This window comes from Loxodonta africana, chromosome 18, assembly GCF_030014295.1.
Source record: "Loxodonta africana isolate mLoxAfr1 chromosome 18, mLoxAfr1.hap2, whole genome shotgun sequence".
Lineage (NCBI taxonomy): Eukaryota > Metazoa > Chordata > Mammalia > Proboscidea > Elephantidae > Loxodonta > Loxodonta africana.
The window spans coordinates 45,891,612-46,982,369 of NC_087359.1; the positions used below are offsets into that span (position 1 = coordinate 45,891,612).

The 1,090,758-nt window shown below is 45.0% G+C and overlaps 8 protein-coding genes, 1 long non-coding RNA gene and 2 other non-coding genes across 30 annotated transcripts; 6 read left to right on the plus strand and 5 right to left on the minus strand.

Annotated features, from left to right (window-relative positions):
• Positions 1-48,590: 48,590 nt before the first annotated feature.
• C18H17orf67 (chromosome 18 C17orf67 homolog) lies at positions 48,591-69,969 on the minus strand. Its single transcript, XM_010594304.3, has 3 exons — positions 69,544-69,969; positions 68,011-68,114; positions 48,591-48,707 (listed from the first exon to the last, which is right to left on the minus strand). The coding sequence occupies exons 1-3, from the start codon at positions 69,596-69,598 to the stop codon at positions 48,591-48,593; spliced, it is 276 nt and encodes a 91-aa protein (XP_010592606.1). The 5' UTR covers positions 69,599-69,969.
• A 10,242-nt stretch (positions 69,970-80,211) lies between these two features.
• DGKE (diacylglycerol kinase epsilon) lies at positions 80,212-107,152 on the plus strand. Of its 5 annotated transcripts, none has more exons than XM_064271275.1 (12): positions 80,212-80,312; positions 81,001-81,482; positions 91,546-91,705; positions 94,430-94,549; positions 96,633-96,776; positions 97,075-97,232; positions 97,565-97,616; positions 99,217-99,330; positions 100,561-100,632; positions 103,163-103,290; positions 103,982-104,093; positions 104,466-105,062. In XM_064271275.1, the coding sequence occupies exons 2-12, from the start codon at positions 81,019-81,021 to the stop codon at positions 104,640-104,642; spliced, it is 1,701 nt and encodes a 566-aa protein (XP_064127345.1). In that variant the 5' UTR covers positions 80,212-80,312; positions 81,001-81,018; the 3' UTR covers positions 104,643-105,062. The 5 variants fall into 5 exon arrangements, with proteins under 5 accessions (XP_064127345.1, XP_023409325.2, XP_064127346.1 ...); XM_023553557.2 differs by lacking the exon at positions 80,212-80,312 and adding an exon at positions 80,493-80,686 and having other exon boundaries at positions 103,982-104,045; positions 104,466-104,865; XM_064271276.1 differs by lacking the exon at positions 80,212-80,312 and adding an exon at positions 80,494-80,686 and having other exon boundaries at positions 104,499-105,062.
• TRIM25 (tripartite motif containing 25) lies at positions 105,023-154,722 on the minus strand. Of its 8 annotated transcripts, XM_064271269.1 has the most exons (12): positions 154,060-154,721; positions 145,549-145,644; positions 142,856-143,089; positions 140,723-140,894; positions 138,857-138,922; positions 136,005-136,031; positions 135,592-135,657; positions 135,417-135,506; positions 133,820-134,459; positions 116,473-116,619; positions 110,870-110,988; positions 105,023-108,773 (listed from the first exon to the last, which is right to left on the minus strand). In XM_064271269.1, exons 1-9 carry the CDS (start codon positions 154,654-154,656, stop codon positions 133,930-133,932), a joined length of 1,878 nt encoding a protein of 625 aa, XP_064127339.1. In that variant the 5' UTR covers positions 154,657-154,721; the 3' UTR covers positions 105,023-108,773; positions 110,870-110,988; positions 116,473-116,619; positions 133,820-133,929. The 8 variants fall into 8 exon arrangements, with proteins under 8 accessions (XP_064127339.1, XP_064127338.1, XP_064127340.1 ...); XM_064271268.1 differs by lacking the exon at positions 116,473-116,619; XM_064271270.1 differs by lacking the exon at positions 110,870-110,988.
• Positions 154,723-173,124: 18,402 nt separating this feature from the next.
• On the minus strand, positions 173,125-199,532 carry COIL (coilin). Its single transcript, XM_010594303.3, has 8 exons — positions 198,920-199,532; positions 193,690-194,797; positions 193,482-193,568; positions 193,119-193,166; positions 191,676-191,745; positions 188,969-189,057; positions 187,050-187,136; positions 173,125-173,456 (listed from the first exon to the last, which is right to left on the minus strand). The coding sequence occupies exons 1-7, from the start codon at positions 199,162-199,164 to the stop codon at positions 187,050-187,052; spliced, it is 1,734 nt and encodes a 577-aa protein (XP_010592605.1). The 5' UTR covers positions 199,165-199,532; the 3' UTR covers positions 173,125-173,456.
• Positions 199,533-202,760: 3,228 nt separating this feature from the next.
• SCPEP1 (serine carboxypeptidase 1) lies at positions 202,761-231,304 on the plus strand. 2 transcript variants are annotated; one of them, XM_003414603.4, is made up of 13 exons: positions 202,816-202,946; positions 204,572-204,720; positions 211,307-211,396; positions 214,320-214,475; positions 214,832-214,906; positions 216,704-216,776; positions 220,221-220,258; positions 221,860-221,988; positions 222,883-222,976; positions 224,278-224,391; positions 226,189-226,326; positions 227,352-227,515; positions 230,712-231,304. In XM_003414603.4, the coding sequence occupies exons 1-13, from the start codon at positions 202,880-202,882 to the stop codon at positions 230,772-230,774; spliced, it is 1,350 nt and encodes a 449-aa protein (XP_003414651.1). In that variant the 5' UTR covers positions 202,816-202,879; the 3' UTR covers positions 230,775-231,304. The 2 variants fall into 2 exon arrangements, with proteins under 2 accessions (XP_064127348.1, XP_003414651.1); XM_064271278.1 differs by lacking the exon at positions 204,572-204,720 and having other exon boundaries at positions 202,761-202,946.
• A 32,743-nt stretch (positions 231,305-264,047) lies between these two features.
• Positions 264,048-270,882, plus strand: LOC111751771 (uncharacterized). The gene is made up of 4 exons (XR_002786847.2): positions 264,048-265,205; positions 266,565-266,663; positions 267,394-267,549; positions 268,411-270,882. It is a non-coding gene; the product is annotated as an uncharacterized LOC111751771 (long non-coding RNA).
• A 35,392-nt stretch (positions 270,883-306,274) lies between these two features.
• Positions 306,275-343,972, plus strand: AKAP1 (A-kinase anchoring protein 1). Of its 4 annotated transcripts, none has more exons than XM_023553555.2 (11): positions 306,275-306,702; positions 328,647-330,381; positions 332,966-333,099; positions 334,924-335,050; positions 335,627-335,754; positions 337,888-338,065; positions 339,498-339,648; positions 340,096-340,163; positions 341,998-342,071; positions 342,313-342,375; positions 342,978-343,972. In XM_023553555.2, the coding sequence occupies exons 2-11, from the start codon at positions 328,671-328,673 to the stop codon at positions 343,050-343,052; spliced, it is 2,709 nt and encodes a 902-aa protein (XP_023409323.1). In that variant the 5' UTR covers positions 306,275-306,702; positions 328,647-328,670; the 3' UTR covers positions 343,053-343,972. The 4 variants fall into 4 exon arrangements, 3 of the variants coding, with proteins under 3 accessions (XP_023409323.1, XP_010592604.1, XP_064127349.1); XM_010594302.2 differs by lacking the exon at positions 306,275-306,702 and adding an exon at positions 306,764-306,927; XM_064271279.1 differs by lacking the exons at positions 306,275-306,702; positions 341,998-342,071 and adding an exon at positions 306,764-306,927.
• A 134,663-nt stretch (positions 343,973-478,635) lies between these two features.
• Positions 478,636-950,642, plus strand: MSI2 (musashi RNA binding protein 2). 5 transcript variants are annotated; one of them, XM_064271280.1, is made up of 14 exons: positions 478,636-478,707; positions 479,005-479,045; positions 479,362-479,443; positions 480,149-480,233; positions 484,187-484,228; positions 637,981-638,073; positions 783,585-783,633; positions 863,417-863,499; positions 884,121-884,235; positions 892,631-892,705; positions 917,891-917,953; positions 940,364-940,572; positions 943,266-943,338; positions 945,750-950,642. In XM_064271280.1, exons 1-13 carry the CDS (start codon positions 478,646-478,648, stop codon positions 943,305-943,307), a joined length of 1,041 nt encoding a protein of 346 aa, XP_064127350.1. In that variant the 5' UTR covers positions 478,636-478,645; the 3' UTR covers positions 943,308-943,338; positions 945,750-950,642. The 5 variants fall into 5 exon arrangements, with proteins under 5 accessions (XP_064127350.1, XP_064127354.1, XP_064127351.1 ...); XM_064271284.1 differs by having other exon boundaries at positions 940,418-940,572; XM_064271281.1 differs by lacking the exon at positions 943,266-943,338.
• TRNAG-UCC (transfer RNA glycine (anticodon UCC)) lies at positions 812,951-813,021 on the plus strand. The gene has a single exon. It is a non-coding gene; the product is annotated as a tRNA-Glu (tRNA).
• Positions 950,643-992,224: 41,582 nt separating the features above from the next.
• On the minus strand, positions 992,225-992,295 carry TRNAG-UCC (transfer RNA glycine (anticodon UCC)). The gene has a single exon. It is a non-coding gene; the product is annotated as a tRNA-Gly (tRNA).
• Positions 992,296-1,011,519: 19,224 nt separating this feature from the next.
• On the minus strand, positions 1,011,520-1,011,981 carry CCDC182 (coiled-coil domain containing 182). The gene has a single exon (XM_010594596.1). It carries the CDS (start codon positions 1,011,979-1,011,981, stop codon positions 1,011,520-1,011,522), a length of 462 nt encoding a protein of 153 aa, XP_010592898.1.
• Positions 1,011,982-1,090,758: the final 78,777 nt, after the last annotated feature.

The following is a 1,090,758-nucleotide window of genomic DNA, read 5'->3' on the forward strand; positions in this document are numbered from 1 at the left end:
AGCAGAAAAAACCAGAGCAGATAGGCTGGGGGTGGAAGAAGGAGAGCACACATCCCCCAACACACACACACACACACACACAAACACACACATACACACACACGAGGCTCTCACGACCAGCAGCATCCAAAGAGAAATCTTGAATGAAGGTCCAGAGACAAGACCCTCTGTGTTTCCCTCTGGCTTATGGACACTGACTACAGCAGCTCCTCTGTGGCCCAGCAGCTGTGTGGAGTGGTGGCAAGGACAGTAGCCTTGGTATCCCACGGAACTGGGTTTGAATCTCCATTCTACTACCTGACCTCGAGCAAATAGCACAATGGCTTTGAACCTGTTTCCCCATCTATAAAATGGGATAAAAACTGCTGCTTTGTAGGGTACACTTGAAGGGCAGAGACAGTGCAGGTGATACACCACCACAGGCATTTAGGAGAGCAGAGTGGCAGCTACAGTCACTGTCATCACTATCATGGGTGAAGAGTGTTCCACTGCCAAGCAGAAAGAGCCACAGAGGAGCAGAAGATTCAGGAACCTGTGAGTTGGGATGACAACCAAGGGCCCAAGTAGTGACAAGAATAGGGGATAACGTGTCTTGAGCACTTAGGCATGGATGAACTCATTTAATTCTCACATAAACCCCCAAGGTACCAAATAAGAAAAGATAAATCTCTCTGAATACTTAAAACAGAGGAGATTTAATGCAGGGAACTGGCCTCTTTGGTGATGGAGGAGCAGAAGAGCCAAACACGAATAGCAAGGCAGCCCAGAGGTCAGCAATAGGAGGAAGTCACTGCCCCCATTTCCCTGCTGAGGCTGGATGGACAAAGAGGATGGGTGTTATAAGTTCTGGGGTCACCCAAATGCTGGAATCACAGTGGCCCTGTCCAACAGGAGCTGAAGCCATGATGGAGCAGCAACTGCCTCCAGAGACCAAGCCCAAAGCAGGGAATGAGGAGGAGAAATACTCTGGCTTCTCTCTTCGAGACACCCACCAATCTCCTCCCAGTGCCTCCCATTGGCTAAAGCAGATGTCACAGGAGCCTGGGAAACACAGCCTTGAAGGGTCAGCACCCCTTTGATGTAGAGCAGGGGAAAGGTATGGGGTGGGAATCTAGGCAGATAAGCCCAGGACCAGCACATATGCTATTATTATTTCCATTTACACATGAAGAATCTGAGACACAGAAAAGTTAAGCAACTTGCCCAAAATTACACAGCTAGTAAGTGGAGGGGGGAGCTGGGATTTGAACCCAGACTGCCTGCCTCCTGGACCCACAACCTTAACTGCTATGCTCTGGTACCTCCCGAGAACCAGCTGGCAGCTAGTAGCCTTCTCTTGCTTTCCTCAGTCTTTCATTCTTCTTCTTTATGTCTTTCTGGCACAGTGTTGCTGAAGCAGACACAGGGCTTGAGGTCAGACAGACATGAATTCCAATTTCAGCTCTACTACTGATGAGCTGGGTAAAGTTACTTCTCTAGTCAGACAACAAATATTTATTAATCACTTACTATATATGTGGCACAGGGGTTAAGAACTCAGGCTGCTAACCAAAAGGTCAGCAGTTTGAATCCACCAGGTGCTCCCCCTGGAAACCCTCTGGGGCAGTTCTACTCTGTCCTATAGGGTCACTTTGAGTCAGAACCGACTAAACTGCAACAGGTTATATACCAGTCCCAAGGGGCTTAAACCTCTCAAGCCGCAGCTTTCTCATCTGGACAATGGGTGTAATGATATAAGGTGGTCAAGCAGATAAAATGAGATGACTGAGGGCCTGGTGTGTATTATTAAATTTGCTCCAAAACGTGCTGATTTTCCCACTTCCTCCTCTTTCCCATCTTCTTCTCCCTATCCAAGCGTTTGTTCTTCCCCACCAGGGTCATTGTTCATGTCTGCTGGAGGCTTTTAGAGTGGTCATTAATGGCCCCTGTTGGAGCTAAGCCCTTACAGCAGCGATGCCCCCGAGTCATCTGCTGCCCTCCCTCCAGCCAAGCTTGTACCTCTCAGAGCCTCGGTATGCCCATCTGGAAAGTGGGTTGGGGGAACAGTGCCCAGCTGTCTCCCAGCTTGTCCACAAAGAAAGGAGGAAGAGGGAGGGGAACAAAGGAGCAAGAAGGGACTCTTTGTAAACGTGAAATGCTGTTTAAAAGCACTTAATAACATGAGCAGTAATGATAAAGGCTTCAGACAGCAAAACCTCAGGTTCGTCCATACTCCCTGCTCCCAGCAGCCCTGAGACTTCGTGAAGGAAGAAAATAAAAAGATGCTAAGCCCATTACTGCAGGAATCCATCGGTCAGGCAGGGATCTGACCTGTTCTCAGCACAGGTCGCAGTGAGGATGTGTGACCAGTCAGACTTTGCTCCCACCCACACACTCCTCCAAAGCCACACTCGCTCCCACCTGCCTCCCGCCTCCCTGGTGTCTCCCAGAGTTTGCCCTGGAAGCAACCTCAGGGACCTCTGTGCAGAGCCAGCTCAAAGCCTGTCCTGCTTGCCAGCCTGTGTCGGATGGTGGAACCTGGGGGTTGCTGTGAGGTTAGAAGGAGAGGGCCGGGCACAGAGAAGGCCTTCTATTACCATTCGCGACTCTTCTTCCGCAAGTCAACCTTGTGGTGCAGGTGTGACAGATACAGAAACAAGGATCAGAAAGGGGGAGGGATTTCCCAAGGACTCACAGCTAGCTAGCTGGTCTCAAAACCAGGTCTGCCTTTGCCCAAAGCCAGGGCCGGTCTACTTCCCACCTCCGCATGCCTCACTCAGGTCCCACGTGTCCGTCAGGGTCACTAGAAGAAGGAGGAAGAGGAGGAGGAGAAGGAGGTGGGGGAGGAGGAGGAGGAAAAGTATAAGAAGGAGGGCGAAGAGGAAAAGGACAAGACGACAAAGACAAAGACCAGGAGGACAAGGAGAAGCTGCAAACAGTTTTTCTTTTTCCTTGGTTTGCACACACATTTTGTGGTTTTATTTTTCTAGTAATTATTTTGTTGTTTTTACTGACAGATGGGGCAGGGCCGTGCAGTCCTCTGCCTCCGTGGATAGCAGCTGTGTAGACAGCCCAGAAAGAAGCAGGGTGCGGGGAGAAGCCCTCCAAGAGGTGCATCCACCCGGGGAAATGGAAGTGCTGCTTGCATCTTGTTCTTTGGATTTTTGTTTTTTTCAAACTATCAGCGTTTGGGTATTTGAGTCCCGGCCCTAGGAACCCCAGCCCTATTCCTGACCCCACTGGTGACCCTGAGTAACTCACACCCCCAGGTCTCATCCTCCTGGTCTGGAAAATGGGTCCTTCCTTTCTAGCAAGGCGAGGGGGTGGGGTGGAGTCATTTGAATCCAGGAAGTCAGTGTCGTTGGGGGAGGGGCGGGGGAGGTTCACAAGGAGCTTTAGAATCAGCTAGACTTGAATTTGAGTCCTGGCACAAACATCCATCTGTGTGACCTTGGCAAGTTACTTAACGCTCTGGGTCTCGGTTTCCTCAACCGTGAAGTAGACGTAATAATGCATGCCAGCTGATGTCATTAAGAGGGCACAGTGAGGTCACATCGGGAGCCCTTGGCACAGTGCTGGCCTGAAGAAGTGCTCAGCAAGGGGGGTGCAGTTGTTAGTGTTAATAACATTTGGGGGACAGGGCATACCAGAGCAAAAGCCAGCCTCTCTTGCCTGCTCAGGCCAGGGGTGCCCAAGAGAAGGCACCAGTCTGCCCGTCTCAGGCCTCCCAGCCTCTCGGCCAGGGTTTCCTGTTATCCTGTTTATACTCTTAAAGAAAAGGAAAGAAGCATCCTTCCTCTAGAGACCTTTGTCCTGAAACTAGCTGGGGGAATGCTAGAGACATTCACTCCATGCTGAGTATGTCAGCCACTTTCTGGGTTTTAAAAAAATATTATTGTTTACCTAACGGTTCTTCAGTGAGAAATGGGTGTCTGTTCCTTTAAACAGAGGGCGGCATGGCAGACAGAGTGGCTCCGGGGTTGTTTGCAGCCAAGAGGAGGGGGAGAAGGACTGCATCCTGTTGTTGAGTAGGAAGGACAGACAGAGACAGGCAGACCCAAAGGGGAAAAGAGGTCAGCAGGGACCTGAGCGGGAGAGAACTCACCTCATCTCGCACCCCTCCCCGCCATGGAGAATTTTCTTTTTCAAAAAGAAAATCCTAATTTTTTCTTTTTTTTTGGCTTGTATTCTGCCAGGCTAACCCAAGATAATATTGGTTTACTTAAGGGAGGGAACCTTCTCCAGCTAGGCTCTACCAGGAGTGGCATTTGATAAAGAAGGTCCTGACAGTCTCAAGCACTTCGATTTTGTGTAGAAGGTGGCGTGTAGTAGCCTTTCCTAAGCTCAGGACTTGGGAACAGGAATCAGGAAAAACAAACCTCATTTATTGAATGACTACACTTTTTATACACGATCTCCAATTCTGCCAACAGCCGTGCCAGGAAGGTTTTTACATCCCCATTTTACAGATGTGGAAACTGAGGCTCAGGCAGATTAAAGGCATGCTCAAGGTCCTGCAGATACACAAGTGGCAAGTGGCAGGGCTGAGGTTTCAGCCTGAGTCTTCAGGCTCCTCTTTCCAGCTCCTTTTCCACTCTCCCGCCTCCTTGTCCTTCATAAATACAGCAGCAGGCCTAGGGCTGTGACACGTGGAGAGACACAGGGTGGACTTCGGCTGCACAGCCTGTATGCTTCTAGTTTAAACACCTCTACTACCCCTTGGTTCTTTAGGGTTCCCCAGCATGAAGGAAAGGAGCCCTGGTGGCACAGTGGCTAAGCCCTCAGCTACTAACTCAAAGGTCAGCAGTTCAAACCTACTAGCCGCTCCACAAGGAGCTAGACGTAGCAGTCTGCTTCTATAAAGATTAGAGCCTTGGATACCCTATAGGGCAGTTCTACCCTGTCTTATAGGGTCGTCCAGCACACAACAACAACAAATCGAAGAACAAACTCAGGATTGTAAACTCTCAAGGGTGTGTGATTCACCCACCGCCATTCTTGGCAACATTACAGAGCATTAAAAAAAAAAAGAAAACGGTAAGCATTTTATCAACTGCCAAATCAGACCGTGTTACTCTCCTGCTTATATTTAGAAGGAGGCCCCCGAGACCCTGCCTGATCTGGTCCTTGCCTACCCCTCCAACAGCATCTCCTCACCCTTGCTCGCCACACTCTGTCATATCCGTAGAAATCTCTCAGTCCCTCTAACACAATGCTAACCTAAGTACCAGTTGCAAACTCAGTCCAGCAGCACCTGTATCACCTGGACACTGGTTAGAAATGCAGTACCTTGGCCCCACCCAAGACCTAGGAGTCATCATCTCTATCTCAATAAGGCCCCTAAGTGCACATTCGAGTGTGAGAAGCCCGCTATCACAACGCTATCGCACACCCAGTTTTGTCCACCTCAGGACCTTTGCACATCCTTCTCCCTTTGTCTGCAACTCTCCTCTTCCATCTTGGCCTGACTTACTCCCTACTCATCTTGAACTCAGATGTCACTTCCTTAGAAAGGGCTTCCTTGACCCTCCAATAAAGTTATCCTCCTTTAAGAGCCCAGTCCCTTTCTCTCGTAGCAGTTTTTGCAACGTGCAGTTACACACCGGCTTATTGAATGGCTCCACGAAGACTGAGGCTGTGTCCCTCTGGCCTCCCAGGAACATAGTAGGAGCTGAGCAAACATGGATGGAATGAATGAACATGGTGCTATTTCTGTTGCCGGGTGGAGAGAGGCTCACAGACAGACCTGCCCAGGTCATTTGGTCTCTCGAGGCATTTTCATTCATGTTGAGCCAATATTTACTGAGTGCCTATTATGTCCCCAGCGCTGTTCCTGGAGCTGGGGTCATTTGTCTAAAGGGACTGTTTGTGACAAAGTGGATACCAGAATTTGGTACAGTGATTGTTGTCTTGCCCAGGGGACGAGGTCAGGGGCTGAAGAAAACTAACACAAAAAGTGTACATTTCTTGTGGTAACAGCAAGGAACCCTCAGGAGGAAATGAAGATTTCTGAGCCCCCGCTTCTGGGCCAGGCACCTACACAGCTAGTAAATGGCGGTTGGACTTCTGAGTATGGACTTGGAGAAGCTCTTACATATAAGCACCACCCACTGCTGTCAAGTTGATTCCAACTCATAGCAACCCTATAGGACAGAGTAGAACTGCCCCATAGAGTTTCCAAGGCGCGCCTGGCAGATTCGAACTAACAACATCTTGGTTAGCAGCCATAGCACTTAACCACTACGTCACCAGGGTTTCCCATGTAACCACAGCATTCATATATAAGAGTGATCATTGTGGCGTTGTTTATAACAGGAAAGAAGGAAATAACCTAAATACTCAACAATTGGAGAGTGGTAAACAAATTGTGATACACTTTAAAAATGGAATAGTATTCGGCAGTTAAAATGGAAGGAAGAAAGACCCCAGGAAGAAAGTAAATGAATGCACATGTCCCATATGCTCTCCAGACCCAGAAACCAGGCTGGCTCTTCTAGATAGCCTTCATCTCTATCAGATCTTTGGTTACAGGTAATAGAAACTGACCCTGATTAAAAGAAAAAGGATGCTTTGGCAGGATACTGGGATGACCCACAGGAAGGTCTTGGAGAGTCAGCAACCAGGGACCTCAGTGCAGGAGCAGGCAGACCATTCCTCTAGAGCAGGTTTCTCAACCATACCACTATTGACATTTGGGGCAGAATAATTCCTTGTTGTGGGGTCCGTCCTGTGGATCGTAAGATGTTTAGCAGCATCCCTGGCCTCTCTACCCACTGTTGTTGTATGCCATCCAGTTTGTTCTGATTCTGTTAACTGACGGCTGTCCAGTTGATTCCAACTCATAGCAACCCTATAGGACAGAGTAGAACTGCCCCGTGGGTTTCCAAGGCTGTAATCTGTCCAGAAGCAGACTGCCACGTCCTTCTCTTGCAGAGCAGCTGGTGGGTTTGAACCACGGAATTTCGGTTCGCAGCCAAGCTCTTAACCATTGCGCCACCAGGGCTCCTTCCTCTACCCACTAGATGCCAGTAACACCACCCACGTTGTGACAACCACAAACGCCTCCAGACATTGTCAAAAGTCCCCTGGAGACAAAATCATCCCAGGTTGAGAACCTCGGGGTGCCACAGCAGCATCACCTGGGAACTTGTGAGAAATGCAAATTCTCAGGGCCCAACCCAGACCTTCTGAATCAGATACTCTGGGGGTGGGCCCAGCAAACTGTGTTTTAACAAGCCCTCTGGGTGATTCTGGTGCACGTTCAAGCTCGAGAACCCCTGCTCTAGTCCTCAGCCTGGAGATGAGCCAGTTGCAACTTCCTTCCGTCCTTGTGTGTACCCTCTCAAGATTCAAATGTTTGGAGTGTACGTCTCGTGAGTCTAGATGGATCACATGCTCACGTCTGGCATGGGAGCGGCAGTTTCACCTACACCACACCGAACAGGGAAGCAGGCAGTTAGTTCCCTACTCCGAAATGTGGAGTGGGCTGCTATTTCCAGAAGTCAGAGAGAAGGAGTGCTAGGCCAGGGCCCCTCGAAGGGAGCGCTTGATAGGCGCGCTTGATAGGAGTCTTCTGTCGTCGATGGTGCTCTTGAGCTCAAGCGTGGCCTCTGATGGCCCCAGAAGGCTCTATGAGGAGGTACCCTGCCAAGTTGCAAACTAGAAGCAGAAGACCTGGATTCACTCTGTAGTTCTGCTCATCGCCAGCTGCGTAAACTTTGGCTCCCTAAGCCTCAGTTTCCTCAGCAGCAAATGGGAATAAAAATCCTTGCCCCATAGGACTGTTGTGAGGGTCAGATAAAATAATGCTAAGGTGCAAGGCAAATATTTATTAGTATTGTGGGAAAGAAACAGGTTTGCAGCAGTGGACTGGGGTGGGGAGACGGGGGAGGCAGTGGATCGCAACGTCCTTTTTCTCAGCATTTTGATAATAACTAAATGGCCCTGCTCCATGCCAGATTCCCTCCATCTCTGGTTAGTGCATCAGCAACGTGAATTCTCATGCTTCAGCAGCCGTATAATAATACAGACATTATGGTGCATATACGTACTCGGGTATAGAAAACCAGTTGCCATCAAATTTATTCTGACTTGTGGTGACCCCATGTGTGTCAGAATAGAACTGTGCTCCATAGGTTTTCGATGGCTGATTTTTTGGAATTAGATTGCCAGGCCTTTCTTCTGAAGTGCCTCTAGGTGGACTCAACCACCAACCTTTCAGTTAGCAGCTGAGCGCGTTAACGACTTGCAGCACCCAGAGTGTGTATATATATGTGTGTGTGTGTGTGTATCGTTACATGGTGTTTCAGAACTTGCAAAGTGCTTTCTTTAATGTTTTCTCATTGGATTTGATCCTTACAAGATCTCTGGGAGGCAAGGAGTATCAGCAATCAAATGCCCATTTTATAGACAAGGAAATTGAGGGTCAGCATGATGAAAACTTGACCAAGACCCAGAGCTAGTGAGCAGTAGGAACTGGGACCAAATGCAAGCCATTAGTGCAGGGAGCTTGTTACTGCTCTGCATTGTGATGCCCCAGTGAGGATGCCCCGCTGTTGAAACACACAGTTTAGGTGACCTTCATGAAGCAGAAAGCCCTTTGCATGTGCAAAGGTTACTGAGAACAGTGACTACTCTCACAGTCCCCTTCCTATACCTGGAATACCTTAATCCAGAGGTGGCTAGCTGGAGGCCCGCTGGCTCAGTCGGCATGACAGGGAGTTTATTTTGGCAGCTCAGTGTTTTCAAAAGTTAGGAAGTTTTTGCTGTACGAGTTACCATTCACTCACACCTAAACCCAGCTGGTACCACCCCATGAAATCTCCCCATCTCTGTGTTTTTGTCACTTATGCAAGATTCTAGGTCTTTGGCAGGGGCATCTAGCTGGCTGAGCTGAGGGAGGGTGTCTGTGTTCAGGGTTCCAGGGGCAGAGACAAGAAGGCATTCCTTATTCTACTTCTACGTGGGAAGTGGGATACAGGAGGCTGAGGGAAGTTCGTGAGGGCTAAACTCCAGCCGTCTCTGCTCCCCAAGCCATGTTACCTGGCACAGGGCTTGGTAAGTAGTTCTTGGACAGTATTTCAGCCTCCAATTTTCCCATCAGCTGAGTACTCTTGTGCAGTGTACAACCTGTACACACATACATGGCAGCCCTGTTTCTCAGGAAAATTTAGAAGAGTTGGTAACACTAGGCCCCATTCCCATGGGGCAACAACTGGATGGGGCCAAGTCATAGCTGCCCTCCTTGGACAGGGCACATACTCTCCATATCACCACAGTCCCCACCCAGTCTGCTTCACTTGTTTATATCACCTTCCTGGGCCCTAAGACATCTGAGTTTTTGACCCCTGTCTTAGTAATTTTTTATATTGGTTTATCCAGGTTATTAGTTTCATGGTCTGTTTCTGAGTGGCATTTGTCTTTCCCACCCAACCCCCTTTCCCAGCACCCCTGGTTAATCTATTTTTACTTTACCTCCTTCTAAAAATATATACAATACAACAAGATATAAAAAAAAAAAAAAAAGCCTGACTCCTAGTAATCTCTGGAATGTGGGAAAAGCCCTCTTACCACAAAGTTATATTAAGAAGTTTAATTATCAGAAAATTACTGTATAACAAATATATCAAACATGAAATATGTACACTGTATATATACACTGAGAATTCCTGGGCAACCTCAGTCTATAAATCCATTCACCTCACCCACAACCTCAACCGACTCTTTATTTCTTTACTATGACTGGTGTGGAAGACTATGAGGTACACTTGCTTCTGTATAGTTTCCCACTTTTCTCAGGACCCATTACTTATGCTGACTTTTCAAGGCTGGTCAGGGGAACTTTCTCAGCCCATTGCCAGGATTACTGTATTGCTTCTCTCTGTTGGCACTGACCCGCCTCCCAATTTGTTAGTCATTTATTTGTTCACTTCCTACCTTTTAGGAAGCCATAGCCCTGCAGGTTGCTATTGTGGGTTGTCTCAGTCAGCTACTGCTGTGTAATAAACAACCACAAACATTGCAGTGGCATATAAAATAAGTATTTCTCACTAATACGCTGAGGGTTAGTCAGGGTGACTCTGCTACAGGTACAGGTCACCTGGGGCAGCTCTACCCTACATGTCCCTCATTATACTGGGATCATGTCGTGTTTTTCTCATGACAGTGGCAGAAACGCATGACAACAAGCTCAACAGCACAAGCAGATTTCAAGTCCCTGTTCATGTCACATCCATTAACATCTCATTTGTCGAAACAAGTCAAATGGCCAAGCCCAAAGTCAGGGGGAGGGAAGCAGATGCCTCCATACTAGAGGGAGGTGGTGAGGGAATTCATTTTGCCGGAAAAGTATCAACCTACCACCCAGATCTAGCCTCCTTTCTACTTAGGCATACGCGTTGTGGAAATCCTTTCATACCTCCCCAAGCATTGTTACTTCGCCCTTTTTTCTTCTTTACCTCCCTCATATTTCCTAGCTAGCTCCAGATTACTCTTCATCTCTATTCCCATTTGGGTCTTCCAAACACTTCTCAGCCCATTCAGACCAGCAGCCCCTACCCATCTCTAGGGTACAGCACTATATTTCAACCTCATCCTTAAAGTAGAATACTTACAGAGGAAAGCGGACACTTATCTGAAGGCCTGAGAGTGTCCAGTCCTCTTTATAGTCCTCCACACCCTCACAACTACTGAGGGAGGCAGGCATTAAACCAAGCCAAGAAGCTTCTTGATTCAGTTCAGCAATATAATTGCAAAGCTACCTGGCCAACCAACTGGAGGAGATCCATATTCACACCCATTCCAAAGAAAGGTGGTCCAACAAATGCAGAAATTATCCAACAATATCATGAATATCACACGCAAGTAAAATTTTGCTGAAGATCATTCAAAAGCAGTCGCAACAGTATATCCACAGGGAACTGCCAGAAATTCAAGCCAGATTCAGAAGAGGACGTGGAACAAGAAATATCATTACTGATGTCAGATGAATCTTGGCTGAAAGCAGAGAATACCATAAAGATGTTTATCTGTGTTTCATTGACTATGCAAAGGCGTTCGACTGTGTGGATCTGAACAAATTATGGATAATATTGCAAAAAATAGGAATTCCAGAACAATTAATTGTGTTCATGAGGAACCCGTACATAGACCAAGAAGTAGTCATTCAGACAGAACAAGGGGATACTGTGTGGTTTAGAGTTAGCAAAGGTGTGCATCAAGGTTGTATCCTTTCACCATACTTATTCAATCTATATGCTGAGCTGGTCTATATGAAGAAGAATGGGACATCAGGGTTGGAGGAAGACTCATTAACAACCTGCAATATGCAGATAAAACAACCTTGCTAGCTGAAGCCGAAGAGGGCTTGAAGCACTTATTGATGAAGATCAAAGGTTACAGCCTTCAGTGTGGATTACACCTCAACATTAAGAAAACAAAAGTCCTCACAATGGACCAATAAGCAACATCATGATAAAGGGAGAAAATATTGAAGTTGTATTAAGGATTTCATTTTACTTGGATCCACAATCAACACCCACGGAAGCAGCAGTCAAAAAATCAAACAATGTATTGCTTTGGGCAAATCTACTGCAAAAGACCTCTTTAAAGTGTTAAAAAGCAAAGATGTCATTTTGAGGATCAAGGTGTGCCTGACCCAAGCTATGGTATTTTCAATCCTCTCGTATGCATGTGAAAGCTGGACAATGAAAAAGGAAGAGTGAAGAAGAATTGATGGTTTTGAATTATGATGTTGGCAAAGAATATTAACTATACCATGGACTGCCAGAAGAATGAACAAATTTGTCTTGGAAGAACTACAACCAGAATGCTCCTTAGAAGCAAGAATGGCGAGACTGTGTCTCACGTACTTTGGACGTGTTATCAGGAGGGACCAATCCCTGGAGAAGGACATCATGCTTGGTAAAGTAGAGGGTCACTGAAAAAGAGGAAGACCCTTCAGAGATGGATTGACACTGTGGTTCCAACAATGGGTTCAAGCATAGCAATGGTTGTGAGGATGATGCAGGACCATGCAGTGTTTCGTTCTGTTGTACGTAAGGTTGCTATGAGTCAGAACCAACTCAACGGCACCTAACAACAACAACAAAGTTATAGTATGCGCTATAGTAAGACTTGTTTTTGAGGCCTGACATGTTCCTTTCCGAGAGGATGTTTTCTGCTCAGTAGAACTGACCATGGGTGGCAGAGTCCTGTTGTTAATTTCCTGTTTGCCGAGCAAAGAGGTCAAAGTCATCATGTGCCTCTTCCCATCAAATGACAGAGGTACAGGTGGCGCTGTCTTTGACCTCAGTCAATATAATCACTCCCTCTGCCACCACCTCCTACCCACAGCCTCAAAGGTTAGTATTTGGAAAGCCTGAGCTATAAGAAATAAACTGTAAAAGGCCTGTTTATAAGAGACACATGAAGGCATGCTGGCTTAAGACTTGAGCTTTAATGTCACAACCTCATTCTGAACTCTGACTCATCACTTACTAACCATGTGAACTTGAAAAAATTGCTTAAACACTCTGCACCTCAGTTTCCTAACCAATAAAGTAGGATTTAAAAAAAAAATTAAACAAGAAAATATGTGGAATATGCCCAGCACATACCATATTTCTTCAGTTCTAAGATGGATATTTTCACATCTCTAAAATCAGGGTTGTCATTGGCAGAATTTTTTATTTCTCAGTGGTACATAAAATAATGGCGCTTCACAAAAGGACAAATACTACATGAGTCACTACCATAAAAACTCATGAAAAGGTTTACACACAAAAAGAAACAATCTTTGATGGTTATGAGGGAGGGGAGGGATAGGGATGGAAAAACATTAAATAGACAATAGATAAGTGGTAACTTTGGTGAGAGGTAAGACAGGACACAATATTGGGAAGCCAAAACAATTTGTAAAAGGCAAGGTCACAGAAGCTCCATAGACACATCGAAACTCCCTGAGGGACCAAATTACTGGGCTGAGGGCTGTGGGGACCATGGTCTTGGGCAACAACTAGCTCAACTGGCATAACATATTTTATAAAGAAAATGCTCTATGTTCTACTCTGGTGAGTAGCATCAGGGGTCTTAAAGACTTGTGAACAGCCATCTAAGATACTCCGCTGGTCTCACCCTGTCAGGAACAGGGGAGAATGAAGAAAACCAAAGACACAAGGGAAAGATTAGTCCCAAGGACTAATGGACCACAACTACCATAGCTTCCACCGGACTGAGTCCAGCACAACTAGATGGTGCCCGGCTACCACCACTGGCTGCTCTGACAGGGATCGCAATAGAGAGTCCTAGACAGAGCTGGAGAAAAATGTGCAACAAAATTCTAACCCACAAAAAAAGACCAGATTACTGGTCTGACAGGGACTAGAGAAACCCCAAGAGTATGGCCCCCAGACACCCTTTTAGCTCAGTAATGAAGTCACTCCTGAGGTTCACCCTTCAGCCAAAGATTAGACATGCCCATAAAACAAAATGAGACTAAAGGGGCACATTAGCCCAGGGGCAAGGACTAGAAGGCAGGAGGGGACAGGAAAGCTGGTAATAGGGAACCCAAGGTCGAGAAAAGAGAGTGTTGACATGTCATGGCTTTGGTAAGCAATGTCACAAGACAATATATGCACTAACTGTTTAAGGAGAAGCTAGTTTGTTCTATAAACCTTCATCTAAAGTACAATTCAAAAAAGTAATAATAATAATGGTGCTTCATATAAAATGGTGTCTTAGATTCAGTGAATGAGAGTAATAAGAAATCAGTTAGTGGTAGTTATTATTAGTATCAATGGAGCCCTGGTGGCAGAGTGGCTAAGTGTTTGACTGCTAATCAAAATGTTGGCAGTTCGAACCCACCAGCTGCTCCACGGGAGAAAGAGGTAGCAGTCTGCCTTGGACTGAGAGCCTTGGAAACCCTATAGGGCAGTTGTGCTTTGTCCTATAGGGTCGCTATGAGTTGGAATCAACTCACTGGCAACAGCTTTGGGTTTTTCTTTTTATTAGCACTTGGCTGCTAACTGAAAAGGTTGGCGGTTTCAACACACCCAGCTGCTCCGCAGGAAAAAGACGTGGCAATTTGCTCCCATAAAAATGACAACCTAGGAAACCCTATGGGGCAGTTCTACTCTGTCACATGGGGTCTCTATGAGTCAATGGCGCCTAACAGCAGCATCAGCATTATTACTATCACACATTGGCATCTTTGTGCCATTTATCCCTCTTGGCACCATGAGTCAGTCATTTGCAGATGCTGAGTATCCGCTTTATGCTCTCTATCAGGCAGAGATAGAGAGATAAAGAGGCAGCAAACAATTATTGGGAAAGCCCTGGGCAAGGAGTCTAACTCTGAAGCATTCCCAGCTCTGTCACTGCCTGGCTGTGTGACTTTGGGTCACTCACATGATTTCTCTGGACCTCAGTATTCTCACCTGTACCAGTGAGAAAATTACCCTTCCCTCAAGGGTTGCTATGAGGATTATATGACCTATGGGTACCTCCTCACAGTTCCAGGAACATGGTAAGGGCTCAATAAATGTTGGCTTCTGTATCAATGAGCTATCGCCACAATTATGCTACATAACAACCACCCAATACTCAAAAATCATTTATTCTCATGGACCTGTGGATTAGCTATGGCAGCTCTGCTTCCCACAGCAGCTCTGTCCCACATGTGTTTATTCTGGCACCTAGGCAGCAGCCCAGAGAAAGCTCTCCTTATGGCAATGGCAGAATCACAAGAAGACAAATGGAAACACATGAGGTCCCTAAAGGCCTAGCCAGGAACTGACACACCCCATTCCATTGGCCAGAGCACATGCCATGCCCAAGCCCAAAGTCAAGGTAAGGGGAAGTACATTCTGCCCACAATGAGGTCATAGCAAGGGTGTGGATGCAGGGAAGGGAGAAGAACTGGGGTCAGTAATGCAATCTACCTCACAGCTTCCTTTGTCTTCTTTCTCCCCATTCCTTATCTATAAATAAGGAATCAAGATCAAGTGATTTCTAAGACTCCTTGTTGCTCCATCTTGGAGTATCTCAAGGGAAGGATTCCATCCCTGCCCTCAGAGGAGCTGCAGCTTAGTGGAGGAGACAGAGCAGCAGGTGGAAAGTAATTTCCAAGTGTGTGCAAACTCAGACAAACACTTAAGGTAGGTGTTGAAATCTCTTAAGAGTATGTTATTTCTATACCATTCCTTCTACTTCCAGAAGGCACAGACTAGACTGTCTTAACTCCTATAGCCCATGACTGGTACCATATAAATGGGCTTCCCTTGCATATCTTTTCCGTTTATTTCAATGATTCCCATTGTCCTAGGCCACCCTATATAAACTTGCAACCCTCTCCATTCCATCAACCTCTCCTGTATTGTTTCCCCATGATATAGTTCACATGTTTTTTTGGTTTTGTTTAGTGTCTTTCCTCATCCATCAAAATGTAAGTTTCATGAAAGTAGAGGTTTTGTCAGAAATATTGCTGTATTTCCAGTACCTGAAACAGTCCTTCACATGTAGTAGGCTCCCAATAAATACTGATTGGCTGGATGGATGAATGGATAGATGGGTGGGTGGGTGGGTGGGTGGATGGGTGGATGGGTGGGTGGGTCAGTGGTGGGTCGGTGGGTGGGTGGGTAGATGGATGAAAGAAAGAAAGAAAGATTAAATTTATAAGCAATATCCTGACCTTTCCACCTGAGAGGAACCTCATATCTTGGGCCCCATCCATGCTCTAACTCTGCTGAAAGACAAAACATTGTCTTATTTTCCTGGTTCTGACTTGGCCTTACTCCTTTATGGTTCTGCCCATCACTACATGGCTTCTTCAAACTTCCTAAGTTAATGGCTCTTGTCAGGAATTCTTATCAGGGACCCTCCCAGGTTATCCCTCGGCCCCCACCATGGACTTGAAGGCCAGACCTCAAAAATAGAAGAGGTTGATTAAAACTCAGGTCGAAGAACCAGAATCAGAGTCAGAATAAAGAAGCTTCAACAAAGGACGACTACTACAATTAAGCAAAAGGTTTTGCTGAGCTTTCTGACGGCCAAGGTATAAACGAAAAGATGAGGAGGTACACAATTAACAGATACGTGCTAGTTTGTTAGTTAAGACACCCTTTTGTCCTAGGGAGGACCAAGTGGAAGTAAGCAGGGTAAAATTCAGATGGAGAAAACCCTACAGTGAAAACAACTTCCTACAGACCTGAGAACCCAACAATCACCCTGAGATGAAAAAGGAGGACATGTCTGAGCTCATGTCAATCTCAAGAGAGATGATCCTATCCTAAGGGCATCATCCCATTTCCTAGAGACAGGAAGCAAGGGTGGGGGAAGGAGAGAAGAACTTTAAAGCACCTTCCGAGAGAGAAACTCAAGATTTACCCAACTGTACTTCGTTTTGTTTTTCAAGCTGCAAAAAAGCAGAGAAGAATTATAAATCAATTGGCTCAGTTAACTGAAGAGCAAGAAGGAAGATGTCTTATTTTACTGGTTCCTTTAACTGTTAATTTGCTGGTTTCATTATTTGTGCTCTGGTGACTTTGAGGGTATTAGTTGGGCTGTTGGCTGAGGGCTGATGTGGAGGTGGTCTTTTTCTGAGGGTGTTGGGGGATCCCCCAGTGTGCCCACATGAGACCTGGGGAAGGGCGATTCTCTCCAGCCATGGGCCTTCCAAGCAGGAGGCTGCAGTTTCCCCTCTAGTCTGGAGGGATAGAGGGTGTGCTAGAAGAGAAGAGTTACTGTGCAGCTTCAGAAAATGTTAAAGAGAGAAGCTTCATTTGTTGGACTTCTCTTTTGCCAATTTGGAATGGGACTTGATTCACGGGGCAATCAGTTTCCAAATACATTGCTTCTTCATGACCTTTGTAAAACAGTGTCAACCCCTCCAGTTCAAGAGTTTACATTATTACATTTTGTTTTAGAAGCCCGGCTTCAAAGCTCTGGGGGCTGTTTGTCAAGGGAGGACAAGGAGATGTAGACACTGTATTTATAGTAAACCCCCCTTCCAATCCTCCTCAACCATTAGGAATTCCAGGAAAATGAGCTGACCTCTCAAATCAGAGGACCTTGAACGCCACACTACTCTTTTCAACCCGGCTATGTTAGGCTTGAGGTGGAGGTGGGGGCTGAAAGGAGGGAGGACAGAAGACTTTACTGGATCCCAAAGGTGGAGTCATAAAAAGCACCTTGGAGCTGAGGCAGTTTTGTCTCCTCAGTTTGTGTCCTGCCTGGCTCACAGCTGAGTGCCGAAGCCAAAATTTGGTCAAACTCTTTCCCGGATTCCCAGCTGGGTCTCCCCTGTCCTGGGTTACTGGCATATTCTCTGCTTACTAAATGTGCTTTGTGATCTCAGTTAGTGGGAGGCAGAAAACCCACTGCTAAACAGGGAACCAACTGAAAACCCAAAATGCCAGCATGTCTAGCCTGGTACACGGTGATGTACTATTCCATTCATTCATTAATATCTCCATTCACAAATATCAGTGGTGGGGGCTTTCAGGTCTAGCAGCTTCATTCAAAATTGGAAAGGACAGCCACCAGTGGTTAGAGTGGTTAGAATCAGGGAAAGTGTCTTCAGTCTGCCATGATGCCGGTAAGTGTAGCCTGAAGGCAGGGGAGCTGAGATGACCTATCAAGACCCCTCTCCGGCTGGGGAATCCCAACAAGCAGCACAAAGAATGGAATGGAGCCAGGTGGGTTAGTAAAGCAATTGAAGAACAAAATTAAGAACACTCAGCACTGGCCCCCAATGAGTGTTAACGACTGGAATGTAGCACAGCAAGGCTTATCTGAACATCACCTAAGAGGCTGTCCCCAAAACACTTTGGTACTCGGAGGCAGCCTCCCTGCTGTGGGACAGGCATCCTTGGCGAGCAAGGAAATCATCAAAGGCTCCAGCTGCAGGGATACTCCAGCCATTAGACAGAGGAGGACAGATTTCCTTTAAAATGTGCCTTTAAAGGCGGCTCATTTACCTCGCTGGGCCCCAAGAAAGCCCAAGATAGGTCCCATCTAGGAAACCCAGACTCTATAAGATCAACACGGTTTAATGCAGCATAAGAGCCTTAGGTCAGACCAAGAAACAACTTCCTGACTAGAAAGGCTTATTGGACCATGAAAGGGGACTCCTAGAGAGACTCTGAAATTGCCTCCTCTCTAAGTTTTTAGATTATTTCTTTGGGGCGGAGAACTGAGGGCCAGCCCAGGGGCAGGCTGGTAGATTTGATGAATTCTCAAGCCCCTTCATCTCACCCCAGGAGGCACTTGCCTGGCTGAAAACCAAGCTTCCTCCCTTTCGGGATGGAAAGCTGGGTCTAGAAATCTGGTGGGGACAGCAAGTGTTATATTCTGCCTAAATTGCTCTTAAGTACTTGGGGATGCTGGGAGTGGGATGAAGCCTTCATATTTTACTGGTTTATTTTATTTTTCAAAGATGGTCACCTGGGTAGCTGGCTTCAGATCTTCAAAGACAGGAGTCTCCGGGTAACAAAAGAGTTCCACTCCTAAGTCTGTCTTTAAGTCTAACGTAGACGTAAGTAGGAACAGTTAGGTACCATTGGTATCTAACATCAGTTAAACAAATGTTTGTCTTCGCATATAGTATATAGTGTACCTTTCTATGCATAAAAAAAAATTAAAGAAACACTTCCGGATACACTAAAACATCTTTAACATAGTAATACAGCAATAATAACAATGTTTTGACTCATGTCACAAAGTAGGGCCTGTTTGTTATCACGACCATTGTACGTACCTTGAATTTTTAATGTATTAGGCTTTACGGGGGTTTGTTCGTAACTACAGGTTGTACATACTTCAGACGTTCATAAGCCAGGGACTGCCTATACTAAATAAGAAATATTCTTAGCCTAGAAGCCACTTCAATATTTTAAATATGTGGGGTTTCTTCAGCTTTGGAACAGCTGTAGGATGTAAAATAAAATCCATTTCTGGCCAGTTCCTGGGCAAGGCTAAAGTATCAAATGGTAAACCAGGGTAGTGGAGGGGTGTGGCAGGCAAGGGGTGGGGCAGAGAGTGCATTTTCTTCATGTTATGGAACATTTTCTAAAATATCAGATATGAACCCCCTGAGCCCCTGGAGAGTTGTGGATTTTATATCAGTAGAACCTCTGAGAGATTTGGATATGCCCCAAAATTTGTAAACAAACTCTTTGGGTCACATGGCCAGACTCAGACAGGCTATGGCTCCCAACAGCTGCCTGCTGACATTCCCTGGTTTGAAGAAGGGAGAAAGGGTGGGTGTGCAGGAGTGGGAGGGGTCCACTGGGTTGTTTGGGTTTGAGATCCTTTTCAGGGGTAATTCTTATTGGGCTTGCAAGCACAACAATTGCCACTATCTAGATGCCAGAACCTGTTTGGTTAAACAAGTTCATGTATGTAATGGGCACTTACACTATGCCAGGAGGTGAGCTATGGGGTTGATGCTGGTCTTCTGACAATGGTGCCAAGTGATCCTGATCTTACCTGAGTACATGAATCACTTCTTTTATAAGGATCAGCACAAAGCTGGTTCCTACGAGGCAGAGGTTAAAGATGTCCCAAATGTCCAACTTTTCCAAAGTGTTGTCCCTTTCCACCATCTCTAACATCAACTACTCCTCCTCCCCTCAGCACTCTCCCTTCCATCTTTGGGTTCTATAATTTGCTGCAATGTCTCACAGAACTCAGGAACCCCTGAATCAGGATCAGGACATCGTTCCTTGATCAGGACAGCTTCTTCTCGTCCTCTACCACCAGGCCCTGCTGGGGGCCTTCTTGGGCAAGTGTTGCAACTCTTAGCTCAGTAGGCCAGCAAGCCCCACAGCAGCCATCTCTCACTGTCTTCCATGTTATAGCTCCCCTCCAATCCCCTCATTAGCTCCCCATTCATCTTATTTGCATGGTCCCACCCCCCACAAGTGTGCCATGCACCTCATCTACATTATTAGCAAGCTATCCAGTCCCCTTGGTTAGCCACAAGCACCTCATTTGCATAGCCTCACCCAGGCATTTGGTGGGAGTTACAAAGACTATGTCTAGAAGAGCAATATTGAGTAACTCACTGCACTATACTCATTCACACACTCACCATATAGTTAGTTATCTGAGCACCTATTCTGCCACAGGCCCTGCACTAATCACTGGAAATGCTGCATGGAACAAAAAATGGTCCTAGAGCGAGACAGGCAAGTGTCAACATAACCACACGAAGAAGTACAAAGTTGCAATCGCAAGAAGAATTAGGACAGGGAGGTTTGTGGTGCTTTGAGAGACCACCACGAAGGCCAGAGCAGGCATCCCTAAGAAAGTAAAGCTTGGGATTGCAATGTGAGTGATGAGCTAAGGGCTAAAAAGGCAGTTGAAAAAAGTGTTCCAGGCAGAAGGAACTGCATGTGCCAAGCCCTGGAGTAGCAGGAACATGGTGGATGTGAGGAACTGAAAAGAAGACAGAGAGGCTGCAGCAGAAGGTAAGGCCCATTAGGAGAGGAAGTCAAAGGTATAAGCAGGGGCCAGCCTATTCAGGGCCCTGTGCCAAGACAAGGAGTTTGGGTTTTATCCTGAGAACAGTAGGAAGCCATTAAAGGATATTTAAGCAGGGATGCTTGGAACACAATCTTGTCTGTCAAATGTATTCATTCATTCAACAAACATTTAGTGGGCACCTTGTATGAACAGGAAACTTTAGTGGCACAGTGGTTAAGTGCTACGGCTGCTAACCAAAAGGTCGGCAGTTCAAATCCACTGGTCACTCCTTTGAAACTTTATGGGGCAGTTCTACTCTGTCCTATAGGGTCCTGTGAGTTGGAATCAACTCGACGGCAGCAAGTTTGGTTTGGTTTAGTTTTCTGTATGGACAAAGCACTGTTCCAGGCACTGGGAGGAGAGGGAAGATGCCCTGGCCACCAAGGTTTTTACAGAACAGTAGGCCAAACAGACTTGTTACCAATAGTTTATCGTGGACAAGCACATGGGCTTGGGTATGGAAAACATGAGTTCAAGTCCCAGCTCTGCCTTTTAATGAACAACCTAGGAGCTCATGAGGACAGTGGCTGAGTTTAATTATCTTTGAGTCCCCAGCATCTGACATACAGTAGGTGATTGGTGAACTTAGAATGATCATGTCACCTTGGGTAACATCAATAAGGCTTTATGTTTGTTTAGTGCTTCATGGTCTTTAAAGAGTTTCACGTATATGATCTTACTTTATCCTCACTACATCCCTGTGGGGCAGATTCAGGACTAGCCACACTGTTTGTGGGGCCCACTACAAAATGAAAATGTGGGGCCCTTTGGTGACCTGTAACCAAAAACCTGTTGCCATAGAGTTGATTCCAACTCATAGTGACCCTATAGGACAGAGTAGAACTGCCCCATAGGGTTTGCAAGGAGTGGCTGGTGGATTTGAACTGTTGACCTTTTGGTTAGCAGCCAGGCTTTTAACCACTGTGCCACCCAGGCTCCTAAGATGCTGACAGGAGAGCTTTAAACCAAGCCCAGGATTGTGGTGGGCGCAGGGCCCAGTGTGGCTGCGTAAGCTGCACATCCCTGAAGCCAGCTCTGGGTAGACTCGATTGTATTTATTTTACAGACAAGGAAACTGAGGCACTAGGTAAAGTGACTCTGTCAATGCCACTCAGTTTACAACTAAAAGAGTGAGAGATATGAGGCCAGGGTCAATCCTGGGGACCAGGGCTCTGTGATATAGACAGGCAAGCAGAGCCCAGAGTGGCTGGCCTTGTGTCCCAGGGAAGTGACCGAATGCCTGGAACAAATATGGAGCCACGCCGTGCCCACTGTTTTTTCCACCAACTCCTTCTGGACATTTGTTATCAGAATAAAAACTAAGTCTTTCAGATTCATGGACTATCGGGACCTGGTAGAAGAATTCAAGATATTTTTCAAATGTCGTGGGGTCAGCGAAACCTCAGATGCGCTTTTACAGGGATTCTTCCCTCCTCTCTACAATCCCCGCTGCCACCCCTGTTGTTGTTATTTCGCTCTCAAGTCGATTCCCACTCATAGTGACCCCATGTGTGCCGAGGAGAATTGCTCCATAGGGTTTTCCAGGCTGTGACCACTCAGAAGCAGATCACCAAGCCTATCTTTCAAGATGCCTCCAGGTAGATTTGAAACGCCAGCCTTTCAGCTAGTAGTCGAGTGCTTAACCATTGGCACCACTCAGAGACTTCTAAAAACAAACCAACCAACCTGTTGCCGTCCAGTCAATTCCAACTCATAGAGAGCTTATAGGATAGAGCAGAACTGCCCCACAGGGTTTCCAAGGAGCAGCTGGTGGATTTGAACTGCCGACCTTTTGGTTAACAGCCGAGCTCTTAACCACTGTAGCACCAGGGCTCCCAGAGACTCCCACTGCTTCTTAATTCTAAAAGCCACTTGGATTTCAAGGCAAATAGAAACAGCCTCGTCCTGACTCATTTGTAAGAAACCGTCTGTGGACTCCCAAGACATCTTCGCAGGCTCCCTTAGACAGTGTCTTGTTTTGAATCGGGAAATTGTATTTTGCCAGAACTTTATGTTCAAGGTCCATATTAATGTCAGAACCCACGAAATGTGAGTGGGTTCTAAGTTTGGAAAACATGCTCTCCAATCTCTCCCCAAAGCATTCCTACCGCTATTGACTTTGGAGGCAACTTCTCTATACCGTGTGGGTGTTCGATGTTTGCTCTGAATGAAGCTTCAAACCTGGGAAGCGCTTACTCAGCAGATCAGTATAGCGTCGTCCCCAGCTATCTGCTTTGGAAGAGCACCGCAGAGGGAATCCAATATATAGCCAGCTTCATTTCTTGGCAAGGCTGTGCTACGTTGAGTCTTGTTTCCATGCAAGACGTCTGCCCTGACTTAAACTTCAACTACCTGCCAGTGTCCTTCCTGAGCTATTTGCACTGTGAACATAGAGCCTAAAAAGATTTATTAAAAAAAAAAAAAAGTTAGCCGAGGGTCATTTTTAGAAAGGCGAGACACCCAACACATCCTACTCTGAGTAGATTTCTTTGACGGCTTGTGATGTTGCCTTGAATGGTAAATATACCCTCAGACTCTGAGTAAATAGTCCATGGCATGTAACTTGGGTATAAAAGAGGAAATTTTACACAACGTGGCCACAGACGCCTTGTCATTTCCCAGAAAATTAGAGGGTCTTCCAGTGACCCTGTAAATTTATCACACGAGTATTCTTCCACGACTTTAGGAACAGATGGGGCCTGTTTTGATAATGTTTTCCAAGCCCCATAGATAACATGCCAGGGGAAGGGGCAGGGGAGGGGAGGCAGGCAGCCATCGCTCGCAGAAACGGGAAACCAGCGCTTTAGGCTGAGTTCCGCACCCCTGGACGCCTGAAAGGCACTTTGTTAGCAGGGAGCCTTCTGTTGCTGAAGGGAAGCAGCAAGGTGTCTAGGTGAACGCTAATTCCTTTATCTGGTAGCCACTTATGAAAGCACTACGACGTTAAAGGATTGGCTGAAGGAGAGATTCAAGCCCAGAGGACCGGCTGGAATCAAGAAGAGGCTGCAAACGCTCTTGAAAGACATCCCCCCTGCCTCCAGAAAGGCTCAGAGAGGACTTGAAGCCAAAGGAAGATTTCAAACTTCCCTTAGCAACTCTTTCTAGAGTCTCAGTGGACACGGACCAAATCAACATCTTTGGTGTAATAACCAGTCAATCACTTTAAAACAGGTCCTTTCATCAGTAATAATACTAACAGTTAATATTTACTGGGTGGTGGGAAGAGCGGTGGCGATTCAGTGACAGAATTTTCACCTTTCGTGTGGGAGACCCAAGTTCAATTCTTGGCCAGTGCATCTCCTGCACAGCCACCATCCATCAGTGGAGGTATGCGTGTTGCTATGATTCTGACCAGGTTTCAGCAGAGCTTCCAGACTAAGATGAACCTAGGCAGAAAAGCCTGGCAACCTACTTCCAAAAACCAGCCAATGATTACTCTGTGGGCCACAACAGTCCGATCATGGGGATGGCGCAGGATCAGCAGTGTTTCATTCCACTGTGAGTGAAGCTGCCATGAGGCAGGCGCCAACTTGACAGCAGCTAACGACAACATTTACTGAGGGATTCCCAGGTGCTCGGCACTGTGCTAGCACTGGAGGGTGTGATCTCAGCTAATCCTTTCCACCCTGAATGTGAGATGATGAAATTAAGGCTTCAAGGGGACGCAGACTTATCCAGCCAGCAGCTGGGAAGGACAGGGCGGGGGGTAGTTGTGGTAGGATCTTGTGCACATTTCTGGGGCTCTCTAAGCTGTGGCTTCCTTATCTGTAAAGTGGAGGTAATAACTTAGTGTGATACTGAGTCTTTTCTTGGCCTTTTTAAGATATGGTTTGTATGATTTCAATCACAATTTCTGTCATGGTTCTAATTTCCAATTCTAATCATTCATTTGTCCATTCAATAAATGTTATCACTTATTGTAAGTTCATTCCATTCAGACTTTTAATTGGAGTCTTTGCAATCAGCCAATCCACAGCCTTTTGTCGTCGTTGTTAGGCACCGTCAAATCAATGTCAACTCATAGTGACCCCATGTGACAGGGTAGAACTGTCCCATCAGGTTTTCTAGGCTGTAATGTTTACAGGAGCAGACTGTCAGAGCTTTCTCCAAAGGAGCTGTGAGGTGGGTTCGAACCACCAACCTTTCAGTTAGCAGCTAAGCATTTAACCATCGCACCATCACCAAGTCTCCTTGTTTTATTATCGTTGTTGTTGTTAGGTGCCACCAGGTCATGCCATGATATTATCCTTATCATGCCTTTAGTAAGTGCTATATATGTTTCTATAATGATCTCAAATCCCATAAGGCATAAATCACTATAATGCTTTCAAAAGGGAGCCCTGGCGGCACAGAGGTTAAGCGCTTGGCTGCTAACCAAAAGGTCAGCAGTTCAAACCCACTAGCTGCTCCACAGGAGAAAGGTATAGCAGTCTGCTTCCGTAAAGGTTACAGCCTTGGAAACCCTATGGGGCAGTTCTGCTCCATCCTATAGGGTCACTATGAGTCAAAATCAGCTCAACAGCACCAGGTTTGATTTGGTTATACTTTCAAAATACATGTCAGCATGCCATCATCTGAGTGGTGCGAATGGTTAAGCACTCGACTACGAATTGAAAGGTTAAACCCACTCAGAGGCACCTCGAAAGAAAGGCCTGGCAATCTGCTTCCAAAAGGTCACAGCCATGAAAATCCTATGGAGCACAGTTCTACTCTGCAACACACGGGGTCATGAGTCAGAATGGACTCACCAGCAATTTTTTTTCTGGTTTTACAAAAAAATAATCACTATCTGCTTTGTCCTTTGCTGTCCACAAAGTCTTTTCACACAGACTCGCTCGTGTGTGATCCTTATGACAACTCAGCAAAGAAAGGAAAAACAGATATGGTATTATTTGTTATTATTATTTTCCCATTTTACACTCATGGAAAGTGAGGCTCAGGCATTTCAAGTGAAGGCTGGAGCCAGGACTCAAAATCACACCTTGTGATACCCAAACCTGATTCCTTTCCATTACAACACAAGACATGAAGGTGGTTCTCACCCTCTCAGAGCTTGGGGTCTAAAATAGGCAGCACTGGTAGAAGTACACCAGCATGGAGAGGCAGGTAGCTTAGTGGGACTCCTGAGCCAGAAAGCCAGGTTCTGAACCCTGCCTTTGCCCCTCACTAGCTGAATGACCCTGGGCAATTGACTTAACCTCCTGGTGCTTCAGTTTCCTTATGCGTAAAATGGGAATAATGATACCTATCCCCATACTTCACACCATATATAAAAACTAACTCAAAATGGATCAGAGACCTAAATATAAAACTTAAAACCATAAAGATCATGGGAGAAAAAATATGCACAATGCTAGAGGCTCTGACACATGGCATAAATAGAATATAAACCATAACTAACAATGTACAAACACCAGAAGAAAAACTAGATAAGTGGGGCTCCTAAAAATTAAACACTTTGCTCATCAAAAGACTTCCCAAAAGAGTAAAAAGAGAACCTATAGACTGGAAAAAAATTTTGGCTACAACATATCTGACAAGGGTCTTATCTCTAAAATCTATAGAATACTTCAACACCTCAATAACAAAAAGACAATCCAATTAAAAAATGGGCAAAGGATATGAACAGACACTTCACCAAAGAAAACAGTCAGGCTAACAGACACATGAGGAAGTGCTAGCGATCATTAACCATTAAAAAAAAAACCCAGTGCTGTTAGAGACGTGCAAATCAAAACTACGAGATACCATGTCATTCCAACATTACTGGCACTAATCAAAAAAAAAAAAAAAACCCAGAAAATAACAAATGTTGGAGAGGTTACAGGGAGATTGGAACTTTTATGCACTGCTGGTAGGAATGTAAAATGGTTACAACCACTGTGGAAAATGATACAGCACCTCCTTAAAAAGCTAGAAATAGAAATATCATACGATCCAGCAATCCCACTCCTAGGAATATATCCTAGAGAAGTAACAGCCATCGCATAAATAGATATATGCACACCCATGTTCATTGCAGCATTATTCACAATAGCAAAAAGACAGAAACAACCTAAGTGCCCATCAACAGATGAATGGATAAACTATAATACCCATACACAATGGAATACTACACAACGATAAAGAACAACGATGAATCAGTGAAACATCTCACAACGTGGGTGAATCTGGAGGGCATTATGCTGCATGAAGTAAGTCAATCACAAAAAGGACAACTATTGTATGAGACTACTATTATAAAAGCCCAAGAAAAGGTTTACACACAGAAAAAAAAAATCTTTGATGGTTATGGGGGAGGGATGGCGTGGGGAGGGGAAATCGCTAACTAGATAATATATGAGTGTTACCTTTGGTGAAAGGAAAGACACACAATATAGGGGAAGTCAGCACAACTTGACCAAGGCAAAGTCATAAAACCTTCCTGGACACGTCCAAACACCTTGAGGGACTGAGTTACTGGGGCTGGGGGTTGGGGACCATTGTCTCGGGGGACATCTAGGTCAATTGGCATAACATAGTTCATAAAGAAAATGTTCTATATCCTACTTTGATGAGTAGCACCTGGGGTGTTAAAAGCTTGCAAGTCACCATCTAAAATATATCTATCAGTCCCATCATGTTCAGAGCAAAGAAAACCAAAGACACGAGGAAAATATCAATCCAAAGGACTAATGGACCGCATGAACCACAGCCTCCACCAGCCTGAGCCCAGAAGAACTAGATGGTACCTGGCTATCACCACTAACTGCTCTGACAGAAATCACAATAGAGGGTTCTGGACATAGTGGAAGAAAAATGTAGAACAGAATTAAAATTCATGAAAAAAGACCAGACTTACTGGTATGACAGAGACTAGAGGAACCCCCAAGACTATGGCCCCCAGACACCTTGCTAACTCAGACCTGAAGCCACTCCCGAAGTCCACCTTTCAGCCAAAGATTAGACAGGCCTATAAAACAAGCAATAAAACACGTGAGAAATGTGCTTTTTAGTCCAATCAATTATACGAGACCGAATGGGCAACACCCTCCCAAAAGCGAAGAGAAAGCAGGAAGGGACAGGAAAACTGGATGAATGGATACGGGGAACCCAGGGTGGAAAGGGAAAGGGGGAGAGTGCTGTCACATTGTGGTGACTACAACCAATGTCACAAAACAATTTGTGTATAAATTTTTGAATGAGAAACTAATTTGCACTGTAAAATTTTACCGAAAACACAATAAAAATAATAATAATGATATCTATCTCAGAGTATTGTTGTGAAGATCAAGGATTAGTATGTGTAAAACTGTTAGGACAGCACCTCCAGCTTTGTAAGTATCATCTAATTGTTCATTGTTGTAATATTCTTATAGAGATATCTGAAAGCCCTGGGGGCATAATGGTTAAGCACTCGGCTGCTAACTGAAAGGTTGGTAGTTCAAACCTACCCAGCCATTCCACAGGAGAAAGACCTGGTGATCTGCTTCCATAAAGATTACAGACAAGAAAACCCCATGGGGGGCACTTCTACTCTGTCACATGGAGTCACTAAGAGTCAGAATTGGCTCGCATCACCCAACAACAACAGAGACATCTGAAATCAAACAGAAGCTGAATAGAGAAGGACAGAGTGGAATAAAGAGCTCTAGCCAGGGATCCAGGAGGAAGGGAATTAACTGAAAGTAATTCAGGAATGTAATTCTCTACTCTGTTCTGACACTGTGCAGCCTTGAACAAATCAGTTACTAGACACCTCTTTGGTTTACTCACCTGTCAGGTGAGAGAGTTAAACCAGATTGGGTGGGGGAAGGGAGCTTGACAAAGACCCATTGACTCTCTCATAAGGCCCAATGCCCCTGGAAACTCTGTGAGTGTGCCCAGCCACCCCACTTCTATTAAGATCCACTGGTGAAGGGGATCTGTTAGGTCCACTTAGGACTTGGCTGACCAACTTGTCCCAGTTTGCCAGGAACTTTCCCAGTTTTAAAACTGAAAATCCCAAAAATGCCCTCAATCCCAGACAAACCAGGAAAGTTGATCACCCTACTTAGGCCACACCTTTAAAATACACTATAATCTAGTCTAGTGTTTTCTGAACTTTGCCACTTCTATTACTGCCTTCATATTTTTTGCCACAGTCATGTCCCAACTATAAAATTGCTCAAATACATTTATTTCAAAACTGTGTTTTATGTCATTACTTCAGCAGTCAGGATAGGCCAGGTTAGTTGAGGTGACAAATAAGCCCACAGAGCAGAGAGATGGAAATATACAGTGAAAGGCACCACAATAACTGTAAAAGCAAACTGACATCACTTGCCATAAAGAGAAGGAAAAAAAAAAAAACTAGATCAGTGGAAAACAAAGCAATTGTCACTTGACAATGTTGCTGGCTGAAGGGTTTGCCTGGCCCCAGGGGTCTGCTCACTCTTTGTTAAAAAAGAAAAAAAAGGGGAGATTAATAAGGGTTAAAAACATCCTGGGAATTTTCCCTTACCATAAGCAGAAGGAATGAAAATTAAATAGATTTATGTTCTATGATTTAATGTTATTTAATGTCACATCGGAATCTCTCGGTGGCACAAATGGTCAAGTGCTGGACCTAACCTAAAAGTTGACAGTTCAAACCCACCCAGAGGCACCTTGGAGGGTAGGCTTGATGATCTGTTTCCAAAAGGTCACAGCCTTGAAAACTCTATGAAAAAGTTCTACTCTATACACATGGATTCGCCAGATTTGACTCAACAGCAACGAACAACAACAGTGTTGAATGGCTACTGTCTCAAATCACCTCACACACCCCAGTGAAACACATCTAACACTTTAGGAAAGACAGGATCAGAGAGGGTGTGTTCTAAAAGTGAGAGGATAAGGGCAAGGCCATGCATTTAAATTTTCAAATCTTAGAGAGACATCCTACCAAAGCAGCTTTTACCACTAACTAATTTATTACCAAATCGGTTGGGCCACCAGCTGAGAGAGGACTCCCCTCTCCGTTCTTTTTTCAGAAACCCCCGTCTTGCCCCAAGGCTGCCTAGGGAGTGTTACAATGGACCAAAAGACAGAGAGGAGCACCAGAGAGAGGTCCTTATTCAGACAAGATCAGGTGGGAAGAATTTCAGCAAAGCAAAGAAAAGCAGCAGCACGGGATCTGTGACATTCAGACCCCGCAAGGTTTAGATAGCTCCCCAAAGCTGGCTATGAAATATATGTGAAGACCCAGCATGTGGCTGACATTTCAAGGGCCCATGTCACTACTATTTCCTCCAAAGCCAAAAAGTGCAAAAGAGGGTTTGCCACATAAGATTGGTTGCCCAACTGAGACTAGAATGACCCCAGAGGTCATGGTCTCCAGATGTTCTGTTAGCCCAAGATAGGAACCATTCCCAAAGCCAACTCTTCAGAGAGGGATTGGACTGGACTGTGGGATAGAAAAATGATACTGGAGAGGAATGAGCTTCTTGGATCGAGCATACACATGAGACTATGTTGGCTTCTCCTATCTGAAGGGGAGTTGAGAGAGTAGAGGGGGTCAGAAGCTGGCTGAATGGACACGAAAAGAGAGAGCGGAGGGAAGGAGTGTGCTGTCTCATTGGGGGGGAGCAATTAAGAGTACATAGCAAGGTGTTTATAAATTTTTGTATGAGAGTCCGACTTGACTTGTAAACTTTTACTTAAAGCACAATAAAAAAATTTTTAAAAAAGAAAAAGATTGGTTGTCCGAACTGGTGCCAAATTGTCCTACAAAAGAGCCCAAGCCCACTATCAATAGTCTTCCCTTATCCAAACCCTCTAATTCCATGAATGCCATTCAGTCTCTCCATTCCAGAATTAGCCCATTCCTCACTTAGGCCGCCTCATCCACTCCAAGGCTTTAAATACCATATACGGGCCAGCCCCTCACCACCCATAATGCCAGCCCAGACCCTCCCCAATAGTGCTACTTGGACGTCTCAGTGTGTCCAAAGTTGACATACGATCTCCCCTGCTCCAAATCCATTCCTCCTCCACCAGCCACTCAGTCGCTCAAGTCCAAAACTTGAGAGTTCTCTGCGATTCCTCTTTCTCCATTGTCCACCACACCCAATCTTATCACCTAATGTTTGTAAATTTGATCCACTGTCTCCGTCCCTACTATACCACCCCTACTCCAGGCCATCTTTGTCTCTCCCCTGGCCTATCACAAAAGCTCTTGTCTCCTGTGGCCATCCTTGCTTCTCTCTCATGCTCTCAAATCCATGTGGCAGCTGTTGTAATGGTGGTGGTCATGGGTGCCATCAAGTCAATTCTGACTCATAGCGACCCTATAGGACAGAGTGGTACTGCCCCAAGGCTGTAATCTTTATGGGAGCATATCACCAAGTCTTTTTTCCCCATGGAGCCACAGGTGGGTTCAAACTGGCATCCTTTCGGTTAGCACTCCAGCACTTAACCACTGTGCCAGCAGGGCTCCTTCATGTGGCATCTACAAGCAACGTTTTTTAAATGTAACTCTCATTAGCTTACTTTCCTGCTTAAAATCCTTCAGCTGTATCCTATTGCCCTTGTAATAAATCCTTAACACGGCTATTAAGGCTGTTTGATCTCTCCCTCTCTCCCTCTCTACCTCTGCAGGCTCGCTTCAACTCACTCTCCCAGGTCTAGGATGGCCCTATAGATTTGGAGTTACTGGCCCATAGATGGTGTTTAAACTTTAGGGTCTTGCAAAAGCTTGGAACAGACTATCTCCCTTTTTTGCCAGCTATCTCATGCTCATTCTTAGTGGTTCAACCCAGACAGCACTCCTTCTGGAAACCTTTCCTGATCCCTAGGCCAAGTCAGGCCCCCTCCCCTCCATACAAACCCCATCACACCCTGGCCTTTGCCTTCACAATGCTCATCATATCAGTATTTCTTGTGCAATAGCTGTTCCCCAAGCTCCATGGGGACAGTGACCCACAAATATCCCCAGTACTGGCACAGTGCTCAGGCTAAGCAAGTGCCAAGTATTTGTAGACCAGGTGATTCCTATGAGAATTCCTTTAAGAAGCAGCCTGGGTCCCTCCACCCACAGACAGTGATCTGTGTCTTCCTCTCCATCCACCTTCTGGAGAAAACCCAATAGCAGCCATTCTGGTCTTAGAGAATGTGCTATCTGGTGACACCACTGGGAACATTGACAAAAATGAGGCCATAGTGGGTTCACCCAGCTCTCAGGAAGGAGCAAGTATCAGGTCACGCTGCAGCACGCACAGGAAGAACATGAGCTGGTGTGGCCAGTGCGGGGTGTCCCAAGCCTTTGGTCTTGGGTTTCTCTTCCTAGAGTATTTATATTCATCCGGAGAAGCTGTCTGGCTTCATTAATTGCGAGCGTATGTCCACCCAAAGAGCCATATACTGAATGTATTGAATACCAGGCCTTATATGGGCATCTCCAGTTGATTTACGTGTTGTTAATAAGTGACATGAAGTGAATAGCTAAGGCGGAATGCTGAATGTTTGCCTTCCCCTGTCATCTCAAAGGCGCAAGGTTGTTGGTTTGGTGTATGTGTTTGTTTTTAACGGAATGACTATTTCTTTAAATAAAAAAGAGGGAGTTATGATGCCCATGGACATCTGGTGAACTGTGTAGGGACATACAACTCAGAAGGGGCAGCAAAGAATGCAGATTCCATGTTCACTGTCTCAAAACAAAAACCACTCAAACTTAGTAGCTGTTTGTGCCCAGCGACATTCAACATAAATACATTAACACATGTAATCCTCATAGCAATACAATGAAGTGGGTGCTACTATTATCCCCAGGTAGCCTCCCTTCAAAGTCCAGAAAAGTACTCGGACCCTGTGGGGTTCCATTCAGTCCAAACCAAAGCCAAACCCCAGGGCCAACCTCCAGCGGACTCAGGCTCCTACCAGACTTGGTCTTCCCTCTTGTGAGGGCTACAAGGAAGCTGCAATCACAGCCCTGCCCTCAGTGAGCTTATGTTTTTTGCAGGGAGACAAACAAGAACAGAAGTGATTTAGAATAATGCAAATTAGTAAGTGTGAAAAACCAAGTGCCCCTGAGTGAGCTGCCTGAGGAGGAAGAGCCTGACAGCATCAAACTGCCAAGACTGCATCCCTGCTCCATCCTTGCCCAGCTCTATGACTGTGGGCAAGTCAACGAACCCCTCTGAGGCTCAACTTCCAAATCTGTAAAATGGGTTTGATGATGATGGCGGTCGGTGCTAATTCCTATCCTATCTGTAGGGATTAAATGAGGGGAAGCAAGCAAAGCGTTTAGGACAGAGAACATACTCAATACACATTGGCCACTCTTATTTCTAGCAGAGGGGTTCAGGATGTCACCATTTATTCATTCACAGACATGCATCAAGCACCTACTAACAGAGTACCAGGCATTGTGCCAGGCGCTAGGAATACAAAGAAGAATGTGCCATCAGCCAGGCCTTCAAAGATCTCGTTGTTTAGAGAAAGGCTGCAATATAGGTCTACACCAGGGACCCGGAGTTAGGGGGGAGGCGCGAGGCAGGCGGGAGTCTCCTGTCCTTGCAGAAGGAATCAGAGAAGGTGCCACGGAGGCGGGTGACAAGGATGTAGGAATTGGGGTGAGGGTGTTTCCGGCGTGTGCAAAACACCAGCAAAGAGCCAGCTCCGCGCATCCGATCTGCCCAGTCAGTGGGTTTGCGGACGGGAGGCGACGGCGCACAGGTGGGGTTCGGTTCCGGTCAGGTCGCTCTGATGTTCTGAAGTCTATTTTATCTCCAGACTCAGCATTCAAACTGAAGATTGAGACCAAGGAATATCTAAACATTTAAGAGGGAATCTAAGTGTTTTTTTTTTTTTTTTCCTTGTTCATGCCCAGATATTTGCAAGCTGGATTTATGTCTCACCAAAGAGGCACCAGAAAGGGAGAGAGATTGTGAGGGACTTTTTTTTTTTTTTTTTTCTTCAAAGTACTCCTCAGTTGAATCCTACCGATCTGTCTCCTAGGGAGCGGTTCGCCCTCCAGAAAATATGACACTTTACTTCCTGCCCTTGTTTGTTAACACACCCCATTACCATCCATCTCAGTTTCATGTAACTGCCAGCCAGCATTAACGCCCTCCTCCTCTCCGAGGCAGAAAATAGAAAAGGAAGAATTCAGCAGATTTTCCCCCGTGGCACCCTCGCCGGCACCAAGATAACCAGAGCAAAAACCGCAATTGGATCCTTATTCCTTCAGCCCAGGAATGTGAAGGACGGGACGGCTTAACCACCTTCTGCGTTTCCCTGCAAAGAGAGTGGGCTTGTTATTTCGGTTGTCTGGGCTCCCTTCTCTGCTATGGAGCAAGATACATTAATTAATTAATTTTTTTTTTTTTATGTTAGGAAGGAGATGTTGCAAACTGTCAGGAACTGTCAGCTGGCGCCTGCCCTAATCAGGTAAGCGGCCCGCAGGCGCCTGCGGCAGAGACACACTGACCCCTAGTGGCCGACCGGCTCCTCGCAGTCCCTGCGACCCGCCCTCCTCCTGGCCGCCGGGGTCTCCATAAAATCACTCCTTCCACAGAGCAGCTCTGTGTGGGCTGGTAGTGGTAGTGGCCGGCGCTGTCTCCACCGCCTGTCCCAAAACACACACACACACACCATGTCCATTTTCTCTTCCAAACTAGAAAAGCAATTTCTTCTCTCTTTTTCCAATTCCATAGAGTGCAGATTTTTTTTTTTTTTTTAGTAGTATGGGCCCTAGGTGGGGCTCAGCTGTCAGGGGATGAAGCATGTTTCTACCGTCCTGAGGTGTAAAAGGGAAAGGCAGACAAGGGCCAGTGGGACCCTCCTCTGAGCAGGAGAAAAGAAGCTCGCTTCTGTGAAGGGGCTCCTCTGTTCACAAGTTCACAGCTGAGGAAACGGAGGCACAGAGAGGGTAAATAACCAGAAATGGTGGATCTGGGGTTAAATCCAGGCAGTATGGATTCAGACTGATCTCAGCCACAGCACTGGGCCATACCGTGTGTGTTAGTAAGGAGGAGACCAGGATTCTACCTCACCCATGATGAGCTCCAAAATCCAAGCTTTTATCTCTAAGGATAAAGTGCTACAGCAATGCAGAAGGGGAAATAATAATTCTAATAGCCACAGAAGGAAGAAACCTTGTGGAGGAGGTGATATTATAAGCTCCTCGAAGACATAGACTGTCTCATTCATCTTCAGAGTCTCATCCCTGGAACATAAGGAGTGCTCAATAAAAGCTCAACTAAACTGGACCTTGAAGGAAGCGTCACACACCACATCAGCTGCCGTCAATTCCAACTCATGGTGACCCCATGTGCGTCAGCAGAACTGTGCTCCACAGGGTTTTCAATGGCTGATTTTTTGGAAGGGTATTGCCAGGCCTTTCTTCTGAGGTGTCTTTGGGTGGACTCAAGCCTCCAACCTTTCGGTTAGCACCTGAGCGCGTTAACCATTTGCACTACCCCAGGACTCCCAGAGAAAGCTAGGGTATTGGTAAGTGGGACAGTGGAGTGCAGCTAAGAGGGCTGCATGAACCACGACACTGAGGAGGAAAAATACTGGTTATGTCCTCCACTCCCATCTCCATTAAAAGGGATTCTTCAAAGACACCCACGCTGCACCCTACTTTTTTTGGCCAGTACAAGGGGATTAACTAAACTGCAATTGAGCATCCCATATTCCACACTATAGTGATTAATACCATCTAAAATGTGTATTCCCTCTATGTTTATCTATTTGAGCTTCATAACAGTAACTAGTCTCAAGCTTCCTAAGTAATAAGTGGAGACCCAGACACCCAGGCTTCCTCGCTCTGAAGCTTACGTCTTCTCATCCTATCACTGCCAGCCAGGGACCCTTCACAGGAAAAGCCCAGCCTCCCCTGTCCCCCGCCCAACAGCCCTGGCTTCTCCCTGTTCCTGAATCGGCCAGGCTCATTCCTGTCTTAAGACCCATGCACTAACTGTTCCCTTGGCCTGGAATGGTCTTCCTGTACATGAATCTTCAGACAGTTGGCTCCTTCCTGCCGTTCCGGTGTCAGCTCAAATGTCACCTCCTCCGAAAAGCCTTCCTTGTCCACCCAACCTAAAATAGCCTTCCAGTCACTATTGCATCACTGTTTTATTTGCTTCCCAGCAGTCATGAATCTCTGAAACTTTCTTTAGTTACTATTCTTAGTCTTGTCTCACATATAATAAGAGCTATCAGTGACATTGCACCTACCACGTGCCACGCAAAGTTCCAAGAACTTTACACACAGTAGGTCATGTAATCTTCACAACCACCCTTTGACATAGGGTCTGTTATTATCCCCATTTTACAGAGGAGGAAACTGAGTCAGGAAAGCTTCAGTAACCTATACAGGATTCCATTGTTAGTGCACTGTTGTTATGGATTGAATTGTGTTCCCCCAAAATATGTGTTGCAACTCCTAACCTCTAGGCCTGTGGTTATAATCCCATTTTGGAATGGGTTGTCTTTGCTATGTTAATGAGGCAGGATTACTGTAGGGTATATCTTGATTCAGTCACTTTTGAGGTAGAACAGAGATCAAACACAAAGTAGCAAGCAGAGATGGGGGAAGACAGATGCCCAGCCACATGAAGACCATCCAGGAGCAGAAGCTCAAAAGAGACAAGGACCTTCCTCCAGAACCACCAGAGAGAGAACCAGCCTTTGCCTAGAGCTGGCATCCTGAATTTGAACTTCTAGCCTCCTACACTGTGAGAAAATTAATTTCTGTTTGTTAAAGCCACCCACTTGTGGTGTTTCTCTTATAGCAGCATTAGATAACTACGACAGCTGTGTTCTCAGCCACTATAGAAACATCAGCCTTTGCACAACAAAAGGACAAACAACCCAATTTAAAAATAGGCAAAGGACTTGAACAAACATTTCTCCAAAGAAGGTATACAAATAGCCAACAAGCACATGAAAAGACGCTCAATATATTAGTCGTTAGGGAAATTCAAATCAAAGCCACAATGAGATACCTCTTCATACCTACTACTAGGATGGCTATTACCAAAATAAGGAAAATAACTGGTGTTGGCAAGGATGTAGGGAAATTGGAACCCTCGTACACTGCTGGTGGGAATCTAAAATGGTGCAGCCGCTGTGGCAAATAGCTCTATGGTTCCTCAAAAAGTTAACACAGAATTACCATATGGCCCAGAAATTCCACTCCTAGATATAGACCCAAAAGCATTGAAAACAGGTATTTCAACAAAAACTTGTATACAAATGTTCATACTAACACTATTCACAATAGCCAAAAGGTAGAAACAGCTCAAATACCTGTCAACAAATGGATGACTGGATAAACAAATTATGGTATATACACGCAATGGAATATTACACAGCCATCAAAAGGAATGATTTTCTGATGTATACTACACAATGGATATGAACCTTGAAAACATTATGCCAAATGAAATAAGCCAGGCACAGAAGGCCACATGCTATATGATTCATTTATATGAAAATATCCAGAATAGACAAATCCATAGAGACAGAAAGCAGACTGGTGTTCGCTAGGGACTGGGAGGCAGGACAGGAGGCTGACTACTTAATGAATACAGAGACTCACTTTGGGGAGACAAACATGTTCAGGAACTAGATAGTGGTGATAGCTGCACAACACTGTGAATTACTAAACACCATAGAATTACATACTTTAAAATGGTGGATTTTATGTTATACGAATTTAACCACAATTTTTTTCTAAAAAATCACCCTTGTCTGTCTTGTTCACCTCAACATCCAAAGACCTAGAACAGTGGGAAGCACAGAGCGGGTGCTCAGAAAACATTTGTCAGAGAAATGAGCAAAGTGGACCAGAACCCAGGCCTCCCAAATCCCCATGTCTCAGGTTCTTTCCACAACATCAAGAAGGTCTATGCCGGTGGTTCTCTTCTCAAACTCGAGTTTGCAGCAGAATCATCAGAAAGGCTTGTTAAAACACAGATTCCTGGGCCTCAGGCCCAGAGTTTCTGATTCAGAAGGGCTGGGTTGGGCCGAGAATGTGCACGTCAAACAAAAACCCTGATGGGGGGGCGCACTTTGAGAATCACTTCTGCATGCTGTCCATTCAACCACAAGAGAAGAACCTTAACATAAGCAAAATGGAAGGAAGGCAGGGCCCACACTTGATTTTTTAAAAAAGTATTTGAAGCACCTGAAAACCGAACCATACAAAAAGATGAGAAAATGAGTTGTCAGTTTGAACAGGTCAGTTGAAAAATAACTGAAGCAATTTTTTTTTTTTCCTTTGTGATATAGCTACAAGGTTTTGAGGGGAGAGGAGCTGGGCTGTATGAGACTTACTGGCTATCTCTGTGGGGCTAGACCCCCGTGCTAGCTTGAAATTAAGGGTTCCGTCTGTTTCCCTGTATCCCTTACCATGGTCTGCCAGGTCCTTCGAGCCCTGGCCCCTGTCTGCTTCCCAGCCTGCCACAGGCATTCTCCCCTTACTCCTCGCGAGAGCCACGCTGGCCTGGTAACCCTGGTACGCACCAACTCTTCTCCAACTTGGGGCCTTTTGCACCTACTGGTGGTGCCTCTGCAGAAGGTCCCTGGCTGGTGCAAACTGTTCGGTGGTTTGAACCCAGACGCTGGCGGAAAAAAGGCCTAGCGATCTGCTTCAGTAAAGATCTTTGCTAATTGCACTGGAGTTGATTCTGACTCGCGGTAACCCCATGTGTGCAGAACAGAACTGCTCCATTGGGTTTTCAAGGCTGTGACCTTTAGGAAGCATATCACCAGGCCTTACTTCCAAGTGCTTCTGGTAGGTTCGAACCGCCAGTCTTACAAGGCTGGTGTTGAAATGCCTAATCGTTTGCACCACCGAAGAAAACCCTATGGAGCAGTTTTACTGTGTCGCGCTTTAGGACTCCTTGAGTCCCAATGGACCTTGCAGCAACTTTTTTTTGTAGTTTTTTTTTTTTTTTTTTTTTGGTGCCTCTTTCTACAACTCTATTCCCTCTCATCCCAACTGTTCTCTACCTTTCAGCCCCACTTTCGTCTCCTTTGCCAGGGAAATTCCATTGCAATCATTAAAAGCACCTCCTCTAGGAAAACTCCCCTGACAAACCAGAGTAGGTGGGGTACCCTGTTAAATGCCCCCATGCATACACCCCGGCATCCTGACTTCACAAAGTTCATCACATAATGTGTTCTTCCAAGCCTGTGCCCCCAGGACTGGGTGTGTCTTGTTCACAGGAGCCCCAGTGCCTAGCACAGTGCCTGACACACCGCGTAAAGGACAAGAGAACAAATGAATGAACTAACCTAGATCCAGGAACCAAGAACAATAAAGACAGTGCCTGGCATTGGAGCACTGTCTGCATCCAGAAGCTGTAGGAAGAGGGAGGATAGGATGTAGCACAAAGTCCAGGTGGCATGGAGAAGCGTGCCTCTGCACAAAGCTATTCCCCTGTCCTGAAATTCCTTTCTTCCCTATTCCACCCGGCTAACTGCTTGATACCCTACCTGCCTCTGCTTCAAACTGGCACCTCCCATTGAAGCCGTGCCTGACCCCCCCTACAGGCAGAGTTGGGTACTGCCTCCGTGTTACTGGAATGCGGGTGTTTGTAACTCAGGGCTGGGATGAGAGTTCAGCAAATAAATATTCACCAGATGCCACCTATGCGCTACGCACTAAGCTAACCACAGGGGATAAAACAATACACAGGTCAGAAACAGTCCCTGCCCTCTCAGGCTTCTGCTCTACCAGAGTCACGCTTATAGAACAGCTCCCATGGGCCAGGCTCCAAGATGGGCACTTCACATGGGCATCAGCAAAGAAGCACAGCACAGGGTCAAGAGTGTGGGTTCTGGGTCAAGTCCGAGCTCTGTCACTTCCTAATTGTGTGACACTGTGACTCTGAGCAAGTCACTAATCTCTGGGGGCCACATCTGGAAAATAGAGATAATAATTGTACCTACCTCACAGGGTTACGGAGCCCTGGTGGCACAGTGGTTAAGAGCTCAGCTGCTAACCAAAAGGTTGGCAGTTGAACCCACCAGCCACTCCTTGGAAACCCTATGGAGCAGTTCTACCCTGTCCTATAGGGTTATTTTCAGTCAGAATCAACAGGAAGGCAATGGATTTTTCCGTTTTCGTTATACCATGCTGCCCCCACTCCGTGTCCCTTAACACACCTCTAAACTATGACCCACAGGCCAAATCCTGCCTCACTCACATGTTTACATGTTGTCTACGGCTGCTTTCTCACTACAACATCAAAGCTGAGTAGTTGTGACAGGGACCATATGTCCCACAAAGCTGAAAATAGTTACTACCTGGCCCTTTACAGAAAAAGTTTGCCAATCCCAGGTCTATTTTAACTACCTGCTTACGTATCTGTGCCCTCCAAAATACAGTGAATTCATTTGAACTGAAGTCTTATTCGTCCTTGAGTCCCTAGAAAGAATAAGCATGCTTCCTCATAAGAGGTTCAGTGCTGGTTAAATGAAATATGAAATGGAACGCCTTCTGGAAATCCTTATGTCCATCCTTTCAGACCCCAGACACAGAGCGTCAGACAATGGCCTCTGCCTGTTTCAGGAAATACATGCGGTATTCATCCATGAGCTGAGGCTCTAAGGGCCTGAATCTTTTTCCTTCTGGTAGCACCAAGGTCTACGGGATGCCTCCCATTCTCCAACAGAAGAATATACTTGGTAAAGCTGTTTCTGTTCCGTCACAGAAACGCTTCCCAAAATGGAAGCTTCTGTGTTTAGATTCTTAACAGGAGGCCCTGGGTGAAGTTCCAAAGAGGTCAGCCTCAGCGTGCACTAAACTGGGAGTCAGGAGTCCTTCAACCACAGGAATGGACTTGGACAACTTACTCTCATGCACCCTGGAACTCAATTGGCAAGTGACAGGATTGGGATAAAGGCCAACCACATCAGGAAAACTCTCCAAGTTCTCCCACAGGCTCTCCTCATGTTCTCCACTGACAGCCAGCATGGCCAGGTCTACTTCCATCCCATTCTCTCCATTTTCCCTGCCCCAACCCTGTTGTGTTGTTGTTAGGTGCCATGGAGTTGGTTCTGACTCATAGCAATGCCACGTATAACAGAACAAAACACTGCCCAGGCCTGCACCATTCTCACAATCGCTGCTATGTTTGAGCCCATTGTTGTAGCCACTGCATCAATCCATCTTGTTGAAGGTCTTCCTCTCTTTCACTGACCCTCTACTTTACCAAGCGTTATGCCCCTCTCCAGGGACTGGTGATGACATGATAACATGTCCAGGGTACATGAGACAAAGTCTTGCCATCTTTGTTTCTAAGGAGCTTTCTGACTGTATTTCTTTCTCACATCCAGACCTTCACAAGAATCTTCTCACTAACTTCCTGCTTCCTGTCTCTTCTTCTAGTCTATTTTTTCCACTTGGCCAAACCTCCTTAAACACATATCAGGTTAAAATCATGGCTGGTTCCTCCTTCCCAACCAAAGTAAGTTCCAACCCTGGTGTCTTAGTTATCTAGTGCTGCAATAACAGAAATACCACAAGTGGATGGCTTTAACAAACAGAAATTTATTCTCTCACAGTTTAGGAGGCTAGAAGTCCGAATTCAGGTCAGCAGCTCTAGGGGAAGTCTTTCTCTCTCTATCAGCTCTGAGAGAAGGTCCTCGTCATCAATCTTCCTCTGGGCTTAGGAGTTTCTCAGAGCAGAGACCCTGGGTCCAAAAGACATGCTCCACTCCTGGCTCTTCTTTCTTAGTAGTGGGAGGTCCCTCTCTCTCTCTGCTCCCTTCTCTCTGTTTTTATCTGTTATAGGGTGGTGAAGGGTAGTGACTCAAGATACATCCCACCTTAATCCTACCTCATTAACATAACAAACATACCCTAATCCTCATTACCATGACCTAATCCTGCCTCATTAACATAATGGAAAACTCACGGCCAAGTGGGGCCATAACCACACGCATAGACTGTAGGGTTTACAACAAATCACAAAATGGAGGATAATTACATCAAATCTCAAAAGGAGGACTACCACGCAATACTGGAAATCATGGCCTAGCCAAGTTGGTACATATTTTGGATGGACACAATTTAATCTGCAATACCTGGCATTTGATGCCTTCTATGCTGTGCTCCTAACGTGTCCCTCCACACTCAAATTTGCTCTGCTCCTTCCCCTGCCCTACCCTCCTGCCAAAGCAGACTGGCTGCGCTTTGGTCTCTGAATACTCATCATGGCTTGTTAATCACCTCACCCTTGTTCAGGGCTGATCCTTCTATCCCAAGTGCCCCTTCTCCGCTTGAAGCTTGTGTACGTCCTCCCTTACCCATCACTAATGCCTAAAACCTCCCCTGGACACTTAGCTAGTCTCCTTTGTACCAGGACTATTTCTGCTTTCTTCTCATCCCCTTTACTGGCCAAAGCCACGTGTCACAGTGAAAGAAAATTAGCACTGAAGTAAGAAAGATTCAAATCCCAGCTATGTTCTTTACTAGGTGTGTGGCAATGGGCAGGTTATCAATGCTTCCTGAGGCTTGATTTCTTTGTCTGTAAATGAGAATGGTCATGTCTGCTTGAGCCCTATACCTAAGATGAAATAATACACTTCTTTACAAAAGCATGGAGAATTTCCAAAAACTGACCATGAACTGGGCCACAAAGCATGTCTCCGTAAATACAAAGAAGTCAATATCCCACAGATCACATTCCACATTAATGCAACAAAATTAGAAATCAGTAACAAAATGACAGATTTCCAAACCCATATATTTTTAAATTAAAAAAATTTGACTCTAAATAATTTGAGTTAAAAATAACTCTTCATTAAACAGCAATGAAAACACTATATATTAAAAATTGAGAGATGCAGCTACAGCAGAATTTAGAAGGAAATTCATAGCCTTAACATGAATCTCTTAGAAAAAAAGAAAGATTAGAAATTAATGAGCTAAGCATTCCAACATAAGAAGTTAGCAAAAGACAACAAAATAAAACCATTGAAAGTAGAAAGGACACACTAAAGAAGCAGAAATTAATGACCTAGAAAAAAGAAAAGAAATAATAGGAAGACCAGTAAAACCAAAAGTTGGTTTTCCGAAAAGAGATAAAACCTTTAAGAATGTTCAAGAATAATGAAAGATGGGCACTGGACTCTGGCTCACCACAGATCAGATTTACTTTTAATTTTGCCTCTATCCTTCTCTCTTTGGCACCTATCACCCTCAGTCCTTGAATTCTATCCAACACACACATATTTGGCTCTTACTTCTTATAAAACACCATGACAGGCAGGAATTACGGCAAACTGAGCAGAAGCATCTGCTCACCACAGTTCCACATGCTGTCTGTGGGACTCTGGGCAGGTCCCTGGACCTCCTTGGGACCTTAGACCCTCACATGGTATTAAACCTCAGATCCCATGGAATGTGCCTGGTACTCCACTGATGGTAACTTTCTTCTCCCTCCTTCCACTCCCCCTAGGTGAGGGGTGCAATGGTACCCTGTTAAAGACACATCCTCAGCCCTCAAGGAGCTCAGTTTAGAAAACCACTTTATTCAAGGGAGAAGGATCTCAGGTTTAGGGCAGAGGTGCAGAGTTTTGGGAGGACACAGAGTTGGAAGAGACTCCCTAGGTTGAAATCCATCTCCTCCACCCACCTGCACTGTGAACTTGAACAAACTACCTGTGGTAGACAGAATAAAGCTGTCCGCCACCCAAAGATGTCCGTATCCTAATCTGTGGGAAAAGATATGGCAGTCCGCTTCCTTATTTACAGCTTTGGAAACCCTATGGGGCAGTTCTAGTCTGTTTTATAGGGTCACTACAAATCAGCTAACCAGCTGACCTTAAAAGAGGGAGATTATCCGGGATTATCTGGGTGGGCCCAATGTAATCATAAGAGTTGTGATTGTTAAGATTTCGTGTCAGCTTGGCTGGGCCATGATTGTCAGTGGTTTGGCAGTTATGATATAGTTTGGCAGTCGTATAATAATATAATCACCTCCGTGATGAAATCTGATGTAATGTGATCACTTCCATGATGGGATCTGCTGTGAGTAGCGAATCAGTTGAAAGGGAGTTTCCTTGGGGGTGCAGGCTGCATCCAATATAGGTGGACTCTGGCAAGACTTGGAAGCTTTTGCTCACTCTGGATCCTGCAGCTGGATCCTGCATCTCACCTCTGGTTATTGGAACTTGGGCTAGCAGCTTACCTGCCAATCTTGGGATTCATCAGCCTCCACAGTCTGTGATCCAGTGGCCTACCAGCTTACCTGCCAATTTTGAGATCTGTCAGCCTCCGCAGCATGAGAGCCAGAGGCCTGTTGTCTAACCTGCAGATCATGGGTTCGCCAACTCCTGCAGCTATGTGAGAAGCCTCCAGTCTGACCCACAAGCTTAGGACTTTCCAGCCTCTACAACCAAGTGAACCATTTCCTTGATATAAATCTCTCTCTCTCCATATATATATATATGAGAAACCCTGGTGGCATAGTGGTTAAGAACTATGGCTGCTAACCAAAATGTCGGCAATTTGAATCCACCAGGCACTCCTTGGAAACCATAGGGGGCAGTTTTACTGTGTACTATATGGTCTCTATGAGTAGGAATCGGTGGCAACGGGTTTAGTTTATATATATATGTTTATATATTTACACTTCACTGGTTTTGCTTCTCTAGAGAAACCAGCCTAAGACAAGAGTCTATAAAAGTGTAAGTAGGAGACCGGAAAGGAAGTCACGGTGATAGGAAGTGAGATACTCAACCTACCCCTACTGGCTTTCAAGATGGAGGAAGTGGCCACAAGCCAAGGAATGCAAGTGACCTTTAGAAGATGGAAAAGACAAGGAAACAGATTCACCCCTAGAGCCTTCAGAAAGGAACTCAGCCCTCCTGATACCTTGATTTTAACCCAGCACAAGTTGTGTTGCATTTCTGATCTACAAATATAAAATTGTGTTGTTTTATGCCTCTAAAATTTGTAGTAATTTGCTACAGAAGTGATAGAAAACTAATACTCTATCTGAGCTCTCTAAACCCAGTTTCTTTATCTGAAAAGGGGGATAATAACCACATCTACTACACAGAGTAGATTGACTATAAAATGAAGTATTATACATAAAAAGCCTAGTACAGAGTTTAACCACCTCCCCCTACCAACAAAAAAAAAAATCCATCGCCATCGAGACAATTCCAACTCATAGGTACCCTATACAACAGAGTAGAGCTGCCCCAAAAGATTTCCAAGGAGCAGCTGATGGATTCAAATTGCCGACATTTTAGTTAGCAGGTGAAATCAACTACTATGCCTTCGTTATTATTCAGAGATCACTAACTTCTCCCTAGACATGCCCACCTCTGAAGCCCAAGGGGGCATGGCAGCCCTCCTTACCTTGTTTTAAAGGTACTAGATTCTCTTTTCCCTGGAATCATTCAGCCTACCCTCCCTTGCCTTCAGAATTTCTGCTTTTGTCGGCCTTTGAGAGTCCAATCTCTGATTCTGCAGGTGGTGGGGCAGGTGAGGGGTGCCGGGGTACAGGAGCTACAGCCCACTTTCCACAGGAAGTGTCTTCTTTGCTGGCAGTCCAGGGAGTGCACCTGGCACTGGGTTATGGCTCTATTTCCAGAGCTGGTCTTAGGCAAGTACTCTCTTTGTGAGGAAGGATGGCCCTTGGGCAAAGGTGCTGAGTGTTCTTAACTTTATCCATTCATTTGTTCAAAGAACAGTAAGGTTTCTGATGGTGGATTCACAACCAAAAAAACCAAACCCACTGCTGTCGCGTCAATTCCTACTCATAGTGACCCTGTAGGACAGAGTAGAACTGCCCCATAGAGTTTCCAAGGAATGCCTGGCGAATTTGAACTGCCGAGCTTTTGGTTAGCAGCCATAGCTCTTAATCACTACACCACCAGGGTTTCCTTAGGATTCACAAAAGGGGAGGAAAATCTCTGCTGCTCATCTTGTAGGGAAAGAAAATGAAACACCATAGAAAGAAGATTTAACACCAATATTTATTAGGGCAGGAAAGGAGGAAAAAAACCTAAGAGGTGATTAAAAAAAAAAAAAAAAAACTCAGCGGCCCCAAATGGTGTGCTTCACTACTCCAAAGTCTTAGGTCAGTCAGCCCTGCTCCAATGCCTGTTTTGGAGGCCCCAGGCCCACCAGCCCTGGCAAGATTCTGGCTCTGCCCACCTTTACAAACTGGTAGGAAGGCGGTTTGAGGGTCTATACTGTAAGCTGTTGGTTTAAATGACTTAGGCAGGTTACTAAAATACAGCAGCGTATACGTGTTCCCTCAATGCCCAAAACACCCTTTGACATGCATGCACTTCACAAGGTCTGAAGACATCCATTTCCGCAGTTCAAAAACAAATGAAAGGAGCCCCGTTCTGGTTTGGTATTATCCAGGTTGTCTCCTATAAAAAATGCTTGCTGGAAAAGAACAAGAAAATAATGTTAAGGTGCTGATGATGATGGAGAAGGAAAAGGAGAAGAATGAGAAGAAACAGCTAGCACTTCTTATGTATGTGCCAGGGCAGAACTAACAATTTTCCCGTACGTTGACTTTTCTAATCCACAGAACAACCATGGGAGGGAGGAACTACCACTATCACCATTTTGCAGATGAGCAAATTGAGACAGAGAAGTTAGGCATCCTTTTCCAAGGCTATTCAGTCAGTGACTCCAAATTCCACCTTGACACCTCCTCCAGTCACTGCTTGCTGTCTTCATGTAAGCAGCAGCTGCCTGGAGTGAGGCCTTGCTGTGCAACCCTGTGTTTTGCAGGAGTCAAGCCCTGGACACTCACAAGCAAGGCTTATCACACCCAGAGGCAGAGGTCTAGGTCACCCCTTGGAGGCGTGTTGTCATAGGGCTCACTCGACCCAGGAACCCCTCCCCTGAACTGGCCTGCAGAGTGGTAATGCGTACTTTCACATATGGAACCCGTTACTCTGTGGCACCTCAGGCGTCATCCAAAATCAACCAAACCCCTTGCCATTGAGTTGATTCTGACTCATATCGACCCTATAGGACAGAGCAGAACTGCCCCATAGGGTTTCCAAGGAGCAGCTGGTGGATTCAAGCTGCCGAGCCCTGGGTTAGCCGCCGAACTCTTAACCACTGCACTACCAGGGCTCCATAGGCATGGTAAAAACCAAAACCCACTGCCGTCAGGTTTCCAAGGCTGTAAATTCCTTTGGAAGCAGACTGCCACGTCTTTCTCCCGACGAGTCGCTGGTGGCTGCGAACCACCAACCTTTCAGTTAGAAGTCGATTGCTTTACCCACTGCGCCACCAGTCCATAGGCACCATGGACATCATTATTACCCCATTATACAGATGCAGAAATGGAGGTTCAAGAAGTTAGGTGACTTGTCCAAGGCCACAGAGCTGGAACGCAGAGAGCCAAACCAAGCTCTGCCCAATTCTAGAGTCTTGCCCCTAACCATGTCATGGTTTTGTTTTCTGAGAGAAACCAAGCAAGGGCTTCCAGTCCTGGAGGATGAAGGTCCTCGGTGCTGATGGGAGGGCAGCAGCCTAGGAGTCAGGAGCAGCCCAAACACACCAGAGCACTTACATAGAACAAGTCTCCCACCCAAGGCTGGAAAGACCAGAAGGGGGATGTGGGACGAGCCCCTGCTTCTCAAAGGCAGAACTTGAACTCCACTCCTGGCAGATGCTCCTCCCACTGTTCAAGCCCCGTCAAAAATTCTGCGACCTTCCAACAAAACTGGGCAGTGCCATACAGTGAAGCATGCAGGATTCGGGGTTGTCAGAGGAGTGGCAGACCATCCACCGCCCAGCATGAGTCAGTAGCCTCATCACACTTGGTTAGCTCATCTGTAAAATGAGGTTAAAGATGCATGCCCTGCGATGACACAGGGGTGTTATGAGGATCCAGTGAGAGAATTTATGTGAAGGTACCCCAAAGTTACTAAAAGCAATACTCTAAAGGAGTCTAAAGGAGCACTCCTGTTTCAATTCATGGTAGCACAAAATAAACAATAACAGTAACAAAGATATAAGATTTCTTTTAACCAGTCACATCCTGTCCTGCTGGGTCTGGAAACCCTGGTGGTATAGTGGTTAAGAGCTACAGCTGCTAACTAAAAGGTCAGCAGTTCAAATCCACCAGGCACTCCTTGGAAACCCTACGGGGCAGTTCTACTCTGTCCTATAGGGTCACTATGAGTCAGAATTGACTCGACGGCAACTGGTCTGCTTGATCCCAAAAAATCACAGAGGAGGAATGAAATCTATGGGGGTTTAGCTCTGAAGGGTTTTGCTACCTTATGTAATAGGACGTGGAAAGAGAGGGGAAGGAGATAGAGACAGACAGACAGTCAGGGAAGGGCAAACAGCCTCAGCTAGGAGCAAAAGTGTGAGGCAGGAAATGCACGGCGTGTAGGAAGCACTGGGCAGTCCAGTCTACGTGGGCCAAAGAGTAAACCCAGAGAGAGAGGAAGAGAGAAAGTGCAGGCTGGGCAAATTCCCAGCCTCGGGGACAGTAGTCAGGCAGTGGGAGCTACTGGAGAGTTTAAGGCAGGAGAGTAAGGTGATTGGGTTTAGGACAGGCTGGGCCAGCTGTGGTGCGGAGGAGGAAGTGGCCAGGGTTGAGCCTGGAGGCAGGACCTAGGAAAGAAGTTGCAGATCCTGTTGATAATGTCCCTGGTCAAGTCCACAGATGCTGGAAAAGGTCAAGTCTCACAAGCCACCCTTCTCCAGATTTACATTCCAGAGAGATCTTTCTCAATGGCAGTCTGGTCACATCCCTATCGGGTGCAGTCTTTAAGAGCTACAGCTGCTAACTAAAAGGTTGGGAGACGGAATCCATCTGCCGCTCCTTGGAAACCCTGTGGGGCAGCTCTACTCTGTCCTATAGAATTGCTATGAGTTGGAATCCACTCGATGGCAATGGGTTTGGTGACTCAGTAGAGGTCAGGCTTCCTTGTGTGTCACCCAGGGTATCTCAATCTGGCTTCTGGCTATCACTTCTGCTCTGTTTTTGCTACTGCCCAACCCAAACCAGCTGAGCAGCTGGTTCCCCTAATGCCGTGCTCTCAGAGGCCCACGCACATGCTGTCCTCCACTGTCCCCCTAAAACAGAAGGCCTAGGAGAAGGGAACATACCAAGCTGGTCCAGGGCACCTCACACGGGATGGATCACATTCCTGTTGCAGTGGGGCTTGCAGTGCGGATTCAGCCAGTGCTCCAGGAACTGCTCCTCAGCACGATGCTCCAGGCGGAGCAGGTGATGCATGTACTCCTGTCAGGACAAACCCACGGCAGAGAGGCTTTTGTTCATGCCAATAGCGAGTTGCAGTGCCTCTGCCTGAACACCACAGTGCCTTCTTTTTCCTGTCTCACTCCTGTCTGGCTTCTCAGGCCTCAGAGGTTACTTTCTCCAGGAAGCCCTCTCAGATTCCCATGTCCCCACCTCTCTAGACTCCCAGAGCATCCTGGACTCTTCCCCTTCCCCTCAACCTGGCTTAGCCCTGGTCACTCTGTTGAGCAGCGACCACCCCCTGAGAGTAGGGACTTCATTGGCTCACTTCACATTTTTTTAGTGGAAGTATCAGATGGGTCAACTCACGTATGGGCAGGTAAATCTGATGTTCCCTCCAAAATACAATAGATGAGGATGGAAATTATTTTTAATTTGGAGGATGTATGTTGTTGATAGGAGTCCTAGGTGGCACGAATGGTTAAGCACTTGACTACTAGCCACAAGGTCGGTGGATTGAACCCACCCAGAGGTGCCTTGGAAGACAGGCCTGGCAATCTGCTTCCAAAAGGTCACAGCCTTGAAAACCCTATGGAGCAGTTCTACTCTGCAGACATGGGGTTGTCATGAGTTGGAATCAACTCAACAACAACTAACAACAACATATTGTTGACACAGACCTGAGAGAAGCCTGGGTGGTACAACGATATAATGGATACCATAGCAGACCCTAGCGGTACAGTGGTTAAGAGCTCAGCTGCCAACCAAAAGGTCGTGGTGAATCCACCAGCTGCTTCTTGGGAACCCTATGGGGCAGTTCTACCGTGTCCTATAGGGTTGCTATGAGTCGGATTTGACTAGACAGCAGTGAGTTTTGGAGTTACCATTGCAGAGCATACCGGAAACAGATCAATATAAATACATTTTTTTAAAAAACCAAACCAGTTGCCATTGAGTCAGTTCCAACTCTTGGCAACCCCAAGAATGTCGGAGCAGAACTGTGTTGCATAGGGTTTTCAATGGCTGTAATCTTTTGGAAGTGGACCATCAGGTACTTCTGGGTAGATTGGAGCCACTAACCTTTTGTTTAGTAGCTGAACAGTTAACCATTTGTATCATATAAACACATTTCTGGGAAAAAAAAAAAAAAAGCAGTTCAGTAATCAGGGAATTGGCATTTCACACTAGGAGAAAGCGGACATAATCAGTAATATCTGTGACAAGATTAAATAATTTTGGCATGTATAAAAACCAAAAAACCAAACCCAGTGCCGTCGAGTCAATTCCGACTCATAGCAACCCTATAGAACAGAGTACAACTGCCCAAGGAGCGCCTGGAGGATTCAAACTGCCGACCTTTTGGTTAGCAGCTGTAGCACTTAGCCAGTACACCACCAGGGTTTCCTCGGCATGTATACCAACCAAAAAAAAAACCAAACCCAGTGCCGTCGAGTCGATTCCAACTCATAGCAACCCTATAGAACAGAGTAGAACTGCCCCCATAGAGTTTCCAAGGAAAGCCTGGTGGATTTGAACTGCCAGCCCTTTGGTCAGTAGCCGTAGCACTTAACCACTACGCCACCAGGGTTTCCTTAGCATATAGATATCATAAAAATCCTAAATCAAGGAAACCCATCTATGGCATTGATGGGGTTTTAACAACAAGGAGTTCAGTTTAGAATTTTAAGTTTCCAGAACGTCCTCTAGAAAGTCTGCGTCATTTATTAGATATTAAATATGGCATTTTTTTAAATTAGTGCACAAGGGAATGAATTATGAAGTATCCAGTTCTCCTGGGTTTTTGCTTTGCTTTGTTTTGTTTTTTTGCTTTCCCCCAGGACCCATGCAGTTTAAGTTTATTTCAGTTATTATCATTGTTTTCATTTAACTCATCAAAATGCACCCAGTATCCTGGTCTCCAGGCCACCGGTGGGTAAAGAGTCTCTGGGTCAGCCATGGGGTGAGAAGGCTCCTTGTGGGACCCAACAATGATCCCCTGGCTCCTGGCTGGACATGTTTATGAGTTTTGGGCTGAATTCTTACCCTGTCCGGGGAATTTTTTGGCCAGAAGAATAGTAATTGGGAAGAACAGGAAGGCAGTGTGAAGTCTTGTAAATAAGGAACAAAGACTTCCCAACACACAGCATTACTTGGTCAGCGATTCCACGTAAGCAGTGCACTGAAGGAAATGCATGTTCCCTCCTTCCTGCCTGCTGCTTGCCCGGTGGTATGTTATTGGGGCTACAAGATCTGGGTCTGAGACTGGCTCTGGGTTTGGGTCTGATTCAAATCTAGACTCTGCAATATTGCTTTACCTCTCCGGTCTCAGTCTGTCCATGTGCAAGATGGGGATTGTTCTAGTACTTACTTCACTGGGTTGCCAGGATTAAATCAGATGATACAGATAAGGTTCTGAGCCAAATAGTCCCCGTTTGCGCCTCCAGGTTTGTCCTCTCCTCTCCTTCACCCAGCCCTACGCCCTGGGAGGCTCATCTACAAGCACTGCAACCATAGCCTCCCCTTTCCTGTGGCCTTCCGTGGCTGTGACCAATGGAAGGCACCAGCAGGAAATTGGAGAGTAGAAAGAGAGAGAGGTCAGGGTATTTACCCTCTAAATACTCCCTGAGGAGTCACAGCAAGTTGGCTGCTTCCCTTTCCTTGTCACTTCATGCCTATTGTCCATGCACAACAAAAGGAAACACTGCCCGGTTCTGCGCCATCCCCATGATGGGTTATAGATTGGACTGTGATGATCCATAGGGTTTTCACTGGCTGATTTTTGCAAGTAGACCTCCAGGCCTTTCTTCCTACTCCACCTTAATCTGGAAGCCTCACTGAAACCTGTTCAGCATGATAGCAGCACACAAGCTTCCCCTGACAGATGAGGGTGGCTATGCTAGAAGTAAATTGGCCAGGTATCAAACCCAGGTTTTCCACATGGAAGGCAAGAATTCTATCACTGAACCACCATTGTCCCTTCCTTTCATGCCTAGGAGTCGTTAGCTCCAGGATGCTTTGACCTTTCCTGGTGGTTTCCCTTAAATCTGCCCATACCTCTGTTTAAAAGTCTCTTTCTTGGTGTGCTGACCACACCATTCCTGGCACATGGGAAGACTAACAAACATTAGCTATTAATTTTTGTTGCTATTAGACAAGAAAGATCTGAGCAAGCCTTGAGGCTGTGGAGTTGAGTGCTTGGAAAGCGTTGAAATTATACAGGAAACTTTCAATAAATGCTTGTTGAATGGAAGACAAGAACAGCAATCTTCAGAGTGTGGTCTGCAGTCCCCTCAGGGATTCACGAGGTCAAAGCCATTTTCAGAAGACTGAGACAAAAAAATGTGCCTTTTCACTGTGCTGGTGTTCACACTGATGGCGCAAAAGCAGTGGTGGGTAAAACTGCTGGGGCAAGAGCAGGATCAGGCAGGGGGTCCCAGCTGTACTAGTTAGTAGTCATAGTTCCCTTCATCACTACATGCTCACAGTTAATAAAATAAAATAAAATGAAAACACACCAGTTTACAGTGCTGATGGTTGCACAACGTAATTAATGTCACTGAATTGTACAAGGAAAAATGTCGAAATGGCACATGTGTTGTTATATACGTACTTGTTGTTGCTAGGTGCCGTCGAGTCAATTTTGACTCATAGCAACCCCATGAGACAAAGTAGAACTGCCCGATAGGGTTTCCTAGGCTGCAGTCTTTATAGGAGCAGATTCCCAGGTCTTTCTCCCAAGGATCCACTGGGTGGGTTCAAACTGCCAACCTTTCGGTTAGCAGCATTGCGCTTAACTGTTGTGCCACCAGAGCTCCTGCGTATATATGTACCACAATAAAATAAAAAATTTCTTAAACATTTTAAAACGCAAGTTGCACTAAAGAATGCCCCTGATGAAGCAGTAAAAATGACACCCTGGGAAGGATACAGGCAGCACTTGGGCTGAATATCACGGAAGTACAATGGCTTTCTAGAAGAAAAGCACTTGGGCTATTGTTTGCCTGAGAAATATCCATACTTTTTATATGGATATTTGAGAGCTATCTTTTCAAAAATAAATGAAGTGAGCCCGTCACTTCAAGGAAAACAACTGACAGTACTTGTTGCTAAGTGATAAAATTTGACCTTTCAAGGGGAAATTAGAATTTCGGAAAATTTGTATCTACTACTATGAGCCTGAAGTTTCCCAATACTTAAAGACTTTTCTGATGAGATCAGTGACGATATTAACAAATGTCACCACTGATACATAGCAGCATTTATATACCTTTCATAACTACTTGGTCATTTGCGACCTTGCTTGTTGAATGTCTGTCCCTCCCAGCCAAACACCCAACTGGCCGCTTAAGGGTAGTGACCAAGGTATACCTAGTGTATGGCTCAGTGCTTGGCACATACTCCCAAAGAAACCAAACTCATTGCCATCAAGTTGTTTCCAACACACAGAGACCCTATAGGACCAAGTAGAACTGCCCTACAGGGTTTCCAAGGCCGTAGTCTTTACGGAAGCAGGCTGCCACATCTTTTTTCCATGGAGGAGCTGGTGGGTTCGAACTGCTGACCTTTCAGTTAGCAGCCGAGCACTTAACCAGTACGCCACCAAGGCTCCTTTGGCACATAGTAGGACCTTAATAAAACTTACTGGAAAAATGTAGAATTGAGTGAGTGAATAAATGACATGACGTCTTTCCCTGTGCTCTTACTAAATCCATGTCAATCTGCTCATTATAACGACTCACGGAAAATGTATGGAAAGAGCGGAGCATCAATATCTGTTTCACACTCCTAAAGAGCAGCTGAAATCATTGTTGAAGAAAAACCACCAAAACAGACACATATACACACGTGTACACACACACACAGAAACCAGCACTCGTTTCCATGACATTTCAGTATTTATTTTAAAATGTTAGGAAAATGAATATGCCACAAAAGCCTAAAAGCAATCATTAGTCAAAGATGAAAAGCCAAACTGAAAATCTGCTAAAAACCACAAATTCAACAATTGCGCTGGCTGAGTTAGAAGCAACCCAGCGTTAATGATAATCTCATATGTTCCTGGACCAAGAAAGTAAGGGTAGATGGAAAATAAATTTTAATTTCTTTAGATTCCTTTCTTCAAGGGGGAAAAAATTAAAGCAAAACAAAAACCAGTATCTGCGTTCCACGTCAAATGCCAACTGTAGTGATTTAAGTAAATACTTTTGCAGTCACTAGAGCAGATGTTGGAAGCAGTCCTTTATTATGGCACTGGCGTGGTGTGATAAGGAAATTAAAAGCCCACCAAAACCTGATCTCAGCTAAGAGTCATAAAGTGGACAGTTAATATATCAAGGCAGGAACTCTTTCAAAGAAGCCAAAAATCCTTCCTGTGACATTTGCATGGAATTAGAAGTCTATCAACATTTGGAGGAATTATTTGGCTCATTAGCAAAAGCAAGGTAATCACCTAGGCAGAAGAGTGCTTCAGAACTTAACTGCTCTGGAACACGGAGGCTCCGCCCTCAAGGAAGGTGGGTCAATGCTGTACACTATTTATCTCTCCGTCACTCCAAGCTGATGCCTGAGATCATGGAGAACAAAAGGGTAATGGCATTACTACATATGTTTGTCAAGGGGCTAAGCATGAAAGCATATTTCACAAAGACTACTTACAATAAAGCTAATATGATTTATACTTGCCCGACAAGAACATTCCTTAAAGAAGCACAGGCCAAAATGGAAAGCTTCCTAGGAAGACGTATTCCCAGAATACACAAGCACTTACAGATGCAATCACAAAAGACATAATTTAAGCTTGAATGTCATCTTTTTAAAGAATTTCCATGGTTCACCCCAGCAGTTGGCAAACAACTTCCCTAGAATTTTGGAAGCTTTAGAGAAATTTAATGAATTTAAATGAGGCAATAGAAAAGATGTCTTTGAAATGACTTCCAGGTTCTACAGCAGAGTTGTATCCTACAGAATCTCTCCCCTGGAGAAAAGCAAAGAAAGTCATGGAAATAAGTATAATGAGCATCTAGTAAATGCCAAATACTGTGTTTAGTACTGGAAACCCAGAAGTGAAACAAATCGTCCATCTCTTCAAGCAATTTAAAGCAATGTAGTGGAAGAGACAGATAATAAAGCCAAAAATAGTGTCCCAATGCTGTAAGAGCTATGGTAGACCAGTTGCCGTTGAGTTAGTTCCAACTCAGGTCAACCCCATGTGTGTCAAAGTAGAGCTGTGCTCCATAGGGTTTTCAATGGTTGTGATCCTTCAGAAGTAGATCTTCTGGCCTTTCCTCTGAAGTGCCTCTGGGTGAGCTCAAACCTCCAACCTTTCAGTTAGCAGCTATGCATAACGACCATTTGCACCACCTAGGGATTCCCCTCTGCTAGACGGAGATTCTATTTCATTGGAGGAGGAAGGGGCATGAAGAAGGTCTCTCAAAAAAAGGGATCATTAAGATGAGTCTTGAAGGATAAATACAAGTTGACCAAAAGTAGGCAAGAGTAGAAGAAGCAAGAAATACAAAGGAAGGTGCTATGAGAGAAGAACTTGAAACACACCATCACCCTACACAGCTCCTTCCCCTCACAGATTTCTCACCAATGAATGGCACCAAGTTGTCCATACGGAAACCTACAAATCATTTTTGACTCATTCTCCTTCCTCACGACACCCACTCCCCACCCCCCGCCATCCCGGCAAAAGCCAACTGACCTCCAATTTAAGACGCTATAATCATGCTCCTATCATATCTTTACCTTAAAACCTCTACTGAGACACTCTCTTGAAGGACATAAACACAAATTGTTAGAAACCCTTTGGAAAGCAAGTTGATAATATAAGCTTTAAAAGTATTCACATACTTGTACCCACAAATTTGCTTCCTGGGAATATATCCCTAGCAAATAATTTAAGATATTGAAATTACATTATGCATAAAAATATTCAGCATTACTTATAATAAGAAAAAATGGAATGATCCAACTATCTAGCATAAGAGGGTAATTCAGTAAAATGATGTTTAAAAAGAGTTTATAGCAATATGAGAAAATGTATATGTTACGATAGTAAGAGAAAACCAGGATACAAAATTATACAGTGTGATTACACTGTTTAAAAAACATACACAAAAATATTGGAAAGAAATACATCAAAAAATGACAGTGTTGTTTTGGGGAAGGTGAAGTAGGACTACAGCTGATTTTCTTTTCTTCTTTTGACTCCTGATTTCCAATTTTTCTACAATAAGTATGAATTGCTTGGCTTTTTATTTTTAATTACACAAGTAATGCACGACCACATTATTATTGAATATTCAAACATCAAATATAAAGTTCTCTAGCTCATCACTGGAATCCTAGTCTCCTCGATGAGATGATACCATTAACAGTCTACTGTTTATCTTTCTAGTCCTTTTTCTAGAAATGCACATGCACATAGGTATACCTATATAAACATATTGTACTGTTTTGTGTGTGAGCACTAGAAAGAGCAGGACCAGCTCCCAAAGAAATAGAGAAGCTGGCATTAGGGATGAATAGGACGGTACCAGGCAGAGATAAGGGAGAACGGTATTGCAGGCAAAGGGAACCATTTGGGAAGGGGTGCTGAAAGTGGAGAGAGGATGGCCTATTTGAGAAGTAATGAGAAGGTCTGGGTGGCTGGAACATAAATTGCCCTGGAGGAAGGGCAGGAGATGGACCTACAGTGATGACTTGGAACTAGTTTTTAAAGGGCTCTGTTTCCCAAGCTGAGACTTTATTCTATAGGCAGTGAGAAGCCACAGAGGCTTTTACTTTGTTATGTTTCAAGAAGTGTTTATTAAGGGGCTGCTTTAAAAAAAAAAAAAAAAAAAAAAATTTTTTTTTTTTAAATAGAAGAATAAGAGCTAATGTGTCAGGCACTGAGTTAAGCTCTTTGTATGCATTCTCTGATTTCATTCTTAGAATAAGTCTATGATATAGGAATTGTAATTATATCCCATTTTATAAAAGAACCTCAAAGAAAGGCCTGCCAATCTACTTCTGAAAAAAATCAGTCATCCAAAGCCCAATGGAGCACATTTCTACTCTGACGCACAAGGGGTCGCCATTCGTCAGAGTCAATTTGATAGCAGCTGGCTTTTCTTTGTTTTGTTTTGTTTTTATTCAGAGGCTATAAATCTAGCAAAGGAGACCTACCAGGAGAAGCCATGAAGTGGGAACAGCAGCAGGGATGAAGTGTGCTGGAAGACTGGAAATCAAGTGAGCAGTGTCAGCAGGGAGAAAGAAAGATCAATTGTTTCAAAGCAAAATAAGCATGGACTGGTTCCCAGTCCCCAGCATGCCGGGAACAGAGGCTAAATGCCACCTTTACAGTCCTTTAGGACAGGGCTTCTTAAATGTGCTTAGCTGTCACCTCAGGGATCTCATGGAAGTCCAGATTTGGCCCCAGGAGGTCTGGGGAGAAGCCTAAGATCCTGCAGGTCTAAAGAACTCCCAGGTGAGGGCCAGGCTACCTGCCTGGGGCCACATTTTGAGCATCAGGAGTTTAAACCCGAATCCTGAAAACCAATGTAAGCACACTCGTGACTGAGGAAACAATCCAGGGAAAGCTTAGAACAGTTTTCTACCTTCTTCCCTTTAAACACAAACTCAAACCTTTTTTCCACATAGCCATCTTCAGTAGTTTCTCCCCAAGCAGATACTTTCCTCTTTGCAGTTCTGAGGCTTCACTATACCCAGGAGCTCCCTAGCACAATGTCCTCACAAAAAAACCTCTTTGGGCCTCTTGGTCTAAATTAGGAGGTCAATTCAACTGAAACCTAAGTGTCTCCAGGTAGGACGTCCCCAAGCATATCCCGGCCTTCCAAGAGTGCCCATTCTATTCGCTGTGAAATCTAGAACACTACTTCCCAAAATCCCTAAAGATTTGGGGGCTATGTTTCTCCTGAATTAGTCTCACAATCTGTTTCTCCACCCACCACTACAGCTTCCAGATTCTGGTGATTATCTTCCTCTCCTGCCAGCCACTTTCACCCACACAACACACCACCTGCCATCCATCCAACACACAACACACCGCCTGCCATCCACCTCCCCAGAGGACCACTAACACAAGGTTGCTGTGTGTAGCAGACTTTTCCTAATGTTTAGGGTTAGCAGAAGGTTCCTGGGTGGCACAAATAGTTTGTGCTTGACTACTGACCAAGATGTTGGCAGTTCGAACCCACCTAGCAGCACTAAAAGAGCTGGCGATCTGCTTCCAGTAAGAACACAGACAAGAAAACCCTATGGAGCAATTCTACTCTGTAACACATGGGGAGGTCATGAGTCAGAATTGACTCAACAGGCAACGGGTTTTGTTTTTGTTTTTGTTTGTGGGGGGAAGGGTAGCAGAGGATAATAACAGCCCAGAGCAGAAAACAACTCCAATGTCAAGTTTTGCTGTAAAATAAATGTATCAGCTGTTTCCTGCCACAGGGAATGAAGCACTGGAAGTGCCCTCCTTAGCCCCAGCCTTCCCACCTGCCTCTCTCTCTCCATCGAACCCCTTTTTACATGACCCCACTACTGAGACTTCTATTCTTTTCCTCCCTGGCTGCCTCCAAACATTCAAAATCCCTCTTACTTTCTTACCCGGAGCCATTTGGTTCTTTTTTGGTTGCTCTCCCCAATACCTTCTTCAGTGGAGGGTCCCACCAAGGTGTCTCCATTCCTCTGTGTGGATGCTGGCCCTTCCTTGGTAGGGTGGGGCACACCAGCGATCACTGTAATAGCATGTTTCCTTCCCACCCCACAGTCAAAAAAGAACAGTTGTCTCGGTGAAATGGCAGAATACAAGCTGTCAAAACAGTCAAACCCCTTGTGTGCGTGGGCACAGCTCGTCTGAATCTGTTTCCAGAAAACCTATCTGCCAATATGTAAGCCAAGTGTGTTAAGATCATAAACACTGTTTAATAGATGTTCATGAGGAAAGGTGACTGCAAATCTTCATGCTTGTTTTCATTTTGGATTCTTGATCTTTCCCCAAAGCACCATTTGTTTACCCTCATCAATGGCCTCTTGCCTCTCTGAAAGGGTTTCCTTTTGAATAGCCCCTCAGAGGAGAAAAGCAAAATAAAATGATCCAACCAGCCATCTCTTGGTAATTTAGAGGGAGCTGTGGGCATATGAGTCCCAAAGGCTTGACTCCCAAGGGCACCCGCATTCCCCAATGATCACTACCTCGACTCTTTCCCCAAGTCCATCTGTTTGTCTCCTGGGTAAGATGGCAAGAAGGTGCAATAAAATGTCCAAAAATGTCGCTTCCCATTTCCCATAAATAACAGTATGTGAAAGGCAACGTTTAAAAGTCTCTGTGTCCTGAATCTCTAAATGGTCCCTGTAAAACAGATCTAACCGCATCATTCCCCTTGCTTAAAATCACTTGAAGGCTCTCCACTGTGTACAGAACGAAACCCAACCCTGCTGTGACATTCAAGGACCTTCACGCTGGCCTGAGAGAACCTTCAGTTGCCATCTTTCATCATTCCATGTAGCCCAGATACTCTAATCAAAGTTAAAGTGGAAGGGAAGGGACTGCGATCTAGCCCTTCTGAAAAAAATATTCTGCAAGGCTTTTTCCAACACACACACACACCCACACAAACATGCATATGCCCACACACCTTCAGGTACACACACATATACATACACATACATATACATACACCCTCACACACATACCCACATACATCCTCACACACACACACTCACACACCCTCCCTCACACACACGCCCACACAAATATACACACATACCCTCACAAACACACGCATATCCACACGCCTTCATACAAACACACTTTCACACACATACCCTCACACACATATATGCCCACACATACTCTTACACACACAAACACCCCCAGACACACACACATACACACACACCCTCACGCACACATACAGGCATACCCCCCCAGCCCCCCCCCCACACAATATTTGCAGTTCCAAATATACAGGACGACACATTCATCCTGCCTTTTTCCTCAGCAAAGGGGTGTTTGTAAGCAGAAACAATGGCCCTGCTTCTTAGCTGACACAGAGAAAGGAGGGTGGGAGGTAAGGAGAAGGAATGTGTGGTCCCCAAAGATGGAGATTCTTAGATGCTTAACTCCTTCATTCCCTTGCTGCTAAGGTGTGAGCCCGAGTGGCCACTCTACAGCCCACCCCTGACCTTCCTATTGCCAGAGGTCCTGTCTCGCTGCCTCTTCACAACCTGCTAATAAATGTGGTGCCACTGTATCTTACATTCAGATGCAACCATGATCACATGGTTCATGGATCATCTTAACAGTCAGTAAGCCACTCAGTTAAAATCTCTTCTTTTTACATAACAGGTGATTAATATTATTACTTTTGTTTTCATTAAATCTGTAAAAAGGAAAAGTGAACAATGAAGCCCAAGGAGAGGGAACAGATAGTTTAAATGTCTAATGTAGCTGGAAGCTGGGCCAGCTTTAAAAGAAAAGGTTCTCGGTCTTTTAGAGAGACCATTCTAGCGGCCTCTAAATAAACCACTCTGACTCCTGGACCAAGCTGATATCATGCTGCCTGTGGCTCTTCCCGCCAAGATGCAGACTGGACCAAGAAATGGTGTCATTCCACAAGCTTTACATTCCACAAGGTCCCAGAACATGAGACCTGGAATGAATCTTCTAGGCCGGATTCTAGACCAAACTTTGTACATCACAGAAGATAAAATTAGGCTCCAGAAAAAGGAAATGATTTGCCCAAAGTCCACACCTAGTTAGCGGCAGGATGTTGACTGGAATAGAGCTGGGTGGAATATTCTTCCCGCCTCACCTCTACCCCCTACTCTGAAAACTCCTTCTCATCCTTCAGGTCGTGCCTGGGTAGACACCTCCTCTGTGAAGCCTTCCTAGCCTCCCTCTTCCTTCCAATTAGAACTAGAGGCTCTCTCCTCTCAGATTCCACAGTTCCTTGTACCATAAAACCTCATCAAAGAACTCAAATCACTAGGCCGGAACATTCTGGTTCCATGTCTGTCTCCACACAATGGACACGGGCACCTCAAACGAAGGAAAGATACAGGTGCTCAGCAGAACACAACCAATGTAAAATTTAATTAAGTGCCCATCTTGGCCTGCTAAGGCAATGCTTTCTGCACGCACCACTCTGCCATCCCACTCTCTCTCTTTAAGCTCTTTCTAAACTTCTAACATGTTGTTGTTAGGTGCTGTCCAGCAGGCTCTTGTTCATAGCAACAAAACACTGCCTAGTCCTGTACCATCCTCACAATAGTTGGTACGTTCGAGCCCATTGTTGCAGTTACTGTGTCAATCCATTCCATTGAGGGTCTCCTTCTTTTCCACTGACCCTCTACTTTTCCAGTCATGATGTCCTTTTCTAGAGACTGGTCCTTCCTGATGACGTATCCAAAGTAAGCAAGACAAAGTCTTGCCATCCTTACTTCTAAGGAACATTCTGGCTGTCCTTCCTCCAAGACTGGTTTGTTTGTTCTGGTGTTCCTTGGTATATTCAATATTCTTCACCAACATCACAATTCGAATGTGTCAATTCTTCTTTGGTCTTCCTTTTTTATTGCCCGGCTCTCGTATGCGTATGAGGCGGCTGAAAATATCATTGCTTGGGTCAGACGCACCTTAGTCATCAAAGTGACATCTTTGCTTTTTAAGATTTTAAAGAGGTCTTTTGCATCAGATTACTCTCTGTGTTCTAGACGCTTCATGCTGTCAGCCTTTGCGTTTCCAATAGATTACAAAACAAAAAAACCAAACAAGTTGCCACTGAGTTGATTCCAACTCACGGCAACCGCATATATTGCAGAATAGAACTGCACTTCATAGGGTTTTCAAAGCTGTGACCCTTCAGAAGCAGATCACCTTTCTTCCATGGCGCCTCTAGGTGGGTTCGAACAGCCAAACTTTTGGTGAGTAGTCAAGTGCTTAACATTTCCACCACCAAGGGACTCCTTCAATACCCCTGCAACTACAGGTGATGTGTATTACATGTCGTTGAACTCCTCCAGAAGGCCTAGCACAGTGCTTCTTAGTCTTGGCTGCACATTGGCACCTCCTAAGGAGCTTTCAAAACCCCCAAGACACCAATGCTCAGGCCACATCCCAGGCCTCCTCACTGGGAGTAGGACCCAGGCATCAAATGTTTAAATTTCCCAGGTGGCTCCAGTGTGCAGCCAAGATTAAGAAACATGTGCCTAGAAAAATATGATGCTAGAAACTACTTGTTGATTCAGCCAATTCTGCTTGTGTAAGCGCAATTGTGGGTGACAGTGATAGAGACTGAAAGAGAAAGAGCTTTGATACTGTGTAGACAGGGTTCCTCAACCTTAGCACTATTGACATTTGGGGCCAGGTAATTCTTTTTTTTAATCTTTCTTTTCTTTTTTTAATTTAGTTTTTTTTGACCATTTACACAGCAAGTCAGTTTCCCGTTTGACAATTTCCACACAAATTGTTTAGTGACATTAGTTACATTTATCACAATGTGTAGACATTCCCTTTGTGTTCTGTTTGTTCCAATTCCAGCACTCTTGTTTCCCTGCCCCCTTATCTTCTCATCTTTGCTTTTTTAAAATTTTTATTGTGCTTTAAGTGAAAGTTTACAAATCAAGTCAGTCTCTCATACAAAAATTTATATACACGTTGCTATATACTCTTAGTTGCTCTCCGCCTAATGAAACAGCACACTCCTTCCCTCCACTCTCTCTCCTCATGGCCATTTGGCCAGCCTCTGACCCCCTCTGCCCTCCCATCTCCACTCCAGACAGGCGATGCCAACACAGTCTCATGTGTCTACTTGATCCAAGATCATTTTTCACCAGCATCATTTTCTATCCCATTGTCCAGTCCAATCCCTGTCTGAAGAGTTGGCTTTGGGAGTGGTTCTTGTCTTGGGCTGACAGAAGGTCTGGGGGCCAGGTAATTCTTTAATGTGGGGGGCCGTCCTATGCATCGTAGGATGTTTAGCAGCATCTCTGACCTTTACCTACAAGATACCAGTAGCCCTAGCCACAACCGATGACTGTCCTGACAGGGAACTCAACAGAGAAACCCTGAGGGAGCAGAAGAGCAGCGAGATGCAGACCCCCAATTCTCATAAAAAGACCAGACTCAATGGTCAGACTGGGACTGGAGGGACCCTGGAGGCCATGGTCCCCAGACCTTCTGTTAGCTCAGGACAGGAACCATTCCGAAAGCTAACTCTTCAGACAGGGATTGGACTGGAATAGGGGATGGAAAATGATACTGGTGAAGAACGAGCTTCTTGGATCAAGTGGAAACATGAGACTATGTTGGTATCTCCTGTCTGGAGGGGGGACGAGAGGGCAGAGGGGGCCAGAAGCTACCCGAATGGACACAAGGAGAGACAGTAGAGGGAAGAACTGTGCTGTCTCATTGGAGGGAGAGCAGTTAGGAGAGTATGGCAAGGTGTAAATTTTTGTATGAGAGACTGACCTGATTTATAAACTGTCACCTAAAGCACAATAAAAATTAATTAAAAAAAAAAGATAGCAGCAGCAACCCTCCCATCCATTGTAACGACCAAAAATCACTCAAGCATTGCCAAATGTCCCCAGGAGCAGGGGGTGGAGGGAAATTATTCCTGGTCGGGAAGTACTGGTGTAGACTAGTCACCAAATAATTTATTGGTTATTTATTTCACATTTCAAATGTAGGTCACACGACCACTTTTCCAAACTTGACTGAGTGACTGAGGATTCTGTACATCGGATTCAAGTGTTTTGATGAAGTACATAAAGGATTGAACTATATACAGACTGGGGTAGTGTCTTAGGCTGGTGTCATGGATTGAATTATGTCCCCCCAAAAATGCATGTATCAATTTGGCTGGGCCATGATTCCCAGTATTCTGTGGTTGTCCTCCATTTTGTGATGGTAATTTTATGTTAGAGGATTAGGGTGGGATTATAACACCCTTACTAAGGTCACATCCCTCATCCAATATAAAGTGAGTTTCCCTGGGGTGTGACCTGCACTGCCTTTTATCTTACAAGAGATAGAAAGAAAAGGAAGCAAGCAGAGAGCTGGGGACCTCATACCACCAAGAAAACAGGGCTGGGAACAGAGCACATCTTTTGGACCCAGGGTCCCTGCACAGAGAAGCTCCTAGTCCAGGGGAAGATTGATGACAAGGACCTTCCTCCAGAGCCTACAGAGAAAGAAAGCCTTGACCTAGAGCTAATGCTCTGAATTTGGACTTCTAGCTTGGAAACTCTAGCATACTAGACTATGAGAAAGTAAATTTCTCTTTGTTAAAACCATTCACCTGTGGTAATTCTGTTATAGCAGCCTGAATGACTAAGACAGCTGGGTTCTCTAGAGAAGCAAAACCAGTGAATCATATATACATATAGAGAGAGAGAGATTTATATCACGGAAATGGCTCATGCAGTTATAGCGGCTAGAAAGTCCCAAGCCTGTAGGTGTCAGCTGGAGGCTTCTCCTGACTCATGAAGCCACAGGGACTGATGAGCCCCAGATCAGCAGGTCAGACAGTAGGCTGCTGGCTCACAGGCTGCAAAGGCTGACGAATTCAAGATGGGCAGGTAAGAAGGCAGGCTGCTGGCTCAAATCAGAGTATGACAAGCCGAATGCAGGATTCACAGCAGAGCAAACACCGGTGAGCTTTGCCAGTAAGTTCATACATATTGTATGCAGGCCACATTCCCAAGGAAACTTCCTTTCAACTGATTGGCTGCTCATAGCAGATCTCATCATGGAGGTGATTACATTACATCAAATCTCATCATGGAGGTGATTACATCATTATGTAACTGACAAACTACATATAACTTCCAAGCCACTGAGAATCATGGCCCAGCCAAGTTGACACACAACCTTAACCATCACAGGCAGGAAACGGTTGGAGGGGCCAGCAATAGTCTCTAAGTCTCAGAGAAACTGTATCAGTTAGGTTCAAGACAGTTGTAGTGAGTTGAATGGTGGCCTACAAAGGTATGTCTAGGTCCTAGCCCTTAGAACCTGTAAACTTGACCTTATTTGGAAAAAGTCTATGCAGATGTAATTAAGTTAAAGATCCTGAGATGAGATCATCCTGGGTTTAGGGTGGACCCTAACTCCAGTGACTGACGTCCTTGTAAGAGAAAGGCAGAGGGAAGTTTGAGGCACAGAGACACAGACAGAGGGGAAGGCCGTGTGAAGACGAGGTAGAGATGGGAGTGAGGTAGCTACAAGCCAAGGAACACCAAGGATTGCCAGCAGCCACCAGAAGCTAGGAAAAAGGCATGGAACGGCTTCTCCCTCAGAGGCTCAGAAGGAACCAACTCTACCAACACCTTGATTTCAGATTTTCAGCCTCCGCAACTGTGAGAGAATAAATTTCTGTTGCTTGAAGCCACCAAGTTTGCAGTAATTTGTTATGGCAGCCTTAGGAAATGAATACAACACTTAAGAGGTGTAGTTAAGGATGACCCCCAAAATTGCCAGGTAGTCAGTAAATTGCAAAGTCAAAGTCTAGCTGGGAATTAGTCACGTGATACCAGAAGCCAGGAAGAGACAAGTGGTGAGAGAAGCAGCTCTCAGAAGGGCTCGAGCAGAGGATGAACTATACAAAGCAGTGATTTAGGGTCACAAGTTCAGCACTGAGGGCTGAGCTGCCAGGGTACAAACCCACCTACTGACTGATGTCTGAAATGCCACAGTCGGGGCAAAGCCTTTACTCCACAAGCAGAGCTCAAAGGAGCCAGGTGCAGATGCTATGTGAGAAACCACCAAGCAACAGCCTTTGGGCTTCTGTAGAGCTATCTCCGAAGCACCTGTAGGGAGAGCAGCTTCCTCCAGCCTCCCTGGGCCCTTGAGGAAGAGCCTCCAGAAAGACTCCTCCTGCCTTCAGGCCACAAGCACAAGGGGCCAGTGAAGCCCCCAAGGACCCTTCATCCAGGCATCCTCATCTCTGCCCTCTTCTCTGCCTGCTCCCATGCCCATGCCCACCCCCTCCCTCACCCTAGCCCTCTTCCCCCCTTACTCTGTGACCCCACATTCTCTGGGTTTTGCCCCTACATCTCTCCACCCCTTCAGGGTTCCTCTTCCTCTGCCTACCTCTAAATGTTGGTGTCCCCAGACTTCAATTGTGGGCTGCTTCTCTTCTAACCGCTTAGAACAATCTATCTAAAACCTGAATCTGTTGTTGTTAGTTGCCATCAAGTCAGCTCCGTCTCATGGTGACTTTATGTATAACAAAACAAAACGTTGCCTAGTCTTGCATCATCTTCATGGTCATTGGTGTGTTTAAGTCCCTTCTTGCAGCTACTGTGTAGGGCCTTCCAACCTAGTGCTCATCTTCCAGCACTATATCGGACAATGTGGTATTGTGATCCATAGGGTTTTCATTAACTAATTTTCCCAAGTACATAACCAGGCCTTTCTTCCTAGTCTGTCTTAGTCTGGAAGCTCCTCTGAAACCTGCCCGCCATGGGTGACCCTGCTGCTATTTGAAATACCGGTAGCATAGCTTCCAGCATCATAGCAATGCACAACCCACCATGCTAATACAAACTGACAGGTGGGTGGTGGCCCCAATCTGTACTCCCCCATTAAAAATATCCTTCAATTGTTCTCTACTGAACCAAAGATAAAGTCTAAGGTACCCAAACCCTTCTTGATCTTGCCCTTGCCCACCTCTGCAGTCCCCACCCACCCTGTACCCTATATATTCTGAGCCACCTGTTCTTTCTTCTACCACACAGCACACACACACAAAGAGCCACATTGATGTTTAACAGCCTGGCAAGTCCTTGATTAATTTTATACCACTCTGTATAACAGTCACCTGCTTCCTTCTCTGCCTCCACCACCAACCCTGAGCAGAAACCTAGCTAGGCCAACTCATCTATGCTGCTCAGTACCTAACAGAGTACCTGGTCCTTAACGCTAGAAGGAGCAGTTACTGTTTTCTGAGTACTGTTTTAAGTGTATTACACAAATTATTTTATCCTCAAGAGTTATTTCATATTATTATTGATGATAATGATATTATAATACTAGAAATAATAATATTTATTATTATACCCATTTTATAGATGAGAAGACTGAGGTCCATGCTTAGAAAAGCTACATGCTTAGAAAATGAGGAGATTCAAACCCAGACAGTCTGACACCACCATGCAATACCACATCTTAATAAGAGTCTTTTTTTTTTTAATTGTGCTTTAGATGAAGGTTTACAAGGCAAATAAGTTTCTCACTAAACAATTAATACACATACTGTTTGTGACATCAGTTGCCAACCCTGTAACATGTCAACACTCTCCTCTTCTCCACCTTGGGTTCCCCATTTCCATTCGTCCCACTTTCCTGTCCCCTCCTGCCTTCTCATTCTTGCCCCTGGGTTGGTGTGCTCATTTAGTCTCATATACGTGGTTGAGCTATGAGTGTTACTGTTTGTTCTATGGGCCTGTCTAATCTTTGGCTGAAGGTGTAAGTGCCTTTTAAATGAAATAATCAAATCATTCACATGATTCTGTAAAGGAGTGAAGATAAAAGCTGCTCCAGACCCCTCCCCGCCTCGACATGAAGCTGCAGAGAAGAAAGGAGGAGTGCGCAGCCCGGCTGAAGCAGGCCCAGGATGGGAGATAAGCCCAGGCCGCAGAAACGGCTTCCCAGACATTCCAGTTTTGCTGGGTCACCAAAACTTACCCTTACCAGGGTGGGGCAAAACTATCACCGAGGTCAGCATTGCTCCAGCCATGGGAGGACAGAGGCAAGCCAGGTGGGAACTAGCCAGGGCCAGCGCAGCATGGTCTGTTAGCACCCCCTCAAATCACAGAACGAAGGCAGGGGAGTGTGTCCTGGTTCAGAAAGACTAGGCAAGTGGGCATCATGAACCCAAAGCAGTGCTGAGGCTAAAGGTGAAATCAAAGGGACAAAGTCAGGGTGGAATATCCTGAAAAGCACCTGGGCAGAGAGATTGGACAGGGCTGCTTGCCCAGGGCCCGAGGCAGGAGGGAGAAGATGAGTTGGAATGAACCACTGGAAACAGCTCCCCAGTCTCCAGTTTAGGGGTGGGCTCACTCCGCATCCACCCACCATTCTGGGGCTCTCACCATCTGCTTGACTATTTCTATTTGAAATACCATGTTTGCAATAGGTGAGCAGAGCTGGCACCTCCAGAGGAGAAAATGCCTGGGTGAAAGGCTGTGGGCTGGCATCTCTCTTCCCCTAGAGGCCCTAAGAGCACCTCGGCCCCACAGCCCGCCCGCTCTGGCACCAGCACCAAGCTTGGTTTCCCGATGAGTGGGCGCTCAAATGACTACATTTTCTTTAAAATGGCCAAAGCCAGGCACTCACCCTCATTGGCTCATCAGGGAATCCAGGTTTGCTCGGAGGCCGGTCCTGCCGCCGGGATCTCAGGAGCTGTTTGGCCTGCTTTTCCTTCAGAATCGGGGAGGCCTCTGAAAAAGCCACAGGGCTCAGGCACACGGAGCGCAAGCTCCATTTCTGTAAACCCAAGGCAAGGGATTTGCAAGTTCAATTGTGGTAAAAACACAGAAGTTCTTTTATGGGACCTGTCCCAAAGGACAAGCATTCCGCTGGGCTCGGAGAGGAATTTTAAGTTGGTTCTAATATGGATCGCTCGAAGCAAAAGCTATGCAACTTAAACACGTTTATCTATGGCAATGTTCCATTCCTTTAAAAGCGGGTGTTAATCTGCTTCTTTTAAACACTTATTTTTCTTCAGTTCTCTGCTCACTGTGTTTCTTCTTCCTGAGGTTTGCTTTGGTGGGACTTTTTTAAAGTCCCCAATACAATAAACAAGTTTAAAAATGCTGTTGGAAGATGACCAAAACCAAACCCATTGCCCTTGGGTCAATTCTGATTCATAGTGACCCTATAGGACAGAGCAGAACTGCCCCATAGGGTTTCGAAGGCTGTAATCTTTATGGAAGCAGACTGCCACATCTTTCTCCTGGAGTACGGCTGGTGGGTTCAAACTGCTGACCTTTTAGTTACCAGCCGAGTGCTTTAACCACTCTGCCACCAGGGCTCTTGGAAAATGACAGTGTCATTAAAGTCATGTTAAACTTGATAATCACACATAAACCCAAAAATAAGATATTAACAACAACAACAAAAAAAACCAAACCCACTGCCATCGAGTTGATTCCGACTCATAGTGACCCTGTAGGACAGAGTAGAACTGCCCCATAGAGTTTCCAAGGAGCACCTGGTGGATTTGAACTGCCGACCTCTTGGTTAGCAGCCATAGCACTTAACCACTATGCAACCAGAGTTTCCAAAAATAAGATATTACAATAATAAAATTATATTAAATTTTTATAATCACACACAAACTCGAAAAGATATTATGGTACTAAATTTTAACATAACAAAATAAAAAGATAAACGATAATAAATCAAATTTGGATAACCTCATATGAACTCTACAGAAGATATTGTTGAAGATTGATCAGCATTTTTGAGAACCAGAGTTCAAGTACATTTAAAAAATTTTTTAAGAACAACAATGTATTCCTAACGATAGCAATTCTGAAAGCCTATTCTCGAAAAAACTGCACTGAAGTACCTAGACTCTATGCTTTCTATAAAACCAAAACCAAACCTGTTCCCGTCAATGGATTCTGACTCATAGCAACCCTTTGGAACAGAGTAGAACTGCCCCCTAAGGTTTCCAAGGAGCTGCCAGAATTGAGCTGCTGAACTTTGGGTTAGCACCAAGTTCTTAACCACTGCGGCACCAGGGCTCCATACATTATATAGTATTTGAAATTTAGAAATCACTTTAAAGATACTACATAAACTATTATTCCAGTTTATCATGTCGTCATAGAAAGAGGCTGTGTTTTTGGAGTCAACACCCACCTGAGAAAAGCGTCGACAAGGTGAGAGACAGCAAAAGCAAGAGCAATTTCTTCATCTTGCCTTGGTTCTTCTCTCCGCCTGTTGCAGAATGAATTTCCAGGGACGGTGCCAATCCACTTGAAGGAAGCCACGTGAGCCCCAAAGCTTGTTTACACTTTGACTAAGAGGATGGATGGTGTGATTCAAAACGCATCTGGTTCTGAGTTTTTAATATGCTCATTGAAATGTTTTCCTCCGAAATTCTGTACATTTTTCCCCCGAGGAAAGAAATGACCTCTATAATATGATTTTCAGAGCTTGAATTGTAGGAAGCAGCTTGTGGTATTCTTTTCATTTAAATAGGTATATATCACACGGTATTTTACGAGCGTTGATCTGTAGCTTTGGATTATATTCCTACTGTTTCATTGAGAGCTAATTCACTATCTCTTACACTTGCATTTTTATGACATTTTTTCCAAAGCCCATTCGCCGATCTAATCTGGCCCTCCCAGTAACTGGAGGGAAACCCTGGTGGCATAGTGGTTAAGACCTACATCTGTTAACCAAAAGGTCAGTAGTTCGAATCCACCAGGTGCTCCTTGGAAGCCCTATGGGGCAGTTCTATTCTGTCCCATAGGGCCGCTATGAGTCGGAATCGGCTCGATGGCAATGGGTTTTGTTTTAGCTTTGGTAACTGGAGACGGCGGCAGGAAAATTAGCAAGGAGCATGATTGGGGTGGGTTGGAATTAGCTGGCTTTAAAGCCAGAAAGACCAGGGTTCAAATGTCAACTTCACCCAGTTCCTGCAACATGTTGTTGTTAAGTGCCGTCGAGTCGATTTCGACTCACACCGATCCCATGTGACAGAGTAAAACTGCCCCATAGGGTTTTCTTGCCTGTAATCATTACAGGGACAGATTGTCAGGCCTTTCTCCCCAAGAGCACTTAACCGTTGTGCCACCAGAGTTCCTTTCCTGCAACGTAACCTTAGAAAAATCACTTACCCTTTCTGAACTTCAGCTTTATCGCCTGTAAAAAGGAGATAATAGTAACTACCCGGTGAGATGTGATTAAGGATGAGGAGTAAGGTATGAGCTACATGGAGCTAATACTCTTCACCCTCCTCCAGCTCCATTCTACAAATAAGGAAAGCAAGGTCCAGGTGTGAAACCATGTCTGTCTTAGTCATCTAGTGCTGCTATAACAGAAATACCACAAGTGGATGGCTTTAACAAAGAGAAGTTAATCTCTCACTGTCTAGTAGGCTAGAAGTCCAAATTCAGGGCACCAGCTCCAGGGGAAGGCTTTCTATCTCTGTCAGCTCTCAAGAATGGTCCTTGTCATCAGTGTTCCCTTGGTCTGGGAGCATCTCAGCGCAGGAACCTCAGGTCCAAAGGAAGCGCTCTGCTCCTGGCACTGCTTTCTTGGTGGTATGAGGTCCCCGTGTCTGCTCGCTTCTCTCTTTTATATCTCAAAACAGACTGGCTTAAGACACTACCTAATTTGGTAGACCTCATCAGTATAACTGCCACTAATCCATCTTAATACATCGTAGTGATAGGATTTACATCATATAGGGAAACCACAGCAGAAGATAAAATCGTAGACAATCATACAAGGGAATCATGACCTAGCCAAGCTGACAGATATTTGGGGGGGACACAGTTCAATCCATGACAATGTCCAAGTTCACACAGCAATGAATGCTTAGGGACGGCCTAGTCTTCAGTCTTCAAGCCCGGTGCTCTTCTCATTACGCCCTATAACCTCAGAGGTCTGCCTTCATCTCCTACAGTGCCTCATGCAATATGATGTAAACAACATTTTAAGCAGCCTTACTCCACACTTAAGGTTATTTTCGTAAAGACAGTAAAATCTCAATAAGCTGAGGTCCTTTTAAATGCAAATCACCTATAAACATCACAGGAAGAGATTTTTTAATATATTATAAAAATATATCTGAGAAAGGGCCACATGAACTAGAGACTTACATCATCCTGAGACCAGAAGAACTAGATGGTGCCCAGCCACAATCAATGACTTCCCTGGCCGGGAGCACAACAGAGAACCCCTGAGGGAGCAGGAGAACAGTGGGATGCAGACACCAAATTCTCATAAAAGGACCCAGACTTAATGGTCTGACTGAGACTAGAAGAATCCCGGCGCTCATGGTCCCCAAACCTTCTGTTGGCCCAGAACAGGAACCATTCCCGAAGACAACTCATCAGACATGGATTGGACTGGACAATGGGTTGGAGAGAGATGCTGATGAGGAGTGAGCTACTTGAATCAGGTGGACACTTGAGACTGTGTTGGCATCTTCTGTCTAGAGGGGAGATGGGAGGGTAGAGAGGGTTAGAAACCGGCAAAACGGTCACGAAAGGAAAGACCAGAAGGAGGGAGCAGGCTGACTCATTAGGGGGTGAGTAAACGGGAGTATGTAGTAAGGTGTATATAAGTTTATATGTGAGAGACTGACTTGATTTGTAAACTTTCACTTAAAACACAATAAAAATTATTTTAAAAAATATATATCTGGAAGGTATGTGGCATTGATTTGGATAAAACTCTCAATTCAAGCCATCTATAATATTGAAGGAAGAAATTATTATTAAATATATTACAAAAACATGTCTGGAAGCTGTATGGCCTTGATTTGGATAAAATTCTCAAGGCAGAGAAATGACTTACTGTTTCTGTGATCACTTTTGCCAGCTCAAAAGAAAATAATACCCTATCTGTAGTTGTCCAGGTTTATGGTAATACTCGGTAACTTGTATTAAACCTCAATGTTCTGTCTACTCCGTTGGTAGAAAGATACTTTGAGTTGCTTATAAACAAAACAGGTTGTTAGCACAGTTGCCTAGTACGTTAATTTGCTCAAAATTTGATGTTTGGTTTTCTGCACTCTATTGATATTAACATCCTGCTGTTTTCATATGGTTTTCAGTAATTGAGTCATTTTAGAAGCATTATTTCAGGAAAATATACTTGTCACGTTAAACCTCTCATGCATTGTCAAATTGTTTCATTCCTTTCGCTCTTTGTGGTTGAATCTAACACTAACTGTAGTGTTTTGTTATATCAAATAAATATCTTCTGTGGACCAGGGGAAAAACTCTATACCTAACTACAGATTTCTATTGTGTCCAATGTAAATTGACTCTAAAAGTATTTTTAAATGAGTGATTTTTATCTATATGAGTGCTGTCCAATAGAAACATAATGTGAGCCCCAGATGTAAGCCACATATGTAATTCTAAATTTCCTAGGTCCACAAAAAAAAAAGCCATTGCCATTGATTCCATTCCAACTCATAGCGACCCTACAGGACAAGGTAGAAACGCCCCGTAGGGTTTCCAAGGCTATAAATCTTTGCAGAAGCTGGCTACCACGTCTTTCTCCTGAAAAGCAGCTAGTGGGTTCGACCTTGCAGTTAGCAGCCGAACGCTTAACCACTGCACCACCAGGGTTCCTTATAGCATTCACCATAATATGTAAATATTTTGTTTACTTTTTTAACCTTTTCATCCACTAGACTGTAAGCTCTAAGTAAGCTTGTATCACTTTTATAATTATTTTTTTTTTTAAAGCAAATGTCAACTTCCAGTTTGACTGGAGAGGCGATACTGTTCCAGAGTCAGGGACCTATATTCCATTCTGGGATGGTGGTTCATGGTCTCAGGTGAAGAGGGCTCATCAGGCATGGTACCATTCAAATGCGTTTCAGATTGGCCTCTGGAGATATGGCCTCTGGGGATATTGTCCCAAAAGAGGGGACTGTAAGAAAGCTGAAAGAACAAAGACACCCTATTGTATCACTCTGGGAGGGAGAATGCCCCCTATCCCCCCTCCTCCCCCAAAGCAGCACCCGCCTGTTAGCAAGTCACACAGTAGAAGACGGAATTCCCAATAAATCCACAAGGTGGCAGAGTAGAGAGATGAGCCAGGGACAACCAAGGAGGGGTGAGGGGGGAGAAACTCAAATGTCACCAAGGTTAACTACTACAGAAGTTGCCAGGGTTCCCAGTGACCCCGCTGGAGGTAGGGAGGGGATGGCACTGCAGTGACTCTTTTTCTACTATTTTAATTGATGTACAGTTTGAAAGTCTTCCTCAGAGGCTGAAGTCTAGGAAAGCTGCATTACCAATTTAACAGCTGCCACATTCACAGCACCCTAACATAACTAACACATAACTAATATTGCCATTTGTGTGAGTTCCCATTTCTTTTTTAAAAGGTATTCTCACATCACTCAGGTATTTTAAGGATCAGTAGAGAAGAACGGGGTGGGCATAGACACTGCATTAAAGCTGACACCATAGACTTCTCAACACATCACACTGGATACTGTCTTAACAGGATAAGACAATAAAGGTGGGGCAGCAGCTATTTCTAATTCTGTGACCCAAAGAAACTTCGGGGGCAAGAAAACCTCCTTTTTTTTTTTTTAATTGGGCTTTAATTTTTTTTTTAACTACAGAAAGATGTTGAATCTGTTCCAACCAAGAAAATTGTAATATGTCCACAATTTTTAAACCCCACCAAAAACCAAACCCATTGCCGTCGAGTTGGTTCTGACTCATAGTGACCTTATACGATAGAGTAGAACTGCCTCATAGGGTTTCCAAGGAGGGGCTGGTGGATTTGAACTGCCAACTTAGGGTCAATTAAGTAAGTTGTACCATTCCTTTTCATAGTTGTTTTCATCTTTTTTGTTGTCTACCCTTCCCACTAGTCTACAAATGCTATAATATTTTTACCGTGTGCATATAATTCTGTTTTTCAAAGTAAAGATAGTAAGTCCATATGCCGCATGTGCACAAACACACACACACACCTCATTAACACATAAACATGCTGTGCAACGTGTGATATTCTTTTTATTTAAACAGGTATGTATCATAAGTTTGGGGGGGCAGTAAATTGAATTATCAGCATCAAAAAACTGGGTCTTTGACAAAATCAATAAAACTGATAAACTCTAGCCGGGCTTACCAAGAAAAAAAAAAGAGAAGACACAAATTACTAATATTACCAGGGTTATCACAACTGATCCCATGGACATTACAAGGATAATAAAGGAATACCAAGAACATATCTATGTTCACAAATTGGATAACTGTTAAAGTGTCATGGTGGAGGCATCATTAGGGGAGTCAGTGAAAAACTAGAACCTCAAACGTCCTCATCCGTAAAGCAGAACAGTGATGCCTGCCTCATTGAGTTGTTATAAGGATTAAGTAAGAACATAAAGTTCAGCCCTCAAAGAGTCTAGGAGACACTTAGCAACTGTTGATTCCCACTGGGTGGGGAGGATTGCTGCATTAGGTTAAAATAGAGCAGAAACAACAAAAAAATGATATCACGTCCCTTTGCATCAGCCAATGGTTTTCCATTCGTGCGAACGGTAGCATGGGGCATCAGACTTCCTTGCCAAACTTCACAAGTGGGGAGAATCACCATCAGCATCAGCCCAAAGTCTATCTCTACCAGGCGGAAGTCAAATAAACTTCCTCTCTCCAACCTTTTTACCAATTCTGACACCAGCCATCCCTCCCACAGTGTTCTTCTACTTCTCTGCTGGGTTCAATAATTTGTTGCAATGGCCACACAGAATTCCCAGATAATATTCATGTTTATGGGGTTTATTAGGGAAGTAACAGGTTACAATTCCAGATCAGAAACGACTTGGGATATAGTTCTTCGATCAGGACAGCCTCTTCTCAGCCTGCAGGCCTCTCTGTGGCCCTCAGTCCCTGCCCTGCTCTGGCAAGTGTTACAAAGCTCTTTAGTTCCACCAGTAAGTGCCCCGAAGCACCCTACTCCTTCAGTAAGCCTCAGCCCATATGTGCTCAGCTCTCTAGCTCCACAGGTCGGCAAGAGCCATCTGCTGACAAGTGTTCAGAGGCACCCCACGCCAGCAAGCCTCCTGCTTGAAGGTGCTCAGCTTTCTCGCTCCGTGGACTGGGAAGCTCACTGTGCTATCTCCTGCTGGTCTCCTGGTTCTGCTGCCTCTGCTGCCGCTGCTTCTCTGCTGCCGTTTCTCTGCCGCTGCTTCTCACCATCCCTCGCCATCTCCAGTGTTGTAGCTCTCTCTTTCTGTGTCTCCTGGGTCTAGGAGGTTCTCAGTGCAGGGATCCCAGGTCCTAAGGACACACTGTACCCCAGCTCTTCTTTCTTGGTGGTAGTGAGTTCCCCCCATCTGCCTCTAGAATGGCTCATTTTAAGCCTAGCAGGATGGCGAAACTGACCAATCCACTCATTAGGGTTCCATACACCTTATTTGCATGGTCCCACCCCCAGAAGGGTGCCACACACCCTATTTGCATATGAACAAGCTGTCCAATACCCTTGGTGGGCAACAAGCATCTTATTTGTATAGTCCCTCCCAATCATTTGGCAGGAGTTACAAGACCATGGCTAGAAAGGACATTTAAAGGCAATCCATCACACTGCAATAACTTAGATGAAAGGGAGGAGGCCTGTGGTACAACTGTTAAGCACTCAATTGCTAACTGAAAGGTCAGCTGTTCAGACCCACCAGCCGCTCCAATGGAGAAAAGACCTGACAATCTGCTCCCATAAAGATTGCAGCCTAGGAAGCTCTATGGGGCAGTTCTTCTCTGTCCTATACCATTGCTGAGTCGGAATCAACAGAACACAACCACCACAGATGAAATGGGCCAGTTCCTTGAAAGACACAATTTACCAAGACTCACATAAAAAGAAACAGAGAATCTGAACCGGCCTGTATCTATTAAAGAAATTGAATCAATAATTAATAACCTTCTAAAATAGAAAGGACCAGGCTCGTGGCTTCACTGGTGAATTCTATCAAACATTTAAAGAAGAATTAACATCAATCCTTCTTAAACTCTTCCAAAAAATTGAAGAGGGAACAATTCCTAACTCATTCTATAAGGCCAACATTACCCTAATACCCAAACCAAAGACATTACTAAAAAGAACCAGCAGCAGCAATTTTTCACCACCCCCGCCCAGTATCTATGGAGTCCCTGCGTGGCACAGATGGTTAAGTGCTCCACTACTAGCCAAAAGGTTGGCAGTTCAAACCCACCCAGTGCCACCTTGGAAGACAGGCCTGAATGATCTGCTTCCGAAAGTTCACAGCCTTGAAAACCCTGTGGAGCAGTTCTACCCTGCACGCACAGGCTTACCAGGAGTCAGAATCAGCTCCTGGGCAGCTAACAACCACCTCTGTTCCTGAGCCTTTTGCCAAGCTACTGTACAGTCCTGCCATTTGACTTTGGCTTTGGCCAAGTGACTTGCTTTGAGCAATGGCACGTTAGCAGGTATGACACAAACAGGGATTTGTATTTGTGCAGTTGGGCGTGCCCTTTTGCATTTCTGCCATCACCATAGAAAGGGATCCCCCAGATAGCAGCTGCCCTTTAAGCCTGAGTCTAGAATTAACACACATGCAAACTACCTGAGAGCAGCGAGGAACCAAGCCCTCCCACCAGATCTGCAACTTAAAGTATAGCCACTCAGTTCAGCCCAGCCTAGCTCAGCTGACCTCCAGCTACCACAGCCTGAAGCAGGGCCACCCATCAACCTGCAGATCCTCGAGAATAAATTATCACTTTTTAAGCCACTGAGTCTTAGAGTAGTTTGATATGCAGCATTATTGTGACAACAGCTAACTTTTACAGGGCATTCTAATGAGATGGTTGGTGTGTCCAAAGCTGGGTGCTATTGGGTCTAAGTTAATAATAGGGTCCTGCCAGAATATTGACTCAAACGTGAATGAATGTCTACTGTGAGGCAGTGTGGGATAAAGGTTAAAACTGTGGACTGCAGAGTCATCAATAGGCCTAGGCTTGAATCTTGGCTCTGAAAGCTATTACTTGTGTTATGCTAAAGCTGTGTCACATTGAGCAAATTCCTTACACTATACAAATCTGTTTTCTCATTTGTAAATAACAGAATAAAAATAATAAAACTTACCTCATAAGCTTGTTTTGAGTCTTAAAAGAAATAACATATGTAAAGAGCTTAAAAGATAGCACCAGTCTAATATTTGGAAGGAGCCCTGGTGGTGCAGTGGTTAAGAGCTCGGCTGCTAACCAAAAAGGTTGGCAGTTTGAATCCACCAGCCGCTCCTTGGAAACCCTATGGGGCAGTTCTGCTGTGCTCGATAGGGTTGCTGTGAGTTGGAATCAGCTTGACAGCAATGGGTTAGTTAGTTAATATTTGGAAAATATTATCATCATCATTTATTATCATTATTACTACTACGCCTCTGTGACATCACCCTTATTTGTATTCGCCTACCCACTCTATGATAAAAAGTCAGCAAAAAAAAAATTACCCACTCCATTTTCTGACACAATAAAAAGTCAGCAAAAAAAAATTTATAAATGATATAAAGATTAATCAGACACATATTAAGATACGCAAAACCTCATATATTATTGAGATAAAAATTCATCTTTATTAGAAAATATGGTCCCTTTTCAACATGAGGTGATTCTTCTCCTCCCCCTTTGTCTCCACTGCTCCATACTGTTGGCTTCCCTTTACATATTCTCAGCACTTCTACACACACACACACACACACACACACACACTCCTTCCTGTTTGGAGCAGCAATACAACGGTCTCTGTAAGACAGTCTGGCCTTGGGCAGGGGCCTTTCCAGGCTGCCGCTTGCTTCAAGTGGACTGTAATTTCTGCTCTGGATCCAGGATATTGGCCTCGACCTATGTCTGCCCAGCAGGTAAAAACAGCCAAGATCAGGGTCAGGTCCCTGGTGGCCAGTGCCAGGCTTCTCTCCAACCTAAACAAGACTGGCACAGCACTGGCAAGGTATGCTTAAAAAAAAAAAAAAACTAAACCTGTTGCCATCAAGTCAATTCTGATTCATAGCAACCCTACAGGACAGAGTAGAACTGCCCCACAGGGTTTCCAAGGAGCAGCTGGTGGACTGAACTGCTGACCCACTGGTTAGTAGCTGAGCTCTTAACCACCGTGCCACCAGAGCTCCAAAAATCCATTGCCATCGAGTTGATTCCAACTCACAGCAACCCTATAGGACAGAGTGGCACTGCCCCAAAGGGTTTCCAAGTAGCACCTGGTGGATTCGAAATGCAGACGTTTTGGTTAGCAGCAGTAGCACTTAACCATTACATCACCAGGGTTTCCTTCAGAACGCTAGAGGGACAAAAAAATTCTATAAGCTTCAAGAACGCAAACACAAGTCACATTCAAGGAATCAGAAATAGTACCCACGACATCTCATCAGCAACATTAAAAGCAAGAAGAAATGGAGCAATGCCTTCAATGTTCTGAAGGAAATTTATTTCCAATTTAGAATTAATAAGAGACACAGATTCTTGGGCCCCTTCCATGACCTGCATTTTAACAAGATCCCTGGGTAACAGTTCTGAGAGAGAAATCAAAATAACAGAAACTCTCTCTTTGATGGTTCAATATGGATGGACGCTGAATCGGATGACCAAGTTAAAACAGAATGATCTTAGTCCTAACATTGACTATGTGACATCGAGCATGTTTCTCAACTGCTCTGTGCCTTGGTTTTCCCCATCTGTAAAATGGGAATGATAAGCTTGGCACAGTGCCTAGACAGAAATTTAGGTGTAGTAAGTCATTCTAGGGAGCCCTGGTGGCCCAGTGGTGAAGAGGTACAGCTGCTAACCAAAAGGTTGACAGTTGAAATGCACCAGCCGCTCCTTGGAAACTGTTATCAGGCAGTTCTACTCTGTCCTATAGGGTCGCTCTATAAGTTAGAATTGACTCAACAGCAACAGGTTTGATTTTGTTTTGTTTTTTGGTTTTGGAACTCCGAGAGCTGGGATTTCCAATGTCTTAAACAGGGTGTGACACGTAGCAAGAACTTAGCCAGTGTTTCTTTAATACTTTGAATTTGCTTTTGCCTTTCCAGTCAAAATGAACGCCTCAAGGCCAGGGGTTTTACTTTTTCCTTTATCTTTAGCGGGAAATTTTTATTTCAAATATATCCTTTTCTGAAAATATATTTTTGGTCTCATATGCTGACTCCAAATCTGGAAAAAAATAAAAATACAATCACACATTTCCTTTACTAGAAGAAAAAATCTCAATAGTAGAAATAAAAAACTGAAAATAATAACCCACTCAGATTAAGAGATTTACTGAATAATCAGTGACCGGGCACACGCCATTTACCCATTTTTTACTTGGATTATTCCATTCCTCTGTATACAACACTCTGAAAATTGTTTTCTCCATCCAAACCTTCAAAGCCATGCCAGCTCCCACCTTCACCGGACAGTGACGGGGTGCTGGTTTGAAGATCACAGATACAGTTAACTAATACTGTAAATCACTCCTACGAGAACTTTCTATAGTCCCAATTTCGCAGGGTTCAACCACCCATCCTCTGACTCCCTCTTACCGTTACCCAGCCCATCATATTCCCTAAGCCACACCCCCATTCCCACAATGCCCCCCTCGCAGTCTTCGCGACCACCTTCTCAAGGCCCCGCCCCCTCAGGCTTGTCCGCCTTCCCACCTCACACGGCTGCCCCGCCCAATTAGGGGGCGCGCCGCCGCAGGCCCCGCCCCCAGCCCGTGGCCCCCGCCCGCCGGCTCGCCGTGCGTGCCCGCTAGCGCCGCACGCCGCCCTGCCTCCGCGGCTTCCCACCGGGCGTGGGCACCGCGGCCGCGCTTGCGCTCGGGCCTCGCAGACAGGTCCAGCGTCGGGTTCTTGCGGCGCGACGGCCCGAGGCCTAGGCGGGAGCCGCGCTTTCGCCCCACGCGAAGTAGGACCCGAAGGATGGGCGGGCGGGGCTGAGGCCGAGGTCGCGGGAGGCCTCGCGAGAGGCGAGGGCGGCGAGCCGGGGGGTGGGTAAGGGCGGGGCCCACGGGGAGGCCGCGCCCCGGCCCAGAGCCAGCCCGGCGGGCCCGGCGTGGCTCGGCCCGTTTGTTTGTGTTCGGCGTCCCGGGGCGGCGTGCGGGTCCTAGACTAACGGTTACGGACGCCGACCGGTGCCCCGCGGCCCACGTGCGCCATCGCGCCCGATACCGCCGGTGCCGAGGACCGCGCCTGCCGGCCTCTCCGGGGCGGGGACCGGTTGGTTCGGCGCGTACGTTCTTATTGCCCCTTCTGTGTGCCAGGCAGCCGTCTGGTGCCGAGGTGAGGAGGCGGCGGCAGCCTTGGGCAACCGACTGCTTCCCCGAAATTGGGGCCGGATGCGGAGGGAGGGGTCGGGAGGTGACAGAGCTGGGCGCCGCTCCCTCTCGCGACAGCGTCACGGCCCGGGGCCCGGGGTGGCGGGGAGGCCCCGGTCAGGCCGGGGGGGCGGGGGGGCGATGCGTGTGCTTGCCCTTGGAGAGCGGAGCCACCTGGACAGATGGCGCCTTCGTTGTCCCCTGAAGGGCAGGAGGGAGGGAGAGCGGGGCGGGAACAGCGAGCCCTAGGTGGACACCGCCTGTTTCTTTCCCGGTTAGACGTTGTTTTCCGAGAAAATGGAAGGAGAGAAGCGGCCGGCGCCGGGTCCGCCCTCCGAGGGCCTGTTTGCGGACGGGCACCTGGTCCTGTGGACGCTGTGCTCGGTGCTGCTGCCCGTGTTCATCACCTTCTGGTGTAGCCTCCAGCGGTCGCGCCGGCAGCTGCACCGCAGAGACATCTTCCGCAAGAGCAAGCACGGGTGGCAGGACACGGACCTGTTCAGCCAGCCCACCTACTGCTGTTTGTGCGCGCAGCACATTCTGCAGGGCGCCTTCTGCGACTGCTGCGGGCTCCGCGTGGACGAGGGCTGCCTCAAAAAGGCCGACAAGCGTTTCCAGTGCAAGGAGATCATGCTCAAGAACGACAGCATGGCCCTGGACGCTATGCCTCACCACTGGATCCGGGGCAACGTCCCTCTGTGCAGTTACTGTGTGGTTTGCAGGCAACAGTGCGGCAGTCAGCCCAAGCTCTGCGATTACAGGTATTGCCTTTGTGGGAACTGCTTGGCCCAGAATGCCCAGTGGGAGTCAGGATTTCATAGAATGGGTGGAGAGGCCTGCTTTGATCTCTGCAAATGGCCCTAACTGGCTTCCTCCGTGTTGCATGCTAATAATGATAACATCCCTGGTGTTGGCCAGGCGCCGATGCTGGACGGGTTTTACTAATAGACATTTCCTGAGATGATGCTTCTAGCCTCCACTCCTCAGCCAGCCTGCTCTATTGGGTATAAAACTTGGCTCTTCATCCTGTAGTCTCCTGTGCTGCCAGCTTCACAGTTACTGTATATATTTTAGGTTTTGTTGCTATTGATTATCTCCATTTTACATGGGGAAAAGGAAATAGGGAAAAATCAACTTTTCCCTAGAGCTGCAAAACTGATTCATCCTTGGTGTTGGACTCTGAATGTACAGTGAAAACCACTGTCATCCCAAGACAGCACTTTGTACATCTTTTGCTAATACAGGTATTGGTAACATAGTGAAGTATTCTGAAGAAGGAGTTGTTTCTTTTGCCAGCTAGTCTTTCAGGACTTGCAGTATCTTAGACAAGACTCATGGTATTGGTTATTAGTGACCTTGATTGAACCAGGAGTATTTTTTCTTGTTTTATTTGTTTATTTTACTTTTTATATTGTGCTTTAAGTGAAAGTTTATAAATCAAGTCAGTCTCTCATATACTCCTTGTTATATACTCCTACTTTGAGGAGGCAGCTCTTCCCCAAAGACCAAAGACCAGACGAGTTGTGGAATGATATTAAGGACATAATACATGAAGAAAGCAAAAGGTCATTGAAAAGAAAGAAAAGACCGAGGTGGATGTCAGAGGAGACTCTGAAACTTGCTCATGAATATTGAGCAGCTAAAGCAAAAGGAAGAAATGACGAAGTAAAAGAACTGAAGATTTCAAAGGGTGGCTTGAAAAGACAAAGTATTATAATGACATGTGCAAAGAGCTGGAGATAGAAAACCAAAAGGGAAGAACATGCTCGGTGCTTCTCAAACTAAAAGAACTGAAGAAAAAATTCAAGCATCAAGTTGCAGTAGTGAAGGATTCTATGGGGAAAATATTAGACGACTCAGGGAGCATCAAAAGAATATGGAAGGAATAGACAGAGTCATTATACCGAAAAGAAGTAGTCGATGTTCAACCATTTCAAGAGGTGGCATATGATCAGAACCGATGGTACTGAAGGAAGAAGTCCAAGCTGCTCTGAAGGCATTGACGAAAAACAAGGCTCCAGGAATTGATGGAATATCAGTTGAAATGTTTCAACAAACAGATGCGGCGCTGGAGGTGCTCACCTTTCTATGCCAAGAAATCTCATTCAATCTCCCGGAACTCCAAGGGGCTCTGAAGGCATTGGAGAAAAACAAGGCTCCAGGAATTGATGGAATATCAATTGAAATATTTCAACAAACAGATGCAGCGCTGGAGGTGCTCACTTGTCTATGCCAAGAAATATGGAAGACAGCTTCCTGGCCAACTGACAGGAAGAGATTCATGTTTATACCTATTCCCAAGAAAGGTGATCCAACCGAATGCGGAAATTATAGAATACGATCGTTAATACCACACACAAGCAAAATTTAGCAGAAGATCATTCAAAAACGGCTGCAGCAGTATATTGACAGGGAACTGCCAGAAATTCAGGCTGGATTCAGAAGAGGATGTGGAACCAGGGATATCATTGCTGATGTCAGATGGATCCTGGCTGAAAGCAGCGAATACCAGAAGAATGTTTACCTGTGTTTTATTGACTATGCAAAGACATTCAGCTGTGTGGGTCATAACAAACTATGGATAACACTGCAAAGAATGGAAATTCTAGAACACTTAATTGTGCTTATGAGGAACCTTTACATAGATCAAGAGGCAGTTGTTCAGACAGAACAAGGGGATACTGATTGGTTTAAAGTCTGGAAAGGTGTGCGCCAGCGTTGTATCCTTTCACCATGCCTATTCAATCTGTATGCTGAGCAGATAATCTGAGAAGCTGGACTATATGAAGAAGAATGGGGATTCAGGATTGAAGGAAGACTCATTAACAACCTGCGTTATGCAGATGAGACAACCTTGCTTGCTGAAAGTGAAGAGGACTTGAAGCAATTACTAACGAAGATCAAAGACGACAGCCTTCAGTATGGATTGCACCTCAACATAAAGAAAACAAAAATCCTCACAACTGGACCAATGAGCAACATCATGATAAACAGAGAAAAGACTGAAGTTGTTAAGGATTTCATTTTACTTGAATCCACAATCAACAGCCATGGAACCAGCAGCCAAGAAATAAGACGACACATCGCACTGGGTAAATCTGCTGCAAAGGACCTCTTTAAAGTGTTGAAAAGCAAAGATGTCACCTTGAAGCCTAAGGTGCGCCTGACCCAAGCCATGGTATTTTTAATCACATCATATGCATGTGAAAGCTGGACAATGAATAAGGAAGATTGAAGAAGAATTGACACCTTTGAATTGTGGTATTGGTGAAGAATATTGAATATACCATGGGCTGGCAAAAGAACGAACAAATCTGTCTTGGAAGAAGTACAACCAGAATGCTGCTTAGGAGCAAGGATGGTGAGCGTGCGTCTTACATGCTTTGGACATGTTGTCAGGAGGGATCCATCCCTGGAGAAGGACATCATGCTTGGTGAAGTAGAGGGTCAGCTAAGAAGAGGAAGACCCTCAATGAGATGGTTTGTCACACTGGTTGCAACAATTCGCCTTAAGCATGGCACAGGAGAATGGCACAGGACCGGGCTATGTTTCACTCTGTTGTACATAGGGTCTCTTTGAGTCAGAACCGACTTGATGGCACCTAACAACAACAACATATACTCCTAGTTGCTCTCCCCCCAAAGACACAGCACACTCCTTCTCTCCACCCTGTATTTCCATGTCCATTCAGCCAGCTTCTGTCCCCCTCTGCCTTCTCATCTCCCCTCCAGAGCTGCCCACATAGTGTCATGTGTCTACCTGATCCAAGAAGCTCACTCCTCACCAGTATTATTTCCTATCCCGTAGTCCAGTCCAATCCCTGTCTGAAGAGTTGGCTGTGGGAATGGTTCCAGTCTTGGGCTAACAGAAGGTTTGGGGACCATGGCCTCCAGGGTCCTACTAGTCTCAGTCAGACCATTAAGTCTGGTCATCTTATGAGAATTTGGGGTCTGCATCACACTGCTCTCCTGCTCCCTCAGGGGTTCTCTGTTGTGTTCCCTGTCAGGGCAGTCATCAGTTGTAGCCAGGCACCATCTAGTTCTTCTGGTCTCAGGCTGATGTAGTCTCTGATGTTTGCGGCCCTTTCTGTCTCTTGGGCTTGTAATTACCTTGTGTCTTTGGTGTTCTTCATTCCCCTTTGCTCCAGGAAGGTTCAGACCAATTGATGCATCTTAGATGGCAGCTTGCTAGCATTTAAGACCTCAGATGCCACTCTCCAAAGTGGAATGCAGCATGTTTTCTTAATAGATTTTATTATGCCATTTGACTTAGATGTCCCCTGAAACCATGGTCCCCAAACCCCATCCCTGCTATGCTGGCCTTCAAAACGTTCAGTTTATTCAGGAAACTTCTTTGCTTTTGAACCAGGAGTATTTTAATGGCTCTTCAGTACACAATGGGCAACATGTGAGGGTTAGAAAATACCATCTGCAAATAGGTGAAGGTGTTCTTTGTTCATGACAGAGACTGGTAGAAGGGCGTGCTGCTTTGTAGATCATCTATTCCAAGTCATTTTACTGGTGAGAAAACTAAAATCTCATAGGTCTGTTCGGTGGTAAAATCGGACTGGCTTCCAGAATTTCTCACCCCCAGGCTACGGCTAGGAATACCATAAAACCCAGCCAAACCTCAGCCTCAACTCAAGATCCTCATAGTCATGGGGTATCACTGAGTTGTCTGGGAAGTAGTCAGGCCCTGGAACATGTTTAAGAACTGAAATAGGAAGCTGACCCTAGATAGCAAGTTAGGTTTTTTTTTTTTTTTGTCTATGTTTGGCAGAAAACCTTTTTTCTTTTTTTTCTTAGCATGGGAACTGTTATGTCAGCATCTGTTTTTTAAATTTAAATGTAATGTTATACCTTATCAGATTTAGAGACTTAAGAATAGATTTTCAAAATAATAGATTTTAAACAACTACAGAGTTTTGTAATCATTTTTATTTTGCATTTTTAAAATTTAGACTTTGTCCTTTTGGCGTCAGTGAGAGCTAAGTTATACGTCTTAATAAATTTCATAACTTTCTGTAGGTTAGTGTTGTCTTAGAGAGTTGAGATTAGTTGGAGAGAAGACATAATATTGTTCTATTTCCTTCCTTTCTTTGTGCAGAATTAAATAAAAATGGCTTTCTCAAGTATCTTAACTGTATTTCAAATACTCCTTAACAAATAATCATAGTGTTTCTGATAGTCCACCCAAATGATCTTTCGGAAAATGCAAATCTAACCCAGTTGCTGCTCTGCTTAAAACTTCAGTTGCTCTTCATCACTTGCACTGGCAGTCTTACTGGATAAACTCCAAGTGCTTAACATGGCATACCAGGCTCTCTGGACCCTGCCTCTGCCCACCAAGACTTACCTACCTGCACCTGCAATTAAACTTTATGCACCAGCGACATCAGACTGGTTCCTAAAAACATCAGTCGGGCTTTCTTACTGCTCTTTTTCTTAAGGCTTACCTCTCTGTCTCAAGTACCCTCTGGCTTTTAAAAAAAAAAAAACTCTAAAAACTCATCTCATATCCTTTCTCCAGAAGTTCTTGCCTTGTACTCACTCCCCCCGCCCCCCCCCCTTTTTTTCATCTTGATGATGCCGTAACATACCAATAGCATCAATATCACTTGGAAACTTGTAAGAAATGCAGATTCTGGAGTTGCCAGATTTAGCAAATAAAAATAGAGGACGTGCAGTTAAATTTGAATTTCAGATAAGCAACAAATAATTTTTAGTATAAGTATATCCTATGAAAATTTTGGGGTATACTTGTAGTACCAAGAATTATTTTTTTTATCTGAAATTTAAACGTAATTGGGCATGCTGTATTTTACCTGGCAGCCTTGGCCCTCCCCTAGGCCCACTGCAACAGCAGTTGGGACTGGGGGTCAGCATCCTGTTCCCTAACAGGCCCCACAGCAATTCTGAAGTTGGAGAATCACTGCTGTATCCATTTATCTTTCTTGCCTTTTAAAACAAATTCCGTCTGAGTCATTTAGTGCTGCTGTAACAGAAATACCACCAGTGGATGGCTTCAACAAACAGAAGTTTATTCTCTCACGGTCTAGTAGGTTAGAAGTCCAAATTCAGGGCTCCAGGTCCAGGAGAAGGCTTTTTGTCTCTATCTGCTGTGGAGGAAGGTCCTTATTAATCAGTCTTCTGGGTCTAGGAGTTTCCCAGTGCAGGAATCCCGGGTCCAAAGGATGCACCCTGCTCCTGGCACTATTTTCTTGGTGGTATGAGCCCCCCCGCCCAGCCAAGAAAAAATCTTGTAGATTGAGTCCTGCCTCATTAACATCATAGAGGTAGGATATACAACACATAGGAAAATTACTTCAAAATGGACAGTCACACAATACTGGGAATCATGGCCTAGCCAAGCTGACGCACGTTTTGGGGGGACACAATTCAATCCGTAGCAATGAGCCTCCCTGTCCTCAGTTTTGTGTCCTCCCTGTTGAGCACAGTGAATGTTTGCGATCTCCTTTTCCTCCTTACATTGTTCTTACAGGTTACTGAATGATCTGTTCCCAACATATTGCACGCCCACCCACCCCCAGGACTAGTTTCTGTAATTTAGGAAGTGTTCAGGACAAGAGAGGGCAGCATCCTGAAGTTGTACATGTTCTGGAATATTCTGAGCTGGTTTGTTTTAGTCATTAAGTTTATGCAGGATTACAGTCTGCTGTGACCTTCTGTAGGAGTGAGATATTTTGGAAGAACAAAGTAAACAGCTTTTTGGAACCTTTGAAACACAGGCCAGGCTGTCCCTCTCTGGATTTTATCCAGCCCTGAGGAAGGCTCCTTCTGAGGCTATATCACATTCTCAGGGAAGACAGACCTGGTGGCACAGTGGTTAAGAGCTACGGCTGCTAACTAAAAGGTCAGCAGTTTGAATCCACCAGGTGCTCCTTGGAAACCCTATGGGGCAGTTCTACTCTGCTCCTTAGGGCTGCTGTGAGTAGGAATCGACGGCAGTGGGTTTGGTTTTTGTTGGTATGAACAGTGTTCGTCAACGGATTAGCAAGTAGCTGATTTTAGAGGCTATACCTGTAGTGGTTGAGTCATTCCAACTGTTCCATAGGCTTTTCTTGGTTGTAGTCTTGTAGAAGCAGGTCACCAGGCCTTCTGCAGCACCACTTGGGGTCAAACCACCAACCTTAGTAAAAAAAAAAGTCGAGTCCAAATCGTTTGCGCCACCAGGGGTATCTGCAGTTTACTTGGAAATGCACAAAAATAAGATGGATTGATGGATAGAAGTGTGATAAAGCAATTCCAGTGTGATGTTAATGCCGGAACATAGGTGGTGACCATATCGGCGTTCACTGTGAAAAATAAAGAAGCTAGGAGAACGCCCTTGTCTTTAGGCGATACTCGCTGAGGTACTGAAGGGTGGGGCGTCACGGTACCAGCAACTCACTTTCAGAGAATGCAGAAGATACGTGAGTTTACATCAAAAAAAAAGCAAATGTGGGAGAAAATGTTAACTAAATCAGAGCAAAAGGTTGGTTTAAGGGTGTTCATTTTACTGTTCTTCAACTTCTCTGTAGGTTTGAAATTTCCAAAGTAAGTTGAGGCAAAAGAAGGGGAAAAATAGAGATCATAACAGTTACCCAGTGACATGATTGCTGAAACTGAAATAGCAGGACATGGTCAATTTCCATTTTCCCCATCAGGTTTGAAACCTAGATCTTGTCTAATCGTACAAAATAGGTAAAGAGAACATGTCTCAATTTTGAATATGGTGTTTTTAAGGAAAAGTATAGTACTAGATGATTGGTAAGCATTTTGGCTTTACCTTCACAAAGCAAATTCGGATGATAGCCGTCATCTTGGTTACCAGGATCTTTTTCTGAAGCTTCTCATGAGGATTTAGTAAATGATGAAAGAGGTGTCAGAAATCAGTGAGAATAGAGAACATTGTTTGCTCTTTGGTGGGGAAGGGGTTAAAGCTTCATCTGACTCGTATATCAAGATACATTCCCCATGGATTAGTGCAGGAGCTCTTAACCTGTGGGGTGATAGATGGATAGGCTTCCAGAAAAGCCTGGCTCTTTTATGAGATTCCCAAAGGGAGCTGTAACCCCAGGAGATTAAGAAACACTGAATTAAAGATGTAAATATGACTATGTGAATCATGGGGATGTGGGGAAGAATTAATGTAGGCAAATAGTTGTCTCATTTGGAAATGGTAAAGGACTATAAAGCATGTAAAGTCAACCACAAAGTGAAATCAGATCTATCAAAAAATAAACTTAAGTACATTAAAAAGTGGACTGAAAAATGTTTACAGTGAATATGACAGTAAAGTGGTTGATACTCCTTAATAAAAAGTGCATGCAGTTATTAAAACTTAGTGAAATATGGTTATAGGACACACATGAAGTCACAAAGAAGGTGGGAGGATATTCAGCCTCACCTAGTGATGAGAGACCTCCAAAATAAAACAAAAAGCTTTTGTGCCTGTCAAGGAAAAATGTAAATACTAGTGAGCAGTGTTGGCAAGTGTTGGATGTGATGGCCAACGTCATTTTCTGCTAACAAGCGGATTAGACAAGCGTATCAAGGACATTCAGGAAATTGCATGTCCTTAGACTCAGTAACTTGACTTGTGAGGTTCCAAGGAAATAATCTCGTTTATGTTTAAGGTTGTTGATCACATTGTTTATACTTACAAAACTAGACAAACGATCAAGTTTTTTTTTTTTTTAATAAAAATGGTATAGACACGATATGATATTATACATCCTTTTCAAACCATGGTTTTAAAAAATATTTAATGGCAAAGGAAAATAGTCATGATACAATGTGAGAAGAACAGCAGTGTCCAGATACATAGACATCATTTTCCTGTCCTTGAAAAACAATACATGCGTGCACTAAAAAACAATGTAAGCGTGTCGGCAAGTTGAGACTATCTCTGGGTGATTTTCTTTTATGTTTTTCTGTGTTTTCTAAATTCTCAAGTGTCAGCTGATATTACTTTATTTTTAAATACAATTTTAAAAATGCATACAAGTAGTTCATGAGTATATTCTGATTTATAGAAACTCAAGCACTACAAAAGAATATGAAGTAAAAAGTCATTGTTCCTCTTTCCATCCTTCAGTCCCACTTTGCTTCCCAAAGGAAAAAAAAAAAATTTTTTTTTTTTGAAGCCCTTGTGAAATAATTCAGTGGATATCCTTTCAGATTGTTTTCAGTAATAACAGACTATAAAGTTAATGGTACAGCCAAACAATAGTTTAGCTTAACTAGTAAAAAAAGGTCTGTCTTGAGCATTGTGCTCTTTTAAGAACTGCATATATAGGATCAAATTGACAACAGCAACTTGAAAGATTAGAAAGGAACCTTAGGGGGCAGCGAGTTTATGTTAATGGGGGAGGAACAGCTCAGGAAAGGAGTGTGAGAATGGTTGCACAATTCATAGAATGTAATCATTGTCACTGGTACGTGTAGAAACTGTTGAATTGGTTTATGTGTTGCTGTGTGTATTCTCAACGACAACAAAAAATTACATTTTTTAAAAAAATTAACGGTAGAGCAATAGGTGATGGATACTTCAGCTGCATAAACAATGGAATATGTTTATCGAGTTAGTTAGAAAGCAGGTATCAACAGGTTTTTCCACAGTTTTCTCTTTAACAGATGGTACAGATAGCTCTTCTTTCAGCCTTAACTAGGGCTCCTGAGTAAATAGCAGTAACTAACCAAATCGGAGTGTCCAACAGGGAAAACAGCCGTGAAAGAGAAAGCCAACAGGATTGACTCTGGGTGAAAGAGTGCTTATCTGCCCCCTTCCCCTCTTTTTTTATTTTTATTCATTTACTTCGAACCATTATTTTCTGTCAGCCTGTTTTCGTCTGTACCGTCAGATCTATCTGATGTCTGTGTGGATTAAAGACTTAGCAGACTAATAATAGAAACTGGGGGCCTTTAGCAGAACTACCCCCCCGCCCCCCCCCCCCCCCCCCGTTTAACACACAGGTCCGAACATGAAGGCAAATGCTGAATGTAAATGCTTTTCTGTATTTCAAATGCAAATCTGTAAATTGTTTTTGTACTAACTACCAATAAGAAATTGACTATTGGACTTACATGGTTGACTGAAATGTTGCTCGTGGATGTTACAAGTTAAAAGATTTTCAGACTGGACCCTGAGGAACTCTTCAGGGACCCAAACCAGTGGGGCATTTGAGCAGCAAAGACATTAGGCTTCCCAAACATTTCAACCAAAACACACATAAATAATGCATAAAACCATTGCCCTAGACTAGTTTTTGTTGATGTGAATTATATCTATCGATACTGACCATATTATAACTTAAAACTGAGAAAATTTAAAATTCTGTTTGTTCATTTTTTAAATAATAAATCTATTACATAATGTATTTTTATAAAAACATAAGAAAATTTAGTGAGAAAGGCGACATCGTTTCACATTTTTGCACATCTCTTTCGCCTAATAGAGACCACCCAGCTTCGCATAATATGCTCCCACATTCAGTCTGTTGCAATATCACATGTCCTCCTCTAGCTTCTGGAAACTTTCAAAACTGTCTGTTTTTGAGAGAATGAGGATGAAATAACATCTTAGTATTATTGTAAAATCGGTTTTGAACTCAAGAACCACTGTTAGATTAAACTGCCAAGTACGTTCAAACCTTACTGCCTTATTTTCACTGTGCAGATACATATCTTGTTTGCCAGATTTTATGCCCAGTAGTGAAGTTTTGTTTGTTTGTTTGTTTTTTAAAGAAAAATGTGAATTTGCAGATCAGTAAGATTATGGCTTGAAATGTAATTCCCGTCTTCGTTTCTTCCTTCCCTCAGGTGCATTTGGTGTCAGAAAACAGCACATGACGAGTGCATGAAAACCAGCTTAAAGGACGGAAAGTGTGATTTTGGGGAATTCAGAAACCTCATTATCCCACCAAGTTATTTAACCTCCATAAACCAGATGCGAAAAGACAAAAAAGCAGATTATGAAATAGTAATTACAATATATTTTTCTTATGTAATTGATTTCTAAAAATTGCTTAGGTCAGTGTGTGTAAGTGAATGAGAGAGACGGATCAGGGCCGGGAATAAAGTAAACGGATATAAAAAGTCAGGACCAAGGAGGAAAATAAAATACAATTATATAAGCCATAAAGCCCTACCCAGAGTCATGTCACAGGTTTTGGCTCTTGAGTGCTTTTATGTCTAAAGGGAAAATGGAAATGTTAGGTTAACCCGTACACCAAAACCCAATGCCGTTGAGTCGATTCCGACTCAAAGCAACCCTGTAGGGTTTCCAACAAGTGACTGGTGGATCTGAACTGCTGACCTTTTGGTTAGCAGCCCAGCTCTTACCACTGTGCCACCAGGGCTCCAAAGTTAGGTTAAACTTTAACCAAACCAAACCCATTGCCATTGAGGTAATTCCAACTCATAGCTACCCTATAAGACAGAGAGGAACTGGCCCATATGGTTTCCAAGAAGCGCCTGGTGGATTCAAACTGCCGACCTTTTGGTTAGCAGCCAAATGTGGGTTAGTGGTTTCCAAATCACTGCCTACATCTGAATCGCTTGGGGACTTTTTAAAAATATAGATTCCTGAGCTTGCCTCCATCCTCATTTTGATTTAGTGGGTCTAGGGTAAGCCCCAGAAAGACTGTTTTTTTTTTTTTTTTAAGGTTCTCAGGTGATTCTGGTGAGCAGCCAGCTTAGAGAACATCGGATCGTTGTTGCCAGTGAAAAAGCAGATTTCCTCATATATCATTCTAGAAGAATTTTCTCATTTAAAATTTTACATAAGATGCCCAGAGATAAGTTTATCTCACACATTAGACCTGTCCACAGATAACGTGGAACATAAAATTTGTCAAGGGTTTGCAAAATGTATGCATGTTTGTATTTTGATGCAAATATATTTCTCAGTCTTTATGTAGCTTTTAAGGAATGATCATAAAAATTTACAGATTTATTTACTTCTTAGATATGCCAAAATAGTTGAACTATTTGATTTTAAATTTAAGATTTTACATCTTGTGAGCTTTGTCATTATCTCTGCAACGAAGGCATTTCAAAATTTTTTATTTTAACATTAAGTTTAATGTTGTAATATGTATGTTTCTTAACTTTGTTGTTGTTGTTGAGAATATACTCAGCAAAACATACACCAGTTCAACAGTTCCTACATGTACAATTCAGTGACATTGAGTACACTCGTTGAGTTGTGCAAGCATTCTTACCCTTCTGAGTTGTTCCTCCTCCATTAATGTAAACTCACTGTCCCCTAAGGTTCCTATCTTCGGAGTTGCTGTTGTCGATTTGATCCCGTATAGATAGTTTTTAAACGAGTGTAATGCTCGAGGCAGACATTCTTTTACTAGTTAAACTATTGTTCAGTTTTAAGATGACTTTAAGGGATATCTTTGGTTTAACGTTCAAAGATTATCTCAAGGCAGTAGTTTAAGGGGCCATCCACCATCCATGGCTCCAGAAAATCTAGAGTCCATGAGAATTTTAAATCGTGTTCTGCATTTTCCTCCTTTTAATCAGGATTCTCCCATAGAACCTTTGATCAAAATGTTCAGTTATGGTAACTGGGTACCGTTCAGTTCTTCTGATCTCATGGCAAAGGAGGCAGTTCGTGGAGGCAATTAGCAACACACTCCATTTCCTCCTATCCCTGACGGTCCTTCTTCCTCTGTTGCTTCAGGCAATATGTATTTTTTAAATGTATGACTCCTTAACTATCTGAAATCAATCTGAGGTTACAGTGGATGAAAATTACTGAATAAAGCCATGAAATTGTTTCATTAATGTTTATATCCACAAGGAGAAAGCACAGAGGAAAGAAGTGCTTGGGTTCTGAAAATAGTTAATTTCATTTGACTTCGGGCTATGTATAAATCTGGATTCTTGGGTACTCCATTTTAAAAAAACAAATTGCAAACAAAAACACACTAGACTGCCCGTTGCCATCAAGTCTGTTCCAACTCATAGCAACCCTGTTGGACAGGGTAGAATTGCCCCATAGGGTTTTCAAGACTGTGTAATCTTTACGGAAGCAAACTGCCACATGTTTCTCCCACCGGGTGGCTGGGGGGTTCAAACCACTGACCCTTACGGTAAGCAGCCAAGCACTTAATTACTGTGCCACCAGGGCTCTTTGCACACCAGAATACAACCAGAAAAGGACAATTAAAGTAGGAGATCAGATAAAATCAATCTCCATGCTGTGAACATTTGAAAGAAATTGAAATGTATAGCCTGGGAGACAAGAAAAATCAAACATACAATGCTTCAGATGTTTGAGCACAGCAGTTATTATATGGAAGAAAACATGAAATGATTTTGATTGCTTCTGGAAGCAAAATTAGAACAATGAATGAATGATTTTCAACTCAGTTTAAGGAAAAACTTTCTCATGATCTGATACAGCAGTGAAATGAACTGCCTTGTTAGTGAGCTCCTTTTTACATATTTGAGCATATGCTGGTGACTTTTTAAAGTAACATAAAAGAGAATTATATATGAAGTAGGGAGTTGCATTAGTATGCGAGGCCCTTTTACATTCTTAGGATTCCTTGATTTTTATATTGTTTTGTTTGTACTGGTATGGTTATTTTCTTTTAGTATTACACCACTATTGTTATGGAATAAAAAAACTTTGTGGTTACCGTCTCTGAGATATTAATCTGTTTTCACTTCACATTCCTTTTCCTAGCTAGCCTCAAAGCTTGGAAAGCAGTGGACACCGTTAATAATCCTGGCCAACTCCCGCAGCGGAACTAACATGGGAGAAGGACTGTTGGGAGAATTTAGGATCCTGTTAAATCCAGTCCAGGTAACTAAAGACAAAACCTTCCTTTCTTTACTAATTTTTCCATATGTAGCTTTTCATTTTTCCTAAAGTACATTGGTTGTTAATATTTTAAATCACTAATCACCTGATTATAAGACGGATAATTGCGAAAGGATTACAGCAGCTGAGGATGTGGAGAAAAAGGAGCCCTCATACATTGCTGGGGGGATGTAACCTGTGGTACAGCCACTTTGAGAAACAATTTGGCAGTTCCTTAAAAAGTTAACCATAAATTTACCATATGGCCCAGCATTCCCATTTCTAGGTATCCGTCCAAAGGAATTGAAAATAAAAACGTGTACATGAGTGTTCATAGCAGCACTGTTCACAGTAGCCAAAAGGTGGAAACAACCCAAATTGCCATCAGCTAGTGAGGGGATAAACTAAATGTGTTACATCCATGCAGTGGAATACAGGCAGTCCCCACATTACAAACCAACTCCCATAAAGCCTATTATGTTAAAAATTCGAAGTGCATACTATGGTTCATGATAACAAACAGGTACTGCTTTGTGGTGCATATGAAAACATTATTATGTTAAAGATGTTTTAGTGTACCTGGGAGTGTTTCTTTAATATTTTTTTAATGCATAAAAAGGTACACTATATGCTAAAATAATAAGACAAACATTTGACTGACTTTAGATATGAACTATACCCAACTGTTCTGGCTTACATACAGATTCAACTTAAAGACAGACTTAGGAACCAAACTTGTTCATAATCCAGTGACTGCCTGTACTGTTGAGCAATAAACAGAAACGAACTACTGATAAGATGCATAACATAGAAGAATTTCAAAAACATGCTAAATGAAAGAAGCTAGACATAAGGGCACATATGAAATGTCCAGAAAGGGCAAATCTATAGTGACAAGAAGTAGATAAATGGGGGAGCTACAGCTGGGGACTGACAATGGGCACTAGGGGCTCTTACTGGGTAATGAGGATGTTCTAAACCGGCATATGGTAGCAGCACAACTCGATGGACTTACTAAAAGTCATTGAACTGTGTATTTTAAATGGGCGAATTTTATGAGGTACAAATTATATTTCGATTTTTACAAACAAGAAAAGGATCATACCATTGACATTAAGTTTACTGCTAGCAGCTTGTATTGTGCAATCATCAAAAATGCAATAGCTTTTTTCCTTCCAATTTGTGGTTTTTTTTAATACTTTCAACATTATACAGCTTACGGAAATTATAAAAATAATGGAAAGAAAAAAATCACCTGCAGTTCCCCCACACAAATGTATCAGTGGTTTTCATTTGTGTTCTTTCACCGATGACAGTGCGTAGACAGTGACTTAACATTGCTATAACAATAATCTAGGTATAAATTTGCATTTTTTTTTTTTTATTGAATGCTAAAAAAATTTTTCCATGTTGCAACGCAGCCCTCGTAATAACATATTTAAAAACTAAAATAATGAATGGATGTATCATATGTTCGTATATCAGGTCCACTGCCTCGGAGGTTGAGACCGTTTCCAAGATCGCGCTGTTACAAATGATGACACGGTGAACACCTTTGCACGTGGGGCATTTTCATCTGCGGAAACATTTTCCTGGAATCATTTACAGATTTATAAATATCAACGGTCCTTTAATTTTTATGTAATTTTATGCGAATTGCAAAATTATTTTCCAGAAAGTTGTATCAATAGTTTTAAAAACCAGTATAAAATACAAAACCCTGGTTAGAGGTGTACTTCTCACATTCTGGTTTTGTGAGAGCAGGAAGGAGGAGGCAGTGTGGTAAAATGAATAGACTATAGGTTCCATTTATATTTCAGCACTTAATTATTTGGGGAATCATGGGCAAGTTATATAACCTCTGTACACCTCAGTTTCCTGGTCAGTAGAATGAGACCAACTTCTGCTTTGGAGGGTGGGTGCGGGGATGAGCCACACTGAATGTATAAGCCTGGCGTGTTGTTAAAGGTGAGCACTAAACAGCTGGTATTGTCATTCAGCCATCTCTGTACTCGTCCAGAGGAAAGTCATCCTCAGTGATGAAAGACAGTGTTAAATAAAAGTAGTTTTCTTCTTTCATTTTTAGGTTTTTGATGTGACTAAAACTCCCCCTGTTGAAGCCCTACAACTTTGTACTCTTCTTCCCTATTACTCAGCTCGAGTCCTTGTCTGTGGAGGGGACGGGACTGTGGGCTGGGTCCTGGATGCAGTGGATGAAATGAAGATTAAGGTATCAGTCTTTAAGAACTAGTTGCCTTACAGAAGAACTTCCAGAATTACTGTGTACTAAGCTACCTTTTTATGATGTAGATGACTCTTAGAAGACATGGCGTGTTTCTGATCGCTGAGAATGATACGTTTATGACTGAGCAGCTAGCATAATCTTAACAAAACAAATGCTGGTCTTATTTGTATCTTTATTTCTGTTTAAATTAATGAGATCTCTTCATATCTCATAAATAAATATTATTTACATGTCTTCAGATAACAAAGAGACAAAGTTTTGAAGCATATCTTTCATATTCTAGGGACAAGAAAAATACATTCCACAAGTTGCGGTGTTGCCTCTGGGAACAGGCAACGATCTGTCTAATACATTGGGTTGGGGGACAGGTTATGCTGGAGAGATCCCAGTCACACAAGTGTTAAGAAATGTAATGGAAGCAGATGGAATTAAACTAGATCGGTAAGTTACACTTCGCCAAAAAGTGGATTTCTTAAGCTTTGGGAATATTGTTTGGTTTAAAAATGAAGACTCATGTAGTTATAAAGTCAAGTATAATTTAAATACAAAAAATTATGTTAGTTAAATACATAGATCCTGGTGTTACTGTTTTGTCATTATATAAAGGCCAAAGTCACAAGTCATAACTTTGGGTACATATCCCAAAATTTACATGCTCACTTAGATGTGATTATTTTTTCAAATGCCATTTTAATAGAAGATCCTCACCGAGAATATAGTTTATTTGGTTCAAAAAAAAAAAAAACTCATCTTTTTTCTTCTGTGTTTTTTAGATGGAAAGTTCAGGTAACAAATAAAGGATACTACAATTTAAGAAAACCCAAGGTATGTTTTAAGTGCTTTCAAACATGAATAGTTTCCACAAACATTCATGGGATGCTTTCACTGTACAACATGTGGCACCATGTTGGTGGGATCCAGAGGCACGGTGCTCACCTCTGAGGAGCTTGTTGTGTAGCAGGAGAGATGCCCCCGTGCTAAATGCACAAGTTGTGCTGTTAAATAGTACTGTGGGAGGATGCAGGCATGCTTGGTTCTGCCCTGGCAGGTCAGGCTGGGCATAGTTCACAGAACAGAAAGGCATGTAAGTTGGTCCTTAAAAAGGTAAATAAAATTTAGATCAACAGGGAAAGGATCAAAAGGACTTCCAGCCCAGAGGAAATAGACAAGAAAGCACAAAGCAGATAAACACGCTTAGGTGGCACACCTAGGAAGAGGGGTCACTAAAGAACACCGAAGGTGTAGTGAGAGAATAAGGAGAAAACTGTTTCAGAGAAGACAGAAAGAGTCATAGAAGGTGAGTAATAAACAGCAAAATAATACAGACTTGAGAAAAGCACATTAGGGGAACACTGAAAATACACATTTATCTCTACTCCTCCCTCTCCCACCACCCAAACCCCCTCTCATATGGTGATCGGGGGGCTTTAAAAGGCATAAACCCTTAAGAACAGAGAGAACGGGATATGAGATGATGACAGCAGGCTAGAGAAGCAAAAGCCATTTGCAAAGTAGAAAGCAAATAGTGGTAACTGGCAGCATATTGAAGAAAATGGAAATGCTAAAAGCCTACAGTGCAGAAAAGTAAAGTAGAAACCAATATATGTGGCAAAACCCAGCAGAGGCTTAGGAATTAGAGTCACCAAGTTAACTCTGAAGGCAGGATGTAGGGTGGGACTGAAAATATGTAGTCAAAGAAGCTTTGGCCTCTAGGTCATCTCCCCCTTCCCCAGCCTCAGGCAGAAGACTGGAGGTTTGCTCTGAAAAGTTTACACTAGAGAAATTCTGGACTCTGGAATACCAAGCCAGCTAAAAACAGGGGTTGAGTAAAAGGTTTGCCCATTGTCCTTTTCATTTGCTCAGCTTTGGAGTAGCAATAACCAATAGCCTGGGTTAGATAGGTGCTGAGAGTCTCATGGTTGCAATGAAGGTGAAAAGCAAATGTCATGGGAAAACAGGAGTGGAAAGCCTGGATGCGTAGATTGCCATCTTAGAGTAGAGCCATTCTAGATGATAAGGTCTGAGGTGTGGCGATATTAAATGGAAATGCAAAGAGAAATTCCTATCTGTATTTATCAGTCCTTGAGCCGGAAGCTTTATTTCTGGCATTTTCACTGTTTTGTGCCATGGAGTTGATTCTAACTCATAGCAACCCTACATGACAGAATAAAACTGCCCCATAAGGCTTCCAAAGAGTGGCTGGTAGATTTGAACTGCTGACCTTTTGGTTAGCAGCCAACTACTTAACCATTATGCCACCAGGGCTTCTGGCAGTTTCACTGGACAGTATAAAATAGCTTTATACGAAAAAATGAAAGCAGAAAGTATTCCATTTTCCCAAAGAATGTAAGATTTCCAAATTTAATGTATGATGTAATCTTGGACTGAAGCATAGCCTGTTACTCATTCCCACCCTCTTTCACAGGAGTTCACAATGAACAACTATTTTTCTGTTGGACCTGATGCTCTCATGGCTCTCAATTTTCATGCTCATCGTGAGAAGGCGCCGTCTCTGTTTTCTAGCAGAATTCTTAATAAGGTGTGTTGGATAAAATAACATTTCCTGCTTATCAGCGAAGGTACAGTAAAAATCAATAGTTCAATTTTTTAAAAACTCTTTCAAGCATATTCAGGTCGAACTAATTTATAGAAACATTTACGTGCTCTGTTTTATGTAAGACTGTCATTAGATCCTTAAATGTATTTTATTGAGGCATTTTATAACTATGACAAGTTTTTAAAAATTCAAAGTTTGAAAATGTACAGCTTATTTTGCTTAGATGGCAGCCAAATGAAATAGTTTGTCTTACATGGCAGCAAAAATTGGAGAGAAATTTTAGGTAGAATAAATTTTTGGTGAATACATTAATGGAAAAAATAGATTCTATTGGCTTGGAAAAACTCTAGAAAAGGGGCAGCTCGTTTACCATGGCCTCTGAGTAAGGCCATCTCTGGTTTCTGGTATACTTGATTGTTCTGTTTTGGAATTTTTATCAATGACTTTCAGTGCTTGAGCAGTAAGATGTGAAAAATAAATGCAAAACAATTTTATTCCTGGTTCTGTTTTATAAATACTTCAAATTTACAAAGTGTTCCCTTTTTTAAATATAATCATTAAGGCAATAAGTATTGATACTTATACAGCAGGTAATTAGCTAAGCATCTCGGTGCTTCCATCAGCTTTTTTGTATTCAGAATTGATTGTAAAATGTTTGTCAGGTTTACTGCATTACTTCTATTAAGAAACGCAAAGTGTTAGGAAAAGGTGGAATTTTCTAATTTTAATATATATTTTGGATAGATAAACAGGGAGAAAACACCATTTGGACACAAACCACCACTGTTCCATGTTCCTCTCAAAAAACTAAAAAATTATGGCCTTTGTTGTCACTTTCTGAAGAAGAGGGATAATTAACATTTCATGTGCTCTGCCAGAGCTCACCTAGACTTTTAAACCATTAATGGCATAATAGAATAAAATGTAAAATTAAAAATGATGATTATTTTTTAGTTACATGTTTTTGTTGCTGCCCCTAGGGGGTTCCTCTTTTAACCCATAGAATGATAGGGTGTCAATGCTGGATGGGGCCAGGGGTTGTGTTTTAAAAAAAGTATCCCTTTTGGTGCCCCTTCTTTCCATTGATATCTTGTCCGCTCTGAAGAAACGGAGTCAACAGTCATGTCGGGAGCTTTGGTACAATGTATTTTTCTTAACGTTTATGGGGCTTGTTAGGTTGTTTTAATAACATTTTCTGTCTATCTTTCATAGGCTGTTTACTTATTCTATGGCACCAGAGATTGTTTAGTGCAAGAATGTAAAGATTTGAACAAAAAAGTTGAGGTAAGCTACTAACACCTTTTCTAAAGTTTATTTAGTGGTCTTTGGATTATGAAGGATTTTTTTTTTTTTTTTTTTTTTCCAGTAAAAATGCTGAATTTTCCATTAACATATCTTACTAACGTATTTGGAGTATTTGTTGCCTGCCAGGTACTATGCTAAGTGTTTTATAAATATTAGCTCCATAAATTATCACCACAGCCCTGTAAGACAGGTACTGTTATATTCTCATTGTACAGAAAAGAAAACTGAAGTTTGAAATTAAGTAGTTTGTGCCCAAATTCACAGTTAGTGACATAATCAGGGATTCACACCCAGATTTCTCTAACTCCAAAGTCTCTTGTTGAACTCTTTTGCTGCAAGGCCTCCATTCACAGGTGATGGAGAATTTGAAGTTATCTGACACAGTGCCAAACTGATCACAGATGCTCGGAGGACATTTCAACCCAAAGTTTAATTCAGATTACGTTTGCGGCATATCTTTCTTACATACTAAAGTAAAATAATAAATATATAAATAGTAAAAATAGAATAGTAATGACTTTTTTGCAACAGTATCCCTGACATCATGATATGGAGAAGTCTTGTGTTTATTCCATGCTTGCTTCCAGCAGGAATCTGTAATCATTTATAGCAACAACAAAGACTTCAATACAGAGAAATCTGGAACTAGTAAATTAAGTTGAAAGGGAAGAACCAAATGATAAACAACTTGGGAAAAGAGTAGAAAAAATGACCTGGGAGAGAGGAGCCTCACTATACAGAGAGCTGCTCTGTTAGGGACACACTTAGCACGAAGCCTCCAGGCAGCCATGGTACAGATGGGCTAGCATATTTCCACAAGAAGAGTTTTGGTCTACTTTAATTATTTTCCTTTTTCCTGGGCTTTGACAGCATTGGTAGGGTGAAGCGTAGAAACCCATTGCCATCGAGTCAATTCTGACTCATAGCGACCCTATAGGACAGAGTAGAACTGCCCCGTGGGGTTTCCAGGGAGCGCCTGGTAGATTCAAACTGCCAACTTTTTGGTTAGCAGCTGAACTCTTAAGCATACAAGGTAGCACTTTATTTATTGTCTGATATTTATTCATACAAAAATTATTTTTGAGGCCACCTACAAACTGCCAGGCACTGTCCTAGGTATTGGAGGTACAGTAATAAATCCCTTGTTGTCACCACATTTACTGTCTGGGGAGAAGACAGACACAAACTACATTGCAATGTGTATAAGAAGTGATACGATAAGAAAAGTACACGGTCTTAGAGGAATAAATACATAACCGAAGGGGCTGAAAGACTTTCTAAGGGTAAGTGACAGCAACAGGTCTTTGTGGAAGCAGTGACAAACTGGAATCTGAAAAGTAAGTAAGAGTTAAGTGAAGAAGAAGGGGAAGATTGTTCTAGACTAAGAAGGCCCAGAGTGCAGAGGTCCAGAGACAGAACTCAGCATATTCCAGTGAGTCCAGGCAGAGCATAGCTTGCAGGAGAGAAGGTGGCAGGAGCTGAGGCTGGAGAGCTAGGCAGGGACCCAGTCACAGACGGCTGTGTTGGCCTGTTAAGGAACTCGAATTGCATCGTGAGCACAAAGTCAAGCCATTGAAGGAATGTGATTGGGGGTGACAGATTTGTGTTTTATAAGTGTCAACCCAACTGCTCTGTTAAGGATGAATAAGGAAATTAAGGCTAGAGGCAGATAGTCCAGTTAGGAATATTTTAGGGAAGAGATAATGGTGCTCTGGGCTGGGGTTTTAGATATTTAGAAAGTAGTGTTAGCTGTTTTTAGTAATTAATTGAATGTGGAGGGTAAAGGTGAAGAAGTCAAAGGTAACTTAGGTTTCTGGCTTGGGAAGCTGAAGGAATGGTGCTGCTATCTCCAGAGAAGTAGGCAGGGGTTAGGGGATAGACACAAAAGATGCTTAACTCGGTTTTGTTCATAGGAGTTTTAGGTGCTGCAGTCAATGGAAGTGTCTTAGGGTAGCAGTTGGTTATACAGATCCGGGCCAGTGAAATGGATGTAAGAACTGTCAGCACAGAGATGGCAATTAAAGGTATAGAAATGGCCAAGCTTGCCCTCTTAGAGTCTATAACATGAGAAGAGAAAGGGGCTGGGTACATAGCTATGAGGAGCGTCATCAACGTGAGGACAAGCAGAAGTGGAGTCTTCAGTAGTGACTGAGGAGGATACTCTGGAGAAGTAGGGCCTGTTGTTCCCAGAAAGTAGAGATGAATATTTCGTGAAGAGTGGGAGTAATGTCAGGTGCTACTGAAATAGCAAGTGAGAAAGGGCCTGAAAGAAATAATTGGATTTAACAAAAAGGACACCAGTGACGCCCTTGATGAGGACAGTTCCCCCAGTGAGGTGGGAAAGGCCAGATTACAAGGGAGAGGTAGGAAGTCGTCTTCTCTTGCTTGCTCTTTATTGTACTTGTGATTCTTGTCTTCTGTAATTGTGTGTAAAAACAGAAACATTCTAAGTGGAGATGTCTGGAAATTGTGTGCCCTGTAGTAACTCACTACTTGTATTTCTTTAAAGCTAGAACTGGATGGTGAGCGAGTAGAATTGCCTAATCTGGAAGGCATTATAGTTCTGAACATTGGATACTGGGGCGGTGGCTGCCGACTCTGGGAAGGGATGGGAGATGAGACCTACCCTCTAGCCAGGTGTGTACCTTTGCGATCTGTTTTTTATGTCACTGTTTAAGAGAAGCCCTGATGGTTCAGTGGTTAAGCATTCAGCTGCTAACCAAAAGGTCGGTGGTTCAAACCCACCAGCCACTCCATGGAAGAAAGATGTCGCAGCCTGCTTGCATAAAGATTATAGCCTTAGAAACCCTATGGGGCAGGGCAGTTCTACTCTGTCGTTTAGGGACACTAAGTTGGAATTTACTTAATGGCAGCAAGTTTGGTTTTTTAGTTTTCTTTTAAAACAGTCTTGTTTTTTATGAACTTTAAAATCTTTTCCCTCAAATTTTCTTTGTTTTATACCTTATTAATATAAATATAGATAAGCGCCACAGTGTCTGACTGCATATATGCCTGTGGTCCAGCCCATAAGGTTATAATAGAGTTCAGAAATCCTGATGAGAGAACTGGACATAGCAGAGGTGCTTTGCTAAGTACTGTGGCTCCATCCTTTCTGCCTCTCATTGGCTCTCTCCTGTGTGTAATAGTGTGTTTCCATGACGTCCAGGTCACATAGCATCCTATTTTACAGAATGTATCGTGGGCGTCAAGCAACACATTCCCGTCATTAGTAACCTGATGGGCACCTATGTTAAGAAGTACTTGCCCTGACGTGGCTGATTTGATTTTATTGCATCCTATGACCCATATTTCCTTTTTTTGATTTTAGACATGATGATGGTTTACTGGAAGTTGTTGGAGTGTACGGGTCTTTCCACTGTGCTCAGATTCAGGTGAAACTGGCAAACCCTTTTCGAATAGGACAAGCACATACAGTGCGGGTAGGTAGAATATTACTACACAGGCTAATTTGTCCCCAGTTCATTTCTGAGTCCTTGATCTGTAGAAGAAAATATCCATGCTCCGTCTGTCCTTAAATAGTGGCTCACAGCACACACCGTTGGTCACCCTACACCAGCGGTTTGGGTGGGAGGAGGAAGAACGGGAAGCATGGCCCTCAAGCTGGTTCAAGAAATAAAGCATATTCACTGAAAAGGAGTCCTTTAAAGCAACAGATGAATAAATATATATTCAGTTTAATTTTCTACAGCCGAAATGCAGAAGGGTTAAGGTCCGTGGGCGGGCTTAGTAAGGAGGACCTCTCTGACCTTTGATAGGTTGGCATTTTCTAATTACTTGTTCCTCGATACCAGCTGATTTTAAAGTGCTCGATGATGCCGATGCAGGTGGATGGTGAGCCGTGGGCACAAGGGCCGTGCACGGTCACCATAACGCACAAGACGCATGCGTTGATGTTGTATTTCTCTGGAGAACAGACGGATGATGAGGTTTCTAGTACTTCGGATCAAGAGGACATAAAGGAAATTTAATAATGGATGAAGAAACGAAAACTTGCTATAAAATCCATACAAACAAGTAGATACGTGTTCATCCAAAATTAGGAGTTCTCTCCCAGCTGTTCAGTCTTAATTTCATCAATAGTGTGATGGGTATGCACTTACCCAAGTAGCATTCCAGTTATTTATAAAAGCTTGTTCTCTTCAGCAGAGCACATTGATTGTATAGTACTAAGTTTTAAAAGTCATGCAAGTTACACTGCAGTGAAATGTGTCTCACGGTCCTGTGTTTTGAGAGTGAGACATACTTGGAAGTATGCACTGGCTTGTTCCTTATTCTGGAACCAGACATTTAATGGACACATTATGCATCCAGCAAAATGTGTGTGGAAAAAAATCACTTTAACATGCTAACACTGTAGTAGTTTTAAAATTAACTTTTTTTTTTTTTTTTTGAAAGAAAATGGTTAGTGTCAAAGCTGCCTGGTTAACGCTAGCCTCCCACCTGCAGCACGCCTCACCAAGCCAAACACTGGAAGATCCGTGTGTACCCATTGCCAGGAAACCCTGAAAGGAGAAATGTACAAGAAAGCCAGTACTTAACTTTTTATTTTAGGATCACTTTCAGACCCCCAAATGTTGTTTGATTAACCCTATTAATGACCATGTTGAGTTGAATTTCAGGATCTTTTTTATAATCCCAGTATAACCGAAAGAAAACCAGATAGATGAATTGGTTAAATAATAATAATAATATTTGGGACACTTTGTATTGAAAATTACAGATTCTGAGCTGGGTAGTTCATCAGCTTCTCTTTTGATTAAAAAATGTCAACAATTCAAAAAAATATGCTAAAGGAAAGCTACTAGTCAGATTAATTACTAAAAAAATTTAATGACTAATAAGTTTTACAAAATCAGTGGTCTTGTAGTATCTTGAAATACCTAAACCAAAAAACCTGTTGACATCAAGTCATAGCAACTCTATAGGACACCGTAGAACTGCCCCATAGGGTCCCCAAGGAGTGGCTGGTAGATTTGAACTGCAGACCTTTTGGTTAGCAGCCGATCTCTTAATCACTGTGCCACCAGGGCTCCATCTTGAAATATGGTAGTATTTTATATTTTAAATTATTTGATAGAATTGCCCCCTTGGTCTGGGGAAGAAGGTATACAGAGTCCTTGGCCAAAATGTTTATTTTAAAGTGAAAAATATATATATATTTTACTTATTTATTATTTGTTTTATGCTGTGATACTTAGATTTAAATGATTTTTGCAATACATAGTTTTATGTAATAAGGTAATCAGATAAATCAGTCAAATGGAAAACCTACTAGTGAAATAAAGTCCATCATTTTTCTGAAAAATATATTATCCGGATAGGCACACTCTTCAGAAATACTCAATTAAAAAAAAAAAACAGGAGGAACAGAAAGCACTGGCAAACTACTTTTGGATAGCCAATTTTTTTTTTTTTTTTCATTGTTTTATTTATTCCCTCAGTTTACAAGAAAGTTATTGAAGGGCTAGTTTCATAGTCACCCACTAGAGGGCGCTCTTCTGATGCTGTTAGCTAGCCTGCTCTGATGCCCTATAGTTAGGCAGACCCATTGGCCATCCAGCCTGATGTTTTCCTGACAGATGGCCTGTTTCGGGGCTTGGTGGTCTTTTGTGATATTAATCTCTCAAAGATTAGAATGTATCCCCAAACCACCATTAGCTTCCCTTAAGAATCTGTTATGGCTATATCATCCATGAATTGCCATAAACTTAAATATGAGTCACCTTCAGGCCTGGGCCATCTTTTGAAGGATCCCCTTGTTAGTGTATACGGTAGTCAGTACATTATATAAAATATTTTTATTGTATTTAAATTAACCTCTTCCAAGTCTGAGCCAAGTGATGCTTAATTCCAGTAAAAGATTTTGTGAGCAGGTCTGTTTTCACCTTCTTCATTCCCTTTTCATGGTAGATAGCCTTCTCCTGCAATGAGGGGAAAGTTTTGTAGCTTTTCCTTTTTATGGGCAGATCATGTTTTGAGTATAATTAGATTTATCCTTTTAATTCATGGTTAAAGTTTATATTTTATAAACACACTGTTAAATTCACTTTGCTTTAGGTTATATTTTACCTATAATTCATAGTGCTAATTACAGAAGCAAAGTCGATAGTTAATTTGGGATATCAGAACTTAGTCAAAATAACTGCATTTTTTTTTAATTGCTGAAACTACTTCAAGGACAATGTTAAGTTGAATTTAGTGCAGGTTTATGTACAACTCCCTCATTTGTTTAAACAAATTGATTTTTCATTTATAATCCAGTGAGACTTTTTTTGTCCCTGACTCTGTGAAGTTTTTCTCCTGCCTTATTCACTCATTTAAACTTAATGTTTATTTAGGAAATTTATTTCAGAATCTGCCATATCATAAAACACATCCTCATTTTGATTTCCCAAACTTTACTTACTTTTTTAGGCACATTTACCCAGCATTTCAAATAAATGTATAGGCATGTGCCTTGTTTGAAATAAATGCAATTTATAAAAGATTCCTATTTGCAAGTTATATATTAGGGTAACTGTTGTTTACTAGAAATTCTACACTTTACAAAATAATTTATCAACATTTTACTGTTCTATTTTAAACTGTCTTGATTTTTTTTTGAAGCTAACTTCAACATTCTCAGGAATATAAAGCATATCTCCGTGTCTGTTTTCAGATTTCGCTCATCTTTCAGTATCCTGATACATTCCTAACTCCTTATAAACCTAGTGGCTTAAATACTGAGCACCTGGCAGCTCTTACACATCCCATAAGTAGGCGGTGGTGATGCTCAGTGCTTTACTGTGTTTTAATGTAAACCAGACGGACTTGTGTTTTCAAACACAGGTTGTCTAATAGTAAAATTATATGATCTTAAATGTTTTAGGTTTTCTGCTATAATTAGCTGGGAACCCTTAATGTAGCTAATGTTTATAAAGATTTTATAGTCAAGATTATTTATTTTTATTTTTTTAGAGTGTGTCATAAAAACCTTCAGCATTAGCTTTTTGAAACACGTTTACTTAGTGTTGTATACTGTGACTCACATTGTAAGGTCCTTTTGCACTGTACAAATGAATACTACCAGCATGTCAAAAGAAAAGTAATTTGCATTTGCAATGTAAAGTAAAATTGTATTTAATGTATATTATGAAATTTTAAATTTGCACTATCTAGAATACTTTAGAAGCTATATTAATTTACAAATTGATGTGGATCCGAATACATAATTTGTACCTGTTCAACCTAAAAGTTCAGTAGAACGAGTGATTGATAGTTTCATGTATTTTCCCTCGAAATGGTAATATTGAAGCAAGAACCAGCACTTTATATTCAGAAATGTTTTTTAAATTCTGCCTAATTTGATATAATGGAGTGTAGGTAGATTTATGAAAAGTATCTAGAAATCTAAAAAGTAGTTTTGTTACCATATCTCAATCTGAATGAAGATACATTCTCAGCAACAAGATGGAAGAGGTGGTTTTGGTTTTGCCTTTTAAAAGCTGTCCCTTCCTTTCTCCAGTTCCCCGTTAAGGCCTATATCCTGTTTCTCACAGTTGATCTACAGGCTGTCTGCAGCCCCCAGATAGATCACCTGGGAACCTTGCTGAAAGTGTGGATTCCTGGGCCCAGCCCCTGACTTCACGAATCAGTGTCTCTAGGGCTGAGACATAAAAAGCTCTGTTTGTGTCAACAAGCACCTCAGGTGATTCTGATGCACTCTGACACGTGAAAGCTACTGGTCTGTACTTCCTGGGCCGCCCAGGCTTTTTGCCAGGTGGATATCATACAGACAAATTGAATTAATTGGATGTTCTTAAAATTGTATTTCCCTCTACTTAACTGCCCTCTTCCCCCCAAATTATTCTTTTAAAAGAACTGTGAAAGACTTGTTCTCATTCCATCCAAGTTGATGTGTTTGTCTAAACCATATTACGTAAACACTGGTAGCCTCCGTTTCTTAGGCGAAACTGTGGTTTTTGGACTCTGGTCCGTGGAGTCCTGGAGGTCCAAGGATGACTTCTGGGGCTCGTGGAGTAGACCCCAAGGGCAGCGAGCAGTGGCGGCTCTGCTTCCTCACTGTAGCCAGGGGAGCTCCACTTCTGTATATTGGGGTGCTGCTGAGGAGAAGATTTCAGTTAATAAAATACTTCTACCACTTAAAGGAAAAGTTCCACTATTTTTGAAAGGGAGCTTGGGAGCCGCTACTATAATAATTCTGTCACCTGTTTACTTTCCTGCTGATTTTTACGTATTCAGAAACCTGATTTTTTTGGTGAAGAGAATATTTTGAGGGTCTCAGTTGCTTCTTGGAATATTGCCGCTGGCATAAAAAATTCACAATTTTTGAAGGTATTGAAGAAAAAAGGATTGTCAGTCTCTGTTCCTTGTGTTTCTAATTTTAGTATAGAAGTAGTCTGTGTACTTAATTTTAGATAATGTAAATACAGAGGCGTACACACACGTGTGTATATGTATATAATCTCCCCGTGGCCCTGAGTACACGGCCTGCACTATGGACTTAGCACTTCATTACCCAGTGTTGACTGCTTTTGTAATATTGGGTCTGTATTGTGGTCGATGCCTGCAGACAGAGAAATGTGAATGAAAGCATTTTTTTCTTCCCAATCCTTCTGTTGAAGATTTTGCTTGTTTTTTTAATAAAATTTTAAAAATACAGCACTTAAAATATGATTCTGTCGTTTTGTGGCACAAATAATGAAATAAAAATAAGCAACTTTGAGTTAATTGCACAGAAAACAGCACTTGGTTTATAGCAAAACAAGCTTATGTGGCAGGTTCTAGATCACTTTTGGATGGAAAGGAGACCATCAAAATTATACTGCCCGACTTTTGTAGCCTGGGGCATAGAACATAAATCAGTACCACTTGGGAGGAACATACATGCTCATGTTTATAGATTAGCTCAGTGTAGACTACAGAAGCACCAAGGCATAGTAGAATGAAATATATGAATTTATCTCATGGTGCAGTGGCTAAGTGCTTGGCTGCTAACCAAAAAGTCAGCAGTTCGAATCCGCTAGCTGGCTCCACTGAAAAAGATGTGGCAGTAAAAGATTTATAGCCTTGGAATCCTTATAGGGCAGTTCTGCTCTGTCATGTAGGGTCGCTATGAGTCAGAATTGTGGGAAGAGTATAGAATGTGTTTTAAATAGCTAAGTTGAAAACCCAGCCTCTGCCACTTCCTGGCTGTTTAACATTAAGCAAGCTACACGTCTGCCAGAGCCTCCGGTTTTCTTTATAGAAATGGGAGTGAATGCCCACCTGAGGACTTGTAGACACAAATGCTTACAGGAACGAAGCAGGTGGAATTGATGGGCTGTGTAAACTAGAGAGCACCTGATTGTTGCCTGATAGGAAACTAGGCCAGGTGTGAACAGGACTGACTTTTCTAGAGAAGACATAACATTTTTTATTCATTAAGTATTAGGGGAAGGTGATTTTATGGTCCAGATTCATTCCGTCACCTTTAACCAGAAGTCCATTCTAACAATTCTTTTTCTTAATTTAAAATTCATTGCTCACTTGCCTGCTCTTTTTTAAAAGGGCAGTGGCAAACATAACACACCTTGTTTTGATCAGTAATTTTAAACATGCATTATCATACTTGGCCATGATCCCCACCCAGGTTCACAAGGAAGGCTCTGTTACTAATAACCCCCCAGGGTCCATGCTTCCACTTTTTTTAAGCAGCTTCAGCACACACTGGGTGTTGTTAGCTGCTTTTACGTTTACCTCGTCATAATCTGCAATTCTGCGAGGTAGGTATTGACTCCACTCTATAGATTAGTAAACTCAGAGCTAGAAGTTGACCCAGGTAACCATTTCTGCAGCCTTTTCATCAATACAACCACCACCATCAATAGTATTAAAAAAATTTTTTTTTTTTTAATACTGCCTTATATGTGTCACTGTCCTGAACACTAGGAGTGCTAGGGTTTATGACACAGCCCTCAAAGTACATGCAGGGAAGCCAACTGATCATACATGAAGATAAACTACCAGTGGGAGGATTTCAGAGATTTAAATGAGTTGAGGATTTTACACATTGCCTATAACTTAACCTTTTGTAGGGTTTGGAACTAGGAAATAGAAACTGAGCATTTTTTTTCATGTGTGATTAGATAGAAGAATGTAAATTAGTCTGTGTGAAAGCTGTGTACACTGAGCTGCTTAAGGGCAGGAAGCTTACCTTGGCCAAAAGTAACGCATATTTGCATATCTTTGGTGAAGATCCTGCTCAACACGTGATGGAGCACCCACTCTGCGGTTGTTGCATTTGGCCTCCAATTTCCAGCACATAGGGCAGCCCTGGCAAACAGCAAAGCTGTTGTTCCCATAGCATGTCTGCTCTATCTTCTACCCCGTTCTCTGAAAGGACCCACCAAGGCTTCTGCCAAAGCAGTTGCCACCCAGTCGATTCCAGCTCACGGGGAGATCCCATATGTGTCAATGGCAGGGTTTTTGGAAATAGCTCACCAGGCCTGTCTTCAGGGGCACCTCTGGGTAGACTCAAACTTACAACCTAGGAACTGGCGCCTGTGCCAAAGGGAGGTGTTTATACCTTGTGATCACTCCCCTGTGCTTGCAGCTGATTGGACCAGGGGAACCTCCATCAGCTGACCAGCAACCAATCAGATTCTTTGGTGGGCTTCATTTCCATGAAATGCCTTTGTATCCTTTACATTACTTAAACTATGGCCAAGGGACTGTTTGTTTCCAGCCCACCGGGAATTAAGTACAAAAATTGAGAGCAAGAGTTCAGAAGTTTTTATAGCTATTTTGAGAGTTGACTGTTCAGTCATAAAAAGAAATTGTGACTTGTGTTTTGGGTGTCTTTTTTCCATTTCACTGTTCTCTTGATAATGTCTTACAAAAATGATATGTACTGGAAAAAGAAAAAAAAACCTGTTTCTTCACTACAGATACTTTGAGAAGCACTGCTTTCAATAATACGCTTAGTTCTTTTGGGGAGAGAATGGGGCCCAGCTTCAGTGAGTTGCTGTTCCCTACAAACAAAATATTTCTGATCGAAAGGTTTCAGGAGCTTTGTTTTAATAGGGTGAGAGGAGTAGGGACCTTCAGTGGCTGACACCAGTGACTGTGGCCATGATTCAGGTAATGACAACACTCAGACAAGGAGAGAGAAGGGGACATAATAAAAAATATTTTAAAAAAACCCAAACCCATTGCCGTTGTGTCGATTCCAGCTCATAGTAACCCCATAAAACAGAGCAGAAATTCCATGTAGGGTTTCCAAGACTGTCTTTAAGGATGGATGTTTGCAGCTATTCTCATTTTGAGTCATGCCACATCAGCAAATTTAAGTCCTGAAAGCTTTACTCCATCCACATTATTAAGGTCGACTCTACTTTTGAGGAGGTGGCTCTACATTTGAGGAGGTAACTCTACCCCGGTCGTATTTTGAGTGCCTTCCAACCTGAGGAACTCATCATCCAGCACTGTATCAGACAGTGTCCCCCTGCTATTCATAAGATTTTCTCTGGCCAGTTTTTTAAGAAATAGACTGATGGTTAAGATTGTGTGCCAGCTTGGCTAGGCCATGATTTTCAGTGTTTGGCAGTCATATAATGTGAACACTTTCCTGTTGAGATTTGATACGTGATTACCCCCACAATGGGATCTGCTATGAGTTGGTACCGGCAGGGGCCGAGCCTGTGGTGGCTCAACACCCGCTTCAGCCTTCATCTCTCCACCCTCCGCAATCTGGTTTTGCCTTCTTTCCTTGCTGTGGCTTTTGCTTGTTCTGAATTCTGCAGCTGGCTCCTGTTCATCTGACTTCTAGCTCTTGGGACCTGAGCTAGCAGTTTACTTGCATTCTTGCCTGCTGATCTTGGGATTCATTGATCTTCACAGCCTGTGAGCAACAGCCCTGCTCTCCAGCCTGCTGATCTTGGGATTCATTGATCTTCACAGCCTGTGAGCAACAGCCCTGCTCTCCAGCCTGCTGATCTTGGGTTTGCTGGCCACTGCAGCTATGTGAATCAGGAGAAGCCTTTTTCCTGACCCATGGACTTGGGATGTTGCAGCCTCTACAACTGCATGAGCCGTTTCCTTGATAGAAATCTGTATATGTATACATTTATATGCTTTACTAGTTTTGCTTCTCCAGAGAAGCCAGCCTAAGACATAGACCTCCAGGTCCATCTTCCTAGTCTGTTTTAGTCTGGAAGCAACGTTGAAACCTGTCCACCATGGGTGACCCTGCAGGTATTTGAAATACCAGTGGCATAGCTTCCAGCATCACAGCAACACACACGCCACCACAGTATGACAAACTGACAGAAAAGTAAGTGGCAAACATGTTATCAGAAAGGACTAGTCCCTGGAGAAGGACAAAATACAGGGTCAGTGAAAAAGAGGAAGACTCTCACTGAGATGATTGACCAGTGGCTGCAACACTGGGCTTAAACATAGCAACAATTGTGAGGATGGCACAGGACCGAGCAATGTTTCGTTCTGTTGTACATAGGGTCGCTATGAGTCAGAACTGAGCAGCACCTAAAACAACAATCTTCAAGGAAGCAGACTGCCATGTCTTTCTCCCATGGAGCAGCTGGTGGGTTCGAACTGCTGACCTTTTGGTTAGGAGCCAAATGTTTAACCACTGCACCACCAGGGCTCCCTATTAGAATCTTTTATTTCAAGATAAGTAAGACATGATGGACATTGGAGCATACAAACCTGAAAGACAAATGGGCTAAAGGTTAAGTGGCGTAATAATATATTAGTGGAGCATTTGACCATTTTTAAAGCAATTTTATATAAAGCATTTTTTTCATTACAAAAACCCAATTGAGTAGTCAGAAAATAAAGTATCTTTTTTCCCAGCTGAGTACTTTGTGATTCACAAAGGTTAATGACATGCCAGTGTCACACAGCTGGGATAACAATCTAGAGTTGTAACTCCAAACCTAGTGGGATTTGTTGTTATTTTGTTTTTTAACTGTTACGCCATCTTCTGCCTAGGTCATGGGTTCTTGGCCTTTATTAGGTCACAAGCACAAATCTGTAAGAAACTGGTTAAGTTACTGCCTCTCTAGCTATGTACAACAGAATGAAACACTGCCTGGTCCTGCAGTGTCCTCACAATCGTTGTTATGCTTGAGCCCATTGTTGGAGCCACTGTGTCGGTCCATCTTGTTGAGGGTTGTCTTAGTCATCTAATACTGCTATAACAGAAATACCACAAGTGGATGGCTTTAACAAAGAGAAATGTGTTCTCTCACAGTCTCGTAGGCTACGAGTTCAAATTCAGAGCATCAGCTCCAGGTGAAGGCTTTCTCCTCTCTGTCAGCTCTGGAGGAAGGTCCTTGTCATCAGTCTCCCCTCAGTTGGGGAGCTTCTCAGCACAGGGAACCCATGTCCAAAGGACTTGCTATGCTCCCGGTGCTTCTTGGTGGTGTGAGGTGCCCCTGTATCTCTGCTCACTTCTGTCTTTTATATGTCAAAAAAGATTGGCATCAGACAATCTAATCTTGTAGATCTCATCAACATAACTCTTACTGATGCACTCATTAGCATCAGAGTCCTAGGACTTACAAAACACAGGAAAATCACATCAGGTGACAGAATGGTGGACAGTCACACAATACTGAGAATCATGGCCTAGCCAAGTCAACAGATAATTTTGGGGGACACAATTCAGTCCATGACAAGGGTCTTCCTCTTCTTCGCTAGCCTTCTACTTTACCAAGCATAATGTCCCTCCCCACGGATTGGGCCCTCCTGATAACATGTCCAAATTACATGAAAGTCTTACTGTCCTTGCTTCTAAGGAGCATTCTGGCTGTACTTCTTCCAAGACAGATTTCTTCATTCTTCTGCCAATCCATGGTACATGCAGCATTCTTCATCAACACCATAATTCAAAGGCATCAATTCTTCTTCACTGTTCTTTTTTCATTGTCCAGCTGTTGCATGCATATAGGCGATTGAAAACACCATGGCTTGGGTCATGCACACCTTAGTCCTCAAAGTGACATCTTTCCTTTTTAACACATTAAAGAGATCTTTTGCAGCAGATTTGCCCAATGCAATGAGCCTTTTGATTTCTTGACTGCTGCTTCCCATGGGTGTTCATTGTGGATCCAAGTAAAATGAAATCCTTGACAACTTCAGTCTTTTCTCCATTTATCACAATGTTGCTTATTGGTCCAGTTGTGAGGACTTTTCTTTATGTTGGGGTGCAGTCCAACTGAAGTCTTTGTTCTTTATCAGTGAGCGCTTCAAGTCCTCTTCACTTCCAGCAGGCAAGGTTGTGTCATCTGCATATGGCAAGTTGTTAATAAGCCTTCCTCCAGTCCTGATGCCGCATGCTGCTTCACTTAATCCAGCTTCTCAGATTATTTGCTCAGCATACAGACTGAATAAGTATTATGAAAGAATACAACCCTGACACACACCTTTCCTGATTTTAAGCCACATAGTATCCCTTTGTTCTTTGCAACGACTGCCTCTTGGTCTACGTACAGGTTCTGCATGAGCACAATTAAATGTTCTAGAATTCTCATTCATCGCAATAATTTGTTTATGATCCACACAGTCAAATGCCTTTGCAGAGTCAATAAAACACAGGTAAACATCCTTCTGCTATTCTCTGCTTTCAGCCAAGGTCTGTCTGACATCAACAATGATATCCCTCATTCCATGTCCTCTTCTGAATCCACCTTGAATTTCTGGCAGTTCCCTGTGGGTGTACTGCTGCAACCTCTTTTGAATCTCCAGCAAAATTTTACTTGTGATATTAATAATATTGTTTGATAATTTCCGCACCCTGTTGGATCACCTTTTTTTGGAATGGGCACAAATATGAATCTCTTCTAATCCGTTGGTTGGTAGCTGTCTTCCAAATTTCTTGGTATAAATGAGTGAGCACCTCTAGCACTGTATCCATTTGGTGAGACATCTCAATTGGTATTCTATCAATTCCTGGAGACTTGTTTATTGCCAATCCCTTCAGTGCAGCTTGGACTTCTTCCTTCAGTACCAGCAGTCCTTGATCATATGCTGCCTCCAAAATGGTTGAATGTCAACCAATTCTTTTTGGTACAGTGATTGTGTATTCCTTACATCTTCTTTCGATGCTTCCTGAGTAGTTTAATATTTTCCCCCATAGAATCCTTCAATATCGCAACTCGAGGATTGAATTTTTTCTTCAGTTCTTTCAGCTTAAGAAATGCTAAGTGTGTTCTTCCCTTTTGATTTTCTAACTCTAGGTCTTTGCATATTTTGTTATAATATTTTACTTTGTCTTCTCAAGCCGCCCTTTGGAATCTTCTGTTCAGCAATTTTACTTCATCATTTCTTCCTTTTGCATTAGCTACTATGTGTTCAAGATGAAGTTTCAGAGTCTCTTCTGACATCCTTTTTGGTCTTTTCTTTCCTTCCTTTTTTTTTTAATGACCTTTTGTTTTCTTCACATATGATGTCCTTTAATGTCATTCCACAACTCATGTGGTCTTTGGTCATTACCATTTAATGAATCAAATCTATTCTTGAGATGGTCTCTAAATTCAGGTGGGATATACTCATTGAGCTCATAGAGTTAGCACAGTCATTTTACAAATAGGTCAGATGCCTCTGTTTTGATTTTATCCCTTATCATTCCCCCCCTTTTGGTCAAGGATTTCGAAGAACATAGTTTGATCACACAGGCATGCTGTCTTCTGCCATGGGCTTTAAATTGTCCTTAATGGATGCTTGAACCAGTAAGTATTTAAGTCCCTAGACGTTACATGATCGAAGTGACTGGATATCACTACATATTTTTACCTTGCTATATGGGAGTTCCCATCTTCAGGGGGAGCTGATCTCATGTCGCCTTCAAAGGAGTAACTCATCTTCTGCAAGGTTTTTCTGGCAGTGGAGCAGCTTCAATTTTCTTCACCATACTATTGCTTAGCAGCCATCTTCAGTGACCTTGGTTGGTGTGAGAAATGGATAAGGTGTGCCCAAATTGGAGGAACAGTCTGATCTATTTTCAAATACTAATCTAAGTCATGAAGCTTCTCTAGCTTGGGTTCTCAAATGTATTTTTGATATACGTAATTCTCTGAGCGTGAGATGAAGTGGAGTTTCCAGTTCCTATAGCAGATGCACATCTTATAACATGTTTTATAACTCCAGTAATAAGAATTATTATGTATATAATCAAGCCAGATTGCAACAGGGACTGTAACCAAGAACCTGCACTATTAGGCAGCCAACTGAAGACATTAAAGAAGGATGGTAAAATTATAGGAAGTCTAGAAAGTAATCAAACAGCTTTTTGGTGAATCTTAGCAATATCTTGTTTAACTTTTCCAGTGGTGTTAATCCAAGAGCAATAGGAGGTGTTAGCAGTAGCACAAACCCCTCTTTGCTGGGCTAGTAAAAAAATCTAAAGCCCCCAACGATTCCACAAGAAAACTACTGGAACTAATAGGAAGATTCAGCAGAGTAACAGGGTACAAGATCAATATACAAAATCATTTGGATTCCTATACACCAACAAAGAAAACTCTGAAAAGGAAATCAAGAAAACAATATCACTTATAATCGCCCCTAAAACGATAAAATACTTAGGAATAAATCTATCTAAGGACATAAAAGACCTATACAAAGAAAACTACAAAACACTTTCAAGAAACCAAGAGACTTACATAAATGGAAAAATATACCATGCTCATGGATAGGAAGGCTCAACATTGTGAAAATGTCAGTTCTACCCAAAGTAATTTACAGATATAATGCAATCCCAATCCAAATACCAATAGCATCCTTTATTGACATGTTAAAACTAATCACCAACTTTATATGGAAAGGAAGGAAGCCCTGGATAAGCAAAAAAAAGGAACAAAGTAGGAGGCCTCACACTACCTGATCTCAGAACCTACTATACTGCCATGGTAGTCAAAACAGCCTGGTAGTGGTACAGTGACAGACAATAGACAATGGAACAGAAACAAGAACCCAGAGGTAAATCCATACACCTATGGTCAGCTGATCTTTGACAAAGGACCAAAGCCCATTATATGGGGAAAAGACAGTCTTGAATGTCCATCTGTAAAAAAATGAAACAGGACCCATACCTTACACCATACATAAAAACTAAAAATGGATCAAAGATCTAAATATAAAACCTAAAACAATAAAGATCATGGAAGTAAAAATAGGGACACTAGGGACCCTAATACATGGCATGAGCAGAATACAAATCATAACAATGCACAAACACCAGAAATGAAACTAGATGACCAGAAGTTCCTAAAAATTAAACAATTATGCACATCAAAAGATTTCACCAAAAGAGTAAAAAGTGGACCTACAGACTGGGAGAAATTTTTTGGCTACAGCATAGCTGACAAAGGTCTAATCTCTAAAATTTATGGAGTATTTCAACACCTCAACAACAAAAAGACAATCCAACTTAAAAATGGGCAAAGGGTATGAACAGACACTTCACCAAAGAAGACATTCAAAGGGCTAACAGACACACGTGATCATTAGCCATTAAAGAAACGTAAATCAAAACTACAGTGAGATACCATCTCACCCCAACATTACTGGCACTAATCAAAAATAAATAAGTATTGGAGAGGTTGCGGGGAGATTGGAACTCTTATGCACTGCTGGTGGGAATGTAAAATGGTGCAACCACTATGGAAAATGATATGACGCCTCCTTAAAAAGCTAGAAACAGAAATACCATAGGATCCAGCAATCTCACTCCTAGGGAGTATATTCCAGAGAAACAAGAACCATTACACTAATAGACATATGCACACCCACGTCCATTGCAGCATTATTCACAATAGCAAAAAGATGGAAACAGCCTAAGTGCCCATCAACAGATGGGTGAATAAACAAACTATGGTACATACACACAATGGATTACTACGCAACCATAAAGAACAATGATGAATCTGTGAAACATCTCACAGCATGCATGAATCTGGAGGGCATTACGTTGAGTGACATAAGTGGATCACAAAAGGATAAATATTGTTTGAGACCATTATTATAACAGCCCAAAAAAAGGTGCACACATATTAAAAAGCAATCTTTGATGGCTACAAGGGATAGGAGGTGTAGGGAGGAGAGGGGAAATCACTAACTAGATAGTAGAAAAGTGTTCTCTTCAGAGAAGGAACAAACGACATGTAAGATGGGGCAAGTCAGCACAACTTGACCAAAACAAAGTCATAAAAGCTTCCTAGGCACATGCATATACCTTGAGGGACTGAGTTACTGTGGAACTGAGGCCTGGGGACCATTGTCTCGGGAAAGTAGGTCGATTGACATAACATAGTTCATAAAGAAAACGTTCTACATCCTACTTTGGTGAGTGGCATCTGGGGTTTTAAAAGCTTGCAAGCAGCCATCTAAAATACATCTATTGGTCATATCCCATCCAGAGCAAAGAAGAATGAAGAAAACCAAAGACGCAAGGAAAATATAAGACTAAAGGACTGAAGGACCACATGAACCAGAGCCTCCACCACCTTGAGCCCAGAAGAACTAGATGGTGCCCAGATACCACCACCGACTGCTCTGACAGAGATCATGACAGGAGTCCCAGACAGAACAGGATAAAAATATAGAAAAGGATTCAAATTCAGGAGGAAAAGACTAGGCTTACTGGTCTACCAGAGACTGGAGGAACCCCTGAGTCTATGGCCCCCCCAGACACTCCGTTAACTCAGAACTGAAACCAGTCCTGAAGCCCACTTTTCAGACAAAAATTAGGCCTATAAAACAATACCACATACGAGAAACATGCTTCTTAGTTCAATCAAATATGTGAGTCCAAATGGGCAACTCCTGCCCAAAAGCAAGACGAGAAGGCAGGAAGGAACAGGAACTGGACAAATGGACACAGGGAAGCCTGGGGTGGAAAAAGGGAGAATACTGTCACATCGTGGAGACTGCAACCAATGTCACAACATGTGTCACAATGTTTGAATGAGAAACTAACTTGAGCTATAAACTTTCACCTAAAGCACAGTAAAATAAAATTTTTTAGAAGTATGCAAGAACAAATGGGTAACACCTGCTCAAAAGCCAAGACGAGAAGGCAGGAAGGGACAGGAAAACTGGACGAATGAACATGGGAAACCTGTGCTGGAAAGGGAAAGGAGGAGAGTGTTGACACAAATTCGGAGATTGCAACCAATGTCTCAAAATAATTTTGTATAAATTTTTAAACGAGAAACTAATTTGTCCTGTAAATTTTCACCTAAAGCATAATAAAAGATAAATAAAAATTAAAGCTATTTGATAATTAAGTACGGCTTTTTTTTTTTTTAGCCACTGAATTAAGGGGTTGGTGTGCCGCCATTCTATCTTCAATTTTGTCAGCTGTTTGAGCTATGGGAGCTGACAGTTTACAAACAGACTTTTAATTCCATTGTGCCAAACCAAGGAATAGTTGCCAGCAAAATTAGACCAGTCCCATCCAGGGTAGTCAACTATAGGATTGCTGGGCTAAAGAAATTGAATTTTAAATCACTGGTCTAATGTACACTTTTATTATGGGTGTAAATGTTTAGAGGATCTCCCAAGGTTCTCAATATATAAACCAACCCAAAAAACTAAACCCGTTGCCATTGAGTCGATTCCAACTCATAGTGAGCCTGTAGGACAGAGTAGACCTGCCCATAGGGTTTCTATGGAGGCTGATGAATTCAAACTGCCAAACTTTTGGTTAGCAGCCCAGCTGTTAACCACTGCGCCACCAGGGCTCCTCTCAATGTACATTGAACTTTTATTCTCCAGCTATCTAAGCATGGTGTGGCCTATGCATAAAGAAAATCTTTAGGGTAGGGGTCATCTACAGTGAACCTCCACAAAGGAATAAGTAATCATGGGGGCACACTGGGCCTGCTTAAAATCCGAGGAGGCAGGGATAGATAAATTTGCATTTACCAGCCAGGTTTCTATGTGGACATTACTATAAACTGATAACATTTCAAAGTTTAATTCCCACTGGGTATAGTTTTGTGAACATGGATTATCACAATGTTTAATAGTTGTATTCCATGTCTTAAAGTAATTATTATACCAACTAGAATATATAATCGGGCTTTGTTAGGGTATTGTTTAACAAAGGGGTATTGCCCAATATAATTTTGGTTTCTGCATTTAATTTTGGAATTTACCTCTTTAGGTCCAGCACAATCGTATGGGATAAACAAAACAATAGGATCATCATAAAAATATAACAAGCAAGTAATTCCATAAATATTTAGGCAAAATGCATACTCCAACTACTAACAGAATGAGTCCTAGTACTTCCAAAGCTTGTATAGAAAACGGAAAAGATCAAGAAGGGTTAGGCTAAGTTTTGCCAAGCTCAACTTCACTTGATTTATCTTTCTTAAGAAATTGGACTTTGAAATTTTTGAAGAGAAATTTGAAGAAGACCCTAATTTTATTCTCATTTCCTTTATTCCCTCCTTTATATGCTGCTAATAATTCTACCTGTTGCCGTCAAGTCAATTCCGACTAATAGTGACCCTATAGGGCAGAGTAGAACTGCCCCATACAGTTTCCAAGAAGCACCTCGTGGATTCTAACTGCCGACATTTTTGGTCACCAGCCATAGCTCTTAACCACTATGCCAACACCAGGGCTAATAATTCTAGATGAAAACAATTAGTTAAAAATTACTCATCTATGAATCTTATAGAATAAGGCAACTTCAAAGGCTGTAATTACGTGTTGGAGGGTTAACGACATCTGTTGCTGTTGTTAGGTACCATTCAGTTGGTTCTGACTCATAGCGACCCTACGTACAAGAGAATGAAACAGTCTAGTCCTGCACCATCCGCACAGCCATTGCTGTGTTTGAGCCCATTGTTGCAGCCACTGTGCCAATCCATCTGGTTGAGGGTCTTCCTCTCTCTCCCTGACCCTCTACAAAGCATAACATCCTTCTCCAGGGACTAGTCCCTCCCGATAACATGTTCAAAGTACGTGAGATGAAGCCTTGCCATTCTCCCTTCTAAAGGGGATTCTGGCTGCACTTCCAAGATAGATTTGTTCATTCTTTTGGCAGTCCATGGTGTATTCAATATTCTTCGCCAACACCATAATTCAGGTGCATTGATTCTTCTTCAGTCTTCCTTATTCATTGCCCAGCTTTCACATGCATATGAGGCAACTGAAAACACCATGGCTTGCATCAGGTACACCTTAGTCCCAAAGTGCTTTTAAACACTTTGAAGAGGTCTTTTACAGCAGATTTGTCCAATGCAATACATTCTTTGATTTCTCGACTGGTGCTTCCTTCCATTGTCATTGATTGTTGATACAAGTAAAATGAAATTCTTGACAACTTGAATATTTTCTCCATTTGTCATGATGTTGCTTATTGGTCCAGTTGTGAGGATTTTTGTTTTCTTTATGTTGAAGTGTAATCCATACTGAAGGCTGTAGTCTTTGATCTTCATCAGTAAGTGCTTCAGGTCCTCTTTCAGCAAGCAAGGTTGTGTCATCTGCAAATCGCAGGTTGTTAATGAATCTTCCGCCAATCCTGATACCACATCCTTCGTCATATAGTCCAGCTTCTCGGATTTTTTGCTCAGCATACAGACTGAATAAGTGTTGTGAAAGGATACGACCCTGATGCACCCAAAAGCCGAGTCGATTCCGACTCATAGCGACCCTATGGGACACCTTGCCTGATTTTAAACCACACAGTATCCCCTTTTTCTGTTCAAATGAATGCCTCTTGGTCTATGTAGAGGTTCCCCATGAGCACAATTAAGTGTTCTGGAATTCCCATTCCTCACAATGTTATCCATAATTTGTTATGATCACATATTCTAATGCCTTTGCATAATCAATAAAACACATCTTTCTGGTATGCTTGCTTTCAGCCAAGATTCATCTGACATCAGCAACGATATCCCTTATTCCACATCTTCTTCTGAATCCAGCTTAAATTTCTGGCAGTTCCCTGTCAATGTGGTGCTGCAACCACTTTTGAATAATCTTCAGCAAAATTTTACTTGTGTGTGGTATTAATGATATTGTTCGATAATTTCTGCATTCTGTTAGATCACCTTTCTTTGGAATGGGCACAAATATGGATCTCTTCCAGTCTGCTGGCCAGGTAGCTGTCTTCCAAATTTCTTGGCATAGACAAGCAAGCACCTCCAGCACTGCATCCGTTTGCTGAAACATGTCAATTGGTATTCCGTCAATTCCTGGAGACTTATCGCCAAAGCCTCCAGTGCAGCTTGGACTTCCTCCTTCAGTACCATCAGTTCTTGATCATATGCTGCCCTCTGAAGTGGTACTGTGTCCCTTCCATCTTCTTTTGATGCTTCCTGCATTGTTCAGTATTTTGCCTATAGAATCCTTCAATATTGCAACTCGAGGCTTGAATTTTTCTTCATTTCTTTCAGCTTGAGTAATGCTCAATATGTTCTTCCCTTTTGATTTTCTAGTTCTAGGTCTTTGCACATTTTATCATAGTACTTTACTTTGTGAATACTTTACATCTAGTGGGGGACATAAAAAATTAACATCATGGAGGGAAATTTCTCAATACAGGAATAAAACCAAAACCAAACCCACTGCCATCGATTCCGACTCATAGCGACCCCATAGGACAGAGTAGAACTGCTGCATAGTTTCCAAGGAGCACCTGGCGGATTCGAACTGCCGACCTCTTCTTTAGCAGCCGTAGCACTTAACCACTACACCACCAGGGTTTCCCAATATGGGAATAAGCCGATTTAAATGTAATTCTGTAAGGATCACCTACGCCAATAGATTTGGAAGTTTAAGGACTTTAATAACCTCTGTATGCTTGGGAAAGGAGTGGATGTAAGTCAGAAAATTACAGGTGGCAAATTACTAATCTATAAATCCTCGCTGATAAAACAGTGCAACTTTAAAATTTTTAAGTATTATATAAAGAGTAACTACTTCAGGGGTTTCTATATAGCATATCTTACTAGGGTAGAACACTAACCTGGTGAAAGATAATTAAGATAAATAAGAAAGTAAAGATTATAAAGCACAGTCCAAAAATCTTAGATGCTTGTATGAAGTCTTGTTCAGTGATCTTGGGCAGAACTGTTGATTCTGTCACAGTTGTCTGCTTCTGTCTACTGTAGTGGGTGAATTTCAGTTTGAGTTCTTTAGTTGGCTGGACAGTTCAACCAGGAGCCACAGTCTTCTTTACTTGGGAGAAACCCAAAAACCAAACCCATTGCCATCAAGTCAGAGTCATAGCAACCATAGAGGACAGAGTAGAACTGCCCCATAGAGTTTCCAAGAAGCGCCTGGTGGATTTGAACAGCTGATCTTTTGGTTAGCAGCTGTACCATTTAACCACTACACTACCAGGGTTTCCTTAACTGGGAGAGGTATATCTAATTCTTAACTCTATTATTCAGTAGTATAAGGGTAAGTAAGAAGAACTACATATAGTTCTTTCCAGCAAGGCTCCAGGGAATCTTTTATCTGATGTTTTTCCTAATATACATGGAGCCCTGGTGGCTCAGTAGTTAAGCATTCGGCTGATAACCAAAAGGTTGGCAGCTGAAATCCACCAGCCACTCTTTGGAAACTCTAGGGGGCAGTTCTATTCTGTTCTATAGGGTCGCTACGAGTTGGAATCGACAGCAATGAGTTTGTTTTTTTTTTTAATGGTCCCTTGGAATAATATCAAGCAGATTTTGGGATTTTTCAATTGTCAAAGACTCTTTTAACCTGTGAAAGCATTCCTTAGAGTATTGAATGAAAGCTTAACAATATTAGAGTTGGTATAGGTAATACAAAGGGGGGGCATTTGGTTTTGAAGAACTACTTCTTTCGACCATAGTTATTTCATATTTATTTTTTGGAGACTGTTGAATTTCTGAATATATTTTAATGAGAACTTTGACATGAGCCATGTTTTTTAATTCATAGGATATTCTGTAACGACAGTGTTATTAGTTCCTGAAATAGCTGATTATTACATTAAAAAGGAAAGATGTTCTATCTAGAAAACAGAACATCATATATGAGTGACGTTCTTGTATAAATCTTACAGCGATCTTTTTAGTTTACTTTGTTTTATGGAGCCAGTTTTGTTTTCATGTTATTTTGGATCAGGAGCAACTTGGATAGCCCTGTCAATTCCTACAGAAGAGCTCTAAAAATCCCGATTCAGTCCAATGGCATTTATATCCAAAATCTTATAGTCCTTTTAGTGAGTCTGATATAGTCCATTTTTGTTGTGTTTTCAGCAAATCAGTAAAATAAAACTTACCTGTGAATGGCGAACTTAAAACATGGCTATGGCTAGCTTATAGTAATTTTTTAAAAGTGAAAAGACTTGATGGTCATTAACTACAAAAGGATGCAAAGTTAAAGCAAGTCAAATAAAAACTTCAGAGGAAAATATCCTTAAACATAATAACTAACCTCATCTTTAAAGAGGGTATACCAAGAATAATAAAAACTACATAGGTGAAACCACTGGCTTTGATGATGCTAGGTTTTAATAGAAATAATGTTGTGACCAAGTCAGTAATTGAAAGGATAATATAATTATGATATTTTAGAATGAGCCTATTGTCCAATACCAGGTAAAAAACATAAAAGAAAACATTAACACATAAAATTTTAACCAAAGAAAATTTGGCATTTCTCTTTATTTGGTAACATGTTTTATGTAACTTATGTTAAATAAACCTTTTTATCACTTTTTTCTTTATGAAACAGAAAAAAAATCTTTTGTGGCTTTTTGTGACATTTCAAAGTTGTCAGGAGTTTTTTATAGGCTATTGAGAAACAATATTTGAATTATTTAATTAAAGATCTTAAAGTCTTAGTTTTTCCAAAGCCATGTGGCTTGGTTTTTGATTGATTTAATAATTTATTCTGTTGAACCTCTGCTTCTGAGGCAGATTGCATAAAAAAAATAAAACTCTCAAGTTTTAAAGAAAATTTTATCTTAACAGTGAGAAACCAAATTCTTAGCTTATATGTTATTTAATATTAAAGCTCTTTAAAATCTTATAAGTCAACTTATTAAACTTTTAGCCATAGTGAATAAGAACTTCATTCATACCGAATAAATTTTCTTTTTTAATGAACCTGTTAAATTTCTTGTAAAAACAAATATACTTTTTTCCTATGGCATAAAAAGTAAGAGTCTATAAACTTTAATTATAGTGAACATCCACCAACCCAACTTAATATTAGTAAGTTAATGTGAACATTTCTGGAAATTAGTTTAAATCTATATATTTTAAAAACACAATCACTGTTGAAATAAAGTTTGTCTAAACTCTATATCTCCATTTAAATTTTTAACCTTTTGTTTAAAAACAGGTTTTTTATTTGGTTGGAAAGGGTCTTTGGCTGACTGTCTACATGAACAACAAAAACTTATCTGAAGCAGAACTAATTTTTGTCTGGATGTCTTATCCTCATAGGGGCTTCCTTTGTATGTTAGTCTGAGGGTTGTTAGTGGCCAGGCTGAATGACCAGGCTGTTAGCTACAGCATATGTTATAGTTTCTATGTGCTTAAGACCGTAATTGCAGCAATTTTAGTCAAGGCTTGGAGGCAAAAGTTTACAAAGGCGTACATTAATATATTACATCACTACTATAAAAGGGTTTGTCATGTTTTTGAAGGCATTTATCTATAGTTGGCGACGTAGTGGTTAAGTGCTATGGCTGCTAATCAAGAGGTTGGCAGTTCGAACCCACCAAGCGCTCCTTGGAATCTCTATGGGGCAGTTTTACTCTGTCCGATAGGGTTGCTATGCATCGGAATCGACTCGGAGGCAGTGGGTTTGGTTTGGGCAAAGGTTTCAATAATGGTTACTTCAGACTCAAGAGTTTTCTTTATCTTGGTGTCAGCTGTTATAAAAATCACAGTCACTTGTGTAATTGTATGTAAAAGCCTGAGACAAATTTTTTTCATTTCTGAAAGTCAGAAGATGTAGGCAAAGCCCTGAGTCATTTGTGAAGCTATGCCTTCACCTTTCAATTGCAAGTAGCATGAGTTCAGTCTGGTCACCTGGTAACACAGACGTGGTCAGTGCACTTTTCAAATAGACCAATTTATCTTAAAGCTTCTCAGAGTAGCTGCCAAATTTTTTTTTTAGATTATAAGGCAGGCGAAACAGTTTTATGAAAAAAAAAACAGTAATTGTCAGCTATGGCTTTTAATTTGATACAAGACAGATACGCAGACACAATTTTTTAGACTAGAGCAAGTTAAAATGAAACATAAAAACTACATAATTTATTGGTCTGTGATGTCAGATAACCTGAAAAACCTGCAAATTAAAGAAAAAATGCATACAGAGAAAAATAAAAAGTGGTTGGGAGAAATATTACTTTCGATCTCTCATCCCTTAAAGTGAGCTCCACAATGCCAAATTGTGAGGTGCAACCTCAAATGTGCAGCAGACCAGGGTCAAACAGACTTTAACCCAAACTTGCAAGGGGCGGGGAGTGACTGTGCATTGAAACCTGAAACCTGAATGCATGCTGTAACTTGAAAGTGCACTAGGAAAGAGAAAGCAAGCTCAAACTTAATGGGCTGAAACTTTGATCTCCCCATAGCAACAGCCCCACCAAACGGAATTTGGTGAAGAACTCGTCAGAATGTTCAGAGCGAACCAAAAATGAAAGTAAAGACAGATCCTCAATAAAAGTCACAGAGCTCTATGCAGTGAAGGCGGAGCTCAGGTTTAAGAGACTTTACCTTAGATGACCTCTGGGAATCTGGGGAGGCAGTGAGCCAAAAGGATCTGCTGACCAGGCCCCTGTTCTCAAAGCCACTGGGTTGTAGAAGGCAGGATGGCTTAGAAATCCCACTTCTGACACTAAATGTCATAAAGCAAAATCACAAAGACTGGCTAAAATTGAAAGTTTTAATCGAGGGAATAGAGACAGCTGAAGCACAAAACAAAACACTGCAATGGAGAAACATGTAGTCCCAGCAAATGGAACACATGAACCCAAGGGGGAGCAATTGCGGGCACATGTTTATAGGGCTGGAGGAAGTACAAAACACAATATTGTGATTGGTTTACAGTAATTGAGGTCAGTCAAAACTGAGATAAAGTAAAGCATAATTTTTGGTATTACTGGTTACATGAATACATTGATTGGCTAAAAGATATTAATGAAAGACATGGTTACATCTTGGTTACAAAGCAATGACATGATGAAAATTTTCAGGAATGGTTTAACAATTATCTTGCTCAGAGCATTAGATCTTCGGAGGACAGTGGAAACAAAAAAGAGTCCATGATACAATACCTAGCCCAGTGTGTCAGAAACCAGAGGAGACTGAAATCAAAGAATATCCACAAGGTAGTCACATTCTTTAGCCTGACCACAAAGAAACTCATTTCCTTCATGATAATGGATTGATTCCTAGAGTCTGGGGAAAATACTATATTGAGCTTTTAGAGTTAGGTCAATCATTTTACAAATAGGTCAGATGCCTCTGCTTTGATTTTTATCCCTTATCAGGATTAATGACAGATTAACTTTGAGAAATAGCAAAGAACCATATTGCAGAGCCTTGAACAAGCTAAAACATGTCAACTTTAAGTCTGTGAAGTTTTTGTCGTTGTTAGCTACCATTGAATCAGCTCTGACTCATGGCAACCCATGAACAATAGAACAAAATATTGCCCAGTCCTGCACCATCTTCACAATAATTGGTATGCTCAAATCCACTAGCCACTGTATTTTGAGTACACTCTAACATTTTTTTTTTTTTTCTAACATAGGGGGTTCATCACCCTCCAGCATTACTCTGGAGAGTATTTTGTTGTGATTCATATGGTTTGCACTGGCTAATTTTCACAAGTAGATTGCCAGACCTTTCTTCCTAGTCTTAATCTGGAAGCTCTGCCAAAACCTGCCCACCACAGGTGACCCTGCTGGTATTTGAAATACCTGTGGCCTACCTTCCAGCATCACGGCAACACACAAGCCACCACAGTATGACAAACTGACAGACTAGTGGTGGCTGTGACCCTTAGGGTGCCATGTACAAAATGACATTTTAAAAAGATTCATCTGGCAGTAGTATGAATGATGCATTATAATGGAAAAGACTGGAAATCCTCAAAGACCAGTTGGAGAATCAGTTTGAAGACCATTTTACTGTAATCTAGTAGTGAATAGATTGGGGTTTGAAAATAACTGGTAGTAACGGACACGGAAAGGAAAGGGCAGAAACAAGAACATTTAAGGAAGAATTGATAGGCCCAGAGGTAGAGGGTCTGCAGGAAAGGACTAAGTGACCCCTCAAGGTTTTGAGTCCTGGAAGATGAACTTGTTTGATAAATATTTATTGTGCACACTCTATGTGGATGACAGAAACGCGAAGTACAGGGTGTCAAGCTCACACACATACATGCCAAGACCAAGGCCCAGTCCCAACTGCTTCAACCGGTAAGTCACAAATACCCACTTTTAGACTTAGTACTTACATTTAGTTTAGTACTCACACCGACAGCAAAAATAAGCCAAAGGGCTACCTCCCCAAGATTTTTGCACCACACACCAAAAACAATGATGCAAAACAAAAGGGGCCAGACGGCTGCGGTGCAACTGTGCTAGGTTTCGAGGTGTGGGATAATCCACGGCCGAGGAGCCAATTCTAGACTGTGGCTAAGAGCTTACATTCTGTAGTTCTTTTTGGGAGTGGGGCAGAAAGCACCATGCCTAATCAGAACCCAGAAGATGATGAGAAACTGTCTCGTAACTCCCTCCCAGAGGAGGTAGGGGGCGAGCGGGAGATGGCCTCATGGCAGCTCCTTACAAGCCTCCCATCCTTTTGTGTTCAGGAGGATCACAGGGCATTCTGCCAAGACCAGGTAAGTTGTAGGTCAAGCTTTTGCATGCGTGGATTGGTGCAAGGTCATCATGGCGCCATGGAGGCCCTGCTCCCCTACACAGTGGAGAGCTGGTTTCGAGACAAAAGAGATAAGCATGGTTTAGATACACGTGTCATCTATGTAACGTGCCTTATATAAATTTTAAGGTTCCATTGGGACGTTCCTAGAATTGATCTATAACCAAGTCGATACAGGAACCTGGGCAGAAATAAAGGTGTAGATTTGGGAGTCAGTTTCAGAGAGGTGGTGGTATGACTGAGTGTTTGAGTGCCAGTTCCATAGTCTTGGACTCAGGGATGAGATTCCGTCCCTGTCACTTACTAGGTGTGTGCTCCAGTTACTATGGCTGTGTGACAAATTATCCCAAAACTTAGTGGCTTGGAATAATGACATTTATTTTGCTCCTGAATCTGCAATTTAGTCAGGGCTCAACAGAGACAGTTCCCTTTTGCTCTACTCAGCATCTGCTGGGGCAGCTGGAAGGCTGGGGACGGAAATCACCAGAAAGCCCGCTCCTTCACCTGCCAGGGCTGGCTGTCAGCTGGGACATGGCCAGGACACCTACACAAGGCCTCGCCGGGTGGCTGCTTGGCTTCCTTGCACTCACAACTTTACAGAGGGGTCACAAAGTACCATCCTGAACTTTTTGTGGGAATGGAAGAGTGGCCCATATAGTTTAAGTGGCATCTTCAAATGGGAGGATGTTGAGTCTGTAACTGACATACTGAGAATTTTCAGTGACAGTGAGTGATGAAGAAAAGACTGGAGGAGGGTGGAGTATAAGACAGAACAAAACCCTGGGACATTCAACTTGGGGACTTCACACAGGAGAGGAAAAACTTGGGAAGGTCCTTTTAAGAACGTTTTGTTTTATTCCTACAGGTCAGGTAAGTGGACCTCAAGAAGGCTTATTCAAAGTTTGCAAGTCCCACCACCTCAATCCGCACCTTCCAAAACTCCCGCCCCTCTTCAAACCAGGATAGAATCTGCTCAACAGGGCCCACTGCTCTCCTGGGTGGTTTTTTTTATTTTTTACTTTATTATAGAAAATTTCAAATAGTACAATAGCAGGAAGAGTAACAAAATGAAGACTTGTGTTCCCGTCACCATTCTACTGATTACCGCGTGCGGTTTATTGCTCCATTTACATCCCCCCCACCTTTTCCCTGCCCCCTACCCTGCCTGGAAGGGGGAGGGAGTGCTGCAGTCGTGGCACCTGAAATCTCAACCTCTGGGTGGCAGGGCGGGGCCTGGGCAGCCAGAGTCCCTGAGCAGCAGCGTCCTGCGGTGGGAAGCCTCGTTCATTGCCTCCAGCATGAAAGACAAGTAACATCTACACCCACTGCAATGCAAGAATGCTCACCAGTCATCAAACACCTTTTACTGCATTCAAAGCTTCTGCCAGCTTTGGTCCGTGCGTTTCTCACGGGTTTCAAAAGACCCTTGCCTACAACCCTGATTATCTCTTTAAAGAAGCAACTCTAAAATATAAGCTCAAGAAATAACAGCTCAAATACTTATTCATAATCAATGAGAATCAATAGTGAGGTGGGAATAAGATTAACGAATCAGTGTTATAGATCACAGATCCATTTCAGAGTAATTAGAACAGGGAAAACGGCCGATCAGTCAAGAATACAAAAACTTGACCCTGACCTTATTACAACAGAGGAACTGAGACAGTCCCTGATACTTGGGCCTAGGGTAGTACTTTATGTTTGTGCTTCTGGAACTTTCTGACACATCCCCAGAGTACCAGGGTTTTCTCCACACACGCCCTACAAGGCATTGCCTCCATGGACGGCAAGAGTGGTGAGCGGACTCATCCTCTGCCTTCTGCAAAATGAGAAGTCGGATGAATACAAAGGTTCCTCCAACTCCAGGATTCTCGAGTTGTGCAGCAGCCCTGCAAGGCGGGGTCATGTGAGGTCTGACCCTTACAGACAGAGAATGCTTCCAAGACAGCAAGGGATCGTCCTCAATCTCCATCCCCGGGACATCGTGCACAGAGCTCTGCCCTGGCTACCTGCTGGCCTCTCTTAGAAGCAGAGGGACTCACGCTTTCATACCCCTTATACCCGAGCCTCACGCCTGCGAAAGAAGAGCCAGTAGGTGCCCTCATTTGCGCAGAGAGCCACAGCAGAGCCGTGGGTTCATCTTTGGCATTCTCACCCTTTAAGAAGCCCAGCTTCAGACAAGTTTGAACTGGCTTCAGACCAGGTTTTTGTTTCGGAAGAACAGTGACGACATCTCACTTTCCTAAGCAGAGAACGGAGCCCTGGTGGCGCAGTGGTTAAGAGCCATGGCTGCTAACCAAAAGGCCGGCAGTACGAATCCACCAGCCACTCCTTGGAAACGCTATGGGTGCAGTTCTACTCTTTCCTATAGGGTCGCTATGAATCAGAATTGACTCAGCAGGTTTTAAGCAGAGAAGAATCATCAAAGAACTTTTCTTCCAAGCAGCAAAGGAAGAAAACTTTTGGCAACCACATATCGCATATCAGGGATGTCTGCACTACAAAGATTCTGTCAAGGAATTGAAAATCCTTATTGGGAGATGACAGATCAGCACATCTGTCAGGAATAGCGGGCGCTCTGAGCCTGACTCGAGTGCCCTGGAATGCCATTCTGAAGCCTGAGAGGTGTTAAATCCTCAAATATCCGTATGGCAAGGTCTTGGGGTCTCGACTTCCCCAACGGTAACCTCTTTTTTCATATTACAAGGAGCTTGACCCGAGCTCCTCTTTTGGGAAAACCCCAAGCTGGACTTATTTCCCCACAAGAGCTTAAATCTCCCACTGTGGGGATGAGAACTTACCTCCTGACAACATCAGGACATAAGGAGCTTGGGGAAATTCCAGACGTCCAGTCACTCCTGCCACTCAGTGGACTGGGGTTATCGTCACTGCACAGAAAACACTACAGGGAAAACGGCCCCTTGTCTGATCTCTTTAGCTTGCCCCCTCCTTGGTGCTTAAAGGCTTGCTGACCTCCAGCTTGGCCAATCTGCACATCTGGAGGTAGCTCCAACAAGGACGACAGCCATAGAGAATAGGGCCAGTGACAGGTCTCTGACGCCATCTAGGGGCCAGCGTTGGATATGCAGCCCATGGCCAGGGACAAACAGGAATGTTCCTGTTTCCCAGGGTCTGTCAGGCCCTTTTGGCTATGGGTCATCACCCCAGCAGGTGACCTAGTACGGTCCCTTAGGCAGCCACACCCGGCCTGTCTACACGATAGCAGGCTTCAGATTTCAGGCCTAGCTGTCCGCTTGACTATACTAGTCACAGTGGTATCCATACCAGCCAGTCCAATAGCTCACAATCCTGGGAGGTGGGTTATTGGTAAGAAGGCAAGATGATCTACCACTTTTGTTAACCCGGGTCAGGGTAGAAGTGTGGTTTGCTCTTGCCCAGTGGTGGTCCTTGCCCCTGTAATCTAGGCTGTGGGAACAAAGGCCACCAGCAAGGCTCCATGGCTGTAGCCACAGCATCCCTCCTGAGATGCCTTTCGTACACACTTGGGATCAAGGGGCAGGGGTTCTGGCCAAACCTGGGCACGGGTCACTTTGATCTTGAATCACAAGACAAGTCTAAAACAGGCCAATTTAGATGATGGTTTGAAGTCTTAGACTTAAAAGGTTCCTGTTCGATTAAACATTTAAAACCCATCGAAGGGGTGACGGGGTGAGGATTGGAAGGGAGGCAGGACTGTTTTCCGAGGGAGAAGGAGGACATGTTTCCTTGGGAAACTCTGGCTCTAAGTGGAGACCTGCTGTGATGGTTGCTCTTGAGCACAGAGAATAACCAAAAAAAGAGACCCAGCACCTACTCCAACTCCAACATGTGTGTAGTGGGAGAGTGGGTCCTATTGAAATTTGATGACTTTGGAATTTTTTTTTTAAATATACAGAGTTAAAAATAGCCCTGCAGAGTGTAATCAAACATCAGGATCTGAAGGCTACCCTAAAAAGCAAAAGAGTATGAACCAAGTGGTCTGAGAAAGGCCCTGTAGTGGCTGTAGATTTCTCTAAGGAGGAAAAGGGCACTTATGACTTTACACCCCAAAGCCCTGCCCAGCCGCCCACCAGCCTGGAGATTTACCAGAATGAGTGGGAGGAGTCATCTTGCCCTAAGGCAATGGACCACGAGGCAGAAATGCTTCCTTCCTTATAGCAAGATCACTCACACCGCTTTCACTGGCCAAACCCCTCCCTAGATCCCATCTCCCCACCCCTTCACCCCCTCATCCCTCCTACCCTTGGGGACTCTCAGCAAAGTTCTCAAGGAGAGTTCCACCTGCAAGTGCAGCATTTTCTCCAAGTCTTGGGCGCTCCATGGGCTGTCAGCCGAGCATCCCACAGCCCGCCTACTTGGAGAAGCAGATGGAGAGCGTGGCACCAGCGGAGAACACCCAGAAGGCCGGGTACACAGCTTCTGTAAAGTCCACCCTGTACTTATACAGCTGGTGGATCTTGTCAGAGACGGCGAAGAAGATGACAAAGCCACAGTCACAGTTGAGAAGCACGCCGATCCGCGTGGCCTTGGTGAGGGGCAAGGTTTTCTCCACATTGTTGTGCCAGGCTGAGATCTTGGTGTTGAACCACTCCACACACCAGGAGGCACTGTTGCGGCCAAGCCGGCTCTCGGGGCCCTGGCGCTCCATGGAGCCGTAGCAGATGCCCACCCCACAGAAGTTGCTCTTCTGCAGCTCCACCTCCCAGTAGTGGACCCCTCTCTTGTAGCAGTGCAGGCCCAGCACCTGCGAGCAATATGTAAACCTCTGGGGATGTGGCCGGTAATTCTGGGGGGTGTCAGCCACCGAAGCCGTCGTGTAGTTCTCTGACAGAGCTACCTTGTTGTGGGCGGTGTTGAAGTCCAGGATAACTTTAGCAGCATCTGAGAAAGGAGTAATTACAAAGAGCCTAAGTGCTCTCACTTTTAAACCTTTCTCCAATGAATACTATTTGTTCATTTCTTTCATCCATCCATCCATCATCTGTTTAGCCATCATCCATCCATCCATTCTATCAGCCAACCAGCCATTTGTCCACCTATCTATCCATCACTCCAGTCATCTGTCCATCTAGCAGTCATCAATCTGTCCATTCATCTATCCATCATCCACCCATCCATCCATCCACTCTATCAGCCAACCAGCCATTTATCCACCTATCTATCCATCACTCGTCATCTGTCCATCTAGCAGTCATCAATCTGTCCATTCATCTATCCATCATCCACCCATCCATCCATCCACTCTATCAGCCAACCAGCCATTTGTCCACCTATCTATCCATCACTCCAGTCATTTATCCATCTAGCAGTCATCAATCTGTCCATTCATCCATCCATCATCCATCCATCCATCCATTCTGTCCAGCCGACCTGCCATTTGTCCATCTGTCTATCCACCACTCCAGTCATCTGTCCATCTACCAGCCATTCATCTGTCCATTCATCCATCCAAACCCATGTCCTGAGCACCTTATTCATGCTGGATTCTGTGCAAGATGCACAACCCCAAATCAGAGAGACACAGAGCCTGGCCTCGTGAAGTTTATAGTCCAAAAAGAAAAGCAAGTCTGTCAGCAGGTGGCGGCCCAGAGAAAGTCATGAGTTGGGATCAACCAGGGCTGACGGTTAGTCAGACTGGACAGCAAGAGAGGGATTCATAGAAGCGGTTGTGGAGTCTAAGCTGGCTAGGAAGGGAGGTGAAGAATGGCAGGCACTGATGGATGGGAGAAAGGAAGAGTGCATCAAAGTAGAGGACAGCCTGAAAGGAGTAGCTGACCAAACAAGCCAGCAGGACCTGCAGACAGGGCCCAGGACAAGGAGCTGTGCAGAGCTACTCACGCTCTAGAAGCTGGGGTCTGGTCATGGCTAAGAAGGTCTCCAGCACCTTAGACTTGGCAGCTGCATTCTGCTGCAAGATGGCAGGTTTGGCTGTAGTGGGGAGAGGAAACAGACAGCTGTTTTCAGAACAAACTCCGAGTGGCAACCCCACTGCCCCTTGCCCACAGGAACTCACCCTCCGGGTCAGTTTGTTCTGGTCCTTTGACAGCGGGAGGCTTGCTTGGTAAGGCACCAGTAGCCCCTGGGGAGGAGGGAGGAGAGAAATGAGTTGGCAACATGACACAGAGTAACTCAGTGCCCTCTACTCTTTTCAAAGATGATTTACAAGATCCACTTCCACAAATACACACCTGGGTGGCCAAGGCAATGCAGGTGAGCCCAGACAGCCCTACTGTCATCTTATTCATCTTTATCCTTTATACTGTCCTCCCCTCCAACCTCAGGCCTGCCTGTCATTACAGAATTTCATCCTAAAACGCAGGCCCCATCACAGAACTCGGATAAGAGAGGTCGGCTGTAGCTGCCAGCAATTAATGCCATGCTTGGCTGATCTCGAGAAACAAAAAGATACAGAAATGCGTAACTTACCAGATTTCTTGGCTCTCTTTTCTTCTTCTGAAAAAGAAATTTTCCAGAATTAAGAGAGTTCAAACCACAACACAACGACACTTTCAAAAGACCAGGGCTCAATAGGCAAAATGAATCTATGGTGACCAAAATCAGATCGGTGGTTATGGGGGAGGGACTGGCCCATAAGAAGCATGAGGGAATTTTCTGGGATGATGAAAATTCTTTATCTTGATTTGGGCAACGATAACACATGCATATGCATTTGTTAACATTTATCTAACTATACATTTAAGATCTCTGCATTTGACTGTAGGTAAATTATATCTCCATAAAAGAAAAAGCTCAAACAAAGAAACAAACAAAAGTCACAAATTCTCATAAAAAGACCAGGCTTAATGGCCTGGCTGAGACTAGAGGGGCCCTGGCGGTCATGGTCCCCAGACCCTTTGTTAGCCCAAGATTGGGACCATTCCCAAAGCCAACTCTCCAGACAGGGATTGGACTGACCTATAACACAGATAATGATACTGATGAGAAGTGAGCTTCTTGGCTCAAGTAGACACATGAGACTATGTGGGCAGCTCCTGACTGGAAGGGAGATGAGAAGACAGAGGGGGACAGGAGCTGGCTGAATGGACATGGGGAATACAGGGTGGAGAGAAGGAGTGTGCTATCTCATTAGGAGGAGAGCAACTAGGAGTACATAGCAAGGTGTGTATAACTTTTTGTATGACAGACTGACTTGATTTGTAAATTTCACTTAAAGCACAATAAATAAATAATTTAAAAAAAAAAAAGGTCAGCAAAGAAAAGGTGCTTTTGAAAATCTCCGGAGTGTGTGCATATGGGAACTGAGTTTGCCAGAACAGTGCTTCTTAAAAGTGTGGTCTCCAAGCCAGAGGTAGCAGCATCACCTGGGACCTGTAAGAAATGAAGATTCTCGGGCCCACCCCAGACCTTCTCAATCTGATACTCTGGAGGTAGGGCCAACAACCTGTGTCTTACAAGCCCCCAGAGTGATTCTGATGGATGTTCAGGTTTAATATAGAATGAAAAGGCATGTCTGGGACCTCCTGCCTTGCTATCTTATCTTCAACTTCACCACTGACCCCTCCCATGGTCCCACGTGCTCACCCAGCTGCTCCCTCCTCCCATGGCACAGCAGAATTCCCTCAGGAGATGTCTCCGCCCTCCACCTCATTTCCTCACCTTCTACTCACTCTCCGCCCACTGCCATCTGACCGGAGGACCCCAGGCTGTGGTACTGGAGTAGGGCAGCCGCACCTCCCTGGTCACCACAGCTCTTGGGTGTTTCATTTACACTGTGACTAGTCCACCCCCTCCTTAGCTTTTTTCCCACGTCAGTCTATTTATGCTGAGTCACTTTCAACATACAGAAGTCTCAATTCATTCCTGAACTTAATCTTCATGGTTTTCCCATCTCAGTCTATGTTGAGTCACTTTCAACATATAGGAACCTTGATGGTTCCAATAATTTTCAAGGTCCATCACCTTGAGCAGATCCATGACATGAAGCAACACGTCATTCTGCTGAGGGAGGAAGGCGCCACCTCTCTAGGGAACAGGCCACCTGATGGCTCAGCATCCACAGCTCATTCCCAGGAAGAATGCTAGTGTTTGTGATTTGGGGCAGTGGTGAGGAAGTTTTCAGAGGAAGTATCCCTTGAGAGGAGTCCCTGCGTGGTGCAAATCATTAAGCTCTTTGCTGTTAACTGAAAGGCGAGTACACCCAGAGGTGCCTCCCAAGAAAGGCCGGGTAATCTGTGTCCAAAAAATCAAATACTGGAAACCATATGGAGCACAGTTCTACTTTGACATGGGGTTGCCATGAAGCAGAGTTGACTCGACAGCAACTGGGTTATCCCTTGAGAAGGACAGATGTCTATAGTACTTTTCCACCTACTCGTTCACTTCCCTTTTACACAAAGGGCCCTTCAACACTTCCCAGCTTGGCTGAGGGCTCCTTCCTCCAACTGCACCCGGGCATCCCAGCCCCTGCAGGAGTCCAGTCAAGAACTGACAACACACATCTGTCTGCTAAAGACAACCTAGACATTGAAAACAAACAAACAAAACTGCAGGGTCTTCTCGTCCTTCCAGTCACCCATGGTGTGGAGGCATCACCCCTTGGGATCACTACTTTTTAGGGAAACACTAAACAGCTAACATTTCAATGACATGTTTATGGTTCATAAATAATCCGGGGGGGGGGCCGATATCATTATTGTCCAAACCTCCATCTCAAGTGCATTCTCAACAAGGGCGATATCGCCCCCAAGAGGGGAAAAATCGGCTCTTGGGGAGTGAAAAAAATCTCACTCTTTCTATGTATAAAGCACAGTATATAAGCAGATATATAGTATATCTGTGGCAGTAAAATTGTATGGCGAGAGGTGATCAGAAAAAAAAAAGTGTCTATAAAGGCTTGGAGTGATGAGAAGAGTGAAGATGACGTGGGGGGCGAGAAACACTGCAATAGCAGATGCACATTACAGCTCAAAGCTAAACAGCTCTCAACTACTGACAAGGCTTGACCTCCTCCAGGGGGCTCTGCCCAAGGCCTGGAACTTGGGTCTGGGAATAAGCCAGTAAGTTGGTGATTCAGCTGTTCCAGGCAGCCCAAACACGCTACGGGTAAGCCCTCCTGAGCACCCTAGTGCAGTTTCTGCAACTTCCACACTCCGCAACCTGTAGCCAACTTTACTCCAGATGAGGCTCGGGCTCGGCCAGTGACCTGGGATGGGCTTGAGCCCCCCTGGAAGGAGCAGGGACACCTCTGAGTGTCTCACCCAGGCACAAGCCAGCCACAGCTATGCTGTTTCCATGGAGACAGTGGAAAGGTTACTTACTCGCGGGCTTCTTCACAGGATGTGGCAACTTGTACTTGGGAAGTGGGATGGGCTCTCCAGGGTCACCTGTGCCAAAGAAAAAGGGGCTCATTTATGCAGCTCTTCCCCACCAACCCTAGGAGCCAGCTTTGCCATGGGCAGGCAGGTAGAGGGTTTATAAAGACAGCCATTTCCAGTGGCCTTCTCCATCCAATTATTTACAAGAGCTAGAAAGAAGGTGGAGCCCTAGTGGCACGGTGGTTAAGAGCTTGACTGCTAACCAAAAGGTCGGCAGTTCGAATCCACCAGCTACTCCTGGGAAACCCTGGGAGGGCAGTTCTAATCTGTCCTATAGGGTCGCTATGAGTCAGGATTGACTCAATGGCAACGGGTTAAGAAAGAAGGTAATAGGAGGGCCAGTTTGGCATGCTCCCTCTCTTCTCTGACACAGAATGTAGCTGGGATCAAGTCTTTTCTCCATCACCACCCAGCTCGGGGACCTCTCAGAGCTTGGTTTCTCCCAAGCGTACGATGGGGGATGACCCCACCATGCTGATGGTTGATGTGACCACCAAATGAGACCAAGAGGCCTGGCGTGCAGTGTCTGCTCAATCAATGTTAATTTCTTTCCGGCTGGTGTTCTCTCTCCTTCCTCCTCCCACAGACCATGGACCACCAACACCTTAGCAGGACAAAACATGCGTGGCTAACTCATCAACAGCTTTACCCTCTACAAAGCACTTCACACCTGGATTGCCATGAAGCTGCGCTACAACCCGTTTCAAAGGCACTCTTCTGCAAGAATGCTCGTCTTACCAAGCGGAAACTCAAGCCCACTTCCTGCATTACACAACAGATGGCTTCCGTGTGCCAGGCTCTGTGCTAGGCAACTTGAGAGACGGCAATGGACGACAGACACAGGCTTGCCCTCAAAAAAAGCATAATCTGGCAGGAGAGGCTGACAGGAGTCAAGGTAAAGTCAAATGACGGATGTGCAAAGGGCCCTAAAGCGATAATAAGGACCCTACAACCTAGTGTGAGGACTGAGAGGGTACAGGGGAGGCTTGCGGAGAAATGCAATGTTTCAACTAAGCTTCGAAGGGTGTTAACTGGTGAAGACGATGGAGCTGGAGCCTTCCGGGCAGTGGGGAAAGAGCACATGCAAAGGCCCTGTGGTATATTTGAAGAACTGAATACAGACGGGTGAAGAAGCACCTTGGAGCCTGTAGGCTGGAGTCCAGGGTCTAGTCTGTAATCTGGCAGTAATGGTGAGCCCCTAAAGCAGGGAGGGATAGTGAGGGGGAAACAATCTCAGGAGATCATATTTGAATTTTGAAAAGCTCTCTTTGGCTGCAGCCAGAGTAGATGCAGAGGGGCCGTTTAGGAAGCTGCCATAGTCATGGGCACAAGTGATGGCAACTAGGAGCAGGCTGGTGATGGCATCAGGGCCTGAGCTGGTAGACTGGGTCAGGAGATATTTAAGAAGCGAACTCTGGTGATGCACTGGCTATGAGGGGAAGGAAAGGGAGTGTCATGGAGGATTCCCAAGTTTCTCTCACCCCAAAACTAGCCATTCTCCCATCAAACACTGACAACTCGACGTCCATTCAAAGCCCATCACAACCTACCTCAATGGTCATGCTCTGAAAGAGCTTGTCCAAAAAGGCCCATCACAACAACAAGCCTCCACAGTTTTCTAGAAGGGATGGCTATAAAGTCAGGATGAGTCAAAGACTCCCCACTACCCCTAATGAAGGGTGGATGTTCCAGGCCCCAGTGCTCCATATCATACCCCCTCTTCTGCCCCATCTCTCCTTCCAGAACACTGAGGGGACCCATCTAGCTTCAGGGCTCCTGGTGAGCAAGCATGGGGGTTGCCAATGTCACCTGGGCCGGTAGAGTCCTCGGGCCTCTTCTCCTGGGACTGCTTGATGTGGCGCTTCAGCTCGTTTTTGAAGTCTATGGTACCCTGGTAGACCTCCTTCATTAGCTCGTGATTCAGCTCGACCCTGGGCACGTAGACTGGCTTCGTTGAGATTCCTTGCAGTTTTGAAGCTTTCTGAAACAAGCCAGAGGGCTAGTATAGACAATTCTGGTGAAGCCAGGGCCTGAGCTCCATCCTCAGGAACCTAGGGAGGAGCTTCCCTGAACCCATGGGTGCTAAGTCCAATTCAGCCTTCTCGTGTGGCAGACTAGAGGTCACCGGGGGTTAAAGCATCACTTGAAAACACAACAACCTGGAGCTGGAAAGGACCTTGGAGATCCCTCATCTTACAGATGGGGAAGCTAAGGTCTAGAGATGGCAAATGGCCTTCCAGGAACTCTACCAATTAGCAGCAGAGATGAGTTTGGGACACAGGTCTCCAGGACCCTAGATCCCCAGGACAATGCTCTTTCCTCTCCGTCAGCTGCAGGTGGAAAAGTACAGGAGACTCAGTACCATCTCTAGCCCTCGGGGAACAGCTCTAAACACATGTTCTGATGACACACAGAAGCACCTCAAGAGATGCAGGATTGAGCCAGGCCACGTCCTATGGAAAGGGAGCATCTTAGTGATGGTCCCAAACTTTGAGACAAAATCGAGTCATGTAGTATCAAGAGGCCCAGATGTGGCCTTGGAAACCCTCCCACAGCTAGTCCAACAAATAGGAATGAGCACTTCGGATGAAACTTCATGGCATCCAGGCTAAGCAATGGATGAGAAGCCTGTGAACACTCAAGAAAAGGTTCCCAGTCACTCCAGGACCCTCCTGAGGACCTGAACAAAGAAGCTGGGTCTTTGTGGTGCTGTGGCAGGTGATCCAATCAATAGGGCTGACCAAACACTCTGCATGCAGGCACTCTGAGGGCTCTGAACAAGCAAGGAGGGAGTGGGTGGTAACAAAGGGTGGCCCCACCCAAAAGGAACTTACAATCAAAAAAAAAACAGACATGGAAACAAGCCCATCTAATGCACCATCATGAGTGCCACAGTGGAGGGAGTGTAACATGCTCAGGAACGGCACTAATGGCGTAACAATGAGAACCCAGGAAGACAGGAAACTGTCCTTGAAGCAGGCCTTGGAAGAAGGACATGGATTCCCTAAACAGGGGAGGCACAGAATTCCCAACAAATGCCAGTGTTCGCGGCATGGTGAGTCCTCTGCTGGGCAAGGGCTGGGTGGCAAGAGCTGGCAAAGATGGCCCAGTCACCAAAGACCTTGTGGGCCATGCTAAGGAACAAGAAGCCAGAAAGGGTGGTGGAGTTGAGGGGAGCAGGGGGAATCTGTGCTTTAGCAAGAGACTTCCAGGGGCCTTGCAGAGGAAGGGTAAGAGGAAGATGGCAGAGGTGTAGGTACACATCCCAAACACCCGTGAAGACAATGGGGGATCAGTCCCACAATTAGATTATGTTATGTTGCAAAGGTGAAGGAATTCTGCAGATGTGATTAAGTTCCAAATCAAGTGATTCTGAGCTCATCAATAGGGTGAGTATACTGAATGGCCCCGATTTAATCAGGTGAAAGCCCTTAAAAGACGGACTGGGCCTTCCTGGAGGGAGTGATTCTCCTGCTGGCTTTGAAGAAGCAAGCTGCCCATCAAGAGAGGGACATGTGGCAGGGGACTGCAGGGGCTGTAGTAACTGAGAGCCGCCTCTGCTGACAGCCAGCAAGAAGACTGGAACTACAGCCCTACAACAGCAAGGAACTGAATTCTGTGAGCCTGAAAGAGGCCCCTACGCTCCTAGCCTGGCCGACACCAGACTGCAGCCTCGTGAGACCCTAGGTGGACAACCACTAAGCCATGCCCAGAATCCTGAGTCACGGAAATTATGAGATAATAAATGTGTGTTGTTTTAAGCCACTGCCCTTATGTTAAGTTGTTATGCACCACAGAAATGAGACAGCATGTGTCTCAGGGATGCTTCCAAAGACCGCTTACAGCCCCAATTCCTCGAGGTCCCTACCGCAACTGTATCAACACGGCGACGCTAGGCAGAGGGAGCATTCAACAACACTGACTGCCCTCACCAAGACTCACCTCCAGAAATTCAAACTCATCCCCCTTACTCAGGGCGACTTCAATCTCCTCCTTCATGGTCTGGATCTCACCCTTCTTCTTGAGAAGGATCTGATAAATGTTGTCAAACTTGTTGCTGACCCTCTTCTCCTCTTCTTTTATCTTCCGTGTACAGCCGGCCTCTGAGGCATCAATGAGAGCCTTGATTTCCATGTATTCTTGTCTGAGCTCATTAATCTTCCTGTTTGCTGTCTCCTACAGAGGGCCAAGATGAGATAAGAGGGCACCGTCAGACTGGCCAAATGCTAAACCTGCAATACGTGTTGGTAAGATGTGGAGCCACGGGAACTCTTACCTGGTACTAGGTGGGAGTACAAAGTGGTACAGCCACTCTGGAGAGCAATTTAGCAATGTTTTTTAGTAAATCTGCTGCGGGGGCACTGGTAGTTCAATGTGAGAGACCTGAGTTTGAGTACCAGCCAATGAATCTCGGGTGCGGCCACCACCTACCTGCCAGCGGAGGCTTGCATGTTGCTACGAGACTGAACAGGTTTCAGTGGAGCTTTCAGACTAAGATGGACTAGGAAGGAAAACCCGGTGATCTACTTCTGAAAATCAGCCAATGGATCACAATGGTCTGATCCCATTTTCATGGGGTCACCATGAATCAGGACCTAACTCAACAGCAGCTAACAACAGTAAATTTGAAGGTGCTCATACCCTATGACCCAACCCTAGGAATATACCCTACCCAATCCTAGGAATGTTAAGAGCTCAGCTGCTAACCAAAAGGTCAGCAGTTCAAATCCACCAGCCGCTCCTTGGAAACTCTATGGGGCAGTTCTACTCTATCCTGTAGGGCCGCTATGAGTCAGAATTGACTCCATAGCAACGAGTTCGGTTTTGTTGGTTTTTAATCCTAGAAATATACCCTAGAAAAATTACCAGACACCTAGTAATTTGAGATAGCAAAACACTGGAAACAACTTAGATATCCATCAATAGGCTGTATACACAGACTGCAGACTATTCATACCATAGTATATTAAACAGTAATAAAAATGAATGAACCAGAGCTATACTTGGATAAATCGTCATGAGGGAAAAGCAACTTGTAGAAGGATATAGGCAGCACGATGCTGTATATACAGCTCAGGAACAGGCAGAATGGTCGTACTTACTGCTGCAGAAAGCACACACAGACAATAAAAGTATAAAGGAATACATGGGAGTGAATGAATAAATTAAAAGTAGCAGATACTTTTGGAATAGAGGAAAGGGGATATAGTAAGAGGGAAGCAAAAAGGGGGCTTCAACTGCATTGGCGATATTTGATTTCTTAAGCTGGGAGGCAATTCGGGGGTAATTTTTTAAAAGAAAAGGCATGAAGCAGCTCTGGAAAAATTCTAGCTGCCATGACTCTCTAGAACGACATTGTCCCACACTGTAGCCACTCCCGCAATGTGGTTAAATGGGGCGCGACTCCTCAAGCAGCTTGGGCTGTATTGCGTGCAAATGGGTGAAAATTTACATTGCTTTAGGAGACTTATTAAAAAAAGAAAAATATCTCATTACTACTTTTTTTTTTTTGATTATACATTGAAATGATAATATTTTGGATATCCTGAATTAAAATGTATTCTTAAAATTAGTTTCTTGTGTTAGTCAAGTTAATATTACATATGGGCTCACGTGCTATGTCTCTTGGGCAGCACTTTACTTCTTGGGTATCCTCCACAGCTGCCACTATAAAGCTGGGAACTGAAGCTCCAGAACAAGAGATTAAAAAAAACAAACCTTGCTTAATACAAAGGCAACATAACGTTATTATACAAAAATTTGAAAAATAGGGGGGAAATAAAACCTCCCTAATTTTTTTTTTTTTTTAATTCTCCCACTCCGACACCTGTGCCGCTATCCTTTTACTGTACTTTCAGTCTTTTTTCCTATATTTTCTGCAGTAGGTTGAATGGTGGCCCCCAGAAAGATCCGTCCATGTTCTAGAATCTGCAAATATTACCATATTTAGAGAAAGGGTCTTTGCAGGTGTAATTAAGCTAGGAACCTTGAGATGAGATCATCCTGGATTACCCATATGGGTCTTAAATCCAATGACAAATATCATCATAAGAGACAGAAAAGGAGAACGCACAGACATGTGGACCATGTGAAGACAGAGACAGAGAATGGCGCTTTGCTGTCACAAGCCAAGGAACGCCTGGAGCTCCCAGAGGCTGGAAGAGGCAAGAAAGGACCCTCTCCTAGAGCCTTTGGAGGGAATGTGGCCCTGCCAACACCTAGATTTAGGACTTCTGGCCTCCAGAACTATGAGGGAATAAATTTACGTTGTTTTAAGCCACCTAGTTTGTGGGAATTTGTTACAGCAGGCCTTCGTGATGAATACAATTTGTTTCATAAACTGCCACAACCCCAGTGAGTATATATTTTTGCTTCCTGTTTTGTTTCTGCTTTATATCATTGTCATTTTTCTTTATCAGTACTTTTTTTAACCCAAATTTTTAATGGTTACCCCAAGGTTAGGCTTTTTAGTAGTTTCCAATTTGGGGCCGCGAAGGCTTTCTCTTGGGCACGTAGTTTTTTGCGCTTTTTGCGAGGTTGAAGTTTAATTCTGACACTTGGGAGTGGGCCCAACACCAGCCTGACCAAGGTCAGAGCGGAGTCTGTCTTGCTTTGGGCCAGAACTGGTCACTCACCCGCACATCCTGCTGCCTGGCTCTCACGTCCTCCAGTGCTTTCGATGCACCATTGATCTGACTGTACATGATGGCCAGTTTTTGCTTCAGCTTAGTCTGCAGAGAAAACGAACCAGGTGACAGGGCCCCTCTTCACTCCAGCCCAACACCAGCGTCCAACACCAAGGACAACCCCCGGAACCTGTCCCCCAGGTGACTCCTCCACCCAAGTCTTGCCAACTTTTTAAAGTATTCTCATACTTACTGATTCCCTCCATTCTTTTAGTGAATAGTACAGAAGAGAAGTTAAGAATCTAAGATTTAGTACACCCACATGCACTGCAGCACTAGTCATAATAGCCAAAAGGTAGAAACCACCTAAATATCCATCAATGCACAAACCGATAAACAAAATGTGGTACAGCCATACAATGGAGTATACTCTGCCATAAAGAGAAATGAAGTCCTGATACATGCTACGACATGGACGAACCTTGAAAATATTATTCTGAATGAAACGAATCAGTCACAAACGGACAAATATCGTATGAACCGACTTGCAGAAAATATAACAGGCAAGTGTACAGAGACCAAAGTTTATTAGTGGTTACTGGTGTCGGGACACACTGCTTAGGGGCTTAGGGGACACTGAGTTCCTGTTAAGGTGATGGAAAAATCTAGGAATGATTAATGGTGATGGTTGAATAACATGATGAACATAATTAATGTCACTGAATGGTACATATGAAGACTGTTAAAATGGTAAATGTTTTTGTTACCTATATATTTACCCCAATTAAAAAAATACAGAGTACAGGATTTGGAGCAAGACAGGCCAGGGGTAAAGTCTCAGTTCCAACTGGGCAAATTCTCTCACCTTCGTTTCCTAGGACACAAAATAGTTATAACAATTGTTCACTCTTCACAGGGTTGTCAGAAGGATCAAATAAGTACTCAGCACAAGGCCTGGATCTCAGTAAGGACATACTAAGTGTCCGCTTGTATTCTTACGAGTTTTTTCACTACCATCCATTTTACAGATGATAAGACTGAGGCAAGGGGGACAGCAAGGTGGCCAGGCTCCTAGAGAAAGAAACAGTGGGACAGCTGCAGGGTGTCAGGGGACGCACCCACCTGCAGATATAAGTTAGCTTGTGGATATCTCTAGATACATATTTGTAGATGTTGCATGTATGCTAATTTAGACAAAAGAACACACAAAGGGCACAGTCATGAAAACTTCTTATGCACAAAAACAAGCACCTCTGAAGATGAAGATACTAGGCTTGAAGGCTAAGGACCATTGGCTTGCGGGACATCTACATCGACCAGCACAACATAGTGCATAAAAACAATGTTTTACATCCTACTTTGGTGAGCAGTGTCTGGGGCCTTAAAAGCTTTCAAGCAGCCATCTAAGATACAACTAGTGGTCTCTTCCTGTCCAGAGTAAAGGAGAACGAGGAACACCAAAGATTCAAAGGAGCAATTAGTCCAAAGAACTAACAAACCACATGCACCACAGAATGCATGAGACCAGAAGAACTAGAGGGTGGCCGGCTACTACTACTGACTGCTCTGACCGGGATCACAGTAGGGGTCCTAGACAGAGCAGGAGAAAAATGTAGAACAAAAAAAATCAAATTCATAAAAAAAAAAAGACCAGACTTATTGGCATGACAGGACACTAGAGGAACACCCAAGACTATGGCCCTAAGACACTCCTCTGACTTGGAACTGCAGCCATTCCTGGAAACCACCTTCCAGACAAACAACACGCAGGCCTATAAAATAAACAATAACACCCAAAAAGAACAATTATATGAAACCAAAAAGGCAACATTTGCCTAAAAGTAAAGACGAGAAGGCAGGACGGGGTAGGAAACAGGGAACCCAGGATAGAAATGGGAAGAGTGCTGGCACAGTGTGGGGACTGCAACCAATGTTACAGAACACTTTGTGTACAATGTGTTGAATGAGAAATTAATTTGCTCTCTAAACTTTCACCTAAAACACAATTTAAAAAAAAAAAAAGGGTGGGATAGTTGCTTCGGTAATGACAGATGAGGTCATTCAGACAACCCTCCTATGTAAACAACCAGAAGAGCAGACAAGATATTAAAAAAAAAAATTCTGCTTAAGGACATTGGAAAGCTAACAAAGGGAGGAAGGAGCCAAGATCCGGGAGGAGACCCCGAGACAGAAGCCTGGCATTTGCCAATTCTAGAAGACAACTGAGAAAGCCTCAGACTCAGGGAGACACAAGGACAAAAATCAGGGTCCAAGTCTAGTACACCTAGATGGTGCCCGGCTACCACCACCTATATCTCTTACAGGGATCACACTAGAGGGTCCCGGACAGAGCTGGAGAAAAAGATAGAACAAAATTCAAACGCACAAAAAAAGACCAGACTTACTGGTCTGACAGAGACTGGAGAAACCCTGAGAGTATGGTCCCCGGACACCCTTTTAACTCAGTACTGAAGTCACTCCTGAGGTTCACCCTTCAGCCAACGATTAGACAGGCCCATAAAACAAAACTGGGCTAAAGGGGCACACCAGCCCAGGGGTAAGGATGAGAAGGCAGAAGGGGATAAGAAAGCTGGATGAATAGAAATGGGGAGCTCAAGGTTGAGAAGCGGAGAATGTTGACATGCAGGTAGGTTGGCAACCAATGTCAGAAAACAATAAATGTATTATTTGTTTAATGAGAAACTAATTTGCTCTGTAAACCTTCATCTAAAGCACAATAAAATAAATTCTAAAAAAAAAAACCATTGTCCAAGGCTCACCCGGTGAACCTCCCCCAGCCCCAGGCTGGAACCACCAAGGGCTACATCCGAGGGATAAGGAAAAACAAGCTGTAGATCAGCACACAGGGGCTGAAGTCCAGCTGCAACTGAATTAAGGTGATTCAAATTGCTAGGACCCACATCACCTCCAGAAATGAAGGTAAATCATCCATGAAGGAAGATACACTCATCCTGGGCTTCATATTCTATAATTACTTCTGTAATTTTCATAATCAATATCTAAGTCTCCTAACTCCCCGCTCAGATAAAATGTTGGCGCACAGAAATGGAAAGGAAAATAGCCGCCATCATAAGAGCAAAACCAGTTGCCATCAAATCAGTTCCAACTCCTGGCAACCCCGTGGGTGTCACAGTAATACTGCACTCCACAGGGTTTTCAATGGCTGATTTTTCAGAAGTAGATCACCAGGCCTTTCTTCCTAGGTCCCTCTAAGTGGACTCGAACCTCCAACTTTTCAGTTAGTAGCCGAGCATGTCAACCATTTACACTGTGCAGAGACTCCATATCATCCTAATTACCCACTGCCATCGAGTTGATTCCGACTCACAGTGACGCTACAGGACAAAGTAAAACCGCCCCATAGGGTCTCTAAGGCTGTAATCTTTACGGAAGCAGACCATCACATCTTTCTTATAATAGCAGCTACTATTTATTATGTACTTACTATATCCCTGGTAGAGCACTGTTGGCGCAGTGGTTAAGAGCTCAGCTGCTAACCAAAATGTTGGCAGTTTGAATTTACCAGCTGCTCCTTGGAAAGCCTGTGGGGCAGTTCTGCTCTGTCCTACTGGGTCGTTATGAGTCGGAATCGAGTCGACAGCAACAGGTTTTATATCCCTGTTAAGGAGCCCTGGTGGTGCAATGGTTAAGCATCAGGCTGCTAATCAAAAGGTTGAACCCACCAAGCAGCTCCTTGGGGGAAGATCCCTCGCAATCTGCTACCATAAAGATTATAGCCTAGGAAACCCTACGGGGCAAAAACCAAAAACGAAGCTACTCTATTCTATAGGGTCACTATGAGTTGGAATTGATTCAATGGCACACAACGATAACAGCACATGCCAGGAACTTTCTAAGTGCTTCACATGTATTAACCTATTTAAATCTAAGAACAACCAGATACAGTACGAACTATTATTATCCCCACTTTACAGACGAAGACACTGAGGCACAGAGCAATTAAGTGACTTGCCCAAGGTCACACAGTTATTAGCTAGTATAGCTAAGATTCTGATGTTACAATTATGGACACAGGCCCAAGCTGTGAACACTGAAAACTTCTAGAAAAAAGATTCACTTCCCCTGACTAGCTGGCTCAATATACTCCACCCCTTTCATTTTCCTGCCTCTCCCACTCCACCCAGAATATTCGGAGCTGAACACGATGACCTTGAACCTGGATTTAAACAACCAGTGACAGTCACAAGCAAGGGCTGGAAACAGGAACCAAGGCTGAACTAACTGGACCCTGAAAGCAGGGCTTCGAACCACTTGAACCTTTCGAACAAGTTCCCAGGAAGTTATACATAAGAGTCACCAGAGAGATCTTTTTTAAAGTGTAGATTCTGACTCACTATATCTGGGGGTGAAAATGCAAATTCTCAGCAGGGGTCCGAACCCGAACCGGATCGGTTTGAAGCCCTGGCTGGAAGTCCAAGACCCTGAAGATATTTCAGACTCGACCTCTACGACGATGCCCTTTGACCTGGCCTCCAACAGTGGCTGAGATAAGATGTGTGCCAAAGGCAGAAGGCCAGGCCCTGGCAGATTCAGCCCCTCCAGGTCTCAGAGCTGGAAAAGACCTCAAAACCCCTAGCGGCTGCCAACTGTTTTACTTCCAAGGGTGTTTTTAGTACTGTACCTAGGATCCCTGTATTTCAAAAGATTTTATCTATCATTAACCAAACACAGATCTGAGTCCTGTGACTGTGGACAGGGCCCCTCAGGGTCCAGACAAAAGCAAAGTGACTCAAGAGTAGAGAATTTTTTGAAGTTCTGAACAGTCCTTCACAGACTGTGCCCCGGGGAGTGCATGGGAGGCACCAGTTCTGACTCCGTCCTGCACCAGTGGCTGGGACAAGCCAGCCATCCAAGGCTGGGGCACTGCCCAGATGGCACTGGGCCTGCAGCTGACAGTGAGCAGCAGCAGGGTTCAAAAAGGAGACCAGTTAAAGGATTCAGCAAGCCAGGACAGTGGGGTTGAGGGAGAGTGAGGCTGGGAAAGCCTGTTTTAGGATTAAACCGGAGTGTGCACAGGACACAAAGAAGCTGGGAGAGGCCTCCAGCTCTGGGATGTGCAGACTGAAAGATATCTGGGCTCCCAGCCAAGCCCAGGAGGCTCTTCTGGCCCCTACTTGCTTCTACAGGTAAGAACGTCCAGAAGGAACTCGGCAGGAGCCAGGCTGCCCTAGTTCTCACCGCCAGGCCGCCCTAGTTCTCACCGCCAGGCCCATACCTCGTGAGGCAAAGAAGATCTGGGTAGCCTGAACTCCTGCGAGCCGCCCCAGGGCGCCCTCACCCCAGCAAGCTCTCCTCCACCCAGGCCGGTGTAACAGCAGCTCTTAGGGAGCTAGTTCTGCAAACCAGTTTTCATATGATGCCTCATTTAGTCCTCATGATAGCTTCCTGATGTTGTCGTTATTGTTGTCAGTGGCTGTGGAGTCGGCTCTGACTCACTGCGTCACCATGCAGAACAGAACGAAACGTTCTCCAGTCCCGCATCATTTTCACAATTGTTGGTATGCTCGGGTCCACTGCAACCGCTGTGTATTTTGAGTGCCCTCCAGCACTATAAAGCAAAACTTACCACCATCAAGTCAATTCCAACTCATAGTGACCCTATAGGACAGAGTAGAACTGCCTCATATGATTTCCAAGGAGCGCCTGGTGAATTTGAACTGCCAACCTTTTGGTTAGCAGCCGCAGCTCTTAACCACATCACCAGGGTTTCCTCCAGCACTATAGTCTGACAATATTCTGTTGTGACCCTAAGTTTTCATTGACTACTTTTTGAAAGTAGATTGCCAGGCCTTTCTTCCTAGTCTGTCTTAGTCTGGAAGCGCCACTGAAATCTGTCCACCATGGGTGATCCTGATGGTATTTGAAATACCGGTGGCCTAGCTTTGGGTTTTTTTAGCTTTCAGCAAAAGAGTGCTGGTGCCGCAAACAGTTAAGCGCTCAGCTGCTAACCAAAGGAGAAAGACCTGGTAATCTGTTTCCATCCAGATTACAGCCAAGAAAACCCTACGGGACAGTTCTACTCTGTCACATGGGGTCACTATGAGTCAAAATCAACTCAATGGCACCCAACAACAACAAAATGCTTCCAGCATCACAGCAACACGCAAGCCACCACAGTACGACAGACAGACAGATGATGGAACCTCCTGATGTTATTGTTGTTAGGTGACGTCAAGTCCGTTCCGACTCATAGTTACCCTGTATATGAGAACAAAGCACTGCCCGGTCCTCTGCCATCCTCACAGTCGTTGTTATGCTTGAGGCTATTGTTGCAGCCACTGCGTCAGTCCATTTTGATGATGGTCTTCCTCTCTTTCCGTGGCCCTCTACTTTACCAAACATGATGTCCTTTTCCAGGGACTGGTCCCTCCTGATAACATGTCCAAAGTACAGGAGACAAAGTCTCACCATCCTTGCTTCTAAGTAGCATTCTGGCTGTACTTCTTCCAAGACAGATTTGTTCATTCTTTTGGCAGTCCATGGGATATGCAATATTCTTCGCCAACACCATAATTCAAAGGCATCAATTCTTCAGTGTCCTTTATTCATTGCCCAGCTTTTGCATGCATATAGACTACTGAAAACACCACAGCTTGGGTCAGGCACACCTTAGTCCTCAAAGTGACATCTTTGCTTTCTAACACTTTAAAGAGGTCTTTTGCAGCAGATTTGCCCAGTGTAATACGTTGTTTGATTTCTTGACTGCTTCCACACGCACTGATTGTGGATCCAAGCAAAATGAAATCCTTGACAACTTCAATCTTATCTTCGTTTATCGTGATGTTGCTTATTGTCCAGTTGCAAAGATTTTGTTTTATGTTGAGGTGTAATCCATATTGAAGGCTGTGGTCTTTGATCTTCATCAATAAGTGTTTCAAGTCCTCTTCACTTTCAGCAAGCAAGGTTGTGTCATCTGCGTAACGCAGGTTGTTAATGAGTCTTCCTCCAATCCTGATGCTGCACTTGTCTTCATGTAGTCCAGCTTCTCAGGTTATTTGCTTGGCATACAGATTGAACAGGTATGGTGAAAGGATACAACCCTGATGCATTACTATTCCTTTTTATGATTTCCCAGCTAGGACACAGGGCTGGGATTCAAACCCAGCCCTCTCTCAACACCCAGCTCTGGCCTGGAGAAACAGATAAGGCCAAGGAAGGGCTGTAACCTGAATGGGGGAGGCCTGTACTCTGAACTCAGCAGTGCTGCAACCCCCGCCCCCAGCCCTCCCCGACCTCCCCCCGGCTTCATGTCTCCTTTAACAAAACAAAAAGAGCCCTTGTTTTATCTGACAGTGCCGGGAGCATGAAATAAAATAAGGCCAAGCTTTGGAACTTACAGTGGTATACAATTCAAGGTGGTTTCATTACATCTTTCAGCCTCTGCCTGGAGTCCACAGAGAAAAGGTATGATCCCTCCAAACCACTAAGAAGATCACAGACCAAGGTCCCTTAGGAATCCACCTAGTCTCACCTCCTCATTTCACTGACGAGGCCCCAAGCCACAGACCACATCCTTTGCTCAAAGTCACACAATAAGGAGGCGGTGCTATGGTGCCACAGGGCTGGTGCTCCCTATGGTCACATCCAGGGATTCCTGGGGCTCCCCACACCCTCTCCGACCTCTAATAACAACAACTCTCCCTGGTCAACAGAACTCTCCGGGTCCCCAGAGATGTTTGCTTACATGACCTTAAGCCTCTGGAAATGTCCCGTGCTCTGGACTCTCCAGACCTACAGATCTGAGGTTGATCCATGGAGAGAAATCACACAGTGTGTAGTCAAACCAACCTGGGTCCCAATGTCCACTCCGCCCCTTGCTGTATTAAACTAAAAAAAAGAACAACCAAACCCCCACTGCCATCCAGTCGATTCCAGCTCACAGCAACCCTACAGGACAGAGTAGAACTGCCTCATGGGGTTTCCAAGGCTGTAACCTTCATGGAAGCAGACTGCTGCATTTTTCCGCTGCAGGGTAGCAAGTGATTTCAAACAGCCAACAATTCGGTTAGCAGCCAAGCGCTTTAACCACTGTGCCACCAGGGCTCTTACTGCATTACCTGGGGCTAGATTAATCTCTCTGGACCTCAGTTTCCTCAACTGTAAATGAAAATACTAAGACTCATCTCCTAGGCGCTCCCAGAACTTACTGAAGGACAGAAGTAACCTCCAGGGCTTAGAGTTAACATTCAAAACCATCTACAAAACACCATTAGACAAGCACAAGGCTTAAGGAAAGCTACTTCGGCCGTGTCTTCTGTTTTCCTCTCTGTAAAATGGGTGTATGTTGGGGGGCCAGGTGTACATGGTGGGAGAGGCCTGTATCATCCCCAGCTCCTTTCTCCTGTGACATTCGGGATACCCCTGCCCTCCATCTCAGGCCCAGCAAAGCCTATACCCCCAGAGCATTCAAGGTACGGCAGAGAGGCCCAGGGAGCACGGCCTCCGTGCGGCCCCACCAGCCCTCCGTGGCGCCCCTACCTCCAGGTCGGTGCTGGCCTGGCTCAGCGGCGCCGGCGAGCAGGCCTTGTGCTCCACCAGGCAGATATGGCAAATGCACTCGCCGTGCTCGGGGCAGAAGAATTCTCGCAGCCGGTTGTGCTGAGAACACTTGCGGCGCATCAGGTCGCGGATAGGCGGCTGCAGCGGATGGTCCTGGAAGACTGGGCTGTCGAGGTGCGGCTGCAGGTGCTCCTGGCAGAAGGAGGCCATGCACACGACGCACGTCTTGGCGGCGGCCGCCTTGAGGCAGTGGTCGCAGGCCACCTTTTCGGGCAGGCTGGGGGCCGCGGTGCGCACGGGCAGCGTCCAGCCGTCGACAGACACCTCCCGGGCCTGCTCGGCGCTCAGGAACTGCTCCACCACGGCGCACAGCACCGTGTTCTTCTGGAGCTGCGGCCGCGCCTGGTAGACGGCGCGGCACTGCGGGCACCGGTACGGCGAGCCCTGGACGGCCCACGTCTCGTCCAGGCACGATGCGCAGAAGTTGTGGCCGCACGGCGTGGTCACCGGCACCTTGAAGGGCTCCAGGCAGATGGAGCACGACAGCTCCTCCGCCAGCGGGTTCAACTCCGCCATAGCGCTCCTCCGGAGGGGCACGACACGTTAGAACCCAGGCTGCTGCACTGTGGCACGGAAGCTGTGAGGAAACGAAACTGATCGGGGCCGAGGCGGTCCCCGCAGCCTCTCGGAAGTCACGTGGGGCGCGGGCTGGTCGGCTGGCTGGCTGCCGGGGGTGAGGGGGCGGGCCGCATCCGGCCCCCGTGCGGGCGGCGGACTGGCAGCCCAGGGGAGGGTCAGCGGCGGAACGGCCCCTATGGCTTCCGCCCGGTGGGCGCGGGGCTTTTTGGGGCCACTGTGCGGACGATGAACTCGAGGGATGCGGAGGCCTGGACCCCAGCCAGAGCCGAGGTCCAGTCGGCCTTCCGCAGACTGTTTTTGTTTTTTCTGCGGGGGGCTCGGGGGTGTGGAGGCTCCATCAGCATACAGCCCTTGGAGTTTGGAGCTCACACCCACGCTCAGACTTAAACTGGGTGACTTCTTTCCATTCCACCAATCTAACAGGATTTTATTTTTAATTCTCATTTCTACTTTCCTGGAGTTTGGAGTCATCCAGTTTAATGAAAGGTTTACACACACTCACACACATCTGTAACATTAGAGCTTAAACATTTTTCTAAAAATTGCTTATTTAAATTTCATTTAATATTTAGCTCTATTTTTCCCCTTCTCTGGCCTGGGTACAGGAAAAATGAGTGGACAAGAGGCTAGACGAGTTCAAGAGAGGAGACGGGATGGTGGTAATGAGAAAGATTGTGTATTGGGAGGGGTTAATTGGAGTTTGCTTTAGGTACAGAGTGGATGGCAAAAATGAGACAAAGGTAAATGCCTTAAAAAAAAAAAAAAAAAGCCTTAGACTACTGCTAATAGTAATAGCGGAGCCCTGGTGACGCAGTGGTTAACAGCTCGGCTGCTAAGCAAAAAGGCTAGCAGTTCAAATCCACCAGCCGCTCCTTGGAAACCCTATGGGGCAGTTTTACGTTGCTTCGTAGGGTCACTATGAATGGTAATAGTAATAGTAATCCAAAAAGTAATTATTTGTTTATATGCAACCTACTGTATACTAGGTAAATCACATATATTAGCCATAATCTTTATAAAGAAGCCCTGGTGCTGCAATGGTAAAGCGCTGGGGTGCTAACCTAAAGGTTGGAGGTTTGAACCCACTCACCGGCTCCACAAGAGACAGATTTGGCAATCAGCTGATGATCTGCTTTGGTGAAGATTATAGCCAAGGTAACCTTATGGGGCTGTTCTATTCTGTCACATGCAGTCCCCATGAGTCAAATCTACTCTACAGTACACAGCAACAACCCAAAAGAGCAGTGGCTGTCAAGTCGATTCCGACTTACAGTGACCTATGGGACAAAGTAGACTCGCCCCACAGGGTTTCTGAGGCTGCAGGTTTAAATGGCCAGTCTTCCGGTGAGAAACCAAGCACCAGGGCTTGTCCCACCAGGGGTCCTTTTACAATAACAACAATCCTTATAAATTCTGCAAGACAGATGTCATTGTGTCCGTTTTACAGATGAGGGTCAGATAACTTCCAGAAAGCAAGACTAAAATTCTAGCCAAGGACTGCTTAACTCAATATTCTACTCCCTGGTTCCCATAATTCTCATCCAGCAGGCTCCTATTCCTCCAGGATCCTTTACTCAATTTGTTCTCTTTCATTATGGGTTTTTTGTTGTTGATGGTGTTTTTGTTTTTTTGCATGGGGGAGAGAAGAAGAATGAGGGAGTGCAGGAAATTAAAATTTGTTGATAATAAATCTTAGTTCTTACAACAGATCTTTGCAGTAGGTATAATTATCTCATGTTACAGCTGAGGAAGCCCTGGTGGTGCAACGGTTTGTTATGAGTCAGAATCAAGTCATCGGCAACAGGTTGAGGAAATGGAGGCTTAGAAAAACTAAACAACTAGCAAAAAGATGGAAACAACCTAAGTGCCCATCAATAGACAATGATAAACGAATTATGGTATATTCGTACAGTGGAATACTACACAGTGATAAAAAAGAATGATGAATCCAAGAAACATCTCACAACATGGATAAATCTGCAAGGCATTATGCTGAGTGAAATTAGTCAGCTGCAAAAGGACAAATATTGTATGAGACCACTATTATAAGTACTCAAGAAAAGGTTTAAACACAGAAGAAAACATTCTTTAATGGTGATGAGGATGGGGAGGGAGGGAGAGGGGAATTCACTAACTAGATAGTAGACAAGAGTTATCTTAGGTGAAGGGAAGGACAACACACAATACAGGGGAAGTCAGCACAACTGGACTAAACCAAAAACTAAGACGTTTCCTGAACACAACCAAATACTTCAAGGGACAGAGTAGCAGGAGCTGGAGTCTGAAGACCATGGTTTCGGGGAACATCTAGGTCAATAGGCATAACAAAGTTTATGAAGAAAACATTCTGCATCCTACTTTGAAGATTGGCATCTGGGGTCTTAAACGCTAGATGCATCAGTTGGTCTCAGCCCACCTGGGGCAAAGGAGAATGAAGAACACCAAAGACACAAGGAAAATATTAGCCCAAGAGACAAAAGGGCCACATAAACCAGAGACTCTATCAGCCTGAGACCAGAAGAGCTACGACCAATGACCACCCTGACGGGGAACACAACAGAGAGGCCCTGACAGAGCAGAAGAAAAGTGGGGTTCAAAACTCAAATTCACGTAAAAAGACGAGACTTAACGGTCTGACTGAATCTAGAGGAACTCCAGAAGACATGGCCCCTAGATTCTCTATTAACCCAGAACTAAAACCATTTCTGAAGCCAACTCTTCAAAGATTAGACTGGACTTTAAAACATAAAATAATACTTGTAAAAGTGTGCTTGTTAGTTCAAGTAGATACACGAGACTAAATGGGCAGCTCGTGTCCGGAGGAGGGATGAGAAGGCAGAAAGGGACAGGAGCTGGTTGAATGACATAGTTGGGGGTGGAAAGGGGCAGCATGTTGTCACATTATAGGTATTGCAACTAGGGCTGCATAACAATATGTGTATAAGTTTTTGTGTGAGAAACTAACTTGAGCTGTAAACTTCCACCCAAAGCACAATTTTTTTTTAAACTATCGTATCTAAGACAATGGATATTGGCACTCAGATTATTTGCCGGAAGCTAGACCCTTATTACTATAACATGCTGCCTTCCAAGGAGGAGTGGGGCGTTTCCAGGAAACAAACACTATGAAATTCCCCATGACCAGGCTCACATGGGTGAACTGGCCCGGTGACTCATGCCAGAATGTTTGTGGAACTCTCCTTCTAGGTGGAGAGGTTTAGAAGGGCTGGTTGAACAGTGAAGATGACTAGGAGGGATTTCTTTATCGAATTCAGTACTTTTAGACCTGTTATACAGCAGTGATGGTACTGGCTGCTGAAGGGATCAAATGTGAGTCTAACAGAGGCCTGCCTTCTAATATAAGGGAGAAGAAGAGAGCACAAAGCAGAAAAGGGAAATAGGGTGAGAGGTCAATTCCTGCTGGGAAGATGGACTCCTCATTTGAAAAATCGGAAACCTGATAATACCTTTTTCCTGGGGATGTTGTGGAAACAGCAAGTAAAGCACACTAATGCGGGTGGGAATCCAGTTGCCATGCAGTCAGTTCCGACTCACAGCCACCCAGTGTATTTCAGAGTAGAACTGCGCGCTATGATTTTTCAGAAGTAGATAGCTGGGCTTTTCTTCTGAGGCACCTCTGGGTAGATTCGAACAGTCTTTCAGTCAGCAACCCATTGCCCTCAAGTCCGTTTTGACTCACAGTGAGTTCATGTGTTACAGAGTAGGACTGCTCCATGGGGTTTTCTTGGCTGTAATCTTTACAGAAGTAGATCACCAGGCCTTTCTTCCATGGTGCCCCTGGGTGTGTTTGAACCATCAACCTTTAGGTTAGTAGCCGAGCACTTAGCCATTTGCACCACCCAGGACCTCCACCAGTAGAAATAAATGTTAACCGCCGTGATGGGCTAGTGGAGGCCCAGAGAGTGTATGTGGGCTGGAGAGTGTGTTTATCATTAGTAACCTCAGCTGAGCAACATTCTCGAGTCAAATGTGATCCCAGCTAGTCACAAGGGACCAAGATGGTCCAGTCCAGCAGATGACTGGCTATCTTAACCAGATTCCCAGTCTGCATCTGTAGGTTGAAAGAATTAGGTGGAGTAATAAACCTCATTTACCTAAAATATATTTTTTTCTAAATTTTATTTTATTGTTGAGAATATACACAGCAAAACATACACCAACAGTTTCTACTTGTACAATTCAGTGGTATTGATACCATTCTTCTAGTTGTGCAACCATTCTCATCCTCTTTTTCTGAGTTGTTCCTTCCTCATTAACATTGCTCCCTAAGGTTCCTGTCTATTCTTTCAAGTTGCCATTGTCAATTTGATCCCATATAGATAGTTCTTAAAAGAGCATAATGTTCAAGGCAGACATTTTTTACTAGTTAAGCCAAACTTTCGTTCTATCTTAAAATGACTTCAAGGGATATCTTTGGTTCCAGGTTTAAAGATTATTTCAGGTCAACAGTTTCAGGGATTCCTCTACTCTCCATGGCTCCAGAAAGGCTAGAGTCTGTGAGAATTTAAAATTCTGTTCTGCATTTCCCCCCTATAGAATTTTTTACCAAAATGTTCAGTAATGGTAACGGGGCATCAACTAGTTCTTCTGTTCTTGTGTCAAAGGAGGCAGTAAGATACACATTGCATACCCTCCTCCTAGTCCCGATTCTCGTTCCTCTGCTGCGCCAGTTGACTAGAGACCAACTGTTGTGCCTTGGATGGTCACTTGCAAGCTTTTAAGAACTCAGGTACTACACAAAGAAGGAAGATATAGAAGAGAGGCACTAAACATGTTATTAGGCCAATTAACTAGAATGTCCCATGAAACCACGACCCTAAACCTCCAAACCAAGGAACCAAATCCTATGAGGTGTTTGCTTGTACATGAACAGCCTCAGCAGCTACTCTTTTTTTTTTTTTTTTTCCCTTTGGTCGTTGTTGTAAATATATCACACAACTTCTGCCAATTCAGCTTTTTACAGGTGTACAACTTACTGACAGTAATTATAATAATCAGCTGTGCAACCCTACCCTCAATCAATGAGATTTTCCATCACCATTAACCCCACTTTTCCCTCTCCCTCCCACCCCTGGTAATCACTAATAAACTTTGGTCTATATACATTTGCCTTTTCTTGTCTTTTTATATAAGTGAGGTCTTACAGGTTGTTAAGGGGTCTTACTCCAATTTTGATGCCTCCTTCTTCTTCATATAGTCCAGCTTCTCAGATGACTTGCTCAGCATACAGACTGGATAAGTATGGTGAAAGGATTCAACCGTGATACACACCTTTCTTGACTTTAAACCACGCAGTATCCCCTTGTTCTGTTTTAATGACTGCCTCTTGATCTAACTACAGGTTCTACATGAGTACAATTAACTGTTCGGGAAGTCCCATTCTTTATAATATGATCCACAATTTGTTAATGATCCACACAGTCAAATGCCTTTGCACAGTCAACAAAACACAGGTAAACAGCTTTCTGGTATTCTCTGCTTTCAGCCAAGATCCATCTGATATCAGCAATGATATCCCTTGTTCCATACCCTCTTCTGAATCTGGCTTGAATTTCTGGCAGTTCCCTGTTGGTGTACTGTTACACCTGCTTTTGAATGACCTTCAGCAAAATTTTACTTTTGTGTGATATTATGATATTGTTTGATAATTTCCACATTCTGTTGTTTCACCTTTCTTTGGAATGGACGCAAATATGAATCTCTTCCAGTCGGTTAGCCAGGAAGCTGTCTTCCAAATTTCTTGGCATAGGCGAGTGAGTGCTACCGGCACTGCATCCATTTGTTGAAACACCTCAGTTGGTATTCCATCAATTCCGAGAGACTTGTTTGCCACCAATGCCTTCAGTGCAGCTTGGACTTCTTCCTTCAGTACCATCGATTCTTAATCATATGCTACCTCCTGAATTAGTTGAAGGTTGACCGATTATTTTTAGTACAGTGACTCTGTGTATTCCTTCCATCTTCTTTGATGCTTCCTGCATCGTTTTAAGATTTTTCCTGTAGAATCCTTCAATATTGCAACTCAAGGCTTGAATTTTTTCTTCAATTCTTTCAGCTTGAGAAATGCTGAGTGGTTCTTCTCTTTTGGTATTCTATCTCCAGGTCTTTGCACGTTTTATTATACTTTGTCTTCTCGAGTCACCCTTTGAAATCTTCTGTTTAGCTCTTTTACTTCATTTCTTCCTTTTGCTTAGCTACTCTGTGTTCAAAAGCAACTTTCAGAGTCTCCTCTGGCATCCATTTTGGACTTTTCTTTCTTTCCTGTCTTTTTAATGACCTCTTGCTTTCTTCATGTATAATGTCTTTGATGTCATGCTACAACTTGTCTGGTCTTCGGTCATTAGTATTCAATGTGTCAAATCTGTTCTCGAGATGGTCTCTAAATTCAGGTGGGATATACTCAAGGTTGTATTTTGGCTCTCGTGGACTGGTTCTAATTTTCTTCAGCTTTAGCTTGAACTTGCATATGAACAATTGATGGCCTATTCCACAGTCGGCCCCTGGCCTTGTTCTGACTGATGATATTGAGGTTTTTCCATTGTCTCTTTCCACAGATGTAGTCAATTTGACTCCTGTGTATTCCACCTGGTAAGGTCCACGGGTATAAACGCTGTTTATGTTGGTGAAAAAAGGTATTTGCAATGAGGAATTTTTTGGTCTTGTGAATTTCTGTCATGCAATCTCCAGCATTCTTTCAATCACCAAGGCCTTATCTTCCAACTACTGTTCCTTCTTCGTTTCTAGCTTTTGCATTCCAATTGCCAGTTATTATCAATGCATCTTGATTGCACATTTGATCAATTTCAGACTGCAGAAGTTGGTAAAAATCTTCAATTTCCTCATCTTTGGCCTTAGTGGTTGATGTGTAAGTTTGAATAATAGCCATATTAACTAGTCTTCCTTGTAGGTATATGGATACCATTCTATCACTGACAGCGTTGTTTTACAAGATCTTGAAATGTTCTTTTTGATGATGCACGTGACGCCATTCCTCTTCAATTTGTCATTCCTGGCATAGTAGACCATATGACTGTCTGATTCAAAATAGCCAATACCAGTCTATTTCAGCTCACTAATGCCTAGGATATCCATCTTTATGAATTCCATTTCATTTTTGATGACTTCCAATTTTCTTAGATTCATACTTTGTATTTTCCACCTTCTGACTATTAATGGATATTTGCAGTTGTTCCTTCTCGTTTTGAGCCAGGCTGCATTAGCAAATGAAGGTCCCAAAATCCTGACTCCATCCACATCATTAAGGTCGACCACTACCTTGAGGAGGCAGCTCTTCCCCAGTCATCTTTTGAGTGCCTTCCAACCTGAGAGGTTCATCTTCTGGCACTCTATCAGACAATGTTGCACTACTATTCATAAGGTTTTCGCTGATCAGTTTTTTCAGAGCTATACTGCCAGGTCCTTCTTCCCCATCTGTCTTAGTCTGGAAGCTCCACTGAAACCTGTCCACCAAGGGTGACTCTGCTGGTATTTGAAATACCGGTGGCAAAGCTTCTAGTATCACAGCAACACGCAAGCCATCATAGTACGACAAACTGACAGACACATGGCAGTGGTTATTTGGTTAATGTGATGAACTATACAGCTTGGTATTTGAACATTAAGCTACCCATGTATTCCTGGAATAAACTCCCTTGCATGATGTAGTAACATTTTTATTTATTGCTGGATTTGATTTGCTAATATTTTGTTAAGGAGTTTTGCATCTATATTCATGAGGGATATTAGGCTATAGTTTTTTTATAACTTTTTTGTCAGGTTTTACTCTCAGGATCGTGCTGCCTTCATAAAACTTAATTGGGGACTGTTTGTTCCTTTTTTATTTCCTGAAAGGGTTTGGGTAAAGTTGGTATTTTTTTTTCTTAAATGTTTGATAGAATTTGCTAGTAAAGCCATTAGGACATGGACTTTTTCGTGGGAGGTTTTTTGTTACTAATTCAATTGATTTAGCTGATATAGGAATAGAGAATTTTAATTTCTTCTTGTGTCAGTTTTTGGTAAGTTTGTGTTTTTCCAGGAATTTGTCTGTTTCCTCTAAATTAATAAATGTATTGCCATAAAGTTGTTTGTAATATCTGCATATTGTCCTTTTTTTCTTTTTTCATATATTTTTTAAATCGAGATGTAATTCACACACCATTTTTAAACTGTGCAATTCAGGGAGTTTTAACATATTAAAAAGGTTATGCAACCACTATCTAATTCCAGAACATTTTTATCACTCAAAAAGGAACTCTGGGGTGGAGGGAGGCGGAACCAAGGTGGCAGAATAGACAGATGCTTACCTCGAGCCCTCTTTACAACAAAGACCCGAAAAAAACAAGTGAAACCAGTATATTTGTGACAAGCTGGGAGCCCTGAGCATCAAAGGCAAGCTTAGACAATGAACTGAGGGGCAGGGGAAGGAAAAGACCGTTCAGAAGGAAAGAGGAGTTGCCGGACCTGAATCGTGGGAGCCCTCAGGCACCATTCCCAGAGTGGTGGGCTGGTCCTAGCGTTTGGCTGCAGTTTCCTCAGGGAGAAGCAGCAGCCACACAGCCCATTGACACCTCCGGAACCTGAGCAGAAGGGCACTCTCAGCAAAAGCTAAGTACTTGCGGATATTTTACCGCACCCCACCCCCCACAAGCTGGCTTCAGTGGCTGAATCCCTGGGCCTGAGATAGACCCTGGTGAGCACCTAAAGCCATCCTCCCGGTCATGGGGAAGGAAAAAATTTCTAACTGGGGGGAAAGATAATTTGCTAGCTCCATTAACTGGGGGAGCTCAGGACAGAAGCTGCTTCTGTCCAGGCGTAAACCGTCAGTGGACCTTGAGCACCTTTCCTTCTGCATGGACCTGTGTGGGCGTATTTCAGGAGAATAGGCCCTTGTTGGCAAACTCCAACCATTTCAGTGGTGTGGTGGAGATGTGGGTGTTTGACGTTTGACGTTGCTCTGCCTATTAAACAAGGTCCTCACCTACCCACAACAGGGACCTAAGGACTGGTGGCTCCATTTGGGTCGCCCAGCCACCCGCAACAGGGGCCCAGGGATAAATGGTACCTCCCAGTCCTTACAACAAAATCTTTGGGTGCCCATAGTCCCTCTGCAGAGCCCACCCACCAGCACGCTCTAGGGAACAGAGATGCATTTTCCTCAGAGACACTTGGGGGTCAGTTCTCAGCCCCCTGCCTTGTTCAGAGCGTGACCCCCTGCTGCAATCAGATACGGGTATATACGCCAATCACCCCTGCCCCTCTAAGACTGTAGGACAGAGGCTGTACCACACACTTGATATCAGCTACCTGGAAACCTGAGCTGAATTCATACAAGAAAACTGAATGGACTCCTAGACTGATATACCTGATAACAGCTCTAGCCAGCTGGGGACAGGATACCAGAGCTCCAAAGGCGAAAATAATCAAGTTGGCTCACTCAAGCAACCCATAGGGGTATACCAAAACAAAACGAAGCAAGCAGCTACGACACAGTAAGCAAGCATAAACTAATACAATAACTTATAGGCGGCTCAGAGACAACAGTCAATATCAAGTCACTTAAAGAAACAGGCCATGATCACCTCAACAGACTCTCAAAACAAAGAATCCAGGGATCTTTTAGATGAAAGTGCATTTCTGGAATTACCAGATGCAGAATACAAAAGTTTAATATACAGAACCCTTCAAGATATCAGGAAGGAAATGAGGCAATATGCAGAACAAGCCAAGGAACATACAGATAAAGCAACTGAAGAACTCAGAAAGATTATTCAGGAACATAATGAAAAGTTTAATAAGCTGAAAAAATCCATAGACAGCAATCAGAAATTCAGAAGATTAACAATAAAATTACAGAATTAGATAACTCAATAGAAGGTCAGAGGAACAGAATTGAGCAAGTAGAAGCTAGAATTTCTGAACTCGAAGATAAATCACTTGACACTAATATATTTGAAGAAAAATCACATAAAAGAATTTTAAAAAATGAAGAAACCTTAAGAATCATGTGGGTCTCTATCAAGAGAAATAACCTACGAGTGATTGGAATACCAGAACAGGGAGGAATTACAGAAAATACAGAGAAAATTGTTGAGGATTTGTTGGCAGAAAACTTCCCTGATATTGTGAAAGATGAGACGATATCTATCCAACATGCTCATCGAACTCCACATAAGGTAGATCGTAAAAGAAAGTCACCACGACATATTAAAATTAAGCTTGCCAAAACCAAAGATAAGGAGACAATTATAAGAGCAGCAAGGGATAAAAGAAAAGTCACCTACAAGGGAGAGCCAATAAGAATAAACTCGGACTACTTGGCAGAAACCATGCAGGCAAGAAGACAATGGGATGACATATTTGAAAAATTGAAGGAAAAAATTGCCTGCCAAGAATCATATATCCATCAAAACTGTCTCTTAAATATGAAGGTGAAATTAAGACATTTCCAGATAAACACAAGTTGAGGGAATTTGTAAAAACCAGACCAAAACTATAAGAAATACTAAAGGGAGTTCTTTGGTTAGAAAATCAATAATATCAGGTATCAACCCAAGACTAGAACACTGGGCAGAGCAACCAGAAGTCAACCCAGACAGGGAAATCCAAAAAAAAAAAACCAAAGCAAGATTAAAAAAAAAAAAAGCCCAACACGGTAACGGCGATGTTATTATATAAAAGAAGACAACATTAGAATAATAAAGAGGGACTAATAAATGTAATTATACACCTTCCATATGGCGAGAAAGATACAGCGATACAAAGAAATAAAAGTTAGTTATAAATTTAGAAAAATAAGGGTAAATAATAAGGTAACCACAAAGGAGACAAACTATCCCACTCATCAAAATAAAATACAAGGGAATATACAGACTCAGCAGAAACAAAATCAACAACAACAAATATGAGGGAAGGACAATATATAAAGAAAATCTACTCAGCACATAAAATCAAGTGGGAAAAAGAAGCTGTCAACACACAAAAAAAGACATCAAAATGATAGCACTAAATTCATACCTATCCATAATTACCCTGAATGTAAACGGACTAAATGCACCAATAAAGAGACAGAGAGTGGCCGAATGGATTAAAAAACAAGATCCGTCTATATGCTGCCTACAAGAGACACACCTTAGACTTAGAGACACAAACAAACTAAAACTCAAAGGATGGAAAAAAATATAGCAAGCAAACAACAATCAAAAAAGAGCGGGAGTGGCAATGTTAATTTCTGACAAAATAGACTTTAAAGTTAAATCCATCAGAAAGGATAAGGAAGGGCACTATATAATGATTAAAGGGACAATACACCAAGAAGATATAACCATATTAAATATGCACCCAATGACAGGGCTGCAAGATACATAAAACAAACTCTATCAGCATTGAAAAGTGAGATAGACAGCTCCACAATAATAGTAGGAGACTTCAACATACAACTTTCGGTGAAGGACAGGACATCCAGAAAGAAGGTCAATAAAGACACAGAAGATCTAAATGCCACAATCAACCAACTTGACCTCGTAGACATATACAGAACGCTCCACCCAACAGCAATCAACTATACTTTCTTTTCCAGTGCACGTGGAACATTCTCTAGAATAGACCACATATTAGGTCATAAAGCAAGCCTTAGCAGAATCCAAAACACTGAAATATTACAAAGCATCTTCTCTGACCATAAGGCCATAAAAGTGGAAATCAATAACAAGAAAAGAAATCAAACACTTGGAAACTGAACAATACCCTGCTCAAAAAAGACTGGATTGTAGAAGACATTAAGGAAGGAATAAAGAAATTCATAGAATCCAGTGAGAATGAAAACACTTCCTATCAGAACCTTTGGGACACAGCAAAAGCAGTGCTCAGAGGCCAATTTATATCAATAAATGCAGACATCAAAAAAGAAGAAAGGGCCAAAATCAAAGAACTATCCCTACAACTTGAACAAATAGAAAGAGAGCAACAAAAGAAACCCACAGGCACCAGAAGAAAACAAATAATAAAAATTAGAGCTGAACTAAATGAAATAGAAAACAGAAAAACAATTGAAAGAATTAATAAGACCAAAAGCTGGTTTTTTGAAAAACTCAACAAAATTGATAAACCATTGGCCAAAATGACAAAAGAAAAGCAGGAGAGGAAGCAAAAAACCCGAATAAGAAATGAGATGGGTGATATTACAACAGACCCAACTGAAATTAAAAGAGTAAAAAGACTACCTACAGACTGGGAAAAAGTTTTTAGCTATGACATTTCTGATCAGCACCTGCTCTCTAAAATCTACATAATACTGCAAAAAGACAAATAACCCAATTTAAAAAAATGGGCAAAAGAGATGAATAGACACTTCACTAAAGAAGACATTCAGGTAACTAACAGATATATGAGGAAATGTTCACTATAATTGGCCATTAGAGAAATGCAGATCAAAACTACAATGAGATTTCATCTCACTCCAACAAGGCTGGCATTAATCCAAAAAACACAAAAGAATAAATGTTGGAGAGGCTGTGGAGAGATTGGAACACTTCTACGCTGCTGGTGGGAATGTCAAATGGTACAACCACTTTGGAAATCAATTTGGCGCTTCCTTAAAAAGCTAGAAATAGAACTACCATATGATCCAGCAATCCCACTCCTGGGAATATATCCTAGAGAAATAAGAGCCTTTACACAAACAGATATATGCACACCCATGTTTATTGCAGCACTGTTTACAATAGCAAAAAGATGGAAGCAACCAAGGTGCCCATCAACAGATGAATGGATAAATAAATTACGGTATATTCACACAGTGGATTACTATGTATGGATAAAGAACAGTGAGGAATCTGTGAAACATTTCATAACATGGAGGAACCTGGAAGGCATTATGCTGAGTGAAATTAGTCAGTTGCAAAAGGACAAATATTGTATAAGACCACTATTATAAGAACTTGAGAAATAGTTTAAACTGAGAAGAAAACATTCTTTTGTGGTTATGAAACGGGGGAGGGAGGGAGGGTGGGAGAGGGGTATTCATTAATTAGATAGTAGATAAGAACTACTTTAGGTGAAGGGAAAGACAGCACACAGTACAGGAGAGGTCAGCACAATTGGACTAAACCAAAAGCAAAGAAGTTTCCTGAATAAACTGAATGCTTTGAAGGCCAGCATAGCAGGGGCAGGGGTCTGGGGACTTTCAGGAGACATCTAAGTCAATTGGCATAATAAAATCGATTAAGAAAAGGTTCTGCATCCCACTTTGAAGAGTGGCATCTGGGGTCTTAAACGTTAGCAAGCAGCCATCTAAGATGCATCAATTGGTCTCAACCCACCTGGATCAAAGGAGAATGAAGAACACCGAAGACACAAGGTAATTATGAGCCCAAGAGACAGAAAGGGCCACATGAACCAGTGACTACATCATCCTGAGACAAGAAGAACTAGATGGTGCCTGGCTACAACCAATGACTGCCCTGACAGGGAACATAACAGAGAACTCCTGAGGGAGCAGGAGAGCAGTGGGATGCAGACCCCAAATTCTCATAAGACCAGACTTAATGGTCTGACTGAGACTGGAGGGTCCCCAGTGGTCATGGCCCCCAGACTTTCCGTTGCCCCAGGACAGGAACCATTCCCGAAGCCAACTCTTCAGACATGGATTGGTCTGGACAATGGGTTGGAGAGGGATGCTGGTGAGGAGTGAGCTTCTTGGATCAGGTGGACACTTGGAGACTATGTTGGCATCTCCTGCCTGGAGGGGAGATGAGAGGGTGGAGGGGGTTAGAAGCTGGTGAAAAGGACATGAAAAGAGAGAGTGGAGGGAGAGAGCAGTCTGTCTTATCAGGGGGAGAGTAATTGAGAGTGTGTAGCAAGGTGTATATGGGTTTTTGTGTGAGAGACTGACTTGATTTGTAAACTTTCACTTAAAGCACAATAAAAATTATTAAAAAAAAAAAAAAGGAACTCTGTACCCAATAGCAGTCACTCCTACTTGCCCCTCTCCCCTAGCTTCTGGCAACCACTAGTCAAAACTTTCTTTTTCTGTAAATTGCCTATTTTGGACATTACATACAAATGAGATCACACAATATGCGGTCTTTTGTGTCTGATTTCTTTCACTTAGCGTAATGTTTTCACAGTTCTTCCAATTGTAGCATATATCAGTACTTCACTACTTTGTGTACCAAAATAATATTCTATTGTATGTATATACCACATTTTTTTCATCCTTTCATCAGTTAACAAACATTTTAACTGTTATAATAACACTGCTGTGAACATTTGTGTGTAACATACGTTCTCAATTTTCTCAGAGATATAGTCCTAGAACTGGAAATGCTGAGTCATGGGATAATTCTATGTGCAACATTTTGAGAAACTGCCAGATTGTTCTCAAAAGTGGATGTACTATTTTGCAATCCCACCAGCAATGTTTGAGGGTTTCAGTTTTTCCATATCCTTGTCAACAGTTGTTTTTGTCCATCTTTTTTTTTTAATTTTTATTGTGCTTTAAGTGAAAGTTTACAAATCAAGTCAGTCTCTCATACAAAAATTTATATACGCCTTGATATATACTCCTAATTGCTCTCCCCCTAATGAGACAGCACACTCCTTCTCACCACTCTCTCTTTTCATGTCCATTCGGCCAACTCTGACCCCCTCCGCCCTCCCATCTCCCCTCCAGACACGAGCTGCCCACATAGTCTCATGTGTCTACTTGATCCAGGAAGCTCATTCTTCACTAGCATCATTTTCTGTCTCATTGTCCAGTCCAATTCCTGTCTGAAGAGTTAGCTTTGGGAACGGTTCCTGTCTTGGGCTAACAGAAGGCCTGGGAACCATGACCTCCGAGGCCCTTCTAGTCTTAGTCAGACCATTATGTCTGGTCTTTTTACTTGAATTTAAGGTCTGCATCCCACTGCTCTCGTGCTCCCTCAGGGGTTCTTTGTTGTGTTTCCTGTCAGGGCAGTCATTGGTTGTAGCCAGGCACCATCTAGTTCTTCTGGTCTCAGGCTAATGTAGTCTCTGGTTTATGTGGCCCTTTCTGTCTCTTGGGCTCATAATTACCTTGTGTCTTTGGTGTTCTTCATTCTCCTTTGCTCCAGGTGGGTTGAGACAATTTGATGCATCTTAGATGGCCGCTTGCTAGCATTTAAGACCCCAGATGCCACTTTCCAAGGTGGGATGCAGAATGTTAATAGATTTGATTATGCCAATTGACCTAGATGTCACCTGAAACCATGGTCCCCAAACCCCCGCGCCTGCTATGCTGGCCTTCAAAACATTCAGTTTATTCAGGAAACTGCTTTGCTTTTGGTTTAGTCCGGTTGTTCTGACCTCTCCTGTATTGTGTGTTATCTTTCCCTTCACCTAAAATAGTTCTGGTCTACTATCTATAGGGTCGCTGTGAGTCGGAATCGACTTGACGGCATTGGGGTTTATCTAATTAGTGAATACCCCTCCCTTCCTCCCTTCTCACTCTCATAACCATCAAAGAATATTTTCTTCTCTGTTTAAACTATTACTCGAGATCTTATAATAGTGGTCTCATACAATATTTGCCCTTTTGCAACTGTTCGTCTATCTTTTTTATTATAGCCATCCTAGTGAGTGTGAAGTGCTAATTGCTGTTATGATTAGCATTTCCCTAATGACTAATGATGCTGAGCATCTTTTCATGTGCATGTTGGGCATTTGTATATCTTCTTTGGAGTAATGTCTATTCAAGTTATGTGCCCATTTTTTAATCAGGATATTTGTCTTTTTATTGTTGACTTGTAAGTGTTTTTATTCTGGATACTGGACCTTATCAGCTATATAATTTGTAAATATTTTCTCCCATTCCAAGGGATGTCTTTTCGCTTTCTTGGTAGTGTCTTTTGATGCACCAAAGTTAAATTTTGAGAAGTCCAATTTATTAATTCTCTTTGGTTGCTTGTGCTTTTGATGTCTTATCTAAGAAACCGTTGTCTAACCAAAGGTCATGAAGATTTATACCTGTTTCCTCCTAAGGATTTTAGCTCTTACATATAGGTGTTTGATCATTTTGAGTTAGTTTTTGTATGTAGTATGAGATAGGATCCAATTTCATTCTTTTGCATCTAGTACCATTCAGATACAAAGAAGAAACACAGGAAAGAAGGTGATGTGAAGATGGAGACAGTTTTTGAGATCTTTAACTTTGATTTTGAGCATTTTAACTACAATATGCCTAGGTGTCATTTTTTTTTATAATCATCCTACTTGGGGTTTGCTGAGCTTTTTGGATTTGTAACTTGATATTTTTTCTCCAAATCTGGACAATTTTTAAGCCTTCAGATAATATCATTTCTATTGATCCCTGTTCAAGTTTACTGATCTTTTCTTCTTCAGTCTCCAATTTGCTGTTAAGTCTATCCAGGAATTTTTTATTTCTGATATTTTACTTTTCCATTCTAGAATTTCCAATTTTTTTTTAATCATTTCTATTACTTTACTGAGATTTCCCCATTCATTCATTGTATTTTCCTTTAAGTCCTTGAAAATATTATAATAGCTATATTTTTGCAGGCTAATTCCAACATCTGGGTAATCTTGGGGTCTGTTCTATTGACTACTTTTTTAAATTTTTCTTAATCAGCTGTCAAATTTCCATACTTCTTCACATCTAGTAATTTTTTAATTATATGCTGGACTTTGTAGATAGTATTTTTAGGAAGTCAGGATTATGTCATCTATTTTAAAAGGGTATTGATTTTTGTTCTGGTAGGCAGTTAAATTAAAGGCAGATCCTATTGGTCCTGTAAGGCTGGAGTTATTCTTTGTTAGGGCAGGCATATTTTGTTTTTTACTTTAGTGTTAGGACTTAGTCCTTACACTAGAAAATTTTCCAGACTCCTAAATCAAATATTTTCTGGAGTCTCAACTGAAAGCTTAAGGTGTTCATAGAATTCTGTCTGTTTAGGTCAGTACACCAATAACTTCGAGTATTGTACCTCTAGTATCACCCTTTACCTGCCAGGTCTCAAAGAGTCTCACCCTGTACTCCAAGGTAAATCCCCACACAGACTTTTGGGTTCACCCTCTTCCACACAGCTCTCTCTTTTTCATTAACCTGTCCCAAATTTTTCTGCTACTTCAGTAGCCCACTATTCAAATATCTGCCTCCTTAGCTCAGGAGGACACCTCTCCACTTGGGTTTTACCTCCCTGCATCACATCAGAAGGCTGGGGGTAATTATGAGGCTTACCTCACGTGTTTACCTTTTCTCCAGGATCATAATGCGATGCTACCTTTGTCCAGTGCCTGATCAGGGTTGTATCATATAAACTTGTTCAGTTTTGTAGTTGTTTTCAGTGGAAAGGCAAATCTGATACCAATTACTCTGTCCTAGCCAGAGGCGAAAGTGACTAAAATTTTTTTTTATATATCAGATTCTTTCCAAAAATTTTTTTCTCATGCTCTGGAGGCTGCTTTCTACTGGTACCCTAAACTTAGGCCTTGTCCATCATTTGGGTAATCAGCACCGCTCCGCCCCCCAATCTGTTTATTCATTTTATCACTTTGTCTCCTAATCTTAAAAATTGACTAGAAGTTAGAGTGATGCCAGATTAAACAAATGGTAGAAGGATTTTCTTCTAAATAAAATGTAACAACTTAAGGAAATTTCCAGGGATTGTGAATTATCAGGAAAGTGTGTTGTCTGTGTGTTGTAGATGAAGCTATCTAAAGCTAGATAGCTAGCGTTTGTATATAGTTAAAACATTAACAAATCCTTTTAATTGGACTCATGGAGGAAGTAATAGTTCTAAGAATTCAAAACATTAGATAATCATGTAATCCAAAAGCAAACACAATGGGCCTTTTACATTGGATGCCAGGGATTTATCATCCTGGGTATTTTGCTTTAGGCTAATTTAAAAAATGAGTTGCATTTCATAAAAAATTATCCTCAAAAATGTTCACTGAAGCATTTTCATATAATAGCAAAACCCTGCAAGCTACCTAAACATATACCAATAAAGGGCTGCTTAAATAAATTAACATATCTATGTGATGTAACAGTATGAAAAAAAAAAAAAGTTGGGCATATTTAAGAATATGGGGAAATGATTCTTTCATGATATATTTTGAAATTAAAAAAGCAGCTTGAAAAATAGAATATACAATGTGATCCCGATTTCATTTAAATGTGTGTACAAAAAGATTATACATCAAAACGTTATGAATTATCTGTGGGTGGGGGTATTATGGCCACTCTTCTTTGTGATTTATGTATTCTCTAAATTTTTACAAAGGATGCGAATATTATTTTTAATAAGAAAAAATACAATTTTAAAAATGAGTTGAATGCCATGAACAAAAAGAAATATTAAAAGTAAATAGGGAAGAAAGTTGATATTTAATCAGCTTTATTTTTTACAGAAGACTAACGGTCTATAAGGTTAAGCAAAACATTACTCTATTAAAGTTGAATCATAATTGTCTCTTCCTAATTTTTTTTTTATTTACAAACTAGAAGTCTAGGTAATAAACAGATAACATTTTCTAAAGTTCACCCCTTCTACAGACAATAGAAGGTGTGTGTGTGAGTGGCAGAGGGTTAATGACAAGGAGTGCTTCATATGTACAATTTCTTAGGAATTCGCACAACTCTGAGTTTGTGTTCTTCCCGCTTCTTCAGATGAGGAAAGTGAGGCTCAGAGCTATTAAGTGACTTGTGCCAGTTCCTGTGACTTCTATACCCAAGACATCTGTTAAAAAAAAACAAAAAACCTCATTATAAGATTCTGAAATACATTTCTAATGGCTTAAGATTCTTGTCTCCCCTTGGTAGTTAAAGACACCGACTTGGAGCTCAGTCTGTCTGGCTTCAAGTCCTAATTCTGTTACTATCTGTGTGACTTCTGGATAAGTTACTTAGCATCTTGGATCCTCGGTGTGTTATCTGAAGGGGGGGCAACATCTCTTAGGGTTCCTGTGAGGACTGAATGAGGGAATATGCACTTAAAACAGGAAGAACTCAATAAATGATGTTCAGCTGGAGTGCAGGGTCACCATTTCCATCCTAGAACTCGCTGTTCAGCTGCAGCAATCATGGCTCCAACCGTGGATCTATTCTTAGCTCTCGTCTACCAGTGAGCCCTGACTAGGCTTCAATCGCTATAGCTCCTGAGGTTGTATGACCTAAAAGAGCCACATAGTGTGGGCCAGTGTCCCAGAGAGTATGACTGGAGCCTGGGTAAACTGCTTCAGTTAAATGACCCAGAGATTCTCTAAAGCTGGGACCTGAGGCCCTTGAATCTCCAGTGTTCCAAATGTATTTAAAACTGTGTTTGTGATTATCCTTTTGGAAACAAAGATGACATCTTCACTTCATTTACCAAACTTTGCTGTTTCCAGAAATGAAATCTAAAAACATGAGAGTTCAAAAGAGTTAATTAGCTCTATTCCTATTGTTAAGAGCTACAGCTGCTAACCAAAAGGTCAGCCGCTTGAATCCACCAGGTGTTCCTTGCAAACTGCATGGGACAGTTCTACTCTGCCCTATAGGGTCGCTATGAGTCGGAATTGACTTGACAGCAAGTCAAGTCCATTGTTACTATTGGAAACCCTGGTGGCATAGTGGTTAAGAGCTACAGCTACTAACCAAAAAGTCGGCAGTTCGAATCCGACAAGTGCTCCTTGAAAACCCTATGGGGCAGTTCTACTCTGTCTCATAGGGTCCCTATGAGTCAGAATCCACTCGACGGCAATGGGTTATGGGTTTTTATTGTTACTATTACTATAATTTGACAAAGGTTCTCAAGATTGTTCCGAAAAAGGAGGTCCAAAGATAGTCAGAAAACTAGTAGCACAAAAGGAGTAAGTGTTTGGAATTCTAAAGGGACTGTTTCATAAGACAATAATTCTTAAAAGAAAAAAGGGTTTGGGAAAGAAGATGTTCTACGTGTAATTCTTAAATTACAATCAAGCATGACACAACATACATTTAAGTTTATCTTGGAGAAAAGAAAATTTTGACATTGCATTTGTTATTATAAAGAAGAAAAACAAAAACAAAAAACCAAGAACCTATTGATGTTGCACAGACAGATGGTTTTGATGATCTGTCGATGGGCCAGAGCAAATTCTTGTACCCTGTTGTGTTTGGCTTTTTTCACTTGTTGACTTTGCAAAGCGTGTTCTCAAGATATTCAGCTCCATGCCTTTTGCTCAGTTCCTAATGGTGGAATTTTTTTTTCCTGCGCTTTAGGTGAAAGTTTACAGTGCAAATTAGTTTCTCATTCAAAAATTTATATACAAATTGCTTTGTGACATTGGTTGCAATCCCTGCAACGTGTCAGCACTCTCCGCCTTTCCCTTTTCACACCAGGTTCCCCATGTCTCTTTGTCCAGTTTGTCCTTTCCTGCCGTATCATCTTTGCTTTTGGGCAGGTGGTCCCCATTTGGTCTTGTATACTTGACTGAACTGAGAAGTGCGTTCCTCACATGTGTTATTGTTTGTTTTATAGGCCTGTCTAATCTTTGGCTGAAAGGTAGACTCTGGGAGGGGCTTCAGTTCTAAGTTAGCAGGGTGTCCAAGGACCATAGTCTCAGGGGTTCCTCTGGCCTGTTAGACCAATAAGTCTCATCTTTTTTGTGTGAATTTGGGTTTTGTTCTACATTTTTCTCCAGCTCTGTCAAGGACCCTCTATTGTGATCTCTGTCAGAGCAGTTGGTGGTAGTAGCTGGACACCATCCAGTTCCGGGCTTAGGCTGGTGGAAGCCATGGTTCATGTGGTCCATTAGTTCTTTGGTCTAATATTTTCCTTGAGTCTTTTGTTTTCTTCATTCTCCTTTACTCTGGACAGGATGGGACCAATAGATGTATCTAATTGTAGAATTTTGTTGTTTTCCCTTGCTCCATTACCAACCAGATGACAGGAAGGGAAGAGCCTGTACACTTGGCCACACTCCACAGCCCTGTGATAAGCTGCTGTCAGGCCTCAGTGTCTGTGGAAGCACCATGATTGAGGTAGCTATTGGCCCTTGGACTCATCTCCTTGATGTTCCTCACCCTTTCCACTTCCCACGGAAAGGATGTACTTTTGGAACACACACAGATCTCTTATTCTGTCTCCACTCTGCTCCTCTGTCCCCTTGGATAACTGTGCAAAGGGTCCCCAGGAAGAGAAACATCTATGAAGGCCATGGTCTGCCATACTTTTATTTCATGCTGGAAATAAAAGTATGGCAGACCATCAGGGCCCTTATCACGAGCAGCTTCTTCATCCTTTTCTCATCCTGTACCCCCCAACTCTACAGCCTCTCCATTTCCTGTTGCTGGATGGTTCTACTTGTCTTGCTTGGTGACATTCCCACTGATACCATATCCCTTTCTTTTCAAAAAGATATCAAAATTATAAAAGTATAGCATGTACGTGGCCAATCATTCACAAAGGATATAAAAAGTAAAAGGCTCCCTCCCCACCAGTACATGTAAAGGTGCCCACTGTTAAGTTTCATGGGTGTCCTCCCAGAACATGTTTATCCATATCCCATATCAGCAGGCTTTAAAAAAATGCAAATAGGAAATACACTCCATAAATGTGTAACATGTTGTCTTAATCATCTAGTACTGCTATACCAGAAATACCACAAGTGGATGGCTTTAACAAAGAGAAGTTTATTTTCTCACAATAAAGTAGGCTAAAAGTCCAAATTCAGGGTGTCAGCTCCAGGGGAAGGCTTTCTCTCTCTGTTGGCCTTCTCATCAGTCTTCCCCCAGACTAGGAGCTTCTCTGTGCAGGGATCCAGGTCCAAAGGATGCGCTCTGTTCTGGCACTGCTTCCTTGGTGGCATGAGGTCCCCCTGTCTCTCTGCTCGCTTATTTCTTTTGTATCTCAAGAGATTGCCTCAAGACACAACCCAGTCTTGTAGACTGAGTCCTGCCGCACTAACACAACTGCAGCCCATCCTCCCTTATTAACATCATACAGGCAGGATTTACGACATACAGGAAAACCACACTATACGGGAATAGTGGCCCAGCCAAACTGATACACACATTTTTGGGGGGATATAATTCAATCCATGACACATGCTAAATTTGCTTTTTCACTTAATACTACATCTATTTCTTCCCTGGAGTCTTCTGCTGCTGGAGAAGTAGTGGAGCATACTGGTTAAGGCTGCAGGCTCTGGAGCAGACACCTGTATTTGAATCTGGGTTCCTTCATTTGCTAGCTGTGTGATCACAGGCAAGGAGCTTAACCTTATGCAGTAGGTACTGGTTTTGTCTCCATTTTACAGAAGAGGAAACTGAGACACAAAGGTTATTATGTAAATGATTAATACAGGTAGTCCCCGATTTACGACATATTCAAGTTACCGCGAACTGCACTTATGACCATCCATTTGTTTTTTTTTAACTTATTGTCAGTAATATGTACTACATACATTGTTGCATCATGTAATTTGCTGATGTCATCGTATCTGTAAATTTATATGTAGTGTTTTCGACCCCCAAAGTCAAAGATCAGATTTATAAAGATACTGGTAATGAAAGGCAATAATGAAAACTTTAAAACAATGAGGTATTTGACTTATTTCAGAACTGAAACCCTAATGGAACCTCGTCATAAGTCAGGGGCTACTGGTACATGTAAAGTGCTTAGACATACAGTTGTTGTTAGGTGCCATCGAGTTGGTTCCGACTCATAACGAACCTATAGGACAGAGTAGAACTGCCCCACAGGGTTTCCAAGGAGACATACAGTTGGCATACAGTTAGTTACTGTCATTGCTATTCTGCAAAGCTTCCTTGTGATCATCTCCAGTTGTGGGTCTCAGTCTGGAGTCAGCATGGCAGCCACAGCTTCTCCTAGTCTATGATGGGGACTAGGCCAACATGGTAGCAGGACTGCTCAGAGCACACCAGGTCCATTCCCTGCTCCTAAACTAACTGCTGCATCATGAAACACTGGTGTGTTCAAATGGATTACATTACCTGTGTTCCAAGATTTTGATCCCCCCCCAGCTCTGGGGCAGCCAGAACCCATGGATAGTCACCTTTGGCCACTAACAGCACTAATTGATTACTCTCCTGTGCTCTAAAAATGTCACTTACAATATGTGCCCCGATGTGAAAAGGTTAGGAAGCACTGCTTATCGCACCCAACTGAATGTGAGTCTTGGCCCAAATAAAACCTTCAGCCTTGTGAAAGCCCTGAGCAGCGTGGCTGGGTGGGGTGGCTCCTTCTTTTTCCCTTACAATGAAGGAGACTCTTGGGTTTGCCAGGTCAGCCCCCAAGGAAATGCTTCATTGAGACCAAGTGCTGTCAAGCAGCGGCAACTTTTGAGTCTAATTCAGTTGCCTCTCCTCTAACTCGGTGCTTCTCAGGCTTCAATGTGATTTGGCATTTCTAATCAGCTCCCAGTTAAGTGAATGCTGCTGATCTACAGATTCCACTTGAGCAGCAAAGTTCTCAGTCACCCCCGCTGCCCTTTCCCTTAAGGTTAGACCGGGGTTCTTCGGCACACTTGACAGGAAAAGCCCAGTAGCAGATGGGGTGGCGTCGTCCCATTGACACTGAGAGGGTATCTTGACCTATTTCAGCTGAAACACGCTGGCAGAGATATGTACTCAATACAGCTGATGACAAGGCCTTTGGACCCAGAGGATTTTTTTTTTTTTTTAATCAGACATTATAGCCACAAATTAAATAGTACGATCTTGCCAAAACCCGGGAAGTGGTGTCCGCAAATTCAGTCGTTTAACATGTGGGGTTGTGTTACTGCCAAGTTAACAAATGACTGGGGTGAGCAGCCTGTAGAGGATGGAGGCAATCACCAATCCCCTTCTATTACGATTGCATTATTTATTCCAGGTTTCATTGTACTTATTTTCCCGTGATCCCCACTAGTTCATCTGTGAATGACCTCTCTCCTGTTAACATAAAAACAAACAAAATTGTTTTGTTTGTTTTTTAAATACAACCTCTTTGAACGTGGAGATCATGTGCTATAAGTGGTTGGGAGGAAAGCTACACCATCCAGCTATCAGAACAAGACACAACAGTTTAGAGCTACAGTAATGGATGGATATGGGCACCTGTAGAAACCTCCCAAGCCCTTTAGGATAAAAAGCTGAAGAAGCATCGCTGATGAGAAGAAGGTGACTTCCTCCCACCTAGAGATGTAATTAAAGAAGCTCCAAAACATGGCAGCTATAATATGACATATGACAGGAGTTGTTTGTAACAAACTGAGGAAAAAAAAGAAAACAGCGGATTGAAGTTCTGCTAAGAATGTGGAGTAGGACCTTGGGCAAGTTACGGAATACAGGAACACAAATAAAAACATCTCTTTCAAGCGCTTACTAAATGCTTGAACTTAACTCCCTACGGTTAAGTGATTAAGAAAAAGCCAAGGCAGAATTTGCACCCAGTCATCAGACTCGGAAGTCTGAGCCCTAACCACGTGCTGTCTCTGTTATTTTATCTCTGGGTCTGCTGTCTCAGTAGTAAATGGAGGTTGGGCTTCATTATTTGGAAGGTGGCTTCTGGGTTTAACATTATAGGACCTTACAATGATCAAAAGATTGGGTGCTTAGATTCCAACGAGGAATCACGGTTTAGATTGCGATTCCCCCTTGTGTCCACCAGAACGCAGGAGAGATGATATATTCTCATGGCTATCTCATTCCTAGGGGTATAGCTCTATTTTTTAGGGCTGGGTGCTCACTGTAACTTCAGTCTTATTTAGGCAGTAACACCTTTAGGGTAAAGGATCATTTTTTTGGGCAGGTTGCAAATATCCTTTTAACTAAATCAATGTAACTTTTGCAAAGTAAACTGAATCCACCTGAAGAGTATTGCACGCTAATAACTAGTCATGAGTTTTCTTCCTCAATGTTAACCAACTCGAGTTTACTATATTAATCAGCTTCTTATGAGTCCGAGTAGGAGCCCTGATGGTTAAAGCGATTGACTGCTAACCAAAAGGTCAGCGGTTCAAAACCACCAGTGGCTTAGTGGAAGAAAGATGTGGCAGTGTGCTTCCACAGAGACTTATAGACTTGGAAAACCTATGGGGTCACTATGAGCAGAAAAGACTCGATGGCAGTGGGTTTGGTTTTGTTTTTGTTTTTTTTTTGGTATGAGTCTGAGTAGAGGCTAAAGAGATCACCATTTGCTGAATATCTACTGTGTGCCAGAGTTTGTGTTGGGCATTTTACAGGCATTATTTCAACTTTTCACTAGAAGTCTGCAGATAGGCAAGGCCCACTTTATCTCACTCCCAGTTGTAGTGGCTGCTCCTTATAGCTTCTATGCTTATATTCCTTAGAGTTCTTTTTTCTTTATAACTAGTTCCTCATTATGCCAATCTGTTACATTTAGTAATTTTTTATATTAAATTTTTCCTGTTCGAATGACTATGTGGTTTCTCTCTCCTCATTGGACCTAGACAGATACAGCAGGCCTTGCAACCAAGAGCTGAGAGCAGTCAGCCAGGAAGAAAACCAGACCAGTACAGTCATGACAGTGAAGGGAAGGCAGCAAAGGACAGCTGCCTGCTCCTGACAGTCTTGACCTTCATGAACAACAAGAGGTCATCTACTTGACACACGGGAGGAGGGTGTGAGTTTTATGGAGTCTGGAACAGTTGCTTTTAGGTATAAATAAAGAAGCTGAATTTTGATCTTATAGAAGAATCCTGATCAAAAGGGGGAAAATGCAGAACAGATTTTCAAATTCTCATGGACTCCAGACTTTCTGGAGTCATGGAGGCTGGATGAACCCCTGAAACTATTGCCCTGAGGTAATCTTTAAACCTTAAACCAAAAATATTCCTTGAAGTCTTCTTAAAACCAAACAATAGTTTGGGCTTAACCAGTAAAGAATGTCTGCCTTGAGCACTATGCTTTTTAAAGAACTATTTATATATGGGATCATATTGACAACAGCAACCCAAAAGATTAGATAGGAACCTTGAGGGGGCAGTGAGTTTATGTTAATGGAGGAGGAACAACTCAGAAAAGGAGGATGAGAATGACCGCACAACTCGAAGAATGGAATCAGTGTCACTAAATTGTACACGTAGAAACTGTCGAATTGGTTTATGTTCTGCTGTGTATATTCTCAATGACAAAATAAACAAAATTTAAAACAACAACAAAAATTAAGAAGTTGAAAATTAGAACCTAATAGTACCCAGATTTCGAGTAGGCTAGTTCTTCCACCTGTGAAAAGAGTTTTTGTGATGTCATCCCTTCAGGACAGTTATAGGGGGAGGGATTGAATGATCCAACTGGTCCAGGTTTGGATGTGGCTAAAAAAAATTAAGAGGATGGCAATTAAATTACCAACAAAAGAGTCCAAGATGAAGACAGCAAAGAGGAGGCCAGTTATACCAGTGATACGGAGTTGGAAAGCTGGAAAGTTTCATAAGGGATAAAAGATCCAATGGTGTAGTGGACTGACTAAGCCAGGGTCAGAGTCTTTTTATACAGAGTTGAATATCTGACAGCTAAAGCAGAAGTTTAGAACTTAATGGTGAGTGGACAAGCTGAAGATGGGCAAGACTAGGTCATGGGGCAGAAAGGTAATTAGCCAGAGGGTTGATGTTCCCAAGGATAATAGCAGCCGAGGGGGAAATATGAGGAGGTATTCTGCTGCTGCTATCAATCCAGGCCAGGGCAGAGCCACTTTAGGGACAGCCACCAAAACATCTGGTAAAAGAACACTGCCCTGAAGTTACACCAGACTCTTCCTCTGCTAGCTGGGTTGTCTTTGGCATGTTTTTCAACACTGGGTTGAAAGGAATTAAATAAGTTAATACTTTTAAGTTCCTAGAATAGCCCTATAAAATAATAGCTAGCATTCTGAGTACTTACTATTTTCTTCGTCTAGAATAGTGCTTCTGGACCACCAGTCCAGGAGAATGAGGCAAAGATTTAGGCCCTCCATGTACTTCTTCCCCACACACCTGTCAGTTTTTTGTGCTATGGTGGCTTGCACGTTGCTGTGCTGCTGAAAGCTATGCCACCAGTATTTCAAATATCAGCAGGGTCACCCATGGTGGACAGGTTTCAGCAGAGCTTTCAGACTAAGACAGACGGGGAAGAAAGACCTGGCAGTCTACTTCTGAAAAAACTGGCCACTGAAAACCTTACAAATAGAAGTGGAACACTGGTATAGTGCTGAAGGATGAGCCCCTCAGGTTGGAAGGTACTCCAAATACCACTGGGGAAGAGCTGCCTGCTCAAAGTAGAGTTGACTTAATGATGTAGATGGAGTCAAGCTTTTGGGACCTTCATCAGCTGATGTGGCACAACTCAAAATGAGAAGAAACAGCTACAAACCTCCATTAATAATCAGAAAATGGAAGGTACAAAGTATGAATCTAGGAAAATTAGATGTAGTCAAAAATGAAATAGACTGCATCAAGATCGATATCCTAGGCATTAGTGAGCTGAAATGGACTGGTATTGGCCATTTTGAATTGGACAATCACATGGTCTAGGCACAGAATGACAAATTGAAGAGGAATGGCATTGCATTCATCGCCAAAAAGAACATTTCAAGATCCATCCTGAAGTACAATGCTGTCAGTGATAGGATAATGTCCATATGCCTAAAGAAGGCCAGTTAATATGGCTGTTACTCAAATTTATGCACCAACCCCTAATGCCAAAGATGAGGAAACTGAAGATTCCCACCAAGTTCTGCAGTCTGAAATTGATTAAACATGCAATCAAGATGCACTGATAATTACTAGTGGTTAGAATACAAAAACTGAAAACAAAGATCAGTAGTTGGAAAATATGGCCTTGGTGACAGAAACGATGCCGGAGACTGCATGACAGAACTTTGCAAGACCAACAACTTCTTCATTGCAAATACTTTTTTTACCAACATAAATGGCCACTATACACATGGACCTTACCAGATGGAATATACAGGAATCAAATCAACCATATCTGTGGAGAGAGGCGATGGATTAGCTAAACATCATCAGTCAGAATAAGGCCAGGGGCTGACTGAGGAACAGACCATCAATTGCTGATATGCAAGTTCAAGTTGAAGCTGAAGAAAATTAAAGTCCACAAGAGCCAAAATATGACCTTGAGTATATTCTACCTGTCATGGATTAAACTTTGTCCCCCAAATATATCTGTCAACTTGGCTAGGCCATTATTCTCAGTATTGTGTGATTGTCCATCATTTTGTCATCTGATGTGGTTTTTCTATGTGTTATAAATCCTCTATCATGTTAATGAGATTAGCAGCAGTTATGTTAATGAGTCAGGACTCTATGTACAAGATTAGGTTGTGTCTTAAGCTAATCTCTTGAAATATAAGAGAGAGAAGTGAGCAGAGGGGGGGACATCGTATCCCCAAGAAAGCTGCGTCAGGAACAGAGCATGTCCTTTGGACCTGGGGTTCCTGCATGGAGAAACTCCTAGACCAGGGGAAGATTGAAGACAAGAACCTTCCTCCAGAGCCAACAGAGAGGAGGCCTTCCCCTGGCATTGGCACCCTGAATTCAGACTTCTAGCCTACTAGACTGTGAGAGAATAAACTTCTGTTTGTTGAAGCCATCCACTTGTGGTATTTGTTATAGCAGCACTAGATAACTAAGATACCACCTGAATTTAGACACCATCTCAAAGAATAGATTTGTTGCACTGAACACTAATGACCAGACCAGACAAGCTGCAGAATGACATCAACGATATCATACATGAGGAAAGCAAAAGGTCATTAAAAAGGCAAGAAAGAAAGAAAAGACCAAAATGGGTGTCAGAAGAGACTCTGAAACTTCCTCTTGAATGTAGAGTAGCTAAAGTGAATGGAAGAAATGATGAAGTAAAAGAGCTGAACAGAAGACTTCAAAGGGTGGCTCGAGAAGACAAAGAAAAGCATTATAATGAAATGTGCAAAGACCTGGAGTAAGAAAACCAAAAGAGAAGAGCACACTCAGCATTTCTCAAGCTGTAAGAATTAAAAAATTCAAGCCTCAAATTGCAATATTGAAGGATTCTATGGGGAAAATATTGAACGATGCAGGAAGCATCAAAAGAAGGTGGAAGAAACACAGAGTTGCTGTACCAAAAAGAATTGGTCAGCATTCAACCATTTCAGGAGGTAGCATATGATCAAGAACTGATGGAACTGAAGGAAGAAGTCTAAGCTCTGCTGAAGGGAATGGCAACAAACAAGGCTCCAGGAACTGAGGGAATACCAATCGAGATGTTTCAACAAATGGATGCAGCACTGGACGTGCTCACTTGTCTATATATCAAGAAATTTGAAAGACAGCTTCCCGGCTAACCAACTAAAAGAGATTCATATTTGTGCCCATTCCAAAGAAAGGTGATCCAACAGTGAAAATTATCAAACAGTATCATTAAAATTTTACTGAAGATCACTCAAAAGCTGTTGCCAACAGTGCATCGACAGGAAACTGCCAGAAGTTCAACCTGATTCAGAAGAGGACACGGAGCGAGGGATAACACTGCTGACGTCAGATGGATCTTGGATGAAAGCAGAGAATACCAGAAAGATGTTTACCTGTATTTTATTGACTATGCAACGGCATTCGACCGTGTGGATCATAACAAATTATGGATAACATTGTGAAGGATGGGAATTCCAGAACACTTAATTGTGTTCATGGGGAACCTCTACATAGACCAAGAGGCAGTCATTTGAACAGAAAAAGGGGATACCATGTGGTTTAAAATCAGGAAAGGTGTGCATCAGGGTTATATCCTTTTACCATATATAGCTGGACTATATGAAGAAGAACAGGGCATCAGGATTGGAGGAAAACTCATTAACAACCTGCGTTGTGCAGATAACACAACCATGCTTGCTGAAAGTGAAGAGGACTTAAGTACTTACTGATGAAGATCAAAGACTCTAACATTCGGTATGAATTGTACCTCCACATAAAGAAAAAAAAAAAATCCTCACAACTGGACCAATAAGCAACATCAGGATAAATAGAGAAAATACTGACGTTGTCAAGGATTTCATTTTATTTAGAGCCACAGTCAACGCCCATGGAAGTAGCAGTCAAGAAATCAAACGATGCACTGCATTGGACAAATCTGCTGCAAAAGACCTCTTTAAAGTATTGAAAAGCAAAGATGTCACCTTAAGGACTCAGGTGCACCTGACTCGACCCATGCTATTTTCAATCGCTTCATATGCATATGAGAGCTGGACAATGAATATGGAATCCTAAAGAAGAATTGATGTCTTTAAATTACGGTGTCGTTGAAGAATATTGCATATACTGTGGACTGCCAGAAGAACAAACAAATCTGTCTTGGAAGAAGTATAGCCAGAATGTTCCTTACAAGCAAGAATGGTGAGACTTTGTCTCATGTACTTTGGACATGTTATCAGGAGAGACATCATGTTTGGTAAAGGGAAGGGTCAGTGAAAAAGAGGAAGACCCCCAACGAGACAGACTGACAAAGTGGCCGCAACAATGGGCTCAAGTATAGCAAAGACTGTGAGGATGAAGCAGGACTGGGCAGCGTTTTGTTCTGTTGTACATAGGGTTACTATGAGTCAAAACTGGCAAGATGGCACCTAACAACAACATGTACTTCTTGCTCAGCGCCTTTGTTTTCATCTCCCTTTTTTTTGTCTCACTACTAGGGTAAGTGGTGGAGATAAGAGTTTCCAAGTCTGAGTGTAATGACAATTATATCCCTACTTCAAGCAATAAGATATATATTTATATTTTACAGTGATCCAGTACACACACTGCTATCTATAGATGAAACAAAAGTTTCCTAAAGCAAATTTAATTTATTGGATGTGGTACACTATTTCTTTTTCTATCCTATTGTATTTCATTCTTCAAAAGGCTGGTCATGACCCACCAAATTGATTTCATGACCTTTCTGGTGGACTGTTACTCCTAGTGTAAAAGACGTGACTCATGAGCTGATTACAATTTGAAAAAAAAAACGCTGAGGTCAACACTGCCCTTTGCTCTAGTCAACGTTTACTAGTTATCTTAATTTGTTTTCCAAACCCTGGAAAAAGAGTATGCTAAGAGCTACAGCCTCTAACCAAAAGGATGGCAGTTCATATCCACCAGCCACTCCTTGGAGACCCCAAGCGGTCCCTGTGAGTCGGAATTGACTCAATGGCAATGGGTTTGGTTTTGGTTTTTATGCAAGAACCCCAATGCCAAGATCCATCATTCACATCAATCTCACTCTTTCTGAAGTAATACTTCTCATTACACAGAAATACAGTCACATCCTGATACACATCAATGTCGTGCAAATTAAAACTGGACAGCATCTTCACTGGCCCAAAGCCTCCTGGATTTGATGAACTCCACTGGCCCATACTCCAGAAATCAAACTCTTTAGTAAAGGCAAATCTTGCTACAGAAAACTGAAATCTCTTGTATTATTGTAAAGCAAGACAACGATTTGCAATACTCAACTCAACATGATGACTCATCATGGAAGTTTAGTTCAATATGATTTTATTCAAAAATTTGCAAAGCTGAAGAAGGGATCCGATCTTTTGTTAGAAGAAAGCAAATTTCACAGTATATATTTAGCCATTTTAGCTTTGTGTTGAAGAACAACAGAAGAGGACATTTCTGTTCAAGATCCTGACTCCAGCACACTCAGCCAGGTGCTCGGGATCTTCTGACAAATAACACATTCCCTGGACTGAAGCTCATAGTAAATATACCCTCTCACCCAAGTAGAGCCCCAGTTCTTCCCCAGGTACATACACGATAGCTTATCTTCTCAGCTCTACACGGGGCCCTCAGAATCCTTAATTCTAAAGTTGAGAAAAATGTGATCAGGATTCCTTAACTCGGTGTCTTCAATAAATCCAACCACCTATTAACTCTTAACAGTTCCAAGTATAAAATACTTGAAATTTAGAAGATGTTCCACATTTAATGGAACAATTCAAACGTTAAAAAAATTAGGTCAAGTAACATGCCTTAACGTTTAAAAGTGTTACTTAATACAACTTCATGAGACAAGACGTGCAGCGCTTTCTTGTACTTGGTATTATAGACTCCTACTGACGGTTGCTACTCGATGGCCAAAAAAAAAAAAAAAGGGGGGACGTAATGATGCCTGCAGGGAATGTCATATTTAGACTTTGTTACTGAAGTTAAACCAGAAAAAAAAAAAGTCTACAAAACCAACACCCATTGATGAGGTAGATTGTTTTCCTATGCAGTAAGGTGAAGATGACAAAAAATCCATAAAATTTTCAAATCGTCTTTTTTAAAAAAGTTCAGATTATAGTCACTTTCACAAACAAGACATTTATAAACCATGAGGTGGAGAGTCATACTCAGGCAAGCTCTGTGCTTGACGTGTTGTTACTCGCAGATTCAACAATTAGTCTTGGATCAATCAATTCTCTCCAAAAAACAGTGATCTGAGGAAAAATACAAAATACCCAATTCAGATACTTAATTTGAGGTCACACCCGAAACCAAAAACAAACCCACTGCCATTGAGTCAAATTCCAACCCATAGTGACCCTACAGGACAAAGCAGAACTGCCCCGTTGGGTTTCCAAGGAGTGGCTGGTGGATCCAAACTGCCAGCCTTTTGGTTAGCAGCTGAGCAGTTAACCACTGTGCCACCAGGGCTCCTCTTAGAAAGTTAAAATCTTCAGTCAAGTAAATGTCTATTTGTGCAGAGTGGAATGGCTGAAGGACTAGAAATACTTGAGTCCTAGAGTAAACTGAGTTCAGTTGGGACATAAGAACTCATTTACCTTAAATGCAGCTCAATTTCACAGTGACGATATTTCATCTTTCTCTGATTTAGAGCAAGGGATGGGGGAAGCAGGGTAGCTGGTTACAAAATGGTCAGAAGGACATACCCCAACAAACTCCTGGTGGACAGGCAGCTCGCAGACCTCTTGGGGAGTTAGAGGTGACCCAGGTAGGTTATCACCAGACTGCTGAGGTCTTTTTTAGTAGCTCTGTAGTTCTGATTCTATGCTGCCTAAATATAGGCAGTATTTCACATCTTACAAAGAGAAAGCAAACTCTAACACTTGGCTTTCTAGATGAAAAATGAAGGCCATCTAGTGTCAAAACAAAGTAATTACAGGCTTTCTACTGTACTAGGCCAGAAATTTTCCAATGCAGTTTCCAGGGATAGAGCTAATCAAAAGTGGGGCTGCATATATATGGAAAATCTGCTGATCTTAATACAAACTCTAAAAATGTGTTTTGGGAATAAATCCTCATGAGTCATCTAGATAAAACACAGTCTGGTTAGGATTTCTACAAGTTTACATTTTAGATAAAATGCGAGTTTGCAATGGTGAAACTTACAGAACATACATTAGCACGTCAAATACATAACACCTTAAGATACCTTCTTAAACATAAATTCTATTTACTTAAATGCTAGCATAACCTAACGAGTCAGGCACAGCCAGCAACCGTGGCAGCCAGGGATGCCTAAAAGTGGTGTAGACCATATATACAAAAAAAAAATTCATACCTATTGCTGTCAATTCCAACTCATAGCGACCCTACAGGACAGAGTAGAACTGCCGCACAGGATTTCCAAGGAACGGCTGGTGGATCTGAGCTGCTGACCTTTTGGTTAGCAGCCAAGCTCTTAACCACTGCACCACCAGGGCTCAAAACCATATACAGTACTTTCTAAAATGACAGTTTAAGGATTTAAACAAAGCTGAGGACAGAACTATCACTTTATGTCCTTCCTCAAAATTATGCTGTTATAAGTCAGAATAGTGGTAACCTTTGGCAGGTGGTTTTTAGTGACCAGAAGGGAGCACAGTAAGGAGCTTCTGGGAGGTTTTTAACATCCTATTTCTTGATCTGGGTGGTTAGGTGGGTATGTTCACTTGTGAAAATCATTCTAGTTGTACACTTATGATATGTGTACTTCTCCGAATGTATGCTTCAACAAAAGCTTTAAAAATATGCTACTCTTTTCTCTTGGAAGCCTATAAAACCCCTCCCATTAAAGCAACTCAACACTCTTAACAAGAGTTTGTTATTTCTGCATTTTGCAACACAGGCTCTTTAAGGCCCAAGACAGGGCCTTAGTTAGGCATCTGGTATTAGTTTGCCACCTCCTAGGCAGACTGAGTCCTCCAGGGCCTAGATCCTTTACGGTTTTAATATAGGCAGTTCAGGAAGTTACAGTGTCACCTTCTAGACCACAAGCAACCAGTCAAGAGAGAATGTATGACTGAGCGGTCCTGAGAAGCCAGCCTACCCTCTTCTCCTGCGTCACAGCATACTCCACCACCTCAGTTCCATTTTCATTGTGATAAACCAAATCGAACTTTCCAGGTTCTTTCATAGCTGAAACCAGAAGGTAAGGAGGAGAGACCGTAAGTCATTTCCCAGTAATTAAAATGTCCCTCTACAGGGAATTTATACCATTAGAAAAACAACCACCAACAGTCAATCGATGTGAAGGCTGGGTATGTACATGAAAGCATGCAGTGCTCAGGAAACCCTTAAAAAACCCTGTATTAGCTGACGGGGGCTTCTTGGCTATTTGCCAGCGGTGATCTTTCCATCACTGGAAAGAAATAAGCTTGATGAACTGTCACTAGTACCCTACTCCTAGAATATGGAACCACAAGGCCTCAGCTACTTTAATCTCAAAAGATAATTTCTCTGTTTCAACAAACCCGTTACCATCGAGTCGATTCCATTAATGTAAAACGTTTTGCAAAATTCTTATATCTTGCTCTATCCTCAGAAATTATACATGCTTAGTACTTGCTAATACAGGCAGTCCTCATTTTGCATGATAGTGTGAGAACGTAAAAAGGACCATGCAAAGCAATCTAAATAATTATGAGAACAATTAGCATAATTGCTCCATGACCTTTAATTTTTTTTCTCAAAACATTAAAAACTCTTACTGTACAGGGAAATAAAAAAAAAAGGAAAACTAATATTTATGGAGTACACTACAATTTAAACCATTAGAAGCATTGAGAACTAAAGTGTTTGACTTCTTAGTAAAAAACTTATCAAGGGTATTTGAACAGTGCTCACCTTCTTGTTACATAACTTACACTACAGAGCAAACATCTATTATTCTATGCCTTGGAGAACTGTCACACTCTTTTGTAAGTTCGGATCAACCTCCAACATTTTATCCTTTGGACTTTTAATGTCATAAAATATCTTGCCAAGTTTCTTTAATGTGTTTTGCTAGCGTAACTTCCTCTGGGACATCTTCATTCTCGTCGTCACAACCACTTTCCTCATTTATGTCAATAAGGTCACACAAACAGCAGCGTCAACATTCCCACCGTTAGCTATTTCTCCTAAATTCCGTTTACATTCACTTCGAATTTCACTTCCAACATTATCACTTTTGTTTCTTTGCTGAGCTTTCATCTTTGTTGATCAATTCCCCCTTTCAATTATTCCCTCTTTCAATTCTGTAAAATGTCATGTGGGTTTATCACTAAGAGAGTAGGAAGCAACACAACTACAAGTTCTGCTGTCTGTGCATAAACTGAATAACAGATGCGCAGTGATCAATCACTGACAGATGCTGAAAGAAATGATCTGATTGATCACTGATCACCATGTGCATCTGTTACTCATGTAGTGATTTGTGGGCTGCAGAGCTAGCAGTACTTTATTCAATTACTCACGTTAACATACCATGGTAACTGAGATTTAAACTATGTTGTCGAGGGACTGGTATTATTTAACTAAATCATAGTAACTGAAATTCATGTATATTGGAACCATGCAAAGCAAAGACTGCCTGTATTTCTACTAGGGAACAGGTAAAGCAATTTCTTGGTACCCCAAGGAAGAAAAGTTCTAACTAGATGTCATCGCTGCCGATCATCTGACAAGAAGTGATCAAGCTGTGTCCATGGAGCTGGACCAAGGACAAACCTCTCGGTTCACTGTTTCTAAGAAGGATTTCTACAAATAAAACCTAATCAAAATCTGGAAAACCAGTATAAGTTACATTTAATTCTTTACTTAATATCATAAAGAGAATTTGTTGAAAAAACTTTTGACTGGTTTCTGCCTATTGGAGTTTCTACTCTTTTACTCAGTACCTTATTCAAAAACAAATAGAAAGCAATTCATTGCTTTAGGGTCTGCCAAAGGAAAAGAGATCTCCCTTGCTCTCTGGCCAGGGGTCTCTAAAACACAGGCCAAAATTAAGTCGTATACAGTAAAGGCCTCTTATTCCAGGCTTTCAGAGCCAATCACAGGTGGAGTTAATCAAGAATAAAGCAGGAACCATTTAAAATAAGGATGTGTGTAAAAAAAGTGTGTATACTCATATACTTTAGACATTTTATTTTGACTTAACACACAGAAGTATGTTCACTTGCTAGTCTTTTGAAGTAGGACTGAGTAGTTCTACAAGTATGAGACCACTGATTAGAGCTGCCTTTCTTTGATAAGCCATACCCCTAACATATTGTCTGCAGTTTCCACAACTTCCACCTTTGGTTTTTCTAAAGTGATGCGAGAATGCAGAAATCTGCAAGGCAATCTGAGTACAGAACCCTCCTAGGTTTTTATAGAATTTTTCCTTTTTACAGCTGACCTGCCCAGGTATAATTTGATGGCAATTTTTTATCAACACCCCTGAGTCGGCATTCAACTGAGGTTTCATAGAGATAATTCCTTTTTGTAATCAATTTCCATCAGTTTATATAATTTATGAAATTACATAATTATAGTAATAAGAACTACTTGCCTAACAGCTTTGGAACAGACCCAACAGGCTCTCAGCAGACACACAATTCTACTCTTGGGAGCAGGGTGCAGGCCCCAGAGCTGCGGTGGGCCGGCGGAGGGAGTGGAGAGCACCAGTACATCAGGGGCCGGTGAAGAGAGCACCTTCCCTGCATGAAAGCGGCTGAGAAACCACTGTAGAGAGGAACAGCCTGTATTTTCAAACGCTGTTCTAAAAGACTCACCAGGTAGAGATGAAAGGATTTCTATATCCACTTGCTGGGTCTCTGGATTGTGGCTTAGTATTTTTCCTTCCTTTCAAAAATAAAAGTCCAAGTCAAAAATCAGCGTGTTCATTGTGAATATACTAAAAGCCACTGAAATATACACTTGAGAATGGTTTAGAAGGTGAATTTTGTTATGTGAATTTTATTTCAACAAAAAAATTTAAAAATAAATCAACATATAGGGGAAATAAAAATAAATACGTGGACTGATAAACCCTCTATTTGCATAATAGCTGCCACTGAATCAGTTCCGATTCGTAGCCGCCCCTGTGCGTCAGAGTAGAAGTGTACTCTGCCGGGTTTTCAATGGCTGATTTTTCAGGAGCAGATCACCAGGCCTTTCTTCTGAGGCACCTCTGGGTAGACTTGAGCTTCCGACCTTTTGGTTGGCAGCTGAGCCCGTTAACAGCACCACCCAGGAACTCTCAGAGCCAAAATAGCTACATTTAAATCATAAATGGCAGACACCACCTGAAGGACTAGAAGGTAAAGGTTACACAGGTACAGTAGGTTACCAAAGGTGACTGATAGAGGGAAAAGGAGGAGGAAAAAAATAGGCCAGGGTGCTATACTGTTCAACTGAGGGCTGCCCGTCACAGTATGCATGTGAATAATATTCTCAACAAAATCGTGACTGGGTGAAAAAGGGAAGGAAATATGTAATTCGGTGATCCTTTGATTGAGTCAAGCTTTTCCTGAATTGTGATAAAGCTCATGTGCCAGCATGAAGTCCCATACAGACAGGAAGTGAGTAAATCCCACAGATGATATACGGAAATTACCTGTAGTTAACCGACAATTCAAAAGGAACCACACGAAAGCATCCAAAACCAAACCCAAACCCACTGCCATCAAGTGGATTCCAACTCACAGCAACCCTGCAGGACAGGGTAGCACTGTCCCATAGGGTCTCCACGGCTATAAATCTTAAGGAGAGCAGACTGTCACATCTTTCTCCCAGGGAACAGCTGGTGAGCTCACAGCTGAGCACTGTAACCACTGTGCCACCAGGGCTTCTATTAAAGTATAATAACCGGTAATAATTCACAAATATGTAAAATACATCCCTATGATGAAAATCAAATTTTCTGGCTGAAAGCTACATCTTATTTTCTTTCGAAGTTTAGGATCATGGGGGGAGGGTACTCAGTTAAGTTTGAGCTTCTAAGCTGATTAGAAAAAAGTGACTAAAAAAAAATTACGCTCATCATTCTCATTCCATACTGTTCCCAAGTGTAAGGAAGATAACACTGGGAGATACCATTAGAGTGTTTATATCATAATGTTTTTAATTTTTACTTTATGACATTACTTTAAAAAAATGTAGATTACCCATAAAAGTAGCGTTCCAGTTTCTTCGATACACTGACAACTCAATTATTTTTAAATAAACAACCATACCTTGTAGTCAGAGACATCAGGAGAGTAATCAGATGTTAGTTCCAAAAGCTAAAAAGAATTTAAAAATACATAAATACACAAATCCCTCTTAAACTCACACATTCCCACAGCTCCTCCCATCCACCCATGAGGGAAAACTTTGTGTTGGGGTGCCCACCTCCACCACTCTGGGGGAGCTCCACCATGAGTGTGTAGCAAAGCATGGGTTCCAGTGAAAATATCAGCTGACCCTCTATAAAATTTATATATTAATACATATTTATCACAATTTATATATTAAATATATTTAACCTTACCGGCTAACTACATTTATTTGGAGGGGAAATTAACCTTTTTTGCTGTAGCTATTGTTTTTGCACATACCTTAAATGCAATCTTTTCTCCAACTTGAGGGGCAGCCGCTAACAGTGGTAACATACTGTAGTCCTTCTTGTGTATCTCTACTGGATTCTGAAAAGACAGTATCAGTCATGTGACTTTGTTACTTGTGAGAAAGCCTGAACCCATGAAATCAACTCCAGACACGGGGTAGGAGGTAAAGGTGAAGAGGTAAACGCGAAATAATACTTACCTGGATAATAGTAGATGAGTTTGTTATCATTTCATTTAATTGCTGCTGCTTCTGATATTCATTATTTCTATTTAAAACACAGGGAATAGTTTGTCCTCGCCCTCGACCTCTCCCCCGCATGCCCCGACCCCTAGCTCCTTTCCAAGAAAGAAGGTCCTCTCCTCTGCCCCATCCTCTTCCCAAATTGGTGGGGAGAGACAAGTTGGGAGGACCAGGAGCCTGTCTGCCACCATTTGAGTCAGAATGCTTCCATCCAGTAGCACTTGGAGTCTGTGCTGATGACCCTGGCCCTGGACAGCCTCTTCCCGCCAAGAGGCCCACTGTCTTTAAGCAACCTGCAGCACACTCCGAGGGTCTCTGGGATACTCTGCTCTGGTCATCTGACTCTGAACTAGAGTCTGAACTAGAAGATGATGTTTTGGCTGCCTTGTCCTTGACAGGGGTAAGGTTGAAGCTAGTTTTTGTAACCAGTTTGTTTGTAGTTGTGTTTTTCACAGAGGGTCCCTCCTTTGATAACTCCGTTGATACTTTTTCTGAGGACTTTCTCACCTCCAAAACAACATTGCCGAGACCATCACTGGTTGAGTCATGCGAAGATTCAGACTCTGAAGAGGAACTGGGGGTATCTTTTGCACAAATGCCTGCCCTGCCTTTCTTTTTGCCTTTAACAAGGCTGTTTCTACCAGGTGAACCTTTCGGAGGACTACAGTTCTGGATGGTCCACTGTTTCACCGTCTGTGCTTTAGGAGGCTTGGGATTCTTTACCTGTCTTCTACATTCACCTTTCTCCTTTTTCTTTGGTGATTTTCTTCTGGTCTCCTCATCATCATCACCCACTACTTCACATGTTGCTTTGTTCTTCCTCTTGTTTTTTTTCCTCACATTCTGACCTACGACAGCTTTTGGTTCCAGATCCAGGGTCTTCTCATTATTGTTGTTCTCTTGCTTCTTCCAATGCTTTCTTGAATATTTGTAACCTAGTTCATCTTCCTCATCCTCTTCTGACTTAAATGCCCGTTTCTTTGCTTTTCTAGGTAATACAGTAGTGCTGTCACCATTACTGGCTATTACAGAACTCTCAGTAACTCCACTCTCTTCTAATTTAACTCTGTCAAAAGAACAAGATAGCTAGAGTGAGTGAGTAATTCAGAAGCACATCACGAGATATAGCTATATACTGAGATGGCTCTGTAAGCTGTCATTACCATCGCCCAATGAAAAATTGTCAAATCACTTAAGGACAAAAGAATCTTTTTGATAAAATGGCCTACATGGCACTTAAGCTCAACTTTCAAATGACTAGTTTACTTTATTGAATATCTACTGCATCTCAAACGTTTCCTATGTATTTTCTTTAATATAAACACCACCCATCCTACCAATCACAAAGTAAGTAGGTATCTTTCATCTTACAGATCACAAAACTACAGTTCAGACAAGTAACGTGGCCAAGACTCACTGCTAGTAAGCAGCAGAAATGGGATTCAAACTCAGTTTGTCTAACTTCAAAGCTCACAATCTTTCTACTATATTATGTTGTCTACTCCAAAAAAACAATAATGCTGAGTACTCATTTTTATTTTGAAATGCAGACTCCTTTTTTGAAAATCCGATTTTTTTTTTTAAATCAGATATTTTTGTTTAAATTTAATACTAAACATTTTACATTCTCTGGGGTGGTAATGCAGCCCTGGTGGCGCGGTGGTTAAGAGTTCAGCTGCTAACCAAAAGGTCTGCAGTTCAACTCCACCAGTCACTCATTGGAAACCCTCTCGGGCAGTTCTACTCCGTCCTATAGGGTTGCTATGAGTCAGAATCGACTTGACGGCAAAGGGTTTGGGTTTTTTTTTGTTTTTTTTTTTATAGCCACCCATAAAATCCCATGGTGCTTCATCCAAAGTATTTCACTACAGAAACGCAATTCTGTTTCTCCATGAAATGGCAATAGCCGATCCTAAAATGTTGTTGTTGTTGTTAGGTGCCACCGAGCCGGGTCGACTCACAGCGACCCTATGCACAACAGAACGAAACCCTGCCTGGTCCTGCGCCATCCTTACAAGTGTTGTTATGCTTGAGCCCATTGTGCCTAAAATGTGCAGGACCCTAAAATGGGGATAATGATAATAATTACAGTATTCAAACAAGCTATTATATATTTAGAATAGTGAAATGAAAGATACCAGCATACGTTATGGAAAAAAGTAAGGTGCAGAACAATATATATATATTATGATGACATCTGTATTTAAAAACTAAGTAGTTAGTAATAATGCATCAACATTGGGTCATCAATTGGAACAAATGTACTATACTAATGCACGATGTTAATGATAGAGGAAACAGGATGTGAGAGGGGAAAGGGGCCTATGGGATTTCCGTACTATCCGGTCAATTTTTCTGTAAACATAAAACTGTTCTAAAAAAGTCATTAATTAAAAAGAAAAGTATAAGTATATACGCTTGCATATGTACAGACAGGATCTAGGAAGATGTACTCCAAGCCTAACTGAAGACACTTCTAGAGAAGGGAGTGTGGGAGAAGTGTGTGAGAAGAGAAATGGAGGACTTTTTATCTCAAACTATTTTGGAGTATAATTTTTTTTTTAACGACAAGCTTTTTTTTGTTTTTGTTTTTAATAAAAGGATGGGAAGGGACTACAAATGTTTCAGAAATTAAAGCAGCAAGGTCTAATTTTATTGGTCTCCACTGACTGCTCATAGGCATTAGACAAACATACTCCTCCACATGAGAGAGAGGGCAGGGTCCAAAATTTTATAGCCCAGAAACCATTAGCACGCTGTGAAACAATACTTAGTCTCAAGAAGCCTAGAGCCAGACAACTTTAATGGCAATTATTTTCTCTGGCACTCAACGTTTCAGGGCACCAAACTGTCCTCAGCCTGGTTCAGCTACTCTATACTCTTACCTCCCACTGCCAGTCCTCACAGACATTTCACTGGAGCTTGGCTGCATCTCCAAGGGGCCAATAGTTAACGACAAATGAAAAAAGAACCCATCTCTAATATTAAATCTGGTACCAAATGCCACAGGGGGTCAAAAGAGGGAGGGAAGAAAGGATGCACTTTGCTTCCTTACAGAATGATTCTTCAACAGGGAGATCCCCCTAAGCAAAGGAGGGCACTTCCTCCTTCCAGGAGACCTGGAGACCAAGAGCTCAATGTCAGCAGCTTGGGAGCTGATGAAGTCAAAATACAGGGGCTTAAGGGAATGGGCTGTGAGGAAATGGTGCCAGCACATAAGTGCCAGATGTCTCTCAAGCCTCTAGGCTCAAAATGCTGCAGCAAATCCAGTTTCTCAGGCTAAAAATGTGGGATTCCCATAACCTGGCTCCACTTTTCCTAGTGTAATTTTTCTCTGTAGTCCCAACAGAATCCTTCTGCAAGTCAGACTTGTCTCTTTACCAAATCAGGCAAGCTCTTGCCTCCACAATTGTGCTGTGGCCAACCAACATTTCCTACCCATCCTTCAAGGTACTGTGGAATTCCCTGGCCATTTTTGTTACATGCTGATCTCTCCTTTCTGAGTCATCCTCTGCACTTAGCAGTATATTACAGTCTAACTAATTGGTCTAATTGCCTGCATCACACAAGAAGATAATATACAGAAGCATGAAACTAGTTATTTTGGTCTACTCCAAGAATATTAGATAGTTTTGAGAACAGTGACTATGCTTTCTGTTATAGCTCTGAAGTGAGTTTGCGAGAGGAAGGCAGAAAATGATTGGGGGCATGAAATAACAAAAGCAAACAACATTTTTCCAAATTCATTTTTTTTCCCTGAGGTCTGCCTTGTTAAGCACCAAAGGCAGCTACAGAGGTATTTACTGTCATATGCAATTGTGCATTTGAAGCACTTTGGAGGAATTTCACCTACCACTGTATTGTATTTATTATTTACAACATCTTTCATGGTTTCTTTTTGACACTGTTAATTTAATTATAAAGAGGATGATTCCCAGATGATTCATTAACTGAGATATAAATGTAGTTAGCTAGAGGCAAGTTATTAAGTCATCAGGCAGCTGGCAGAAGGGGACACAATCCTTACAATAAAAATAGGCCCTGAATTGCAGGGAGAATGGAGATCTATTTCACAGTCAATAAAAAAGAAAAGAAACCCTTTTAGAAATGTACACTGCTTCAAATTATCGTTAGAAACAGCTGAATGCTGTTAATACATCATATTGTTCCTAATTTAAGAGAAAGACACACACACTCAAAGACATAGTAATTATTCCAAATTAAATTCTCTGATGTTCTGAAGAAATCTCATGAAACTGACATGCTGTGGGGGTAGAGGGGGGAAGGAATATTTAACAACAACCCAGAGCAAGCAAGAGGAGTACGCTGGTCCACATCTCTGGAATCAACTTAGTGTAGCTGAAGCTATATAAATATATACACACACATATAGATATTTATATTAAAAAGGCTTTCAATAAATGAGTCCAAGATATGAATCTCAACTGTAATGATCATGTCTCACCATTTTATTGAGAGAAATCAACCATATATGATGAATTCACACTACAATTACTGCTCGATGCTCACTTCGGTATCATTTTACAAAATTTCCAAAAGCACATTTAAAACTATTCTGTGTTTTCTCAATTCACAGATCTAAAGGATACAAACACCTACTTGAGTGAATCCCAAAACACTCGGGTACGACACAGAATGACATCTACTAGAAGTCTCAGGGAATATGGCAGGTGAACTAAGGTTGGACAACTTGGACATTACGAAAACAGAACTGTTCCTCTCTGTTTACCTGGGTCTCCTGCCCCAGACCCTGAGATCCGCCAAGGGGAAGGCCAGGTCTCAGGTACATCTGCATCAGGTGTACCGCGCTTGGTTAAGTGTCGGAGGGCTTGTTAAACCAAGGTTGAAACAAACACGGGCCTTGCCGTACACTAAATCAGCGCTTTTCCAAGTTTGGTTCTCCAATCACCCACATCAGGAGCATCCCGAGGAGGGATGGCGTTAAAATGCAGATTCCTGAGCACCAGACACGACTACGCCAATTAGAATCTCCGGGGTTCACGAATCTGCATTTTCAACAGCGACGCTTCCACAGGCTCCCAGCCCCACCCCCTACCTCCCAGCCACGCCGGGGTCTCCAGCGACCCGAGCGCCCGCAGGCCCCAGGTCCTCACGCCCCCGAGCGTGCGCAGGCGCGCCCCCGGCGGCCCCCCAACCCACCGCACACCTGAGGCAATCGTTGTCTCGCACCAGGCGCGCGCTCTCGCCGGGGGGCAGGAGCCCCCCCTCCAGGTAGAGGCCTAGGAAGGCCCCAGAGCTGAAGCCAAAGCGCTGGCGGACAAGACTAATGAGATCTGTGACAACTCGGCATCTGCTCAAGTCGACGAGAAGCCAGAAGACAGTGCAGTCCGGGGTGGCTGGCGGCGGGTAATCAAATTGAAGCCGTAGTCTAACCGTCTCGGAAGCTGCCATCTTACTCGGCGCTCAACGGAAGCCGGGAGATACCACAGGGCTACGGAGCGGCGTGCTCGGGCGACCAGCTGCCTGGAGCCTTTAACGAGTGCCACCTGTTGGTGGCACGTGGCTACTACAGGCCTCCTGAATTGCAAGAACGTGGAGCTTGGTTGGTTCGATTCAATTTCATTCACGACAGGGCCAAGCCAGAGTATAAATAAAATGCCTTTAATCCTCTCCTACCGATTTTAGGAGTATGTCGAGGACGACTTTAGACAAATATCTGGAAAAACAAGCACTTCTTCTAAGCAGTGGTCTTCTAACATACTCGCTCGTATACTTAAAAGAATTCTAAAAAACCAAAACCAAACCCCTTGCCATTGAATCGATTCCGACTCATAGCAGCCCTATAGGACAGAATAGACTGCCCCATAGGGTTTCCAAGGAGCATTTAGTTGACAAAATTTTTCATCATAAAGAGTTGCAAAGATGTAATTCCTAGCATATTGTGAATATGGGGCATAAATAAAACCGTTAACCATTCTTTTAAAGGTATCCAAACCCGTTGCCCTTGAGTCAATTCCGACTCATAGTGACCTTATAGGACAGAGTAGAACTGCCCCATAGGGTTTCCAAGGAGTGGCTGGTGGACTTGTTTGGCAGCTGTAGCTCTTAACCATTGCGCCACCAGTGCTCCTCTAAAGGTATCCAAAACCAAAACCAAACCCATTGCGGTTGAGTTGATTCTGACTCATAGTGACCCTATAGGACAGAGTACAACTGCACCCATAGGGTTTGTAAGGAGCAGCTAATGAATTCCAACTACTGACCTTTTGGTTAGCAGCTGAGCACTTAACCACTCAGCAACCGGGACTCTTGGTAGTCAGTAGATACATGGAAATTTTTTAAAAAAAAAGAAGTTTTATTTTCCTGTAATCTAATGCTCTTAACCATTGTGGCACCAGGGCTATCTCTATATATACATACAGCCCTGGTGGCACTGTGGTTAACAGCATATATACATACATACAAATATATGATAAATACGTAATGTCAGTGTCCACCGTTACAATATCATTCAAAATAGTTTCATTCCCTTAAAAATGTCCTGTAAGGAATAGATAAGTGGTAACTTTGGTAAGGGGTAAGACAGTACACAATACTGGAGAAGCCAGCACAACCTGACCAAGGCAAGGTCACTGAAGCTCCATAGAGATGTCCATACTCCCTGAGGGACCAAATTACTGGGCTGAGGACTGGAGACCATGGTCTCAGGGAACATCTAGCTCAATTGGCGTAACAGTTTATAAAGAAAATGTTCTACATCCTACTTTGGTTGAGTAGCACCTGGGGTCTTAAAAACTTGTGAGCAGCCATCTAAGATACTCCACTGGTCTCACCTGGTCTGGAGTAAGGGAGAATGAAGAAAACCAAAGACACAAGGAAAAGATTAGCCCAAAGGACTAATGGACCACAACTACCACAGCCTCCACCAGAGACTGAATCCAGCACACCTAGGTGATGCCTGGCTACCACCACTGACTGCTCTGACAGGAATCACAATAGAGGGTCCTCAACAGAGCCAGAGAAAAATGGAGAACAAAATTCTAACTCACCAAAAAGAAAAGACCAGACTTACTGGCCTGACAGAAACTGGAGAAACCCCAAGAGTATGGCCCCCAGACATCCTTTTAACTCAATACTGAACCACTCCTAAGGTTACCCTTCAGCCAAAGATTAGACAGGCCCATAAAAGAAAACAAGACTAAATGGGCACACCAGCCCAGGGGTAAAGACAAGAAGGCAGGAGGGGACAGGAAAAGCTGGTAATGGAGAACCCAAGTTCGAAAAGTGGAGAGTGTTGACATGTCATGAGGTTGGCAACCAGTGTCACAAAATAATATGCGTATTGTTTAATGAGAAACTAAATTGCTTGTAAACCTTCATCTAAAGCACACACACACAAACACACACACAAAATGTCCTATAAGGAGCACTAATGGTGCAAAGGTTAAGCACTCCTAACCGAAAGGTTGGGGGTTTGAATCCCCCAGCAGTTCTTTGGAAGAAAGACTTGGCGACCTGCTCCCGTAAAGATTAAAGCCTAGAAAACCCTGTGGCATCTCACAACTAACAATTTAGGAGTGTAGTGGTATCTCATTGTTTTAATTTGCAATCCCCTAATGACATTCGTTGTTGACCATCACACATACATTTGAGACAGCATTTAGAGGTAATCCGACCCTCATACAGCCTGGGATGTATTTTGTTTCCTAGCTCATTGAGGTGAGTTATTCAGAAGCCCTAAAAAATAAAAATGACCCAAGAGACAGAAAGGGCTACATAAACCAGCGACTACATCAGCCTGAGACCAGAAGAACTAGATGGTGCCTGGCTACAACTGATTACTCCCCTGACAGGGAACACAACAGAGAACCCCTGCGGGAGCAGAAGAGCAGTGGGATGCAGACCCCAAATTCTCATAAAAAGACCAGACTTAATGGTCTGACTGAGACGAAAAGGACCCTAGTGGTCATGGTCCCCAGATCTTCCGTCAGCCCAAGACGGGAACCATTCCCAAAGCCAACTTTTCAGACAGGGATTTGACTGGACAATGGGACAGGAAATGATGCTGTTGAAAAATGAGCTTCTTGGACCAAGTAGACACATGAGACTATGTGGGCAGCTCCTGTCTGGAGGGGAGATGGGAGGGCGAGGGGTTCAGAAGTTGGCCGAATGGGCACGAAAAGAGAGAGTGGAAGGAAGGAGTGTGCTGTCTCATCAGGGGTATAGCAACTAGGAGTATATAAAAATAGCAAGGTGTATATAAATTTTTGTATGAGAGACTGACTTTATTTGTATACTTTCGCTTTTAGCACAATAAAAATTAAAAAAAATGATAAAAATGACCTTCAGACACACACACAAATCTCTGCCATCCACTTTTCCTCCCTTTCTCCTCCCAAGCCTTTCTTCTCTTTAAAATGCCTGTTATGAAGACAAAGTAACACAAAATAATGTCAACGATAAGCTTTTAAGATTTTTTAAAGAGTAGTTTTATTATCGTGTTTAAAAAAACGAAGTAAAAAGACTAGAAAAAAATTCCAAATGTCAACAACGATTGTGTAATCTAAAATTTTTTTGAATTTCTAAAACATCCAGAATATACGGGATTTACAAAGAAAGGGAATTTAAAAAGCAAATCTCTGAAAATGGAAGCGCAGTTTCCAACCATCAGCTGGGTCAGGCTTTTGGGGAAGATGCCTCAGTTTCTGAAATTTCAGGCCTTTTGTTGGGGAAGAAAGAGGCGGGCGGGGCAGAAAGGACCGTGCTTGCAGTTCTTCCTCCGGAGCCTCGCAGCCCAGTGGCACGAACCAAACCTGCACGCTCAAATCCTACTCAAATGTACTACACTAAACGCCTCGGCGATCGAGCTCTCCCTCGTGGTCCTTTTCCCAAAACCCCACAGAACGAGGTAGACTAACACGAACGGCCCGAGGACCATGGAGAGGATGCTGGTTGACCGCCCGGCAGAGGGCTCGCGAGACATGGCGAGCCGCTCCGCCAGGCCCCGCCCCTGGCCCGCCCAGACTCCGCCTCCGAGCCTCCAAGCTCCGCCTCGGAACTTCCTGGCTCCGCCTCGGATCCGCGCAGGCTCCGGCCCCGCCCGCCGCCCTCACGTGATCGGGCGCCGGGTCCAGCCTGTTGCTGATGCTGCTGTACGGCGGTCATCATGGAGCTGGCTCTGTGTTCCTGCCCCGTCCCGCGGCTGCTGTTGCTGCTGCTCAGCATTAGCGCAGGTAGGTTCGGGCAAAGGTCGCGAAATCCGCATCAGCGACTCGTGCTTCTTTCTCTTTCCAGGGGTGAGGAGAGTTTGTTAGTGGGCTTGTACTTTTGACAGGTCTCTTTTTCCCTGTTCTTATATTGATTTTGAACTCACCCACCCCGTTTTTTGTTGTTGCTTTTTTATTGTAAATGCTTCCTCTACCCTGTCCTGGGCTCTGGCTTCCCCGCCTTCCTCCCTGTCCTAGTAGAAGCCGTTGTGCAATAATGTATTATTTGTGGAAACTGCCGATCGATGAGCCTTCCACGATCTTGAGGTTTCCACCTCCTTTTTCTGTGACTACTAAATGAGGTTATAATGCCTTTTTTTTTGAGCTAAAACATGTGGTCAAAAAGACTCTTAAAGCCGTACCATGAATGAGACCTTTATTGAGATAAGAGTTTTCCCCTCTGTTCAGAACGGACAAGGTAACATCTCCCCGCACATGGAAATTTTTTGACAAAAATCTTGTCGTTTTTAAAATGATGATTTACAAACTGCTTTTGACTCTTTTCACTCTTAATGGCTCACCAAAATGTCTGCTGGTCTGGATCAAGAACTGAGGATTTGAACTGGCCACACACTTATCATGTGACCTTAGACAGTTGCTTAATAGTTTTTGTTTTCCCTTTTGTAAAATGGGGGTCATTTGGCCCTTCAGCTTTTTGTCTGGGAAATGTTGTAAAATATGTTGTCTGAAAAATTTTAACAGTGGTCGCAAAATTTTAACAGTGGTCCCTGCCAGGGAAGGGAGGAGTGCAGGGGTGGGGTCCAAAGTGATCGGATCCATATCTGTCATTTTCAGGGAGACTGTAATCTTGCCTTACTTGTATGAGTAAGGGTAAAAGTTATCTACCGTGTGTGTGTGTGTGTGTGTGTGTGTGTGTGTGAGAGAGAGAGAGAGAGAGAGAGAGAGAGAGAAGTGCCCAAGGAGACATCTTCTAGCCACATCTGTAATGTTTTAGCCATATGTAGAATGTTTTGCTCTTCTGGCCACTTTCTGGTTTTCTCAACCTCCATTCATATAATTTGCAATACAACATCTCTTCTTCATCTACTCCTGACTCTTCTCTTTTGGAACCAGTTTTTGTTCTTTAACTTGTCAGAGGGCTTGAAATTTGAGAAAAGAGAAAGAAGGCAGGAAAGTCTGTCCCCTATGGGGGTAGATATACATTATATATACCTACATATATACATAAGTGTGTGTGTGTATATATATATACAAACAAATATACACACACATTTATATATACATACATATAAATATATACACACACACATACATGTCTCTGGTGGCACAGTGGTTAAGTGCTGAGCTGCTAAATGAAAGGTCAGTGGTTCAAACCCACCAGTTGCTCCACAGGAGAAAGATGTGGTAGTCTGCTCCCATAAAGGTTTACAGCCTTGGAAACCCTATGTGGCAGTTCTGTTCTGTCCTACAGAGTCGCTGTGAGTTGGAATCAACTGGATGGCAGTGGGTTTAAATCACCTAAAAACGTGAAACAGCTCATCTCTGACCCAGCATGGCCACATCTACCAGGCTTGGAATTTACCTGGACATTAGACACTCTTCAGGGAAATCCAACTGTGCTTCTGTTTCAGGAACTGTTGTCAGCCGGCCCGTGGAGGAGGGCAAGGAAGTATGGGATTATGTGACAGTCCGCAAGGATGCCCACATGTTCTGGTGGCTCTATTATGCCACCAACCCCTGCAAGAACTTCTCAGAACTGCCCCTGGTCATGTGGCTTCAGGTAAAAGTGGCTTTGCTGCCTGCACTGGGGTTGGGGTCAGGTTTCCCCCACTTATTGCTTTTCTTGTTCCCAAGGACTCATGACCGGGTAACCAGAACCAATCAGTTGCCATTAAGTTGATTCCGACTCATGATGACCCCATGTGTGTCAGATTAGAACAGTGCTCCACAGGGTTTTCAATAGCTGATTTTTCAGAAGTAGATCCCCAGGCCTTTCTTCTGAGGCACCTGTGGGTGGACTTGAACCACCAACCTTATGGTTAGCAGCTGAGCACATTAATCATCTGCACTACCGGGACTTCTCTCTGTTGGGTAGGGGTGCAAAGGCAGGCTGCTCAGCAGTGAAGCCCTGATTTGATTGGTCCAGCAGCCAGCTGGGGGTGTCTTAGAGCTGGAGGCTCCACATCCATCTGAGTCTAACTGAGGTAATGGTATAGCCAAGGAGCCTAAATCACAGGGTGAAGGGATCCCAGCCTTTTGCTGGGGTCTCTTAATATGATTCAAGCCAGTTGCAAGACCCCTTACTGAAAGTGCCTAATAGTACGTTAGATTTTATACGCATTGAAAGGTTCAGAAGCAAAGACAGGATACGTGACCAGTCTTTATTTCTTTCTTCTTCTCCTCCCAATCCTTTTCTAGACCCTACACTGCTTGCCCTTGGGGAATGCTGACCTTTTTCTTTTTTTTAGACAGCTTTATTGAGACATGATTCCCACACCATATATTTTACCCATTTGAAATGCACACAATTTGGGCCACCAGTGTCGCAAAACAATATCTGTATTAGGTATTTAATGAGAAACTTATTTGCTCTGTAAACCTTCATCTAAAGTACAATAAAAAATAAAATGTACAATTTGGTGGTTTTTGGTATATATACCCTTATGTGCAACCAATCTCCATATCAAGTTCAGAACATTTTCATGGCCTCGTGTAGCTTTCACTCCTTATCCTTCCCTCTCCCCAGCCCTAACCAACCACTGCTCTCCTTTCTGTATCTATAGATTTCCCCATTCTAGACTTCTGTATAAATGGAATCACATAATATGTGGATTTTTCTGACTGGCTTTTTTCACTTAACATAATGGTTTCAAGGGTTATCCAAGTTGGAGCTTATATCAGTACTTCATTCCTTTTTATGGCTGATACACACATTTTGTTTGTTCATTCCTCTGCTGATGGACACTTGGTTGTTTCCACCTTTCGTCTAGCCTGAATAATGCTACTGTAAACATTCACGTACAAGTTCTTGTATGGACATAGGTTTTCATTTCTCTTGAGTGTATATCTAGGAGTGGAATTGCTGGGTCATGTAGTAACTCTGGAAACCCAGGTGGCATAGTGGTTAAGCGCTACGGCTGCTAACCAAAAGGTCAGCAGTTCGAATCCACCAGGTGCTCCTTGGAAAGTCTATGAGGCCGTTCTCTGTCCTATAGGGTTGCTATGAGTCTGAATCAACTAAGCGGCAATGGGTGCTGGGGTATAGTAAGTTTGGAGCTCTGGTGGTACAGTGGTTAAGAGCTTGGCTGCTAACCAAAAATCCACAGTATGAATCTACCAGCTGTTCCTTGGAAACCCTATGGGGCAGTTCTCCTCTGAACTGTAGGGGCGTTATGAGTTGGAATTGATGGCAACGGGTTTTGTTTTTTTTTTTTTAATATCTGTGGAGAAAGGAGCCCTGGTGGCTCAATGGTTAAATACTTGGCTGCTAACTGAAAGCTTGGCAGTTCAAACCCACCCAGCAGCTCCACAGGAGAAGACTGGTGATCTCCTCTCATAAAGATTATAGCCTTGGAAACTCTGTGGGGCAGTTCTACTCTGTCCTATAGCATTGCTATGAGTCAGAATCAACCCCACAGTAACAGTTTTGGTTTTTTGTTTTTTCGTTTTTTTTTGTATGGTAACTCTAAGTTTAATTTTCAGGGAACTCCCAGATTGTTTTCCAAAATGGCTGCACCATTTTACAGTCCCACCAAAAAGCCAATTTTTCGAAAGAGTTTGCCACCAGCCTTTTGTATCTTACTGTGAATTTTCAGCCCTACCCTGTCCCGGAGCATGTTCCTGTTTTAATCTTGATCTCTGATTGTGGAATTGAGAGCAGGCCAAAGATCCTTCCTGGTATTCCTGAAATATCTGTCCAGAGATGGTCCACGCCTACCTGGAAGACCAGTCTCTAGGGAGGGGTTAAGGAGCATGGTCTCGCTTCAATTTCCCTTCTGGAAAATGTGGGCATGGCCCTGCGAGGGGGGTTGGGGGCAGGGGGCTCACTAGTAAACAGGCATCCCGGGGCTCAGCTCCATGCAATGCAAATGCAACTTCCTCCAAAACTGCCAGTAGGGAAGGACCCTGCCTCCTAAGCCTTTTGATACCTTTCTGGGTAGAATAAAGATGATCAGTTTGCAGGGAGGGGGGTCCCTCTCTCTTGTGATTATCGCATGTGGCTCCTTTAAGAGCTGGAGGTGAGGCTCAGCCCAGTGGTGGTTGCGGTTGTTGTTAGCTGCTGTCTAGCTGGCCACCGGCTCATGGTGACCCCATGCACAATGGGATTGGACAATTACGATTCGTAAGGTTTTCTTTGGCTGATTTTTCAGAAGTAGATCACCAGGCCTTTTTTCCTAGTTCATCTTAGTCTGAAAGCTGTGCTGAAACCCATTCAACATGGCAGCAACACACAGCCTCCACTGATAGATGGGTGGTGGCTGCCCACGAGGTGCATTGGCCAGGAATCAAACCTGGGTCTCCTGCGTGGAAGGTGAGAATTCTACCACTGAACCAGCATTGCCCCCACCAGCCAGACGGTGCAGATATGAACATGTCTCAGAAGAACCCATGTGTATCAGCCCATGGAACTTTTGTCAAGTGTGAAGAGTGGCTGGAGGCCAAGGTGCTGCTGAAGGCCAAGGTCATGGAGCCAGATGAGCAGTGGACAAGCCCAGGCCTGCCAGCTGGGAGACCTGGGTTCTGGGTAGCCTTCCTGCCACCTGCAGGAAGACACTTCCTTCCTTTGGACCTCTGTTTTCTAATCTGGGGGATTTCAGTGGTTTTCAGACTTTTTCTTAACAGCGGAACTATTTGTCCCTAAGTGAAAGCTTACATAAATAAGTAAGCCCAGGCAGAAAAAAGCGGAAGTTCCCTGGCTGGCGAGGGGAAGGAGTGCAGAGCCCCTTGTGCCCCGCCCCCCGACCTGCGCACCCTCCCCTTTGCCCAGGCTGCCCCTGAGGCTCTGTCTCTGCTCTCACGGGAACACAATTCGAAAAGCCCTGACTTTCAGAGATTGAAAACTGTCCTTTGGTTGACTGCAGAGTAGGTGGTTTAATTGAATCGATTGCCACCATTTTAAAATCAGGAAATTTCCTTCTTTCCAAAAATGAGGAGATCTAGCACAGTTAACATGCTCATCTGTGTTAGGTTAGAGGTATAAGTCTACCTGGGGGCATCTCAGGAGAAAGTCCTGGCAATCTGCTTCCGAAGTCAGCCGTTGAAAACCCTATAGAGCACAATTCTACTCTGACACACATGGGGTCACCGTGAGTCACTCAAGGGCAACTAGTAGCAACTTGGGGTGTGAATTCACTGTCCCCAGAGCTCCAGACAGGGGAGGCACTCTCCGGGGGCCTCCCAGCTCCCTCCTGGTTTCCTTTGCTCCATGCTGCCTGAGCCCCTATAGACGCCGGTCTGTGACTCCCTGGTCAGGTTAGCCCTGAGATGAGGTGCTCTTTGAAGGTAGACCCCTGACAGACGCTAACCTGCTCTTCTCCATTTCCCCAGAGACCCAAGGGAGAAGAAAAAGGATTATGATTAAGGGAAAAAAAGCTCAATTTAGATTAAAAGGAAATCTATTTTAATAGCCTGCAGAGGAAGCAAGCTCTGACTTCTCTGTGGGCATCTTTGAGAATCAGGTCGCATCGTCTGCGCTATTTCAGGTGCACTTCCCAGAGGTTTAAGCATTGCAGTTGGTCCACTGACACATTCACCGCGTTTCAGAGGAGCCAAGGCAGTGTCCTATCCCAAGGCCTAGGCAAAAAAAGATTGTACAATGGAATGTTCTCCGACAGAATAAATGTGTCCTCCAGCCAGTTTCCCGTTGCCGTTGCCATTTTGGGGTGGGGGTGGGAGGTCACTCCTGTTGTCATCATGGCTTATCAAAATCAGAAAGGGGAAACGGGTTTCTGCTACAAAGACCAAGCCCCCAAGGATTTCCAGCTTCCCCCTTTTCTTTTGGTTCTACCCTTATCCCAGTAAGTGGTACACTGGGCAAAAGAAACTCAGCCTCCATGCGAGGATACGTAGTTGGCCTCAGTATTTTTCATATATATATAAAATGAAAATATTTATTGTGCTTTCAGTGAAAGTTTACACAGCAAATTAGGTTCCCGTTTAACAGTTTCCTCACAGTTTGTTCAGTGACATTGGTTACAGTTTTCACAGTGTGTCAACTTTCTCATTATTTCCATTCTAATTGTTCCATTTCCAGTAATCTAGTTTCCCTGCCCCCCTGCCTTCTCGTCTATGCTTTTGAGTAAATGTTGACCGTTTGGTCTCATATAGATGATTTTTTAAAGGCGCACAGTACTCATGGATGATAGTGTTCATTTTATGAGCCAATCTGTTATTTAGCTAAAAGGTGACTTCATGGAATAGTTTTGGTTCAAAGCGTAAAAGAGTATCTCAGGGCTATAGTCTCAGGAGTCCTTCAGTTTCAACTGGTCCAGTAAGTCCAGACTTTTTAAAAATTTGAGTTGTGTTCCACATTTTGCTCCTATACTTCCATCAGGATCCATCTATTGTGTACCTGATAAGAACTGTCAGTAGTGGTAGCTAGCACCATCTGGCTCTTCTGTGATCAGGGTAAATGAGCTGGTGGTTCCTGTAGACTGAGTCCTGTGGACTAGTTTCTTCTCTGAGTCTTTACTTTCCGTCTTTCTCTTATACTTTGTTTCTTTTATAGAGGCCAATAGTTGTGTCTGAGATGGCTGCTCACAAGCTTTTATGACCCCAGGTGCTACTCACCAAGCTAGGATATAGAACATAAAGTTTACGTACTATCTTATGCCATTGACTGAGTTGTCCCATGAGACTACGGTCCTAGGCTTTCAAACCCAGTAAACCAATCCCATGAGGTATTTGGTTAAGTCTAAGAAGTATCTGTGTTTGTGCCCCACTTGGTTTCAATTTATTACATAGTATGCATTTTTCCACATTGCCACATAGTTTCTCCTAGTCCTTGATTTTGAATGGCAGGGTAACATTCCATCTTCTAGAGGAACCAATACATACTAACCAGTTCCCCTGCTGCTGGACAGTCCTAATCTGTCCCCACCTTTGCTGTTGTTGTAAATAACGCTGTGATGAACATCTCTATCTAGTTCATGGACTTTTTACTGCTGTGTTAGGAAATCTTAAGCTACAAACTGTATATAATTAGGGTGTTTTTTTTTTTTATAGCTTCCCAATTTAATAATATTTACCTTAGTACTGGTTTAGAACATTAAATAGTCTCATAAAGTCTTTCTTTATTGGGGTGCTCTTGAGTTGTCATGTTACCTCTTCACCCCAAATCTGCCTTGTCTTTTTTTCTTTTTCCTTTAGATTTTCCTCCGTGAATTGCCCTGGCCCCCGTTTTGCCTGAACTATTCCATTCCATCTCTCTCTGTGCATGTCTCCCTTCCCTCCTCAGCCTGTTTGTGCGCAGGGAGGCAGTATTCTTTTGTTCTAGGCCTATCTCCCCACCTCAGCTAATAACACTCTCCTCATGGTCTCCACAGGCTAGCTGGCACCCTAGATCTTGTCTGTCAAAGCACTGACCAACCTTTCCCTGTCTCCTGCCCCTGTTTTGCCCCTTGGTTTCTCTTCTGTCTTCCCATTTCTCAATCCATCAGACCTCACAGAACCTCTGTCTCTCACAGTCACACCAGAGTTGCCTGTGGGGGCACCCAGCATCGAGCTTCAGTTCAGAACCCTGCCTCGCCCCACCGTGTGGGTACCCAGAGCAGCAAATGCTCCTGCCCCAGGACTTTTCATCTGCCATGTTAGAGCCTGAGAATCTCCTTATTTAAGTTCTCCTGCAGTCTGAGTTCCTTATCAGTCCACAGGGACTCTGAGGACAGTCTCCCACATCAAAGCGATGGCAGGGAGGGGTTGGTAGAGTGGAGAGTCACGAGGCCCAGGATCTAGTCCAGGCTGAGCCGCTAATTGACCGAGTGACCTTGGCCAGCCCTATCCCATCTTTGAATCTTACTGCTCATCTTTGACCTGAGGGGAGTTGGACGAAATGTTCTTTAAGGTCTCTTCCAAGTGTGAAGGTCAGTGAGCCCTGTGGCAGGTAAGGCCAAACTAGGGAATCAGGAGTTAGGGAAGTTCCCTCAAGGAGCTCTTAGTCCAGGTCTGTCTGTTCAAACAAAGAAGACTCCACAGTTACCCAGGGTGTTCGATTTGTGTAGAAGCCCCAATTCATTGGGTGAATTGTATCTTTTGTGTACAACTCTGACCCTGCCAAAATCATTTATAGTGAATGTGATTATCTGTTGTAATGACAGGTATAACTACAACTTTCCCTGGATTTATTTTTGTTTCTTTCTCTTCCACAGGGGGGTCCAGGAGGTTCCAGCACTGGATTTGGAAACTTTGAGGAAATCGGGCCCCTTGACAGTAATCTCCAACCGCGAAATACCACCTGGGTACAGTGAGGATTGCCCCTAACGAAACCTGCTGTGTGGGCTCTCAGAGGCTGAGCCCCACCCTGCCCTCCCAACTCTGAGTGGAGTTACAAATTTAGCAGTTCTGCCCTGTTCCCCTACCACCACCACCATCATGTGGTCCATCTTCCCCAGCTATACTGAGGCCTTGGGTGCGTGTCCACAGGCTTCTTCTCTAGCCCAGCGTCTGCTGTTTCCTCTGCTGTTCGCCCACACCATTCCCTCATGGCTTTCCCATCCCCGTGACCTTTCTCTCTACTTGCCTTCAGAAACCTACTCTAGCAGCCATACCCTGGACCTTGTTGTTAGACACATAGTACCCATCTCTGAAATCTCAGTTTCTGGGATCCCACTCTCTCTCCGCAGCCTCTAATCTTTTCATCTCTTGTCTACCTTGCTGTATAATTTACTCCTTCAAAGTATATAATTCAGTGGCTTTTCAGTGCATTTACAGAGCTATGCAACCACCACAACAGCTTTCAAACATTTTCATTACCCCCCAAAAAACCCATACCCCTTAGCTCTTACCTTCTAACCCCCGCCCCCTCACTCCCAGCTCCCGGCAACCACTAATCTGCTTTCTGTCTCCATAGATTTGCCTGTTCTGAACATTTCATATGGGCGGAATCATACAGAATGTTCTTTTTGACTGGCTTCTTTCCCGTAGCATAATATTTTCAAGGTTCATCCATGTTGTAGCATGTAGTTTCATCCCTTTTTATTGCCAAATAATATTCTCTTGTATGGACGTACCACATTTTGTTTATCCATTCATCAATTGACGGACATTTGGGTTGTTTCCGTATGAATAATGCTGCTATAAGCATTTGTGTACAAGTGCTTGTGTGGGCATATATTTTTATTTCTCTTGGGTATATACGTAGGAGTGGAACTGCTGGGTCATGAGTTAACTTTATGTTTAATACCCCCAATTTTTTTTTCTTTTTTTAATTGTGCTTTAAGTGAAAGTTTGCAGATCTAGTCAGTCTCTCATACAAAAACTTAAACACACCTTGCAGTACACTCCTAGCTTCTCTCCGCCTAATAAGACAGCACGTTCCCCCCTCCACCCTGTATTCCGCATGTCCATTCAGCCAGGCTCCTGTCCTCCTCTGCCTTCTCATCTTACCTCCAGACAAGAGCTGCCCACATAGTCTCATGTGGCTACTTGAGCCAAGAAGTTCACTCCTTACCGGTATCATTTTCTGTCGTAAAAATAGGCCAGTCTAATCCCTGTCTGAAGAGCTAGCTTCGAATACCCAAATATTTTTAATATTCCTCATCTATCCTGTCTTCTCCATCACCACCAGTGGCTGCTTGCAGACTGCCATCTCCAATCCAAATCACTCCCTTGTTTAACGTCTTCAGTTACCTAAAAGGTCTGATCAGACTCCTAGGCATAATCTGGCCCCTGCCTACCTTCAGCCCGTCTCTTGACACTTAGCCATGTACACTCTACTTTCATTCTTCTGCCACGGCAATGTCCTTGGCTTGGACTACATTCCATTGGCCACCCATTCACATCCACGTCACAATAATCACAACTACTTTAAGACTCAATGTAGGGTCCCCTCTCAGTCCTTTGAATTTCTCATCTGTCTCTACACTGGTCTTCCTTAATTGTACCTTATTACTCTTGCTTCAGGGTCTTTGCACATGCTGTTTCCTTGCCTGGAACACTCCTGTACTCAGCTCCAACTAAGATGTAACTTCTACTTGCAGTAGGAGATTACCCCACTAGCTTGACCCAAGCCTCTCAGAGCCAAGAGGGCAGCATGGCTGGTGCAAAGAAAACCAAGAGTGAGAAGACCCAGGTCCTAGCCTTGATGTTGCCATTACCTACCCAACTTGGTGACCTTGGACAGGTCCCGGGCCCTTTTTGGGCATTAACTTCCTGACTAGTAAAGGACATGGCTGGACTATGTCATTACTAAGGATTCTTCCAGTTGTAAAATTCTGTAATTCTAAGCCTCTTTGGAAAAGACATTAGAATAAATTCTGTTCTCATAGTACAGGGAAGTCAGGCCAATGTGGAAGTTGGATTCATCTTGAAGAGAACTGATGCATGGTATTCAGGCCTTGAGAATACTCTCACTGCTTAGAGCCACTGTTCAGATTGACAGGGGGTGGTTGTCTTGGTCATCTCATGCTGCCGTAAAGGAAATACCACAAATGGATGGCTTTGACAAAGAGAAATTTATTCTTTCACGGTCTAGTAAGCTGTAAGTCCAAATTCAGGGCATCAGCGCCGGTGGAAGGCTTTCTCTCTCTATGGGCTCTAGGGGAAAGTCCTTGTCATCAGTCTTCTCCTGGTTAAGGAACTTCTCAGGCACAGGGACCCCGAGTCCAAAGGATACATTATGCACCTGGTGCTGCTTTCTTGGTGGTATAAGGTCCCCTTATCTCTCTACTTGCTTCTGTCTATTATACTTCAAAGGAGATTGGCTTAAGACACTATTTAGTCTTGTAGATCTCATCAATATAACTGCTGCTAATCTGTCTCATTAACATCAGAGTGATAGAATTTGCAACATGTAGGGAAATCACATCAGATGACAAAATGGTAGGCAATCACACAATACTGGGAATCATGACCTAACCAAGTTGACATGTATTTTGAGGGGACACAATTCAATTCATAACATTTGTATTGTGTGAAAAGCGACAGCTTGGATTCTTTGATCCCCATGTCTTTGCTATCTTTCCCTCTTGCCTCTCCAGCTAATGCTTTGCCAGTCTGTGTTCCCATCTTTTATAGTAAAAGAAAATCCCTTTTAACAACAGGATCATAACCCCGTGATTATCTTCACTTGTGTGGTTTTTGCTGCGCTCATGTAAGATGCTCAGAAGATAGTTATTGACCAACTGACTGACTGCAGCATTGGTTTTCCTCTGTGGCATGTAGCTCCAGTCTGCCAGTCTCCTGTTTGTGGACAATCCTGTGGGCACTGGGTTCAGTTATGTGAACGCGAGTGACGCATACACCAAAAACCTTGACATGGTGGCTTCAGACATGATGGTTCTCCTGAAAACGTTCTTTGACTGCCACAGAGAATTCCAGGTAAGCCAAGACTGGGAACAGCTAAGTCAGGGGCTGATAGTAGCCAACACGACATCCATGAGAATAAACTTAAACTTCCTTGAGAAATCAATACCCAGCTGATTTCAGAGAGAATCTTTTCACATACAAGATTGGGTTATGGGCTTTTGTTTCTGTCATCTGTAAAGCTGACTTTTAGCTGGAAAGAATGACCCTGCAGTCAGTTTTCTAGTCAGACAAGATAAGGGGGTGGGGGGGAACAAAGGCAGACTTGTTTTGTCTGGCCTGTTACCTGCAATAGAACTTTGAAATCAGTTTATGCAAATTAAAAACCACTCAGGATATTTTACTTCTTTGTATATTACTTTTCTTGCTAGACAATTCCATTCTACATTTTCTCAGAGTCCTATGGAGGGAAAATGGCGGCTGGCATTGGTCTACAGCTTCATAAGGTAACAGGAAAGATGACTTGTTGTTTTGGTTTTGGACAGAAAACGGATCATGTTACTTTTTAATACTCACGTGAACGTGCTTTCACTAGGAGCTCGTGCCTGAAGAGTAAGTCTGTAACAATAACCAAGAAAAGTTTTTAAAATAACAGTGAAAGTTGCCTTATTCGATATTAAACAAACTTTAAAGCTACAGTGAGGAAAACAGTGTGGCACTGGCATAGGAACAGACAAATAGATTGAACAGAACAGGGTAAAGAATCTAGAAGCAGAATATAAACAATGTGTGTGTGTGTGTTATGTATATACATACATATATACACCTATAAGTATTTTATATAATAAACATCGCTGTAATATATTTATGTATTAAATGTTTGGAAATTTATAAATATATTTGTATCGTACATATATGTAGTAAGATGGCATTTCAAATCATTGGGGAAGAATAGAATATTTAATAAATGGTATGGAAACAAATGGCTATTTGGAAAATAGTGAAGTTGGATTTTTGCCTTATGTAAAATAAATTGTAGATGGATTACAAATCTAAAAATAAAAATTCTTAGAGTGCCTGAAAATGCAGGAGAAAAGCTTTATAATCTTGGGTAGGAAAAGCTTTCTTTCACAAGATAAAACACGCAAAAGATGAAAAGGATGCTTGACATATTTAGACCACACACAAATTTAAAACTTCTGAGAGTTCCATATACAATTTTAAAAGACATATGATAGACGAGGAAAACATTTCAGTAAAACATAGAGTAGAAAAAGGCATTCATTTCAGTAAATCCATAAGAAAAAGATAATATCCCAGGCGAAAAACAGGCAGAGAATGTGGATGAGCATTTTATAGAAGAAATAGTACGAGCCTGGGGATAGATGAAAAATTCCCAACTGTTATTAGGAAACCAGGCCCATGAGATTTGCAAATATTTAAAAGATGGATAACACCGAGTTTTGGTAAGAGGTCTGGGAAATAAGTGCTCTCATGCACTTCTGATTAGATTGGAAATTGGGAAATCATTTTAAAAGGGTTGTTTGGCAGTATCTGTCAACTTTTAAAATACATGTGCCGTTTAAGCCAATAATTCCACTTCCAGGAATCTGTCCTGTGGAAATACTTATGCATATGTGTGTTTGAGAGCCCTCATGGCACCATGGTTAAGATCTTGGCTGCTAACCAAAATGTCAGCAGTTCAAATCCACAGCCATTCCTTGGAAACCTTATGGGGCAGTTCTATGCTGTCCTATAGGGTGGCTATGAGTCAGAATTGACTCAATGACACTGGGTTGGGTTTTTTGTTGTTGTTTGTTTGTTGATGTGTGTTTTAGAGGATGTTTATTATACCATTGCTTATAATGTCCATAAATGGCTGTCCATCAATGGCTGTCAGTTGGGGACAACTTAAAGTAGGCACATCCTTCCATGTTGGAGCACTTTGCAGCCGTCATAAAGAACAGATAGCTCTGTATGTACTAAGCAAGGAGAGTTGTCCTGCGGGTATTGTTAAGTGGAAAGAGCAAGTTGTAGAAAATTATAAGATACACGTTGTTTGTAAAACAAAGAGCAAGTTGTAGAACATTATGAGATACCTTGTTTGTAAAACAAAACATCTATATGTGGGTGGATGTATTACACACACTTGTGAAGACAAAGAAAGGGGTTAGAAGAATACCTAACATATTAAGTGCTCAGCTGGTCAGTGAGAATACACATGGGCTAGAGGTGAATTGAGGGAGGGCATGGAGGCCCCTGTGTGCCCTGGGCAAGGCCGTTTCTTGGCTGCTTTTTTTCAGGCCATTCAGGAAGGGAGCATCAAGTGCAACTTTGCAGGGGTTGCTTTGGGTGACTCCTGGATCTCGCCTATTGGTAAGTATGGGGTTTTCAGGCATTTATTTACTCCGCTTTCCCTCAACCACCCCTGGGACTTTTGGGCTGTGTTGTTCCAATCAAAGACCAAGGCAGCAGACACTTCTGGGCCCTTGGAGAGAGAAGTCAGCACAGAAGGTATTTGCTTTAGGAGCATTAGAGAGATTTGGGGATGAGAACTCATTTACAGAGCCCCTACCATGGGCCGCTGAGGGCTGGACTGAGTTCTCTTATTTCATTCTCACAACAAAAGCATCCAAGTCTGTGGTTGAAGGCATTGTCAAGGCTCAGAAAGGTGATGTAATTTGTCCTCTAGCACAAAATAAGTGGCCTAGTCAGGGTTCAAACCCAGGTCAGTCTGACTCAGTTCATTCCTTCCACCACTCTGATGTTGGAACAGGCATTTTGGAGTGAAATTCCCATCTGTCACTCCTGTTGATGGCGATTTGAGATTATCATCAGGTCCTGCAATCAGAGATTTGCAGTTTCATAATGAAGGTCTTTGTTGGGAATGCAGATAAGAGCTGTTTATGTTGCAGACATCCGGGGTGTGGCTTCAGTCAGCAGATGTAACATCTTACTTGGGTTAACTCTGACCCAGGGTTTCCCAACTTTGGCATGTTGACATTTGAGCCATGCAGTCCTTCTTGTAGGGGACTGTCCTGTGTATTGTAGGATGACTAGCAGAATCCCTTGTCTCCCAGCTAGACGCTAGTAGCACCACCCCCATTGTGACAATCAAAAATGTTTCCAGACGTTGTCCAATGTCTCTTGGAGGACAAAATGGCTCCTGGATGAGAATTATTGTTCTAACCTAACAAAAAGTGGTGTTTAACAGGCAAAAGGAAACTCTGGGGTTAGAAATCAGAAGAGAGTTGCTTCTGGAGGAAGGAGGGGCATGGGCTGGAAAGGAACATAAGGGAACTTTCTAGGGTGTCAATGCTGTATATATTGATTAGGGTGGCAATTACATGGGTATAGGCAATGACCAAAACTCATCTCAGTGTACATTTACGATTTGTGATATGTGACAATGCTCGTGACTGAGCTGGGTCCCTAATAGCTTTGGATATTCTGGTGCTAAATGGAACAGTGCTTTCTTGCCTTTATTCTTGGCATCTCCAGGGTAGGACTAAAATGTCACAAAACCGAGGTCTGAGTCAGTATGGAGAAAAGGGCTACTGTTTGTTTTCCCTTCCTGTTTGGACCTCATAGGACATCTTGAAACTGTTAGAGCCTTGACTGAAGGCTTGAGGGCCCAGCAGATGTCTGATTGAAAATCACAGCACTGGTCCTCACAGGTCCTCCTGGCCCTTTACAGAAAAAGTTTGTCAATCCTTAGTCTAGATCAAACAGGGCATGGGGTGCAAACAATTCGGTATTTCAAGAAACTAAACAAAGACACAGGCTTGAAGATGAAGGTAGGTCACAGACAATCTGGTATGCCTACATTTCTCAGGGTGTATTCTGAAGAATCTCAGTCCAGTGAGGTGGTATACAAAGAAGGGTTCCATAGTCAAGTAAATTTTGGAAGTGCCAAACACTGGTTCCACCTCCGGGGGATTCACAGGCACATTAAAGGCTCTGAGAAGTCCTGCAGTAAAGAAATATGTCATCAAATTCACCTAAAAAGACCAGACTTCATGGTCTGACAAACTGAAGTAACCCCTGAAACTATAGCCCCTGGATGCTCTGTTAACCCAGAACTGAAACCATTCCCAAAGCCCACTCTTCACGCAAGGATTAGACAGGACTATAAAACAAAAATTAGTATACATGTGAGGAGTGTGCATTTTAGCTCAATCAGATACATGAGACCATGGGTGGCTCCTGTCTGGGACAGGAACTGGATGAATGGCACAGGGAACCTGGGGTGGAAAGGGGGAGCGTGCTGTCACGTTGTGGGGATTGCAACTAATGTCACAAAACAATATGTGTATAAATTTTTGTATGAGAAATTAACTTGAGCTATAAACTTTCACCTAAAGCACAATTAAAAAAAAAGAAATATGCCATCATATTTTGCATAACTCCAAAGGTATTTAACCAAAGGACCATTTTTGTCTTTTAATACCTAGATTAAAATCCTACAGGACTGAGGTTACTTGAAACATACTTTGGGAAACTTGGTGCTAGTGAGCCATTGAAGGTTTTTGAGCCGAGGAGTTAACACAGTTAAATGTGCTTTACAGATTGAGGCCCTTAGTACTTTTTTGGCTTGTCTCTCTGTGGCACCTGCCTCTCCTAGTGTTATCAAAATTGTGAGCTTGTCTAAACCAAGTCTGTCTATCCTCTTTGGGGCAGTGTCTTAGTCATCTAGTGCTGCCATAACAGAAATACCACAAATGGATGGCTTTAGCAAAGAGAAATTTATTTTCTCACAGTCTAGCAGGTTACAAGTCCAAATTCAGGGCGTCAGCTCCAAGGGAAGGCTATCTTTCTCTGTTGGCCTTCTCATCAGTGTTCTCCTGGCCAAGGAGCTTCTTCACATAGTGACCCTGTATCTGAAGGACGTGCTCGGCACCTGGTGCTTCTTTCTTGGTGGTATGATGTCCCCAGCTCTCTGCTTGCTTCCCTTTCCTTTTATCTCTTGAGAGATAAAAGGTGGTGCAGGCCACACCCCAGGAAAACTCCCTTTACCTTGGATCAGGGAGGCGACCTGCGTAAAGATGGTGTTACAATCCCACCCTAATCCTCTCAACATAAAATTATAATCACAGAATGGAGGACGGCCGTACAATACTGGGAATCATGGCCTAACCAAGTTGATACACACATTTTTGGAGGGACATAATTCAATCCATGATAGACAGGCATCATCCTACTCATTTACATCTACTAAAGCTCTTTGCTGCCTTCAGGTCCTTAGTAAATTCTCAATATGTTTATGGAATAGAAACAAATCGATTGGCACTGTACCCCCAGATGCTTGAGTTTCGACTCATTAGCCTTCTTCCTTAGTTAGCTCCTTGGCAGAAGCTAGTGGCTCTAAGCAGGAAGAGCAAATAGGATGTACAGCAGAAATATAAGGGCGGGGAGGTATTTTAAGCTGTCAGAAAGCCTAGAAGTCTGCAGATAAGAGCTTCCACCTGTCCACCTACAGCCTGCCTGTGGGGATGCCATCACTGGCTGTGATCCACGTGCTGGGCCAGTATCAGACCAAATTAATGTGCCATCAGTTCTTCAGAGTCAGCTGAAGGACCTCTCCTTCACCCTTGTCCCAACTCCCAGAGGACGAGGTCACTTGGTCCTAAGGAGCCATAGATTGCTTTCGAACCCGTCCATCTCCTGTCAGCTCATCTCCTGTGTGGGCACTGATGAGTTAGGGAGCCTTCAAACCCAAAGCTACTGGTCAGTTCCTGCATCTGTCCCTTTCTGCTTTGGGAAGACAGCTAGGTTTTTCTTTGCAACAGACTTATTTTGTAAATTTGTGCATTCTTCTAGATTCGGTGCTTTCCTGGGGACCTTACCTGTACAGCATGGTAAGTAGATGGGTCCTCACCTCTGCACTGCTGTGGTGAACAGTCCAGCTCAACTCCCTGGCTTTGTCCTCAGTAAGGAGGAAGCTGGCCAAGTTTGCCTGTGTGGTTAATGCTGTCATCAGCTTAATGACCTCTGTTCTTTAACTGCTCCTTTGAAACCCTGGTGGCGTAGTGGTTAAGTGCTACAGCTGCTAACCAAAGGGTTGGCAGTTCGAATCTGCCAGGCGCTCCTTGGAAACGCTATGGGACAGTTCTACTCTGTCCTATAGGGTCGCTATGAGTCGGGATTGACTCGACAGCACTGGGTTTGGCTTTTTTTTAGGGGGGGGATTATTAGGCCTTGTCGTATTGAAGACAATAAGCAACATCTTAGGGACAAATAAACATCAGCACAGTTATCCCCTTTTTCTACATACAAGAAACATTTGTGTGTGTGTATGTGTGGTGAAAATATACACAACAAAACATATGCCAGTGGAATGATTTCTACATCTACGGTTCAGTGACATTGATTACGTTCTTCAAGTTATGCAACCATTCTCACCCTCCCTTTCTGAGTTGTTCCTCCCACGTTAAGATAAGCTCATTGCCCCCTAAAGTTCCTATCTAACCTTTCGAGTTGCTCTTGTTGTTTTGATCCCATATATTCTTAAAAGAGCATAGTGCTCAAGGAGCAGACATTTTTTTACTAGTTAAGCTAAACTATTGTTTGGTTTTAGGAAGACTTCTGGGGGTAATTTTGGTTTAAGCCTTAAAAATTATCTCAGGGCAGTAGTTTCAGAGGTTCATCTACCCTCTGTGGCTCCAGAAAGTCTACATTCCATGAGAATTTGAAATTCTATTCTGCATTTTCCAACTTTTGGTCAGGTTTCTTCTATACAATCTTTGATCAAAATGTTAAGGAGTGGTAGCTGGGCACCATCCAGTTCTTCTGGTCTCATGGCAAAGGAGACCCCCAACTTTTTATTATAAAAAATTTCAAACATGCAGAAAAATTGAAAGATTACTGTGAACACCCACATGTCTACCAGTTAGATTCAGTTAACATCTTGCTGTGTATCTTTCATCAGTAAATATTTGTGTGTACATGTGTTAGTTTTGCCAAATTACTTGGAGATAAATTGGCAGACATCATGAATTTTTATGCCTGGTTTTTTCATGCATCTCCTAAAAATAAGGCTGTTCGCCTACGTAACTGCAATACTCTTGTCTAAGAAAATTAACAATAATTTCTTAATCTAAAATCCAGTCCATTTCCAAACTGTACCACTTTTCCCAAAAATGTATTTTATAGCACTTATCTTCAAAGCAGGTTCCAGTTAAGGTTCATGATTTGCAGCTGGTGGTCAGACAAAAAATGGTTTATGAGGTGCGCACCCCTAATAAAGTTAGCGGGGAGCAGTTAAATATTAACTTGCTTTGTAAAGTATAAAGCCCAGTAACGATAGTAGTAACTGCCGAACTGTGTGGCTTGTAGTGATATGCTTTCATAGGTAAGCTCTCCTTTCTCCTCCTCTCCCTTTCCTCACCTTACCCCCAACAGCAGCAATTCCATATTGCTGTCCCTAAGTGTGCCCTTTTGTTCTTGGTTTGCATTCTAGTCTCTCCTGGACGACCAGGGTCTGGCCGAGGTAGCCAAGGTTGCAGAGCAAGTCCTGAATGCTGTAAACAAGGGATACTACAAGGAGGCCACCCAGCTGTGGGGGGAAGCAGAAGCGGTCATTGAGCAGGTAAAGGGGAACGTGCTTGGGGAAACCAGTTGACTGCTTCTTAGGGGTACAGGGCCTATGGAAAAAAAAAAAAAATGAAGGGGCTGGTGTTGGTAGGATTGGGATTTATCCCGAGACCTCCACCGACTTATTCTGAACAATAAACTGTGCGATTGATACCCGATGGGTCTGAGCAGGAATGTAGCAGCCTTTTGGTTGCTGTTGTTAGGGGCCATTGAGCCAATTTTGACCCTAGTAACCCCATGTGACAGAGTAGAGCTGCCTCATAGGTTTTTCTAGGCTGTAATCTTAGAAAGCAGATTGCCAGGTCTGCTTTCTCCTGCGGAGCCACTGGGTGGGTCCAAACAGCCAGCCTTTCAGTTAGCAGCTGAGTGCTTAACCATTGTGTCACCAGGGCTCCTTAATAGCCCTGTTACAGAGTTAGAAAGCTGCCCAGGCCTGCAAGACTTGCTTGTCCCCCCGCTGAATGTACGATGGGTTCTGTAAGAAAGACTATGATCTGCAGAGAGGAGTGTGTAGTTTGGGGCAGTATATCCCTTACTTGGTGGTAGAACACTCTGACTCCAGTGAGCCATAGAGAAAGATGTGCTGGCCAGGACTCAGGTGTGTAGGGGCCTCTGCAGCAGTGTTCTCAGGTAAATTAACACCCAGGACCTTGGTTCTCTTCCGCAGCATATGAACTCAATTCATGGGAACTGCTCCCCAAGCCCAGGAGAGTGGGCCGACCCAGCTGGCTTCTGAGCCTTCAGAGCTGCATTTCTTGCTGTCCTAGCACATTTACAAAGTGAAAGCTGTCCTTGGCTAAGATAGAGCCTCGAGTGCCTTCTCTGTTCTGAAACTTTGATAATGAACAAATGAAGAAAGCAGATAGCCAAATGTACTTTTATTTTTCAGAACACAGATGGGGTGAACTTCTATAACATCTTAACTAAAAATACCCCAGTGCCTGCAAAGGAGTCGAGCCTGGAATTCACACAGAGCCATCTAGGTGAGTGGACCTTGAAGTTTGTGAGACCTTGCTTCAGCTTACATGCAAGAGGAAACCGAATTTTTGTTAACATCTTTATTGACATATAACTTACATACCATAAAACCCACCCACTTTAAGTTCAGTGTTTTTAGTATATTCACAGAGTTGTGCAGCCATCGCTGCGATCCAGTTTTAGAATATCTCTACCACCCTGTGTGCCTCTCCACAGTTGATTCCCTTTCCCCGCCTCAACCCCAGGAGCTACTCATCTGCTTTCTATCACCATAGATTTGCCTTTTCTGGACATTTCATATAATAGAATCATACACTAGGTAGTCTTTTAGTATCAGGCTTTTTTCACTTTAGCATACTAGTTCTGAACTTTGGAAACCAACTTTTCTATACTAAATTACAATGTCAGTTCTTTTAATGGTTGAATTCAAGTTCTCTTTCAGCTGACCCAGCATCCTCCATCAATAAGAGGTATATAAAGGCTTCAAAAGTCTAGATTCCAATTCTTAGCTGATTTTCTTTGGCCACTCAGGGTAACCCAGATGGCCCCAGAGTACATAGACTGCAGCAATCAGAAATAATAAAAGATCTCTACTTTCAACATGTTTCTGACTTTGTTCCTCTATCTGGGGTGAATCAAGGTGACCCTTTTCACCTTGCAGCTGAAACTCTCCCTCTTACTGCAGTCTCCAATGGCTGGGGAAAGATATCTTAGTTTTTTTTTTTTCTTTCTTTTTATTAATTACTTTACTACCATTATTGTTGTATTTAAATGAAGGTTTCCAGAACAAACTAGCTTCTTATTAAACAATTAGTACATGTATTTTGTGACATTGGTTACGAACCCCACGACATGTCAACACATTCCCTTCTTGACCTTGGGTTCCCAATCACCAGCTTTCCTGTCCCCTCCTGCCTTCTAGTCCTTGCCTCTGGGCTGGTGTGCCCCTTTAGTCTCCGTTTGTTTTACGGGCCTGTCTAATCTTTGGCTGAAGGGTAAACTTCAGGAGTGTCTTCATTACTGAGCTAAAAGGGTGTTCAGGGGCCATACTCTTGGGGTCTCTCCAGCCTCTGTCAGACCAGTAATCTGGTCTTTTTTGTGAGTTAAAAATTTGTTCTACATTTTTCTCCAGCTCTGTCCAGGACCCTCTATTGTGATCCCTGTCAGAGTAGTCAGTGGTGGTAGCCGGGCACCATCGAGTTGTACTGGACTCAGTCTGGTGGAGGCTCTGGTAGTTGTGGTCCATTAGTAAGATGTCTTCTTAGTTTTATTTCCTTTGACTCACCATGTACCGGTTTGGTTTTAGTTCGTCTTTTTCAGCGCCATGTGAGATACCTACACCAAGACTCCTTGAGTCAGCTCATGAACGGCCCCATCAGAAAGAAGCTCAAAATTATTCCTGCGGATTACTCCTGGGGAGGTATTTATGTCACCTAATTAAATGTCGTATGTAGAGTTTGGGGGAGAAGAGAGATGCATATTCAAAGGCCTGAATTTGTAGAATGAGTTTTGTTGGTGGTGATGGTATGCAGGTAAACAGTATTATTTATTGTCCGCATTTTATAGGTGAAGAAACACATATGGACATAGTAAATGACATGTCAAAATTGGTTTGAAAGAAGGGGTGGATGGGGAAAGAGATGAAACACGAATGGTTATGAGTTGATAATTGTTGAAATCAGGTGTGGGTATCTGAGAATGATAACACTCTTTTGTAGAAGTTTGAAAATTTTCCATAATAAAAAATTAAGATAAAAAAATCCATACTTAAAGCCCCAGTTGGTGGCAGGTGTGACTTCCAGGCAAAGGTCCTTTGCAGGGTGTCAGACACGCCCATGTCCTTGGACAATTTTTGACCAGTTCTCTTGCTGGCCTCCCCAAGCGCCCTGATGCCAGGGCACCTAATGCATCCTGGTCTCAAGGCCCTGATTATAGGTATCCTCCCTGTTTGGTATGGCTGGGCAGGTAAGGGGACTACATTTTTGCAGGAGATCACTGATAGAGAAGACTCCCTTTGGCCCCAGATGTATCTATGTATAGTCAAGGAAAAATAAGCTGTCCTTGGACAATATGCCCAGTGTCTTGAATTCTCGTTTGTAGCTAAGCATACATACTTGGAAGTTAGCAAGGCCTGAGTTCATATCCCAGGTTTCCATTCTTTGAGTCTGGGCGTGTTTCTCAGCCTCTCTGAGCCTCATTTTCTTTACCCATCACATAAGGCTCCTCACCTTCCAGGCTAGTGATGAAGAAGTAGGATGTTGCTTGTAAAGTGCTTGCTTAGCAGAGCAGCTTGTGAATAAATGGAAACTGCTGTTGTTGTTTAATATGGTGTTGATGCTGATGATCAGGAATCCCACAGGAATCATTTGTTGCCTGGGGCTTGTCACCCACATGACTTTACCGAGGGCTAGCCCAGAATGGGAAGGCAGTGGTGGTTGAGCAGTAGAATTCTTGCCCTCCATGTAGGAGACCCAGGTTCAGTTCCTGGCCAGTGCACCTCACGTGCAGCCACCACTCGTCTGTCAATGGAAGCTTGTGTGTTGCTATGATGCTAAACAGGTTTCAGTGGAGCGTCCAGACTAGGACAGACTGGGAAGAAAGGCCTGGTAACCTACTTCTGAAAATCAGCCAGGACCACAATAGTTCAATCCCCAACCAATCATAGGGATGGAGCAGGACCAGGTCCCATCACGTGTGGGGTCACCATGAGTCGGGAGCCAACTCCATGGCAGCTTGGAATGGAGGTATCTGATTTGGCTTTCTACCAAAGATGGCCTTACTTGTTCAGGTCTTTAACCTTGGCTCTGGTGTTGATACTCAGCAAAGGAGGAAAATGAACATTGGCCCAAAGCCTGTGTTTCCCTGAGATGACCAGCCTAAATATTTTCTACACCTCTGCCTACCTCGTATGCATGGGTCGTAGCCTTCTCCAAGCTTCAGTTCCCCTGTAAAAATGGGATTGGCTATCATATCAAGCTCTTGGGTGACTAGACTGTATGCTGTTTGTGTTTCTCCTCCACTCTGGCATCTCAGGACCTGGATTTCTGGATTGATTAGTCCCTGGGTTGGTTTGTGAAGCATCTGCACAGGCCAAGCCCTTGCTGAGTGCCACACAGTAGTTACTTTTAGGTGCCGGAGCCAAGGACGCTGTCGGCTGAAAGGAGCCTCTTGTTCTGGTAGGTTCCGAGTTGCTACATTTATCCTTTCCCACGTACAGCTCAGGCTACAAATGTCTTCATGAACATGGAGGGAGACTTCATGAAGCCGGTCATCAGCATCGTGGACGAGTTGCTAGAAGCCGGGGTCAACGTGACCGTGTATAATGGACAGCTCGATCTCATCGTGGACACCATAGGTAGGAGCTGACCCTGAGGGGCATGTGGGGGCAGTTTCATGCATTGAGCTGGAAGGGAACAGGTATTAGGGTTGGCAGCATTAAATGCTAGGACTGAGGCCATTTCCTCTTATGTCCGTCTGCTCCTGGCCTTGACTTTTTGAAGAAGGAGAAGCTGCTTGTGGCTGTGACCCTTCAGAGAAGCCTGAGCCCTTGCAGGTTTTGAGGCCCTTAGGTATCATTAAAAAAAAAAAGGAACAACACACCACCTCCACCACAAAGTACCATAAGAAAGAAAATATCTTCTTGACTGCTGGGCAGGTGCACTGTTTAATTGAGGGAAAACCTAGTGTGTGTGCAGTCTCAGAGTTAGAAGTTAAGCTTTTAAAGTGAATTAAAGCTAAACTCTACAGGACTCTACATCTGAGAACTCAGGGCCACCCATGTGCTCGCTTCTGATTTCAGTAGGGCCAGGGAGAGGCTCAGAGGCCGGGTTCTTAGAACCATTAGTCAGATGGAGGCACCGGATCTGGCAGGTGTGATATGTTTCTTGAAATCAGTAGGACTGAGTATTTTTATGACTTGTAAGCAAAGGGCACTAAGGACAGTTTGAAAAGATCCTGTGCTTTCCTGTGAACAGCTCAGGTGATCGAGGTTACCGTCTCCTCATCTGCGAGACTTCTCAGGCCTCCTGACTTACCCACCACCCTTCATGGAGTTCCCTGACTTTCTTCCTTAAAAGCATATCGCAGTGGGAGAGCCAGAGGCAGAAAAACAGTTAGGCTGGTAGATTTCTGCCAGTCGGCCTTGGCACTTAAAGACTGAACTGAGAACCCCAGCAGCAGCATCAATGGGAACTTGCTAGGAAGTTCTCAGCCCCACCCCAGGTCTGCTGAATCCAAATTTGCATTTTAATAAGACCCTGGGGGTAATTTTTATGTACCTTACAGTTTGGGAAGCACCAAGTTATAGGATCTAAATTTTTTTTTTTTTTTTCTGCTCCACCCTGCCATTAATGCCCAGCCTTTCTCCTTGTCCCTCTCTAGGTCAGGAGGCTTGGGTGCGGAAACTCAACTGGCCAGAGCTGTCCAGGTTCAGTCAGCTGAAGTGGAAAGCTCTATACAGTGACCCGAAATCTTCTCAAACATCTGCCTTTGTCAAGTCCTACAAGAACCTGGCTTTCTACTGGATTCTGGGAGCAGGGCACATGGTAAGAGTGCAAGTCAGCTTTTGTTCTGGACCTAAAATGGTACTGGGAGTGAAGCTCCCAGTCTAGAGAGGCAGTCAGGCAAATAGACTCTAATAACATGGAATAAGAAATGCTAAGGTGAGGGTTGGGCCAGGGAAAAGTACTGTGTTAGTTTCTTGTGAGTGCTGTAAAAAAAAATACCTCAGACTGGGTGGTTTAAAGCAACATAAATTTATTCTCTCACACTTCTGCAAGATAGAAGTCTAGAAGCAAGGTGTTGGCAAGGTTGGTTCCTTCTAAAAGCTCTGGGGAAGAGTGTGTTCCATGCTTTTCTCCAAGTTTCTGCTTCCTGCAATCCTTGGCGTTCCTTGGCTTGTCAGTCTCGGCCTCCATCACCACATGGTGTTCTTCCTTCTATGTCTCTCTGTCTCCGTGTCTTTCTCCTCTTCTTATACAACACCAGTCATATTGGATTGGGGCCCACCCTACTTCAGTATGGCCTCATGTTAACTAATGATATCTGCAAAGACCCTGTTTCCAAATAAGGTCACATTCACAGGTACGGGGGATCACAGATCAACCCATAACAGGTAGCCAGGCCAGGCTTGGACATCTGAAAGATTGGGCCCTAAAGTTAGGGGAGTTAGCTACGTAAAGGGGGCTGGGAGCAAGAGTGTAGCTGGCCCACAGCCGGAAGAGCCTCCAGAGAGCTGAGGCCTTGGGAGGGACAGTGACCAAAGAGGAGACTGAAAGGGGGACTTTGTGTAACATGCTAAGAATTCAGACTTTATCCTAAGGGCAATAGGGCACCATTGAGGGGTTTTAAGCAAAGGGGTAAAATAGCAGATTTGTCTAAGAAATTGCATTCTGGCAGCAGAGGGGATGGAAGAGGCTATTATGGTAACCCAGAACGGAGATGAGAGGATGGATGTGATAAAGTGTAAGAAGAGGGAGATGACAGGACTTGGAAACTGTTTGGGGTAAGGAAGAAATGAAGGGTGGCTTCCTGGCTTTCACTCCAGCATCGTTTTCTGGGATAGGGTGGCAGTTTGCTATATGAGGTGAGTTTGAATTACTTGTAGAACAGCCAAGTCGGATGTCAATAGGCAGCTGAGTAAATATAGTCAGAACACTATATCTATAAGCAGTGTGTATGGATCTGGACTCAAGATACATAATTGTCCCTGGAAACAGAGATTTGGAGGTCAGATGTGGACATGGCTAGGACACGGCCCTGGGAAGCACCAAAAGAGGAGCCACAAATGAGCCTGAGAAAAGAGCAGCTGGAGAAGTAGGAGGGAAACCGGGTACATGAGACCTCCCCGAAGGAGAGAGGGCTTGCTTGGAGAAAGAGGAAGGGGCCCACAAGTGTCAAATGCTGCTGAGAACTCAGATAAAGGACTAAACTTAAGCAATGAATTGGTTACACCGATATCTTTAGAAACCAGGGCACGCATTTTTAGTGGATTGTCAGGCTCAAGCCAGAATGGAAAGGCTGGAGAAAATAAATGAGCAATGAGCGAGAGGAGACAACTTCCTTTAAGAAATTAGAAGGAAGTTATCCACCCTTTTAAGAAATTTGATCTGAAGAGAGAGTGAGCAAGGTGACTGGATACAGGGCTAAGAGAGCTTTTTTTTTTTTTTATGGCTCTAGGTATCTGAGTACTTTCAATATCAACTGGGTAAAGGCTAGTAGGAAGTCTTAGAGGAAAAAAATATATATGTATATTACTAGAGAGAGGTTCCTGCCAAGGCAGGTGGGAGGGGAAAGGAGCCCAAGCTAACCGCACGCTCACGTGCTCCATGGAGTTCAGGCCCATTTCCTCTGGGTCTGTCACATATGAAATAAGAGACAGCCTTAAAATAACCCTTGGAGACTGTATTAAATCATGCCAAACCACTTCCCCTTTAATTGATTAAGTGTCCTTTTTTTTTTTTTAATTTAAATTTATTTACTTATTGTGCTTTAAGTGAAAGTTGACAAATCAAGTCAGTCTGTCACACAAAAAGTTACACACACCTTGCTGTGTACTCCTAGCTGCTCTCCCCCTAATGAGACAGCACACTTCTCCTCTCCACCCTGTATTCCCCATGTCCCTTCAACCAGCTCCTGTCTCCCTCTGCCTTCTTATCTACCCTCCAGACAGGAGCTGCCCACATAGTCTCATGTGTCTCCTTGAGCCAAGAAGCTCACTCCTCACCAGTATCATTATCTGTCTTATTGTCTAGTCCAATCCCTGTCTGGAGAGTTGGTTTTAGGAATGGTTCCAGTCTTGGCCTAACAAAGGAACTGGGACTGTGACCTCCAGGGTCCCTCAAGTCTCAGACCGTTAAGCCTGGTGTGTTTATGAGAATTTGAGATCTGTATCCCAATGTTTGATTGTGTCTTTTGATGAGTATGTGCCATCCTGCCTGTCCCTTCTGGAGACTCTTGCTTGACAGGAGAGTCAAGGACAGGAGGTACCTGAGGGAGTTCTGCAGCCATGGCATTTCGGAGCTTGGACACCATCTTCTCTACCCTCTCTTTGTGAAGGAGAAACTGAGGCCTCTGCCTCTCCCTCTTTTGGTGGTGTGTGGGGAACCCACCAGGCGCTCCTTGGAAACTCTGTGGGGCAGTTCTACTCTGTCCTGTAGGTCACTATGAGTCAGAATCGACTGGACGGTGGTGGCTTTGGTTTTTTTTTTTTTTTTCTTTTAGGGAGGAGTTTGTTAAAAGAAATTATTTTAAGGATCTGAGGGAAAGCAAAAGAAAGCTGAATAACAATACAAAAATAACAGTACAAAAATCACACTAAGCTGGTTGGCTGGTTGGTCTATTTGTATTTGTTTACAGCTTTCCTGTTAGCTTCCTTCTTGGGCTCTTTTCCATTCCATTCCCCATCTGGGATTCCTCCTACACAGAAAATCCTTTAAAATATTTAGAGTCATCCCGCTACCTTGCACAGGCTGGGTCCCAGTGACATAAGCCACTTTAGAGAAAGAAATTGATCAGCCCTAAATGGAGTAGAAGGTTCTTTCCTAAATCCCAGCTTCTCCAGGGTCCCTTCCATCCCACACAGTCAGGACTCAGAAGAGTGTATTGTCCATCCCAAAGGTCGTTTCACAGAAGAAACTTTCTCTTTAAGGAATGCACCCAGGTACAGTGTCCTCAGGTATTACCCGAGTCCAGCCCCAGGAATAGGACAGGGAGCACTAATGCAATGCTGCTCGGTTCTAGGTTCCCTCTGACCAGGGGCATATGGCTCTGAAGATGATGCGACTGGTGACTCAGCAAGAATAAAAAGGACTGGCCTGGAGGTGAGCTGGCTTGGCCTTGAGACACAGAAGCTGAACCAAGGGCCCTGGAAGCTGTAGGCATCCCTGCTCTTCCCTGAACCTGACTTGTGGAGCTGTGATTGTGAAGGTTCATGCCAGCCGCCACAGAGCGCAAAGGCATTGCTCTCTGGCCACTTGGAAATCATTTCTGCTGCATAGAAGACCTAAGATTTCTTAAATGGATTTGTTTTAATCAAAATGAAGGGTTTTAATAGATTAACTTTTTCTCTGTACAAAAGCAAATCATGTGAATTGTAGAAAAAGTGGGAAATCCAGGTAAGCAAAGAACAAAATAAACACCTATATCCCCTTTCCAGGGTTAAGCACTGTTCCCCCTTTCGTGGATAATCCTTGCAGGTTTTTTTGCTATGTACCATACATATATATTTTTTACAAAAATGGAATCCTTTCTGTATACGTTATTTTACTAATTTGTTCTCTTGTCGGTATGTCCTAAACACTTTCTCATGTCAATAAATATCCTTCCGTAACATTTTTAATGGCTGCTGAGCATTCCATTTTATGGCAGTACCATAATTTATTTATCAAGCATCCCACCGTTTCCCATTAGTCGCTAGCTTATCGCTAATGTGACCGGTACTCTGGTGAGTCATCCTGATAGTTACATTTTTATGCACATCCTTATTATTTCCTTACAATTAATTCCTAAAAGTATAATTGTCTAGTCAAAGGATTGTCAGATTTCTTTAAAATAAAAAAAGGAATATGTAAATAATTCATTAAATAATCCTGCTCATTGTGTAATACAAGGATTAAAACCCAAACTAAACCTGTTGCCTGTGAGTCGATTTCGACTCATGGCAACCCCATGTGTTACGGAGTAAAACAGCTTCATAGGGTTTTCTTGGTTATAATCTTTATGGGAGAAGATCTCCAGGCCTTTCTTCCACGGAGCTGCTGAGTGGATTCAAACTACCAACCTTTAGGTCAGTGTCGTTGTTGTGTGCCATCCAGTTGATTTTCGCCTCATAGCGACCCGGTATGACAGAGTAGAACTGCCCCATAGGGTTTTCTAGGCTGTAATCCATACATGAGCAGATCACCAGGTCTTTTCTCCCACGGAGCATCTGGTGGGTTCAAATCGCCAACCTTTCAATTAACAGCTGAGCACTTAACTGTTATACCATGAGGGCCCCCTTTTAGGTTAGTAATGAAGTGCAAAAGGAGCCCTGGTGGTGCAGTAGTTAAGCGCTCAACTGCTTACCGAAAGGTTGACGGTTTGAACTCATCGGCCACTTTGTGAGAGAAAAGACTTGGCAATCTGCCTCCCATAAAGATTACAGCCTAGAAAACCCTATGAGGCAATTCTACTCGGTCGCATTGGTCGGAATCAGCTAGATGGCAACAGGAAGTCAAGTGCGAACCATTTATGCCAGCCAGGGACCTAATACAACCGTAGGAGGATTACCCATCGCTAGGTAATCCACCTTCTGCTCAAGAACTGACATGGGTTTCGGTTCTTCCTCTTGGGCTCCAGCTCGTGTTTGTGCATTCCAGTTTGTTCACATCCCGCCTCCCACCCCCATCTTACATCTGCCTTCCCTTCCCAACTGTGTACCCCATGGACTTCAAGCCCCAGCTTTAGATGTGAAGACAACTTCCTTACAGAGACTGCTTAACCAGCCTCCACAATTGTGTGAGATCAAATCCCTGTAACAAATTCATATATACATACAGATGTTGTTGTTGTCATCGTCATTAGATGCCGTCGAGTCGGTTCCTACTCATAGCAACCCTGTGTACAGCAGAACAAAACACTGCCCGCCCTGTGCCATCCTCACAACCGTTGTTCTGCTTGAGCCCATTGTTGCAGCCACTGTGTCAGTCCATCTCATTGAGGGTCTTCCTCTCTTTCACTGACCCTCTGCCAAGCATGATGCCCTTCACCAGGGACTGGTCCCTCCTTATAACATGTCAAAACGACGTGAGACGAAGCCTTACCATCCTGGCTTCTAAGAACAATTTTGGCTGTGCTTCCCCGAAGACAGATTTGTTCATTCTTCTGGCAGTCCATGGGATATTCAATATTCTTCACCAAAACCATAATTCAAAGGTACCCATTCTTCTTCAGTCTTTCTTATTCATTGCCCAGCTTTCACATGCATTTGAGGCAATTGAAAATACCATGGCTTGGGTCGGGAGCACCTTAGTCCTCAAAGTGACATCTTTGCTTTTTTAACACTTTAAAGAGGTCTTTTTTTTTTTTTTTTTTTTTGCAGCAGATTTGCCCAATGCCGTATGTCATTTAATTTCTTGACTGCTGCTTCCATGGGCATTGATTGTAGATCCAAGTAAAATGAAGACCTTGACAAATTCTGTTTGTCATGATGTTATTTATTGGTCCAGTTATGAGAATTTTTGTTTTCTTCATCAGTAAGTGCTTCAAGTCCTGCAGATATACCTGTATATGTATCCTAGTGGTTGATTGATACAGTACTTGGTGCCAGAGTGGAACAGAATCTTACAAATATATTTCCTGAATTAATTTTGGGTTTTCTGGAATTGGTTCTCTGATAAAATCAGACTTAAAGGCATTAATGACCCTGTTTCCAATGAAAAAGAGAGCACTGGCGGTCTGTGAAGGAAACCTTGGTAGCATAGTGGTTAAGAGCTATAGCTGCTAACCAAAAGGTCAGCAGTTCAAATCCACCAGGCACTCCTGGGAAACCCATGGGGCAGTTCTCCTCTGTCCTTCAGGGTTGCTATGAGTTGGAACCAACTCGATGGCAATGGGTTGGTGGTCCATGGGATCCAGTGACAAAACAGTTGCTTTAATTATCACCTTTAGATACCTGTAATCAAATACCTGTAGATAGCAAGGCCCTGGGTGACCAAGTATTTTCTGCCATAGAACATTCTAGTGAAAATAAGAAGGATCATAAGGGGAAAGGAGCCCTGGTGACGCAGTGGTTAAAGCACTTGGCTGCTAACCGGAAGGTTGGTGGTTTGAACCCACCAGTTATTCCACGAAAGGAAGATGTGGCAGTCTGCTTCCATAAAGATTACAGCCTTGGAAACCCTATGGGGCAGTTCTACCCTGTCCTATAGGGTTGCTGTGAGTTGGAATTGACTCGACGGCAACGAGGTTGTTTTATAATGGGGAAAGAAAATGATGAGCTCAGGACCTTTAATTTTTAATTCTCATCTCAAGTTGTACATAAAAGACTTATCTTCTATTACCGCCCTGAAGGAAGCAGTTATCTCCTGTAGTTGCAAGACAGATTTATAACTAGACCCAAAGTCCATTCCTGCTGGTGGCTGAATCTGAGGAAAGAGTTAGCAAGTCTGGTTGCTTACGCTTCGCATGTCTGTGAGAGAACCATGACTGATCCTTGGCCAACCCCTGGGAATGTGACCCTTGAAGTACTGCTTGTCTTAGTGATTGATGCTTTTGTTATATTCACCTGGAGCAATGAACCATGCCATACGTACAGTCTCTTTGGGTTGCTTTGCACAAACACTAAGATTGGTGACACACATTTGATTTCATTGTTGGGGTTCTGAGTTTCAGTTGCTATTGTTGGGTACATAACAGGTTATACCTGTGTGACCAGCTCCCCTTCAACCCTGAGAGTGAAATGGGCTTCCTTGGGCAGATTTACTCAATACATGTACCTGTACTTTGCTGGTTAGAGAGAGCATTCCTGTCTCCCCATGGACAAGAAAGAACTTTAGAAACCTCTGTCGGACCTCTCTGGCCCCACCAATGCTTATATTTTTCCTGCGCTTTTGCTTTATATCATTTGCTGTGAAAAATCGTAACTATGAGCATAAGATGCTGTAGAGTCTTATGAATCCTTCTGGTGAAACGTTGAATGAAAACATGAATTACAACACAAATTCAATTTCCAACCTTGCAGGGTCTCTTTGGTTAAAGTTGGGGCATTGGTTGGGAAGGAATGCAATTCTGATCATTGGGCTGGGTTCTCTGGGACAATTCTAACCAAGTGGAGATCTCAAATCATTTGACAATAGGAACAGCCCTCCCATCACTGCCTGAGGAGGTTATCCTCCTCTTGTCCAAAATCCTACAATCAATTCCTAGACTTGCTCGTGGCCCATATTCCTACATTGTTGTTGTTGTTAGGTGCTGTCAAGTCGGTTCCAATGCATAGCAACCCTGTGCACAACAGAATGAAATACTGCTCGGTCCCGCGCCATCCTTACAATTGTTGTTATGCTTGAGCTAATTGTTGCAGCCACTGTGTCAATCCACCTCATTGAGGGTCTTCCTCTTTTCCACTAACTCTGTACTTTGCCAAGCATGATGTCCTTCAGGGACTGATCCCTCCTGACAACATGTCCAAAGTATATAAGACGTAGTCTCACCGTCCTTGCTTCTAAGCAGCATTCTGCTTGTACTTCTCCCAAGACTGATTTGTTCTTTCTTTTGGCAGTCCATGGTATATTCAATATTCTTCACCAACACCACAATTCAAAGGTGTCAGTTCTTCTGTCTTCCTTATTCATTGTCCAGCTTTCACATGCATATGATACAATTGAAAATACGGTGTCTTGGATCAGACGCACCTTAGTCTTCAAGGTGACACCTTTGCTTTTCAATACTTTAAAGAGGTCCTTTGCAGCAGATTTACCCAACGTAACACGTCTTTTGATTTCTTGGCTGCTGCTTCCATGGCTGTTGATTGTGGATCCAGGTAAAATGAAATCCTTGACAACTTCAATCTTTTCTCCGTTTATCATGATGTTGCTCATTGATCCAGTTGTGAGGATTTTTGTTTTCTTTATGTTGAGGCTGAAGGCTGCGGTCTTTGATCTTCATTAGTAAGTGCTTCAAGTCTTTTTCACTTACAGCAAGCTAGGTTGTGTCATCTGCATAATGCAGGTTGTTAATGAGTCTTCCTCCAATCCTGATGTCCAGTTCTTCATCATATAGTCCAGCTTCTCGGATTATTTACTGAGCATACAGATTAAATAAGTATGGTGAAAGGATACAACCCTGACGCACACCTTTCCTGATTTTAAACCAATCAGCATCCCCTTATTCTGTCTGAACAACTGCCTCTTGATCTATGTAAAGGTTGCTCATGAGCACATTTAATGTTCTGGAATTCCCATTCTTCGCAATGTTATCCATAATTTGCCATGATCCACACAGTCGAATGCCTTTGCATAGTCAATAAAACACAGGTAAACATCCTTCTGGTGTTCTCTGCTTTCAGCCAGGATCCATCTGACATCAGCAATGATATCCCTGGTTCCACGGCCTCTTCTGAAACCAGCCTGAATTTCTGGCAGTTCCCGGTCAGTATACTGCTGCAGCTATTTTTGAATGATCTTCATTCCTACATTACATTCTCTTAACTGACACCTCTGGCTTCATGGGGAATTCCCTATGATCAGTTGACTGAGGAAGAAAAAAGCCTTGGGCTTTTCTACATGGTAGGCACACCTCACTGCAAGTGGACAATATAGCACTATGGCCCTACCCTGAGATAGTTCTGAAAGACGGTGGTGAAGGGAGATCCTCCCAGTGGGCAGAGCTTGGAGCAGTGCACCTAATTGTTTATTTGCATCTACATTTGGGAGATTTGGAGGGTGGAAGTGAAGCAGCAGCTATTCAGTAGCTTATACCTGCAGCCTTTTAGCTGCTGACTCACCTCGTTAGCAGTTAGGCCTACAATATTCCATCTTCCCTTGGGACCCCCTAAAGTTTCTCCGGCTTCTGGGCCAGATGAGTGTGTTCACCTCTGCCCGAGAACTATTGACTTTCAGTCTGTCCTCATGGACTCCATCTTGTGCTTGTGGGATTCAGATTGTTCTTACTCTTCCCCACTTTACATCCACCGTTCCTTCCTTCCTGCCTACCTCCCTGTGTACTTCAATCTCCAGCCCCAGAGTTGAGACAACAGCCTCACAGAGCCTGCTTAGCCAGCTCACACACTGCGTAAGTCAAATCCCTTTAACACACACACACACACCTATTTCTCTGATTGCACTTTGCCTGATAACAGTTATTTAAACTTAATTATATTTAATGGATTCAAATCTCCCCATAACTGGAATCCTTGCATATTTGATGTCTTTCTGTTGCCTACATATACGAGCAACGACTTGATCAGATCTAGAACTTTTGAGTCACATCTTTCCTTTGCTGTCTGCATCTAATGTTCCTGAGAAATTTGAAACAAACTTGACCTTTTTTTTTTTAAATTTTTGTCACATTTTTATTTTAACACCTGGCTGCTGCAAAATTCTTTGTTTAATCTTCCAAATTAATAACTTCAGGTGGTTATGTTGATGTTTATAGTTTTTGATTAATTTCACTCGATATATAGTGAGCTTTTTGGTTCACAGGTTCAGATCTTCAGTTCAGTGACATTTTCCAGTACAGATAGTCCCCGACTTACGACTGGACTCCATCTTTAAGTTGGTTCTGATGTAAGTTGAATATCTTTTTTTTTTTTCATTTTCATTATTATTGCCTTTGTTATCAGTATCTTTATAAATCCGATCTTTATTTGTCTCTGGGGATTGGAAACATTACATATAAACTTACAGATATATTTTAATATGTGCATACCAAAACCAAACCCATTACTGTTGAGTCAATTCCAACTTACAGTAACCCTATAGGACAGAGTGGAACTGCCCCATAGGGTTTCCAAAGAGTGGCTGGTGGATTTGAACTGCCAGCCTTTTGGTTAGCAGCCTGAGCTTTTAACTACTGCGCCACCTGGGCTCCAATACATACATAAATACACAAATCTTAAAAAAAAAAAAAAAGTCGTAAGTGTAGTTCATCGTAACGCGAATGTGTCGTAAGTCGGGGACTACCTGTATATATTGGAATATTGTTTCAAGTGCCTTTTCCCCACTTCTTTGTCCTTTAGCTTTTATTCTGGATGCTTTTCCCCAAGACTGTCATCAGCACCACTACTTCAATTTCTCATAGCGTTAACTCTACACTTTGATGTTTCTAAAGTGCTTTTAATTTCTGTAATTATCCTTCTCCGTAATTTATTTTCCCTACTTAGGCCAGCTGCTGTTTCACTTTATTACTGTTGTCTTTTCTTCTCCTTTTTAATTTCTTATTCCATGGACACTGTTTGCTTTAACTTTTTGTTTGTTTTTTTGAGAGGGAACAAAATATTTGTAGTTTAAATATTTCTTTGGTTTCCTAATGCAAACTTTCCAAGGAATGTTCCTCATCTATCTTTTGTCCTTCCTGTTAATTTCCTCCATGTTAGTTGCAGTTCCGTTTTTTTGCATGTTTATCTGTTTGTTTTTATGCTTACAGTGTCTTTGAATGAGGGCAATGATCAAATTTTCTATTCTGTTTATCTGGTTATTTTCCAGATTGACCTTGTAGTTCTTATTCACGATACTGTGGATTTCTGTGGTCTGTTTACTCTTTCAGTTGCCTAATGGGAGTAGATGCTTACATCTTGGGCAATAATTTTTGGAACCTTATTCCTGGTGGCCTATTTGGAGGACATAGCCCTGGTGGCATGAACAGTTAAGCGCTCTGCTGATATAAGAAAGGTTGGTAATTGTCTTAGGATGGATTCTCTAGAGAAGCAAAACCAGTAATGCGTATAAATATAGAGAGAGAGATTTATCTTAAGGAAACAGCTCACGCGGTTATAGGGATTGGAACGCCCCAAGTCCTTGGATCAGGAGATAGTCCTTTCCTGGAGCTACAGAAGCTGATGAACCCAAGATGATCAGGGATCCCTCTCACAAGTTGTGACAGTTGAGGAATCCCCAAGGGTTTCTCCTGAGTCAGCTGCAGGGTCTGGCGAACCCAAGATAGGCAGGTCGGGGAGCAGGACTCTTGCTCACACGCCATGAAGATTGGCGAATCCCAAGGTGGACAGGTAAGCTGCTAGCTCAAGTCCCAAGAATCAGAGGTCAGACAAGAGACAGCTGTTGGATCCAGAACAAGCCAACAACGTTTGCAAGAAGAGCAGGGAAAAGGAAGTAGATGGTGGAAGGCAGAGAGATGAAGGCTGAGGGGGTGATTAGCCGCCACAGGCCCCACCCCCCTGGTACCACTTAGCAAATTCCATCATGGCAGTGATCACATATCAGATTTCAACAGGAAAGTGATCACAAAATTATACAACTGCCAAAACACTGAGAATCATGGCCCAGATAAGCTGTCACACAATCTTAACCATCACAGTGATTCAAACCCACTTAGCAGCTCCACAGGAGAAAGACCTGGTAATCTGCTTCCCTAAAGATTACAGCTAAGAAAACCCTATGGGGCAGTTCTACTCTGTCACGTCAGGTCATTATGAGTTGAAATCGACTCGATGGCACCTAACAACAACAACAGCTTACTGTTTGAGTCAAAATGCACTTGCTAATTCCCAATCCCAGTCATGACCTTGGACCAGCCATCCAAGGGAAAGTGTGTAGGGGAGATTCTGCCTCCCATTCATTCCAAGTGGAGAGGGAAAGAGAATAACCAAATCCCCATCCCAGCACCTATACTAGGTTGGCTCTACCCAGTCAGGAAATGCAGTTCAACATCTGTGGCCCACTATGATGGGTATTGTGAATTAGTTCTTTCACCCTCCAGCCCACCCTCATAGGGTACCTTCCTGGGCTCTCAAGGCTGGACAGCCAAAAACTATATTCACAGGCTCCGTTGCAGTTAGGGTTTTGGTTGCAGAAAAGGTAGAAATTAAATAGAGGCCAGCTTACCAACCATTTTTTATTTCCTACTGGCAAGCTGGGTTGTGGAAACATGAGAATGTTCTGCAACAATGTTCCTGAATCCATTCTGCCTGAGTATCAAGAGACTGTTGTGGTGGCAGCTTCTTGGTTGAGGTCTCCTGATCCCTAACTTGCAGCTTTGGAGGTATATGTTAAATCAGTAGCTCCAGCGGAGGGCTCTAGTAGTGGGCCCATCCTTCCATGTTCTTGGAGTCATTCCTGGAGGTCTTTTCCTAGGCCTGCTCTTCCAGTCCTTCTAGTCCTAGTCCTTCCAATGATTTTGTAAGAGCTTAATACTTGATGTTAAATCTTTTACTACCCCAATATCTAGAATGCTTTCTATTTCCTGCACTGAACCCTAATGAACACACCCATCCATCAGGGAATTCATCCTTACTGGGGAGGATTAAAGGATGGTACAAGAAGCTAAGAGCACTGAGGGAAGATCTCTCCCTGAAAACCAGAAATAGGGAAGGAGCATTTCCTTCTCTCCACACCCCAACATCACACTTTCCATGAGCCCTGCCTACTGAAATACCTCCTAGTGGTATTTCCCCAACCTAGCCACTTCCTTACTCATCTTTCAGGTCTCAGCATAACCATGACCCTCTCCAAGAAGGCTCCCTGATCCCTAGACTAGGTTAGGACCCCCTTCATTCCCTCTCATAGAACTCTATGCACACTTTGTAATCAGTCTACTTTTGATTATGCACTTGTGTCCCTGATACATAGTCGTCGTTGTTTTAGCTGCCATCAAATCACCCCTGAGTCGTGGCAACCCCATGTGTTACAGAGTACAACTGCTCCGTAGGGTTTTCTTGGCTGCAATCTTTACAGAAGTGGTTTGCCAGGCCTTTCTTCCACAGAACCACTGGGTGGGTTTGAACCACCACCCTTTATGTTCACGGCTGATTATAAATCACTTCCACCACCTAGGCTGCCACATCTTTCTCCCAATGAGCAGCTGGTGGGTTCAAACCCTTGACCCTTCGGTTAGCAGCTGAGCACTTTAACCACTGTGCCAGCAGGGCTCCATGGTACATAGTAGACTCTCAGTATTCATTAGTTAACTGAATGACTGGCATTACAGTGTGAGAATGGAGGAATGAACACAATGGACTTCCTCCAAACTGTGAAGTGTAGTCACTGAGCTGCGTTCTTGTCCTCCTTGGGCTTGGTCTCTTGCAGGCTCCTGCCTCCCTCATTTACCTAGACTGGGATTTCAACATTCAGCAGTGACACCACCTTTTGCCTTATCTGTTCATTAAAATTTACCACACTTTTTCATTTTAGAACTTTGGGCTTTTCTTTTGTGCTACTTTCTCCAACTCTCTTGGCAGATGTTGTTCACTGTAGTGAAATTTGTGGGGGCAGTGCCTTCATTGCAAGAAGAGGAGTGGCATTTCCCACAAGTGCTTGTGAGCCTGACTTAGGGTTGTCTTTTGCAAGGTTAATCAGATTTTATGGAGGTCCATATCTATGCTGTAGAGTAGATAATCAAACAAATTGTAGATTGAATGTGACAAAATGAAAAGACTTCTCTGCCTTAAAATGGATTGTCTTAGGTCATAGATCACTTCAGCTACCTGGATGAGCCTTTTCTGTCTGCACTCCCCACCTGTGCCACTGGTCCCAGGTTACTGAGCCTCTCTGTGCTCACGGGGCACCTAGCACACAGTCTTTTGCATAGGACTTACTCCCTTGTAGCACCATTACCTGTTTTCTCATCTGTTTCCACCACCAGGCTACAGGGCTCTTCAGGGAACATAGCCTGCTTCTGTATCTTTCCATCCCCAGTGCCTGACACAGAGAGGGCACTTGGTAAACATTCACTGAACCGAACTAAATTGTGAGCATCACATTGGGAGCCTGGAGCCTACCTAAAAAATAGAGAAGTGCGTTTCCAGTGTATAGCTTCCAGTACCATTTGGGACTTTGGTGATGTCAGGCTTCCCTTTAGCCGTGCAATCCATCCCAGACGTTGATGAGGCTGCCTTAATGAAGAATGGTTCCCATGGCCTTTCACACATCTCTCTCCTCCCCTTGAGGCCTTAGATGGGTTTTTGGCAGGTGCACATCCATTATATCATCCAGAGAGTTATGTCTGTTAGGCATTTGGCATTGCCAAACTTTAAATCAAACTTGAGTTGCATTTTTTCCATTATCTCGTTAGGGTCTTTTTTTTCTCATTAGGGTCTTGATGGGGAGTTTCACAAAAGTGGGAAAAACTACCCAAATCTTGAAGCTGTTGACAGAACAAGCAGGAGAGGTCCTGGATAGAATGGGAGAAAAATGGAGAATAAAATTCAAATTCCTAAAAAAGGCCAGACCTACTGGATAGATAAAGACTAGAGGAACTCCTGAAACTACCATCGTAAGATACCCTTTGAACTTGGCACTGAAGCTATTCCTGGAGGTCATCTTTCAGCCAAATAATAGATTAGTTTATAAAATAAACCGTATCACTCATGAGTAATGTGCTCCTTTAAATCATCAACTATGTGAGACCAAATAGTCAACATTTACCCAAAAGCAAGGATGACAAAGGAAAGAGGGGAAGGGAAACTAGATGAATAATGAGAATGCTTACACCTTGTGAAAATTGTAATCAATATCACAGAACAATTTGTATAAGAATTGTTAAATGGGAACCTAATTTGCTGTGTAAACTTTCACCTAAAACGTAATAAAATATTAAAAAAAAAAAAAAAGAGCAGGGAAAAGTCAGCAATGCTCTGATGAGAATTTTTTCCAGGTTGTATGTGTCAGATCTTGTTAGAGATACACAGGAATCTGTGATCCACAGATACTTTTCTTTTTTTCAGCTCAAAAAGTTTTCTTACGATGCTTTTGTAAAAAAATGTTTAATCTTGAAACAATTTACAAAATAAATAAATAAATAAGTAGCCCTTCCTGCCTTGTCATCTTCAGCAATTTGTATTTCTTAATACCGTACTAACAGCTGATATTTACTGAGCACTTGCCATGTGATTTGTGGTGGTAGGTCTTGATAGGGAAGCAAAGGTGTTTGAGAATCAAAAAGACGGTGAAGGAAAAGGGCAGAGACTTTGTACCTTAACAATAGATGGGAAAAAGCGTGGAAGGAGACCCAAACTATTCAGCCCCAGAATAAATAAATAAGGCCAACTAGGCTGGAGGTAGTGAGGGCAGATGGGTAGTACATAGCCTTGAGGGAATTTAGTGAGGCGGGACAGGAACAGAAAGGCTCATTCAAAGAGGAGTAAGGTCAGCAGTGAGGAGCTGACATGCACCTCCAGCTAGGCACCAACACTAGGAAGCCCAACCCCTGGGACTCCAACATGAGATCCAACCCATTGCCTCTTAACCAAACAATGCCCTTTCCCTGTTCTGGATGGGCATTCTCTTAACTCTGTGGTAGGAGCCCTCTATTGACTGCTGCCTGCAATGAGTCAGGCACTATGCTGGCCCTGGGAAGAAGGTACTGACCAAAAAAGAGAAAAACATAGTACTTGCCCTCAGGGTTGGTACAGAGAGAGAGAGACATCAACCAAAGCATCACCCAAACGAGTGCAATTATAACTGATCAATATGATGATGAATGATAGGGGCGTGGTGCTACGAGAGTACTAAGATGGAGACCTCCAGAAAAGCCAGGGTGTTGGGGGTAAAGGAGTGTAAGATCATGCCTTTGTTTCTAGACATGTTGAAATTGCATTTGAGACACTCCAGGAGAAATGTCAAGCAAGCAGTTATATATATATGTGTCTGAAGCTTAGACAAGAGATCTGAGATAGAATTATAAGTTTGGAATTAATGGTATATAAATGGCATGTTGGCTGCCTACCCAGTATGTATTCTCTTCTTTATATCAGAGCTTTGAATTTGTTCAGGGTGGCAATGTGCCCAGTTACTTTCCCAACTCCCTTGCTGCTAAGGATGGCCAGTGATACAGCTCTGGCCAATGAAAGGTAAGCAGAAGTTCTAGAAAACTTAATGAAAAAAATTACACTGGTATGCATTTTTGCCTTCCCCCCATCTGCCTGCCTGTACTTGGGCTAGAGGCAGGAGGCAGAACATCTATCTTATTATATGAGGCAAAAAAAACATGAGAATGAAAGCAAAGAATGGTGGAGATAGTCAAAAGTCCCTAGGACATTGATGACATTGCAGAGCTGTTATGCCAGCCCTGGAGCGTGTACCTTTAGACTTACAGGAAAAATAAGCCCCCATTTTGTTAAACCAGTGTAGCACTTTTTCTATTAGATGTAGTCAAATGTAATCCCGATACTGATAGCAACTGAACCCAAGGGCCTTAATAAAATTGCCCAGGGAGAAAGTCTACACTGTGAGAAGAGAGGAGGCAGGAAAGCCTAGGAAGAACCCTTTGGGAAATTGTAACTTTTAACAGCTAGGTAGAAGAGGCTGACTTACAAGGAACTTAGAGAAGAAGAACACCTGAAACCAGTTTTTAAAAAAGGAGTACTTGGGAAATATCTCCAAGAGCTCTGTAGGCAGCTGACCTGGGTTCAGTCCTGGCTGGATCACTACTAACCAGGTGGCCTTAGGCAATTGACTTAATGGTTCTGTGCCTCCACTTCCTTGTTTGTTAAGTAGGACTAAAAAGAGGGTTATTGTGATGATTATAAACATGAAGAATTTTGGCCAGGGCCTGGCATACAGTAAACTCAACCAGCACCAGTTATTATTATTAATCACTCAATGGAAAGAGGAGGAATTTTTTTTCGGGGGTGGGGGAGGATGGGGACGGGGAGGTGGGGAAGAAGGCTAATCCCTTGGGAAATCCAGCAAATGGTATTTTCCTTCATGGGTTTAACAGACATTAGTCATCAGACAGGCCTGATGAGAAACGGTCCTCTCTAGGGTTGTCAAAGAGCCCTGCCTAGCCTGTCTAGCTGGGCCTGGAGTCATGCACTGGCGAAAAGTTTCCATGAACAGAACCATTTGTTGAACCTCTTCCATGTGTCTGGTGATGGTTGCAAAACAAAGAGGAATGCAACATAATATGCACGCGAGTGTGTATGTGTGTATTTGTATGATAACTCTGGGACACCAACAGCAACTGCTACACTTTTATTTCTGCTGGGTTTAAACCAGAGCAAATGTGAGCCTGGGGAAGCACCTTGTGAAGTGCAAGGATGAAGCTAACTTGGCAACAGGTAGGGCCAAGAGATGGACAGAAATAGTCCTAATGAGATGTGTCTGAGCCCTGGATCAAATAGCATCTGAAGGTAGAAGTAGCCTCCAGATTTTTGATATGGGATCCAACAAATTGTTTAAACCAGTTTGAGTTAGATTTCCCTTCCCTTAAAACTGAAACATTCCCTAAATGATGCAAGTGATAACTAGTATTTGTCTCCTACCTTAAAATTCACTAATTGCCATTTTCATAGTTGTTAATGCCAAATTAACGGAAAAGTTGTATAGCTAGCAGAAACGAGTAAAACCTAAGTATTAAAAAAAAATTAATAGAAAATTTCAAACAAATACAAAGGTCGAGAGAATAGTATAATGAACCCCTGTGTGCCCATTACTCAGTTTCAGCCTTTATCAACTCATGACCAAGCTTATTTCATCTGTCCTCCCTCCTCTGACTGGATTACATTAAAGCATACCCTGTGCTACATCTCATCTCCTAAATATTTCTGTATGGATCTCTAAAAGATAAGGACTTCTTTTTAATTTTTTAAAACACTTGTGATGGAAAATTGTGAACATACACTGAAGTAGAAGTAGATGGGGTAGTGTAATGAGCCCCCTGGTACTCAACCCCCAGCCCTGATAACCACCGACCATTGTCAGGCCTTCTCCATCCACAACCCCATCCTTTTTCTCCCCTCCCGACATTATTTTGAAGGAAATCCCAGATATCATGCCATCCAGAAACATTTCTATATGATTCTGTAAAAGTTACCCATTGCCATCATAGCGAACCTATACGACAGAGTAGAGCTGCCCCATGGGGTTTCCAAGGAGCGGCTGATGGATTCCACCTGCTGACCTACTGGTTAGCAGTCAAGCTCTTAACCACTGTGCCACTAGGGCTCCTCTCTAAAAGTTAAGCAAAGTAAAACTAACAAACAAAAAAGCCCACTGCAATATTGTTATCCTCCCTCTAAATTAACAAAAAAATTCCTTAGTATCAGCTAATATCCAGACAGTTGTGCATATTTTCCTGATTGTCTCATAAATGTTTTTCCAAATTGATTTGATTGAATAACAGGATCCAACTAAGGGCCACACTTTGCAATTGATTAAAATGACTCTTAGGTCCCTTTACTAAGATTCTCTTCCATCTCTTCTTTTCCACCGACATTTTAAAACAGGTTGTTTATCCTAGAGAACTTCCTACTGTCAGGATTTGGCTGATTTTATTTCTGTAGTGTCATTTAACATGTTCCATTATCCCCTGTATTTCCTGTAAATTGGTTGTTAAATCTAATAACTTGAACAAGTTTAGGATTCATTTTTTTAGGGGTAAGACTACCATATTTTTATGCAAATAACATGAACCTTCTACATTTGTTTGCCAACTGCTCCCACCCACCCACCCACCCCACCCTGAAGGGTTTTCATAAGCACCTCTATGCCTATTTTTTACATGTTGCTGTAAAAAAAATTAGCAAAGTAAGCTTATAAAAATGCCTTGGGGGCATGGTTGGCAAACAGACGTAGAAAGTATAAAAATACAGTACTTCTTAGTATTGTGAGCCTCTATACTGGTGGGATCAGGAGATATACAACGTTTCATCATCTCTGTGATTTTGCCTAAATCCATTATTTCTTTTGAGGTTACAAAATGTAATATTCTGAATGTATTCCTTGTTCTTCATCTCTTAGCTGGAATAATTCTACAGGAGAAATTTCCCCTAATCATCTAATTGATTATCCTAAGGTATAGTTTAGAGAGAACAGGTAAAATAGATGCTTGATTCTAATACTTCATTTGCCAGTTTTTTAAATAATGTGTTGGTTCCCTGGTGTATTAGTTTCCTGTGGCTGCTGTAACAAATTACCACAATGGGTGGCTTAAAACAACAGAAATTTATTGTCTCACAGTCTGAAATCAAGGTGTTGGCAGGACCATGCTTTCTGAAAGCTCTAGAGGAGAATCTGTTTCATGTCTTCCTCTTAGCTTCTGGTATTGCTGGCAATCCTTGGCATCCCTTGGCTTGTAGAAGCATCACTCCAGTCCCTGCCTCCATCATCATGTGGCATTCTCTCTGTGTGTGTCTGTCTCTTTTCTTACAAGGACACCAGTCATATTGGCTTAGGTCTTCAGACCATAGTGAGCTCATCTTAACTTGATTACATCTGCAAGGACCCTATTTCTAAATAAGAGCACATTCCTGGGTACCAGAGAGGACTTCAACATATCTTTTTGGGGGACGTAATTCAACCCATAAAATCTTGCAGCCTCCAAAGGTAACCAATTCATTTTTTAAGTAACATAATTAACTGATGGATTTCCACATTTTGATGTGTTTCGATTGAGTGTACTTATTATTTTTATTGATGCTTAATTACCCCATCTTTGGCTAATTGGAGACTTTTCAAGCTAGCTCCTGTCTTTTTTTTTTTTTTTTTGATACTTTCGTTGAGATATAATTCACGTATCAAACAATTTGCCCATTTAAAGGGGACAATTCCATGGTTTTTAGTATATTCACAGAGTTGTGTTACCATTGCCACAATCTAATTTTAGAACATTTTTACAACCCCCAAAAGAAACCCTATACCCATTAGCAGTCACTCCCCATTCTCCCTCAGTCCTCTAGCCCTAGGCAACTACTAAACTACTTTCTGTCTCTACATACTTGCCTCTTCTGGACATTTCATATAAACTGAATTATACAATATGTGTTTTTTGGTTTTTAGACTTTTTTTTTTTAACATGGTGTTTTCAAGATTCATCCATGTTGTAGCAGGTATCAGTACTTCTTGTTATTGCTGGCGTCATACAAGGTACATTGAGATCATGTCATTATGCATGACTTCTTAAATGTTCCCGATCCCAATAAAAAAGAAAACTTTAGTGTCAGCAGAAGGAATTTCAAGTAATACTATAGGATTCATGACATTCAGCTTCTAATTTATTTGCCTCAAGTGAAAAGGAAAAGAAGGGAGTTGGGGCCTAGGGGGACTGGTAAACGTCTCCCAGTTTATCTTGTTTCCGGGATTACTGCCTCTATTCCAGGAGCTATTAAAAGGCTCTCTTGAGAGAACTGCAACCAAAAATAAAGTGGCATTGGCACCTCTCTGGGGAACACATTTAACCCTGCTCCCAGAAGTATAACCTGCTGTAATTTGCTAAGTCCCGTGTCAAGCCTTGATTTCATGTGGGCTAGGAAACAGAAACCACTGAGAAAATATGTTAAAATAAAAATGCCCATCTAAAACAGAAAAGCAAAAACTGCTGAGCCAAAAGAAAGTTGTGTTAGAATGTACTTTGGTGACAGTAAACCAGGTCTAGTGAGAACACAGAAACTTTGAGGCTCAGACCTACAACATGTGTCTTAGTCATCTAGCGCTGCCATAACAGAAATACCACGAGTGGATGGCCTTAACAAAGAGAAATTTATTTCCTCACGGTAAAGTAGGCCTAAAAGTCCAAATCCAAGGTGTCAGCTCCAGGGGAAGGCTTTCTCTCTCTGTCGGCCCTTTCTCTCTCTTGTCCTCAATCTTCCCATGGTCGAAGAGCTTCTCAGGTGCAGGGACCCCGGGTCCAAAGGATGCGCTCTGCTCCTGGTGCTGCTTTCTTGGTGGTACGAGGTCCCCAACTCTCTGCTTGCTTCTTTTTCCTTTTATCTTATGAGAGATAAAAGGTGGTGCAGGCCACAACCCAGGGAAATTCCCCTTACCTTGGATCAGGGAGGTGACCTTACAATCCCGCCTAATCCTCTCAACAAAAAATTACAATCACAAAGTGGAGGACAACCACACAATTCCGGGAATCATGGCCTAATCAAGTTGATACACACATTTTTGAGAGGATGTAATTCAATCCATGACAACATGAATCGGAGTATCGGTTTTTTTGTTCTTCAAAAATGTGCTGACTTTGGGGGACGGGGGTGGCGCAGTGAGTGTAATATTTTGCTGTTTACCTGTGGATGTTGCCTCTTGATCTTTCCTGCCATTGGAATGTTTCGATAGTCAAAATCAGGTTCAGACTCTACAGCAAAGAGCTGCCTCCTGCTGGCCTTCTCGGGGATCAAAGATCATCATCAACGATGCAGTTTAGCGTGGTCTCCTCTGGTGTTCATAGCTCTCTCTTGCTGGACCAGATCACACTTCCCATTACCCTCTCTGCCAAACCACGTGTGATGTGTCTTGCCAGCTTCTGTGTAATACCCTCTTTCCCTCTTACTGATCCTGGATTGAGGTTTCAGGTGCATGTTTGTCACCTCCCCACCTAGCTGACATTTGTGCTTACACATGGCGAGATGTTAACCCCAGTAAGCTTCCTCCTGCAGCCTGCACACCTCTGCACTACTCCAAACATTGAGTTGCTGCTCACCTGAAGAAAACAACAGATGGTATATCGTCCTAGCCAAAGCCTATCAGAGGTAACAAATCAGTTACCAAAGAAATTACAGTGTATCCTAAAGCCAACATGATTGAAAAACAACCATGCAGCCACCCTCTGCCATTCTGTTATTATGACAGATACTTAAGCATCCGGCTTAGGGAACACTGAGCTTCTGCCAAGGGTGATAGAAAAATTAGGGAATGGTTAATGATGAGGGTTGAACGAACATATTTAATGATGACGAACATATTTAATGTCATTGAACTGTACATGTAAAGACTGTTGAAATTGCAAGTGTTTTGTTACCTATATATTTACCACAATAAAAACTTGAGAGAAAAAAACAATAATTAACCATACTCTGGTCAAATAATCCATTTAAAAGTGGACTTCAATATGTTTTCAATGTTCTAAGTCCTTTTCAGATTAGACATTTCACGTCTAGGGTAAAGGGGTTGGTTGTAGAACTTTGCGATGAAATCTACACTCTCTCGAAAACAAAACATCAACAACAACAAAATACAACATTTAACTTTAATCGGTGATGTTGTTTCTAAAATGGACTTAACAGTATATTTATCAGGGTAATAGCTGGTTGTTACCTTGTGCTTTTTCTTTTAAAGCCACCTGGCTCTGCCACAGCCCCTGAAAGGATGCCTTTGTTCCTTGCTCACTTGCCCTTTAAGAGTTGTTCGGGTTTCAGCTGGTAAATTTCCAAGTGCCCTCTGGACTAATTGGCATGATGTGAGAATTTTCCCTTTTGGAAAAGAAAGAGCCTGTTCCCCAGGGAAGGCCCCTCAAGGTAATTGCCACCACCTTTGGCAGTCTTCACCAGAGATGAACCCCTCTCGCTGTTAGGAGAAGCTAGAAACTCACAGATGGAAAGGTAGGCGCTCGGGGACAGACTAGCTGAGACTTTTGACACTAATGACCTTTGTATGTGGAGGAAGTGGAGGAAAGGGCAGTGCAGGCAAAGGCAGCTGAACTTTCCCCCAGACAGGCACAGCAGCTTTGCACATAACAGATATTTGATTGTTTTCCTTTTCCTAAAGTGCTTCTGTAAAGGACTTTAGGGCAGGGAGCTAATCCCTGAACCAGGATTCCTCATGGGGCAAGAACTAATTTGGAAGAAAGAGTTCAACAAACCACCTGGGCTAGAGGGTAGCACCTCAAGGTGGGAGGGGGAGAAAAAATGGCAGCTGAACCAAGTGAGTTCCCAGAAGAATTTGCATGTGTCCAGGGTGTGAGTTGGGGAAAATGAGAAGAAAAGACATGGAGAAGAGAGAAGTTTTCTCCGTGTGCCAACTCCCCTCTCCAGGCTGAGGTGTGTGGGAAAAAGGCCAGAGGGGGAGACAAACAACCAGGTGCAGGCTGCAAAAGGAAGTTTCAGAGAATAAAAATGAAAATTGTTTTCTGTGAGTCATAACCTGTGTAGATCCCCTCTCCCCGCTCTGTTTCGATGTCTCTGGTAAAGTTTACATTGTTCACTGTTTTTGTGAGTGTGGGTGAATGTGTTCTTTTTGGGGAAAGTGAGGAGGTGCTGAGTTCTGTGGTCTGTTGATGTTGAGTGAAAAAAAGTGGGGATGCAGCTAGATGCAGGAAGCAGGGGAGCCCTGGCTGGTTTGCGGCACTTTTGTTCTGTGTGTTCACATCACAATCCTAAAAAACGGGAGAAAGGAGATGACGGGCACAATTGATTTTGGGTGGAGAAATAGAGACTCTAATCTGAGCTGAGGAGTAGCTGTCAAGGTGAGGTCTCCAGGCTAAGGGTGAATTTAGCACTGCCTGACTCAGAACTCCTGCCTTAATGATGACATCCCTCCTCCTAAGACAGGGAGTAAAGGCCCTGAGATTGGAGGGTGCCTGTTTGAGAAATAGCGAAGAGACTGGTTTGGTTAGAGGAGAAACAAGTAAAAGAGAAATAGACTATATTATAAGGGAGGTAATGGGTTGAGTGTGGAACCTAGAGACTTAGTAAGACAAGGAACAGAGGGTCCCCAAAATCTGCAAACAAAGCGACAAGAAATGAGCCAGGGTGCAGAAACAAAGCCAGTCCACAGAACAATGGGGTATCTAAAAATAGCCCACAAACTTCTTTAAAGTTGCCTTTCAGAAGCAGCTGGAGAAAACCAGGCCCAGGGACATGCGCAGAACATCCACCTGTGACCACTGTGTGACCTTTCACCAGGGGCAGTGAGGGGCTACGGCCCCAGCTGGGGAATCCAACCCAGAGAGCGGGAGACTGCGCAGGTGTGACACCCTATAATAAGTTCTGCTACAAATCCCAGAGGCCTCCAGGACAGGAGCCATCTTGGAAAGCTGCTGCTCGCGCACCTTAGTTAACATATCCCTGCCTGTGTCTATGAATAAACATGAATCTTTTCCCGCTCAAGAACTTTTAAAAACTGGGCCTGTCTTTTGTCTTGCAATATGAGGGTAAGCATTGCTCTAGGCCCACCTCATCTCTGCTTGCAAGCCTCTTCAATAAAGCTTTGCTCATGTGGAAAACTACGTGCCTTACCTGCTCATTCTTGACCAGTGAGAGGCAAGAACCTTATTCCGGTAACACTCCTACCTCTGGACAAGGATGTCAGAGCTGTTGGAATTTGCTCCCTAGAGCTGCTGGCTCCTGTTTCTAGTAGAAGGTATACAGCATGGGGCCCAAGTGTATGGGTTTTGGTGCCTGACTCTCTGGGTTTGACGCCAGCTCTGCCATTTACTAGCTCTGTGGCCTTGGACAAGTTATGCAGATTCTTAGCACCTCATTCTCCTCATGTTAAAAAAAACAAGACAATAATAGTACCTTCTTTATAGGTTCTTTTGGTGAGGGTTGGGGGATAAGTAAATTATATACGTAAAAGTTTTAACGTAGTGACTGGGCCCTAAAAAATACTCAGTAAATGTTGGTTGTTTGGTTGGATGGCTTCTTGGTAGCTGCCATCAAGCCAGCCCCTGACTCGTGGTGATCCCGTGCACAACAGTATGAAATGCTGCCATGATCAGTTGCTGATCTGACTGATGTAACCCGTAGGGTTTTCACTGGCTGATTTTTGGAAACAGATCATCAGACCTTTCTTTCTAGCCCATCTGAGTCTGGAAGCTTTGCTAAAACCTGTTCAGCATCATAGCAACACCCAAGCCTCCAATGACTGATGGAAGTGCATTGGCTGGGAATTGAACCCAGGTCTCCTAAATGGCAGGCAAAATGTTTGCACTAACATTGGATTTATGATGCCAGCCTCGGGCCAGGCTGTATCAGTTAGACCTATGGAGGGGCTGAAGACAGAGTAACTAAGGTTGGTCACAAGGATGCCCCATGCATACCTGACCAACCCCAATAAAAACCCTGGATACCAATTCTTGGGTGAGCTTCCCTGGCTGGCAATACCTCATATGTATTGTCACACATTTTTTACTGGGAGAATTAAGCACTGTCTGTAAGATTCAACTGAGAGAGGATAACTGGAAGCTTGTACCTGGTCTCTCCTGGATTCCTCTCTACATGCCTTTTGACTTTGCTTGTTTTGATTTGTGTCCTTTTGCTGTAATAAACCATAACTATGGGCATAACAGCTTTTCTGAGTTCTGTGAGTCTTTATAGCAAACCTTTAAACCTGAGGGTGGTCTTGGGGACCTGTGGTGTACTTTCTTTCTTTGTTCTGGAAAACTCCTTGATATGTCAGGTTCCTCCTGCCCCATTGTAAAAGAGCAGGTACCTGGGCATTTTCTATCAGGGAAAGGAAGGAGATATAAGTTCAACTGTTCTACATAACAGACATGCCAGGAATTTGATCTTTTTCCTGGCAGATCAGGCAGATCCTGGTTTGAGGGCCCTCGAATATGTAGCAGAATGTGTATCAAGAGGAGGCAGACTGTGGGAGGAACAGGTTTGGACCTGATAAATTTCAGACATCTGGGTTTATTAAAAGAGTGGCATTCGGTGATGACTCAGCCCTCTGATGTGATGGAAGACAGAGTATCAAGATGGCAGTGGGCCAGGGCCTTTGCAGCAGGTGTCCAGAGAGAAATGCCCGTCATTAGCAGCAATGGCCAGTGCTGAGCTTTATGTGGTCTCCTATTTTGTCCTGGGCTAGGGTCTACTTCCATTATCCTCAATCCTTCGGTAAAGAAGAGTCTGTTACCCACTTTGTGTTGGTGGGCCTTGGGCTAGAGGGGCTTTAGGAGATGAAGGAGGAGAGAGGTGTAGACAGGTGAAGGGGCAAATCAGGGAAGAAGATAGAAGCTTTAGGAGGTAAGGTGTGGTAATGTGACTGAAGCAGGAATTGGAAGATTACCAAAAGAAAAAAAAAGCCCTTGAGAATGTAAGGTAATACTGGGGGAAGGCCTGATTTCCCCTAGTGCATCGTAGCATGGGGATCAAGATGTTTTGTTTGTTTATTGAAGGAAAGAGGAACCACAGAAGGTTGAAGGACCTGGGAGCATATATATCCCTCCATATTTGTGGATACAGATTTTTGCAGATTCAGTCGTGTCCCCCCAAAAGATATGTTGAAGTCCTAATCCCTGGTGCCTATGAATGTGGCCTTGTTAGGAAAAAGAGTCTTTTGAAAATGTATCAGCTAAGTTAACATGAGGTCATACGGGAGTAGGGTGGGTCCCAACCCAATCTGAGTGACTCTATGAAAGAGGAGAAGAGACACAAAAAGTCAAAGGAAACCCACTCCTTGGAATATATCCTAGAGAAATAAGAGCCTTTACACCAACAGATATAAGCACACCCATGTTCATTGCAGCACTGTTTACAATAGCAAAAAGATGGAAGGAACCAAGGTGCCCATCAACAGATGAATAGATAAATAAATTATGGTATATTCACACAATGGAATACTACGCATCGATAAAGAACAGTGAGGAATCTGTGAAACATTTCATAACGTGGAGGAATTTGGAAGGCATTATGCTGAGTGAAATTAGTCAGTTGCAAAAGGACAAACATTGTGTAAGACCACTATTATAAGAACTCAAGAAATAGTTTAAACAGAGAAGAAAATATTCTTTGATGGTTACGAGAGGGGGGAGGGAGGGAGGTGGGAGAGGAGTATTCACTAATTAGATAGTGGGTAAGAACTACTTTAGGTGATGGGAAAGATAACACACAATATAGGTGAGGTCAACACAACTGGACTAAACCAAAAGCAAAGAAGTTTTCTAAATAAACTGAATGCTTCGAAGGCCAGCGTAGCAGGCGCGGGGGTTTGGGGACCATGGTTTCAGGGGACATCTAAGTCAATCGGCACAATAAAATCTATTAGGAAAACATTCTGCATCCCACCTTGGAGACAGGCGTCTGGGGTCTTAAACGCTAGCAAGCGGCCATCTAAGACCCATTAATTGGTCTCAACCCACCTGGATCAAAGGAGAATGACGAACAACAAGGACACAAGCTAATTTTAAGCCCAAGAGACAAAGGACCACATAAACCAGAGACTACATCAGCCTGAGACCAGAAGAACTAGATGGTGTCCTGCTACAACTGATGACTGCCCTGACAGGGAACAAAACAGAGAACCCCTGAAGGAGCAAGAGAGCAGAGGGATGCAGACCCCAAATTCTCGTAAAAAGACCAGACTTAATGGTCTGACTGAGACTAGAACGACCCCGGTGGTCATTGCCCCCAGACCTTCTGTTGGCCCAGGACAGGAACCACTCCCAAAGCCAACTCTTCAGACAGGGATTGTACTGGACAATGGGTTGGAGAGGGATGCTGGTGAGGAGTGAGCTTCTAGGATCAGGTGGACACTTGAGACTATGTTGGCATCTTCTGTCTGGAGGGGAGATGAGAGGGTAGAGGGGATTAGAAGCTGGTGAAATGGACACAAAAAGAGAGAGTGGAGGGAGGGAGCAGGCTGTCTGATTAGGGAGAGAGTAATTTTTTTTTTTTTTTTAATTGGGAGTATGTAGCAAGGTGTATGTAAGTGTTTGTGTGAGAGAGAGAGACAAGAGAGGATCTTCCCCTAGAGCCTTAGAAGAGAACATAGCCCTGTCAACACTCTAAATTCAGACTTCTAGGTTCCAGAACTGTGACAATGAACAAATTTCTTTTCTTACAAGTCATCCAATTTGTGGAATTTTACAGCAATCCTAGGAAAGGAAAACAGAAATGTATTGAGAATGCCCTGGAATAATAGATCAGAAGGCCAGGGGTAGCTATCTCTAAATGTGGGATAACGTGATTTTTTTTTTTTAATCTGTACTTTCTAATCTTTTCTGCAATGACTTTTGCCTTTTGCAATAGGAAAAAATAATCAGTAAAATTAAAAGTGATATTATTAGCCAGAGAATTTTATCCAACAGATATTTACTAAGCCTGTGTTGTGGCCAGCACTGAACTTAGCACTGGATGAACGAGTTTCCTGCACTCAAAGCAACTGCAATAACTAAGGGAGACCTTCAGTAAACAAACAAATAAATACATCACTACAAACTGTGACTCCTGTGATGAAAGAAATACTGTGGGTGCTACAGTTAAGAATAATGGGAGGAGGCAGCGTGTGATGAAACCTATTTCAGAAAGTAGTTGACAAAGGTGAGCCTGTGAAGATGACCTTTAGACTCAACCTGAAGGAGGAAATGGAGCCTGCAAATGCAAAGTGGGTGGAGGAGAGCTCCAGACACAGGAGGGCCTGCGGGATGTCCCTGAGACATGAACAAGCTTGTCCCTTCTGGGGAACCGAAAGGTAAGTGTGGCTTTGGATCTGGAGTGAGGGTTTGGGGCGTGGAGGTGAGATTGTGGAGGTGAGTAGGGGCCAGCTCATGCAGAGCCTTGTAAAATTCCATCAAGAGCATGGCCTTTATTCTAGATACAAGGGGAAGCCACTGGAGGCCCATGCTCTGAACTGCATTTCTTAAAGATCCCTGTCTTTAGGGTAGAGAATGGATTAGAGGAGGGTAAGTTAGGAGGCTGTTGGAAGAGAAGAGGGTGGGAGTACCAGTGGAGACAGGAAGATGTGAGCAGATTTAGGGCATTTTGAAGGGAAAACAAATAGACACCACATAACACTGGGTTGGAGGTGGGAAATGAGAGAGGGAGGTATCAAGGATGGCTTCCAGTTTTCTGGCTTGGAATTATCCATCAAGGTGAGGCAGACTGTGGGAGGAACAGATTCGGACCTGATAAATTTCAGATATCTGGGTTTATTATAAGAGTGGCATTTGGTGATGACTCAGCCCTCTGATGTGAAAAAGTCCAATGAACACAAGAGAAACAATAAACCCAATTGCTTTAGCATCACTTCAGCAATAATATATTTAAACAGCGTTATAGTTTTTGTTCCTTGTTTATAGAACTGCTAAGAACCTAAAGGAGCCACAGATAATTTCGAGTTTTATGTACTGTACTTTATTTCATTTTAAGATGACAACGTGAGCTGTAATGGTGTTTGGTAGTTTGGGATTTCATGAAGGTTATCAAGTGTAATCGTCATGAATGTCAAAGGTCTACTTTACACTGAATTATACATGTAGAAATTATTGAATTGGTGTATGTTTCGTTGTGGATATTTTCACCACAAAAAAAAAAAGTCTATAGCTATACTGGAAACCCTGGCGGCACAGTGATTAAGTACTATGGCTACTAACCAAGAGGTCGGCAGTTCAAATCCACCAGGTGCTCCTTGGAAACTCTATGGGGCAGTTCTACTCTGTCCTATAGGGTCACTATGAGTCAAAATCAACTCAAAAGCAACAGGTTTGGTTTTATAGCTATACTAGACAATGTATTAAACTAATTTCCAATAAAACTTATGGAAAATGTAAAGTGGTTAGTTTGTGTGTAGTCTGTGGATAGACAATAAAACCAAAAAATAAAGCCTGTAGCGGTCCTATAGGACAGCAAAGAACCGCCCCACAGGGTTTCCAAGGAGCTGCTGGTAGATTCGAACTGCTGACCTTTTGATTAGCAGCCATAGCTCTTAACCACTGCTCCACCAGGGCTCCATCTCATTGTAGTCCCACATTACTTATCATTCCATTTTACATGTGAGAAAAATGAGGCTCAGAAAGGTTAAGTAACTTGCCTAGGGTCACAGAGCTGGCAGGGGTAGAGTCTGTATTTGGGCCCAGGTCTGGGCTGACTTAAAAGCTTGGGCTTCTGCGAAGTAGAAGTTATCCTTGATAACAGAATGAGTTCTCTGGGAAGCAGAGGCTGAGATAGATATGGGAATGTGAAAAGTTTATTGGGAAGTAACACCTGTGAAAGGCCAAGACCCCAGTGCAGGCCTGCTGAAGTCTCTGCCAGCCCAACGTGGAGCTATGAAGTAAAGTCTGTCCATTAAAGGGGTCTCCCACTGGGTGAAACTGATTAGGTGATTAGGCTTTTGTACCACTGGCTTGCTCAGCCACTGGATGGAGGATGGGGACTCCAAAACTAGCATAATTTCAGCTCAAAAGCTGAGCTGACCCCTGAAGGTGAGCTCACTGTACTCCTTCAGCTGAGCCATGAGTCCGTTTTTAAACAAGGATCTGAACAGTGCATCTCTTTGTCTGCCTCATCCTCTAAAATTTGCTGGCACTCATTTCACCCAAGAAAAGGCAGTGCATTAGTTATCTATTGCTGAGTAACAAATTACCCCAAATAGTAGCTTAAAACAGCAAACATTTATTTAGTTTTTGTGGGTCAGGAATCCAGGTGTGGCTTAGCTGGTGCCTCTTCCCCAAGATCTTTCATAAGGTTGCAGTCAAGCTGTCAGTCAGGGCTACAGTTTCATCTGAAGACTCATGTGAAGGATAACCCACCTCCAAGCTCACTCATGTGGCTATTAGCAGGCCTTTGTCCCCCATCACATGGGCCTCTCCACAGAGCTGCCTCGTGACATGGCAGTGGCTTCCTCCAGGATGAGTGATCCAAGAAAGAATGAGAAAGAGGACCTAAGATGGAAGCCGTCATCTTTTATAATCTAATCTTAGAAGCGACATCCCTTCACGTCTACCATATTCTATTCGTTAGAAGCAAGACAGTAGTCCAGCACATACTAAAACACTACACAAATGCAAAAACACTAGGAGTCAGGGATAATTAGAAGCCATGTTTGAAGCTGCCTACCATGTCATTGGTGTTGTTGGGTGCCATTGAGTCGATTCAGATTCATAGCAACCCCACATGACAGAGTAGAACTGCCCCATAGGATTTTCTTGGCTATAATCTTTATGGAAGCAGATCACCAAATTTTTCTCCTGCAGAGATGATGGATGGGTTCTAACTACCAGCCTTTCAGTTAGCAGCCAAGCACTTAACCATTGCTTCACCAGGGCACCTTCTGCCTTCCGTTAAAAAAAAAAAAGAAAACCTACTGTCATCGAGTCAATTTCGACTCGTACTGACTGTATAGGACAAAGTAGAATTGCCCCATAGGGTTTCCAAGGAGTGCCTGGTGGATTTGAACTGGCAACCTTTTCGTTAGCAGATGTAGCTCTTAAGGACTACAGCACCGGAATTTCTGCCTACCACAAGCAGACACATAGCCAAATGAACAACACTGGCACCAATCATAATGTTTGCTACTATGTATTGAATACATGCTACAAAAGGCGTGGCTTTAGGCCCTTACAGTTCTCACCACAGCTCCTTTACTCACTCAAGATTCATCAGGCACCAGGCACTGTGAGCTGCTGAGAACAGAATGACAAATGAGACATGCTTTCTGCTCTTGAGGTCCTTTCATCCAGAGGTATACTTCGTTCGAATTTTACAAAGGAGGAAAAGGGAGCTCATGCCATTAGTAAGTGGCTGAGCTAGGGAGCCAAAGCCAGTCGGTGTGACTTCAAGGTCAGTAATTACTGTGAAGACAGGATTCTCCTGAAGCCACAAGACCTGAAAACATCACCAGGCACCAAAGGGCCCTCCTTTTTTCCTTATCTAAGAACAATTGTGAGAAAGAAGTAAGTCTCCAAGAATACTAACAATAGAATTCCATTTATATGAAGTTCACAAAACCAGGCAAAATGAAATCTTGTTTAATCAGGGACAAATAGCGGTGGCACTGAAGAGAAAAGCAAGGAATTGATTTCAGAGATTAGGATAGCGGCCACCTCTAGACTGAAGAAGGGAGGAGGACGTGATTGGGGCCACCAAGGGGTTTGGGTGGGGACGGAGTTCATTTCTAGACCTGGTGGTACTTATACACGTGTCTAATTTATAGTGACTCATTAAGCTTTTTTTAAAAAAAAGTTTAATGAAAAACTATAAATTAGACTGTAAATAATGCTTTATTCACTTCTATGTATGTATATCCCACAATAAATAAAATAACAAAAAACAATTGTGCTGGGTGGGAAGCTATTTGCCAGGTGCCTGTGAAGGCAGGTAAAAGAGCTTTTTTTTCTAGAGATGGGCCTTTGTGCTCCTGACAAATCAGCCACACAGATGGATTTGCAGCCTGACTTACCACTATGTTCTTAGTGTGTGCTATACCAAAAATAAATTCTGAGGAGGACAGTGCTTGGTGAGATCATCTTACCATTTGATACAACATGTCAGGGCAAGTTGGCGCTTTCTATTCCTGAAAGGGGTACGGAAGCATGAAACCCGATTCGTACTGTAACAATACTTAGATCTTTACAAAGCCAAGAGCAGTCTTGTACCAAAGTGCAAGAGAAGGCTAACTCCTGGGATACCTCTGATTAATTAGGCTTTAATATATTTCCTCTCAGAACTTGACAAAAAAGCAGAGGGGCGTTTTAGGTTGGGGTCTATTTGAGACTGCTAAATCAGATCAGTTAAATAGTGAGAGGGATTGGGAAGCTAGTCTTTGTAGCTGGCAGTTGTGTGGGAAGAGAGGAAGGATTGAAGGGAAGGTAAGGCCGGGGTATGGGTTGAGGACCTTTCACCAGTGTCCTAACTCTTTGGGGGATTTGGAGCTGGTTCTATCCAGTCCCACCTTGGTCAAGATGGGGCTTTGTCTTCTGAATTACCAACCATCTAGATGTCTGGAGCCCTTGCCGATGCTTTACCTACCACCCACCTACGTGGGTGGTAGGTACGTATGAATCAGGGTCAGATTGGGCTGAAGTATGTTTTAGGACCCAGAGAGCATCCTTCCACTATCAGTGGGAGCCAAGGTGGGGGTGACAGATAAAGTACTGCATTTTTGCAAGCCTATTAATTTTTTTTTAATTTTATTGTACTTTAAGTCAAAGTTTACAAATCGTCTGTCTCTCATACAAAAATTGATATACACCTGGCTATATACTCCTAGTTACTCTCCCCTAATGAAGACAGCACACTCCTTCTCTCCACTCTATTTTCGTGTCCATTCAGCCAGCTTCTGACCCCCTCTGCCCTCTCGTCTTCCCTCTAGACAGGAGCTGCCCACATAGTCTCATGTGTCTACTTGATCCAAGAAGCTCACTCTTCACTAGTATCATTTTCTATTCCATAGTCCAGTCCAATCCCTATCTGAAGAGTTAAGCCTATTAAATTTTAATTTCAGATAAATGAAAAGTATTTTTTAATGTAAGTATGCCCTAAATATTGCATGGGACATACTTATACTAAAAAATTATTTATCTGAAATTCAGATTCAACTGGGTATCCAGTTTTGTTTTAATTTTGTTGTGTTTTAGAACATGTCCATTCATCCAGTTCACCTGTCCCTTCCTGCATTCTCATCTTTGCTTTTGAGCAGGTACTCCCCATTTGGCCTTGTATACTTGATTAAGCTATGAAGTACATTCCTCACATGTGTTATTATTTGTCTTATAGGCCTATCTAACCTTTGGCTGAAAGTTGGACTTTGGGAGTGGCTTCAGTTCTGAGTTAGCAGGATGTCCAGGGGCCATGTCCGGGGGCCATAGTCTCAGGGTTCCTCCAGTCTCTGCCAGACCAGTAAGTCTGGTCTTTTTTTGTGAATTTGAATTCCAGCTCTGTCCAGGACCCTCTACTGTGATCCCTGTCAGAGCTATAGGTGGTGGTAGCGAGGCACCAACTAGTTCTTCTGGGCTCAGGCTCGTGGAGGCTGTGGTTCATGTGGCCCATTAGTCCTTTGGACTAATATTTTCCTTGTGGCTTTGGCTTTCTTCGTTCTCCTTTGCTCCCAACTTGATGGGACTAATGGATGTGTCTTAGATGGCCGCTCACAAGGTTTTAAGACTCCAGATGCTACTCACCAAAGTAGGATATAGAACATTTTCTTTACGCACTATGTCAATTGACCTAGCTGTACCCCAAGACCATGGTCCCCAGACCTCAGCCCTTCAAGGTGTGTGGATATGTCTAGGAAGCTTCTATGACTTTGCCTTGGTCAGGTTGTGCTGACTTCCCCTATATTGTGTAGTCTTTCCCTTCACCAAAGTTAACACTTGTCTACTACCTAGTTAGTGATTTTCCTCCCCCACTCTCCCCTCCCTCATAACCATCAAAGATGGTTTTTTTCTGTGTGTAAACCTTTTCTTTGGTTTTTATAATAGTGGTTTCATATAGTATTTATCCTTTCGTGATTGACTTATTTCACTCACCATAATGCCCTCCAGATTGATCCATGTTGTGAGATGTTTTAAGGATTTATCATTGTTCTGTATCATTGTGTAGTCTTCCATTGTGTGTATGACCCATAATTTGTTTATCCATTCATCTGTCAGTGGCCACTTAGGTTGTTTCCATCTTTTTGCTATTGTGAATAATGCTGCAGTGAACATGGGCATGCATATATCTATTCCTGTGATGGCTCTTATTTCTCTAGAATATATTCCTAGGAGTGGGATTACTGGATCGTATGGTATTTCTATTTCTAGCTTTTTAAGGAGGCACCATATCATTTTCCATAGTGGTTGTACCATTTTACATTCCCACCACCAGTGGTGGGAATGGGGCGATACTCAGCATCTAGCAATAGGAGGGAAAGCTGGTCAGGACTCTATCAAGCGCTGTAGGGCTGGCAAAGGATACTACTTGCCTGATCTGCTCAAGGTTTCCATTTCTCTCTCTTTCCCCAGCCCTTGGGGACTTCTATCTGGTCTGTAGGCTGCACATTGGCTCTGCACGGGATATTTGATAATACTAAGGAATTATTGTTCATTATTTTATGTGATAACGGCATTGTAGTTGTTTTTTTTTTAAAGGAGTCCTTAACTTTTAGAAATATATACTGAAATATTTACAGCTGAAATGATACCTGAAATTTGTTTCAAAAGAATACATGAAATACATAAGTCAATCACAAAAGGACAAATATTTTATGATTGCATTTTTATAAGAAGACTAGAATAGGTTTATATACAGATACCAATGTGCATTGATGGTTATCAGGGATGGGGAGGGGAAAGGGGGAAGCACTCTTGAGATAGTAGACACTTGTTATTTTTGGCTATTGAATGTGGATGAAGTACATACGGCTTGACCAAGGCAAATGATGTCACTAAGAAGTGCACAGGAGAAAAGGATGTTTTTGGTAAAGGACATGACAAATATAATTGTGCAACAACACCAACAACAACCAAAAAATATGTGTGTGGCTACACAGATATGTTTAAAGACATATATGTGTATGGGTATAAATACGTGGGTACATATACGTGGACAGATAGATGTATCTATAGGTATATGTATGTAGAGGTCATGTATATGTGTATATACATATATATTCATAAATATAATAAACCACATAGGGGACATAGCTATGGATACTTCTTAGACATAACCATATGCCTCGTGAGGCTATTCTTCTGGGTTTGAAGGGTTAGGACCATAGTCTTGTGGGACAACTCAGTTAATTGGCATAATATAGTTCATAAAGCGTATGTTCTATATTACGATGCGATGACTAGTGTCTGGAGTCTTAAGAGCTTGTGAGTGGGCATCTAAGATACATTTATTGGTCCCTTATTTGTCTGGACCAAGAAAGAAAGGATAAAATCAAAGACTTAAAGAAGAAAGTGGTCTGCAGGACTAATAGCCTGCAAGAACCATGACCTCATCTACCCTGAGACCAGAAGAACTAGATGGTGCCCAGCTACCATTGCTGACCTTTCTGATCAGGGCCACATTAGATGGATCCTTATAGACCAGGAGAAAATGTGAAACAGAACTCAAATTTTCTAAAAAAGTCCAGACTTACTGGGCAGATTGAGACTAGAGACTATCATCCCGAGATACTCTTTAAACCTTAAACCAAAAGTATTCCTGAGGTCACCTTTTAGCTAAAATACAGATTGGCTTATCACCCCTGAGTAATAAGCTCTTTTAAAAAATCGTCTATGGGAGACCAAATGATCACGAATTACCCTAAAGCAAACATGAGAAGGTAAGTGGGGAAGGGCTTGAAATGGTACAGCCAGAATGGAATGAATGAGAATAATGACACATTGTGAAAAATGTAACCAGTATCACCAAACAATTTGTTTAAAAATTGTTCAGTGGTGTTTTGGATTGAATTGTGTCCCCCTCAAATATGTATCAACTTGGCTAGACCCTGATTTCCAGTATTGTACGGTTCCTCATCATTTTGTGAGCTTATGTGATTATCCTATGCCTTGTTATTCCTAACCTCTGTTATGTTAATGAGGCAGGATTACAAACAATTATGCAAATAAAGCAGGACTCAATCTACAGGATTAGGTTGTAACTTGAGTCAGTCTCTTTTGAGATATAAAGGAGAGAAGCAAGCAGAGAGGAAAGGGACCTTATATCACCAAGAAAGAAGCACAGGGTCCCTGTGCTGAGAATCTCCTAGACAAGGGGAAGATTGATGACAAAGACCTTTCCCCAGAATTAACAGAGAGAGAAAGCCGTCCCCTGAAGCTGGCACCCTGAATTTGGACTTCTCACTTCCTAAACTATGAGAGGATGAATTTATCTTTGTTAAAGCCATCTACTTGTGGTATTTCTGTTATAGCAGCACTAGATAACTAAGACAAATGGGAACCTAATTTGCCGTGTAAACTTTCACCTTAAAACCCAATGAGATATTATTAAAAAAAAAAAAAAAAAAGGAGTATGAGAGAGGAAATCTATCTTGTCAAAAAAAAAAAAAAGGCCCATGAGTGGCTGCCTGGGGCTGGTAGTGTAGGGAAGCATGAATTGCAAAGGGAAGCAGGGAAATTTGGGGGAATGATGGAAATGTTCTATGTTTTCATTGTGGCAGTAGTTTCAGAGGTATATGTAGCTGTCAAAGCTCATCAAATTGTACACTCTAAACAGATGCAGTTCATTGTACATAAATTATACCTTAATATGGGTATATATCAATAAAGGTATTAGCTGAAAAACTAAAATATGGGAGGGGGGGAAGTGGATGGTGTGTGGATAGGGCAGGGCTGATCATGCGTTCACAGTGTTGGGGTTGGTGCTGGTTACATGTAGGCTTCATTACACCGTCCAGCTGCTTTTGCATATGTTCAAAATTCTCCATCATGAAGAGTTTTTTTAAAAGATAAGAAAAAAAAAATCCAAATTAGGGGTTTTGGAAATTCTCAATAAGGGTGATTTGCTAAAAAATCATTGAAATTAGATTTGGTTGAGATAATTATGAATGACTGGAGGAAAACTGCTACCATCTGGAAAGATGCTACCTTCAGGTTTCCTCTAAGTGGCTTCAAGTTCTTATTGCACAGTAATAAAAAGAAAATTCTAAAAAAAAAAAAATGCAAAATAACATAACTCTGCACATGTACAGATGTGTCCTCCAGTCTTTCTCTCTTCCAATTGGCCCAGCAGCTTTTTTGAACATAACCACTCTGTATTTGCTGCCTTTGTTTTCTTTTACTGGTTCCCTGGGAGGGTGACTCATATTTCACAAAGGGTGGAGCCTGTAGGGAGGCCATCGGGCAATTCAGTGTAAGTGAAAGGGAATTGTGAAGCATCAGTGCGGCCACTCTTACAAACACTGTGGTATGGGATGGGATTGGCTCTGCAGAGGCTGGGACACCGAGCTGTTAGCTGCCTTCCCTCCCCCTACAGCCATGGCCTGGGTTTTATTGCCTCTGTACCCTTGGGAACCAGCTTCCCGCCAAGTGTCTGAGAGGACAGGCCTAGTTCCTGGCTACGGGAGGATGTGAAAGTGAAAGGTTCTGACTGTACTTGACTGTGATTTGAAACACCTGTCAGGAAGAACAGGTCCCGCCTAACTCGAGGGTGCTCCCAAGTGGCTGTGGATGAGCAACAATTCCCCTGCAGAGAGAGGAAGGAGAAACCTGAGCCAAACTGTAAGTAAAGGGAGAACGGGAAGGAGTCCATGATACAGAAACCTTGATTATAACCCCCACTAGTGATCTGGCTGAGCCAGCATCACAGGGTAAACCAGGAGCTTAGAACAGTGGGTACCGACAGATGATAACGAACATCTGTTCAGGCGGCAGTGCTGGTTTAGTGGTGGAATTCTTACCTTCCATGCAGAAGACCTGGGCTCATCCCCAGCTAATGCACCTCACGCACAGCCAACACCCATCTGTCGGTGGAGGCTTGTGTGTTGCTGTGATGCTGAACAGGTTTCAACAGTGCTTCCAGGCTAAGAATAAGAAGAAAGGTCTGGCGACCTGATTCTGAAAATCAGGAAACCCTATAGATCACAATGGTCTAATCTGCAACGATCTGCAACCGATCGTGAGGGCGGCAGACGATTGTCATTGAGTTGAGCATGGGGTCACAGTTAGTACATCCATGAGTCGGCAGCTGACTCAATGGCAGGTAACGCCACCACCCCTCTATTCAGTCAGGCTTTAAATCTCTCGTTTAATCTTCACAACAGTCATAAAAGGCAGGTCAAATTTGTATCCCCATTTTACAGACGAGGAAATGGAGGCTAAGAAAAATAACTTTCCCCGATCACAAAACTAGTATGTGATAGAGCTGGGCTTTAAATCTTATGGCTGGACTCTAGAGCCTGCCCTCGTACACACTATACTAGTGAAAAGGAAGGCAAAAAGATTAGAAAAAATAATAATAATAAAATTAGAAAAAGAAAATGCTCCTTAAATGGTTATAATAGCTTTCTGCTAGTACTGCCCGATAAGGGCTATAGATGGGTCTGTGATGAAGCAGGAGCCGACGGTGGCATGGCAGGTAGCTGTGATGAGTGCTCCCTGACTTGAAGGATGCTTTTCAAGGTCAGGAATATAGCCTGATATCCCCCAGAGCCTACCACAATGATGGTCGCATAGTAGGTGCTCAGTAAAGGTTTGCTGAGTGAATGCAAATGTTAAGGACTGGATTGCAGCCCCTAAAATGTTATGTTGAAGTTCTAACCCCATACCTGTAAATATAACCCTATTTGGAAATATGTCGTACTGGAGTAGGGTGGGTCCTAAGCCTAATCCCTTCTGAGTGGAGTCTTATAAAAAGAGCAGAATAGACACTCACACATACACACACGCACAGACAGAAGACAGATATCATTACCCACTGGGCACAGCTTATCATTGATTTTTTTTTTTGCTGCTACTCGTAAAAATCTGTGATGATGGAAAGGAGCAGTGGTGCAAGTATGAGGAAGACTTCTCAACCATTAGCAATTGAACCCCGCATGGTGCCTTCTGCATGTACTCAGTTTTTATTTTTCTGTACAGTAGGCATACTGCCCTGACAATGGAAATGAGCTTGCATCCCACGTTCGGAGTGGCTGTTGTGAGAAGAAAGCAGCTCAGATCCTGAGGGCGATGATGTAGGTGAGGGTCTCATTTATAGAGCAAATCAATATCTGAATAATTCATAACGACTTTTCTAACCCTGAACTGCCAATTGAATTCCCACAGACCAATGGCCTTTATGTAATTAGGCTTTGAGCAAGTAAGATTAGTATAAATCTAAATCTCTCTTTACTTCCCACAGAGTTGGTACAAACAATTCGCAAATGCTTACCAAATACTGATCACCTGGGATTCTAGAGAGTGGGAGAAAGATATGATGACCACTTCATATGCTGATTAAAATGTTCTCAGTATTTTGAGTTCACCTCTAAGGCTTTGCTCACATAATCTTGGTTTAGGATTGCCTTAGTTATCTAGCGCTGCTGTAACAGAAATATCACAAGTGAGTGGCTTTAACAAACAGAAGTTTACTTTCACACTGCTTAGGAGGCTAGAAGTCCAAATTCAGGGCACTGGCTTTCTTGTTGTTGCTGTGGTTAGGTGCCATTTAGTAGGTTCCAACTCATAGTGACACTGTGTATAATAGAACAAAACACTGCCAGGTCCTGTGCCACCCTCACGGCCATTGCTATGTTTGAATCCATCATTGCAGCCGCTGTGTCAATCCACCTCATCGGGGGGTCTTCCTCTTTTTCCCTGACCCTCTACTTTACCAAGTACAGTGTCTGTTTTAGTTATCTAGTGCTGCTATAATAGAAATACACAAGTGGATGGCTTCAACAAAGATAAACGTATTCTCTCATTCCAGGACGCTGAAAGTCCAAATTCAGGGTGTCAGCTCCAGGAGAAGGCTTTCTCTATCTGCCAGCTCTGCAGGAAGGTCCTTGTCATCAATCTTCCCCTAATCTAGGTGCACAGGAACCCCAAAGGACATGCTCTGCTCCTGGCCGCTGCGTTCTTGGTGGTATGAAGTCACCTGTTTCTCTGCACTTTTCTCTTTCATGTCTCAAAAGAGATCGACTTAAAATACAACTAATCTTGTAGATTAAGTTCTGCCTCCCTAACATAACTTCCTCTAATCCTGCCTCATTAACATCATAGCGGCAGGATTTACAACATGTAGAAAATCACATCAGATCACAAAAAGGTAGACAGTCACACCATACTGGGAATCATGGCCTAGCCAAGTTGACACACATTTTGGGGGGACACCAATTCAATCTCTAACAATGTCCTTCTCCACAGAGTGGTTCCTCCTGATAACGTATCCAAAACACACGAGATGAAGTCTGGCCATCCTCCCGTCTAAGCGGCATTCTGGCTGTATTTCTTTGAAGACAGATTTGTTCATTCTTCTGGCAGTCCATGAAACATTCAATACTCTTCACCAACATCATAATTCAAATGGATCAGTTCCTCTTCAGTCTTTTCATTCATTGTCTAGCTTTTGCATACATATGAGGCAACTGAAAATGTCATAGCTTGGGTCAGGCACACCTTAGTCCTCAAAGTGACGTCTTTGCTTTTTAAAACTTTAAAGAGGTCTTTTGCAGCAGATTTGCCCAATGCAAAGTGTCTCTTGATTTCTTGACTGCTGCTTCCTTGAGCATTAATTGTGGATCCGAGTTAAAATGAAACCCTTGACAACTTCAAAATTTGCTCCGTTTATCATGATGTTGCTTATTAGTCTAGTTGTGAGGATTTTTGTTTTCTTTATGTTGAGGTGTAATCCACACTGAAGGCTGTAGTCTTCGATCTTCGTCAGTAAGTGCTTCAAGTCCTCTTCCCTTTCAACAGGTAAGATTGTGTCGTCTGTGTATTGCAGGTTGTTAACGAGTCTTCCTCCAGTCCTGATGCTGCATTCTTCTTCATATATCCAGCTTCTGGGATTATTTGCTCAGCATACAGATTGAATAAGTATGGTAAAAGGATACAGCCCTGGAGCACGGCTTTCCTGATTTTAAACCACACAGTATCCCCTTGTTCAGATGACTACCTCTTGGTCTATGTACAGCTTCCACATGAACACAAGTATTCTGGAATTCTTCTCCACAGTCGAATGTCTTTGAATAGTCAATAAAACACAGCTAAATCCTTCCAGTATTCTCCGCTTCTAGCCTAGATCCCTCTGACATCAGCAATGATATCCCTCATGCCACATCCTCGTCTAGATCCAGCTTGAATTTCTGGCCGTTCCCTGTTGATGTACTGTCGCAACTGCTCTTTTGAATGATATTCGGTGAAATTTTACTTGTGTGTGATATTAATGACATTGATAATTTCCACATTCTGTTGAATCACCTTTTTTGGAGTGGGCACAAATACGGATCTCCTCCAGTCGGTTGGCCGGGTAGCTATCTTCCAAATTCCTTGGCACAGATGAGTGAGCGCTTTCAGCCTTGCGTCCTTTTGTTCAAACATCCCAATTGATATTCTGTCATTTCTGGAGTGTCTTAGTTATCTAGTGCTGCTATTACAGAAATACCACAAGTGGATGGCTTTAATACACAGAAATTTATTCTCTCACAGTTTAGGAGGCTAGAAGTCCAAATTCAGGGTGCCAGCTCCAGGGGATGGTTTTTCTGTCAGTTCTGGGGGAAGGTCCTTGTCATCAACCTTCCCCTTGTCTAGGAGCTTTTCAGTGCAGGAACCCCGGTCCAAAGGATGCACTCTGTTCCAGGTGCTTCTTTCTTGGTGGTATGAGATCCCTTTCTTCTCTGCTTGATTCTTTCATTTATATCTCAAAACAGATTGACTCAAGATACAACCTAATCCTGTAGATTGAGTCCTACCTCATTAGTATAATTATCTTTAATCTTGCCTCATTAACATCATAGAGGTTAGGATTTACAACACATGGGATAATCACATGAGATCACAAAATGGTGGACTACCATACAACATTGGTAATCATGCCTTAGCCAAGCTGAGACACATTTTGGGGGGACACAATTCAATCCATTACATTCTACCCTTTGCCCCCCCCAAATTCATATCCTTGCCATATGTAGAACATACTCACCCTATCCTATCATAGCAAAAGTCTTAAATCAAGTCCAAATTCTCTTGGGGCAAAATTCTTCTTCGTCTGTGAAATCTAGAATACAAGTTATCTGCTTCCAAAGTACAATGGTGGAAGAGGCACAACGTAGACATTTCTATTATAAAAGGGAGAAATTGGAGGGAAAGAAGGGATAGCAGGCACCAGGCAAGTCAGCAGAACACATTACATTAGCCCTCAGCCTTGAAAATAATCCTGTGTTTTCTGAGACCATTTAGACAATGGCCCTGCCCTCCAGACTCTGAGTGTTGGCCATACTCTCTGGATTCTGGGTGGAGGGCCCTGAGCCCTGGGCTTCAGCTCCACTTTCCAGGCCCACTGGAACACCAACTCCGCACCTTCTGATTTGGGCAGCAACATTCTCCCCGTTCATCTGAGTGGCGACCCCACCCTGTTCTTCTGCCCCTTGGGTATGGCAGCTCCATCCCCGAAGATTTAGGCAGCAGATCCAGCTGCTAATGGAAAGGTTGGTAGTTTAAATCTGCTTCAGTAAAGATCGCAGCCTTGGAAATTCTATGGGGCAGTTCGGCTCTGTCACTACGGGTCACTATGAGTTGGAATTGACTTAAGGCAATGGGTTACTATAGTTCCACATGTGCACTTGGTCCTGAGAACCGCTGGTATCTCAACAACTGGCTGGGTAGGTTGAAGAAGAAGCTGGGAATTGGTTGGACCAACACTCGGCAAACTGATATGGCTGAAACTGGGCCCCTGAAGGACATGAGGCCCAAAAGGAGCCCCTTGGACTGAGCTTGATAGCTGAGAAAGCCAGTTCTGGTGGATGGTTACTGAACCCACCCTAACATTTGTCAGGCTCAGGGAAAAAATAGAAATAGAGATCCATGTACCATATGTCTAAATAATTGAAAGTTCAAAATCAAGCTAACAAACTGTTAAATAAAATATGTTTTAACTTCCTACTTAAACAAACACAGCTTCATAACAACAAAATAAAAAAAGCATTCAGAAAGCTGTGCTTTTATGATGGAAAGCCAGCAAAAAAAGCAAAGATAACAGAATGTAATTATTATTGCCAATGTAAAACCAATGAAATAGCTATTAATTCCAATCTCGTTGCTTTTCCCTTTGGTAGCTCAACAATATGTATTTAAATGTATCATACATATAATACGTGTTATTTGTTTTACATGACTTTTGTCCATAATAAATTCTAGTTAAACTGAGTAACAAGACTTACTTCTGAATATGATGTATGTATTATTACTTGTCTACTTTAAAGCCTATTAAATTAATAATCTCATTTTGAGTTTTTCATTCCGTATTGTGATCATTTGGTGCTTTTTTTTTTTTTTAACCTGTATTACATGTTGAACATTCTCACGTACATTTTGAAATAATTTCTATGAAACCTAGAAAGCTTCCATTGTTTTCTATTGTAACTATTGACCTGTCATTGCCACAAAAAGCATCATTATGCTTGATTATATATTGGACATTCATATTACTTTTATAAGAACATCATACATCATACAAAAACACTCTGTTGAATACTATTTTATTCCTTTTAAATTTAATTCTAGTAATTGCATTTTTTTTTTTTTTTTTTGTATGCAGGTGACGATCCCTCCCTCTCTCTTGCTCTTTCTCTTTTTTTTTTAAATCAAGAACCTCGGTATTTCCAGGCACAAATACCTTACACTGGCCAAAGCTGATCTTGAAGACTGGTAGTAAAACTCTATCCCAGCAATAACAAAATACTTTGTATTTCTTGTTGTGTGCTCTCAAGTCAATTTTTGACTCATAAACCAAAACCCGCTGCCATCAAGTCAACTCTAACTCGTAGTGACCCCATAGGACAGAGTAGAACTATCCCACAGAGCTGCCAAGGAGCACCTGATGGATTTGAACTGCCTACCCTCTGCTTAGCAGCTGTGGCACTTAACCACTCTACCACCAGGGTTTCCTTTTGACTCATAGCAATCTTAGAAGTCAGAGTAGAATTGCCCCGGAGGGTTTCCTAGGCTGAAGTCTGTCCAGGAGCAGATCGCCAGGTCTTTTTCTCCCAGAGAGCCTGCTGGTGGGTTTGAACCACTGACCATTCGGTTAGCTGCTGAGCATTTAACCATTTAGCCACCAGGTCTCCTTGTCTTTATGCTTCGGATATAAAAAAACTTTCTTTTCCATCTAAAATAATTTTGGTGCAAAATTAAATACTAAATTTTCTGCCATGTTCATGCAATGGAAAGTTGTAATCATTATATTGAACTGGATGGCATTTTGCTAGAAACATATTTAGGCTGTCAAAAGGGCGTGCTGGTCATTTTTCAGGATCACCATCCAATAAACATAGTAAAGCTCTAGAGGTTTTTGGTTTTCTCATTCAATTGCTGCTCTTATAAATGCAATTTTCTTATATGCTAATAGCAGGTCAGAATTGCATTTGGTTTTCTGACTCATGAATTTGTTATGAATAATTCTCTTCTGTGTTCTCATTGTTTTGATCAATAATTAAGTCTTCACTGAGTGAAGAATACAAAGTTGCAGGGATTTAATCTAATCTTCTCAAATACTGAAATTGATGAGAATTTTTTTTTTGTTCATTTTCATTTGATTACTAATTAAATCTTTGTCAAGTAAAAAATTGATAATAGCCTGTCTGCAAATTTTATGTGGGTCATGCTCAGTCGAAGTCTGCTCATTTTCATTGCTTCATTTTTAGAAATGTCAGCAGTCTGTCTGCCTTCTATTTCCATTTCTTTCAGCTTTTTTGTTTCTGAGCTCCACTTCTGTAATTTCTATCTCTGTGTCGATCTTGATTTATACTCATTTTCAAAGATATTTAAATAAAGCTGGAATGTACATTGAAATTTTTAGAACGTAGCATTAAATCTTGTTAACGTTTTTATAAAAATTCGTAATTCTAGCATTTAATGTGCACCTAGTTGCCATCATATTTGTCCAGCTAGTTGCTAATTTCTGTAATGTTTCGGGAGTGTTGCATCTGGACCTGCGTATATACAAATTAAAGGGTAATATGAATTATTTAATATTACAAAATATTCTTCAGCTGTCACATGGAACTGTTGCAGATACCAGAACCACACACCACTGGGAAACGATACCTCATTATGCAAGAAATCTAGAGCGTTCCTGCTGTCTTAAAGGAAGGGTTGACAGGTTAATTAATTAGTCTTTTTTTCCTAAGTGCCTCCTCCTCCCTGCTCTCTGAAGATCTGTTTATTTCGGCAGCAGCACGATGTACAAATCTTCATGGCATACTGACTTAATCTCTTGTTTCAAGGACAGAGGGCTAGAAACGTGGAGGAGAAGCAATTCCTTGGGGCTTGAACGATATAAGCCATGAGAACAGATGTTTAGAGTTATGGATTGTGTAGTGGCAGCATTGAGTGCCAGATTCCAAGAAATAGCACCCTCACATTCCTTAATATATGGATCTGTGGCATTTGTGATATGTGGGGTCATCCACAGCTCAAGACCTGAGCAGTGGCCATTTCGAATGTTGTCTTAGGAATTAATGAGAGGTCTATGAAAGTAGGCTCCCTGGCAGACTGGAGACTGGGGGAAAGAAGTCACCCGAGGTGAGATTTCGGGGTAGGGAGCAAAAGCAGATTTACCATGAAGCTAACGAAGCTTAGTGACACAACAGTTTAGTGCTCGGCTGCTAACCAAAAGGTTGGCAGTTTGAACCTACCCACCAGCTCTCTGGGTGAAAGACCTGGCAATCCGCTCCTGTAACGATTAAACCAAAACCAAACCCATTGCCATCAAGTCAATTTCGACTCATAGAGACCCTACAGGAAGAGCAGAGCTGCCCCATAGAGTTTCCAAGGAGCACCTGGTAAATTTCAACTGCCGAACTTTTGGTTGGCAGCCATAGCACTTAACCACTACGCCACCACGGTTTCCCCTATAAAGATTATAGCCTAGAAAATCCTATAAGGTAGTTCTAGTCTGCAACTTGACAGCACCTAAAAACAACAATGAAGCTTAAGCTCCGAGGCCCCTCACTTTCACCTGTTGCTCCAAGATTCGATGCTTAATTTTATGTGCAGTTTCTTAGAGATGTACCCCTGCTCTCGAACTTGTTGGAAAAAACTTAAGGTACGTTGTCATTGTTAGCTGCCTTCGAGTCGGCCACTGACTCGTTCCACCTCCATGCACAACGGAATGAAATGCTGCCTGGTCCTTCACCATCCCCATGATTGGTTGCAAAGCAGACTGTTGTGATCCTTGGAGTCTTCACTGGCTGAATTTCAGGAGTAGATTCTCATGCCTTCTTCCTAGTCTGTCTTAGTGTGGAAGCTCCGCTGGAACCTGTCCAGCATCATAGCAATACGAAAGCCTCCACTGTAAATCGGTGGTGGCTGCACTTGAGGTACCTTGGCTGGGAATTGAACCCAGGCCTCCTGAATGGAAGGCACAAATTCTACCACTGAGCCACCACTGCGGCAGGATGCTGTTGTTGTCAGGTGCCATCAAGTCTATTTTGACTTATAGATACCCCATGTGACCGAGTAGAATTGCCCCATAGGATTTTCTAGGCTATAATCTTTACAGGAACAAATCGCCAGGGCTTTCTCCCACAGAGCTGCTACGTGGGCTCAAACCACCAACCTTTTCCTATGGAGCCGTGGTGGCACAGTGGTTAAGTGTTTGGCTGCTAACCAAAAGGTCAGCAGTTTGAATCCACCAGCCACTCCTTGGAAACCCTCAAGAACCAAACCCGTTGCTGTCAAGTTAATTCCAACTCATAGTGACCCTATAGGACAGAGAACTGCCTCATGGGGTTTCCAAGGCTGTAAGTCTTTAAGGAAGCAGACTCCTGCATCTTTCTCCCATAGAGTGGCTGATGGGTTGAACCGAAGACCTTTTGGTTAGCAACTGAGCACTTTAACCACTCTGCCACCAGGGCCCCTATAAGGCAGGATGTTGTTGTTGTTGTTAGGTGCCGTCGAGTCAGTTCCAACTCATAGCGGCCCTATGCACAACAGAACAAAACACTGCCCGGTCCTGCGTCATCCTTACAATCGTTTTTATGCTTCGGCTCATTGTTGCAGCCACTGTATCAATCCGCCTTGTTGAGGGTCGTCCTCTTTTCCGCTGACCCTGTACTATGCCAAGCATGACGTCCGTCTCCAGGGACTGATCCCTCCTGACAACATGTCCGAGGTGTGTAAGACACAGCCTCACCATCCTTGACTCTAAGGAGCATTCTGGCCTCACTTCTTCCAAGACAGAGTTCTTCATTCTTTTGGCAGTCCATGGTATACTCAACATTGTTCGCCAACACCACAATTCAAAGGCGTCAACTCTTCTTCGGTCTTCCTTATTCATTATCATTATCATTAATATCACACGCAAGCAATATTCTGCTGAAGATCATTCAAAAATGGCTGCAGCAGTATATTGACAGGGAACTGCCAGAAATTCAGGCTGGTTTCAGAAGAGGATGTGGAACCAGGGATATCATTGCTGATGTCAGACGGATCCTGGCTGAAAGCAGAGAATACCAGAAGGATGTTTACCTGTATTTTATTGACTATGCAAAGGCATTCGACTGTGTGGATCATAACAAACTATCGATACCACTGCGAAGAATGGGAATTCCAGAACACTTAACTGTGCTCATGAGGAACCTTTACATAGATGAAGAGGCAGTTGTTCGGACAGAACAAGGGGATACTGATTGGTTTAAAGTCAGGAAAAGTGTGCATCAGGGTTGTATTCTTTCACCATACCTATTTAATCTGTTTGCTGAGCAAATAATCCGAGAAGCTGGACTGTATGAAGAAAAACGGGGCATCAGGATTGGAGGAAGACTCATTAACAACCTGTGTTATGCAGATGACACAACCTTGCTTGCTGAAAGTGAAGAGGATTTAAGCACTTACTAATGAAGATCAAAGACCACAGCCTTCAGTATGGATTACACCTCAACATAAAGAAAACAAAAATCCTCACAACTGGACCAATGAGCAACGTCATGATAAATGGAGAAAAGGTTGAAGTTGTCAAGGATTTCATTTTACTTGAATCCACAATCAACAGCCATGGAAGCAGCAGTCAGGAAATCAAAAGACACATTGCATTGGGTAAATCTGCTGCAAAGGACCTCTTCAAAGTGTTGAAGAGCAAAGATGTCACCCTGAAGACTAAGGTGCACCTGACCCAAGCCATGGTATAAGGCAGGATACCAGGGTCCAGACCAGATGAGTTCAAGGCCGAGCTCTCTTCCAGAAGTGGCCTAGAGTACTCGACAGGAACCAGAGGCTTAAGACCTGGAAGCAAAACGCCTGGGCCAAACCAGTAGGGTTTCACAGTGACATCAGAAACCACACTAACAAGACTCATCCAAATCTTTAGAGCAGCGCCGAGCCTTAGAAATACCATACCACATGTATAACTTTAAATTTTCTGTTGTTATTGTTGTTAGGTGCCATTGAGTCACTTTTGACTCATAGTGACCCTATGCACAACAGAATGAAACACTGCCCAGTCGTGCGCCACCCTCAGAATCATTGCTATGTTTGAGTCCATTGTTGCAGCCACTGTGTCAATCCATCTCATGGCCACATTTAAAGAAGTAAAAATAAACACATTGACAGTAGCTTTGAGAATATATTTTACATAGCCCTCCAAATCCAAAATATTACTGTTCCAATGTGTAATCAATATAAAAAAAAGTTGAGCACCTGAGTGGCTCAACTACTAGCGAAAAGGTTAATGGTTCATACCCACCCAGAGGTGCCTCAAAAGATATGTCTGGCCATCTACTTCTGAAAGCTCACAGTCTTGAAAACTCTGTTTACTGTACACACATGGGGGAGTCACCAAGAGTCTGAATCAATGTGACAGCTATTAACAGTAATGATACTGAGATGTTTTACATTTTTACACTAACTCTTCAAAATTTGGTGTGTATTTTATATCTTATATAAAAATATTTTATATTTCTAGGACATTTCAGTTCAGAGTAGCCACATTTCGAGGGCTCCATAGCTACTGTGGCCAGTTGCTACCACATTGGGCAGCAGAGCCTAGACAACCACTCTGTCTCTGCCTTCCAGTCAGGACTGGCTGGGCCTTTAGGGAGGGCTGGGGGGAAGTGTGCCAGGTCCTCTAGCCAGTGAGGCCAGGAAAGAAGGAATAACTCAGTTTTGTCCAGAGGAAAAGCAGAAGTAAGCTGAAATTTCATAAGAGGAAAACTAGGGGAAGCCAAAGGTAGCCAGGGCTGTTCCAACTAGCAGGTTCCTGAATTTTTATCATTTGGGAAACTTGTCATAGTTATTAGTCCTAGAATAGAGCTTCTCCTCCAAAGATCAGATCCATGTCATACAGTCTCAGGCCCAAACCCTCCCCACACTATCCTCTGCCACACACGAATACACGCACAATACACACATACAGACACACAATGCAAAAATCAGAGGCAGGACTTACATGGTGCTTAGTGGTAGAGTGGATCATTTAAAAATAAAATATTCACCCAACAACAAAAAAAAAATATTGCATTTTCTCATAGAATACTAGTATTAAAATGGGAGATTTTGCTCCTGACCAAGGATTCAGCACTAAACAAATCATAGATATGGTCAAAAATACATCATAAGATGAATGATTATAAAATCTGTAATCACCTAACACAGTAAAAGGGGGCTCTGAGTTCTACAAAATGGCTCACATGTACTCTACACAATAATTACCCAAGGAGTCCAATGGCTATAAAGTACATAAAGGTACCATTGGATCATACATTGGAACGAAAGCCTAATTTGATGGCTATACTATGGTCAATAATAAACTTTCTCTACTTTCTAGAGTTTAGGATTGCTCTTATGAAATTGTTTAATGATCCAAGAAAATCTCACAGCTGCCTTTATTTTCTCTTGATATATTTCCCTGGAGCAAGCCCAACCCCAAACCAAACCCACTGCCGTAGTGTCGATTCTGACTCATAGCAATTCTATAGGACAAAGTAGAACTGCCCCATAGGGCTTCTAAGGCTGTAGTCTTTACGGAAGCAGACTGTCACATCTTTCTCCCTAAGAGTGGCTGGTGGGTTCAAACCACTGACCTTTCAGATGGCAGCCAAGTGCTTTAGCTGCTGTGCCACCAGGGCTCCTTCTGGAACAAGCAGAGGGATGTAAGACTATTTCCATGAGTCACCATATCAGGTGCTCAATGTTATTGGTGGTGACCATCATGATGACCAATCTGGTCTACAGCATTGAAGAAATAGGGCTCATGGGGGTGGGGTAGGGTGCTATGACAGGTGGAGGCATAATGCTTGATAGGCCCCGTAGGGTGTGGTATGTTTGGGAAGGCAGCCCACAGGTGTGGGTGCTAGGAGGCAGTCCAGTTTGGCAGGCAGAACATTGTATCTGGGAACAGGGTAACTGATGATAGGAAGTTGTTTAGTAAAATAAGAGGCACCAGGGCCATCGGGTATAACAAGAGATGGATGGAGGCTAGCAACAAATCAGGTAATAAATGAACGCCTTTGGCATTCTTGAATACCACAGTCTCCATTTAAAATATTTTTGGGAGACCCCAAAGATCCATGACATCAGTCATTTGACATTTTGCAGGACATGTATCTTAAACACCTGAGTACATGGGTACTAGTTGAGTGAATGACTGGTATCTGACTCTGTGGTTCTTTGCTCAAGATTAGGTATGCAGAAACATTTCTTAGGTAATTAAAAATAACAATAATTGCAATGTTTTTTCTTTGGAAAAGAAAGCCACCTGCTGATGCCAGTATTAAACTGATGAGAAATTTATTCAGAACATAAAATAATTGAAAGTCAAATGCAGCAGTGCTGGGCACAATGGGCTGAACAGACCCACCTGTACCCTGTACAGAAAATAAAGTTGTAGTATGGCACAAAAACTGATCATCAAGGGGGAGTTAAACATTAGTGAAAGTTACAAAGGGGGCTAATATGTGATGTCAGGCTATCCATGAGGAACCGGTGAGCCTTTGGTTTTAGAGAACAAGACTCACCTGTATAAATAATGTAGGGATCGCATTGTTAATAATGCTTGGAAAAGTATTACTCAAGCATGTCATGGGTTTGCTGTCATAGGAAGTCAAACTGGTAGGCTCCGGTACCAGGAAAGCATGTTAGCAGAGAGCAGGACCGTTGCTCCTGGCTAGAATTCAAAGGCAGGGCTTGGGTGGAGTGTGGGGAGGGGCAAAGGAAGGCAGGGACTTCGTCCTGGAAGGCTCAGCAGATAATCAAAACGGCACTTTGGGCTCCAGGAGCAAGGCTGAAGCCAGACAACAAAACCTAGAACTGAGGCAAAAGTCAAAGCTGCCTCAAAGCAACCTTGGTGCTGAATCCCCAAGCATCAGGCTAAATGTTTTTTTTTTTAATTTTTATTGTGCTTTAAATGCAAGTTTACAAATCAAGTCAGTCTCTCGTACAAAAATTTATATACACCTTGCTATATACTCCTAGTTGCTCTCCCCCTAATGAGACAGCACACTCCTTCCCTTTACTCTCTATTTTCGTGTCCATTCAGCCAGCTTCTGACCCCCTCTGCCCTCCCATCTCCCCTCCAGGCAGGAGCTGCCCACATAGTCTCCTGTGTCTACTTGATCCAAGAAGCCTACTCTTCACCAGTGTCATTTTCTATCCCATAGTCCAGTCCAATCCCTGTCTGAAGAGTTGGCTTTGGGAATGATCCCTGTGTTGGGCTAACAGAGGGTCTGGGGACCATGACCTCCGGGGTCCTTCTAGTCTTAGTCAGACCATTAAGTCTGGTCTTTTTATGAGAATTTGGGGTCTGTATCCCACTGTTCTCCTGCTCCCTGTCAGGGCAGTCAAGAGTTGTAGCCAGGCACCATCTAGCTCTTCTGGTCTCAGACTAATGTAGTCTCTGGTATGTGGCCCTTTCTATCTCTTGGGCTCATAACTACCTTGTGTCTTTGGTGTTCTTCATTCTCCTTTCCTCCAGGTGGGTTGAGACCAATCGATGCAACTTAGATGGCCACACAGGCTAAACTTTTATAATTGTCCTTTCTAAAGTTAGAGTGGCCCTAAAAATTGTGGCAGTGCTAAGCATACAAGTATGGGCTCCCAGGTATAGGGGGAAACCCTGGTGGTGTAGTGGTTAAGAGCTATGTCTGCTAACCAAAAGATCGGCAGTTTGAATTCACCAGGTGCTCCTTGGTAACTCTACGGGGCAGTTCTACTCTGTCCTATAGGGTCACTGTGAGTTGGAATCGACTCAGTGGCAATGGGTTTGGTTTTTGGTTTTCAGGTATAGGGAAGAGGGCTGCAGAAGCTGAGAGCCTAAAAGTGTGTGTAAGAAAAACTCCCCCATGAGAAGAACAACTAGCTCCTCAGAATCAGACTACGGCAGAACCCCTGGACAAATCAAGTGCTGTAATGTCTTCTTTTCTGGAGAACTAGGTCATGAGATTCTCAGTGTGTGACTGCTTGGGCATGTGGTGGTTTGTAATGTGGCAACTGGAATAATTTGAGAACTACATTTCCCAGAATCCCCTTCTCTGTGTGGTTCTGGGTAGGAACAGAAGTAGATTACCTGGTAAGCAAGGTAAGCACGGGCTTACTTGTGTTTACTTCCTAATCTGTAGTGAACAAATTTGCATGTTTTTCACCACATGCCTATTGGATAACCTGCTCCTGGATAAGAGTTGGCCAAAAGAGTAATTTGCTCGAGATTTGGAAGGTGGAAATGAAGCAGCAGCTATTAACCTCTGATAAAATCATTTTTCTTATCCTGGAATCCAGATTTCTGGGTTCTTGGAACTGGGGCGACCCACCCAGGCCATCTACCCTTAGATGTCCTTTCAAATCTTGTAGGAACTGGTTCCCTGGAGTCACTTTCAGGTCAAACAATAGCTTAAAAGGCAGCTTAGTGGTGAGTGTTTTGCCTTAGGCATTGGGTTCTTCTGGAAAATTACCTGTGTGCAGCCAGCTTCTGGAAGCAGGAACTCCAGGGCCTGATTACAGTTTGTGTTTTAGGATTTATGGCGTGTCCTTGGTGATTCTGTTTCTGTAACCGACCAACTGGATCCTGAAACCCTGCTCATGCTTTGAAGTTATCTTCTGAGAAATAAACATAACAATGACCTATATAATCCGCTTTCACTGTCCTCTTCACAGTGCCTTCCTCACATTTGAGTGACGCTGCCTTATTCAAATCGTATCTACTCACAATAAATACTTTCTGTTACACTAATTTTTGTGTTTCTCTAAGCAATTTCGGTTTTTGACACCTCTGAAGGTTGTTGTGATTAGAAGTGGAGACAGGCAGGCACAGAAGTGTCTGTGGGTTCCAACTTGTCCTTGCTATCCTCTGCTCCTTATCTACCTCTTCTTACCACCTGCTGACCCTATTGACCAATATCAGCTTGACAGTGATCCACAAAGATAGTAGCTACTCAGGCATAGCTCCCCCACTGCCCTCCCCATGAGCCTTACCTTCGCCACCCCATTGTGTTGGCTGGATGTGCCTAGCTTCTCAGATTGACCAGATGGTGACCTCTTCTCTGATCCTCCAACTTTCTTCCCAGACTTATATTTCCGCAGCTCTTCTCACAATTACTTAAGGTCTAATTCCCATAGTAAATCCTTTTTCCCATAACTCATAGTGGTTCTGCTTCCCTGAATAACCTCTAATATGTTACTAGACAGGGGCAGTGGTAGTTCAGTGGTAGAATTCTCACCTTCCATGCGGAAGGCCCAGGTTTGATTCCCAGCCAATGCACTCATCTTTCGGTGGAGGCTTGCGTGTTGCTATGATGCTGAACAGGTTCCAGTGGAACTTCTAGACTAAGACAGATTAGGAAGAAAGGCCTGGTGATCTGCTTGTGAAAAAACAACCAGTGAAAATTCTATAGATCACAATGGTCTGATCCCATTGTGCGTGGGGTCATCAAAAGTAGGGGGCCAACTCAACGGCAGGTAACAACAACAACATGTTATTAGGAAGCAGGTGTAGACTCCGGAGAAATCCAAACATGGAAGCCTCCACCTGCTTTGATCCCTCCTCACATATTGTAAAGATTCTTCAATTTCAAGAGAGAGAAAGCCATGCTGAACTAATTTAAGCAAAAAAGATGACCTTTATTGATTCAAATGTTCAATCCACGAAAGTAGATAAGTCTTTTATTTCTGCTGCTCATTTTCTGTTAGCTTTATTCTTCCCAACCTGGGGAAGGACTAACCAACCCAGCTTGGGTCATATGTCCAACCAATCACATGTCAGAGGAGCAAAGCATTATGATTGGCCCTGCCTGGGTCACTTGCCCATCTCTTGGGCTTGGGGTTGAGTCTGTTTTCAGAAGAAGATGCAGCATGAATGTGGCCACTAGGCGAACTGTTGTAAGCCAGGAAGCAACACAGTTTATATCTACATCTCATTGAGTAAGATGAAAATTGGGCAATTCTGAGCACAACAAAAGCCCTTTCTAGCTAAGGTATCCAAAGAAATATCTAGGAGTTGGAAGACAAATAAGTATGTGTCCCTCATAGAATCTGACATTACACTAATATGCTTTGAGAGCTTTTTTCACTTTACTAGAAATCTTACAAATAACTACCAGGTCATAACTGGGAATCTTTAAATGGACCTCCAAAATTCATTTCACTAGAGCCTTACTAAGACAGGCACAAGACATTCTGAGAGTGAAAGAGCTGATACTATCTTTGATTTTGGACATTTACAAGAAACAAGAGAATAAAACGGTAAGAAGAGAGTTGTAAGTCAATTAGGAAGCAAAGGAAGTGAAAGAGACTATTTATCTTTGAGGCATTGGTGGTTCAGTGGTAGAATTCTTGCCTTCCATGTGGGAGACCTGGGTTCAATTCCTGGCCAATGCTCTTTATACATAGCTACCACCCTGTCAGTGGAGGCATGCACATTTCTACGATGCTGAACAGGTTTCAGTAGAGCTTCCAGACCAAGATGAACTTGGAAGAAAGAACTGGTGACTACTTCCAAAAATCAGCTGATGAGAACCCAATGCATCATAATGATTTGATTCCCAACTGATCATGGGGATGGCTCAGGACCAAGCATTGTTTTGTCTGTTGTGCATGAAATCACCATGAATCAGGGGCTAACACTAACAACATTACATCTTTATCACATTGAGTCTCTCCATCCACGAACATGGTATATAATCTCTCCATTTGTTTAAGAATTCTTTTATTATCTTTCAATAAAGGTTTAAATTTTTTCTCCATAAATGTATTGATCATATTTGATCAGACTCATTCCTAGATATCTTGTAGATTTTGGTTCTATTACAAGTGGTGTTTTTAAAAATTAAATTTTCTAATTCTTTGCTACTGTGGAAATGAAAAGTTTTTTCTTTGTTTGCTTGGTCAAGAATCATATGTCCAGAAACTTTGGTGAACTTTATCATTAGTTATAAGGGTTTGTCTAGAGAAGTCCTTGAATTTTCCATATACCGTCTCCTAACCATAACAAAAAATTTAATCTTCTTTAGAATCCAATTTAAGTGATGTAAACCTAGGATTATACTCCCCAGTATTAATTTTCCACCCTTTAACAACTAATATTTATTTAGCTCTTACTGGAAATCAAATTGGTCTATGGAAGTGTTTTACAAAGTGTGTACCATGGACCAAGAGAAGGTTTTCATATTTCATACTATACTCTTGTTTTGGAGATTCACAAAGGCCCTGAAAAATCCTGCAAAGAAAACTTTTAAACTTGGGTAAACTGTGCATTCTGAAATTACTTCATCATGGAAAACCATTTCAAGCAATACCTTCCAACCTTCTAAGGAACTACTTTTTACAAACATACTTGAGAAATTATGGTATTAGGGAATGTAGTCATCATGAAAACTAACCAGTTTTCTCAAAGAATCTGTTGTCTCCTTTACCATATTCCATGCAAGCTAAGCTGGGTAGAAGACGGTTCTATTTGGCTTTTTCTGTTTCTTCTCTTCAGCTCCCTATGGATTAATGCCAGCACTGTTAAAAAAAAAAAAAAAAAAAAGGGCAGAAAGAGAGAAAGAAATAAGCACAGTAAATCTCATGAGACTACCCACTACATCTGTCTTCAGGAAAAGGCTACAGCTGGTCGCAGTGGGGAATCCACCTTGTCTGTCCTCAGGAAAAGGCCACAGCTGGTCACAGTGGGGGACCCACCTTGTAACTTCCATCAATATCTTGTGACTGATCCGGAGAGGGTGTGTTTTCTGCTTCTATTACTCTTCCTGCTAGACCCCAGGCCATCAGCTCTTCTGCCATGTTTTTTCCTTATATTGTACAGAACCACAAGTGTTTATCAAAATCTGTCCTTTCTGTGTTCTGGATTATGTACAAAGGCTAGAAGTCTGTCAGAGTACAAACTAAATAAATGGAAATATAAAAGGTCCACAAGTAGGAACACATTTTATTAGGGAAAAAAAACATTCTGATTATATGTTCCCCTTGTATTGCTGGCCAGACAACATGGTTATTAGATTATTTGAAAGGGTAATATGAGTGTCTAGCTCAATGGGTCTCGCCTTCGTATGCATCTTTGAAAAAAAATACATAAATAGTTGGGCCCCACATGGCACCCTCTAAATTAGAAGCTTGAGCACTTGTTTTATAAAAGCCTTGCAGTTCAAAGTGCGCACTGCTTGACCAAGGTAAATGATCACTAAAAAGTGCACAAGAGAAAAGGGTGTCCTTGGTAAAGGATATGACAAACATAATTGGGCAAAAATACCAACAGCAACCAAAAGTATGTGTATGGTTATACAAATATATATATATATATATATACATGTAAGTATAAGAATATGAATATGTGGATGCATATGTATGGACAGATAGAAGAATCTATAGGCATATGTATATATAGGTATGTGTGTGCATGCATGTATACCCATATACATAATAAACCACATCGGGGACACAGGCATGTATACTTCTTAGACGTAACCAAACACCTCACGAGATTGGTTTTTGGGATTTGAAGATACAGGACCGTAGTGTCAAGGGATAACTCAGTTAATTGGCACAATATAGTTCATAAAGTGTATGTTCTACATCCCAATGTGGTGAGTAGTGTCTAGGGTCTTAAAAGCTGGCGAGCAGCCATCTAAGATACAACTAATGGTCTCTACTCATCTGCTACAAAAGAGAAAGAAGGAAACCAAGGACTCGGGAGAAAGTAGTCTACAGGACTAATAGTCTACACAAACCATGGCCTCACCTTGAGACCAGAAGAACTAGATGGTGTCTGGCTACCACTACTGACTTTCTGATCAGGGACACATTAGATGAATCCTTATAGAATGGGAGAAAAATGTTGAACAGAACTCAAATTCTTAAAAAGAACAGATTTACTGGACTGGTTGAGACTAGAGGGCTCCCCGAAACTATTGCCCTGAGATATACTTTAAACTTTAAACTGAAATTATCCCTTGAGGTCAGGGCTGTATTTAGGCATGTGAGGGCCTTAAACACTGATATTCTGTGGTGCCCCCTCCTCTTACTCACACACTGGAAAGGGATATGTGATATATAGATAAGTGTGTGTGTGTGTGTGTCTTAGCTATCCATGATGTAACTTCTTTTTAAATGCAACTATAATTTTAGTGATTGAACACAAAAGTGGCACATGCCATTTTAGTGGAATGAGATGAACTGGATTATAAAAGTTTTAGTGGATGTGGGGTACTAAGATTTTTACTATGTATCACATTTTCTACGAAAAGAGTATTCCACATATTCAACAACAAAGAAAATGAGTCAGTGAACTTAGTTATTTCAACAATAATGTAAAATTCTGTTCATCTCCCACAACAAAAAATTGAGTTTCACCAATTTTGCTTTAAATGGCTCATACTCCAGTTTTGAAGCTTGTTTCATAATAAATGCTATAATTATAAATGAACAAATGGAAAGATGTCATAAAAGAAAATTTAATGATCAGAAAACAAATGTTAAACAAATTACTATACTTTATTTTTAGATAGATCTTTCATCTCTAATGTGTTATAATTAAAAACATTTCTATTCTTTGCTCTTACAAATTCTTCAATGATTTCATCACAACTAAGCTGCTAAGCAATATCTATTTCCATATATAATAAGGATAATGAATTGAGTCTTTCTTGAAACATTGTCATGCACTGATGGTATCTGAGTCTCTTAAGGGATAAAAATGAGCATTCTGTTGTGCAGTTTGTGACTATTAAAGTTAGATATATGAATAAAGCAATTTCAACATGGGGAAATATCTTCTGTTATGGAATCATACATGCCTACATGAGTAAAATTCGTCTTTTCTGTTCTCTTGTAGGAATAAAATTGTGCACTTCTCTGTAAATTCTGTATTGAAGCCATCGGGATAAACCTGCAGTAATTTCTTGGATGCCTTCATGCATTCTTCATCCAGTATATCCACACTGTTTAAGAAGGAAAATCCTTTTATTATTATTATTATTTTTTTTAATTGCGATTTAGGTGAAAGTTTACAGAACAAATTAGTTTCTCATTAAATACTTAATACACAAATTGTTTTGTGACATTGGTTGCCAACCCCTTCATGTGTCAACACTAACACTGTTCCTGTCATGGATTGAATTATGTCCCCCCCAAAATATGTGTCAACTTGGTTAGGCTATGATTCCCACTATTGTGTGGTTGTCCTCCATTTTGTGATTGATGTAATTTTCCTGTGTGTTGTAAATCCTAATCTCTGCCTGTGGTTAATGAGGCAAGATTAGATTATGTTGAAGAGGATTTGGGTGGGATGTAACACCCTTACTTAGGTCACACCCCTGATCCAATGTAAAAGGAGTTTCCTTGGGGTGTGGCCTGTATCACCCTTTATCTTACAAGTGACAAAAGGAAAGGAAGAGAGCAGAGAGTTGAGGACTTCATACCACCAAGAAAATAGTGCCAGGAGAAGAGCTTGTCCTTTGGACCCAGGGTTCCTGTGCTGAGAAGCTCCTAGTCCAGGGGAAGATGGATGACAAGGACCTTCCTCCAGAGCCGACAGAAAGAAAAAGCTTTCCCCTGGAGCTGATGCCCTGAGTTTGGACTTCTAACCTACTAGACTGTGAGAGAATAAACTTCTATTTGTTAAAACCATCCACTTGTGGTATTTCTCTTACAGCAGCATCAGATGACTAAGACACTCCCCCTCTCCACCCCAGCTTCCTTCTTTTCATTCTTCCAGCTTTCCTGCTTTCTCATCTTTGCTTTTGGGCTGCTGTGTCCATTAGTCTCACCCCTCTCATGGATTATTGTTGGCCCTGTCGAAGGATGAACCTCAAGAGTGACTTCAGTACTGAATTAAAAATGTGTCTGGGGACCATACTCTTGGGGTCTCTCCAGTCTCTGTCAGACCAGCAAGCCAGATCTTTGTGTGTGTGTGTGTGTGTATGTGAATTTGAACTTTGTTCTACATTTTTCTCCAGCTCTCACCAAGACCCTCTATTGTGTGGTCCCTGTCAGAATAGTTGGTAGTGGTAACTGGGCATGATATAGTTGTTCTGGGCTCAGTCTGGTGGAGAGTGTGATAGTTGTGATCCATTAGTCTTTGACTAATATTTCCCTTGTGTCTTTGGTCTTCTTCATTCTCCTTTGCTCCAGCCAGGATAGGACCAATAGGTATATCTTAGAGGGCTGCTCAAAGGCTTTTAAGACTCCTAGTCGGTATTCACCACAGTCAGATGTAGAACATGTTTATAGACTATGTTATTATGCCAATTGAGCTAGAGGTCACCTGAGACTATGATCCTCCAGCACTCAGCCCAATAGCTTGGTCCCTCAGGGCATTTGAATATGTCTGTGAAGCTTCTATGACTTTGCCCTGGTTAAGTTGTGCTGACATCCCCAGTATTGTGTAGAAGGAAAATCTGTTTGAAAGAACTTCAAACACTTTTCCCCCTCTTTTCATGCAAGATTCAAGTTTCTCAACGATGGTGTAGTGTGTGGTTATGTGAAATTGATCTCTGGCACTCAGTGATAGTTCTTGAGCACTTCTGTCATTTACTTGTTTCTTTCTAATGCTTCTGTGATGCTGAAGTGCTTGATAGTATATGGCAGTATTTTGTTGTATGTTCAAAATCTTCTCTTAAATTATGTAAATACCCTGTTAATGACTGGTGGAGGTCTGTGCATGTCTTTAAATTTACTCCTGAATCTCAGACAGCTTGACTCATTTGATGAAATGCTATAATATATTATTCCGTAGAACCAACATAAATACTCTAGTGTTTGCATTTTGTTGGCGAAGTTTTCAGCTTCTTTTATGGCATCTCCTTCTTATGTCTGGTCTTTAGCAATATTTTCTAAGGGATCTAGAATCTGAGTGTATGATTCCAGAATTATACTCGTTGCTACAGCATGCACTTCCCAGTGTGCATTAGAAAGACACTTTAATACTCAATCATTGCCTAAATATGTTTTAAGAATTGCCCATCAGTAAGAAGAGGTGGCAAAAAATGTGTAGACTAACTGAACAGTAGAAAAAAAAATCAACTGTTTCCGGGCAACAATCTACCACGCTATGTCCTACGAGATTTAAGTGAAAGAGCAGCACATGGTATGAACATAGCATATTCATCACTCTCTCAAATTTTCTGTTACAGGCCTTTATAACACCTTTACATATTGGCAGCATTGTCATAGGACTGGCCTCTGCACTCAGAAAAATCAATTTTGCAAACTTCATATAAATAGTGAAGTACTCGATCTGCAATTTCTTCACTGATATGAATTTTGAAGCTAGTAAATGTGATAAATCGCTCACCAGGTTTTCCATCTGCTGGAGATATGTATCTTAAAACAATACTTAGCTGACCTATATGAGAAAGATCAGGAGTGTAATCCCCAGACAAACTGAAATATCAAATTATACTTGATCAAAATAGTTGATCAAACCTTATCACTTACTAAGTTGATTAACTCTTCACATATTGTTGTAGACATACACGATGGCTTGCCCTTTCCTATGTTACCATATTTTGAGATGTGACTTGCTAAAAATATATCAAACTGAGCAACAAGTTCAAGTAAAGCCACAAAATTTCCATTTTGTGGGGACCCGAACACTTAATTTCTTCATCGAAAAGATAGTCCACGTTCAGCGATTGTTACAATGGCGGCAACAAGGCATTGCAAAACGACTTTCTAACACTGAAGTTCTTCATTAATTTGTGTTTCCAGTTCATGTGACAACATGCAATCTCTGTGAATTGAACTGCTCTCGTGGTTATCAATCATATTCAAGTTGTGCCAATCACTAAATCCATCCGTAGCAAATTGAGAATTAAATGATTTAGGACAGAATCATTTGCAAACAAAACAATATAGAGAGCCGACTGATGGAGAATACAGTAGCCACTCCTTCTGTCATGGATTTTTATCTCTCAAGAGATAAAAGGAAAGGGAAGCGAGCAGAGTTGGGGACCTCATGCCACAAAGAAAGAGGTACCGGGAGCAGAGCGTGTCCTTTGGACCTGGGGTTCCTGCACAGAGAAGCTCCGAGTCCAAGGGAAGATTGATGAGAGGGACCTTCCCCCAGAGTCCACAGGGAGAGAAAGCCTTCCCCTCGAGCTGATGCCCTGATTATGTACTTCTAGCATACTAGACTGTGAGGAAATAAATTTCTCTTTGTTAAAGCCATCCACTTGTGGTACTTCTGTTCTAGCAGCACTAAATGACTAAGATACCCTCTTATAATTTTTACCACTAGCTTTGTACCCTAGAAATATATTCTGGCTATAGAACCTTGTTTGTTTACCATCCAGAAATTTTCAACACAAATTTTCAAATATGGTCCACTGTGATGTTGACAATCACTTGGTCCTCTTTCGGTTCAATAATTTACATTATTAGAAGAGAAATTATTCCACAAGCAGGACTTGTATTTCTGTTATTAAGGGGCCTGCGGATGTGACAATTTCATATTCCAAAACAGTTTCACTTTCTACACCATTGCTAATTTTTTTAGGACAGCAAGAAATGGATGTTAGGTTCGTATTGCTGGTAGTAATTTCAGGACAGTTATACTAGAACAACAATTTGCACGCATTAAACTCAAGCATTCAATGAAAGAAATCTTTTCTGATTTCATTACATTTTAAAAAAGGAAGTTAATTTTGGAATTGTCTTTAGGGATTCACAAATCCTTTTCTTTTTACCTTCTACAAGCTTTCATTTTTACACTCCACTTAATTGTTGCCATTTCATTTTACCTGGATATAAAATTATGTCACTTTTAAAATTTGGTCCCACCATAGCAAATAAATTTGAATAATTGAAAATAAATAAAATTTATAAAACAAGTAAAATTTACAAAATAAAATTGACATTTGAATTTTGGACCTTAACACAAAAATTTATATTTAAAAATTAGTAAGTAAAAAAAATTGATTGGCAACATGTCATTTAGTTCTTCAGGTCTGAGATAGTCAAGAGAAATAGTACTTATAAGCCATTTGGAAATAATCTCATTCTTTTGTCGTCAGGTGTTTGTTGGTGGACCCTTTTCAGATCTCCACAGGTGTTTTTCGTCTTGAAATAACACTTAAAAACTTGTGCACTCACTTTCGGTCCTTCGATGCTGCATCTTCACAGTGCATTGGACGACTGCTGATACCTGACGGGGGTGAGAGCGATAAAAGAATATGATACAAACACAAGGCTATGCTCAATCTGAAGATGCTTTTTGGTTGACTTTGCACAGGACCAGATACGTCACGAGTCACGCCATTACAGTGCCATCAGCACCTTCTTATGTGGTTGAGGAGAGAGAACTGAATGTGAGGTTATACCAATCAGTCTGAAATGAAAAGGAAAATACAATTACATATACAGAATTTATAAAATGGTATCAATTTCATTTAGCGCCCCACCAGTTCCCTTCCACTGTGGTGCCTGCTTTTCCTTGTGTCCTGTCTGCTTGGTATCTATGGGTCTTTGCTTTGGACAACTGGTGCCCCTGTTTTGTTGATGCCCTAAGCACTTGGTTACCTTGCTTATTGGGTAATCTGTCCCTGCTTGAGATCACTTTTTAGCTGAATAACAGATTGGCTCATAAAATAAAGAATATCACCCACGAACAATGAACTTCTTTAAAAAAAAAAAGAAACTATAGGCGACCAGGAGCCCTGGTGGTGTAGTGGTTAAGAGCTCAGCTGCTAATCAAAAGGTCAGCAGTTTGAATCCAGCAGTTGTTCCTTGGAAACCCTATGGGGCAGTTCTAACTCTGTCCTGGTAGGGTCACTATGAGTCAGAATCTACTCGATGGCAAAGAGTTTTTTTATATGAGACCAAAGGGTCAAAAATTACTCTAAAGCAAAGATGAGGAGGTAAGGAGGCAGCAAAACTAGAGTACTGGAAATGGTACAACCAGAACGGAATGAATGAGAATCATGACCCATTGTGAAAATGTAACTAATATTACTGAACACTTTGTGTAAAGATTGTTAAATGGAAACCTAACTGGCTGTGCAAACTTTCACTTTAAACACAATAAAACATTAAAAAAAAGAAAAAAGGTTAGATAGGAAACTTAGGGAGCAGTGAGTTTATGCTAATGGGCGAGGAAAAATTCAGAAAAGGAGGGTGAGAATGGTCGCACAACTTGAAGAATATAATCAATGTCATTGAATTGTGCATGTAGAAATTGTTGAATTGTTGTATGTTCTGCTGTGTATATTTTCAACAACAACAAAAATAAAAAAATATATTTTTTGAAAAAGCTTTGCAGTTCTTTCTCTGGCCTTTCTGTCCTTTTTTTGTTGTGGTCTTTCTTTTTTAATAAACCATTTTTCTTTTTTTTTTTTTAATTGTACTTTAGATGAAGGTTTACAGAACAAATTAGTTTCTCATCAAATAGTGCACACATTGTTCTGGGACACAGGTTAACAACCCCACTATATATATATATAAGGAACACTTTCCCTTCTCAACCCTGGCTTCCCTATTACCAGCTTAATAAACCATTTTTCAATATGACCTTGCCTAAATTGTTTCTTCTGATTTTGATTGAAGACATCAATCAGGAAAATTTTTTAAGGAAAAAAAAAAAATCAATTCCAAATTCACCTCCTAAACACTAGTGAATGTTTCTCCCCTCTCTGGCTCTGGTCTTTATTCATGTAGAGAAATTTTTGAATTCTGAATCTGTCACTTAGCATTTTACATAAAAAAAACTTTTCGTGCTACCACATTGTGATAAAATCGTCATTTTAGAAATTGCATAATATTCCAACAAGTATTTAATTGTACCATAATTTATCAAGCCATTCCCTTTCTAGTGAACATTTAAGCTGTTCCTCTATATTTAGTTGCTCTAGAGAAAATGGCAATAAAGAACTTGGTGTATATGGATATTAGTCTTCTCTTGAATCACTTTCCTCAGGATAATTGTCTGGAAATCTGGTTAGCGGGTCAAAGGATATGAACGTTTTTTTATGACTCTTGTTAATGATTACTAAACTGCTTTCCAAAAGTTGAATAAATTTGCAAAGCCCTGCACAACTCCACGGCATGGTTGCTGAGATTTTCAGGGAAGGGCAGGCAAGACCAGAGGCTTGTTGGATTTTCCCATGACAGACAGAAGAACTGACTTCAAATGTATAGATCATATTACCTTATTTAAGAAGAAAGGCAAGAAACCTAACAACAACAGCAATGGTATTAGAACGCTGCTCAGTGATCTCACCTGCCATGCTCCAGAGCTTTCCATGCATTCTACTAATTCTCAGAATAACCCTGGGAAGTTAGACCTTATTGCCTCTCATTTTACAGATGAGGAAATGGTGGTAGGAGAGATTAAACAAGGTTATGCAGTGAGAAAGTATTGGAATGAGGCTTTGAACCCCGTGATTTACCACTGCTATACCACACTGCGTTTCAGACCATTGATTTGTAAATCAGCCCAGGATCTTGCCTAAATCATAAATTGGCTGTAAAGTTGAATATGATATCATAAATTTGGTAGGTTAAAAAAAAAAAGGTGCCCACAAATTCTCTGCTGCTGCTCCTCCCATCAGGAGGTAGCATCTATTTCCCTTCGTCTTGAATCTGGACTGGCTTTGTGACTTCTTCTGACCCATGGAGTGCAATACAAGTGATGTTGGCTAGGTCAGCCTAGTCTTCAAGAAGACGGAAACTTTAGCTTTTGCCTTCACAGAGCTGAGCCACTATGTAAAGAGGTCTAGCTCCCCTGCTGAGAGACCACACAGAGAGAGAAATAACACCTGGCCAGTCCCAGCTGTTGTAGCCATCACTACTGAGGCACCAGGTATGTGAGTGTCGCCATCTTGGATCCTCCAGCCCCAGTCAAGTCGCCCAGTCACCAATACGTGGAGCAGAAACAAACCATCCCTGATGGACTAACCATCAGTTATGGCTATCTTAAGCCATTAAGTTTTGGAGTGGTTTGTTATGCAGCAATAGATAACCGAAGCAATAGGTTTTATTTTGGCAAATGGCAAATGCAGGAAGAGTACCCCTTGGTTGATGCCTTCACTCTTCCCTAACCCTAACAAAGCTGGCTGCTGACTAAAAGGTCAGAAGTTCAAACTTACCCAGTGACTTCTCAGAAGAAAGACCTGGTGATTTGCTCCTGTAAAGATTCCAGCCTAGGAAATCCTATGGGGCAGTTCCATTCTGTCCTACAGGATGGTTATGTGTCAGAATCTACCCAACGGCACGCAACAACATCCCCACCTCGTTCTTACCTCTGTCACAGCACCGAACTGTTGAACACCTTTGCTAGGTACATGTCTGTCTCCTCTATCAAACTGGGTACAATTCACCTTGGTAACCACAACGCCTCGTACTAGGCCTGGCCCAAAATAGTGATTCAATGAACATTTGTTGAATTCTTCATGATTTGCCCTTGATTGATTTATGAAAGCACATGAAATAGAATAATAGCTTTTCCTTATTGTGCAAAGTGCTTTATATGGATTATCTCATTTAATCTTCACAATAACCCCATGAAGCAGGTTCTATTATTATCCTCATTTTACAGCTGAAGAAACTGAGAGGCTAAGTAACTTGCCCAAGGTGACACTGCTGGTAAGTGGGGCAGCGCAGATCCAAGCAGGAGCAGTCTGATGTCAGACGTTGAATTTAGCAAAGAGAAAATTTTTTTATTATAAAATATTTCAACTATACAAATAAGTATAAAGACTAGTATGGCAAATACCTATGTCCCCAAAGTCTTAACTTTTTATATTTGCTTCAAATATTTTCAATGTTTTTAAAGAAATAAAATATTATAGATTCAGTTGAGGTCCCTTGTCTACCCTCTCAATTCTAGATATCTTTTTCCTCCCTTTATCCCTCATCCCTGACCCTGAGATAACTACCATGCTGAATTTGGTGTTTATAAACCCATGTTTTTTTTATGTTTTTCAACAAAAATTGCATTCAAAAGCAACATAAAGTATTGTGTATGTTTTAAATCTTTACATAAAAGGAATCATACTGTTTGCACACTTCTGTACCCAGTCTCACTAAATAAGTACATTTTTGAGATTCATAGTGTTGATATATGTAGCTTTTTACTGCCATATAGTACTCCATTGCTTCCCAAGAAACATGTGGTGGTGACCTACTGATGGACACTAAGTTGTTTCCATTTTTTGCTCTTATCACTGTGGTGAAATGAGTTCCTTTATGTGGCCTTTTGCCTTGGTTCTTTGGGAAAACAGCTTGAGAGATTTTCCCCAAAGCCCTGAGGAGTTACCTTTGTCCTAGTTTTCTACCCCAAAGAACTTGTTACTTTTGTCCAGGTTGATTTACATTTCCTGGGTAAGCTGTAAATAAATTGGTTTTGATACTTTTTGAATGGTCCTGGACTGCAGCCTGTCCTGTGATTGGTATGCACCTTGCAGGGATTGGTCAATGGACTATAAAATGAGGTGATTATAGCCTAGTATGCAAATGAAGTGTATGTGGCTTACTGAGAGAGGATTGGTCAGTTTGTGCACCCCTCTCTAGGAGTGGCCATGCCTTGAAACTGACAAGGAGTTATGTATTTAAGCAGCTAGCCCCACAGAGGTTTTTCAGACAGAAAGAAACAAGAGGAGATACAGCAGAAAGACACAAAAGGAAGAAACAAGAGAGAAGAAGCAGCCAGAGAGAGAGGAAGCAAGGAACCTCCTAAAAGAGCTGTAATGTGGGTCAAGGGCTGTAATGCTGAAGACAGCAAGAGGCCCAGAAGGTGTCCAGTGGGAGAGCCAGGAGCAACAGGCCCAGAAGACACCCTGAGTCACAGTCAGTGGTGACAGAGAGCAAGGCCAACAGGAGCCTGTCCTGGGGGGAGTTGAGAGGAGCCTGTCCTCTAGGGGCTGAGAGGATGCCTGCATGGTCAAGAAGAACTGAGAAAGCTGTCCTGCACTGAAGAAGGGAGACTTTGCCTACACGCTTCCCGATCCTGTGATGTAGTTTGTTAATCCTGATCCTGAGTTGTACCCTGTTCCTTAATAAACCATTTAACTGTAAATATGGTCTGTGAGTTCTGTGTGGCCATTGCAATGGATTATTAAACCCAGAAGAGAAGTAGAGAGTGCCGTGGGTGGGATGGCTGGTGTCAGAAGAAGTTTGGAGAGTGGAGGTTTGTCTGACCTCCACCTCACAGGGATCAGCCTTGAGCTGGTGTTGATTTGCATTACCATCCCAGAAGTTGGACAGGTTCAGGTGACACTATTTACCACCCTTTTACAATTATAAACAGTTGTATATTTATGTCTCCTCAGGCAGAGATGCAAAAGTTTCCACATAGGAATGAAATTGTTGGATTATAGAATATGTACATACTTAACTGTGCTAGATTTTACTAAATTTCTGTGCAAAGTGGTTGTTATGGGTTGAATTGTGCCCTTCCAAAAGATAATGTTGAATTTTTCAGCCCCCAGCACCTGTGAATGTGACCTTATTTGGAAATAGGGCCACTGCAGATGTAATTAGTTAAGATGAGGTTATTTGATGGGCTCTAATCTCTTTATGACTGGTGTCCTGATAAGAAGAGAAGAGAGGAGACATGGGAAAGATGGCCAAGTAAAGACTCAGGCAGAAATGGGAGTTATGTTGCCACAAACCAAGGAATGCCTGGGGTTATTAGAAACTGGGAACGAAAGGAAGAACTTCTCCTACAGCCTTTGGAAAGAGCATGGCCCTACCAACACCCTGAATTCAGACTTCTAGCCTCCAGAACTGAGACAATAAATTTCCAATGTTTTAAACCACTGAGTTGCAGTACTTTTGTTACTACAGCCCCAGGAAACAAATACAGTGGTTGTACTAATTTACACTCCTAGAGCCCACTTTCTTAAACAGTCTTTACTAGTGCTGATAACAGTTCCAGGGTTATCACCAAACAAGTATTTTTAAGTACCTGTGGGGAGCAAGGCAATAGTTTAGGTTTTGGTAGCCATTCCAGCGTGGTTCACGGAACTCAGAGAGGGTGGTTGGTTGGTTGGTTGTGCCATGATAGACATTACTAGCTCTATTGGAGCTCACTTCCAAGTACAGAAATGCTATGGAGGGATGTGCGGGTTGAGCCCCGCATAAGGGCATCCAGCCGAAGGGCAAGTAGGGCTAAACTCCAGGCTGCACTATAGCACTGCTCTCACCATGGAGCCTAGCACAAAGCTGTGTCTGCCTGGGGTAAGGGACACTTGTGGCTTAATTTGTACAAAGGCACTGTATGGGCTAGTGGTGATAGAATATTTTGTTTTTTTCAGTATGGCCTTGCCTAAATAGGGTGCTTTGAAAATGTTATCAGTTAAGTTAACAAGAGGTCATATGTGAGTAGGGTGGGTCCTAAGCCAATCTGTATGCATCCTATAAAAGAGATGAAACAGAAGAGACAGAGGAAGGATGCTGTTATGGCTTGAATTCTATCTCTCAAAAATGCATACGGGCATACCTCATTTTACTGCACTTCACAGATATTGTATTTTTTACAAATTGAAGGTTTGTGGCAACCCGGCATTGAGCAAGTCTATCGGCACCATATTTCCAACAGCATGTGCTCACTTCGTGTCTGTGTCACATTTTGGTAATTCTCCCAATATTTCAAACTTTTTCATTATTATTATATCTGTTACAGTTATCTGTGATCAGTGATCTCTGATGTTACTATTGTAATTGTTTTGGGGTGCTACAAACTGCACCCATATAAGACGGCAAACTAAATGATAAATGTCTGTGTTCTGACTGCTCCACCCACCAGCCATTGCCCCATCTTTGTCCCTTTTCTTGGGCCTCCCAATTCCCTGAGACACAACAATATTGAAATTAATAACTCTATAGTGGCCTCTAAGTGTTCAGGTGTAAGGAAGAGTCACACATCTAGCTTTTAAATCAAAAGCTAGAAATGATTAAGCATTTTTTAATTAAGGTATGTACTTTTTTTTTTTAGACATAATGCTACTGTACACTTAATAAACTACCAAAAAAAAAAAAATTGCTGTTGAGTTGATGCTGACTCATAGTTACCCCCCAAAATTTCTGTGACTCGTTTTATTGCAATATTTGCTTTATTTTGGTGGTCTGGAACTAAACCTGCAATATTTCTGAGGTATGTCTGTTTCGAAGTCCTGGTTCCGGTACCTGTGGGTATGATCCCGTTAGGAAATAGGTTTTTTCTTTTGTTATGGTAATGAGGCCAAACCAGTACAAGGTGGATTCTAAACCTAATCACTTTTAAGTTATAAAAAAACCAAAATAGACCCAGAGACACATACACTGGGAAGAAAGACACTAAGTAAGTATCGTCTACAAACTAAGAAACATCAAGGAACCAAAGAATGCTCAGGGCTACTGATACTCATATATGCATGTGAAAGCTGGGTAATGAATAAGGAAGACTGAAGAAGAATTGATGCCATTGAATTATGGTGTTGGTGAAGAATATTGAATATACCATGGATTGCCAGAAGAATGAACAACTCTGTCTTGGAAGAACCATAGTCAGAATGGTCCTCAAAAGTGCAGATGGTGATCAGTGTCTAATCTCTAAAATCTGTAAGATACTGCAAAACCTCAATAACAAAAAGACAAACAACCCAATTAAAAAATAGGCAAAGGATATGAACAGGCACTTCACCAAAGAAGACATTCACGTGACTAACCAATACATGAGGAAATGGTCATCATTATTAGCCATTAAGAGAAATGTAAATCAAAACTACAGTGAGATACCATCCCACCCCAATAAGGCTAGTACTAATCCAAATAACACAAAATAATAAATCTTGGAGAGGTTGTGGAGAGACTGGAACACTTATACACTGCTGGTGGGAATATAAAATGGTTCAATCACTTTGGAAATCGATTTGGTGTTTCCTTTAAAAGCTAGAAATAGAAGCACCATATGATCCAGCAATCCTACTGCTTGGAATATATCCTAGAGAAATAAGAGCCTTCACACCAACAGATACATGCACACCCACATTTACTGCAGCACCAACAGCAAAAAGATGAAAACAACCTAGGTGCCCATCAACAGATGAATGGATAAATGAATTATGATATGTACACACAGTGGAATACTACACAAAGATAAACAACAATGGTGAATCCAAGAAACATCTCACAACATAGATGAATCTGGAAGGCATTATGTTAAGTGAAGTTAGTCACAAAAGGACAAATATTGTATGAGACCACTATTAAAAGAACTCAAGAAAAAGTTTAAACACAGAAGAAAACATTCTTTGATGGTTATGCAGGTGGGGAGGGAAGGAGAGAGGAATTTACTAACTAGATAGTACACAAGAATTTTCTTAGGCGAAAGGAAGGACAACACACAATACAGGGGAAATCAGCACAACTGGACTAAACCAAAAGCTAAGAAGTTTCCTGAACACAACCAAACACTTCAAGGAACAGAGTAGCAGGGACTGGGCTCTGGAGACCATGGTTTCAGGGAACATATAGGCCAATTGGCATAACAAAGTTTATTAAGAAAATGTTCTGCATCCCACTTTGGTGAGTGGCGTCTGAGGTCTTAAAAGCTTGAGAGTGGCCATCTAAGATGCATCAATTGGTCCCAACCCACCTGGAGCAAAGGAGAATGAAGAATACTAAAGACACGAGGAAAATATTAGCCCAAGAGACAAAATGGCCACATAAACCAGAGACTCCATCAGCCTGAGACCAAAAGAACTTGATGGTGCCTAGCTACCACCAATGACTGCTCTGACATGGAACACAACAGAAAGGCCTTGATGGAGCAGGAGAAAACTGTGGTGCAGAACTTAGATTCACATAAAAAGACCAGAATTAATGGTCTGACTAGGACTAGAGAAACCCTTGAAGACATGGCCCCAGACTCTCTGTTAACCCAGAACTAAAACCATTCCTAAAGCCAACCCTTCAGACAAAGATTAGACTGTACTATGAAACATAAAATAATACTTGTGAAGAGTGCGCTTTTCAGTTCAAGTAGATACACGAGACTAAGTAGGCAGGTCCTGTCCAGAGGCAGGATGAAAAAGCAGAAAGGGACAGGAGCTGGTTGAGCAGATATGGGAATCCCAGGGTGGAAAGGGGAAGTGTGCTGTCACATTATAGGGATTGCAACTAGGGTCACATAACAATACGCGTATAAACTCTTGTATGAGAAATTAACTTGAGCTGTAAACTTTCACCTAAAGCACAGTAAAACAAAGAAAAAGAAGTGAGGATAGCTAACTTCGTCTCATGTACTTTGGACATGTTATCGGGAGGGACCAGTCCCTGGAGGACATCATGCTTGGTAAGGTAGAGGGTCAGTGAAAAAGAGGAAGACCCTCCACGAGACGGATTGCCACAGCGGCTACAACAATGGGCTCAAACATAGCAACGATTGTGAGGATGGCACAGGACCAAGCAGTATTTCCTTCTGCTATACAAAAAGTTCCTATGAGTCAGAGCTGACTCCACAGCACCTAACAACAACAACTGATAAGGAAGGAATTGGCTGAAACCCTGATACAAACTTTTAGCCTCCAGAACTGTGAGAACACATTTCTGTTCCTTAAAGCCACTCACCGGTGGTATTTGTGTCACAGCAGCACCAGATAACTAAGACAGATGCCCGGTGACACTGCAGCTGCAAGCTAAGGAACGTCTGTAGCTATCAGAAACAGAGGGATGGAACTGATGTTCCCACAAAATCTCAGAAAAAAAATTAATATGGTTCACATCCGGATCTTGGACTGCCAGCCTCCAGAACTGTGAAAGAATAAATAGCCTTTGTTTTAAGCTGCCCGCTATGTGGTACTTTGTTGTGGCAGCCCTGGGAAACTAATACAGACTGAACAGGACATGGAGGTTTCTAAGAAACTTCCCAGTTTTTAGAATGGGTAGAGCAGTGAAGTGTTCCAGAGAAAATGGAAAGGGGGTGTGGAGGTTGAGGGACAATGGAAATTTGGGTGCAGTGTGTGAGCTCCCATAATCATGTGCACTCTGCCCTGTCACTGCTGGGTGTGGGTCACTGTAAGAATGGCGTAGTGGAGGTATCAGACCTCATCATCTAACTTCACGAGGGGAAGGAGAACCATTATCAACACCAACAGGGCAAGGCTGATTTCTATGAGGTCGAGGTCAGGCATACTTCCTCTCTCCAAACTTCGTACCAATTCTGACACCAACCATCCCTCCCACGGCACTCTCTACTTCTCTGCTGGGTTCTATAATTCATTGCAATGGTCACATAGAAGTCACAGACAATACTCACAACTACGGAGTTTATTAGGGAAGTAACAGGTTACAGTTCAGGATCAGGGATAACTCAGGATACAGTTCTTCTATCAGGGCAGCTTCTTCTCAGCCATCCCTGCAGGTGAGCCTCTCTCTGGCCCTCAGCCTCTGCCCTGCTCAGGCAAGTGTTACAAAGGTCTTCAGCTCCACTGATAAGTGCCCGGAAGCACCCCACTCTGCTAGCAAGCCTCCAGCCTGAAGGCACTCAGCTTTCTTGCTCTGCGGGCTGGGAAGTCTACCGCATCATCTCCTGGTTATGTAGACTCTGCTGCCGCTGTTTCTCTGCCGCTACTTGCCACCGTTTCTTGCCATCTCTGGTGTTACAGCTCCCTCACTGTTTGTCTCCTGGGTCTAGGAGGGTCTCAGCACAGGGATCTTGGATTCAAAGGATGTACTTTGCTCCCATCTCTTCTTCTTGGTGATAGTCAGGTCCCTCTCTGCTCTGAGATGGTTCTTTTCCAAGCCCACTGGCATGGAAAAACTGACCAAATCCCTTCATTAGGGTTCCATATACTTTATTTGCATGATCCCACCTCCACAAGGGTGCCATGCACCTTATTTGTATTGTTAGCAGGTTGTCCAATCCCCTTGGTGGGCCACAAGCACCTTATTTGCATGGCCCCACCCAATCTTTTGGTGTGAGTTACAAGACCATGGCTAGAAGGGCCATATTCAGTAATTCACTACACCACAGTCACCTTAGCCAATTGTCTCATTCCAGGGAAGTTCCTATAGCTACTTGACACTTCCGGATGTCACTGTTTCAGACCACCCCCGGCTGCAGTGTGTGCAGAATGGTGTGCTCAATAAACACTGCAGGGCTGGATTATAAACCTCGCCCAGAAAGGGCCCCTGCAGTTTCCTTATAAAGTTCAAGCATGTCAAATATCCACACACAGGCAGCCAGCACGGACAGGTGGTCTTCGGAAAGGACCCCAACAGCTGACTCTGAAGGGAATAAAATGAGGTTAGATTACAGCCTCTGATGATTTAATTGCTTCTCTACAGTCATGAGCTTTGCTGTGGTTTAAGGTGCTAAACTGGCCTTGGGTTAGCACTGCCTGATGGAGTTTACAGAGTTTTCCAGTCCCACTTTCACACTGAACTGCCTTTGGAAGAAGCTGGGAGGAGTGGAGGGGTTCCGAGAAATGTCCAACAAACCCCTGCCAGCCATCCACTGAACGGAATTGAAGACTTAAGATCTTAAATGCACAGCTGAAACATTCCCAAGATGCACTTCATGGTGATGGTGTCAGAACCTGGACGCTGCCTGTTATAGATTGAATTCTGTCCCCCCAAAATGTGTTGTAAATCCTAACCCCTATACCTGTGGATGTAATCCCATTGGGTACAGGGTATTCTCCATTATGTTAATGAGGCTTTATCAGTGTAGGGTGTGTTTCGAGGCAATCACTTTGCCATAGAAGAAGCAGATTTGCCACAGAAGCAAGGAAGCACAAATGGGGAAAGACTGCTGCCACAGGGAGATTACCAAGGAACCGAGGGAGAGAAGCAGAAAGAGAGAAGGACTTTCTCCCAGAGTGGACAGACAGTACCTTCCTCTAGAGCTGGTGCCCTGAATTAGGACTTTTAGCCTCCTAAACTGTGAGGAAATAAGTTTCTGTTCACTAAAGTCATCCACTTGTAGTATTTCTGTTACAGTAGCACTAGCAAACTAAGATAGGGCCTATTTGTGTACACGTATGCAAGCCACTTGGATGGGGACTTTGCCTGAGAAGCTGTGGCACCTTGGGACTCTCAGGGCAGGGAAAAGTCCCCTTTAATCACCTGCTGGATGACTTCACATTCCCTTTTTTTTCCATGTGTGTCTTGAGCCGGTCACTTAACAGCCCTGAGCCCCAGTTTCCCATCTGAGGAGTGAGGATATTCATAGGATTTACAGAGTTGTTTTGTGGTGTCAGTACCATAATCCATAATCCACAGCACAGAGGAAGGACCCTATGTCAAACCCAGGCAGTCTGACCCCAGAGCCTGTGCTTGTAACCACTTTGCAGTAAAGAATATATTGATGCAGAAAGTGAGGTGGCAACTTACGTCATTTATAATGACAAAAACCTACCTGTTGGGGTGCCTGTGCCTTCTTTATTAGCCAGTGCCAACGACAAGGTGGGTGTGGTTACCATAATGGACAGCAGAGTCTAAGAAGTAATCAGAAATAACCTGACTCACTTAGACCTACGGTGTTGGCTAGTTGGTCATGGTGTCCCTAGGAGTGAAATAGATAGGAAGTCTACTAAATATTTACTTGATCTGCATAAGTGGAAGAGTAGTCTAACTGGAATCACCAAATCAGAGAGCCACAGCCCTTCAATCAATTCCCAGACAAGAGCCAGTTTACAGACCCACGACTCCTTGAATGAAAGGGAGACTGGGTCCCCTTGAGGAAGGGCCTCACTACACTGCCCAAAATTTATACTGTTAATCTTTCTCCTAGCCTTGCCCAAAGGGATCTACAGTCTTTTGTCAGGGTTACTGTTCATTGGGGAAAAGGAAATGACCAGACTTTTCAGGGGTTACTAGGCACTGACTCTGAATTGACATTTATCTCAGGAGACTCACTGTGGTCCACCAGTCATGGTAGGGACATATGGAAGTTGGGTGAACAACGGAGTTTTAGCTCAGGTCTGTCTTACAGTGGGTCCAGTAGTTCCCCGAATCCCTTCTGTAGTGACTTCCCCAGTTCCAGAATGCATGATAGGAATAGACGTACTCAGCACCTGGCAGAATCCTGACATGGTGCCTGGTCCAACCACAGCTTCTCTCCCTGGAGAGAATTAGAGAAGGCTACTTGGTGGGTGGCCATGGAGTCAGCCAGGGCTGTGAGTTACAAGATTTAAATGAACAACAACAACAGGTTTGGATCTGACCATTTCCACCTAACAGTGAGGCCAGCTATTGATTAGATAGGATTGCGTATCCTCTCCCTCGGACGGACACTGCTCACTTCTCCCTTTTTGGGTGTCTCTTTTGGTGCTTTCATTGTTGACCTTCTCCTGACTGACATATTCCTTATTTACATGTAGTGCTACCCTCTGCCTTACTCTATTCATTGGACTTTCAAATTTTTTTTTTAGGTCAGGATTAGGGAATCTGAAAAAAGCTATCCGTAACTATCTCTGCAGAAAAATGTCAGATTTACAAAACCATGCAATGAATTTCAGGGGGTTTGTGGACCTCCTTGAAGCTGTTTCACGCACCCTGGGTTAAAATTCCGGCCTTAAGCTGACCTTGTCCATCTCTGCACAGGTCCATTGTGAGCTGATGTTAAAGTCTAACAATGTAATCTTATTTTCCTCATGGCCAAGTTCTTAGGCTCACCTTCCATCCTCACTTCCTTTCAATGGATCATATCTTACACTAGGGCTATCCCTTGGACCTGCTGGCTGACCTGACCTGCCCTGCCCTGGTGGCCACTTCGGTAATCATAGCCACTGGGTTAATCTCTGATCGTGATTATAGTTAAACCTGTATTCTCACTTTGCCCACTCTGATTTGTATTTTGCACTTTCCCTTGTATTCCAGTTGCTCCACACCTACTTTTTTCTCCCTCATTCCTTTTCTCCTGGCAGGTATTGTTCATGCCTCCACACCTAGGATCTGAGGTATTGTTTTCATTCATTCCTGGCTCCTCTGTCCCTTCTTCTCATAACCACATTCATAGCTCAATCTCCCTCTTTCTTCTACTTCCTCCTTTCCCCATATTTTCCTACCAAGGCATCTAGGACTTAACTCCCTGGACATCGTTTCCTCATTTTCTTCCCTGTAGACATGTCCTACCTCCACCATTGCCAGGACATTGTCTTTCTTTAAAGTATCTCCTTTTTACATAATTTTCAATACATACTTGTAACTCCCACCCAGACAGCTCCTCTGAGCTCCACATTTGCATATCCAACTGATTATCATTTGCACTTGGATATCACCAAACCAGTTTAAACAGTTCCAAAACAAAACTACGATTCACTGTTCCTCTGCCCCTACCTTCTGCCATCTCAGTAAACTGGGCTCTAGTCCATGCAGTAACTCAAGCCAGAAGCATCCTGGTTCATTGTTCCCCTTTCTGTACCCTCAACAACATCAGCAAGTCTTGTCTCTACTACTTCCAAAACACAACTTGAGTGCCAAGCAGTCTCGTCATCTCCACTGCCACCACCCTTAGTTAGGGCCAGCATCATTTCTCACCTGGGCCACTGCAACAGCCTTCTAACTGGTCTGCCTGCTTCTACACTTGTCTCCCTCTAATCCATTCTCCACACAGCAGCTACAACTCGCTTTTAAAAACAAATTATCTCGTGTCACTCTCTATTTAACCCTTTTAATGGCTTCCCCTTCATTTACTAAACAAAATATTCCTGAGTGTCCTCTATGTAAAAAAAAAAAAAACCCGTTGCCATCGAGTCAATTCTGACTCATAGTGACCCTATAGGACAGAGTAGAGCTGCCCCATAGAGTTTCCAAGGAGCACCTGGTGGATTCTAACTGCCGACCTTTTGATTAGCGCTGTAGTTCTTAACCACTACCCCACCAGGGTTTCCACACCAACCAAAAAAAAAACAAAACAAACTCAAACCCATTGCTGCTGATTCCAACTCATAACAACCCTAGAGGACAGCATAGAACTGCTCCATAGGGTTTCCAAGGCGTGGCTGGTAGACTCCAACTGCTGACCTTTTTGTTAGCAGCCAAGGTCTTAACCACTGCCCCACCTAGTTCCTCCATAATCCCTACCTCAGGAAATAAGTGAAATATATAGTATGTACATAGTGATAAGGGCTGGGGAGAAAAGCTGTGTGTTGCCTGTGTGTGCACGTGCGTGCACTAATGATGTTAAACAGGGAGTACAGGGAAGGCTTCACTGGAACCAAATAGATAACCATTGAGCAAAGGACTTGAAAGAGGCGAAGGAATGAGTCATGCAGACCTCTGTGGAAGAATGCTCCAGGCTGAGGGAACAGCAAGTGCAAAGGACCTGAGGCAGAAGCATGCCTGGCTTTGGGACTGAGCAGAGTAGAATAAAATCCAAGCTATACTATGGTGACCCAGTTCCCCCGTGCCCCCCCCAAAGAAAACAAAGCAAGACTCCCTATATGTCTTCAATCCTCTTTCCCAGCACTACCCTGGCTCTCACTATATTAAAGCAATCCGGGTCTTATAGTTCACCAGAAGCTGTTTCCTACTTTTGTCTGTGTTGCTGCCTCTGTGGGGGATATTCCCCCCCAGCCCTTATTCCCATATTCAATTTGCAAGACTGGCTCCTGCTCATCCAGTAGGTCTCAGTTTGAATTTGACTTCAGGCTTTTCCTGACCACAGCACCCAAAATAGGTCTCTTGTTATTTCTTCCCTACCTCTGCTTTGTACTTGATTCCTTCATGACACTTAACACACCTTGCAACTGGGATCTATCTACCTATCTAACACTCAATAGGTAAATGGTTTCTCATTGCCATATTAATTTGCATTTGATCACTACTGAAGATTACGCACTTTCCCAAATAATGGTTAGCTTTTTATTAGCATGACCTATCTCCTACATTTTGCCCAAACAAATATTAATTTCATGTCCTTATTTTTTTTATGTCTTAGGGCTGAAAGCAGGATTGGCCAGCGGAACACGACCGTCTTCACTTCTCTGGGGGGTGATTTATTTTTCCCAAATTCCCTGGCGGAATCAGTGAGTCATGGTGATTGAGCCCCTCTTCTCAGGAATCACCCCCAAACCCAACCCTTTAGAGGACAGTGTTTCACTTCGACACCACTGGCTTGTGAAAATGGGCAAGAAAAGTGCATTTGAGTGGTACCAGGTATCATCATTATTACTAATGCTATTACTGAGCATTAATGATCACTCAATTATGCATTACAATGTAAATAGGCATTACAATCCTGGAGCTGCTAGTCCGGGATTACGAAAAAACTGAAAACCCCGAAGCAAGGAGAGGCCTGCCCTTCACCCGCCCCCGGCCTTTTCCAGAGGGCGCTCCGTTTCCAGGCAGGCAGCGGTCCAACTGACCCCTCAAGACTCTCCAGAGCCGGGGCGGGATTAGGAAGAGGTTTGCTTCCTGCAGGAAACCCACCCCGGGCCTGCGAGGCACAGTACCCAGACTCCGCCGGGTACTAAGTCTCCGGCGAAGACCCCCACTCCCGAGCCCTGCCGAGATTACAGCTCATCTCGCGAGAGCACGAGCAAGGCCCGGCTCCGGTCGGCGGCGACGGCGCTGGCGGCGGGATGTTCGGGGCAGTCCAGACCGCGCCCCCTCTGGCGCAGCTGGGAGGGGAGTGACCGCGGCGCGGCGGTTAGCAGCAGGCGGCGCGCACGCGCAGGTGAGCGGGGCCGGGCGCGGGGGCACGAGGGCGGGGGCGGGGCTTTGCGTCTCGCCGCGGGCACGTCGCTGCGCGTCCTCAGTATTTAATGTCTCTGTGTTCCACCGGCCGGGGCGAGCACGTGGGGGAGCCGCCGGGCGCTGCGCTGCGCTGCGCTGCGCTGCGGGGCCCGGGGCGGCGGCGGCGGCGCGAGGACTCTGCGTCCCGACGATCGCCAAGGAGCTGGTAAATTGGGGCGGCCGGGGGCAGCTGCTCCGGGGACCACTTGCCGGGACGCGGCGGGCGACTCCGTTGGGTGAGGGGAAGCCTGAGGTGCAGGTGCAGGGTGCGACGCGCGCTCTAGGTGCCCCTTGGGCAGTAGGTTCCCGACGCCGAGCGTGTGCGCATCGGCTCCGGGCCGCCGCCCGCTGTCAAGCAGGCCGTTCCTTTCCCTTTGCTCGCCTGCGCGCCCCTTGGTCCTACCCCACCGGGGTTGTCTGCCCGTGGGCACCCGCTGACGGATCGGGTGTGCGTAGCTTAGGGCGGCGCTCGCAGCCGCGCCGTTCCTCGCACCCGTGTCACCATCCTCAGGGGTGGGGGCGAGGACGCGACGCCTGGGGCGCTCCACTGCAGCTTAACTTTCCCAGAGCGCGCACGCCCTCCTGTGAAACAGACCGGTGCGTCCCACCCAAGGTCGCCCAACCCCACACGCGTTTACTTTTCAAAGGTCGTGTGTACCCAGTCAGCCCCAAGAGGAGGCGGCTGCGCCGGGCGGGCTGTGGGCAGGACCAGGTACCAAGTAGGGCGTGGAGGTCCCCCTGGCCCCGCCTGGCCCTCTGTCCACTTCCTGAGGGACTGATTGGGGTTGAATTGGTAACTTAAGGAACCTCAGCCAACTTCTGGGCCCCTTGGCGCGCCCTGGATTCCCCGCACAGTAGGCCCGGCGCCGGCGGTGAACCCGAGCAGGTAGCCCAGTTCTCGGGGGTAATATGCGGTGAACAAGTGGAAAGGGCTCGGTCTGCACAACCGGGAAGATGGGCTGTGGGAGACCGATTGTGAGCGGAACGCTTTTCGGGCGGAGGGACCGTTTGAACCGAGTTAGGGTAGGCAGGTCGAAGGCATGGGTGTCTCTCGAGAGGATAGCATTCGCAGCCCCTTTAAGCATGTCCGGAGAGATGGAGGCTGTCCAGCCCCGTGTGCCCGCAGACTTAACGCCCGGGGGCCCGCCCGTCACGTGTCGCGCCCCGCTGCCACCCCCACCTCCGCCTCAGGCCTGCGGTCTGGAGGGACCTTGCTGGTTTCGGGGTGATGGGTTAAAATGTGCGTGGAGAGGCGGTGGGCTGGACGCCTCGGGAAGGGCTTTCCTGTGTTTTAGTTTTTGCCCTGGCTTATGGTTCCTGCCATTTCCCTATCCCTGGCATGGGAGGTGGCCGGTGCAGAACCGACTCGAGACTGGATGGACGCCCTGGGCGATTCGGGATCTTTCTTCCTCAGAGAGATGCCCAGGGTGGCAGGCGCCTTCCTGCCCATCGTCCTCCGCTAACAGGAACCCGGTGGACTTCGCGGCAGGTGCGAGTGGAGGCCTCTCAAGCGGAGTGGGGTGTACTTAGAGGGCAATTAGTTAATAGCTAGATTAAACGCGAGAGCTCTGGTGGTGCAATGGTTAAAACACTCGGCTGCCAACCGAAAGGCTAGTGGTTCAAACCCACCAGCCGCTCTATGGGAGAAAGATGTGGCAGTCTGCTACCGTAAAGATTACAGCCTTGGAAACCCCGTGGGACAGTTCTTCTCTGTCCTATAGGCCCTCTAGGAGTCGGAATCGACTCGACAGTAGGTTTTGGAGATCAAACTTACTATCTTTCGCCTACTCAAGTGCAGGCTACTTGGTGTTTAAATTTCTCTCCTGCTGTGAAATCTGGGTTGCTGAACCTGGTACAGTCTTAGCTGTAGGTTTGCTACTCCCCCCTGATGTTGCAATTCTGATCAAGGAGCACATTCACAAAAAAACTATTAATTCTGGCAACTAATAACCTTTTTTTCATGCTCTTGTAACTGCTAAATCCTTCCTAAATTAGTAGCTCTTTTTTTTAAACTCATAACTTTATTTAGAAGGCAAAGCTTGGAACTCTTAGTAAGCACCACCCATCCACTTTCCTCTTAAAGGTACAGAGCATCTTTAAAGTGAAGAAGGGGGAGCCTGACTTGATCATTATCTGATTCCTCTGTTGTTGGCATTCACGTGGCTGGTCTGCTGATTACTTAACACTCCTGAGCACTGGAGCTTTTTGACTTGTTTTTGAACCTTTTCTCTTTCACTTCCAACTAGTTTTATGGGTTCTGGGTAATAAGTCCTGGATATAGTCTCCGTGAAATGTGGCCCTAGGCTAGAGGGGGTCCTCTGGATCCTAAAGGTATGCAAATCAGGAATTTGCAGGTACCTGATCCAAGCCAGTGAGACAGGGGTCTAATGGATTTGACTCTGGCTGGAGTCCCTTGTGTGAATGTCACAAGGTTTTTTGGAAATACATTCATACTTGACCACTACAGGGTGACAGTGGAAATAAGTGAGTGCATAAGTGAGCTGCCCAGGTCCCTACAAAGTTGTTGTCTCCAGTATAAGTTTGCCGTGCCATGAATATTTTAAAGCGATTTGTCTTGCTACCTGGTAATCCAAATTGTTTTTGGGCTTTGGACCCAGACAAGATCATAGCCGTAGTTTGTGGGGGAAGACTAGTTTTAGCTTTCACAGTGTTCCCCTTCCCTGCTCTAATAAATTGAGATAACATTTTCGAGACTCGTGGCTATGCCTAGTGTATGGTTAGTACTCCAGCATTGTTTTCTTCCCCCTAATGAATCTCTAACTAAGACTGACTGTACTTAAAGTTTCTTGTGAATCACTTGGGTGATTTGAATTTTATTAAAAGCACCCTCTGTCCCAGCCTCTGGCCTAGGAACTTGGTTGGAAGGAAAAGGAAAACCAATTGGTTTCCCAACGCTTTGCTAGTTAGACTTCTGGCTTAAGCTTGCAGCAACAAGAGTCAGTCACGTTGCTTGCATTTCAGGGCTCTGAGGCTCATGTAGCCTGTGTACCTGGAGCAGTTGTTTCAGGTGTGAGTTAATCCCTTTAGCTGATCACTGGAAGTGCGTTTTCCTCTATTACAGGGAGGTGGTTTGTTCTATGAGCCACTTGTCCCATTGAAATCATCTCAGACTGAGAGTTGCTAATTTCTGTAGAGGTCTTGAAGAAGCCCTGATGGCTCTCTGGTTAAGCACTCAGCTGTTAACCGAAAGGTTGACAGTTCAAACCCGCCACCTGTTCCACAGGAGAAAGAGGTGGCAGTCTGCTTCTGTAAAGATTTATAGCTTTATATTGTTATACAGGTAGGTGTAGGTGTGTACATAGGTAAGAACAGATAGAAATATCTCTAAGTACATGTAAATATAAATATGTGGGTACAGGCACATATCTTCATTGAAGACACAAACATGGATATTCCACAGATGTAACTAAACAGCTTCCAAGATTGGTTTTCAAGGTTTGAAAGTTTAGGACCATAGTGTCATGGGACAGCTCAGTCAGTTGGCATACTGTAGTTCACAAAAATCAAGATCGGCATCCAAGGGAAGTGTAGCATCTTGGATCTTAAAAGCTTGCAAGCAGCAATCTAAGACACAACTGTGGGTCTCTATCCTCAGGAGTAAAACAGTAAGAAGGTATCCAAAAACTGAGAAGAAACAAGTCTACACAAGCCATAACCTCTTCTACCCTGAGACAAGAAGAACTACATGGTGCCCAGCTACCATCATTGACCGTTCTGACTGGGGCCACAATTGATGGTCCTGGATAGCACAGGAGAAAAATGTGGAGCAGAACTCAAATTCTTGTTTAAAAAAAAAACCAAACTGCAACGGTAGAGAACAAAGGACTTACTGAGACTATCGCCCTGAGACACTCTTTAAACCTAGAACTGAGCCTATCTCCTGAGATTACCTTTTAGCAAAATAGCAGAGTGGCACACAAAGGATATTACCCATAAGATCAGACCATCCGTATGAGACCAAAAGGTCAACAGTTACTCAAAAGCAGAGATGAGAACGTAAGGGGGCAGGGAAACCACAGAACTGGAAGGGGAACAAACAACACAAAGAGAATGTTGATACTTTGTGATAAATGCAACTTATGTTACTGAACAGTTTGTGTGGAAATTGTCAGATGGGAGCCTAACTTGCTGTGTAAACTTTCACTAAAAACTCAATAAAATATTATTTAAAAAAAAAATTATAGCCTTGGAAACTCTATGGGGCAGTTCCAGTCTGTCCTGTAGGGTCACTGTGGGTCATAATCAACTCCACAGCACCTGGTAGAGTGGTCTTAGAGTCCCCGGCTGGTACAGATAGTTACTGTGCTCTGCTGCTGACAGAACGGCTGGAGATTCAAGTCCACCCAGAGGCTCCCGTCTGCAGCTGAAAAATCAGCCATTAAAAACCCTGTGAAGTACAGTTCTACTCTGACACACGTGGGGCCGCCATGAGTTGCAGTTGACTCCATGGCAACGGGTTTTAAGTTTAGTCCTAAACTTTGCTTCCTGGGACAAGTTTCTTCCCCACCTTTCCCGAGTATGATACCTCGCATAGGTTCCACTTTTATGATCACTTAGCATTGAGTAGCCGTTGAATGTGGCACCCTGCTGAGTGAACTTGATGCCACCTGCTGGCCTTGGTACTTAACTTTAAACTTGGGCAAAAGGAAATGAGATCAGTGAGAAAGTTTTGAGCAGGACAGGGTCTGGCTAGAGAAGTAGCTTGGTGGGAACATGGGAACTGAAATTTAGGGGCGGCCCTCTTCCTTGACAGCTACTGTCCTGGGTGAGTTACAAGCAAACATCCCCCTAATCCTTTTAATCCTTACACCTCTGAGTACGATTGAGGAGAGTGAAGCTGGAGGTCATTCCGGATTGTTTCAGTGCTTGTATTTTTATGAGTTTTGGTCTTAAACTAGATACTCTGGCAGGCGTTTGTGAGGAGCACCAAAGGAGTATTCTTAAACCTACGGGCTTTTCTCCTAATTTTCCTTCTCCTTTCTAAGCAGATCCTTACAATAAAGGAGAAGAGTGTATTATCATTCAGCATTCTTTGACTGGTTTTCCAGTAATAAGTAGCTTTCAAAGTGTCCTTTTCCTTAACTTTCTCCTGCTAAGAGAGGAACCATCTTCATCCTGTCCAGGCCCTCGCCGTCTGGACATTTCTGCAGCTCAGTTTGATAGTTTGCAGGAGCCAGTGGTAAACATTCTGTTCCCCATCCTGAAATGCTGGCTGGGCTCACTTAGTCCTGTGTCACTGAGGCTCCTTTGCACATAAGAACAAGATAGGGCCCCTGAGGTGAGTTCTCGAAGCACGGGTATGCAGAGCTCAGGGCAGACGAGGGTTCCTTGACCGTTGAGTTTGGCTGGGAAGAGCCTCAGATTGGGGAATGACTTTTGGTGCAGCGTCAGGGCTGAAACCTGCCTGAGATTCTAGGCAGGTCCCTGCCCTCAGAGTCCTCAATTTTCTCAATTGGGAAAAGAGGGCTGGTTAACACCAGAAGTATTCAGATCCTGCTCCTGGGAGCCCTGGAGTAGCAAGGTACCTCAGGAGAGCTGGGACGGTGGGAGTGCCTTTAGGGCTGTGGAGGAGGGAGGGGTGTGCTTCAGAGCCTGGTTCAAAGGCAGTACAAGTCAAAGACATTAAAAAAAAAAAAAAAAAAAACCGATCCGCTGGTTTAGGTGCATCTCACGTTCTCTTAGTTTTAAGGAGCTACTGTTCTAAATATTTTTATTATTTGTTGTTTGAGATACCTCCCTTCTCATCTCCATGTGTGGCTAATTAAATATAAAAATTTAACAGTAAATAAAATTTAAAAATTAGTTCCTTGTGGATTTAGCCACAGTTCAAGTGCTCAGTTGCCTCATGTGGCTAGAGGCTGCCAGCCTGGATGGCACAGGTCTGGAATATTCCCATCATTTCAGAAAGTTCTGTAGGATGGCACTGGTCTAAAGAGTGTTCTTTGCTCAACTCTAAAAGCTTAATCACTTCAGCTTGTAAATCTCTTAAAGCATCCCATGTTTGGGCTGAGTCCTCCATAGTCCAGCAGCTTTGGTGACAGATTATGTATTGGCTCTCTCTGTGTCAAGCTAAGAAGCAAGTGCTCATCTGCCAGTTGGGAAGGAGTGATCAGTTATGTGTCAGCTTGAGAGAGAAGTTGAGCACAGCACCTGTGGGTAGGAGGGGAAGCAGAAGAGCCAGGCATGGTTAATGTGCTGTGCTCTAATGGAAAAGCTGGAGGTTCAAGTCCACCCAGAGGTGCCTTGGAAAAAAGGCCTGGTGATCTAGGTGTGAAAAATCTTTACCAGTGAAATAGCAGAGTGGGACACAAACTCTTGGAAAGCCATTTGGTTTGAGAGCCTGTTTGTTATCACAAAGTTGTTGCTGGTTCTCCAAGGCCATACCTTGCCATCCTTGGTCTTCAAATGTCAGATGTCACCTGAGCTGCTACTCAGTCCTTTACATACTGATGACTTTCTTCTGTAGGATCCCAGTGTGGGTCCTCTGCTAAGCCAGGGTACCGATGGTTTACGAACAAGCGCCGTTATTTTCTTTCTGCTCTCTCCGGTCCATCTAAGTGTTTACCCACTCAGGAGGCCTGTTTTTACAGAGGTGTTGGAGGAGACTTGGGCCGCAGGGGAGTGGTCCTACAGTGCTGCTGTGGGACAGCTCTGGTTTGACGTCCACAGGCTCCTCTCTTCTAGTTCTGGCTGTGCTTTGTTTGAGCCCTGCTAGACTGACTTAGGGCATATCACAGAATATCACTCTTTTCTCGGAGTCAGCATTCCCATTGCCGTGAGTTGGTTCCAACTCATGGCTACCCCATGTGTTACAGCGTAAACTGCTCCGTAGGGTTATCTTGGCTGTACTTTTTATGGAAGCAAATCACCAGGGCTTTCTTCCATGAAGCTGCCAAGTGGGTTTGAACCACCAACTTTTAGGTTAGCAGCTGATTGTAAACTGCTTATGCCACCCAGGGACCTATATTGAGTGCCTGCTGTATACTTGACATCTTAGGAAGTTTTTTTTTTCCTCCCGTCTTCAAACTATTCCATTCATTCTCTTTCTCAACCCTCCAAGGTTAAGTATCTCTAGCTTGTGACTGAGGAAGCTGAGTGCCTGAGGAGGGTGAGGTGATCCCAGGACATAACAGGTGGCTGGGCTGGGTGTAGACCTGGATCTGCCCCTCTCATCGTGCTTAGAGGCTGTTTCTTGTTTAGTGCCCTATTATCACTTTATCCTCATCCAGAAAATGAAAACTAGGATTTTAAAAGATGAAAGCTTTTTTTCCCACAGACTGTGAGTCAGACCGTTAAGTGTTTTGAGTCATTTAAGTGCCATAACAGCCCTTTGGAGGGCTACTGTTATCCCATTTTATAGCTGAGGAGACTCTGTACCTTGTCTTTCCAAAGCCATGTTTTATTATCCGAATTATGTAACTAGTCAATGTGCCTCTGCACTGCTCAGGAAATGACTCCTGTACCAGTGCTTTGGTTGTTATCCATGGAGGTAGGTAACGGTGCCTTAAGAGTCTGGCAAACTGCTCAGAAGACAACTCTTTAGCTCAGTCTCCTGGTTGCAAAGACAACCTTGAAGTTGTCTAATAATAACGTGGCCTGTCAGACCTCACATGGCGGTCACAAGACCATCCCCTGGCCCTCAACAGGTTGTCACCCGGGAGTAGCTTGGCCCCAGTTGGAGGAAGCTGGCAAGATCTGTTCAAGCCCAGTATCCAACCCCACCCCTGCACCTTCTCAGGCTTTGATACGTGTGTGTGAGGACCAGGGACAGCAGATCTGAAGACCCATTCAGTCTTCAATAGGAGCTTCTTCTTCCCACCCTCCCCTCAAGGGAAAGGGCTGGAGTGATTCTCACTTCCCTGGAGCTTCTGTGGAGGGAGGCCAGCTCTGAGATGGGCTCTGAGTGCTTGCTGTCCCCTGCGTGAAAAGGCTGGGCTGAGAATAACCTCCCTGCTTTGTCCTTTGACTTTGGTGTGGTCCACCTGGCCAAGCATGTGCTGGCACGCTATTTTTAGCAGGTGGCATCCTTTAGGAGGGCCAAGTGCATGTGGCTGCCATGTGTGGGGCAGGTCTGATCAGGGAAGGCAAGAGAATAAAGCTACCCTGAAACTGCCACAGGGTGTGGGGGGGGGTGGGGGGGTAACTTAAGAGGTCTCTGGGGCTGCCTTTTCTATTCTGGATCTGTGGCAGGGGCCCAGCCCTGCCTCCTGGGCCAGGCAGGCATGTGACCGAGGCAGGCCCGGTGAGCTGGCAGCTAGGGGTCAGGGCTGCTACCCTGGAGAATTCTTAGGAAACTGTATAACCCCATTTTCATATGAACTGGACACTGAAAACTCTGTAAAGCAGTATGGATCCACAGGCAGCCTGATTGCTTGGTGTCCTCTGGTTTAAACCCAACTGAACACATGAACCCAAGAGGCAAAACCATGCCCCACTCAATAGGAACTCTTTACTGGGAGGCTGCTGGGGCTTAAAGGTATGAAAAAGCCATTTGACAAACAAGATCTGTTTTCTACCAGCCTCCTTTTTTGTTTTGGTCTTTCTCTCTTAGAGTTGCCAGCTGCAGCCCGTCTGTCTGTTTCACAGTAAGAAAGCTTTGAGCCATATAAGGCCCTCTGTTGCCTATGGTTTATGTTGGCTGGAGAGCGAGATGGTTTTTGTGAAGTCTTGATTCAAAGAAGTGGCAAGGACTTGTGTGCAGGGCAGGTCTGGTGGTGAACTACTGCCGTCTGATTAGGGGAGGCAAGAGGATAAGGCCACTCTGAAACTGCCACAGGGTGTGTGGTGGGGCTGAAAGTGTGTGTGTCCCCATCCGCCTCTGGGGCTGGACCATCTTGTTGAACAGATCCATTTGAAGGGTGGGAGGCTAAGGGGAAGGGTGGCTCTCTAAGTCTACTGTGTGATTTTAGTGTATTTGCTGAGAACTTATAAGCAAGCCCCCACTTACCCACACAGTCTGCACCTGTCATGCTACCAGCCACAGTAGCAACCGTTTCTGGAATAGGTTCTGGAAGCAGCTTGTGTTTATTAATGAAAGAAACTAAAGCCCCTTGGCTCTTTGGGCAAGTTGGACTCCTTTCTCTGGAGGCACATGGGAAGTTTGGCGACCCCTGCTCTTCAGGGTTCTCTGAGTCCAGATCCATCTTCAGCAATGCTTCTGCCTGGTGATATTGAGGAGCGATTTCTCTAGCAACAGTCCCCTGACCTCCTCTTTGCCTCTCCTTGTTGTCTCTTGAGTCAGCCAAGCTGCTTCCTGCCTTAGGACTTTTTGACACTTGTTCTCTCTGCCTGCAGCTCTCCCCGCCCTACCCTGGCACGGCTCCTTCTTACTGTTCCAGCTCTGATGACCCACCCCTTTTCTGAGAGGCACTCACTGACCATTCTGCCTAAAGCTCCCCTCCCAAGCTCACTGTATCCATCCTTTCTCAACTGGACTTCCTCATCTAAAGAAAGAATACAGAAAAGGATTCAAGTGACTATTTCTCAACTCCCCCAACTAGTACCATTCTAAATGCACATGCGTATGATTAATTCATTACATACAAGAGGTGTCTTAAGGCTCAGTTCTCTCCTGGGTTGAGAGAGGCTGCAGGGCCTATTCCATTAACTTGTTGAATCTTCGTTGCTGTTTCTTACTGCCTGAAATTTAACTCCCTACTCTTTACCTTTGCTTCCTGAGGGCTATTTCCCTTCTGTCTCCAAGGGAACCTGGCTCCCAGTAGGTATTAAAATCCTGAGGAAATGACTGGGCCGGAGGGGTCCTGATACCTGATACTGGCTAGCCATTAGTGGGGAGGGGAGATCAGATGCTTTGGTTCTTGAAGGGTCTGTCAGTAGAATAAGCTCTTTCCCTTGTTAATTATTACTACTATGTCAGCAGGGAAATTGCGGGGAGGGTCTCTGAAGCAAATTTGATGTCAGTTATTATGGGAAAGGAGCCCTGGTGGTATAGTGGTTAAGATCTCAACTGCTAACCCAAAACAAAGGTCTGCAGTTTGAATCTATCCGCTCCTCCTTGGAAACCCTATGGGGACAGTTCTACTCTGTCCTGTAGGACTGTTGTATGTCAGAATCAACTTGACAGCAATGGGATTATGGGAAAATAAAGCATTACAATTTTGAAAATTGATGAGTTGACACTTAATACTTACTATAATGGGTAATGGAAACCCAGGTGCTGTAGTGGTAAGAGCTACTGCTGCTAACCAAAAGGTTGGCGGTTCAAATCCACCAGGTGTTCCTTGGAAACCCTATGGGGCAGTTCTACTGTGTCCTGTAAGGTTGCTATGAGTCAGAATTGACTCTAGGGCATCGGGTTTTTTTTTTTTTTTTTTAATGGTGGCTAATAAGAAACATTGTATATAGCTGTGTGGTAATTGAGCATGGACTACTACTTGTATATAATTTAAAAATGTATTAATTTTCTATCAAAGTGTTGCTTGTAGTTTGGAAGAGCAGTCCTTACCTGGTACCCTCCTAGCATCATCTCCTGTTTCTCCTGGAGGCTGCTGCTTTGTACTCTTTGTTCTCTTTGCTGCCGTTGACCTCTGTATTTTAAATAGTATCTATTGTTACCTTTTAAAAAACATCTATTATCTGAATTCATTTTTCTACTGTAGAAGATAGTCATTTAGCTCACTCTCATACTTTCCCCCCCTTATCCTCCCAGTATACAGAGGTAGTGTAATTTTTGGGTCAAGTTGCTGTTCAGAGTTTACGTTATTGTAATATAAACATTTTCGTGGCTGAAAAGTTCTTAGTTTTCCATATTTCTTGTCTGTCCCCTCCTACTCTTCCAGCTAATTTTCCTAGCTTATTTTTCTGGGTGTTGCTCACTAATTCACTGATTTCTCCCCTGAGCCTCAGCTGTTACTGTAAAACTCTTGTTGGCAGAAAGTGCCTCTCATTACAGTTAAAAGTAAACGTATCAGGTAATTTCCACAGTTCATCTTGCTCTTGGGAAGTATCCCTTTCCCCTCACTCTGCTTCCCTTTCATCCCGGGAATTCCCTTTCCTCTTCTCTGTGTCCTTTCTTTTCTTGGTTTACTCCCTTATCTTGGTAGAGCCCACGTTCCAGTGGCCTCCTGAGAAACTGTGTGTGGGTGGCAGGGTTTCTGATCAGTTCATTCCCTACTGAGAATTTGCTTTTCTAACAAGTTCCCAGGAAGTTATATATAAGAATCACCTGGGAATCAATGCAAATACCCAGCAGGAACCAAAATACCCAGCAGGAACGAACCGGTTTGAAGCCCTGGTGGGTGGGCAGCCAGCTGAGAAGAAGCAAGCTGGTTCATGCAGGCCAGAGGGCGCCTTTGAAGGCATGGGTGGAGGACTGGTGGAAAGCTACTCCCCTAGATCTTTCTACCACCCCAACAGCAGACCTGGCTTTACTTTCTGGAGATGTTATAAATGAGAACTCTGGTAATGTTGAAGATGGATCTTGAATGAAGGTTTGTGTATTGAATGGGTCAGCCACCCCCCTTGACTCCTAGAATGCTGGCATTCAGGGTGTATTCTCCCATCTCCCACCCCAAGACATTAGAAGATTGTAATCTGGGGAAGGAGTCCCTGGGTGGTGCAAAAAGTTTGGTGGTTTGAGACCACCCAGAGATGCCTCTCAAGAAAGGCCCAAGGATCTACTTCTGAAAAATTAGCCTTTGAAAACCCTACAGAGCACAGCTCTACTAACACACATGGGGTCACCATGACCCAGAATCAATTCCGTGGCAACTGGCTTAGTCTGGGGGAATTGGCAGACTGTTACTTGTTCCTTCCCCACCCCACCCTCCAGCCTGTATCTTGGACAAACTGCCTCTTGCTTTCCATTGGACAGTGGCAATAACAAGCTCACTGGAAAAGGGTCATTGATTTTTGCCCCAAAGGAAACTGAAAGACTTGAAAGTGCCTCGAGGGGAGCATCTTTGATTAATTTCTGCTTCCCATCATGCTTTGTACCTTGTAGGTGCCAATTAGTATTTGCTGCATAGAAGTTATCTCCTTATGCTTTTATGTGATTTCTCAGTTGGTGGTTTTACACTGTCTGTGGTTTAAAAAATTGGTGTCTTAACCTCTTTGCCCCCTTGAGGTGATGTGAAGGATATTTTGCCTTAGACCATTTTTTTAATTGTGCTTTAAGTGAAAGTTTATAGTTCAAGTTATTTTCTCATACAAAAATTTATATACACGTTGTTATGTGACTCTAGTTGCTCTCCCTGTATTGTGACGGCACGCTCCTCCTTTCCACCCCGTATTTCCTTTGTCCATTCAACCAGCTCCTGTCCCTTTCTGCCTTCCCATCTCACCTCCAGACAGGAGATGCCCATTTAGTCTCATGTGTCCACTTGAGCTAAGAAGCACACTCTTCGCAAGTATCATTTTATATCTCATAGTCCAGTCTAATCTTTGTCTGAAGAGTTGGCTTCGGGAATGGTTTTATATTTGGGCTTACAGAGAGTCAGGGACCATGTCTTCCCGGGTCCCTCAAGTCTCAGCCAGACCATCAAGTCTGGTCCTTTTACTAGAGTTTGAGTCCTGCAACCCACCTTTCTCCTGCTCTGTCAGGGCCTCTCTGCTGTGTTCCCTGTCAGGGCCTCTCTGCTGTGTTCCCTGTCAGGGCAGTCATTGGTGGTAGCTGGGCACCATCTAGTTCTTCTGGTCTCAGGCTGATGGAGTCGCTGGTTTAAGTAGCCCTTTCTGACCTTAGACCCTTTTTTCTGCTTTCTTTTGAGGGTACATAGCATCTTATTAACTTTTTAACAAGCTTGTCAGATCAGAACTTCATGCCTTTGAGGCAGGCCTGTGTAGTCTTCTGTGATCATGTACTCCAAGTACCCAAGAGTACTTTCTTGGCACTTGCTTTGCCACCATTCTCAGAAACCTGTTGGAATTCACTTTTAAAGCAAGATGGCTGCTAAGAGCCAGAGATGAGGGGCAGGATGGACTTTTTACAAAACTACGCCCTGACCCCCAAATGAAGCAGTGGGAAGACCTTTGTAGGACGTGCTGACGATTTTCTCTTCACTTCTCAAAGTGAAATGAGACCTGCCATGTTGCGGTGTGTCAGTAGAGAAAGGGGAGGCTGAGTCGTCACCTTTATGTTTCTTCCTTTATTACCAAGTTTTCCAAACTGGGTGTTACCTTAAGTGGACTGGAGGAGTAAGAGCTCTTAATTTGAGACCACGTCTAGAAGTGGAATTTTTGCCTTCTGGCTCTTCTTACCTGGAGCACCTGGTACCATACTCTGGGTTTCCGTTTTGGCTGGAGAAGGCTTCACTGAGCAGGTTCTCCCACCCAGAAGTTACCAGGTTAAGCCTCTGGCCTCTCCTGCTGAGCAGACTGGGGAAGTGTTCTGGGACTTCTAGATAGCCAGTCTACCCAGAACGGCAGGAGCACCCCCAGAGTCAGAGACCAGGCCCAGCCATGTCTGGTTGCTCTGGGGCCATTACAATGGAGGGTGTGGGGACATCCTGGGTGGGGCCTCACAGCCCCACTGTGAGCTAATTTGGAATCTTGAGGGTGCCAACATGAGTCACAGCTCACTTGGGCCCCCTAAGGATGAAGGTAACAAGCCTGTGAACACCGGGGCTGGGCTGAGGCCAACACACCTGAGGCATGGTTCCAGCATTCTGATTCCTGGCCCCACAGCCATGCTGCTGAGGGTGAGTGGCCCAGGCTTGCCATCCCCCACCCTCAGTGGCCAGGACCCAACGCTGCCCAGTAAGGTAGGCTGTGGCTGCCGAAGCATTTATCCCGCTCTCAGGTTTCTCTGTGGTCTATGGTTCCGGAACATACTCTAGAACTGTGCTGTCCAGTAGGGTGGCCAGCCACCAACCACGTGTGGCTATTTAACTTTAAATGAATTTGTTTTAAATAAAATTAAAACTTCAGTTTCTCAGTTGCACTAGTCACATTTTAAGTGCTCAGTAGCCTCATTTGGCTAATGGCTACCATAGATAGCAGTCACCACTTGGGGATCACCCAGGCCTTGGCCTTTTGTGGCCTGTTCTACTTTGATCAAGTCACAACTGCCACATTCTTCATGGTTCCCATTGCCTTGGCACAGCATAGGTCAAACTCCTTTGGTCTGGTCCCTACCAGCTTTTCAGCCTTGGCTCCCAGAACTTGTGCCCTGTTCTACTCTGGGACTTGCTGCCGCTTCCTGACCCCAAAGGCATTTTGAGCTTTGAACTTTAATTTTTTACCATTTTCTTCCTCCTCTCCACCCATTGCAACCTAAGGAAATTCTGGCCCTCTTTGAGAGAACCTTCTTGGATTCTCTTTGCCTACCTCAGGAACCCAGCTCAGCTTGGCTACTTGTGATGCAGGTTGTGGGTGTGTGAGAGTGTGAGCACGTGTGCGGATGCTTGCTACATGGATTGTGAGCTTTTGGTAGGCAGAGAACAGTGCCCTTAATGTTTGTCTTGCAGCAAGTTACACACACTTGAATGGAATGCAAGGTGAGGAACCTGATGGGGAGTTAGGGAAACAACATATCCTATACAAACCAAGAGGCTCTTTTGTGGCCTTACAAAGAACTTCTGGGTGTATGATTTTCCTCCAGCAAACTGGGAGAGGGAGGGTGTCTCCGGCCTGGCCTATGTCTTGCTGTGATTTCCTGAATGCAGTGGCTGCAAACATGGGGTTTTAGGTTCTGGATCCTATGGCTATTCTATGGCTATTCCTTGCCCTTGGAAGAACCCAGTCAGGGGAAAGCCCTTCCGTAGAACTTGATGTGCCAGACACTCAGAGATAAATGTCTGGAGCTAGGCTCCTGTTGGCAAACACTTGGGGTCAAGGACAGTGGACATGTATCCCTGGAATAATGGAAGAAATGTTCAAAGTTCTCTTTAAAGCATGTGCAAATGTCCATTCAGAACACAAAGTGACTGAAGCCTCTCTGACCAGGCCTAAGCCCAGGCCGGATTTGTTGGGTTTTGGGCTCCTAAGCTCTTGTTTTTATGTTTGGCTTTCCTATCAGTTACATGCAGCTCTTTTTTCACAGCAACTGTGGCCAAAGTGGCTTAGTCACTGAGATCAGTACTTTTTGTAGCATTCCCAGGGATTTATTTTCTTGTTTAGTGGAAGACTCTAGATTGTAGCAATTGCACTGGTCAGCTGGCCAGGGTGGGAGGCCATTACTTCTCCAGGGGCTGAGCTGAAAAGCTGTAGGTGCCTATCCAGAGGAAGAAGGCATTCTTTTAGAACCTGGAGTGAGCGAGGCTGTGGCATGTGCCTGCCTTCAGCTCTGTGTGACCACTTGGCAACCAGTCAACTCATCTATTTCCGGGCAAAGGGGCCTGCTAAAAATAAGCAGGCAGCCATTTAATTCAACAGCCAAGCCTCCTCCCCACCAGCCCTGGGGCAGGACTCCGGCATCTTGCTGCGAGGCTTTTCCCTGACTGCAGCCCTGCCTTTAGTATCCAGGCCTCAGGGCAGGAGGCCCTGGGGAGAAACACCTGAGGCAGCCTTCAGTTAGCTTCTGAGTATGAAGGCTTTTCTACCTACAGTGCTAAATGTCTCTTCAATCTCGAGAGGTTCAGGTTTAAAAAACAAAAACAAACAAAAAAACTGGGTAAAGAGAACTACTTGGTCCTGGGAGAAGGAAAGTAGCAGAAAGCCCATTGGGGCCGAAAGTGTGTGAGTGTTTGTGTGAAGGAGGCTGTACCTGGACAGTCAGGAGTGGTTGGTGCATCCTATGCTACCTCTTCTAGACCTACCAGACCATGGAAATTGGGGAAAATGGCATTTTATGGATTCCTCAGAAGTCTGTGTTTGGCTGAGGTGAGATGGTTTGAGGGTAGAACTCTGGGAGGTTGAGGAAATGAGGGGCTAACCATTTTCTTGACTGGTGAGGAAATGGTGGCTGGTGGGGAGCTGGTAGAGAGACATCCATTAACCGTTTACCTGTAGATGCCTCACAGGGTGCTCTTAAGCTCAGGTGTTTTGCAGCCAAGTCCTTTCCACTTTGTGGCTGCTGATCCCAAGGGTTCTTGGTGGAAGGAAGATGGCTCCTATCTCTAATCACAAGCCCCTGGTAGCCAGGAAAAAATACATAAGGTGTGCCTTCCCTGAATATCTAGGGATCTTGTTCCTCTTCTCACATGCTGCTGGAGCTCTGGGTTGGGCAGACCCTGTTCCTGGAAGTAGTCATGGAGAGAAGGGCTTTGTTTGGAGCAGCTTACCAAGTTGAAGCCGTGGAACCTGGTTCCTAGTTTCTGATCATTTGGCCTCTTTGGCTCTAGTCCAGAGTCCGGGTGGAGGCTGGGAAGTGGTGGGCAATGTGATCTCAGAGTTATTATTAAATGCATTCAAGGAGGCCCTCTGGGCACAACAACAGAGGGTGTCTGGCTTGGAAATGGCGCAGGAGCGATATTACCTGGGCTGTAATTCTCTGCTGAATAGGTACAGATGGTCTATAAAACCAAAAACCAAACCCACTGCCGTCGAGTTGATTCCAACTTATAGTGACCCTATAGGACAGAGTAGAACTGCCCTGTAGAGTTTCCAAGGAGCGCTTGGTGGATTCGAACTGCTGACCTTTTGGTTAGCAGCTGTAGCACTTAACCACTACGCCACCAGGGTTTCCAGATGGTCTATAGGTGGCTATATATTGTGCATCTATGGAGCAAGCTGGATTGGGAGAGTTGGGTGGGTGAGGGGGGTTTCTGCAACACCAGCCTGACAGTGATGTCCCAGCAAGCTACAGAGCAGTGGTCCTTCAGGACAGCAGAAGATGGGACCTGTGTTGTGGCCACAGGTGGCTGGTTGTGTGCATTCTGTGTGAGCCAAGACTTGAGAACAGAGCAGATGACAGGGTGGGAGGACCAGTGACATAGTTGAGCAGGGGACTGGGTTGCGATGTGGATTGCCTGGTGTGCAGGTCCAAAGCCAGCCTGGAATGTGTGTTTGAACGTTGGGCCTCAGCCTTATTGTAGTGTCAGTTTTGAGGAAAGTTTTAGGAAGGCAGTGTGGTGTTGTGTGGAATGAGCAAACTCTCAAGTGGGAGAGTCAAGACCCCTAGGTCAACTTTTAGTTTTGAAGGGGCAGGGGCTTCTCGTAGCTGTTTGGAGAGGCAGTTTGCAGCACCACACCAATTCAAGCTTAGGGCCTTGGGCCATACTCCTTTGGTATGTGTCTTAGTCATCTAGTGCTGTTGTAACAAATACCACAAGTAGATGGCTTTAACAATGAGAAATTTAGTTTTTCATAGATTGGTAGGCAACAAGGCCAAATTTAGGGTATTAGCTCCGTTGAAGCCTGTCTGCTCTGGAGGAAGGTCCTTGTCATCAATCTTCCCTTGGTGTGGGAGCCTCTCAGCACAGGAATTCCAAATGCAAAGGACATGCTCTGCTCCTGAGGCTGCTTTCTTGGTGGTATGAGGTCCCCCTGTCTCTCTGTTCACTTCTCTCTTTTATATCTCAAAAGAGATTGCCTCAAGACACAATCCAGTCTTGTAGATTGAATCCTGCCTCACTAACACAACTGCTTTCTCTCCCACCTCATTAACATCACAGAGGTAGGATTTACAACACATCAGAAGACAAGATGGTGGACAAGCCCACAATACTGGGAATCATAGCCTAGCCAAATTTATACACGTATTTTGGGGGAACACAAGTGAATCCATGACATTCCACCATTTGGCCCCCCAAAATTCATGTCTTTGCCACAAGTAAAAACATATTCACCCCATCATATCATAGCAAAAGTCTTAAATCAACTCCCAAGTCCAAAATCCAGAAATTCCTCTTCATCTGTGAAATCTAGAATACAAATTATCTGCTTCCAAAGTACAGTGGTGGAACATTGTACTTTCCCATAAAAAATGGGAGAAATTGGAGGGAAAGAAGGCATTAACAGGCACCAAACAAGTCAGCAGAACACATTACATTAGCCCTCAGGGCTTGAAAATAATCCTCTGTTCTCTGAGACCACTTACACAATGGCCTTGCCCTCCGGACTCTAGGTATTGGCTACACTCTCCTGGATTCTGAGTGGAGACCTCTTGGCTCTGGGCTTCAGCTCCGCCTTTCAGCCCCACTGGGACAGTAACTTTGCTCCCTTGACTTTAGGCACACCATTCTCCTAATCCATCTGAGTGACAACTCTAAGAAACAACAGAGGTCATGGCTCCGCCCTGTGAAACCCCAGAGGTTGTGGCCCTACCCTTTGAGACTGAGGCAGCTCAGCTTCCGTGTTCCTTGTCTCTTCAGCTTCTGCTTCCTGGTTCCTTAGCCTCTCAGCCCCTCAGGCCTCTCTGCCCTCATCTGCCCTGCAAGTGTTCCAAAGCTCTGTAGCTCCACCAGTAAGTGCCTGGAGGCACCCCACTCTGCCAGGAAGCCTCCTGTGCACAGGCTCTCAGCTCTCTCACGCTGTGTGAGTCAGCTCCATTGTCGTCTCACGCTGGTCTCCTGCTTCTGCTGCTGCCACTTCTCACCATTTGCACCGTCTCTGGTGTTAACAGTTCTCCCTTCTTTCTATGTTCTTTCTCCATTCACAGTTTCAAAACTGGTTCCACATTTTAAGTATCTGTTAGAGCATCACCTGGCTCTCAGTACCAAATTCTGTCTTAGTCATTTAGTGCCACTGTAACAAATACCACAAGTAGATGGCTTTAACAAAGAAATTTATTTGCTCACGGTCTAGCAGGCTACAAGTCCAAATTCAGGACATTAGCTCCAGGGGAATATTTTCTGTCTCTGTTGGCTCTGAAGGAAGGTCCTTCTCATCAATCTTCCCCTGGACTAGGAACTTCTCTGTGCAGGAACTCTGGGTCTGAGGGATGCACTCTGCTCCTGGCGTGACTTCCTTTGTGGTATGTGGTCCACCTGTCTCTCTGCTTGCTTAAGACAAAACCTAATCTTGTAGATTGAGTCCTGCTTCATTAACATAACCAAAAAAGCCATCGAGTCAATTCTGACTCATAGCGACCCTATAGGACAGAGTAGAACTGTCCCATAGAGGTAGGATTTACAACACATAGGAAAATTACATTGGATGACAAAGTGGTAGACGATCACACAATACTGGGAATCATGGCCTAGCCAAATTAATACACATATTTTTGGGGGACATGGTTCAGTCCATGACAGTGTATAAAATAGGGAGATGTACTGTATAAAAAAAAAAATTTTTTTTTTTTTTTTACTGTATAGGGTAGTGGAAACCAAGGATTCTTTTCCTTCCTCTCTACACCGTTCCATTTTCTTTTCTTTTATTTTTTGAGCAGGAGGTAAAAAATATATGTGTGTGTGTATAAAACCATTTGCCAATTCAGCATCTTTACATGTATAATCCAGTGACATCAATTAAGTCCATCATGTTGTACACTATCACCACTACCCATTTCCAGATTTTTCCATCACCCATAACAAATGCTCGGTGTCCCCTAAGCAATGGCTCCCCCTTTCCCCTTCTCTCCCATCCTTGGTAATTACTAATAAATTTTAGCCTCTATAGTTTTGCCTGTTGTAGATATTTTGTGTAAGTGGGATCATATAATATCTGTCCTTTTGTGACTGACTCACTTCACTCAGCACAGTGTTTTACAGGTTCATGCATGTTGTAGCATGTGTCAGGACTTCATTTCTCTTTATGGCTGAGTAATATTCCATTGTATGAGTGTACCACATTTGGTTTATCCATTCATTCCTTGATGGACATTTTGATAGTCTCTATCTTTTGGCTCTTGTGAGTAGCGCTGCAGTGAACATTGGTATACATGTGTTTGTTTGAGTCCCTGCTTTCAAGTCTCTTGGCTATATACCTAGTGACACCATATATATGCTGGGTCATATGATGTCTTAACACTGGGTTCTCTAGAGAAGCAAAATCAGTAAAGTGTGTGTGTGTGTATATACAGAGAGATTTATTTCAAGGAAATGGCTCAGACAGTTGTGGAGGCTGGCAAGTCTTAAATATGTGGGTCAGTTGTCAGGCTTCTCCTGACTTATGTGGATGCAGGGGCTGACAAACCCAAAATCAGCAGATCAGACAGCAGGTTACTGGCTCATGGGATTGCAGGAGATGGCAGATCCCAAAATCTGCAGGTCACGTGGTAGGTTGTTGGCTCACGTCTCAAGAACCGGAGGTCAGGTGATGCAGGATCAAGAGAGAGAGAGAGAGAGGAGAGGTGAGAGAGAGAGGGGGGGAGGGAGGGAGAGAACGGCTTTGCAAGAACATCCATGTATGCTAAATGCAGGCCACACCCCTAGGAAACTCCCCTTAAACATTAGATCATAAAATGGAGGATGGTTAGATAATACTGAGAATCTTGGCCTAGCCAAGTTGACACATAACATTAACTGTCACATATGGTAATTCTATGTTTAACTTTTTGAGGAACAACTTTTTCACAGTGGCTATACCATTTTACAGTCCCACCAGCAATGAATGAGGGTTCCAACTTTTTCACAGACTCACCAACACCTGTTTTCTGTTTTTTCTTTTTAAATCATAACCGTCTTAGTAAGGATGAATGACATCTTGTGGTAGCTTTGACTTGTATTTCCCTAATGATGTTGAGCATCTTTTCATGTGCTTATTGGTCCATTTAATCCTTTTCCTGAGATCAAAGCATTGCTGGAATACTGAGGGAATCACAACTATAAACCCCGTACTTCTGAAATGGGATTGCCTAGTTAAGAGGAATCAGAATCCAAATTTACTGCAAGAGGAAAACCTAGGTTCAGATTCCAGCTCCACTTCCTGTTACCATGTGCCCTGTTGGGTAAGACTTGATTTCCTGACAACAGATGATGGGCACCCTATCCTGAATGCTCCCTTCCCCTTCAGCCTTTTTCCTCTCTCAAATTGTTTTGTTTTTTGGTGTGAAAGACATTGGACACAAAGCAAATGTTCCGTAATTTACCACTATTTTTTGGTAGCTCTTACAGAATACTCCCTAAACCACACCCATTGCCGTCAAGTCGACTCTGACTCATAGTGACCATGTAGGATGCAGTAGAACTGCCCCATAGGGTTTCCAAGGCTGTTGTCTTTACGAAAGCAGACTGTCACATCTTTCTCCTGTAGAGCAGCTGGTAGGTCCACACTGCTGACCTTTGGTTAGCAGCCAAGTGCTTAATTTAACCACTGTGCCACCAGGGCTCCTTTGTTATAGAATATGGTTCTCAAACTTGACTGCATGTTGGAGTCACCTGGGTTAAAATCCAACAATCCACCGCTTGGGTCCCACCCCAGAGATTCTGATTTGTCTAAAGTGCAACCTGGACATTGGGATTTTTAAAGTTTCCCAAGTGATTCTAACGTGCAGCCAAGTTTGAGAAACGCTGTTAACAGAAATTAAAAATCCCCCCTCCTGAAAGAAATCAAAAATTTCTGTTCGCAGATAAGACATCCCAAAGAATCTACTCTGAAAAAACTGTTAAGAGCTGATAAATTCAGCAAGGGTCCAGGATCTAAGATCCATGTATAAAAGCCTCTCCTCCCCACAAGTGGAAATGGCTCAGTGTGTATTCTATGGGTGTCTAAAAATGTGCCAGTGCCACCCGAATGGATAAAAACATCCTGGGAGTTGAGAGCTAAAACACATTAAACATACTAGCGCTTTGGGGGTACAGAGAGAGAATTTGGCATCATGAAGCGGTGAAGGAAGAGGTCTGGGTTCAAGACAACACCTGGTTTGTTTCAAAGGAGTATGCATGAATTAGGGAACACAAAGGGGAAGGTGGCTCACCCAGAGTGTGTGGGTGCTGGCAGAGAAGTATGTTCCTTCTGGGGGTAAGGAATGGGCAAGCAGACAGCTCTGGCCTTCAGTCCCTTGTTTGATCCTTCGTGAGAATTCACAGCGATATCCTCACATGGCGCTCATTTCACCCCTTCTCTCTCTCCTGCTCTCCCCAGGTTTAATTACGTCAAGCCTCCAGGATGGCAATCCAGTTCCGTTCCCTTTTTCCCTTGGCGTTGCCTGGGGTGCTGGCACTCCTCGGCTGGTGGTGGTTTTTCTCTCGTAAAAAAGAACGCATCAGCAGCCATGACAAGCAGGTGGAGGCCAGTGCCGTGGAACTGGGGACAGACCCTCCCATCAAGGATCTGCTTCTCACAGAAGACACCAGCTCCAGCGTTGTGCCAATACCACCTAGTGTCACACAGCCACCAGAAAAGGAACTGTCCACCATGAGTAAGCCCTCTGTGGAGCCGCCAGCCTTGCTGCGGGCACAGCCAGCCCCTCGTAGATCAGAGTCCTCAGGCAGTCTTCTTAATACCACGGACACGAGATTTCGACCGGGAACACGCAGAGATGACAGTGCAAAGCTGGAATTAGCCCTAACTTGTGACGAAGCAAAGTCTATTCCTGTAGAGTGTCCCCTTGCATCCCCAAAGGGGGTACCATTCCCTCACGAAGCGGTTGAGGTGTGTAAGCAAGAGCCTATGTTCAGCAGAATGCCAGGGAGGGCCTGGCCAGGCCAGTCTGTAGCCCTCACAGAAAAGCATGGCCCTGGGGAGAAGACGAGGGAGACAGGGTGGGCAGAAGGGACTGGCGACGCAGTGCTGGGAGAAAATGTGCTCGAAGAAGGTGTGTTGTCCCAGGAGCATGGCTCTGAGTTGGAGAACAGCAAAGTGGCCAGCCTGGCTCCTTCGGGAGGAAGGGAAGAGAAAGAGGTGACCAGCCCGCCTCAGGAGGCCGGGCCAGTGCAGGAGGAAGAGTATGTGGCAAGAAAGTTGTTAAGCAGCTTCACTGAGTCAGCTCACACTGAGCTGCCGAACGGTGAGGAAGTGTCAGCACCTGGGATCAGAGGTGGTAAGCCCCAGGATGGAGACCTTGCAGGGGAAGTGGGCAAAGAGGAGATGGTGGCTAGAAATGAGGAGCTTGAGCAGGCTGCCCTCCAGATCATCTCCAAAGTGATCTTGGACGCAAGTGAAGAAGTACGGGCCGCCGCAGTGGACAAGATTACTACGGGTCAGGTGTGTCAGGCCTCAGACAACGAGCTCCAAGGGCCAGAGGAGGAGAGCTGTGCTCCAGTCAGCCAGGAACCTGTCCTAGGGCAAGGCGCTGTGGAGCCCACTCCGGCCACGGCCACAACCACGGCCGAGGCAGAGGCAGAGGCAGAGGCAGAGGCAGCGGCAGCGGCAGAGGCAGAGGCAGAGGCAGCCGCAGGCACGTCGGATGCTGCCCTGCCCTCATCAGGCCCGCTGGTAGAGGACCCCTCCCCACCAAAGACCTACGTGAGCTGCCTGAACAGCCCTCTCTCCAGCCCCACCAAGGACAGTAAGCCACCTAGGAACTCTGCACACCACATCTCACTGGCCTCCTGCCCGTCACGGGCCACCTCCCTTGGAGAGTCACTAGACGAGGCAAGCATCCTGGTGGAAGATGCCAGCTGCGTCACCTGCACGTTGGACAACAGCCAGTGTGACCCGTCCGTGGGCTCCTTAGGCCGGTGCTCGGATTCTGCCAGCATGTCGGGGCTTGAAGACTCTCGCACAGACACCAACTCAAGCCCCAGGGACAAAGACATCACCCCACCACTGCCAGAAAGTACTGTGCCCTTCAGCAATGGGGTGCTGAAGGAGGAGTTGTCAGACTTGGGGGCTGAGGATGGATGGAGCATGGACGCAGAAACAGACCATTCGGGAGGTAGGAGGGTCTTGGGTGTTCACCATGTAGAGGAGGGTGGTTCTCCCGCTACTCATTGGGAAAGGCTGCTGGTCTACCTCTCCCTTTCCAACTCAAAGGAATGAAGTTCTTCAATTCTGTATCCCAACCAGCAGAAGAATCGGAGTGCAGCGTAGAGCTGGTGGGTGACCCTGAAACCCCAAAGCCATGGGAGCTGTAACTTGATACAGCAGCCAGTGACCCTCCCTAACCCTTCTGTAGAGTCCAGCTTAAAGTTGGGATCCCTGATTAGCGTAGGCTGCCATGTTGCCTCTTTTAAATGCCAACCTCTTACTGGTTTTTTTAATGGAGAGGCCTCCTTAGCTTTATTGCCCTTGACTGTCAAGTATGGGTCTGAGTTTTTTTTTTTTTTTAATGGCTTATTTCCTTTTAATCATGTGCTTGTTCCCACGTCTTCACCTGCTTTCCTTCTCCAGAAGCTCTTACAGGGTAAGTGCCCAAAGAATGGCCCCAGCTTTGAATACTTGTGGGAGGCTCAAGCTTTCCTGAGTTGTTGCTGTCACCTCTTCCTTCGCAGAGAGCCTCAGCTATTTTCTTTCTGTGCAGCTGCAGTTCCATCCCCGGGAAAGAGGGGCACTTTGGTAACGAAGTGTCCACTGGGTTTTTCGAATGCTGACCCCAGCGTAGACAGTTCAGACCGCTAACTTACAGGTCAGCAGCTCCTGACCCCGCCTTTGCAGCTCCCCCGGGGTATTTTTGTTTATCTTGTGGAAAGAGGCCATGAGTTAACCGCATGGGTCTCTGGCTTGTTTGTCCGGGAGCCCTTCCCTGTCATGGCAGCTCCAGGAAGGTTGGGAATCTCTCTTAGGAAGTTGACTCCTTTCAGCAGTACCTGGTGGGTGCCACATGCTGTACTTCAGTGCATCTAAGACGCTGTTGATTTAAGACGCTCCTGCCTTATGTCCCTCTCAGAGAAAAGAATGCTACAGTCATGATGGTAAATGGCCAGAGACCATAAGACGTATCTGAAACTTCAGGGAAGTTAAAGTTTTTTTTAAAAAAACAAAAGGATTTCCCTTTGCCTCCTGCCCCTCAGCTTAATTAGCAAGCCCCTCAGGCTTGTCATGCCAACTTTAGACCAATTGTGTAGTGTTGAAGGCCTCAGAACTGAGGCTCAGCAGAAGAGAAGGGCTGCATCTGAACTGTGGTGATGGGCGGGGAGGGGTCTAGGATGGTCGATGGAAGCCTGGTAATAGCATCTATGGAGCGCTCGGCGTGTGCCAGGTGCCAGGCTCGTGCCTTCGGTGCATTCTCACATCCCTGCTTTGTGCGTAGGAGGTTGATGCTTAGAGGGGCCCAGGGGCTGCTGGGTTGAGAGAGCTGGGAGGTGGCTCTGGATGCAGCCTGCTGTTGACCTGGCGTGGTTCTCAGCCACTCGGGGGCCATCAGGGCTGTCCAGCAAAGGCTGGGGGGCTTGTGCGAGCAGAGCCCCCGCCCGCCTGCCTCTGCCATCTAGCAGCTGAGGCAAGCAGACTTCCCTCAGAGTGGAGGTTTCCCTGCTATGAAGCCCTTTCTGAGCCTCTGGTGTGGACGGAGGGGATGGGCTTTGAAGGAGACTCTCCCTAGCTGGGAGCAGAATCTGTTTAAGCTCTAGTCGTTTGCTTCTAGACAGATCATTGACTGCTTAGCAAAAGGTTATGCCCAGGGTTTGGAGAAAGCATGTGGAAAATAACCTAATTAGCGGAGTCTCAGGAGTGATCTATTTCTGACTCTTGAGTCGTCTGCGTGGAAGCTAGAGCCCTTTCTCGTAAGCTGGTCTGGACCCCAGTTTTTCTGCAGTGGCTCCCTTTGCTTGGTCTTGAGTGAGAGTGCCATTGGGAGCAGCTCAAGTCAGTGCAGTCTTGCCTCTGTGGCTGTCCCCTTTGGAATGTTCTTTAGCTCAGTCTGTTGATCAGGGGCTCAAGGACCAGCTGTGGGTCTAAACAAGCATTCAGCGATGCCCAGGTCAGGCCTGAGCAGAGGGGACAGAGGCCCTCCTTTCCTTTGTCCACTGCTGGCCTGGTTGGGGAGGAGACTCGGCCTCAGACAAGCCAGCGAGGACTCTAGCTCTGCTTGGCTGGAAGCCACCGCCTCAGACCATAGGCCTGGGGCTTCAGGGACTGGAGATCTTTGGTCTGTGGCTAGGGTAGTTGGGAGGGTGTTGAAACAGTTGTAATCAGTCTATCGAGGTCTGCATCATATACCCGGCTCCTGGAGCCGTGTGGGCCTGTTGTTGCCCATCCCCCTCTCCCCACCCCATGGGCTCCCCTTCCCTGGGCACTGAGTTCACCACTTGTCTCTGCTCCAGCAGCTGTGGCTGGGTGCGGCTGCCAGTCGAGCAAGTGGGACTGTAAGTGACAGGCTAAAATTAGGTGTATCTACACCCCCGGTCCTCCTTTCATTGGGGTTCTGATCTTTCTAGACTGTGAGTTGGCAGTCACCTGCCAAGCTTAAGGAGGGGGGTGGGGCAGGGGCCTCCTGGGAATGGGAGTTTTGGAAGTTCTGTGGCGGCGTTGGCTGCTCTGAGCCGGTGCCTGTGTGTGCTGTGCCTCTTCCTCCCCTGCAGGTTCCGACGGGAACAGCATGGACTCAGTGGATAGCTGCTGCAGCCTCAGAAAGACGGACGGTTTCCAGAGTGCCCAGGCAGGCTCCGACCCCAAGAAGGTCAACCTCATCATCTGGGAGATCGAGGTGCCAAAGGTAAGGGCCCAGCATCCCTGCTGGCCGAATGCTGCCATTCCAGGCGCGGACTCCAAGTTCCCACTGGCTTGGGGGGCCTGCAGACATAAGGGGAGGGGGACGGAGCATGGACTGGGGACCAGAAGAAGCCCCTGAGTGAGCCGAAAGTGGAAGGGAAAGGAACACTGCACTTTGCCAAGTTCTGAGAGCTTCCTACCAAATGGAGTTCCTCCAGCTCCTTCAGGAGTGTCTTCTTCGTGTCCTGCTCAAACTCACAGGCCTGCTGATCCTCCCCATGGGCTTTTGTTGTGTGTGCCAGGGCTCAGCTCTGTTATCTGTTGGAAATGCTAGCAAAAAATTAGACCATGGGACATGAGGAGACTTTCTCTGATCCCTTCAGGCCCAAGGCTCATGGCAGCTCACACATGGCAATGCAAAATGTACTTTCTAATTGAGAAAAGCACAAATAATGTATTTTAGAGAACTTGAAAAGTATAGACATCTATGAAGAAAATAAAAACCGGCTCTAATCCTACCCCTGAGAGTGACTTAAGACTTTTATTTCCTTCTCGTCTTGCACCCTGTGGTTTTTAAACAAAACCGAGCTTATGTCACTTTAATTAATGCTTTTAAATATTTAACAATTTAGTTTTCCCATGTTATTCTTTGAAAGTGTAATTTTACCTGCATTAAAAAAAAAAAACTTTTTTTCTTTTTCTTATTCATTGTATGAATGTCAATTTTCTTCACCAGTCCCCAATTCCAGGGTGCTTAAGTGGTCTCCAGCTACTTGCCATTATAACTTAACAATTTATTAGTTTGATCTGTAAGTTTGTCTCTGGGGCTAGAAATAATTGGCAGGCTGCACTCTCCTAAGGCGCTCAGCCCCCTCCCGAGGTGGGGACTTGGCTTGTTCTGAACTCCAGGTCAGGCAGGCTCTTCTGACCCTGGTTTGCTGGCTCCCTTGGCTGTGTCTTCCTCGGTGACCCTGTTAGCACTCCTGTCCCCTTCCCCTTTCGTGGTTTCAAAGGGCCTGAGTGAGTGAGGCAGGCTCCAGGTTAAGAGGGACCATGTTCCTAGAAGCCCAGCTGGGGCTGGGGGGTCGTTGGGGATTGTTTTGGAGCTTGTCATATCTTAGCTAAGCTTGGGTTCCTCTGACGGCCTTGAACTCTGGGTCACTAGGCATTTCTGTGTCTCCCCCTCTGGATTTCCTGAAGGCTCCAGCCTGCTGTGAACTGGCAACAGGGGTGCAGGGGTTCTTAGACCTTTATTTTCAAATTGAGCTCCTTTGTATTTGGAAGGAGCCCAGGTGGCACAGTGGTTAAAGCACTGGAGTGCAAACTGAAGGGTTAGCATTCAACCCATCAGCTGTTCCACATGTGGCAGCCAGCTTCTGTACAGATGACAGCCTCGGAAACCCTAGGGGGCAGCTCTACTGTGTCCTCTGGTGTCGCTATGAGTCAGAATCGACTCAACGGCATTGGGATTTGGTTTTATCTTTGGACCTGAGCAGTCCTGAGGGGGAGGGGTCAGTGTGGAGTTGTAAACTGACCCTTAGGCTGGGCGAAACTTCTCGTAGCTTAAGTTTTGGAGTTGACACTGCCTTTGCAGCTTTCTGGGCCTGCCAAGTTCCTATGCTGCGTGACCTTGGCAAGTTACTTAGCATTTCTGGGCTTGTTTCCCATCTATAAAATGGTGATAAAGGTACCTGTTGCATAGGTACTACAAGTAAACGTGGAGTCTCTGGGTGGTGCAAACTTGACCTTGTTTGAAACAAGGGTAGGTCTTTGGGAATGTGGGGAATTGACTTTCTGTTAACCCACCTCTGTCTTTTCTCTCCGGAAGCACTTAGTTGGCCGGCTAATTGGCAAGCAGGGGAGGTACGTGAGTTTTCTGAAGCAAACATCTGGTGCCAAGATCTACATTTCAACCCTACCCTACACTCAGGACATCCAGATCTGCCACATAGAAGGTCAGTGGCCCCTGCAGGGACAGGTTTCCTTTGTTACCTCTGAATAGAAAGCCCTGCTTCTCATCCCAGGTGAAGGGTGAGTGGGGTTCCTCCCTTCAGCTGTCTTCCCTGTTCAGTTGCTTGAAGGAGACTCAGGTCCTTTCCCTACCAGATCTGCTGGCCAGGAGAGAAGCAGGTGCTTGGATAGGTGGGCCCGGGACCCTGGATTCACAGTGCCTGCTGCCCCACATGGGCACCCTCACAGAGCAGAAGTACCTTGTGTGTGAGTTCCCTCTGTCTGATCAGCGGGGACCAGGCCTTTCCCCACTGGCTAGCCTCCTGCCCATTCAAACCACAGACCCTAACGGCAGAGGGGTCACTTGAAAGGTGATCACATTTCGTGCTTCTTTAGATGCCATTTTCCTAAGGTTGAATCTCAGCATTTTGGCCCCTTAAAGCTGTTCTGAACTCTAGGAAAGGCTCTGTGGGGTGTTGTATGTGAGTTTCTTTTGCTGAGATGTTTCTTTTACCCACAGTGATTTCCGCCCTGCTCCTATCCCTCAACTCCCCGCCCCCAATCCCTCGTCCCCTGTTTAGGCTCTCAACATCATGTGGACAAAGCACTGAACTTGATTGGGAAGAAGTTCAAGGAGCTGAACCTCACCAATATCTACGCTCCCCCGCTGCCTTCACTGGCACTGCCTTCTCTACCAATGACCTCCTGGGTGAGCATGCCCCCAGTGTCATCAGGACTTCTTGTGGCCCTGCCGCCCAGACCAACCCCAGCAAGAAGCTCCCAAGGCTGTGGGCCAAGTAGGCCAACAGCACGTTCATGCCTGTGCCCTCTCACCTCTGGCCTCTACTGGTCAGTTCTGCCAGCCTATGTTCTCTGGGGATGGGGGCAGGGTGCAATGCTGGGCAGGAAACCAGAAGCCTCTAGGTCCCTTTGAAAGGACCACTTCCCCCCAGTTTTTCTGCCTGGACCCCCTTTGCATTTTCTAGGCATTTGCCTAGAAAGGATTCTAGTCCAGCCAGGAGACAGTGTGTCCAGACTGGCTTACAAACCAAAAAAACCAAACCCAGTGCCATTGAGTCGCTTCCAACTCATAGCGACTCTATAGGACAGAGTAGAACTGCCCCATAGAGTTTCCAAGGAGCTCCTGGCGGATTCAAACTGCTGACCCTTTGGTTAGCAGCTATAGTGCTTAACCACTATACCACCAGGGTTTCCCCAGACTGGCTGGCTTAGGGCTCCTTAAAGCTGGCATTTGTCCAAGGTCACCACCTAGGGTGGGACCCATCATCGTGGGCTTGGATGGGGCTTGTGATGATGGGTCAGTCCTGTGCCTTTTTCCCAGTTAAGCCAGGCCTATTAGTGGCCATGGTGAAGAATTTCCTTCCTCTTCCCTCTCCCCAGGAGATACCTAGATTGTAAAGCTTAGGGAGAAGCATGACTCTTTGGAGATTGTTGGGGGTAAGGGGAGGTTGGCAGGAGGAGGAGCTGACATCTCGAGGGTCCCTGTGTCCTAGTGGCTGCAGGGCTTCATATCCTGAGTTAGGCCTCATCTCACTAGGAGTAGAATTACAAGGCTCTGTGGGTCAAAGACAATTGGCCTTTCACACAGACAGGCTGAATGCGCTGCTCCAAGAGAACTGCTGTCTTGGGTTTTGTTTAGCGTGGGAGATGCTTCAGTTCTGTGTCTTCTCCCCAAAGATCCTTATGCCATGGGGGAAGGAATGGAATGGCTCCTTCTTTCCCTATGGATGTTGGGAGTGGACTGAACCCCATTCTACCCTCCACTCCTGAAATTGTGTAGAATTTTTTTTCCTAAGAGGCTTGGCTCTAGTTCCACTCTATTTTTAAAAAAGTGAGTGGCTTGTCCAGTTTCCGTCCCTTGTGCTGTACTCGGCTCAGTGGGACCTGAAAGAGAGCCCAGATACCTCTGAAGCAGCAGTGGTGGGAGGCTGTGCTGGTGGCTGGCACTCCTCGCAGGGGCTCTTCTCTCTGTGGCTACTGGCTAAGAAGGTGGAGCAGATGCCCTACCCTGCCCGGAGCTCCTAGATGTTGATGGTATCTTGGCATCAGGAAGACTAGTGTGTAAGGATGACTCTTTAGAGAGCCATATCAGCTTCTTCCCAGGGCCTTTAATGTAGGCTCTGGCCACTGAGTGTACCTATATTCCAAATCCCAGAGGGGGAGTGAGTTGGGGCAACGTCTGGAGCTTAGAGAAGAGGAGCACGACTTAGGGGATAGATAGAGGAGAAGAGCAAATATGATGCAGAGTGTTGTAGACCTTGACCCTGGACCTGATGGACAGCAGGCAACTGCTTGCTATTAGGAAGACAGAGGAGAGAAGCACTCTCAGATCATAAGCTCCGGGGTCAGCTGTAGGCCCAAAGTTGTTGGCTGTGGGGCCTCAGGGCTTGCCCACCTGCTATTCTCTGACACCTTGTTCTCACATGTTTGCCCTCCCTGGGTGTTACAGACTCATCAAGAGAGGTGGGAGGGAGGGGCAGCTCTGGATGGACCCTGGCCAGGCCAGCATAAGGCCCAACACAACATCTACCCTTGGCTCCTGAGTGCTCAGTATCTGCTGGGAGCCTCTCTGCCCAGCCCTGAGGTGAGGGTGCCCCTAATGGTTACTCATGGTATTGCAGGACAAGGGCCACAGTGGTGTCAAACCCTTTCCATGGTTGAAGTGGTTTTCCTTGAGCTTTTTTTGTCACCTGGGTGCTGTGTTGTTTTGAGTTGTTATGCCCTTTTCGAAGATGTACAAGTTCAGAGACTTGCCCTGGGGCCCCAGGGCCTATCCCGCACAGAGAAGGGCGGTTACAGCGCCTTCCCTTCCTTTCCACAGCTCATGCTCCCCAATGGCATCACTGTGGAGGTGATTGTGGTCAACCAGGTCAACGCCGGGCACCTGTTTGTGCAGCAGCACACACACCCTACCTTCCACGCGCTGCGCAGCCTGGACCAGCAGATGTACCTCTGCTACTCCCAGCCCGGGATCCCCACCTTGCCCACCCCAGTAGAGAGTAAGTGCACTTTGTGTTCTGGGTGGGGGTGGGAGGCTCTGAGATCTGGGCTTTGGCCATGCTAGGGGAGACGCTTTGGGGGTTGCCTGTTCCACCCTTGATCTTGACCAGAAGGAGACTCTTCTGGATTCTTTGTGGGCACAGCCTCCCGTCGGTTCTTGCCATTGGCATGGAGTCTTGCCAGTCTAGCCAAAGCTGGTGTTTTTACTGCCTCATGGGGTCATGGGATTAGAGTTTTGACACTTGGATTCATATCCCAGCTCTGCCACTTATTAGCTTCATCAGGTTCAATGGGATGGTATATCCACTGTCCCAAGAATTGAGGTTGGAGACCGTACGTATTAAACATAAAGCATTTGATGCATGTGCTGGTTACCATTCCCACACCAGATCTCTAAACCCACCGACCCTGTGCAACACCGAGAATACTAAGCGTCTGAAGCCATGGGACTTGCCCAGGTGACACCTGAGCAGGTGCTGGGTTCCGAACCCAGGTCAGATCCAGAGCCCATCTTTTGCTACTGTTATCTGTGTCGCCCTCATCAGTGGGGATCAAGTGTTGGACCCTCTTTTCACCAGCCCTGTCTGGGGTCTTGGCTCCTGCTTCTAATCTGGGGCCCCTCAATGAGCTTCAAGGCATCAAAAAAATCCCTTGAAATTCTATCTAGCATTTTGTATAATTTTTCTTTTGGAGGATTAAGGATTTAGTTTTCCATCAGATTCTCTAAGGCCAACAGTAAGGATTAAACCGGAGTCCATGATTTTCCCAGGGGCTGCTCTTAGGGGTCAGCACACAGTGTGGTCAGCTCTGGGTCACAGGCCCTCGCCCCAGCAGGCCATGTTTTCATCTGCTCCGTCCCGTCTGCCCAGCATCCAGGTCGGTGACCGCTTGGCGCACTTGCTCTGTGGCCTTGTTGGCTGCCGCCACATCAGTGCTCTTGGCACGTTCCTGAGCGAAAGGCTAAAAGTGGTGTCTAGGCCTGGGGGTCCCATCTGGCCAGGCCCTCAATCTGAGCATCACAGGCTACAGCAGGCCTTTGATGCTGGGCCGCTGATAACTGCCTACCCTTCCAGGTTCAGGGACTTTCTTTTAAGAGTGTAAGGCAGGCCCCTCCCCCCCATTTTCTAATTTACTTTGTTTATTCCCAGTTCATCTGTATCCACCTGGAACTTCCGTACGTTACAGAGTAAATGGATCTAGGTTGAGTGCTATTTGGTCCGGGTAGCTTTGGGGGTGGAACACATGCCAGGCTGAAGATACCATGTCCACTCTCCTTGGCTAGTCCTGGGCTCTGGGAGGCTGTGTTGGGGACTCATTGCCATTCCCACCCTCTGCCCCAAGGAGGTGCAGGCCTCTGAAAAGGCACATGGGGAGGTGAGTAGCTTTGACCTGCAGGCCAGGTGTGTCCACATGCTTCTCCTTGCCCTGCAGTTGCGGTCATCTGTGCTGCCCCTGGTGCGGACGGTGCCTGGTGGCGAGCCCAGGTGGTCGCCTCCTACGAGGAGACCAACGAAGTCGAGATTCGCTACGTGGACTACGGTGGATATAAGAGGGTGAAAGTAGATGGGCTTCGGCAGATCAGGTGAGTCGAGTCTCCCCAGACAGGCAGGCAGGCAGGCCGGCCCTGCTGTTGTGGAACGTGTGGTCTCTGTCCAGCTGGCTCAGTTCTCTGTTACCCAGCCAGGGAAATGGACTCCCCCTTTCCACTGTCCAATGTTTTAGCCGAGTCTGATAGAAACAAACCCAGTTACTTGCCCCAGCAAAAATGAACTAGAAAGAAAAGCCTGTCTTGTGAGAGAATACCCCTCATATCCCGTCTTAAAAGAGGGTTCATTTTGGGGAATTTGATGCAGGAAGGATCTCTGAGGTCTGGCTTACAGTCAGGGTACCCTCTCTCCTCGGTCTGCCGTGCCCTGTGCCCATTGTGTCCTGGATTGTAGGTGCCATAGTGCAGCGAAAGGTAAATACCAGCCTGGAGTGGGGTCATTCTGCAAGCCCCTGCTAAACTGCTCCTTCCTCACCTTGACAGATCGGACTTTGTGACTCTGCCATTCCAGGGAGCAGAAGTCCTTCTGGACAGCGTGATGCCACTGTCAGGTAACAGGTGGAGCCTCCAGCTGGGGGCAGGTTGAGAGTGGGTCTTTTTACTCCAGAGTGATGGTTCTCACCTTGTACAAACACAGATTGCTGTACTCTGAGTTTCTGACCAAGGAGGTCAGGTGGGGCCTGAGAACTTGGGTTTCTAACAAGTTTTCAGGTGATGCCGGTGCTGCTGGTGCAGGGACCACCCTTTGAGGACCCTTGCTCTAAACTTCACCTAACTTTGAGATGCTTCCAACAAAGACACTTTCCAGAATGTAGTCCAGACCCAGTGTCTTAGCAGCTGGGGTTGTGGTCTGGCACTGAGGTCAGCGGCTCTGCCCAGCTGGGTCACAGCTTCCTTGGGGCACTGATGAGGACCATGCTGCCACAATGTCCAGTGTCCTAGACTGTGATAGCATTGCCAGAGAGAAGATGACTAGCAGTGTTGATCTTGACCAAGTTACTTGGCCTCAGTTTCCTTCTTTGGAAAATAGGGATGATACCTACCTTACTTTTGAGGCTCCTGGGTGGCACAAATGGCTTACTCTTGGCCACTAAGCTCAGGAAACCCTGGTGGTGTAGTGGTTAAGAGCTATGGCTGCTAACCAGAAGGTTGGCAGTTCGAATCCACCACATGCTCCTTGGAAACGGTGAGGCAGTTGTAATCTGTCCTATAGGATCGCTATGAGTCGGAATTAACTCAAAGGCAACGGGTTTCGGGTACTAACCTAAGGGTTAGCGGTTCGAACCTATCCAGCAGCACCATGGAAGAAAGGCCTGGCAGTCTGCTTTTTTAAAAATTATAGCCAAGAAAGCCCTATGGAGCAGTTCTACTCTGTACCACATGGGGTCATCATGAGTCAGAATCAAATTGAAGGCAAAAGGTTTGTTTTGTGGTGGTTGTTTGCTTGTTTACCAGAATTTCAGGATGACAGTAAGAATATGTACATTTAGGAACTGGTATGTAGAAAGTGGTCAACAAGTAGCAGCCAAAGGAGTTTTATATTGTAAGTGTAACCTGGTCTTTCCACGTCCCTCTCTCCCCGAGTTTGCCCTTTCTGATCTTCTCTTTGGTTGTTGACAGTGATTAGGTGTGTTAGAGGCACTATCGTCTGTCTGGAGTTAAGTCACATAGAAAACTGGGGCACGGTCTTCATTTTGTTTTCCTTCATTGCCCAGCCTTCCTCTTCCTGTTCTATCCATCTTAACAATCTGTCCAGGCCCAGCTAAAATGCTCCAGAAGACTTTCCCCAGACTGTCTTCAATGCCTGCCTCTCCCATCCTCACCATCTCTTGAGTTGGGTGTGTTCTTTTACACAACTTTATGGTCTAGCACAGCAGAATGCTGCCTCCACTGCCCTGCCCACCCTATAGTGACAGTCCGTATTGAGCTATGGGGTCAGTTGCTTGGGCTCAAATTCTACCTTCACCACTCTGGGAGCTGTTTGACCTTGGGCAATCAACCGTTGTCTCAGCTGTTCTCACCTGTAAAGAGGGAATAACTCTTCTATCCTGTGATAGTGTAAAGGGACCAGTACCATGTGCTCAGCACAGACATGTCGTGGTAGTGACATTCCCAATGCCACGTTAGCTCACTGAAAGCTGGGCTTCTGTCCTGTTGTTTCTCTGTCCCCCAGTGGGTAGCCTGCAGCACAGACCCTGAGTTTACCCACTTGGAGTCATGTGGAGGCCTAAGGTCTCTACCTGGCAGGTGGCTCTCCCAAATGAAGTTCTCAGGTCCCACTGCAGTCTGAAGATTCTACCTGGAATACACCTCAATGTCATGTAGGTGATGAGAACGGCTTGTCCCAGTGGGTTCTAAATGCTGCTTTTCCTTCTTCTTCTAAAGATGACGAGCACTTTTCACCTGAAGCAGATGCAGCTATGAGCGAGATGACAGGAAACACAGCATTGCTTGCTCAGGTGGGTGGGTGGGAGATGGGCGTGCTAGACAGGGGTCTGTCTGAGGGGCCTCCTGCCCCGCTTCTTCAATGCCTCCCTTGCTTTATTTAAGTATCTGGGCTTCTTGGGAGCTGTACTGACCTTTAAATTCCTGCTACCCTGCTGCTGGGGTCTTGGGCTGGCCAGCAGGCTTTTAGGGAGACAGTGCATGGACTTTCCCAGCTATAAAACATGCTTGGTGATGGTTTTTTTTTTTTTGTAGGTGACAAGTTACAGTCCGACTGGCCTCCCTCTGATTCAGCTGTGGAGTGTGGTTGGAGATGAAGTAAGTTCTGTTTCTTTTACCTTCTGAGTGACCGATGAGCAGTAAAGGGTTGATTGGAGCTGGTTGGAGCATTGCTTCCTCTTGAGCTAGTAAGAGGATGGTAACTACAGACCTGTGCCCCCGGTGGACATTTGGCAATGTCTAGACATTTTTGTTTGTCATAGTTGGGGGTATGTTAGTGGCATCTAATGGGTAGAGGCCAGGGATGCTCCTAAACATTCTACAATGCAAAGGACAGCCACCTGTAACAGAATAATCCAGCCCAAAATGTCAGCAGTGCTGCGGGATGAGAAACTTTGCTAATAGACCTTCCTGTACCTTCTGTCAATTGGGCTTTTCTGTCCTTCTATTTTTACAGTATTAAAGCTTAGATTTCTTCAGTGTATTGAAAAGCCTGTCCTCATGTCAAAGTGGCCAAAAGAACATTTAAGTAAATATTCCTGTGGGCCCAGAAAAATGTCCTGCCAGCCTTCCCCCATTGCTCTTGTAAGCCTGTTGCTTGCAGTGCTGGTCTGGGATTGTAAGACTAAGACCCTGCTTTGGCTTGAGAATTTGCCCCCAGGTGCCATGGGCAACACTCTCAAGGGAACTTTCTCTTCTAGGTGGTGTTGATAAACCGATGGCTGGTGGAGCGAGGACTTGCCCAGTGGGTAGACAGCTGCTACACAAACCTTTGACCCTTTCCCTCAAACAGCAGCTGCTTGAGTCTGTTTTGCACTGTTAAAATTGAGCTTGGCACTCAAGGCAAAGACTTTACATCAGAATAACAAAATGGTGTCCTCCTAGAAGTTTTTTTTTTTTTTTTTCCTGTACTGTAGTCCTATTGAGAAGACCTTCGGTCTCTAAGAAAAGGAGAGAACTGTATGTTCTTTTCAAAGCCATAGCATGGTGTTTAACAAGCCAGTTGGCTTTTGGCTTCACATGGTTCCAAACCACTACAAAAAAAAAAATTTTTTTTTTTTGAAAAACAACCTCAACTAGGTTGTCCTGTTCCCCCCACCATCCCATTCTCTCTTTCTTCATGTCTACCCCTCACCCCCCAACCAAAAAAACAAACAAACAAACAACCGGTGGTATTTCTCCTCTTAGCAGACAGGCCAAGAGATGTGTGTTTCTTGCTCAGGAGTGTTTCTTTGACTTCACAATCTTTCTTCTACCTTTGGGAGCAAGGCATGAACTGACTAATTGATACCAGTTACTTGTGTATAGCTTTCTGTAAGTGAATTGCTGGCGTTTAGCATTTATAAACGTCGCCTAGGCCTCTAGGAAGGCAGACTTTTTTAATGGAGATGTAAATAAGGAGCTATTATCACACCTCTGGCCTTGGTGGGGGGATGGGAGATAGAACTGTTATCCTGCCAAGCCTGCTTGTAATTTGTAACCATTTTCTATTTGTGCAAACTCTGTAAATACATGTTTAAAAAAAAACGTAATATTTTGTACAAGATACACTGGAGAACAAAGGGAACTCAAGGTTCTTCCACACCCACTGTCATCTGTCAGTAGAACGCCGCAGAGGATGGTGTGACCCGAGGCATAGAATGTGATCGAGGAATGTTCTGCTGTACAAATTTGTAAAAAAAGCAACTTCATTGAATTACCTGGGAGTGGTGTGTTTTTGATTCTTTTTTTAGACTGGCTTCAGCATTGTGCAATTAAGAAGTAGGTAACTTAAATAACTTAAACTTACATAAATTGCAGATTATATAAAGTCTAACTTTGAGTCCGTTTTTTCAATGGCAAAAAAGATTAGAAGGGATTAGAAGGGGTAGCCATGTGTGTGGTGGACTGGACAGCCCAACCCACAGGCCCCCAAACACCTGCATCTAAAGAAGAGATCCATGGCTCTGAGAAGACAGTTTGGCCAGAAATTTCCATCTGGCCCTTTTTTGTCTGTCCTTTCCGCACCATCCACCAGGCGCTCCTTGGAAACTCTATGGGGCAGTTCTACTCAGTCCTATAGGGTCGCTATGAGTTGGCAACAAGTTTGGTTTGGGTTTTCTCCACCAGGTGGCAGCCCGAACCTCCTCTAGTTTCCCTCATTGACTCTAAATAGCCAGACTTAAGTTTAAAGCACTGGCTTCCAAAATTCTTTGTGCATTCTTAATATGTTATTTAATCTACTGTAATGACAAGAAAGATATAAATAAAAAAACTATGATGAGAACATATACTAAGTCTTGAGTCCAGGGCCCACCTATTAAAGGCAGGCTCAGACCGCTGCAGCCCAGCTACCCTGGGCAGTCCCTTCCCCTGCATCTCCCTCGGTTTGGTCCAGGCCTCAGGTGCTGTAGGCTTGCCCATCCCTCCAGGTGTCACTGAGAAGCTTGTCAGCACCAGTCTTTAGAGAGCTGATGACCTGTGAGCCCCCCTCTCCTTGGGGCTTCTCCCCATCCTAAGCCAGCAGGCTCTGTTACTGGATTCCCACTACTCTGCCGAAAGGCTGAGGCTTTTCTCTGAAGTCTGGAGGCAGAAACATCTTCCCCTTGGGCCCTGGCACTCTCACCTATGTGGCTAACAAATGGCTGGAAGCTTCCGTTTCCTCATCTGTGAAGTCAGATGATACCTACCTCATAAGGCAGTTGAATGAAATCATAGAACTGTCCCCTGCTTGTGCAGAGCTTGGCCCACAACTAGTTCTCACACGGTCTCAGCTGCCATTAGCACTAAGTCTCAGCTGCCATTAGCACTAAGTCTCAGCAGTAATTGGGTGTGACTTTGACCAAGTCGTGTTACACCCAGATGTTTCTGTACAACTCAGCTTGCTGGAGCACGAAAGGGCCTGTGGGAGCTTTGCAAAGTAATTCAAGTAGAGAGTTTGCAAGAGCCTGGTGTATGGATTTGGCCTTATCTCTAGGGAGTTATTGGAGGGTTTTTAAAACTTTCTCTTACTGTGGTAAAATATATACAACATAAAAATTGCCGTTTAAACCATTTTTAAGTGCACGTCTCAGTGGTATTATATTCACAATGTTGTACAACCCTCTCTACTATTTCTTTCTAAAACATTTTCATCTCCCCAAAACAGAAACTCTGTACCCGTTAAGCAATAAACACCCCCTCCCTCCAATTTCTGGTAACTCCGATCTATTTTCTGTCTGTGCATTTGCCTGTTTTAGATATTTCATGTAATCAGGATCATATTATATTTGTCCTTTTGCATCTGACTCATTTCACCTAGCACAGTGGTTTCAAGGTTCATCTATGTTGTAGCATGTATCAGGACTCCATTCCTTTTTATGGCTGAATAATATTCCATAGTGTGGGTATATGACCTTTTGTTTACTTCTTCATTTGTTAATGGACACTTGGGCTGTTTCTACTTTTTGCTGTTGTGAATAGTGCTGCAATGAACATTGATGTACAAATATCTGTTTGAAAATCCCTGCTTTCAGTGGAATTCAATGTTTAACTTGTTGAGGGACCTCCCAGTTTTCCCACAGTGGCTGCACCATTTTACAATCCCACCAGCAGTGCACAAGGGTCCCAGTTTCTCCACATCCTCGCCATTGCTTTTTTTGATAGTAGCCATCCTAGTGGGTGTGACAGGAGCCCAGGTGGTACAGTGGATAAAGCACTCAGCTGCTAACCAAAAGGTCAGTGGTTCAAACCCACCAGCTGCTCTGCTGGAGAAGGATGTAGCATTCTGCATCTGTAAGGTTAAAGCCTTGGAAACTCTATGGGGCAGTTCTACTCTGTCCTATAGGGTTGCTATGAATCAGAATCAACTCAGCAGCAGTGGGTTTGGGTTTGGAGTGGGTGTGAAGCATCTCACTGAGGGGTTTTAAACAGGCAATGACACGAATCTGGTGCCAGAAGGAACATGGGTGAGGGGAGGATTAGAGACTAAAGCCAGGGTAGTCCAGGCGAGACAAAGGGCTTCCTCCAGGATGGCAACTGGGAGGTAGAAAGGATGCAGTGGAGTCAGGACCCTTAAATAAAGTTGATGGGACTTGGTGAGGGTACGGTGAGGTGGGGACGCAGAAGATGGGCTGCTGGCAGTGCCTCTCTGGTCTCCCCTTGCGGGCTTCCCCTGCAAGAGTGGGTCCGTTAGACACGATTTGGTATATGGAGGGGGAAACAAGTTGGAGGCTGGTGAAGGGTGAGTCCATTTTGAATAAAAACTTAGATTGTTGCAAACATTGGTTAATTTCCAGAGTACTGAAAAAGTTGATTTTGACCGTTTTGCCAGCGTTTTCATTGCTTTTATACAAGACTGGATTTACAGAGGTTCTTGCTCTGCTGTAATGGAAGTCAGCCCTCTAGGCAGGTACACTTTGGACATGTTCTTTGAATTACCTGTGGGCCATCCAGGGGCGATCTTAAGCGTGAGGTGAAAACTCAAGGAGAGGCTGGCGCTAGAGAGAGATTTGGGGATGTCCACCTTCTGGGGCATGAGGGAGAGGGAGAAAGCCAGATGCAGAAAGCTAGGGCTTCCAGCCTCTCCTTACTTCAGGTGTTTGTGTCCTTGGGGGCCCTGTTGGGTATGGGAGGAACAGCGGAGTCGTAGTGGGGTGTTACCATGGGTGCTGGATTCTGGGGTTACTGCTACACCTTGTACCACTAAAGTTACATGACTTATATAGGCATCAACCTCTATAAATTGAGAACTAATGTCAGTTCAACCATCTCAGGAGAGAGAGGCTAAAAAACTAGGTTAGTTAGCTACAGTTATGGAGTGCTTACTAGTGTCAGACACTGCCAAGTATCTTACAGGTAATGTCCTCATGACAACCCAGCAAAGGGGGAACTCTTGTTTTTATTTCTTGTTGTTGTTGAGACTACACAGTAGAGCATACACCAATTCAAGTTTCTACATGTACAATTCAGCAACGTTGATTACATTCTTCAAGTTGGGCAACAATTCTTGCTCTCCGTTTAAGAGTTATTCCTCCCTCGTGAACATAAACTCACTGCCCCCTAAGATTCCTATGTAATCTTTCAAGTTGCTGTTGTCAGTTTGATCCCATAGAGATAGTTCTTCAAACAGCACAGGGCTCAAGGCAAACATTCTTTACTAGTTAAGCTAAACTGTTGCTTGGTTCAAAGAAGACTTCAGGGGATATTTTTGGTTTAAGGTTTAAAGATTATCTCAGGGCAATAGTTTTGGGGATTCATCCAGCCTCCATGGCTCCAGAAAGTCTGGATTCCATGAGAATTTGAAATTCTGCTCTATATTTCCCTCCTTTTGAGCATGATTCTTGTATAGAATCTTTGATCAAAATGTTCACTAGTGGTAGCTGGGCACCATCTAGTTCTGGTCTCATGGCAAAGGAGGCAGTTGTTCATGGAGGCATTTGGGAGGGACTCTTGTAGATGTGCAAATCGATCCCAGAAGCTGATGACTTTATAATGTGGTTGCATGTGGGGCAGAGCTGAGGCTCAAACCCAGACTATTGGCCCTGGGGCAGGTCATCTTAACCACTGCCCTGTGAAAAACGTGAGACTTGATCTTGCCTTGTTCCGTGTCCCCAGATAAATGCCACAGTGATGGTATTAATTTCCTAGGGTTGTTGTGACAAAGTACCACAACCTTGGGGGCTGAAAACAACAAATTATTTCACAGTTCTGGAGGCCAGAAGTCTGAAACCAACGTGTTGGTGGGGCCACACTCCCTCTGAAGGCTCTAGGGAGGAGAATTTTCTGCCTCTTTCAGCTTCTCATGGCTCCTAGATGTTCCTTGATTTTTGGCTGCGTAACTTCAGCCTCTGCCTCTTTTCTCATGGTCTTCTCTGTGTCTTCTTTTATAAGGACACTTGTTGAATTTAGGACCCACCTGGATAATCTAGGGTGATGTCTTAGAGAGCCCTGAGGCAATCACATCTCAAAGACCCCTTTTCCCATAAGGTCAGGTTCACAGGTTCCAGGGATTAAATCATGGACATATCTTTTTTGGGGGGGCGGGGAGCACCATTAAACCCACAACAGTGGTTAAATGATCTGTCCACAGGAAAGTTTTGGAACTTAGAAATAAAATGTCATGATAGGCTAGAGCAATACTTTTGTGTATATGAAAAATGAAAATTAGAGGTGGGGCCAAGATGGCAGAGTAGTCAGATGCTTCCGGTGATCCCTCTTAAAGACCCAAAAAAACAAGTGAAACATATATATGACAAGCTAGGAGCTCTGAACATCAAAGGCAAAGTCAGAAAACGGACTGAGTGACAGGGAGGGAGAGACGGTTCAGAAGCAGCAAGGAGTTGCCGGACCTGAATCACCAGGAACCCTCAGGCATCATTCCCTGGAGCCACTGCAGTGGGGCTGGTGGTAGTGATCCAGAGGCGGTTTACTCAGGGAGAGACAGCGAACCACACAGCCTACTCACACCTCTGGAACCAGAGAAGAGCAGTGCTCTCACCAAAAGCTAAGTACTTGCACTTATTTTACCGTGCCCCTAGCCCCCAAGCCAGCTTTGGTGGCTGTCGATTTCCCTGCGCCTACAATAGGTTCTGCTGCAGCGTCCTGAGCCATTTTCCTGGCCTTGGAGAAGAAGTAAATTCTCAACTGGGGGAAAAGATAATCTGCCAGCTCCCTTAAGCTGGGGAGCTCAGGACAGAAGCGGCTCCTGTCTAGGCACAAATGGTCCACAGACTTTAAATACCTTTCACCCCTGTGTGGACCTGTGTGGGCCCGTTTTAGGAGAATAGGCCCTTGTTGGCAGACTGCAACTGTTTCAACTGTGCGGTGGAAAGGTAGGTGTTTGATGTTTGATACCGCTTTGCCTATTAAACAGGGTCCTCACCTACCCACATCAGGGGCCTAAGGACTGGCGGCTCCACCCATGTCACCTAGCCACCCATGACAGGGGTCTAAGGAAAAGTGGTACATCCCAGTCCTTAAAACCAAAAGCATTGGGTGCCCATGGTCCAGCTGCAGAACCCACCCACCTGTGCGCTTTAGGGAACAGGGATGTGCTTTCCTCACAGACAGGGAATGGTTGTCAGCCCCCTGCCTTGTTCAGAGTGTGACCCTCTCCTGCAACCAGCTATCTGTGCCTACACCAATCATCCCTGCCCCTCTAAGACAGTGCGTGGTATAGGACGGAGCCTATACTACACACTCATTAAACAGTTAGTGCACATATTGTTTTATGACATCGGTTGACAACCCCACGATGTGTCAACACTCCCTTCTCAACCTTGGATTCCCTATTACCAGTTTTCCTGTCCTCTTCTGCCTTCTAGTCCTTACCCCTGAGCTGGTGTGCCTTTTTAGTCTCATTTTGTTTTATGGGCCTGTCCAATCTTTGGCTGAAAGGTGGACCTCAGGAGTGACCTCATTACTGAGCTGAAAGGGTGTTCGGGGGCCATACTCTCAGGGTTTCTCCACCTCTGTCAGGCCAGCAAGTCTGGTCCTTCTTTTTGAGTTAGAATTTTGTTCTACATTTTTCTCCAGCTCTGTCCAGGACCCTCTATTGTGATCCCTGTCAGAGCACTCAGTGGCGGTAGCTAGGCACCATCTAGTTGTACTAGACTCAGTCTGGTGGAGGCTGTGGTAGATGTGGTCCATTAATCCTTTGGACTAATCTTTCCCTTGTGTCTTTAGTTTTCTTTATTCTTCCTGGCTCCCAAAGGAGTGAGACCAGTGGAGTATGATGGCCACTCACAGGTTTTTAAGACCCCAGATGCTACTCACCAAAGTAGAATGTAGCACGTTTTCTTTATAAACTACATTATGCCAATTGAACTCGATGTTCCCTGAGACCGAGCTCCTCTCAGCCCAGCAATTCGGTCCCTCAGGGAGTTTGGATGTGTCTATGGAGCTTCTGCGACTTTGCCTTGTATAATGAGATACCATCTCACCCTGGCATTACCAGCATGAATCAAAAAAACAGGACATAACAAATGTTGGAGAGACTGCGGAGAGATCAGAACTCTTACGTACTCCTGGTGGGAATGCAAAATGATACAACCATTTTGGAAAACAATATGGCACTTCCTTAGCTAGAAATAGATATACCATAAGATCCACCAATCCCACTCATAGGAATATATCCTAGAGAAATAAAGAGTCGTCACACGAATAGACATATGCACACCCATGTTCATTGCAGCATTGTTAACAATAGCAAAAAGATGGAAACAACCTGAATGCCCATCAGCAAATCAGTGGATAATCAAACTGTGGTATGTACACACAATGGAGTATCACGCAACAAGAACAACGGTGAATCTGAAGCATCTCATAATATGGATGAATCTGGAGGACACTGTGCTGAATGAAATAAGTCAGTCACAAAAGGACAAATATTGTATGAGACCACTACTGTAAAAACTCATGAAAAAGTTTGCACACAAAAAGAAATGATCTTTGATGGTTATGAGGGAGGGGAGGGATGGGGATGGAAAAACACTAGACAATAGATAAGTGGTAACTTTGGTCAAGGGTAAGGTAGTACACAATACTGAGGAAGCCAGCACTATCTGCCCATTTCTAGAAAAGCACATGAAATGATTCAGATATTGTCCTGTTTTCCTGTTTTTCTTAACAGCTTTTATTTATGTATTTATTTTAACAAGTTTCAATTTCAATTACGTTGTCTTGTTTGAAAAGGCTCATGAGTGGTATTTTTTCATCAATGGAAAATGTCTTTGTATCCTGCTTGGTGCTTTTTTTGAATTTTATAAATCTGTTCTCTGTCCCTTAACTTTAGGTGGCTGACTTGTAAACAGGATTTTTTTTTATTAAGTGAAATCTGTAAAGTCTTAATAGGTGAATTTAACCTATTTATTGTGATCACTGATGCAATGTTATTTGCCATTTTAGTTTTTCTATTATTATTTTTCCCTTCATTATTTGCATGATCAAATTTTTCCTAGAGTACATTTGGCATTCAACACCTTGTTTCCGTGTTATCAAGGGATAACTTTAATGTTTTAAACATATTTTTTTTCCTTTTTTTAAAATTGTGCTTTAAGTGAAAGTTTAAAATTCAAGTCAGTTCCTCATACAAAAACTTAAACGTGTTGTTATGTGATCCTAGTTGCACTCCCTACAACGTGACAGCACACTCCTTCTCTCCACCCTATATTGCCCGTGTCCATTCAACCAGCTCCTGTCCTCCTCTGCCTTCTCATCTCGCCTCCAGACAGGAGCTGCCCACTTAGTCTCATGTGTCTAATTGAGCCAAGAAGCTCACTCCTCACCAGTATCATTTTATGTCTTATAGTCCAGCCTAATCTTTGTCTAGAGAGTTGGCTTTGGGAATGGTTTTAGTTTTGGGCTAACAGAGAGTCTGGGGGCCATGACATCTGGGGTCCCTCCAGTCTCAGTCAGACCATTAAGTCTTGTCTTTTTATATGAATTTGAGAACTGCACCACGCTTTTCTCCTCCATCAGGGACTCTCTGTTGTGTTCCCTGTCAGGGCGGTCATTGGTGGTAGCCAGGCACCATCTAGTTCTTCCAGTCTCAGGCTGATAGAGTCTCTGGTTTATGTGGCCCTTTTTGTCTCTTTGGCTCGTATTTTCCTTGTGTCTTTGCTGTTCTTCATTCTCCTTTGCTTCAGGTGAGTTGGGACCAATTGATGCATCTTAGATGGCCTCTTGCTAGCTTCTAAGATCCCAGGCGCCACTCACCAAAGTGGGATGCAGAACATTTTCTAAATAAACTTTGTTATCCCAATTGACATAGATGTCCCCTGAAACCATGGTCCCCAGACCCTCACCCCTGCTACTCTGCCCCTCAACATGTTTGGTTGTGTTCAGGAAACTTCTTAGCTTTTGGTTTAGTCCAGTTGTGCTGACTTCCCCTGTATTGTGTGTTGTCCTTCCCTTCACCTAAGGTAATTCTTGTCTACTATCCAGTTGGTGAATACCCCCTCTGTCTCCCTCCCCACCCTTGTAACCACCAAAGAATGTTTTCTTCTGTGTTTAAACCTTTTCTTGAGTTCTTATAATAGTGTTCTCGTACAATATTTGTCCTTTTGTGACTCATTTCACTAAGCATAATTCCTTCCAGATTCATCCAAGTTACGAGATGTTTCATGGGTTTATCGTTTTTCTTTATCGTTGCATAGTATTCTGTTGTGTGAATATACCATTATTTATCCATTCATCTGTTGATGGGGACCTAGGTTGTTTCCATCTTTTTGCTATTGTAAACAGTGCTGCAATGTGCATGGGTGTGCGTATATCTGTTCACGTGAGGGCTCTTATTTCTCTAGGATGTATTACAAGGAGTGGGATTGCTGGATAGTATGGTAGTTCTATTTCTAGCTTTTTAAGGAAGCACCAAATTGATTTCCAAAGTCATTGTACCATTTTACATTCCCACCAGCAGTGTGTAAGTGTTCTAGTCTCTCTACAACCTCTCCAACATTTATTATTAAATACATTTGAATTTATTGTCTTTTAGCTATCTAGTGGTGCTATAAAAGAAATACCACAAATGGATGGCTTTAACAAAGAAATTTATTCTGTCACAGTCTAGGAGGCCAGAAGTTCGAATTCAGGGTGCCACCTCCAGGAGAAAGCTTTCTCTCTGTCGGCTCTGGGGGAAGGTCCTTGTCATCAATCTTCCCCAGTCTAGTAGCTTCTCAGCACAGGGACCCCGGGTCCAAAGGATGTGTGCTAGACTTCTGGCTCTTGTTTCTTGGTAGTATGAGGTTCCCCTGTTTCTCTGCTTGCTTGTCTCTTTTATAGTTTAAAAGAGATTGATTTAAGATACAACCTAATCTTGTAGATTGAGTCCTACCTCGTCAACACAACGGCCTCTAATCCTGCTTTATTAACATCATGGAGGCAGGATTTACAACACATAGGAAAATCACATTAGATGACAAAATGGTGGACAATCACAATACTGGGAACCATGGCCTAGCCAGTTGCACACAATTTTGGGGGACACAGTTCAATTCATAACATTTATATTTCTCTCAATTTCAACTTTTTAAGATTTTCTTTCTCCCTGAATAAGAAGAAACTCGGCATAGTCTAATCTTGCCTGCTTTTCTGCAAGGGCACACACACCTGTGTATGTGTTTATACAACGTTTTCTGTCTCCTGGGTTTTGCTGAAATAATCAAAAATACACTTCAGAATTCTGAACTTCTTTTCACATACGATTCTATCGCAAGAGTCTTTTTAATGATGACCTTAAGCTTCAGTCATGTTATCAAAAAGCATTTTGACTCAACTCCACATTTCAAGTATGCCTGCTCCTGAGAGTTTATTTTGGCCTGCTTTTCGTTTGTCTGGACTATTTGAGTTCTTTTATTGTTTGTTTTCAGAAGTTGTATGAGCCCTCGCACATGTGAAAATCCCAGACTTTTTACCCTGACACGCCAACAGTAGTTTGGCTTGGCATCTTTGGTAGATCATATGTCTGCTTGCCAAAAATTCTGTTCTTCTGCCCCCAGTGGGATTGTACATCCCAGCCCTGCAGGCTCGTTCTGGTCAGCGAAAAGTGGGCAGAGGTAGCTTGTGTCACCAGGTCAGATGCCTCAAGAGCCAACACGTGTGTGGTTCACTGGGTCTTCTCCTTCTGCCACAGTGTCGGCCATATTTTGGGTTAGACACTGCTCCATCCACCTGGGTCCTGGCATGAAGACAGCTTGACCTGCAGTCAATCCTCAATGGCTATGTGATGCAAGAAATAGGTCTGCAGTGAACCCCTGAGGCTTGGAGTTGGTTATCATGCCCATCTTAGCCCACTCCGATCGACAATATTGTAGGATTCCAGGCCCTTCCCCTGAGGCCTTGGCCCTGGCCCTAAGACTGCTTCTGCTTCTAGGGCTGCACACATTTTTTTGCTTGATTTGGGCCAGTTCCTTGCCTGTCTGCATCTTTCCTCCCCGACCCCATTTTTAAGACATAGGGGTGAATTAGGTGACAGATGAGGTGCTTTCCAGGTTTTACTTTTAACTAATCTGTTTTCTAAATAAGGGTCTTCCTGAGGTTTCCTCTTAATAAAGTTGAGTTATTTTGTATTTTTACAAAGCAAATTATGTAGGAGAGATCTTCGCTCTTTCTTGCTAGAAATAGGCCCACCTGACATCTAGTAAGGACAGAAGGCATATGATAAGCCAGAAGGTGAGCCAGTCCTACCTGAAGTTGGGTGGATTTTTCATCCTCTTCATTGAGTGCCTGCTGTATGCCAAGCATCGTGCTAGGGGGCTGCAAAGGTGAGGCCAACACTGACCCTTTAGGGGGCCCCTCTATTTTGTGGTGCAGGCTCCCTGATCTCAGTGCAGATGGTGCTTCCCCATTTAGGTGTTTTCCCTCACTTTCTCATGGGATCTGGCAACCGCTGGTGAAGTAGGAAATAGGCTCAGAACTTGAACCCAGGTCTTCTGAACTGCAGAGTCTGTGTGTTCTTCCCAGCATGTGGTGCCTCTGCTTCTCTTTCTGTTGGCTCAAGTGCCCCAGGAGCCATGCAGACAAGAAGGATAAGAGAAGGCTAGTATTCCTGTGCGGCTCAGCGTTGGGGGGGCGGCTTTTGGCAGGAATATTTCCACCAGGCCTTGAAGGAAGACAAGGTAATGATCACTTCCATGTTGGGAGGCCTGTGCTTGGCTGAGATGGCGTGTTCTGTAGGTCTGGCTCATAGACACTTCAAAGAAGAGACAGTAGAAATGAGAGTAGGCACATCTTTACATTATTTCTACAAGCTCTGTTTTTAAATTCCAAAGATATTTAAGGGTAACTAGTAAAAAGGAAGTCTCCTTCCCTTGTCCCCCAGACACCCATGTTTCCTCTCTAGAGGTGACACTATTATCATTTTCTTGTGTTTCCTGCCAGAGGGTAGGTCCCTCCCACCCAACACAGCTACTGTAAACCAGGCATCATGAACTATGGCCCATGAGCCACTTCGGCCAGCTGTCTGTTTTTGTAAATAAAGTTTTATTGGAACACAGCCATGTCCATTTGTTTACACGTTGTTTATGGCCACTTTAGTGCTACAATCACAGAGACTGTATGGCCTAGAAAGCTGCAAATAATTACTATCTGGCCGACACCTGCTGTAACACTCTTATGTACTTTTTTCCCCCTATTTAATATATCCAACTTAAATATGGCCTTAATATTTCCTGCCTTTTTTATAATCATGAGTTCTCTAGACTTTGAAAATTACGGAATCTCAGTTTCCTTAAGCTCCTCTGAGGTGGGCAGCTCTATCCCTGGTAAAAGCATTGTTCCTTGTGGGGGGTGGTGGTGATCAGGCACAGAACCCTCCACCCCATAGAGTGGCCGTAGAACTGCAGTAGATTGGGAAGACCCTCTCGAGTAGTAAAGTGTCCACAGACCCACAGTGCTGGGGATACCTGGAAGCAGAATCTCAGGCCCCACCTTCCTGAATCTGTGCCTTCGTTATAATAGGACCCCCAAGTGACTCATGTGCACATGACAATTGAAGACACGCTGATCAGGACAGTGGTGGCCAACCTTGGCTGCATACTGGGATTGCTCTACAAACTATGCATGCCTTGGACATGTGTAGTCCCGGAATCAGAGATTCTGATTTGATTGGTCTGGGCTGCAGCCTGGGCATTGGGATGTTTTTTTAGTGATTACTTTTTAATAACATATATACACTAAAGTGCACAAGTCTTGAATGCATAATGTGATGCATTTTTACATGTGTATTCCCTTGGGTTAAGGAACCCAGCTGGTGCAAAAGGTTGGTGGTTTAGACCCACCCAGTGACTCTCTGGGAGAAAGACCTGGTGATCTGCTTCTGTAAAGATTACAGCTAAGAAAACCCTATGGGGCAGTTCTACTCTGTCACATGACTCGACAGCACCCAACAACACCTGGGTAACCATCTCCCAGCTGAAAATAGAGAACATTTCCAGGACCCCAGGAGCCTCCCCCATGTCCTTTCCCAGTTAATACCCCTTCTCCAGGTCACCGTTATTCTTTTATTACCATAATACTTGTTTTGCTTATTCTTGTTGTTGCTAGGTGCTATGGAGTCAGTTCAGACTCATAGCGACCCTATGTACAACAAAACAAAACACTGCCCAGTCCTGTGCCGCTCTCATAAACGTAGTTATGCTTGAGCCCGTTGTTGTAGCCACTATGTCAATCCATCTCATTGAGAGTGTTCCTCTTTTTCACTGACCCTCCACTTTACCAAGCATGATATACTTCTCCAGGGACTGCTTCCTCCTGAGAACATGTCCAAAGTAGGTGAGAAGTAGTCTTGCCATCCTTGCTTCTAATGAGCATTCTGGCTGTACTTCTTCTAAGACAGATTTGTTTGTTCTTCTGGCATTCTGTGGTATATTCAGTATTCTTTGCCAACAGCATAAATCAAAGGCATCAATTCTTTAGTCTTGCTTATTCATTGTCCAGCTTTCACATGCATATGAGGTGATAGAAAACACCATAGCTTGGGTCAGGTGCACCTTAGTCCTCAATGTGACATCTTTACTTTTTAACACCTAATTGAGGTCTCTTGCAGCAGATTTGCCCAATGCAATGTGTCATTTGATTTCTTGGCTGCTGCTTCCATGGACATTGACAGTGGATCCAAGTAAAATGAGATCCTTGGCAACTTCAGTATTTTCTCCACTTATCATTATATTGCTTATTGGTCCAGTTGTGAGCATTTTTGTTTTCTTTATGTTGAGAGAGTAATCCATACCGAAAGCTGTTGTCTTTGATCTTCATCAGTAAGTGCTTCAAGTCCACTTTCAACAAGCAAGGTTGTGTCATCTGCATATCACAGGTTGTTGGTGAGTCTTCTTCCAATCCTGATGCCACATTCTTCTTCATGCAGTCCAGGTTTTTGGATTATTTGCTCAGCATACAGATTGAACAAGTATGGTGAAAGGATACAACCCTGATGCACACCTTTCTTGACTTTAAACCACAGAGTATCCCCTTGTACTGTTTGAATGACTGCATCTTGGTCTAAGTACAGGTTCCTCATGAGCAGAATTAAGTGTTCTGGAAGTCCCATTCTTCGCAATGTTATCCATAAATTGTTATGACCCACATAGTCGAATGCCTTTGCATAGGCAATGAAACACAGGTAAACATCTTTCTGGTGGTCTCTACTTTCAGCCATGATCCATCTGACATCAACAATGATATCCCTTGTTCCACGTCCTCTTCTGAATCTGGCTTGAATTTCTGGCAGTTACCGGTCATTGCCATTTTTCTTCAATTTGTCATTTCCAGCATAGTAGACCATATGATTGTCTGATTCAAAATGGCCAATACCAGTCCATTTCAGCTCACTAATGCCTAGGATATCAATGTTTATGCATTCCATTTCATTTTTGATGACTTTCAATTTTTCTAGATTAATGCTTCGTACATTACATGTTCCAATTATTAATGGAAGTTTGCAGCTGTTTCTTCTCATTTTGAGTCTCGCCACGTCAGCGAATGACTGATGTCACTAACCTCGGCTCTACTTTGAGGAGGCAGTTCTTCCTCAGTTGTCTTTTGAGTGACTTCCAACCTGAGTGGCTCATCTTCCGGCACTATATCAGACAATGTCCTGCTGCTATTCATAAGGTTTTCACTGACCAATTTTTTCATCAGTAGAGCACCAGGTCCTTCTTCCTAGTCTATGTTAGTCTGGAAGCTCCACTGAAACATGTCCACCAAAGGTGACCCTGCCGATATTTGAAATACTGTTGGCAAAGCTTCCCGTACCACAGCAACATGCAAGCCACCACAGTATGACAAACTGACAGACACATGGTGGTTGCTTATTCTAGAAGTTCATATTAATGGAACTACCCAATAAGAACTCTTTTATCTTGCTGCTTTCACCATCATGTCTGATTTATCCATAGTGTGTACAGTTCTTTTCGTTGTATTCCACTGTCGGGACATATCCCCATTTATTTACCCATCCTTGGCTGATGTTCATTCAGGTGGGTTCTGGTTTTAAGCTGTAATGAATAAAGCTGTTATGAAGATTCTTATCCAGTTTTTGGTAGATTTATATACTCATTTATCTTGGGCGTATGCCTAAAAGGGGGGTTGCTGGGTCATAGGGTGGGAATGTGTTTAGCTTTAGTAGTTACTTGAGCATTGGGATTTTTAAAACCCCCCAGGTGATTCTGATGTGCTGCTGGGGTTGAGAATCCCTACTCTGGAGAGACGGCCCTAAACTCTTACTGCTCAGCTGCTGCCCCCGAGTCCTGCTGTTGAACTGCTGTTCTATGAGTTTGCCCAGTAGCCTTCCAATAAGTCCCTAATCAGTTTCTGTTGCTCACCACCAGCGAGCCCTATGCAATCCACACGTGTAGTTCCAGTCTGGCTCCCACCCCACTTGTGGTCTGGTCCGGTGTTTAACCTCTTCCCCATCACTCCTTTCCACTGGATTCCAGCCTCCGCTTGGACTCTCCACTGCCAGAGCCCTCAATACCCGCAGCAGCCTTCCTTCTGTGTCCTCTGGGCCACGCTGAGCATACGGACAGCTATCAACCGTTTGCTCCTAAGGGAGGCCTGTAGTAGTGGATGATTCACACCAGCCTCTGTTTCTTGGTACTGCTAACATTATAGGGCTGATATGAGGTTGAAATGGCATAAAGCGTGTAAAGCACTTAGCACAGGGCTTGATATATAGGAAGTACTCAACAAACGATGCCTAAATGCAGACATAGAATGTTTCCATCACATGAAGTTTTATTGAGCTATGCTGCATCTAGAGTTGTTGTGTGCTGTCATGTTGATTCTGACTCGTGTCAACCCTCCGTGACAGAGTAGAACTGTCTCATAGGGTTTCCTGTAATCTTGACGGGAGCTCCCAAAGAGCCAGTGGGTGGGTTCTAACCACTAACCTTTTGGTTAGCAGCTTAGTGCTTAACCACTGCACCCCCAGAGTGCCTTGCATTGACAGTAGTGCTGTCCAGTATGGACAGCTGAGCTGGTGAAATGTGATATATCCACATTGAGATGTACTGTATGTATGAGGTATACACTGGATTTAGAAAACTTTATGAAAAAACCATGCAAAATATCTGTAACTTTTTATATTGCCTATGTGTTGATATAATATTTTGGATATATTGGGTTAAGTAAAATACAATTAGCTACACCTGTTTCTTTTTACTTTTTAAAATCTGGCTTGTGGACATGTTAAAATCACACCATGTATTCTGCTGGACAGTACTAGGTAGGAGTATCATTATAGGAGGTCATACCCTTTCAGACAGTGTTTCTCAAATTATGGGGCTCCGGTCATTGGCTTCAAAGCTCACCTAGGATGCACGAATCAGGAACTCTTAAGAGTGGGACTGGGGACCTGCATTTCCAACGAGCCCCCCAGATAAAGTCCTGCCCTCTTAAGTTTGACAATCACTGCTCCTAGAATTTGGGCAAATTTGACTTTTCTCTTAAACAAGTATCTCCTCTTCTACTTTGACTTGGCTGCCAGGAAGCGTTCAGGACTAAGTTTGGGGCTAAACTAGGGTTTAATATATTGTGTCTTCTGGATGGCTGTTTGCCATCTGCTGCTGTGTTTGGGTTGACATGCCTGGTTAGACGTGTCTGGAGGACAAAAACAAGGTCTGCTTAGAGGCCCTGGCATCAAAAGACCTGTCTTCCAAACTCAGCTCTGTCACCACATGACTGGGCAGGTCACTGTAACGGTGCCTCTTCTCCAGTGGTTCAGAGGATGAAAAGAGGTCATTTAATTTCAATAAAATGATTACCTAAAAAAAAAAAAGGGTAACAAAGGTGAATACATTCCATGCAAGCCACAAAGTTCTTGATCTATGAGGTGGGGGGCTGATTTTCATGGTCGCTCAGTTGCCCGGCACAGACTGCTGCCACTGTGAATCTTGACCACTAGATGGCGCCACAGAACAAGCTACTGCAGGCAGCAGGGGCGCCTCCACCCTGTTCTCCCATCTGCTGCGTAGAACAGTGATTCTCTAAGTGACCGTCCCTCAGGAAGCTTGTTAGAAATGCAAATTCTCAGGCCCCACCCCAAACCCACTGAATCAGAAACTGTTTTAACAAGCCATCCAGGTGATTCTGTTGCATGCTTGAGTTTGAGAATCAATGTTGCAGCATCTACCTTGGGGTAGTTTGGGAAGGGGATAGAGGGCTTGATGGGTAGAGGTGATGCGTGGGAGAGGCAGGGGAAGATTGGGTGAGGGTGGGGGTGAGGGTCACTGGTGCAGGACCAATGAATTCCAGTGTTTGTCCAAATCAGAGAGCAGTTAAGGAGCAAGAGAGTGGATGGTGATTTTTTAATTTTCTCTTTAGGTGGTGGCATGGGGTGCTAAGAAGTCGATTCCGACTTATGGCGTCCCCGTGTGTGACAGAGTAGAACTGCCCCATAGCGTTTTCTAGGCTGTAATCTTTACGAGCAGATCACCAGGTAGTTTATCCTACAGAGCTGCTGGCTGGGTTCGAACAGCCTACCTTTCAGCTAGTAGCTGAGTACTTTCTCTTTAAAAAAAAACTTTAGGCAGGACTTATCAGATGGTGCCAGCTGGGCAGAGGGAAACAAGGGTACTAGGAGACTCCCACTTTAGGTGAAAGAACCTGGACCAGAAGCAGAAGCAGAACTACGGGGAGCCCTCGGCCAACCCGTGAGCTGTACCCCACCTAGGACACCCCCTAGCGCCACGGTGTGGCTATTTATCTCTGCGTGTTCTGAAATTGTACCATAGCACCAATGTGTTAATGGACTAAAATGCTACAACCCTTCCAAAACCATCCAGGAAAATAGATGCTCAGAAGTCAAAAAAGGGGGGCTTCAAAGGAGGTGGAAAAATCACTAGTGAATTAAGACCTTATTTCTTTCTTTTCAATCTTATCTGTATCCTAAGGGGAGGTCCGTGCCAGAATGAATTCATATCCTTTTTTTGACACTGATGAAAATGCCCTTCTCAGGTGGCTACTGATGCTTCAAAGGGGCCATGTATCATGCAAATAATTTTTTTCGGCAATGACGTGTACAGTTTAGTTTGATTTATTTGTGATGTCAGAAACAAAATGGAAAGTTAGCGCTTTAAAAATGAGCGTGGCTGGCTGAATAAATAAATAATATGCTCTTGGCCAGAACCTGCCAGTGTCTCTTTAATTGCCCATTGATTCTTTAATTCCCTGCACTTTAACATCTCTGAAAATTAAGAGGCCACAGCGCATGGAGTTGTCTTTTGTTAAGCAAATTAAGGGAATCAGGCTTTGGCAGGTAGAGTCCTTCCTCGCTCTGACCTAGCATTTAAAGGCAAGAGGCAAAGGTGCTAGAGGGGGAAAGCCGGGTGCCCTCAGTGGTTTCTTCTGGAGCCTGGAGCCAGGAGGTACCTTTGCCTTATTTTTCCAGCCATGAATATTTATGACGTGTCCATGGGCCTGAGGACATAGAGAACACGGTGCAACTCAGAGCAACAGGGTTCCGTGTGTCCCTCCTGCGGCTTCCTGGGAAGCCTGGAGGTGGCCTGGCCCGGTTCTCCCTTTGGAAGGAAGATCCTGGTACCAAAACTTTGTTTAGATCCTTGCAAAGTAGCCTGAGCAGAATGGGCCAAATGTCCTTAGGGGGTATCCTCTGTTTCTTGCAGGGAAACACTCCCAGGAGATTTCTCTTATCCCCATTTCCAGGCTGGATCGGATACCCAGGGTGGTGCCAACCAAACAGGCTCGGCTGCTAACCAAAAAGTTGGAGGTTCCTCCAGAGCATCCGGCCTCACCACCACCTCTCTGCTTTCAACTCTCCTCAATCCTCCGTTCAGGCGATCCCTTTGCCAGTTCTCCCCTGGATTCCCGGAACACTGTCCTCCTTAAATCTCTACTCAAGCCTTCCTCCTCCCAGAGGTATTTCTGAGTCCTCACCCCCAGAGTATGCTGTGTGTCCTTCTGCCAAGACCTCAGCTCCTAGTACTGTGAACCCTTGAGAGCCGGGCCTGGGTCTTTTATTTCTCTAACGCCAGCATATAAAACAGAACCCAGAACGCAGCAGGCCCTCAGGAATACTTGGTTGAATGAATAAACAATTGAGTGCATTTGCCCCCAAGTAGCTGCTACAGATGCCACTCAGTCAGAGGATGAAATGCCAAAAACGGAATTCCATGGCAGCTTCCTTGTCTCTTGTGTTGCAGCATCTCACACCTCTCTGATGGGAGGTTCCTCCTCCTTATATCTGCTCTAAATCCCACACTCTGAGTTCAGCAGAACTTGTTGGGGTTAAATGAGAAAATGCAGGCCAGCTGCGTTGCACACATGCCTGGTAGAGCCCTCCTTTCTAACTGGTGCCTGGAGGGCGTTTTTGGGCAGGTGCTGCTGGCCTTAGCCTCTGGTGGACTCAGGCTAGGTACGGAAGTACAGGTGTGGGGCCACACGGGAAAAAGCCTGCATCTTGCTGGACTTTAGACCCTTGAACATGAAGCCTCTGACCCCAAGTGTGTGCCACTAAGACTGAAACCTCCTGACTTGTGAAGGCAAATCTGCAAGTATGGGCAGATCTGGGTTGGCAAGCCAGTTAAAAGCTGTGTAGTCTCGAGGAAGTTACTTAACCTCTTTGGGCCTCAGCTTCCTCAGCTGTAAACTAGAGTCAATAGTACCACCTCAAGGATGCTTGTGGGAATTAGGATGCACTTGATAAATATTTGGTTTATTTATGTCCTTCAGTTGCTGCATAGGGTAGGATCTGTCAAACGTTTTTCTGTAGAAGACTCTCAAACAGGCCATGTTCGTCTGCTTCTGTGGGTTCTTCTAGGGTGGGGGCTACCCCCTCTTTCTGGGTCCAGAGAGACCCATCATTTCCTCCATATTGGAGTCCCAACTGCCAGTCCTCTCTCCCCTTACCCCCTGGGACCACCTCGGGGTGCTCCTTGGCTTGTGATTATGGTTCTCACATGCCTCCAACCATCAAACACCTGCTGTCTTGGTCCCCATGCCCAGGTGCTCTTTTCCTTTCCGACAGGGCTGGGGTGAGGCTGGGACCCCAGACCAGGCACAGCTGGCTGCCTCGGGAGCCATTGCCTGCTCCCCTCTCTCAGTCCCCATTCCCTTTCCCATCAGCATCTTCATTACATTAGAATTCTCGCCCTTCCACTTATTAAATCAGCATTGCACCTGCCTGTCTCCGCCACTGTCAACATTCCTGCTTCTCGCCTCTCATGCAGCCGGGGCCTGGGCCGCCCCGAGCTCGCTGCAATTATGATTCCTTCCCCAGCTCACGTCGAAAGTCTTTGTTCTTCTCCCCAAACGTTCCAAGTTAATTTCTGCCGACTGTTTATTCAGCCTTTGTACTGCCTGGCTTGCTACTTACTCAGGAAATGCAGCCCTCAGAGGGAAAGAGCAGACACAGAACAACAGTTTAGGACAGGAAGGAAAGACCCTTCAGAAAGTGAGGAGGCAGCAGGGAGTTCTGAGGGCCCCAGGGGATGGGAGACGTGGAGAGGCAGCCTGCCACCTCTCTGGCCTCTGCTCTTGGGGTGAGCATCTTGGTATAGTTCCTTCCGGTGCAAGTGTGAGTGCGTGTGCACACGGACACACATGCACTTGTAGTTACAAACGTGTACGTGCGGGAGACAGGAAGAAAAAAAGCTATTGGCAGCTAATCTGTTACCTCTCTGTTGGCCTTTTGTTCTGCTGAGCATTTTGAGAGTTTGGGAGGAGGTCCCAGGCAAGCAGAATTGCCCTGATAAGAGGAAAGAAGAATTGGGGGCTACAGAAGGAGATCCAGCAGGGAGGGGAGAGGGAGAGGGGGGATGGGGAAGGGGAGGGGCCGGGAGGGAGTGAGGGCAGGGTTGGGGTGAGGCAGAAACCCCCTGGACCAGGGAGGCTGGAAGATCATGTGATTTTAAGTTGTTTGCTGTGATGTGCTAATGTGACCCCCTAATCTTGACCAACAATCTGGTGCTTAGGAAACAGCCTTGTATTTGAAGATGCTTTAGTGGGAAGGGCAGGATGCGTGGCTGCGTTTGAACTAACACTGGGGTGGAGATAAAACTACAGCCAGGAGACACAGGGCAGGGAGCAAGATCTGGGGAAGGCTGGGAGTCTAGACTGGTCCCTGGGTGGTACAAATGGTTTGTGCTTGATTACTAATCTAAAGGTCAACAGTTTGAACCCATGCAGCAGCATCACGGAAGAAAGGCCTGGCCATCTGTTTCTGTAAAGATTACAGCCAAGAAAACCCTATGGAGCAGCTCTACTCTGTTACTCATGGGGTTGCCATGAGTCTGAATCTACTCAACAGCAATGGGGTTTTGGGTTTTTTGTCAGTTTAGAAATTCAGCATGTTGGAAATTTGGAGAAATCTTGGACAGAGCTTTGGATGGTGGAATGAGGGGGAGTTGAATCAATCCTTTCTACTTATGGGGCCAGGCTGACATCTGGGATTCTCTATATAAACACACACACACAGACACACATATTTAGAATATATAAAATCTATAAATGTAAAATTATATATAATATACAGTTATGTGAAATTTATAAAACCCATAAAACAAAACAAACCCATTGCCGTTGAGTCAGTTCCGACTCATAGCAACCCTATAGGACAGAGTAGAACTGCCCCATAGAGTTTCCAAGGAGCAGCTGGTAGATTCAAACTCCCAACCTTTTGGTTGACAGCCAAGCTCTTAACTACTGTGCCACCAGGGCTTCTGTGAAATTTATAAGTGTATAAAATTATGTAAAAGCAACAAAAATGTGAATACATAAAGATAAAATACAAATATGACACCCATCAGGATATCTATATCATGCAATGATGTAAATTATTGGGACACAAAATATAGTCACATCTTTTTTCTCCCTTCTGGCAATCTCAACTTCTATTTGGAGGGTTTAGTCCCTTTATATTTTTTTTCTGCTTTACTGTTTTTTTTTTTTTTTTTTACTGATATATATTTGGCATACAATAAGCTGCATATATTCAAAATACACAACATGGTGAGCTTTGACATATGTACACAGCCATGAACTCATTACCACAATCAAGATAGTGGACATACTCATCAATCCCAAAAGTTTATGCCTGTCCCTTGATAATCCCCCATTCCTCCTCTGGCAGCCAGTGATCTCCTTTACGTCATGATAGATTAGTTTGCATTTTCTAGAATTTTGTATAAATGGAATTGTACAGCGTGTTCTCTTTTCTGCCTGGTTTCTTTCACTCAGCATAATTTTTTGAGGCTCTCCCTGTTGTTGCATATATCAATAGTCCTTTGCTTTTTATTGCTGAATTCCACTGTATGAATGCACCACACTTTGTTTATCCAGTCACCTGCTGAAGGACATTTGGGTTTAATATTCAAACGAAAACATCTCCAAACCCTCATGCCATGAATTACAACAAGTTCTTCTTTCTTCCTAGATTTCTGTCCATTTCTCAAGAGCCCCAAGAGCCCCTAGGCTCATTTATCCATGAGGCTGGAAAGTTTGGACCTCTTCTCTAGCCAGAGAGGCCTGGATGATCTGCCCAAAGCCCTTACTGTGCCCTGTGCTCTTCCTCACTCTGGCCCCATTGGCCCCATCGGCAAGGTGGCCTGGGCATTTCGGCATACACTGGCTTACCGTGGCTGTAGTTTCTCAGGGAGGCAGGTCAGGAGAAGTCCTGGGGGCTGCTGAGCACCGTGCTTAGGCCAGCCCTAATCTGACCAGTTTGCTCCAAGCCTGGACACAACTGTGCCCTCGACACTGCTCCGGGTCGATTTCGGGGCTCCCTAGGGTGCGCACATACATACATGGTTACACTCATGTGAACAAACACTCAAACTAAGAATGCTCAGCTCCTGCCACTGACCCAGAAGCTCAGTCCTGCCCCTCAAGGTCTCCCAGCTGTTTCTGGAAGGTTCTGGGCTTTCTCACAGGCAGCCCTTCATTTTTCCGTTCCAGCCTCCTCACTGATCTCTCCCTCTCACTCAATCCCATTCAGTCACACTGGCCCCCTTGATGTTTCTCAAACACATAGATGCGTTCCTGCCTCAGGGCCTTTCACTTACTGTTCCCTCTGCCTACAATGCTCTCTTCAGACAACTGCATGTTTACCTCCTTCATTTCTTTCAGATCTTTACTCAAAAGCCACCTTGTTGGGGAAGTCTTCCCTGGCCACCTTACCTAAAATTTCACCCCCTCAACAAGCCTTTCATTTCCCCTTTCTCTGCTTTTTTTCCCCTTGCATGCATCACTGGCTAACACACCATATAGTTTACTTCTCCCTCTTGTTTATCATTGTCTCCCCCACTAGAATATAAGCTTTGTGAGGGTAGTAATTTGTCTGCTTTGCTCATCTCTGGATCCCAGGCTCCTAGAATGCCTGGCAGTAAGCACATCATAGGTGCTTTAATATTTGTCTAATGAATGAGTGAATGAACCTATTGGCTCATGTTCATTCTACTAGCAAGCATCCTGGTCCCTCCAGGATGAAGGTTGTTCTTAGCTGCCATTGAGTTGATCCTAACTCATGGAGACCCCATGCACAATGCTGACTGGTCCTATGCCGTCCCCATGATTGGTTTTGGATCAGACCATTGTGACGCATAGGGTTTTCACTGGCTGATTTTCAAAAGCAGATCACCAGGCCTTTCTTCCTAGTCTGTCTCAGTCTGAAAGCTTCACTGAAATCACATGCAAGCCTCCTCTGACAGACAGGTAGTGGTAGCTGCACACGAGGTGCATTGGCTGGGAACTGAACCTGGGCCTCTCACATGGAAGGTGAAGATTCTACCACTGATCCACTATTGGCCCTATCCAGGGAGCCAAGGACAATTCAACCTATAAAAGGAGTGTAATTTCCATATTGAGAGCTGAGTCCATTTAGTTCTATTTACCACATTCTAATAGAACCTGGAAACCCTGGTGGCGTAGTGGTTAAGTGCTATGGCTGCTAACCAAAGGGTCGGCAGTTCAAGTCTGCCTGGCGCTCCTTGGAAACACTATGGGGCAGTTCTACTCTGTCCTGTAGGGTCGCTATGAGTTGGAATCGACTCGATGGCACTGGGTTTGTTTTTTTTTTTTTTTTAATATAACCTATCCGCCCTGGTGGCACAGTGGCTAAGAGCTATGGCTGCTAACCAAAAGATCAGAAGTTCAAATCCACCAGCTGCTCCTTGGAAACCCTATGTGGCAGTTCTGCTCTGTCCTATAGGGTTGCTATGAGTCGGAATCAACTCAACGGCAACGGGTTTGGTTTAATAGAACCTAAAGGAGTCCTGGTGGCACAGTGGTTGAACACATGGCTGCTAACTGAAAGGTGACGGGTTCAAACCCACCAGCCACTCCACAGGAGAAAGATGTGGCAGTCTGCTTCCGCAAAGATCAACCTTGAAAACTCTGTGGGGCAGTCTGCTCAGTCCTATAGGGTCGCTGTGAGTTGGAATTGATGCGACAGCCATGGATAATAGAACCTAGCCCTCTGCTGATATTGAGGGTCACACGAAGCTCCAAGAATGACACAGGGCCTTAAGGAACATCTCCAGTTGTCTTTCAACTTTTTAAAAAAAGAATACACCCCCTTCTTTTTTCCCTAAAGACATCTTCCTAGAATTTCATTATGCAAAATAGATAAAATTGTTATTTTATTAGTATAAATCTGCATTGATAACATTTACTTATTAAATGACGACGTGGATATTGATGAAAATACAAATTTGACTAAATGCGATGTGGGATCCTGGAATAGAAAAAAAGACATTAATGAAAAGAATGGTGAAATCTGAATAAAGCCTGGGGTTTAGTGAGTAGTAGTGTACCAACAAGGAGGCCTCGTGGCTCAGTGGTTATGTTCTCAGCTGCTAACTGAAAGGTTGGTGGTTCCAATCCAGCCAGTGGCACCGCAGGAGAAAGACCTGGCTATCTGCTCCCGTGAAGATCACAGCCTAGGAAACCCTATGGAGCAGTTCTACTCTGTAACACATGGGGTCACCATGAGTCAAATCCACTCGATGGTACATGACAACAACCATGTACCAATGTTGGTTTCTTAGTTTTGACAAATGCTCCCTGTTAATGTATGACGGCAACATTAGGGAAGATTGAGGCTGGTTGAGAGGTATATATGGGAACTCTCAGTAATATCCTTGCAACTTTTTTTGTAGATCTAAAATTATTCCAAAAGAAAGTTAATCTTTAGAATTTTATTTCATTAATGAAATTTAACAAAAAAAAATTAGCAATAAACAAAATACACAAATTTGAAATTACTGTTATGGATGACACTTATCATTTTATGCAACATACAAATTATTGCTGTGTTTTGCTTTATTGTTGTTAGGTGCCGTCAAGTTGGTTCCGACTCATAGCGACCCCATGCACAACAGAACAAAACACTTTCCGGTCCTGCCCCTTCCTTGCAATTGTTCCTATGCTTGAGCCCATTGTTGCAGCCGCTGTCAATCCACCTCACTGAGGGTCTTCCTCTTTTCGATGACCCTCTACTTTACCAAGCATGATATCCTTCTCCAGGGACTGATCCCTCCTGAAAATATGTCCAAAGAATGTGAGAAGTCTTGCCATCCTTGCTTCTAAGTAGCATACTTCTTCCAAGACAGATTTGTTCGTCCTCTTGGCAGTCCATGGGATACTCAATATTATTCTCCAAGACCACAATTCAAAGGCATCAATCCTTCTTCAGTCTTCCTTATCCATTGTCCAGCTTTCACATGCCATGAGGTGATTGAAAACACTATGGCTTAGGTCAGCCACACCTTAGTCTCCAAGGCGACATCTTTGCTTTGTCACACTTTAAAGAGATCTCTTGCAGCCAATTTGCCCAATGCAATGTGTCTTTTGATTTCTCTACTGCTGCTTCCATGGGTGTTGATTGCGGATCCAAGTAAAATGAAATCCCTGACAACCTCAATCTTCTCTTTGTTTAACATGAAGTTGCTTATTGGTCTTTATAGACTAGTTTGCATTTAACTCAGCTGAAACCTGTCCACCATGGGTGAACCTGCTGGCATAGTTTCAGCATCACAGCAACACATAAGCCCCCCACCTTATGACAAACTGACAGACGCGATGTATTGCTTTGGTTACACGATACTGAAAACAATCTTGATTCTCTCAGCTAAGCAGTTGAAAACGGCAACAGATTTTAACAGCTGCTTGCCTTGCGCTCTCAGGATCTGCTCCAATTCAGCTGAGAAGCGAGAGCAGCTCCTTTTGAGTTCTGTAGAATGAGTGGAGTAGAACTTGCTCGTTACTGCAGTGCTGATCTGCAAGGGGTTAATAGTTTGTACAAAGCACATTGAAGTGTGTGTGTTGTTTCCTACAACTTTAAAATCATTAAAACTATTTTTGAAAGATGACGTTTGAACGGGGGTAGATTATCCAATAGAGAAGGTAAGCACAGTCCTTACCTTGCTTAGTAGGTCATCTATAGTGAACAACTCCACATTTTTTCACCACATCAGAGTCAATTCTGACTCACTGCGACCCTATACAACACAGTAGTCTGTGCTTACTTTGCTTATTGGGTAATCAGCCCCTGCATTTAAATCAAGCATTTGCACCTCTAGGACTTTGCCAAACACCATTTGAAACTATGAGCCTAACAAAAAGTTCCCATTTTACAGATGAGGAGACTGAGGCCTGGTGAAAGGAACTAAAGTTTCATAACAAGTGAGGGACAAATTCAGGCTATCATGTTTCCAGCCGTAAGATTCATTCCTGGGGATGGGTTTAACTCTAGCGTGTTCTAACCTCTGGATAGAAATCCAGTGAACACTTCAGTCTATCTGTTCTCTTGATGACCACTTAACGTTATTTCCATTTTTTAAAAGCTCCAGTGAACAATCCTGAACATGTCTCCTCGTTTGCATGTCTGGAGTTTCTCTAGGGCATAATCCTAAAAGTGCAATTGCTGGTTAAAAGGTGTGTACATCTTCAGCTTCACTAGAAAATGCCAAATTGCTCTCCAAGTGATTGTTTCTACATATACGATTTAGTGACATTGATTACATTCTTTGATTTGTGCAACCATTCTCACCCTCCTTTTCTGAGTTGTTTTTCCCTCATTAACATAAACTCAGTGCCCCCTAAGGCTCCTATCTAATCTTTGGAGTTGCTGTTGTCGATTTGATCCCACATAAAACCCAAAAAACCAAACCCGCTGTCGTCAAGTTGGTTCAGTGACCCTATAAGACAGAGTAGAACTGCCCCATGCGGTTTCCAGGGAGCGCCTGGTGGATTTGAACTGCCGACCTATTGGTTAACAGCTGTAGCTCTTAACAACTACCCATCTGGGTACATAGTTCTTAAAAGAGCATAATGCTCAAGGCAATGTTTTCTACTATTAGGCTGAACTATTGTTCGTTTTAACATGACTTCAGAGGATATTTTTGGTTTAAGAACTATCTATATGGGATCATGGAAACCCTGGTGGTGTAGGGGTTAAGAGCTACAGCTGCTAACCAAAACATCGGCAGTTCGAATCCACCAGACACTCCTTGGAACCGTATGAGGTAGTCCTACGCTGTCCTATACAGTCACTCTGAGTCGGAATCAAACTATTGTTCGGTCTTAACACGACTTCAGGAGATATTTTTGACTTAAGGTTTAAAGATTATCTCAGGGCAATAGTTTCAGGGATTCATCCACCCCCCATGAGTCCAGAAATCTAGAGTCCATGAAAATTTTAAGTTCTGTTCTACATTTTCCCCCTTTTGATCAGGATTTTTCTATGGAATCTTTGATCAAAATGTGGAGCCTTAGTTTTAACTTACTACTGTGTGTATGTGTGCGTGTACACATGCTATTCTAAGCACTATATGCACACATACAGTATATACATATACACACACATACAGCATATACATACATATATATATGTATGTATCAGGAGGGATCAGTCCCTGGAGAAGGACATCATGCTTGGTAGAGTTCAGGGTCAGTGAAAAAGAGGAATACCCTCCATGAGATGGATTGACTCAGTGGCTGCAACAATGGGCTTAAGCATAACAACAATTATGAGCATGGCAAAGGACCTGGCAGTGTTTCATTCTGTAGTACATAGGGTCACTATGAGTCAGAACCGACTTGACAGCACCTAACAACAACAACAGTATATACAAACATATGGAAACCCTGGTGGCGTAGTACTTAAGAGCTACAGCTGCTAACCAAAAGGTTGGCAGTTTGAATCCACCAGGCTCTACTTGGAAACCCTATGGGGCAGTTCTACCCTGTCCTATAGGGTTGCTATGAGTTGGAATCTATTGGACGGCAACTAGTTTGGTTTTTTTGTTTTTATACACACACACACATTCACTCACATATAGTTTAGAATAGTTCCTGGCATATAATAGCTTGCTAAATGTTAGTACTTATTATTATCTAAATTAATCCTTCCAACAATCCTGCCAGGGAGTTGTCTTTCATTCATTTATCGAATGGCTATTTATTGAACATGATCACATTCCAGGCATTTTTCTAGGCACTAGGGATACAGCAGATTTTTTAAAAAATCTCTTCCTTTATGAAGCACACCGTTATCCAAATTTGACACTTAGGAATGCTGAGGCACAGGAGGTTAAGTGCCTTTTCTGAGTTCCCACAGTGAATATAGAGAATAAGCATTCTGGTTGATTTGTCTTCCTAGCATGACCCACTCTTCACAAAGTCCCCCACCTTTACCTGGGAACTGCTCCTTCCCACACCCAGTCCATCCTTATGATTCCCGAAGACACTGCTCCTGTCTCTCATAACCCACTCTGCTGGCCCGTGTTGACTGGACCAGGTGTGAACACCGGCACCAAGCAGGAGACATGAGTCCCAGTTCATGGGTTTTGTACTTGGAACCAGAGAAAGCAATGAAAGCTATTAAGAGTCAAAACTTGGGCACTGTCAGCTGCCATGTTTTGTTCCATATGGAGAACGTCAGTCTGGAGGGAGACAGAAGAATGAAGCCAAGACACAGAAAGAAGCAGAGATGGGAAAAGGAGGAGGAGGGGGAAGAGGAGAGAGACTGACTCAGCCATTCCTGAGACCTAGCCACATTCCCCTCTCTAAGTTCCAGGAAATACCCCAGTTTCCTTGTAACAAACTCCCCTTTTTTGCTTAGACTTACAACCAAAGGACTCCTAGTTAATACATGGGGACAGGACAAATGCAGAGGAGTGACTGCTCTGACACTCTCGGAGCTCCTGCTGTACCCTGGACTCACCTTTTGGGCATCCGGAGCTGAGGGTGTCCTGTTCTTAGATAACTTCGCAGTAGCTTCTCCGCCTTCAGAGCATGTGGCTGCAACCTAAATCTTAATCAATCAGATGGGAGCTCTGCATGGAAAAGAGCCTCCCCCATACATCATTTTTGTTTTCCTCTTGGGGAGAACAACTATGCTACAGCAATAACCTGCCACGTAAATGTCTCAAAGCCCTATTTATATAGCTGTATGGATAAATATATATAAATAGGACCCTGGAATAATAGATTAAGGGATCTGCTCATCCAGAGAAGACTTATGGGGCTTTCAGGACCTAATGGCGGCCTGATTCAGTAAGAAAAATGGGTCTTTAGCAGGATGTGGCCAAGAATTAAATGAGCCCATAACCTGATGGAAAGCCCACCCAGGAAATGAAAGGTGGGAAGGACTGTGAGAAGAGCCAGGGGATCTGGTGAAATGGGCTGTGTGGGCAACAGGCAGGGCAGGTTCTTCCGCCCTGTTCTCCCAGCTCTGCCCCTGTTTTGCTGTGTGACCTTGGATGGGTCACTTGCCTTCTCTGAGTCTCAGTTCCTCAAGTATAAATTGAGGAACGTGGAGTTGCTGATCTCTAGGGTCCTTTCCTGCTCTGACATTAAAATGACTCTGAGATTCACAGTCATTGCCCTCGGAGTGGGGAAAGTTGAGAAGGTCTCAGTTGGGTCAAGGTCATCCCTAGGCCTTGACGAATTGTCTTAGTTACCTAAAGCTGCTGTCACAGCAATGCCACAAGTGGGTGGCTTGAAAGAACAGAAATCTGTTTTCTCACAGTTCTGGAGGCTAAAAGTCCAGATCAGGGTGCTGGCCATGTCAGTTCCTTCCTTCAGTAGCCCCTGGCATTCCTTGCTTGCTGGCAATCCTCACGTGGCATCTGTGTTCCCTTGTGTGTCTCTACGTCTGATCTGCAATTTTTGTTACTCAGAAGTGATTAGATTTAAAACTCCTCCTTCTCTTGTATGATCTAATTAAACCTAATTAATCTAATTAATCTCAAACAGGAATACATCTCATGTATATGGGTTAGGATTCTACCACATATGGGGTGGGGACACCATTTAATCTATAACACCAGTCGCTGGCATTCCTCACTCGTGCTCCTCATGGATCTCCCACCTTCTGAAGGTTTCTGCAGAAAGGATCTGTAGTCACAAGACCAAAGGCTCTGATGCAATCTAAATAACAATAACAACGACAACTACTACTTCTCCACTACTCTGCACAACCATGACTGGGTACTTTATGCCCATGACCCACAGCTAACATGTATTGAGCATATACTGTGTGCCAGGCACAGTTCTATGCTCTTTGTACGTATGATCTAATTTCACCCTCCCAACAACCCCAAGAGGTAGGTACTACTATTGTCCTTGTTTGTGGGTGAGGACACAGAGAGGCCCAGTGACTCATCCCAGGCCACACAGCAGATAAGAGGTGGTGCTGAGACCTCCAACTGAGGAGTCAACTCCAGCACCTGTGTTCCTAATCACTGCCATGCCCTCCCCCATGAGGGCGGTGATGTTAGGTGCTATCGAGTCAGCTCTGACTCATGGCGGCCTGGTGTATAACACAATGAAAATTTGCCCCGTCCTGTGGAAACTCAGGTGACAAGAGGTTAACCGTTAACTGCTGTGTGAACTGGGGGGTCCTTTCACGGGCAGGGATATAGAGGAAAAGTCTTCTCGCTGCTCCTTGTGTTTCCTTCACTTTTTCCAAGTCAGTAATTTTTTTTTTAAACCAAAGCCTATTTACAGAAGAGACATATAGGACCCAAGGTAACGTGCGTCAGCTATGCTTCAGTGAGCTCCCAAACCAAAGGTTGACTGGCTAACGTGTACTTGATGCCTTTGGCTTTTTCAGTATTTCAGACTATTTGTTCCCTCGGTGGGCTGAAACCAGGCCTTTGTAGCTTGATGAGGACGCATTTCTCCTGGGGTGTAATAATGCAGCTGGAGTGAGACTTAATGCTGGAGAGGGAACATTTGCTTTTTTGGAAAAGTTAAATCCCCAAGCTTCTTTCCTTGGTTCCTGCCATCAGAAAAGGCATTTCTGAGGCAGGCCCAGGCAAGACTGCTGTATGAATAATCTGCCTTCCACCATTTTCACACTAATCACTGAACCTGATTGAGCACTTGTAAGGAGCTCCAGTGGCGCAACAGTTAAGTGCTTGGTTGCCAGTTGAAAGGTTGGTGATTTGTACCCACAAGGTATCTTCAGAAGAAAGACTAGGGGATCTGCTCCCATAAAGATTACAGCCCAGAAAACCCTATGGGATAGTTCCATTGTCACGTGGTGTCACTAGGAATCGGAATCCACAACAACAATGTGCCTGGCCTGGAGCTGAATGCTATTTTAATTCTCTTAACCACTGCTGAGCCTGTATTGCTGTTATGCAGAGCCTCTCTCATTACAGATGAGAAACTGAAGGCATGGAGGGTAAAGAGCTTGGCCAAAGTGCCCAGCCAGCAAAACCATTCCAGGCGATGACACCCTGAAAGCCATGCAAAGGACGGGTGCACCCTGGAGCAGCGGCAGGTTTATTTCTAAGCAGAGGCAAAGCAGGATCAGTGCCCCGAGGCCAACCCCTCCTGCCTCATCAGTGCCCCCAATGCTGGCACTTGGCCAGCCCCCACACCATCTCCAGGCTGTGCACTGGGAGTCCTGAGCACGCTGCCCATCTCGACTCCCCCAGAATTCAGTCATCCTGTGCGTACCTCTACACCAGGGCCTCTTGGGAGTCCAGAGGGGATGGAAGCATTTCCCTTTCTTTACGCTTCTGGTTTATTTGTTGTTTTTTAATTGCTGAAAAAATACATATAATGCACACAGACAAGAACTTTAAGGGCCAAAGAGCCTAAGTTAATGGAATGAAGCAATATAAGCAGAGATAGGGAGAATGATAACACTTTGTGAAGGATGTAACCATTGTCAATGAACCATACATGTCAAAGTGTTGAATGGGTGTATGTTTTGTTTGTGTATTTTCACACACACACTATATATACATATATATATATAACGCAACATTTTACTAATTCAACCTTTTTCACAAGTACAGTTCTGTGAGGCCAGTTACATCAGTCATGTTGTGCCACCATCACCAATATCCATTGCTGAAGTTTTTGATTTATTAAATAATGAAGAAATGTCAAAACAGGTTGCCAATATTGTGGTGTATTTCAAATGTGTACATATGTAAAATTAAAGCCATTAACATAAAAAAATGAATGCAACATAAAATAAGCAGGGACGGATTACCCAATAAGCAAGGTACGCATGGGCTTACTTGTGCTTACTTACTAATCTGCAGTACACAGTTTTTTCACCTGTTTTTCACCAACACCCAATACAGGGGAGGTCAGCACAACTGGACTAAACCAAAAGCAAAGAAGTTTCCTGAATAAACTGAAAGCTTCAAAGGCCAGTGTAGCAGGGGCAGGGGTTAGGGGACCATGATTTCAGGGGACATCTAAGTCAGTTGGCATAATAAAATCTCCTAAGAATACATTCTCCATCCAACTTTGAAGAGTGGCGTCTGGGGTCTTAAACGCTAGCAAGCAGCCATCTAAGATGCATCAATTGGTCTCAACCCACCTGGATCAAAGGAGAATGAAGAACACCAAGGACACAAGGTAATTACGAACCCAAGAGACAGAAAGGATCACATGAACCAGAGACTACATCATCCTGAGACAAGAAGAACTAGATGGTGCCCAGCTACGACCCATGACTGCCCTGACAGGGAACAGAACAGTGGGATGCAGACCCCAAATTCTCATAGAAAGACCAGACTTAATGGTCTGACTGAGACTGGAAGGACCCTGGTGGTCATGGCCCCCAGACCTTCTGTTGGCCCAGGACAGAAACTATTCCCAAAGCCAACTCTTCAGACATGGATTGGACTGGACAATGGGTTGGAGAGGGATGCTGGTGAGGAGTGAACTTCTTGGATCAGGTGGACACTTGAGACTATGTTGGCATCTCCTGCCTGGAGGGGAGATGAGAGGGTAGAGGGCATTAGAAGCTGGCGAAATGGACACGAACAGAGAGAGTGGAGGGAGAGAGCAGGCTGTCTGATTAGAGGGAGAGTAATTGGGAGTATGTAGCAAGGTGTATATAAGTTTTTATGTGAGATACTGACTTGATTTGTAAACTTTCACTTAAAGCACAATAAAAATTATTAAAAGAAAGAAAGAAAGAAAGAAATATAGCCAGAATGCTCATTAGAAGCAAGGCTGGCAAGACTATGTCTCACATACTTTGGTCATGTTATCAGGAAGGACCTGTCCCTGGAGAAGGACATCATGCTTGGTAAAGTAGTGGGTCAACGAAAAAGAGGAAGACCCTCAGCGAGATGGATTGACACAGTGGCTGCAATGATGGGCTCAAGCATAACAACGATTGTGAGGATGGCAGGACCGGGCAGTGTTTGGTTCTGTTGTACCTAGGGTCACCATGAGTCGGAACTGACTTGACAGCACCTCACAACAACATAACATCTAGATATTGGACATTTCTTGTTTCTATTTGTTTTGGGTATGGTTGTTCAGTTGTTTTGGTTTGGTTTTTTTATTTGTTTGTTTTTTCAAATCCCTGGTATATACCCTGTGTCCTAATAAAAAATTGTTTAAGTAAGCCTGAAAAAAAAAAAACAAAACAGGTGAAGTTGTACACTACAAATTAGTAAGTAAACACAATTAAGCCCATGCATTCATTGCTTAGCTTACTGGTTAATCCGCCTCTAAAAATAAATGTGCTTTTTCCAAGATAATTGTGGGATTTATTCATTCATAGCTCACATAGGCAGTAGAATCAGGTACCACTTGCAGTCTAGTTGATCCCAACTCACGGTGACCCCCGTTGTGTCCGAGTAGAACTGTGCTTCCTGGGTTTTCAATGGCTGTGATTTTTTCCGAAGTAGATCACCGGGCCTTTCTTCCGAGATGTCCCTGGGTGGACTCAAACTATTAACCTTTCGGTTAGCAGCCAAGCACGTTAACCTTTTGCACCACCCAGGGACTCCAGGACCTGGCAAAAGAATCTAAATAATTTTTTATTTTTATTGAGGCATAACACACATACAGTAAAATATGTGTAAAGTGCAGTAATCTTCGGTATACAGCTTCACGGGGTTTTACACATGTATGTGGTAAATTGCTAATCAAAATGTTAGTGGTTCAAACCCTTCCAATGGCTCTGCAGAAGAAAGATCTGGCAATTGTAAAGATTACAGCTGAGTAAGCCCTATCTATGGGGCAGGTCTGTTCCGTCACACGGGGGTTGCTAGGAGTCAGCATCGACTCGACGGCACCCAGCAACAACAACAGCACACGCTCCTGTAACTGCCACCCAGGTCAAGATGTTGATAGCACCCAGAAGAGTCCCTCAAGCGCCTTCCCAGGCAATAACCCCGAAGAGGTAACCACCATTCTGACTTCTATCTTCACTGACTGGTTTTGTCTGTTCTTGATTTTCATACAAATGGGATAATACCGTACATACTTTTCTCAGTTTGGCTTCTTTGGTGATGTCTGTGAAATCACTCTTTTTTTGGGCATGTATCAGCAGTTATTGTTATTTGTGTAATATTCCATTGCATGAGTATACCACAATTGGTTTTCCCATTCTCTTGCTGATGGCCACACTTGGGCTGTTTCCAGTTTGGGAGCTATTCCAAATAAAGGGCTGTGAACATTCTGGTATGTGGTTTTTGGTGAACGTACGTATGCATTTCTCTTGGGTACGGTGTGCTTATGTTCAACTTTAGGAGATACTGCCAAACAGCTTTCTGCAGTGGCTGTATCAATTTACCCTCCCACAGCAACTCAGGAGAGTGGGATATACATTTAAAGTTGTAGGACAAACATTATCTTTTAATCCTTTTAGTGTAACTCTGTAAATGCAACATTTTGGAAGGATGTCAAAGTTTAAAGAGGCTGGACAGCCTTTGGTGCCCCACTAGGCTCATGTCTGATAGGAAGACTTCATAGAGGGCCTTGATTGGAGGCACTGTTGTCTTAGAAATTGCCATATCCCAGTCCTTCCTCCTCATCCTCCAGCTGCCCAGGCTGCCTTGAGGGTGGGGAGGGTCTGGTGCTGCCCTCAGCTGGACCATTCTGCCAATGAGATGATAAAAAGGCAATTAATCCCAGAACAAGAAGGCCAGAGGGGAGAAAGGAGGGGGAGGGAAGAGGTCCTCACATTATAATTTTTTGTGAAAATTATGTCGATATCTAACCTCAGGTTCCTTGACTTCTTTTAGAGAGCATATTTTCAGCACCGCCTACGTGATAGATACATTCTTATTTGCTACTTCATGTAACCAGTCCAACAACCTTGAAAATTCGCTATTAACTATTACCATGTGTCAAGAACCTTGTTAATATTCATTATGTCTACTCTTCAAGATGACCCTATTGTATAAAAGAGAAAAAAGCAGATCAGAAAGACAAGTAACTTGCACAGGGTCACAGAGCTAATAAGTACAATCACAGGGCTTGAATTCAGACTTGGTCAGCACAGGGGGGAAGCCACATGGCACCTTAAGGAGCAGGGCATCTATCTTGATTACTGTAGGTTACACATATCTATGCATGTGTGCACATTTGTATGCATGTATACACTATGCATATGCACACACATGGATATATGTCACTTTCAGTGATAGGCATTAGGTCTCCTGAAACACTAAGCTCAAATCGATGTTTTGTAAACTGAGTTACATTATTCACCAGAGGAGCCTACTTCTTTTAAAAAAATAATAATAAAAAAGGCATGAGGGAGGTGAAGCCAAGATGGTGGGCTAGTCAGACACACTAAACCATCTGCCGCAACAAATACCTGAAAAAAAAGTAAAACAGGTACACACAACAATCCTGGAACCCTGAACCTTAAATGAAGAGATAAAGTATTGGACTGGAAACCACTGAGAAGAAGAAATTTACGGAAAACATCGAAGAATTAGAGATATGGAGTGGAGATTTCTGACCAAACAGCATGACTCAGTGTGGCCATCCTGGCATAAAGCCAACAACCCAGCAGAAAGGCACCTACACGGTACGGAATTCCCAATAGGAGACAGAGGTATGGCGTGGACACACCCAGAGCTAAGTAAGACTACATTTGCTGGCTGCAACTCAAGGAGGAACCTGCTCTTTCTTGTCTGGCAACCACAAGAGCACACTCCTAAACCTCCACCCCTCTGGTGAATACTGGCAAGAACTGCCCCATCTAAGCAGGCCCAACTGCAGGGAACTACAGTACTAACACACCCTATTGCCCTTCTCCATCTAGCCCCCTCTGTCCCTACATTTGTCTCCCTTCCTGCCTTTTTCCTGAGCCCCACCAGCTGGACGCCCAGTCCCAAAAGCTGGGTCTTTGAGAAGATCAACAAAATTGACAAAACCATTGGCCACACTGACAAAAGAAAAACAGGAGAGGTCACAAATAACCCAAATAAGAAATGAAATGGGGGGACATTACAACAGACCCAACTGAAATAAAAAGGATCATAATAAAGTACTATGAAGAAATGTACTCCAACAAATTTGAAAGCCTAGAGGAAATGGATGAATTTCTAGAAACCTGACTAACTAACACAAACTGTGGTTGAAAATCTGAACAAACTCATAACAAGAGAAGAGATTGAAAAAGTAATTAAAAAAAAAAAAAAAACTCCCAACTAAAAAAAAGTCCTGGCCTAGATGGCTTCACTGAAGAATTCCAGCAAACATTCGAAGAAGAGCTCATACCAGTACTACTCAAATTATCTCAGAACATAGAAAAGGAAGGGATACTTCCGAATTCATTTTATGAAACCAGCATAACTCTGACACCAAAACCAGGCAAAGACACCACAAAAAAAAAAGAAAAGAAAATTACTGATGACTGTCTCTCATGAACACAGATGCAAAAATTCTCAAAATTCTAGCCAACAGAATTCAGGATCATATTAAAAATAATAATACACCACAACCAAGTGGTGTCATACCAGGTATGCAAGGATGGTTCAACATTAGAAAATCAATCAACATAATTGACCACGTAAATAAAAGGAAAGAAAATAATCACATGATCATCTCAATCAATACAGAAAAGGCCTTGATACAGTCCAACATCGACTTCAATAAACTCAATAAAATAGGACTAGAAAGAAAATTCCTCAACATAATAAAAGGCATCTATACAAAATAAACAGCCAACATTATTCTCAATGGAGAGAGGCTGAAAACATTCCCTCTGACAATGGGAATGAGACAAGGATACCCTTATCACCACTCCTATTTAACATTGTGCCGGAAGTCCTAGCTAGAGCAATAAGGCCAGAAAAAGAAATAAAGCTCATCCAAACTGGTAAGGAAGAAGTAAAACTATCTGTATTCATGGACGATATGATACCATACACAGAGAACCCTAAAGACTCCACAAGAAAACTACTGGAACTAATAGATTCAGCAGAGTAGCAGGATACAAGATAAACATGAAAAAATCAGTTGGATCCCTATACACCAATAAAGAGAATGATGAAAAGGAAGTCAGGAATGCAACGTCATTTATAATGGCCCCTTAAAAAAAAAAAAAAAATACAAGACTTAGGAATAAATCTAACCAGTGATGTAAAAGGCCTGTACAAAGGAAACTACAAAACACTTTTGCAGGAAACCAAACAAGACCTACATGAATAGAAAAACATACCATGCTCGTGGATAGGTAGACTCAATGCTGTGAAAATGTTATTTCTACCCAAAGCAGTCTGCAAATACTATGCAATCTTGATCCAAATACCAACAGTATTCCTTAATGAGTTGGCAAAAGTAATCATTAACTTTATATGGAAAGGAAAGAGGCCCCAGATAAGTAAAGCATTATTGAAGAGATTAACACTAGGGACCATAATATGTGGCATAAATAGGATACAACCATAATGAACAATACAAAAACACCAGAAGATAAGCTAGATAACTGGGGTCTTCTAAAAATTAAACTCTTATGCTCATCAAAAGACTTCACCAAAAGAGTAAAAATAAAACTTATGGACTGGGGAAAAAGTTTTGGCTACGACATATCTGACAAGGGTCAAATCTCTAAAATCTATAGAAAACTTCAACACCTCAACAAAAAGACAAATAACCCAATTAAAAAATGAGCAAAGGATATGAACAGATACTTCATCGAAGAAGACATTCAGACAGCTAACAAACACGTGAAGAAATGCTTGCAATTATTAACATTAAACCAAAAACAAACAAACAAAACCCATTGCCTTTGACTCATAGCAACCCTATTTGGCAGAGTAGAACTTCCCCATAGGGTTTCCAAGGAGCAGCTGGTGGACTGAACTGCTGACCTTTTGGTTAACAGCCCAATGTTTAACCACTGTACAATCAGGGCTCCTCATTAACCATTAAAAAAAAAAAAACTAGAGAGATGCAAATCAAAACCACGATGAGATAACCATCTCACCCTCACATTACTGGCACTAAAACAAACAAACAAACAAACGGAAAAAAACAAATGTTGGAGAAGTTGTGGGGAGATTGGAACTCTAATGTACTGTTGGTGGAAATGCAAAATTGTACAACCATTTCAGAAAATGATGTGGTGCTTCCTTAAAAAGCTAGAAATAGAAATACCATATGTTCCAGCTATCCTAGAAAAATAAGAACTGTCACACAAACAGACATATGTACACCCATATTCATTGCAGTGTTATTCACAATAGCAAAAAGATGGAAACAACCCAAGTGCCCATCAACAGATGAATGAATAAACAAACTATGGTACACACACACAATGGAATACTATGTAATGATAAAGAACAAGGATGAAACAGCAAAACACCTCACAACATGGATGAATCTGGAGGGCATTATGCTGAATGAAATAGGCCAATCACAAAAAGACAAATACTGTGTGAGATCGCTTTTATAAAAACTTCAGGAAAGGTTTACACACAGAAAGAAACAATCTTTGATGGTTACGAGCAAGGGGAGGGGTGAGGAGGGAAAAATATTAACCACATACTGGGTGGAAGCCCTGGTGGCGTAGTGATTAAATGCCACGGCTGCTAACCAAGAAGTCGGCAGTTGGAATCCGCCAGGTGCTCCTTGGAAAGTCTTATCGGGCAGTTCTACTCTGTCCTATAGGGTCACTATGAGTAGGAATCAACTCGACGGGAGTGGGTTTGGTTTTGGTTTTTAGATAGTAGGTAAGTGGTAACTTTGGTAAAGGGTAAGACAGCAGACAAAACTGGAAAAGTCAGCACGACTTGGCCAAGGCAAAGTCATAGAAGCTTCACAGACGTATCCCAACTCCCTGAGGGACTGAGTTACTGGGCTGAGGGCTGGGGACCATGGTCTCAGGGGACATTAGCTTGATTGACATAGCATAGTTTATAAAGAAAATGTTCCACATCCTACTCTAGTGAGTAGCGTCTGGGGTCTTAAAAGCTCTCAAGCAGCCCCCTAAGATACATCTACTGGTCCCATCCCAACTGGAGCAAAAGAGGATGAAGAAAACCAAAGACACAAGGGAAAGATTAGTCCAAAAGACTAATGAGCCACAACTACCACAACCTCTGCCGGACTGAGCCCAGAACAACTAGATGGTGGTTGGATACCACCACTGCTCTGACAGGGATTACAATAGAGGGTCCCAGAAAGAGTGGGAGAAAAATGTAGAACAAAATTCAAATCCACACACACACAAAAACACCAGACTCGCTGGTCTGACAGACACTAGAGGAACCCCAAGAGAATGGCTCCCAGACACTCTTTTAACTCAGTTCTGAAGTCATTCACAAGGTTCACCCTTCAGCCAAAGATTAGACAGGTCTATAGGGCAAACAATGACACACGTGAGAAACATGCTTCGTCATTCAGTCACATATATGAGACTAAATAGGTGCGCCAGCCCAAAAGCAAAGAGGAGAAGACAGGAAAGGACAGGAAAACTGGATGAATGGAAACAGGGGACCTGGGGTGGAGTAGGGAAGAGTGTTGACATATCACAGGTTGGCAATCAATGTAACAGAACAATTTGTGTATTAATTGTTTAATGAGAAATTAATTCACCGTGTAAACTTTCACCTAAAGCACGCACACACACACACACACACACACACACAAAATAGGAGCCCTAGTGGCGCAATAGTTAAGCGTTTGGCTGCTGACCCTGAAAGTTTGGTGGTTCGAACACACTCATGGGCTGTGCTGGAGAAAGACCTGGCCATCTGCTCCCAATCGTTGAAGATCACAGCCTGGGAAACCCTATGGAGCAGTTCTACTGTGTCACAGGGGATTGCTATGAGTAGAAATCAACGGGATGGCACCTAACAATACAACAAAAAGAAAAAACAGAAGATGTAGGTGAGGTCATTAGAATATGTGACTGTTTCTTGTCTTGTGTGTGAATCTATAGGTTTTTATAGATGGGGTTTGCTTAAAGCAGGACATACCAGAGCCCACTCCCCCCGCCACACACATATACACACGCACACACACAGACACATGCACACAGACTCACTCCTGTTAGGGTGCTATCATATATATATTGCAAGATGCTCATTGTCTTGTCTAGGTTTGCAGGCACCCTGAGGTGGGCAAGGCTTGGACTCCGGCTCTCTGCTTCATCAGGGTCAGGTAGAAGATTCTCACAGCCCTCAGGATTCAGGGTGGTGCGTTGGCAGGCTCTTGTTTCCTCCTGCTGACCACTTCCATACCTGCCAGAGGGCAGGTCATTTCTGCCTGGTTTATTTCAGAGTCTTGAGGCAAGCTCACACAGTAAGGTGATAGGAAGTGATGCCTTCCCATTCCAAATATAATTGTTCCTTCTGCTTGTCCTCTCAGATAGGTGGGAGGAGCAAGACGAGAGGCACAGGCAGTCCTCATTCTTTGGCCACTAGGAAAGCACTTGCTTCCAGGCACAAAGCTAGAAAGGGGTGGATCTGGGATGGAAACCCAAGCCTGACTGACTCCATGACAACAGTGGTTCTTAAACTTCAGTATATATCAGAGTCTTCTGGAATGCTTGTTAAAACACAGATTGCCGGATCCCACCCTCACCGTTCCTGATTCAGTAGGTTTGGGATAACCAAAACCAAACCCACTGCCGTTGAGTCGATTCTGACCTATAGGACAGAGTAGAACTGCCCCATAGAGTTTCCAAGGAGCACCTGGTGGATTTGAACAGCCGACCTCTTGGTTAGCAGCCATAGCACTTAACCACTATGCCACCAGGGTTTCCAGGTTTGGGATAGGGCCTAAGAATTTGCATTTCTAACAAGTTCCTAGGCGGTGCTGATGCTGGTGATGGGGGGGTGGGGGAGGCCAAGTTGCATAACAATAAACCAGTGGTTCTCAACCCCAGCTGCACCTTGGGGATCACTTGGAGCTGTTAAAAATTCTGATGCCAGCTGCCCCCTCCCTGAAAGCCTGATTGAATCAGTTTGCAGTGGTGTCCAGACGTTCGCATTCCTTAAAAAGCTCCCTGGGTCTTTCTAATGTGCAGCCAGGGATGAGAGCCACTGCTCTAAACGTTGTCAAGAGGGAATGTAGGAGGAATAGCAGGCTTCTGGAAGGAAATAATGGTCCCTTCTCCCTAATGTCCAGAAACATAATGACTTCTGCTTTCATGCTCAAAATCTCGAGTATGACCAGCCAATCTGCTCGGCCCCAGCTAAAGGGTAATTGAGTTTCCTCTTTGGGTTGGGCGCTTGTTCTGTGTGGCTTTTCCGACAACCTGAGTGTGGACTGATTGGGGCCAAACGGTTGGCGGGAAATGACGATATGGAAACCCACTGAGATGCTGATGCCAGGCCTACCTTGCTCGGAGCATTTTTCTTACAAATAATAATCTTCCGTTGATTTCACTTCAGTTTGCAGCAGCATGTTTTGTAACCAAGGTCCTCGTAATTATGCGACGGAAATGTATTGGAAATTGCTGAAATGGTTATATGTAGGCAGGATTTGCTGGAGCACTTGATGTACTTTTAAAAAGTCCGCATTTAGTTGGATCACCTTTGAAATGTGCTGTGGAAATTGGAGTTTGCTCTTCCCAGTGCAGTGCTGAGAATTGGGAGGGTATTCTGTATAACCTAAGAGTGACAATGGTTGTTAAGAGGCTGGCACTCATTATTTCTAAAGGTGATTCAATCTTATCTGGTGATTCATTGTTTAGGAAATAATCAGGGAGGCTTGTGGCTACTGCCTTAAAATACAAGGAATGTCGAATGTCTCAATTCATTGGCATGAACCAAGATAAAGGATGGGTAATGATGGTGGCTGGATGGAGGAGGAGGAAGAGAAGTTGAAATCCTGGAGTGGAATGACCGTAGTCTTGGAGCTGGAAAAGGCATCAAGACTGGGGTCTCCAAGCCTAAATGAGTGAGGGACTCACTCACAAGCGTCCCATCTATAGGAGGCTGCTGATTGTTCCATCCGTGAGTGTGGGCCCAGGGCCACCAAATTGCCTGAGTTTGCAAGAAAAGGCAAAAATCAAAATTTTAATATAAACACTCCCAATTTAAACATGCTAGCTTAAATAAAATAAATACTGTGTAGGCCTAATAGGTCTGTGGGCATATTCAGACCACTTCAATGATCTTGTCCAATCCCATCATTTTACAGAAGAGCAAGCAAGCTCTCCAGGGCAAGTGATTTATTCAAGGTTATTGGCTCAAACAAAGGCAGTCTCATGCCTAGAACTCGCAGCCCTTTGCTTTTGAGGCATGAGTTCAATGTTTTCTCCATTTATCATGATGTTGTTTATCGGTCCCGTTGTGAGGATTTTTATTTTCTTCACATTCTGGAGTAATCTGTACTGAAGGCTGTAGTCTTTGACCTTCTTCAGTAAGTGCTTTAGGTCATCTTCATTTTCAGCAAGCAACATGTGTCATCTGTACAGATGGGACTGGGACAAAGGACTAGACAGGACTAAGAGTTAGCCAATAAAGGGACAGTGATGCTTGGAGATGGGACAGCTTCAGCAAAGATCTGGAGAGCTATAAGAGGCTGTAAGACAGAGCCCAGGCACAGAATCTGAAAGGTCACAGGTTGAATCCAAACGAGACTACCGGCAGCAGGGAGAGTCTGATGTGTATGCCTCAAGGTGTCCATCCAGTGTGGTGCAGGGAAAGGATGAGTTAAGGGTCTGAGAATCGGAGAGTGGGGCTTAGCCAAGCTGGGGGGAAATGGTGACAGTGTCAGGTGATGAAGCGTAGTTTTGGCTTTTATTTTTTCCTACGTGCTCTGGATGAGCATTCCACACTCTGTCATCATAACCCCTGAAAGGCAGCCTGATTCCTCCCTGGGAGAAACTCCTGCTTTTCACAGCTCCCAGAGCCTTGGGTGGATCTTCACATTTCCATAATCAACGTGATTTCCCATCAGTACCTGACTGAGGTTGTTTTCTTTTCTCGGTCCTGGTATCTTAGAATTTTGTAGGAAGGGAGGAAGAAAATGGAATGCACATTGCTTTTGTTGTGCTATCATGTACGTGTTTTGTGTTTTTTTTTTTCTATTCCTATTGTTAACCCAAAGAGGAGCAGTAGATTTGAACAATAGTAAAGGTTATCCCATTTCCCCTAAGTCAGGTTTTTTTAAAAAAATTAAAATTGTGCCTTAGGTGAAAGTTTACAGAGCAGATTGTTCCCCCTTCAATAGTTTGTACCTAAAGTGTCCCATGACATTGGTCCCATTTCCCACAATGTGCCAGTACTCCCCCCATTTCCGACCTAGATTCTCTGTTTCCTTTAGTCCTGAATTACTACCCCTTCCTGCCTTCTCATCTTTGCTTTTGGGCAAATGTTGCCCTTTTGATCTTGTATAATTGATTGTTCTAAGCACATTCCTCTTGGGAGTTATTGTTTATTTTATGAGCCTGTCTATGGTTTGGCTGACTGGTGGTCTCCGGGAATGGCTTCAGTTCAGTTCAGAAGGGTGCCTGTCTTAGGGTCACAGTCTCAGTCAGACAAGTAAGTCTGGTCTTTTTTATGAATTTGATTTTTTGTTCTACAATTTTCCTCCTGCTCTGTCTGGGACCCTCTGCTGTGCCCCAGTCAGAGTGGTCAGTAGTGGTAGCCAGGCACCGTCTAGCTCTTCTGGTCTCAGGGTCATGTAGGCTGTGGGCCATGTTGTCCATTAGTCCTTTGGAGTACTTGCTCCCTTAAGTTTTTGGTTTTCTTCACCCTCTTTTGCTCTGGACCCAAGAGACCAATAGTTGTATCTGAGATGGCCACTCATACGTTTTTAAGACTCCAGATGCTACTCACCAAAGTAGGATGCAGAACTTTGTCTTTATGGACTGTGTTGTGCCAATTAATGTAGATGTTCCCCAGGTCTATGGTCCTTCACTTTCGAGCCTAAGAACACCGCTGGGAGTTTTGTTATGTCTAAGAAGCTGCCCTGATTATGGCCCTTGTGTGCTCCGTTATCTATATGTAATGTATAAGTAGCACCTACAGTTATGTATGTAGAAATATCCACCACCAAACCTGTATCTGCAGGTGGGTGTGTTTCCTTATACCCTCCAACACCTCTTGGCATATCTGTCTACCTAGGTATTCATTCATAAATTAGTGTTTGTGTCTTAGTCATCTAGTGCTGCTATAACAGAAATACCACAAGTGGATGGCTTTAACAAACAGAAATTTATATTCTTACAGTAAAGTAGGCTAAAAGTCCAAATTCAGGGAAACAGCTCCAGGGGAAGGCTTTCTCTCTCTGTAGGCGTTCTCATCCATCTTCTCCCAGACAAGGAGTTTCTCGGATCGAGATTGCATTATATCTGTAGGTTGCTTTGAGTAGTACTGACAGTTTCCCAATGTTGAGTTTTCCTATCCATGAGCATGGTATGTTCTTCCACTTATATAGGTCTCTTTCCTTGCAACAGTGTTTTGTTGTTTTCTTTGTATAAGTCTTTTATGTCCCTGGTTAGATTTACTCCTAAATTTTATCTTTTGAGGGGCTATTGTAAATGGTATTGTTTTCCTTATTTCCTTTTCAAAGTTCTCTTTATTGGTGTATAGGAATCCAACTGATTTTTGTATGTTTATCTCATATCCTGCTATTTCGCTTAATCCTTCTATTAGTTCAAGTAGCTTTCTTGTGGAATCTTTGGGATTTTCTTTGTATAGAATTATATCATCTGAGAATAGGGATAGTTTTACTTTACTTCTTCCCGACCAATTTTGATGCCCTTTATTTCTTTTTCTTGCCTTATTGCTCTAGCTAAGACATCCAGCCTAATGTTGAATAAGAGTGGTGACAAAGGCATCCTTGTCTGGTTTCCATTCTCAAGGGGAATGCCTTCAGTCTCTCTGTTGAGAATGATGTTGGCTGTTTGTTTTGTATAAGTCGCCTTTATTAAGTTGAGGGATTTCCCTTCTATTCCTATTTTGCTGAGAGTTTTTATAAGGAATGAGTGTTGTTGTTGTTGTTGTTGTTATTGTTGTTAGGTGCCATACGTCAGTTCTGACTCTTAGCAACCCTATGTACTATATAACGAAACACTGCCTGGTCCTGCACCATGCTCACAATCATTATTATGCTTGAGCCCATTGTTGCAGCCACTGTGACAATCTATTTCATTGAGGGTCTTCCTCTTGTTCGCTGACCCTGTACTTTACCAAGCATGATGTCCTTCTCCAGGTACTGATCCCTCCTGATAACATGTCCAAACTATGTGATATGTAGTCTTGCCATTATGGCTTCTAAGAAGCATTCTGGTTGTACTTCTTCCAAGACAGATTTGTTCTCTCTTTTGGCAATTCGTGGTATATTCAATATTCTTCGCTGCCACCACAATTCAAAGGCGTCAATTCTTCTTTAGTCTTCCTTTTTCATTGTCCAGCTTTCACATGCATATAAGGCAATTGAAAATACCGTGGCTTGGATCAGGTACACCTTAGGTTTCACGGTGACATCTTTGCTTTTTAACACTTTAAAGAGGTCTTTTGCTGCCGATTTGCCCAATGCAATGTGTCTTTTGATTTCTTGACTGCTGGTTCCATGGGTGTTGATTGTAGATCCAAGTAAAATGAAAATGGTGTGGAATGGGTGTTGGACTTTATCAAATGCCATTTCTGTGTCAATTGAGATGATTATGTGATTCTTTTGTTTTATTTATGTGCTGGATTATGTTGATTGATTTTCTAATGGTGAACCATCCTTGCATACCTGTTATAAATCCTACTTGGCCATGATTTTTTTTTTTTTCTTATGATGCCGCATGCTGTTGGCTAGAATTTTGTTAAGAATTTTCACGTCTATATTTGTGAGGGTTATTGGTCTGCAATTTTCTTTTTTTGTGGTGTCTTTGCCTGGCATTGGTATCAGGGTTATGTTGGCTTCGTGGAATGAATTTGAGAGTATTCATCCCTTTTCTATGCTTTGAAATGGTTTGAGTAGTATTGGTGTGAGCACTTCTCTGAATGTTTGGTAGAATTCTGCAGTGAAGCCATCTGGACCAGGGTGTTTTTGTTGTTGTTGAGAGATTTTTCTTTTTTTTTTTGCTTCTTCAATTTCTTCTTTTGTTATGGGTCTGTTTAGTTTTTCTACCTCAGTTTGTGTTAGTTTCCTCTAGGTTTTCAAGTTTTTTGGAGTACAATTTTTCATAGTACTGTTATGATCTTTTTTATTTTAGTTGGCTCTGTTGCAATGTCACCCATCTCATTTCTTATCCAGGCTTTTCTTTTGTCGTTTTGGCCAATGGTTTGTTGATCCTTTCGAAGAATCAAGTTCTGGTCTTGTTGATTCTTTCTATTGTTTTTCTTTTCTCTATTTCATTTATTTCTGCTCTAATCTTTATTGTTTCTTTTCTTCTAGTGACTTTGGGCTCCTTTTGCTGCTATCTTTCTATTTGTTTGAGTTGTAAGGTTAATGTTTTGATTTTGGCCTGTCTTCTTTTTTGATGTGTACTTTTATTGCTATAAACTGACCTCTAAACACTGATTTTACTGTGTCCGAAAGGTTTTGGTAGGATGTGTTTTCATTCTCATTTGATTTTAGGAATTTTTTGTTTCCATCATTGATTTCTTCTGTTACCCAGAGGTTTTTAAGCAAGATGTTATTCAGTTTCCATGTATCTGAATTTTTTTCCTTGCTATTCCTGTTACTGATTTCTACTTTTATGGCATTATGATCAGAGAAGATGCTTTGTAGTATTCCAACATTTTGGATTTTGTTAAAGCTTGTTTTGTGGCCTGAAATGTGGCCTATTCTGGAGAATGTTCCATGTGTGTTGGAAAAGAATGTATACTTGGCTGCTGTTAGGGGAGGTGTTCTGTATATGCCTCTGAGGTCAAGTTGGTTGATTGTCGCATTTATATCTTCTGTATCTTTGTTGAGTTTCTTTCTAGATGTCCTGTCCTTTGCTGAAGGTGGCGTGTTAAAATCTTAGTATTGTGGAACTGCCTATTTCTCTTTTCAATGCTGGTAGAGTTTGTTTTATGTATTTTGAAGCCCTGTCATTGGGTGTGTATATATTTACTATGTTTATATCCTCCTGGTGGATTGACCCTTTAATCATTATATATTGCCTTCACTTCCCTATGTATTATGATAGATTTTGCTTTAAAGTCTATTTTTTTAATCAGACATTAATGTTGCCACTCCTGCTCTTTTTTATTATCGTTTGCTTGATATATTTTTTCCACCCTTTGAATTTTAGTTTGTTTATGTCTTTGAGTCTGAGATGTGTCTCTTGTACACAGCATATTGATAGATTGTGTTTTTTTTTATCCATTCTGCCACTCTCTGTCTCTTTACTGGTGAATTTAAGCCATTTACATTCAGTATAATTATCAATAGCTATGAATTTAGCACTGTCATTCTCTTGTGCCTTTTTTTTTTTGGTGTGGTGTTGAGAGTTTATTCGCCCTGCTTAATTTTTTGTGCTGAGTTTTTTTGTTCATGGATTTTCTTTTCATTTATTTCATTATTGGTGATTTTGTGTTTACTCAGTCTTTTTTTTTTTTTCTTTATGTGTATGTTCAGTAACTTTCTTTGTGGTTTCTTTGAAACTTACCTTTATCTTCCTAAGTTTAAACCAGTCTTTCATTTCTTGATGTTGCCTTGACTTCCTCTCCATATGAAAGTTCTATAACTACACCATTTATTCCCTCTTTTTTTGTCTGGACATTGTCATGGTTTACATATACACATCTCTGGTTCCCTCTTTTCAGTTTTCTAGCTTTGTTTTATTTTTTAGAATTCTCTATATGGGTGGTATCTGGCTGATCTGTCCTGTATCCTAATCTCAGATTGTTGTCTGATGCTGTTGGTTCTTTACCAGAAAGGCTCCCTTTAATATTTTTGTAAGTTTGGTCTGGTTTTTACAAATTCCCTTAATTTCTGTTCATCTGGAAATGTCCTAATTTTGCCATCATATTTAAGAGACAATTTTGCTGGATATATAATTCTTGGCTAGCAGTTTTTTTTCTTTCAAGGTTTGCTATATGTCATCCCATTGCCTTCTTGCCTGTATGGTTTCCACCATGTAATCAGATTATTATGGGTTCCCCTTCATAGATGACTTTTTGTTTTTCCCTAGCTGCTCTCAGGATTCTTTCTTTGGCTTTGGCAAGTTTGATTATGATATGTTTTGGAGACTTTCTTTTGGGGTCTATCCTATATGGTGTTTGTTGAGATTCTTGGATGGATATCTTCTCATCTTTCACAATATTAGGGACTTTTTTGCCAGCAAATCTTTGACAATTCTCTGTGCTTTCCATGCACCCCCCCCCCCCCCGCCACTGCCCCATTCTGGAACTCTGATCACATGCAAGTTTTTCCTATTGATAATGTCCCACATAATTCTTAGGTTTTCTTCATTCTTCTGATTTTTACTGAAACAAATTGGTGTCAAGGGTTTTGTCTGCAATTTCACTGATTCTGTCTCCCATTGTTTCAATTCTTCTCCTATATTCTTCTATTTAGTTGTCTATTTCTGAAATTTTTTGTTAATCTTTTGGATTTTTAGTTGTTTTTGTAAGATTGTCATTCTATTTTTGGATTGTTTTCCTAAATTATTTTATTGCTTTGTCTGTGTTTTCCTTGATCTCTTTCTTGATCTTTTGGAAAGCCCTGTAGATTAATCTTTTGAATTTTTTGTTGGATAGTTCCATTGCCATTTCTTTCTCCAGAAGTTTTTCTGATTCTTTATTATGGTCACTTTGTGTGGCCATCTTGTCCTGCTTCTTTATGTGATTTGGTATTATCTATTATCTCTATTTGAGGCATCAAGAAGTTATTATATTTATTTATTGTATGTTTGTTTGCTTCGTCCTGGACATTTTTTTTGTTTTGATATATCTGAGCAGGTTGGGCATGTGTGCTACTCTTTTTGCTAATCTGGCCACATTGAAGCTCTCACTTCCTGTCTCCAGGTGGGTGAGGAATTGACTGAATGTATGAGTGCTGGTCTCTGCTTGCTGGTTTGGTGAGGTTGCTGAGGATCTAGGTGGTGTTTCTGGTGAGATGATGTATCTGTCTGACTGGTCACCTGGCCATGGGTGCAGGGGGCATTCTCCCTGATCACATGGTTGGATGTTGTGCGTGTGCTCTGCCAATTGCTGGGTGGTCAGGGTCAAGGGTGCCCAGGAGCAAGTGGCTAAGTGAAGGGGCAAGTACCTCCAGACCATGGGCTTGGACTTAGGGGGCAAGGCGGTGGTGAGTGCTGCCAGACTATGAATGCATGTGGGGAAAGGGGATGGGCAAGGGGGATGGGCAAGAAGGGTGAGGGTGCCCCAAAGGCCCACATGCCTCCAGCGTGGGAGGCTGGGGTGGATCACTGATTGGGGTGCATGCACCTGACTTTTGCCAGGTGGGAAGCAGTGAGTGCAGAGTTGTTCCTGCTTGGCTGTACCAGGTGGTGGGGGTTTGGCTGAGAATGATGCTTGCTTTGTTTCAATATGGCCACACTGTGCAGGCTTGGCTAGCAAGATGCCAGCATGGGTGATTAGAGGGAGCGGGGTGGGGCGGGGGGGCAGCAGTTCCTTGGACCCCCACTGTGAGTGGCTGAGCAAAGGGGCAGGCGATTCTAGAATGTGGCCTCCTGGCTTAAGGGTGTGAGTACTGTCAGACTACAATCATGAGCAGGGGGGAGGATGGGTGAGGAGAGGAGGTGCTCCTCAAGCCCACGTGCCTCTGGCATGAGGGGTTGTGGTGGTGAGTACAGTGGGTGGGGTGCATACACTTAATATCACAGAATGGGAAGCACTCCTGCCTGGCTCTGGATGTGAGTGCAGAGTTGTTGCTGCTTGACTGCACCAGGTGATGGGGATTTCAGCTGGAAATGCTACTTGCTTTGTCTCAATATATCTGCACTGTGCAGGTTCAGCTAGGAGGGTGCTGCCAATCCATAATTATCCATGTCCACTGTTTTTGTATTGTCTTTCCTTCCACTTGGCACTCAGTCCAATTTTGCAGCCTTGTCTTTGATGCTAAGGATTCCTGAGTTGTCATCTACATCCTATTCACTTGTTTTTTCAGATCTTTGTTGTAAGAGGGACATTGTGAAGTGTCTGACTGTTCTGCCACCTTGGACTGCCTCCGCTAGGTCAGTTGCTGACCAACTGTTTCTGTGACTTCTCTAAGTTACTGATTTTTGCGTTAACCAATATTTTGAGCCCCTGGTTATTTCCATTATTTGCTAGGTACTGTGATAGACCTCTGGAATCCATACTCTGTCTCTGCCCCTGTGAAACCTACAATCTTATGGGGAGACCATAAGATGCAATCCAAATCATGACTGGAAAATACAGAGGGGCCATCGAGGTATATGGCAGGGAGTCAAGTGTTTGATTTTTTTTTTTATTGTCAGGAAACTAATTCCACCAGCCAATACACATCTTTACCTGACCATTATTTTGATAAAGCCTCACTTATCAATTTTTTTCTTTTAGGGTTACTGTTTTCTGTTGAAAAAAATCTCTTAACTACCCTAAGGTTGCAAAGATATTCTCCTACACTTTCTCCTAGAAGCTTTATAGCTTAAGCTTTTACATTTAGGTCAATGATCCACCTCAAAATAATTTGTGTGTATGGTGTAAGATGGGGTCAAGGTTTGTGATTTTTCAACATAGATGTTTTTGACATAACATTTGATTTAGAGAGGATGTGACAGCCTTTACTCCCCCAGCCAAACAAGGTTGTGTTCTCCCAGCATGCCCTGCATATTCTTTCCTAGTACTCCTCACATCTATCACTACTTGGTAGCAGTGTGATTTTTGAGACCCTGGGTTGTGTAAATGGTTAATACACTGAGCTGGTAACTGAAAGGTTGGAGGTTTGAGTCCACCCAGAAGGTACCTTGAAAGAAAGGCCTGACAAGTAGGAGAGTCAGGGATAGGTGGAGGATATGGAATGTGTGGCTGATTGCCTCAATGAGTAACTGCCTCCTTTGCCATGAAACCAGATGAACTAGATGGTGCCCGGCTACAATTACTGAACATTTTAATCAAATATTCCATAGAAGAATCCTGATCAAAAGGGGGAAAATGCAGAACAGAATTCAAATTCTCAAGGACTCCAGGTTTTCTGGAGCCATGAAGGGTGGAGAGATCATGAAACTATTGCCCTGAGATAATCTTTAAACCTTAAACCAAAAATATCCTCTGACATCTTAAAACCAAACAATAGTTTAGCTTAACTAGTAAAAAAGGTCTGCCCTGAGCATTGTGCTCTTTTAAGAACTATCTATATGGGATTGAATTGACAACAGCAGCTTGAAAGATTAGATAGGAGCCTTAGTGGGCAGTGAGTTTATATTAACGAGGGAGTAACAATTTGGAAAAGGAGAGTGAGAATGGTTGTACAACTCAAAGAATGTAATCAATGTCACTGAATTGCACATGTAGAAACTGTTGAATTAGTGTATGTTTTGCTATGTATATTCTCAGCTTCAACAACAAAATAAATAAAATTTAGAAGAAAAAAAAATCATCCTTTGAAAATCTTATGGAGCACGATTCTACTCTGCCCATGTAGTGTTGCTATGAGTCAGAGTGAACTCAATGACAACTGGAGAAAGAGCTGTATTTTAAGCAATTTTTTGTTTTTGTTTATGCTCTTGATTCATTTTATCCTGTGGCCCTTCCTCATTAAAACTAAATGATATGCCTGAGGTGTCTGTTTTCTTGTGGAAGGATTATTATAGCCAAGTTCAGAAAGCTCCTAACTTAGCTTCAGAAAGACTGTAGCATCTCATAGCAGAGACAATGGACTGAGGGAAAAGGCTTTTTGAAATTTGAAAGCCAAATCCCTGGAGGACTCAGGGAATAAACAACGAATGTGGAAGACAGCATGATGGTGGAAAAGAGACTGTCTCCAACTACAGAGGGGTGCTACAACATCTCTCTGGGCTAGGGGAGAGAAAGAGTCAGAGGGGAAGCAGGAGAAGGTGCCCAGGCCTAACCCCTCCCAGATGGAATCCTCATGGGGGAGGAGGATGGGAGAATAAGAGATGGGACAGAAGAGGGCACTGTGTCCACTTCCTGGTGGAGCAAGAGAAATCCCGGGAAGTTCTTTTTAAGTTTTTTTTTGATGAAAATATACACAGCAAAGAGTACTCCATTTCAACAATTTCTATAATTCAGTGACATTGCTTACATTCTTCAAGTTGTGCAATCATTCTTGCTATCCTTTTCCAAATTATTCCACCATCATTAACATAAACTCACTGCCCTCCAAGCTTCTCATCTAACCTTTTGAGTTGCTGTTGTCAATTTGATCCCATGTAGATAATTCTGGAAGAGAACACAATGCTCAAGGCAGACATACTTAACTAATTAAGCTTAAATATTGTTTAGTTCAAAGAAGACTTCAGGGGATAGTTTTGGGTTAAGATTTAAAGGTTATCCAAGGACAATAGTTTGCAGGGCCTGGGAGGCTCTCGAGATTTCCTGTCCCCACCACAGAACCGGAACAGTAGAGTAGAAATGGCTGCAGAAGGTGTCCAGGGAGGGCCCTGCAAGGCTCACAGCCAAATTAACAAAACGTCAGCATTTTAAAGAAAAACAAGATCCAACCCTGTGCTTGCATAAGTTAATTCACTCAACTCACATATGGATCTTTTTTGCATTAATTAAATCCTTTTTTTTTATTTTGGTAAGAGATATATGACAAAATGACTGCCTAGGGTTCATGTAGTCCATCTAAAAGATTTCCTCAGGGGTCAAACCAAGCTGATAACTATTCAGAGAGCCTATGACCTTGACCTTTTTAACATTTGGGCTTCCTAAAGCAGACATTATTTCTTTGCCTTCCAAATGTTCAGGCCTAAAATGCTCATGTTGGTTTCCTAACTGCATTGCACATTAGAAAGCTACAAAGAGTTAATTCCCTGAAGCCATTCCTATTAATCTTGGCATCTGGGTAAAAACTAAATTTGGGACCTCAATTACCTGATCAGGTTCCATGTAGACTTAGCCGGCAGTAATATTGATGAGGGTGGCACTCATTTCTCCCACTTGGAGACCCAATTGCAATCCCATCATAAGCAATCTGTCCTTCAAGTGCTTCTGGAAGTGGGCATTATTTTTCCTTTTTCTTCTGCTGTAGAGAGAGTTTTTGGTTCCTGAATCTTTAACTCCCTGTGCTCCACAGTACAGCCCTACTTGGACGAAAATGGTAAATAATACTGCTAACACTTGAATAAGGAGACCTTGTGGCACAAAAATGTTAGCAGCTCAAACCCACCCAGTGGCTCCGTGGGAAAAAGACCTGGCAATCTGCTCCTGTAAAGATTGCAGCCTTGGAAACCCTATGAGGCAATCCTACTCTGTCAAATGGGGCCACTATGAGTTGAAATCAACTCAACAGCGCCAAACGACACTTGAGTTGTCTTTTGCAGTCTAGAAAGCACTTGAATATTCTCTCTTCTCAACCAGTCCTCATCACTACTTGGTGAGTAGCTTTGGTCCTTCTCATTGTCAGGTGAGGAAATTGAAGAGGTTAAAGTCACCTCCTTGCATCATCCAGCTGGCAAGGAGAGCAAGAGACGGGACTCAGGAACTTGACTTTCTGGTGGACCTTGTACTTGCTTTCCTCGGCTTATAGGCTACAGAGGACTTCACTAAACAGGTCCAGATGTTGTACCATTAGAAGAACATGTCTTGGAGAATCCAAGAAGATGAGAGACACATGGAGCAGAACTGGATTCAACCTTAAGCTTGGAGTCAAGCTCCTGCCCCCATGCGCCCACAAGCCCAGCTGAAGGCAGTATGCCATTGAGTAATTTTTCCATTGAGTTTTTGTTACACAGCATTATTGTGGCAATAGCTGACTAATACAAACAGGATAATGAGGACTTCTCTGAGGAATGATTGACAGAGACATGATATTGAGTCTGGAGGACAGAAGAAAGGGGGCCTAAAATTGATAGGAAACTAAGGGCTTCACATGACAAAGGATGAAATTTGTTCCATGTGACTCTATCCTGCTCCATGTCTGAGACTGATAAATGGATATACAGGAAGGCAGGGTTAGGCTACACCTAGGGAAGAAGTTTTTTGTTTTTTTTTTTTAAGTATTTTATTGTATTTTTGGTGAAAGTGTACCCAGCAAAACGGATTCCCATGCAACAATTTCTGCACATATTTTTCAGTGATATTGGTTACATTCTTCACATTGTGTCACCGTTCTCATTATGTCCATTCTAATTGTTCTGTTCCCATTAACCTAGTCTCACCGTCCCCCAACCTTCCCATCTACACTTTAGAGTAATTGTTGACCATTTGGTCTCATATAGATGATTTTTTTTTTAAAGAAAGGAGTGCTCAAGGATGATATTCTTTATGAGCCAATCTGTTATTTAGTTAAAAGGTGACTTTGTCAGTTCAAGGTTTATAGAGTATCTCAGGGCAATAGTCTTAGGGATTCCTCCAGTCTCAACTGGTTCAGTAAGTCTGGATTTTTTTAGAATTTGAAGTTCTGTTCCACATTTTTCTCCCTTTCTATCAGGATCCATCTATTATGGCCCTAAACAGAATGTCCGGTAGAGAGAGTTTAGCTGGGCACCATTTAGTTCTTCTAGTTTGAATCGACTCGATGGCACTGGGTTTTAGTTTCAGAGTAGAGGAGACCATGGTTCATGTAGACAATTAGTACCATACACCGGTTCTTCTCTGAATCTTGGCTTTTCTTCTTCCTCGGATGAGTAGAGACCAATAATTTTATCTTAGATGGCTGCTCACAATCTTTTAAGACTCCAGACACTACTCACCAAACTAGGATGTAGAACATAAACTTTATGTACTATATTATGCCAATTGACTGAGTTGTCTCAGCAGACTATGACCCTAAGTCTTTAAACCAAGAAACTAATCCCATGAGGCGGCCAGTGGTTATGTGTAAGAAGTATCAGTATCTGTGACCCGTATTTGTTTTATTATACAAACATATATATGTGTGTATATATACATGTAAGTTGTTGTTGGGGAAGAATTTTTTATCAACCAGAAGTGCAAGGAAAATGGAATGAGTTGTCTCAGAGATTGTCTTTCCATCAGAGGGCATGGAAATAACATTAACCTAGTGTCTACTATGTGCCAAGTATGCATATATATTTTTTCTTTTATTTTGTAATTATCACACACACACACAAAAAAAATTGAAAAATAAGGATTATTGCTCCATTTTACAGATTAGGAAATTGAGGTTCAGAGAAGGTAACTTGTCAAAGTCAATACAGCCAGTAAGTGGCAGAGGTGGGATTTGAACCCAAGGTCTGTCTGGCACAAAAATCCTACCATTTAAGAAGCTGGTTTCCAGAAATAGTTTCAAGGGGGAGTAGTGTGTAAAACCTGGCAACAAAAGTCATCTCCGTTCCAAAACGAAGTTGTTACTAGCAGTGGAGTCACTAGGGCTGGTATCACCCAGTGCGGTAACTTATACAGAATCCTTAGTAATGTTTCTTGTACTAATGTTATTTGTAAATCGTACTTTCCGTATATCACTGAATGTAATGGCAATAGTAGCGACATAAACAACCAGCAAAATTACAATTACACTTAGTGATGTTACTGGTTACTAGTGTTTGGCAAATTTCCATTACTGTGGGGGTGGAGGAAACCCTGGTGGTGTAGTGGTTAAGTGCTACGGCTGCAAACCAAAGGGTTGGCAGTTCAAATCCACCAGGTGTTACTTGGAACCTCTATGGGGCAGTTCTACTCTGTCCTGTAGGGTCGCTATGAGTCGGAATCAACTCGATGGCACTGGGTTTGGGTTTGGTTTTTTTGGCTTATGGGGGTGGAGAGACAGGGAAAAGGAGTGAATTTCTCATAAAGACTAAATTTATTCAATTTAAAGGGCTGTCCTTTATTCTGAAAGTGTATCTCTTCAGTTACTCTTTGTTTTATTAAAAAATGATGTTAGTTTTTTGTTTTTGTTTTTTTCCAGAATGTCAACAATTACTCTAAAGCAAAGAAAGAGAATACAAGGGGGTAGGGAAACTAGAGTACTGGAAACAGAACGACCAGACCACAGTTAAAGAGAATGTTGACACATTGTCAAAAATGTAACTACTGTCACTGAACAATTTGTGTAGAAAGTGTCAAATGGGGATCTAATTTGCTGTGTAAATGTTCTTCCAAAACACAATAAAATATTATTTTTTTTAAAATGATGTTTTAGTTTTAAAAAACTGTTTGGCAAAATAAAAAGTTGTCAACCTTGTCAGTCTTCCCAGATGTTTTGGAACTGTATGGGCTGTGAAATCTCCAAGCCTAGAAGCCAGTCTCTGCAGGACCTCTGTCTTAGTCATCAGGTGCTGCCGTAACAAATACCACAAGTGGATGGCTTTAACGAGGAGAAGTTTATTTTCTCACAGTCCACTAGGCTAGAAGTCTGAATTCAGGGTGCCGGCTTCAGGGGAAGGCTTTCTCTCTCCGTCAGATCTGGAGGAAGGTCCTTGTCATCAGTTCAACTGGTCTGAGAGCTTCCCAGGGCAGGAAACTCAGGTCCAAAGGACGCGCTCTGCTCTCAGCATTGCTTTCTTGGTGGTATGAGGTTCCCATGTCTCTCTGTTTGTTTCTCTCTTTTATATCTCAGAAGAGATCAGCTTAAGACACTACCTAATCTTGTAGACCTCATCAGTATAATTTGCCGCTAATCCATCGTATTACATCATAGTGATAGGATTTACAACACATAGGGAAATCACATCAGAAGATAAAATGGTGGACAGTCATACAGTTGTACAACAGAATCATGACCTAGCCAAGTTGACAGATATTTTGGGGGGACACAATTCAATCCACGACAACCACCAACAACTTTTCGAGCCCTGAGGGCTTTTTTTTTTTTTTTCCTTTTTTAACTCCAAAGGTCCTGTAGCAGGCTCCACAGTCTCAGGAATCTGCCTTCACCTGCAATTGTGTCTAGGCTGAGGGAGGGATGCAAGATTGGCTGCATTCTCCTAGATAGAAAAGGACACTAAGCTCTCATAAATCATGTACTTCATTACAGTGACCCTCCTTCCTCGCATGAGGTCCCAATCTGCTGATTCAACGGCAATAGGCCAGCCGGGTCCATCCATAATGGTCTCCAAGATTACAATGGAGAGGATGTGGCTTGTCTAGGTGCCCACACAAGGGGGAAACAGCCTGTTCAGCTGAGCTGTGTTCATGCTGATGAGGCCTCCTGGCTGAAACCTCATCCTACCCCTCATCATCCAAGAAACAGAGTCAAAAATTTCTTCTCAGGGAAAGGTTTGGCTCAGGCCAGCCTCTTAGACTCAGATGAAGGTAATTAGCAGGGACTTCTGGGAGGCCGCAAGTGGTTTTCCATCAGCTGCTAATCTAAAAGTTGGTGGCTTGAAGCCACCTGGCATCTCCATCAAAGAAAGGTCTGGCAATCTGCTTCCCTGAAGATTACAACCAAGAAAACCCAATGGAGCAATTCTACTCTGACACGTGGGGTCACCATGAGTCAGAACTGACTGGATGGCAATGGGTTTGGTTTTTGGTTTTTTTCTGGGAGGCTACAGCCCCACCCACTCTTATATAGTGCTGTACCCCCTCCCCAAAAGTTGGAAAGAGTAGAAGAAGGTTTTGATTATTTGTTTTGTTTGTTTGCTTGTTTTAATAGGCTTTTTTTTTTCTTAAGAGCAGTTTTAGGTTTACAGAAAAATTGAGCAGAAAGTACAGAGTTCAAGTATATTCCCTCCACCAATATACAGATTTTCCTCTATATTAACATCTTACATTCATTTGGTACATTTGTTATAACCGATGAGCCAATATTGCTACATATTATTAACTAATAATAGCATTAACTAATAAGGGCATAAGGTCCCTGGGTAGTGCAAATGGTTTGTGCTTGGCTGCTAACTGAAAGGTTGGTGGCTCGAATTCACCCTGCGGCACCGCGGAAGAAAAGGCCCGGTGATCATCTGTAAAGATTACAGCCAAAAAAATCCTATGGAGCAGCTTTATTCTGTAACACCTGGGGTCACCATGAGTCGGAATTGCCTCAATGGCACAACAACAACAATAAGGGCATTAGTGGTTCAGTAATAGAATTCTTGCCTTCCACGCAGAAGATCCCTGTTCAATTTCTGCCCAAGACATCTCATGCGCAGCCACCACCTATCAGGGGAGCCTTGTGCATCGCTATGATACTGAACAGGTTTCACTGGAGCTTCTACACTAAGATGGACTAGGAAGAAAAGTCTGGTCATCTACTTCCAAAAGCCAGCCAGTGAAAACCCTATGGATCACAACGGTCCAATCCACAACCAATCACGGGGGCAGCATTTCATTCCGTTGTGCATGGGGGTCCCTGTGAGTTGGGGGCTGACTCAACCACAGCTAACAGCAACGACAGCATTATCAACTGAAGTTGGTAGTTTACACTATGGTTCACTCTTTGTGTTGGTTGTACAACCTGTGAATTTTGACAAATGCATAATATCGTGTGCCCACCATCACAGTATCAGACAGTCTAGTTAATCTCCCCTAAAAATGCCCTGTGCTCCATCTTTCATTCCTCCCTTTTCTGCCAAACCCCTGGGAAGCACTGTTTTGTTTTTTTTTTTTTTACTGTCTGCATAGTTTTCCTTTTCCAGTATATAGTTGGAATCATATATTATGCAGCCTTCTCAGACTGGCTTCTTTGACTGATGTTATTATTAAGTGCTGTTCAGTCAGTTCTGACTCATAGCAACCCTATGTACCACAGAACGAAACACTGCCCCATCCTGCACCATCCTCACAATCATTGTTATGCTTGAGCCCATCGTCGAAGCCACTGTATCAATCCATCTTGTTGAGGGTCTTCCTCTTTTCTGCTGACCCTGTACTTTACCAAGCATGATCTTTTACTCAGCAATATGTATTAAGATTCCTCCATGTCTTTTCATGCCTTAATAGTTTATTTCTTTTTATTGCTGAATAATACTCCATTGGATGGATATACCACGGTTTGTTTATCCACTTACCCATTGAAGGACATCTTGGTTGCTTCCAAGTTTTGGCAATTATGAAGAAAGCTGCTATAAGTTTTAGTGTGGACATAAGTTTTTAACTTATTTGGGTAGGAGTGTGATTACCAAAACATGTAGTAAGACTATGTTTAACTTTGTAAGAAAGTGACCAAGTGTCTTCCAAAGTGACTATACCATTTTGTGTTCCTACAGCAATGAATGAGAGTTCCTGTTGCTCCACATCCTCGCCAACATTTGGTGTTGCCAGTTTGGATTTTAGCCACTCCCGTGGCCACCACCCGCCTGTCAGTTTGTCGCACTGTGATGGATTGTGTGCTGCTGCGATGCTGAAAGCTATGCCACCAGTATTTCACATACCAGCAAGGGCACTGTATTAGTTACTAGTGCTGCTATAACAGAAATACCACAAGTGGATGGCTTTAACAAACAGAAATTTATTTTCTCACACTTTAGAAGACTAGAAGTCCAAATTCAGAGCTTCAGCTCTAGGGAAGGCTTTTTCTCTCTGTTGCCTCTGGAAGAAAGTCCTTGTCTCTTCAGTTTCTACTTCCTGGGTCCTTGGAGATCTCCATGTGTCTTGGTATCTATTTTACCCCATCTCTCTCTCTCTCTGCTTGCTTGTTTCATCTCTTTTTATATCTCAAAAGATATACTCTACCCTAATCCTGCCTCATTAACATTACAAAGAAAACCCATTCCCAAATGAGATTATAACCACAGGTACAAAGGTTTACAACACATATTTTGGGGGGACACAACTCAAACCATAACAGTCCCCCACGGTGGACAGGTTTCAGTGGAGCTTCCAGACTAAGACAGACTAGGAAGAAAGGCCTGGCAATCTACTGCTAAAAATTAGCCAATGAAAACCCTGTGGATCACAACAGAATATTGTCCAACTTGCTTGCTTTGGATAAGTCTCAGGAAGGATTAATCACTGGAGGAGGACATCACGTTTGGTGAAATGGAGGGCCAAACAAGCCCGAAGGAGACCTTCAGTGAGATGGATTGGCACAACAGCTACAAAGATGGACCCAAACATGCTGGTGATTGTGAGGATGAAGCAGGCAAGGGCAATGTTTTATTCTGTTGTGCATAAGGTCGCCAAGAGTTGGAGCTGACGCAATGACAAGTATCTATTTATTTATCTAGTAGGTGTGTGGTCGTATCTCATTGTTGTGTTTTGTTTTTGAAAACTCACCCACTGACTCTGCTCAAGAAGTATCTCTCCCCTGTGGCTGGGGCAAACCGTAGGTTTACCTAAAATGAATGTGAGGACCGAGGCCCTGAGCTGAGGGCCACCATTTCCCAGGGCTTGAGAACAGCTGAGGGAAGAGAGCTGTGGAAGCCACAGCTCAGGGCAGAGATTTACAGAGAGTCACTTGGACAGTTAAGGGCCTGGGGAGATCATGCTGATTATTGGAAAGAGACCAGACTTTGAAGTCAGCCTGCACTGCCTAACCTCTCTGGGCCCAGCTTCTTCACCTGTAAAATGAGGTGATAATGATTCCTTTCTGTGATGAGGGAGGGGCCAGGTTCAAGGAGAGGATGTGCCAGGTGATGACTAACATCAGGACAGCATGGTGGAAGGAGCACTGGACTTGGAGAGAAAAGACTCGAAAGGTTTCCACTCTGCCCCCGTCCTTGCTGACTGTATGTCTTTGGGCAAGATGCCTGATCTCTCTGGACCTCAGTTTTCCCATCTATAAAGTGGGAATAATAACACATGTTGTGAAGTTGTGAGGTTAATGAGAAAGTAATCTGTAAATGGAACAACCTTATACAAAAGTAAAATGGAGGTTAAAAAATAAATACTTGGCCTATTAATGAAACTGTTAACCCAGGGGTACTGATGTTAATTAAAAATGATTCTGCATTATATGCAGCCATTAAAACAGATAATTATGTAAAAACAAGCCACACTACTTATGAGAGGTAGAATGGTTACAAAATGCTATGTACATGAGAATCAGAACTGTGTAGAATTATGTATGTCGTTTTTTGGTGTCCAGTCAATTCTGACTCAGAGCAATCTAGAGAATAGAGTAGAACTGCCCCATAGGGTTTCCTAGGTAGACATCTTCACAGAAGATCCGCCAGGTCTTTTCTTTCACAGAGCAAATACTGGGCTTAAACCGCCCATATTTCAGTTAGCAGCCGAGTGCTTAACCATTGCGCCACCAGGGTTATGTACAGCAAAACCTTCCAAAGCTGGAAGCTGTGTAAGGCAGAAACCTGTCAGAGAAGGGAAAATCAAATACTTTCCCCTAAAAGGAGCGATAAAAAAGTGGTAAGACTGCACTCTGTCAAAGGTGGAAACATTTCTAAACCCGGAAAAACAAGTCTGTCCCCTTGAGTTCTGGCTCTCACGGGTTTCACTGCATAATGTAGACAAACACTAGAAAGAATCACAGTAAAAACGCAAGTGTTGTGCTCAGCCATGGGAGGATTATGGGTGATTTAAACACACGCTCATGAAGTCATCATTACATTTTTTTTTTTTTTATAAAGAATATGATTTTAAAATAAATAGTTGTGTGGGGAGGGGACAGCCTGCATTTGAATTCTGGCTGTGAGACCGTGGTCCTAGCTTTGTTGGAGCACTACAGAATGAAACTGCAATAAGAGCGATCCTTGCAGACGCCCTGCCCTGCTCCCTGGCTCCTGTTAACCCACCACTCAGGGACCCTCAACACGAGGTCAGCTTACCAACTCCTCCCCCTGCTGACTCCTCCTCCGACTGTTGTTGGGCGCCCTGGAGTTGGTTTTCCAATCATAGCGACCCCACATGACAGAGTAGAACTGCCGCATAGGATTTCCTGGGCCGTAAGATTGACGATAGCAGATCGCCAGGTCTTTCTGCTTGGCTGCTGGGTAGGTTAAAACCACCAACCTTCCGGTGAGCAGCCAAGTGTTTAACCCTTCCTCCTACTACCGCTGCACCAGTTGGACCTTCCACACTCTGGCAAGCTACTCACCCTCCCCAGCCCGGTCCTGGGCTGTAAAATGAGGAGACACTGTCCCTGCCTCTATGTTCCCACCTCACAGGGTCTTTGGGGAATGGAACGGGATAGTGAATATGTAAGAACTGAACCCACTGAACCCCCCCCCCAAATGAGGGGATCTCTGCTCCCAGGGCGTGTTCAGTGCCCCAGGCATAGGGCTCCGCATCAGTGCGCAGTACAGCTGGCTGCCATTCAAGCCTGCTTCTTTCTGTTCCAACCAGCGTATCTGAGAGATTTTTTATGTACTTACACACCTTCAAAAATGGAATATATGGACTATAACTGTGTTTTGCTTTAAAATACTTTTTTAGTCAAAGTAATAAAGTCCCCTGTTCTTCCAGTCCCAACCCCGAGAGCTTCACTTCTAACCTTTTTAGCTGTTTCTTCTGAATGTTATCTGCATATCCCTAAGTAAATACTGCTTTTCTTTATTTTACATTTTAAATATTGCTCATGGGCTTTCTGCTACATTGGAAAAGGACCCAGCTCACTTACACCCTGCCTTCGTCTCCCTCTCCCTTCTGCCCAACACAATTATATCACTATTAATTATATCACTATTACGTACGTTGTCGGTAGCTGCTGTTGAGTTTGCCTCCGACTCATGGCGACCCCATGCATATCAGAATTAAACGTTGCCTGGTCCTGTACCGTCCCCATGACCAGTTGCCAGTCAGACCACTGCGATTCATAGGGTTTTCATTAGCCGATTTTTGGATGTAGATCGCCAGGCCTTTCTTCCTAGGCTGTCTTAGTCTGAAAGCTCCACTGAAACCTGTTTAGCATCATAGCAACACGTAAGCCTCTACTGACAAGATGCATGGTGGCTGCACATGAGGTGCCTTGGCCGGGAATCCAACAGGGGTCTCCTGCGTGGGAGGCAAGAATTTTACCACTCACCCACCACTGCCTCGTATTGTATATATCACAGTAATTATATCACGAATTTAATAGTGATATGATTCTATCACTATTTTAGTTCTTTTTATGATAATTGTAACTTTGAGAGAGCTCCTGATGCTCCCCAGCTGATGCTTTTTAAGAAGAGGCTGCTAGGGCTGTAGTCTTCTTCTCCCCCTCTTCCTTCTGCCTCCAAGTTTCTGCCATTTGTACTTTGACTTTTCCATGGTCTCGACTGATAGCATTCTCGTTCTGTTTCATAACTGTAATTAAGTCTTCCATGCTTCGTTTATAGGTTGATTCTAAAGTCAATAAACAACGTTTGCATTGTTGAGACATATCTATACACATACAGCTCTTTGCCTGGCTAGTCATACGTCTGCTTATGTTTGCTTTCTTGTGATACTTTTTCTTTGATCTAAAGTTTCAAATAGGCTTTCTTTTTCCTTGCACTATTTGACTTCATTATATTCTCAAATTTCCCCAAACATTCTATCCCAACAGGCATTCTATTTAGCTTTTTTTTTTTTTTTTTTTCCCCTCTCTCACGTCTACCTTTGGAGGCCCCTGTCCTCCTGCTCCAGTCTGGATGGTTGGTTGAATTCCTAGCTATCATCTAGGACTTTCCTTCACTGCTTTCCTGGGCTTATCCATAGTTTCTGGAATTTATGTTGCCGTTCTTCATTTTTTCTTCCTTATTTTGCTGGAGCATACCATCCAGTAACATCTCGGGCAAAGATGTGTGGTGGGTAAAATGCCTTTTTACAAAATCCTTTATGTTTGAAAATTTATTCATTCTTGCCTTTATACTTGATCGATGGTTGGACTGGGCGTTGAATTCTAGGCGTAAAACATTTTCCCTTAAAACTTTGAAGGCATTTACTTGTCTATTGCCTTTTTTTTTTTTTTTTCCTGTTGAAAACCCTGATTCGTTCTGATTCTTACTGCTTTATAAGGAGCCTGGCCTTCAGTGGAAGCTTTAGAGTCCGTGCTTTATCCTCGGTGATCTATCAGTTCATTCATTGTTCTGAGTTCTTTTCATCTGAGGACTTGTGTCCTTCACCTCTGAGAAATTTTCCTGTATTACTTCTTTGATAATTTCCTCTCCTGTTTTTTCTATCTTCTTTTTCAGAAACTCCTCCTTGTTAGATCCTGAGCTGATACTCTATTTCTCTTATCTGGCTCATTTTTCTCATCTCTTTTTCTTTATATTTTTAAATCATGCACGTATATTTAAGTTCAAGAACAATTTGCCTTTTTTGATTTTGATACGGAGTGTCGTATGAAAAGGCATTTCTTGTTATATTGTTTCTGTAGTAACAGAGTGGCAGACATTTCAAACAAGTTTCACTTAAGAGTTGACACATTGCCATAAAACAGAGACCAAAATTGGCTTAAATGAATTGAGGCACTGAAAACTTAACTACAAAATGAGAGTAAAGGCTTTTAGAGACATGAAATGAGGATTGTGGGAACTAGGCTAGACTAGGCACGAGCCAGCTGGGAAAAAGAAAACCATGATTGCAGGAGGCAGTTGCAGGTGCTACCTTAGGTCAGCAGGCTCTCAAGGCTAGCTGCTTGCCCCGCGTCCCACCCCACCTCAGCAATTAGTGGGTACCAGCTGCCATCAAATTGACTCCAACCTACCTGTCTTATTAATAAAATAATATAATCGAGCACTTTGCACAGAGCATAACACATACTAACAGATTACTAAGGGATCACTGAGCAGAAATTGCCGTTGTTATTATTGTTGTATGATGATCAATGCGTTTGTGAATGATATAAAAAAAATCAGTTGACATCAAGTCAACTCCAACTCGTGGCGACCCCATGTGTGTCAGAGTGGAACTGTGCTTCATAGGGTTTTCAGTGCCTGGTTGTTCAGAAGTGCACTGCCAGGCTTTTCTGCTAAGGCACCTCCGGGTGGACTCAAACCTCCAACCTTTTGCCTACCAGCTGAGGGCATGAACTGTTTGCACCACCTAGGGACTCCAAGGAGTGGGCAGGGTCAGCCAATCAGGCAGAGGAGCTGAAAGGGTCAAATCCCAAGTCTGTGACGAGGTCTTGGCTGAGTAAGGCAGTGGTGGCAGCAGGACTGAAAATGGCAGAGGAGCTTCCTGCCAAGGAACACAAGCCAGTCAAGGCACTAGGCAGAGGCAGGGGCAGCAGGTGGCAGGCATACAAACGGAGGCTCAGGCTCACTCAGACCAGGACCCGGGGCTAGGCTGAGTGAATGGCCGGGCTGGCTGACGGACTGTCAGAGGCTCTGAGTGTGGAGGAGAACCCAAGACCAAGTGGGTCAAGAGAAGCAGCACTCACCTGGCCCAGGGGGAGGTGGTTCTTTTCCCAACCTAAGTTTTTACCTCCATGCTGTAGGGTCTTCCCTACTAAAGATGAGGCAACTGAATAAAAAGATACAGTAGAGGTTCAAGGACCCTGAGTGCATGACCTTTAGGACCTTTGAGCCTGTGTTCACCCCAAAGCTTTGTATTAAGAACCCCCACTTCTGCCCCCACCATTTGGATACCTGGTGGAATAGTGGTTAAGAGCTACAGCTGCTAACCAAAAGGTCAGCAGTTTGAATCCACCAGGCACTCCTTGGAAACCCTATGGGGTAGTTCTGCTCTGTCCTATAGGGTCACTGTGAGTTGGAGTTGACGACAACAGGTTTTCCCTCCATTTGCAGTTTGGGCTTAAGAGGCAGTACACTCCTACACACACACACCACCATACCAACTGATTCGTTCCTTCACAAAACAATGTGTTGAACGTCTGCCTATCATGGTGCCTGCCCAGAGCTGCGGAGGGAGCTCCACCACTAAATCAGATACTCTCCCTGCTTCCGTGTCCCGTTGGGGAGGCAGACGTGTGAACAGAAGAGGGCTGGCGATTCCTTCATGGTTCAGCTACCTCCAAACGAGATATTTGGCAGAAGAGAATTGCAACCTGTTGTCCCTGTGTTCATTGTTTATGCACTAAGATAATAATTTAGGTAATTAGTTATTCATGCAAATGGTTATTTACTCAACCCACGTTTGTTGAGCTGTGATGATAACAATTAACACTCATTGAGGGCTTACTATGTGTCAGGCACAGTGCTAAGCCCTTTAAACTCCACAATTTTTTTTTTTTTTTTTATGTGCCAGACTTTAAGAAGGCAGAGATCAAGATGCAGTAACCGCCTTCAAGGAGCAGGAGAAGAGAGACCAGCAATCAACACGGCAACCACTTCATGTAAAACTCACAACAACACTGTGAAGTGCTATTCTTGAGAGGAAATGTAGCATAATGGTTAAGAGTAAGGCCTTTGGTATCAAGGACCAGGGTCTGAAACCTTTATATGCCACTTTTTAGTGGAGCGACCTTGGGCAAGTTACTTCAACTCTCTAAGCCTCAGTTCTTCCATCTATAAAATGAGCGCGGAGTTAAAAACAGCTACACCTTATGGATTTGTGAGGGTTAAATGAGACAATGCATATCATGGGCTTAGCCCATTGCCTGGCACAAGGTACGATGGGATCCCAAGAATTAACTCAGCACAGCATTGGATTAAGGCAGCTCGGAGGCATTGATCCATACAGGGTGAGTAGGAGTTAGACTGAGAAGGAAGTGGAATTGAGTCTAAATGGTTTATGTCACTCTGGTTGGAAGCCCAGTATTTTGCCCACATCAACATTTCTATGTGACAATACAAACCTCTTCAGTTCCAGGTTCTGCGACCGTAATTTATACGACACAATTGCAGTGGACCTTGGGAAAGCTCTTCTCATTTCTGGACTTCACATTCTTCATCTTCATAGAGGGAAGGCTGGAAAAATGCCACTTAGGACTCTATCCTTCAAGGATATACACTACAGCATTGTTTGTGATAGCAAAACCTTGGAAGAAAACTACATTGCATCAATGGGGAAATAGTTAAATAAATTGTGATACAGTCATACAATGGGAGACTATACAGCTATTAAAAAGATTGAGGTAAACCCATGAGAGTTGATATAGAGAAATGTACTTTTTAAAAATAATAATATTTTATTGTGTTTTTGGTGGAAGTTTACATAGCAAATTAGGTTCCATTTAACAACGTCTATTATATAAAAAAAAATTTTTTTTGTATTTATACTTATTGATTTGGGTTTTTATACTTATTGATCAGTGACATTGTTCACATTTTTCACCAATGTGTCAACATTCTCATTATTTCCGTTCTGGCTGTTCCGTTTCCATTAATTTACCTTCCCTGCCCCTCCTTACCTTCTCATCTTTGCTTTAGGATAAGTGTTGGCCACTTGGACTCATATAGATGATATTTTAAAGGAGCATAGTACTCACGGATGATATTTTTTATTTTATGAGCCAATTTGTTATTTAGCTGAAAGATGACCTTCAGGAGTGGGTTTGGTTCAAAGTTTAAAGTTCAAAGTTTAAAAATATTTGTACCTCTCAGGGCAATTGTCTCAGAGGTTCCCCTAGTCTCTACTGCCCCACTAAGTCTGACCACTTTTTAAGAATTTGAGTTTTGTTCTACATTTTTCTCCCATTCTGTCTGGGACCATCTATTGCATCCCTGGTCAGAACGGTCAATGGTGGTAACCAGGCACCATCTAGTTCTTCTGCTCTCAGGATAGATAAGGCTATGTATGGTTCATGTAGGCTAATAGTCCTGTAGACTAGTTCTTTCTTTGAGTCTTTGGTTTCCTTCTTTCTCTTTTGCTCTGGATGAGTAGAAACCAGTAATTGTATCTTAGATGCTGCTTGCAAACTTTTAAGACCCCAGACACTACTCACCAAATTAGGATGTCATAACATGAACTTTATGGTCTATGTTATGCCAATTGATTGAGCTGTTCCACAAGGCTATGATCCTAAACCTTCAAACCCAGTAAACCAATCCCATGAGGTATTTGATTATGTCTAGGAAGTACGCATAAGTGTTCCCCCTGTGTGTTTTATTATATATACATGAATACACATGCAGCACACACATACATGGATATACGTATGTCTACAGGCACACCTATACGTGCACATGTATATACACACATATACCCTCCTATACACATAGATGCGTACATAGCTACCTGTGTAACCACACACATATTTTTTGTTGTTTTTGCTGTTGTTACAAAATTGCATACGTTACAGCATTTACCAAAACCGTCTCTTATTCTTTTGTACTTCTTTGTGTCATCATTTACCTTGGCCAAGTTGTGCACACTTCACCCACATTCAGTATTGCCTTTCCCATCACCAAAAATAACAAGTGTCTGCTATCTAGAGAGTGATTCCCCCTCCCTTCCCCTCCCATCCTTGGTAACCACCAATGAACATTGATTTCTACATGTATACTTACTCATATCTTTTTATAAAAGTGCGATTATATAATATTTGTCCAAAAAATGTACTTTATTGAGCCATAATTTACATGCAATAAATGCCCCAATGCCAAGTATATTCATGATGCCTTTTGACAAATGTATTCACCATCATCCTGATGAAGATAAAGAGCATTTTTATCACCCTCAAAATTTCCCTTATGCCCCTTTTTAGTCCCTTCCTCTTTACCCACACAGAGGCAACTACTGTTCTTATTTTGAATGCTATAGATCCATTTTGTCTGTTCTTGAATTTCATATTTTTGGAATTTTATGTGTATGTATTATATATATATTTTATATTCAGCCATGTTATTGCAAGTATTAGTAGTTTTCCTTTTTGTTGGTGAGTACTATTCCATCGTTTACTTGTATAACACAGTTCATTTGGTTTATCCATTCCCTGTAGATGGACATTTGGTCTGTTCCAATTTGGGGCCATTGTGTATAAAGCTGTGACCATTCTTGTATAAGTCTTTCCCTTATATATTTGTGTATAATATTTCTCTTGGAAATACTCACTGTTTGTTCTCTCTGCCAGGAATACTGCCTCAGGCTCCACCCTTAACTGCTGTTCATCCTCCACGTCTCCACTTAGTTGCTCTGGAAAGCCTTCTTCCAAGCTGGATTGAATGTCCTTCTCCTGTGCTTGTCTAGTCTTCTGTGTGACCCCAAGTCTACCTGCCTGTCTGTCCCATCTGATAGTGAACTTGCGAAATAGTTACCATGTTTGTTTCCATCATGGCTTCATGGTTCTATGCCCAATATTAGCACATGACCTGAAACATGGCAAGTACTCCATAGTATTTGTTGAATGAAAGGAGAAAAGTGGTTCTCCAGTCAGAAACACGGCGTCAGCCCTCAACTCTGCATCCTTGTCTTATTTGGTTTCTTACTCCATGCCTCATAAGCAAGGGGTTTTAAGGAGCTAACAAAAATCCTCTGGAGGAAATTTCCAAAAATGGAAAGCTAAGTAGATCACAGACCCTTGCCCCTTCACACAATGGAGCCTCCTACAGATTCCAAAAGAACAGATAAATATCCTCCATCCAATTCTCTTGGATATTATCAGTGTCACTTCCTTCTTTGAAATAAATCAAGATGGTTGTTTTTTGTTTTCAATTTCTTCAAGCCTATGAGTCTCAAAACTGTCACTCCCTCAAGTTCTAGTAGTTGTACAGCTGTTCTTTCAAAAAATGGAGATAATTAGAAAAATATTTGTACCTCTCTAGGAAATAACCTCAAGTTTCCAAAATTTTCAAAAGTTAAGATGTACTAAGTGTCCAATATATGTTCCTGGCAAGGGGGCACCATGGAGTTGAGACGCTAACATTGGTTTAAGTCTCTGAGATCCTTTAGAACAACGTTGCACAAACGAGGCATCAAACACAGTAGGTTACTAGGGCAACTGCACTCCCATGATGCATGACTCAGGGATGGGTCCACCTGGGAGAGCCCATCCCTCCATGAGCTAGTGCCCAGATCAGAGTATGATTGTTAAACTTGGGAAACTCATCATGGGTTATTGCTGTTGTTATTATTGCTGTAGGTTATTATAACAGTGGTTATCTTTGGCTTCTGTGTTTCAGGGCGTGTAGGTTTTGGTTTAATTGTATTGGTATGTGTATTTTGGTTGTTCTTGCAGTGATAGGGATGTTGAATATGTATTTTACTTACTATTTTATTCTTCTCATGGGATTTGTGTGACTCTGGTAATAGTAAACAATGGCTCTTGTTATTCTGTGTGAACAGATAATACAGTTGTAGGTGCAGGGTTGGTTAAGATATAGGAAGGCATCCTGTAGGTGAGGCACCAACCCATAGCCAACCTGGAAGAGAGGTCCAATATGGCCTGCCCCGTGAGGTCTCAAAACTCAGCTGCCCCAGGGCTTACAACAGATGAATAAAACCTCCTGCTGAAGCACCCTGTGTCTTCTGAGCATGCTTATCACCTCACAGTTTTCCAGGGTCTGGGAGGCTGCATTGCTGCTTGGCTTCCCATCTTACTCCAGGTCCTGCCCAGGGTTAAAGACACTCTCTTGAGATTTCTAGAGCAGCCAAAAGCCCAGATCTGGCCTTCACAGGGTTTTGTAACCGGGGTGGATGTAGCTGTAGTTAGAGTTACATTTTTGCTTGACAGACCTGAGAGTCTCACAGTGCCAATAATATTAATATTCATTAATCACAAAGCACCATCATCATTTGTTGAGTGCTTGCTATATACCAGGCACTGTGCTGAACATTAGTGATGGAATATTTTATTGATCTTCACAAGAATCCTATAGGTATATTCACCTCATGTCATAAAGGAGGAATCTGGGCCCGAGAGGTTAAGTAACTTGCCCAGGGTCACATAGGTAATAAGTGGAGGAGGTAAGATACAAACCCAGGCAGTTTGCTATTTGTGGTGGACACACCTGAAGGTAACCTCCAATGAATCACACCCTTGAGTGCCTTGAATACGGCAAAGGTGATAAGTTGTCACTCCTTGAGTAAGTTATGTTGTTATAGGGGAAGGCCATGCGAGGGCATGCCTATGATTATTTTACCTTATATAAGACTGCCTCAGCAGACTAGAGATTCTCCTGCTGGCCTTGAACAGCAAAGAGCCATGATGTGAACTGCCCGGGGCAGGGGGAGGAGGGCCCATGGCAGGGAACTGTGGGTAGCTGCTAGGACCTAAGGGTGGCCTCCAACTGACAGCCAGTGTGAAGTCATACAGCATAAGGAAATGAAATCTGGCAAATTCTTTCCTAGTTAAGCCTTCCGATGAGAATATGGCTCAGCCAACATCTTGATTGCAGCCTTATTTGAGACCCTGGGAAGAAGGCCTAGCTAACCCACACCTGAAGTCCTGACCAGTGGAAACAAGGATAATAAACATGTATTGTTTTAAGCCACTAAATTTCTGATAATTTATTACACCGTTTTATGGATTGAATTGTGTGTCTCAAAGAAGATACATTGAAGTCCTAACTCCTGGTACCTATGAAAGTGACCTTATCTGGAAACGTCTTTGAAGATGTTACCAGTTAATATGAGGTCATATTAGAGTCAGGTGAATTCTAATCTAATCAGAGTGGTATCCTCTAAAAGCACAGAAGAGACAGAGAAACAGACAGAGGAAGGATGGCCATGTGAAAACGCATCTACTAGCCAAGGGTGACTGTCACCGGAAGCTAGGAGAAAGACATGGAACAGATTCTCCATCAGAGCCCTCAGAAGGTCTCACTCAACCTGTTAGACACTCTCACTTTGGGCTCTCAAACTCAAACTCTATGAGACAATAGATTTCTGTCCTTATAAGCCACCCAGTTTGTGGGATTTTGTTACGGCAGTCCTAGTAAACTAGTAGACACGGCATAGAAAACGGATGCCCAGCCCAGGCTCTTAACCTCCACCCTGTCTGCCTTGGTAGCAGGCTCCTGCACTCCGTCTGCTGATCCGCTTGCAGAGTCCCCCTTTCCCTATCTGGGGGGTTCCAGATTAATTGCTGGGAAAGAGGCCAGAGCCAAGAAGCCCTGGGCTCCTTTCTGACCAGGAGGCAGCCCAGGCACAAGCAGCTCTTTATTTGAAAGAAGGATCATCAGGAAGCTCCTGGAGACCTCTTGCCGTGTCAGGGGGCACTTCCAGGCGAGCAGAGATTTTGAATTAGGATTAAGGGATAGCATCTGAGGAGCGACACTAGCAGAACTTGGAAGCGCCCTCCAGTGTCCCCTAATGATATTATACAGTGGGAAGGGGAGTGGTGCTGAGACTATTTTGGGATCTGAATCTAGAGTTATATAATTACAGTGTTTAGTTGCATTATTGCAGGACTTCTAAGGCACATTTCACCTTGACTCTTGGTACTGGAATTTAAAGTATGACCCACAGGCCATGTGTCATTGCAGTGGCCCCACATCTGTTAGATACTTTATTGAGCATGGCACTAAAAAGTCAGTACCACAGGACGATGCTGCCTGTATTCGCCTAAAAATGCAACTCAGCCTTATGTTGGCGACTTAAACAAAAACAAGGGCCTCTCTCCCTCGTCGACTGTGTATGCATAGTCAGCCTGCCCAGAGCCGTGTCTAACAAGGGCTGCTGTGTGCAGCCATTTAAAATGTGTTTCCAGTCTCAGCCCCCAGCACCTGAGACACTGGAATCTTTCACTAATTGCCACAAGAGGCTGAAGGCCAAGCTAGAGTCTGCCCAGGCTGGGCCTCCCCTTCAGGCTGACTAGGCACCTTCCTGGTGGGCTGTGGGGTCACCTTATGTTCCTACTTTCCAAAGAAGGGAAAGGAACTGAATGCCAAGGCACAGGCTGGTGGCTGGTACCTAGGGAGTCTACCGGCTCTGCCATGGGGCGGAGGGGCGGTGGGGTGGGGCGGAGCACCAATCATATTTCTCAGCAAGTACCTCGAGAAGCGTAAACGGTTACTGATTCATCTTTTTGTAGGATTCATGGGACATTTGGGCCTTGCCTATATGTGAACCTTGAAGGCATAAAGCACTTCTCTGTTCTGAAATGTTTCTTGAAGAGATGGCAACCAGAACGAGGTGGTCACCCTGCCGTGCCCAGCTGTGTCCATCTGCATCCCTGAGCCAGTGTTCTCTGGGGAGGTGGAGAGTCAGCTGGAGGTGAGGCTTTGGGCTTTGGTGAAATGGAGGAGGGCTTTCTCTTCCAGGGCTAAGAGAGAGGAGGAGAGTGAGGAGCAACCCCCAAAGGTCTTGGAGAGAGCTTTAGCCTTCAGAAATCAGAGGATTGGTGGGGAGAGGAAGGTTCCATCTATATATAGTGGCCTGGTCTCTTGGGCCCCCAAAAGGTTTGAGAGGAGATAAATTGGGTGGACTGGGTTCTTGAGCCCTCCTGAGAAGATAAGTCAAAACCAACAGAATTAGGGCCAAATGAAATACAGCTGCTAGTGGAGACCAATGACAACTTCCGCCAAAGATTAATAAGCACGCTTAAGAAGTCTCCAGAGAGGCACAGAACAAAAGATTCTGCAGATATGCAAGTCAGAGAGTACCACTCACATCCCCATCTGTGGAAAAATACTCGAGAAAGGCTGTGCCAAATCAACAAATAAATCCAACAGAGACCTCAGGAAACAGGAAGATGAAGTGACCCCCAAATCTTGGTGGTTTTCACAACAAACGTGTCCACATCCCTGTGAACTGCCACTCCGTCCCCCAGCCTTCTCACTGAGGACCCACTTATTGTAAAAGTTAATGTGCGTACTTTCATTGCTTCCATTTTATGTTTATTATTTGTTTCCCATTGTCGTTTCCTCTTTTTCTGTTCCTTTACTTTGACTGGTTGGGTCAGGTTCCTATTCATTCTTTCTCATGTGCTCAACTAAGGGTTCTGTTTGTTATACTTTCCACTTAAAGTGGATCTTGCCTTTCCTTCCATCCATAAGAGGATACCCATTTCTCTTTTATTATTTGAAAATTGCTGCTGACTAGGATGATAGCGGAAACCCTGGCGGTGTAGTGGTTAAGAGCTATGGCTGCTAACCAAAGGGTCAGCAGTTCAAATCCACCAGGCGCTCCTTGGAAACCCTATGGGGCAGTTCTACTCTGTCCCGTAGGGTTGCTATGAGTCAAAATCAACTCTACGGCAATGATTTTTTTTTTTTTTTTTTTTTTTTGCTTGTTTGTTTTTAGGATGATAGGACAGGAAGACGGAAGGATGTGGCTCTCCAGTGACTGTGGGGCTTCCCTGTGAGCCCTAGATTGTCTATCTCAGGGATTACTTTATAAGACAAACAAACTTCCTTAAGTTTGGGGTTTTCTATTACACGCAAATATTTGCTTGACCATGGACTTGATTCGCCGATGAAAACATGTAGCACTTCTAAGCAGAAGCCTTGAGAACCACTGTATTATTCTATCACGTTCTCTTTTCCTCTGCCATGAGCCCAGCAATGTGCCAGGTAGGAGATACTCCAACAGCCTGTGTCCCAAAGTGGTGAGGACAAGGAGAAGAGCTGTAGCTATCTTACAGTGGACCAGTTATGAGAGCAAGAGTAAATCTTGTAAGCCTCTGAGATTTCAAAGTCCTTCGTTATCCCACATAAGCCAGTCAATCCAGACTGATAAACTAGTCAAGCATAGTCTTAGCTGTTGTATTTGTGACCAAAATTTATTTTACCTAACAATGCATCCCACTGCCCATGTGTCAGTTTGTCTTACTGTGGTGGCTTGCATGTTGCTGTGATGCTGGAAGCTACACTACCAGAATTTAAAATACCTTCAGGGTCACCCATGGTGGACAGGTTTCAGTGGAGCTTCCAGACTAAGACAGACTAGGAAGAAAGGCCTGGCAACTCACTTCCAAAAATTAGCCAGTGAAAACCCTATGGACCACAACAGAAGATTGTCTGATACAGTGCTGGAAGGCGAGCGCTCTAGGTTGGAAGGCAATAGTGGATTCAAGAATGCCAAGCTTAGGTCACGCTTCCAGAAGAGCACAGCCAGTAAGGGGTGCAGAGCTGGATTTCAAACTCAGAGCTCCAAACCCCTTGCTGATTTTACTGTAGGATCCTGCTGTAAGAGGCCTGGTAGTAGCCCTCCTGCATCACAGCAGAAGTGTATGAAAGAGTGTGCCTTCACTAGGGGTATTTTCATTCAACTCCATTTTTAGCCAGAGGCTTCTGACTGTTACTCTTGGAGTCTGCCTGACTTATCACGTAAGAATCCTCCATCCCAAAATCTTCCCACGCTTTAAAAAAGGAAGAAAAACTGTTAGTGCTTAACTCCCACCTCCAAACTGGGCATAAAAATTACAGCTTCCCTTTTAAGCACTCCATACCCTCTGAATTATTGGCCTGAATAATCGGTTTTCTGAATTTTGGGAGGAGGTTATTCTCAATCTCACCTTTGTACAGCAATGCTCAGCTTCTAGCTAGAGCCACATCTCAGGGGTGTGTTCAGCAGAACAGGGTTCCCATTATCTGGGAGTCTGGGATCCAATGCCATTCTCTGCTTCACACATCCAAGTTTGGCAGATTGGGCACCTCCTGCAGGAAACGCAGGCAATTCCCAGCCATCTCCCTGGGAGAGAGCAAAACCTTTTAAAAGGCCTCTTTCACAAGGGGGAGAAATCATCCCCAAACCTAACACCAGCATAAGTCTAACCGTTCAGATTTTTAAGCAGAACTCTAGGGGAAAAGGGAGGGTAACAAGTGCAGAAGGGAGCAGAAGGGAACTCCCTGAATTTCATGGTCCAGGCCTGGACATAACAAGAAAATCACGCAACTATCAGCTGATGTTTTTCCTACCTGAACTTTTATATCAGAGGTGTGAACTCCAGGCTATAATTTGGGTAATATTTAATGATGAAAAAAAGTTGCTCTGGACCAAAGCAGCTGATTCACTCAAAGCAGCTGATTCACTTCTCAAAAGGTAATTTATTGTCTCTTGCTTCTCTTGGGGAAACCCTGGTGGCATAGTAGTTAAGAGCTTGGCTGCTAACCAAAAGGTCAGCAGTTCGAATCTACCAGGCGCTCCTTGGAGACTCTACGGGGCAGTTCTGCTCTGTCCTATAGGGTCACTATGAGTCGGAATCGACTCGACAGCAATGGGTTTGGTTTTGGTTTTGCTTCTCTTGGAAGGTCATTTTAAAAGAGGGACAGTGTAATTTTCCTTCTTTCTTTCTTTTGTGTGTATGTGTGTTTTTGATGCTTTTTTCTAAGAGAAGTTTGGGAAGCAAGTGGCTGGCTGGTCTGGTTGGACAGCATTTCCAAATAATCCTGGGTGCTGGGTTGTTTTTTTAAATATACATATTTTATTTATTGTTGGTGACGATATATACAACCAAACACATATACAGTCAGAATTTCTACATGAACAGCTCTGTAACACGGGTCACACACCCGCATTATGTCAGCATTCTCAATGTCTCTGCCCGTATTGTTTCATCACCATTAATTTAAGCTCTCTTTCCCTTAAAGTTCTTGTCTGTGCTTTAGGTAAACTGTTCTCAATTCAAACTCATATAGGTGATTCTTCATAAGAGTGCTATGCTCCAGAGAAACAGTCTCTATTAATTGGGCTAAACTGTTGTTTAGTTTAACAATGGCTTCATGGGACAGTTTTGGTTCAAGGTTTAAAGATTATTTCCAGACATTAGATTCAGGGGTTCTTCCAATCTCAATGAATCCAGTAAGTCTGGTTTCCATATGAGTTTGAAGCTCTGCGCCACACTTTTTCCTCCCTCTGATCAGGACCCGTCTGTTAGATCCTTGATCACAATGTTCAGCAATGGTAACAGGGCTCCATCCTTTCCCTTCGGTCTCATGGCAATGGAGACAGTAGTCTATGGAGACAATCAAACCTGTAGTTCATTTCCTTCAGTTCCAGGGTGCCCATCCTCTTCTGCTTCTCCAGGTGAAGAGTGACGAACTGTTGTGCCTTGGGTGGCCGTTCACAAGCCTTCAAGGCCCCAGACACCACTCATCAAACTAGGAGGTAGAACAAAAGCTCTAAAAACAACTTTAGGCTGGATTGTGTAATTTTCTGATCAAGGTTCACCCTATTTCCCAATGTTTATGCTCATTCTGAGGTGTATAAGTTAGGGACTACCATCCCCCTGGGGAAGGGCCTGGCATGAAGAATAGGAGAAAAGCTTCGTGGGCTAGAAAAGGTAAAATAAGTGTGTGGCAACAATGGGATGCTGATGCACCCAGTGATGGATATATTGGGGCGTTTGGGTTACTATTGCATGGTGAAGAAGGGAGTGTTACTAGCTCACCCATGGGAGATGCGGATCCTATCACCTGGTGAGGCATCATATCTTGGTTTAGACTGGGATCAATATTTCTGAGATGGCTTGAAAAGTCTGGTGCTAGGAGGATGTCTAGAGTCTTAACAGCAAGATGCATCTCAGAGCCTTAGAAGAGCAAAGGATTTCCTGATATCATGAGATGAGAGTGTTTTCCCTGAAGAGTACCTTATCCTCAACTTAAGGATCTATCTCTTTACATTCAGCCTTTGATCCTAATTAGGAAGCCACGAACGGATTTAACAGAACGGTTGACTGGCACTAGGAAGTTAATCCAGGTTGGAAGCTTGAACTGTTCTTAGGATCTGTGAACTTCATAAGGGCATTAGAAACTCCACTGTCACCTGTGAAACTTTTAGAGTGAATGATCGCCACATGCTGTTCTGAAACAGAGAAGGTGATGTGCCCAGCTGCCTGGTATTTAAGGCACTTTCTCTCAAAATGAGAATGAGTTGCAAAGAGGCTCAAGTCACCTCCACAATGGATGGTGTATCAGTTAGCTATTGCTGTATCATCAACCACCCCATGAATCCAAATCAACTTGATGGCAACTGGTTTAATGAAAATAAACCCCTATTGTTTAAGCCATTTTAATTGGATATTCTGTTACTTGCAGCCCAAAGCATCCTAACTGATGCAGGGAATTCAGGCATGTCTGAATTGTACATACAGATATCTCATTACCAGGGCTTTGGCAACCGGCAGCCCGTCAGCATCTGTCATATTCCTTTGCCCCCTACCCCTAAATTTTTAGGGAGTAATAATGTCTTTCCATGTTTATTGGATCCCTGATCAAAGAAAAGTGGCAGTGGCAGGGTAAAGGCAGATTATCTAATATCTGCAGCCTGGAAAAGGAAGCTATCATAGCTCTATCAGTATGCTTCATCTGCTCCTCGTGGAAGAGTTGAGATAGAAATTTGTCCTCCTTGGCAGAAAGTAGGAGATTTAGCTAACTTCTACCTAATCTGTCCATTTGTTCTTTTGCTATACTATTTGATTAGCTACATTGATAATGTCCTTTTTAGGAATGAGGCTTCGGTATTCATCAGTCAACCAGTCAAGGAATCAATCTTGTTGATGCATGCCATCTGTAACAAAGGGTAACTTCAAGGAGAGGGCTTATGTATTGTATTGTAATTGTTGCTTTTTCTTTTTTTTTTCAGTGTGAGCAACTTAATGGCAAAAGCCACATCTTTCATCTCTGTATCCCTCAGCCTAGCACAAGCTCTGGCCCATATGAGTGCTCAAGACGTGATTTGTTGAAGGAAAAAAAAAAAAGAATGAATTATATGTACTCATCCTTTCTATTAGCAAAATCACTTAAAAATGTATGTTCTACCAAGAGTGGATGATTTTTATAGCCACAGAACAACCCATCTATCTAGCTGCCTGAAAAAAAATTCTAATTAGGAACATTGGAGTATCTTATTCCATTTTAAAACCAACATATTCAGAAATACACTGAAGGAGAACCGGCCCATCTTTCCATGTGCTTTTTGTGGCACAGTGTGTGCCTAGAAAGGCTTTTCTTTCTTTCTTTTTTTTTTTACTGGAAAGATGATTGCTTCAGAATGCAACTCTCCCACGAAATGTGATGACGAGACATGGAAATATCATTCTTGGAGTTAAAAAAGGATTTTTCATGAATTCGCTAAGTAGTGTGTTTGAGCTAACTTTCAAAGCTGACTTAAAGAAACTAGATAAAATATATTTATATCTCTGCTAACCATCTCCCAACCTGTCAGCTCATCTGAAGCCTCCCTGAGATCTTCAAGAGACAGCGTGTAAGCTGTTCTGTAGATGGCCATCTGAGAACTCATCAAATAGCGAGGTAGGAAAAACAAAATCCCTCCAAAACTTTCAAATTGCATTGATCTGTCGCGTAAAGCCCTCGCCACAGGAAGAGAAATGATGGATTTAAGAATCACAGGAGGATTCCTTGAAAGTGCTTTGTGTTTTTTTGTTTGTTTTTGTTTTTTAATTTGTATATGGAATTGGCCAGGAGTAGTAAATAGACTTTCTTTGCTATATTTCGAGGAAGATAAAATTATCAGGACTGTCTATGTATTTCAAAGCTGGGGAAAACAAAAACCAGCTTTGAAGCTTCTCCTCATGGATTTTTTTGTCCTAATCTTCTAAGAGATGGTCTTGATAATGTTTATTCTTTTCTTCTCTCTAAAACAGTTGAAAGTACCATTTTTCTCAGTTCAAATAGCAATCTGATTTTTAATTAGGTCAGGTAAATTACCTATGGAGCACCGCGGATTATTTAAATGATTGCAAAAGGGCAAGCAGGAATTTCTGAACAGCCTCACCACACTTCTCCCCAAATATTTCCCCCCAAATCCTGTGTGACTCCCACCGGGAACACACCCTTATCTTGTGGGGTGGGCTTTTCATTTGAATTCACACACACCATCTGGACAAGTTTCCTGCATGCATTTCCCCAATAACCGAAAAGATAAGCCATTTTCCATCTGCTGGGAGATAATTTGTAGAGTTTTTGTTTTGTGTTTTAATTGATGTGCATGGGGAAAGGGACACACAGCCCATACTACATGCACTCAGTAAAGACTGAGGGACAGGGGTTTCTGTGGGGGGGGGGGTTGTTTGTTTTATTTTGTTTTAAGTTACACATACTCAGTTTTTCACAAAATCCCATTCTGTGATTCTCCCCCATATCCTGGAGCAGAACTGGCAAATCTTCTGCAAAGGGCCAGGTAGTACATATTTTAGTCTTTGCAGGACATTCGGTCTCTGTTACAATTACTCAACTCTGAGCAAAAGCAACCATGTGACAATACGGAACTGAACAGGCATGACTATGTTCCAATAAAACTTTTTATAAAGGCATGTGGTGAGCCTTGAACCTGTAGCCTGGAGCATCTCTCAATGCTTCACCTGATACCGGCCCAGTCCATGGTTTTCTGAGTGATGGGTTGCTGCCTGCTGTTGTGAGGAGGTGGTCTGCGGTGAGCCCAGCAGGGGCTCTGACCCGTTTGGTTAAGTCCATTATTCAGACCTACCTGTGCCCCAGGCCACTCCTTTGTATGACGGAGCCTTGATGAGCATTATAGCATGTGACCACCAAATTAATGAGCTTGTAAGCTGCCCTTGTCAAGAAGCTACAAATATCTCTCTTCAATCATGGTGACAATCTCTTCCCTGTTCTAAAAATTCCACTTTTTTTTTTTGGTCTCTTCTCTTCACTCTCAACTCTAGGGCTAGCTTTCTGAAACACAGATCTGACCACATAGCTCTTAGTTGAACAATGGTTGATGAAGAAAGTCCAAATGCCTAAGCATGGCACTCAAGATTCTTCAAAAGTTGGCACCAACACCAACTTATCCATTAGGCACAGTAGGCACAATGCCTGGGACCCACAATACTTTTAACCTTTTGCCCTCACATCGGCTCTGACTTACAGCGACTCTATGGGACAGGGTAGAACTGCCCCATAGAGTTTCCAAGACTGTAACCTTTATGGAAGCAGACTGCTACATCTTTCTCCCATGGAGCGGCAGGTGGGTTCCAACTGCTGGCCTTTCAGTAAGCATCTGGGTACTTACCCACTGTACCACCAGAGTTCCTACAATAGTTTTAGGGACCCACGAAAACATTTTGATTTTAATATTTTTTATCAGAAGAAAAAAATGGGTCTACTATCTAATAATGACTCCAGCCTGAATTATATTCATCTTTATACCAACAGTCATAAATATGATTTTAGTTTTTTTTTAATGGAGGAATGAGTCCATGAAGGCGAGAGTGCCCAGTGTCCTTTCTAAGGGTTGCCAGGTAGAATAAAGGATTCCCAGCTAAATCTGAATCTCAGATAAAAAAAGTATAATTTTTTAGTATATATACTAAAAATATATTTATATAATTATACTGAAAAGTTATTCATCGTTTATCTGAAATTCAAATTTAACTGGGAATTCTGTATTTTATCTGGCAACCCTTGGAAACAGCCCTGGACATGTTTACCTTCATAGACCCAACACACAATAAATACATTTTTAATATAAAATATGTTCCAAGTAAGGAGCCTTGGTGGTGCAGTGGTTAAGCACTTGGCTGCTAACCAAATGGTCAGCGGTTCAAATCCACTAGCTGCTCCGCAGAAGAAAGATGTGGCAATCTGCTTACCCATTGCCATTGGGTCATGTCTGTTTCCTAGCAACCCTATAGGACAGAGTAAAACTGCCCCATAGGATTTCCAAGACTGTAATCCCTAAAGATTCCACAAAGATTACAGCCTTGGAAATCCTATGGAGCAGTTTTACTCTGTCCTATAGGGCTGCTAGGAATCAGACATGACCCAACGGCAATGGGTTAATATACCAAATATTGCATGGAGCTTACTTATACTAAAAACTATTCATTGTTTATCTGAAATTCAAATGTAACTGGGTGTCCTGTATTTTCATTTTTTCCCAACAGGAAAGTCATAAGGTGTCCCTAGCTGGTGCCAACATACGGTTGCAACCTTCTCCCCCATACTCTCTAAGCTAAGTGTCTTAAGTTAGGTTTTCCGGAAGAAGATCCTAAGAGGAAGTTTTACGTGCAAGTTATTTACTAAAGAAATGCTCTCAAGGGAGATTAGTAGGGGCCTGATGCAAGAAGGTAGGGTGAGGCTGGGAAGGAGGCCAAGCAAGGGTGAAGTCTCAGACAAGGTCCTGCAGAGGGTTGCTCCAGCCTGATCCCACAGGGAAGCTCTGGAGTGTAAGTTTCACCTCAGAAATGTTCCAGTGGGTATCTGGGAAGAGCACAGATATTGTCCTTACACTAAGCCACCAACAGAACTGGTGAGACCACCAAACTTGAGGATGGTCTGTGTGAGGTACAGGTCCTCCTCTGTGAGCTACAAGTCTGAGGCTTAGAAAAATAATCCCAGGACCTTGTTAGCTTATTTCATTTTGTATTACTCCCTAACCTACAAATAAGCAGTGCAAATGAGATATATAAAATCGAGCACATGCAATGTCACAAGTCAAAGCAGTTTGCACCTACCTGTATACCTCACGCAGGCAGCCCATACTTAGGAAGGGCCAGCTGTACCTCACAGAGGAGGACCTCTGCCTCACAGAGGGAGGCCTATACATCACAGAGGGTGGCCTGTATACCTCACAGAGGCAGCCCATACCTAGGAAGGGCAAGCTGTACCTCACAGAGGAGGACCTCTGCCTCACAGAGGGAGGCCTGTACATCACAGAGGGTGGCCTGTATACGTCACGGAGGCAGCCCATACCTAAGAAGGGCAAGCTGTACCTCACAGAGGAGGACCTCTGCCTCATAGAGGGAGGCCTGTACATCACAGAGGGTGGCCTGTGCCTCACAGAGGCAGCCCATATCTAATAGAGGCAACGTGTACATCACAGAGATGATCTATACCTCACAAAGGTGGTCTATACCTCACAGAGGAGAATCTGTATTTCACAGGAGTAGGCTGTACCTCACAGAGACGGTCTGTACCTCATAGAAATGGCCTGTAACTCACAGTGGAGGACCTGTACCTCACGGAGGCCATCCTGAAGTTTGGTGGTCTCGGCAGCCTACCCAAATGGAGGGATTTAACATTTGAGAAGAACAGGCTTGCCATTTTTTATACCAATTTTTGTTGACCGGAAGAGTTATCATGTCAAAACTCATGATTTTCTACCACCTAACCATAAAAATAATTTATCATTGTTCTTAGTTCCACCCTTCTACGTTTTAACCCTTGCTGCACCATCAGGTGCATTCATTCAACATTTAGCTCTCTAGGTTGACTAGGCCTAGCATTGCCATCCCGAGCCCCACCTACCCAGCTTCCCACTGCTCTCCAAACATGCCACTCACTTTCTCACCTCTGTGGTTTTCTTTCTGCCATTTGTTCTGCCTGAAAAGCCCATCCCATCATCTTCCAACTGCCCAACTGCTATCTTTCATGGCCCACCAAAAATACCCTCTCCTTTATGATGCTTTCTCCTACCTCCATTCCCAAAAGGAGAACACGCCTTCCATGGTACCTCAGTCACATCTTGATGATGTCACCAATCGCAATTATTCACATACCTTTGTGTTCCTGGGAAAGCCTAGTGGTGTAGTGGTTGACAGCTACGGCTGCTAACCAAAAGGTTGACAATTCGAATCTACCATGCGCTCCTTGGCAACTCCATGGGGCAGTTCTAATCTGCCCTATAGGGTCGCTGTGAGTTGGAATCGACTTGACGGCAACGGGTTTGGTTATTTTGGTTTATGTGTTCCTGTGTCCCCCTCTAGCAGGGATTGTGCTATTCATCTGGTCATGGTTATCCCCAGCACCCAGCCTGTGGTAGCCCCTCAAATCTTTGCTGAATAAATGAATAACTATTGGAATCAATCTGTGGCTTTGTGCAGGTGAGCACACGCTGCAATGGGCCAGCACGGAACTACCACAGGGAAGTGTGCATAATTTATAGCACCAGTGAAGCAGAGGCACCAAAACATAAGCGGAGAATGAAAAGTAGATGCCACAGAGCTTCATCCTGATGAAGCTCGGCAGGCATTAGGAGGTTCATCTCCTGGAGATGGTGTTTAGCCTCTATTCCACGTGCCTGGGCCCCCCAAACTGCGGCCTTTCTCCAACCCCCACTGCAGCGTCCCATCCGATGGTTTGATTTCTACCTCCGTTTCTGGGACTTGGAGCCTTGGAGCCTAGCCTTTGCCAACTCCTCACCAACCCCTCTTCTGGGGGCTTTTTTGGCTCCCTTTGTCCCCAGCTCTAACATATCTGGGCCTGATGGGCAATAAGCCTGATAGTGAAAAAGCACCAAGAAATCCCAGGGCCAGATTGGACTCCTTTGGACTTGGACACTAAACTTAATCAGATCTATGTTCATATATCGCTTTGGATACCCAAAAGGGTCTGCTGTCTCTCCTTCCCCTCTGCCCAGTGGGCAGCCCACTCCCATAGCCAGAGCTGGAGGGGTGAGGGGGAAGCAAAGAGCCCAGACTCTCGAGCGAACAGATCTGAGCATGGGTCTCAGCTCTGGCACCAACCAGCTGAGTAATCTTTGGGAAGTGTCCACATCTCGGTTTCCTCACCTGTCAATGGAAACGGTGATACCAGTCCACAGGAAAGACACAGTTAAGTGAGATCACTTAACAGATGCACAAAGCAATATTATTTCCTTTCTCTTCTGGTTTTGGGCCCTATCTGTTTCTAGATTTCTCCCTTTCCTTACTGACCCTTCAAATCCCTGGTTGAAAGTGCCTCACAGTTTGAGAAATAGCTAGGAAAAAACGATGTTCTCCTTACCTCTACAGCTGGGCTCTCCTGAGTGACCAGCCTTCCTGTACATCAGGGACAGGAGGGTGATGTTAGCCAGAAAGACCTAGAAGGAGACACCCCAACACAACAAATACAGAGGCGGGGACACACACAGAAACCAAGGAGCTGAACAGAGCACAGACCGCGCAGCACATTCTGATCAGACTGAAGAGACAAACACTATTAGGAAGAGTCATAATGGAATATTCCTCCTGACATGAGTGGGCAAAAGACGCTGAAGTGATAAAGGGGAAATGATGTGAAGGCAAATTGGAACTTCATTTTCCTGGGTTGGTCCTCAGTGACTCAGGCTTGGTGGGAGGGGTTACACTTTCGTCAAATGCAGCACCCAGAGGACACTGGGGCTCCTCTCTTCCCGGTCGCAAAATGATGGTTAACATTTACTTTCGGACCAGTCAGTAAGAGCATGGCAGGATCCTTCAGGAAGAGAGGTGCCCTTGGAGTCCATTATGTTGTTACAATTTCCCGCCCTTTCCACTTGCTTCAATTTCTGACTCCTTCACCACCAAACCAAAAAAACCAAACCCACTGCTGTCAAGTCAATTCCGACTCATAGCAACCCTATAGGACAGAGTAAAACTGCCCCCATAGGGTTTCCAAGGCTGTAAATCTTTATGGAAGCAAACAGCCACAACTTTTTCCCGTGAAGCGGCTGGTGGGTTCAAACCGCTGACCTTTTGGTTGGCAGCTGAGCCCTTTAACCACTGCGTCACCAGGGCTCCTTTGCCTTTCACCACAGCTAATAGACAGACGCTGAGAGATTCAGAGACAGCTGCCCTCAATTTCCAGTTTAATTTAGTTCATTTCCTCCTGTGGGGAAGGAAGGGAGAAAGGTAGGAAGGGAGAAAGGTAGGAAGCAGGAAAGGGGGGAAGGAATGAAAGACTCCCCAGGTTGATCCTTCAGGACAAAAACGTTTAAATTTTTATTTTTGTTGTTGTTGAAAATACACACAGCCAAACACAGACCAGTTCAACAGTTTCTACATGTGTGATTCAGTGACACTGATTATATTCTCCAAGTTGGGCAACCACTCTTGCCCTCCCTTCAGACAAATTATTTTGTGACCCTTTTGTTCATTACCCCTCAACATCACCTACAATATGCCAGGCACAATGGAGGGTGTGGCGGGGTAAAGATGAGCTCTTGTTGTTAGCTGCCACTGAGTCGGCCCCCGACTAATGGTGGCCCCATAGGATTTTCTTGGCTGTAATGTTTATGGAAGCGGATCATCAGGCCTTCTCTTCTGTGGCTCCACTGGGTAGGTTGACTGCCAACCTTTTGGTTGGTCAAAACCAAAAAACCAAACCCAGTGCCACAGACTCGATTCCGACTCACAGCCAAGTGTAGACCATTTCTGCCACCCAAGGACCTAAAGATGATCTACTTAGTCTCTTTCCTCAAGGATCCCATGGTTCAGTAGGAGAAACAGGGATGTCATAAGTGATCATGGGACAATGTGCTAAGTGAGGCCAAAAAGGGCTGAGCAATGTGCTAAGGGGCACACCAGGAAATGAGTACCTAGGGGTCCCAAAAGAGAGCATGCACTTGAGCTGAGTCTTAAAGGATGCATCCAAGTGTACCCAGGTCGACAAGTGGATCAGGAGACATTCTAAACCAAGGGACAAATGAGTACAGAAGCTCAGACACATGGGCTGGCTAACTTGGAGACTTGGTTTGGCTAGAATACAGGGCATTTGGGGAAGTAGCGAGAGCTGGAGCTGGATAGGTAGGCCGAAGCCAGATTAGCCCATTCAACAAATATTTACTGAGCACCTCCTAGGCACCAGAGACCGTGCTGTCTGCTGCGTGAGTGAGACCGCCATGCCTATGCCCTCCCTGGGCACAGTCACCAGAAGGGAATGCAGGAAACAAAGTAATTGAACGTCAGATCATGGACGCGCTTTTGAATGTTGTGTACCAGAACATGGTCTCTCTGCAGTAGACAATTAAGAACCACTGAGAGATTTTAAAGAAAGGAATACCGTACTCAGGGTGACATGGTAGAAAGTTTACCCTGTTGGGTGTGGAAGACAGAGTGGAAATGGGTAAAACTGGAGATAGTTAGGAGGTGATAGACTGTGATAGGAGGCATTAGTGGTTCAGTGGTAGAATTCTCGCTCTCCATGCAGGAGAGCCGGGTTCAATTCCCAACCAATGCACCTCATGTTCAGCCACCACCCATTTGTCCAGTGGAGGCTTGCATGTTGCTATGATGTTGAACAGGTTTCAGCAGACAGAGCTTCCAGACTAAGATGGACTAGGAAGAAAGGCCTGCGTAATCTACTTCCAAAAATCAGCCGGTGAAAACCCTATGGATCACAATGGTCTGACTTGAAACCCATTATGGGGATGGCACAGGGCTGGGCAGTGTTTTGTTCTATTGTGCATGGGGTCATCATGAGTCGGGGGCTAACTTGAAGGCAGCTAACAACAGACTGACTTGATGGCAGTTAACAACAACAGGCCAACTTGACGTTGGATAACAATAACAACCAACCATGATAATGCAGGTGGGACATGACAAAGACTGCATCAAGGCAGGAGAGGTTTCTCAGGAAATGACCTGGCCAGCAACCACACCCCGACTCCACAGCAAAGACCCATCATTTTGACTTGAACTTTTCAGCTCCCGGGACTATTCCATTTTTTGAAAACTTACACAAAAGCTTTCTTTACCTGCCTAAGGAGTGTAAACGACAGCAATGGTTTTCCAGTCAGAATGTGATTTTAGTGGGATAAGTTTTAATCCTAAACTTTTCCTTAGGACCTGCCTCTCTTTTATCACCAAGAAGTGATCTCCAGGCCTGGGGTTTCTGAAGTGGTCAAGGAAGCAAATTGGCTTGGACTCCTTGACCTAGAGACACATGGTCAAATTTCTTAATGGAAACAGAGTCCATATTGTCAGTGTGATTTCCTGATTAGATTATTCGAGGGAGGCCTGAGGGGACCAGTGCTGATAATTATAGTCTCTCAGCTTCTGGCCCCAGCACCTGCTTTAGGGTAGGACAATTATCATTCCATAGCAATTTGGAGGACAAATGCCACATTATCTCCTTCAGTATGCCATAGAATGGTGTTCTAGAATGGCCAGATTAAACTTAGAAATCTCTTAGCCCTCTGGGTTTTACATGTGAGTTTGGGGAGTGGTAAATGCAGCCTGAATTTTTTTAGCTGGACTGGTGTGGTCTAGTCTAGTCTAGCCTCTCTGAGCTGGCGGAGCTGAGTTCAAATCTTCCTACCTATATGACCTTGCACAAGTTATTTAAGCTTTCTGAGCCTAACTTCCCTTATTTGTGAAAGAAAAGAAATAATGGTGTCTGTGAAAGGTTGTCTTGGTTTTGGCCAAGGCCCCAAAATGCTGAGAAAAAATAATAGATGGTAAGTATTTCCTCGTTCCAAAGAGAAGTGCTAGAACACATATGTAGAACTTACAAGGAGACATCCTGGAAATGGTTTTGTGACCTCCTAGCCCCTCACCATAAAGGTCCCTGGGTGGTGCAAATGCTTTGTGCTTGCTGCTAATCTAAAGGTTGGTGGTTTAAACCTATCCAGCAGACTCAGAAGAAAGACCTGGCCATCTGCTTCCATGAAGATTACAGTCAAGAAAACCCTATGGAGCAGTTCTACTCTGTCACACATGGGGCTGCCATGAGTCAGAAATGAATTGGTGGCAATAAATTTGGTGTTTTTTTTGTTTTTTTAAGCCCCTTACCTATTTCAAAGGTAGTAAAGTTGTAAAAGCCAGAAATTGGAATTAGATTTCTTTGGATAAAGTTGTCAGTGAGACAGAAGTTTTCTCTTCCTTTGGGGGAGGGAAGAATGAAATGCTTCCTTCTCATTTTTTTTTTTTTTTAGTGAGCAAATCCTAATCCCTAAGAGGGAGAACAAGGCAAGGATATACGCTCTCACCACTTCTATTCAACATCTTGCTCGAGGTTCTAGCCAGTGTGATAAGGCAAGAAAAGAGAGAAATAAAATCGTCTCTATTCAAAGATGACATAATTATGCAGAAAATCTCAAAGGATCTACAAAAAATAAAAAAGGTACTCGCACTAATAAAGTAAGTTTATCAAAGTTTCAAGAAAGAAGGTCAAAAAAAAAAATCAATTGTATTTCTACAGACTAACAACAAACTATTAAAAGTTAGGTTTTAAAAAAAGGTACCACTTATAATGGCATCAAAAACATCAAATATTTAATATAAATCTAATAAAATAGGTACAAGAGTTACATTCGGAAAAAAACAAAACACTGATGAAATAAAAAAAGCAGATCTAAATAAATGGATGGTTCATGGATTAGAAGAGTCAATATTGTTAGGAGCAATTCTTCCCGAGTTGATCTATAGATTCGATGCAATCACAATCGAAATATCAGCACGGACTTTTGTAGAAGTTGACAAGCTGATTCTAAAATTTATATGGAAAGACAAATGACCTAGAACAAACAAAAAAATTATTTTTTAAAGAACAAACCAAACTGGGGCTCTCACACTGCCTGATTTCAAGGCTGACTAAAAAGCTAGAGCAACTGGGACAGCATGTTATTGTCAAAAGGACAGACACAGATTAGTAGAACCAAAGTAAGAGTCCAGAAATGCTCCCCTGCATATATGGTCAATTGATTTCCAACAAAAGTACAAGGCAAGTCAGTGGAGAAAGGATAGGTTTTTCACAAATGGTCCTGAAACCACTGGGCACCCATATGCGGAATGAGCCTTGATCTATACTTTGCACCATACACAAAAACTAACTCAAAATGGCCCATGCACTTGAATGTAAACCTAATACTACAAAACTTCTAGAAGAAAATGTAGGAGAAAATCATTGCGATCTTGGGTTGGGCAAAGAGTCTGTACTTATAATACCAAAAGCGTGATTTATTAAAAAAAAAAAAAAAAACTGATGTAGGGGACTTCATCAAAGTTGAAAACATCTGCTCTTTGAAAGATACTAATAAGAGAATGAAAAGACAAGCCACAGTCTGGGAGAAAATTTTTTCACAACATATATCTGATAAAGAACTTGTATCCAGAATACACTAAAAAGAAAAAAAAGCTCTCAAATCTCAAAGATAAGAAAACAAACAATGCAATTAAAAAATGGGCAAAAGATTTGAATTGACAATTCACCAAAGATGATATACAGGTGACAAATAAGCACATGAAAAGATACTCAACATCATTATTATTAACCCATTGCAAGTGAGTTGATTCTGACACACAGCAACCCCATAGGACAGAGTAATACTGCCCTATAGGGTTCCTAAGGAGCAGCTGGTGGAATCGAACAGCTGAACTTTTGGTTAGCAGCCAAGTTCTTAACCACTAGGCTACTAGGGCCCTCATTATTATTAGGAAAATATAAATTAAAACTACTAGATACCACTACGTGCCTATCAGACTGGCTAAAATTTAAAAAAGACAACACCAAGTGCTGGAGAAGATATGAGACAGCTGGAACTTTCACACTGGCAGTTTCTTATAATATTATCACTCATTCCCACTCCTAGGTATTTACCCGAATGAGATGAAAACTTATGTCCACACAAAAACCTATATACAAAGATTTATAGTGACTTTACGCATAATTGCCCAAAACAAGAAATGACCCAAAAGCCAATTGGCAAATAAACAAAACTGTGGTACATTCATACAAAAGAATGCTGTTGTTGTTCTTAGGTGCCATCAAGTGGGTTCTGACTCATAGTGGTCGTGTGCACAACAGAAAGAAACACTACCCAGTCCTGCGCCACCCTCACAATTGTTGTTATGCTTGAACACATTGTTGCAGCCACTGTGGCAATCCATCTCATTGAGGGTCTTCCTTTTTTTTGCTGACCCTCTACTTTACCAAGCATGAAGTCCTTCTCCAGAGACGGGTCCCTTCTGATAACATGTCCAAAGTATATGCGACATAGTCTCGCCATCCTTGCGTCTAAGGAGCATTCTGGTTGTACTTCTTCCAAGACAGATTTGTTCCTTCTTTTGGCAGTACATGGTATATTCAGTATTCTCCAACACCACAATTCAAAGGCGTCAATTCTTCTTCAGTCTTCCTTATTCATTGTCCAGCTTTCGCATGCAGATGAGGCAATTGAAAACACCACGGCTTGGGTCAGGGGCACTTTAGTTCTCAAGGTGACATCCTTGCTTTTCAATACTTTAAAGAGGTCTTTTGCAGCAGATTTACCCAATGCAATGCATCTTTTGATTTCTTGACTGCTGCTTCCATGGATGTTGATTGTGGATCCAAGAAAAATGAAATCCTTGACAACCTCAATTTCTTCTCTGTCTATCATGATGTTGCTTATCGGCTCAGTCGTGAGGATTTTTGTTTTCTTTATGTTGAGGTGTAATCCGTACTGAAGGCTGTGGTCTTTGATCTTCATCAGTAAGTGCTTCAAGTCCTCTTCACTGTCAGCAAGCAAGGTTTTGCCATCTGCATAATGCAGGTTGTTAATGAGTCTTCCTCCAATCCTGATGCCTCTTTCTTCTTCATATAATCCAACTTCTCGGGTTATTTGCTCAGCATACAGTTTGAATAGGTATGGTGAAAGGATGCAGCCCTGACGCACACCTTTCCTGACTTTAAATCATGCAGTATCTCCTTGTTCTGCTCGAACGACTGCTTCTTGATCTGTGTACAGATTCCTCATGAGCACAATTAAGTGTTCTGGAATTCCCATTCTTCACAATGTTATCCATAATTTGTTATGATCCACATAGCCAAATGCCTTAGCATAGTCAATAAAACACAGGAAAACATCTTTCTGGTATTCTCGGCTTTCAGCTGGGATCCATCTGACATCAGCTATGATATCCCTGGCTCCACCTCCTCTTCTAAATTCGGGTTGAATATCTGGCAGTTCTCTGTTGATATACTGCTGCAGCCGCTTTTGAATGATCTTCAGCAAAATTTTACTGGCATGTGATATTAATGATATTGTTTGATAATTTCCGAATTCGGTTGGGTCACCTTTCTTGGAGATAGGCATAAATATAGATCGCTTCCAGTCAGTTGGCCAGGTAGCTGTCTTCCAAATTTCTTGGCATAGATGACGGAGCACTTCTATTGCTGCATTCGTCTGTTGAAACATTTTAATTTGTACTCTATCAATTCCTGGAGCCTTGTTTTGTTTTTCACTGGAAACCCTGGGGGCATAGTGGTTAAGTGCTACAGCTGCTAACCAAAGGGTCAGCAGTTCAAATCCACCAGAAGCTCCTTGGAAATTCTATGAGGGCAGTTTTACTCTGTCCTATAGGCTCACTAAAAAACTAGGAGTTGGAAATCAACTCGACGGCACTGGGTTTGGTTTTTTTTTTTTTTTTTGGCTTGTTTTTCACCAGTGCCTTCAGTGCAGCTTGGACTTCTTCTTTCAGTACCATTGGTTCCTGATCATACATGGTTGAACGTCAACCAGTTCTTTTTGGTATAGTGACTCTGTGTATTCCTTCTATCTTCTTTTGATGCATCCTGCGTCATTTAATATTTCCCCACAGAATCCTTCAGTATTGCAACTTGAGGCTTGAATTTTTTTATTCAGTTCTTTCAGTTTGAGAAATGCAGAGCGTGTTCTTCCCTTTTGGTTTATTTATCTCCAGCTTTTTGCACATGTGATCGTAATACTTTACTTTTTCTTCTCGAGCCACCCTTTGAAATCTTCTGTTCAGCTCTTTTACTTCATCATTTTTTCTTTTTGTTTTAGCTACTTGACATTCAACAGCAAGTTTCAGAGTCTCTTCTGATATCCATTTAGGTCTTTTCTTTCTCTCCTGTCTTTTTAATGACCTTTTGCTTTCTTCATGTATGGTCTTCAGTCATTACTGTTCAATGGGTCAAATCTGATCTTGAGATGGTCTCTAAATTCAGGTGTGACATACTCAAGGTCGTACTTCAGCTCTCGTGGACTTGTTCTAATTTTCTTCGGTTTCAATTTGAACTGGCATATGAGTAATTGATGGTCTGATCCGCACTCAGCCCCTGGCCTTGTTCTGACTAATGATATTGAGCTTTTCCAACATCTTTTTCCACAGTTGCAGTCGCTTTGATTCCCGTGTATTCCATCTGGTGAAGTCCATGTATATAGTCGCCGTTTATGTTGGTGAAAAAAGGTGTTTGCAATGGAGAAGTTGTTGGTCTTGCAAAATTCAATCACTTGATTTCCAGCATCTTTTCTATCACCAAGGCCATATTTTCCAGTTACTGATCCTACCTCGTTTCCAACTTTCACATTCCAATCACCAGTGATTATCAGTGCATCCTGATTACATGTTTGATAAATTTCAGACTGCAGAAGTTGGTAAAAATCTTCAATTTCTTCATCTTTGGCCTTAGTGGTTGGTGTGTAAATTTGAATAATTGTCTTATTAACTGATCTTCCTTGTAAGCGTGTGGCTGTTATCCTATCACTGACAGTGTTGTACTTCAGGATAGATCTTGAAATGTTCTTTTTGACAATGACTGCAACACCATTCCTCTTCAAGTTGTCATTCCTGGCATAGTAGACTATATGCTTGTCTGATTCAAAATGACCAACACCAGTCCATTTTAGCTCACTAATGCTTAGGATATCAATTTTTATATGTTCCATTTCATTTTTGACGATTTCCAATTTTCCCAGATTCATACTTTGTACATTCCAGGTTCTGATTATTAATTGATGTTTGCAGCTGCTGCTTCTCATTTTGAGTCATGCCACATCAACAAATGAAGGTCCCAAAAGCTTGGCTCCATCCACGTCATTAAAGTCGACTCTACTTTGAGGAGGTAGCTCTTTCCCAGTCGTCTTTTGAATGCCTTCCAACCTGAGGGGCTCATCTTCCAGCACTATATCAAACAATGTTCCACGGCTATTCATAAGTTTTTCACTGGCTAATTCTTTTCAGAAGTAGATTGCAGGGTCCTTCTTTCTAGTCTGTCTTAGTCTGGAAGCTCAGCCGAAACCTGTCTACCATGGGCGACCCTGCTGGTATTTGAATACCGGAGGCGTAGCTCCCAGTATCACAGCAACACACACACAAGACCCCACGGTACGACACACTGACAGACACAAGGCGGAGTAGAATACTACTCAACAATAAAAAGGAAAGTATTACTAATCCTCCCAACAACATGGATGACTCTCAAAAACCTTATATTAAGTGAAATAAGCCAAACTCAATGGCTACATGTTGATGGATCCATTAATATGACATTTTGGAAAAAGCAAAACTTTAGGGATAGAGTACAGATAAGTAGTTTGCTGGAACTGGGAGAGGGGAGGGGAAGTTAACTACAAAGGGAGGGAAGGGAATTTTGTTGGGTGATGGAGCTGTTCTATATCTTGATTGTGGTGGTGGTTATACTGCTATATGCATTCGTCAAAACTCATATAGAACTCTACATGAAAAGGGCAAATTTTACTGTAAGTAATTTATACTTCAATTTAAAAAAAGGGTAATTGATTTTTTATTTTTTTTAAGTGGAAGTGGTGGGGTGGGGTGGGAAGAAAGCTGAAGAAGAAAGACCAGATGTTGGAAATTGCATTTTCTTGGAGAGAGTGTGATGAAAGTCCCACTCTCCTCTTGGGGGGAAAGTAGGACATGTCCTCGTGTTGCCTAAGTCTAAAGAGAGAAGCTCTATGCTGACCACCCACTAAGAGAGCTCCAGATGTGTGATTGGGAGGACACAGGGCCTGGAGCCTTAACTCACACTTAAAATTCTTCAGGTGAGGGGCTGGCAGAGGCAACCTGTGGCACCTGACAAACCACTGCGCTTGAGGAATCATTGTACTTCTACAAAGGCCATCATAGAACTCTAGGAAGGGTAGGCTTTTTTTACAAGGGTGCTGTCCGCAGGCCTTCATACCCCAGACAAAGAGACCTCCGCAGAAAGGGGTGGAGGTAATCCTGCCAGTGCCTGACTGAGGGGGTTCATAAGCAGTTGGCCTTAGAGTCCTACTTCTTGGGCCAAGAGATGCAGTTTTAGGGGTCCTTGAGGACCCCATGAAAGAAATGTCAGCTCTAGGCATCTGCCCCAAATAGCACCACTGTCTGACCCTGTCAGTATCTGTTGGGTCAGGCCTTTTATTCCCTTACCTTAGCCCTCCTCTCAGCCATATTTGGAGGAGCCAAAGAGAAACTAGTGGGGAGGGGTGTAAACCATGGAGGTGGGGGATGCTCAGGGGGGAACCAGCAGGCAAACTCGCTGCTGAAAGCAGAGTTTCAGGGTTTCTGGAAGCTCCAGTCCAGAAAACCAGATCCCAGAACTTGGTAAAAGGGAGACGAGATATAATGAAAGCCATTATTTCTTCTTTTAGGTAAACATGAATTTTTCACCAAAGATTTAAATTCTGTTTTATTACAGATTCAAATTTGTCAAGGAAGAAAACTTTTTTTTTTTTTCTTTTTTGTCTCCATCTCAGGAGGGGAAGTGTGACCTCAATGATATAAACACTGAGTGTAATGGTCACCTTTCATTGTGGAAGAGGGTGAACTGACTATGGGCCAGGATGCTAAACAGTATTTACATACTTCCTGCATCCATCCTGAATGACAATGTTCTCTCTCCTCACCTGCCTGAAAGTGGTGAATAGTTCTCACCAATGGGGAGATAAAATATACAACCTTTTGTGATTATCTTAATGTCAGCTGTTAAATTCCTTTAAAAGAATGTTAGCGAGCTTATCAACTTACATGCTGATTCTAAAGTCTGACCTTAACATGAAAGGAGAAAGGGCAAAGTTCTTTCTGAAACTGGCTGGGGAGGGCAATGATGCCAAGGAGTTAAACCCAAGGATGGGTTGAGCCCACAGCTTGTTTGAACAACTGTGTGAGTGACTCCATTTTCTCCAAGGGCTGCATTAGCCTGGAGGCTCAGTCACTCTCAAAGGTCACTGGGGCACCATTAACCAAGCTGAAGAAGGTGACTACAACCCCCAGGGAGAGAGGACCTCAGTGTCTGAACTCACTCTGCTGGAAAGGCTGCAACAGTGTTTGTCATCTGAGGGGTGACATCAGATTTAATTTTGCCTTCAAGGGCTTTATCAGCCTGGGATGAAATGTATCCCAGGACCTGAATAACCTCTGTGGTTGTTGTTGTTGTCATCCTCAAGACCAGGCTTTCTGTGGTAACTGCCATGACATTGGGCACACCCAAGTGGAGGATGACTGGCTTGGGCTGAGTCCTCAAGGTAATCCATGACTCTCTTAGTGTTAATATGTCTCTCTCGAGATGTGTCTTAAGACCCAGGATGGGCAAAGGAAGAGAGCGAAAAACACCTTGCCTTAGATGTACATACTCTTATATGCTTACATTTATGTAGCCCTCATTGCTCAGCTGGTACAAGAATTATTGGGTTATATGCCTCTATTCAGTTTAGTTAGGACTTCTCTTTTTTATTATGATAAATATATATACACTTATTTTCACCTTCAAAAAAAAATGTTGTTGTTGTGTGCTGGTGAGTTGATTCTGACCCATAATGACCATATAGGACAGGATAGAACTGCCCCAGAGGGTTTCCTAGGCTGAAATCTTTACAGGAGCAGGTGGTGGGTTTGAACCGCCAACCTTTCAGTTAGCAGCCCAGCACTATAGCATGTGAATTTGTGCTCCTCCCCAATTGCAACCCTCTCTCTCCCAACAGAGGTAACCATTATCCCGACAGTTTGTGATCGTCATTCCCTTGTTTTACTTTATAGTGTTACCAATTGTGCTTCCATCCCCAAAGAATACAGTTTAGTTTCAGCTTTTTTTGAAATTCATAGAAATTGAATTATATTACAGTATATGTATTCATTTCTGTCTAGCATCTTTTGCTTCAACGTTATATTTCGAGATTCTTCTATGTTGATGAGTGGAGTTGTCATTCACTCCTTTTCAATTCTATGTCGTGTTCCATTGTATGAATATACCCCTCTCTCTGTAAATCTGTGTCTATATCTATTACTCATTACCTGTCACTGATGAGTCAGTTCTGACTCATAGCAACCATATAGGACAGAGTAGAACTGCCCCATAGAGTTTCCAAGGCTGTAAATCTTTACGGAGGCAGACTACCACATCTTTCTCCCACGGAGCAGCTGGTGGGTTTGAACAGCTGAACTTTTGGTTAGTAGCTGAGTGCTTAACCACTGCACCACCAGGGCACCTTTCTATATCAGTATCTGTAGCTATATCTACATCTATATCATCTATATCTCTATCTATACTTATACCTGTGTCTATATCCATTCTGGAAACCCTGGTGGCACAGTGGTTAAGTGCTACAGCTGCTAACAAGAGGTCGGCAGTTCGAATCCGCCAGGCGCTCCTTGGAAACTCTATGGGGCAGTTCTACTCTGTCCTATAGGGTCGCTATGAGTCGGAATCAACTCGAGGGCAGCGGGTTTGGTTTTGGTTTTTGGTGTATCCATTCCAGTGTTCATGGACATTTGGTTGTTACCAGTAACGCTGCTCTGACTGCTCCTTACATTTCTCCTGACAGGCCTGTGGGAAAGTTTCCCTAGGATCGATACCTAAGAGTGGAATTGTTGGGTTGTAAGGTGTGTACAAGTTCCCTGGGTGGTACAAACAATTAAGCACTCAACTACTAACCAAAAGGTTGGTGGTTCAAGCCCATCCTGAGGCACCTCAAAAGGCTGGCCTGGGGAACTGCTTCCAAAAAAGTCACAACCTTGAAAACCCTATGGAGCCATTCTACTCTGCACACATGAGGTTGCTGTGAGTTGGACTCAACTTGACGGCAGCTAATAACAACAAGGTGTGTATAAATATTCAACTTTACTTGATAATGAACTTTTCCCAAAGTGCTTTTTATCAGTTTACACTCCCATCCACAGTGGGTGAGTAGATGAGTGTTCCCATGGCTCCACAACCTCCGTGGGTGTTATGGCCAGGCTTAATTCTTGCCAATCATGTGTGTATCTAACGAGCTCTCTCGTGATTTTAATCAGAGGTTGAGCCTCTTTTCATATGTTTATTGGTCATTCAAATTTTTTCTTCTGTTAAGTGCCTCTTGAAGGCGCTTGAACTCATTTTTCCTTTGGATTATTTGTCTTTTTCTTATAAATTCATAACAGTTATTTGTATGTCCAGGATACAAGTTCTTTAACAGTTATATATGTGGAAACATGTTTTTCCAGTTTGTAGCTTGCCTTTTTCCCTCTTTACTCTTGATTTACAGAAGTTTTAAATTATAATAAAGGCTAATTTATCAATCTTTCCCTTTGTTTTCTGTTTTATTGTGGGTCCTATTTAAGAAATCTTTCCTACCTCCGAAGACATTTATATGTTCTCCTATTATCTTCTAAGAGCTTTATAATTTTGCTTTTCACATTAGTTGCTATAACCAATTATCCCAGCATCATTTATTGAAAGGTTCAGTATTTCCCTGGTATTTTAAGGTGACATCTCTGTCATACATTCAGTGTTCACATTTGTGTGGGTCTTTTTTGGAAAGAGGTTTCTCTGTTTTTTCCTAGTCTGCTTTTCCAACTCTGTGTCAATACCATACTCTCTTAAGTATAATGGCTTTATAATAAGTCTTGATATCTGGTAGGACAAGCCACCCTAACTAATTCTTTTCTTTTAAGAGTGTCTTGATTATTCTAGGCCACTATACTTTCATATAACCATTGCTTTAGCAGTGGGGATAAACCAACCTTTACTAAAGGCTGCTCTGGATGCACCTTAATAAAGCTAAAAGCAAGTCTCAAAAGAATTTAACTGACCCCGAGGAACTGAATGTCAGAAAAAGTCCAACACTTTTTAAAAGAATACAACAAAGTACAGCACCTAACAACATAAAATTCATGATGTCTGGCATCCAATAAGGAATTACCAGACGTGCAAGGAAGAAGGAAACATGACCAACTATTGGAACAAAAAAAACTAATTAATAGAAATAGAACTAGAAATGACAGAGATGATGGAATTATCAGAGAAGGACATAAAACAGTGATCATAAATATGCTCTGTATATTCAAAAATGTGGAGGAAAACATGTACATAATGAGGAGAGAATGGAATATATAAAAAGAGAACCAAATGAAACTTCTAGAAATAAGAAATAAAATATCTTAAATAAAGAATGTTGTGAATGGTACTGGGGCTGATGGTTGGGGACTATGGTCTTGGGGGTCATCTAGGTCAATTGGCATAACATGGTTCATAAAGAAAATGTCCTACATCCTACCTTGGTGAGTAGCATCTGGGGTCTTAAAAGCTTTTGAGTGGCCATCTAAGATACATCTATTGGTCCCATCCCATCCAGAGCAAAGGAGAATGAAGAAAACTAAGGACACAAGGAAAATATTAGTCCAAAGGACTAATGGACCACATGAGCCACAGCCTCCACCAGCCTGAGCCCAGAAGAACTAGATGGTGCTCGGCTACTACTACCAACTACTCTGACAGGGATCACAATAGAGGGCCCCGGGCAGAGTGGGAAAAAATTCAAATTCACAAAAAAAAAAAGACCAGACTTACTGGTCTGACAGAGAGTGGAGGAACCCCTGAGACTATGGCCCCCGGACACCCTGTTAACTCAGAACAGAAGCCACTTCCAAAGTCCATCTTTCAGCCAAAGATTAGACAGGTCTACAAAACAAACAATAGCACATGTGAGAAACATGTTTCTTAGTTCAATTATACGAGACCAAATGGGCAACACCTGCCCAAAAGCAAAGACGAGAAGGCAGGAAGGGACAGAAAGCCTGGACAAATGGACATGGGGAATCCCAGGTGTAACGGGAAAGGCAGAGAGAATGCTGATACACTGCAGGGATTGCAACCAATGTCACAAAACAATATGTTTATAAACTTTTGAATAAGAAACAAATTTGTACTGTAAACTTTCATCTAAAGCACAATAAAATTTAAAAAAAAGAATAAATATATTGAATGAAAATTATAGCAGATTAAAGACTGTAAAAGAAAAAAAAATCAGTAAACTTGAAGGCATAACAACAGAAAGTATCCAAAATGAAGGATGTAGGGGAAAAAAAGTTCGGAAAAACATGAAAAAAAGTAGCAGAGACCTATGAAACAATACTAAGAGGCCTAACATATATGCAATTGGAGTCTCTGAAAAAGAAGGCGGCTGGGGAAAATATTTGAATAAATGGTGGATGAATTTTTTCTAAATTTAGAAATGAACTATAAACCTATAGATTCAATAAGTTCAATGAACGTCTGCAGCATAACGTAAAGACAACCACATCACAGTACATAATACTCAAATTGCAGAAGAGCAGTGATAAAGAGAAAAAAATTATAAGCGGCTGGTGAGAGAAAGAAGCTTTACATACAGAGGAACAAGGGTAAGAATAGCATCTGGGACTATACATGCCAAAGTAAATGGAACAACACTTGTAAATAACTGAAAGGAAAAAAAAAGCTATCCATCTAAAATTTTATAGCCAGAAAAATATCTTTCAAAAATGAAAAATACTTTTTTTTAGATATAAGACAGCTGAGAGAAATCATCACAAGCAAACTTGCACTACAAGAAATATTAAAGGTTCTTTAGGCAGAAAAAAATGATACCTGATAGACATTTTTATCTGTACAAAAGAATAAAGACTGCTAGAAATGGCAAATATGTAGAAAAAATAAGTTTTTTCCTCATTTTTGAATCCTTTGAAAAGATGATTATTTAAAGCAAAATAATAATAATGCATTGTGAGATTTATAGCATATATATAAGTAAACCAAACCCACTGCCATCAAGTTGATTCTGACTCACAACAACACTATAAGACAGAGTAAAACTGCTCCATAGGGTTTCCAAGGCTTTAAATCTTTATGGATGCAAACTGCCACATCTTTCCCCCAAGGAGCAGCTGCTGAATTCAAACCACTGGTCTTTCAGTTAGCAGCTGAGTGCTTTAACCACTGTGCCATCAGGACTCCTTATATAAGTAAAAAGTATGAAAAAAAATAGCACAAGATGGGAAAAGGGATATGGAAGTAAACTATTGTAAGTTTCTTACACTAAATGTGAAGTCAATTACTACTATTTAAACACAGAATTGTTTAAAGTTGTAAATTAAAACTTCCAAAGCAACTACCAAAAATAAATAAATGAAACAAAGAGGTATAGCTAATAAAACAATAGCGGGGATGAAAATCATCAAAAATACTCATACCATTCAGACGAAGGCAGGAAAAAAGGTCAAAGGAACAGAGAAAAGATGAAACAAATAGAAAGATGGTAAATTATTATTCATAATTACACTAAATATAAGTGGTCTGAACATTCCAATTAAAAGGCAGAGGATTTCAAACTGGGGATAAAAAGGAAGCTCCAACACTATGCTATCTATAAGAAATCCTCTTAATTGCAGTTGTTGTTGCTGTTGTTTTGGTGTTAGCTGCCATTGAGTTGTTTCCAACTCATAGCAACCCTATGTACTACAGAACAAAACACTGCCCAGTCCTGTGCCATGGTCACAATTGTTGTTATGCTTGAGCCCACTGTTGCAGCCACTGTGTCAATCCATCTTGTTGAGGGTCCTCCTCTTTTTCGCTGACCCTGTACTTTACCAAGCATGATGTCCTTCTGCAGGCACTGATCCCTCCTGATAACATGCTCAAAGTATGCAAGATGTAGTCTCCACATTCTTGCTTCTAAAGAGCATTCTGGTTGTACTTCTTCCAAGACAGATTTGTTCCTTCTTTTGACAGTACATGGTATATTCAGTATTCTTCTCCAACATCACAATTCAAAGGCGTCAGTTCCTCTGTCTTCCTTATTCATTGTCCAGCTTTCACATGCAGATGAGGCGATTGAAAACACCTAGGCTTGGGTCAGGTGCACTTTAGTTCTCAAGGTGACATCCTTGCTTTTCAACACTTTAAAGAGGTCTTTTGCAGCAGATTTGCCCAATGCAACGTGTCTTTTGATTTCTTGACTGCTGCTTCCATGGGTTTTGATCCTGGATCCAAGCAAAATGAAGTCTTTGGCAACTTCAATCTTTTCTCCGTTTATCATGACGTTGCTTATTGGTCCAGTTGTGAGGATTTTTGTTTTATGTTGAGGTGTAATCCATACTGAAGGCTGTGGTCTTTGATCTTCATTAATAAGTGCTTCAAGTCCTCTTTACTTTCAGCAAGCAAGGTTGTGTCCTCTGCATAATGCAGGTTGTTAATGAGTCTTCCTCCAATCCTGATGCCTCTTTCTTCTTCATATAATCCAACTTCTCGGGTTATTTGCTCAGCATACAGATTGAATAGGTATGGTGAAAGGATGCAGCCCTGACACACACCTTTCCTGACTTTAAACCATGCAGTATCCCCTTGTTCTGTCCAAACAACTGCTCCTTGATCTATGTACAGGTTCCTCATGAGCACAATTAAGTGTTCTGGAATTCCCATTCTTTGCAATATTTTCCATAATTTGTTATGATCCACACTGTCAAATGCCTTAGCATAGTCAATAAAACACAGGTAAACATCTTTCTGGTATCCTCTGATTTTAGCCAGGATCTGTCTGACATCAGCAATGATATCCCTGGTTCCATGTCCTCTTCTGAATCCAGCCTGAATTTCTAGCAGTTCCTGTGGATATAATGCTGCAGCCACTCTTGGATGTTCTTCAGCAAAATTTTACTTGCACGTGATATTGTTCAATAATTTCTGCATTTGGTTGGATCACCTTTCTTGGGAATAGGTATAAATATGGATCTCTTGCAGTCAGTTGGGCAGGTAGCTGTCGTCCAACTTTCTTGGCATAGACGAGTAAATGCTTCCAGTGCTGCGTCTGTTTGTTGAAACATCTCAACTGATATTGTCAATTCCCAAAGCCTTTTTTTTTTTTTTTACCAATGCCATCTGTGCAGCTTGGATTTCTTCCTTTAGTACCACTGGTTCCTGATCATATGCTACCTCTTGAAATGGATGAACATCAACCAATTCTTTTTGGTATAATGACTGTGTATTCCTTCCATCTTCTTTCAATGCTTCCTGCGTCGTTTAATATTTTCCCGCATGGAATCCTTCACTATTGCAACTTGAGGCTTGAGTTTTTTCTTCAGCTCTTCCAGCTTGAGAAATGCAAAGCATGTTCTTTCCTTTTGGTTTTCTACCTCTAGCTCTTTGCACATATCATTATAATACTCTACTTTGTCTTTTCAAGCTGCCCTTTGAAATCTTCTGTTCAATTTTTTACTTCATCATTTCTTCCTTTCGCTTTAGCTACTTGACTTTCAAGGGCAAGTTTCAGAGTCTCTTCTGATATCCATTTTGGTCTTTTCTTACCATCTTGCCTTTTTAATGACCTCTTACTGTCTTCACAACTGATATCCTTGATGTCATTCTACAACTCGTCTGGTCTTCAGTCATTGTTGTTCAACATGTCAAATCTATTCTTGAGGTAGTCTCTAAATTCAGGCGGGATATACTCAAGGTTGTACTTTGGCTCTCATCGACTTGTTCTAATTTTCTTCAGTTTCAACTTGAACTTGCATATGAGCAATTGATGGTCTGTTCTGCAGTCAGCCCCTGGTCTTGTTCTGACTGACGACATTGACCTTTTTCATCATCTCAATTGCAAAGACACAGACTTATTTGCTAAATCACTAATGCTCTCAAGAAATTATTTTTAATCCAGAAGTTTTAGTTGTTTTCAGTAAGTATATCGATTCAAGTACCTCACTTGTTATATTTCCAGAAATGGAAACTGGTTTTATAAAAGAAGAGAACACTCATGTTTTATACTTCATTTAAATACTGTCGATGTACAGTATCCACTGAAAATCCACCGCAGTTTTATATATTAATTACGCTGTGCATTTGAAAAGTGCTTTCAACTTTTGAAATTGCTTTCGCATGTATCTGTGGTTCTCAAAGCGGGTGGTACTCTTCTTCAGGGGGGTTTCGAAAATTTGAAGGAGTGTTTTGGTTGTCTTTATGAGTAGACGCCATTACTGACATTTAGTGGGGAACCAGGGGTGCTAGACTCCTACAACATATATGAGAGTTCTGCCCAAAGAATAATTGTCATGTGTCTCACATGACTTTTAAAAGTCTCCCCTGAAAATTCAGAGACTAAAATGTCTGTCTTGAAGTGTAATGAGATTTCAAGATAGGATATGTGTGTGTGTGTTTTTTTTTTTAATCAAATTTTATCGTACCTTATCCTGTGTCATAACATAGGGAATTCTTTCAATACTACAGTTCTTGATAAGGCCCAGTTCATTTGCGAGAATATCTTCTTCTTCATTCTCTCTGCTTTGATAGTCTTTCATTTGTCTTGGCATGCCATTCCTACTTCAATTAAGATCATATCCCTCCGTTTCTTATCATATGCAAACAAATCTTGTTTGTTATCACTTATGCTAACATTAGTTTCATTGTGTGAACACCTGTACTTATACTCTTTGATTTCCTTAAGTTCTAAATCCAAACAAATGTATCCATTATAGCTAGCTGCTAGTGTCTTTGTTGTTGTTGTTCATTGCCTTCGAGTCCATTCCCACTCATGGCGACCCCATGTGTGTAGAGCAGAACTGCTCCAGGGGGTTTTCAAATCTATGACCTTTTGGAAGCAGATCGTCAGCCCTGTCTTCTGAGGTGCCTCTGGGTGGGTTCAAACCACCAATCTTTCAGTTAGTAGTCAAGCGCATAACCATTTGCACAAGCCAATGGGATTTTTTAAAATTGTGCTTAATTGATTAATTTTATTGTGCTTTATATGAAAGGTTTACAGAGCAAATTAGTTTCTCATTAATCAATTAATACACATATTGTTTTGTGACATTGGTTGCCAATCCCATGACATGCCAACACTTCCTTTCTCTATCTTGGGTTCCTCATTATGAGCTTTCCTGTCCCCTCCTGCCTTCTTGTCCTTGCCCCCGGTCTGGTGTGCCCGTTCAGTCTCATTTTGTCTTACGGACCTATCTAATCTTTGGCTAAAGTCACCTCAGGGGTGACTTTAGTACTGAGTTAAAGGGTGTCCAGGGGCCATACTCTCAGGGTTTCTCCAGTCTCTGTCAGACCAGTAAGTCTGGTCATTTTTTGTGAGTTAGAATTTTGTTCTACATTTTTCTTCTGCTCTGTCCGCAACCCTCTATTGTGATTCCTGTCAGAGAAGTCAGTGGTGGTAGCCGGGCACCATCTATTTGTGCTGGATTCAGTCTGGTAGAGGCTGTGGTAGATGGGGTCCATTAGCCCTTTGGGCTAATCTTTCCCTTACGTCTTTGGTTTTCTTCATTCTTCCTTGTTCCACGTGGGGTGGGACCAGCAGAGTATCTTAGGTGGCCACTCACAAGCTTTTAAGACCCCAGATGCTACTCACCACAAGTAGTATGCAAAACATCTTCTTTATAAACTATCTTATGCCAATTGAGCTAGATGTCCCCCAAGACCATGGTCCCCAGCACTCAGCCCAGTAATTCAGTCCCTCAGGGAGTTTGGATGTGTCTATGAAGGTTCCATGACCTTACTTACCTTCGTCAAGTTGTGCTGACTTCCCCCATGTTGTGTACTGTCTTACCCTTCACCAAAGTTACCACTTATCTATTGTCTAGTTAGTGTTTTTCCCTCTCCACCGCTTCCCTCCCTAGTAACCATCAAAGATTGTTTCTTTCTTTCTGTGTGTAAACCTTTTCTGGACTTTTTATAATCATGGTCCCATACAGTATTTATACTTTTGTGATTGACTTATTTCACTCAGCATAATGCACTCCAGATTCATCCATGTTGTGAGGTATTTCACAGATTCATCATTGTACTTTATCATTGTGTAGTATTCCATAGTTTGTTTAACCATTCATCTGCTGAGGGACAGTTAAGTTGTTTCCATCTGTTTGCTATTGTGAATAATGCTGCAGTAAACATGGGTGTGTATATGTCTATTCATGTGAGGGCTCTTGTATCTCTAGGATATATTCCTAGAAGTGCGATAGCTGGATCATATGGTATTTCTGTTTCTAGCTTTTTAAAGAAGCGCCATATTATTTTACAAAATGATTGTACCATTTTGCATTCCCACCAGCAGTGCATCAGTGTTCCATTCTCCCCACAGCCTCTCCAACATTTGATATTTTCTTTTTTTTTTTTCTTTCTTTTTTGATTCATGCCAGTAATGTTGGGGTGCAACAGGCTCCTTTTGCTAACATCTTACTCCTTCATTGTCTCCGAATGGAATCATGCCAGGGCATTCAGATATTGAAATACAAATGTGTATATATTTAATTACCCTTATATTCTTCAGACATTGGTTTGCTTTTCTTATTTTTTAGGAATTATGTTTGCTGATGTATTATCTATAAATTCCATTTCAGTATAGTAAAAGAGGCTGTTATAAAATATTTGTTAAAAAATTAGAACGTTGGGTCTGATAGGGTTAAGAACATTACAATATATGTTTCATTTTATTCTCCTAAAAACCCTTATTTATTTTTCAATAGGGAGGAGACTGAGGCTTGGAAATGTATACAAGTTACAGTACATTCAATATAATACTTAACCTGTTCTCATTAATAAGGCGAGGTTAAAAAAAAAAGAAGGGGTGAGGGTGAGTCGCTGTTATAGCTAAAAGAGACATGAGACACAGTTGAATGCCTGGCTCATGCTTGGATCCTGGTTTGAATAAACTATCTGTAAAAAGACGTTTTGGGGGCAATGGGGAAATGTGAATATCAACCGGATATTAGATAATATTGAGAAATTACTGTTAATTTTGAAGTTATGTAGGTAAAATCTTTTAATGCATATGGAAGCATTTAGAACTAAAATGTCATGATGTTTGCAATTTACTTTAAAATACTTCAGCAAGGAAAAAAAATAGATGAAGTCAGATGGCCAAATGTTAACAGTAGTTATTTAGGTGATGTATATGGGTGTTTATTATCCTGGGTGGTGCAAACGGTTAACCTGCTTGGCTGTTAACCAAAAGGTGGAGGTTTGAGTCTACCAAGAGATTCCTCCAAAGAAAAGCCTGGCAATCTGATTCTGAAAGAATCAGCCATTGAAAACTATGGAGCACAGCTGTACTCTAACATATATGGGGTCACCCAGAGTCGGAGTTGACTCGGCAGCAACTGTTTTTTTTAGTTTATTTTCCTATTCTCTACTTTTTTGTAGAATTGAAAATTTCCATAATAAAATGCTAAAAGAGAGAAAGAAAATAATAATGTTTGTGAATAATTGTAATGATGTAGAAAATTACTTGTGATATAATGTTGGTTAAAATAAAAGTAGGAATCAAAATTTTATATATGGTTTACAGTAATATACAGTATGGCCTTAATGTTGTTTTTTAAAATAAATACAGTAAAACCTGCAAAAGCTGGAAACTGAGTAAGAGGGAAGCCTGTCAAAGAAAGAAAACTCATATATTTTCCACTAAAACAAGCGATAGATAAGTGGTAAGATTGCACCCTGCCAAAGGCGGAAAATTTGGAAGACCCAGAAAAACAAGGCAGTCCCATCAACTTCCGACTTTCACAGCTTTCACTGTACATGCAAATTATGAAGCACTCATCAAGGGCCAGGTCCTGGGAATGATGTTTTATATACATTATATATAGCTAGTCTTCCCCCCACCAGCTGGTCGGCAGTGGAGCTGAGGCTTGAACCCTAGACTCAGCCCACTCCCAAAACCCATGCTCTTTCCCTACACCAGGGTTTTGCAAACTTTTCCAGGAAGGGGCCAGATAGCAAATCTTTTCAGCTTTGCTGACCATCCTGTCTCTATCATAACTACTCAAGTATGCTATTGTAGCAGGAAAATATTCATAAGCAATATATAACTGACTATGTGACTGTGTTCCAATAAAACTTAACTTACAAAAACAAGTGGGGGGCCAATTTTGGCCGGTGGGCTGCAGTTTGCCCACCCTTGCCCTACATGATGCTGCCTTTTAAGACACTCCGTCAAAACAGACACACAGAGATAATCAGAGACTGGAAAATCGTGTTCAATTGTAATTCGTTCTTTCATGCTTTTCTGTATCTCCCCGATTCTCTAACATGGTCATATATTATTTTTATATATGTGTATTTATTTATTTTAAACAATTCTATTCATTATTTGTGGAGGGAGCAAGGAGTATTCCATAGCACGTTTACATAGTTCCAAATTGAAAAAGCACAATAGCTGTATTGTGAAAAATCCCCTTCCCATCTCTGCTCCAGGCCACCTAAGTCTCAGAGACTAATGAGGGTAACAAGTATGCAGGGACAATCTCTAAACTGTGCCTCCCTCCAATTCCAGGGCAATCCTTCCTCCCCAATTTCAAGATGAATAGACGTTGATAGTGGGGATGCAGTCAGCAGAAAACGCCTTCCCCCCTCTTGTCTGGCTGCCTTAGTCAGGTGCCTTTCATATTCGTGGTGCCTCAGAATGTCATTCCACACCTCATCTGGCGCCTCCTTGGACTTGGGTCTGAGGGAATGGCCCCCCCCGCCCTCCCCCCCAACTATGCCTCTGCTAGGTCTCTTCCCCACAGAAAACCAAAGTTATGTTCTTTGTATTCTTCCAGAGATACAATATGCATATGCAGCCAAGTTAGCATGGCCATTGTGCCGCACAACTTCCAGGTACACCATTTGTATTGAACTCCTGGTACATCATCGACAAAGAAGACAGGGGAATGGTGCCCCTGGAATTGTGACTTTTGGCAGCAGCCCTGACCAAAGATACGTGTGTGTATGTGTGTGTGCATGTGCTTTGAAATATACACCTACAGACATATGTAGATATGTGTGTGTATATCTTTCCTAGCCCTCCCCTTCTAAACCAAGGTTAGCATTTTGTACACACTGCTTTGCTCTGTATCTTGCCTTTTTGTTTCACTTAACAATATATCTTGATAATTTTTCCATACCAGTTTATATGTCCTCGTTCTTTTTTGTGATGATGGTGGCCTTGGTGGTGATGATGGTGGTCATCACTTATTGAATCCTTTGTATGTGCCAGACATTATTCTAAGCACTTTGTGTGTATTAACTCATACAAGCCTCATAACATCCCCCATGAGAAAGGCACTGAGAGATTAAAGGACCGACCCAAAGTCACAGCTATTGTCATTAGCTACTGTCGAGTCTATTTCAACTCACGGCAACTCCATGTGTGTAGAATAGAACTGCTTCATAAGGTTTTCAAGGCTGTGACCTTTTGGTAGAAGATCACCAGGTCTGTCTTCCAAGTCTGGGTGGTTTCGAACTGCCAACCTTTTGGCTAGTAGTCAATCGCTGAGCCGGTTGCGCCACTCAGGGGCTACAAAGACACAGCTTAAAAAAAAACTTGCTAACTCTTAGAGGTTAAAGAATTCTCCCATGGTTCCTTCTAGTACTTGTGTGTTTTACATTTACATCTTTGATCCATGCGGAATTCTTCCTGGTATGAGATAAGGGTCCAACTTCATTTTTCCCTGAGGGCCCCTGTTATTCCCAGCACCATCTCCCCACTGTTTTGAGAATTAGAGCCTTATTAGTAGTAAATCTACCACAGATGGGATGGCTGTATTTGCAAGACGGGTGTCCTAGGCCATGGGTGCAATGTCTGAGGTGGACCCAAGGCCATCTCTGTGTGATATGAGTAGACCCATAAAGGAATCAGACACACAACCCTGACCTCAGCAGGTCTGTGTCCCTAAGCATGCAACTCTTGGTCAAGGGCTTCCCATGTTCAAAACACTGCCTAGGATTTACTTTCTCAGTACCTTTGTGAGTACTTCCTGCATTTTACATATAATATCATTTTATATTTTATAATACCAGTTTATAAAATGTCCTCATTCTTTTATATGATGACACGGAAGTCTGGAATGGTTTGGGCCGATTTCTGAACTTTTACCTGTTCCATTGGTCTGTCTGTATAACTAGGTGCCAGTACCACCCTGCTCTAATTATTGAGGTTTTACAATTTATATTAACACCTGGTAGGGTTTTAGATCCTCATCACTTTTCTTTCTCAGAACTATCCCGGCTATTCTTAGCTTGATTGTTTTAGTATCCGTTTGTCCATGTCCAAACAAAAAATTGTGCTAGGTGTGGGGAGTGAACAAGATAGACAAGCTTTCTACTCTCCTGGATTTTACATTCTCATGGAGTGGGCAAGCAGGCAATTATTTTAGTGTTTGTCTATGTCCAAACAAAAGATAATCTTATCGCTTTTATAATTACCCTCTACCCACCCCACCTCATACCTCCCCCAAACCAAAAAAATCCAAGCCTGTTGCCATCGAGTCGATTCCAACTCATAGTGACCCTATAGGACAGAGTAGAACTGACCTATAGGGTTTCCAAGGAGTGCCTGGTGGATCCGAACTGCCGGCCTTTTAGTTAGCAGCTGAACTCTTAAGCACTATGCCACCAGGGTTTCCATACCTCCCAAGGGTCATTTATTATTTTGTTCAAGCACAACATGCCCCAGCCACCTTTCAGGACTAATCTTCCATCATTCTCGGCAGCGCCCTCTGTGGGTTCCTTGCCAGCTGTCCTCCCCCTTCTGGTAAAACTGATCAAAGGGCTCTCTAGTTTTCACTGGGAGAGCCACTCTCCTTCACTCCAATGCATGGCTCCAGCATTGACTTTAGGGATTGGTTCTGAGGGACTTTACTGGAATTTTGGGGAATAAATCGCTCCACTCACACTTACCTGCAGTCCCTACCTGCCTCCTGATAATGGCGTTCTCTGGAATCCCTGAACGTACCCTGGCTTCCCTGTTTCTCGAAGGTCCTCCTTGACAGCCACTTCAAGCAATGGCTCCTCTGGGAAGTCATTCAGCTTCTCCTTGGTCTGTAAGTTCGAGGCAGCTGGCCCTCCTTTCCCCTGCCACTTAATACCTCTGTCCTGTTTAAGTGCATTTATTCACTCATCTGACCCACCTGTCAGCATAGGTCCCGTCTCTCACCTTCTCCAACACCCGCCGCACCTAGCACAGTGTTGCTTACATGGTGGGTGCCCACCAAACAGTTGCTGATTCGAATTGGGTTAAACCAAGATCATCTTCATCTGCAGGCTTAAGTTCAGCGGAAGAACGCAGAGCCCTCCCACGCCAGTCACAGGACGATCTTGGCTGCCCCGGAGTTAACCTCAGGGAATGGTTACTGCTGGTGACTTGAGACGTCTCAGCACAGCCTGCCTGCCCTTAAGGTCCAGCTTTGGGTTCTGATCCTGGTCTCCTGCAGGGTCCTACGTGTCCTGGCCCCTGGGCCTGAATCACAGCCTTCCTTGTTAAACTCTGTTATAAGTTTTGAAAAATGGGCGTGGAGGGGGGGTTGCAAACGTGATCTAATTCATGTCTGCAACCACCTCGCGGTCGGCTCTCCCATCTTTAAAGTCGTAGCCATCTTCCTGAAAATTCTCTGCAGCTAGATTTTTTTGTGAGCATGTGTGTTTGTTTCATTGTATCTCATGTTCATTTTAATTGTTTCCTCGTCTATTCATGTTGTTGTTAGTTGTCCTTGAGTGGATTCCAACTCATGGCAACCCCACTTGCATAGAGTAGAACTGGTCCATAGGTTTTCAAAGCTATGACCTTTCAGAAGCAGATTGCCAGGCTTGCCTTCCAAGGCACCTCTGGGTGGGTTTAAACCGTCAACCTTTCAGGTAGTAGTCGAGCACTTAACCATTTGCACCACCCAGGTACTCCACTGTCTGTTTCTAAGCATTTAAAATTTACTTACTAAACAGATGTTTACTGAGCACTTACTTTGTGCTGGGCGTTGTGCTAGGCGAGTGCAGATGGACAAGCTCTCTACTCTCCTGAATTTCACATTCTCATGGAGTGTGCAAGCAGACAGCTAGCAAGGAAATTAAATTAGCACAATGACTTCAGATAGTGAGAAGTGCTAAGAACAAGGTAAAATAGGATAATGTGATAGAAAATAATTTGAGGATAAAAACCAAAAAAAAAAAGCCAAACCCGTTGCCGTCGAGTGGATTCTGACCCATAGCAACCCTGTAGGACACAGCAGAACAGTCCCATAGGGTTTCCAAGGAGCACCTGGTGGATTGGAACTGCCAGCCTTTAGGTTAGCAGCCAAATTCTTAACCACTATGCCACCAGGGTTTCCAGTTTGGGGATAGATGGGGAATATTTCAAATTTTGATATGAAGCTTCTCTTCCCCCTAGACTTTATGGACAGTTGAAGACAGGGAGAAAATTTCCTACCTTGAGGGATCCATCCACCTTGTAATTTAAATAATCACCTCTTTAAAGCATCTCTTTTGTAAATTGATTTTTTTTTTTTTTAATGTTGGGTTTTCTTAAAATAGAGCTGCCCTTTAGAAGAGAATTGTAGAAATTCAAAGTTCGTTTATTCAGCAAATACATTTTGTTCTCCTACCATGTTCCAGCACTGTTTCTGGGTGTTGGAGGCACACCAATGAACAAAACAGATGAGGCTCTGCACCGATGGAGTTTCCAGGTCATTTTCCAGTTACAAAAAGAGAGAAACAAGATAATTTCAGATGGTGCCGGGCTCTCTGAAGGAAATAAATAAGGTGACGATTAGAAAGCAATGGGTGGGGAGAAAACTTTAGAGAGGTTGGCCAGGAAAGATTTTTGCAAGGAAGTAGTATTTGAACTAAGATTTGAAGAATGGTAAGGAGATGCCCATACAGCGAGTAGAAAAAGAACATCCCAGGCAGAAGGAGCAGCATACGCAGAGCCTGAGGAAAAAAATGGCTCCTTTTGTTGAGAACAGTAGGGGATGGTGGCTGGATATGAGGTTGGAAAAGCAGGCAAAGATCAGATCACGGAGGGGCTTTTAGAGCACACAGCAAAGGGGCTCACCTGATTTCGAGTGCAGCAGGAAGCCACTGGAGGGGAGAGTCAGGGCCTGACTTGCATCCTATAAAGACCTCTCTGGCAACTGTGAGGGACGCCAGGGTAGCACAATCAACTAAACGCTCAACTATTAACCCAAAGGTTGGAGGTTCAAATCCACCCAGAGGTGCCTCAGAACAAAGGCCTGGCACTTTACTTCCAAAAGATCACAGCCTTGAAAATCCTGTGGAGCACATGGTGTCGCTGAGAATCAACTTGACAGCAAATGGCTTGTTTGTTTTTTGGCTGCTGTGAGGGAAACATTGTCTGGAGGGCAAACAGAAGAAGAGCTAGTCTGTAAGGCAGATTCCCTTTGCATAAATTCAATGGCTGAAAGAAGCCAGCTTACAAAAGCCACATTGGAAAAAAAATTAAAAAAAAAAAAAGCTACATTGGACATGATACGGAGAAGTTAAATGACTGAGTGACTGAACAGGACAGATCCGGAAACAGGATGAGGGCTCACGATGGAGACCAAAGAGGCCCAGAAGATGCGCAGGCAACACCGTTCACTTTCAAACCATTGTGTGCAGTGCAATTCCGACTCATAGCGACACTGTAGAACAGAGTAGAACTGCCCCACAGGGTTTCCAAGGCGTAAATCTTTTTTTTTTTTTTCACTGTGCTCTAAGTAAAAGTCCACAAATCAAGTCAGTTCTCTCACACAAAAATTCACACACACCCTGCCATGTACTCCCAGCTGCTCTCTCCCCAGTGAAACAGCACACTCCTTGTCTCCACCCTGTATTCCCCAGGACCACTCAACCAGCTCACGTCCTCCTCCACCCCCACCCCGCCTCCAGACAGGAGCCGCCCACACAGTCTCAGGAGTCCACCCAAGCCAAGAAGCCAGTCCTCACCAGGATCACTTCCTGTCCTGTAGTCCACTCCAATCCCCGACTGCAGAGGTGGCCCTCGGAACGGCTCCAGTCCTGAGCCAACAGAGGGCCCGGGGACCGTGACCTCTGGGGTCCCCCAAGTCCCAGTCAGACCACCAAGCCAGGGCTATAAATCTTTATGAAAGCAGATTGCCACATCTTTCTCTCACAGGGGTGGCTGGTGGGTTCAAACTGCCAACCGTTGTGTGCGCAGCTGAGCACTTAAACACTGCGCCACCAGGGCTCCTCCCACTTACTTTAATCCCTGGCTATTTTGCTTCAGTAGAATCCCTGGTGGTGTAGTGATTAAGAATTTGGCTGCTAACCAAAAGGTCAGCAGTTCAGCCCACCAGGCACTCCTTGGAAACCCTTTGAGGCAGTTCTAATCTGTCCTATAGGGTCGCTATGAGTTGGAATCGACTCCACGGCAATGGGTTTTTTTTTTTTTTTTTGCTAAAGGAGCCCTGGTGGCACAATGCTTAAGCGCTTGGCTGCTAACAGAAAGGTCAGCGGTACAAACCCACCAGTAGCTCAGTGGTGAAAAGACCTGGCCATCTGCTCCGTAAATATTAGTGCCTCAGAGACCAAAAAAAAAAAAAAAAAATTTTTTTTTTTTTAAGAGACCTATGAGGCAGTTCTACTCTTTCTATAGGGTTGCTATGAGTCAGAAATGACTTGATGACACGCAACAACAATTTTGCTTCAGACCCCAGTTTGGTAAATGGAGAGTTTTAACCATCCGCAAGCAATCCAAATGCCTTACTAACCTGCCTACCCACCCACCCCCACAAAAAAAAGTCACCCCAGAGCTTGTACGCCTACAATCTCGACAGTCATTTCCCTGTATAACAGCTCTTGTCATCTTATGTTATACATGAATAACTAATCAACCAAACACAAACCCACTGATGAAAAAAAAAAAAGGATATTGGATCTAGAATGTGAGCAGGGTAAAGAGTAATATTAATTTCACTGGTAAATAGCAAAGTGGAAGCAAACATGAAGAATGTTAAGACAAGATCGGTGTTTCTTAACACTTCTGGGAAAAGAAACTTCCCAGGCAACAAGGGAAAGGGGAGGAATAGAGTGGTGCTGACCATGTTTGGAGAGTACTAACCCAAAACCAAACCAAACTCGTTGCTGTCGAGTCGATTCCGAATCATAGCAACCCTACAGTGACCCTATAGTACAGAGTAGAACTGTCCCCCATGATTTCCAGGGAGCTCCTGGTGGATTCAAACTGCCGACCTCTTGGTTAGTAGCTGTAGCTTTTAACCACTACGCCACCAGGGTTTCTGAGAGCACTGAAGCCATTTTTCTTCTGGCATTTATAAGTGAGCAGAAGGAACACCATCCTGGCTCAGGCCCACTGGCCTTGTAAACTGCCATTTTGTCTGCATCACTCAGTTGAACAATTAATAAAATGTCTTCCACTATGACCTCATGGACATGTAGATGTCAGTCTTTGCTCACCAACCAATATTGAGGTGAACTCTTACAAAATCTTATCCTTTTCAGACTTCTTAGTGTATAGCACCATGCCAGCTATGTAGTAGCTGCCCAATAAACACATCCTTCCACAAACTTCCTAAATGAGTGGTCACTTCTACTGCTGTCTACTATTTTCTTGGTCCCTGAAGTCCCTCTCTGTCTCTATCATTTTACTGGAACTTCTTTCTTGATCATCAGGGATGAACTCCTAATGTGCACATCCAGTGAATGGTCTGAGATGTTTCCTCCTCCTCTTCCTTGACTTCTTGATGGCATCTGACACTGTTGAGGTCCTTCAATTGTCTTTTGTGACTCTGAACTTTCCTGGCTCTAAGTGAACTTTCCTGGCTCTTCTCAGTGATGGTCTCTCCTTTTTTTTTTTACCTCCAGTGATTCCTTTTGCTCCTTCTACACTTGAAAGTTCATCTTCCACAAGGACTCTGTTTTCTCTCATCATTCTTTCCCTATCAGCAATTAGTGGCATCTCATTTCAAATCAATGCATGTATCTATCACCATCTGTCACATTATATGCAAAGTACCTGTTTATGGGCCTGTCTCTCCAACTAGACTTCGAGCTCCTCAAAGACAGATACTTCATGGGATCCCTATTTGTGCCCTTGGTGCTTGGCACAGAGCCAGGCACTCAGTAGCTCCTCAGTACACATCAGTCGAACTGAGCAGATGTGATCCTTCAAACTACACTTCGAGGAAGATTATGTACAAAGTATTATCCCCATCATATAGAGAGGAGACCCCAAAGCTCAGAGTGGTGAAGTAAACATTGACAACATGATTCCTGGCCCTCGCTATGGAGACTCTGTGCAGTCAGTGCAATTATTGTTCTGATATTCCCAATTGCATAAGGACTGTAAGGCCGATCTCGATGCTGTCTAAATCCCGACGTCCAACCATTTTCAAGTTCTTCTGAACAGGCTTGAATTTGCCAATGCCTCTCTTACAATATAGCTCGCAGGACTGAGCATAAAACTGCATGTGGCCTGACCCGACAGCACGCACTGGGATTATTGCTTGCCTCCTTCTACACTGTGCCGTTCTATTAATAGAGCTGAAGATTGCATTAGGGTTCTCAACAGCCTCCTTGCACTGCAGGTTCGCATCAAGCCTGTGATCAGCTAACCCCCTGGGTCTTTCTCATGAACGCCTTCTGTTAAGCCAGGCCTCCCCATCAGCCACTTGGGAAATTGATTTTTCTGGATGTTCATGCTTATGTGTGACCCAGACTAGAGGATACAAAACCAGGCCGTGCCCTCCTTTTTCATGTGGCTTTTGTGGAGTGGGTGACGGGGTCTTGGGGACCTACTGAGCACCCAGAAGTGTGGCCAGCTACTGTTCAGGGGCCCTCCAGCATCATCAGATCCACAAAAGGAAGAAGATGGTGATGAAAATAACTTTCTGGTTCACTTCGAATTATCCTTCTGTTCATTCCTACTCCTCTTGGATTATGGTCCTCTCGTTGATCTGGCTCTGATTCTGGGTGTTTATACGCAGAACCTCTTGTTCCTCCCACCCGTGGACACAGTCACACTCTTACTTCTGTACCCTCTCCAAGCAGTGTTATTTTTAGCACGAACATCTTGCTCAGCAATTTGCTCTACAGTCTATCCTCTATTGTCCTCACATCTAATCTTTTCCTCTTTTTTCCCCTCTCTGTATACGTGTCAATACCATGTTTGGCTAAATCAATTTGATTTTGACCTATTTGAATCCCCCCTTCAGAGATGACTGAGCTTCCTCCCATTGCTCTTTCCTTTCCTTTAATTAGCTTTTTCAGCCACTTGGAATTAGCTGATTGGTAATTGTGGAAATTGCAGGATGGGCTATTGTGGTGGGTCTTGGCTTCAACTCCAGGAAATTTCTGGATTTGTGGGGCTTCAGTCTCAGGATGTGGTGATACCGGGGCCCTGAGGTGAGAAACAGGTTCCCTTTGCTCGGCCAGTAGAGGGAACCAAAATGTGTGGGCGCAAGTAGGTATTCCCTCTCTCCACCAGAAGAGGGCGCTCATGCCCATTGTCCTCCAAACACGGAATTTCTCACACACAAACAGATGTTGTTCTTTTGGCTTCCTGAAGGCCTAAATGTAGGATGAGCTGACAGGACACTCATGCTACTTATTGCTGCTTTGGCCACCTCCAGCAGTTTACACAGGTAATACAGCTCTTGTGCTGTTACGTAGGTAATATTTCGTAAACAATAAAAAGAAAAAAAATCTTTAAAGAGCAGACCTAACAGTGTCCTAAAGGAATTAGTCATTTGTTGTTCTGAGCTATGAGCTTGTTGCCGGCAAATTGGCAAGCTGATGGGGCTATGAGGCCAGGCGGTGGAAATGACTATTGGAATGTTTGAAGTTCACAGACATCGACTTGTAGGGTGAGTGAGAGGGCCTGAGTGGAGGGGCCCCTGCCTATTTCCAGCTGTGACATTTAGATTTCTGCTCCCCAAGCCAGGTCATGGTGGAGAAGGGGCAAGTTCCAAAGTGGGTGTAGAGGTGTAAAGTAAGGTGATGGTGGCACCATGTTAACCATTTCCAGGTGGAGTTAAAAGGGGTAGCCATTTTCTTCTGGGGGCCCTGGCACCTTTCATCAAGACTAACCTGGTGACTGATTAAAAAAGAAGAAACGGAAGATTACGCCTGAGAGGCCCGAGGAGAAAATGGTTTCCAGGTGGAAAGAATCTGACAGACGGCGGCCTTTGCGCTGTTAGCTCTATTAACATCGAGTTTTCAAGGAGCCCACTGTTCTCCCACCCTCCCAGACAGCGCTAGAAGGCTAAGGGCTCCGTAACTGCCAAGAAGTAAAAATGTTTAATAAAATATTTACCTACTTGTATAAGAATAACGCTGACAGAATGATAAACAGCAGTTAAACAGCTTTAATGTACAAGGGAGAGCAGCCCTGGGATATTTTTAAAAAGAATAAATTTTCTGTTTAATTCCTGAAGCTTATCTCTTATGCCTCCCATGTTGTTGTTGGATGCCCTCAAAGAGATTCCAAACTCAAGTTGATCCCATGTGATGGGGTAGAACTGCCCTGTAGGGTTGTCTAGAAGCAGATCACCAGGTCTTTCTCCTGTGGAACGGCTGGGTAGGTTTGAACTGCTAACCTTTCAGATAGCAGCTGAGCAGTTAACTGTTGTGCCACCAGGGCTCCTTTATGCCTCCCACAGCCACAATGATACCAGAATAGAACCATGGCTGGGGACTGAGCTAACCAGACTGGCACAGGGTGGCCCCCTGCAGGAAGCTGACGCCTGGAGGGGCCGGAGCCAGCCTTACTCCCAACCCCAAGCTACTGTCACCTCTTGCAACTCCTGGAGATTAAAGATTTCCAACTTCTGTCTCTACTGTACCTAGAAGGGTCCTTTGCTGTGGTCACTCACTAAATGGCATTGATTGATTGGGAGACTGGCCCCTTCTTGTTTAGCTAGATGTGTAGATAGCATTTGCCCGGTTGGGTGTGATCATTCTGAGCTAGAGTGAAGGAAGGAGGAAGAGGGGGATCAGAGGGAGCAAAACCCTTCACCACAACCCTAGATTTCTAGCTGTGTCAAATATGAAAAAGTAAAAAGGAAAAAAATTTGTTTAGGCACATGTTTTGGGTTCCTGCCTTCCCCCCTCCCCCATTAGGGAGCTTTTTGCATCTCCCTCCCTAATTTGGAAAAGATATAAAACAAACAAAAAAAAATAAATCTTCTCTATTATTTAAATAAAATGGGTCTTCATGTTTCTAAAGATATGAAAAGGAGCCCTGGTGGTGTAATGGTTAAGCGCTTGGCTGCTAACACAAAGAGTTGGCAGGTTCGAACCTACCTAGCAGCTCTATGGGAAAAAGACCTGGTGATCTGCTCCCATAAAGAAACCCTATGGGGCAGTTCTACTCCGCCGTATAGGGTGGTTTGGAGTAGAAATCGACTCAAGGGCATACAACAACAAAGATATGAAACAATTTAGGTGTGAACCCAGTATACATAAAGATATTTGTATGTTAGATCAGTAAAAGGTGGTTGAAAAAAAAAAATTTCACTCTCTCAACCTCCCACTTTCCTCTCTAACAAGGCCCTACCCCTTTTTTCATGTGTTATGTTTTTCACATATCTTACATCTCCAGCTATGAGGCTGTTAGAAAGATACCCCCCTGGCTTTCCTATATTACACATATCCAGAGAAAGGAACAACTTAGGATCCGTACTCACACGCTTATTTTCTGTTTCTTAGAAGAAAACAAACTAACCCCAGGTTTAAGAGTATGCTCCAAACTCAGTTCTTGAGGAAAGAAAGCAGCTTTTGGTTTATGTAAGGGCAATACAAAGAGCCCGTTACTTTTAGACGTGGAATTTATCCTTGGTGAAATTTTCCCGAATTAAAAAAAAAAAAAAAATTTCACTAAATATTTTCTAGTAAAAATATGGTTTGCTTTTTTTGGTGCAAAGTCTGCCTTGTCTGCTCTTAAAAGTCAGGCTTGTGAGACTAGGGGAGACAGATAAGTGAACAGGCTCTTTAACAAGAGAGGCGCCCAGTGTGGCAGTGAAATGCAATACCAAAAAGTAAACAAAGCATTGTGTGAAAAAGAGCAAGTTTAAATTAATCTTGCTTTTGCAATTTGAAAACATGCTCATGGTTGTTAGTAACTGAGGCAAGACGTTTACATCATATAATACTTTTATATCTTGACAATGACCTTCTATAAGTGTGCAAAGGGAATAAGGAGATGAGCAAAGTGATGCTCCAGAAAGAGCGTTCCAGGTAATTGAACATGAAATGTGTTGCAATCTGATAACATTAATAATACGAGATTGCTACTTCATATCTAATGTGCAGCTCATTTGGTCAGAGTCTAACTAAAAAAAAAAGCACTCTACAAATGTTACCATGTGAATCCTCACTGCAAGCCTATGAAGTAAGCAATGCTAGTTGTGAATTTTGAAGTATCCCTGTACTAGTTATTTATGCTGTGTAACAAATGATCCCAAAACTTAGTAGCTTCAAACAACAAGCATTTGTTAACTCACACAGTGCTGAGGGTCAGGAAGCGGGAGTGGCTTAGCTGGGTGGTCCTGTATCAGAGTATCTCATGAGGTCCGTGAAGTTGGCTGGTGCTGCAGTCACCTGAAGGCTTGACTGGAGCAGGGGATCTGCTTCTGAGATGTCTCAATCCCATTGCTGGCAAGTTAGTTTGGGTTGTTGAAGGAAATCTCCATTCTCCACACAGGCCTCTCCATGGAGCTGCTTGAGTGTCCTCCTAACATGGCAACTGGTTTCCCCAGAGCAAGTCATCCGAGAGAGAGCAAGGCAGAAGCCACAATGTCTTTTATGACCCAGGCTTAGAATTTACCCACCATCATTTTCTCCACATTCTGTTCACTAGAAGCCAGTTACTAAGTACAGTCCCCACTCAAAACCTGTTGCCGTTGTGTATATTCTGACTCATAGTGACCATATAGAACAGAGTAGAATTGCCCCATAGGGTTTCCAAGGCTGTAAATCTTTACAGAAGTAGACTGTCACATCTTCCTCCCATGGTGCAGCTGGTGGCTTTGATCTGTTGGCCTTTCAGTTAGCAGCCAAGTGCTTAACCACTGAGCCACCAGGGCTCCTGTCCACGCTCAAGCGGGGAGGAACTAGACGCCACCTCTTAGAGGAATATTTAAGAATTTGCAGACATATTTTAAAACCACCATGATCTGCTATTTACATTTGGGCTGTTGAGACTGATGGTGGCTGACCTACTGAAAGTCACCCAGCTTCTAGTAAGACCCCCCATGGAAGGCAGCAGACCTTTTTATGGCCCCTCTGCTGTGCCATCTATACACGGAGCAAAATGGTAAAGCCCCACATTCCTGAAGGCATTGCACACAAATCCAAAATCTGCTTCTTTAAAATTTCCGAGATGTAGACTAGAAGGTAGGAGCCAGTTTTCTTCTTAATCAGCTGAGCAACCTTAGAAGTGGGGCGAACTTGTCTCAGGGATATTTTCCTCCTTTGTAAAACAAAATGGGCTAGCTAAGTGGTTGCCAAACTTGGGTACCTATCACTGTTCCCTGGGGAATTTAAAGACACACACACACACACACACACACACACACACACGCACACACACACACGCGCGCGCACACACACACACTCAGACTCATGGGCCTTATGTTCAATTGACCAGATCGGAATCTCCAGGAATCTGTGTAAGTAAAAAGCTCCCTGGGAGACTGACGGACTGTTGTACAGACAGTAGGAACTGCTGGTCTAGGTTATTTCTGATGCTCCCAGCCCTAACATCATTTTAACTCTTTCCTTCTGACTCGGCGTGCCTGGTTTAATCATAGGTTCACAATCCTCACTACAATCATTGGCGGAATTAAAAAAAAAAAAAAAATACCTGGACACCTCCCCGGGCAAAATAAGTTGGAAATTCTGGGGATGGAGTCCAGGCATCATTATGTTTATTTATTTTTTTCACCAGTATATTTTTAAATAATACTATTCAACTTTGGCTGCACATTCTAATCACCTGGGAGCTTTAAAAAAGCCTGCTGCCCAGACTGTCTCCCAGACCTGTTAAGTCAGAATCCCTTGAGGTGGGACCAAGCATCAGTATTTTTTAAAGTTCCCCAGGTGATTTACATTGTACAGCTGAATTAACCTCTGTTTACGTCATGAGACAATTCCAGCGCTACCTAACCCCTAAAGGACTACTCAGAAGAAGAACTGGAGCTTTAGATACCACAATATTCTAAGAAGAAATGCATCTGCAATGGAAGGTATTAAAAATTTGAAATGAAAGATTTTAAAAATGAAATGGAAGCTAGTTCCATTTTTGGCAATATGGCAGACTAAACAACTTGACAATCTTCCCACTACAAAACAGCCATAAATACTGGTCAAAATGTAAAAAACACCCACTGAAATGAGCTCATGGAAGAGTAAGGGAAGGCTCCAGGGCCCTAGCAAGAGGGATGTGACCGAATAGTAAACTAGTGAGCTGAGGTTGGGCTGCTCTTGGGCAGATTTGCTGGCTTTGGGAGTCTGAGATTTGAGCATCAAAATGGAACAATTAAAAATGGGAAGATGGAACTGAGATCCCCTCATGTAAAGCTAGAACCTTCAGAAGGCTACATCATTAGAGAAAAAATTCACCAGGAAAAAAAGGAGAAGTCTCCCCAATGGCACAGAGAAAAAGAAAATTTGCCTGTCTTGGCATAGGGTTGTAGGTGAAAAAAAAAAAGTCTTCACTGAGAATTTGAGACTGCAGTCCTGCTTTCATATGAATCTGGGGCTGGAATTTACACTAACAATATGGTCCAGGAGATCCCAAAGCTAAGAATTTAAAAAGGCAGACCCCAGGCCAAGACTAGAAAACACACATGGATACAATCCTCCACAAGCAAGGTACAGTGGACACAAGAGGACAAAGAACCTCAGATAACAGAAATATCAGACTATAAAATAAGTAAGTTTAAAATTATTAAAGACATAAAAGAAAAGTTGAAACTGTGAGAAAAGAACAGCACTATGAAAAAAGCAGATTTGTAAGAGAACTTCTAAAAATGAAATATATAGTCATTGAAACAAAAAGCTTAGTGGATGAGTTAAACAGCAGATTAGGCTCAGCTGAAAAAAGAACTAGAAATAGATGAGAGGAAATTTCCCAGGAAGCAGCACAGAAAGATAAAGTGAAGGGAAGTCTGAGAAAAAGATTCAGAGTATGTTAGGTAGAAGGAGAGGGTACATTATACGTCTCATATGAGCACCAGAAAAAGAGAACAGAGAGAATGGGAGGGAGGCATGATTTATACAAATGATGGCTGCAAAGTTTTCTAGATTTGTTGGAAAACATGAATCCCAAGATTTTGAATGTCCCATGAGTTTTGTACCACATAAATATAAAGAAATTCATACTTGAACAGAGCAGGAAACCAAAGACAGTGAAAAATCTTACAACCCAAGAGAAAATAAATACTTACAAAGGAATTATTATTAAATTGATCAACAAATGTCTCAACAGCAAATAGAGAAACAAGAAGAAATGCCGTATTTTTAAAAACTGCTGAGGGGAAATAACTGTCAATCTAGAATACTACACCCAGAGAAATTATTATTCAAGATTGAGGGTGAAATAAGACTTTGTGTGTGTGTGTGCTCTAGGTGAAAGTTTACGGAGTAAATTTGTTTCTCATTAAGTAATACGCATATTTTTTGTGATATTGGTTGCCAGCCCTGCAACATGTCAACACACTCTCTCCTTCTTAACCTTGGTTCCTCATTTCCATTCATCCAGCTTTCCTGTCCCTTCCTGCCTTCTCATCCTTGCCCATGAGCGTATGTGCCCATTTAGTCTCCCATACATGGTTGAACTACATGTGTTATTGTTTGGTTTATAGGCCTGTTTAATCTTTGGCTGAAGGGTGAACCTCAGGAGTGACTTCAACACTGAGTTAAAAACGTGTGCAGGGGCCATACTCTTGGGGTTTCTCCTGTCTCTGTCAGACCAGTAAGTCTGGTTGGGTTTTTTTTTTTTAAGTTTGAATTTTGTTCTACATTTTTCTCCATGTCTGTCAGAGATCCTCTATTGTGATTTCTGTCAGTGCAGATGGTGGTTGTAGCCAGGCACCATCTAGTTGTGCTGGACTCAGTCTGGTGGAGGCTGTGGTAAAAAAAAATTGTGATCTATTAGTCCTTTGGACTAATCTTTCCCTTGTGTCTTTGGTTTTCTTTATTTTTCCTTGCTCCAGATGGGGTGGGACCAGTGGATGTATCTTAGATGGCCACTCACAAGCTTTCAAGACCCCAGACACTACTAACCAAAGTAGAATATAGAACATTCTGTAAACTATATTATGCAAATTGAGCTAGATGTCTCCTGAAACCATGGTCCCCAGCCCTCAGCCGGGTCAGTAACTTGGTCCCTCAGGGAGTTTGGGTATGTCTATGAAGCTGCTATGACTTTGCCTTGGTCAAGTTGTGCTGACTTACCCAACATTGTGTACTGTCTTACCCTTCACCAAAAACAAAAAAAGAAAAGAAAAACCTGTTGCTGTCATGTCAATTCTGACTTATAACCACCCTATAGGACAGAGCAGAACTGCCCCATAGGGTTTCCAAGGGTCGACTGGTGGATTTGAATGCCAACCTCTTGGTTAGCAGCTGTACCTCTTAACCACAGCAACACCAGGGCTCCCCCGTCACCAGAGTTACCACTTATCTGTTGTCTGGTTAGTGTTTTTCCCTCTCCACCTCTCCCCTCCCTAATAACCATCGAAGATTGTGTCTTTTTGTGCATAAACCTTTCCTGGAGTTTTTATAATAGTCGTCTCATACAGTATGTGTCCTTTCGTACTTTCTGTTTTTGTTTTTTTTTTTTTTTTTTCTGCAATTGGTGCCACTAATGTCAGGGTGAGATGGTATCTCATTGAAATTTTGATTTGCATTTCTCTAGAGGCTAGTGATCACGAGCACTTCCTCACATGTCTGCTAGCCGCCTGAATGTCTTCTTTGGTGAAGTGTCTGTTCATATTTTTGTTCATTTTTTAATTGGATTATTTGTACTTTTATTGTAGAGGTGTTGGATTTTCCTGTAGATTTTAGAGATTAGACCTTTGTCAGATGTGTCATAGCCAAATTTTTTTTCTGGTCTGTAAGTTCTCTTTTTACTTTTCTGGTAAAGTCTTTTGATGAGCATCCCCAAAACCCAGGGATGAGCATAAGTGTTAAATTTTTAGAAGATCCCAGTTATCTAGCTTATCTTCTGATGTTTGTGCATGGTTAGTTATGGTTTGTATCCTATTTATGCTGTATTTTAGGGCCCCTAGTGTTGGAGTCCTGGTGGCACAGTGGTTAAGAGCTTGGCTGCTAACAAAAAGGTTCGCAGTTTGAATCCACCAATTGCTCCTTGGAAACCAGTTCTGCTCTGTCCTATAGGCAAAGTCCACTCGACGGCAACATGTAATGACCCTGTTTTTTTCTTCCATCTTTACAGGTTTTGGTTTTGTATTCAGGTCTTTGATCCATTTTGAATTAGTTTTTGTATATGGTGTGAGGTATGAGTCCTGTTTCATTTTTTTACAGATGGACATCCAGTTTTGTCAGCACTACTTGTTAAAAAAGATTGTCTTTTCCCCATTTAATAGACTTTGGGCCTTTGTCAAAGATCAGGTGACTGTAGATGAACGGATTTACATCTGGGTTCTCGATTCTGTTCCATTGGTCAATGTGTCTGTTGCTATACCACTACCAGGCTATTTTGACTACTGATTCTGAGGTCAGGTAGTGTGAGGCCTCCTACTTTGCTCTTCTTCTTCAATAATGCTTTACTTATCTGGGGCCTCTTCCCTTTCCATATAAAGTTAATGATTAGTTTTTCCATCTCATTAACAACAATCACAATAAATGTTTTTAGGTCTCTTTTGGTTTCTTGGAGTAGTGTCTTGTTTTCTTTGTATAGGTCTTTTATGTACCTGGTTAGATTCATTCCTAAGTATTTTATTTTTTTAGGGATTGTAAACCAGGATGTCACTTTAAGGACTAAGGCGTGCCTCACTCAAGCCATGGTGTTTTCAAGTGCCTCATATACATGTGAAAGCTGGGCAACAAGCAAGGAAGATGAAAGAATTAATGCCTTTGAATTACAGTGTTGGCAAAGACTATGGAATATACCATGGACTGCCAAAAGAATGAACAAATCTGTCTTAGAAGAAGTACAGCTAGAATGCTCCCTAGAAGCAAGGATGGCAAGACTTTGTCTCACATATTTTGGACATGTTATTAGGAGCGATCAGTCCCTGGAGAAGGACATCATGCTTGGTAAAGTAGAGGGTCAGCGAAAAAGAGGAAGACCCTCAATGAGATAGATTGACACAGGGGCTGCAACAATGTGCTCAATTATAACAACAATCATAACAATGCCACCAGACCAGGCAGCGTTTCGTTCTGTAATACATGGGGTTGCTATGGGTCAGAAGCAACTCAGTGGCACCTAAAAACAACATTGTAAATGGTTTTGCATTCCTGATTTACTTTTCATAGTTCTCTTTATTGGTGTGTAGGAATTCAACTAATTTTTGTATGTTTATCTTGTATCATGCTACTCTGCCAAATCTTTCTATTAGTTCCAGCAGTTTTCTTGTGGGTTTTTTTAGTTCTCTATGTACAGTATCATATCATCTGCGAACAGGGATAGTTTTACTTCTTCCTTACTGATTTGGATGCCCTTTATTTCTTTTTCTTGTCTTATTGCTCTAGCTAGGACTTCCAGCACAATGTTAAGTAGGAGTGATGATAAAGGGCATCCTTGTCTACTTCCTGTTCTCAGGGGGGATGTTTTCATTAAATAAGACATTTTTATATTAATAGAGAGAGGATATTATTTACATACCTTTCCTGAAAGAATAAAGAACCTGTTTCAGGGAAAAAGGCTGGTACCTAGAAGGAAGTAGTAGTATGAAAGAAGCAAAGGTGAACAAATTGGTAAACATGGGCAAAACTAAACAATGAATTGACTTCATAAAACTAAAATTACAATAATGGTAAAACTTAGGGATATAAAACCAGATAGAGCTAAAATAACAAAAGTTGTTGTTGTTAGATGCCGTCCAAATGGTTCCTGCTCATAGAGACCCTTGTACAACAGAATGAAACAATGACCAGCCCTGCACCATTCTCACAATCATTGCTATGTTTGAGCCCATTGTGCCACCATGTCAGTCCATCTCACTGAGGTTCTTCCTTTTTTCACTGACCCTCCACTCTACCAAGCATGGTGTCCTTCTCTAGAGGCTGGTCGCTCCTGATAACATGTCCAGAGTATGTGAAACGAACACCAATAACATGTAAAAAGGAGGAAGTGATTACATTTGAATTGTCCTAAGCTCATTTTATAGTTTTAGGGAGATTTGATTAATTTTAGATCAAGTGCACATGTTAAAAATTTAAGGGTAATCACTAAAAGAATAGAAATGGATTTTTTTTTTTTACAGTTAAGTGGTTTATTAAGGAAGTAACAGTGTATAACTCTGGATCAACAGGCTAAAACTCAGGATCAGAATCAGGAAGCGTGTAGGCAGTCTCCCTTCTTCAGGGCAGGACAGTTCTTTTAGGTCCTCTTGGGAGGACAGCTCCCAGAGGACAGGCCTCCTCTTGGCCCCTGAGGAAAGGCTCTTCTCAGCCTCCTCAGGACAGCCTCCTCTTGGCCTTGTAGTCTGTCATCACCAACTCTGCTGCAGGGCCCCTTCCGAACCTATCTCTACCTTCAGGGTTATAGCCTTTGACCCATGTTACAGCTCTTTTAGGAGGCTCCTTGCCATCTCTCTGTCTGCTTCTCTCTTCTTTCTGTTTCTTCCTGCTACTTCTCTTCCTCCTTTCTGTCTGAAAAAAACCTCTCTGGGACTGGCTGCTTAGCTATACAACTCCTTGACAATTTCAAGGAGTGGCCTCTCCCAGGGCGGGGGGGGCACAAACTGACCAATCCCCTTTCGGTAGTCCACAGACACTTCATTTGCATAACAGGCTACAGATACTTCATTTGCATAGTCTATTGACCAATCCCTGCAAGGTGCATATACTTTTTTTTTATGGACCAATCCCTGCAAGGTGCATACTGATCACAGGGCAGGCTGCAACCCAGGGCCAGACAAAAAGTATCAAACCAAGTTTTTTACAGCTTACCCAGGAAATGTTGATCAACCTGGACAAAAGTAACAAACCCTCTAGGGTAGAAAACTAGGGCAAAGGGCTTAAGGGAAAATTTTTTCAAGCTGTTTTTTCAAAGATTCAAGGCAAAAGGCCACATAAAGGAACTTATTTCACCATGACACCATATGTACTCTTTTGTAAAAAAAATTTTTTAAACTTTTTACAGCATACAGTTTATTGACAGCAATTAAAATAATCAGCTGTGCAATCCTACCCTTAATCAGTGTGATATTTCCATCACCGTAACTCCCTTTTCCCCCTCCCTCCTGTCCCTGGTAACCACTAATAAACTTTGTTCTCTTTACTTTTGTCTTTTCTTGTATTTTTATGTAAGTGAGGTCATACAATACTTGTCCTTTTGTAATTAACTTGTTTCACTCAGCATAATATCTTCCAGCTCCAGCCATATCGTAGCATGTATCAAGACTTCATTTCTCCTACTGGCTGAGTAGCATTCCATTGTATGTATGTACAACATTTTGTTTATTCATCTGTTGATGAGCATTGCGGCTGTTTCTACCTTTTAGCTATTGTGAGTGGCGCTGCAATGAACATCGGTGTACAAGCCTCTGTGTCTCTGGTTTCGAGTCTTTTGAGTATAGAAATGGAATTTATGACTTCCAAATAAATAAAAGAAGAAAAAGGGAATGAAGAATTCTCGATCAATTCAATAGAAGATAAAAAAGTAAACAAATAAAAATGTTTACAGAAAGCGAAGTAAACAAAAACTGTAAAATAAGATGGAAGACATACATCCCAAAATATCATATCAGGCTCTTTTACCCACTGCTAATGGGAATACAAATTGGAATATCATTTTGGAAAACAGCTTGGCATTACCTTGTAAAGTTTTATATTCACACACCCTACCGCCCAGAAATCATTCCAAAGAGAAATTCTTGCCATGTGCACCAGAAATATTCATAACAACAAAAACCCAGAAACAGCTCACAGACAGGAGAATGGACTGGACAATTTAAATTATGGCATTGCTGCACAATGGAATATTATACAACTATGAAAAAAGAGTGAACTACAACCAGATGCAGCAACTGGCTGAATCTCAGTGACACCATGTTGAGTAAACAGTTTATTTAGTCATTGATATGTATGTGTGCTGAAACTATTTTTGAAAAGTAAAGGAATAATAAATATAAGATTCAGATTGGTGGTCACTTCAGATGGGAAAAGGGATAGGGAAGGAGCCCATAGGCAGTTGTAGGTCATTCATCAGTGTTTTAGTTATATGATTGAATAGTAGGTTTACAACTGTTCATGCCATCAAAAAATACTAAAATGAAATAAAATAGAGTAGGGCCATGAATATACCCAATGATGACAATGTGCTGTACCAGAGATTGTGATTAATACATTTTTGTGCCATAAAGGCAAAAAAAAAAAACAAAAAACAAAAACAGCAATCACAGTAAATGTAAAGGACTCATTTTGCCAGTTAGAATTAACAACATAAATAAATGAACAAGACTCAGCTAAAACTTAAGGATATAGAAAGGTTGAATTTAAATGGATAAAAAAAAGATATACCAGAAAAATGCTAAAAAAAAGAGAAATGGAGTTCTTATATTTATCTCAGACAAAGTAGATTTTAAATCAAAAAGCATTAGGGACAAAAGTCATTTGAGTACATATAAAAGGAACAATCCATTAGGAAAATATAGTAAATTTAACCTTGTATGCACCTAATAACATAGCCTTAAAATATATAAAGCAAAAAGTAAGAGAAATAAAATAATAGAAAAATGCAGTCATAGTGGGAGATTTCAACATCCCTTTTTGATGTACCTGATAACATATTTTCTAAATATAGAGAATAAAATTTGAGAGATTTGTAGGAGAAATTGGCAAATCTAGTCATATAAGGGGAGATTTTAAACATACCTCTATAAAAAGTGATAGGTCAAGCAGACAAAATATTAGTAAGGGTATAGAAAATCTGATCAACACCATTAGCAAGTTTGATCTAATGGGCCCATATAGAATGCTACAGTTAACAATTAAGGGATACACAATCTTTTCAAAACTGCATGGAAGATTTATAAAAATTGAGCATGTACCAAAGTAAGTCTCAATAAATAACAAAGAATTTGCTTCCCATAGACTACCTTCTCTGACTATAATATAGTTAAATTAAAAATTAATAACTAAAAGATAATAAAAAAACCCTTATGTTTGGAAATTTTAAAATGTACTTGTGTACGGGGTCAAAAAGAGAATTTATATTCAAAATCTAAACACTCTTTGACCTGGATGATAATAAAAATATAGATTACTTGTAAAATGTAGTTTTTAGTGGTATATAGAGTGAAACCTGTAGCCTTACATGTTAAAATCAGAAAACAGAAGGCTGAAAATTAATTACCTAAGCTAATAATTCAAGAAATTAAAAAAAAGAGCAACAGAGCAAACCTAAATAGAGTAGAAAACGAAAAACAAACAAACCTGTTGCCGTCGAGTCGATTCCAACTCATGATGACCCTATAGAACAGAGTAGAACTGCTCCATAGGGTTTCCAAGGAATAGCTGGTGGATTTGAACTGCTGACCTTTTTGGTTAGCAACTGAGCTCTTAACCAGTGCATCGCCAGGACTCCAAATAGAGTAGAAGCGAGGCAATATATAAAACATATAATAATAATATATAATGTATATTTACATATTATATTCTTTGATATATAAGGATATAATATAATAATAAGTAATATAATAAAAAATGTAAAAGCAAAAACTAATAGAACAGAAAAGGAACTAGAAAGTATTAAAACTAAAAGCTGAGTCTTTAAAGACTATTTAAAAAAAAAAAATCCCTGGCACAACCAAATCTAGGAAAGAGATAAGATACATTAAAAAAAAAAAAAAAGAATATTATAGATAAACACACCAATTGTTGTTGCTAGGTGCCATCGAGTCGGTCCCGACTCCTAGCGACCCTATGCACAACAGAATGAAACATTGCCTGGTCCTGCGCCATCCTTACAATCGTTGTTATGCTTGAGCTCGTTGCTGCAGCCGCTGTTGAGGGTCTCCCTCTTTTCCGCTGACCCTGTACTCTGCCAAGCATGATGCCCTTCTCCAGGGACTGATCCCTCCTGACAACATGTCCAAAGTATGTAAGACGCAGTCTCGCCATCCTTGCTTCTGAGGAGCATTCCGGCTGTACTTCCCCTAAGACAGATTTCGCGAAAGTTGGAAACACACCAGAGATTAAAATGTATTAAGAGGAAACCATAAACAATGCTTTAGCAATAAATTTGAAAACCAAGATGGTATGGACAATTTCCTTGAAAAATATAATGTGTAAAAATGGACTCAAGAAGAAATAGAAAGAAAATCTGAAGTGATCTATAACCACTAAAGAAATGCAATCAGTAGTTAAAAATCAACCTGTAAAATGTCTACCCCAGACTCAGACATTTTATCAGCAAGCTCTACCAAACATTCAAGGAACACATAATTCCATTCTTAAACACACAGTTCTAGAAAATGGAAAGTGAAGGAACACTTAACAATTTATGAGGCCAGTATAAATAAAGGCAATATGAGACGGGGAAATTGCAGCCAATTTGACTTATGAACATGAATGTAAAAAATCCTAGAGTGAAATTAGATGTTGACCTTTATTCATTCATTCATGTAATAAATATTTTTGAGGCCAACCATGCTCCAGTGGTTACTGTGCTAGGAACTGGTAGTATGTGGTTAGCAGAAATGGACGCATAGTCTCTACTCTCAGACAGCTTATACCTTGTTGGAGGAAATGGGCAATAAAGCAAATGATCACAAATGATAAGGTACACCAAGGACATTCTGGCAGAGAATAGTGTATACCAAGGTGAATTTGACCCGGACAGAGAGGTAAAGGAAGGCTTTCCAGGCACACAAGTGGGGTAAGAGTGGATATGGGGTAGGAAGACTATTTAGGAGGTTATTGCAGGGACTCAGGTAGATCTGGGATGTGGTAGCAGGAATGATGGATTTGAGAGATACCTAGAGATAAAATCCACAGGCACTCACGGTGGATTGTACACAAGAAAGCGCAGGGGAGATATTTCAACCTTGTTGTCTCGGTTGGCTGCCGTCCTGTTTGCCAACAGAGGGAATCTTAAAGGAGGATCAATTTTAGAAGGAAAGAGATTGTGACTGGGTTTGGACATATTTGAGTTTGGGGTACCTATGGGAAGTTTTGAAGCAGTGGTAATTCAGGTAGAATTCTCACCCTCCATGTGGAAGACCTGCGTTAGATTCTTAGACAATGTATCCTAAACATATCTACTACCCATCTGTTACTGGAAGCTTGAGTGTTGCTAGGATGCTGCACAGTTTTCAGTAGTTTCCAGACCAAGACAGACTAGGAAGAAAGGCCTGGTGATCTGCTCCTGAAAATTAGCTAATGAAAATCCTGTGGATCACAACAGTCCAATCTGCAGTGGATCATGGGGATGGTATAGGACCAAGCAGCATTTCCTTCTGATGTCCATAGGGTTGCCATAAGACAGATGGCGATGAGTTGGGGGCCAACTCTACAGCTGCTAACAACAGCTTGGCAATCTAAGCAGAAAGGTTTGACTAGGAAATTGACCATGAGCCCCTGGGGCTGTGTAATGAGGTCAGGGCTGGAGATTTTAATTTGTATGGCATCAGCATATAGGTGGTATTTAAACCCATCCTGGTGGTGCAGCAGTTAAAGCGCTCGGCTGCCAACTGAAAGGTCAGTGGTTTGAACCCAACAGCTGCTCTGAAGGAGAAAGATGTGGCAGTCTGCTTCCATAAAGATTTCAGCCTCAGAGACCTTATGGGGTAGTTCTACTCTGTCCTACAGGGTTGCTATGAGTTGCAAATGACTGGGTGGCAATGGGTTTGGTTTGGTTTTTGGTATTATAAATAATATAGCCCAAAGGGATAGCATGAAGGAATTTTTTGGAAAGATGAAAACTATTCTGCATCTTGATTATGGTGGTGGTTACACGACTCTACGCATTTGTCAAAACTCACAGAATTATAGGAGAGTAAATTGTACTGTATGTGAATTAAAAGGCATTAAGTAAGAAACAATGTAGTAATGGGAACTTAAGATCTAGTTTTCTCTCAACCATTGACTTTGTAACTCCTGCACTGGACCCCTCTCAGGGTTTTAATTCAGTTCTGTGTCAGCATTTGTATCTCCACAACATGGAAGAAGGGCACCTCCCTTCCCACTTGCTTCGTGAAGGACAGAACAGATATGCAGGCAGCAGAGTCAAAGGGCATTGGACTGAGGGCCAGAGCCCCACTTAGGTATTGACTGATGGGGGTGTGTGTAGCCCAGTGAACTTGGCTTCTCTGGGAACCTGATGTAAATAAAATGAGGGGTTGGCTCAGAAAAGGCACTCCGACTTCTGATGGCCTGTGACTCTATTGTAAAAATCCAAAACACAACCCAATTAACTCTGTTGTCTGTATTTTGTTGTTGAGAATAATCATAATAAACAATCAGCAAAATAGCAACTGGCTCTCCAACACAGGACCCCAGATGATTTGAGAAGCAGCTTGAAAGGCTGGGAAATGCGTGGATTTGTGGTTTAAGGCCTTCAGGTGTCTTCTAGAAATTAAACTAAGTAATGATTGATAGTAATCATGACCCATTTAGGTTTGCAATGAAAAGGGGGCTTTTACAACATCTGTTCACTTTGACTCCTCCCCCCACCCCACCAACTGTGGCAGGGAGGCGTTATCTCCATCCAGGGGGCAGGGAGATTAAGGGTCTTGCCACCCAAGGCTAAGGCTGGTGTTGGGATTTTCCAAATACTCCTGTTTTCTAAGACCCACCATGATTTGCTACAGTCTTGGTGTTGAGCATATGCCATTGTTCCCTAATCCTATGAAAATTAATGGAAAAGTGGTAACTGGCAATCAATTCATGCTTAACATTAATCTGGGTATTTGATGAACCACAACTTTATGTTGCCCTCATGCCACGTTAACTCAGTTTACTGTAATAATTTAAAACAATAAGGATAATTGTATCCTTACTGTTTTAAGTATCCCATAAATTGAATCCAGAATTTGGCCACCCCGGAGTCCTCTGGGAAGCGTGCGAGGCCATTGGAGCAAAGAGGACACTGTCTTTTGGAGTTTTCAGTGCTGGAAGGAACGAAGCCAGCACTTCCTAAGCACCTACTGTGTGCTAGGACCTGTGGTACACCACAGTGCTCCTGAGGGAGGAGGTGCTCGGCTAGTCTGTCTGAAGCCATCTGTTACCCTACTCCTTCCTCTGGTCGTGGGGGGTCTTGTGCTCTTTCAATCTCATGCTTTTTATTATCTCGGTACAGAAAGTCTGAGTAACTGGAGAAATAAAACAACATATAACCAACGGGTTGGAGAGGGGTTTCCTGAAATAACCAAGCTTCTCAGCCATCCCAGAGACGCTCCCAAACTATTTCTCACTATGTACAAAAGTTTCCTTTGAAATCCATTCATTTAACCTTGACACCTATAAGCCTTTTTTATTATATTTTTTAAACGTCATATGATTAACGCGGAAACCTTTTCTTCGGCACTTTCTCACCACTGCAATCGCGTCAGTTTCTCAAAGTTCCAAAATAACCTTTCCCGGGCACGGATTCGTACCTCTGCCGGGGAAGGGCGGGGAACGGCGGCAGACGAGCCGGTATGGAAGGAGAGGCAGAGAGAACTTCCAGCGCGACAGGAAAATAAAACTTGTCGCTGGTGTCTGTGCGGGAGGGTCTCTGAAATCCTGAAAACCTCCGATCCTGGAGCGGGGGTGTCTAGGGGGCCGCCGAGGAGCAGTAGGGTTTGGGTTTGCTCCCGACGTCCTTGACCTAAATTTCTGCGCCGTGGCTGGAAACAGCGCGCAGAGCCGGGCGAGCTGCGGGTGCCATCCCCGAATCTCTGCCGCCGGGGCCGGCGAACTTGAATGGACAGGCCGAGTTAGAGGGGGTGGGGGCGTTCCCTCCCCCGGCCGGATAAAGAGCCGCCGCCAGCTACTCGGCCTCCCCCTCCCCCGATCTGCCCGCCCCCCGCGGCCCATGTGACCCAGGGAAGTCGGGGTGCGCGCCCCTAGACCCGCGCAGCGCCGGCCCAGAGGCGGGGCCCCTCTGGCCGCGGGGCTCGCGCGCCGCCCCGGGGGTTCGGCCGCGGGGGGCAGAGCGTGCGCGCGCGGGCAGGCGGGGGCCGCACCGGGGTGCGTGACGTCACCGGCATTGGTTACACGACGTTCTCGAACTCCGCCCCACGTGCGCCGGGAGGAGGGAGAGGAGGAGGAGGAGATGGGGGTGGGGAGGCGGAGGGGGAGGTGGGGATGGGCCGGGGGGGCGGGGGCGGGGACGGGGGGTGTGCGAGGCGGCCTGGCGGAGCCGAGCCGAGCCCACGTGTGACGGCTCTCGCCGCTGCCCCGGCTCGGCTCGCGGAGAGCTTCGGGGAGCCCGGGCGGGGGGGCGGAGGAGGGGGAGGAGGGAGCGGAGACCTCGGGGCTCGGAGCCGGCCGCCGCTCCGCTCCGATCGCTGTGGGGCTCGGTCTTTGGGGGTGGGGGGGCGGGGGGGCTCAGATATGGAGGCAAATGGGAGCCAAGGCACCTCGGGCAGCGCCAACGACTCCCAGCACGACCCCGGGTAAGTTTCCAGCCGCTGCCCACCGCGCCGCCTCGGGCTGGCTCTCCTTGCAGCGGCGGGGACGGCGGTGCGCGGAGCCGGGCATCTCCCGCGCCCCCCCGGCCCTCCCGCGCGCCCCCCCATCCCCGTGGAAGTTACACACCTTTGGATGGCGTTTCGCCGTCACCTTCTCCCCCACCCCACCTCCCGGCTCGCGCTCGCTCGCTCCCCCCGCTTTCCTTTTAGCTTTTGTAAGTTACACGTCAAAATGGCCGATCTGACATCGGTGCTCACTTCTGTTATGTTTTCTCCCTCCAGTAAAATGTTTATCGGTGGACTGAGCTGGCAGACCTCACCAGGTAAGGCAGGGAGGGGGGGACGCCTGGGTCCCCCCCTTCTTGGCTTCTTTATTGCTCTTTGTTATCCCGGTGTAGGAGCCCCCCCCCCCCGCCGCTGGCTCCCCACTTCTCCTGTGCAAGGTTATTTTTTTAAATAGCAAATCCTTTCCGAGCCCTCTATGCGACCTCTGTTGCCAAATTTCCCCCGCGTGTGCAAGAAATGCAAATGCGAAACAGAATAACAACAGAAAACTACTTTTGGTTTTTGTCCTTGATCAAATTTGCATTGGTTTTTTTTCCCCACACCTTCTCCCCCCCCCCCCTTCTCTCTCTACAGATAGCCTTAGAGACTATTTTAGCAAATTTGGAGAAATTAGAGAATGTATGGTCATGAGAGACCCCACTACGAAACGCTCCAGGTAAGCCATTCCCTTCTGGATTTTGCCCTTATTTTAGAACAAAGTTTAAGTTTTATTTTTGGAGGTGTCTTCGAAGTAGCCGAGCGGATTTAGAATGGGACTCAGTGTGTTGGATGGCTTCGAATGTCGCTCTATCCCACTCCCGTAACGCTAAAGGTTATTGTTAATTGGGGCTGAACTCTCGATACATAGATGCCCATGTCTCCGCTTTAAATCATCTTTCCTTCGCTGCTTTTTCTCCTGTTTAAAATGGTATTTAGCGTCACTCACTCTTCCGCGGAGTTTCTATTTTAATGTATGCTTCCCCTGTACCCCCAGTTCCCCTAACTCTTAAGCCCCCTCTTAGAAAGGTGGGTGAAGCTCATCTTCTAAGTGCTGGGCTTACTTCGGAATAAAACAAAGCGTTAAGAAAGGGAAGGAGAGGAGGGGGAGAGGAAACTGAGGTGGCGAAAGAGTGGAGACACCAGCATTTTCCAAGTTACCTCCACCCGCCTCCCCCGTTCTACTTCCCCCATTAACCTTGATATTTTCTCTGGCGAGGTGGAGGGTTGCAGGCAGGAGGGGAATTGGGGGGCGGTCGTGGGTAGTAGGGGGGTGCATGGGGGGCAACTTTTGCTCCTCATTTTGCCTTAGGTCTCACTCCTTGTTGCTTTTAACGTTGTCACATTTTCTTGTTTGTTTTTCTCCCCCTTTGTCTCATTTCAGAGGCTTCGGTTTCGTCACGTTTGCAGACCCAGCAAGTGTAGATAAAGTATTAGGTCAGCCCCACCATGAGTTAGATTCCAAGACGGTATGTTGCTTGTGGTTGTTGTTGTTGTTCGCCCCTTTTCAAGAACGATCTGGGCATTGACAGCCTCATTTAAAGGGACAGCGCCTTCTTTTGCTTTTATGTTGGGAACTGGGTACTTGTAGGCAGAGCTTGCGAGTTGGCTAAAAAGTTTGCTGTGATGGCTGAGTTTGGGGTGTTCTTTCTAGAGCCTGCCCCACTGCAGCTTGCAGTGCTGCCAAGTGGAGGCTTTGGGGGCGGGGGTATGGTCCGGCTTGAGGAGGGGCTATCTTCCCAGCCAAGGACCATGCCGAGAAACTCCACCGGAGAGCAAATGCAACTTTTCTTTGTCAGTCGAGCACAGCACAGGATAGCAACTGTGGCTGTGAGAACTGACTTTTGGAAGGCACAGCCTGATTCATGGTTGGGGACAGGAGGGGAAGGGAAGGAGAGGAGGGGGTGCTAATCACTGGTCTTGGCAACAGGTTCCCCTTGGGGCATTTTCATTTGGAGTGAGGTTTAAGAAGGGAAAGAGATCCCTCCCAGAGCCAAACTGGGCATTCAGTGGGTGACTCCAGATGGTGTGAAATCTAAGGCTGATAAGGCCTTGGGTTTCAAAGTGATTTTCCCACCTTTTTTCTTTCTCAGATTTTTAAATTTAAGTGTGGGTACTTTATAGAATTTGAAGGTTTCTAAATCTGGAGTAGAGAAAGGGAAAGTCTCTAGAAGAAGAAGGGGAGAGTGTCGGTATATTACAGTTTATTAGTTGAGGATGAATTTAATGGGTGGGGGGTGAGAAGAGGAGTTGTAAGGTTTTATTTAGCTCTGTGTTGGCTTTGTGACTCTCCTCCTTTCATTTTATGCTTGTTAGAATTTCCCTGCAATTTTTTTATACATCTGCCCAAAGCAGGGACTCTGAGGTGACATTGAGATGTGATGCTGGGCTGCGTGGGGCTTAATTTGTCTGTGGTGGGGTAGTGGGACCAGGCAGGAGTCAGGTTCTAGTTCCAGTTGCTCATTCCTAACTTGCTCTGTGACCTTGGGCAAGTTGCTCCCTGCCTCTGGGCCTCAGATACCTTTTCTGTAAAAATAAAGGACTGAGGTGATCTTCCAAGCTCCTTTCAGCTCTAATATTGAATGAAAGAAAAGAAAAAAACAAAAACTCTGGCAACCTTTGGTGCACTTGAATTGGTTTTGCAAATTTAACCTCTTTTCTATGATCAAGGAGGTCAGGTGTGTCCCCCCCCCCCAAAAAAAAAGATCCCAAGGGGAAAAAAACCGCATACACTTTCTTAGTTGCTTTATTAATTGTGCTGGACTTGTCCTAGCTTGCAGCCCAGCCTTTTTGTACTTTTAGATAATTTAATTTCAGGGATAATCATTTGTAGGGTGCTAATGGATGTCTGAAGAATTTTTTTCTCTGTGACTTCTTGGCTAGACATTTTTAAAAACTAGTAAAACTAAAGAGGAAAAACATTTTGAGGCAATTTCAGGAATTTATTGTGCACCCACCCCCATGGGAGAAACAGTATTTGATTTCTGTGGTGGCTGGTGGGTCATGTCCCCCAGCGTCAGATGCAAAGACTGCACCCCCCTCCCCAATTGTTTGTAGACATGTTTTGGTGGTTATTATTTAGTATAACCTAGCTTTTGACTTTGTTTCAACGTTCAGTGCAGGAGGCAGAAGCTGTTGGTTTATTGACATGGAAACGAGGATCTTGTTTACCGTTACCTTAAAAGCTTTGTTTAGGTAACGGCCATTCACATCCAAAATAGTACCCTAGTCTTTTCCTAGAGGACTTGTAGATACAGTAAGTAGAGCTGTACCTAACTAACTAATGTTTTAATTTTTGGTAGTCTTTTTTGTTTGTTTGTTTTTAAATAGTTGACAGGGATGTGCAAAAGGTTGGGATTTGCCATACTTCCCTTGACCCTTCGTCTCCCTTAGAGATCTCGGGATATTAACTTTGCACTCCAGAGAACACCAATTCTGATATAATGCCTGGACGCTGCAACAAGCAGTACAGGAGTTCTGAACTGGCTTTTAATTTTGTAATTTTAGATCATTTTTAGTGCCTGGCTCGCTTCATGGTCTCCTAGCCCATCAGCTCCTGGCCTCTCCTTCTACAGGTTATGTTATTCACCTTTTACCCCACAAACAAGGTGACTTTGATGGTTGCAATTGTGTGCTGCTCAGCTAAAAAAAAAAAAAAAATACTTTGGGAGGTGTTTATAAAAAGACATACCTGTCTCACGTTTGGTCAACAGAATGGAAAATCCACACCTGTTGTATTTCTCTTGTAGACAAGCTCTAGTCAGTGCTGAACACACCTGTAGATGCAATAATGTTAATATTTATGGAAGGGTAGTTTCCTAGATCCAAGATTTTTTTAATCTATTTTAGTTTTTTAAAAAGTAATCTCTCATTTCTCAGGTGATGCTTAAAAGTAGGAAACATGCTGCAGACTTTTATTAAGTCTTTAAGCCGTCTTCTTAAAGCGGTAAATCCTTGTATGTCCTACTGGATGGAAGTCCGGGAACAAATAAAACTGTCTGTGGTGTGTCCCCCCCTCCAACCAACCCCGTGCTTTTCCCCAAAGCATCACTCCCTCCCCGCCTTGGCAGAACTGAAAACAAGGTTCAGATTTACATTTTAAAAGGGGAAAATTTTAATATGAAAGCCAGAGCCTATAAATAAATAACTTGTAGCAATATTCATGCCATTCCCTCAGTTGAGTTTTACCCAGAGATTTGTGACATTTAGAAATCTAATGAAAACCAGCAATGTTATCCATTCAATAACTGTTTTTGCCCTCACACCGGCCTGTTAGATTCAAATGCTTTTGTGGGGATTTTTTTCTTTCTTTTTTTTTTTTTGAGTTTTAAAGCCAGCCTCTGATTGAGAATCATGTGCTCTGCCAGTGTCTGATCTGGGAGTATAGGAGATTTTTCCATTCGGATCACAGTGGGTTGGGGGAAGTACCCTAATTATTACACTAGATTCTTCTTTTTTTTCAGAAAAGAGATTTTTTTTTTTTTTTAATCTTTTCCCCGTGATAGTGTTTCTTTCCTAATTTGGGTTTAGGTTGTTCATAGATCCCTTCCCACCTCAACGTGGTTTTTAAATCCAGATAGATTTAGCTCCCGTGCTTCCTTTTATTATATTATTTTTCAAGAACCAAGTCAGGCTGTGTTCTTTTGGTGGCACAATGGTTAAGAGGTCAGCTGCTAACTAAAAGGTCGGCGGTTCGAATCCACCAGCCACTCTTTTGGAAACCCTACGGGGCAGTTCTACTCTGTCTTATAGGATCATGACGAGTTGGAATCAACTCAGTGGCAATGGTTTTTGTGTGTGTGTGTTCTTTTGGGTATAACTCCAGAACCATTTCTCTTTTTGATTAATCCTAGGCAACTTGACTTTTGCTAAAATGAGTGAATTAGTTCTAGCAGACACCTATCCAGTGTGTTGGATGTCTTTGGGGAATTTTTAGATGTTATTGTTTTTTAAATGTTTTTAGGATCCCCCACCCTCCTGTGTTGTGTTTAGTTATGAAGAAGAAATACCATACAGTTACCTATTGCTGGAAGATACTTAACGCTTAATTTGCAGGCTATGATTGTTTTTCAATTATGATGATGGTCCCATCTTTTCTCCCAGCCATGCATCACAATTAGGTGCAGGTACCACTGGAAGAGAAGCCCTTGCCTAAGTAAGAACACATGAGATCTCGTTTATTCAGAGCATTGCACATTGAAATACACGGTAGGACATTTCAGAAACGCTAGCTCTGTTTGTTACATTTCGGGAGGGACAGTTAAAGTTCAGCTCAAAGTATAAGGAACTTCTGAATTGCCGGAGAAGTTGCAAAAACAGCTGGATTATAAGCCTGAGAAATGAGTGATTAATAATTAGGTGGTTGATCATGATTTCTTTCTTAAAATATTGCATTGACTACTGTTTTTCCACTTTCCCCCAGATTGACCCCAAAGTTGCATTTCCTCGCCGAGCACAACCCAAGGTAAGTAGGAGAGGCAACAATAGGATTTTAGCACTCAGAGATGGTTGCCAAGGATTTCAAGTTTCAAACAGGGACTTGGCAGTGAACCGTTTAAACCTGGTGCACGCTGTTCCTTCAGGATATCAGCATGTGGCTGTGGAAGTCCAGGCGACCGGCTTTCTGAGATAACTGTGTGTCTCCGAGTTAGCTATCCCGAGGTGGGTTCTGGGCATCGACTGGGGGCTGGGACACGTCTCTTCCTTAGTGGGAGGACATAGCTCTGTTGGTGTGATATTTATGCAAGCGCTTATATTTCTTTTCTGAGCATTGCCGAGATCGTATTAGGAAAAGTTGAATATTTTCTTTGTGACTTTTTTTGGAGGGTACTCTTTTGAGGCCTTACAACTTGGAGTTTATGGACAGGAGTTAAGTTTAAGTAAGCAACTTGTCCTTTCTTGGAAAAAACAACATTGTAGGCCTGTAAACCCCTAAATCTGAGAGAGGATACAGTGGCTGTCTTGGTTTCAGGTTGGTTGGATAAATCTGGGCACACTTGAAACCAACTGTGCTTATTTGTACAAGTGCTGATTCCTGGGTGGATAAGTTTTTGAAAATGTTGTAACCTTGCAGGAGTGGTACTACAAGACTTGCTTAAAGCGTTAAGATAGGTCTTCACTTTTTTAGAAGTGTGTAACTAACACAGTTTTCTCTGAGCTTGCCTGATGTCGATGTAAGAACACAGCCGCACCTAGCCTAAGGTTAAATGTAAAGGGCTATGGTTTATGTGTTAAATTTACATTTTTTAAATTATGCTTTCTTTTTCCCTATATAACATTTAGGAGCCCTGGTGGCACAGTGGTTAAGAGCTTGGCTGCTAACCAAAAGGTCAGCAGTTCGAATCCATCAGCTGCTCCTTGCAAACCCTCTACTCTGTCCTATAGGGTCACTATGAGTCGGAATCTACTTGATGGCAATGAGTTTGTTTTTTTTTAATGTAACATTGAAGAGACACTTTTTCTGCATCTTGTGGTATTGGCCCTATTTTAGTGAAACGGGAAAAGTTGAAACTTCTGACTGGGTCATAAAGGAAAAAGGCTTGTGGCTTTAAGAAATTGTTTCTTTAAGCACAGTCTCTCAGAAGTGGAACCTGTCAGTAGCATAAAAGGAGGACTGGTTTTGTACATTAATAAAGAAAAAGTTGGCTGTTGTCGATAATATTTTGAGAATTTCAGGTCTGTAGCCTGCCATGTCTAGTACGTGTATTTGGTACTAGTACTATCCCCATTTTATAGATGAGTAGACTGAGGCACAAATGGGCTGAGAAGTCGTCTGCAGCCTGGCTCTAGAACTGGATCCTTTCCTGCTGTGCTATCCTGTGGGAGTATCACTCTGTTATGGAAGAGGAGACGGGCTCAGAGACATCAGCAGAGGTCTGTCTCCAGTCCCTTCCTTCCTTCATTCCTTTCTCCCTGCCAAAGAAATACAAATCTCCAAGTAAATGTAGTGAGCTATTTTAAGGCATTTTTCTAACGTTTAAAGCAAATAATAGGAATTAATGAACCAAAGAAGTTAAGATTATTTCTGCATTTAGCATAAACTTCGGGACTGTCTTGACTGTTTAAATGTTGCTTTCCAAACTGTGTGTGATCCTTCACATAGCAGAAGGCTTCTGAGAACCAGCAGTATTTGCCAGATTTGGTGGAATTGCTCTTTCTTCTATAAGTATGAATCTTTAAATTTCCAGGTTGGTCATTTGATCTCCCACAACTAGGGTCAGATTACCCTAAAGGGAAATTGGAAGAATCCCTGATTTGGTCAAACCATGGATGACTCCTTTTTCTTTTCCCCCTTGCTATTCCTTAGCAACCCCCCACCCCCATTTTAAAGCAGGAAAACAATATTTCACTTTAATACCCTGTGGCATTTGGTTTTTCAGTGATGCATTCAACTTGAAAATGGGACAGAATGTTTCTCAAACTTCTCAAAATGTGTCCCCCCACCTGCCCTGTAGCCGTGAGTCTGGTTTGTCTATAGGTGCATTGTCTGACTCTTGATTGTGAGTTACGTTAAACCAGTCAGGGAAGGGCATCTTTCCCTGAAGTTCTAGGGATTTAATAACACTATCTTATTTTTAATGACACTTCACTTTACAAAGGAGTTTTCCATCCATTGTCTTCATCTGAATCCTTGCTTTGCTGCATCTGATTGCCTTTTCTGAGCAGATTTACTTCTCTCAGTCTCAGTTTCCTCATCTGCAAAATGGGGATGATGATAGTAGCTCCTTCTGGGGATTATTGTGAAGAATAAGAGATCCTGGTACCTGGTGAGGACCTCGTAACTCTTCTTCCTCAATATTATTATTGTTGGTTTAATCATCATTGTTATTGTTGTTAGCAAATCTGACAGCCTAAGTTTAGATCCAGCTTCACCTGTGTGAATATGAACAAATTGTTTAATGTCCCAGAACTTTGGTTCCCATCTCTTAGCATTTTTCTGTGGATTAAATAGATTAACAAAGATAATAATATGCTTAATAAATACCATATGAGTGTTCCCCGGCATTTTTAGTGGTATTTTTGTTAGGTTCTTACGCCAGTCCTGTGAGAGGTCAAGGAGTAATGAATGAAACTAAATGAATTTATGTGCCAGGCATGGTTTGAAGGGCTTTATTTGTGTTAGGTACTACTACTATCCCCATTTTATAGATGAGAAAACTGAGATGCAAATAGGTTGGGAAGTGGTCCATGACATCCCTCCACCTGGCTCTGGAACTGGACCTTTTACAGGCATACTATCCTGTGGGGGTGTCACTCTGTTGTGGAGAGGACATAGACTCAGAAAGGTCAGCAGGCTGTGAGGAACAGAACCACAGCCAGACTCTCAGGACTGTTAAGTTCCATGTTATTTGGGCTGGTGATTCACCCTCCTCCTATGATATCATCCCATTGTGTGAGACTGTCTTGTAGTATCTCTCCATCTGACCCCTCAGGGCATCCTTTCAGATAGTTCTGGGGTTACTCAACCCCAGTGAGGCAACCTGGTAATTGATGAGGTGTGTGGTGGTTGGGAGTTGGGCAGGGTGGAGAGGAAGTGCCCTCTCTGTCTATGGTTATTCTCCAGGAGGTTTTTAGCCTGGCCCCGGGATTTCAGACTGAAGTTAGTGTTGGGGGTCAAAAACAGGCTGGCAGGAGTGTAGACTTTTCAGTCAAGCCCGTTTTTTTTTTTTTTTTTTTTTACTATTCTGTCCGTCCAAGAAAACTTGCCTGTGTACGTGTTAGGATCCCAGTGGCAGGGGGAACCGTGCCTGTCCTCAAGGACTTGGTGAGGAGCCTGTAGATGATATGTCAGCGTGCATTTCAGCTGAAATTCATTTCTCCGCTTTCTTGGCTGTCCCTCCTTGCTAACACTTGCCAGAGAAATATTCCGTGGAGGTGTTAAAACAAGAGGAGTGGACAGAAACTGTAACTTAATACGAAAGAAAATCTGCAGTGGTGAAGAACAGATTTCATATTGGTTCTGTCATAATATTCCTTAATGGATCATATAAATAAAAATCTGTTTTGACCAGAATTTTAATGAGCGACCGAGGGAAGGGTTTTGAATCCTGAAGTTCATTTATCCGCCTTTGCAATGTAAATGCTCACATCTCAAGTGTAGTACAGTGGGGTTTTATTAACTAGTTGAGGAGTGACTCTTTGGAGGCTAAACGATAAAACAACCCATTGCCCTCGAGTCGATTCCAACTCATAGCGACCCTGTAGGAAAGAGTAGAACTGCCCCGTAGGGTTTTAGTACTGCCCCGTAGGGTTTCTGAGGAGTGGCTGGTGAATTCGAACTGCTGACCTTTTGGTTAGCAGCCAAACGCTTAACTATTGTACCACCAGGGGTGGCTACTTTTGGAGACTAGTGGGCATTCACTAGTGAAGTACATTTTGATCAGGAGACTAGGTCCATTTCGTATCTTTCTATTTCTCCCGATGATTATTTCATTTTGTGAAAGATGTAAAAGTTTCCGCCCCTGTCTTTTTAAAAATTAAAATGGCTGTGCTACTCTAAAAAAGATGACTTAATTTGAAGCCATTGGAGAGGGGAAGATGATAGAGGTCAATCATGTCATGTCATTTCTTTGGTCCCTTTGGGCAGAAACAGCTGCCTGGAAGGGTTTTGCTCAAGCTTGTGGGTCTTTTTCTTGAGTGGAGAAGCTGAGAGACTCCCTAGTGCCACGCGGCAAGAGCGAAGTCTGGATGTAACTCAACATGTCTTTCCTAATTATCCGTATGTATTATACAGACTTGCCCACTTCCCCAAGTTTCCGTTTTCCTCTGCAAGCCTTAGAGACCAGACCAAGGGAGATTTCATTCCTTTAACCTAACTCCAGCTACATTCAGCTGAAGCTGGGTAGTCATGGGCAAGTCACCTAAGCCCTTTCAAACCCCAGTTTCCTCTTCTATAAAATGGGTATGATAATAGTACCCACCTCAGGGAGTTGTTTTGAAGCCGAATGCAAAATTCTTTGCCAAGAGCCTGGCACAAGGTAAAAGACAAACAGACAAATAGAAAAACACTTGAGACCAGTTGCCAATAAGTTGATTCTGACTCATGGAGACCTGATGTGTACAGAGTAGAACTGCTTCATGGAATTTTCATGGCTATAACTTTCAGAAGCAGATCACCAGGCCTTTCTTCCAAGGCACTTTTGGGTGGGTTTGAACCGCCAACCTTTGGGTTAGTAGCTGAGTGCTTAACTGTTTGTACCACCCAGGGACAGCCTCTAGCAAATGTCTGCTGCTATTTTTTTTTGTAATAATAATATTTTCTTGTGTCGGTGAAGGTTTACACAGCAGTTTAGGTTCCCATTCAACAGTTTCTATACAAGTTGTTCAGTGACATTGGTTACATTCTTCACAATACGTGATCATTCTCATTGTTTCCATTCTGGTTGTTCTGTTTGCATTAATCTAGTTTCCCTGCCCCCTTACATTCTCATCTTTGTTTTAAAGTAACTGTTGAACATTTGGTCTCATATAGGTGATTTTCTAAAGGAGCACAGCATGCTGGTATTATTTTTATAGAATAAAGACCTAAGAAAAATCTGGATTAGAAGGTAAACTCCTTGATGGCAGGGAGCTGCTGCTGATAGGCGTTTCATAACTTCATATTAAGGAATTAAATCCAGTCTGCTCTTTCACCTCTGAGACAGCTGGATCCAATGAAGTCTTGTCGGATTGCCCCAGGCCACACAATTAAGTTGTGGCCGGTTTGAGCGAGAAGCCAGGTTTTCTTGTTCCCAACTTGCTCTCTGTGACATGGCTCCAAGGCCCTGGAAGGTTCTCTGCTAAGCATGCCTCCTGGAGGGAGGGTGCAGTGGCAGCTTGAGCTTTTTACACGAGTACCTCCTGTTCTGGGGGAGTGGTTTCTTGGCAGCTTCTCAAGGGCGAGGGGTGAGCTTTCGGCATCTGGCCTTGCCTTGCCGCCGTGGGTCCAGTCACTCGAGTGTCCTGCCATCTTGGACGATCTGCAGCTGTCATCTCGGCAGCCACGGTTAACAAACCTGCCGGTGGGTTTCTCGTTCTCACAAGGATGTGGTGGTGTGTCTGCAGCCCCTTTCAGCAGCAGCAAGGAACTTGGAGGATTAGCGGCTTAGCTTCTTTCTTGTTGGTGAGTGCCACTCCTCCTGCTCTTGGAGTCAGCAGCAGGTGTCCGCTCATGGGGGAGGGGCCCCTCGTCCTACAAATGTCCTTTTGTGGATTTAGCCTTTCCTCACATGTTTCCATTTCAGTGAGAGGGCAGCCTACTAAGATGCTGTGCTCCCGTGTTCTATGTTGAGTATTTTGTAGGAGGAGGAAGACACACTCCGAGGAGCCAGCTGCCCACCTTGGTTGCCCCGAGGCAGCATCCATTCTTGGTGTCCTATTTTGTATTTTTAGACCCGAGCCTTCTCCGGCCGAAAGCCCCCAGAACACACAAAGGAGATGTAGTTTATCATCTCTCTCCTCTCATCTGATCTGGTGTGTTCCTTCAACGAACAAAAAAGAACCAAACCTGTTGCTGTCGAGGCGATTCCGACTTATAGTGTAGAACTGCTCCATAGGGCTTTCTTGACTGTAATCTTTACAGAAGCAGATCCCCAGGCCTTTCTTCTGTGGCGCCGCTGGGTGGGTTCAAACTGCCCACCTTCAGGTTAGCAGCCGATCGCAGACTGCTCGGACTACTCAGTGACCTTGTTCATTCAACAAGAGTTCGTTTAATAGATAATATTTGCTGGCTGTGTGTGCGTACCCTCTTTTGCGGGGAGGGATTCAGGAAACCCTCTGTGACTTCCTGATGCCTGCTGAACAAAGTCTGAACTTCTTATCCTGGTAGTTAAAGTCCTTCAAGAACTGTATTTGGGCGGGGGGAGAGGGGAGGGTATTTTTCTAGCTTATCTCCTACTCTGCTACCTTTTGTTGCCTTAAAGCTGAGCTTTCGCCGTTCCCTGAACCGCCTGCCATCCCCAGCTCTGTACTGTCCTCTTCTCTGCTATTCAACTCAGACCCCTCTGCCAAAGACCAGCTTAACCAGTACCTTTTCCATGAAGCTGTCCTTGCTCCCTCTTGAAAATACTGCTACTTTCTCTGAATTTCCACAGGATTTTGCCTTCTCTCTGATTATGGCTCAATAATAATACTAGCAAAAATTCACTGGGCAAATAGATCTGTTAGGCATTGTGCAAAGCACTCACTCATTAACTCGCTAAATGTTATTGAGCAAGAGTACCTACTGCATGCCGGGCACTGTGTGAGGCTCTGGGGATAGTGTAGAGGGTAAGATAAAGTCCCTGCCCTCAGGGAGCTTTCACTCTAGGGGCCCAAATAAGCAGTGAGCAAATAGCCAAATAGGTAACATGCTATCAGGTATGAAAACCAAAGCAGGGTAAGAATGATGATTGAGGTGAGGATGGACCATATTTTTTAATACCTCCAGCTGCTGCTTATAGTAGTTCAGTAATTACTTACTGAGTTTCTTCTCAGTACTGGAGACTCTGTTAGGCACTTAATTCTGAGGTTTGTGGTTATTTAGCTTCATGCCTTATTGCCCCCACCGGATGATAAACTCAGAGGGCACAAGCATATAATTCTAATTAAAAAAAAGCAAAACCCATAGCTCTTAATCCTGCACTTTTATATGTTCTACAACTCTATGATTATTTTTAGATAGACAAAATGGAAAATGACAAGGAGACAGAGGCCTTGTCTTCAGGGATCTGATCTCCAGGTTGAAAGGACGGGGGCCAGCTGTGACACGGGAGAGGATGGGATAAGCACACTAAGAGAGGTAGAGACGGCATTTACAGGAAGGAAGAACTAAGAGCCTGTTGGAGGAGGTGGTCTTTGCCACAGTTCCTGAAGAACAGGTAGGAAGGAGGCAGCAGTGCGGCGTGAGACTAGGAAGGGCAGGCTGTGCAGCAGAAGCAAGGGGGGTGTGCTGGAGAGTGGTCTGGGATGAGGCCTGGAAGGTGGCGGGGGAGGGGGGCGGGTTGTTGGAAGGCCTTGAATGTCAGGCAAAGCAAATGCGCTCGTGCTTCATGCGTGCTGGGGAAGCTGTTGGGTGTGTGTGCAGAATCATGGGCGACCCTTTGCTCCATAAGGATGTGTTCTCTTCAGGACCAGTGTAGATGCTGGGGTCACTGAAAGAACTGGGGCTGATGCGGTTTCATGGAGAACTTCCATACTGGACCTGTGGTTTACACTTAACTTATATTGTGTTCTCCCTGGCTATAGACCCTTCTTTTGGAGCGATGTTCTTGTTGCCAGGTAGCACCCCTGATTTTTCCCGGTATGGTAGCTTAAAAGGAGTGCTGTCATCCTCTTATCTCCACCTTCTACTTTCCCCTCTTCTTCCTTAACAAGAAATCACGATGTAGGTAAAATTTCAAAGCTTCGCACCTTGTCCTTGTCTAAGCCTTGATCTTGACCTCACCATGCGTTGTTGTTGTTGTTAGGTGCTGTTGAGCCGGTTCTGACTCAGTAGTGATGCTGTGTACAACAGGATGAAACACTGCCTAGTCCTGGGCCGTTCTCACAGTCATTGCTGTGTTTGAGCCCATTGTTGCAGCCACTGTGTTAATCATCTTGTTGAGGGTCTTCCTCATTTTTGCTGACCCTCTACTTTACTAAGCATGATGTCGTTCTCCAGGGACTAGTCTGTTCTGATAACATGTTCAAAGTATGTGAGATGAAGTCTTGTCATCCTGGCTTCTAAGGAGCGTTCTGGTTGTACTTCTTGCAAGATGAATTTGTTCGTTCTTTTGGCAATTCACGATATATTCTGTATTCTTCATCAGTACCATGATTCAGAGGCATCAATTCTTCTTCAGTGTTCCTTATTCATCCTCCAGCTTACATGTGCACATGAAGTGATGGAAAGTACCGTGGCTTGGGTCAGGCACACCTTAGTCCTCAGAGTGACATCTTTGGTTTTTAACACTTTAAAGAGGTCTTCCTTGCAACAGATTTGCTCAATGCAATATGTTGTTTGATTCGTCTTGATCTGGAAATCACAAATTGCTTGTATGACGTCAGAGAGTGGCCTGATCTCTGACTTCATGGATTGCGTCTGCTTGGGGTTGCTTTTGGCTGAGTGGCTGCCTGGTGTGAGGAACACATTTTGGACTCATGACCTCTCCTTCCCATGTGGCTTGAGCAGTGAGCAAGTGTGCTCTTGGGGCTGAGCACCCCATGGTATGCTGAAGCAGCAGTTTGAGATGGTTGGTACAGCCTGGGATAGTTACCTTCTGGGCCTCCCCTCTTGGGAGGGGAGATAGCACCAAGCTCCCAACTATCTGGGTTATTCTCAGGGTGAGTGCCTGTATATTCTACTTCTTTATTTTAGTTCCAAGATTTTGAATAATCAAAAAGAAAAACCCTCACTCAAAATAATGGCTGTCGCTTCTTACAGGTTAGTATGTTACAGGCAGGGTACTAAGCCTCTATATACTTTATCTCCTTTATTTAATCCTTACAACAATCCTTTCCAGTAGTTGGTATTATCTCCATTTGACAGATGAATGAACTGAGGCTCAGAGAGGGTAAGCGACATTCTTAGGGCCACAGAACTAGTAAAGGTCAGGGCTGGCCTTTGTGCCAAAGTCTGTCTGAACCCCAAGGCTTTGCTCCCTTAACTACTAAGTCCCCGCTGCATCTACCATAAGTGGGTAGATCTTAGGCTCTTTTGCTTTGCCTGGCCTCTAAAATGTTCAGGCTAAAGAAAAGGATTTGCTGTAGTCTGGCCAGGAAGTTTCAAGTTCTCTTTGACTATTTTCTGAGAGGCTGCTTAGCATAGTTAAGTGCCACTTGCCAGCTATGGAATTTTGGACACTTCATATAGCAGTTTTGAGCCTCCATTTCTTCATCTGTAAAATGGGGATATTGTAGAAGTCTTACGGGGACTAAATGAGTTAATGTGTCTGCAGTGCCTAGAGCCATACATGTACGTAGTGGGTGCAATGTAAGCATTTACTTATCTGTTACTGTCCCCAAGGATGGCACTCCTCAGATAACAAGATGACCTTATCTAGCAGCTTGTGGTTGATTGACACTGTTGCCCCGTTCTAGGGATGGTAGATGGAGCAGCAAATTGAGATGTGGAAAATTCTGTGTCACTGGCTTGGCCTGCTTTTAGGGTCCTGGCTCTCGAGGGGGAGATAGCATGCACCCTTTATCTTGAGGATGCTTGGTGGGCATTAGAAATTTATTTCTTTTTTCTGTATCTGATGTCTGTATTTTTGCTTCCTCTAAGAGTGAAGTCCTGGGGAGCAGCTCGGGAACAGCTAAGACCCTGCTGAGTGAGAGGTCTCCAGTGAGCCTTCTTTTTCCCTGTCCTGGTCTTTATCTGCCTGGGGGTAGTTCCGCCAGTGACTGATCTGAAACCATCACATTCATTTATTTGTCACTGGCTGTGACAGGCAAGTTAATGCTAATGGATTCTTTTTTTAGCCTGTTGTCTGGGACGAGTTTCTCCCAAATGTCCTGAAATCTCAGGCATTAGGGGAATGTGTAACTTTTATGGCAGGGGAGGCTTTAAAAGATAAATGGGGTTTTGTGTGCAGGGGCCTTACATTTAGTTCGGGGGCAGCCAAGGAGGGGATGTTGGCAAGCACAGAATCGTCTTTTTAAGAAATCCATTCAGAGCTCTAAATTGCTGTTTCTGCTTCAATTATGTGACAATTTCAAGGGTTTAGAAAAATCTAATAAAATGGTCTTGATGATGCAGGTTGGGGAGAGAGCACCTCAGAAGATCCAGGAGAATAAATTCCTTGAGGGTCAAGAGATTCTCTTTCCTGCCACCTCTGGCCTCCTTTTGTCTGGGTTTTTACATTTTTATTGTTTTGAAGGGCAGAAAGCGGTGTAGGAATGTATTCAGGGCTTCATTTATATCCTCCTCTGAAATGAATTACTCGATTTGGGCAATTGCAAATAGACAGGCCACCGCAGTCCACTAGCTTTTTTTTTTTTTAAGCTGACATATTGTAAACGACTTTCAGAGCACGATTTGTGGGTGTAGAGATTCTGAATAAAGCGCCAAAGAGAAGAAACAGGAGGCGGGGAAAGAGTGAGGAGAGAGGCCCTATAAAAGTTTTTTCTTTTTGCTGAAAGCTTTTGATAGCTTCCCAAAGAACAGAAGTTTACAATGGGAGCCAGCCCTGGATGGCCTACGGGAACTGAGTGCAGAAAGACCTACTGTAGCAAAACGTGATGCTGAGTGACATTAATGAGGTGACCGCTCGGGTGGGAGCGAGGCAAGGAGGGAGCTAGCAGAGGAGCGGTTCCCATGACTCGGTTTCAGCTGAGTCTGTTTCCTTCTGCGTGGCTGCGTGGGCTCCTGCCTGTGTTTATGCAGGCACGTGTTTTGTTTCTTAAGTCTTCCGGGGAAAGTTTTAACATGAAACCCTGCTCGTTTGCAGCGATATTCTCCACCATAGAGAGGCCACGTGTGGCAAGTTCTGTCATTTATTCTTATCTGCTGAAAAGTAAAGTTTTAAACTGGGAGGCATTTTGTTTTACCTTCTGGGTACCTGCTGGAGCCTGGGTGGGTAGCATGTGATGCTGCCTTGACAGAGCCTGGCTCGTTTGGAACACCAAAGCCGAGAGTGTGCAAAGTCACTGTTCTTGTCTCTGAAATCCGTTCTAGAGAGGGGGGAGAGAAAACTTGGTGGTGTAGTTTTGTTTTCTTTTTGCTTCAAAAAGATCCTGGACCGAGTACTTCATTTTGGTGATATACGTGGAACATTGCAACAACTGCTTCTTTAATATTTTAGCGCCGTGGAGAGTTTTCTGTATTTCCGTGTTGCTCTTGTGCAAGAATCTCCAGGTACTCAAATAAAGCTGCAACATTTCGGGCAGATGACCTGGTAAAGAGGTGGGAAACCTGGGTGTTGCAGATCTACCGTGGAGGATCTTGGGAGTGCTTGGCTCTGTTGTCAACCTGTGTCTGAAATGAAGCCGGCATCTTCCATCTCATTCCTCCTTGTGGCATTGGAGCAGGCATTCTAAGTAGTAACAGACAAGTGTTTGAAAAACTGCTCTAAGGTCTTAAGAAAAGAAGCTAGATGGGACCTGGGGTGGAGTGGGGTAGATGGGAAGTGGTGTGTATAGATGTTAATCCCCTTCAACTCAGTTCCCTTTAGGATATGACCAAAAACCAGTTGCCATCGAGTCGATTTCGACTCATGGTGACCCTCCGTGTGTCAGAGTAGAACTGTGCTGCATAGGATTTTTAATGACTGGTTTCTCGCAAGTAGATTGCCAGGCCTTTCTTCTGAGGTACTGCTGGGTGGAACATGAACCTCCAGCCTTTTGGCTAGTAGCCGAGTGCATTAACCGTTTGTACTGTCCAGGTACTCCTCCCTTTGGGATCACTCTCAAATATGTCATGTTTGTAGCTAAAGGCAAACAACAAAGAAAATAACTTTTAAACTTCCACGTATCAACAACCAGTAGGTTCACCTTCGCTTTTACCTGGGGAAAAGAGGATCATACCTAGGAAAAAACTGGAATGTGATTCTCTACAAGACTGGTAAATGTATACATTTCCTCTTCTGTTTTCAAAGCAGATAATTGGTTTTAGTAAGAACTTTTGACTTGATTAGGGGGCCCTTAGGAAATTAAAGTGTGTTTGAATTTCACAAGTATAATTTTAATTATACAAATTTTGCATTTTTCACTAGGGAGCCAGGTTCAGAACTTGTTTTTCTGTACTAATAGGGGTAGTAAAGCTGATTATGGCAGAATGCCTTACTTAAATAGCTATGAAAATAAAAATCCACGGGTTCGTTTATTGTTTTCTTCTGCGGTACACCATATTCACGTTAACATTCATACACATCCTAGATCCTTGTTAAAAATGATTTTCACTGAGTCTACACAACTATAGAACTGACTGACATAGTGGTTGGTAGCAGGGGCCTCATTATGAATTTTTCTGCTGCACTTGCTGAAAGAATTCAATTAAAGTTCTTTGGAGCCCAAGTCCTGCCTGGGCGGCTGGTATTTGGCACGCTGCCACGTTAGCATGTTGTGATTGCCTTTATCGCCGAATCATCCTGTTTGCTCAAAGCCTGTGAGTTCACAGCGTTAGGTCTCATAGCTGCCCCTCTTCAGCATGACCCCAGTGGATTAGAATAGAAGGTGGTTTGGAAACATTCACCTGAGTTCTTCACCAGGCTGCAAAGAGGTGATGGAATGAGAATGGTCAGATGCCCTGGGCATTCCGGGAGAAGGACTGATGGTGTTAATGGGGAATGACCACTTTCCAGAGCTATCCAGAGCCCCCCAGTGTCGGGGAAGTGCTTTGTCGGGTTGAACTCAAGGATCCTCAAACATCCCCCTGTGCAGGGCCTTGAAAAAACTGCCTGGAGACTGGCACCTTGGGCAGCTGTGCTCTTGACTCAAAAACATACTGACAGGGCAGCTTGAACAGAACAGTTGTTCAGAGTAGAGACATCATAAGGAGCCCTGGTGGTGCAATGGTTAAGTGATTGGCTGCTAACCGAAGGGTTGATGGTTTGAACCCACTCGGTGGCTCCACAGGAAGAGGACCTGGCGATCTACTCCCATAAAGATGACAGCCTAGAAAACCCTATAGGGCAGTTCTACTCTGTCACATGGGGCCGCTATTAATTGGAATTGACTTGACAGCACCTAACAACAGCAGACAAATAATGAAACCGGCTTGCTAATAACTTGGTGTCATGCAGATCGGAGTCTGATAATACAGGCTAATGGAGCTCCAAGTAGATCCCCTCCCACCCCAAATATTAATCACTTTATTATCATTATTACTTTCTATGAAGGCGGTGTAGCTTAGTGTTTAAGAGTGTGAATTCTGAAACCAGCCTCTCTGAGTGTGTGTCCTTGCTTTGCCACTTACCACCTGTGTGACCTTGAGCCAATTATCCAAATATTCTGAGCTTTTAATTTTGTCCTCGGTGAAATGGAGAATATAATAATGCCTCCTTCATGGAGTTGTTGTGAGCATTACATGAGTTACTATATAAAGTGCTTAGAACTGTGTTTGGCTCAGAGTCAGTGCTGTGGATGTGTGCATTATCGTGGTATTGCTAGAATACCATGACAAGTTTGGTAGAATGACGATTGTCTGCCTTGCTTAGTAGTAGGAGAATTGTTGTGTGGCAGCCTGCTGTTGTATGTATTTTTTTGTTTTGTGATATTTGATAAATACAAAAGAATACATTTGTGTGTGTGTGTGTGGTGTGTGTATGTATGACTTCAGAAGAATCGCAGTGTAATTTGGATTCAGAAGTGAGCTCTGGTGCTGTTACAAATGAAGCATGTGGTTTGATGGAGGGAGAACAGGCTTTGGAGTTACAGGGACCTGGTTTGCATCTTGGCGCTGTCACTAACTGTGTGACTTTCGAAAGGTGTCTTAACTTCTCTGAGCTTCAATTCTGCAGTTAAAAGAGGAAAGAGAGTTGTGGGGTTTAAATGAGGCAATATAAATGAAACACCTGTCAGCAGGTTGACACTGAGCAAATGTTAATTTCTTTCCCTTGAAAATGGAAAAGATACAAAGTATTCTCTTGTTGCTGGTGAGGAGGGTCGGTGGAGTTGGTAACTCCTTAGGGAGCAGAGTTGAGAAAGGCAGACCACAGGAGGGGGTGTCTTAATCCATCTGCAAAAGGGCTGTTTTATGGACTTCATTTCACAAAACCTGAATTTCCATGGGTGGGAAAATAATCTTATTTTGTCAGCAGCCTTAGGTAGTGTCCGCAAGCCTTTGTTCCTTTGACACTTGGTGGTCACTGAAGCACAGGACTAGGTGGTGGAAGAAGTTTGGGGGAACCCTTAGAAGGAAGGAGTCACTTCAGGGAAGTGAAAGATACCCAGCTAAGAGGGCAGTGGGAAGGAGGGAGGAAGTTGGGATGGAGGGTAAGTGTTACTTTCCTGTAGAACCGGTTGCTGGAATGATTTGGGTGACAGGGAGCAGTTCACATTACGTGAGTGAGAATACATTTGGCGGATCTCTGGGAGACAACCACAGTTCCCAGTTATCAGCTGGGGTAGATCCTGGACCCTCAGAGGTGGGCTGTCAGGGCGGGGAACGCGTTGGCAGCCTGAGTGTCCAGGTCTCCTTGCTCCTTTCCAAATGTCATCTCCTTTACTTCCTGTCTGCTGGGTGGAATTCACCAGGTGTTGCCAGGAACAGGGAACAAGATTATGATTATAAATGGATCCTGGGCCAGGGGATGGGGCGTATATGAATATTAATGCGGAGAGGTGGGGAGACGGTGCAAAAGGAAGGGAGAAAAGGGATGGCTGGGAGGAGAGAAATAGCAGTAGATTACATTGACTAATTATAGGGAAAAAGCCATATTTGCTGCTCCATTAAGTGATTGCTAGGTTATGAAGCAGTTTATTGTAATTAATGCAGAAACAGCAAACAAGTGTTGAGTTTGGAGTTGAGGGTCTCCAGGCACCCCTCCCTCCTTTGCTTCTCTGCTTTCACTATCCTCCTCCATTATCCTTAAGGGTAAAGAATCTTCAGAGAACATCCTCATCTGCAGGGCCACTTTAGGAGGATCTTTTACCAGTTTTCTGCAGGTTTAGTTTGACAAATAAAGGGGCTCTTATGCCCGATCTCTTCTAGAATCTTCTGTAGGGGTTTCCATGTTTTCGAAGGATGAGGGAGGAGACCCATGGAGCCCCATGCCATCATTGCTATTCTTGCCACAGTCATTTTAATTTCAGGGCATGGAAGTGGCAGGTTACGCATCCAAGTCCATTGAGCTCTGGGCCATGTGGAGGTGTGATTGCTTTCCTTGATGATTTCTTGTTCAAATCAGCGGTGCTCTTAATTTTCCAGATGAACTAAAAAGAAAATTGACGACTCCCCTCCTGCCCCCTGTCTCCATCCAGGGTTTTCTGAGCATGGCTCTGATTTGGAGGGTTAATATTAATTAGGAGTCAGTTTAGACCTCAGTTGCTTGATGAGGGAGCTTCAACTATTGTGACAAATGAGGCTGCTTTTTGCTCGTGCCTGCTTGTTGTGGAAATTTCTGGGTTTAAAAGCCACAGGGAAAAAGTATAGAGTTGAGGGGCTGACTCCTAAAGAAATACAAGAGATTCTCCTGGATCTGGAGGGAGGGAGAAGACGAGAGGGTGTGGGTTCTGAGGAGGATTTCCTACCTCCTCTACTCACACCCTCTCACCGTTACTGTGGGTCCTTGATCAGCTTTCTGCCTCAGTTTCATTTTAAGTAAGTGAAGGCCATTTTTTTGGCTTCCTAAAGGAGGTATGACTCATTTCCTTTGTTTCCAAATTGGGTGACGCTTGAATTTCCCTGAGGCAAGTCCCTGTTCATGCCAGGTAACAGGGAGGCACTTCATTTTGTGCTGAGACTTTAGGTCCTTGCCTTCAAGCTTCACCAGAGCTGACTCGGTCTTCTAGGGGAGGGTGGCGGGAAGGCTAAGGACAGGGCGTCAGTGGACTCCATTGTACAGTTAGGGGAAAGGACCGCTGGAGAGGAAGTGACTGCTTCCCTCAGGTTGGTCGTGTTAGGGATCTTTCTTTTTGACAGGGTGGCTTGGGGTGGGCAGGAGGGTGGCTGACCATGGGTGTGAGTGTTGCAGGCATAGCAGGAGAGACCTGGCTTCTGGTTCTTAGGTCAGTGCTGATTAGCTGAATGTGACCATGGGCAAGTCTCCTTGCGACTCCATGCCTCAGTTTCCCTGCATGTAGACTGAAGGAGAATAAGGGAGTATGTGGTAGGAAGCAGCAGAGCTTAGGGTTTAAGAGAATAGCCTTAGGAGTCAGGCAGTCTTAGGGTTTTATTGCTGGCCTTATAATTTCCTAGCTGCATGACCTTGGGAAGTTTACTTGATTTTGCTAGTCCTCAATTTCCTGATCTGTAAAATGGGAATAATAATAGTACCTTGAGAAGTTCACGTGACTTTGCTAGTCCTCAGTTTTCTGACCTATAAGATGGGGATAATGTAATAATACTTACCCTTTCAGGTTTCTTGTAAGGAGTACATGAGAGTGCTTGTAAAATGCTTAGCACCATGCCTGGGAGGTGGTTAGCACTTTGTATATACCCAAACCCAGTGTCATCAAGTCAATTCCGACTTACAGCAACCCTGTAAGATGGTGTAGAGGCTGCTTTTACTGTTAACAATTACAAAGTGATTTGATCAAAGGTTAGAGAAACTTTAGCCAAGGCATGGACCAGAAGGAGCCACATCAAGGAAGCATTTGAGCTCCTCAGATTGGCTTTCTGATTTGGAAGGAACTTTCTACTGAGAGGGGTTTGATGTCAAGGAGGAGAGACCTGCCTGGAAAGTGTGATCTGGAAGGTAGGCGTTGCAGTGCCTCGGGCTGCAAATGGGCATTGCAGTTGGAGAAGGTCTTAGCATTGCTAAGTGTGTACGCGTGGGCTTCCCTGTGACTCCCTCCGGGGAGGGGGTGGGGTGGGCCTGCCTGCCATCTCCAGCTGGGGCTGCAGCTGATCTCACATAGGACATCTTCATGTAAGTGGAGACCGGGGTCACCCTCTGCGTGGCAGCTTGACCAATTCACTACAGGAGAAGGGGAGGCTGGAGAAGGGGAAGACTGATAGCCCCGTGATGTAGAGACCCACATTAGTTTTTGGAAACCCACGTCTGGTACTGTCTGAAATTCAAAAGCCTTATTTGACTGAGGCAGAGCTGATCAAAGGCCATTTGCTATTTCAGAATGTTCTGACAAAGTTCTGTCTTTTTATTGCTTCCTCTCCCATTAACCCCTTCCTCCTCCTCTTGGTGAAGTGGCTTTAAGTCGCCCCAGCAGTCACGGGCCCCAGTAGCACCTGTTTGTCATGCTGTGTGCATGCAGCAGAAACTGGTTAACCAAGGCAGCTCCGTGTTCTCTTCGGTCACTGCCGATGTGGACCTGTGGATGTGAGCACTGTGTGGACAGCCAGCTCCTGGAAAGGGGCCACCAGCAGTTGCCATTAGCTATATCTCAGCTTCCTTTTCAGGGGCAGGCCTGACTGGGGGTTATAGATAGGAAATGTTTTAGGGGTTATCGTTGCTAGCATTATGGTTATTCCCTTGAACCTGTTGCCGTGGAGTCAATTCTGACTCATAGCGACCCTATAGTAAAGAGTAGAACTGCCCCCATAGGCTTTTCAAGGAGTGACTGGTGGATTTGAACTGCCAAGCTTTTGGTTAGCAGCCGAGCTCAACCATAGCGCCACTGTACTGTGTCTATTCCCTTGAAGGGAAGGTGGAAGGCAACTTGCAGGAGAAGCAGAGGAAGGGGGATTGTGCAAATAAGCACCACAGGACATGCACTGGCCAAACAAAGTCCCTTGGGTACACCTTAAGCCCTGAGGAGACAAAGAGCCAGGCCCTGGACCTGCCCTCTGGCCGCTTCCAGTCAGGCAGGGGAGACAGGTGTATAAACAAGCAATCTACTAGAGCGTAGATAGTGGCTGTGCTTGGTCTACCAAAAACAAACAAACAAGACGAAACCCAAACCCACTGCTCTCTAGTCAATTTCGACTCATGATGACCCTATAGGACAGAGTAGAAATACCCCACACGGTTTCTAAGGCTGTAACCTTTACTGGAGCAGACTGTCACATCTTTCTCCTGTGAAGGGGCTGGTGGGTTGGAACTGCCGACCTTTCAATCAGCAGCCGAGTGCTAAACAACTGTACTGCCAGGGCTTGAAGGGACAACAAGAATGGGGTGGTCAGGACAGGCTTCACAGAGGAGACCTCTGTGAGCTGAATTTTGAGAGGGGAGAGAGATCATTCAGGCCGATGAACTGTGGGAACAGTTAAGCTGCTTGACTTTTGGGGGGCATGCCACTTGTTTCTCATGGGCTGGTATGTAATGTGTACAGGAGGGTGGGTTGAAAGATTGACTCATTTACTGTGCAGCAAATGTCCAGAGCACCCATCCCGAGTGAGGCCCACAGCCAGGGACTGGGGCTGCAGCTGGGATGAGGCAGATCCAGGCCCTGTCCTAATGGGGTTTGCAGTCTGGCAGGGGCCACGCGCATTAAACAACTTAACCGTATGACTGTTTAATTCCAGTGATGATCTGTGCTGCAAAGACGTGTAGGGTGTTTACAGGGAATTTGACAGGGAACCTAGGCCTCCTGTACAGTTTTGGGAAGGCTTCCTGGAGAAATAACCTTGAAGCTGAGCTTGAAAGGTGACTATATGACTTAACTAGGAATGGGAAGTATCAGGGTACATTCCAAATGCCGAGAGAAGCCTGGGTGGCCAGCATGCAGAGAGCAAGGAGGAGCGAGTGAGAGGTGAGGCTGGGAAAGTGGGCAGGGGTTGGCCTGGGCTAGGGGTCAGAGTTTTATTCTTATCCTAAGAAGGTTAAGGAACCCACTTAAGGGGTTAAGAAGGGATGTGAAGTGATCAGTTATGAGTTTGGAAAAGATCACTCTGGCAGTCTGTGTGGAAAATGGCTTGTGGGAGTCCTAGGCAGATGTGGGGAGATTGGTTAGGAAGTTGTTCAGCCATCCTTGTGAAGGAAGATGGCACCTTGGTTGAGTTCTTGTTGGTGGAGACTAATGGATGGAGTTGATAGATGTTTGAGAATTGGAACGGCAGCTTGATGGTTTGGTTAGCTGAGGGGAGTAAAAACCAAACCAAACCTGTGGCTGTTGAGTTGATTCCGACTCATAGCTTGCTGAAGGGAGTAGGAAGTGTTAAAGGTGAGAGGCAAGTGTGGCTGGTCATCTGTGTGGGCATAGGCTTCCCTCCTCTCCCTGGAGATTAGGGATGTGGGCGCATGCGGGAGATATAGGCAGGGCCTGATGTGTCTCACTCGAGGGTTTGAATTTAACCCTTTTGGTGGAGGATTGCCATACCTTTTGTGATGTGCCCCTACGGGTAAAAATTTTTTGAATGTGTTCTTGTGTACTTAATTTACAAATGATGTACACGTACTAAAATAATGTCTACCTCATAGAGCACGTTGTTGTTGTCAGGTGACATCAAGTTGGATCCAACTCTTAGCGACCCCACGCATAACAGAATTAAACACTGCCTGATCCTGTGCCATCCTCGAGAATTGTTGCTATGCTTGAGACCCTTTTTGAAGCCACTGTGTTTTCCATCTTGTTGAAGGTCTTCCTCTTTTTTGCTGACCCTTTGCTTTGCCAAGCATGATGTCCTCTCCAGGGACTGAACACAGAGCATAGGCAAATAATTAAAAATAAAAAAGGAAGAGAAAAAAAAAAAAGTTTGAGTTTTATTTTTCCCCAAATCCTGTTACAGGGTCACTATAAGTCGGAATTGACTCAAGGGCACACTACCACAACGGCTTTAGGCCATAGGGAGTCATTAATGAGTTTTGGGCTGGACAGGTGACCTGATCAGCTGTTCAAGGAAGAGCACTCTGCAATCCAGGGGCCAGGAGAACAGTGAGTTCTTCCCAGGCCAGGGGTCCATGGAGAGCCACTCTCACAGTCTGTCACTATGTGTGTCCTGGTGTGACCTGGTGTATCAGGGTTACGAGACTACAGTGTAATATCCCCCCAGAAGTGGTCTTGGCAGTGTCACAGGAGGTGTGTGGAGACTCATTGGTGTTTGATTTGCTAGTCTACGTTTAGGAATCCCTGGGTGGCACAAACGATTAAGCACTTGACTACCAGCCAAAACACTGGCAGTTCGAACCCACCCGGAGGCGCCTTGTAAGACAGGCCTGGCAGTCTGCTTCCAAAAGGTCACAGCCCTGAAAACCCTATGGAGCAGTTATATTCTGCACACATGGGGTCACGTGGGATCACCATGAGTTGGAATGGACTCCTTGGTAACTAACAACAACAATGACAGGTCTGTGTATACTCATCACTGGGAGAATGTGATGTGGCTCACTCCGTTAGGGTCCAGTAGATGTCATAAGCACCAGCCTGAAGGCCACATTGCCCATGAATAGCCATGTAGAGAGCACTGCCTGAGGGATACAGATTCCGGTTCTGCACCTCTACCACCTACTGTGCCATCACCAGCCGATTCTGAGCCCATCTGGCCCTCTCTTCCTCATTTGTCTGGTTGCTTGATAATAATACTTCCCTATCGTTGCTGTGGTTTTAAGCTGCCATCGAGTTGGCCCCAACTTATGGCGACCCCATGCACAGTGGAACAAACACTGCCTGGTTCTGTGCCTTGTCCATGGCTGGTTGCAGGTTGGACTGTTGTGACTCACACGGTTTTCATTGGCTGATTTTTGGAAGTAGATCACCAGGCCTTCCTTCCTAGTCCATTTCCATCTAGTAGCTCTGCTGAAACCTGTTCAGCATTGTAACAACACGTAAGCCTCCACTGATGGGTGGTGGGTGTGCATAAGGTGCGTCGGCAGGGAACTGAACCCAGGTCTCCTGCATGGAAGGTGAGAATTCTACCCCTGGCCCACCAGTATTTCCCTGCCCATCTCCAAAAGCTGTTGTGGGTTGGAATATGATGCAGTGTGAATTAGTTCTGTCTTCACAACCCAAATGTTCCTCTTACTCTCCAAATCCTTCCCAGCAAATTGCCATTGCTCTTCTCCCACTACTGCTGGGTTCTCTGAGGTGAGTTCCGTTCCAGCTCATTCCATTTCACTCTTCCTTCAAGCAGACTCCCAGCTAGGATCTTACTGTCCAGACAGTGCTTTAAAAGCCTTGTTTCCCAGTATGCTGTGTGTTGGTCTTCCCCTGAGTGCAGCCGCGCTCAGTGGAGGGATGTGAACCATTTTTACAAGTGCGAGGTGAGAAAATCAAAGGTGCACCCATTCTGCCTCAGTGAGGCCTTTTGTGTAAAAAGGGCCTTCTGGAGTAAAGCAGCCAGGTTGACTGACAACTACCACAGCTACCCAGTGACAGGCCCACTCTGTAGGATAATCCCGAGAAAATCAGGGCCAAGGGCAGACAAAAGAATCCACAGAAACTGGTGGTGGAGAAGCCCGAGTGAGATGAAAGAGCTCGAGGATGTACGTTCCAGTCAGGTATTGGTGTAGAGCGAGGTTGAAGAGGCTGACTGAGGACATCAACATTTAAAATTTGTCCTTGCTTTGACTTCCCTTGAGACTTTATTTCCCTTGAGATCAAAGCAGGAGGACCAGCAGTTAACCCTCTTGGGCTCTGGGTTTCGATTGCGTTGGTGTTCCATTGCTATATGATTTGGGGTTTTGTGTTTTTGCTTGGGTGAATGGGGTTCCGTCCAAACAAAAAATGAGTGTGTGTGGTGGTCTTTTAGTCAGAGGACACCCTTAGAAACACCCAGGAAGGGCTTTGAGGGGACTAAAAAGCCAGTTGGGACGAGTCCCATATTTTTCAAGGATTCTGGGATATCAGGAGTCCGGAGGTTTCTATGCATTAGCCTCGCTGCTCCTCCAAGGATGCATCCTGAAAGCAGTTTAGTCTTGCACATGGAGACAAGGGACAGGCCTGAAGAATTCTTGCCCCCTGCTGCATAATAAATCTGATACTAAAATTAGTGCTGGCCTCCTGAGCCATAATTCTTGCTGAGATGGTAAAGAAGCGTGTGTGTGGCCGGCTTGTCTTTCAGGATTTTAGGATGTTGCTTTATGTCAGATAAGTGCCCAGGTCTGAAGTCGATTTTTTATGACAGCCCGCCCCCCACCGCCGTTTCCCTGCTTCTGCCCTCTCTCCTTTGTGGGTGGGAGGAGGTAAGGGGTGGGTAGAGGGGAAATATTTTCATTAGCCTTTTAGTTTTGCTTGCGTTTCTGTCACTGTAGGTAGATGTTCCTCGGGAATCCTTCTGAAGGTTTTATAATTATGTCTTTTACCTCAGCAACAAGATATCACTCACGCTTTCTGAAACATTTTACTTTTGCTAGTTGGAGAGGGAGAAGGGTGACGGTGAGACTTTTTTTTTTCTTTCTTTAGGAAAATAAGGAATAGGCTTGCCTTCCTCATAGGGCGGTTGGGTGGTAAGCTAACAACTTTAATAATTGAGGAGGCATCTGGGTCTCAGTGAAAGGCAGCCCTCTGGCAGGGAAGATTTTGTTTTTAAAATAACGTGTTCACCTTTAACTGTAAACATCTGTGACTTGAGGTTGTATTTAATTTTAAATTGTCCATGTCCAACAACCCTCTGTTACTCTTTAAACAATAAAATGTTTTTAATCTTCCTGCAGCTGTGTTCTCTGTGTGGGGGCTTTACTTTTTTGGGGGGCAGCGAGAGCTTGTGTACCCTCCTCCCACCCTGCTTCTTTCCCCTTTCAAGCTCATGAAGACTTCTAGAAAGCACTGTTGCACCGGGGGGTGGAATCCCTAAACGTAAACTCTCCAGAGTGAGTGGCTGGGAAGTTTATGGGCAGAGGCCTTACCGAGTCAGTCAGTAATGGCAGCCCCAGGGGCTGAAGTGCTTCCTTTGTGGGCAGAACCCAGAAATCAGCTTGTATCACTGACCCTTTAAAAAGTAGCCTGCCTGTATCTTTTTCTCCCCACTGCCACCCGGCAACTTCAGTGGGGCTTGGTTTATCTGTTCTAATCAGAAACAGATTTTGGCTCCTGATCCATTATCGATGTGCTTGAGATGGATGGCAAGCTTATAAGCCACCTAAAGTGCATGTGAAAATACATTTTTTGGTATGAAAGGAGGAAAGAGAGAGAGAAAGGAAGATAGAAATACAGAAGGAGAGAGAGGGAGAAAGAAAAGAAAAAGAGGGATGAAATAGCCTTTTTCCAAATCCCCAAAAATCTCAAAACAACAGCACACAGCAAAACAACTCAATTCAGGCTCTGAAAAAGTGGCAAGGGAAAATTCAGCCCCAGAACCAGCAAAATTGGTGTTCAATCTGCAAATAACTGCCTACTGACGGATATTAGATGGGTAAAAGGCACATGCGCCCTTCCCGGAAGTGCCATCTCTTGGAGGGGTGGTTCCCCCAAGCCTGGGGGTACATGCATCCCAGGCTCCAAGCAGAGGGTGCAGGTCCGAGGGACGGGCTCCCATGGGGCATTCCTGTGGTACCCAGCAGGAATGTGTTGCTGGTTGGGATATCCTTGAGTTAGGAAATATGGACTGCTTTGTATTTGTAAACAATCTTTAAAGGAACCAGGTGCCAACAAAAATAGTCAACTTGAAGCAAATGAAAATATGTAGGGGAGGTTCTCAACAGGGAAGTCCATTGCCCTGATTTTGTAGATCAGCCCTCCTTGAGATTTATTTTCCTTTTTAATTTAAAAAAAGAGCCCGCTGAGTCAAGCAATGTCTGAGTTATTGGTTTCTTTTCATCCTTGTTGAATTTTTCTCTTTTTTGATTAAAGAGTCAACCGAGATGGCTGGTACTGACTGGGCCTCCTGCCCCAGCATGGTTGCCCTGGTTTCAGGGTGGCTCTCACCTCAGCTTTCCTTAAAGCTTGCCTTCATCCCTGGAAGCGTTTGTAGTTCTGCTGCTGGTCCCAGAACTTGACCAATGTGTCTCCCTCCTGTGTGCTCTATCTATGTATTTGAGAGGCGTATATGTGTGTTTTTCCCTGGACAAGTTTGTTCCCTACAGCTGGGCAGCTATAGCTGACTTTAAAATCCGGAAAATATTTTTCTAAGTGCCTGTTTGGGTTAAGGGTGGAAGAAGGAGGAGATGGTTGGATTGTAATCACACATAAAACACTCTGACCCCAATTAAAAAAAAATTCATCGTGGTAAAATATCTACAACAAAGTTTGCCATTTTAGTCACTTTTAAGGGTACGATTCAGTGAGGTTAGTTATATTTCCCATGTTGTGCTACCATCACGACTCTCCATTTCTACACGTTTTACATTCCCCTCAAACAGAACTCAGTACCCCTTCAGCAGTAACTCCCCATTCCCCCCTACCCCAGCCCCTGGCAGTCACTAATAAACTTTGGTCACTATGTATTTGCCTGTTCTGGATAATACATACATGGGATCATACAATATTTATTCTTTTGTTCCTGACATATCGTTCAGCATAATCTTTAAAGGTTCATCCATGTCATAGCATATATTAGAACTTCATTTCTCTTTATGGCTGAATAATATTTCTGTGTACAGAGGTACCACATTTTGTTTATCCAGCTACCTGTTGAAGGACACTTGGGTTGTTTCCACCTCTGGCTGTTGTGACTGATGCTGCAGTGAACATTGGTGTATGTATCTGTTTGAGTCCTTGCTTTCAAGTCTCTTGGGTATACACCTAGGAGTGGAATTGCGGGTCTGACCACCATTTTTTAAAAAGGATTTAATTAAAATATTCTAAGAGGCAGTTATGGAGAAGAAAGTTTTTAAATTGGTGGTACTCCTGTTTCTCCCAGCGTAGGGTGGTTTTTGTTTATTTTATTTTTGTTACCATAGAGATGAGAAGCATGGGGCACCCTTGGGGGAGGGCTCCTTGGTGCAGGTAGCCCTTGAAGCAACCTCAGCGGAGTCTGTTAGGGGGATGGAAACACTTCAAGATGGCTTTATCTTGGGCTAGAGGCCTTGGAAGGAACACAGCCAGCTAGAATTTTCTGCTGTGGGGACACATGTTGATAACAATTAATTGAAGCTCCTGAAAGAACTCAGCTGTGGTTAATTTTTGGATTTCTATTTTTTTATATTCCTTTAGCCTCCCCCCTTTCTGGCAGCCTTGTGGGAAGAAGGGGTAGAAATTTTCAGTGCATAGATTGGCCTCAGTTTTTCTGGTTTCTTCTTTCCAACGTTTAAAAATCGCTTGCATCCGTCAGCTCAGACCTGGCTTATTATTCAGATAAGGATCCATCAACATCCTTGTTAAACCAAGTGCAGAGGGTGCTTTGAGGAACTTGCACGTACTGTATTTTCAAGGTTAGATAGCAACAAACTTTGAGAGTAGCCCCAATATCAAGCAAGGGAGAGTTCATTGGGATCAAGGGAAACCAGGTTTTTTTCTCTTTCTAGGGAGAAAGCATTTCTTTTCGTCGTATTTTGCTGTCGCCTTCCAACAGCTTAAAGTAAGTTGATTAGCAAAAACCAAATGGAACAAATAAAGACCAAACTCACAGTGGGCATAAATAAGGTTCTGTTTAGGAGACTAAGTTATCATTTTTACATTTTCACATTGACTTGTGTTCCCACAATCCTTCTGGTCCCTACTCCTTCTTACATAAAAAAAATAGACACTCACAAAATCAGAAAAAGGAAAAGGCGGTGGGGCGGTTCTTTTCAGGACTGAGCCCCAGGGATGGTATGCATAGCCGTGTGCTGTTAGCAGACCCCTCCAAATAAAGTCATTTGTGGAAGACCTGGGCCCCCCACATTTGTGTCTGGGAAGCTTCTGTGTTCTTGTTTTGAATTCTGTGTTGGAGAACCGAATGTTTAAAACCAGTTACGGGAACATCTCCCAAAAGAAGTTTTCCTGAGAATTTCTGTGTAAATGGAGCCCCATCTTCCCAGCAAACATCATATTTTTAGAAATGTTTTCTTTTTTCATTGGCCATCAGTTAGCAAACGCTCCCAGCACTTTCTGTCATGTAGTTCTGATTTCCTGAACAGGTGTTCAGAAGCACGAGGGGTTATTTTTTTTTCTGCAAAAACTACTGAAGGATACTTTTTGTCACTTGAATCAATACCTTTTCAATCTTCATGGATGGGAGTGGGAGTGAGACCCAGTCTGTTTTATATCCCTAGGTGTCTCATGAGGGCAAGAAAACAGTCATCCTCTTAGTATTAGCTAGCTTGCTTGCTGTCTCTCTTCTTTCCTTCTCTTCCCCTTTTTGCTTCCTTCCTTCCCTCCCTCCCTTCTTTCTTTCTTTTGATACATAACTCCTTGTCCTGTTTCCAAGATTTTGAGAGCGTAATTTCATGTGGGCCAACATACCTGGTAGCTGTAGTTTCTTGTCTGACATTAAAAAGACAACTTACAAATAGTTTTTTTTTTTTTTTTTTAAAGACCAAGCACAAACTTTAAGTGTTTTAGGGGGAAAACTCAGAAGGTGATTTGCGGTGTTTGCTTTTTTTTTTTTAAGCTTTAGTTTCTCCTTGAAGCTGCGTGTCCTTGCATTTTCCTTGAGGGTCGCTAATAGAGCTGCTGGCCTAAATCAGTGTCTCTTGGAATCATTGATTCCCTCATTGCTCATAACCGAGTCCTGGCTTCCCCCTCCTGCTGAGAGCACTTTTGTTTTCTGCTGTTCTGCAAGGAATTGGACAGATTTCTGGAGTGTTTAAGAGTCAACCAATAAAAGAGTTTGGTGTGCCACTGTTGCTAATTGTCTGTGCTTCCAGAGGTGACTGAGTCATTGGTATCCGGCTCTATAAACAAGGGGCTGCCATGCCAGTGACCTTTCCCGCCAAAAAATGTGAAGGCCCCAGGGTGGCCTGTGATGGAGAGCAATTCCCCAGCCCACTGTGGGCAGCAGCTTAATTTGTTCCTTTCCTAAGGCAAAACGACTGCCACGTAAACCTGTCCTCTTTCTTCAGTGAGCAAACGGACTTAGGGAAGGTGTGTTCTTCCAGGAGAGGACAGGCGTTGGAGGAGACACCAGCAGCCACTAATTAAAATGCCGAGGTAGGGCTAGGCTTGTTATGAAGAGCAGGGTCCTGTAGGTTAGGATTTGATGCCAAGAGAACAGAGCGAACCCAGGGACAAAGAGCCAAGGGCACCAGAGGGGCCGGCCTGGGGAGAATAGCTCACTCACATGACACAGAGGTTTTAGAAGCCACGTTTCTGTAGACATTGGGATTTAAAAAAAAAAAAAAAAAAAAGGGCAACACCATCTGCTGTATATTCATGGTCTTTTTAGTACTCTGCAAGTAAGTAGTCTCAAAAAGCTCTTTCTGCCTTTTTTTTTTTTTTTTTAAATGCTAAACCTTCATAATAGGACCCTTGCCGAAATGGGTCTAATGAAGAGCCCAAGAAGGTCTCTTTGCAGTATTAGTGTGGGAAATGAGTGCAGCCCAGAGAGAAGGAGCACTCGGCCCCGCGGGGCTGCCCTGAGTGTCGTACAGGCCCGAGAGTTTGGAAGGCCCAGCTGTGCCTGAGTTTGGGTAACAGGTGATTTGTTGGCCTGTCTTCTCTCCCACAAATCCTTCAGGAGTAGCTTTGGGGAAGGGGTGCAGTGAGCACAGGAGGGCGGACGTTAGGGATGGTTTCCGATGGAGGGACACCCATGTGTGGGGTCCTCACTTGGTTTCTCAGTCCCATCGCCTTGGGTGTTGATTCTCCTGTGACTTGGTTGCCCGCGTGCTTCCTTTCAATGGTTGTTGTTTGGTGTTTGATGTTCTGATTTGCTTTGGGCTTCCAAACAGAGGTGGGAGATGGAGCTTTGGCTCAGGCAGGAGGCTCACTGCGCTTTTCTACCTTTCTGCTGGCAATTGGAAGGTCCCTGGGAGGCGCACGTGCTAACTGAAAGGTTGGTGGTTCAAACCTACTTAGTGGTGCCATGGAGGAAAGGCCTGGTGATCTTTGTAAAGATTTAAAAAAAAAAAAACACCCGTTGCTGTCGAGTTGTTTCTGACTCAACAACTCTATAGGACAGGGTAGAACTGCCTCATAGGGTTTCCAAGGAGGAACTGGTAGATTAGAACTGCTGACTTTTTCATTAGCAGCTGAGCTCTTAACTGCTGTGCCACCAGGGCTCTGTGAACACACTTTGAAGCAGTTCTACTCTGTAATACATGGGATTGCCATGAGTTGGAATCGACTCAGTGGCAACGGGTTTGGAGTTTTTAGTTTGCTAGGAACTTGGGGCATTGGAAAGCTCTGGACTGGGAATATGGCCTTTTCCTATCTAGAGCTCGTGCTCATTTAAACCATTGTGGCGCCATAGAGTCCAGAGGCCCGAGTCCTTCTTGTGTAATTTAGAAGCAGTCAAATGGGTTCCATTTCAGCAGGTGATGAGTAAGGTCAGAGGCCTGGGCACACACTTGCACCATGGCAGCCCATTGAGTACATGCTGCAGGGCCCTGCAGTGCCAGGAGTGCACTGGACCATCTTCCTAAAGGGATCCTGTAGAAGAGCCAGGCACAATCACAATATTCCTTTCTGAAAACAGCGGTAAAGCAGGTGTGGGAGAGCAAGCCCAGGAATGATACCAGGAACAGCAGCAGGAGTCCCGGGTGGATTTCTGTTATTCTGGAATGAAAGATTTTGGGCTTCCTCCTTCTGTCTGTGGTGGGATGTTTGGGAGCAGCAAGGCAGTGTGGTGTGGTAGAGAGAGCCTCTTCTTTGGAATCTCTTCTGGGATTTCATCCCAGCTGTATGACCTGGCCAAGTTACATAAGCTCTCCGAACCTCATGGGTATCCTCTGTTACATGAGAACTGCGGGGACAGATACAACCTTCTGCAGAGAACTGAGCAGCATGCCTGACATCTAGTAGGTACTTGGTCGGTGTTTGGCCAGTTTGCAGTGAGGGTCTGCTGGGCGGGACGTGCTGTGATAGGCACCAGATGGCAGCTGCTGTGGTTGGGGACAGGGAGGAGGTAGTACAGTTACTAATCCTTATACCAGTCCATTCATTAACTTTGCTGATTTGGACCTGGGGGTCATGGTGTGCTGTTGGAGCTTCCAGGCCCTAGAAGGGTAGTCGTGCCCCCCAGTGTCTGTCTGAATTGAGGGTTAAGCTCACAGTTACTTCCAGACTGTCCGGGTGCCAGCCTCTCCTGGCCGTCCTTCTTTTCTCTAGCTCTTTTGGAGGACGGCAGCCCGCACCTGAGGCTGAGGGAGGTTGGCCCCAACTGTGCAGACCCTCAGCTCTCAGACGAGGGTTGACCTCAATATTTGGTTTACAGACCTCACAGCCTGGTTTCCAGTGCTTGCTTGATTTAGAGGAGTGGTGGAAGGGGGTGGCCATAGAAGGTACCGAGACAGCAGGAGGATTGTGTGAGTGTTAATGTTTAATGAGTTCCAATGCTGTAGCCCAGGGTTTCTCAACTTTGGCATTGTTGACATCTGGGCTTAGATAACTCTTTGTTACAGGCAGTAGGGTGGGGTGGAGTGTCATGGATGTTGTAGAATGTTTAACAGCGCCCTGGCCTCTGCTTACTAGATGCCACCCCCTCCCCATTTGTGACAACCAGAAATGTTAACCAGACACTGCCAAATGTCTCTTAGGGGGCAGAATCACTGCCCATTGAGAACCACTGGTCTAGCCCCCTAAGTGGCTTCTGTCTTGGTACAAGAAGGGGAAAGTTGGTGTGTGTTGTGAGGTTATGTTCCAGAATTGTGGAGTGGAGCCTGGCAGGGTGGTGATACCCTGAACAAGAAAATAGGCAGGGAATTCAAGAGCAGGAAGGCGCCTAGAGAAGTCACTTGGTCCAGGTCCCTGCCTCCTGCAGGTGAATGGCTAAGCCGCTATGTATTTTATTTCCAGGGCCCCTGATTGTTCTCTCTGTGGTTAAGTGAAAGGACAGGGACAGGGAGATTTCCATGTGGGTCAGCCTCTCTGTGGAGCTTTGCATGCTGGGAACTTCTAGCAGAATGAACTGCATTCGGGGGCTCTTGGCTGTCCTGTGTTTTGGGCCTTCCAAGGAGTCCTGGTGTTGCAGTGGTTAAGCACTTGGCTGCTAATCGAAAGGTCAGCAGTTCAAACTCACCTACTGGTTCCGTGGGAGAAAGACCTGGCGATGTGCTTCCATAAAGATAACAGCCGAGAAAACCCTGGGAAAATTCACTCTGTCACGTGGGTTCCTGTGAGTCAAGATCAACTCGTTGGCACCTAACAATAACAAAGAGTTCGGTTACAAGGTCATGAGTTTGATCTGCAGTCTTTTTCTCTGTACACACCACTTCCTCACTCAGAGGAACTGGCTTTTCTGCACGTGCTAAAGGGACTTTTATTTGAAATGAATTCATTAAAAGAAAAAGTTTCACTTGCTGCGGCCTTGATGGCGTATGAACGCTGTCGTTTCTTTTCCTACTTTATCTCTCCTGTGTCATCTGTAAGACTAGCCTGGAAGGGGCTGTCTGGTGGGATTGGTCGGCCGGGGTGTCTCACAGGCCTTGATTAAAGGTAAATTATCCAGTGAAAGTTGAGTGTTGGCTGCTGTGCCTGTAAAAGTCAGCCGTGCGCCGTAAAATTCGTCAGAGCTCCCTGGGTGAGAAGCAGGGGGCTGGGAAATAGCGACGGTAGTTTAGTCCCAGCGACTAGGCCGCCCAGTGCACCTGGTCTTGTTTTCTAGTTTTTGATAAAAGCAAGGAAGCGAGCCGCTTGTTTAACCCGGTCACTGGGAAGCTCAGAAACAGGACCCAAGTGGGTGTTGCCAGCAAGTCACTCTGCAGTAGTTTTAGATGTTGAACTTGGGGGAACTGGATGGCCTTATGGGCTGAAAGTGGGGCCTGTGATATCTCAGTGACTTTTGCCTCTCATTTGTTTATGATTTTTTAAAATAATGTGTTTTTTGTAAAAGTTTACGCGGTAAATTAGGTTCCCATTTGAACCTCCCGTTTATTTAGAACAAAAGCTTGTTGTCTAGTTGGAGCCAGTGTGGGAAATTTGAGCTGAGAGAGGCAGTGTAGCCTAGTGGTTGAGAACACAGGCTCAGGGGCCAGACTGCCTGACCAGTCAAAGATGGGACCTTGGGCAAGTTATTTAACCTCTCAGTGCCTCAGCTTCTTCATCTGTAAAATGGGGATGAGAGTGATAGTACCTACTTTGAGGTTGTTGTGAGGAATTAAAATATATAAAGGGCAGAGCCCAGAGCATGGCACAGGGTAAAGAGGTCCCTCTTGGTTACATTATTATGGAATGGATGGCGAGCCTTGCTCCTGAGATTTTATGACCGTGGTTCTCAAACTTCACTGGGCAGAAATACCACGAGGGCCCTTGCCTACTACCAGTTGCTGTCAAGGCGATTCTGACTCATGATGACCCCACGTGTATCAGAGTAGATCTGTGTGCCATAGGGTTTTCAGTGGCTGGTTTTTCAGAAGCAGATTGCCAGGACTTTCTGCCGAGGCACTTCTGTGTGGACTTGAACTGCTGACCTTTTGGTTAGCAGCCGAGCGCATTAACCGTTTGAACCACCTGGGGATGGGCCCTTCCCTAGATATGTTACTATCAGAGTCTTGGCCGTGGGGCCCTGGAATCTGTGTTTTAACGTTGCAGGTGGTGCTGATGACACAGGGAGTCTGCAGACACCTTTGTGACTCCTCAACAGCAGTGTCGATCAGATTCTCAAAGAATGAGGGGCCCCTGTGTGACCACAGTGTCCTCCTCCACTTAGGATCATCTGAGCAGGGGCTGTTTACTTGGTTCTTGGGTGACAGTTGTGCCCACTTGGGCCCTGATGTGGGCCCTGAGTCAGAATGGTGGGTGCAGTTGGCCTCAAGCTCCTCTCTGCCCCTGGGTCCTGAGCGCTCCCTGTCTGCGGGGCTGGGGACAGTTGCAGCAGCAATGGGGTGAGGGAAGAAATCTCTGACCCACACAATTCCTCATTTCCCAGATACACCAGCGTCCCGCGCCCAGTTCTCAGTTTGCCGGCGAGCACTGTAGACCTGATGTTTCAGCGGGTAACTGGTGTGTGTGTGTGCATGCGTGCAAAAGAAAACATCACAGTGTTTGGGGAGTGTTTTAGGAAAATAGCAAGGAGCAGATTGCCAAGATTCGCGTATATGTTTCTTTTTCTTTCCTTTTGCTGTGTACATGTGTGTTCCGAATGCTGGAGCGCTCTACAGTACAGCTCTGGCTTTTCTTACCCCAACTGTTCTTTCTTACAGCCAAGAGGAGACAATTCAGCACCAATAATACCGAGCAATAAATAACCCAGAGAAGATGAATAGCCTTGTGTGGTGGTAAATTAAAGGTGATTTATTGCACATAATATATACAGGTGCTCCTAATGTAATTAAGCAGCGAGGCTTTTAATGCCACAGAATCTGAAAGAAGACCCAAGAAAATTGGGTCTTAATAAGGCTTGTTGAAATAACAGCTAAACATCCTGCTTAGTACCATTAGGGGCTGCTGAAAGATGGATGGACCATGTGGCTTTCTCTTAAACATGTGGAGGTGACATGTCTGACCCTCTGTCAGTGGGGCAGGCACCCAAATTGTCCCTGCAGTAGCACTGCATTGTGTTGAGCCATCTGCACCCTCTGGCCTCGCCTCTCTTGTGACTGGCAGTCCGGTGGCTGCCCCTTGAGCAGGCAGAGTAAGTGTGGTGGTGCTGAGTGGTATTGAACTCATGACTGTGGCCTCATTAGCATCCGGTTCTCACTAACCAGCCCAGAATAGAGATGATTTTGTTCACTGAATGGACTCATGGGTTGAGCTGGGGATGCAAGAGTGGAAACAAAAAGCAAAATGGTCACCATCCTCAAGGGGGCTAGTGGGCGAAGCTGGCACGTAAGCACGTGATTGCAGAGAGAAGAGCAGAGGATGTCGTAGTGGAGGTAGAGGCAGGAGGATAGGGGGATGAATTCAGGAAGAAGGTACATTGGCGGAGAATGACTGCAAGTACAGTGGCTTGGGGGACTGGGAGGACCCTCCAGAGGGGTACGTCATTGCAGACCAGAGCTGTGAGAGAGCAGCTGTGGGGGTGACGGGGGTGGCTGGAGGGTGGGGTCAGGGTCTAGGTGGGAGAAGAGACAGGACAGGTGGTTCGGGTGCAAGAGCAGTAGAGGTTTTGAATTTCAAGCTCAGACATGGAATCATGGAGGCTTGTGAGCAAGGACGTAATCAAGTGTATGTTTTAGAAAGAAAACTCCTGGTAGCAGTGTAGGGCTTGGATTGAGGGAGACCGGTTGGCTAAGAGAGCCGGGCTTGGATAAGAGCAGGAAGAGAGTATGATAGAGAGAGGAGTTTCCCCCACCCCGTATTTGTGCCTTCCACCTGGTGACTCTGCTGAGGGTAAGGAGATGCTGAGCCAGTACCCTGTAATCTTTGCTGCTGGGTGCCCAGGTGTCTGTGACTATAATCAGCTCCCCGGGACTGCTGTGGCCTGTGAACCTTGGTCTCTCCTGGAGTGGTGGCTCCACGGCTCCCTTAGGAGCAGGTAGGTTATTCCAGGAGTGTTAGAAGGATCCGGTTTGGAGGCGGAGAGGATGGGGGGAGTTGTTCACAGCTCACAGCCTTTCTGTGAGTTGTCTTAGAGGCTTAAGACTTCAGGGAGCAGAGAAAATCCAAGTGCACAGTGGCTCCCTGAGAAATGGACCTTCCCCCTCATAGGTGGGCCCCACTTTACAAAAACCCTGATTTCTGGAACAAGATACATTAAGGAGAGATGAATTATCCCCAGTGCCAAAAGTTTCAGAATAAGATCCTTTTAAGTAATGAGCTGACCAAAAAATACTATTTTGTTTGCTTTGTAGAGGGCCTCTACTGCATAAACTGAGCACATTTGAAGAGTTTACTGCTTATGCTCAGCAAAGTTAAAAAAAAAAGAAAAAAATTCAGTTTACTTTGTTAGCGGTTATTGAGTGCCTGTAGCTTTTCGAGCCCAGTCCTGGGTGAATCGAGAGTGATGTTTGCTCCAGGGACTGGGGTCACCAGTAAAGCTGGGGAGAGAGAAGGGCTTTCACGTGGCATGTCCTGCTTGGAGCTCGGAGTGTGAAATGGCCATGAGGTATGTGCAGCACGCATTCCAGTGTGGGAGGCTGGTGGGGCTGCTGGGCTGAGGCTTGCTGTGTCCTCCTGGGGAGTGAGGGCAGGACTGGAGACTCCTTCCCCCTCCACCTCCTCCTTCAGCTGGGACCATGCTCTGCTGTACCTTGCCATTACTTGATTATTTGTAGAATTAGAGAAGGCTCAAGTATCTGATCATAATTTTTCTCCTGGATATATAGCACATCTTCTGAATATATAATCAGTGCCTTTTTTTTTTGGAAGAACTATGGGGATGTTAGACGTTGTACATGAATATGCTGATGAATGTTTACTTTTTCTGAGGCTTGTTCAGAAAGAAACTGAAAAAAGTTCCCAGGCCACCCTCAGACGTGTTTATGAAGCTCTGTGGTTCTGCCTTCCCCAGTGGTGTGGGATGGTGCGGGGAGCTGGGGGGCCTGCAGATGACCCTAATGAAGGCTCTCTGAAGTGGACCTTTTTAATTTTATTAAATTTTTAAGTAGCTTTATTGAGATATAATTAACATACCATATCCTTTGCCCATCTAAAGTGTACATTTCAATAGTTTTAGTATATTCACAGGTTATGTGCAGCCATCACCAAAGTCAACTTTAGATCCTTTTTACTGACTAAAAAAACCCTGCATCCTTTGGCCATTACTCCCCTGACCCTTCTCCCTCCACCCCTGTCCCCCACCCCCAGCCCTAAGCACTACTGATCTATCTGCTTTCTGTCTCTGGATTTCCCAATTCTGGACTTTCAAATGAGTAGAATCATATAGTATGTGGTCTTCTGTGACTAGGTTCTTTCATTTAGCATAATGTTATCAAGGTTTATCTATGTTGTAGCATGTATCAGTACTTCGTTCCTTTTTATGACTTAATATTCCATTGTATGGATATACCATATATATTTTTTCAATCCACTCGTCAGTTGGTGAACATTTGGGTTGTTTTTACCTTTTGACTGTTGTGAGTAATGCTGCTCTGAACATTTGTGTACCAGTTTCTGTGTGGACATGTTTTCATTTTTCTTGAGATAAACTTAGGAGTGGAATTGCTGGGTCGTATGGTAAATCGACTGTTTTCCACAGTGGCTGCACCATTTCACATTCCCTGGACCTGTTTGATTGTCGACCGATACAGTGAATCCTAGGCATGGGAATAACTGGCTCTGACCAGCGACAAATTGAATATCCGTTTGACCTTTGTATTCCAGCTAGTGGGAAGGAATTCCTGCTTCCTCTGTCATAAATCCTGCTTGGGTGTTTGCTGTGGTACCACACTTTGGTTGGATGCTGTTTGAGCATCTGGGCTTTGAATTTTTCTTTTTTTAATTTTTACTGTGCTTTAAGTGAAAGTTTACAAATCAGGTCAGTCTCTCATACAAAAATTTATACACACCTTGCTATATACTCCTGATTGCTCTTTCCCTAATGAGGTAGCATACACCTCCCCTCCACTATCTCTTTTCGTGTCCAGTTGGCCAGCTTCTGACCCCCTCTGCCCTCCCATCTCCCCTCCAGACAGGAGATGCCAACATAGTCTCGTGTGTCTACTTGATCCAAGAAGCTCACTCTTCACTAGTATCATTTTCTATCCCATTGTCCAGTCTAGCTCCTGTCTGAAGAGTTGCCTTTGGGAATGGTTTCTGTCTTGGGCTAACAGAAGGTCTGGGAACCATGACCGCCAGGGTCCTTCTAGTCTCTGTCAGACCATTAAGTCTGGTCTTTTTAGGAGAACTTGAGATCTGTATCCCACTGCTGTCCTGCTTCCTCAGGGGTTCTCTGTTGTGTTCCCTGTCAGAGCAGTCATTGGTTGTACCGGGGCACCATCTAGTTCTTCTGGTCTCAGGCTGATGTAGTTGCTGGTTTATCTGGCCCTTTCTGTCTCTTGGGCTCATAATTACCTTGTGTCTTTGGTGTTATTCATTCTCCTTTGCTCCAGGTAGGTCGAGACCAATTGATGCATCTTAGATGGCTGCTTGCTAGCGTTTAAGACCCCAGACGCCACTCTCCAAAGTGGTATGCAGAATGTTATCTTAATAGATTTTATTATGCCAGTTGACTTAGATGTCCCCTGAAACCTTGGTTCCCAAAGCCCTACCCCTGCTACGCTGGCCTTCGAAGCGTTCAGTTTATTCAGGAAACTTCATTGCTTTTGTTTTAGTCCAGTTGTGCTGACCTCACCTGTGTTGTGTGTTGTCTTTCCCTTCACCTAAAATAGTTCTTACCTACTATCTAATTAGTAAAAACCCCTCTCATTCCCTTGTTCCCTCCCCCATCTTGTAACCATCAAAGAATATTTTCTTCTATGTTTAAACAGTTTCACGAGTTCTTATAATAGTGGTCTTATACAATATTTGTCCCTTTGCAACTGACTAATTTCACTCAGCATAATGCCTTCCAGGTTTCTCCATATTATGAAATGTTTCACTATTCTTTATCGATGCATAGTATTCCATTGTGTGAATATACCCTAATTTATTTATCCATTCATCTGTTGATGGGCACCTTGGTCGCTTCCATCTTTTTGCTATTGTAAACAGTGCTGCAGTGAACATGGGTGTGCATACATTTGTTCATGTGAAGGCTCTTATTTCTCTAGGATATATTCCAAGGAGCAGGATTGCTGGATCTATTAGTTCTATTTCTAGCATTTTAGGGAAGTGCCAAATCAATTTCCAAAGTGGTTGTACCATTTTACATTCCCACCAGCAGTGTATGAGTGTTCCAGTCTCTCCACAACCTCTCCAACATTTATTATTTTGTGTTTTTTGGATTAATGCCAGCCTAGTTGGAGTGAGATGGAATCTCATTGTAGTTTTGATTTGCATTTCTGTAACGGCTGATGATTGTGAGCATTTCCTCATGAATCTGATAGTTACCTGAATGTCTTCTTTAGTGAAGTGCCTGTTCATATCTTTCGCCCATTTTTCAGTTGGGTTATTTGTCTTTTTGTAGTTGAGTTTTTGCAGTATCATGTAAATTTTAGAGATCAGGTGCTGATCAGAAATGTCATAGCTAAAAACTTTTTCCCAGTCTTTAGGTATTCTTTTTACTTTTTTGATGAAGTCTTTGGATGAGCATAGGTGTTCGATTTTTAGGAGCTTCCAGTTATCTAGTTTCTCTTCTGGTATTTGTGCATTGTTAGTAATGTTTTGTATACTGTTTATGCCATGTATTAGGGCTCCTAGTGTTGTCCCTATTTTTTCTTCCATAATCTTTATCGTTTTAGATTTTGTGTTTAGGTCTTTGATCCATTTTGAGTTAGCTTTTGTGCATGGTGTGAGGTATGGGTCTTGTTTCATTTTTTTGTGCGTGGATATGCAGTTATGCCAGCACCATCCGTTAAACAGACTATCTTTTCCCCATTTAACTGACTTTGGGCCTTTGTCAAATATCAGCTGCTCATATGTGGATGGATTTATGTCTGGATTCTCAATTCTGTTCCATTGGTCTGTATATCAGGGGGTTTTAACTACTGTGGCGGTATAATAGGTTCTAAAATCAGATAGAGTGAGGCCTCCCACTTTGTTGTTCTTTTTCAGTAATGCTTTAATTATCCAGGGACTCTTTTCCTTCCATATGAAGTTGGTGATTTGTTTCTCCATCTCATTAGAAAATGTCATTGGAATTTGGATCGGAATTGCATTAAATCTATAGATCGCTTTTGGTAGAATAGACATTTTTACAACGTTAAGTCTTCCTATCCTTGAGCTAGGTATGTTTTCTCACTTACGTAGGTTCCTTTTGGTTTTTTGCAGTAGCGTCATGTAATTTTCTTTGTATAGGTCTTTTACATCTCTGGTAAGATTTGTTGCTAAGTATTTTATCTTCTTGGGGGCTACTGTAAATGGTACTGATTTGATGATTTCCTCCTTGATGTCCTTTTTGTTGGTGTAGAGGAATCCAACTGATTTTTGTATGTTTATCTTGTATCCTGATACTCTGTTGAACTCTTCTATTCGTTTCAGTAGTTTTCTTGAGGATTCTTCAGGGTTTTTTTGTGTATGAGATCATGTCATCTGCAAATAACAATACTTTTAATTCTTCCTTACCAATCTGGATGCCCTTTATTTCTTTATCTAGCCGAATTGCTCTGGCTAGGACCTCTAGCACAATGTTGAATAAGAGTGGTGATAAAGGGCATCCTTGTCTGGTTCCCAATCTCAAGGTGAATGCTTTCAGATTCTCTCCATTTAGGATGATGTTGGCTGTTGGCGTTGTATAAATCGGGCTTCGACTTTTAAACATTGTATCTCTTAGGTGATGAGTAGATCAAGTTGGTGGCACCATTGGGGGTGAGAATGGTGGAAGAGGGCAAAGTTGAGTTCGTCCTTGGGGAACTCTTTGCTCTCCTGCTGCTGTTTTGAGTCCACCACACCAAGATCAGCTCCAGGGGGCTGTGGAAGGTGAAAGAGAAGTGAGTTCAAGTCGTCCAGATCTTGACTGGTAAAATATCAGGGCTCTTCCAGCTGTGTTGGTTTTCCCCTCCCCTGCCTCTTGCCACTCCTTCAAGACGAGTCATCTCGTCTTTGAACCATCCCACTACAGCTTCAAGTCAGTTGATCCCCCTTTTGTGCTCCCAGAGGACTTGGCAACTTGGCGAACAAGGAGACTTTTGTTAGTTCATTTCTTCATTCGTTATTCATGTAGCTAGTGGTAATTAGCATTTAGTAGTGTAGTTTCTGGGGGCAGTTTCGTTGTGTTCATTCATTGAACAAACATTTGTTGATCTGCTCTGGGCTGATGCAGAGCATGGTGCTTGTGTTACACAGACGAGGAAAGGACTCCCTGTGCCCTTGAGTGTGTAACCTGTTGGGGAAAGGAGGCAGGTCATTAGCAGGGTAGATGGCAGAGGATGCTAAAGGTGTTACAAGAGCACCGAGGAGGAAGTCAGTGTGTGGAGAGTCAGGGAAGGCTTCTCAGAGGAAGTGACCTTTGATTTGGGCCTTCAGGTGTGAAAGGGAAGGAACTGGGAAGGTGCTCACATATCCAGGGCAGACACGGTTCTCAGTTCTGTGTTTCCGTGAGGGATGGCCATGTGTCTTCCTGTGCCCCCTACGTCCCCAAGCCTCTCTCACTCAGGAGAATTAGTGTACCTTTTGCTCAGCACCTGGGAATCCAGCACCTGGTGGTCTGGGCACCCTGTTTGCTCTGGGAGATGGGTCACAGTTGGAGAGGAGAGGGCGAGAGAAGGGTGCTGGTGAGTCATCCTCGTTCCCTGTGGCTAAAAAGAGCAAACTTCAAAGCCTGGGGCTTATGAAAGATGAACTGTGTTGCACACACTGAGCTTTTTACACAAATAAGAATGTAGTTTCTGGCTTTGCAGCACAAAGTTGGTCTGCTTTGCGGACATTTCTTTTTCTTTTACAAGTGGACTAAGTTGAGAAGTGTCATCAGAGAGGTGGGCGAAGTTGGCATTAGGGTGTGAGGGTGTGCTCTTGCTGCCTCTCTCTGTTTTTGAAACTCCATTTTTCTTTGTTCTGGCCGATGTTTTACTACTGATAGGAATCACAGGGGCTTGGAGGGAGAGAGGAAAGGGTTTCTGTGTAAACAGCTGTCTTGCTGATTCAATCTACAAAGTGGATTTTATAGCTAAAGTATTTGTTCTTGCTTTAAAATGCCAAAAGAGTACCGTCATTTCCTCAGCTAAAAGAAGGGTCTTTGAGAATTGGGGGGCCTTCTCGCATCACAAACCTTTGTCGGGGGTGGGGAGGAAGGAATTCCAAAGAAGTTTTTTTGAACCTGTTGTTTCCAAAATAACCTTATTCTTGGAGGAAAGAAATTTTCTTTGCCAAGTTTAAGACACACTATTACTGCTTTTGAGTTACCAGTTTACGCAGCCTTCTTCCGCTGCCTACCCCGTGTGCTGGCTAAAAAAAATCCTCTTTGGTCATCACAGCTGACTACCTGCTTAATGTTTGTGTGTAGACATTTCATTTTCTTTTTTATGTAAGATTTCATCACTGCATGATCTGTGGTAGTTGGTTGCCCTGAGATTATTAATAAATTGAGATGGTTAATGGTGTGTGACTCAGAACATATATTTAAAAACAAGTTGGAATAGAAAGAGGTCTTTTACAAAATTAATTTTTTGTTAGGCTCCACTCTTGGGCCTTTTTGTTTGAAGCCAGCTTGCTTTGTAATGTTCATATATGCCCGATTGCAATTAACATAAATTACTTTTAAATACCAGTTAGTTGCCGAGGAGAGAGGCCAGGGTTGTGGCTGCTTATGGAGGGTTAAGAGGTTTGGTCATTGTCTGGGTTTTTATCTCATTGTAGATCGAATTCTGTTCCCTTTGGAGGCAGGCAGATTGTGTCAAAGACGGCTTTCTTTGATGAGAAGGAATGAGTCTTTGCCATGAGTGCCAGGACATTTTCTTACCAAGGAAGAATAAATAATCCTAAAATGTTTTCTTATTTAAAAACAAGTTATGTTAAATGCAGTGTGGTATCCTGGATTGGATCCTGGAACAGAAAAAGAACATTAGTGGAATAACTGGTGAAATCCAAATAAAGTCAGTAGTTTTGTTAATAATGTTGAACCAGTGTTAATTTCTTGGTTTGATAAATGTTCCATGGTTAAAGGAGCCCTGGTGGTGTAGTGGTTAAGTGCTGGGCTGTTAACTGAAAGGTTGGTGGTTCATACTCACCCAGTGGCTCCATGGGAGAAAGATGTGGTGATCTGTTTCTGTAAAGACCATAGCCAAGAAAACCCTGTGAGGCAGTTCTACTCTGTCATATGGGGTCACTGCGAGTCAGAATTGACTCGATGGCATTCAGCAACAACAGCACCATGGTTAAGCCAGATCTTAGCATTAAGGGAAGGTCGGTGAAGGGTATAGGGGCATTCTCTAAAGTGTCTTTGGAATTCTTCTGTAATTCTAAAATTATTTCAAAATGGAAGTTAAAAAAAGATTATATTTGGGCTATTCCTTTTGGCTTGGTTGAGATTATATTTATTTTTCCTGCAGTTAAAATTGCCTACCGTAGGGAGGGTAAATTATTCCATTTTGTGTCTCCCAGATAGTAGTTTGACTGCTCTCAAGGGAAAATGGTGCTAGTAAGTACTGGAGCTCCTTTGGAAAAGTGGGGAACCTAGGCCTGAGGAGATTCAGGGAGCCCCTCACGCCTGGCTTTCTTCCTTCATGCTGTGCATCCCTGCCCTTCTTCATCCATGGCCCATAGCAAATCCCTTCTAAAGACTTCTGGCCAGCTCACTTCTCCTTCTCATTTCATTGGCGTTCATTGCCCAAGATGGACAACTGGCTTCTTGGGATAGGCTGTGTCATTCTCCTGTGATGACCAGGTAGTTGGATTTCTTTATGGTATCTGTTCGCTCCCATTTCGTGTGTGTTAAGTTTTACCTTAGAAGCCAGATTGTAAGCATCTTGTGAGTTGGAATTTTGTCTTGTTCTCTCTTTTAAAACCTTTAAAAATGTTTTCTCCCATCGTATAAATGATGCATGGTCAAAATAAAAAATTAACGTTAGATAACTTATAACGTCCAAAGTGAAAGCCCCCTGTAGACCTGTCTCCTACCCCCTGCTAATGTATTAGAATATATTCCTCTATATTTTTTCTGTGTATGCTGCAAACATGTATTATGATTTACACCCTCTCCTCACTTATTGACCTGGTTAGGTTCCAAAGACCAGGTCGTTATGTGAAATGAGTATTAAGTGGAAATGGATGATGACCACATCAGGTCACAAAATGGAGGATGATTACGTCATTACACAACTTCCAAATTACATCATTACATAACTGCCAAGCCACTGAGAATCATGGCCCAGCCAAGTTGACACATAACCTTAACCATCACAGCCAGTGTTACTCTTGCCTTGCACCTTGGCATTCGGTACTGCCAGATGTACATCATTAATGTGCAAAATAGTTGGATAGTAGATTTTTTTACTATTGTCATAAATGCAAAATATAGGGTAATGAAATAGTAAGTGAGGAGGAGGTATAATGAGATATAGATCATTTTGCAGTATTGCTTTTTTTAATTAACAAAATACCTTTGCATGGCTCTGCATATGGGGACCATGTCTTGCTCTTTTTTGTGTACTCCCATGTTGACCAGCACAGTGCTAGGTACATTGTAAACATGTAGTTGTTGTTGGGTGCCATTGAGTCAATTCCAACTCATAGCGACCCCATGTGACAAAGTAGAACTTCCCCATGGGGTTTTCTTGGTTGTAATCTTTATGGAAGCAGGTTGCTAGGCCTTCTGTGGAACTATTGGGTGGGCTCTAAGTGCCAACCTTTTGGTTTGCAGCTGAGCACTTAACCATTGCACCACCAGAGCTCCTTAAACATGCAGTTGGTATGCATTATTATTATTATTGTTGTTGTTACTTGTATTATTAAATTAGATCAGGTGAGTTGATTCAGAACACAGTAAATGTATATTTAGATGAGGAGGGAAGATAAGTAGATATAGGTTGGAGAAGGAAAAGATTTATGACATAGCTTTGTATTTTTCAGTGAGAGGCGTCTTTATTTGCTTAATACCTGGGATGAACTTCCTTGAACAACAGATGCAGCATTAGAATTTCAGGAGCTAGAGTTGTGATGTGTGGTAAGTGAGTAAGTTGGGAGAAGAAAGGGTGGAAACTGAATCTCAGATCAGTTGGCTTAGGTGGAAGCAGGGATTGTGTTGTAGATGTTGACTCTTGGGAGTTCAAGAAGATGATTTGAGGTCTAGAAAGTGCCCTCAAGTGGACTGCGAATAAGTCAAACCAGATAGGTGGAGGGTAGGGAGTGGGGGGCGAGGTGGAAAAGGTGAGCGGTTTTAGAGGGGGCGGGGCAACATCAGGCTACCGTTAGCTCTTAGGGCACCTGGATCAGAGGGGAAGATGGGGATACAGGAAGAATTATGCTAGATTGATGAGTGAGTTGAGAAGAAAAGGAATAGGAATTTGTTGGCATTCACAAGCGAGTGAGTCCTTTGCTCACTTTTTCCTTCTGAAGATAGAACCCATTTCCACTGGCAATGCTTAGCTCAGTGAGAGAAATTGTGGAGGCAGTTGTGAGTGCTGCCATTAAGATCAAGCATTCGTCTTAATGAGGGAGGTGAGTGCAGGGAAGGGGACAGTCTGTTTCTGACTGGTTGGCTTGTGGGGAGCTCTGCGAAAGCTCTCATTTCTTTTCAGGGTGAGGCATGGCAATGTGGAATGCTCAGGAGGTGGAGGCTTTCTTGATGAGGGAAAACATCCCAGAAGCATCATCTGTGTTGCTACAACCTCAGTTAGCAATGTGCTGTGGAGGCAGAGACTTTTCTAGAGCTAGAAATAGATGCATTTCCTTTTTGGTTTTGTGTCTCTCAGATAGAAATTTGACTTCTCTCAAGGGAAGAGGGTGTTAGTAACTCCTGAAGCGCTCTTAGCAAGTGTATTTCTTCAGAGAGACTGAGAGGCCCCAGAGGAAAAGTGATAGTACTGAGAAGAGAGGAGGTCAACGGGAGTTGAGTTTAGTTTTTTACTTTTACCCACATATAAAGTACTGGTATCTACAAAAATTTGTAAAATGTGTGTAAGTTCTGAATAATAAAACAAACACCTATCTTTCTCCACATGGTTGAGCAATAGAATGTTACCAATACCTTTGACATTTCTGTGTGTTTCTTCTTAATTTTACCCCTTGCCCACCTACCATGTTTAGGTGTACATGCTTTCCAACCTTTCTTTAAGGAATACTTGCTTTCATTCAGCTTTATGTTTGTGGCACTCATTCATGGTGATCTGTGTAGCTGTAGTTCATTTATTTTCAGTGCTGTGTAATGTTTGTATGAATGTATCACTGTTTGTGCTTTCTGCTTTTAATGGACATTTGAAATGTTGATTTTTAAAAAATGACTTCTTCACACAGTGATGTTGTGACTGTTCTTGTATGTATTTCCCAGTATATATGTGCCAGAGTTTATTGGAATGTGTATCCAGAAGTGGAATTGCTGAGTCATAGGGTACATACACCTTCCAGTTCACTGTCGTTAGGTGCGTTGAGTTGATTTTGACTCATAGCAACCCCCTGTGTTAGACTAACTGCCCCATAGGGTTTTCTAGGCTATAATTTTTACAAGGGCAGATTGCTAGGTCTTTTTCCTACGGAGCTGCTGGGTGGGTTTGAACCGCTAACCTTTAGGTAGCAGCCCAATGCTTAACCATGGGGCCACCAGGGCTCCTTCACTAGATGATGCTAAACTATATTCTAAAGCATTTGCTGCACAGTTGCACGGGTCCCATCAGTAGTATGTAAGAGTTTTCGTTGCTCCACATCCTCACCAACAGCTGGTATTATCAGGCTTTTTAATTTTTTGCCAATCTATTGGTATCTCATTGTGGTTTTAATTTGCATTTCCCTGATCACTGTTGAGATTGAACATCATACTTTTCAGGGAAGGGAAGGCAGATCCTAGAACACACTTCCTTTAAAATGGCAGAAAGATGGCTGCTTTGGTAGGATGCATCCTCCTTAATGCTATTTTCTTGCCTTGAATAGAGCCAGATGTATTTTTTCATTTATAGTGAGTTTTGGGAGCATCTGTTATCTTGTGACACTTTTCTTGGGTTGTGTGTATTATGTTTGGAGAATCCAGCTGATGCTTGGTCCTGCTGACCCTTTAACTTTATTAAAAGCCCCTGGATAACAGCAAGCGGGCTTTTTCCTCATTTAATGGGAGCGTGTTGTTCCCTTTAATGTAAATAGGCAAATAAATGAGAGTTCAGACAGTGCCCCTGGGGTATTTGGTGGCAGCAGATCCTGGGCAAGGGGGTGCCTTTGGGGAAGCAACGGCAGATCAGATGGCCCCAGGCAGACAACAGCCCTGGAGGTAGGACTAGCTGGCTGTTGGTGAGGTGGAGGAGGAGGAGCAAACAATACACGTCTAGTGCAGAGAGAAGACAGAAAAGGGGCCAGACTCTAAGAGGCTTGACCAGAGGCCTGGGAAGGCTGGGGTAGGGTTGGTGGAGCACAGGAGCTCCCTTTAGGCTTTCACAGGGCAGTTTTTGAATCTGTAGGAGGGACCTATTGGCCAGGAGGGTCATGCCACGGGAGTTCCAACTCTGAGGCTTTGAGGCAAGGGCAGTCTTTTTTTTTTTTTTTTTACTACATGTGCAGTTAGGAGCTTTCATATGAAAATATACCTTTGATGTTCTGGAAAATGAGAAAGAAAATCGGCTTTAACACCTGTGACAGAGAAGCTGTCTATGGAAAAAAAAAAAAAAAAGTTCTGTTACCGAAGAATGGATGTGCACAGCTCCACACGTGCTGGGTTGGTTGTCACCCCATGAGAAGAATGGCAGGACAAAATAGAGGCTTTTAGGCCCAAGCGAAAGCATATTTAGAAATAACAGTGTGAAGGGGGAAAAACACCAGATGCTAGTGTTGCATTTATATAATGAGTGCAACCAGTATTAATAGTGAGGGACAAGAATTGGGAAGGAACAGGGAGAAATAATACTAGTTGATTTTGTTTGTGTGGTAGAATAGTGGGTGTTTTAAAATTTCTTGTTATACAAGAAAGAGTCTTTACTAATACATGCGTGGGCTCTGCAATTTGTTATTTCATTACACTACTCTCTCAGATTCCATCAGCACATTTATTTACTGAGCTTATGACATGATGGGCACTTGAGTTCCTGTCTTCAGGAAGCTTCCGAACTTGGGATTCTAGAATGTAAATACTCAAGATGTTAGTCACAGTCTACTAGAGTGATGGGTGTCATACAAGGCAGCACCTGATTAGCTGCCAAAAGAAGTGGACAGGAGTGCAGGCTCTTGCTGGCGGCTTTCAGGAGGACCTCTCAGAGTTAGGAGTATCCAAATAAATGGAGGAGGGAAGGCAGTCCAGGAGGGAGGGAGTGCATTATCCGAAGGGAAGAGGCCAGAAAGATAGTTGGAGGCCATATTAGGACTCACTGATTATCAAGCTAAGGGATAATTCTTAAGAGGTCATCCAGAGTTCATCTTGGATGAACCATGTATCAGTAGTCTTAAGCTTATTTTGATCAACACCTCTTGGAAGATAGGATGAAACCTGTGGAATTTTTCCTACAAGAAATGGTTATGTACACGAACATTTACAACCACAACAAGCACGCACACACAGAAGGTTTTGCATATAGTCTCAAAGGACTCCTTGGAGCTCATCCTTAAAAAAAAAAAAGGGGGGATCCCAATTCAGTTTAACAATTATTGAGCACCTTCTGTGTGCCAGGTGTTTTATCGGGCACTCAGGATACAGTAGAAACACCACCAGCTAGGTCCCTGTCTACAAGGAGCTTACATTCTAATGGGAAGGATAGATACTGAAGAGGTAATTAAGGCAGGAGTATGTTATTCAGAGGAAAACCAGATTCTTGAGAAGGGGGTTCTAAACAGTTTAGCCTTTAGGAAAAAGCAGTAAAACTAGTTGCCCTCGAGTCGGTTGCGACCCATGGTGATAACCCCACGTGTGTCAGAATAAAACTGTGCACCATATGGTTTTCAGTGGCTGATTTTTTGGAAGTAGATCACCAGATGTTTGTTCTAAAGTGCCTTTGTGAGGACTTGCACCCCCAGCCTTTTGGTTAGTAGCTGAGTGCAGTAGCTGTTTGTACCACCCAGGGACACGCCTCAATTAGGATTGCATCCCCCAATTAGGATCCAGGACTAGGATTTCTGGTGGGTGGCACGGCCCAGAATCCCATAGTGGAAGCCCCAGAAGGGACTGTCTAGTGATGCCTTCTCATTCCTCAGAGGTTGAAACCTGAGCTCACCTGGCAGGGTTGAGCCTTTCAGCCAGGGCTTAGAGAAAGCCAGGCGTCTCTGGGGCCTCCAGTGTTGAGGATAAAGGTAAGAGCAGTATTGTTTTCTGAGGCCTATTTTCCTTAGCAACACAGGCTCACCTGGAGCTGGGTGCGCATTCTTCTTCCAAACAAACAGCTTTCAGGAAGAGTTAATAAATTAATCTTCTGGGAAAAGAATCGCTGCAGCTCCAGTGAGGCCTTCAGCAGCCTGGGCAGAGAGATTTGGCTAATGTAGTGAAAACACACGTTGATCATTGTGCATTGCTGCTGACAAGGTTTGGGGCAGTCAGCTCTGTGCCCTAGACGTCAGACCCTCCTCATTGTTAGCTGGTGTGCGGCTTGGCTCAGAATTGGAAAAGAAAAGACTTTGTATTGTATATAACCCTCACAAAAACCTGGTGAGGATGTATTTCCGTTTTATAGATGAGGAATCTGACACACAGGTTAAAATAGACTTGCTGAAGGCCATAACTATTGATTCCTTGGAGCCCTGGTGGTTGGGCGAGGGTTGCATATTCTGTTCCTTTTGTACCATTTAGTTGGCTTTTCCTTGACCCCTTCTTCCAGCAATTTATAGATAGTAGCAAGACCTACGGAGTCCCTGGGTGGTACAAATGGTTAATGAGCTCAGCTGCTAACTGAAAGGTCAGAGGTTCCAGTCTACCCAGAGGTACCTCAGTAGAAAGGCCTGCCAATCTAATTCCAAAAACTCAGCCACTGAAACCCTATGGAACACAGTTCTGCCCTGACACACAAGGGGCATGAGTCTGAGTCGACTCAAGGGCAACTGGATCGGAGCAAGACCCGCAAGGCAGTGTGAAAGGCTCTATATAAACCACCACTTTCAACTGGAAAAGTATTTTTGAACCCTCTGTTCTGTCTACATTTTAAGAGGCCAGAATACGATGCCGATACTGTTCTAAGGTCTAGATAGGCTCGTTCCTTCAACAGGTACTTACTGAATGTCTGCTACATGCCCCTAGGACATTGTTGTTGTTGTTAGGTGCCGTTGAGTCAGTTCCGACTCATAGCGACCCCATGCACAACAGAACGAAACACTGCCCAGTCCTAAGCCATCCTTACAATCGTTGTTATGCTTGAGCTCATTGCTGCAGCCACTGTGTCAGTCCGCCTCATTGAGGGTCTTCCTCTTTTTTGCTGACTCTCTACTCTGCCAAGCATGATGCCCTTGTCCAGGGACTGATCCCTCCTGATGACATGTCCAAAGTGTCTAAGACGCAGTCTCACCATCCTTGCTTCTAAGGAGCATTCTAGTTGTACTTCTTCTAAGACAGATTTGTTCGTTCTTTTGGCAGTCCATGGAATATTCAATATTTTTCGCCAACACCACCATTCAAAGACGTCAGTTCTTCTTCTTCGGTCTTCCTTATTCATTGTCCAGCTTTCACATGCATATGATGCGATTGAAAATACCATGGCTTGGGTCAGGCGCACCTTAGTCTTCAAGGTGACATCTTTGCTTTTCAACACTTTAAAGAGGTCCTTTGCAGCAGATTTGCCCAATGCAATGGGTCTTTTGATTTCTTGACTGCTGCTTCCATGGGTGTTGATTGTGGATCCAAGTAAAATGAAATCCTTGACAACTTCAATCTTTTCTCTGTTTATTATGATGTTGCTTATAGCAAAACTGACAAGGATCCCTGCCCTGGTGGAGCCTTCATTCTAGCCACTGATACAGAGAGAAGCCTGGCTCCTGCCTTCCTGGAGGGCTGGGGAGCACACCATGGACCCTTGGGAGGCTGGGTCGGGTCCCACTGTTCCTTTGGTGGATGAAGTAGAGCTTATCTGGCTGCTTCTTGTGTTTCATTCTGTCGCTTGCCACCCGCAGGCCTCTGGAGCTTGGAGTTCACTGGCTGCCTATGGAGAAGGACCCTTTTTGCCAACTAATGAGAGAGAAAGAGTGTTATTCTCAGTGAGATCTGCTTGTTAGAAAGTTAAACTCAGCTGCGGTTTCACCACACAGACGGCCTGAAGTGGCTGAGTGAGAACCAGAGTCCTGGCCACCTCTTTGTGTGTTCTTTGTAGACACCATGCCTCACCCCGCTTCCTCCGCTCCCAGCTATAGATCCTGGGGTTCTGGTCTAGGTTCCGTGTCTGTTTCAAATGAGAATGACATTGGAAGATGCAAGTGGCACTGCTTTTTGTGCCAAATGGGTGGGCAGGAAGGATATTCTGTGGACCCTCATATATCCCTCATATTACCAGGGATCAGGGTACCTTGTGGTACAGTTAGATGTATACACACAGCCTTCTGTTTTTGCTCATCACTGTTCAACTGCTCTGCTGCCAGCTTGAATAGTCTTCGGTGTTCACAACTGTGACTCACTTTACCCAAATATGAAGTAACGGTACCCCCCATGTCATATAAAAAAACAAACAAACTGATGGGCAAAGTACTTACTTGATTCTCAAAAGGATTCACTGGGGCTCCTTTAACAAGGGAGTCTATACTACATTTTTAGGAGGACTGAGTCTGAGAAATAAGCTTGCCCAGGTTTTGAGGAACAGTTTGAGCTTCTGATACCTGTTTATTCCTTGGGATTTCCAACATTTCTGAAATCCTCAGGTTTCTTCTCTGTTTTCTTAACAGCTGAGATAGCCTCTGTCAAAGCACTCATAGTAATTGCTTATTTCTTTTTTTCTCACTGTTGGACCATAAGCTGTATGAGAGCAGGGACAGTGGCTGTCTTGTTCAGTGCTACGTTCCAAGTGCCTTACACAGAGCCTGATACAGAAGATGCTTGTACACATGTGAAGAATGAATGACTGCGGCTGTATTCACAGGGACTTTGTGGTCAGACAGACCTGAGGTGGAGTCCTGGCTCCACCATTTATTAGCTGTTGAATCATAAGTTGGCCATTTGTAACAGAGGGGGAATAGTATCTACCTCCCTCGGTGGTTGTGAGGATTAAATGAGATAAAGTGCTTGGCATGTAGCAATTGTAAGCCAGAGGAAATCAGACAATGTTAGCTACTGCTGTTACCATCACGCTCATTATTGTTTTCCAAGGTTTTCTCAAGGATTGAATGAGACAAGGAATGTAACATTCCTAGCACATAATAGAAGGTTACAAATACTGGTTTCCTTCTAAGTACCAAGCTCTTTCATATGTGCATTTTCATAAAATTTAATTCCTATGTAAATCCTGTGAAGTAGTTTTAGTTGTTCCATGTTAATGATGAGGAAACCGAAGCCTAGAGCTGAGCGCACTTACCCTAAGTTCGATAGGCACGTTTTTTATTGTGTGCCTTCTTAATGGTTGGGATTCAGACCGAGACTGGGCTACCTCCAATTCCTGCCCTCTTAAATTATATAGGTATATTGCTTTAGGAGGCCTATATTGTTTCTGACCCCAGTTTTTCCCTTACCTTGTCATACCATTATCATTGACTTTCGCCTGGTATGGGTAGCCCTATACTTCCCCACAGCCATAAGGGTTTGCATGGCTTTTTAATCCTCCCCAAACTGAAAAATGGGTTGTCTTCTTTCTGAAAGGTCCTTTATGAGTTGGTTGTTGGGAGCTGGGTGGGAATAAGGATTCCCATGGAAACAGTGTGATAAATAGTGCTTCAGCTCTCAGAGCAGCCCATAAAAGCTGAAAGAAGGCAATTTCTTTTGAGGCCTGAGTCTCCCTGAACCTTCAGCTGATACGCAGTAGGAGTTGGGCAGCTCCAAATGGTTTCATGGGGGGTGGGGTTGGGTGGCAAGGTGGGAGGTGGGGGGAGGAACGGTCGCCTCCATGCAGCTGGCTGCAACTTTGTTAGATGGGGTGAAGATGGACATAGAATTTAGGGAATTCCTTGGGCCTTATATGGGTTAAGCCCTCAGGCTTCCTAGCAGACCCTCCTTTTCTTCCTTGTTGTGACCCCCCAGGGACTCATCCTCTTCACCTTTCCTTTGTTACTGCCACCACCCTCTCCATCCCTGGCTCCTGAGGAGGGCATGGCCTCCCTAGTTCCCACCTCCAAATTGCCCTGAAGAATGAGCTTTTTTTTTCTGGTGGGTTTCATTGTTAATCAGTTAACGTTCCAGTAGGAAAAAATTTCAGTGATGACGGGCTGGAGTACAGTTGGATCATTTTGTTTGTTCCCTGGTACCATTGAGGAGACCGAAGCCTAGAGCCAAGTTAAAAGTTACTTGTCGAAAGTCACGGAGCTCTTACCTGGCAGGTGTCCCAGGTGAGGGCTGCCTGTATTTTCATTAGTGTCGGGGCGGGGGTTGGGGGTGGAATCATATCCTAGTGATTAGCCTGTATGATACTGTAGACAAAGACTGTGTGTTCTTGGGAATGTCAACCCAGGTTTTCCATGTAGTGGAGAGAGCCTTTGAAAAGAAACTCTCATACGCTTTTGTAATAAGTTACAGTGTGTGGCACAGAGATTCTTTGAACATAAGTAATTTTATAGATCATCTGTTCTACTGGACTGAATCATCATAGGGAATTTTAGCCTCAAGTTTGGGGCTAGGGAACTTGTGACTGCTTCCCTCTTACCTATGAGCTGAAGGCTGTGTTCAGAGCAAGCCCCTCCTGTTTCTTGGGTCATGCCCCTGGGTGCTGGTTTTATTCTAAATTGCCTTCTGACAGCTCATATTCCCCTCTGCCACCAGTTAGCTTCCAGAACGGGTTTGCAGAGTAAGTGGCTTTAAACTCAATATCAGCTACTTGTTATAGATCCCTTCCATGGGGAAAAGTCTGTAATAAAACACGAATATATGCAGGGGACTGTGTGCATGCCACACACTGTGTGTGTGTGTATGTGTAGTATTGAAAGAAAGGTGTATGCTGTAAATATTAGGAAATGTTTGCACGAATAAAATTGGACTTAGTCCTTGTGACTTTATTGTCCTTGTGGGGAATTCCTTTTCAGAGAAGCAAGTGTTGGCCCCAGATGATCTCCTCGCCAGTTACCCGAGATCTGAGCTAGGGAAGAAGCAGTTGGGGAAGGGGAGGCAGGGAGCGTTGTGCCTGGGGAGTCTCCAGTGGATGACAGCCAGAGCAGAGGAGAGAGAAGTCACGACTCAGGCGGCAGAAGGGTTCTTGAGGCCAGGGTTAAGAGCTATTAGTAATCAATAGATTTGAGAAGCAGCCTGGCCTGCCGTGAGACACAGGCAGAGTCACTCTCTGTCCACGGGCTTCAGTCTGTCTCCTGGCAGGTGGTGATGATGGAGGCGGAGGGGTCGGCAGAGTGTAGGGTTTTGGCTATTATGAGTGACCCAACTAGCATTGGTATGTTTGTTTTGTCCAGGCTGGCCTGGAAGTTAGGGTGTTCGAGGCCAAGCCAGACTCTGGGCAGCACTGTTTGTATCCTCCTTCCTGGGCCAGGAGGCCTGCCTGGACCTGCATCCCATTTCTGCATCTTGGGCTAGGAATTCCTGGGCTGTCTGCTGAGGCATTGTTCCTGGGGTGGCTGGGTGCGTCATCCATCTTCCAGATGGAGCTGGGACTCTGAGCACCTGGGGAAAGACTTGTCTGAGAGCAGGGCTCGGTGGGGAGGCGGGTCTGTGGAGACCTCGTCCTCTTGTACTTGAAGCCCAGGAAGGGACTTGTCTCCCCTCTCATCCTCCACCCCTGATGAAGGTTTGAGGCCTCAGTTTCTCTACCAGTGAAATGGAGATACTAATGAGTACCCCGCTTGCCCCTGTCCCCCCTTGTCTAGCAGATGGGGACTGGACAAGGAGAGGCCCAGGAGCCATTGTAGGTGTTGTGGCACCACTCTGGAAAGGCTTGGAGTCAGACTGACCTGAGTTTAAATCCTGTTCTGTCCCTTCCTCTCTGGGGACCCTGGGCAAGTTGCTTTTTCTTTGTCAGCCTCAGTGTTCTTATCAATATAAAAGGAATCATAAAAAATAATTTTTAAGAGACTGCTGATACCTACTTGACACTCGCTGCAGGAGTTCGACTGAGTTCATATGTAACGTATGTCAAACACACAGTAGATGCTGGTAAGTGCAGCCATTGTTACTATTACTCGTGGCGTCTGAGAAAAATCAGGCTTGCAGGTGGCTTGTGCCAGCGAGCTTTTGGTGCTCATTGAAATGCAGGTGGGTTTGGCCACTGAGACCTGTCCTTGGGTGTGTGTGAAGCATCCCATCTGTGGCAGCCTCTCAGGAGATGATAAAGGGCCCTTCTTACAAGGAGCCCTTGTGACACAGTGGTTAAAGGTGGGCAGTTCGAACCCACCAGCCACTCCTCGGGAGAAAGATGTGGCAGTCTGCTCCTGTAAAGATCACAGCCTCAGAAACGTAGAGGGCAGTTCTACTCTGTCTTATAGGGTTGCTGTGAGTCCAAATGGGCTTGACAGTAATGGATTTTAATGGGAAGGCCCTCCTGGAACAGCTTGGGGATGGAGGTACTTCTTTGCTAGGAGCAGGGTTCCCTGGATCTTGAAATCCTGTTTTGCACAGGATAATAGATAAAAACAGAGAAATCACAGCAGCTCCACATGCAGGAAGAGGCTCCTCATTGTTCTAGGGGGTTCTTGGAGAGGTCACATGAAAGGGGCCCTAAATACTGATGGTTGGTGATGTAACACACCTGGCTCAAGGGAGGTGGGGAGGAGAGAAGTTTTAATAGCGTCTGTGGTATCTGCCTTCTCGAGAGACAAGCTGCCACACTCAAACCCGGAAGGGTGATTGATTGCTGAGTCAAGGAGGGAGGTGGAGCCACTGAAGTGGTAGCTGCACCCTCAGCGGGGGCAGAGCCCTGCTGCTGAAGGGGCCCCTGGCTGCCATCAGAGAGGGGTAGAGAGTGCTATGTTGGGGAGAGCTACACCCTGTCATAGTTTGCTTGGTGTTTGAAGGCAACTTTGCAAGAAGGTGGTAGTGGTTGTTAGCTGCTGTCGAGTTAGCCCTGGTTTTGTGGGGACCCTGTGCACAATTGAATGAAATGCTGTCCAGTCATGGGCCAACCCCATTATCAGTTGCAGATCAGACCAGCATGGTCTATGGGGTTTTCATTGGCTGCCTTTTGAAAGTAGACAGCCAGGCCTTTTCTCCTAGACTGTCTTAGTCTAGAAGCTCCATTGAAACCTCTTCAGCATCATAGCATCATGCAAGCCTCTACTGACAGAAGGGTGGCTGCACATGAGGTGCATTGTCTGGGAATCGAACCCAGGTCTCCTGCATGGGAGCAAGAATTTTACAACTGAACCACCAATGCCCCCTTGCAAGAAGGTAAGCGCCTATGTTGGCCTCCATTGGGTTACATGATAATTCTCAGCTATCTTCTGCACTCCCTTCCCGACGTTTCTTTTTTAAAACCACCAAGTGTTGAAAGCCTGGTGTGGTGGTGTTTGAGAGGTGATGGTGGGTAGTGACTGCCAGATCCCAAGGCTGCAGACTCCCCGGGGGCCCAGGCTGGGAAGGAGCCTTTAGGGAGGCGTCTGACGAAGGATAAAACACTGTGCTGGGGTTTCAAGGCTGGCTAGCCTCATAACCTTCAAAAGAGCAAACCCTGCAGTCTTCGGAGTATAAATCGACCCCAGATAGAAAGTGACCCTTTCATATTTCAGGCTTCGTGTGAGAAGGAAAAAAAAGAAAAAGAAATTCTACAAAGATGCCTGTGCTGTGCTTTACAGGGTTGGAAGGCACCATAACTTTCAGTACAGCTCACCCCTTTCTGCTCTTTAACAGGAAGGATTTCAATATTTTATATTTGGTATGAATTTATGGGCCTGTTTGGATCCTCCTTCTTTAGAACACAGGCTTCCAGAACACCATCACAGTTCCAAAGAGGGGTTAAGATTTCCCTTTTGCAAAGATGGGTATTATGTTTCTGTTGTCACACGCTTGCTTTCCTCAGCCTTTCTTTAGCACCGCACTGGGCAGAAGGTGCTGGGTATTAGAGAGTTGTTGTTGTGTGCTGTCCAGTAGATTCCAATTCATAGTGACGCCATATGATGGGGTAGAATTGCCCCATTGGGTTACCATGCTGTAATTTTCACAGGAGCAGATCGCCAGGTCTTCCTCCTGTAGAACTGCTTGGTGGGTTTGACACCACCCATTCGGTTAGCAGCCAAGCATTTAACCACTGGGCCACCAGGGCTCCTTAGAGTAGATGTTCAGAATAAGTCGTCTGACTGTCTTTGGTCTCCTCTCCCAGCATAAAGCACATCCCACATTGTTTGGCTGGTAAAGCAACAGTCCAAATCTGCCTTCACTCCCTGCCTGGCATTCAGTTACCATTGCCTTTTGACAAAAGAATTACTTTCTCTTCCTGGTATTGAATTGAGGATCTTTTGTGTATTTACTGCAAATGTGATAAATGCTAGTCTGCAGAAACCAGCTGCCCCGTATGGCTGGGGGCAGCATTTTTAACACCTGGCAGTTTGCATTTCAATATGGTGGCTTAAAAAAAAAAAAAAAAAAAAGAACCACAAACACAATAAAAACAAAACCCAGCTCAAAACAGTGACTATTCTTGGCTGCCTAAAGGGAAACTAGAGTAGGGGAGATGAGAGGTTGCTGTGGACCCTGGTGCAGGCAGAGGAGTTGGCCTGGGAAGTGACTGCTCCCAAGTTGAGGTCCACTGTCCTTCAAGTCAATGTGCTTCACTTTCATGGTGCCTTCCACCTGCAAGGCACTGTATGGGGTGCTAGAGACACAGATTCTGATGAGACAGGGTGTCTGGCCTTGAAGAGCTCACAAAGTTGGGAGTCAGATGAGCAGGTAATTGCAGGACAGGGAAAGGAGAACCCTGGAGGCACAGAGGGTGGCCCAAAGTGATTGGCCTGCTGGGGCAGGTCAGAGAAACTTCCTGAAAGAGGAGGTGCCCGGACTGTGGCTTGGAAGATGGGTGGTAGTTTTCTAGGGAGCTGGAGTAGTTTTGGGAAGAGATTTCCCACCAAAGGGAGTAATAGCACTGGGCATTTGGGGACCTGCACACATTTTGGGGTGTATAGGTTGGGCAGTGCAAGAGATGGAAAAGGGAAAAGAGAGGAGTCAAATTTTTTGGGCCTTGAGTGCCAAGCCAAAGAACTTGGGCTTTTATTCTAAAGCCATGCAACCCCTGGTGTGGTCTGTGAACCAGCAACATCACCTGGGAGACTGAGGTGCTGAATCTCAGGCCCTACCTCAGTCCTGCTCAGTCATTTTCTGCATTTTGACAAGATCCTTGAGGAATCGATGAGCATGTTTAACTTTGAGAACTGCTAGTCTACAGTGGTGATTCTGTCTTGGAACCATCTGGGGAGGAATACTGATTGATTCTTGTAGCTCTTCCCAGAGAAGTCCTGATTTACTCTGTCAGGGGTGTGGCCTGGGCTGGGGGTGTGGCCTGGGCATTCTAGCCTTTGAAACCTCTTCAAGTAATGTTGAGAACCACTGGCTTGGGCAGTGGGGAGCCACCACAGAGGTGGAAGCCGGGATGTGATGTGGGGAAGAAGGTATGGAATGTGTCTCCTGGCCTCTCTTAATCAAGAACTGGAGTTCGTGGCTTTGAAGCCAAAAGGAGACCTGTCCTACCCCAGTGATTGTCCTGCTGTCTTCGCCTGGGGCAGCTCAGGAGAGTGAAGGATAACACCCAGCCCAAGTGAGCCTGCCCATCACAGAGGAAGGCTTTGACTTGAATGTGACTCAACCATGTAAGGGACCCCAGGTGGGAGGCATTGATCCCACTGATCTGCCAACATTTCTTGGGTGATGGGATGGGGTGGACATGAGCCTCAGAGGGGTGGGGTGGGTGGGCAGACTGCAGGAGTCCAGAGGAGTTTGCAGCCAGGGGTTTTGGAAATGGGATTCTCACCTCTAGTAGCACCAAAGGTTCTTGAAGGTTGCACCCATTCCTCAGAAAGGAGGCTTTTCACGGCCATTGCGCGTACCAGCTCAGCTCTCTAAAGCCCACTGGTGATAAAGGTGACCTGGAGAAAACAAACACTAGTCAAAAAGCAAACAGACCCAAACACTCAAACAGCGTTTATCCCAGTTTAGCAGTGAGACTTGGATTAGGCAGGTCACATGGCCCACAACTTTCCTTCAATCCTTGGGAGACTACTTCTGTGGAAATCTTTTTCGGCAGCTTTGCAATTTTGATTTTCAGTTAATTAGATTTGTGCTGTTTGGGAGACTCGGTTAATGCATTTCACCCCACAGAGCTAATTTGCCTCTGTCTAAATTAGGTCTTTGCTATGGCGGAGGGCGTATACCGGATACATGGATAGAGACACAGGGATGTGGAGGGGCCGCTAGACAGTAAACAGGAGCAGGCTTTGAAATCGTCATTTGTCATCTCCATTATTATTATGGGATATTCGAGGCCCTGCCGAAGAATAGAGGTGTTCGTCAAAGCACAGGCATCAGGTGAATACACTGTGGCCTTGTTACCTGCCTCTCGCAATCCAACTCCATGTCCTGTTGTATTGTCAACCCTGGGCTGCACACGTTAATGGGAAGGGAAATCTATTTGGAGAGTACAAAGCAGTGGATAATGCAAGTCATAAATTTACAACCTCTGAACCTCTTGGAGCTGAGTGGGGGCCTGAGGAGTTATCTCAGCGAGTTTCTCATTTTACAAGGCCCGGAAACTGAGGCCCAGGGTCATTCCTACATTTGAATTTGGAAAAGAATGTTTCTCGTCCTTTATCATGCAGGGGCAGATTAACCAGAAAGCACCATAGCACTGGTTTACTGTAAATGAGGTATGGCACAGGCTTAATTGTGTTTACTTGCTCATCTGTAGTGCACCATTTCACATGGTTTCACTACATCTTTGACATGGTGAAAAACAGGTGAAATGGTGCACTACAGATGAGTAAGTAAACAAACAAGCCCATATGTGTATCTTGCTTATTGGGTAACCTGTCCTATGTGTACTCACCCTACCATTTGTTTTTGGATGGACATGAAGGGAGGGGGGAGGGAGGCCAGTCTGATCACATGAATAATTGAGAAGTGGGAATAGGAACTGAGCAGGGGCTTGGGGCCCAGTGTTAAAGATTCATCCCAAATACTGTCCCTCATTCCCATTCTCCTGTGTCAGAGATTATAAACTGCTTGTTAGTGATATGACATTGGGAATCATAATTTAATAATTTACATCCTGCTAATCTTCTCAAAGGATCCCCAGTGGTACAGTGGTTAAGCAGTCGCCTGCTCACTGAAAGGTCAGCAGTTTGAAGCCACCCAGCAGCTCCACCGGAGAAAAGACCTGATGATCTGCTCCTGTAAGAATTGCAACCTAGGAAACCCTATGGGACAGTTCTACTCTGTCACGTAGGTAGGGTCGTTATGACTTTCTCCACAAGTGAGGTGTCAGTAAAAATAATTACATGAGGATAGCAGCAACAATCTCCTCTAAAGGCTTTGAAGCAGCAAAAAAAGGGACCTAGGTAGTTAGAATCAGGCTCTTTGTCTCCCCTGCTCACCGGAGTGCTCAGAAGCCATCCACGTAGTGGCTGTATCGTCAGAGTGTGCATGTCAGTAGTTAGGCTCTGTGTACGTCAGAGGTCATGTGTATACTGTCTAGACTAGGACGGCAAACCGTCTTATCTCCTTTGCTATCTGTGATGAATTGGAAATGGCTTGCTTGCTGGAGTACTGCTAATCAGTGGGTGAGACTGCATACTCGATTAGCCATGTCTTTCCAGGCCAGGGGATGGAGGTGGCAGTGTACTTGCTCTCTAGTTACCATCTCTTTAGTCTATACCATCAACTAAGATTATGATGTGTAGAGAATCCTGTTTTAAGCATTTTGAAAAAAGGATGAGACGTAACCTCTGTCCTTGGGGAAATTATAGTACCATCAGAGAGGCAGAATATATACACAAAGAAGACTTAATGCTTAGAGTATCAACAATCTCAGCATTATTAGCATAATTTAGAAATAACTACCCTATAACATTGTCTCACACTTTATAGTTTTGGCACATGGAGTAGATAGGACAGAAATGAATTTATATCATAGATAAAGAAGTCAAGACTCCGAGATATGGACTTAATTTTCTAAGGCCATATATGTAGCTGGTAAACACAGAGAGGAAGATAGTGTGTATTGAGGGCAGGGGACTCAGATTGGACCTCTCCAGAAAGATGCCCTGAGGAGGATGTGGAAGGTGAGCAAGGGGGGAGAGTGTCTAGAAATGGGGCAGAAAGACTTTTAAAGATGAGGTAGGAAGTCAGTGAGGTCTTTTCACTGTTCACGGGTGGTCATCCCCTCTTGGTGTTCTTTTATTGAGGACTTTCCCCCATTCCAGGCTCCTCACTGGCTGTGTCTGGGTTTTCCTCAGGGGACAGTGTTCTGAAAGATAATCTGAGGGCTGTTGCCTTACTTCTGTGGTCACCCCTTCCTTCTGCCTCATGCCCTGGCCTTGAGGAACAGCTCTGGTTTTAATTTTCTTCACCTGTTTATGTTGCTGTGTGCCATTGAGTTGATTCTGACTCACAGTGACCCCATGTGATAGAGTAGAACTGCCCCATAGGGTTTTCTAGGCTGTAATCTTTATGGGAGCAGATCACCAGGTCTTTCTTCTGTGGAACTGTTGGGTGGGTTCAAACTGCCAGCCTTTTGGTTAGCAACCAAGCGCTTCACTGTTGTGCCACCACGGCTCCTTTTAAAGAGGGTGGCACTGTTATCATGAAAGTACCCAGACTGGGCCACCAATGTGCATGATGTACTGGGGTTGGCGCACAGGAACTATTCATAAGAAGCTTGACAGAAGAGGGCATGGGGACCTCCTGTCTGAAACTAGGGTCTGAAAAGGTGTCTGGGGGTCTTGGGTAGCAGGAGGTGAAGGAGAAAAGGTAGCTATACTCCTAAGGACTTAAGTGCTTCCCTGAATCCAGGTCTTCGTGGAAGGGAGTGTTTGAGTTGCAAGTACCCTCCCCCCCATGTTTTTTTTCTTGTATTGTCTTGCTTTTTAAGTGCAAGGAAGATGCACGGGAACATCTGTGCTCCTTAGGATTCAGTGGCTGATTTGTTAAAAGTAAATTTCATAATGTAGGTTATGGAGCTGTGGAAGGAGAGAAGCAGGGAGGCTGGCTGAGGAAACAGTTCTCTGCCACTTCACTTCATATGGGCACACAGGGTTCCGGGGCCAGCCTTGGCACTCGGCCTTGGGGTCAGTGCGGCCCTGAAGGGTCACTGTTTGTGCCCACAGCAAAGAGGGCATGGGGAGGCGTGGCCTTGATCTTACCTTCTAAGCTGATAAGGGGGAGCAGCTGGTGATGATGCAGAACGGGGACCTTCTGATTCTGGGCAGCTGAGATAACTCCTTAGACGGCCGTGAAGAACGTGGTCAGAGATGGTGCGACAAGGGCCAAGCCTGCACTGTCACTGCTGATCTGGGACCCTCATTAGGCTTTCTTAGGGCTGAATGGGTATCTAGTCTACCCTTTCACTTCACGCCGAGAAACCAAGGCCCAGAGGGGTGAGGTGGCTATCTCGGGGTCACAAGAGGTTCTGTGGCACACACGGTACAGGAACATCCTGATTCCCACCGGGACTACCCAGTTTCCTCAGCTCAAGACACATTTACTTTCACATTTGCACTTGAACGTCATTGATGTCCCTGTGTCAGAATGGTGAATCTTACAGTCCATGGGATTGGACTGTGGATGCAATCAAATATGGTAGCTACTGTTTAATGAGAACTTGCTTTATGTTTGGTATCGTGCAGAGTGCTTTGATCATGTTTGCTCAGTTTGATCCTAAACAAAACAAAACTCTGTCGAGTAGGGTTTTTAAAACCCCTGTTGTAGATTGAATTGTGTCCCCTGCAAAATAGGTGTTAGACTTCTAACCTCCATATCTGTGGAGAAGGAGCCCTAGTGGCTCAGTGGTTAAAGCGATTGACTGGTAACTGAAAGGTTGGTGGTTTGAAACCATCAGTGGCCCCGCAGGGGAAAGATGTGGCAGTCTGCTTCCACTGAGGTTTATAGCCTCAGAAACCCTGTGCGGTCCATGCAAATTGACTCAAAGGCAATGAGGATACCTGAGGAAGTAATCCCTTTTGGGAATAGAGTTTTCTTTGTTAATGAGGCCATATCAGTGTAGGGTGTGTCCTAAACCTAATCACTTCTGAGTTATGGAAAAGCAGATTAGACCCTGGAGGAAGCATAGATGGGGGCATCCCATATGCAGATTGCCAAGGAACTGAGGGAGAGAAACACCTGGACTTCGGAAGCTGAAAGAGACAAGAATTTCCCCCCAGACCCGACAGAAAGAGAGCCTTCTTCTAGTGCTGATGCCCAGAATTCGGGCTTCTAACCTCCTGAGCTGTGAGAAAATACGTTTCTGTTCTTTAAAGCCACACACTTGTGGTGTTTCTGTTACAGCCACACTAGGAAACCAAGACAACCCCCATTTTCTGATGAGAGCATCTCAGCTGCTCTTTTCCAGCCGCCCCGCTAGTTGGGTGGCAGAGCTGGGACTCCAGCCCGAGTGGTGCCTGGCCCGCTTCTCCCGGCCCCCATCTCTGCAGGTGCCTCCCTTCAGAGGGAGGTCAGCCTGCTGCAGCTCTCAAGCCTCATTGTGGTTTCTCAGTGCCAGCCTCTTCCCCTCCCCGCCAGGCCCTTGCCTCTGCGTCCTCTGCCTCTCAGCTTCCGTGCGCTTTTTTCCTTTGAGTGGTCGCCGGGCTGCCGTCTGCGAGTTTTCTGGACACTCACTGCTGAACTGAGTTCCAATCGAAAGAAACACAATTACTCTCTGAGACTCGAGGGCAATTGTGAACACTTGCAGCCTGCCTACTTGTTCAATACTTGCTTGGAGTGTCTCTCTTGAGAGGGCTGGAAAGCTGTCATTGGGTGGAGAATGATCTATATGGTGTTTGGCTGTATTGTGGGCAGAGGAGCAGCCTGCTTTTTGGCTCTTTTGGGTGGGGGGAGAGTTATTTTTACTTAGTGTTAATGTAGGGACTTTCATCCAGGTCAGAGGTGGTAGCTCGCCTCTTTCAGGTGCAAGCCAATTTGTAGAAAGGTAAGACTGGGGATTGTTAGGTATGCCAGGGCTGTTTGGAGAGTCCCTGAGGGACAGATACCGTCAGATGTTTCTCGTGGTTTGCAAAGCGCTTGGAGGTAATATTTTAAGACAGTTGGAGAGGGTCAGAGGTTCCTGCCCTTAGAGCCTCATCAAAGAGCTAAGTGATGCCCAAAGGGGATGAATAATTCTTCTGAAATTCTGAGTCCTAAACTTGCCTTTCTGCTTTCTTCTCATTTAAACAGGCAGACTTAAGAGTGTCGTGTCTCTAAAACCTATCTTGTGCAGAGAGAAAGAAATCCTAAGTGGACTTGCTGTCTTTGTGGTCCAGCAAGAGGGTCCCTCTAAGGGCAGTCCAGGGAGGGAGAAGGAAGAGAGGTGGCGGCATCAAGGCCTTTGTGGCCAGAGGGGGCCCACAGCCATTTCCCAGGATGGAAAGGACATCTAGGCCTCCCCGAGGCCACTTGCTGACATACCGCCCTCCTTCATCTGGGTGTCCTTATCTCTCCTTACCCCTTCCACCCTCACCCAGTCCCCTTGACCGCACTGCCCACCTGGCCCAAGGTGGAGAGGACGTAAGAACATTCCCTTGGTTCTCTTACTCTGGGCTGTAAAGGGAGCGATGGATTTACGGCCTGGGGGTTCTAGCTGCTTCCCTTGAGCTTTTTTGTTTTTGGGTGCCCCAGCTCATAGCAACCATACATGACAGAGTAGAACTGCCTCATAGGGTCTTCTTGGCTATAGTGTTTACAGAGGCAGATGACCAGGGGTTTCTCCTGCAGAGCTGCTTAGTGGGTTTGAACCTCCAACCTTTCGGTTAGCAGCTGAGCGCTTAATCATGATGCTACCAGGGCTCCTTTCCCACGGACGCTGCGTACTCCTAAACCCTCTGAATGTGGTTTAGCCAGACAGGCTGGGAAAAGTGACCCCAGGAGCTGCTTATTTCAGCTCCCCGAGACTGCTGTGTTGTCGTTGAGCCTCCTGCCCGTGGCTTCCAGGCCTAATCTCTCAGTTATTACTGTGCACCACCAAGCAGATAGGGATGGTAATTATAAACACTTTGAGAGCCGCCATTCGCCTCGCTTGGCAAGGTGACTCAGAACATTAGACGAGAATTAGAGAAGCAGAAACAGCGATCAAAGGAAGCCCCTCGCCCTGCCCACCTGTGATATCCCAGCATTCTAGCACTCAGTCCAAAAAAATATTTGTTATGGAAATAGCCCCAGTCTCTGCCACACCAGAGGGCATGCTGAGCTTTTCCTGGACAAGGCACAGACATTTCTCTGCAGCAGAAGGGAGCTGATTTGTCTCCTGGCTTGTGTCTGCTCACCTGAGGAGCCGTCACATTTGTGCTAAGGAGGTGGTGAGCTGGAGAGGGAGCTGTGGTCATAGAAGGAAGGGTGGGCTGTTGGATGTTGTTATTCTTCATTCAGTCTTGGGAAACAGCCTCCAAAGATCCTTTTTATTGGGCTGGGACACTTTGTCCCACTTTGGGGTTTTAAGCTCCCTGAGGGCAGGAGCAGGGTCTGTCTTGTTCATAGTTGTTACCTATAGCACTTTGACCAGAACTCAGTAAGTATCTGTGAAAGCTGAGTGAGAGAACCTTCCAGTGCGCTGCTGCCATGAAGCCAGGAGCTGCTGCCAACCCCTGAGGTCCCAAGGGCAGGAAGCAGATGTACCTTGTCTTGTCTCTTCAGGTGTCCTCTGTACCATTTGATCAGGGCTCGGTCCTCACAGTCCAGTTAGAAGAACTTGAGTGGAAAAATTTATTCTTGTTTCAGGAAAGCGCCAGAAAAATATTTGTTCCCGTCATCAAAGTGGAAATTGAAGTCAATGACAATGGAAAGTATTCCTGGCCATTAGCAGACTAGGAAGAGAGGGGAGTGGGTTGACTCAAATAGGGAAAGAATCCAGGCACTGTAAATTTTAGGGGCAAAATAACAGCATGGGAATAAAATCTCCCCAAGGAAACATAAACCAGTCCTTGATCAAACGTAAACAACAAACCACACACCATTCAGTGGAGCCACCAGCGTGGTCACCGGCTGTAGGTTCAGGCTTAGCTGTTGGAGTGAGGTGTGGCACATGAGGAATGCATTTAAGGAAAAAGCCTTGGGTTTTCTCTCTTTTCTGCAAAAGAGTTGACAGCAGATAGAACTTGGAGCACTTGGTCACTGATCCAGGCCTCTCCTCCTTCTGACCTCACCCACTGTCATCAAGCTGAAAACCCAGTTGTGGTGGTTGCAGGTCTCAAGATTCTTGGACACTTGCAGGGTGACCAGGGGAAAATACCAGGGATGCATGGCAGTGAGCCAAGCCCCCTTCAGAGGTGTGTGTTGTGTTGGCTAGAAACAGGTTGGGAAAGAAGCAGCAGGCTAGAACAGCCGGGGGGGGGGGCACGGGTATGGTGGAAGGTGAGTGGCGAGGGCAGAGATGAAACTAGATGGGTCATGCGTTGATAATGATTAATGTCAGATAATGGGTACAGTACCAGTAACAGTTGGTGATGAGTTGACTCTGACTCATGGCGACCCCATATGGGTCAGAGTGGAACTGTGCTCCATGGGGTTTTCAATGGCTGATTTTTTGAAAGTACATCACCAGGCCTTTCTTCCGAGGTGCCTCTGGGTAGACGTGAACTTCCAACCTTTTGATTAGCAGCTAAGCACATTAATCATTTGTATCACCCAGGGACTCCCTTGGGTACAGAGGGTTCATTGTATTATTCTTTACTTTTGTGAGTGTTTGAAAATATCCCTAATGAAAAATCAGAAATTAAAAGAACTAGCTGATCCCTAGATCTTCTCCCTGGCTACCACCCTCTTGTATTAGGTGTAGATCTGTTTCCTAATCTGGGTGACACACATAGATTCTACAAAGATCCAGGCCCCAAATTCATCAGGTAACTGGAAAAGGAAAACTGGGAGGCAGACTTTTCTGAGGGTTTTGACATATTCTCAGGGACTTCTGGAGAGTTGTGTCTGAGAAGCCCTTTGGGTTTTCCCTTCTCCTCTGAGGTTGGCTGAGCTGAGCCAATTGTCAAGGGAAATGTGAAGGCTGGCTGGACACTGGTGGCTGATCCGAGAGACCTGGGCTCCCAGCTCCACTGGAGGCCTTGGTAGCCCCCTCCTGGGGTGTATACCCTCCTTGTGATGGGTGTCCTTTCTTGCCCTGGCCGTGCCAGGGTTCGAGCTGCCAGAGGAGCTGTGGTGCCTGCATGGCGTGCGCCGTGCTGGTCAGGCTGTATTGAGGGCCTCAACGGGAGGGACTTCTGCCCCAGTTGCCAGGATGGGAGGAGCAAGAGGAAGCAGAGCAGACGAACTACCTGCCTCTGTGGGGGTTAGGAGAGGTCTTCCAGGTGGACTGCAGGGTGGCTGTTTGTCACATAAACGCTTGCTATTGTGAAATGATTTCTAGGCTTGGAATTTTTACGTGAATTTATCATTTATTTACCATTCTCCCATGTTCCTGCCCAATGAGGAGTATCCTTCCCATGGGTTCTTGTGAAATGCTTTTCTTTTTGGTGATGGCTCGATTTACCAGATAATTATTTTTTAGCTGTTATGTTTGGGTGTTCTTAAGTGACAGTAAAAGAAACAGGGTAGTCCCCGTCTTTAAGTACCTCGAGGTCTCATGGGTGGACCCTGAGGCTTGCAAGCAGGGGGTGGCCAGTGGCGTCTTCTGAATCTCTAAGTGATCCTACTAGTCACAGTCCATCCTGATCAGTCAAGTTCTCCTCCCCCAACTGACAGTGGAGCCTGTGGATTCATCGACACTTCCTTTTGAGCCCTTGGCTTACATTCTGGAGGAATCACAGGTAGGATGGGGGAGTCTGCAGCCCAGCTCGTTGCTCTTCCTAGCCTGTGGACATGTGTCTCTATCTTGCCATCCAGAAAATAACTTCTTCCCTTCTGCCCTGGCTTCATGCTAATGTTTTATTGCAGTTTGGCTTTTTTCTTTTTTTTAAAATGTGGTAAATAGCTATGTAACAAAACATTTGCCATTTTAACATTCTTCATGTGTATAATTCAGTGACATTAATTACCTTCATCGTGTTGTTCAACCATTACCATTATCTGTTTGCAAAAGTTTCCATCACTGTTAACAGGAGCTCGGTGTCACCTAAGCAGTGAGTCTTCTTTCCCTTTCCTGTTCCCTCACCCCTGGGGACCACTAATAAACTTCAAGAACTCAACTCACTGCTGTCGAGTAGATTCTGACTCAGAAATTCTGTAGGTCAGAGTAGTACTGCCCCATAGAGTTTCCAAGGCTATAGAATCTTTATGGAAGCAGACTGCCATGTCTTTCTCCTGTGGAGCCTCTGGTGGGTTCGAACTGCCAAGCTTTCGGTTAACAGCTGAATGGTTAACCACTGTACCACCAGGGCTCCTTTTAGTAAACTTAAGTCTCTATAAAAACTAAAACCAAAAGCATTGCTGTTGAGTCAGGTCTCACGGTGATCCCATATGTCCATTTGCCTATTTTAGGTATGTCATATAATTGGGATCACACAATATTTGCCCTTTTGTGATTGACTTATTTCATTCAGCATAATGTTCTCAAGGTTCATCTGTGTTGTAGCATGTATCAGGATTTTATTTCTCTTTATGGCTGAGTAATATTCTAGCTTTCTGTTTAATAGGGCATAGTGAACATTTCATACCCAACACCACCACTAACAGAGACCATATCAGAAATGGGTAGTTGCAGGTCATTTGTATGAGTGAAAAGAGTGTAATTCCATTCCAGCCTGGACCATCTCCTCTTACATTTTCTCTCAGTAACCCTTCTTGGTGGAGATCTCATGTTGGCCCCATGGCTCAGAAAGATGGGGACAGGTGTCTTCCCCACAGAGTGTGACCCACTGCTAGGTCTTCTCGAACTTGCTTTCTTGGAACCACTGGGTCTGGGATTGCCTTGGGTCCAGTGCCCCTGGCCAGTGTACTTTGTCAGCTGCCTTGTAACCTGATGGAGTCCCTGAGTGGTATAAACAGCTAACACACTCAGCTGCTAACTGGGAGATTGCAGGGTTGAGTCCATGCAGAAGTGTCTCAGAAGAACGGCCTGGTGCTCTACTTAAAAAACCAGTGATTGAAAACCTTGCGGAGCACAGTTCTGTTCTGACACGTGTGCCCGTGGTCTCCATGAGTTGGAATTGACTCAATGGCAACTTTTTTTTTTTCCTTCTTGTAAACTGGAGGAGCCCTCAGTATGGATTACATGAAGAAAACAAAAATCCTTAGAACTGGACCAATAAGCAACATCATGATAAATGGATAAAATATTAAAGTTGTCACGGATTTCATTTTACTTGGATCCTCAATCAACACCCAGGGAAGCAGCAGCCAAGAAATCCAACAACATATTGCACTGGGCAAATCTGCTGCAAAAAGCCTCTTTAAAATGTTAAAAAGCAAAAAGGACTAAGGTGCACCTGACCCAAGCCGTGGTATTTTCAGTTGTCTCATATGCGTGTGAAAACTGGACGATGAAAAAGGAAGACTGAAGAATTGATGCCTTTGAATTATGGTATTGGTGAAGAATATTGAATATACTGTGGAGTGCCAGAAGAACAAACAAACCTGTCTTAAGTTGGAATGCTCCTTAGAAGAGAGGATGGCGAAACTTCATCTCACCTACGTTGGACGTGTTATCAGGAGGGACCAGTCCCTGGAGAAGGACATCATGCTTGGTAAAACAGAGGGTCAGCAAAAAAGAGGAAGACCCTCAATGAGATGGATTGACACTGCGGCTGCAGCAGTGGGCCCAAACATAACAATGATTGGAAGGATAGCACAGGGCCGGGCAGTGTTTCGTTCCGTTGTACATAGGGTCACTATGAGTTAGAGCTGAGTTGATGGCACCTAACAACAACAGCAACTTAGAGGAGGGAAAAGAAAGGGAGTAAGAAGGAGGGCTGTCACAGCTCAAGTTTTTGTGCTGCTAAAATAGTCACTTTGTTACTTGGTACATCAGAAAGTGGCCTCCGGCAAAGAGGTCTCTGTGAGACCTTGACCAGGGTAAGTGTGGGCTGTCTACTGGCTCTGATTACCTTGCTCAGCCCCAATATAGGTCAAGTCTGCTCCAGGCTGGCTCGCGGGGGCTGTCCCTCTCCTTTACCTCCTCCACTGCCTAGCTAGCATCCTCTCTTTCCCCATGATTGGTATAGCCTCCCAACTTTCTGTCCATTTACCAGGCAGCCACCTGGGAGGATTTTATGAAAATGCAAACCTGGTCATACTTTCCACTGCTTCAAATTCTTTAAGGTCTCCCTGTGGCTTAGGGTAAATACCAGGCGTAAATTCCTCTGCGTGCATTACAGGCTGCTTAGGGTCTGACTCAGGTCTAATTTGTCAGCCTCTCTTGCTGCTTCTGCACACATCTCATGTTGCTGGTTCTCGCCTCCCTGCCTTCGCATCTGTGGTCCCTCGGCCAGAAATGTCCACCTGCCTAGTTCAGTGAGGCTCCCGTTTCTCCTTCAAGGTTCAGCTTCAACTGTGTCTATTTTGTGAGCCTTTCTTCCCACACCCATTGGGCTTTTGCTTCTTCTTCCTTTGGATTCTCCAACACCTCGTTACTATTTGGTACATCAGGTCTACCCGTTACCTGTCGTTCTTCAAGTCAATTCCCAACTCACAGGGACCCTATAGGACGGCGTAGAACTGTCCCTTGGGGTTTCTAAGGTTATAATCTTTATGGAAGCAGGCTGCCATATTTTTCTCCTGCATAGTGGCTGGTGGGTTGGAATTGCCATTCTTTCGGTTAGCAGCCAAGTAAGTGCTTAACCACTGCGCCACCAGGGCTGCCGTATTACATGCAAATCTGCAGGCCCTTATCTACAATTCTGATATCCAAAGAGCTCTGAAAACTGAAAAGCTCTTTTGCAACTCATTTGACTGCAAAATCTGACTGGAACTTTCTTGTGACTCTTTGTAGTCCTTATTGATCCTACTTTGTGTCCTCTGTGTGTGTTTAGCTGGAGAAACTGGTGTTCGAGGTGCCACTCTGAGTCCCGTGGGGAAGTGGCATATAATATACAGAATACGCACCTGTTACCTGTGTGAAATCAGAAACATAGGAATCCAAACTCATCTGGCTCAAGGGCTTTGGGTGAGGGATCTAGGCATCTATTGTAATCATTATTGGTCAAGTCTGCCTCTTCCCTCTAGATAGTAAGGACTTGAGGGCACAGGTATATCCTATTCAATATTTTTATGTTTCTGTAGAGCCTTAAGGAGTAACTGGCACTGTAAAATGTTACCCTGCAAGAGTTTATTGGATGAGTGAATAATAATAGCTAGTATTTATTAATATTTACAAAGTGCCCACTGTGCGCCAGGGTCTGTTCTAAATGCTGAACTTGTTTTCACTTATTTCCTTTTTACAAAGGGAGTCCTGGATGGTACAAACGATTAAGCGCTCCACTACTAACTAAGAAGTTGGCATTTTGAATCCACCCAGAGGATCTGGAAGGCAGGCCTGGTAGCCTGCTTCCAAAAGGTCAGAGCCTTGAAAACCCTATGGAGCAGTTCTACCCTGCACACACGGGGTGGCCATGAGTCAGAACTGACTCAGCAGCAAGTAACAACAAGGTACTTATTTACCTCTGTTTATAAGTGGGGAAAGTGAGGCAGTTGCAGGTTAAGTAATTTGCCCGGAATTGTACAGTCCAGTGTGGCAAGGTGGGGTTTGAATCCAGGCAGCCTAATTTTTAGCTACTGGCTCTACTGCCTCAATGAAGAAAGGAAGGTGCTGTACTTAGCAGTTCAGACAAAATCGTAGAAGACTGTGGAAACAATTGGAATGACTGTATCTGGCCCCTCTCGCAGTGTTTGTGTTCTCTTGCTATCATGGAGTTAGAATATTACCACCCATCCCGAGAGCATTTCTGATAGGGTAATAAATTGATTGGATGTGAGGTTAAAAGAAGAAAAAAGGTCTCAGTGGTCATTGAGTTTTTTATTGAGTGCCAAATAGAGCTCATTAACTTACAGAAACAGTCCATCAAAATGATAGGTGTCTTAGTGATATCTTGTTCAGCCCTTTTACTTTCTAGATGAGAAACCTGAGGCCCAGAGAGGTAGAGTCACTTGCCTCAGGTCACACAGCCGGTGGGCGTTGCAGGGACCAGATCTGATACCTCCATCAGTGGGTGCTGCTTCTGTTGCTCCCTGTTGCAGGCCAAGTGGTCAGAGAGGGAGGTGCCTAGGGAGGAGCTCTGAGATGTTCTGCTGGGGTTCTCAGCCCAGGACCTTGGCTGGTTAGCTCGCCGGCTGACCATGTGACTTGTGAATTGGTATCAGACAGACTTTTAGATCAGGAAGTGGACTTCTCAACACTAGTGTTCTCTGTGACGTCAATGGGGAGTGCAGTACATGGGGCTGCCTGTCCTTTGCTCCTACTCTGTGAGCTTCCCGCAGACAAAATTGAGGTTTGTTTGTGTCTATTCCAGCAGTTTAAGTGGTGGCTGCATTTTCGGTCGCATCACAAAAACTGAGCTGACTCTGAGATTCCCCCCTAGGGAATTGGCTGATGGGTTTGTTGGAGAGGCCCTAGATTGTAGGTAAAGCTGAGTTAACTGGGGACCTGTTCTGGACGAGAAAGTTGCCCTTGAGTGCTTTGTACCCGGAAGCTCACCTCCAGGCACCTGAACCCAGCCTTACTTGTTAGTTCTTTCCCTTCCCACCTGGGAAACGTGAGCTGCTTTTCCTAGGAATGGGTAAACCTTGTCCTCTCCCCGCTCCTTAGAATACAATGTGCAAAGTCGTCTCTGCTGTTCTGGGGTGGAAGGGAAAATATTTTTTCTTTTTATTTAATTTTCAACTGTCTGTTCTCTGCAGCATTGTTTATGTTCTAAAAGCAAAATGCACCGGGACCAAAAGTAATACAGCTTCTTGAGGATAAAATCTCCCCAGATACTGGTTTCTGCTATCTGTCTGTCTGTCTGTCTATCATCTATCTGTCTACCTATCTTCCATCTAGCTAACTAGTTAGATAAGGAGAGAAAGAGAGAAGAGAGCTAGCTAGCTATCATCTGTCTCGTCCACCCAGCTGGCTTAGTTGTCTCCTATGTTTCTGTCCTTCTAGGCATTCCGATGTAAATTTAGACATACACTTGCAGATATTTCTCTTATTTAAAAAAACAAAATTGGATCACATTATACAAAGTTTTCTAACTTGCCCTGAATGCCTTTTTAATCCTGGGTACACATGTCAACATCAACATTTTCAGTGGCAGCAGAATACGCCATATAACCTAATTTAACTAATCCTCTGTGGTTGGACACCCGGGTGGTTCAGCTTTGCCTGTATAAGTAGTGTGACAGTGAACATCCTTGAATATCCCCCTCCTTTTTAAAAAACCTATTTGATTATTTCCTGAGGCGACATTGCTGTAAGTACTGTTGCTGGGTCAAAGATTGTGTATGTGTGTGTTTGATATATTTTGCCAAATCATGTGAATACATTTTCGATCACTTGCTGATTTCTCACTTGCTAGGCTTCGGGGTTGTCTGATAGGAATATAAACTCATTCTAAAATTTGTGAATGATTAAGAAAGCAAATTTCGTGTAGGCAGAGGGGAAGGGAAGACATCCGGGTCTTTGGCACCCCAGTAATGAGATAACTTGTAGGACACTTGGAATGTTGTTATTTCCTCTTGCAAGGAGAGCTCATTCCGGGGACTTATTTGAATTTCTTCCTGCAAAATAACTCTCCGTTTTGTAGAAATAGGGTTATTAGCAGAGGTTTTCAGCACCTCCAACTACAGTTGGAAAAAGCTGTATTTCCTTTGGCCTGGTTATAAAAGGCAGTAAATAAATTTTCAGAAAAGGGAAATGGTGAGATTTCGCATTCCCAAGCACATGCTCTGAACTCCAAACTCAGAATGCCCCAACAGTAAATTATTTGATTCCTCCTAACAATACCGCTGTGTGGGAGGTATGTATAAACTGCCATTAAGGGCCAACAGCATGGTAAATCAAAGCTCAGAAATATGAAAGTTCTTACCTATCTGGGTGGGCCAGAAACCTGTGGTGGGGTTTCACCGGGGGTGTGCTTGTGGGCATAGGGGGTCACTGAGGGTGTGTACAGAGGTTTTCTCCTCAAAGACGTATTTACATGAGTTAGAGAAGAGGGGTTTGTCCTGCCTCCCTCCCCTGCTCACCCTCTCCTGTGTTGGAGCCCCAGCAAGTCCCTCCTGAAGAGCTGATGGGCCCAATGAATTCGTCTCAGCCAGCAGGCTGCTTGAAGCGTAATCAAATCAGAGCCCTCGCTTTCCGAGTTACGTAATTTTGCAGAACGAACACAGAGGCTCCTGGGAAAAGCTGCCTGTCCTCCTGTTAATTTTAAGGTCCGTTTATAAAATTAGAAGCTGTGTTGAACAGATGAATATGAAATGGAACTTGCCTATTAAAGTTTTTTCTTTTTGGGTCCGATAGCCTTATTTAACCTTTCTGTGTATCAGAGGTTGGTGGCCTCTGCCTATGGTGCCTTCATGGAAAAAGTTCTAAATATAGCCCCCGTTTGTTGTTGAATAATGACTTGGGAGGGCGGGTGGTAGAATTTCCAACTTCTTTCAGTCAGCAAACTGGACAGAAGGCGTCCAGTGCAAAGGAGCGCCGTGAGCCTGAGTGTTCAGAACTGCCTCTGTTTACTGAGGCTCTGTGTTTAGTGAGTGTTAAATACAGCATGCAGGTCTCTCTCTATTGCCCTTCTCCCCACTTTTAACCGGAAATAAATAAATAAATAAATCAGTTGCTGTTGAGTTAACTCTAATGCTGACCCCATGTGTGTCAGAACAGAACTGTGCTCAATAGGGTTTTCAGTACTGATTTTTCAGACGTAGATCACCAGACCTCTCTTCTGAGGTGCCTCTGGGTGGACTTGAACCTTAAATCTTTTGGTTAGCAACCAAGTGTGTTATCTGTTTGTACCTCCCAGGTGCTAATTCATTAGCCTTTAATTAATTCCTAACATGCAAAGAGGTAAAGGCTATCTGCGTGAGTCAGAGTTTTGTCTGTCAGGTGTCCCTCATCCATAGGTTGTAGGAGCCCTTGGCTATATCCTACTAGAGTATGGTAGAGGGTGGATGATTTGAAAACTACCTGGGTTTCATTATATCTGCATTCAAGGGAGCAGCATAGTGGTAGAAGGAGTATTCTGTAGGGGTGGGAGCCTGGAGTTCAAGTTTCTAGTGCATATGACCTTGAACAAGATGTTCGTTTCTGTTCTTGGTAAATGAGGGCCTAGATTATGTTCTTTTCCGAGCTCAAAGAGGTTTTGTTCTTTTGTGTCCCAAATCGGTTCCAACTAAATAATGAAACCTCTTGAAGAATTGACCTAGAACACACTGTCTAGTCTTCCCTTCCATGTTTCCATGTGGTTTCTTGGTGAATGCTCAACCGAATGTGGACTCTTGATTCTTTCAGGACTTTGAGTGGGGAAGGACTGAGGGGGTTAGGAACTTGGGTTTCCAGCACCTTCTCTGAAGGCAGAGTAAATGGAGTAGAGTTGAGATGTCAAGAAAGGGAATATATGAAGTGAGTAGATAGATTGTCCCCACCATGGGTAAGTCACGTTGGGGCTGATCAAGCAAATGGCTGTCTTGTCTCTTCTGCCACCTTTGTGTAGCACCTGAAAGCTCTAAGACACACATCTGTGCAGTAGGGATGTGAGTATGGATGCCCCAGTGATTCCTGGAGCCTTATTTTACATGACTGGGGGATACCCCACCAGCCACTCCGAGGGAGGAAGATCTGGCAACCTGCTTCCCCAATTATAGCCTTGGAAACCCTGTGGGGCAGTTCTGCTCTATCCTATAGGGTCTCGCTATGAGCTGGAATTGACTCAACAGCAACCGGTTTGGTTTTTTTGTTTTTCTGGGTGGATGCCTGGTGTGTAACCTTCCTTTGCGTTCACCTATGTCAGTGGTCCTAGGTTTCTCAGGGGTCGTCTTAGAGTTATGAAGGCATATCAGTTGCCCCGGGTTCTGACTGTTTACAGAGAAAAGTTTTTCCTAATTTTCTCCACTTTGTAACTTTACACCAGTAAAGGAGCACCACCTAGAAGGCTGTTTTTCTTTGCTGTTGTCGTCAAGTTGGCACTGACTCACAATGACTGTTACGGATTGAATTGTGTTCCGTCAAAATGTGTTGTAAATCCTGACCCCTATACCTATAGTTACAATCCCATTTGGGAATGAGTTTTCTTTGTTATGTTAATGAGACAGTGTACAGTGTGTTTTAAGTCAGTCTCTTTTGAGATATGAAAGAGATTAAACAAGTAAGGGACCAAGCAGAGATGGGGGAAGAGAGATGCCAAGCCACATGAAGTTCACCAGGGAGCCAAGGAATAGGAGTTGCAGGGATAAGGACCTTTACCCAGAGTCCACAGAGGGAGAAAGCCTTCACTAAGTCAGTGACCTTGTGTACAACAGGACAAAATGTTACACGGACCTGTGCCATCTTCATGGTTGCTGGTATGTTTGAGTTAATTGTTGTGGCTCTTGTGTCAGTCTGTGTTGTTGGGGGTTTCTCTCATTTTCACTTACTCTCTACCAAACACGATATTCTTTTCTACTGACTGGTCTTTCCTGATGGTGTATCCAAAGGAAGCAAAGTGAAGTCTCACCATCCTTGCTTCTAAGGAACACTCAGGTTGTATTTCTTCTACAACTGATTTGTTTGTTCTCCTGACAGTCCATGGTATTTTCAGTATTTTTGGCCAATACCAGAGGTCAAATACTCTCTCTCTTTATGGAATTTACTTCCCTTCTGTTGCTCTTACAATGACAACCTTGGTTTTAAAATGTCACTCAAAAAGTGTCCATGAGGACATTTGTCCACCCCTTCAATGTTTATTTAATCTATTCCCATGTGAGAAATTTGTATGGAAATTTAGTAATATGAAAAGTTTGGCTCTCTGAAGAACTGTTGCCCTTTTTACCTGGGCTGCCCGGAAGTTTATAGCCCAATTTGGAGCAGAGTTGCAGCAGTTCTGTTGGCCTTATTAGTATATTTATAAGACCCCTTTTCTGTGACAATTTTCTTTCATTTTTATTTTATTGTTGGTGTTATGTATTGAATTGTGTCTACTTGGCTAGGCCATGATCCCCAGTATTGTGTGGTTGTCCACCGTTTTGTGATCTGATGTGATTATCCTATGTGTTGTAAATCCTAACTTTTATGATGTTAATGAGGCAGGATTAGAGGCAGTACATAATCTACAGGACTAGGTTGTATTTTGAGTCAGTGTCTTTTGAGATATAAAAGAATCGAGCAGAGAGGAGAGGGACTTCATTACCACCAAGCAAGAAGAGCCAGGGATGGAGTATGTCTTTTGGACCTGGGGTCCCTGAGCTGAGAAACTCCTAGACCAGGGGCAAGGACCTTCCCCCAGAGCCGGCAGAGAGAAAAAGTCTTCCGCTGGAGCTGGTGCCCTGAATTTGGACTTGTAGCCTCCTAAACTGTGAGAGAATAAACTTGTTTGTTAAAACCATCTGCTCGTGGTATTTCTGTTATAGCAGCACTAGGTAACTAAGATAATTGGTTTGTGTCTCTTGTTAGTAGTCACCTCAGAGTATTTTTGCAAAGAGGTGGGTTAAGAATATTAAAAAAAAAAAAAAAAAAACCCAAAACATACACACACACATATAAAGGGAAAGCACAAAGATTTTATGCTGTTAGAAAAGGCTTAGAATGTAAAAAAATTTCTTCTCCTTTGAGAGAGAGTGACTGACTGACTAGCATAATATTTAAGAACATGAATTTAGGAGCCAGACTGCTGAGGTTCAAATCCTGGCTCTATTACTTACTGGGTGCGTGACCCTGGACAAGTTACTTAGCTTCTCTGTTCCTCAGTTTCCTCATCTGTAAAATGGGGATGATAATGTCTCCTACCTCACAGAGTTATTATAAGGATCAGATGAATTAATACATTAAGGCTCTAAGAAGCGTGCCCAGTACATATAAGAAAAAAATCTGCTGCCATCGAGTTGATTCTGACTCATAGTGACCCTACAGGACAGTAGAACTGCCCCATATGGTTTCCAAGGAGCATCTGGTGGATTTGAACTGCTGACCTTTTGGTTAGCAGCTGTAGCTCTTAACCGCTGCGCCACCAGGGTTTCCAATAGCTAGATAAGTTCTTTTGATGTATTGAACTATTGATAGATAAGTTCTATCTATTATTTAGTAAATAATATTACTTTCTGGCATTAGTTATTCCATCTGCTTTGAAATTTTGTAATAGTGTTTAACCTCTTCTCTCTTGCTCCTCCAACTCTCTGATTTCGTTACAGATTAATTCTTGATATATCAGGCCAATTTTTTTGGTTGGTGTTGTCAGCCAAGGTATGATTTGTACCTTTTAATTTTTTTAATAAGAAAGAGGAAAAGATAAAAAGATGCGCCTTTGAGGTTTGACATCCTTTTCCAGAAGATGAAGAGAAAGATGGAGTGCCTGTCTGGAGCTGCCATGTGCCTTGCCTGGCCCAAATCTATCTGTATAACTTGGCTCTGAGGCCTCCCTCCAGTCTGTCACCTTTGGAAGGTCACTTTGCTCCCCGTGCCTCAGTTTCCCTATGGTACCAGGGGATCTGTTCCATTCCACTGCCAGCTCCAGGGGGGCAGGAACTCAGCTGCTCCTGTTCTCCCCGCAGCGCACTGTGGGCACTCAGTAGATATTTGCTGAACAGATGGATGAATGGGGATTGTAAGCCGCTACTCTGCTACCTTAAGTGTTCCATCCAAGTTTGAAATAAGATAACTGAAGTGAGAGTGGCTTTAGAAAGTGAAAAGCATCCTCAAATGGAAGGGTTTTTGATTCCTGTTTCTTCCCTATTCTTTGACAGTGGCAGAATGCTGATAAAATCTGAGAGTTGGATGAAATGAAACAGCCCATCAGGGTCCCCTGCCATCTGGGTAGGTGGTGATTAAAAATTGCAAGCCTTGCAGCTTCCCCTGGAGGGCTGTCTGTGGTGGCCATGGAAGGTGAATGCTCAAAGGGGGTTTGGCTTTAGGGGTCGGCTGAGGACTGGCAGGGCAGCTGGGTAACGCCTTTGAAAGTAGCAGTCCCCAAGATCTCATTAAAATGCTTCCTCCGATGGACTGAGCTGGAGCAAAAAGGTTTGGGAATAGAAACAAGCTAAGGCTGGTAGGAGACATTGAACTATGAATTTAGCAGCAATTAAAAGACAAAGACTTGAGCATGTGAATTTTTTTTTTTTCTTAAGAACAGTGCCCTGTAGTTATCCTTTATTCTTGGTGGTTAATTTAAAATAAGCATAATCTTCGTCTATTAGCCTGGCTGCCAGAGTTGCAGATATTTATTTGCAAGATGATTCTTTTGTACAAGAACCCATCAGTGCCAGGGTATTTTTCTCTGGACATATTTTTGCTTTGTTGGTGTCTTTCCCCTCGCCCCCCCATCTGCCATTTCCTTGAGAAGTCAGCAAGCATGAATTGGTAGATTTTATTCTGAAGTGAATAATGTAATAACTGGTTGATGACATTCTAGCAATGGTGCCGCATGCTAGAATTCTAGACCTAGCCTGGCCTCGCAGTCCTCAAGAGGCTTTGAAAGAAGTAAACCCATCACCCTGCCTTTGAATCAGCCAGCTCTTACTGGGTGGGAGTATGCCTTCTGTGTTGAAAACCCTCAGAACACAGTGGGATAGCCTATTGTCCATTTTGGTTTTCCTTAACCATTTTACCAAGAGCGAATTCTTGCTGAATTCCACCAAGAGCTCTCAGAGTATATGTTTTCAATCTGTCTTCCCTTGTACTGTCCAGCTTAAAGATGGAAAACAGTCTTATATTTGAGACAAATGCACGTATTTTTAATACATTAATTGATTAATTAAATATGTAGAGGTCAACAAATATGGCCCATAGGCCATATCCAGCCCACCACCTATTTTTGTAAATATAGTTTTATTAGAACTCACCATGCTACTTTGTTTTTGTATTGTCTATAGGTACTTTTGTGCTATAACAGCAGAGTTGAGTAGTTGCAGCAGAGATTTTAAGGGATGTGTTATGAATTCAATTATGTCCCTCCAAAAAGATAAGTTGAAATCCTAACCCCTGTACCTGTAAATGTGATGTGTTTAGAACAGGTCATATTTCTTTTGTTACGTTAATGACACACGACTCAGAATAGAGCAGATCCTAAACCTAATCACCACTTTTGAGTGGTTATCGTATACAAAGAGCCAAATAGACACAGATACAGGGGAAAATGCCACAGATGCACCTCAGAGCAGCAGAGGAACACCAAGGATTGCTAGAAGTCACCAGAAACTAGGAGATAGGCTCACAGAAGGAATTGACACGGCTGAGACCCTGATTTGGACATTTAACCTTGAGAACTGTGAGGAAATAAATGCCTCTTCTTTAATTCAGAGCCCTGGTGGCACAGTGGTTAAGAACTCCACTGTTAACCAAAAGGCTGGCTGTTTGAATCTACCAGTTGCTCCTTGGAAACCCTATGGGACAGTTCTGTTCTGTCCTATAGAGTCACTATGAGTTGGAACCAATTCCATAGCAACAGGATAATGGGCTCTTTAAAGCCACCCACTTGTGGTATTTTTTTTTTTTGTTATGACGACACTAGGAAACGAAGACAGGATGCAAAGGTGAGACTACTTACTATCTTGACCCTTTACAGAAAAAGTTTGCTGACTCCTGAAAAATGCATGTCCCAGGTGCTCTATAAGCACTGGGGATGTGGCAGCGAACTTAACGAAGCCCTGACAGTGAAACAGGAACACGTACACGTGTAGTATGTCAGTTAGTGATAAGTGCTACGAAAAAATAAAGCTGAGGAAGGGCATAGATGGAAATGGGGAGGAGAGTGCTATTTTAGGTAGGATTGTCAGGGGAGGCCTTGCCAGGAGGTACCATTTGGGCAGAAAGCTTTTGGAGTGCTTTCCAGGTACAGTGCTCTAGGCTGAGGGTGCAGTCATGGCAAAGGCCTGGAGGCAGAAGCTTGAGGCCTGTGTGGCAGGAGCCAGGGCTGGACAGGCAGGGGACCAGATCCCATGAGACACTAGTAAGGACTCGGGCATTTACTCTGAGTACAAGGGAGGCCATGTTAGGGTGTTGAGCAGAGGACTGACAAGAGAGGACCAAGAAGGACCACCACCTGCTGTGTGGCGTAGTGACCCTGTAGAGGAGCAGAAGTGAAAGCAGAGACAGTTAGGGGGCTGCTGTGTTCATCTAAGGACCAGGGTGGGAGCGGGGAGGAGATGGTGAGAAGTGGATGGATTCCAGATATGTTTTGAAGGTTGAACCTATGGGATTTGCTGTAGACTAGGACGTGGGAAAGGAGCCCCGGTGGCGCAATGGTTAAGTGCTTGGCTATGAACCGAAAGATTGGCGATTCGAAAACCCATCCAGTGGCTGTACAGGAGAAAGACTTCACAATCTGCTGTCATAAAGACTACAGCCTAGAAAACTCTATGGGCAGTTCTACTCTGTCACATGGGTTGCTGTGAGTCGAAATTGACCTGGCTGCACCCAACAACAACAACAGAAAGTTGGAGGTGAGGATGAAGGAAAACCAAGCATGACTCTAAGGCTTTTGACCTGAGCAATTAGGAGGAGCCTTTTCCTCTGATGGGGAAGACTGGGAAGAATAGCTTTGGAAGGGGAAATCAACATTTGGAAATCTTTCTACTTTCCAATGTCTCTTCGTCCAGCTGTTTACCTCTCTTACTCCTTTTCTTTAGGAGAAAATTTTGAGAAATTATACTATTTTCTTTGGATTGGTGGTGGCAGAGTTGAGAATTTGGGCAGTAGTTAGTTAACCTGGGTTACAAATAGGGGACTTTGAACCAAACCTATCTTATACTGTCTACCAAGAAATATATACATGTATGCTACATTTCCTCCATTCGGACACGTATTTGTTCACATTTTAATGCTTGTAAAATCTGAATATGTCTTACAATTAATGTGTAAATATGGTAGCATTTTTTTTTCCAAAAAAGCTATTGCTTTGTGCATTTTTTTTAACATACCGAAATTGAAGAAATACGGTAGAACTCATATATTGAGAAATGTAATAGGAACCACGTCTTGAACTGTTATGTACTAGGAACCCAAATCTTTATTATCTGTTGCTGAGCCACAAACTACTCCAAAACTTAGCAGCTTAAAACAACAAATGTCTATTATCTAACACAGTAACTGAGGACCAGGAATTGGAAGTGGCTTATCTGAGTGGTTCTGGCTCAGGGTCTCTGATGAGGTTGTAGTCCAGACATTGTTTGAGGCTGTAGTCATCTGAAGGGTTGACTGGGACTGGAAGACCTGCTTCCAGGTTCACTCACATGGTTGTGGCTGGAGACCTCAGTTCCACACCATGTGGAACTCTCTAGAAGCTGCCAGAGACTCCTCACATTGTAGCTGCCTCCCCTGAGAGCTTAATAACTGTGATTTCTGTTGGTTCTCAAAATTATCTTCCAGGCTACAACCATGCTTTCTGTCATCTCTTAAAACTTTCTTCCAGGCTCAGCACTTTAACCAAGATTTTTAGATGAGAAAGCTGAGGCTAAGCAAGGTTAGTTAAGCCATACCTAGGTTAAACAGAAGTCAGTGATTAGCCAGGACAGGATTCCTAAGACCAACTCTAACCTTTTCTGGGGCCACAAAGTGCATTTTTCTAATGCTGCATTCTAGGATTGATGCCAGAAACTCCTTTAGGGTCATTATGTCCAGTTCAGCTGCTTGTCGTCATTGGTGAGGGCCGCCCATGCTAATACTCAGAGCTTAAAATCATCTTGTTGTCTTTGAGACTCATTTTACCTTCAGCTCCCACTCCCCACCCCATATTCTTCACTTCCTTTCCTCAGTCTCCAGCCGGGCGTCTCAGTGGCTGGGTCTCTGTCTCTGGGGAAGGCAGTTGTCTCCCTGTTGCCAGCTAGCCACAGTACTCAGGAGTGGTGAGAATCCCTGGAGGCTGTTCCCTTGGTGTTTCCACCTTGGCAACATGTGGCTGGTGTTGGTACTACTACTGGAGTCTTTGGCTAGGCAGTGACTTGGGTTGGTGGGTACCACTTTATATCGTGAACTGCTCTACTGCCAAAACCAAAACGGTGGCTCCTTTGTATTCAGAAGTAATGGTTATTAGGACTGTATTTTCGTCTAATTAGAAAATGAATACATGCCCCTGACAGAAAATTTAAAAAATATAGAAAAGTGTTAAAAAAAAAAATAGTCCACTATTTAGAGATAAGACAGTTTAATGTTTTAGTGTATTGTCATTTTTGTATGTACGTATATATTTAAAAACTGTAAAATATATTGGAATTATACTGTGGTGCGTGTATATGGGTATGTGTGTATATGTTTTTGGGGGGTATTTTGCTTTTTTCATTTGATAGTACATTGTAATTATTTTCACGTATTATTAGATGAATTGCAAAAACATAATTTTTAATCACTGCATAATATTCCATCATTTTGATGTAAAATGTAGGTATATTTTAAATACACTTCACTGCCAAGGACAAGATGTGTGAGGATTTATTTTCATACACACAAGACAGCATAGGGTGGAGAGGAAGGAGGATGTAGCTTAAAGTTAGAGGGCTTGGATTTGAGTCTCAGTTTTTTCACATGGACAAATTATTTAAATTCTGAGCTTCAGTTTCTTATCTATAAAATGTGGATAATATCATGTACCTCATAGTTGTGAAAATTAATGTGATAATGCTTGTACAAATCTTTCATAGACCGCAAAGTCCTGTTATTTTTGTTAAAGACCCTGGTTTTGTTTCTATCAGAGCAGCTTTCCAAAGTCCCACACTCACTCCTTTGGAATCATGTGGTTTCTATGTTTGTTCACTCTGGACATTGTTCTTAGAAGACTTTTAAAAGATGACTACACTTAAGTTGGAGTCCCTGAGTGATGCAAATGGTTAACGTGCTCGTCTGCTAACCAAAAGGTGGAGGTTCAAGACCCAGAGGCTTCTCAGAGAAAGGCCTGGTGATCTAATTCCAAAAAATCAGTCTTTAAAAACCCTATGGCGCATAATTTTGCTCTGATGCACATGGGGCCACTGTGAGTAGGAATTGACTCAGTGACAACTGGCTTGTATGTTTAAGTTAAAGTTGGTCAGGAAGAGAAATTGACTGGGTTAGGTGGTGAACCTTTGGCAAGCAAAGTGTGGAAGATGTTGGAGATGGCCCAGGAAGTTTTGATGACGATGGGAAAGTTAGGAGCATGGGGCAGGCCTAGGGAGTCATTGTAGCCTGGCGAGTGTGAGGGGTCCAGCACTGGAGCTAGAAGAAGTTGCTGAAGCTAAACTTTATCCCCTTCACGTTTTGGGGTATTATTAGCTCTGGGAATCAGCAGTATTTCCACTTAAGTAGAAAGATGGGAAAATCACTTTCCCAGAACACATGTCTGGTGGAAATGGGGGAGGGGGAGGAACTAAGGAGAGAGCCCTTTCCTTGCAGGATTGTAGGGGGCCACAGGGTGTGACTGTTTGAGGGAGCAATTTCTATGACAAGCATTCTGAAAATACGCTCTGCCTTTATTATTGTGCTGGGACTTCTCCAGAAAGTACATGTGGGAGGGCTCTGCAGGTCTTGAATTAAGAAGAATGAAGAAGAATTTGGATCCTGTCTTACCACCTGTTGCCCACACTGGTGAGGGAACAGTCTTTCTGTACTTAGGAGCTGTGATGCTTAAAATCGTTTTCATTTAATTTGATATGGTGACCCATCTCTGTGTTAGAAGGTAGGCTTCAGGAGAAGAACCCTACCTGTCTTGTTTGCTCTGTGTCCTCAGCGTCTGCAGTGCTGCTCTGCACATAGTTATTAGTTGTCGTTGAGTCAGCTCCAACTCATGGTGACCTTTTGCATGACAGAACTGCACGTCATCTTCGTGCTTTGTTGCTATGTTTAGTTCCATTGTCGAGGCCACTGTGTCAGTCCATCTCATCCAGGGTTTCTCTTCTTTTCATTGGTTCTCTACTTGACCAGACATGATGTTCTTTTCTAGTGATTGGTCTTTCCAGATGATATGTCTATATTGGGCAATATTGTCTGTATTCTGTTGTGATCCATAAGGTTTTCATGAGCTAATTTTCAGAAGTAGATTGATTGCCAGGCCTTTCTTCCTAGTCTGTCTTAATCTGGAATCCCTCTTGAAACCTGTCTACCATGTGTGACCCTGCTGGTATTTAAAATGCTGCTGACATAATTTCTAGCATCATAGCAACAATAAAGCTACCACAGTACAACAGACTGACACATGGGTGGTGGTGGCACATAGTAGGTGCTTAATAAATGTATGGTGCATGAGTGATTGAAGAAAGAATGTTGGAGCAGCTAGACCAGAAGCTAATTGAGGCAGGGCAGGGTGGGGAGGGTGGGCGCAAAGATGCCTGAGTCCAGACCCTGGTGTCCTGAAGCACTGGGTGGAATCCTGGCCGCCTTTCCACTTATCATCAGTGTAGCCCTGGTCTCGTTTTGCTTCTCTGACAAGGGGGATGATAAAACCCACCCTAGAGGGGGCTGAGAGAACCGGGGTGATGTACATGCGGTGTGCTGTACGTGGGGCGTGTAGTCTCGGTGGCCATTATCATTCGGCAAACAGAAGAGGCTCCTGGGAAAGGCAGCAGAGATGTACTGGTCACGCGGCCCCATTAGTGCCTCTGGAGTTCATCGGCAGTGAAATATGGGGCGCGTGGCCATTCCACTCCCATATTTCTGTTCAGGTGTCGGTGAAAGCATAAATAACGAATACGTAGCCTGGCAAACCCCCTGCACAGACTTGTTGCGTCCCAGCTGCTTGGGGACCCTGAAAGCTGCATAACTCACAGACAGGCCTGTGCCCTGAGGAACAGGCTGGCACTAATTCACTGACCCACAGAAGCTGCTTATTGGTGCCATAGCCTCTCTTCCTCATTTTGGCCCCTGGTGTGGCTTTTATATTCATGGCTGTGGTTTCAGGGTATACAATTGAGTTCCACCACAAAGCAGATAATGCGGGATGAGCAGTTCAATTCCCCACTCCCTGCCGCCCCCCCCACCTCCTAGAGGTGGCCAGTAAAAGGGATCCGCCCTTCAGTGTCCCTTTGTCTTCCTTGTCTCCTTTGCAAGGAAAAATCCTTTATTTGTTCTTTCAATGCAACTGGCCTCTGATGATCCTTTCCAGATCAATTTGGCTTGTCATGGGTGTCAGGCTTAAGATTTCAAGCTTCTAAAGAAGAGGGGGGAAAGGGAGGGGAAGGTAGGGGACCAGACTTTCTCTTTGTGGCTTTCAGAAGAAAATCATGGATGTTAAAATAAATGATGCAAATATCTGTATTTTATATCTCAAAGAGACAAATGGCATAAATGCAGATTATAGGGTATTCCTTAGAACTGTCCATCACCCTAGAGCTCCTGGGAAAGGCAGGCTGCAAGCCCAGCACCAGCCGACTACGCAGAGCAGTGGCTTTGCTTTTGGGCAACCTCCAGGGTGTCGGCATATTTAGGTCATTGTCTCATAGATTGATTTAGGATCATCTTATAAGCCAACTAGTTTTCCAAGTGTTTCATCTTACACGCACACTTAAAAAAGTAAAAGCCACTTCCATTTGCTTATATTTAATCCACATTGACCAGCCTTTAGGTTTTGCCTCTACTTATGTGTGATTATTTCTCTTCTAGTTTAAGAACTGGACGATTTGGTGTGCCTTGCTCCTGCCTTTCTCCTTCCTTCTGCCTTTGGTTTTGATGCTGGTCTGGACTCACCCTGCTCTTGTGCATTATGATTTGTGGTGGAGGGGTGTTGAGTGAGGTTCCTCTTGCTTCTCACATTTCTTAGCCTTTCCTCTTTACACCCGCTAGTCACCATCTTGAAGAATCTGGTCCCCATCATGATGCTAGTGAGCCTATCTTTTACTCTTGTGGATATTTTCCCTCCAAGGAAGGATCTTTTATATAAAGCTTTGAGGATGTTAACAGTTGCCTTACCCATGCTTAGTCATTGGTGGCACTACTTCCATGTTCCAGTGGTTCTCCATTGCCAGTTGAGAACGTTGGGCCTGATGACTCTCGAACCTTTTCTAACTTCCCATGTGTCTGTGCTCAGTGTGTGTTCTAGGCCATGATCTCCTGGAAAGTGCTTTTCCCAACTATGTGAGAACGATCCCCCAAGGTCCCATGCCCCTGTGTGGTACTAATTCAAGAATCCTTCAGCAAAAGGAAATGGATTCAGTTCCTTTAAAGTTATGGGACTGCCTGTGACTGGGTAGTCTTGTGACAAACACAAGGGTGTTGAACCAAACAAACCTAGGTTTATGGATGGGCCCAGCTTTTCCTACCTCGTTGACCTTGAGCAGTAACATTTCTTTCTTTTTTTTTTTTTTTACTTATTTATTGTGCTTTAGGTGAAAGTTTACAAATCAAGTCAATCTCTCATACAGAATGTTATACACATCGTGCTATGTACTCCTTTTAGCTGCTCTCCTCCCAGTGAGACAGCACATTTCTCCTCTCTACCCTGTGTTCCCCATGTCCATTCAACCAGCTCCTGTCCCCCTCTTCCTTTGCATCTCACCACCAGATAGGAGTTGCCCACATTGTCTCACGGCTACTTGAGCCAAGACGCTCGCTTCTCACCTGTACCATTGTCTATCTTATAGTCCAGTCCAATCCCTGTGTGGAGAGTTGGCTTTGGGAATGGTTCCAGTCTTGGGCTAACAAAGGGTCTGGGGACCATGACCGTAAGGGTCCCTCCAGACTCAGTCAGACCATTAAGCCTGGTCTTTTTAAAAGAATTTGAGATCTGCACCCTACTGTTCTTCTGCTCCATCAGGGATTCTCTGTTGTGTTCCCCGTCAGGGCATGATTGGTGGTAGCCAGGCGCCATCTAGTTCTTCTGGTCTCAGGCTAATGGGGTTTCTGGTTTATGTGGCCGTTTCTGTCTCTTGGGCTCATCTTTACTACATGTCTTTGGCGTTCTTCATTCTCGTTTATCGAGCAGTAACGTTTCTTGACCGTTTGCCATGTACTGAGCTCACTTTAAATCCATTATATCTCATTTAGTCTTCATAACAATCCTATGAGAGAGGTATCATCCTTACCCCATTTTGTGAGGCTTCAGGAGACCTACATTCATGCAACTAATAAATAATGGAACCATTATCCACCCGCAGAGTCTGCCTCAAGGTCCTATACTCAAATAACCACTACACTGCATTGACTTAGCCACTGTGCTATAACTTGACAACCCTACAAACCATTCACCTCTTGGAGCCTCCATCTCCCCATCTGTGAAATGGAGATAAAGTGTCAATACCCCAGGGTTCTTTTGAGGATAAAATGAGATGAAATGCAGTGGAACGGTCCTGGCACATACAAGATATGCAGTGAATGTTAGTTCCTTTCTTTTGTTCCCTTGGGACAAGGGGTAGGGCAGGAGAAACAGAATGACATTCATGCCTTGTTTGGCAGCCTTCACTGTAAGGAGGGCAGGACCAGAGAGAGACAATATAGGGGCTCCCCCTCATTGTGGTTGGGTCATTCTACCACAGATGTCTTCCCAGCATTCTAGGAAATGGGGTGGGCGGCATGAAAACATCTTTTGTGGGGAGGAATGTGTAGTGGGAAGTGTTGTCAGGTAGACATTTTTGTTTTGATTGGAAGTGGAGATTGGATATGTGTCCTTCTGTCTCTGAGGTGGGCTTAGAATTGGACCCTGGAGAATGAGCATGTGCACTCTCCACAGAGATTTCAGTGTACCTAACGTTCTCATCAGCACACTTGAGTCTTCTAGTGGGTGAGCCCAGCCTCTGGTCACTGTTACTGCCCTGGGCTGCACCGCCTTGACTAGAAGCACTTGGCAGTTGTCCCGGTGATTGTACCCAGAGGGAGCCTTGCTTGTCCAGGGATACAGGTTCAGCTCTGAGACTGAAGTTGCCATTACGCTTTAATGATCTGTCTCAGGACCTTGAATTTCATCCCACTCTGTCCCGGAGGCTGCCTAGGTGGGAGTAAAGAATTGGTGGGTACACTGTAGAGATAGTCAGGCACTGCCTCGGGGAAATGTGAAGTTCGAGACCTGGTGGGAGTGAAGTTCCAGTCTCGGAGTGATGTTTTCCCAGCCCTCTTCTTTTAGAAAGGATCCCTAGTGGTACAATGATTAAAGTACTTGGCTAGTACCTGAAGGGCTGGCAGTTGGAATCTTCCCAGCAGCTCCATGGGAGAAAGACCTGGCGATCTGCTCCTGTACAGATTACTGCCAAGAAAACCCTATGGGGAAGTTCTACTGTCACATGGGATTGCTGTGAATCAAAAGTGACTTGATGGCACCTAACAACAACTTTTAGAACATAAACACTGTGGGAACACAGAGGAGCTTCCTACTCAGAACGGGGCCAATGTGGGCCAGGGCAGGAGGTAAAGTCAGGACAGAGTCTAAAAAGCCAGGAGTAGAAGCTGGGAAGGTGACCCTTGCAGGTCACTGTGGTTCCTGGACCAGCATCATCAGCATCACCTGGGAGCTTCTTAGAAATACAGAAGCTCAGACCTCACCCCAAACCTTGGAATCAGGTTCTGCCTGGCAGCAAGCTCCTGGGTGATATATATGTATGTATGTGTGTGTGTGTGTGAGAGAGAGAGAGAGAGAGAAAATCTGAGAGGTAGTGCCTTAGACTTTCTTGGGGCTGAGAGGAGCTAGGATTGTACTATTCCACGTACCCGTCAGTGTGTTCTTTGTTTTAATAAAAAACAGTAATAATGTATTAAGAAGGTTGAAATGAGTTAAGCTTAAGAAAAATGAACAGCAAAACAAAATGGAACAAAACACCATCCAGTGACTGTCAGAGGTAGAGTTGGGTGCTTCCTGGGTTGGTCCTCACGCGCTCACCTTCTGGCTGAGAACCCTGCACCGGCTAAGCCAAGGATGCATTGTGGACATCAGCCTTTCGGTCTCTCTGCTGGACTCTGTCTTCCTGTCTCTACTGTTTATTTCCCTGGTACATTAGCCCGACAACATTACTTTTTGGGAGAATGTTTGTAGCAAGTGGGAGCTGTGGGTAAATAGCTTTGTTGGCCACTTTTGCTTTTCTTGCTTTGATTGTACACTTTAACGTGCTTTTTCTTTTCTTGCTTTATTTTTTGGGATAATGGCAAAATCACCGCTTGTGGGTACTGCCACAGATAAATACAAAAAGCCCTTTGAAAAGAGCTTTGTCTGAGCACAAAGTACTTGGAATTGAAGACCCCTAGGGATTTGTCTCTCTCTCTCATCTTTTCTCTCTCCGCTCCCTCTTCTTCCTCTCCCTTTTCTTCTTACCCTCTCCTCCTCTGTCTTCTTTCTCTTTTCTTCATTCGAACTTGTGGTGGAACTGGAGTGAGCTACATAGTGCCCTATTTTTGGCTGATTTGCATGTTCGAGAGTGCAGAGTAATTGGTGTTTAACCAGAACAAAAGAGGATCTGTTTTCTAAAAGAAAAAGATTTTTTGAAGTAGACCCTATTGCATCTACTGCCTTTGTCTCTCCTCTCATTAGGAATTGAATAGGATGGCCCTGTAATGAGAATGTGGGAGATACTACTGTGGTTGTGATGCTTTTTGAGCTAATTGGTTTGAAAATTATATTTGATGTGGATCTGAGGGGATGCTGGCAAAACACCCAGTTGGGACAGGGTATCCTATCCTTACATCAGCAGTAAGAGGTGGTTTTGAAACTCTGTTTACCTTCCTAGTTGAATACACTGACGGGCCATCCCTGAGCTCTTGATCTTTCTCCAAACCTGGGATGGAACACAAAGCCCTTTTGTGTATTGTCATTTGTGGGTATTGTCATTGGGAGCTCTCTAGGGTAAAGTTCAGGTGAAATGGGCCACGGCTGATAATTTAACTTATGGTGAAGAAATGTCCAGCCATTAATTTAGGGGTATTTTAATAAGGCAATAGGGTTGGAAAATGACTTTTTTTCCTTGATCAGAGGGAGGAGATGTCAGTCTGGACCAGGGAATTGGCAGGGTATCAGATGAAAACCTTGGTCAACCAGATTTAGAACACCCATCCTTCATTGTGTATGCAGGAACCGCTTAGTCAGCTCAAATAGTTGCATTCTCCTCCTTCTGGAGGTTACCGGCACCTGATGGCATGATGTCATTCTGTGAAAATTAAGTGAATTTTAAAAAGATTTTTGGGAAGGTTTCAATGACCATAAAGGTAACCTTTAAAAATTAAAACACAAACCAACACTATACGGTATTTGAAAAATACAAGGAAGAAAATGGGTTATAATTGCATTATTCCAAAGAACAGCTATTTTTTTTTTTTTATTCTAGTGTGTTGCTCATTCTTTTCCCATTGCTGTTCTTACTTAGACACACACACATATTTTGAAATGATCATAGAAGACTGATTACTTTGGGGATTGTGTTTAGGGAAATAATAATGTCAGTTAAAAGAGTTCTGTGACTTCGATTTTTTTTTTTTTTTGAGGTCACCAGAATTTGCAAAAGTTCAATATTATCTTGCAATATCTGGTACCAGATGAAAAAGAGATACAGGTCCTGGTGTCTTCCCTCAGAAACTGTGATCAGTATAAATGTTACTGTCTTTGTTACTTTATCTTTCTGCAAAATCTGCAAGATAGATAAAAGTTCAGCCAGCTTGACCCCATTTTACAGATGAGGAAATGGAGGCAAGTGGAGATGGATGAGGTTATCAGAGATGCGTAAGTTACTCAGTTGGTAGCATCCAGTCTCCAGACTTATAGACCAAATTCTCATTTTTCTCTTTCTTTCTCTCCTTGCCTCCCTCTCTCCTTCCTTTTCTTCCCCCTTTCGCTTCCCTTCCCTTCCCTCCCTTTTCTCTTTCTCTTTTTCTTCCATTCTTCCTCTCTTTCTTTCTTACTTTTTATTTGGAAATAATCTAAAACTGTAATAAAGTTTTAAGAATAAGTACAAATAACACCCATACATCCTTGACCCACATCAGTCCTTCGTCAGTGTTTTGCCCCACACACTGTGTCAGTTGCCTTCTGTCTGTGTAGACACATTTACTCCCTCCCCCAACTTCTTAGGAGTACTTGTAGTATACATCGTGGCCCTTTACCCTTAAATACTTCAGTGTTCTAAGAATGGGGCTATTCCCTTACATAACCACAGTATAAACGTCACGCCGTTTAACACTGATACAGTACTTTTATGTAATCCATCATCCCTACTCCAGTTTTGTCAATTGTCTAAGTAATGTCCTTTGTAGGGTTTTTCCCCCTCAAATACAGGGTATAATCCAGAGGCAGGTATTACATTTAGCTTGTTATGCCTGTTTAGTCTCCTTTAATCTGGGAACTTTCTACAGCCTTTCTTTACCTTTTAGGACATTGACATTTATGACCTCCTCTTTTTTTTCTTCTCAGTACAACATTCTTTTTTTTATTTATTTTTTATTTTTTTTATTGTGCTTTAGGTGGAAGTTTACAAATCAAGTCAGTCTCTCATACAAAAAGCCATACACGCCCTGCCACGCACTTCCGGCTGCTCTCCCCTTAATGAGACAGCACCTTCCTCCTCTCCACCCTGTATTCCCCATGTCCATTCAACCAGTTCCTGTCTGCCTCTGCCTTCTCATCTCGCCTCCAGACAGGAGTCGCCCACATAGTCTCATGTGTCTACCTGAGCCATGAAGTTCACTCTTCACCAGCATCTTTGCCTATCTTACAGCCCAGGCCAATCCCTGTCTATAGAGTTGGTTTCGAGAATGGTTCCAATCTTCGGCTATCAAAGGGTCCAGGGACCATGACCGTCAGGGTCCCTCCGGTCTCAGTTAGACTCAGTACAACATCCTTGTCTAATATTTCCTCATAATTAGGTTCATGTTATATGTCCCTGGCCAGAATACTACATGAGTATGTTTGTGTCCCTCTCAGGGTATCGCATCTGGAGGCTCTTGGGTGATGTTAATTTTGATCACCTGGTCAAGGTGTCATTTGATTTCACTACTGGATGGTTATGTTTTCCTTTGCAACTAATAAGCAGTCTTCAGGGATACGGTTTTAAGACCATGCGAATATCCTGCCCCTCATCAGAATTTCCCTTTAGAGTAGCATTCACTGACGATTCTTGCCTGATGTCATCTTTACTATGTGGTCGCAAAATGATTTTCTGTCTCCTGTACTCTTTCTATGAGTCGGAACCGACTCGACGGCACTGGGTTTTTGGGCACTCTTTCCACATTTACCAGTTGGCACTTGGCATTCTGCTGTAAGCAAGAGCCTTTCTTTCTCCCCTATAGGTTCTTTTATCCATTTGTTATTACTGTTTTTTCTGTGCTTAATAATTCACTCAACCTGCTGCCGTTGGTTCTATTCTGACTCGTAGCGACCCTATAGGACAGAGTAGAACTGCCCCATAGGGTTTCCAAGGCTGTAAATCTTTATGGAAGTAGATGCAGACTGCCACATTTTTTATCCCCCAGAGCGGCTGGTGGGTTCAAACTGCCGACCTTTTGGTTAGCAGCCGAGTGCTTAACCACTGTGTCACCAGAACTCTTTATACTGTACTTATTTTGGTGATCCAGTTGTCCCAGATGTGGACAGTGGGAAACTCTTCATTCTAGCTGCTTATGACATAGCCCCATCATTTTTTTGAGCACTTTCTTTCTGGCATAACTAGGTGTTCCAGGCCCACTTTATACATATGTTGCCCCTGGAGAGTTAGTCATTTCTCTAAGGAACTGGTTTCTTTTAGTGGAGAATGGATTTAAAGACCAAGATTTGAGTCCTAGGTGTGTTCATTGTTACTGGGGTGCATTTGCTTCTAGGCCCTTTGAGTGGACAGAACTAGGAAATATATGAGTGTAAACATATATACACACATATACAGGTGGACATGTACATGGATAATGCACATATGTATTTTAGAAACCGTGAGTTTGTACCATACCTCCTTTTCTAGTCCATCTACACAGTTCTCTCTTGCCTTCCCCATTCCATACTTGTGTTGCCCTTCTACAGTGAGTCATGGTGACTCCATGTGTGTCAGAGTAGAACTATGCTCCGTAGGGTTTTCAATGGCTGATTTTTTGGAAGTAGATTGCCAGGCCTTTCTTCCAAGGCACCTCTGTGTTGAACAGAACCACAAACATTTCAGTTAGCAGCCAAGTACATTAAGAATTTGTGGAATCATCTCCACAGTAGCTGGTTTTGGTGGCTTAAGTTCTACAGTGAGAGCTTGCCTCTCAACATCAACTCATTTACCAGTTTGCTCAATCCTATAAAACCCGTTGCCATTGAGTCAATTCCAATTCATAGCGGCCCTATAGGACAGAGTAGAACTGCCCCATACGGCTCCAAGTCTATCATCTTTACAGAAGCAGATTGCCACATCTTTCTCCCATGGAGCTGCTGGTGGGTTTGAACTGTCAGCCTTTCAGTTATCAGCAGACCACTTATCCACATCTTAGCCATATTAAATGCATACCAGTTATGCTTATATTGTTGTCATGGAGTTCCAAATGGAAAATTTGCCAGCATTTTATTGTAGCAGATTTCTTAATTAAGCCGCCAACAGTCAATACTCCTATTCACCATTGTTCCTGGAAATGAGCTTTGACAGTCCTGGCCCTTCCCATTTGTTCTTATATTTGCCATAGATGATAAGGATGCCGGGTGTTCTGGGGCTGGGTTTGCACTCTAGAAAGGAAGTGTGAATTAACCGAGCACTCTACTGTGTACCATTGTATCAAAATTGAGTTATGAAACCTTTCTTCTAGAATGGTCTTTAAACATGATCCTAACCATTCTTACTTTAAATAATAATGCAACTTTATAGCAGCACTTTTCAAATTCTAAATGAAGAAAAGGAAACTGTTCACCAACCATCCCTCCCATAGGAATGGTTGTCTTCCAACCCTGTTATGTGTGCAAGAAAAAAAAAAATTGGGTAGGTGTCCTCGTAGCTCAGATATATAGTTTTCTGTCCTGCTTTTCATGTGTCACAACTCATGGCTCTTTTTTGGGAGTTGTTCTGTCTTCTGGAGCCCTGGTGGCACAGTGGGTCAGAGGTTGGCAGTTCAAATCCACCATTTACTCCTTGGAATCCCTATGGGGCAATTCTACTCTGTCCTGTAGGGTCAGTGTGAGTTGAAATCGTCTCGACAGCATTGGGTATGGGTTCTATCTTCTCAGTTGTTAATAGGATGTTTGATGAGGTCATCTCTTAGTTTTCTACACGTGATACCACCTTGGAAGCAGGAAATTTCTGTTCTGGGTTTCTTTCCTGGCAGAGTAGGTTTGTCCCTAGGTTCTCCACATCACCTGGTTCAGTGGAATTTGCTGGAATTGATGTTGATGTCAATTCCTCCTCAAGTTGTCTAGGCAGTCTTTCAGTCTTTTTCAGGACATTGGGTTTCCATATGTCCAGCCGTTTGTTTATTTCTTTGCTGAACCAACATTCACAGGCCCAGCTCCTTGCCAGGCTCTGGGCTAGCTGTGAGGCTACAGCAGTGAACAAGACAAGTGCATTTGATTCCTGCCTTCTTGGAGCTCATAGTTTATTTGCAGAACCCCTCCCGTAGGTGTGTACCCAATCCCCGTACTCATGAATGCATGCTTTGCAATGGAAGGGGGTGGAGGTGACATTATTGTAGAAAGAATCTAGAATCTGCTTTACCTTCTTAGATGCTAAGTTATTTGCATGCCTTGGTACTTTACTGGTACAACTGCTTAGATAACGCTTGCAGCACCTAGTGTGCAGGTTCTTAGACGAGGGAGCTGAGATGAAGGAGGCAGATAGTGATGGACGCCTGAGCTGCCCCTTTTGGACTAGGGGCCACTGCCCAGCCTCAGGAATTCAAATGTTCAGGATACTTTCCTACCCGGAGAAGATGAGCTGTGGAGGAATGGTAACTTGGTGTCCTGTGTCATGTCCCCCTCCCCCCAGGTTACATCCCCTCCCAAAGGAATCTGGCTTCTTAACTTTCTCCCACTATTTGCAGTGGAAAGATCTGACATCCCTGACACTCCTTATTGCCAGCGTGTTAACCCTCCCATGTGCTGCCTGCAAGCCTTTTATCTCAAATTGTGAACTAGAAGGCTTTATTTCTAGTTCAAAGGCTTCAAGTCCTAGCCAGCAGACTGAGGAGATATTTGAGGGGCACAGAGAAGCCTTCTTGAAGTTTCTGGAGTAAGAGCAGTCTTGAGCTGGCCCTTCATTGGGGTTCCTGAATGCTTACCTCTTTTCCTCTGTCCTGGGGCTAGGGAACTGGGATGAGGGCTTCAGACTGTTGTCTGTGAGCCCTTCCCTCTTCCACTGTTGGGATTCACCTCTGCCCATCACCCCCTGCCCTCTGGTGATCATGGCTCCATGGCGCCCTGGTTGCCTGGGGATTCTCGGAGTGCGTGTGCCTGAGCACGTTGGTGTGGAGGACCAGGGAACGAACCTCCAGAATGAGCGCTCACAGGAAGAGCATAGGAAGCTCGGAGGTTCTGCATTTGGCACAGGTGGGGAGTAACAGTTAAATCTTCTTCCTAATTAACATTTATGAGCGATCCTGACAGTGATTAAAAGAATACTGGAAAGTGTTCAACATTTGAGTCCATTTTGTATCCTGGGGGAGGAAGATAGAAAGAAGAGGAAAAGGAAAACGTTTGAATAATTTGCTTTAGAAGTGTGAACTGCGTACATTTGTGTTGGAGCACTGTGTCGCAAATAACAGATATGAATACCTACATAGACTAATCTAGCAGGTGAGCTTTTATCAGTTTTATTACAACCATCAAGTTGAAATACATGTATACTTCTGTTACAACCTGTTTGCTCACAACCAGGAATAACAAAGTTAATACTGGTCGCAGTGAACTTATCAAGCTGATGAACTTTAAGAATTATTCTATTGGGAACCTTTTAAAGCCAGTTTTCAGAAATAGAGATCCCTGAAAACTCAAAGAAGGGCTGGAAAGCCAAGAAATAATTTTTTTCGTCCAAGAATATTCTAGAATCTGGTAGTACCTGAAAAATTCTTGAATACCCTCTTCTTTGCTCCCCTTTTGGAGAAGTAAAAGCACATCTAGTGATGACTCTAGTAGATGTCATTTGAATGGATTCTTGCCGACTGATGCCACGTGAATTATAAACGAACCATATGGAACCATTTTATATTAAGTAATTTATGTGTTCCAATGATAGTTCTTGAGGTTATAATCTTCTCAGAATCTGTTGTTAATGACTGATGTGTTTTCACCTGAGGTTGTTAACACTCCAAAGCCTGTTGTTCACAGTGCTAGAGGGGTGTATGTGTGTGTATTCATAGAAGGATATGACTGTGAGCCATATTTCATGGTCTGATAGCTTTTATTTTTTTGCATTAGAGTCTACTGAGAGTGCTCTGGAATAGCTGTTTTAGGAATTATGTTTATTTGTCCTAAACAGATGACAATTTTCAATTTGTCAAGGGGAGGGATATTTCTGGAAACACACAAGGTATTGGATGGAATCGCCGTATGACTGGCCTTTGGAGACTGCCCATTGCTTCAGGATAAAGTCCAAGTAACATAGCGTTGCCTATAAGGCACTCTGTTATCCCGCCCTCCCTCTTCTCAAACATCATCACTTGTCATTTCCACTTTACCAAGCCGTACTGATCTTGCTGGCAGTGTATGCATCTGCGCCTTTGCTGATGAAGCTTGCTGGCCAGAAATGCTCTTGCCTCCATCTTGTTTGATGAAAACCTGCCATTTGGCTTAAGTATCACCTTGCCCTTGAACCTCACCTAATCCTTCTCCCTTCCTCTCCTGTGCCTGGTTGGCTATGACCACCTCTGACCATCTGTCCATGACCATGACACTTTTGGAAACAGGTACCACAGTGAAGGGGTCAACTGAAAAGACTGAATTAGGTGTAAACAGTATTAAGGGTTCAACAAGAAATGAGGAAGCATCCAGGGATTATCAGCAGTGCTAAAGAGTTACCACCCCTTTGTCCACAGGGGTGGGAGGAGGGAGCAGTTACTAGAATGCAGCTGTGGAGAGGGCCCCCTGATAGGAGCTGTGGCAGGAGGAAAAAGAGCTTTCCCCACACAGAGAAGACTGAGGCTGTAACTGCCCCAGCCCCTTTCTTCCTACCTTCTCCTGACAGTGTCTTCATTGGACAAACCCAACTTGAAGCCCAGAGGGTCAGTGAGCCCAGGAGATGCAGAGATCAGACTTGCAAGGCTCAGAGCAGGGAGAAAAAGAGCAGATCATGGCTCTGGAAGGTCATGTGGAGAAAAATCAGCACACCCATGCCTTTCTCCTGAGCGAGTATAATTTCAGCAAGAGCACCAGCCACATTTTACTCATTTCCATAGGCCCAGGTCCTATTATAGTATAGGACTGAGACTGGGGCTTTGTTCCCCTCCCTACTTTACATCAGTACCTCCTAGTCGCTGCAATAAATACACCATCTAAGCAAAAACTGGGTTTGGTTACTGGGGTAAGCAAAAACAGTGCTCATATTGCTTCAGGACAAATCCCAGCCCCACTCCTTCCTATGTAGAAAATTGCTGCTCCCAGCCCCTTCTATATAGGAATTCTGGAGCCGTCACCTAGGGGAGGACACATTTCTCTTCCTTACTATTCTGGCAACTCAAGTAGAATCTGGGCTCCTGTGTTTCCCCAGACCATTTGCTGGCCAAGATTTGAGTGCGTTTTAACCTTTCCTGTTTAATCCATCTTTGGACAAACTGCGGGGGGTGGAGTTGAAACAGGTGTAGCTGCGCCTTCTAACCTGTAACAGTGCCTGACCAAAGGTTGGTGTTTCACATATACCCTTTGAATGAATGAATGGACTGGACGGGTGAGAGAGACGATGAACGGATGGAAACATCTATTGTATGAAGAAACTCTGAGGGAAAAGTGTGATGTGGAATGTGGACCCATTTTCTCATTCCTTTCATCTCTTTCAAATCCATATGGCATAGGAGACACGAGGTCCCACAGAGGTAGGACTTTCTTGTCTTTTTGTTTACTGTGTGTTCCCGACACCAAGAACAGTGCCTAAACAATCGTAAGCACTCAGCAAATATTTGACATATGAACGAATCTGGATGTTAAGTCACAAACGACTGCTCTCTGAGATCCACCAGGGCATGAAGTCTTGGGCCACCAATCTCTCTTTTGGGACCCAGGGCCACTTTGGTGTTTCTCCAAGATAGAGAAATCTGTGGTCAGCCTTCCTACTTATTCCTTTGATTTTCAGAATTTAAAAGTCTGAATAAAGGCCATTTGCTGTAGAGTCAATTCCAACTCATAGTGAGCCCATATGTGTCCAGGTAGAACTGTGCTTCACAAGGTTTTCAGTGGCTGAATTTTCAGAAGCAGATTGCTAGGCCTTTGGGCGGATTCCAACTGCTAACCTTTTGGTTAGTAGCCAAGATCTTAACCATCTTACCCCAAGGACTCCTAAAAGTTTGAATAGATGACTAAAAATTTACTCCTCTTTGTTTTAGACAGGGAGTAGGGGAGAAAAGAATACTTTAAGACTTTGGTGGAAGAGAGAAGGGAGACAGATGAAGAGGGAGTCTCTCGGGTGGGTGGATCGCACCCTTGTTCCTAATGCGAACAGGTTTGGTTGGACCCAAACGTGCCCGCAGGACGGGCCCTGCTGGCTTGGCCCGCAGTTTTAGGAGGAGGTATTGAGGTATGGAGCCCTGGTGGCACAGTGGTTAAGTGCTTGACTGCTAACTGAAAAGTCGTAGGTTTGAACCCACCAGCCATTCTGCAGGAAAAAGATGTGGCAGTCTGCATCTGTCAAGATTGACCAAAAAACCAAATGCATTGCTGCCGGGTCAATTCCAACTCATAACAACCATATAGGACAGGATAGAACTGCCTCAGAGGGTTTCGAGGTTGTCATCTTTACTGAAGCAAACTGCCACATCTTTCTTCTTTGAAGCTGCTGGTGGGTTGGAATTGCCCACCTTTTGGTTAGCAGCTGCATGCTTAACTACTGCACCACCAGGGCTCCTTTCATCAAGTTTATAGCCTTGAAAATCGTATGGGGGCAGTTCTACTCTGTCCTATAGGGTCACTCTGAGTTGGAATCCACTCGACAGCAATGGGTTTGGTTTTGGGTATTGAGCTACCTTGGATGAGAGCCAAAGGGCAGGGTCAGGGGAATAAATGTCAACTAATCCTGGAATAACTGTATTTTGCAAAGACTGTAACGGGGCTGGGTTATAGATTTTGAAGGAGTAGTTTTCATGTGTTGATGCTTCTTGGTCTCTCACATGGGTTTAATTTGGATGGAGTCACTCAGGCTCCTGTTTGCTCTGGTCAGGAGGCCCCTCTGGTATCCTCAGCCCTTGTGGGCACAGAGCAATTTTACAGGGTGGTGTTAAGGATCAGGGTGTGGAAGGCAGGAAATTAGTAATGACTGGACTTCGTGAGGGCGGCTCTTGTAATTTTAAAGAAATGCTTAAAAATTAATTGGTTCTCTGCTCTGCAGCTTTATTCTGCTGAAGCCAAAAAGAAAAGTCAAGATGGAGCATTTCTCACTGTGACGCCTTTTATTTCTGGAAAGTTGACTCATTTAATGATGATTTGAATATCAACAGCCCACTGGCCCATCTTTCCCCAGACAGCTCCTGAAATGTGCTCTCTTCCAGGGAAGGACACGATTCTCTCCCTTAGGATTCTGGCAACTCCAGTAGACTTTGGGCTCTTGTGTTTCCCCAGACCATTCTTAAGACTTGTGCTGACTAAGATTTGAGTGGGCTTTATACCCTTTGCTGTTACTCCCAGTTTAAGTCGTCTTTGGACAAACTGTGGGTGGAGTTGAAGCAGGGGTGGCAGAGCCTTCCACATTGGAGGGAGACTTGTTGATTGATTTGATGTGGTTCCAAGGTACTGCTGGGCTTTCTTGGTGTTGTACTAAGGACATCTTTCCTGGAGAATCCTTGGAGCTTTTGGTTAATGGCATACTCCGTGCCTGTCTGCATAGTTCAGCTAGGAACAAATAGAGGAGAGCCTCCTGGATACTAAGGGAAAACATGGACTGTTGTTTCCCTAGTTATTTATTTAGGGACTGGGTGGAGATGGAGGGTGGGGCAAGTGATGTGGTCATTTCTCCTATAGGGGTATTTGCTGAACCAGAATTCTATTTCCTTTGGAGGGTCTTTGAATTTAGGAGTTTTCAGTAGATTGGAGATTATTTTTTTCCTGAGTTCCAGGACATTAAAAAAAAAACCAGTTGCCATTGAGTTGATTCTAACTCATGGCAACCCCATGTGTGTCAGAGTAGAACTGTGCTCCAACAGTTTTCAGTGGCTGATTTTTTGGAAGTTGATCACTAGGCCGTTCTTTCGAGGCACCTCTGAGTGCCAAGCACGTTAACAGTTTGTACCACCCAGGGGTTCCCCCAGGATGTTTAGAGCAACTTAGGACGTGGTCCTGTGTTTACCTCATTAACATTTAGGCCTGGATGGTGCTGGGGGTGGACAGGCCTTTTAAATTCCCATTCTCTCCTTCATGAGTAATGAGTCTATAGCAGAGATCACCAAAATATTTTTTATAAAGGGGCCAGATAGCAAATATTTTAGGCTTTGTGGACCAAGAGGCAAAATTGAGGATATTAAGCAGATACTTAACAAGAGAGAAGAAATTTACATTAATTTTTTACGGATGAAATGCAATATGTAACAATGATAATTGAGTACAATTTTTTGTAATACAGATTTACTAATAAGGAGAATGGATTTTGGAGGAGGGTTAACATTTTGCCTAACTGAGGCTCAAAGCTGTTATTTCCTATCATTAAATCCACTGCAAATGTTCATTTGTAAAAACCATTCTTAGTTTGCTGGTTGTATTAAAAACAGACAGCAGGCCAGATCTGGCCCGCGGGATGTGATTTGCCAACCCCTGGCCTGTGGCATAACTCTGGTGAACTCAGATTTGGGGTGGAAGGCCTGAGGATATAGAATGGCCTAGGTAGGAATCCATGCTGCTTTTTCTTTGAGTAGCTGAGAGATTTTGTTTGGGTGCCATAATACTGGGGTTTTGTTTATTCAATAAATAGTGGCAGAGAGACTAGGCACTGGGGATACAGAAGGGAACAAGATGATTGAGGCCAGTCTCCTTGGAGAACTTAACTTTCTAATTGTTTGCTGCCAGGTTGGCCCCTGGTTCATGACGACTCCATACAAAATAGAATATAATGCTACCTGGTCCTGTGCCATCCCCATGATTGGTTGTGAATTATACTGTGTGGTTCATAAGGTTTTCACTGGTTGATTTTTCTGAAGTAAATTGCCAGGCATTTCTCCCTAGTCCATCTTAGTCTGGAAGCTCCGCTGAAGCCTGTTCGGCATCATAGCAACACACAAGCCTCCATGGACAGTCTGATGGTAACTGTGTGTGAGGAACATTGGCTGAGAATTGACCCGGATCTCTCACATGGAAGGAGAGAATTCTACCAGCAAACCACCAACTTTAATTTGAGAGCCAATAAACAAAAAAAAAATATATAAACTATGATTCTAGGTAGCAGTAATTACTCTTGAAAAAGTAGGATAAGTGAATATAAATGACCCCGGGAGAGGTTAGGAATGCCTCCCTAGGAGGTGGCATTTGGATAGAGACCTGAATGAATGAGTGCACAAGCCATCAAAGCTTGGGGTGAAGGAACAGCGAATGCAGGTGTCTTGGGGTAGGAACAAGCCTGATGAATGTGAACCAGCAAGAAACAGAGCGATGGGAGCACAGTGGGAATGATGGACAGAGGACGGGAGATGAGTTTAAAGGAGGAGGCAGGGATCAGATATGAGCAACCTTGAAGCCCATGAAAAGGAGCTTGTGATGGGACATCACTGGGAACATTTGAGCCAGAGACTGATGAAATAGCATTAACTGTTGAAGAAGATCGCTACAGCTGCGGAACAGAGAACAGTCTCTAGAAGCAAGAATGGCAGTAGTTTTATGGGGCAACAAAACTGAGTATTGAAAATAGAGATGGTCTGTGAAATCTGGAGTCTGTGGCCAGTGTATTTAACATTGTCTTCTGTATCATAAGTCAGGATCGTTTTGGTTTCAAATGACCCAACTCAAATGAGCTCAAGGAGAAAAAGGTATTTATTGGTCCATTGGTGTAGTGGTTAGGAGCTTGGCTGCTAACCAAAAGGTCGGCAGTTTGAATCCACCAGCTGCTCCTTGGAAACTCCACGGGGGCAGTTCTACTCTGTCCTGTAGGGTTACTATGAGTTGGAATTGACTCAATGGCAATTTTTTTTGTGTGTGTGTGATGATAAAGTCTAGCAGCTTTCCTGGCTTTGTCACAGTTGCTTCCATATGCTCAGTGATGTCATCATGGCCTTTTCTGTCCCTCATCTCTCTTTCCTTCCTGCTGTGGGTTGGCTTCATTCACTCCCTTTCACAAGTCAACTTTCCCCATGAGCTGGGGAAGATGGCCACCAAGATCCTAGTTACACATTATAATAGCATCTGCATATCACTTGCAGGGAAATCCACTGATTGACCTTGCTTGGGTCACAGGCCCAGCCCTAGGACCTGTCAATGTGATTGACAGCCCCATGAGTGCTGCATGGGCCCCGTGAGGGTTAGCTCCCCAAAGACAGGAGTGCTGAGCAAACAAAAACAACAGTTGTCTATGACCCAGCTTTCTGGTCCCTGATTTTTCTCTTTCTTCTCTACCTGGGGCCTTTCTATTGAGGAAGCATGCCAAACTCAAGCAAAACCTATGTCTCAAAACACAAACCCATGAACAAGAACGGTCACATGCCAATTCTTGGTTACCCTTGTTCAGACCACATGATTCTCTTGCTCTGAGGGCTGGGGCAAAACCCCTCCCTGTTCTGGAAATGCTATTTTGAGAAGCAGTGGAGCAGATAGGGCCTGGCTAGGTTCCAGTCTCTGGTCAGCCTCTTACTAACTATAACTACCTCTGTGACCCCATAGGCCACTTAACCTTTTCTGAAACTTAGTTTCCTTATCTTTATGTCATGGAGTTGCTATGTGCATCGGCTTAGATATGCATCCTGTACTTTGTAAGACGCAAAGTGCCATTTGGATAATAGCTGTTAATTGGTCTTTTTAATCCTTTACTTGGGAAGGAGAGAGTGACTCGGGAAAAGAAAGATGTACTAGAAAGATGTACTAGAAAGATGTACTAGTACTGGACCTTGCTGCTCATACATACCAGTTTTTCTCTCTTGGCATAACTTCTTTCCCAGTGGGTATGTTCCTTCATTTTATCTTCTTGATACTGGCTGGCCTCTCCCGCAGATATCCTTGGATGGTCGATGCGGGGATGGGAGAACCACATCAGTTGAAGACATGTTGTATTTTGTCTGCCAGCCACAAGCAGCTCTTGCAATTTGACGTAGACATCACATTAGATTTAGAGAAGAAAAGGACGTACAGGCTCCTATTGATAAGATTTCAGCAAGACAAAACAAAACACAAAACCCAGCAACACAAAACTTAATGCATTACTCTGGAATGACTTCGGTTCCTAGTTCCTTAATTAGGCCTGTGGTTTAGCAAAGTGCACCATCTCAATACACAGATGGTTTTTATGGAAAAAAAAATTTTTTTTCAAATGTTAATTTCCAGTGACTGATGTTCTCTGCCTAAATCATTTTCCATTGTTTGTATTTGATAAGAACTGTATTTGAACTGCTGCCTTTGTAAGTTGCGTTCTTTTGTGATGGGATTTAACTTGGTGGTTTTACAGGTGTATGAAAATGTTAAGCTGCATATTGTACTTGAGAGTTTGACAAATTCTTAGTTGCAGCTAATTTAAGGGGAAAAAAAATTAAACAGGTGATTAGCAGCTGCTTTCGGTTTTGAATGTCCTTGCTCTGGGGTTTTGTGTTTGCTTATTCGTGTGCAAATTGCTGTGGTTATTTTGGACTGGGTGAGAGGCCCCTTTGTGCACCTTCCCTAGTTCTCTGGGCTGGCTGATTTTGTTCCCACTAGCATGCTCCTCTTTTGCTCTCTCCCTAGTGATTCCTGTGGCCAGGCCTTCCTGAGAGAACAAAGCGCATGGCCTGTGTCTTCCCGAGGACAGCCTCGCTTGCTATCACAAAGGCCTCCCTTTCTCCCCTTGAAGAAGCACTGCCTCATTGGGCAGCCAAGAGTATCAGACCCAGGCGGTTGCAGTTCCTACTCCCTTGTTACAGTCCTTAGCGCCTGGCCTCCCGAGCGACAGCTTCTGCGTGGCTCTAAACTCTAGGGCCCTCCAAGGCTACCCTTAGAGTTGGGGTCCGCGACTGGTGGGAAAAACAACCATTGGGAAGTGGGTGGTAGAGAAGGGGGTTAGTGAAGGACTGTGGGCTTCAGAGCCAGATCCAACCAGCCAGTCTCACTTTGGCAGTGCCCTGACGCCTCCACTGTCTCCCTCTATGTCCCCAACATCTTGGCACCGGTAGGTTGTGCTTGCTCAGCCCTGGTCAGTGTGCTTGCCAGGGTGAGGAGAGCTTTGCACAGGCCGCTGCCGCTTACTTATTAACGATGACGCCAGTGGGATCCTGGCCACCAGCTCCCTTTCCAGGCCTTTGTGGCTGAATCCTGTTCGCTTAAAGGTGAAATCATGACCTGCCGGACTTGATTTTTCAGTTGAGGGGGTTTTGTGTATGTGTCTTTCTCTATCCAGTGCTTTCATTCACAAAGATTTGATCAGCAAATACAGAGAGAAAATGCTCAGAGGAGAGTGGCTTGCCCTCCAGATTAATAAATTAATGTTTTTTTTTTTTTTTTTTTTGGTGAGCCGAAGCCATTTTGCTGTTTCTCTTGCCTGAGTCTTTGTTTTGCAGCCAGTTTGCCTTTTTACCTTTTGGCCTTAGCCGACTTGATAACTCAGCCAGGAGTCCTGTAGATCCCTGTGTCCTTTCTGGGGTCAGCTGGCTCACCCCTGTGCTTTCCTGCTCTTTGCTGGATAGCCCGTCAGTGTCCCCACAGAGGTAGCTTACTGGGAGTCACAACTTGGCAGTCCTGGCCTCAAAGGGGTCAGTAGCTGTTAGTGCCACCAGACTCGCAGTGATAGACTTTGGGAACTTTTGTCCCTGAGGAAAAGCATCAGTGAGTAATTGCTGGCAATGGGAAAAAGAAGAAGACCTTTGGCGGTGCAGGGGTGGGGGTGGGGGGGTGGGGTGTCTTTTTCTTTTCATTTCCTTTCCCTGGGCAGCCTTTTGTACCTGTAAAACCAGAATGACTCCTTGAGGCCTTTTACTCCAGGCTGGTTCCAGTCACAGGCTGAAGCTGGCTTTTCGGAAGGCTGTGCTGATGTTTCCAGGTGAAGTGTTTGCAGGCAACATGTTTAATGAGGCGGGTCTACAGTTTCAGGCTCACACTCGGCAGTCTGCCTTTTCTTGGAGGCTCAGAGCGAGTCTCTGTATGTGGGTGTTTATCTTTCTGATTTTTTGTGGTATTGGAACAAGAATGTAATGGCCAGGGTCACTTTCAGAAGTTAGAAGTGGTCTGCTCTGACCTTCAAAGGTGTTTCTGCCACAGGATCCTCCAGGGCAGGTCTGATTCAAGCTTCCCAAACAGTTGGGAGAACAGCGTTATCTAGTAGCCAGGAACCCCAGTCTGAATCCTGACAGACCTTTTGTAGAGTCGGGCCTGACTGTAAGTGCCTGAGGGCTGTGTCTGCCCCGTTCAGCCCTCCAACCACACTGCCTGGTCTTCAAAACAAAACAAAACACAACACAACACAAAACAACACAACACAAAACAAAAACAACCAAACCCATTGCTGTTGAGTCAATTCTGATGCATAACGACTGCCTAGTCCAGTGCCTGGTAAATATGGTTGTGTGATGATTCCATCAGTGAGTTTCAGTCCCAGCTGTGCCACTACCTGTGTGGCTTGGGCAAATCTTTTAACTTCCTGAAGCCTCAGTTTCCTCATCTGCATAATGGAGCCGTTGGTATCCATGTTGTCAGTGTTATGAGTGTTGAATGGCTTGTGACACTTGCCAGATAACTGCAGCTGCTTGCAACAATACGGATGACTCAGAAACTTAACACTGAAAGAGACGAGCAAATCATGGAAGGATACTCACACTGTGATTCCTTTCACATTAGTTTAAACAGATGCAAAATTAAGTCAGAGTGGCGACATTACAAGGAAAAACGGGAATAATACACACAAAATTCAGGATAATAGTTACCTCTGAGTAAGGAGAGAAGGGGATGGGTTAGAAAAGGGCAAAATGGAAGTTTCAAAGCTAATGGTGTTCTTGGCTGTTGGTTGTTTTAGTTTTTTCTGTAGAGCGTGCATATATTGTAAAAATATTTTTGGTGTCTCTTCAGTAGTATTTAAAAGAAAATAGACGTTACTCCCAGTGCCTGGTACATAGAATCAATAAATATTGACTACTGTTTTTGATGTTATTTGTGGTAGAATTAAATAATAAGGCCTTATTAATATTCAGTGGAAAGATACAAGCTGCCATGTACGGTTGTTCATTGCACAAGGACTGAAAGCCAAACTGTGCTCCAGGGCTTGACAGCGTGTCAATCTGGAGGAATAGGCATCTTTTTCTGATCAACACAAAGGCACCTTAGGGGGTAGTAGTGGCCCTAGAAAGGCATCACTTTTGTAAAAGTATCTTCTGGAAAGGAGAGATGAGAGAGGGTTAAACATCAAAATGGAGAGTATCAGGAAGTTGAATAAGGGGTCTGGGATCCTAGTCATTAGAGTTTGGAGGGGACCTTGGAAATTCGTTAGGTCAGTGCCTCATTATGCAAACAAATTTTGGGCCCAGATAGTTTAAAAGATGAAAAGGATCCCACAGTGATTTCAGGAAAACCAGGAGTACAGTGTTTGAGAAAAACAGTTTTATGACAAATAAAAGAAGTGCTGTTTTTCATAGCAGTTCTGACAGTTTGGGGATTATACCTAAAGTGTTGTACGTGTTGAAATGCGAATATGCTCAAGAAGAGTGTAGGTAAATTCAAGGAGACGGGCTAGGCCCTGTGAGGGACATTCCTAATACTTTGAGATTGGTTTTCTTCAGGGCAATTTATTTGCCCACAAAAATCTCTCGATGCCATCATTTGTCAGAGCTTGGGTTCAAGAAGGGGACTGTTCTTCAGACGAGGTTAACAGGTGATCCTGCTATCCCCGCACCAGTTCCCCATTCATTTCTCCAGCCATTGCTAGGGAAGAACAGAAGAATGGTTTTGCTTCTTACCCACCCTCACCAGTTCCCAGAATCCCTGAGGTCCCTGCGGAGAGCCTCTCAGCCAAAAGCCGTTCACATCCCCACTGTGGCAGGTCTTTGTTCTGACTTAATGTGGGTTATTTAATGTTATTTTTTGAGCTGGAAGGGAGATAGAATAAGCTGATAGTTAAGAGCATGGACGTTGAAGTCAGTAAGATGAGGACTTCAACTTCAGCTACCATCTTTTATGTTTCTGGACAGGGACTTACTTGCCCAAACCTCAGTTTCTTCATCTGTAAAGTGGGCATTAACAGTATTTTCTCTCCCCCAAGGTCATGTGAGTGAGTCCTTAATAAAAGCTAGTAGTGGCATGTTGACAGTGTTTGAGGGCAGGTTGTGTGCCCAGCCATGGGTGGGGGAATTGTATCTGCTGGCCAGCGACTGTGGTCAGCTGGTGACACCCCAAGCTTTTGGGCCCTGGCAAATACCTTTGAGAAATCCCTGTTGTCCAGTCTTGAGCTGAAGCCCTGCTGAGCCCTCAGTGAGCCCCACCACAATTTCCTGACTCTGCTTTGTTTTACAGTGAATATATTTTTTAATTCCTTTGTTAGTGTTCTCTTAGTCACTACCCTACTCCTGTGCTAAGCTGCCTCCGTGCAATGTCACTCGGCACTTTTATTTGTGACTTAGGGTATTCTGGGAAACTCCTCGTGGGCAACTCAGAGAGCCTGGCCCTCCAGTTTATCTCTTAGGAAATCCCCATGGGGTGTCCCAGGGTTCAGCACCAGAGAAGTGCTGTAGACACTGGTTTCCTGAAAGTTCTTTACCCCTGGAACAAATGAGGAGGCACTAGAGATTGGTGTGTTCTGCCATGGTGGGGGCTTTAGGAGCTAGATGCCTGCAGCCATTTGGAGCAAGCTGTGGGGCTCCCATACGACTGAGCTATCAGGAAAGGTGGTAACAGCCTAAACGTCCGTCAGCAGGTGAGTGGATAAGCAAAATGTGGCACATACATACGGTGGGCTATTATTACTCAACCATAAAGAGAAGTGAAGTCCTGCTGATACGTGCTACAACATGGATGAATCTTGAAAACATGATGCAGAGTGAAATAAGTCAGCCACAGAAGGACAGATATTGTATGATCCTGCTTATATGAAATATCTAGAATAGGCAAGTGTATAGAGACCAAAGTTTATCCATGGTTACCAGGGGTGGGCAGGAGGGACCGGGGAAGGAGGGCTCCATGTTTGGGGGACACTGAGCTTCTGTTAAGGGTGATAGAACAGGTATGGGAACAGCTAAGGGTGATGGTTGAACAACATAATGAATGTAAGTTAATGTCACTGAACTGTGCACGTGAAGAATGTCGAAGTGGCAGGTGTTTTGTTACATACTTATCTGTAACATATGTGGAATTTATACCCTGCCTCACTTCACAGTGGTTAAGAGCTCGGCTGCTAACCAGAAGGTTGGCAGTTCAAATCCACCAGGTGCTCCTTGGAAACCCTACGGGGCAGTTCTGCTCGGTCCCATAGGGTTGCTATGAGTTGGAATCGACTTGACGGCAGTGGGTTTGGTTTTTGGTTTTCACTTCACAAATGGCTTCAGACCCAGGGGTGCAGCAGCAGTTTTTACTCCTTAACAGTTTTGCCTTTTCTTAACTTTTCTCTGAACTTTTCATCTCTGGGAGTGGCCACTCAGCCTGTAGGTTTGAGGTCTCACCTCCTGGTTTTGGCTTCATGGAGGGGGAGAAAGAAAGAAAGAAAGAAAGAAAGAAAGAAAGAAAGAAAGAAAGAAAGAAAGAAAGAAAGAAAGAAAGAAAGAAAGAAAGAAAGAAAGAAAGAAAGAAAGAAAGAAAGAAAGAAGAAAGAAAGAAGGAAGGAAGGGAGGGAGGGAGGGAGGGAGGGAGGGAGGGAGGGAGGGAGGAAGGAAGGAAGGAAGGAAGAAAGAAAGAAAGAAATATATATATATATATTTTTTTTAAGTGAGGGATACCTGTCCAGGTTTCTGAGTTCCACTTCCCAGCTGCAGTGCTGACTTGCTCCTTGTCCCCAAATGACAACCTTCCACCGTCTATGAAGGGCCACAGGATCCGAACCAGTTTTACGTGGTAGCATTGGGTCCATACTATTTCCCAGTGTTCATGTAAACCCATGAAGAGAAAACGTTAGAACAAGGCTCTGTGCCCATGGAATGATTCTTCTCCAGTTCCTTGGTTCTGTTAAATTTTTAAAATATCTTATTGCTTCCACAGAAGAAAAATTTTAGAATATAGGGAAAGTGAATATAACATTTTGTTCCACATTAAAAGTTAATTTAAGACAGAACCAGAGGTCGAGACAAGTGTCTCCTCTTTCCTTCATTCAGTGGTATAATTGACCCTTCATACCTCTGAACGACTGAATATTCATTCCACAGAGGCTAATTACAGGGTGCGTAGGTGCCGCACAGTTAAGATGAAAATGCAGATTTCTGTGTGAACTGCTTAATTCTGACAGTTTATAACTTGTCCATAAAATTTGCTCTGGATGGTAACACGCGGACCATTAACTTGGTGCGTGGGGGAGGTCTAGAATATCCGGTCTGCCTCCTTCTGAAGGGATGTCGGCTGAACTGAATGAGGTGGGTATATGTTGCCATCAGTTAACATACTTTCTGGAACACGTGGCTTAACAAAAGACCCCCCCCCATGACAGTTTATTTAGACGTTCACATGGAGTGACATTTTCTTATATACTCTGCAGATTATCTTTGCTGAAAATACTATATAAAATCTGAGCGCTCCTGGGAAGGGTTGGTGTTGGGGTAATCAGCTGTTCTTAGGAATTATCTTAGGGCTGCTCCTTCTGGAAGCAAGTGTGTTAACCCTCCCCGTACCCCTGCCGGCCACCTTGTCCCCAGGTCTGTGTGGGTGCTGGCTCAGTGGAGGCAGGATCTTTGCAAACAAAGTGAGGGTGACTCCAGTTGTCAGAATTAAGATGGAAGCCAACTTTCAGTTTGTAGAAGCAGCTTTGGGCTCAGACATTTAAATTAAATGCAAATTGAAATTCCATTTAAATATTGCCCTCTAATTTTTTTAATAGTGCTGATTTGGTATGGGAAGTCTTTGCTTTGCTTGTATTTGGATAAACAGCAGGCGTCATTCCCTAAACAGGATCTTCTGGCTTTGGGATGAAAGCTCCCTAGACGATTGAAAAAAGGGAGATGGCTAAGTGACTTTCTCTGTAGTTACCCTGTCCATTGTGGAAATGGATGCTGGACCCAGTTCTGTTTGTGCAGTGAGTTTATGGCTTGCCTAAGTGGCTGTTGTAATGATCCATTGACTGTTGTGGCTACATTTCCTGAGAATTTTATTTTATAGTCCTGAAGTTTTCGTCCATAAATCTTTCAAACTGGAGGCTTTGAGTTGGGGAAGCCATGTGCTTCTAGGGGGAAAAAAAGTGCCAAGTTTATTTTTCATGCCAGCTACCTTTTCCTTTTTCCCCATCCTTCCCTTTTCTGTTCTGCCTTCACATGCCCCCCCCCGCCGCCGCCGTGATAGTCCCTACTTGACAAAGTTCATACTAACATGTTCATCTTCATGGACAAGCGGTTGAGCCCGTGGCTACTAACCGAAAGGTCGGTGGTTTGAATCTAACCAGAGGTACCTTGGAAGGAAGGCCTGGCAGTCTACTTCTGAGAGGTTGCAGCCATTGAAGACTCTGTGGAGCACAGTTCTGCTCAGACACATGTGGGGTTGCCATGAGTCTGAATCAACTTGACGGCAACAGGTTTGGTTTTTTTTGAATAACCACTCATAGAATATTTGTATTTAAAAAATAAACAAAGAAACAAACATCTGGAGAGGGTATTGTTTACCCACATGCATGAATTATTAATTGTAAAGTTTTAGAAATGAAGACTGACGGGAAGCCAGATGCAGGGGTCAAGTCTTTCTTTAAACCAGGCAGGTGAGAAACTCTTCTCCAGGTGTCTTTTGAAAAGACAGTGTTACCTAGGCTGCTCTGTCAAGATTAGCCAGCAAATGTTGACACCAGGCCCCAGGCCTCCTCCCAGGAGTCATCCAGTGTTGCCCTGCTTTTTCTTTCTAGGTGGGAAGTTGGTGAGCAGAAGCTGCTCCCACCTGGAAACCTGTGTTCTTGGTCCCTTTATGTGATAATTATTGTGTTCTATTTTAAGCCGGCTTCTCTGCAATTGGTAACCGGCTAGGATTCTGTTTTGTTAACTGGCTCTTTGAGACACAGTAAAAGAACAGAGCGGCCTTGCGTAGGTGGTAGGGGGCAGAAGGCCTGGCTGGCTGGGTTTGGAGACACTGGTCCCTCCTGTACAACAGGAGATGTGATTCCCTTTTGGGGAAGGCTGAGAAAAGACAAGACTTACAAAAGAAGAAAATACATATTTTTCCCCTTTGCTCCATCACAGCAGGTGGCTGGGAGCTCAATCTGTGGAAGGCGTCAGTGCTTTCAGTGCAATCAAAGTTAAGTGCAGAAATTTAATTAAACGGCATCAAGGATGGCAGAAACTTTGTAAAGCTGCAGTGCATTGTCAAATTCAACAATTATTTCAAGGAACACAATCCACAGATGGCATCTAATTGATAAATTAAGGTTCTGCTTCTCTAATGGGCTCGCATTTAAGCGCTTTTTCCACCCATACAATAGCCTTCACCTCTGCTCAGACCCCCTTTCCCCACTCCCACGCCTTCACCCTGCAAGAAAAAACCCCATCGCATCCCCAAACCCAAACCAGTTGCTGTTGAGTTGATCCCAACTCATGACGACCCCATGTGTGTCAGAGAAGAACTGTGCTTTTTTAGAGTTTTCAACGGCTGATTTTTGAGAATTGATTACCAGACCTTCTGAGATGCCTTCTGAGGCGAGGACTCGAACCTTCAACCTTTTGGTTAGCAGCTGAGTGCATTAACTATTTACACCACACAGGGACTCTATAACACACCCTGGAAACGTAGGGCTGAAACTTGAATGTTTGGCGTGAAAGACTTCTGGCTCCATTTCCTATAAATCAAAAGCCCCCATTTGGGACTGAGTCTTATCCTAAAAGCAGAAACAGTAGGATTTCTTTGGGCCTGTGTGTCCTTTCTGCTCTAACCCGGATATTTTGCTGAGAGATATTTATTTGTATTTTTATATATTTTTCTTTTTTTTTAGCATTGCTGGCTTTTATCCCCCATGGCACCGATTTTGCCCAAAAGTCTCTATTTATACTTTCAAAAAAAAAAAAAAAAATCCTCTGTTTTTAAGACCTTGAGGCGTTTCCTGTCTGTTCACGGTTGATACACAACTAACTTATTTTTATTTCATAAGAAAATATTTGCTGTCTCTAAAGATCCAACCATGTTCAGAGAAATGTGTCCTGTGTTGAGACTTAATAAAAAAGAACACGAAGGTCTTGAATGTATACCTGAACTTCATTTTGCAGATGAGAAAACTGAGGCACGAGTGGCTTTATATGCCTTGCCTTATGGTTGTTGCTGTTAGTTACTGCCCAGTTGGCCCTGACTCATGGCAGCTCACGAAACGTTGCCCGGTCCTGCGCCATCTCCATGATTGTTGCTATGTTTGAGTCCAGTGTTATGACTGTTGTGTCAGTCTTTCTTATTGAGGGTTTCCCTCACCTTCTCTGACCCTCCACTTTACCCAAAAATGATGTCCTTCTCCATCAGTTCCCTCCTAGTGACATGTATAAAATAGTAAATCAGTTGTAGTCTCTGACACTATTCTGTGACCCATAGGGGTTTCACTGGCTAATTTTTGGATATAGATCACCAGGCCTTTCTTCCTAGTCTATCTTAGGCTGGAAGCTCTGCTGAAACCTGTGCACCATGGGTAACCCAGTTGGTATTTCAAATACTGGTAGCATAGCTTCCAGCCTCATAGCAGTGTGTAATCCGCCACGATTAGTTCAGTGAAATAATGTTTTTTAGAGCCAGAGAAGATGCCTCCAAGGCTATCTGGTCAACCTCCATGAAATGCTTATCACATTCATTCATTCATTCCACCAACAAACAAATACTGAGTACCTGCTAGTGCTTTTCCGAAGGAGCCCTGGTGACACGGTGGTTAAGCACTTGGCTACTAACTGAAAGGTCAGCAGTTTGAACCCACCCGCCGCTCCATGGGAGAAAGATGTGGCAGTCTACTTCCATAAAGATTACAGCCTTGGAAACCGTATGCGGGCAGTTCTACTCTGTCCTGTGGAGTCGCAATGAGTTGGAATTGACTCAGCGGCAATGGGTTTGGTTTGGTTTAGTGCTTTTCTGGATGCTAAGGGAGAGTTCTGGGTGGGTTTAAGGGAGAGTTCAGTGGTGAAGGCAGGCAGTCCTTGCCTACAAGGAAACTATCGGAGAGCGTGGGGATACCTATTGCCACTGAGTTAATTCTGACTCATAGCGAACCTATAGGACAGAGTAGAGCTGCCTCACAGGGTTTCCAAGGAGTGCCTGGTGAATTCGAACTGCTGACCTTTTGGTTAGTAGCTGTAGCACTTAACCACTACACCACCAGGGTTTCCAGTGTGGGGATAGTAACTAAAATAATTCCACCAGCTGATGCAGCAGTACAAGTCGTAGTAAGTGCTGTGAAGGAAGAGCAGAGGGTGACATAAGAGCGTATAGCAGAGGGCAGCTGGGAGTGCTTCTCTGAGGGGTGACTTAAGGATGAGTGTGACCAGATCAAGAGGGGTAGGAAGAGCCTCCCGGCAGAGGAGATGGCCTGCACAAAGCCCTTGAGCAGAGAAAATGCTCAGTGCGTCAGTGGAAGAAGGGCATGAGAGGGAGGAAATGGTTTGGGGTGAGGGGAGCTGGAGACAAGGAGGTGGAGGGTGTTTTCATGGTGGATTATCTTCCGTGTTTTGAGTGCTTACGGTATTCCTGATGCTGTTTGTTGCTTTATGCAGTTGATCTTGTCTGATTCTTGTATTTTTTGAGATGTATCTTAGCATCTCCTTATAGGGCCTGCACACAGTGGGGTTTCAATAAGTGTTTGTCAAACAAATGTGTGGATCCTCTCAATGGTGGGCATTATTACCCTCCTTTTACTGCTGGGAAAACTGAGGCCGACAGAGGGTGAGTTCATTTGCCCAAGGTTCGAAGCCTCTGGTAGGGTTGTGTCTGTGCCAGAGTCTATCTGACTCCCCACCCAGGCCCTTCTTCACTTCTTGCCTTACTCTGTGACCGTAAGGTGTTTCTGTATGAAGCACGTAGTATGAAGCCTTATTCTATAATTATTAACGCTGACCACCCCATCTGTGTTTTTATCCCTTGAAAGAAACAAGAAACGACAGGGAAAAAGAAAGAAAAAAAACCGTTTATTTCTACATACGTAGTAGTTTGTGGTATAGTTCTCGCCTTCTACCGGGGAAACCCTGGTTCAATTCCTGGCCAGTGCACCTCCCACGCAGCCACCACCTGTTTTGTCATTGGTGGCTTGCGTGTTGCTGTGATGTTGAACAGGTTTTAGCTGAGCTTCCAGACTAAGACAGACTAGGAAGAAGGGCCTGGTGATCTACTTCTGAAAGTCAGCCAGTGAAAACCCTGTGGATCACAACGGGCCGATCCTGCTGTGCGTGGGCTTGCCATGAGTCCGGGCGTCTTGACGGCAGCTAACAACATTAGTTGGTGGTGCAGAGGGTCAGGTTTAAAACAAAACCTTTGCCAAAGCAGAAGCACAGGGTCCCAGATTGAACTGAGTGACCTTGTTCCTGTCTTTCCTCAGTATTTAATTTGTCCTAGAACTGGAAGGCAGAGAGGAGAAATGAGGGGGTGGGGAGAGCTAAGGAGCCGATCCTATTTACTTATTTGTTTGTTTATTTTTAAAGAATAATTGTGGGGAACGCCTCAGCAGAACCCTTTCTAATTGCCCCCCTCCCCTTTTTGCAATGGCGTGGGTGGCTTTTAAAATTCCCTGTAGTTTACGGCTGCGAGGATCCTGCGCCTGGGTGCCAGATGCCGTGGCTGAATGGCTGTTGGCTGTTTATTTGCTGTCTGTCGTTACCAACACAGTATACTTAAGCTCCGTAGCACAACACTGTTTTTCCCTCTCCTCCCCCATATGGAAATATATCCAACCAGTCAATCAGACTTGGCAGCCGGCAGGGCTGTGGCTGTCAGATCGAGTTTGCCTTGGATCCTCTGAACTCTTGGCTTGTTTTCCGAGCCTGAGAGTGTATTCTAATAGTGATATCAAAATTAGACTTGCAAACACACACCCAGGTAGGGCCGCCTGGTAGGGGAAGAAGGAGGCAGCATTTTAGTATAAAAATGGAATTTCCTTCTCTTCCACTGTCGCAGTTGTAGAGGAGAATTGAAGCCATGCTGAGGGGTATGGCTTCAGGCTTGGCGAACAAGATGCGTGGGTGTGTTTTCCTGAATTGTGATTTATTTTTTTTTAGTTTTACCAGGAGAGAAAAGGAGACACTGGCAGCTGGTGGAAAATACTTTGTGTGTATAGTGGGTGGAGGTGGAGAGAAGAGGGCAGGAGAGTACAGACAGTTTGAGGCGTTTTTACAGGGGCGGTTCAGGGAGGACTTGTCACCGTTTGGGCGTTGCCTTAGCCGGGGGTGGGGTTTGGGGAGAGTGCTGGGCTTTGGAGAGGCCCTGGGTTCCATGGCCTGCCCCATGGCAGGCTTCCAGCTTCCTCAGTGCTGCCTCCAGCTTCTCCTGTAACCTAGGAACAGTGCGACCCAGCTCCTGGGTCCCTCCCTGGAGGCTTGTTAAGGGGGATCAGAGGAAAGCAAATGAGAAGATTTTAAATCCCTGTCTAGAATGTAGGCTGAGTTCTCCAGGGAGAAACCTTGTGTAAATAAAGGTCATGAGTACTTGTCTCCAGAGTTGATTATCTGTGGAGAACTTCCTCCGGGAAAGGGCTGTGGTCACCACAAGTAAGGCCTGTGAGTACAGGTGACCATGCACCTGCGGGCTGCTTCCTTCCAGGTGGGTGGAGTCCCAGGGGCCCAGGTGGGAGCTGAAGTGTGCAGCAAGTTCTCCAGTGAGGGGGAGTCATAGCTTGTTTTACAGGGTGAGGGCCAGGGAGGGAGAGGTTAGAAGAAGTTCCCCACCGGGAACACAGAAATATATATAAGATACAGACCTGCTCTAAGCAGCTCCCAGAATACGGAAACACACACATGCAAATCAATGAATTAGAAACCGAAAAAACCTGTTGCCGTGGAGTAGATTCCAACTCGTAGTGACCCGTGTGTTTCAGAGTAGAACTGCACTCCGTAAGGTTTTCAAGGACTGTGATCTTACGGAAGTAGGTCATCAGGCTTTTCTTCCACTGTGCTGCTGGGTGGATTCGAACTGCCAACCTTTCTGTTAGTAGCTGAGAACAAACCATTTGTGCCACCCAAAAAAAAAACAGGGACCTAGAAACAGTTCATAAATTGTGGTATGGGCGTCCCTAGACATCATTATTGAGACCCTTTCAAGGAGTCTGTTGTCAAAACTTTTTTCTACACAGTTCTAAGACTTTATTTGCCTTTTTCTCTTAATCCTTTTATGGTTGTACAGTGGAATTTTCCAGAGGCTACATGACCTGTGGTGACATCATTGTTCTGATGTTAATGGAATGTGTACATGTGTGTTCCTGTGTTTAAAAACATCTCGGTGTTCATTTCTAATATGCTAAATATTGATAGACATAACATATGCATACAAAAGTTTTTGGGCGATCCTTGCTTTTCAGGAGTGTTAAGGGACTGTGACACCAAAAAGTTTGAGAACCACAGAAAGTAGTTAGATGAGTGGCAAGTTGAAATTATGTATTAGGTACTGAGGTAGCTAGCTCTAGGGGTAGATCACAGGTAATGATGTCTGAGCTGGGGAGGGGATTATCAGGGAAGGCTTTCAAGAGGAGTTGTTTTCTTACCTGGGCTTTGAAGGATGAATAGGAGTTTACCAGCTAGACAAGGAAAGGAAAAGCATTCTAGAAAGAAGGAACAGCATGTATAGAGGAACAGGGATGTGAAACATCATGGCGTGTGAGCCTTTCCTCACCAATCTGTGGGGCAGAAACAGTTTCATACTGGCCTCATCATGGGATTTTCTGTACCAGTGATTTCCAGACTGGGCTGCATCTTTATACAAATCCTGGTGTACTGGTGAAGCCAGTTCTTGGGGCTGCATTTGATCCATTGATTGGTAGCACTGTTTGCATTTCACCATTTTGAGTTATTTTATTAAGATTGGCATCACAGTTGTCCCTGCAGCAAGCTAAGGTCATGCCACCCTGCTGGCTGTGTCACAGAATTGCAGCAGGTACCATTGGGCACCAGCTATCCCCTCCTCACTGCAACATCAGCCTATAGTGAGGAAACAAATCGGAGGTGCAGTCAGTCCAGAGACCACGAATTCTGAGACCTGTTTGCCTCTCGCTCTGAGAGGTGTGACCTTGAGAAGGATCTTGGCGTCTCTAAGCCTGTCTTTTCCTCCAGGGACAAAGCAGGTTGGACAGATCTTATTTAATAGACACGCCTAAGTCTGCCAGTGAACTGCTTTTAACCTCTCCCTCACTGACCCTCACTCTATAAAACAAACTGGTTTTGTTCTTAGAAAGTATTCCCTGGGGCACACCACCTTCCCAGCTGCTGCTGGCTGTGCAAAGGAAGATATTGAAATATTCAGATTAGCAATGTAGACAGCTTCTGAGCCACCCAGGAAGGGAAAAGAGGGGCCATGTACGGGGCGAAAACTTTCTCCGTGCTAACTATTGACCTCTGAGGGCTTTTTGTGGGACCTCTCATTTAATAGTCACACCATTCCTATGAGTAGGTGTTGTCCCATTTTACAGATGGAGAAATAGAGGTGCAGAGAGGTGAGCATAATTTGCTCAAGGCCATAAGGCGTTCTGGCTTTATGCCTTCCGTTCTTAACCCCATATCCTCTGCCCCTGGAGGGAGGGAGGCATCATCTTGAGTCATTCAGAGGAGAAGGGAGACAGAGTAACCCCCTTTTCCTTTCTTCAGAATAGAATGCAGAATAAAGGGCACGGGCATAAAGTATCATTAACCAGACTGGTAAATCAATAGACTAATTAAAAATCAAACACCTTAAAACACTGTTGCTGAGTTAATTGTAAACCAACATTGAAACGTTAAAACTTGCCCAGCCGGGGTTTGAATTATTAACTGAGCGAGTTAATTTCAAGCCATCAGTATGAGTAGCCCTGAAACCCGGGCTTAGTAGAAGGGGACTTTGTGTATCCTTTCGCTTAGTAGAAGGAAGGGGACTTTGTGTATCCTTTCGCCCAAGGTCGTCTTGTTCTGCTATTGTTTTCGTTTTTAATCGAAATATCTTAAGCATTGAGGCAGAACCTCACAAGTTCAGAGAAATTGTGGAAAAGAAGTAGTTTGAATTAGTAAGGGGTGGAATTTGCATATATCTTTCCATGAGTTGGAATCGACTTGACGGCAGTGGGTTTGGTTTGGTTTGGGTTCCAAATGGAAGAAATGCTGCTCTGTTTTACAATACGTGGATAACCGAGGGCAGGGGCAAGGGCCCTTTTATAGTCCTATTGGCTTCCAGGGTTTCACTGAGGCTGCTGTCCCACCTGCTACCACGTGTTGCTTTTGGGGGTTCCTTTCTGCCCAGAGAGACCAAGGTCCTGGGGTGTATGTTGTCAGGTTTAGCTCTAAGGCACTATGCTCTGAAATGAGGCCTCTGGGATATTCAGTATGGAGCTCTGGTGGCACAATGGTTAAGCGCTTTTTTTTTTTTATTGACCGAATGATTGGCAGTTCGAATCCACCTAGCAGCTCCAAGGGAGAGAGACCTGGCAGTCTGCTCCCTTAAAGACTGCAGCCTGGAAAACCCTATACAGGGCAGTTCTACCCTGTCACATGGGTTCGCTATGAGTCAAAGTTGACTTGGTGGCACCCAACAACAATAACAACAACAATAGGGTATTCAGTGATGGGCCAGTTGACCACAAGATGTTTTGGTTATGTTTTAAGTAGAGACCTTGTGGGGCCTGCTTTGGTTATTAGATAAAAAGCGTTGGAAACCAGCTGCATCAATTTACCTTCCTGAGCTGTGTTTCTAACCTGCCTGGGGTTATGGATCACGTGGGGAAAGTTATGGACCCTTTCCCCAGAGAGCTTCTCAATGCCATAGTCACCTCGAGCTTTGCCTACAGGGTCAGGACTCACGGATCTCTCCGTGCCTCCATTCATGACCTCCCTGAGTTCATAAATCCTGCGTTGGTCTCAAAAAAGCAGAAGTTTTAATGATAATAGTAGCATTTTTCTTTCATTTATGTAACGTTTAATTTTTTCCAGAGTTCTTTACAAGCCAGTCTCTTTTGGTCCTCATGAGAATCCTTTGAGGGCAAGTGTAAGAGTCGCTGTTTTATATATGAGTAGAGTAGGCTAAATAATTTTCCTGAGTGTTGCTGTTTACTTGCTAATTTGCTAAATGGGCTTTAAAAAAGGACATAAATGTAAATTCCAGGCCCATAAAATAGTCACATTTCAAATGCTTTTGACTCAAATTAATTAACTAAAAAACAGCATGACATACGATTCCGACCTCCAACTTGGGAAGTGAGTAATGTTTGTTCCATTTAGACAGTTGATGGGATAAAATTGCCAGATTGGTCTGTGATAAAAAGCACTTTGACTTCAACTTGGACTTTTACAGAAAGGAGAACCTTGTGCAGTTTATATATTAAGAGCATTCATTCTCCCGTACTCCTCCAATTACAAAAACTTGAGAAAAATTTGGAAAACCACAAGAAGTAAAAATCCCTGTAATCCCACCACCATTTTAGAAATAACCGCCGTTAGCAACTTGCTGCATCTTCTCTCATCCTTTTACGTGGTGCATACATGTACATGCACATGCATGTTACTTGGTAACCTGTTTTTATTGCTAAAACATCAATATTTTCCCCATGTCGTTTACTCTTTTTTACGGCATGGTTTTTACTGGCTACACGATACTGTGATTTATGGTTTGTACTCTCATTTTTTTTTTTATTTGACCAATGCCTATTGTTGGACAACAACTTGTTAACAATCTTTTTATTATTATAAACAACACTGTGATGAACATCCTTGTACATAGTTTCAGAGCAACATCTCTGATTGCCTCCTTAGAATACATACCTAGAAGTGGAGTTTTGGGGTTAAAGACTATGAACATTTTAAATCTGTTGCCTTCTGATTCCGACTCATAGCGACCCTATAGGACTGAGTAGAATTGCCATGGGGTTTCCAAGGAGCGGCTGGTGGATTCGAACTGCCAACCTTTTGGTTAGCAGCCATGGCTCTTAACCACTAGACCACCAGGGTTTCCATGGACATTTTAAATAGCCCTCCATCAGAACTCCTTTTTATGAAATTAACTAGTTTTTATAAAAGTGATACATATTTATGGTAAACATTTTTTAAATGTTCAAAGCCGAAGGGTTGGGCTTAATTTTTAAAAAGACTGATGTTTCTTGGCTCAACTTGGACTAAATTAATTTTTTTAAACTATCCCTCTTCAGTGTAGTTTGGCAGTCCTTTCTCTTTAGGATTTGTTTACCTACGTACTTGCCATCCATACACTAACCTGTCCACCTGTCTATCTTATGTGGTTAACATTTGTCCAAGTTTGGGGATGGCAGTAGTTTTTCTCTGAATCAGAACTTTCAGTGTAACTCTTCCAAGAAACCACATCCACAGATGTGGAAAGAGGGGAGAAAGTGAGGAAAGTCTTCAGAATGTTCTTTTTTTCCCCATTGGGTTAATAAGCATAGCCTTTGGAGCCCTGGTGGCATAGTGGTAAAGAGCATGGCTGCTAACCAAAAGGTTGACAGTTTGAATCCACCAGCTGCTCTGTGGCAACCTTGTTGGGCAGTTCTGCCCTGTCGTATAGGGTCACTATGGGTTGGAATTGGCATGACAGGCAACGGGTTTGGTTCGGTTTGGTCACCAGAACTTCATGTGTCTCCTCTCTCTTACCCCCACCCCCATGCCTCTTATTCTTTTATTATTCTAGCATAGTGGTTCTGATTTTTTTTTTAAGTGCTCCCAGAAATTTTTATTTTAAAAGTAAAACACCTTTTCCTTGATTGTTAAAGTCATATTTGTTTACTATAACAAATTTGGAAATGTCAAAAAGTATAAAAGTGAAAATAAGTATCTTTGAAATCTCACCACACATAGATAATCACAGTCAACACATTTATATATTTTCATTGGGGAGTGGCAGGTGTACACATACAGGTAAATAGATTTGAAAACAAGCTGTGCCTATTTTGTGCATATTATATACATAACTAATGAGTACTTCCAGTTGTAAAAAAAACATAAACAATACAGAAACCCAACCTACCACCCCCCTTGCTAGAAGAAACCATAAAGAAATATTATTTACCACCCCTGCTGCACTCCCATTCTGCTGTGGGCCCCTTTCTTCAAAGGAAACGCCCTGTACCAGGCAAAAGTGAAGCTTCTTGGCCTGGAGGCCTGTTGATCCCAGCACAGTTTGAAAGTCACCAATCTAATAAAGATGAGGACTTTATTTCCTATTGAGGGACATTGATCTTATTGATTGATTGATTGCAAAAATGATGTTTCAGAATTACAGAAGTAAAGAGCAACTAGATTTAGAATCATCGAATGTTAGAACGTTAGGGACCTTGGAGACCATCTAGTTTCCCCTGCTTATGCAGACGAGAAAACTGAGGCCCAGTAAAGATTAGTAAGTGCCCTGCCCCACGTCAATCATCCAGTTAGAAACAAAACTAAAATTTCAGGGTTCTGCTTTTTGTGTGTGTGTGTTTTTTTTTTTAATGAAGATATTGATCTCCTTTTAAAACAAGAACAAAGGCCAAATTTCGGTCAAATTTCAGTTGCAGAGAACTGAATCCACTCCTGTCTAGCTTAAGCAAAAAGGAATTTGTTTGAGGGCATTGAAATGCTTACAGAAATTATTGATCTAGAGAAACCTCTAGATTGTGCTTTCAGGAACAACTGTCAGAACCACATAACAGATCTGGGTCTCCAAGTAGCTGCTATCTCTTTTTGATCAGAAAGTCACCTGGCAAATCGGGAAGTTGATACTACAGTTGTCTGACCCAGAACCTTGGCCACACTGCCCTGGTCAGGAAGCTAGCACTACTGCTGCTGGTTTGCTGTGATCTTTCGTAGCAAAATCGATTCCCTATCAGTAGTCAGAGGAGACCCAGGGTACTGCCTCAGAATAACCAAACCCTGAAGCACAGAATCCACTTCACTTCCACTTTTATACTTAGCTGCAAGGGAGTCTGAAACTGTAATCTTCAACTTTTCTACCAGTTTCTGCAGATCAGGAGGGCACTTGGAATGGGTAATAGACACTGTTTATCATATCTACTCAGCAATTTAATGAACAGATCAAATGATAAGAAATATACTTGAGTTCTGTGTAGGGAAGACTAGCAGAGAAGCAAAAACAACAGCAACAAAAAACTAAAAACAAAACAGTGAGAATAATTGTGAGAATAGAAAAAGAAAGAAGCTGTATGCAGAAATATGTTATCTTGGGATTGCAGAACGACTTTGTCATATTTTAAGGTATATTGTTTGAAGTTACGTTGCATTTTTGCAACTATAGGCACAAGTGAGTGGTATGTGGTTAATTTAGTACTTGACCTGACTGCAGTGAAATTCAAGACCAGATCCAATCTGAGAATTGAAGATTTACCATTCTGCCCTTGAATTTATATCCTGATATCTGTCCCTAAAACTTCAGCTTTCTCAGTATCTTTTCCCTGATGCCTTTTTTTTTTTTTCTTTCTTGGTTTTATTCTCTCCATACTTTTGAGGAACCCATCATTCCCTCTAAAAATCCCAGATTTAGAAATATGTTTATCTCTGATCTAGCAAGGAAATCACTTAGCATTTATTCTTTGTGCCATTAACATTGAGAAGTGCTTTGGGCAAGATGGCAAACAGAACACAAGTTTTGCATGTTGTTGGAATGAACATCTTGGTTTCTATATCTTCAGCATCCCTAGTGGGACCTCGTAGCATTCTGAAAAATTCCTCATACACATGGAGACAACATCATTATTTCTATTCCTGGTCATTGCTAGCTTCCTGGTGTGGCAGCTGAGTGCCTGGTGTTTACATAGCCCTAGATTTAGATTTGGCTGGGTTTCTGTGGTATCTTTACTAAACCGTGAGGTTTATTCAAGAACATCAGCATGGTAAAATTGAAAATGAGACTTACAGGAAAAGGAAGAGAGAAATAAGTAGGGGGTCAAAAATTAAGAGAGAGATGGCAGGAAGTGTGATGATCAGCAAATTTTAAGTCCCCGGCAACAGGTGATCCTAAGGTTCCCCAGGCCTGAGCTTCAGGTAAGTCAGTAACTCTTATTGAGTGACTGCCTGTAGAACATTCCACTGTGTGGTATAGAGCAAGGGGGAGGGGAGAGGAAACCTAAGAAAGTAAAGATGCGCTTCATGTCTAGAGGAGTTTACTTTTTCCTTCTGGGTGATGAAGCCCTGCTAGAAAATGATTTCCAGGCATGTAGAAATGGTGATGGATTTCGTGCTACATGATGTAGTTTCTGAGAGGCTGTAGAGGCCAGGGGTTCATGGGTTGGGGAGGAGGGCTGATAAGCCAGGGAGGGCTTCTTAGAATAGCTAGGATTTGAACAAAGACTTGAAAGAAGGAATGGGTTTGACCGGGAGAGAAATAGATGTTTTAGTCAGGTCTTTCTTCCCCATCCAAGTGCCTTTGACAATGACTTGGGAGCTCTTTTTGGCTACTGAGGAAGCACTTAGGGCTGTCACCCCTTGGGTTGGCCTTTCTTCGGGTGCCTATCTGGCAGTGGAAGGATCTGCTGACCGTGAATGACATCTTAGGGACAGGTCTCTCATCATCTGGAATGTCACCTGGGCACCGAGTTATCTTCAGTTCTTTCTTTGCACTTCTCACCTCCTGGGCATGGGCCCTCTTTGCTTTGTGTTTTCTGAGGGTGGATGGATTGGTGTGAATGGCACCCCGGGCTCTGTTCATCCATCCACGTGGCTGGAGGACGATGGGTACCATGCAGTTAGAGAAAGTCACGTGGATGTTGGGGAGGGTTTTGAATGGGATTGGTTAGTTGTCAGCTCTGTTAGCTGTGTGGCCTTGAGCAAGTGATTTAACATCTGAAGCCTCAGTTTCCTTATCTGTACAACGGGAATTATGATGATCCCTAATTCATAGAGTTGTTGGGAGAATTAAATGAATTAATGCACACAAAGCATGAAGCTGGGCTCATGGTACACACTCTATAAATGGTGTCTATCTTTGCTGTTGTTCTTATTCAGACTTGTATAGCCTCCCACTCTCTGGGAAGCAGAACGGGATTCTTGGCACCTGCCTAAAACGGGAACCCAGTTCTAGATTCCTGATCCCAGAACTCACAGCCTTAGCCTTCATCTGTCTTCTCCCTGCTCTCTTGTTTCCTTCCTTCTTCCTTATCCTGTATTCTCATTCTTTCTTTTCCTCTCTCATTGAATTACTGAACCTGCAATTTGTTTCTATTACTTGCTGCGTACTTGATAAAAAAATGAGACACGTTGTTGCCTTCTTAGTGGAGAAAATTATTGTTGTTGTTAACTGCTGTTGAGTCCGCTCCCAAGTCATGGCAACCCCATGCACAATGAGTGAAATGTTGCCAGGTCCTGCACCATCCCCGTGATGGGCTATGGATCAGATTGTTGTGATCCATAGGGTTTTGATTAGCTCATTTTCAGAAGTAGATTGCCAGGTCTTTCTTCCTAATCTACCTTAGTTCGGAAGCTCTGCTGAAACCTGTTCAGCATCATAGCATCATGCAGTCCACCACTGATAGATGGGTTTTGGCTATGCATGAGGTGCTTTGGCCGGAAATTGAACCTGGGTCTCCCGCATGGAAGGCAAGAATTCTACCACTGGACCGCCCCATAGTGGAGAAGATAGAACGTACCATTCATGGTGTTTGAAGAGGCAGTGCAGGCTAGTGGTTGGGAGTGTAGACTTTGAGACCATGTTGCTTGGGCCCGAATTCTAGTTCTACCCTTTACTCTGCATTTCTGCACCTCAGTTTCTTTTATCTGTAAGATGAAGATAATGATAGTCATTATCTATCACTCTGATAAGAATTAAATGTGTCTGCATGTATCATGTGCTTAGAATGGTGTCTGACTCAGTGAGAATCCCAGAACATTAGCTAATAACACTGCTGCTGCTGCTCCTGCTGGTGATAACATGACTGTGATAACATCTCCCCACTTTAGAGTTCAGTAATGGTTCTTGTTGTTGTAGCCACCCTGTATGACAGAGCAGAATGGCTCCATAGGGTTTCCTGTAGGGGGAATCTTTACGGGAGCAGATACGAGGTGTTTTCTTCCATGAAGCTGCTGGTGGGTTTGAACCGCCAACCTTTCAGTTAGCAGCTGAGCACTTAACCATGACACCATCAGGGCTGCTTTCAGTAGTGTTGAAGGCAGTGTATTTAAAGTAAGTCCAGCAAAAATAAAGACACAGGCCAATCTGAATGAATGTGTTTGGGGGCCCAGAGTTTCAGCCTAGTGGGAACGGGGAGCTGGAGTTGCATATACACAAGAGATAAATTTAGAGATGAAGGGTGGCTCCCTTCTTCTTTTCTCTCCAGCACGTGTGTGGCCTTCCAGCTGAAAGGTGCTCATTCCCACAGGGAAGGCACACCAAGCCCCATCTGTAGATACTTGTTCTAGCAGCCCAGGAGCAGCAGGCTGAGTCAGCCTGCCCTGTCTTTGAACTTGTGCTCACCTGCTTGCTTTAATTAGATGATAAATATGTGGTTTCCCTTATCTTCCTGAGAGACCCAAACCCATTGCTGTCGAATTGATTATGACTCATAGCAACCCTGTAGGACAGTGTGGAACTGCCCCATAGGGTTTTCAAGGCTGTAATCTTTACGGATGCAGACTACCACATCTTTCTGCCACGGAGTGGCTGGTGGGTTTGAACTGCTGACCTTTTGGTTAGCAGCTGAGTTCTTAACCACTTTGCTACCAGGGCTCCTTCTCCTGAGAGAAGACTTCTCTTTTCAGGTGATCAGCTATGAGGCCAATAGGGAATTAGAGTTCCTACTCTCCATGTCCCCCTCAGGCCCTGTTGCAGGATGTCTGAGATAGGAAAATCACATGTTTGTGCAAATAATGGGTGAGTCAGTGGTAAGTCCATGATTCTGATACCTCCAGCTGACAAAGCATTTACACATATAATCTGATCTGATCCTCACAACAATGCTATCAAATATTCAGGGATTATTGTCCCATTTCATAGATGAGGAAACTAAAGCTCAAAAAAGTGAAGTATCTGGCTCAGGGTCAAATAGCTGCCAAGCGGCAGAGTTGGGAAGCAGGCCCAGGCCTGGAGTCTAGTTCATGGCTTTCTCCTGGCAGGTCCTGCCAGTGTCCACTTAGACTCAGTTTTCGGTAAAGATTAGTTATTGGTTCAGTTCAGCTTAACAAATGTGTTGTGAAACCATGCCTTAGCTTCTTACACAATACCACACCACACCCCACCACGCCATGCCATACCACATCACACACCGCCACACCACACCACACCACGTCACTTCACATCACACCCCGTACCACACCACACTATGTTACACACCAGTGTACTACACCACGCCATGCCATATCACATACCACTATGCTACACCATACCATACCATATCACATACTGCCACGCCATGCCACACCACACACCACCATGCCACACCATACCATGTCACACCACACCACGCCACACTATGCCACATAACACACCACCATGCCATACCATACCACACTATATCACACAGCACCATACCACACCACACACCACCACATCATGAACACAGGCATCATCTTCTCCAGCTGTTGGCACTGAGATCCTTCCGGCCTAGGCGGAGTCACTGAAAGGCATAGAGTATAGTGAGTCAAGAACGTGCATGGGAGATTTTGACCTCTGTAATTCCATGTTCTGGGGTTGGAGAAACTTCCGTTAGGTGAATTCACTGGTGGTCTAGTTTTCCGTCTGATTTTTAATTCTTCATAAGTTAAAAACAAAACAAAACAAAAAAAAACACCAAATTGCGGTCAAGTGAGTTCCGACTCATGGTGACCCCATGTGAGGTAGAGCTGTGCTCCACAGGACTTTCAGGGGGTGATTTTTCAGAAGTAGATCATCAGGCCTTTTTGCTGAGATACTTCTGGGTGGACTTGATCTCCAGCCCTTTAGTTAGCAGCCGAGAACATTAATTCTTTGCATCACACAGGGGACCTGTAAATTAGACATCAGAAAGCAAAATTCAGAGGACCACCATGGTCTTCCTAACCCCCATGCAGTGTGGTCTGTTTATGAACAACTGACTGGCTAAACATTAAAGGTGAATCTTTTAGAAAAATGTGACATCTCAATTGCTTCTCAAAATCAAGAATTCCTGCCCTTTGCCTCTGACATGTTTGGTGCTAAAACCTGCTTGTGAGTGAGATTCCGCCTTCCCCTTGGCTCCCCTACCTCGCAAGCCCCATGGGAGGGGAAGCATCTGGCCATTTTGACCCATGAGTGCCTTTTTAAGGTACTTGGGGTAGAGTCAAAAAAGGAAGGGATAAGCTAAACCTGACCTCAGCTATTAGATAATCTTTGACTTTAGTCAGAGCATAAATTCTCTATGGCATCGCCTTAGAAATGCGTCTGTGCTGTTACATCACCCTCTCGTGCCCTGTCACTGTGGCTGGCTACAGGGTTGGAATTCTGTGTCGGGGAAAGGGCAGGGAATCTGGGACCAAGGCCAGGTGAACAGGGCTCCTGTACAGTAAATTCAGTTCAATCCAACAAACGTTTGTGGAGGACCTACTGTGTTCAGAGCTTCGCGTCCATTCATCCTGGCAGCAACTTGCCGTGTGAAAGTAGTCAGCTTTACCGCAAGTACCTCAAATATATTTGACCGCAAATCTATTTCTCTGGATCCTGCAACTGCCAGCATTTGGAAAGAAATGCATTGATTTATTTTTGTGCATTTTTTCACTTTGTTGTTGTTAGTTGCCTTCGAGGCAATTCCATGTGTGCAGCGTAGACTGCCCCATAGCGTTTTCAAGGCTGTGACCTTTCAGAAGCAGATTGCCAGGCCTGTCTTCCAAGGCATCTTTGGATGTGTTCCAACCGTCAAACTTTCGGCCAGAAATCGAGTGCCTAACCTTTCGCGCCACTCAAGCTCATTTGTTTTGATGAGTTATGTCAGGGAATAGGATAGTTGGAAGTGAAGATGGTGAGACTTCAGTTAGCTTACACTGGAAATGCTGTCAGGAAAAGACCAAACTCTAGAAAAGGACATCGTTTTTGATAGAGGGTCAGCAAAAAGGAGGCAAACTCAGTGACTTGGATTGACACAACAGCCTCGAACAACAGCCTCGAACAATCATGAAGATGGTGTAGAACCGGGTAATGTTTCATTCTATTGTACATAAGGTCTCCATGAGTTGGAGCCAGCTTCACAGCCAGCTAATGACAACAAAGACAAAGCCCTTTTACCTCTCACTTCATTCCACCTCAGAGATTGAGGCATTGTGGGAATTTACTTATTTACATTCTTAGTTACTTATTTCTTACTTAGGTCATTAAGTTTAGGTGTCAGCATGTCAAGCTTTGACTGTGAGTCACTTGGAGAGAGTTCCTGTGTGAAGCAACCATGAGGGAGGTTTTACCCCAAACTTATCATCCCTCTGTCTGGCTCTACAACAGATGCCTGTGGCACAAATGGAGTATTAAGATGAACGGAAGCTCCATTCTTCTTAGACGCATTTAGGCCCAAAATGTTACTTACGGTGATTGGCTGGGTTTCTTTCATGCGCTGAATATCCCCATGATGAACTGCTGGCCGATACCCCTGCTTTCCCATTCCTCAAATGGGGTTCCACCATGGACACCCCCTCTTGCTTTCACCATTCTCAGATTTTCTGCAGACCCATCCAAAATAGTTGTTTCACTTTTCACCCCTCGTCAAATATATCCACCCCCAAGTTCTTCCATCAGAAGTAGAACCCCGGAACCCTTTCTTAGGCATTTGTTATCTGTGTGTCTTTGCTCTGGGCTCACTCCATCTCTGCTTTCTGGGTCCCCATGTTGAGAATAATGAAGAAAAGCTATCGCCCGTCTCTCTTGCTGCATCTGCTTTTCCAAACACTTCCCTGCCTCCAAGCTCAGTTTTCCTTCCCGCCCACCCTGGGCTGGGGGACATGTCGAGTCTTTCCCCGGTACTTTACAGAAGGGTGTCTTTATCCAGTTTGACTGTTGCTATTATGTGGCGAAGCATTCAATAAAAGTCATGATTTATGAGATGTATGTGGCTGCTTTTTTTTTTTCCATTTCCTTTCTTTTTTCTTCTTCTTCTTCTTTTTTTTTTTTTGCTTTGTCATCTATCAGGGAGAGAAAAGCCAGGCCTGATAATTTCTTGGCACATCCTGTGTTCAGTTAAGAATGTCAGCTGTCGGCCTGTCAGGAAGTTGCTTCTCACATTGGTTTCTCCCTCCTTTCACCTCTCCTCACAGTCCCTCTCCGTAAACAGGCAGAGGCCCCGTTCCGTACTGCAGGCGGGCGATAAGGGGAAGGCTGGGCGCTGTGGAGAGCAGCGTGCCCCCTGGTGTGGCCCCTCGGCCTCTCCCACTCCTTAGCGGCTCCTTGTCCAGGGCTCTGTCAGCTCTTGATTGCTTAATAGGAAGAGGCAGGCAGGGTCCTTTCAGGAGGTTTTCAGAGTTTTCTTTGTTCTTGAATACAGCACTCTCCAATCCTCTTCATTTTTTTGGCCTGACCATTTTAGAAATCCTTTTTTTTTTTTTTTCTTTTCCTTTTCTGCAAAGTATGTGCGTGTTAGATAAAGGCTCTTGAATAGAGGGCCTAGCATATTGGGTATTGGCTGCTTAAAATAGGCTAATTGTAGATAGAAGCCAGTTGTCACAAAGGTGCCTGTGGTGGGGGATGGGGAGGAGGATGATCCCCCCTAAATGCCAGGTTGATTTTTACCCTCTCTCCCCGCCCCCCTGCTTTTATTATTAGCTGTTTGCCGAAATGCATCCCAGTCTTTGCGGAGCCACCGACAATAGCATTAACGAAGTTGTGCCCTGCATCTTAAGCACTTGGTTAAGGCCCAGTTCCGCGACTAGAACCGTTCCATGCTGAGCCTCCAGAGTGCATAAATAAGTCTTTAACCCACCGTGGGTGGCCAGGAAGGGAACAGTGAAGAGAGGTCTGCTGACCTGAACAGAGAGCGTGTAACTTGCTTTCTAAGTGGTAGCTTCGGAGGCAGAGCTGCCCAGACTCTCATTGTGGTTAAGAGGGGTGCTAGGCATAGGTTAGGTTAAGTGCTTGGCTGCTAAAGGAAAGCTTGGTGGTTTGAACCCATCCAGTGGGTCTGCAGGAGAAAAGACCTGGTGTTCTGCTTCCCACTCCAACTGCCCAGGGAGTCAGGAACGGCCCTCTACCTGGAATTTTGGGTTCACTCCGAGCCTTTCTAGTCTCATCTCACACAAGGCCCCAAGCAGCTCTGCTCTAGGGACCATGCTCTTGCTCCCCACTGTGGAGGGTCCTTGTTTTCCAGGTTTCTGTAATGCTTCCCCCCTCCAACCCCCCACCCTTTGTTTACCTAGAAAAAACCTACCCATTTTTATGACTCAGCTCAAATGTCTCTATCCCTTCCTTGCTTTCTTTCTTGCCCCCAGGCAGTGACACCTCTTTCCTTTCCGTGCCCACAGCCCTTTGCTGGTTTTTGTATAACTGGCTAGAAGATCCTTGCAGCCTTGATGGCACAGTGGGTAAGAGCTTGACTGCTTGCTAAAAGGTCGTATCAACTCAACAGCAACAGGTTTGGTTTAGTATATCCTTGGAGCCCTGGTGGCACAAGTGGTTAAACATTTGGCTGCTAACCAAAAGGTCGGCAGTTCGAATCCGCCAGCAGCCACTTGGAAACTTTTTATGGGACAGTTCTATTCTGTTCTGTAGGGTCACTATGAGTCTGAATCTATTTGACGGCAATGGGTTAGTATATCCTTAAAGAAGCCCTGATGGTGCATTGGTTAAGCACTCGGTTGCTAACCAAAAGGTTGGTGCTTTGAACCCACCTAGCAGCTCCGGGGGAGAAAGGCCTAGTGATCTGCTTCCATTAAACATTACAGCCAAGAAAACCATATGGGGCAGTTCTGTTCAGTCATACGGGGCCGCTTGGAGTTGGAATTGATTAATGGCGCCCAAGAACAACAGTATATCCTTGTGAGGGCAGTGGTGGTTCAGTGGGAGAACTCTCGCCTTCCATGCAAGAGATCTGGGTTTAATTCCCAGCCAATGTACCTCACCTGCAGCCATGACCCATCAGTCAGTGGAGGCTCACGTGTTGTGTTGCTATGATACTAAACCAGTTTTGGCAGAGCTTCCAGACTAAGATGGACTAGGAAGAAAGGGTTGGTGATCTACTTCCAAAAATCAGTCACTGAAAACCATGTGGATCATAACGGTCTGATCCATACCAGTCACGGGGATGGTGCAGGACTGGGCAGCGTTTCGTTCTGTTGTAGCCTGGGTCTCCGTGAGTCAAGGGCCAGCTATAGATGTGACTAACAGCAACGACAATATTCTTTCTTCTGGGACTTTTTAGACCTGTGGTATGTGATCCACTAGAGGGTAGATACTGAGGGCAAGGACTGTCTATGTCAGCGCTGTCTTATAGAACTTTCTGCAACGATGGAAATGTTCATTCTGTGTTGTCCAATGCGTGTGGCCATGGAGCATGTGAAATGTGACTAGTGAGGTTTGAGGACCTGAATTGTTAATGGTGCTGAATCTTAATCTAAATTTAAGTAACCGTATGTGGCTAGCGGCTACCTAGTGGACAGTGGCAGCCTGTATCCTGCTTCACTTTGCATTTTCAGAGGTGCTGGCACTGTATTCTGCATAAAAGAAAGAGCCTGACAAATAGTGCTGAACGAAACGGAAATCACTTAGGTATATAGCTGTATTAGCTTGTATGTTCTTTGCCTATTTTCCATGCAATTTGATTTTTATGTTAAATTCAATAGATTATATATTTCAGCACCGCCAATGCTTTAGGGGATACAAAAATGAATAAGGCATGGATGGGCTCTTCCTTCAAGGAACTTAACCTAATGGGTAAATAGCTAATGATGATATGAAGCCAATTGAAATAAAGTGCCACTGTGCAGAAGCAGTTTATTTCTTGTACGGGTGTAGAGAAAGGAGCCGTTTATGGTGACTGAGTGGAGGTGAGCGAGGGCTTTGGAATGCTGATTCCTTCAGTCAGCAAATATTTATCGAATGCCTGTTACGAAGCAGGTACAACAAATACATCAGTGATCAGAACCCAAAATTCCGGACCTCAGGAAGCTTACTTCCTGGTGAGGGGGAGACAGAAAGGTAAACAAAGCAGGTGAGTCAGAGAGCATGTAAGAAGATAAGTGCCGTGGGGTTCCATCCAGCGGAGAGAAGGTCTGGGCAGTGCTGGGGTGTGGGATGGGGTTGTAATTTTAAATAGGGTGGTTAAAGAAGGCCTCCTAGAGAAGGCAACATTTGAGCATAGACATTTGAACTGAGGCTTAGGGGTTTGGTGAATTGTGATATGGGCAGCTTGAATGAAGGCGTGGAGGTGTATGGGAAGTGTGTGCCATGGTCAGACCAGGGTGGCGAGGACACGGAGTGGAGAGAGAAAGCTGCAAAGATTGTATGGAACCTGGTAACGTTGGACCTTAAAAACTCTGCTGAGGATTTTCGATTTCTGTGCAAATGTCCTGTCTCCCTGTTTAAAGTATAACCCTCCTGAGGATGGTGGTCTTGGTTATTACTTTTCATCTCTCTTGCTACAAGGTTCCATTCCAAGTAGCATCTCAGAAATCAGGCTGATTAAGGGACAGTTAAACCTAAGCCAAATTTCCCATGATGTGATTTTTAGAAAAAGAACAGGTCTGATGAGATCAGGTCTCTCCTCTGGGTTAGTTGTACTACTTAGGCTCTCACTTTTTTCTCTAGATGTCTCTGGGTGCAACCGGACGACTCTGCAGGGTCCCAGGTAGCCCAATCCCTATGTTCTAATGCACTCCTCTCATCTTCATCAGTTATGGGACACAGAGAAGGCTTGGGAGAGCCAAGGCCTGTGAGCAGCAGAAACAGGGTAGAAGACCAAAGCAGGCCTTTAGAGGCACAGAGCTTGTGGCCAGAGAGGAAGGCCACTCTTCTTAGCTAGTCCGGAGTCCCAGAGACTTGGGCAGGAAGCAAGTTGTCCTGAGCTACATACAGATGCCACTTGGAGAACAACTGTTCAAGTAATAATTCAGATTTCATGTGAAATATCTAGAAAGGCAGGTGTATAGGGACCAAAGTTTATTGGTGGTTACCAGGGGTGGGGGAGAGGAGGACTCAATGTCTGGAAGACGCTAAGCTTCTGTTAAGGGTGATGGTATATATTTGGGAACGAATCAGGGTGATGGTTGAACAACATGATGAGCATAATTTAATGTCACTGAACTGTACAGGTGTGATTGTTGACATGTCAAATGTTTTGTTATGTATAGATTTAGCACAATAATAAAAAAAAAGAATTCAGATTTTAGCTAGGAAGGGAGGAGGGCCGTTGGCCAAGGGCAAGGGCAAGACAGGGCTCTTACAACAGATTGCTTATCAGCCTGCTTGGAACCACTGATGTTTAATTCTCCCCTGAAAAAAATGGACTCTCTTGACTTCTTCCTTTTTAAAGGCAAAGTTGACCACAGCTAGCATGGTGGTGTGCCTTCAGACAGTTGTCACATTCAAGGGTAAATCTTCCAGTGCTGGTTGCCGTCAGTGAGATTTTCCCCAAAACGAATACTCACAGCTAACCAGAGGCTGTCAGGTCACTCCAGGGCTTGACACACCATGGGGCTGTCTAGGGGAGCTCCTCTCATGGCAGCTCCATGTTTGCTGGTAAGCTGCACCTCTGTTGCTGGCCCTGTAAGCACAGAGCTTGGTCATGGTAGTGTATGGCTGGGATCTGAGCCAGTGAAACTGAGAATTCATCCCTCTTCCTTTTACTAAATATCTTTATGGTTGTCACGGATTGAATTGTATTTCCCCAAAATATGTGTTAACTTGGCTAGGCCATGATTCCCAGTATTGCGTGATTGTCCACCATTTTGTCATCTGATGTGATTTTCCTATTTGTTATAAATCCTACCTCTGTGATGTTAATGAGGCAGGATTCAATCTACAAGATTAAGTTGTGTCTTAAGCCAGTCTCTTTTGAGATACAAAGGAGAGAAGTGAGCAGAGAGACGGGGACCACCAAGAAAGTAATGCCAGGAGCAGAGCGCATCCTTTGGATCTGGAGTCCCTGTGCTGAGAAGCTCCTAGACCAGGGGAAGATTGATGACGAGGACTTTACCCCAGAGCTGAGAGAGAGGGAGAGGCTTCTCCAGGTGTTGGCACCCTAAATTCAATCTTCTATTCTCCTAGACTGTGAGAGAATAAGTTTCTCTTTGTTAATGGCATCCACTTGTGGTATTTCTATTGCAGCAGCACTAGATGACTAAGACAATGCTGCTTGACACCTTTGACTGTTTCCTTCTATTTGAAGAACCCTAACTTTTGCGTTACTGTTATTATTGCTGTGTAACAAATGATCTCAAAATGAGCGAGGATGATGGTTGAACAACATGATGGACATAATGTCACGAAACTGTACTTGTGAAGATTGTGGAAATGGCCATTGTTTTGTTGCATATATTTTTTACTACAATAAAGAGTAACTAAAAAAAAAAGAAAAAAAATTACCCCCAAATTTAGCAGCTTAAAGCAACCACTTTATTATGCTCATGAATTCTGTGAGTCAGGAATTTGGACAGGGCACAGTGGAGGTAGCCAGTTTCTGCTTCACTCAGTTTAGGAGCTCAGCTTGGGAAGACTTGAAATCTGGGGATAACTTAATAGCAAGGAATTAGGATCACCTGAAGGCTAGTTCACTTGCCTATCTGGTGCCTGGTCTGGGGTGACTTGAAGGATGGGCAGACAGGTCTGTCCACGTATCTTGGCTTCCTTACAATATGGTGGCCTCCAGGTAGTTGGATTTCTTACTCAGTGGCTCAGGGTTCCAAGTATGTATATTCCATTGAACAAGCTGGAAGCTGCTGCACCATTTATCACACAGCCTTGGAAGTCACATCGCATCACTTGTAGTCTTATAGGTGAAGCAGTCAGAAACCCACTCAGACTCAGGGGCTGTGTTTTAAAACTGCCACAGTTGGCAAAATAGTTCTGGTTCTCTCTTGCTTCTCTCCTAGTTCTGTGAGTGTTCCTTTGGGTCTCCAGAAGATGTTGGGAATCCTCCTGAAACTGTCCTTGTCCATGTCCCCTATCATCTCATCCACTCCATGATTTTGGTGGCTACCTAGACATTGGTGAATCCAATCTGGGTCATCTGTCCTGATCTTCCTCTGGAGCTCCAGAATAAATACATTCAAATTGTTCTGCAGATATAACATACCCAACTGAACACATCTGTCTTTCCTCTGCACACCCACTTTTGCATTCCCTAACTCAGTTCGTGGTCCCACCATTGATACGACCACCCAGCACATTCAAGACACCTTCCTCTCCCTCATCTCTGCATCTAGCCAGTTACCCAGACCAGATAATTTTGTCTTCTACTCTCTATTAAATCTCTTCATGTTTTAATATATGAAAGATCCTTGCTTTAGTTCAGGGTTTCTTCATCATAGACTATTGTAATAATCTCATAACTGTTCTTACAGACTCTAGTTTCAACCCTTCAAATTTATCTTCTACCAGATGACTTAACACAAAGCTGACGGTATTATTTCCCTGCTTAAAAGCTTTGACTGGTTCCCCGTTGCCTACAGGATGAAGTCCAGTCTCCTTGGGTATAGTTTACAAGAATCATTGTGATCTAACCTTGCCCACATCTCTGTCTTTATCATTCATCAAACCCTTCCTTTCTGTTGATTTCTAGCAGTGCTGAACTTCTAGTGCCTGAAACAGGCAATGGTACTTCATGTCCTTACGATTCTGCCCACTCTTCTCTCTTCTCTTCCTGGGAAACTCCTGTTCAGCGTTCAAAACTGTAGTTAGTCATCTCTTCTTTGAAGCCTTCCTTTACTCAGTTGACAGAGTTCATCATATCTTCCCCTGTATCTTTTGCACACTCCTGTCATTGCATGGTTTAGTCAGGCTCCTATGAGATTTTTAAGGGCAGAAAACAAAATCTTTTAGTTTTGGGTCCCAAGGCCTGGTAGGGACCAGGTGATCATTAACGTTTGATGTTGAATGGGATTAATCAGGGGGCTAGGTGGTATAGATAATGGGAATTGTCGTTGAATCTGTGATTGCCAGTGGTTTCAGGCCCCTCCCTCATTTCACTTGACCTTTTAACTGGTTTCTTATACAGAGTCACCAATTGTCCTTTGTTTATAAAGATGCTCCTACTAAATCACCAGCTATGGGACAGTTGCTTTGTGTGTGTGCATCTGTGCGCGTGCATGTGTGTGTGTGTTCCAAGTGGTAGGGGAGGGTTTGTCTGACTCAGTCTGACAGGACCTTTCGTTTGCAGTACTTTCTCTTTGTGTCCTCTGTGGCTGTTGAACAGAACTTTGGCCAGCTGCTCTTCACAGGAACGAAGCCTTTTATCTCCTTAGTGCCAATGCCCAGCTTAGCAACAAGGAGTGTTTGGAATTACCTAAGGGGAAAGAAAGGAGACAAGTGCCCAGGGACCTTGAATCATCCATAAACTAATTAATTCAGAGCAGGGAACATTCACTCATTCATTCAATCTGCCCATACTTATTGAGGGTCTACTGTGTGCCCTAAATTTTTCTGGGTGTTAGGAATACAGTGGTGAACAAAACAGACCAACTCTCCCTACCTTTATGAATCTTCCATTCTGGAGAGTGTCCTGCCCGCATCCTTGCCCTCAGGAAGTATTCGTTCTGGAGGGCGTCTTAACCACAGCTCTCTCTTCCGAAGCTTCCATTCTGGGGGGCATCCTGATCATACCCCTCATTTATGAAGCGTCCATTCTGGAGAGCATTGGACTATAGCTGATTAACTGTGAGTCTCTACCCCAGTGCCTTGTGCATAGCAGGCCTTCAACAAATGTTTGTGAAGGGGATAAATGAGTATTGTTAAATAGATGAGGTTTAACTGGGCAAATTTTTCTTCCTTGAGGGAGGGGAGCTGGACTTTATTAAGTGCTTGCCAGGTGCTGGGCGATTTCCCCTTAGAAGACCCTGTTCTTCCAGGCAGAAGTGCCCTTCAGAGAGAGCCTTGTGCCATTTGCTGGGCCACGTGGCTGATTTGACAGCCCCCTAGAGTGAGCTACAAATGAGCCCTCCACGTTTCAGCCGACAGCTACGGGTCCCCAGCTGCCTCTTTGCCTCAATAAACAGCCAGCCCAGACCAGTTAGCTGGGCGTGTTAGGGAACATATCTTCTCTTTCTCTCTTTTTCGTTGTTTGGTTGGCCTAGTGTAAGTGTTTTAAATAGAACAGACATCATGGCTATAAAACATCTGTAACTCTACACATTTAGTGAAGTGCCTGGTGGACTGAGTTCTGTTTGATTGGTGGTATTTTTGCTGCGACTGTTGTTTGCTTTCCCCCCTGTTTATCCCTCTGGAATTAAGGTTTCCTTTATGTGAGGATTTATAGAAATACGTTACTGGCATGAGGAGAGCACAGACATATTAGGATATTGGTGTAGCAGAGAATTATTACCTCGAGGCGTGGGCAGCTTTGTCTCCGGAATGTGGCTAAGTCTCTTACTCTACTTAGGGTAAGGGGCTGCTTAGGTTAAGGCAGATAAAGACACTGCTTTGCATTGAAATGAGGAGTCATGGTGGCACAGTGGATAAAGTACTGGACTACTAACAGAAAGGTCAGTGGTTCGAACTCACCAGCTGCTGCTTGGGAGAAAGACGTAGCAGTCTGCTTCTGTAAAGTTTGCAGCCTTGGAAACCCTATGAGGCAGCTCTGCTCTGTCTTACAGGGTCATTATGACTTGGAATCAACTCACTGGCAATGGATTTTGCATTGAAACAGCATCTTTTTTTGCAGGAACACCCTAGTGCTTAGAACTAGAGTTGCCCTGTATCACTGTTGGAGGTGGGCTGATTTAGGGTGGTGTCTGAGAAACCTAAGGGAAGTAGTTACTGCTGTTGTGAGCTGCTATCCAGTTGGTCCCTGACTCAAGTTGACCCCACACACAATGGAACAAAACACTGTCCTATCCTGTGACATCCCCATGATTGGTTATAGGTCAGGCCGTTGTGATCCATAGGGTTTTCATTGGCTGATTTTTGGAAATAGATCGCCAGGCCTTTCTAGTCCATCTTAGTCTGGAAGCTCTGACAGAAACTCTTCAGCATCATAGCAGCAAACAAGCCTCCACTGACAGACAGATGATAGCTGCATATGAGGTGCATCGGCCAGGAATTCGAACCCAGGTCTTTTACATAGAAGGCGAGAATAAGGAAGTAGAATGGATAATAATCAGTCATTGAGTTTACGGAGTGTGCTTTGTGTCTTTTCCAAGTGCTTTTCTGGAAACTTATGTGATTAAGTATGTGGGGTAGGCAGGGCAGATAGATTCCATCTCCATTTCACAGATGAGCATACTGAGGTGAAAATCATTGGTGCCCAGTTACGGGTTGGGAAGGGAAGGTGGCAGGGAACGGGGAAGAATAACTTAATGCATGCCTACCATTCCAACCCCCTTGCTAAGCATGTTTGATGTGTTAGCTCTTTTAATCCCATTTCATAGAGGAAGAATCTGAAGCTTAAACAAGTTCAGTAACTTTCCAGGGTCACTCAGAACCACGTGACAGAATTGGGATTCCTGAGTTCCTCCTCTTTCTACTGTATCACTCGGCCTGCTTGGGTGCTGGGATCTCCAAATCTTTAGTGCTCTTTTTGCCCTCCAAGGTTTAGAAAAATCACCTTCCATCTCTCGAAGGGTGAGTCGTTTGATTAAAGGTGGGGAGATTTGCTCGTGATGATCTTGGTTTCTCTCCTTTATGCAAAAACTTCTTTGGTCTCCCCTTTCTCTCAAAGGAAGTTACTCATGGAGGGTGGAAGGGCCTAGACCAGCACATCCTGGCGGGGAATTTTTTCTTTTTTTTCTTGACAGGTAAAATTTATGACCTAACAGATGGCTGAGTATGTTTCTAAAGACCAGCCCACCAAGGGTGCAATGTGCTTATCTCTCCTTATGCCTCCCCCATCTGGGGGGACTTTTGAGCAACAGTAGAACTCCAGATCAGGGAGGGACCAGTGAAAGGGGGAGCTGACCCCAGCGTACATGTTGTGGTTACAGGGACTGGTGTCGAGACACTTTCCTTCCAGCTCATATCTTTCCTGCTTGCTCCTTCTTCCAACGTCTAAGCATTAAGGTGACCCAGACCTCTGCAGTGGCCCCACTTTTCTCTTTAACAGCCCTGTTGAAGGATCACTTGCCTGGTTGAACCCTTTGGAGCTTTCTGTTGCCTCCCTGGCTTGGCCTGCAGGACCCAGTTGTGATGTAATCTTTCAGAGCCACTTGCAGCCTTTCAGGCAGATGTTGAAGATGCTACAGCCTCTCATGGGGGGCCTTCTCCCTTTCCTTTCCTGGCTGTCGCCTGCTGACCTTCAAGCCGCAGGTCAGGCCCCTCCCTGTGCCTCCAAAACCCCACCGTGCTACAAATAACACAATATTTGACTTGACTGCAGCCCCTTTGGAACAGAGACTAGGCCTCATTTGACTTTACATCCATTGAGTCCAACTCAGTGAGGGGCACATAGTAGGTCCTCAAAACACGGTTGAGGAAAGAATGCTTAATGAATATGGCTTGCTTCCAGAGACACCCCTCTGCAATTTATCTTCTTCTCTTACCGTCTTGGTCTTTGTTCTTGCTCTCCTGGGATCCAGCAGACATTATTTGAGTACCTACTATGTGCCAGGTATGTTAACACACTTTGTATCTCTTTTGATGCTTTGAGCAGTCCCATGACGTACAGGTATTATCCTCATTTTATAGGTGAAGAGGTAAAGTGGGTGTCTTAGATTCTTAGTGCTGCTGTAACAGATAACGTGCTAGATGGGTGGTTTTAATGAACAGAAACTAATTTTCTTACAGTTTAGGAAGTTAGAAGTCTGAATTCAGAGGACTGGCTCTAGGGTAAGGCTTTCTCTCAGCTCTGGGGGAAGGTCTTTGTCTCTTTTCAGCTTCTGTTCCTCCACAATCATCATGTGGCACGGGAACTACCTTTTCCCATCTGTGTTTGCTTCTCTCTCTGCCTAATCTGCCCCTTTTATATCTCAAAAGTTATTGGTTTAAGACACACCCTACATCCCTACATTGCTTCTTAACATAACAAAGAAAGCCCTATTCCCTGATGGGATTACATCCACTGGTATACCAAAACCAAAACCAAACCCTTCACCCTTGAGCCAGTTCTGACTCATAGCAACCTTATAGGACAGAGTAGAACTGCACAGAGTTTCCAGGGAGCCACTAGTGGATTTGACTTTTTGGTTAGTAGCCAAGCTCTTAACCACTGGGCCACCAGGGCTTCTTCCACAGGTATAGGGGTTAGGATTTACAACACATTTTTGGAGGACACAATTCAATCCATAACAGTGGGTCTTCTAAAATGACATGGCTGAGGATGAAACCCTGAAACTATTGCCCTCAGATAATCTTTAAAATTTAAACCAAAACCATCCCCTGAAGTCTTCTTGACACCAAACAATAGTTTAGCTTAACTAGTAAAAAAAAAAAAAAAAAAAAAGTCTGCCTTGAGCATTATGTTCTTTTAAGAACTATCTCTGTGGGGTCACAATGACAACAGCAACTGGAAAAATTAGATAGAAACCTTAGGAGGCAGTGAGTTTATGTTAATGGGGGAGGAAGGACTCAGAAGAGGAGTGTGAGAGTAGTTGCACAACTTGAGGAATGTAATCAGTGTCCCTGAATTGTATGTGTAGAAACGGTTGAATTGGTGTATGTTTGCTGTGTATATTCTCAACAACAACAATAAAAGGAAAGAAAATAGAGTGACACAGCTGGGGAAGTAGCTGAGCTGAGATTCCAGCCCAGGATTCCGTGGTTCAAGTCTCAGGCTCCTCCAGCATGATGATGATGGTAATGAAAAAGACCCTGTTTTTTGCTGAGGCTCCTCCCTACCCCCCCCCCCCGCCCCCTTTTCTCCTTTAAGGTGGCAAGAGCAGCTTCTTGTCAAGCTCTGGCTGTCCATGTTGTCATCTGGGGAGCAGTTAAAAAATACTGATGCCGGGGCCTCACCAGGAACCAGTTAAATCCGAATCTCTGGGGGTGGGGTCCGGGATCAGCCAGTTTTAACAGCTCCCTGGGCAATTGATTCTAATGTGCAGCCGGGGGCCTAGGAATGCAAGTGAGCCCAAAGCCCAGCTCAGCTCCGTGGGTTAGGGGAAACTTGCTCATCAAGAACTGATTGCCACGAGCATCTAAAATATGTTAACGAAGGTAATCAAGGCTAAGGGTTGAGGCTTCCATTTCTTCTCCTGAAATCAGCTGGAGGGCTTGGGGGATGGGATACCTTGGCTTTAGAACCTGCCTGACAGCCACGTTTTTACCCTTCCCCTCCTAAGAAGAGTGGGGCGGATTGTCGTTGATGAGAATGGGCCTCTGGTAATGAAGGCGGCTCCCAGTTTACCCGAGTGATGAGTTCTAGAAGTCCCCTCTTGGGCAGCCTTCCCTAAAATACAGTGGCCTCCTCTGACACTTCGCTTTCCTTGCACTGAACATACCTGGGAAGAGGGGGAGGGTCTGTACTCCCGACACTGTGTCTTAGTCAGAGTTCTCTAGAGGAATAAAACTAGTGAGATGATAAAAAACCAAAAAAAAAAAAAAAAAACCAGTGCCGTCGAACTGATTCCGACTCATAGTGACCCTATAGGACAGAGTAGAACTGCCCCATAGAGTTTCCAAGGAGCGCCTGGCTGATTCGAACTGCCGACCCTTTGGTTAGTAGCCTTAGCACTTAACCACTACACCACCACGGTTTTCTACATACAGTGAAACCTGTAAGAGCCGGAACTTGACGGGACTGCCTTGTTTTTCTGGGTCTCGAAAGTCTTCACCTTTGACAGGGTGCAGTGTTAACCACTTTTCTGTCTCTATTAGTGGAAAATATTTGAGTTTTCCTCCTCTGGCAGTTTTTCCACTTACACAGGTTCTGGCTCCTGCAGGTTTTACTGTATACAGTAGTTATCGTTAACTGTTGTCAGGTCAGCCCCTGACTCCTGGCAACCCCGTGCACAACAGAACAAAACAGTGCCCAGTCCTGCACTATTTTCGTGATTGGACCTTTGTGACCCATAGAGTTTTCATTAGCTCGTTTTCATTAGTAGATCACCAGGCCTTTCTTCCTAGTTCATCTAAGTCTGGAAGCTCTGCTGAAATCTGTTCGTGATCGTAGCAACACGTAAGCTTACGCTGACAGACGGATGGTGGCTGTCCATGAGCTGCATTGGTCAGGAATTGAACCCAGGTCTCCCACATGGAAGGCAAGCGTTCTGTCACTGAACCACCAATGTCTCTATACCTATGTATGTATAGTCCCTGGGTGGTGCAGGTGGTTTGCGTTCAGGTGTTACAGTATAGGTTGGCAGTGTTCACCCATCCAGCCGCACCTCAGAAGAAAAGTCCTGGCGATCTGCTTCCATAAAGATTACAGTTAAGAGAAAACATTGTGGAGCAGTTCTACTCTGTAACGCACGAGGGTGCCAAGAGTTGGAATTGACTAGATGGCAATGGGATATATATACACATACATATATACATGTATATGTGTGTGTATATATATGGGATATGTATGTATACATATTCATATACATACATATATTACACACATATATCCCATTGCCATCTGTCGATTCCAACTCATATGTATATGGAAAGACAGAGATTGATTGATTTTGAGGAATTGGAGCCTAGCAAGTCCAAAATCTCTAAGTCAAATGACAGGCCAGAAATTCCAGCAGGTTTGTGTCCCAAAACTGGTACATCAGGCAGTGGGGAGGAGAGGGAAATTCAGGCAAAATGTCTATCAGAATCCTCCTCTGGGAAACCTCCAGTTTTGTGCTTAAGGCCTTCAACTGTTTGGATGAGGCCCACCCACATTATGGAAGGTAATTGGTTTTACTTAAGGTCAGCTAATTTAAATGCTAATCACATGTAAATACTTCATAGCAAGATCTAGACTAGTGTTTCACCAAACAACTGGATACCATAGCCTAGCCAAGCCGATACATAAAATTAACCATCACAAGCAGTTTCTAACGTGGCTTCCTAGTCCGCCCCTTGTTTTCTAAACATCCTGGTGAAGGATACAGAGGCCCCCAGTGATGGTAGGTAGAGCAGTGGGTATTTACTCTGGTGCCCAGACACTTTGCACTTCTTCTCTGTAGACACCATCTCACTGGGGTTGCTACCCAGATGACCTGAAAGGATTTAGGGAAAGGGCAGATTGCAGGGTAGGGAGGGAGGTTCTGCACCCATCCCCAAGGTTGCCTGTGCGTGAATCCAGAGGCCTGTACATAGGCCACTTCCGCTAACCTGGCCACAGACTGGTGAGAAGAGCCACAGGCATTTCTCAGCCTGGAACTCTAGGCATAGGGGAACTAGAGCTGGGGGAGAAGCTCTGAGGAAGGCTGGTGTCTACAGGCTTAGGTTCAGGCCGTTGAGTTTTCCATAGTGCATTTGTTGGAGGCTGCAGGAAGCACCAATGGACCTTGCCCTTTGAGTTATAACTTCACACTTCTTTTCTTAGTTTGCATTATTTAGGCCAGGGTCTTACACCCATTTTATAGAAGGGGAAGAGGGAGACCCAGAACTGCTAAGAGACTCGACCTGACTTCATGCAACAAACCAGGGTCTGTTATTTAACAGTATACACAGATGTGCTTGAGAATGCAAAAAGGGGTTGCCGGACAGAGACATTTTAAATTTGTTTGTTATTGTTGCTGTTATTTTATTTGGATCATTTCTGTAGGCAGAATCATCTTGGGCCCGTGGTTTGGCCATGGGGCCGAGACCTTCATGTCACTATTTCTAGCCCCCATCCCCCTTGAGTCATCCTCTGCTGCAGAGGAATTCCACACTGGGTGGGCAAATCGGGCTTCCACAGAGGGAGTGACCAGCCCAGATGGGAGGAGCCGAGTTCATACCAGTCCCAGCAACCTGTCTGGCCCTTTCTTTCCCACCTCTTCCTGAGGTTTATTAAAGATCTCCTTGGGATGCCTTTCCTTTGCTGGGGGTTTGGAGAAGCCTCTTTTGTATGCAGCTATGCTGGGCTCCCTTGCAAATCCAGCAACAGTAGAGGGTCCTTATTTAATTTTGCTTAACACCACTCCTGTAAAAGATGATGGGTTTTAATTGCATGTATATATCGGTAATCACTCGAACATGGGTGGGGGAAGGGGGGGGCCTTCCACAAAGGGCGTGTGGCTCACTATGCAGTGAGTTGGGGTGAGGGTGCGAAGAGTGTCCAGGCAGAATGGAGCAGCTGGAAAAACTACCTACCTGTGGATGTAGAGCAGCTCGGGTGCCTGTGAATGGATGCAGGCCAGCCACCTTGCTCAGCATCAGCTGACGTGGGGTTCCGATCCTTAATTTCCTGTGCTTTCCAACTCAACACTCCGTCTCCTCACCTTTCTGTGTTGCCTCCCCCCAGCCCCCATATGAGGCAGTGCTACTGTCTCGGATATTACTCTCTGATACATATCTGAGGAGAGGTCACCCCTGCCAGCTGCAGCTTTTCCCCCAAGGGTAAAAGGAAGTAGTATTTTTTAAATTAGCCTGGGAGGGAGACAGGCTGAGGGCTCTGAGATGCCTGCGGAAGTCCCTGCCCCCACCGAAGCCTCCCGATAATTTCATTACAAGATCACTTTCTCCTTTAGGTGAGTTACTGTTGTTTTAATCAGAGGTAATGTTGTAACCTGATGATGTTGTATAATTGTGTGTAAATTATATCCCAGCCCCATAGAGATGAAGACTATTTTTTCTCTTCCAATTTTAAAGCTGTTTAGAGGGAATGCCAAATTGTAGCCTGAACACTCATGCCCTCTGGCTAATAGCTGTAGATGGAGAGGGAGAGCACTGGCAAGCATTTGGGGTTGTATTTGTAATTAGTTTCCTCTGAAGTTAAATTAATTTCTGCAATCTGCACCATAAACTATGGCTACACCTTTGTCCACCGGTCCATGGTGGATGACTTGGGGGTGGAGAGGGGTGGGGAGCAGATGCGGTGCACTATCGTGGCCACTTGGGTTACCTCGAAGCCCTTTTTGCATTTAGACTCTTGTGGCTCAGGCATCTCTCTGGCCCGTCTGCATCTTTGCTTCAAAATTGAAAAGAGTAGAGTTGGGCTTATTCTTCATGGTGCCCTTTCTTCTCCTCTTTCCCCAATTGTGTCTTCCTGTGGAGAAGAAAGAAGACCACACAGTCGCACATGAAGGTCTAGGAGGCTTCAGTGAATTAGAAGAAGTGTGTGTGTGTGTGTGTGTGTGTGTGTGTACATACGTACGTACTTTTTCTGTACCTGGCTGTTCTCCACTGATCAAGAGTCAACTTGGGCGACCTTCAGGAATCCACTCTCCTGGGTTGGACCAGGTGAATGATCTGTGGGAACAGAGCAAGAAGTTCCTCACTCTGCCTGGGGAGTTTTTGGAAATACTACTTGGATGAGGTGACTTTGCTGTTATCGGCTGACCTCCTCTGGTCCTAGTAGGGATGGCCAGGAAGGATGGGTAGTTCAAAACCATCCCAGTAACTGGAGAAACCACCTTTAAAGTATCTTTATGGACTGTGGGTGATCAGGGAGTCCTGATGGTTCTGTGGTTAAGTGCTTGGCTTCTAACCGAAAAGTTGACGGTTCAAATCCAGCAGCCGTTCCATGGGAGAAAGATGTGACGGTTGGCTTTCATAAAGATTACAGCCTTAGAAACCCTGTGAGACAGTTCTCTTCTATCCTGCATGGTCTCTATGAGTTGGAATCTACTCACTGGCAACGGGTAACAGGTATAGGTGAACAAGATCATATTTCTGTAAGATGGCCAGGCCTGTGGACAGCCCCATGGGCTACTGGAAAAACAGCTCATTTCTCACAAATAAGCACCTTTTTCCTTGGGGATAGAAAGAGCACAGGACATTTTCCTATACATTTACCTCTACTTCCCGGATGGATAATATCACCACTGTCTTCAGGGAAGCCCTGCTGTAGAGTGATAGTAGGTAGTACTTGCTAATAACCCAGGAATCATGGGCCCCTTTAGATTGGCAAGTGTTCGACTATCCATTTTGTCTTTGGGCACCTAACCTCTCTGAACTTCGGTTTCCTTAATCATGGAGGGGAAGCTGGGACCTGTCATGGAATTGATGTGAGGACCAAGTAAGGTAACTTGTGGGAAGGGCATTGCTTAGGACCTGTGTCTTAGCTGTCTAGTGCTGCTATGACAAAAAATATCACAGGTAGGTGACTTTAATGAACAGAAATTTGTTTTCTCACAATTCTGGAAGCTAAAAGTCCAAATTAGGGTCTCAGCCTTGTCATTTCCTTCTGAGGGACTCTCTCTCAGTTTCTGGTGTCAGCCAGCAGTCCTTGGTGTTCCTTGGCTTGTAGATGGGTCCTCACATGGCGCCTGTCTTCTCCTGTGTATGACTGTGTCTATTCTGCTGTTTTTATAAGATACCACTTAGAGGTGATTAGGTGTAGGACTCACCTACATTGACACGACCTCATTAACATAACAAAAGAAACCCCATATTTCCAAACAGGGTCATGTTTACAGGTACAGGAATCAGGACTTCACATATTTTTGGGGACACAATTCAGTCCCTAATGGCCTGGCCCATAGAGGATCCAGAGTTAGGACAGAGAATTCTAAGCGTGGAAGGGGACTGGTAAAAGGGCCTTTTAATAGGGCAAGAGGGACTCTTCTTAATCTCTCGGATCTTATTAGGTAGATACCTGTCCACGTGTAAACCCTGGCCCTACTTTCATGATGTGTTTTATCAGACGAACTTAAATCTTTGAGGAACATTTGCATTGCTTCTTGTTACAGTTCTGCTTTGTCACCTCCCATAATGTATCTTCTTACCTTTTTTTTTTTTTTCCCCATTGGCTGATTTTTTTTTTTTTTAATTTTTATTAAGCTTCAAGTGAACATTTACCATTCCAATCAGTCTGTCACATGTAGGTTTACATACATCTTACTCCCTTCTCCCACTTGCTCTCCCCCTATTGAGTCAGCCCTTACAGTCTCTCGTTTCGTGCCAATTTTACCTTCTTCCCTCTCTCTCTATCTTCCCATCCCCCCTCCAGTCAAGAGTTGCCAACACACTCTCCCGTGTCCACCTGATTTCATTAGCTCACTCTTCATCAGTATCTCTCTCCCCCCCACTGACCAGTCCTTTTCATGCCTGATGATTTGTCTTCGGGGATGGTTCCTGTCCTGTGCCATCAGAAGTTCTGGGGAGCATTGTCTCTGGGATTCCTCTAGTCGCAATCATACCATTAGGTGTGGTCTTTTAATGAGAATTTGGGGTCTGCATCCCATTGGTCTCCCGCTCCCTCAGGAGTTGTCTGTTGTGTTCCCTGACAGGGCAGACATCGGTTGTGGCCGGGCACCAACTTGTTCTTCTGGTCTCAGGATATTGTAGGTCTCTGGTTCAAGTGGCCCTTTCTGTCTCTTGGGTTCTTAGTTGTCGTGTGACCTTGGTGTTCTTCCTTTGTCTTTGCTCCCGGTGGGTTGAGACCAATTAATGTATTTTAGATGGCTGCTTGTTGGCATTTAGGACCCCAGGTGCCACAATTCAAAGCGGGATGCAGAGTGTTTTCATAATAGAATTGTTTTGCCCATTGATTTAGAAGTCCTCTCAAACCAAGTTCCCCAGACCCCAGCCCCTGCTTCGCTATCCTTTGAAGCTTTCATTTATCTTCTTACCTTTGAAGAGACTTAATCCCTGAGGCCTTTGCCTTAGTGGGGACCTAAGTGACAGGCATGACCTGACTTCCTTGGGAGGACAGACTCACATTGTCAAACATGTGGGCATAACGCTCTCCTCTCCCATAATTGATGGAACACTTCCATGTGGACATTGGCTCCAGTGTCACCAAGAAAATGTGACGCTGAGGTAGTGGTGTCCTAGGGTCTCTCCTGGGTAGGTCTCTTTTCCACTTATGATCCTCGAAGCATTTGGAGAAGATTCTCCATACCTGACCTGTGTTCTGGTTTTGCAAGCTGAGTTTTGCCATTGGATCCAGATATGGTAGTGGTAGTGGTGATGGTGGTGGTGGCAGCCATAATAGTAGTTTGGGAGAAAAGGGAGAGATGGGAAAAATACCTGGAGAAATAGGAATTTTAGAGGTCAGGTCCTTGGGAAGAAATGTCCTGGGGGTTGGAACCTTGGGACCTCTGTGACTCAGCTCTGCCTGAGAGGTCTTTGCCATACAAAGATGGTGCTTAATTTGCAAATGCAGAGTGACATGGGAGACATATCACTGATTTTATCCCAGATTCTGAATTTGGGGAGTGCTTTTCTGCAGTGTCACTGACTATATGGGAAAAAGGACAGAGCTTTTTTCTGGGCCCCAGGGAAGGTGTTCTCCTGGATGCCTGCCTTGCCTTTAACTAGCACATCGAAACATTTCTCTGAGACTTGTTTTTTCCATCTGCAAAATGGGGATGAGAGACTGGAGGCTTGTAAAATCCCGCTGAGGGCTAGCATTCTTACATCTTTCTTGGGCTGTCTCTACCTTGGGGTTCCCACAAGTGAGAGGGCATCTGTGAATGAGCCTGTGCTCCTGGGCAGTGAGGATGGCTCAGAAGTTTTCACCAAGGGGAGTTTGAACTGTCTCATCAGGAAAGTGATCGTGGTGAGAGCTAACTTAATTTCTCCAGCCGTCTCTTATACCAATTAGGGCTCTTTAGAGCAATTTCCTGCCTTTTCGTGCATTTTTTAGGATTAAGATTTTTTTTTCTTGTATGGTAATTAATATCTTTGGGCCAGTGCTGTTGGAGCTAAGTTTTCCCCTTCGCTCTCACTCTGAAAAGTAGTCTCTCTTTTCTAACTCCCACACTCTGCTTGCAACACACACGCACACACACACGCACGCACGCACGCACACTTTGCTTAATCTTATTTTAGAAAAAAAGATCAGTGGCCTTACTCAGAGTGACCAGATGGAAACACATTCTTTAAAAAAAAAAAAAAAAAAAAACCAGCTAGTTCTCTGGTTAAAGGCAGGAAGGTGGAGTGTTCTTTGTAGCACTAGTTAGCAGCTGGTGTTGGCCAGTTCTTACATGTAAACAGCAATTTTCATAACTGGAATGAGTGCTGGCATTTTCTTTGCAGAGCCAAGGGGCGTATGGAGAGCCATGGTGTGTATTTAAATTACAGGTTTAGATGCAAAGCTTTGCAACAGTTATTCTTGAGAGCCTGACTGTTCCTCATCCCCTTGTGTGTATGTGCTCACTCACACACACATACACACATACACACGCGGGCGCGCGCGTGCGCTCACTTCTGAGAGTGACACCCTAAATCACCCTAAATAGAAGGGAGGAGTATTTGTTGGGGAGGGAGTTGCCCCTAGGCGGTGAGGGCCCTTGGGTGGGTAACTAGTGTGTCTAATGGTGGGAAACAGTCACATACGTGCACACACACGCATCCCCTCCACCAAAAACTTTAAGCAGAGGAAATTTAAGACCAACTTCCTAATGGATTCTTGGCTGAGCTCTCTCTGGGACAGATGGGTGGCTCTTTACATGTAGGCACGGGAGGATCCGATTGGGGCCATCTGAGCATGCTGATGTGCAGTGGCTGGCTTCCCCACACCCTGTGTGTTTGAGTACTTAACAGTGTGAAGGCTGTGGGTTAGGGAACAGTTATCCAAAGGGCCTAGAACAGGAAGAAAGCACAGGTGGCTCTCTTCACTGGGGGGAGAGCATTTTTTAAAAAATATAATGCAAAGGACTATAGATACAGTGGGCACCTTGTCTGGGTCCCTTTTTCCAAGGTCAGAGAAGAAGGTTGAAGTTCAGGGGGAACTGGATGTTTCCTGGGCCAAATAGAAGTCACAACTGTAAGGGATGGGAATAGAGAGTTACTTCAAACACATAAACACCTTGCATAGACTTGGTAGGAGTTTGAGGACCTTCATTTAGTCCCATTGAAAGAATGGACCTAACTTCCCAGTTACCAGTCCCTCTTACCCTCCTCAGTTGCCAAGGAGATGAAAAGGAAATGGAGAGAAGAATGTATGATTCTAGGGTCCTCTGCCTTCTACCTCCCTCACCCAGAATGCAAATGGTTGAGCAGGCCACAGGCCATTTAGCAATAGTGCCATCAGGATGCCCAAAGTCAGTGACTCCCATTTCCACCAGCATGGCCCTGGTAGGAGGGGTCACTGTGCAGAGCCCGCTGTCCCTGGCTGTGTTCCCCACTCCAAAGTGGAGACCTCGGTGAGCAGCTAACCAAGTGTTGCACATCTTCCCTCTGGCCTTTTCACATTTGGAAGGCTTTGATTAAACCAGTCTCCTTAAAGCGTTTGCTGGAAAGGAGGAACCCTCACTGGAGCTGAGCTGGTTCCTGGGTGGGAGGATGTTTTAGTAACATGGACATTTTGGCACATTGTCTGGAGCCTGGAATTTCTCATCTTTCTTTTAAAAAAAAAAAAAAAAAAATCAGCCTATTTTGAAGGCTCTTTTGGGACTGTGTAGATTTATAGCTAGGTGTCTGCTGCTGTGTTTGGGGCTTTGTCTAGGCAGGTTTATGACTGTAGGGCAACTGTTAAGGGTAAAGGGTGGAAGAGGAGACCTTTCCATTTAACAAGTTCCTGGGGAAGGAACGTTCTGTTGACTTTTGTTATCTGGAACCAAGACGCGTTGGTCGTTTTATTTTCTGGGTCCGTGTGAACGTTTGGAATACATATAAGGTCTCTTCTCTACCTACCAGGCTGTAACCAAAATATAAATGAGACCGTGGGGTTCGTTTTGTAGAATGCCTCTCCAGAGTTGAAGTAGAGAGGTTGACTAGCACATGCTTGTAGATCACATTAGTGTTTCTCTGCAGATATTTAATTACTTGGCTAGGGTTAGAGAAGGAATGAAAAATCTAAAATTAAGCTATTGGGAGTCTTTGCCCATCTGAAATCACAAAGAGAGGCAGCAAAGTGCTGTTGAAATTCTGGTAGAAGAGAATGGGGCAGGAAAATTGATTTATAAGCTTTTTGTATAAGGTGTCTTGTTGCTGTACATTTATTCTGAGCTTGAAGGATGGGTTTAGTAACTCACTTTGGATTCAGTTACAGTGAACATTAATTCAGCGCCTACCAGGTGCCCTGCTAGACACTTTGGCATATGTTATTTAATTTAGTCCTAATAAGAACCTTGTGTGGTAGGCTAAAGGCGCCCTGGTGGCACAGTGGTTAAGTGTTCGGCTAACTGAAGGGTTGGTGGTTTAAACCCACTAGCTGCTCCGCAGGAGGAAGATGTGGCAGTCTGCTTCAGTACAGATTTATAGCCCTGGAAACCATATAGGGGAGTTCTACTCTGTCCTTGAGGGTCGCTATGAGTTGGTATCAACTTGACACCAGTGGTGGTAGCCTAATTATTCTATCTCCACAGAGGGTTAAATTCCATATTCTATTAGAATGTAATCTCTGGCACCAAGCACTTAATTTACCTACTGAGTGAATACATTAGGAAAGTTACGTTAGTAAAATTTGGCCATTAGTGAGCGTATGGAGATATTTAAATCTGGAGAGAGAGGACTTGATGGAGTTTGACCATGAAAGTGACCTTGATTCACAGGAGACTTAAGGCATGGATAAGGAGGGAGATGAACAATAAGGAGGAAGAATAAGATGCCCACTAGTTAATGAGATGTGTCAGTTGCCATGGAGTAGGTTCCGATTCATGGCAACCCCACGCCTGCAGACTAGAACTGTGCTCCATGGGGTTTTCAATGCCTGGTTTTTCAGAAGTAGATCACCAGGCCTTTCTTCTGAGGTGGTTCTGGGTGGACTGCAGTCTCCAACCTTTCAGTTAGCAGCCAAGCCTGTTTTACATCACTCAGGGACTCTGCCATGAGTCAGAATAGATTCAACAGCAACTCGTAAGAAAAAAATTTAATGAGAGATTCTTTGAGCTCGCTGGTGCTGTGGGGCCTTCATAGTGTCCTCACATACATTATGTCATTTAACCTCTCATTCATCTGAAAAGCGACGAAAAATCACAGCTTTAAACACATCGGCAGACCATGGCACAGCCGTCACAGGAAACAGGAAGTAGGCGACAGGCGCTATGTGGATTTGCTAGGGTGATGCCCTTTTCAAGCAATACAGGAAGTCCATAACAAGGATATTCTAGTTTGGGGTAAGCCAGCTGCCTCTGTGGCATATGTCCCCACTGGGAGCTCTTAAGCTAACCCGTGAGCTCCCTGAAGTCTGGGAGCCTCCCTCTATTGTGGTGATCACGCTCACGGATTCATTAGAGTTCAGGGGTAGGTGGGAGCTTGGAGTTCTGGCCTGGCACCTGGCAGTGTAGAGCGGGGAGCTCAGGCCTAAGGGGCAAGTCCTGCCCAGAGTTAGACACAGAAGTTGGGTTTTCAGATGGAACTCACTGTGCCTCTAGGCATCACTCCACTGAGGCTCTCTCTCCTGTACAGAGGAGGATTGGTTCATTCATTCAGTCAGCAGATGTGCCAGGTGCCTGGAAGATAAGAGTGATCCATGCAGCTGTGGCCCCTGCATGAGGCATGGTGCATTGCGTTGTAATATACGTATGTGACATTGTGTTTCTATTATATGCAATTAACAGGTTAGGATATTCCTGGGTGGCACAAACAGTTAAGCTCTTGACTATTAACCGAAGGTTGGCAATTTGAGTCTACCCAGAGGTGCCTCGGAAGAAAGGCCTGGGGATCTACTTCTGAAAAATCAGCCATCGAAAACCGTATGGAGCACAGTTCTCCTCTGTACACATGGGGTCGCCACAAGTTGGAATCAACTTGACGGCAACTGGTTTTTTAAACTGTTGAGACCCTGCACCCACCGAATTTTATCATTCTGAAATTTTTGTTAAAACGATAACATGTAGCCTAAGCTCAGTCTTCAGAATAAATTTTATTTCCTTGTTTAATTTTTGGCTACTCCATATAAGATTTTTGGTCCTTGCTCTGAATAGTTTGTATCAATGAGCTTCCTTTTGTGTTTGCTTTGAAACCGGTGGGATTCTCAAATGTGGTCACATTCATTCATTTATGCAGCCACCAAACATTTGGCATGGCCTTCTCTGTGCCTGCCACTCTGCTTGGGGTTGTAGAAGGTACCTAGAAGAATCAGGAGCTTACAGCCTAGGGAAGGAATTAAGAAAGACATATTTATGAGTGCTTTTTGCACAGTTAGAAAGTGTGTGTGTGTGTGTGCTGTGCTGTGGGTGTAAGTGCAATGTAGTGGGATTTTGGAGGTGGGAGGGATGGGTAGCTTCTGGCTGGGGTGACTGTTGATATTTTGAAGTTTGGAGAAAGTGGTATTTGAGTTGGATCTTGGAGAATGGTTGCAACTTGTCGGGGAGATTTAGGAGTGCAGAAGCGTTCTGAGGAGGGAAGGGGCTGTGTGAACATAGCTGGGGAAGTCTGGGGATTAGCTGGGCTTGACTAGAGTGTGGGCTGAATCCAGGGGAATCATGAGAAATGAAAAAGGAGTGTGGAGGATAGGTACAAGGTTAGTGTCATCTTGCTCCCAGACAGGTACCAGCATCAAGAGCCTCACCTGGCTCGGTGTAGACAATCCACCTGTATTTTTTAATTGCTTGTGAGTTTCTTATTGACTAATTTTTTTTCATTGTGGTAAAATACATGTAATAAAACATTTGCCATTTTAACCATTTTCAAGTGTGCAGTTCATTGACGTGAATTGCATTCATCAGGCTGTGCCACTGTCCCCACTATGCATTTTCTTTTTAAAAAAATTTTATTGTGGCAAATATATATGAAGCAAAACATCTGATATTTCAGCCATCTCTGCGTGTATAGGTCAGTGACATTAATTATGTTCATATGCTGGTCAACTGTCATCCTTATTTGTCCCCCAGTTTTTCCATCACCCTTAGCAGGAGCTCAGTGTCCTCTAAACATTGAGTCCTCCTTTCCCTCTTTCACCCGCCCACCCTTAGTAACCACACGAATAAACTTTGTATGCACTTGCCTGTTCTAGATATTTGATATATGTGGGGTTATATAGCATTTGTCCTTTTGTGTCTGACTTATTTCTCTCAGCATAATGGTTTCAGGGCTCATCCATGTTGTAGCATGTACCGAGACTTCATCTCTCTTTATGGCTGAATAATATTCCATTGTATGTGTCCACACACCCACCCACCCACCCACCCCCCCCCACCAGATTTGGTTTAGATATTCATCTGTTATGCACACGGGTTGTTTCTAGCTTTTGGCTATTTTGGATAGTGCTGCACTTACTAATTTGTGGGTGCTTTTTGGGCAGCAGGTTTTTATGCATTTAGTTCTGTTTTGTTCAAATCTCAGGTTTAAGAAAGCTTTGACATGTGACTTTTTTCTTTATGCAAATAATCAGAACGAGGCTGTATGTTTTGGTAGAAAGGCTCTGAAGTTTGCACGTGCCTGTATGAAATGAGAGCTGTTAGATTGTAGCCTGAATGCCTAGGATGTCCAGAGTGACTATCTCCAGTATCATTAAACTCCTAACGGCCGGCTCTGTACAGCTTGAAGATATCTAAAATTGCCTTCCTGGAGAAATATGGAGAGTGACTTGTTTCGGCATCTTATCAAGTGTGGCTTCAGATAACCTGGTAACCCGTGTCCTCCTGTTGTCATTCCTTGCAGATGGTCACAAGAACAAAGAAAATATTTGTAGGCGGATTATCTGCGAACACAGTAGTGGAAGACGTAAAGCAATATTTCGAGCAGTTTGGCAAGGTAAGCACTGCGTGGGGTCTGGCTGCCGTGGGCCCTGCCTTTGCCACAGTTGTGTCCTCAGAAACCTCGTCCTTGGACTTGGCTGTAAAGCTTTAAGTGAACTTCAGCAGGAGCTGGGATGGAAGAGTCCAGCTTGTGGTCGGCACATTTTCCATGTGCCGGCAGGAGCAGACAGAATGGCCTTTTAGTGCGGTTTTGGTGGTGTTTGCTGGCCACGTGGGGACTGGGCTGGGATCTGGTGGTGGCAGCAGCTGGGGAGGGATGCGGGCCTGTGACTCAGATGTGGCAGGAACCCCGCAGAAGCTGCTGGGGGCTGTGAGTTGGTGCTGGGCTTCATCCTGCGCCTTTCTGGAAAAAGCGCTGAGAGATGACGCCCCCCGGGGCCCTTCACAGTCAAACCCTCCCTTGTCAGATGCCCAAGGAGACGCAGGAAAGATGCTGGGTCTGTACCCGTCAGCATCCTCCGACTCGAATTGTGTGAGACAGCAGTGAAATTATCCCATGAGCTCTGCTGTTGGAACAGGTGGGGAGCTACACGGAGAGTCCTAAATCAGTCAGGAAACGGTGGGGGTGTGTGTGACAGACAGACAGATGGCACAGGTAACCGTGGTGTTGTGCTTAATTCAGCCTCTCTCTGGTTGGTGGGGGAGACGGTACCTTTGAGAGTGGGTTCTTCTGGAAGGAGGCACATTTCCCAGAGGGCCCTGTTGCCCCAGGGCTCAAACAGGGCAGCCTGTGGGGTGCTGACCCTTTTAGGCTTTTGTATGATATCCTCATCTGGCTCCCATGAAAAAGACAGGCCCAAGGAGATTGGCAGAATCCCTGGGTGGTGCAATCGGTGAGCGTACTTGGCTGCTAACCAAAAGGTTGAGGTTCGAGTCCATCCAGACGTACCTCCGAAGAAAGGCCTGGTGAGCTACTTCTGAGAATCCAGCCCCTAAAAACCCTGTGGAGCACTGTTCTGCTCAGACACATGGAATTGTCACAAGTTGGAGTCACCTCAACAGCAACTGGTTAAAAGAGGCCTACTACAGGTGAGTGGCTGAGCTGGCCACTGCCTGGGGCTCTCCACTTCCTGCATTCTTGACTAGTTGGGGAGATGTCCTGGGAGCTGTGGAGCGGGGCAGTCTCCCTCAGCACAGCAGGTCTCTGTCTTCCTGCCGAAGGGCTGATATGGCTGACTGCTGCTGGTGGATGTGAGAAGACACTGCTCCTGGTCGAAGCTCCGCCACTCGTTTCCTCCCACGGCAGCTGTGCTGCTTGCCATGGGTGGTACACAGGCCCTGCCACTCCCTGGCTGGTCTGCAGGTTCTGTGCTTTCTGCTTGTTTGCCCAAGGCCATGGGCAGCTATGACCCCAGGTGTGTCCGTCTAGGAGCTGGCTGTCTGGGATTAGGACCATGACCTTTATTTAGCCTCAAAATGGAGACTTTTTGGTCTCTGTTATTAACTGATTTCTGCATGGATGGGAGGCCATGCAGCAAAGAGAAGCCAGATCCTCCAGCCCAGCTGCACATTGGGAATGGCTCTCACTGCCCTACAAGGGTGGTTTTGAAACGCCTTGCCCTGCACTTTCTGGCTTTGCCTGTTGAGGGCTGATTAATTCCGGCCGGGTTCTAAAGAATAGCTAAATGTGTTGGTGACCATGTACATTCCAGTACATCTCTTCAAGACTAATTTAAACTACTCAGGGGATTATGTCCTCACCCAGCCCCACCCTGCCTGGACAGAGAGATGGGACATAATTAAAGGAGACAAGTCCAGCTTGTGTCATGGAGGGCTCTGGAGCATGAGTCTGCTTTGCTTCCGTTCTGCCTTTAAAACAAGGCTGGGATAGTGTTTGCAAACATGAGGTAGGATTTCTTTTTCAAGCCATAACCTGCTTTGGAATCTCATGGGCCTATTTGTGGGTGTCAGGGAAGTTGATGCTGCCCAGATGGGCTGCTGGAGTATTCAAACAGGTTTATACTTGCCAACACGTAGTACATCTCTCTCTGCGTTCCCATTCTCAATTCCCAAGCCTTGGTTTCTATTCTTCTATTCCTCTCCTCCTCCCCTCCTTCCTTCTCTTCTTGTCTCACTCCTTCATCTTTCCCTCCTTCCCTTCTTCCTTTTTCCCTCCTTCCTTCTTCCCTCCCTCCCTCCTTCGTTTCTTCCTTTCCTCCCTCCCTCTCTCCTTCCCTTTCTTCCTTCTTTCTCTCTCTCTGTCTTCATTAACGCTTGTAATTCATGACTCTGTGCATCAGCCACAAGGCTGTGGGAGGTCCTGCATGCTTCGGCCACACGCCCACAGTGGCAACTGTCACTGCCCTGAGAACAGTCGTCCTTTTGTCTGGGAAGCGGCCACAAACCATCTTCCCTGGCCTGGCACTAGCCCAGTCTGAAGCTGCTCAGTTAATTTTGCAGTAACGTGTGTGGATTCTGGTAGGATGTGTAAACCTATCAAGTATTTTATTAACAGACTAAGGAGGCTTCTGAATGTGTCGACACCATAAAGCTCTCTATGCTCGTGTTTTAGTAGCTTATGTCATACACGTGCTCTGTGTATTCTTGAAGCCTGTCTTCAGAATAGCTGATTTCTCATTTGGCTTGTGGCTAGTGTTACATTTGTGTCCCTTTGGTCAGGGCCGGCCACCTCTCAGGATCAAAGAAGAAGAGACTCTGCTACTGGGCCTTTGGGGCAATGAGTGAACCGACAGCTATGAAAAGAAACCCAACACCAAACCAAACCCACTGCTGTCGAGTCGATTCTGACTCATAGCGACCCTATAGGACAGAGTAGACCTGCCCCCCGCATAGAGTTTCCAAGGAGTGCCTGGCGGATTTGAACTGCCGACCTCTTGGTTAGCAGCCATAGCACTTAACCACTACGCCACCAGGGTTTCTGCTATGAAAAGAGGTTACAGATAAAATGACAAACTGACTATACACTGTGGTAGTTTATATTCTGGTTGAAAGAAGACCGCATGCGTGGATGCACGTACACACACACGTGCGTGCACTTGTATGAAGTGTACTCACGTACGTGCACACACATATTCCCAACTGTGTCAGATTGTTTGGGGCTATCTTCAAACCAACTGCAGCTTAGTTGAGTTGTGAATTTATGACTATTTAGTGACTATTTAGGAGGTATAAGAGAGTAGGCCAGGCCATTCACTTATATTAGCTCATTTAATTATATTATCTCATTTAATTCTTCTCTGGGAGGCTGGTGGTGGTAGTGCCCATTTTGTAGTTTGCTAAACCGAGTCTCAGTGGGATTCAGTCCTTGACTGGAGGTGACAGCCCCCCCTGAGAGTTAGCACTGGCTGTAGACTGCTTCTCCAGGCTTGTCTGATAACAGAGCCTGAACTCTGGGCCCCGTGCCAACTGCTGATCCACCGGATGGACTTGGGGTGGGGAGCATGCTGTAGAAGAAGAGATTGTGTCACTGCAGCATAGCCAGGGACAGTGCTGGGAGCCAGGGCATATATTGCCTCATTTCCTCTGCAAAGCGGTTCTGTGCTGTTTGGTATCATCAAGTCCACTGGACAAAGATGGGAAGTAAGGGTCAGAGAGGTTAAGTCTCAGCAAAGGTCACCCAGGTAAGACAGTACAAGAGCCAGAGTTCGTACCCTGGTTCCTCTTCCTCCAAGTCCGGAACTTTCCATCCTCCTACGGCCTCCACTCAGGGTTTGCCACCCTCTTTTTTAGGTTTCCCTCTTGGTTGTTTCTTTTCTCCCTCTTCTCATCCTGCCTGAGGTGGCAGCTATTTCAACTGTTTATTTCAGGTGGCAATCAGAATGGGTAAGACTGCCATCAAGGAGCTGAGCTAAGGGAGTTTAACTGTGTCATTACTCTAAGTGTAGGGGCACAGAATGACACACCAAGTAGCTTTAAATAACTGAAATTGGAGGCTTGCGAACCTTTGCATGCTTGTCTCCCACCTTCCTCCCAGAAGATTGATCCCCTAGGTTAGGGGTGTCGTTACTTGTTTATATTTAACATGAGATCATGAAGAAAGGCCTTTGGGAAAAGGATTCTGCTAACTTGGGATGGCCGTCCTCACCCCTGGGTGGCTGCTGTGGTACCGTCCTGGAGAAGGTAAGGTAGAAGGCATTCCAATCCCTCCGGCTGGGCCTGACTGTGTGACTATCCTGCAGTGGCATCTTGCCAAGTTGCTTCTTTACCAGCCTCAATTTCTCATCTGAGGGAAGGAATTGCACTAGATTGTGCACTAAACTTGTGAAGGGCCAGATAGCAAATATTTTCAGCTTTATGGACCATATGGTCTGTGTCATAACTACTCATTTCTGTTGTCGTAGTGCAAAAACAACCATAGACAACATGTAAATGCATGAGTGTGGCTGTATTCCAATAAAACTTTATTCACAAAGACAGATGGCAGGCCATATTTGGCCTGTGGGCTATAGTTTACCATTCTATGGACTAGATTATTCCTGAAGTTGATTTCAAGCTTTAAAAATCAGTAACATAGGAAGTGTTTAAACCTATTTACCTACCGGAGAAGGAGTCCTGGTGGTACAGTGGTTAAAGCTCTCAGCTGCCAACCGAAAGGTTGGCCATTTGAACCCACTAACGGCTCTGTGCTCTGCAGGAGAAAGATGTGGCAGTCTGCTTCCGTAAAGGTTATAGCCCTGGAAACCCCATGGGGCAGTAAAACTGTCCCATAGGGTCACTGTGAGTTGCCTCTGTGGCAACCAGTTTGGTTTTTGGTTTTATCTCTGGGTAGTGAAAATGGTTAAACATTTGACTGCTCGCGGAAAGATTGGCTGTTGAGACACAGCCAGAGGTGCCTTGGAAGGCATGCCTGATGGTCTGCTTCCAAAAGATCACAGCCTTGAAAACTGTATAGAACCCAAAACCAAACCCACTGCCGTCAAGTCAATTCCAACTCATAGCGACCCTATAGGATAGAGCAGAACTGCCCCATAGAGTTTCCAAGGAGCGCCTGGTGGATTTTAACTGCCTACCCTTTGGTTAGCAGCTGTAGCACTTAACTGCTACACTACCAGGGTTTCCTGAAAACTGTATAGAGCGGTTCTACTCTGAGACACAGGGGGTCGCCATGAGTTGGAGTCAACTCGAAGGCAACTAACAACATCCATCCAGCCAGCCATCTATCCATCCGTCTGTCCATCCATCCATCAATTCATATATAAAAGGTATCTATAGGCAGTAATCAAAAACAAGATGTTATCAATAGTAATGAACGTGGTATAATAACCAAAACAGTTTTAGCCATGGCAGAGTTAATTTCTGGACTTTGTGGTACAGAGATAGTAAAACCAAAAACCAAACCCATTGCCATCAAGTTGATTCCAACTCATAGGGACCCAATAGGACAAAGTAGAACTGCCCCCATAGGGTTTCCAAGAAGCAGCTGGTGGATTTAAACTGCTGACCTTTTGGTTAGCAGGTTAACACTTAACTACTGCACCACCAGGGCTCCAGAGACAGTAAAGGGATTCTTTATTTGGAGAATGCCACTATTTATAGTGGCTCACTATACAGGAATCTTCATCCTGTGAGTAAGTAAGTGTATACACTATACAGGAATCTTCATCCTGTGAGTAAGACCCCGAAAAACTGGTAGATTATTTCCAACTCCCTATTACATGTGCTGGAAACCCCTGTGGCGTAATGGTTAAGAGCTACGGCTGCTAACCAAAAGTTCAGTAGTTCAAATCCAACAGCTGCTCCTTGGAAACCCTATGGGGCAGTTCTCTGCCCTTTAGGGTCGCTATGAGTCAGAATTGACTCGACAGCAATGGGTTTATTACATGTGCTAGATCTAAGCTACTGAAGACTCAGAACTATGAGGTTCAGATTTTACCCTGAAGATAATTTTACTAAGCGTTGGAGTTTCTGAATTAAAGCTACATGTGCTTTGTGCTAAACTTTTTAATGCGTTTTTAAAGTTTACTTCTCGAGGATGTCAAGCAAGTGAAGGTATGTAGCACATCTAGTGTGTAGATGGAGAAACTGACGTTCAGAAAGGTAAATAACTTGTCCAGTATCACACGGTCTATGCTAGTTTGAGGTCATATTGTCACTTGTTTTTGGACAGCCTACTCTTGGCCTCTTTTCACTGTTTATAAAACCTGTCTCCCACTTTACTACCAAGAAGCCCATTGCTCAGAGGGAGCAGGTTTTGTTCATTTGTCGAAAATGTTGATATACGGTAATTTATTTTCCCGGCTTGGGTTTCCCGGTGGACGTTATCTGTGCTTGTGATTTCATACAGACAGTCACTGATGCTCTAGATATGTGTGTGGAGACTCAGACAATGAATCAGGCTGTTCTCCACTGTTCTCTCCACACACAGCCATTGGAATAGCCTAGCTTGGTTAATTAACGTGCGCCGGGATCAAAGGAAGTACGGACGTGGATTTGCTCCTTCTCCCCTTTAGGCTCCTTCTTCAAGTACTGGTTTCTTAAATTCTCACTTATAGCGTTTTGAAGATCAAAAAGAGGCCTTTAAACGTAATGAATTCTCCGCTTCGCCCTGGATGGAGCAGTCCTGCCCCTTTCAGCTGTTTGCTGGGGTGATAGGACTGCTCCGAGCCGAGCTCACTAGGTAATTCTCACTTTATGTAACTCCTGTGAAAGCAAAGCAGCCCGAGTTTGGAGGCTTCCAATTATACTTCACATGGTGAACTGTGTAATTAGTTTGGAAGACTTATGCTTAGTCATTGGTTTATCCTAATCGGCTTTGGCTTTCCCCAACAACAAAGTGAGCTTATTTTGCTAAGCTGAAACAACTCTGCACCCTTTGTTCCTGCCTTTTATTGTCTCATTCCTTTCATTCTGTTTTACTGCCAAAGTTCTGTTTCATTAGGCCTACAAGTCATTTCCAATTCAGTGGGCTGCTACAATCCGGCCTTTATCACTCTGCTGCCCTGGTTCCCATGTCCCTTCTGGGCCAGTGCCCGAGTTTGTGGTTTGACATGAGGGCTTTAACCCTTTCCTGTACCAGCTCCTTGTTGTGGTGGATGGGAAGAAAAGGACTTGAAGGAAACGGTTTGGAAAGTTATAGCTCTTTAGGTCTCATGAGAGGGGAGCTCTGTGGAAATGAGGTGAAAAGAGTCCTTTGAGACCTTTGCGGCAGATTTGGGTTGTATGTGGGCCTATAAAAGTTAACTTGAGCTGGAGAGAGTGGTGGTTGAAAGCTTTTTGAAAAAAAAAAAAGGAAAACCAGAATGAACTCACTTTTTAATATAACGAGATCATCTCATTTATTCCACTTGTGAGGTGGCTCATCAGAGAACATGTTCTGAGGAAGCGTTTTACACCTATTATTTTCTAGCTTCAGGTTTTATGTGCAGGTGCGATGGTGGTGTCCACAGCCGCTGCTCAGATAACTCCTTTTGATACTGTATGTGTGTGGAGAGTGATACCTAGAGTAAAAATATTATAAAGCCTTTGAAATTTTGAAAGGCAAGAGATTTGTGAGAAAATAAATAAGCAAGTTAACATATTCCTCAGAGTGGACTGTGATCCTAAGGTAGAATTTTATCTCTTCCAAATGTGTGTTGTAGATAAACAGAGCTCTGTACATTGTGTGGTTCTCTCAGACAAGGCCTGGAAAACAAAAGTCCTGGCTGTCTTTTGTGGGCATCAAAGCTCCATGAGATGCTTGTCTTCTGAAGTGGTTTGTACAGGTGGACTGACTGGAAAATGGTCTGCTTCCCCAGGCCACACCTGTTGTCTGCGTGCCTTTCCTCTGGACAGCCTTGATGTTCCTCAGTCTTTCTTGAATTACAACTGTGGGGCTGACCAAGAATGTCCATTTACTCTCCCCTCCGTGGCCAGCCATATTGAAGGCTACTTATGTGTTTAAATTTTCTTCCTGCAGTAGTCCAGAACAAGGCCAACACTGTCCCCATGTTTTATTAATTCTCTGTCTGGCTTGTGTCATTATCTCCCTTTGGAAGTGTGTCACACGGAGGAGGGGATTTTATTTGTGCTCCCCTTCCCCCTGCTGGCAGAGCTGCTCAGTGAGAAAAGTCAAAGTTAGAAGACAAAAATCTTGCCTCATCTGCCTGCCTTTGCCTTCTAGGCCAGGTGGCCGCAAGCAAACAGTCCCCACAAGTAATATGATCCCTGGTGCTTTGCAGGTAAACCTTCCTGCTAAACAACTTTGTTTTCCTGGTGAACTTTTTCTCCCTAGACTGATTTTGCTCCAGCCAGAGGAGGGAGGGAGGTTCAAGTTAGTTAGAAATAGATTAAGCCCCCCACCAACCTCACTTCTCCTAAATCCTCACTTTTTGCTTTAAAAAAAAAAAAAAAAAGAATCCTCGGAAATAGTGGGTTTCTAGGAAAACTTTCCATATCCCTTTTAGTGTATAAGATATAGTCAGCAGTTGTTAGGCAAATGCATCAGACATTATTATTGCTCTGTTAACAGTGTTTTAAAATATACAAATGAAAACGTAGGATGCCTTCTGGCTAGCAAGCTGGGGAAACTTTGAAATTATGCTAATCAAAAGCTGTGTTCATATACGTAGTAGGTAGTGCAACAAGGCCCAAACTTCCCGGCTTCACTGTTTAATTGTGCTATCCAGTATGGCTTAAACAAAAAAAAAAAAAAACCCAAACCCAGTGCCATCGAGTCGATTCCGACTCATAGCAACCCTAGAGGACAGAGTAGAACTGCCCCATAGCGTTTCCAAGGAGCGCCTGGTGGATTCAAACTGCCGACTCTTTGGTTAACAGCCGGAGCACGTAACCACTACTCCACCAGGGTTTCCCCAGTATGGCTTAGCTTTGTTTAATTTTTCTGCTGGGCCAAGAAGAGGAAGGCCAGGGGCAGGGGAGCCCTTGAGCAGGAAGGAGTTAATGAGCCCAGGGAGGGGTATTAAGTTCTCCCACCAGCTTACCTTCCCAGAGTCCTCCTGGCTGCCTCTGAAGACGTCACTTACAATGGAATAGTTAGCATAAGAAAGAAAGCCTTTCTCTCCCTGGAGTAGTTCAGTGGGAACCGAAAGTGTACAAGAAATCATGGTTCAGGCATGTGCCAGTGGGTGCAAGGAGTGGTTCTTATGGAGGAGAAAGCTTAGTTCATTTAGACTTGGCATAGAAATCCAATTCCATTGTTTCATGGAGTGGATATTGATATGGAGATTCCATCCACCCCCACCCTGTCAATAGGATACCCCATTACATGGGTCCTGCATGCTTTTCTTTCTTTCTTCCCCCCCGCCCCCCCCTTTGTCCTCCTAGAATTAATCTCTCTGTAGAAAGGCCGGGTTTGTCAAGTTACCACCTTCTAAATTTTTACAGCTCTTTATGTTCAGATTGGTATTTGTGAGTTAGCTAAAAGTGGGCCTCCAATCTGTACTTTATTTACATTCGAAGCCATAACAGTGAGAGCCCCTGAAAAATGTTAATATGCAGGAAGAGGCAGAATGGTTGGGCCTCTGACGGTTGCTAACCTCACCACTGCCTTTAAAACCAATCATGAGGCACATGGCTGATATTTAATAGCTTTTAGCTGATTATTTTTCTTCTCCTTCTCTTTCTTTTCTATTGAAGTTGACCTGGGTGTACTTGAGCGGAAATGAAGTCATCCAGATTCTGAATGAGAATAATCACAGGCCTCAAAGAATGAAATGGAAGCAGAGATTAAATGGTGGAGGGAGAGCCGGCATTAATAAGAACCAAGAAAACTTTGCATAAAATAAATAGGAGATTGATAGATTGAGTTTGTGTACATTGCTGCCATTTTTCTCCACTTTGTGTTGTCTTCCTTGAGTTGAGTTCTTGGCAAAGTGGGATTTGATTTGCCTCAAACCCACATCCCCTTTGCAATCCAGGGGATGGTCCTTTCTTCTTCATGGATTATTTGTATGGCCTGGGTGCTTCCAGGATGAAGGAACCTGGGTGATGGCCTGGTTACTGCGAAAGGTTCAAGATTACTTGTTGCAGGTACTGGGTGGGGGTGGGAGACAGATGAAAGAGAAGAGAGGATGGAAGACAACACACAGCAGGCAAATGTAATAAATATTGACAGACTCCTGGTTATAGGGAGAGGGAACTGGAAGGGTGAAGATAGGTTGACCACCTGTCCCAGTATGCCTGGACTTAGGGGTGTCCAGGAACTCGAGGAAATCCTGGTAGTGTACTGGGTAAATGCTAGAGCTGCTAACCAAAAGGTCAGCAGTTTGAATCCACCAGGTGCTCCTTGGAAACTCTATGGGTCAGTTCTACTCTGTCCTGTAGGGTCGCTATGAGTCAGAATCGACTTGATGGCGGTGGGTTAGGTTAGGTCAGGTCAGGTCAGGTTAGGTTAGGGACTCGAGACTTGCAAACCAGAATGAGCTGGTCTTCCTAAGCAGAGGGGAGATGGGGAAGTTGGCCTAAAACTCTGAAAGGGAGGAAACCTTCCTTGATGACTTCCAGGGAGACTTAGGTATTCCTTCCGGTGTGTTCACAATCTGCCTTCCTGATTTAACTCAGTAACCGGGGACAGGTCAAACCAAAACCAAACCAATTGCTGTGGAGTCCATTTCGGACTCATAGTGACCCTGTAAAGCAGAGTATAACCGCCCCATAGGGTTGCCAAGGAGCATCTGGTAGATTTGAACTGCGAACCTTTTGGTTAGCAACCAATCTCTTAACCCCTGTGCCACCAGGGCTCCTGGTGACAGGTCAGTAAGTGTTAAATAAGTGAGTGGCTGGAGGAGGGCAGGACAGACAGACCTGAAGCCCCCCACCCCCACCCTCCCCAGCCAGGGAGTGGCTCATCCTTGACTTGAGGTATAGGACCTCTTTAGGCTCTTCTTTGGACCCCTACTTGGGGATTCTTTCTGTGCCTCTTGAAAATAAAAAATTCTGCCCCAGTGTAGTGAAAAGTGAGCTTCCTGTAGCCAAAGAGCAAAATAAGGGTTTAATTAGATTAAAAACCCAGCAGAGTGGTTTGTTTACAGGAAGTCGTTTTTAGGTGGTCTGTAGTAGAAGATGTAATTTGTGGAAGTGGATTAGTTGTAAATCAGAGTTTGGTTGTTGAGGTTGCTAACGGTCTTTTCTAATTGGGGGTAGAGGTAAATATTTTCAGACTTGCTTATTGTTAGTAGCAGGTTAGTAGTTGAAAAAACAATTTAAGGTGCCTTTCACTTAAGGAAAAATAAATGAGAGTATGGAGTGATCAGAGACAGGCGTCCTGGTCTTATTCTTGGCTTTCTTATGTAATGGCAGAGGGGCATGGGAAGCCTCAGGGAGTTTATGTGCTGAAATAGTTTGCAGGATGAGGGGAGCTTGTAGATTCTCTAATATGGAAGAAATATTTTTGATTTTTATCTTTTAAAGAGACCACCACATTTCCTTTATTATTAGATCTGTTTCAGTAAAAAAAAAAAAAAAGCAAAAAAAAATTTATTTACTTATTTTTATTATTATTTTTCTTTTTTTATTGTACTTTAGATGAAGGTTTACAGAACAAACTAGCTTCTTATTAAACAGCCAGTACACATATTCTCTAATGACACTGGTTAACAACCCACGACATGTCAACACTCTCCCTTCTCAACCTTGGGTTCCCTATTGCCAGCTTCCCTGTTCCCCCTGCCTTCTGGTCCTTGCCCCAGTGCTGATGTACCCTTTTAGTCTCGTTTTGTTTTATGGGCCTGTCCACTCTTTGGCTGAAGGGTGAACCTCAGAGTGACTTCATTACTGAGCCGAAAGTGTGTCTGGGGGCCATACTCTCAGGGTTTCTCCAGACTCTGTCAGGTCAGCAAGTCCAGTCTTTCGGCAAAAAGGATTTCTTGATGTCACAGCTTGCCATTCCAACTAATTGAGCCTCAGTGTGTTCAGATTCAGGGATCCCTGTTTATGGGACTCTTACAGAATTGTCTTACAATTCTCCCTGTAGACCTGTGAGGTAGGTAGGATTATCCTCACTTTAAAATTATGAAATTAACCTGAGACTGTATAAATGATACTCAAGATCCCTCAGCCAGATAGCAGGGGGTCCAAGGTGCAAATATGACTTTCTGGTGAGAAGTTCTAGGTTTGTTACTCCACCTGAGCTGGGGCCACCTTTCTCAGGGTCTAGGATGGTGTGTCCAGTGCTTTGTAGTGCCATGGGTTTACCATGACACATCTTCCAGGAGTGTGACTTTTCCTTGATGGTTGTTTGGCTAACACATTTTATATTAGAACAAACCTTATGGCATAGAATGCAAATTTTTTGTTTGTTTGTTTTGGGGAAAAATTGTGAATCTTCAAAACAGTTTAGGATTGCAGCTGGCTACATCAACCTCTGCCCAAGTCATGCTGGGTTGTCCCTTAATTTACTTGACTGTTGGAAGTGCTTGGGTAGAGCAGTTGAGAATCACTTCTGTTTAGCACAGTGGTTGGCAGACATTTTCTCTGAAGGGCCAGAGAGTAACTGTTTTCAGCGTTGTGGTCCAGGCAGGTAGGCTCTGTCACAACTACTCAGCTCTGCCATTATAACACATCAGGAGTCATAAACAATACGTAAGCAAATGGACTTGGCTATATTCCAGTATAACTTTATTTATAAAACTGGGAGACTGCTGGATTTGGTCCATGGGCCATAGTTTGCTGACCCCTGGTTTAGAAAATTGTCTGCTAATAAAACCAAAAACCAAATCCATTGCATCAAGTAGATTCTGACTCATAGCAATACTATGGGACAAAGTAGAACTGCCCCATAGGGTTTCCAAGGGGTGGCTGGTGGATTCCAACTGCCAACCTTTTGGTTAGTAGCCAAATGCTTAAACTACTGTGCCGCTGGGTCTCCACCTGGTAATGAGGGCATGGGTTTTTTACACTGAGACTGTCTGCAGTCAAATTCAGCTCATCTATTTTCTAGCTCTGTAACCTTAGGCAGATCACTTAACCTTTTTCTACCTCAGTTTCTTTATGTGCAGAACGGGAGTAATGATAGTCCCTTCCACATAGAATTGTTAAGAGGGTTACGCCTGAAACAGAGCAGGTGCTTAATAAAGGTTGGTTGCTATTGTTATTTTCACCCTCTGAGACCTCTGGAGTTTGGCCTCTGGAGTTGCCTCTTTAGTCCTGTCTGGCAGCAGCCCTGCCAGTGAAAAGGCTTTTTTCTCAGTCTTACACACAATCACACACACAGACATGCACCCACTTTCTCTCCCTTTTTCGCTTCCATCTTTCCCAGCTATCCCCAAGATGGGCTTACCACTCAATTCTTTTACCCATCCTGGGGAGGACAGAAATTGTGAGAAGTCCTTCCCAGATACTCTCAGCATGAAGATGAAGATTCCCTTTCGTGTAGTTTTCAACAAAATGCACCTCGAGTTAAATTCAGGTACTCTGATGCTTCCAGTTTGTGAACTTGACCTTCAGGTCACTATGGCTTTGATGGGATAAGTTGAACTGATCTGGGTCAAAAGTGAATTCCTCTCCTTGGACCCTGCTGATGAACTCTTTAAAGTTATTTGAATAATGAAAAAAAAAAATTTTTTTTTTTTTAAGGAGATACTGTTTGGAAATTGTCCCAATATAATTTTTTAAAAAATTTTTATTGTGCTTTAAGTGAAAGTTTACAAATCAAGTCAGTGTCTCACACAAAAACTTGTATACACCTTGCTACATACTCCCAATTGCTCTCCCCCTAATGAGGTAGCCCGCTCCCTCGCTCCACTCTCTCTTTTTGTGTCCATTTCACCAGCTTCTAACCCTCTCTACCCTCTCATCTCCCCTCCAGGCAGGAGATGCCAATATAGTCTCAAGTGTCCACCTGATCCAAGAAGCTCACTCCTCACCAGCATCCCTCTCCATCCCATTGTCCAGTCTAATCCCTGTCTGAAGAGTTGGCTTTGGGAATGGTTCCTGTCCTGGGCTAACAGAAGGTCTGGCCTCAGTCAGACCATTAAGTCTGGTTGTTTTACAAGAATGTGTGTCCCAATATAATTTAACTGATGTTTACTAAAATGTATTTTTACGTATCGATCCACTCATCGTTTCTTGAGTGTATTTAGCTTCTGAGGAGAGCGTTCCATATCCTCGTTCAAATTTTCATTCCTTTCCTTTGCACGTGATTCTAATAAAGTTGGTTTTCTGGCTTTTGAATTGTTAGCAAATATTAAGGGGGAGAAGATGTTAATAAATTCAGTGTAAAGCAGAAGGGAGAAACACCTATAAAAACAAAAAGCCTTCTATCTTAAAAAGCACCAGGATGTGGGGGACTCTTTAGTCAGGGAAACATCCATCCTTCCTCTCTAGGCCCGGAAGGCATTGCCTGCAGCCTCTGCATTGTTCATTTGTTCATTGATTCATCCAGCAGATCTTGACTAAGTATCTTCTGAATGTCGGGCACCGCACTTGGGATGGAAGGCTTATCAGTGAATGAAACAGATAGGATCCCTGCCCATGTGTAGCTTAAGTTTTAGGATGGGATGGGGGTTGGGGAGGACCAGCTAAGAACAAGCAAGTAGATAATAAAAATAATTACAAACAGTGTCATTAAAAAACACACATACACAAAAAAACAGGAACTGAGAGCATCTAAAATGGGGGTATGAAAGAGGGAACCATGGTTTATCAAGAAGCAAATTGCCTGCTATCTCCTGGCCCTCAGTAGATTGTCAGCTCCACCACGATGGGGCTAGGATGTATTTACTTTATGTACCTTTGTTTATCTGCAGCCCCAGGACTCACCCAGCTTCTGGGCCGTAGTAAAACTGCTGCTGTCAAGTCAATTCTGGTGTTTCGCAATCCTGTAGGACAGAGTAGAACTGCCACACAGGGTTTCCAAGGCTGTGATCTTTACAGAAGCAGACTGCCTCATCTTTCTTCTACAGAGCAACTGGTGGATTTGAACCATGACCTTTCAGTTAGCAGCAAAGCACTTAACCACTGCACCACTAGAGCTACTTTGGGCCATAGTTGGTACTCAGTAAATAGTAGCAGAATAAATGAATCTTCTGTATCAGAAGGAGGGTTGTGCCAGTCATCAGAAGGATTTTCACGTGGTAAAATAATGATTTTTCTTTTTAAAATGGACTTTAAGAAAATGGAGCCCTGGTGGCACAGTGGTTAAAGAGCTTCGCTGTTAACCAAAAGATTGGCATATCAAACCCACCAGCTGCTCCTTGGAAACTCTGTGGGGGCAGTTCTCCTTTGTCCTATAGGGTTGCTATAAGTCAGAATCGAATCAAAGGCAATGGGTTTGGTTTTGGGTGTTTTTTTAAGAGAATACATTCAGTTGTCTGGAACACTGCCTTATGTGGAACCCATTATTTCCCTGCAGCCTAGCATAATTTAGTTGTTTCCACCCTACAGTAAAAAATAGGACTAAGGGAACATCTGGGCAGGGTGGTACTCATCAACAAGGCTTTCTCTGGAACAGGTAGCTTCTCAGGCAGGTCTTGCATAGAGGGTAGATATGTACAGGTGCCCCAGAGAAGGGAAGGGTTTGAGAGGAGGGTAAAAATCAAGTACATGTTCCTCGTGTTTAATCTTCTCACCTGTTCTTCTATCTGCCTTTGGGTTTGAGAAAAGCAGAGGACCTGCTGAGTGTGAAGTAGCAAGTAGGGCCTTTTCAGAAGCCAGTGAGAGCCTTCTCAAGTCCAGGCTTATAGGTACCACGGATCTTCCCAGGGTGGGAGGACTAGGTGGGCACCAGGCAGTTCTACCCCCAGACTTGCTCTCTGTGATCAGTCAGACTGGGGAATGAAAATGGGTCCAACAGCTCTCAGCCCAAGCACAAACATCTCTGAGGTTGAGAAATCAGGCTATCGGACTGGGAGGACTTGTGTGTGGGTTCATTTTGCCTTCTTGAAAGAACAGAGGGAAACCATTGGCATTTATTGCCAGGCTCTTGGAAGTTATCTGGATTACGTGTGATGAAGTTGACGATAATAGACTTTGGAATCAGGTATATCCGGATTTGGATCCAGCTGCCCCTGTTTGCCATTACTGTTGCGACTTTGGGCTGGTGGTTTTACTGCCCTGAGCTTCATTTCTTGTCTGTTAAGTGGGGATATAATTTCTACCAAAACAAAAACCAAACCCATTGCTGTCAAGTTGATTTCGACTCATGGTGAGCCCAGGTGTTTCGGAGTAGAACTATGCTCCATAGAGTTTTCTTGGCTGTAATCTTTATAGGAGCAGATTGCCAGGCTTTTCTTCTGTTGTGCTGCTGGGTGGGTTCAAATGTCTAACCTTTTGGTTAGCAGCTGAGTGCAAAGTGCATAAATCACCCAGGGACCTCAAAATCATCTATGGGGGTTTGTAAAGATTAAAAGAGACAAGTTTGCCCACTGTCTGAGATTTGGGGGCTCAGTTGTAGTCTCCCTTCTCTCCTTTCCCTCTCTACTTCTCTCCTCTTCCTCTTTGCCTGCTTTTCTCTCTCTATCTCTCTTATACACATATGCACACACACACATACACTCACTCACTCCCACCCACCACTTCGGAAGTCCCAAACTACTGTTGACTTCTACCAGGTTTACCCCCTTTTCCGTAAACACAGCACCTTAATTTGCCCAAAGCACTTCCTATGTGTCAAATGGATGTTTTGGAGTTTTTAAGGGACTGGTTTCTTAGCCCCTCCCACTCTCTGCCCCCAGCCCTCTGCACCCATCAGCTCTTTGACAAATCCCAAGCCTCAGAAACCCTGCATCTAAGATCCTGCTAGATTTAACCCAGCTGGAGCTACAGTGGGGGGAGGCCAATGGAAGGATTTGGCTTTTTTTCCTCTCATGCTAATGAAGTGAATATGGCAAAGAGTCACAATATTTTCCTTCCAGGCAAAGACATGTTGTAGTAGGAGAAACAGCATGCAGGGAAGCAAATGGGATCTTACTGGATTCTCTCAAGGGAGGACTAGGACAAATTGTCAGCTTCTCTTGAGAAGATAATGCTCTCACTATGATAAATGCCAAGTTTCTTTTGAAAACCACCATCTTAATGGTGGTGGCACCAAGTACTCGGTACATGCCTGGCAGCAGAGGCTGTCCGCATAGGAAAGCAGATCTTTGTAGGGGGTTTGTTTGTTTGCAATGAGAATTCAGGTTAAAGCAAATGAGATGGGGCATTAAAGATGTTCTCTTAAGGCAGTTTTATAGAGCTATAGTGCCGGAGTGCTCTGGCCTGGTCTGCACTTAAAGCACACCTGTCTTAGTTATCTAGTGCTGCTGTAACAGAAATAGCGCAAACAGGTGGCTTTAACAAACAGATTTATTTCCTGACATTTTAGGAGGCTAGAAGTCCGAATTTGGGGTGCCGACTGTAGGGGAAGGTTTTCTGTAGGCTCTGGAGGGAAGGTCCTTGTCTCTTCTGAGCTTCTGCTCCTGGGCAATCTTCATGTGTCTTGGCCTGTCTCTTCCTCATCTCTGCTTCTTTTTCTTGCTTGTTAAACCTCTTTTATATCTCAAAAAAGATTTCATACACACCCTATGCTAATCCTGTCATTAACATAACAAAGACCACCCTTTCCCAAATGGGATTACCACCACAGGCATAGAGGTTAGGATTTACAACATAAATTTTGAATGGTCACAGTTGAACACCTAACAACACATATGGGGAAACTTCCACCCTCAATAAATATTTCTTGCATATGATTTGGATTATAGAAACACATGGGACTGGAAAGCAGCCTAAAATAATTTTCCTTCCCATAGGAAGTAGCTGCTGTAATTCACTTGCAAGTTATTTCCAAAGGCCCATTCTGATAAAAATCGCTGCCTTCTTTCTCATTGACTGGGAATTTTTGAATACTGGGGATTTCTGTTTGTAATATCCCTTCTCGACAAGGGCATGTCTGGTCATATTTTATTGAATGCCACTCTCTCAAAAAGCTTTTCAGTTTTTATTTGCCTTTTTTGGGTGTGCTTTACACCGACTCTTCTTAGCCTCCTCAGTGTGGTGGGTCTCTCTCAGCTAAGGGAGACCCTCAGGTTAATGGGGGAGTTCCTGAGGGCTGGACGATACATTCAGGAGCTCCAAGGGTGTTGGGAGTATATACAGTTAACACATTTGGCTGTGAAGTGAAAGGTTGGTGGTTCTTGTCCACCCAGAGGTGCCTTGGAAGAAAGGCCTGGTGATCTACTTCTGAAAAATCAACCATCAAAAACCCTATGGAGCACAGTTCTCCTCTGACACACACGGGGTCATCATGAGTAGGAGTCAACTTGATGGCATCTGGTAGTAAGAATACCGAGCCAGTTGGGACTCTGGATGGGGATCGTGGGAGCAGCTGGGGGGACGAAGGAGGTCTCTGTCACCTGTTCTAGAAAGATCAGGAGGTGGTTATGCTCGTCCAACTGTCCACTCATCCAGCTATACAAGTTTTGAGTGCCTGCTTGGTATTAGGCACCGTGCTGGGGTCACAGAGATGAGTGAGGCAGGGTCCCTGCCCTCAGTGGAAATTTGTTGAGGAGCAGAGGCACCAGTCACAGAATCGCAGTGCAGGGTGATAAATGCAGGGAGGGGAGCAAGAGGCCTGCTCACCATCACACCGTCCCTGCTGGTGGTGAGGGTGGCAGTCACTGCTGTCGAGCGGCTCTGCTGTGCCAAGCCCCGTGCTTTATACCTGTGATCTCGTTTATTCCTCAGGACAACCTTTGCAGGCAGGTAATAGCCCTGGTGGCACAGTGGTTAAGCGCTCGGCTGCCAACTGAAAGGTCAGCTGTTTGAACCCACAAGCAGCTCTGTGGGAAAAGTCCTGGCGACCTGCTCTTGGAAAGATTTCAGCCTAAAAAACCCTATGGGGCAGTTCTACTTTGTTCTACAGATTCGCTGTGAGTCGGAATCCACTCAATGGCACACAACAGCAGTCTCTTCATTTGCCTCAGTGCTAACCTGAGTGTCAAACTGGAGAAGCTCGGCAGATGTTTATTTTGGGTTCTATCAGATTGCCGGTATTGGCGTGGAGGGCAGGAGGAAGCCCAGAGCATGACTGGCCCCACATACCCTTGCATGTAGCCCTGCCTGCCCCCACTTAGAACCAAATGGAAATTGCCCACTTTAATGGACCTTGAAATGGTGAGTTTGACTTTGTCATCAGCTGGAGAGCAGGGAGGGAGGCAGACCTCGGATTGCTTGGCTGCATTCACCTTGCCCTAATACATCAACTGCTGAGGGCATGTCCCAGGATTTTAAAGACTCTCCCATTATTGGCATGTTCAACGTTTCTTTTCTCAGATGTTACCTCTCACCCCCACCCAGAAGCTACAGAGCAGGTTTTTGTTTGTTTGGCCCATAGTTGGGGCAGCAGACGCTCTATTCAGTGTTAGAGAACCTCCAGGAACATTAGTCAGGGCGCCTCAGTTACAATTCCGTCTCATCATTGCCTCCCAGATGCAGTGGACCCAGGCTCTACTAAAAAAAAAAAAAAGTGAAGGGCTTTTGGTAACCCAAGGCGATTGACAGATTCCCCAGGACAAAACGACCAGTTAAAGTCGGTGGTTTTCTGCTAAACCCATAACTTGTGAAAATTTGTATAAATTGTTCCAAGTCAAATGTATTAATTCTAGATACCTTAAAAAAAAAAGGAAACGAAAAATATTATTTATTTTTATACGTGTTGGGTCCTTCCGAAAACTCTGGTGGCGTAGTGGTTAAGTGCTGTGGCAGCTTACCAAAACGCCTGCGGTTCGAATCCACCAGGCGCTGCTTGGAAACTCTATGGGGCAGTTCTACTCTGTCCTATAGGGTCACTATGAGTTGGAATCGACTCGTCGGCAGTGGGGTTTTTTTGGGTTTGGGTCCTTCCAGCCTAAAGGTCATAGAGTCACACCTTCTTCACGTTCTCATTCCTAACACCATGTTCATATAGACCAGAGGTTGGCAAACTTTGTAAGGGGTCAGATAACAAATATTTTAGACTCTGTGGGCCTAGGATCTCTCCGATTGTAGTGTTTAAGCAGCCGTAGACAGTAGGTAAACAAATGAGCATGACTTGACTTTAAACTTACAAAAACAAGCAGTGGGCTGGATTTGGCCCACAGGCTGTAATTTACTGACCCCTGCTATATGAGATATAAGGAACCCTGGTGGCACAACAGTTAAACACTTGGCTGCTAACCAAAAGGTTAAAGGTTCAAACCCACCCAGTGCCTCCACAGGAGAAAGACCTGGCAATTTGCTTCCGTAAAGATTACAGGCTAGAAGACCCTGTGGGGCAGTTCTCCTCTTTCACATGGGGTAGCTATGAGTCGAAAATCAACCCGACAGCACCTAACAACAACAACAACAACAAAAACCAAGCAAACCAAACCTGTTTCCATCGAGTTGATTCCGACTCATAGCGACCCTATAGGACAGAGTAGAACTGCTCCAGAGTTTCCAAGGAGCGCCTGGTGGATTCGAGCTGCCGACCTTTTGTTTAGCAGCCATAGCACTTAACCACTACCACTACGCCACCAGAGTTTCCAACAACAACAAAGCTATAGATATTCCTAGTCCCCAGCTTTAGTCTCAAAGAAAAAAACAACATCACATCACTGTGGACTGTGGATATTTTTAGGGTTGGTCATAAATTTATTTTGGGGGGTCATAAAAAAAATTTTTTTTTTTATAGGTATAATCACTTGGAATAATCCTTGGTGGTGCAGTAGTTAAGAGCTCAGCTGCTAACCAAAAGGTCAGCAATTCAAATCCACCAGCCACTCCTTGGAAACAGTTCCTGTGGGGCAGCTCTACTCTGTCCTGTAGAGTTGCTATGAGTCGGAATGACTCGACAGCAATGGGTTTGTTTTTTTAATGTTGCTGTTAGTTGCCATCCAATCAGTTTTGACTCATGGCACCCCCATGTGTGCAGAGTAGAACTGCTCCATAGGATTTTCATGGCTGGGACCTTTTGGAAGCAGATTGCCAGGCCTGTCTTCTGAGACGCCTCTGGGTGAATTTGAACTGCCAAGTTTTTCGGCTAGTAAAGCGCGTGACCGTTTTGTGCCACCCAGGGACTCTAGTAGGCATGTATCCGTGTTTTGTCTAATGCTGCCCCTTCAGTCCATTTGAAAAACTCAGTGAGTAGCTGCAAATACAAGGCTGACAAGGGAGGGGTGCAGCCAGGCCTTGTCAGTTACACAGGGAAGCCCGTAGAAGTTCCTAGACCAGAGGGCAGAGCCTGGGCATTGTTGTGGACAGACGAGGAGCGGTCCTGGGGTCTTGCTTCTTCTTGGGCCACAGGTGCTGCAGCTCGGTGACAGGTGCTCCGTGTGGCTGTGACAGCTGCAAGCTAGAGGATTCTACCCCCGAATACATGTGGAGAGTCCTGCTCATCATGAACCACTTGTCTGGCCACATTCCTGAATGTGGAAGGCCGAGACGGAAACTTTTACTCAGCTTCATATAGCAGATCTTTACTCTGCTAACACACATACCCATAAGCAAAGGATTTGGTTAAAATCATTTTTCTAAAAGAAGAGAAAGATCCACATGGATTAGTTTGTGCTCCTTATGTCTGTAAAAACCCAATGACATTGAGGTGTTGATGAAAATGTGGAAATTAACACTTGAAAATTTTTACATAAAACCTTTATTGAAATTTCAGCTAAACATTCACACACCAAAAAGAGCTATATATTTAGACCTGAAAAACTCAATTTGATGTAAGCTGCTTATTTCTCCATTGTGATCACATGGGCTGAGGTTCTTAGTATGAAATGTAATTTACACAAATTAGTCCAAGGCAGGTAGAGTGTGAAATTAAATTGATGCCTTGATTTCTGTATTCTCTGGTAAGTGGTTCTCTGAAAATTTGTCATTTCTGTCTTAGGAATTTTGAAGTATTTTTTTTTTCTTTTTAACAGAGCAAAGAAGTTTTTATTGGTTAAGGACATGAAACAATCTTAATTACTGGCTATAAAGGCATGTTTCATTTTGTTTTATGGCTAAATATTAGCGTAACCCCAAATATGGCTACCAGTAGACATAGGAAAGTTAGGATTTAACATGTCTATTTTTAAATTTTTTCATCTGGACCAAGCCATTTAGTTCTTATCATTGTGACTGGAACAGTTTCAAGGTCTCTTGTTGTTCTTGTAAGGTGCTGTCAAGTCGGTTCTCACTCATAGCAACCGTATGCACAACAGAACAAAACACTGCCCGGTCCTGAGCCATCCTTATAATCGTTACGCTTGAGCTCATTGTTGCAGCCACTGTGTCAATCCACCTTTTTGAGGGTCATCCTATTTTCCGGTGACCCTGTACTTTGCCAAGCATAATGTCCTTCTCCAGGGACTGATCCCTCCTGACAACATGTCCAAAGTATGTAAGACGCAGTCTCGCCATCCTTGCCTCTGAAGAGCATTCTGGTTGTACTTCTAAGAAGTACAGTCTGTGGTATATTCAATATTCTTCACCAACACCACAATTCAAAGGCGTCAATTCTTCTTTGGTCTTCCTTATTCATTGTCCGGCTTTCACATGCATATGATGCTATTGAAAACACCATGGCTTGGATCAGGCGCACCTTAGTCTTCAAGGTGACATCTTTACTCTTCAACACTTTAAACAGGTCCTTTGCAGCAGATTTACCCAATGCAATGGGTCTTTTGATTTCTTGACTGCTGCTTCCATGGGTGTTGATTGCAGATCCAAGTAAAATGAAATCCTTGACAACTTCAGTCGTTTCTCTGTTTATCATGATGTTGCTCATTGGTCCAGTTGTGAGGATTTTTGTTTTCTTTATGTTGAGGTGTAATCCATACTGAAGGCTGTGGTCTTTGATCTTCATTAGTAAGTGCTTCAAGTCCTCTTCACTTTCAGCAAGCAAGGTTGTGTCATCTGCATAACACAGGTTGTTAATGAGTCTTTCTCCAATCCTGATGCCCTGTTCTTCATATAGTCCAGTTTTTCGTATTATTTGCTCAGCATACAGATTGAATAGGTATGGTGAAAGAATACAACCCTGATGCACACCTTTCCTGACTTTAAACCAATCAGCATCCCCTTGTTCTGCCTGAACAACTGCCTCTTGATCTATGTAAAGGTTCCTCATGAGCACAATTAAGTGTTCTGGAATTCCCATTCTTTGCAATGTTATCCATAATTTGTTATGATCCACACAGTTGAATGCCTTTGCATAGTCAATAAAACACAGGAAAACATCCTTCTGGTATTCTCTGCTTTCAGCCAGGATCCATCTGACATCAGCAATGATATCCCTGGTTCCACGTCCTCTTCTGAAACCGGCCTGAATTTCTGGCAGTTCCCTGTTGATATACTGCTGCAGCTGTTTTTGGATGATCTTCAGCAAAATTTTGCTTGCGTGTGATATTAATGTTATTGTTCTATAATTAATACATTTGGTTGGATCCCTTTCTTGGGAATAGGCATAAATATGGATCTCTTCCAGTTAGTTGGCCAGGAAGCTGTCTTCCATATTTCTTGGCATAGATGAGTGAACACTTCCAATGCTACATCTGTTTGTCGAAACATCTCAATTGATAGTCCACCAATTCCTGGAGGCTTCTTTTTCGCCAGTGCCTTCAGAGCAGTTTGGACTTCTTCAGTACCATCGGCTCCTGATCATATACCATCTCTTGAAATGGTTGTCATCGACTAATTCTTTTTGGAATAATGACTCTGTGTATTCGTTCCATCTTTTTTTGATGTTACCTGCGTCATTTAATATTTTCCCCATAGAATCCTTCACTATTGCAACTCGAGGCTTGAATTTTTTCTTCAGTTCTTTCAGCTTGAGAAACGCCAAGTGTATTCTTCCCTTTTCGTTTTCCATCTCCAGCTCCTTGCACGTGTCATTATAATACTTTACTTTGTCTTCTCGAGACACTCTTTGAAATCTTCTGTTCCATTCTTTTACTTCATCAATTCTTCCTTTTGCTTTAGCTGCTCGACGTTAGAGAGCAAGTTTCAGAGTTTCCTCTGACATCCATCTTGGTCTTTTCTTTCTTTCCTGTCTTTTCAATGATCTCTTGCTTTCTTCATGTATGATGTCCTTCCACAACTTGTCTGGTCTTCGATCACTAGTGTTCAGTGCATTAAATCTCTTCTTCAGATGGTCTCTAAATTCAGGTGGGATATACTCAAGGTCATATTTTGGCTCTCGTGAACTTGCTCTGATTTTCATCAGTTTCAGCTTGAACTTGCATATAAGCACTTGATGATCTCTTCCACAGACTGCCCCTGGCCTTATTCTGACTGATAATATTGAGCTTTTCCATCATTTCTTTCCATAGATGTAGTCAATCGATTTCTGTGTGTTCCATCTGGCAAGGTCCATGTGTATAGTCACCGTTTATGTTGATGAAAGAAGGTATTTGCAATGAAGTCATTGGTCTTACAAAATTCTATCATTCGATCTCCGGCATTGTTTCTATCACCAAGGCCATATTTTCCAACTACTGGTCCTTCTTCTTTGTTTCCAGCTTTCACATTCCAATCGCCAGTAATTATCAATGCATCTTGATTGCATGTTTTATCAATTTCAGACTGCAGCAACTGATAAAAATCTTCTATTTCTTCATCTTTGGTCCTAGTGGTGGGGGCGTAAATTCGAATAGTTGCATTAACTGGTTTTCCTTGTAGGCGCATGGATATCATCCTATCACTGACAGTGTTGTACTTCAGGATAGATCTTGAAATGTTCTTTTTTTATGATGAATGCAACATTTTTCTTCAAGTTGTCCTTCCCAGCATGGTAGACTATATGATTGTCCGATTCAGAATGGCCAATACCAGTCCATTTCAGCTCACTAATGCCTAGGATATCGATGTTTATGCATTCCATTTCATTTTTGATGACTTCCAATTTTCCTAGATTTATACTTCGTACATTCTAGGCTCTGATTATTAATGGATGTTTGCAGGTGTTTCTTCTCATTTTGAGTTGCACCACATCAGCGAATGAAGGTCCCGAAAGCTTTACTCCATCCATGTCATTAAGGTCAGCTCTACTTTGGGGAGGCAGCTCTTCCCCAGTCATCTTTTGAGTGCCTTCCAACCGGGGGGGCTCATCTTCCAGCACTATATCAGACAATGTTCGACTGCTATTCATAAGGTTTTCACTGGCTAATGCTTTTCAGAAGTAGACTGCCAGGTCCTTCTTCCTAGTCTGACTTAGTCTGGAAGCTCAGCTGAAACCTGTCCTCCATGGATGACCCTGCTGGTATCTGAATACTGGTGGCATAGCTTCCAGCATCATGGCAGCACGCAAGCCCCTACAGTTCGACAAACTGACAGACACATGGGGGTCTCTAGGCGTTGTAAACTGTACTCAACTGCTAAGTGAAAGGTTGGTGGTTCAAATCCACCCAGCAGTCCTGTGGAAGAAAAGGTCCAGCAGTCTGCTTTTGTAAAGATCACAGTCAAGAAAACCCTATGGAGCAGTTCTACTATAATGTAACACAGGGGGTCACCATGAGTTGGAATCAACTCCACAGCAAACAACAACAGAAAAACAGTTCTGGGCTGTTAGCAATGGAGATCTGGAAGGGACTTTGCGGGTCCTTCTGCAGATGAGAAAACTGAAGCTCCAGGTTAACATTGTGACCTTGGTCAATTATGTCAGCTCACCAGGGTCCTGGGTGGACCTCCTTCTGCCCCTGAGTCCCAGGTACCTGTCTCTGTCCCAGGTCAAAGAGACAGGTATGGGGTATCATGTTTCAACTGTGGTAATCCAAGAGGAAAGAGACTCTCCCAGCAGCAGATTATCCAGTAGGCAAGGTGAGTAGAATGATTACTTTGCTTACCAGATCATCTTTGATGTGGTGAAACCCATGTGAAATTATTCACTACAGATTAGTAAGTAAGCACAAGTAAGCTTGTGCTTACCTTGCTGACTAAGTCATGTGTCCCTGTCAGGGATTGTAAATTTGAAAAGAGGCCTTAATTCTGTAGGGTGGTGCTGCGGGGTTGGGAGAGAGACAGATACCAGCCATATCCGAAGCAGTGTCTGATGTGGTGGAGAAATGTGAAATTGGTCACTACAGATGATCTGGTAAGCCAGGTAAGCACTGTGCGAACCTTGCCTACTGTATAATCCGCCGGGAGTCAGCACATGTTGTTCATCAAACATAATCCCTGTGGTAGCCGAGAGGCCACACTACCACCGTTCTAACCAAGGCTGAGATGATTTGAACTCATCAGCAGAAAAATCAGCCCTCTGGAACTGAACCATCTGCTGGTCTTTGGGTAGCTCTGCTGCCCGCCCTCAGCTAAAAAGAAGCCAGGTTGCACCTCCAGGGTCTAGAATGCCTGTGGTTACATTTTATCCTTGTTTCTCTGCTAGACCAGTTCTCAGCAAGGTAGGCCTAAGTCAGCCATGCTGACTTTGAATCATTTCCACCAAATAACTAGAAGCTGATGTTCAGGGTGCTCTGAAAAATGAATTATAGGCTCTCAAGATTTTTATTTGTCCATGGTGGCATGGGTGGTATTTCTCTCTCGTCTCCGCTCTTCCCCCTTCATAGCCTTTGTCTCCGTCTGAGTCAGCATGACATGGTTTGAAAATTACCTGTTTGCCTTTTAATGATGATTAATGTCCGTAGCCATGTTTCAAATTTAGGATCTCTCCAAGAGTCTCAGACACCATTACCAAGAGCAACCTGCTGAGGGAGTGGATCACACAGAGCTCTCTACTCCTCTAGCCTGAATTAGATTCCTCCTAAACTTCTCCATCATTCCTCTAGCTCCTTGTAGGTTCTTCTTTGGTCTTGGACACAAGGAGCAGAGTTGGAGTGGGTGGGAGGGCCCCTGGCAGGCTACCTGAACCTAGGGTGTCTGAAAGGGTCATTCCTTGTTGCCCCTCCTCCCTACCCCCAAATCAGGAAGGCCAACGAGGAGTTTAATTTCCTCAACAGCAGGTGCCTGTCATCTATCTGAAGATAGTTGCCAACATCTGGTACAATTGCCTCAGCAAACGAAGTAACAAGGCGGCCTGCAGTTCAATCGCAGAGCGAGCATTGCCGCTTTAATGATAACAAGCTGTTGGCCTCCCCTCTGAGATGAATCCATCTCACAGATGTTTGTCTAGTTTTGGCAGTTGTATCGCACTATAGCTTTGGTGATTATGCTCAACTGGAGACTATTACAATAAAAGAAGTTTGAACTTGTTCCATTTTTACATCCCACCCCCTTCTCCCCTGTTCTGAGGTATAATTTATATCAATGGCTGTAATATTGGTCCCATTACGGAGGCTTCTTTACTTTTTATTATGTCGGTGGAGCTGCAGCTTATAGCCTGGCTCTCTCCACAGGTTAATGTGTTTCAGCTACATCAACGCTTTTAATGTCCTCACTTAATGGCCCTGTGGCGGTCCTTCTCACCCTCTGTTGAAGCGCATGTTGACACTGAGAGGTCGTGTGATTACTTTGACTCAATATCTCCAGCTGTAGTAGTTATGGCTCAGTGTCTATGTAGGGAGTAAGCATGGGTCATGTGGGAGAGTTGGTGCATGTCCAAGACAGTAAGTAGATTGGAAGGTTTTCCTGAAAGTAACAGTAAGAGGAAAGACCTGGAAATGTAGAACCTTCTAGAATGTGGTTGGCCTTCCATTCCCTTACTCCCTCTTCCCCATTCATTCTCCTCTTACTCTTTCTTTTAAGAAGGTACAAAGTCCTTTTAATAAAATAAGTAAAAATCATGCCTCTGTGAAGTGGCATATGGAGACCTGTCAGGCAGTTACCACCACAATGTTCAATATTTTGGGCTTTAATATTGCACAGTAGTGTAATACTTAATGCCTACTATTACACAGCTTTAGCATTATAGCTGTATATGTGAACATTGGAAGAAACTATCAACCCATTAAAATCATATTTAGTGATAGTAAATACTCAGTGTTTTCAATAACAAGTATCATTAATTGGGTCTTTGTAGTAGGCAATGTGCTAATTGCTTTTGTTAAGTTTACATAAATATGTAATTCTAAGAGTACCCCTGTGAGGTAAGTATTCTTATGCCCATTGTCACAGATGAGGAAAATGAAACTCAGGGACATGAAGGTACAATGGCACAAAGCTGCCAAGAGGAAGAGGAAGCTCTCAGTCCAGTGCTAACAAACCCGTGCTCATTCTCTGGTCATTGTCATTGCTGAACCTCCTGGCTGCCTTAATTGATGTCATGGAAAAATCCGCCCGACCGAGATGTGGTGCGTTATATAAGTCAGTACAAGATAAATCACCCTCATTACTTGACATTTAAGCTTTTTTTTTCATTTTAATTTGGATATTACTTTGTCAAAGATTAGGAAGCGTAATTTTGGCAAAGTGTTATTTTTGGCAGCAGGCTTACGAGTGGGTGAGTCAGCCTAACTGTAGATGTATCATTGGTGGCGGGACACCATGTGTCTCTTTCGCTGGCCCAGGAATAGATACTGGTCTTTGTGCTGGTGACACATTAGGGGGCCCTGGACAACTGGGCACTGTGTAGGGAGCCACTCAGCCCTGGCCTCTATACAGGACACTATTCTGTAAAGAGGTCTTTAAATATGTGGGTTTGAGGCCCAGAGGGAGAGAGAAATTTTTTTCTGAAAAATTAAAACAGGGTGATCTTTTGTGATGCATACCAAAATAAAAACCATCAGGTGGCTCATGAAAAACAATAGTTCTCAGAAATGGCTAAAAAAAAAAAAAAAAAAGTGAAACCTGAAATCCAATAGATTACTGGAGTCTTGAGAACATTTTCTTGGCCATCAGAGTCAGATTTAACCTGGGGCATGCAAGATAATACAAAAAACCTCACCCAGAAGTTTAAAGACCTAATAATTTTCTTTGTTTAGCTTGGACAGCATTTACGTTCCCTGAGCTTTGACTATCTCTTCTCTAAAGTTGAACAAAATGACATTTCAGATCTATTCCATCCTTAGAGTTGTGTTTTATTGGATGAGACCTGCTTGTGATTTTCCATGATTGAAGTGTCTGTTTTGTAGATGACTATTGCTTTTTTTTTTTTTTTTTTTTTTTATTGCTAGCCTCCTTTCATGTCCTAACGACTCCAGGTTGCCCAAAGTCAGGTCAAATTGAGCAGAATTTACCATTTGGGGCTAGTTTGTTAATATGGCGTCTTCCCTTCCTCGACTTCCCTCCCTCATGATAGATCTCCCATGCTGGCAGTCAGATGTAAAATTTTTCATCCCCATCCGGTGTTCAACACCAGGGTTCTTAGTCCCCTCCTGCCTGCCACTCCACACCAAATTATTTCTTCCTTTATGGAGCTAGAGCCAAACCACCAAAATGCAGCAAAGACATGTAGTGTGGCTTTTTCCAGTTTTTCTCTTGCAGTAGTTACAATATTATTAAAAATCCATTAAATTTTAATGTACCATATAAAATATGTGCTCTTGTGAAAGCAAGCACAGATAATTATTTCTGATGAATAAACCAAGAGGACAAGTATGTATGAAGTTCATGCTGTAGCATTCAATTTTTATTATCTACATCTCCTACAGGAGCAATGATTGTGATGTTCCAGCTGGCTGTGTCAAGGGCCAGTTCTCCTCGGAGATCCGTCGAGGCAATGTGAACCCTGAACGAGCCTGGGTGATCTTGAGGCTCCTTGTTACATGGAAAGAAAGAGCCCTGTGTAGTATCCATTTTCTGTTAAGTTCTTCAAACCAAAGAATGACAGACTAAATGAATCCGGAGGAGAAAATGCTGTCCCTCCAATACTTCAAGGTAGCCTCATTGGAGGAGGATCAAAATTATACATCCATTTGAAGCTCTTCTTCAACCCAGTGGCCCCGATCCCTTGAGCCAGCCTCTTAGCTTCTCTGAGCATTTGCTTCTGAGGGTGAGAATTGTATCTGCCTTGGGGGTTATTCAGAGGAGTCTTTGCCTGGCACTTAGTAGGGACTCTTGACTTGTAGGGATCTCCCTACCATCCCCTTGCCCTTTCTTCTGAGGCTCCTTTGGAAATTCTTCTGATAGCTTCTGAAGTTGGAAGGCAGAGCCGTCTCTTGGAGTCTGTGAGCTTGAGAACGGTGCAGAGCCATCTCTTGGAGTCTGTGAGCTTGGGAACGGTGAACGTGTTACTTTGTAGAGTATCACAGCCCATGGGGCCCTGGAACTCCTGATGTACTCTAGAGGTGGTGCTTGGTGATGTCTTCCATGGTCTCCACCTGCCACATGGGTGGAAGACCACATAGGGGTTGGCTGGTCAGTTGGCCCTGCCTTGCTTCTCAGGCTGCCTTTGGTCATCGGTGCCTGTGTGCCTGATGACCCCAGGGCGAGCTGCAGTGTCGCCTTACCTGAAGATGAGGTGGCTTAGAACCAAAGGGGAGGAGCTGTGCCCAACAGACACTCCCAGGATTTGGTTGAGGCTGTGCCTAAGCACAGACACCTGATCTGCTTTGCAGTTTTATGAGGTCCAAGACCTGATCTTCAGCCAGGCTCCATTTCCTTCCCCAAGCGAGGTTAGTCATCCAGCAGGATCTGGCTCTGTGGGAGGTGGGAGCAAGATTCTGGAAGTGCTTGTAAACGGTTTGGAAATCATGGGCTAAATCATATAAGCTTCTCTTCCCTGGGCCGCAGAGTTGCATTATCTTCATGTTTGGCCCTACGCAGGGTTCCAAAGAGAGGAGAGCTAGGGTTGTAGTTAGGTGACATGGGGCTGTTCTGTAATATTCCAGAACTGGAGTTGGGAATCAGCTGCTGCAATCAGTGGTGAAGGAAGTACGCTTTGCACAGAATTCTGTGATCTGTAAATGAAGGTAGTTTTTTTTTGGACAGTGTTATGATTTTATTAAAAAAGAAAAAAGGCTTAAGGGAAAAAAATTAAATATGGAAGTGAACAAAGAAAAAAAATCACCTTGTATTTCATCTCCCTGAGATAACCCGGAGCGTGGTTTTGGTACAGCTTTGCAGAGGCCTGTCTGCACAATACATGAGCATATGGTTGTGTTCCCTTTTATATCAATGGGATCATATGTGTTGATTGCCAAACTGCTTTTTTCATATAATAATATGTCAGAGATCTCTTTCCATGTCGGTTTACCCTCCCTGATCATATTTGATGGATCCATTGTTTTATGTTATTGATATACTATGATTGACTTATTCAAACTCTTAGTTAGGAATCTTAAGGTTGTTTTCAGTGTCATTATCATGGTTAGTTGCCATCAAGTCGATTCTGACTCATGGAAACCCGATGCGTTGCAGAGTAGAACTGCTCCATAGGGTTTTCTAGGAAGCAGGTTGCCAGGCTTGTCTTCTGAGGCGCCTCTAGATGGGTTCCAACTGGCCAACTTTCTGCTTGTAGTTGAGTACTTAACCATTTGCGCTACCCAGGGACTCCTTCAGTATCATTATCCAGTGCCATAAAGAGTGCTGTTATGGCTGCCTTGTGAGTGCATTTCTTTCCTGCTCATGTTGTACTTTTGACCCAGCAATACCACTTCCAAGAATTTACACTAAGAATAATACGTTCTACAATAGGCTGTTTATTGCCACACTGCCCCGCAGCAGGGTGGTACTAATTTACATTTCCACCAGTGAAAAGCGTGTAAATGTGATCCCAAGCCTTGGGCTTCTGAATTCTGTACTCAGGTTTTTTGAAAATTTGCATTCCTCTGAAACTTGTCACTTGAAACATTTTTGAAATATTGAAGACTGGGGAGCCTGTTTTACCTTGACTTTTAAATGCTTTACGCTGTTCCCTGATGATTTAGGAGCTCTTGAATTATTTTGACCAAATGTGATACATGCAGAAGGCTTTCACGGTAGACCAGGAGCTGGGTTTCTGTTTCAGGTTATCTCCTTGAAATGAAAATGGTGGCAGATAAAATGTTTCCAAGTAGGTATGCTGAGTTGTGATTTTTAGTGGATTTTTGATCATTGTTCTTTTAACTCTAGCCACGTACCAGTTTTTGTGCTAGAAAGGCTATAACTGAACAAAAGTAGTGACTTTTTTCCTTGTATAATACATTTGGCAATTACATACTGCCTTGTGAAAGCATTGCCATCGGTATTTAAATTCTGTATTGCTCTTTTAAGATAAAGGTTCTGCCTGTTACCTGTTTATCTTTTCCCTCTAGCACAGGTCGGGCTGCTGACTGCTGCTTTTGTGTGTGTCCCCTGGCCCCCAGTGCAGTACTTTGAACTTAAGTAGACATCCAGAGTGCTGTCTGTGACTTTTTTCCAACCACGAAGTTTTAGCATTGCAAGGTTTTATAGCAGTCAACCCCCACCCCCCGCCCCACTGTGGATGTGTTTTCGATCTTTTCTCCATATTAACTTATTTCTGTCATTTAATAAGTAGTTGCTGAGTGCCCGTTATGTACCAGGTGCTGAGGTTAGGGCACTATAGCAATGTCCCCACCCTCATGGAGCTGCAGACAGAGTGGAGGGGCCACAATTAACGAATTTCAGTACAATGCTGGAAGTGTCTGCTGGGCCTGGGGAACCACATGGCTGGGACTGCAGCCTATAGTGGAGGGTGCCCACACTGTCTGTTAGCTTTTACATCTGCATTTGATTTAAAAAAAAAAAAAAAAGTCTCCTGAGAAAGGGTCAGCGATTACAGCATCCTTATTTCGATTGAGGTCTGTCCTCTAGCTTTGGAGTGAAAGTTTTAGTTAAGCATGGCCTGGTGAAAAACTATTTGGGGAAGGGATTGTTGTTAGGTATTGTCTTGCCAATTTTGACTCATAGTGACCCCATGTGACAGAGTAGAACTGCCCCATAGGGTTTTCCAGGCTGTAATCTTTATGCAAATGGAGCGGTTGGGTGGGTTCCAACAACCAGCCTTTTGGCTAGAAGCCGAGCTCTTAACTGCTGTGCCACCAGGGCTCCTTGGGCAAGGGATCAGGAAAAAACAAACTCTTACCATCCGATAGGAAAGCAGGGTGAGCCAGATGACCCAGTCTTTCGGAATTCTAAAACTATTACTTCCATAGCTTGACTAAGGTGATGTGGGGAACCTGTGAAAGATACTGTCTGATTGCCTTGAAGGGTTCAAATAAGTTGAGAGAAGCTCTTGTTTCGCTTGGTTGGAACTGGTATGAATGAAGCAAGAATGTGTGTGGGGACCTCACCAGACGAAATGAAACCAGCATTGCTGGAGTAGAGGGAGTGATCTGGAGATCCTTATACTCTCCAGGGATGAGTAAAGGGTATGAATACCACCTTCCTCATCGCATGGTTCCAACGGTTGAGAGAGGTAACATATGGAAAGCCCCAGACATACAGTGAGTGTTAATAAATGTTAAGATGTCATTAATAATACATTGAATTAAAAAGGTCATTTAGTCCAATCTGTCCATTTAATCTATATGGGAATCTCTTCTACAATATTCCTGACAGATTTGATTTGTTCAGGAAACTCTTTTAGTCTTCAACTTCCATTCTTGATTCCCTTTTAATAGCTTAAGGAAGAGCTTTCTAGGAGTGAAAATCTGCCTCGCTGCTTGATAAGCACATCATTCCTCATGTTGGCTGTTTGAGCCCTGTGGTGGAACAGCTCTACCCACTTCCCACGTGATGTATTTTGTGCAGTTCTTTAGAATATGTCAGTGGTTCTCACAAGTGAGTATGTATCAGGATTATCTGAAGAGGGAATTGAGTGGGATACCTGGGCATTCATTTTTAAAAGTCCTAATGTGCAGCTAAGGCTGGGAACCATTGCTTACCTATTCTTATATTTAGAATGAAGGTAAACCCTCTTCCACAAAGTTAGCTGAATCGCAAAATCCTGGATCTCAAATCAAGGTCTTTTAAACTACAAGTCTTATGTTTTTCCTACTTCATCGTGAAACTTAATTGTGTAAGCACAGTTACGAGATCTCCCTTTTCCCACTCCCCCTTCGCCATATTGTCTCTTTTCCAAAGTAAATGTCCCCAGTTTCTTCAGTTCTTCCTATCCTATGAGTGCCTTCCACTTTTCTGAGTAACAACATATTTGTAACTCAGTGTATTTTTGTGACTCAGTCTTGATGTGTTCTATGGGTCAGGCATGGGTCAGGCATTGGGGCTTGAGAGTGTCTAGAAGAGAAAACTCCCAAACTAAACACAATGCTTTAGACATAGTCCTTGTCCTTAGTGCCGTCAAAATCTTTCCCAAAACAGCTGGCTCTTCTTAAAGTGGAGAGCTAATCCTTCCTGGATCTGAGAAATGTCCTCAGGCTACCCAGGGCAGACATCTACAAACCTGACATCAGGTGGGTAGGACCTGCAAGATGACACCATAGCTATGCCCAGTGCATTTCAGCCTGGTTCCCCACAGCCACCATATATGTAGCATTGCCCCAAGTTCAATGGGGAAAGAGGAGGCTGGCTCCAGTTTTGGAAGCTTTTTGGTTTTTGTGTGTGTTGTGTCTAAGACATTAAATTCAGTAGTTTCGCCCCTCCCTATAAGAGGAAGAAAAGCTGACAGTGTGCTGTCAGACTGGGAGAGCCATTTTCATAGGTTGATCTTTGTATTCATCACCCAGTGACTCTTGCTGCCACTGTCCTTCCCGGCTGCATGTTTTTGGAGCTTTCATCGACTCATCTGGCATCCTGGGAGGCTGTGATGAAGTGAGGACCATCTGTTAGGGGCCAGATAGCAAGGACATCTGCTGCTTATTGGAGGTTGGCAACCCTAGATGACCATCAAGGGCTTTTTGTGCCCTGTGTGTCCGGACTCCCACCACCCCACCACTGATTTGGCTTTTGGTTGGGGTGTGGTAGCTAGTGGAGCTGTGTTCCTTAAAAAACAAACCAAGGAAACACTAAGGTCCCCCTCCCCCACCCCCGGTAATTTATGTCCATTGTAGAAAATTTTTTAGTGAACGCATAAATGTAGCTAGGCCACAGGAAGAATTTGTAGTCTCATTATCGAGAGCTAGCCACTCTTTGCATCTTAGCGTGTTTATGTCCTTCTAGTCTTGTTTTCTGTGCATTCAGTCTGCAGTTGTCATATTGGTGATGAATGTACACACTGGAGGCAGGCAGGCTGGGCTGCCAGTTCTTGGCCCCATCACTTCCCAACTGTGTGACCTTGGGCAAGTTAATTTCTCTGTAAAATGGTGATATCATAGAATGTATCTTACAGAATTGGGAGCCTTAAAGGACATAAATGGTTATAAATCCTTAGCAGAGAACCTCACATGCGGTGGATACTCAATATGATATTAATTTACATCATACATGCATTATTATTTGTAAGAATGGGACTCCCTCCAATGTCTTGAGGTTGTTAGCAAATGACTGTGAATGAAAACGTCTACACAGTTGCCCGTTCATTAGAAACTCTGTTGCCACCAAGGAAAACTCACTCCTAAGTTAACGTGATGCACTTTTAATGGTAAACACCATCATTTTGCTGCATAGTAATTAGGCATGAATGGCAGACAGTTCACATCAGTGATTATAATTAATTAGTATTGCTTTTAAATATTTTTTTCAGCCAAACCCAAGCACTCCTTCTTTCTCTTTCCTCATGGTTCTGCGTTATTGGTAATGGCAGTATTGATGCTGTCTCTGTGGGCATGCACCTCAAGGACAGGAATGGTGGCCGCTTCTTTGTACCCCAAGAGTCTGCACGCTGGGGCTCTAACTATGTTAGGAATCCAGGACAACTGTCCATTTATTCATTTATCCACTCAAAGTCAACATTACCTAACACACCCCTGAAAGCAAAGGTCTTGTTTTGCAATGAATTTATTTTTCTTGTTCCTGCTCTTCACTCATAGCAACCCTATAGGACAGAGTAGAGCTGCCCTATAGAGTTTCCGTGGAGCGGCTGGTGGATTTGAACTGCTGACCTTTTTTTTTGGTTAGCAGCCATAGCTCTTAACCACTGCACCAGGGCCCTGCTCTTCACTTGGCTTTCCAGGTGAGAGATTCCCGGGCTGCACTCAACAGCTTCCATCTGTCTGTCTGCTCCTCAAGGTTGAAGGTCTCCGAGCAACTTTCCCTGGCCTGTTTGCTGCCAGTGCTGAGTGTCTGGCCTGTGACCCATCCTCTCACCCAAAGGTGGCTGTGCTATGCTGAGGGAAGGTGGAGAAAGTGGGGCAAGGCCACTGTAGTGGTTGGGTGGAGTGGTCAGAACATAGAACAGGAGGAGGGCTCTGGTTTTCTGGCTATGAAGGTTAAGGGCTTTAGCTATTTAGAGGGTCCAGATTGACTGTCCTGCCCATCTTTTGTTACGGAATTTGGCTCTGGTTATGATTTTAGGGGAGCATTGGTGGTTCACTTGTAGATCTCTTGCCTTCGATGTAGAGACCTGGGTTTGATTTTGGGCCACTGTACCATATGCGCAGCCATCGCCTGTCCCTCAGCGGAGGCTTGTGTGTTACGTGATGCTGAACAAATTTCACTGGCTCTTCCAGACTAAGGTGAACTCGCAAAAACGGCCTGGCAATCTGTTTCCAAAAATCAGCCAGTGAAAACCCCAGGGATCACAGCGGTCCCATCCTGTTGTGCATGGGGTCACCATGAGTTGGGGGCTGGTTCGCCACTAACAACAACAACATGATTTTAAGAGCATGGAGAAGGCTCCTCCAAGACCCACAAACAAACAAGCTAAATTTGCTTCGCCTTTGTCTGCAAAGCCTTTTACTGGAGACCAATCTCTTCATTCCACTATCAGAGGTAAAAGGGCCCCAGTTGCTGAAACCCACTCAATGTCAAATGGTAACTGATACCAGCCCCTTCTCCTGTTGGCAAATTGGAGGTGGCGACCTGGAAGAGCCAGTGAGGGACAGCACCCCCAATGGGGTGGGGGGACAACAAGCCCCCGCACATTCCCTTTGGCTGCGCTTGGGCACTGTTATCACCCTGACTGGAAAGCACACTCTGAGGTCAGATGGATCTGGATCTTGCATCTAGCACTTGTGAGATGTTAGGCCTTGAGCAAGTTACTTAACCCCTCTGAGCTCTGTTGTCTGCCTTTGAAAACTGAGCATGGTAATCCCCAACCTCCCAGAGTGGTGGCCCGGTTTGGAAGAGGGGATTTATCCAAAATCTCTGTCACAGCCCCTGGTACCTAGCAGATGCTCACTAAATACTAATTTCTCATCAAGCCCTCAGGGGGGTGTTTCAGTATTCTTGATACCTACTACCTTCGTGGAAAGTTCCAGGTAACTGTAGCTCAGCTGGAGAGTAGGGGCCTTGTCTGCTCACCCGTTAAAATTTCTCTCACTGATACTCTAGTGTTAACGGACCTCCTTTACTTAATGGAAGGGCAAAAAGCTGAAATCTGTGTGCGTACAAGCTCCAAGGGATGTTTAAATGTGCCCACGCTGCCTTCCACTGGGCGTCCCACCCTTGTACAGCTCCAGTTTCTAATCAGCAGGTTGTCCTGAGTGGGCCCAAGGCTGGTGCCCCCAAGAACAGGTGTGGCCTTCTCCAGGCAGTTAAGAAGGGGAAAATGTTTTCATGCTAATGCCGAAATAAGTAACTTGTTATTTCTTCTTGGTTGGTTTGGGTGTCTCTTCCGCATTCCTTCGTGGTGACCCTCCTGCTGTGAAGATTGATCCGTCCAAGGCCTGGCCTTTCCCATGACCGGCACAGAGTCCCAGGCTGGAGGCCCAGCTACACTTGAGGGATCAGTCGTTTCTTCCCCCGACTCTGAATACCAGGCCCTTCCTAAGCACAGAAGCCAGAGCCCTGTGATTCAAAATGGCCAGTATGTAGGATGTAAGTGGTATCAGCTCCGTGGGGCTGAGCTGGCAGCCACTTTTAGATGATAAGTGGGTCACAGATGGAATCACCCACTTGAGTACCTGCACCGTGGGTGTCTGCATCTTCCTTTGAATTTGCAGGTGGAGGCAGCTGCAGGGACAGGAGACTGAGCTTGGTTACCTAGTGACCAGGTCTGTTATAGCACGATCAGTGTGGCATATCCCTCACGCTCCTCTTCGCCTGGATTACTAGGCCAGAGGTGCCTTTGATCCAGGAGTGAGGGTCTCCTCCTGTAAGAAGACAGAGATGCCTAAACCAATGACTGCTGCCCCCGGTTTGTCAGGGCTCAGCCACCTGTCTCCCCGTTTGTCTAGATCGCTGCTTTTCTCGCCTTTCTGCCTCATGGAAGACTTGATTACAGCAGACAGAGGATGGGCCCATGGGTTGGGGTGGTCCTTGTTCTGGCTCTGCAGAAAACAGGTTCTGTTTCGTTGGGGAGCCTGGGGGTAGACTCAGCACGATGCTCTACCCCCAGTGGTGCCCAGCTAACCTGGATGAACTTGCCAGATCATTCTGTGTACGTGCCCTCCTACCCCCAGCACAGGCTCTGCCCAGTGCTTGGCCGGGGCTGGGGAACGTGGAATGAAGGCTTCCCCAGCCCATGTGTATGACTTGCCATGTCCCTTGCAGCACAGACGTGTTTCCACTAAGCCATGCTTTTCTCCCCTCAACACATTCAGCCTTTAATTGTAACTATTAATCATGCCGAGCTGTGCCACACTTCATAACCCTTCCATTAAATATTAAGCCTTAAAAAAAAAATCGAGCTTTCTTAATTGAATTATTGAATTACCAGGCACTTAATGTGGCTCTGGTGGATGAGAATCATGGAATTCAGTGTCAGAAGGGGTCTTAGTCTCCTCATCTGTGACATAGAGGGATTTCGAGGCCCAGAGGAGCTACAGGCTTGCCAGGGTTGGAGGCCTGGAGGAGATGTGTACCCCAGCCCCTCTTTCCCTGCCGGGTACCCTGCCTCCTCATGTAGGAGGTCTGTTCCTGGGTGTATAGCCATTCTCAGGTGTCTGCTCTGTGCATTTGTCCAGCTCTTCCCGTAATTGGATGTGGGCTTAGGTGGAGACAGTCTACATCCCGTCGTTGGAAGGGCTGCTCCCCATGCCTGTCACCAGACCATGTTTTCTTGGATGCAGTGCTCTCCCGGCCTTGTCCTTGGTCCCTGCTCTAGAGATGGTCTAGAGCCCCTTCACACTCATGGCCCGGCTATTATCCCTCTCCCTCCATAGTTCTACCTGCAGCCCAGCCCTCCCCGCACCTGGCTCCCCCTCCTGCGGTGCCCCCCCCCAACCCCCCACATGCTGGATCTTTTCATATGAATGTTCCAGGCTTGCCCTCAGCTCATGCTCCACCCACCTCAGCTGACCTCGCTGACTCCAATCTAGTCTCCTGCCCTGAATTCCTGTCTGGGAGAACAGTGGTGTTACTGACAGCTCTTCCTGACTCATTCTTTGAGACGGATGTTTATCTGCTGCGTGGCTCCCGTGCTCACCCCTTCTCTCCCCTGCTCACCCCTTCTCTCCCCTGCTCACCCCTTCTCTCCCCTGCTCACCCCTTCTCTCCCCTGCCTGCTGCCCCCATCCCAAGCCAGGATGCCTCACTTCCGCTTGCTACTCATATTCCCTGTCACGTCCTTCCTGCTCTCATCCATCTTACACTGACCACCGCCATCATCTTCCTTAAACACTGTTTTCACCACACAGTCCTCTGCCTTCCAACTTGCCGTGACTCCTGCAGCAAATCCACAGTCCTCTCAACTCAGCTGATAGTGGTGAGCCCTCCGCTAGATGCCAGGCACCATGATCATGCCACCTCCCTTTAGGAAAGGATTTGACCTACAGTGGAATGATGAAGAAAGGGAGGCTCAGAGGCTTTGGGTGGCTTCTCTAAGGTTGCATACTGAGTTTGAGGGGAGTCTGTGGTTTGGAACCAGGTGCCCTAATTCAGAGTCCAGGGACCTTTTCACTATGCAGAGCCATCTCCCCCTGCCTGGCCTTCACAGACTTCCCGTCTGTGGTTCCTCCCTGCAAAGTGATAACTGTGATGATATTCCAGCATCTACCATCTGAGTTGATCAGCCCAAAAGAAGCACCTTTCTTTCTTGTGTTGTACTATTTGGACCTCCTGTCCTTTGCTTGTGCAGTTCTTCATGCCAGTGGCCCCCTCTTTCTTCTCCTCTGCCAATCGGTTTTTATTGAGTGTTTATTATATGCCAGGTACTATGTTAGGCACTGAGAGATACAGGCTGGACAAGGTTCTTGCTTTCACAGGACACACGTTTTAGTGGAGGGTTGAGAGGAAGGCACTCAGGTGACAAGCAAGTAAAAGACAAAAATACCAGATGGCGACTATTGCTGTGAAGAAAATGATGTTGGATAATGTGAGAGAGAGTGCTTAGGGCTACTTTAAACAGGGAGGTCAAGGAAGGCTTCTCTCACAAGCTGGTGTTGAAGCTAAGACCTGAATGAAAGAAGGGGCCAGATGTGTAGAGATCTGGGGAGGGTCATTCCTGGAAGAGAGCAGGCTGTGCAAAGGCCCTGTGACAGAATTGAATGTGGTGATTCAAGGGTCAGCAGGAGGGTGAGTGCCATGGAGCCTGATGAGGAGAGAAGAGGCAGACGGGTCACGTAGAGTCTTGTGAGCCCTGGAAAGAAGTTCACATTTTCTTTTGAGTGCCATGGAAAGCCTTTGAGCAGACAAATGACATGCTTAGTTTTAAAAGGTCACTTGGGCTGTTCTGTGGAGACTGGAGAGTGGGGGACTGGGGGAACCAGAGGTGATCTGCCCTTGATGCTCCAGCTCAGTTCCTTTGTTGTAGACCTCTGATTCACTGTCTTCTTCCCCTGAGCTAGTCTTGGCCTTGAACTCAATACAGCATGCTCACCGCTTAATTAGAAAATTGTTTCTGTGTGGTCAAGGGCCTCCCTGACCAGGGAGGGCCTAAGGGCTGTGCTGTTTCACTACTGGCCTTGGTGATAGATTCTTGGTGATGGCTTCATTGCTCTTCAGATGGAACTGAGTGATGGATTCATGTTTTATGTGGAGTTGACGAAGGGGTAGAGGTGAGCGCGTCCCTTCCCCCAGAAAAGTCTTTCTTCTTCCAATAACTGCTACATTCTTATGATATCCAGGTCTTGGCTTGAGGAGACATGGGGATGGATTATTAGCTACATGGGAAACTGGAGCTCTGAGAGCTCATGGAAACTGCAGTAGGATTAGAGCCCAAGTCTGCTGGACCACAAAACCTCCATCTTCTTCCCTACGCTGTGATGCTGCAAGTGGAGACTTAGCTCTTGGAATAAACGCATGTCTAAAAAATCTGTAGCCTGGTGATTAATTTAAAATGGGGAAAGCTCCTGATGAATTGTGGAGGTGAACATGACGCTGCAGCATAGTGGTGAAGAACTTTGGAATGAGATAAACCCGAGATTGAATTCCGGCATGGCTACGTACTAGAGTGTGGCCTCTGGCCAGTGACTTGACCTCATTGAGTCTCAGTATGCTGATCTGTAAACTGGGAAGGATAATAGTTAAGTGATTACCTTACTGGGATGTTGTGAAGATTAAATGAGAGGATGAATGGAAAGGGCTCAGTATAGCGTGGCATTGAGTATGAACTCCGTTAATATTTGCTATTATGGCAGGACGGGGAACAGATTCTGAAAGAGAGAGGGATCTATGTTCATCCTTTCGGGGTGAAACTATTGTACTTGTGTTCTGGGCACTGAGGTCTCTAAAATGCATAGACAGAAGAGAATAGATACCCACCAGGGGAAATGGAGGGAGAGACCCAGTGTGGTCCTTGCTTTGCTAAGATAGGTGTTGACAGGCATGGGAAATGGAAGTTGAGAGATTCAAGAGATTGGGGCAGAGGGCTCCTGGGTGTGGGCAGCCCATCTGAACGGGAGAGGCAGAAGAGTGAGAGGCTGCAGGATTAGAAAGCGGAGTCCAGGTTTGTCTGTGGAAGCGAAAGATTTCCAATTGCCAGGGGCATTCCAATAAAACCACCCCTCTGAATATGACAAACGGGAATCATCAAATCATAAACATTTTAGAATTGGAAGAAACCGAGGAGAGCATCTGTCCTGCCCAAGGTCAGACGTGGTTATTTTGCAAGCCGAGGTGAGTGCTGACGGTGCTCAGGTTTTAGAAGAAAACATTTCCCCTACCCTTTCTGTCCCTTCTCCTCGGTTGACTCCAATAACTCGCCTCTCCCCAGCTGAGAGGTGTTTGACATCGGATTCAAGGGCATCAGAGACACTTGCAGCCTGGAGCCTGGTATGTGTGTTCTTGATGAATCCCCAAGGTTGAGGCGAGACGCTTGTATGGTCGGTAAAGTGTCTCTTGAATCTCAGCAGAAGTATTTCTGACCTTCCCCTCGAGAATGGAATTTGGGACAGGAGGCACTTGGGTCTCACCTTTCTTGCAAAGACCTTTATCAGTTATGATGTATATTTTTGGGTAGTAACTTTACTTTGGAAACCCTGGTGGCGTAGTGGTTAAGTGCTACAGTTGCCAACTAAAAGGTTGGCAGTTCAAATCTACCAGGTGCTCCTTGGAAACTGTGGGACAGTTCTTCTCTGTCCTGTAGGGTCGCTATGAGTCAAAATTGACTCGATGGCAATGGGTTTGGTTTTTTGGGGGTTTAACTTTACTTTTGGAGTATTTGAGTTCACGCTCTAGCTCTTCATCTATTTTTATCATGTTGTTGGTATTTTTGTATGACACCTCAGATCTCTTTTGGAACAGAGTGAGGTAGAAATAAATAAATGAAGTCTCTTGGCTTTTGGTCCCCAGTCATCAAAAAGATGACCCAATGAGCCGGACCTCCTTGATGCCAATAATGAGCTTGGGCCGATCATGGCCATGGGCTGGAATCGAATTGGGGAGATGTGCATGAGGGGTGGGGAGAGAAGGGGAAGAATGTTTTCATTGGGCTGCCAGGTAGAATTCCAGTATTCACTGCAATGTAGCTTTTCTTTAAACTTTTATCCTTGGTTTTGTCTTTTCTTTGTTATGGGGCAAGGATACATTTTTCTGGCTGTTGAACCTGTTACCCAGACAAAAATAAGCATGAGTATGGGGTAAGGAGAAAAAAAGGGTCCTCTGAGTTCACAAATTCTGTTCTCTGCATTAGAATCCCTGGCTGGTGCAAATGGTTAACACGCTCAGCCACTAATCGAAAGGTTGGTGGTTCATGTCCACCCATAGGTACCTCAGAAGAAAGGCCTGATGATCTACTTCTGAAAAATGAGCCACTAAAAACCCTATGCGGCACAGCCATACTCTACACAGATGGGGTTGCCATGATTCGGAGTCAGCTTGACGGCATTTTTTTTTTTTTTTTTTTAATCCTCTGTATCTAGCGTGGACCAAATAATTCCCAAGGAGGCCCAACCAAAAATAAGTTAGTATCCTATTTCTAGTAACATACCAGAAGTCATTTCTTTTTTTCTATTTATTTATTCAATAAATGTTTAGTGAGTGCAGGATACTGTGGGGAAGAAGGCAGTCATGGTCCTGGCCCTCTTGGAGGAGACCAGCCTTAAACAGATAATCACACACACACACACATGTAATTGCAAATTGTCATAGATGCTTTGAAGGGAAAGCACAGTGTGTTCTATGAGAGGGAGAAGGGGACCTAATTTAGATTGGGTGGCTATGGAAGGGCCTCTCTGAGGATATGTAGCCTTCATTTCTTCCCTGCAGCCTCTACTTCTCTGCTCTTTCCCCGGTAGAGGTTGTTTGAGGCAGGCAAGTTGACCTGAGCTGAGACGCCTGGTTGGTGACTTGATGAAGGGCAAGATGGGCTTTCTGCAGCACTCTTTCCACTCCCTGGCTGGGCCACCTGTCCCAAACGGTCAGGTCCCGGGGGGCACCCTCCCGGGGGCTCAGTAACGGGTGCCATTTCTCGGAAGGGGTTGACCACAGAGATAAGACCACAGTGACAAGGGGGCCATAAATTGTTACCTGTGCCCTTCAGTTACCCCCTCTTCCTATATCCCCTCCTTCCTGAGCTTGTGGGATTGGATTTAGCAACAGGGTGTCTGTTCATGGGGATGGAACAGAAAGCTGACTTGCCTGGTGGCTGGGTATAATCACTCAGATGCAGAGTACTGATAGTGGGAATCAATTTAATTTCTGTATTCTGTTGCTCTGTGACAGCGAGGGAGGAGCGGGAAGGTCAGGGCTATTTTGAAAGCCACAGTTCTGTTAAAGAAACAAAGAACTCCCCCTAAAGAATTAAAAAAGATATAATATTTTAGAGAGAGGAATGGAAATGTGTTGAGGCGAGGGGCTTAATCAGAGGAGCAGGGGAGATGGAAGAAGTCATCTCTGTGGAGAGACCAGTTCATTTTGGAGTCCGGGACCCGAGAGTTTAGCTCTTTCGTTAGAGAGAATTGTATCATCTGTTCATGGGGTTGAGTCACTGAGGACCTGCTGAAGTAGAGGGCACCTTTATTAGGTGTCACGATGTGAGGCACAGCTCTCTGTACTGCCGGTTGCTGCTGAGGACATCTCAGCTTTTCCAGCCACTTACGGTTGCTCTGATCAAGACTTTGTGATTTCCTGGATTTTATAGATTTGGAGGCTGAGAGGTGTTTGTAGATATGGATGAGGATTTGCACTCAACCTGGGTTGCAGGATTTTCTGCCAAACTATGGCCTGGCCTAACTTGGAGGACTCAGAGAGTCCAGCAGAAATGCCTCCCTGACTAATGATAGAGATTGTGTGTTTTTGGGAAAAGAGTTGGGCCAACTCAAGCCTTTCTCATCAGTACTACAAAGACCTGCCTTGAGGTGACTTTAGTTCATCAGACATTATGGAGGGTGGCTATGTGCAGATCCTATACTAGGTACTGGGGAAATGGTCCTTGTCCAAAACAACTCACAGCAGACTAGAAGGACCAGACTTTGGGCCGTTTCTTAAGAATCTGACAAAGAGTAGATTCCCAGAATTCTTAGGGGATGGGCTAAAATTTGAGTCAGCATATGAAGGCCAGAGGGAAAAGTTGAAGCAATAAAGAGAAAGTGAAGGTTTATAACCCAGTGATCAAAGGGATCCTAGCATGCCTGGCTCCCTAGGATATACATGTTTTTCATATGTTATCAATGCCATGAATGGGATTGAATGCAAGATAACAGAATGGGTGTGTGGATGCCTATCTCCTGTAATTAGAACCAAACTGTAAAACTTGGGCCTGTGATGCTTGGGGTGGGAGTCCATTCTGGCTGAGACTCAGTACCACGAGGTCTCCCTGATAATGGCCTGTGGTGAGGGTGAGTGGTCTGCACTCTTCTATCTCCCCAGAGTTAAGTTAGATGGTTATTTCAACCACGGATCACCTTTGATTGGGTGTTCACCATGCTAGACAGTTTGAACTGTGCTTGGAAGGGTGGGTAGGCAGGGCTTGCTCTGAATTGGGAGCTGTAGAGGTGGTGACAGGTCCACTGTGGGCTAATAGAGGTCTGAGAAGCAAGCTTGATAAAAGCCAGCCTCGTCCATCTGCCAAGCGCTTGTGGGGGCGTGAGAAGCCGTGCCCCTCATTCCTTTTTAAACAGCTTTGTGTTTGTCAATCCTGTGACTTGAAGACTCCTTTGGACCCTGTAACTCTAGGCCTAGCATCAGTCAGATCCTGTTTATCAGACAGCCGTACCCGGGGTTTGAAGTGTGTGTGTGTGGTGTGTACACTTAGCTAGCTCGGATAGGTCAGAGCTGAGCTCTCTGTCGAGCATCTTGCTAAAAGAGGTTAAGAGGAGGCAGGACTCACACCACTGCTAAAGGCCAAGGACCTTTGCTGAAGAGCTGATCGTCTTAAAAATGAGCCAGTCTATTTATAATTTGGCAGGCGGCCACAGGCCCTTAATGAATGGCAGTTTGTGTGGCTTACACACTTCGTGTACTGAATCTAGTGTGTGTGTTCATTTGTGGGCCTCAGCGTATTGGCCTGGGAGGGAATTCCCCACCGCTCAGGATGAGGAATGAGGGCCTAGGGGGCATGGGCTTTGGAGGTAGGGGCTGTAGCTACCCTTATCTGTACCTGGAGAGTTGGCATCTCTGGAATTTGAAAGCTGAGGAAGCTATGAGGAGGTGGGCCTGGGCCGTCTCTCCTTCTACTCAGGAAACAAGCCTAGATAGGTGTCTAGGGCTCAGAATCGGCCTCAGGGCCAGGCCACCTTGGGCTGGGGGCTGTGGCTCTTGTCTGGTTTTCTCCCGTCAACACTGCCCCCTGCTGCTCTTCCTGGGGGAGGGGACCTCACCATGCTTAGCAGATGAATGTTTTCAGGCCACACTGTCCTTTGTAGGAGGCAGTGACGCCGCTAGCCGACTAATGGGAGGACAGAGTCTTTGTGTTCTGTTTCCATTGACGGGGATGGGTTTGCAGAACCACCCACGCTCTTGCCTGGTCTTGGTGATTCATGTGGACAAGATGGCTGACTGGGAGGGGAGGGGCGGGGCCCTGCAGCTCTGGGTGGCCTTGTGCCCCTCAGAAGATGTGTGTGCAGGTACTTGCCTGTCACTCAGTGGGTCTGCATTAAAAGAGACCCCTCTTCCCTACCCCCCAGGCCCAAGGCTGATTCCTTTAAAGACATTTGGCACTAATTTTTGGCCCTGCGGCTCTTGAGTATGAGTGAAGCCGGCTGCCTGCCTTGCGGCTCCTAGAGTCAGGTGTGAAGCTGCTCAAACTCCCTTGGGAAGTGTCTCCACTCCTTGTAGCCTGTGTCACTCACCCTGCAGCCTGTGGTGGGCTGGCTGGTGTTAATTGCAGGGAAGTAGGTTTTTTAGAGCCCTGGAGGTGCAAATGGTTAAGTGCTTGGCTGCTAACCGAAAGGTCGGAGGTTTGAACTCACCCAGCAGCTCTGTGGGAGAATGACCTGGTGACTCGCCCCCATAAAGATTACAGCCTAGGAAACCCTATGGGGCAGTTCTGCTCCGTCACATGGGGTTGCTATGAGTTGAAATTGACTCGACGGCACCTAACAGCAGACAACAAGAGGTTTTTTTTAGAGATTTATAAAAGTGTTGTCAGCATATAGACAGACCTTTGCAGTCAGGTGGAACTGGGTTTGAATCGCAGATTCAGGACTGAGTAATTTCGTAAGTCTTTGAACTTCTCGGTGTCTCTGTTTCATCTTCAGTAAAAGGAGATCCTATGAAACGAGTCCCCATGTGAAGCCTAGCACAGAAGGTATGTCCAATCAGGGCTGCTTCCTTTTTCATTCTTTCTTAGCCAGCTCTTTCCTTTCTCTCTACTATTGTTTAATCTTATTCATGTAACTTCAGCCTCATAAAGGGCATTATGTTGATTAGTTAGGACAGGGGGCATATTTAGCCTGTTGTTTGGTACACAGTAGGTACACAGCAACAGTAGTAAATGTTTTTATAATTGTCTCTTTAGGCCAGAGCTGATAACTGCAGGGGTTTCTTTCACCATTAGCCGTGGCTGACAGCTGGGCAGCTTCCAGGGGGAGAATGCCAGGGTGGAGGGATCTGAGTGGACATCACCTCCCTGTACCCCAGTCAACTCCCTTGAACTCTTTCCATATTTGAAATAGACTCCTCTGCCATGCTCATGGCATTCTAAGTCAGCACAGCCAATTCTGATGAACCTTTTGGATACATTTGCCTTCTTGGTTTCCAAGCACAAATAACTTCAGTAAAGGGAGAGTTGTCGTAAGATTCAGAACTTGGAGAGGTTTTCGTTTGGGGTTTATTTTCCTTAAACAGCGTGGGGATCATTGGCTACTGTAGGGTTTGCGTAGCCTCTCCAGCTAGCTACCCCTCTTCTTCCCAGAAGAAACAGACATTTTGTTCTCTATGGCCTCTCTTCAGCGGGTTTCTTTTCGTGGGAAACAACCCCGAACCCTGGGTTCTGCTACCCAAGATGAGATTGGATGAAAATTGAGAGAAGATGTTGAAAAGAGTCTGGAAGACCCAGAGAACAGGGTGCGGTGAAGGCAAGGAAGGCGGCACTGGCTTGGGGCCACAGACCCCCCCCCCCCTTCTTCCTGACAGGTGTATAGAATGGCATCTCCAGCCAGTATTCATGGGCCCTGGGATATCTCTGGCAGACGGTGCCGGAAATTTGATGCTCAGACTTTTTCCTGAGGACAGGAGAGCCAGAGAATGCTCCTGAAAACTGCCCTCATCAGAATTTGAGGGGTCGGAGAAAGACATTGATGGGGAGACTCGTATTCTTTAAACCAGCCTCAGAGAGGTTAGGTGTCTCGTCCACCTGACCTGCTCCTTCCCAGTCCTGGGGAAACAGGGAGCATGGTGGCTGGGGTGTCAAGGACATCTGGGACAGCTCAGTACCTCTGGTCGCCTCTCTGTCCACCTGGCTGACTATGTCACAGGCTTGTATGGAGCCAAGGAGCCACTTATGACTGGAAAATGCAACCAGACTTGTGGCTGGGGCTGTGGGAAGTGTAGGCTGTGGTGGGGCCTCCAGGGCTTCAGGTGACTGACTTATGGCTTAAGCCGCATATAAGGAGGAGGGCCCATAGGGAGCCCCTTGAAGGTTCTGGATTCCTGCTTTTCCGTGGTTGCTTGAATTCTCCAGCCATCCCCAAATTTCAGTGACATCTTGGGTGGGTCTCCATTGATGCCACGTGTCCTGTGGCAGCAGCTGTTGGTGCTGACTAATGAGACTTCCTGGCAGCTGTGCTGGGTGCACTTGGCTCAGGCAGGAGCCATTTCTCCTTGGTCGCCCAACCAAACCCAACCACCCTGAGAAAGGCCTGAGGAAGGTGTCTGTCGGCTGCCTTGCAGAGATGCTGCTGGTGGTGGGAAAGACCTAGAACTCGTGACTCATAGATTCCCAGAACAAAGAAGAAATGGGAGAACTCAGTGCCTAGGCGGGGAACTGGCTTTCATAAAGTCAAAGAGCAAGTTAGAAACTGAGCTGACAATTAAAACCATGTCTCCCATCCCCTCTGTGAATTAAGCTGATCCATCCTTGTGGGGTAGGCCTGTGACTGGATACATCTTATTTGGAGGCTAGACATTGTCACCACTAGCTAAGTGCCCAGTTCCCTCAGAGGCAAAATGGGCTAATAATTGTTACTACCTCCTAAGCTTGTTGTGAGGATGGATTGAAAACCCAGGGTGATGTGCCCAGCATGGGGCTAGTAAACCTCAGCCAACGCCATTTTCCTTTCTTCCTCACCTAAAAACCCTATTGATGCTACTCACCCCCACAAATCCCATGGTGGCTCTGTCGAATGCCCTAGTGGACACTTCAAGAAGTGCAGCTGGTGTTGATTTTGTCCTCCTGGCAGGATGGGCAAGGGGCAGAGCCAGGGAAGAAGACAGGAAAAGAAACGGGAGAACCTAAGGGCTTGCTGATTCCTACCCCTGCCCCCTCCACAGACACGGATGGTCGTCTTGTTTCAAGACTTGGAAGGGACTTAAGGGGCCTTTGAGGGCCAAACATTGTCAAGACCTGAGTGACTCCACAGAGTTCCTGACAAATGGCCAGCCATCCTTTGCCTGATAATCACGGCAACTATTCATAGGGCTTCTTTAGGGCCCATCAACAGCCCTAGGAGGCAGGCTCTGTTATCACCTCCAGTTCCCAGACAGGAAGACGGGCTCAGAGTGGAAGTGGACCGTGCAGCGGCCTTCGCTGCAGACACAGGAGATGACGCAAATTATCCTGCTCTGCTCTCCTGCCTCTGTGCTGGGGAGCTTTGTCCCGGAAGAGCAGGAAGGATGATTCTGGTTGTCTAAAGGCCTCACTGCCTGGCTTGCCCTCTGGATACCACATGCTGGGCAGCCTGGCACTGAACATGGCCTCTGGCAGAAAGGAGGGCTTCTCAAGGCACATCTAGAGTGATAAGAAGGCCCCACAGAGGCTGGTCCCCTCCTCAATTTTAATTAAGCCTCCCTGCCTGTTCTCCTTTTCAAGTGCCTGCTTTTCAGGGGTTCAGATAACATGGCTTTGTGCTCAGGGCCCTTTCACTACTTGAAAGAGGAGGACCAGTTTCAGCTCTCATTGTTGACAGAACACGGTGCCCCTTTTCCTCCCTACAATGCTGAATTCCCAAAAGTGGGCTGTTAATAGATGAGTAGCTGATGTTTGGGCCTTTTTTTCCTAAAAATTCCACGCAGGATGTTTTCCCCGGGATGTACAATCAGTGTCCCAAAGAGATTTATCAGTTAAACCTGCCTGGCTCCGGAGGAGCCCCCGCTGACTTCCTGGTAAATACCCCTAGGCCAGGAATTCATTTGTGAAATTTTTAGGAGATGATCCCAGAAAAGCCGCCTTTGGTCACCAACCCTTGTTTTTGTGTCTGGGGATGAATTGTGCCAGGGAAGATGTTTGCTCCCGAAATGAGACATTCTGTAAGTTACAGGCAAGCCTTTCATTTGATATCACAGTCAGATGTGAGCTGTCAGATGCTAGGGTTTGAAGTTGAAAGTTGACTTTCCCCCCTGTAGCTCCAAAGTCCCATGCCAGCCCGAATTTCAATTTCCTGGGATTTTTGTCTGTCTACAACTCAACTTGGCCTTCTCAGCACCTTTGTTTTTTGTTGTTTGTTTTGTTTTGTGCTTTCTTGGTGGTGGTGGATAGGGGAGGGATGGGGTAGTGACAGGGCAAAGGGGCATTTAATCAGTTACTCTTTTAAGTAGGTTTAATTGTATAAAGATTATAATGCATACAAACATCTGTAATTAGGGGAGTCGGTTCTGTTAGGCAGGGTTTTAGTGAAGAAAATTATAGTGTTCATAAGCTGTTTAAGGAGGAGGCAGCATATATTAACATGCAACTAGTTTTTGTTAATTCATGCTGAGTATTTACCACTGCTCCCCAGAGGTGGTGTCTGCCCCCAGTTCCAGAGTATTCCTGGTCCTTCCATGCTCCCTGGGATTCCTTCAGCTTAAATAGCCCTTGTAGTTTACCTTTTCCAGAATGCAAAGCTTTTTTTTAGGCGCTTAGGGGACCAGACTTTGTTCTACATCTAATTGAGTTTCATTCATTCCTAAGACATGTATGTAGGAGCACCTACTATGTACCAGGCACTGTCCTGGGTGATGGGGATACAGAGTGAATAAGACAGCAAGCTCCTTGCTCTCATGAAGTTTGTAATTACAAACAAAGCAGGGAGTCCAACTGTAGTAAACAAGAAAAAGGTGAGCACACTACTTACAGATAATGACCAGGGCAAAGAAGAAAATGGAGCCAAGTGTTAGTGTGGAGAGGGACTGGGGAGCAGGGTCTGAAGATATGGATTTTGATAGACAGGACACAGACGCCTCTGAAGCCAAGCAACTGTCCTAGGACAGGCTTCCCCAGGCAGACGGCACAGCTGGTGTAGTCTCCAAGGCGAGAACGAGCTTGGTGAGTTCAGGAAACAGATGGAAGGGTACTGGAGCTGGAGGACAATAAGCAAGGGAGCAAGCAAGCTATGGGAGAGGAGGTTAGAGAGGTGGATGGAGCCAGATCGTGCAGACTTTCCCAAGTGTTGGTCTGGAGTTTGGATTCATTCTTAGTGTACTAGGAAGTAATAAAGGTTTTTAAGAAATGAAGGACCTGTTGCAAGGAGAGTGGAATGTCCCATCCTCGCACCATCTTCTGCCACCATCTCCCCATGTGGCCTTGATGTCAGTGGTGCCAAGCACATAGGAAATGGCTTTTCTCTGGAGGCGAGCTTTTTAGGCCCCAGCAGAGATGCCTTGACACCTTGAGGGACACTAGCTAGAGAAAAGGTTGACCACCCATTCAACTCAGGGAATATTCTTAAAATGCCCACTAGACTGTAAAAGAGAGGCACCCACATGCTTGCTGTAGGAACGTCATTGATTATGAGTGGCTCTGTCTGGGGGACAAAAGGCGTTGGCTTTGACGAGTGAATAGGAGTTCGATGGGACAGATGAAAATGGGAAGAACATTTCTGGCAGAGGGAATCCACATGGGCAAAAGGCACAGTGTGTTAGGGGGACGACAGATAATCTGGTGTGGAAAGAAATGAGTCTTTCCGGGATGAAGGACTAGGGTCAGGCTGGGGCAGGGCCTTAAAGAGCCGCCAAAGGTTTTGAATTCTATTGTATACCTATACTTGAATATGCTTTGATGCTAGATTGATTCCTGAAAGCTGAATTCAAAAAACCCATTTACTCCAAGGAGATGAACCGTAACATTAACAACTCTGAGGCCAGCTGCGTCAGTTTCCGTTTTAAACAGACCCCTGCTTTGGAAGGGACACCCCCAAACAGAGTAGACAGGTTGTGGAGGGCCCCGTCCGTGTTTTGTCTGAGGCTTGAACTCCTGCTGTCACATGAGTAAGGCTGCTGACCCAGTTGTCCAGTCAAGCTCTCGATCAGATGGAAGTGTATGGAGCGCCTTTGGCAGGCCGAGGTTTTACAGCCAAGCTCCCAGCGGCCCCTCTCCCCTTTCCCCACACTTCCCTCACAGCCAGACAATCAACTGCTGATTGCACAGCCCGACGTCCACGTTCTCTGCCACTTGTTGCTCTGGAAGCACATTGCTTGGCTCTTTCAGAATGTCACTTGGGGCCATTGGTGTCCCTCCCCCCGACCCCCAACAATTTACTCTTGGTAGAAAGCCTCAACTACCAACCAGCATGTCATCTGAAATATTACTGACGTGCCTCCTCCCAGCTGGTCTGGGGCAAGTTGTTAGCACTGAAGATGATCGGTTTAGATTTCAGCTGAAGGAGCGTGGAGATGAAGTTACAAGTTACTGAACACGAGGCAGGCATTTGAGGGCCGGTTCCTCAGTGGCCGCTCCAGGGCTGTCTGCGCACGCGCTCCCTGACCTTGCTGAATGCAGCTTTGCTAGGATGAAATAAATACGTCCCTAATTGTGTGTGATGCGGGAAAGCAATCCCGTAAGCATTAATTTGCCTGCGCCCAGAGTATGTGAGAAAGAGCTCGCCTGACATGTTTTTGTTTTCCATTAACACTTCTGTGATAAACAGCTTAGATGCACCGAGAAAAATTAATGAAACTATTGTAACAATTGTGCACGTGTAGGTAATTTATTAAGGACAATTAAAAAGCTTTAAAAATCATCCATGAGGCAAAATGAACAGGAAGCTGGTGTGTGGCGGGTTTTGGCAGGGAGCCTGCCCGTGGGTATGTGGAACAGGTTTCTCCTTCCATCTCCCTCACCCCCGTTAATAACAGGTTGGCAGGGAGTGTGGATTGCTGCTGTCGAAGCTGTTAACAGCAAGAACCCCATGCTGGCCCCCTGTTTTGTAAAGCCAGGGAGGTGTGGGGAAGGGTGACCCTATAAGACCCAGGCCAGCCTTCTGAGCACCACCCTACTTTGAACTTTTGTGGGACAGAGGTACACTTTCCCCTGGACGTTACCGCCAAGGGCTTTTTGCTCTAGGAAGGGGTGTTCATCTTCTTCTGGGTAACACTTGATTGTTTTTACAAGGACTGTAGTTTGTGTTGTCTCTGGAAACCTCAAAACCAGGTGAGGAGAAGAAAACGAAGCCTAGGAGTTAAGGGGGCATGGTCATGGTGTCATTATCCAGTTACTAGCTCATGACCTTGGGCTGACCTCTTTGTAAGGTCTGTGAGCTTCAGCTTCCTCATCTGCAAAGTGGGGTTGCTGGTAGGCTATCCCTCACAGGACTGGAGTAAGATCATACAAGATCATGCACGTAAAGTGCTTAGCATGCTATCTGACACATATGTGGTAAGGCTGAGTAAATGTTCAGCATTCCTCCTCATCATTATTGTTATAGTTAGCTGCCGTCGAGTCTCCCCCCGACTCATGTTGACCCCATGCACAGCGGAATGAAACGCTCCCAGTCCTCTGCCAGCCCCATGATCGGTTGCAGACTGGCCATTGCGATCTACAGGATTTTCATTGGCTGATCAGCACAGCTTCCTTCCTAGTGAGTCTTAGTCTGGAAATTCTGCTGAAATCTGTTCAGCATCATAGCAGCACAAAAGGAAGATGGGTGGTAGCTTCACATGAAGTGCATTGGCTAGGAATTGAACCTGGGTCTTCTGCACAGAAGGGAAGAATTCTACCACTGAACCACCACTGTCTCTCATCATTGTCAAGGACGTCACTGTTGTGTTGGCTGGGGTTGAAACCCACATATCTAATTCTGAGGACAGTGCTCTTTCTGTGATGTGCTAATACTTACCCACCCTGCACATCCTCCCAACATGGTTCTTGTTTCACCTGAGGACACAGTGATACCGTGTATGAGTGCACAGATGCCCTCAACCAGCCTACTCAAGGGTCTGGACGAGGCCGCTCTTCAGGACAGAGCTGCCATGTTTTCTTCTGGTTTGATCTCTGCCTCCAGCTCTTCTCCACTCCTGTCCTGGCTCCTTGCCCCAGAGTGATGGATTTTGGAATTTTCTCACATATGTAATGAACTGGGGTTACTAGGAATTTTTTTTTTCTTTTTAATTGGTTGGTGACCCAAGAAATCTCTAATCTCATAGACCAACAGTTTCTCAAAAATAGATACATTTAATAAAGTGAAACTCTGTTAGTGGGTGCTGTTGACCACTTTTTGGGGAGCTATCTTGGTTTTACTCTGTATTTCCTCAGACTTGATCATGGACACATGCGTTGTGTGTCCATTACAGACATATGGCTCTATTTGTAAGAAGCAATTTTTTAGTTCACTCACTGACTACAAAGGAAAATGAAATATTTTAGCTCAGATACATCAGACGTGACAGATTTTTTTCCCTTCCCGTGCTGCAAATGAACAGTGAAAAATTACTCACATTTGCTATTAAAAGCTATAGAGCCTGTAAAAAATGGTAAATTATAGAGACATTATCAAAGTTTATAGGCGCTAGAATTTGACCTTCAGCAAATTCAGCATTGGAGGGGAACACGGTTTTCTTTTCTTTCTTCAAAACGACAAATGAGAGGGAGGAGGAAGATTGATTTCCTTCTGTGGCAAAGAGGCAACTGGAAATGGCATTCCCCAGTTAGAAAAAAAAAAAAAACCCAAAAAACTCTGCTAAATTACAAAAAGTAGTTCGAAAAGTCCATTTTCTGGGAAAAAATTAAAACGTTACAGAGAAGCATAAGTCTCTGAACAAGTACCCCCCCTCCCCCACTTGGGTGTACCGTTTTGGTGAATATTCATGCACTGTTTCTTCTGTACATTTATATACTTTCCTGTATACTCAGAGAAAATAATATTGTTTTGTCTTCCTAGGCTTTCTACCTTCCCCAAACTTTTCACCTCTTCCTCTGCCCTTTCCTGGGAAGAAGGGGGAACTTGGAAGGGATGGCGCAGTTTTTTTTTTTTAAATAAAACATAGGGCTAAGCAGCTACCAAGTGGGGTAGTGGTGGTGGTTCTATTCTCTTTTGTAAGTTCTCCTTGGACTCAACTGAAGCTTGCTCTGTTGTTAAAAACCTGGGTTCAGATCAAGAGGATGGATGGTGCAAAGATGCAGATAAGTATCCAGAAGGAGCAAAGTGTTCGGGGCCAGTTGAGCTTCTTTTGCCATTAGCTAGATCCTAACACTCCTGAACCAAGAATGCTTGAAACTGTCTGCAAGACAGGAGGGTCCATCACGAGGTTTTGAGCATGTTTGGGGGGGGGGGGTGCGTGCACATGGGCATGCACTTAAGATAGGGGTTTTAGGAGACTCTGCTGTCTCCTGGGCAGGTAGTCCTGTCCTGCAAGGCAAAAACGAAATCCTTAGCTAATCAGCGGATGTGAGTAATGGCGTTTGAGGAAGGCACCTTCAAAGAACCGGTTGTTCTGAAACGGTGGGCTGATCTGCGCAAGGTGGGCTCCTGGGGATTTTCTGAGTAGAGTTACCTACATCCCACTCCGTCCTGTGATATTTCTGCAGCACCAGGTGTTAGCCTTTTTTTCCAAGAGCAGAGGGCTCCTAGCTGTTGCTGGATCTTCACTGAGAATAGCCTTCTAATCTCATCCTTGCCTGCTTATACCTCTGCTCAGAGGCCAGCAGAGAAAATTGCTTTGGTTCTTTGCTGTTGTGTGAGATTGAAGGTGAGAAGTTGAAGATGCAGGTGTGTAGGGAGGCACACATGTGATTTGGGAATGACAGTGTGATGGGCACAGCCATCTAGGCTGGCCAGCTTCCTTCTTCACATCCTTGTGAAGCTACAGTCTTTAAAACTCCTCACAGCTGCTGTCCAGTAGAGGCAGCTTGGGCCTTTCAGAAGGAGGGAAGAGACAGGATACCATCTGTCATCTCCATCAGTTAGCTGTCTGGTCACAAAAGTGAAGCCTTGGGGAAGAAGAGCATCAGGGGGTCAGCGACTGGGGCAAGGAGTTGTGACAGTGAGAAGCCCTGGCCCCTCCCAGCTTTGCTGATTATTACGTGAGTGACATCCTCTTCTCTTTCCTTTCTTGAAGAGTAGCCCTTCATGTCCCTCAATCCATCTGCCCTGAAGATGGGCACCTCTGGCCATACTCTCATTCATCAGCTTCTAGTTAAGAGACATAGTAGGGCTTCCAGCTTCAGACCTTATAAACGTCCACAGATGCTCAGTGGAGATGTATCCAGCTGGTGCCTAAACTTTACCACAGAAGGAAATAAGTATGTTTCCTTCCAGATGTGGCCGGAAGGGTCAGGCCGTCTTCACCATGGCCCTTTTTCTCCCTCACCAGGAGAATAAACCAGTTACCATGTAGTTGACTCTGACTCTTGATGACCCCATGTGTGTCAGAGTAGAACGGTGCCCCATAGGGTATTCAATGGCTGATTTTTCAGAAGTAGATCACCAGCTGTTTCTTCTGAGGTGCGCCTGGATGGACTTGAACCTCTAACCTTTTGGTTAGTAGCCAGGCACATTAGCCATTTGCACCACCCACGGACTCCACCAGGAGAATAGGGACCCTGTTCTCCAGAGAGGAAACAGATTACATGCTGTCAGCTAGAAGAAACCACAGAAAACCCTCTCCAGTCCTCACAAAGAGGGAGAGGCTTGCCCAGGGCCACCTCTCCCATGAGCAGCAGAGCCAGGACTAGAAAGCAGACCTTCCGCCTCCTGTCTCTGTGTGTCCCGCTCTGGTCCAGAGACCCTGACCTGTGCATCACAGACTCGAGGGGCAGCCACGTTATTGCAGTGATCTTCCCAGTCCATATGCTCATTTTCATTCCCTGTGGATTAGCGTAATTAAACATGGACTGTGTCCTCTGGACTTTAAAAAAAGAGAGAAAGGGAAGACATTGTACTTGAAAAGGCTTATCTCTAAAATGGTTCTAATTTGAAGAAGTAGGCCTGCTTTCTTTCACTTTTGCAGTTATAACAAGTGCCACCATTTATTTAACACCTCCAATCTGCCAGGCACGGAGTAAAGCGCTTTGCATGCATCCTCTTACCTGTTTCTCGTAACCACCCTGTTTCTTATACTGGATAGTGCTGTCATTATCCCTGTTTTACTGGTGAGGAATTGGAGGGGATCCTGTCCTGCCCCAAAGTCACACAGCCAAAAAGTTGTGGAACTGGGATTTGGATCCAGTGTCTAACCTGACATGGGAGAAGGAGTCCGCGTGGCAGATGTGGGACACAACCGTCTGACCGGGCCTGGCTGAGACCCCAGTCAGTTGGGCCTGACTGAGGGTCGTCAATACTGTGCTTGTAATCACTTCCCTGTAGTGTCATCCTTCTTGATTTTCAGGGTATCTCATGACAGTCCATGAGGCTTGCTGTCCCTCCTCTTGCTGTCCAGGTGGAGAACACCACAGGCTCCATTTGGAGGCTGGTAACGTGGGCTTGAGCTATATCCCTAAAACTCGCTGTGTGGTGGAGTCACTGGGCGCCTGATTTCCTTTGTTCATCTCAGCCTCATAGAGGGGCAAACCAAGAAGCTCGATTCCAGCATCGGGTCAGCAGCAAGGGCAACACAGGCGTCCCCCTCTGTAGAGTGCGTGTCCTGTCCGGGCACTCTTCCCTATTAGCTCATTAATTATCCCCACCTTGTTGTTATTGTCGTTGGTTGCTGTTGAGTCAGCTCTGACTTGTGGTGACCTCATGTGTTACAGAGTAGAACTGCTCCGTAGGGTTTTCAAGGCTGAGATGGTTTGGAAGTACATCACCAGGCCTGTTTTCCAAGGTGCCTGTGGTTTGAACTACCAACTTTTCAGTTAATACTTGAGTGCTTAGCCATTTGCACCACCCAAGGACTCCACATGCACATGAGGAAATGAAGGCACAGAGAGGTTAAGTGACTTGTCCGAGGTCACACAGCTGGGAAGTGGCAGAGCCAGGATCCACACTGAGGGTATCTGACTCCAGCTCTTTATGTTCATATCCAAAAGCACTAGTTGGATGAGCTCCTGTGATGAGCAGGAAGGGCTGCCTGGCCTTGAGTTCTCTTACTCAGCTGTTGTCTGCCAAGGCCAATACCCAGGGGGGACCCCCATTCACAGGAGGTAACCCCCAGTAAAAAAAACAGCCACCCAAAGGCTGACTGTTGAGGTGTCTCCCCCAAGGAGCTCTGTGGGATCTTGAGCAGACTTCCTTAAGGACGTTATTGAGCTGAAGGAGCCTTGGCCCAAGCCACTGTTAGTTCGTGTGTTTGGTGGCCACGGAGACAGCCAGGAACTATGGAGAATCAGACACCCTCCTTCACAGGTCAAGCTGATGTCATCTGTACGTTGTGGCCGTGTGCTTCCAGGCACCATTTTCAGTGGCAGTGAGAAGCGAGTGGTCCTAGCCAGCCTTGGCTTTCCTTAGAGCTGCCAGTGGCATGCTTTTTGAGATACGCTGCAACCTGGGTCTTTGGCTGTGAACTGTGGCCATGGGCTAGTGTGGTTCTTACCAGCCAAGTAGCCCATGTGGTTCTTGAACACATTACCAGTTGAAGCCAGCAGAATGGATAGTCCAGCACTATGGACCAGGAAGCAGAGTGTTAGTGGGGTTCCCTTTGGGGGATACACCTGATCTCTTAAGGGGGGCCCTGCCAGCCCACCGCACCTTCAGTGGAACTAGAAGACCTGGCTGTACCCTAATCCTGCCATTGCTAGTTGTATGACCTTGAGGCCAGGAAGTAACTTCTGAGAGCCTGGTTTCTCCACTGAGCTTGTCAAGCTCTTGTCAAGTGTCTAGCACATGTTCAGGCACAGAGGAGATGTTCAGTTGACTGAGTTTCTACCTCGAGCCTCTTCCTATGGCTCTGGGGCCTGTGTAGAGAGCTTCCTTTTCTTTTTCACTACAGCCAGCTGTCTATTGCTACTCCCATATGAAACTCTCTCTTTCTCTGGTAGCTTTGCACAAAAGATGGCTTTGTGGTCACCTCCTGTGTAATGCAGGGAATCCCCTGCCCCCCAACTTATACTCAGGCCGCTGTGGTCACGGTAGGTCCATTTGGCAGCAATAACAAGACTTGAAACAGGGGGCTTGAAACCATTGCTTATAAATTAGCGTGTTTTTCTCTCTCTTGCTTTTGTGAAAACCAACTTCCTGTACAGCCGCTTGTGTTTAAAAACCCTAAAACGGGGCAGGAAGGGGCGGCTCTCAGCCCCTGTCCGCTGCCGCTTGCCTGGTTCATGGGACCGTTATGAATTAAAGATTACAGCCGTTAGAGAGAGATCATCTTTAAACAAGCAGTTCCCTCTCCCCACATCCCCTGAGTGTTTAAGTTTTTTGTGTATAGTGAGTCCAAAACCAACAGAGATGTTCTTGAGAAATGTGGTGAGCGGGGACCTGAAACAGCAGGATAACGTGGGCAGCCCGGGAACAATGGGGGAGAGCCCAGGACTGGGTTTTTGAATTGTTGGCCTCCTGCTTGTATTCTCTGAAAAACAGGGCAGTGTGGAGTGCTCAGCAGAACCTGCTGCATGCTGATTTGCTGTGTGATCTTGGGGAAACTTTGGACTTGACCCCTCCTCAACACACACATGTGTGCACACATACATGTACTCACACATACATGTGCATGGGTTTGCACACGTACACACAGTCCCACCCCAACTGACGCCCGTGTGTGAGTGTTATGCACAAGCTGATGTCTGAAAGAGCTTTGGGCTCTTTGAACAAAGCTCTAAAGGTGAACTGGGGGAGAGGTCCAGTAGATGCATCCCCAGGAAGCTTTTTATTAAGTGCCTTTTCATTGCATATGAAGGTGGACCAGATGCCCAACAGAGCTGGCTCTGGTAGAACTCTTGCCTAAAGCAGACACTATGAGGATGAGGGATTTCCAGGCAGCAGAATGAAAGCATCAAAGGCGGCAGCCATTTAGTAACAGTAGCAATAGTAGTATTTCTGAGCTAGTTACCAGGGATACAAAGTTGTTGAAGAGCAACTCCTGCCCTTGATGGGGAGCTCCTGGTGCAGTGGGAAACACAGACAGGAAGGGATGAGCCTAGAGCACTTTTAGCCTGTTAATATCTCTAAGAGGGAGTGAAGGGGCCCTCGGCTGATTGCCTGTTTGGGAGATGGATCTCCAGAGCTAGGGTCTTAGTCAAGGGCCGAATCAAAGGCCATGGTCAAAAGCAAAATTGGGACTAAATCACAGGCCTGCTGACGTCAGATCAGGAAATCTTCACTGCCAGATGTCGACGTAGTTCCCAGGGCTGCATCATCTTAGTTTATTTTAGGCAAATGATTACCTTCTAGGTTATTCTCAACCATTTAAGCATCTTTGGCAGGAGGCTCATCTGAGCCTTCCAGGGCTCTTTGAGATGGAAACAAGGCATGCTCTTTTCCCACCCAAGTCATCTCCATCCACCCTGGGTCCTGTGGCTTTATTGGCATCTAACTTGGAAAGTTCCTGGCTGCGGAGAGAGGAGGGGGAAGAGGTTTGGCAGCATTGTATTCCATGGCTTAAAGGTTTTGGTTTTTTTTTTAATGATTTTTAAAAATTTTTATTTATTGTGCTTTAAGTGAAAGTTTACAAATCAAGTCAGTCTCTCATACAAAAATTTATCCTTGCTATGTAACCCTAGCTGCTCTCCCCCAAATGTGACAGCACACTCCTCCTCTTCGCCCTGTATTCCCCGTGTCCATTCAACCAGCTCCTGTCCCGCTCTGCCTTCTCATCTTGCCTCCAGACAGGAGCTGCCTGGCTTAGAGTTTTCATGTGTGGTCAGACTGACCACCCCTCTCTAATTCACCACTTCTCTGGGCAGAATTGGACTCTAGATGGAAAACTGGATATATTTTCCTAGGGCCAGGTTTCCCGAAGTCCTTGATAGGTAGGTGTTGGTCAGCACAAGGGCACTGTAGTCAACTGCAGAATTGAACCTTCCCCAAAAAGCAGAACTTCTCGGAGCCTTCACTCTACTAATACGTGTTCTGATTTTCCAAGAGGAGGTTAGGGAGAGACAGTGTTTCCTGAACTTATCTCAAGGAGGATCTCATAGGACTGTCTATCTCCTGGAACACTCCATGAAAAACTTTCTAGAAAGTCACTTCCTTTTTAGGGCTTCAGATTCCTCAGCTGAGAAGTGATAGAATGTTCTGTAACATCTGTATTACTCCTTTTTAAATTATTTTCCTCCTGTAGACCCTATATGAAAGAATATTTTTCCCTCTTAGAAACCAATTAAGAAATAAATTTTGGGAAGCCAGATGAATTCTGACTTGATAGGTTCAAAGACAGAGACGTGTGTGTATGTGTATTGTTGGATTGACACAGTGGCTGCAACAATGGGGTCAAGCATAATGATTTTGAGGACGGCGCAGGACCGGGCAGTGTTTATTGTTGTTGTAAATAGGGTCACTGTGAGTTGGAACCGATTTGACGGCACTTAACAGCAACTAACAACGACATACATGTGTGTACTTTTATGCATGTATTTATATGTATATGCATGTGTGTATTTATATTTAGGTATGCATGTATGTACATGTGTATGCATGTGAACATGTGTGTGTATCTTAAAGGCCTTCAGAGGTTTAGGGCAACCAGTGTTACCATGCTTTAGTCAAACGCAAAGGACTTTGGGTCAGTGTGTAATTTCTGATTGACTTTTAGAAGGAGGCAAAGTTTCCCTGCTGATATCTTTAGGAACACAAGGGTCATGATTGGGAGCCACTGGATGATAGGTAGATGGGGAGCCCCCCTGCAGCTCTGATCTTTTGCACGTTCCCTCTTTCTGAGTGATAAGCAAGAGGTCTGGCTGCCCAGCCCATAACTCAGGTTGGCTACCACATAACTCTAGAAAATAATTGGGCCCTTAATTGCTCCTAATGCTGTGTCTTGAGCTAGGCTTTGCTGTGTGGGGAGAGAGCCCTGTGCAGGCCATGGGAGGATAATTTGAGAATTCCCTTGCCTATCACTGCTTTGTGGTTGCCGGGCACCTGGCGAGTGTGGTGAGTTGTTTGCTTTGGGTAACTATGGCAGCTCCTTTTAATTGCCACCAAATAACTTTAGCCCAGTCTCCATGCTGGTTGTTTTCCTGCATCTCTCAGAAGAATGCCTACCGCTTTGTAAGAACTGGATAGAAGCTTAGCAGTGGCAAAGGCCTACGCTATTTAATATTTTCCTCCCCCTTTAATGAGCATGGAGCAAAACTTGGGTTTCAGAATATTTATGTGGCACAAAAGTTAAACCGTTTGTGGTATTTTGGGACTTGGGCTAAACATCCTTGTGATAGTTTAAAGACTGCTTTTGTATTAAACTTGGGTCGTTGTCAACTTTCTCTTCAAGTGCTCTCTGCTTCATTTTTTGGGCTGGAGTGGGAAAGGAGTGAGGTGAGAGGTGGTGGGAGATGGGCAGGTCATGCAAGGCTGTAGCCCACGTCCAGACTTTCTAGAAGGGCGGTAAGTGGCCTGGTGATGGAAAGGGAGAGGCTGTGCTCATTGGCTGTGGCTTTTGCTCCTCTGACGTCAGAGTGGTATGAGGCCCTGAACCTTTGGTCCCTGGCACCAGGTCCATAAATCTCCTGTGGTTCCCACGGAGAGGAGGACACGTTGAGCTTGATGTCATATGTTTGTTTATTCATTTATCCGTTCAGTAGGCAGTTACTGCACATGTACCAGGTGCAGACAACGGTAGGTACTGGAGATAGGAAACACAGTCCTGACCCTTGGGGACCTCATGGTGAGATAAAAACCCACTGTTGTTGAGTAGATTCTGACTCATAACGACCCTATAGGGCGGAATAGAACTGCCCCATAGGGTTTACAAGACTGTAAATCCTTACAGAAGCAGACTGCCACATTTTTCTTCCGCTGAGCAGCTGGTGGCTTTGAACCACTGACCTTTGGATTAGCAGCCCAGCACTTAACCACTGCACTGCCAGGGCTCCTTCATGGTGAGACAGAGTTGTACAAAACAAGTAGGTAAAGTCCAACATGATGTGTGCCATGGTAGAAGCTTGGACATGGCAGACGGGTCATACAGAGGAGGAAGGGTTAACTCAGAAGTGGAAGAGCATGCAGGGGTTGTGAGGCCTGAGCAGGTGTTTGGAAGACAAATGGGATCCACCAGGCAGAAAGGGGGTGATGAGGCCCCAGACGGAAGGAGCAGCACATACGAAGGCCTTTGGGGCTGGTAGGTACAGCGTGTGCATTTGGAGAACTACAAGCAATTTGCTCAGGCCTAAAACCACTTGCCATAGAGTCGACTCCAACTGATTTTTCAGAAGTAGCTTGGCAGGCCTTTCTTCCAAGGCGCTTCTAGATGGACTTGAACAGCCGAGCTTTATGTTAGCAGCTAGGTATGTTAACTGCACGTATAATCTGGAGTGTACAAAAGGGAGGTAAGGATGGTGGGTCCTGGGGCTGGGGGCGAGGGTGCTCTTGGCTGCGGAAACTTGTACTCTGTCCAGGAGGCAAGAGAGCAGTGGTTCCTTAGGCTTCACAGAGGAGGCAGTCAGGAGCTGTGATGAGAAGAGGGCTTTCTAGCAGAGGGTGGGGGCTGTGATCAGAAAGTTTAATTGCTGAAGGGGCGGGGTGTGTTCTAGGGAGGTGACAGGCTCTGGGTGGTGGGCCGGGCCAGTGCAAGGAACGTGCTTGGCAGAATGACAAGGGGAGGCGGGAAGCTGTGTGTCTTTTATGCCATGTTCACTTACAGGCGCTGTGAAATGCTGGGAATCTCTTTTCAGAGCGTGTACCCACCTTTTAGGAGCCTGGGTGGCACAAGCAGTTTGTGATAGGCTGCTAACCTAAAGGTTGGTGGTTTGACACTCCCTAACCGACCCCCCCCCCCAGAAAGACCTACCAAACTGCTTTTGTAAAGATTACAGCCAAGAAAACCCTATGGAGCTCAGTTTTACTGTGTCACATGGGGTCGCCATGAGTTGGGGGCCAACTTGACAACAGCCACCAACCACCACCACCCATCTTCTTGGGGGCTTCAGTGGCAAGTTTGATGAGAATGTCCTGGGGAACTGTGGCAGGGGCTGAGGGCTCCCCTCGTCTCAGTGCCTGTTTCCTCTGAAGGGTTGGGATTGGTGACTGTCCCCTCAGACCATCCCGTGGTGCTTGCTGGAGCACGTGCCCAGGGCCCCAGCTGACCGTGCCCTACCCTTGACCCAGTCAAGCAGCGAAAGGCACGGATCACAGGGAGGCAAAGCCGTCACCCACTCTTCTCAGATCCCTATACCGCCAGCACTCTGCCTGCTCCCCCAGGGCGCACGGTCATCCCAGGCAGCTGTTCTGTGGTAATTAGTCAACTCAAGCCTTACAGGTTCAATGACTCATTGTCTTAAATTTTAATAAGTACAGAAAAACAGAGTGCTGATTTATTAAAATTTAATCCTCCTAAGAGGTAGCTTCGGCTATGGGAAGGCACAGGGGCTGCCTGCTGCGTGTGAGGGGTGGAAGGAAGGAGAGAGACGGGAATGAGCAAGGAAGCAGGAACCTTCTCCTTCTCCAGGGCCCCCGCCTGCTGCCAGCACGGCAGTGCATGCACTGAACCCTTTCCTGCATCAAGGTCAGATTTTAAGAAGGACATGGTAGCTCTGTGCACGTATGCTCCTCTTTTTTTTTTTCCCCTTTCCTTTCTCTTCTCCTTCCCATCTGCTTCTGTTCCTCTCTTTTTACAGCTCCTCTTCTCTCCCTGACATCTTGTTTACTGTCTCTGTTCCCTCTTGCTCTGTATCACTTTTTTGCCATCTTTCTCTCCCCAGCCCCGTTTTAGCCCTTCCTGGTTCACCTTAGAAGCCTGGTAGCACAGTGGTTAAGCACTTGACTGCTAACTGAATGGTCAGCAGTTTGAATGCGCCTAGTGAGTGGCTCCTTAGGAGAAAAGACCAGGTGATCTATTCCCATAAAAATCGCAGCGTAGGAAACCCTGTGGGGAAGTTCTGCTCTGTCACGTAGGGTCACTGTGAGTTGGAATCGACTTGACAGCGCACAACACAACAACAACATGATTCACCTTCCTAGTTAGGCCGTACACACTGACCAGAAATGGCTGGGTGTCTTCCTGCATGTCCACCCCTCAGCACTCCCTTGCCCTCTGCAGCGGTGGGTATTGTGCCCAGTCCAACACCCAGAACATCCCACCACATGTCCTGCAGGTTCCCAAGCTGTTCTGAGACAAAACTTTTCGTCCTGGAGATTGAAGACGTTCCCTGTCCAAGGTTGAGCTCCAAGCAGGGGTTGTGTGGGCGGACACCGGAAAAAAGGTGTCCATGTGAGCCTGCAAGCTTGAGAGAGAATTTCCTCCTATTGATCAAAAAGCATTCCAGCGCAGGGCAGGGACATCCCCGGAATGAGCCTTGTCATTTAAAACATTTCCTCCTCAAAGGCAATCAATTTAGGCGGAAGTGCAGCGAAAGCCAAGTTGAAATTCAACAGCAAGGAGGGAATGTGGGCCCCCAAAGCATTATGGGCCATTAAATCTGTAATGTAGCGAAGGCCTCTGGGTAGCCTGAGTGTCTTCCTTCCTTGTTAATTGCAGGGATGCTGCAGCTTCATCCTGTCATACTCAGGGTCTTACCCACAAACACACACATTCCCAGGTGCTCCTCCCTTCCTTGTGTACTCGCATTGAGAGTGAAGGCTGGAAAGTAGCCAGGTGACCCCCCCCTTGGATATTTCTCTGCCTGCCTTTTTGTGGAGGCCGCAGAGCCCCCACACTTCAGCTCTCAGGATGAAGGAGCTGCAGCTTCATGGCAGTGAGCACCCCTTTGCCCACTTGCAGTTTGGTGGTGAACTCTAGACAGCATCCAGACGGACCCTTGGGTCTCTTTGCTCTCTCCCTTCCACTGGAACCATGGCCTGCTGAGTTCCCGAGGATGATGTGTTTCCATCTGGAGTGTGGAGCTGCATTGATGGGGACGGGGGGCTGGACCCTCCAGCCTTGTGTGTGTAGGAGTGGGGTGGTGGGCAGGGTGCTTAAGACGTTTGTCTGATTAGGATCGATAGTTTTGAAATGACTTGAAAAAAATCGATCTGGGGGAATTTCCAGTGTGAGTCAAACCTAGAGAATTCTCAGCGTTTTGAGAAAGGGCACCCCCTGTCAAGCCCTTCACCAATCCTTGTCTCTAAAATCTCCCCCCACCCTCAGCCAAGCTCTCTTCATTCCACTGAGGCTTGGGTTGTCCAGACCCTGACCACCACCACCCAGGCTGCTTTGGCCACCTTTTCCTGCAGCTTACCCTGCCTCTCCCTGAGCACTGCACTCACTTGACCATGCTGCAATCAGATCTTCCGTGTGCTCCCCGGTACTGCCCTTCCCAGTCCAGTCCAACTACCTTTCCCTCCTCCTCTCCGTGGATTCATTAGTGTGGACCCTCAGCTCCACCCTCCGGTCTGTCTTGGACCCAGACAACACGTCTGATGTGATCTGATTCCCCCTTCCTACCTAATCAGGCTGGACCCATCCTTCGGCACCAGTTCCGTTCACTCATCCTCCATGTTATCCAAACAGGACACCCCTCTTCTTTGTCATTTACTTGATACTTACTGAATTCTTAGGATGGAGCGCTCCATACAGAATAGATGATGTCCTGAATATCCTCTATTTTTGTCACTCCCACGGTGTCTACCTTGCCTCTTGTCCGTTTGGTTTGGTTCAGTTTAACAGACATATATGGTGTTCAGTAAATAGTTTCTGACTCAGAATGGTTATATCTCCTTGGTTATTATTTTGGGGGGTAGAGTGGGGAGTTGAGTAAGGAAGGAAGGAAAGAAGTGGCCTTGAGGTAGAAGAGCAGAAGTGCCTTCGCTGGGAAGTAGGAATGGAATAGAAGGAAAAACCAAACCAGTTACGGTAGGGTCAGTTCCTGCTCATGGCAACCCCATGTGTGTCAAAGAGTACGACTCTGCTCCGTAGGGTGTTCAGTGGCTGTGACCTTTCGGACATAGATTGCCAGGCCTTCCTTCTGAGACATCTCAACAGGCCACCATTCCTGAAAGGGTCAGATCTCAAGTCTGTAGTCAAATAGGGATAGAACATGATTAAACCGCTTCTCTGAGGAAGGAAGCAAGAAAGAAGACAGCTGATTTGTTGAATGGGTATTGGCCAGCCTTTTTAGCTGTAAGCAGGAGGTGGGATAGATAGCCCCCCTCCCACACCGGTGCCCTTTGTACAATTTTCTGGAGCCCCGGGAGGTACTATAGGCCACTCTGTTCCTGTCCGTTTCCCTTTTTCATGAGATTGATCCAGCAGGCAGCCTGTAGCATGTCCTGGCCCAGCTTGGCAGGAAGAAGCCTGACCTTGCCAAACGGCCTTTGGTCTGAGTTGCAAACAGTCCCTCTCCCTCGTTAGTGTGACCTAGCCCCCTGAACAGTGCCCACCTGGTGTGAGGTGCTATATACCAAATGCCTGGCCCTGCCCTTTGAGTGAGGGTACCTCTCGTTAAGTGGTATGGCTTCCTTGCTTCCCACCCCTCATATCCATCCTATCCACACTCTGGGAAATGCTTGTATCTTGGTCCACATTAGTATTTCCTGTAGACCAAAAAAGTTTTTTTGGAATGGATTACTAGAATAGTTTTAAGCGTATGACATTATTATTATCCTTTTCAAGTCGTGATGTTTCTATTTGACATGATTAGGGGACTTATTTTCAAGACTAAAATTAAAGCACAGAAGCATTTATTTAGATGAGAGCCAGCCCTTGGGCCACTTTACGGACTTTCTCAGTGGCACAGGTATCCCGGGCTCCTTTTTAAGAGGGAAAAATGGGGCTGATCTTGTTTGAGGTTTATTGGATCTATGTTCTTTCTTTACCATAAAATAATTTGCTCTTGATGCTAAATAATTATTGGACTTAGAGGCCCCTGGAGTGGGTGAATGAGGGGGAAGGAGAGAAAGGAGCCCGCATGTTGTGAGGGTCTATTATATGCCAGGTGTCATGCTAAGAACTCTACATCCATAATCCGCACTTTACCCCAAGCCCATGCAGGTGGGTAGGCGTTGTCCCACCCATAGAGGACAGAGACTACTAGTGTGCTGTAGGTAGTGGTGATGAGGCTATGACCCATGCGTTTTCTCCTCTCGTCTTTCGTTTTCTTTCTTTCTTTTCATGCTCCTTTGAGCCTGTATGGCCATCTTTTCCTGGAATCCCAGCCTTTTCTCTCTCACCTGTCTCTCATTCCTTTTCTCTACCTTTGTGGGGTTGGAGCGGCCCAGAAACTCAAGCCGTGCTTAGCAGACCATTGGCTTTTTTAAGGCCCTAGAATATCAAAGAATCTCACAGGCTTTTAGAGAACATTTGCTAAGCTCTGAGCCCAACAGAAGATTTCCAAAGTCTCCTAGGCAGCACGAAACTCTGGTGGCATAGTGGTTAAGAGCTATGGTTGCTAACCAAAAGGTCGGCATTTTGAATCCACCAGGCGCTTCTTGGAAACTCTGTGGGGAGTTTTGCTCTGCCCTACAGGGTCACCATGAGTCGGAATCGACTCTACAGCAATGGGTTTGGTTTTACTAGGTGGCAAACATGTTCATGACTTCTGAATCATAGGGTTGATTTGAAAAATTGGCACCTAGTGGCTTACCCAAAACCCACCCTTACAAAAAAAAAAACGGGGAATCAATTTCCTGAACTTGCACTGTCAGAGGGTGATGTGGGTATGCAGATGGCCTGTCCTCAGGTTGGCACATACTGCACCTCACTTAGGTGTTGCCCATTGTGGCCACAGAATTGGAGCCTCCCCTTTCCCCAGTGAGGGCAGAGGCTTTGTCACTATTCATTGCTCAATTTGGACCCAACATTTAGTGGCAGCAACCATGGGGAGACTTCTGGCTGGAATTTCTCCCCACTGGGGTTTTTTTTTTTGGCCTTCAAAAGGCCAGGGCCTGAGAATTCCTGAAAGATTAATGGGGTCTCAGTGGGTTCTTTACACTCGCTGGTAACCTTGCCTCTCCCAGGCCCGCTGTGGGTTTGTAGCATAATAGCTGCTCAGCAGCTGGTCTTTTGTATGCAAATATGACCTAAAGAAATGCGGGAGGCAATGGTCCATTGTTGCCGGAGACTGTGCGATTTCAAACAGACGCCCAGCTTTTCAAATATTCCAGACAGATATTGAAAATGTCAGCAGCAGGTTTCTCCCACGTACTTCTTGCTCATCTCTCTTTTCCTCTCTCCCTCCCCCCTGCCACCCACCCCACCATAAAATATAATCAAAAAGCTGGTAAATAATTTAAAGAACTGCCTCAAAGGATTTTCAGAGTAGAAAGAGACTACCTTCCTGGTTTAAGTTGGGAGAAACTGTTTTGATTTTTTTTTTCCCCCAAGATATTTAAAATATTCAGGAGTGTCCCACAGGGTCTTAAACTCATAAGTGTCTGCATTTTTCTCACTGTACTCTCATCCCCTCTTCTCTTTATTGGATTTTCTTTTTTGAAGGTAACTGTCAGCAACATTTAGGCCCAACTTTCAAATGAAAGTCATATTTGAGATACTGGTCTTAAGCTGAACCAAGCTAAGGTCTGTTTCATTCATCTGAGTTCTAGACTCCCTATTCTTTAATAACCAGGTGGCATGAATCAGCTGCTGTGACTTTCCAATCTATTTAACTCTTTTCAGAGGAGTCCTTTATCTTATGAGAAGGGAGCGATGTCTTTCTTGCCTGTGGAATAACTGCATACCTTCTTCCAGAAACGTAACCAGCCAGGACTGGACCTGCAGCCTCTACTGCTCACGTTGAGAAGAGAGGTGGTCAGGGCCTCCGGGTAGCCAGAAGCTTAGACTGGGATGAGAGTGCACAGACCTACCCAATCCCAGCTCCAGAGGACAGGCATTGCCCCTCCTGGAAGAGCTTTCATGTAGAAATGCATTTCAGTATCTCCCAGCAGTCTTGGGGTCAGGAGTCTGGCTGGCCTGTTGGAGATTATTGACACAGTACTGGGACATGGTAGGCTCTCAATAAGTATTGCATGGATGGATGGGTACATAGATGAATGGAAGGGAGGGAAGGTGGACAGATGGATGGAGTGAAGGACAGATGAAGGATGGATGGGTGGATGAAAGGAAGACAGATTGATGGAAAGTGGACAGATCAGATGATTGATAGATGCCTGAATAGATGGATATGCGATGTAATGCCAGATGGATAGAAGGAGGTGGTGAAGGGGAAGGGTGAATGGATAGAATGACAGATGAAGGAAGGATAGAAGGATGATAGGTACTTGGTTTCCCCTTTAATATTTGTTCTTTCTCGTTGTGGGCATTCCCGAGCATTCCTGGAGCCTGCTCCTACACAGAGGGAGAGGTGATCTAGGACACTGGTGCCAGAGGGTCCTGACTATGTCCTGTCCTCCTTGGCACTCATAGATGCTGCCCTCCCCCTACTCATGTAGGGTTTCTTGCTCATTAAAATGGTAGCATTGTACTTACACACATTTTATCCCCCCCCCCACACTGCCCCTTTCCTTTGAGATGGGAGCCGCACACTTTGGCTCATGGGTGGGGTATCTGGCAGTCCCTTGTCATGGAGCCAGATGTATCCTCTGGGTACAGCCAAGAAATGTCACCTCCTTGACACTGTGATCTGTTACCTAACATAGCTGCTTCAAGCCCAGCACTGTAAAACATAGTACTTAGCTTCTGGAGGCAGACAGAGATGCCTTTGAATCCTCGGGGCCACCACTTATACAACCTGTGTGACTTTAGACACGTTATGTAACCTCTCGGAGCCAGTGACATCACTAGAGTTGGTGTCACCCAGTGCGGTAACTCACGGTGTCAAGGCTCCCCCACCCCCTCCTGTACGAGATCATACAGAATCCTTAGTAACGTTTTTTTGTACTAACGTTACTTGTAAATCATAATTCACATATATCACTCTTTCTTTTCCTCTAATTACTATTTCATTCTCAAAAAAGTTATTGATATAGGTTCACAAATACTAATTACCACAATATTGTAGCTAAAACATCAGAAAATTTGACAAGATCAGCGACTAGAAAGACACTGGCAGCAACGAAAACAATAGCACTTTGCTAATGAAACCACGTGACTTGAAGCATCGTTGTAATTGAGTAATAATGACAGCTGTGACCAGAGCACATTAAAAGGTTCAAAAAGTAAATTAGCATAGAGTTTTAACTTTGTAGGTATATTGATACATATAAGCTGGGCTTACAAAAAATATATATTTTTGTTGTTATAAATAACTACAGGTGGGTTTTATAAAAAATAACACATTTCTTCTGAAACACTACACAAAAATTTTATAGTCAGTCATTTTGGTGTCACCACCTCTGACAGCGTTACCTGCTGCGGTCCACACCTCCTGCCTCCCTCCCCAACCTCCCCGCCAGTGGCACCGCTGCTCAGAGCCTCAGTTTCCTTATCCATAAAATGGGGTAATAGTCCCAGCCTGTAGAGTGTGGTGACGATGAAACATGATGATGCACACAGAACCCTTAGAGACAAGCAGTGCTCAGCACACGATACCTGCTCCGTGCAAGACATAGAACATTTATGCCTTTGTTACAGAGAGTGGTGGAACTGACGTCTCCTGAGGAAGGGATACGGCGAAGCCTGGGCTGCTGAGATGATAGAGGCAACAGGCAGCCCCTCGCACCCTGTTCAGGCAGACGAGGTGCCTTGGGCTTTCATCTGTGCCAGGGACGCGATCCGTTTAGTACAGCGACTGCCCAGAACACTGGCGTCTCTCGTCTCATCTGGACGTCTTTTATGGCTTGGTCGCTGTTTCTGTAAAGAATAGCCCTGGGGAGATTCTGTAATGTGGCCCGAGAGGTGTCCTTAGCTGACCTCCCTCATTGAGACTAGACAGACTTTCCCCTTCTTCTTTTTGATCTTTTGAACAACCTTCTGACATTCCCTTTCTCTTCCTGGAAAGCAGAAGCCCTAAACTTTGCCCAGCTATCAGTTAGTGTATTCTGCTCTTCTCCTGGGGTTATTAGGCCCCTGAACAGAGGGGCCACCTGGGACCACCTCTCACCTTCATTTCTGCCTGGCAGAGAGGCTGTTTTAAGTGCTAACAGCCCCTGGGCTCTTTTGCAAGCTGCACGGGGCAGAGCTTTCTGGGCTGGCTGCCTGGGCTGCTGTTCGTGTCCCCCCACTGCCCTCCATCCCTGCCCTCTTTGCCTTTTCTCTAGCAGGGCCCCTTTGTGTGCCACAAGGTGGGGCACCAGGTGCTCCAAACCCAGAACATTCTAAGCTTGTCAGCTCCAAGCAGCCTTCCAACAAAACAAGAGGAGCTCTGGACTTTCTACCTCACCCCCTCTCACTCCTGTTCTTTTCTCTTTTCAAGCCCCTGAGAAGGGAGGTGCAAAGTCCATGATCTGTAAGCATAAAGGATTTTTTAAACTAAACAAGAAAACCAATTATTTTTCTAACTGCTTTTACTCCTTCAAATCTTTCACTGTAATGGAGATTTAGAATCCATCACAGTTGGGCTATTATTTCTGTGTAAACAGTGTCATGCCCCATTGCACCAAGCAAACAGTCAATTTTTTCCATTACATTTCAACACGGACAACGAGGGTGCCAAGTCAGTGGTCCCCGAGCAGGTTTCGGTTGATGGGGAGCGCGTGACCATGGTCAGGGGCGAGGAAAGGGTTAAGGCTTGCGGGGTTTGGGCTCTCACCCAGGAGGCACCTCTTCTGCTCCAGAGCTATATTAATCTTCAGGCCCTGGCTGCCGAACCTCCTGTATCCAGAGCAGGAGTTTGCGGGGGAGAGGGAAGAGTTGACAGGATACTAGGGCCAAACGAGACAGGCAGGAGCTTAAGGTTTGCTTAAACCCCAGGACCTATCTGCGGTCTCTCTCTTTTTGCAGGCGGCTGTGCTCACGGTTCTGAAGTGCACATCAGAAGTGCACAGGGCCCCTGGGTCCTGTCCAGTGCCCCCTTGCATCTCTTTGCTCAGACAACACTGACCCTCTTGCATCATGCCCTCTGCCCTGAACAGTTTTCCTACCTCTCTGCTTCCTCTGGCATCATGCCTTTTCATCCTTTATGACCCAGCTTTGGTGCTGCTTTCCTGAGGAAGCCTTCCTCACCCCCAAGGTGGGGTGTGTGCCTGTCTCATGCTGCCCAGGGGTGCCCTCTCTGCTAGCATGCGCTACTCTGTATTGTAATCCCTGGTCCATCTTCACCAGTAACCCTTAAGCACCTTGAGGGCAGCCACTGTCTCCTCATGTCCTTCATATCCCCAGTACCTGGCACAGCTCTTGGCAGGGGGTACCTTGCTGTCAGTGAATGGCAATGGAATGGATAAATGAGGCCCCAAGCCAGGATAGTTGAGTGGGCAAGGGAATACCTGACTGCATGCCCCGGGGCGGCATCAGCTCTGCTGTCTGCAGCAAGGTGGAGACGGCCGTGTGTCTGGCTGCCCGCAGCTCCTCTAAGCGAACAGGCCACAGAGTAACATGGTGAAGAACATGGACACTAGAGCCAGACTGCCTGGGTTCAAATCCCAGTCCCATCACTGTGACATGGGCGAGTCAGTTAAGCTCTCTGTGCCTTCCTTTTCTCATCTGCAAGATGGGGTTACTAATAGTGCCTACCTCATAGGCTGTTGTGAAGATAAATGAGTTAACACAGTGCCTGTGCAGAGCGACCACCATAAAAGCAATGGCTCTTGTTGCTCCTTTCATGGCCCTTCTGCTCCATCGGCTCTGTCTGAGCTTGCTTGGAGCAGAGGTTGGTGTCCTCACATGGGATGTGTGTGAGTGCAGTACTGACTGCACAAGTGGCCCTCTGGGTGGTGGCTACCCCTTTGGGCAGGTTGCCCCAGATCCCAGCATCTGCTCCCTCACTTAGGCCACTTACCTGACCTCTGTCCCTGCCTTCTTGAATCAGGCCAGCTCTGCTAATAGAGTCAGCCGGGCAATCTGAGGCATTTACAGGGCACCTTCTGTGTACAAAGGAGCCCTGGCAGTGTAGTGGTTAAAGCAATCGACTACAAACCGAAAGGTCAGCAGTTGGAAACCACCAGTGGTTCTGTGGGAGAAAGATGTAGCAGTCTGCTTCCATAGAGATTTACAGCCTTGGAAACCCTACGTGGTTGCTATGAGTTGGAATCGATTTGACGGCAGTGGGTTTTGGTGGGTTTTGTATACAAGTGCTGTGCTCAGAGATGAGCTGTTTGTCGTAAATGCCTTAAAGAGCACAGTTGATCTGCTTCTAATCCCGTGAGGTAGATGGCATTCTTCTTGTTGTTTTTACCAGATGAAGAAAATTGAGCCAGGGAGCAGCTCAAGGCATGCAGCCGAGGGAGGCATTGCAGCTGTGACCCCCCCCCCTACCCCCCACCCCAACCTGATCTGTTGCTGAGCACTTTGCTTATCGAGTCCAGACTGACAAATACCCTCTCAGCCCTGGACTATGAAGAAGGCTGCAAGGTCTGCTTGTGCCCGGAGCACCAGCTTCCTGAAAAAGCCCTCAGTGTCTGGCCAAGAGGAGAGGGAAAATGTCCTGAACCTTTCTCTCTCGGGACCTCGGAGGCCTCCTGTTGCAGGGGCTTGTCCACCAGACCTTGAGGAGAGGCAAGGGGGACAGGAACAGGCGAGCTGAAATGCAGCTTCCCTCATTTTAGGGGCATGCCCTCATTGACAGAGGGTTTGTGTGCCCAGGAGAGCTAGGTTGTTGTTGTTAGGTGCCATCAAGTCGGTTCCGACTCATAGTGACCCTGTGTACAACAGAATGAAACGCTGCCTGGTCCTGAGCCATCCTCACAATCATTGTTATGTTTAAGCCCATGTTTAAGCCACTGTGTCAATCCATCTCATTGAGGGTCTTCCTCTTTTTCGCTGTCCCTCTACTTTACTAAGCATGATGCTCTTCTCCAGGGACTGATCCCTCTTGACAACATGTCTAAAGTATGTAAGACGTAGTCTCACTATCCTTGCTTCTCAGGAGCATTCTGGTTGTACTTCTTCCAAGACAGATTTGTTCGCTCTTTTGGCAGCCCATGGTATATTCAATATTCTTCTCCAACACCATAATTCAAAAGCGTCAGTTTTTCTTCAGTCTTCCTTATTCATTGTCCAGCTTTCACATGCAGAGGAGGCAATTGAAAACACCATGGCTTGGGTCAGGCGCGCCTTAGTGTTCGAGGTGACATCTTTGCTTTTCGATGCTTTAAAGAGGTCCTTTGCAGCAGATTTGCCCAGTGCAATGTGTCTTTTCATTTCTTGACTGCTGCTTCCATGGGTGTTGATTGTGGATCCAAGTAAAATGAAATCCTTGCCAACTTCAATCTTTTCTCCGTTTATCATGATGTTGCTCATTGGTCCAGTTGTGAGGATTTTTGTTTTCTTTATGTTGAGGTGTAATCCATACTGAAGGCTGTTGTCTCTGATCTTCTTTAGTAAGTGCTTCAAGTCCTCTTCACTTTCAGCAAGCAAGGTTGTGTTATCTGTATAACACAGGTTGTTAGTCTTCCTCCAATCCTGATGCCCCGTTCTTCTTCATATAGTCCAGCTTCTTGGATTATTTGCTCAGCATACAGATCGAATAGGTATGGTGAAAGGTTACACCCTGACGCACACCTTTCCTGACTTTAAACCATGCAGCAACCCCTTGTTCTGTAGGGGATACTGGGTATCCGGGTAGGTTTTGTGATAATTTAGGCAAGGCATCACACTGCTTCTTATTCTCACCTGCGAGTGTCCCATGCTTTAAGCAAGGCTGAGAGCTGAAATGATGAATTCCTATTAAAGACAGACTAGGGGGGGATTATCATCTCAACAAAAGGATTCTTTTAAAATATGCCCCAAAACCAAAAACCCACTGTCGTCAAGTCGATTCCAACTCATAGCGACCCTATAGAACAGAGTAGAACTGCCCCATAGAGTTTCCAGGAAGCGCCTGGTGGATTCGAACTGCCGACCTCTTGGTTAGCAGCTGTAGCACTTTAGCACTTAACCACTACGCCACCAGGGTTTCCCAAAATATGCCCAGGTGAACTCAAAATAAGATTTGGTTTACATGCAGCCTGGCAGGAGCACCTGTCTTCTTTTCAGGGACTGGCTGCTTTGAGATGGAGTTAGGGGGGGTGTAGTGAGTTCACTGTGCTTGCTTTCATAATAGCTATTCCAAGGGAGAAGCCCTATGGATCCCGCTGGGGTCCCCAAACAAATAACCCAGATGTAATAGGCGAAGGGAGGCCCTCGGTGGTGCAAACGATTTAGCACTCAGCTGCTAACTGAAAGGTTGGTGCTTGAAACCCACTCAGAGATGCCTCGGAAGGAAGGCCTGGCATCTGCTTCTGAAAGGTCACAACCTCGAAAACCCCATGGAGCACAGTTCTGCTCTGCACCCATGGGGTCATCATGAGTGGAATTGCCTTGACAGCAGCTGGTTTGGTTTCAGCAGGCAGAAGGTAAGAGATGCCTCTGGCCCTTACTGAGGCGATGGGAAGGGGGCCACTGTGCCAGAGGCTGGAGCCGGCCATACCTGGGGTTGAATCCTGGCTGTGCCAGTTACTAGCCCTGTGACCTTGAGTAAGTCCCTCAGCCTTTCTGAACTTCACTCTGTTTATCTGTAAAAAGGGAAATAATAAGCGTATTTTCATTGGGTCGTTATCGTGAGGTTGAAATGAGGCAGTGCATGGGAAGTGCTTAACGTGATCCGTGGTACACAGTAAACAGTATATGGGGGCTTTCGTCTTCTGGTTGTCTGCCCCATCCCAGAGCACTGCCTGGCACCTTGCAGGGCTCTTGCTTTCATGGACCCGTTTCCCTCTCACACAGGCACAGTCCACGACTGAGTTTTCCCATCAAGCTGCTTTTCTTTAAATGCCCTTTGAAGCTAACCAGCACATTACATTCCCTTCTCAGAGGCTGGGGGCTGCCTGTCTGGGAATTCGCCCTGTGTATTTTGTCTGCAATGCATAATATATATATATATATGCGTGTATGAGTATGTGTGCGTAGCCTCCCCCCTCCCCTGACGGATGTATATATAACTCATTCCCCAAAGAGAGATTTATTTCAAGGCACAAATACTTCTGGTTAGCTTCTGTGTGGATCCAGTCCAGCCCCAAACGGTTGCCATGAGTAGAATTCATTGACGGCAAAAGGAAATGAAAACAAACATTCCCTGACATGGGGCATTTCCGTTGGGGGTGGAGCGGGGGAGGGGGGGCTCTGAGAATTCTCCTCCTCTATTAAAATACCCACCAGATTGGACAGAGGAACTTGGCAGCCACAGTATGAATACTTTAATCATTTATTTGGGGAGAGTAGGGGCAGAAGCCATGCACTGGCCTTTTTTTTTCAGAACCTTCCTTTCTCCATTAAGGTAGAGCAGGAGGAGGCTGGTTGAGAATGAAGGGTGGCTGGGGGCCCGTGGAATCCAGCTACTACTCCGCCAGTTTGGGCTGGTGCCCGGGGTAGCGAGGGGTACGGGCTTTCTCCCCTGCCTCCCTGGAAGCAGCTCTTTATACAAGGTGGGGTGTTGGCAGCTCTGAAAGCTAGCGTTTCTGAGATGGTTTGAAGCCTTCCACTTAGCCCCAGCAGACAGAACGTGAATGTGGTTTTGATCACAACCAGCTGATGGGGGCTGACCCAGACTTATTATGATTTGTCTGGTTTTTGGTTTTTTTTTTTTTTTTTCCTTTCCCTTCTTCTTGTGGGAAGGTGTTTCTGTTATGAATGAAGTTGCTTCAAGGAACAAGAGTTGAGGATGGAGGCAGATGATGAGATACAGAGGTTCTCACACAAAGTTGGGGTTATTTGCTCATCTGTAGCAACCAGGGCAACAGTCCCCACCCCCGTCCCCACGACCAAAAAAAAACGAGCCAGCAATAGTGTTCTCTGAGGTCCCTGGTTACTCGTAATAGCACTTGGTTTACTGGTGTTAGACATGTTCATTATTCAACATCTCATTTAATCTTTCTGTGGGGTAGGTATAATTATCCCCATTATACATATCTGAAAGCAAAGGCTCATGGAAGTCAAGTATCCTGCTCAGAGTGACAAAGCTTGTAAGTGGCAGAGCTGTTGAACTCTGTCAGGTCAGCCTCTGAACCTGGGTTTCTTACCCTTGACACTATTGACCTTTGGGCTGGGTAATTCTTTGTGGTGGGAGGTGGCCTGTGTGTTGTAGGGTGTTTAGCAGCATTCCTGGTCTTCACCCACTAGATGCCAGTAGCAGTCTTGCCTCCCCCATTGTCATAAAAAATGTCTGCAGCCATGCCAGAGTCCCCTGGGAAGCAAAATTGCCCCTCGTTGAGAAGCACCATTCTGAACCCACGTTCTTTCTTCTACCCAATGCCTTGTTGCTCTTTGTGAGAATATGACTCATACAAGTGCGAGCAATGGACATCCGAGGTGCCTGATCCAAATTTGCCTAAGCGTATTCAACAAATACACAATCACCACTTACTGAGCATCTACTGTGTGCAATACAGAATATCGTCTGATACAGTGCTGGACGACGAGCCTTCTAGGTTGGAAGAAACTACACAACAACTGCAACAACGGACTCGAACATACCAGTGGTGGCTTTGTTGTTGTACATGGGGTTACCATGAGTCAGAGCCAACTTGATGGCAACTGACAACTGTGTGCAAGGCATTTAGAGGTCCAGTTGAGTGGAACACTCACAGTCTTCTTGGGTAACATAATCTTTGTCCTTGGGTGGGTGGGTAGTGAGGACGGCAGGTGAGTGCTGGAGGGTGCCCCACAGGCCCATGCATGAAGACAGGAATGGAAAGAACAAAACTCGTGGGACGTCTATGGGACTTCCAGTCCTTCCTCATCAGCCCCGGATAGGCAATATATTGTTGCCTAAAATAAACTGCTTTATCTGGAAACCCTGATGGCATAGTGGTTAAGTGCTACGGCTGCTAACCAAAAGGTCGGCAGTTCGAATCTACCAGGTGCTCCTTGAAAACTATGGGGCAGTTCTACTCTGTCCTGTAGGGTTGTTATGGGTCAGAATCAACTCGATGGCAATGGGTTTGGTTTTTGGTTTGCTTTATCTGAGAACCTGCATGCATTTCTCATTTCTGAAAAACCCAAAGACTTTTTTTCTTTTTTTTGGTAATCTCTCACTCTTTTAGAAATTTGCCTTTAAAGCAAACATACCAGGAAAAAGCTCCTGGGCCTTCGCTCTTGTAGTTTCAATTAATTGGTGTCCAAAGTGTCTGTTAGTGCCACCCCTAACCCCATATCTCAGGGTATGTCAGACCCCTGGGGAGGCCAGGATTCTGCGGGAGTCATTTCTGAGACAGGAGCCGGTAAGAGTGTGTGTGTGTGTGTGTGTGTACGTGTGTAGACATGCACACAAGAAAAGAACATCAAGTTGTTTGCTTTTCCTTTTTAAAAGCTCCAAGAATGCATTTCAAACTCCTCCTGTCTACCAGTCTCCTCCTCCCCCGCTACACCCATCCTTGCTTAAGTCTTAAGACTCAACAACAACAAAGAACAAAGCCCGGGGGAGACCGGCAGTCTCCCCCTCCTGACAGTGTCAGCTGTGAACTGAAGGTCTGAATAGCCTTTAAAATTGTTTTATTGTTGTCAGCGGTTGCAGAATGGTGTGTAATCTTTGTGTTCTGGAGAATCTTTAATTGGCACAAAAGGGCAGTTTAGCAGGCATCTTCTTGTAGGAGGTTTGTCATGCAAACGGTTAGTGCCTGCTACTCACAACAGATAGGGCTCTCCAGGCCGATCTGCATCCTCAGCTTCCTCTGGTTAACAGCTTTGTATGTTTCCTGAGGGCCCCTGAGCTGAGGCAAAGTGAAGATGAGGTTTGCCCATCGCCTGCATCCACACTGCATTCCAATCATTAGGGACCTCCCGGCATTCTCAGGAGCCCTGGTAGTGCAGTGGTTAAGCTCCTGGCAGCTAACTGAAAGGTCGGCGGTCTGAGCTCACCAGAAAGATGTGGAAGTCTGCTTTTGTAAAGATTACAGCCTTGGAAACCCTATAGGGCAGTTCTGCTCTGTCCTATAGGGTTGTTATGAGTCAGAATCGACTCAACGGCAGCGGGTTTGGTTTGTGTGGTTTGGCACCTGCCTATGAGATAGCTGGAGGAGAGACAGGATGGGCCTCTCTTGTAGGTGGAAGCTGGAAGCCTTCAACTGCTCGATTATTTTGTGGTAGTTAAAAGCAGGGGCTCTAGAGTCACCTGCTTGGATTCAAATCCCAAACAAGGGTCATGCTAGCTGCTGAAATAACAAAACCTAAAAATCTCAGTTCATCTAACAGCCCAGTGCAGACGTTCCTGGTTGACTTTTCTTCCACAGTGGTTGAGGGATCCAGGCTCCTTCCATCTTACAGCTGTGCCATCCACTAGGGCCTCAGAGTTGCTGAGCCTGGGCATGGAATTAAATACTTTGGATGTATTAGATCATCCTCACAAGGAAGTCCCTGGGTGGTACAAATCATTAAGTGCTTGGCTGCTAATCGAAAGGTTGGCGGTTCAAACCCACTCAGAAGTGCCTCGGAAGACAGGCCTGGCGATCTGCTTCTGAAAGTTCACAGCCATGAAAATACTGTGGATCATAGTTCTACTCTGCACACATGGGGTTGCTGTGAGTCAGAATCGACTCGATGGCAACTAACAACAACAATGTCATCCTCACAATAGCTCGTAGAAGATGTTCTCATTTTACAGGTGATAAACCTGAGGCCCACAGAGGTTAAGTCATTTATCCGAGGTCACTTGGGGGGCATCATAGATGTGCTAGAGCCAAGTAAGGAAAAATCTGACTCCCACACCCCACTGAGGTAACCCTGTTTCAGTGGTTATCTGCTCTCACACTACACCCCATTTAAAACGTGAAAAACAAGGATCTCCCCGCCCCGCCCCTCCCAGTCTCATCCCTGTGTGGCCAGCTATCACGTGGCTCTTGACTGGGTTTAGCAGGTCTTTGGTATGGGGGCTTTGATCAAAGTGGGGGCAGAGGAATAACCACCAAAACCTAGGCTCCTGAAAAGAATTCAAGACGATCCCCAGGTTCTGATGCATAGGCCTGCCCACATGACCTCCAGAGAGAGAGAGAGTGTGTGTGTGTGTGTGTTTGGGGGTGGGAAGCGGAGAGCTGTTTATTTGAACTCTGGAGACATAAACACAGCATGGGAGCCCACGGAGGAGTTTCTCTTGACAAGCTGGGCTTCCTCCTGACACACAGACTGCTAATGGATTCAGTCTGGCACGGAAAGCCAGGCTGCTCGAAAAGCTTGACACGGCTGATCAGAAATGGGTTTCCTTTTGACACCATGCACTGCTTCGGAGATGGCCTTGCTCAAACAACACCGAAGGAGCTAAGCCGAAGCCCATCCCCAGGCATTTCCCAGGACTCTCTCCCTAACCATCCCTTCTTCTTCTCCTTCCAGCAAGATGGCATCTGCAGGGAAAATGGGCATGGGGCCCACCAACCCCTCCTGTGCTGATGTAAACCCACCCAGCCAGGGAGGGCCGCAAGAGGAGGCCTACTTAGTGTGCTCACAAGAAGAAACCAACCCATTGCTGTCGAGTCGATTCCAACTCATAGCAGCCCTATAGAACGGAGTAGAACTGCCCCATAGGGTTTCTGAGGCTGTAAATCTTTATGGAAGTAAACAGACTGCCACATCTTTCTCCCATGGAGCAGCTGGTGGGTTTGAACCACTGACCTTTTGGTTAGCAGCCAAGCGCTTAACCACTGCCCCACCAGGACTTACGTTCTCGAAAGTGGGGAAGTAAAAGGAACTTTTGTCTGGGACAAACAGCCCCTGTAGACTTTAGGGGCAGTAGAAAGAAGGTTTCTCTCCTTAAATGTTGGAGACTTAGCGTCCCTGTGCCTACCAGTTAATTCCTGGCAGAAAGGTTGAAAAAGGGCAGTGATCGTAAGTGGGAGGCACAAGCAATCTGTGCTCGACTACTAACCTAAAAGTTGGTGGTTCGAACCTACCCAGTGGCTCCACAGAAGAAAGACCTAGTGATCTGCTTCTATAAAGATTACAGCCAAGAAAACCCCATGGAGCAGTTCTGCGCCGAAACACCTGGGGTTGCCATAAGTTGGAATCGACTCCATGGCAAGGAGTTTTGGTATTTTTTTTTATTTATTTGGAAGCAAGAGACTCTCAAGGCCCTGGTTTAGTTCATTTGACAACTCTCCCTAGAACAGCCTGGAGCAGAGGATTCTCGGCTGTTCTCCATCTCTTCCTTCCCAGGATGCTGGCTGCAACTTGGGGGGTAGGTTTAGTTGTAGAGACACAGGGCCCAGACCTGCTGCCCAGCCTGGTTTCATGAGGACTCGCCCACCCAGAGAGGCTTTTAGGAGCATCTCGTCGCTGATACGCAGCCTCCTAGCAGGGCAGGGTCTGTACTGGGGCACCTTGGTGAGGAACCACTTGCTGCAGGCCAGCAGCCAGCAGAGGGTCTGTCCAGGTGGCCATCTTTTGAGCTCTGGGAAGTCTCTGCTGAAGAGAAGGAGCTATTGTCAGAATCAGCAGGTCAAGGTAAAGGGGGCCTAGTGGCCCCACGATTCTAAACTCCACCCTGCCCCCTTGGCTCTTAAGCACGTGCTTCAAGATAGTTTCCAAGTACAAAAACACAGGTTCGGCCTCTGACAGAGAAGCCTTTATTTGCTACTTGATACTTGTGTTTGTTTCAAATTACAGGACTTGAAGCCTTTAGAATGCGTTGCCAAATACTTCAGCTCATTTTCTCAAGAAAAGGCCACGGGCTCTGAAGCACGCATGATAATACCATCTGCCCCCCAAACCAAATGAGATACGCAGATCACCACTGACGTCATCTTTCTGTTACATTCGAGGCCAGCACTGTGTCATTGGGTTTCTGATTTCTCGTGTTAGAGTCAGAGATGTGAGGAAGGCCACTGTGTGGCCCCACACTGCCCTGGAGTAGAACAGAGTGATCCTGTACTGGGTTCTAGGGGGCAACAGCCTTGCCTTGGTTTTGACTTTGAGCAGGAGGCCAACCCATTCGTTGTGCCGTTCCCTCTTCCCATCGCTGAAATACGGATTTCTTCTCTGTAGAAAACAGACTCAAGTGCTGAATCCTTTGAGAGAGTAGCTCCTCGATCTCTTTGTTTCTGCATTTGTCCATTCATTCATTCCAGTATTTACTGAGTGCCTGCTATGTGCCAATGCCCTTCAAGACTCCGGAGTGTGTCACTAAACAGACAACACCCCAGCCCTCATAGGGCTTACATTCTGGCTAAGGAGGACCAGCCAAACAAGGAGAAGAAAATGTGTGGCTGATGGGGTAAGGGATATAGAAAAAAATGCCAAAGGAAAGGGGCGGAAGTGCCTTCAGAGAGGGACTGCGGACCCTGTGGGGTGACCTGGGAGTCTTGAGTGGCTGGGAGGACAGATGGAAAAGGCACTCTGAAATTAGCCGTGTGGTCTCAAGGCGTTTAGTGGGGGTGGGGCTTCGAGTGCTGGAGCCCTCCTCGCCCCTGGGTTGTGGATATGGAGACGGGGAAAGGATGGTTTTATCTGGAGCACAAGTTCCTTTAGGGCCCCCAAACCCTGGCCTTCTGGTCCTGACCCTTCTTCTCTGGACTCAGCAATTCTGATTATATTGTCTTTTCCAGAATGGGTTTTGTTTTCTCAGCCCTGCTTTGGGTAAAACCACACAAATGCTCCATCTTTACATTTAAGGTTTAATCCCAAACAGTTTTATTTATTAACTATGGGTAATTCCACACTTCCTTTGAAAGAGGTGAAAGAGGCAGGAAGGACAAGTCAGAACTAGCAGGATTAGAAACTTTGGTTCTCAAGGAAAGGAAAAGCGGTGGTGAAAGACTCAGGCACCCCTGCGCTAATTAAGCCACTGAACCTAAGGCTCTTGTTTTTTCTTTGTGGCGGGGTGTTACTGGATTAGCAAGGTCCTCCCATCCTGCATCGAAGCTTCCATTACGGAATCCTACTTTATGCCAGGCAGGCACCTTCCTGGCCTTTTACATACATGATCCATTTGAGCCTCTTTGATAGCTCTGAGGTATGGGAATCTGAGTTTTTTATCCTTGGGGAAACTGAGGCATACAGAAGTCAAGTAACGTGCTTAAGGTCCTGCCAGTATTCAAACTCAGGTCTGAACGACTGCAGTTTCGAAAGCCCTTTCCTTTAACGCTGTTGTGTGCTATCAAGTCGATTTTGACTCATAGTGACCCTGTATGACAGAGTAGATCTGCTTCAGAGGGTCTTCTAGGCTGTAATCTTTACAGAGGATCCCTGGTGGTATTGGCTGCTAACTGAAAGGTCAGTGGTTCCAACCCACCAGCCACTCTGAAAGAAAGTTGTGGCAGCCTGCTTCCATAAGATTATAGCCTTGGAAACCCTATGGGGCAGTTCTACTTGATGTAGGGTTCTTTGAGTCAGAATCAACTCAACAGCAATGGGTTTGGGTTTTTTGTTGTTAATCTTTGCAGGAGTAGATCTCCAGGTCTTTTCTTCTATGGAACGGCTGGTGAATTCAAACCGCCGACCTTTTGGTTAGCATCCGAGTGCTTAACTATTGTGCCACCAGGAATCTTTGCATTTCACACTACCCTACATCAGGTAGCATGGCCTGTACAAGTGAGATGGTTGTTGTTAACTGCTGTCGAGTAGGCCCCCGACTCAAGGCAACCCCACATGTTACAGAGTAGAACCACTCCAAAGGGTTTCTTTGGCTGTAATCTTTACAGAAGCAGATTGCCAGGTCTGTCTTCTGAAGAGCCTCTGCATGGGTCCAACCGCCAACCTTTAGGTCAGCAGCCAGTCGCAAACTGTTTTTGCCACCCAGGGTCCTACAAATTAGGTTAGCCTACAGCAACTCACTAAGTTTCTGTCACCAGGAGAAAGAGCTGTTTCAACTATCAGCCTGGCATGGTATGGTTAACATAAGACATAGAGTTCAGGCTAGCATCAGTCAGTGTAACCATTAACAACAAACAAACAAAAAAAAGAAATAAATGAAAAAACAAACAAACAAAAAAAGCAGAAACAGTAAAAAGAAAAACAAAACAAAATAAAAAGCCCTTGTAACCTCTTTAATATTCCTTCAACCAGTAAACAGGATTGGTATTGACATTTGCTGAGGTGTAGGCTCCAGCCGGCAGCACGAGAGTTCTGAATCCAGAGAAGAGATTTCTTGTCACCTTCATCAGAGTATCTGCCTTAATCTGAGCCCTTGAGTAATATATTCAGAATTGTGAGATTGGATCACGTGAGCAGGACTTAGCAGGCCTACCTCTGCCTGTGCTTGGCTAGGTTTCAGTCCTCAGCTGCGGAGATGGTGCACTATAAATAGACGAGGGCAAGAGATTTAGCACAAAAAATCCTGTGTTCTCAGAACTGCTACATTCTCCTTTTGGGGCCAAGCTGCCCCAGTCCTGGGGCCATGAAGTGTGCATGAGTAACTTGCATGAGGTTACTTTACACCCCAGCCCACACCCCAGCCACAGAATATCGATTTCTTCATAGTAGGTGAATGTCTACGGGGGAGGTGACTTTGGCCCTAAATGTGCTGGAGACCAGTTTCAGGATTTCTTCCTTAGCGTTATTGGAAGAGAAAGGGGTGAGCCTGTATTGCCAGTAACCCTTGGGCTTTGTAGGCTGGAGATGATAGGGAAACTGGTGTCATTTCAGGATGTCAGCGACTCACTCTAAGGGGTGGGTAAGTACATAAGACCCTGGAGGATGGAGACCCATTTTCTCTGGGTTTACCATAATTATGCATATCTGCAGGGCTCTCCCCAAGGCTGGTAAGCATCCAGGATAAAGGCAACCTGGGTTCTAAGTGACAAGGTGTTGAAGTCTGCATTTCCGTGTAGTTAATAGTTGCTTCCCGGCTTGATTTCCTTGAGGAGACTGCAGAGCAGCAGCTGGCAGGTAGTGTATTTCCAAAGGCTGTGTCCTTTCTGCTGAAAAGCACAGAACCAAAATATTCCACCCAAATAAAAAAGTCAGCAAAGAAGTCTGCTTTCATTGTATTGTCTTCATAAATATCCTTTACATTGAGGCTGAGTGACAACATGTCTTTTTACCACCAAAACGGGGGGTCAGTGATGATATTGAAAGAGTCTTTGAAATACCACAACTGTCATCGAAACTATACTTTGCTCCTTTTTTTTTTTTTTCCTTCTTCTCTTTTGCTAGTAACTAGGTCTCTTTAGGGAATTTTTAAAGTGACAATTGGTAGATCGGAGCTGGTGATATTTCTTCCACATAGTGCTTCTGAATGCCACTCAGCTCTGCCTCTGTTGGTTCCAAATATCCCCAGGAAGCAAAGCATTTCATTTGCAAATGTAAAGCTTATGGGAGGCCATTTATTCCCTAACTTTTTACCCCTTTGCATAAGGGGCAAGGAGAAGACAGCAACGGTAGGACTTCGTCTCAAGGGGACATAACTGCCGTCAGAATCAATCTCTGCCTATCAGCCTGAGTCCAGAGTTACATATGCTTATTAGGTTCTCAAATGTTATTCAGCTTGATTGCAGCTTTTTATACAGAGGAGTTAAGACACGGGCAGGAACGATAATAGAACTATAAATCGCAAGACAGGTTCTTATGAAATCAGTAAATTATTCATTTAACAGTTTGCTCCTTGTTGATTTCATGTTGCTATGGCACCTCAGGATGGAGGCAAGTGGGTCATCAGGCCCAAGGAGGGGCCTTACCCAGATGCACAAATCCTGGTGGAAGGTAGATAATGTATTGCATACAACCTTCAGCCACATGATAAATTGCCTCTTTATCTGGCAAATTCCGAGGAGATCTACGAGAGAGAACTGAAAGAGATATCTCACAGTGGCTAACATTTCTTGGAAGAGGCCCAACGTCTCAGGGTTTGAGTCAGAATCTGTTTAAGAACGCATTAAGAATGCATTGTCTTGGAGTGACTCGCCTGTCTGCCGAGATGTTGAAAACACCGTGGGCTCACAGTTGCTTTGGCATCCACGCTACAGTAAATGCCTGACTTCATTTATTATTTTGATGGGCAAAGAAAACTGCCTGCTGACTGTCACGCTCCTTCCCAAGTCCTTCCCTGTACTACTTTTGTAGTCTTCCTCTCCCCATTTACAGTTTGGTTTCTTGCTGCTTGTTCAATTATTGTGCTCATGAGAGAGAAGGCGATGGCCAACCATGTCACCTGTGTTTGATGGAGTTGAAGGGAGTTTGGGTGCAAGGGGAGTTGGGAAACTCACTGCTGGTGTTGGCCGTGACATCGGTGGCTGGGTAACCTTGGACAAGTCCTTTTATCCCTAGAGTCTTAGCATTTGCCTCTGAAGCATGGGGACAGGGAGGGTTGGGCTGGATGATTTGGGTCCTCCCATGTCTAATATCCCAAGACTCTGTGCCCCTAACTTGCGTTGAGTCCCAGTTTGCAGACAGCAGTGCTGTGCCCAGTACCTCTGAAGGCCAGCTGGGTGTGCCTGCATTGAGAAAGTTAGAGCCAGGCCCCCCATGCATTGGACTATGTGGACATTCGTGTGAGTATGACTGTTAAGGATTTAGCAGTTCATTCTGACAGCTTGATAGATGGAATAGTTTTACATGGCGTCCACGTAGGAACTGACTAAAAAGGAAGTGTTTTCTAAGGGAGTCCAGTTTTGTATGGATGTTAGAGTATTTTTTTTTTTTTTCCTCAATCAAATTTTAAACCTTTGCTCTGAAAGGACAGTAACAATACCTAAGCCAGTGTCATTTTATATTTGATTCTCTTGCCCTTAACATCTCTTACATTCTGCTCTTGGCTTCTGTGACCTAATATAATCATGATAATAAATGTTAATATTATTATTATGAAGTAGATACTATTATCGCTTTCTTATGTGTCTGGGTCTAGTCAGGGGACAGAAACCACACCAGTTATTTGTATACTAAACCACCTCAAACCCATTGCCATTGAGTTGTTTCCAGCTCATAGCAACCCTATAGGACAGAGTAGAACTGCCCCATAGGATTTCCAAGACTGTAATCTTTACAGAAGCAGATCGCCAGGTCTTTCTCCGGTAGAGCAGCTGGTGGATTCGAATCGCCAGCCCGGTTAGCAGCTCAGTGCTTATCCACTGCGCCATCAGGGCTCCTGGTACAAAAAACAAAAAACTCGTTGATGTCGAATCGATTCCAACTCATAATGACAGAGAAGAGCTGCCCCACAGGGCTTCCAAGGAGTAGCTCGTGGATTCCAACTGCTGACCTTTTGGTTAGCAGCCATAGCGCTTACCCACTATGCCACCAGGGCTCCTTTATTTGTACAAGGTGAATTGTTAATGGGATATCAAGTTAAAAGGTAAAAAGAAAATACTAAGGCATTGGTTCCCAAACATTAAGGTGCACCAGAATCGCCTGCAGGACCTCTTAAGACACAGAGTGTTGGGCCCACCTCCAGAGCTGCTCATTCAGAAGGTCTGGGGTGGGACCTGAGAATTTGCACTTCTAACAAGCTCCCAAGTGATGCTGATGCTGCAGGGGCCACACTTCGGAACCACTGCTCTAAGATACCTTAGAGGTAGCAACTACAGGAAGCAGCCACCACCCAAGGGCTGAAGAGGTTGAAATTACTGAAAACATAGGTGCTTGCAGAAGGAAGGACCTTAGTCCTCCAAGGTGGGGATATCCACCATTGGTGCTGGTATCTTTTGATAGGGGAGCACCATGTTGCTGAATCTGCAAGTGTTGGGAGAAACTGCAAACTGGATTCAGCTGCCACTATGGGAAGGAACTGCTGTCCCCAGGATGAAGCAGCAGTATTGGGGTGATGTTGAGAGAAACCCCCAGGAAGCAGACAGGAAGGAGCAAGTCCTTTCTTCCTCCTCCAACCTTAGTGCCTCCTGTTGCGCCCCCTATTGGCAGACCCTAACAGAAGCCGCTGACAAGCCAACATGCATGTGGTTTGCAGGGTCCCACCTTCCGATAAAAAACTGAGCATTAGAAGGGTGGATTTGAAGCTGAGACGTGTTACAGATAGGGAAACCGAGGCCCAGAGACATTAACAAACTTTCTCAAGGCCTCCCAGCTAGTAAGTAGCAGAGCTGGGATTTGAACCTAGGCTGTCTGACTCCAGAGCCCTTAACCCCTACACTAGTCTGCCTTTCAGGAGGCTGGTCTTTCTAGCTCTCCACTTTCCCTTCTGACTGCTCTTTGCTTCTGTCGGTGGCTCCTTCTCTTTCCCTCCCCGTGAACGTCCAGCATCACCGTTATGTGAATAGGTTCACATCTTGTACTTCTACCCTTGACTACTTTTTGGGACATCACACTTGGAAGTCCAGTGATCTGCTGTATGTTTCCTCTGGAATGCCCCACAGAAATGTCAAACTAAATATTTCTTCTTCTTTTACAAAAAAATTAATAAAACAAAGAGTCTTAATGCATGTCCCTTGGGAATCCTGGAGCTGCTCTAGGAAGAAAAGGCCTATGGTCAAATCATTCTGGGAAAGGTTGGGTAAATAGGCCCCCCTCTTTGCAGACCTTCTCAGAGCTTTTAATATGCTGATGATGAACTTTGTGAATCTGTAGCTGCATGCCGAGTCCCCCAAATGAGTTGAATTTGACCACAACGAGTATAGCTTGATGGGACCAGCAGTCCTCCGGACATGCTTTTAGACAGATTGCCACAATGACTACAAGAAGAGGATCAAGGAAACAAGAGCCCAGGCTGAGAAGTGGTGATGGCTCTCCTCCTTTGGCCATGGAAGGGTATCACTAGGCAAGGAGGCCATCAGGGGAATTGGAAACAAAGCCTGAAGCCTGTGTGCTGAGCCCACTCCACACTTGAGGCCAGAACTCTTTGTGCCACATCGTTTTGTTAGTTGCTGCTGAATTGACTTCGACTTTGACAAACCCCCGTACAACACAACAAAACCTTGCCTCAGCCTGTGCCATCTCACGATTGTTGGTCTGCTCGAGTCCATTGTTGTGACCACTGGGTATTTTGATTGCCTTTTTACCTAGAAAGAGCCCTGGTGGCACAGTGATTAAGCACTAGGCTGCTAACCAAAAGGGTGGCACTCTGTGGGAGAAAGATGTGGAGGTGTGCTTTGTAAAGATTACAGCCGTGGAAACCCTACGAGGCAGTTCTACTAAATCTTACAGTGTCGCTAATGAGTCAGAATTGACTCAATAGCATAGGGGGCTCATCTTCCAGCACTATGTCAGACAGCATTCTGTTGTGATCTATAGAGTTTTCACTGGTTAATTTTTGGAAGTAGATCAACAGGCCTTTCTTTCAAGTCAGTCAGTTTGGAAGTCCCACTGAAACCTGTCTACCACAGGTGACCCTGCTGGTGTGTGAAATACTGGCGGCATAGCTTCCGGCACCGTAGGAACACGTAAGCTACCAAGTACAGCAAACTGACAGACAGGTGGTGGCTTGTGTCATATGAACTCATGCAATTCAGCTTCCTTGGTCACAGCTCTGGAAGGCCTTTGGGGGTCTGTTTCCTAGACCAGACTCATTCACTCAATCACCTCCCCAGGATGCAATAAGAGCTTCTGCTGCTTCTGAAATGGGTTTTCTCTGCTCATGCAAATTACTTTCTGACTTTGAACACCCATATGGGTGGGAACAGTGTTCTGAGTGCCCAGTTGGTGAAGAAACATCAGAGCAATTTCTTTCCTCCTGGTAAAACGCAGGCAATACCCTTTCTCTAATCAACAGGTTCACCCGCATTTGTCTGAGAACCAGAAATGAATTTATAAAGGACTCTCCTAGCCTCGTGGAATTAGAGCAGAGATATTGCTTTCTTTTCACTTCAGTTAATCCAAATGAGCTGAGTCTCCTTTCTAGCGGGAAGGGCAAAACAAAACAAAAACCTAACCCAGCAAAAACAAGGCTTTCTTACTGCAGAAATAGAGCTCTGAAAATAGTTTGGATCATTGGAATCACGAAAGAAATGGTGTTTATGTAACCTCTCTCTTGCGGAGAACTTGAAAGTGATTTCCTCGCATTATATGGAAATAATATATGCAATTTATATCACCCACTTTTGTCAAATTCATCTTCCACATATGTGCACGTGAAAAGCTTATTTTCTGGTGAATGGTGTTGTCGTATGCCATTGAGTCAATTCTGACTCATGGCATCCCATAGGATGGAGTAGAACAGCCCCGTAGGGTTTCCTAGGCTATAAACTGTATGAGAACAGATCACTAGATTTTCTCTCTTGTGGAGCTGCTGGGTGGGCTCGAACTGCCAAGCTTTCATTTAGCAGCGAAGTACTTCACCATGAGCCACCAGATCTCCTCTCTTGTAAATAGGCTTCTTGTTTTTTTTCTGGGTAAGTTGCCTTTTAGGCAATAAATTCCAAGCTCTCTCCTTTCAAAGTTGGGAGGATGTAAGTGGTGGCCTGTCTTGAGTGTAGAGATGGGAATCACTTTGAAAGAGGAGCTTCATGTCTACTACCTAGACTTTCTATTGTCTTCTGATGCGTCAGTGTATTGTCCGACGTATTGAGCACTTAGTTTGTCCAGCGCTCCTCCAGGGCAGCAAAGATAAACCAAGCCATGCCCTTGCCTGCAGGGAACTGGGTTTAGTGGGTGAGACAGTGACAGATGCAGCAATACAGGGAGAGTACTGGGAGCATGCAGAGTGCATTGGGATTGTAGAAGAGGGAGGTAAATTCAACTGGGTAGAGAGAGGAGGAGCTGGCATTTGAGCTAGACTTGAAGGGTAGGTTGCATCTCAGCAGGCAGAGGGGGCCATGTGGCCAGAGGGGCCCATGTGGGCTTACGAGGGGCTGGATCACAGGGTGTGTGAGGAGGTGTGTGAGAAGAACAGATGGTGCTCTGTGGTGCCAGCTCATGAGACAGCAAAGCCAGTTAGTGCTGGGCTTCAAATGACAAGGTGTTCCAAGCAGGTGAGGGGCTAAACCTGGGCATCACCCCCATGTCTTCCTTTCTTCTGTTTTCCCACATCTGTGGTACCTTAAAAAAGCCTTCTATTGCACCTTAAAAATGTTGCTTGCATTGTTGCCTCTCTTCATCTGTTCTGCCCTTGACCCTTGTTCCCTCCTCACTTACCTGTGATCCCTTGAGCACTGAAACTTCTCCTGACCTTCAGCTTCGGCCTCCTATGATCTGTCCTTCACACGCTGAGGAGGGATGATTCTAGAAGGCTGCTCTGGCCACATCATTCCCCTGCTCGACACCCTTCAGCAGCCCTCATCACTCCCCCACCCAGCAAAGCCTAAGTTCCTCACGCAGCAGATGACGCTGTTCAAGGTGTGCGCTCCTCCCTCTCCCAGACCCCATGGTCGGCGTTCACCGCACCACGCCGGGTGCCATGTGCACTCTCTCTCCTGTGGCTCCTTCACCGTGCTGTGTCCTCTCCTTCGAACTCTTTCCCTTCCATTTTCTTTGGTGCCGCCAAGCTTATTTTTTAAAAAAATATTTTACTGTGCTTTTGTTTGGTGGTTGGTGAAAGTTTACACAGGCAGTTAGGTTCTCCTTTAACAATTTCTATACATATTGTTCAGTGACATGGGTTACATTGCTGTTGAGTTGATTTTGACTCATAGGGATCCCGTATGACAGAGTAGAACTGCCCTGTAGGATTTTCTAGACTGTGATCTTCACAGGAACGGATTTCCAGACCTTTCTTCTGAGCAGCTCCTGGGTGGGTTCAAACCGCCAACCTTTTGGTTAGCAGCTGAGCACTTAACTGTTGTGCCACCAGGGCTCCTGATAAGCCCCTCAGCCTATAGACATCTGCAGCCTACCCACCCAACCCCGAATGCAGTTGGCTGTGTCTTCTCCCTCTGCTCCGATAGCACCTGATGCCCGCTCTCTGCACCCAGCCCAACGCTTGATAGCTCTGTTCGTGCCTGTCCAAGTCATTATTCTGCGAGTGCCTCCCAGTGCCTAACTCTGTGCTAGGCCCGTGATGACAAAACAAAAAGCAAACCCATTACCATCCAGTCTGTCTCGACTCATGGCGACCCCATGTGTAACAGAGTAGAACTATTCCATAAGGTTTTCTTGGCTGTAATTTTTATGGCAGCAAATTGCCAGGCCTTTCTTCCGTGGCACCACTGGGTAGATTCAAACCACCAACCTTTTGGTTAGTAGACAAGCACAAACCATTTGTACCACCTGGAGAGCTTAAGCCCCTGGTTGTCGTTGTTGTTAGGTGCCATCAAGTCACTTTCAACTCATGACCATCCCATGTGACAGAGCAGAACTTCCCCATAGGGTTTTCTTGGCTGTAATCTTTACGGAAGCAGATTGCCAGGTCTTTTTCCCTCAGAGCTTCTGGGTGGGTTCGAACTCTACCTTTTGAGTTAGCAGCTGAGCGCTTAACCATTGCACCACCAGGGCTCCTCAGGCCCGTGGAAGTCCCCAGGAAATGTGTGTGGGATGCGCAAATGGCATCGTGTGTGGGAGGAATGAGAAAGGGACAGCTGAGGCAGGAAGACCCACTTGAAGCCCAGGGCAGCAGCCCAGGGTGCCTTCATTTGTCACGACCATCCTGCTGCTCAGGGGTTGACTCATTCCTCCTAAGGGTGATACTGAGATTGCTGGAGAAAACAACCGGGGGAAAACTCATTTGTATATAACACACCCTCCTCCTTGTCCCAGGAGGAAATGATATTTCCATACATCCTAAACATCCGCCTCCTTTCAGCATCTGCGGAAGCTCAGTTAAATAATGGAAGATAATCAGTAAAGGGTTGAAATTTCCTCTCCATGGGCAAATCCTTTTTTCCTACCTAGTGTTTAACACTCTCCACCTACCCCTTGGGGCCTTTGGAGCTGACGTGTGTACTAGGGGCTTGTTTGTTATTCCCTTTGTTTGTTTGTTTGTTTGTTTCTTTTTTGTGGGGTGAGGGAGTGATGTGTGCCTTGCGCCTTTCAAAGTCAGAAACACAGCTTACAAATGTGTTCAGACCATGTGAAATGATGACACGTTGGAGCCGGTGGTGTGCAGACATGGCAAGAGGGAAAATTGGATGTGTTGGCAGAGAGCTTCAAAGTGCGTTTCCCACGCATTGCCTCTCTGGCTGAGAGGGGACACACTGCCAGGAGCCAGGCAGTGGCCCGAGGCTGGAATGCGCCAGTCTTGTGCAGAGATGCAGCCCCTTCGGGTTTAGTAATGTGTCATCAGAGTCATTAAGGATCATTAAGAGCCTTGGGTTCTGGTCCCAGTTCTGCTGCCAACTGCTCCTGGGGCCCAGGTAGCCCTTATCTGTCAAAGGAGGGAGTTGGGCGGGACCTCAGAGGGTCATTCCAGCTTCCCAGTTCCACGAGTCTGTACAAGACCAGGGGTATGGGGTTGGCCGCCGGTCTGAGGGCATCTCTTGGGGGACATGTGCCCCTGGGAGAGGGGAGACAAGCAGTGAGGGGGAAGGGGACTGCAGTGTCCAGGAAAGATGCTCTCAGGAGCTTGTGGAAGTAGAGGAAGAGAGGGAAGGGTGGAAGAGAAGAGCAGGTTTGGCAGAGATGTGGGTACAGGCTGAGAAGAGGCAGCCTCTGAACTTGAGCCAAATGGCTCTGGGTTCTGAGCTCCAGCCTTAGAGTTCCAGTTTGGCTAGGCAGGCTGCTGGCACAGCCAGGCCCTCTGTGGACAGAGCCCTTGTCCATGCCTGTCCTGTGTGGCCCATTGGTATCGCGTTCCCAGAACCACTGTGGTCCTTGCACCTGGTAGGATGCAGTTAGCATTGGTTCCTCTTCGTCATCCTTTGAATCATCTTTCCCTTACTGCTTCCCTAGAGCATGCAGCTGTTTGTCATTTTATTTATGCACGCTCATCATCATTAAAGAGCCCACTGTGCGCCCGGCTCAGTGCTAGACCCTGGTGACCCCAGCCATCATGTGGTCCTTATCCCTGTTACCAGCAAGCACCTGCTGTTCTAATTGTGTGGTGACCTTGGAGTGCCCAGGGGAGGTGAGGCCATTAACCCAGCTGGAGGAGGAGCCCAGAAGGCTGTTGACTCTGCCCTGTGACTGTTCCATTCTGCAGATGGTAAAACTGTTGCTAAGAAACAGGCCTTGGGAATAACAACATTAGGAAAAAAAGAGAAACAGGACGGAAGCAAGCAAGAAGTAGATCTTACAGGTAGCTTCATGGATGGCAGCCCAAGTGGGCACTGCAAAGTGTACCATTTTGTATTATTATTCAAAGGAGAAGGAATTGAGGCAAACAGAAGGGTGAAAAGAGGATGGTTGGAATTTTCGAGTGGTGGAACCTTAAGAATGAATTGTTTGCTTTAAATTCTGCCGAGTTTATCTAATGGAAGACTCAGAAGACGTAAGATCATCTTTGGGAAAGCCCTCTTAGCTGCCACTTCTGGGAGATGAAAATGTACCTAACGGAAGCCTGCTGTGGCAGAAAGATCATGGGCCTTGGAGGCAGCCTGGGTTTGAACCCCAGCTCTCCAGGGGCAAAGTATTTAATTTCCCTGAGTTTTAATGTCCTCATTTGCAAAATGGGTATAATCAACCCTATCCAGAAGGGTCGTGGTAGAGATATCAATGAAATGATGTATGTAAAAGACTTTAAAAAAAAAAAAAAAAATTTTTTTTTTTTTAAGTTAGCAGTCAGTAAATGTGAATTCTTCCTTCTTTTGCTTGCTTAGAATTTTTAGCAACAGGCCTTCCTGTTTAGCACCATAGGGGGCCTCTCCTCTGCTCTCTTTAGCCTAATGTGTTTAGATATCCTTTGTTAAAATCTGATGAAGTTTGCCAGGTATCTTGGGGTAGCCACCATGCCAAAATGCTTGTCTTTGGCATGTACCATGTTTTCATTTTCTTAGATCTCTTCTGGCAAGAGTTCTGCAGACTCCCTCTAATTAGAGCCTGGAGAGTTTAGGACCGTTTTTTTAAATTTCTCACACCAAAGATAGACCTCAGCCTGTGAAAGCCACCCCTAGTCACCCAGGAAGGGCTTGTGGTTGCCTTTAGGACAGGCCCGTGGGGTGGGCTGTGTTCACACGTGAGTCCGGGCTCCCAAAACAAATGGCTTATCCTTGCCAAAGGGGATACATTTGGAATGGAACATCGTAGCTTATATTTCAAGATATCCTAGGCCCAGAAGTGAAGGTGGTCTTGGTGAGATGCCCTGACATTTCGTTTCTGTGCAGCAGAAGTAGAGCACCTCTTGAAAGAACTTTGGTTAAGTTAAACATTTGGGTCTGGCCCCATTGCCCAACTCTAATCTTCCAGATTGTTCTGAGTGGTTGAAATGCCTTCTGGGGGGATCTTTCCCTTCTCCACGCACTCTACCCCTCCCTTTCCCCCTCTGTTTTTTTTCCCTTAGCCAGTGGCTGCAGCTAAGTCTTTGGAACTGGTTACTTAGAATGGCTCAGACACTGTGGAGCCGAGGTAGACGGCTAGCAGCATCCGCCAAGCACCTCGCCAGGGCTCCAGAGTGGGAGGGTGGGTGGACGAGTAGTGCCACAGTGCCCCTCTAGAGCCCACCTGCTCACAGCTCATAGCAGTCATGGGGCAAGGATAAAGGACCCACCCTGATGGAAGCGTCCCTGGGAAACACAACACGCACTCTGGCCTACTGAGGGAGTCATCCTGCTTCTTCATATATCCTTTCCCATCGAAAGACCTGGTGAGAGGCCTCTCTTGGGGCATGCCCAGGCACAGAGGGAGCCAAGCAGAGGAGTGGGAGGAAGGCTGTGCAGTGAATGGGTAAAGGAACCCTGAGATTCTAGCGTGTCAGCTCTTAAAATTGTCACATCCCACATAGCCGCAATTCAGTGGAGCGTTGAACTTGGCACCAAAAGTAATTTTGAAACTAGCTGAGGTGCTGGGAAAGCAGCCCGGGAGAACACTTAGGGCAAAGAGGCAGCCAGCCTGGGGTTAGACACTTGAAGCTGATAACAGGCCACAAATAAATTGAACGTAGGCTCAGCACATCTCCAGACCCAGAACTCCAGCCACCAGAGGGACTGGGCCACTCTTAGGGGGGCTTGGTAGGAGGGCATGAGATCAGGCAGGGTGGACTTGGGCCTCGGTCCATCAGAGATGTCGGCTGCAGTCTGTGTGTGGGAGGGGAGGGGGCACCGGGACCCATGTTTCTTGTCCTGGCAAGCAGGAAGGGAGACCAGTGCCTGTCAGTCCTCACTTCCAATTCAGGAAACACAGAGCATGCCAGCAGGAAGAAGGCCAGGGCCATAATGATGATGATGATGTTGATCTTTTTCAAAGCCTTCATAATGATAGGAATATGAAACCACCATTTGCCACTTTCCTGCCATTCAGTATTTCTCGCCAGGTGGTTTTGCCTCAGTTGTTCTCTCTGGATGATGAATTCCCAACGCTGGCCAGAAGGAAGATGAGCACTGCTCTGAAAGTCATCATTTTGCTCTTTGTTTAAATTTATGTTTCTCTCCCTAAGTTCTGTATTGGGTTCGTAATTTGCTCCCTACCACCTAAACCAGTTGGATTAAAACTCCCCCCACCCTCACCCCTACCACCACCAAAACCAGGTTTGCTGCCTGGAGTTCACATATTAACAAAAATGAAAAAGATAGTTTCTAATTTATAATGTTCTGAACTGCTTAAGTCCTTCATTCATTTGTATGTCTCAACAGTGCTCTAGGAAAGCGAAGCACCTGTTCTGTTACCTGGGTCTCGGTAAGCCCCATGAAAAGCGGGGGAAGGGTTTGGGAGACATTGAAGGTGATGGACAAGTAAAAATCAGGACAAAGTAAATGACTGAGTGCTTTTCTTCCCCACATTTATTTTCACTGTGGCATTACTGTATTGAGTTAGTTTTCCCGGACCCTTTAAGGTCAAGAAATCAGGAAATAAAAACCTGGTAGCATTTGACCTAATCAATTCTGAGGGTTCTGAAACAGATATCTAAATCTTTGGCAGCCAATGCTGGTTGGGCAAGGGAAAAACTAGTTTTTGATAGGTATTGAAGAAATTATGGCTGCAACTTGGTAAAAACCAAAAAAGCCAAACCCAGTGCTGGTAAGCGGTGTCTTTTTTCCCACGTGTCTGACATGCCCCTGGCTGGTTTCTGGTTGGAAGGAGGCAACCCAATTGGAATACATTTGTCCTTTCTCCGTTTCCTTCAGTTTTCCACTTTGGGGAACTGAAAATTAGTTAAACTGGGACCAGCTAGCACAGAATGGGTAGAGAAATGAAGTGCACTATAGACCCTGTGGAGCCTTGGTGATGCAGTGCTTAAAGCACTCCACTGCTAACTGAAAGGTCAGCGGTTCAAACCCACCAGCTTCTCCTGTGGGAGAATGATATGGCAGTTTGCTTCCATAAAGATTTACAGCCTTGCAGACCCTATGGAGCAGTTCTGCTCTGTCCTGTAGGGTCAGTATGAGTTGGAATCAACTCGACAGCACTGGGTTTGGTTTGGTCTGGTTTGGTTTGGTTTTGTAGACTCTGTTGCTGCTGAGGAAACTCGGGCTACTGTTTAAAAGGAGGAAATCTAAGATAGATTTCCAGACTCTAGTCCCATCCAGGCAATGGGCTCTGAAGTCCCACAGGCGCTCTAGAGACACGACAGCCTCCATCTTTCTTCCACACTTGTTTTGGGAGTGGGAGCTTCGAGTGTTTATGTCATTTGTATCTGTCTGAAGAAAGGTGGAAGGAGTGATGGCTTTTGCCTTGGGAATTTCTGATTTGTCTCATGTGAAAACCTGGTGGTTTGAAGCCCATTTTATTGCGTAGTTGATTTAAAGCAAAAAAAAAAAAGAAGAGATGAGTGAAACCAGTGTCCTCACCTGCCTTTCTGGTTCTTTTTTCTTTGCTTGTTAAGGGCAGCAAGAGCCCTGGTGGTGCAGTGGTTGAGAGCTCAGTTGTTAACCAAAAAATCGGCAGCTCGAATCCACCAGCTGCTCATTGAAAACCCTATGGGGCAGTTCTACTCTGTCCTGTAGGGTCGCTGTGAGCTGGAATTGACTTGACAGCAACGGGTTTTGTTTTTTGGTTTGGTTAAGGGCAGTGAAATTATCAATAAAGAGAATGGCTGTTTATATATATCTCAGTTAAGGGATTGGTACTCTCTTGGCGAAAGGCACCAATTGCATTGCCTGCGTTTTGGGTCATAACATGCCTGATGGTATTTCTGCTGCTTTGCCTTCTACCTCCCTCCCACCAGGTGAAGGCATTTAAGATCCCCAGCTGGGAGGGGTACAGCCTTGAACTGATTGAAGAACCTTGTCTCTTTAGGGGAAAAAGGTGTTAGAGATCGGATCTTTTAATCTGCCTGTTGTCATTATTACTAAAACCTTCATCAACTGCCCAGACCGCAGTGAGGAAGTTGGCCCTACAGCTCCTACTCTTGGGGTTTTTTTTCCACACCCTTTACGTTTGGATATGAAAGTGATTGGCAGGCTCTCCAGTACCCGTCTCAGCCTCACCCCAGCACTGTGAGGCTGATGGAGCAGTGAAAGTTTTCGTCTCGGTTTTGCAGATGGAGACATTGGCTGTTTTGGAGAAGTGACATGGTTTGCTTGAGTCTGGGAGCTGGAGATCCAGGCTGAGTCTCCTAGCCAGTAATTGGTGCTCTTGGCCCCTCACGACTCTGCCTCTGACTGCTTTCCAAATAGCAAAGCCTCCCCTTGCACATTCCTTAGGACTACCCTGTGCGATATGGTGAGGGTTATTATAGTACTCCTTTTTACAGATAAGGAAACCAAGTCTCAGTGAGGTTGAGTTCCAGAGATTAACAACTTTTCCTATCAGAGTATGTTCATTTTGTTTTCATCCTTACACCTCATCCCCAGACCCATTAAAATACAGTATTCTGACTTTATATAGACAGAGGAGCCCCGGTGGCGCAGTGGTTAAGCACTTGGCTGATAAGGGAAGGGTCGATGGTTTGAAACCACCAGCCGCTCTGCAGGAGAAAGATATGGCAGTCTGCTGCCTTAAAGATTTACAGCCTTGGCTCACTGGAGAATTCTACCAAACTTTCAGAGAAGAGTTAACACCACTACTACTAAAGGTATTTCAGAGCATAGAACAGGATAGAATACTTCCAAACTTATTCTATGAAGCCAGTATAACCCTGATACCAAAACCAGGTAAAGACTCCACAAAAGAAGAAAATTACAGACCAATATCCCTCATGAACTTAGACGCAAAAATCCTCAACAAAATTCTAGCCAATAGAACTCAACAACATCAAAAAAATAATTCACCACGACAACGTGGGATTCATACCAGGTATGCAGGGATGGTTCAACATTAGAAAAACAATGTAATCCATCGCATAAAAAAAAAAAAAAAGACAAGAACTACATGATCTTATCAGTTGCTGCGGAAAAGGCATTTGACAGAGACTAACACCAATTCATGATAAAAACTCTCAGCAAAATAGGAATTGAAGAAAAATTCCTAAGCATTGTAAAGGGCATTTATACAAAGCCAACAGCCAGTATCATCCTAAATGGAGAGAGACTGAAACCATTCCCACTGAGGACAAGAACCAGACAAGGATGCCCTTTATCACCACTCTTATTCAACATTGTGCTGGAGGTGCTAGCCAGAGCTTATTAGGCTAGATAAAGAAATAAAGCGCATCCAAATTGGCAAAGAAGAAGTAAAAGAATCTCTGTTTGCAGATGACATGATCTTATACCCAGAAAAACCTAAAGAATCCTCAAGAAAACTACTGAAACTAATAGAAGAGTTCAGCAGAGTATCAGAATACAAAATAAACATACATAAATCAGTTGGATTCCTCTACATTAACAAAGAGAGCGACGAAGAAGAAATCACTAAATCAATACCATTTACAATAGCCCCTAAGAAGATAAAGTACTTAGGAATAAATCTAACCAGAGATGTAAAAGACCTATACAGAGAAAACTACAAGACACTACTGTAAGAAACCAAGAGAGACCTACATAAGTGGAAAAACATACCTTGCTCATGGATAGAGCGACTCAACATTGTAAAAACGTCTATTCTGCCCAAAGCTATCTATAGATACAATGCAATCCCGATCCAAATACCAGTGACATTTTTTAATGAGACGGAGAAACAAATCACCAGCTTCATACAGAAGGGAAGGAGGCCCCGGATAAGTAAAGCATTGCTGAAAAAGAAGAACAAAGTGGGAGGCCTCAGTATACCTGATTTTAGAACACATTAAACTGCCATGGTAGCCAAAACAGCCTGGTACTGGTACAACAACAGATACGTAGACCAATGGAACAGAATTGAGAATCCAGACATAAAAAAAATCCATCCATATATAAGCAGCTGATATTTGACAAAGGCCCAAAGTCTGTTAAATGTCTTTAATATAGGGTGGTGACATAACTGGATATCCATCTGCAAAAAAAAAAAATGAAATGACCCATACTTCACACCATGCACAAAAACCAACTCAAAATGGATCAAAGACCTAAATATAAAATCTAAAATGATGAAGATCATGGAAGAAAAAACAGGGACAACACTAGGAGCCCCAATACATGGCATAAACAAGATACAAAACATTACTAGAACTGCACAAACAGCAAAAGAGAAATTAGATAACTGGGAGCTCCTAAAAGTCAAACACCTATACTCATCCAAAGACTTCACCAAAAGAGTAAAAAGATTACCTGCAGACTGGGAAAAAGTTTTTAGCTGTGACATTTCTCATCAGTGGCTGATCTTTAAAATCTACATGATACTGCAAAAACTCAACTACAAAAAGACAAATAACCCAATTAAAAAATGGGCAAAGGATATAAACAGGCATTTCACTAAAGAAGACATTCAGGTAGCTAACAGATACATGAGGAAATGCTCACGATCATTAGCCATTAGAGAAATGCAAATCAAAACTACAATGAGATTCCATCTCACTCCAACAAGGCTGGCATTAATCCAAAAAACAGAAAATAATAAAACGTTAGAGAAGTTATAGAGAGACTAGAAAACTTACGCACCACTGGTAGGAATGTAAAATGGTACAATCACTTTGGAAATTGATTTGGTGCTTCCTTAAAAAGCTAGAAATAGAACTGCTATACAGTCCAGCAATCCCACTCCATGGAATATATCCTAGAGTAGTAAGAGCCGTCACACGAACAGATGTATGCACACCCATGTTCATTGCAGCACCATTTACAATAGCAAAAAGATGGAAGCAACCAAGGTGCCTATCAACAGATGAATGGATAAATAAATTATGGTATATTCACACAGTGGAATACTGTGCATCAATAAAGAACAACAATGAATCTGTGAAACATTTCATAACATGGAGGAAACTGGAAGGCATTATGCTGAGTGAAATTAGTTGCAAAAGGACAAATATTCTGAGACTGCTATTATAAGAACTCGAAAAATAGTTTAAACAGAGAAGAAAATATTCTTTGATGGTTATGAGAGGGGGAAGGAGGGAGAGGGGGATTCATTATTTAGACAATAGAAAAGAACTAATTTAGGTGAAGGGAAAGACAGCACATACTACAGGATAGGTCAACACAACTGGACTAAACCAAAAGCAAAGGAGTTTCCTGAATAAACTGAATGCTTCAAAGGCCAGTGTAGCAGGGGCGGGGGTTTGGGGACCATGGTTTCAGGGGACATTTAGGTCAATTGGCATAATAAAATCTATTAAGAAAACATTCTGCATCCCATTTTGGAGAATGGCGTCTGGGATTTTAAATGCTAGCAAGCGGCCATCTAAGATGCAACAACTGGTCTCGGCCCACATGGAGTAAAGGAGAATGAAGAACACCAAAGTCACAAGGTAAGTATGAGTCCAAGAGAGTCGCAATGGGCCACATAAATCAGAGACTACATCAGCCTGAGACCAGAAGAACTAGATGGCGCCTGGCTACTACTGATGACTGCCATGACAGGGAGCACAACAGAGAATCCCTGAAGGAGCAGGAGAACAGTGGGATGCAGATCCCAAATTTTCATAAAAAGACCAGACTTAATGGTCTGACTGAGACTGGAGGGACCCCGGAGGTCCTGGTACCCAGACCTTCTGTTAGCCCAAGACAGGAACCATTCCCAAAGCCAACTCTTTAGACAGGGATTGGACTGGACTATAAGACAGAAAATGATACTGGTGAGGAATGGGCTTCTTGGATCAATAGACACATGAGACTATGTGGGCAGCTCCTGTCTGGAGAAGATATGAGAGGGCAGAGGGGGACAGAAGCTGGCCGAATGGACAGGAAAATAGAGAGTGGAGGGAAGGAGTGTGCTGTTGCATTGGGGGAGAGCAACTACAAGGTGTATATAAGGTTTTGTATGAGAGACTGACTTGATTTGTAAACTTTCACTTAAAGCACAGTAAAAATATAAAAAGCAAAAAAAAAAAAAAGATTTACAGCCTTGGAAACCCTATGGGGCAGTTCTACTCTGTTCTATAGAGTTGCTATGAGTCGAAATCCACTTGATGGCAACAAGTTTGGTTTTTGGGGACTTTATAGAGAACAGGTAACTCTTAAGGCCAGCAGGTTTAATGATTTGCCCAAATTCCACTTGGGCTTCTGACTCCCATGCCCAGAAATCTGCAGGAGTGGAGATGCCTACAAGAGCTTGATGCTGTTTTTATCCTTCTTTTGGTGCTCGGCAACAGACTGTGGACCTGGAGTGGAGTGGGGACTGGAGCAGCAGAGGGTGGGGAGAAGGCTCTAGAAAAAAGGTGCGTTGTGATGGTAATGACATCAGTGACTAAATGAGGACCTACCTTTGTTTTGAGCAATGAAAATGGCATCCTTTACCTTATAGGGAATTTTCTTTTTCTCCACAAAATAGCATGCTTTGAGTGTCTCCATGGTGCAAGGCACCATGCCAGGCTGTTTTACATCAGTTCTTTAGTTTAATCCTCTCAGTAATGCTAGAACATAAGTATCTGCCTCTTTTGGCAGTTGAGGAAACTGAGGCTCAATGAGTTGGAGACACTTGTCCAGGGTCACACCACTGGTCCATGGTAGCACCACTCAAGCTGTTGAGCCAACACTGACTGAGCACCTGCTATATGCCAGGTACTGTCCTGAGCACTGGGGATACTTCAGTAAACAGAACAGACACAAATCCTGGTCCTTTGTAGGCTTAATTCAAGTAGAGGGAGATGCGTGATAAACAACAAGTTAGATAAGTAAATTGCATAACTTGTTGAAAGATGATCCACTACCATCACTAGTTCCCACTGAGTTGATTCCTGCTCATTGTGACCCCATGTGTGCAGAGTAGAACTGTTTTTCATGTGGTTTTCAAGACTGTGACCTTTTGGAAATAGATCATCAGGCCTTTCTGCCAGGGTTCTCTGGATGGGTTCAAACTGCCAGCCTTTCGGTTAGTAGCCCAGCGCTTAACCATTTGTACCACTCAGGGACTCTGGAAGGTGGTCAGAACCATTTAAAAGGACCAGGGTAGAAAATCACGAGCACCTGGGTAGGCTGCAACTTCAAGTCATTGAGTCAGGGTAGGAGTCCCTGGGTGGTGCAAATGGTTAAAACACTCAGCTGCTATCCAAAAGGTTGGAAGTTCGAGTCCACCCATAGGCACCTTGCAAGAAAGGACTCAAGATCTATGTGTGAAAAATCAGCCATTAAAAACCATAGTTGTACTCTAACACACATGGGGTCACCATAAGTCAGAATCGACTCAATGGCAGCCGGTTACTGGGGTATGGGTAAGCCTCAGGGAGAGGCTTAGAGGAGGCAGGGAGTGAGCCACACCCATCTGCACTTGGGTCTGACCTGATGCTCTCTTTTCAGAAAGAAAGGGAAGTCCAGCTGGGGGGGGGGGGCGGGGGGGAATGACCTGGCCGAGGTCACCCAGTGAGTTAGCGTCCAACCGAGATCAGGAATCTGGGGATTCTCACAGCGGCCTTGGACAGCTCCACTTGGCTTCTTGTTTCCCCCCAAACCTCTGCCTGTCTTTTCTTAAGCACGTCTCCAGTTTCCACTCCCCAGTCTCCATACCTGCTTTTGGCCACCTTCCACAACCCAGCCTTCAGCAGCATTGATTTCCAGCATCTCACAGCAGCCTCGAGGCCTTCCCCACCCACAGAAGCTCCATGTTGCTGCTTTCCCCATGCAAACACGCATCCCTTCACCCCAGCATCCCTGCATGAGGAATTAATGCTTTCCTATTTGAAGAGATCTGCCACTGTCATTTTTGATGTCTCCTGTTTTTGTATGCGGAAATGCAGAGCACAATTAGAATACAGTTATATATCCTCATAGTTATTAAAGCTTGGATTAACATGACATAAAGTTTTGTCTGGGGAGTCTTTTGCTATGGCTCAGGGAGCATTTTTTGTGACAGTAATAGGCTACAGTTAATATACTTGAATGATACTAGAATCTGTGTTATAAGGCAGAACAAAAGGGGTTTATCTGAAGCTGAATTACAAAGGTGGAATTATCACTGCGAACGATCCACAGAGATCTGGGCTTAATTATTGTCACTTGTGTCATTTCAGCATAATGCGGGTAGTTAATGGAGCAGCGTAGAGGTGTGGGAGGACCGGTTTGTCAGTCACTGGTGAACGGCCAAACTCCCCTCCTCCTGAGCGCAGGGTTGGCCGCCTGTCCTGCTGATTTCCTGGAGACTAAGACCTCATCCCCAGCTGTGTAGTGATTCCAGGTTTTATGATGTTTCTGCCACAAGTTTTTAATGACCAAGGTCCCTGGGTGGTGCAGACAACTAAACGCTTGGCTACTAAACTGAATGTTGGTGGTTTGAACCCACCCAGCAGGACTGAGGCAGCAAGGCCTGGCGATCTGCTTCCATAAAGATTACAGCCAAGAAAACCCTATAGAGCAGTTGTACCCTGTAACACGTGGGGTCACAGGAGTCGGAATTGACTCAACAGCAGTGGTTTTGGCTCTGGTTTTGTCCCCCTTCCAGCCCAGTTCCTTGTTCCCACAGTTGGGTCTCCTGGCTTCAGCCCTGTTGTGCTGTCTATGAGGCTGAGGAATGGGCTCATTTACCGATTCAATCTTCTGGGCCGTGCTGTTGCTGCCACCTTGGAGAACCTAATTGTTTTGACAAATGGAGGAGGGGAGCTGATGTGCGCTGGCAGCCGTTTGGTCCCAGAACCCAGCTGTGGCTAGCCCAGGTGTGTGGCTGCACATGACCACGCTCAGGTGAACCACTTTGCCTCTGCTTCTGTTTCCTGAGGAGCACAAAGTGAGGCAGCTGGGAGGCAGGAGAGCCTGGAGCAGCACCCCCCCCCCGCCCCCCTGGGCCCCTCAGGGCTTTCATATTTCCGAGGGGGTTGAGTCAAGTCTGAGGGGCTGGAGGTGGGAGCAGGAGGACAGCTCAACACCTGAAGGGGGTGGACACCTGAAGGGGGTGGACACCAGAAGGCTTTTAGGAATGCCGTTTGATAGGGGACCATAATCCTCCTTTGGTTTTTTTTTTTTTTTTTGGTAATATCTAACTACCAGGTGTATAGTTACAGTTTGTTTAGTTGGTGGCTAAATTCAGCTTTCACCCTCACCTTTTCTCTTAACTAAGAGATATGTGGTTATTTTAAATGACCAAAGTGTTTTCATTGGGTGCTTTTTTAATGTAGCTTTCTCTGCCAAACTTGTCTTCTTTAAAGAGGTTGTTAAACACTCTTGTGTTTATCTGAAAAGCCACTCTGAGTTGCCCCACTTTTAGAGAAAAGAAAGGGAACAGGTCTTTGTCAGGCAGCTGTGGGTGGCAGGAAGTAGACCAGGTGCTTTGCAGCGTTTTCTCCTCAAACCCCCCCCCCCCCCCCCGCAGCCCTGAAAGCTGTACTTTCTTGGGAACAGAGAGGTTCACAGAAGTAGAGAAACTTGCGCAAGGTTATGTGATTGGGAAGTCAGGAGGAAAGGATTTGAAATTAAGTCTTTAAAGTATGGCCTTCTAAGTACCTGATCAGGGGTAACCTTGAGCACTTACCCAAAATGCAGATTCCTGGGCCCCATCCCAGAGCTACTGAATAATGCTGTCTGGAGTGGCCTGGGACTCTGCATTTAACAAGGTCACCGGGGGATTTGTGTGAACATGTATGGTTGGAAGTCAGTGCACTTCCCAGACAAGTTGATTATAGCATCAGCCCTGGTGTTCCCATGGTGACCGGTGATGGGTTTGGACACCACATGCCCTGATTTACTTCCATACCAGGAGAGCTGGCTCGTGATATGTTGTGCCCCACTGGGCTGGGGTGACAGGAAGTTGGAGCAATGGCCTCACATTACCTTAGAACCAAAGAGAACACATGGAATTTTCCTCACATTTTCCATTTTGTAAATGAGAGAACTGAGACCCAAAGTAAGAAAGTTCATGTCCAAAGACATTCGTAGTAGAGCTGGCCCTGATACCCTGCCCGCTGAAAAATAAATGTCCATCAGCCTTTGCATTTCTGTTGTTAAGATGATTTAAAAGAAGGGTTGGCTTTAATTAGAATAAACAGTATTTTTCTTGCTGCAACAAGGCCTTCAAAGGGGGGAAAAAAAATCTCAATACCCCAATTATGCCAAAGCATTCCCAGTCGTATCCAGGAGTAATTAAAAAATACAGCTGACGCTTGTTCTCTTGCTTGTTTTTAAATGAGTAGCTAAGTATCTGTCAAGATGATGAGCGCCTAGGCTGCTGACGGCCTTACGATCTCAATTTGCTCACAGGAACTACAGTGATGAGAGCCTGAAAGCTGTGGTTTGAACTGTGAGGCATCTGGCCACCCCAGGCACACTCATTTTGTGGTTGGTGGAGAGCATCTCCCCGACTCCTGTTTCAGGGTATGAGGTAGAAGACCAGGCTAGTACCTGTGTTCTTATGCAAACCTGGAATGATTTTTATCTTTCCCTGTGGGGAGATGAGGTAGGCTCTTCTTCTTTTTTTTGTGGTGAAAATATACACAGCAAAAGATACATCATTTCAACAATTTCTACATGTACATTTCAGTGACATTGATTACATTCTTATTCTCACTATCCTTTTCCAAATTATCCTACCACCATTAACATAAACTCACTTCCCCCAAGCTTCTCATCTAACCTTTCTAGTTGCCGTTGTCATTTTGATCCCACAGAGATAATTCTTTAAAAGAGCACAATGCTCAAGGCAGACATACTTTACTAATTAAGCTAAACTATTGTTAGGTTCAAATAAGACTTTAAGGGATTGTTTTGGTTTGATGTTTAAGGTTTAAAGATTAAATAGTTTTAGAGGGGGTTCATCCAGCCTCAGTGGCTCCAGAAAGTCTGGATTCTATTGAAAATTTGAAATTATGTTCCATTTTTTCTCTCTTTTGATCAGGATTCTTGTATAGAATCTTTGATCAAAATGTTCAGTAATAGTAGCCGGGCACCATCTAGTTCTTGTCACATGGTATAGGAGGGAGTTGCTCATGGAGGCAACCAGACACTATTCCATTTCCTTGAGATGGATTCTTGTGCGGTGCAGGGAACTCAACTTCTCCACAGGCTTCAGGATGTCAAGTTTTTGAGGATCTGTTCTTTGCATCGAGTTACCTTGGGTTTGGAAGGGGGAAGGATCGGTCCTCTGGTTCCTAGTCACTTTTCAATGAGTTATGGAATCTTTTTTTTCTGAAGGATGTTACCAGGTGAATTGAGATGTCATTTTGCACATTGACAGAATAATTTCATTTGGTGACCCCCCTCCCAAAGAAATACCAAACCCAGTGCCATCGATTCTGACTCATGCACCTTGTGTTACATAGTAGAACTGCTCCATAGAGCTTTCTTGGCTGTAATTTTAATGTAAGCAGATCACCAGGCCTTTCTTCCACAGCACTGCTGGGTGAGTTTGAGCTGCCAACCTTTAGGTTAGTAGCCAAGTGTAAAATGTGTGTGCCACTTAGGGACCTTCTTTGGTGACAGTTGTGTTTCTTTCTCAGAGGCTAGGGGTAAATCTATATGCATTCTCCTTCCGCCATCCCCTACAAACGTTTTTCTGAGGACAAAATCCAGTTAACATGAAAATCAAGGGCAGACTTGAAGAGGAAATAATTATAAAACTTATTATAGCAACTGTCATATTTAATACCCATCAGTCTATAGCATGTTTTCATGTACGTGCTATTCTGGTTATCTATTGCTATATAACAAATCACCCCAAAAGTTGGCTTAAAATAACGAAAATCATTATATTATCTTTCATGGTTTCTGTGCCTTAGGAAGTAGGAAAGGTTCAGCTGAACAGGTCTAGTTGGGGGTTTCTCATGTAGTTGCAGTCAAACGGTGGCTGGAGCTAGAGCAGTAGGGACCTGGCCAAGCGTCTTTCTCTTTGTGTAGTCTCAGGACTTCTCCCTGGGATCTTTCTGCATGAGCTGGTTTGGGCTTCCTCACATCATAGCGGCCTCAGGACAGTCAGACAGCACAGATATTCCAGCAAACAAGGCAGAAGTGGCTTCATCTTTTCTGACCTTTTGGAAGTCACACTGCACAAGAGACTCACAAGCTCAATTAGATTAAAGGGAAGGGAGATAGACTTCACCTCTTGACTGGAGGACTATCAAGATTATAGATAGCCTGTGTGGTGGGTGATGGGGGAGGTATTGGGCCATACGTGAAAAGCACAGTGTGCCTCACGTGGTCACCTTCCAACAAACTGAGGAGCTTAGGAGGTGTTGTTATCACCATTTTACAAAGTAGAAAAGCAAAGCCCCAGAGGTAAAGCCTTTTGCCTGAGTTAACTCAATTACTAAATGATAATTTGAGTCCATAGGAGTCCTGGTGCTGCAGTGGTTAAGTGCTCAGGTGCTAATTGAAAGGTTGGGGGTTCTAACCCACACGAGCTGCTCTGAGGGAGAAAAGACCTGGCGATCTGCTCCCATAAAGATTACAGCCTAGGAAACCCTATGGGGCAATTCTACTCTGTCCTATAGGGTCACTGTGTTTTGGAATCGAAGGCACACAACAACAACAACAAATCTGAGCCCTGATCTTTAGCTGCTAAACCCTGAGTTCTTTCCACTCTCCAAGCTGTCTGAAGGATATGGGCAAAGGGGAAAGATGGCAGTACCAATTAGCTTGACCAGGTGACATTTGAGGGAGAGAGGGACTAATGGGCTCTATGGCTCAGATCTCTTTTCAGCACTGTATGAGGGAAGTTGCATTTTTTTCCCCTACTTCTGTGGGCAGTAGATTGGGGTAGGAGCCAGGTGGAGTGGGCCAGGAGGAGGAGTGGGCTCTGGAAGAGGAAGGTGGGCAGGTGCCGTCTTGGTAGAGCAGCCAGTGTTTGACAGCCGTGGTTAGGTGGAAAAGGCCACCTGGTATATGTGGTGTGTGTAATGACCAGGCTTTACCTTGAGCTCTGGTCTGTCAGGTTCTGCAGGCGAGTGTGTTCAGTTAAGGACAACTTCACTGTAGCCTTTAAATAAGAAGACTAACCAGTATTATATTAGAAGAAGAAGATCAGGAGAAGCTAATGCTATTCTGTGTTCCCAAGTACGTAAATGGTGTATAGGCACCATCTCATTTAATCTCATTCCCTTTTAAAGGACATTCTAGTAACTGGGGCTCAGAGAGTTAAGTAACTTGTTCGTCGCTACTAAGGTGACAGTATGGCTCGTGAGTGTCAGATGTGAAGCCAAGTCTCTGTGACCCGGGGCCCGAGCCCTTGAAACTCCCCTGCTGGTGTCCAAATTGGCCACTTCTGGGCTTTGTCTAGAGGGCCGGCAGAGGATAGCCACGAGAACATTTGCTGTGTCGAACCAGACTTGTCAAACGCAAACATGCTTTGATGTGTTTACTGCCACATGCTCAGCTAGAAGTTCTTGTTGTATCATCTAGGTCAGATTGAGGATAGGACGCTCCATCCACAAAGGCCTGACTCACTCTCCTCCATCCTCCTCTGTCCATCTGACTGCCCCAGGCCAGGCCCACGTCATCTCTCACAGAGCTGCCCAGCCCCGATCAGTCCATCCACAGAGTGCTGTTAGATTGATCTTTCAAAGTCCTCTGTGTTTCTCAGTTCCTAAATCAGATTCTGGTGTGCGCAGAAAAGGTCTCTGGAACGACTGCACGAATAGCATGCGCATTTGCTGATTCATCTTCACCCACTACTGCTGTGGTTAGCCCGAGTTTGGCTTTTGGTAATGACATTGACCTAGAGGTTTTGTTCCACAGACCTTTAAGGAAAGCCTGCCCATATATAGGCATAGTCATCACATGTATTGGATTTTCCAGGGAGGTCCCATTATCAGATTTTCTGTCCCTTTATCAGGTAACTAGGGTCACTGCATGGCGCTGTAAGGCAATCCTTTATTAGGGTCTTCTGTAAATTTTAGAACTTAGCATAGAGGTAGGCAGTTGGTAAGTTCAGTCCCTCAGAGCTCAACTCCAGGCTGCATGGCCAGTTTCTAGAAGGGTCCTGGGTTTGAGGAGCAAGAGATTCCCACATCCTGCTCTTCCGGGGCAGATGCAAAGTGGGAGTCCTATAAGAGCCTGCCATGGATTAGGAATTGTGCCAAGTTCCTCTGGGGGAGACCCCAAGAGAGAGAGGATGGATGGGGCAGTGAAGAGGAAAAGGGCCCAGAATCAGCTAACATTTATCACACATATTCTACGTGGACCAAGCACTTCACACTTGACATCCCATTCCTTACCACAGTTTATGAGATGGGTGTCATTTTTTCCTGGTTTACAGGCAGCATGGCACAGAATTTAAGAGCATGGGCTTTGAAGTCCACTGAGGGGTTTAAATCTGGGCTCTGCTCCTCACAAGCAGTGTGAGTTTAGCCTAATTGGTCAACCCTCCAGACTTCACTTTCCTCGTTTATGAACGGAGATGAAGATAATAGTATTTCCTGTAGAGGATTATGTGACAGGTAAACCAGGTAATGTTCGTGAAAGGAGCCCTGGTGGCACAGTGATTAAGCACTCAGCTACTAATGGAAAGGTTGCTGGTTCGAACCCACCCAGCGATTCTGTGGGAGAAAAGACCTGGCAGTCTGCCCCAGATTACAGCCTAGGAAATGCTATGGGGCAGTTCTGCTCTGTCCTCTGTTATTGCTGTGAGTTGGAATCTACTCAACAGCACAAACAACACCGTTTGTGAAATGCCTAGCATGGTGCTGGGTATACAGTCATTGTGTGACAATGATTAGCTGCATTGCTATTATTAATGTGAGGGACGGGGACAGAGAATGAAGATGGTGGCTCTGCCATGTCATAGGTCACCAGTCCCAAAAGCCATTATATTGCCAACCCGGGCAGCCTGGGCTCCAGACTTAGGCCTTACAGCACCATGCTGGATCACTGCTGGGTCAAAGGGTTCTGATGAGGCTGTATGTATGTGCAGGTGTGTGTGTGGGTGTGCATGTGTACTGGTGTGCACATGTGATGATCCAGTCATCTACCCTGCCCTAGCACCATTACATAACCCTGGCTTCACACTGACCTTTCGGCCCAAGTCTCTGGAGCCCTGATGTGGCCTGGGGAGCAGGTGTGCAGCTGGTGGCTTGGATCTGGGCTCTGGCTTGCTCACCAAGCCCTGAGCTTCTGTTTATGACTAATTGCTTTGTTTGTTCTGTATGAGACACTTAATTTATTTATTAATTTTTTTCAGTGATTTACTCCTCTTTGTAATTAGGTGTAGTGATTAGAATCTTGTCCTATTACAATGGAGTTTTCCTTTTAATTCATGCACATTTGCGGGCCTGTCTCCGTCTGTTCCACTGATTGTCCCCAACTGGCTTTTTCCCAAGCTGTCATATAAATCACAGTTCAGAGGTGGCTTAGCGACTGATGGGAGTCTAAGGAGTCAAAGAAAATCACCTGGGAGTTCTGTTATACTGGCTACCAAATGCTGGTAATATACTTGGGGACGAAATCTCAAAAATCCAGGGCATAAGGAGCTGATGAATTACTTGAATAAGTATTCGTCACTGTGTTCCCCATTTAATTCTTTTTTTTTTTTTTACGAATGTTATATTACATACACACATATAAACAGATTGCCAGGAAAAGGTTTGGAAAAATAAACACCAAAACATTAACGGTGGTGATTTATATTTTCTTACTTAGGTTCATTAGCAGTTTATCTAATGTACATGTAATGCATGTATTAAAAAAAAGAAAATGTTTTGCAGGCTGTCTTCTTTAACAGATTAAGCATGGTACATTTGTCAGCTAGCCCAAGGTCACTCTGCATGTCAACAAAAGAGACCTGGTCTTTAAAGTCCCAGAGCGATCGCTCTTGTCCCCAGAGCTGCCCTTCATCTGTCAGTCAGAAACTAGTCATTACACCTTTGCTCTGGGGTGAGGGGCAGAGAAGGTATCAGACACAATTTCTGCTCACAAGGTACCTACGGTTTAGGGAGGGAGGTCTTTCTGGAATGTCTCTTCCCATGACCTAAACTCTGACCACTTAGATTTCCCACAGTCTTTGGTTTCTCCTTCGCTGATCCTTCTCCTTCATGACACTAGAAATGTAGCCAGTCTAGGGTAGTTGCCCTCTCAATCCTATTTCTTCCTGAACAGTCCCCTCCCTCCTTGCTGAGAGGTCCCACATCCACATGTCCAGCTCTCATGGCCTCCAGAGGATGGCCACTGGAGCCAGTCCTCCCCACCCCTGGATTCTTCTCATGAATTTCCTCATGGTCTCACTTCTGTTCTTCCTATTTGTAGGTTGGGCAAAGGCATGTTCCCCATAAGCAAAGGGGCTGGAAGGAATTCAGCAGAGTATGAACTGACCAGTGGACTGGGCTGAGGTGTGTGCATCTGTGGGTGACAGCGAGTCCCAAGGCTGGAAGGGAGGGTTGGGCCAGGGTGTATCGGGCTGTGAGCGCACTGATAGTTCCTGTGGGCAGTAGGAGACAGGGAAGGTCTGATGTGGTCCTTCAGGACAAGTCACCCAGCTGCTAGGTTAGAGGGGTAGTTAGTAAACTCAGGAAGGAAGTCTTCTTGTGTTAGGAATAGACTTGCAGTGATGAGGTTCTGAAACCTGGAACCAAAACCAAACTAACTCACTGGCATCAAGTCTGTCCTGACTCATGGCGACCCCATGTGTTACAGAGTAGAGCTGCTCCACAGGGTTTTCTTGCTTGTAATCTTCATGGAAGCAGGTTGCCAGGCCTGCCTTTCTTTTTTATAATTTATTGTGCTTTAAGTGAAAGTTTACAAATGAAGTCAGTCTGTCATACAAAAACTTCATACACCTTGCTGTGTACTCCTAGCTGCTATCCCCCTAATGAGACAGCACACTCCCACTCTCCACCCTGTATTCCACATGTCCATTCAGCCAGCTCCTGTCCCCCACAGTCTACTCAGCTCACCTCCAGACAGGAGCTGCCCACGTAGTCTCATGTGTCTACTTGAGCCAAGAAGCTCACTCCTCACCAGTATCATTTTCTGTATTATAGTCCAGTCCAATCCCTGTTTGAAGAGTTGGCTTCAGGAATAGTTCCAGTCTTGGGCTGATGGAAGGTCCAGGGACCATGACCTCCAGGGTCCCTCTAGTCTCAGTTAGACCATTAAGTCTGGTTTTTTTTACGAGAATTTGAGCACCCGGCCTTTCTTTTGCAGCACTACTGGTGGGTTTGAACTATCACCTTTATGTTAGTTTGTACCACCTGGGGACCTTCTGAAACTAAGAGGGATGTAGAAAAAATAAGAGGGCAGGGCAGGGAGGTCACATCAAAGGAAGAAATGACAGAATGGGGCAGGGTAGCTTAGAAGAGGGAATAGCCAAAGGGGGCATGAAACTTTCAACCTGTGGACATGGTAGTCCGCTGGTGGAAATGGAGTTAGGGTGGGGGGGGAGATGCTAGCTCAGTGTTAAGACATATCAGGTTTTGACGTCCCAGAATGTCCACATAGAAGGAAACCATGTCAGACAGAGAGGTGAGGCTGGTGCTGTGGGGATGAGCATGAGAGGGGACCATGGAGAGATGGGTGACCATGGAAGCCACGTTCTTACTTGGAGGAGAGCATGGAGGGAGAGAGCGGGATGGCAGATAGGACAGGGTGCATGACAACCAGACTTATGGGTGGGAGAAGGAAGGGAAGCCAGTGAAAGTTACAGTGGGGGAGCAGAACGTGTGGTACCCAGAAACCCCGGGAGCAAGAAGGACATAATGGGAGGCTGGGATTTGGGGTTAGCTCTAGGGTTTCCTGGATGTATTTCCCTATTAAACAAAAAAGAGGGTGGGATAGTCCAGATTGACTGAACAATTTAACAAGCTAAACTGTCATTCCCTACTATATGGAAGTATTCCTTGCTTTCCAAAGGAATGCCTCACTGGAGCTCCTTAAACAGAAATCTGTACATCTTTGTAGGCTGTGCAGTTTTGCACAGGGAGGTAAAACCCAGAGAGAATGGAATTTAAGGGAAAAGGTATCTTGGTACTTATTTAGTATGGTTGGGTAACATCTTGGTTTGGGTGTAGGGGCGGTCCGTGTATTTATTCAGGAGCTAGTTTGTAAGTTGGGGTGGGGTGAGGGGACAAGGGGACAACCATGTAGTAAGTAAAAGCAGTTTCTCTGAAATTCTGTGGCTATAGATGTCTTTCTCTGGAGCTAAAGAGAAACTTTAATGAGTTTTCCTTTGCAGGTAAAGCACAGTTTTATTCTGTAGCTAAGACTTCTCTAAATAAAGCAGCCAGCCTTTTTACCTCCTCTCCGTGAGCCTCGCCCTCCTTCCTGCTGGCCCCCCTCCCTTCCTCCAGACTCTCTTTAAAATAGACTTTCATGCATGAGGAAACATCACAATGTAATATTCCTCTTATCTTCACACTTACCCAGCAGGCATTTACAAAAGGACAGTGGGCAAGCCTTAGATATCTCCACGAAAATGGAGGCGGGACCTTTTCTTTTGAGACATCCTCACTGAGTTCTGTCCAGGGCGAGACCCTGGCTGGGTAATTAGCAGCACTCAGAGCTTCAGTGCTGCAGCTCCTTCCCTTTGAAAGGTGCAGGTGCGTCTTCCTTGACGTTTCAAGGGGCCTCGACTTGCCTCCCACATGATAAACAGTGTGAGGCGGAGTGTCTTAAGGATTTGGGGAAAACCTGTGGGGTTATTATGGCTCATTTGGTAGATGAGAGGAATCTGTAATTTTCCGTTGTGTATTTGTATGCACAGAGATGTGATAAAGATGGCTTGTGGCCTCTTTCATTTTCCAGATGTCTCACAAGAGGATAAACATCATTTTTTTCTTTGGCTGCGGGTACCCTCGCGTTGGTTTTCTCATAATTCCCTGGGAATGTTAGTGGTCATTTCACCACCCCTGAGAAGCAGCCATTTTCCCTGAAGAAGTGGTCCCTGGCTATTTGGAGGAGAGGGGAGAAGGCTGCCTGGCGGAGAAGGCTGTGTGAGCCAAGGAGCTCTCCCTTGTTTTCTAGAGCTGCTGGAACATCTGGGTGTGTGTAGCCTGTTGGATTAGGGTTGAGCAAAAGGGGAGCTTGTTTTGCATGCCTGTTGAGAGGAAAGCCTTCCTGTGTCCTCCTCCATGTACAGCTTATGGGGACAGAGGGGGCAGGCTGGGAGTTCTGGGGGGAAGGACTTCAATTTCCTTGCAAACAGATTTCTGAGAGCTAAGAAGTACGTGGAAATGATGTGTGTGTTGTGGCAAGGGGACATTTGTAGGGTGACTTTCAAGCAAGTATGAGCTCAGCCTAGCCTCATAAACCTTCCTTTGTTGTTGTAGGTGCCATTGAGTCAGTTTTTGACTCTACTGACCCCATGTAACAGAGTAAAACTACTGCATAGGGTTTTCTAGGCTGTGTGTCATCTTTACAGAGGAGCCCTGATGGTACAGTGGTTAAGCACTCAGCTGCTGAGGAAAGGTCGGTGGTTCCAACCCACCAGTTGATCCAAAAGGGAAAGATATGGCAGTTTGTTTCCCTAAAGATTACACCCTTGGAAACCATATGGGGCAGTTCTACTCTTTTCTATAGGTCCCTGTGAGTTAGAACCAACTCGATGGGAACAGGTTTGGCTTTGGGTTTAATCTTTACAGAAACAGGTCACTAGGTCTTTCTTTTGTGCAGCCGCTGACTGGGTTGGAACCGCCAGCCTTTCAGTTATCAGCCAAGCACTTAACCATTATAGCACCAGGCCTCCGGCACTTCCTAGTGCTTCGTAGACACATCTTGAAGATGCTAATTTTGTTGTACATTGAGATGGTGAATGTTTTCTTACAGTTGAACCTATAATTTATTTGGTATTCAAAAAAAAAAAAAAGCCCACAAACCAAACCATTTGCTTTGAGTTGATTCCAACTCGTAGTGACCCTATGGGACAGAATAGAACTGCCCCATAGGGTTTCCATGGAGTGGCTGGTGGATTCGAACTGCCAGCTTTTTGGTTAGCAGCCACTCTGCCACCAGGACTCTTATTTGCTATTAGGCTATGGAAAATCTTTCCTTATTTCTCCTTTTTTTTTTTTTAAATCTCCAAGGTTCTTTTATAATCAATCAGTCTTAATCTCTATCAGTTTCTGTCAGTCTGTGTTTCTGTGTGGTGTATTTCCCTCCCCTTCTCCCACACACTCCCGCATAATGACTAGAAGCATTAAGACCAGGGCTTTTTCATACAAATGCAATGTGTACTCTTCAAAGTGGGAGCTTGTGTGCTTACTCCAAAGATACCACATTTGCTCTAAATGTGTGCAAAGCTTTCTCTATGAACTCATATTCAGACTCTGTGGCATTTTCTTCTGAATATCCTCACTGGAGATAAATCTTTGGCCTTTGAAAGTGGATGTGATTTTTGGAAACCTTCACCAGCCTTAGCTCCAAATGACTTGTGGCCAAGATTGATTGTGCTGTTTTTGGACCAAAATGCAGTAGAGCCATAAAATAATAAGACTAGTTGTCTTGCATGACGTGGGAGCTGACTAGAAGGGAATTCCCCCAAAAGACCTCAAAAAACAATTCCAAGTTGAAGTGAAATAAAGACAGGGTCTTCCATGGTAACTTCTTTGAAGGAGACAGTGACCATTTGGAGGTGTCCATCTGGTGTGTTTGTTTATCAAGCAATAAGACTGAGGTGGTTGTTGTTAGGCCTCGTCGAGTTGGTTTTGACTCACAGCAGAACCCACGTACAACGGTCCTGTGCCATCTCATAATCCTTACTATGCTTGAGCCCATTGTTAACAGTCACTGTGTCAATCCATCTCTTTGAGGAGATGGATTCCTCTTTTTTGCTGACCCTCTCCTTTACCTTGCATGATGTCCTTCTTCAGAGACTGGTCCCTCCTGATAACATCGCCAAAATACGTGAGACGAAGTCTCGCCATCCTCCCATCTAAGACGCATTCTGGCTGTACTTCCTCCAGGACAGATTTGTTCACTCTTCTGGCAGTCCATGGTATATTCAATATTTTTTGCCAACACCACAATTCAGAGACGTCAATTTTTCTTCAGTCTTCCTTATTCATTTTTCACCTTTTGCGTGCATATGAAACCATTGAAAACACCATGGCTTGAGTCAGGCGCACCTTAGTCTTCAAAGTGACATCTTTCTTTTTTAATGCTTTAAAGAGGTCTTTTGCAACAGATTTGCCCAATGCAACACATCGTTTGATTTCTTGACTGCTGCTTTCATGGGCGTTGATTGTGGATCCAAGTAAAATGAAGTCCTTAACAATGTCAGCCTTTTCTCCGTTTATCATCATGTTGCTTATTGGTCCAGTTGTGAGGATTTTTGTTTTCTTTATGTTGAGGTGCAATCCATACCAAAGGCTGTAGTCCTTGATCTTGATCAGTAAGTGCTTCAAGACCTCTTCACTTTCAGCAAGCAAGGTTATGTCATCTGCATAACGCAGAATATTAATGATTCTTCCTCTAGTCCTGATGCCTTATTCTTCTTCACATAGTCCAGCTTCTGGAATTTTTTGCTTAGCATACAGATTGAATAAGTATTGTGAAAGGATACAGTCTTGATGCACACCTTTCCTGATTTTAATCCACTCAGTAGCCCCTTGTTTTGTTCAAATGACTGTCCCTTAGTCTATGTACAAGTTCCTCATGAGCACAATTAAGTGCTCTGGAATTCCCATTCTTCGTGATGTTGTGCATATTTGGTTATGATCCACAGAATCAAATGCCTTTGCATAGTCAATAAAACACAAGGAAACATCTTCCTGGTATTCTCTGCTTTCAGCCAGAATCCATCTGACACCAGCAGTGATATCCCTTGTTCCACATCCTCTTATGAATCTAACTTGAGTTTCTGACAGTTCTCTGCCAATGTACTGCTGCAACCATTTTTTAATTATCTCCAGCAAAATTTTACTTTTGTGTGATATTAATAATATTATTTGATAATTTCCACATTCTGTTGGATCATCTTTCTTTGGAATGGGCACACATATAGATGTCTTCCAGTCATTTGGCCAGGTAACTGTCTTCTAAATTTCTTAGCATAGATGAGTGAGTGCTTCCAGTGTGGCATCTGTTTGTTGAAACATCTCAGTTGGTATGCCATCACTTCCTGGAACCTTGTTTTTTGCCAGTGGCCTCAGTGTAGCTTGGACTTCTTCCTTCAATACCATCAGCTCTTGACCATATGCTACCTCCTAAAATGGTTGAATGTCCACCAATTCTTTTTGGTACAGTCACCCTGTGTATAGTTTCCATCTTCTTTTGGTGCTTCCTGGATCGTTCAATATTTTACTCCTCCCCACCCACCCCCCGACCAAAAAAAAAAACCTTTGCTGTCGAGTCGATTCCAACTCATAGTGGCCCTATAGAATCCTTCAGTATTACAACTCAAGGCTTGAATTTTTTCTTCAGTTCTTTCAGCTTGATAAATGAAGAGCGTGTTCTTCCTTTTTAGTTTTCTAACTTCAGCTCTTTACATTTCGTTATAATACTTTGTCTTCTAGAGCCGCCCTTTGAAATTTTCTGTTCAGCTCTCTTACTTCATCGTTTCTTCTTTCACGTTAGCTACTCTGCGTTCAAGAGCAAGTTTCAGAGTCTTTTCTGACATCCATCTTTGTCCTTTCTTTCTTTCCTGTCTTTTTAATGACCTTTTGCTATCGTCACGTATGATGTCCTTCCACAACTCTTCTGGCCTTTGGCCATTAGTGTTCAGTGCATCAAATCTGTTCTTGAGGTAGTCACTAAATTCAGGTGGGATATACTCAAGGTCATATTTTGGCTCTCGTGAACTTGTTTTAATTTTCTTCAGCTTCACCTTGAACTTGCATATGAGCAACTGATGGTCTCTTCCACAATTGGCCCCTGGCTTTGTTCTGGCTGATGATTTTGATCTTCTCCATCATCTCTTTCCACAGATGTAGTCGATATGATTCCTGTGTATTCCATCTGGTGAGGTCCACATGCGTAGGTGCCATTTATGTTGTTGAAAAAGGTATTTCCAATAAATAGGTCATCGGTCTTGCAAATTCTGTCATGCCATCTCTGGCATCATTTCAGTCATCAAGGCCATATTTTCCAACTACTGATCCTTCTTCTGAGACTTAGGTTGCATCTTATTTCATCTTTGCTGTATGACTTAGGTTGCATTTTATTTAATCTTTGCTGTACATTAGACATGGGAACAAGCCTGTGGTGTGGCTTTTCTACTCTCCCTAAAGGAAATGTCTCTGGACTTCTCTGCCAGCAGCATGAAACCCTTTGTCAGAATGGCTTGGGGGCAGTATCTGATCTCCTCTAATTTCAGAAGGGGGAAGGAGAACCAAGGTCAGTAGCCCAAGGCTGATTCCTGTGAGGTGGAGGTCAGACACCCCTTCTGTCTGTGCCAGCCTTACCAATTCTTACACCTGCCATCCCTCCACAGCACTCTCTACTTCTCAGCTGGGTTCAATTATTCATTGCAGTGGCCACACAGAACTCACAGTTATGGGGTTTACTAGGGTAGTAACACTAAGGATATTGAACTTTTCCATTGTCTCTTTCCAGAGGTGTAGTCAATTTGATTCTTGTGTGTTCCATCTGGCAAGGTCCGTGTGTATAGTCACCGTTTATGTTGGTGAAAGAAGGTATTTGCAATGAAGAAGTCGTTGGTCTTGCAAAATTCTGTCATTCGATCTCCGGCAGGGTTTCTGTCACCAAGGCCATATTTTCCAACTACTGATCCTTCTTCTTTGTTACCAACTTTCACATTCCAATCACCAGTAATTATCAATGCATTTTGACTGCATGTTCAGTCAATTTCAGACTGCAGCAGCTGATAAAAATCTTCTATTTCTTCATCTTTGGCCTTAGTGGTTGGTGCATAAAATTAACTACATCTGTGGAAAGAGAGGATGGAAAAGCTCAATATCATCTGTCAGAACAAGGCCAGGGGTCAACTATGGAACAGACCATCAATTGCTTATATGCAAGTTCAAGCTGAAACTGAAGAAAATCAGAGCAAGTCCACCAGAGCCAAAATATGACCTTGAGTATATCCCACCTGAATTTAGAGACCGTCTGAAGAATAGATTTGATGCATTGAACACTAGTGACTGAAGACCAGACGAGTTGTGGAATGACATCAAGGACATCATACATGAAGAAAGCAAGAGGTCATTGAAAAGACAGGAAAGAAAGAAAAGACCAAGGTGGATGTCAGAGGAGACTCTGAAACTTGCTCATGAACATCAAGCAGCTAGAGCATAAGGAAGAAATGATGAAGTGAAAGAACTGAACAGAAGATTTCAAAGGGTGGCTTGAGAAGACAAAGTAAAGTATTATAATGACATGTGCAAAGAGCTGGAGATGGAAAACGAAAAGGGAAGGACACGTTCAGCGTTTCTCAAGCTGAAAGAACTGAAGAAAAAATTCAAGCCTCGAGTTGCAATAGTGAAGGACTCTTTGGGGAAAATATTAAACAATGCAGGAAGCATCAAAAGAAGATGGAAGGAATACACAGAGTCATTATACCAAAAAGATTTAGTCGATGTTCAACCATTTCAAGAGGTGGTGTATGATCAGGAACTGATGGTACTGAAGGAAGAAGTCCAAGCTGCTCTGAAGGCATTGGTGAAAACCAAGGCTCCAGGAATTGACGGAATATCAACTGAGATGTTTCAACAAACAGATGCAGTACTGGAGGTGCTCACTCGTCTATGCCAAGAAGTATGGAAGACAGCTTCCTGGCCAACTGACTGGAAAAGATCCATATTTATGCCTATTCCCAAGAAGGGTGATCCAACCAAATGCAGAAATTATAGAACAAGATCATTAATATCACACACAAGCAAAATTTTGCTGAAAATCTTTTAAAAACGGATGCAACTGTATATCAACAGGGACCTTTCAGAAATTCAGGCTGGTTTCAGAAGAGGACATAGAACCAGGGATATCATTGCTGATGTCAGATGGATCCTGGCTGAAAGCAGAGAATACCAGAAGGATGTTTACCTGTGTTTTATTGACTATGGAAAGGCATTCGACTGTGTGGATCATAGCAAACTATGGATAACACTGCGAAGAATGGGAATTCCAGAACACTTAATTGTGCTCATGAGGAACCTTTACATTGATCAAGAGGCAGTTGTTCAGACAGAACAAGGGGATACTGATTGTTTTAAAGTCAGGAAAGGTGTGCGTCAGGGTTGTATCCTTTCACCGTACCTATTCAATCTGTATGCTGAACAAATAATCTGAGAAGCTGGCCTGTTTGAAGAAGAACGGGGCATCAGGATTGGAGGAAGTCTCATTAACAAGCTCCGTTATGCCGATGACACAACCTTGCTTGCTGAAAGTGAGGAATACTTGAAGCACTTACTAATGAAGATCAGAGACCACAGCCTTCAGTATGGATTGCACCTCAACATAAAGAAAACAAAGATCCTCACAACTGGACCAATGAGCAACATCATAATAAATGGAGAAAAGATTGAAGTTGTCAAGGATTTCATTTTACTTGGATCCACAATCAACACCCGTGGAAGCAGGAGTCAAGAAATCAAAAGACGCGTTGCATTGGGTAAATCTGCTGCAAAGGACTTCTTTAAAGTGGTTGAAAAGCAGAGATGTCACCTTGAAGACTAAGGTGCACCTGACCCAAGCCATGGTATTTTCAGCCATATCCTATGCATGTGAGAGCTGGACAATGAATAAGGAAGACTGAGGAAGAATTGACGCCTTTGAATTGTGGTGTTGCTGAAGAATATTGAATATACCACGGACTGCCAAAAGAATGAGCAAATCTGTCTTGGGAGAAAGAAGTACAACCAGAGTGCTCCTTAGAAGCAAGAATAGCGAGACTGCATCTTACATACTTTGGACATGTTGTCAGTCCCTGGAGAAGGCCATCATGCTTGTCAAAGCACAGGGTCAGCGGAAAAGAGGAAGACCCGCAACGATGTGGATTGACACAGTGGATGCACCAATGAGCTCAAGCATAACGATTGTAAGGGTGGCGTAGGCCCAGGCGGTGTTTTGTTCTGTCGTTGTGTAGGGTTGCTGAGTCAGAACCGACTCTACAGCATCTGACCAACAACACTAAGGAAGAGGCTCAGGAACACTCAGGATACAGTTCTTACATCAGGACAGCCTCTTCCCAGCTGTGCTCACAAGCATGCCTCTCCTTGGCCCTCGGCCTCTCCCCGAAGTCCAGGAAGCCCACTCCACCGTCTCCTGCTGCTGGGTCTCTCCTGCTACTGCTTTACACCATCCTCAGGGTTACAGCTTGCTCTTTCTTTCTCTCTCTCTCTCCTGCTTCCAGCAGCTTCTCAGAACAGGGATCCCAAAGGATGCACTCTCGGCTCCTGGCTGTTCTTCCTTGGCGGTGGTAGGAACCTCCTCTCTGATGTGAAATAGGCTCTGTTTTAAAGCAAAACTGACCAATCCCCTTGGTGGGCCACAACTACTGTATCATACAGTCCTGTCCAGTCACCTGGGTAGGACTTACAAGACCATGGCTAGAAAGGCCACACACAAAGGTAATTAAACCACCACACCCTTTAAACTCTAGCTGACACCAGATAAAGGGTCATTTATGGGTTATGGAATATCTAGCATCGTTGGAGTGGGAATTGCCCTTTGGAACTCCTTCAGCTGGGAGGCAGTGGCTATATATAGGAGTGGGGTGGGGTGGGGGGGTGTGAACATGAAGGAAGAGCCACCCTGAGTGTGTCATCCCCAATTCCCTCCCCTGTGGACAGTTACTGGCCAGCAGCTCTGGGAAGGGAACGTCTGGTGGGCTGGGCAGGCAATTCTGCATGGATTTGAGTCAGCCTGCTGCCCAGGCTGTCATCTGCTGCCTCTCCCCAGTCACTGACGCCACCCCAGGCTTCAAGCGCCTGCAGTGCACGGAATGCAAGGTCTCAGCCCTGACAGTCCATTCTTCCTTGCCCTGCCCCCAGGAAAATCAACCCGTTTGTTACGTGAGTGACTACTAACATGAAGATTCCAATGACAGAAACTTTAAATCTCATTTAAAAGTGATGAATGCAAAATCCATTTGAGGGCCAAAGTTCAAGATCCTCAGTAGAGGTTGAAGGGTTTGATGCTGCTGGCGGAGAAGTCCGGAGATGCTTCCTTTAGGGAGAGAAGAAAAACCACACCAGGGGACACAGGCTCTTCTTAAGGCTTCCTCAATAGACTGTTTTTGTTCCAGAAAGTGATGTTTTTGGTGCCAGACCTGTAGGATTTTTGTGCCACAAGATACAGAGTACAGTCCCCAGTGTACAGATATGCCAATGAGCCAGCAGGAGTGGTGAGCGAGGAGACTGAACAGGGATGCAGGGCACCTGCTGAGGACAGCTGATGTTCTGTGAGGGGTCTGTCCACACCTGGCTGGCTAAGTGCTGAAGGAGAAGAGTTCTCTGTGTTCTGGAACACATGGCATTGGTCAGAGGCCCCAGGGCCGTCCCTGGGCCCCTTAGCACAGAGCCATTGCCTTTCATGGAAAACAGCTCATGGAGTCTGGGTGAGAGGTACACCTGAGTCTGAACCAGACATCGACTTGGTCGGATCCTAGGGAAGCCCTGCCTCTGTCTTCCCATTCTAGGAGGTGGGGCAAACCCTGGCTTTTGGGGGGTGTGGAGGATTAATGAGCTGACATTTGAAAACTGCTTGGGAGATGAATTGGAAGTGCTAAGTATTTCTACTTCATGGGGAAGTCTGAAAATAACCTCTCTGAAGTGTTCTGATAAATAACTAAATCAGGCTAGCGAGGGGGAAACTTCAGCTGTCTGGAGAGTGTTTCTCTTCAATATTTCTCTCTCGAGCGGAAAGGAGGAGTGAGGGGAGAGGGCTGTGTAGGATCACTCTTCTGCTGGCATTATCCAGCCCACAAAGGAAGGAATATTGAGTCGTACGGACGTGAAGCTGGGCAGCCTTGCTGCCCTGGGGTTGCTTTCTCTTGCTGCTCCTTTACCCCTAGACCCAAGGTATTGCCAGCCACATGCAGTCCCACCAACGTTAATTCAGTTGTCCCCACCGTGGGAACACCTTCCCAAGGTCCTCTCTGCTTTCTCAAAACTTTCCCATCCATCAAGGCCTGGCTTCATTCTGTCTTCTGCTGGGAAGCAGTGCCTGCATATTTTTGGCCAGATGACAATTTCTCCACTTCTGTTGTCTCAGCACCTCATTTGGCCATGATCAACCACTGTTTTTGCCATTTGGTATTTTCTTTTTTTAACTGTAGCAAAATGTATATGTAACAAACCATTTGGCATTTCAACCTTTTTTACATGTGTAATTCAGTGACATTAATTACATTCACCATGTTGTGCGTCCATCACCACTGTCCGTTTCCAGATTTGTACATCACCCTTCACAGAAGCTCAGTGCCTTCTAAGCAATGACTCTCTCTTTCCCCCCTGCCTCCTGCTCCTGGTAACCACTAATAAACTTTGGTCTCTATACACTTGCCTGTTCTTGATATTTCACATAAGACGAATCATACAATATCTGTGCTTGTATGTCTGACTTATTTCACTCAGCGTGGTGTTTTCAGTGTTCATCCGTGTTGTAACACGTATCAGGACTTCATTTCTCTTTATGGCTGAGTAATACTCCATTGTACAGATGTACACATTTTGTCATTTGGTTTTAAATTTCTAAGGAGCCCTGGTGGCACCGTGGTTAAGTGCTTGGCTGCTAACTGAAGGGTTGGCAGTTGAAACCCACCAACTGATCCCCAGGGGAAAGATAGGGCAGAGTACTTCCGTAAAGATCTACAGCCTTGGAAACCCTATGGGGCAGTTCTGCTGTGCCCTAGAGGGTCACTTTGAGTCAGAATCGACTCAACGGCATTGGGGTTTCAATTCTATTTCTTCTTGCCCCTTCAACTGGATTGTGGTGCATGGGAGCAGGCAGAGACAGTGCGTCCATGGCATGCACTGGGCCTGGCCCGTGTTTGTTGATTCATTCTTAAATTGGGCTGTTTGTCACACTGCCACTCTGTCCCATGTGGCTTCTCTATCATTTCCCTCCTCGTTCTCAGTCCCGTGAGACTTGCAGCCTCTTCTGGGGGCTGTCTTCTGGGGGCTGGCCAGGTTGCCTTGGCTGGGGAGGGTGACTGGACCCCTGGGGCACCCTGTTGATGAGGCAACGTGGGGGGAATGCTGGGAATGGTGGCCCCATCCTCGAACATTTCTCCTTTCCTTTTTTTTTTTTTTTTACATTTACCTCTCTATTCGTCATTAAGGATGTTCCTGTAGGTACAAAGTGCTTTTAAGGATTTTTATATTATTGTGTATTCTCCATTGTATCTTTTTTTTTTTTCTTCTAATTTTATTGTGCTTTAGGTGGTTCAAGTTAATCTCTCATTCAAAAATTTATGTACATACTAATGGACCACAACTACCACAGCCTCCACCGGACTGAGTCCAGCACAAGTAGATGGTGCCCAGCTACCACCACTGACTGCTCCGACAAATGTCACAATAGAGGGTCCCGGACAGAGCAAAATTCTAACTTAAAGAAAAAGATCAGATTTACTGGCTTGACAGACACTGGAGAAACCCTGAGAGTATGGCCCTCAGACACCCTTTTAACTCAGTACTGAGGTCACTCTTGAGGTTCACCCTTCAGCCAAAGATTAGACAGGCCCATAAAACAAAACGAGATTAAATGGGCACACCAGTCCAGGGATAAGGACTAGAAGACAGGAGGGGACAATAAAGCTGGTAATGGGGAGCCCAAAGTGGAGAAGGGGGGAGCATCAACACGTTGTGGGATTGGCAACCAATGTCACAAAACAATATGTATATAAATTGTTTAATGAGAAGCTAATTTTCTCTGTAAACCTTCATCAAAAGCACAGTAAAAAAAAAAAAAAATTATACATATATTGTTTTGTGATATCGATTGCAGTCCTCACAAGGTGACAGCACACTCCCCCTTTCTACCTGGGGTTTCCTGTGTCCATTCATCCACTCACTGTCTCTTCTTGCCTTCTCGTCTTGCTTTTGGGCAGGAGTTGCCCATTTGTTCTCATATATTTGATTGAACTAAGAAGCCGGTTCCCTACATGTGTTATTTTTTGTTTCATAGGCCTGTCTAATCTTTGTCCGAGAAGTAGGCTTCAGGAGTGCTTTCAGTTCTGAGATAGCAGAGTGTCTGGGAGCCATAGTCTCGGGGCTTCCTCCGGTCTCTGTCAGACCAGTAAGTCTGGTCTTTTCTTGTGAATTTAAATTCTGTTCTACATTTTTCTTCCATTCTGTCCAGGACTTTCTGTTGGGATCCCTGTCTGAGCAGTCAGTGCTGGTAGCACCTAGTTCAGGCTGGTGGAGTCTCTGGTTCATGTGGTCATTTAGTCCTTTGGTCTAGTATTTTTCTTGTGCTTTGGTTTTCACTTGCCTTTGCTCCTGATGGGATGGGACCAAGAGATGTATTTTAGGTGACCACTTTCAAGCTTTTAAGACTCCAGATATTACTTACCAAAGTAGGATGTAGAATATTTTCTTTACGAACTATGTTATGCCAGTTGACCTAGATGTCGTCCAAGACTCTGGTCCCCAGCCTCCAGCCCCGGTCCCCAGCCCCAGCACCTTGATCCCTCAGGTGTTTGGTTGTGTCTAGGAAACTTCTGTGCTTTTGCTTTGGTCCAATTGTGCTGATTTCCCCTGTATTGTGCATTGTGTTTCCTTTCACCAAGGTTGACACTTGTCTTCTATCCAGTAAGTGATTTTGCATCCCTCTCCCTCCTCACCCTCATAACCATCAAAGCGTTTTTTTTTTCTTTGTGTAAACCTTTTCTTGAATTCTTAAAATAGTGGTCTCATACAATATTTGTCATTGTGTGACTGACTTATTTCACTTCAGCATAATGCCCTCCAGATTTATCCATGTTGTGAGATGTTTCGCAGATTCACCACTGTTCTTCATTGTTGCGTATGTCTTTTTTCTTGCTACCCTGAAATTTCATAGCAAGATGCTAATAAGCACTTGGCTCCATTGGTATGAGGTCATAAATAATGTGAGCTCCCATGTCCTGCTTATTGATTTTAAAGGCCATCCAATTTCTGAAGTCTGCTAGATTTGACTGGGATGGGTAACATGCATCCGGAAATACCTTTAGAAAATAGGTTTATGGCACATCCGTGCTTTCTGGCTTTAGCGCTCAGCCCATAAACTGGGATTAGGAGCAGGCAGCGTGGATCCCCCAGGGTCAGCTCTCTTCCTGCTTCAGCCTCTCTCCATCTCACTCTGGGAGCGGGGGCGGGGGGGCTGGGGGGGCAGTGATGCCGTTGCATCCAGTAGTTGGATGCTTTTGTCCTTGGGATTCCATTTGTGTTCCATGACCAGAGGCTCTGGGATATTGATCAGCCTTGACCCTTTGGAGGACGTCTCCACCATGTCCAGGCAGGGGTGGAACTACTTGTGATTTCCCATCGACCCCCATTCTAGTTGCAGAAGTCAGTGGGCCAGCATGGCCCACTGAATCCCCAAGCTCCGAAGGGTGGAGAAGATGTGACCCCGGCCCTCAGGGAGCTTACCTTCCAACAGGAACACACCCTGGTCACATAGGCATGAGGGTAATGATACCCGGAGCAGAGAACATAAGTTAAGCTCAAATGAGAAGGGACTATAATGAAAGGTGAATATAATAAAATAAGAGGTAATCCATCCAGTCAAATATATTGAGTAGACCCAACCCCCCCATACCCACCACCCAGAGACTGAGGAGAAGCTCATGAAACTGGAATAGTCAACCCTCCTCCCAGCGTGCCTCTCTATTTGGGGTCCTCAGCTTCCAGACCCTGGGGCAGAGTCTTGTCTGCTCAGAACCACTGTCATTTACTCGGTGATGGCTGCTCCTTGAGTCTGGCTTGGCCTTGAGGACACAAGCTCCTTTCTGCCTTGTTCTCTCCTCTGTGCTGATGCTATTTCCTAAGCTGGGGAAGCCTCCCAACCCCAGCTGTGCCTCTGACAGGCTGTGTGACCGTGGACAGCAGGGGATTAAGGCCATGATCCCTCCACTCAGCCCGGCAATGGTGGGTCTCCCCATCCTATTTGCAGAGAGGGATTTCAGCAAAGACCTGAAATGTGGGTGTCTCTGACTTCCTCCTGTGTCCTTCCTGTGCTTCCTTTCTGAAAAGCCAGGACCTCACCTTCAGGAGAGGCCCACCCCTCAGGGCTCGCCTGTGCTGGGCCACACAGGTGTCAGCTTAGACTTTCCCTGCATTGTGCCCTTTGCTTAAGGAGCCCTGGTGATGCAGTGGTTCAGCACTCAGCTGCTGACTGAAAGGTTGGTGGTTCAAACCCACCAGCAGGTCTGTGGAGAAAAACCCTGGTGATCTGCTCCCATAAAGATTACAGCCTAGGGAACCCTATGGGGTATTTATGCTCTGTCCTAATGGGCCGCTGTGAGTTGGAATCCAATCAGTGGCACACAACAACAACAAGAACAACAGCCCTTGGCTTACATTTGACCCAGAACTGTCTGGGTCTGCTGTCTGCCTGTCTGACGGCTTTCCCGTGGCGCCCTTTTGCCATTTCCACAAGGAATGTTCTGCCCCCCTAGCAGAGTTACTGTCTTCTGTGCATTTTCAGAGCCCTTGAGTAGATGAATGAATGAGTAAAGCCAGCTTTACAAGAGTGCCGTGTGCCCTGCAGCGTGTGCCTCGCTCTGCAGCCGTCTTCACATAGTGTGCGGAGACTGCCTCTCTGTCCCCGTGGACCTCAAGAGCCGGAATCAAGTCTTCCTTACTTTTAAAATCTTTGTGCCTCATATGGCAGACATTTAGTGCATATGTGTTGATTAAATGATTGTTTTAAATGAATTTATTTATCCTAAGCGGAGTACCACTGGCTCTAACAAACATTTCTTTTTAAATCGGGGGCTCTGCATTTGTCGAATGAAAGGAGTTCATTCAGCCTAGTTGTTAGGACAGTAACTGGCCTAGGATGGGAGATTGGCAGGTGTCACCTGCTGATATCTGGCTAAAGCAGCCTCTTCAGTGAGGGCTAGAGCTCCTTCCTGTGCAGGCAGCAAAGAGGGGTCGGCACCAGTGCTGGAATTCAGACTCAGGCCCAAAGGAAGACCTCACCACAGAACTTAGAGGCAGAACAATATTAGTTAAGACTTGATTACAAGTAGCAGAAACCATCTCATACTAGAATGAGCCTGGTCTTTATCTCTGTTGGCTGGACTTCTGTGTTTCTGAAGTCTCATGGCAGAACATGGCCATGGCCATGTGTGGGGAAGGATATTAGGGAAAGTGGCCAGCACAAGCGTGTCACCTCATCCTTGGTACTGTTGCTCAGGTAAAGCCAACCTCTCTGCCAGCTGTAATTTCACTTGGTGTCGACACCCTCACCATAGATACAGGGATGGTCTTGAGTCTAATGAACAATACTAGACCTTTCTCCGTACCAACTCACTGAGGTGATAATAATAATGGATGACAAGTATTTAGCTCTTTGTAGGTGCCAGGATGCTGCAATAAGTTAACTTCCCTTGTACCAGCACCCCTGGGGGCAGGGGGTGCAGATAGTTAACACACTCAGCTGCTAACTAAAAGGTTGGTGGTTCAGTCCACCCAGAGGCACCTCGGAAGAAAGGCCTGACAATCTACTTCTGAAAAAACGGCCATTGTAAACCCTATGGAACATAGTTGTACTCTGACACACGTGGGGTCACCAAGAGTTGGAATCGACTCTGCAGCAGCTGGTAATGGTCATAGCAGCACTGTGAGGTAGGTACCAACCTAGAGGTAAAGAACTGAGGCACACACAGAGAGGTTGAGTTACCCGAGCAAGGTCACAAGGCTAGTCAGTGGTAGAGCAGAATCTGAGTCCAGAGAGGCTGGCTCGAGAACGTCCAGCCTTTTCCACTCTTCAGTACTGCCTAGATGTACCTCATGAGCAAAGCCAGCCCTAGGTCCAGGTGCCCTGACAACAGGAGTAGAATAACTAGTAAGCAAAGTACCACGGGCTTGCTTGTGCTTATTTACTAACCTGTAGTGCCCCGTTTCACGTAAGTTTCACTACGTCCAAGGTGTAAAACAGGCGAAATTGTGCTCTAGATTAGTAAGTAAACACAAGTAAGCCTGTGTGTACCTTGCTTATTGAGTAATTTGTCACTGCCTGGCAAAAAGTACTTGTAGACACATGGGTTATTGGCTGAAGAACGGTGATGCCCTTGATAAATCTAGAGTCCAGCAGTGTCCACAAGCAGATGGGATTCTGCAAAAGACAGTACACGTTGGAGTCCAACTTGGGGTGGGACTCCTTTAATAGTTCAAAGGAACCTGATCCTCTGGGTTCTTAGAGCTTCTGACCAGGTCCTTGTGGTTCACCTGTGATGGCTCAGGGCGGTTTCCTGGGTGCCACACAGCAGCCTGAGGTGGGCTGAGACATCTTGGTCCTGGAGGTTCCCGTGATTCTCTTAGAAAATCCCCAGCCCTGAAGCCAAAGAGGAATCCCTGGGTGAGGCAACAGTTAATGCACTTGGCTGCCAACCAAAAGTTTGGAGATTTGAATCCACTTAGAGGCACCTTGGAAGAAAGGCCTGGTGATCTACTTCTGAAGTATCAGCCATTGGCAACCCTATGGAGCACAGTCCTATTCTGACACACGTGGGGTCACTGTGAGTTGGAATCAACGGCAACTGGTTTGGCTTTTAAGCTTGGACCCAAAGAGGGAAAATTATGAATCTGAGCAGTTGTGGGGTAATTTAATTAAAAACAAAACAGAAATGTGAGTAATTGAGCCAAAAATCTTCACTGGGCACCACTATTGGCAGAGGAGGACTGCGAAGAGAAAGTGATGAAGGCTTCCTTTATTTATTTTTCAGTTCTATTGTCATGGAACCCTTGAGCTTGATGGGGGAAGGATTTTTCACACAGTCTGGCATGTGGCAGGCATTTGTCTTTGTTAATTTATATGAGGAAGGATAGTAAATCTGCGGGATCATGCTGCCGGCTCCTGTGTTATTTCTCAAGGGTATTTAAAGTAACAGCACCTGACAGTTTACCAGCAGCTAAGAGGTTTTTCTGCTTCAGAAAGCAAAATATCGTTGAGTTGTGCAACATGTATAAATGATTTGGAGAATTAGGGTGCAGCAAATAGTACAGTTTTCAGTAAAGACTCAAAGGCTTCATCAAGTTGGAAAGTTCGCAAGCGGAGGGAAGGCAGGGTGGGCTGTTGGGGTATACACAGGTGTGTTCTGTGGCATGTCATCCTTGTTTAATTTCCTTTTTCCCTGGTCCCAATTTGAATTGCCAAAATATGTTAGATTGCAGTGCATTATTTCATTTGCCTGCTTTGTAATTCCTCTCTACCTCAAACAGATGAAAAACATGGTACTAAAACAAATTGACAGCTCTTGAAATGAGAAAGATCTTTATCCTTCAGAGTGTTGATGTAGAAATAAATGAAAGAAAACATGCTTGCTGGGTCTTGAAGCAGCTTGAATTGGTACTTTTTCTTTTTTTTTAAGAGGAGGGTTTTCCCTCTTTCTTTTTTTCCCTTTAGGGAGTTGTGTGGCCCAGGAAGCAATAGGAGTGTTGGTTATTCCGTCAGTACACATTTGCACAGATCTGAGTCATGATTTGGATTTAAGGAGCCACCCAGAGGTTTCCAACCTAGGGGTCTATGGAAGCAATGGAGGGATCTCAAGTTGGCTTCATTGCTTCAAAAAGTCTGTCAGGCATTGGAGTTACCCTGCCCTCCTCCCTCCAAATATCATGAAAAAAGGGCCAACTTAAATGCCAGGTATGCTTGCTTTGGACAGAGGACCCCAACTCACTCTGCACCTGGTCACTTCATGCTTACCAAAGCCCTGATGGGCAGTTATGACGTGTTCATAAATATGTTCCTGCACCACAAAAGTATCGATGAGTAGTTTGCTGTAGGAAATAATTTCAAAACATGTAAGATCTAGGTTTTGAAAATGAAATGAAAAGGGAACCTTAATGGCTTAACCAAAAAAAAAAAAAAAGGAAACCACTGGATTTGAGACTCTTTTCTATTCAAATTTTTTTTTTTTGTCCTACAGAATCTGAAACCCAGTCAGCAGGCACTTACTGAGCATGGGTGTTTGTATTAGTTGTTCTCGTAGGTGCTGTGGGTATGCCGGGCTGAATACAATATTTCTTGAGGACCAGGGAAGGGAAAGAGATGGGGATAGTGGGGCTGCCAACACAGATACTTATGTGGCAAAATAATATTTCAAAGTAGTGTATGTCATTGCCACATAGAAGAGACAGGTAAAGGGCACACCTTTCTAGGATAAGCATACCTTACTTAATCCCCACTTTATCCAAACCCACTTTATCCAAATCAAGAGAAATTAGGGGACAGCATAATTGTTTGAAATGTAGACTGATCTGCCACAGTTTCTTGAAATAGTGAGTCCCTTTGTGGGCTTTTCTTTTCGTATTAAAAAATGTGTATTTTTAATAGTTTAGAACTCACAGAAGTTATGAAAATAGCCCAGAAAGCTCCAGCACACCCTTCATCTAGCTTCCCACAATGGTAGGATCTTCCATAACCCCGATATATGGTTAAAGCCAGGAAGCTGATGTTGGTACAGCACCAGTGTTAACAAGCACGTGTGTTTGTGAGTGTGTGTACATGTACTTCTTTGAAATTGATCATGTGTATGGATTCACGAGAACCATCACCACAATCAGATAGAAAACTATTCCACCACAGAGAAGCTCCTTCACTTTACCCCCGTAATAGTCACCCACCCCTGACCTCTGGCTACCACCGATCTGTTCTTCATCATTATCATTTTCTCATTTCAAGAATGTTATAAAAATGGAATTGTACTCTCTGTAACCTTTTGAGATGGACTTTTTTTCCACTCAGCGTAATTTCCTTGAGATCCATCCAAGATGTATATATCAACAGTTCATTTCTTTTTATTGAAAATAGTATTCCATTCAGAGGGCCCCTGGCCGGCGCAGTGGTTAAGTATTCACCTGCTAACCGAGAGGTTGGAGGTTCGAACCCACCAGCCAAGAAAGATGTGGCAGTCTGCTTCCATAAAGACTACAGCCTTAGAAACCCAATGGGGCAGTTCTACACAGTCCTGTGGGGTTGCAATGGGTCAGAATCGACTTGATGACAAAGGGTTTGGTTTTTTGTTTTTTGTTTTTTAATATTCCGTTCTAGGATGTACCACGGTTTGTTTATCCATTCCCTTTGTGTTTTTAAAATATGGTTTATTTGCATACGATTCATTGCAACACAGTAGATACAGCAATGGTACGCACACAAGTAAAACCTCTCTCACCTAAGCGGATTGCATTGAATTAGAATTTGTGGCAATCAGAGAAGGATACAAAGTCTGTTATTCCATCATCCAGCCCTCTTTTAACAGCATTTGTTGAGCGTAAGTGTGTGCTAGGGACTGGGATATGCACTGGTAAAAGGATCATCACTCCTTTTACAGACAAGGAAACCGCTGCCTCAGAAAGCCCTGCCCGAAATCCTGCGTAGATAGAAATGTTGGAGCTGGGATTTGAACCTGGGACATGTACTACCAGGCTCTTTCTACTCCACCACTCTGGCTGTTCCTGTAGCCATCGAATTTCTTAGAGCCAGTTTACTCCTCTGGAAAATGAGTGGATGGTTTGTACTTCTACCTCCCTGGTCCTTTCCAGCTCAAAGATTTTATGATCTTTTCTCGTCAAGAAACAACTTTGCCAAGTGGCTGAATCCTTCAGCTTGTTGCTACACTTCGACTTTTTTCTTAGCGGCATTTTGTTAGCCAGTATTTGAAGATGCTTGTGGCAGTCTGGAAACCCTGGTGGCATAGTGGTTAAGAGCTATGACTGCTAACCAAAAGGTTGGCAGTTCAAATCCACCAGGTGCTCCTTGGAAACTCTATGGGGCAGTTCTACTTTGTCCTATAGGGTCACTATGAGTCAGAATTGACTCGATGGCAATGGGTTTGTTTGTTTTATTTTGTGGCAGTCTGCTTAAAAAGATTTATAGCCTTGGAAACCTTGTAGGGTCGCTATGAGTTGGAATTGACTCAACAGGAGTGGGTGTGGGTTGGGACTTTAAAAGTAACCAAGAAGAATTCCTTTAAGAATAGCTCGATTCAGAACTTCCTTCATTTTGCTAATTTTTGACAGGGTTTTTGGACAGGGACGGATTACCCAATAAGCAAGGTACTCACGGACTTAATTGTGCTTACTTACTAACCTGGAGTGCACAACTTCAACCAGGTTAGTAAGTAAGATTATTAAGTAGGCACAATTAAGCCTGCTAGTACCTTGCCTACTGTAAGCAGATGCATACTATGCTTACTGGTTAATTCGCCCCAGTCTTTGTGTCAGGGCTAGGACTGAGCAACCCTTGGGGATCTTTGACCCCGGTCTGCTGGGGTGACTCTGGGGACAAGAAGGCAGAGGAAATTGGCTCTCAGCCCTGCTGAAGGGGAAGGAGCAGGAACTTCTTCAGATGCTATTAAAGTTTCATTAAGAAACTTTGGGGGTGAGGGGATGCTTGGCACTCCGATTCAGGTGCCTGGCGCTATTACAGTTCCCAGGATTCTGCAGTGTACTGGAATTGGGCTGAGGATCAGAGGAAGCTGCTATTTCCGGCATCTAAGTGCTACCGCTGCTTAATTCAGGCCTGAGCAGTTCACTGAGGGGGGGAGGTATGCAGAACCGCTCTGTGTCTTTGAAGCTCCAGGAAGGGTTCAAAGGAGCTTGCTTGGAGAAGGGACTCCTGCACTGGGTGGGAAGTGGAGAGGTGATCCTGGGGTCACTTCTAACTCCCGCATCTGTGTGTGATTCTGAGACAAATGGAACTTCCTCTCTTCTCCAGTGACTGACATTCATTCCCAGACTCGGCTGAGTTTGTCAGAATCACAGCCTGGAGCCTTCAAAGGCTGGTGAAGAGAGAGGGTCTGGAGCTCAGGAGGCCTGTGGTGACGGTCCTAGTGACCTTGGCACGTCCCCTTACCGCCCCCCCCCCCCCCATCAGGTGCAGTGGAGGAAAGAGGCTCTGGAATCTGACCACCCAAAGTTCGGGGGTTGGGGGGGAGAGGGGACGGTTATTTTAGCAGGGACCAGTGTGGGGAAGGGAGGCACGGTGTCATGGAGGTATCCGAAAAACTGAGGGTCATTGCGAACCCAAATTCTAAATGGTTAAGTTCTTGGCTACCAACCAAAATATGTTGGTGGTTCAAGTCTACCCAGAGGCACCTCGCAAGAAAAGCCTGGTGATCTGCTTTTAAAAGATCACAACCATTGAAAACCCTGTGAAGTATAGTTCTGCTCTGCCACACATGGGGTCGCCATAAGTCAGAGTTGACTCAATGGCAACTGGTTTTAATAAATATCAGTTTAGTGAATGAATGTGAGACATTCCCTAGTCCAGATCTCCAGCCTTTTTGTGGAGTACACCAGCCCTGTCCCACCATCAAGCAGTGTTGTTTTCCAGGCAGAAGGAAGATGCACATGGCCCGAGGGATTACAGTTGGAACCTAGACTTTCCAAGCCTACAAAACTCCCCTCTCCCCTCTCCCCTCTCCCTTCTCCCCTCTCCCTTCCCTGAGCTCATGGCTGCAGCTACGCTTGTCACCATCCGAGATTGCATTGGCCACAGGAGATGTGGATGATTTTTCCATTTGGTCCTGATGTTTATTTCATGCCCATCAATATCAGCCCACATTAGGACAGATGAGGTGGTTATTTACAGGCTGTGCATTTTCACACTTGGTAATTATAAACCCTTCCCCCGTTCGGTCAGAGTCATGGAGATCTATTTTGGCAATTAGCAGTTTAGTATTTGTTTAATGGGAATGCAAGAGAGTGTTACGGCACATCAGTGCTTCACTAATGATTTGCGTGTCTCCTCTGGAACTGGCAGGTTTGGGCCTTTTTCACGGTGGGTGAGGCCTGATGGGGAGAGGCTAGGGGGAGCATTAGGCAGCCTGCCTGGGCTCCCCCTCCCCCAGAGCACACTGCATGCACGCATGCACGCACGAACACACTCACAAGCAGTGCTGTGAAGGGGCGCTGGGTTTCCAGAGCGCAGCAGCCGCCACTCGAAGCAGCCTCACACAAGAGGCCGTTAGGCCAGATGCCATTTCCGTGTGACAGCTGTCAAGCCTGCCAGAACCAACTGCTTCTCCTCAAACAGTGTGTGCTGGCCTCTCTCCATGTCCCTCTCCCACCACCTCCCTTCCTTCACTCCTCCTTTCTGGGCCCCAGCTCAGATATCCCCAGAGGGAGCCCCTTGCCCCACCCTCCAGGCCCAAAGAGGTGCTGGGGCCCAGGGCTTGGCCACAGCTCAAGTATGAGCACAGCCAGCATGGAGCACGCACCCCAGCCACTCCTTACTCAGGCAGACTCTTACTTCCCACACTCTGGAAATAGGACCTCCTGGGACTGTCCCCCAAGGGCATACTGTTTCTTTAGCTCTGTGCTGCCTGTCCCTTGGGGTGACCATTTGCAGTGGAAAATTGCACAACCTTGGGTGTGGCTCCTGGTTTAATTGTGTGTGGGGGGATGGAGGGGTTGTGGGGTAGGTGTTGGTGTGTGTATGCAAGCATATGTGATGTGTGGGTGTGTGCATGTGTGCTCAGCAAAGGGTTGCCAGGAATGGGGCCATTGAATTGTGCCAGTATCTGTTAGGATGAGAGTGTTCTGTGTATTAGGCACTCCGTAAGCACCACTTAGGCCTTCGAAACACTCTAGAAGGGAGACACACTCCACGTTCTTAGCACTCACTGCAGGGTGAACACTTGCGTGGGCTGTGCCCTTGGTTGAGTTTCAGGACCTCTCCACCAGTTCCTGCTCTGCTGCCAGCTTGCTCTGTGGCCATGGACAAGCCAGGGGAACACTGGGCTTCTAGAATTCACCCACCTAAAAGGAGAGAGCCCTACATCCTTTTGTTTCCTTTGCCTCTTAGATCGTTCTCTTTTGAGCCTACCAGAGGCAATATATATACATCGTCTTGGTTACCCAATCACCCCTCTTAACTTTTTGTAAGATTTTAAGGCAAGTTTTTGGTTCAATGGCACTATCCTAAGCCCCAGGGATTCAAAAATAAAACATAACACAGTTAAGGAGGACCAGTAGGAAGACGTAGTGACACGTCTGGTTTTGAATCCTGGTTCCACCATTTACTACTTGTGTAATCCTAGGCAAGGCACTTAGTCTCACTGAGCCACAGTTTCCTCATCTGTAAAATGGGTATGATGTTATCTACCTCAGAGTCACTAAATGAGGTGATGATTAAATGAGGTTTGCAAATTGCCCGTTAGGCTCTGGTAAATGGTAGCTATTAAAACCATCATTTATTTGGTAAACATTTCATAAGAGTCTGATGTTTACTTGTGAAATCAAAATCTCTTGAGCAGGATACTTTTGCCTGTATGTAAGTGAAATGTCTAAATCTCCAGGATAGAATTGTTCAGACACTCCACTCCTTTCAGTTCCCATGGACAGGTGTTCATTTGTTCAATTAATAACTATTGTCTGATAAACACTGTTTTGTTTTTTAAGTTAAATGGGAAAAAGGAGTGACCACCCCCGTAAAAATTAAAGTTGGAAAAATAGGGCTGATGAAGAAGGTTCCTGCCAACGGAGGTAGAATATTCTGGCCATAAGAAGGCTTGGGAGTCTTCTACAAAGAGTTTGTTGTTGATGGTGGGGCCATCGAGTCTATTTCAACTCATAGCAACCCCATGTGACAGAGCAGAACTGCCCCCATAGGGTGTCCTAAGGTGTTACCTTTACAGGAGCAGATCACCAGCTCTTCCACCCCCAGAGCTGTTGGGTGGGTTCAAACCGCCAGCCTTTCGGTTAGCAGCTGAGCTCTTAACCATTTGTGCTTTTGTGCCACCAGGGCTCCTTATGAAGAGTTCAGGAGAAATTAAGCCAACTCCTTATTTATTTCTGTTGTTGTTCAGTAAAGGTGGGTGTTAAAATAAGGAAGCTTGCAGGTGGATGTGAACTAGAAGAATTTGACTTAGGAGGGAAGAAGAAGACACCTGGCAGGCCAAGCTACAGGAGAAGGTAGGAGAATGGTGCATCCATTGTTGAAATCTTCCAGGAACCAATGGACAGCGGTGGGGGTGACTCAGAAACTGGTATTCCTGCAGGAAGGGGGTGAGGTGAAAAGAACGTGAGATTAAGGTAGGAAGGTAAGGACTGTGCAAGGTGAGATTTAGATTCCTGAAACCAGCTTCTGAGTCTTGGCCCTGGCCCCTGCCAACTCTAGAGCCACCAATGAGGAAAGTAAGGCTCAGAGAATTGATAAGAATCCTTGTCTCATGGATTTGGCGTGAGGATCAAAGCGATAGTAATATATGTGAAAAACATGGTGAGGGAGAAAAACAATGGTTTTGTTGGGTTTTCTCAGCCATAAGAATATCCCGTGTTTAGTTTTTGGCCCGTCTGAACTACTTCCAGGGGAGAACGTTGGCTCCCTTGTAGGTATCGAGGGCTAAGGAGGCCCCAAGAAAGAGGCATGCAGCAAGGAGCCTTTGGGTCTTGACTTTTGATGGGGAATTAACATCCGATTTTCAGAGAGCCAGAGGCCTGATTAATGCTGGGTTTATTTAGGGCCCATCCACACACACACACACACATGCTGTGATTAAGGCTCAAGTCAGAAAGAGATATTCAGCCATTTAGAACAGTGGTTCTCAGCCTTGGCTGCACTTGGGAGTTTTAAGAAACCCTCTGTTGGGTTCCCATCTCCAGAAATGCTGACTTAACAGGTCTGGGGTGTGGCCTCCGCATCAGGGATTCTAAAAGCTCTTCAGATGCTTCTAGTGAGCAGCCAAGGTTGAAAACCACTGATCTAGATTCTAGTATGAACTAATAGGATTTTCCAGCCCGCTCCCTCCTCCAGCCTTCTTTGTGGGCAATGATTCAAGGTAGACCAGCCCCACCTTTTTGCAAGGCGAAAACATGCTGAAAATTTCTTTCTCGATAAGCTAGACGTCACTGTTGCTATTAGTTGCCGTAGCATTGATTCTGACTCATGGTGACCACATGTGTGCAGAGTAGAACTGTGCTCCGTAGAATTTTCAAGGCTGTGACCTTTGGGAAACAGATTGCCAGGCCTGTCTGCTGAGGCACCTGTGGGTCGGTTTGAACCGCCGACCTTTCAGTTAGTAGTCCAGCGCCTAACCGTTTGTGCCACCCCGGGACTCCCTGTTGAGCTTTATGGCAGGTGCAGGCTTTGTTTTTGTCCAGGCTGGCAGCAGGAGAGGGAAGAGCAGTGACTTCCCTGCACTGAAGTAATCTCATGATAAGGGAGCCCTCGGCTCCAGCAGGGGCTCTGGGCTCCTCTGTTCTGGGCTGTCCTGCTACATCATGCATGTCCACACTCTGTGTCTTTAATGACTCGAATTTATAGAGCATAATGAGGCCAGTTAAGCCCTGCACACTGTAGTATCATGATATTGCATTTGCGGGTGTTTATTTAAACTAACACTTGAAGTGTTTGTGTGGGTGCAGGAAGAGAAATTCAAGGGCATTTGTTCTGAGGGAGTTTGAAGAGCTGGGTTCCTGCATTTCCCTTTCCCCTCCCCCTGTATTTGACCAGATAATTGAAGAATCTTTTGAAGTGCCATTTTCTGCTTTGTTCTTCCTATGTTTAGTGTGTGGGTGTGTGTAGTTGTGTCCCAGGAGGAGTAGGAAATTTCTCAGGGTGTGTGTTGGCCACAGCAAAGCCCTGGAACATCTTCACAGGACACAGTTTGCAGAGGACCAGCAGCCACTTTGACACTTCCAGATGTTTTCCCAGTAGCCTCTGAGTCCGTTTTAGCATTCCAGGCAGACAGTCTTTTCAAATGGAGCTTAGATGGCATCTCATACCATTCCCTTCTTTTGCAAATGAGAAATGGGGATTAGAGAAGGGAAGTGGCTTGTCCTCACTAAGATCCTTAAGTATGGCAGACCTGGGATGAAAACCGCTGCTCCTCCCTAGGCTTTGTGTGGCTCTGCCTGCCCTGCTCAGCTGCCTCCCAGCTCCTGCTGAGTTATTACCAGCAACTCTTTTTCCCTCTTCCCTTGTTTCCCTGGGAGCAAGTTTTCTGCATTCCCAAATTGGTTTGGCTTCATTCACCTGCTGTTATTACTTGAGGAGCCCAACTGGCAAAACTCTGAGCAGAAGAGGCAGTGGTCTGGGGCATACTCTGGAGTCCTACCCTTTCAGTCAACTTGACAAACAGAACGCTTGACCTCGCTTTATCCCAGCGACGGTACATTGTGGCTTTAAAGGTTTCCTGTTCAGCCAGCACATGACGTGTGCTGGCTAAAGTCTAACCTCTGGATACGGTCAGCACCATCTGGCTACTTCCAAAATCACCCAGCAAGAATGTCTGGCTCACAATAGATCTTTTGACTCATTATAAAGAGGGTTCACTCATTCATTAAACGAATTAGGATTAGAGAGGCATCACCCACTGACTTGAGTGCTCATTATTGCTGAACTTCGTGGTGCTCATTTAGTGAGGAACGTGTTGCCAGCTTCTCTTGGCACTTCTAGCATCTCTGTCTGCAGCCTTGCTGCTGGGATGAGATTTAGGAGAGATCCCTCCACACGCTAATACCTATGTTCCATTTGGAATGGGAAGCCTGATGATGGTTTAATAGCCCACATTCAGCACTTTTTCTGCTTTCAGCTCTTTTCTTGCCTTTGCTCACTATTATTATTATTTGAGAATGTGTAATGTCTGAGAGATTTGTAACCTTTTTTTTTTGGAGAACAGGGACTGTGTACCAGTTACCTATTGCTACAGAATGCTGTGTAACAAAATATCGTGATACCCCAGTAGCATATAATAAGTGTTTATTTCACATATCTGGAGTCCACCGTGAGTGGCTCTGCTGATGTGTTTGCAGTTGTCTAGCTGCCAGCTTGGCTCTGTTCCACATGTCTCCTATCTTCTAGCAGGCTAGTCTGGGCATGTCCTTCTCGTGGTGATGGATGCACTATTCTCTCCACCTCATTTTAGTGGCCATAGCAAGTCAAGTCTAGATTCAAAAAAGGGGGTGGGAAAATAGACTCTGGCTCTTTGGGGAGAAGAACTGTAAAGTTACAGGGTGGAGGGTGTGGGGCCATTAATGCAGTAAATCTACCATGGACCTATGTAATTTGAGACCTAAATTAGAAATCTAAATAATTTGTCTCTTATTTGTATTGATTTGTATCCCTCGTTGATACATTTCATGAGGGTTAATGGTGTTTTCTGGAGTCCCTGTGTGGCATAAATTATTAAGCGCTGAACTACTAACTGAAAAGGGGTGGTTCAAACCACTCAGAGGCACCTTGGAAGTAAGGCCTGGCGATCTGTTTCTTGAAAACCCTATTGTGGGTAATTCTACTCTGTACACATGGCGGTGCCATGAGTTGGAATCAGCTTGATGTCAGCTAACAACAACAACCACCATAGTGTTTTCTACCTGAGACCAGAAAAACTCATGTTTCCAGCTCCCCTAACCCCTTGGGTTCTTCCAGAACCAAAAATGACACCTTGTTGTTAGGTGTCCTTGAATGGATTCCAGCTCATAGCAACCCTGTAGTAGAACTGCCCCATAGGGTTTTCATAGCTGTAATCTTTACGAAGCAGATTGCCAGGTCTTTCTTCCACAGAGCCACTGGGTGGGTTTGAACCACCAGCCTTTTGGTTAGCAGCCAAGCACTTAACCTTTGGTGCCACCAAGGCTCCTTGATTGAGGCCTAGCTTGCGTAAAGTTCGTGACTCCGCACAGCCAGCTAAACTAATTGGGTTTCGTGTGTGTGTGTGTGTGTGTGTGTGTGTGTGTGTGTGTGTGTGTGAGCGAGAGAGAGAGAAACAGAGACAGAGAAAGGGAGTGAGGGGGTGAGTTATCAGTTCGCTCACTCTGGGGTTGAATGCCAGTTACCTTGACTGTGCCCCTTATTTCCCCCGATGGAGGCTCACACAGGCCTCTTCTGTTTGATTCCCACAGAACCGTGAGAAACGGTCCCGTATGTGAGGCCGTGTTTTTCATTCTATTCACTCTTTGTATATTCAAATTCTTCTAGTTTCAGCTTTTGCTGCTCTGCCGGATTTCCAGCGGATTGGTGGCTTCTCTGAATTAATAAGTGTTTTGCAATCACTGAAAAGTTTTCCCCCTCCCGAGCACCGGGACTTATCCATATTGATTTTTTTTTTTTTTTTTTCCTTTCTCTTTCCTCTCTAGCCACTTCTGAGATGTTTTATTTTGTAAAGTGTTAATAGAATTTTTCTTTCGCCCTGATACTTTGTCTGTTCAGGAGGTCTCTGCGAGTCCCATTGTACAACCGGACTATAGTGGAAAGAGTTCTATTCGTTACAACAATGGTTGCCCTAAAAAAACATATACAGATCTTCCCCCACGCCCACCAGGGTGGAGTGAATATTGAAAACATTCAAACTTAGGAAAAGAAAAGAGGGAGACGGTGCTGCACCATTGAAAGGGGGTTTTAAAAAAATACAATTTTTAAGTTCAAAACATTTATTTCCTAAAGTTTCAGTACCAAAGCGTGGCCAATGCAGAAGGGAGGCTGTTTTCCTTACTGTTAGGCATTTTCAGCTCAAAACAAGGACTTGGCAAACGTCTTGGAAAATGTGGAGATGGGTGCGAAATAGATGTCACACTTACCTGCACGGTACCCAGCACGCTTTACTCTCCCACCCACACACACCCCAGGCATTCTGAGTCTTATCGAATCTCAGGGTCTGACTCTGAGATGCCATATGCTCAAGTGTGACTACTCTGTGTACAAACAAACCAATTGATCTTATGGTGGTTTTGCTAGTGCAAAACTGGCGGAACAGCTGTTGTGTGTGTGGCCTCAGCAGGTGCACTGGGGACTCTCAAGCCCCACTGGCTGGGGTTTGTCCTGGGATGGGCATCCAGGGAGGGGCCTGATGAAGGAACCCCAGTCCTAGTCATCTCCAGCAAGCATCACCTACTCCTGGCAGCCTGATGCCTGGGAGAGAGAGGGCAGCCGTCTGCTGGAGGAGCAGCCACCATGCAAGACCCCCCCGCCAGTAACTGACTTCAGAAGTGGGGACCAGAAGGGGACGGCCCCAGGAGCCTGTTTGTTCAGTCTCAGTTGCTTAGCAACAAAAGGGGGCCCTGGCTTGAGAAGGAATTTTAAAGCTCTGCCAGTCCCTTCGAGGTTTCTGTCTGGCTTGCCTACCCCCCTTTTCCATTCTCACCTTGACTTTGCTTCTCCCCCTATTATATTTGATGGCATCTAGAAAAATAGATTTGATTTGTCTGGAGGCCCCATTTTAAACCTAGTTTTATTGCGTCTCCCTGTTCCCTCCTCTCCATCTGAGATTGTAGTCTGGGAAGAGTAAGGAATGAATAGCTTATGATTCCTTTTCTCGGCTGGCTTAGCTCAGGCCCCCGAGTTCATTTGTGAGCCTTTGAGCTCAAATGAACGGTGCTCTGTCCTTCCCAGCTACACAGACATACAAAAATCGCTTCAAGCCCAGAGCCCTCTGACTGATGGTTTTATCTATGCACAACCACACGGGGTGGGTTATATTTTTATGGCCAACCTTGGGCACAAAATGAATGGCAAGACCAGGCTGCTCACCTGGCCAAGCTTGGTCCTCTCTCCAGGTAAGTGGCTCACTGATTAGGACAAACACCTGCACTGAAGATGTGTAACAAATAAAGAGTTGGGTCGTAAATAAGAGAGTGGCAGCCAAAGCCAGTTCTGGCTCATTGAGTGTGAGCTTCTTGAGAGCTACATGAGAGTTGAGTGTGGTTTCTGAAATCTTCCCATTGCTAGAATATCTCCCAAAGGGTTGCAAGATGAGGAGCATGGGGTTGGGGAAGGAAGGACAGAGAGGAAGCCTTTGGTATTTTCTCCTTTTGATATTTTTGAAAAGATCCTAGCATCAAGATCTTAAAGTTCCATTGTTTGTAACTGGGAACAAATTATCCATCAGAAGGGGAATAATTAAGTGACCTATGACTTCTCACTCTGAAAAATTCTGCAGCAATCAAGATGGCATTCAGGATGCACATGGAGTAACCTGGGAATTGTTTGTGATATTGTAATATTATATGGGGAAAAAAGGGAGGCAAGGAAAAAATTCCTTATGCAAAATGACATAAACTATTAAAATAGTCATAGATTAAAAAAAAAAAAAAAACCCAAACCAGTTACCCTCAAGTTGATTCCGACCCATGGCATGTCTGAGTAGAACTGTGCTTCATAGGTTTTCAAGGCTGTGACCTTTTGGAAGCAGATCGCCAGGCCTTTCTTCCACGGTGCCTCTGGGTGGGGTTGAACTGCCAACTTTTCCAGCACTTAGCCGTTGGCATCACCCAGGCACTCTGCCAGATGTGAGCTGTAGTTGTGCTAGGTGGAAAGAAAAGTGATGTTTTTTTCCTTCATTTTTGTATTTCCAGATTTTCTTTAGGGAGCCATTTTTACTTCTATAATAGAAACCCCCAAACATATAATGGTTTGCATATCTTCTCAAAGGTCCTAAAGCAGGCTCTGTCCTGGGTTTGTTTTGCAGGTGGAGGATGCCATGCTGATGTTTGATAAGACGACCAACAGGCACAGAGGTAAGAACCCCAGTGATGAAGGGTGCCCCTTCACCTCTCCTTGCCTTCACCATCCCCAGTTACACTCAGAAAAGATAGAATGAGTATTCCAGAATCAAGCAGGTAGAGTCGACCAGGTGCTGAAGGTCTGTTTTCTTAGAGGGCCACATGGCACAGAGAATCCAAATACTAGACAATCAATACCATTCCCTTTTTGCAGCTATGCCCAACACATACATTCCAATATACCTTTGTCTAATCCTGGCTTTCTTAGTCCCTCGGTAACGTCAGCGTTTAGTAATCCAGGTGGAACTTATTCATAGCAATTACTCAATTGAGTTCTCAATTTGCATTGAAGGAGGTGGTTTAGAAGCACATTGTCAATCTAGACAGTGAAAGGGGTAGGGGGAGGAGCCTTGTAGGCCTGTGCAAAATATACAGATGTTGTTGTTGTTGGGTGCCATGAAGTGGATTTCAATTCATAGCAACCCCGTGTGACAGAGTAGAACTGCCCCATAGGGTTTTCTTTGGTGGCCCAGTGACTAAGTGCTCAGCTGCTAACCAAAAGGTCAGCGGTTCAGACCCACCAGCTACTCTGTGGGAGAAAGATATGGCAGTCTGCTTTCATGAAGATTAGTCTTAGAAACTCTATGGGCAGTTCTACACTGTCGTATAGCTATAGAGACCCTGTCAGTTGGAATCAGCTCTACGGCAGTGAGCTTGGTTTTTTTTTTTTTTTTTTTTTGGTTAATCTTATGGAAGTAGATTACCAGGTCTTTCTTCCTCGAGCAAGTTGGTGGGTTTGAACTGTCAGCCTTTCAGTCAGCAGCCGAGCATTTAACCATTGTAGACATGACAGACTCGGAAATGCCCTTGGTGACTCTTAAATGTTTCGAGGAAATCTGCACCCCTTTGTATTTTCCCCATTCCATATTCTCCTATCTACGTTTTGGAAGTGGGTCTTAGCCTGGGGATCTGTGAACTCCCTGAAATGATACGCAAATAGTTTTATGTTTTTGCTTTTCTTGGGAGAGGAAGCCCTAACTTCCAATAGATTCCCAAAGGAGTCTAATTTCCCACTATTCCTTTAAACTGAGAAAAATTGGAAGAATCTAGAAAATTCTCCCTGGAGGTAGTAGAGTAAAAGGAGGTGGCTCTGGAATCTCATGGTTTCTGGGGTTCCTAATGATGGGGTGTTGATGAGTAAAGCTTCCAAAGGGGGAGGGTGGCAGGAAGTGATGAGCGGGTATTCCCAGAGGAGGGGGCAGAGAGCAAGCAGTGTTTCCTTGCCTTTTGAATTGCATTTAGATGTTTCTTGTGTTGTTTACATTCCTGCTGTCACCTGTGATTAGAAGCAGTTACCAGTGCTGACTTGTCTGTCTCTCCTGTTTGGAGAAGGCAGGCTGACTGAAAGGGAAGCAGGAGCCGAGGGGGTGTGCTTGCTTGCAGGGGTGGGAGAAGAGGGGGTTGTCTTCCGGAGTGTGGGTGACAATCCGACCTCTCATGCATCCATCTTACTAAAATCCTCAAAATGGGGAAATTGAGACTTTGCTGGAAAACCATGGCATCCCGTGGCGTTTATGTTGCAAAGAGGAGAGGTGGGGTGGGGGTGTGTGTGGAGAGTGGGGGAGTCAGGAAGGGAGAGAAGAACATGCCTGTGGTAGTAGAACCGGGTGGTAGAACAACAACTGTATTTGTCGTGAAAAGTGATGGTGGAAGGCAATTCGTGATTATCCGTGAGCATCATCTGCGTTGTGTGGGTCTGACTTTGTGGTCTCCAAAGCATTGCTTCCATATGCAGCGGTCTAATTTGATCTTCAGGGCAGCTCCAGGAGAGTTGTTGTGACTTTGGGAGTGTCAATTAACTTTTTTATGCCTCCAAAAAAAAAAAATTTTTTTTTTTTTTCAGTTTATTCATCTGCAAAATGGAAATCATAGTAGTACCTCCCTATAGGCTTGTTCGGAGAGTACAATGCTTTGAGACATTTAAAATACCATCAACTGTGAATCAGTGTCAACCCACTGCCGTCCCATTGATTCTGACTCATATCAGCCCTATAAGACAAGGCTGTAATCCTTACCAAAGCAGGCTGCCACATCTTTCTCCCAAGGAGTGGCTGGTGGATTTGAACCACTAGCCTTTGGGTTAGCACCCAAGCGCCTAACCATTGGATCACCAGGGCTCCTTGAATAAATATTAGCTCTTACTTTTATCATCTTCTTCATTTTGCCAATGAGATAACCTGAGCTCAGAAAGGGTAACTGACAACACCCAAGGTCAGGGCAGGGACTGGTGATTTCAGATCCTGCCCTTTTTCTCCTGTCTCCAGATGGGGAGGGGCTTGTTAAAGAACATTTTCAGAGAGTGCTGGGCCCATTTGAACGTGGCATCAGTGACTCTCCTTGGGTCCCCTGTTCCAATTCATAATCCTGTAGATTGCCAAGCAGGCTCCAGGCCATGCCGTTGTCATTCTTTTTGAACATCAATGAATGAAAGATGGTTTTTGATCACCTGCTCTGCATCAGGGCCTGGGCTAGGAGCTTCCTCTCATATCATCACATTTCACCCTCACAGCTGCGCCTGGAAAGAGGTTTGTTTGGCATCTAAGGAATCTGAGAGGGTCGGTGACTTCTCCAGGGTTACACAGCTAGTAATAGGCAGGGCCAGGATCAAACTCAGGATGTTGGCCAACCAGGCATAGCCCTGGGTGGGAGGGGGAAGGGGAGGCAGGGTGTTAGTAAGAACGCTTCCTCATCTTGCTATGGGTGAGGCTTCTTCCTTTTTTTCCAAAGGGGACAAAGGCCAAGAGGCCCTGGGTGTAGCCATGGGGCAGCAGCCCCTCTGCAACGGGGTGAGGGAGGCATTGCTGCAGTCAGGTGCAAAAGGGCCATCCCACAACTCAGTGCTCAGTGTGGCTGCAGGGACACCATCACACGCTCTTCCAGGTTGGGATTTCTGGGGGGCATTGTAGGGGTGGAGAGTGGGAAGAGTCCCGGGCAGGGCCTGCCCTTATCCTTCTGCCCAGCCACAGTTCAGATATCTGTAGTGGATGCAGGAGCAGCTACCTAATTTGCAGGACTCAGAGTAAGATGAAAATGCTGGACCCCTCATTCAAAAAAGGAGGCGCAGTGGTTAAGCGCTCAGCTGCTAACCTAAAGGTTGGTGGTTCGAACCCACCCAGCAGCTCAGCAGGAAAAAAACGTGGCGACCTGCTTCCGCAAAGATTAAACCAAAACCTGAGTAGCATCTGAGGTCTTAAAAGCCTGTGAGAGGCCGTCTAGGATCCTCCACTGGTCTCACCCCTTTGGGAGCAAGGAAGAATGAAGAAAACTAAAGATACAAGGGAAAGATTAGTCCAAAGGACTAATGGACCGGACCTACCACGGCCTACACCAGACTGAGAGTCCAGTACAACAAGATGGTGCCCGGCTACCACCACTGACTGCTCTGACAGGGATCACAATAGAGGGTCCCGGACAGAGTTGGAGAAAAATGTAGAACAAAATTCTAACTCAAAAAGAAAGACCAGACTTGCTGGCGTGCCAGAAACTGGAGAAACCCTGAGAGTATGGCTCCCGGACACCCTTTCAGCTCAGTACTGAAGTCATTCCTGAGGTTTACCCTTCAGCCAAAGATGGGACAGGCCCATAAAAGAAAAGGAGACTAAAGGGACACGCTAGCCCTAGGGCAAGGGCAGGAGGGAGGAGGAAAGCTGGTAATAGGGAACTCAAGGTTGAGAAGGGAGAGTGTTGATGTGTGTGGGGTGGTTAACCAATGTCATAAAACAATGTGTGTACTAATTGTTTAATGAGAAACTAGTTTGTTCTGTAAACCTTCATCTAAAGTAAAACTAAAAAAAGAAAAAAGAGTAAACCAAATCCATTGCTGTCAAGTCTATTCTGACTCACAGTGACCCTACAGTACAGGGTAGAACTGCCACGTAGGGTTTTCAAGGCTATAAATTTTTACAGAGGCAGACTGCCACATCTTCCTCCATCGAGCAGCTGGTACGTTTGAACTGTCGACCTTTGGGTTCACAGCCTTGCGCTTTAACCACCGTGCCACCCAGGCTTCACCGTAAAGATTACAGCTTAGAAAACCCTATGGGGCACTTCTACTCTTTCACGCTGGACCGCTATGAGTTGAAATTGACTTGATGGCACCTAACAACACAGTGATTAAAAAAATTTTAAGAACTTTAAGGTGGCAACACCAGAGCATTAACCCAGGCATAGGGCCACGTGTGACCGGACACGTGCACGCCCAGGAAGCCAGCCTGGAGTGGACACAGCCTTCAGGGCCCCTGCCTGATGCTTATGGGGTGGGCAAGAGAAGACGGGAGGGAAGTTTACCAAGATGCTTCACCCAGAAGGACCTGACACCCGCCTCCCCTTTCCTCTCGGACTTCTTGCTTCAAGAATCTCCTGCTTCCAGTTTTCTTTCTGTGTAAGTGGGGGGCTTTAGCCCCTACATGTTTTTCAACCCTTCAAAACAGCTGAGGAGGTATTTCTTTTTTGAGCTGGGTGCTTAAGCAGGGGTAATACTTCAGTGATTCAGAGCATTTCGACGCATAAACTTTCTTTTTAAAGAACATATCACAACAGAAGCACAAATCATATATATGGAGAAAGCAGCCCACACATCCGTGGCCTGATGGAAGTGTGCATTTGGAATCAGGTGATAAGCACAAGAAAATAAAATCCTCCTGCAGCCACCTTGCCCCAACCTTACCCTCACCTCCTCAGCTTCCTGTTTTCCATTATCGTATCAGGAGGAAAGCGCTGCAGCAGCAGAAGTTGAGGACACCTCTCTGGCTGGCACGGCCTCCCTCTGTCTTCTTAAAGAGGCCCTGCCATTAACCACCAGGCGTCATCAAGTTCATGTTCAGCACTTCTCATCCAGCTTCTCCACCAGCCCTTTTGGGCAGCCTGGGGGCTGACTCCATCCTCACCACAGGCATTTTGAGAACTGTCTCCTTGTGCTTGGTGCTATGACAGCCAATATTTGAAGAAAAGGAACCTGGGACTGGGCCTAGCCTTCTGAGAGTCAGATCAGCCAGGTTCAAGGACCCACTCCTCCGCCATGGAGGGTCCTCTGGCCATACTTCCCTTGTAAGCCAGAGGTCAGAGCAGAATTCTTGCTCCTGGCCCCTCAGTGACCACTTCCTGCCGTTGCACCTCACTGGTCCCCATAGTGACAAGGGTGGTCCTCAGGTACATCTGCACGGCACATCTGTTTTCCTGTTCACAGCAGTGCCGGCCTGTGCTTCTTCTCGTAGTGCTTCTGTACTTTGATACCACTGTGGAGTGCCTGGGTGGTACATTGGTTAATACGCTCGACTGCTGACCAGAAGGTTAGAGGTTTGAGTCCACCCAGAGGTGCCTCAGAAAATCTACTTCTGAAAAATCAGCCATTGGAAACCCTGTGGAGCACAGCTCTACTTCGACACACATGGGGTCACCATGAGTTGGAGTTGACTTGCCGGCAACTGATGGTTTTGGTTTACTGTGGCCTCATTAGTGCCATAGGAAAGAATCCAGGGGACAGCAAACAGTGAACCCTCCAAGGACTACCGTCTGTGGCATATCCGTGTCCTCCCCATTCAGTCTCTGACTCACAGTGGGTAGAACTGGAGACCTGTGGCATCTTGCCACCTTTCTCCCTAGTCCACGGACAGCTTCTGCTGCTCCTTGGAATTTGTCCTGGGGCTAGGGCTTCCGAGCAGGGCTTTGAACCAGTTTGTTCTGGTTCGAACCTCTGCTGAGAATTTGCCTTTCCATCCCAGATATACTGAATCAGAATCTACATTTTAACAAGACCCCTAAGTGTTTCTTATGTATAATAAAATTTGAGAACCACTGCTCTACTAGTGGTTCTCAGAATTGGTCCCTAACTAGCACCATTAGCGTTGCCTGGGAACTTGTTAGAAATGCAAATTCTCAGCAGGGGTTTGAACCAGAACAAACTGGATGGAAGCCCTCACCCAGGACATCATTTCTAACCTCTCAGAATGTCTCTGGTTTCCCCTCTGTGAAATAAGGTGGGCTGGAGTTCATGAGCTCCAGGGCCTGAAGTGTGTTTCTGCCTTTTAGCTTTTTATCTGAGAGGGTGTCCAAGATCGAGTCCCTATTTTTTTTTTTTTCTAACTGGTGGTGCAGAAGGGCAGTTGTTGCAGATGGGGTTGCCTGGGCAGCAGACTCCGGATGCAGGTTTGTTAGGGAGTGCCCTGGGCAGGGGTGGGCAGAGAGAGAAGTCCACCTGTGATGCCATGGGGAGGCTCTGAAGACAGGATGGTCCTTCAGAGCAGTGTCTACTTGGGGCCAGAGGGCGGGCCTTTACACATATGTGTTCATTAGTCATCACAAGCAGTCCACCCCAGGAAAGGGGTGTGGCCTCGGACAAGGCTGCTCCCTTCCGCTGAGCAAATCCAGGAGGGGACCGACTGGGCAGGGGGGAGCATCTTTGGGCAGCTCTCCCAACAGCTAGGGAATAAATCCTTCATTCCTGAAGGGGAACCTGGGCATTCTATCACAGCACCCACCATGGGTGGGTTCTGTTGCTGTCTAACCAGGTCATGCTAACACTCAAAGTAGAAACAGCCAAGACTTTCTGAGCATTTATATACAAAATGCTTGGCTCAGTGCCTGCACATACTGTGCAGTCTTTATGACAAACAGTCATGGGTGAACGGAGCTGCTCAGAGTCACACCAGTCAGGGAGAGTTTGGATGGAACCCACCCTGTCTGACCCAGAGCCCAGTCTCTCAGCCCTTGTGCAAGCTCAGTGCTAAGTAGCAGTTTAAAGTGGGGGAGTCTGATCTTAATGGGCTTGAGCACTTTATCACGATTAGTTCTTCACACTCTCCCTTCTTGCTGGACTATAGTGCACCCCCAATTTCAGATGGAGAAGCTAAGGCACACGGTTCTGAAGTGCCTCATGGCATATTCCCGCAGTCAGGCAAGGAACTGAACTAGTAGAAACTAGGGCCTGCCTTGGCCCTGCCCTGCATCTCATTTCATGGCTTCCATGAAATGACTTGTGCCCGAGGGAAGAGAGAGAATGCTGGCTTCCAATTTTCTTGGTCTTTTCATTTGCTAGTTGTTAGAGGTGGCCTGAAAAATATTGGGTTGATCATCAAAGGATTTAATCACTGGGGAAAAGTTGGTTGCCGTATCCTTGCAAAAAAGTCTGATAAGATCTTGAATTCAGCTTTAGGTATTGATCCTCGAGTTGGGCTGGGGAGGTAGGGGAAGGGAAAGAGCAACAAGGTGCTGTCCTTCTAATTTGCTGTCTTTTGTTGGCTGGAGGCTGGGAGTTGAGAGCCAAAGGGAGAGGGCAAGGGTAGACTTGCTGGGGTCTCTCCATTCTCCCCACAACCTCCAGCCCTCTGTGAGAAAGTAGAATGTGTGGGTGTTAGCTGCAGAAATACATCTTACACTCACTTCCTTATGGGGGAAGGGAGCCCCCCAAAGGGCGTCACTCTAGGGGAACCTCAGCTATCCCTCCCTCTGACCCCAGGGTCCCAGGTTCATGAACCCTGCACTGCAGGGTCCCATCCAAACTGGCCCATCAGGGGGACAGCTGGACGGTTGGGGGCCCAATGGAAAATGAGTCGGGTGTCTTTGAAGCTCATTGGATAGCCTGGTGTGAGGGTCAGCTGGAGAGTGAATGGCTTCTGGCAGAGTACAGAGGAGGCGACTTGGAGGCACCTCCTTCCCTACTCCCTGTGGCTGCCATTACCCAGCAGGCCTGTTTGCTCCGGAACATTGCCAGAGGCAAAGGAACAGGATACACTGAGAGAAAAATAAAGATTAGTGTGATGGATGGCTCCTCGCCCAACTGTTCCCAGCCGCTTATTAAGTGCAACGCTAATGGCTTTGGAGGGGAATAACAGCTCTGAGATACAGCCACCCAAAGGACCTGGACCCTGAACAGACCTCTCCTGCATACCAACCCCATCATCAGATGGCTTCCTGAACTTCAGAGAGCACCATCACCAGCAGGCCCCCTGTGCAAAAGCCCTCTATAGGGTGGCTATGTCTTACTGGGAGCTATTGGGCTGGAATGGGAGCCCTGGTGGCGCAGTGGTTAAGAGCCACAGCTGCTAACCAAAAGGTCAGCAGTTTGAATCCTCCAGCCGCTTCTTGGAAACCCTGTGGAGCAGTTCTACTTTGTCCTATAGGGTCTCTGTGAGTCAGAATTGACCCCACAGCAACGGGTTTGAGTTTTTTTTGGTGGACTGGAGTGGCAGGGTGGTGGTGGTGGGGATCCAGCCAGACAGAGGCACTTTTGGCAACTCCCCGTGAGGCAAGTGGGGTAAGAGTTTGGCTTCTATGAATTTTGCACAGTATCTCCATCCCCCAAAAAGTGGTTGGCACAAGTTTGAGGTCTCAGTAATTTGTGCAATCAGTTTATTTATTAAAGTGGTGCCAGTAAGGTATAGCTGAAGCTATGACGGAGCATAATACTTTTCTGAGAAAAAAACAGCCCTTAACGTCCTGAATACCTGCCAGACACTTTTGAAATTGACCTCCGAAGTCCAGCTTGCCTTTTTTATGTACGCTACATAAAGATGATTAAGAATTGCACGGCAATTATTTGTTTATCGGCGCCTATTTTCCAAAAAGAAAGGGCATGTAAAAGAGTTTCGTTTTGTTCTCCCAGCATTTCGCAAAGGCATAAGTGAAATTAAAAAAGAAAAAGACAGAGAAAAGGCATTGCTTCATTTGTAGGTAGGCAATGTCAAAGATAATGTATGGGTCTTCCTCCTAATCAGCTTCCAGCCTTCTGTGTGTACCTAGGGAAGAAAGTTGGGACTTGACATTTGGTAAATGTGACTTTGTGGGATGGAGGAGGAAGTGTGTTTGGCAAGGAGGGTAGGCTTGCTGGATGGGATAGGAAGCATGATAGGAGTATATGGAATCCCAGCTGCTGATGTGATAAGAGGGCACCTTGCAGAATATCATTGCTCAGGTTTGGGGTCTGGAGCAAGATGGGCTGTGGTCCTCCCTGCTGGAGTTAAGCCCTTTGTCTTTTCCCCACTTCTCAAGTCTGCTCCCTCAGCCCTTGTGATAGTTGATAATGGTGTGAAGTGCCCATCACACCCTCCCCCAAGTCTGAGATGGTGTTAAGGGGTTTATTGGAAACCTGTAAAGAGAGAGCTGATGATTATTGGTATTGATCCGAATTCTGCACCTGATGCACCTGGAAGCCAGTTGACATGAAAGCTGTCAGAGACCGCCAACAGCAACCGGTGGTTTTGGCCTCACAGAGCTTCCAGGCTAGTCAGTAGTACCATGTGGTCACCAACCATGCCCCTTGAGCTCTGTTATGTAAGTAGAGGGTTTGGATCAGGTATGGTGGTAATCCTAGTCTCTGTTCTCTGGTGTGGGGGCAGCTGTTTAAGAAAGGCATTGATTGACATCTCAGGGCTGCAGGAGAGAATGGCCAGGATGGGGAGAAACTCACTAGGATTGAGCCTCCTCCAGTCCAGCCTGGATACAAGAGGAGGGAGGAGAGGCATGGGATTGGGGAGGGACGTTAATTGCTGCCTTTGGGTACTTAAAGAGATTCCTTTGGAAAAGAGTTACGCACACGCTTGAAGTTGGGCACGCTTCAGTTTACTGTGAGGAAGAAGTACCAAGTCCAACAGTGGCATAAATGGACAGCCACTCGCCTCGTGGGGAAGAACGTTTTAAAACTGAGGCTCTGTAAGGGGTATGGGCTTGCTTGTGTGTTTTAGCTCCAAAGCGGTGAGTGTGCACCCACTACTGGGCACACCTGCCTCCATCCTCTTCACTCCCTTCCTGTGCTTTGCCCATAGGCTGTGTGACCTATCCCCTTTCTATCCCCCCAGCAGATTCCCTTTAAAGCTTGGCCATCACCTTACCCATCTCTGGACCTCTTCCAGAGCCTGCAGGGAACAAGTACAGCAATGGAGGGTATCTTAGTTTCCTAGGACTACTATAACATATACCACAGAGTGAGTGGCTTTGTGCCAGAAATGTGTTGTCTCACAGTTCTGGAGGCTAGAAGTCCAAATCAGGGTATTGGCCATGTTGATTCTTCCTGAGGGCTCTGAGATACGAACTGTTCATGTCTCTCTCCCAGCTTCTGTCGCTCCCTGCAAACCTTGGCCTTCTTGGGATGTAAATGTGCCGTCACGTGGAGTCTTTGTGTCTGTTCACCTCTTTCATAAAACACCATTCAGATGGAGTTAGGGTCCACCCTACTGTTTATGGCCTGATGTTAACCTAACTGATAACATCTCAAAGGCCCTATTTTCAAACAAGTTGCACATTCACAGGCACCAGGGGTTAGGACTTCAACGTATCTTTTTTGGGGAACATAATTCAGTCTATAACAGAGGGTGAAGGAGATGCTGCACATGGTAACCAGCTTCTGCAGCCACCCGGAGCCATTTTCCAGAGGCCAGCACCAGAGCTGTCTGCACATTTTATTTTCTCGTTAAATAAACACCATTAGCCTTCCCGAGAAATTGGTGCAAACATGACCTCGCAAATAACCAATTAAAAGGGCAGGGTTGAAGGGGAATGTGAATTTGAAAACATGTAGACAAGGCCATTAAAGATTCCCGTAGATACCCCAGCACTAGCAACATCTATCCAAGGCCTTAATTTTATTTCTGACAGGAAAGCAAGAAGTGCGCTTTATTTTTTCTTTTTTTCCCCCTGAGCTAACTAAATTCCGGAAGCGCCCATTCCGGCGCTGTCTCTTGAGATATTAATCAACACAGTAGCTTGGTTTCTGTTCACCTGCCTTTCTTTGTAGACACAGGGTAATACAAAGCTCTCAACTCCCTAGCAACAGGGCTGGGGGACAGGGGCGCCCAGGGCAAGAGGGAGCCTGCAAAGCCAGAGGAATTTGGATCACATGGATAAGCTGCATTTTCTTTAGCCAAAGTATAAATCTTAAACTTCTTTCCTTTGGAATAAAAGCCCTGGCACCAAAAGTGAGCTAATAGGCTTTCCTGCCTCCCTTCCGGCTGTGACTCTCAGAAGCAAAAAGGGAGTGGGCTCAGGGTCAGCAACTTCATTGACCCAGAAATGGCTTTTGTAGAGAGGGACAATGAGACTTTTATTCTGCCCTATTCTCTACAGAGGGCCAAGCTCTGGGTTCTCACAACATGTTTTAAGATCTCTGTGAGGGCAGAGTGCGGAGGCCTGAAGAGAAAGGAGCCTTTAGCTTGGTGACTTGATTGAAACCACCCCCTTTCGTAGCATCACGGAGCTGGGAGAGGCCATAGAGGGTCTCCAGGCCTGGGCCAGGGGTAACCAAAAGCTAGGGGCAGCTGCCACCGTGTTGGGAGTGAGGGTCCTAGAAGGGCCCCAGTTCTTCTGCATCTCTGGACCTCAGCTTCTGTTTCAAGCCCTGCTGATCGGGGTGGCAGGGGCATACGCTCGCCCATCTGTACCTTTGTATACTACACAGTGTATTGGAAGGAACCTGAGTTTTAGAGTTAGACGTAAGGAAACCAGTTGCCATCAAGTTGGTTCTGACTGATGGTAACCTCATGTGCGTCAAAGTGGGCTGTGCTCCGTAGGGTTTTCAGTGACTGATTTTTTGGAAGCAGATCACCAAGACTTTCTTCCAAGGCACCACTAGGTGCGTTTGAACCACAAACCTTTCGGCTATTAGTCAAGCACTTTAGCATTTGCGCCATCCAGGGACCTTCCATAGTTGGACATACTTGGTTTCAAATTCTGGCTTTCCCATCGGTGTGATTTCAGGCAAGTTACTGAAGGGCTTTGAGCCCCATTTAGCTCACCTGTGGAGGCTATGGAAACCCTGGTGGTGTAGTAGTTAAGCACTATGGCTGCTAACTAAAAGGTCGGCAGTTCGAATCCACCAGGCACTCCTTGGAAACTCTGTGGGGCAGTTCCACTGTGTCCTATAGGGTCGCTTTGAGTTGGGTTTGGTTTGGTTTTTGTGGAGGTTATGCACCCACTCTCTGAGAGTTAAATGAGATGCAACTGCTGAGTGTTCCACTGACCTTAGTCCTGTTCCTTCCCCTTAATTAAGACCATTGGTTTAACTTCTTCAGGCAAACAAACCAAAAACAGTGAATTTAGTTTTGTGGGTATTTTCCCCCTCTCCTCTCCACATGTAATGCATATGCTTATGTGTACATAAGTATTCCTGTAAGAAGCCCACAAATCTGGCAGCAAAGAGGCAGAATGGCATAGTGGTTCAGAGCACATTTCTGGAGCCAGACAGCTGGAATTTGAATCTAAATTCTGCCACTTAATTGCTGTGTGACTTTGGGCAAGTTACTTAACCTCTCTGTGACTCAGATTCTTAATCTGTAAAAGTAGGAATAATGACAACGGGTTAGCCTGACTTAAATCAGTTAATTAGTATAAAGAGCTGAGAACAGTCTCTGGTCAAAGTAAACACTGGAATGTTTTATATACATATTATCTATACTCACTGGTACAAACATACGTAAGTAAAAAGAGTGCTTGCTTCTGGGAAGAGGATTATATGACTGGAGGTTCAGAAATAGGGTGGAACCTTTTACTACATACTCTTACCTTTTGAATTTTTTGCTATATGCATTTATTACCTATTCAAACATTTACTTTTTTTTTAGTGAAAGTTTCAAAAATTCATTCCAGTTTGAATTGTAAATGGAGCAATAATAAAACATGAAAGAGAATTTTCAAAAGAAAAAAATTCCTCCCAGTCCCAGCACCCTGACACGATGACTCTTGTCACCACCAGACATGTGTAAGTGTGTTTAAAGTTGGTTGTCTTTATGGGTCCTCAGGGTTAGAAGCATGTGTACCTTGTGTGGAGTCTTCAGTGCTCTGTCAAATGAGGTGTGGTCCCTGCCTAGTCTGGGTTTTCTGTCCTTTCGGAGAGGGTCTGAGGAGCTGCAGACCAACAAACACGCAGCCAAGGATCCTTCACCTCTGAGTCTCCTCTGTCTTTTTCTTTTCATAAACAGAGTCCAATAGATGGATTAGGATTTTCTCAGTTGGTTCTGCCCTTCCCAGACAAGGTGCTATAATTAGAATAGCCAAACTGGCCCCATCTGAAAAGAAACCTGGTTTTCCAGAGTTCATCTCATACAGGAAGGGAGAGAGGTCAAAAAGGGGAGGCCTTGAGAGGCAGAGCCACCCTCCCTCTCAGGAGTTCAAAGTGCTTTTTAATTAAAAAAAAAAAAAAAAAACTGAAAGCATTTTCTTAACCCAAGTTGGAATTAATAAACATGAGGGACCTGGCACATATAGCTCCCTCCTCTGCGTCCCCGTTGCTTATAGCTTAAGAGTCAAGGCAAACACATAGTTAATGAAGCTCATGAGGTGTCTGGGACATGAAGCAAAGACATGAGAGCTTAACAATAAAGCCACACGGCTGGGTTCAAATTCCAGCGGTACCACTTACCAGCGGTGTGATCTTGGGCACATTATTAAATGTCTCTGAACCTCTGTTTTCTCATCAGTTAAATAGGGTCAGTGTTATTAACTGATGGACTTGTAAGGTTTAATCTATGTGAAGCATCTGACCCTTGGGAGACTGTGTAAATGTTAGCTTAATCATTGTCATAATCGAACCAAACCAAACCCATTGCCCTTGAGTCAATTCCGACTCAGCAACCCTATAGGACAAAGAAGAACTGCCCCATAGGGTTTCCCAGGCTGTAAATCTTTACAGGAAGTAGCCATAGAGGCTCTGTGGTTAAGCCCTTAGCTGCTAACGGAAAGGTTGATGGTTCAAACCCACCAACCGCCCTGTGGGAGAAAGATGTAGCAGTCTGCTTCTGTAAAGATTATAGTTCTACTCTGTCCTATAGGGTCTCTATGAGATGATTATCATAATAACTATTGTTATTTTATTACTAATAAAAACACTGTTCTACCACTACTTGGGGAGTGCAGGCTAGGCTGGCCTCTAGGAACAATGTTAACATTTGAGTGGGCCATTGGCAGACAGGGCCTATCTATGCGAAATAGCGTCTAGGGCAGTTGGTGTTAAATTGCTGAATGATCTCTCACAGCTGGCGATGGAAACTGATGGCCAATGGGAACTGCTAATTGGTACCCTGCCTCAAGCGGTGCCCTACCTGTGCGGCTCCCCCCGCCCCAGGCTTCTGTTGGCAGACATCAAGTTTTCCAAGATGGAGGGAGGGCAAAGCAGCACTTCCTGTTGGACGTCACCCTTTGCTCACTGTTGACCTGTAGTCCAGGCAGCTGAGCATAGCCTTTTCTTTCTGCGTGTTCCTATCCACGTCACAGCTGCTCCCTCTGCAAAATGATGTGTAAGAGAAATTAGAGTTTTTTTACCTCACTGAAAACACAGCCCTCAAATCCTGACACAGCTCATGCCTTGCCCAAGTCTCGTTTAGCCAAAGACCCTGAAATTACGCAGAAACAGTGATTTTAGGGTGTTAAAGTTCTTATTTTTTTGGTAGACGGAGCCACTTGAAACTTTCTAAGGTTTAATTTTTAGTTTAGTGGCCTTATGGGGTTCAGTCATTTCTTTATAAGCTGAGGAATAACCAACACTCTTAGGAGCTGTCTGAACCCCGGATGCTCCAAGAATGCAAACCATGCTCACTGAACTTGGTGTTTCCAACTGGTTCATTCAACTCTGCTGTTTAGGGAAGTAAAAATCAGGTGAAAAAGAAGGAAGGAAAGAAAAAGAGACCAAATCAGTAGTGTGCGTATGTATAGCAACACAAATCCTGCCATGTTTACATACCCGTCCCCACCTCCACCCTGGAAAAAAAAAAAAGGAAACATAGCAAGACAACACCAAACTTCAAAAGCTGCCAAACACACTTCTCAGTTCTTTTATGTTGTCCTAGAAACCCTTTCAGGCAGGATCATTTGCCAAATTCAGTCCTAGAGTAAGTTTCTGAGCTAGATTGATGCCGCTGAGGGTCAAAATGGTAACCCCTGCAAGTTTCTGGTTTTAAGGCCGCCGATGGGCACCGCAGTAATTAATAATTACAGCACTCGTGTGGATGTGTGTCTCTTGCCTGGCAAACCCAGCAGTGTATAAAAATAACTGCCATGATTTTAGAGTGATTAAAGTTGTGTGCCTTTGAGCACTCCCTCCAAATTTGAAATCTCTTCCTCAACTTGCCACCCCGTCTTGATATCAGGAGATAATTGAAAGCCCTCTTTCTCCATGGATGTTCTCAGCGTTGGTGCCTGTGTTCCAGGACTCTGGGCAAAGCCAGCGCTGCGCCCCAGATCTGCAATAGACGCAGAGCTGACATCCGATTTATTATCTCTGAGGGCTGGGCTGCTTCATGGATGATTCATGACTCTGCTTTGCACTGCCGCTAGAGGTGACATCATCTATTCTGGGCCCAGAATAGACACAGAGGAAACAGTGGCCCCCCCGTTTTGTGTGTCTCTCACCACTCAACCCAGGGCCCCCTCCCACCCTACACCAGCTGCTGTGTTGTGTCCACTGAGTAGGAATGGGGGACCCAGGAACCCATCGGAAATATCTCCGTAGTTGTTGTTGCTGTGACCTGCCGTCAAGTTGGCCCCCGGCTCATGGCGACCCCATGCACAACGGAATAATCATCCCCATAATTGGTTGTAAATTGAGCTGTTGTGATCTATAGGGTTTTCACCGGCTGATTTTTAGAAGTAGATCACCAAGCCTTTCTTCCTAGTTGGTCTTAGTCTGGAAGCTCCACCGAAACGTGTTCAGCATCATAGCAAAATGGCAAGCCTCCACTACAGATGGGTGGTGGCTGCACACGAGGTGCATTGGCCAGGAATCAAACCTGGGTCACCCATGTGGAAGGTGAGAATTCCTCCACTGAACCTGCAATGTCCCCATATCTGTTTAGGCCATAAATATGTTTCCATGCTGTTGGTAGCCGCGTAGTAACCCAGAGAGGCGACTGTCCCCAAAGTTCACCTCTTCCCTGTATTTTCTTCCAGTTGGAATTTAGATTTTACTCATAACCAAAGAGCTGCTCGCCTTCTGTGGTCAACTTGGGTTTCCACATTTAGAGACAGGGTTGGTTAGGAAGGATCTAGATAAGTTAGACGCTCCATAGGATGAATGATTGCTTTCACATCAGAGGTTGCGACTAGATCAGTGGTTCTAAACCCTGGTTACATGTTAGAATCACCTGGGGGAGTTTCTGAACCATACCAGTGCCGGGGTCCCACCCCAGATCGATCCAGGGAGACCAGAAGAATGGCTCCCGGCTGCTAGTTGTAAAAGCTCCCCAGCTGATGCTGACGTGCAGCCAGGCCTGGGAGTGCCTAGGTCAGATGATCTCCAAGGACCATCCAGTGTTAAAACCCATGCAAGCAGACTGCCCGTGGAGCACAGGTCTTTGACCCTGACCTTCAGCTGGGCAGCTCCAGCAGTGGGGTGGAGGGTACCCCTTCTTGGGGTGGGCTCTGGTGTATTAGCTCTGGGAGGACAGGGGTGTCTCCTTTGGGTGTGTGCCCCTCCATGGTCCATGTGGGGAGTGGGAGGCATGAATAACCACCATTCAGTTATGCTGGTTGTGAATCTAGTCACCCCTACCGAAAATGCTTTGCTGGCTTCCCATCACTGTTCAGGATCGGTTCTAAAACATCGACTCTGGTCTGCAGGAGCCTTTGAGGCCTGGCTCTGCCTCCTTTCCGTCTTTTGTTCTGACCTCACTCCCTGCAGCCACACCGACCCCCCTCTAGACATTTCTCTGAATGTCCAAGCAGGGCCTCAAGCATACTGTTCCTTATGCTGCAGGATCAGGCGTTCTCCCACTCCTGTCCAATTCCCACTCCTCTTTCAGGCCAGGGCTTAAATGTCCTTTCCTGGGGAGATCCTCCTGAGCCCCAGATTCGGTCTGTGCCATCTGTTGTCCGCTCACGTGGCTCCTCGTAACTTTCCTTTAAGGCACTAGTCAGTTCTTGGTGATTGTTGTAGGTTGCTAGCCAATAGTAGGTGTTTGATTCATACTTGATGAGAGGGTGGGTGGGCAGACCGGTGGATGGGTTTAGTCAGAGAACTATTGCAGAGTTACAGGAAAAGGAATTGTCCCTGTCCGCTCACCTAGCTCTCCACTCTTTGGACTGAGCATCCTGGCTCCGTTCGCTCTATACTTTCTCCTTGGCAAATAATGAGTTCTTTCTCCCTCAAAAAAAAAAAAAAACTTGTAACTGCCCTATATAAAAAAAAAAGTCCAAACTTGTTGCCATCAAGTCAATTCCGACTCATAGCACCCCCACAGGGCAGAGCAGAACTGCCCCATAGAATTTCCAAGGAACAGCTGGTAGATTCAAACTGTCGACCTTTTTGGTTAGCAGCAGAGCTCTTAACCACTCTGCGACCAGGGCTCTATAGGCACTATAGCCTATAGCTGCCCTGTAGACTGAGGTAAAGGTGTGTTTTAGCCAGCTCAGTTGCTAACCAAAAGTTTGGCGGCTCTAACTCATCCAGTGATTGCCCTGGAGAAAGAACTGGTGATCTGCTCCTGTAGAGATTACGGCCTAGAACACCCTATGGGGCAGTTCACATGGGGTGGTTATAGTTGAAAATCAGCTCAGTGGCACCTAACAACAACTGTATTGGTGCTTACAATGCTTATGCATTTCCCTCTCATTGGCCAGGTGGAAAGGTCTGTGCTACTTGCAGATAGATTTCCAGACTTCCTCCCCACGTTCACAACCACTAGGTTTGGCATCTTAAGTCTCCCTTTAATTAAGTTGATTCATTTGCCCTGGAAAGAGATTTCCTGATTCAGCTAGTATATTTATGTATAAACTGCTCTGGAAACACCTGGCAATTTTTCTGAGTGACAATGAGGAAACGTGGTCTGAAAATTATGGTTTAATTTGCTCTCTCCCCAATGCTGTCTTACCTTTTCAGAAATAGGTAAGCTTTACAAAAGAGGCTTTGTGCTTTGCCCAGAGTATGAATCCTGTTTTACAACACAGATACATGTATCAACAATACCTAATAATTTCCGCTTGGTATTTTTAGAACTCTAGCTTTTAATGGACAATTGGATCATTCCTTGGCAAATAAGAAATCATCTAATTGCATGTTTTTATTTATTATGAATTTGCAGGTAGGCCCCAGAAGAGATGGTGAGCGTATATAAAAAGTTAGAATAAACAACATCCTAATGCCTTTGTTTTCAGACGTTACAAGCTTTGTTGCTATTCTTGTGTTGCATCACTGCTCCGGATGGGTGTGTTGGGTGGGTATGTGTTGTATGTAACATTTAAAGTAAACTTGGCCTTAGGTTGGTTTTAAAAAAATAAAGTCAAAAACGTTGTTAAGTGCTATGGAGTTGATTTTGACTCACAGTGACCCCATGTGACAGAGTAGAGCTGCCCCATAGGGTTACCTAGGCATAAGCTTTATGGGAGCAGATCACCAGGTCTGTCTTCTGCGAAGCCGCTGTGTGGGTTTAAACCTCCAACCTTTTCATTAGCAGCTGAGTGCTTCACTGTCGTGCCACCAGGTCCCTTTCAAAAATGCTGATACCCCTGCCTATTTTAGTTTTCTGGTTCCTTTATTGCAGGACATATTAAACGCCCTGGCAAAATAAATAGTGCCACAGACTGGTCATTAGCAGTGATGATAACTTTTTCCAGTCTGAGCAGCTTCTGGAGCCCTGGTTGTGCCGTGGTTAAGAACTCTGCTGTAAACAAAAAGGTCGGCAGTTCAAACCCACCAGCCGCTCCTTGGAAACCCGGTAGAGCAGTTCTCCTCTGCCCTTTAGGGTTGCTGTGAGTTTCCGAGTTGACTCAACTGCAACGGGTCATAAGCAGCTTCTACAAAGTGGTTTGAATCATAAATGGCGCCTCCTTGCTTCATCTCTCTTTGCCTTTTTTTAAAATAAGGTTCTTTAACAAATGTGGGGGTAAGGCCCTGTAGGTAGCCAAGCAGATATGGCTACTGCCAGGGCGGTAGCAGCTGGGGTGGAAAGAGGAGAGCAGCTGTGGCTATGTTATTAGTCATTCCATGAAGAAATTGATTTGATAAATAATAAAGCAGTGATATTAGCAACACATGCTTGCAGGTCAGATGACTTTGATGAAAGCCCCCAGTTAAGTGTGTGTAATGGTTTGACAACGTATGTGCCTTCTAAAAACATCCTGTTTTAAAATGGAAATTGGACTTTGCTTGGAATTCTTAGCGAATATGCCAAGGCAATTACCGAAGAGGGCTTGGAAATCTGGAGAATGATCTTTGTAGTTAATTTGGCCTCTACCCTTCCCCTTTCAGAGGACTGTGAAACTCACTTTGTTTCCCTGTCCTTGCCTTTTCATTGTGTTAACTGTTTTGATTTGTAAAATACTATGCCTCACGCTGCACTCCTTTATGATGATTTACTGTGCTGTTCTTATCTTTCACCTTAAATCCTTGATAAGAGCATTTTAAAAATGAAATTGCTACCTGACACTATTACAAAATCCTGGCTGGCAGCCAGGGTAGAAACAAGAGTTGGGAGGGGAGAAAAGGGAGCCTGAGTTCTGAGAAAGGAAAAATTTTAAAGGAATGGTATAGCACAATTTTTTTTCCTATATTGTAGAAGGCTTTTATTATTTTTTAAACGGAGCACTAATGTAGCCTTTTTGATGCCCCTGGCTATTGTGTACTGAGCCATGGGGTGGGGAGTGGGCGAGTGGAACAGAGAAACATTCGTTCGGCAAAAAGTAACGTGTGTTTCATGCAGTGAAGATGTCACTCAGGGAGTATGCCTTGGGGTGGATCCAGAAACCAAACCTGTTGCTGTTAAGTTGATTCTGACTCATAGCGACCCTATAGGTTTGGATGGATGGATGGGTGGGTGGGTGTGTGGAAGAAAGGAAGGGAGGGAGGGAGGGAGGAAGGAATTTAACCACCTGTCATATTTATGGAAACCCTGGTGGCGTAGTGGTTAAGTGCTACAGCTGCTAACCAAACGGTCAGCAGTTCAAATCTGCCAGGCGCTCCTTGGAAACTCTATGGGGCAGTTCTACTCTGTCCTATAGGGTCGCTGTGAGTCAGAATCAACTCTATGGCACTGGGTTTGGTTTGATTTTTGGTTATCATATTTATAAGGAGCCCTGATGGCACAAAAGTTAAATTGCTGAAGGAAAGGCTCAAACCTACCCAGTGGCTCTGAGGGAGAAGGACCTGGCTATCTGCTGCTGTAAAGATTACAACCTAGGAAACCATATGAGGCAGTTCCAGTCTGTCTTACGGGGTCGTCCTGAGTCAGTATTGACTCAACAGCACCGAACAACAGCAACAGTCCTATTCATGTCCTGGAGCACTGCCCTTCCCAGCTGTGGACATCCCCAACCCCCTATCCTGTTCTGTTCCAGACAATCAAAGCAGAAGCCCCTTTAGTGGTGGCATCAAGGCTGGCTGACTTGCTAGAGTAAAAGTGTGGACTAGAATTGAAACTTCAGCTATGTTGTATGTCTGAAGATCTCCGTTCATCCGCAGAGGGCATCAGTGATGGGGGGGCATCCGTAAATATAGCTGTCTGAAGCAGCAGGTCCTTTAAATTCTAATATAGTGATTTAATGAACTCTCGTCTTTAATTCCTGTGACTCAGAGAAGACAGCCACTCTCTCCCTATAATGGAGCTCGTTAACCCATCTCTGTACTGACTGGTGCTTTCGTTATTATTATGATGACTGGAGAACTTAACTCTGAATGTTAGAATAACAGGTTTCCAAAGTGCTTGGCAGAGAAGGGAGTATGGAATAATGATGATCTTTCTTGAGAATAACAGTGCCACTGGCTTCTCTGGCACAGACATTATTCTACTTGAGTCATCTGAAGTGCCATTTGTGAAGACCTGGTGTTTATGGTCCTAGATGATGGGGGGGAGCGGGCATCCCATCATGCTCTGACAGCCAAGGTGCAGCTGCTGGGTGCTGAGGTCACAGCCAGCAGGAGGCTCCTGTGTGTAGCTGGTGATTCTGGGGCGATTATGCCCAATTTATCACCCACCTCATGAAAATATAATCTGCTACCAAAATGACTGCTTTTGGAAACTGTCTTGTCTCTTTTGAGTCGAGACTGGAGACAACCAGACAAGGTTCGGTGGAAACGAATAAAGAAACATTACTTTCTGAACACAATCTTCTGTTACCAGTCACTTTTCAACAGGCAGTCAATCAAAATGCTAATAGCGGCAGCAACAAGGGAACTTGGTTATTGTAATACTAATTGATTGGTTGGAGGGTGGGTTTTGATAAGTGCAGCTGAAGATTTCTGAAATATGATTCTCTTTAATTACAGTGACGCTAATAAAAAAAAAAAAAAAAAGAACAAATGATTTAATGATGATTTCCTGGGTAATGGCTTAAGGATTTTGTTAGAGTTTAAAATGAGATATGGTGGAAACGCACCAGATAAATAGGGCCCTGGTGGGTGGCCTTGTTTTTGTCAAACCCAGGCATTGGAATTCAAATCCAGGATGCCCTAAGGAAGTCCCTGGAACCTGCAGGAGACAATAGCCATAAAAGCCTTCTTCTCCCACGTTGCCACAGATGGTCAGAGCATGGATTGATCCTGGCTTGAAGTCATTGGTATTTCTGGGAGTGGGGACTGGGTTGCACTGAGCCATCTGTGTGTTTTCTGTGGGTTACCCCAGGCAACGGATGCGGCCTCTACCTAGGGGGCAGAGTGAACCCTACTGTATGAGTGGAGGACCACCCTGTGGCTTGAGGCTCTTGGGCTTCATGCTGTAGTCACCCAGCTGCTATGTACTGGGCTTTGCCAGTGTTCCAGACACTGTTCTAGCAATACAGCAGGATACTGTTGTTGTTATTAGCTGCTGTTGAATCAGCCCTGATTCACAGCGACCCCGTGCATGATGGAAGGAAATGCTCCTCTGTCCTGTGCCATCCCCATGATCGGCTGTATATGTAGATGAGACAGTTGTGATCCATAGGGTTTTCACTGGCTGAAAACAGATCGCCAGGCCTTTCTTTCTAGTCTTCTTTAGCCTGGCAACTCCCCTGAAACCTGTTCAGAATCCTAGCAACACACAAGCCTCCACCGACAGTCGGGATGGCGGCTGCACATGAGGTGCGTTGGTCAGGAATCGATCCTGGGTCTCTGACACAGAAGACGAGAGTTCTACCACCGAAGCACCAATTCCCTCTTCTGATAGATTGGTTTATGGAAAAGAGAATTAGGGCTGACTCTGGGTTGCTCAGGTTGAGCAGCTGAGGGGTTAGTGGTGCCATCTAATAACATGGGGGACCGTGTTGGTGAAGGGGACACATTTTAGGAAGAGAATCAGTTGTTCTGCTTGAAATTCCTATCAGAATTCAGGTGGCTCTGTGGAGTAGATGGATATACAAAAAAAATAAGTATCTCTGAAGAATGCAAAGAACCCACCCCATTGTTTTTGCATAAACCCCATTAAGGAAGGGGATGTTGCAGGGGTACCCTGAGTAGATTTTATTTGTCAGTGTTGGCAGACAGTGAAACTTGGAGATGGAGTGATTGGTCCCCAAACAGCTCGAGTTTTTGCATCATCAAGAGTTCCCCTGTGCTTTTTGGTTTCGATTCATTCAGAGGGTTTTGTGAAATATGTTGCATCCAGGAGACAAGCATGGGGCATGCCTGGGTGGGGCTGTCATTGCATATGCCCCTGATGGGGGAGAGACCCTGAGGGTGTTCTTTAGTGGTTGACTTTACAGTGCTTGACACGCGGAAGCATAGGAAGCATATGCAGCGGGGCCTGGGTTCATCAGGAGTGTCAGGAATGTCCTAGGATGATACGCACTGGGTGCCCTGGCCCTGATCACTCCCTGCTTCTCCCAGCTCCCCAGGTCTCTCAGATTAAATGGCTTGGCCTATAAGGAGGGGCTTACTCTTTGTGTCCCTAAACGTGCAAATCATAGGTGGGGCTCCCTGGGGTGGCTGCAACTCTGACAAATTAATTGGTTAAAAAAAAAAGCAGAAATCAGATATTTGTTATTGGGTTGGGTGTGGGGGCTTAACTGGGGCAGAGAGGCAGTACTAACCTTCCTTTCAATTTGTCAAGCTTTCTTTCAAAAGATCTGCCAAAGAAGAAAGGGTAATTAATAGGCTTGAAGTCATTTCCGGTGTGTCAGGATTTCTGCCTTGCTTCCAAGTGATAATGTTTGCTGGCTCTGGGCCTCTAGGGAGCCTTCCGTCTTATTAACTTGTCTAGGAGAAACAGGGAGTGGGGACAGCTAGGGCCAGTGGGTGACAGGAAATAAAGATTTGTGGTGTAGTGAGCTGTAAACACTAGGGCTGAATAAGTTTAGGTGTGGGAAGCAGGGAGTTGGTGTGGTATGGGGGATGGGGAAGTGATGAGTCTCCAATTCAGCACAAAGCAGAGGCCTGAGTTTCCTGGGTCAGATGACATTTGCTTCACCTGGAGGAGTTAGACAAGCTAACCCCGAGGGAAGAGTTGCTTTTAATGAGAAGCATGGAGGCACTCAGCAGTTTTTGTGTGTGTTCACCTCTTCACCCCGCTTTCTTCTCACTGTTCCTTAAACAAAAAAAAAAAGGCCACCTCCCACCGCAGCAGTCTTTAGACTTCATAGTAGGTACTCTCTGCAGCCCTAGAAGTTGTCTGCCATTGCACAGCCTCCAAGCTTCTGACTTTTCCAGAGACAGCATGTGAAAGAGGATATAGTATCTAATTGTGCATGGCACCACCTAAGACTTGGCCAGTTATGAGCACCTGATCCCTACCCTGGAGGAGTTACGATGTAGGAAAACAAGCTCATCTCCCTTTTTGCAACAAGTGGATATGATTGCACAGTACCCGGCAGGGCTGCCATCTGGGAGAGAAAGTCTTGGCTGGGTGTGTGTGGAAAGGGTATTGTTTTCCCTTCATTTCTGACCTTCACCGTTGTGGCCCCAGTTGTGATGGCTCTTTGTCCTTTACCTTCACCCCTATCCTTAGCAGTAAAACTATTCCCCTTTAAAAATTAAGGGCTGGGTGAATACTATTTTTAAATTGAGTGAATGGGTAATAGTCATTTTTGGGCACTGCTGAGCCTCCTGCCAATATTTTCTCATTTAATTTACCTAATAAGTGACTGATATTCAGGGAGGTTAAGTGACTTGACTGAGGTCACAAAGCCAGTGTGAGGTGAAGACCAGGATTTGAACCCAGGAATTCCATTTGGGAGTGAGGCATCGGAGGTCCAAACCAAACCAAACCTAGTGCCATCGAGTCGATTCCGACTCATAGCGACCTTAGGTAGGACAGAGTAGAACTGCCCCATAGAGTTTCCAAGGAGCACCTGGCGGATTCGAACTGCCGACCCTTTAGTTAGCAGCCATAGCGCTTAACCACTACACCACTAAGGCAGAGGTATTTTAGCTAATGCCCAAGACCCTCCTGGGTAGAGAAAGGGGCTTAAAGAGAGAGTGGAGACTATCCCTTAGTTGAGACCTTTGACTGACATCAAAGTATTCGGCTTACACTGGAGCAGGAGAAGCACCTTCACTATCCATGGTCACCCAGAATGAGAAGAAGCCACAAGGCCTCCTCTCCCTGCCCCGCCCTCACCCCGCCTCAGTTGTCTTTTCTAAGCCAATTAGGAGAAAACTCAATAGGATTGAGAGTAAATGCCACAGACAAGTGCCACTTAATAAGCGCTACCAGTGCGGAGGAGGGAGGTCAACAATTGTGTTTTAACGCCGGGATTTGGGGTGCCTTTGGCTGGCAGCAGGGCCCTGGGAAGCCATGGGCCTCAAGGCTAGCCCCCAGGGGAGATTGTCCTGGATCACCTTCAGGATCAATTAGAGCACAGATCTCCTTGATTCGCACGCCTTTGGGCCTTTATTTTTTTTCTTCTCGTTTGTTGTAAAAGTGCTTAAGAAGGAAAAGTTGAGTTCATATAGGAAACCTGAGGTAAATAATGCCGGCTTCAGCTGTATGCAAGCTGTTCCCCACACACTGTGCTTTTTCATTGTTTAAAATAGCAAGGTTTGGATTTTTGGGGGGGCGGGAGCGGGTCATAGGGAAGGAACACGACGTCTCTTTTCTAAGGAAAAAAAAAAATAGTTTCAGTCTCTTTTTACCTTTTCTTTTCCAAAAGGAATTTTTGGGACCAAATCAAAAGTTAGGCAGAAATCCAAATTCATTCTCTGTCCTTTTTTCTTCATAATACCTCTCTCTCCCCTTGTCTTTATCTCTTCATCTGATTATATTTGAAAACTGAAAAATTTTAACCTGGTAAAGGAGGAGATTCAGGCGATGTTTCCTTTTAAGAAAACTCAGAGCATGATCAGACAGTTTGCACATCCGAGATCTACACACGTACAAACACCCTCTGTCTCTTGCTTGATTAAATCCACACTTGAGAGTCTGTTTTGAATGAGTGTACTGTGCTGGTGTCTTCCACCCCCGGCCTCACCTCACAGGAGAAATTTTTAGGAGCCACTTTTCTATTAAACCAAAGAGTAGGAATTGATGGGGTGGGAGGGAGGTGGTCTTGGAAGATATAATTAAAATTTGTTTATTATACTGATTAAAGAGAAAGAATGGTTATTATTCACATGAATGACCTTCTCCCTGTAATTTTTTTAAAGGATTTTTTGTTGGCTTATTCACAGTGGTTTGGAACTCACCTAATGGCTTACTTCTGTGCAGCACCAAGAGCTTCCTCAATTAAGCCATGAACTGAGATGAATGAAGGTCCCTTATTTCGGTGCCTGTTTGAAAACGGGTATGGGGGCACAGGGAGCAATATTATCTTTCAGACTAAATAAAGTCTTCTTATTTGAGGCCGAACCTGGGTATACAAGGGTTCACCTTTCCTGTCCCAGCCACTTCCTGAATTCTTCCTCCTAATTTGTCTGCTGATTGAGAGGCAGGCCCTCATCAGACTCGCCTGGCTGGAGAATCAGCTTGACCACTGCTGACTCTTACCCTGGTGTGAGCTTTCTGGCTCCTGCCGGGGAGGGGAGAGGCCTGGGTGAGGAGCAGCGACATTCAGGTGGGTGGAGAGGGCATATTGGCTGTAGACTGGGATGAGGTAGCAATTGGATTGGAAATTGATGTTCAGCCAAGGGTAGAAATCAGGTGCATGAAGCAAACTGGTTGCTGCTTAAAGTCTGTCTCCCAGTGCACCCGTGGGTCACTTTTGTACACACAAGCACATTACCAAGCCCCTCCCCGCGACCCCCACCCAACTTGGCCTCCCTCTCGCCCACCTGCTATGGCAATCTTAGCTTTCAAGTGCAGGTTTTGAGGTTAATAGCAAGTCGTTTCCCAGTTGGCCTTTGTTTGAGAGGCTCTGAAGGTGGAAATGAAAGAATTTAAAGGGACTGTAGATGTCAAGCTGGAAGGTCTGGTATCCACTGCTGGGGGAAAGGGTTGGCTGGGAGGTGGCTCTCACCATTTGGCTGTGGCCCCCAGACTAGGCCAACAACCTGACTTGCTTAGATCCTTCAGCTTCTTCCATAAGGGTTGACTGCACTACTCCACTTGCTAGACAGAGGGGTTGTGCCGCAATGGAGAATGCCCTGGACCAAGAGCCCTGAGTCCTGGGCCCAAGGACCCAGGCCTGTGACCTTCATCGGGTCTTTCCCTGTGCTACCCCAGGACTGGCTCCACACTGGGGAGCTGTACCCCCACTTCCTCAATGGACACTCAGACCGATACTCACACCTTCTGGTCATGAGATTTTTACTGCCAGTGCCACAGAGTAATGCACATAACCCATGTTGGGGAGTTTCGGCCGTGTAATAAAAAGTTCAGAGTCATGTTCACTGGTCTGTAATTCCTAACTCCTTTTCTAAGAGGGTCCTGGGAAACTGAGCTTGACTTTCTGCGTGCTTCTTGTCTCTGAGCATGGAGGTCAGCCAACGCTCTCCATCCTAACCCTCCAGCTCGGGGCCGTGCTGTATCCATGCCCTGGTCTTGTCTGTCATATTGTGCTCCCTAGCCTCGGCCTAAAGTAATAGGGCCAAACACTAGGTGTCGCCAATCTGGCCTTGCCTACATCTCCAGAGGAGTTGGCTTTTGAGACTCTGCTGGGCTTTGCTGGCCTTGTGTGTCTGTCCCACCCCTTATCACCCAGTTACAGCTCCCTGGATTAGACCATCTCTGGTATTTCCTTGGGTTCATAGAGAAACTTGGTGTTTTCAGTTTTTCCGCAACCAGAAACAATCACTGGCTTTCAGATTCTCTGGCCCCCTGAGCACCACCCTCCCACTCCTCTTCCTCCCCAACCGTGGTGAGCCCCTGCCGTGGGTGACTGTTCTCTTTTTTCTGTGAGTGCTCACCTTTTACAGTCCTGGTTCGTATTTTAATTGTCCAATTTCATATGTATTTGACCACGATCCTACCAAAACCAAACCCACTGCCATCTAATCTATCCTGACTCATAGCGACCCAGAGTAGACTGCCCACAGAGTTTCTAAGACTGTATATCTTGGCGGGAGCAGACAGCCACATCTTTCTCCAGCAGAGCAGCTGGTAGGTTCAAATCTCCAACCTTCTAGTTAGCAGCCAAGTGCTTAACCACTGCAGCACCTCAAATACTTTTTAGAAGATAGGTGGGACCATCAAGTATCAATAACTCAGGAATCCTGTGACTGCTGGGCTGCCTCAAATTTGTAGAGTCAGGAGACCAAACTGTCCCGAGTTAGTACTGATGGGTTGGAGAGTCTTCTCTTCTGAGTGGTTGATACTGTTTTTGAATGAACTCTTCACTCCACCCCCAAAAAAGGGGGGAATCCAAATAACTTAAAAAATTTTTTCTGTTGTTTAAAGAATTTTGAACACCAGTGGGAATAATGGAACATGTCTGGTATGTTCAAAAGTGAGATCAGAAATTGCCGGGTTGGAAATGAAGCCCCTCATTGTGTGTGTCTACATGCCCACTCCAGCACGAGGCCCCACAAGGCCCAGCTGTTAATGGCTCCTGAGCGTCAGTTGAGCAGCCCTGATTGAACTGGACTCCTGACCACAGAGGGCTGAACCAGGGGCGGTGGAGTATGCCAAGCCTTGGCCAGCTCCAGATTACCCAGTTGAAAGCTGCTTGGGAAGCCAGAATGAATGTTAGTATCATCTTTCGCTTGTGCAGTTTTTCAAGATTCAGCCATAGGTGTTCATGGACCTCTACCTGGGTTTTGATTTTCTAGGCTGGGATGAAAGACGAAAGAGACGTTTATTTGGTAGGAGGGGGAACGGGACATTGAACTGCTTTTAAATCATCACACAAAGAAAGCCTTTCTTCTCTCATCCTTTCCCACTTCTGCCCTGGTGCTGAGCTTTGAAAAACCTTCCTAGGTAGGCTGAGGCCGAGAGATGGTTTTTGAGACTCAATGGACATGTATCGGCTCTGGATTGTCTGTGAGTCCTCATCGCAGAGAAGCAGATGAGGGTGCAAGGGCAGCCCAGCCGGTGGGCCTTTGTGGCTGTCCCTCCTCCTGGCCAAGAGATAACAGGTATTCAAAGTCCTGTGTGTATCAGGAGGGAGCAAGGTGGCCAGAGAGGCAGCAAAGAATCAGCCAGCGGCCTGTCTGTGTTGGATGGACGGCAAACTTGTCCTGTGAAGCAAAAGCAGCCACAAGTTTGTCTTTTTCAAGTGGAGGAGAAATTTAAAGTGAAGCTCCAGAGAGATAAGTTGGTTTTTTTTGTTGTTTTTTTTTCAGTCTGGTGCTTCATGTCGGCTTAACGATTCTAGAAGGGCCCTGAAAATGGCAGAGACCTCAATTTCCCCCCTCCTTGTGTGCTCCCTAACTAGAGAGGTTTGCAAAGCTTAAGGGGATTAATGCTCTTTAAACCTCTGCACTGCTTCCTGCTTCTCCTGGGATCCGGGTGCTAATAAAGATGTACCAGCTTGGAAAGGCTGGTAAACACTGCTTTGTTGCCATGGCAACAGGCGAAACAAGACTGTGGCGGAGTATTGCTAACAAGAGTCCTTATGATTAAGAGTTTAAGGAGGGAGTAAAAAAAAATGGTTCTTAAAAATGCAGAGAGTCTTGGCGAGGTAATTAGACTTGGTGCTCTCGAAGTAAATTTATAGTTTTACGGAGCATTAGAGACTGCCTCGCTGCTGGCGAAGTCGCCGCCATCAAGTAGGAGCAACAGCGTAATCACCGAGAGCCGCCAGCATCTGTTGCCAGTGGCTCCGGTGAGGCTGGGGGTGTGCGTCCCGAGACACCTTCTTGGAGATTTTGCTTCCTCTTCTCTCCTTCTCCTCAGCAAGTAGTCACCATGTGTCTTCACATGGTTGCAAAGTGTTAAGAAGCTCTATTTCCTGCCTTCTTGGTGTTGAAAGGCATGAGGGAATGTTCTACGCCTGCCTTACAGCTGGGATGTTATTGCTATGGAGGACAGCGACAGCTAACTCTTACCAGAAGCACTCCCTATGTCTGGGGACGGGGGCATTGGTGGTTCAGTGGTAGAATTCTCACTTTCCATGAAGGAGGCCTGGGTTCGATCCCCAGCCAGTGCAGTTTATACACAGCCACCACCCATCTATCAGTGGAGGCTAGTGTGTTGCTATGATGCTGAAGAGGTTTCGGCAGCATTTCCAGGCTAAGTTGGACTACCAGAAAGGCCTGGCAGTGTGCTTCCAAAAATCAGCCAGTGAAAGTCCTGTGGATGACAATGGTCCAATCCACAACCGATTGCGGGGCTGGCACAGCATGTCTTTCCACTGTGCGTGAGGTCACCATGAGTCGAGAGCTAACTCCGTGGCAGCCAACAGCAACAACAATGGTTGGGGACTGGACTGCGGGGACATAGCTAGCAACTGGCAGAGCTGAGATTTGAACCCAAGCTATAAAGCTTGGAAAGCCTGGGCTGTTGCCCCTGGACCATGCCATCTGAGACCTTCTGAAAACCGTCACCTCCTGCCGCTGTCATTTTCATTCTTGAGTCCTGAGCAGCTCCTGTGGCCCCTGCTGGGATCTTCTACCCAAACATGCTGAGACTTCCCAGTGAGCCTGGGACTCTGATCTCATATTCCCTCCCTACATTGGATTTGGCACGACTGCTGAGCAAGTTGGAAAGGTTTATGCTTCTGGTCTGTGTTTTAAAATCCTGTGGATGGTGGGGGAGAAGCAGGGCAGTGTGGGTAGGCAGGATGGGGTCACTAGGGAGGCCCCACTGACTTGCAGCCCCCTCCTGGGTAATGGCACCAGCTGCTCAAGCCATCTGGGGCCTCATGCTGGCCTCCCACACATCCGCAGAGTCTAGGCTGTACAGGCTGGCTCTAGATTGCCCTGCCCTCTGCACCCCCTCCATGCCTCCTTCAGGCACCCACCACAACTCTCCCTGGCAGCTGTAGCAGCTCTTGGAGGGGTCTCCTGCCTCCAGGCCTGCTCCACTTTCATCCATTCCTCTCCAGAAGGATCTCTTCGAGTTGTGATTCCGATCGTGCCAGGCTTGGTGGCTTCCTATCCAGGTGCCTTCACGGGACCTCCAAGGTTCTGCTTGATCCAGCCCTGCCTACCCTTTCACTCCCTCCTCCACCTGGCTATCTGCTCAGGGTCTCCTGTGCCCCAGCAGGGTCTTGACCACCCAGTTCTCTCTCAACTGCCACCCATATTAATCCCTCCACCTTTCCTTTGAGTGACTCCTGATGCCCTCCAGGACTCTGCATAGACCCACCCCAGTCTAGATGGCTGTCTCATCCTCCTTCCTGAACGCTCTGAGCATACCTCTGTTGTTTACTCGTCCTGACCCCCCAGTAACTATGAGGGCCTCAAGAGTAGCTGACCATGTTCTGTTCATCTTGGTGTCCCTAGTACCTGTTGTCAAACCAGTTACCATCAAGTCAATTCCAACTCATGGCGACCCCATATAAAACTGTGCTCTAGGTTATAGGGTTTTCAATGGCTGTGTGACCTTTTGGAAGTAGATGGCCTCCAACTTTTGGGTTAGCAGCTAAGCACTTAACTGTGCACCACCCAGGGATTCCTAGGACATAATAGGTACTTGATAAGCCTTTGTTAACTGGAAGAATGATGGTGTTTATCTTGGCTAGATTGCTATGGTAATAAACACTGAGGCTTCTGGAGGTCAGGTGACTTGCCCAAGGTCACACCACTGGAATCCCTAAGTCCAGCCAGGAATCCCTCTCTCTGCAGCCAGAGCAGGCTGCCCAGCCTCAGACCCACCACCTCCTGTGGTGACAGTTATACCCCCGTCCCAGTGTAGCCCGGAGACCCTACCTTAGATGCTTTACACTCTTAGTAGTAATGGTATCACATTCTCTGAGTTTTGTTGCTTGTAAATTTCTTTTATGCTGATAAACTTGAAACTGGATTGGAATTGAATGTGGGATGCTGTCCAGTATCCATCAAGAAGGTAATGGTAAACATTTAACGGTTTTTCCTCCTCCTTCCCCACTGTATCAGTTTTCTTATTGAATTTGGGAAGCAATAGCAATTGATTAAGTTGCAGTGGAGCTTGCCCTAAAAGGAAATGATTGATAATCCATTTAGGGCTAGCTGGCTGGCTTTTTACCCCTCCTGATTTCCTTGGTCACTTTTTCAATTACCAACTGTATTTAGCTTGGTTTGTTCGCAGTAACTCATTTCCCCTTCCTCCAGGATCTGCAGGGAAGTTGTAATGTAACGTTGGAGCAGTGACATCTAATTATTTGCCTGAGACATCAGTTAGAAATGCAAGAGTACGTCTTCCTTGAGGTGGACAGACGAGAGATGCGGGGCTGTGAAGCAGAACACAACGTCCCCTTGCGGGTATTGGCAGGGAGGTCAAGGCGTCAGGTAACATCACAGCCTGCTGGTCACTGGAGTCGGTTAGAGCTCATGTGGTCCTCCTGGGGCAAAGGCCATGGGATTGATTTCCCACGTGGTCCCACTGGCTGGTGGCCTGTTATCGGCACTCACTACTGGGAGGAAAGCTACGCAGAGGCATGTGTTCCTGTGGGTAGGTTCACACCATTATATTCAGGGCTTTGTTTTTATTTGTTGAGCTTATATCTTTTAAGGTATCTTACCATCTACAAAATCCTTTCACCTGTCCAGTTGTGATAGCTTGAGGACCTCTCAGTAGTGCTATTAAGGGAAAAAGAGATTAAATTAGCTTCCAGAGTTACTCTACCAAATTATATGTGTACACTGCCTGGCCCTTAGTGTTCAGTAATGTACATTGTATGGTTCAGTGGTAGAATTCTCACCTTCCATGCAGGAGTCCCAGGTTTGATTCCTGGCCAATACATCCCAACGCAGGCACCGCCCATCTGCAGTGGAGACTTGTGTGTTACTACAATGCTGAGCAGGTTTCAGTGGTGCTTCCAGACTAAGATGGACTAAGAAGAAAGGCCTGGCAATCTGCTTTCAAAAATGAAAACCATATGGCTCACAATGGTCCACTCAGCAACCCATCATGGGAATGGTGCAGGACTGGGCACTGTTTTGTTCTGTTGTGCATGGGGTCTCCATGAGTCGAGCAGGCAACTCCACCGCAGCTAACAAAACAACAGCAGTGTACATTGTCATACGCTGTTTCTAGAATAGCTGTCCGGCCATTTCATCAATGGATAGACCAAGGCTTGAAATGGTGCAAGGACTTGCCAGACATGGTTCTGTAAGTGGAGTATGGAGCCCACTATTGAAATAAATTGTTGTTGTGGGCCATTGAGTCAATTCTGACTCATAGCAACCCCACAGGACAGAGTAGAACTGCCCCATAGGGTTTCCAAGGCTGTAATCTGTGTTCATTAATGGGCATGCTGGCTGAACCCCAGCACTGGGGAGACTCCCACAGTCGTGGGTGAAGCTGGGCTGGGTGGGCCTCCCATGTTGGCTGTGGGCTGACTTTGGGCAAGGGGAGCCCAGGGGAACTTATGTCTCTGCAGGAGGTCACCTCCAGAGAGGGATAAGGAGTTGCCCCCAGCTTATTCTTCCCGATATTTTTTCAGAGCTTGATCACACTACCTCTTTAGGGATAAGATGAAGCCAGGAGTGATACAGAACAGGAGTTAGAGACTTTTCCCAAGACTTGATGAGGGAGTCCTAAGGTGCCTGCCCTCAGGGCCAAGCCCCATTTCCTTCTCCTTCCTGACTCTAACGAATACCTGCTTTGGAATGAATTTGGTAATGCCAGCAGCACCACCCAACTCACTTTTGGGTCACTTTCTGCCCCCCGTGGAATCTCTGAGCCGGTTTAGCCAAAGGAGAACCCAGCCAGGAGGGCCTGTGGTGAGGAACCGGCTCACAGGGCTGTCAGCTGGTTCCTGCAGCCCTCAGCTGTGTGCTCCCACTGCAAGCTTGACCTTTGCAGTGGCTCCAGGGGAGCCAAGGAGATACAGGGCGTCTCTTGGGAATGCAGAGTCCCTGATTCCTGAGCACTGTTGATAAGGGAGAAGCAGCCCCAACTTTGGTCTGCGTTAATGGGGTAAAACAGCAGAGTTGTTCTTCCTGGGAGCTGAAAATTTCTTCTAAATGTTCAGACCCATAGCCAAGGCAGCTAAGTCAGCGGATTGTCAGCCGTCCCGAAAGTACCATCTCGCATAGGGCTATAGTGTCTTCCAGGCCTACATCTGACTTCGCCTTCCCCCACCCCACTTTCTGAGTTTCATGATTTATTCTGAGGGAAGGGGAGTGGCATTTCTCCTAGTACCCACTTCCTTCCCGCCCCCCCCCCCCCGCCTTTTCCACGAGTATTCAGAAATGGAGCTTGCCTGCTGCTGGCATGGGGAGCTGACAAAATATTTAAATAAAGGCTCTGGGGAAAAGGACATGCTTAGATTAAGGAGAGAAACTCATTGCCACCTCGCAGTCGCGGTCTTGGCGTGTTTCGCGTCTCTGTAATTACGCCTCTGCAGCGCTGCTGTTTCCAGTCACCACGCAGCCATCTGAGGGAAGACAGCACTCTGAAAATGGCCCCAGAGCAGTCTTTTTAAAAAGGCGGTTAGCGATCAGAGCTATAAATAGTGTCTTTTCAACAAATAGCAAAGATTGTCCTTTCCCCTTTTGGGCTCTGCTGTTGTGGCCCCGTATCCTGGAGAAAGTGGGCTGGGGCAGGAGCGTTTGTGCCTCCCCCAAAACCTTTGAGAGCCTAGAGACTCCCAGCCTTCCTGTGAGACCCAGCCTGTGGCATGGAGGTGAACAAGACCCTTGCTGGCTTGAGCTGTCTTTCCTGGGGCATAACCATAGAAAGCCACCCCTGTAAGTCACTTGCCCCTTCTGCCTGACTTTTCTAAATCCCAGACTAGCTTTCTGCCAGTTCTAAACCACTAACCCTGCTGTGAGCAAAGGCAAGTCTGCTGGATTCCTATCTCTACCCTGCTGTGAGCAAAGGCAAGTCTGCTGGATTCCTATCTCTTTGGGGCTTCCTGAGTTACGGGACTCTCCAGGTACTTCTTCATTTGCCTCACATGTATCAGAATCTCAGAGCTTCTTTGACATCATTTTAACTTATACCCACTCTCTCAGTCAGCACCACAAAAGGGACATTATTTACTGTCTGAGACGGACACGTCCATCAGCAACAGCTGCACAATGGGACGTTACCTGCTCTGCCTACCCTTGTGGGAAAGTTTGTGGCTACAAGTCACTCATGTGAGGACAGCGTTTGGAAAGTAAAGCTAAGGAAACGAGAAGGATGGTTGTGTAAAAGAAGACGCGCCCCAGTGTACTGTTTATTCTCCCCTCCCCTCCAGCCCTCCTCCCTTTGGGATGAGGTCATTCCCCCAGACTCACCTCCCAGACTGGCTGCAGCCCCATTTACACAGGCTTCCCTAGGTTGGGGCTTGGCTGGAAGGGGCAGGTCTTGGTGGAGGGTGATGACACACACAGGTAGCAGGGCATTTCTGGCTCCTGTCCCCAGGGCTTACCTCAGCCCTGTCTGTAGCCATAGGTGACTCCAGTGGTGCATATGTAAGACTACTGAGTGCCACTGGCAAGGCTGACATCCAGGATAAAGGAAGCTGAAGGGACCACGCGAGACCAACTGTGCTGTCATCAGTGAGGTGGTGGCTGTTATTGATATATCCAGCCTTGCAGGTGGGTTTTGGTTGCCTGATCTTGGTTGCCTGGGAGCCCCTGGCTAGTACAAATGGTTAATGTGCTTAGCTGCTGACCAAAGGTTGGTAGTTTGAGTCCACGCATCTGGGAAGAAAGGCCTGGCAATCTATTTCCAAAAAATCAGCCATTGAAAACCCTGTGAAGCACAGTTCTCTCTGACGCACATGAGATCACCATGAGTCAGAGTCAACTCAATGACAACTTGTTTTTGTTTTTTTTTTTAATCTGCCAAGTAATGGGTTGTAGAGATCTTGGGAGCATGCAAGGAAAAGAGGCAATGCAGTGGACCTGGGGTGGGAGGCCTGTATCTGTCACAGGGTTGGAAGCAAAGAGGCGTTGACCTTGCAGCCCAAAGGAAACCTTACCCTGAACCCGTCTTTGTTCTTGCACCTGCTCTTCGGGCAGCTCAATCCAGGTGCACCTTTCCTGCGTCCACTCAGTGCCAGCCTGTGTCTGCTGGAGGGCCCAAAGCCCTGGCCTTCTGGAAAGAGTTTGGCCACAATGGCCCAGTGGTCAGCATCTCCACGGGCTGTACCATGTCCCTGTAGAGGTGGGACTTCATAAAGCAGGAGCCAGCAGGCAGCTCAGACCTGTGCCGATCTACCTTTTCAATGTAACTCCTTAGCCATGATTGGTTGCTGGGAAGAGAAAAAGGTGGAGTCGTAAAATCAGTTCTGCAAAATGCCGTGGGTTTTTTGAGAGCCCCTCAACCATCTGGATTTGTGTTCTGAATACACTGTGTTAACGAGTTTTAAAGTAGAAACGTGTGATTCTGGAAGACTAGTGATGGGACAACAGAGGAGATAGTTTAAAATTGCTGTTTGGTATCTCTCGGTCCAGCAGCAAATGAGAAAACCTATTATGGTACATGGAAACGGTCCATTGCGTAATGACATCTTCATAACTTGCCTTGCCAGCTGGCTTTTCTCGTAGTCTTTGAGGGGAAATTTTGCTCTTTTTAAATATTTTCTAGAGGTGGTGGGGTCTGGTGGAGGAAGACTTGAAATGTGCTGAACCCCTCCACTGAACTCTGGTTGGAGATAGGGGAAAAGACTTTCAGGGCCCTGAGCCCCTCCATTGAACTCTTGCGGGTGGGGTACTTCCCATTATCCTCAGCCCTTCCACTGAAATCTGGGGAGTAGGGGGACTTTCAGTATCCTGGGCCCCTCTACCAAACTCTTGGGAGGACGAGGGCCCTTGGCATCCTGAGCCCCTCCGTTGAACTGCTGGGGGCGAGGGAGGACTCTTAAGTGGGGATTTGCACGGTCTGCTTCATGGAGGTTCTGCTTCACGGAAGGTGTCCAAAGCACTTCTTTCTGTACTGCTTCCTCCCACCTACTCCAAACTACCACGTTTTGGGAGAAGAGTGATTGGGAAGAAGAATTCTGATAAGACTGCCTGACTTCAGAGACCCCCAGCTTCCAAACACTTATTAGCTGAGCCACCTTAGGCAAGTTACCTAACTCCTCTGAACCTCAGATTCCTCATCTGTAAAATGGGCTAATAGTAGCATCTACCGTCTAGTGTTATTGTGAGGAGCAATTAAGACGATGTCTCTACAGTTCTTAACGGGCAGGGTAAGAGCTCAGTAGTTAGTGGCTGTCACTGACATGTGCAGGCCTTGCAGGTGGGTTTTGGTGGCCTGATCTGCAGGTAATGGGTTGTGGGGTTCAGTTTTGTGAGCATCCCCAAAAAGGAGGCAACTCGGTAGAAATGTGGCAGGAGAAACTCAGTGGGCACGGGGTGGGCTGGGAGTCAAGAGGTGTAAAGAAGAAAAACCCACCATGCTCCTGGGAAGGCCCTCCTGGGAGGAACACAGGAGTTGCTGTCCTGCGAGGCACCTGGGCCCTGCTGGTGTGGGTGGAACGTTCTGGGCCCACCTGGCTGAGGAAGCAGATGGTGGTGGGGGCCTTGGTCTCCCCATGAGCACCCTCTGCCTGGTGAACCTGCACATCTTGGGGTCAGGTACGGATCCACTGTCTGTTCTTCAGTGATGACAAAGAGACCCCTTGACTTAGAAGACATCAAGCAAGGAAAGAAAACCACAGCCCCGAGCTGAGAGATGGCAGCATGGGTGGGGTTGGGCACTCTGGGAGGGCTCCACCAAAGTGGCAGGTGGGGGAATTTGATATTCTGGCCCATCTGCCTTGAACGAAATGTTTCTGTGGCTGCTTTACCCATGTCTCAGTTCCCGGAGGCCTGTCAACCCTAGACAGGCCCCAGATATCACATAAATCTCTGTGCTTGCTGGCGGGTCTTGCTGTTTTCCATCCCCAGCACTTCCATTTCTGTGCAGTTTACTCTGAGAAATCCCACGTGGGCTGGCCTTGAACCAGTGGGCCAGAGTCTCCCCCACCTGCGCCCCACCCCCACCTGACCTTTCCTCCAAACCTTTCCTGCAAACAAGAAGCAATAGGAACTGTTTGCCCAGTTGCTGCTTTTATCTTCTTGGGCCCCTTCCCGTGTAGGAGGCTGTGCTAGGAGTAGGCCTGGGCCAGAAGGCGGAGGGAGAGAGCTGTGGGGAGGCCAGAGACAGGCCATCTGCACCTGGTACTATGGAAAGTGGGGTCCTGGAGAGCAGCCTTTGCTGCCCCTGGCTGGACAGTGTTTCATTACCGAGAGAAGGGTAGGGTCTGCATGCTTTATTGTTCGTTGAGTGATCACATTCATCAGAATTTTAGAGAGCGGAAGGTTCCCCTCTAGGCACCAGCTGATGGCAGTGCCTCCCCCTACTCATCCATTGTTTGAATTTGCAGCTTTGGAGCCTAACAGGCTTGGATTCAAATTCTGGTTCCCTCCAGTTATTGTCTGTGTAAGCTTCCTAACCTCTCTGAGCCTTAGTTTCTTCCTCTGTAAAATGGGGATAAGAATATCCTCTTCAGATGGTGGGTGCTGTGGATGAAATGAGGGAGCATGTAGAGAGAGCCTGATACATAGGAGTGTCCAGTAAATGGCAGCTGTTGTCCTTCCTTCCTTTCTCTCCTTTTTTCTTTCTCTCTCTCTCTATTTCATCCACTAAACTGAGCCCCTTTTTGTATGTCAAGTGCTGTGGCACCCCAAGAAGTGGTGGATTCAGCGGTGGGTCCTGTCCTCAGGGCTTACGGTCTAGTGACATTGCTAAGGTTACACAGCCCCGGCCTGTACATTCTCTTCTCATGGATTCTTTATACCCAGAGGAAACGGTCTTCTCTTGGCAGAGGGCATCACTTGCTGGTCCCAAGCCAGCCTCCACCCTGGGCACTGGCCTAGGGGAAGTTGCGCATCCTCCCTGACTTTGCCTGTGGCCTGGGACCAGGGATTTCCCTTTTCTAGGTGAGTGGAACATACAGAGCTGCGTGACACGGCCCTTCCTTAGACCTGTGCCATCACAGCAGATGACAATGATGCCCACCAGTGTGATGCCCAGAATCCCTGTACCTCCAGGGTCCCCAGAATGGATCCTGTATTGCACGTGTTGTTGGCCAACTGTCCGGAGGGTGGAGAAGGGCCATCTTTAAAAAATATAAAACATAAAAAAAAAGAAAACTTCTGTTCTCATGTCACCAACTTAAAGAAATGTAGTCCCTTCCAACTCTGACAGGCAAAGTGGTGGCTAACGAGTCGCTCCCGAGGGCCTGCACTAATGGATAAATCAGTCTTGCTGTGCAATTCCAGTGACTGTTCTCATACCAGGGGCTGCAGGCCTTACAGGCTTGTTCTCTTTAGTGAGTTAATTGTTCTTCCTGCTGATTCCCATGGAAAGTTCTCTTCCCCTCCAGCCCGGCCCTTGTGGAGCATTTACACGGTGCTGGGCCCTTCACAGACCTCCACTCAGCCAGGCTTGCCCCAGCCCTGTGAGGCAGGGACCCCTCTTACAGATAGACAGTCAGCGCGAGGACAATTAGGCCAGGCAGTGGGAGAGCTGGAAACAGAGCTCAGGACCCCCAGTCTCAAAGTCCATGCCCCTCACACTGCACCACACAGCTTTGATAAGTAGTGTGTCACTGAATAAAGTTCAACCCACGTCAGGTCATCTCTAGTCCTCCCTAACGTGGACTGTGGTCTTCCAGCATCGAATGTCTCAGTAACAGCCACATGTTAGCACGTCTCTCCCTCACACATATGTGCACACACACACAGAGAAAGTCTGCTCTGTGCAGATGGCCCCCATCCCCACAATGGAGGCTTTGTGTGTTCTTGTCATCCCGCACCTCCTAGGCCCCAGGCCTGTGCCCTCCCCAAGGATGCTGTGATTAAGGGGTTCGCAAAGATCCCATTGTCTGGCCTGTTATGCTCCGCTGAGCAGCCTACCTGAGCCAGAGCAGGTCTGGATGAGCCTCAGACACGGGTCACGTTTCCTGAGCACAGCCCAATGAATAGGACGTCCTTTATGGCCAGGCCCCCCGTGCGGGTCTCTTGCTGTGCAGCTGATATCATCGTGCCCAAAACACAAAGATGCCTGTGCCACTGGATGCCATCCTTGCCACGTGCATGTGGGCCTCTTGCTGGAACAGAGAGGCACAGGTGGCTGAGTTTGAGTGTAGCCGTAATTAAGAATTGCCCAGGAGCGAATTTACTTAGGAGCATTGACCTGGGACAACCCAGAAGGTCACCTTGAGACCAGGAATCATGAGACACCTATGATCAAGTCATGGTTTGTTACAGCCTTTGGCTTGTGTCCTTTGCCCTTTGGACCCTCAGATGCTTTTCTTCCTCTTGGGGAATTTCTGGACATAGAGGCTTTTTCACTGCTTGGGGCAGTTCTAATACCAGTTTCTGGGCCTCAGTGAGTATAAGTAGGGTGGCCTGGAAACTGCCAGTAAGCACAGGAGGCCATGGTGATGATGAATATGGTGTCAGAGGCCTGAGGTTAGAGCCTTATGGGAATTGAAAGTCCATGCTGGCCTCTGAGTTCTAATTTGCAAGTTTGGTTTGGGAGATAGGAGGGATTCTGGGGGGCCACATTGCTGGGGAGCCCCTGTTGTAACAGGAGATCACTTAGCATGTTTATAGAGCATACACCCTGTGCACAGCATGGTGTACAGGTGTATAAAGTATGGTCTTCATCTCAAGAACTGGTAGTCTCAAGTATACGATTAGATGCTGAGCTGTATGGCATTTCATTTGCTTATTCATTCAGTTAATGGTGCGAGCACATAGCCAATGCTGTTCTGAAGCCCTGCTGCCCTCTTGCCTCCTCACCCAGCACTTATCCCTGGCCTTCTAGTCATTGAGCAAATATCTCTTGGGGCCAAACATGGAGCCTTGGGTTGTTTGTTACCATTCCACGTGTGGATGTCTTGTTTTGCCAAGTTCTTTAACAGCAACTATGCAGCACCCAGTGGAGCCAGGCACTGTCCTGAAGCACGTCACACACATTGCCTTATTTAACACTCACAGTGTTCCTCTTTTACAGATGAGAAAACTGAGACTCAGAGAGGTGGTTCCTTGCTGAGGACCACACACCCAGAGCCTGAAAATATACTCCAGGCTGTGTTAGGATTCCTTGGACACTTCGCAGTGCCTGGCACTGTACCTGGGTACGATCGATGCTTCTGGAGAAGAGATGATGATGGAGTTCCCGTTTTCTGTAGGGCTGAATTTTTTAGCAGGGCAGTCAGAGCATCTGATGTGCCATTTAGTACTGCTCCCAGGTCTTTAGCCACATCGTTCTGCCTGCTGTTTGCCCACAGGTCACAGCACACCATGTTCCCGCAGAACTCCTTGCCTGGGTGCCTGCCATTATCTCTGGCTGGAATGCACCCCCTGCCCTTTTGGTTCCTGGGATCATCCCGCACACAGAGATGTACCTGTCTGGGAGCCTCCTGCCTCCTTGCAGGCAGAGTCATCTCCTGCCCCACCCCACCTTGTTTGCTTCCTGTTGGGATTGTCTGCCCGGGGATGTCTCTGAAGACAGGCGGTGATTCATGTTATACCCCCAGACCTAGCACTGTGCCTGGCACCTTGGCCAAGCGCAGTGACAGTTGAGCGGGTTCATTTGAGCAGCTTCACGGAGCAGGCTTTATCTGTGTAGGCTTTGAGAGTGGCAGGGGGAGAGGTGGCAAGGGGAGGAGGTGTTCCGACAGAAGCCCCCTCCTTGCCATGCTCCTCTCTCAGGCTCCCTGGGTTTGGTGAAAATTAGCTGTAGTCATGAGACACCCCTGTTGCCTCCTAAACAGCATCTGTTTACTTTCCCAGGGAGAGTAGCAATTTATGATGAGCGAACAGAAGCGAAAACTCCTCTCCTCCTCCCTTTGCTGCCTGCTTGTTTCTGGGACACGTGGGCAGACACCCAAAGACGTTCTCACAGACTGGAGAGATTGGAGGCTGTGTGAAGTTGTAGCATTGGCAGATAAGGCCTTTTGGGTCTTCTCCTCTTTGGAGTAGTTGATAAGTGGCACAGAAAACCTTCAGACCCAGAGCTTGTGGATGGCTCAGTCCTTGGAGGCTGATCTCCCGTTCTCCGGGAGCAAGACCCTCCTTAAATGGGGAAGCAAATACGCAGAGCAATGCGTACTTGAGGCTTAATGTAAGTTAATTCCTTTTGGCGCAGCCCCAGATACCTTGATTAAATGGCCTGTGAAGTGCTGAGATATCTTGATAATGTACGTTTTACATTTGATTATATAATCAATTATGTTTCTCCTAATAAAATTCAAAACGAGCTAAAAAGCCAGGAGAAGGCTGTGCCATGTATCCAAAAAAAAAAGTCTCCGGATGGGTGTAAGGGAGTCCATAACACACCTTGAGGAGGCTGGCGGTGCCCCGGGGGCCGGGGCCGGATATGTGCTGTGTTTACCTGTGCAGAAGTCACCCATGTTTACAGAACGCAAGGGCAAAATGAGGTATCACTCCAAGGCACTGAAATGGAGTACAGCGTTGCTTTCCAAGACAAAAATGGCTCATTCGCTCAGTGACTGAGGTCGTAGAATCTGGCCCATCTCACAGCTGCCCCTCCCAAAGCTCAGGGCAGAAGCATGAAAAAAACTCCGAGGAGCCCGGCCTGCGCACAAGGCTGCCACCGATCAGGCTGGGGCCACTAGTTGGCTTATGAAACAATGAAAGGAAAAGTGTTCAGAGGTGCACCAAGGGCCTTGTAGAGCCAATTAGGAGAGCCGCCCTGTGGCTTTCTCTGCCTGCCTGTGTAGCAGCTGCTCCCCGCTGGCAATGTGGCAGGATTTAATAGAAGGGACATGCTCAAACCCATTTTTCCAGAGCGTGTTGGAGAAGGACCCAAGGATTCTTCTATTGATACCATGGAAGGGTATTGATACCATGGAAGGGGGTGTTTCTTCAAGGACAGTTACATGTAGGAGGGAGCTTGGGATCTTGGGGGGCAAATGCTTGTTCATGTAACCAAGGGAAGGGTCTATTCAGAACAACCAGTTCTGTCCGCAGACAAGCTGCCACAGCAGTTTTGTTTCCGTTTAAAACATTGCTATCAACCAGTTGGAATATGGGCCCGGAGTATCGCAGGGAGTAATCTAATTAGTATGAAGTCAATTCAGTCGCTCCTTTTGTATCTCGTGATTAAATAAGTGGGGAAAATGGCTTGAAAATTAGGTGCTAGAACGACCCAATTACATTTCTGTAGCTTTTTGTATTCAATTTCATAAACAATTTTGCTCTTCGCTGGTTAATCAGTGAATGCCTTTTTCCAGTTTGAAAAGCACTTTTGAAATTATAATGCAATTAAATTGTGTGTGGATGTTCTGGCATAGTGAGTGTGAAAGCTGGGGGCTTGGCAGGCCGCCATGTTGTACCTTGACTGTAATGAGTCCCCAGGCTGGCAGCTTGCAAGTGTCATTCATAATATTGTCCATGCTGGGTTACTGTAAAGTGTAGCTGCCTTAACCAGCAGTAAACCAGCAACCGCTAGTCCCCGCTCTCAAGCGGGTTGTACATGCCTCACATGACAGAGTGGCTACAGAGATGTCAGAAAGTGGATTCCGCCTCCCATGGCCTGCTCAGGCACTGAAAAGTTGAGCGTCTTCCTGATCGATGAAGCCAGCCCCTCAAAGATAATCCACTTGGCTGTTCCCCAGGAAAGGGTGGAATGAATTTGTCTTTCTTTTGTTTGGCCACTCAGTCTTCTCTGTCTATAGTTATAATAGATCATGGAAAGGGGAGAGAAGAGATAGAAGAAATCTCGGGCACCTGCAATGTGCTTAGCATTACAATAAATACTTTTTTCAAATCTTAACTCTCACCCTGCAAGAGAAGTATTGTTACCCCATTTTATAGATAAGGACCCAAGCCACCTTGAGTGTCAGTAACTTCCTGTAAGTGGTGGCTCTGTGGATGGGACCTGAGTTTATCTAACTCTAAAACCTATCTTCTCTGAATGTTTCCATGCTGGCAGCAGCGTAGTGTAATGGAAGACAGACTGAAATGAAGGCAAGGAACCTGGATGGGAGCTGGGTACAGGAGTGTGGTGTGAGCTCAGTTGCTCCTGTGATGGGGGTGAGATCCTGAGCCCTCCCACTATAGAAGGACGCCTTCGGGTTCACAGACGGATGTTGTATGTAAAATGAACCATGCTGTAGGCATTTTTTCCAAACCATTATTTCAGTACATTCCTACTCCTTTGGACATTTGAGTATGAGTTGGATGATCTATAATGTGGGTACAAGATTCGAGACAGTCACCCGAGGTTGATGTTAAGAACCTACGGAGGACTGAAACTATCCCATGAAACCATCACTAAACAACAGTTTAGCCTAGTTAATAAAGGATGTTTGACTTACTTGAGCATAGCGCTTTTATAAAGAAATATCTACATGAGGGTGAACTGACAACAGTTGGTCTAAAGCACAGATGAGAACTTTAAAAGGCAGAGAGCCTAAATTGATAGTGAGGAGACAATATGGATAGAGAAAGTTAGGATGGTGACACAAGGCGAAGTACGTGACCAATGTTACTGAACTGTTCATGCAGAAATTGTAAATGTTTGATATGTGTTTGGTTGTGTATATTGCCACCCAAAATAAAGATTATATTAAATATATATATATATATAATCAGTATTTAAAAAAAAAAAAAAACTTATTGAAGAGTAAAGAGAAGTTTCCAGGGCAATGTTAACTGTGACATAATCCAGTAAACAGGGTCCTCAGGCCCCCTTTCTTGGGTGCTTTCTTGGCCCCAAATCCTACCCCACTCATAATGAAGACTCCCTATTGCTATTAGTAATTTAGGGTAAGAAGCCTGTAACAGGTAGACTCCCAAGGGCCTCCCAGAAAAAGGTGGTTAAATTATCCTGATTCTAGAGCTTTCTTAGTGGCTCTTAATGGCTTAGCTCCTAACGGTTAACACCTTCTCGTTCCAGCCGCTGATCTCCCTTCTGCCCAGTTGATTCCCCCGCCACCCCCCGACACACACCCAATAGGGGCCTTCAAACTCACCCAATAGGGGCCTTCAAACTAAACCAGGTTTACTGGAAAGGAGAGATGTTAAACTCCTAGTGGCCCTGTTCAGCACATTGCTCCATGTTAACTGACTTAGAATTTTAACCAAAATGGGCATACCTGTGGCCTGGTTTTTGTAATGCCTGCTGAGTGGGAATGACAGGCTATGATGATGTTTATTGACGAGCGGAAAGGTCAGGATGGTAGACCTGAGCACACCTGGGCCTGGCTGGTAATGGAGGAGAAAGGGGAACTGAGGGTGATATTTACTGAGCTATCTTGGACTTGGGAAGACTGTTCCATGTGCAGCCTTTTTTCTTTTTTTTTTTTTTTAGATTTTTGGCCACATGCCTGGGCGATCTTCGGTCAGGTGCAACATCTGTTTCGAAGTATAGCTCGGCAAAGCTAGGATGGGGAGGTGAATGGGGTGGGACATCGGATTAGAGAGAGGAGGGAAGATGGGACTCCAGAGACTAAGCTTAGATTTCGCTGGAAAGTATGTTAGTAACTGCTAGCATGTGCTTCTAATCATAGACTTGCCAGATGTTACCCGAGTGGGAAATGGAGGGGCCTTGACTGATGCTTCCTGATGGGGAACAAGTAGCTTCAAATTGGAAATGGGCTCCAGTTTGCTTGCCAGGTGTTTGCTCCTTCCTAGAACATCTGGAAGGAGGCTGATAAAAGAAGCATCTTTGTCCCAGTGTTGGGGTCAACTGTCTTGCTGGCAGATCCTCTAAAAGCTGAACATTCTGGTGGTGAAAGGAGCCATGAGAACCCTCTAGAATGACCCCCTGTATCCAGGACCTGATCCATCTCAGTGTTTGAACTTCTAGGACCTGAGCCTGAGGCTCCAAGACAATGCACCTTGCATGCCTGGGCTGATGAGGTCCCTGTTTCTGGAGAGATGCAGGAAGTTCAAGAATCTCTGAGGAAGAAGCAAGAGAAGCAGGTATAGGAAGATGAAGAATCAGCTCCTGACTGGGTTTCTGGTCCAAAATGAGAAGATTCAAAATGCCTGTTAAGGTAGCGACTGTCCTAAACCAGGAGTCCCTGGGTGGCACAAATGGTTAATATGCTGAGCTGCTAACTGAAAGATTGGAGGTTTGAGTCCACCCAGAGGTCCCTTGGAAGAAAGGCCTGGTGATCTACTTCTGAAAAATCAGCCATTGAAAACCCTGTGGAACACAGTTCTACCCTGACACGTATGGGGCCGCCATGAGTCAGAACTGATTTGACGGCAACTGGTTAACTTTTAATCCTAAACCAGCGAGACTGTGGGAGCTCCATGGGGATCTCAGGAGGGAAAATGGAGCCTGGTTAATTAACACAGAGCCCGTCTTGGCGTATGGGTTTTCACCCAGGGCCATCTGGGTGTATCTTCTCCATGGTGGTCCTCCTGGCAGAGGTGGTCAGTTAGCCAGTTGGTAAAGAATTCCCGGGTGCAGTACAGGATCCCAAGATGACAGTGCAGGGGCCCAACCCACGTATCCCTGAGCTTTGTGTGCCACCAGCCAGCCTGCTAGCAGGACGGGCTCATTGCCCAACCTCTGGGGACCCAACTCTTTGGGAGCCACTGGGAAAGGGGTGAAATGGACCTACTTTGAGAATTGGGGAAAGGTCTGGACACAGCCCACGTGCCGACACACACTCAGGAAAACACTTACAGAGTGCAAATGGAGAGGAAATTATGGTACATTCATATGGTAGTTTATTGCACATCCATTAAAATGGTGTTTACAGAGAGTTTTCAAATGACATATGGAAATGCTGATGATATAATATTACCTGAAAAGCTGTAAAATTTATATACACGATGAATCACATTAGAGTTAGAATCACCTGGGGAGCTTTTATAGAATACCAATTCCTAGGCCCCACCTCAGACCAAGTACATCAGAGTCTCTGCATGTGAGGCCTGGAGATCAGTCTTAAGGCTCCCCAATTGATTCCGAGATGCAGCCAGGGCTGAGAGGCATGGCGGTCAAGCAGTATTTGTGGAAGGAGAGAAATTCTCCAAACTGTTAACAGTGGTTCTCTTTGGTGGAAGAGTTATGGGTGAGTTCTGAGGCTGTGCTTTCATCATTTCTGAGTTTTCCCAGGGAGCATGGGAGCCAGGATTCGAATGGGGAACTGGGGCCTTGCCCTGAGGCCCCCACTGGCTGGTAAAAATGGATAGTGCTGGAGACTCAAGGTCAAGCCCTTCTGTGTAGCTCCCTTCTCCTCCCTCTCATCCATGGTCCTTGGGGTTCTGTTGATTTGAGAATTTATTCTCGTGCTCTCAATTATGAGGCCATACTGCTGGTTGGAGTATTTATCAAGAAAACAAAAACCATCTATCTGAGGCAAAGAAGGAACCTCAGCGTAGTCCCCGCTGCCTTTGTTCAGATGGGTGTGTCCAGGTTGCCAGAGTTAAACCACTCCTCACTGCTGCCCAAGCTGGACCCTCTCTGAGGTGGGGGTCCCTGACAAGCTAGTCTGGTGGGCAGGTAGATGAGGCTTGGCTGGGTTAGCTGGGCTGGGTTTCTGGGGTAAGGTCAGGCAGGGAACAGGCAGTTGAGGTAGCAATTACGGCCTCTGTAGAGGTTTCCCCTGCAGATTTGGGGAAAGCATGAGCCACGGGGTGGGTTCAGGGCCTGTCACCTGCTGTGGCCAGTGTCTGTCTGCTGTCTTGCTGTAGAAGACCAAGCAAGGACCATGCCATCAGCTATAATTGCCTGCCTCTCTGAGGTATCGGGTCTAGCACAGAGCTTTTGAGCCGAGGGCAGGATGTTGAACGGTGTTTCATTTCTAGAGCCACGGCGGCGGCTTTAACTAGGAACCAAGCTTTCGCCCAGTCCTGACATCATTTATCTCTGAGGAACCTAGAGGCTGAGAGCGTGCCGCTAATCTTTTACTGCTTGTCACCGTTAAAGAGGAGAAGGAGGCTGCTGCCCTCCTTTCCTGCCCCAGCCCCAGCAAGGGGAGAATCAATCCAGGATGAGCTGTTGTCGCTTGTTAAACCTTCTCCTCTCACATTCTGAACAGAGTGGCCTGGCCACGGGACCATGAGAGGGAAGGACACAGGCAAGGAAAGGAGGCTGTGCAGGAGAGAGTTGCTGCTCTGAGGGAGCAGGCGCCTCCCCGACCCAGGGCCTGAGGTGCCTGCCTCTGTGGCCTGCCTGATCCTGGGGAGACCTGCTTCTGTTCAACCTGGTGGTAGTTTACCTGCCTTTACCTCAGAAACCCCTGGACTCTGGATATCTGGTCAGAGGCAAGACTGGCGATGCTCCAGTTCTCTTGTCATTTTCATTCGATATGCAGTATGGCCAGGGTCAAAGGCCACAGCCTATACCTCAGTTTCCTCTTGGGTTAAAGTGGGGATAATAATCCCTTTTGAGATAGCCTCATTGTATGATTGTGAGGATAAAGTGAAATAACCTGTGGGAATGGTTCGAAAAGACAGTGGTGAAATAACAATAATTACTATAATGATACATTGTGAGTGAATCCAGACACATAGTCGTCAGCTCTTTCTTTGCTGTTTCCAGCTGAGTAGGTTACAAAATAGAAGAGTTGATGTTTTATACAGCTGACCACAGTGGTGCCACTAGGGGAGATCAGGGAGTGCGGACCACACCAGTGACACCGTCAGAGGCGGTGACAGCAAAATGACTGTCTACAAAATCTTTGTGCAGTGCTTTAGCAGAAATTTATTATTTTTTATGAAAATATCTCTGTAGTTAGTTACAACAACAAAAATGTTTTTTGTAAGCCCAGCTTGCATGTATCAATATACCTACAAGGCTAAAACTCTATGCTAATTTACTTTTTGAACCTTCTAATGCTCTCCAGTCAGACTGTCCTTATTACTTAGTTGCCATGAGGCTTTGAATCATGTGATTTCGTCTGCTTGGGCTGCAGGCACATGCTGTTGTTTTCGTGGCTGCGGGTGTTTTTATAGCCACTGATTTTGTTCCATTTTCTTGTGTTTTAGCCACAATATTGTGGTAATTAGCATAGGGGGGTGACACAATGAGTTACCGCTCTGGGTGACACCAACTCCAGTGACACCCCTGGCTGGCCATGTGCCTCTAATTCCCTGAAATCAGGAGATTTCAAACCGTCTCTCTGCAAGTGACCATTTCCCCCGTTTCATCTCAGCCTTTCCTTGACCGCTCTTGTTCTCCAGGCCCCCAGAGAGGGATCTGTATAAGTGTTGTTGTTGTATGCTGTCTAGTTGATTCTGATGCATAGCAACCTTATAGGACAGAGTAGAGCTGCCCCATAGGGTCTCCTAGGCTGTAAATCTTTTTTTTTTTTTTTTTAATTGCACTTTAGGCTGTAAATCTTTACGAGAACAGATTGCCAGGTCTTTTCTCATACAGAGCCACTGGTGGGTTTGAACCACTGACCTTTCCGTTAGCAGCAGAGCACTTAACCACTGAGCCACCGGGGTTCCTCTCTGCTTTGGTGTGTGTGGTGGGGAGCTGGAAAGCTGATCAGCCATTCCAAAATGGAAATCAGTGGGGTTGTAGCCAGTTAAGTAAGAACAGGTGACCCTAACAGGTGTGTGTGGCAGAATCAGACCCTTGGTTCTGAACTTGCTGGGAAGCAGGGAAGGATTTGGCATCACCGGGGCAGAATGTGGCAGGTTCAGATAAGGACTCAGAGGTTTAATCAGCAAAGCTATTTAGGTCCCAGTGAGTCTCACTGTGAGAATTATTTTGAGCCTCACCCTATTCCGGAAATGTTGGGTTCACTAAGCAAGATGGTATTCAGCATGAGCAGCCTGGAAAAGAGGGAGGACTTGCCACAGAAGCCCCAGGATTAGGGGAATTTGCATAGCCTGGAGCCTTGGGCTGTGGGGCACCGTCTCTGGACTCTAGCTTCTGAGGAGTTGCTTTTTAGCAACCATTCTGAGTTTCTGTTTGGGGTGATGAAAAAGTTTTGGAAATCAGTAGTAGTGTTGGTTGCACAACATTGTGAATGTAATTATTGTCAGTGAATCGTACATTTAAAAAATGACTAAAAGAAACAAAAAACAAGAACCATGTGATCTTATCAACTGATGCAGAAAAGGCATTTGACAAAGTCTAACACCCACTCATAATAAAACTCTCAGCAAAATAGGAATATAAGGGAAATTCCTAAACATAATAAAGAGCTTTTATACAAAGCCAATAGTCAACATCATCCTAAATGAAGAGAGTCTGAAAACATTCCCCTTGAGAACGGAAACCAGACAAGGATGCCCTTTATCACCACTCTTATTTAACATTGTGCTGAAAGTCCTAGCCAGAGAAATAAGGCAATAAAAAGAAATAAAAGGCATCCAAATTGGCAAGGAAGAAGTAAAAGTATCCCTATTCGAAGATGATATAGTCTCGTACACAGAAAACCCCAAAGAATCCACAAGGAAACTACTGAAACTGATAGAAGATTTCAGCAAAGTATCAGGATACAAGATAAACATAAAAAAAATCACTTGGATTCCTTTATACCAACAAAGAGAACTTCAAAGAGGAAATCACCAAATCAATACCATTTACAATAGTCCCCAAGAAGATAAAATATTTAGGAATAAAAACCAGAAACGTAAAAAACCTATACAAAGAAAACTACAAAACACTACTGCAAGAAACCAAAAGAGACCTACATAAGTGGATAAACATACTTTGCTCATGGATAGGAAGATTCAACATTGTGAAAATGTCAGTTCTACCGAAGCCATCTACAGATAACAATGCAGTCCCGATCCATATCCCAACGACATTTAGTTGGAGAAACAAATCACCAACTTCATATGGAAAGCGAGAGGCCCTGGATAAGTAAAACATTACTGAGGAAGAACAAATTGGGAGGCCTAACACTACCTGGTTTTAGAATCTATTATACTGATCTGGTAGTCAAAACAGCCTGGTACTGGTACAACAGATACATAGGCCAATGGAACAGAACTGAGAATCCAGACATAAATTCATCCACCTATAAACAGCTAATATTTGACAAAGGCCCAAAGTCCATTAAGTGGGGGAAAGACAGTCTCTTTAACAAATGGTGCTGATATAACTGAATATTCATCTGCAAAAAATGAAACAAGACCCATACCTCACACCATGCACAAAAACTAACTCAAAATGAATCAAAGACCTAAATATGAAATCTTAAACTATGAAGATCATGGAAGAAAAAAATAGGGACAATACTAGGAGCCCTAATACATGGCATAAACAGAATACAAAACATAACTAACAATGCACAAACACCAGAAGAGAAACTAGATAACTGGGAGCTCCTAAAAATCAAACACTTACGCTCATCAAAGGACTTCACCAAAAGAGTAAAAAGACAACCTACAGACTGCAAAAAAATTTTTGTTGCTACAACATAATCTGATCAGGGTCTAATTCCTGAAATCTACTAAAAAAAACTTCAACAACAAAAAGATAACCCAATTTAAAAATGAGCAAAGGATATGAACAGGCACTTCACCAAAGAAGACATTCAGGCAGCTAACAGATACATGAGGAAACGCTCATGATCATCAGCCATTAGAGAAATACTAATCAAAACTACAGTGAGATACCATCTCACCCCAACAAGACTGGCATTATTCCAAAAAACACAAAATAATAAATGTTGGAGAGGTTGTGAAGAGACTGGAACACTTACACATTGCTAGTGGGAATGTAAAATGGTGCAACCACTTTGAAAATCGATTTGGCACTACCCTAAAAAGCTAGAAATAAAAGTACCATATGATCCAGCAATCCCACTCCTTGGAATATAAGAGAAATAAGAGCTGTCGCACGAATAGATATATGCACACCCATGTTCATTGCAGCACAATAGCGAAAAGATAGGAATAACCTAGGCACCCATTAGTGCAAGAATGGATAAACAAATTATGGTATATTCACACAATGGAATACTACACACCGATAAAGAACAACGATGAATCTGCAAAACATCTGATAACGTGGATAAATCTGGAAGGCATTATGCTTAGTGAAACTATTCAGTTGCAAAGGAGAAAAATTGTATGAGACCACTGTTAAAGAACTCAGAAAAAGACGTCCTTTGATGGTTATGAGGGTGGGGTGGGAGGGAGAGGGGAATTCACTAACTAGGTTTCTTTTTTTTATCTTAGGTGAGGGGAAGGATAACACACAATACAGGGGAAGTCAACTGGACTACACCAAAAGCTAAGAAGTTTCCTAAACACAGCCAGATACTTTGAGGGACAGAGTAGCAGGGGCAGGGGTCTGGGGACCATGGTTTTGGGGGACATCTGGGTCAATGGGCATAACAAAATTAGCAAAATGTTCTGCATCCCACTTTGGTGACTGGCATCTGGGGTCTTAAAACTTGTGAGAGGCCAGCTAAGATGCATCAGTCGGTCCCAACCCACCTGGAGCAAAGGAAAATAAAGAATACCAAAGACACAAGGGAAATTAGCCCAAGAGACAAAAAGGGCCACATAAACCAGAGACTCCTTCAGCCTGAATCCCAAAGAACTAGATGGTGCCCAGCTACCACCAATGACCACCCTGACAAGGAACACAACAGAGAGTCCCTGATGGATGAGGAGAAAAGTGTGGTGCAGAACTCAAATTCACTTAAAAGACTAGACTTAATGGTCTGACTAGACTGGCGGAACCCTAGAAGCTGTGGCCTCCAGACTCTGTACCCAGAACTAAAACCATTCCCAAAGCCAACTCTCTTCAAACAAAGATTAGGCTGGACTATAAGACATAAAATGATACTTGTGAAGAGTGTGCTTCCTAGTTCCAGTAGAAACACAGACTAAATGGGCGACTCCTGTCCAGAGGTGAGATGAAAAGGCAGAAAGGGACAGGAGTGGGTTAAATGGACACGGGAAATCCAGGGTGGAAAGGGGGAGTGTGCTTTCAGGGATAACAACTAGGGTCACATAACAAAAAAAGACTGGCAAACTTTTTATATATGTTTTACCACAATAAACTATTCTTTTACTTAATTAAATTTTTTTTATCGTGCTTCAGGTGAAAGTTTACAGAGCAAATTAGTTTCTCATTACAATAAACTTTTTTTTTAAATGGTTAAAATGGCACATTTTATGTTATATATATTTTACCACAGTAAATTTTTTAATGGTTAAGATGGCAAGTTTATGTTACATATATTTTACCACAATCAAATTAAAAAAAAAATAAAAAGATCAATCTATCATTTACCCTTTTCCTTCAGGAAATCTGTCCTGAATTAGAGTTATTTGCCTGTGTGCTTATCTCTGTCCATTTTATCACCTTGAGGCATGGCTGATTTGGCCTCAGGTCCTTCGGAGCACATAAGTGGGTACTAAACCAGTGCTGATTGACTCAAAAGAGACTGACACTTTGGAGAGAAAGAGGTACCTTCTGTGCAAAGAACCCTCCTTGCTGGAGGTGAGAGCGAACCTCACTGGTCTCTTCACGTCTGCACGGCGCCACAGTCAGGGTAGCACCTGCTCCCCACTGCCCTGATTTAGAGGAGTCTGGATTTAGGTTTCTGTCATGAACTCTATTTTTAGAGTTTTCAGAGCTGAGCAGGGACCTGGCCGAGGTGGTTGTAACTTACGGGCATTGAGTGACCTGAGCAGAAGGCATTCTCGCCAGAATCACTGTGCAAGTATGGACATGCCCGGCCGCTTGGCCTGAGGATCCCAAATGGTCACAGTGACCTGGGGCAGAGCATGGAAAGGGCTCCCCCGACCAGGCCCCAGACACGCTTATCCAATGGAACCATGAGGGGCAGCCTCCTGGGAGGCCTCTTGCTGGGCTCTCCGTGAACGATGACCATTTGTCAATGTCTGCCCTTATTTTTCAACATTGGTTGCCAGTTATTGTAAAGCCACTGGCTTATGTGTCTATAACTCTTTATAGTTCACCTGGTGATCTAATTCCCAGTAACCAGCCATTGAAAACTCTGTGGCGCACAGTGCTACTCTGTCACACATGGGGTCGCCATGAGTTGGAGCTGACTTGATGCCAACTGATTTTTTTTTTTTTAATGTAACTCACAAATGCACTGATCATCATAACAAACTTGTGAAGCAATGATATTAACAATAAGAATAATATTAACAATAACCAACAACTTCTGCTCATTGATCCCTTAGTGTGTGCCATTGTTGTTGTTGGGTGCTGTTGAGTCAATTCCAGCTCATAACAACCCCCTGTGACAGAGTAGAACTGCCCCGTGGAATTTTCTTGACTGTAATCTTTATACAGGCAGATCACCAGGTCTCTCTCCCATGGAGCTGCTGCATGGGTTTGAACTGTGAACCTTTTGGTTAGCAGCCAAGCACTTAACCGTTTGCACTACTAGGGCTCCTTAGTGTGTGCCATACTCTGTGCAAAGTGCTCAACTACGTTATCTCATTAATAAGAGTGGTAGGAAGGATGTCGTTGGGACCTGCATTTTTCAGATTCATTCATTTATTTGACTACTTTTTATCCAGCACAAGTTCTGGGCACTGGGAAAGCAGCAGCGAACAGTGCAGAATGAAATCTCCGTCCTCAGTGAGGAAGCTGAGCCTGTGGAGCTCATGGGAGTTCTCCAGGGTGATACAGCTGGTAAGGGTGAAGGGAGGAATTGATCACCCGTCACTCACTGCAGACCCTCTGAGGATCCCAGACCACCACATTCATTAACAAAGATAACTCCTCAGTCGCTTAGCCTCGGCGTATGGTGGCTTATCCAGAGCTGTGTTAGCGCTCAGCCTTCCATTTATTCTGGTTTCCCTTCCAGGGGCTGATGGAGAGGAAAGTCCAGGTACTAGTGACAGACCGACCTGGGTTTGAATCCCAGCCTGACTTCTCACTTAGCGAGAGGCCATGGGCAAGTAACTTCACTTTGCCAAGCCTCCAGCTCCTTTGTTTGTCAAATTGGGATGATGTTACCTATCTTCAGGGCATGCTAGAAGGATTAGAGGTGATGTATATTACTTTGAGTTCAGTGTTTGTGCTCGATAAATGGGGGTTGCAGTGATGGTAATGATGAGGACCCAATAAAATGAAGAAGCACAGGTGGGAAAGCAGAGTGGTTTGTCCTCGAAGAAACACATCAGGAGGCAGCTCTGCCTCTGCCTCAGTGGGCTAGGGGTTTTTGATCCCAGGTTGGGACGTGAATCTCCAGCCCCGGCCTGTCTGTGCTTCCCTAGCCCCCAGCACTCATACCATTTCCGTCAGCCCCAGCAGTGCTGGGCTGCTGGTGCCCTGGAGAGAGTGAATGGCCAAGGCATTACTTAACTGCTGCCCTGTTCCCAGCCCCTGCTGAGGCCTCCACCACTGCTAGCTTCTTTCTCCATCACTATTTGGTTATGTCGCTTTACAAGCCAATGCAGTAAAATAAGCAGGTCCATTATACCTGCTAGCTGTCAGAAATCCAGGAACTAAGAACCAGAAGGCAAAGCCCTCGTGAGTCCAGGGCGTATATCATTGGATAGGAACATCTTCCTTTGGAGGGATGGGAGGTGGTGACGGGATGGTTATGGGGCTGGGTGGGGCCAAGAGGACAGCCCATGGACCAGTCCACAGCTCCCAGGTTGAGAACGCTGTTCTGGGTCCTCTCCCCAGGTTTGAGCCTCCAGTGTCCAATCCCACCTCCCCTGGAAGGTTGCTATACTGGAAAGAGGCTAGGTGCTTTTAAGGGCACAATGTTCTGGGCTCAGCAGTAGCAGGCGGTCTCTTTCTGGGCTTGAGTTCTGTCCTAGCTGCCGTCTTCTCTCATCTACCAAGTGCAGCTGAGCTTCTGGCTTAACAATCTTATGGGATGAATGGAGCAGACAGCTCTCTAGTCCTTCAAAGACAGGAAAAAAAAAAAAAAGTTGCTGTCAAAGTGATTCCAACTCACGGCGATCCCATGTGTGTCAGAGTAGAACTGTGCTCCACAGGTTTTCAATGGCTGCTTTTCTGGAAGCAAATATCCAGGCCTTTCTTCCGAGGCACCTCTGGGTGGACTCAGACTCCAGTCTTTCAGATAGGAGCTGAGTTTGTTAACTGTTTGCACCACACGGGAACTCCTTAAAGAAATGCTGCTTAAAAAAGAAAATCACAGCTGGAGTAGATCTGTCCTGGCTGCCTACTGGCTGCTCCTGTCTCCTCCACGCAGCCCTAGGGAACTATAGCTCCTTCGTGGGGAGACGGTGATTTTGAGATACAGCCCAGCACTCTGTCTGGCTTGGAGTTTCCATGGCACCATTTACCCTAGATGCTCAAACACACCGCCTTGTTGGTAGATGCGGGAGAACCAAATTTGACTTGGCTGAGTGGCCGTTCAGCGGGAGCAAACCATACACTCCACATCTCCAGTTTCCTTTCTAAATCACCACACGGCTCTGCCAAGCTGCCAGCTGCCCAGAGAAATAGGAACTTCTATCAAAGCCTTTCCAAGTGGGCTTTTCCAGAGAAGGGAGCTGGCTTTGTTTGGCTAGGCCTAGGGATCCTGGAATTGGCTTCCTGCCTCTTCTGTTCTCTTGCTCCTTTCCACCTCAGACCTTCAGCTAAGTGGGTCCTACTCTCCGGGACCAGCCTCTGGACGCCTGTTGGAAATGGAGGCTCTGGCTGACTGAGGAAGGAGCCTGAGGCACCTTTTCTTTACTTTACACTTGGGCTGGCACTGACTGCCTCTGGTCATGACTAATTTGGTCTTTGCCAAAAAAAAAAAAAAAAATCATTTTATATGTGCAGAGACTGACTGGAAGGCCAGCTTCCAAAGCCAGTCATTTCTGTGACATTAATTTATTTATTGAGCACCTACTGTGTGCTGGGCGCTAACCAAGGAGATGGGAATGCAGTGGTGGACAAGGCAACAGCAATCTTGGAGTGTATGCCATAACACCTCCATTCTTTGCTCATTGGCTGTGGAGATTATTTTTTAAAAACCAGTTGCCGTCAAGTTCATTTCCAACTCATGGGGACCCATGTGTATCAGAGTAGAACTGTACCCCACAAGGTTTTCACTGGCAGGTTTTTCAGGAGCAGATCGCCAGGCCTTTCCTCTCAGCAGCCTCTGAGTGGACTTGAACAGCCAATTTAGAAGCTAAGTGTGATAACCGTTTGGACCACCCAGAAGATTATGGATTGTGTGTTTCTCTCACCCCTTAAGGGCAGAGGCTGGGTCTTATTTACCCCTGTATCCTAAAGGCTCCACTGCTTCCATGTAGCAGATGTCCAATAAATGTTTATTGTGGGAGTAAGTGTTTTTTGTATTTTTGTAACAACAGCGAAGGGGCAGTATCTGACCCTCTCTAACTTCACCAGAGGGAAGGAGAATCAAGATCAAAAGCCCAAGGCTGAATCCTATGAGGTGGAGGTCAACATGCCTCCTCTCTCCACCTTCTTTACAAATTCTAACACCAGCCGTCCCTCCCACGGTACTCTCTACTTCTCTGCTGAGTTCAAGAATTCATTGCATTGGCCACACACAACTCACAGACAATACTCACAATTGTGCGGTTTATCTCCCTGGCCTTCAGCCTCTGCCCAAAGGCACTCAGCTTTCTTGCTGCACGGGCCAGGTCTCCACCACCGGTTCTCGTTGCCTTCAGTTTTACTGCTCTCTTTCTCCCTCTCTGTCTCCTGGTTCCAGGAGCTTCTCGGCGCAGGAATCCCAGGTCCAAAAGACACGCTCCACTCTTGGCTGTCCTTCCTTGTTAATGGTGGGATTCTCTCTTTCCCACCTCTGGGATGGCTCATTTCAAGCCCAGCAGGGTGGCAAAACTGACCAATCCCCTTAGTGGGCCACAATTACCCTATTCGTAGCATTCCACCTAATCACTGGGGTGGGAGTTACAAGACCATGGCGAGAAAGGGCACACAAAAGCTATCCATTGCACCACAGGTTTCTGAGGATTTAAAACGCATCTCTATTATTTTTATACTGTACTCAGAAGATTACAATCAAAGTATGTATTTTAAAGAAAGGAAAACAAGTGAAGGCTGAGGGGAGAGATTCTGATAATGGTTTACACAAAGTCCGGGGTTTTTATTGACCGAAAGCTTTCTTTGAGCAATGGAGTAAAGGAGCGGGGAAAGAAAGCCACCTTGGACTGCATAAATAGGAGTGCAGTTCTGTGGTAGTACTCTGCATTGCTCAGACTACATGTGGAAGACTTACTCCATTCCAGGCGTCCCATTTTAGGAGGGACGTTGGCAGGGTAAATTATATCAGAGGAGATTGCAAATAGCATTATGGAAGAAATTTAGGAGGAACCAGAAGAGACTAAATTGAGGAGGAACAAGATGGCAGCCATTAGATCTTGAAGGTCTGCCCCTGGGAGCAGGGGCAGGACTGGTTCCTCTCTGCCTGTAAATGGCCATGCGTGAAGTTACTAAGAGAAAAATTGATCCTTAGATGAGGAAGAACTTAGTGACACCAAGAGCTACCCAACTGTTATGCCCTCATGAGGGGTGCTGTCCCTTTCCCCAGGAGAATGGCATTGGTGCAGCCGGGAGATGGGACCAGGGAATAGGGTGCGTGGTGGGCACTTTGTAAAACACACGTGGGTCCACTTGTAGAAAGCCCAAAACACAAAACACCAAACCACTGCCATCAAGTTGATTCTGACTTACAGTGACCCCACAGGTTTTCGGAGGCTATAAATCTCTGTGGAAGCAGACTACCACATCTTTCTCCCCAGGAGCCGCTGGTGGTTTTTGGAACTGCCAGGCTTTCAGGTAGCAGCCGATTGCTTTAACTACTGTGCCACAGGGCTCCTTTATGAAAGCCCAGCCTAGCCCAGAGCATCTTATTTCCAGAGTTGACCCTTTGGAGAACAACCAGTATTTCAGGAGGATTCTTTATGAATATATATTTGTAATCTGGTCTCCCTGGTTTAAAAAAAAAAAACAGTTGTGTCAAGTTGATTCCCACTCATGGCAACCTCATATATGTCAGGTACAGTTGTGCTCCATAGGGTTTTCAATGGCTAATTTTTTGGAAGTGGATCTCCAAGGCTTGCTTTCAAGGCACCACTGTGTGGGCTTGAACCGCCAACCTTTCTGTTAGCAGCCAAGCAGGTTAACTGTTTACACCACCCAGGGACTCCATATCTTGGTTTAGTTATCAATTATTTACTACTGTACTTGATACATGGAAACCCTGGTGGCATAGTGGTTAAGTGCTACAGCTGCTAACCAAAGGGTCGGCAGTTCAAATCTGCCAGGTACTCCTTGGAAACTCTATGGGGCAGTTCTACTCTGTCCTCTAGGGTCGCTATGAGTCGGAATCGACTCAATGGCACTAGGTTTGGTTTTTGGTTTTTTTTGGGTACTTGATACATGATAGACATGCAAGGGAAAAGGAAAAAAAAGGGGGAAGAACCTTTGAAGATAGTAGGAGGAGCCCCTGCCTGCTAAAGGTGATTAAGAAATAATGAGAAAGCCCTTCTTGGAGTCATAATGTAAGCCTGGAGAGAAAGTAGTTTTTTTATTTATGAAAAAGAGTTATAATTTAAGCTGCTCAGGAGCACAGCAGTTACATGAAATAAGATGCCTCGATTCATTTGGCCTCTTTTGTAGGTAGGTGAGTGTTTCTGCATCTTATGTTCCTGCCTCTTCTTGGTAGGTCCCCATTGCTTCTGCTCCCAGCAGCCTACTCCAGGGGCATTGTTGATGATTACATCCCCCCCCCCCCACCATGTGACCTCCAAGCAAAGCTTTGGAAAAATAGCCAAGTGTTCAGCCAAGTAAAGGCATGGCTTTCCTTCCCTCCACTCTCCTCCCATTGTTGAGAAATCCCATTATCTGGGAGAATGATTGTGAAAAAGCTGTGGTCTCTTCCTCTTCCGTCCTACACCACTACCCTGGTCCCCTCGTCTGTCTTCAGGGGAGACGAATATCTATACATTAAAGCTTTAAGCATCTGTAAATCTGAGCTGATTCTCTCCCACCACGTCTGACATGATCTAATGGGTTTACAGTTGTTTGAGTGCTTCTCTGAAGCGAGTGAAAGCGCTAAGGTAGGGGACGTGTGAAATGGCTTTGTTTTGTTCCAGGCACCTCTGCCAAGCTGGAGGATCATCTTTGCATTATCCACCCTTTGCCTCTGCCGCCCGCACAGCACGGGGCTCTTCTGGCGGCAGCCTCCCCCGGAACTCCGTGAAGGAGCTGCGGAGCCGCTCCCTGCCCTCCTGGCCTTTCTGCTTGAGAAAGGCCAGAAGACTTCGCTCCGGAATCCTCCCCGGCTGTGTTCATGTTGCCAGGAGCTTGGGGCTAATTGGAAACAGAGAGGATGCCCAGGGGATGAGGAGAGGGGACAAGAGAGGGAGGGTCTCACCAAGATAGAGAAGTGACAAATATTTGCTTGTAGCAAAACAAGAGGAACAACAAGAGAGACCCCTAATGAGAGCTTTGGGGCATTTTGTGCTGTTCTCAGTATGGGTTGGCATGATTAGTTGCTGTTTGGCTCAAGACCAAGCCTTCTTTTCAGTATCAAGTTTCATAAGCGGGGAACACAATAAGTCGTTATAAACCCTCCGGTGAATGGTGGGTGGTGGCGGTGGCGGCTTTTTTGCTCCTCTTCGATAAACCCGTCTTTTCAGCTCAGGTGCATTTTTTTCCCATTGTCAGTGGAGAATGGCAAGAAAGGGACAGTGTCTGGGAAACTTGCTGCATTGTTCATCTGTTATTTGGCAAAAGTCTTAACACCAGCCTGGGTGTTCAGATGCCTTATTGTGAGCGCGGGATGGAATTATGCATCACGAATAAAAACCGCTGTCAACATGCATTGGTTTCAAAACATTAGGGCATATGGTATGTGATTATCTGTATTGTCAAGTGCAATAAAGTGAATTTGGATATAATAAAGAATGTAATATTTTAGAAATCTGGTAATAAACTAAGGAAGGGATGACAGCTGAGGTTCCTTAAGGCCCCAGACACAAATAAATTGAAGGCGCTGGTCTCCACAGCCAAGCAGCTGAACGGCCACAGCCTCACTGTGCACTGATTCTTGAGTCGGGGCAAGCTCCATGGTCTCTCAGCTGCCTTCTCCAGAGCACACGGAGAGGACCTGGACCTCATTTGATGAAAGAAGAGGCGGTTTCTCCTGTGAAGATCCAGGCCTTGCCTCCTTGCCCATCCTTGACATATGCCCAGCGCCCACCCTGGGCAGTGTTGTGCCAGGTGTCAGGCCAACCCCTCCCAAGGATCCTTCTCCTCCATGTTGATCAGTGAGGAAGGTGTTGCTAGAGTTACAGGAATACTCGCAGCTTCCGCTGGGCAGCAGCCATCTTCAGGAGCTCTCATCCTACAGGGTCAAATTATTAAGTCAGTTAGGTGCCGTGGAGTCAATTTCGACTCGTAGTGACCCTGTGTGACAGAGTAGAACTGCCCCACTTAACCAAACCAAACCACACCACTGTACCACCAAACCAAAACCCACTGCCACCGAGTCTATTCTGACTCATAGGGACCCTATAAGACAGAGTAGAACTGCCCCATAGAGTTTCTAAGGAGCGCCTGGTGGATTCGAACTGCTGTCCTTTTAGTTAGCGGCCATAGTTCTTAACCGCTACACCATCAGGGCTCCTTATTAAGTGAGTGGTGTAAGTCAGTATAAGAAAAACAGATCTCTAGGGGGCAGTAATGCTTGAGCACCTGGTTAGGGCTAGGAACTGTGCTAAGCTTCGCATGCATCGTGCCATTTAAATTCTCCACAACCCTATGAGGTGGATATTATTTATCCCCATTTTATGACTGAGAAAACTGAGGCACCGAGGGACATCACACAGCTGATCAGTTGTGGAACCGGAATTGTAGCCCATGTCTAAACTCAAGGCCCAGGTTCATTCTAGTCACAACCAAAAATGAGAGAATGACATGTCAGAAGGCCTCACGATAGGAAACCTTTATGTTACCAACTACAGTTAACACGCTCATCTACTAACCAAAAGGTTGGAGGTTCAAGTCTACCCACAGGCACCTCAGAAGAAATGCCTGGTGATTTACTTCTGAAAAATCAGCCCTTGAAAACCCTCTGGAGCACAGTCCTGCCGTGAAACACGTTGAGTCGCCATGAGTTGGAATCAACTCCGTGGCAACTGGTTTTTAGGGCCTTGAAGGAATATTCCAGAAAAAAAGTACCATCAGGTGACTCTCTCTATTCCCACTTGGGCCTGGCAGAGGCTGGTCTGCATTTATTATTTTTTGGATTTTCCTTTAGCTCTGGTTTTATAGCCTAGGTGGACCCATTTATTATCACCCTAACAATCTGCCTTGCCCTGTCCCAGCCACCCTCTGGGCAGGGCTCATGCTGCAGTCAAAAGTTTATTGCGGGCTGAGGCTGGGTGTTTGCATTTCCTGACTTCCTGCCCCCACTATTTCTGTATTTCTGACCACTGGCCCTACCTGGACCCCCCAGCTTCCAGGAACCCCAGATGTGGCCCCACCACCCAGGCCTGGTGCCCCCCTTCCCCTCCCCCTCCAGCCTGCTATGGTTCTTCCAGTCCTGGCTTCCAGCTCTGGTTGTGCTTGCTGCCCAGCCAAGCGAAGTATTTCATTATTAAGCATGAAGAATTGGGAGTACCACCATTGGGCCAAGCCAAAGCAGCTTGGATGACTGGGAAAGGAGAAGAAATTTAGTCCATTTCATGCCTGGATACCTCTGTAATTCCCAGGATAGGCTGGGAAGAGATTTGAATAAACCCCTGTGGCCTAGGGATTGTGTGCCCAGGTTTCCTTTTGAGATGGGAGCAATGTGAGTCCAAGTTTACTTCCAAGTCACTTGGCTTTGGCACCATGGGGTAGACCCCACTAGAGCCCATGACTCTGCAGTCAATATTTATTGATAACTAAGTTATTTTTGAGTCTCAGCTGGTGGGCCACTTATTCCGAGCAATACTGGGTACGAAATCCTTGTATAAAAACTACAAGCTCGTGTAGTAATGATAACAGGAGCTTGCATTATCTCATTTAATCCTCACGCCAACCCTGAGGGCGGCATCTCCACTTCTATTTTATAGGTGGAGAAACCAGGTCAAGGAGGTTAATGGCTTGCCCCAGATCACACAGCCAGGATGCAGCAGAATCAGGATTTTAACCGCCTTCTCGCATTTGTTTCACTCATCTAGTGGCCACCTGAGTCTTACTGGTTGCCCTTAAAAGACTATGTTGTTTTTCTCTTCCTCCTCACCCAGATCCCTTCCGTATCGGTCCTTTTGAGCAGGTTTCACCGAATGACATCAGCTCTTACAATAATTTGCTTTGGGAAAAATAGACCTTGAGTCACTGTCTCTTGGGTTTCTCCCAAACACACAGAGGGGCTGAGGGTGAAGCACAAAGAACACTTCGGCCCTTGCTCTCCATCCAGGGTTGCCCACTGACAGCTGAAGAGCTGGTGAAAGTTCCTAACAATCTGTGAATGGATTAATCCTACTTTCCATTAATTAACAATATGATAAAACCGGCATTTCATAAGTTGTCGCTTAACACATGTTTTAGCAATTATGTACTTAGTGGTTTGGATTCGGAATGCTAATAGAATAAAATTTTAATGAGGATACAATAGTATGAAAAATGTATCGAGAAGACGTCTGGTATTGCTGTGATTGACGTGGAGGAGGCAGGGTCTCAGTTTGAAGGGTGAACTTCCCAAAATGCCTTCCAAGTGCTCTGGGCTTCCAAGCTGGGGGATCCAGGAAACTCCGAAAGTGGCCAGTTCTTGATTCCCATAACCATTTCATCCAGAGGCCCTTCCTTGGGCACAGGGAGGGGGACTACACCAGCAGACAGCCACCGGTGGTGGTTTATCAGCCAGGTACCTACTACGCCACTCTAAAACAGAAAATTAAACTCATTGCTGTCGAGTAGATTCCGTCTCTCGGAGACCCTATCCCCTGGCTTTTAGCAGACTCTGGCTAAAGGATATCAGAACTAGAATTCATGCCATATGGCCCCACCTTCTCCCTCTAGAGCAGAAGTCTCCAAAATTTTTTAACTGTTCAGGAAAAAAAAATAGCACACACCTCCCCAATATAGCTTATTTAATTTTCAATGATATCCATGTATTACTATGTTTTGTAAAATAGAGAATCAGCAAAAATGAGGAAAAGCCTCACTGAAGTGGATTGACACAGTAGCCGCAGCAATGGGCTCAAACATTTCAAAGATCATGGCGATACTGCAGCATCTGGCAACGTTTCATTCTGTTGGTTATACATACATACGGTCTCCATGAGTCCAAGCCACGACAACTAACAACGACAGTAACGCTGCTATGTTAATATATCATGGGTATTATAAAACCCTCAACGAGGTGGATTGACACAGTGGCTGCAACAGTGAGCTCAAGCATAACAACGATTTTGAGGATGGTGCAGGACTGGGCGGTTGTTTCGTTCTGTTGTGCATAGGGTCGCTATGAGTCGGAACCGACTCGACGGCACCTAACAACAACAATTATAAAACCTACATTACATTAGTAGAAATATAACAGGATAAGATACACTTGAAATAAGCAATATTTAGAGTTTTAGTTATTAATCGTTAAAGTAATATTTTTTACTGAGAGCAATATGATTGAATCTGCTTTTCTTATAGGCTCTTGATTTAAGACTTTGTGATACTGCTCTAAAGGTTTCATTCTAAGTTTAGTTTATTTTGATACCTGGTTTTAAAGCCTGTCATAATTGAAAAATATACCTCCCAAAGATAACCAGATCCCAATGGAATGAAGCTCATCTCCCGTGCTGACTAAATCATGACACTAATTTTTCCATCCCATCCTCCAATTATGCAAAGGATTTTGTTGAAATTCAGCTGGTAAATTTCCATCTTCCCTGATGTCAATCAGTTTTTCATGCAAACTAATCAAGTGTTACATTTTTATATTTTTAACAAATGGGTTCAAAATCTCTGAAATGTTCACTTAAGGGTTTTTCAAGACAAGTTTTACAGTTCTGTTTCCGGGTTTTAAAAGTGTGCAGATACGAGAACTTTTGTAGATGACCCAGTTACATGCCTTTGAACAACAAAATCACATTAACAGAGCTTAAAATCACATATGATAGAAGTATTTTCCAAACATTTGTTTTCAAGTACTTTCTCTATAGCACAAGTATCTGTTGAAAAGTGGTTTCTTTCTCACTCGCTTGACTGCTTCTTGTCCCTCTGATCAGGATGGGGAAGGGCTGGGTCTCACTAAGAGTAAATGAAGGGTCAACTCAACCATTTTCTTGCTGGTGGCAGGTGCTTACGTTATTAGTATTGTCCCCAGTCAAGGATCCCTGGATGACACAAACGCTTAAGTGCTTGACTACTAACCGAGAGGCTGGTGGCTCAGACCCACCCAGAGGCACTTTGGAAGAAAGTCCTGGTGATCTTGGCTTCCAAAACCCTAGGTATGGAGCACAGTTCTCTTCTCCAACATAGGGGGTTGCTGTGAGTTGTCATCAACTCGGCAGCAACTGGTATGGTTTATCTCCCATCCACGTTTTCTTTGCAGTTTTCCATTTTATGATGGTTCTTTTACTGAAAACTACATGACCTAATCTGTACCTTCATTTGTGGGTCACACATAAAGGGCACTAGGTGGTATGCTGGCAGCAGGTAAGTGGAGGTGCCACTCTGGCCACGTCCCTGTCATCACATTTTCTCTTTTCCTTCTTCAGTATATAAAGTACCTTCTCAGGCAAGCCTCTCTCGGACGTATGAACACGTGAGGGCACCAGGATCATCTCACCCATAGGTTTAACAGAGCTTAAATTATTTTTAGATGTAAAATAAAAAATTAGACCGTGTACTTTTTTTTCCCCTTTTCCCAGTGCTTCTTAGCCCTAACTGCACATCTGAATCACGTGAGAGATTTTTAAAAATACAGGTGCTGAGGTGCTACCCCAGACCTAACTCAGGATGCTGGGGATGGGGCCTGGGCATCTGTGTTCTGTTAAAGCTCCCCAGGTGATTTGGATTTGCATGCTTGGTTAAGAAACACTGCTCCAGAACTTAAATTTTAAATTTTAACTTGCCGAGAAATGTCCCTGAGGATCTTGTCAAAACACAGATTCAGTGGGTCTGGGGTGGGGCCTGAGGCTCTGCATTTCCAGCAGGCTCCCCCAGGTGACGTTTATGCTGCTGGTGTGTGGGCCTCTCTGAGGAGCGAACTTGCTCCTTCTCCCTCTCCCCACGCCAGGCCGTTTGTCTGCGGGGAGCCAGGGACCAGCTCTCTGCCTGCTCCTGGCTGACTTCAGCCACCCCACCCAGGCACTTGTGCTGCTGATGTCGGCTTCTCGGAGAGATCTGGCCTCCAGATGTTAAGCACAGTTCAGCGTGTGTCCTTTATAGCCAGGAAAATACAATAAAATAGGCCAGACCCCACCCCATGATGAATAAGCGTGCACGTGTTGTGCAAACCACTCGGCAGAGGAACCGCGATTGGCAGCCACCTGCCCACAAACTGCACGGAGGGGAGCTGGCAGCACCGCCAGCTGTCTGGGGTCACGGAGCTGCTGCCGGCAGAAATGACCCCTCTGCAGGGGGTATGGAAGGGTGGCGGGTGCAGCGGGCACCCAGCCAGGGTGCTGTCAGTTGGGACTCTTCTGAAACCGTATCTCATAATAAAAGTCATATAATTTGTGGCAGTGCTGAAAACCTGCTTCCAAGTAGTGGTTTTTAGAAGGAGTAGTAGTTTTGGAACCTTATCTGAGGCCAGTAACTGTTCCCTGCGAACTTAATTAGAGGGGAACCATCTTGAGATGGCTGCTGGCGGAGGCTGCTGGGGAGGCTGAGGCCTTTCAGGGGGTCTTCTCTCTATAGTGAGGGTGCAGGGCTACTGCCCACCTGTCTTTGGGGAGCAGGTTTGTTGTGTCTGCCCACCACACCTTCTGTTTGTTTCCCTTCTGTCTCCTTTATGTACCCTCTTCAGAGGATACCAATGCATTTCAAGAAGAGAGGTCCTTGCATTTTCGTCAGCAGTCCTTGGTGGGTGCTGCAAGAGTCTCAGTGAGGTCTCATGTGAGGAGATGCACACCCAGACTACAAGACAGCTGCTCATGGGAGCATCTGTGATCTAGGCGATGGGCCCCCTGTGGCCACACCCTGCCCAGCCACAGTGGGGTCTGACACTCAGATTTTGCAGGCAGTCAAGGATTTGTAGATGATTTTCCTTACCTAAAGGGGTGCACGGTAGGGTCCTTTTTAAGGAGCAAGATTGCTTCGGAATTGACCACGTGACTCATTTTGCCTCTGTTTTTCCTAAATCTTTTTCCCACTGGGATTGTTGATAAAGCACCACGGAGGTTTCCCTCCCTGACAAAGGAATTTTCATAAGTGAGGCTTGGGGCAGAAGGCAAAGGTAAGTATGTTTCCAGATAGAGGTTAGGACTGGGGAGAAACCATTAAAAGTCTAATGTGATCTGTTGGAGGGGTTAGGGAACCCCTCACTGATACATGTTTTTAATCAATCCTCCTGGCTGGTGGAAAAGAAAAATCCTCCTGGCTGGTGGGGAGGGGGGGAAACACTTGCCATCAAGTCAGTTTCCACTTACAGTGACCCCGTGTTTGTCAGAGTAGAACAAACTGTGCTCCATAGGGTTTCCTGTGGCTGCTTTTTGGAAGTTGCCAGGCCTTTCTTCTGAGGTACATCTGGATGGACTTGAGCCTCCAACCTTTTGGTTAGCAGCCAAGCACATTAACTGTTGCGTCACTCAGGGACTCCCCTGTTTGGTGACGCAGATTTTATTATTTATGTCTCACAGAGTAGGATACTGAGGGTCAGAGTGGCTGAATATCCTGTTCAGACTCACACAGTCATTGCAAGAGCCAGGATTTGAGCCCAAACCTACCTGGCTCCAAAGTCCAAGCCTTTTCCAGCTCACCTCAGCAGGGGCATTAAGGTAGATTGAAACTCCCTCAGACCTTCCAAGTTGCTCTCTGCATGGATGGGGCTAAGGGAGGATGAACTGAATTAAAAAAAAAAATGACAGATTCAAAACCCACTGTTTAGGGGAGAGACTAGGGGCACCAGCCCAGATACTTTCTTCTTTGGGAAGAGCCTCCAGTTGGTACCCCATCACCCCTGAGCTCAGAAAGCCCCGGGGTTTAGAAGCCTTGATGGACACGCTCTTGCCGGTGGAGTCTGCCGAAGCCTCCCTGGGCTCCGTGGTTTCCACACCAGACGTGGATGCGGCGCGTCCTCATGCCCTTGCTCCAGCTGCGCGCACGACCTCAGCTCCTTCCCCTCGCTGGGCGTGCGCTGCAGTCCTGGCACCTTCTGCCGGGGTCCTGATCCGAGCCAGTTGTCTAGCGATTTAATTTGGTGAATTTACCACTGCGTCCCAGAGTTTATATTGGCACTTAACAGCAGTAATATGTGTCTCTCTCGCCAAGAACTGACTATTTTCCTGACCAAGATGGAACACCACACACAAAAAATAGGTTTGTGAACTAATCTGCTGCCCTGACAAGTGTCATTCACAGAATCACTGCTACGGAGCGCACTTGGAATTAAATGAGGTTGGGCTTGTCTGGCCTGGATCACAGGTGCTTTTTCCCTCTCGGTTAACAAGAGTCTGGGATGAGATACTGTCTCCCTGCAGCCGCAGGCACTTTCAAATCACGCTATCAGTATTCACGGCAGATTCCTCTCTCAGAGAAATGATTTGAGGATGGCTGGAGGGTTCTGTCTCTTTTGCTCCCCCCACTACTCTCTTTCTTTCTCCTACTCTCTCTACTTCTCTTTCTTTTCCTTTTTCCCCCTGCCCTCCTCCCCACACCTTCCTTTCTAGGTGGTTTTATCAAGTCTTCCTCTCTTCTGTCCTCACTTTTACATTGTAAGACTCTTCACACGCTCAGGTAATTTCATGGGCTCAAGGAGCGGCCCCCACCAATTAAAAAAAAACCTCTCTCCCACTGCCTGAATGCCTGTTTGGAATTTTAAAGTACCACTTAATTGCTTTCACATAAAGATTTTATTCTGGTAAAGCACAGATAACTTTGGGGGTGGAAGCAAGATCTATCTTTTACACTTTAGTATGAATGGGCTTCTGATCCTTTCCTGTGCCTAGGAGAGAAGCTTTGTCTTGCCCCTTGTCTTCTAGTTCTGTCTTGCATGAGGGCTATCCCTGGGGCTGAGAGTTACAGCGCTCCAAGAAAGGGGTGTTAGAAACGCCTTAAAAACTGCTTTAGTTTCCCTTTCATGTGAGGGGGGGCCTGGAAATTCTCCTTCCTATGAAAAATTCTAGACTCTGTCTCTTTTTAATTGTGGTAGAACATATTTAAAACAAAACAAAACAAACAAACCAGCTACCACTGAGTCGATTCTGACTCATGGGGACCCCATGTGTGTCAGAGTAGAACGGCTCCCCAGGGTTTTCATGGCTATGACCTTTTGGAAGCAGATTGCCAGGCCTTTCTTCCAGGGTGCCTCGGAGTGGGTTCAAACCACCAACTTTTCAGTTAGTAGCTGAGCACTTAACCATTTCGTACCACCTGGGGACTCTTGGTAAAACACATGTAAATGTAAAATTTGCCATCTTACCTATTTTTAAGTGTATAATTCAGCAGCATTGATTACTAGACTCTTTTACTAAATGGTTTCTGCTTGGCTCCTCCTCATTTGGGAAACATCAGAAACTCAACTGGTTAGAAATGCAGATTCCTGGGCCACACCCACGAAGACTGCAATGGGGGATGATGGGGCAGAGCCCACAGATCTGCTTCTGTAGCCGTATGTCGTGCACCAGAAGATTCTGCCACAGGACCACACCAGGAAACACGGTTTAGAGCACCCTTTGCTTTCACCCCCAGACTTTATGGTGTCGAAAACCAATCCAGTTGCTGTAGAGTTGATTCCAACTTATGGCGGCCCCATGTATTGCCGAGTAGAACTGCATTCCATAGGATTTTCAAGGTTGTGGCTCTCTGGAAGCAGATCAGCCGGCCTTCTGAGGCACCTCTGGGTGGATCTGAACCTGCAACCTTTCTGTTGGTAGTTGAGCACTTGACCATCTGTGCCATTCAGGGATTTTTGTGATGTTGGAGCCTCCATAAATGATCCTGAGGTTATGGTGGCCATATGAAAAAATTACTTGTAACTGAAGCCTTAATGAAACACTTGCTGGTTCGCAGTTGGCTTCTGACTTTTAGCGTGTTTATCCTCACATTTCAAGGTCGGGTGCTGGCCAGAGCATCCTCAGGCTGAAACAGAGAGAAAAGCATCTTTCCAGTTGAGAAATTGGCTCCCCTCTGGCAAATGCCACCAATGTAGCTTAATATTAATTTAGGGAATTCAGATTTTTGCAATTACTCGGGACTAGATTGGAAATCGGATAGTACCATTTCTGTTATCTGATTCCCCACACACCTTAGATCGCTCCCCTCCCCGCCCCCCACCCGCTCGTCCCCTGTGTGGCTGGAGAGGCGCAGGTGTGAGCTGGCTTAGGAAGTCACTTTCCCCCTCCTGATTAAGTGGTGTGTGGGAATAAAGAGGCCCATGTCGATTCACACCGATCTGCGCCTGGGCTGTGCACGAGCCACTTGTAATTCCCCACAGCCCCAGCGCGCTCTGCAAGGCAGAAAGAAATATGACCAGGCAAGTTGAGAAAATAAATTAAACTAAGTGTCAACTTTTCTTGTTTCTCTCCTCATTATTAAGAGATGGAATGGGGCTCGTTTATCAAGGAGGGGGAGAAATTAATTGACATGGCTTTAATATCATGATGTCTGGCGTGTCTGGTCACATTCCTTCATTTTTTGGAAAGGCATTTTATTATAGTTTACAGCAACCAGCTGCCAACATGCTGGTGTAAACGAGGAAGCAGGTGCAGGAATGATCCCAGAGTGGAGGGGCTGGGATGCTACCGTGGAAGGGACATGGTAGGGGGGCCCCCCCAAACGAGACAGCGCGTCGGTTTGGGGGTGGAAAGGAAGAAGGCTATGGGGGAGGAAAGGAGGCCATGCTAAGAGCATGTGCCCAAAGACCGCTTGCATCCTTAATGGGCTTGTTTGTTGCTCCTGGGGGAGTCTCTGCTGTGGATCTGTGCCCTAGCCCAAAAGTCTTTGTTCTGACTGGCTGAGGGCTGGGTACCGCCTGGATCAGTGTCCCTGTCCCTGCTCTGTTCTTAATAAAGTCAGGGAAGCGAGTGCTTCTGTTTATCCCTCCAGGCAGCTGACTCATTTGAAAGCTAGTTTGCTGCCAGAAGTCTCTAACATCAGGCTTGGTGACTTTCAGGCGGGTCTGTGGCTGGAGCCTGGACATGTTCAGAAAGGTCACCTACCCCTGTGCCCATTCTAGGAAGGCTGGACTAGGGGAGATTCCAGTTGTATTTCTTTCTTTCTTTCTTTTTTCTTTATTATTGATGTTGAGAATATAGACAGCAAAACATATACCAATTCAATAGTGTCTGCATGTACAGTTCAATGACGTTGATTACATTCTTTGAATTGTGCAACCATTCTCTCCCTCCGTTTCTGAGTTGTTCTTCCCCCATTACCATAAATTCACTGCCCCCTAAGTTTCCTATCTGATCTTTCGAGTGCTGTTATCAATTTGATCCCATAAAGATAGATCATGGCAGACTAGCTGTTTCTTTATAAATGTCACCTGTATTGTTTACCACTGAAAAGCCTCAGTATCCCCTTACCTGACTTTATATGGAAGGAATGGAGTACATCAGGCACCAGGGGAAGGAAGCATTGAACTGAAATGGACGGTCACATCTTTCCCACGTTACCTCTTTGTCCTTCGCCTGCTGGGTTGTTAGGACAAGGGGTTCCTTCCCACTTTGTAGATATTCTTACAGGGAAACGTGACAGGGTTCTAGAGCCAGGCTGTGTGACGTGCTTAGAATGCAGGAAAGATGGAATTTGGAATAGCCCACCTTCAGAGGAAAAGGGGGCTGTGGTGGATGGAACACAGGCTCCTTTGGGCCTCAGTTCTTCATCTGTAAAATGGGAATAATCATTCCATCATTCATACTCTATGAGAGAGGGAGAGCGAAGACTGAGTTAAAGAAATGGTGCTTAGTAAGTGTGGATAAACATACTCTTCTGTTATTAGAATGTGGACTGATAATAAATAACCACCTTTAGGATGCCAGACACTAGGTATAACTGAAGGAGTCCCATCCCTAGCTAGGTGCGCAGTGGCATTCCTACCTTACCAAAGTCCACGTCATCATTTGAAAAAATTACTTGTAACTAAAGCCCTAAACAGTAAGCTAAGCTAACTGTCAGGTGTTCCTCAAGGCTGAAGCCAGACACAGCTGGGACTGTTGGCCTATTCCTTGCCCAGCACCCAACATCTGAAAATGCTCAGGAAAATAATGGCAACTCAGACTGGATTTCACTAATGTCAGGGAATTGTGCAGTGAGTATCCCAAAGTGGCAATCAATAATCAGAAACGTGCCGTTTCTTTTGGAAAGGCAGCTTGTTTTTTCTTAGAAGAGATCGATCTCCCAAATTATATTTTCCTTAGGGCAAACCCAGGGCATGTGAAACCACCCCCATCCCCTGACGGGAGTATATGCTTACTGCTCATCTCTTCTGCTCTTCTGGCCAGTGGACCTGGGTCAGGCCTCAGGCCCTCTCCGTTCAGGCTTGCAGGAAAATCCTTCCAGGCAGTTGAAACCGATTTGACACATCTGTTGTGGCCCATAGAAACCAAAACACAAGTTGCCATTGAGTTGATTTCAACTCATGGCAACCCCATGTATGTCAGAATAGAACTGTGCTCCATGGGGTTTCCAGTGACTCATTTTTTGAGAAGTAGATCACCAGGCATTTGTTCCAGTGCATCTCTGTAGAGATTCAAACCTCCCATCTTTCACTTAGCAGCCAATCGCATTAATCATTTGCACTGTCCAAGTAGCCCATAAAGGCAGCCCAGAAATGTTCTGAATTGGGGGTAGGGGGTGGCCCAAGATGAAATGTCGATAACAGACAGCTAACTGGCGTTGACTCCTTAGGATGAAGCATGAAGACCACATGTGCCTCCTGGCCCAGGCTGGTCCCCTTTTGTTCTCTCTGAGTCATATGGCCACCACACCAGTCTTTGAACACTTACCACGTCGTGACGATCTGCTGCAGAGAAGCAGTGGGTTCATGATAGGAGTTTGGAGTTATGGCTCCTGGGTTCACCCCCTGCTCTGCTTTCGGGGCCACATCACTGCGGACAAGTCACTTACTCACCTTGGCTGAGCAGTTGAGCAAAGCAAGAACAGCGGATCCTGCACCACCTCTCACGGGGTTACCTCAGGGACCAGGTAGGATGATGTATGAGGAAGCATTTTGAAACCAGAAAGTGTTCTCCTTGCCCAAACCCAAGGGATTAGTATTTCTGCTGGAAGCAGCCCACGAATATTGCTGCTTCGCCCAACACTGGGTTATTAGCAAGAAAGTTGTGTGAGTTATAAATACACTTGCATACACATACCTTAAATTCCTCATGGGATACTCAGAATAAATTTGACAATCTGGGTTTTTTTTCTGCCCTACCCGCCCCCCGCCCCATTAACCAAGTGTGTTAACTCGTGACTTCCATTGATTTTTACTGAGGACTTGTTAGACTCTGCGACTGCCCATTAGTGTTCACTGACCTATATGGTAAGAGAAGAAAACTATGTTTGAGGCTAGAAGGAGGCTATTCCCATCTCCCTCTCCCTAATCTTAAAAAACAAAACTTAGCAAGTTAACTGTCAGATGTTCCTCAGTACCTGCTGTTGAAGCAGGTCATTTTAATTTTGAGGTATTTGGATTTCAGAATTCTATTCTCTTCTTCTGTGTGTGTGTTCTATAGTCTTGTATTATTCACATGAATATTCAGTTTTATTCATTTGAATAAAAGGGAAAAAAGGTTTGACTATTAAATGCTTATCTCCTAAACAGAGCTTACTTGCTAGTTTCCAGTAAGAGCCTCATTCAGGAGGATGCTATAGAATATCATTTTTGCATGCTCCCTGTCAACTGCTACCCTAGGTATGGCCATTTTAGAATTCGTTTTTGTGTGGGGCTGACCTTCCCAGCACCTCCTTTGCTGACTCCCAGCACCCTCGGGAAGCATGAGGTGCAGGTAAGGTGGGGGCTTTTATGAGGGCCCATGCAGTTGCCATTTTGCTCATGACAGGTGAGCAGGGTTTCATATGGGAGCTAGGCTGTTGTCTCCCAACTTTTGGCCCAGTGACTCCTCAGCTATCAGTTCCTGGGGTTCCTCTCCATTCTCTATGGCTGGCTAAACCAAAAAAAAAAAAAAACCCCATTGCCATCAAGTCGATTCCAACTCATAGCAACCCTATTGGACAGAGTAGAGCCACCCCATAGAGTTTCCAAGGAGCACCTGGTGGATTCAAACTGCTGATCTTTTGGTTAGCAGCTGTTGCACTTAACCACTATGCCACCAGGGTTTCCAGTGGCCGGCTAGAGTGAGTTTAAACGCTGGAGTTCTCAGGCTCCAGGGTAGTGCCTGAGGGCCAAGGGAAAGTGGAGAAGCTGAGCAAGAGGGTGGTCACAGGGTCATCCCAGAGGGCCTGGATGGAGTGCAAGCCCTTGTGGACCTGCTGGGGCCAAAGACCTAAGCCCCGGCAGGGACCAGACAAGGACCAACTATTTCTCCCTGCTTCTGCTGCTTTTTTATTTTTTATTGTGGCAAAATATAAAGAGCCCTAGTGGCACAACAGCTAAGTGCTCGGCTGCTAACCGAAAGGTTGGTGGTTTGAACCCACCCAGCAGCTCCAAGGGAGAAAGATCTGGTGATCTGTTCCTGTAAAGTTACAGCCTGGAAAACCCTATGAGGCAGTTCTGCTCTGTCACACGGGGTTGCTATGAGTTGAAAATCAACCTGACGGCATTTAACAATAATAACAAAATACGTATAACATAAGATTTGCTGTTTTAACCATTAACTAAGTGTACAGTTCAGTGGCATGAATTACATTCATTACCCAAACAGAAAACTTTGTATCCATTAAGTAATTACTCTCCAACTCCCTTACAGCCACCCCCTGGTAACCACTAATCTCCTTTCTGTATCTATGCATTTGCCTAGTCTGGATATTTCGTATAAGTGGGACCATGTAATATTTGTCTTTTTGTGTCTGGCTTATTTCACTCATCATAATGTCTTCAAGGGAAACCCTGGTGACATAGTGGCTAAGTGCTATGGCTGCTAACCAAGAGTTCGGCAGTTCGAATCCACCAGGCACTCCTTGGAAACTCTGTGGGGCAGTTCTACTCCGTCCTATAGGGTAGCTATGAGCTGGAATCGACTCGACGGCAGTGGGTGGTGGGTAATGTCTTCAAGGTTTATCCATGTCATAGCATGTATCAGAACTTCATTTCTCTTTATGACTGAATAATATTCCATTGTATGATTATACAGTAGAATTGTATCCATTCATCTGATAGACACTTGAGTTGTTTCCACCTTTTGGCTATTGTGAATAATGATGCAGTGGACATTGGTGTACAAATATCTGTTTGAGTCCTTGCTTTCAAGCCTCTTTTGGGTATATACCTAGGAGCAGAATTGCTGGATCATATGGCAATTCTGTGTTTGACTTTTTGAGGAACTACCAAACTGTTTTCTATCACAACTGTACCATTTTACCTTCCCACCAGCAATGCAGGAGTTCTGCAATTTTTCTACATCCTCGCCAATGTTATTTTCCATTTTTCTGATAATACCCATCCTGTTGTTATTGTTAGTTGCTGAGGGCATTGTGACTCATGGTGACCCCATGGCTGCAGAGTAGAACTGCACTGTTACGATTCTCAAGACTGTGATCTTTTAGCATCTCTGGGTGGGTTCGAACTGCCAACCTTTGGGCTAGTGGTCGAGCCCTTAACCGTTTGTGCTACCCAGGGACTCCAATAGCCAGTGGGTGTGAAGCACTACCTTGTTGTGGTCTGATTTGCATTTCCCTAATGGCTAATGATGTTGAGCATCTTTTCATGTGCTTTGTGGCCATTTGTCTATCTTCTGTGGAGAAGTGTCTATTCAAGTCCTTTGCCCATTTTCTGAGTGAGTTGTGTTTTTGCCAGCTACTTTTACAGAGGCCCAGAGAGGTAAAGGGACTCTCCAGGGCTACACAGCTCGCTATTTGGCCCTTGCATTTTTTTTTTTAATTTTATTGTCAAAAATATATATAACAAAAAATTGCCATTTTAACCATTTTTAAGTGTACAATTCGGTGACATCATTCCCCATGTTATGCTGCCATCACCACTGTCCGTTTCCAAAAGATATTTCATGTAAGTGAGATCATTTGGCCCTTGATTCTAAGTGAGGCTGATTGTGCGTTTTGCTTACCTAACTGCTTCACCTCAGTTTAATGGCCTTCCTGAGCTCTGTTGCTGATTGCCTGTTGGGAAAGGAGGAGGGAAGTGATCAGCCCTTCCAGCCCCCCAGCCTTCCAGGCTCATATAGAATCTCGAGGTCCAGCATGCTGTTCAAAAGACTATGATGCCAAAAAGGACTTTTCCCACCCATTACTTTGTCCCTCCCAAATTTCTGACCTTGTTGTTTTTGTCCTTCATGCCTCCTTTTAACTTATTTTGGGGTTGTTTGCCACTGAGTTCCTAATTCATTATAAATGATAATGCACCTGTGAGATAAAAATGATTATACATTAAGGAATAACCCTTATTGGTAATTAAGTGTGTCATTGCTTCTTTGCGTTCCCCAAGTGGAATAAATAAATGTTTTAGACATAATCAAGTTTGTTTTCCCAATTCAGACCAAACAGACAGGGATGTTGAAACGATATAGATTCTTTAAAATACTGAAAATGAGCCTTGACATTGCAAAGTGTTATGCATCCAGGGTACGTAGGCTTGAAACCCAGGCTATCTCCTTTAATCAGGAAAATCATTTTTGTGATACTTGCATTTTGAGTCCTGTGGGGTTAGGGACGGGGCCAGCAGGGAGAGTGTCGGAGTCAGAATTTGAAATGATGCGGGGAGTCCTACCCCCGCCCTTCCTGGTGCCACAGTCTGCATTTTAATTCCTGTCTCGCAGCTCGGTCACCCTTCTTCCTTTTTCTGAATGTGGTGCAGGGTGGGAAATGAGGCAGCAGTGAGTTCCAAATGGTACTGGGCCTGGAGCAACAATGATTTGCACAGTTGACTAGGCAGGAGCTGGGTTGCTGCAGAAAAGCATCTTCCATGGCAGTAAACTGACCCCTTAGCACCCGTGGTGACTTGACTTGACTTACCCTGGTCTCTATGCCAGGATCAAGTACATGTGCTCAGCAGCAAGGTGGCTTTAAAATAGGCCGTCTTCTGCTGGCCTGGCACCTGTTTCATGCTCTCTTGGAATCACAGGGTTGAGTTTTGCTCATCCGTCTTCTTGCCTTCTCTCCAAAGCCACATGCTTGGCCACAGCAATCAGCCTGGCTGGAGGAAGGAGCGTGTGACCACACTCCAAGATAGCAGTGAGGTCCCTCTTAAAACTATCTGTCCTGGCTTCTTTAGGGATTTGCATGGTATCTGGGTTTGGGCCCAGGCTAGAGGGGCAACCTTCAGAGACAAATAAGCCACAGAGTGGTCCCCAAAGCTGGGAGTGAGAATGGAGAGGTTAGGTGTCCCTGAGTGGGCCCCTCTGACTTGTGCCTGTTAGAGAGTGAATGGCTTAATAAGCAGAGGGCATGGTGTTCATCTTTGTGTCCCCGGCAGTGCCTGGCACAGAGGCACCGTCTGCGGAGGCTGTAAATGCCAAGTGAAGGACTGAACCAGTCTTGAGGGGAGGCAGCGACTCACGTGGGTGAGCAAAGATGCTTACGCCCAGGAGGAACAGATATCGATATTCAACCACAGTTACTCAGCCTACTATGTGTTAACCAGTTGCCATCAAGTCGACTCCGATTCTTGGTGACCCCATGGGTGCTGGAGTAGAACTGTGCTCCTTAGGGTTTTCAGTGGCTGATTTTTTGGAAGGAGATTGCCAGGCCTTTCTTCCAGGGTGCCTCTGGGTAGGCTCAAGCTTCTAAGCTTTTGGTTAGCAGCTGAGCAGCATCCAGGGACTCCTACTATGTGTCAGGAGCTCTGTTTCATCCTGGGAACCCATAGTGCATAAGGCCACAGGGCTACTGGGTGCTCGGGTCTGGAGCCAGTATTGATGAGTTCACTGCTCTGCTGCCTGAGGACCCTTTGAAGGACTCTGCATCTCAATCCCTTCTTGTGGGGCCAGTTAGGAGCACATCAGGCTCCCGGCTCTTGGAAGGTGAACAGGAAGAAGGGGATTAACCCCTCTGTGTGCTCCAGGGGTCTCTGCCTGGTGGGAGGTTTCACCTGATGGCTTTTAAGGCCCCTCCCAGCCCCAGGTTCCAGGACGTCTTTGGGAAACTAAAACTGTTTGGAGGTAGAGATGGGAGCAAACACACCAAAACCTAAAGACAAATAATCTGGGGACTGCCTCTGGATGTGGCATTTGTCCAACTCTGCACATGATAAATGGGACCAAGAGCCGAGGAAACAGCAATGTCCATCAGAGGGAACCTGTGTCCTTGCTGGAGATGACCCTGAGGATAGCCTGATGGCTTTCTCTTTAGGGACCTAGTGTCACAGGCATATAAACCTGACGAAATGTTTGTGTTGGGCCTCACTTCAAACAAAATCTTACCAGGTCTGATGGCTGCTTTGGGCCACAGAGGCAACTTAGGACCTAGCTTTCACCAGATAATGCTGGGAGAAGCTTGCCAGTTTTAACCCTATAGCCTGACATTCCACCATATGTGTCTATAATGGGCTGGGCTGGGTTGTGGTGTGTTTATACTGTGGAACCCTGGCCCGATATCTGGTGTGTGGTAAGCATCTAGTAAGTATCACGGTTACCATTTGTGTGGTGCCCCTAAACCAAAACCAAACCAGTTACCATCGAGTCAGTGGTGACTCATGGTGACCCCGTGTGTGCCAGAGCAGAACTGTGCTCCATAGCATTCTCAATGGCTGGTTTTGGGGAAGTAGATGGCCAGGGCTTTCTTCCAGGATATCTCTGGGTGGACTCAAACTGCCAACCTTTTAGTTAGCAGCCGAGCACATTAACCATTTTTTACCACGCAAGGACTCTCCTGGCCCTTTGTGTTACTGGAAATCGCATGAATGCATTCTTTTTTAATGAATACATTCTTTTCAGAGGAATCTTCTAGGCCCTGGAAGTGCTCAGTATCTCTGCTGCCTGGTCCCTGAGTTTCCTTAGAAATTGTGGTATTAGAGTTAGAGATCCGAGGGCCAGAAAGGACCTGAGAGAATCCTCTCTCTCTACCTTGGGTTGCTGGGATCCGAACTAGACATGGAATCTTAAAGAAGCAACACCTCTGTTTTACCCAGGAACAGGAAACACTGATTATCACAGTACAGAAACAGCCATTCCAATTTCCCGATTTGGCGTACCTGGCTTTGTGCTTGTCCAGGTTCCTATCTTGGCAGAGGAGAGTCTCAGGAATCCTAACGTGCATTGTGCTGGTGACCTTAGGGTCGCCAGCGTCCAGGCTCACCACTTAATTTCCAGGTGCAAAACCCGAGGCTCAGAAAGGGAAAGGGACTTCTCAGGACTCCACATAAGTCAGAGGCAGCGGCAGAACTTGAACCCAGGCCTCCCACCTCCCCATCAGGGTGTCTGCAACCACTGCTTGCGTTCTGTGCGTTCTTAGCACTGAAATTGTGGTTGGAGTCCATCCGAAGGGTGGGGGATGGGGGGTCCCGCGTTTGGATCTGTGCAGTAATAAGCAGGGCTTATTGAGTGGTGTCACAGATGGGGCAGCCTGCTGGAAACCCTGTCGGGGGTGGAAGGAGAAGAAAGAAAGGGGCAGGAGGGTAGGGAGAGGAACTCAGGTTGGTGAGTAGCGGTTGCCTGCCAAAATTCTTCAGTACGCCTTGTCTAGCAAAGCTGGCCTCCAGCCGAGTAAATACAGTAGATAGCTGCCGGGCTGACAGCAGGCATCAAACAGTCCTAAACTGCCCCAAATCCGCAGCACTTTTGAAGCAGCGGTAGAAAAAGGATGCCTATGCACTACAGAGGCCTGAAACTTTTAATAGTTTCTTCCTGGCCTCAGGATGTCCTGATGAGGTATTAGAGGAAGTAATTCAGGAAGAAAAGGACAAATAACCACCTCCGTCTGAAGGCTGACCCGGGGGCTGGCTGGGCCAGCATGCAGAAAGGGCAAGCACGGCCCGCAGCCGTCCCTGCAGCCCCCATTAGCCCACAGGCCCGCCTCTGCCGAGGGCGCCACAGGGCTCTGACCCTTGGAAGTAACAGACAAGTAAATTTCTTGTTTGCTTCGGGGCACATGGAAACCACACAGGGCCCACTGCATGTGGGTGAAATCATTAACTTCTCCTCTCTGTTGGAAGGGTGCTCCGGACAAATTAGAAATCATTGCCTGGACCTCGAGGCCCTTCCCTGGGGGTCTGCTCCACCTACGCCCAAATCAGCAGCCTGTCGGGACTTCAGGACATAAAAGAGAAACGCACAGACGTGCCAGAACTAAACTCACCCCTCTTCTCTCTGTTCCTCCCCCCCCTTTCCCTTTAGGGTTTGGCTTTGTCACTTTTGAGAATGAAGACGTTGTGGAGAAAGTCTGTGAGATTCATTTCCATGAAATCAATAATAAAATGGTAAGTTGGTGGCTTGTGCACTGAAATGGGATGTTCCCCTCCCCGCCCCCCACATCTTTGTCTTGCAGACTGTTGCCACCACTGTCATGGTACTTGAAGGTGGACAGGGGTGGGCACGGGGGCTAGGCTGTGAGGGTCCAACGCCATGAACGGTAGCCGTTAAGGACAGGGGTTGGCAAACTTTTTCTCTAAAGGTAAATATTTTCCGCGTTGTGGGCCATACAACCGATTGCAACTTCTCAATTCAATACAGACACAAATGGTGCTGTGTTTCAATAAAACTTTATTTATGGACACTGTAATTTAGACTTCATATAATTTTCACTTGTCACAAAGTATTTGTGATTTCAACCACTTAAGAATGTAAAAACCATTCTCAGCTCACGGCTGTACATAAATAGATGGTAGGGGGAGAGGTAGGTTTGTCTGTATGTCATCATTGGCTGACCCCTGGCTTAGGGTATGCTTTTGGTGTTTGGCTTTTGAGGGGCATCCTAGATGTGAAGTTTGTGGCACTAAATTATTTCTGTCTTTGTGCCCTGCTGGATAATTAACAGTCCCCTTTGCCATGAAGGTAGATAGTTTCTACCTTCATGATCAGCGGCCCTTTAAAGTTCCTTTGCCTCTTTAAAGTTCCATTTCCTGCGCCAGCAGCCTCAGGAGAGATGGCTGTTGGATTATCTGAAGTTTGGAGTGAGGGAGGAGGCTTAGAAAAATGACCACCAGAGGGCGCCATACCATGTCTAGAACATACACACCGCCCTGGAAGCCTCAAACTCCTTTCTTCTAATTGAGTAAGGGGTGACAAACCACTTCCTTGTTGGTTCCAGAAAATGGGAGCTCAACAGATGTTTTTGGAACCACCGCCAGGTCATTTGGAGCCAAAACATTTTGGTTGGCCAACAGAACCTCCAGCCCCAAGGGAAGAGGGAGGGGAAATTTGCGTTTCAATCGAAGCCCTAACTTTGATATTTTCTTCCTTTTGTCAAAACACTCCTTGCTTCTGAAATATGCATTCAGATGTGCATTGTATACTGGTCTGATATGTGTTCACCGACTTTAAATTCAATAATAGAGCTTTTAGTGTAGATAAGATCAAAGCAATCTGCTTAGCGTGTGGTGCTACGGGCCTGATTCAACATTTGACTTGCTAATTTTTTCCCAGGGCACAAAAATAATATTGTTCATATTGTTCCTCACCGTCATATGCATCTGAAATGGAAATACTGTTTCTTTGCATGCAGTATGTTGGAGATGTCAGCTCAGGCGTTAAAATGGCACAGGGGAGTTTAAGCATATAGGAATCCCCCAGGTCACCTCCTAGGCTTTTTCTGCCCCCAAATACAGGTGCCTTCCAGTTGGTACCTGTCTCTTTGGGTAGGTTACTGCTTGTTATTGTTTAAAAGCAGAGAGACAGGGAGCGTGAAAGGAAGTCTGCCTCCAGAGGCCTGCTATTGACAGACTCCAGGGAAGACTGCCTGGGCGGCATAGATGCTGGCAAACACCATTCCTGTCCTGCGGGGACTTAACGGTTCATCAGGAAAGGCCTGATGCAGACTGGCAAGAGACCGTGCTGTGTGTTGTCTGGAATGCATACCTGTGGCCCTTCACTCATTTTTTTCCTCTTAATTCAGTGCTTTTTGTCCCCCGCCCCGCCCCGCCCAAATTGAGGTGAAATTCACAGAGCGTAAAACTTAACCACCTTAAAGTGAACAATTCAGTGGTGTGTAGTACATTCACAGTGTTGTATAGCCACCACCTCTATCTAGTTGGAAAATATTTGCATCACCCCAAAATAAAACCCCTTACCCATTAAATGGCGAAACCCTGGTGGTGCAGTGGTTAAGTGCTATAGCTACTAACCAAATGGTCAGCAGTTCGAATCCTCCAGGCGCTCCTTGGAAACTCTAAGGGGCAGTTCTACTCTGTCCTTTAGGGTCGCTGTGAGTCGGAATCGACTCGACGGCACTGGGTTTGGTTTTTTTCTTCTTTTTTTTTTTTTACCCATTAAGTAACTACTCTCCTGCCTCCTCTCCCCCTAGCCCTAAGCAGCCACTAGTCTGTGTTCTGTCGGGGTCAGCTTGCCTCATGTGGACATTTCATATAAATGGATTCACGCAGTATGTGACACTCTGTGTCTGGTTTCTTTCACTCAGCGTGTTTTTGAGGTTCATCCATGTTATCACATGTATCAGTGCTACAATATTATGGCTGAATAATACTCCATTGTATGGATATACCGCAATTCATTTATCTCTTCATCTGTTGATGGGCATTTGGGTTGTTTCCAACTTTTGGCTATTGTGAATAGTGGTGCTATGAACATTTGTGTGGAAGTTTTTAAATAGTAGTTTTTCACTCTTTTGGGGTATATACCAAGGGGAATCCCTGGGTGGTACAAACGACGAACACACTCAGCGACTAACTGAAGGTTGAAGGCTTTAGTTCACCCACAGGCACCTCGGAAGAAAGGCCTGGTGACCTACTTCTGAAGAGTCAGCTATTGAAAACCCTACAGAGCGCAGTTCTATCCTGACACACACAGGGTCTCCAAGAGCCGGAGTGACTCCATAGCAGCTGCTGCTGGTGGTGGTGGTGATAGTACTCCGTCCCAGGAGTGGGGCCTTCACTACTGACTAGCTTTGAAACGAGCCAGAGAGGTGGGTGAGGAAGGGCTTTATTCTCCTCATGGCTCCAGTGGGAAAACTGAGCCCAAGGGATATGCCCAAAGGCTGCCCGGAGAGTGTAGAGCATGGGTCTGGAACTTACTGGCTGTCAGATAAACTGTGTCGACAAGTATTGGAGCTTAGAGGGTCAGAGAATGCACCCTCAGATGACCCAGGGGGAGTTGAGGTAGAGTTTTAGCCCCAGAAAGCTGACATGTGGGCTGGCTTGAAGCCAGAGAGGTTGAAGCCATTTCGCCCAATCCCTTTAAGTTTACCACCTTCCCTACCATCCAGATGGAGGTTGGCTGTGCAGGTGCAGGTAACCAGCAAGGGTAACTGCCATAGTGTGAGGGTTTCTGTTGTCTTTTGAGTCTAGTGCTTGCTCTTTAAGAGAATATACAAAAATGGAAGGAGACAAAGAAGAGGTGGCAGGGGGCGGGGGCGGTATAGTGGTTAGGATCCCAGCTTTGGAGAGTTCAGTCCAGGTTCCCAGCTCAGCCCCACCAGTTATCACTCTAAGGGGGAATTTTGAGTTATTGGAAGAGGACCTTGGGGTGGGTCACTGAACCCCATTGAGATCCAGTAAAATGGGGTGATGGTACCACCTCATGGGGTTGTTGAGGACTGGATGACAGAAATACTGTGAGCGAAGGGCTTGGCACAGTGCCTGGCACAGGGTACAGGCTTAATGAACATTAGCTCTTGTCGTCAACATCCAGCTTCCCCTGCCATCTGAAGCAGGCTGGAATTTAACGGGTGTTGGTAGAGAAGCCTGAATTGTGAATTCCTTTGGATTCTCTTGTGCTGGTTTCTACTTCTGCGGTCCAAAGAAAAGGAAACGAATTTAAACTGAGCGATGGACAGAATTCAAATTGGAGATCCGGAACTCTGAGAACTCCAAGACTGCCAAGTAGGAGCCCGGACGGTTGTTAGAATGTACGGAGGCATGTTTTGTAAACTGGACTGCGTGTGAAGCTGTAAAGACGGATCTCGTTTAACTGTTGCCGTCTCTCTGTGCACGTGGCAGGAACAGGCAGATGCCCGTGCCCCTCCAAATGTGCCCAGAGCTCCAGTTTCTTCCTGTGCGCAGATAAGACCTCACCACTGATCAGCCGTGGCGAAGGACTTGAATCCAAGGCTCTGATTCTTAATCTAGTACTCATGTGCTGGGCACTTAGCAGGCCCTTCATAAATATTTCTGAACCAAATACAGGATGAAATGAGGAACCATGTGACCGTGAAGCACATCACAGTTTCCAAAGCTATTTCCCATCGAATTTGGTTGGTGAAACTCCAGGGCATTTGTAAAATGTAAGGATCCTTCTCTGCTACCCAGGAGAGCCAGCAGCAGGACAGAGGACCAGGAGAGCTGCTTTCGGGGGCCTGGGAGCATAGGAACCCCCATCCCACCCCATACGGGCCCTGCCTTAAGGAGGTCTCCTCCAAGGTGGTAGCAGCGGGATGATCAGAAAGACCTCACCTGACGCCTCCCCCTCCACATACACACACACACACATACTCTCTCTCCCCCAGTAGCTAACGTTTTTTCAGTGCTAGCAATGTCCCGGAAACTCTGGTGGCATAGTGGTTAAGAGCTATGGCTGCTATCCAAAAGGCTGACGAGTTTGAATCCACCAGGCGCTCCTTAGAAATTGTGTGGGGCAGTTCTTCTCTGTCCCATAGGGTCACTATGAGTCAGAATCGACTCCACAGCAGTGGGTGGCAGTGGGTAGCTACATACTCTGCTAACCACTTTATACCTCTCATTTCATTTGATTGTCACACCACACCCACTGTGATGGGGGTACTCACTGTTAACCCCCTTTTAGAGATAACCATAGTGAGGCAGAGGGAGATCGCCTAAGGTCCCATGGTCAGCAAATGCAGCACCAGCACTCCAGCCCGGAAAGCTATACTCCAGACGTGATGTTTATAGCCACAGAGCTAAACCCCTGCTCCAAGGATCCCCGGTGGCACAACAATTAAGCACTCGGCTGCTAACCAAGAGGTTGGTGATTCAAAGCCACTGAGCTGCTCCACGGGAGAAAGACCTGGCGATCTGTTCCCCTAAATAGATTACAATCTAGAAAACCCTGTGGGGCAGTTCTGCTCTGTCACAGGGGGTCACTGTGAGTCGAAATCACCTCGATGGCACCTAACAACAACAACAGCACACCCCTTCTCCAGGCTGCAAGGGACTTTATTAAAGGTTACCTAGCCGGCTACAGGCCTTTCCAGGCCATCGACTACCCGCCACTCCCAGTCGGCCATATTGTGGCCATGTGGTTCCGTGTTCTCCTAATAGAAGAGACAGGCCACCCAGGACCAGATGCCCCAGCTGGGGAGAAGGGCCAATCTTGGGCTTAAGTGGTCCCGGTCAGCTGAGGATCTCCAAGCCTTTTCCTTCCCTGCCTCTGAGGCAGTTGGGCAAGGGGCAGAGGGGGCAGCTGGACACCAGCCAAGCCCAGGCCTGAACCCACGACCCGAGACTCAGTCCTGTCCTGGCTTCACACAGGTCAGAGTGGAATGCAGGCGTGGCTCTTTGTCAGTAAACACATATAAACGCTTACACGGAGCCTCTCCTGGCCCTTGGGAGAGAGGCTCCTCTGTGGTCATTTTTGAGCCCCAGTGTGGGAGGCAGCTAATAACTCCTCCTGCAGCGTCCTCTGATTGCAGCAGCCCCCAAGCAGCAGGGACATAGGCTTGATTAATCGCCGGAGCTCAATCTCAAAGCAGCCTCCTGGTGCTAGGCAGCCAGGGGGAAAGGAGGTGGGAATTAACAAAGAGCCGGCTCTGGTGTCTTCGGAGGCCTGGCTCAGTGCCACCTTCATTGGGTGAGAACTTGGGGTACAGATGGAAGGGTGTCTCGAGCAGAGCCTTTCTCCACGCCTGATTCAGCAGAAAGAAATTGTTGTTCACCATACATGTGGTCTTCTGTCATCATCATGGGGTCCTTATTCCCATTTTATGGATAAGGACACTAGAGCTCAGAGAGGGGAGGGACTTGCCACAGTGGACAGTTAGTTCTAAGTGGCAGAGCCAGGATTTGAACTTGTATTCTTTACACTCTACCTTCTTGTCAACTTAAGCAAACCTCTTTATGAAAAATCTGGATTTATGACTGGTGAGTATAAGAAAGGTGTCATGGATTGAATTGTGTCCCCCAAAAATATGTGTATCAATTTGGCTAGGCCATGATTCCCAGTATTGTGTGATTGTCCACCATTTTGTCATCTGATGTGATTTTCCTGTGTGTTGTAAATCCTAATCTCTGCCTGTGGTTAATGAGGCAAGATTAAATTATGTTAAGGAGGATTAGGGTGGGATGTAACACCCTTACCAGTTCCCTTCCCTGATCCCCAATGTAAGGGGAGTTTCCCTGGGGTGGGGCCTGCACCACCTTTCATCTTATAAGAGAGAAAAGGAGAGGGAAGCAAGCAGAGAAGGGAGAGTTCATACCACCAAGAAAGCAGTGCCAGGAGCAGAGTGCGTCTTTTGGACCCAGAGCTCCTTCGTGGAGAAGCTCCTAGACCAAGGGAGGATTGATGACAAGGACCTTCCTCCAGAGCCAACAGAGAAAGCCTTCCCCTGGAGCTGATGTCCTGAATTTCGACTTCCAGCCTACTAGACTGTGAGAGAATAAACTTCTGTTTGTTGAAGCCATCCACTTGTGGTATTTCTGTTATGGCAACAGTAGATGACTAAGACAAAAGGGTTTCTATTTGCTTTATACAACGACTACTGTAGGACTGGGAGAGTCCCTGGGTGGTGCAAATGATTAACACACTCAACTGCTAACCAAAAGGTTGGAGGTTCAAAGCTACCCAGAGATGCCTTGGAAGAAAGGCCTGGTGATCTACTTCCAAAAAATCAACGATCAAAATCTCTATGCAGCACAGTTCTATTCTGACACACAAGTGGTCGCCGTGAGTCAGAATGGAGCCAAGGGCAACTGGTACTATAGGATTTCTTTCAGAATGTCTTTTTTTCTTATTCCTTTAAGGTGATCTGATTTGCAAAAATTTGCTAAGCGACTTGTGGGTAAAGCAACCATGCCAGTTTGGCTTCCCATTGCATTGGAATGAAGAGGAGGTCTAGACCCTTGGTAATCAAGATGTGATCCATGGACCAGAGCCCTGGTATCACCCAAGAGCTTGTTAGAAACGTAGAGTCTCCGATCCCACCCCGGACTCTTGAATCAGAATCTGCATTTTAACAAATCCCCAGGATCTGCGAGCACATTAGAGTCTGAGAAGTCCTCACCTGGCATCACTGTGAATGATAGATAAGGTGGGAGTTGAGGGTCATAAATCATCCACCCGATGTCGTTAGGAAGGGACCTGAGAGTGAGGAGACTGAGGGCCTGAGAGCGTGGACCTGGACGAGGTGGTCTGGCCCCCAGATCCCAGACCAGTCTGGTGCTCTCAGCACCACCGCATGCTGCCTGTGTGATCAGAGAGAGATCAGGTCTCCTGGAGAAAGCTCTGGTGCCAAGGAATACCCTCTGCTGGGATGCCATTCCTTCTGAGCACGGACTTGGAGCATGGATGATAGATGGTGCCGCTGGCACCCTAGCAAAGAACATGTGAGGAGCATCTATCGGGTTAAGGCTAGACCCCTCTGAACGACGTGTATAAGCCCTCATCCCAAGCCAGGACCTCTGGATTGTTTAGCAGCACCGTGGGCTTCAGAACACGCAGGCCCAAGCCTGGTTCCCAGGTCCACCACCTGTTACCTGTGACCATGAGCAAGCACCCCACCTACCTGCACCTGTTTCCTCCTCTTAAATGGGAAGCTGATATAAAGCTCTGATTTGGTTCCTGGCCCTGGGTGGTCTTTTGGTCTTTGCCTGTTCCGTTGTAGAGCATGTAATCCGATAGCCCTGAAGGAATAAGAACTCCTGAAAACTCTCTTGGTAACTGCTAGTTACTTCCATTTGGCCTGAACAAAGGATCAGCAAGCTGCGAAGAGCCCGGCAGTAAAAATTTTACTGTTAAAACTACTCACCTACTCAGCTCTGCCACTGTGGCGTGAACACAGCCATCGTCAGTATTTAAATCAATGGTTGGGGCTGTGTTCAAATAAAACTTTATTTTACAAAAAAGGCAGCAAGCAGGATTTGGCCCGCAGGCTGTAGTTTGTAGACTCCTGACCTAAACTAATCCAGCTCCAAGTAGGCACTATAAGGGTACTTCTTGTCTCAAGGGGCCAAGAAAAGGCTTTTAGCCATGTGATCAGAGAGGCTCACTATTAAGCTAGCATTTTATTAGTCAGGAAGAGACAGAGTGGGGCGGGGAGTGTGCCCCACACAGACACTGGGCTTTGGGGTAGCAGCCTCCAGAGGTCTCAGTGCTTTATTCTTCTGGTATATCTGCTTCATTCTTAGGAGGAGCCCCAAGCACTGAGCGGGGCAGGGGGTGGGAGGGTGGAGGGGTAAGAGGACAGTCAGAGCGGGGTGGTATCAACCCGGGAGACCTTCCTGGCAGTGGGGGCCACATGCAGCTCATCTGCTACGAGGTTGCATATGCTCCTGCCCCACCACTTACTAGCTTTGTGACCTTCGGCAAGTTACTTAACTTCTCTGTGGCTCCCTCTTCTGTAAAACAGGGCAACGAGGGCACCTACCTCAAGAGAATTAAGACTTGAAAAGGGTTGGAGCAGAGCCAGGCCGTAGCACACTCTATGAAGCAGTATTTTTACTTTGACTATTCTCATCATAGTTAGCATTTTATTATTATTCTCATCATAGTTAGCATTATCCCTAGAATTACTTTGTTGAACAAATATGTAATCATGAGGTAAGGGCCTGCTTGAAAGGCAAGGCTGTACCATGCAGGGGAGCAGGTCCTGGGCAGGAGGGGACCCCTGTCTCCTGGACAGGGAGGGATGTGTATGAGGTGAGCCCTCTCAACGCTGCAGGCTGGTCCTGAAGGAGAGAAGGCACCCAGGCTCCCACCCCCAGAGCAGGGCAGGAGGAGCGAGAGCTTCCATTTTCTAGGCCCCAGGGAAGCTGAGTCAGACCTTTCTTTCAGCTGACCCACTCTCAGGGGTGGATTATCCAATAGGCAAGGTAAGCACAGTGCTTACCAGGTCATCTGTAGTGAACAATTCACATTTTTTCACCATGTCAAAGGTTCTGCTTCTAGTTTGGCTGGCATCTGTCTCTCTCTCAACCCCACAGCACCTTCCTACAGAATCAGAGCCTCTATTCAGATTTACAGTCTCTGACAGGTGAGTGACCCACTCAGCAAGATAAGCAAGGGCTTGTTTATGCTTACTTCCTAATCACATGAGTTTCATCACGTGTAAGCCCATGCTTACCTTGCTAATAGGGTAATCTGCCCCCGCCCATCCTTTTGGGAGGTTCTGAAAAGCCCACTTCTAAAAGCAGATGCTGGTGGAATCTGAGGCTGCCACGCTTCAGCCCAGGACCCACCTGGGGTTGATCCCCTTATTGGAGGCCTCTGGGTGGGAGGAGGCAGGAGTGGCCTGAGATGGGACTCGGGGCTGTGGTGCTGGGGCCAAGCCGTCCCGAGAGGCAGCCCCAGATGAGGGTGACCATGTAGGCGCTGCCCCCTTGCAAGGTACCGCAAAGACTAGGCACAAAGCCCCTCCCTCTGGCTCCTCCTGTTCAGCCCCACAGACAGAAAGCTGGGTCAGGAGCCAGCTCAGAGCATGGGGGCGTGTAATGTGGGTGGAATTAACTACGCTTCTGTGTTCACGATCCTATTTGTAGCATCGTTCTCACTCGTAAGCTAATTTTAGCCATCCATTCTGCTTCTGTTGCCATTTATAAAATGAGAGTGTCAAATGCAATATTAAACAAGCAGGATAAAGGCAAAAAAGGAAATGCCAGAGAGGCATTTAATAAATGAACCTAGTGTTTATGTGAGGAGGGAGTGATCCTGGCCCCCGACACATCACACATGCACGTACTGCCGTTTGTGTACAGACTGCTAATGAGGAGCGAGTGATGGGTATATGGGGTAGGCCGTAGATGTGGAGCGGGGAGCCTGGGGTGCCTGGATGGTGAGTGTCTGCAGCTCTTTGAGCCGAAGTAATCTGGCCTGCGGGGAAGTGGCCTTGGCCATGCCAGTGCCCCAGTTGCCTGGGTTCTGGCTTGTTTGCCCTTTATCTGCCCTTGGGCAGCATCATTGCAGGAGGATCAGGAAGGCAGAGTGTCCTACCAGTATCTCGGGGCCCAGCACCCCTGGGCTTTTCCACACGTGCTGCCACCGGCACCCCTAAATACACCTGGGGTGCAGGTCACGAGGCAGGAGCACAGGAGACCAGTTGAAGAGGCTGTTCCCTGCTCTCTTTGCCACTCTTCAGAGGCCTGGAACATTCTCCTGATTCCTGGGTGGTGCAGTTAACACTCTCGGCTTTTAATCAAAAGGCATCTTGGAAGAAAGGCCTGGCAGTCTTCCTCTGAAAAATCAGCAGTTGAAAATCCTACGGAGCACAGTTCTACTCTGAGACCCATGGGGTCGCCAGGACTCAAGGTGGTTTACGGGTCTTCCTTTTACCCCATCTCTCAGCTGCTTTGCCCTGACTTCCCAGGAAGGTCCAAGCTAATGTTCAATTTGTGTCTTTTATTTTTCCTTCTTTCTTGTAAATGGAGAGAATATATTGGCCATGGGCAGGGTCTCTGGTGAAGCCTACTGTGAACTGGGACTGTGCCTCCAGCCTTGGGCAGAACTCAGGCACCTGCTTAAGGCTGGGATTTCATTTCACTTTGAAATGCCCTTGCACGTTCTCAGAAAGAAAAAGAACAGCTACTGCTGCCACCATCAGCTTTTTCCCCAAATAGTGCAGCCTGTGACACTCCCTCTGTGCGCCTTGCTGTTGAAAGCAGGGAGATGGGGCTCTACCAGGCAGGAGAGGTGAAGGAGAAAGGGTGCGGCAGTTTGCAAAGAGTGTGCAGGGCAGGAAGTGGCCGCTTTCTGTCCTCCTGTCTGCTCCCTGGTCTTCCGGATTTCAGTCAACACAGGAGGATTTCAGTCAACACAGGCGTGAGCTGGCTTTATCACCTGCAGATGCACTCACCTAGGCTCAGCATGGAGGAGGGTGAGGCGTGACTCAGCTTAGTTCAGTGAACTTTGTCCAGGGCAAGTACTTTGTAGGACGGGTGGTTTAGTTTTCCGGTATAGTCCTATAAGGAAAGGAGTGACTGCTGTGAACTCTTTTCTTACAGATAAAAAGACTGAGGTGCCAAGGAGCTAGGCAGCTGATTCTCACTCAGAGAGCCAGCAAGCAGAGCAGGATTTAAACCTGGACCCTTAGCTCCTAGGCTAGGCCTCTATGTAACAGACAAGGTCCTGCTCTTAGATCTGGGCAGGGTGGAAGGCTGTGTTTATGGGGCACATTCTGGGAGAGTATTGGGGACCAGCTCCTTGCTGCCCCTCGCTCAGACTCTGAACACCTCAAAGGGAAGAGCTACATCACACTACTCATATTCATTTTTATATTCATTTTGTGTCCACACCCAACCCCTGCCTCATGTATAAGCCAAAGCCAAACCAATTGCTGTTGAGTTGATTCCAACTCATGGTGACCCCACATGTGTCAGAGTAGAGCTGTGCTCCACAGGGCTTTCAATGGCTGATTTTTCACAAGTAGGTTGCGAGGACTTTCTTCCAAGGTGCCTCAGGATGGACTTGAACCTCCAATCTTTTGGTTAGCAGCCAAGAGCATTAATTTGTGCCACCCAGGACTCCACCTCATTAACATTGTTGTTGTGTGCTGTTGAGTTGATTCTGACGCATAGAACCCTATAAGACAGTAGAACTGCCCCATAGAGTTTCCTAGGCTGTAATCTTTACAGGAAAGAGTCCTGGTGGTGCAGTGGTTAAGCACTCAGCCACTAACCAAAAGGTCAGCAGTTCAAACCCACTAGCTGCTCCGTGGGAGAAAGATGTGGCAGTCTGCTTCCATAAAGATTGTTGCCGTGTGCCATGAAGTTGATTTCTACTCATAGCAACCCCATGTAACAGATAAAACTGCCCTATAGGGTTTTCTAGGCTGTAATCTTTATGGGAGCAAATTGCCAAGTCTTTCTCCCATGGAGCCACTGGTGGGTTCAAACCACTAACCTTTCTCTTAGCAGCTGAGCACTTAACCATTGTGCCACCAGGGCTACTTTTTGCCTCATATACGGTAGGTGCTTAATATTATTAATTTATGTTAATATATTAGTTTAGTTAATATTATTGGTTTTTGACCTCCTCCACTTTGCTGTCATTGGTTATAACAAAATGCTGAGAAGAGGAAACAGCGGATGAAATTAATTCTGGAAGTCGTGGGGCAATTAATCGTAGAGGCTAGACCCAGAGATGGCTTTGTGGAAGAAACAACATCTGAGTGGGCCTTGAGGGCTGGGTAGAGGGTGGTCAGGAAGAGCTGTGAGAGCAGGACCTGTGTGGCCAAGGGAACTGAGACGTTAGAACCGGAACGAACATTAGAACCGAGGAGGGGCTGTCTGACTCTACAGGTCACACAGAGTAATGCACAGGTCCGGTTCTACCTCGAGGAGGCTGTTTCTCTCCCCCTCCACTGGGCCCTCGAGGCCTCTCCTCCGCCTCTGCTTAGCTGGATTATGTCCTTGCCATCCCCTCACCTTATCACTCCACAGGCCTCTTGACTCAACTTTCACCGCACGGCTGTCTTGAGCAGCCACCCAGGGCCCTGTGCTTAGAAGGGACCCATGCTGAGTTTAATGCTTTACTGTGGTGGTATTGAAACTCTTAATCATTGAACAAGGGCCCCTGATTCTCATTTTGCTCTGGGTCCTCCTTTCAACTCTGTGCCAGGTGCAGTGCTAAAGGTAGAGTAGTAGAATCAAGACTCGGTTCCTGCCCTACAGAGCTTGCTTGTGTTTGTATTTCTTGCTCTTTTGTTTGCCTGCAAGTTCCTTGAGGGCACATTCCCTCTCAGTCTTGGTTTTGAACCTGCAAGAGCTCAGTGTGGCATCCTGCCCTCGGGGTTTCCAGAGAGGCTGTGACTGACAGAGAGGCAGAGGGAGGACTGACGAGGAGGGAGTCGGCTGTGGCTACTGGACACGTAGCCTTGCTGGAGGTAGAGTGGTTTCTGGAGATGAGGTCCCTCCCGCCTCAGGGAAGAGGTCTGTGAAGCTGTTGGGCTCTGGACCCTGAAGCTTGAGACTTGTGTGTTAGCTCCCCACTGCCTCTCCTGGGAAGGCACTCGGGGCCTAGTGGCGGGAGAAGGCAATCAGCTTGGAGTTCTGGAGGTGCAGTGTGGTTGGAATCCACCAGAGCCTGGTTGGGGAGGAGCTGCTTGGAGACAAGGGAATGAGGCCATGCTGATCTCAGGACAGACCAGGTGGGGCCTCTGTGTCGTTGTCGTCTTTTTTTTTTTTTTTAAATAATGGATTTTATTTTTGTTGTTGAAAATATACCAATTCAACAATGTCTGCATGTACAACTCAGTGACATTGATTACATTCTTCAAGTTGTGCAACCATTCTCACCCTCCTTTTCCAAATTGTCACTCCTCCATTAACATAAACTCATTGTCCCCTAAGCTTCCTATCTAATCTTTAGAGTTGCTATCGTCAATTTGATTCCGTATAAATCAAACCAAACCCTTTGCCATCTTAGTCATTTCAGACTCGTGGTGACCCTATAGGACAGAGTAGAACCACCCCAGAAGGTAGATTCGAACTGCTGACCATTTGGTTATCAGCCGAGTTCTTAACCACTATGCCACCAGGGCTCCTGATCCCATAAAGATAGTTCTTAAAGGAGAATAATGCTCAAGACAGACATTTTTTTACTAATTAAGCCAAATTATTTTTTGGTTTAAAGAAGACTTCAGGGAATATTTTTGGTTTAGAGTTTAAAGATTATCTTAGGGCAGTAGTTTCGGGGGTTCATCCAGCTTCAATGACTCCCGAAAAGCCTGGATTCCATGAGAATTTGAAGTTCTGTTCTACATTTTCCCCCTTTTGATCAGAATTCTTCTACAGAATCTTTGATCAAAACGTTCAGTAATAGCAGCCAGGCATCGTCTAATTCTTCTGGTCTCATGGCAAAAAGGCCTCTGTTCCTTTAAGGAAGTTCTGTGGAAGGACGATGCTCACTGTGGAAGCCACAGGCTGCCTTCCCCCCAGCATTGGCTGCCCTGAGAAGCCTGGCCCCCATTCCCCTCACTCTTCCCACCAGCCAGACAGTCAAGGTTACTCTATGTACAGTGGGGGGGTGGTTATCCTTTGAATGGGTGCCTCCGCCCTGGAGGAGTCAGTTGTCACTAACATGACCTGCTTGGGATGAGAAATGAAGCTGCCAACACTGGCCTCTTCAGGCCAAACAGAGTTTCCTTGTCCTGGGCGGGAAATCTAGGCCGAGGAGCATGGCTCGGGTTTCCCAGACTGAGGCAGGCCTGGTTTCCCATCCGGCCCCCAGGGCAGCACGCTGACTGGGGCCGTTTGTGTAGAGACCAGGGGAAAACAAAAGCCTTTTCACTTCTCAGGTTTCCCAGTGTGGTGTTCTCCTCAATGGCCAGGGTGCTTACCGCCACAAGGTTTTCTGGCCAGTAGTGGTAAGCCATTCCCACAGATGTCCCATCGCCTGATGTCAAGTGCTCCCCATTTCTTCTTCTCCCAAGAGAGGGTTTGGAGCAGAACCCACTCCCCTGGCATGTGCTGTGGCTAAAGTCCCAGCCCTACCATGCAGGTACAGGGTCCACAGCCACAGACTGGGTGTCTGATGTCTCTGGCCTCAGTTTTCTGTTCTATGGGGTGGGTGGGTGGATGGGTGGATGAATAAAATGCTATAAAGCACGCTATTGAGTCAATCAACAAAATAGGAATATGAAAGATAGGTTAGATAAAAGTATTGCATCATTATAAAATGTCCTGAGGTTGATAACTGTACTGAGGTTATTTAAGAGAATGTCCTTATTCTTAGAAAATCCGTACCATGATGGATGCAGCTAACTTTCAGATGGTTCAGAAAAAAAAATACACCTATAGGCATAGACAGAGAGAGAGAACATGCGCATGATAAAGCAAATGGAAAAAATATGAATGGTAGGTGAATCTGGGTAAAGGCTATACTGGTGTTATTTGTGCTATCCTTGCAATTTCTCTGTAAGTTTGAAATTGTTTCTAAATAGGAAGTTAGGAACACCACCAAACCTCCTTGCTGAAGTGCTTCCCAAGGCTGATGGGAAGATGCACCTCCCACCCTAAAGAGCAGCAGACACAAGAGCACTAGAAGCTACAGTGCAGGCTCCAGCGCCCTCTGGTTTGCTCCCTGAAGGACATGTTGCTGCCTTAGTTATCCTGTCGTTGCAGAGGGCTCAGTTAGGTCAGTGTTCTGACCTCATACCTGTGGGGCTTTCGAAGGGGGCCATACCTTCTTCTCCAAGGCCTGTTGGCCAAGCAAAGCAACATATTTGAAGAATGAAGTTTCCAAATAAATTCCAGACTCCCTCGTAGGGTTGGCATGTCCTTGGCATTCACTCCTGGTGTGGGTTTGCTGCTAATGGGGTCGCTAGGTGGCTTTGCCAGCTGTGAAATTTGAAAATGGAGACTTAGTCTTCCTGATATGAGCAGTTGGTCATGAGTTGCCTCTGGGGCTTCTTACAGGCATGAATCCAAGTGGAATTTGCTGATAAATTTCTCACCCCTGCATTCAGACTGCCTTTTTTCAGTGGCCATTTGAGTCAGTGGCAGTGACAGTCATTGTGGGAAGCTGCTGAGCTGTTGACTGAGGAGACTTAAGGATTGGTTCCTTCCTCCAAACTCTGCCCCCACCCAGGGCTGCCCTATGGAGAGTGGTTTGAGAACGAGCTTCTTTGGGGGTAGGTGGTGTGGTGGGGAGTATTTACCATAAATAGGGCTTCTAGGGGGCTGTTCTGAAATACAGCTGGAGCAAGAGGCCTGTTTACCATGAGCACCACCTCTATTTTGTTTCTGTTGGCCATAGGGAACCAGACAAGTCTCTTAGGCTGCATTGGGAGGGAGTTCCTATGCCCCATCCTCTGTTCCTGGTGAAAACAGCCTTCAGTGCCCACTGCCTTAACAACCCAGCCTGCCAAACACCAAGGGTGGGAGGAGAGCCTTCTGCTGTCCTGTCAGTTTACAGCTGTTCGTTGGTCACACGTGTTAGCTAGTCTCCAAAGATGGCCCCCAGTGATCCGCACCTCCCAATATGCAGGCCCTTGTGTGCTCCCTTCCCACACTGAATCTAGACCTCTAGAATAGGGCAGAAGTAACACCGTGTGACTTCCAGCTTATAAGAAGCCTTGCCGCTTTCTTGGTGCCCTGATGTGTTTTTTACTTGAGATACTCATGGTTGGAACACAACCACCATGCTGTAAGAAGACCAGGCCACATGGAGAAATTATATGGAGGCACCCTCATCAACAGTCCCAGCCAAACTACCATTGACTGCCATGTGAGCTAAGAAGCCACCTTGGACCCCCAGCCTAGACAAGCCTTTCAATGGCTCCAGCCTCAGCTGCCATCTGACTGCAACTACATAAGAGACCTGGAGCGAGAACCCAGCTGAGCCCAGTCAATTCACAGGACCATGAGAAAGAATAATAAATGGTTATTCTAAGCTACTAAGCTTTGGAGTAGTTTGTTGCACAGTAGTAGATAACTGGAACATCGCATCTGGCCAGATGACTGGAATATGTGATTGGAACTGAGAAGATAGCCTGGTTTTTCACCTGCTCTAGTTCCAACTCTGTTGGTCATGCCAAGCTCTCCAGCTTGCACAGGGCCCAGTGAGAGGATAGCGGGGGAGGTTGACCCAAACGTGGACTAACTCAAGAGGCCCCAGAGGCTAAAAGGCCCGGAAGAGATGAGGGGCAGGCTGATGTTTGAGTACTTCTGCTAATGTTAGAAGAACAAGACTGTCAGAGCCTGCCGTTTTCCAATAGATGGAGAGCTCTCGGAGGTAGAGGCTTGCCTTGTTTATCTTCGTGTGCCCCAAAGCCTGGCACTTCTCTCTGCATACTTCTGTTGAATTAAGTAGACTGGGTCTCCTTGGCCCCAGTGAGCATGTAAGTCAGCACACACTCTGCATAGAGGGCCTGGCAAAGTGGAGACAGTCCCTGATCCCCGCACTGGGAACTCAGTTTGATGGGGAAGACGTGGCCTCTGCCAGTCAGATGGGTGATGAAGTGACGGACATAGCTTTCATCTTCAGCAAGCCCTTGACCCACTGCAAGAACTCAGGATACAGGCCAAGAATAGCTATGTTCTTTTTCCCTTTGTATGTTCTCTTTGTCTAAGACATTAAAGGAGCAGGGGGCTGGATGGGCAGGCCTCCCGATCCTGAGAAACCTTTCCAAGCCAGACTCCCTGCTGTGACTGCTGCCTTCCGCTGTCATTCAAGTGCCCAGGATGTGCTGGGGTCCCCCAGAGAGTGCGTACGCCATGGCCTCTGGCCTCGGGGAGCGCTCACAGTTGACACAGCGGGTGGCTGACAGAACCCACGCAGTTGGTGCTGCCCGAAACACTAGCAGCAAAGACAGAGCAGAATGAAAAGGAGCTGCCAGCCCTGCTCAGTGAGAGGAAGAGTAGGTGGGTTTGTTTAAAATACTCCCATTACAGTCAGTTAACCTTTATGTTCCCTAAATGAAAATTGTATAAACCTGAAATTTTCGTTGATCAGGTTGCCTAGGAACAGGCAGCAGGTTTTCATAAGACAATGCAATAGATTGTCACCGATAGGGCTATTAGCAAGTGAGCTGGTTAGCAGTATTATCCTGGAGCCCGGTGTTGGCGGTCCGTAATTATCTGTCTGCCTGAGCAGAGCACGCCCATCTTCCTGGGCTCTGGGCAGGTCCATGCAAATGAGGTTTCTCACCGGCTGCTCTCAGAGTCCCCGAAGTGGGGCCCAAGGGGACAGGCGGCCAGGAGCAAGTTGTCACCCTTGGCTTAGGAGAGAAATCTAAAAGACCCAGTGTTGATGAATGTGTTGTTTTTTTTTTTTAAATCACCTTTCCTCCCTACTTGCAGCAGTAATACTCAAAGCAGAAAACTTGGAAAATTAACGGCAATAACAGCAAAATGCATGGTGAAAATTAAAAAACAAAGTCACTCTGAGACAACTCGTTGTATCTTTTTAGTATTTTTTTTGTCCTGCCGTATAGATACTTTTTAGTTTCCACGAAGTTGCTGCGATTTGCCTTTTTCCCTAGCGTGCTTAGGGTGACCAGGCGTCCTGTTTTGCCCGGGACTGAAGATTTTGCTTGTACCAGCCAGTTGCCATTGAGCCGACTTCAACTCATGGTGACCCAGAATGTTTCTGACTAGAGCTGTGTTTCATAGGGTTTTCAGTAGCAGACTTTTCAGAAGTAGATCGCCAGGCCCTTCTTCCAAGGTGCTTCTGGGTAGACTCGACCCTCCAACCTTTTGGTTTGCAGCCAAGCACCTTAACCACACAGCATGCTTTTCCATAGCTGAGTAACATCTGATCAGTGTGGGTGAACCACACTTGGCTTAGCCAGTCCCCAGTTCCCGGACATTTAGGGTGTTTCCTTTTTTTTTTTTATTATAAGTAGTAATGTTGAACTAAAAAAAAAAAAAAAAAAACTCATTGCTCGTGAGTGATTCTGACTCATAGCGACCCTGTAGAACAGAGTAGAACTGCCCCATAGGGTTTCCACGGACCAGCTAGTGGATTCAAACTCCTGACCTTTTAGTTAGCAGTGGAGTTCTTAACCACTACACCACCAGGGCTCTGTCTACATGTCATTGCAGGGTAAATTCTTAAAAGTAGGATTACTAGGTCAAAGGTTGTATACATTTACAGCTTTTGAAATATTGTTAGATTGCCCTCCAGAAAAATATATGCCAGTTTCCACCCCTTCTCCCCACACCCTCAGGAACCCTGACATCAGACAGTCCTTTATCACTGCCCATCTGATGGGTGAAACATGTCTTCCTTATTCACCGTTTGTGAATTGCCTGTTTGTGTCCTTTACCCATTCTCTGTCAGGGTGCCCACCCTTTCCTTATAAGCTGTAAAAACTCTTTGCTTTAAGCCTGTCGGTCGTGAATGTTGAGCCATCTGTCCATTTTTTAAAAGCATTTGTGATTATCATTCTCGGAGTTATTTGGTGTCTTTGAAGAAGGGGGAGTTAATATTTTAGATAATTAAAGCTTAAGCACTAACCAACCTTAAGCACTAACATATTTTTCAATTGAACTACCTGGGACAAGAGTATCTCCAAAATGGGTAACCCAGATACATCCCTTTTTAAACAGTATATATCCGAACACAGTCTAGCTTTGTCTTGGTATCTCAGACTTGCCGTGAACGATGGTAATTTTCTGTGTTATAGTGATACCCTCAGCAGCTGCTGAGCTAAGTGAAGTTTTTGCCTCTATACCATATGGCCCCACTCTGCTTTTTAAGTAAGACACCTGATTCCTCTCTTTGCTCCATCACAGGCTATCATACTCTTATACCTTTTTTTTTTTTTTTTTTGCTGCTGTAAGCATCCCTGCCTCACCCTACAACATCCTCTCTTTATCAGCAATGCACTTGATTGCTGGGTAACCATGCTTGTTCAATTTATCTGCAAAGTACCAGCATGTGAGTCCTGAGCAAGAGTCTGAAACAGAGTAGGAACTTCAGCAAGCAACTATTTTCCTGGATGGTTGCAAACAATTTGCATCCGTCTACTAACATAAAGGTTGGCAGTTCAAACCCACCTGTCGTTACTGCAGAAGAAAGGCCTGGTGCTCTGTTTCCTTAAAGATTATAGCCAACAAAACCCTATGGAGCAGTTCTACTCTGTAACACATGGGGTCATCAAAAGTCACAATCGATTTGATGGCAACGGGTTTCGTTTGGTTTTTTGGTTTTGCATTTCATATAGTTCAGGGTGTGTGAGCAGAGTAAGATTAAGACGTTTTAGAGGCAGAAGGGAATCAGGGAAAATTGGCAACCACTTGAGGATGTAGCTGCAACATGAGAAACCAGTCATCCAGGTGAACAGAGTCAGTGTTTAATCTGGTGACTTCACCCAGCACTGCGCTGGTATAGGTTTTGTGAAAGTGGCAGCATCACTGACTAGAAATTTTAAAAGTCTGGTTTCTAGGCCTTGACCTGCTGGGCTGTGGCCTTAGGCACATTGCACAAGCCTCTGACACTCACTTTTCTCGTCTGTAAGATTAACTGGCCAGCCTGTTTCATAAGAGAATCAGATGACCTGAAGTGAGGACCGTGATTACCTGAAGGAAACTGAAAGTAACTTGTGAGCCTTGATGGCTCAGGGGCAGAATTCCCACCTTCCACGCCGGAGACCCTGGTTTGATTCCCAATGAGTACACCTCATGTGCAGCCACCACCCGTCTGTCATCGGGGCCTTGCATGTTGCAAGCAGAGCTCCCAGACTAAAACAGACTAGGAAGAAAGGCCTGGTGATCTGCCTCCCAAAACCAGCCAGTGAAAACCCCATGTATGACACCGATCTGATCGACAACCAGTCATGGGGATGGTGCAGGCCTGGCATTGTTTCCTTCGGTTGTGCTTGGGATCATCCTGAATCAGGGGCCAGCTCGACAACAGCTCATGACAATGGCAAAGGGCCAAGGATTTATTGTTATTATTACTGCTATTGTTGTTATTATTCCAGACACATCAAACAGTTGTGGTCTGCCTCCCTAACTCTCCTGCCTTCTCCGCAAGCTTCCATCTGAGCTCTAGCCCAAGTGTGTCTATCTTGAGCTAACGCCCCCGGGCCTCGACAATAACCCAGTTTCATCCTTGTAGGTTTTTTCAAAGCAGGATTTGCACAAGCGGCATGTTTTCTTAAATATTTATTTTGCAGACCATTTACTCGGCACGGCTATTTTTACAATGAGTAAGGAGCAAGGTTAAAAATAACTTTGCCGGTAACCAGATCGGTTCTGCATCTGACATTTTCGTGGAATTCATTTGCATCTCATTTGTTCGCCTTTCTGTTTAACAGGTAGAATGTAAGAAAGCTCAGCCGAAAGAAGTCATGTTCCCACCTGGGACAAGAGGCCGGGCCCGGGGACTGCCTTACACCATGGATGCATTCATGCTCGGCATGGGGATGTTGGGTGAGTCCCGGCAAGACCTGAGGCCACAGCAGGGTCACCATGGGCCAGGGAGGGCTGTGGAGGCCTCTACACCCAGCTGGGCCACCCACGAGTCAGGCAAACTGCCTTGTCTCCCCGAGCCTCAGTTTTCTCATCAGGAAATGAGGATGTAATCCCCACTTGCAAGATAGTTGTGCCAGTTGGGTGAGCATCTTATCCTGTGCCTAGCTCCTAGGAGGCGCTGGATGTTATTTCCCTCCGTTCCACCCTCTTGTTCAAGAGGTGGTGGATATGGTGAAGGTACTTGGCTGCTAATTGAAAAGTTGGCAGTTGGAAGAAAGGCCCGAGTAATCTGCTTCTGAAAGGACAACAGCCTTGAAAACCCCATGGAGCACAGTTCTACCTTATACACGTAGGGTCACCGTAAGTCGGAATTGACTTAACATCAACTGGGATTTTTTTAATTCAAAAGAAGAGTCCCTGGGTGATGCAAACGCTTAATGCACTTGGCTGCTAAGAGAAAGGTTGGCAGTTTGAGGCCAGCTGGAGGTGCCTCAGAAGAAAGGCTTGGTGGTCTGTTTTCAAGAAAACCCTATGGAGTACAGTTCTACCCTGACACACATGGGGTTACTGTTACTCAGGGTCCATTCAATGGCAGCTGGACAATTCAAAAGAAGGAAAAGTCACTCCCCTGCCTCCCCTCTCTGCTGAGTGGGAGTTCTTAAAGACCCAAGGATGCCTGGTGGCTTAGCTCCTGTGGGCTGAGGCTACGTTTTCTAAAACTTGGGGAGAGGAGAGGAAATGGTAAGGTGGGTGGTAGTCCTGTATTTAAATGATTTAACATTTTTCTTTTGGGATATCAAAATTTGCATTTAAATGGATGTTTTAAATAGCCTGTTTTACTCTTTATTTGCAAAGAAAAAAAAATGATAAAAGACAAAGTGTGTTCGTTCTGACTAAAAATGATCTCTCCTGGCTTTTAAAGAAATTGAGTTGCATATTATGCCCCTTTCCTTAAAGGTATCTGTGTCCTTCCTGCGTAGATAATTGAAAATCTTACGGCTTAAATGGCATGAAAGATGGAGAAAGCAGTGGTGATGCGTAATGGTGTGGGTCGCAACAATAATTAGAAATTTCAAGGGGCGAGAACAGTATTTTAGTGCAAGTTATTGTGTGTCCGGAAAATACTAATTAAATGGGATAAATGGTAGTTAATGGTAAAATTCCTTTCAGGCACATGATCTGTCTAGTTTTAATAGGTTTTCATTTGGTTTGGCCAAGAGTCCCTCTTGTATATTGTTTGATAAGCTCTTTATAGATTTTCAAATTTGCTGCTGTTTAAATCATTTCTGGCTTAGTTTTAAATTTATAACACTTTTCTTGGTCTTAAAAAAAACGGTATCTACTTGTCTGAGGAAATCACAAGGGCAGGTAAAGTTATTTTGAGGAACTTTAAGAAATGGAAAGAGATGCCTTGAGAATACTTACAAAATGGGCAAGATGTTAGTTTTTCTCAGATTTTTTTTTAGGTTTAACAGAGCTTCAAATAAAAATCCCATTGTAGTTCCTTAAAAATTGGCCAAATGATTCTAAAACTTACCCAAAAGAAGAAACACAAGAGAATAAATAAGAAAATGTTTTAAAAAGAGGAACAAGAAGAGACTAGTTTAACCAAATATCAGAACATAGTCCAAAGGTGCAGTAATTAAAACAGTGTGGTAAGTATAAATATACCTTGTTTATAGTAAAGATGAAAAAGCCTAACTAGATATATATTTATATGTAAGAGTATAGTCATTTTAAAGGAATGATTACAGAATCAGTGAGAAAGGAGAATTATTTCCTGGTTGACTATAAGACAATCACCTCTTGCTTGAAAGATAATTATTGTTTGGGCCTTACCTTATGTTGCATACCAAAATAAACTCCAAATTTAATAGTCCCGTTTATTTATATTTTGGGGGAGGAGGTGAAAATATACACAACAAAACATACATCACTTCTACAGCTTCCACATGTATAGTTCTGTGACATTGGTTACATTCTTCAAGTTGTGCTACTTTTCTTGACACCCTTTTCCAAACTATTCGACCATCACTAATACAAGCTCACTGCCCCCTCTAAGCTTCTCATCTATCTTTTTGAGTTACTGTTATCAGTTTGACTACGTGTAGATAATTCTTTCAAGGAGTATAATGCTTAATACAGACATTCTTTTCTAATTAGGCCAAACAATTATTTGGTTCAAAGATGACTTCAGGGAATAGTTTTGGTTCAGGTTTAAAGATTTCTTCAAGGTAATAGTTTCAGAAAGTCATCCGGCCTCAGTGGCTCTAAAAAGTCTGGATTCCATGTGACTATCAAATTCTGTTCCAAATTTTCCCCTTTTGATCAGGATTCTTCTATAGAATCCTTGATCTAAATGTTTAGTATTGGTAGTTTTTTTTTTATATTATTATTGCCTAATTTTTTTATTGTATTTTTGGTGAAAGTTTACACAGAAAATTAAGTACCCATTTAACAATGCTTTTTTTTTTATAGTAAAAACTAGTTTTTTATATAAAAAAATTTTTTTTTTATATATATAAAAGAAAAAAAATTCTTTTGCTATCAAGTTGATTTTAATTCATGGCATTTCCACATGTTTCAGAGTAGAAGTTCACTCCATAGGGTTTTCAATGGCAGTAATCATATGGCAGTAGATTGCCAGGCCTTTCTTTCATGGTGCCACAGGGTGATTCAAACCGCCAACCTTCGGATGAGTAGTTAAGCACAAACCGTTTGCTCTACCCAGGTGTTTGAGACCGGTGGTAGAGAATTAGTGCATTGCTGAGGCCTGGAAGAATAGCTTCACCCTCAGCTCAGAAAAGGAATGTGAGACTGGTTACACAAATTAAAGAATGTAGTCAATGCCACTAAATTGTACATGCAGAAACTGTTGAATTGGTGTATGGTTTGCTATGTATATTCTCAACAACAACAAAATAAACAAAATTTAGGGGAAAAAAAAGAAAAGCTTCACCTTGCAGACCTGGAAATGGAAAGGTGCTGTTGACCAGATGAAGCTCTTTACCCAGCTAAAGGCATTCTTACCAACACTGGTCCTGAGATGTTGTGGTGGTGTGCCCGCGAGTCGATTCCAACTCATAGCAACCCTATATGACAGAGTAGAACTGCCCCATAGGGTTTTCTAGACTGTAATCTTTACAGGAGCCGATTACCAGGCCTTTTCTCTCTCGGAGTTGCTGGTGGGTTTGAACTGTCGACTATTGAATTAGCAGCTGAGCACTTAACCGTTGCACCACCAGGGCTCCTTTTGTCCTGAGAAGCCCCCTGTGAAATCATGGCCTAGTGTTCTCCAACTTTAAGCCCCTCTGAAACAAAAGCAATAAATAAATTAACTATTTAGAACAGTCATCTGTTGGCATTCACTAGCTGATGGAAAGGAGTTTAGCTGGAACATACAGCTATGAGTCTAGACTCATTTGTAGTTTCAGCTGAGATTTTTCTCTTCCCAAGAGATCTGTTTGGGTCTTTCCCAACTAGGTTTCCATTTGTTCAACTATTCCCTGGTGGACAGAGGAAACTCAGAATTCAGCTCTTCATTTTCCTTCTAGAACAGCGCAGTCCAATAGAACTTCCTGCTCTGGTGGAAATATGCTATATCTGTGCTGCCAATATGGCAGCCACTAGCCACCTGTGACTGTTGTGCACTTGAGGTATGGCTTATGTGACTGAAGGACTGAAGTTTTCACTTTATTTAACTAAATTTAAATGGCCGCATGTGGCTAGTGGCTACTGAATTGGACAGCAGAGGTCTAAAGGAGCCCCAGTGACTCAGGATGTCAACTTGGGTCTTCACATCCTTGCTTAGGGAGGGCTCTTGGCAACTTGGTATTGCATCTGGATGCAGACCCTGTGGTGCCAATGTGGTCTTCCTGCTTCACTCAGCATGCAACAGACAGTTCACACTCTGATAGTTCCCTGGATCCAGTCTTTGTCTCTTTCAAGTCAGGAGCCTGGTGGGAGCAGATTTCCATGACTCTGGGTAGCTGAGGACAGAGCCTGGGAAAAGATGAGTCAAGTACCCATCTAGAATCCAAACATCTTCTAAAGTCGGAGCAAAGATCTAGAACCACAGTTCTGAGGTTCCACCAGCATCACCAAAATAGGGCCCCAAAATGAGCTGACTGGCAAATCTAAACTCTGTTGTGGATTCTGATTTTTGTTCCCATGATGAAAAACTGATCTGCAAGGAAAGTGGTTATCCAGGCAGGAGGCTTGGTTTTTTACCTTAGTGACAAGAGATAATTACTGTGGGATTGATCAGGCATCCAGAGTACTGGAGCAAATAAATTGTGCAGTGGCCAGTGCGGGAGGGGCCCAGCTGCTAATGGAAGTGGTGGCGAGGTCATCCCGCCGTAATGTAGCTTGATGGAGCATCCACATGGGTCTGCCATAATGTGCTATTGATATGCAGCCAGCCAATTTCCCCTGTGTGGCTGGGGCTGTGAGCCGCTAGAGCAGAGCTAGGCTTCACAGCAGTAAATGAAGAGGAAAATTGAAGTAATGTTGTATTATAAATTTATGATTTCATCTGCCTGACCTAGAGGATATTCAGTGATGGGGGCGTGGGGGTGAAGATAAGATCCCCCACCCTGCAGAGGCCATGCTCTCATCTTTGTTGTACAGGAGATGATATTGACACATCCAGGAAGATTGGGATGAGGCCCCAAGTTGGGGTGAACTTGGTCGTGCTTTTCTGTCTTCTTGTGAAAGAGGAAGGTTTCGGGTATGCCAGCAAGAAAACAGATAAAATGGCATTGCACTGATGGCCCTAGTGTAGGGAGGAACTCGGAGTTCCACCCTGTGGCTATCTCCAAGAGAGTCTTAAAGGTGACACCAGGGCATACACTTCAGCTGTCAGATTGGCACTAAAATATTTAAGACTCCTCAGTGATGACAATAGAAGCGAAGGAGGCATTTTTCATTAGGAAGACCCCATAGGCAGTAGTGATGTGGCTGTTTGCATATGATCTGCTTATCCATGTTGCTGAAATAGTAGTATAAGAAATCTAGCTCTGAAAAATCTGATTTGATAGCAAGTGATTAATTTGAAGAATTGAGCTGCCCCTACCATTTAAATAAATCCCAAGGAAGTAGTCAATGTGTGTGTCCATTTAAGGCATCTGAGTCCTGGTCTTTGCCCCTCTTCCCTCCCTTTTTTCTCCCAGGAGCTCAGTGTCCCACTTGGGTCCTGCTCCTCAGTTAGTAGTTACTGGAAAGCCACTGGGTCATTTTGTCATGCCCGGGCATCTTCTGCCAACGAGGCTCCTCTCTGCCGGAAAATGAACACACAGAGGAGCAGGTGAGGGCAGGCGGCAAGACCCTTTTGAGGTGGAAACATTTCAATTGGCCAGTGCGTTATGACTGCAAATTTCAGCTGCTAATTGAAAGGTGAGAGGTTCGAGTTCACCCATGGGCAGCTTGGAAGAAAGGCCTGGTGATCCACTTCTGAAAAATCTGCTGCTGAAAACTCTGTGGAGTGCAGTTGTACACTGACACACATAAGGTCAGATTCCACGGCAGCTTTTTTTTTTTTTTTTTTTTTTTTTCCTGAAGCAAGAGAAAGGAGCCATAGCTGGTCTCAGTTAAGAACCTGGGCAGGCTGGTGCTTCAGGGAACCTTTAGGCTTTCTACAGGGGGCAAGACTCAACCTCAGACAGAAGAGAGAGGCCACATAGGCATGGCCTTGGGCCGGAGGCAGGACTGGAACCCAAGTCTTCTGGCTGCCAGTCCAGCCAGCTTCTGGTCTGGGTCTGCTGGCAGATCCACTGTTCACAGGCAGAGGCCACGGCACCACCAACCACAGGGAGGTGAGGAAAGGGTTCCTGTCTCTGGGCCGCTGGGGCATGAGAGCTTCAAAGAGGCAGCAGGAAAACCAGCAAGCTGTGAGTCATGCCACTGGAGCACTCTGAAGATAGAATTTAGGAATGATTCTCTTCCTTAGCCCTTACTTACAGCGTCAAAAATGCTTGGTAACTTGTGAGGATCCACTGGGTAGGGAGATGACAAGACCCCAAGAGCTTGTGTTTAGGGGCATTTTTAAGGGGTGGAATAGAACCCCCCCACCCGTCTGTCATTTTGTCATACTGTGGTGGCTTGCATGTTGCTTTGATGCTGGAAGCTATGTTACTGGTATTTCAAATACCAGCAGGTTCACCCATGGTGGACAGGTTTCAGCGGAGCTTCCAGGCTGAGATAGACTAGGATGAAAGGTCTGGCAGTCTACTTCCAAAAATTAGCCAGTGAAAACCCTATGGATCACAACAGAATGTTGTCTAATATAATGCTGAAAGATGAGCCCCCTAGGTTGGAAGATGCTCAAAATACACAGTGGTCACAGCAGTGGACTTGAACCTACCAGCCATCATGAAGATGGTGCTGGACTGGGGAACACTTCATTCTGTTCCACATGGGGTTGCTGTCAGTCAAATGACTGGATGGCAGCTAACAACAACGTAGAACTCCAGAGGCACGTGTGGAAAGAGGTCGCTATCGCCCTCACCACTGGAAGGTGTGGAGACTGTCATAAATCAACTGATGGAAGAAGCTTGCCACCGGTGTTCTTGGTGGCAAGCAACGGAAACAACTCTGACTGCTAACTGTAAGCAGCAAAGGAGATTATGGGAAGCGTCTTGGGCAACGCACAGAACTGGCAGGAAGAATGGAGAACCAGACTTAGAAAACAGGCAGGAACCAGGGGAGCTGGGTGGTCACAGCCACAGCCAAGGGGACAGCCCAGGAACAGCCTGGTCAGGGCCACTGTTGCTGCTGGATGCTGGACTCTGCTGATGACTCCAAATGAATTCTAAACCATCCCTCCCCCTGCCTCACTGGTTCCATGTGCAGATCCCAGGAAGGTATCCAGTTGGCCAAGCTCAGGCTCCCCAGTCTGCCTCTCAGCTGCCAGGCTCAGGGAGAGAGGAGAGGGACATTTTCAGCCTCCACAGTGGAAAGGGGCTTATCTCCAAGACTCACACACAGAGCAGGGTGATTAGATGGTGAGCAGCAAAACACAACCACAAACGTCTACCTGGGTGGTAAAAGGAAAGTCAGACTAGTGGTAGGGCTGGAAGGTTGGCTGTGGGATTCTTTTTTTTTTTTTTAAATAGGCTTTTATTTTTTAGAGCAGTTTTAGGTTTACAGAACAATTGTGCAGAAAGTAGAGTTCCTGTTCACACTGTTTCACCTATAATAGCTTGCATTTGTGAGGTAGGTTTGTTACAATTGATGAGCCAATACGGATACATTACTAACTGAAGTCTGTAGTTTACATCGGGGGCAATGGTGGTTCAGTGGTAAGGCTCTCACGTTCCATGCAGGAGACCTGGGTTCAATTCCCAACCAGTGCACCTCACGCACAACCACCACCCCGTCCATCAGTGGAGGCTTGCGTGTTGCCATAATGCTGAACAGGTTTCAGTGGAGATACCAGACTAAGATGGACTAGGAAGAAAGGCCTGTTGATCTACTTTTGAAACATCGGTCATTGAAAACCCTGTGGATCACAGCAGTCGGATCTGCAGCAAATCACGGGCGTGGACCAGGACCAGGGCATAGGACTGGGTCAGGTGTTGTTCATTTGTGCACAAATACATTAACCGTTTGCAGTACTCAGGGCCTCCCGGAAAAAAATGTGCTTGCTGTGAAATGCGCCATTGAGACACGTGGCACAAAGCTCCTGGGCCATGCTCCATTGTACACGTTTAGCACATTTTAACGCACCCAGTCCCTCACCTTTGTCAGAGGGCCTTGTGAAGGTACTGGCAGCCCTATAGAGTGTCCTCCCTGTGGACGTGGGCTCCTGGGACCTCCCTTCCCTGGGCCACATTAGGCTCATTAGGCTGGGCGTCTTCCAAGGGCACAGGGTAGCTACAAGTTTTCTTGGCCACTAATCAGCAACCCCTGAGTACCTCCTGCTGTGTCTGGTACTGGCACTGCTGTCCCCCTGCCTTGGGAGGGGGCATTACAAGGACTTTAATCTCCTACTGTCAACAGCTTTAAGGTAAAGTACATTCAGGCTAAGCTCTCCAAATGTCAGAGCCAGGCACCAGCCCTGTGTTTGGAGCTAATGTGTGGCATTTACTCTGTGGGTTCAAGGAGGTGTGTGGGCTTTGGGGTCTGGCTGCCCAAATATGGGTTAATTACCAGTAAGCTGACAGCAGTGCCCCCAGTCCCAGGAGGAAGGTGACACAGCCCTGGGTAAAGACCCTCATGGGAGACAAGTCAATTTTGTGATGGGAAATAACTCAGTTATTCCCCATTCCCACCTTCCTTGGGAGGTTACCCAGACGTGAGGCAGCTGTGCTAACGGGACTCTGATCTTTCTCCCTCTGTTCTCCCTCTGTTCAAGGCTACCCCAACTTTGTGGCAACCTACGGCCGCGGCTACCCCGGATTTGCTCCCAGCTATGGCTATCAGTTCCCAGGTAAGTGTCTTTATCTCAGGGGCTTTGGAAACACGGGAGGTGGGGGTCCCCTGAATAGAACGCAACGCATACACACATTCATTTCTGAAACAACTATGTGCTCACTTTCAACTCCACTTACGCCAGAGTCAGGGGGCAGCTCAGAGTTTCCAATTAACAGCAGTATTTATCGGTGCTGAGGATTTGAGAGGGGCAGCTTTTAAAGGAAAGGGAAAGCACAAAGAGGAGGCCTCCCTCTGCTCATGCGTATCTTCCCGCGACGGGTTCCTTCTCACTGAGACTGGACTCTAGAACTAGGGTTTTCTCTCACCGTCTGCCTCCCCCTTGCCCGCCTCCGTCAGTGTGCCTGATGTCTAACGTCTCCCGTCCTTCCTTTCCACCTGTCCTCCTCCAGCTCCTTCCTAACAACTCTCACCCCCTTCTGGTGTGTGTTGGTGTCATGTTGTTGGGGTTTTGTTTGCTGTCCATCCCAGGGGGTGGTGTTAGCTCCTCCCTCCCTCTGTGTGGGCTCCAGAAACTTGAGGCAGAGCCACAGTGATGCCAGCTCACTCCCGGTCTGCTCTGCACTCCTGGTCTGCTCCAGCTCCAATGGAGCTGGCAGGCCTGGGGCCCCACCTGGAAGAGCAGCAAGGGAGTGTGATTTGTAGGGATAGGCAGAGGGATGCTGTGTGAAGTGGCAATTTGTGGGGTTTTGCTGTTCCCCTGAGGAGGTCTACCAGACCTGGAGTGCAGATGAGAGTATATCGGGGTCTTTGTGGGTAGGCACAGCCAAGGTTCCTAGAAGAGGCATTAGGAGCAGAGTTTTATCCTCTGTGGGTTCTCTGCTGAGGGAGGAGGCTCTGTAAGGAAGCTGAGCTTTGGGCAGAGTTTCACTCCTGGCTGGTCATCATGCCTAGACTGGGGAATCTGGAACATCAGGGTCTGAGATGAACTAGGAAGGAGAGGGAGCAGAGAGGTGGCCCTAGAAGGAGGGCGCTGTGAAGTTAGTGAGCAGCAGGGCAGTGATGGTTGTGTGAGGAGCTGTAGCCCAGATTTCCCTCAGACCAAGCTTTGGGGCGGGGAAAGGTGTTGGCGGGGGTTTGTCAGAGCGTTCGGGACTCTTAGAGCCGTGTCCTATGGGGGACAGATATCTCAACCAGCAAAGGAATCCCTGGGCTCTTGTCCTGGCTCCAACACCAACTGGCTGAGTGACCATGGCAGGTCAGCAGCTCATCTGGGCCTCAGCCTTCTCTTCTGTGAAGGGTGGGATCAGGTCGGGTGGTCTCGGGTCTGTGCACCTTCCTGAAAGTGTGGATGAGAAGTCAGGTACAGCAGCAGAAGGTCAAGGTGGAGGAGTAGGTGGCAGACCTCCCATGAGCATGTCCCCTGGGGCCAAGGCAGTCTCTCCACCTGGGTGGGACCCTTAGCACGGATCCTTGGCCTCCCTCAGGAAGACTTCCCCACAGATGACTGCTATGGGGTGGCTGTGGGCACCTCAAACTGAAGGAAAGATGGGAGCTTGACAAGCACTGTTCAGAGTTTGCTGAATCTATTGCCTCCATTTGATTATCCACATTTACATATGGGAACCCCAACGCAGACAGACTAAGAGCCCTGTTCAGGGTTCAGAGCCAGGATTTGGACTCAGGCAACCTGGTTCTCAACCACCACTCTCCACTGTCTCTCTAGTGTATGCTGCCCAGGACAACACTAGCCACCTGTGGCTGCTTAAAGTTAGATTTATATTAACGTGAAATAAAATTAAAAGTTCAGTTCCTCAGTCACGTGAGCCACATCTCAATGACTCAGTAGCCACATGTGGCTAGTAGCTACCACACTGGGCAGCACAGAATAGAAAGTTTCCATTATCACGGAAAGTTCCATTGGAGGGCGCTGTTCTAGAGCATGAAGGGAGAGGTGCATTGTGGTGGTGGCACGGCCCGTGCTTACGGGCACATACACGTGCACGCACTGCCCGTCCTGGGAGAGCTATAGTGTCATCACCCCTGTCCCCCATTGCTTGCCTGTCCTACTCAACCTAGAAGCCGGTGACAATTTGGGAGGAAGCTTTTCTGTCCCTTCCACCCCTGGCTTCCTTCCCAGGGGACAAAAGATGTAGGGACTTAAAACTCTCAGCTGAGAGTGCCAGCTAGCCATTGTTCCCTCATATGGCGCTAATCCCAGGAGGGCAGAGTTGGGGGGTCTTATGTGGAGTCATTTTGGGGCAATAAAGGGGACCTCACACTAGGGCCCCTGTTTCACCTGAGAGCTTATCCTTGGTGCCCCGTGAGCAGGCTTAGGAATCTTCTGAGAGAGTTCTGTCTCAGTGATCTCTGCCCCTGGGTTTGCCCCAGACAGATACTCATTCAATAGTGACCAAGCCAAGGCTAGGCAGAATGAGAGAGAGTCCCATAGATGCCGGCTCTTCGCCATAAGCTGAGGCTTTGGGAATAGGGGCCACGATGGGGGGAAATCAGCTTGGAGTAGCCATGTCAAGGGCCCAGCTGTGTTCACTATCAGCAGTTCCTGCAGCCTAACTCAATCAGCTGGGTTTGAATGGGGCAGAAGTCAGGCATTAAGATTTATAGACAGTGGCTCCCTGACCCGTAAGAGTTAGCTATCTTGTTTTCTCTCAGCCATCCAACTTCCCATTTCCCCATCCTTCCCATTCACACCCTGGAAGCCTTTTCTTTGTCCCTGCTGATGGTCAGAAAGGGACCACTGGTGGCCACAAGAGTGAAGCTGCCTGCTCTCCGGAGGGTATGGATGGACCTCGAGTCGGGGAGGGATAGCCCAGTGGCTGGATCTAGCCTCCCACTTCCCTTAGTGAAGAGCCAGGTTGGTTTCAGAGTCCAGCTCACTCCCAACCCCACCACCTAAAGGAGTCTCTTGTGTGTTGGCTTGGTCTGGAGTCCCAGACTTCCAGAGGACTCCCCAAGCAGCCTAGTAGTTCTAGACCATAAAGCTTACGCCCATGTAGTTCTCCAGTCAAGATTTCATGAAGTGGATGCCCCCTCTAGAACCAAACCCGACTCCTTCTGGAGTTTTGGCCGTAGGAACCGGACCATTATGTCAGGGAAGCTTTGGAATGTTCTTACATCGTCTCATGTCAGTAAGGTGTGGATCTGGCCAAGCGAGTTGGGGTGCAGAGGGGGGACCCAGAGGTGGTGCAGCCCACATCCTTTCCTCATCCCTGTCAGGCTGATTGCGTTGATCCCTCCTATTACCATGCCGCTTCCCTCTCCCCACACCCTGGGGATCTTATGAGTCCATGGCATTGGCGCAGCTGTCCTGTCACCACCAAGCGCACCTGATGCTTTTTCTCTGTGGTGTTTCTTTTCGATGTCATCACTGTGCCCACTTCTCCCACTTCCCCACCTCCGGTCCCTCTTATGTTTGTGGATCCCACATCCCTCCCAGACTCTTCCTGATTCCATCCCAGTAGGTCAGTGCCAGGGAGCTAGTTAAGAGAAAGGAGCAATGCCCACGCTCTTAGAGAGCTGCCGAGACTTCATCCTAACTGTCGTCACTCACAAGCCTTGTGTCCTGGGCACCCTTTAGGAGGATGCAGGCTGATCCCTTTTCAAGGGTTCCCCTTTGCACCCACCATAGCCTTTCTGTGTGAATATCTGGTTGGGAGCCCAGACATCATTTTTAGTGGATCCCCATTTAACTTGTGTGACGTGGGGGTTGTAGCTAACCTTTCTGATGTGAAGCAATGCCCACCTCTGCCCACCTTCAGGATTCTGTGACACAAATGAGTTGTTCTGAGAACGAGGGCTAGATAGCTCTGGATAATCATCAAAGCAGGGGGTAGTTCTTTCCTAGAAAGCCTGAGGGATAACCAGCCTCTTTGGAGATGGTTCCTTCTCCCCATCTTCGAGTCCACCGCGGGCCACCACCCCAGCCTGGCTCCCCTGCAGATCCATATCATATGTGGACTTGAATTGTTATGGCCATGATCAAGGGTCTCCCCTATCTCCTCTCTTTTTTCCCACTCCCTGGACTTCTCATTTTGGTTTAATCTGTTAATTTCTGTTCTTATTTCACTTTGCAGACTATTTGCCGATTTCCCAAGACATAATTTTTATCAACTAGCTCTTAAGAGAGGCATAAAAAATTGGGGTTTGCTACCATTACTAGAGAGAGAACACAGTCCAGGCCTGGGTCACCCAGCTGCTGTCACTGTCACTGAAACTCTGTCTAGCTGCCTGTTCAAATGAGTGTTCTTTCTCAGTTTTAATTCTCGGAAAAGACTTCACGTCCTCATTGCTTCGCCCTACAGTTTTTTTGTTTTTTTTTTTTAATTTTGTTCTCAAGTCCTTTCCCTATTTTGCTTCTTGTACCTATTGTGAACACCTTCCCCGTCCCCGGAATGTAACGGGCTAGAGGGAAACTTCTCACAAACTTTGTAGAACTTCCTCAGGGGACTCCAAGATTTTAAGTGCTGGTGGCCCAGAGCAGTTGCTGAAGCATGACTCGAGGGATTTGTGTCTTAGGGTGGACAGTCCCCAGAATGAATACACATACACCTACATGCAAACTGTTCTAAAAAACTAATCCGAAAAACACCTGAAAGAGAACTGTATAAACATTAACCAATCATCTTTGTCTGCTGAGGCCAGTCGCTCAGTAACTGTTGGCATAATAATAATCCCGTCTATCTTGGGAAAGGGATGGCAGAGACACTGAAGCACCACGACGTCTCAGGTGCCATGGGCACCTATCCATGCTGCCTCCTCTGTCCCCAGCTTCCCAGCCTCACCTCCCTGCCCACGCTGGCCTTGGCACCCAGGGTAAGATGGGAGTCAAACACAGACCACCCAGGACCAGCCTCAGCTCAGGGCTGGCACCCCTGACAGTCAGCCATGACCCTGACCCCCCAACTCCCTGTTGGAAACACCCCCACCCTGCTCCCTTTGATTAATGAATTCAGATCAGTTGGCTCCTCAAGAGTCACTCCTTTCTCAGTGCTGTAGTTTGTGAGAAGTGACCTGCGTGCCCCCCTTTGGTGCATCTGACGTGAGCTAATCCATACATTTGAATGTCATTGTCCTCGAGACACAACGTACACCATTTTGCCCATCTTATTAAAGATGCTTGATGTAATCACCGGTTAGTTTCCTTCTGTTTTCCTGTAGGCTTCTTCATGGGTATTATTTTTTCAAAAACTCTGTATGGCCTCCCTCCCTCCCCAATGCATATTTTGTTTTGCTATGAATTGCTTTGCTTTGGTGACTCATCCTAGCAATGCTTGACTCGCCAACGTCGTTGCCATTGTGAATTTTCTTCATCTCTGTAAATAGTTCATCTGTGCTTCTCCCTAATGACGTTTTATTTTTTCCCCTGTAAGCAACTGAGGTAGAAAAATAAATTGTTTACCACGGACATGCTGTGTGCTGCCGTCTCTTAGCCTTTCAGTGTCCTGTTCTCGCTCCGGGGGAGGTGAACGCACTAAACAACCAGGACCAATGACAGCCTGGCACGGTTTCTAAAAGCATGCCCACTCCCCCGGCTGCCGCCTGTCACCAGCCCTCCCTGCTTCCTCACATCCCCTGCACTTGCCCGGGGTGGCCTGTCCTTGAGCAGAGTGGGAGCATCTGCATGCAGCAGCTGTGCAGTGTCGCCCTGATGCCCCGTTCTCTACCATCACGCCTACCCGCAAGTGAAAACGTCACTGGAACATCTGGAGCCCTCACATCTGTGTGCCGGCTGTGTGGGTGCTCACGCACATGCTCGTACACGTGGGCTGACGTGGTTGTGCACGTGGCTTCCTTTCCTGACTCCCCAGAGCAGTGCAGGTTGGACGACTAATCTGTATATAATGGAAATGGTGCAGGACATGATGCTAGAAGACCTTGTTTCTAGGTCCCACTTGGCCACTTAGTAGCTCTTTGACCTCGAGCAAGTGACATACCTCTCTAAGCCCTGGGAATAGTAATAGTGCCTAGCTGGGAGGGTTGTTAAGGAGCCTTGGTGGCACAATGGTTAAGCACTTGGCTGCTAACCAAGAGGTTGGTGGTTAGAGCCCACTCAGCAGTTCCATGGGAGAAAGACTTGGCAATCTGCTCCCATAAAGATTACAGCCTAGAAAACTCTATGGGGCAGTTCTACTTTGTCACATGGGCTTGCTATGAGTTGAAAATCAACTGGCACCTAACAACAACAGTCAGGTTGTTAGAATTAAGTGGGATGATGTGTGTATGCGAAAGTGCCTTGTAAATTGGTAAATGCTATGAAATTAGAGGTCAGTGAAAAAGAGGAAGACCCTCAACGAGACGGCTTGGCACAGTGGCTGCAACAATGGGCTCCAGCATAACAACAATTGTGAGGATGGCACAGGACCAGGCAGCGTTTCATTCTGTTGTACATAGGGTCGCTATGAGTCAGAACTGACTCAATGACACCTAACAACAACAACATAAAATCAGAAATTATAGAAATGGTGGGGATTGATATTCTTGTTACTTCAGAAGGGAATTCCAGAACAGTTTTTCCTTCCCCAGCACCCTGGTAGAGCTGCTTATTGGTAGATCTGTTTATCTGAGAAAGGAATGATAAAGGATCCACAAGTGAAGCCAGAGAGTTTCTGGGACTTCTTACTCCATCCTTCCTCTTCCATCCCGCCTCGTTTACTGATCATAAGGCACAGAGTCAGGTACCAGATACCTGGACGTGAATCAGACTCAGTCTTTCAAGATGCTAATAGTCCACCTGAAGGAGAAAGAACAAATTTTCAGACCCATTGAACATCATGGGACAGGTGCTCAGCTAGAGGGAGGGAAGCTGTCCATGTTATGGAGTGACAAAGGTGGGCTACTTGTCCTGCTTGTGGGGCAGTCAGGAATGGCTTCCTACAGAAGGCAAAGCCAGACTGTGTCTCAAAAAATCAAATAGAATTAGCTAGGTGAAGAAAGGAAGGAAGCATATTCCAGGTAGAGGAGTGACATGTTTAGACACTGAATCGAATACTTTCAAATTTGGCTGCAAGAAAACACAAAATAATAACAGCCTGAACAAAATAAGAATTTGTTATCTCATAAAAGAAGCCTGGATGTGGCTCCACAGTATTAGGGGGTCTTAATTTCTTCTAGCTTGTTCTACCCTCTCAGCATAAGACTTCTGCCTCATGGTCAAAAAAGGCCACTTCAGCTCCAGCCATCACATACCCATCTAGCCATCAGGAAGGTAGAAAGGGTGATGATAACACTTCCCTTTAAGAACACTTCTCACAAGTTCTATTTGACATACTGCTTGGATCCCATTTGTCAGAACTTAGTCATGTGGCCAGTTTCAGGTACAAAGGAGCCTCAGAAACGTCTTTTTTTCAGGTAACCTTGTGCCCAGGTAAAAAATGGGTTCTAATACTAAAGAAGGAGAGTAGAACAGATATTAGGGGACAGTTAGCAATCTCTGCTACAAGCCTGAGAAGGGGAGCACTGCAGATCCTAGGAATTCTGAGTCATTGAGTATATGGAGAGCTCGCAGGAGCATCTTAGGGTTGTGGGGGGCGGACAAGCTGGTGAGTTCGGCAGGGCCGAGTCACAGTGGGCCTTGTGAGTCTGGTTTGGAGTTTCGATCTGATCCTCAAAGCATAATGATAAGCCCTTAGAGGATTTTAAGTAGAGGAGCAATGTGGTCAGATTTCCAAAGTGAATCTAAACGGGCATATAGAGCTTGGGTCAGTGAGGAAGGATGAGCTCGGAAGAGTGTTTGCTTCTTTCATCACACCCACCTCCTCTCCTTCTTGTCTTACCCTCTCTTGACTCCATTCCTCTCCCCTTGCCTCATGCTAGCTAGTAGCCCTTTGGGGTTTTTCAGCTCTACTGGGAGCAGCAGGGTTAATGCTGCCCTGCCACTAACCTGGGCTAAAGTGTCATCTCTGAGCCTGGGGCACTCGGGCAGCCAGGAGAAGCAGGCCAGCACACCCCGGCCCATTGCTCACTCTACCCTCAAGGACGCTGTGTGTGTATAAACTACAGGTCCTGCAGGGCCCAAGGTGGGAAGACCCTTCCCTGACCAGCTGGGCTTGGATTCTGATTCCAGAAGCGCCAATTTGAGCTCCTGCCTCTTCCAAGATGGAAAACAGGTTTTCTCTCAGGTGCTAATGTTAACCGATTGGTACTGACAAGGATGATCTTGGGGCCAAGTCCCGGTTCAGCAGAACAGAGGGCCGTGGTTGATTAGCTGTGCCTGCCAGGATGCTGGATCAGGGACTTACAGCTGGCACCACGTGTTTTCCCTTCGGGCTCCAGTGTGATGATGGTTCTGTGGTGCTGGGTGATTTTCAGTCACTCTACAAGACAACCATTCTGTGTTTCACGTGGGAGAGTGTGAGGAGAGGTGGCATAACTCAGGGACATCGGTTGTCCCCTCTGGAGGAGAACCCGTGCAGCCAGCCCATCATCAGTCGGGGATGGTGCAAGGTAAGCTCTGGTCATAGCGTCTGTTCCTTGAGGACAAAGGCTTAGTGATTGTCTTGTCCTGAGGGGTATGGCTTAAACATGGAAAGCAAAATGAAGAGAGCCTGAGGGGTATGGCTTGAATGTGGAAAGCAAAATGAAGAGAGCCCAAGTATTTTAGGAGGTTCAAGGAGTTTACCTTAAACAGGCAACTGAGGAAATCAGCCTTGGATGGGAAGGAGCTAAACCAGCTCACTCCCAACGTGGCAGTTCTGTCAGTTTATGACAGTTTGCCAAGTGTTCAAAAATGCAACAAAGCTACCTCATTAAAGGCTTCAGGTTCTGTGGGAGTGGTAGCCTAGGCCACCACGAGGAATGACTCCAGGGCCCCTTAGCCCACCCCTCCTCCAGAGAATACCAGTCTACCCAAGGGGCGGTGACCCTTGTGGTCAGGCCCCCCATTTAGGGAAGGTGAGACCTGGGTGTGCAACTCAGGAACCACGTCTGCCTTAGTCTCTCCTGCATCCTGCTTTTTCTGAACTAGTTCTGAGAGAGAAAAGAGCCTCCCCTACCCCGCCTCTGTGGACTTGTCAGGAGGGGCAATTCCAGGGCTGCTGTGGAATCATAGGACCAGTGGCTTAGGACGAACCCTTGTCTGGGTGGAGGTTAAAATTCCAGAACTCCTTCCTCCTGCTTAATTCTCCCCCCTCCCCCACCTTTTTTTTCCTGTTTTAATAATTTACTTTCTTTGTTGTTGATGATGAGAATATACACAGCAGAATATATACCCACTCAATAATTTCTACATGTACAATTCAGTGACATTGATTATATTCTTCAAGGTGTGCAACCATTCTCACCCTCCTTTTCTGAATTCTTCCTCTTCTGTTAACTTAAGCTCACTGCCCCCTTAGTTTCCCATCTAATCTTTCGAGTTACTGTCATGAATTTGATCCCTCATAGATAGCGATTTAAAAGAGCACAATGCTCAAGGCAGACATTCTTTACTTATTAACTCCTGCCTAAGTTTTTGAGGAAGGCCTGATGGCATAGTGCCTAAGTGCCTACGGCTGCTAACCAAAAGTTCGAGAGTTCGAATCCACCAGGCACCCCTTGGAAACTCTATCGCACAGTTCTGCTGTGTCCTTTGGGTGGCTATAAGTTGGAATCGACTTGACGGCAATGGTGTTTTTTCCGGGTTTTAAGTTTTTAAGGGGCTCTTTCCTTACCTCTCTGCCGCAGCAATGCCCTTGCTGGGAATCCTGACACTCCTGCTTGGTGGACCCTCTGTCTCTACCAGCACTGTCTGTCCTCATTGCATCTAGTTGCTTCCAGTTGGTTCTAGAATGGAGCCCAACCAGTGACTGATGACTTATTCCTCGCTAGTAGGGAAGCTGATCCCGAAATATCAAGGCAGGAGCACCCACAGTTATCTGCTGAAGCCTTATAAATAGAAACACTCCCTTGTAAGGGAAAGTCCCTCCCCACACAGTACCCTTCCCACCCCTCCCCGCCCTCCGCACATCTGTTCCATCCCACACCTCAGCCCTCTAATCGAACGTCCCTTCAGCCTTGTCTCTGGGGATTACCCCCTCACAGATTGGATCCACAGTCAGATTTTCAATCACAAACCAGCTCCCCCTGTAGCCGGCCCACTTCTGCGCCACCTGGCCCCTGCGTACTAGGGGCTTATGCTCTCATTTGCATATTAAAGGCAAGTTTAGTCAGGAAAGCATGTCTGCTGCTCTGCAAAAAGATGGAGAAGTAAAATTCAGTAGCACATCCCACATGCAGACAGGCACAGAGTGACGACGGTTGGCTCTGGACGGGCTGGCCTGTCGTGCGCCTCCCTCGGCGTGGAAACCAGGAGCTGTGTTCCCAGATGAAAGCAGAGTGTGGGGCCTAATAGGCAGTTACTAAATGTTTGCGGAAATGAATTGGAGCAATCTGAATTGACTGGAATTGCAGGTTTCACATTCCATCAGCTTTCTGTGCCTCTTGAAGCTGCTCTGCATAAATAAAGGGGAATATGACTAAATGAGCACTCGGCTCCCCCTGGTAAAGCCACAACGCTGTGCTCTTGGGCTGGAAGTCGGAGAACAGCTCTTGCATCTAGCTTGTGGGGAGAGTAAGGCCATCTCTGAGCCTCAGTCTTCCCATCTGTCAAACGGCGCTATTGACTCTTGCCCTGTTCCCCTTCCTCACAGGTTGTTGAGAGGGGCAGATGAGACCAGGCGTGATCTAGATTTGTGTCCAAGGAGAAAGATCCCATACAATGAGCAGGGCACCCAGCCAGCTTCTTCCGGGGAGGCAGGAGGAAGGCTGTGGTGTGGCTTTTGCATCTCATTCTCTGTGGACTGAGAGGCCCAGTGCCCACCAGACCCCAAGTCCCCCAGGGCTGCTGTCCTTCCCCCCGCCCCCGCCACCCCCCATACACACACTTTCTTAGGGACCTGGCACCACCGGGCTCACAAAGGCCCATTAAGTCTGCCAGCAGGAGCTTAATAATTCATCTTCAAGCCCTTCAGTTTTAATTTCCATCAGCAAAAGCAAGTGACAGAGGCTGCAGCTTCAAAAAAAAAAAAAAAAAGGCCCCATACATTGCTCATGGAGTGTGAAATTGTAGGCAAAAGCAGTGCCAGACCTGAACATGGAGCAGCTCATGCCCTCAGAACAAACCAGAAGGCAAAGCTGTGCCTCCCACCCTCCTCCTCGCCAGTCTGAAAAGCTGGAGCAGAGTCCTGCCCAGAGACGTTTTCCTGGAGTCCAGCTCGGTTTGGCTGCCCTGGCTTCAAGAGACCCCAGCCAACAGCATTACCCCATCTGCTCCTTGTCCCTTCACTCGGAGGCGGGAGGGTACATTCTCTGCAGTGATGGAGAACGCTAGCAGGACCTGCCCTGGCGTAGGGATGTATGTAAGCAAGTGAGCCAGGAGTTCCGAACCTGGAGGGTCATTCCCCATGTAGCCAGATGTACAGCTGTGTGGTTTGACAGTGTGATCATTGTAGTATGAGTGAGCACAGGGGAGGAAGTTACTGACTCAGCCAGGAGAGCTTTCAGAAAAGGGTGACATCTGAGTTGGGTTTTGAAGTACAAATAGAAGTCCACCAGGCAGACGAGGAGGGAAGGGCATTCCACGTTGAAGGAACAACAGATGTAAAGGCACGAGAGCATCACCTGCCTTTCTTCCCAAGCATTCCTGCCTCAGTTGATTCTGTGTCCCCTGTGGGCAGGTGCTGTCCCATTGCCTGGCCCAGGACAGCTGGACAACGGTTTGGCATTGGGAAGCCGGTACCACTTCTTCCCAGACCCAGGGAATCACTGGCAGACACTGTGACCCTGGGAGGTTGACCCCACCATTGCCATAGAAGGCTGGCCCCTGACGTGGGTCTTGGTGGATACTGCTCAGCCGATCCAGTGGGCTCTGGACAGACACTGTGACCCTGGGAGGCTGACCCCACCCTTGCCATAGAAGGCTATTCCCTGACATGGGACTTGGTGGATACTTCTCAGCCGATCCAGTGGGCTCTGGACGCTAGCTGGCCAGGGCTGGCTCCATTTAAGGTGGAAAACCTTGCTCAGACACACCTACTCATAGCGGGAGGGGTGACCGCAGCCTGCTGTTCCCCACAGGGGCCTGGCTGCCTGCTCTGAGTCTGAGCCAATGTTCGGCTGGCCCGGGTCTTGCAGGGGCGGGTCTGTGGCCAGCCCTGCAGCTTTCTTAGTGGTGCCTGCTTAGGGCCTCTCCAGGCTTTCTTCATCTGACCTCCAGTACCAGCCTTGACTGTGCTGGGATTCAGGTAAGGCCAGGAGCAGGAAGAGGCACCTTGTCCCTCCAACTCTTGTATCTGTCTGTCTCTCCTCCACCCACCTATCCATTCCTCACGCATTCCAAAAACACCAGCTGCCGTCAAGGCAGTTCTGACTCATGGCAACACCTTGTGTTGGAGAGTAAAACTGCAGTGCACAGGGTTTTCAAGGCTGTGATTTTTCAGAAGCAAATCGCCAGACCTTTCTTCCAAGGTGCCCCTGAGTGGGTTCGAACTGCCAATCCTTCAGTTAGTAGTTGAGTGCTTAACTGTTTGCACCCTTTTGCACTCATCACTTAGTTATTAAGCACCTGCCATGTCACTGGCCCTGCCCTAGATTCTTGGGACAGAGTGGTGAATGACAAAGATGTGCCCCTGCCTTTACACAGTACCCTTGGGGAGCCAAGGAGCAAACATGATTCCCCTTGGATGGAAGGGCCCAGAGAGGCCTCTCTAGTCCATTCACTCCTAGAGGAGCTGGACGATTCCAAGGGCAGCGCAGCAGGGCAGGAGGGCCGTGGAGATTCTCAGCCAAGCCAAAAAGCACCAATCACCAGGGCCCCGGGGACCTGCATCTGCACCCATGGTGACCAAGCCACAGGGCCCTGTCCACCCTAGCCAGGCCATCCCTGTGCCCCTGCATGCCCTCTGCTTCCTGTTGTCATGTGGTCCCACCAAAGTTAGGGCTTGCACTTCAAATAAAACTCCCCCTTATCACTCACAAGCAAATTACAAATGTTATCTTTGAAAGCCCTTTGGATGTGAAATGTTATGTAAATTAATAGGATTTTAGAATAGGAAGGCCCCAAAGGGATTTCTCAGCTCCACGACCGTTATTATATTACCTTGGGCAGTAATAATAAAAATAGAAATAAAAGTTATTACTCTACTTACTGAGCACTTACCGAGTGGCAGATAACCCAACACCATCATCTCATGGAATCTTCACAGCAGCCCTGTGAGGAGGTATCACTACGTGCCTTTCACAAGGAAGGAAATGAGGCTGAGAGAGAAGTTAAGTAACTTATCTTGGGTCATACAAGTAGTAAGTGTCAGAGGTGAGATTTGAACTTGGGTTTGTGGCTTAAAACTGCCGCCACGTACTGTTTCCTTAAACATTTCTGGGCCTTGACTTCCTTATCTGTTAAATGGACTAGTAATGTCTTTCTTATAGTGTTGTAGTGAGGATTCATTGAGATGGTACATGGAAGCTTCTTGGCCAGGGAAGTGCCCAAATGGCAGCTGGTATTATTATCGTTCAGGCAATGATTATTTTTCTCAGTGTCTAGACCAAGCTCTTTTATAGGTGAGGAAACTAAGGCACAGAGAAGGCTGTTCTCCCATCCACCCTTTCAACTAGGGCTGGCATGCAGCGGTATGATCCAGCAGCTGTTGAAAAATTTTAACTCGTTCCGTCAAGCCCCCCGAGTGCTTTCGTAACAGCCTGGGGTCTCTCCCAAGACTCCTTGACCAGCCCACGGTCCACCAACAGAAGGGCCAGTGCCCAGTACAGTAGAGGTTGGCCATTCAATATTCAAGACAGCCTCTCAGGAGACAAAAGGGGAGAGAGTTGCCCCATTTTCTAGAGGTGGGAACTTGAGATTCACAGATGTTAGCTTACCCCTGAGCTGCTGACAGTGCCAAGGCGGGAACCTGGACTCTTTCAGCACAAAGTCTTGGAGTGCTCAAGGCTTGAGCGTTTCCTTTCCTGGTCCGCGGAGAGGGCACACCATAGAACTGGCGTTTTGAATCTTGCTGCAGCAGAGCTATTGAAAAAGCCTATACAGAACAAAACTGAGGAAGAGGGCAGACATATGCAGAGGCCCGACATATGCAGAGGCCCAAAGAAAGTAGGGTTTGAATGGCTCAGCAAGACACTGTTGGGAGGAAGCAGAATTTTGACTCTTTCTCTGGCGATTAGACATCTGAAGCTGTGAGAGAAGTGTAAAAAGTCATCTGAACAGTGAGCTCTAGAAGGACCAGAAGGTCAGACCAGTGGTTTGTCCTGATGCCCGGTGGTGGGAGGTGGGAGGGCGTCTCAAAGGCAGAAATAGCGATTGTTTTTATAAGAAGTAGTTGAGTTGGGGGTATGGAAAGAGAAACTCTTAAAGTAGCTCGCTGGCATCTCCTTAGAAACTATGGTCTGGACTTGCTTAGCTTTGAAGATCTTTGTCTCAGAGAGACAGGCAGGTGTTGGTTCTTTGTGCAATGGGTGTCCCTGGTCTGTCCAGGAACCACAAACTGCTGGCCCAGGGCAGTGAGGGCTGGATTAGGAATGAGCTCCATGTGGCCATTCTTCCTCTTGAAGTCTTGCTGGAGAGAGAATGATGCTGATCAAAGTCCTCCTTGGGCCAGGAGCCAATGCCCTTGCCATGTGCCATTCATTCCTGATGTGGATCCCCTGGCCATCTCAGCCCCCACCACCTTGGATGGTTGGGCCAAGGATGAAGAGAAGGGTGGGACTCTCAAGAGCCCTGAAAGGCAAGAATTTGTCCCCTGCCCTCAGCCATTCATTCCTGATGTGGATCCCCTGGCCATCCCAGCCTCCACCACCTTGGATGGTTGGGCCAAGGATGAAGAGAAGGGTGGGACTCTCGAGAGCCCTGAAAGGCAAGGATTTGTCCCCTGCCCTCAGCCTGGTGGTAGATCATCACTGAAAAGACTTTTAAAGACCTGTGTCTTAGTCATCTGTGTCCCGTGCCAAGCTCAGTAATTTTTTTAAATTGATTTGAATTCAATTGAATGGAACTGAAGTGGTAAGACCTCTGGGAGCTAGGTTAAGATCATGGTCGTGGAAATACCTGTCCCCTTTGCTCTTGTCTCCCTGATCTTGGAGAAAAGAATTATGTAGTTAGCATGACCCCTCCTATGTTCCCTGGGGACTGAATCTTCTGATTGCTGCCCCCCACTTCAAGCAGGCCCAGGTCCCTTGAGCTCAGCTATGAGGAGACCCAGAAGCAAACACAGGCAAGGGGCTCCAAGCTAAAGGGGTCTGAGGTACAATCCTCCCCATCTTCTCCCTGGCAGAGTGAGCCATAGCCCCCATTAGCCCAGTGTTCACCATATCTTTCGCCTATTTTCTCTCCTTCCAAGGAGTTGGTTTTTATGCAGCCTGACTCCTGGGGCCCCAGTCCTACAGATGGGGCTTCTTTCCCATCATGGGCCAGCAAATGTCAGCTCCATGAGAGCAGAGACTGTGTGCTTTGGTCACTGCTCTGGTTCCAGTGCCTAGAACAGTGTTTGGCATGTAGGAAGTGCTCAATAAATATTGAAAGGGCAAGGGTCTCAAGTTCTTGAGGGCTTGAATGCAGTACACTGCAGAAGTTCAGGTTCCCATTCAACAAATTTCTACACAGATTGTTCAGTGACATTGGTTACATTCTTCACAATATGTGAACATTCTCATTGTTTCCATTCTGGTTGCTCTATTTCCATTAATCTAGTTTCCCTGCCCCCTTACATTTTCATCTTAGTTTTAAAGTCATTGTTGACCATTTGATCTCATATAGGTGATTTTTTTAAAGGAGTACAGTACTTAGGGGTGTTACACATTATTTTGTGAGCCAGTCTGTTGTTTAACTACGGGATGACCTCAGGAGTTAATTTCAGTCTGCAGTTTGAAGTGTATCTCAGGGCAGCAGTCTTGGGGAGTCCTCCAGTCTCAACCATCTCTGTGGAGCTTCTAAAGTTCCCGTTGTCAAGACTGTACCCCAGACCAATTCTATGAGGATCTCTAGGGTTTGGGCCCAGACGTCAGTATTTTTTCAAGCTCCCCAGGGGATTTCAGTGCACAGCCTGGGTGGAGAACCATGCCAGATGAGAGAGGGAAGGCAGGGGGAATTCCTGTGGAATGTCAACTGTGAGCCTGGAGAGGCTGCAGGTGGATGAAAGGGGCCACTCCCAGAGGGATCCTTTCTGCCCGCAGTCTTTCCACAGCCAGCAGCCCCACGTTCTGAGCTGGGGAGACAGGCTGGGTTGACACCAAGGACCACTCTCATGCTGGGGCGCCATTCTTTATAAGGAAAAGGATCAGAAGCTGCAGAGTGCCTCGGGGTGGAGGGGAGTCAGGCCTCACCCACTCCTGGTCCTCAGGGACTTGGTGGCAGCTGGCGCTCTGCTTGGTTCCCAGGGTGCTTTCTTTGTAGTCAGAAGGAACCTGCAGCAAAGTGCACACCGTCCATTCTTGGCCTCCCACCCGGGGTCTACACTTGCCTCTTCTGGGAGTTTTCTTGTTTCCAAAGGTGCTCCCTGACTTCTATTTTCATGCTTCCACAAACCCTTTCATCTGAACAGAGGCTCTCTGGCAACAAAACTTTAAAAAAACTCACAAAGGTTTGATGGTGCAGCGTACCGTCCCTTTGTCCCCATTGAAATGTCTAAAGAGCTACATATATTTTTAAAAATTAAGCTGCACAGCAATTGCGTTAAAAATTATCTTGGGCAGTTTTTCTGCCATGCCTCTGCTGTAGGTGATAGCACCCTTCGGGCTCTTGACCCCTAACTCTTCTCCTCTCTTAAGCAACTAGGAGGATCCAAAAGCCAGGCCTGGAAGTTGCTACCCCTTACTCCTCCCAGCAGGCAGGCCTGACCTTTGCATTTGGCCCCTCTGTCTTCCATTCAGGAGGGATATTTGCCAGGTTCCAAATGACGGTCATTTTCCCAGTAGCAGCCCAGGCCGAGGAGTTTCTGGCCTACACTTTGTCAGTCCTCCCCTCTGCCAACAGCAGCTCCAGCCCTCTACTCAGTAAGGGAGGTCTCCATGGGCTTGTCTCTATTGGAATTCTCAGGGAATGTCCAGCTTGCTCCTGAAAAGGTGTGCGTAAATATGATACCTGTTTTGAATGCCAGGAACTCAGGGTTTTTTTCAAATGATGTACATCAGCTTCCTTCAGAGGAAAGTTTTACAGTTTGATCATATAAGTGCATCCCTTTGGTTATCAATTTTTCTTCCTCTTTAGGCCCTCTGGTGGCTCAGTGGTTAAGTGCTCAGCTGCTAACCAAAAGGTCAGCAGTTCGAACCCACCAGCCTCTACGTGGGAGAAAGATGTGGCAGTCTGCTTCCATAAAGATTTACAGCCTTAGAAACCCTATGTGGCAGTACTGCCCTGTCCTGTAAGGTTGCTACGAGTCAGAATCCAGTCGATGGCAATGGGTATTCCACTCCTAAAATGCGCCATCCAACTTTTTCTACCGGCATCCCATTGTGGCCTTCTCTTTCTCTGCACAGAAGTCAGAGCTATGTGTTTCCTTTAAAAGAGCCAGCCCTCTCCACCAGGCAGGCATGCTAGGGAGGCGGGGAGGGCCCTGGACCAGCCAGAATGACAGATGGCAGCGTTTCCAAACTCTTTTAGGACGTGTTTCCTACATTGTGGGTGACAATTTCTTCTTTCGAATCTCTATTTTGTAGTGTTTGGATTCAGTAAAGCAACACTTGGGTTGAGCCAAGAGTGCCTGAACCATCTATAGAAACTGCTGGTGGGGGAGGTACAGGGCGTGCTGGGGAAGGGACAGAGAGCCTGTGAAGCAGGCACAATACGGGGAAAACTGCCTTTCCTAATGGGTCATTCAGGTCTGGTAACACACATTACAGAGATTCCCTCCAAATCACAGCCTGGTGGAGCCATAAGGGACCTCAGAATCCTCCCATCCTCTTGTTTTGAGAGAGGCACAGAGGGGCCCCTGACTCATGCAAGGTGACAGAAACAAGAGTGACTGAGCCAGAGCCACCCCCAGCTGTCCATTCCTAGGCCAGCATCTTCTGACCAGGAAGGAAAGGGAGCAAAAGAAGATTCCAATTCTCCGAATTCTCCATAGCAGGCAGGACCAGGGGCAGTACCGTTTCAGTGTTTACTACAAACAGAGAAGACCCCCAGAGATTCCTCTGAGTCAGGGGTTCTCTGCCCACACTGCATATCACAATCCCTGGGTGGCACCAATAGTTAAACACGCAACTATTACTGAAAGGTTGGCAGTTCGAATCCACCCAGAGGCACCTTGGAAGAAAAGCCTAGTGATCTACTTCCAAAAGGGCACAGCCATTGAAAACCCTATGGAGCACAGTTCTACTCTGAAACACATGGGGTTGCCATGAGTCAGAACTGACTCAAGGGCAATGGTTTGTTTGGATCTTGAAGATACAGGGACCTGGGCCCCACCTGATTTGGTTGGTCAGCGCTGGGGCCAGGGCAGGGGTAGGTTGCTCTGACTTGAATCAGTGGAGTGAATCTCAAAGGGACTGATCCCAAGAATGAGATTCACCAATGTATTTCAGGAGGACCTTTCTTTCCTCAAGTTAGTCGAGCTACAGATTGTGCTGATGTGTACCACGATTTTATTTCTTTAAAATGTGAATGAATGCCTTTAGACCCGAGGTCCTCCAGCCTGGCTGCTCATTGGGATCACTTGAGGTGCTTTTTAAAGGTCCCAACTCACAGGCTGCACTCCAGACCAAATAAATCAGAATGCTTTGGGAGTGGGATCCAGACATCAGCATTTTTTAAAACTCTCCGGGTAATTCCAGTGAGCAACCAGGGTAAAGAACCAGTGAGTTAGAACCAGAGCAGGGTCCCCCCACTTGCCATAGCTCTGGTACATTCCACTGGATTATTCGTGCTCCCGGCCTGACTCCTATGGGCATTTGAGTTTACCATCCCTGGGGTGGAGGATCTTGGGAATGGAGAGGCTGCTAGGCCTGTGGGCACATCTTCCAGCTGCAGTTTACCCAGAGCAGGGACTCCCAGCCCTGGCTCTCAGCTCTGCACCAGGGCATCCGACCACCATCAGCTGATGCTCCTTGACAATCTTCAGTGCGGCTAGATCCTAAGTGGACATGTGACTGAGTCCCTGCCCTAGAATTTGGTATCTAGCAAGACAAAAAAAATGTGTACATACAAACAACTGTGCTGAGATAAGGCAGAAAGGAGCTGGTATATGCCACCAAAGCAGTAGCAACTAGGTGTGGTATCACATAATTCACAAAAACACCATTCACTCCTAATTAGCAATAGAGTATCACAGTTCCAGAAAGCTCAGAGACCTGTCTCGTCACTGTCAGTGGGATGGTAACAGCTTTCACTGGGACCAATTACTAACCCTGTGTTTGTATTAGCACCAGCCTCAGAAGCAGGGAACTTCCTGTAATGGAGGGACTTAGGTTTCTCCTCCTCTTACAACAAGAAGACCAGCTCATGCAGGGCCAGCGACGAAGGGACTTTGGAGATCATCTGGCCTAATCTCCTTGAAGTAGAGACGGGTTACTCAGGGCCCAGAGAAGTGAAGCGCCATGTCTGGGTCACACAGTGAGGCAAGGGTCACCCAGGGCCAAACCATGCTTTAATGCCAAGTCCTGTGATCCTTCTGTTTTCCAGCTCAAAGGGCAGAGGAGCCTCAGACTACTGAGAACAGGTGTTTGCATCTGACCCCACTAAATTCGCATGCCTGGAATTCCACTGCTAGTGCTTCATTCTTTTGTACCCAGGCACCCTCTTTTTAAATGTAAGGTTCCCTAACAGGAGGAACATATACCTTCCTGATGGCTGAGTTCCTAAGACCCAACCCATAGCTGGGGGACCCACTGAGATTTTATCAGCAAACCTTGTTGTCTCCTTTCTGCCAGATTTACTGCAAACATCTGGAGGTAGTAGGCCACCAGGGCCGTACTGGCCCACTTGGTCCAGTCGTTGTTAGAGCAGAGCAGAGCACGTGTTCTGATTTTGAGCTATATCAATTTACCACCTCTAAACGGATATCATGAAGTTGGGACATTATGAAGGATTATGGATCACTGTTACCCGTAAGGAATTCAGGCCACCAGTGTGCTTATAGCTGTCAGACCATGTGGCCCATCATGGAGGAAGCAGGGCACCCACTCGTAGGGAGATTCCTGCCCTGAAGGCAAAGCTGGTGGCCGGACAGAGCCTTCACAGGCCTCCACATGACAGCTAACACACATTTACTCACTGCCTGGTATTCCTCTGAGCACTTTGCATATATTCATCCAGTATTAGTGTAGTCATCCCTTTACAGATGTGGCCATCAAGGCACAGAGAGGTTAAGCAGTTTGTTCAGAGTCACACAGCTAGTAAGTAGCTGAGGCAGGATTTGAGCCCAAACAGGCTCCAGAGTTTGTGTGCTTAGCTACTGTGTTAAACTGCCTCACAAGGAGGAGCCTGGTTGCCTCCTCCGAGTGTTGGCCAGACAGCTGTGCTTAGGAGGGACATTCCTGGCAACAGAGGGTGGATGGTCATCTCCCTCACCAGGAGGTGGGTGCTGGAGTGGCTGCAGGCGCTCGTGGTCCAGGGAGTTGGGCCTCAGCCCCACAAGAAGCTCTGCCAGGCCTTCTGCCTAATTCCCTGCATTCTCTCCTCATACCTCCTGCCGGGGCAGTTGTGTTCTCACCCTGGCAGCCCAGATCCCAGATGCTGGGAAGCCTGCCACAGGGGCCCCCAACCTCCCCTGGGTCTGGGGATAAGTGCTGAAAACAGGACCACAGGATGAAACTGCAAGGCTTCTCCCTGCCCACCCCAGCCCTTCCAGGCCCAGCCCTGGGAGGGGTGGTTGCCACCAGCATCTTGAGTGCTGGGCCTCCTGACCTCAGGCCCCTCCTTCCATCCTGGTGAAGGGTCTGTCTGGAAACAGGACAGCTTTAAGCCACAGCCAGGATTCTTTGGCCTCTGACAACCTCCAGCTGGGGCAACCCTACCTACACCCCTCTCCTAGATCCCACAAACCCAGCCACCAAGAAAAGGCCCTGGCCCTGGGAAGCCAAGCCTCAGGGCCTCTCTGCCAGATCACAAGAAGAACATACTTGGGTGACCAGTGAGGCTGGAAGGCCTAGCAGGACAGAAGGGGGTGGCAGGGAGCTGGGGAGGACCAGGAGGAGATCAGGGTCAGGATCAGGGATCAGGAATTGCTGGATCAGGAGTCAGGGTAGTGCAGCACTGTCCCCTCCCCCCAGATGTCCAAGTGCTCTGGTAGGTGGGGTCATTGGGGCCAGTGGCCCTGATGTCTCTGAGGAGGGGGCACAGATGGCAGTTTGGGGGGACCTCTGCCGTGAGGGCCGATGGCTTGATCCCCTTTGTAAGGGGCAGATGGGTGAGCCTTGTCCTCCTGGTCCCCTCCCCTCATACTCATCACTCCGCTTAGGCTTACCCTCCGCTGTAATGGATGAGATTAAATTCCAGCCCTTGGCAGCATCTGATGCCCAGTCTCCAGCAGAAGCCTTTATCTGAGATGAAGGATAATGGATTTCCCTTCTTGGATAAGGTTTTTTTTTTTTTTTTTCTTCTTCCTTCCTGTTTTTTTCAGACTTTTTGTCCAGAAATTAGACCTTTTGTTAACGAGCTTTTTTATTTGACTAAATCCCCCTCCCCCAGTTCTATCACCCTCTCCCCCATCACCACCACCTTTCCATGCTTCCAAGGAGACCTGTTTTAAGTACCTGGTAAGAGAGTGCACCCGTTGCTGTCGAGTCAATTCCGACTCATAGCAAACCTATAGGACAGAGTAGAACTGCCTCATAGGGTTTCCTAGGCTGTAAATCTTCACAGAAGCAGACTGCCACATCTTTCTCCCATGGAGCGGCTGATGGGTTCAAACCTCAGACCTTTCAGTTAGCAGCTGAGCACTTTAACCACTGCTCTCAACCGTCTCAAAAACAGTTGCAGCAGTACTTCCACAGGGAATTGCCAGAAATTCAAGCCAGATTCAGGAGAGGACGTGCAATGAGGGTTATCATTGTTGATGTCAGATGGATCTTGGCTGAAAGAGAACACCACAAAGATGTATATCTATGTTTTATTGACTATGTAAAGGCATCCGACTGTGTGGATCATAACAAATTATGAATAACATTGAAAAGAATGGAAATTCCAGAACACTTAATTGTGCTCATGAGGAACTCGTACATAGACCCAGAGGTGGTCATTAGAAGAGAATAAGGGGATATTGCGTGGTTTAAAATCAGGGAAGGTGTGCGTTAGGGTTGTAACCTTTCACCATACTTATTCAATCTGTATGCTGAGCAAATAATCTCAGAAGCTGGACTATATGAAGAAGAATGGGGCATCAGGATTGAAGGAAAACTCATTGACAACCTGCAGTAGGCAGATGACACAACCTTGCTTGCTGAAAAGGAAGAGGACTTGAGGCACTTACTGATGAAGATCAAAGACCGCAGCCTTCAGTACGGATTACACCTCAGCATAAAGAAGACAAAAATCCTCACAACTGGACTGATAAGCAACATCATGGAAAAGACTGAAGTCAAGGATTTCATTTTACTTGGATCCACAATCAAGGCCCATGGAAGCAGCAGTCAAGAAATCATATGACACCCCAGACATCCTTTTAATTCAATACTGAAGTCACTCTTGAGGTTCACCTTTCAGCCAAGATTAGACAGGCGCATAAAACAAACAGTAATACACATAGCTGAACTACATATACAAGACTAAGTGGACGCACCAGCCCAGGGGCAAGGACAAGAAGGTAGGAGGGGACAGGAAAACTGGACGAATGGAAACGGGGAACCCAAGGTTGAGAAGGAGAAAGTGTTGACAGGTCGCAGAGTTGGCAACCAATGTCACAAAACAATATGTGCCTAAATTGTTTAATGAGAAACTAATTTGTTCTGTAAACTTCCATCTAAAGCACAATAAAAAAAAAATTACATATGGTATTGGGCAAACCTGCTGCAAAAGACCTCTTTAAAGTGTTAAAAAGCAAAAATGTCACTTTGAGGACTAAGGTGCACCTGATCCAAGCCATAGTATTTTCAGTTGCCTTGTATGCACGTGAAAGCTGGACAGTGAGGAAAACTGAAGAATTGATGCCCTTGAATTAAGTCTTGGTGAAGAATATTGAATACACCATGGACTGCCAGAAGAACAAACAAGTCCGTGTTGGAAAATGTACAGCCAGAATGCTCCTTAGAAGGGAAGCGGCGAGACTTCGTCTCATGTACTTTGGGTATGTTATCAGGAGGGACCAGTCCCTGGAGAAGGACATCATGCTTGGTAAAGGAGAGGGTCAGCAAAAAAGAGAAAGACCCTCAACGAGATAGATTGACACAGTGGCTACAACAATGGGCTCAAACATAGCAATGATTGTGAGGACGGCACAGGACTGGGCAGTGTTTTGTTCTGTTGTATGTAGGGTTTTTGTTCCTTTGTGCATAGGGTCGTTATGAGTGGGAACCAACTAGGCAGCACCTAACAACAACAGGAGAGTACAAAAGAATAATTTGGCCTTCCTTCTTCCCCTACCCCCGCTTCCTCCTCCCTCAAATATCTCCTGAGCTTTGTGCCTGGAGGGGGAAGGCCAGGTGTGCTGAGGGTTGGGACAGTGAGAAATAACTGTACTTCTTCCTTATTTTCTTTAGCCGGTTCAGCCAGCACCCACATCTTCAGAAACCTAGAACCTGCCTGGAAGAAACGGGGCGAGGACTTGGTGGTGGGGTCCCTTCTTTTGGTCTACCTCAGGACTCACTGCTGCTCCCTGGGGGAAGGGAGTGGCTTCATGGGAGCGGGAAGATAAAGTCCCACAGCCAGGGACAACCTGTACATTGATTTCACCTGGATCTTTTTTTCCCCCTTCAACAGCCCTATTACCATATTTAAATGCAAGTATGTCTCTTTTCATTGGCATTTTAAGTAGCTTAGCCTGACCTTTTTAGAGTAGCTTATTCCCTTTTGAACTTCTTTCCCCTAGTAGTTGGTGTAGCTAGGACAATAGTCTTATAGTTTAGTGGGCTTCTAGTTTGCTCTGTTTGGGGCTTGGGGATCTCTCTGCATCTGTCTCTCTGTCTCTGTTTCTCCTTTCTTTCCTCCTCTGCACCTTGCCCTTGATGCTTCATGTCCTCCTCCCACTTGTCTTGTAGAAATTCCTTATTTGAAAGGCTCAATGGCTGAAGTTGGGCAGCTCTGTTGGGGGCTGTTTCTTGAGTTCGCAGCTGGCTCTGGCACATCATTTAAAACAACAGTCACTGGAAATAGGTCTTGGGGTCAGTCCTCCAAGTGTCTGCCTGGACAGCAGAGGGTGCTTGTCTCTCTATGCAGGGGTGTCTGTGTGTGCACATCCATACTAGTGGCCAAGAAAAGTGAGGAAGGGACAACCCATCTTTTCTTCCACCTGAATGCCCTGCAGCCTCATTAGCCTTCTTTGTTCTCCTGACTGTCCCGTTGCTTGCTGCCTCGTGTTTTCTTAGACAGCACAACCTTGATCTAGAAGACCCTCCCTCCAGAGCTGGCTTCATCTGGGCTGTGGGGCTCAGGTAGAAGAACTAAATCTAAATCCCATAATTGTGCCTCGGGAGAGAGAACAAAGCCACAGGGCTCACCCCACATAAATCCCCCCCTAGCCCCGCAGCCCCTCCCAATAGCTGACTTCATGTGTACATGTTGACCCAGGACCCCCAAAATGCTTCAATCTTAGGCTTGGGGCCCTTAACATGAAGTTTTGACAAAGCCTGGAGTTCAAATGGCCAAGCAAACCTCCAGGGTCTTTGGAGAACAGCTGGAGTTGAGCACCTCTTGGCCAGGGTACCCGTCCTTGTCATGAAGCCATCTCATGTCTTTCTGCCTGTCGCTCAGGCCTGATCACTCAGCCGGGACCCCTGCAGGATGCAGCAGGCCAGCCCAGCCTTGGACAACACCTGGGGAATCCTCATATGTCAGCGCAGGGTCAGCAAGGAGCTGGGCCCCAGTTCTCGAGAGAAGGCTCCTCCTGGCAATCTTAAATTGCTTTTGTGTGCCTTCTAGACCCAGTTTCTAGGGGTGACGAGGGAGTTGGAATCCAGCATGCCTAAGGATGCTGTGCCTTCCGGAAGCCTGAGAGCCACTGATGTGTGTCCCTCCTCAAAGCTGGCTTGTGAAACTCCCTTCCCGCTCTTGTCTTTTGTGTGGAGGGATGGCAGGTGTAGGGGGTCCAGGCAGACTGGTCTGGCCTGGTCCTTTGGAGGATGGCACCTTGATGCCAGCTCTTCTCTCTCTCACCAGGCTTCCCAGCAGCAGCTTATGGACCAGTGGCAGCAGCAGCAGTGGCAGCGGCAAGAGGATCAGGTAGGAAGGTGTACGGGCCAGGCGGCTCCCAGGCATGCCCCAGTGTGCAGGGGAAGGTAAAGGCCCTGTCGGATCTGTGTGGCTGCGTCTGTCCAGCACTACTCTCACCACAGCCCGGGGCACCTAGGGCAGTGCCTAGCGGGGTCAGCGCGGGGCTGCAAACCAAAGGCAGAGAGATGATCTCTCATTTAAAAAAGAAAACGGAATTTCCTTTTGACTCAGGACCTTCCCTTCACTGGATATCCAGCTTCGGGACACTTGGGGTCCTTTCTCTCCTTGGCTTGTTCTGGTTCATAAGGCCCCCTTCCATGGGCCTGACCCAGCCAGATTGGTTCGAGGTGGTGAGAGGGAAGCCCAAAGGCCATCCCACAGGCCCGGGGCCTTGGAGCAGCCAGCCCCCTCAGGCCCTCTCTGCCAGGTGGCTGAGTTGATCTGGCCAAACCCTTGACCTCAGCGAATAAGCTACTGTCCCCCAAGCCCCTGTCACACCCCAGGATTCTCTGAACAGAGACCAGTGAGCTCCTGGCCTCCAGCTGCCAAGGGAATTGAGGCTTTCTCTCCCAGGCAGCTGCCCAGTCCTTCAGTCTCCACATCCAAACTCGTTGTCGGAGGTGTGGAACCTCTCAAGGGCACTGTGAGGTCTGACTGAGCTGGGACACACCCAGGATGCAGGCTCAAGGGGGGCCTTTGGTCCCTCTCCCCCCAATACCCTCTGCCTTCCCAGGCAAGCAGGGCTTCTGCTGAGGCTGGGCTCCCTCCCCACTCTGGCCTCCCCTCCTCCGGAAACTGAGTGGCGATGGTCTGCAGCTCTCCCCACACCCTGTGGTCAGGGCACTAGAGCACCCAGGGAAGAGCTTAGTGTGATGAGCTGGGGTTGGGGGAGCTGCTGGTGAGGTACCAGGAAATGGGGCATAAAAAGCCCAGAGGGCAAATGCCAAAAACCCAAACCCACAATGATGAGAAACTGGCACAGCAAGGCCCATTAGAAAACATCAGTAAAAATCCGTTCCATGCAAACTGGCACTGCCTTGGAGCTACAAAGGATCCACCTCCCTGAATCGGCCATTGGGTTTTATTTGGAGGGGGTCAGGGAATTCTCAGTGGGCTGCTGAGGGGCAGCTTGCCAGAGAGCTGAGGGGGCAGCCTGGCAGGAGGGTCCAGTTAGCTGGGGGCCCATTCTTGGCTTCCCTCCAGTCTCCAAGGCCCCACCTGCCCTCTGGCCAGGGCCCCTTGGAACTCGAAGGCCCTGGGGTGGGGGAGGGGCACCGCTGCCTTGTGTTTCCCTGTTCCGTTGAGTTTTTTTAACTTGAGTGCTTTTTTGGAATCCTTATCAATGAGCCTTGGTCCTGTGCCTGGTGGGGGGAAGGATAAAAAGAAAAATCTTGAGATTTGTTGAGTGTTGTTGGTTGTTTTCTCCGTCCAGTTTCTTTCTTTTTATAACTTGGATTATGAAACTAAACTTTAACCCGAAATTAACCCTGCCTCTCTCCCCACCCCTGGTTCTCCCTGACGTCATGGCAAGTTTAAAGGGCAGCATGGGGTTCTTCGCGAGTCTCAGAGCAGTCTCCCCACCTTCAGTACCAGTACCCCCTCCTGCCACCCCTGCCCCCTTCCAGACCCCAGAGACAGGTGGGAGTCCCCCCCTTTCTAACTCCTAACTGCCAAAGGTCAGACCCATTTTCAGCCACACATTTTTTTTTTTTTTCAGGATCAGTGGTGTTTTATTTGTAGCCATTTCCATCCAGGGCAAAGCCTCCCTCAGGCCATTTTAGGTCAGCCATGCTCATCGCTGCACTGTTAGTGAATTGTATTCAGGAGCGTTCCCCAGACCACCTGCCCACACCAGCCTGGTTAGTGCGAGGGGCGAATCCTCAACTCCGACATGCCCACCCCCAGGGTGCAGGCTCAGGAAGGAAACAGTCCTGCAGCTACAGGGCTGCCTCGGGGTGAGGGCTCCGGCTCGGTCTCAGGGCAGTGACAAGACCATGACCCCCAAAGTTACAATACTGCGGGGCTGGAAGATACTTGCCTCGTATAAACAGGGTACCCCGGCCCCCACGGTTCCCTGCCTTTGGACCTTGACAGGGTTACCAGGTTGGGGAAGGAGGACCCTTGCCTTTCTTTTAACCCATTTTGGCCTGTAGGGTCTATCCCCTCCCTCTAGAAAACGATGTGGACTCCTGAGCCTGGCAGGCTGGCCAATTCTTGACCTGTGTAGTAGCCCTTCTGTGGCAAGAGCTCTTTGAGGTGTATGTGAGAGGGGCCACCCAGACACATTTGGATTTGTGCATCAGCTCAGCTGCCCTTGCAGCCCATGAAGGATCAGAGGGCTGGCTTCCCAGTTCCACCGTTACCAACTCCTGCCACCCTGCCCCACCCACCCCAGCTGCCCTATAGGGGATAAGGATGCCCTCCAGCAGCCTCACTGGAGGCCGATGGGAGCTCAGTTGCATTCCCACAGGGAGACGCATGGTGCAAGGAGTCAGCAGAGTGCCTCCCTTAGGCTTGGTACCGTGATAAACCCAGTAGGTGATTCCAAAAAGTAAGAGATGCAGGGTGGCCTCTGCCCCCTGGGGGCTCTCAGGCTTGGTTTAGGGTTCACAGCCTATGGAAGGCCGTTTTTTCGTCTTTCATTTTTGTCTGGCTCCACTTGTTTTACTTTCCTTCCATTATTACTTATTGGGAGCACTTCCTGAGGTAGGAAGCACCTGCTGAGGGCAGGAGTGGGAAGCAGCTTCGGTTTTGCTCAGGTTGGCAACGTGTATGCGTCAGGGCTCTGGTGTCAGGGTAGGGGGTCCAGGGGAGCCTTGAGCTCTGCACCTACCTCAGCCAACTCCTCCAGGCCAGCCTGCCTACTCTTTCCTAATTCACCCATGACCTGAGGTGAGCAGGGCTCAGGTGACCCCACCAGGGGAGGTCCCTGCCGACTCCTAGATAACTTCACTATCAGTGGTCACTTTTCGTTTACCTTCACCTTGGTAGTTTGAAATGCCATCTTTTCTTGTGCTCAGTCTAGAAGTTTATTTGTTTATTTTGATCGTATTCATTCAGCTCCAGTAGCGCCATCACGTCTCACCCAAACCTAACTCCAGTTTGGCAAATGCCTCCCCCTACATCCCCCCCGAGGTGAGGGAAGTGGTTTGAATTTGCAGGCTATTTGATTTCTGGGTGACATTCTGGGTGGGTCGGTGTAGCAATCTTAGAGCTTTGGAGCCCCCTGCCACCCCCTAGCCCCATCTCCAGCCCTAGCCAGGACCCCTTACTGTACTTTATACTTGCCAGCTTTATTCCTGTATAGTAACGTGAGCTCCCTGATGGTGGCGGTGAGTGTGAGCAGTTATGTTTCTGTTGTCTTTTCTCTTGCTTGGTTGGGGCTGCGGTGAGAGTGTCTCTGAGGCATACTTTCCCGCCTCTCTTACACTAGGATCTGCACACCTCCTCTCAAACACTCTTCTGAGCACGCTCAGCGGGAAGGTTTGTCCACACCTATTAATCCTCTCTCAGTGTCCAGCTTCCTGTTAGTACCAGCTGGTTTGCATGTTTTTGCTTGTTCAGATGAAACAGTTCAAGAAACAAACTCATATCCAACTCTCGAGAAATGTCTTTTTGTACACTTTCGTTTTCGATTATTTTTTTTATTATTATTATTAGTTACAACTCCAAAACACCTGTTGTCCAGTAAAACATTTCACACCTCCCTGCCTGTTCTTAGATTGTATGTATCTGTGGGACTGAACTAAATGCATGCACGTAGTAGATGTACCGGTAGCTGTAGCTGTAGTTGTAGAACATGCATTGTTGAGTTGATATTACAGGGGCTCCGATGGCTCGGCACGGCTGTCTGGAGGATAGCATGGGGGGGGCAGGAAGAGAAGGGACTCCATGTTTTCAATGTTGCCAAGGGGCTTGGATCCATGTTCTCGCCATCAGTCACCACCACCTCCTCTCACACTCCCTGCTCCCCCAGTCCAGAACTGGGTCACCACCCTCAGCCGTAGCCTCACCAACTGAGATCTCTGTCGATAGCACCCAACATGAAAGAGAATGGAACCGGGGTTGAAAGGAGTCTTAGAGTTCTTCCTTGTTCTTATCTTCCTCATATTGTTCTTGAACAGAGCAGATCTTTCCTTATTTCTTAAGACCTAGCAGCATGGCTCCTCCAAGCCCCTCTCCTCCTTGAGTCCTTTGTCAGCTCACAGGTCCAGGTAGCATCCCTGCCTATACAGTCCGCTCCTTGGGGTGGAGAGGGTATGAGACATAGTGTGAGACTGAGATCCTAAGGTCTTCAGTCTGTAGACAGGGAATGTATTTAGTCCTAGTGAATGCTGACATTTGTTCCTATGGCTGGTGAAGGAAAAGGAGAAGCTTTTAGAAGAGCTCTCCAAGGGTGTGGGGTGAGCAGGTGAGCATGGTGACATTCCTGGTCTGGAGATTACTGGCACTGCTTCTTGGGGAAGGGAGAGGGAGAGAAGTGGGGTCTAGAGCATCCACAGAGGAGGTCACAGCTTCCCTCCATCTCTCCAGGAAGGCCGGCTTCTGAGGGCAGGGTAGGAGTGGTCCCACAGCCTCTGTCCTCAGCTCAGAGGCATGTGTGGTCAGTCATTCATCTTTGGACAGACTGCCTTCCCGACATTCATGGCAATAAGCTATAAGGGAGTGCCAGAGGCTGCTTAGAGCTTTTGGAGATGTCTCTAATCTTTAAAGGTTGATGTCAGGTGGGATGGTATCACCTCCTCAACCTGCTCTTTAAGTAGTCAGGTGGTTGGTTGTTCTCTGACCCAACATGGCAGGCAGGCCCTTTGAGCTGCTGGAGAAGACCAGGGTGATCTGAACCTTCAGGGTGTAGGTTACTTATCATGAGAGGCAGAGCCCAGGAAAAAGTCACAGAGTCCATAAAGGCCCCAGTGAGTGCGTAGTGATGGAACGAAATGGTAGCTCAACTGAGAGAAGCTTCGATGCTGCAGAAGCCCATGGCACCATGAGGAAACACCCAAAGTGAATCTCAGCAGAGTTCAGTCTGCCATGACAGAATGAGGGCACCTCTGGAGGAGCCCTACCTCCCTGGCTTGGGCCTCTGGGGCAGGGGGCGGGGGAGTGGCTGAGGGAAATGGCTGGAACTGTCAGGCTTCAGGCTCGCATACTGACTGTAGGCTGGGGGAGGGAGGGGGGAAAGAAGGCAGAGAGCACAGGAAATCACATCCCTCTGGCCTATATCCTGGGTCTGGCTCTGCTAGGAAAATGAATTCCTAAGGACGCCAGTTCCCATAGGTGCAACGAGCAAAAGTAAAATTCAAATCCGGCAAGAGGATAAATCGTTTCACTTGAGCCAGAAGAGAAAATGTTTGGGGAGGAGACTAGCAGCCTGCCCTCTCTGCTCCACTTCAAGGTACTTTCCACGGCCATATTGCCAGCCTCACCTCCAGGGTCCTCTGTTAGGGGCTGTGTTAGGAGGGTGGAAGGTGGAGGGGTCTTGGGCTATTTGGGTCAGTTGTAGCATAACCTTTAGGGTTCCCACATGGTCCTTTCAACAATCATTTATGGAGGGTTTGTTTTGTACCAGGCACCAAGGAATATAAGAGCAGATCACACTTGTGGCCTTCAGTGGCCTGAGAATCTATTTTCACCCCTGAATGCCCCTATTTCCCACAATGCATTGCTTTCAGGCCTGAAAATGACCTCTGTCAGCTTCGTTCAAAAAGGAAGATGGATCAGTGTGCTGGCTTTTGTTTCTGAAGATGGCTTTCCTGGACCTCTACCAGCAGGATCCATCATCCAGAGTGGGGAGGGCTGCAGCACAGCCATCTCTACTCACCCCCTTCCCCCTGCCAGCCTCCCATGGGCCAGCAGCAAGCATCCTGTGGGGCTGTGACCCAAAGCTTGAGTCATCTGTGGGCACAATCATGGGAACACCCTCTAGCTGGGTTTACAGCACATCTGTAGTCATAGTCTAAAGTCAGCACAGTAGCCCAGAGTGTGAGCAAATCTGGGACCCGTTAAAACCAGCTGCTGCAACCAGCCAGACTTACCAGAAGGACCTTCCATGAGCACACATCCCTCAGTCCACTGCCTTGTGTTCTGGACATGGACACCCTGTTTTCCAGTTTGTCGTTAAGTTTTTCACTTCTGGGAGAGCCAGGATTTTTACCACAAAGAGCCTTGCATGGATTTCAGTCACCCTGGTAAATTTATAATAATGCACAGAGCTGCCTGCCGCTGACCTCAGCTTCATTCATTTTCCAAGGGCTTTTGGACCAACCCTGTTGAGAATAAAACACATCAGCTCTAATCAATAATTTTGTAATAGAAATACTGTGTACTTGATAAATCAACTCTAGTACAATTAGTGACTAGCTGTGAAGCCCAGATTTAAGTAGAAGTTAATCCTAAAGCAAATGCAGTGGGGAAGTGTTAATGGGCTTTTAAATCAGTGAAATTCTCTGCAGTGGGTGACACATCCCAGCCTGCCCCTGGCTCCAGAGCCCAGGCTCAGCCGTCTGGAGTAGGAGCGGAAAGTCTGGGGGTGCCCTGGGTCGTTCTGTAAGAGCAGGTGGACCACAAGAGAGGAGAACAGAGAGACCCCCATTGTACACTGGGCTGGGTGGGGACACTGTGGGGCCTGGGAAGCCCCCCAACACTTGTGAGCCCACATGTGGCTGAAAATCATCAAAAGAGCATGTGCCAGGGCACCATGGCTCATTATATTTCTGCAGAGCTTTGACATTTCAAACACTGTCATATATATTATTGGCTACCCCATGCCATGAGGCTGGCAGGCAGGAAGGCAGAAGTTTTTGGCCTGATTTGACATGTTTGATTTTTGTTTTGTTTTTAAATGGGAGAACTGGGCTGCAGAATGGTTACATGACTTATCCACAGTCACCCAGGTGGCTACCTGGGGAGCAGGGCTTTGGTCAAGTGTGAAGAGCCCTGGACTTGAACCCAGGTTCGGCCTCCTCGCTTAGCCCTATGGGAGAGCCCAGTTTGCTTGTGAAGGAATCCCCTGCCTCCTGGACACCCAGCACAAGCAGGAAGGAAGATGTGTTGAGAGAAACCAAGCAGCCCCAGGATCTGGCTCTGTGTTGGCCAAGGACTCAGGCTCTGGTGGAGACCTCACACTCATTCAGATGCAGAGTTCAGGGCTGGGCTCAGGACACATCTGCCACAGTTTAATTCAGCAGATATTTATTAAGTGTATAACCAGGTTATTATTATTATTAATGGTGTCAGGCAGTACCCTAGGCCTTTGAATCAGGAGCTTTTGACTCTATCAGAAAACCCAGCTCCAAGCATCGCTTAATATTATAGGGGATTTATTGCCTCACATACTAGAGACTCCATAGAAGACTAGACTTCGTGTATGGTCTGTTCAGGCTCTTTTTCTATGGTTCTCTTAGGTCTGCCCTCCTCATTTCAATGTTTTATTTATGTTGGTTTTCTTCATGGCGGCAAAAAATGGCTACAACAGCTTCCAGCCTCATAACACCTTGTCTAGAAGAAGAGTGGGTCATAGAATCAAGAATTCTAGCTAAAGTCCAGAGCTTTGTGCTGCTTGGCTAAGGCCTGGTTACAAGAACCAGCCACTGAGGGTGGGAGACTGTCCCCCCTCTAAGTGCAATGGATTTACATGGTGGGGTAAAGATGTATTCCCACAGGAAAACCTGGCTGCTGATAAGAGGGGAGAGGGGACATGATGCTAGGTGATAAACTAGTAAATGTCCATGCCCACTGCAGCCCAGAAGGCCATAGATGAATACCAAGTATAATCCATGCCCTTGACCTCCCAGCCTTGTGTGGAGACTAACAGGTAACTACAGTATGAGGTGACAAGCACAATAACAGAAGCCTGTCGATGTACAGAAGTAGCACAGAGGAGGGACGGATTAGCTTTGGGAAGTCAGGGAATGTTTTACAGAGGAGTGAATATCTCAACTTTTAAAGGACAAGTAGGAGCTTCCCAGGGGGTCCGGGAAACAACATGCACAAAGCCACCGAATCACAGAACAGTAAATTTGAAGTCCTGCCAACAGTTCACTCTGGCTGGAGAATAAAATGTGACGGGAGAGCAGCAGCAGAGGAAGCTGGAGTGCTGGGCAGAGCCGAGCATGGGGCCTTGGGTGCCATGCTAAGGACCATGGATTCACATGGGCACTGGGAGCCTTTGAAAGGCCTGAAACCAGGAACTGACATCAGATTTGTATATAAGACAGGCCTTGACTCTAGTGTCAAGAGTGGGTTAGAGAGGAGGGGCTGGAAGCAGGGGGTCAAGTTATGAATAATTCATGTACATTGTACATACTCGATAAATGTAAATACGTAGCTGCCCAGTGAGGGATGCTGTGAGCCTTTCACTCTTACCTCCCTCCATTCCCCTCCAACCCCCGCAAAAAAAGAAAAAACTGCGACTCATGGTGACCCCATGTGTGTCAGAATAGAACTGTACTCCACAGGGTTTTCGGTGGCAGATTTTTTAGAAGTAGATTACCAGGCTTTTCTTCCAAGGCACCTCTGGGTGAACTCAAACCACCAACCTTTCTGTTAGCAGCCAAGCACATTAACTTTGCACCACCCAGGGACTCCTCACTTTTACCCATTAGCTCAGTAACTCTGGGCTCAGCATCATGCTGAGGGCCGGGTTGAGATGCCAAAGAACTGCATGGCATGGTCCCTTTCAACAGGCTTCCAGTCTCATTGGGAGAACATAGAACATAACCTTAATCCAGGTAAGTAAGAGCTAGTCTTTGATAAGGACTAGATTCCTTCAGCGTCAGAGAGCGCTCAGCAAGCAGGGAGCCTCAGTGGAGGAGACAAGATATCAGTGGGGCTTTGAAGGACTTACAGTGGGAGGTCGGAAGATATTTCAGGGGAGAGAACTTGGATAAAAGCTCAGCAATGGAATGAACAGGCCAGTGGTAGAGGTCTAGGTTTGAAAAGGTAGAGGTAGACTAGATTCTGGGGGACCTGGAAAGCCAGGTCCATAATAGTCAGATTTTTGGGAGGTTCATCTTCTTTACGGCAGTGGAGCTCAGTAAGGACAGAAACATCTAAACAAGATCATCCTGGCAGCGGCCCCACAGAATACACCCTGTTTGGGACTGAAGCTGGGTTTGTGATCTGGAGCAAGGGGAGGGGAGCATGAAGCCAGACACAGAAAAGCTTTCCATCACTGGACCCTACCTTTTCTCCTTCAGTTTTACCCATTACTTTCCTGTGACTTGCCTTTGTTTCTGCCAGCAAGCTGTTATTCATCCTCAGCTTGGAGCTACTGGTAGCCATTGTCCCCATCCTTTCTGCCAGTCCCTTTCCCTCTGTCCTTGTCTTTGCTCCTCTGTTAAAATCTGGCTCCAGACTGCCAGGAAGGCACACCTGATTAATCCCACCTGAGGTGTCCCCACCTTGGCTCCTGTGTCCTCAGCACCATCTTGTGTCTTCGGTCCCCTTCCGGACTGGTCCATGTTCCTGAATGAAAGGTGGGGTTGTGAGTCCTGGGGAGATATTTTGCATATATCTCAGGGAGCCACCTGCCTTCCACAACAGCATACTGTCAGTCTTCCAGGAGGCAAAGTCGGCCTGGTCCTCATTATTTGTATAGATGAGTAATTACTATGCAATTAGAGAAAGCAGAAAATAAAGGGGCCCTTTGTGTCTGGATACTTATTAATATTAATTAAGAGGTCTCCCCTTTCCAGCATGGGATTCTGCAAACAGGAGGCAGGGAAATAATCCCTTTGGACAGCTGACTGGCTGGTGGAAATCAATCTGCCAGAGGATGAGAGGGCCACCACGAAAGCTACTCCATGGCACGGATAGGAGGGTTCCAACTAGCATCTCCAAATTCAGATCCACCTAGGAGGTCCCTTAAGAAAAGGATATCTTGCAGAGGTTGATAGAGTGCTAGAGACACTTCCCAGCCAACTTTAATAATATAGCGATAATAGTAATATATTAATTTAAAAAAAAACGTTGTCGTCAAGTCAATGCCGACTCATAGCGACCCTATAGGACAGAGTAGAACTGCCCCCATAGGGTTTCCAAGGAGCGCCTGGTGGATTCAAACTGGACCTTTTGGTTAGCAGCTGTAGCTCTTAACCACTATGCCACCAGGGTTTCCATATTAATAATAATTTAAAGAAACAATTGCCATCAAGTCAATTCTGACTCATGGCGACCCCATGTGTTTCAGAATAGAACCGTATACTCCACAGAGTTTCTAATGGCTGATTTTTTGGAAGTAGATCACCAGGCCTTTCTTCCAAGGTGCCTCTGGGTAGACTCAAACCTCCAATCCTTTGGTTAGCAGCCGCACGACCCAGGAACTCTGTTAATAATAATAGCTAACATTTATTGCTTAATGTGAGCCAAGTACTGGGCTAAGTCCACATCCTTTATCCCACTTAACTCTCATAGCAACCTTATGAAGTGGGCATTATCATTCTCATTTTAAAGATTTAAAAACTGATCCCCAGAAGAGGATAGTAGCTTGCCTAAAGTGGCAGAGACAGGATCTGAGCCCAAGTCTGTCTCATCAGAGTCGGCGCTCGCAATCACTATCAGTAGTGGATACTCCATCATACTAGCCTAGCAACTCCTGAGCAAGGCTCTGCATCTTTAAAACACACACTCCACAAAAAGCCCCAGCTGCTATCAGCTCTATTCCCCAGATCCTTGAGGGAGAAGATAACCCAAAATCATTTACCACCAGCCTCAGGAGGCATTATATGTATTTTAGCATCTGCTTCTGCTGTTGCAGACTTCACATAATGGCCCTGTCTGGCTTTGGCTGACATTTCTGATGTGGCTTCTGGTCCCTGAATCCATTCAGACCAATGTCAGACAAAGGAGGCCCAGAGGAGGGATGGCTGGGTAAGAGGGAGCCAGCCTGAAGGTGGTTATTTCAAGGGAACCTTTAGCTAAAAGAAAGCTGAAGGAAGTTAGCCACAGCCCAAAAGAAACTAGGCGGGTGGGGCCAGGGAGAGTTTCTATGGGAAAGACAGAAGATCTCCGTTGGAGTGAGTCAACAGTGCTTTCTGTGGGCTGTGAGGACGGCATCTGGAAGGTCGCTGGGACGCACAACCACGCCCTAGGTCTGAAAGGAGATTGGCCGCCCAGTTGCTGGGGCTTTGCTTTGGGCCAATGGCTGGGTTGGGGCGGGGCCACAACCGGGGAGCGGCGAGTCCTCAGCCAATCATCTTGCAGGGAGGCTGGGCTCCCGGTACCATGGCAACTGTGAGCCGGGCTCATTTGTTTTGTAGATAAGTAATTACTACGCAATTAGAGAAGGCTAAAAATAAAGGGGCCCTTTGTTCCTGGTTACTTATTAATATTAATAAAATGGCCTGTCCAGGTCTGTGGTAAACAACGCAAACCTGTGTGCCTGTGGTAGAGGCCTCGGGAAGGGAAAGGCTGCCCACCCCGCTTTCCCCAGTCTTTTCTGAAGTTATTTCTGACTGTAACCTGGAGAGGCTGGGTTGCCTGGCCTTAGCAGGGGGAAGGGTCTCGGCATTGCAGACACTCACAGGACCCAGAATGCCCTGGATTCAGGGGTTATTTAGACACCGACCCAAGCGGAATAGTCTAGTCAGTGTCAACAACCGGAACACAGCAACAAAACCAGAAAATATGACCAGTGTTGGAGGAAACCGGTCGTCCAGTTTTGCTGTGTATCCTTGGCCAAGTTGTTGGACTTTTCTAGTCTTGATTGTTCAGCTCCAGGTGCACTTGCTAGTCTGTATACCTTCAACTGAAATGATGGTGGTTGTTAGTTGCCATCACGCTAACTGCAACTCATGGCGACCTTATGTATAACTGACAGAGTGAAATGTTGCCTGGTCCTGAGCCATCTTCAACTGAGGTAGACCCAATTTCAGTGCCCTCCTTCACCACATACCTGACTTGAAGGGCACAATCTGGGCAATGACAGCATTCAGGGATTGCTCCTACCAGGCCACATTCCCTGGCCTTCAGTGTTGAAAATCCTGAGACTTCCCTTATAAATCTTACCCCTTAAGGGGGTGAGGCTGGGGTTGCCTTGTGGATTAATCCAGTAAAAACAGTAAGCATCTTAGAGAGAGAGAGAAGCTGCATAAGAGGGTAGAATGAAGAGTAGGGAATCAGAAGACTGTGCCCCAAATCACACAGCCTGTCAGTGTGGATATTAAAAAAATATGATATTGTTCACTACAGATGACTTGGTAAGCAAGGTAAGAGCTGTGCTTATCTTGACTATTGGATAATCTGCCCCTGGGGGAGGGGAGGAAGCCCTGCCAACCCTGGGCCATCAGTGGGACCCCTCCAGGAAGTGCCCAGACTCAGCAGGGCACTGAGAGGATTTACCTCAATCCTGAAAGACCACTCCGTTCTATTGGGCCTCCTTTGTCTGACATTGGTCTGAATGGATTTGGGGCAAAGCACTTAACCTCTCCAGACCAGCTTCCACCTTTATAAAATGAGGATTTTGGGCTAGAGGGGCCTTGGGGGCCATTTTAGCTCTAAAACTCTGTATTGCTGCTATTTCCAAAGCACTGGGTCCTTTGTCTTTGGAGATGAAGAGAACAACAATGACAGGGCCTTAAGATCTGAGAGGAACTAGCGAAGAGAAAGCTGAGGGCTTCCAAATGGTAAGGAAACTTGGTGGGAACACATTTGAAAACAGTCAGAAATGCATATTTTAATGCATGAAAACAGTGATAGAGATGGATGTATTTTCAGAATTATGTATCATTCTTAAAATCTGCAGTCAGATTCCCATCCTTGGGTGTGGTTGAATAAACCTTGTAGGGCTTGACTTCCTGATGGATGATATTCATTAATAAGGGTGGACCTGTTAATAGTTGCTATCGATGATAAATCTGCCTGAGATTGGGGCCAACACAGTGGTTCTCAAACTTGGCTGATATCAGAATCACCTGGGGAGTATGTAAAATTCCCAGGGCTCAGGCTACGCTGCAGACCGATCAAATCAGAATCTATGAAGGTGGAACCCAGGCCTCAATGGTATTTAAGACTCCCCAGGTGATTCCAGTGTATAACCACCGACTTAAGTACCACCAGGTTCTTTCTGGATGTAGCTCCTGACACCATCTCTGTGACTTGGTCACCAACTCCACTATCTCAGAAATGGATAAATAGATCCAAGCCAGGCAGCTCACCCCAACCTCTTAGACAAGTGGAGGCAGAGCTGGTCCGTGGTCTTCAGCCAGCAGCCCCAAGCAGTCCACCTTCCAGGGCCAGCTGATGGGTCTTTGTCCTCATGGACAACTCTCCTGGCGCCCTCCTCAGCAGCCCGTCCTGGCTGAGATTGAGAGCATGCGCACACAGAACCAGCAGCCTGGAGCAGCCATAAACAAGGAACTGGCTGCCTTCCTCTCCTGCCTGTCCTGTCTGACGAATGGAGGCCTTTTGTTAAGGTCGCAGTGTGTTTGTTATTAAAGACCTAATTAGAAACATGAGAGGGAACTGAATGGCTCTGTGCTTGGCTAATTAGTGACATCTCTGTGCCTGCTTTGAACTTCAAGGACACAGCTATTAGCGCCTACATCAAAAATGGATTAAACTCCTGTGCCTTTATAATCACTAAAGACTAGCTGCAGGAGTGGAAAGCCTTTTGTAAGGTTCTCAAGGGACTGCCCCTTGGGCATCCTCCCCACCCTATGCCCTCATGCTGGAACCCCAGGCTGTCCATTAGATGTTATTGGGCAGTAAATTCTGATGGGTCCTTGGGAATTCGAGTTGCCTAAGGACCAGCCCTCAATAGAACGGAGTGGTCTTTCGGAATTGAGGTAAGTCCTCTCAGTGCCCTGCTGAGTCTGGGCACTTCCTGGAGGGGCCCCAGTGATGGCCCAGGGTTGGCAGGGCTTCCTCCCCGCCCCCAGGGGCAGATTATCCAATAGTCAAGGTAAGCACAGTTCTTACCTTGCTTACCAAGTCATCTGTAGTGAACAATATCATATTTTTTTTACATCAAATATTCTGCTTCCAGATATGGCTGGGATATATCTCTCACCCAACCCCACAGCACCTTCCTATAGAATCAAAGCCTCTTTTCAAGTTTATAATCCCTGACAGGAGCAGATGACCCAGTAAGCAAAGTAAGCACAGGCTTACTTATTAATCTGCCGTGAGTAATTTGGTAAACAAGGCAAGCACTTTGCTTACCTTGCCTGTTGGGTAATCCGCCCCTACCCATACTACACACCTGCTTTGTGCACAGTCTTGTTCTTTGGGGTGTGGCAAGAGAGTCCTTGGGAAAGGCAGGCCCCCAGGAAGCCCCCAGTCTGATGGAGAGATGTCTTCACTACCAGGGAGCTCCCAATTTGGAAAGGGTAACAGGTCCACTCCAAATTTGGACAGTTGGTTCCTTTTCCTTGAATTTGCGGTCTCTCTGAGGCAAAGAAAGATCCAAATAGGTGAAATCTGGAGCAACCAAACTGTTCAAAAGAGAAGAGGGAGCCATTCAGAGGCCCTGTCTTCCTTTGGCTTCTCAGGTGGGGAAGGGCTAGTTGAGGTCGCAAGGCTCTGACATCACCCCAGGGTGGCCCACCTCCCCACCTGTAGGTAGGCAAGTGGTACCGGAGACACTGTACACAGCTACTGGTTCGTTCAGCACAGCATTTCCTGAGTTCTGGTGGTTTCTGGATTTCCTCCTCTGCTTCTCCTTGCTAGTTCTAACCTGTGTTGGCCTGGAGTCTGAAACCAATGAATTTAGGGAAGAGGTAGCAGGAAAAGTTAGGGTTAAAACACCGCCTGCCTCAGCCAGGCCAGAAACATTCCTTTCCCTAGTTGGTTTTCCTCTCACCTTCTCTGAAGCATTTTGGCAGCTCAGGGCTGAGGTACTGTGGAACTGCGTATGCACGTTGGGGCCGGATAAGGAACACCGCTGCTGAAGTACCTTGTTGGTGATGCTGTTGCAGCCTGGCAGACAATTGACACTGACAGGACAGGCACCTTCGCCAGTGCCAACCAAGAGTCCCCATGACCCCCAGTCACTGAGCAGAGCTGCAGTGACTCTGGTCAGGCATTTTCCCTTCCTGGAACCCCTGTCCTCTGCCCTCCTTAAAAACAAATAATGTTGTTCCCTCAGGGCTCTGGGGTTTGGGAGGAATGGAAACCTGACCTTGGCTCCAGAAAAAGTTGCTTTTTTGCCCTTGTGGCAAAGGCCTAGTTTCTTGGGCCACTAGGCCCAGGCCCATTCAAGGCCCATCCCTAGAATTTCCACCTAGAGGAGGTGAGAATCAACCAGCCAACCAACCAAGAACTCAACCACTTGGCCCTTTATAAGGAAGAGTCGCACCCCGCACAGGCCCAAATCAGGGCCCATAGGAAAAGACCATCAAAATGTAAAGAGAAAGAGCTGTTTTCTGTTGGAGTTGCATCTCAACACAAAGAACAATAGTTCTGGTCCCAAAGCATTTCTCAGATGGTTCCGTTCTGGGTACTGAGGCTTCTTCCTTGCACAATTTGAATGACAGTGTGAATCCTCCAGGGGTTTGAACCGGGACAAACCGGTTCAAAGCCCTGGAATCCTCAAGTTTACCATGAACAAATTATGTGGTAGTGTTAGAGCTGGCCAATAGTGAGGGCAATTTGTTTGGGAGAGTAGGGTTTGACCAGAAGCTTAGACAGTTCTGACAAATAATCATAAGTCTTAGTTTCTACTGTTAGTTCCCTCCTTGAGACACCCCAGCATTAACCAGCAGACATCATCAGCATCAACCACAGCTGTCTGAATCAGGTTGAATTTTGAGAGAACAAGCAGATACTGCAATCTTAAAAGACCAGCGCCATCATAGCCAGCATTTGAAGTGTTGGTGTGGTGCTGACTCCCGTGTCAGCCGAGGGAATGAGCAGACACTCTCTGCGTGTCCTATGCAGTATTCACGATGAGCCAGCATCTCTGGAGGAGCCCTGGTGGTGCAGTGGTTAAGACCTTGGCTGCTAACCAATAAAGGGTGGCAGTTCAAATCCACCAGCCGCTCCTTGGGAACCCTATGGGACAGTTTTACTCTGTCTTACAGGGTTGCTGTGAGTCGGAATGAACTCGACAGCAATGGTTTGGTTTTTTGGTTTTTTTCTGGTTAGCATCTCTGGATATTGTGAAGACTGGCCAGCCAACGTTGATACTAGGCTAAGTTTGTGCCTTTCAATAGTATATTTGTTTGTGTACAACAACCGTGAAAAAGAAACTTTTGCATTGCTTTTCTAACCCTCCCCCAGTTTTAAAGTACTTTTTCTCCTTCCTTTCTGAAATAGACTGAAATTCAGCAGAGTTTACCAAAAAAAAAAAAAAAATCATTGTATATAAAATCGATTGTCCCTGCACCTGGGTCTCTGAACTGATTTGATTTTAATTTAGTGTGTCATACAATTTTCCCAGGCTGGACATAATTGCTGGCCCACTCTGTCTCTCCCACCTTTAGGCTAAACTCTAGAAGGAAAGCACGAGCCAGGGATCTGAGTATAATCCCACCTTGCTATCCTCAAGGCATGCCCTAATAAGTCACAGCTGAGGGTTTCTCCTTCCCTTCTCATAAACAGGTTTCTCTCCTCATGCTGACCTTTCTCCGATGACCATCCGCATTAATGTACAGTGGTCACTACCTTCAGAGGACACAAGGAAGGAGGCTTCTGAGTAGAGTCCCCAACTCTGTTACCCAGGAAGAGCCTGGGTGGCCCAGCTGCCAGTCTTCAAGCCCCGAGGCAAGGAGTGACTGGCTGTTAAAAGTGATCCATGCAGCTTTCCCCAGTGGACAGCCAGCGGGCATCACGCACCCAGCATCAGTGGAGCAGCATCCAGTGTCGAAGGGGATAGAGGACAGTTACCTTTGCTCTGAGAACAGGCCATGTGATCAAGAGCATAGGGTTCTACAGAAAGCCTGAGAGCCCCCGCCCATCCACACACCCACCTTGAGGAGCCCCTTGCTAATGGGGAAAAAGCTCTGCTACTGTGGAGTTTTTAATCGAGGCAGTAGAAGCATGATAAAGACAAGGAGATGTGAGGGTTAGGGGGCAATGACATGGCCTCTTTTTTTTTCTCTGGCATCAGCCTGCTAATCAATATAGTCCCTCTAATTTTCTCTTTCAGTTAGTTTCTTTAAAAAAAAACAGTGTTAAGGATTAGCACAGCCCCTGCCCTCAAAGGCGATTGCAGAGGCTTATGATCCTGCCAGATCTCAGCTCTCCATTCTGTCAGGTGCTGGGGGTAGGGATCGGCGGCCATGACAACAATCAGCTGAAACTCCTTCTACTAGGCTTGGAAATTCAGGGCGTAATTAATTCGGTTTTGGTAGCACGTTGCCTTCTGAATTGGACTTTGGGAGGACAGGCGGGGCCCTTCATTGTGTTTGCCTATTCCTGAGCAGTACTTGCTGGCTGGCCTGGGAAGAGGCTTTGTCCTGGAAGTTCTCAAGAACCAGGCTCTCCAGCCTGAGGTTGAACCTGACAGCAATGGGTAGTTCACAAAGAGGGTGACTGAAATTGACTTGAGGGCTGTCCTGCCCTTTGGGAAGATGTGAGACCCACCAAGCCAAAGGTTGGGTTGAGGGCTGGAACTTAGCGAGCCCCTGGCCTCTCCCATATAGGGGGGCTGAACTCATCTGGAAGCGATTTTGTAAACAGTTCCATTCTCTGGATCAGTACTTATAACACCCAATTTTCAGGCCTCAGAGCCAGAGGTGCCTACTGAGGGGTGCTCCCATTCACAGTCCTGGCCTCAGGTTCAGTGGCATCACTTAAGGACAATACAGAAATGTCCTTGCCAGCAGTCACTTCCAGCTTCTGGGCTTTTGTACCTTTCTAGACCCGCAGTGAGGCTGTTGGGACTCTCACTGCCCCTTCCTACCACTTCCTTGTCCCCATTGACTAATCCCAATCTCAACCCAGTCCCATCTGACCACAGCTGGACAGAGTCATGTGCCACTGTATGCAGAAGGCAGACCACTCACCTGGCTGTCCTGAGAACCCCCAAGGGGAAAGGTGCCTGAATTTGGGTCCAGCCCCTGCAGGTAAGGTCTAAGTTTGCGGCACAGCCCTTTCTTAAGGTCTCCAGGATAAGATTCCCTGGCTTTTTTTGGTCAGCCATGCAGGTATTTTATTCCCTTGATGGGCAGGAAGTTCCTCCTTTTATCCAACCTAAAATTCCTCCAACTTTAATTCAAATGCATTTCCTCTTGCTGTTCTTAGTGACCTTTGAAGACACTTGCTTTCTTACCCTCCCCCCCTTCCCAGGAGTCATTTCTTCAGGTCCAAGAGGATTAGATGCACCTGGTAAATGAATTGGATCCTTGTGTAAATCACCTGCTGATTTGAATGGCGAGTGAATTGCATTTTCCTATATCAGATTTTCTTAAATCTGCATATGGTACCTCCTTGCTGGGCTTTGCATACACAAAGATCTCGAAAATAGTCACATGTATTTGTTTTGAACTTGACAAGTTACAGAGCACTTGCTCTTTTTTCATTCTCCCAGCAGCCTTTGGAGTCAGATTAAATAAGGATGGCATCGCTCATGTTTTACAGATGGGGCCAGGGTCACACCCATGTCTTCTGACTCCAAGTCCAGTGCTCTCTTTCTCTACACCACAGCTGCCTTCCTGGGCACCGCCTGGACCAGCAAGGCCCAGAGGATGCCCAGGGACAGGAGAGGATGAGGGGTGATGAGGAAAGTGCTCAGGATTAAACTGTGCTGTGGGCCCTCCCCAGAGCAGACCATAAAGTGAGCCTGCTCACCACAGGGAGCCGTCAAACTGCTACCCCAGTGCAGTGTTCTCCCCAGGCCACTTAACGCTCATAGTTTCTGCGGCAGACATTTCAAGGTGTTTGCGAGACATTGTCCTCTTCAGGAACTGGAATCATAATATCCAACTTATAAATCCAGCACCGTTTATTCAACAACATTTGCTGAGAACCCACCCTCCACACACTCCAGCAAGGGTGCCACTGCCTGTTAAGAACCATGTCCCCTCCCCTCTTCCTGACCTGATTCCAGAGTGTGGAGCCGTTTCTGGCCTCTCTCAGTGAGCCTGGGTACCTTGGGGGAAGGTGCCCTCTACTAGGCCAGGTAATCGCGAATTAACTGCAGGATGAGTGTCCACAGAAAGCACCCTCAGGGCAGGGACTGGGCTCTGGAGAGTGAGTGTTCTAGCTTTCTCCCTGCTGCTCTTCTTGAGGTCCCGGCCTGGAGGGAGAGGGCTTCGTCAGTGACTCCCTTCTCTGTGCAGCTAGCCAGAGTTCAGTATGTGGAGCTACTCTGATATCCTGAGAGAAGAAAATTACTTTGTCTCTAATGCCTTCCCATCGCTGGACAGCAGGAACAGCCACTGATAAGCTTGTGTGGGGAATGGTTTTCCCAGTCCTTTTCCTAAGCAGGCAGCGCCGGTTGCTTTTTATGGGTCTGCCCAAAGATGCACGGGTTTCCAGATAGCTTGTTTGGGGGCTTCACCATGCTTCCTGGTGCCTGAGTCTCCTGCCCACAGAGAGAGGGAGGGAGGCGTGTTGACGGTGGGTCCCAGAGGTGCCTCTCCTCAGCGCTCCAGCCCTGGAGCCTGTAGGGTCACTGCCCGGAAGTTGAGAAAGGGGACAAGGGGCTGAGTACCTGCCTACTGCACCCTCTAGTGGGTACCCTGCTGCCTGCCCTTTCACCGTGGCTTGGAGACATTTGCAAGGTGACTTTGAGCTGATGCTCAAGGCGTTGGTATAAGCAAGCGTAAAATAAAACCAGACTCGGGGGTTTTAAAGCCACATTCTAATACAGTGCCTTCTTCACAGTGATTTTGGTGTCATTTGATGGAAGATGACCGAGCAGGAAGGGGTGATAAAGCCCTAAGAGGAGCTGCTTATTATGAAATTCCCTTCTCGCCAACTCTTAGCTACAGGCCTGGGAGAGGTTGCCAGTGATGGGCATGATATTGCCAGCCCTCCTGTCTACTGAGCCTATGGCAGGACCATCTGTGGTCAGCATCCTTCCACAGGGTCCTGTCTCCAAGGTTGCTTCTGTTGGCTGGATTAGTCTAGACAGCTTTTCCTGCTAGACGGGGCCAAGACCAAAACCTCCCCTCTCCCCACCCCTTGAATAGATGGACCTGCCCAACAGGCCCTTATTCTTATCTAGCCAGAGGAGAAAAAAAACAAAACTTCTTTCCATCTTCTACTGCCCACACACCCTATTACCCTAAAACGGAACAGACAAGTTAGTTATTTATCATGCAGGGAGGAGGTACAGCTGCCTGAGTAGACCGGGAGTCTGCTGTCTGAGTTCTTTCCATTTCCCCAAGCCCAGAAGAAAAAGTGTGTGAAGCCAAGATAATACCGCCTTTTGAATATCTCAGCTTGATATTTGCCTTCGTGAGTGAGAAAGGGCCAAATGTTATCTACAAGTTTAATCTTCTGTATTCAAAAATCCCCGTCCTCTTTGTCTGCCAGCACATTCCCAAATAAGCCATTCACTTGCTCTAGGCTGCTGTAATTTTTTTTTTTTCTATTTAGCTTGCTCTTTCCGTTAGCCAATTTATTCATTTTTCGGCCATAGCTTCAAAGGAGTCTCACCTTGGGGCTTCATGCCCCAAGGGACATCAGAGACAAGAGTTTGGGTTTTCTGTGCTGAGTCAGGAGCCAAGCCCAGTTTGGTTTGGTCTCCTCTGTATCTTCAGGTCCCAGTCTCAGTCTTCTTTTGGCCTGGCTTGCGTGCATCATCCATCCCTTCCTATCCCAGTGTCAGGTGGGTAAAAGCCCACTAAGGCTCCTCAAGCTTCACTGGAATTGGGGCCTCCAACTACAGGCCCCTCCCTGGGCAAGGCCAAAGCTGAGAGGAGTTGGTGGATGTTCTTTCCTTCTGCCGTTTTTGAAGGCAGGTGGTCAGAGGACAGAGGGGAGATGCCAAGGAAGGTAAAAGAGAGAAATGATTGTTGTGAGGAGCAGCCCCCTAGAGCCAAAGAAGTGGAAATGTATCTATCTGTCTGGCTATTCAGGACCCTTGAGCTGTAGCCTAGAAGTGGCCGGCTTCCAGACTCACCTCGAGCTTTAACAATTTACTTTGACAATTAAAAAAAAGAAAAACTTTTTTTTTTCCATTTTGGAGAAGAAAATAAAGCTACGCTACCAAGGGGAAATTAAAAAATGAGACAGAATTCACCTGGTTGGTGGGTTGTGACCCTCACTTGGGGTGGGGGTGATAATGGGCTATGAGGGAGGCTGAAGGAGGGGGCAGGAAGCAGCGTCTCCTCCTGCTACCCCCCAATACCCAAAACCATCACTCTCTGGATCCATGGGCATGAAGTCCCATCTCTCTGTAGCAAAGGTGTATTCCGCGCTTTCTTTTTCTCAGTCTGGATTTTATCTCTGAGGATGACTAACAGAAAGCAGACCTTTAGGTCAGGTATGCTTCAGCTATGAATTGGTTCAGTCAGTATGCTCTGCATTCATACTTCTTTGTCTTTTTTTTTTTTTTTAAACAAAAGGAAAAAAAGGTTTAAATCCCCCTTCCCTTCTACTGCAGGAGGTGAGTGTGTGGGTGTCCTATAGAGTCACTGGCTTTCACCTCAGCTTCGGCCCCAGCCTCCAGGTGTACCATCCCCACCCCATCCCCTCCCTCCATCCCCTGCGCTCCACCCCAAAAGGGAATCCTCTGCCGCCATCATTACTGTTATGTCGAGATGCCCAGACTTTCCATGACATATCCCATCCTCCGACCACGACCACGTTCAGTATTGACGACTTCCATGCAGGGTGTGAACGAATGGGAGGGGCGGGAAGGGCGGGCAGAGCAGGAGGGGACGGGGGAATGGTTTGGGGGGGTGGAGAATGGAGATCTTTTTTATCTTTTTTTCTTTCTCCCCAAACAAATTTGTCGTTTAATGGATCCAAAAACAAACCAAAAAGAAAAAGCAAAACAAAAAAAATCCCCTCCCCAAAGAATTTTTTTTTTTCCTGGACACAAACTGCTTTGTTTCCTGTCTCGTTTTAATATCAATATTAACACAATGTGTAGTCTAAAACTAGTTCCTTTGTAGTTTGCATGGGATGTGAATGCTGTCTCAACGTGCCCAGATCTAGAAAAGACTGCATGAGCATCAATTCAGACGTGAAAAAAAAAAAAAAAACTCTCTCTTTCTCTCTCTCTTCCATATATATATATATATCTCTCTATTTTTATTGTGATAATTTGGTGGGCAGTGAAGCACCCCCGGTTGGTTGCCGTAGTGTGTTGAATGATTGTTTTTTTATTCTCTCTATTTTTGGAGCTCCAAGCTTCTTAGTAGTAGCCTGGGCTGAGTCTTCTTGAGTCCCTGCTGATGTTCTCGCATGGCCTTGGTTGAGTGTTAGAAGTTGGGCCTCAGCTGTTTTTCTCAAGTGTTTGGCTTGTGATGACCGGTGCATGCCTGGCTTCTGGCCTCATACCCAGCTCTATTCTCTGCACACCAGTCCTGAATAGCTACAGTGCTCAACCGAATTTTGGCGCGCCCGCTTCCCCGGCAGGCTCCAACCCCGCGCGGCCCGGAGGCTTCCCGGGGGCCAACAGCCCAGGACCTGTCGCCGATCTCTATGGCCCTGCCAGCCAGGACTCCGGAGTGGGGAATTACATAAGTGCGGCCAGCCCACAGCCGGGCTCGGGCTTCGGCCACGGCATAGCTGTAAGTACCTGCCTTCTCCTGCCTTCCTGCCTCCTTCCCGACCAACTCCTGGTAGCCCATGGGGCAAGTGTGCCAAGAATGCCCAGGTGGGGGCAGGTGAGGGGTCCCCATCAACAGCACTTCAGCTAGTGGGCTCTCCTTATGCCATCTGGGGCTGAAGCTTAGCTCCTCCGTTAGACATCTCCGGAGCACCTCCTGTGGGCCAGGCACTGTGCACGGGGCTTGTGATGAGGTGGAAGGAACGTGGGCAGGTCAGGGGTCAAATCACCACCCCATCACCTTCAGCCTTGTGACTGTGACCTGACTTAAGTAACCCATCTGAACCTCATGTCCCTGCCTGGCTGTAAAATGAGGATAGTTATGCCTCCCTCATGTGTGAGCATGAACGGAAAGTATGTGTCATATGCCCGACACATAGTAGGTCGTCAGTGTTAGCCCCCTTCCTTGATCCCTGCTTTCTGGAGACTGTCGTGTGGTTTTCCTCAGAGCGGGGACCCTCCACCTTGTGGTAGCAGCCGTCATCGGTAGGGTCCCAGTGGCAGTGTTGATGCATGGTTGGGCGGGCGGGGGAGAGGGGCACAGGCCCTGTCCCAGATGGTTTCCTTTGCTAATGTTTCTTACAGTTTCCAGGTTCCAAGTAAGTTCCCACTTGAGTTCTTTAGCTGCGGCCTCCCGAAGGCCAGATGCATTTGATATTTGTAATGCTCTGTGGTTCTATAATCTGACTAATCCAGGCAATGGAAATTTGCTTAACAGATTTGCATGCTGTTTTCAGATTGTATTGTTCTTCTCCCTCCCAGTGTGTGTGAGCATGAATGTGCCTGAGCCCACTGACTTGCTGTCCCTTCCATTTTGGAAACAGAAAATTGGGCACCCTCTGCCCCAGCCCAACACAGCATTTTGGAGGCAGTTTGTTTTTGAGCTAAGATGGGGTGTCTGCTGTCCCAGGTCATGTCCCTGTCAGAGTTGACTTCTGGGAGAAAGCAGGCAGCCTGCCTTAGGGGCTGCGCTGGGGAGAACAGAACAAGTGCAAACACAGGCTGGGCACCAGGCCTGACTCCTGGCCCTGGTGTTGGAAGCGCACACCACACATACACTCACACACACCACACATACACACACACTACACCCACACACCACACACACACACACACATACCACACACTCTCACACACCACGCATACACACTATACCCACACATACACTCACACACCACACACTCACACCACACACTCACACACCTCACACATACACTCACACACCACTCACACACCCCACACATACACTCAGACACCGCACGCTCACACACACCACACATACACACGCACTGCACCCACACACCACACACACTCACACACCCCACGCATACACCCACACGCCCCACGCATACACTCACACGCCCCACGCATACACTCACACGCCCCACGCATACACCCACACGCACCACGCATACACTCACACACACCACGCTTACACACCACACAATCACACACACCACAGCCATACATACCACACATACACTGCACACACCACACTCACATCACACATACACTCACACACCACACACTTAAACACACTACATTCTCTCTCTCACATATACACACACCAAACACCCCACACAAACCACACACATACTCACAAACAGCACACACACACGTGTGTGCATATACCACACCACACATCAAATTCACACCACACATTCACACATACCACACACTGTCAGATACACTTTCCCTCTCTCATATATACACATACAAACACCACACACAAGCCACACACACTCACACTACATACTGACACACTCACATTCACACACCCCATACTCTCATATACACACTAACACACATACATACTGCACATACACCACAAATACACACTCACACACCACCCACACACACACATACGCATTCTCATGTACATAAATTCTCTTTCTGACATACGTACACAACACATATATATACATATTCTCACATACATTCACGCACACTCACACACCACACTTACACACACTTCTGCCAGCCCTGGCTCATGTAATCTGGGTCCTTGTTCAATTCCATTCCCAAACCAGTATCACTTAAGCCAGTCAAATCCCCTCAGATCAGCTGTAGTACCAAATCCAGAGTATTATCATGCAGCTTACAGCTACATCAATTTGGGGGACCATCTATCATCACTTAGAACACGACTCATTTCCATTTTCAGCATGCAGAAACACAGACCCTGTTTGTTCTTGAAAACCTGGGTCTTTTGACCTATGCGCTGTCCTGGTTTTCTGAAATAACCACACAACATCACATTGTATCTGCACGGGACTTTCTCCCCAGCTGGAGCCGTTGGGACTGTGAACACAGACATTTGTTATCTTTGCTATCTGGGGTTCAGGGCAACAGCCCCCATCATTTTGGGCATGAGCTTCCTTTTCCCACCAACCACTCCCCCCGCCAAAATCTGGCTCTTGATTTACCCCCTGGGTAAGCCAACAGGCTTGGGGCAGGGGTGGAAGAGGAAGCAGGGACTAGAGAGGGAGGAGCTGAGGAGGATGTCGTCCTTGACCCCCACTGCACGGTGTCTCAGAATTACATATTCATGCTGGCAACCACAGACTAGTCCTAGAGATAATTTCCTTTCCCAGAATATGACAATCTGTTCCCATGTATAGCACACTGATGACCTTAACAATTGTGCAATTTTAGGGACCTTTGATTGCAACGGCCTTTACAAATGGATACCATTGAGCAGGTGCTTTCGTTGCCATCTCACTCTGAGGTATTACCGTCTCTGCCGTGTGTCTCCGCCCTGCCGGGCGTGTCCGTACATGTATGTGCACTGGTCATACATTTAAGCACACGTCCTTCTCTCATCACGTCGACATCTCTTTCTCTCTCTGTCTCTTCTTTCTGGACCCCTTCTGCGGGGGATGGGAGCAAAACAAATATCCAGTCTTTTAATCTGATCCCTTTCTCCAGCTTTAATCACAACACCCCCTCCTTTTGTTACTCTCTCTCTTTTTGTTCCTTGATTTGGTTCTTTTGATTCTTTTTTCTTTAACTTCCTCACCCCTCATCTTTCTCTGTCTTGAAATACAATCAGGAGTGTGGGAAACTGGAAGGAGATCTCATGCTGTGCCCATCCCCCGGGGGACAGAGGCAGGGAAATGTTTTGCATCCACCAGGCCTGGGAAGGGGCCAGGCTGCCCCCACAAATCCTGAGCGCTGACCTAGTGGGTCGCTGTACTCCTTCGGCTCTCCAGGGCTTGCAGATGCTCATCCAGTGGGGTCTGTACTGTCAAACAGCCAGGCTCCATCTTTTAGTGAAAAGAAAACATTTTGCCTGTAACTACTGCGCAATTATCCAGATTACGGCACGAAAAGCAAATTAAATTAACGACATCACCTGTGTAACATGGATTTGGATCCCTGCCAGTTTCCTAACCTTTTTCACTGAGCTCAAGTTAATTAAACATTTTTTAAATCACTTCGATGGGGATATGGAGGGGGTGGGATGGAGTAGAGAGAGGAGGTTGGGGCAGTCAGTGAGGAAGCCTCTTCCCACATTCTCATTTGAAAATGATACCTGTCATTCTTGAGAAGAACACCAAGAAGGGAGAGGGAATTGTCATTGTGAAAGCACTAAATGCATACTGTGTTTCATGTGAGTTTGGGGGGTTGAAATATGGGTCTGTCTTTTTGGGAGAGAGGGGCTGCAACTGAGGCCTGGGTATGTGGCACCCTAGGCAAATCCCAGTGGAGGCATGAGAGTTGGAGGAGGCTATAGGAGAAGCAAGGCTAGAGATGGATTTGCCACTTCATATTTGCAGTTAACAGGGGGCCACTTTTATAGAGGGGGATCACTGCAGGTCCTGAGTCAGCCAGGACTCTGTAGGACCAGTCAGGGAGCCCAGTTGGGTTGAGCTCCATAAATCTTTCAGATTTCTCTAATGTTGCTGCTAAGGAATCATGTCAACTAACAAAACTGCCTCTCTTAACCAAATAAACCACGTGCGAAGTGTCCCCACCCCTCACCTCCACTTCCCTTTGAGCACTGACTTCAGCGATCACTGGCCGAAGCCAGAGGCCACTAATGGTTTGAAGGAGAGCTACTCACTACTAATTAAGCTCTGTTTGGGGGTCCCCAGGGAAGTAGGAACCCTCTGAGTTGCAAAGAGGGCACTGGTATAGCCAAGAACCTCGGAATTAAAGATGGCTCCTTGGCGGAGCCAGATGAAGAGGGATTAACCCATCAGCAGATGCAGCAGATCCCCAGAAAGGCTAGAGGCTGGGCCGGCCAGTGCTCCCTCCCTGCTTTCCCCAGAACAAGATGAGTGATGGAGGGCTTCCCGCCCCACAGTCCCACGCCCCTCCAAGGTCACTGCAGCCTTCTCCTGGGCAGGGGACTGCACGCAATCTGTCCTCCCTCATCCAACTCTGGGACCCAATTTCCACAGAATGGCCAAGTAGCTACATCGCCCCTTCCAAAGCGGGTTAAGTGCGTTAATGGAGTCACACGGCAGCACTGCAGCAATTAAAAGAGACTCTTCAAACACACACTGTGTCCCCGACAGAGGTGACCCTCCAGCATTTAGTGCCACCCATAAAGAAAGTGTTTAGGCTTGCAGTCAACTCATGGAGATGTAGTTAGCAAGTCTGAGTCCTAGACTTGTTTATATTTTCTACAATCAAAGCTGATTATTAATTGCTTATGTTTTTAAGAGTCCGGATCTTGAATCCTTGGCATTTTTTGAAATAAGATTTTTTTTAATAAATTTACATTTTCAGTTCTTAATAGCCATTGATGGGTGCCCAATAAAGGCAGAAGTTTTGGAAACAATTTAAACAGGAAAAATATCACCGATCAATATGCAATTCACCAATGTAGTGATCAAAGCCCAGGACAACCCCAGTTGTTGACCTCATTTCTGGCCATTATCATGAGTTCCACAGTTACTATATCAAGTCAGCAAAGTAGTGGACATGGAGATAGGAAGCTGCCCTGTCCACAGCAATCAGGCTTACCTGTCATATTTCCCAAGCTGTGATTTCAGCCCAGCGTTGTCATTCTTTGAAAGCTCTAGTTGAACAGTTGGAATAAATCACATACTGGCCTAACACTTCTTCTTTCTCCTCCCACCCCACTTTGTGTTCCTCTTCTGGGTGTACCTGACCTTCTCCACCACGCAGAGCATACCTGGATGTCCAGGCAAGACTGGGCGAAGTTTCTGAGTGGCCCTTTGTTTAGGTGATGTCATCAGACCTGGACCCCCACCAGCCTCACTCCCCATCCCAACCAGAGATGGCTCACTTCGGATCAAGGGTGGACTCCATCTCATCATCTCACGAATCTGCTGTAATATAAGACAACAGCTTTTAAATGTGTATATAACCCATGATTTTGGTTTTCATTTTGTTTTTGTTTTATTTTTCTTGATGGTTCCCCTCTCCCCTCTCTCTTCCCCTTCTCCTTTTAAATCTCTTTGAATCACATTTGGTAGTGATTTTGACTTAGTCCAGTAGTCATATAGCTTTAATATCTAGCTAACCATAGTATAACTGTTATATTAAGGAGTTATTTTTTTCTTTTAAAAACTATATTTTTTTTTTCGCTTGTTTGATTCTGTTCTCACTTTTAAAGGATGCTGAGATGGTAATATTACTCTCAATATTTTGGTACCAATTCTGAAACTGTATGAATTTTCAGGTGGAACTTTAGCACACACTGAATTGAAGTTGAGAAGCGTGGAGCGGGAGGCAGGCATAAACTTTCTATTTTGCGTTTTAGAAGAAGTGAGATGTAGTAGGCTCATTAACAGGCTCTCTAGCAGTTCTTTTTGTGATGTCTCTTTGTTAACCTAAGTATATCTATTTTCGGCAATAAGGTAAGGACGACAACGTTTTGAGTGTCCTCCTTTTCTATAAGTGCTTTTTTTCTGTTGAAAGAGGTGATATTATAAGGTTTTTTGAAATTGTGAATTCTAAAAAAGAAATGTTGTAAATACAATTCCATTAACTACATAGAAACTATTAAGAAAGAGAGAATCAAAAATATTTTTGTGAGGGAGTCCGTCCCAGGCAGTTTGATGCTCTGTGGAAGGAGGAGGGGAAGGGACGATGACCCGGTCAGTTATTGAGACTGAAGAACACCCAGCTGCCAGGACGACCCCAGGAGAAGTTAGAACACTGTTTAGCTCCTTTTGTCTGTGTGATAGACCTAAGAACTGTATTCGTGTCATACCAGCATATTAACCTCTCGTCTGTGCACAGCTTCAAATGTTACCGTCTAGTTAGATTTTTATTTAAAATATGAAAAACTGCTTTTCCCAAGATGTTTTTTAAAAGACAAAGCTACAATTTTAATATTTAACATATTTAAAGTTTCAAAGCACACCTGTTTGGCTTGGGTGGGGGTGGGTGGGGGGACATTCTCTTGTCAGTCTTAATTTTTAAATATTTGATCATTTTCTATTGTCCAATCATTTCAGCACCTCCAAAGGTCCCTAGGACACTTGGCCTCTCTTCTCCCCCTGCCCCCCAGCCCCCACCCAACCCCCCAGCTCTGGGGGCCCAAGGGCCAGGAGCGGATAAGCCTGCATTAATGAAATCTTTTCTCCATCCACTTTTATTGACAAATTAGAAAAGCAACCTTTTGGTTTATATTCCTTTTTTTTTTTTAATACCTCAGTGCTGCAAGTATCACCAGAGAGGCTATGGGAGATTTTGTTTTTTTTAATTTATTATAGATGTAAACAGAATTTTAAAAATAAAAAGTATAAACATCACTGCACTGTGACTGGTGGGAAAAACTGACAGTTTCCTGTTTGCACATGTTTTGACATTGGCTGTTATAATATATGGTCCTCAGTTGGGGAAAGATACTTATGATGAAGGATATTTTTTAATTTAACTTTTTTTTTTTTTTTTAATATCGGTAATAGGTCGACAACAGCAACTGTAGAAGTACAACTCAATAGATGGCATTAAAACATATTGTAGTGTGGATATATATTTTTTTCTTTTTTAAAATGTGATATTGACATTTTCTTAATATTTTTTAAATTGTTACGTTTATAAATTTGGTACTTAAGGCACAGCCAGTATGAGACACTGAATGCGACATTTATCATAAAGAGCTGCTGCACTCTTATTTTTATAAATTTTACTAACAAAGTAGACTAATGTAGACCTTCACAGACATGGTAGGGCAAAAAGCATCTTCAAACAAAAGGCTCCAGAATGCTAACTCAGAAAGAAAGAAAAAAAGCCTTTTTCCATTCTAATTAAACCTCAATGACATTTTATTAAAAAAAAAAAAATCGTGTTCTTTGTTTTTTTCCAAGAAACTGTTAGGTTGTTTGGTCAGGTTTCTTTCTTTTTAATTTCCAAACAACCAGTTTGAGTAAAATGCTGGGCGCTTTTAAAATATCAAAACTTGTTCGAGGAATCAAAAAATAACAAAATAGAAGTTTTATTTAAAAACACACACACATATAAAAATAAAAAAGAGACAGTAAATTCCCAGAAATTCAGTGTCTAGACTAGGGGATTTAGTTACCGTTTTGTCCATGTTGGTGACGTACTGTAGTAGCCTTTTGCTTTCTCCGCATCCCCATCACCTCATAGAATATTCTTTGTTGGTCATTGTTAATAATGTATAAAATGGCTATCTTGTAAGTGTGCTGTCCTGGTACTAGTGTTAGTGACTTTTTTTCTCCTCTTTCTTCTAGTACATATTGATAGGTATAATGTAATTAAGGTTTTAAAAAATTAGACATAGTTATTCAGATTTAGGACCAGTAAGGATAGAACTTTCTCTTATTTATGGAAAAAAAAAATGCTAATAATTTTGGGGCAGTTTTTTCCTTTGATTTTTCTTTTTTTTTTTCCAATTTCAAGTTTAATTTTGTTTTTCGCTGATCTGATGTGGTTTCAACTAACCCAAGGTCTCACAATGTTAAAATGCCGGCAGACTCCTCTATGGCATTATGTAGATCCCCCGCCCCCCCAACTGTGAAGGGGTGTGCCATACTACCTTAAATGCTAACGCTAGATATGCAAAACTGGATTTTTTTAATTTATTTTTTAAAAGAGGGAGGCATGGTATATTAAAATGATTTTACTAAGAGAAAAAAATATTTTTTTAAGAATGCTCAGAAGAAATTGATAATCTGTGTGAATATGTTTTAGATGTTTATATACATTTTGAAGAGACCCAGTAGCCCATAGCACAAATCTCGTGGAAATCTGATATGCTTTAATGTGGCTACCTAGGTTAAGGTTCACGTTAGTCCCCCCACTCATCTAGAAATCCATTTTGAAAGATTTTTGTAAATTATTTTAGCATTGATGTTCAGCCTCGTCTTTTGTTTCAGTTAAGCTCAATGGCGAACATGGGAACCACCCTTGCCTTCCACCTGGGGGAGAAACCCTCCTGGCTGATGGCTTTTTCCCGGAATTATAAAATAGCCACCGGGTGACTTTTCTGACTTCCAGATCCATCTGCCTGGGACCCCCGAACTCCTCTCCTCCCAAGCAAAGGAGAGTGAGTGGCATTAGCTCCTGGACCCGTTCCTGGTTCTACCTGGGCGCGGAGCTAATGGAGATGACCAAGCTTTTGGCCTCCTCCTTGGGAGCTTTCGCAGACATGGTTTGTGGCCTTCCTCACACCCACAGGGAAAACCAAACAGCCTCGCGCTCTATCCCTGTCGCTCATTGGCTTGATTCAAACGAAGTCCCAACTGGCCTTTGTGTTTCTATCCTTCATAATCTTCATCTTAATTTGAACTCGTAGCTTGGACTTTAAGGTAGCATGGCTCTATTGCTGTCAACCTGACGTTTCACCACGCAGCAGTTCACAGCCAGTGAATGTTACACACATCTTGCTAGACTAGTATAAAAATCATTGGGTAATTGTTGGTTTAATGACCTGAAAGGTGTTCAATTTTTGGGTTTGTTTTTGTTTGGATTTTTCTTGTTTGTTTGGGTTTTTTTTTTTTTCACTTGGGGATTTTGGGAAAAAAAATTTTTTTTTGTTCCAAATAGAAAAACAAAACCTATTTTGATCTTAGTGCAAACGAGGGCTAGGGACTTAGCCTCCACCACCACCACCACACTGCTTCATTCTGCCATTCACTCACTGCAGCATAATCAAGAATAAAGCAATATAGTTTACTACATTTTTTATTGAGGGTCAGCCATGCTTTCTGTATTATATTGCATATGAAATTGTTTACAAAAGAAACACTAACTCATACTTATCTTTATCGGTTGGAAATGGCACACAGGGACAGAGGAAAATGGGGGCGGGTGAGGGAAGGGAGGATCTTTTTCTTTTTTTTCCCCTTGAATGTGCTTCATAAGTCTGGCTATCTTGCAAGGTGGAAGCAAGGGGGGCAGCGGGTGGAGAAAAGGGGCACGCTGCAGGCGAGCACACTGAAGAGAGAACCTGGCGGTTTCCTCGCCCTCACCCTAAGCAGAAAACAAGCAGACATCAGCTCAGCCCAGTCCTGGGCACAGACACTACACAGGAGATACTGTAATTTAAGCAATACTTTAATACTGTAATATGTTTGTTTTCTTTTTCCTTTTTACCAAAAAAAAAAAATTTAGGTAAACTAAAACACACAAAAAAAACAGAAATAAAACCCACCCCTCTGGGGGTGCAACCTTAATCCAAACACTCAGCTATCATATAATCAGAATGTATTGTCTTGGACAGGATTTCATTTCCGGGAGCCATGGGTGTGGGGGGGCGGGGGATGGGGACTGAGAGACAAAAGTTCCAGAGCCTCCCTGGAAGGCTCTCTGCTACTGTATTCTGTACATACTGTACCATCCCATGTGGAATCTGTGAGTGTCCTCTTGCGTAGCGTGGGCTAGCCAATCTGCCGTTCATGGTGTATTGTAAACTCGGAATTCCATATGTAATAGGATGCAAGTCTAAGCGTTTCATGTGGATATAAATGTATCTAAGTAAAACTTTCCCTAGCACTGTGGCTGACCTCACCCTTACTTTTATACTTTAGTATGAAACTGATGAGAACTTTGGTAGTGAGTATTTTTTTTATATATATACATATATATGTATCTATATATATATATATCTCTCAAGCATCTTTCAGGTCTTTGTGTGTGGCTTTCTTAAAGCCCTGTTGTAAAAAATTACTATGTGGATGGCAGTCTCTCACATCACAGATGTGGAAAGTATAATTTTATATTTGTATTTTCAAATAAATAAGTTTGTGAAAGGTTTCCATCCTCTACTGTGGTCCAGAAATCAATGTGTTTGTCTGACAAAAAAAAAAATAATAATAATAAAATAAAATAAACTGTTTTGAACAGAGTTGTTTGGTTTTCTTCTACTCGCGGGGGAAGACTGGAATTGGAGCCCTGGTAGCACAGTGGTTAAGAGCTTGACTGCTAACTAAAAGGTCAGCAGTTCAAATCCACCAGCCACTCCTTGGAAATGCTATGGGGCATATCGACTCTGTCCTGTAGGGTCGCTATGAGTCGGAATCAACTCCACTTGGCAACGGGTTTGGTTTTTTTTGTTGTTGGCTTTAGGGGGGATCACCACATCATACCTGCCTCCTGTCACCACTCATCCTGAGCATTGGTCTCAGGGCCTCCAGCAGAAAGGAAGCCCTTTCTCTGTCCCCAGGAAACTTGCAGAACCATTTTTTATGAAGTGACAACACTGAGGTGGAGAAGTAGGCCAAAGAAAGGGGTGGATTAACAGTGGAAGGCATCTCAGGACCCACATGCGCTGTGAGATCATAGACACCAGATGTGAAAGTGTGCCGAAGGAAATAAGTGGCTTCCCCAGGTTCGGTCTCGGCCTGTGATCAGGAGACAACGAACCAAATTCCATAACCCTTGAGGAAGGGAAAGGTCTGAAAGTGGCAACAGGAGGCCTGGCCTCTGGAGTTCAGAGTTTTGCCTAATGGAAAGAATTTTGTAGAATCATATAATTTAAGCTGTAGAAATAGATCACTTTCTATACTTTCCACCTTCTCCATGAAATAACAGAGAAAACAGAAGAACTGAGACAGTTTGGTGAGGATAAGTCTAAAGACGTGTTGGTAGCAGGAACAGCTGAGACACAACCTGAGTCAGTGGGATTCCTGAGTTTTTAAGCCCAGAAGATAAGCAGCCAGGCCAAGAGGTTTGTGAGGGATGAAGTGTGGGCCTGAGGGCTATCCTTGCACGTTGCTCAAGGTCGTAGGAAAAGTTGTAGTCCCCAGGATATAGCTTTGTTTGGGCCCCTCCAAATTCCTGGCTCCTGATTCCAGCGTTATTTAAAGGCATTCCTGCTATTCTAAGGGCCTCATCAAGAAAGTGGAAGATACCCCTCTTTCTCTGAGGTTGGAACTGGGTTCCAGGCCCACCTCTTGTGTGTCCACAGGCAAAGCATGGACACTGTCTGGTGTCTCCATCACATTTTTTGAGGAGAAGGGAATCACTGTTACACTCCACCCCCTAATGAAAAACCAATGAGAGATGACTTGAGAAATCCCTCTCCAGAAACTTGAAAAAGCCCATCTCCTCCTTCTGGTTGGTCAACTAACTCCAAGAAGGAGAACATGAGTGCCAACTGCAAGCCAGGTAAATCGCACAGATCTAATTTTGTGAGCTGTGAAAATATCTGCATTTTAATGCTCAGAGAGGGTAAGTACTTTGCCCAGGGTCAAATGGCTGCTGAGTAGCAGAATTGAGACCTCATTTCTAAGACACCATGTTTCCCCAGGGTTCAAGCCCAGTGACAAACATAATTATCAGCCTTGGGTATGCTTGGGGAAGTGTTGAGGGGAGGATGTCCAAGATGGCCTCTTACCTAAGTGCCCAGCTGAGCCAAGCTAATGTACCACAAAAAGAGGCAGAAAAATAACAATTTAGAGAAATTCAAACTCTCGGAGAAACTAAAAAATTGAATGGAAGACCATTTAAATCAGCAAAAACTAGGAAAAAGAAGAAACAACAATGGAAGACAAAATAAGAAGCAAAGTAGGTTAAAGGTATGAGATCAGTGAATCCATCATTAAATATGAATGGATGGAATTCTCTATCATTACAGAACAGATGTGTTCAGTTAAAAAAAAAAGTTATATTTTGTTTATAGAATCACGCTTAAAGTGATAGAGAAGGTAGAAAATAAAGGGCTGGGCAAAGAGAGAATAGGCAAATGCAAACAAAAAAAGGGCTTTTAAAAAATTGTATTGTTTCATTTCTTATTAAAATTTGAGAGTATGTATTCTGGATACAAATTCTTTATCAGATCTGTATTTTCCAAAGAGTTCTGTTTATTCTCTTAACAATGTCTTTTGAAGCGAAAAAGTTCTTAATTTTTATGAAACCCCCATTTATGAATTTTTATGGATTGGGCTTTTGATGTCACATCTAGGAAAATTTCCTAACTCAAAGGCACAAATATTTTCTCTAAGTTTTGTAGTTTGCATTAATTTTCATGTATGTGAGGTATGGGTTGAGGTTTGTTTTTTTGTTAGTTTTTTATTGAAGTGCAATTGTTCCAGCAATTGTTGAAAAGCATATTTTTTCTCCATGGAACTGTCTTTGTACCTTGTCAAAAATCAGTTGACCAAGTTTGTGTGGGGCTTTCTGGATACTCTATTCTGTTCTATTAATCTATCTGTCTAGTTTTTACCAGACCACACAGCCTTGATTCCTACGTCTATAGTAAATCTTGAAATCAGGTAAAATGATCCCCCCAACTTTTCAAATTGTTTTGGGTATTCTAGTTCCTTCATCTTTTCCATATAAGTTTTAGAATCAGCTTATTGATTTCTACAAGAAAATCCTACTAGGATTTTGATTGGGATTGTATTGAATTTATAGATCAATTTTGAGAGAATTGACATCTTAACAATATTGAGTCTCCCAATCCATAAACATGGGATATCTCTTCTTCTATTTCTCTGTATCCTAGCTTTGGTTTTCAGCAGTTCGAATGTGATGTGTCTAGATGTGTACAGGCACTCCGTGGATTACGAATGAGTTCCGTTCCTAAATCTGTTTTTAGGTTGAATTTGTAAATTCGAACAGTTAGGTATGGACTATCAGTTAGTCAAATGTTTGTCTTAGTATATAGATAGTATATAGTGTACCTTTCTATGCATAAAAAACATTTAAGAAACACCTCCAGATACACTGAAATATCTTTAACGTTATAATACAGTAATAATAATGTTTTGATGCTCGTTGAAAAATAGCCCCGGTCTGTTAATAACAGCCATTGTATGTACCTTCTCCACAGTTGAAGAGGTAGCTACAGGGCAAACATTACCCAAAATACTCAGAAGATTCTGTTCTGTATCATCTTTGAGACCAATTAGTTACTTATTGTAGACTCTGAACTAAAAAGTCTATATTGTACCAGGAGCATTTCTGCTGGGTTGTGAACACTCCTCAGCAGAGGCAGGGAGGGTTGGGGGAGTGGGTAGGATGAGGCTGGGACCAGACAGATTATTCCCCCGTCACTTCCTCTCCAGAACTGTCAACCCCAAGCACCAAGTATGAGGCCCTGCCTGGGGTTGCAAGGGAGGAAGTGCCGCTCAGGATGTGCTAAGAGTGAGCCAGAATCCCAAGGGTTGTAAAGAGGACACTTAGGGAAACCAAAGTCCCAAGTTCTCCACAGACCCCCAGAAACCACATGGACATACAGAAGTTAGGAATGTAAGACTTCCCCTGCCCCCTCTCCCCTCCAGCCACCAAAAGGCCAAGAGGCACTGCAATGGTGAAATCCCACATGTGTAAGGTAGGGAAAACAAGCCCAGAGAGGTGCTGCAATGGCCCCAGGCTGTACAGCACAGAGGGCCTGGTGTTATGGGGTGGGGCAGAGTTGGGTAAGTCGGCACCGCAGAGGCCCAGCCCTGTGCCCAGAGAGGCCCACTGACCAGCTGTACTAGAAGAACACGTAGGGCATGGTGCCCACATCCCCTGCCACTGGCTGCCACAACCTGCAGGCCTGCCATTCAGAAAGGAGCAGCGGTGCTTGGGGCACAAAGATAGTGGGACCACCCCTTTCTGAGTTCCTAGGCACCTGGGTGCATGTGGGCTTTTCATTTGCTGCTGCTCTTGGCCGGGCCACCATGTCTCAGGAACATGCCTGCCACCAGCACCGCCCTAGAACCCCCTATAGCACCTGTGCCTGCAGAAGTGTGGCCCGTCGTGGGAGCTTGGGGCCCCAAACACCGAGTCATTTTTTTCCTGATGGCCTTTATTGGGGTTGGTTGGTAACTATGGGTTGTACGTAAGTCAGGCATTCATAACCTAGGGACTGCCTATATGTGGCTTTTTGTTTTTTCCCTCTTTGCTTGTTCATTTAATTTATCCTACTTGAGGTTTTCAGGCCCTCTTGTATCTGTGGTTTGATGTCCTTCATTATTTTGGGGAATTTCTCACCATTATCTCTTCAAATATTTTTTCTGCCCCATTCTCTTTATCTGCTGAAGTTCCAACTACACATGTTCAACCATTGATAATGTTTCATACCTCTTAAGATACTTTTTTTTCTTACTATTTTTTCTCCTTGTGCTCTAGTTGGGGTAATTTCTTTTGAGCTATCGTCAAGTCCACTAATTTCTTCCTCAATTGTGTCAAGTCTACTGATTAGCCTGTCAGAGGCCTTCTTTATCTCTGCCCATCCCCCATTTGATTTTCTTATACTTTTTCTCTTCTATGGAAATTTTCCATCTATTCATGTATGTTGTCCACATTTTCCACATACCTTAACATGTTAAACATAATTATTTTAAATTCCCTGTCTGACAGGTCCAACATCTGGGCCACATCTGAATTTGGTTCTGTTGATTGTTTCTTGACCATGGGTTGTTTTGTCTTGATTTTTTGTGTATCTCATGATTTTTGATTGAAAGCCAGACATCATGTCTACAACAGTAGAGGCTGAGGTAAATATTATGTTAAAAATAATCAAAACCCACTGAAATTTGAAAATAAGGTTTATTCTGAGCAGTTATTCTATATGCATATAGGGAGGCTATTTTGATTCCAGAAAAGGCAAATGGCTCAATGGGGCTTATAAAGAGTAGAGGAGGGAGGAATATAGAAGATCAACCATTGGTTAACTTTAACATGATTGATTAAACCCTGCCTACCCCTTTTGGAAACCCTGGTGGTGTAGTGGTTAAGTGCTACGGCTGCTAACCAAAAGATCAGCAGTTCGAATCTGCCAGGCATTCCTTGGAAATTCTGCAGGGCAGTTCTACTCTGTCTTATAGGGTTGCTATGAGTCGGAATCAACTCAACGGCAGTGGGTTTGGTTTTTCTACCCCTTTTACTGAGATCAATGGATATTGATACTCTCTACCCCTCTACTCAGCCATATCTTTTGAGATTCAAATTCAGTAAGCCTGTCTTCCAACAGGAAAGAAAGGATTTGCAACTTTAGGTGAAAGAAAAGCAACTGGCACAGTGATTTTGGTCAGGGATTTCTTTAAAGTGAATATTTGGTTTCATGGATAAGAAAACCCCAAAATCAAAGCAAGATATCTGCTATCAGTTTATCTCTTTGACAATTATTTATGCACACCTCTTATTCTGCTAAGCCAAGGGTTTGTGAACTATGGCCCATAAGCTACATCAGGCCTGCTGCTTGTTTTTACGGCCTATGAGCTAAGAACAGTTTTTACATTTTTAAATGGTTGAATTGAGATCAAAAGAAAAATGCTATTTCATTACATGAGAAAATTACATGAAATTCAGATTTCAGTGTTCATAAATAAAGTTTAATGGGAACATAGCCATGCTCAGTTGTTTACATTATCTGTGATTGCTTTTGCACTGGAACAGCAGGGTTAAATAGTTGTGACAGAGACCATATGGTCTGCAAAGTTTAAAATATTTACAATCTGGCCCTTTACAGAAAATGTTTGGCACCCCTGACGTAAGTGATTGAGTCAATCTAGTCAGGAGTTGAGCTGGTTTGGGGTTTTGTTGCTATGGGTATCTTCAGCAACCACCAGCTTCAGGTTCCTCTAGGGCTATCTTGTGCTTAGGGTAGAGGCTGGTCTGCCAGAGAGTTTTTCCTCAGCATTCCTGTTTTCCTCTCAGCTTTAGGTCTTCTCTGTGTTCCTGCACTTGAGTCCTGTGCTCCTGCATGTCAGTGACCTTACCTCTCCTCCAGCCATAGGAAATCTCCCGTGATCTGGGCCCAGGATGGTTTCCTACCCCTTCCCCAGCAGATAAAGTCTTTTGTTCCATGGGGAGAAAAACCCAGGCTTCATGTTTTTCTAGGCAGCAGGAAGGACAACGTAACAAAGAAGGCCTTCCTCTTACTTGAGGACGTTTCCTGGAAACTGCAGACAAGCACTTGCACTCATATCCCATGGGCCGGAACTTAGTCACATGGTCACACTTAGCAATAAGGGTGGCTAAGAAATCCTTTTTTTCCAGGTGTCCATGAGCCTAGCTAAAAACGGAGTTCTGTTTTTGAAGAAAGAAGGCCTGGTGGTACAATGGTTAAGTGCTTGACTGCTAAGCAAAATGTTGGCAGTTCGAACCCACCACCCGCTCCCCAGGAAAGATGTGGAGTCTGCTTTCATAAAGATTTACAGCCTTGGAAATGCTATGAGGCAGTTCTACTCTGTCCTTAGGGTCATTATGAGTTGGAATTGACTTGACAGCAATGGGTTTGGTTTTGGGGTTTTTATTTTTGAGGAAGAAGAAAAGTGGGTATTTGGGGACACATTAACACTTTTGCCAGTTTTTGAAAGACGGCTAAGTGCAAATAAAATAAAGACATACACCAGATCCTTATAACAGCCCTGAGTGGCAGGCAGATCAGGGTTCCCTCATTAGGATACAACACTGACTGGGAAGCCCTGGCCCCTCTTTGGTTTATCCAGATCATTTGGCCCCATAAACTCCCTGACTTGACTGGTTAACTCCAGTCCAGACACATCTGGTTGCTTGACTCATCCCTGGCCCTAATCGATGTGCACATGATCAGACGCAGTGAATACTACGTCAATGCTTAAGAATAATTAATGAACTCATACGATGAATAAGTGAATTCACACTGAATATAAGTGCTATAATTATGTCAAATCAAGGTACACGTAGAACACAGGAAAATCTTAGGGGAGATGTACTGAGCCCTTTGGTTTTGCTGAGGAAGAATCATCAAATCACAACATGTGATTGCTGAAAGAGACCTTTGAGATCATCTAGTCTAGCTCCTTCACTTAACAAAAGAGATGACCCAAGATCAGAAGTAACACACAAAAGGTCACCTAGCAAGTTAGCAGTGAGTGGGGGAACTATTGTCTTTTGAGTTAAAGGCAGGGAGGAGGCCAGGAGCCTCTCCGTCTTCGTGGGAGGGAGGTGGCTTGGTGGAGGAAGAGCACTGGGCTTGCCTCCACTGCTTACTAGCCATGTGACGTAACCAGCGAGAGTGACTCTCTCCCTCTCCACCGATTGCCCCGCCTCTTTCTCAGGGACTAAATCAGTGGAAGGGTGTAACCACCCTTTAGTAAACATTAATCCTTTTTGCTAGGTATAGGTTTATTAGTTTGGATGCCAGGAATGATGGAGACATGGTGATCATTGAGGTGAGGACTGGGGCCACCTTGGGAAGGAGGTGAACAGCGGGTACTCTGCTGTCACCCAGTGCTTGCTTTCTTCCATTCTCTGAAGATAAGGCCCAGGGTACAGCCCCAGTGCAGTAAGGGGAAGAATACAGGCAGAGACCCAGAGCACCCTCGCTCCTCCGCTTGGAGGTTTGCACCCTTAACAGGAAGCCGCCATCTCCCATGTCTTCCACAGCTTCTGGATCCAATCAGCATATAATCAGGAAATCAAAAGCCAAGCCCACTGGTTATGTGAATAGAGATAAATTAATACAAAGAATTGGTTATAAACCTCTGAGAGACATCATGAGAATGATTCCGCCCCCCGCCCCCCAAAAATAGCCAGAGACTGAAACCTACTGCTTCTACCAGGGTAGAGATCCATTGCTGAGACAAGCTGACCAGAACAGGAAGCAGACAGGAAGGAGAGCGTTCTTCTGCTCTCCTCCAGCCCCTTAGCCTTCTCTGTTGTTATTGTTAGGCGCCATCCAGTCAGTTCTGACTCATAGAGACCCTATTTACAACAGAACGAAACACTGCCCGGTCGTGTGCCATGCTCACAACCGTTATTATGCTTGAGCCCATTGTTGCAGCCACTGTGTCAATCCATCTTGTTGAGCGTCTTCCTCTTTTTCATTGGCCCTCTACTTTACCAAGCATGATGTCCTTCTCCAGGGACTGATCCCTTCTGATAACATGTCCGAAGTATGTGAGATGTATTCTCACCATCTTTACTTCCAAGGAGCATTCTGATTGTACTTCTTTGAATACAGATTTGTTCATTCTTTTGGCAGTTCATGGTAAATTCAATATTCTTCACCAACACAATTCAAAGGCATCAGTTCTTCTTCAGTCTTCCTTATTCATTGCCCAGCTTTCACATGCATATGAGGCCATTGAAAACACTATGGCTTGGGTCAGGCGCACCTTAGTCTTCAAGGTAACATCTTTGCTTTTCAACACTTCAGAGAGGTCTTTTGCAGAAGATTTGCCCAAGGCAATGCGTCTTTTGATTTCTTGACTGCTGCTTCCATGAGCGTTGATTGTGAATCCAAGTAAAACGAAATCCTTGACAACATCAATCTTTTCTCTGTTTATCATGATGTTGCTTATTGGTCAGTTGTGAGAATTTTCTTTTTTTTTTTATGTTGAGGTGCAATCCACTCTGAAGGCTGTGGTCTTTGATCTTCATCAGTAAGTGCTCCAAGTCCTCTTGGCTTTCAGCAAGCAAGGTTATGTCACCTGCATATCGCAGGTTGTTAATGAGTCTTCCTCCAATCCTGAAGCCAAATTCTTCTTCATATAGTCCAGTTTCTCAGATTATTTACTCAGCGTACAGATTGAGTAAGTATGATGAGAGGATACAACCCTGACACACAGCTTTCCTGACTTTAAATCACGCAATATCCCTTTGTTCTGTTCAAATGACTGCCTCTTGGTCTATGTACAGGTTCTTCATGAGCACAATTAAGTGTTCTGGAATTCCCATTCTTTGCAACGTTATCCATAATTTGTTATGATCCACACAGTCGAATGCCTTTGTATAATCAATAAAACACAGGTAAACATCTTTCTGGTATTCTCTGCTTTCAGCCAGGATCCATCTGACATCAGCAATGATAACCTTGGTTTCACGTCCTCTTTAAATCTGATTTAAATTTCTGGCAGTTCCCTGTTGATATACTACTGCAATTGCTTTTGAATTATCTTCAGTAATATTTTACTTGCATGTAATATTAATGATATTGTTTGATAATTTCCACATTCTGATTCATCACCTTTCTTTGGTATGGGCACAAATATGGATTTCTTTTAGTTGGTTGGCCAGGTAGCTGTCTTCCAAATTTCTTGGCATAACTGAGTGAGCAACTCCAGTGCTGCATCTGTTTGATGAAACATATCTATTGGTATTCTGTCAATTCCTGGAGTCTTGTTTTTCACCTATGACTTCAGTGCAGCTTGGATCTCTTCCCTAAGTACCATCCGTTCTGGATCATATGGTACCTCCTGAAATGGTTGAATGTCAACCAATTCTTTTCGGTACAGTGACTCTGTATTCCTTCCATTTTCATTTGATGCTTCCTCTGTCGTTTAATGATTTCGCCATAGAATCCTTCAATATTGCAACTCCAGGCTTGAATTTTTTCTCAGTTCTTTCACCTTAAGAACTGTCGCATGTGTTCTTCTCTTTTGGTTTTCTATCTGTCCTTGCACATGTCATTATACTACTTTACTTTGTCTTCTCGAACTGCCCTTTGAAATCTTCCGTTCAGCTCTTTTACTTCATCATTTCTTACTTCCACTTTAGCTGCTCTACTTTCAAGAGCAGGTTTCAGAGTTTCTTCTGACATTCATTTTGGTCTTTTCTTTCCTTCCTGTCTTTTTAATGAGCTCTTGCTTTCTTCAAGTGTGATGTCCTTGATGTCATTCAACAACTGGTCTTGGGTCATTAGTGTTCAAAGCATCAAATCTATTCCTGAGTTGGCCTCTAAATTCAGGTGGGATATACTCATGGTTGTACTTTGGCTTTCGTGGACTTGTTTTAATTTTCTTCTACTTCAGTGTGAACTTCCATGTGACTAATTGATGGTCCATTCCACAGTCAGCCCCTGGCCTTGTTCTGACGGATGATATTGAGCTTTTCCATCGTCTCTTTCCACAGATGTAGTGGATTTGATTCCTGTGATTACATCTGGCAAGGTCCATGTGTATAGCCACCGTTTCTGACGTTGAAATAAAGGTTATTTATAATGAAGAAGCCATTGGTCTTCCAAAATTCTATCATGTGATCTCCAGCATCGTTTCTATCACCAAGGCCATATTTTCCAACTACCAATCCTTCTTCTTTTGTTTCCAACTTCCGCATTCCAATCACCAATAATTATCAATGCATCTTGATTGCATGTTTGATCAATTTTAGACTGCAGAAGTTGGTAAAAAATCTTCAATTTCTTCATCTTTGGACTTCGTGGTTAGTGGGTAAATTTGAATAATAATCGTGTTAACTGATCATCCTTGTACGCATATGGATATTATCCTGTCATTGACAGTGTTGTGCATCATAATCTTGAAATGTTCTTTTCGATGAGTATAGTGCCATTTCTCTTCAATTTGTCATTCCCAGCATAGTAGACCATATTATTGTCTGATTTAAAATGACCAATACCAGTCCATTTCAGTTCACTAATGCCTAGGATATAAATGTTTATGCATTCCATTTCATTTTTCATGACATCTAATTTTCCTAGGTTCATATTTTGTATATTCCATGTTTCAACTATTTTTGACTCATCTTGAGTCATGCCACATCAGCAAATGAAGGTCCCGAAAGCTTGACTCCATCCACGTCATTAAGGTTGACTATACTTTGAGGAGACAGCTCTTCCCCACTCATTTTTTTAGTGCCTTCTAACCTGAGGGACTCATCTTCAGGCAGTATATCAGAATGTTCTGCTGCTATTTATAGTGTTTTCAATGGCCAATTTTTTCAGAAGTAGACTTCCAGGTCTTTCTTCCTAGTCTGTCTTAGTCTGAAAGCTCTGGTGAAAAGTGTCCACCAAGGGTGACCCTGCTGGTATTTGAAATACTGGTGGCAAAGCTACCAGAATCACAGCAACATGCAAGCCACCACAGTACAGCAAACTGACAGACACGTGATGGATGGATTTGAGTAAGGGGTATGTGATAGTTAAGATTGTGTGTCAACTTGGCTGGGCCATGATTCTCAGTGTTTTGGAAGTCATATAATGTTGTGATCACTTCTCTGTTGATATTTGATACGTGATCACCCCCATGATGGGATCTGCTGTGAGTAGCCAATCAGTTGAAGGGGAGTTTTCTTCAAGTGTGGACAGACATTCTGGCAAGACTTGGCGGGGGGTTTTGCATGTTCTGGATCCTGCAGTTGGCTCCTGTTCATCTGACCCTCCATTCTAGAAACTTCAGCTAGCAGCTTACCTGCAGTCTTGCCTGCCGTTCTTGGGATTCATCCATCTTCACAGCCTGTGAGCAACAACCCTGCTCTCCGGCCTGCTACTCTTGGGTTTCGCCAGCCCCTGCAGCTATGTGAATCAGGAGAAGCCTCTATTCTGACCCATAGACTTAAGATGTTCCAGCCTCTACAACCGGGTGAGCCAATTCCTTGATATAAATCTCTCTCTCTCTCTATATATATATACATATTTTATACGCTTTGCTGGTTTCGCTTCTCTAGAGAACCCGGCCTAAGACAGGGTGATAATATCAATGTTCTCTCTGCCCAACCTGATTCTATCCATCCTTCTTTCTCAAACTTTCATCTCACCCTAGACTCTCCCCTCATCTGCACTACACGGCTTCTCTGCTTATTTTGTTATGTGTGGGCAATTTAATAAGCAACATTATGTGTTTAGGAGAATGTTCCATGGGATCAGGGCTACCTCTATAGCTTCACCATGAGTTGGGGAGTGGGAGCCGCCCACAGCTAATACCAGGTTTAGGTCCTCAGGGAAAGTGGTGAGATGGAAACTGCTTTGTCAGACCCCACCATATCATTAACACCACCCCTCCTAACCCCAAAACACACTCACAGATCTCACACTCACATGCAAATCTTCTCTTCTTACACAACTCTTTGACGTACCATCTCGTACGCACAAGTAAATCCTCTCTCTCTCCTACACTCACTCAGTTTCACACAATCACGCTCACCCTCACATTCCCCCTTTCAGTCTCATGCCCACTCACACACATTTAGTCACCACACTCACTTTACTCACTCTCAACTCTTGCTCACTCACATTTATTGTCCCTCTCACACCTACCTCCTCAGTTTTACACATTTATTCCCTTCTCTCTTCCCCCTACACACTCACATTCATATACTCATTCACACTCTTCCTCTAACACTTACACTATCATTCCTCCACTCTCACTGCCTTCCTCACTCTCACTCAAAATCGCACTGCCTCCTCTCTCTTCACTCGTTCACATGTGCTTCCTCCTTCACACCCACTATGAATCATGCGAACATACCCACACTTGCTCATTCACTCCTCCCTCAAGCCAAGAGAGCTAGTCAGACATTCCCATTCACTATCAAGCACCCTCCTCCCTACATTGCCCACCTACCCCTACCCAGCATGCTGTGGGGCATTTGCTCCCGGGGGCTACCTGCCCCACTCCCAGGCCTCAGCTGGGTAATGTATTTTGCTCTTCTGGGAACCTCAGCCAGTCCTCCGTTTCTTCACTCCTATCCTCTCCTAACTCTCAAGACATGCCCAAAGATTGCTGAGGACACCCCCCAGGGTCCCATTTCCATCTCAAATGTCCTTCCCCATTCCCAGAGAATCTCCCCTTGATTCTTGCCTGGAGCCACAGCAGCTCCTCAGGCTAAAGGGAAATGCTTGTTTCCTGCCCACCCCACCCTTGCTTTGGCTCTCCACCACGTGGAGGTAGCTCTGCTAACTCTTCAATTCTATTCGACACCTGTGTTTTGGGTCCTGTTTGTTCCTGCCATAGTGTCCGGCCTTTTTTCTTTTTTTTGGTTTAAGCTGATGCCAATCCCTCTGGAAATAGTCATAACTATAACTCATTGAGCATTTATGATGTGTTACACACCGTGTTAAGCAGTTTCTTTACATAATTGAAGATCTGAGGAGGGGTCTAAGAGAGATTCCAGCTGAATGCTTCCAGGGGACAGCTTAATGAAGAGGCCGTTGACAGAAGTGGGGGCAGGATCAGGGGAACCACCACCGTGGGATAGTGAAGTGCCCAGGGACTAGCAACAGCAGGAGCCATCACTACCTTAAGGTGTAAAGGTATTTATTACCAGAGCTTAGGCAGTGGGTTAGAGACAGCTTGGAGGCACAGAAGAGGAGCAATAAGCAATAAGCATAGAATGCAGCCATTGCCAGAACTGCAGGGCTGCGGGAAGGAGAAGGTGGACACTCTGGCCCCTCTCTCCCCTCCTACCCTGTTTCCTGCCGGTGCCTACCATCAGCTGAATCCAAAAGAGAGGACAGAAGGCAAAGGAGCCCAGGAGGTGCATCCCAATGAGGTGACCTCCTGGGAAACAGACCAAGGCAGAGAAGTGTTGAGAATAGATTGGGACACAGAGAATAACCAGCACGTGGAGTATTGCTGTAAATGGGACATGTTAGTACTCTGGCAAGTGAGGACGGACAGACAGCATAAAGTTTACACACATGGGGTTGCATTTAACCCCCTGAAGTAGACACTGTTGTTATTGTTAGTTGCCTTCAAGTTGATTTTGACTCATAGCAACCTTGTAAGACAGAGCAGAACTGCCCCATAGGGTTTTCTTGGCTGTAATCTGCTCTAATCTTTACGGAAAGAGGTGGCCAGGTCTTTCTTCTACAGAGCTGCTGGGTGGGTTCAAACCTCTAACCTTTTGGTTAGCAGCCCAGCGCTTAACCATTGTGCCATCAGGGCTCCTTGAAGTGGACACTAGTATCCCATTTTATGGATAAGGAAACTGAGATTCAGGAAGGGTCTGTGACTTGTCTGACTTGAGTGTTCCCACAGCACCTTACCCCTTCTGCATTTCACTCACCCGCCCTGTTTTCCCAACTTGCTTAATGTCTGTCTTCCTGGTGGCTCACCCCTAGTCCCCACCATCAGCCCAGGAGAGTGGCACATGGTAGGTTCTCAGGAAATGCTGGCTGAACAGCGGATGGATGAAGTGTGTTGTTTTCAAGTTTTACCTTCTCCCCTTTCTGAAAATCTGCCTGCTATGTGCCAGTCTCTCATTTTTTGGCAACTCTTCTTTCTCCTCATGCTTCAAAGCTCCCGGACAGTATTTTACAAATCTCATTCTGGGGTCCCATAATGTGATTTGTCTCAATGAGAAGATGGGACGTTGCATCGAACCCCTGGCTGTTCCCTTTTCATCTCCACTCCCTCATGGGGCACTCTTTCCCCTTACCAACATTCACTTAACATGTTTTAGCTCCAAGATCGTTCGCCTTAACTGCAAAGGCAGACATGAAACAGCAGGTGAGGAGCTCCGCTTCTCTGTCATCCAGTAACGTTACCCAGCAGCAGGCTGATTCTTTCTTTGATCTTTGTCTTGCCCTGAACATGCTCACAAAGTCTTTTGTCTCCTAATTTCTTGGTGTGTTGTATATGACTCGATTCGCTGGGGCTTCAGCCATCTTGGGTCTATCCTTATAGATCTGGGTCACACTCTTATGGTCTCCCATGGGTTTGGTTTCCATCTTTTTAAATGCTCCTTATTTTATTTCACTGTTATGTATTTATTTGTACAGGTAATATATTTGTGTGTTTCCAAATTCAAAAGGTACAAGGAGAAAAGTCTCCCTCTCATGCCATCCCCTAGCTACCCAGTTCCTTTCCTCAGAGGTGATTGTTTTTTTTAGTGTCTTGCAGAAGCTTCCAGAAATATGTAGTAGAAAATGTGTGTGTGCACACATGTGTATTTTATATACAAGTTGACCCTCCATATCCTCGTGTTCCACATCCACCGCGGATCAAAAATATTTGAAAAAAAGGAAGTTCCAAAAAGCAAAACTTGAATTTGCCGCACGCCACATCAAGCACTCTGCGGAATGCACGCGGATGAAGAGAGGTGTAGACATACCCTGCTGTAGCCTCCTGCCATCTCACAGACCCTCAGTCTCTCTCCAGCACTCCCTTGAGCATTGTTCGCCTTGTGTCTTGTTCCTTCGCTGCTTGTATTATATGCACGCTTTGTTTCTGTGAAAAAATTGCTGCTAAAAAGCAATGAAGTAGTCGGAGCAATCCCTCAAGGCTAAGAGGGAACGTAAAGTGCTCTCTGTCAATGAGAAAGTAAAAATCTTAGCTCTTTTGAAAAGTGGCAGGCTGCTTGCCGAAGTGGGTCGGTAAGAACGAATGGAGCATTCGCACAATAAAGCAGAAAGAAGCTGAAATTTGTGTAAGTGTTCATGCTGCCCCTACAAAGGCAAAAATGGTCTCTCAGGTTCATGATAAAGTGCTTGCAAAGAGTGTTAAGTGCAAGCATTAAAAACTATTTACATAGCGTTTACATTGTATTCGGTATTGTAAGTAATCTGGAGATGATTTAAAGTATACAGGAGGATGTGTGTAGGTTATATGCAAATACTACGCCATTTTGTATGAGGGACTTGAGCATACATGGATTTGGGGATGGCTTTTTCAGCCATCATGGGAATTTTTGGACCGTTCCTCGCCTCTTCCTCGCCAAGCTCATTTATGAAAGATCAGTCATAAGTGCACCTGTAAGAGCTTTGCCACAGTCTCATACCATCCTCACTTTCAGAGTCTTGTAATATAAAAGCATGACTATATGTTTTTTCTGATTGTTTTGTCATCTGTCTCCCTCAAGTCTCAGGGATACTTCCATGTGCTGAGGTTTCTCCTTGTCTATCATGAACTACAATGTTACCCTTTCCCCCAAGACTCTCAACACTTTCAGTTATCCAGTCAGTCTTTCTCTGTTGGTCAGAATTCATTTCAGGCAGCCAGTCCAATGGTCATTTCCTCTAGCCCCTGGGAGATTACATTGTTGGACAAGTTCAAAGCAGTGGTTGGAATAGATGCCCCTTTGAGGGCACTCTTTGTTTTCCGATGCCCTTTGCCAACCTTCCCAAGGTGGATGAAGGCCTGGGACCCTCCCCTGGTAGTGGAGAAGGGGCACGTGGCCACACCCACCAGCCTGGCTCTCCTGGGGTCCTCCCTCCCCTCCCTCAGATCTCTGGTTAAGTGCTGTGACATATCGAGGGGCACTGTCTGAGGAAGGAGCAGGCAAGCTGGCCAGCAGCGTCCCAGCTCAGCAATCATCACTGATTAAAAGCTAGTTACAAGGCAATGAAGATGGAATTCGGCATTAACCGAACGACCCCATCCATGGCCAACCCAGAGAGATGGGAGTGATTATGAAAGCCTCACTTACTACGTCTGCAAACATGAAGGGCTGTTTGAATTTCCGGGAGATTTACGAGGTAGTGACAGCATTTGGCTGGATCTGACTATGGCTCTTTCCTTCCTTCCCAGATGTGTGTTTATGGGCTTCTGTGGACTCGTGACTTATTCTGAGTGGTCTAGCTCAGCTGGGCTTTTAGGTGGGTCTAATTTGAATACAGCAGTCCCTAGGTCGTGCAAACAGTTAAGTGCTTGGCTAACTGAAAGGTTGGCAATTCTAATCCACTCAGAGGCACCTCAGGAGAAAGGCCTGGCAATCTACATCCAAAAGATTACAGCCACTGAAAACCTGTGGCGCACAGTTCTACTCTGAAATACATGGGGTCACCATGAGCCGGAATCGACTCAAGGGCAACTGATTTTTCTTGTTGTTGTTTTTTAAATCTGAACACAGGAATCCCTGGGTGGTACAACAGTTAACGCGCTCAGCTGCCAGCAGAAAAGTTAGAAGTTCGTGTCCACCCAGAGGCACCTTGGAAGAAAGGCCTGGCAATCTATTTTTAAAATATCAGCCACTGAAAGTCCTAAGGAAAATAGTTATACTCACACAAATGCCATGAGTCAGTGTCAACTCAACTGCAACTGGTTTTTAAAAATCTGAATTCACTGGCTTGTGTGATGCTGCAATTTATCATATTGCCAGTTTTCAGAGATTCTGAATTAGCTCAGCCACACTTAATACTGAAACTATCCTGAACAAAATTTAATCTTTAATAATTCAAAAGGCACTTTGAGGCTTTGCACTAATCAGAGTCATGGTTATGAATATCAGAACTTGACATGAAAGAAGTATAAAAGTGCTCATAAAATAATTGGGTGAAGGAAATTATGGGCAGCAACATATGTGGATGTTTCTGTGATGGCACACATATGATTGCGTGAAAATGGACATGTGTGAGCAAGGTGTGATCTGAAGTCTAGCCCGCCTAATGTTGACGTGGGCTGCGTTCAATTAATGACCCTACTACCCAGTCAGCCTCTTGCCCTGGCTCCCACCTGCTGCTACACCTCCCAAAAAGAGTCTAGTCATTGCCAGCTTGGGCCTCAGTTGTATAGATTTGGAATGAGGGAGGGATTTTTCTGCCCAGGAAAGGCCTAAGAGTCAAAGACAGAATTCCCTTTAATACGTGAAAGAGAAACGAACAGAATAAGGCTAGAGAGAAGGGGAGAGAGACAAGAGCCCACAAGACCTTCGTTGAGAAGAAGAAAGAAGAGAATGGTCGAAGGCAGCTACCATGACTGTGGTGTGTGTGTGTGCGTGTGTGTGTAAAATGTGTGTGTGTGTGTGTGTAATAGCACTTACCTCATTGAGTTGTTGAGATCTAAAAAGTGTTCTCTCTTTCTCTCTAGTGAAAAAAAAATTTTAAATAGACTCACGATTTGGAATTTTTAAAACACTTCTGGAAAGGCTTAAATTGCCTTTCAATAATTTATGACTGCAGATATTTCTTTGAATACACCCCAATATGGAAACAGGGACCAGAAGTCAGGAGCAAGAAGGCCTGGTTTGGTAAGGGTTTTAGAGCAGTATCATTTAGGTCAGAGACCTCATCTAGATCCCCCAGACGTGATACCCAGCAGCAGGGCCAGGCAGATGGCGCTCACCAGCCTGGGAAGTCTGACTGGGGCACACAGCCAGCAGTGGGGATTGGGGGCAGGAAGTGACTAAGAGGTCCCAGCTCTGTAGGATTGCAAGTCAAGTCCAACCCTACTCCACCCTGCCTGCCCGCCTCCCTTGTCGATGGTCCATATGTCTGAGGATTTGGGGAGCCCCCAGCGTGTACCAGGCTCTGTTGCAGATTGGGGCCCAGCCCCACGGCCCTACCACCACTGACCTCTCACCTGGGCTACCTCAGTATCTCCCAATCTCCTCCCCCACCACCACCCACCCCTTAACAGATGCCAGAATGGCATTCTGCACCACAGCCTAACCATGTAGCTGCCCCTCGACTCCTTTTTATGGGTCCTCTGCACCCACCAATTGAGCATTTTGGAAATCTGGGAGGATATCTTGGCCATCACAAGGATGGGAGGGCACTGCCACCTTTGAATGGGCAGGATCAGAGATGGGGCTGCTCCACCATGTGTGGGCAACCCCATGTGAGGACAACCTGTCCTGGGCCCCACGTGGCCTTCCAGGGTCCCACATGATGTCCACATAGATGAGAAACCAACCTATAAGCATCTGAGCCTTTTTGCTTAACAAAATTATTTTAAAAATTTGACAGCTCCAAGTATTTTCACATCATTTTACCGTACAGTGACTTTTGCAAAAGTAGAACTGCACAAATGAAGGGAAGAGCACACTCTGTTTCTTTCTGAACTTGACCAAGAGTTATTCTCCATTTCAGAAGCTCAAGGGCTCCCAGTGTCAGTCTTCACTACGGCCTCTAGTGAGGCCATCCCCAAATATTTACATATTGACATACATATTACTTTACTATAAATTACTTACCTTACATTTCTTCTTCACCTTGTAGATTGAGCATTACATTGAAGTGTTTTGAAAGTACATGTGCACGTAAATTATATAATTTGTGACTTTTCTTTCAGGCTAATAAAGGGAGCGTCACAACATGTGCTTAACCTCCTAGTGCTGCTGTAACAGAAATACAAGTGGGTGGCTTTAAAGAACAGAAATCTGTTTCTCACAGTTCGGAGGCTGAAAGTCCAAATCCGGGTCTAGACAGTGTTAGTTCTTTCCTGGTAGGTAGTCCCAAGTGTTCCTCCATTCGTCAGCTGATAGCCAGTCCTCACATGGCATCTGTCTCCCCTCTGTGTGCGTGTGGCTGTGTCCATTAAGCTCTTGCTATAACTCAGAAGTGATTAGGTTTAGGATCTACCCTACACTGGCATGACCTCAACTGATTGATTGCTTTACACTAGGTTTGTCTTAGTTATCCAGTGCTGCTATTGCAGAAATACCAAAAGTGGATGGCTTTAACAAACAGAAATTTATTCTCTCACTGTTTAGGAGATTAGAAGTCTGGAATTCAGGGTACCGGCTCTACGAGAAGGCTTTCTCTCTCTGTGGGCTCTACGAGAAGGCTTTCTCTCTCTGTTGGCTCTGCGGGGAGGTCCTTGTCTCTTCTGAGCGTCTCCTCCTGGGTGATCTTCATATCGTTTGGCATCTCTCTTCCACCATCTCTGCTCTGGTCGCTTGTATTAGTCTCTTTTATATCTCAAAAGAGATTGACTCGAGAGACACCCTACATTAATCCTGCCTCATTAGTATAACAAAGACAGCCCATTCCCAAATGGAATTATAGCCAAAGGCATAGAGGTTAGGATTTACAACACATGTTTTGGGGGGACATAATTCAATCCATAACAAGATTGCATTATGGAGGGTGATTACATTGCAGTATATTAAATAGTAAGGTATTCATATTTCATTACATCCACAAGTTTGGGGACTGGGATTCCAATACATATTTACAGGGGACACAATTCAATCTATAACGACATGTTTTTATATAAAGGAGGTGTTGGGTCTGATAGAGTTGAGAACCACAGGTTGACAGGTTACTGCCCGCACCCACTACGAAGGCTTTTTGTATGGACCCTTATGATCCAGCCCCTGTCTGCCACTCCAACCTCATTGCTTACCAGCCCTCACAGCTGGCACCCCGGACTCCAGCTGCTACAATTACACACAGTGCCATGGAAACAGTACAGCTCCAGCCATCCATGTGATTGTGCACACTGCTGCTGCCATCCAGACTGGCCTCCCCATCCCATGCTGCCTAAAGCCGCTAAACCCACCTTTTCTTGTGCTTCACACAGAACTCCGACGACAGGATGACAGGATGACAGGTTGACATCCACCTGCCTGACTTGCTCCTTGAGAGCAATTTCTACCTCACAGCCTGTGACTCCACCACTGGGTCTCCCAGGAAAGCATATGGGAAAGCAAGTGACTGATGGCAATGTTACTGGGCAGGTCTTGACTATGTGATGTGTATAAGGTATGGGGTATAGTTTGGTATTTGAACTCTTCTTGGTACACATTGCCTCACCATTGAAATCACACCGGGGAGTCACACCCGGGGCGAGAACTTCAGCTCGAGCGGCCCCTTCTCTGGGCTGCCCTCCCCACCTGTCTACCCCAGGAAGAGACAATCACTCCATTCCCTGTGTCCATTCAGGATTTTGCCATCTCAGCATGGCAGCAGGCCAATATGCCAAACAACCAATCATCCAAACATCCAATTGGCCAAGTTTAACAAATTTACTAGAAACGCTTGCTTCTTTTAACCACTTCAGACGTTTTCAGCAATCTGTGTCAGCTGGAAGAATTTTAATATCTTCTGAAGATTTCTGTGGAGTTGTAGTTGCCCACTTTTTGCTTGTTTGCTTTGGCATCATCCCAGCCATAGATGGAGGTTGCTGGGGCAGAAAAGGACTCTTGGCTGAGGAAACACAGCTGTGAGTCAGCACCCAGCTAAGCCTGCAGAGGAAGGGAGACTAAAGAGCAAAAACAGGTGAAGCCTGGGAGACAGGTGCAGAGGCTGAGGGCAGAAAGCCAGGAGAATGACAGGTAAGAGAAGAGTCCAGAGCCCTGGAGCCCTGGCTGCTGCAGCCCTGCTGATTCCTACGAATCTACCCAGTAGGATGATAAAGCAACGCCTCAGAGGGGCTGGTTGCCGGAGTTTTATTTTAAACTTACTAATAGAGGGGCCGCTTTCATAAAAGACAGTTCCGAGATTTCTTCTGTGGTTGAGGCATTTGTGGGAGAAGAAGTGTGTCTACTGCACACTGTGAGATCAGGTGCAATGAAGGAATATGTGGTTAAAGAGTTGGGTGGAGCAGTGTAACTTCCCCCAAGGGGCTGCAGGTCATGTTGTGCAAAACAGTTCTATCCCAGAGCAGGTGTGGGATAATTATAAAAACAAAGAATTGCAGTAAAGACCATAGCTAAAAGAAAGAACTATGTGTGTGTGAGTCTGTGTATGACTGTGTGTGTGTGTGCAAGAGTAAATTTGGTGAAGTTGGTAATTTGGTGACTTGGTTACAAGACATGTTGACATGAGGAGTAGTTACCGTGACATTTCCTGAAGTGCTTGCAAATGAAGGAATCAAGATCCCTCAGGAAGAATTAAACTATTAAAATGGGAGGTAGGCAGCGAGAAGTATCCTTTAGCCAGGAAAGCATAGAACAAAGGAGAGTCTCAGGGGCCACTGCTGATCCACAGGGAGAGGAAGTCTTAAACAATAAACTTTAAGTGCTGCAGCCCATCAGCAGGGCATATGCAAGGAGGTGATGGAGGCAGGGGTCTGAGCCCCTGATTTCTAGTTTTTTCTGGTGTTTTCAGCGTATTGCTGAGAACTTCTCTATTGGGAGACAGATGTGTCAACCTGTCTTAGCTGATGCATTAAACATTTGATTCATCCAGCTCCCCTTGTTCTGATTGAAAATGTGCTAAGCAACCTTCTGGTTAGAATCTGGCCTCCCAGGTATGGTGACAATGAGTTGACTCTCTGGAATTGGTCTGCTCGGTGATGACTAAAAAAGATTCACTTTGGATGCTCATAAAAGCAAATGTGCAAGGCTGCAAGCCCAGGGTGGGAATAAACTCCAAAAGGCAATGAATGCCCACGTGGGAGCCCTGCCCACCTCCTCTTGGCATGCACCTTACCCTCTCTGGCCCCTGCATAGAGTACTATGCTCACTTCCCACGTGGTGATATGATCTGGGGGTTCCATTCCTGTTTCCCACCCAACCCAGCTCTAAGGGCAAGAAGTACAACTTATTCATCTTGTGTCCCCAGCTCCTAAAACCCTGCAAAGTTGTAGACCAGCTGAGAACAGTTCCTGACACATTTTTTCTCCAGGTGCCATCAACTCAGTTTCCACTCATGGCGACCCCACGTGGATCAGAGTACAGCTGTGCTCCATAAGGTTTTTAATGGCTGATTTTTCAGAAGTAGATTGCCAGGCCTTTCTTTGAAGGCACCTCTGGGTGTACTCGAACCACCAACCTTTCAGTTAGCAGTCAAGCGTGTTAACCATTTGCACTATCCAGGTCTCCTCCTGACATATGATTGTTATTGTTGTTAGGTGCTGTCCTGTCAGTTAGAACTCATAGACCCTATCTATGTACAATAGAACAAAACACTGCCTGGTCCTGCATCATCCTCACAATGGTATGTTTGAGCTATGTTTGAGCCCATCGTTACAGCCACGGTGTCAGTTCATCTCGTTGAAGGTCTTGCTCTTTTTCACTGACCCTCTGCTTTACCAAGCATGATGTCCTTCTCCAGAGACTGGGCCTTCTGATAACCTGTCTAAAGCATGTGAGACGATGTCTCACCATCTTCACTTCTAAGGAGCACTCTGACTGTACTTCTTCCAATATAGATTTGTTCGTTCTTCTAGCAGTCCATGGTATATTCAATATTCTTCGCCAACACCATAATTCAAAGGCATCAATCCTTCTTGGTCTTCCTTATTCATTTTCTAGCTTTTGCATGCATACGAGGCCATTGAAAATGCTGCGGCTTGGATCAGATGCACCTTAGTCTTCAAAGTGATATCTTTGCTTTGTAACACTTTAAAGAGCTCTTTTGCTGCAGATTTGCCAATGCATTATGTCGTTTGATTTCTTGACTGCTGCTTCCATGGGCATTGATAGTAGTTGCAAGTAAAATGAAATCCTTGACCACGTCAATCTTTTCTCCATTTATCATGATGCTTATCGGTCCAGTTGTGAGGATTTTTGTTTTCTTTATGTTGAGGAGTAATCCGTACTGAAGACTATGGTCTTTGATTTTCATCTGTAAGTGCTTCAAATCCTCTTGGCTTTCAGCATATGACAGGTTGTTAATGAGTTTTCTTCCAATTCTGATGCCAGTTCTTCTTCATATAGTCCGGTTTTCCAGATTATTTGCTCAGCATACAGATTGAGTAAGTATGGTGAAAGGATACAACCCTGACACACAACTTTTCTGATTTTAAACCAAGCAGTATCCCCTTGTTCTGTTCAAGCGCCTACCTCTTGGTCTATGTATGGGTTCTGCATGAACACAATTAATTGCTCTGAAATCCCCATTCATCACAATGTTATCCATAATTTGTTATGATCCATACAGTCGAATGCCTTTGCATAGTCAATAAAACACAGGGAAACATCTTTCTGGTATTCTCTGCTTTCAGTCAAGATCCATCTGACATCAGCAATGATATCCCTGGTTCCACATCCTCTTCTCAATCTGGCTTGAATTTCTGGCAGTTCCCTGTTAATGTACTGCTGCGACCGTTTTTAAATTATCTTCAGCAAAATTTTACGTGGGTGTGAAATTAATGATATTGCTCGATAGTTTCTGCATTCCATCGGATCACATTTCTTTGGACATAAACAACAACTATACACATGGACCTTACCAGGTGGGATACACAGGAATCAAATCGACTACATCTGTGGAAAGAGACAATGGACAAGCTCAAAGTCATCAGTCAGAGCAAGGCTGGGGGCTGACTGAAGAACAGCCCATCAATTGCTACTATGCAAGCTCAAGTTGAAATTGAAGAAAATTAAAACAAGCCCACAAGAGCCAAAGTAAGATCTTGAGTATATCCCACCTGAATATAGAGACAAAATCAAGAATAGATTTGACACATTGAACACTAATGACTGAAGACCAAACAAGTTGTGGGATCACATCAAGTACCTCATACACGAAGAAAGCAAAAGGTCATTAAAAAGGAAGGGAAAGAAAGAAAAGACCAAAATGGATGTCAGAAGAGACTCTGAAACTTGCTCTTGAACATGGAGTAGCTAAAGCAAATGGAAGAAATGATGAAATAAAAGAGTGGAACAGAAAATTTCAAAGAGTGGCTCAAGAAGACAAAATAAAGTATTATAATGAAATGTGCAAAGACCTGGAGTTAGAAAAACAAAAGAAAAGAACACACTCGAGCTTCTCAAAGTGGAAGAACTGAAGAAAAAATTCAAGCCTAGAGTTGCAATATTGAAGAATTCTATGGGCAAAATATTGAGCAACGCAGGAAGCATCAAAAGAAGGAATACACACGGTCACTGTACCAAAAAGAAGTGGTTTGACGTTCAACCATTTCAGGAGGTAGCATATGACCAAGAACTGATGGTACTGAAAGAAGAAGTCCAAGCTTCACTGAAAGCATTGGCGAAATACAAGGATCTAGAAATTGACGGAATATCAATTGAGATGTTTCAACAAACATATGCAGTCCTCGAGGTGCTCACTCGTCCATGCCAAGAAATTTGGAAGCCAGCTACCTGGCCAACCAACTGAAAGAGGTCCATATATGTGACTGTTCCAAAGAAAGGTGCCACATGGTAGAGGCTAAATAAAAACGTATGGACCAAATCGATGAATGGAGCACCTACTCAGCTTTTAATCTACTCTTGGAGGTTGAGCTCAGGCCACCTACTCGAAAGCATTTCATAATGCTTTCCGGGCCTGCTGATAGCTTTCCAAATTCCCCTGACTCTTCTCTGGGTTCTGCACAGCTGCCAGGTCCTTCAAGTTCTATGTCCTGCCCTATGCAGGCTTCGGATTCAGCCACTCCAGGGTCCCAGTCAGCTCTGTGACCTTGGCAAGTTACTTAACCTCTCTGCACCACCTAGTGGCTGTGAAATGGGAATCATGATGCCAACAACTCAAGAGATGAGTAAGTTTTTCTATAGGCCCACAGGTTTGGTACAAGGAAGAAGGGGTGCTGTTAGGTGCTGTCGAGTCTATTTTGACTCATAGCAACCCCATATGACTGAATGGAGCTGCCCTATAGAGTTGTCTAGGCTATAATCTTTAGGGGAGCATATTGCCAGGTCTTTCTCCTGTGGAGCCTCTGGCTGGGTTCAAACTGCCAGCCTTTCGTTTAAACCCAGTGCCATCGAGTCGATTCCAAGTCATAGTGACCCTATAGGACAGAGTAGAGCTGCGCCGTAGAGTTTCCAAGGAGCGCCTGGCAGATTTGAACTGCTGTCCCTTTGGTTAGCAGCCGTAGCATTTAACCATTACGCCACCAGGGTTTCCACCTTTCATTTAGCAGCCAAATACTTAACCATTGCACCACCAGGGCTCCTTAATAGAGTATTCCTAAGACACAAACTTTTCCTGCCCCACTCGACTCTCATCGCCACCCCTACTCCTGACCTAAGAAAGTTTGAGCCCCATGCCCACAAAGAATCAAAGGGGCCCTTTCTTTGTCCACTCTTCTCCCAGGAGCTTTCAAGGTGAGCCAGCTTGACTGGACAGCCTCTGAGCCTGTCTGAGCTTGGTCAGGGAGGGAGCTGGTACCACCATCTGGAACAGGGAGTGAGATGTGAGCTTCTGCACAAAGAACTTCCTTCTCTGAGAAGCTGCTCTCACACCCTCTCCGCCGCATAGCAGCTGGCTTCCAGGGGACTCAGATGACAGTCAGGCTCCAGGGAGCTGAGCTGGTGGAGACTGAATTCTGTTGAGTGATCCATAGTGACAGAGGAGCCTCCGGGCCTGGGAAGCTCAGCAGGCGCTCCAGGGTGGGACCAAATTAATCCTGAGAAAGATGGCAAGACTGGGGGACGTTGGCTGTGCTCTACTCCTCGGCTCCTGTGGTCACTTGTCTCATAATCCCCTGCTCCCATTAGCATTCTGGATGCTGCAAACGACCTTCTTTTGTGCACTCTTTTTTTTGTGTGTGTCCGCCTTTCACCTTGGCACACAATGACCTCCACTTGGGGCACCTGCCCACCTTTCCCGCTCCTCAGTCTCCAAACACACCATGCAGTGCCTGTGGTTTGTGTTGTCCCCTTTGCCTGCAATATTTTTTTCCCTCTTCCATCTGGCTAACTGCTCCTCAGCCTTCTCAGCTCAATTCTGAGTCATAGCTTCCGGGGAAGCATGCTAGGTTGCCCCAGATGGATGGAGTGCCCCACTTCCAGTTTCCTACAGCAGTGATCCCACCATCCCTCCTATAGTAGTGGAACTGCATACCTGTCTGAGCTCCTGGAAGGCATAGGTGGCCACCTACTTTGCTTTACTGAAGAGATTGGGTTCTTTATTCTGTAGACTTTTTCACAACTGAGATTCTGCTTATTGTATCCCTGTCTTAGTCACGTAGTACTGCTATAACAGAAACACCAAAAGTGGATGGCTTTAACAAAGAGAAATTTATTCTTTCACTGTCTAGTAGGCTACAAGACCAAATTCAGGTTGTCAGCTCCAGGGGAAGGCTTTCTTTCTCTACTGGCTCTGGAGGAAGGTCCTTGTCATCAATCTTCCCTTGGTCTGAGAGAATCTCGGCACAGGAACCTCAGGTCCAAAGGGTGCGCTCTGCTCCCAGCGCTGCTTTCTTGGTGGTATGAGGTCTCCAACTCTCTGCTTGCTTCCCTTTCCTTTTATGTCTTGTAAGATAAAATGTGGTGCAGGCCACACCCCAGGGAAACTCCTTTTACATTGGATCAGTGATGTGACCTTAAGGGTGTTACAATTCCACCCTAATCCTCTTTAACATAAAATTACAATCACAAAATAGAGGACAACTACACAACAGGAGGAATCATGGCCCAGGCAAATAAAAATACATGCATTTTGGGGGGGACATAATTCAGTCATTACAATCTCCACGTGGTGGTAGTTGTTGTTCTATGCCATCAAGTCGATTCCAACTCATAGTTACACTATATGACAGAGTAGAACTGCCCCATAAAGTTTCCTAGGCTGTAATCTTCACAGGAGCAGATCTTTACGGGATTATTTCTCCCACAGAGCTGCTGGGTGGGTTTGGCCAACCTTTGAGTTAGCAGACAAGTGTTCAACCTTTGCGACACCAGGGCTCCTTGTAGTCCCATAGTATTCTTCAATATGTTCTTCCTCTCCTCCATAAAAAATTGATAGTTCTAGAGGTTTGATAAAACTCAGGTTCAGTTTTTTGGCAAGAATATTTCCTAGGTAGTGCTGTGTTCTTCCATCAGATAGCACATGATGTCTGATTATTCACGATTTCATTAAGGATTACAAAATGATGTTATTCTATCTCACATTCTTCATACGAAGAGATACTTCTCTTGGTCAACCACTTATTTACTCTGTGGTTCATACAGGGAAGGCAGGGAAGTGCTTGATTCCTTCTCTTCATTTGCCCATTTCCAAATTAATGAGTAAGTTTCCTAACTCCTCCAGAAGTAATCCATGAATGATTTCTCTCTCTCTTTTTTAATTTATTATGTTCTCATTGGTTGAGACATCCATTGCAGTTATTATTTTTGCTAATAATTAAATTGTCCCATTTTTGACCAGTAGGAGCCTCTTCAAGTTGATTCCCTTGCCTTCTGAGCTGACAAGATATTTCAGGCTCATCTTGTACATTTTATGATCCAGAACTGGAGCCACTCATTTTTGGATAAAGCCCTGATTTCCATTTTTTTAGAGGCCATAATCTGGTTTCTAGAGGTGTTCACTGCTACTGGGTTGGTGATTGTTTCCAGGTCTTTGCAATGGGCAGAGAATGGATGGAGCTAGAAAATAACAACACATTTCGTGAGTTCACATTGGCACTTCCATTCCAGTTCAAGATTAGAAGATTTTTACTTAGCCTCATCAGTCTTACATCTGTATATCCTTTCTTCCACACTCAGAATCTCAGTTCCCAATGAAACCTACATAATTACACACTTCCTGTATCTCACAATATATACCACAATCTCAGATTAACAACACCAGCACCATCATCAACAATATACATATTGATTAAGTTTCTATTTTTTTTTTTTTTTTTGCAGTTCTTTTTGCTATGGTATATTCCACTTGTATGGCAATCAAATTGATTTGTCTTCAAGTCACTTGAAATAGTTCCTCTTTGTATAGTTATGCCTCCATACCAATTGATACACAAGTTTCTTTGATTTTTCATTCACAATTTAGATTGGTTTTTCAAAATTTTTTATGAATTACTAATTTAAAATTTAATTTTGTTTTATAATTTTAAAAATATTTCCAAAGTCACATCCACAAAACAATGTATATTAACTCTTCTAATTCCTCCATAGGGTTTGTACATTTTTCTTCATTCCCACCAATAAGGTATAAAACTGGAATTGTTGAATTGATTCTGACTCAGAGCGACCCATAGTGTTTCTAAGGAGTGGCTGGTGGATTTGAACTGCTGACCTTTTGTTTAGCAGCTAAACCCTTAACCACTGAACCACCAAATAAGGTATAAGAATTCCCCTTTTCCTAAGTCTCACCAACTGAATTTGTTGTCAAACTTTTACATATCAGATTTTTGCTGATCTATTAGAATTTGAGCAGCTCCCAAACATGCTCAGAGTAGCATAGGCACCAGGATCTTGAGGTTCTGTGCTATAAACACTCTGGCCAATTCTCAGTTATTCATATCAAGGTGCTCTATAATTAGGCTACAGGGCTGAAGCTTTAACAAAGACCCCAAAATAACAATAATATAGAATTCTCATTAATAGTTCAAATATAAGCTCCCTAGGGCTAATAAGAAGGTTCCGTGGTACCAGGGACTTGAGCTTTTTCCATCTTGTGACTCTACTGTCTTAACATAACATGTGGTTTCTGTCTTGTGATCTAAGATGGCTGCCCTAGATCCTAACATCACATTCTCATGCTAGCCAGCAAGAAGGAGGATAGGGAAAAGTAGGCAAAGTGGCTCTGCAATTGGATTTGGTCATCTTCACAGTTTCCACTGGAGGCAGACCCAGCCTCTTGCTGCCAAACTGATTTTGGAGTGGGAGAGCCAGGTGGCAGAGCCATGGAGGCCATGTGCTAACTCACTGCATGACTTTGGGCAAGTCATTTCCTGTCATCTGGGAGATTATTCTAGCTCCAGGACATCAAGAGCATTGGCCCTCAGCCAGTCCAGGGGTGAAGCCAGGAAAAGAAGGGCGTATGGCTTTAAGGCTGTCATCCACCCGTTCATGGAGTTTACATGCCAGCTGTTGCCATGCCAGGTCCTCAGGCCAGTAGTTGCCGTGGTGTGTGGACTCAGAAGACATGTTGCTATAATAAGACGTGTTTATGTGAATATGAAGGTCAGGGAGTTAAGTAGTTGGTATTCCAGTCGTATAGAGTCGTTCGCACAGTGTCACTAATAATTAAAGGGGGGTTTGACTAATCTGGTTGCTCTTCCTAAATACACTCCGCTTAAAAAACTCATCAAAGCAGCAAAGTAATCTTTGAGGTTATTAATCTCCTCTGCTTCACAGCTGGGGCAAATTTATTTGCTTGAATTAGCATGTAATAAACTTATAATAAAGCTGCCAGAGCCCCAGCTCGGTGGCGAGCGGCTCCGTGTAATGGGTAGTTACAGCTAGAAAACAGGGCACTCGTCCTTAGGGCAGCACTGCAGGCCTGGTGAGCCTAGGGGGTAGGAGGCTGCCCCAGAGGCTGCATAGAGAGAGGGCCTCCGGGGACGGGAGACCCCAAGATGGAGCTGAAGGGACCTTTGCAGTCTGGCAGGGCCACACTCCTCATGTATGCCCCTCCCATTGTAAAGGCAAGGAAACTGAGGCCCAGAGAAAGGAAGGAAATGGCTTCAGTCATGTAGCAAGCAACTGGCAGAATCCAGGTGAGAATCCAGGTGGGACTGGTGACTCCCCAACCACCACCGAATCTGTGGTTGGCAGTCCTTATGGTCATGCAGGCAGGGAGTCCTACTAGAGGCCCCTGTCTTCGTCCTTGACTTTCCTTTTATCTGCCCCTTCTTCCTGCCTCTTCCCTACACCACAGTCCCACCAAGACCTTATTGCCTTTTCCACTTCTCTGTTTTTCAAGGAAGTATTGCCCTTCTGTGCTATTGTGCTAGCCAGTTTGGAGAGTCCTGACTATGACCAGGAAGAACTCAGTTTTGCTGGTAACATCCTGAACGCACTGAGAGCTATGGGAAGGTGCAGCGTGTCTCCTTCTTGAACCCTGGAGGGGCAGCCTCAGGTGGGGACCTGGAGTCTCTTCTACTTCTCCCATCCCTCTTTCCTTTTCTTCCCTCTCTCCTCCTCTAGGGAACCAGCTTCATCTGGTCTTTGCTTATTCAGGTTGAAGCCATGGAGGCATTCTCCAGACTCCCATCTAGAAGGGGGCCCTGGTGGATCCTCCTGTTTTTAGAGGAGCAGCTACAACAGTCTTTCTGGTGTCAGCACTGACCACCTTATAAAAAACATAGCATTATTTTAATGGATGACACCAAAAATAGCCTACCCCATCCAGAGATGTTGGGAAGGAAGGAAGGGAGTGAAGAGAACAGGCAACGCCATTCTTCCACACATGGCAGAGTTCTTCATCTCCCATCTCCTCCTCCCATTTCCCTTCATCCTCAATTCTCTCACTTTCATCCCATCAGCCTTGAACCCCATCCTTTCATCCCCCATCTCCTCATACCTCATAACTCATACCCCATCTTCTCATCTCTCAACCCTTAATGCCCCATGCTCTCATCTCCAATTCCCTCATTCTCATTTCCTCATTCCCCAGCCCCACCCCCTATCTATTCATCCCCCATCTCCTCATCCATTAACCCCTCACCCCCTTCTCCTCATCCCCAATTCCCTCACTCTTATCTCCTCATCCCCCAACTCTATCCCCCATCCCCTCATTCCCCTACCTCCTCATATCCCAGCCCTCATCACCCCATTCTTTTATCCCCTCATTCTGCTACCCCTATCCTCCCCTGTCTCCTCATCCCCCATCTCCCGCCTCCTCCCATCTCTTTATCCCTCTTCCTTTTAGCCTTTGGAGGATAATGGAAGGGGAAGAGAGAAGAGAGGCTTTCTGGAGTTCTTTCAGGCCCAGGACTCTGAAACTTTTCTTCAGCCATCTCTAGGACATTGACATGAGTGACACGATTCCAACAAGGCTCATACCCACCACATCCCCAAAGTCACAGTCATTTGTCGTAATATTCTTTCCTGAGCAATGGATAATAAAAGTACAATGATTTATCATTGGAGTCTTGAAATTCTAAAAGGTTGGGAGCCACGTAATTAGGGAAGTCCTTTATTTTAAAGGCCAGAGAGAATAAATGATTTACCTAAGATCACACAGCTACTAATCCCAGGGCCACCATTAGAACTCAGGTGTCCTGGCCTCTTCGCCTTCCACTACACCGGGGTGCATTTAGTGGGTTGAATAGTATACCTCAACAATCCATGCCCACCCAGATCCTGTGACTGTACCCTATTTGAAAACAGGATCTTGCAACTGTAATTAAGGAAAGGATCAAGAGGACATCATAACGATTAAGGCAGACCCTAAGTCCAATGGGAGAGTCCTTATAGGAGACAAAAAAGGACACACAGACACAGGGAAGAAGGCCATGTGAAGATGGAAGCAGAGGTTGGCACATGCAGCTACAAGCCAAGGAACGCCAAGGATTGCAGGAGCCACCAGAAGCTAGGAAGAGGCAGGGAAGGACTCTTCCCTAAAGCCTTCAGAAGTAGCGTGGCCCTGCTGACATCATCACTTCAGACGTCTAGCCTCCAGAACTGTGAGAGAATAAATTTCTGTTGCTTTAAGGTACCCAGTTTGTGGTAGTTTGTTATGGCAACTCTAGGAACTAATGCACTGTCTTAAGAACATGTGGTGAGAGTCCCCTTTCTGCCAATCAACACAGTGACCTATGGATTATAGAGTATAATTTTATTACATTATGTATTTCTATTTCTACAAAGGAAAAGAAAGAAAATTAGACTCAACATACATAAAGCCAAAGAAACTCTGGTCTCTTTCTTTCAAGGAGCTCAGTTCTCCAGACACCTGGTCCCAGAGAAGAATCCCAGGGGCAATTACAGAACCACCTGCTGGCATCTTGGAGAGTGAAGAAATGCTGAAATACTGACGGCTGGTCCATCTCCTGATTTTTAGACCAAAACAAAAACATTAAACCCCAGTAACAACACAGTGGCAAGCTCGATAGCAATCCCTAGCAAAATTCTGAGTTTAAGGACTTAGAGGATGCCACAATTCCTCAAAGTCAAGGATGAGCCATGCCCAACTGAATTCCTGCCTTCAGAGGGCAACTTGCAAAGGAGGGGAGAGGGGGTGCTTTTGACAAAGGGTGTGATGAGGTAGTTGGAGTAAGACATTTGTCAAAGCCTCTCAGGCCCTGAATAGGAAGGCAAAGTGTTGCCTGCCTGGCAGCATAGATGCTACAGAAGCATCAACTGGGCCCTCATGTCAGCCCAGCCGGCCACTTTAACCATACCCCACGGCTCAGCCTTTGACCTCGTCTACCTTAACCCTTCCTTCAGCAACGTGGATGGTGCGGGATAGAAGATGTGCTCACCAAATTTGCAGCTGACACAAAGCCAGAAGGATTGTCAATAGAAAAGATGGAAGAACCAAGACTCAAAAATATCTTGACAGGTTGAAATAATGGGCTGAAAACATGTAAAAGGGATAAATGTAAATTCTCGCATTTAGCTTTTAAAAAAATGTTTCATAAACATCTGACATGAGACAGGGCTTTAAAGCAGATTCGGTGGGAAAGACAGCAAGATGTGAGACAATGTGGCATGGCTAGTGGTCAGATCAAGGGAAAGAAGAAAGAAAAGAAAATAGCATGTATTAAGAGTGCCAGGAACTGTTTTAGATGCAATGAATACATTATCTCACACCATTTCTATGAGGCAGGCACAATTGCTGAGCCCATTTTACAGATGAGGAAACTGATTCTCTGCTGTTATTAAACAATTAAATGACTCATGTTAAGCTATTAAGTAACTCATATTAGGTCACTGGAGTTAAGGTACAAAGTGATGGAGCCAGAACTTGAATTCAGGTCTTCCTATGTCCAGGGCTAATGCTCTATCCCTCCCCTGCCCCAAGGGAAAATCTTTTTTTTTTTTTAATTGTGCTTTAAGTCAAAGTTTACAAATCAAGTCAGTTTCTCATACAAAAATTTATATACACCTTACTATATACTCCTAGTTGCTCTCCCCTAATGAGACAGCACACTCCTTCTCTCCACCCTCTGTTTCCGTGTCCATTCTGCTAGCTTCTGTCCCCCTCTGCTTTCTCATCTCCCCTCCGGACAGAAGCTGCCCACATAGTCTCATGTGTCTACTTGATCCAAGAAGCTCACTCCGCAACAGTATCATTATCTATCCCATAGTCCAGTCCAATCCCTGTCTGAAGAGTTGGCCTTGTGAACGGTTCCTGTCTTGGTCTAACAGAAGGTCTGGGGACCATGACCTCTGGGTCCTTCTAGTCTCAGTCAGACCATTAAGTCTTGTCTTTTTATGAGAATTTAAGGTCTGGATCCCACAGTTGTCCTGCTCCTTCAGAGGTTCTCTGCTGTGTTCCCTGTCAGGGCAGTCATTGGTTGTAGCCGGGCACCATCTAGTTCTTCTGGTCTCAGGCTGATGTAGGCTCTGATTTATCTGGCCCTTTCTGTCTCTTGGGCTCATAATTACCTTGTGTCTTTGGTGTTCTTCATTCTCCTTCACTCCAGGTGGGTTGAAATCAATTGACGCATCTTAGATGGCTGCTTGCTAGCGTTTAAGACCCCAGATACCACTCTCCAAAGTGGGATGCAGAATGTTTTCTTAATAAATTTTATTATGCCAATTGACCTAGATGTTCCTTAAAACCATAGTCCCCAAACCCCCACCCCTGCTACGCGGGACTTCGAAGCGTTCAGTTTGTTCAGGAAAATTCATTGCTTTTGTTTTAGTCCAGTTGTGCTGACCTCACCTGTATTGTGTGTTGTCTTTCCTTTCACCTAAAATAGTTCTTATCTACTATCTAATTAGTGACTACTCCTCTCCCTCCCTCCCTCCCCACTCTCGTAACCACCAAAGAATATTTTCTTCTCTGTTTAAACTATTTCTTGAGTTCTTATAATAGTGGTCTCATACAGTATTTGTCCTTTTGCAGCTGACTAATTTCACTCAACATAATGCCTTCCAGATTCCTCCAAGTTATGAACTGTTTCACAAATTCATCACTGTTCTTTATCAATGTGTAGTATTCCATTGTGTGAATATACCATAATTTATTTACCCATTCATCCGTTAATGGGAACCTTGGTTGCTTCCATCTTTTTGCTTTTGTAAACAGTGCTGCAGTGAACATGGTTGCGCATATATCTGTTCATGTAAAGGCTCTTATTTCTCTAGGATATATTCTAAGGAGTAGGATTGCTGGATAGTACAGTAGTTCTATTTCAGCTTTTTAAGAAAGCACCAAATATATTTCCAAAGTGGTTGTACCATTTTACATTCCAACCAGCAGTGTATAAGTGTTTCAGTCTCTCCACAAACACTCCAACATTTATTGTTTTGTGTTTTTTCGATTAATGCCAGCCTTGTTGGAGTGAGATGGAATCTCATTGTAGTTTTGATTTGCATTTCTCTAATGGGTAATGATCGTGAGCATTTCCTCATGTATCTGTGAGTTACCTGAATGTCTTCTTTAGTGAAGTGCCTGTTCACATTCTTTGCCCATTTTTTAATTGGGTTATTTGTCTTTTGTTGTTGAGTCTTTGCAGTATCATGTAGATTTTAGAGATCAGACACTGATTGGAAATGTCGTAGCTAAAAACTTTTTCCCAGTCTGTAAGTAACCTTTTTACTCTTTTGGTGAAGTCCTTGGATGAGCATAGGTGTTTGATTTTTAGGACTCCCAGTTATCTAGTTTCTCTTCTGGTATTTGTGCATTGTTAGTAATGTTTTGTATACTGTTTATGCCATGTATTAGGGCTCCTAGCATTGTCCCTATTTTTTTTCCATGATCTTTATCATTTTATATTTTATATTTAGGTCTTTGATCCATTTTGAGTTAGTTTTTGTGCATGGTGTGAGGTATGGGTCTTGTCTCAATTTTTTGCAGATGGATATCCAGTTATGCCAGTACCATTTGATAAAGGGACTGTCTTCTCCCCCATTTAACTGACTTTGGGCCTTTGTCAAATATCAGCTGCTCATATGTGGATGGATTTGTGTCTGGGTTCTCAATTCTGTTTCCATTGGTGTGTGTATCTGTTGTTGTACCAGTAGCAGGCTGTTTTGACTACTGTGGTGGTATAATAGGTTCTAAAATCAGATAGTGTGAGGCCTCCCATTTTATTCTTCTTTTTCAGTAATGCCTTATTTATCCGGGGCCTCTTTTTCCAAGGGTAAATTTTAATTAATCTAAACTAATCCCCTCATCAGAAGTGGCTTTGAAATAGGCACATACTCCAACTCTGGTCAACAAGACACAGGGACAAGTATGCTGGTGGAGCTTCCAGCAAAGTTTTTCTTGAAAAGGAGCCCTAGAAACACTCATTCAACAACTATGTATTAAGCATTTACTATGTACAAGGTGCTAGGTCCAAGGACTTAGCACAGGGGTTGGCAAACTTTTTCTGTAAAGTGCTACATGGTAAATATTTTTAGCTTTGCAAGCCATATCATCTCCCTCTCAAGTAACTCAGCTCTGCTTAGCAAAGTGAAAGCAATTCATAGACAAGATGTAAACAAATGGCCATGGCTGTATCCCAGTAAAACTTTATTTATAAAAACAGGTGGTGGGCCTGATTTGGCCTGCTGACCAGTTTGCCAACTCCTAACTTAGAACACAAAGTTGGAAAAGTTGGTTGGAGTAGAACTTTGAATACTAGATGGATGAAAATGAACTTTACTGAATGTCTGATCTTGATCTTGGAAGATGTTTACACTGGAGAACAGTGACATCAAGGTGTAGTGATAGAGGGCTTGGTTCATCATCAGCCTCCTTAGCCAGGCACTTGTGATTCCTTCATTTATTCGGTAAACATGTGTTGAATGTCTACCATGTCTAACAGTGTTCTAGGCACTGGAGAAGTAGTGGTGAGCTAAGTAGGCAAGATACCTGCCTTCGTGGAGTTTATACTCTAAGTTTACGTGGCTTTTCATGATGTATCCCTAGTCTACCTCCCCAGCCTTGTCTCCTCCCACTCTCCCCACCTATTCAACCAGTCAAAATTCCCATATGTTCTTTCCCACTTTTCACTTGCTGGTCCCTTTTTCAGGAATGCCCTCCCTCACATCATCCACCTGCTGAAGTCCTTAGAGCCCAGCTGATCTGCTTCTCCTTGTGAATTCTTTGCCTTCCACTTTCTGTTTTCTATCGGGGGGAAATGGGCCACCCCTTCTTCTGGGTTCCCCCCAGCACTTTGTACCTAGCTTGGCTCAATCGCTTCTTACATGGCATTGGTATTCTTTGCTTGTAAGTCTATCTCCTCTATAGGACTGTGGACTTCTCGAGGTACTGGCTCCCCAGCACCTGGTCGACCAGGTGGCACATCACAGGAGCTCAGTGAATGTTTGTTGAATGAATAAATGAGTGAAAATCTCTTTGGGTTAGAAGGAAAGAGTTGTGCCAGAGGGAAGAAGCATTCAGAGGTGGGAAGAAACCTGGGAAAAAAGACATCAGTTACCTTTAGGGACCCGAATCTTGAAGATACAAGGGGGTCTTATTAGTGAGCTTAAAACTCCCGTCCAAAATTATTTGTCGAGTGTGAACAATAATACAGTCACTCCCTCTCTGAAACACCAAGGTAAGGCTCCTTTGTCTGATTAAGGGCTGTCAGGAGTGATTGATGGGCTCCCGCCGGACAGCCGAAACCATTCTCCTCCTGACAGCACAAGTGATAGCCAAGCGGAAACTGACCCCAGCTGACACCCTCATCTTAAAACAGCTCTGTTTCCCTGCAGCCCAGAGAAAATAGCCGTCACGCTAAAAGGAAGGGCTCCGCTGGAGCCGGGGGGTGGGGGGTGCTGGCTTCTCCCAAGGGCTGGTGATGGAGGAGCCTGTGATGTCAGGGTTCAGCAGAAGGTCAAACAAAAAGGATCCTCAGAAACTGGGCCCTGTATGAGTTGTGCTCCGGGAAGCAACTCATGTTCAGTGTCTCAGGGCTGGGCCAGGATGCATGCGAGACTGTCAAAAGCAACATCAAGAAGTGTGTATGCCACTTGGTGCCAGGTTCGGTTCCGATCAAAGAGAGTAATATAAACACAGCTCTTTCCCAACAGTACCTTGCAACATACAAAGAATAATCATGACCCCAGTCAGTGCAGTGGGACTTTTTAGTATACAAAGAACTTTCCATAGCACAGTGAAGTATGTACAGCAGGTATGAATATTATTTCCACTTTAGAGGTGAAGAAACCAAGGCTCAGAGAGGTTAAGTGCCTTGCTGAAGGTCACACAAGTTTCCCCTCAGGGTCCCCCATCAGCCTAACTCAGAGGTTGATACAGTTTGCAGACATCAGTCCCCCGGGACTGACAGCAGGTGGAGGACAGTAGAAGGAGGATCTAGAGGGCAACTGGAGACGGTCCCGTTCAGCAAGACTCAACCCCAAGTCAGCACTCACCTCCCCCCAGCTTGTTAGGTTCAGGAGACAGCTGCTGTGAAGTCGACACTGACTCATGGGTGACCCCATGTGTGTCAGAGTAGAACTGTGCTCCATAGGGTTTCCAATGGCTGTTTTTTTTTGGAAGTAGATCCCCAGGCCTTTCTTCTGAGGCATCTCTGGGTAGACTCAAGCAGCCAAGCTTTTAGTTAGGAGCCAAGTTCCTTAACTCTTTGCACCACCCAGGGCACCTAAAGAAACTGGAGGAACAGTTTCTGCCCTTTGAGGACCCCATGGTTTTACAGTGAGACGACAAATGCACGAAAAAGCACGAAAGTATCAATACATGCAACAAACAAATAAGTGTGCATGAGAAGAACAAAAGGGATGACCCAGGCTTGTGATTTGTTGTTGTTGTTGTCAGTTGCCATCAAGTCAGTTCTGGCTCATGGCGACCCCATGTGTGCACTCAGAATTGCTCTGTAGGGTTTTCAAGGCTGTGACCTTTTGGAAGCAGATCACCAGGCCTGTCTTCCGAGGCACCTCTGGGTAGGTTCAAACTGCCAACCTTTCACCTAGTAGTCAAGGGCTTAACCATTTGTGCCCCTTCAGTGACTCCCAGGCTTGTGATTAGCAGACAGCAATGTGGCCGGGGATGCTGTCCCATTCTTTCTCACTCAATGTGACATCATCCTTGGTGCGATGGGAATATTGCTTCCTGGCCAAGGAACAGCTAGAGATATGGCTAGCAGAAACAGGCCTGCGGTTGAGATGGCCTGAGAAAGAGGGTGTGGGGTGCTATCCTGGTCCACTGGCCTAGGAGTTTGGGAGGAGAAAATTCTCTCTTCGAGGCAGCACCCTGGCATTGGAAGCATGTCACAGGGTAGTATACCCTGAGTGTGGAAGGCAGCTGCCCTTCTCCCCTCACCTAGTGGTTCAGAGAGGCCTGGCTGGGTCTGGGGCTTCTGAGTGGGCCCTGAGCTGCCCTGCTCAGTCAGTTAATATCTGTCTCCTCCACTGGCAGACCGGGACATGTCTGCCTTGTTTACCACTGTATCTCTGGGGCATAGCGCAGGTTCCCGATAAATACTTGTTGAGAAAAGGAAGGAACAAGACTCCAGAGGAAGGGAAGCACTGCCATCGAAGGGAGATGAGAAAAAATATATGTACAGATAGTTCCCGACTTACAACGTATTCGAGTTATGCTGAACCGCACTTACAACTGTTTTTTTTTTTAACATCTTATCGTCAGTAATATATATTACATACAATGTTAAAATACATCTGTAAGTTTATATGTAATGTTTCCAACCTCCAAAGACAAATAAAGATTGGATTTATAAAGATACTGATGATAAAAGGCAATAGTAAGGAAAACTTGGGAAAAAAGAAGATATTCAGTTTATATCAGAACCGACTTATGATGAAGTCATCGGAATGAAAACCTATCATAAGTTGGGGACTACCTGTATACACCAGCCAGGCACACCTGGGGCAACAGGGCAGGGCCTGGCAGGTCCCCCCAGCTTACAGAGTTTTCTAGGTGAGCAAGGAGCACCCCTGCCTAGTGGTACCCCCACCCTCCACAGGCAGCCCTGAACCAAAGGGAGTAATCCCTTCCCCAGATCCAGCCCACACTGTACTCCTGAAGATTAGCTGAGCTCCTAGGGCTTAATTGGGCCTCATGGAGCCTCAGCACTAAAGGACAACCCACACAGCTCCACCAGCGCCTCAGGGAACAGAGCAGATGGGCTAAAACCTGAGAGTGTGGGGGATCCCTCCCAGGTCAGTAGGGGGTCACAGAGGACAGGGAGACGGCCTGCTCCAGCAGACAGACAGAGCAACCAGTTTGAAGGCCCCTGTAGATGTCCAGACAGAAAGGCTTGTCGTAACCAGTGTGCTTGACTAAGAGACCGTCCTTCTCCAGCTTGGACTTAAGCGGAGGCTTTAATTATAGCTTGTCATTCACGTGCCTTCCTCAGGAGACAGCTGAGCTGGACGGCTAAGGAAATGAAACTCTCGCTTCAGATGGCTCATTCTGTCTGTCAGGAAATTTCAAACCCACGAACAATAGTATCTGCTATTGCAGCAGCAAAGGGCAGCCCGGGACTCAGTGTGCCCTCCTGACCCCTCCAGGCCCAGCCAGTGAGCTTGTTCCTGTGAAGGGTGGGACAGCCACTGAAAGCGCCATTCCCCGCTCCCAGATGGAGAAACTCAATCACAGGGAAGCAGGGTGACTGGCTCAAGGACACGCCACTGCAGAGGTCTGGGGGAAAAGGAACGCTGTGGGCGTTGCTTTATTATTGACTCTTCTGTCTATAGGAAGATATTCCGAAGGGGAGAAGCCCAGTGAAATTCTTCAAGGAGAAGACGAGATCCCCAGCCATAATAACGCAACCAGTTTATACCCTCCTGGTGCCAGAAGCTGAGGCTCTGTGTAAACTACCCCACTTAATGCTCACAGCAGCCCCCAGGAGGTTGTTATAATTATGATCCTCGCTTTTAATAAAGAGGAGCCAAGACCAGAGAATTAATTTGCTCAAGATTACAAAGCTAGAACTAGGGCTTGAACCTGGATCATCCAACATCAGAGCCCATGCTCTTAACTCCCACACTTTCTCCTCAGGCTTGTCGCTGGGTACGTGTGGAAGACTCGCGTTCTTTATGCTTGCCTCTGCAGGAAGCACAAATCATTTCTAGAAGCCATTCGGGAAAGGGCATCCACCACATCACAGAAAAAGGCTGTCCTTGCACTCTGACAGGGTCAGCACAGAACATGGGGTGGGGGTGTCCTTGTCTCTGCCCCACCAGGTAGGCCTGCTCCAGTGCAGACAGGGAAGGGGCTGGGCTCAGGCCCGGCTGCAGGCAGCACCGCCATGAAACATGTTCTCATTGGGTATCTACATGCCCTCAGCCCCTGGTCTCAGGTTGGCCGTTGAGAATGGAGTAGGGTTAGCCCCTTAATGGGCTTGGAACAGGACATCAGCTCCCTGGGGCACAGGTGACCCAAATGAGGGTGGTCGTGATCTGCCACATAGACTCCTTTCCCCCAGAATCCCCGCTGGCAGTTCCCCAGAGCCATGCGGGAACGAGCCAAGACTCTCTGCTGCTTTGGATTTCCTGCGTGGGCAAGTTTCCACGTGGTCTTGGGATGGGAGCGGAGTTCCGAGCTAAGATGCTCCTGGGCAAGAAGTGTAAATTGCGTGGATGATGGGGAAGGCATCCTCACTGGGCCAGTCCCTGGTCTAGAGGTCAGAAGGTCTGGTCCAATTCCTGCCTTCCATCCACTCTGCTAGTTATGGGGCCTTTGGTAGGTCCTTTAACCCTTGCGAGGCTCAGTTTCCTCATCTATGCAACGGAGGTGGTAGTCCATTCTTTTGTCTGATGTGCTTTCTTTCCTGGGGGAATGTTGTCTTTACCTCTGCACAAGAGGGTGACAAAAACAACAATCTACAAGGTACAGAGCAAGTTCCTAGCAGAGAGAAACATATCCGTAAGAGCTGAATCTACAGTGCATGGAACTGAGAAAAGACTGTATAAACGCTGTTGCAATTGTTAGCTGCTGTCAAGTTCGCGCCCAACTCATGGCGACCCCATGCACAAGATGAAATGTTGCCCCATCCTGTGCCTTCCCCAAGATCCGTTGCAGATTGGACCGTTGTTGTCCATAGGGTTTTCACTAGCTGATTTTGGAAGTAGATTGCCAGGCCTTTCTTCCTAGTCTGTTTAGTCTGGAAGCTCCACCAAAACCTGTTCAGCATCATAGTAACACAACACAAAAGCCGCCACTGACAGATGGATGGTGGCTGCACGTGAGGTGTATTAGCCGGGAATCAAACCCAGGTCTCCCACGTGGAAGGTGAGAATTCTACCACTGAACCACCAATACCCTCCTTGTAAAGAGTTATGCATTGTCCCTAACTCTACTCCCCAGTTCTCCCTCTCTCGAGAAGCCCCTTTGGACCCGGCATTAACTCAAGGTTTTATGTTCTTCCTCTTGCTTATCCCTGATCACCATGCAGAAGGGGTGGTGTGACAAAAGAAAACTGAGGATCAGAGAAGTTAGGTCTCCAGTGGCTGAGGGGTGAAGTGAGGCCAGGCATGAGGTTTGCCCGGCTCCAAAGCCCACATGTCCTACAACGACCACGTGCGGCTCTCACCCACTCCTTCTTCCTGCCCCCAGCCCTGCTCCACCTGCCCTCTGAGAAGCCATGCACACAGACCCGCTCCTGGTCCCGTGGGGAGGTCGTGGAGCAACCCCATCTGCACTTGGGGTGAAGGGTTAGGCCTCCACCCTTAAAGGGAGGGAAGTTGCTGGCAGCTCCCTTGCTGCAGGATCCGGTTACCAAGAAAAATGCTCAAATGGTGCATTATTGTTTCACGAATCCAGTTCAGTCTGTTGTCCCAATTGAAGTGCAGAATGCCTGGGGCAGGCTGCCCTCCTTCACAGACCCATTTGTCATGGGAATTGATTTAAAAAAAAAAAAGAGCATGATGACTTGGCCACGCTTGTTTGAGGCAGGTGGGGGGCTGCCACTTGTCTCTGCCATCCTCAACTTGGCTGGACCCAAGGAACTGCTGGCTCTTTGTCTCAAAAGCAGGAGCGGTCCCAGGAGCACCAGGCGCTGCTGGAAGGAGCTGGGCAGGGGTGATAATGGTGGGAAAGCTGGGTTGACAACGCCTGGGGGTCTTGGAGCAGGAATGGGGCCTGTCATGTGCAACGGTCCGCCTTGGGGAAGAAGGTGAGGGATGCTGTGGAGCAGTCCGCGGCAGATTCGATTTACCAGGGGCTGCAGGTCACGGCTGCTCTGGCTTCAGGCCTGGAGGCAAAGAAAGGGGAGAGCTCAGACTGCTTCTGAGCAGAACCCCGAATCCCAAGTGGCTGTGGAACAAACCCTAGGAAACCAAGGGTGGGCTGGGAAAGAGGTAGCCTTGGGGACTCACCTATCCTGCCCCTGCAAGACTGTCCCAGTGTGGGTGTTGGTGTAGACGTCCCCCGTGTAACTCTCTGCGGAGGATGGCAGAGACATAGCTCCGAGGCTGAGCTAGGCAGGCGTATGTTCCACGTCTCCTGCAGGGTGGAGGGTTCACTGATCCCCAGTTCCTGGGAGCATCATAACATCTCATATCACCGAGTCTCACGCCCCTCTCGTGACCGATGAGTAGGGACTTGCCCAGGGACACACGACGCCAGTGGCAGGGCCACGACCAGCCCTCTTCCTGACACCCCAGAGAGGCGGCAAGAGGGAGCGGCATCAGCCACTGTCTTGGGCACCAGAACAGTGAGGGTGAGCAGCCTGAACAGTCTGAGGCTTTGGTGAGGAGACCAAGACCTCTGACAGACTGTCCTCCCTCCCAGACACCTCCCAGCTTGCCCATTTCCAGTTCTCCATGCCCACAGCAGGGAAGGCAAGAAGGAAGGAGGGAAGAGGGCAGGGAAGGAGGAGGGCAGCTGTGTTGGAGACTCCTGGGGCAGCTGGGGTTGAGGAGCTGGCTTGTTTACACACAGCGCACCCAGAATAGATTTCCGGATTCGGCATGTAGGCTGGAAGAATAGACTCATTGAGATGCCATGTTGTTTCCCAGGGGGCACAGGGCTGGAAGGCCTCAGCAGAGCTCAGTGTGTTCTTCTGTCTCGGGTAGAAGGCAGGAAGGCATGTCCTTTGGAACTCCACAGCAGAGGCCCCACAGGACCCAGCAGCCCCAACACAGGCAGTTCCCACAGCCCTTCCCGGGGCGCGGCAGACACCCTGGAGCTGAGAGGTGGCCGGGAGAGAGGCACACACAGGCGGGTAGAGGAAGGGCACTTTGGGAGAAACATGAACACTGAGGTGTGCAGCTTACATGCCTCTTCACAAATTCAACTGAGCCCCTACGGTGCATCTGGTCCAGGGGATACGGGGATAAACAGAACTGAGAAACTTCCTCAAGGGCCATACAGTCTGACAGGGAAAGCAGACTCTCAAACAGGTGGTTGCAACACGGTGTTTAAAAGGCCAAGATACAGGTGAGCAAAGGTGCAGGGGAAGAACAGGGGTTCTTAGGGCGGAGTGGGGATAGGGAAGTGGTCGGATAAGGCTTCCTGAAAGACCCAGCCTGAGAGGATGGGAGGGATTAGCCGGCCTGGAGGGGAGTAGCCTGAGCGAGGGAGGTGGGAAGAGAATACGAAGCAATGTGGGCCACAGCGTGGACCAAGGCTTAGAGCAAGGAAACAGCAGAGTGTGCTTGGAGAACTGGAGGAGTTGGTGTAAGCTTAGAAGGTGAGGCTAGGAATGGAAGAAAGTGAGGCTGTGGAGGTAGCCGGGACCAAGGCTGAAAAGCATGAAGCACTTCCCGGACAGCGGGCCACGTGGGCGCAGGGCCCATGATGTTTGCTGGGTCCACCCTGTGTGGTCCTTGCAGGACATTTTTGACGGGCACTACTCCTTTCTGGGCCATGTGCTGCCAAAGGGCCTGTAGTAGGTTGAATGGCGGGCCCCAAAATATATGTCCACGTCCTAATCCTCAGAACCTGTAAGTGTTACTTTATAAAAGACTGAATGTCACCTTGTTTGGAAAAAGGGTCTTTGCAGATGTAGTTAAAGATTTTTCAATGAGGAGATCATCCTGGCTTATCTGGTGGGCCCTAAATCTAATGACAAGTGTCTTTATAAGAGAAAGGCAGAGGGAGATTTCAGAAGAGGAGAAGACACAAAGGAGAAGGTCCTGTGTGAAGACAGAAACAAAGACTGGAGAGATGTAGCCACAAGCCAAGGAACCCCAGGAGCCACCAGAAGCTGGAAGAGGCAAGGAAGGATTTGCCCCTAGAGCCTTTTGAGGGACCACAGCCCTACTGGCACCTTGGTTTTGGACTTTTGGCCTCCAGGACTGTGAGAGAATAAATACATTTCTGTTGTTTACAGCCACCCAGTTTGTGGTAATTTGTTACAACAGCCACGGAAGACCAATACAGGCCCCAAGACCAGGGCTGTCATGAGGCCCTGTTGAAGGTCCCTGGCAGGCCCAGGAGGCTGAGTCCATTCCACTCATCTGTCTCCCACCCACTGCCCTTCAGCCAGTCCGGCTCCAAGGATTCCCCACCATTTGGGCCCGTGGGCTTTCAGCGCTCCCAAACTGTAATTGTCCAGGGAATGGATGAGTCTGTAACTGGTGTCTGCTCCATGGGTCCCCCTAGGTGTACGGGAGGGGTAGGTGGGTGTGATCATTAAGATCGTGGGTCAACTTGGCTGGGCCATGATTCTCAGTGGTTTGGCAATTATGATGTAGTTTGGCAGCCGTATGATGATCTGATCACCTCCATGATGAGATTCGATATAATATGGTCACTTCCATGATGGGATCTGCTGTGAAAGGGAGTTTCCTTGGAAGTGTAGCCTGTATTGAATATAAGTGGACTTTCTGGCAAAGCTAGTGGGCTTTTGCCTGCACTGGATCCCATACCTGGCTCCTGTTCTTCTGATCTCTGGTTCTTGGGACTTGAGCTAGCAGCTTGCCTGCTTATCTTAGGATTTGGTGATCTTCGCAACCTGTGAGCAAGAGCCCTGCTGTCTGAACTGCTGATCTTGTGTTCGCCAGCCCCTGTGGTTACGTGAATCAGGAGAAGACACTATCCTGACCTGCAAACTTGGGATGTTTCAGGCTATACAACTGCGAGAGTTGTCTCCTTGATATAAATCTCTCTATATAAATATTTATATGCGTTCCTGGTTTTGCTTCTCTAGAGAACCCAGCGTAAAACAGTGGGCAAAGCACTATCAAAAGTTAGACCAAACAAAGCACGGAGAATGCCTGCCTGGGGTTTCATGGGGCTGACCAACTTCAGGACAGCCAATAATTGGCTACACTAGGGGCTCATGGCTCTGGCTGTGACTAGAATCATCAGGGTTGCTCTCCCCAAATACCAATGACTGGGCCTTCCCCCAGACCAATTAAACAGGTTCTCAGTGTGGGGGCCAGGCATGGGTATGTTTGAAAGCTCCATGGGTGATTCTGAGGAACAGCTGGAGATGAGAACCACCAGCTTAGACCAGCCAATTCTTATTCTATACCAGCCAGCACAGGGCAGGGGCAGTTCTCATATTCTCAAATGGCAAAGATGATGGCCAGAACACGAATTGGAGATAGAATTACCGTGCATCATCTCCAGTTCACAACAGGCTCAACCTCGTGCCTGATGTAACCCTTACAAAATTTTGACTTCTATGGCTCAATCCGGAAACCCTGGTGGCGTAGTGGTTAAAAGCCACAGCTGCTAACCAAAACGTTGGCAGTTTGAAACCAGGCGCTCCTTGGAAACCCTATGGGGCAGTTCTACTCTGTCCTATAGGGTCACTATGAGTCGGAATCAACTCGATGGCAACGGATTTGGTTTTTTTGGATTGCTCAACCTCAGAGCACTACCATGACCAAGAAGCACAATCCTCCAGCAAAAGTAATTTAAAAGAAATGTTGTTTCTTATCTTATCTTATCTTAGGACCGTTAAAGGAGATTTAGATCCATGGGCCTCAGCAACACTTACCAAAATCCCATTTGCTTTCCTGTCCACTCTCTTTTTACCCTCAGCTGGTCTGGTATGATTCCCTTCAACCCTCTAAAAAAGCCCCATCTTAACTCCCAGTCCATGAAATTTTTCCCACTTTTCTCCCTACCTCTCCCCAGAACTTCATTATGTAGACCAACCTGGCCTCTCTTCCCAAAAGAAAGAACCATTTTTCTAGGGGGTGAGGGTAGACTGCCAATTTCAGGGTTCTCTTAGTGCAAGAGGGACGTCAGGGAACAACCCCACATTAATGATCTTGATGCTGGTGCACTAAACTGTGTGGCTATATGAGTCGCATGTTCTCCTGGGACTCTGTTTTCTATAGCTGTAAGGCAACCATCATCCTAGCAACTCACTGCTTCAGAAAATTAAAATACTCTAAAGAGCCATGAGAAGGTCTGGCCCACTCTTTAGAAGAGAAGAAGAATACATAGACAAGTTATCTTTCTTACTTTTCAGCCCAGCAAGTTGGAGTTTCCTGTGGCGGTGAGTGGAGGACAGTGGCCTAGCCAGACACCAGTGGAAACATACAGAGACACAACTTGGAACACAAATTGGAAACCAACGCCAGCATTTCAATACCTTCCTGTGACATTGGGTTAGGGTGTGGGGGAAGGCTGCAGGGTTTGCTTATGACAGTCTTTCATTACCAAGGACAGAGAAGGAGATCTCTCACCGCTGCCCCCCACCCCCGCAAGGTAGTGCTCCTGCTCCCACTCTTACCCACTCTCAACCTCTCTGAGTCTCGTTTTCCTCACTTATAAAATGAAGGTGGCAGTTGAGTAGAATGATGCTTTTGAAACCAGGAAAATGTAGGCTCAAATTGTAGTTCTGCCTTTTCTTACTAGCTGTGAGGGAAAAAAAAAAAAAAAAAAATTTTTTTTTTTTTTTTTTTCTGTGAGACCTCGGGCAAGTTATTCAACCTCTTTGTATCAATTAGCTATTATTAGGTACTATTGCAAAGCAACCTACTTCAAGACTCAATGGCCTAAAACAACAACCAGTTAATATTTCTCAAGAGTCTGCAAGTAGGCTCGGCAGCTCTGCTGATGTGAGCCAGGCTTGGCTGATCTTGGCTGAGCTCACTCATGCATCTGTAGTTGGCTGGAAGGTCGGCCGAGGGCTGACTGATCTAGGATGGCCTTGGCTGGGATAACATGACTCTGCTCCACATGACCTCTCGTCCTCCAGGAGGCTAGCCCAAGCTTGTTCTCCTGGTGGCTAAGAGTGAGCAGAAACACACATGTGCTTTTTCAAGACCCTGCTTGTATTGAATTTGCTGCTGTCCCATTGGCCAGAGTCATGAAGCCAAACTGAGAGTCAGAATGGAAGGGCCTGTAAAGCATTCTTCTCTTCTAAAAAGTTGCCCAGTGACAGGGCAAGTGGCAAGGACACAAGAAGGAAGTAATTAGGGCTGTCAATGCAATCAATCTACCAGACCCTCTAAGCTCAGTTTCGTTATTTTTACAATGGAGATAATGAGATCACTTTGCAGGGATGCTGGGATGCTTAGACAGCGTGCATGTAAAGTGTCTTGCCCAGATACAACCTCAATAAATGGTTTATATAACTATTCTTTTATTCCTTAATTCAATAAACATTTATTAAGCCCAGGATCAGGAATTATGTGAGGTACTAGATAGATGTATGAATATGTAAGATATAAAATATCTATAAAACACATGTCTGTATTTTATATAGGCATATAAACATATCCCTAGGGTCCCTTCTAGCTCAGACTTACAATGATTCCATCCTTGCTTCTTGCCTGGTGTGTCCTTCACAAACAGAAGACTAAAGGCTAGCTCTTTCCCTCCCTCCCTCAACCAGTTCCCCAGGAGGTTGCCGGCTTCATTGCTCCACACCTGAATCAGTTCAGACCACCTATTTCAGATCTGTCGGCTCTTATAAATGTAGCCACACACTCGCAAAGTGAGATAAAATGGCAACGTGATTAGTGAGTGTGTGTGAGTGTGAATGCTTATGTGTCCTGTCTCATTCCTTTGGTAAAGATTAATACATCAGAACAAGCACTTAAGAAGGGAAGAATGAAAAAACAACAACAACCAGGTCCAATTCTCCAGGCATTCAATAAGCAAATGTCACCCACATGGTAAGCAATAAAATAAAAAATATATGCTTAGCAGAGGCAATATAAATATGATGTATATTTTGAAGTTGGGTAATAGAACAGTGGCATAAAAATAATACCCACTGGCAAATTCAGGAAACGAGACCTTCTAAAAACATGGCATTCCTTTGGGCTGCCATTCCTAAAAGATCAGTGTCTGGAGCAGTAAAGCAGAGCTTGGCTGGTTTAAATCTGACAGGAGCACCCAGTGTAACAAGGACATGGAAATTGCCGACAGCTTCCAAGGCCAGGCAGCATCTTCTTTCCCCTCCAGCCTCCCCACCATCCCACTCTTGAGAGCCCCCACCCCAATCTACCGGTTCCGTCCCCTTTGACCATCACGATAATCTCTTAGTCTACAAAATGCCTTTACAGGCATTTCTTCATTTGACCTTTACGACCTGCCTCTGAAGTTATTGCCATTTTACAGATGAGCAAATGGAGGCCACAAAAGTGGTGTTAAACCTAGGACTGGAAACCCACCTGCCTGCCCCTCCACCCTGGGGAGAGAAAATATTTCCTGTCTTAGAAGCCAGCCTTTTGGCTCACACATACACGCAAAAATAATCATTAGAAAGATTTTAGCCCAAAACTAACACCCCCTAGTGACCCAGCACAAGCCCAGATGCCCAGTTACTAATTTTTTAGGGAACGCAAACCAATTCTTCCACCAGGCAAAAAAAATCAGAAAGGTAAGTCTGGGGGTGCGTATGGAAACATCAATATATAGAAAAATTGGATGTTGTACATTTCTTAAAACACATACTTTTTGCCACCCTTTCTTACTGAGATTCTAACCAGAAAATGGAGGTCTAAAAATTTGAGTCATTTGCGTAGGCCTGGAAATGAGAGCTCTAGGATTGGAAGGCAAGTAGTTGGTACAGAGAAAAGAGCAACCAGCTATGTGTCTTTAGGCAAGTCGCTTGACCTCTCTGAGTTTTGTTTCCTCATGCTGGAGGGAACAAAACTAGATTATCTCTCAGCTGCTTTCTAGCTCTGAAATTTTATAATTTTGTCTCTGGAACAAGATAGTCAATGCCACTCAAGGAAATCCTTGTGTTGCTCACACAGTGGTCATAAAGTGATCCCTGGTGGAACCCCAACGTCTAATGCGCCCATTTGGGAAAGGCTGTTTTAGGAGCAAAAGATTTGGGTCCTCGTCCCAAATCAGACGTTAACTCTCTGTGTAAACTTGAGCTTCAGCTCTGTTAAATAAGGAGATTGGATTAGATAAGGACAAGAAATAAATTCCATATCAAGTGCCACTCTGATCAATAGATGTGGCTACTTAGAGCGCAGTGTTGAGAAAAAAAAGACACATGAGTCTGCAACCAACACAAGGGGAAAGAATGCTGGGATTGATTAGTGATGTCTGCCACAGGTGCAGGGCAGGAAGCAGCTATACAGGGAATTTGCCTCCCTGGAGTCCATGCTCTCTACGGTCTCTTCGAACTTGACACTAGTCCTCTGTGAGTAGCACACAGAAAACCGGGGATTCAGAGTTACTGGTGTGCAGGAAGGAGAACTTGGCTTGTTCAACTGTTTTTATATTATCCATAGCTGGGCTTTGAATAATCTGTCCCCTGATACCACTGTATTTCAGAAATTGCTACCTAAGGCAAATTCTTCACTTTTAAACTCATTTCCTGAGTCGGTCATTTTAAACCCCACATTAAATATTGATCTGCCCTGGCGAGATCTAATTTATTTAGCAGAGACATGTTTGACTCCACTGGAACTGTCAAACCCAGAAATGGGGCCATGCCCCTTCTGAAGCAATAACCATCCAGGAGGGTGACAGACAAGCCAAGGACACCAGAAGCAGCATCTTTCTTCTTTCTGAGTCTCAGGGATGGGCCCTGCCCTCACCCTACACAGGTAGCCCTCACCCCAGACTGTCGAGGTTCTTTAAGAACCTTTCCTACCAGGATGGATGTGTGAAAGTCCAGGTGTCCACTCTGTGCTAGCCAGACTCCCCACCCCACTGCTCCAAGCCCTGCTGGCCCACAAGGGGAACCACAGAAACTTCTCCTGCTTACTTCCAGTGTGCTCTGTTGCAGGGATATGGCTACCAAACCTGACCTCCAGACTCTGCAACACCTCCCTCGAGCCCTGCTTCTGGCCCAGGAATGTGGCGTCTCCTTTGCACACTGGCTTTAATGCCCAGCCCTCCCCAGTGAGCTTTGACTTGACTGCCTCTCTGATTGTCATTGCCTCTGTCTCCTAAAGGGATCCCCTGTTTGTGCTTATTGGTGTGACTCCAATGAGAAGAGAGAAAGATGGGGAGAGCAAGAGAAAGAGAGCACGATCAGAGGCGCCACAGCATGAGGATAAGGAGTCCATGCTCCCATTTAACCAGCCCAGCATATGAAGGGGGACTAGAAGATTTGGGGTCCTGGTCCTCCTTCCCTCCTTGGAGGAAGCCCTGCTTCTCCCTGGGAGCTGGCAGCCTCCATCTCCCCCACTTTCTCCCATCACCATGCTCTCTAGGTTGATCCAGCGCAACGTCTTTCAATGATCCTAGCTTCCAAGCAGAAATGCCAAGGTCCTTTTCTGAGTTTGTGGCAACATCTGCTTGGGACCCCGTAAACAACAGCCCCAGGGAACACAGCCTATCTTCCTAGGTTAGGAAGAAAAGTAGCTATCTCTTCAAGAAGCAAATTTTAATGAAAATCTCAGTCAACTATCCTGCCGTAATTGCAAGAAGCCCTCCCGACTGTCCTATGAGGAGGCAATGACCATTATCCCCATAGAGCATATGGGGAAACTGAGGCTGTGAGGCTGTGGGCACCAGCTATACATAGCTAATTAAATAAATTTTAAAACTCAGTTCCTATTTTTTTTTAAACCCCACTAGTCACATTTCAAGTGCTTAATAGCCATTTTCTGAATAGCCACAATAGAGTGGCTGGTGGCAACCGTATTGGACCGTGCGGAATTATAGAACATCTCTGTCATTGCAGAAAGTTCTATCGGACAGCTCTGTGAGAGCTCAAGTAACATCCCTACGTCATACAGAAACTGAGTTGCAGAAGCAGAGTTGATATTTAAATCAGACCAGTTTGTTTGCAAAGCTTGAATGCCTGAAAGGAATTCAAAAGTAAGGGGTTGGCAGGGGTAGGCAACAGATCAACAAAAAGATCCCACCAGAGTGAAGCCAGAGACAACACACCTGAATGTGAACTGCACTCATGTTAGAAGCAGCCAAGTGGAGAACAGGGGGCGGGAAAGGATGGCCAAACCCACATGAGCCTCTTCTCGCCTCAAACTGGAGGAGTTGCCAGATTGATACCTGGTGCATGTCAGGAAAGGTGGCCAAGGCTTGCTTCTCTTAGCGCTGCAGGGATTAATAAGTGGATTGGACCAGATCAGAAAGCAAAGTTCTGCATGTTGAAGCAAGCTTAAATCCTTGCTTCCTGTACCAAGGCAACAGCCCACCCACACAGTTCAACTCTGCCAATTGGTGCCCCTCCCTAGAGCTCTTCTTCCTTGCCCCAGGTGTTGATTCTGGCTTCACTCTGGTGGGATCTCTTTTTTGACCTCTTGCTTATCCCAAGTGGACAGGTAAGGCTGAAGCTGAAGTCAGTTAGCTTCCAAACTGAGCACTATGTGTTTGGCTTCCCTGCACCTCAGCCGTCTTCCACTCACTCAACAGTCCCAGCCCGTAGCAGGCACAGGGTTTGGGATCCCCAGGAGGGCGCCGTTGTTTGGGCTTTTGTGAGATGGAGCCATGTCTCTAAGATCTCAGCAGCTCTCTGACGGCTGCGAATGCTCAGGAGGAGCAAGCAGAGCATTGCAGCCTGTAGAAAACCTTTGAGAACTATGGCTATTGGCAGGGAGAAAACCATCTGTTAATTTGTCTTCTATTTGTCTTAGAATTTCAAAGGAAGTGAGAAGTTGAGCAGTTGAGAGTTGGATTGAGGAACTCCATCTCCCAAAGCTGCAAAAAGCTGTCTTCTTGGCACCACTCATAGACTCCAATGAGGGCCCTTCAATCTACCATGGGTTTCATCTGTCCTCCAGAAAAGACTCCATTCAACTAGGGTTTCAGCTGTGAGGCTGTGGCCTCATCAGGTATCCTGACTGTCTACAGAAGGATCTCACAAGTTGCTCAGAAAAGACTCAGCTTTCAAACCTCCTGTGTGAGAGTAGGGAAGAGAAATGAACTCAAAGATAAGATCTTTCTGCTGCAGACTGGGCAGGCCAGCCTCTTCGGCTAAAAGTGAAAGCAAAGATGTGCCAACCTGGCAGAGACAGCCACCGCCATCCTTGCTTCCTGCCCTGACCTCCTGTGACTCACCCCACCCAAGCTTCCCCTGGATCACCCCAAGGTGTTTTATGCCTAATGCAAGGTGACAAACCATCCCAGTGTGTCCTGGACCAAGAGGGTTTCTGACATGTGAAATTTTCAGTTTTAAAACCAGGACAGTCCCAGTTACACCAGGAAAAGTCGGTCATTCTAGATGGTGATGACTGACACACGTGGATTGCATCCCTAAAAGTGGATGCTTATTTTAAGGACTGAGTGGTTGCAAAGTTTCCCAGGACACTTTGGGTCATCCCAAGCATCTGACTCCAAAGGAAAAGTCTGAGGGGAGCAAACAGAGCAATGAATCCGCATCCACAGAGCTGAGATGCCTCTCTGCACCTATATATACCCAGCCCATCTGTGATGGTTAATTTTATGTCACTTTGGCTAGACTATGTTCCCAGTGGTTTGGCCAAATACTAGTCTAGTTGCTGTTCCATAACGTGATCTAATCTAACATAACACAATCACCTTCCACAATGTAATCCAATGTATTCAATCAGTTGAAAAGGGAGTTTCCTTAGGGTGTGTTCTGCCTCCAGACCGTAGGTAGTTCCCAATTTACGACGTATTTGAGTTACAACGAACCGTACTTTTGACAGTTCATTTTTTGGAGGTTTTTTGTACATCTTATGTACTACATATAATGTGCAGCCTGTAATTTGTTGATGTTATCATTCTCAGATGTTCATTTGCGTATGTCCAATGTTATGATTTACTGTTCAAACACTGCCATATTCCATGGTTTCGGGGAACATCTAGCTCAATTGGCATAACATAGGTTATAAAGAAAATGCTCTACGTTCTACTTTGGTGAGTAGCATCTAGGGTCTTAAAAGCCTGTGAGCAGCCATCTAAGATACTCCACTGGTCTCACCCCTTCAGGCACAAGGGAGAGTGAAGAAAATTAAAGACACAAGGGAAAGATTAGTCCAAAGGGCTAATGGACCACAACTACCATGGCCTCCACCAGTCTGAGTCCAGTACAACTAGATGGTGCCAGGCTACCACCACTGACTGCTCTGAGAGAGATCACAATAGAGGGTCCTAGACAGCTGGAAAAAAATGTAGAACAAAATTCCGACTCACAAAAAAAGACCGGACTTACTGGCCTGACAGAGACTGGAGAAACCCCAAGAGTATGGTCTCCGGACACCCTTATAGCTCAGTAATGAAGTCACTCCTGAGGTTCACCCTTCAGCCAAATATTGGACAGACCCATAAAGCAAAATGAGACTAAAGGGGCACACCAGCTCAGGGGCAAGGACTAGAAGGCTGGAGGGGACAGGAAAGCTGCTAAAAGGGAACTCAAGGTCAAGAAGAGAGAGTGTTGACATGTCGTGGGGTTGTTAACCAATGTCATAAAACACTATGTGTACTAACTCTTTAATGAGAAGCTACTTTGCTCTGTAAACCTTCATCAAAAGCACAGTTAAAAGAAAGAAAAAAAAAACACTGCTGTATAGCAGGCTACAGCCTGGCCTGCAATGAAGTTGGTGTCGGTGTCAGGAGTCATAACAGATAGACAGTTGGGCAGTGTTCAACTCTAATGACACACAACAATTGAACTGTGCACATGCCCGACAGCTGTTACGACCCCAACTTTATTGTTACGACATTGACGCTGACTTCACAGTAGACCAGGCCAACAGCATGATCTTATTCAGCATTTTGTACCATAGAAGCATCAGTTGTTAATTTGAAGCCAAGCTGTTTGAGTTTCTCTAACTGTAACACCTACACTGTTTATACGATATGTCTAGCCAAAGAAGTCACGCCACTGAAAGTTCTAATCCAAAAAAAGTGGGCCAGGAAGGGTCTAGACGTGGATATAAAGACAAAGGTCACTTCAAGGAGACATTTGAGACTATGTTGACATCTCCTATCTGGAGGCGAGATCAGAGGGCAGAGGGGGTTAGAAGCTGGTGGAATGGATACAAAAAGAGAGTGGAGGGAAGGACCAGGCTGTCTCGTTAGGAGGAAAGCAATTAAGAGTATATAGCAAGGTGTACATAAATTTTTGTATGAGAGACTGGCTTGATTTGTAAACTTTCACTTAAAGCACAATAAAACTTAAAAAGAAAAAAGATGAAGATCACTAATGATAATGATAATGGCAGGAAAGTCAGCAAAATAGCACGTGAAGAAGGACTGTCTCATTCTACCATTTCAACAACCATTAAGGGTGAGAATAGGATTTGGAAGCAGTTAAAGGAGCAATTGGAATAAAATCAACAATTTTAACAAACAAGACGGAGAAGCTGTTGATTTGGGTAGGAGACCAAATCCAGAAGAAGATTCTTACGAGTTTGCTGATAACTCAAATTAAAGCACACAACCTTTTTGAAAACCCAAAGGAACAGCAAAGAGGAGACTACCACGAGTACTTTAGTGCCAGCAAGAGCTTCTAATGTAGATTTGGCTTACGTAACACATGTATAACTGGAGAAGCATGAAGCACCAATGTCAAAGCTGCCAAAAAATTTAAGGAAGAGCTGGACAAGATGAAGAATATCTACCAGAGCAGATTTTCAACACGGACGAAACAGGCTTGTTTTGGAAAAGGATACCAGAATGGACTTATATTCACAAAGAGATGGAGTCAATGCCTGGTTTGAAGGCATTTAAAGACAGAATCACTCTGCTCCTTGGAGGAAATGCTGCTGGATTTATAAAGATGCTGACAATAAAGGCAATAATAATGAAAAAAAAAATGAGGTATTTGACCTAAATCAGCACTGACTTACGACGGAGTCATGAGAACAGAACCCAGTAGTCAGGGACTACCTGTAATCTAATACAATGTAATTAATTAGTTCAAAAGGGAGTTTCCTTGGGTTATGTTCTGCCTCCAGACTATAAATAGATATTTTTGCAGAACTCTCTCTCTCTGTCTTCATTGTGCACTCTTTCTATCGCTTGACCTGTGGATCTTGGGATCCAAGCCTGCGGGAGTCTCCAGTCTGCTGCTTGACCTATGAACTTTGGACTTGCCAGTCCCCACAGTTGTCTGAGTTAATTTCTTTAAGTAAACCTCTCTGTGCATATATATGTATATGTATACACACATGTGTGTGTGCATGTGTTTCACTGGTTTTTTTTCTCTAGAGAACCCTAAGATGCTATCTCCCCAATTCCCAGGCCCAAACCCCTGCTTCTCACAGCCATGTGCATGCACACTGCACAACTCTGCCCATCCATGCCACTCCCCCCGAGTGCTCCTCTTCCTGACACCACACATCAATTAAGTAGGAAAGGTAAGTCTGAAGTTATGGCAACTGGAGTTGGTTACCTGCCCAACAGCCAACATCACTAACAGAACCTTGATTTTGTTCACAGCTCCAGGAAGTGAGGCAAAGCAATTGCCTTCCCCTTTGCTTGTGGTTAGGATGGGTAAGTGACCCAGATCTTGCCAAAGAAATGTAAACGGAAGTCTTCTGGGCGAATTCTGGAAAAAGGGTTTCCTCTCTGGTTAAGACTTTTTCTAGCTTCAGAAGCGGAATGAGGACATGATTTTGGAGCTCCTGTAGCCATCATGTGACCACGGGGTAGCAGTTGGGGATGAGAGGATTCACAGACATACCAACACAGAGTCCTTTCATTGTTGAGTTAGTGGACCAACCACCTACTTCAGATGTCTTGTTATATGAGAAAAATAAAGTCCCTTTAAAGAGGTCAGGGTGATGCGTATTCTGTGGTTTGCAGCTGAAGGATCCTGACAGAGGAGTGGAATAAAGCTTCCAGGCCCCACTGCAGGGAAGACCATGAGAGGACACTCAGACTTACACCTTGCCTCCTGGCAAGACACCTGTTTAACCCAACCTGGACAGATGTAAACTGAGCTCTCCAAGACAGGAAATTCACAAGCTTTCTCCAGCACTTCGTCGTCATCACTCCAACAGGCCTACCCTGGAGCTGGAGAGCCTTGGGGCCACCCATGAGGGCCCTTCCAGCAAAGAGTGTCTAGCCCATCTTCCTTTGATGTGGGGTTGTGGTCAATAGGGAGCTCTGGAGTCTCACTGTGTACTCATAGGCAAGTTGCTTAACCTCCCTGTGCCTGTTTCCTCATCTGTAATGGGGATAATAGTGCCGAGTTCATATGGTTATTTTTAGAATTATTAAGGATGAAATGTCAACTGCTTACCACAGCATCTGACTTTGTGTTGTGGGCCTCCAAGACCACCCTCGGATTCAATAATTCTCTAGAAAGACTCACAGAACCCCAAAAAGCTGTTATACTCACAGTTACAGTTTATTACAGCTAAAGGATACTAATTAGGATAAAAAAAAAACCAAACCCAGTGCCGTCAAGTCGATTCTGACTCATAGCGACCCTATAGGACAGAGTAGAACTGCCCTATAGAGTTTCCAAGGAGCGCCTGGCAGATTTGAACTGCCAACCCTTTGGTTCGCAGCTGTAGCACTTAACCACTATGCCACCAGGGTTTCCAAATTAGGATCAGCAAAGGTAAAAGCATAGAGCAGAGCCAAGAGAGACCAGGTACCAGCCTCCAGTGGGATTGTATGAACGGTGCTTGATTCTCCCAGTAATGGTATGTGACAACATGTATGGAGTATTGTCAACCAGAGAAGCTCACCTAAGCCTTGGTATCTAGGATTTTTGCTGAGGGTTGGTCATGTATGTGTGGAGCACCTGCATGGCTGACCTTAGTTACTCTGTCGCCAGCCCCTCCAGATGTCAAACTGATAGTGTGACCCAGAACACCTACATTGTTAGCATAAACCATCTGGTGTGGCCTATGGTCCCGAGTAAACAAAGACGCTCTAATCAGGCAGGGTATTCCAAGGGCTTAAATGTTATCTCCCAGGAGCCAGTCAAAGACCAGACCTCTCTTTGGAATGTTCAGGGTTTGAATGCCCCACACCTGTTGGTCAACCTTTTACTGCACAGACTGTTAAGCAGCAACCAATGTCACTTTTGTTTCTTTCACAAGGCTGAAATCTGCATCCCTCTAGCATCCATCCTTTGCCACTGGTACTACGCTATAGAGTCATATAGCATCAGTCTAGCCCTTATTGTTAGGGGGAACCTTTATCTCCCGTTCTTCTTGTTTCATTATGGAGGAATCTCCACTCAAGTAGCATTCCTGGGCTCTCTTTTCTCTCACTTAGTTCTCCTTAAGAAAGGCGAATGATTTCTGATTGGTGGATTTGGGAGAAAGATTGGTCCTTGCTCACCCTGTCCTCTGTCCCAGGCTGCCCATCTACAGACAGAAGCCTTCTGTTCTGGCCCTTCACTCCACAGGTTTTACAGCAGCAGCCCCTCTAGAGGCCTGCAGTTGTCACCACTGCTGACACCTGTGCCTGGGGACTGAGTCAGAATCAGGGATGAGGTCTTAGCAAAACTAAGGGGACAGCAGATCCTAAACCATCGTCTCAGGCAGATTTATCAGCAATAAAGATGATATTTTGTCTTGGTCTGCCTGGATCCTGCGTCTATCACTCAACTGGTTCCTAATGCAGACAAGGAAAAGAGGGGTGATTTTATTAGCCCCCTTCTAAAATGGAATCAGCCTTTCCAATGTTTGGAAGACCATAATCAGGTCTCCCCTCAAAATGTCTCCTGCCAATATTCCCAGGTCCTTCAATCATGCTTCACTCTTTGGGGTTCCCTGGCTTGTCTCCATCCTCTGAACACACTCTGGGTTGTCTAAAATGTTGGGCCAGGCCCTCGGACACCCTTTTAGCTCAGTAATGAAGTCACTCCTGAGATCCACCCTCCAGTGAAAGATTAGACAGGCCCATAAAACAAAACAAGACTAAAGGGGCACAACAGCCCAGGGGCAAGGACGAGAAGGCAGGAGGGGACAGGAAAGCTGGTAATGGTGGCCCCAAGGTCGAGAAGGGAGAGTGTTGACATGTCATGGGGATGTTAACCAATGTCATAAAACAATATGTGTACTGTTTAATGAGAAGCTAGTTTGTTCTATAAACCTTCATCTAAAGTACAATAAAAAAGAAAGAAAAAAAAAAGTAAAAGATCTACTAAAAAAAAAAAAAAAGTTGGGCCAGAACTAAACACAGACGTCTCCAGATGTGGTCTGATGGGCACCAACCACAAACATCATCTCTCAATCTGGCCTCGGAATTCCCACGAACACTGTCACTCTTGGGCAGCTGCATTACATGCTGAACTTGCAGTTGACTCCAATCCTTTCCATATGAATTAGTGTTAGATCCGGTTTCCCCTACGTAAGGCAGTTGATTTTTTTAACCTCTTCTTATAGTTGGCCAATCAAGTTTGCCCTCTTTGATACATTTGCTAACACACATACAGCCATCCCCTACAAAGTTTAGGGGTATAGGAATCTCCCCTATAAAACAATCTTTTCTCCCAGTGCTCACCTCACCTATTTCAGTACTCTCATATTTTATCTACATGAGAAGTATTTATCTGATATTTATAAGGCTTCCAAAAATATTACACAGTGGTTAAGAACACAGACTCTGGAGTCAGACATTTCTCAGTTCAAATCTTAGCTCTATCATTTATCAGCTGTGTAACCTTGGGCAAGTTACTTAGCCTCTCTGAGCTTTGGTTTCCATAAATTCTTAAAGGGAATATTATAATTATACCTACTTTCAAAGTATTGTTGTGAGGATTAAGTGCATCTAAAAGGCCAACCATGGTCCCTGGAATATATTATGTTCTCAGTAAATATTAGCTACAATAATTAGTAGTTTTTTTAATATTAATATTATTACCACTTCAGCTAAACCCTTTAAAGTATAAACTGCCTAAAGTTAGAGTAGAGATGTAGCCCTTCAGGGTAACAGTTGGTGAATGGATACTGCAAATAAAGATGAGTCAAAGGAAAGTTCAGCTTAGGGTTCCAGATGTTCAAATCTTGTTTGGGGAGATTCTCTGAAAGAGGAGGGAAGAGAATGAGGCTGAAATAGCAGATCAGAAGGTATGGAGTAGGTTGTGAGAATCGAACTGGGAAAACAGAGACCTGACTCTGCTCAGATGCTGACTCTGCCTTCCAGGCCCCTCACTGCTCTGCTTAGGGGAGATTCCTGCTGCATGGCAGAATTTGGGGGGACCGGAGAGAGGACAGACGAGTCTATGAAACAGACAGGCTCATTGTAGATAAAGATGCCATGACAGCTGAGGAACCCCCAAAGTTACCTATGAGATGACCTCAACCCTCCTGAAGGACGGGCCCATCAGCCTGGCCCAGGCTCATGTCTGGCTCCAAAATCAGGAGGGGCAGCAGCATGGAGGGGTGAGCGAGCCCAGGTCAGGAGCCAGTGACGGACTTGAGCTGTGGGCCTGCCACTTCATAGTATGGAGGCCCTGGGTAAAGGACTTACCCTTCCTGAAGTCCTTTTCCCCGTGTACAATGGGGAGACAACACTTACCTGTGAAGGTGCCTGTGACAGTAGATGAGGTGATGTTGGTAAATCATCTAATCAGAGGCCACCGTTCATGGGTCAAACAGGAAAATCTGTTTCACTACTTTATAGTCCCACCATATGGGTGTCACATCATCAGTGCCCTAAAGCTCAGCTAACTCCACTCATCAGAGTCTTAATGAGCTCCATCAATCTGGTTTTCCTGTCTACAGACAAAGTGGAGAAGAAGTGGAGGTGGGGGAAGGCAGCAAAGAAGAGCGAGATACAACAACTAGCAGCACACAGAAAAGCCAAATAAAGCAAGAATAAGAACTACGAGAGTACAGCAACCTGGGACCATCCAGTGCCTGGACAAACCACTTAACCCACCTCAGTAGCTCATGCTTAAGTGACGTCCTGAGAGCCCGAGTCATTAAAAGGTCAATTCTGTTCAATACGATGGGTTTAAAAACATTAAAACAAAAACAAAACATGTCATACATTTGAGCAACATTGTCATTACACAAAAAACCAAAAAAAAAAAAAAAGGGGACAAGTTTCAGGTGTCAGGAAGTCTTGGTATTAGGATGCCTCCTGCCTTGAGGACTCCGGATAAAAGAACATACTGGGTCTTTTGGTCTCTCAACCAGGTGTTATTTATGTAGAAGCAGGGCAATGGAAATGGGGAAAGGGGAGCACTCAAGTGGGGGGCTTGGGCTTGTCTTTCCGTTTAAAAATATCTGGCCCTGAGCACTCGGCTGGTGCAGCCCAAGAGCTTCAGCTGGCCTGGGCCTTCTTGGGGGCCCCTAGCGCCTCACGGCTCTGGCGCAGAAGCAGGTACTCCAGCCGCTGGCAGTGCTGGCGGAGCTGCTTCTCGCGCGGCAGCAGGAAGGTGAGAACTTTGTTGCGCACGATGCCCCGGTCCTCCTCCTCACGCAGCCGCTGCTTCACGCGGGCCGCCTGCTCCTCCTGCTGCGCCAGGACCCCGTTCATCTCGCAGAAGACATCTTCCAAGTAATGAATGGCCTGCAGCGCCTCCTTCTTAAAGTCCTCCAGCTCCCGTTGCACTCCAGCCACCTTCTGCTGCAGGATCTCCAAGTCAGGTGATGGTGGGATGCAGGAAGGCCATGACTGGGGCAGAGAAAAATCTCCAGACTGGAGGCCACTCTCCACCATTTTCTTTCCTTGTAAGGTATTCACCTTCATGAGAATGGACCCTGCCTGGTAGAGTGTCTCCATGGTCTCTTCCCAGTTGGACAAAGAGCAGGGAGCCAAGAGACCCAGCAGGTCAGTGAATTGTTTTGGCTGGAGACACCGTGATATGCAGTGGAGGGAACCTATGCATTGTGACAACAGGGCCCCTTTAGCCAACCGGGAGGAAGGCCACAATCCATTCATTTGCATATTCCAGCTTTCTTGGCTGGTTCCCTAGGCTTGTGTCCCTTCTGAGCTGTGGATTCTCATCTTATCACCCTTCTAGAGCTAGAAACTCAATCGCTCCTTTAGCCTGAGGGAAAAACCCAGGCCCAGAGCAGGGAAGTAAACTGGCCAGAGCAAGGCAGGCCAGGCCAGGCTCACTGGCTACCAAGACTGGGTGGTCTCCCACAGCACCAAGTGGCCTGGGTGGTCTTAGAAATGTCACTGGGCTTCCATTCCTCGCTGGTAAAACAAGGACACTGTAATCTTACTTCTAGCTCTCAAGTGTTAAAACAGTCATTTCTGACTCCAAGTCCATACTTCTACAATGATGTCAGAATACTAGATAATCTTAGCAGGTATGAGAAATGTACTTACGTTTTGATGTATGGTCCACAGCAGTGGCTGACTCAGGACGCACAGGGTAAAAATGGGTCACTCATTCATCTATTCAATAAGTATTTACTGAGCTCTCATGATGCATCAGGCTGGGGAACAAGTGTGAGCAAAAGTGTTCCCTCACTCCTTGCCCCCCCGCCCTGAACATGTCTAAATGTTGACAGAGATGAGGAAAAATGCATGAAGGGTAAATTTCTCACCTTTTACTTGATGCCTATAACAAAGGAAGGTCACTGGGTGACACAAACAATTTGCACTCGGCTAGTAAATTTTTTTTTTTAGTAACTAAAAAAAAATTTTTTTTAATAAATGTTGTTGGTTCTAATCATCCACCCAGAGGCACTGCAGAATAAAGGCCTGGAAGTCTACTTCCATTAGATCACTGCCATTGAAAACCCTACTCTGAAACACATGCGGTTGTCCCACGTGTCAGAACTGACTCAACAGCAATAGGTTTTATAACAAAGGAAGAGGTTTCTAGCTAACCTGTGTTTGGATTAGCCAAGAACAAATCTCTACCTTGTATATCTCAATCTCTGACCCAGACCTCTCCCTGGGTTGCAAATCTAAATGTGTCCTCAACAATACCCCTCAAATTTAATCCACCCAATACTGAACTGGTTGTCTTTTCACCCACACTACTTCCTGTTCTGGTGTCACCCTGACAGGTTAATGACACCATTACAGGGCAGCAACCTGGGATCGACTTAGACCTTCCACATCAACGTGGCTCTAAGTCCTATTGAATCTACCATATCTGAGCACTCTAGCATCAGACCACCTGGGTTGGAATTCCAGCTCCACTGCCTACAAGCTGTGTATCTTAGACAGATTACCTCACTTCCCCGAGCCTCAGTTTCCTTATCTAGACAGTATTGTTGTTAGATGTCATCAGGTTGGCACAACAGAACACTCCTATGCCATCTTCAAGATCCTTAGTATGTTCAAGTCCACTGCCGCAGCCTCTGTATATTTTGACTGTCTCCCAGCCTACGGGTTTCATCTTCCAGTGCTGTTATTGACTCCAGGTCAGTAACCCCCCTCTCTGAGCTTTTCTCCTCTGCTGTCACACGAGACGTTGGGGAAGCGCTTCTCTGAGGTCTCTCATGTTCTAAGATCTACACAGTCCTTCCTTTCAACCTCTCTTGACACACTGCATTCTGCCTCGTTTTGTAACTTAGGACCCTGTCCCAGGTCACCGATAGCGCAGTGAGCTCCGTGAGGCAGGGTGTGCATTTTTCACCCTTGTGTACCCTCGAGTGGGTGCCCCGCACGTGATGGCTCTCTGGGAACTGGATGAAGTATAATTTATCTTCACAGACGGCTATGAAGACCCACAGAGCCCGGGTGGCACAGTGGTTAAGAGCTCAGGCTGCTAACCAAAAGGTCAGCAGTACGAATTTACCGGCAACTCCTTGGAAACCCTATGGGGCAGTTCTACGCTGTCCTATAGCGTTACTACGAGAGTCTGAATCTCTCTCGAAGGCAGCGGGTTTTTGATGACAACCCGCAGCACCCTACCTTTCCCTCTGACTTGATGACACCTACTGGTCTGAGTGGGAACAGCAACCTCTTTATTCCCCTACCTAGGAGCCAGATTGGAATCGACTCGAGGGCAGTGGGTGGGTTTAGGAGCCACACTGGCTTTTAAAAGGTGATGTAAACAGTGTGCTTGGTGTGTTTCATTAGGTGGGTTATGTGTGTCTGGCACATAGTAGTTTCTCAATAAATATTTCTTGACTCAGTGAAAGGAAGAATGTGTCTCTGTTTCTACCTTCCTGTTTCTCTGCCTTGCTCTGAATGTTTTTCTGTTTCTGCCTCCTTTGTCTTTCATCCTCTCTTTCTTGCTCTCTGACTCTGATTCTCTGCCTCTTCGTCATTGTCTTCCACGAGAATGGTGGAAGTCATAAAGAAAGCCATGAAAGAAAAGTAACAAAAGTTAAAATGGAATAGCAATTTCTCAATTTCCCTAAACCAAAAAACCCATTGCTGTTGATTCCAACTCATAGCAACCCTATAGAACAGAGGAGAATTGCCCCATAGGGTTTCCAAGGAGCACTGGTGGATTCTAACTGCCGACCTTTTGGTTAGCAACCGAGGTCTTAACCACTGCACCAACAGGCTCAATTTTCCTAGCGTGTTTAAATGAGAAGTGTTTGAGCTATCAGTTTGCTTCTCCTCAGAACCAGCTGGCCCAGGAAAGACAGTGCGAAAAGCCCTGGTTTCCACATGAGCCACAGTGGAGGCTGAGAGCAAGTTGGCACTCAGCTAGCTGACGACCCAGGCCTGGAGACCTCTCTGTTCAGGGTCTGCTCAGAATGTTCTTCTGGAAGGTTTATAGTCAAGGCCTGTGTTGTCCTCACAGAATTTCCTTCCACATAGCCTAGGAAAATAAGAAGGTGAATTTATTTGTTTCCTTCGAGGTGTCAAGAGAAAGGAATTCTGACATCTCTTGGCAAGGCAGCTGCTGGACTTGAAGCAGTTCACAGCCTCCTGGTGCCTCAGAAGGACCAGCGTAGGGGTCAGAGTGCTATCCAAGCCCACAGGAGAGTCAGATTCAACTTGAATGGGGTAGGGCTCAGTGGCGGGCATGTTTTCATAGCTCCCCTGGGTGGGCCCTGCTGGGTCCCACCATCATTTCTGCTGGGCTTTGCGGGCCTCTTGTGAATTGAAACTATAGGAGTTGGCATGCCTCCCTCCGCAGCTCTCTTTCATGGCCCCGCGTACCTTCACCTCTGCGCGTGAAATAAACCTTGATCCTCTGCCCTTGACTCAAGAAAAGAGACATGGATGCTCCTTGTCATGTCCCTTTATAAAAGTGAGGAAGTCCCTCAGAAGCTCCTCACATCCCATTTGTTAGAATTGCATTTAGGTGCCCATTTCTAAACCAATCACTGACTGGGGGGGGGGTGGATTTATTGCAATCGGCCCTGACCAATCACAGTTCCTTTCTTGGGCCTGGGGCTGGGTCTAGGGCTAGGGCTGGGACTGGGCTGAGCCTGGGGCTGGACCTGGAGCTGGGCTGGGGCTACCCCCAAGCATAGGCCTCCCAACACCAGAACCAAATGGAGGTTCTGCTGTAAGCAAAAAAGGCGGAGGGTAGGCAACCAACACTGTCTTCCACGAGAGCAGTGATATTTTAAGAGAAGACGCAGTGAAAGAGCCATCCATCCTCAATCCCCCAAACCTGAACTACTGATGTCAGCTTTCAGGCAAAGTGGAGAAACAGTCTTCTAGGGCTTCTTTAAAACTGACCTACCTCTCCCCACCCACAAGAAAAAAAATTACTGGAAAAAAATACAGAATTCAGAGCAATCGCTCAAAAACCCCCAAGAACATGAATATTCTCGGCCACTGTGAGAGGTGAGAAGGCAGCTGTTGGTTCTCTCCAGCACATCCTTTCCCAGAATCCCCTGGGCCTGTGCCCAGCCATAATGGCTGCCCTGGGCCAGGTGAGGATGCTGCTGCACAGCCCCTGTCTTCCCAGATGCACTCCTCCAACAAGAGCAACCTGAATCTTTAAATCTTGGCCCACCGAGAGCTTTCCATCTACCCGTTCACCTTTCCGTCCACCCGTCCATCCATTTATTCACCCGCATTTGTTGAGGACCTATCACGAGTCAGGCACTGATATAGGCAAGAGGGATTCAAAATAGAAAGAGTAGCTTGCATTTCACTGGAAGAGACAGAAGACAAAGAAAAGCTAAGGGCTCTGAAGAACAGAAACAGTGCAGAGTGATAGCATGCTGTGGGGGGCACTCATGGAAGACTGAGGCAGGAAGAATAAGGAGACCTAGGGAAAGACTGGAAAGGCCTGGAGGCAGGAACGAGCCTGAGGTACCGAAAGGAAGTCATTGCAGCTGGTGGCGAAGGAAGGGACCAGGAGGAAGAAGTGTAGGGCTGACCATGCGGGGCCCCAAGCTGGGGAGAAGTGGGCTTGCATCCCCAGTGCCGGCTATGTGAGATTTCTATCTCTGCAGCTGATATTCCAGTCTGGGGAATGGGGACAAGGCTGGGAATGGAGGAAGGGGGCCAGGATCAAGAACCAAACTCAGAGCTGTTCACCATGATTAATTAACCCAGTGCCAGAGCCCCAAGGCACGGTGCTAAAAATACCTGCTTCCCTCTGAGATGCGGCAGCTGCCACCCAGCAACTTTTACCCATTGCCATTTGTCATAATTTGACACTGATAAGGAGTGTCCACAGGGTTGTGTGTCTGCAAGAATTGGCCTCATGGCAACCCACTGGCCAGCTGGTCCTCAGACACCCACCATGGGGCTTTCCTCCCTTAACTCTCTTCTCATCCCGGAGCCTTGCCCGCCCAACCCTCCACGTGCCTGCCGCCTGCCCTGGCCTGCCGGGTTTTCCACCCCTCCTGGAACTTGCTTGCAGAGGTGGGAGCTGAGGCGTTTTCAAATGCAGGAGGGCATCATTGGATACCATGTTTCACACCACTGCAGCCCTGCAGCTCGGATGAGAGCCATCTATCAGAGGTCCTGCCAGCCCAGGGTGGCACTTTAATTAAAATATGTAAAACATCCTGGTGGGAGTGGATCTGAAGACACGGGAGCGGTCCTTGGACAGGAGCAGAGCAGGCAAGCCCAGCCGGCAGAGCTGGCCCTTCTCCAGCCCGGGAGGGAGCAGACTGTGCCAGGAGGGCCTCCAAAGCAGGTGGGGAGGGTGTGCTGTGACGTGCGCCTTTCACCACTCCGTGGGCACAGAACTTGGCTAGGGCAAGAACATCCACATGCAAGAGAGCCACACAGAGCCCATGGGCCAGCGCGGTGGCCCCAGGAACATGCTGACAAGGGCTTGACATCATCCCAGTTGCCAGTCTTTGGGGGTTTTGAATATTCTGTCCTCGTTCCCAACACTTGGTGTTGTTGTTGGTTGCCATTGATTCTGACTTGTGGTGACCCCATGTGTGCCGAATAGAACTGTGCTTCACAGGGTTTTCAAAGCCGTGGCCTTTCAGAAGCAGAGCGCCGAGGTTTTCTTCCCCAGCACCTCTGGCCAGGGTGGAACTGCCAACCTTGTGCCACCCGGGGACCTTTCTCAACACTAATTTCCCTAAATATTCCATTGTGAAGTTTATGCCTAGATATTTATATAAACTCTAACAACGCCATTTCCATTTTCCAGGCTAATGAGCTCCCCAAGTTTACTATTTGTTCAGTCTTTTTTTTTTTTTTTCCTGCCTTGAGTGGAAGAGTGGCAGAGCCTGCGTTGTTTAGATCAGGGGTGAGCAAACTTTTTTGGACACAGGTCAAATCAGGAAAAATTATAGGCGAAATTATTCAATCCTAACTTAAAAAATCAGAGGATGCAGTATTTGCAACTTTTTTTAAACATTCTTTTATTTTTGCCCCATAATTGAAGGAATTCAGGGCTTTTATGGAAATGTGAGAATCTGCACAAGTATTGTGCATGCAGCCTGACTCTGAAGTTTAGGCTTGCAATGCATTTTCTGTGCAGGGACATAGGTTGTCGGGGGCGGGGGGGGCGGTGTTGAGGGATTTGGGGATGGGGAGGCCATTTGGACTTTGTGCCCAGCCAGAGACCAGGGCAGAAGAAACGGGCCCCATTAGGAGTTCCTGGTTCTGGGGGAGCCAAGGGCAGTGTCTGTTTGGAAGCAAGAAGGAGCCGCAGGAAGGGGTGATGGGTAGCATGGATTGTGTAAGAGGCTGATTCTCCTTCCCACTGCCAGCCCTCCCCAGAAGAGTAGGGCAGGGAAGGGAGGGGGCCCACCGGCTCTCAAATAACCAAAAACTAAAACGAGCTGCTGTTCCCTTCAGCCTGCCCCCCTCCAACCAGGGAAAACTTCCTCCAAGCAGAGTGAGAGCCACTGCCTGCATGCCGGGGTGTCAAGCTGAATTATGTGAGCTTAAAAACCAAATCCCCTCCTTCCTGGGTTACTTAACTGTCTGCCTGGCTAGGATGGGGGATTATTGGTGACAGACACCAGGGCCTACTTGGCTGCTCCAGACAGGGAACCTTTGATCACCTGGAAAACTCCAGACACCAGGACTCCTAATGATGAGTAATGAGCTAAAGCCATCGGAAAGTTACCCAGTCGCCGTGCTTCCCACGAGGCCAGGGCTGGAGGGGTAGGGGGAGCAGACAAGGCCTGGGCTGGGCAGAGTTAGGGGTCTGCGGGAAGAGTGTGACCCCAACTCCCACCCACAGCCAGCCCCACGGAGTCCTGCCTGTACTCTCATGGCGTGGGGAGGCCTCTAGGCAACCAGGCACTTGGCTGTTACAAAGGTTGGCTTGGGGTCTAGTGGCCAGAGTTTATATTCAAGAATGCAGCCTCCTCATTCATTCATATACTCAACAAGTATTGAATGATTAAGGGAGTCACGGTGCTAGATCCTCGGGAGAGAAGGCAGCTAAGATGGGATTTGTGTCCTAAAAGGACTTGCCATCTACTGAACCCAGCAAGGCCAACAGCATAAGGATCTGTGAGAAGTGGCTGCAGGGCACCAAAACTGAGCACAGACTACACCAAAGTTGTTATCAGCCCCCAACTCATAGCAACCTCATGCATAACAGGATCGGACCATTGTGATCCATAGGGTTTTCATTCGCTGATTTTAGGAAGGAACTCACCAGACCTTTCTTCTTAGTCTATCTCAGTCTGGAAGCTCCACTGAGACCTGTTCCACATCATAGCCTCCATTGACAGGCGAGTAGTGGTTGCACATGGGGTGCTTTGGCTGGGAATCGAACCCTGGTCTCCCACATGGAAGTTGAGAATTCTACCGCAGAACCACCACTGCCCTCTCCACACAGAGAGGAGACAAAGAGAGGGCTGCGGATGGAACCTGAAGATCATGGGCCCCTCTAGGCTTAGGGTCCAATTTGCCCTTTAGGGATTTTCCAGTCTTGAGTCATACCCACATTGCTTCATCTTGGATTTCCTCACGCCCTGATGTTAACGGGAAAAAGGTTGACCTTGAGTCCCTTGTTTTGGTTCATGGCAACTTAAGCTCAGTGATTCTCAGACATTTGCATACATTAGAATCCTCTTGGGATAGTGTTTTAAACACTGGGTTTGGTTTGGTTTGGTTTGGTTTGGTTTGGTTTGGTTTGGTTTGGTTTGGTTTGGTTTGGTTTGGTTTGGTTTGGTTTGGTTTGGTTTTCTCAGCTCTCAGAGATTCTATAGTTCAGAATGTCCTGGGAGACTGAAGTTAGGGTAACCCACCATCACAGTTTGCCCTGCCCTGGGAGGGTTCTGTGACATAGGATTTTCAGTTTTAGAGCAGAGACAGCCCTGGGTAAACTAGGATGAATTGTCACTCTAGCTGGGCAGACACTGCCAGTTTCTGCCCAATCATATTCCTTTCTTCTTTGGGTCATAGAATTCCAATTTTGATCAGGCAGTAACAAGCTCAGGAAAGGTGAGCCCACACCCAGCCCCAGGTAGTAAATCTTGAAGACATCAGAAATTCCATTCCCTGTTGCTATTGTGATTTGTTTAAGGTAGGCCTATGATCAAACTCTAGCAAATTAGTTGTAAAAGGGGAAACTTATGGAAAGGATATTGCATCTGATTTAAAAGAGAATGAGACGGAAACAGAGACTGATAGAGAGCAAGAAATCCTGCCCCTTCTTGTACTTTGAACACCGTTGGATGAGAACACGATGGTTGGAACTGTGGCAGCCATTCTGCAATCACAAGGCAACAAACCTAAGGATAAAAACCCAGCTGTGCTGAGAATGAACAAGTGGAAAGATGATAAGAGACTCCATCTTTGATAACATTCCCTCCAGTCTAATTGATATATGAGATAGTTAAATGCCTTTCTTGCTTAAACAACTGTCTTCTGATATTTTAATTGCAGTCAAACATATCGTGACTGTTATAAAGGGCCTAGAAATCAGCACTTTTTACAAGATCCCCAAGATTATTCTGATGCCCTCCACTGGTCTAGCTAATCCAGTGATTCCCAAAGTGTGGTCCTTGGACCAGCAGCAATATCATCTGGAAACTTGTTAGAAACACAAAATTTAGGGCCCCTCTCAAACTGTCTGAGTCAGAAACTGGGGGATGAGGACCGACAATCCATGTTTTAACAAGCCCTCTGAATGATTCTGATGCTTGCTGAAATATAAGAACCCCTAAGACTCCCTGACTAATACCAGACCCCCAAAACATCTGGATGGAACTTTTAAACTTAATCCATGTCACAGCTGCTTCTGTTTATCACCTAAAAAATAAAGCAGGAAGACTTCTCACCTTCTGTGATTTTTCTCCTTCTTCCTTAGTCCCTCCCTCAGGTGGTCAGATTTCCTTGGCTGTGCAATTAAACAGCCATGTGGTGGTAGGGGAGTGAGGGATTCTTCCAGGTTAGGCCTGGCCAGGGCAGGAGGTACTTCAGTGGCCTGGGGTTAAGGAGGAAGTTGTTTTTGTTGTTAGGTGTCGTTAAGTTGATTTTCGACTCATAGCTGCCCCATAGGGTTTTCTTTACAGGGAGGAGCCCTGGCAGTGCAGTGGCTAAAACATTGGCTGCTAACCAAAAGATCAGCAGTTCGAACCCGCCAGCTGCTCTACAGGAGAAAGATGTGGCAATCTGCTTCTATAAAGATTTACAGCCTTGAAGCCCTATGGGGCAGTTCTACTCTGTCCTAAAGGATCACTATGAGTCAAAATCGACTTGACTGCAATGGGTTTATAGGAATTGTTACAAGAGCAGATTGCTAGGTCTTTCTCCCGTGGAGCCACTGGGTGGGTTCACATTGCCAACCTTTCAGTTAGCAGCCAAGTGCTTAACCATTGTGCCATCAGAACTCCTCTAAGGTGGGAGAGTGGATGTCAATGCCCGGAATCAGTAATTCAAGATGAGCATTTACAATGCATAAAGTCCCTGAACAATCACATCAGACATCCCCATTGCATGGCGGCCAGCCTGGGAGGAAAAGAGGAGGACAGGCTCTGCAGCCCAGGCAGTTTCAACTTCTCTTCCTTCCCCAGAAGTGCTGTGCTCCTGGCCTTTTACATTTTAGGGAGCCCCCAATTCTCGACATAATGAGTTTCTCAAAACCAATGCAAGAGTCCAACCAGCAGAAGCTAAAATACAGACTTCGTGCTACCAGGAGCTCCATTCTCAGCTGAAAAAAGAAATGATTAAATCCCTAACTACCGCTCCTCCTTGGGATACGTTCTTCAACAATATTTTTCAGCATTTCACATACACTCCTAAATTTTGTTATTTTTCTTCACAATTGAGCACACAGTCAAATGGTTACCAGTGAGAGTCATTACTGGAGTTTCTGGTAGTGCAAATGGTTTACGTGCTTAACTGCCAACCGAAAAGTTGGAGGTTTGAGTCCACCCACGGGTGCCTCGAAGAAAGGCCTGGTGATCTACTTCCAAAAAGCAGTTATTAAAAACCCTATGGAAAGGCCACACGACAACTAAGAGCCCAAGAGACAGAAAGGGCCACATGAACCAGAGACCTACATCATCCTGAGACCAGAAGAACTAGTTGGTGCCCGGCCACAATCGATGACTGCCCTGACAGGGAGCACAGCAGAGGACTCCTGAAGGAGCAGGAGATCAGTGGGATACAGACCCCAAATTCTCATAAAAAGACCAAACTTAATGGTCTGACTGAGACTAGAGGAATCCCGGCGGCCATGCTCCCCAGACCTTCTGTTGGCACAGGACAGGAACCATCCCCAAAGACAACTCATCAGACATGAAAGGGACTGGTCAGCGGGTGGGAGAGAGACGATGATGAAGAGTGAGCTATTTATATCAGGTGGACACTTGAGACTGTGTTGGCAACTCTTGTCTGGAGGGGGGATGGGAGGATAGAGAGAGAAGGAAGCTGGCAAAATTGTCACGAAAGGAGAGACTGAAAGGGCTGACTCAAGAGGGGGAGAGCAAGTGGGAGTAGGGAGTGAGATGTATGTAAACTTATATGTGACAGACTGATTGGATTTGTAAACGTTCACTTGAAGCTTAATAAAAGTTAATTAAAAAAAAAAAAACCCTATGGAGTTTGGGGGCCGTTGAGTTTATGTTAATTAAAAAAAAAACCAAACCCATTACCATCAAGTTGATTCCAAATCATAGTGACCCTATAGGCCAGATTAGAACTGCCCCATAGAGTTTCCAAGGAGCACTGGTGGTTTTGAACTGCCGACCTTTTGGTTAGCAGCTGAGCTTTTAACTAATGGTGGTAGAATATTTTGGAAAAGGATAGCAGTAACAGTATCACAACATGAAAAATATAATCAATGTCATCAAATTGTAAATGTGGAAGTTGTTGAATTGGTGACTGTTTTAGGTACGTACATTTTCACTGCAAGAAAAAAAACAAAAGCCTACGGAGCACAGTTCTACTCTGACACACACATGGTTGCCATGAATCAGTCGATTTGGCAGCAACTGGTTAGCTTTTTGCCATATGACTAATAGTAATATTAACAATAATTGTGGCTATTGATAATAATCGTTATTAGTAATTAATAATAGTAATTCCTATCATTAATTTAGTGCTTTCCCTGTGCCAGGCACTGTGTTGAGGGCTTTGCCTACATGACCCCTTTGTCCCAGGTGAATTAGGTGGCTGAGTCCTAGAGCAGTAGCATTGTTTTTTCCATCTTCCACTCATATTTATCAAATTAGGTCAAAATCCCATAAAATATTTAAATACATGCACTGCTTTTGCCGTACGGTCCCAACTGGCGACAATCCTGACTTTGAACCTCTGGCCAGCAGGCTGCCATGTGATAGTGGAGAATGTCCTTCATCAGCTGAGGTTCTAAAAACGAAATTCAGCATACAGAAGGCAGCCTGTGTTCTCAGAAAGTGAGCGTATACCAAAGTGGAGTCAACCACAGTCCTGCCCGCCTCTCTCATGAAGGCTCAATGTGTCTCTGGCTCCCACCATGGTCAGCCTCATGTTGGGCTTATCTCTAGACAGCCACCCCTGTCTCAGGCTACCAGACAACTAGGGATGCCTCTTGAAGAGCTGGGTCTTACTGATGTTCAGGTCTCGCTCACATCCACACACTGACACACTTCCAGGGTCGCCATTGGCCTGGACACTCCCTCGGTTACACTAACTCATGTTGAATGGTTTCCTCGGCTATAATCATTTGGTCATTATGACAACAGAGGCATAGGCACCAAATGGGCCCTCTCGGTAGGACAGTTACATGGGGTTGCTGCTAAGGACATGAGAGTTGAGATGAGCAATTAAGCCAGAAAATATCAATAACCAGAAAGAAACATTTAAGGCTATCTGGTGTCCACCTTATTAAGGGAGACAATTTGGAATGTTAGCCTGGAGAACCATACAAAGAAGACTCATCAACTGCCAAGCTCGAGGTTGTGCTTGCAGCCAAGTTGTTAGAGCCAAGCAGGCTGTTATCCTCCTCCCTCCCACCAGGTAGATACTCAATTCATGCAACACCCCCTTGCCCTCTGGCTTCTGAGCTGGGGGCATCTCAGCTGCTCCCTGCCAGCCACAGAGACACTTGTGTGCCATAAGCCTGGCAACTCGAATCCCATCCTACCAGTACAATTGCTGTTGAGTCGATTCCAACTCATGGCAATCCCAAGTGCCCCAAGAGTAGAACTGTATTCTGTAGGGTTTCAAGGCTATGACCTTTGGGAAGCAGATCACCAGGCCTTTCTCTTGAGGCACGCCTGGGTGGGTCCAAACTGCCAACCTTTCAGTTAGTAGTTGAGCCCTTAACCATTCGTGCCACCCTGAGACTCCTTAACCCCACTCTAGGTCCTACAAACCCAGAGGATGTGTGGGGGAGAAAGAACAGGAGGAACTAAGGAGGGGAAGCCAGAGCAGATGCTTACTCCACCTAGGCCAGCCCAAGAAGGCTTGTTGTGTTATGCTCTTTCACTGACTGGGAAGGGGTCAAGATGATCTCAGGGTTCAGGGTAAAAGGGCAGTAGAGGCCGGCCAAGGCTCCAGAGGAAATTGCTTTTGAGACACAGCGTCCTCGAGGTGTGCATGAGAGAGGTGCTAGCTGCAAAATCCTGCCAGACCAGAGCACTTCCTGAAGCCCCTGGAAGCCAGAGTGCTGGGCCCTCCTCCCACACACACCCTGAGAGGAACAAAGCCTTCAGGAATCCATCACTCTCCGCAGGATGCCGCATCCTGCCTGAGCAGCTCCCTTTCCTCCCTGTGTTCTTGCAGGGGAGGTCAGAGTTCATATCAAATGTCATTAATCACCTTCCTGGGGGCTGGGTGCTTACTGGACAGTCCTATTAATCAGAAGCCTATCACACCCACAGCCTGGCTGGGTAGCCATTGTCCTGTTCCTCACCTATCATAGAAAGATTAGATTATCAGTGACAACTGAGACACCCTTTGAGTCACAGGGAAGCCGGAGAATGGGGTGGCTTTTATTTTTTTATTTATCCTCCTGATTTGAGGATGAGCTATTTCTTGTCTTGTCACATGGCATCCTTTTCTTCAAAGCATCAGCTTTAAGAATCCAATTTGTCAAACTGGACAATCATTGGCAAATCCCTAAAAAAAAAAAAAAGAGAGAGAGAGAGAAACCTCAGTGACTTTATCAAAAAAGGTAAAATAAAGCAGAAGGTTTTAAATGGGGCCTGAAAGGATTAGCAAATAAGTTGTGTTGACAACAATTAATCTCTGAAAAGCAGGGGCTTTGGAAAAATGAACAGGCAGAGATGCGTCCAAAAGGGATTCTGGAGATCCATACAACGGGTGGCCATTCATTACTTGTGACTCTATTCCTCTTCCCAAGCTGGGAGCTGGTGCCAAAAAGAACCACATATCTTCCAAACTTCCCACCAGCAGTAGGAGCAGCAGTGACAGCAACAAACCCCTCGGCCAAACAACACAAGGAACTCAGCCCCTCAGTTCTCTCAATTCTGTGACAGACTCAGGCTGTCACCCATCAACTACTGATCCTTCCCATAGTGGCCACTGTAGTTGTTAGTTGCAATGGAGTCCATTCCGACTCCTGGCAACCCCATGTGTGCAGACTAGAACTGCTCCATACGGTTTTAAGGCTGTGACCGTTCAAAGCAGATCTCCAGGCCTGTCTTCTGAGGTGCTCTGGGTGAATTCAAACTGCCAACCTTTTGGCTTAACCATTTGCAATACCCAGAAGACTCCTTAGAAGCCACCAGAGGGGGTTATAAGGGAAGGGGGTACTTTCCAGCCCTTTAGAAGCATAGACCAGAGTGAACATATGAAACACCCGAATCAGGTTAGATGGGGCCAGGGCCTTGATGACTGTGGAATTCACGGGCTACAGACCCCAGTACCTCTAACCAAAACCCACTGCCGTTGAGTCAATTCCGACCCATAGCGACCCTATAGGACAGAGTAGAACTGCCCCATAGAGTTTCCAAGCAGCACCTGGCAGATTCGAACTGCCGACCTCTTGGTTAGCAGCCGTAGCATTTAACCACTACACCACGAGGGTTTCTCCAGTACCTCTAGAGGCCAAGAATGTGGAAAAGGGAAGCCATTCAGAGGGGTAGGGCTCCATCCTAGGAGAGCATGGGTCTTGCCTGAAGGGACAGTAGTGGCCCATCCCCTTGTTGCCGTGTGGAAAGTGAGCCCAAATCTGTCAGGTCTTCCAGTTTTTCAAGAGACGATGGAGACCTAGATTTGTATGTGAACACTCCCTATTTTAAATGTTAGCAACTTACTCAGATTTTTTTAAAAAATCACTGCCTGCCAAAGGGAACCTACTGGCAGGCTTAATTTGGCCCCCAGCCTTAGAGTTTGTGACACTGATCTAATCCACCTACCTCGGTGCAAATAAAGACCATGAGGCCCAGAGACTCTGGTAACTGTGGGCGATAACACAGCTGCTTAGATGCAGAGCCAGTTCAAGAGCCTGATTCTTTAGACTCCCAACCCAGTGCTCTCTGCTCTGACTATATGAACACGTATGTGATCAATGAGCAGGTAAAATTCATCCCAGGGCAATAAAAGAAATAAGAAGTCAGATGAGAGCCTAGATCCTACACCTTTGCTGTGAAATCAGAGAAAGGACTAAATTAGACCAAAAAAAAAAAAAAAGTTGCCGTCAAGCCAGCTGTGACTAATGGTGACCCCACGTGTGTTAAAGTACAACAGTGCTCCAGAGGGTTTTTCAATGGACGATTTTCCAGAAGTAGATCACCAGGCCTTTCTTCCGAGGTGCATCTGGATGAACTTAAACCTCCAATCTTTCAGGTAACAGCCAAGCACAACAACCATTTGTACCACACAGGGACCAAATTAGGCAAGCCCTAAATGATTTTTAGTTGCTGTACCCTTGATGAAGTTGCTCAACGGTACACAACAGCAGGAACACTTGATACCATATTCATTTAATCTTTCTGTCTAAGAAACTAGCTCTGAGTGATTCTCTGTGTGGGTGTTGGATTAGGGACGAGGGGCTGCTCTCTGGTCCCCCAGTTATACTGTGGGCTGTGGGCTGTGTGCTCTGTGTAGGTGCATTATCCACACGGCCACAGCAAAAAATCTCAGACTCCAGAGCTAAACTACTGGGTTCAAATCCTAGCTCTGCCACTTACTAGCTGTGTGACCTCAGGCAAGTTACTCAACCTCTCAGGGCCTCAGTTTTCTCATTCAAAAAATGCGGATGATAATAGTATCTACCTTGGGAAATTGTTGTGAAGATTAAAAGTGGCATAGAACAGTGCCTGCCACATGGCAAGTGCTTGATAGATGGTTATTTTTGTTGACGGTGTTGTCATTATATAGCATTTTATTTCATCTTCAAAGGAGCCTGCTATTGAGATACAAAATTATAGGAAGTTGAGTCTGGGAGGAACCTTAGGAATCATTCTAATATAATCATTGTCTGATCTTAGAGGTGAAACCTTACTGGTGTAGTGGTTAAGTGCTATGACTGCTAACCAAAAGGTTAACCAAAAGGTAGGCAGTTCAAATCCACCAGGATCTCCTTGGAAAGTCTATGGGGCAGTTCTACTCTGTCTTATAGGGTCGCTATGAGTCGGAATCGACTCAAAGGCAACGGGTTTAATCTTAGAGGAAGAAAACGGAGGCCCAGAGATGGCAAAGAGTTTGTTTCCCGCAGTGGGCTCGTGTGAAAACCTAGGCATTCCTTCAGACACATCTCACTTTTAACCACTTCCACAGCCCTGGGCCACCCATTTTATTTCTCTACTCTGACCTCATTGGAAATAAGGAATATTTCCTGTATAAATGTATTTAAAAGCAAACTCATACAAGCCTTCAGGCTCTCAAATATTTCACCAATGTCAGCGTAGTCAACATGTCCACTCCTGTGCTCTTTAAAGAAAAATTTGTGAGGCAACTCGGGACTGTATTTGTCCACTGCAAGTTTGTGACCAGCTTCATTTCTAAAAACGATTGTTCCCCAAGGCAGTTTGTGATCATTAGTGAGAGGTTGAGCCTCAAAGCGATTTTGGTGTTTTGGGAAAGACATCGTGGCGTTATGGTCAAGCCAGTTGATCATTTGTGAAAATTGAACACTTGAACGTGTTAACTGTTGACAAAATTTGCCAGGTATCCTGTCTGCCTTTATTTAAAAGGTGATTAATTAAAGGCTGCTGGAGGTGCTGGCGTGGAGTGGAAAGTCCGGATTTAGTGCTAGATCAATTTGGTGATAGGTCCTGGCTCTTTACTTGGCTCCAAGGCCCTGGGCTAGCTTGTTAAACTCTCTGAGTCTCCATTTATTCACGTGTGAAATGAGAGTAATAAAATCTACTTCATAAGATTTTGTGAGAATTAAAGAGAAAATGTGTGTGCTCATGAGCTGTGAGCTCCTGTCTACCCAACCATGTCCCCTCTAGAAAAGGGCTCTGTGTTTCTAGGCAAAGGAGGCTGTGTTCACCTGTGGACAGGCATGCACTGAGTGGCCCTCCTCATATGCAAACCCTTATTAAGTGCTGGGCAGACTGCTCAAAGCCAAATCCAGGTTAGTGTCAAACAAGTGGGGAGAACAATGGACATGTTCAAGCTTTAAGCTTCTGTTTAGACTTCTGATCTAACAGCCAGTTGTTGACTTTTTTAAATACGAGTTATATCCTCCTCAGAGCTGACCTGGAATCTGAAGCTAGAGTGCAGGCCGAGTGCAGCTCAGGCATACCGTTTTTGATGTATTGACCTTTCAACAACTTTCCGCCATTTTGAAGCAATCTGTAGAGGAGAAGGAGCACGAGGAACCTCCTCAGGCTTCCAGTGTAGGGGGAGCTGTTGGCCCGACGTCGTGGAGGGCACACGCCATGCAGTCCAGTGGAGATTTCTGGGCCTCTCTCCCCATCTGGGGAAGAGTTCCCAAGAGTGACCATTTATCTCAGGATTACAAGGATGAAGACAGATCACAGAGCAGGAATCAAGAGGGGAAGGGCCTGAGTCAGATGCCTGACTTGCTATTGTTGTAACTGTTAGTTGTCCAGTTGATTCTGACTCATGGAGACTCCATGTATATAGACTAGAACTGCTCCACAGGGTTTTCAAGGCTGTGACCTTCTGGAAGCAGATGGCCAGGCCTGTCTTCTGAGGCGCCGCTGGGTGGGTTTGAACTGCTAATCTTTCAGCTAGTAGTCAAGGGCTTAACTGTTGGCACCTCCCAGGGACTCCTGAAGCCTGACCCAGAGAATAATAATGACAGCCAACATTTATTGAGCGTTTACTCAATACTTCAGCTTTACTCGCAGCTAAGCACAATATTTAAAGCTTTACACTCAGCATCTCACTCAATCCTCACACCAGCCCTATGAGGTAATAGGATTATCATCATCTCCAAGAACGCCAAGAAGTTACACCTGTTGCCCAAGGTCTCACGGCTCTCAGGAGGCAAAGCCCGGATTTGAAAGCAGGAGTGATGCCAAAGCCCACACTCTTACCTGCTGGCACAAGCGCCCAAACTCACCTGATTCCCTCAGTCTTTAAGGGAGCATTGGTCTTTGAGCAGCCATGGCTTACCCCACTTCATCATAGGGTAAACACACCTTCTGCCTTGGCAAAGGCCGTTTGGGTAGAGGCTTCTGGTTCCCAGTTGGGGCCCTTTCTCTCCACCTTGGGCCTGACTTCTAAGCACACAATAAAACACACACAAGTACACATACACACACACACACACATCCTAAAGTACAAATATAATTCCTCATGCTTTGCCCAGCCTGGGGGAGGTAGCTTCTCTTTCTTCTTACTACCCTCCTCACCAAGGAGTCCCAGTGGCACAATGATTAAGTGCTCGCTGCTAACCAAAAGATAGGCAGTTCAAACCCACTCAATGGCTCCACGGGAGAAAGACCTGGCAATCTGCCTCCATAAAGATTACAGCCTAGAAAACCCTATGGTGCAGTTCTACTCTGTCACATGGGGTTGCTCGATCAGAAATCGACTTGATGGCGCCTAACAACAACACCCTTCTCACTACCTCCCCAGCATCCACAGACACGCCCCTCGCTGGGCTGTTGGAGCCAAGGAGAGAAAAGTTTCCCTGCCACCCATTTCCGGAGCTGTGCCCTTGGCTTTGATGACCTTAACAAAGGCTCATACCTAAAATGCTATTTTAATTTGGGGCTGGTGGACTTTGGGGGAGGTGGCAAGCAGAAAGGAAAATAGAAATAGCTGTAGCCTAAAATAAATATTTTGGCAACCAGAAGAGAAACTCAGGGCTCACAGAACCAAAAGAGGACTTTGTAAGCTTTCAGCCACCTGAAATCGTGGTGCTTTCCCCCACGTGCTTAATAAAAGCTGACAGCCACATTGTTCTGCTGCAACAAGGTAGCCGTGTCCCAGAGGTGGCTTGGGGGTGCAGAGGGACAAAGGCCTCCGGAGCTGAGGAGGAGGCCAGGGAAAGGGGTAAAAATAAAGAGTGAGGGCTGATTGGGGGTGACTCTTAATCGGGGGCCTGGCAGGAGACCCTGGGAACTGCAGCCCACTGACAGTGGAGACTGGGAGCTCCAGATGGCTTTTTGTCTCAATGCGATAAAAAATGCAATCTGACAGGCCTGCGGATGGGACTCGGGGAGCAAAAGTCTGCTGGTGGGGGATCAGGGGTTGGGAGTGGGCCGGGTGAAAGGTGTCGGAGAAGGGAAAAAAGATGCTGCTGTCTCTTCCAACAATTACAGGCTTTGCAAATGACGTTTAATTCCAGAGGTAGGTGCAGGAGAAAGCCAGTTGTTTTCCGGTCTCGGCAAGGGAAGAGGAATTGGAAATAAGCCAGTGCACCGGACGTTTGGCCTCTGAAGAAAGGCGATCACTTTGCCAATTAACACGGTGTGGGCACTCCTGTATCCACCCTCCCCACCACAGTCATTAGGGGATGATATAAAGATACAGGACTTTCTAGTGCCATTTAATTGCTCATAGACAGAAAAATGATGAGCAACATCATATTGTGCAGACATCCTGGAGGAGACCAGCTGCCGTATTAATGTGGCTTCTCAGAGGGGGACACACCCCACCTGCTTCACCAGGAACATACAGACGCCCAGGGAAAGAGTGGCACCCCTGTGGCTCTGATTGGGCTGTCGCTTTTTATTAAGTAATCTCAGCCTTTCCAATCACGGCATGTTTCTTCCGAAAGGTCTTGCTTGATGTGTGGGCCTGGCACACAGCAGGCTCCTGATAAATATTAAACAGCGAAAGTTGGTAATGTCTCCAGATTTCATGGTAGGGTCCATTTGTCACCCTGGGGATGGACCTGCTGTGAAACATTACACGGCTGGCATGGACACTATGGCTGGATAACAGGAAGTTTAAGGCATGATGGTTTAAGAGTTCTAAGGGAAGGAAATGAGGCAGGAGGGTTAAGTGGATAATAGCACTTAGAGAGATGAAAACTATAAAGCCTAAAGATATACAGTGCTGGTATAGATATGGGGAAATGGGCACTCTCACATAGTGGTGGAAGGTGAAGGAGGAAAGGCATTTTCAAAATCAATGTGTCCATACTGTATTGATCAGAATGTAAATGGATACACCTTTCAACCCAGCAATCCACCCTACAGAAATATTACAGATATCTATGAAGTTGGGGAGGGGTGTTCATTGCAATATGGCTTATAATAAAAAAGGAGAAACAACTTTAAATACACTTCATTAGGGAAAACAGTGGCACATTCAAATAATGAAATACTCGGCAGTTTTTTAAAAAATAATTAAGTGATCAGCATAATAAAGGGCATCTATACAAAACCAACAGCCAACATCATTCTTAACAGAGAAAGGCTAAAAACATTCCCCCTGAGAACAAGAACAAGACAAGGATGCCCTTTATAACCACTCTTATTTAACGTTGTGCAGAAAGTCCTAGCTAGAGCAATAAGGCAAGAAAAAGAAATAAAGGGCATCCATATTGGTAAGGAAGAAGTAAAACATGGATGATATAAGTACAGAACCCTAAAGACTCCACAAGAAAACTACTGGAACTAATAGAAAGATTCAGCAGAGTAGCAGGATACAAGATGAACATAAAAATCAGTTGGATTTTGATACACCAATAAAGAGAACTACAAAAAGGAAATCAGGAAAGCAATACCATTTATAATAACCCCTAAAAAAGTAAAATACTTAGGAATAAATCTAGGGACATAAAGGACCTATACAAAGAAAACTATAAAACACTATTGCAAGAAACCAAAAGATACCTATATAAACGAAAAAACATACCATGCTCATGGATAGGTAGACTCAGCATTCTGCAAATGTCAATTCTACCCAAAGCAATCTACAGATACAATGCAATCCCAATCCAATACCAACAGCAGTCTTTAATGAGATGAAAAAACTAATCATTAACTATATATGGAAAGGAAAGAGGCCCAGATAAGTAAAGTACTGTTAAAGAAGAAGAAAGCAGGAGGACTCAAACTACCTGACCTCAGAACCTACAATACAGCCATAGTAGTCAAAACTGCCTGGTAATGGTACAATGACAGACACATTGACCTATGGTCACCTGATCTTTCACAAAAGCCCAAAGTCCATTAAATGGGGGAAAAGACTGTCTTTTTCACAAATGGTGCTAGCAAAACTGGATGTCCATCTGCAAAAAATGAAACAGGACCCATACCTCACACCAAACACAAAAACTAATTCAAAATGGATCAAAGACCTAAATATAAAACCAAAAACCATAAATGTCATAGAAGAAAAAATAGGGTCGATGCTAGAGGCCCAATACACGGCACAAATAGGATACAAACCGTAACTAACAATACACAAACACCAGAAGATAAGCTAGATAACTGGGATCTTCTAAAAATTAAACACTTACCCCCATCAAAAGACTTCACCAGAAGAGTAAACAAAGAACCTACAGGCTGGGAAAAATGTTTTGGCTATGACAAATCCAACAAGGTCTAATCTCTAAAATCTACAGGAAAGTTCAATGCCTCTACAACAAAAAGAAAAATAATCTGATTAAAAAATTGGCAAAGGAAATAAACAGACACTTCAGCAAAGAAGACATCCAAGGAGCTAACATGCACATGGGGAAATGCTCGAGATCACTAGCCATTAGAGAAATGCAAATCAAAACCACCAAGAGATACCCTTTCACCCCGACATTACTGTCACAAATAAAACAGAAAATAACAAATGTTGGAGGGGCTGCAGGAGAATTGGAACTCTTATTCACTGCTGGTGGGAATGCAAGATGATACAGCCATTTTGGAAAATGATATGGCACTTCCTTAAAAAGCTAGAAATCAAAATACCATAAGATCCAGCAATACCACTCCTAGGAATATATCCTAGAGAAATAAGAGCCATCACATGAATAGGCATATGCACACTCATGTTCATTGCAACATTGTCCATAATAGCAAAAAAATGGAAACAACCTAATGCCCATCAACAGATGAATGGATAAACAAACTATGGTACATACACAGAACGGAGTACTACACAACACTAAAGAACGATGATGAATCTGCAAAACATCTCACAATATGAATGAATCTGGGGGGCATTATGCTGAGTGAAATAAGTGAAATAAGTCAATCACAAAATATTGTATGAGACCACTACTATAAAAACTCATGAAAAGGTTTACACAAAAAAGAAACAATGTTTGATGGCTACAAGGGAAGGGAGGAGAGGGGATGGAAAAACACTAAATAGACAATAAATAAGTGGTAACTTTGGTGAAGGGTAAGACAGTACACAATACTGGGGAAGACAGCACAACTTAACCAAGGCAAGGTCATGGAAGATCCATAGACACATCCGAACTTCCTGAGGGACAAAACTACTGGGCTGAGGGCTGTGGGGACCATGGCCTTGGGGAACATCTAGCTCAATTGGCATAACATAGTTTATAAAGAAAATGGTGAGTAGCGTCTGGGGTCTTAAAAGCTTGTAAGCAGCCATCTAAGATACTCCACTGGTCTCACCCCATCTGGAGCAAGGAAGAATGAAGAAAACCACAGACACCATGGAAAGATTAGTCCAAAGGACTAATGGACCACAACTACCACAGCCTCCACCAGGCTAAGTCCAGCACAACTAGATGGTGCCAGGCTGCCACCACTGACTAATGTGACAGGGATCACAATAGAGGGTCCCAGACAGAGCTGGAGATAGATGTAGAGCAAAATCCTAACTTACAAAAAAAGAACAGACTTACTGGCCTGACAGAGACTGGAGAAATCCTGAGAGTATGGTCTCCAGGCACTATTTTTAACTCAGTATTAAAGTCACTCCTGAGGTTCACTCTTCAGCCAAAGTTTAGACAGGCCCATAAAACAAATTGAGACTAAATGGGCACGCCAGCTCAGGGGAAAGAACAAGAAGGCAGGTGGGGACAGGAAAGATGGTAACAGGGAACCCAAGTTCAAGAAGGGGAGAATGTTGACATGTTGTGGGGTTGGCAATCAATGTCACAAAACAATATGTGTATTAATTGTTTAGCGAGAAACTAAAGTATAATAAATTAATTAATTAATTAAATAAAGTACAATTTTTTAAAAAATGAAGAAAATCTACCCTTAAAACCCATTGCCATCGATTACATTCTGACTCATGGCAACCCAATGTGTTCAGAGTAGAACTGTGTTCCATTGGATTTTCAATGGCTGTGATTTTACAGAATTAGATTGCCAGGCCTTTCTTCTGTGGTATCACTGGCTGGATTTGAACCACAGACCTTTCTGCTAGTAGTCAAATGCAAACTGTTTGTGCTACCTAGGGACCTACATTGAAGTTGTCAAGGATTTCATTTTACTTGGATCCTCAACCAACAGCCATGGAAGCAGCAGTCAAGAAATCAAAAGACGCATTGCATTGGGCAAATCTGCTGCAAATGACCTCTTCAAAGTGTTGAAGAGCAAAGATGTCACCCTGAAGACTAAGGTGCACCTGACCCAACCCATGGTATTTTCGATCACACCATATGCATGTGAAAGCTGGACAAAGAATAAGGAAGACGGAAGAAGAGTTGACGCCTTTGAATTGTGGTGTTGGTGAAGAATATTGAATATACCATGGACTGCCAAAAGAACGAACAAATCTGTCTTGGAAGAAGTGTGGCCAGAATGCTCCTTAGAGGCAAGGATGGCGAGACTGCGTCTTACATACTTTGGACATGTTGTCAGGCGGATCAGTCTCTGGAGAAGGACATCATGCTTGGCAGAGTACAGGGTCAGCGGAAAAGAGGAAGACCCTCAACGAGGTAGATTGACACAGTGGCTGCAACAATGAGCTCAAGCATAACAACGATTGTAAGGATGGTGCAGGACAGGACAGTGTTTCGTTCTGTTGTGCATAGGGTCGCTATGAGTTGGAACCGACTTGACGGCACCTAACAACAACAACAGGGACCTACTGATATGGAGAGATCTTTAAGACGTATTATTAAGAGAAAAAAGAAATTGGTTAAAAAACAATACATACAGCATGATAGCATGTGTCTATATAAAAAACTAAATACCTAAATCTGGGTGTGTGTGCAAACATACATACATAAATGAACAGACAGGATGGGAAGGCACACAGCAAGCTGATGGTGGTGGTTACCTTTGGAGGGCTGAGGAAAAAAGATGATGAGGATTTATGAAAGGGATTGTCAGGAAGTTCTTTAGCATTTTAGGCTTGAATTTTTATGAAAACATCTTTGTATATTACGCACAAAATTTAAAAATTAAAATATATATTGAACAAACATCAACGAACTTTGAAATGGGATCGGGGCTGAGCCTCAGCTCTGCTTTTCTCTTGTTTTATGACTTGAGGCAAATTCCTTTATGTCTCTGAATTTTGATTTCCTCTACTGTAGACTGGGGTGACGCAATGGTTAAGCGCTTAGCTGCCAACTGAAATGTTGGCAGTTCAAACGCACCCAGCAGCTCCATGAGACAAAAGACCTGGCAATCTGCTCCCTTAAAGATTACCGTTTAGAAACCCTGTGAGGCAGTTGTACTCTGTCACATGGGGTTGCTAGGAGTTGGAACCGGCTCAATAGCACCTAACAACAAGAAGAAAGGAGGCCTCGTGGGGCAATGGTTAAGCACTCGGCTGCTAACTCAAAGGTCAGCAGTATAAACCCACCAGCAGCTCCACAGGAGAAAAGACCTGGTGATCTGCTCCCATAAAGATTATTATTGTTGTTAGGTGCTGTCCAGTCGGTTCCCACTTATAGTGACCCCATGTACAACAGAACAAAACACTGCCCAGTCCTGAGCAATGCTCACTATCGTTGCTATGCTTGAGCCTACGGTTGCAGCCACTGCGTCAATCCATCTCACTGAGGATCTTCCTCTCTCTTGCTGACCCCCTGCTTTACCAAGCATGATTGATGTCCTCGTTCATAGACTGCTCCCTCCTGATAAGCTGTCCAAATTACACGAGACAAAGTCTTTCCACCCTCACTTCTAAGGAGATTTCTGGTTGTACTTCTTCTAAGACAGGTTTGTTTGTTATTCAATATTCTTCACCAACATCAAAATTCAAAGGAATCAACTCTTCTTCAGTCTTCCTTCTTCATTATCCAGCTTTCACATGCATATGAGGCCATTGAAAATACCATGGCTTGGGTCAGGTGCATCTTAGTCCTCAAAGTGACATTTTTGTTCTTTAGCACTTCAAAGAAGTCTTCTGGGGCAGATTTACTCAATGCAGTAAGTCCTTTGATTTCTTGACTGCTGCTTCCATGAGCATTGATTGTGGATTCAAGTAAAATGAAATCCTTGGCAACCTGAATCTTTTCTCTGTTTATCATGATGTTGCTTACTGGTCCAGTTGTGAGGATTTTTGTTTTCTTTATGTTGAGGTATATTCATACTGAAGGCTGTAGTCTTTGATCTTCATCAGTAAGTGCTTCAAGTCTTCTTTGCTTTCAACAAACAAGGTTGTGTTATTTGCATATCTCAGGTTGTTAATGAGCCTTCCTCCAATCCTGTTGCCCCATTCTTCCTCATATAATCCAGTTTCTCAGATTATTTGCTTAGCATAAATATTGAAAGAGGGTGGTAAAATGATACAACCCTAATACACACCTTTCCTAGTTTTAAGCCACGCAGTATCCCCTTGTTCTATCTGAATGACTGCCTCTTCATCTATGCACAGGTTCCTCATGAGCACACTTAAGTGTTCTGGAATTTCCATTCTTCTCAATGTAATCTGTAATTTGTTATGATCCACACAGTCAAATGCATTTGCATAGTCAATAAAACACAGATAAACATCTTTCTGGTATTCTCTGATTCAGCCTAGATCCATCTAATACCAGCAGTGATATCCCTCGTTCCCTGTCCTCTTCTGAATTTGGCTTGCATTTCTGGCAGTTCCCTGTTGAACTGCTCCAGCCACTTTTGAATTATCTTCAGCAATATTTTACTTGCACGTGATATTAATGGTATTGTTGGATAATTTCCACATTCAGTTGGATCACCTTTCTTTGGAATGGGCACAAATATGGATCTCTTCTAGTCATTTGGCCAGGTAGCTGTCTTCCAAATTTCTTGGCATAGATGAGTGAGCACCTCCAGCGCTCCATTTGTTTGTTGAAACATTTCAATTTGTATTCCATCAATTCCTGGAACCTTATTTTCACCAACTGCCTTCAGTACAGCTTGGACTTCTTCTTTCTACTCCATTGATTCTTGATCATATGCTGCCTTCTGAAATGGTTAACCGTTGACCAATTCTTTTTGGTACAGTGACTCTGTATATTCATTCCATCTTTTTTTGATGCTTCCTGCGTCATTCAACATTTTACCCATAGAATCTTTCATTATTACAACTTGAAACTTGGATTTTTCTCTTCAGTTCTTTTAGCTTGAAAAAGACAGTGTGTTTATCCCTTTTGATTTTCTTACTCCAGGTCTTTGCACATGTCATTATAATACTTTACTTTGTATTCTCAAGCTGCCTTTTGAAATCTTCTATTCAGCTCTTTCACTTCATCATTTCTTCCATTTGCTTTAGCTGCTCTACATTCAAGAGCAAGCATCAGAGTCTCTTCTGATATACATTTTGGTCTTTTTTTTTTCCCCCTGCCTTTTTAATGACCTTTTGCTTTCTTTATGTATCATGTACTTGATGTCATTCCGCAGCTCATCTTGCGTTTGCTCATTGGTGTTCAATGTGTCAAATCTATTCTTGAGATGGCCTCTAAATTCAGGTGGTACAGTGGTTAAGAGATATGGCTACTAACCAAAAGGTCAGCAATTTGAATCCACCAGCTGCTCCTTGGAAACTGTATGGGGAAGTTCTACTCTGTCTTATAGGTTGCTATGAGTCAGAATCAACATGATGGCAAAAGGTTTATATTCAAGGTCATATTTTGGCTCTCGTGGACTTGGTTTAATTTCTTCACCTTCAACTTGGAGTTGCTTATTGCAGTTGATGGTCTCTTCTACAGTCGGCCCCTGGCCTTGTTCTGACTGATGACACTGAGCTTCTCCATCATCTCTTTCCACAGATGTAGTTGATTTGATTCCTATTATTCCATTCAGCAATGTTCACGACATGTATAGTTACTGTTTAAGTTGTTGAAAAACAGTATTTGCAATTAATAAGTCGTTAGTCTTGCAAAATTCTGTCATGCACTCTCCAGCATCATTTCTACACCAAGGCCATATTTTCCAAGTACTGATCCTTCTTCCTTGTTTCCAACTTTCCCTTTCCAATCACCAATAATAATCAATGCATCTTGATTGCATGTTTGATCGATTTCAGACTGCAGAGATTGTTAAAACTCTCCAATTTCTTTATCTTTGGCATTAGTGGTTGGTGCATAAATTTGAATCATAGTAGTATTAACTGGTGGTCCTTGTAGGCCTATAGGTATTATCCTATCACTGACAGCGTTGTACTTCAGGACAGATCTTGAAATGTTCTTTTTGACAATGAATGTGATGCCATTCCTCTTCAACTTGTCATTCCCAGCATAGTAGAACATATGATGCTCCAATTCAAAACAGCCAACATCAGTCCACTTAGCTCACTAATGCCTAGGATATTGATCTTTATACATTTCAATTTAATTTTTGACTATTTCCAACTTTCCTTGTTTCACACTTCGTACATTCCACATTCCGATTATTAATGGATGTTTGTAGCTGTTTTGTCTCATTTTGAGCTGTGCTACATCAGCAGATGAAGGCCTCGAAAGCTTTACTCTAGCCACATCATTAAGGTCGACTCTACTTTGAGGTGGCAGCTCTTCCCCAGTCATATTTTGAGTGCCTTCCAAGCTGGGGCCCTCATCTTCTGGTACTATATCAGACAATGTCCCGCAGCTATTTTTTCAGAAGTAGACCACCAGGTCCTTTTTCCTAGTCTCTTTTAGTCTGGAAGCTCCACTGAAACGTGTCCACCATGGGTGACCTTGCTGGTATTTGAAATACCAGTGGCGTAGCTTCCAATATCGCAGCAACAGGGAAGCCACCACAATATGACAAAGTGACAGATTAGTGGTAGCCATAAAGATTACAGCCCAGGAAACTCTATGTGGCAGTTTTACTCTGTCCTATAGGGTCACTATGAGTCGAAATCGACTCAAAGACACAGAACAAAATAACTACAGACTGGAATAGCAATAGTACCTACCCATAGGGTTGTTGTAAGGCTTAGAGGAGATATGTATAGAAGAGCTCAGTGTTTGCCACATACACAGTGCTCAATAAATAGCAGTTAACATCATTATACACCATGTGCTTCTACACATGGATCAGGAATGGTGAAGGGAGTGGGGAGAGCAACAGAGGAGCCCAAATTGCTCCACAAGCAAAAAGCAGGTGCTGGAAAGATCCATAAGCAAATGAAACAAAAGGATTCATTGACTAGTCCAGCTTCCTCTTTGTCTCACCAGCCCAACAGATCTAAGTGGATTCTCCCTTACCTCCTATCTTCTGAATTCAGGTGCCAGTGGTAAGGCTTTGAGCTCTGGGCCCCAGGTCGGTGTTAGATAAAGGATCCCATTGCACTCTGGATAAAGTATATGATGCCCTGTGAGTCCTGTAGCTTTGCTAGGGAAGGATACAGCTGTTTGCTGCTCTTCCTGTTTGTAGACCACCACCTACAGCACAAATTTTAATTGTTTATCCAGAGTTAAAGCAAACAATGCAAGCTTGAGACAGTGATGTGAAAGGTAACATTTGGGAGATGACCTCCTCATCATGGTTTGGCGTCAGCCAGCCTGAGTACAAATCCATGCTCTGCCACTTCCTAGCAATGTGACTTAGGAAAAATTACTCTCTGAGCCTCAGTTTCTGCAGCTAATTAGGAAGACTAATTGTACCAACGTATTGCCAACCTTGTAGAGCAGTGGTAAGCATTGCAGAAAAAAGAATGCATGTCCAGCCCTCTGCAAAGTGCCTGGCACACAGGAAGCCCTCCCCAGATGGATGCTACACACAATATCATGAATTAACTCACTGGAAACCCTGGTGGCGTAGTGATTAAGAACTATGGCTGCTAATCAAAAGGCTGGCAGTTCTCATCCACTAGGCACTCCTTGAAAACTCTAGGGGGCAGTTCTACTTTGTCCTTTAGGGTCGCTATGAGTCAGAATCGACTCGATGGCAATGGGTTTGGTTTTTGGTTAACAATTGTGGCAGGAGAGAGCTTTTGCAGCCATCTGGCTGAGAAGCAGAGAAAGGCTCAGTGACTTGCCTGAGGTCACACAGCTCATCATGGTGGAGTCCCGGCCCGTGACTCCCACTCCAATGCTCTGTCATGACCAGTTTAAAAATGTTTCCTCCTAGTTTGTGAGGTGGGATTCTTTTTGCTTTATCTTTCATTTCAGGGGTGTTGTTGTTGCTGTTTGTTTTGTTTCTAACCAAGAGGTAGGGCAGAGCTTTCAACAGTTGGTGTCTTCCCATCATGTATGTTAGTCAAGGTCATTTTCCTGAGGGACCCAAGCTGCAAGGGAGGGCTAAAGGAACCTAGGGTGCTAGCTGAGCAGCTCAAAACTTATGATTGCACAGAAAGTACAGGGTGATGAAGATCAGGCATGTGGAAGGTGAGAAGGTCTCACTTAATGGAAAGAAAAAATAAATAAATAAACATTTGCTGTCAAGCCGATTACAACTCATGGCGACCCCATGTGTGTCAGGGTAGAATCGCGCTCCAAAGGGTTTTCAGTGGCTGATTTGGGGGAAGTAGATCACTAGGCCTTTCTTCTGAGACACCTCTGGGTGGACTTGAACCCTCATCCTTTTTGGTTACCAGTCAAATGTGTTAACCATTTGCACACCCCAGGGACTACAATCTGATGATAGCTAATTATATAGCAGTTAACTTTGGGGAAACTAACAGATGTGAGACAGCACAAAGTGTTAATACAACTCCCTTCCTAACAAGAAGGAGTGGAGTGGCGGGTGGAGGAACTCAACAGCTTCAAGTCAGCAAGGAGAGGACCAACTAACCAAGGCAAAATAAGACTGCAGTGCAGTCGGTGGAACTTAGAATAGAAATGAGGAAGACAATCCCAGATGTCAGGATTGAGAAGCCAAGGGTCCCAAAGACTCAGCAATCTATTTCCTCTGGGCTTTAAGGACAGAGCAGGCAATGGTCTCTGGGGAGGGCTCAAAGGATGTGGCCTTGTGGTGGACCAGTTGTTCTTCTGGGGTTTTTCCTAATCTAAAGGGTATTTGTTGGATATATGAATGAATGATTCAGTTACTCAAAGACCATTGGTGCTTCATTCTTCTATTCAAGTGTCTAGAATCAAGGCCATGGTCTGCTGTTCCTTTTAGCTCCAAAACTGTCTAGGGTTGGGGACAGGGGATCGAGGCAGGGGTGGGATTCCACAACCTGTTCCCAGCTTCCCAGCTCTGATGTCCTTCTCTCCATCTGAGGTGAGAAAGGGTAATGGTTTTAAGCAACTCTTGCAGCCATACGAGAGGATTAATTAACGTGGCTAACATGCTCAGAGATCCTTAAACAAGGGCATTAGCCATGGGCCAACATTATTAGAGTGATGATGGCTATTGGGATTACGCTATTGTTATTATGTTTGCTCTCTCAACCCTTAAATCACACTCCATCTCGTGATCGCTTGCATTTTATGTAATTATAGCTTATATAGGTAACAAATGGGTATTTCTGCAAGCCTGGGAGAGAGCCTTCTGCATACATTAATTTGCTTGATTAGTTCTCTATTTGGTGTGCTTTGTTCCCCCCGACCTGCCTTTCCTGCCCAGTTTCAACAGAAAATTAATGAGTTTTAACACCTTGCAAAAGTGGGGTGTGCCATGGGAATACCTCAAGTGTACTCTGGGTTTTAAATCCACACCTTCAGAGGCTTCCTAAAGGTTATGCAAAGGTTAACAAACAATTAATATGTTGAATCGGTGTGCTAAATCTGTTTACCCAATCTTGGCAATCTAAAGGCCATTAGCCATCAACCTCAACACTTTAGATTGATCTCTCTCTTTCCTAACCCACCTCCACTCTGTCCCCTGGATAATTTGGGTGAAAAAGAGAAAGAAAAAAACCTGAAGAGCACTAAGTATCTCTGGCAAGTTTGGGCTGTGTTGCTTCTTAAGGCTCGAGGCTTGGGGAGTCCTAATAGACTTGTCCACATGAGTTGAAGATTTTGAGAAGACACTGCAAGCTGAGTGGCATTTCTGCCATTTTAACAATGAGAAAAATGTGAGCTAGGCTTACAAAGGGACACCATATTGAGTCAACATAGCCTCATGGGTTGATTCCCTCCTGGTTTATAGGGGGAAGCAGGTGGAGAATAGGCGAGCAATAACACCCGCGTTGGGGGACTAACAGGAAAGAGGCTTCCCGCACAAAGCATTGCAGAGCAGTTGAAGCTGAGCATGTTCTTTTCCTTCAAAGGCAAGAAGAAGAGGGTGAGGAACAGTCAAAAGTAATCCAGGTGGTCAAGTTGCCCCATGAAAAAACAAAACAAAACCCACCGCCATTGAGCCAACTCTAACTTATAAGTGACTCCATTTGTTACAGAGTAGAACTGAGCTCCAGTCTTTACAAAAGCAGATTACCAAGCCTTTCTTCTGTGGTGCTACTGAATGGGTACAAACTGCCAACATTTCAGTTAGCGCACGAGCTCAGGTCATTTGTGCTACCCAGGGACTGAGTTACCACTTAGGGATCCCCTGATACCACAAAGAACCTCACTGTTCTCCACATTTTAGGATGCTGTTGTTGATGCCTAAAAATCCAGAGACAAAAGGCTAGCTGGGGCAGTCTGTATGGAAGGGCAGCTGAGAGACACGGTGGTGGTGGAACAGCTGCACTTCCAAGGTGTCAGGTATGAGGGTACAAGGTGTTACCCACAGAGCAGACATAGACGTCCCTCCAGAAAGGCACCTGCTATGGATCAGATGTGGACCCCCTAAAAATGGAGAGCTCACTCTTGGAACAGTGAGGCAACACAATAGGACCACTGTAAGTGAGGGGGTACAGGCAGCCAGCTGGAAGAAATGTTGTCCAGACAAGTGGAAAATCGCAAGCCATTGGCGGGGGTGGGGGGAAGGTGGAGATGGTGTCTCCAAAGAGTCCAGGAGAGCTCCCACAAGAGAAGCACACCCACAGAGCACCAGATTATAACCATTCCAATCAAACAAGACCTGGCCAGCCCTTAACCCTCTCCCCGATCCTTCTCACACTGGACGAGTTGGAGGCAGCCTCCCAAGTGGGGGAAGAGGAACAGAGAGCAAGAACAAGGACAAAAACAGAGAGGAGGCAGACCACACGCCTGTCCCCAAAGGCCAGACTTAAGGAGGGGACCGAAAAACAAAACCTGAAATCCTCTGACATTGAGTCGATTCTGACTCATAGTAACCCTATAGGACAGGGTAGAACTGCCCCGTAGAGTGTCCAAGGAGCACCTGGTGGATTCCAACTGCTGACCCGGAGCACCTGGTGGATTCCAACTGCTGACCATAAGGAGGGGAGAGAAGTGATAAAATGTATGACAGTTTGATATGAGACTGGACTTGACATTTTATTACCTAAATGAGACTCTTCATTAATACCTGGGAGTATCCAAAAAGCAAGGGGAAGGGGAAATGAATCCCCAGGGACAGTGAAGGGAGAGAATAAAGTTGCTTTCTGCTTGTACCCTACAGCCCAACTCATTCGTCCACCTGGTTCCTCTGTAGTTTTCATTTTTTATATTCAGCTTGCATGACTTACATAAAGAGTGAAAAATACACCCTAATTTTAAAAAGAAAGAAAAGAACGTTGCACTCCAAACTTCAAAGTTTTTAAATTGATGAGAAAGTTTCCTGACAGGAGTTTGAATTGAGCAGGAGAGGAAGGAGATGAGGTGCACCCTTGGGAATCGGGAAGTAGATCTCTTCAAGGTTCTCTGTCTAAATAAGACCACCGAAGCTGTTGCCACTGAGTTGCTTCCGACTCACGGCCAGCCTGTGTGTTACAGAGTACAACTGCTCCATAGGCTTTTCTTGACTGTGATCTCTATGGAAGTAGGTCACCAAGCCTTTCTCTTGTGGCACCACTGGGTGGATTCAAACCGCCAACCTTTGGGCTAGTAGTTAACCGCAAACTGTTTGTGCCACCTGGCGACCTCTACAGAAATAAACTCCTGTCTTATTTAACTCTTTAGCTACTATTGGTTTAATGGTATACCAGTCACTTTTTATGCCTCGGGAACCGTGGTGGCATAGTGCTACGGCTGCTAACCAAAAGGTCCCCAGTTCTAATCCACCAGGCGTTCCTTGGAAACTATGGGGCACTTCTACTCTGTCCTATAGAGTCACTATAAGTCAGAATCGACTCTACAGCAACGGGTTTGGTTTTTTTTATGCCTCTGGACATTGTAAGTAGTAATTATCCCGGTTCTAATGCATTTATTGTCAAGGTGGGTCTCTTTTCAAATTCGTGAAGCTCAGCAGTCCGGAGTTGGAGCTTCATTGTTGTGTAGGCTGAACATTCCGTTAGGTGGTGCTTTCTGGATGTGTTAGTTTTATAAACTTTTGCCTTTTTTTCCCCTTTATTTCTATGAGATAAGGCTTGCAAGCATAATTACGGCTTCCCTATGTGATAGTTAGGGAGGCCTGCTGGGTTTGTTTTGGTTTTTCTGCGTCACATTTGGAAAATCAGAGGTTCCCCATGTAACCTAATGGAAAGGTGCCCACAGTAAATTCTCTACTTAGTTCTTTTTGGTGTACTTTCATACTACAAATTGGTGGCACCAGAGTGCCACTTGCCTTATTGGTGGCTTGTATTATCAGAACTTATTTCTCAAAATCCATATTACCAACCAAAAATTCAAACACACTCAATTATTAGTAAGCATCTATTCCAATACTGAAAACACAACCCCATAAAAAAATTAAAAAAAATTTTTAATAAAAATTTGGTAACCAAAGGGTTTAAGCTACTCAATTATTACTAGGTCTCTTTGTTACAGCAGCCAGGCTGACTTCCAACCAAATACACTCCTCATGCCTGTCAACCAAGAATGCTACTGTTCTCACCTCGTTCACAAAACCTCAGAGGGGGAGGACAAGAGAGGAGGCAAAAACCACAACATAAGGGGAAGCATTCTTTCTGAGCCTAACTGAGACCAGAGGCCAACTGAAACAAGCCCCCAAATCCTCTTGTTTCTCCTCCTTCTTTAATTATAATCCCATTTGTAAGCCAAACCCTGTCATTCTGTCTCCCTTAATGGCTAGTTTCTATTCTGGTCCCTTCTCCACCCTATTATCTTTTGCAATATTCAGGAGCTCAGGCGATGAAGGGGTAAGGCCATTCCCTTAGATTGCCCATATCCTTCTCTATCTTTTTAAATATTTCAGTTGCTCTCAATCTTTATTTTTGCATTTCGATTTCCTGTGGTACCATAAATTTATCTTGGTCACTCAATCTAATTCTCCCTGGCTTTTCCCTCCTTATCTTTCCTGCTCCAGGCTGACTGAAAATGCCTACATTATCTTTGCAGCCAGTATGCTGACTGGAGGAAAATCTACAGATTGTCCTGATAGGGAGTTGTTTGAGGGAAAACTGGGACATGCTGGACTTGTCACAGGACAGGGGTGAAATGTGTAACCTTAGTCAGCCACTTTCTTTCAAGGTTATCTGCACAGTGCAGGCCTCCCCAAAAAAACGTTTGTAAGGATCCTCCTCCTCTTTGTCATAGTTGGGAGCCAGACCCTCCAGGTGCTTTCCTTCTTCCATGGAATGGGTTTACTAATAACTTCACCCCCATTAACTGGCCTCAGGCAGCCTCTGCCAGTGATTACCTGAGTCTCAGACTTCCTACTCATGATACCGAAGTGCCATATTTAGATTATTGGGATGTAGGCCCCTGGAATCATAAAACCAACACTGGAGAGAAAAGTTCTGTTTTTACTGCCCAGATTCCCGAGGACTATGAATTGGGAAATCTTTCTCTGAGTTGTCAGTTTAACTAAGTTGTTCTTGTTTCCTCTTGTGGAAATGCAATAGCATCTCATCTGCTCTTTTTGAAGTGACAGCTGAGTTCTGAACCAAATCTCTGATCAGCAGATCATAACAAATAACCCTAAGCCACCTCAGCTTTGGTGGCAGATGTACTTTGCTTGTTGCCCATTTAATGGGAAGAGGCACTGAAAGGTTAGGAGTCCCTGGGTGTCACAGACAGTAAGGGTTTGGCTACTAACTGAAAAGTTGGTGATTCGAACCCATCCAGGGGCCCCTCAGAAGAAAGCCTCACAATCTGCTTCCATAAGATTACAGTCATTGAAAACCCTATGGAGCGCAGTTCTATGCTGAAACACGTGGGGTTGCCAGGAATCAGAAACTGGGTTTTACTGACGCCTCAGACCGGATGGGCTCAGCTTAATTTCCACAAGTGTAACCACACTATTCACGTCCTGAACAGGGGACAGGAGAGGGTAGCAGGGTGCAGCGCGTTGTTGAGCCGCCTTGACCAGTCAACCCACTGGACCCTGAACACGGAAACAACAGTCCTTGTTTCAGGTTGATGTCGTGTCTCTAGTCAGTTTAGAGCTTACAGATCATTTGGGGCTTGGCTCCTCAAAGGACACAAGGCCTTCAGCTTCAGCTCTTGGCTTGTGTGGCTACCCTTCTCAGACTGGATAAATAAAATCCTTCCCTCCTCCCTGGGGCTCTTTCTTTCTTCTCCTTTCATCCTGTTTCCTCCTCTCCCAACCTCCCCCTCAAGTTTCCACTTCTCTTCTAGTCCTGCAACATATTTCAATCATTCCATTGCATTTGATGACTCTGGAATTGAGGGATGGGCTGGGAGACGTGTGTTCAGATCCTGCCAGATGGATTCCTTTTAGCAAATCTCTCCTGTGTTATGAGAGAGGCACTGCTTTTTTCTCCAAGGCTTTAACACTTAGGACTCGCACTTATCTTCCTGTAAGAGAGAACCGATCAATGTGGTCTAAACAAGATAGAGATTTGTTTCTCTCTCTGGTGTTATATGAAAAAGAGAGGGAGAATCCAGAATAAGACAGCCCAGAACTGATCTGATAGCTCCAAGGACATCAGGGACCCAGGCTCCATTTATACTTCTATTTCACCATCCTCAGCATATGGAGTCCATCCTCAGTGTCACATCATCGTGGCTGCTGGAACTCCAGTCGTTGTGTTTGCATTTCAAGCAGCACGAAGCAGAAATGGCTGGAACCAAAGAGCTTATACTTACATCTCACCTGCCCACTGATCTGTAAGGAACGCTGGAAACTGTAGTTTTTCAACTGAGCATGTTGTCCAGGGTTCTGACACTAAGGAAAAAGGGCAGAATCAATATTGGGCAGGTGATTGAGAGTGTCTGCAACAAAGGCCATCTAGAGTAGTGGCCAAGAGTGGAAATGCTGGTGTTAGACTCCATAGATTCAAATCCTTTGCTCCACTAATTACCAGCTGTGTGAGCTTGGGCAGGTTACGTAATCTCTCTGTGCTTTAGCACCCTCATCTGTATAATGGAAGTAATAATAATACTTACCTCATTGTTGGCAATATTATTATTGTTTCTTTATTGGGTGGATTCAATAAGAATCTGAACTGCTCTGGTGCATGGTAAATCCTCAATAAATGCTGGTTATTGTTCACTCTCTGCCTGTAGTTACATTATCAATGTCTCCAGCGGTTAGCCTGCTTGTTATGCACCTTGCCGTTCCCACCACAGAGGAAGAATTGTGCTTGGAGTCACGAGAAAGGCTGGAGGTGTCTTTTTAACGAAAGGTACTTCTTTCATTTCCCACTCCCAGAGCCAAAGACACTCAAGTCACTTTGCATGCTCCTTCACCTAGTGCTCCTTTTCCCCTCTGTCTTCGCACTAGAAGGGCTGAGGCACGGGGAGTACAGAGAAGTAATGCAGAGTGATTCTTTCCTGTCCCTTCTACCACCTCAGGCCCCAACTTCAGCACCAAAAATGTCATCCTCCCCGACCTAGCCACTGTCAAGCACCTAATTCTGCATAGCTCCATTCCAGGGGTTTGGGGCATTCACTTGGCCCTTGTCTCAAGGAATCTACAGTCTAGAACAGTGATCAGCACACTCTGGACTGAATCCAGCCCCAGGACTATTTTTGTAAATAAAGTTTTATTGGAACACAGCCACGCTCATTAGTTTACCTATGGTTTATGGCTGCTTTCACAAAACAACAGCACAGTCGAGTAGTTGCAGCAGACTGCTTACAAAGCCTAGATTTTTACTATCTGGCTCTTCACAGAAAAAAAAAATTGCCAACTTCTGCTCTAGGAGGAGAAAAAGAACACTTTTTGAAATATCAGTAGGTGTATGTAATTAAATGGTACATTGAATTGATATATGTGAAGGTATAGAAAAGGGCCTTGAAGAACTTGGAGCAGTTAGCAGTGGGTATCTACACAGAGGTGAGGAGCAGAGTAGAATGGGGAGATGGTCAAAGACAGCCTTAGCCTTCTCGGTAATGTTTTAATTATGCTACTAGGATAATAGGCTAAGATAGTTAAAAATTAATTTTTTTCAAGAGTATATTGATTGTTGGAAAAGGTGTGACATGTTTAAAACTCTCATATACTCCTAATAAGGTATAAATTAATATAAAACCCTTTTGGAAAGCAATTTGGAAATACATAACAAGAGCCTTAAACATGTTCTTACTCTTTGGCCTCCTAATTCCACTTCTGGGAATCCATCCTAAGGCTATAAGTTAAAATGTTGAAAGTCTTCACGCACAGATGTGTCCATTGTGATACGACCTATGGTAGCAAACAGCTAGAAACATCTGAATGGTCAGTAATGCAGGAGAAGTAAATAAATTATAACACACCCACATAGTAGAGTATTATAGAGTCATTACAATGATCACAAAGAGTTTATAAATAATCTGGGGAAACGCGAAGTGAATAAGATACCGAGTTATAAGTAGTTTCATCAAAGCTGCATAAAAGAAAAATTAACACTACAACCCGGGCACACCCAAATGTCACAGTGGTTATCTTTGGAGAAGTGGATGACTCTTGTTTCTGTATTTTATACTCATAAAAGGATTAATTTTCTAGAACATGTTTGTTTTTTTTTCCCACAGTGGGGAAAATGTGTACCATCTCAAACTATAGGGGGTTTTGAAAGGTGTGTCGTGAGCCAAGTGGATGAGAGGGAACAAAGAAGAGCTGGGAGGAATCTCTTTGTTTCTGTACGATCAGGAAAGCAAGGCGGAGGGAGGGGAGAAATGTATACACACCAGCTTCACCAAACCAATGGGTCAAAAGCAGCTCTCTCTTCGCAGCCCTGGCCAAATGCTGTCTTCGCCCTGCACAGCCCTCCCCTGTCAAGGACCGGCTGGCAGGAGGCTTGAGGAACCGGCCTCCCTTCCTCACAGGCTGAGGTTTCTGCTTCCTTCAGGAGCTCCAGTGGAGCGCATCAGCACCACCTCCGTGGGCATCAACAGAGGGCGAGGGAAGAGAGGGGCCGGATGGACAGGAAGCCTCCAGGGGCCTCTGAGCCACAAGGATCTTGTCTTTTGAACGTTTTCCTCTGGCTCAGGCCCTCTGCCCAGTCCTGAAACCACCAGGCTGCTTCTCCCTAGCACTGTGTTTTCTCTTAGCAGCAACAACTATTTGGACTTCAATTCCCTCATCCAAAAAAAGACAAGAAAATACTGTTAAAGCTGGGTCCTCAATGTATGCAGCACTTTAGAAGGACTCCAAGGGAGCAGGTCAGCTTGAAGGCAGGAAATTAGGCACTCAAGTAGGAAATGCCTCAGAAAACAGCTAGTCTGTGCCTCTTTGGAAATAGCAGCCCCTTGGCTTTGAGGTCAAATAGTTGTTGTTGTTGTTGTCAGTTGCCGTTGAGTCAGTTTTGACTCATGGCGACCCCATGTGTGCAGAGTAAAACTGCTGCATAGGGTTTTCGAGGGTTGTGAACTTTCAGAAGCAGATTGCCAGGCTTTACTTTTCAGGCACCCCTGGGTGAGTTCAATCCTCCAACCTTTCAGCTAGTAATTGAGCACTTAACCATTTTTGCCACCCAAGGACACCAGGGGGTCAAAATGAACAGGTCTCAAATCCTGGGTCCACCCTGACTTAGCTCTGTGGCCTCAGGCAAGTTACATGCCCTCTCTGAGCCCCATTTGCTTCCTCTGTAGATTATCATAGGGAATGATACTCTGATGCGTGTTGTTGTAAATATTGGATATTTTTATTTATAAAATTACATTTCCTAGGCACTCCGATGATGTGAGGGGCAGTGCCCTAGGATCAGGCACTACCGTATTTTACGAAAATAACGTGCACCTTCTACTTTTGTTTGCCAACTGCCCCGCCCCCAAATATTTTCTTAAGTGCCACTATGCAAATTTTTACATGTTGCTGTAAAAAAAAATAGCATAGTGCCCTTACAAAAATACCTTGCTGGGGAGAGGAGGGCATGATTGGCAAACAAACATAGAATGTGTGAGTTATTTGCGTAAAAGTACGGTAATCCAAGAGAGGACTGTTAGTCCTTATCTTTTCTAAAGCAAAAAAAAAAAATCATGAGTTCTTTTTATATACAGTATCTGATGTGTTCAGCCTTCAAGAAGCAGCTCACCCCAGTGCTGCAGTTTCTGACCCTGCTGGCCTAAAGCAATCCCTCCCTCCCAGGGACCAAAACCCAAACCAAACCCAGTGCTGTCGAGTTGATTCCAACTCATAGCGACCCTATAGGACAGAGTAGAACTGCCACATAGAGTTTCCAAGGCCCACCCTTTGGTTAGCAGCCTTAGCACTGAACAGCTACGCCACCAGGGACAAAGGGAGGAATTACCAACTGTGGCAACCATTCATTTGGAAATTAATCACATAGGGACCTGTGACATCTCTTCTACTATTGTTTAAAGTGTTCCTTGCACTGCTCTCTGATACTTAACTTCCCATGGGTCTCAACTAGATTACAAACCCCTTGGAGGCCAGGCTGCTTTCTCCATTTCCTGCATTCAGTAGGTGATTGATACTTGTTGCACACACAATTTTTGTGTTTGTTTAGATCAAGCTCAAAGGCGTCCCTGGGTGGTGCAAATAGCTAACAGGCTCAGCTGCTAACTGAAAGGTTGGTGGTTCAAGTCCTCCCAGAGGTGCCTCAGAAGAAAGCCTGGAAAAAAATCAGCCGTTGAAGACCCTATGGAGCACAGCTCTACTCTGACACACGTGGGGTCGCCAGAGGCCAATCGACTGGTGGGCAGCTGGTTAAGCTCACAGACCGTACAGCTTATACTTGGCTAGTGTAGGGTGAAATATTTGTAGATTTAAACACACCACAAGTTGAAACGGGAAATGCAAAGAATCTGCAGCGAGTGGGTGGGTGTAGCTCTCCTGATTCTAAATAGATCAGCGGCGTGGGGGGACAGAGTTAGGGCTGCCAAATCAGGGTTTAGATGTGTGTCTGGGGTGATGCCAGGACGCTAGCTGCTTCCTGCCACCCACAGCTGCTTCTAGGAGTCACGGATAGCGGCTACCCGGGGGAAACCGAACCTAGTATCGATCGGGGCTGGTAGCAGGGGCAACCGGCCGAGCAGCCAAGCCAAATCCGGAATCTTTCAGAAAGGGGGAGCGTGCGGTTCCACCTCCTCCCTCGCTCAGATCTTTGCTCCCTGGTCTGGGTTGTGGATTCCAGAGAGGGTTAAGAAGTGCCAGGTTCCCTGCGGGAGCAGCTGCGTCCCGCCCTCCCGCTGCGGCCCGGGGCGCCTCCAGCCGGGGCACAAGCAGTCTCAGGCAGCTGACAGCTGCGGTGGCGCCAGGGCTCAGGCGCCCACCACATGGCCTCCTTTGTGATTCTGGCCCTCCCCTGGGCCGGCGGCTCCTCCCCTGCCACCCAAGCAGCAAATGGCCAGTGGTGACCTCGGAGAAGGGGCGGAGAGTGGGCAAGGGTTAACAGCACCTGCCTCCCTCTGGGCCCTTCTTCGAGTAACATTCCTTTCAAAGCTACAGCGCTGGGCTTCCCTTCCTTTGTTTCATCTCTGCAGAAGTGGGAATCTGATTTTTCAAACTAGGAGTTCCTATTTCAGCGGTGCTAGTTGTTGGCATCTTAGAAAGAAGTCAGTCTATTAATAGAATTTTGGAAAGAAAACCGATATGTACTGCGTGCCAGCCAAGCGTCAGATAAAACCATTCCAAGCACTGAGCTGGACACCTATGAGCTGGACTCCAGGGCAGAGCCCAGGGCCTCAGCTTGCTTTCCCTCTTCCGTCTGCCTCCTTTATTTTACCATCAACACCTTCCTTCCAAGGGCAGAGCCGCCACCCGAATCCCAGGATCCTTTCAAGACCAGGGCTTTTCCAGAATCCCCATAGATAGGGTCTTCCTGGTCCTTTGAAGTAGTTTTGCCAACTACAGCAGCAGCAGCGATAACATCTGATGGGGAATGGGCCTGGGAGGTGGCAGGCCTCGCTGGGGAGGTCTTCTGTTTTCTTCTCCTAATTCCTCAGTTTGGAGCTGAGGCCACTTTTGTCCTCCTCTTGTGACAGGAGGGCGCCCCCTGCTGCCCAAGCCCAGACGGTGTCGCACAGACCTGACATGCAGGGCATAGAACCGAGAACGCCTCTGCTCCTGGGAGAGCGGGTCATTCAGAGAGCTCACGTTTGCGGGGTGTGGCAGAGAAAGCTTGGAAACTCTCTAGCACCGACATCTGCCTGTAGTGGCCACTGGACCAGCCCCTCTTGGGGTACGGGTGGAGCGACAGTTCACTGTGGCTCTTGGTTAAGAGTGCGGGGCCTGAATTCAGGGCCTACTCCACCACCCTCTGCCCGGGGGCCCCTGGCCGTATGCTTTAACCTCTGAGGCTTCCGTTTGTCATTAAACTGATATCATTAATAGTACCTACATCGCAAAGACGCTCTAAGGAGATAAATCATGTAAACCACATGGTAAGCTCTCAATAATAGTAACTATAATCGAACCAGCTGACACCTCCTCAGCTAAAAAAAGTGATGAGAAAATAACTGACAAGGTCGCATGGACAGAAGTCAGGGGATTTGTTTTTTTCAAATCATTTTCATCATTAAATGGATCCAGTCTATTTTCATGGGCATAGTTGAAGGAAACAACTTTGCCTAAAGGGGAAATAAATGCCAGATGCTTTCACAGAAACGTCAACCAAAAACAATTACTAAACACATTGATCAATGCTCCAAGCTGTACAATAAAGAAAAGGGAGAAAAGTTATGTTTGAGAAGACTCTCTTCTGCGTTATCAATTTATCATTGTTTGCTGGATTATATCCATTGTCTTAGTCATCTAGTGCTGCTATTAACAGAAGTATCACGAGTGGATGGCTTTAAGAAAGACAAGTTTATTTTCTCATGGCAAAGTAGACTAAAAGTCCAAATTCAGAGTGTCAGCTCCAGGGGAAGCCTTTCTCTCTCTGTCGGCTTTCTCATCAATCTTTCTCCAGACTAGGAACTTCTCTGCACAGGGATCCCAAGCCCAAAGGATGCTCTCTGCTTCTGGTACTGCTTTCTTGGTGGTATGAGGCCCCCAACTCTCTGCCTGCTTCTTTTTCCTTTTATCTCTTAAGAGGTAAAAGAAACTAAACTCCCTTTACCTTGGATCAGGGAGGTGACCTGAGTAAGGGTGGTGTTACAATCCGACCCTAATTCTCTCAATATAAAATTACGATCACAAAATGGAGGACAACCACACAATACGGGGAATCATGGCCTAACCAAGTTGATACACACATTTTGGGGGGGACATAATTTAATCCTTGACACGCATAACTACAAATAATGCTGAAACATCTCCAAGTAAAACAAAAACTTCCTTGACTCCATAATCCCCTTCAGCTAACCTCCCCCTCAAATTTCCTTCCTTATCCATATGGCCCAAACTTCTTGAAATATGTTCAGTGATTCCACCTTCTCTCCTTCTGTTAGCTCTTGAACCCACTCCAGTCGAGCTTTTGTGGCCATGCTCACACCACTTCACTGCCCTTGTCAAGGTCCCCAGTGACCTCCACAGAGCTGCATCCCATGGTCCATTCTCCATCTATATCACACCACCAGCAGCATTTGGAGTAATTGAGGGGCCACTCCATCCTCCTTGGAATGCTTTCTTCCTTTTGCTCCTGGGTCACCATTCACCCCTGGTTCTCCTCCTACCTCTGACCAGTCCATCTCAGTCACTTCTTCTGGCGGTTCTTCACCGTCTCAGCCTCAGGGTGCCCTGAGCTCAGCATTTAGGCCTCTTCTATTCTCTATTTACACTAACTCTATAGGTGCTTTAACCACTCGCTATACAGTGATGACACCCACATTTATGTTTCCAGCTCCACCTCTCCCTGAACCCCAGACTTGCATATCCAGCTGCCTCTTCACCATCTCCGCTTGGATGTCCCATAGTCATCCAATGTACCATGTCCAAATGGAGCTCTTGAGTCCTGTCCTTTTGCTGCCCTTCCCATCTCAATAAACAGCAACTTCACTCCACCTGCTCAGGCCAAACAATGTGAGAATCCTCACTGCTTCTCTTTCTTTCACATCCGACATCTGCTCCATCTCCATATCCAGTCAGTTTCACCTTTAAGACGTTTCCAGAATTTGACCACTTGAAATCTCCACTGCTACCCCTAGTCCAAGCCACCATCGTCTCCTGGCTGGTCTCCCTGTATCTACCCATAATCCCCTGCAGTTATTCCCCCACAGATAGAATCTTTAATAACAAAAGCTAAATTATGTGACTCCTTTGACTTAAAACTTTCCAAAGGTTTCTCGTCTTAATAAGAATAGACTGCAAGATCCTTCCACAGTCTACAGGGCTGCACGTCATCTTGCTCCTGGTTACTTCTTTGATTTCATCTCCTACCCCTGTGCCACACTGGCCTCCTTGCCGTCCCTGGAACTTGACAACCGTGATCCTACCTCAGGGCTGTGGTTCTTACTGTTCTCTCTTCTTGGAATGCTCTGGCCCCAGACAACCACACGGTTCCTTCCCTCACTTCATTCAGTATCTGCTCGTCTTATCAGAGAGGTCTTCCCTGACCCTCCCACCCACCCACCAATTGCCTGAGAGTCAGTTCAGACTCATGGCATCCCCATATGTGTCAGAATAGAACTGTGCTACATAGGTTTCTAATGGCTGATTTTTTGGGAAGTAGATTGCCAAGCCATTCTTCCAAGGCACCTCTGAGTGGACTTGAACCTCCAAAGTTTCCATTAGCAGCTGAACCTATTAACCATTTGCACCACCCAGGGACTCCATCTTTCCTGACCACTCTATTAAAAAAAAAAAAAATTGCCGTCAAGTCAATTCCAACTCATAGCAACCCTGTAGGACAGAATAGAACTGCCCCATAGAGTTTCCAAGGAGTGCCTAGTGGATTCAAACTGCCGACCTTTTGGTTAGCAGCCATAGCATTTAACCACTATGCCACCAAGGTTTCCAGCCACTCTATATAAAATAGAAATCCCACACTACCCTTTTCCCCTTCTGTGATATATTTTTCTTCATAGCATTTATCACCACTTGACATATTATAAGTTTAATGGCTTTTTTTTCTGCCTCCTCCAACTAGACCATAAGCTCCATGAGAGCGGGGATTTTGCTTTGTTCACTGCTGTACCCCCAGTACCTAGTGCAGCGCCTGGTACGTACTGGCTGCTCAGTGAATATGTGTTGACTGCAGGAATTAATTAGTTGACACTGGCTGTCCCTCACATGTGTAAGAGGGAAAAGCTATGGCCCAACCCCAGTGCTGACTTCAGAGATGTACTCACGGCTCTGCATTGTACCTGTCCCCAGTAGCCCTTTTAGACAGGTCTAGATCTAAAACAAGGAGCCCTGGTGGTGCAATGGTTAAGCGTTTGGCTGCTAACCAAAAGGTCAGTGGTTTGAACCCACCAGCCACTCCGCAGATAAAAGGTGTGGCAGTCTGTTCCGGCAAAGAATTCAACCTAGGAAACCCTATGGGGCAGTTCTACTCTGTCTGTAGGGTGGCTACGAGTCGGAATTGACTTGAAAGCACCCAACAACAACAACATATCTAGAACAGAAACAATAATGCCTCAACCTTCTCAGTCAAAAAAATTCATTGTGTGAGGCTTGACATTTCTGAGGTAATATGACCTCTTCCACTGGAAGTTGGGTTGGTCAATTAGATTTCATTCTTTTCTATCATAAGAGCAGAGACAAGTTCGTGAAATAACACACCGAAAACTTCGTCTCTGCTCTATCACCTCATCAGTCCCTGCCTTTCATTGTTCCAGTGATGTCCAAAGAGATGACCACTCAGGGGCATGCCAGCTGGGCTCCTTTCTGTCTCAAGAAGTTATCTTGATGTTCTCAGGTCCTCCTCTCTAGGCATATGTGAAGTCTAACATCTTGTTTTAAAAAACAGGCAAGGATGACTTTTATTCAAAAAGATAAGGAGGAAGGAATACAGGAAGGATGAGAAGGGAGCACTCAGCGAGGAAAGACACCAGAACTAAGTCTGCTCCAACTCCTCTAACAGTCTTTTCAAGCTTCATTTTCAGCCCTTCTTCAGACCCCCAAATATCTGCTGCTGAGGAACTTTTTACCACAAGACTTGAACTCGCTCTCAAAGTAAGTTGAATTACAGCTGGAGATCCCTCCCTCAGCCCCCCAGCAATCCCTCCTTCTGCCCCCACAGCCCCTCCTTGGCAGAAGGAAACAACATAATCAGGACAGAAACTCCATGCTCCAGCAGCCGCCAACCACCTGACAGGCTCCAGTTGAAACCTGCTTGTTTGTTTTTCCACTGTCTAAATGCCCACAGATGTCTGTCTGCTTTCCTCTATTACGAGCCTTCCAAAAAAGGTGGAAGATCAGATACTTGTCAAAATTTTAATCTCTCTTTTTTTCTCTCCCCTATCAAAAGAAGTAGGGGGTAGGTGAGGTGATGTTTTTCTTCTTCCTGGTGAAGTTTAAGTTGGCAACACCAGAAAACAGCTTTATTTCATATCCTGGGGGATAAGAATGGTGAATTAGTTGATCAGGAGCCTAGACTGAGCTATTAAACCCTTGGTGCTAAACCCTCCAGTGCCCCCCCAACCCTGGCCCCAGGACTTTGAGAAGCATTAAATGGCACCTGAACCACAGCGTCTCCAGTGTGGCCACAGACTAAAGCAGGACCAGGCAGGGTCCCCCTGGGACACATGGCTTCTGAATTGCTACAGGACCTTCAGACTAGGAAACTGCTCCCAGGAAGAAAGAGGAATGGCCATAGGTGGCCTAAAACAAGAATAGGAGAATAAGGACAAAAGGATGGTCCTACAAGCATGGACTGCAGCATGAGACTGCTTTCAGAAAGAAACAGAAGGTGTTTGTTTTTTTTTTGTTGCTATTATTGAGGATGTACACAGCAGAACATACACCAATTCGATAATTTCTACACGTACAATACAGTGACACTGACTACATTCTTCAAGTTGTGCAACCATTCTCACCCTCCTTTTGTGAGCTTTTCCTCCCATTAACATAAACTCACTGCCCCCTAAGCTTCCTATCTAACCTTTCGAGTTGCCAGTTTGATTGTTAGATAGTTCTTAGAAGGCCATAATGCTCAAGTCAGACATTCTTTAGTAGTTAAGCTAAACTATTGTTTGGTTCTAAGAAGACTTTAGGGGTTTTTTTTTATTTAGAGTTTAAAGATTATCTCAGGGCAATAGCTTCAGGGGTTCATCTAGCCTCAACAGCTCCAGAAAGTCTGGATTCCATAAGAATTTGAAATTCTGTTTGGTATTTCCCCTCTTTAGAAAAAGATTCTTCTATAGAGTCTTTGATCAAAACATTCAGTAGTGATAGCCAGGCATCATCCAGTTCTCCTGGTCTCTGACGAAGGAGACGGTCAGAACCAGAAGGGTTTACATAGGAGGGGACATTGCCTTTGGTGTCAGAACCTTTAGAAGTTTGTATCTGAGCAGGAAAATATTTACTATAGAAGGCGTGATACATTGAACAATGTCGCTCAAAATTTAGAGAGATTCAAATCAGGACCCTGGCAGGAGTGTAAATTCATGCAAAATCTTCAAAAAGCAAGTTGGTTAAATGAGTCAAGAGCCACAAAAATATCCATCATCTTTGATGAAGGAATTCCACTTCTGGGATCGGATCCTAAGGACATCACTCCAAATACAGAAAAGGATGTTTGCTGTAGTGTTATTTATAATAGCAAAAACAAAGCCGCAAAAATGAAACATCCCATCTGCCCATTTATAGGGGATGGGTGAGAGAAATCAGGTCCATTTCTGGAGGGACCATCTGGCAAGATGACACTTAGGAAGAATACGTGATAAGACCCAACCTTATAGCAATGTTAGAAACAGCAGTTACATAAAAATTTGTGTGCGCTAGACTTTCAACCATTGACGCAAGATGGTGGGGACCGTGCATAAAACAGCTAGTGGAATAAAAGAGACTAAGCTGGATTTAGCGCTTATGTTTGGATTATAGGACCATGGCTGGGTTTGTTTTGTTTTGTTTTCGTTTTTGTTTTTTGCATTTTACATGAAAGTCATTCTTCCAGAATTTTTTTTCATTCCATTGGAAAGGCTATTGGTGTTAAAATCCTGCCGCCCCAAGCAGATTAACCCATCTTGGCTCCTCAAAATGTCCACGTTCCCTTAACTTTGACCTTCAAGCAGGGGGGATGTTGGGTGAGGCAGAAGCCAATATGGTTTACACAGCTAAATATAGACTGCTGTTTATCCGGGAGACCTAGAGGAAGTTAAGATAAACTTCGGATGACCTGATTCACCTAAAATGCTGTGCGCTCTTCACAGGCGGTCCTGGTCCTGCTTTGTGTTCAAGGACAGTGGTCTGCAGAATACAGGTATGTGAGGACCACAGAAATGGAGAGGAAAGAGGGGTCTGAGTATGCAAAAATCATTCCCCCTAGGCCCATTATGTGAGCCGAGAATAGCAGAAGGAGCCAGGGCTGGGCCTTCCCTAACACCTGCTGGGAAATCCCCTCCCAGCACATACCCCGCCCCTGCAAAAAGGAGTAACACCCTTCAGAAAAAGCAGGTGCTCTTTCAGACATCTGAAACACATGCTTAAGCCCAGAATCTTAAAGACATGGAGCTGCTGTCAGGGCATTGATGGTTCAGCAGTAGAATTCTCATCTTTCATTCAGGAGACCTGGGTTCGATTCCCAGCCAATGTACCTCACGCACAACCACCACTGGTAGATTGTGTGTTGCTATGATGCTGAAGAGGGTTCAGCAGAACTTCCAGACTAAGACAGACTAGGAAGACAGGCCTGGAGACCTACCTCTGAAAAACAGCCCATGAAAAGCCTATGGTCTGGCCTTGCTGTACATGGAGTCCCCATGGGTCAGGGCTGACTTCACAGCTGCTAACAACAGCAACATTAGGCAGGAAGTCACAGCGTCTTGCATCGGCTGAGCCCCTTTCCCCTCCACCCTCCCCACCTCAAGTTCTGTCTCAAAGGATTGACACCTCATGCTTTGTAAAAGCAGAAGCAGCCGTTCACCCAAGAGCCCCAGGGTGAACAAGCTCCAGGCTGGGGGAATTGCTGCTTAAAGGGCACTGTTTTGCATCCTGCTTGGTTAAGAACTACATCTGCTAACCAAAAGGTCAGCAGTTCAAATCCACCAGGAGCTCCTTGGAAACTCTACGGGGCAGTTCTACTCTGTCCACAGGGTCACTGTGAGTCAGAATCAAGTTGATGGCAATGGGTTTGGTTTTTTTTTTTTTCTTTTTGAGCTAGACTTGCCTCTTAATTATGACTGTTCTGTTTATCAAACTGAAATGAGCTGGTTGATAAATACATAAGGAAACCAAAAGGAAAAAGAAGGCCTCCCTCAGAAGCCCCTTGACCTTGTTTGAGACAGCCCTGGTTTGGCAGCCTCCAGGCATCTTCTGCAAGGTCTTTGAACCCTCTGACTCCCTCCTCACACGCACCCCTCTCCATACTGGACACCCATCTCACCTCTGCCCATATACCTTTTGTTCAGCCAAAGAGCTAGAATTTAAAAAACAACAACTTTTATAAAGGAACACTTCAAATAGTGTAATAAATCCATGTACCTGTCTCCCAGCTTCAACAATCATCAATTCATGGATCAATTCGATTTCATCTGCACCCTCACCCACTTCCTCCTGTCCCACCAATTATTTTGAAGCAAATCCCAAGCATGAGATCATTCCATCCACAAAGAGTTCCGTACACATATCTACAAGTAAAGCCTTTTTAAAAACATAGTCATTCCAGGCTCAGCCTAAAAAAGAAGAACAATCATCATCAATAGCCACTTTAATTTCTTCTGAGTGTCTCATAAATTTTTTTGTTTATTTGAGTCAGGACCCAAATAGTGACCTTACCATTGTGACTGGCTGTTGTGACTCAAGACAAAGGGCTGAATTCTGAATTTTGAAACCACAAAATCCAAAGTTAGTTGAAGCCCCTGATGGAGGAAGTGCAGGTCCAGCTGAACCAGTGCCACATGGCTGGCCGAGGAGGTGCTCAAGGCCTTCTCCATTTAGGGACAGGGTCTTCAAAGGCTTTTCTGAGGGAAAAAAAAAAAGTTAGGGCCAGTGGAAGAATGGCAGTCTAAACAAGTGCCAGTCATCAAAACCAAGTATTCGTTCATTCACTCATCCAATAAATATTTATGGAGGACCTCTGATATCTGACTTCAAGGCCATGTTCATCCCACAAAACCACACAAACATGTGCTTTAACATCAACCGCATGAATTGGCCTTGTGCTATAAAGGTGTTGGGACACCCAATACAGGACTTCCTTCTTCAACACTCTGGATGGCTGGCCATCCAGCCTCAGCTTAAGCTGACCCAAGCCCAGGCGCATGCGTAAAAATGGTGTAGGAGCAGTGTCCGACCTCTAACTTCACAAGGGAGAGACAGCATCAGCCCAAGGCTGATTCTATGGGGTGGAGGTCAGACATGCCTCCACCCTGCAGCCTTTTACCAATTCTGACACCAGCTGTCCCTCCCACAGCACTCTCTACTCCTCTCCTGGGTTTGATAATTCGTTGTGATGGCCATGCAGAGCTCACAGACCATACTCACAGTTATGGGGCTTATTAGGGAAGTAACAGGTTACAGTTCAGGTTCGGGAATGCTCAGGATACAGTTCTTCCGTCAGGATAGTGTCTTCTCAGCTGTGCCCACAGGCAGGTCCCTCTCTGGCCCTTGGCCCCTCAGCCTGGCCTCTGCCCTGTTCAGGCAAGTGTTATAAAACTGTTTTAGCTCTGCCGGTAAGTACCCAGAAGCACTGCACTCCACCAGTAAGTCTTCTGCCTCAAGGAGCTCAGCTTTCTCACTTCATGGTCCTAGAAGCCCACCACACCATCTTCTGCCAGTCTCCGGCCTCTGCTGCCATTTCCCACCATCTTCGGTGTCACAGCTGTCTTTCTCAGTCTTCTGGTTCCAGGAGCTTCTCGGCACAGGGATCCTGAGTCCAAATGACTCACTCCACTCCTGGCTCTTCTTTCTTGGTAGTGGTGAGATCCTCCCCTCCAGTCTTTGGGATGGCTCATTTTAAGCCTAGAGAGATGGCAAAACTGACCAATCCCCTCCTTAGGGTTCCATACACCTTTTTTACGTGGTTCCACTCAATCATTGTGCGTGAGTCACAAAGACTATGGCTAGAAAGGGCCAGATTAATTAATTCATTGCACCACAGCATGTGGCAAACAATTCAATCCAGATTGGACAGCTCAAGCTACTAGTTCCTTCCTATGTTGTGCCCAAATCTGATTCCCCAACACTTTGGTCTTAATTCTGTCTTTTAGGGTTATGTACATTAAGTCTACTTGTGGTAGCCAGTCTCCAAGACGGCTCCCAGTGATTCCTTCTGCCTGTTATTCACACCCTTTCATCGACCCCTCCCACATTGTACCAAAGTTAGGTTACATGACCATTAGAACATGGCAGAAGTTATGGTATGTCACTTCCAAGATTAGATTATAAAAAATGACTGTGGCTTCTGTCTAGTATGCTCTCTCATTCCCATTCTCAATCTTTCTCTCTCAGGTCACTCATTCCGGGAGAAACAAGCCACCATTTTGTGAGACATCCTGTAGAGAGTACCATGTAGTGGGGAACAGAAGCCTGTAGCCAATACCCTTCAATGAACAAAGATCTACCAACAACCGCTTGAGTGAGCTTAGAAACTAACTATCCGGTCTCAGTTGAGTCTTGAGATGACTGTAGCCCCAGTCAACAGCTCATGGTGTTCTACAAATATCTATTAGGTTGATTTGGTTAATAGAGTTGTTCAAGTCTTCTATAGCTTTATAGATTTTCTGCCTATTTTTTCTATCAAGTACTGATAATTTTCAATGATCAGTTCTATAAACTTTTGCTTCATGTATTTTGAAGCTCTGTTATTAGGTACATTTAAACTTAGAACTGTTATGTCTTCTGTTTTTAATTTATGTTTTCTCCATACAGCTAAAACAACAACCAAAAAAAAAAAAAGCACCTGTTAATTACCTTTTTTCATACATTTTAATATTTAGAAAAAATAGAAATAAAACACGGATTAACCTTGAAAACATTATGCTGAGTGAAGCAAGCCAATCACAAAAAGACAAATATTATATGATCCCACTTATATGAACTATCTAGAATAGGCAAACATATAGAGACCAAAGTTCATTGTTATGGGCGGAGGTGGGGGAGTCATTGTTAGGATGCACTGAGTATCTGTTCATGGTGAAGGAAAATTTAGTAACAGATACTAGTGATGGTTGTACAACATGATTAATGTAATTGGCGTCACTGAATTGTACACATAAAAATGTTGAATTCACAAATGTTGTATTATATATATATTTACAACAATTAAAAAAAGTAGAAATAGAGATAAGCAAAAAAAGACAAGAATAAAATAAATAATAATCCCACCTTCAGTGAAATAAGCATTATCACCATTTTAGAGCATGTCTTTCAAAATGTTTTCCATGCATATTGTAACATTCTTTTCTAACCAAATAATCATGAACGTTTTTCCATGTTATTATTATTTTTCAACTTTATTTTTAGTGGTTGCATAATATTCCCTTGTATAAATGTACCATAATGAAATTCACTTCACCAAAAAAAACAAGTCATTTGCCAACGAGTCAATTCTGACTCATGGCAACCCCATGTGTGCAGAGTAGAACCGCCTTCCATAGGGTTTTCAAGTCTGTGAGCTTTCAGAAGTAGAATGTCAGGCCTTTCTTCTGAGGCTCCTCTGGGTGAGTCAAACCATCAACCTTTCAGTTAACAGCTGAGTGCTTAACCATTTGCGCCACCAAAACATTCACATCATCTCTTTTATTTTAATCTTTTAGATATCCATTCATTGAAATCTCCTTTTCAACTTTCTTCCCGCTTTATTCTATTAGCTTTACTCTTAGTTTAGGGAAATCCACTGATCTACTTGGCATGAGTTCTCCATCTGCCTCCAATATGTAGATATGAATACTTCACAGTACATGGCCAAAGTGGAGCTCTGTGCTCTGCCCCCAGAGCTGTTCCTCTGGCTTACAGCCATCCATTCCATCCTCCTTGGAAATGTTTGTTCAACCAACACCGAATCCACCTAGTGTGCTATCATCTTTCTCTTCAAACAGTATTCTAAATACCTTGTTGTGGAAAGCTAATTCATTTGATGGATTTTTTCTTAAGGTAGAGTCCTTAGAGAGCTGTTTCTATACCATCCTTGACACCTGTGATGGACTCCATTGAAACACCTTCTAGACCCTCTTGGACCCCTTTCACCAGCTCTGTTGCCCCTTCCCAGCCTCTGTGTACTTTGCTGCTAACAGCTGGCTGGTCAGAGGAATGACCTTGGGCACTGAAGCTATTTCACTCTGAGAATTTTACACCGCCCCCTGGGCTGTCTATAGTCAATAATCACCTAATCTGAGAGTATAAAAGCCTACTCCTTTGCTTCAAAGAAAGTCCCTGGGTAGTGCAAACGGTTAAGTGCTCAACTACTAACCAAAATGTTAGCAGTTTGAACCCACCCAGAGGGAGCTCAGGAGAAAGGCCTGGTGATGTACCTATGAAAGATCACAGCCTGGAAAAGCCTACGAAGCAGCTCCGCTCTGCACACATGGGGGTAGCCATGAGTCGAAATTGACTGAATGGCAATTGGTTGCTTCAAAGTGGTAAACTCTGAGATGTAATTTACACTGCAGAGGTCCCTATAGGGTCAGGCTGAGTCTGGGACCTGTAATCTGACCTTTGCTTGATGTCTCCTCTTTCCCCTGAAAGCACTTCCCTTATAATCCACTTACTTTCAAATCCTTGGCCCAGGTCTTCTTCTGAGAGAACTCAGCCTTAAGACAGCATCCAAATACCACCTAAATCGTTACTCAAAGTGCATTCCTCCCCAGCTCCCACCCACACTCTTACTATCCCCCACTTTCCAACTCCAAAAGAACCGGTGTGCCAAACTTTAGAACAACTTGACATCTGAACATCTGTGCTCACACTAAAAGAGCAACAGGGGTTTTTATTCACTGTACAAAGGAATTCGCAACAGGTTCTTAACACAGGAAATTTGTATTTAAAATTAAATTAAATTTACAAAAATACTGACCTAGAGCAACTTTTCCAGGAAAAAAAATATATATATATATATCCTACAAAAGCTGTGCCCAGTATAAACCAAAAAAGCCAAAGCTATTGCCGTTGAGTCGATTCCGACCCATAGCCACCTGTAGGACAGAGTAGAACTGCCCCACAGTGTTTCCAAAGATTTAAATCTTTACAGAAGCAAACTGCCACATCTTTCTCCCTCGGTAGTCCCTGGTGGGTTCGAACCACTGATCTTTCGGTTAGCACCTGAGCGCTTAACCACTGCACAACCGGGGTCCGCTGTATCAGCCCAATAATTGAGACTTTGAAATTCCTCTGTGTGAAAGTGGCTTTCTCCTTGGGCCCCCTGGTAAGTTTCTGACTCTTTTCCTCAGCCCCCTCCATCATACCCTGAAGGGAGTTGCCATGGTGACCCGGGGACTATGACCTCCGGAGTAGCTGGGACTCAGAAGAAAGAGCTTCCACCCATGTGGCTGAAAAGCAAGAAACTGAGATGCAAATAGCAATCTCCTCGGTCAGCTGGGCAGACATTTAACTACTTTAGCTTTGGAAACCGGAGCTGACACTGGACTTACCCTGCTACACCAAGTGTAGAAGCCGTAACAATAGGCCTCGCCCTGAGCCAGGTTCAGGCCAACGTGAGAACCAAAAGCAAGGCCGTTCTCAGGGGTGCAGGGTGGGGCTGAATGGTCCTCAGTAATTTGTTATTGGAGTTCACTGATATGAATAGAGCATCCCTACATATGTAAATACTGCTGTTTTTATCCCAGGATCTAAAAACACTTAACCAAAGCAGATGAAAGCTACCTCACAAAAAGTGATCAATTAGCTCATTTGAATGGAAAAGAAACCAGGAACAAATATGCCTGAACTTGAGAGCTTGCCTGTACAAATCATTTCTCACCTCCTCAACATGAAGTCCTTGCTGAATTCTTTCCTCTGTAGTTTTTTTCATGTTATTAGTATTTGTAATTACAAAAATAATATGTGTTCATCATAACAAGTCGAACAATACAGAATTTTAATACAATTGTGTAATCGTCTCCCCTTCCTCGACACCAATTCCAGTCACTGGAGGTAATCAATATTAACATCCTAGAGTATACACCCTTTTGTATCTTTCTTTGAGATTATTTAAACGTGCATAACCATTCCCCATTACCTCTTTCTCTCGCTTCCTCACATACACTATAACATCGCTCTGCCACTAGATTTTGCTAACCAGTCGCCATCCAGTCGATTCCGACTCTATGGCAACTCCATGTGCGTCCGAGTAGAACTGTGCTCTGTAGGGTTTTCAGCGGCTGATTGTTTGGAAGTAGATCACCAGGTCTTTCTTGCGTCTCTGCGTGAACTCAAAACTTCAACTTTTTGGTTAGCAGCCAAGCAAATTAACCATTTGCACCATCCAGGAACTTAACATTTTATCACGGTATCGTGCAGATTCCTCCAGGTTGATATTTAAAAAAAAAAAACTTTGCCGTCGAGTTGATTCCGACTCAAAGCAACCCTATAGCACAGAGTAGAGCTGCCCTATAAAGTTTCCAAGGATCTACTGGTGGATTCAAACGGCCAACCTTTTGGTCAGCAGCCAAGCTCTTAACCACTGTGCCACCTGGGCTCCTCTGTAATAATATATATGTACCATAATATAGTCAACATTCCCCTATCGACACACAATTCAAATTCTATCAAGCAATGGTATAATAAACAATCCTGCACATATACGGTATCTTCATATACTGATGCTATTACTTCCATAGGACACATTTCCAAAATGGGTCTTGCTGGGTCAAAGAGTATGTGTCCATCTTTAATTCTAATAGTCACCACAAGTTTGCCTTCCCAAAAGGGGTTAGCAATCCATGTACACATTAGCAATGTATGAGGGTCCGTGTTTACCCACACACTTGACAACACTGGATGTTATCAGTCTTAAATGTTTGCCAATCTAATGAGTGAAAATGACATTGCTGTTTTATTTTGCGTTTCCCACACCGCAAATAGAACGCAGTCTTTTCATATGCTTATCGGCCATTCGTATTCTCTCATCTGTAAACTACTTATTCATATCCTTTGCCCATTTTTTTTTTTTTTAGTTTTGTCTTCTCCTTATCAAGTTATGTGTTAGGAATATTATCCGTTTGTCTATTTTATGTATTATCATTAGTCTTTTGACTTCATTTCTGTAGGATTGAGGAGCCCTGGGGGTGCAGTGGTTAAGCACTTGTCTGCTAGCCAGAACGTAGGAGGTTTGAACCCACCAGCTGCTCCAAAGGAGAAAGGTGTGGCCACTTGCCTCAGTAAAGATTTACAGCCTTGGAAACCCTGTGGCGCAGTTCTAATCTGTCCTATAGGGTCGCTATGAGTTGGAATCAGCTTGATGGCAACGGGCTGGGTTTGGGTTTTTTTCTGTGGGACTTGATTATTTTTGTCCCTTTCCTGGCAGTTTCATTTGTGACCAGTGCTTATTGTGGGACTGGGAAAGAGCATACCGTGATTACAGGACAGAGAGCAGGCCAAAGTGGCCAGAGCAGAGAGTCTGTGCTGGGAGACAGAGGAAAACCAAGTAGGACAGCATCAAACATCCGTAATATTCTTATATCTGGTGGAGAGAGAGGTGAGTAGCTTTTCCAGAATTCCATTAATCTTCGTTCAACTTTAAATATTCCTCCTTCTCTTAAAAAATAACCCTTCGCCTATACCCCTTCGTCTAGTTCACTCCTACTCATTCTTCAAAACTCAGCTCCAATATCACCTCCTTTGACACGCCTTCCTTGATCCACCTCCCCAACCCCCCAAGCTGACCTAAATGGCCTCCTGTGTATAGTTCTATTCTAGCTCTTATCATATCATGTAACCCCTGGCTTACTTGTCAGTCTCCTTGTCTGGGTTGAAAACTTCTTTTGGGCTACAGTTGTTCGAACATTTTCATCTCCAGGATCTATCTTTGTAAGTGCTCCATTTGTTCAAAGAATGTATTGAATAAATATACCAAACTTTCCCTGGGCACCACTGTATCAGGTGCTGTGGAAGGGGCAGAAGAATTATAACACGTGGTCCCTGATCCCAGGGTATTTAAAAACCAGCTGAGACTAGAAAGCTAAAATTGAGACAATAGCACATAAGAGCAATTACACTTAAGTGGAATATTATGTAGTAGAGAACATAAATGCATTAGAAGTTCAGAGCAAAGCAAGCCCTGGGTTGAGGGTAAGGGGAGACAGGGAAGGGTCATGGAGGAGTGGGACTTGATCCAAATCTTGAGAGGTGAGTGGGACTTGAGTAGTGAGTAAGAAGAAGCAAGGGCAGTAAGGTAAGCCCAGCCATGGGCAAAGGTGTGGGAGACTGAGAGCAGGTGACAATCATGGAACAATGAAGAAGCTAAAGTGACCAGAGTGGAAAGTTTGTAGAAAACCAAGTTGGACAGTATCTAGCCTCCTGGGGAGGAATTTCTGTTTTAAGTATAAATATGCAGGCTGCTCCCTAGATCTTGTTGGCTGATTACGGCAGTGCACCATGTACTCTAAAGATGCGTTCACATATCTCTCTCAGTAAATTCTGAGCTCATGGGTGGTAGTGTGGTAGGCAGAATAATGCCCGTCTCCACCCCAAAAAAGTCTACATCCTAATCCCTGGATCCCTGAACATGTTACACTATGTGGCAAAGGAGAATTAAGGTTGTAGATGGAAATAAAGTTGCTGAACAGTTGACCTTAAAATGGGGAAATTATCCAGGATTATCTGGGTGGGTCTAATTTAATCACAGGTCCTTAAAAGTGGAACAGGGAGACAGAAGTCAAGAGTCAGGAGGCTATGTGACTCTGGAAGAAGGTCAGAATGATGTGAAGGATTTGTTCCTCTATTACTGGCTTTGAAGATGGAGGAAAGGAGCCGTGAGTTAAGCAAGGAATGTAGGTGGGCGTTAAAAAAGAGCAAACAAACCAAACCTGTTGCGGTCAAGTCAATTCCAACTCATAGCAACCCTATAGGACAGAGTAGAACTGCCCCCATAGAGTTTCCAAGGAGCGCCTGTTGGATTTGAACTGCTGACCTTTCAGTTAGGTGCCATAGCACTTAACCACTACACCACGAGGGTTTCCAGGTGGGCACTAGAAGCTGGAATAAACAAGGAAATGGATTCTTGTGTAGAGCCTCCAGAAAAGAATGCAGCCCAGCAGACACCTTGGTTTTAGTCCAGTGAGACCCATTTTGGACTCAAAATTCTGTATTACGGTAGAGAATGGTAAGATAATAAATTTGTATTGTTTAGGCCATTAAAGTTTGAAGTAATTTGTTATGGCAGCCATAGGAATGTAATACAGCCGGGACAATGTCTCATCTGTATTTACACACACACATAACCTGGCTCAGTAAATGCTTACCTACTGAAATTACATGAAGCACTCTCATGTCTCAACATCCCTCCAAGAAAACAAAAACCAGACCCTCTTTATCAACATCCATGTGCATAGAGCCATATTTTTTAAGTCGATTTGGTCCTCAGTGCAGACTTCGTTTTTGCTATGAGAAATAACACCAGAGCAAATTTTTTCTGTATTTGAAGTCATTTCCTTTTTGAGCAGTAAAGAATTAGCCCTGCCTCAAAAAAGAGCTGTCCTTTGCCCTCAGCTCCTGGGAGGTAATCTCTAAACCTTTGGAATATCCTGCCTGAGAAGAGTGTCTTCATTTTCCTGAGGACACTGGGCCATACCAGATAGGCTATCCTAACAACATGATTTATGGTGAGGGATTTGGGCCACAGGGTATTAGCTCGACCTTCAGAAGGACTGGAAATGAAGGTCAGCCACACAAGTGGTCAGCCATGTCTACGTGACTAAGCTCCAATAAAAATTCTGGACACCAGGCTCAGGTGAGCTTCCCTGGTTGGCAATACTCCACGCGTATTGTCACACATCTTTACTGGAAGAATTCAGTGCTGCCCATGACTCCACTGGAAGAGGATACACTGGAAGCTCTGCATGTGGAATGCTCCTGAATTCTGCCCCATGCTTCTTTTCCCTTGGCTGATTTTAATCTATCCTTTTGCTGTAATAAACCATAACCATGAGTATAACAACTTTCAATGAGTTCTGTGAGTGCTTCTAGGGAATTACCAAACCTGAGGGTGGTTTTAAGGATCCCCAAACTTTGCAACTGATGTCAGAGTGAGGGTGGCCTTGGAGACTCTCTGTCTTTGCACTTATGCTAAGTGAAATTCCTGGGTTAAAGATGATGGATATAGTGATTCGACCCATTTAGCTAACTAACTTTCCAAAGATTTTGCATTAAATTACGCATCCATGTGTGATCTAAGAGAGCACCACCCTCATCCATAACTGGGCCCAGCAGGACACAGCACCCCCCTTGCACGTTAAACCTTTTCCTGCTCCAGCATAATCCGAATATGGTCTGGCCCCTGAGATACTAGTGGGGCCTCCTACAATGAGCAGAGATTCTGAGCACTTTGCCGTGATGGCCTTTATGGAAGGAAGAACGACTTCTCCGCAGCCATGGGAAGTGCTCCTTAGGGACACTGCTGATCCACAAGGGAGGAACCTGATACTTTCCTACTTTATTTTTAGCCAGCAATTGCAATGAGAGATATTTTTTTAAGAGTTGCAAGAGAGGATCTGCCTGTGTTCAGGAAGCTGGTAATTTTCCAGTGTCCCCAAATAGGTAGCCTGGGAATTGTAGCTGACTGGCCCAGAGGGAAAAGCTGGCTTATTTAAAGCCCCGGTTCTTTTTTCTCCCCTTTGCAAAGTAATGGTGGTATTTTTGTTTTTGTTTTTGTTTTTGTTTTTAATGAGTCCTTTGTTGACTGTGCTAATAAAAGCATCACGGAAGCAAGAACAAGATCAGTGATTTTTCCACCTGCTTCCCACCCACAAGACAGAGACTGACCTGCAGGTAGACCAGCTTCATCTTTCCCTTAGACTATCTTCCCAGTTCAGGGAAATAAAAATCATGTGACAACTTTGGTCGCCTCTGCTTTTTCACTCACAAAGGTCCAATTGTGCTTGGGTGTGGAGGTTGCTGTTCAAGCATGGGGAGGCGGCTGGACAGGGGTGAGGCCAACAGGGCCTCCCAAAGAGTCTGGAATCAGAGGCTCCTGGGAGAGTAGACAGTCCCTGTCTCAGACTCTGTAAGGTGGGTGGGCAGTCTGGTGGCTCTTCCATCTCCCTTTTTTCTCTTCAACCTCCATCCCACAGTGCCTATCACCGATACGTCCATGTGAAATAGGGGCAATGGATTTTAGCCCTTACAAGGGCAGAGAAATGTCCTGCTGCACCCAGAGGCACAGTCTGGGACACCGTTGGATCTAAAGGTACCTTGGTTTTGCCCGCCAACGCTTGATCCACAGAATGGAAAAAGCCTTTGGACTTTGGAGATCTTAATTATAGTCCTGGCTCTTCCTCAGACTTCCCTTGTGACTTTGGGTCTTAAGCTCCCTGTGCCTCAAGTTCTGCTTCTGTGAAGTGGCCAAACAGTCCCCCTTCCCAGAGAGCAAGCACTGGATGTGCCTCAGGAAAAAAAAGTCACAAATATTTATAAGTCCATCGCTGAAGTGGCAGCTGAACAAGCCGAGAGAGCAAAGCCTGACCCAGTCAGGTCCCAGACACTGCAAGGGGTCTGCTTCCTCCCGCTGCCTCCTACCCACCGTTTGACAGAGCAGCTCACACCATTGGGCTTCCCAGTGGGCCCCGGCAATGTCCCAGCCCATGAATTTCCTTTGGCAGTTGGAGGCTCCCACCCCCCTGCCCCCCCCACCGGGGGATTCATGAGACAGCAGCAGGAAATAAGGAACATATTTTTAAATCAGAAGGGGAAGCGATGTCTTTGTGTCAGATAAGTGGCCTGGATCCAGGGCTGAGAGACTGGGGCACATTTCTCCTCACAGACAGCAGGTGCTCTTCTGGATGTGGTTATGGCAACAAAATAAATGATGGATAATTGCTTTTGTGACAACTTGCCAATTAAATTAGACTCAGCAGAATAACATAATGACAATTTGTTATGCTCCAGTGGGCACTAACATACCAATCATAATTAAATGCTATGACTGAAATAGAATACCGCTTGACGCAGGAATATATAACCCCAATTCCCTCTCCGTGAAACATTATAGGTTGAGGCTTGATTTTAATTTCAGGAAGATAATGGCATTAGTGCACATCCGAGTGGGTTTGTGGAGAGGCTTGTGGTAAGGGAAGATGGGCCCAAGCCGGAAGGCAAGGCTTGTGAGGAAACGCGCAGGAGGCTGAACTCCAAGGTCAAGGGGAAGAGTTGAGGCGCCCCTGGTTATGAATACAGTGCATTGGGGGCTGGAGATGTGCCTGGCACCATCAACAGAGCTGGGAAGGCAAAGGAGGAGGGCTTTGGCAATGGCTTCCTGCAGGAATAGGCTCCCTAGGAATGTTCTCGGAGCACGCCTTGGATGAGAAGCCCAGGCTCACACTCAAGACAAAGAGGAGCTGAAAGTCTACTACGTGACAGGCATGTAGTCTGTACTCTTCACCCTTTATCTATTTTCTCCTCACAACCCCTAACTAAAGTGAGGAGCCAGCCTCAGAGGTGAAAGACCGGCTCATAGTCACAGTTATTTAGTGGGCAGGTGCAATTCAAACCCAGATTATCTGTCTGCAAAGCCTCTTCCTCACCAAAGAAGACATACAGATGGCAAATCAGCATATGAAAAGATGTTCAACATCATGTCTTTAGGGAATTGCAAATTAAAACAACAATGAGATACCCCTGCAAACCTATTTAAAAAAAAAAAAATTGCATTAGAGTCAATTGTGACTCATACTTACCCTATAGGACAGAGCAGAAGTGCCCCAAATAGGGTTTTCAAGGAGCAGCTGGTAGATTTGAACTGCAGACCTTTTGGTTAGCAGCTGAGCTCTTAACCATGATGTTACCAGGGCTCCACACACCTATCAGAATGGTTAAAATCCAAAACACTGACAAAGTCAAATGCTGGGTAGGATGTGGAGCAGCAGGAACTCTCATTCGTTGCTGGTGGGAATGCAAAATGGTATAGCCTCTTTGGAAGACAGTCTGGCAGTTTCTTACAAAGTTAAACACAGGCAAACCATAGGACCCAGGAATTGTTCCCATAGGTATTTACCCAAATGAGCTGAAAATATATGTCCACATAAAAACCTGCATGCAAATGTTTATGGAGGCTTTATTTATAATTGCCAAACACTGGAAGCAACCAAGATACCCTTCAACAGATGAATGGATAAACAAAGCCCTATTCTCTATGCTTCCGTATGTTCTTCCTGTTGGCTGCACTAGGCAATTAGGTCAATCAACATGAAGGAAAGAAATATCTTGGTAGAAGATAATGTTTGAAATGTCTGCCCATCCACACTCTGAGACCTGCTCCCCATCCACAGATGTGAACCCTTGTCTTGATGCTTAATTTACATAACCCTACCCTCCCAGTTATAGCTGATTGGGCCAGGAGTGAATGGCTGACCCAAGGTAGGCCAAATTCTTCCTCTGGGAGTTTTGCAACTGAACTACTTCAATCCTATAAAATGGTCATAAATGTATTTGTTGATTTTATAAGAGTTTCTCTATCATGTAAGGAGCCCTGGTGGCACAACAGCGCTTGGCTGCTAACCAAAAGGTTGGCAGTTTGAACCCACCCAGCCATTCTGTAGAAGAAAGACCTGGCGATATGCTCCCATAAAGATTACAGCCTAGAAAATCCTATGGCGCAGCTCTACTCTGTCTCATGGAGTCACTATGAGTCAAAATCAACCCAATGGACCTAACAAGGACAGCTCTATAATGTGCATGCAGCAGGTAAAAGAGAATTCAACTACCAAAAATTTGACCTAAAATCGATATTCTGATAATAGTAAATACTGATTATGTATTAAATTCTTAGTATCTTTATTAATGTATTAACCCTGAGTCATTCCATGAAAGATATGCAGTGGGTTAAAAAAAAATAATAACAATTTTGTTTGCTTTCTTAAAGTTTAGAAGGAAATTCTATAGAGATAGAAGGAAAAAAAAAAAGTATAATTGCTGCCTCTCTTTTCCTCCCTTTAGAATCTTTACTAAACATGTTTGGTGTTTCTGGTATAAATTACTTGAGTTCTGTGTTTGGGAACCAGCTTGATAAATCCTTTACTAAGCAGCTCCTGAAGGACTATCCTGGCCAGGGAACCGCAAATCTTTAGTCTCTAAAGGATGACAGCTGGGATTATAGTTGGGAACTTCTGTACAGTTTGTCATATGTGGCTTTGTTAGATAAGAAATTATCCTGAACGTTGCCTTTGGACCACTTCTTCTTTTTGGCCTACCCCCAAGATTTGTTCACTGGTGTTTGTATTCCTTGGCTGAGTTTCCTGCATCTGTCTTCTTCTCGTCCTTGGAAGGCATCTTGAAGCTTGGAAAGCAGCTACTACCACTACAGCCTTGCTAAGGTGTAGAAAATTTTCTACAATAACAGTTTAAATTTTTAAAGACAGTTTTACTTTTTAAAAAACATTTGAAATGGGATCATGCTTTATATGCTATCCTGGAACTGGCTTTTTTTTAAACTAATAGCTTGCTGTGGACATTGCTCCATGTCTGGACACCACAGACCAACTCTGTTCTTTCTAGTAGTTTTCCATTGTATGGCTATTCCATCATTTACCAAACCTCCCTACACTGGTGGGTTGTTTGTAGTGTTTTTCTATAACAAACAATGCTAAGTAAACATATTTACATACATCTCTTTTCTCTTGAAGGAGAGTGTCTGTAAGATAAGTTCCTAAAAGTGGAATCTCTGGGTCAAAGTGCAAAATGTATTTAAATTTGATTGATATTTCCAAAATCTTCCTCAAAAATGTTATAGCAATTTACCATTTTATCAGCTAGGTATGGCTTTTTATCTGTATCCTTCCAAACACTGAGTACTATTAATCTGTTTAATTTTTGTCTGTTTTCATAGGGAAGATATATCTCACTTTGTTTTGCTTTGATTTACATTGTTTTACTTGCTGCTGAAATTGAACTTCTTTTCATGTTTTATATGCCACATGCATTTCTCCTTCTGGAAATTGCCAGTTCATTACCCTTGCTCATTTTTCCATATTTCCCTCTTTTTACTGATTTGTAGCAGCTTTTTGTATATAATGCATATTAGCCCTTTGTCTAGTATACATGTTTAAAACCTTTTCTTCCATTCTTTATTTTAAGCTTGTGGTATTTTTTACTATACCAAAGTGGTTGTTCTCATTGTTTGCTTTCTGTAGTCAGAACTGTGACTTTTCCTGCTGTATTCTGAATTTTATGCCATGCTCAAAAGTCTTCATATTTTCTTCTAGTATTTTTATAGTTTTTTTTTTTTTTTCTTTTAGATCCCCAATCCACTTGGATTTGGGGAAGGGAGGTACAGTACCAGATAGAGGGCCAAATTTAAATTTTCTCTGAAATTCACAATTAATTCCCTACACTATTTATTTAATAATCCATCCTTTACTCACTGATGTGAAATGCCATCTTTGTCATATACTTGGAATATTACTCTAACCCACTTACTAGGTAACACAGGAGAGTGTCAACTTTGAGTGGGACCCAGAGCAGAAAAAAACTCTGCAGCAGGTTCAGACTATTGTGCAAGCAGCCCTGCCTCGTGGACTAGATGATCCAGCAGGCTCTACAGAACTAGAAGTATCTGTGGTACGAAAAGACACCATGTGGAGTTTATGGCAAGCTCCAATAAGAGAAAAACATTATAGACCCCTGGGGTCTATAATGAATACACAGGAATCAAATAGACTACATCTGTGGAAAGGGATGAAGGAGAAGCTCAATATTATCAGTCAGAACAAGGCCAGAGGCTGACTGCAGAACATACCATCAATTGCTCATATGCAAGCTCAAGTTGAAGCTGAAGAAAATTAAAACAAGTCCACAAGAGCCAAAGTACAACTTTGAGTACATCCCATTTGAATTTAGAGACCATCTCAAAAGTACATTTGATGCATTGAACACTAATGGCCAAAAACCTGATGAGTTGTGGGATGACATCAAGGACATCATACACGAAGAAAGCAAAATCTCATTAAAAAGACAGAAAAAAAAAAAAGACCAAATGGATGTCAGAAAAAACCCTGAAACTTGCTCTTGAACTTAGAGTAGCTAAAGTGAACAGAAGAAATGATAAAGTAAAAGAGCTGAACAGAAGATTTCAAAGGGTGGCTTGAGAAGACAAGGTAAAATATTATAATGAAATGTGCAAAGACCTGGAGTTAGAAAAACAAAAGTGAAGAACACACTCAGCATTTCTCCAGCTGAAAGAACTGAAGAAAAAATTCAAGCCTTTAGTTGCAATATTGAAGCATTCTATGGGCAAAAAATTGAATGACACAGGAAACTCAAAAGAAAATGGAAGGAATACAGAGTCACTGTACCAAAAAGAATTGGTCGACATTCCACTACTTCAGGAGGTAGTGTATGATCAAGAACCAATGGTACTGATGGAAAAAATCCAAGCTGCGCTGAAGACATTGGCAGAAAACACAGCTCCAGGAGTTGACCGAATACCAACTGAGATATTTCAACAAATGGATGCAGCACTGGAGATGCTTACTCATCTATGCCTAGAAATTTGGAAGACAGCTAGCTACCTGGCCAATCGACTGGAAGAAATCCTTATTTGTGCCCATTCCAAAAAATGGTGATCCAAGGGAATGCTGAAATTATTGAAAACTGTCATTAATATCACACCCAAGTAAAATTATGCCGCAGATAATTCAAAAACAGTTGCAGCAGTACATCCATAGGAACTGCCAGAAATTCATGCCAGATTCAGAAGAGGACTTGGAACGAGGGATATCATATCTGATGTCAGATGGATCCTGGCTAAAAGCAGACAATACCAGAAAGATGTTTACCTGTGTTTAATTGACTATGCAAAGGAATTTGACTGTGTGGATCACAACAAATTATGGATAACATTGCAAAGAATGGGAATTCCAGAACACTTAACTGTGCTCATCCAGAACCTGTACACAGACCTAGAGGCAGTCATTCGAATAGAACAAGGAAATACTGCATGGTTTAAAATCAGGAAAGGTGTGCGTCAGAGTTGTATCCTTTCACCATACTTATTCAGTCTTTATGCTGAGCAAATAATCTGAGAAGCTAGACTATATGAAAAAGAACAGGGCATCAGGATTGGAGGAAGACTCATTTAACAACCTGTGATATGCAGATGACCCAACGGTTCCTTGCTGAAAGCGAAGAGGACTTGAAGCACTTATTGATGAGGATCAAAGGCTACAGCCTTCAGTATGTATTACTCCTTAACATAAAGAAAACAAAAATCCTTGCAACGGGACCAATGAGAAACAGAGAAAAGATTGAAGTTGTCAAGAATTTCATTTTACTTGGATCCACAATCAACACCTACGGAAAGCATATTGCATTGGGCAAGTCTGCTGCAAAAGACTTCTTTAAAGTGTTAAAAAGCAAAGATGTCACCTTGAAGACTAAGGTGCACTTGACCCAAGCCATGGTATTTTCAATCACCTCATATGCATACAGAAACTAGACAACGAATAAGGAAGACTGAAGAAGAATTGATGCCTTTGAATTATGGTGCTGGCAAAGAATATTGAATATACCATGGACTGCCAGAAGAATGAACAAATCTGTCTTGGAAGAAGTACAGCCAGAATGCTCCTTGGAAGGGAGGATGGTGAGACTTTGTCTCACATACTTTGTACATGTTATTAGAAGGGACCAGTCCCTGGAGAAGGACATCATGCTTGGTAAAGTAGAAGGTCAGTGAAAAAAAAGGAAGACCCTCAACAAGATGGATTGACACAGTGGCTGTAACAATGGGCTCAAACACAGCAACGATTGTAAGGATGGCACAGGACCTGGCAGTGTTTCATTCTGTTTACAAAGGGTCACTATGAGTTGAAACCAACTCGATGGCACCCAACACACTCACACAGGGTTCTGAACCAAGGCATGCCATCTGCAGCAAAAAACACACACCAATTGAAAAGCAACTCCCAGAATGCTACTGGGCCCTGGTAGAGATGAAGCATCTGACCAAGTGACATGAAGTGACCAGGCAATCGAAGCTGCCTATCATGCACTGGGTTCTGTCAGATCCACCAAGTTACAAAGGCAGGCATCTTATAGTGCCATGTACAAATAAAATAAAAATAAAGAAGTATTGGATTATAGCCCAAGGTATAAAAGAAATATCTGTGGGTCCACACTCATATAAATAAATGATTGATAAATAAATAAATGAGGGAGAAGAGACAAGTCTCCCATGCAGCAAAATTCCTAATAATTTATATACATACTTTGTCTTTAAGGAGGTGGAGAATAACTCCCCACTCCTTAACTGTGGGTTGCACATAGTGACTTTCTTCCAAAGAGTACAGGAAAAAAAAGAAACAAAGAGTAACTTTATAGTAGAGAATCTTGACAAACATTACCTTAATCTAGGTGTTCAAGGTTAAAATCACCAGTGATAAATCACATTGATAGTATGCATCCTTGATATATGATGAGAATGGTACTTCAACTCCCCACAACTTAGTCTTCCTTCCCAAAGCTCATAACCCCAGTCTAATCATGAGAAAAACATCAGATAAAACCCAATAAAAGGACAGTCTACAAACTGCCTAACAAGTACTCCTCAAAATCGTCAAGGCCATCGAAAACAACTACCACAGCTAAGAAGAGCCTAAGGAGACATGATGACTAAATGTAATATGGTATCCTGGATAGGATCCTGGAACAGAAAAGACATTAGGGGTAAAATTTAGAAAATCTGAATGAAGTGTGGACTTCAGTTAATGTATCAATATTGGTATATTAGTTGTGACAAATGTGCCATACTAATGTAAGATGTTAATAATAGGAGAAACTGTGTGGGGTATACAAGAACTCTCTTTACAATCTGCACAATGATTCTGTAAATCTTAAACTGTTTTAAAATAAGAAGTTAGTAAGAAATTAGGTAGGATAGAATAAAAGAAAATGAACTGTTCATGTGCACTACAACCCCACTCAGAGATGACCCTGAAATACAGCATTGAGGGGGGAATTTTCCTAATGAGCAGAGCCCTGGGCATTGCACTTGATCATTCACTTTATGTGGAAAAAGAAGTTGCCTGAGGTAAGAATATACTCAGACTCATGGGCAGTAGCCATTGATGGGAGACCTGGAAGGAGAAAGATCTGAAGACTGGGGATAAGAAAGTCTGATGGATCTATGGGAGAGGGCACAAAATGTGAAGATCTTTGAGCCACATGTTAATGCCCTTCATAGAGCAACTACCACAGAAGAGGCACTAAGCAACCAACTAGACCAACAGGCTTAGCCAGTGGATATCAGTCAGCCTCTCTCATCTGCTACCCCAGTGCTGGTATATTGGATGAATGAATGGAGCATCAGCCATGGTGGCAGGGATGGAAGTTATCCATGGACCAGTATTATGGACTTAAACTCACCAAGGCTGACTTGCCTACTGCCTGCCACAGAGAACAAAGTTAAGCCCCCAATATGGCACTATTTCTCAAGGAGACCATCCAGCCACTTGGTGACAAGTTGATTACATTGGGTGCCTTTCATGGAAGCAACAATGATTTATTCTGACTGGGATTGACACATATTCTGGGTATGAGTTTGTCATTCTTACCCACAGAACCTCAACCAGCATCACTTTCTGACGACTTAGAATTTAATCCACTCACATAGGATTCCCCAAAACTTTTCCTTGAACCTAAGGTACATTTTACAGTAAAGGAGGTGGCAGGGGACATATGACCATGGGATCCGCTAATCCTGTCACATACCTTACCACTCAGAAGCCACCAACCTGATAGAGTAATGGAACAGCCTCTGAAAGGCACAGCTGAGCCACCATCTTGGAGATAATACCCTCTGACAATGGGGTACCATCCTTCAGGACACAGAATATACCCTAAATCAATAACAAATATAGGTGTTCTGGCCCCAATAGGGAAAATACATAGGTCAGAGAACCAAGGGGTAGAAGCAGGAGTGGCCCCACTTACCATAATTTCCAGTGACCTGCTTGGGGAATTTGTAGCTCCCCATCCCCACAACTTTAGGCTCTCTAGTTCTAGAGGTCTTTGTTCCCAGTGAAAGTAAAACTTTCACTAGGGGCCACAGTAAAAACCTTATTGAACTTTAAGCCTCAGCTGCTTCCCAGTCATTTTGGGTTACTTGACCAACAGACCTGCAGTCAAGGAAAGGAGTCTCCAAACATGACCAAGAGGAGGAAGTGGGGCTGCTGATACTCAGTGGGCTCATGGAGAATACGTTTGGTACCCAGATGACCCACTGTAGCATTTCTTGGTTTTCCCGTGTCCAGTTGTGATGATAAATGGACAAGTACAGCAACCAAGCAACCAAGGCTTGAAAAAGGCATGGGAGTCAAAAGGCCAGAACCCTCAGGAATGAGGGTCTGGGTCACCCCACCAAACAAGCCACTTAGACCAGCAGACATGCTAGTTGAGGGTAAGAAGAATCTAGTACAGGTAGTGGAGAGATGGTTAATGAGTATCAGTTAGACCTTTGAGAGCAAATGCAGCACCAGGGGCTATAGTTTGTCCCACTAACTCTTCTCTTATCAGTTTTCCCAGGAAAGAAGATCAACCAAAATCCTGGAGAAACTATTAGAGATGGAGCAAATTTACCAAGAGAAGCGAGTGATTCTGAGCAGCTCAAAGAGTGGTCTGTAGTGGATACCATCTGCCCAGATCCCCTTTTCAAGGCCCGCACACCCCCTCCCCTAACTGCTGAGAATATGAGCTGCAGATGACTCAAGAGCTTCAGCCCTTACTGGAAATTGCTTTACCCAAGGTACATCTATCCCCTCCTAGGGAATGGCCCCCAGCCTATGAATGACTGGTTGAAGGGGGGATGCAAAGTCCCAGTCCTCTTACCTTGGGGGAACTCTGAAGAGCCATATCAGCTCCAGAGCTCCCTGGAGGTTCAGCTGAGGTCTCTGAGGCAACCACATTGTGGGACAGCTTCTCCCTCTACTCAATCCTGCCTTCTGTGCCCTCTTTCAAACCAAAAACCAAACTCACTGCCAGTGAGTCAATTCCAACTCATAGTGACCCTATAGGACAGAATAGAGCTGCCCCATAGGGTTTCCAAGGCTGTAAATCTTTAAAGAAGCAGTCTGCCCCATCTTTCTCCCACGGAGCAGGTGGTGGGTTCCAATCACCAACTCTTAGGTTTAGCAGCCAAGCTCTTAACCACTGCGCCACCACAGCTGGTATATAACCCAAGACTATTCCTAATTAATGTTCTGCATGAAACTCTCTGTCTCAGGGTCAGTTCCTGGAACCCAATCTAAGACATCCCCCAAGTTCAGGCCAAGATATTGGGAAACCCAAATGCTGCCCACTCAGTCCCTTGACACAAGGGACCTCAATATTCACACAGAAATCTATCAATCAATAGTTAAGCCTTAGCTTGGTTGATCTTTAGGTTGGTTGTTTTCAACATGTCACCTCTCACCAGGATCCAAGGGAATTGCCCAGAAGCAAGACAATGCAGCCTATAATCACACTGCATTGGTGACTTCTATTCATGAGCCCTTCTTTCCCACTTGAAATCATATGACTCGGGAAAACTTAAAAATAATAATAATAAATCCTTCAACAAGACAAGGACAAATTCAGGAACCTCTGCTAGAGAACAAGACAAAGCTTGTCCTTCCAAAGGAAAGAGGAAGGGTTATTAGCATTTATGAGCTCCACGGGGGGTTCAATGTTGTACAGGAGTATTTTTAGTAAAGTGACAGAGAAAAATGTGGAAAACAGGCTGATTGATTGACAGACAACCCAATTTTTAATCTGGACATCTTTAATAAATTCTGCAGTACCGGATTATCAATCTTACCTCACCTGGATTTCTGCCCTTCACAAGGAGATGGCCTTGATTTTAGAGGCCAGAACAAGTAGCTTCTTTATCATGAAGCTCACTCAAAATGGCCAAGCCTGAGCAGCCCTGAGCCAGTCCCTGGGAGCCAAGTTTCATTAACTTTTCATCATAGCTACACACAGGGAATCAATCTCTTCACATAAAGCCTTCCTAGATTTAAATACAAGCAAAATGTAAATGGCAACTTGACTTGGATGCAGTCATGATGTTCCAAGAAGTTAAAATGTCATAATGGCAAGTTTCATGTTCATTGGCAGAATGCTAAACTCTTTACATCCATGATCTTTTTTGATCCTTACAACCCCTTGAAGCAGGTGCAGTGAGATTATTATCCCCATTTTTCAGTTAAGCAAACTGAGGGTCTGAGAGTTAAGGAATTTGCCCAAGGATAGAAAAGAGTGTCAGAGTTGGAGCCTCCAAACTAACCCGCCTGAAGTAGAACCCATGTTTTTAACTATGATGTTATGCTCCAATGTCCTAAGGATCTCTAGCAATGTCATCTAGACATCATAACTGCTTACATTTCATACTTTAATGCTTACATATCAAATTTAATATTTTCTATGACGATTTTTATATTTGAGGTTGTAGTTTTTTGTTTTTGTTTTACAGGATGGAGGTACAATCTCTTTGTGTTATTTATTTTCAGGATATTTTACTTAATGTCTAAAGGCATTTCTTTCTCCCGTATTTCTAATAAACCTCAAATGGTAATTTTTTAATTTAAATCAGAAGCTAAAGCCAAAAGGAAGTTCAAACTATGTTTGGTCTTCTTTGTTGAAAATAAACATATTAAGGACAGAACACTGTCTTTTCTAGTCTCCCTAATAGTGAACCAAAGGAGATCTCATATTTTGCTGCCTAGAATTTTTTTTTTGCAGGCGGTTGGGGAGTGGAATGAGAAGGGAGACAGTGAACAGGTAACTGCATACCATATAACAGCTTCCTTTTCGTTGTTTCCTATTCTCTGAAGGTATCTTCAAGCTCATTTTTTATTTATTTAAACATAATAAGAAAGCAAAGTTATTTATTTTCTGTAGTCTGCTTGTTTCAATGTCTAAAGCCTTTATGGGTCTGCTTCTATTGTCTGTTTTCACTGATGCCTACATGGATTCCAGTTTCCTTGTGTGCCTGGTTATCATTGACCATCGTCTAATATTTTAAAAATTATTCATAGGACTGGGGCGGGGCCAAGATGGCTGACTAGGTAGAAGCTACCTCGGATCCCTCTTGCAACAAAGACTCGGAAAAACAAGTGAATCGATCACATACATGACAATCTACGAACCCTGACCATCAAACGCAGATCTAAAGAGTTGACCTGAGTGACCAGACTTTATGGTCTGACTAAGACTAGAGGAATCCCGGTGGTCATGGTCCCCAAACCTTCTGTTGGCCCAGGACAGGAACCATTCCCGAAGACAACTCATCAGACATGGAAGGGACTGGACAATGGGTTGGAGAGAGATGCTGACGAAGAGTGAGCTACTTGTATCAGGTGGACACTTGAGACTATGTTGGCATCTCCTGTCTGGAGGGGAGATAGGAGGGTAGAGAGGGTTAGAAACTGGCAAAATTGTCACGAAAGGAGAGACTGGAAGAAGGGAGCGGGCTGACTCATTAGAGGGAGAGTAAGTGGGAGTATGGAGTAAGGTGTATATAAGCTTATATGTGACAGACTGACTTGATTTGTAAACTTTCACTTAAAGCACAATAAAAATTATTTAAAAAAAAATTATTCATAGGAATAACATGAGGTCTAGTGTAAAAGTACCTATGCCCAGAGAACATTCGCTTCTGTAAAGTGCTAGGGTCATACCAGTCTGGGACCACCTTGAACCAAGTCCAAGGTTTGAGATTTCCTGGACCTGGACAAGCTGGGTAATTTGGAACCTGGGCTGTAATTCTGCATGAAGACTACTCCACTTGCCGTTCATTCTCACCCTGAGGGCACAGGTCTTGGGGGGTCCCATTTTACTGGGTTATCTGTTAATCTCCTTTCCTTGTTCTGGCTCCTGGTTTCGATTGTTGCCCTCTCTTTGCACTAGGCTGCAAGGCCATCAAGGAAAAGTCTCCATTCCAGGATCAGAAAATGCAAAATTTGCTTCTGTGCTAACTCACCTCTCAGTTCCTATTCTCCTTTCCTATTGACCTGGTCATTTCTTATATCTTTTCACCAATTTAATACTATTTAAGAAGATTTCCAAAAAATATTTAATGCAGCTTTTTGCCTCCACTGGGAGGGCTGCCCACCATTGCTAGGAAGTCTCAGACTATAAGCTTCTCAAGGAACAAACGATTTAGACCAAACTGGGGACTCTAAAATAGGCCTTAAAAAATACCAGAAGTTGCATCCCACTTTGAAGAGTAGCGTCTGGGATCTTAAGCGCTAGCAAGCAGCCATCTAAGATGCATCAATTGGTCTCAACCCACTTGGATCAAAGGAGAATGAAGAACACCAAGGACACAAGGTGATTACGAGCCCAAGAAACAGAAAGGGCCACATGAACCAGCAACTACATCATCCTGAGACCAGAAGAACTAGATGGTGCCCGGCTACAACCGATGACTGCCCTGACAGGGAACACAATAGAGAAACCCTGAGGGACCAGGAGAGCAGTGGGATGCAGACCCCAAATTCTCATAAGACCAGACTTAATGGTCTGACTGAGACTGGAAGGACCCTGGTGGTCATGGCCCCCAGACCTTCTGTTGCCCCAGGACAGGAACCTTCCCAAAGCCAACTCTACAGACATGGATTGGACTGGACAATGGGTTGGAGAGGGATGCTGGTGAGGCGTGAACTTCTTGGATCAGGTGGACACTTGAGACTGTGTTGGCATCTCCTGCCTGGAGGGAAGATGAGAGGGTGGAGGGGGTTAGAAGCTGGCGAAAAGGACACGAAAAGAGAGAGTAGAGGGAGAGAGCAGGCTGTCTCATTAGGGGGAGAGTAACTGGGAGTGTGTGTAGCAAGGTGTATATGGGTTTTTGTGTGAGAGACTGACTTGATTTGAAAACTTTCACTTAAAGCACAATAAAAATTATTAAAAAAAAAAAATACCAGAAGTTGGTGTGTCTTAAAACAAAACAATCAATTTTTCCACAAACGCGTTTTTTTATTGCACTTACTGAGGTCAGTAGTTTGCAGAAACGTTGATTTAGGGTTCTCAGAGGAAAGTAAGCTGGGGCGGGGGGTGGGGGGGAGGTGTAAGAATTTCCTAAGGCAGCAGGTTCACCAGCTCTGCTACTGAACAGGTGCAGCCTTGGCCAATAACGCCAGCTGTTGGCTTGTTTTCTCATCTGAAAAATGGGAATGATAAAAATGCCCATCTCATATGATGCCGTATAGATTAAATCAGGTAATGTGTACAAAGCTTTTAGCACATTTGGCATCTGTTAAGTGTTCAATACACGTTATTATTGTTATTATTATGAGTCCCTGGGTGGTGCAGACATGTAAGCACTCCACTACGCCAAGAGGTTGACGGTTCAAGCCCACTCAGGTGGACCTCAAAGAATGGCCTGGCAATCTGCTTCTAAAAGTTCACAGCCTTGAAAACCCTATGGAGCACAGTTCTGCTCTGCACACATGGGGTCACCATGAGTCAGAATCAACTTGTTAGCACATAACAACAACAACAACATTATCATTATTATTATTCACCTTAAGATGATGGTATCCTCAGACACACTCTCAATGGCTCCCCCTCCCTCCCATGCACACAGATCTAGTGGAGAACCACCGCCTAGTTACTGATGATTGGAATAAATCATTCAATTCCAACAGCCCAGTTGCTCAGGACATTATTCAGAAGGACTGAAAGGCAGACCTCCTGGATTTTATCTCTGTTAAGTCATTCCATGACCTACAAATGTGAAAGGCGGGCAATAATTCAGATGTGGAAAGTCGCCTGGCGATCCCCCAGATAAAAGGCGCCCCTGCAGCCACATGCCAAGTTGTGCTGTTGTGATAAAGCAGAAGGCTGTTTGAAAATAATCACAAATTCTCTCAGGAAGCCCAATTATATTTTTACATCGAGACTCAAAATGCTGGTGCCTCAGACTTCAGCCTATCATTCATGAACCTTTTATCCTGTAATTAAACTCGATCTGCTGCTGGGCTAATTCTTTCCTGAATGACACCACCCTTTGAGCCAGCCCGTATGTCTGTAGAAGACTTCATTCTGATGATCTATTACACCAATACATCACCGCAGCAAGCTGCCTCCTTAATGATTTATCCATAACACATCATCAGAGTGAGGCACATTCGTAATATATTGCTCAATAAGTCTGCGGTGGCCATGGGAGGAAGTCACGAAGAGCAACAGAGTCTGTGCCCTAACATGGCTGGTGTCAGCTCTTGGGGCCCATGCTGAGCTGTTCCTCCCTAAACAAATGTTTATATAGCTGGGAGGGCCCGCCTACCAATAGGCTTTTAAAACATGAGGAACCGTGACCTTAAGGAAGTCCTATAAATCCAGAGTGGAAAGGCTACTTTAGTGGGTAGTTCAGTCTCCCCTTCTAAGCCTATGAGACAGGTAGGAAGCCTTTCCTTTAAGCTCTCACTTAGTAGAAGGCCAGGGTCACCGCACTGCCCAAGTCCAAGGGCACCATTTACATTGTAGTGTATGCGAATGGCGCCCCCTAGAGTTGTGCGGTACACAGCCTAAGTCACTTCACACAGCAGCCCTGTAGGAGGCCCTGATTAAGAGTACAGACCTGGCATCAGGCTGTCTCGTTCATTCAAATCAAGTCTCTAGGAATAATAGTTCTATTTCATGGGGTTGCTGTGAGATTGAACAAGATAATGTATATACAGCTCAGCTTCTAACTGAAAGATTGGAGGGTGGAGGTTCGAATCTACCCAGAGGTACCTCGGAAGAAAGTCCCAGCAACCTGCTTTCGAAAAAAAATCAGCCTTTGAAAATGCTATGGAGCACAGTGCTACTCTGACACACATGGGGTCACCACGAGTCAGAATCCACTCAACAGCAACTAGATATTTTTAGTTTTTGCATACCAAGCACTCAGCAAATGTTAGCCATTACTGGTGGAAATCTTAACAATTCTGAGAGCCAGAGGGCCTTTAGGTCCAGGCTGGAGTTGCGGGCAGACCCTATATGTTGTGTTCTTCATTCTGTGGGTCCCTGTCTTATTTTCATGTATTTATATCCTTCTTTCAAAAGAAAAAAGGGGAGGATAGATAAAAGGATGCTTACAGAAATACATACCAGAAAAAATAAATAGATGGGGATATTTGGACAACTAGAAAGATTAAACAAAGTAAAAGCAAAAGTAATGTATAAAGACAACACAGAGAACTGGACAGAGTGGGGAGCAGTGGGCGCGCCCATACACTCTGACGGGAGTGTGCACTGGCGCAACCACCCTGGAGAGCAACTCTGCATCATCCAGAAAGCTGAAGATGTGCTCACCTTGTTGTTGCTGTTCTGACATGCTGTGGAGTTGTTTCGACTCATAGAGACCCCATGTGACAGAGTAGAACTGCCTTATAGGGTTTTCTAAGCTGTAATCTTTACAGGGGCAGGTCACCAAGTCTTTCTTCCACAGAGCTGCTGGGTGGGTTCGAAGTAAGGCAGGGAACAGAGGACCCCCAAATCTGCAAACAAAGTAACAAGAAATGGGCCAGGGCGCAGAAACAAAGCCATTCCCCAGAACAACGGGGCAAGGTATCAGAAAACAGCCCGCAAACTTCTTTAAAGTTGTCTTTCAGAAGCAGCTGGAGAAAACCAGCCCCAGGGACATGCACAGAACATCCACCCGTGACCGCTGTGTGACCATCCACTAGGGGCAGTGAGGGACAGCAGCAGCAGCAGCTAGGAGATTGTGCATGCGCAACACCCCATACTAAGTCCTGCTATGAATCCCAGAGGCTTCTGGTACAGGAGCCATCTTTGAAAGCTGCTGTGCGTGCACGTACCTCAGTTAACATATCCCCACCTATGCCTGTGAATAAACACGAATCTTTTCCTGCCCAAGAACTTTTAAAAACCCAGACCCATCTTTTGTTCTGTGAGATGGGCGTATGCGTTGCTTAGGCCCTCCTCGTCTCTGCTTGCAAGGCTCTTCAATAAAGCTTTGCTCATGTGAAAAATTCTGCATGCCTTAACCTGCTCATTCTTGACCAGTGAGAGACAAGAGCCTTTTTCCAGCAACAGAACCACCAACCTTTCTGTTAGCAGCTGAGCACTTCACTGCTGCACCACCAGGGATCCTTGTGCTTACCCTACAGTCCAGCAATTCCACTCCTAAGTGTATGCCCTGGCCCAGAGGAACTCTTTGCTGCACATGTGCACAAAGATATAGGTATAGTATTATTCCCTGCAACCTCCTGGAAACAGCAAAAAGCTAGAAACAACCTTAATGTCCACCAACTGGAAACTAAATGTATTAACAATGAAAACCAACTCAAACAGTATGTACTATGTACCAGGCATATTTTAAACACTTTCCATCTGTTAATTTATTTAATCCTAACATCAGCCTATGAGGTAGGTACTATCATTATCCCCATTTTAGAGATGGGAAAACTGAGGTGACCCAACCATGTGTTGCAGAATGGAAACCCCAGGTTCTGCTAGGCATGACTCATTGGCCAATAAATGAGAGACCGAGGTTGGGGAGCAGAAAGGCATATTTGTTTCTTTGTGCAAGGAAAGGAGACAGTCGGAGCTGCTGCCGCCAAGACTGCTCAGCAAGGGCAAGGAGAAAGGTTACTTTCAAGGTATTTACAAGGAGAACGTTCACACAAGTTACATCAGCAATATTCTTAATCATACTAGGCAGGTGCAATGGAGTTTACATACAACATCATGAATCAGCAGGATTTTAATGTAAAGTTATAGGGTAAACCAGGCAAAGGAAACAGAATTCTAATGCAAAGCTGTGGGGGAAGGTCAGGGTGGAGCCAAGCAAAGGAAAAAGAATTCGAATGCAAAGCTAAGGAAGCTGCTTGAGGCAGTGGAGTTTCCTGAAGCCTGGGGACCTCTGTCTTACATAGGGCTTTCAAGGCTGTGACCTTTCAGAAGCAGATCGCCAGGCCTTTCTTGTGAGGCACCTCTGGGTGGGTTCAAACCACCAACCTCTTGGCTAGTAGTCGACCGTTTAACCATTTGCACCACCCAGGGACTCCTAAGGTAAAACCAAAAAACCAGATCTGCTGTCGTGGAACCAATTCCAACTCATAGTAACCGTATAGGTCAGAGCAGAACTGCTCCATAGGGTTTCCAAAGAGTGGCTGGTGGATTCGAACTGGTGACCTTTTGGTTAGCAGCCGAACTCTTAACCACTGCATCACCAGGGCTCCTCTAAGGTAAAGGAACCTTAATAACTACACAGAGGAACAAGATGGAAATATACTACACTGGAAGGAAAGGAGAACCTAAGCGAGATAAAACCTCATTGATCGTAACAGAAAGCCAACAATGACTGCAGCTGATGAAGCAAGAAATAGTGGTATAAGGGGGTTGTTTGGGGACATGAAGGTAACCACCAGAAAGCACTAAAAACAGAAATGGTTAAAAGTGTTTGGCCCCAGGGACTGGCCTAGAGGGAGGAAGGGCAGGTAGAAAGCTTGTTCTGGGGACCTGAGGAAACTTGAACAGGGACTACAGAATTAGGTGACATTAAGCCACTCCAGCTAATGACTGTTTTGTTAGGTTTGTAAGAAAAGGTCTTAGTCTTCAGAGAAGCAGATTGAAGCTTTCCGATGTCTCGATTTGCTTTAAAATACTTTGGAAAAAATACAGATTAGCAAATACAGCAAAATGTTAAGTCTATATGATGAACATACAGGGGGTCGCTATACTGTTTTCTCTGTCTTTTTTAGTGTTTTCAGGAGGCCCTGGCTGGTGCAAACAGTTAATGGCTCAACTACTAGCCAAAAGGTTGGTGGTTGGAACGCACCCAGACGCACCTCGGAAGAAAGGCCTGGTGATCTGCTTCCAAAAGAGCTCAGCCTTGGGGCCCCTAGGAGGCATAGGTCTGCTCTGCACACATGGGGTCGCCTGTGGGTCAGAGCTGACGCCATGGCAACTAACAACAATGTGAGCGTTCCCCTAATAAAAATGTCAAAAGCGAAAAGTTTAATAAGTCTTGGATCGGGCTTGCTCCTTCAGCTTCTTGGATACCTGCTCCCAGGGAACAGGACATCAGAGATCACGTGGCTCAGTCCCCTTATTTTACAAACGACTAAAAAGGTTGAACGACTTAACAACGAATGGATGATCTGGGCCAGACTGGGATTTCCAGAAACTTCACTCAGTGTTCCACCTACTGTGCCTTGCCATCCACAGCCTCCCTTTCAGGCTGAAGGAGCTATCGTTAAATGTCAGTAAGCAGTGGAGGTACACTCAGTTCCCTTTTTTTTTTTTTTTAAGGCAGACACTGCCTATGGGTCACTGGGTTCTCATATATAAGAAATCTTGATCAAGCCTTGAAAGTTTGATTGTATTCAGCATGACAGTAAAGTACATTCAAGTCCTTTAGATCTTAAAGTAGCCCCTTTGGGGTTTGGCAAAGCGTATGTCAGTCGAGCAATAAACATCTGTCATCTATTCTGCATTAATATTAATATCAGTGGCCACTGGCTCAGGGGACCTACATCCTGCAGATGAGGTTTTCCTAAATCTGACCTTCTTAGACTTTACAGGTGTTCAAAGGGGTCCTTTTAAGAAGCCCGTCTGAGCACTTCGTAATCAAAAGGGAGGAAATAAACAGTAATCCCAGTAATGTACTATATTGGAGGGTAGGTTGCCCAGTAGGCCAGGAGAGACATGGCCAGAATGC

Excerpts from the sequence above, each read along its gene's own strand:
- TRIM25 (XM_064271273.1), bottom strand. The coding sequence starts at position 154,656 with ATGGCGGAGTTGAACCCGCTGGCGGAGGAGCTGTCGTGCTCCATCTGC. Across the intron at positions 143,090-145,548 it reads CCAGGCAGCAGGATGTGCGG|GAGACAGCAAACAGGAAGAT; the intron begins GTGAGTGACCAG and ends GGCCCTCTGTAG. Across the intron at positions 135,658-136,004 it reads AAAGAGAGCCAAGAAATCTG|GGGCTACTGGTGCCTTACCA; the intron begins GTAAGTTACGCA and ends CCTCCTCCCCAG.
- CCDC182 (XM_010594596.1), bottom strand. The coding sequence starts at position 1,011,981 with ATGGAGACACTCTACCAGGCAGGGTCCATTCTCATGAAGGTGAATACC.
- COIL (XM_010594303.3), bottom strand. The coding sequence starts at position 199,164 with ATGGCAGCTTCCGAGACGGTTAGACTACGGCTTCAATTTGATTACCCG. Across the intron at positions 193,167-193,481 it reads GAGAAAAGATTGCATTTAAG|CTTTTGGAACTAACATCTGA; the intron begins GTATGTGCAAAA and ends AATTCTTTTTAG. Across the intron at positions 187,137-188,968 it reads CTGTGACGCAGGAGAAGAGG|ATCACTGTTTTTTGGAGAGA; the intron begins GTAGGCTGGCTT and ends ATTTTTCCTCAG.
- AKAP1 (XM_023553555.2), top strand. The coding sequence starts at position 328,671 with ATGGCAATCCAGTTCCGTTCCCTTTTTCCCTTGGCGTTGCCTGGGGTG. Across the intron at positions 333,100-334,923 it reads GGGAGATCGAGGTGCCAAAG|CACTTAGTTGGCCGGCTAAT; the intron begins GTAAGGGCCCAG and ends TCTCTCCGGAAG. Across the intron at positions 338,066-339,497 it reads CTTGCCCACCCCAGTAGAGA|TTGCGGTCATCTGTGCTGCC; the intron begins GTAAGTGCACTT and ends CTTGCCCTGCAG.
- SCPEP1 (XM_003414603.4), top strand. The coding sequence starts at position 202,880 with ATGGAGCTGGCTCTGTGTTCCTGCCCCGTCCCGCGGCTGCTGTTGCTG. Across the intron at positions 204,721-211,306 it reads CCCTGGTCATGTGGCTTCAG|GGGGGTCCAGGAGGTTCCAG; the intron begins GTAAAAGTGGCT and ends TCTCTTCCACAG. Across the intron at positions 224,392-226,188 it reads TGCGGATTACTCCTGGGGAG|CTCAGGCTACAAATGTCTTC; the intron begins GTATTTATGTCA and ends TCCCACGTACAG.
- C18H17orf67 (XM_010594304.3), bottom strand. The coding sequence starts at position 69,598 with ATGAAGAAATTGCTCTTGCTTTTGCTGTCTCTCACCTTGTCGACGCTT. Across the intron at positions 68,115-69,543 it reads CTTGTCGACGCTTTTCTCAG|AGGCCTCCCCGATTCTGAAG; the intron begins GTGGGTGTTGAC and ends TGGCTTTTTCAG. Across the intron at positions 48,708-68,010 it reads TCCCTGATGAGCCAATGAGG|GAGTACATGCATCACCTGCT; the intron begins GTGAGTGCCTGG and ends TTGTCCTGACAG.
- DGKE (XM_064271275.1), top strand. The coding sequence starts at position 81,019 with ATGGAAGGAGAGAAGCGGCCGGCGCCGGGTCCGCCCTCCGAGGGCCTG. Across the intron at positions 97,233-97,564 it reads GATGGAATTAAACTAGATCG|ATGGAAAGTTCAGGTAACAA; the intron begins GTAAGTTACACT and ends TGTGTTTTTTAG. Across the intron at positions 100,633-103,162 it reads ATTTGAACAAAAAAGTTGAG|CTAGAACTGGATGGTGAGCG; the intron begins GTAAGCTACTAA and ends ATTTCTTTAAAG.
- MSI2 (XM_064271280.1), top strand. The coding sequence starts at position 478,646 with ATGGAGGCAAATGGGAGCCAAGGCACCTCGGGCAGCGCCAACGACTCC. Across the intron at positions 480,234-484,186 it reads ATGAGTTAGATTCCAAGACG|ATTGACCCCAAAGTTGCATT; the intron begins GTATGTTGCTTG and ends ACTTTCCCCCAG. Across the intron at positions 917,954-940,363 it reads GGCAGCGGCAAGAGGATCAG|TCCTGAATAGCTACAGTGCT; the intron begins GTAGGAAGGTGT and ends TCTGCACACCAG.